General features: G+C 40.6%; 8 protein-coding genes and 4 long non-coding RNA genes across 27 annotated transcripts; 7 read left to right on the forward strand and 5 right to left on the reverse strand.

Annotated features, from left to right (window-relative positions):
• The first annotated feature begins 7,472 nt into the window (after nt 1-7,472).
• On the forward strand, nt 7,473-38,483 carry LOC308589967 (myelin protein zero-like protein 1). 2 transcript variants are annotated; one of them, XM_081199561.1, is made up of 6 exons: nt 7,473-7,707; nt 24,449-24,609; nt 25,136-25,349; nt 26,620-26,752; nt 28,216-28,289; nt 35,558-38,483. In XM_081199561.1, exons 1-5 carry the CDS (start codon nt 7,488-7,490, stop codon nt 28,247-28,249), a joined length of 762 nt encoding a protein of 253 aa, XP_081055687.1. In that variant the 5' UTR covers nt 7,473-7,487; the 3' UTR covers nt 28,250-28,289; nt 35,558-38,483. The 2 variants fall into 2 exon arrangements, with proteins under 2 accessions (XP_081055687.1, XP_081055686.1); XM_081199560.1 differs by lacking the exon at nt 28,216-28,289 and adding an exon at nt 30,399-30,504.
• Nucleotides 38,484-41,975: 3,492 nt separating this feature from the next.
• MPC2 (mitochondrial pyruvate carrier 2) lies at nt 41,976-55,444 on the reverse strand. Its single transcript, XM_081199223.1, has 5 exons — nt 55,112-55,444; nt 50,627-50,667; nt 47,274-47,358; nt 46,817-46,928; nt 41,976-42,210 (listed from the first exon to the last, which is right to left on the reverse strand). The coding sequence occupies exons 1-5, from the start codon at nt 55,215-55,217 to the stop codon at nt 42,171-42,173; spliced, it is 384 nt and encodes a 127-aa protein (XP_081055349.1). The 5' UTR covers nt 55,218-55,444; the 3' UTR covers nt 41,976-42,170.
• A 533-nt stretch (nt 55,445-55,977) lies between these two features.
• On the forward strand, nt 55,978-108,185 carry DCAF6 (DDB1 and CUL4 associated factor 6). Of its 4 annotated transcripts, none has more exons than XM_081199212.1 (20): nt 55,978-56,219; nt 64,777-64,838; nt 66,353-66,445; nt 67,314-67,499; nt 67,982-68,095; nt 68,967-69,102; nt 73,549-73,763; nt 77,078-77,171; nt 78,038-78,157; nt 79,752-79,994; nt 85,742-85,909; nt 90,631-90,742; nt 95,875-95,990; nt 99,377-99,460; nt 99,679-99,997; nt 102,730-102,868; nt 105,728-105,884; nt 106,299-106,387; nt 107,098-107,203; nt 107,748-108,185. In XM_081199212.1, the coding sequence occupies exons 1-20, from the start codon at nt 56,126-56,128 to the stop codon at nt 107,810-107,812; spliced, it is 2,712 nt and encodes a 903-aa protein (XP_081055338.1). In that variant the 5' UTR covers nt 55,978-56,125; the 3' UTR covers nt 107,813-108,185. The 4 variants fall into 4 exon arrangements, with proteins under 4 accessions (XP_081055338.1, XP_081055339.1, XP_081055340.1 ...); XM_081199213.1 differs by having other exon boundaries at nt 77,078-77,153; XM_081199215.1 differs by lacking the exon at nt 55,978-56,219 and adding an exon at nt 64,327-64,433.
• Nucleotides 108,186-112,348: 4,163 nt separating this feature from the next.
• Nucleotides 112,349-142,064, forward strand: GABRR3 (gamma-aminobutyric acid type A receptor subunit rho3). Of its 5 annotated transcripts, none has more exons than XM_081199218.1 (11): nt 112,349-112,587; nt 118,709-118,894; nt 119,298-119,540; nt 124,593-124,705; nt 127,509-127,576; nt 128,310-128,533; nt 130,632-130,714; nt 131,490-131,630; nt 134,437-134,589; nt 137,595-137,791; nt 140,117-142,064. In XM_081199218.1, exons 3-11 carry the CDS (start codon nt 119,410-119,412, stop codon nt 140,420-140,422), a joined length of 1,416 nt encoding a protein of 471 aa, XP_081055344.1. In that variant the 5' UTR covers nt 112,349-112,587; nt 118,709-118,894; nt 119,298-119,409; the 3' UTR covers nt 140,423-142,064. The 5 variants fall into 5 exon arrangements, with proteins under 5 accessions (XP_081055344.1, XP_081055346.1, XP_081055347.1 ...); XM_081199220.1 differs by having other exon boundaries at nt 119,472-119,540; XM_081199219.1 differs by lacking the exon at nt 112,349-112,587 and adding an exon at nt 114,026-114,128 and having other exon boundaries at nt 119,031-119,540.
• A 3,832-nt stretch (nt 142,065-145,896) lies between these two features.
• On the forward strand, nt 145,897-161,854 carry RIOX2 (ribosomal oxygenase 2). 3 transcript variants are annotated; one of them, XM_081199013.1, is made up of 10 exons: nt 145,897-146,149; nt 149,902-150,334; nt 152,224-152,343; nt 153,162-153,290; nt 154,396-154,499; nt 157,613-157,715; nt 158,506-158,671; nt 159,180-159,262; nt 159,612-159,716; nt 160,233-161,854. In XM_081199013.1, exons 2-10 carry the CDS (start codon nt 149,906-149,908, stop codon nt 160,389-160,391), a joined length of 1,398 nt encoding a protein of 465 aa, XP_081055139.1. In that variant the 5' UTR covers nt 145,897-146,149; nt 149,902-149,905; the 3' UTR covers nt 160,392-161,854. The 3 variants fall into 3 exon arrangements, with proteins under 3 accessions (XP_081055139.1, XP_081055141.1, XP_081055140.1); XM_081199015.1 differs by lacking the exon at nt 145,897-146,149 and adding an exon at nt 146,156-146,370; XM_081199014.1 differs by lacking the exon at nt 145,897-146,149 and adding an exon at nt 146,156-146,325.
• On the reverse strand, nt 161,853-225,103 carry CRYBG3 (crystallin beta-gamma domain containing 3). The gene is made up of 22 exons (XM_081198860.1): nt 224,623-225,103; nt 212,534-212,612; nt 208,946-209,385; nt 191,973-196,791; nt 189,788-189,835; nt 189,158-189,267; nt 186,192-186,336; nt 185,353-185,486; nt 183,291-183,405; nt 182,272-182,307; nt 181,458-181,591; nt 180,138-180,264; nt 178,086-178,228; nt 176,958-177,084; nt 176,203-176,235; nt 175,069-175,178; nt 174,487-174,613; nt 169,733-169,872; nt 168,472-168,595; nt 168,027-168,185; nt 166,627-166,786; nt 161,853-164,930 (listed from the first exon to the last, which is right to left on the reverse strand). Exons 1-22 carry the CDS (start codon nt 224,772-224,774, stop codon nt 164,842-164,844), a joined length of 7,551 nt encoding a protein of 2,516 aa, XP_081054986.1. The 5' UTR covers nt 224,775-225,103; the 3' UTR covers nt 161,853-164,841.
• A 6,351-nt stretch (nt 225,104-231,454) lies between these two features.
• ARL6 (ARF like GTPase 6) lies at nt 231,455-244,209 on the reverse strand. Its single transcript, XM_081199093.1, has 8 exons — nt 244,084-244,209; nt 242,520-242,670; nt 240,117-240,178; nt 239,122-239,190; nt 238,414-238,508; nt 235,758-235,887; nt 233,826-233,881; nt 231,455-232,147 (listed from the first exon to the last, which is right to left on the reverse strand). Exons 2-8 carry the CDS (start codon nt 242,640-242,642, stop codon nt 232,122-232,124), a joined length of 561 nt encoding a protein of 186 aa, XP_081055219.1. The 5' UTR covers nt 242,643-242,670; nt 244,084-244,209; the 3' UTR covers nt 231,455-232,121.
• A 4,746-nt stretch (nt 244,210-248,955) lies between these two features.
• On the reverse strand, nt 248,956-253,009 carry LOC308589714. The gene is made up of 2 exons (XR_014009453.1): nt 252,907-253,009; nt 248,956-252,766 (listed from the first exon to the last, which is right to left on the reverse strand). It is a non-coding gene; the product is annotated as an uncharacterized lncRNA (long non-coding RNA).
• A 4,249-nt stretch (nt 253,010-257,258) lies between these two features.
• Nucleotides 257,259-624,571, reverse strand: EPHA6 (EPH receptor A6). Of its 4 annotated transcripts, XM_081198943.1 has the most exons (19): nt 622,576-624,571; nt 587,406-587,470; nt 529,083-529,746; nt 437,377-437,532; nt 432,741-433,076; nt 374,302-374,426; nt 361,974-362,021; nt 361,425-361,587; nt 350,800-350,908; nt 346,066-346,136; nt 342,486-342,611; nt 339,919-340,104; nt 326,309-326,434; nt 315,225-315,286; nt 296,770-296,979; nt 263,357-263,506; nt 259,941-260,134; nt 258,741-258,890; nt 257,259-257,872 (listed from the first exon to the last, which is right to left on the reverse strand). In XM_081198943.1, exons 1-19 carry the CDS (start codon nt 622,679-622,681, stop codon nt 257,758-257,760), a joined length of 3,162 nt encoding a protein of 1,053 aa, XP_081055069.1. In that variant the 5' UTR covers nt 622,682-624,571; the 3' UTR covers nt 257,259-257,757. The 4 variants fall into 4 exon arrangements, with proteins under 4 accessions (XP_081055069.1, XP_081055070.1, XP_081055071.1 ...); XM_081198944.1 differs by lacking the exon at nt 361,974-362,021 and having other exon boundaries at nt 622,576-624,570; XM_081198945.1 differs by lacking the exon at nt 326,309-326,434 and having other exon boundaries at nt 622,576-624,570.
• Nucleotides 624,572-668,776: 44,205 nt separating this feature from the next.
• LOC308589701 lies at nt 668,777-675,665 on the forward strand. 2 transcript variants are annotated; one of them, XR_014009422.1, is made up of 3 exons: nt 668,777-671,290; nt 672,342-672,505; nt 675,211-675,665. It is a non-coding gene; the product is annotated as an uncharacterized lncRNA (long non-coding RNA). The 2 variants fall into 2 exon arrangements; XR_014009423.1 differs by lacking the exon at nt 675,211-675,665 and having other exon boundaries at nt 668,777-668,949; nt 669,178-671,290; nt 672,342-672,677.
• A 128,496-nt stretch (nt 675,666-804,161) lies between these two features.
• LOC308589271 lies at nt 804,162-808,296 on the forward strand. 2 transcript variants are annotated; one of them, XR_014009190.1, is made up of 4 exons: nt 804,162-804,265; nt 805,036-805,358; nt 806,929-807,026; nt 807,650-808,296. It is a non-coding gene; the product is annotated as an uncharacterized lncRNA (long non-coding RNA). The 2 variants fall into 2 exon arrangements; XR_014009191.1 differs by having other exon boundaries at nt 804,197-804,329.
• Nucleotides 808,297-885,191: 76,895 nt separating this feature from the next.
• On the forward strand, nt 885,192-888,783 carry LOC308589214. Its single transcript, XR_014009160.1, has 3 exons — nt 885,192-885,318; nt 886,891-886,984; nt 888,617-888,783. It is a non-coding gene; the product is annotated as an uncharacterized lncRNA (long non-coding RNA).
• Nucleotides 888,784-1,153,433: the final 264,650 nt, after the last annotated feature.

Consider the following 1,153,433-nt stretch of genomic DNA (forward strand, 5'->3'; position numbering starts at 1 on the left):
TCAGGTTACAGACTCCGCTAACCCAGAAATAGTACCTTGGGTTAAGAACTTTGCTTCAGGATGAGAACAGAAATCACGTGGCGGCGGCGCGGCGGCAGCAGGAGGCCCCATTAGCTAAAGTGGTGCTTCAGGTTAAGAACAGTTTCAGGTTAAGGATGGACCTCCGGAATGAATTAAGTTCTTAACCCAAGGTACTACTGTATTGGTTATATAGCCAACCTAGCAGTTCGAAAGCATGTCAAAGTGCAAGTAGATAAATAGGTACTGCTCCAGCGGGAAGGTAATGGTGTTTCCGTGCGCTGCTCTGGTTTAGTCATGCTGGCCACATGACCCTGAAGCTGTACACCAGCTCCCTTGGCCAGTAAAGCAAGATGAGCACCGCAACCCCAAAGTCGTCCGTGACTGGACCTAACGGTCAGGGGCCCCTTTACCTTTTATTGGTTACATCCTCCCTTTATTTCTCCAGCAAAGGTTTTAGGATTAACTGTTTGTGGTAATGTGGTTATTTACCAGCAGCAAGATGTTACAAATCAGTAAAGAGTAATCTCTGACCACTCAACCATTACTCAGAAGAACTAGGTAAGGACTAGGCACTTTTAAAACAAATCAGGAATTTAATTTTTTACACTGAAGAAGTCGTTGCTTAGTGATTACTTTTGCAAGGCAAAATACTTTGTTACAAAGAGAACTTTATTAACTGTCTTATTGCTTTCAAACTGTCACTGGACAGAAATATTCTTTTTAGGATGTATATTCTTTTACCCTAGCCATAAAATACTTCCAAACCCTCTAACTTTCCCTCAGATAGATAGAAAAACCCTTGTCCAGCCACAGATTAGACCTAACCCTAACTGAAAGCCATTTAGCAATCTGTACCCTCTAACACAGGGGTAGGCAACCTAAGGCCGGATGCGGCCCAATCACCTTCTCAATCCTGCCCACAGACGGTCCAGGAATCAGCATGTTTTTACATGAGTAGAATGTGTCCTTTTATTTGAAATGCATCTCTGTGTTATTTGTGGGCCATAGGAATTCGTTCATATTTTTTTTCAAAATATAGTCCGGCCCACAACATGGTCAGAGGGATGGTGTAAACCCTGCTGAAAAAAGTTGCTGACCCCTGCTCTAACAGGTAGCTCCTCTTTGAGCCTATTCGTATAGCCAGAGAACCCTTCTCTCCAGACAGACAGACAGACAGACAGACAGACAGAAAGTCCCTAATTCTAAAATCCAGATCCCTGCCTACCCCACAGACAACCCCTGCCTGTGCTCTCTCAGACATCCCTATCTCTTGACTGTCAACCTCTAACTTAAATTCCATTCTCTCTTTGTCTCTCCTAATTCAGTGATCTACTTGCCAGCTCCCACTGGTTGTTGGGTCACAAAGAGGCAGACCCAAAGCTTGTCTGTCACACTAGGCTATTGTACCTCAAAGTACAAGGCTCTCCATGTAAGTCTGGACTGCTGCAGACCCAAAATATATTTCATTACACGCCACATTTTCCAAGAGAGAAGTTATAGGGACACAATGTGTAATACAGTGTGGAGGTATTTTATAGGGACACAGTGCGTATGGAAGGACATCACTGGAGGCTTACTGGAAATTTGTAATGATTGCATTTATTTTCCAAACATACAGGGGGAACAAAGGCAGAAACACAACTTAAACACTCTAACAAACAGGCAAAGTCCAACCTGCCACATCAGATATCTAGGAAGAAAGGCAACCAGCATTCTTAGATAGATTTACAGAGCCCCAACTCAGCTTTGTGTGACCCTGTCTTTCTTTTTTTCTAAAACTGTTTTGCATTGAGGTCTTGTTAGGACTATCAATATCCCAAAATGCCATAAGTACAGTGGTACCTCGGGTTAAGTACTTAATTCGTTCCGGAGGTCTGTACTTAACCTCAAACTGTTCTTAACCTGAAGCACCACTTTAGCTAATGGGGCCTCCTGTTGCCGCTGTGCTGCCGGAGCACGATTTCTGTTCTCATCCTGAAGCAAAGTTCTTAACCTGAAGCACTATTTCTGGGTTAGCGGAGTCTGTAACCTGAAGCGTATGTAACCTGAAGCATATGTAACCCGAGGTACCACTGTACTTATATGAGAAGGAGAGAACCAAGTTATCAGTGTCAAAAGGAGTGGGGGATGCCAAGTATTCTAGGAGACACTAAGTGTTGCCTTTCACTGAAATTATGTTTCCTTCCAGTATTGAAAATAAAATGTGGGGGTTTCCATAGTAACTTGGTGCTCATGAATAGGCATTAAATGAATCAGGAACTTGAGCCCACATTGCATGTGTTTGAATTAGAAACCTAAATAGAAATTCGTAGGTTGAGGTAAACACCGATGACCTATAGGCTGGAGGAACATTAGAGCATTTTCAGTAGGCCGGTCCTCTGAACCATCGTTATGAGGATTAGGCATGACCAACTTCCATACTTCAGCAATATAGCTCTGGAAGTGTGTTTTGCCATATGGACTAAGCTGTTATGCACTGACAGACATTATAACACTCTGCACAACCCAACAACATCACTGAATCAAGTATATTTATTGTTTTCTTAGAATTGTGGGAAAGAGAACCATTGGTAGGTCACATTCTAACACAGGAACAACACTCCTACAAACCAAAATGCTTAACCAATACTTGATAATTCCTTAACCCTGTTTATTTATTACAGTAATTTATTCTATACCTTCCAGGACACCAAGGCAGCTTACGTGTAACATAAATGACTACATATTGAAATAAACATGCACACAAGCAGTAACATATGGGAAATCATAAGAATCTTCCCACTGGATCTGCCTAGCATGCAAAGTCTCCAATCTGTTCCCCAGGAAGTTGCATGTACTGCCTGCTGCTGTGTCTCAGTGTAGAGATGTGAAAGTTTCTCATAATTATCTGCTGAATACAGTGTATTTTGGTTCCAGTCTGTCTGGGATGTGCGGATAAAATAACTAACAAATATTTCCCTTAGTGGGCTAGATGATTCCCTTTTTAATGCCTGTCATCTGATAGTCTTTAGGTTCCTCTTTTTGTTAGTCAGACTGTCCCTGCTTATTGCCTAATGGGTATCAAGGGCAAAACAAGAGGGGAATCAGAATAGATTCTAAATCCTATTAAATAAACTAGGATATATGTCTTAATTTTACCATATTGCTGAAATATGAAGGGGGTCACAGCGTAATTGTGAACAAAAGGATGGGGTCAATGAAACAGGAATGTGTGCAGGAAGACCTATAGTTCAAAAAGACCCTGTAAAGAAAATGTTTTGGACCTGTCATTTGCCTTTCTGCAGTGCTCAGCAAAACACAGGAAATGCAGTGTCTGGATTGTGTGCATGCTTCTGTAGAAGCACAGAATAAGCACAGAATGTGGTAAAGGGTTAGTCAGCTCAGCTTCCTGATAATCTAAGCTTCCACTTAAAACATACAGACACACAATCAAGTTTCTAGCCTTTACACTGTGAAGATAATATGCTTGAAAATGTGGGTAATGCCTCCTGAGATTTCAAAAGCTGTCCAGGCAGTCAGGGACAGGACTGCATTGAATTACACATTGTTTTCTCCTCCCAGTAGCTTGTAAAATTGGAATGAATGATGCACAACAGTAACACTGCAAAATAAAGATATAGGCTGCATAATTAAAGTTTTCCCTTATTTCCTTTGGTACAATATAATTAGTTTGCTAAACATATGCTTTCCTTAAGGAAATCAGAAAAAAACCAAGACACCCATAGTTCAGTATAAAGTATTTCAGCAACCAATGGAGACATAAGAAAAAATATTTCAAACAAAAGATCTTACTAAATTGTGTGTCTACCAATAGTCAATAATGACTTATACAAATATTTCTAGGTATTCAATAGTTATTCCTATTAAGTATGCACTCCTTTTGATTAATATGATTTTTATGTTAATAAACATTTAAGTAACTTGTTATAACACTGTACATTCTTTAAATCAGAATATTAGATTTACAAATTATGATTGTTTTAATTAGTTACTGGTGATCGATCTTGACAGCTTGCGCTCATCATTGTCCCTTTTACTTCATTTACTTCATTTACTTTATGTTTACTTTACTTCAAACTTTATGTTCTGGTATAATACAATGCAGACTCCTTTGTGTCTATTAATATAGCTTACTGCTAGATCATATTAAGATAGTTTGCCAGATCTATTAATAATAAGACAAAATATTGTCCTAGCTTTTTGAGCTTTTTAAATTGATTAATAATTGATATGAGAATGCTTGGTAATTACATAACACTTCATTTGCAGTGCTCAGTTGCTTCAGAAACATTTTATCAGTTAAATGGTTCCAACAACTTTGGAAGTTTTTTTACAGATAGGAAGGGTGTGTGTGAAAAATATTGGCTTGCCTGTGATATCCAGTGAGGCCAGGGCAAAGCCCAGATCAGAATTTGATATGCATATCCTGATAGTGTCTGTCAGGATAAATTAACCATTCATCCTGCAGTGGCACTGAGATGCCACTGTCCTTGATATTAATTCTTATAGCTGGGATTATTGAAACACACACACACACACACACACACATTTCAAGGAGTAATATATATATATATATATATATATATATATATATATATATATATATAAAACTAAAAATGTGAATGTTTCATTAGTAACATGGTTTTTATAAATGATAATCAGAAACCTGTGTTGTAGGGTGTGTGCACCTTTTCTTTCCTTTCTATGCAGACATTGTGGAAGTGGGAGTTACGGTACTTGATATATTTCTATACAGTTTTGCTGGATACAGCAGTTTTTGCCTATGCTGCCTGCTCACTGCCCAAGCTGAAGTGCACTGAAGCCACTGGTGCAGTGTCCCTGGGCTCAGTGGCTCCCTTGAGGACTTCTGGTGTCCACAAAGCCTCCTCCACTGCAACTTAGCGGGCAGAAAGAAAACAAATGGTAATTTATGAAAGGGAAGTATTTAAGTGATAGAATTTTTTTCTAGAGAGGAGTTTTGGAATATTGAGAAAGATTTAGAGGGAACTGGAAAATCTTTAAAGAATACCTGGAAAACTATTGTAATAATAAACATCTCTTGGCAGAACTAGAATGATCCTTGTAAGATAAGAAACATAATGTTTTTGATATCCGATAAAAATAAAGAAAGTAATACAGTAATTTGGAACTGTGTGTGAAAGAACAATAGAAATAATAATACAATGAGTCTAATCGGAAGTTAAATGTATTTATTCTCCTTTTTATTTTTTTCTTTATTAATTTCTTTATACTTGCTCCCCCCTTTTTCTTTTTCTTCCTTTCTTCCTCTTTTACATTTTTCTCTCTTCTCACTTTCTTCTTTTAGTCTCCTTTTTTCTGATCAGCTAAGAAAAAGATAAAGTTAAATATGAAAAGTTGACTAACCAGAAGTGATGTTTTGTAGTTTGTTAACTCTTGTTAAAGATGGTCAACTGCAATGAATTGATGTACTGTATTAGTTATTGTTGATTTATTGTTATTGTTGAATCTTAAATAAAATTTATTTCTTTAAAAAAAAGGAAAAGAAAGTGACTAGCTTCACTTGTCTGGAACAATAACAGAAGAGACCATCTACATCTGGGGAAACTCTGAAGCTATTCCTTTTTTTAAAAAAAATAATATTTTTATTGCTTTTTTCCAGGTACAGATGTAAAGTCACATATATAAAAGAAATAACAGAAAAAGAAAAAGAAAAGAAAAAGAAATCTATCTTTCCAAGACATTTTTTCATAACCAACCGGACTTCCCCACATCTCCCTCACCGTGCATTCTTTACAATAAAAGTATCAGCAAATTGTTACCTTGTTTCATGCGTTCTTTTGTACTTTCAAATAATTATACTTTGGGTTTAAAATACTTATTATCAATTTACTTTTACCCTAAAATAGATATAATGTTACTTTAAACTTTAGTCCTTTCATAATTGTAACTTAGTTTCCCATATCACCAAATCTTAGAGCTATTCCATTGAGTTGCAGAGGAAGAAAAGGTCAGATTTCTCAGCTCTGACAAAAATGGAAGAGAAACTGGACTCAAGAGGAAAGGGTAAAATTAGAGATGTTTAGTTCAAGACTTTGTGTGGATGCCTTGTACAAAGTGAGTGAAGGAAGTGTGGCTCTTCCACAGCCAGTGCCAAGAGTAACAGTAGCCCTAGGAAGCAAGCTGCTACCAATGTCTATCTTCACACTACCTCTTTTCAGAGATGCTGAGTATGTCAAATATGCCATAAAATTCCTTCCAGGGTTAGGAGTATGCATTGTGTCATGATGATGGACTTCCTGGGATTTCGCTTGACCCCCAAAGGGATGGAGATTGATCTTCCTAAGGTCAGCAGTGTGGCGTCTTGGCAGGCACCAAAGACTAAGAAGGATTTGCAGAGGTTCTTGGAGTTTGCAAACTACTACTGGAAGTTCCTGCCTGCCTACTCGATAGTAACAGCTCCCCTCACTGACTGCTTCATGGAGGCAGGACCTACTGGAGATCAAGTTGCTATGCTCACTAGGCCTGACACTCTGTTTAGTCTGTGCAGATGTTTTTGCTAATAAAGAATTACGTAACTCTAACTGGCATAATGTGATTTACTGCAGGAATGCTCCTGACACATTTGCTTATAATATTTTTACTTGGTGTTTGTGTGTCTTTATCAGGAGGGGGAAAAGTGGGACCTGCAACAAAACGTTGCAGTGTGGAGTATTTGAACCCCTAACTCTCCCTCCAAGGCATAAATGGAATGTTAAAAGGAAACCTCTTTATGACAGCAACTGTCCTGCTTTGGTGTAGGAACTTTAAATACTGGTGGATATACGAGTTACCAAATTATACTATTTGCTAGCTGTAAATTGTAGCACGATGTTGACTTTCCCCATACTTATATACACTTCCATATTTTCTATATAGGTAAATACTCCCAACATTATTTGGTTGACTGTACGTGATGCCAGACCCCAAACTTAGTGAAAGCAGCCTGTTAAACTCTGCTCGCAGTTTCATAGTACTTAATGGGGGAAACTGATAATTTTTCAACGATGAATGCAGCGATATGGGCCATGAACAGAACCAAGAGGGCTTCCGCATGCCAGGCTACGGAAATGTGCACAGATGTGAGTGGAGTGGCGTGGAGCAAGTCCCTAAAAACCGCCAGTAAGGACAAGATCCACGGTGACGCCTTACTACTACTACTGAGCCTGCGTCACCGCGTCCTTTCTGTCGGAAACAGGCCATGGCAAAGCGACCGCTCTGCAATTGCCCAGCCCTCACAATAAAGCCCCAAGGTAGCTTCCAGTCACGTGACAGGCGCCCAAAGTGGGCGGGCAGCTTCTCTTCTCAATGGCCCTCCCATGGCTGAGTGAAATCCCGAGCTCCCAATCGCCCTGCGACGTGAGGAGTGAAGGGCAGAGCCTGGCCAGAAGGAAGACGCTGGATTCAGGAGGTGTGCGTGATTGACAGCGCTCCGGCTCAATACCGGCATGGAGGTTCCCTTCGGCTCTCCCACCCCTCTTCCAACCATGGGCGGGGGTGGAACAATGAGAGGAAAAGGAGGTGGAGGCAGGAAAATGGCAGCGGCGACCGTGGCGGTGGCGGCGTTAACGGCGCCAGGAGGCGGCGGCGGCTGCAGTCCGAGGCAAGGCGCTGCTCCGCTCGCCGCCTGGCTCAGCTCGTTGCTGTTGGCGGCGGCTCTCGGCTTGTGTGAGTGGGTTTCCCGTGTCGGGGTCGGCGCGCCTGAAAGGGAAGGAGGGGAGCCAAGGAGGGAGAAGGCAGGGCGGGAGAAAAGCCTTTCCTCTTCGCTGAGCCCCGCCGTCTCCGACAGAACTCGGGCGGCGGGGGAAGCGGAGCGCGCGCGGGAGGCGAGTCGTCTGGGGCGTGTGAACGCGACGCTGCGGCGGAGCGCTGTTTCCTCGGTGCTGTTGGGTGTTGGCGGGGGATTCCAGGTCTCCCGGAGCCCCCCTCGCAGCCCCTCCCTGGTCTCTCTCCGGTAAAAGGAAGAATGGGTGGGGGTGAGCTAACGTACGTGTCATGATGGTGGCGGGTGTACGTGTGAATCGCTTTGCAGAAGAGCCCAGGGCGGAACAGAGACCAAGGAAGAGCAGGTGACCTCTCTCTCTCCCTCTGCTACTCCGCCCTTTGGGTCTTTAGGTTGAGCTCTGGACAAATAATAATAAGGGTAAGTGCTGAGCCATGCAAGAGGGGAAATTGCTGCGTCCATGAATCAATCTCTTTCCTTTCTGCTGGTACCGGATAAAGCGCCCAAGACCTCGTATGCCTAGGATTGGTGTTGCCATTGTTTGGCTTTGAGTTTCCTGCCTTCATTTGTAGCGCTGCTTTCTTAAAGCAGTGCACAGTTCTTACTAGTCGTAAAGCAATGGATGCGATGAGGTAGTCTGGTCACGGGAACAGTCCCGCAAACAGGTATGGCGATATACTGCTTCACTGCACATGCTCAAGAGTTAGCCTGGGTCAGTTCAAGTCAAATGTGTGTTAACGCAGAGTCAGTAATGAAAATCTATCCTAGGAGTTGTTGCACACAGTTTTTACACGTGCCTTTCAGAGAAATTGGCTTTCCACAACCTGGTCAAACTTACTTAGATCTGCTTGAGGGGAATCAGCTTACAGATTCCTTCTGAGGCACCAACATAATTATTAAACACAGTTTCCCATACTTCCGTTTCCTTTTCTTGGGTAAATTGCCTCATCTCACAAATGTACAATGTTGCCTTGGCCATTTCTCTGTTACGCTCTTTGAATATAAAATGTACTAGTATGCAAAATGGCTACTGGCTAGCCATGTCCTGTTATTCTGCAGCAAAGAAATCAATCCATCTTTAAGCTGGGCAGGGTTCCCCCCCCCCTATGAACTAGCAGTGCTTTATTTTGTGAAAGGATAGTGGTTTGGACCTATGGAATATTATCTATTTGAAACTCCCTTTTGTTCCTTATAGCTGAGCTATGTTAGAATGATGTTTTTTGTTTTAATCCCCAAGTAGCTGTTCTCTGGGCATTTCAGTTGCTTCCAGAAGTAACATATTAAATAGAATCAACATAAGCACTTTTTCATGTGCTGCGTAATACATGAGGTAATGAATAACCTGGCTTAAATCAGTGTTAGGAACTCCGATATATAAGCTAGGTGCCAAATGGCTCCTTAAACCAAAGTTAGTCACCAAAATGGAATGTTTAGTTGCCATTTTGGGGCAAGACAGCTCTGAAGTCTGATTGTGATTCTCAGTTAAGCATCTGGCTAGTTCAGATAACAACCTTGAGCTTTGATAAGAAAGAAACGTCATTTGATCCAGGGACAGTCCACACATATATTGGTCTTTTTGAATCTCTCTCTTAATGGTAATTGCCCCTGCTCAGACTGCACAGAAGAAGCATTTTGGTTCCAGAAATTCATTCTGATTGTGCTGATAAAACATAACTGGTAGAATTCTACAGGTTGGAGTATTAGCAAGGCCTTTTTTCAGTCAGACTGGTGGAACTCTGTTCCGGCACCTCTTAGGAGGGCGCCATTGCCATTATAAGAGAAAAAAGGAGGCATTCATGGTGAGTTCCAGCATCCCTTTTTCTAGAAAAATACCACTGGGTATTAGTTTGTGAAAACAGTCCAGATCCAATGATCCCCAGGCATGCACCTGCAGATGGTAGAAGTTTCAAGTGCCATCCTAGCAGCCAGGCATATTTACTTGGTTGCAAGTGGTTGAAAGCAAGGTGCAAAATGTGCCTGGTTAATTTCAAACACTGGTTTAAGTGTATTGGATATTAATCCAGCCGGTCACGGGAACAGTCCCACAAGCAGGTCTTGTGAATATGCCCGTACAGTGGTACCTTGGTTCTCAAACTTAATCTTTTCCGGGAGTCCGTTTGACTCCCAAAATGGTTCGAAAACCAAGGCACGACTTCCAATTGGCTGCAGGAGCTTCCTGCAGTCAAGTGGAAGCTGCGTCAGACATTCGGCTTCCAAAAAACGTTCGCAAACTGGAATACTTACTTCTGGGTTTGCGGTGTTCGGGAGCCAATTTGTTCGGGAGCCAAGCTCTTTGAGAACCAAGGTACCACTGTACTAGCAAAAATATAGTGGTACCTCCGGTTGTGGATGGGATCCGTTCTGGATCTCCGGTCAGATCCCAAGGTTTCCGCAACCAGAGGGACTGCTTCTGTGCATGCACGCATGGCGGTAGACTGCTTCTGCACATGTGCACAGCGCGGCAGATTGCTGCTGCACATGCACGCTTGACAAAACCCAGAAAAATACTTCTGGGTTTGCCACATTCGCATCCTGAAGGATATGCAATTGGAGGTGTGCGTATCCAGAGGTACCACTGTAGTGCTGTTTTATAATAATGAAAGAGTTACTTCAAATGGAAACAAAATATTGTTTCCTGTTGCAAACCTCATAGTTCCTACTAATCAAGACAGGTATTGTAAGACTTTTTAATTTGATGTAGCATTTATTTGATTAGAATTTAAAACTTTTTGCACAACTGGCTCATAGGAAAAAAACTGGCAGTGGTAGCACTAATGGGATTATTGGAAGTGGCAAAAAATGAAAACAATTTTGGTTGTGGTTTACTGAAATATTATGCCTAAAGGGGACAGTGAATTGTTCCCTTTTTGAACCCAAGTTTTTTGTGTGCCCAAATATATTTGACTTGCCTCTTCCAGAAAGTCCATTGAGATCACTTTCAGGATCAGCAAGCTTTAGTAATAGAAATAGGTCAGATTTTGTTTTTCCTTTCTACTTGGCAGTCTTAAAAAAATTCTATTTTTGTGTTGCATTGATGCCATGGATTGAAAATGGCACCACAGAAAATTAGTGATATTACTAAAGTAAATTGTGCATGTCAAATTTGGAACTTGTGGAGTCTGGAGTCTTTATTCTGAGAACCCACTACGTGCCTCCTAGACTTAACCAGTGTGCAGAAATGAACTAAAAGTGCTCCTTCTGGCCACAGTTTAGAAGCCATTATTTGTATGCTTCAGGATGGAAGGTTTTTCCCCTCCTCAGATTTAGTCATATACTTCCTTCCCACACTTTACAATTATTGAGCAAATCAAAACAAAGGCACTTGTATTTCTTTTCTTTCATTAAATGGAGCGCCTTAAGATACACCAGAGTGAGAATAATAGGACTCTCAACTGTTATCAACAGTAGTCCATTATGGCATGGTTGCAGAGCTCCAGTCAGATAAATGGCCATTTCAGAGTCTAATCCTATTTCTAACCTAGCTTCAGTTCAAAGGAACAATATTATAGACTGCTACTTTCACTCTTTGTTCAATAAATTCTAGGATAACTGACAGGGTTCCGGAATCTGTATTTGGGGTTTTTGCACCATGTCAAACTTTTCAGCTAAACATTCTCACTTCTCAGAAATATAAGCAATAGAGATAGCTCAAACACATGCTGAGACAGGAAAGGAAAATTATTCACAAAGCAACAATTAAGGTGTTTGTGCTTACATGCTTGTTCTGTATATGTATCTTTGCTAGTGTAAGTATATAGCTGGACTGGGGACGCAACTTACCGTATTTTCCTGTCTATAAGATGCCCCCATGTATAAGACGACCCCTATTTTTTGAGCCCAAAATTAAGAAATAAATATTTTAAACATTCTGTGTATAAGACGACCCCCAATTTTAAACTTAAAAAAATTGGGGAAAAACATAGTCTTACACACTGAAAAATATTATATATATTTTTTAGTCTTGCGTGGATTCATTTTCAAATCTTAACATTTCAGTTCATTGATACAAAATATAGTTTCATTTCTGACTGGATAGTTGTTAATGGTTATACAGTGGTACCTCGGGTTAAGTACTTAATTCGTTCCGGAGGTCCGTTCTTAACCTGAAGCACCACTTTAGCTAATGGGGCCTCCTGCTGCTGCTGCGCCGCCAGAGCAAGATTTCTGTTCTCATCCTGAAGCAAAGTTCTGAACCTGAGGTACTATTTCTGGATTAGCAGAGTCTGTAACCTGAAGCGTATGTAACCTGAAGCGTATGTAACCCGAGGTACCACTGTAGTTTGTGGCTGTGGTTGTAGCATTGTTGTGAAACTTCGTAATATTGTTCTCCTCAACAATAACTTAGAAGCTTTCCCTAGACCAAGTCAGTTTTTATAACTGGACTTAAGTATACATTCTTTCCTCCTTGCCCCACCTTAACTGTTAGGGGAAACTGCTACTGACTGGTGACTCTTTACCTATATGCGTGGAAGCCAGCAAATACTTGTTGCAAATTACAGTGATCTGTGCTTATGTGGAGCTGTTGAAAATAATCCCCATGACCTTCTTGTCGTGTTTTGTAATTTTCCATGCAAGACGGGGCTATTTCAGTATTGAAACATCTTCCAAAATTTTGCAATACCAGCTCAACAGAGCCGTAAGTAATGTTTAGCAAAGGTAGTGTAAAGAGCTCTCTGATTACACATTTCCAACATCCATCTTCTAGCCTTTTTTAGTGCATTTCTTATTAAGTACACTGTTGGGAGGAAATAGGGCAGGGATGGGGAATTTATGACCCTCCAGATGATGTTGGTCTCCCATCAGCTTCAGTCAGCATAGCCAATGGTCAGGAATGATGTGAGTTGTAGTCCAACAACAGACCTACTATACAGGGTTCCTTGTATACTGCTGTCTGTGTTGTGCTTTTGGGTTCATATTAGCAACCATACAACTCAGAAGGCATGGTTTGTTGCCTAAACCAATGAGATACGTTTTTATTGAGAGCCTTCTGTTGGTACTTGAAATAGCACAACTAGCTAGTAGTCTTATAGATATTAGTTCAGCTGAAGTAAGACTTTTTCTTTAATATTTTTACACACACATGCACAGTATTTGCTGTGTAATTGAGAAAACATCTTAGCGTGGACTCTTGCGGTCTATATGTGTACTTTGTTTATCTAGCTCTGTGTCCCTATAATTGGTGCTTATGGACTTTGCACAGGCTTCTTTTTGCTGGAAGCCATATGAACTCTGAAACAGACATTGAATTGCAATTTATTGTTGTTTACTCCTTTTAGCAGTTTCGTAACAGAAAGTATTGCTTGGGTGTCCCTGAATAAGTGGTGGCAACAGTAATTCTATATCCCTTTTGTACCCATTATCTGTAGTTCTTGGTTGTGTTATGAGAAATAATTTCACAAGGGAATGTTCTTAAGAGAATCTCTAATCTGCAACCTGAGTGGCTTGCCAATTATCTCTTGATCAAAATCTAAAGCAGCTTTAGACTAATCACAAATTGTTCTAATGTTGTAAGTATCTTGACTTTTCCTACCCTGCTGCATGACAGTTAACCAACACATCAACAAAGCCAAAATAGACAGGGAGATCTTCCATGATGTGTACTTAATTATCTGCTAATACAGAGAGAGAAGAACAGAATAAATGCTGAACTGTGGTCTGTATCCCTGCATTTGATGGACTGTTGGGAGTGGGGTAGCTGGTGAAGGAAAATTAATACCCAATACCCCCACATGCCCTCCCTGCAGCTTGGCCATTGTGGCTGCAGTCCAATGCCGTACTTATTTTCCTGTTCCCCAAGTGTATTTGCTCCCGAAGGCTTTTGGAAGGTTGGTAGCATGAAGAAAATGTCTTCAGTATATCCAGTATATCTGAAGGAGCGTCTCCACCCCAATCGTTCTACCCAGACACTGAGGTCCAGCACCGAGGGCCTTCTGGCGGTTCCCTCACTACGAGAAGCCAAGTTACAGGGAACCAGGCAGAGGGCCTTCTCTGTAGTGGTGCCCGCCCTGTGGAATGCCCTCCCACCAGATGTCAAAGAGAACAACAACTACCAGACTTTTAGAAGATATCTGAAGGCAGCCCTGTTTAGGGAAGCTTTTAATGTTTGATGTATTACAGTGTTTTAATTTTTTAATTTTTTTTGGAAGCTGCCCAGAGTGGCTGGGGAAGCCCAGCCAGATGGGCGGGGTATAAATAATAAATTATTATTATTATTATTATTATTATTATTATTATTATTATTATTATTATTATTATTGCTTAATGTCCCATCTGCATTTCCATTTAATAAGCCCATGAGATTTCTGTCAGAAAGTTTGAAGGAGACGTCTCATTTGTTCAGCTCAGCTTTCACTGCCTTCTTAAAGGTGCAATCCAAACTCCACTTACATGGAAGTACCCCACTGAATTCAATAGGTCTTGGTTGTAAGTAGAGAAGGTTAGGATTGCAGTGTTAAAAACCCCTCTTCTGCAAGCTTGTTTGCTCACCAAGGCCTCTAGAAAGTTCGGAGGAGGTAGTGGTCTGTCCATCTCCTCCAGTCCCACCCAGATACTTTCTGCAAGTTTGTTTGCCTACTGCGGGGAGGAAGTTGTGGTCATAGGTCTCTATCTTTGCTTTCTGCTTATCGGGTTTTACAAAACGTTTTTGTTACGTTTTGCTGAGGGTTGTAATACTTCACATGCTCAGGGCATTTTTTTGTACTCCACAAAACCGTATGCCATAAATAAATTTCTTAGAAGATAGCATGAGTCTTATTTTGTAATATCAGGTGTTCCTTTCTAGGAGAAGAGACCCCTGTTTTGGCAATTGTGAGCATCAAGCTCACAACCACTTTAACCCAGCCTTGATTATTGCATAAACTTAATGTATTACAAAGAATGATGCATCCAATTAAGTGGACTCTAGCCCACGAAAGCTTATGCCATAATACAATTTTTAGCCTTTAAGATGGCAGTGCTGTTTTGTTTGCTGTTCTGCTAAAATTGTACTGTGACCTACTTTACAGGGTTGATGTGAGGATAAAAGAGTATAAAACACTTTGGCAAATTTAAAATGCTATTACAGAAAGCTGCAGGGGATGGTTCAGATGAGAATGCAGTGTGCAGAGCCTACATGTAATATGGGAGCATGGGTTACAACCTGCCTGCATACTCCATCCCAGGCAAGCCTGTTCTAGCAGGCAGCCACACTGGATTTGCTGTCCAAAGTTTTTAGGTCTGAATATTTTGGTTGTTTCCCAAATTCTTTATTGTTTTAGTTTAGGTTTTTTCATGATTTCAGATCTTCCCCTCTCCCATTCAAAACCAGGGACAGCAGGCTGGATATAGGTATGCGTATTCCAAGACGTTCAAGGTGGCATTCATAAGTCCCCGATGTGAGGTAGGTTAGGCTGAGAGATGGTAACTGGCCCAAGGTCACATGGTGAGCTTCAGGGCTAAATAGTGATTTTTAACCCTGTTCCCCTAGGTCCTAATCCACTTAATTTCCCTGCATTTTATTCCACTTTCTTGAAAAAAGATGTAGAAATGAAAAAGCAGAGGTAGAGATGTGAAGGCCAAGAAAGAAAAGAACTGGAAAATTTAGGGGGGGAAATGCTTTTTCCCTCTTTCCCCCTGTTGGATTGTATTGTATTGTTTGTTTGTTTATAAAACACTTTCTTTTAGAATGATGAACAAATTTTTGAGACAAGCTGTTCATATAATTAATCCCCCAAAATAATTTCTGAAGCTGCATAGCAGAAAGACTTTTATGCAAGACTAGGTACAGTTTCAGATCGTTACAATTCCTGTATATGGAGGCAAGTCCTGAGTTGTACATTGAGAGTACAATACTCAAGTGAAAGAGCAAGATGCATTTCTGCCTCTTGGAGGGCACTGCTGTTGCCTCAAGAGAAGGAAGGAGGATTGAATGCCTTCTTTGCTTGTGGCCGTAAATTTGTTGGCATGGTTGTTGGATCTGTTTCTGACCTCTTGACCAGTCCTCAAAGGACTGGGAGTGGGAGAAAGTACAGAGCAGTGTAATTTTGTTACCCCCAATTCAGACTGCTGCAAATCTGTTGGATCCAAGATTCAAAGGTGGAAATGTAAGCACAGCTTCTGCATTTAACAGGATAACAAAACAAGCAGTATGCTTAGGGCTTGCTGTTGGAGAGGTACTTTTAAATGTTGCAACATACAGAACATATTAAGGTGTTTGGCCACGGAATGCAGTCTGGGATTCTGCCAAGCGTATGCTACTGCAAGATTGTGTCAAGGCCTTTGCACAGCACAGCCTCTGACACCAACTGCTTCTTAGCTATGTCAGATACTTTCATCTCAAGTAGGATGTTTGTGTGTGTGCGGGGGAGTGGGGGGACCTGGTCTCTGTTTGGAAATACAGTGGTACCTCAGTTGTTGAACATTTCCGAAGCCAAATGTTTCAAAAGCCCGGAAGTGAATGCTTCTGCTTTCGAACGTGCCTCGGAAGTGAAATGGCTTCCAAGGCATGTTTCTCCACTTTCTGAATAGAATTTGCCAACCACCCATTGCGCCTTAGTTGTCGAACATTTCGGAAGTTTAAAGGTCTTCTGGAATGGATTATGTTTGACAACCGAGATACCACTGTACACCAAATCAAGAAATAAACTGAGATGTGGAAGAGTAGAAGTTTGTTTCAGTTTGGATAAACCTTCAGTTTTTAGAAGTCTGGAAATGTTTCATCTCTGAGCTGCAGGGGGCAGAGGAATAATTCTCCATAAGGCCTGGAAATATATGGGGTTCATGTTTAAGAGTCCAGTGTGGCACCTTTAAGACTAACAAATTCAGGCTGCAGTCATTTACATACTTATCGCTTCTTATTACTTCTATGTTATGTACACTAATCATGGCATGGATGCATACTAGAAATTGTGACAGCAAGGGCCCCTTCTGAACTAAGGTAAGACACTTAGGGGCTATGTATTAATAAGACTACAGTGTTTAAGTATCCACTGTTTCTTTGCAAAGGAGGAGGATAGGGAGAGAACCAGGACAGGTGGAAGCCACACAAACGTTTATTCCATCAGTCTCCTCCTCTGGCAGCAGAGATTCCTTTGGTACCAAATTGAGAAGTTTCCAGTTGGGACTAAATAAATAAATAAATAAATAATAAAAAGCAAAGCTTGGGTGTCAACAGTATGTTTGCAAGGGAGTAGGATAGGGAGAAAACTAGGACAACTTGACCATGACCTGCGGCCTCTTAGCACTACCAGGCCAAGTGGGCACCAGCTGCCATTGGCTCTTCTAAACAGATTTATTTATTTATTTATTTATTTATTTATTTATTTATTTATTTTTGCAATTTATTATTTTAATAGCAACTTGAGAATTTGTCCGGTTATTATCATTTGAATTGCTGTTCTGGCTTAATGGAAATTCTAAACATAGATTCTAAAAAGTAAATAATTTTCTTCAGTGTCCCCATAGTAAAAAGAAACAACAACTTTTAAATTGATATGCTAGTAGCTTATGTGCATATGATCATTTTATTACAGTTTTAGGTGTCTTGTATGAAAGTATGTATTGTATTACCAAAAGTTCACATTTAATATATATGAAGTCTTACATGTTGTAAACTTGACTTCTATCAGCCTAGTAGGTTTTAGATCTTGCTATACTTCTTCTCAATATCCATACATGCCGCTGCAAGGAGAAATTTTTAAAAGTACTCTATGAGGAATTGGCGGAGTAGACACATCCATTATTGCAACCAAAGGAAGCTGAGGAGAAGATTCTAACTCGATTTTATTTATTAAACAAAGTTCTTTAAAAATTGAGGTTTCAAAGGATCGAACAGCTTTGCAAAACCACCACATGTGTATGAAGGAGCCAGTCTCCCCATATCTCCTTCAACAGGGAGGTGGTACACCTGGTATCATATAGGATATTTGCAAAGGAGAAAGATACCACCAAGGTAGGAGCTTCAATTATATTTCTCTCAACTGAGCTAAGACTGGTCTCAGAGGTTTCCCCTGCCCCCCAAAGCTGGTTTCATTTTTCATTAGGCATTTCTATTTGAAGATCTGCTTCACATGGGATTTTTGTAGCCGTAAGATGGCCAAATTTCATCTCAATTAACATTTTACATATAGATGCAACACTTTTTGATGCAGCGAAAAGATTGACCACAAGTTGTTCTAAAGCAGACAACTTTCAGGCTACTCTGTTTTAATCAAAAAATTTTTTGATTAAAATTAAACCATGACAATGTTACACTAGGAACTTTAGACAGAATATGTTCTTTACATAAAAGGACAACTGTTACCATAAACACCTCTGAGCCTATACAAACTGGCTTGTTCCCAGCCTTTGCAGTCTAGCATACCTCCTGCCTTGCAGAACATCTGGTGGTACCTGAGTGGGATCAGCGGAGAAATTAGGGGAGCAGTTTTTCTGCACACCATTTACTAATCAAGTATGTATTTTCTACTGTGGGTTAATTTTGGAGTGATAGTGAGAAGGGGGTCATGTCCTGAACTCCTGATCCCCCATATCTATGGCTTCCACAGTCTAGTCTTAAAAATTAAAACTGGATGCTTATTTAATCCAAATGTTGGATAATCTATGGAGAGACTCAGCACTATGCATCAGATGTAACTATGGAAAGCCCACAAGATTTCTCCTTTTTGACTTCATTAGCATCCCTTTAAGTAGAAGTAAATTCTGTGTTACGTAATCAAGTACAGAATAATTTCATGTAATCGAATACAGAAGAATTGTTCTTTGACTAAAAAAGTTGTAGATGTTTTCAGGAAGTCTGGTTATGACTCATTTCTGTCCATAAACCAGCTCTTATAGAAAAGTTCATATGCTGGTAATCTATTCATTTGGAAACCATTAACTAATTATATAAAATAATTCATTTCAATGTGAACTGCTTTTCCTAGTTGTTACACAGAATTTATAACATTTCTTGTCTCCTTTGGAGAATGATGCTGGTTAATCTAATAAAATAAAATTTATATTGTGATTTTTCCCTACAGAAACAAACTTCAAACTACTATCTTATTTTGAGGGACAGGGATTAAACACACATATTTCCTCTGTTTTCATTTGGGAGCAGGCTTATGACCTTCTCAATATGATCACAATCACATTTAGAAACCAGGTTAACAGGACTGATTGTCGCCCATAATTCAGCAATGGAAGAACATACTGTAAGCCACCTTACTTTGCAAGTTCTTGATAGTTCCAGGAACACATAAGGAAACACTGCAACTATTTTTCTTGACAATGTCGGCTGCAGTCTGACAGCTTAGCGGTTTCTGTTTTAGACAAAATGAGGAACCAAAGGAGGGTTTTAAAGTCTTTAATGAAGAAATGTGAATGCTCTGAAAAGAACACATTAGTTTGACTTCTTTCCACTTTAGTATGCTATGGTGAGGATAACTGGCATGTGTAATAATGAAATATCAATTATTCAGTTGGGAGCTGTGTTGCCAACTGGTTCTCACCTTTTCCTAATCACCACAGTATTAAGTCTGTCTCAGGATTTCATGCATTTTCTTTACGAGCTTACACTGCTGAGAGCTGTCCGCTTGCAAATATGTGCTTTTAGAGAAGCTGTCTTGTGTTGCAATCTTCCTTGGCCGATGTCCAACTTGGATAGGCCTCTTCTGGAAGATTGTCTTGAGCATCCCTCCAGCTCATTCTTTGTGGCCAAATCAGCTCTCTTTAAGTGAATGTTTTTAAAAAGCCTTTTCATTCTTCAAATTAACTTGTTCCTTAGCTACGCAGAGTAAATTGAGTCTGAGATCCTACAACTTCTCGGAGCCTGCAGAGCTCTAGTCTGCATAGTAGTGATGTGAAGGAAAGCACAAGACTGGGGGTTGATCATCAGGTGAGCTGCGCACAGGTGAGCTGAAGCGAGCTGCTGGCCAGTCCTGTGGAGCCTCCTTTTATTGAGACAAATATGCAGGCTAGGCAAATACATTTTGGGCTGTGACCTTTACACATCTTCCGTCCCGAGATCGTGGGGTGGTACAAAGTTATTTTGGCACCTGTTTCCATAGCGTCATTTCCCCCTTGCACAGTGTATGATGAAGGAGACAAAAGGTCTCAGGGACAAAAGGTTACAGACAGGGCACTGCAGACTACTGAGACCGCAAAAGGTCAGACAGAGGGGACGATGTTCCGACAGCCGTGGCTTGTCTGAGGGGGAGTTTGCTCTGCACCCCAAGGTCACGCGTGCAGGCAGACTGTGGCTGCCTGCTGGTGGGGAGTGTGCTCCCTCCGGACCCCACTGCCCACTCCGTGATATCCCTACAGTGATGGTTGATAAATTAAGCACAGCTGCATTTTCATCATCTTTGTGTTAGTTGGTGGACCACAATCCCAAGGCTTCCTGTTTTAGAAAGCTGCCGTGATGGCAAACCATGTGGGTAGGCTAATATGGTACAGTATCTCTTTTCAGCCATAGCCTTTTAGTCTGGATCTCTTGGCAATTAAATAGCAGTTATGAATTCTCCTTGTATAATATTCTTGGATAACAAAACTTGGAGAAGGACAAATGTGATATAGTGGAACTTCAGTTTTCAAACGTAACCTGTTCCGGAAGGCTGTTCGAGTCCCGAAATGTTCGAAAATCTAGCATCAATGGGCGGTCGGCAAAATCCATTGAAAAAATTGAGAAACGTGCCTCAAAAGCTGTTTGGTTTCCGAGGCGCATTCGAAAACGGAAGCAATTACTTCCGGGTTTTTGGCATTCGGGTTCCGAATTGTTCGGCTTCTGAGATGCTGGAAAACCGAGGTTCCACTGTAACAGAATACAAGCAGTACTGGTTGTGCTCAACCAGTAAACTCAGTGGGGACATGTAGGTGCATGAGTCGGTTTCTCAGCTTACTTGTGGCTATTTTGAGAAGGATATGCACAGAAAAAGACTGTTGGATTCCCAGGGCCTATCAAAGGCATACCTAGGGTCTCTTGTGCTCTTGGCAAGGAGCTATATTGGCGTGTGTGAGAGTGTGTGCGCACGCACGCGCGCGCGCACACACACACACACACACACAGAAATAAAATCCGAGAAGCAGGTGAACTTGTCTGGACAGGAGGGCTAGGCAGGGTGCCTGCACTGCTCTTTGCCTTGGAGCTGCTCTGAGGACCGCTTTCCATCCCCTCCAGCAGCAGCAGCAGCTTTTCCTGCTGGAGATACCAGAGGATTCCTTTTGTGGACAAAGCAGGTCCTGGAGTGCTGAGCTCCAGGTGTTGTGGAAGGACTCCAATGCCTGATAGGTTTTGCCAACACCAAGTTATGCTTCTGGGGCTATAGAGGTGGAAAGACATCAGCAGCTGTCTTTGCATTAATTCATGGATGCAGGGACTCTGTACTATACCCTCAGAATCCTTCTTCAAAACAAGTTGCTTTGTGACCTCTATCATGTCCCCTCTTAGTGTTGCTTTTCTACCTTAAAAGCCCCAAATGTTTTAACCTTTCCTCGTAGGGGAATTATTTCAGCCACGTGGTCAGTTTTGGTGCTCTTTTCTAAAACTTTCCACACTCTTTTGAGTTGCGGTGAGCAGAACTGTAAGTGAAAAATTTAAGTGCAGGCGCCCCATAGGTTTCTAAATGGCATCGTTATTTGGGCAATTTTATTTTCAGACCATTTCTTAACTGTCGTTAACATGGTATTTTTCAGAGTTGCAAAATGGGTTGACGGTTCATCAAGCTATCCACCATGAACCTAAGGTCCTTCCTAGCCAATTCAGACCCCATTAGTGTACATGTGACATTTTTTGGGGGGAGGGGGGAGGATGAGTTGCCCCTATGTTCATCACTTTACATTTGCTTACAGCGAATCACATTTGGCATTTTAGTGCCCGTTCACCAAGCTTTGAGTGCCCCTTTTAGACCTCAGAATCCCTTTCTGTTTTAACTACTTTGAACGTTGGCAACTTTTGCCACGTCACTGCTTACCCCAAAATTCAGGTCATTCACAAATAAGTGTAAAACAGCTGTCCCAATACCAATCCTTGGAGAGATCCAACTTCATTAATTCCTGAATTGTGATCATTTATTCTGATTCTCTGATTCTTGTTCTTTAACCTCCTTCTGATCCCTAAGAGAACTTTTCTGTTTATCTTATGATTGCTAAACTCACTCAGGAGTCCTTCAAAATCTGACACAACATGTACTACATTGCTCCTGTCCATATGCTTGCCATATGCTTGAGTGGTCCATATGAGGACCACTCAAGAGCTATGTAATACACAGAAAACACCCTTACAGAAGCCATGCTTATTATTCAAGAAGTCTTGTTCTTATATACTTTTTGTAATTTTATATTTAATAATGCTTTCTAACAGTTTTATTAGAACAAGCATTAGTGTACAACAACTGCCTGTAATTTCTCAGATCTTCTCTGGATCCATTAAAAAAAAGGCATTCAATTGGCCACTTTCCATTCTTTAGGTATGGAGATGGATCTTAGGGATAGCATACATAATTTTTATAGGCCAGCAATTTCACATTTGAGTTGTTTATGAGGTTTTGAATATTGCCTGTCATCTTCTGTCTCTGCACCTCAGGCCCCATCCCAGGAGAGCTTTTTCAGACATAGGGGCCTGTTCAAAAACTGCTGCAGTGAAGACAGATGTAATCTCACTTTGCTCCTTTAACACACATTTAACTCCCTTGATGTCTATAGGTCCAAGTATATCCAAAAAAAGGGCACAAACATACCGAAGTACCCATCAAATAAAGAGCAAAAAGCAAGGGTAAATAATGTTTTTGCCTGGTCTCTTAAAACACACAGTGATGGTGCTAGGAATGCATTCCTAGGAAGAGCATTCCAGAAATGGAGCCACCACTGAGAAGGCTTGTTCCTATGTTCCCACCCTCCACATCTTCTTTGGGTGGGGGGAAATAGAGAAAGGCCTCAGATGTTGAATGTGAGGTGTGGGTTGGCTTGTGTGGAAGAGGTGGTCCTTAAGGTATTGGAGTTCTGAGCCACACAAGGCTTTGTAGGTGAAAGCCTATAATATCATGGCACGTTTCTATAAATGCAGGCTTCTATAAATCTTGATTACTTGCATCATAGAAACGTGAGTGGGTTTTCTTAAGCACATTTAAGCATTTAAGTCTGAGTGTCGTAGCACAGCAGCAGTGAGGTGGGAGACATTGCTTGCACAGTGGTGTAATGGTGAGTGTCTACTGCATGCTGGATGTGAAGGCAGTGCAGTGAATGTAGAAGTGCCAAGGCATTTCCCCATTGCGAGAACGTTCTGTTTCCTGTTTCCTCAATCCCTGCTGGTTTGTTTGTTTGCTTGCTAGCTACACCTGGTGTGGGTTGAGCTTGGGAAAGCTCCCAATTTTCATTCTTGTTCCTAACAAACAGCTGAATGGCTTTTCACAAGTTGTAAGTCTTGAGGTACTTTTTAAAAATTCACAGGGAGCCCTGACAAACTGTGTAGCACACAGAAGCCTTCCCAAGGATTCCCTTTCTCTTCTGTCCATTCAGTAAACACATTTGCCTGTTTAATTTTTTATGCGTTTTTGTGTTAAAACAGAGTTGGACTGTCAGGAATCTGGAATCTTTAGCACAGCCTATGAAGGACAGCATTGATAGTGCAGCATATGAAATAACCTTGTCTCTGGCCATGAAACAGCTGCTGTCAATGTGCTCCTGCCAGGATTAATACAAAACCACCCCACTTTTGTGAGCTGTAGAAACTCTTAAGGACATGTTAGACTTTTCAGTGAAGGCAGAAAAAAAGCATTTGAGAACAATGTTGGCAGCAAATTAAATATATGCTTCAGGACAGGTATGTAAAGCGGGGACAGGCAGGCAGACTGCACTGTGGCCTTCCAGATGTGTCTGGGTTAAAGTTTCCATCCGCCTCAGCCAGCATCACCAGTGGTCAGGTAGGGTGGGAGCTATAGTCTCGCAACTTTTTGGAGTGTCACAGCTTAGTCACAAGGACTACTTCTTACTTTTGGAGAACAACTCATTGTTGTGACTGTCTACAGCTTGCATATGAGTTTAGTTCATGTTTGCTTATTGTAATTACATGGTGCATCATGTGTATTCTGGTAGTGAACCTGCCAAGATTTCGGTAGATGTGGTAGGGAGTTGACCAGGTTTGTGTGAACTGGCTTTAGGGCTTGGATGGTGTTTTGCCAAAGAAAATGGCTTCCTTTTAAAGGATCCTTGAAGCAAAGACAGAGCACTAGTGGAAAAACGCTGAATTTTATTGAGCAAAATAGGACTTTACAAAGGTACAAAACCTTACCCAAGTTCAAATAATAATTCCTCCTTTGCCAATGGATGGATAGGCAAACAATACACAAGAACTTTCTATGCCTTCTTCAGTCATTGGAGGATGTTTTAACTTACCAGTCTTTTACTAGAACGGTTACTTAGATGAGCTGTTGTTAGTTGCCCTTGACCAATACTCAACAATTGGGTAAATATTCAGTGATCAAGTTCAGAGGGTATGCATTGCATTCAGGATGAAGTTTATACGGTGACCGATCTCACACAAAAGCAGAAATAACGCGGGATGTTTCCAGAGCAAATGGACTACGTGCGACTCAACAGATATTTGATGGGGCTTTTATTCTGGGCTATAAGATTTCTAATGTAGCTCTTCATGAAGCTCTCTTGTGTAATGATATCATTTCTGCATTGCTTACAATGGGACCTGCATCCTGATTTTTGTGGTGTTTTTGACAGCCCAGGTTTCAGCTGTGGAAGTATACACACCAGCAGAACTCTCTGTGGAGAATGGGACAGAAACGAAGCTTCCATGCAGCTTTTCATCCTCAGAGGTGATCAGCAGTGCCGCTACTGTTACCTGGAGCTTTCAACCAGAGGGATCAACTACTACTGTGTCGGTAAGAGATGATGATTGAAGTAAGATGAGAATTGAACAAGAGCCTGCGACAATGCTATTTCATACCTGTCTGCTCCTGCTCACTTTTATCGCTGGTAAGAGTACATATTTAGGCCGCCTCAGAATGCCAGTTGATCCTATTATGTTTGGTATCATGGATAGTTGTCCTTCTGTGCTTGCTCCACAATACTTCAGTGGCAAAAGTCTTATTAAGGCGAGGGATTGTTTTGAACAAGTGACACATTTGTTAGCCACACCTATGTATTCTGATTTTGTTTAGTGAGTTGTTTTATTACCCACACTTCACCATAGGTTCCTATTTTGTTAGCAGGATATGTCAAGTTTAAAGGTGTACGAGGTGGTGGCAATAATAGGTTCAATAGTGATCCTGTAACAGCAGCTAGAAATTGGGGCGAGTGAGTCAGAATAAGGTCTCACCCTGAGCAATTGTAGCTACTCCCAGACCTCCCTTTGTGGGGAAAACTAGGATTTTAACACTGTATCCTGTTTTGTGTTCCCGATTACAGTTCTTCTATTATTCCCATGGCAAATCATATCCTGGGAAGGATACACAATTTAAGGACAGAAGCAGCTGGGCGGGTGACCTTAACAAGAAAGATGCATCTATCAGTATATCCAACATGCAATTCCGGGACAATGGCACTTTCATCTGCGATGTCAAGAACCCTCCAGATATTGTTGTCACACCTAGTGAAATCAAAGTCAGAGTTGTGGAAAAAGGTACCACCGTCTCTGGATACAGGAGTGCTAGTACTGTAATGTAGTAATGCTTTTGTGAAATATTTGATTAAATCACTCTACAAAAACCCATCACTTAAAGGGGTATTATTTTGGCTGTTCTTGCATAACTTGTATTTTATTCAAAATGTTTCTGTGAAGAAATTGAACTGTTTTAAAAGAACTAAAAATCCTGTATGTAGTTAGGTTTTGGAATTATGGTGTTAATTTGCTTCTTAGAGCCAGCCTTAGCTGTCTGGTAAACAGTTTGGAAGGTGCTACAAATTTATAAGAAATGTTTGGTTTATATTGTAGTCTATTGATAGGATTAAGTCAGCTACTGTATGCTTATTTTACGGTTGAAGTTGTTTGTAGCTAGAGATAGAAGAGATAATGTAGCCCAAGCATATAACTAAAGAGTGATTTGAAATAGACTAGATCTGGGTGGATTTCAGAATGAAAAAGTTCAATAGACTGCTAAAATAACTTCTTTTAAACAAATGGCGTTCACAGCTGGAGAATAAGGTGTTCTCAGCAGTGGCTCTTTTCCATAGTTAGGCATGAGTATATATGTATATGTATGTTTCTTAGATGTGCCAAGTTCGCTTTTGTACTTCTGTGAATCCTGAGTCTTAGTATAGTTGTATCCCTTTGCTCCAATACAATACAATACAAGTGCAATCTTGCCAAGAGGCAACAGTTACTAGTTTATGATTATTGTGATTAATGTGTGAACTGACTCTTGATTGTGGTGTTGAGGCAGCTTCTCAAATGTGATGGGTGTGCATCTAAAACATGGCAAGTTCTTCATGAAAATGCTTGGAAGCAGGGGTCAATTATTTCCTGATTGGCTCTTCTGAGCATTTTAAAGCATTGGCTCTTATGTAGATGCCTTTTACACTCAGCAGGAGGTTTGTGTGTTTTGTATGCTGGTATGCATAGCAGACTACAAATTTTTGTAGTGAAAATTGGCCTTCAGGGGAGGTCCACTTATTGTTCAACCTCATCTTTCCCATGGGGCTACTGATGGGCTAAATGAGAGATTAATTATACTAGGTATGCTGTAAAAATGCTATTGAAATCTAATGAACCTAACACCACAGATCATGCTCATGAGTTTTACTTGAGGTTTGGGATATAAAAAAGACCAAGGAACATGCCATTACTGAGACAGATGCACCCTTAACTTATGCATATAAAAGCCAACGCCAATGATATATTGATAAATGTAAAAGCTAAGCAGACTGGACTGAAACTTTTCTTCTCTCCTCAGGTAACTTGCCTGTGTTTCCCATTACTCTAGTAGCAGGGGCATCCATTGGTGGAGTTCTGGGCTTAGTTTTGCTCATCGTTCTTGTTGTGTGTGTCGCATGCAGAAAGAAGAACTCTAAAAATCATTACTCTGGGTAAGATGCTCCCCTTGTTCATTTATTTAGGTGTTGTTGTTTTTTTATTAAGGCCGGGGTAGCTGAACCTGCAACAGGAATCAATTATACATGTTTTGTTCATAGTACTAAATTGACTGTGGCCACTGGGACACATTCCTCTAGTCCCAAACTATTAGTTGTTGACTTCATTGTGCATACACCTTTCAGGGTGTATAAGTCCTACTAGATATCCTTATACATGTTGGAAGGGAAGCGTGCATCATAAAGGTGTCCAGACTGGCAGCCCTACACTCTTGTCTTCCAAAAATAAAGGGGCTCTTGCAGCTCAGGATGAAGTGCAAGCTAAAGGCTGAACAACTCTCTACATCTTGGATTGTACAACTCTATTTATGAGTTTGGAATGTGGCTCCTTTTACAACAGTCTGCTTGCCAGAGGTTTCCAAACCTAGCTTTGGGAAAACAGTTCCTCTACTATCTTCACTGGCTTCACCATCTGCATGACTTCCTTTTTTCCCCCTTTTCCCTTTTTTTTGCACTTAAGGTACCTTTTTAATTTGCATTGAATAACTTCTGTTGGAAAGTATTTTCAGGGTAGAATCTAGAGCTTTAATCCAGAGCTTTTAGAATGCCACGAAATGTTTTGTTGGTGGGTTCCTTTGAGGTGGTGGTGGAACTTTTATCTTGTTTACTTTGCCACTTAACTCCAACAGAAATGCAGCCCTTGTACACAAAAACCTGAGCACACGTGTTCTGTGGGGATTGTCATTCCACTGCCCAACTCTTTCCTGCTTTTTGTAGATCCAGTGAATGCTATGAACAAAGCCTTCAAAAGTCTAGTTTCTGATGGGTGTGTTTAATTGGCAACTGATCCCACTATACCTTATTTTCAGCTGGAGATTTTAGAGAGGGGTTGCAGTAGGAGTCAGTGGTAAGATTGAGCAAGTGCAGTGAAATGTGCATTGTAAGCTCAGAGTTCAGTGTGGAAAGCACAGTTTCCTTTCTGCATGTGCTCTTTCAGTAACCACTTAATGGCAGCTTACACTGATCTGCACTAAAGGATCCCAAAGCCCAATATGGGTATTTAACTCACTGTCCAGTGTGTTATTGCTGAAAACTACTTAAAGGTGCTGGATTTGGAACAATAATATGTTTGCATTGTCTTCTACAACTAAAATCAACCCCCAGCAATGTAGAAATGGATAACGTTGCTTTCACTGACTACACCAGCTCTTTGTTCCTACTGATTACTAAGTGGCAGGGTGTGTTTGTGCTGTAATTGCTGAGCAGGGCCACATAATTTTGCAGGGGTCTAATTTCTAGATGAAACTAACACCAGCATTATAATGGATTGATTTGGGTGGTGGTGGAAACCCTTGCATGGCAGTGTCACAACTTCTGTTCTTATTCTGACATTTTGGTTTTTTCCTTCCTGCTTTGGTGTGCTGGGATCGGATCCTGCTCTTACCTTCCTCTGCTTACAGAGATCCTGATATAGACGCAAGATTGGGAATGTAACAGGGCTGGGTCTCCTCTTCCGGTCCCACTATATACCATGGTAACTAATCACATTGGTGGTTGCTCTTTGGTACTTCGTGTGTGTGCGTGTACACATTTCTGCCTCCTTTGCTGACTACCCGGCTAACATATCTCCATCACTTGTGCTGAAATTCTGTTTTGTAGACTGTTGGTGAAGGGGCAGCACATCTCATCTACTGCTTGAGTTTTATTGTCTCATTTCCTCAATTGTGACGGCAATGCTCATTACCTTCAGATTCAGTATTCCATCTCTTGCCAGCAAGCTCATGTGCATGAATGAGTGTGGGGGATCTGGACTCTGTACACTGTGAGAGGAGAAAATCATTCAGTAAATAACTGAATTTTCCATGCAAAGACCTTTAATTCAGTGTTATTTTTAGATCCAGGTTGCATGAATTCTTGGGATATACTCCAGACATTTTATTAGTCCCTTGGCCACCTTGTATGCTGTGATTCAATCCCAGTAAGAATGGAAGCCCATTTACTGGTACTGAAATGCCTTTTCCCCCTCAGTACTATATTTCCCTATGTACTGCTGCATAGCTCGTGTCTGCTTTTTTTAATGTTTAAATATTCCTGTTGGATAAGAGAAAATAATGGTTTGCAGGGAACTGCATTCTGCTTAATGTCATTGTCATATTGTCATGATCCATGTCTGCCTGTATACGCTGTGTGTGTGTGTGTGTGTGTGTGTGTTGTGTAAAGAAAACAAAATGATTGAGATAAAGGGTGGTGAGTATTCCTCCTAGGCCAAGTTAGGTCCTATACACATTGCTCCAATGGCTGCTTTTTAAACAGGACAAGCCATTCTTAGAGGAAAGAGGAAGAAACCTTAACTCGTTTCCTGCCCAGTGATTTCTTCCCTCTCCAAATTATTCCCTGCTTGTTGGTGGAACACAACACATGTTGTGCTCCCACATCTTCGGTATCAGCCACTCATCTAGAATAGACCTTGTACCAACTTACATACAGATACATAACAGTATTGTTTGGTCCACAGGTGTCTGTGAGCATGCGTGTTAGGAATTATTGAGATGCTTAGTCAATGTTCAGTTTAATTGATTTTGAAATGATTTCTAGTTTGTTTTTAAGCAGAAGTGAGAGCGCAGCAGTTCAAGGACATAGCTGACATATCAGTACCCCAAGCCCTTTCTAAATAGACGTTCCCCAAGTTTCTGAAGCTTTGTACATAGTAGTATCAATATATTAACAGACGGTGTTCCAGTCAATGGATGCTTTCTTTGCTGCAGGCATTCCATTTACTAAAATGATTGGACTGAGAAATTTGGTGGTCAAGATCTATTCCTTGACTTCAGCTACTGTGAAGACATTGTTTAAGGCATTTATATACTGCCCTTAATAATATTTATTCCAGAGTGGTTTGTAATGCACATTAAAAGAGCCAACAGAAATAAAATATACAGTAAAACAAAACAAAACAAACAGGAGAAATTTAAATCTAAAACAGCAGTGTAAAATTTCAGTTCTAGTGACCTAAAATACTGCATCCCTTCAACACTGAAAATACAAATTGTTAATATGCCCGAGAGAATGCAAATGTCTTAACTGGACAGCTAAAATATAATACAGTGGTCACCAGGCAAGCCTCCTTGGGGAGAGAGTGCGATAACCATTTGAGGACATGTCATTGCTGAGCGCCTGTTCTGTTGTGGCACTTGCAAGATAGGGTGCAGTCACTAGAAAAGCAACAATTTCCCGCCTAGTTAGAAAGGAATCCATCTTCAACTGTACACTTATGTGTAAGTGAATTCTGATGTCTTGGGCAGAGACAACAAGGAACTACTTCCCTGGATCCTGAGGCAGGGTCGCCCGTGTGACCCTGTTAGCAAGAAACTGGTTCTTGTGGAAGCTGCTGGCCTCTATTGGGGTTGCTTTCTTCCATCCCAAGGCTGGGTTGGATGTACATCAGAGAGAAGAGGAGGTTTAGGAGTGATGGTACTGAGCCAGCACTAGGGAGAGGATGTATGTTGTGTTGTTCACCGAGTTCACCTTTTACTTTGGCATACGTTGCCACGTCATCTTGCCATCACTTGCCTTTGTTTTTGTTTTGTTTTTTTGTTTGCCTCTTGAACATTGTCCTGCAAACTCTGCTCTGCCACCTCGTCAGCTGCAGTACCTCTGAGAGCTTGGTGTCTCCAGTTAAGCAGGCTCCACGGAAGACCCCCTCCGACACAGAGGGTCTGGTAAACAGCGTGCCCATCCGATCACACCAGGTAAATGGCATCATGATGCTTTGGGAACTCTTAACTTGGAGACCTTCGGTGATGGGAAAGGTGGTATTCTTGTTGAGGGGAGGGAGACTTAGAGCAAAGTTAAAACTGTTACAAGGATAGACATGATGCTCCGGGATGGTTTCAAATTGGATGGGGGACCACGGGTTGAGATTCCTGCACTGCAGGCAGTTGGACTAGAGGACCCTCGGTTGGGTCCCTTCCAACTCTACAGTTCTATGATTCATTTTCGAAGATGAAGGATGTTGTTTACTGCAGTCGTTTTCTGTACTTGACAACTTCAGTACTTCAAGGATAGTGAAAAGATTCAATAGGGCTAGTCTTTGTAAGTAAACAGTTGTTGCAGTGAAAGCAATTATTGTGCCACAATATCCTAGCTCTGAGGGAGCCATCTGACTCACATGAATTGATCTGTGTTAGGTTGAGTGAATTGTCCTTTGTGATATAGGTTTTCACTAGGAAGCTCCTTTATTTGTAATTCTATGATCTTGGCAGTGCTGAGTATTTATTGTTCCTGGACTTTTCCAATTACCATTTATCAGAGCTAATAATATTTTAGCCCCTTTGCTTCATTGTTCTTTATATCTCCTTATCCCCACAAAGTGTCAGGTAAACATATACAGCAGACCATTGCTCCCCACTTGGAAATACTCATTCTAGATAGAGTATTGCTCAACAGGAAATGAATAGTGCTTCTTTTCTTTTCTGTTTTTTTAAACATATAGACTGCTTTATGAGAAAGCTCTGTACATAATAAATGTATCAATAAAACAGATGAAATCAACCAAACCATTAAAAAAAACCTATAGCAGATTCCATGGAAACATAGGTGAAAAACAGACATTTTGAGAGCAGGGATATATTAGTTAATGTTGACAAAGATGAGGAAGGAAATAGCCAGATTTCCTTTCTTTTGTATTCAGTTATTTGATGTGAAGTGTTGGGTGGAAAAATGGAAACTAGATAATGGAAACGACTAGCTCTCCACATTGTATCAACTTGAACATCTTAGTCTGTCAAAATATGTTGAAAGCTACGGGTATCAGAATAGAGCTGTGGTGAGGCTGAGATGCTTCAGCAGGAAAGGATTTTGTTAAAAAATATATATTGAAAAGATAGATTTTTATAAAATATTTATAAAACTATTTGAAAATGAAATGGCTAGATGACAATATAGACCTTTCCTTCTGTTAGTTTGAGACATTACTGTACAAATTAACATTTCAGTTTAATAAAGCAGGGTAAGAAACCTGCGACCCACCAGATGTTGTTGGACTCCCATCATTCTTGACTATTAGCTGTGTATGCCGGGAGTGATGGCAGTTGGAGTCCAACATCTAGAAGGCTGCAGGTTTTCCACCCCTGTAATAAATAAAGAGAAGTTCTTAGGAAGTTCATTCCTGGCGATCCTCTTCACTTGGTTGAAGCTGGTGGTATTAGGTGCTCTTTGAAAGGGGCAACAATATTGATAGAAGCCACTGGTTTTTCCTTGTTGCTTCCAGGAAAAGCAAGTCTTGGCTGTTGGGTGAAGTTAGTTCTGGTTCAGAGACTGTTTTTGCCAGCTATCTACAATAGGGGAAGCATAGGATTTTGAACACTGTGGGCCTGCTTCTTACAAACTTTAAAACAAAACAAAAACATTATTGTGTAGACTCTTACAAAGTCAATAGCGCCATGAAGACATGCATTTCAATAGTCTTATCTGGGGAGGTTGTGTGCACATGAAACTTGCACATAGCCATGCATCTTACAAGCTATTTCTAATGTTACTGTAATATGGATATGACAGGAGCCACAATAAACAAAATCTGGCAAGTGGAAACACTTATTTTCATTGTAGCCTAAACAGGAATATAGAGAGGTTCACATGCCTTATTTATTAATGTGTGTGGGACTAGTAGATAATGTCTGGGGAACATGGAGATATATGGAAGTGCTTTTGTTTTTAAGTATACCAGAGTGAGTTGACTTTTATATGCAGACATCTGCTTCTTTTCTTACTGAAAGCACAGTGGTGGTATTGTGGAATATTTTTAATATATTGGAGCAAAATTAGAAGGCTGCTGTAAGAGGAGTGTCCTGTTTCCAGGAAGTACTCTTGGTTTGCAGCTTCTCTATAGGAATGGGATATTTACATTGTTGAGAAGATGAGAGGTTCTTTCTTTCTAATTTATTTATTTAAGTAAGTAAGTAGTGGAGGAAAGGAGGGAGAAATTAACATTTCATTACAATGGTTTACTTTAGAAACAGGGCAAAAGATACTATCCAGTCTATCTGTCTAGTCTACCAGTTTGCTATTTCCTTCCTACATATTTTAAATCCTGAAGTTAATGTAAGGGTTGTGAAAGCAGGAAGCTTATTGCCTGAGGTTGTGTTTCAAACAGCATGCATCAGAGTTGTCTTGTTTGGCTCACTGCATCTTGAGACTGGCTGATTGCTCATTGGGTTTGCTTTCACTCTTGTCCGTACCAGTAAATTCATTTGAGATGTCCTCTATTTCTCACAACTGTGCATGTCTGTCTGGTACCAAATGTCCTAGTGGTTCTCATTCCTCTCTGTTGTTTGGCTGTACAGTGTTTGCTCATTTTGAATGTGATAATTGTCAATGTTTTCTTATTTCTAGATCTAATGCATAACTGGCTGGTTATCTAAGTTATCCCATATGTATAACTGATAAATTAGAAAGAAGACTGTATCCCTCTTGTGTCCTATTCCAAAGAGTGCTTTTGTATCTGACTTTATTAACCTGTGCTTCTCCTCTGATAGGCAGATGCAATTTCAGATGTAAAACTTTCTACTTCTAACTTCTAAGCCACACATCTGGTTCCTTTCTTCCGATACTTGGATAGCCTACACACCGTTCAGTGCTTTTGTTGAATGGGACACATATGCCTGGTAAAATCTGCATATTGTCCTGTGTCTGATGCATAGGAGTAGACAGACATTAGAAAGCTATTGGAACAACTTAAAAAAAGAAAAGGTGTCATTCCCAGCGAGCAACTCTTCAGAGGAATACTTCCAGATGATGTTTTCCATCAACTAGCTACTATATATACTTAATTGAATTATTATTATAGTTAGTCTCACATATTTGTTCTGAATTCCTGCATATGGACAGCGATCTCTTGATATTTTCCAGGCAAATATGTCATTATCTGAATCCTCTCTTCCCCCATTATCTGAATCCTCTGTAGTTTTGTAGAAACTAGCAGACGGTCTCTAAACAAGGAACTTGGTATTATTCAAAGGAAAAGCTTTTTTAAAAGGCAAGTACTTTGATATAGAAGAAAAGATGATTGTCCTTTGTCTTGGCTGAGTTCCAAGAACTCGGGGCATTAGCCTTTGGAGTAGCATCTGTTGACGTGAGAGAGTTGTGCTCTTATATGAAAGAACAACAAAATCATTTGTAAAGCAAACAGGAATAAAAACGTGCAGAGCATGACTCATTCATGTGGCTTCCACAAGAAGCTGCCTTAGATCCAGTAATGGTGTTGAAAACCTTTGGTGAACTGTGTGGCTTATGGAAGAAGCTTGCTATACATACTACAGTTTTGTATGTTCAAAAAAACATTTATACTTTTGGCCATAACTTCACTGTCTGCAGCTGAAGAATATGTGTCTTCCCAGCTAGCCATCCCCAGCTACTTTCTTCCTCTTAACTGGTTCCTAAAGTGCTTTCTTACTGCACTATTGATCCTCTAGTCTTCCTTATAATTAAACTGTATTGACATTTTTAAAATGCACATTTCCAAAGAGAGTTGTTGTGGCTGATTGTGGGAAAGAATGGTAAGCCAATTAAACATTGGTGAATGTAATTTTAGATTTGAGTGTTGCCAAGATCATGCCTCCTTTAAAGCTTGATTCCTTGTGGGCTACACAGCCTTATTGAGCATAAAAAATTACGGATTATTCTTCCAACTCCCTGTTGGTTTCTCATTTGTTTGTTTTTAAATACTCCACGAGCATTGCTGCCATCTAGAGGTGTAAGAGTTGCTGGACAGTCTTTGCTTTTGGTTTTTGCTGACAAACTTCTTGTATTGCAGAGTCTTTGTGGACACTGCAGACAGATGCAGAAAAATACTGACTCACAAAAAGCCGATAGTATTTCTGAAAGACAATTTTTGGATGATCATGATGATAACCCAAGATGGGTGTGTAGACACAGATTCTTCACTCATCCTTATGCAAGTTGGCAGCCAGGAAGTCTTCCATTAAGTTTCCCATTTTGTCTGAACCAGAAATCTCTGGTTAACAGATTGAAAACTAGCCACAATTTGAAGTTGGCTAGTATCCTTCTTGTTATGAAGCTGTTTCTTTTTTCATCTAAAACAGGATATTACTATTAACTGTAGTTAATGAAAGTCTTCCTGGTTTGTTTGCCAGCTTCTGCTAAAAGAAGAGGAAAGGAGTTTTGAGTGTGTATGCCCCCAAAGTTGATTCATTGTCAATGTGAAGACAATCTGGATGAAGTGCAGTTTGAGGAGCACAATTTTCAGCCTTGTAGATGAAATTTAAAATTCCAACCTGTTGTATTAATTTAGTATATTGCAGCAGCTCCCAAGAAAAATACTGCTAAGGTGACACGTCCCTGTCTGATTCAGCACAAATGGAGCCTATTGAATGAGCTGATTTTAGCCGGACTGTGAATTCTTGATGTACTCTTTCAAAATATCAATCCATTCGCTGCTCTGTTGTTCAGTGAATTGTTCTGAAAGCTACAAGCAATTCCATCTACCTGAAGAATGAAGTGCCAGATTTCTATAAAAAAAATTGTGGATTCTTTTGCAGGACTTTATCGCAGTAGATTAATTTCTTTAAAAAGTCAACTTGACTTGCATAGTTTATAGATAGACCCAAACAGATAAAAGAGGGGGGAAATGTGTGTCTTGTGCACATTTAATAGAGTTTTGTCTGCTTAATGCTCATTAACTTCCTAATCTATAGATTAATTTTGTCTTTACACTGTCTGCCAGTAATGTACTGAAGGAATCATGCTCTTTCACCAGTTTGCTTACTCTGTATTTCTTTTTTTTAGGGCCCAGTAATTTATGCACAGTTAGATCACTCCGGAGGGCGTTACAGTGACAAGATCAACAAGTCGGAATCTGTCGTCTATGCTGACATTCGGAAGAACTGAGGAAATCCCAACCAACCCAAAGCTAAACAAAAATTCAAACTTGAATCGCTTGAAGAAGATTGACCCAGAGAACTCACATGTGGCCTTTGATGCCTAGGCTAGGACCAATGCATGTGCATACAGAGAGAAAGAGATTATATATGTATTGTGTGTAAATAGTCTATTTAAATCGTACAGAACTGAGACCAATGTTGCATGTTGAAATATGATATGAATTCTGCTTATAAATTGCTAACTTTTTTTTTGTATCTAGGATAAGAGGAAGAAAGCAAATATTCATATTACACCTTTAAGTGATTTCTCTGTTCTATGGAAAAACTGGAAAATTCCTGGATAGGCTAATGGATTTGATACTTTGTTTTTTACAAGATTGATTTCTTTTGATGAAATAGACTTGAGGATAAGTGTTTCTGCATGAGGATTCTCTTTTCCTATTCTGGTGCTTTCCACACAGTTTCATATAAATTCACTCCTGTCTTTCATTCCCAATTCCCACTTACCCTCTTTTTACAGTAGGGACGGAAAGCCCTCCCCTGCCTTCAGTTTCCAGCCTGGTCCTTGTATTGGCTGAAGCCAAAGTTCTATCTTCAGGGCATTAACTAACCTTTGTCTCTTTTTGGTGCAGCGCACTCCCCACCCCAATAGCTTTTAGACATTTTCATTTGGTCATTTCAATCATGAAGCATTAACAAGAAGTCCCTCTAATTTTTATTTTCCGCTGGTGATTTTTCTGCAATAAAAGTGGTATTCAGTTTTGTCTTTGAAGAAAATAGGGTAGTGAAGTGGTGCTGAATGAACTTAGTCTGATCCTAATATGGCTTTCTAGAATACCCTTACCTTGGGCTGCTTTTAGTAAGGCTTATTGGGATGTAGCTGTTGCAGAAAGAAAGTTAAAATTTACAAGTTACCTCTTACTGTTTTATCTAATTCCATGGAGGGGAGTGCTTCATGGAAGCCATATATGATAGAATAGGCCAGTAGTACACTTCCTGTTTCAAGAGGTGAGGGCCAAGATTCTATTCTTACTCATTCTCAGACTGCAGATTTACCTTCAAACAGAAAGGACTGTGGATTTCTCTACTGTGGGGTTAGCTCTGCTCTATTGCCGCTCTGTTCTTATAAGGGCACACAACCTCCAAATCATCTGCTGTTCTCTCCCCCCCTTCCTGCCTCAAACCATTGTTTCAGACAGGCTGACCAATTCTCTTCCTCCTCCTCCTCCTCTTCATTGTTTAAGACAGCCTGTCCAGTTCTCTTCCTCCTCCTCCTCCTCCTCTTCCCAAGGCCCTTGCATGTTTATCTGTGCAGTGGAGTTTTCTTAAAAGTATAAGAAAGTGTGAATGGTAGCAGATGAAACTTTATGATTGACCCAAAGGCTGGCCACTTAGCACTCTGCAGAGCCAAACAAGCAGGCTTTCCCTAAAGCTTGGGCCAAGAGGAGGGGACATTGTACTTTTGCCCAAATGTGGTGAGTGCATTTCCACAGCAGGATCGCTGCTAAAATGAGGTATGCCTGTATGAGCATTAATCCCTTGTTCCTTAATGGATTTTTTTTTCCAAAATAGAAAAATGAGAAGGCTTCGATTACCGACTCTTCTGTGCTAAGGCCATCTTTACTGCTGTCTCCTGTGATCTCAGTAGACTTAGGCTGCAGCCCTAAATCCACTTACTAGGAAAGTAAGTTCCCTTGAACTTGGTGGCACTTGAGTCTAAGAAAACCTGAACAGGGCTGAAGTGCTGGTGTTCACTGAAGCTTTATTGGAGTTTTTCTCCTGTCTAAACAGTGAAATTATGCCATTGTACACATGCACCCATTCATCATAGATGCCTTGGGTACTGCTTGTCTTACTTTCTTTTACCATAAATGAAATTGGCCATGCCATTGTTAGTCTCACCTCCACCTACTGGTTTTTGCATGCAGTACATCATTTACTGGGGCTGGCAAGGGCTGGCAGGTTTCCTGCAGGCATCTCATTGGCCACTGTGAGATCAGGATGTTGGGCTACATGGGCCACTGGCCTGATCCAGTAGGTTCGTCGTCTTATGCACGACTGCACATACTCATCCTAGAATTGCACCCTGCCCCCTACAAAACAAAAACGTTGCAGGAGTGTAGATGAATGAGCAACTTGTGAAGATTTGTCTTGAACAGTGAGGGACAAAAGTTAATGAAAGGTGACACTTAATGCTAATCTGAATACACCCACGTGCCATTTTAGAGGTTGATTAGTTTTATGAGGCTCCTCTTTTAATGCTCATTTAGTGTCACTGTTGAAAGGAGCCTGTTGAATTCCTTTTGACTTTTCAATCTTTATTCAGTTGGGGAGTGAGGGTGGGACTGAAAAAACTTAGGTGCTTTTTCAATTTTCTCCAGTACTGCACTGGTCTCCTTGCCCTCTTCAGAACAGGGGTTGGCAGAAGGTAGATTGACAGATTGCAGTCCCTTGGTGGTCTGTAAACTCCTGGTTGACCACCTAGCACCTGGTGGGTTACTGGGATGTTTTGTGTGCACAAAGAATGTTGGAGTAGGTGGATTGTGGTATGATGGAGAACATCTTATGCTGTTAAACAGGAGGACCACATAATGCAGATAAGCTATGCCTTAACGGTTAAGACACCCTGAATATGCATTCTTGCTTTATTAATGTAAAACACATCAGTGGATCATAAGGATTCTAGCTAAAAACAAATGTAGACCACACAAGGTAGAATTTGGGCCACTCTGCTTTGCAGCTACCTCTTGTAGTATATACAGCCCGATGGGAGTGTGCGTAGTTTGTTGCTAGGAGGAGCAATAAAAGCAGAAGGGTGGATTTCTTGCCTACTGCAACACAAGTGTAACTGTTTCTGCTTGGTGTATGTAACAGAGACTTGGTTGGATGAAGCAGATGGGCCTGTTCTTCAGTTGCTTGGCCACCAGATTTCTCTTATGCACAGAAACCCAGGTCATATGGGTGGGGAGGAGGGCGTTGCAGTGATTTTTAGGAAGTCATTAGCTTGCACCAGGCGTCCTATTGGGAAGACCCCCCTTTTTCTAAGCTGCCAAGCTGCTAATAGCCTTTTAGCCGCTAAGCCTTTAATAGCCACTAAACCGCTAATAGTGCTAAGCCGCTAATAGGGTTGCTTCGCAAGACGAAAAAACTGCTAGACGAAGAGACTCGCGGAACGGATTATTTTTGTCTTGCGAGGCACCACTGTATTATTCAACGTTTTCAGAATATTATAGAACTTAACGTAATCTTTTAATTCTAGCACCTTATTACTAGAAAAGCAAGTCACTATTTTTTCTTTCTTCTTTCATCTTTGCCTGATACTCTTGACACTTTGCTTCATCAGCAATTGGAGCTGGCAGCATGATGACCCTTTTTTGTGTGACATGCACCTGTTTTTCAGCATTTTGAAAGGATCCTGAATATGGTTTATAGTGCAGGAGAGAATTTGGGTTTGTTGTCCTCTCATTTGTTGCTCCTCTTCTGAGTTTAGTAGCAGACAACTTGGCAAGCACAAGAACCCTAAAGGGGCTACATTTCCCCCGACAGAAGTTATGTGGCTTGAAAGGTAAAATTGGAACAAGTGTGACTTTTCCTAGTAGCCGTTCAAGCTGAAAACCTCTATTCATGAGAGATTGTGGCATCTTGGGGATTTACATCCTTTAACATGCCTGAAGGTATGATCCATGTTATAATCTTATTTGTAAATAGTATATTTTCCTAACTTAAAAGTGTGGTCTAACCCTGTTAAAAACCAGTTTGCCATCAATTTTAGTGGAGGTGCAGTGCCCTTTTTTTAGAGAGAGAGACAAGGCAAGTAGAGGCTAGTGTTGCTACTAGGTTTTGACTCCTTAACAACTGTACCCCTCATGTTTCATCTCAGTAGAATATTGTTCAATAGAAGTTCTTCATGGCAGATAACCATGTTTGAATAGGTAGAGTGCTTTTATCCCAGTAGGGTTTGGGGAAGATCGTTCAGACTGTAGGAGTTCTATCTTATTTGTTCATGAAGCTTTGTCTCTTGCTAGAGTGCTTTGTGGGTCTGCAGTATCAACATTTCAGTGTGAATAGGGAAACTATAAAAAGTTTTGTCTTAATTATTTGAAGTAGTTGAGGTGATCATCTGTCTTGTAACTTGCTCTGTATTCACAAAACTCCAAAGGCTTTCCTTTTTGTGTACAGTCAGTTGTTCTGGTGAAGTGAGCAGGTGTTCAGTCATCAACAGATGAGCCTTGAAGTCTGTCAAGTCTCATTCAGAGTTTTACCTTATTCTTGTATCGACCAAGCCTTTTAAAACCACATTTTTCTATTTGTGTGTGATGGGTAGAAGTTTCATCCCCCCTTATTAAAACTGTTTCCTAGTTAAAATCTAGGAGACGCCTCAGTGAAAGGGCAATTTTCCTATGGTGCTCAATTTAGATGCCCTTTTCTGTGAAAGGCAATCAAGATCTAACAAAGGACTCCCACTTGTGAAACTTAGTTCCCCAACCCTTGGACCTTCTTCTCAAGATCTCCTTTGGCTCTATACAACTCCACAGAATGCAGCTACTGAGCCCTTTTCTACCTTGTTTCTGCACTTTTAAAAAACTGGAATTGCATTTTGTATTAAGTTGTTGTACAGTCTCCTTTCCTTCCTTCCCTGTTCTCAAATGCATCTGCTGCACAGGCAGTTGGCTACCTTCTGGAAAGCACCACTAAGAGGGCACCACACTATGATGCTGCTAGATTGGCGGGGTGGGGCAAAAGGGGTAAACACCTATAAAATAGGTGTATAATTTTGGGCAAGGGATTGTTCTACAAGGTCTCTGTAAAGTTAAAGCAGGAACTAGTGGTAACATACTTGTTTTGACTTGCTTCTAAGTTGGACACACATCACATTGGATATTTACATGTTTTCTATTGTACTCTTGTGAATATTTTAATACACTTTTTCCATTAGTGGTCTGTTGTGTGTTTCGTAATTTGTCAAGCATGAGATATTGAATTGCCTTTCCTTTCACATACTTCTGCTACAAAGCCAAGATTCAGCTTTGACTGCAAGTGCTCAATATAGCACAGTGCATAGTGCTCAGTATAGGAGAATATGCTTCAGGAGTAGCCCCCGACTACTCTCATGCTCTTCCATTAACCTAGCCATTACTAGTGATGGGCAAACTGACCCCATCCAAATTCACAATTTGCTTGCTAACTTACAAAATGAACATTATGGATTTGGTCAAAACATCTGTTACAAGATTTCCAAGTGTTTTCACATCTAAACTTACAGTAATATAGCATGGTCTGTGTATTATTATTTTGTAAAGTACCTTTTAAAAATTGGAGTTAAAGGCTAGTTTTGTGTACACCACCTGGAAACAAAGCTACATAGTCATGCACCATCATTTCCAGGATGCTTTTCAGCCCCATATATTAAAGCACATGGTAGAAGCCACACTTCCTAGTCTCACAGAAAAGCTTTTACATTTGAGGAAGTTTTTATAAATCAGCTTCTCTCAACCATGGATCCCACAACTCTCATAATCCCCGACCGCTGGTCCTGCTAGTCTGGGATGGAGTTGGACTCAAAGGTTAAGATGTTGCTGGACTGCAACTCTTATCCTTGACTATGTTGGCTGAGGCTGATGGCAACTGGGATCCAACCTCTGGAGCCAACTGCAATGGTTACCCCAATTTAGCTGAATAGGTCTGGTCAGTTATCAATACCTTTTAACTTTTGAAAGACTAGAGTACAAGTTGTCTTCAGCCGTTTTAGGACTGCAACCCACAGTGAGGCCAAACTGGTTTGGGATCCACAACTTTTTATCCTACGCTTAGGTAGGTGTGGTGCTGCTGTGACATACCTTAGATTACTGTGACCCAGCAGTGGGCATTTAATAATGGTTAGGTCCCCCCACGCAGTACAGAACTTAGTATAGCTCAGCACGGATTATACTTCAGAAAACTGGCCACTGCTCCAACAGTTCTGCCATGTGAAGATACTGATTTGAATCTAAAATGTTTACTGTCTGTATTTCAGGCAGAGGGATCACACAAAGCATATTACGAATTAAAGTATTTTTCCATCTTCAACATCTTAGTCATGACTTAACTGTGGCATGAAAAATGTATATCAAATTGGTCCAGTAGCACCTTCATGCACATCTTGCCAAAAAGATGTGTGTGCCCAATTCTCACCAAACCTACCCCCAACAGCTGCAACTCCATACACTGCATCAAATGCTGCCGAAAGGGCTGGTTCCCTTATCAAGAGCAGTTTTGGAGGAAGGGGTATTCTGCAACCACAACCACTGCTCACAGCCCTTAAGATCATGAAAAACCTACTAAAGTTACGCAGCTTCAGGTTTTATTGTTTAGTAGAAGGTTTTATTTCCATGTAAAGAGACTGCTTTCTAAACTTATAGAAAAAAACATGCTCTACCAACTTTAGTAAAAATTCATACAGGGCAAAATGAACAAGATTAAATCTAGGTCCCTTGGGAAGTTGCTTTGCAGATGAGATCTGAGGAGCTGAGCTTGAATTTCTACTTCTCCAGTTCTTTGGCTTTTAGGTCTTGGTTATACCTGTCAGAAAAAGAATAGCCAATTATATTTTTGAAAATAAATGGACTACACAAAATCTCTCAGGAAAAACAGCTAATGTTGAACTACAAAATACTGGATCAGGAGGTGGAAGGGGCCATCCATAACATGCAACTAGGTAAATCTCCAGGACCAGATGGTTTGACTTCAAGATATTACAGATCTTTGAAAGAATGGTTAATACAACCATTGAAGGAAGTCTGTAATGAAATATTGGAAGGGAGAAAGGCACCAGAGTCGTGGAAGGAAGCCTACATTACACTTATACCAAAAACAGAGACTGAAAAGACACAGCTCAAGAACTACCCCCCCATATCATTGCTTAATGTGGATTACAAAATTTTCGCAGATATTTTGGCTAAAAGATTAAAAAAGGTGTTAGCAGAAGAAATTTATAAAGACCAAGCGGGCTTTGTCACGGGCAGACATTTGTCTGACAATACGAGGAATATAATTAATATTCTAGAAAAACTACAAGTGAATATCAATACTAAGGCAGTTTTGATATTTGTAGATGCAGAGAAAGCCTTTGACAACATTTCTTGGAGTTTTATGAAGAAGAATCTACAGGGGATGGGGGTAGGCCAAGGTTTTGAAAATGGTATAGGTGCAATTTATTCTGAACAAAAGGCAAAATTAATTGTGAACAATGTAGTGACAGAAGAGTTTAAGATTGAGAAAGGGACATGACAAGGTTGCCCAATTTCTCCATTGCTTTTTATATCGGTCCTCGAGGTTTTGTTAAATATGATTAGAAAGGACTAAGAGGTTAAAGGTATACAAGTGGGAGCTAAACAGTACAAACTGAAAGCATTTGCTGATGACTTAGTATTGACTCTACAGGAGCCAGAATCTAGTACTAAAAGGGTATTGGAACTGATTCAAGAATTCGGACAGGTAGCAGGTTTTAAGTTGAACAAGATGAAAACTAAGGTTTTAGAGAAAAACTTAACTGTGAATGAGAGAGAGAAATTTCAGGAGGAGACAGGACTAACATTGGTTAAGAAAGTGAAATACTTAGGGGTTAACATGACTGCAAAAAATGTGAATTTATTTAAGGATAATTATGAAAAATGTTGGACTGAAGTGAAAAAGGATTTAGAAATATGGACAAATTTGAAGTTATCATTGTTAGGCCAAATCGCTGTGATAAAAATAAACGTGCTGCCAAGGATGTTGTTTTTGTTTCAAACATTGCAAATTTTGGATAAGATGGATTCTTTCAAGAAGTGGCAGAAAGATATTTCCAGATTTGTTTGGCAGGGCAAGAAGCCTCAAATAAAATTTAAGATATTAACCGATGCTAAAGAAAGAGGTGGATTTGCCCTGCCAGACCTTAAACTTTATTATGAATCAGCTGCTTTTTGCTGGCTGAGAGAATGGCTGCTTCTTGAAAACACAGATGTGTTGGATTTAGAAGGTTTTAACAATGCATTTGGCTGGCATGCATATTTGTGGTACGATAAGGTAAAAGCACATAAAGTGTTTAAAAATCATATTGTAAGAAAAGCACTGTTTAATGTTTGGATAAGATATAAGGATTTGTTAGAAAAGAGAACTCCAAGATGGCTGTCACCAATGGAAGCGAAGGCACAGAAAAAACTCAATATGGAGACCAAATGGCCAAATATTGGGAAATTTTGGAACAAGATGGAGACAGAATAAAATTGCAGAGCTTTGAAAAATTGAAAAACAAAGTGCGAGATTGGCTCCATTATTACCAAATAATGGAGGCTTACAATTTGGACAAAAAAGTTGGTTTCCAGGTGGAAAAATCAAAATTGGAAACAGAATTGTTGGATCCAAAAATTAAGAATTTGTGGAAATGGAATACTCAGGATGAAACGGTGAAATCAGCTATGATTAAATGGGCACAAGATGTTGGACATAACATAATGATGGCTGACTGGGAACAGTTATGGACCACAGGTATGAAATTCACGGCATGTAATGCCTTAAGAGAAAATTTAATGAAAATGATTTATAGGTGGTACATGACACCAGTCAAGCTTGCAAAAATTTACCATTTGCCTGACAATAAATGTTGGAAATGTAATGAGACTGAAGGTACATTTTTTCACCTTTGGTGGACATGCCCAAGGATTAAGACATTCTGGGAGATGATTTATAACGAAATGAAAAAGATATTTAAATATACTTTTCTGAAGAAACCAGAGGCCTTTCTCCTGGGCATGGTCGGCCAATTGGTGCCAAAGAAGGATAGAACTTTTTTTATGTATGCAACAACAGCAGCAAGAATACTCATCGCGAAGTATTGGAAGACACAAGATTTACCCACCCAGGAAGAATGGCAGATGAAGTTGATGGACTATATGGAACTGGCAGAAATGACTGGCAGAATCCGAGACCAGGGAGAAGAATCGGTGGAAGAAGACTGGAAAAAGTTTAAAGACTATTTACAGAAATACTGTAAAATTAATGAATGTTAGAAAAATGTTGGAATGAAGTTATATGGCTTTAGTAGAAATGTTATAAGGAATTAAGTATAGATAGATTAATAGAGTATTAAAGGGAAAAATAAGGTTAGAATGTGTTAAGATAATTATAGGATAGAAAACACAGGAAGATGGAAAGGAATTGCTGAAACAATTAATAGAAGTGGAATACAAAAAGGGAGGTGTGAGGAGGTCGTGGAAATAAGTGGATGAAAGATAAGATATTGAAATTGGATTGTGTTTTAAATGGTTTTTGTTTTGTTTTGTTAGTTGTTTGTGTTAGTGTTTTGTAGTGTTTTTTGTATTGTATTGTTTTTTTTGGTTTTCTGTAGTGCTGTGTTTAAACTGTTGAAAAATTAATATATATATATATATATTTAAAAAAGAAAAATAGCCAATTATGGTTACAATTCAGGGTTTAGGTTACATATTTTAGCTTTCCCAGACACGATCTGGGTGCATGTGCTTCCAAGGAAGGGTTGCTCTTTGCCAAGGTTAAGATATCATATACTACTATTGACTGTGGCAGAGGAGGGGGCAGTGACAGAAGCAGCTTTTCCCTCCTCCCCTTACATGTTTTCTGATCATTGTTGACTTTTTTTTTTGGGGGGGGGGTATATTTCAAGGAAGCATTTGCTCTGTTTACAACCAGACACAAAGTGAGGGAGCACTTACTGTTGCAAGGTAGGATATCTGCTTTTGAAACCCTGCCTCTTTTACAACTTCACAAATATTTGTAAGTCACCTTTTAAGATGTAAATCCCCTTTAAGCACTATTTGAAAAGTAGCTTAATTATTCTATGTTAAAAGTTGGGAGAAGGCATATAGCTAATCTTTGGGAATATTACAGCTGATCTGCACTGGTTTTTAAAAGTGCCTGCAGTGCAACTCAAGGTGTTTGTTCATTTGGCATTGACCGAGTCTCCTCTACCCAAGGACTCCGCTCAATCAAGTAAAGATGCAAAAAATGCTCCTCCTTAACTGTCTTAGTGTCACCTAGAAGCTAGAGTAACAATCACTGTGGGAGAAAGGATAAGGCATTTGGCATTCACACCGTTCCAACCTGCCCACCGCTACACCTTTCCTCTTCCCCTCCCAGTAATCTTCAGTGATGCTGGTGCCAGGAGGCCAAGTAAGCATTGCTGCCCATCCTCGCCAAACATTTTTGCTGTGTACACAAACTAGTCTTTCTAAAATGCTGAACCCTTAAGAATGGAAAATAAACTTAGGTAGGTTTATTCTAAATGCTACTAGGAAGCTTTAGATTAGGTCATATTTAAACTAGCTACAACTGATGCTTATTCTTTATACCTAACACTTTGCTATAGGATGGCTTCTGCCTTTACAACTGTTGCAGTTCCAATACTCAAGACAGAATATAGACTAGCACAACACCTGATGCAAATGGACTGCTATACCCAATTGTGATCTATTTTACCAGGATATTAACTATAACCACTGGTGGTTTGGATCAGTGAGGGATAATGCTTAAGAAGCTTCTACATCCACTCTACAACTATGGTTTGGCAGGAGGGCCAGGGCAACAGTTGCATGGCTTCAAAACAGTTTCTCAAACTGTAGAGGCTTGGGAGGGGAGTCAGAGGGCTATCATGTTATATCTTACTGAGGCAGTCAGAGCTAAGGATCTGACGGTTTGGATATGCCACAATTCCTAAAGGGAGGAGAGGGTTGCCAGCGCCCAACTTCATATAGGATAGTTACTGCAGATGCTGAAATGGAGCAGGAAGCAGGTGGAAGAAGAAGAACAGTGCAGAAGGATTTAAGAGCCTGGCAAGGATAGGCAGGGGGATTTCCACTGCACAAGCCAAATAAAGCCTGGAGATTGATAAATACAATGGTTTAGACTGGGGACTGAGAAGTCTCACAGGGAAAGGTGTGGGAACAAGCCTCTTGGTTGCCATGCCTTGAGTAGCATGGCAGCAAATGAAGTTTCTCCGTCATCACTCCCCATGACAGAACATTGGATGTTTCATGTACTGTTAAAGCAAATGAGTCACGCCAGGAAAAAGGTTGAGAAGCCCTAAAGTGAAGAAAGCAGCTCAGCCAGTCTCAAGAACAGATCCTAGAATAGGCTACAACTTAAAGTCTTCTGACCTACTTGCCATACCTACCTCCATATACGGTATAGCTGAGAACCTCCAGCACAGCCAACAAAGAAGTTAACTGTAAAGAGACCCCAGTTTTTAGGAATAATAACTAGAGAATATCTCGACCAGATAAGACCTGTTGGATCATAAAGAAAGCAAAGGTTTAATATCAAGTAGATTTATTAGTACCAAAGGTCAACAATGATTGTAGTATCAGATGTTCAGATTTGGAGCAACATGATAGAAAACTTCATGCTTATGCCATTCAAGTTGAGTGTTCTTAGTTATTTATGAGCCAATTATCTCTTCCCCCCCCACTTATAGAATGGAAGATGGCAGCACTAGGAACTGGCATCCCAATCCATAATGTGTTACATGGAAGCAATAACTGGTTCTTTCCTCCACAACTTCTATTATCAGCTGATGTTTTTTTTAACATTTAATTAAAAAATAGTTAACAGCAAAGTGAGAATAAACATACCTGTGGCCGTTAGCACAGCAGATTGTGATGTGCTGAGTTTATCTGCTGGTCTGGTCATATCAGCCATTCCAGCACATACCAAGCCCTATAAAAGGAAGTAGCAGCCAGCTTTAGTGCAGTATTATAGCAGTGTGTCTTCATTAATTAGAACCTAGTCAATGGGAGTTATGGGGTGTTAGGGGAGCAGTAACACCTCTGGTGAGGAAGACATTGTGCTCATTCTGGGGTAGTTTGTTCATCTTTGGTCCCCCACCCTGCACTCGACTCTCACTTGTGGCTCCTAGAAGCTATCAGCATGCAACAGTAGCCACACCCTAGGAATGGCTTCAAATGGCTGGCTAAACCAGGTGAAGGTAACCAATGAGTCTCAAACCCTCAGTGCAAACCCTGCATGCAAAGCCAGGCTCTGGTAGATTGAGCGAATGAGACCAATAGTGGGTCCAACGGTCAAGAAGGTAGATTTTGCATGTACTGGAGCAGGAAGTGAGAGGGCAGATGGGGCTTGTCAGTCTGGGAAGGCAGCCCATCTAGAAGGAAAACTCAGATCCTATACCTCTGCTGCTTTGTGGGATATCTTTGCGAGAAGAAAAGGTTAAGCAGTAAACCCTACACAAATTCAGAGTGGTGTCCCTAAGACGGTTGGATGGCATCTTGTATACCTCCTTCCGGCAATTCCTGCAGCCAAGCTGGTGCCAGACATATTGCTCCGCTTTCCTTTGGACCACATCAGCAAGGCCAAGAGGGAGGTCTTGTTGTCTGGGCAGCCCAGGACCCCCATACACACTGCCCAGGCTTATGCTCTAGGGAGGTCAGCTGGGTGCTGCTAACACAGCGGTTTGACTTCAGCCCCGGAGACGCACTCCAGTGTCTCTTGAGACAGACGGATTCCAACAACAACCGTTACTATAGTTCATGCACTTCACAATTTAAGAGCTAGAGTAACTCCAATGTTTAGGGGACATGTTACATGGGAGGAAAAGTTGGTGGAGACAAATAATAAATTTTAGCTGGTTTGGACAGCCAGCTGAATCTTGTGATTCTTAATCCTGTTGAGTGGATTAAGTAGGTGAGGTACAAATAGTGGCTTGTACTACTGCAACTGAAAGAGCAAGAGTTCTTGATGCTTTCAGAAAGCCTCCAATGTGCTACTTCAGCGATAAGGGTTTTGCCTTTTTCCTGTGCTACACAGGTCAAAATATATGATTGCCACTGCTGAGTGTATCTGGTATTATTAGGCTTCAAACACACTATAATTGATTGCTGAAGAAGCATTGCCCATTGTCCCAAACATTCCATACTTGTACAGATGAAGCAAAGAAGCTTGGCCTGTTTTAACTGAAAAAGTGCAAAGAGATTCGTCTCTACAGGAAAAAGATGGCAATTATACAAGGCTGGTCCCAGAGGAACTTGACACCCAGCTAAGAGTTGTTTGAGTTACCGTATTTTTCCCTCTATAACACGCAGATTTTTTCTCCTAAAAAGTAAGGGGAAATGTCTGTGCGTGTTACTGAGCGAATGTGTGGTCCCTGGAGCCGACAGGCGCGAGTGAAGGCAAAAATCAGGCAAATATCAATCGTCTGGAGAAGAGAAGCCTTAGAAAGAGGAAGCTGCTGCTTTCCTGCATTCTGCCTCAGGGTCTTACTGCCCACCCGCTTCTGTTTGTTACTGTGTTTGCTCAAACGGAACAAAGAGCAGAGAAAACCCCTCCCCTCCAGGCAAGCAGAGGGGAAAGCAGAGCGTCCTTCCTTCTAATTTCTCTCCTGCTCCGGTGCTGCAACATGCAGGTGGGGGAGAGAGAGAGAGCTGGCTGGCTTGGGTGGGTGCGTGGGGGGAACTTTTGCCTTCCTTTCCTCCCTCCGGTAAAACCCCTCTCCTGCATTCTTAGCCAGCTGCTTCTCCGCACACCCCTCTCGGTGCTCCTTATCCCTTCTACGTTTTTCCTTCCCTCCCCACTTAAAACGTGGTTACAAAGCACGGATCCACATGGATCCTCAGGATCTTTGCATAGGGTCACCCCAAATTCACCATCAGATCACATAGCATATCCATGGCTACAGCCTGCACCAAAAAAATCACGCACCCACTGTTGCCTGGGGCTGCAATGGTGCAAAAACGTGGTTACAAAGCACAGATCCACATGGATCCTCAGGATCTTTGCATTGGGTCACCCCAAACTCACTGTCAAATCACTTGTCTGTGGCCACAGCATGAAGCACAAAAATGATACATCCACTGTTTCATTCAGATTTTTTTTTCTTGTTTTCCTCCTCTAAAAACTATGTGCGTGTTATGGTCAGGTGCGTGTTATCGAGCGAAAAATACGGTAATTAACATATTGGGCAGCAAATATTTTCTAAAAGCTTTGGGACTTCCTAGACAAGACAATACAGATTTCTTGTCACTTAAAGCATCAGTGAATACTTGGGAATTAATAAGGAGAGAGTGTTGCAGAATAAAGGTGCTACAGCTGAAAAGACCCTGCACTTCATGCTCACTCACCATGCCTCAAAATGTTAGGACACTGAGCAGAAGAAAGATCATACTACACAGGAAAGTTCACGTGGAAGCAAATGGCCCTTGAAATATCAAGACCTATGTATTTTAAGGGCTTTGTGCATCAAAACCAAATGCAGTATTTAAGAACTGGAAAGTTGTGTTTCCCAATTCCAATAACCAGTCTTGCTGTATTTATATTAAATGTATGTCCTACTGATACTAGTGGCTTCCAACTAGTGACTATATAAAGTCGCCAATGCCATGGTTGTAGGTGTAGGTGCAACAAAATAGCACTATGATAGTTCAGAGAGAAGATATGCAGTGTTAGTACCTAGTTTAGTAGAAATTTCTGCTAAACTGTCAGATAGCATTTCAACACAATTAAGGTAGGACTTATTTCTACATCTTTCTTCCAACATATCCAAATGCTTCTCATGGACCAGCAGAATTCAGGCAAGAAGAAAGAGTTGTCTGTCTATATACACAAACAACATAATTATTTTTAGTCAGGTTCAGTTAAAATACATGCACCACAATTTAATTTATTCGTGTATAGCCTGCCCATCTCCCACAAAGGGCTCCAGGGAGGAAACAGAGTGGAATACATTTTTTTGAGGGTGGGGAGTCTTGTGGCACCTTAAATACTGACCAATTTATTATGACATAGGCTTTTGTAGACTACAGTGCACTCTTTTCAGATGTATGAAGTGTTATCTTGAGCTACATGTATTGGGTGGGGGAGAAGTGTAAAACAGTGAGGTCAGAAGCAAATGAAATACAGTACAATAGTGATAATTACTAGCAGTGGCCAGTCACAACAAAAAATTGTCAATAGTACAAACCTCTTCTCAACTTACCCATTTCATAATAGGGGCCCAGAAAAACACTGTTTTAGGACCTGAAAGAGAAATATTTCATTAGCTACATGATTCTGCTGTGTGACAATTTGCACAAAACCACTGAATTGTGTGAATTATTAAAACAGCAAGTAGCCTTGATGCACATGCACCAACAGAATAGTTATGTTTTACACTACAGCACAGGGGAGAAGTGATAAAAGCTCTTCTGCTGAGGTGCAATCAAATATCTGAAAACAGGAAATGGGAGTTATGACACAAAGGACAGTTTTACCAAACTGGTGGAAGAAAATGCAGAGGACACCCACACACATGAAGAAGTATTATCCCCTGCCCCAACACTGCTGCATTTGTCCAGAGGTACCAGGCACTACTTTCTGCCATGATTATCTGGGGACAGGAACAAAGGTTTCTGTCTCTAGTACAGTACTTGTTAACAGTGCAAAAACTACAACAGATCCACAAAGTTGCTTTTCTCTTGCAACACAGGTTTTGCAATTGTCTGTTTCCTTATGTGCAATCATAATACTTATACAACTCTATTCAAAGCACTTCATGAGGAATCTGACACCAAGCTGAATGCATATTCTGCTTCCTACCTTCTGTTGTCTGACCTGTTCAAACTACTTTTGTACCTTTTTTTGTAGCACCTGAAGGTTACAAACACTTTGAGGTGTAATTAAAAGAAATGCAGAAAACAATGTTGCTCCTATGGAAGTGATGGCCAATTTCACCATTCTCTGGAGCCATTCTTCTTCAGAGATTAAAACAAGGTCTTAAAGAGTACTTTGCCGTACAATGTGAACTTTTCACAGGTGGTGAGCTCTATAGCAGCTTCATTGTGAACCCCAAAATTGGGATTCCCTCCAATCCCGTGCCAATTTTTTGCAGTCATTTTGCAGTGTGAACGCTGCATTACCAAGTAGTTGCTACATGAATTGGGGATCATAGGTATCATCCGGAAACCCAACATGGTTTGATTCACTCCAACCCTTTTTGTAGCAAAACCCTCACATTTTGCAGCACCTCCAAAATTAGGTTACTGTCTTACTCATTGTGGGTCCATACTAGAGTTACTGTTCTTCACCTTTGTTTTTCAATGAATGTATGAGACTGGTGCACAACCACTAAACAACAAGACAACTGTCTGGCAAGTTCACATTGTTGGTAATACTCTGTTTTTAGTGTCTATTAAGTTTAAAACACACTTAGAAGATGCCCCAAAGAGCTCACTAGGATTGCCTTCTGGGAAGCAGAACTTACAAGTCAACAGTTCCTCACTTGTGAAGGTGCAGCAAGATGTGGGCATTTCACTACAAAACCATTGCAAAACTTTGGTATTGATTTGAAGAAGAACTTCTATAGAAGTTGTTCTAGAGTTAAGCTATGCAACTAGGAGAAACATTAAGTCAAGATGTTATGTAGGTAAATGAAGATGCTACTTTCAGTGATGGGATTATTCAGGTTGTTTTTTTTAAGAAATCATTATTTCTAAATATACTTAAATTTGTTGCAATCTGTACATTTCTTGCAAGACAGCAGCCCAGTTATTCTTGATGCATTTGAGGAATTCTAAAGAGCTTTCTATTCAGAGGAGCTACACGAAGAACAAATGGAATTCCAAGTCATGTGGTACTGCTGCCAAAACCAACTTTCTATTGCATAGCAACAGTCACGAAAAGCAGAGATGGCTACTTTTCAGAACTTTTCATGTCCTTTAGCAAGACTGACAAACTATTGTGAAAGACAGAAAAAGTACTGAAACAAGTATAGATAATTAGGGTGTTTCACAAACCAGATGTGACAGGATTTTCCTCAGCAGCTTGTATTCTAGGTAAAATGTCACTTATCAAATTAGGCCATCAAACTGACCTGCACCATGGACATGACGCAGATTTGGAAAATATGCCTGAATGCCAACAGAAGTTCAAACTTGGACACTCAATTCAACAGGTATGAAACTAAGCCACATCTTTAGTCAAAACCTTTCCTTTAAAAATGAGCCAACATTTGTCAGAAGCTCTTGAAGAAATGCTTTTTGGAATAAACCTTTTCCTATATGCGGACAGAAAACTATTATTCCATTAATCCCCTTTTCCAGAAAGTGAAGATGACATTGTGAGGAAAGGCATCTGCAACACCTGACTACAATTTAGTGTATTCCTTTCATTGCTTGACTTTACCTCAGAGCCTTAATAATACAGCAAATATATGAACTGCTCATAAGGTATATTTCACAAACATCATGTCAGTGATCCTCAGCACTATTGAGTAAATTAGAGCAGCACTGTAATTTGCTACCTACAGAATCCAGAGCAAACGCTGAATCAGATAGTCCTCAATCTAAAGTCAGGGACTATACCAAAGTCATGACATGCAAAATTAATTTTAAATTTGCATTACTTCACATTTATGAGTCCCAACTTCAATTTTAAAGTACAATATAACAGGTTTTGCATTACTATAATTCAGTATTTGTATTCACACTTCCTTGACAGACAGTGGTTTACTCCTTCTGCAAGCTTCTTTCACAAGAAATAAATGTTTCTGCCATCAGGCCTTTGGTATCAGTTGGATCACCTTTCATGCTCCTTGGCATTTTTCATTTGTGTAACAGGCATAGTACTTTGCTGAATCCAAGTTTCCCAATAAAAGCTGAGACTATAAAGTAGCATAATGCAGGAACATGTTATGATCTGCACAGAGAATTTACATCCACAATTAAGTAATGCAGTTAGTTACTGACGTATAGATAAGATTAGCTTTTGCAACTACCAGAAAATCTTATGACAAGTGATTCCTCTGTCCAAACACCACAAACTGGTTTGCACTAAAGAGTGGCAAAGGAAGAAATAATCTTGTTAATTGGTTTTTGTCTTTTTATAAAGCCCATCTACAAGTGACCTCTAAAGGATTCACACTGGAGAGATAGTGAAGCCAAAAAAGCCAGTTGCAGATAAAAAAGGAAAGATAAAGAGCTGCATGTTTAAAAATGGATTATAAGTAATGATAAGAGAATACCAGTACTTTCCCCAGTAAGTAAATCAAAGGGTGATTATGGTTAAATTCAGTCTAGAGGAAAAGTCAACAACAGAGTAGGAATTTGTAATCAAGTCTACCAGTTTCCTAATTTTTAGACTATTTTGTTATCCAGTTATGTTGTTGTATGGTTGCTGACAGCCACCAAGAATACAATGTTTTAGGAAGTTTTGAGAAAGAAAAACCTAATGGCAGTTTCCACTGAAAACCTATATTTCAAAAGCCCTTTGAATGAACAGAAGAGAATCTCCTGACAATATGATAAATGAGGGATGGTGTGGGGGGGGGGGAGGGATTACTTCCTATAACTCACTGCTTTTCTTTCAACGTGCGTGGGAGTAAAGTAGTCGGCTACCTTTCTAGGACCTACTGTATAATTTCTGCGGTTAGGCAACCATTAAGGCCACCTCTGGATTTTAGTGGGCCCTAAGCAACAGAACTGCAGGGAATCCTTTCTGAACATGCAAGTTTTTGAGGAGCTGGTGTAATCTGACTAAGCAGCATCCCTTCACAAGAAAATAATCTTTTAAAAGAGCAGACAGTTGCAAGATTGACCCATGCCATGTAGGAAAGCCCCAAATTTATCCTCTAAGCTGACCTGCTTCAATGAAGGACAGGCATCTTGAATTTTAAATAGCAGCACAGAAAGAGGACTTTCAGCAGGTGCAGCTTCTCTTACCCCTACATGACAATTTCTCTTTGCATCTGGTCACCATAATAAATCTCTCACCATTCCTAGTGAAAGGAAAGTTTGTTTTCCCAGAAGCATCTGTGTCAAAGAGGACAAACAGAACTTTGACTTCTATGCAGCCTTTGTTAACGACAATAACAATTAACCTGCAGGAAGCAGAAGCATAGAAGGGCTAGTCTCAGGCTGCACTAAGAAGGCCAAAAAACTGCAACTCAGACCTCCACAAAGCCCGCCCGCCCATCACCATGGAAGAAATGCTACCACCTTGCAGGAGTTCTCAAGGACAGAGATTAAACCATCTACTTTGCCATGTCTCCAAGTACTAACCAACTCTGACCTGGGGCGTTTAAATTTTATTTCTATCCCCCTCTTTTGCCAAAGAATTCTGTCCCCACCCTGGCCTTTTCCTACTCCCCATAATCCTGTGAGGTAGGTCAGTATGAGAGATGGCAACTGGTCCAAGGCCAATGGCCATGGAGAGATGAACTCCAGTCCCTGGTCTGGAGCGAGCAGAATGACCAGATACAACACAAGCACACATTTTTCACTACCAGGTTTATAAGCGGGGAACTGAGGCACTGGAGGGTGGGAGGGGGCTTTGTTTTGTTTCCAGGCATACATTATTTGTTTTTACAAATAAGGGTTCTCTCTCTCTCTCAAACACACGCACACACTTTCACATACACCATTTCACGAGTTATCCCCAGCTGGCGAGCAAGGAAACGACCTCCCCATCTCCTCCTCCCCTCAAATACCTGCCGGGTGGTTGTACAAGGGACGCAGCCTGGGCGGCAACATGAGCTCGATTCGGTCCAGGAACCGGTGGTAAGAGGCACGAAACCCTGCGGCGGCGGCCGCCATTCTGTGTGCGGGTGACAGCGGCTGATGCAACGAAGCCCCCGCTCGACCTGTCGTCGTCCTCCTTCTCCTCCGTCTGAGCAGAGGAGGGGGGAAAACACAAAAACCCACAACCCCTCCTCACGAACAGAAGCAGGTGGTGGGGCGAGCCGCTGTTCCTGATTCTGATTTGTCCACGGACGGAGCAAGAGGCGGGGCTTAAACAGCTGGCTTTCGCGTTATTGGCTAGCTACGCCATTACCGGCTTTGCCACCCGACGTTGATGACATTCTTGCGGTCAATTGGCGTCCTCTTTTTATGACGGTATGAGCGGCGGACGCTGACTGATGACGATTCAAGCAAAGCTTTCGGGGACCTGGCTCCCAAAACAAACATGTCCTCCTTCAATGTTCCTTTGCCCTCACCCAGGATGAGTTTTGTTTTGAAAAGGCTCGTTAAGGGTGGTGGTTGCTGCCCTTTTAACTACCCTGCTTAGACATCTTTGAGCAGCCCGTGTACAGAAAGCGTAAGAAAAGCCGATAAGGCGGCTTTCTCCCGGTGTCCAGTCCCGTACTGAGGGATGACCGCTAAACGGCGACACGGACGTCTCAATGGCCATTTTTGTGACCGTGAGCGGCGGTAGGACGAGGGGCCGGGTGAATTCTCGCGATATCCTTTGCGAGCGGATCCCTGGATGTGGGAGGAGCAGAGGAGCAGCGAGGGGAGGGGCTTAGGCTGCCGTTGCTGGCGCCCGACAGGGGTGATATTGTTGTTGAGCGGCGGCGGGGTGGTGGTGGTGGTGGTGGTTACGCGCGCGTAAAGCGCGCACGCGGGTCTCCATGGTGAAGGCGGGGGAGGGGGCGGCCTCAGCAAGTGGCAGCGACTGATGTCGGTGGCGGCGAGTCGGATCCCCCTGGTCAGCGCGCGGTGCCATGTCCCGGGGCTGCTGTACCCACCTCCTGTGGGATGTGAGGCAGCGGAGTTTGGGGCTGGAGGAGCCCGGCCTGTTGCGGAGGCGATACCTAGGTGAGGAAGGAGAAGGGCGAGAGGGCGGGGTCTGAGGCGCTGGGGGAAAACTGAGGTGGTCGTGGGTCGCCCTTGGCCCCCCCTCTTTCTCCGGCTGAGGGGAAGGGCGGGCGGGGTTGTTGCGCGCTGTGGTGGGGCTGCTTCGCTGACCCCCAGCCCCCTCCTCGGGTTATCGCTCGGGGCGGGGTGGGGAGAAGAGGCGGCCCTTCAGCTATGGTGGTCGGCTCAATAGCTGACCCCATTCCGTCCTTCTTCTCCCTTCTCTTGTATGTACAGCAAGTTTCCACGACGGTTTCGTTAGGGGGTGGGGGTGGGAATGAGCGTCGGGTCCTTTTTGGAAAAGCAAAACCGAACTGCGACGGCACGAAACGTTCAGAAGTATTTCTAGTGTGCTTGTCTCTCTTCACGGATAATTCCCCCCCTCCCCCGTTTGCACTACGCTCGGAGATTTTTCTGAAATAATTTGGGGAGTGGCGTTTCACTCCCTCTTTCCGCAACTTCCCCCTCATCTTTGGATGCTGAGTTGCGACGCGATAGTACTTATTCTATGATATATAAATTTTCTCACACACTTGCACCCCCAGCTCGTGCAAGAAATCTCAAAGAGAAATCAGAACGGCTTAGTGTCTCTGCTTGCCATTGCCATGAGCTAAACAGGTTGTGGATGTATTTAACTGTTGAAGGCATTTTTAAGTGTCATAAAACTGTACCTCCCATAGATCCCCACAACTCCCTGCAAAGAAGAATGTAGCACGTGATTGCTTCTAGTATATTGATTCATAGAAAAGTTTGGCTGTTTTTGCTTGTGTTAACAAATCTGCATACATAAATAACTATCATTTATGGATTCTGGGTAAAGTTTGTCTTGGGCAGTGATAGCTAGTTAAATGTTGCACTTTTTCTATTAGAAACATACTAATTTCGCTGCGTTTTCTGAAAGCATTACAATATTGCTACAAAAAAAATGGATTTTTTCTGATTTTAATTTGATTTTTGATATACAAACATAAATATTCTTTGGACTCAAGGACAGCTTACTTTTTTACCCAATACGGGAGATCTTCAATCTGTTCTTTAAGATATTGCTGAATAAAAGTAGATGAAAATTTATATGATGACATATATTCGATAGTTTAAAAGCAAATGCACCAATCTACAAGGAAGGGATATTTGTTCTCATGACTTTCATTGATCTGCTTCCTGCTGAACTTGTGTCTGATATGGATGGAAGTGAGGCATTCATCAGTGATACGCACCAGAGCACAACTAGATTTGGACTTGTGGACTTGTGCCACAATCTTTCCCCCACATGTTTTATTACCTCCCTTCCTCTGGGAATTGGCTTCAAAGTGAAATTTAAGACTATTTAAAGGCGTTATCAAGTAGCTTTCCCCACTCTGTTCTTTATCTATGGTCTGATTGACATCATTGTCATTAGGTATAGAATCACAGATCTAATTGGCTACAGTTATCTTATGATGATAACTTAAGTGCTATAACTAAGTGTAAGTTACTAATAACCATGTGTTAAGTGTAGGAATGAATTGGGGAGGCTAATGCTCAAAGAAGTATTTTATTACTGCAGAAATATTGACTATGTATTTCAATTATTATTTAATTAGAAGAAAGCGGTCTTCATAGATTTTACTGCGTAGACCACAAAAAAGAGCTCACTTGAAAAATATTCTTTACATCACTGCTCTTGCTTTCTTTTCTGTATTACAGCAAGGGCACAGGAGCAGAGTGATGACCATGTTTTTTTTTCTTAAAGTGATCTTTTGGAGAGGGTCATGGCATGTTACCTTTTTTACTGTTTGAAAGTTTAGTTTAATTTAGAAATGAGTGCTTAAGATGAGAGAACTTTGTGTATTTTGATCCAGTATAACTTTTAGATGTGTATGGCATAAAGTTTCAACGTATTCTTTGTTATATTTTATTTACACCTTCATGATTTTCATTACAGTAATAAATAGTACAGCTGAGCCCCATTCTCTATTGATTTGCATCAAGTGGTTGCTTATACAGTCATTGTATGTTATCTTGTTGCAGATTTAGAGTCAAAATATGTTAAAATGCTATACTTGTATATCTTGAAACATACCTAAAGAGAAACACACATTTACAAGTTAATTCAGTAACAGTTTTGAAATTCCTCAGTCATTGTGGCTGAGAAATCTGTTAAAATGTACTTTATATTGACATTTTGAAGGAATTGCCCTTTCCCCCAGAGAACATCAAATCCTAGAGACATGTAGAATTATATAAGTTTCATAGGCCACTCTTTACTGAAGTAATCACCTAAAGTGTTTGAGAATCTGTAAAGAAAGTAGCTAAATCTTTAAGCCTTCTTGTCCTCTCTTTTGTTCTTAAAGTGGCGAGTGGACTCATTCACCTATGGTGTCCCCAACCATGTAGATGAAGGAAACAAAATTTGCTATTGGATAAAGGAACTGAAATAAACACAGTTTTGAAAAATATGTTTGTCACAGCCTTTGTCAAAGAAATTGTTTCTAATTGTAGGTTATGTGTTTGGGATATAAAATAATAATTGTAGGTAATGTTTGGCTATATGATGCTATATATTTGGAATTTAAAAGCATATTTATATTGTGTTCACAGTAACTGATTTTGAATTAAAATAGCCACCTGTAGCCTGAGTTAAATCAGCAACCAATGTTCAAGTCTGAAATTACCTATTTTATTCCTATTGTACTTATTTTCTAACAAACCTGCATTTGTAGTAGTGTGGGTATTCATAGCTTTATTTAATTGCCACACTTTCAAAGCCACACTGAGCAATGAGAAAGTATGAAGCAGCTTTCTAAACTCAATCTGTGTGGGAGGAAAGAGCAGTGACATATTAAAGCACCTTGGGAATACTCTAGGATCCAACTTTGTCACTGATGCCCATGTGGTTCAGAGTGCTTTCTACCAGCTGAGGCCTATTGTGGATAGAAGTGCAGTAGAAAGTTATCAGTATTTTGGTATAATCCAGATTACACTGCAGCAATGTGTTTTGTCTAGGACTGCCTTTGAATACTGTTAAGTAATGAGCTAGTACAAAATACAGCTGCAGATTTCTGATAGGGACCAGCCAGTTGGACCATACCTCATAATTTCTTAGATATCTTTACTGATTATTGGTTACACAGCTTTGGACAAGGGCATTTGGAGGTATGCCTGCTACACAGCTAGTAGGCCAGTGCATCTAGATCATTGTGGGATTTGCACCTCGCTGTGTTCCCATCTTCTGAGGTGAGGGGGTGACAAGTGGGGAGAGTTGGCTGTTTCACTTGTGATGTCCTGCCTTTGGAATTCTCTTCTCAGCAAGATTTGCCTGGTGCCTTCTTTGATACCTTTTTTGCTGCCACAATAATACGTTTTCTGGGCTTTCAGTTACTTTTCTTTTGGTTTCAACTCTTTAACTATGATTTTTATTGTTGCTGCTTTTAGTGTTTTACCATTGAGTTGTTTACAACCTTTTTGCTGTTTTAAATATTTAAATATTTTGTACTGGCTTTGTTGTATGAGCATATTTATATTGAAGGGCAGCATGTAAAATTACCAGAAGAAAGTTTTGTCATACCCGTTTACAGACATACAGACAAATTAAGCAGGTGTGGAAAAAGGCAGCAACAGTCCTAAAGCAACATCAGTGTAGTGGACTCAACTCTGGAATTTCCTCCCACTAGAAATCAGACAGGCACTGTCCCTATTAAGTTTCAGACAACAGCTTAAAACAGTTTCATTTCAGGCCTTTGCATCATGAACATGGTTCTAATGGTAGGTAGGTAGCCGTGTTGGTCTGCCATAGTCAAAATAAAAAAAATTTCTTCCAGTAGCACCTTAAAGACCAACTAAGTTAGTTCTTGGTATGAGCTTTCGTGTGCATGCACACTAGAAGTGTGCATGCACACGAAAGCTCATACCAAGAACTAACTTAGTTGGTCTTTAAGGTGCAACTGGAAGAAATGGTTCTAATGCTTTACACTGATGTTTTTATTTATGTTTCAAGTTTTGTGCATTGTACATTTTTTTTATTTGTAAGTCTCTGAGATGTGGTGAAAAGCAGTGCATTTTTTTTAAAAAAAGAAACCATCACCACCTGTGGTATGAAGTCTGTTTCTGACAGTCTGTTCCAAAAATGTAAAATAGCATTCTCATTATTTGGCCACATTGTCCTGCTAGCAATCCTGATGGGCTGATATGAAGGTGGTTGCACCAAGTTTCTTCAGAGAGATACTTTTGCATTAAACAGCAAATCTATAGCAATATCTATACATTGCAATTGCTTGTCTGTTAATTACTTGGGCTATATCTAATGCTGTAGCTCTGCTGGTGCAAGGGACTTGCATGTGTACATTGGGACTTCCATTTCTTCTCTTCCGTCCTGTGCCCTCCCATCAGCTCCAGACGGTTGAGGGATTCTGCTGGTGGGTTTCTGCTGTCATAACATTGTCTACAACCCAATGCAATTAAATATTGGATCACAACTAAAAGCTTTAAAAAAATAAAGTCAAGAGTTGTTTAATATTTAAAATATTTTATTTCAAAATACAGCTTTATTAGGAAATACATCTTTTTTAAAAAAATGTAACACACTAGTGGGAGCAGGGAGAATGAAGAGACTGTAAGATAGACTGAAGAAGAGTAAACTAAATTTTAGAGAATATGTGGCATATTGCAAAATATTTACCATAAGCAACAGTAGTTAGAAGTATAATTGTTTAAGAACGATCTTAGATTGCCTACCTTCTTATAGCATAATCTTTAGTTCATAGCACTGCAGCTTTTAGTTGTGCTATCAAGTTCATTATTCATACAGTGGCATTAGTTTGAAAGCGGCTCTCTAATGCAGTTTGAAAAGGTTTATAGGTCTTGTGAGAGTTGTTTGCTTAGCATTGCATTTCATGTAGGATACCACAACTTCAGCATGCTTGGGAACAAGACTAGAGATACTTTTAGAATATAGCCTTGCTGGTCTCACATCTGCAGATATGTTAATTTTAGAGGTTTGTAAAGTGAATGAAGTATCATTTAGGTCATTTGCTACAATTTAAGTACAGTATAGTAGTTTACCTAGCAATCTTGACAATGACCAAGTAATATTTTTTGTTTGGAAAAAGTTCAGTGTAGTAATTTTAGCAAATATTTAGTTATTTTAACACACGGTAATTTTAAAATAACTTTTAAATTCAATGCAGATGGCATTCCTGCTTGTATTCATGATTGATTGATGGTGAGGAGGGAAATACCGTATCATATGGGTGACTTATCTAGACATGTACCTGATATATAAAAAATGGTTTGTTGCTTTGCTGCCTAAAGGCCAGTGTTATACTAAATCTGCTATTTTAGCCGTGCCATACATACATGATAAAAATAATGTGTTTGGCATTCATTCCTCAACATTCTTGACAGGGCTATAGTGCAACCAAGGTAAGTGTGTTGGTAGTGTAGAGAGGTAAATATACCAGAAGGAGTGTCTCCACCCCCATCATTCAGCCTGAGGTTCAGTGCTGAGGGCCTTCTAGCGGGTCCCTCCCTGCAAGAAGTGAGGTTACAGGGAACCAGGCAGAGGGCCTTCTCAGTAGTGGCGTCTGCCCTGTGGAACACCCTCCCATCAGATGTCAAGGAAATAAACATCTGTCTGACTTTTAGAAGACATCTGAAGGCAGCCCTATTTAGGGAAGTTTTAAATGTTTGATGTTCTGTTGTGCTTTTAATTCTGTTGGGAGCCTCCCAGAGAGGCTGGGGAAACCCAGCCAGATGGGCAGAGTATAATTTTATGATTATGAGCCCCCACCTATTTGCAGTGCAGTCTGGACACAGTGAGAACTAGGCCTAAGTCCTTGGTTTGCTGTAGAGAGCGTGAGCTTGTGCTTCTGCTAATGTTTTCTACACAATATGAAACGTGCAAAATGCGATACCTTTTATGATCACTTAAACCTGTAAAAGCATATAGCATATTAAATTCCCTTTGTCATCAAAATTAAGTTGCTTTTGTGAACTTAGTATTTTAAATGTTTGACTTAGTCTGTTGCTGCAACACTGTTTACCTCAGTTAAAAGCTCAAGTGATTGTAACATTATCAGTGACTAAACAGGAAAGGTTATATTTAGCCATGCACTTATTTAAGATCTGTAGTATGTCTGAAAGTGTAATACAGCTATCAGGATTGCTACAAACAGAATTCTTTCTACTTGCACAATAGTTTTCCCCCTGTTCCTGCGTGAAAGAAAAATACATCCCAACTATTGAAATTAAAATGGGAAATTTATACTTAAATTTACTTATTGTAGAGTCTTTTTAAAAGATGATACTTTAATTAAAGGATAATGTTTGTGGTACTCAGAATACTTAAAAGTTTCAGAATTATCACTTCCCAACATCACATAGAATACTAAAATCTGAATTTTCTCAGGGGTTTGTTTTTTATCCTGTTGGGGACAGATGTCCTCGGTGCTCTGAGCAACACTGAAATTAACAACATGTATATTGATCTGCAAAGAATAGCCAGCTGTGCTGCAGGAATCACTCAGTGGTCCACAGTGTATCTGAAGCTGTCACAGCTCTGGAATCACTGTTAAGTTAACAAACTGGGAGTGTAAAATTTTCTTCAGAGAACAGCTAACATGTTGTTGTTTTTTGCTGATGACTGTATAATATTTGCTAATGATTCTGTGTAAGTGGAAAGGCAAATGCAGCAGCTGGTGAAAAAGATGACATAAAGTCAGACTGGAAAGGAAGATATTGAAAACAAAATCATGACAATTGCCTGAAAAGTCTTGTTAAAATCAGTGTTGAAGAAACTGAAAAAGCTAAAAGCTATATGTTGGCAACAACAAACACATTTGACTGGAAGGGCAATAGCAGCATAAGAAAGATGGTATGGGCCAGCTTTAATAGATTTTCATTGCATGATCATGAGTTTCCAGTGAAGACTTATAAACATAATTTTACAACACAACTATCATGCCTAGTGTGATAATTTTCTAGAATAGATGTTGTATAGGTTATCTATGCTATAGTACCTGTACAAGCATATATGGGTCAGTCATATGACTTATTTTCAAAAGAGCAAGTAGATTTCCTTGCCTTAATATATTTGATTTTGAGAGATCAAAAGCTTCTGCTTGGCAAACCTAAAATGCTTTGGGCCAATCCAGTGGCAAATAGAATATAACATTGATTGCATTAAGGGAAAAACAGGTGAGGATGAGTTGGATATGGGCAATTCCTCTGCTTACACTGCTCATCTGATGTTAAGTATTAATTTCATAAAATGAAGGTTTTATTACAGTCTCACAAGAAAATCTTTAGAGTGGAATTCGACACTTTTATTCACACAAGTCTCCACCTTTCACTATTTCATTCTGCAGCCTCTATGTGCCCCAAAATCTGTTCCAGAGGGTCCCACAACTTCCAAAGCAGACTTTGAGGATGTGGGGGTTATAAGGGAAAGGAGTGGAATGCAAAGTCTTACTGTATAAATGGAATGGACTCGGGCCCTTCCAGCTCTACAATGTTATGATTCTGTGGAATCTGTTCTGCATGTTGGCTACAACCTTAAGTGCAACCTGTAATGCTTCTAAGACTGGTAGACTTGATTTATGTTTACATGGGTCTATTTGTAGAGAAAGCTTGTCCAAGCAGTACTAGTTTGCTTTTATATGGTTGAAACTCATACTGATTTGTATGAGTGGAAAGACATCTTAAACCTTTTAATTCCAGGGTATTCATTTACATGATTGTGCATGCTTCTTTTCCTCATGGTTTTCTTTGCAAAATGTACCAGTAACAATTCATATATTTAAGTGCTCTTGATTCTAGATTAGGGCATATGATTGTTTTCTCCCAAAAAAAATCACAGAACAGCTGAGCAGGCATATGAAGGAACTGATCTGTGAAAGGAAAATAACTATCTAGAACCCTTATTTGCCAACAGGTGGATACAAAGTAGCTAATATTTTACCTTAAAGTATGGGACGAGTGTCTTGCCATATCATACTGAATCTCGGTCACACAATGTTTTTGTTAAAGCAAAGACAACTTACTCATTTGGCAGTGTTCACTCTTGTCCTTGCAGATGAAACAACAGGAGGGATCAGGGGCATGTGGGATGTGCTATTCCTCAAGGAAGGGACACCAGGGAAAACCAGGACATTTTAAGTGCTGAGGCCTGTGGGGAAATCTGCTCAAGTTTGGGGGCGGGTACGTATTGCCTCTGACATTGTACTGATTGGGTGATGATGCATTATGGTTCTTCCACCTGGACCCATTTTAGGATGGGTCAATGCACGCATGGCTGGATGGAACTGAGAAGGAGCTCACCCATCACCCAGAAAATCCCATTACCTTTAGGAAGGTTCACTTTGTGCTTTAAGAATCTTAGCTGTAGAGGCAATGCAATACCTTCCATAGAAAGAAAGAAGGCACCAATACATATATACTTATAAAACACACATATATTTATAAAGCATATTTTATAAAAATATTAAAAAATACTTTTGTAAGTATCTAAACCTTTTTGCTAATTTTGCATTTTCCCCTCCAGGAAGGAGAGAATTTATCCAAAGATTAAAACTTGAAGCAACGCTGAATGTGCATGATGGCTGTGTAAGTGATTTTTTGTTGTTGTTGCTTAAAAAGAATGCATGCTTGAACAAGAAGTTAAGTAATGGTAACTGGCATTTCCATGACAAGATGAACATGAGCTTTTAGTATTCTTCCAAGTATATCTACTTTATTTTATTTTATTTTTTTCCCTACTGAAAATTTGTTGTTATAACACATTTTTAAAAACATGTTAGGACGTACAAGATTGTTCTTATGTCTGGTAAGAATTTACTTCTACACCGCCTTATTTTTACTCAGGTGAGGGACCATCTTTTAAATAAGTAAAGGAACCAAGGGAATTATTTATTATAGCTATTGCAATAGGGCAGAGCTCAACTTAATGTGATTGTTCTAGCCACTTAAGAAGAAGGTCTGACACGAGGAGCATCAGAACAAGGGATTTATAGGCACAGCACACAAAGAGTTATAAACATCAAAACATAACATTCTTAAACATCCTTCTACATACATCATGAAAGGTTACAGGTAATGGGATGTTTAAAATGTAAGGCTCCTCTGCGGTTACCTTGGGGTACCCCAAGTGCCCAGGTCATTTTGACCTCAAATGTTGCATTTATGTCACTGTTCCCCTGGCAACCAGACCTTTGGCTGTTTTATCTCCCAGGAAGCTTCAAGGATAGCTGATTTTACACTCTACAGCAAACTTAAGATAGAATAACATCCTGGAGGGCTATTTGTGCCACTTTCAGGGTCAGATAGGAAAGGAATGCAGCATAGTAGTAATAAAATACAGGCACACAAAATGAAGCATAATACATTCTAGCCAAAGGTTCAAAACAATTAATATTGGAACATTTTTAAAATTAAAAAAAATCTACATCCTGGGACTCTAAATCTTATATCACAAGGAATTTGATCTTGTGGAATAAAGGTTTGTTGGGAACATGATAATTATTTTAATTTTCATACATATGTTTTAAAGAGTAATCAAAATATAAAAAAATAATTTTGATATTTTCTTTTATCTCTAAAATTAAATTCTCCTGTATGGTCTTTCTCCATAGACTTCATTATAGGAGAGTTTAGATACTCAGTTTTTTATTCTGGGGATAATTGATAAATGGCCCAGTGAAAATGAGTTAATTTAGGCTGCAACCCTATGCACACAGGGTGGATTCCAACATTATTTGAGTGGAAGTCTGTTCCATGGAAGAATTGGATACAATTCTTGCCCCATTTTTGTCCCTGGCCTTGCCTGCCGCTTTTATGTGGCCCCTGAAAGGTTGCCCAGAAGGGAATGTGGCTCTTGGGTTGAAAAGGTTTCCCCACCTCTGTCATATGTGATGTTCTGCGGTGGTATGAACCAAAGAGACTGCAAGTGTGAGAGAAGTACTGCTCATGCAGCTGAATATACAGGTGTGCAAGTCCGTATACAAAGTATATGCATAATTAGCTGAGTTGTGTTGTTTTCTGGTAAAGTTAGATAGTTTGCATCTTAACATTGTTCGCCCCTTCTTTAGATATTAATTATTGTGTTAAATACTTGCTTACAGGTGAATACAATATGCTGGAATGATACAGGAGAATATATTTTATCTGGATCTGATGATACTAATCTTGTAATTACTAATCCATATAGTAGAAAGGTAAGATGATCTGCTGTCCCTTTATCCATTTTTCTGAATAGTCAAAATGTTATTAACATTTTTTTTGTAATTGAAAGCTCTGTTTTTTGTGACATTGCATATATCATGGATTGCTTGGTTATTCTTTCAAAACAGTACATCTGTCCTGTGTAGGAGAGTTGCCACAAAACATATTAAGTCCACCAGTTCTGCTCAAAAAGTTTTCAGTATTATCTTGTTACCATGATTTCTGCCTTATTAATCTTTATATTGTCTCACCACCTTGCACTGTACTATTGTGTTGTAGTGCAGTTGCTAGAGCTGTGCATTGGTCAAAGCCTTCAGTTATGAAATTACCAGGGTGGTGTAGAACCATCCAGAGTGTGGTGTACCTTTTCGGTCCAAAGGGCCAGATCCTCATCTGTCTCCATCCCTGCAGGCCAGCTTTGACAGATGGCCAGGATGACCCACATGTCCAAATCCTTTGTGCAGCACTTTCTGAGCATCTTACAGCCAGTGGGCTGTCTGGGCTTGGGAACCACAGTGCAAGGGGCTCTGTGCTCACTTCTTCCCAAGTGCCAAGCAATAGGGCTGGCAAAGTTACGGTACTTTCTGCAAGGATTGACCGCACAATCAAGTTTCATATGGGGAATTCAGTTGCATAGCTGTGCCTGCCCCACATCTGGTGACAGGTGTGGGGCAGATGGGTATTATTTGGGGAAACACTTTCAGGCCAGAGATTACTTATCCCTGGTGTAGAACAAGAGAGTGGATTATGAAGATAAAATAGTATGGTAGCCTGCTTTTTGGAATAAGGTGAGAAAGATAGATGTGATCAGTATTACCGTAATTAAAATGTTAAGCTAATACAGTAATCCTTGTTTTCTAGGTTTTAACAACCATTCGCTCAGGACACAGGGCAAATATTTTTAGTGCAAAATTTTTGCCATGCACCAGTGATAAACAGATCGTGTCCTGTTCAGGAGATGGAGTCATTTTTTTTACCAATGTTGAGCAAGATGCTGAAACCAACAGACAGTGCCAATTCACATGCCATTATGGAACTACTTATGAGGTACTGAAAATTAATATTTCTGTTGTATCTTATAACTATAAAGTCATGAGTGCTGACTATTGCTTATCTATTCTTTTTCACACTGCAGTTTAATAACCTAAAGTTTGGCCCAATTAGATAATATGGTCCAAATTTTCTTGTTTACATTCACCTCCCATTATTTAAGAAGATGGCCTGGGCATGATTTTTTTGTACCTTGCCTTTCAGTCTTCTAAAGAACACCCTCCCACCTCCAAAAAACTATTTGTATACTATAAGGCAGTCTTACATTATCACATTGCTTTTGTTACAACTGATTTGAAACGCCTCTCTATTTCAAAATCAGCTTTCCATGAGGTGTGCAGGTGGGAGGATATTTTTCAAGGAAATAATATCAAGCCTTGCATACACAACTTGTTCTATGGTACTTTGGATCCTGGCTTTTATTTTCAATTGTTTAAGGCTGTTGCCATTTTAAAGTATACAATTTGCTTACATTTCAGATCATGACAGTCCCCAATGATCCCTATACTTTTCTATCTTGTGGAGAAGATGGCACTGTGAGATGGTTTGATACTAGAATCAAGACAAGTTGCACAAAAGAAGATTGTAAAGATGTAAGAGACACTTTTATAAGAGGGTGTGAATAAAGAGCTATATTGATCTCATGATCCTGGCCTGTTTTGGTCCTGATGCTGTGAAATCTAGTGAGGTGACCATGAACTATATGAAGGAAAATATAATTTGTTATTTTTGAAATATGTATTACTTATCTGTCATATCATAATACTATAATATTGAACAGATATGAAAAACTTGATTTGGTTTGAATTCAGGCTTTTTATGAACTATTTGATATGTTATAGCACTTTGTTATGGAGCATCCTTAAAGTCATTGATAATTAGATAACATAAGAATCAATCCAGCTGTGAAAATAATTTACCAAATTCTTTATGACTGTAATAGTAATAGGATTTATTTTTCTAATTTATACAGAGTTGCTTCCAAGTATGCATTTTACTTAACTATTTTACCTCATTTTTATAGGCTATACTCAGTATTGTTCCTTTTTATGTTGAAACTATTTGCAGTACTTAATCTCATTGCGTTGCTCTTTACATCCAATTATCTGTACATAAATCTATTCTAGCCCAATCCTTTTAAAGTAGCTTAGGCAATCCCTGCCCCTTGTGATTCACTTTCTGGCCTCTTTTTATGAGAAAATCTTAGACAGATGAAAGCTTTGTGTTTACAGCTGCAAGTTGATGTTACTAAACAATGCTTTTGTTTGCTTAGTCTTTTTGTTGTTGCCATACCCGTCTGTTGTCCAATAACATGCTTAAAATATATATTAACAAGGGCCAGAGTTGGCTTTTGCTAAAACACAACCATATTGATTTTTTTCTAGGATTGTATTAGTTGGTGTGATTTAATGCCACTTGTTCTTGTACATTTTAAACAAGTGCAATATTTTCCTTTTGTTCTAGGATATTTTAATAAACTGTAGGAGGGCAGCCACCTCTGTAGCTATTTGCCCCCCAATACCATATTATCTTGCAGTTGGTTGCTCCGATAGTTCAGTAAGAATTTACGATCGACGAATGCTTGGCACAAGAGCAACAGGTAGGACAATACTTGCATGATACTGTAAAACAGCTGACCTTTGAGTACCATAGTTGAAGATTATAGGATGTGAACCTCTTAATGAGATTATTTAATGAAAAATATATTTTCTGCATAAATGCAGAACTTCTCATAATTTTTAAATTTATACTCATGAAAACTTGTATCACACTTTAGAAGGTCTTCTGTAATGTGGACTGAAAAGTATTGATGTCCTAAAGTGAAATTTTGACTATGATTCAGAGGCATGTATGCACACTGGCATTATTTTATGTCCCATAGAGCAATTCTTCTCTCTGACCTGCTCTTTAAAATTGACCTTCTAAGAACAGTTTTCAGGTTTGCTACAAGAGCTGCTGGAAATTCCAACTTAAGGGGGGGAAATGGATTCTCTCATTGAATAAATTTGAGTGAACTCCTTTGATTTGCAGCCATGGTAAATAAATGAAGAAATTCTGCTGTTCTTTCCATTTAGTGGTTTTGAGTATTAAGAAATGATGGTGGTCTCAGTGTTCATGGTGTTTTTCAGAGAATATCAACAAAAGGGCAAGCCCTGGCCCTTCAAAGAACTGACAATCTAAAATTTGACTAGGGAGGAATATTGAGGCAAGGATAAATGGGAGAATATGAAAACAGTTCAATTACATGCATTTAGGCTTGATTTCAGTAAAGGATAAGAACTTGAGTTGTGCACTTAATGTAGCTAAAAATGCCTAGAAAAGGCTGCAGAATGTGATTTATTATTGCTCTACTCTTTGTTAGAAATTATGAGGTGAGGAAAAAGCAGATGGATAAATGGATAGGATAGAAAGTTTCCATAGGGAGAGTGAGGTTAATGTAAGTACTGTGGAATTATTTTATAGTCTCATTGTGATATTAATACTTTGAATCTAAATTTCTGTTTAGATAAAATATTGTAACTAATATTAGTACAGTTTCTGTTTCCAAATACTGTACGTCATCCCAGTTGGAAATTATGTAGCCAACTTGGTAATGTACAACAATATTGCGTAACCAATCACATCAAGCAGGCCCCACGCTGGATTTGATCTTTGGCGTCGGTATAGATGTGATCATGTCTCCTTCGATTAAGGTGCCATGGTCTGATCACTACGCTCTGAAAGCCAGGATTGACTTTCCACCCCCACCCTGCTTAGGTGGCGAGCCGATTTGGGCTCGCCCGCAGAGGCTGATGGACCCTGAGAGATTCCGCCAAGCCTTGCGGGACCTTGCTCCCCCTGGCGACTCATTGACTGAGCTTGTTGAGGGCTGGAATGCCCAGCTCCTGGCAGCCATCGATGAGATCGCACCTAAGCGCCCTCTGCGACCCCGCAGAAACTGGGCTCCCTGGTTTACCGAGGAGCTCCGGAAAATGAAGCGGGACCTCAGACGGCTAGAGCGAGTATGGCGGGGTGCCCATGACGGAGCCTCAAGAACATCTTATAGGGCTTTTATGAAAACCTACGAGATGGCGGTGAAGGCTGCTAAGAAGTCATACTTCTCGGCCTCCATTGCATCCGCTAGCTCTCGCCCAGCGCAATTATTTAGTATAATCAGGTCTTTAACGTCCCTTGAGGGACAGCCAAATTTAAATAACAAATTGACACACGGCTGTGAGGCATTTGCGAGCTTTTTTGCGGAGAAGGTCTTGTCGCTCCGCCATGACCTCCCTGCCAATTTGGATACAATAAAGGAACTGGAGGCCCCTCGACTGTCCTCGGGTCCAGTATTGGACCACTTCGACCAGATATCCCCAGCCGATGTGGACAGACTCCTCCGAGCTGGAAAGCCCACCACCTGTCCTCTTGACCCGTGCCCGTCTTGGCTGATTAGAGCGTGTCCAGACGAGGTGCGGACCCTCCTGGGGGATATCATCAATTTGTCCCTTGGCACGGGGACATTCCCAGGGGAACTGAAGGAGGCAGTGGTGCACCCGCTCTTAAAGAAAACATCATTAGATCCTTTAGATCTATCCAATTACCGCCCGGTTTCGAATCTTCCGTTCCTGGGTAAGGTGATTGAGAGAGCGGTTGCTGAACAGCTTGGTGGGTTTCTGGATGAAACATCGGCTCTGGATCCATTCCAGTCCGGCTTCCGCGCTGGTCATGGGACCGAGACGGCTCTGGTCGCCCTAACAGATGACCTTCGTAGACAGCTGGATCGAGGCGGGTCGGGGCTGCTGATTCTTCTAGATCTATCAGCAGCTTTCGACATGGTCGATCACGAACTTCTGGACCACCGCCTTGCCGACGTGGGGATCCAGGGCACAGTCCTTCAATGGCTGCGCTCGTTTCTCTCTGGTCGGGGACAGAGGGTGGCGCTTGGGGGGGAATTGTCATCGCGCCACTCCTTGGTGTGTGGAGTACCTCAGGGTGCGATACTCTCCCCGATGCTTTTCAACATCTTTATGCGCCCCCTCGCCCAGCTTGTTCGGAGTTTTGGGCTGGGTTGTCATCAGTATGCCGATGACACCCAACTCTATCTGTTGATGGATGGCCATCCTGACTTGGCCCCAGACACACTGACCAGATGTTTGGAAGCTGTGGCTGGATGGTTACGTGGGAGCCGGTTGAAGCTAAATCCTTCGAAGACAGAGGTCCTGTGGCTGGGACGGGGCGATATGGGATTGGGGGGGGCAACTCCCATCTCTTGCGGGGGTGCAATTAGTGCCAGCACCGTCCGTTAAGAGTTTGGGTGTAATCTTCGACACCTCCCTTTCCATGGAGGCGCAGATTGCAGCTATAACAAAGGCGGCATTTTTCCATCTCCGTCAAGCTAAGCAGTTGGCTCCTTACCTCTCTCGCCCTGACCTAGCCACTGTGATCCACGCGACGGTCACCTCCAGACTGGATTATTGTAACTCGCTCTACGTGGGGCTGCCCTTGAGACTGACCCAGAAACTCCAGCGGGTGCAGAATGCTGCAGCGAGACTCCTTACGAGGTCTTCGCTGCGAGATCACATTCACTCGGTGCTATACCAGCTGCACTGGCTCCCGGTGGAGTACAGGATCAGGTTTAAGGTGCTGGTTTTAACCTTTAAAGCCCTATACGGCCTAGGACCCTCGTACCTACGGGACCGCCTCTCCTGGTATGCCCCACAGAGAAACCTACGGTCTTCAAATAAAAACATCTTGAAGGTCCCAGGCCTCAGAGAGGTTAGGCTGGCCTCAACTAGAGCCAGGGCTTTTTCGGCTGTGGCTCCGATCTGGTGGAACGCTCTGTCACAAGAGACCAGGGCCTTGTGGGACTTGACATCTTTCCGCAGGGCCTGCAAGACAGAGCTGTTCCACCAGGCCTTTGGCTAGGGCACAGCCTGACTCCCTCCCTCGGCAATCTTCGCAGAGCTCTGGCCCAATGGTTGCCAGTGGCTTGAATTAATTAATTTTTATAATGAATGATTTTAGAATGTTGTTTATGTTGTACTTTTGTACTGTTTTATTGTTGTTAGCCGCCCTGAGCCCGGCTTCGGCTGGGGAGGGCGGGATATAAATAAAATTTATTATTATTATTATTATTATTGGATATGTGGCCAGTTTGGAATGACAGTAGACAGCTTTTACTCTGAATTGGTGAATGCTTTCATTTCATTGTGCCCTCCAAAAATCGGCAAAGAGGAGGTACTGTGTATGTGTCTTTAAATTGTAGCAAAATGGCAAGTAACTGGGGCATAACTGAGGTTTATAAAAGAATGCAGTGTGTAAAAAAATAGACACATTTTCGGACTAATATACACAGTACGGGCATCCGTTGCGTGTAATTTACTTACGCACCACCATGTATATGAGTGGTGCTAGGAAATAAAAAATTCAATTCAAACCTGGAAGTGGCTGGAGAAAGTTGAACAGTCCTTGCAAAGAGACCCTCCCCAGAGCCTGAAGAGGATATCAATGAGGATGGAGGAAGCCCCGAAGAGACCTGAGGTGCAGCAGAGCTTTGTTTACACTGCTCATCCTCCCCGCCTAACAACTGATGGGGGTAGTGCAGCAGCAGCAGTAGCTGCTTTCCCATGCATCCTCCAGCTTCCTGCTGGCCCCAGAGCTTCAGTTGTAGTGGATGTTTTTGGATATGATATATTTGGTATGGATTGAAGAGAGAGTGGTAGAGAGGGTGTTTAGAGGGTGCTCTTGTCGTCTCTATGCAATTTGTTATGCACACGGGGTCTTGGATGGTAACTCCCCATGTAAGTTGGCTGATGCCTGTACTTCTTTAGACAATTCATAGTTATCTTTCACTACCACAAAATGTGATGGATTAGACCGGGGTGGCCAACTTCCAAGAGACTGTGATCTACTCACAGTTACAAACTGGCAGTAATCTACCCCCTTTTGGGGGGTTCAGGTCAAAGTTGAGCTTTTTTTAGGAAGGAAAGATCATGTAGTAGAAGGCTCATTTGTAAATGAAGGCTCATGTGTAATGGAAAATTAATTCAATTATTTTTTAATGTAGGTAATTATGCAGGCCGGGGTACCACAGGATTAGTGGCGCGTTTTGTTCCTCCCCATCTGAACAACAAATCCTGTAGGGTAACATCTCTATGCTACAGTGAAGATGGCCAAGAAATTCTTGTGAGCTATTCTTCAGATTATATATACTTGTTTGATCCCAAGGATGACACAGCTAGAGAACTTAAAGTTCCGTCTTCAGATGAAAGAAGAGAAGAAGTAAGTGTTCCACAGTTACTGGTGTTAAAATGATTTTGAAGACAAAAGAGAGTTAATATGTAATGATAAGCCAAGCCATAGTTTAGCATAAAGACAGACCCCAGGAAAGGAGATCGTTGCCATTTTGCTCCTCCAGTTTATTATTGTTTATTGAGTTTATATACCGCCCTATACCCAGAGGACTCAGGGTGGTTCACAGAACAAAAAATAGCAGTTTCCAAGCTTTTGCAATGTTTTGAGCTAATCTGTGGTTTGGATTACTATGTTGTCCAAACTTGGGCTTGTGGTTTGTCTCACTCCAGATAAACCACCAACCAGTTTGAACAACATGCTAAGCCAAACTATGGCTTAGCTCACAGCACTGCAGCAGCAGGACTGGAGGAGCAAAACTCCCACTAAGCCATGATTTGGCTTAGAATTATGTGCAAATCATTTTATTAGCTGTACTGGAAAATGTTTATTATTTAAAAAGGTGCTGTGTCTTAGTGCCATTTTGAAACAAGACATCAGTATAATTTTAATGTTAGGTTATTAGATAGAGATTTTGCTTGTAGATTCAAATTCAGATCCTACTAAGCTGAGCAAATAATTAGAAATATCTTCTATAAGATTGATTTAGTGAGAGCCTATACAATTATCCTGACTGGAAAAATATTTAAATAACTGTATTAAATACACCGTTAGTTACTTATACTGTAGTTACATTTAAAATACACATTTTAGTTAGAGTGGATAGGTTTTCATGTAAATGACAGTAGTTGCTTGTGCACACGTTGCTTGCTGTGCACAAATTTGGCCGCTGTCAACCTGTAGTATGACTGACCTTCCTTCCATTAAAACACCATAAAATTCACTAATTTTAGATGACTGCTTATATTGGACAAAGAAAATCTTTCAATTGTATAGTATTAAATCATGAACAAATTACAAATAAACGTGGGAGGTTTTGGTATTCTGAATATCTTCAGATGTAAACCTGCCAGTCTGTTCCAAGCTATGACTGCAAAAACTTTCTGGACCAGTTTACCAATATGTAATTCTACTCTAGATATAGAAGCAGCCATGTGTTGATAACAGAATGTTTCTTTGAAGACAAAAATAGCAACATGAAGAGTTCATCTGGCACTATATGTGAGAATCCATCAATAATATTACCCCTGCCCCCAAAACTGTCCTGTCCCACATATGAAAAAAGGAAGCCTGTGTTGTTAGCAAGCTATATGTAAACTCTGAAGTTTTTTTTATATAGAAATGTTGATATATATAAAAATAGTTTATTAAATGTCACCTCCCCACCGCCAATAATATTGATTCAGTCATTTCAATAAATTCTACAAAATGTGATGGCTAGAATTCAAAAGAACCACACTAGTTTCACATGCCCTAGGGCTTACATTTATTCAAAAATTGCCACACCACATCCAAATACCAATACTTACTTTTGAAAGTAAGAGAAGTGGGATCCTGAGGATCATTTAGTCCAAGCTCCTGCATGCAATGCAGGAATCTCAACTAAAGCATCCACAACATATGGTCATTCAAGCTTTGCTTAAAAACCTCCAAGGAAGGAGAGCCCACAACCTCAGGAGGGAGATCATTCCACTGTCGAACAGCTCCTACTGTCAGAAAGTTTTGCTGATGTTTAGTCAGAATCTGCTTTCTTGTACCTTGAAGCCATTAGTTCAGGTCCTAGCCTTCAGAGCAGGAGAAAACAAGCTTAGCTCCATCTTCCATGCTACAGCCATTTAGATATTTGAAGATGGCTATCATATATCTTCTCAGTCTTCTTTATTCCAGGCTAAGCATACCCAGCTCCCTCAACCATTCCTCATAAGGCTTGGCTTCCAGACCCTTGATCATCTTGGTTGCCCTCTGCACACGTAGCATGACAAGAATGTGACTTAGTGAGCCTTGAGCTTGAGTGTGCCCCCTTTTCCCGCTTACTGTGGTGTAGCTCTGAGGAGGAGTTTGGAAGCTTTCACTTCTATTTTTGCTTCGCTACAGCTTGTCATGTGGACTGAACTTCTGAAATATGGTTACTGTTTCTTTGAAACAAGCCAACTTTTAACCAATGATTTCAAGTTCCAGTGACATGTCAGGTTGTGGTTAAGGAAGAACAGGAGCAAAAGCTTCTGAACCCCTCACAGCAATACCAGAGGAATGGGGAGGAAGGGAGCTAGAGGCTCACTGCAGCTCATTCACATCATGCTAAACTGTAACTTAACAGATGGGTATCCAATGTGCTCTTCAACTCCCATCAGTCTCAGCCAGCACAGCTAGTGGTCAAGGATGATGGTAGCTAGCAATATCAGGAGGGCACCATGTTGGTTGTTAGCATGATACACGAACACTCCCAATATCTTTATTATGTATGACCAAGTAAAAATCACCCATTTCTTAGCTCCACTTCAGTGTAACTATCATATGCTTACCTGATCACCTGAATATCCAAATGTTCCACCTGGCTGAATCTGGACTGAAAATTCCAGCAGTGTTGCAGGTGTAGCTGCTGAAAGCTATGTTAACTGATCTCTTGTTTCAACTACTATTTAAATTTAGACTAGGACCCAGTGGGTTCTATCCAGGTGTCTAAAATGTCTGGTCTGCTCATGTGCTGCAGTCACTTCTGATACTCTCCTCTGAGTGTCCCTGCTGCTAGAGTCCCTGGCTGTCAGCTGTGACATGGGCATCATTGGTTGTGGTCTTCTTTTGGTGCCAGGCAAATATTGTTTTTCTCTCCCAGCCCTTAAAAAAAGAAAGAACTAAATTATGTTGGTCCTTCTGCTGCTTTTGATTTATTATTGAGATCTGGTACACATGTGTTTCATGTTCAAACTTCTGCTCTACCTCTGAGGATAAGGAAAGATGCAAAATATGCTATAATGTGATATGTACCTTGAGCATAAGATTTGCATGTTCAGGACATAGTTCCACAGTTCTACAGTTTTATAGCTTCCCCAGATATATACAATTGTATTAAAAATATCTGAATATTTTGGAACATTAAAATATGTGTTCACTGTTGCCATACTACCTTAGTCATCTTCTTTTGATTATCATCTGTACCTAAAGAGACTTCCAGTCATACCTCGGGTTACAGCCACTTCAGGATGTGTCTTTTTGGGTTGCGGACCGCTGAAACATGGAAGTACTGGAATGGGCTACTTCCGGGTTTCAGCGGTTGCACATGCGCAGAAGCACCAAATTGCAACCCACGCGTGCACAAAAAATGAGAATTTCAGCTTTGGTTTAATATTTTTACCTTTTCAGCTTATTACAGAAATAAAATGCCCCTCTTGTCATTATTTCTCTAGTTACGGCAGCCTCCTGTCAAACGACTCCGACTAAGAGGAGACTGGTCAGATACTGGACCAAGAGCAAGGCCTGAAAGTGAGAGAGAAAGAGATGGTAAAATCTTGTCTTTTGTAGCTTGATTTCAGTTCAAAATCTGAATCAGTGAATAACAGATTATTCTGTTATTCATTTCTGGGATTTATGTTTTAAAAATGGTATTCCTAGCTGGTTAGTCAGATAGTGGCACCTTGTTTTACTTGAAGCAAATTCCAACTTTCTGGTTTTTCCAGTAACCGAGCCTTTTCTTACTGCTTTTATCAGCCTTAGTTCAAGTCAGCAAGGTCACTGGCCCTTAATAACATGTACAACATGAATATAGCAGCTCTTATCAAACAGACTACTCATCCTTGGTTGAATCTGGAGAGGGAAATTGTAGATGGATTGAAATCTCAAGCTGCCAGATCTTAACATGTAGGATTTTCCCTGTCCTAGTTCCTCGCTACTGAGATGAATTTGGTATTCTCTTGCCACCAACAGGAGGACAGAGGAATTGCCAGTTAAAAGTTTGTGTACAGGTCATTAAATTACTCAGCTGGGATCACTTTTCCCTGCAGACAGTGAGTCAAACACTACAACTCTTGGCTGAAGCAATTATAGCAGAGAAGGGTTTTTTTCTCACCCCTTTTTTTCTTTGTAATAGTGTAGTAATTAGGTATGATCAAACGGCTGAAAAAATGAAACCAGCAAAGCCACACAGACTGGGTGTCTTTAAAAAGCACTAAAAGCATTTTTAAAATTTTGTTTACAAAGTCTAACAGTTTCTGAACAATGAAGAATGAGAAAACCAATATGTTGAAAAAACATATTGAGAAATATTTTCACCTTTCAGAGATGTAAATATGCAAAATTTCAAGTAGCAGAAGGAAAAATATACTGTGCTACTTCACAGTAAAAGGATTGACACCTCTCTTTATATATAGGTGAACAGAGCCCTAATGTTTCATTAATGCAAAGAATGTCTGACATGTTGTCAAGATGGTTTGAAGAAGCAAGTGAAGTTGCACAGAGCAACAGAGGAAGAGGACGATCTCGGTCTAGAGGTGAATGTTCTTAACTGCCTTCAGCATGAAATGACAAGGGGATTTTTGAAATAAAAGATAGTAATCAACATTTTTAAAAATGGCACACTTGGCATAGGAACATGAGAAAAGCCATCTGAATCAGGCCAATGGCCCATTTAGTCCAGTATCCTGTTCTCAAGGTAGCCAACTAGATGCTTATGAAAAGACCAAAAGCAGCACTCTCACAACTTGTGATTCCCAGCAACTGGTATTCAGACACACTGCCTCTAACTTTGGAGGTAGAACCTAGCTATTGAAGCCTAGCCTAGTAGCCATTGATAGCCTTATTGTCTTTGGATTTCCTTTCTCCTCAGTCTTCCAGCTTTATCAGATATATCTTAATTCTAGGGCTATGACGGAGGGGGAAAAAACTTTTCTCTAAACCAAAAACCTCCAAATATTTCAACCTTCTTCACAGGAGACTTGCTCCACCCCCTTGATATTTTTTTCCAGCTGTACAACATTCTTCATGAAATGAAGTGACAAGAAGTGAGCACAATATTCTAAGCACAGTCATATGTAGGGTTGTAATCTGGATTTTCCCAAACATGTCCTCTTTTTTCAGGTTTAAAATGTCTGTCAGGGAAGATTTTTGAAATTTGGCAAAATGTCTGGGTTGTTTTTTTTTACTACAAATTGACTGCTCTTGTGCAGAGTAGACAGTCTCATATAATGCATGTATGCGTGCACAATTCAATAGCATCCACCGTCTGCAATCTTATTTTTTTGATGCACATCCGGGCCCTGCTGGTGTGCTTGGTGCCCGTTGTGTAGGAGCGGGCGGGTGGGCAACCCTATACCATATATTAGTATAATGGTATTCTGATATTAGCAGTTTTATTTTCAGTTCCTTTCCTAATGATCCCTAGCATGGAATTTGTCTTTTACAGCAGCAGCTTCACACTGGGTCAGCATCATAATTAAGCTATCCACTACAACCCCAAGGTCTTGTTTGTGGTCAGTCACTCCAGCTCAGACTCCATGAGTGTATATGAAATTAAGATTTATTTTTTGATGCAGTGTGTATCACTTTACACTTGTTTATATTGAATTCCATTTGCCATTTTACTGCCCATTCACTTAATTTGGAGAGATCCTTTGGAGTTTATCATAATATTTTTGGTTTTTAACACTGAAGTATTGGGTACCATCAGCAAACTTTGTTATCTCACTGCTCACCCCCTATTCGAAGTAATTTATAAATAAGTTAAAAGGTACAGGTCTGAAGTGGGAGGACTCTACTTTCTACATCATCCTTTGGGAGACTATCCTATTATTCCTGCTCTCTGCTTTGAGTGATTTGACCCTCCTGATGTTCCCTTTCAACTTAATTGTTTACCAACCCCCTAATTTTTGGGAAGTTTCCTCTTTTGAAGTCAAATGTGGTTTGTGTTGGATTTTCTTGGCAATTGTCCATTTACATATATGTAAGTTCAATAGCAGTATGCTCAGTGTTTCCAATTGGTTTAATGTAGAGTTGAAAGTGTACTGTGCTGAAGATATTCTTTGTTTCAAATGTGACATGGTATGAGAGTCCTCTTTTGAAAAATAAAGTTGCTGTTTTTCTTTAAAGGTGGCAGCAGTAGATCAGATGTCTCTGCTGCTGGCAGTGTCTTAGCAAGTGCTGAAACAGAGGCCACAATGGAAGTAGATGGTCCTGAACAGCTGCAATCATCATCATCTACAGTGTCAGCTCAAGCTCCCTCAACATCTTCCTCGACTGAAAGCCCCCCATCTACTTCCTTGCTATCCTCTCCTGATAACGAACAAAGGCCATCTTTGGAGACCCCTGCACCTCCTACACTCCATCAGTCTGGTATGTTGGAATTAAAGTTTCCATCTTTGGGCACTTTAAGTATCTCATCTATATAGGTTTGTTGAATGTGTGGAATTATGGAATGTGGATTTATTATACCAATAATCAACTAAGTTGTGTATGTGGTAGTCGAGGAATATGTGCTTCCAGAAAGAAGACACTCAGGTGGATTGACTAATCATTTAGTGTATAAAGACTACTATTATTTTAAATAGCCCTTCATTCAAAGCTCTGTGATGTTGGAGTTTGGCTGTAACTTGCTACAACACAGTCATCTGTTGTGATCTGCCTCCCAAATGGCATGAAACAAAATACCTAGTTCTCTGTCATCTATCATCAGGGCTCTCCCCCAGCATTTTAACATTTTTGAATATTACAGGAACCTTTCCTGAATTGCATCCTATTTGGTTGACAGTTTCCCCAGCCATCTGGGACTTAACTATTAAATTATTCAGACTATAGTTGCTTTGACTAGAAATAAGACTTTTTTGCACAGGTAATGTATTAAAGCTGAAGTAACTCCATTTTATAACTTAAACTAGCAAGACTAGAAACTTTGGGTGGGATCCAAAAATGTGCTCAAGAGCTTGGATTTGCCATATCACAAACTGCTTTTGAAAGATTCCTCTTTTTCAAAAGTTGCTTGCTTTGTAGCATTGGGTTTACTGTTGAAGAAACATGAGTACAGTTGAACCTCGGGTTACATACTGTCCTCCTTACGAACGCTTCAGGTAACGAGCTCCGCTAACCTGGAAGTAGGTCTCCTGGTAGTGAACTTTGCCCTGGGATGCAAGCAGAAGTCGCGCACCGGTGGCGCCCATTAGCAAAAGTGCGCCTCATGTTAAGAATGGTTTCGGGTTAAGAATGGACCTCCGGAATGAATTAAGTTCGTAACCAGAGGTACCACTGTATAAAGTCTCCTTTGACACATGCAGCTAATTGTGCTGTTCTTTGGGTTCTTGATCACTGCTGTTTGCACAGTTATGTTAAGTAACCTTTCCAACAATTGCTATCTCTTTAATTGTGGTAAACACACCATAGGCAAGAATTAAACAACACGTAATCATAGTGATTTTGGTTATAATAGCACTTCATTTTGTACCACTTCTGCATCTGTGTTCATGCAGTTTGATACATTTGCTGCTGTGATATAAAGAGAAAGCACTGTCCAGGCCCCCTGCATCTCTTATACATACTTGAATTGGGCTTTTCTACCTATAGATGTGTGCCAACTTATCTGTGCTCCGATGGCCATATCCTTTAGCAGTAGGAGATACAGTTTCTCATTTATCAAAAAGCAAGAGCTCACAATAGACCTATTTCCCTTCAGAAATGGAGTGGCATTACAGAATTTGGTAGCTTTTCTATTTGGATTGTTGGGAACTTCTCCTTCCAACATATGCCTTGGCTTCCTTTCTCAGTCTCTCTGTGCTGTTGTCAGAATACACTTTTTTCAGACAAAAACCTGCAACTTTGCCAAGTACAGTTATAGAGAATGGGAAAGAAATGAGGCTTCTAAAGTAAGTACTATAGGGAAATGGACTTCAGAACTGCAAGTTTTGCTTCGGAGGACGTACCAAGAGGAATAGTAGTGGAATTATGCTTATTTTGTTAGGCTGCTTCACACTTTACATTCTGTTTTACAATGTCATTCCATTGTTTCATTATATGTTTTAGATTGGTTTAACTGTAAATTGTGTCAATTTGTTGGAAGCCGCTTTCAGGACAGAAAGATTATGTAGGCTTTTCTATCCTATATACAGTGCAGCACAGTATAAGGGAAGCTGTACAATTGTGTTTGAAAACTATTGTACATGGGGTATTTCTGTGCAGAAAAAAAATGTCATGTATGAAGATGCCATAAAAGTCATATATTGAAACCCTTCCACTGCCTGAAGCCCTGTAATTTTCAGGAATGAAACTGAGAGATCAAGTAAAATTTTTCATTTAATAAGCTGGGCAAAGGCTAATGAACATTAGGAGGCCTGTTAAGAGTCATGCTCCATTGTTCCCACATTCCTCAAATATATTGCATCCTTAGTCGCACTGGCATTTTCAAGTCGATCTAATTGCTGGCTGCTGCTCAACTGTGTGCCTCCTCCATGAGAGGTCTGGAGGGTGGCAACACAAGAATGGACCTTTTCTGCTCCCCGTTAATGGAATTCTCTTCTCAGGGAGGCTTGCCTGGTGCCTTCATTAATATCTTCAGGCACCAGGTGAAAATGTTTTCTATAACCAGATCTTTGGCTGATTAATATTCTATGACCTTTTAAATGTGCTTGTGATATGGGGAAATATTGGTTTGTTTTTGTTTTATTATGTATTTTGTGTTCTCATTTTATATTTTTATGTTATGAACTGTCCCATGATTTTCAGATGAAGGGTAGCATGCAAATTTGATTACATAACAACAACAACAACAACAACAACAATAATGCTAGTTTTGTGGTTCTTTGAATCCTCACCCTAGGTCTTCGGATCATTCAGAGGAAAAATGTTTATAAATAAATATGTAAAAAATAATTGCTATAGCAAATGGATTATAGAATTGTTTTCTCTTATTTTTACTTTTCTCTCAAGCTGCTGTGCATGCTCATGCATAGTAGTCCTTTATGACTTTAAAATAATGCTTGTTCAGCTATAATATGGAGTTACTCCAGATAGTTATCAGATTTGTAAATGTTGAGACTTTTACAAAGTTAAATTACTGTCTGTTGACAAAGTAGCTATTATTCACCTAAGTGAATCTAGTTACAACTTTTGTGTTCCAGAGGAGTTAGTACCTTTGTGCTATACATTGTGTTTGCATGTAACATTGAACCATAGTATAATGCTGCATGGATGAGTCTGAACAAACGCAAGCAAAGGATTGAACACTCTCCACTTACTTCATCCTGCATGGACAAGAATGAATCATTGCAAGAGTTCAGTATTAGGAAATCTCTGCATAGCATTATGTTTAAACCAGAGACATCAACTCTCACTTGTTTAGTAAGCCAGTTTCATAACCCATATCTTGAAGTTGGCTTACTATTGATGTAAGAATTACAGGGTGTAGATTTTGATTTTTAAAATGTTCCAATATTAATTTTATTGAACCTTTGGCTAGAATGTATTCGGCTTGATTTTGTGTGCTTCCATTTTATGACTCCTACTCTGCATTCCTTTCCTATCTGACCCTGAAAATGGCACAAATGATCACGAAGGATGTTTTGTTATATTTGTTTTGAGTTAGCACCAGGGTGAAATCTGGCAACTCCTTGAAAGGTTCTGAGGAAGAGATAGGGACAGGAATGTCAACAACCCTGTCTAGGCCTGATTGCTAAGGAAACAGTGATAATGTAGGACATTTGAGACCCAAATGGCCAGAGCAGTTAGGGACACCCCAAGGTAATTGTGGGGGTGAAGTTAACGGTATGGAGCCAATGCGTGTTTTACCTCTCATGACCTGTAACCTTTCTTGTTGTATGTAGAAGGTTGTTTTGGAATGTTTTGATGTTCATGACTCTTTGTGTGCTGTGGCTATAAAACCCTTGTTCCAATTCTCCTTGTGGCAGACCTTCTTCTTAAGTGGCTAGAACAACCATGTTAAGTTGAGCTCTGTCCTTTTGCAATAGTATCTAATAAAGTCCAGGTCCCTAACTGGATCTGCTGGAGCTTGCTGTAATTCACTTGGTTCCATGTTTTGTTTAAAAGCTGTTTCCTTACCTGGGTAATGAACAAGTGGTGTAGAAATAAATTGTTACCACACTGTGAAACTGACTGGAGTTTGGTTTAAAGCAGGACCTCTGGTTCAAATGCATTGCAGAGCAGAGATTCCTTAAAAGTAAAACTAAACTCTGACAATGTCCTCCTGTCAGACAAGAAGGGGTATGAGGGGAGCACAAAAATGTTTTCCTTAGCCTCATTCAAGTAGTGCTGAACTACGTTTTATTGTTGCTTGTGAGCTAAGCTGCTGTCTCTGGCAGAGTTGCCATGTGAACCAGGTAATGCAACTCAACAGAGAGAATACAATTTCTACTTAGCTTATTCCATTTGCAGATGCATTACTGTCATTGGGGAACTTTCATGACTTTCCTTTTCCCATGCTATGCATTATGGGTGTGTGCATGCATGTTTCTTGAGATGCTTTATTCTCTCATGAAAAATCAAATCATCCAAACAATTAGATCACAATAATAGTAATATTGTATTTTACTGTGTTGTGGCTGTTACAGCCAAACTTTTCTTTAGGCTAAATAGTCCAAGTTAAGTATTAAAACCAGTTTAAAATTAATTTCCTATCATTACAGCTTAAATGATCTGTTACTCAGAGACCATTAGAGTTCTGTAAGCTTGGTTACGAAACAGACTGATCTAATTGATAGTAAATATGCAAAGATATCTATATGCCTACATTAAGTCAAATACCAGCTGATCTTCCCTACCTTTGAAAATATTATTAAAATCAGTAATTTTAAAGGGGCACTCACTATTTTTTCTCTACCTGTGCTTGTAGTTCCTGTTCTTATCCATTTTTAATCTGTTGACCATTTCAGCAGAGTTATCCCTTTCAGCAAAAATGCTGCTGCTTCTTTTTAGTAGACTTTGGTAACCACAAGTTTCTCACTTCTCAAAGAATCATTTCGAAACATTGGGCTGCATCAAATAGTGCCTTTGCCTTATTGGAAAACACTTCTGCTTACATAAGTTAGGGCAACCGATTTTTGCTGACTGCTCCCTTGGTGAGGAGGACCCTTCTAAGCGCTGAGGGATCCTCCTGAACAGAATGGTGTATGTCTCAGAGGCATGCATTAGTTGAAGGGAGGAGAATCTGCCAGAATCAAGTGCCCCAGCTTATGTGAGCAGAAGTGCTTTCCAATAATTGATTCAATATTTGTCTGCCTTTGAAACACTTTATACATTATTTTCCCCCTATGCTGAGATAGTCTTCATGTAATTTTTTAAAATGTATTGTAACGTGTAGAATAACACAAGGGGAGATTGGACTGCTGATCTATGCAGAGGTTGTCCATTCTGAGTATCTGTATTATGAAAAAAATGATGTCACTCTTTCCCTTATTACAATATACACAAATCTTTCTACATCAAGCTTCTCTCTCTGTATTGGGGAAAAAAAGTATGAGATAAGTTTCTTATTTCAGTACTGTATTGGTCTTAAGGTTACTTCCCAGTCTTAACTGTGTTTTATCACATACCTTCTCTATTTACTACAAAAAAATTACTCATAAATAGGGAACATGTGGCTGCATTACTTATGAAAATTTTGTATTAGGATTTAAAAACAGAATCTGGTGGGAAGAGTCACTTTTTAAGAACCGTGCTAGTCACGCTTCAGTTCTCTCTTCTTCCTAATACCATGATATGTAATGCAAAAGAAAACTTTTAAGAGAAAGTATCATCTATTGCACAAAGGATACTCTAGGAAAGCTCCATATGTATGTGTTTCATATCATCATGCTTTTTGGTACATTATTCTTTACTTAAATGGCTAAATAATTGGGTAATAGTTGGAGACAATGAAGCATGAATAATGAGCTTCATAATTCCTATAATTTAGAAAGGAAATAACCAATAAAACACATTTTATTTTCCTTCTGAATATTAGTAGTTTGCTTTTAAACAAAACGTTTGCTGCTTTTGTTTCTCTACTCAATATCTATTACCTCGCTCTTTAGTCCTTATGTTCTTTTTATCCTATGTTCTATGCCTGTTTCTTTTTACACCCTTTTTTTCCTGTCTGTCAGAATTAATGGCGCCTGAGTTAGCTATACTCCGTAGGGGCCTGCAGCGGCTGAGGCTTAAGAAGGCTGAACAGCAGAGACAGCGAGAGCTAGCTGAGGGTTCAGCACAACAGTCCTCCAGCTCTGATCAGTCTTCCCCTAAGGGATCCCCACAGGACCCTCAGCCTACAGGTTGTCATTTGTCAAGGTTTATTAAGCAGCTGGTGTAGTTACATAGTTTGTGCTGCTATTGTTTGCTGAGATGCTTCCCCTCAAGAACAAGAGAGTGAATGCAGTTGCTTCTTGCGTGTTCTTGGCATTTGGTGGTGTTCATTCATCACAGTGCTCCAAAGTAACTAATACTTGGCTGAATATCTCCTTACTTCTGTAACAATTTTGTTAAGTATAGTTCCTGTTTGAATAATATCTGATCCATAAGATCGACTGCTTCACTATGCAAAGTTGTAGAGTTAAGGGCTTCCTATTCCAGCCTGATGCACTGAAAGAAAACTAACCCTAGCACTCACCAATGTTTAACTTTGGTTTCAAATCCCATGCTTTGCCCTCCTCACAAGCCTGAAATGAAGTGGCATTTTAAGCAGCTCTTTCACATCAGCTAGGAGAAAGAGGCCCCTTATCAGATGAAGTTATTTTAATTTCTATAGACTCTTGTTTGGGCCTTTTTGAATTTTGCTTTGGGTGCTAAAATGACCTTAGCTGAAATTAATTTTGCCATATTTATTTGTGGGAATGATGCATCTTGGCTTCCTGTTACCCTTGGCTGTGACACATACCTCAGTTTAGGATAGATGACATTATTGTAGAACAGGGTGACTTCCATTTTGAGGGGCATCAACCATATTCCTGATCAAAGTTATCCTTCCCCCAGTCAAACTGCATTGCCACAATACTTGCTAATTGGTAAACTGATTCTATTGTGTTAAAATGCATGGCAAAGGGAAGTTTATCAGCTCTGTTCCTCATAATTTGTACTTTTTTTAGTAGCTGGTGGTAAACATTTTAAATAGACATATTAAGGGATCGTGAGGCGTAATTGTTTGCAATGAACTTGAGAAGTAAAATTCCACTTGATCTTTATAAACGTTCACATCAAAAACAGAGAGATCTGGTTCATACTCTGCCTCTGCATGTAGATTTTATATGTGTAGAAGCAAGTTTTGGCTCTTCCTGTCTTATACCATGTGGAGAAGCTGAAGTTTAAAAGGCTAAATGCTTGAAATTGTAATATAAGTAGACCCACTTCATGCAACTGTGTGCTACAAAATGGCTATGGGCAGATTATGTAGATTTTTATGCAACATATGTAGATTTTTATGTAGCTCAAAGATTATAACACATTTAGGCTTGATGGTGAAACATTTGTGATCTTAAAGCTTGCTGCACACCTCACTGAGCCTTATACCTACATACTAGGAATATATGCAAGTAGTTAGGTGATATGTTTTTAAGTATATGTACTCAGAAGTAAGACACATTGAATTCTGGGGGATTGGCTTCCCTGAAAGTTCATACAGGATTGCTGCTTTATTGCCTTACATTGGAATTATTTTGAATAATTTGTTCTTAGTTCTTTGTATGTGTGATCTTAACTTTACCACTCCCTCACTTATACAGGTTTGTAGTTGAGGTTAATTTAATATATTTAACTAAAACTGATTGTAAATCACATTTTCTCTCTCAAATCACTGGTCTACCTGAGACTGGATTGCTTGTGCAATGTCCTATTGTAGAAGAAATATAGATACATTTTGGATATGTTTGATTAGAGTAATTCATACTTGGATCCTATGATTTTGGAAATGGAAGTACAGTCATCAGTTTTCTCTTTATAGATTTGGGAGCTGATTAGTGCAGGTTGCAACTATGCAGGTTTTGCTGACTTGCAGATTGATAAGGTAGCAATGCAGTGTACATAAGTTACACTGCATTGCAATTCTGTGAACGGTATATACTCACCATCACTTACATGTATTCGGTATCAGGAGTGCCAACTTGGCCCCATGACCATTGGTGCCCAGGTCTGTGGATGCATGCAGCGTGCATGGCCCTGGCACGAAAATTTGTCGGTGCCCAGCCCCTTCATGGGGAATTTTTTGGGTGCTCGGGCACCCAGGGCCCCAGGGAGTTAGCACCTGTGCTCAGTACTTTTGGTCTTATAGGACATGGTTTTGCAAAAAGAGAGACAAAGCTTCTGGTGCAAATCACAACCAGTGGACTAGAGCTACCATTGCAAAACTACTTGCAATTACATTACAAACAGTGTAGAGTCGTACCTTAGAAGTCGAACGGAATCCATTTCGGAAACCAAAGCGCGGCTTCTGATTGGCTGCAGGAAGCTCCTGCAGCCAATTAGAAGCCCTGGAAGCCCCGTTGGACGTTTGGCTTCCAAAAATAGTTCACAAACCGGAACAGTCACTTCCAGGTTTGCCACGTTTGGGAGCCAAAACGCTCGAGAACTAAGCTGTTCGAAAACCAAATTATGACTGTATTGGTGGAGAAGATAAAGCCCAGCTTAGAGAATTGCCTTGGAGCAATGATACCAACAAGACTGGGTTCTGTGTGGCAACCTCAAGTCTTCTATTGGCATCATGTCAGGAGCTTTACTAAGACAGAAGAGGCTTCCTTTCTTTGCAGAGCTGCACGTCCTAAAATTATAGATTGGGTTGTGTTGTCCAGTGATAGTTACTGTGTGTGTGTGTGTGTGTGTGTGTGTGTTTGTATGTGATCACTAAAACTTTCAGTTATGTTATATATGTGTTAGGAGTTGGTTGTGATTGCTTCTGGTGTCTTCTTTGTAATATTATGTACTATATAAGTTCAGGCATCTGTAGTCAACCATCTTCCACCCTACATAGTTTGCTCCTGTGCACCCCCCATTTTTTGGCCTTTTCATCATTTTTGCTTATCTTGCACCAGAGAAGAAAACTACTTATTGAAAATAGGTTTTAAATTTGTCCCCAATTGCTCTTGAGCTTTAAAAATCTGTTTTTCCTCAGGGAAAACTGAAAGGTAACAACACACAGTTACTAACAATCTACTAATAAGAAAATGAAAACAGAGTCTATGCTTCTGCTATTATTCATGTAAAGGTTGTTAAGAATGTTTTAAGTTTACACACTTACATGAGATTAAGTTCCATTGAATTTACTACTGAATAGTGATGCCTTCGGTAGTGCTACAAAACTCTTGTTAAAAAAAAATGCTTGTTTGGTTATTCAAAATTACACAAGGCTGAATGACACAGTTATAGGAAAACCTTTGTTGTGTTTTCTAGTTATAAGAACCAGCAAAATCAAGCAATTAAAAGAGTGGGAACATTGTGCTGAAATCTAATGTTTTAAGACTTCATAGAGAGACAAAGGCACAGGCAGGTTGTTCAGGCAGGCAGCAAGGTGCAGAAATACAGGGTGGAGCCTGACATGCACAGCAGCAACAATTTCTAATTAAAGAGCAATAGAAGGCAAGGTTAGCAAAGCACTCAGGACCAAACTAGAAGTGTATTATTGAAGGGCTTTTTTCCAGCCAGAGTTCACTGGAGAGAAAACGTCATGTTCCAGAGTCCTGTCCCATCTCCATTTCCATCTTGATTTCCCTTCCTATTTGGAAATCCCTTCCTTCCTTGCCTCATTTTCATCAATTCCTCTCTGGTTTGCCTAAAAAGTTTTATAATAATTATAATTAGTATTTATTGGATTTCTAAACCTCTCTTTATTTGAGGATCACAGGGTGGTTTACAATATAAAAACACAAAAATGTGTAACATAGTGACAAACAAAAACAATAACCCCATAGATTTGTAATTAGGGTCTGGGAGAAGAGGAATCTTTTTGTCACTTATCTTTAGGCACCAGGCAAAAACATTATATACAATATAATAAAAACACATATAATATATATACGGTATATAATATAATATAATAAAAACACATATAATAGGTAGCACAAGATCTTTGTTTTATATAATTTATATCCTGCATCTTTAGTTCAAACTAATTAATATATCGTAGGTGGCAAGTACAAATATATTAAAACTAATTTAACATTTCTAAAATCCAATGAAGCAGCAGTAACAGTGGAAACAGCAACATCATAGGAAGCTATTTTAAAAGATTTTAAAAAATAAAAATGTCAGAAAGACATGAAAGTAAAAGAATCAGATGAGCCTCCTGGGGAGAGTATTTCACAATAGGGGCACTACGTATGAAAAGATAATTTCCACAATTGCCACATGATTAGCATGTAGAGCAGGGCCTCCAATGACAGTTTTAATGAAAAGGCAATCACATGTCCTTCACATACCTGGTCCTAAGACATGCTGTTCCTTTAAACAAATTGTTTTGTTGGCTGCAACTGTCTTCCAGAAAACATTCATATTTTCTATACTTTAATAGAAACTATTTCCAGAAACGTACCAAACCCAACTTTCAAAGAAGAATTTTTAAATTATCCATTGTACCTAGTACCATCCCATGGAGCAACTAAAAAAAAAAGTCTTTCCTTCTTTGGATATTCAGCTAATTTGCAGTTCTTGTTCAGGATTCCGGTTAAAAATTATTAAACACATTTACTGGAAACATTACTGATTTGTAATATTTAGACATTTATCATTTACGATAGATAAGGCTCTGCGTAGATGGCATATCTTTGAGGCAGCAGAAATGTTACATGCATTTCTAAATCTTTGTTTTCTACTTCCCCTTATTGCTGTTGTGTTTGGACCTTTCCCTAAGAGTTACAAGGTGATCATACCTAATACGTAAGCGTTTAATTTTGCACAAGCTCCAAAGCTCTACTTTTAACGAAGCTATTACTAAAATAAACAGAATTGCCCTCAGAATTATTATATCTTTACATATGTGGTATGTTCACACTTACTAACACTTTGTTTTCAGATGATGAAAAGGCAAGTCCACATCCTGGAACAAGTGAACCTGTTTTAAGTTTACATTATAGTACAGAAGGAACAACTACAAGCACAATAAAATTAGACTTCACTGATGAATGGTAAGATTGCACTACTTTTCCCAATTTTAGCTATGACTTCAGTTGTAGCATTTTGGGGTGATCAATGGGCTGTATTCAGTACTGTCCATGTGCAAGTAGAACAGACTTCCACTTGTGGTGGGACTTTGCCTTCCTTGTCTTCACCGCACAAATCTGTTCTGGAATGGTGGGGGACCTTCTAGATGGGGGGAGTATAGGGGGCTATATGGGGAGGGAAGGAAGGTGATGTGAAGTCTGCTTGCACAACAATGGATACTGCCCAATGGATTTAAGTTGTATTTTGGTTTACTCTGAGTATGGTTAACATTAGATCTCACACTTGAACTTTTTCATTTAATAGCTTTCATATGCTACACTGCCAGAATAACTTCATTAGGAAAAAGTGCTGAGTTAGACCAGAGAAATATTGTGTTAGGCTAGATGCAAGGTTTAGGAATTGTATGAAAAATACATTTATTTCATACACCCAAGCTTTACATGGTGCTTTCAGTATTTTAAAATCATTTTGAAAAGTCTTTCAGGCATTATTTCATTACATTTACTGGGATAGTAAATTGTACTGGAGATCATTTCCGCCCCTGGGATTACAAATAAAACACTTTTCAGTCTTACTATATGAATTGAATATCAAATTTAGCAGAGTGGGGTACGATAATTGCAGTAATAAAACAAAAGCAGGTGAAACAATAAAAAACAATATTAAAACACAGAGAGCAGCTTATTCTATTATTATAACAGAGCAGAGTTGAGAATTCAAAGATGCCTGAAAAATAGCAAAGTGTTAACCTGGTGGTGAAATTGATCTTAATTTGTCACCACATGGACCTCAGAGGGAGGGAATTCCATAGTCGGAGAACCACTGCAGAGAAGGTGCTCTCCTGTGTCATTGCATAATTTCCAAACGTGAGGTGCTGAGCAGGGCATCCCTGGAAGGGCTTTAATGCCTGTGCAGGAAGACATTGAGAGAGTGGTACTGTCAAGTCAGGACAGTTACATGGCTCCAGTGAACTATTCCACTCAACAGCCTAGCAAGCAGCAATCTATAGTAGCTGCAGCTTCCAGGTAATCTTCAAGGGCAGCCCCAAGTATTACAGTTACCCAACTGGGAATCCAGATTTTATATTCTAGTACAGTGGTGCCTCGCAAGACGAAATTAATTCGTTCCGCGAGTTTTTTCGTCTAGCGAATTTTTCGTCTTGCGAAGCACAAAATCCCATAGGAATGCATTGAAATCCAATTAATGCATTCCTATGGTCAAAAAAAGTCCAAACAAAGCCAAATTTGGTACAACAAGAGTTTATTAAGTGCTCTTTAAAGTCACACATACTGTAAAGAGCATTTCAAAAATTGAAGGAACAATAAATTAAGTTTCTAAACATGACAGGAAAAACATTTAAAAATCAACAAAGTGTACATTACATTTTCTAAGACTCTGGGGGGCCACTCAAAGAAGGTTCCTCTTCCACTCTTTGCTTCTTGCTGAAGAACCTGTCCATGGTCTGCTGCTTCATCCGCCTTTTCAGCACCTCCCTGAAAGGCGACATGACCGTCGTATCAAAAGTGTTCGCAAGGTCATGTGCCACGTGCTTGTTAGGGTGGTTCCACTCTGCAAAAGCCTGCACATCCTTCCACTTCATGCAAATATCCCTCAGTTCTTTGGAGGACAGCCGTTCCTCAGTTGCTTCCTCCTCTTCCAGCGAGGCCTGCTCCTGCGCAGCCTCTGCCTGCAGTTCAACCAGCTCCTGGGTGGTCAGCTCGTGGTCGTGCTCCTCCACCAGCTCCCTGACATCCTCCTCTGTGACCTCCAGACCCATGGTCCTCCCCAAGGCAACAACGTCCTGCACCACTGTTGACTCTGGTGCATCAGTCACTTGGTGCCACACAGTCCGGCCACAGGCTGCGCCAAGCGCAGTTCAAATTTCTCTGGCTGATCCCTTTCCAGGCCGTGGTGATCATCTTCAAGCAGGTGACGATGTCGAAGTGGTCCTTCCAGAATTCCCGCAGGGTGATGGTGGTGCAATCAGTCACCTCGAAGCCTCGCTTGAAAAGCTCCTTGGTGTAGAGTTTTTTGAAATTGGCGATGACCTGCTGATCCATCGGCTGGAGCAGTGGCGTGTTGTTAGGCGGCAGGAACATGATGTTGATGAAGCTGAACTCCTCCAACAAGTCCTCCTCAAGGCCTTTAGGATGAGCAGGAGCATTGTCCATCAGAAGCAAAGCCTTCAGCGGCAGGTCGTTGTCCAGCAGGTACTGTTTGACAACAGGGCCAAAAGCAAGATTGACCCAGTCCACAAACAGCACACGTGTGACCCAAGCCTTACTGTTGGATCGCCACATGACACTCAGCTGCTCCTTGTCGACCTTGTGTTTCTTGAAGGCCCGTGGGTTCTCCGAGTGGCACACCAGCAGGGGCTTGATCTTCAGGTCGCCGCTTGCGTTGGCACAGAAGAGCAGGGTCAGACGGTCCTTCATGGGCTTGTGGACAGGCAACTTGGCCTCCTTCTGAGTGATGAAAGTCCTTTTGGGCATCCTCTTCCAAAATAGCCCGGTCTCGTCGCAGTTGAAGACCTGCTGTGGAACGTAGCCCTCCGTCTTCACAGCCTCCAGGAACTCCAATGCAAAGTCTTCAGCCGCAGGAACATCAGAACTGGCAGCCTCTCCATGTCTGACCACGCTGTGGATTCCAGATCTTGTCTTGAACCGGTCAAACCAGCCTCTGCTTGCCTTGAAGACTTCTGGCTCGCCTGAGGTTCCTGGCTGTTCCCGGACGAGGTCTGCGTGCAAGGCCTTGGTCTTTTCACAAATCACGGCCTTAGTCACTGTGTCCCCTGCACGCTGCTTCTCTTCTAACCAGATGAGCAGCAACTTCTCGACCTCCTCCAGAACAGCGGGCGGTTCTTCACGATCCTGGTGACTCCCTTGGCTGCATCAGTCGCAAGGATCTTCTCCCTCATCTTCAGGATGGTGCCGATGGTCGATGGGTTCCTGCCGTACTCCCTGGCGAGGTCTGTCACACGCATTCCACCGTCGTGCTTCCGGATGATCTCCTTCTTTATTTCCAGCGTCACCTTCTCCTTCTTCCTCTCGCCGGCCTCTGCAGCAGCAGTCTTCTTGGGTCCCATGGCAGCACAGCTCCTAGCTTCGTAAACTCAGGGGAAAAAAATATCAGTGCTTCACACCCAAAAAATTCAAAAGCACCCAGCCACCCACCACACAGGAATTCAAACCCAGAACCAAGTCCTTGAATTCCAAACACCCAACCCAAAATCCAAAAAACCCCAAAAAAGTTTTAAAAGTTTAACTTACGAAATGGCTGCAAATCACCAAAGTCTTCAAAATCCTCAAATGGCTGCAAAAGAAGTTTTGGAAAAGCTTTAAAAATCACCAAAGTCTTCAAAAACCTCAACTGTTCCCCCAGCCACCCACCACACAGAAATTCAAACTCAGAAAAAAATTAAAAACAACAACAACATGGCCCAATGGTCACAGAAAATCATAAAAATGCAGAAAAAACCACACAAGCTCCCAGATTCTTGCAAACCCCTCCTCAACTGTTCCCCCACCCACCCACCACACAGAAATTCAAACCCAGAATTTTTTTTTAAAAAAAACAGCAGAGTGCCCCAATGGTCACAAAAAATCATAAAAATGCAGGAAAAACCCACACAAGCTCCCAAATTCTTGCAAACCTCTCCGCAACAGCAAGTCCTTGAATTCCAAACACCCCAACCCAAAATCCAAAAACCCCCCAAAAAGTTTTAAAAGTTTAACTTACCAAATGGCTGCAAAAGAAGTTTTGGAAAAGCTTCAAAAATCAGCAAAGTCCTCAAAAACCTCCAAAAAGGCTACCACACCCCGTGCTATGAGTTGCTCCTCGAAGTCAGGTCACAACTGCACCTCTTCAAGCAATGCACCCTGGGTATTAACGGTTTTACGAAAAAGGAAACAAACTTGCAAGACGTTCTCGTCTTGCGAAGCAAGCCCATAGGGAAATTCGTCTTGCGAAGCAGCTCAAAAAACGGAAAACCCTTTCGTCTAGCGAGTTTTCCGTCTTGCGAGGCATTCGTCTTGCGGGGCACCACTGTATATGAAGAAGAAAGCATTATGCACCAGATAGTATAATGGTCACAACCCACCCAGCAATAATCAATACAATATTTTGTTACAGAGCAAAAACAAACACTATTTTGGTTTTAAATATTTATAATTGCTTTAGTACTAGTATGTATACACGAACTCTTGTTATTTCTGAACTACAATGAAAATTACAAGCAGCTTTTTCCAAATGAGAATTGAAAGAGCGTGTGTTTGTGTGTGTGTATATATATATATGTATGGGGAAGACATCTTAAAGCAGCATAGATTGCATACATATTTAGATTTCCTGTATTATAATTAATGGTATATAAAATATCAAACTAAATTGATGAAAATCAATATTGTATATTTAGATATATTATACTGCTTCTACAATACTCAATATAAAGCATAAACTATCTCAATTAATGTTTTCTTATCTTTGCTTTTCGTTTCATTCTGATAGGTGTTAGTTTTTCCATGTCCACATTTTATTGTCATTCCTTCATGAAGCATATTGTATACAATCTCCAGTTCCCCCCTCCCATATAATACTCTAACAGCCATAGCCATTCAATATGCTAGTTTTTAACGTCCTTTAGAAACAAACACATCCATATAATTTTAAAGGTAATAAAGAGGATCTAGAGGGATTGCATATCATAGTATGCTTTCTGTAATCCTCTTAATAATTTTCCAGTAATTTTTTCTCTGCAACATTCCCAGCAAAAGAAGTTTGCTTCCTTTTCACGCTGTCAATATTTTTTGGGGTTGTTCTTCTTACTATTATTATAACATGATTAATATACCATCTTGTCATTACCATATAACAGTTCTTTCTGATTGCTGTCTTTAGTAAAATTTTATGGTGCTTATTACGGAGTATTTCCCATATCTCCATAGCGATATATTTTTTGCCTACTTTATAATATTATTTAACTAGCTCATACTTCAGTAATACTAGTAAATGGTTTTTATTCTGGGAATATATTTGAAGGGCAGCCTATAAATATCTAAAATAAATACATTCATCTGTTGAATGTTGTTGTTGCTAGGAGCAGTACAGCTTCAAGTTCCAGAGGGAGTGGAAATTACAGCAAACCTGAAGGTCAGGAAGAATCCCTGAGAACTCAGAGTTCAGAGACACCAATATTAGAGAGTTCAGAATCAAGTAAGATGTGAATCTGTTGCCTTTATAGCAATGATATAGCCACCATATATATACACATATACATACACCTTTTTGAAAGATAAAAAGTAATGTGTATATAATTGTAAGTGCACAGGATAAAATAACACTTGAAAAAGCGGGGGGAGAAAATGGAAAGGGGCGCGCGCAAATAACACCTATATACAAAAAACCAAAAACTAAAAAATAACTTATAAACATTACAAGATTGTTATTGTAGTTAGCCTGCATTTAACCTAATGCAGTGTTTATAGAAATGAATTCCAAATATTGTTAAATTTGTCCATGGCAATTCAACGGTTATATGTGATTTGTTTATGTGCTGCAAGTTTGTACATATTTTCTATCAATTTGTCAAGAGATGATATAGCTATCAAATCCACAACCAGCCTGATATTATCTGTGGCTTATCTTCTCTTTATAGAGCCTATTTGGTCTATAAAGGCTCTATTTGGTCTATGAAGGCTTCGCTGCCGCCCGCCAGCATTTTAAGATCGCCCGGGACAGCGGAGAAGTCTCCGCTGTCCCGGAAAGGCAGATGGGGGGGAGCAAAGACTTTTGCCCCCCGCCGGCCTTCAGAAGAGGTCCAGGACCTCTTCTGAAGGCCGGCGGTGGGTGAAAGTCTTTGCTCCCGACCGCCAGCATTTTAAAAGAGGTCCCCGGAGATTTCCCTATGGCCTTTCTTCTTGCGAAGCAAGCCCATAGGGAAATTCGTCTTGCGGAACGACTCAAAAACGGAAAACTCTTTCGTCTTGCGAGTTTTTCGTTTTGCGAGGCGTTCGTTTTGCGAGGCACCACTATACAAGCTTTGTATGCTTCCCATTCATACATCCTAGCGGTCAAAGTCTTAGCCTTTAAGTCAAAGAATTGCTTAGTCTCAGTCTTTATTTGTTTTACAAAATCTGACTGGTCAAATTTATGGGTTTGACCTGAATATTCAATGCAGAACTTTGCCGGGAATTGAATATACCGTATTTTTCGCCCCATAAGACGCACCGGCCCATAAGACGCACCTAGATTTTAGGGGGGGAAATAAAGGAAAAAAATTTTATTTCCCCCCCAGGTGCGCTGCGCTACACCAGGAGCTTGGGGCGTGCGGAGCTCAGCGCGCCCCAAGCTTCTGCGTGCCGGCAAGGTCTCCGCTAGCGTGGGAGAGCCGGGCGCCTCTCCCAGGGCTAGCGGACCCCTGCGCTAATCCAGAAGCTTGGGGCAAGCTGAGGTCAGCGCGCCCCAAGCTTCTGCGTGCCGGCAAGCAGTCCGCTAGCCCTGGGAGAGCCGCGGGGCTCTCCCAGGGCTGGCGGATCGCTGTGCTATACCAGGAGCTTGGGGCGTGCTGAGCTCAGCGCGCCCCAAGCTTCTAGGTGCGCGCAAGCAGTCCGCTGCCGCCCCAAGCCTCGCGCACCCGGCAGGAGGTCCCGCTGGGTGCGCGAGGCTTGGGGCGGCAGCGGACTGCTTGCGCGCCCCTAGAAGCTTGGGGCGTGCTGAGGTCAGCGCGCGCCAAGCTTCTGCATGCCGGCAAGCAGTCCGCTGCCGCCCCCAGCCTCCCGCACCCGGCAGGAGGTCCCGCCGGGTGCGCAAGGCTTGGGGCGGCAGCGGACTGCTTGCGCGCCCCTAGAAGCTTGGGGCGTGCTGAGGTCAGCGCGCGCCAAGCTTCTGCATGCCGGCAAGCAGTCCGCTGCCGCCCCCAGCCTCCCGCACCCGGCAGGAGGTCCCGCCAGGTGCGCAAGGCTTGGGGCGGCAGCGGACTGCTTGCGCGCCCCTAGAAGCTTGGGGCGTGCTGAGCTCAGCGCACCCCAAGCTTCTGCATCCCGGCAAGCAGTCCGCTGCCGCCCCAAGCCTCCCGCACCCGGCAGGAGGTCCCGCTGGGTGCGCGAGGCTTGGGGCGGCAGCGGACTGCTTGCGCGCACCTAGAAGCTTGGGGCGTGCTGAGCTCAGCAAGCCCCAAGCTTCTAGGTGCGCGCAAGCAGTCCGCTGCCGCCCCAAGCCTCGCGCACCCGGTGGGACCTCCTGCCGGGTGCGCGAGGCTTGCAGACACTCGCTGGAAGCAGGGGGAGCCCTCCAGAGGGCTCCCTGTGCTTCGGGCGACAGGCTGCCGCCCCAAGCCTCGCGCACCCGGTGGGACCTCCTGCCGGGCGCGCGAGGCTTGCAGGCATTCGCCCCATAAGACGCACCCCGATTTCCCCTTCATTTTTGGAGGGGGAAAAGTGCGTCTTATGGGGCGAAAAATACAGTAGTGTTTCAAGATTTTTGCCCTAGCAAGGGCTTTCACTTTAGCAGATTTAGAGCATGCCTTAATCACCTCCTTAAAAAAATCTGGAAAAAGAGAAAGATTAAATAGCCACCTTTATATCATTGTATGCCTGTTTTTCAAATCATTACACTCTTGGTTTATTTGTACTATTTTTATGGATATATTGTTATTGCTTGTATTTTTATCCTTTTGTAAATCACTTTGGGATTTCCTTTGGCTATGGGTGAGGAAAGCTATGAAAAATCTAAGTAAATTAAACATTTGTACATATACTATGAACAAAACAAGGTTTTCAATCTGATTTTTGGGGAGTTTGGAGCACAGGAGGTAAGTGTAACATCCATGCTGTGATTCACAGAGCTCTGTGGGATGCTTCTGTTAGCCCACATATCACAATATGATACTTAAACTATGCTCAGTTTCAGAAGTAGTGAGCGGTGTGGCATGTCGGGGTTGCTGTTTGAGAAAAACAACACAAACACATCATTAGGCTCATGAAAGAAGTTTCACAGTTCTTTGTACATTGACTTTAGTATTCTTTTGTAAATCCAGAGCCCTGCATAAAACAATACAGTTATCGTTTAAAATATAAAATTAACCTAATATTAAACTATTTATATGAATATATATTTTATATGAATTGTTAAATTCTTAATGTCCATGATAAGTATTCAAGATTAGTAAGATAAAAGAATCTCAAAAATAAACAAGCCTTGTAAAATGGGTTGCTGCAAAAGATTATGGAGTCATCTGTAAGAAGCTTGTGAATGTTAGATATTAGTAAGTGATTCTTGAGTCACTTTTATTGTTCCAGTTGAACATAAATAATACTCATTCACAAAACATTCTAATCTATTTCGATTAACATATGTAGAATCTACAGCTAGAGATACAGATGGAATCAGAAAGCAAGTTTATTTTTTCAGTAGTGCCTGACTTACAGTATATTTCTAATATTTTTTCAGTGCATCATTTTTGTCAGTTTTCATTACTTTCCATGCAAGCTATACAATACTTTAGAAGGCTTATGATAGTGACAACAGCATATAATAGCTAATTTCAGAAATTGCTAGTAGCCCATTTGCACTATTTATATAATTTAAATACTGAATTCCAGGAATTCCTGAAGACTCACATGGGGAAAGTACAAATGTTGAAGAATTGACACCTACAAGTGAAAACGTTGGAACACCACATTCAGGTATGTAAAATGGTAACATATGCATACTTTACCCAAGAGCTGTAAATTGTTAAGGCAAACTCAGGCTCTCTTCTCCCCGCCCCCCTGAAATACTTCTATCTCCAGGGCAGGTTATAGCTATTTATTTTTTCTACTTTAGGTTTTAATAATGTTGTCAAAGATAATTCAAAGTGTTTTTAGTGTGGTAACTGATTAAATGTCATTGTTTGTTCTATCAGATAATGATGTGTCTGACCAACTGGAAAGTAGTATGGAACTAGAAAACGATCCTCATCTTGACATAACCTGCCAGACACCAGGTGAAGGTTTATCAAGAAAAGAGACAGAAGAGCAAGGAAGCGTGAGTCAACAAAGTACAGAGTCCACTGCCAACTCAAATAATACAAATCATGAACCTCAATCCCAACCAGATCCCTCAGGGCTTGCTTCTCATGAAGAATCATCTATGAGAAGTTCTGCTTTCCAAGAAACTGATGATAGTGATGATGACCCTGTTCTGATACCAGGAGCCCGGTTTCGTGGAGGAGTAGGCCATAGGTTAGTATTGTGGTGCGCTCTCCCCTCCTAAAGACAGTTCTGTTGAAGTAAAAAATGGGAAATCATGCAGCAGAATCATTCAGACCTCTTAAAAGTTATGCTGTCAACATGTATTCATGATAGGCATGAAGGATTAGCCCTCATTTCACCACGAGATTCTACTTGCTCTACTTGGATATTAAAATTCTACCTCAGTGCATTGTCTTTTTATATTTTCAGTTGGATTTGCATAATTGTCTATGTATTGTAGCAGATCGTGTGATCCTTCAATGACCTGGACTCTCATACTGAAGGCAACTATCCTATACACATTTACCTGGGGTTAAATTTCAGTGGACTCAGCAGGACTTACTTCTCAGTACACATATATGATTGCGCTGCAGGAGTACATTGTCCCATATGTTTATTTATATGCCATGTCTGCATAACAGGCATATATAAAGAGGTTCACTTAGTCGCTTTTTCATGCACATGGAATTCTCTTTCCTTGTACTTAACAGAGCTTGATTGTCTTCCAGGAACTTGGAAAACATTCTGGTTGTATTTGTTTTTAGTGACTAGTAGAAAATTGATATAGAATTGTTTGCTTTTTCTCTGAAGAGCTTGACACAGTGTTTATGGTGTTTTCACCATTTTATCTTCACAACAACCTTGTGAGGGTGGGCTGAGTTTGTGTAACTGCCCGAGGTCACTTAGCGTGCTTCATGAGTGAATGGGGATGGTTAAATTGGACGTGGAGCACTGTACAGTTTCTTAACAATATTATATACATTATTTTTATTTGAATGACTTCAGCTGTTACTCCTTTCACTAGATATATAAGAGGAACAGCAGTAGGTGGTAGAATATTGAGGTAATTCAGAATTACCATCCCATGCAGAATTATGATTACTTCCTTCATTGGTATGGTATCTAACCACCTTTTGTACTGGTTACTATACAAGCTTTAAATCTATTGGACTTCATGTAGAGAGGGTGACAGTGGAGAGTAATTTTAGTTGTATGTTGTGCCCCCCCCAAATAAAGGTAATTGCTGTGTGAAAGGTTTAACAAGTCTATTAACCTCTTTAGTGTGTTCATTAAAGATGAATGCAGTGTAAAAATATACAGTGGAAGTAAAGCCCAGGTAGTTCTCTTTTGTTAAACACATATTGTATTTTTCATGTGTCACGGCTTACGTGATTTGTTGATTAACATAATATCTAGTTACTGTAAACCATGGGAGGGGAGCTCATGTTCTGCTTGCTGGTTTCCCATAGGCATCTGGTTGGCCAGTGTGAGTACAGAATGCTTAACTAGATGGGCATTGGCCTGATCCAGCAAGCTATTCTTGTGTTCTTACGTTAAAATGATTATATTGCTTGAATGCATCCATTGGCTACCGTATTTTTCGCTCTATAGGACGCACTTTTTCCCCTTCAAAAATGAAGGGGAAATGTGTGTGCGTCCTATGGAGCGAAGAAGCCATAGCCCCGTGACCCTCTCCCGGCTGGAGAGGTGGCGCGCGGCTATGGCAGGAGCCTCTTTAGCCGCACACCACTTCTCCAGCTGGGAGAGGGTCGTGGGGGGCTTCTTTAGCTAAACAAGCCCCACAGACCCTCTCCTGGCTGGAGAGGTGACGCGACTATGGCAGGAACCTCTTTAGCCGCGCACCACCTCTCCAGCCGGGAGAGCGCGTGCGCGGCTAAAGAGGCTCCTGCGGTAGTCGCGCGTCACCTCTCCAGCTGGGAGAGGGTCGCAGGGGGCTGCTTTAGCCGCGCACGCACTCTCCCAGCTGGAGAGGTGACGCACGACTATGGCAGAAGTCTCTTTAGCCGTGCACCACCTCTCCAGCCAGGAGAGCGCGCGCGCGGCTAAAGCAGCCCCCCGCGACCCTCTCCCAGCTGGAGAGGTGACGCGCGACTACGGCAGGAGCCTCTATAGCTGTGTGTCACCTCTCCAGCCTGGGGAGCGCGCGGGGGGGGGGGGGGGCTATGGCAGGAGCCTCTCTGCTGCGCGCCTTTCCCCGCTCCCCGACCTGCTCTTTGGGGCTGGTGGTGGGCTTCCTCCTGCCAGCCCCAAAGAGCAGGTCGAAAGGAACCTGAAGCCTGGAGAGCGAGAGGGGTCGGTGGGCGCCGACCCCTTTCGCTCTCCAGGCTTCCAAGGTAGCCGTCTGAAGGCGACTGAACACACCTTAAACGGCACCTTGTTTTAGAGGAGGAAAACAAGAGGGGGGAAATTCTCCCCCTCTCTGCGCAGCGCCTCCTGCCGCTTCGCTGAAGGGGTGCTGGGCAGAGAGGGGGAGAATTTTTTTTTCTTGCTTTCCCCCCTCTAAAACAAGGTGCGTCCTATTGTCCGGTGCGTCCTATAGAGCGAAAAATACGGTAATTGACAGCTTCTGCTTCAAATGCTGTCAATGGGTGACCTGCTGGTGGTGCTTATAAAATCCTCAATTTCATTATTGGCACTGAGTATAATACTCAAAAGAAAACTTGCACAGGCTGTATTTGCATGCTCAAGCTCTGCTGTCCTCCCTCTTTTTGTTGTTTGAGAGTAAAAGCAAATGTTTAATAATGTATCAAAAGGCAAAGGTTGTTTTATATGGGCTAGTGGTCTAACGCTCTAGGCACAATTAGCCTGCTTAAATCCCATTGAGGTTACTGGGATCTAAACAACCAAACTCTGAACAGGACTGCAAACCAGGTTATTATGAAGCTTTCTAACAATGATGGCCTTCTGTTCATAATCCATAGACGATCTGCTGTAGCTCGCATTCAGGAGCTCTTCAGAAGAAGGAAAGAGAGAAAAGAGATGGAGGAATTGGAAACACTGAACATTAGACGCCCTTTAATAAAAATGGTTTACAAAGGTCATCGAAACTCCCGGACAATGGTACATAGTTTATTGCTAAATTTATAATTTGGTTTGCTCTAGATATGTGTTATACTAATTATTTTAGAAGAGAGCTTATAAGAAAAATTAAGATATATGCACATCATAATACAGTTATGGTTACTCAAGAACCTTTGCAAAGTCTTAGTCCGGAGCACTGTATGCCTGGTCAACATTATGAAATAACTTTGAATTCAAAAGAAAAGTAACACTCTCCCCTGGTGTTATAATGGACTTGCATGGGTTTGGCTTCTTCATCCACTCGAAGGCAGGAACAAAATCGCCTCGAAGAAACCTCAGACAAACTATTTTGCCTCTGTTCTCCTGAAGTAGCAAGTTACATTTTTTCCCTTGCTGGGGGCAGTTGCCTAAGACATTTTTTCTCTCTCCTTTTTGCTTCTCCATATCTCAGGCTTGTATTTTGAATCTGTGTTGTATTGCTGTGTGCTTATGGTATTTAGGACTCTTGTCTGTTCCCTTGGTGCCCTGGACTGTTTGAGTGTGTGAAGCTTCATTTCCCTGTGTTTCTCATGGGTGTTTCCTTGCAATTGATTTTGTGATTATTTTTACTGCAATTTATTTGTTCAGTGATTTCCCCCGACATGTAATTTTCTCAGTAATGACCATCATTCTTGAGGAGAGCCAAGTAATAAATGTGACATTATTGGCAGTGTGAGCCACCAGAGGGCGCCCAGTAACCCTCCAACTTCTTTCATGGATTAGGAGAGCTAGGAAGGATCTGTCAGAGGAGGAAGGCACCTTGTTGTTAGCATCTGTCTGTCTTGAGAAACAATGGAGTGTGCCTCCAACAGTGATGTCAAACTGTTGCGTTAGGCTGGGCAGTGTCCTGGGCTGCCCAGACAACAGGACCCCCTCTTGGCCTCACTGGTGTCCAAAGGAAAGGAAAGCAATACATTTGGCACATGCTTGGCTTCAGGAGTTGCTGGAAGGAGGCATACAAGGTGCCATCCAACCGTCTTAGGGACACCACTCCGGATTTCTGGAGGGTTTTCTCCTTCGCCTTTTCTTCTCCCAAAGATATCTCACAAGGCAGCAGAGGTTTAGGATCAGAGTTTTCCTTCTCCTTGATGGGCTACCTTCCCAGATTGACAGGCCCCATATTCCCCTCACTTCCCTCTACAGCAGATGCAGAATCTGCCTTCTTTACCATTAGACCCACTATTGGTCTCATCTGCTCAGTCAGTTGGAGCCTGTCTTTGCATGCAGGGGAGGTCCCTAACTCACTGAGGGTGCAAGACCTATTGGCTACCCTCTTCTAGGGTACCCTCAGGTGACCACTCGAAGCCGTTCCCAAGGTGTGAATGCTGTTGCATGCTGACAGCTTCTTGGAGCCACAGGTGAGAGCTGAGTGCAGGGTGGAGACCAAAGGTGACTACTCCAGAAGGAGCATGGCATTTCCTCCACTCCCTGGAGAATCAACATTGTCAACTGTGATTCAAGTCTGGGAATGAGTTTCTAGAGCCCTCCCCACCACAATCGATGCAATCAGTCTTCAGTACTGCTCCTCAGCAGTCAGCCCCTGTGCAGCTGTGGATAAAAATCAGCAGTGATTCTTTAATGATCTAGCAAAATAATAACAGGGAAGCTTATTCAGCAGCCCTTATTAACCTTTCTTCTGAAACTTTTGTTAGGTGGAAAGCTATTTAGTCATGAAGCTTTAAAAGGTGTGTTGGTGGAGTTCAAAGAAAAAGGCCATGCCTTTGAAGGCTATTTTTACCCAATTACCACCACTGCCAATATTTTTGTTCCCCAAGGTCTTCTGAAAACGGTAGGGATTTTCAGTCTGCCCCTGCTGCCTAGAACAGATCCAGGTTCTAGTCCTGAGGTCAGTGGCAGCAATCTCATGCATTTATGTCAGGTTGCTGCCCTGCCACGTTTAGAGAATTTGCAGAAGTTGTTGTTCTGTTGGTGTTTTGTATAGGGGTATGGTACCTCGGGTTACGAATGGTACCTCGGGTTCCGGAGGTCCGTTCTTAACCCGAAACCATTCTTAACTTGAGGCGTGCTTTTGCTAATGGGGCCTCCCGCTGCCGTCGCACCACCGGCGTGCAATTTCCATTCTCATCCTGGGGCAAAGTTCTCAACCCGATGTACTACTTCTGGGTTAGTGGAGTTTGTAACCCGAAGTGTTTGTAACCCAAGGTACCACTGTACTTTGTTTCTATGTCTCTGTACTCTTTAGCTTGGCAAGAATGTAATTGGTCACTTCAGGGTAACAGAGACAAAAGACTTCCTTTGAGCCAACTGTATTCCTGCCTTTGAGTGTTTGGGGAGGCAATCTTAATTGAGTCCACTATAACATCACATAGAAATATGTTTCCAGCTAAACCAACAGTCCTTTCTATTTAGTGCTGCTTAGGGTCTCTTCTAAATAGATGCTTTAAACATTGTATAGGTATATATATTGTATATAGTATGTATATTAGCTATAGGTACTATGTAGGGCCTTGGGGTACTTTTTTAAATGGATAGTATCATTTGAAACAAACTTTTTTTTAAAAAAATCTTTATTTAAAAGTAGTGGGCACAGTTCTGCCCTTGCTAAGGTTATGGATAAATCAAACCACTGTTTGAAGTTGGCTTATTTCAGCTTGCCTGCATTCAAACCTAATGCTAAATTGCTGTTTGTTAAAGATGGAAGCAATTGCGCATAGCCATGTCAGGGGATGGAAAGGAGTTGTGAAGTCTGAGGCATGTTCATATGACACTGAACCATAGTTTAGTGTTGTGTATGAATACAGCCTGTGTACAACTTTGAAAGTGAATTAGAATGTCTCCCAGCTGTGCATACTAACCATAATGAAATGTTTTGTTCCCCCCAATTTATTTTCTGTCTAGATAAAAGAAGCCAATTTTTGGGGTTCTAACTTTGTTATGAGTGGTTCAGATTGTGGCCATATCTTTATCTGGGATCGGCATACTGCTGAGCACTTGATGCTGCTGGAAGCAGATAACCACGTGGTGAACTGTCTGCAGCCACATCCATTTGACCCAAGTAAGATTGTTTTTCTCTCTATAATTTACAGGCATATGCATAGCTTGTAGGGAAGCCCTTGAAAACACTTGGTTTCATCCATGTTCTACCAAAATGATAGGTTATTTTTAATAGTTTGCAGTCTGGAAGACCTTAGCTAATTTGTGAAGTGGATACTAATGAGAGATCTTGTCTTAAAGTTATCCTCATAGTCTGTTTCAGATCATTGCCTACATGTCGCAAATTATGCACATGTGAATGCTCCCTAGGGAATAGAAGTTCTAAGTGGAACATAAGAGTGAATTTAAAAGTGAATTTTTTCTAAGAAATTGGGGCCAGGGGGCAGGGTGCAACAAAGTGTGCCATCCACCAAATATTGTTTGTATTTGCAAATGTAAAATAATGGCTACTTAATATATTATTAAATTGTTTTAGTTCTAGCCTCATCAGGTATTGATTATGATATTAAAATCTGGTCCCCACTAGAAGAATCCAAAATCTTTAATCGGAAACTTGCTGACGAGGTAAGATGATATTCTGTAGTAACACTCCTATTTCTATAATTTTCTTTCCTGACAATATTGAAGTTGCTTGTGTTTGAGGAAGTTAATACTTTCTGTGCATCACTAATACCAATTTGTAACTTAGAAGAAAACAATAATTTCATAGATGTATTGCCATAAAAAGACCAGTTCACAGTGTGAGATGTGTCACTGTTATTGGAGCATGGAACTAGGTTCTATGGCACATGCAACATGGATTGAAATATAGTACAGTGGTACCTTGGGTTACAGACGCTTCGGGCTACAAACTCTACTAACCAGGAAGTGGTTGCTCCAGGTTAAGAACTTTGCCCCAGGATAAGAATGGAAATTGTGCACCAGCGGCACAGCGGCAGCAGGAAGCCCCATTAAAGAAAGCACGCCTCACTCAGGTTAAGAACCGTTTCAGGTTAAGAATGGACGTCTGGAACGAATTCAGTTCTTAACCCGAGGTACTACTGTAAATTCTGTTATAGAAGTGAACTGATCATGAATAGCCTCAAATTGTTAAAGAGTTGTGCGCACCAGTGAAACATGTATTGGGTAAAGAGAAGTCCTAGTGATACAGTGTTTATGTCAGATGCTCATATAATAGTGGCACATAAATATATACAACAAGCCTTATTTTCTAAATCTGCTCTGTTAAATTCTTGCTCAGTAACGATTTCACTTCCTCTCTACCCCTACCCCAGGTTATAACTCGAAATGAATTAATGCTGGAAGAAACCAGAAACACAATCACTGTTCCAGCTTCTTTTATGCTAAGGATGTTGGCATCTTTGAACCATATAAGAGCAGGTAGGAAGATTCTACAGACACTTTTTACTGAATGAATTGATTTGTTACGGTCACAAACCAGAAATCACTTTTGACTAGATTTCTTGTGTGAGGTGTTTCATTTCAACTAGTTGCCATTTTGGGGCCAGACTGCTCAAAAGTTGTATTTTTCAATACAACATTTTGGTTCCTGAAATTCGTTCTGATTGTGCAGATAAAATATCATGGATAGACTTTTAAAGGATGTGTTGTCAGTGTGCGAAAACAGGCAAGATCCAAGGATCCCTAGGCATCCCCGGGTGGTGGAGACATCAGACGCCATCCTAATGCCTGGGCAAATTATCTGAATCAGAATTTTTAGCAGCTATTCATATTTTTCCCCCTACTGTGTTTCCATCATATTTGTAAAAGGGAGTATATATGTTCAGTATACCTTAAGCATTTCTACTTCATTCATCACTAGACCCTGGACAGTAGTTGAACAAAATGTCATTTTGTTTTCTGAATTGGAAAAATGGCTTTCAAATTGGTTCTGTCATTTAACAATTACTCCCATATTTTACAGACCGGCTGGAAGGAGACAGGTCTGAAGGATCTGGCCAAGAAAATGAAAACGAAGATGAAGAGTAATTGGCTCTTCTCTGAAAGCACCTAGACGTCATGAAATTTGTATAAGTCATGAATTATATTTTTCCTTACAAAGCTTTAGTGCAATTTTAAGGTTTTGCTTTTGAGTAACCTAACGTTTTGATTTTGAATGAATGTGTGCATGACTTGCAAAAGTGTGCAAGTAAAATAAGCAAAATATTTTTAAAATGTTTTGCAGTGTATGAGGGGTGCTAGAAAATGCGAAGTGCAATATTTTCCCTTAACTTGCAAACATGGGAGCTTGGATCAGTGTTTTAAAATAACTTACCTTATAGTGAAAACATTGGTTCAAATAAATTTCTATACCTGCTATTTGCATGTTTGTTGCTTTCTATTAAAAGATGTGGTTGTTTTACATTTGTGTTTGTCTTTTTCTGACCACTATGTGAGGAAATCAACACATCACATTCTCTACTGACTACAGAAATTTCAGTTTCCACCCTTCCCCACAGAAATCCTATTGGGGTTTGGAGACTTACATAACTTGTAAGTTGACTAGAAACTTATTCTGCCTTCTTAAAAGACATTTAAGTCAGAACTTTTATTTTATGTGCTAAAGTTAAATGTTTCATTTTAGGAATGTGTGACTATATAGTTTCTGAATTGCTTTGGAAGCTCTGATAAAAAGCAGCTTGTCATGCAGCACAGAAGACTGCTGTTGCAATACTCGACTGTGTGCACAGATCCAGCCATGTAGCCTTCTGGATCAAAGTCTGTTGGGAAAATGGGCTATATTGATGGTACTGTATCTTAATGCTAATAATAAGGTAGTGGGTGATGATAATAATAATAGTAATAATAATAATAATAATAATAATAATAATAATAATAATAATAATAATAATAATAATAATAATAATAATAATATACCTCACCCATCTGGCTGGGTTTCCTCCTACCTAATTCCTAATTAAAACCACTTAAGTGTTTTTGCAAAATTTACTTATTTCTGAATAGTAGCTATTGGAAATGGAGACTACTGAAGATTACCTAAGAGTCACTATCCAGCCACCTTAATTCTGTACATCTACCATTAATTTGTTCAGTTTTCAGTCTAAAAAGTTGTCCTAAAATCCTACATCTTAGAGCAAGTTACCACAGGAACTTCTGTTCATCAGCTTAGAAAAACTTCATTTTCTGACTATGATGTTGCTAAAATTTTATAACAAGGGCTATCATCTGATTAATAGTAATACAGTGGTACTTGGTTATCAAACTTAATCCATTCCAGAAGTTTGTTCCAAAACCAAAGCATTCCAAAACCAAGGCGCGCTTTCCCCATAGAAAGGAATGCAAAATGGATTAATCTGTTCCAGACTTCTAAAAACAACCCCTAAAACAGCAATTTAACATGAATTTTACTATCTAACGAGACCATTGATCAATAAAATGAAAGCAGTAATCAATGTACTGTACTATAAAATAAATAAGACAGTATTGTAGATAATTATTTTTTTTTGTTACCTGCACTGATGATAGTCACTGTTTGGATTGGGGGGAGGGGGCTTTTATCCATTTCCACAGTCGTACAATCGATCAACCAGTAGCTGAACTGGGTGCCACACAGTCACAAAAACAAATTAACTGAAAAAGCCCCAAAAACAAAAACACAAAATAAATAGCAAAAAAGAAAAGTGCCAAACTTAATCCCTTCCGGAAGTCCGTTTGACTTCCGAAATGTTTGAAAACCAAGTTGCAGCTTCTGATTGGTGCAGGTGTCCTGGAAACAATAGCTGACAGCCGCATTGGATGTCCGACTTCCAAAAAATGTTTGAAAACCGGAACAATTCTGGGTTTTCAGCGTTTGAGAATCAAGGTGTTTGAGAACCTGGGTACCACTGTAGATGAATCATATCAATTTTAGTCAATTGTATTCAGGTAAAAAATAAGTAGCTCTGAAGAAGTATACTTTTAATGTATTTTTAATCTGTTGTTGGATGCTGCCCAGAGTGGCTGGGTATAAATAATAAATTATTATTATAAATCATAATTATTACTTTGAATAGATATCTTACAACAGGCACCATCTTAGAATAGGTGTTCCTTCCTAGGAAAGAATAGGAAATTCCTTTTTTAAGATGGTGTTTGCCATCTACAGTTTTGTTAGTACTTTTATTAAATCAGGAGCATCAGATTATTATTTTTGTTTTAATAGGTGACACCTTTTAAATCAATAATTTTAAAAAATACATTTACTATGTAAACTTTGTAGCCCTATTTAAAATCCAAACGAGTATCAAACTTTGACCCATTTTGCATGCAACGTTGAGCCAAGCCATGGCCTGGTGCAAACAAGCATTTTGTGGGTTCCCAGAGCAAAAATTGCCATTGCACCACTCCTTTCCTGGTCCTGCCACTCCTGCGCTACCAGGTCTAAGCCCATGGTTTGGCTTAGTATTATGGCTTACTAAACCACAAGCAGTAAACTCAAGAGCAAATCTTGGTTACAGGTTGTGGTTATAGCTTGTGGTTCATCTGGAATGAGACAAACCATGAGCCCAGGTTTGGGCCTAAACCAAACCATGGCTTAGCCCTGGGTAGTGCAACAACAGTGAGACCAAGTGAGTGCTGCCTATGATCTTCGCTCCAGGAATCTACATGTTTGCTCATTTGCACTAAGCCATAATTTGACTTAGTGTTATTAGCTGTGATTCTAAACATACCTCAGTCAACATTTAACTCAGCATTGGACTCTGCACTCCTCTGGTGTGGCCACAATAAATTTGGAAGCTTTCACTTCTGTTTTAGATTGACTGCAGTTTGCCATGTTTAAACCTTACACACTTTCCTCAACTACCGGTAATCATTGTTAAATTTAACTGCTTCAGGGTTTGGATGATCTAATCTAAAACAAAAACAGAAGCTTGTGATATCATGGAGAAATATTGAATAGTAACAGGTTTCATCTGCCAGGCTTCTCTTCAGCTCATCAGAGGCACACAGTTAGCTTCCTCTTCTATCATCAGTCACAAAATGTAATGACACAATCTGCTGACAAAAAGACAGGCATCACAGGAATTTACACTCATGGAAAGTTTCCAACCCAAATCCTCATTGTGAGATCTAAACTGAAATTACAGGGTGGCAGGTGCTTAGGGAGTAACTGTAAAGCCAGATAGTAGTCCTTTTCCTACTCTGCTTCTGTACACTTCTAAGAACATCTGAAGGCTACTGTGAATGTGTGAAAAAGGTGCAAAGAACAAGAGAACATGGAATATCCATTGTTAATGAGATATTCTATACTAAACTGAGGGACAAACTACTTACCTGGATGTACCTCAATTTCATACCTGGGTGTACTCTAAAATTTGGATTCTGTTATTCATAGCGCACTTGCAGGAATGTCCAAAATAAAATAACCTATGGTTAAGGAAGAGCAGGACTGCGCCACTGGTCCTTACCTGAAGAAAAGCATGCTACCATCCCCACCTTTGATATACAGTCACAAATTGTGATTTTGAGTTGTATGAAGAGGGGTCAGAGTAAAAATTTCATTAAACTCAAAACCACCGCTTCATCACAGCGCCACTCATACAATATAGTTGCTTAGTGGGGGGCCACTTGAAACTCTTAGTCGCTGCATCAAGGCTTGTTTCTGGACTACTATAAGTTGCTGCTAAGACTGGCAATGGTATGAAGATAAACCATGTACTGGGGACTGCCCATGTTGTAAGCAGGTACACAGACACAATGGACCACAGTATACCACAACTGTACTTCTGAGAGTGTCCATGGGATGGCTGCTTTATAAAAGCATAAATCCTATAAAACACCAGGATGGTGTACAACTATATCTAAATAAAACGTAAAAACAGCACAAAATCATTCAAATGCCTAGCTAATCGAGAAGATATGCCTATCACCATACAAAAGTCTTCAAGAGACACCTGACAGTCATAAACAAGGATGCCTGCTGAATCTCCACTGGAAGCATGTTTCACTGCAGGAATCTGCTGGAAGTACGTAAGACCAGCAACACTAAATGCCTGACTTCTGGTTGAGGCCAATTGAGTGCTTGTAACTTGAAGGAACCAGCCTCTGTTTGAAAAACAGCCAGGAATATTGCTTGGGGGGGGGGGGGGCTACAGATACAGTAGTTCAGTTCCTCTCTCTTGCTCATTTACCTTTGGAGATAGAAAAACATGCAAGCTGCATTTTGTCCAAATGCTCAGTAATAAGTGCTATAATTAAACAACAAAATGCAAACAGATAAGCCAAATTTAAAATGACACAGAATACTATATTCCTAAAATGCTCATCAAGCAATACAGTAAGTCCTACCTCACCCCACTTAAAGATGGGCACCACACAGGAGGCAGAACTGGCTTATGGGAGAAGGATTAATCCCCTAAATATTTCTCATTCTCAAACAGGCTCCCCCCCCCCCTTTGAGTGTTTTTTTTTTTTTAAACCTATTTGCAGTGGTGAGGCCCAGTAAGGTGAAAGTATGTGGAAACAGCCCTTTTGGTAACTTGAGGATTAATGCTTGGAAGAGCAGCCCCACTGCCTCCTATGGGAGTGTGGAAAGATCTTGCGGTGGTGCTTAAAGTGACTGTTTAGCTGTGTGGAGAGGCTGTAGGCCTAAATAGTTTCTATCCAGAATAAAAGGCAGGTTTTCCCCTTGAGATGCTGAATCTCCATAAAAACCCTATATGAAAACCCTATATTCTCCTGAAGAAGCAGCAACCACTTCCCTCATGTGTGAAAAGGACAAAGAAGCACTCTTAAGGCTAAGCAGTTTCAGTAAGTACAAAATGGTAAGTAAGGGCCGCTCTGACCCCTTCATCTTGAGCATACAACTTCATCTTTTGCAGCAGGGGTGAGAGAACCTGTGGCATTAGCCCACCATTAGCCAGCCACCTGACATCATATGATATGAGTGAGGTTTGCCCCAAACGGCCTTAAAAGCCAAATTCAGAGGCCTGGCAGTTCCCTCTCCCTACATGTCCTTAGCCTGCTTTTCCCTACAGCAAGGATAACAGCAGTGGATACTTTTTTCTGTCTCTTATTGCTCTTTAATGTCTCTTTATGATAATAATTTTTGGTTAATTCATTCTTAGTTCAGGTAACCCTCTCTGTGCAAATGGGAATTGGTAGGTGGATTAGGAGAATGTAAACTTTCCCCTGCCTGATGATTCTCTCCTGAAATTGCTTTCTGGAGCTTGTTTTTAAATAGCTTTTTCCATGGCTGGGATCCAAAACTGGCAGCTAGCTGGGGGTGGCATTTACAGCAGAGACATCTTTGGTATAGGGGGAGAATATAGGCCTCATAAAAACATGACTACCGTACTGTTTACCCTGATTCCAGAACAGACCGTTTATCTGAATTTGGATCCTTGAGGAACTCCACAATTGCTGCCCACTGTAATTATTATTTTTTCTGTTTATTTCTGTCTTCTTGTTTTTTAATCCATTACTAATATTTAGGAACACCTATCCTCTTATTCCATGACTACTAAGAATTCCTAATGCTTTCAGAGACAAATCTGCAGGTTTGCTCTGCTAATCTGCATGGGATCCCTTTATTACTCCCTGGAAATACAAATCACATTTCCAGATATGGAAGATAGTGCTGTGGATCAGCTCTTGTTTTTTGCATATCAGTATTCTGCTGGTAGGGTCTTCTTGTTGCATGCATTGAATAAGACATTCCTACTCTACACAGAAGAGGATTACTGAACAACAGTATATGTAATTTGTAATCTGTTGTAGTATGTTTTCTTGTGTGTGTCCCCGCCTTTAGTATCAGGAATCAGCTGTTGTTTTTGGCAGTCCTCTGGGAAAGCTTCTTTCATTAAGCTTTTCCGTGCTAGCATCTATCAGGCACACAATGCTATCATATTGTAATGTTGCCTGTGTGTCCAGTCAAAATTACATCTATTCAGCTAAAATCTAGATAGATACAAGGAGCCAGCTACATTACTCAGGTTACCATTTTTGTTACAAAGCAATTTTCAATCAGAACAAATTTGGCTCTGTGTAGGGCTTGCCGATCAAGAAGGTTGGTGGTTCGAATCCCCGCGATGGGGTGAGCTCCCGTTGTTCGGTCCCAGCTCCTGCCCACCTAGAGTTTGAAAGCACGTCAAGTGCAAGTAGATAAATAGGTACCGCTCCAGTGGGAAGGTAAACGGCATTTCCTTTTGCTGCTTTGATTTGCCAGAAGCTGCTTAGTCATGCTGGCCACATGACCTGGAAGCTGTCTGTGGACAAACGCTGGCTCCCTCAGCCTATAGAGCAAGATGAGCTCCACAACCTGAGTTGTCTGCAACTGGACCTAATGGTTTACGTTTACCTTTAGGTAAGCTTTAAACATTCTTTGGTTGTTGTAATTTCTCTTAGTTCTGCAGCCTACCTCCAACTTTTTGAACACTATCTGCCCTCTCTGAGAGATTTTAGAAAATACAAGAAAACAATATGTCCCCTTAGTCTAAAATTCTTTTTTTTCGCTACTTCATTGCAAGTTTTCATATAAAAGAAATAGCTTTTAATTCTCAAGCTGCTTTTTAAACCTTCAATACTTCCTCAGACCAGACCAGACCATGATGAAGCAGGCATATAAGAGACTCAGAAAGGAATCCAGTATACCAAAGTCGAACAACTCTTAAAAATATCTTTCAGTGTGTATTTCTGTTGATGCTGCTGTCCACGTGACTGTAAATAGGTGGATAGTAGTTATTGCAGATTACTGAATTCAGAATAAAAGGGAGCAGGGTCTTTGCGTGTGCTCACAAGTATCTGAAGTTCAATTCACTGTCTAGCTAGGCAGGGTGAGGAGGGCATTTGGAATACATTTTTGTGTTTCCCTAGTAACACACTAAGATTATGTTGTCAGCTTCAGCCGCATCTGGCATGTTCTGTTCACAAGCACCGTCCATCTTAAGCCATTCATTTTTATTTAACAGTAATAAAAAATGCCTTACGGATTCAGATCAGGAAGGTGTATAAGCCGCTGTAGAGTTTCACACGCCACCATCAGATTTACATCTCCCCCTAATATTACCTTTGTTTTAAAACAGTTTACTTGATATGCTGCCTTGTGCAGAAAGTAAATGAGAGGATTTAGGGATGAAATTAATTCAGTGATTGGACTTGCTAAAGCAGAAAGATGAAGCATCTTGGATTTAGAAGCAAAATAGCTTCACAAAATACTTGCTCAACCCATGTGATTTCCCCCTACTTCAGCACTAATATCTGATTATATGAAAATGCACAGCTGCTATGACTTCAAAGAAAATGAGGAACTCGGAGCCAGTCAAAACCCAGTCTTACAGTTTTAGAAACATCACCAACTGAATTAAAAATGCCTCTGCTCATCTTCAAAAACTTGTGACTTTATTAATTTTGTACTGCAAAGGTACTAGTGAGGCTTTCAACAAATGTTGCAGTGGGAGTGTTCCTGTCAATGTTCTAGCCCACTGACCAAACCCTCTTCTAGGAAACTCCACTCCCTGCCCTTGACCCTGAAGCTTGCTCATCTTTAACTGGGCTGTTTTGGGGTGTCCTCCCTCCCTAAATTAAGAGGGGTTTTTTGGTAAGGATTTTTTTAAACTTCTGCCAACTTGGGGTTTCTTCCAAATCTGCGGATAACTCATTTTTGTGTGCATGGAGGAAGCTGTTTTTAAAATGAGGATTCAAACTTGGGAAATGAATTCATTATTGGTAGGATATCCAAAGTACCAAAATTCATGTATCTGTCCAAACAGTGGTCTTCTGCTTTCTTTCTTTCTTTCTTTCTTTTAAAAAAATTGTATGCTGCTTATCTGTAGGGACCTGTCAAACTGTTATTTGCAACATGCTGTGTACATAAATGGCATTATATAAACAACTAAATGAAATTTTCTGACTGATATGTATTATAAACCAGGGGTTGCGCGAAAACTTTTTGGACAAGTGCACACATTTCAAATTTCAGAGAGTTCTGGAAGCACCAGATTTTACAAGCAGATTTGTGATGCTGTTGCTGCCTAATAGCAAAAGGGCATGTTCCTCAGTACCAGGAAAAATATGCAAGGTAGCCACACCACACTCACTTTCATTTTACATAAATCACTTAAAAAGTACTTACACATTTTGCCCCATAACTTTCTAGAAAAATATAGTCAAACCCCCTGCAATGGATGAAACTCAGCTAAAGCATGCATGACAGATGGCCGTCCAACCTCTGCTTAAAAACCTCCAAGGAAGGAGGGAGACTATTCCACTGTCCTGAGGGAGACAGTTCCACTGTTGAACAGCTCTTACTGTCAGATGTTTAGTTGGAATCTCCTTTCTTATAACTTGAAGTCAATGGCTCTGAGAAGCCCACAAACAACACACAAGGGCTGTTGTTCCCAGCTACTGATATTCAGAGGCCTTTGATCTTGGATGTAGCATGTAACCATTATGACTAGCAGTCATCCATGAATTTGTCAGATATTCTTCTAAAGCTATCTAAGGCTGGTAGACATCACCACATCTTGTAGCAGTAAATTCGATAACCATGTATTGTGTGAAGAAGTCTATCCTGAATCCTCTACCATTCAGCTTCATTAGATAATGCTGGAACGATTAATTGAATTATCTTCAAGAAAGAGGGAGAGAAACCTCGTGTGTGTCCACACCAGGCTTCTCTCCCTTATTGGCCTTTGTCTATGATAAACTAACTAATGCTAGTTGAATATGAGTATGATGATCTATTCCTGAATTATTGGTATAGCTATATTTGACTTGCATTCTTTGTAGGCATAAGATTCAGCTCCTGCACTATCACAGTTAGTTCACATTACCTCTTCTGGAGCAGAGCTTTCCAAACTTTTCATGTTGGCAACACACTTTTTAGACATGCGCCATTTCGTGACACAGTAATTCAGATTTACTAACCCCTTTCCAGCCCTGGGAGAAGCATGGGGAGCGTTTGCACGACACACCTACACACTGCAGCTGACACACTAACGTGTTGTGACACACAGTTTGGAAAGCTCTGTTCTAGATGCTTCTGTGCAAGCACAGGCCTATCACCAGTTCTAGGAAAATTGGATTATGCCCATTACTCTCCAGTTATCTATCATGAGATTCTGGGGAACCCTCATATTGTGTGAAATGGAATCCAGAACACAAATTCCTGCTTCCAACCAGATTTGGGAAATAGTTACAGATGTTCAATTTCAAACTGACTATCCAGGCCAAAAAATCTAGTTCCTGCAAATAATTTGAATCCAATGCTCACTAACTGTTTTTATCTGGACCAGCTTTTGCTGTCAAGAGTTGAGCTGGTAAGACATTAAGATTGTGCTTATAACACATCTCTACAATTCAGTATTTGTCTCATTTGAATAGTTATTTACATATATGTTTGCTTTTAAATTGTTCACCTGCCACACATCCTAGGTATAGAGAAAACAACAAATTAATCTAAGCATTTGTGGAATTAATTTCATTCTTTGTTTCAGCCCCCACACCCACGCAGGCGTGCGGATGTTTTGGTCAATAATTTCCATTTGTAGGACTGCCACAGAATATGTTATATCCTTAAAAGCTAAGCATTATGAGCTTTGCATGAGGGAAAAGTGAAGGGATAAAGTTAAGAAAACATTTTAATGGTAGCACAAAGCCAGATGTTCAATTTTATTTTATTTTTGTATTTGGGTAGTGGGGGAACGATCAATGGCTGACTCATTATAATCATTGTCCATTAAGTTGCATTTATATGTCAACACAAAAAAACCTTCTCTTAGGAATCATTACAGCAGAAAGATTAACCTGCTTTGGCGATTTATATTGATATTATGTCCTGCTCTGGTACCATTTTCTCCCCAGATTAGAAAAAGAGAACACTATACAGAATCAGCCTGAGGGTTGGATGTGCTAATTTCTGTGCATAGATCCAAACTGAGAATTAAACACTGTAGTTTAAAAAGAAGTATAATACATGCCACCAAAGTGAGAGAGACTGTAATCAGATGATCTGTATGCCTGCTCAGTCTGCTGTCCAAGTGCTAGCAGCTGATGGACAGCTTCAAAGTCCCTTCTCTCCCTTCTTATGGTTCTATATCTTTAAATAGCCCTTCAAACAGAGCACATGTGTTCATCCTAGCTGAGGGATACATTAACATTCTAGCACTGGATGCACTAAAGAAAGCAAACCAGTTTGGATACCTTGAAGCAATTGAGACAGGCACAGTGTTTTGTAGACTGGAAGGTTCTGTAAGCTTTTGATGGTCATTTCTGTTTAGGAAGTGTAACATCTAACCACATGGCTCATAGACTCCATTACAACAGGGTGCTGGACTAAATGCCTTTGGTCTAATCCAGCAGGGTTCTTAAATAAAATTTCAAGCTCTGTCTTCAAAACCAAATAATACTCTTGGTGAACAAGGAAGTAGTACAGTTGAACTGCATCAGCAGATGCAGCTGAAAACATGAAACTGTCGAGTCAGGTCATTGGCCCTTCTGACCCAGTACTGTTTCTTCTGACCTGTAGCGGCTCTCCAAAATCTCATTAAGAGGGTATTTCTCAGCCCTGCTGCCAGCCCATGCTGGAGATGCCAAGAACTGCACTGAGGACCTTGTACGTTCAGTGTGTTCTCTATAACTGAGCTTTGGCTCCTTCTAAGTTCTGATTTGTACGAGTCAGAGGATGCGACTGGCTGCAAACGTTGGGATTTACTGAATAAATGAAAACTTGTAAAAATGCTTTGGTAAAAGTACATCATAACTGAAAGCAGCAGCTTCCTCCCCAAAATCTCTCATAAATTTATTACCACTTAATCAGGAAAACTGTAATTTGTCCTCAGATGTGGACTATAAATACCATTTCCACACACATTTCACCACTAGTGTGTGTGTTTGCATGGGTGTATTCTTAGATCTAACCAACAGCTCTGCTTTACTTACTTTCAGAAGGAGAAACCTTAATATCTCCAAGATTCCAATGAATTGCCAAGCACTTCATCATCATCTAGTTTCCCAGTCGAGACAAATGCTTGTTACCCTATAATGCAGCCAGAGATAATTTTTGCCATCTATGCTACTTACACAATTTAAGCATTTTTATTGATGGGCTGAAAATGATTTTCTGCATATGCGGTAAGTAAGCTTAATTTTCTGATCTTTTCTCATTAATCACAGATTTTCATAGGGTAATGAAAGCTCTTTTTTCCTTGTGGTGCTGTGTGGGATTAAAGGGATTAAATGTTTGACATCACTCTTTTGTCTGTGCAAGAGCTCCACTGAAGAGTACAGTGAGTGGGTGTTAAAACACTGGACTAAGAACACACCCAGAGACAACGAAAGAATGGATGAAAATGGGAATACGTTAAATATATTGTTTTGCTTAATAGAGTCCTAAAGGGAAAACTGCAGCATCTGGATAGCAACACCATAAGATGTGGTACGATGCGGATTTTAAGGATTTATAAAATTTCAAGAATAAGTGGATACTTCGAAGAAGAATGAAAACTGGGATGTTTTTGCCTCTCTTATATTGCAGTGCCTCATATTATTTGCATCCTCTTCATCGTATGTTGTTTCTTAATAACTGGAGAATGAAAGCTTACTAATGTGGGCTGATTGAATCGGTTTTACTCCTGTGACTTGAAGACATGATCCTTGCAATAAAACTGTTGCTCCTCACCTGTATATGGCCTACTTCTCTTTTAATCAGTCACAGTGATCATCATCATCATTACCACCACCACCATCCTCAAAGGTCATTCATGAAAAGACATAACAGGTGAGCAAAATGGTCACTGGGCATCATGGCTGCTGTTCTGTTTATGTACACTCTGTATGTCTGCCGCCATCCCAAAGATGACTTGCTCTTGGTTTGATCGGAAGGACTGTTCTTGTGTGCATCGAGGAACAGAAACAGAACAATGCATTCATATAAACTAAGCTGCTAAAATTTCCTTTTCTACATTTCATATATGTATATTGTGCATGGTCCTATATGTAGCATATAGTGATTTATATGTGATTTATTATTTACAATAATTATTGGGTGCAAAAATACAGTAATGGAAAGTACGAGATGTAAAATGCTAAAAAGCTAAGGTGATTGTTTATAAAAGCTTATTTCTTTTCTGTATGACATATTTAGTTCTAAGCCAGTGTTATATATAATTTTTGTGTTACATTTGTTTCCCTAAATGTCAGTGGTAGTAGCTATTTGTTTCTAAAAACAAAGAAAGTATATAATTAGGATTTTTAAAAACCAGTCTCAAATCTGATTTTAATCATGTTACAGGAGCCTTTCATTTGGAATATAGTTAACTGTGTTCTAATACGTGGAATTATTTTATCAGCATCTCTAAATCCCAGCCTTTAAGCTAGTTAATATATTTTATTCAGTTTCTAGTTGAATTCCTGAACTTAGACTTTTGCTGTACATTGCAGTTTTAGAACACAGTATCCAGGAAAATGAGAGCTAATCCTAGTCACAAGAAATATAATTCAGTTTGGGAGCTGTATGCTTTGTGCAGGAAGAACAAAATATAGAGCTTTTCAATGATGTTTCCAACAGATTGTGCTCATAAACCACAATCTAGCGAGAGTCGACAATTTTCAGAAGTAGGTTGTTATATATAGCTTGCTTCCTTTTCTCTTCCTCAAGCATCCGCTTCCAAAGCCTGCTTCAGGTGGGAGAACAGATAAATACTGATCACCTGGGGAGAGGGAAATGTGGGAGGAGACAATCACCTCATTGTTTGTTAGTCAGAGGGAGGCTTTATGCATGTGGCACTAGACATGTATAGTTTGATGTTTTCCCCAACGTTGTCTGAAATGGAAGAAAATCTTTTAAGTAAATGCAAGTAGAGATTACATAATAATGGATGTATTTATGAAAATTCAGGGGCTTGTCATGACCCCTGAGGTGAAGAGCTTAGTTCTAGACCCAAAGGTTACTGCTATTTAATCTATTTTGTGAAATGAATCTGTTATCTTGGATTTTTTACCAGTGGAGAAGATACTGCAGTTAAAAGGCAGGCCAGTGCCAGGTTTAACTTTGGACCAAGCTAGACCTGATGACAAATGCACCTTTGCATTTAATGTGTACATTAAAAATAATGCAAATAGTATCAGATGAGGGGGTGCACAGCTGGACAAACCCTATGTAGTCTTATTTAGGGATATATTTCTCACCATAATTATTTGGTGTGGGATCTTATAACTGTGTCTAACCTTTGTCATAATTTTGTCATCAGCATACTTGGTCATCTAAAATGAGATACAGAAAACATCTGGCACAAAACATCTTGAAAAAGGGTATAATGTGGGACACCACACCTTTTACGAATAACGAACTAAAGGCATGCATTGTGGGGTAGAGTTATCCACTGGCCAAGATGAAAGTCATTGGAAGCTCTGGAAATGCAGTGGAGTTAGTGTTTGTTCAATGGAATATTGTGGAGTTGGTGATGCTTATTTCACAGAGCTGGAATATTTTGAAATAAGGCAAACTTTTTGACATTTAGGGACCACCCTAGAACAGGTGTGATAATCTGATATTTATGGAGGGAAAGCATCTAGGTGGGGAGACCAGGGCATCCTTTTGAAGAGTGCTAGCTATAGTGCTTTGTGTGGAAGACTGTAACTCAGGGGTTACAGGTATATCTGCTTTGCGTGCAGAAGATCTAAAGTTCAATCCCTGCCACCCCCAGTTAAAATTATTAGGTAGCCGGTGACAAGAGCAATCTCCTCCTGAAACCCTTAAGTGTTGTTATTAGTCCAAGTATATAATACTGGGCTAACTCAACAAGTAGCCTCTTCTGATGCAAGACATCTTCCTGTGTTCCTGCTAACTCATGCAGTTATAAGTGAAGTCAGCATTTTTCCATGATCCTATTTAGGGAGCAATCCTAACTTCCCTGAGTGAGCAACTGAGGGGCTGCTGGATGTTGCAGACCTCCCTCTTGGTTCACAGAGGTCACAGACGGATGAAGTCTGTTGTTTCTGGAGGTTTCCTTAGTGCAGCAGCAGAAAGCCAGCCAATATTTCTCTTTCACGGTCTGTGTTCCAATTTGTGGTATGAGAATAGAAAGGACATGCTGGGGTGGATAGGAGGCCTTAGATCAGCAGGATCCAACGCCCTCCTGTTCTCCCGACACATGCATCAAAAGGGGGGGGGGGGAAACTGTAGCCTTAGAAACCAATGGGACCAATGAGAGGGGTTTTTTTAAATATCTGAGGATAGGTTAGAAGGTGCCCCTATCTTTAATTTGGTAGGGATTAAGAAGTGGTAGTTTCTTCACCATGGAGTCCCCCCCCCCCCGCCCCTATAAGATTGCTCTGCCTGTCATATTAATTTCAGACACAGCTGTGAGTTTAAAACCAAAATGTTAATTCAAAGTAAGGCTGCAAGGCAACATGGTGGCATCCCTGAAGCCCGTTGTCTGCTGCTTATGACACATCTCTGTGTATATATGGGTTACTCAATACTTCCTAGAACTTCCAGTGGTGAACTCAAGCTCTCAGTTCATTCACAATTTTCCTCTGAAAGAGCCACAGCAGTCCTGATTACGTAAGCCAAATGCTCCGCTTAACTCAGGATTTGCAGAGTAAGTTGGAGCCATAATAAAGAAATCAATTTCTAAGTACTCATTATATTAACATTCAGTTACGTGCGACCAGGAATGACCTTTTTTTTTTGGGGGGGGGGTGAGCATGTGACTCTAAAAGGCTCTCATGTGACATAGCTAGCACCGGAGATTTGGGATATAGAATCCAAGTGATCAAATTGATATGCACTAAGGACACAATCCTCTAGCGATGACTCTGTGACTGAGTTCCAGTTAAATTAACAGAAAATATGGACAAGCTAGGAAATACACAAGTGACAGGAAAGTGGAGGTAGTAATTTAGAGGCTCTTCCAAGGGCTTTTCCAGACACACTGATGTCCAGTTGATATTGTATTGTATGAAAGATCCAGAAACCTGTCCGTTGCCATGATTGGCCCAACCATAGAAGTGAACTAGGCAACTGCCTTGAGTGCCAGCATTTCAGGGTGCCTGTTTCAGTAATGCTGTTTGTCCTGGGGAAAGAGCTACTGCCAATACTTTTTGTCCATTCTCTGGATGACATTGGCTGCATTCCATGGGGCTTGACTAAGGGGTTTTTGATCACCATTGGTGATGAATTCACAGATGTTAAAAATGAATGTGAGAAAATAAGGCTGCTTTCCTTAATGTGCTGCCGTTATACTGCTTAGCATACAGGAAGAAAAAAAGGGGGGGTATATTTTATTTTGCCCAGGGCAGCAAGAAACTCTGGCTTGGCTCTGGCATTCCATTAAAGGAGTACTTTTGATATACCTGAGACCTTGAGCAACCACCGACAGAATAGATAATACTGGTCCTGATGGACAAAAGGTGCTTTCAGAAAGGAGCTTATATAAAAAAAACCAGAGAAAGGGCAATAATAGCCAGTCATGCTTAGAGGCAAACAAACAGAGAATAATAGATAAATAAATAAACCTAATGCACAATCAACCTGTATATACAGCTGTAATATAACACCACATTCAAAACCTCCTGCCTTGGGCTCTGTGCAAGCAGAGAAGATGCAACTTTCCCCAAGGCAGCTTTGCCTGAGTTACCTGCAGGATGGGGCAGCACTGGCAGCAGCCAAATTTGTGGGCATGTCCCATATGGTCTGGAGCTTCTGGCATTACCAGAGTAGTGTATGAAGTAGCCACACTGCCCTGGAGTGTCTCCCATGCTGTTGAAGTAATGTTCAGAATGATCCCTTGAAGTGGATGAAATTGATGAATACTGCATCCAATGAATAGGAATTTGGTCCACATATTTTGGTTGGGGGGGGGCAGTGCAGGGAGTTGAATTACTTAAATCTGTCCCTCTTCAACACGGTACAGTCTTATCATAGAAGGAAGAACCACACTGTAGTTTGCCTGTTCGGCCTTCCTCCCCCCTCCCTCTCCCTCTCCCCCCCCCTCTCTCTCACACTCACACACGCACACACAACTTCTACAGGAGCCAATTCCCTGTGCTGATATCTGAAACACTTGACAGTGAATTATTGAGAAAAGTATGCATATGTGAAGTTATTAATAAAACTTAAGAGACCTGTTGCTTGACTCCCCCTAATTGCAACCAAATCTTGCCCTATCAGTATTCTAAAATCAGTAGATAAGGGTTGCCCCCCCCCTCGGATTTGAGCATTGTAATAACAACAGCCGCATGTGGGCGATGGATCACATGGGTTTTCCCCACCTAGGGTTGTCGTATGTCTGGGAAAACCTGGATATATCCTCCTTTTGGTGGCCAACGTGCCCATCTGGATGGGTTTTTACATTTTAAAGGAAAGTTTCGGGTTTGTAGTGGGTGGGTTTTGAGCTCAGGCAGCTTGGCCTGCTCTGCACACCGTGGCCACTGCCAGCCCAAACCAAGGAAAGAGATGCGGTGATAGCGGCCTCACACACCTCTTTTCCTGGCTCGGGCTGGCAGCAGCGCGGTCCTCTTTTTTGTTCTTCAAGATATGGCAACCCTAAATTAGCACCTCACTGGCTCTGCCCATACCTTCTTGAAATTCATTGTTCTAGCAGCCATTTGGAAGGCAAGGCAGGTTGTTATTTTAAACTGACCTGTTTATATCATTCTATTGCTCTGTGGTTATAGTATGGTACACTCTGACTGAATTGTTCTGCTTTTAGTGATACTCAGTTTTAATTGTTGATTTTTAAAAACAGCAACTCCTATATAGATCACCCTCAGAAACCTCTGGCAACATGTGGTGGGGTATACATTTAATTATCTATTGTTAATGCAGCAAACGAGAAATTAAGATGAGGAAAATTGACAGCACCAAAGTACGGCCCATGAAATCTGAGCAGCTTCTCCGTATAGAGGACCATGATTTTGCAATGAGACCTGGCTTTGGAGGTAAGTAAATTTGCCTTTTCATACTTGTTAATTATTTTTTTCTCATGCAGCAGACTGCTTGAGCCTGGGCCAAAGAGGTCATTGGTATGAGAATGGTATGTTTAACTCTATTTCTTCTTCCCCAAGGTTCAAAAATTGAAAACAACTTGGGATAAAACACTACTTGGTATTTAATTTCTAGTACTAGCAAATCTTCCAAAAGAATACTTTGCTAAAGTGATTCCTGTCTTACACCTACCATGGAACCTGTGTGTTTTACTAAGGATGGAGATACACCTGGGTAACAGCCATGGGGAATTCAGCCACTGTTACCTTTATTGTTCTCTGCAGGTGTTGGTGCAAGCTAATACCCACATAGCACTCAAAAGGGCCATATTTGAATGTCTGCTACCTCCTCTCCAATTCCATGTTACTCCAGGACTTCAGCTAACATCTGCCCCCATTTCCTCCCACCCCATTTGCTGGTTTACCATCTAGCATGAATTGAAGAGTTCAGGTGAACTCAAAAGGTTGCATACTATTTTGTGATATTTTACTGATAATAAGGCCTACTTTACAGGGCTGTTGTAACAATGCGGGTAACATGTTGCAGGGTAGAGTGCTGCTGTTCAAACATTTACCCAGTTCAGCCAAGTCTTTATCCAGGGTATATTACTTTTCATTCACCACATCCAACATCTGTGTCCACTGATCCTTGGATGAAGGATGGCATATACAATCAATCAATCAATCAATCAATCAATCAATCAATCGATAGATAGTCAGACTGTGCTGAATTCTCCTCCCCCATGTGTTTTTCTGTATATATTTTCTGCAAAACATTATACATAAAACCTCAATGCAGTTTACAAAAAGATAAAACAATAAAATCAATGAAACTTCACAACCATACAAACATACAATAGTTAAAATACTAAAACAGATTAAAATTACCTCAACTTTCTAAGCATCGGGGTAGACATGTCTAAACAAGAATGTTTTTAGCAGGTGCTGAAAAGAATACAGTGAAGGTTACACCTCAATCTCAATAGGCAGCGAGTTTCAAAGTGCTGGTGCTGCCACACCAAACAATCAAGTCCTTACAAATGTGGAATGGGTATTATGTGGCGCATATGTGGTGGTGCCAATTCTGCTGATCTAGGCAGTCGAGTGGACACAGGTGGGGTACAGCGATCTCATAGGTAAACTGGTTCCAAGTTGTTACAGGCTTTATACACTAATAGTACTAGATTGAACTTGTCCCAGTAGCCAAATGGCAACCAGCGTAGATCTCTGTGCACAGGTGTTATATGCTGACAAGGCCTCACTTCTGTCAGCATTCATGCTGCAGCATTTTGTACTAAGAGCAGCTTCTGGATCAAGCATGAGGGAAGCCCCACATAGAGTGCATTGCAGTAATCTAGTCTTGAAGTAACCAACACATGAATTACTATTGCAAGGCTTTCCTGGTCTTTCCACATTTATTCAGGCTTGATTTCCTAGAATTTTTTAAAAATGAAAAGCCAAAGTTCAAGGAAATGCCTGTTTATTTATAGAGTGCCATCAGCACACATGGCACTTTCTGGAGTGCAAGAGGGCACGTTCCTGCCCTGAGGAGTTTACATTCTGAAATTTGACATGGGGAACATGGTATCTTGATCCCATTAGCTGGCAGTAGCTGCAGAAGCGAAATGATGGTGTACTTGCATAAACACAACTATTGTGGCATCCTGAACCCCGCACAGCCATTTGATGATTTTTAAAGATATCCTGCAAGGACAGAAACTGATGCAGTAAACAATTTTATGTTTAGCGTTTTCATTAAAAAAATACAACCAAAATGCTCAGAGGGTTGTAGCAATTCCCCTAGAAGGTGACAACATTTGGACTTTTTAGTTAGGAAAAGAAGGCAAGTAAAAGGGGAAATGAAGAAATTCATAAAATTATGTATGGCGTGAAGAAAGAGAAGGGTTTTTGTTTTGTTTTTCACTTCTCATAATAACATTAGAATCTGAGGTCCTGCAATGAAGCTGAATGGGAGGAGAGACAGGACCCATGAAATGATGCTGTTTCTTCACAGTCACAGCTCATTACACAACTTCTGTAATTCACAGCGACAAGTTGTGGTGATAGCCACCAGCTTAAATGGCTGTTAAAGAGGACTGGACAAATTTATGGCAAATAAGGCTGCTAGACATCATAGCTGCTATTTTGAGGACCAGAGACCACATGACTTTAAATACCAATTGCTGGGGAGCCTAAGTGGAAGCAGGCTATAGCACTCATGTTCTGCTTTGGGGTTTCCCATAGACATCTGGTTTGCTACAGTGGGAACAGAAGGCTGGACTGGACAGGTCTTTGGTCTGATCCAGCAACACTCTTAAGTGCTTCTTTCTGCATCCTGCGGCAGAAAAATCTATGACCCTCTCCCCTGTTTTCAGGTTTTGAGAGTTCTGTTTTGTGGATTGTAGACGACCATATGTACTCTGAAACAATGGAGAAATCTGAAGCAATGCCAAAACCTTTTTATACTAAGTGGTTAAACTTTTCTGAATGGCTTTTAGAACCACCACTCTCTGAGCAGGTTTTTGTTAACAAAAGAAATATATGTGTTTGCACATACCTTCTAGTTTGGTCTTTAATGACAATCTTGTTGTAAGAGGGTTTCACAAGGTGCATACTTATTTTTAATTATTTAAAGCAGTTTTTTTAAAAAATAAATCCACATACCTCCATTTCATGGTTGGTACTTCGCTTTTCTTTCTTTTTGAAGGTTCTGTTAAACTCTCTGATCATCACTTTTATTCTCTTTGTTATGTTCAAGGGTCACCAATACCAGTGGGCATTGATGTGCAAGTGGAGAGTATTGACAGCATTTCAGAAGTTGACATGGTAAGCTTTTCAATATTTCTCTACAGCAGTACTAGTATCCAGAAGTTTGACAAAAATGACTAGAAATCAGGTGTCAAAAGACACAGATTTTAGAAAGCAAACTCTGCTCTTCAAATATTGATGTACCCTTGCTCACTTTGCTTGCCAATCCATCCCCAAGCGATACCCCACTGGAGTTTCCTCTTCCCATCCCATTCAACTACTAAAACTCCTCACCTTCCCAACCTTATTTTTGAAGCTCTTTCTCTCTTCTGTTCTGCAGCCCCACTTTGCACCCCCTTTTCTGCCTTAACCCCTCTTTTGTGCAATCCTCCTTTGCACACAGTCCAATTACTTCTCCTTCTCTCAAGTTTTCTTGCCCACTGTCACCAGAGCCCTAAAACTGTTGCACACATGCATACACATCTATCTTCCTCCCTGCCTCCCATTTTCCCCATCATTCCTCCAAATGCTACCTCCCACTCAATTCCACATGCCTCTGCCCCAATTCCTTCCTTCTCTTCCCACCCCCCTCACCATCAGAGAACTAAAGCTGTCCCACACACAGAGACCTTCCTCCCATGTGACATTTACTATAGACATGAGTCCCCTCCTTTTTCTTCCTTCCCCATCCTCCTTCCCTTGTTCCTGCCTTTAGAATCTTGGGAAATAGCCCATGAAAGCAGTGTTATGGCAGACTACATACAATGTGGTTTATTGTTTATATATTCCTCTTTATTTTCTTTATATAAAGGACTTCACCATGACTTTATACCTCAGACATTACTGGAAAGATGAGAGGCTGTCATTTCCCAGTACCAGAAACAGAAGCATGACTTTTGATGGAAGACTAATAAAAAAGATCTGGGTACCTGATATATTTTTTGTCCACTCCAAAAGATCTTTCATCCATGACACAACTATGGAGAACGTTATGTTACGTGTCTACCCAGATGGAAATGTGCTCTTTAGCTTACGGTAAGCACAATGCTCTCCTTATCTTCCAGTCGCAAGAAACAAACATAAAGGTGAGAAGATACACTAGCTCAGGGATAGTCAGTGTGTTGCCCCCCTAGATGTTGCTAGACTATAACTGCCATCTTCCCTATTTGCCATGCTGGCTGGGACTGATGGGAGCTGCAGTCCAGCAGCATCTGGAGCACATGGGGTTGACTACCTCTGTGGTAGCTCATTGTGATCCTTGCAGAAATTATAGACATTGAAGGTTTATTCACAAGGCACTTAGAGCCCATGGCATAGTTTGGTCATCAGCTGTGTGCTGAGTTTCAGCTTCATGGCCACAGGTTCAGAAACCTGGCTCAGGTTTTGTTGCACTGTTTCTGCTATTCCTGTCTTCTCTCACTTTAGTCCATCCAAAATAAAAAAATTCCTTCCAGTAGCACCTTAAAGACCAACTAAGTTAGTTCTTGGTATGAGCTTTCGTGTGCATGCACACTTCTTCACTTTAGTCCATCCAGTCACAGAGGCTCTTCAGCTGCCTCTGCCCTCTGAGATAAAATGGTGGTAATCAGGAAGAGCCTTTTTAGTGGTGCCCCCCCCCCCCGGTCTATGGAATACCCTCACCAGGAAAGCTTGCATGGTGCTCACTTTGATGTCATTTCAACAGCAGGGAATTAAAAAAAAAAATTCCCCCAGGTCCCCCCCTTTTAAACCATTAAGAGTTAAACTGCTTGTTCTGCTCTGCTGAGTTATTAGTTGCCATGTTCTGCTGCTATTTTAAATGGTTATGTAATTATTTATTATTGCATTATTGCAATGTATTTTTATTATATTTTTATTTCATAAGATATATTGTGCAGCATTATCCAAGCTGCTGCTCTCCAGGTGTTTTGGACTACAACTCCTATCAATCCTAGCCAGCGTGGTCAATAGTTAGATATGTTGTAATCCAAATAATCTCAAACACACCAGTTTGGGAAGCCTGATTAGTGTCTGCTAAGTATATCATCTGGAAGCCATGTGGTTCAAATCTCACCTCAGACCCTCCCACCCTGCAGATTAGGGTTAATAATACTCATTTACTGTACAGGTTTATTGTAAATGTTACTGAGATAATGTGTTTTGAACACTCCCAAGCACTATATAAATGCTAAGCAGGATGATGATGATGATGCTATGTGATATAAGAAAGCAATATATTGCATGTAAGTTTGAATGTAATTGGTCCAGAAGGTTATCTGGTAATTAAGCCCTCTTGAGCTCCAGGCTTTGTACACCCAAGGAAGCCATTGGCTTCCTTATGCTGGGAAGGATTTAAAAAGGCTTCTTGGTTAGGCTTGGTATTTGCATGAACAACTTGCCTGGCTCTTGTGAGGGCTTGCATGTCTGTTCAGTGGATTTTAATTTCAGGCTGTAGTCCCAGATACTTTTCTCCTGCTTTTCACTCTGCTCATTCTGTAAGGCTGCCCAGCCTGAAGACGGCACCAAATGGAAACCCAGTCTGTCTAGTATGAAAATTGGATAATATAAATTAAGCACCAGATATACGGTCCAATTCAGTGAATTATTCCACCACAGCTGCAGTTTGGGATCCTATAGATCCCCAACTCTACAGAAGTATAATGAGGAGTGATAACTACTGCTCACTTCAACCCCAAGTGTTGAGAGTTGTACAAGTATGGTCCCTTCATATTGCCAGAGAATGTTCCTGGCAGCACAGATGTTCCAGGGCACAGATGTTAACCCTCTGCCAGTGTGGGAGGGGAATTATAATGAAGGGAAGTAGGGGACTTGAGTTCTGAGGACACAAGCTCCTCTAGCATGCATCCCTGGAGCCAGATCCACCCCACCAGCTCCTTTTGTTGAAGGGGAATCGGCCGTTGCTGCCAAAAGGCTTGCAACAGATGGGGAAATTGTGCTCCTCCATGAATTTTCATAATTTTTACTTCTCTAGATACTAAAATGATAAGGCCAAAATATTGAGCCAAAAATAAAAACATAAGACCCCCAACTGGAATCCCTCATTCATTGACCTTAAGGCGCTCATACATAATGAAAATGTTGATATGAACAGTAAAGCCTATCCCTTTGTTTTGCTTTATTGCTTTTCTGACAGAATAACAGTTTCTGCCATGTGCTTCATGGACTTCAGTAGGTTCCCACTTGACACTCAGAACTGCTCTCTAGAACTGGAAAGCTGTAAGTCTGGCTCAGCTATGGTATTGTATGTTCTACATGTGTGTGTTTTTAAATAAGAATTATTAGAAGTACCTTACCTATACTGTATTTTAAAGGCATATGGTGTCTCAAGGACTTGGGGGGTCTTCAAATGCTCTTCTTGGCAACTAGATTAGTAAAAAGCAATGAATATTTATAAAAGGAGACAGAACACTCCCCCTCCATAAGCAAAGAGGGAACTATATTGGAAACCTCTGTCATTTCATATGTCTGGTTTCGCTTAGGTATAATTTTGTATACCTTATTTGCTATGTAGTAAATGGCTGTGGTCTGTCTGAGGACTGTGGTAGCATAGAAGAAGAAGATGCATTTTAAATAAAAGCACGCATTATACTCATGTAAAAACACCAGGCAGGCCCCACAAATAACCCAGAGATGCATTTTAAATAAAAAGACACATTCTACTCATGTAAAAACACGCTGATTCCCGAACCATCTGTGGGCCGGATTTAGAAGGCGATTGGGCCGCATCCGGCCCCCGGGCCTTTGTTTGCCTACCCATGCTGTAGATGATTGAAAATCAAATTGGTTATAATCCCCTCCCCTCGCTTACCTTGCCCACTGTTATGGGCTTCATATGAAAGGAAAGAATCAAGCAGCCGAGCTGTCTTCCTGTTCAGAGTCTGGTGTTTTCAAATGCTATCTAGGTAATATAATGCGAGTTAAGGTGTAAATCAAGAGGAAAAAGAGTCACAGGCAAGTGATAGTCTGTTAAGTTTATTTATTTTCCCCACAGATGCCTACAATGAAGAAGACTTGATGCTGTATTGGAAGCATGGCAATGAATCTCTTAGCACAGATGAGCACATTTCCCTTTCCCAGTTCTTTATTGAAGAATTCAGTGCTTCTAGTGGGCTAGCATTCTATAGCAGTACAGGTATAGCGCCTGACAGACAGTAATAGATTTTCTTGTTCTATCTAAATTCCTTTTGATCTTAGCAAAGAATAGCAGTCAGTGGAATGGCTGTTATGAAGGAAACCAGTTCAAAAGATTATTTTCCACATCCACAGTGCATGTATCTATATTTTGATTTTCCTATTAATTTTTCTATGTGAAACATGCATATTTTTTTGGTATATCTAAGAGACTTAGAGCCATTTCACAATTCATACTGAATTTCGATTTTGTTTCATCCACCCCCACTGTGCATGGTATGTATAGAAAATTAGAAGAGAACTGTAAAAGGAACTGAAAATAATTGAAATTTTAATGCCTCTGTATCACAATAAATTACATAGGAGAAAGGAGCATTAAGAAGTATGTTAGTCTGAAATTAATTGCCTCACAAATTTTAGAACTTTATATACAAAGGCTAGAATTGAAAGTGTTAATGCTTCAGGTCAATGAACAGCAGAACCCCATTGCATATTGCAAACTGATTGTGGAATTACCCCATTTCAAATGGGATTTGCAGTGCAGTTGGAAGAGAGGGCACTTATGTTTGAAAAACACAAGTCTAACAATACAATCCTATGCATGTTTGCTTAGAAAGAACTATATTCAGTGGAGCTTGCTCCCAGGGACATGTGAGTAGAATTGTAGGCCAAATCTTTTTTGGGCATACAGAACCAGTTGCATATTTCTTTGTATCCAGGCCATTCTAATTTTGTTTTTATGCTGCAGTGAATAGGTAGGCTTTTAATTCTCCCCGTGCTAACCTGGTGTAATCATAATATACATATTATTTTGGATATATTACTTTCTTATATTCAGGCAGGGTGGGATATTCCTGTTCTTTATATGCGCTCTTCTGTAAGCAACAACTTTCCGAAACTTAGGATGAAGAAAGCCAACATTTCTATTGGGTTGAAGAAGGGCTAAGGCTAGAGCTTTATTCTCAATGCAAATATCATTGTGTAGAGGGCCCTATTCAGACCAGGTCCTCATTAAGGGAGTGGAGGGCTAAAGCTCTCTACCCCTCACAGCTGGTTCGCAATCCAGATCAACTCCCTGCATCTGCAATTTATTTTTTAAAAGAAATTCATGCAATTACTTATTGTAGGAATGGCGTCACATCTGGCTTGACTCTAAAACATACACTTTTTAGTGTTGAATTTCTATATGAAGATATGCTAGAGCACAAGCATGTCTGAACGTCATGCTTTATAACCTGGTAGTCTATAACCTTTACACAAGTTCAGGATCAGTGTATACCCATGCTCATTGTTCACACAGCCAATTAACTCATAGGGATTAAGAAAGCAAAGAACCACAATCCAACTTCTACTTAGTTTAAAAATCCTTGACTACCTGCCAGTAAATTGTGGTAGATCAATATAAAATACTTTATACACAGAACAATTTCCTCAAACTTTTAGATACAACTAATTTAATTGTACAGTACTTTTGCTGTATTGGCTGCAGTAATAGAGGAACAGCTTTGACTTAATATTGATAGTGTAACTCCCCCCCCTGAAAAGTTCAGAATAGAAGATCAAGTAACGATGCTTGTGATGTGAATGATTAAAAGTAGAAAAGACAGTGATTTAGGCTGCAACCCTATACCTACTTATTGGAAGTCAGACCCATTGAACTCCATGGGGCATACTTCTGAACAGACATGTACGGAACTGTACTATATTTGCCATTAAAGTTAGCCAATATGATTGCATATTTTAAAATCTCACTTAACTTTTCCAAGTTGGAAATATGTGGGAGACTTATACCTTTAGAGCAGAATCCAAACTCCCGATCTACTGGGCAAAGGTTTGGCTGGGGCTTGAGAGCTCTCTCTGCCCAGCCCAGAACAGTCCAGAATCAAGCATCACTCTGCTGGCGTGGAGCTCCCTGTTCCACTCACCAAAAACACAGTCAGTGGAAGTACTGCAACAGGCTTCCTGTGGCTGGTAGCCCATAGAAAGTTGGACAGGGAGGGACTGAGCCAACCAATGGTCTGTTTGATCCTGAGCCAGCTCCACTGCAATCATTTGACAGCACAGAGCCTAATTCAGGTATAATTGCTATGCCAGCTGCAGGTTGGTGGCACCTGGAGCAGACTTTTGCCTGCCTCTGCTTCCACCCCAGCTAGCATGAGCAGTGCGGCTGCAGATACAGATTCAGATTGCTCTGCCAAGTAGGATTATTAGAGTAGAATTTCTACTACAATATAATGCAATGTGATTTTCATTATAAAAGCAGGCTTTTATTTTTGAAGCTATGTTTTTCTTCCTTTAACAGCATGTGTGCTGTTCCTGCAGAATTATGCATATGATTCACTAGATGGCACTGTCTCCTGTGCGGTGCTGTTGATTCAGTAGTCGGATGCTTGGTTTAACAGCAAAAAAGTGAAGCCAATGAAGAAACAAGAACAAATATAACCTGAGAATTTATTATTATGAAATATCCCTGAAGCATTTTCATAATGGTAGTACTAATCATGCAAGACATGATTAGTCAAATTCCTGGTGGATTAACTGCAATTCTGTTGTTAGCCTGTACTTGTATAGCATTTTTTAAATTCCCATCAATTAGAGGTGTTTTTGATCTTCCTAAGCCATTGCTTTAACAAAGGAACTGGTTATAGATTCTACCCCACATACACAGGATCACAGGTTTCGAAAGGACCCACTTACTATTTAAATAGGTAAAGGAGGTGGTAAATGTATGCATATTAATAAGTCACAGTTCAGCGGAGGGAGAACAGAATGTGGATGTTAAGGAATATATTTACATATTTCAACAGGTTGGTACAACAGACTCTTCATAAACTTTGCCCTGAGGAGACATATTTTCTTTTTTGTACTACAATCCTATTTCCCATCTATGCTGATGGTGATGCTGTCATGGGTCTCATTTTGGATCGACCGAAGAGCTGTTCCTGCAAGGGTATCACTTGGTAAGCTCTCATATGAATATATTTAGGGTATGGTGGAAGACACGTTGTAGCAATTGGCTTGTGTTGGCTTTATAGGTAGTTCACAGAAATATATTATCATTATCTTACTCTTCCTACATTATCTAACACTTATTTCATTTCTGGTAGAAGGAATTTAAGTGTGCTTTGCCTAGTTTTGCTATACCCAGAGTTGTTCATTAATCAGAAAGAGCTGTGAGATGCAGCAGTGTGAGAGGAAAGGTAGGCGGGGAACTGTCTGGAGAGTTAATTAACTCAACTCAGCATTTCTTGTGAAATCATCTGTCCTGGAGGGAGATTTCACTTTTGCTTTGTGTGAAAGAAATGGCTGACCTGGGCAATAAACCCAGACTTATTAGCTTAGTCATAAGTGACAGAGTGGTAGAAAATGTTTTTTACTATGTACTTTGTACTATGTACAAGTTGCAGGCATTTTCTATGTATGTGAGGTGGTACAATGTACCGATGTTTGTGCTCACATGCATCTCAGTACATATTATCAAGTGCCAGTAACCAGGAACCTCATGGTTGGTGAGCTGAGTCTGTATGAGCTCTAAATCTGAAGCCTTGGTGGCAAAAGGGAAGAGCAACGTGCAGCATCAGCCCTGATGGCAGCCGAAACAGAAAGCCTCTCAATTGGCCAAATCTGGTATACCGTACTTTTCCGTCCATAAGATGCCCCCATGTATAAGATGACCCCTATTTTGGGGGAGTATAATTTAAGAAAATGGGGGGAGATGGCTATATTACCAGAGTTGTTAAGCTTTTTTGTGGGGGGATTGTTTTGGGAAGGATTGCGCAGGGTTTTTTGGGGGGAAATGCAGAAAATAACTAACCCCAAAGACAAGAGCTCAGAATGCTCGCGTCACAGAATCCAACAAGCGTCTGCCCGTTCGCAAACACAAGCTGGAAACTGAGCACCCAATTGCCGCAACGGCAGCCAATCCAAGGCAGCCCTTGATGCAGCAACCAAACTTCTGCCCAATTAACGCAGGAGCAGCCAATCCAAGGCAGCCCTTGACACAGCCAAAAACCACACACCAAAACGCCACTTACAAGCTGCAGCTGGCGGTTGCAACCAATCACCTGGTCCCCTAATGTACTGCCTTTGTATTAGAAGTGCCCAGTTTTTAAACACTATTTTGGAGTAAAAAACCCGTGTCTAATACACAGAAAAGTATGGTAAAGACTACATGTCTGGAAACGAACAACTTTCTACTACAGTGGTACCTTGGGTTACAGACGCTTCAGGTTACAGATGCTTCAGCTTACAGACTCCGCTAACCCAGAAATAGTACCTCGGGTTAAGAACTTTGCTTCAGGATGAGAACAGGAATTGTGTGGCGGCGGTAAAGTGGCAGCGGGAGGCCCCATTAGCTAAAGTGGTACCTCAGGTTAAGAACAGTTTCAGGTAAAGAATGGACCTCCGGAACGAATTAAGTTCTTAACCCGAGGTACCACTGTATCTGAAACTGTGGGTGGTTAACTGAGAGTCAGGTAATTAATCTGGGCAACATGGTTTCAGATGCTTACAAAACCTTACGTTATGAGGCAAACTAGTCAATACATTAAATGTGTGGTCATATTTGCATATAATTAATTATTTTAAAAAGCAGCTGGTGGGAGGGGGACATGAACCTGGACTGTGAAGTGGGGGGTTGACCATCTCTTCCTGTACTGTTTATCCACAAAAGTAATCACCCTGGAGCTACCATCTGCCCTGGAAGGGAAGCTGCTCATATAGCATCTTCCCTTGTGGGTCAAAAAGCTTAGAGGGATTGTCATTGAGAAAAATGATGCAGGGGAAGGGTTAACCCCCACAGGTATATCATTTGGTGGACATCTCCCTAGAACATTAAATAAATTAAAAGGACTGCTGAATTTCATAAGAAAGACCTAATATAAAAGGATACATTTTATGAACCTAACAAATAATATATGTTTTCTACTTAAATTATTCATCACTACATAGGAACCATGCTACTTAACCCCTTTCTCCCCTGCCGCCCCTTCAAGGATCAATGTGGATAATGTTGAAAAGCATGTTCTTTAATGGGTATTAATACCCTGTTCTGAGAACCACTGTTTGACCATATCTTTACCTAGAATCAGGCCATATTTAATTGCTAGAGATTTAAAAGGGAATGGTTGATTTCTCATTACTCATTCTAACTAACGGAGCAGTATTCCAAGAAACTGAATTTGTGGTGTCTTGCTTCTTACTTAAGGGATACCCTTGAGGGCCATAGATTTTAAAAAAACCCAAACATACAGAGTTTGTTAAAATATCCATTAAAGAACTATGCTTTTAAAGTAGAAAAGTAATATCTTTAAAATTAATATTTTATTATTATAAAACAAAAGCATAACAAATACAGTTAGGAGATACACAGGAAAGAATAAATGTGGAAAACTAACAGCAATTATATTAAATAGGTGGTAAAGTTTGAGTTTTATCAGGTAGCAGTAAGATTCCTTCAAAGAGTAGGGATATTTTGTTCTAAAAGGTGACAAGCAGACTTATAAGAAAATGAAAGCCAGAATAGTCTTGACATCATATTTGCCTGGGATTTGCAGCTTGGCTGAAAACCTGGCCCTTCTACGCTGGAAATATGAGGCTTCCTTGACTCTGCATGTTGCTCCTCTGAGAAAAATGGAGCTTGGAAACATCTTTCAAGGAGAAAGATAGGTGCAACTCTAATGTTTTCTGTAAAAGAGCACTTAAAGGCTTGGGAAAGACATTGTCCTCACTAACCTTGTGTTGCCACTGAGCCTTGTATGTGGGTTGAAATCTGGTACCACCACCACAAATCCTGGGGACTCAATTCAATTATTTGTCATGTGATATTTATACATGTCATGTGCTGATAGAGGAAGCAAGTTAGGGGGCACCAACCATTTGTACACACGTTATTACTGTGCATATTTTTGCAAAATGCAAGACCTTATTGATGTTGTCCCTTCATCTTTTCTCTCTCTCCTGGCAGGTATAACTACTGTGCTGACAATGTCAACTATAATCACAGGAGTAAGTGCCTCAATGCCTCAGGTGTCTTATATCAAAGCCGTGGATGTATACTTATGGATCAGCTTTCTCTTTGTCTTCCTGTCTGTCATTGAATATGCAGCTGTAAATTATCTCACAACAGTGGAAGAAAGAAAACAGCTGAAAAAGAGAGGAAAGGTATACACTTGCTTGTGTTCTAGTCACAGAAAACACTATTGTTTGTGATGTCTGTGCTGTGATTTGTGTTTCACAGTCCTTAGGCATTTGGGAAGCCTGTTAAAATGGTGTCTGTTTTTACATTGTGTTCTAGAACTCCATTATTTCACCAAGCCTTAAGCAAGGATTGCCTGCTTCTCAAACACCAGTATTACACTTAAACTCCTTTCTTTGTTAACATCTGTAGTCTAACCTTCAGCCAGATGGTGCTAACGTTGGCTAACAACAAAAGTAAAAGAAAATATTATAATAAATATATTTATAAATGTATAAATAAATATTTCTAAATAAAATAAAATTAAAATACTTAGAAAAATATATAAAACCAAGGCAGGAAGAACATCATTACAGTCAATAAAAACCACAAGTTAAAAATATCAGTTCAGCTTATGGACCTGTTTAAATAAAAATGTAATTGACTGCTGATGGAAGATCATTAGAGGTCTCACTTGGCAAGGAATTCCAGAGGCTAAGAGCAGTTACCAAGAAGACTACCTCTTTCCCACCAAACGTCCCTCAGATGTAAGCAGATAAACAGAAGGGCCTCTCCCGAGAAACTTAAAATCTTGACAGCCTCATATTGGAGAATACAGTCTTTCAGGTAATCTGGTCTCAAGTTGTGTTGGGCAGTGTAGATCACAGCTAGAACTTTCAGTTATGCTTGAAAATGGACTGGGCCAGTGAAACTGTTGTAAGTCCGGTTGCAGCATTCTGAAGCAGTTCATGTTTCCACTCTTCAAAGGCAGCCGCATGTAGAGCATGTTACAAGATTCCACACAAGATGTAACTAAGGCATCTGCTACCATGCGTGCACTTGGTGGCAAAAATAAGGGCATCCAGTTCAGGGCTAAAGCCAGGATTTACACTGCAAATCTAAGTATCAAAGAGGAGTGCAACCCACTCCAAGGTAGACGAAACCCCATTTCCTAATCTGCCTTTCAGCACCAAAGGCACCAAAGGGATCACATAACAATCTCCAACAGCACTTTCTGAACCTGTCAGTCCAAAAAGATTCAGAATCACCATTAAAACTGTGCCTCAAGTCCCATCCCATCCAAGAAGGGACTGAACCACTGTAAAACTGCCTCTGAATCCTATCCCATCACAGCAGTCCAACATGAAAGCTGCAGATAAGTCTAGCTGAACCAACTAATTTGTGTGGGTAAAAAGAAAAATAGAGATTATTTTGGGGTGGGGGAAGACTTGTACGTATCATAGACTGTATACAGTTAAGTCAGACTTGGAGTAGACTCAATGGGTTTAAGTCACTAATTTCAAGGAGTCTACTCTGAATACGATTTAAATACCACCCTGTTCTTTTCTTTTTAACTGTTACAAGTTAGGCTGACAAGATAGATCATGTTTATTTATTTATTTTATTTTTTAATTTCTATATTATTTATATTTTTAATAAAAATCTCAAAGCGGTTTGTTGTTGTTGTTGTTGTTTAGTCGTTTAGTTGTGTCCGACTCTTCGTGACCCCATGGACCAGAGCACGCCAGGCACTTCTGTCTTCCACTGCCTCCCGCAGTTTGATCAAACTCATGCTGGTAGCTTCGAGCACACTATCCAACCATCTCGTCCTCTGTCGTCCCCTTCTCCTTGTGCCCTCCATCTTCCCCAACACCAGGGTCTTTTCCAGGGAGTCTTATCTTCTCATGAGGTGGCCAAAGTATTGGAGCCTCAGCTTCATGATCTGTCGGTCGTGGTTTACAGCATATTAAATCAATAAATTACAGCATATTAAATCAATAAATCATATTAAATCAATAAATCAATAAAACATTAGCCGGGCAATGTTCCTCCGGCCTCATGAGGAGCCTCTTCAGTAGGGCTGGTGAGTGTGGGCCTCGCCCCCTAGGCCAGGTGGAAAGGGCCTTGCAGGGAGTGGCCTTCAAGCCTCACAGTGAATATGAATGTGATATATACCATTGATAAATACTGTAACTTTTGTTTTCACAAATCTTCTGTAGTGTTTATTTAAAAAGGTAACTATGGATCCTAGGTTGTTGTCATAAGAGACATATAGTTCCTGTATCTGTAATTTTAATACAAAACTTAATGTTAGAATGTCAATTGATTTTAAAAAAAGACTCTTCCACTTTTCTGTCCTACATGAAGAACATTCATATTGTTAGACAACAAGCACTCATTGGTGTCACTTGTGGAAACATCCTTGTTGCTGATAGTCTTGTTAAAACTGTTTCCTGTATGCGGGATTAAAAAGAAGAAGCACTTGTTCTTCAGTCATTTTATTTAACCAGTAATTGTCCCTTTTTTCCTAGGCTGCTGGATTGTATAATATTGATGCAGTGCAAGCAATGGCCTTTGATGGCTGCTATCACGACACAGACACCACTGACATTGACCTGACCACCTTTTCAGTCCCTTCTGAAGAAAGTTCAACACGAGGGCAAGCACCCAGCACCCCCACTCTAGATGCAGCTCGCATCAAGAGGAAGAGATCCTTGAAAGGGAATGTGGGCAGGATTATTTTGCAGAACAATCATGCCATTGACACATACTCCAGGGTTATATTTCCTACTGTATATATTGTATTCAACTTTTTTTACTGGGGTTTGTATATATGAATGATGATAACTGATATATTTTTCATATGAGCACACCAGAAATGCATAGTAAAATACACATGCCATGATCTGTGTAAGCAGAGATGCTTTAGAGTCTGAACAAGAGATTCTGGTACCCAAATAACAGGTTTTTCTCCCTGCTTGCAAAATCTATTATCTAAAATGGAAGTCTCAATGGCTCTGAGTTTGTTATGCACTCTGGGCTATTATTCCTAAATGATAGGTGGTTTTAAGCTAGTTTGTATGACAGCAGTGTAAAATACCTATTTCTGCTGTGTGATGCACAGGATTGGTAGTTATGCAGCTTCCCACAATGCAGCCATGTAGCTTACAGAACTATTTTAAAGCTGCCAAGAGTGGCTAGACCTACACCATACAACACCTAAATCTTCCCTCCTCTGCCAACGTTGCCCACCATTCCCACCTACGATCCAGACTAGTGTTATACACTCAGCACTAGGATCTTTCTCCGAATGATTTCACTCTTCACATTGATTCTTGTTTAATTAAGAAAAATAAAAAGCTCAGTAGCCTTCATTCTTGGATGACTGAAGCTGACTAGGAGCTGACTTAGGAAGTTGACTAGGAGCAAAATTAGACCTGGTGCTGGAGAACCTAACCATAGACTGCCTGAGTTGTTGTAATAGCAGCTGGTATTCTATCCAGCCATTGGAAGGTGCACGTTGTGGAATAACCACAGATAATCAGTTTTAATTGAAGGCTCACAACAGGAAACTATGGTAGAAATCTCTGAAATAGTAACTAGTATAAATGCTATTCTGCTCAATTTAATTAAGGTCAAGTGATTTCAGTCACTGCCATATCTGTAAAAAATATGGTGGCAGCCAGCTGTAGCTTTACAGTCCAATCCAATGCATGTTTACTCAAATATTAGTTCCAGTTGTTTCATTGGGACATTATTCCATATAGGTATACATAGGACTGCACTCAAAACTACACATTGCATGTATTCTCTTCTGGACCAAAGCAATCTAGGGAGACTGCAAGTTTAAGTGAAGAATGGCATGCATAGTTATATAGGGGCTATTTAACCCTTCTTCCTCTGATTATTTTTCCATTCCAATTATCTCAAGTGTTTTTTTCAAAGGGTGGGGGCACATCCAGGAAATTATACATGAATATGTGTCCTGTCATGTTTGATTAGTTAACTGAGGAACTCTCCCATTATGCTACAAACTGGATCAGTTTCCTCAAAGAATAAATACTGGCCCTTAAAAAGGTCATAAGGAGGCTGCCATCACCTGTCGCTAAGTAGGGAGAAATCTTACAAAACATGTGAACCCCAGATGTAAAGTGGAAGATTCTATGGTTTTTTACATTTAAGTTCTTGTGAACCTCCTATTTCCTTGACATCTCTTTGAAGACCATGCTGGAAATTTTTCTCTTTCTTGCTTCTGAGCCAAGTCAAAGATCCCATATAAGGTATTAATCATATAATATATATCAGAATAGAACTGCTATTAAGTTTAACCAAATTAATAACAACTTTCCTATTCTTTGGGCTCAGCCATCCATACCTTTGCTCCGTGCTTTCTAGGTCCAGGTCCAGGCTTTTCATGGAAAACCCAATTGACATTTGCTCCAATTCAGCAGTAAAACGCAGACCTTGCTGGGTAAAGCATTGGGACAAAAGAAACACACCATACACACACAAACACAGACCTGGAAAGTTGAGAGCTGTGCCTAGAAACATGGCATCATGTTGTAGAAGTGTGGATGAACGCTTTGTTGCAATCACTGTATCACACCCACAGGAGCACTCCCATTCATTGTAATGGAACTACTCTAGGGAAAATGGTTTGTAGTTTTGCACTTCTGATTAATGTTTTATAATTTTGCAATTCAGTGTGCAGTATGGAAATATCTGTTGATAAATATATATATACAAGTAGTGGGTTAAAATAAAGATTTTGTTTTAAAAAAAGGCATTCTATGGAGTGTGCATTTTTTCTGATGGTAGGAGGAACTGATCTCCCTGTTTAGAAAAGGGTGCTTGCCTAGAATCTCACTAGTTGTGTATTTATTTTTTACACTTCCAGCAGTACTACCCTTATAGTGAGAATATTAACCATTTATCAGACACCAGTCTCAGCTGTGCCCCATTCCCAGAAGCTGGGGTGGCGTGCAGGATTACTTTCCATGGGTGTAGGCGGGGGGGGGGCAGCTGCTCACCTAGATCAAGTAAGGTAAAGGGACCCCTGACCATTAGGTCCAGTCGTGACCGACTCTGGGGTTGCGGCGCTCATCTCGCTTTATTGGCCGAGGGAGCCGGTGTACAGCTTACGGGTCATAGAATAGAATCATAGAATTGGAATAGACCACAAGGGCCATCGAGTCCAACCCCCTGCCAAGCAGGAAACACCATCAGAGCACTCCTGACATATGGTTGTCAAGCCTCTGCTTAAAGACCTCCAAAGTAGGAGACTCCACCACACTCCTTGGCAGCAAATTCCATTGTCGAACAGCTCTTACTGTCAGGAAGTTCTTCCTAATGTTTAGGTGGAATCTTCTTTCTTGTAGTTTGGATCCATTGCTCCGTGTCCGCTTCTCTGGAGCAGCAGAAAACAACCTTTCTCCCTCCTCTATATGACATCCTTTTATATATTTGAACATGGCTATCATATCACCCCTTAACCTCCTCTTCTCCAGGCTAAACATGCCCAGCTCCCTTAGCCGTTCCTCATAAGGCATCGTTTCCAGGCCTTTGACCATTTTGGTTGCCCTCCTCTGGACACGTTACAGTTTGTCAGTGTGCTTCCTGAACTGTGGTGCCCAGAACTGGACACAGTACTCCAGGTGAGGTCTGACCAGAGCAGAATACAGTGGCACTATTACTTCCCTTGATCTAGATGCTATACTCCTACTGATGCAGCCCAGAATTGCATTGGCTTTTTTAGCTGCCGCGTCACACTGTTGGCTCATGTCAAGTTTGTTGTCAACCAAGACTCTTAGATCCTTTTCACATGTACTGCTCTCAAGCCAGGTGTCACCCATCTTGTATTTGTGCCTCTCATTTTTTTTTGCCCAAGTGCAATACTTTACATTTCTCCCTGTTAAAGTTCATCTTGTTTGTTTTGGCCCAGTTCTCTAATCTGTCAAGGTCGTTTTGAAGTGTGATCCTGTCCTCTGGGGTGTTAGCCACCCCTCCCAGTTTGGTGTCATCTGCAAATTTGATCAGGATGCCCTTGAGTCCATCATCCAAGTCGTTGATAAAGATGTTGAATAAGACCGGGCCCAAGACAGAACCCTGTGGCACCCCACTAGTCACTCTTCTCCAGGATGAAGAGGAACCATGTGGCCAGCATGACTAAGCCGCTTCTGGCAAATCAGAGCAGCGCACAGAAACGCCGTTTAACCTCCCGCTGGAGTGGTACCTATTTATCTACTTGCACTTTGACATGCTTTCGAGCTGCTAGGTTGGCAGGAGCAGGGACCGAGCAACGGGAGCTCACCCCGTTGTGGGGATTCGAACCGCTGACCTTCTGATCGTCAAGTCCTAGGCTCTGAGGTTTAACCCACAGCGCCAAGTAAAACAATTGAAATACAGTGGTGCCTCGCAAGACGAAATTAATTCGTTCCGCAAGTCTCTTCGTCTTGCGGTTTTTTCGTCTTGCGATGCACGGTTTCCCATAGGAATGCATTGAAAATCAATTAATGCGTTCCTAGGGAAACTGCCTTCAGACCAGGTCCGGGGACAGTCTGTCCCCGGACCTCTTCTGAAGGCTGGGGGGGGACAAGGGCTTTTCTTCCCACCCCCAGCATTTTAAAAAACCCTGGGACAGCGGAGGACTTCTCCGCTGTCCGGGGGATCTTAAAATGCTGGCGGGCGGCATTTTAAAATCGCCCCGGGACAGCGGAGGACTTCTCCGCTGTCCGGGGCGATTTAAAAGCCCCTGGGAAGGTAGGCAGGGGGGACAAAGACTTTCGCCCCCCCGTCCGCCTTCAGAAGGTGTTCCCGCCCCCCCACCCCGCTTCGGAGCAGCGTTCCGAAGCGGGGTGGCTGGGGCAGGTGTTCCCGCCCCCCGCCCGGCTTCGCGGCAGCGCTACGAAGCCCGGCGGCTGGGGCATGTGTTCCCGCCCCCCCACCCCGCTTCGGAGCAGCGTTCCGAAGCGGGGTGGCTGGGGCAGGTGTTCCCGCCCCCCTGCCCGGCTTCGCAGCAGCGCTACGAAGCCCGGCGGCTGGGGCAGGTGTTCCCGCCCCCCCACCCCGCTTCGGAGCAGCGTTCCGAAGCGGGGTGGCTGGGGCAGGTGTTCCCGCCCCCCCACCCCGCTTCGGAGCAGCGTTCCGAAGCGGGGTGGCTGGGGCAGGTGTTCCCGCCCCCCCCCAGCCCGGCTTCGCAGCAGCGCTACGAAGCCCGGCGGCTGGGGCAGGTGTTCCCGCCCCCCCACCCCGCTTCGGAGCAGCGTTCCGAAGCGGGGTGGCTGGGGCAGGTGCTCCCGCCCCCCGCCCGGCTTCGCAGCAGCGCTACGAAGCCCGGCGGCTGGGGCAGGTGTTCCCGCCCCCCCCGCCCGGCTTCGCAGCAGCGCTACGAAGCCTGGCGGCTGGGGCAGGTGTTCCCGCCCCCCCCGCTTCGGAGCACCGTTCTGAAGCGGGGCGGTGGGGGAAGGTGTTCCCGCCCCCCCGCCCCGCTTCGGAGCACCGGGAGAAGCGATCTCCCCGCAGCCGCTTGCTTCAAAAGAGGTCCCGGACCTCTTTTGAAGCAAGCGGCTGCGGAGAGAAGCGATCTCCCCGCAGCCGCTTGCTTCAAAAGAGGTCCGGGGGCAGCGGGAAGCGCTTCCCGCTGCCCCCGGACCTCTTTCGAAGCAAGGGGCGGTGGGGAGAAGCGATCTCCCCGACGCCCCTTGCTTCAAAAGAGAAGACCCGCTGTCGTTTTGCGAAGCAAGCCCATAGGGAAATTCGTCTTGCGAGGCAACTCGAAAACGAAAAAACCTTTCGTTTTGCGAGTTTTTCGTCTCGCGAGGCGTTCGTCTTGCGGGGTACCACTGTACTAAACTGACCAATCACTGCCCCCCCCACAAAAATCCTGGCTACGCCCCCGTTTTTCTTTTGCGAAACTGTCTCCTTGTTATGCCGAAAGGGACACTTTTAATAACAGCACAGAGTTATCATCGCATTACACAACTTAATTGCTGTGGCTTCTTTCTGTGCAGCTTTAGCCTTTGCCTGATGCTCCTGCAACGCCCTTTTCGCACTGATAAGAGTGTATTATCCCAGGTGCATACAACAGGCGTAGGCGTGCGTGAGGGCCGAAAAAAAAGGGAGCTAAGGTGCTCTTCTCTCCTACCCCGCCCTCAGCCTTTAAAAAATCTCATTAGGAGCGTCTTCCCTTCGTATAGCTCCTTCCTTTGTGGCAGAAATACAACCGGTGCAGAGAGAGCGCGCGCTCACACCCCTGAGCCTGAAGGCGGTGCAGTGAGAAGGCTGCGCTTTCTCTGCGCGTTCACACGGCGGCTAAACCGGCACAAGGGAACAAGTCCTAACGCCGCCGCCACAAGAAAGCGCTTATTTCCGCGACCGCCCCGCCTTGCTCTGCCTGGGAGGCGGGCAAAAAGCAACAAGTCTCCCGCGATAGGAGAGAGGCAGGCGGGTGGGAGGGAGGAGAAGGGAAGGAAGGCGACTCTCCCTCCTCCCGCACAGGAAACGCGTGGAGGGGCAGCTTCTGCTCACGCTGCAGCGCACGTGTCACTCTCCGCGCGCCCAAGCAGGTCGGTATAAAGCGAGGGGCGGCTGCCCGAAGAGCACCTGCGGGTCTCCCCACTCTCCGCCACAGAAATGGCTCCGCTCCTTTCTTCTCCGTCTTCTATTGCCGTGTGAGGCGAGGCCGGCCATGCTCTTCCTGGGCAGGACGCCCATTCCAGCAGCCTAACCCCACAGCAACGTGGTAACTTGCACCTAGTCGCCGCTGCTAATGCACCGTCAGCACTGGGTACTCTTTATGGCCGTTTCCCGACGTGCTGCAAATCTAGAACACCCCCCCCCCCCGCCCGCTACCATTAAGAAGAGCAGCTACTGCCGCGCCGCCTGATTCTCGGCCGGCTCTTTGCTTATCTTTGGTAGCCGCCGCCGCTTCATTTCTTTGAAAATTCCCGTTTTGGAAGCCTAGCTTAAGCTTTTGCATGAATTCCAAGGAGGGTGTTTGAAATGCACGTCCCTTCGTTGGAGGGCGAGGGCCCGGCGGGACTTTCTGCTGGGATCCAGTTAGGAACGTGCCGGTGCACGTGGATATTGGCGCGAGGGGCTCGAATACGCTGCCAGTTTGCCGCTGCTCTTGTGGGCAAGTTCCCTTGTGCCGCTAAGAGAAAAGGATGCAGTTGGGAAAACCTTTGGGTTTGTTTTTTTAAGGCGAGGGGAGGAGGTTTTCTGCGGGGCATGAGAACAAGAGGGTCTGCTGTGTGGAAGGAGGTGGGCCTCCTCCACACAACAGTCGCTTTCCCTCCTTATTTGGGGATGGGGAACCTGAGGCCCTCCAGATATTGCTGGAGTTAACACAAGGAGAGCACTCTTGCCCTCGGACTCTGCATCTGGTCGGCCACTGAGAGAACAGAATACAGTGCTACCTCTGGTTGCCAACGGGAGCCATTCCGGAGGCCCGTTCACAACCTGAAAAGAACGCAACCTGCGTCTGCGCATGCATGGGTCACGATTCGCCGCTTCTGCACATGTGCGTGACATCATTTTGTGTGTCTGCACACGCGCAAGCGGTGAAACCCGGAAATAACCCTTTCCGGTACTTCCGGGTCACCGTGGGACGCAACCTGAAAATGCGCAACCTGAAGCAAATGTAACATGAAGTATGACTGTACAGTGGTACCTCGGGTTAAGAACTTAATTTGTTCTGGAGGTCTGTTCTTAACCTGAAACTGTTAGCACCACATTAGCTAATGGGGCCTCCTGCTGCCGCTGCGCCACCACTGCACGATTTCTGTTCTCATCCTGAAGGTAATATTTCTGGGTTAGCAGAGTCTGTAACCTGAATCGTCTGTAACCCGAGGTACCACTGTAGTGGATTACTGTACATGCCCTTTGGCCGGAACCAGCATGCTCTACGTTCCTACCTTCTTCATGCCCATCAGCCCCAGCCAGCCTCAGTAGTCAAGAATTATGGAAAATGCACACCCAACAAAATCGTGGGGCACGTGCTGTAAGTTCCCCAACTCCCCTTAAATAAACAACTGTATTCTGCTTACTTGGTTATGAACAAATTGATTTGAATCGCTGTGGAGATAGCTACCATTGCTTGGATATTTATGACTATCCTGTGGAAAATATGGGTACGTGTGTTACCTATCCCGTTTCACTGTTCAAATGTCAGCTCAGCAGTGAGACTGCTGTGTGGTCTTCTGCAAGTACATTCACCCATTTGCAATATGGCGCAACAATGCATCTTAATTGCAAGGTTTACTGAAATGATGTACACAAAATGCATACTCTTCGTTGGAGCTAAGTAGACCTGGGTTTGATCAGTGCTTGGACAGGACTAAACAGACTGAATTCTGGGATGGAATAAGGGTGGCAAATAAATATACTAATAAAGTTCTTTGAACATGAAAAGCCAGTGTGGTGTAGTGGTTAAGAGCGGTAGTCACGTAATCTGGGAAACCGGGTTCGTGTCTCCGCTCCTCCACATGCAGCTGCTGGGTGACCTTGGGCCAGTCACACTTCTTTGAAGTCTCTCAGCCCCACTCACCTCACAGAGTGTTTGTTGTGGGGGAGGAAGGGCAAGGAGAATGTTAGCCGCTTTGAGACTCCTGAAGGGGAGTGAAAGGCGGGATATCAAATCCAAACTCTTCTTCTTCTTCTGTATAAATTGGTAAGAATTATATGCTGCTGTTTTTAGAAAGGGCTGTTTCAAAACACTAGAGTGTTGCTTATTCTGAAATAGCTCGTTTCCAAATACTGCACAGCAGTGATGCACATCCTTAGCTTGTTAATGTTTTGATTGGGCCTCCTCAAAGATTTGCAAGGAAGCATTATTGCTGTCTCTTTTCTCCCTCCCTATTTTACATTTGCATCTGTCTGTTCCTGTTAACCCCATTTTCCTGCAGCTTTTAAGTAGGTTTAAACGCAGGGGGACATAAAGTGGTACCCATTAAAATATTTAGTTTAAGATGTAGTGGAACGGAAAATGAACTAATGTTTAATGAATTACCTTGCCTGCCCAGGGGACCGCATAGGTTGCTAAATGGTGCAATGGTGATGTGTGCGTAATATCTTTGAGCTCCAAAATCTCAACATGCTTTCCATGAAGTGTTTCTGTGGCATTGTTAACGCTACTCCCTAGCTGAAACCAGCTGCTAACAAGCAGGCAGTGTTCTCCCAGCAGAGAGAATGGGAGGGTGGATTGAGGACATCAGGCAATTGCCATTGTCACAGAAAATGTCATGGGATCTCTGGGACTCAAAACAGAGCAGAATTTTAAAAGCTTTATCTTAAAACTAGCATGCATGCAATCTGATAATGGAGGCTTGATGAGCTGAGGTGACCCTGCTGAGATGTGATTAAGTTTTTCCAAAAAGCCTGTGTTTTGAAAACATAGAAGAGGAGCTGTGAGCTGTATTAGGAAAAAAATGCTAAAGGGACTATCTCATGCAGAAGCAAACCAGTTAAGACTAATCTATGCATACATGTACATCACCCAGTGTCTTCTCAATCTGTATTTGCCTCTGGAAAAGAACAGAGTTTCCAGTTAGCTGACTTTCATATATGTAGTATGAGATAATTTTGACATATTTTAATAAGGTGATACTGACTTGCCCTTAAATATACATATTTGGTGTCAGATTCATTGAGCTATCATCATCAGTTCAGACCTAATGAACGTATATGTGAAGTTAAGGGGGGGGGTTGTCTTACATGTATCACTGTACATTGTTTGAATTGAATTGTATTTGCCATTTTACCACTCTCAGTTTGAAAAGGTCCTTTTGGCACTCTTCAAAATCTTTTTGTTTTAAAGACCTTGAGCAATTTAATAGATGCAAACCTGGCCACCCCTTTTGATGGTCCAGTCCTCAGCTGGTTTACCCAGGCTGCAGTTCTGTGCACACATAGGAGTATGATTGAACTTGGTCTTACCTCAGGCATAGGGCTCCTCCTCCTGCTTATTCATCATTTATCCTGATTTGCTTGCACAGAGCTTACTTGGAGGTTAGATTATATCTGGTCTTTTTGAGCATTTGTTCTTGGGACAGTTGTACAACGCACATTCATCCTGATTCACTTCCAAGGTGTTTACACTTCCTGTTAATCATTCATTCACCCCACACTTTTCAGTGCATTTTCCTCTCACTTTCCTAACTGCAAAAAGTCTGTTTTGTTGTTGTTTTTAAATGGATACCTTGCGCTAGGGTAACATAGTGCCTTAATCCACTTTAATTGCAACAAGCTAAAGTTGAATTTCTTTTGCAAAATAGTGATGCTCTAGAGGCACCCTTAATGTTTTTGCTACTTTATGCAGGACCATGCCCAAGAAAGGAGGGAGACGAGCTGCAGCAGAGAAGGAACAACGTTTGCCATGTAAACAAGCAAAAGTGGAAGCAATCTCCCCTTGGCTTATGAAATGTGACCATCCAGAGAGCGTATTTGAAAGTTTGATCTCTCCTGTCAAACAAGATGAATTTTTCAGAGAATATTGGGAGCAGAAGCCATTGCTGCTTCAGAGAGAGGAGCCTTCTGTGGCATTGTACTACCAGTCTCTTTTTCACTTAACTGACCTGAAAGACATGGTCAAAGAGGGTTTGTACTATGGAAGGGACATTAATGTCTGCAGAAGTATGAATGGGGAAAAAAAGATTTTTAACAAAGATGGCAAAGTCAGCTATGAACAGCTGAAGAAAGACTTTGACCAGAAAAAGGCTACAATACAATTTCACCAGCCCCAGAGATTTAAGGTAAGATCCATCAGGTGTCTGTTGTTGTTGGTTGCTTTTGGAGTTTTAATCTGGGATTCTGGAAATTTAGGGAGTAGGCTGTGGGACTATGAGCCTATCCTCTCTTACAATCAGCTGTTGCCAACCTAGATTGAAGAGTCCAGGGACACTGCTAAACTGACTGAGAAGCCATAAATTACTCCGTTTTTATATTGTTTGTTGTATATCAGTCCTAATTGGTAAACATCCTATTCCCAAGCAAATGCATAATATATTTCCTTTTGGCTAGTTCCGTTACCTAAAACATCCTGCAGTCTTGCAGAAAACATGGGCTCTTAGAACTACGATGATGATATAAAACCGGTATTTCTAGTGTAGAAGAAAGAATGATTCAGGATGTCCTTCTGAGTCTTTGGGAGGAAAAAGTCACCTTTGGAAGAGGTGAGTGAATGCCAGTTAGAAATTAGTATTCCTTTTGTGTACGAACTACAGATTGTTTTCAGGAGAATTCCCTTACAGAATCATGATTAAAGTATAACAGGTAGGACCAAAAATAAAATAAAATGTTGCAGTGTGGTCTAACTGGCTTAGTCTTCTTTCAGGTCATTCTTTGCCATTTCTGTCCCCTCCTCTGCCCCAGGTTTTCTGACACACACATCTGTCCAGCATTTTGTGGCCCCTGAGCATTGTTGTTTAGTTGTTTAGTCGTGTCCGACTCTTCGTGGCCCCATGGACCAGAGCACACCAGGCACTCCTTCCTTAGTCTGTGCTTATTAGGCCACTAGGGATTTCCTCTCTCTTCTTGCTTCAGCAAACTTAAGGATTCCCCTGAGGATGCTAACTCAAAAGACATCATGAACCATTCTCATTTGTACACTAGAAATACTGGTTTCATATCATCATCATTGGATTATCTGATACATAAATTATATGTTAATAATTGCTGTTGGGTAAAGAGGAAGTGTAACATATGATGAGCGGGAACAAGATACATATATAGTACAAACAATTGCTTTTTGTTTGCTATTCAAATTCAATTTGTGGATTATGGAATTATGACAGTGCATGAGAATATTCTATAAACTCAAATGTTACATACTCATATCCCAGTAGCCTATTTTTTGAAATGAAGCAATGAGCCCTTTTAAAAAATCTGTATAATGAAGTTACTAAACAAATAGATTTATAAGGAAATACTGCAGTTAATGTGCTAGTGCCTGAGCTTGTGCAAGCTGCTTCTACTTGATTTTTGCAGATTCCCTGCTCCCACTATACTATAGTCTTCCATGCCACACATCCAAGGCCTTTCCTGACAGCTACCTGGAGTGGAGAGTCAGGGGATGTCTGTGGTTGGAAAAGCTTCATTGAGTAAGCAGACATTGGCTTGCACAACTCGATTCATTTCAATAAAAATAACTTTATTTGAAGGGAAAGCAAAAAGGAGCAGTGATTTGGTTGGCTGGAAGGAATGGCCCAGCAACACTATGCAGAACAGGATTTAGTTGTATATTGCTACCTGTATAAGTGGCTTAATTGAGGTTTGCATTGGCAGGCATCTTGAAACCACTTACACTGGATCTAAGGAAGGAGACTGAATTTAGCATGTGTTGGAACTTCTGTTTTCTGCCTACTTCTCACCTAGCTTGCTGACATGTTTTCAGATAATGCAGCAGCTGTATGAATGCCTGTGTGTGCAACAGACACACTTTCCCTGTGGGAAAGTTGCACTCTTTTATTCTTCTGACCTTTTATAAAGCAGGTCAGGCAGACATCTTGTTTAGAGTGATACATGTTTTTGGAACAACTAGAGTGCAAATATAATGGGTAAATATGAAGAGAATAATGGAGGTTGCCTTGGCATTGTTACCTGTTTCTCTGTCTCTTCCCTCCTTTTTTCTTTTTCTTTTTAGGATGAGCTCTGGAGAATCCAGGAGAAGCTGGAATGCTACTTCGGCTCATTAGTTGGATCCAACGTTTACATTACCCCTCCAGGGTCCCAAGGCCTGCCACCACACTATGATGATGTTGAGGTAAGAGGACCCACAACGGCCAGTACGTTTCTTGTTTGCAAGAGTTTCGCAAAGTAAAATTAAGTTACAGGTAGGTAGCTGTGTTTGTCTGCTGTAGTCGAAACAAAATAAAATTAAAAAAAATAAAAATAAAAATAAAAAAGTCCTTCCTTCCAGTAGCACCTTAGAGACCAACTAAGCTTTCGTGTGCATGCACACTTCTTCAGATACACTGAAACAGAAGTCACCAGACCCTTATATATAGTGAGAGGGTGGGGAGGGGTATTACTCAGAATATTACTCAGAATGTGTGATCGGCTCATAGGTGTGGTAAACTACTGTTAATGACTGCAATTGGTCTTCCAGGAAAAAGCAAGGGGTCAGATGGCTAAAAATAGCTTTATCATGTATAATGAGATAAGAATCCAATGTCTCTATTCAGACCAGGTCTCTCCATGGTTTTAAGTTTGGTAATAAGTTGCAATTCAGCAACTTCTCTTTCCAGTCTATTTCTGAAATTCTTTTGTAATAAGACAGCTACTTTGAGATCTTGTATAGAATGTCCTGGGAGATTGAAGTGTTCTCCTACTGGTTTCTCTGTGTTGTGATTAATTTTGTGGAAGTCATTACATGCTTCCACAATAGTACATGGATGATGCGTGCACATATCACATGTGGATTCTGTTCGAAATAAAACCTAGTACTACTTTCAACATTTACAAGTATTCTGTTCTGAATAAAGAACTCACTCGCAACCAATATTTATTCCGTAGTGAACTTAGCTGAAGTCTGAGGAACGGTGAAGCTTTTTGATGCTTACTGACTTATGGTCTTTGCAGGTGTTTATCCTACAGTTGGAAGGAAAGAAGCACTGGCGACTCTATAAGCCTACTGTACATTTAGCTCAAGAATACAACACTGAGCCCGAGGAGAAGATAGGGACCCCAACACACGACTTCATATTAAAGGTATTCGTGTCAGAAACACCTCTGGGTGCCTGAGCTATAGATGAAGAAAATGTCTAAGACCTTGACATAGTTAGCTCGCTGTTGGCGAATAAGGTTGCCTGTCCCCTCTAGGTCTTAAAGAGAGAGATTGGTTGTCTTGTTTGACATGGCTTATTCCGCTATGCCTCTCAGTCACATTTTCCAGCGTCACTTCATACAAGCCTTTCCACTATTAGGAGAATGAGAGGGCACAGATGTGTCCTGGTGTTGTTCTTGTTATTTAGCAGTCCCATTTGGGAAGTTGATTTAAATTTGGGTAGTATTGTGAGCTTCTATCAGCTGGCAATGCTTCATGCATCTGTAGTAAACTGCAGTGAATATCGTGTAAATTTACACACTTCCAGGATTAATACAGAGGCACTTCGGGTTACAGACGCTTCAGGTTGCAGACTCTGCTAACCCAGAAATTGTACCTTGGATTAAGAACTTCGCTTCAGGATGAGAACAGAAAACGCGCCACAGCAGCAGCGGGAGGCCCCATTAGCTAAAGTGGTATCTCACGTTAAGAAAAGTTTCAGGTTAAGAACGGACCTCCAGAACGAATTAAGTTCTTAACCCGAGGTACCACTGTACCTATCAATGAAACAATTGCTTTGTTTCAGTTTGCTTTGCTGCTGTCTTATAGTTCTTATTTTATTGCTTAGTCTGAATTAATTGTACTTTGTTGTTTTTTGCATTTCTGGAGCTTTCTGCATTTGTTATTTAGTGCTGCGCAGTGTGTTTTATCTGTTGCTTTGGCCTAGTACCTGCTGCGCTGCCTTTTTAGTATTGATCATTGTAAGCCAACTTAAATACTATTCACTTTCCCCCCTTTTTCTCTTTTTTTTAATAAAAAAGTAGGTTTCTAACAGTCCATGTAGCTTGGCTGTAGGATTTTGGATGTCTGCAGCACAGCTCTACATGAAAATGGGGAAAATTCTGTGACATGACAGAATGGTCTATTCAGCTGTTTGTGTTTTTGTTATTGAGAGAGTAATTTTTCTTTATTTTGCAAGCACAGCAGTGTAGCCTTAATAAACTGTCAAAATAATTTATTTTTAACTGTCCTGCCCACATTTTCTTCCAGCCAGGAGACCTGCTATATTTTCCAAGGGGGACCATACATCAAGCTGACACACCTCCTGAGATATCGCATTCTACTCATGTGACCATCAGCACCTATCAGAACAAGTAAGCACTCTGCCTTATTCTTCATGTATGAGTTTTCTTGTCAGTGACTTTAAACTAAATGAATCTGGCAAGCTATTTTTATTTTGTTTTAGCTATAGAAGATTTATATTCTATACCGCTTAATTAAGCCAAGCTAACCAGTTTACATAAAGCAGGCACGTCCAAAGTCTGTTTCGGGGGCCTAATCTGGCCTGTTGGTTGGTTTAATCTGGCCCCTGTGGCAGTTTATTTCAATCCTAAAAAAAGCTCAACGATTTTGCTTGGCCCTTTGGTCGGCCCTCACAGCCCTTCACTTCATCAAATCTGGCCCTCTTTGGAAAAAGTTTGGACACCTCTGACATAAAGCAACATAAAACATTCATTGCATTCATTGTTTTGTTCTTAAGGGAAATAGTATTAGCTTAGAAGATCTGGGGTGGGGAACCTTCGGCCCTCCAGATGTTGCAGAACTACAACTCCCATCATCCCTCATGTCTTTCCAATAGGCAAAATCCTTAATTGGAACAAGAATCTCTGCTACATTAAGCAGGGATTTAGAGACAAGAATGGGAGGCAGTGAAGAAGTAGGAGAATAATGAAGTCAGGTCCTGGGTTTTATGCTGGGGTTTTGTGTTCATGTAGTAAACATAGCTGGAGGCAGCAAAGTGATTTAAAAAATAATAATCAAAGACTGATTCAGCAGCAAATGGAACTATAGTTAAGTTGGGACCAGAAGCAACAGAACAGCTGGTTTTTGAAGCCCATGGTACTTCGCTTCAAAGCATGTTTGTACTGAATATGTTCAGGAAGAGATTTCCATGCTGTGGTACCATGAACGTCATGTAGAATAGCCACAGTGCTAATTGGCCTTGTCACGAAACTCTTTGTTTCTTCCGTGGAGATTTGGCATTTGCCACTCTGTGGTCGTTGTAGACTCCTAGGCAGCCCTCTGGCTAGTTCCTCCTCCTTCAGAAGGACAAAGTTGTGGAACTCCTTTCCTACAGAGGTGTGCCTGTCACCTTCATTATATAACTTCCAGCAAATGTTTAAGACACACCTCTTTACCCTGCCTTTTGACACTTGAGATGTATACAGTGGTGCCCCGCAAGACGAATGCCTCGCAAGACGGAAAACTCGCTAGACAAAAGAGTTTTCCGTTTTGGAGGTGCTTCGCAAAACGAATCTCCTATGGGCTTGCTTCGCAAGACGAAAATGTCTTGCGAGTTCCTGCGGGTTTTTTTTCCTCCCCCCCCCCTTTTCTAAGATGCTAATCTGCTTATCAGCTGATCCGATAAGCCGCTAATAGCGCTAATCCGCTAATCCGTCAATGGGCTTGCGAGGCACCACTGTATTTTTAAGGCCCGCCTTATTTCTGTAGTTGTATGTTGTTTTAAACTGTTTTTAATCTTGAGTTATGATGTGTTTTGATGTTGTAACTTGCCCTGGAACCTTAGGGTGAAGGGTGGGTAATTAATAATAATAATTAATGGCCCATCCCAGGGAGGGGTACCCAACTATAATGCTGGCTTGATCAGATCACATTCCCTGGATTAAGGTGTTTGTCACTTCTCCTTTCCACCTAAATCCAAAGAAGCGCTCTAGGTTCTGAACCAGTGTCTGTCATCATTAATGGACTGGATGAGGGCGAACAAATTGAAACCTAATCCAAAGGAGACAGAGGTGCTCTTGGTCAGTCAGAAGGCAGAACAGGGAACAGAGATTCAGCTCATGCTGGATGGGCAAAGCACTTGCCCCCAAAACACAGGTTTGCAGTTAGGGTTTTCTCCTGGACTCAGCTCTGAATATGGTTGCCCAGGTCTCTGTGGTGGCCAGGAGTGCATTTATTTGCACAGTTAAAGCTGGTGCACCAGCCGCACCTGTTCCATAAAAGATGTCTGATTTGGCCACAGCCTTAGTTACATCATGTTCTAACACGCTATGTGGGGGCCACCTTTGAAAAGTGTTCAGAAACGTCAACTGGCTCAAAGAGCTACAGCCAGATTGCTGACCAGGACTGGTTATAGGGAGCAGGCGACTCCCTTGTTACAACAGCTCCACAGGCTACTGGCCTGTTTCAGCGCACAATTCAAAGTGCTTGTTATCACCTATAAAGCCCAATATGGCTTAGGTTCAAGCTATCTGAAGTATCAGATTCCCTCATATGAATCTTCCTGGGGAGGCCCTTCTCTCAATCCTGCCACCCTTACAGGCACACTTGTTGCAGACTCGGTGGCTGCTTCCAGACTGGAACTCCCTCCCTAGAGAAGCTAGACTGTCCTTCCCCCAGCAAGTGAATACCTCCTTTGGGCTTTGGGGAATTGACTGCTTTTAATGAAAGGGCTGGTCCCATTCTATATTTATTGTAATTATTGGTATGTTTTAAACAGATGTTATATAGTTTTTAATTCTATCAATATTTAACTGTATTTCAGGGATTATTTTTCTATGTTTTTAGCAGTTCTTATTTTTATCTGTAAGCGGCCTTGAGTGCCACCAGGGGAAAAGGGGTGGGATAATAAATGCCATATTTTTCCGTGTATAAGACTAGGTTTCCCCCCTAAAATATAATGTCCAAAATTTGGGTATGTCTTTTACATGGGGGCCATCTCCCCCTATTTTCTTAAATTGTAGTCCCCCAAAATAGGGGCGTCTTATATATGGGGTGCCTTATAGACAGAAAAATATGGTTTGTTTATTTATTTACCCACCTACCTACTTACCTCTGTTGAGGTGGACAATTTAATCCATTAGACTTTTCCATGCTGTTTCTCACCTACCTTTTCCGTACAGACCACACTGAAGCTGTGTTACACTATCCTAAGCAATGCAAGTGGGGCATCTTTCAGGCTCTTGTAGCTAGCAGCCTGTCAATGACCTATGCTTCCTTAGGATGCCCTTAAAGAATTAGACTATATTTCCTGATCACCTAGGATATGAGTACACATATGATAGTATTTTTCCTAAACTTCCTCAGTTTCAGTCCATGTGGGTTAATAGGATGTGCTGGATGAGCCCTTGACATTCAAAACCAGTTTTGCTTTCTCTTTATCCTCGGCAAGAAACATTGCTCTGAATTAACTGGCTTGGCATTAATGCCTTTGTTTCCCTCCCCTCCCCTCCCCCTTGTATGGCAGCTCTTGGAGAGATTTTTTGCTGGACGTGGTTCCTGGACTAGTGTTGGATACGGCGAAAGAGGATGTTGACTTTCGGAAGAGCATTCCAAGGCAGTTACTGATGGTAAAGATGCAGCGATAAAGAAAATGAACAGCAGTGTGTTCTTGCTGTCAGAGGAAAAGTGCATAGCCACCATTTTAAACACAGAGTAACTCCCATAATCTCCACTAGTAGTTTCATAATGTTGGAAGAGGTCAGCCTTGTTTCTTAGCAGCAGATCTTCTTTACTGCGCGGTCACATTTGTTTGCAAAACTAAGCCAGAAAGCTTTTTAAACCAAACAGTGCACAAGCTGCTCCCTGGCACCTATAATAGTCCCAGCAAGTGTAGGCAAAACTGCAGAGTTTTGTTATGGGTCTTGTAATAAAGAGAGCTAATTGCTAGCCTTCAAGTTGCCATCTGTAGCTTGACCCAGTAGCTTTCAAAGAAGAACACTAAATCCAAATTAATACCAAATTTTATGTTTTCATAATGTGGCATTTGAGTCTATGTAACTTAGCCACTGCTGCCTTCCCATAACTGACTACAGGAAGAAGAGTTAAACTGAACACTTGTTTGTTCAAAAAATCTTGCCTTTGCAATTCTGTCCCAGCACAGCAGGTGATGATGATTACAGTTTGTTATTTGCCCTTCACCCTAAGGTCCCAGGCTGGGTTGCAACAATAAAACACAACATTAATATTAAAACACAATATTGCACAATATTAAAAACTGTTTAAAACAGCTTATAATGACCAAAATAAGGTTGGGAGCCAACATCTGTAATGCCTGGAGATCTTTGGATTGCATTCTCAAGTAAATTAGGATCGTGTTTCTAACTACTAGCATAAATTCTTTTTGGTCTTTTTCTTTAGAAGGCGGATTTATCTGATTCATCCAAGCAATTAAGTGGCTTCCTGAGATGCCTTGCAGACCGTCTGGAAAATGGTAGAGAATTGAGGTCATCCGACATGAAAAAAGACTTCATTATGAACAGATTACCTCCTTTCTTGGGGACTAGCTTTGACTCTCTGGCTCCAGGTAACATTTTAAGTTTGCAGAGGGTGCTTTTCATAAAGTGTGGGGACTGGGAAGACAGTTTGTTCCATAGATGTAGCAGTAAACTGTACAATAAAAATATATTTACATATATTACATATGGAACCGGGCCATAGATTAGTTTAATGTTTGGATTGGTTCAGAGAGCCTGTACAGATGTTACATTTCTGAAGATTCCCTTCCCTTCTTTCCTTTTTTTGATATTTCAATTAGCATCTTAAGAGGGACCTAGATTATACTGCAGCAGCTACGTCAGTGATAGATGGCATTTAGCATTTTTTTCTAATTAGGAAAATAGCATGTGATCTTCCATGACTCTGCTTCAGCTGCTATACTGTACATACAAGCTGACTGAACTAAGGAGATATTTACAAGAATTAGCCAACTGCATTAACTTCTGCACCTGCTCTTAGTCAAGAGAGATGTAAGCAGCACAGGCTAGCTTGCTACTCCTCTCACTTAACTAATATTGCTATTCTTCCTTGTCTAGGTGGAGCACTACCAAAAATAGACAGTACAGTCAGGTTACGGTTTAAAGACTACACAGTAATTACAGTGGAACCAGACCTTTTGGTGAGTACAGAGGAAGTGCTTGTAGAGACTTGCTTTTCAGTGAGGAATTGGGTGTATGTTATTTTTAGGCTGCTTGAATCCCACAGCATGTGACTGGGATTTGCTCTGACATATCAATTCAGTTCTGTTTTGTAAAGGGAAAGTGTTAGTGTTTCGTAGGAGTTTCAAAGACAGCCTTTGAAATATAACCTGGTGCTGGCCTTAGCTACGGAATTTCCTAATTACTACTGCTAAAAAATAAGAAAGGTGAGGCTTCTAAAGTTATGGTAAAATGGAGCAAGAGTTTTGCAAGTGCTTTGATGTTGATTGATAAATACAATGTATTATCTGTTTTTCTCTTGTTTTTTAGGAAGAGTCTCGCAAAGAAATGGTTTTTGTCTATCACTCTTTAAAGAACAAGAGGGAAGTCCATATGATGGGGGATGAGGATATGAATGAGGATGGAATAGCAGAGGTTTGTTTTTAATTCTGCTTGTTAGGTCAGTTATTGATGAAGTCCATGTGGAAATTCCTTATTTCCAGATCTGTCTCTTCTAGCCCCTCTCCACACCTGGTGCTGGTCAGCAGTACGTTAAGTTTTTGCCAGACTGCTGTTTGGGTTTGTTGGTTTTAAAAGCTGTGTACATTTTGTTGGCAATATGAGAACGCTGCTGGGTCAGACCAAGGACCCATTTACTCCATTACTTTGTCCCAATTGTAACCAGCCAGATCTCCAAAAACCCACAGGTGTAGTATGAAGGTGGTAACTGATATTCAGCATATATTGCTTGTGTGCCTGGAGGTTGCATTTAGCTAGCCTAGTCAATGTAATATAGAAACATGTGTTGATAGATTTATAGTAACTGTGTTCATCTGCATAACAGCAGTAACTAATGGCCCAGGATATATTATTCATATTGGTGAGCATGAAATGTGTCAAATGTTTAGTTTAATATGGCGTTAATAACACACACGCTATCTTTCTTTATAGACTCATGGGTTACGATTTCCACTCTCACATATGGATGCGTTGAAGCAAATTTGGAGCGGTAACACTGTCCGTGTTAAAGAACTGAATCTGACTTCAGATGCAGAAAAAGAGAACTTGGTGGTATCATTGTGGAGTGAATCGCTCATTGAAGTAGTCTAGAGGCATGATCCAGTCAAAGTTAAGTACTCATAGGTCTCTTAGATGTTGCTGGGAGAATCAAGTGTGCCCTTAAATTAAAATAGAAGGGAACTAAGGCACCAGCCAGCCAAAGTTAAAAGTGCTTAAATCTGCCATTGCACAGAAACAGCAAAACATTACCTCAGGCATACAAAGGCTTTGTACATAGTTTTTGTATGCATAGGGAGTAAGGGTGCTACTAGGTTTGTTGAACATAAAAATAACAAAGAGAAGGGTAAATGGGGAAGCTGTGGCCCTCAAGGTGTTGTTGGACTCCCAAGGCAGTGGGAGATAAGCATCCCTGGTGCAAAGTAGGAATGAATGGTTCATGTTTTTCTTGGTTTCAGTAGTGACATAAGTACAGTGGTACCTTGGTTTATGAACTTAATCCGTTCCAGAAGTCCGTTCTTAAACCGAGACCTCGCACCGGTCGGCTTCTGTTCTTAGACTGTAAACCAAATCGTTTGTAAACAGGGCTGTTCTTAAACCAAGGTACCACTGTACACCTAAAGTAAGGCGGCCTGGTCTTGCCATACGAAAGTCAGTGACACCCCAAATTGTGGATAGTGCCATGGGCTGCAAACATAAAAGTGACGGCCCTTTTTGGGGGTGAAAGTGTGCTTTGTTGTATAGAAAAAGCCAGCCTACTGCACTGCATCTCATAAAGGATGCATCATGTAATTAGTTGCATGAAAAAAGCAACAGTAAAAGCACAAAGGAGCAGAAGCCACTTTATAACTATCTGCCCATGCCAAATGATACAGAATTACCTGGGTGTAACTATTCAAGGTGTATAAATTGAGAAGAACCACACACACATAAATATGTGATAGTAGTATGGCATCACAATAAGTAAGAATGGAACGTTGTTACTTACTGTGATGCTTCCTTCTTTTTTGGTAGGCTAAGGCATCCACTGTGGGTTGTGTCTTTCACATTTGCCTATTGTGTGAGCTTGCACCATGGGAGGCGAGAGACTGAAACAATTGTGGTTCTCGCACACTTTATCGTTTGCCTTCCTTTCTAGCCAGGCAACAACTGGATGGAAAACTACCACATGGTTCAGTTTGCTTCATTGATCAATTAATAACATCTGGGCAGCACCTCCCATAGATCAGTATGTGGGGCATATGTTTTTAATGCTCCTTCATCCTTACAATTCTGTACCGGTGTTATGAACAAAACCCAGGAGTCCTTTACCACATTCTTGCCCACCTCACCCCCAAATGCAAAGCATTGTCTGTTCTATTGTTTTTGTCTGCTGCTGTCCTTTACAATTTAGGGTGACTTGTGTTTTTTCTCAAATACTGTGATCTTGTATTTATCATGCAAGTTTCCTTGTCACCACAAGGTAGCTTAAAGCTACCTTTATATAATGGTTTGAATTGATACTCAGAAAACAAAGCAATACATCTCATGTAACGAAAATAAAACTGCTGATACTATTTTGAAGTATTTTTAATTCAATAGCACAGAGAAATGTCAACTATATACACTATATATAAGGTCACTTTTGGACAAAATGTGATAACTGGCATTCTGTTTTTTTTGGGGGGGGGGGAATTCTCCCTTGCATCATTTAAAAAAATATTATTGCAGTTTGTGATAAATATACCATGATCAGGATAAAGGCAATCCACCCCTTCTATCCTTTAACACTTCATATACATTAAATATACACACGTACATTCCAGTCAGAATGACCCTCTAAACTCTACAGCTCAAGTATTGTGTCTCTGTGGGTACAAGCCTTGTGGACAGAAATAGTCCCACGGGTGCAATAGAGCTGTTTTGGTCCCCAATACCACCATGTCTAATAAAGTTACTGGTCTTTCAAAGCACCAGTCTGTAAGTCCTTCACTTTCGGGAGCTGTGCCTGTGGTGGGCCTAGAGGAAATACAGCCGTACCTTAGAAGCCAAACGGAATCTGTTTGGCAACCAAGGCACGGCTTCTGATTGGCTGCAGGAGCTTTCTGCATGCAATCGGAAGCCACGTCAGATGTTCGGCTTTCAAAGCATGTTCACAAACCGGAATACTCACTTCTGGGTTTGTGGCTTTCAGGAGCCAAAATGTTCAACTGGCAAGGCATTTGGCTTCCAAGGTACGACTGTATCCTAAAAGTCTGCTGCGCTTAAGAGTGCAACTCCATTCATGCTTGCTTAGATTCCTGTTGAATCAGGCTTACTCCCACTAAGTGGGGTTTTTATTGTAGTCATAGTTACATAACACTGATACACCAAATGAGAGCATCTTATTTGAGGTTGACTGGATTTTACATCGGCTTGAAAGCACTTTTTAAAAAATGTGTTAAATGTAGTTTCAGAATTGTTTGATTTTAGCATACACAAATTCCATCTATTAAATAAGTGCTTCAGATGAAAATACATTTAAAGATCCTAGTGATGTAAAAAATGAAAAAGTAGGTGTATTATTTATTTTACAATCTAAAGTGCTTATTAGGATGCAGTGCACACACACATATGCAGCATTTCACCTTGCATAGCTCCCTTGGTTCTAGAAAAACTAGGTTTTTTTAGGATAGGAAGACTGAACTGCTGGTAGAGGTTGTGCAAGAGCCAATCAAGGCTGCTGTTACTGGTGTGAGCTACTGCAACAGTTTGCGGCCCAGGGTGCCTCTGCTGCTTCTGCAACCAGTGACAGGAGATGTGGCAAGGTCAGTTGTGTCTCCAGAATGCATGTGGTTGATGGCACAATGCAGCAGAGTTGTGGCTCAAGCCCTTAGGTAGATGTTAATATATTAAGAATGCCATATCTTCATTATAAAAATAGAGGTTTCCCCCCAAAGTTTTTACTTTTTCCTTAACTGTACAGCTATAGCAAATATGAGAAATCTAGTCTTACACCGTTTGGTTTTAGCTATTCAAGCTTGATGTTCAATTGTTTCCAAAAAATACATTAAGGTACACAGAAATAACGAACTGATCCAGCTTTCAGGTGCATAACACAGTTGCATGGAAAGCTACATGTGCAAACAGGCCCTGAACATGTGGCCACCATTTTCATTTATTGACATAAGAGGTTGCATACCTCAAGCCCTTTAAAAGTGGTTAAAATTCTGCTAAATTCAGTCCTGTGGCTCCTCATTTCCTGCCAAAGCAGCTAGTCAGAAGGATTTTAATTACCAGGGGCTCCAGATACACTGGAGTGAACAACTGTATTAGACTGCAAATTTAGTTTTAAACTCAGACATTGTTTTGCACAATTCCAATTTAAGTTTGAGTTTAAAACTATGAGGAAAGTGGAAAGGTTCTTGCAGGATAGGCAGAAGCAGAGCCCCAAGTCTGAATTTATCTTCAACTGGAATTTTCATATCCTTTTACACTTAGGTTTTCCGTATTTTTGGAAAGGGTGTTTTTTTAAAAAAACCAATTTGCATATGTAAAGTGGTACAAATAGTGCTGGTACAACTTTCCAGAAAACAGCTGAATGCGTGGTGTTGACTTGTTCTCTAGTGGATGAACTACGCTAAGGCTTAGAGCTATGTTAAGTTATCAAACACTTTTGGCGTTCTGATTTTAATAACTCATAAGTGGAAGGAAAAAAACCCAGGGCACAATCCAGCCAAAGTTAATCACTGCAAAAACCAAGCATATACTTTAATCTCCCTAGTTAAACACTTTTTAATCTCATTGGTTTTTAACCGGCTGGAATTGTGGCTACAGTAGGTAGACTAGAACAACAGCAGAAAGTTTTCTATACAAAATCTGAATCATTGCCAATATTTCTCTGTGACAATGCTCTGTGCATTACCAAGCTGCTAGTGAATAGTTGAAACTAGTCACTAGATCTCTTACATAAATTCTCCTCTACAATAACATACTATTGAGAATGGAGAATTAGCACTAAGCTTAACATTAAATAAGCTGTCTTTTCATATACAGTTCCCAAAGCATTTGTTTTATCGCCATTTTGAGTTACAATGATGAAACTTACCTGAGGCAAAACACTCAATTTTTCAAAAGTGAGATATATCTAGATATGAGGAAACAGTGCAATAATCAAAAAGCTTCTACTTGTAGCTTAAAACTGTAGGAGATGCATTTCAGCTCAAAATTTTGTTGTTTTTTAGCTCTCACATGATAAGGAAAGGGGGGGGTAAAAAACATATAATTAGCAAGTAGAGAATGTTTGCATAATCACCACTGTAGCATTATTGCTTAATAGGACTCTGCTGAATATGCCATTGCTCTTATGTAGTATATCTGTTCACAAGGGTAAAGAAGACAATATAAGATTCAGCATTCCATTGCCACTTAAAACATGTGACAGTTTTGGATTCCCTGGCTAGCAGAGTCAGGCACATTCTATAACACGCTCCAGTGCTGTGTGACTTCAGTAGTTTGTTCAACAGTGTTTTCATCCCACATTTGTTCAGAGTTTAAAATGCCTTTATAGTGGAGTGAGACACACTCACAATATTTCGAAGTCCCATATCTGTGTGCATTTGCTGGTGTCGAGCTGGTTTACAACAATGTGGCTCCTGTCATAATAATATCCTCCTAAAATAAGAGACATTTGAGAAGGTCAGTAGTTCACGTCAATTCATTATTGATTATTTATAAGCCTATTTTTTCCATTGCACTAAATGTGCAGTACTTGTAAAATGTTAACACCTAAAAACTATTTTTAAAATTGTTTTCATTAGAAAACCCTCTTTCAAGCTAAACTGGAAACAAGATGGTGATAATATATACACGTGATTAATTAGTCCTGCACAGTGTATTTCAGGTAAATTTTTTTTGCCTTATATTTTTTTCTGTTTTTCTAGCTTATGTAGGACAACTTTCCAGTGTGCAAAGAGCTGCTATCTATAAAGGTTTTCTTTATGATTCTGCGAACAAGTGGTTGTATTAAAGCTGCAGTGACGCCTGGGTCTGTCCAGACTCTGTTGATGCCCTGGCCCTGTTTTTAAGAGCCGGTAATTGTATTCTTAAGCAGAGATCCTAATGTATGCATGGCAATTTGGAACGCAAATACTGACAGACATGAAAAATTTGACCTCAAAGTCAGGCAGAAATGGCATACTTTATAACAGGGATGGCCAAACTTCGCCTCCTGCTGTTTTGGGACTACAATTCCCATCATCCCTGACCCCTGATCCTGTTAGCTAGGGATGATGGGAGTTGTAGTCCCAAAAACAGCTGGAGGGCCAAGTTTGGCTCTATAAGGCAGCACTACAGAGTATTCCCCCTGCCCCCCCCCCCAAAAGCTAAGCAAAATATGATCATTGTAGCTAAATGGATTATCCAAATTCAATGTGTGTTTTATCATTGTTTATAAACACATGACTCTTTGATTTGGTTTCACTGCATGCTTATGGAAACTGCAGCTGCTGCTGCTAGCATAGCAAAGTAATATTCTTTTAGATTCCATTGTTACTGGCAAGACAAAAAACAAAGAGTCCTGCTGGATCAGACCAAAGGCTCATCTAATCTAGCCCAGCATCTTATTTTCGCAGCGACACCACCTCCAGTTAACCCTCCCCTGGCTTTCCTACAGCGTTTGTACCCAGAGATAGTGTGCCACTGGTTCTCTCCATTCCACTATGCTTTCCTTTAAAACCAAGCACTACAGCTTGCTTGTTCTGGCTTATAGGCTTCTAGCATCAGTGGATAAACACCTATACATGGTGTCACTATCTCTGGCACATACCCTTTAACTTGAAGTGCTTTCACCTCTTTGGATTTTTGTCATGATCCCCTACAAATACATTCATTGCGTAGTTCTACCCTGCTCTTAAGTTCGACAATTATAAACATTATTTGGACAATCAAGTCTGATACTGACAAGGGCCATCCTATTCAGAAAGTGGACCAAGGAACTTCGAGCATTACTAAGCTTAAAGCTAAATGAAGCAATTACTTCTGGTGAAATACATCCTAGGAGGCATGATTTTCATAATTCGAGTATCCAATGTGGTTTTGACGAAGAAGCCTTTTGACTTCAGTTCCGAAAAGATCTAAGGATATTGCTATTTAGATGGACTAAATGCATTCGTGACCTCAGTGTGCAGAAGAGCTCGCTATGTCCACTTTCTAAGTTATTCCAGGTAAGCTTGACAATTATTCAGGGTAAGCTTGACATGACCTAAATCTAGTTTAAGAGCCTTAAAAGGGGAGTGAGGAGACAATTGTGTGAAGACTTGTATTTTTGTACCAAATTAAAGGGGCATATAAAACAATAGCTAAAGTCTACCTTTGATATCGAGAACCAGTTGGTCACTGAGGTATGAGCTGATGGTCCCATCTCTGTTGAGCAGCCACTTCTGTCTTGCCTTCCCATGCTCTACCCACAATGCGACTTTAGCTCCAGGAACATCTCTGCCTCCAATGACATCAAGGCAAGCATCATTAACCTAGATAAATTGGGGGAAAGAATTTGTTCATTGCCTTGGTGGGCTCTAATATTTACATATTTCTAACGGATATATGCCCTACGGAAAAGTACAATAGCAGGAATATAGTCTCCAGCAACAAGAAGGCTGGATCCATCATACCACCAAAATAAACAACTGATTCACCGAGTACAGGGTATCACTGTTTTTAGTAGACAGTTTAAAGCACGGTATGAAGAGTAAAAAAGGACTGGTGCAACAGGCCAAAGCTCATTGTTAGGCATGCGTATGCTCGATAGCAGGGGTTGGGAACCTGTGGTCCTCCAGATGTTGCTGGACTCCTAACGCCCATCATGTTGACTGGGGCAGAGGAACATGGGTCTCCAGCAACATCTGGAAATCATCTGGTTCCCCATCCCTGTTCTACAGACACAGGTCTATCTGTGACTAGTTGTATTAAGGCAATTGGAACGAAATGGTGCCCAGGACCTGGAGTAGATTCTAAGCATTGAACAAATGGAGACAGTGATCTCAGTGCTATCAATTTCAACATACGTAACTGAGGACAATTGCCAAGAAGGAAACTTTTAAAAAAGGAGGGGATTACGGCAGGTTTGGCCTAACCATAAAGCAAAATGTAGCAATTGCATCTTTAGTAGTGTGCTAGAAGGCATGGTTTTCCTTACTCAGTTTTTTTACAGATGCATGATAAAGGTGGTCTGAGAAGTCTGGTACAAATTAGCACACTCCAATGATAAAACACACACTAAAGTAACCTTTTAGAGAGGTTCTTCTCCCAAGGAGACATTCATGCAAGGAAATGAATCACATGCAGAGCTAATGCATTTGAACTTGAAAATGATACAGGAGTCAAAATAATTGTTCTCCCATGAAGGCTTCTATTAAAAAAAAAAACCCTTATTTTTCTGACACAGTGTGCTGTTTGCTTTTAAAATACATTACCTCATTTCACCCTGAAAAGTTTGCAGTTTCAAAGCCTTATTCATATGAATTAGAAACATTAATTTGTGGATGCAATGGAAACTTGAATTTGGAACCTGGGCTGTTGAAGAAGCAAGCTATGGACTTGTGAGAGGGAAAAGGCAGGAAGGGTTAGCTAGCTTTCCTAAGCGCCTAAAGTGTTTCCACTGCCCATTGCATTACCCTGGTCCCTACTTGCACAGAAGAAGAAATGGCCGGGCTTTATAAACAGACAAAATTGAGGATGATGACATTGTCGTTTCAGCTGCTAGCAAAGTACCTTGGACTTGAGAAGTCCAGAACAGTAGCGCCAGATCTGAGTAGTCTTGCCATTTAATGGGGAAAGACATAATGATGCTGCTCTTGCATCCATTAGATTCCCAGCCACTGTCAGGTATTTGTCTAGGGATCGGTTCTTTATTCTGAAGTACGCTGCTGGCTGAAACAGAAAAGAATAATTACCACACACTTCAGGGACAGGTATGTGTCTCTGTTATAAATCTGCACAAATACATTTTTCCTTCTGATGTAAACATACAACCTCTGTTTGCATACCGCATGCATAAAAATGGTAATGTACTTCCACAACTAAATGAATACTAGAATTGGACATGGTTTAGGTTCCATTCAGCAGAAAAGAACTCCCTACCTTTGCCGAATGTAGGATCAACATTTTTAAAAGATGCATGTATTCTGCGAGAAGAAACAGACTTTGTAACTGGTACCTGCTTTACAGGACGAAGGGAGCCAATTACTTTCCAGCCACTAAACTGAGTCCAGTTCGAAATCTTGCTGGGTTCAAGGAGAAGTTGCTTCCCTAAGAAACCGCATCCTTCATATGCTATCCATCTAGTTCAAAACAGAATGTGAATTAACTATGTTAGTGCGGTAAAATTTCAACTAGACAAAAATATGCAGTAAAGTGTTTTTAACTGAAAATATACTCATGCTTCGCATGATCGCATTATACTAGATGTTGAGTTGTAAGCCATTAAGGCTTAAATACTATGCATATCTTAGCGAAACCTACTTCCAAATAGACATGTAGAAGATTGGACCCAAACATCTGATTAGCCTATGTGAGGAAAGACAGCAAACAGCCTTTGCCAACTTTGACTATAATGAAACAGAGACCAAACTACCACATCAGATGTTCACAAAGGAGTATCACCCTCCCATTCAGATAGGATTCTGGTTATTTTAACAGCTCTGGGCAGCAAGTTGGCATTTCCCCAGAGATCTTTCTAACATGTCTCCCTATCATAGGGGAAGGAAAAGGGAATGGGCAGAAGAAATTCAAATCAACTTTAATTTCAGTTCTAATTCAATCCTAAAAAAATATTCCCCCAGTGATAATCTCTCTTAGTTGTTGCAGCCTAGCATATGCTCAGCAGACTTTTGCTTTCTTCTTCATGGAACACTCCCCCTTTCCATCATTTAAAAATACCTTGGATGAGTAATGTGGCATTGTAGCCTATACTTGTAACTTCTAAGGGTATTTTCAAGGCAGAATATTGCCTTATGTTGTTTAAAGAGCGATGTTTATTTTACAACAGACACTGCATCATAGTTGTTGGAAACCTGAAATTTATTATATAGCAGGTTTTCATTTTTCTCCTCCTCTACCTATTCTAAAACAAGGCTGGCTGTGTGATTCCTGTTTTGCAAGTTAAATGCTTTTATCTAAGACAGCCATTTATTCTTGCATTTTTTGCTTGTTCTGTCCTGCTTGAAACATGTTAGCAAATAGTTCCTCTGATCTTCACTTCTGCCATTACAAAATAAAGTGCTGCAAGACTAAACATTTCACTACTTGAAGTATACATATATGCACATTTACTGTGTGTGTATATCCCCAAAAAGCACTTGGATTAATACAGTATTCCATGCAGTTCCTTCTTATGGAAATACTAGATGACGCTCAACAGTGTCATCCTGCTTGTGCAATGTTAGGACTTCTACTCTGTAGAATAAAGTGATACTTACAGTCCACTTTTCACCCACACAGACTGGGTAAGAAAATGAAGATCCTTATTCAGGATTGAACTGGCTGCTTCTTGCAAGTGCAGCTCTCTGCCTTCGCAATTCTCCAAAGCGAAAAGGCTGATCAAAGGCTCGGCAAAAACCTACAGAAAAGGGGAAAGCTGGTAACATCTGCACAGCAAATGTCGCTGTGAAGGTAGTTCCCCATTTCGCTAGTGTCTCTACTTGCAAGGTGACAACTCCCTCCAGGGACAGGTATCACTGCACATTTGGCTTCTGAACAAATCAAGTTAAGGAACATTGCAAACTGTTCGAAGCCAGCAGCGAGGCTTAATAGAGTGGCAGAACAACTGCATTTGGGGCCCCACAACTCATGATGGCCAGGGCTTAAGGTGGGGGAGGGGGCAGGTGGGGAAACCACCTTTCTGCTATGCCAGGTCCAGACTAATACAGCAGAGAAGCCCAGATTTGGCTTCCTGCCAGAACCTGGACAAGCTTAGGACACAGCACATACTTGGTTGGTCGAGTTCTATCCCTTCCCTGGCCTCTGAAACACTTGTGTGTGTTTTTTTGGGGGTGTGTGTGTGAATATGCTGTCTACTGCCAGTGGTAGCTTCCACCCGCCCCATGGTTTACATGAACACATGAAAGTAGAAGATAGCCAAACAATGGCACAGCCTAGAGAAGGTCTCCTCAACTTTGGCCCTCCAGATGTTTTGAGACTAGAATTCCCATCATTCCTGACCACTGGTCCTGCTAGCTAGGGATCATGGGAGTTGTAGGCCAAAAACATCTGGAGGGCTAAGGTTGAGGAAGCCTGGCCTAGAGGATCAGAACAGTTTTCAAAATTGTTGGTAAACTTGGATGAACAACAACATTGTCAGCAACAACAGAGATTGTGGAACAGTCCTAGGCACACCTACCTAGGAGTAACCCCCAATGAACATCATGAGTGGAATTGTCAAACAATTAGGGTTGGCAATTTTTAAACTGGCCATTGTTTCTGCACTTTCAACTCCTAATTGATTAGCACTCATTAGGAGGTACCAGCCCTGAGTGCTCACTCGAAGGACAGATTCTGAAGCTGAGGCTCCAATACTTTGGCCGCCTCATGAGAAGAGAAGACTCCCTGGAAAAGACTGTGATGTTGGGAAAGATGGAGGGTACAAGGAGAAGGGAACGACAGAGGACGAGATAGTTGGATAGTGTTCTCGAAGCTACCAACATGAGTTTGACCAAACTGCGGAAGGCAGTGGAAGACAGGAGTGCCTGGCGTGCTCTGGTCCATGGGGTCACAAAGAGTCGGACACGACTAAACAACAACAACAATCATTGCTATCCCATGAAAAGCTTCTCCTGCTAATCCCTGCTCATTACACTTCTGCCAAAGGCACAACAGCAGCTCTGGCCATTATTTTCTGCTCAGGTGACAAAGTTCCACAGATAACATTCTATTTAACTCTGACCTACATGACAGACTTTCATAGAATCAAAGAATTGGAGTTGGACCATACAGTCTTCCTCAAACTATCCTTTTATTTTTTCCTAGTGCAACTATATTAAGGACTGAGAAATTGTCAAAGCTATATCAACAGTTGTTAATGTGGCAGCTTCTAGTAATTATGAATATGTAAGCTTAATATCACATATCTTTTATTATATCATTTTGTGTTTACTTTCAATCCTAGCCAGATTTAAAATAAAATAAAAATCCAACTAAAACAACTAAAAAAAGTGACCTTAGATTCTGTTGGCAACACAAACCAAATAAAAGCTGGTTGTACTGATAAGCATAATCAATTAATCAGCACTTCATAAAATAAACAAACAGCCATCAGGGATGGACTAAGTATACTTCTGAATACAAGTTGCTAGGCTCATGAATGGGAGAGGGCTATTGGACTTATGCCCTGGTTATGGGCTTCTCCTGGCTACTGTGGGAATAGGATGCTGTACTAGAGAAGCCTTCGGACTGATCCAACTGGACTCTTCATATGGGATGAGCAACATTACAGTCGTACCTTGGTTTTCAAATGCCTTGGGAGTCAAACGTTCTGGCTCTCGAACAATCGAAAACCGGAAGTGATTGTTCCAGTTTTAGAATGTTCTTTGGAACCTGAACATCCGACACGGCTTCCGATTGGCTGCAGGAGCTTCCTGCAGCCAATCGGAAGCCATGTCTTGGTTTCTGAACATTTTGGAAATTGAACGGACTTCTGCAATGGATTCTGTTCAATTTCCAAGGTACCACTCACTGTACTTTTAAAATGTCTTCTAAGTCAGCAATGCCATAAAAATGTAAACTACATTCCAGTTACATCTGATGATACCTAACTGCCTAAAATACTTCAGCTGAACTGGGCATGGACTGAGATGCTTAAGAACCATTTTTGTTTTCTCTAGCCAAAATGAAGTACTTTTGCAGTAGACACGTGCAGAAGAAACCATTTCGGCAATTAAAAACAAGCACAACACAAAAATAAGCAATGTATAAAATACAGGCTCAAAACAATTGTGCACAGAAGTAAATAATGTCTGCCCATTACTGCATTCTTGAGTGTTCAGATCAACATCTAACATTGTTGCTAAAAGCAGCTTTCTAGAACAGCAAGTGCATGATACTGCTAAACTGCATGTTGTTTGTAAATGAAACCAGGGGAAGTTCCTCCTTGTACAGAGGTCATAATTTCCTGCCACAGAGCCTCTTGAGGACACAACACAATGGTTTAACAATGCTAGTCTCTCTTAAAAATTTAACAAATTTCAACGAATTTCAAATTAGCTGGATTCTAACAGTATGAATTTAATAAGGGCCAAATGACATTGCAAAACAGCCAAAAGACAATACAGTGGTGCCTCGCAAGACGCAATTAATCCGTTCCGTGAGTCTCTTCGTCTTGCGGTTTTTTCGTCTTGCGAAGCACGGCTATTAGCGGCTTAGCGGCTATTAACGGCTTAGCGGCTTTAAGAAAAAGGAAACAAACTCGCAAGAACTCGCAAGACGTTTCATCTTGCGAAGCAAGCCCATAGGGAAATTCGTCTTGCGAAGCAGCTCAAAAACGGAAAACTCTTTCGTCTTGCGCGTTTTTCGTCTTGCGAGGCACCACTGTATAGTTGCACACCAGAAGCATAGAAGGAATGAACCAAATGAGAGACTGATTCTTTAAATGTTATCATTCTCCTCCTCCTCCTCCTCCTTCTTCTTCTCTCTCTCTCTCTCTCTCTCTCTCTCTCTCTCTGAGAGAAGGGACAATCATGAATAGGCAGGCGATAAGATGAGAAGAATTAGCCTATTCATTGGTGAAAGCTATAAAGCTATTTCAAAACATTTTTTTAAACACTCAGGGACAGTAAAACTAATCTAGTACAATGCTGAACACAAAGGGGACCAGTTTCCCAGTTTGTTCTTAGTGCAACAAAGAGCTATTAAGATTAGCAATACACATGGTACTAAAGTTAGTCTACTTGAGGCAATTAAGACATACTACGGGCAATTTAACCTGTAAAAACTTCAGTTATGCCCTAACCTGAAGGTTTAGAAACTGCTTGAGTCAGGTAACATATATCATTGCCTGTGATTATGGCAGGGAAATAATAAACCTGGTATATATTTGCTGCTACCCACTTTGCATTTGTCACCAATTAACACATCCTTTTCCCATTAAACAAGGCTGCACTCCTAACCCCAATGACCTAAGAGTAAGCCCCACTGAATTCAGTAGGATTGACTGATTAGACATAAATTAGGATTATGGTGTCAGTCACAATCTTGCAGCACCACACCAGTGTAGCTATTGCTGTATCATATGCTAATCCTGTTCTTGCTATTTCGGATTGCTTGGTAAGCTGCAGAACTTTTTTTCTGTCAGAAATCGGAGGGGGGGGGGTGGACCTGGCAACCTTTCAACAAATTAAATGGTAAAGGGACCTCTGACGATTAGGTCCAGTTGTGGCCGACTCTGGGGTTGCGGCGCTCATCTCGCTTTATTGGCCGAGGGAGCCGGCGTACAGCTTCCGGGTCATGTGGCCAGCATGACTAAGCCGCTTCTGGCGTACCAGAGCAGCGCACGGAAACGCCGTTTACCTTCCCGCCGGAGCGGCCCCTATTTATCTACTTGCAGTTTTGACGTTCTTTCGAACTGCTAGATTGGCAGGAGCAGGGACCGAGCAACAGGAGCTCACCCTGTCACGGGGATTCAAACCACCAACCTTCTGATCAGCAACTCCTAGGCTCTGTGGTTTAACCCACAGAAATTACACTGGCACAAATTATAGGTTGGAGATCATTTGTTTAAATCCAAACAAATATTTCATTAGATGGTTGCTTCCTGCCTGCACTGCTGCTCCTGCTCCAAACGCAGGACAACTGAGCCACCTGAACATGCAGTTGGCATGTAAATAAAATTAGAGGGGAAACCTCTGTCAATTAGCCATATTACCACTTTCTTCTGACAAAGACATGAAACTGGGACAGGACCATTGTCAGCACAATGCAGGAGGCTTGGTAGGACTCACCACAAACAATGCCTGCCTGTGCACTAGACTTTGCCCTTAAAAAAGTATCCCCTTGCCACCGCGCCAAACAAAGTACTATTCAGTAAGTTAATTTTTTCTCTCTAATATCTGCGCATATGCAGCCCAACTCTTCAATTTCTCTGCAAGATGCTATTTTCCCTGAATTTGAATTACAGGGAATTTAATAGGCTTCCCTGGAGTATGGCTGGCTATGAAACAGACCTTTTAAATACAGATCTTACATATTCAAGAGGCTTAAGGGACTTGACTGCAGCTGTTGGACAACCACAGGAAGTAAGGTCAGGGTAGAGGTCTTCTTCCAGCACACACTGATCCTCAGCAGTTTCCCCCTGGTAATGCAGTAACCAACTAGAAGGATAAATCCAAGAAAAGGTCAGCTGTCGTAATAGGTTATTATGTTTTTCTCCAAATAAAATATCAACAGAAGACAATTTTTTCAACACACACTGATTTCATTCTAGGGACTTACAACTAAACACAAAAGTTTGGTGGTATATAAACAGAAAATAAATGCATACAACATAAGTTTGATACTAGCAGTCATGAAATTAGGGGCCTATTTCTAAGCATGGCACAAATCCGACTGTAGGCTTTAGCAACTATATAATGCCCTTACTGAAAAGTTAACAGCTTAAAAGAGAGATAATTTTCAAGACAGCTTATAAACAAATATTATAATTAAAGCATTATCATCATTTTTTTTTGTAAACTGCCTTGAAAATTCTCTCACTTTTAAGGTGTAAATAAAATAGATTGAAATTGTTTTCCAAGCTGCTTTAAAAATTGTGAATAGATCAACTCACCATCCCCGAAGAACCTTAAAAGAACAAGGAGTAAATGATGCAAAACCAGCAACTTCTCGTGTAACATCTATACACGATCCCTTGAAATGTGTGCCGCTGAAAGCTTTAAGCTATTAAAAAAAATTTTTTTTCAACACATAAATGCATAAACTAGAAAACAAATGTATATATTACGATAAGTAGTTGTCACAGAGAAGCAGTGTTTTATCATTCTGAATTTTTAAAAAGAAAAAGTTGTACTTAAAACATGTTATCTTCCCTATAGCATTATGACTGATTTGTAACTGATCTGATATTTCTGCTAAGATTGCTGATAACAAGTATGTACTTGTTGATACAACAGTTGCCTGTATGAAAACTATTAGCAATGTTCGTATTTATGGAATACAGCTGCGCAGTATGCAATATAATTTTTCCCAATTAAATGCAATTAAGGTTAAGCAGCCTAAATCAAGATTGTGGTAGAAAGTGAAGTTTTCTAGTACACTGCCTAATGGGCAGCAAAAGTATACACCATCCAGTTAGGCCTGGAAGTTGACAAAATGTGGTAGGCTTCCATCACAGGATGTGCTCCAGTAGGATAGACTAGGAAATGCTAGTCAACTGAGAATGGACTCATTAGTACAACTGAAAAACATTATGTAAGCTTGCTAGAGAGCAAGACAACACAGCAGTTTTGGATGTAAGCATGTAACTTGCTTAACTTGGTAAGGATGCAAAAAATATAATAAAAAAATCTTGGCACCAACCCTTAGGGGCAAAAGAGCAAGAGAAACTGGAAAATCAACCAGCTGGTTATGCTTTCCCAGGGATTTAAAAAATAGTGGACAATAGTTGAGTTCTCTCCAGTAAAAAGAAGAAAGAGGAAATTGCCAGGATTAGTTTTATATTAGGAATTACCATTCATGTTTAGTTTTAACTCACTAATATAAGTGTGTGTGTAACTACTGAAAAGCTGCTCTCAGTGGGAGGGGAACTATCCCAGAATACACAGGAGGTGGTGTTGGGGGGCTTCAAAGCCACGCATGCTTCCCCCAGAGGGCAACTTCCATTCACAAAAGGGTAAATCTTGATCTAACCCCAATATCCCACAAAATTAATGGTGCTAATAATTGTGATTTCACAAGAACTTACCCAGTGTTTGGGTTCATGATTTCCTAGTGGATCCTACAAAAAGCATAAATATATAAAATAGAAATATGAGTATATCATTGAGTATATGAGTATATTATTGAGAAACTGTTGATACATCATGGAGGCTCAACTTCATTTTCTACTTGCATACTTAGCAAAAATGAAATGAGATTCATAGATACGCTTAATATGTACATGGCATATTCTGTTCTGATTTCCTCCTCTGTAAGGAGATAAGCTGCAGGAACTTGGGAAAGCTTCTTATTCAAACTGTGTGTGTGTGTGCAATAAAATACGGATTTTCTATAAGTCATTGGCAGAAGATTTTACCACAAGGTTGGCTTTATATGCCTTTGCCGCTGAGTATGCACACTGAATCCCCCCCACACAAACACAACTTATGGATTGACTGCACACTTTTGGGGGGAAGGAAACATAATTTTTATTAAGACCTTTGGCCCAAACAAACTATTATTCTCTTAAAAATATCCTCATGACAGCACATCTTGACACTACTTAAATTTGATTCCACCTCAGAACGACTTGCAACAACAACAAAAATCAAAGTATGATAGAAAAATTGTAAATAAATTTCAAAACCACAAGAAGTGTGAGTTCTGTGTGTGGTAGATGGAATTCACTATTACATTGTTATACGAGAGCTTTAAAATATTTGTCTCATTGGTTTATGGATTATTACAATAAAGTATTTTTAGCGAATGATACACCGTTTCCCACCAAATGTGATAACTCACCAACTTAATTGGACGAATTGACATAATAGTTTCACTAGAACCTCCCCAGTCAAAAAAACTTTTATATTTTCCTTTCTCCAATATATATTGTTCTCCACAGAAGTGCTTCTGCTGATAGGCTACCCACCTAGATGTAACAAACAAGAGAATTTCTGAGGTTCAAATTCATGAGACAGCTACTCAGATATACTAGTAATTCATATACTGCTGTAAAAGAATTGTCCGTTCTTCATTTGTTCATCAAATATGAATTTAAAGCAAACATTTAAAATTTATGTGTTGTGGTTCAATGTTATCTGACACTAGACAGCTTTTCCCAGTTAGCCTATAAAGCCAAAGGAAACGACATATTTCTATTAGCCAATTTTTTGGGTGAAGCCAAAAAGTTCTTTCTATTTGCAGTCATATATCACAAGAAGAAGAGTCTGTTGGATCAGGCCAGCAGCCCATGTAGTTCAGCATCCTGTTTTCACAGTGGCCAGTCAGATAAGGGAAGCCTGAAAGCAGGACCTGAGCACAGCCACATTCTCCCAGTAACTGGCATACAGTGGAGGCAAAACATAGACATTGTGGCTAGTAGCCATTGATATCACTTACAGGTAACTTTACAGGTTAAGCAGAGAATGATAACTAAATGAAGAGAAAAAAAGAAAGATTTGGAATGCAAGCAAGTTACCGTATTTTTCGCTCTATAAGACGCACTTTTCCCTTCCTAAAAAGTAAGGGGAAATGTGTGTGTGCATCTTATGGAGTGAATGCAGGCTCCATGGCTTCAGCGAAAGCAACGCTGCGCTCCGGAGGCTTCGCGTTGCTTTCGCTGAAGCCAGGAGAGCAAGAGGGATCGGTGCGCACCAATCCCTCTTGCTCTCCTGGCTTTGCTTCGCTGGAGAGGCGCTGCGCAGCTTTCCCACTCTGCGCAGTGCCCCTTCAGCGAAGCGGGAGGAGAAACAGAAGGGGATCCATTTCTCCTGCCGCTTCGCAAAGGGGCGCTATGCAGAGAGGGAGAGAATAATTTTTTTCTTGTTCTCCTCCTCTAAAACTAGGTGCGTCGTATGGTCGGGTGCATCTTATTGAGCGAAAAATACGGTAATTATTTCTTACTGCACCAAGATTTGAAACAGAACTTACGCTCCACTCTTCACATTAACTGATCTTGTGAGTGAGCCAAATCCAGCCATTTCCAAATCAGGAACTTCTTGATTGGTAATGTCCAATGACTTGCCATTTTCCTCATCCGTTTCAAAAAGCGTTATTGCAGACTCCATGAAGTCCTGGAATTCCAAATTAGGGAGCATTAGATACAATATCCTCTTTCCCCCTTCTTTAAACAACATAAAGCTGTTATTTAATAATGAACCAGCAGTATTCTTCAGATATCACATATACATTTAGAGCTGACTTTGTTTTGAAAGAAAGAAGAATCTTTCATCAGGTTATCTGGACAGTTGCCACACAACTCTTGACCTGCGGAATTTCCTTGAACAAGTTCCACCTCCATATCTTTCTGTTCATCATTACAATGGCCCTATCCAAAGCTAACATGTATTTCCCTAATCAGAGTAAATAGTAGTAAATGCAATTATTGTTCCTGAGCAATGAAATGTTAACAGTGCTGTTTCTTAACATACAACTTGTGTGTTTGGTTTTTCTTTGACATCGCTAACATTCTTTGGCACAGTCTTTATGTAAAAGTTCTGCAGCCGATTGCAAGTTTGCCTCATTCTTAAATGAAATCAGTTATACAGTATGTGAAAGATGAGTGTTTGAATATCTACAACAATTTTGCCCCTGCTAGAGACCAATGAACTTTATTATTCATGGGGCTCCTCTCCCTTTGCTTGAATTCAGCAGTCACAATTTCAAGACTGTGGTTAGAAAAGAAAAGAAAAATTATGGCACCATTCCAGGGCTACTTACCTGCCAGTTGTACACTAGATGTTACGGATCTAGGTCCAAATGAGTGATGATGGGATTGCAGCCACATTTAACATTTGGTTGACCACAAACTTGACATGAGCCAACAGTGTGACGCGGCAGCTAAAAAAGCCAATGCAATTCTGGGCTGCATCAATAGGAGTATAGCATCTAGATCAAGGGAAGTAATAGTGCCACTGTATTCTGCTCTGGTCAGACCACACCTGGAGTACTGTGTCCAGTTCTGGGCACCACAATTCAAGAAGGACACTGACAAACTGGAACGTGTCCAGAGGAGGGCAACCAAAATGGTCAAAGGCCTGGAAACGATGCCTTATGAGGAACGGCTAAGGGAGCTGGGCATGTTTAGCCTGGAGAAGAGGAGGTTAAGGGGTGATATGATAGCCATGTTCAAATATATAAAAGGATGTCACATAGAGGAGGGAGAAAGGTTGTTTTCTGCTGCTCCAGAGAAGCGAACACGGAGCAATGGATCCAAACTACAAGAAAGAAGATTCCACCTAAACATTAGGAAGAACTTCCTGACAGTAAGAGCTGTTCGACAGTGGAATTTGCTGCCAAGGAGTGTGGTGGAGTCTCCTACTTTGGAGGTCTTTAAGCAGAGGCTTGACAACCATATGTCAGGAGTGCTCTGATGGTGTTTCCTGCTTGGCAGGGGGTTGGACTCGATGGCCCTTGTGGTCTCTTCCAACTCTATGATTCTATGATTCTATGATTCTATGAACATTACAGAAAAAGAACTGTTATCAACAACCCTGCCACACAGGTGCTTAACTCAAACATCTGAGTCAGGTTCAGCCTAGGAACTTGTCTATTTTCATGCTTTGCAAGAATAATTGGTATGTCAAACTGTCTCCAAAAGAGTTATGTAGAACACAAACAACACAAACAACCCTCTTACATTAGAGCTTTCTCTCATGTTGGAGGAGTAGATATAATAATACAATTACACCCCAAATCATTTTAGTGACCGTTGGGTCTCAGAAAAATCTATAGTTAAGATACTTGCAGAACTGTTAAATGGAAACAGATTTTCTACAGATTTACTCTAGAATAAATAATTATCACTTAAATAACTATAATTATCACAACCAACCCTCCCGAGCACAAAAGCCCATTCAACTATAAAAATAATGTATTTGTATGTATTCATCTGTATGCCTGCATCTACAATGCCAATGAAAGGGAGTGAGTGGGGGTGAGTTGAAGAAGGAAATAGACTTGAGGACCAGAAGAAGTACTTACAGCTTGCAAAAATCTGAAAGACAGCAAGACACTGCTCACTCCACCCCAGGATCTCCAGTCTTCAAATTCTCCTTCCTCTAACAAGTATTGCCGGCCTTTATATCGTTCCTTCTCATAGGCAACCCATCTACAAAACACACAAGGAAAAAACCGGTATAATAGTTCTAAATGAGCTACAAATATATCAACAGTCATTAAATATTCAACTTTGATATCCATCCATACAAAATACCATGTTCCAACAGATATAGTGGCTTCAGCTTTTTCTTTAAAAAAATAATAATTCTGAGAAATAACATTGGTATGCAAAATGATCCATGTATTAATGCATAATGGATAATGTAACAAAAAGCTCCTGTTTAAAGAATATCAGAGGGTGTCCAGGTGAAAAGAAAAGGAAAATCATAATTATAACAAGAAATATGTCAGTTTTCATCCATCAATTTCTGCTTATGTTACTTCTAAAACAACTTTCCTTATATTTTATACTAAGTTTTACATTCTAATACTCAATTAATTTATACCAACCTTTCGATGCATTTTTTCATATTTACGTTACCATTCCATACTTACTACTTTGTACATAAATATCACATGCCAGATTGATTGTTCCGATTCATTCATGAATGGCATATGTTGTACTTCTAATACTAAGGGTGGGATTCAATGTTTGTCAGTGGACAGGTCAGAGGCTACTGATCCATTTCCAATCACAATTTGAAAGTGCTGGTACTTACCTATAAAGCACTATATTACTTGGTCCTTGAGGACCTAAAGGCCTGTCACTAAAATCCCCTCAGAGATGCTTCTTGAGGTTCCCCTGCTTTCTGAGCTGAAGTGAGTTAGATGATAATTGTGGAAAGAGCTTTTTCAACTGTGGTAATCCATCTCTGGAACACTCTCCCCAATGAGGTAGTCTACATTTTTTATTTACCCAAGTGTTTTCTCATGTTGAGGTAGCAAATGGTTTATTATCCACTGTTTTAATCATATTCTTATTTATACAGTTAAACAGTTTTAATGTAAACATGGTTGTAAACATATCTGGATTGTAATTTTTTAAAAGATAGTTCACCAAATATTCTAAATAAAATGACACACATGACAAAGTAAATAGAAATGGATGGTGACATCAATTTCAATGGAAAATGAATTTGTTAATGTTTACTGTGATGAGTTTCAGGGCACAGGGTTAACTGGGTGAGTTTGGATTTCCTATGCTCGCAGAATAACAGATCAGATGAGAAACTTTTGAGCCTCAGGTAGGCCACAGAGAACCTTTGCAAGGAAATTTTAAAAAGGAAATGAAATTGTACTTACATTCCACCAATGACACGTATTGATCCAATTCCCTGGAAATCATCAGCATTTTCAAAAAGGTTTGGAAAACAATCAGTATTTTCAGAAAGCTCTTTATGCCATCCTCCAAAGTATGGGGTCTCATATATTATCATCTGCAGAATGTGAAATAGTCGATCCTTTAAAATACATTTCAGATCCAGGTCTATGTTCTGTATAGACTATGAAGTTATCCTTACTTATCCAGTTTCAATCAGTTGATGCTTTTTTCACCCCAGGTACCTTAATTGTGGTACATCTGCTCTGTATGTGTTCCATTATGGAACACAATGATCTGAAGTGGCATGAATTAATCTGAGTTTAACTTGTGTATGAATAGCTGGGCCAGGGATCAAACTGAATGATTAGTGATCTGTTACAACTCTATGGCTTTCATCCAGAGTTCTCAAGAACAGAATTTTGTGCATACTGGAGGAATACACTTTTTGTCATCCCCCCCCCCCTTCCCTTGGTTGCTTCCTGTGCTTTGTGAAATTTTGGGCCCCTCTAGAATCGGGTGGGAGATGGTGCAGGAACTGCAGAGGGAAAGGAAGAAAATGTCAAAAATCATCTCCCTGAACCTCTCTTAACTGGGAGCCTCCGCTAGCTCACTGTCACATCTGTGAATGGAAAAAGCTCTCCCATTTGTGGGGTGGCACCTCTAGATTCAATCCCATAGTTTTAAGAAGGGAATAGCAAAGTTAGGCATAAGTGACAATCCTTAAGTTCTAGGATTCTATGATCTTGAAGGCCTTTAAAAACAGATTAGTTTACTTTTGCCAGGATCCATACTTACCTTAATGTTCGTAGGCATCTGAACCTTCAGGCCACCCTATAGTGTAAAACAAAATAACAAATGATCAGGTATGTAAAATCCAAATGCATGTTTCAGTTCCATTAGTTCTATGCAAATATGAATAAGTGCTATTGCAAATCGCCCTCAAAATTTGCTGAAGGATGGTATATAATCCCTTTATATAAAGAAACAAATAAAAGAATATTAATTAGAGCTTCTCCATGCTCAGAGTGGATAAAACCTTTTTTATTCCTCTCACTGTTGATATCATCAACATGCCTTTTAAAAGGGCACTAAATATTGATTCCAAAATAAGAAACATGTTTATGAGTGCTTTATTGTTCCAGAAGAATTAGGAATTCTTCAATATGCGGATATGAAGAAAGACAATATTCACATGGCCTGAACATCTTTACTTCCTGCAAAAGGGACTCCTATCTTTGGCAGGTTTTGAGGGGAGATGGCTGCTGACAGTGGCAAAAATGTTCATAGGGCATATAAAGAGTTAGATTTCTATGAATCCAAAACCAACTTTATACGTATCTAATTTCATTCATACAACAGCAATTTCATTTCTGGAAACTTAATGGGAATGTTAAGAACAGATTATATCCAACTCCACCTATCATCACATCCAATAAAGGCAAACATAGGCTATTATGATCCTTTATAGTGCAGATCTTTGCAATAACTACTAGGTACTAGAGTCTTATTTTCTTTTAAAATGATTAATCTGAATAAATACTTTATAAGTCTATTCTCATCTAGTTCTGATTTTAGGAGCACCAGGCAAACAAAATGCCTTATGTCAAATCTAATCTAGAGAAATTATTAACCAAAAGGCTAATTCTTGCTTATTTCAAGACTCAGAAGATGGTGTACTGAATCAGATCTGTGTCCTGGCTGATCTCAGTCAATGTGGGTGCTCAGACATGGAATAGATTCTGATTTAGATGCACGATTGTTGCAGAAAAGGATGGATTGGTGTATAATCGGTTGAAAAACTACTACTGCCTCACCATTTTCAACGGATGAAGAGATTTTACATCAGCTGCTGAAATTTCACATGGGCTGTGGTTTTCTTCCAAAACCATCACCTCTCCTTTGTAATTAATGTCTGAATAGGCAAGCCATCTATTAGAGTGAGGAGAAAGTGGCTGATTAACCCAATTAAAGTAATCAACAGTGCTGATTCATGTGCAGTTTAATTAATAAAAATGAACCTTTGATCTGATCCAGCAGAATTATCTAGCCCAGCATTCTGTCTCCAGCAATGGCTAGTCAGATGCCTCTGGGAAGCCCATAAGAAAAGCATGAAGGAAAACAACACTCGTCCTGTTGCTTAATTCAATATTCAGGAGGTGTATTGCCCCTGAAAACATTGGATAATGCCCAATGCTCTATTTTGACTACTAGCACCAGAAAATAATTACATAATGAGAGAGCTGGAAGGGGCTCTAAATGCCATCCAGTCTAACTCCCTTCCAATGCAGGAAGTTCACTAGTACAGAATCCCATAAGGGTTCCCATCCAGCCTCTGCTTAAAAACCTCTAATGAAGAAGAGTCCACCTCTTCCTGGAACAGTCTCTTCCGTGGTCAAACTGCTCATACCATCAGGATTTCCCATCCTAATTGCTTAGTATGAATGATTTTTCTTACTAGTTGAACCCATTGCTTCAGGTTCGATCTTCTGCAGCAACAGAAAACAAAGCTCCTCCATCATTTATGTGATAGCCCTTCATATATTTTAAGATGGCTATCATATTGCCTTTTAATTGTCTCCTCTCCATGTGGAACCCACTCAACAACATAATTGCTGTAAATAGTTGACCATTTAGAAATATACAGTGGTACCTCTGTATTCGAACGTCTCCATGGACAAAAGTTTCGGAACTTGAACGCTGAAAACCTGGAAATAAATGCTTCGGTTTTCAAATGGACCTTGGAAGTCAAACAGGAAATGCAGCTTCTGTTTTGAGTTTTCTGTATTAAGATTTCCGTTTTGAGGCTTCCGTTTTGAGTTTTCGGTTTTTAACATTTCGGAACTCGAATGGTCTTCCTGAACAGATTACGTTCGAAAACCGAGGTACCACTGTATTAGTCCCATGATTCTGTGTATAGTTAGGCTACTTTATGGCTTGAAGTGCTGACACAGAAATTCAAATAGCTGAAAAAGAGAACAGAGAATTTTGACGAAATCCAAAGGCCAGCTGTCCCCTTCTAAAGATTCCAAGGCAGATTTTATTTGTGCTACTTTTAACGGTAACAATAATAAAGCAATAGCATTTACAAAATAGCATATTAAAAATAATAATGAAAGCAATGGCTTTAGACAACATGACAGTTGTATTTAAGGCTGAGCTGAAAGTTGCAAATATGCCCTCTTTCAGTGATTTGGAGGCAGGCCGCCAATAGAGACAAACGTTTCCGCAGCACTTCCTCCTTCCCCAAACCCATTGCCTTCATTTTGAACTGACTTTGTAAAATAATAGTGGTGCTAATTCCAATTGGATATGTGGATATGTGCTGGAAAAGTGATTCCTTCCAGAAAATGTTCATTTTAAAAGAAAAATGATGCAGTGGCAGCTGTCAAGAGGGGCAATGACTAGGTTAAAAAAAAATGCAAAGAATTGATGGGAAGAACACTTTGGAGTGCTTAGTTGAATATTGTGGCACATTGTATTCTATATGAAGATTTGGTGCAGCCATAGTTGTGCTGAATACAGGAAAATTTTAGCAAACAGAATTAATTTAAGCCAAATCTGTTTATTTTACACTGATGACAACAGAAATTGTCTTTAGAAAAGCAGTTATTTTAAAAACAGGACAAGGCCTGTTTGGGTGCAAGCCCCTGTTAATTTAAAATGTAATCTAAATTTATGAGGGTTTTCCCCCCTAGAGAATATAAGCAAAATAATAACCTATGCTATAAATTGGAAATTACTGCTGCTTTCTGAAACACCCCATTATTTTGTTTCTTCGTTTCGCCTTACAAACAGCCAGCAACTGTTGATTGCTGACATTTTACATGTTTTTATAGGTTCACAAACTGATGTATATATAATGGAACCTGCACTCACACTCCTGCTTTCACAAAAAGAGTATGTGGTTTGACTTCCAGTTCTTCTAAATTAGCAACTGCACTCTGGATGCAGACAGGAGCATGATCTGTGCTATCTTGTGGGTAAAGCTCAATCTCAGGAACACTGCAATCCTGCAGAACACATCAGATAACAAAAACAAACATGACTGTATGAGCTGTGCATCCCTTGACTGTATTTATTTACATCCCATAAAACATGGTTCCATGAAAAGGGCTTCAAACAGGAGGTTAAGAATGGTACACAGCAGAGAGGAGTACTGACAATGGTGGGGCACCATTGTTGCTTCAGTGCCCTGAGCTACAGCCAGGTTATTTTTTAAAGAGCTGTTGGATATGACTGTGATGAGAATAAGCACTATAAAATACAAACTTTCATGAAAGCAACTGCATTAGCAGATGCCTAACATGGGCAATATGGAAAGGGATGTCTGAGGTGCAGCATTAAGAAAGATTGAGAAAGGTATCTGAAGTTCTGGGTCTTCTCTAAAAGGGATGCCATCTGCACCATACATTCAGAACATGCTTCCCCCAAAGTCATGGCTTCCCCCAAAGAATTCTGGGAACTGTACTTTTGTCAAGGGTGCTGGGACCTGTTGCTCTGTGGGGGGTCTCCTAACAACTCTCACCCTGTCAAAAAAAACAAACTACATTCCCCAGTATTCTTTGGTGGAATGCCATGACTATAAGCGTATGGTGCGGATGTGACCTAAACCAAAATAAATGAATTAACAGATGGTGGTGGACGGGAGCAGAGAGGAGTGAAATGGACTCTACTGTCATTGCCAGTAGAATCTGTTTCTCACAATGAGCACTCACCTTCACTACTTGTCTGATTGAACCAACTCTGAAGTTCTTTTGATGTTTTTCACTGTGAGGATTCAATAGATCATGCAGCATCTCCTCTCCTTCTTCTAGAACGTATTTATCACCCAGGAATCCTGGTTTCTCATACATAATCCAGCTATATTAATAAAATAAACACAACACTGTAAACATGCTACCACGAGGTAGCTAACATAGCACAAATACTAGTAAGAAGCCATGGTTAATTTTATTACAAATTGTACTATTTCTTTACCATATACAGTTGTACCTTGGAAGTCGAACGGAATCCGTTCCAGAAGCCCGTTCGACTTCCAAAACATTCGGAAAACAAAGCTTGGCTTCTGATTGGCTGCAGGAAGCTCCTGCAGCCAATCAGAAGCCGCAGAAACCCCGTCAGACATTCAACTTCCAAAAATAGTTTGCAAACCGGAACAGTCACTTCTGGGTTTTCGGTGTTCGGGAGCCAAAACGTTCAATAACTAAGCTGTTCAAAAACCAAGGTATGACTGTTTGCTGAAACACACACACACACACACACACACACACACACACACACACACACACACAGAGCAACAGTGGTCAGCAGGGTGGCACAGGCAGGGTAGGGTGGCTCACCAGCCTCCCCAACACTGAGTGTGTCTGCCAGTTCCCGAGAGGGGGAAGGGCGAGACAGGGGAAGCTCTGTGCAGTGTAGATGCACTGGCAGGAACCTTGCATTGCATCCCTGCGACTCCCCTCCCCCTCTCAGGATCCAGCAGCAACACTCTGTTGGGGAGGTAGGTGAGCAAAGTCCTGCCAACCACTACTGACTCTGAGGCCACTTTATAAACTGAGCTTTATAAATTGTCATCTGAAATTTGTGCAATTAGAAATCCTTCTGGAGATGGTACAAACTATTTATAACATGGTTTGCAAGTAATATACATTAGCAAAGTGCTTGTCATATTGAGGGGTGGTCATCTATAAACAGACACAGTCTCCAAAGTCTGATAAAACGCAGGGGAAACATTCAACATTAAAAGTTTCCAAATGGTGCACGGCCCTGGAGTGGGATTGCTTGTCACTACTGCTGCCACAGGAAATATCCAAGATGTTTCCATAATGCTCATGAGTTTCATGTAGCACTCCAAGTCACATTTTTTCCAGGAGCTTTCTTTACCAAACAAACACTACTTTAGGGGAAGATGTGGATCCTCCCCAGTCCCGAAACAACTACTGTTTAACAAAGTGATAATATGGGGAAGCATTTAATGCTCTATTTTTTAACAACTCCACTAAGAACTCTCAATGCAATGATGCTAAGTAAAGGAATCATACAAGTATGTCTTTCTTTTTAATTTCAATTTCATTGTTAGTATAAAATAACACATTCAGTATCACAAATTCAGTTTTACAAATGGAAAGAACACAGGAAGTTGCCTAATATTGAATTGGACCACTTGTCTTTCTAATTCAATATTATTTACTAAGTATTATTATTCACAGAGTATTGCTTATTGGCAGCAGCAACCCAGGGTTACAGACAGGGTATTCCTAGGATTTAATCTGGAACTTCTTGCATGCAAAGCATGTGCTCTTATCACTGAGCTATCGCCATTCTTTTATAGTTTATACCTTTTAAAGAATATTTATATGATTTATAACTTTGGAATATATGCCTTACTTTGGCATAAGCCAATAAAAATGTTGTTTGTGTTGTTGATTTTTTAGTCTATTGCACTTGGTTAATTTCATCATTATGTGTATCAATACAATTCAGCTTCATATTCAGCAATATTAAGAACAGATACTGTTTTCCAAAGCTTAGGATGATATAGTCTTGGGGCTATAATCATGTAAGATGGGTTGGGAACTTTTTTCAGACTGTGGGCCACATTACTTCAGTGGAAAGCTTTCAGAGCCCACATCCCTGCAGTGGGTGGAGCCAGACAAACATTTTTTAGTAAAAGTAAAAATAAAATAAAATAGAGGAACCAATATGGGTCTCTTACAAGTAATCATTTCTATTGCTTATTAAACTTACAAAATCATCAAAAATGGAAATAAATACACACTTCTTTATGACACTTCCAACACTTGTTATTCAGTATACTATTTCTTTTATTATGTTTCAAAGGTGTACCTGGATACAGTCATACCTCGGGTTACAGACGCTTCAGGTTATGTGTTTTTGGGTTGCACACCACGCCGAACCTGGAAGTACTGGAACGGGTTACTTCCGGGTTTTGGCGCATGTGCAGAAGCACTAAATCGCACTTTGCGCACGAGCACCGAATTGTGACCCGCGCATGTGCACACTCGGCACTGCGGGTTGCAAACGTGCCTCCCACACAGATCACGTTCGCAACCTGAGCGTCCACTGTACCTTAAACCATTTTCCTGCACATGAACCCACTACTATTTTTTTTCAAAATTCCTGAATATATTCACATGCTTCAAATATGATGTTCTATAACTTAGCATACACTTGTTTACTTTCTCTTTTTTGCAATAGAAATGTAACAGTATTTTATACAGTTCAGATAAGACATATTTTTAAATTTCAGATTAACGTTTTTCAAAAACCGAGCATTCAAAACTGAACATTCTCTTAAATTAGAGAAACCTGTGGCCCTCCAAATATTGCTAGACTGTAACTCCCATTATCCCTGACTATAGGCACGTGGCTGGTGTGTGGGAGCTGGAAATCAACAATATATGGAGGGCCACAGATTGACTATCCCTGCTTTAACTGATAAATTTGTATTTTTATTTATTTCTCTATCAAATCCACAAAACTGTAATTATTCAAACAATGGAAAAACAGCAAGTGTTCATTAAAATATTAATTTCATCATAGGATGACAATTAACTACAATATATGTTAACATTTGCATACTTAGGGAACCTGATTTATCTTCACTAAAATCAGGTACATAAATAATAGCCACTTTACCCATAAAGTGCATGTTCCTTACCATCCTCTGACAACCCTGATCAATGCTTCTTTTGAAAACACCCAGGCTGTAGCATCTACCACATCATGGTAAATTTCAATTGTGTTGCCGTGAACATCACAAATAACCATCTGAAATGACATGCGATGGTGTTAAGGAAACACTAGCAAATTCAGTTTCCCATATATAACAAATATTCTGCTTGTTGTGTTTAGTTTTATAAAGGCTTTAAGGTCTTTGTCATGTTTACTTCATGGGACTTGCTTCAAAGTATATAGGACTGCAGTCTAAACCAAATCAAAAAATCAAACGGGTCATCCACAAATCATTTACACTAGCATATTATCACTGGTTTAAATAGAGCAAAATCAGTGAAAGTTGGATCATACTTTTCATATTAAATTAACTAATCAAAGTTTTTATTCGTTGTTTGCTCTAGCCAACAACTACATTCAAGGACAAAGTAGAATCTAGCTGACAATCATCTTAATTACATCCAAGGAAAATGCAGAATCTGTCTGTCTACCTACCTACCTACCTACCTACCTACCTACCTACCTACCTACCTACTTTTCACTGCTTCACTCAAATGTACATGGCAAAACAGTCAATATATCATACTTGCTTATACGGTGAAAAGGTCACACTCACTTTTCCTGGTCTTTGATTGCATTTGAGTCCTTCCCTGTCAACAGGACACTGAAAGTGAAATGAGGAAATAATTATTTAAGTGCTATAATGAACCAACAATAGATATTTTAAGCAGTATGCCTTTAAGGTAGGGATAGCCATCCTCATGGCTTCCAAATGCTGTGGGACTCTAATGGTGTGTAATAACTACTGGCCAGTTACAAATACCCTTTTTCGGGGTTAGGTAGTGCAGAGGACAGTGGCAGAGCAACTGCAAGTGGTCCTAGATGACACTGATTATCTGGATCCACGTCAATTGGGCTCAAGCCTGGTTTTAGAAGTTAATCGCCCTTGGCTGACTCAAGGATTACGTTTATTGAGAGAGGGTCAGGGGGAGTGTGACCCTGTTGCTCTTACTCTCTTACTCTCAGTGGCTTTTGATACTACAGTGTTACCTCTGGTTACAAACGCTTCTGGTTATGCAAGCTTCGGGTTACGAGCTCCGCTAACCTGGAAGTAGTTGCTCCTGGTTGCGAACTTTGCCCCAGGATGTGAGCAGGAGGCGCCATTAGCGAAAGTGCGCCTCAGGATAAGAAAGGTTTCAGCTTAAGAACAGACCTCTGGAACAAATTAAGTTCGTAACCAGAGGTACCACTGTATTGACCACTGTATCCTCCTGGATAGGTATCAGAGGCACTCTGTTACATTTGTTCTATTCATAACTGTGGAATCGACTCCAGAGAGTAGATTTAGGAACATGTTCCTTGGGCCCCTTGGACTTGCTCTATGGGGTTACATCTATGGATGACACACAGATCTATTTCTCCACAGCATCTGAATCAGGTGTGTGGCTGTGCTAGGCAGTGGAAGAATGCAAGATTAGACTGGATAAGTTTGACTCCTGGGAAGGTAAAGCCTCTGTGGGTAGGTGGCTCCTGTGTTTGTAAGATACGCCAACTGCCAGTTCCATTTGGGGTTGCACTCACTCTGAAGGAGCAGGTACATAGCTTAGAGTACAGCTTTGTCCTTAGAGGCAAAAGTATCCTCTGTAGATTAGAGTGCCTTTTACCAGGTTTATACGGTATGCCAGCTATGTCTGTATTTGGAATACAGAATAGCCCAGCCACTGTAATCACTGATTGCCTTGATACTGCAATGTGCTCTGGTCCAGATGCTACAGCTACTGCACAATGCAGCAGACACACTGCTGAAGAGGGCAAATAATCAATGCTGTGCGAACGCTCTGCTAAAACATCTGCACTGGATACCCATGTGTTACAAGGGTCATCAAGTCCAACCGCTAGTACCCAGTTGGTGGATGTGGGGCAACTGTCTTTGCATTTTCTGTTAAATTAAATAGTAATATTTTTCATTAGTGGTGAAAATCAGTGCTGACAAGCTAGTGTGGAAACTTATTACAAGTGTTTTAAAATACAAGATTGGTATATCAAAGAAAAACCTGATCGTAAAGCTTTCAGCACAAACATGGGTGATGCCCTAAGAAAGAATGAACTTTTGAGACATCATTAAAAATGGTCATAAAGGTGTCTGGAGCTAATGTTGATTAAACATTAGTAAGTCTATGATTCCTGACCTGTGTGGCTGTTTATGTTAATGCAAAACACTCCCCTCATATTATTCAATAGAAGATGAGGGGTCCTTGTCGTCTTTGGTGCAGCACACATGGAAACATAAACATACCTGCCAATATATTCTTACCCTTATTTTAAGATTCATGCATGAAGTTTCCTTCCCTCACCCTACCTCACCTTGCTGGGGAAGAACAGGCATTTCTGCTAAGTGAAATTCATCATCTTTCTTTTCACCTGGCTAGTGTACTGTGATTCCCCTCTACACTGGGTGAACTGAAAGAATGTAATTTTCCACACTATATCTGTAAACTGCCCCCAGACAATAGCCCGTGAATATAAGAAATTCTCTCCCTCCACAATGTGTTTACCCCAAAGATTGGTGTTTATGCCTATTGCCTCAGCTTAATTATTATGTGAACATAACCCCAATAATAACTGTGTTAGTAACAAAACCAAAACTGAAATATCTGGCACAATTAAAACTGAACACGCTCACACAAAGACATGAAATAGGATACTCTAAATGTATGTGTGTATGTACACTTACAACCCCACCCCATTATGCTCATTTAATAGTTTCGTTACACATATAAAATTAATGAAAAGCACCTTACCACTTGAAAAGCTGCCGGTTTTTGCAAGCCACTACTTTCAGGCTGCTGGTCCTTTGGCACGAAAACACTCCTAAATCGAGTTCCCTTCTCGCTGGAATAAGTTCTTGAACTCTGCAGACTTTCATAGTATATACTCTTTGAAGAAGAACGTATGTCACGATCAGATTTTTGTAAAAGCTGAGCTGAAGGCATTGAACTTAAAGATAAGGTCTCTTCTGCGTTAAGTGCCTCCTTAGAAAGAAAATGTGAGTATCTCCTCTCATGAATGTTTTCTGGGACTGCTGTGCACAAGCTGTTTGGCCCCTGACTGGAAAGATATGTTTCTTTTTCATCCTCTGGTTTGTTTTCTTCACAAATATTCTCTTCCTCTTCGTCATTACACTGGCTGCTAGATCTTAACCGTTCAGACACTGACTGAAGAAGTGATAAGACTGACAAGGATTGGTTGGCTCTTTCAGTAGGATTACCTTCTGGTGAGCCATCAGCAGACAGCAAGTCCTCTTGAGAACTGTCATCTTCATATATAGGAGACAAAGAGAAAGGGTAAACACTGAATCGCTTTGCTTCCACTGTCACAAATGCTTCTGAAGAAAGATTGTTTAATTGGTTGCTTTGTTCACAAGGGTGGACAGACTCAAGTTTGCCTTTTACAGTTTTACACATAAGAAAATGTTGATTATTATCCAGGGATTGGTCAGGAGGGGATGATAAGGGATGATCTGGTTCTTCTGTTGAAAAGAAATAGCTATTATCTTGAAGAGCACCTTCATACAAAATGGTGAAAGAACTGCTGTCCAACTCTTCTGGTGGAGAAGAAGCAAATAACTTGGGGGATTTCTCTCCATTTCCACAATCATCATCAACATCCAGATAATATTCCTTGAGCACTGTTAAACCTGTCTCAACGACTGCTTCTTCCTTAAAGGAAAAATCTGAGTTCAAGCCAATCTTTGCTGAGCTGTTCATTACAGGCCGTTCAGACATACTGAACTGGGTACCGAATTTACAAACATTCTGAGGCACTGCGTAAGCTTTCGTCATTTTACCACAGACCTTTTCACTTTCTATTTCATAATATTTTTCACATGGTTCCTCTCTTACAACTTCTGCAGAGTCACCCTCTTTAAAAACATATTCAGGCAGATTCTTCCCTACATTATTTCCAAGTGAATCTAAAGGTCCAAATGGTGGAAAATGCACTTCATCCATTACAGTTTCTTCATTTATTAAATATGAGGAATATTCAGATTCATCATCAATTGTCCACTTTGTTTCCTCACCGGCATCTGTCATGCACATAGTACAATTGACATGTTTACTGTTTTTGCCATTGACTATAGGAGGGCTGCATTCTATTGTAGCTGTGGGATCAGACCAGTCATTTTCATTTTTCTGTTCTCCACCTGTTATTTCTTTGTGGTCGTCTTTCATATTACTATACAAAGATGCTGAGGAGTTTGCTACTTTACCTTCACTGATTATATTGCATACTGAAGTTCCATATATTGGACTTAAATCTAAAGGTTCTTCAATTATTTTGGGAAGTTTAGCTGTTAATTCAGTATCAGTAGTAAGCTTCTTTGATGCTTCAGTGTTGGACTTAAGGGCTGAATTTTGAAGAATGCCATTGCTCAGATGGTTCTCATGCTGATTATATGTCACTTTTCGTATGGCTGCATTAATAACATCATCAATTATTTCTTTCGCTTTTAGTGCTATTGAACTATGTAGGTCAATTTTATCTGTAATGTCAAATGGTATTTTTTCATCTTTAATATTTGTGCCAAGTGTGTCTTTTGCTTTAACTTCAGAAAGCTTTCTGATACAACCCTCATTAAAATGCTTTAATGATGAATTCCTTGACTGCATTTCTTTTGATTCTGACAGCATTTTTCTATTTTTCTGATCTTTTTGAAGGCTGAGCCCTAATAAATTGTCCTTAATGCCATTAGGTTGGCAGCCGCCAGCTGCTTGCTTTGATCTTATTTCTTCTATGGCTAAACGCAGAACTGCATCAACTATTTCATCAGCCTTTTTGAGCAAAACAGTTAAGTCTTGGGATTTAATTTGTACTTGCCTTCCTGTTTCAACATCATTCAGTGCTTCTTCGGAAAACTGGCTGCTTGATTCTGTAAACAAAGTTGTAATTGCTTGATCACCCATTTCAAAGGTGTTTGAATTAGCAGCAGCAGCAGCAGCAGCAGCAAGGTAGTGAAGATTTAGCTGGCCTGAAGCTCTTTGCTCCTCTTTTCTCTGCTGTGTAGTGAAAGACATTCCTAGTACAATCTTTGCAGGTTCTGTAGCTTCCACATGACAGGCAACTGGGGACAAGAATGGGACTGGGTACTCTGCTTCTGACACTGATTTAGAGTGTAGACTATTTGGTTTATATTTAGGTGAAACCTTGGCCTTCTTTTCTTCAGAATCAATAAGAAGAGAATGATTCTTGTCTAAAACAAAATCTGATGTTTCACAGGCAAGAGAACTAAGCTTTGAGCTATCTTTAAAGCATGTAATGGGTGACACAGGCTTGAAAGTATATACATTTTCAAATGTAGAAACAGGAAGATCCTCTTTTGCCAGGTTAGATCTAGAGTCTACCAAGCAAGAGGCAGACATATCCTTCATTTCTTCAGAGCGCAGTAAAATCTCACTTCTACTATCAGCAATTTCAGCAGTGTCAAAGGTAATATTAGTTTCAGGAATGCATTCAGATTCCAAAAAAGTACCGGGAACTTGACCTGCAGACCCAGATTCAGCAGCAATAAGAAGGCTCGCAGGTCCACAGTCCTCTGACACTGAGATAACTTGGTTATTTTCACATGTAGAGGCAGAACAACATATTCTACCATTGATAGTCCCTGCAGAATCACTTTGAGACTGGTTAGTACAATCCTGTTTATCAGTCAAAGAAGCCCCCAACAAACTGTGATCTTCAGAATTAAGGACAGGTTTAGACACATCGTCCAAAATGATTTTGCTATCTCCAGAGATGAAAGACTTACCGACCAAGACACGTAACGGAGAAGAAGGAAATGATAAATAACTATTTTCTTCTGATTTCACAATAGGAGGAGAGATCTCAGGGAAGCATGCCTCTTTAGAAGAAGAGGCAGGAGGTAGACCTATTGAGATGTCCTTTTTAGTTTCATAAGCCATTTTTGCTTCAGTTTGATTTTTTATTTCATCAACTAATGAATCATTTTTTTGTGCAGATATCACAACTTCTGCAGTTTTAAGAAGTGATGGAATAGGTTTGGCCACTGTAGTAGTGCCTGTGTTGCTTTTAAGTTCTGAGTTCTCTAATTTGATGGGCTTGGTTTTGTCTTCAGCGAGAGGAAGAGGACTATGTAAACCAGTCACTGTTTCGATCAGAGTTTCATCCTCAACTCTCTCAGAAATATGGCAGTTGTCATCTTTAGCCTCAAGGATAAGAGGGGCACCATCCATAGTGCCTACAGCCTCCTCAGTGCTGGTACCACCTGTTTCTAAGAAAGCTGATGCCACCCGAGACACCACATTTTCATATTCAGCAGCTAACAAAGATGTGTTGGCATGGTTTACCTCAGTTGCGTTAGGAGAAGCACCTGTCATTCTAACATGGTCAAATTGTGTCACAGGCACATACAAATTATCATTGGTAAAATTATTAGTTCCATTCTCAGATGTCATGGGGAAGTTATGATTGTTTTGTATATCTGTAAGTACAATGGGCTCAGTGGCCTCTTCACACTTTAGATCGCTTTTGCCAAATATATCTACATTTTGAACCATTTCTTTGGATTGGACTGAAGCAAGCATACCGACTCCTGCTGATATATAACCTTTTTTGCAATTTGTATCCTGCAACACCAACTGCAATTCTTCTCCAACTTTTTGTTCGTGGAGAGGTAAGTGCCCATCTGGTGAAATGATCTGCATGTTTTTCTCGTTCTGCTCTGTCACTTTTTGGTGTGATTCTTCAGTTTCACTTTCTACCCTGCTAACTGCCTGTCCCCTACCTATAATACTATTCAAATGCAATGTTTGGTTCTCTTTTAGTTTGAATTGATCCCCAGTCCAACTATTGCAGGGACCTTTGTTTTCTAGCAACTGTTGCTCATTATCACCTAAGTCTACTTTGGGGTGCGAAAAAAACTCCTCTTGCATTGTCTCTTTTGTTTCTGTGTTAGAAAAAGCGCAAAACTGCATTCCTTTTTGAAAGCCAACAGTGGTAGCATTGATTGACTGAATCTCCATTTGTATTTCCCCTAACACCTCCTCCCTATTTTCAAGCAATCTGCTATTTTCTGAACTCATACTAACAGCATCTCTATTCTGGCAACTGAAATTGGCTTTCTTTTGCAACAGTGTTGGCTCCAACAGAAGGTTCCTATTAAGTTCTGGTGTGCTGGAAACTGCTGTATGTTTCACAGAAACCAGTTCCTCAATGCAATTTTTGATTGTTTCCATTTCTGTCAACGAGGTAATTTTGTTCTTCAGTTCTTTGTGCTCACAATTGCCCAAGACATCCAGAGAATTTCCCCCCAAATCCATTTCTGCCAAAAATACGTTTGCTTGTGAATCCTTTGTGTCATCGTTAGTCTTAGGTCCCGAGTTTGTTTTCAACGAAGATTCTTTCTTTGTTGTAGTAGTTTCTGAGTCTGGAAGGCTTACAGTCCTGTTTTCTTTGTTTTTGGCTGTAGTGCTATTAATGCTGGTTGAGGTTTGTTTTTCTTGCTCCAATTCCGCTTGTTTCTTAAGCAATTGCTTAATTCTTGCAGAACCTCGATATGTTGCATAAGTAACTGCAGGTGCACCCAGCTCACATTCTGTTTTCCTGGAACAGAAGAAATATCATTATTGGAACATTAGCAAAAGCTCCTAGGCACACTCAGTTATATAAAATTAAATTTTAAACAGACACAGAAAGATTAGTACAATAGGCACTGGTCTCTTTTATTTCAAAAATCTAAAGCAATGTTTCTACTTTGAAGAATCTTGCTTGATCAGACCAAAGTCTACTCTAGGCCAGCGCCCTGTTCCCACAGGGGCCAACCAGATGCTTATGGAAAACCCACAAACAGGACAAAAGTGCAATAGCTCTCTCCCACTTATGGCCCCTTGCAACTGGTATTGCCTCTGATACTGAAGGAATTATAGCCATCATGATTAATAGTTATTTCCCACCACCACCAGTCTAAATACTCAAATGTATAATATATAGGTATGCCATTACAGGTGTAATTAGTGGATATTTTTAAATAGCTATTGACTCATAGCACCACTGAGGAGAAGGCTTTGTGGGTCATCGTGTCCAACCCCTGACAGAAACATGTATGTAAAGCTATTTTTGTCAAATAATTGTGTCCTAACTCCAGTGATCTGCACCCTTGGATGAGGTTTGCAGATGAAAGTAGTTCTCTTTATCCACTTTACATTGTTTTAGATTATAAAAAGATCAACAAAATCCTCAAAAGTACCATTTGCCTGTCTCTTTCTGAAAACGTTCATGTTACCCTAATTGCTTGTCAGGGCCGGGGCACCTGTGGCTCTCTGGAAATTGGACTACAACCTCCAACATTCATGACTATTGGCCATACTGGCTGGGGCTGATGGGAGCTGGAGTCCAACAACACTTGGAGGGCCTCAGGTTCCCCACCTGATTCATGTAGCGATTTAAAGTAATGGTCTACCATTAGAGCTCAGAAACAGTTCTGAGTCTTTCCTCCTGGAGATAAGTGGAATATTTGGACTTGGTCAAATGTCAGATACAGTCTGTTGTGTTCGTGTGCATTTATGATCCGCTGAAAATTTTAATTAAAAGTATATGATGGCTGTGTATCTGTAAGTAAGGCCTGTTTCCTTTACCATTTAACTCAGGACTGATTCACACATACATATATGCTACACAGCATCTTGTCACTTAAGTGTATCATTCAATGACTTATTCATGGAAAAACAGACCCTATCTAAAATTATTGTATGAGGTGATACAAAAGTCCTGTCTATAGTATTTAATCATTGGTGCTAATTGTATACATGCAAGCCATCAGTAAGTTACTGGGTGACGAGCAAGTGTCTTTGAACTGAGATCCAGCTAGATGTGAAACTGAGAGAAATGGTGCCACATGTAAAAGAGAGAGAGAGTTACTGCAATTGGAGTGAATGTTGGATTCATTTGAGGACTGCACATTGGGACCAGACTGTGGCATGGCTCTCCATATCACTGTAAACCCAAGAGCAGAAGCACTGCAAATTAAACTACAATTTGGCTGTGCCTGAAGCAATCAGATGGCCACTTCAGAACAAAGTCAAACCTCATCATGAGCCCCATGTGGCATGTTAGAAGTGTCATATGAATCAGCAGCTCTATGAAGGCTACAGAGAAACTGGTGCTTTTCTGCTATGTATACTTGCCATCTGGATGTAATCTTTAGAGGTTATCTGTGGGGTTAATGTCATTTTATACATGAACTAAAGCCTTTTAATCTCTCACTCTCAAGGAAAAAAATGAATTTTATAAGACTAAACATGTGTTATAAGACCAAGGGGATATGAAGCAAATATGACATTCTTCTTGTGCATACAGTTTAAAAGCCCAGTTAATTCTAATCGGTGAAATACAAATGCAGCAGGGACAGATTATCGGTACATTATTCAGGTGCCATTCTTAGTCTCCAGAGGGGGGGAAAGCAGATTATATATTCCAACAGCACCATCTGTCTATCCACTTCAGAGCTGCTCCAGACATTTAAGTCTTCTATGGCCAAGGTTTTGCCTTCCCTGTGGAATGCCACAGCACCAATACGAAAAGGCCAACGTTTGAAAGAGATTATTATATATAAAATGGCATGGTTTTTTTAAAAAAGATATTGAGCCTTTTGTTTTTATTATTTTTCCCAGAGATTTTTGCATTCATGATTCAATTCATAACCAATATTCTACTATTATTTTAAGGTACACGAAAATATCTGCAATGCCATGACCAGAAAGTTTATTCTAGACTCATTTTTCATTCTGTTTACAGTAAATCAATGCACTTAAATTGCTGAGATTCCTAGAAAGCAAAGTATAATTCTCCATTGGTATTGACAAGGGCCAAACCATGGAGTGCTAAGTTTCTTTATACTTGTTTATTACTCAGCACTTCTTACAGTGAGGTACAGAGAAGCATCCATCCTCATTTACTCGTTTGCTTAATCACCAATACTGCCAGCAGATACACCAAATTACAGCCTTCTACTGTAGCACAGTAATCGTAGACTACAGACATTAATTTATAGAAAAAAGCCCATCTGAAGAAGACTGGGTGAAGGATTAGAGGAGGTGAATGATCCACAAGAAGTAAGGACTGCCTCTCTCCTTTCCATTTCCAGCAGCAGCTGCTGTTCAAAGTGCCTGGAATAGAGAAGACTACACATGGAGAGAAGGAAGAATGTAGCCACATGTGCTATGTGCACATGAAAAAGAAAAAAAGAACCATAATCTTTGGGCTGGAAATGCTGGCATGGCCACCACCAACCTGCAAAGTATCACATAAACTTAATCAGCTCAACACACTCTGTAAATATATTATCTATTTTAATAAAAGTACAATTGTTCTGAGCTACCAAGAAAGGGAATTATAGAATTTAAAGTTCAGATTGACAAATTCTATTTAGCTCGAGCAGGGAAGGAGCAAATTAGTTTACAGGGGGAAATGAGCACCCAGCACAATTCACGGCCAAAGCTATGCCATGGCAGCCCTGAATGATGCAGTCAACAATGCAACGTGGGAAAGAAAATCCTGATCGTGAAGAAAGCCCTGCCTACATTGTCTGACTCAGATGCTTCACAACAGAACAACCATGCACCATTGTTGAATATTTCATAGCAACCTACATCCAGTTATTGTTGAATGACCTTTAAAATTGTACTAAAGAATAGGTGTAGCCAAAAAGCCAGTAATAAATGCTCTGAGTCATAGAGTTTATTGAATATATACTGCTCACTTACAATGTATTTATTACCTAAGTCAACAAAAGATATAGTTTGATATAAATAGAATAAGATGCTATGCCTTCAAAAAAAGAGTAAAAAATAAAGACATAGTTAAATGAGAAACCTTCAGAACCGAACTTTCAAACTACTGTACTAGATTATCTGTAAATATAGCACATGACCCAGGAAACTACGTGCACAAAATAAACCACTTAAATATCTCTATAAGGGTGCATAAGTTGTATAGCACTGGGTATGAGGAACAAAGGAGAACAATTAGACAATTAGAACACAAATGGCTTGTGAATGTGGAAGCTGTTTGATTTTCATTGGGCAAACCACATGCATGAGGAAAATAGCTCTTCCATGTGTGAAAACGTGTTTCCACATGCATTATACATTTTCCTGGATCACAGCCTATTACTGTGAAATGCAGCCATATAGATCTTCATTTCTGTGAGTAAACACCACATGACATAAAAACATGCTGAAGATTCGAGGTTAAGACTCTGATTCAACCTAGCAGGCACAGAGGCTTGGAAAAGAAAAGAAAAGAAATGTTCTGCCAATCATCATTATTTGGTGGAGAAGGTGAAGCAGGATTTGGGTGGATTCTGTCCTACACTTCTCTGCCATAACAACTGCTTGGGGATTTTAGCTTTTTAGGAATGGCTCTGCATGTACAACTTTCAGTGCTGGATCAGGGAAAAGAACAGGTATGCACTACCTGTTGGCACACGTACTTCCTCAGTCGCCTAACTGGATCAAGGTGCATATGTGTACAATGCGATCGCAGATAACTGTATGTTGTAAAAGAGGCGGTTAAAAGTTCAATTAATGAACCTTATACAGTAGTACCTCGCAAGACGAATGCCTCGCAAGATGAAAAACGCGCAAGACGAAAGAGTTTTCCGTTTTTTGAGTCGTTCCGCAAGACAAATTTCCCTATGGGCTTGCTTCGCAAGACGAAACGTCTTGCGAGTTCTTGCGAGTTTATTTCCTTTTTCTTAAAGCCGCTAAGCCGTTAATAGCCGCTAAGCCGCTAAGAGCCACTAAGCAGCTAATAGCCGCTAAGCCGCTAATAGCCGTGCTTCGCAAGACGAAAAAACCGCAAGACGAAGAGACTCACGGAACGGATTAATTTCGTCTTGCGAGGCACCACTGTACATTGGAAGAGATGGGCTTTGTGACTTTCTGCAGCTAATCACAGTCTTGTTTTATAGCACCTAAAATTTACTAAGCTGTTGTATGCATATTGTAAACCTGTCTTGTTTTTATTTTTAAGACATGTTCCAAAAGGAAAAAGGGATGGGGAGGTTAGAAGAAAACAAGGAGACTCAAGCAGCAGTTTTGCATTTTTTATAGTTCTCATAAACATCAGCTTGAATAGCTAGAGTTCAGGGAGAGCAGGAGCTAAATGGCTGCTATTCTCTTCCACTTGACAGAGTGGGCCCTGCTGTTTCATCTCTCCCTCTGCTGTACGTCAACTGGCATGGCTGCTGATAGAGAGCAGCTGAAGAAGAGGAGGTGCCAAATAATCTATGACAGAGAGGCAGGATTTGTCATAGCTAAACCCCTTGTGACCAATACTTATCCAGCTTGATTTTAGGAGAGAAAGTCCACACCTTCTCTGACTATTTCATTGGCCGGTCCTTCTCCAGTTATATTTTATATTCAGACATTTAGAAAATTGCCTAAATATAAATATAATCTTAATTTATTGAAGAAATCAAGGGCTGATGTAACGCATAACCTAATTAAATTATTGCTTGTTTTACAGGCATTCACAGTGATCTATGAATTGCTGTTGCTCTTTGTTTTTCTTAAAGGCTTGGGCTTTAAGTAAGAAAGTAGTTCAGAGGTCTTTCTTAACCTATTTATGGATTTTTCATATTTTAATTTTATTTAACAGGAATTATATACTGCTTAATTATCAAAATATTTTAAGCAGTCTGCACAAAATATAAAATACCTGAAAGCAAGTTTTACTGAAACCAATAGGACTTTCTTCCAAGTGATGGTGTTTAAGATCACATAATGAGTTTTTATAAAACTCAATTAGCAACCCATAGAAATAGAAATTTCTGGATTAGCATTTCAGCCAGGCCATGGAAAAGACCGTGCTCACCTATCTCTTCCCCTGGAGCAACCAGATGGAATGGCTACTGAAAGATAACATTTAGAGAAGAAACCTTATCAAGATTTCCTTTGCAGCAAATGGTTCAGAGGGAATAAGAATAACATTATACAAGATCGTTTAGTGGCCGATGTTTCATAATACTGGCATTTTGATGACTCTGACTCTTGGTTAAAGCTGACCTCTAAACTTAATTGTGGAAAGCAAGCTTAAAATACAAAACCGGAACTTTTAATCTTATACCAGTCCACTTATCTCTAGCGATTCATGCCTTTCATTAGGATGTGCAAGACATTTTAATTTCACATTTGGCTTATCAATCAGTACTATAAGAGAGCAGCTTTGATTGTTATAATACGCACAGGGAACAGGAAGTGTGATTGGCTCACACTTCCTACTCTTTATACTTAAGTTATTACAGGAAGTGCAAGCCGATCACACTTGCTATTTTCTCTCCTTTTTCTAATGTTTCAAATGGAGCCCCTGTATATTTCTGGTAGAAATGTTCACAGAATTGTTGTTTTTGCTGGTAGTATACCCATACCACAACACAGAGTTTCAGAGGAACAGATATTACACATTCCACTTCATATCATTACATATACAGTGGTACCCCGCAAGACGAATGCCTCGCAAGACGGAAAACCCGCAAGACGAAAGGGTTTTCTGTTTTGGAGGCGCTTCGCAAGACGAATTTCCCTATGGGCTTGCTTCGCAAGACGAAAGCCCATAGGGAAATCTCCGGGGACCTCTTTTAAATGCTGGTGGTGGGGAGCAAAGCCTTTTCCCCCCTCCGGCCTTCAGAAGAGGTCCAGGAAGGCCGGCGGGGGCCGAAAGGCTTTGCTCCCCACCGCCAGCATTTTAAAAGCAGTCCGGGATAGCAGGGAAGAGCTTCCCGCTATCGCGGACGGCTTTTGAAGGCAGGCGGGGGGAGCAAAGACTTTCGCCCCCCGCCCGCCTTCAGAAGAGGTCCAGGACCTCTTCTGAAGGCGGGCGGGGGGCGAAAGTCTTTGCTCCCCCCTGCCTGCCTTCCCGGGAGAGCGGAGAAAGGCAGCGCGTTTCTCCGCTGTCCCAGACGGCTTTTGAAGGCAGGCGGGGGGGGGCAAAGACATTCGCCCCCCGCCCGCCTTCAGAAGAGGTCCAGGACCTCTTCTGAAGGCGGGCGGGGGGCGAAAGTCTTTGCTCCCCCATGCCTGCCTTCCCGGGAGAGCTTTTGAAGGCAGGCGGGGGGGGCAAAGAAGAGGTCCTGGAAGCGATCGTGCGCGCATCGGAGGAGGAGAGGCCTTGATCTCGCCGCCGTACCTGCGCTGCTTAGCTCCTGGGTGCCCGGACCAAGGAGCAAGGCGCCCCGATCGCCTGCTTTCTTCCACCCCAGCCCCCTGCGGGATTGATGCCTGGAGGATCACCGCCTCTGCAGGGCTCTCGCCCGGAGGTTTCCTTCCGCGAGCTCCAGGCACCGATCCGCTGACGGCGCCGGCGAAAGGGGCCCGCCCACATCAGGACGGGAGAAAGGGAAAGGCATCGCAGAAAAACGAAAGCCACGCCTTGTCCCTTTCGACCGGTTCAAGTCCCTCTCTCCCTTCACGGAGGCTGTCAGAGTAAGCGCGGCTTCTCTCTCACCGTCTGGGCTGCGTCTCATTCACAACGGTGTGCTGAATGCAGAGGGAAAGGGCACCTCTCTGCTCTGTCCCCAGGCGCAGCGTCTCGATCAGGTCCTGAGAGGGTCGCTGTGCCTTTAAGAGTTGCACGGAAGGCAGAATTCCGTGAGGTGCAGCTCTCCCCCACACACACCCCGCACGCGGGAGCAGCTGCTGCATCGTTCACCGTTGTGAATGAGACGGAGAAGTCCTCCGCTGTCCTGGGGTTTTTTAAAATGCTGGGGGTGGGAAGAAAAGCCCTCCCCCCCCAGCCTTCAGAAGAGGTCAGGGGACAGACTGTCCCCGGACCTGGTCTGAAGGCGGTTTCCATAGGAACGCATTAATTGATTTTCAATGCATTCCTATGGGAAACCGTGCATCGCAAGACGAAAAACTCTCAAGAAGAAAAAACTTGCGGAACGAATTAATTTCGTCTTGCGAGGCACCACTGTAAGCCTCACTTTTTCCCCAAATTCCGACCATGAAAAGTTAAAGTGTGACTTAAAATCACAACCTTGCAAAAAATGGCTCTTACGATATCGCTGCTGAAACAGACATATGGTAAAACAGAATGGGTGTGAGTGCCTGCGGAATTTTAAGGGAGCAGCTTATATTGAGGTATTGACTTTTTTTCTTTCCCCCCACTTGAATTTTAAAGGTGTGGCTTATATTCGAGTGTGGCATATATTCAGGCCAATACGGTACATTGCAAAGCAGTACACAAGCCATTTATATTTCCGGATCCTTGTAACATATAGCAACACCTGAAGTTCCTCTAAGAAAGGAGTTATTACAAGATACATGTGTTTAGAGCAATGTTTAAATATTTACATTTCACATTTATAACAAATGGGAACAATAGCATTTGACTGGAAACGTTTTTACTTCTTTAAACATTCAGATAATTAAATGGTACTAAACTTGCTTCACAAGTAACCCATCATAAATACTCATCTTCCAAGAATTATGTTCTAAGAAGTGTTCTGCAAAACACTTTCGCTACTGTCCAGTTTTTCAAACAATAAGTCATTGGACTAACAACAGCTAATAAAAAGTGTCAAACATTTGTCAGGGGTGACTGCTTCAATGAATCAACTGGCTGGCTTTGCTCAAGGGATATGTTGTCATCTGTCGCCTGCAATGTACTGCAAGCTGAACTCATGAATTCCACCTTCCCTTGGCTCACAGCCTGGAAAACAGAGTCTTTTCCAACAGGGGTTACAAAATTAACCTCAGAATGCAAAGGTTCACACAGTAGCTGGATTTTCTAGTTCTGTTGTGGGGGCAGGGGGCACTTCAAGAGCATAGGTGTTAAAGAGATGTGCCACTGACTACAGAATATATAGACCAGTGCTTCCCAATTAGCTAATTACTGAGGACCCCCTATTTTTCAAAAGCCAAGCCACGGACCCCCTACTTTTGAAAATTCTGATAACTCTATGGTAGTTACCTCTGCAAAGCATTTTTTTGAGCAAGATGTGGAGTAGCCCCTAATAAGCAAACGATTTTAGGTATACTACAAAAAACACAGACCCTAAAATTTGTGTTATTACCATGCAAAAGTGACAAAAATTTAGTTTGAGGGGAAGCAAGGAATGGGGCTGTGGACCCCCTGGGTGTGTTCCACAGACCCCCAGGGGTCCCTGGACCCTTAATTGGGAACCACTGATCTAGACTAACAAAACCAAAACTACAATAATATTTGTGTAGGATTATCCTTCTATCTTTTATTTCTGCTGTGCCATCCATCCCTGGCGATATATGCTGTGAGCTGCCCAGAGAGGCTGGGGAAACCCTGGCAGGGTATTATTAATTATTATTATTATTATTATTAGTATTATTAGTATTATTATTAGTAGTAGTATTATTATCATCATCATTATTATTATTATTAAATTGTTACTATATGCAATATGCCAATAAATTTGAAAAGCTAGTAGAAATAAATATTTGAAATCTCCTGTTACAAACACCTATGTTCGTAATAGCTTCACTTTCATCAGCTCCAGGACCAAAGGTTTTCTGACATTTTCTAAATGATCCTTTCCAGGGACAGAAACATGTTGCATTAAGGATCCTTAGAGGACTGAAAAACAGGATACAAACTTATAGGATCACAGGATTGTAGAGTTCCAAGGGACCATGAAGATCATCTAGCCAAACTCCTACAATGCAAGAGTCTTTTGCCCAACATGGGGCTTGAACCCATAACCCTGAGATTAAGACCTGAGCTATTCCAGATAACCACAAGTTGCACTGGCCGGAAAAAGAACCTGGACCACCCATGTGGCAGGCGAGAATTCTACCACTGAACCACCAATGCTGCATAAACAAACAAAACAAGAACCTCCTCATACCCCAATATTAACTAAAACAAAAGCATCGCCACGTTTGCCTTTCATCTGAGTGACAACTGCATAAAAGAAAAGCTATAGTCTCTCCCCCCCCCCCCCCGCCGCACCATGGTAATGAAATGGTGGGGTATGTGCTCAGTGGTAGAGCACATGCTCTGGTGACTGAGAAAAATCGTGGTGATCTGCCAGTTGGTGCAGTGAGTACTGAGCTAGATGAAATGATGGCCCGACTCAGTATAAAACATCTTCCTATGTCTCAAGAATTATAACCTACAGCTCTACTATAATCACATCTCTTAACTTTGGTTCTGTGCCATAAAAAAGCACACACACATATACTGACAGCTCTATTTCTCTTCTCCTCCATCTGCAACCCATCTTGTGTCACTCCTCTTAACGCTCCATCTTTCTCTCCCTTGCTCTCACACACTAGAAATGCTCAGGCTATTAGAATTTCCATCTGTTTTTTTTTACTTAACCACTCTCTACTTTCTCCATTCGCTATAATGCAGCGAAAGGGTTTGATTGGCATTTGCACAGCATTTCCTTCTGTCACAGCACTGACAGGAATGCTACATGAACTTTCGGAATAAATTAAGACTAATTTGGGCTACGCAGTCATCGACATGGCATGAAAACCAGTCATAAATCACACACTAATGTGGCATGTGAGCTTGCCAAACTAGTTTTCGTACTTGGCAGTTATATGCAATCAGTACTTGTGTTCTAAGAAGTTTATTCAAATGATCAGAACTGTACTTCCCTAATGTTTTAACTATAGTTAGCTGCACAGGGTGCGGCAGGATATAAATATGTTTTCAAGAGATGGACTAAACAGAAAAAAAACAACACTGATCCAGTTTCACTAAAGTTAGCCAAAACTCTCTCGGCAAAGTTTTCATTATAGAAGCAAAACACTTTTATTTAAGGCAAGCCATTAGAGAATTGAGTACTCACAATCTCAATGTTGCTTTCTATCTACAACAAAAGTGGTTTTCAAGAACTTCTACATTTCAGGACTACTATTTACATCATTTGCCAAACGCCCCTTGCATCCCTGATTTAAATTATTCACCATCTATGCACATTATGCACCATTTAAATTGGCTAAATACTAGTGAGATGGTTCCAACCTCCAATATGCCCAGGAATTTTGATGTAATGTTTTGATATTCTCCAATAAAACGAAACAGTTAAATAGGTTGCCTATAACATTCTGGGCTTTTCATTCCTCTCCCCTGAAATAACCCCTCTTTTAATCATTGCAGGAAAATCTCCAAGTCTAGAAAGCAGCAAAGTATGGAAAATACTAGTCACCAAGTCAAAAGCAGAAGGAAACACTGAAAGTCTTGGAACTTTACAATAAGTAACAAAATAAAACAAGGTGGAGACAATGGTGATTCTTTCATCCCCTTGACCTTGGCCTCACAGATATCTCTTTTCCATCCCACCCATTTAAGTAACTGTTCCTCTCATACTCTTTAGGAATTGGTTTCCTGATCATTTCAAGAGCAGTTGCAAAACCTAATGAAAAAACAGTTTTGAAAGGATGCAATTTGACAAGTAAGTACAACATAAATCTTCTACAATTAAATTGCACAGTCCTGTGGTCCGAGGGAACACAGAATATCTGGGAGTGGAGAGAGAGGCCTGCCCCAGGAGACGGGGACCTCCATAGCCCTTCCTGTTCCAACACTTCCCTGAAATGGCCATGGGGGGGCGCGGGGAACGACACACCAGTTCTAGAGCTGGTTCATTAAAAAAAAACCCTGAAACTCCAAGGAGGAAAAAAGGTTAAATGTTTCTCCACCCGCTATTCCTCTGCAGGGCTCTGAATATGGCACTTGCATACAATTGGCTAGCTTTACCTTCCTTCCCCAGGCTTTTGGGTTGATCTGCCCGAGAATTTCTTGAGCTAAACTTAAGTTTAGTTTTTAGGAGATATTTATATTTCACATTATATACTTATATGTTTATATGATCTTTGGTTAGGTTTTTCTTTGTCACGGATGTTGCTACAATATTATTGCTTTAAAAAATAGAATAAAGGCAAACTTTTTAAACAATATTTCCTATGTAGAATAATCTACACGATCTAAAATAGAAACCTAGCTTTAAGTAAGCAAGTTAATTATTGTACTGCAAGTCCAGTTGAATTCAGTAAAGCTATCTCCCTGGTAAGAATGCTTAGGAATCCAGCAACACCTTGGACACATTCACACAATCAAATGATATGCATTACCTTTGTGCCCTAATACACAATCCCTTTGCTGCTGCTGCTTCCTTCCTCTCATCAGGTGAACATCCACAGGAGACTATAACTACCCATTATTTGTGTTTTTATTTTAAAAGTATACAATATCAGAATACAATGTAATAGTAATAGTAAACTTACAACCAACTCATTTACTGTTGGCCATGTCTGGCCAATCCTCTCCAAATGTCTGGCCAAAAGATGAATAATAGCAGTGTTTGATAGTCCTAGAGGAGTTTGATAAATGGATTGCCACCACAATATCTCTGTAACTATAGTCAATGGTTTCCAAACAAGGCAAGATTTAGAAGTCAACTTTGGTTTGAAGTTGATTTCTTAATTCTGCCTTGTGGCTTATGAAGCCAGGATGTAATCATGCAAATCAGGATCACATAATTTTGTGACTTTCATTGGGAAATTTAAAAGAGAAGCTAGGGTGTGCCTTAAAATCCAGTTATGGTTACTAACCCATTAAAACTCATTATTACCATAAGCATTCTAATATTGTGGCCACTTGTAAGCATCTTTCAGAAATGGAAAAAGGATGTCCCAAGGATATCTTAAAACATTTTGTAATACTGAGCATACCTTTCTCTTGAGGTTGTGCGGAGACAAATGAAAAAACTTACTTGGATGCTTCAGCAGATTGCTCCTGTGCTTTCTGTAAATCCTGTGAGCCAGAACTGGTGCTTTTAACAAAGTTAGCCTGTTCCTCTTTGCTTGCTGCTGTCTGGTCACCTCCAGGTGTTGAAATGACAAATATTTCTGGTTTTGGGTGGTCTGCATGTCCACCTTCCTGGTGACTAGCTGGACTTGCAAAGTCTTTGCCAGTTCTGTGGCATCCATCTCCAAGGTTGGAATGTTCAGTTTCTTTGTAGGATGATTTTGAAGCAATACCAAACAAACTCCCAAGATACTGGAAAAATCCTTCTTTGGGCTGCCTGTCATTACTGGCGTTTTTGCCTTCATGAACTAAACTAGGAAGGCTATTAGCTTTCTTTAATTCCTCCTGAGTGGTGGATCTGCTCAGCTCTTCAGTTGAGAGGTTCTTACTGTCACAGACTGAAATCTGTAAGGAAAGAGGTATTTGATTAATAACAATGAGAAAGAAACTAAATTATATTGTTTATCCTTGCAGCAACCCTATGAGAGGTTGGCAACAAAGAAGATTAGTCTGAGAGATGGTGACTCAGGGAGCTTTATGACTGAACAAGAATTTGAACCTTGGACTCTCATATCTAAGTCCAAATCTCTGCCCATTTAAACTCACAGACTGTATTATAAGTGCACTGAAGTGCATTCATGTATAGTACACACTGTTTTAATGCTAGCAATTTGGCTAATGCACTGTAACATGACTCATACTGACAAGACTCCTTTCTGCTTCCATCAGTGGTGGATACTTAACTTCCTTACAGCAGGCTTAAGGGAAAAGATGCCTCGAGGGCTGCTTTTGTGGTGGTGGGAAATCAGACAGCTTTTTAGTATCAATGGATATTATTACACCACATACACTCTTGTAGAAGCTATTGTGCAACACTGGTTACAGAACAGCACTAGCAGCTATTTTCTTTCTACACCCTATTTATTATAATCCTTTATCTGGTTTACTCTGTGGTGACCTGTATCATGCTCACATTTAAAATCATCCAAACCACACATTTCAGAACTCTAGCAAAAGAAACACTTTAGGAGGTCAGTACATTCTGGAATGAACATGTAAGTAGCAGTATATTTGCACAAGTGTATGGGTTTATGTTGTTCAGCAGCTTTCTTTCACAAAGAAATGATGGCTGTATCTTAGACCTGTTTCTATTTGAAGAAATAAGAGCTGAAACAAGCATACTGGATGCTATTTAAAAATAGCTAAGTGCGGAGTGTCAAGTTGTAAGATAACCAAGACAAGACTTTGGTTTCAGCAAATAAAATGTTTATACCTGAGCTAAGGTGCTATATAAGAGGGAATATTCAACCTCAAATTAGAGGTAAACAATTACCTTTAATCTCTGTGAAAGTAACCAGTTTGAAAATATTTTCAAAGACTCTAGTTTTTTTAAACAAAAATATGGGCATCGTAATTGCTTTGTTATGTTTTCAGTAACTCCTGCGTAGCATGGCAAAACAAAAATTCATAAATATGGTCTTCAGTAATATCTGCCTCAGGCTTTTAGAATATCTGCAATTACGCACTATTTTCCTAGTTGGCTAATATATTTTTTCTGCCCCCACTTACATTAAGAGAGAATAATGGTTTTCCTTCCCCTGGTGATTATTTTGTATCACGCCCAAGCTGCTAAAAAACTTCTAAGAGTTGTTATTATTTTCTAAATATTTATAGCCTCTTACCAAAAGAAGTTTTCAGAATCAAGCACCATCAACTCTGCACAAAGCCTCAGCCAGTTATGGTTTTTTTTGCAACAGCATCACAAGGGAAAGTCAGAACTTTAGGGGAACCAGTTATCTGTACCAGTGGCGTTCACCCAGGAACAAGCACTGCTGTCACCTGCCTTATAATGGCATCACATAAAACAGCAACATGAGAAATGGATGCATACATGCCATATTGTGAACTGTGGATGACATATACAGTGGTACCTCCGGTTAAGTACTTAATTCATTCTGGAGGTCGGTACTTAACCTGAAACTGTTCTTAACCTGAAGCACCACTTTAGCTAATGGGGCCTCCTGCTGCTGCCACGCCGCCAGAGCATGATTTCTGTTCTTATCCTGAAGCAAAGTTCTTAACCTGAACCACTATTTCTGGGTTAGCGGAGTCTGTAACCTGAAGTGTATGTAACCTGAAGCATATGTAACCTGAGGTACCACTGTATTCTTAAAGGCCCTTAAGCCTCCAATGAACCATACAGATCAGCACAAACAATACTTGGGAACATAAAGAGCACAAACAACTGTAGGAACAAATAATGTGTCATATAGTTATTTAAACTGATAAAGCAGAACAGCAGGATGGACCTGCTCCATGTAGGATGCTGTTTGGGTTAGCATGCTATTCTGTAGCACCACAGCTGTACATATCAGCACACCCACAACTCCTCTACTCCAAATTGATTGTTCCTCTGATTCTAATATTGAAAAGCTGCACCAGCACAGCTGCTGGCACATCCATTCCTGTATTTTTCGCACCATAGGGCGCACCGGACCATAGGGCGCACCCAGTTTTTAGGGGGGGAATTCAAGAAAAAAAATCTTTTTCCCCCCCCGCAGCCCCAAAGAGCAGCGTACAGGCTGCACACAACCTCTCCCTGCCGGAGGGGTTGCGTGCAGCTATGGATCAAGCCAAGGCAGCGAGCGGGATGGATCCCGCTCGCTGTTTTGGCTTCCCCTTTAGCCCCGTGCAGCCTCTCCTTGGCGGAGGGGCTGCACAGGGCTTTCCTGGCTTTACTGGGAGGTGGGGGGATTCCCTCACCTCTCCCCAAAGCCCGCAGAAGCCGTGCAAACCCTTTAAAGAGATCACGGCTTCTCCTGGCTTTCCTGGGAGGCGGGGGCTGTCTATATGTGAAGCTTCTGTGTGTGTGTGTGTGTGTGTGTGTGTGTGTGTGTGAGAGAGAGAGAGAGAGAGAGAGAGAGAGAGAGAGAGAGAGGAGGAGGAGGAGTGCCTGTGGCCAGTATGTGTTCTATGAGTGCGTGTCTGTGTGACAGTGTGCATCAGTGTGCTGTGGTCACCTTCTATATTTTTTCCTGGTACTTGGGAATGCTCCCTGTTATTATTAGAAAGCCACAGTATTGGGGTGGATGGGTGGATATGAAGATAGTATTGTGTGATCTTCACAGTCAGGACTAGAAAGACATAGGTGACTTCCCATGGCAAACGTGAGGCTATAAGAGAGGAGAGTGAAGCAGCAATAAATTTGTATGATGGCATGCCCCTGTGGCAGCAATTTGTTGAGTGCCAACCACAGCACTTTCTCAAAATTCAAAATATGCCCATTGGTCCAAGAAGTTTGGCAATCTCTGCACTAGCATGTTTCTCAACCCTGTTAAGTCATTATCATAACTTATGTTTACAAATACATATGTTCAGTTTCCTCTGCCTTCTCCATACTTCTTTAATTGTTGTTTGCATCGATCTGTCTCGAGAGACAATGGAAGAGCGGAAAAATCAAAGCATTGGAGAATCACAGCACCTGCTGTGGCTTTAGAGACCAAATCAATCAATCAATCAAGGCTCCTTTAAAATTAGCAAATAAAAATCTGACCTTTAGCCGCTCTGGGAGAGGGGTGCTCTGCTTTCTCTGAAATGCCACACTGGTACATTCATTTTGATCAGTTTCAAAGCTGAAAAAGAGAGAGAGAGAGAAGTTAAGCTATTTCAAAAAGTTTTTGCTCATGTGAAACTGTTCCAACAGTAGAAGTAGAGATGAGCTCCTTTTGCTTTATTGCAGACTGGCCCACCCATGAGGCGGGGTGGAGCAGCTGCTGCAGAAGCCAGTGGCAGAAATGGTGGGCAATGGTGCTGTTGGGGTGCGTGACCGCAGTGCCAGAACAAAAATTCTCATTTTGCCCCAAGTGGAAAAACGGGGCGCACCATCCCTAACTTCATTTTCTTGTTTCACTCTGTCTGTCTGGATAGCTTCCCTATTTACACTTTTCAAATTCTTCCTTAAATCTGTTTCTTCAGAAGGGATGGGTGAAGCTGACAGGTTTGGTTTCTCTCCATTTCTCATTTTTCCAATCTTAAGTTCAGTTATCCACATCAGTCTGCAATCCGCCCCCCCCCCAGCCCTCATGAAAAGTAACCAGCATTTTAGTCTGAATTTCTCCCAGTATACACATTATTGTATGTAATTTCCCCTAATATAGAGCATTTTCTAAATCAATCATCCCTATTATCAACCATTTTTGTACATTATTTTCACTAATTGTGAATTTTATGTACCGTTTACTCAAGTATACATATGCATTATTTGCCTGGAGAACAGCATCAGCATCACATAATTCAGAAAAACATGACTTTCAATTTATGAGTGTGTTGAGGTTCACATACTGTTTTGGAAAGTGTGAACTGGGTAGCTTTGCCTTGAAATGCAAACTGAATTGAATTTCTACACCTTCTCTATTCTTCAGTAAAGGCTTCCTTGAAATAGCAGCCTTCTGATTTCTTAACCATTCCTTAATATAGCCTCAGAACTGTTCTGTCAGTTCCGGTCTTCAACCTCATATTTATTTTTTCTAGTCAAAATGTAAGCACCATGAATGGGTTGGTTCAGACAGAAGGGTAGTCACTCAGTGGAGAGGTATTATGAGGAATCTGAAACTTGTTCTGCCAGGAAGCTGAATAATATTTCTGTGCTTTTATCATCTTATAGAAGGTAATTTTATATTATGTACATGCATGGTTAATTGCCATTGGGATGAGGAATCAGTTCTTGTATTTCTGGTATTGTTTGTTATATGCCTATCGTGATTGCAGGGTTAAGCAAATTAAAAGTTTGCCGTTTGCTGTGGTTGTCCTGTCACTTAGTGAGTAAAGGTGTTTGCACAGAAGCAATCCTGAATGTCTTCAGTATCTTCCTGGGTTAAAGAAAAGTTTGAACCAGCTGACTACAATGACCGCTCCCCCACATCAAATGGGGGGCGCCTTTTGTGTGGTTATGGGGAGCCCCCTGGATCCCAGTGCGGCTCCTGGTATTACGGGCTGGCTTTGCCCTCCCCAGGCTGGATACCTGGAGGTCTCCACCTACCTCAGCCAATCGCCCAATCCCGCCTGGGGAGGCGCTGCCAGGGGATCAGCCAGGTAGGGGGAGGGACCGCCCTGCCCACACAACAGAAGGTGAATCTTACCTGCGAAGCATCAGTTGGCTCCAGAGCCAGCCCAATCCCCACACATTCTGGATATCCCTGATGTCTCCCAGATCCCCGGCTGGGGACTGGGAAGGATAAACGCCCAATACCTGAGCCAAGGTCTCCCTAAATCTGAAACTTAATAAAGTTGTGGCCAATTTTAATCCCATAGCACATTGTCAAGTCATTATTCCGCTAGGAGGTCGCCTGGGGTTGGGGGGACTCTGCCTGTCCGCACAAAGCTTTCAAGCAAGAATTCTCTTTGACTCAAAGAGGGATTTTTGCATTGTTCGTGCGTTAAATTAATTACCCATTTAGCTCTTTGTGAGTAAGTGCTGCCTTATTTCGAATATGTGCACCTAAGCACCATAGGACTCAAACAGGTTGAAGTTACACACTCGGAGAAGATGTTTTATATGCAGGTTTTTCTTACATGTATGTGCCCATGGAAAGCTGTTATTGGTCATTGCTTTTTAGTGCATGTAGACCTGCTGTATGGGACGCGGGTGGTGCTGTAAGGTCACCAGGCTAAAAAGATGGACTAACTGGACTTTGGTTTGGGACTGAAACCGGGGAGAGAAGGGTGGGGTTTAGAAGTCCAAAGGGGGCCTGATTTTTATTTTACAGTGTAAAATTATGTGGTTTATTATTATAAAAATGGGGAATCCGTGGATGGGAACTAGGGACAACCTTAGGAAAGGTATTCTCTCTTTTGTTTTTTATCTCTTTTTCTTTCTATATATGATTAAGGTATATATTTTAAGAGTTGCTGAATAAACTGAATTGAGCATAATAATGAACTAAGGGTTAAACCTACTGCAAAGAAGTATATTAACAAATTATGGCTAAGTAAATTAACAAATTATGGTTAAGACACTAAGGATAAAAACTTGTTTGAACAAACAATTGGAGCTGGAATACAAGAAGGGGAGGCGTGGGGAAGTCATGAAAAGAAGTTATTGAAAATGAGACTTAAAAGGTGGAACCTTTTTTGTTGTTTTTTGTGTTTTCTTTTGTTTTTCTGTTTTGTTTTTTGTACCTTTTGAAACTTTAATAAAGATTATTTTAAAATAAAATAAAATAAATAAACCACAGAGCCTAGGACTTGCCGATCAGAAGGTCGGGGGGTTCGAATCCCCGCGACAGGGTGAGCTCCTGTTGCTCGGTCCCTGCTTCTGCCAACCTAGCAGTTCGAAAGCACGTCAAAGTGCAAGTAGATAAATAGGTACCACTCTGGCGGGAAGGTAAACGGCGTTTCCGTGCGCTGCTCTGGTTCGCCAGAAGCGGCTTAGTCATGCTGGCCACATGACCCGGAAGCTGTACGCCGGCTCCCTTGGCCAATAAAGCGAGATGAGCGCCGCAATCCCAGAGTCGGCCACGACTAGACCTAATGGTCAAGGGTCCCTTTACCTTTACCTAGACCTGCTGTACATATGTGAAAGCCACATATATAATCGTCACATGAAAAATTACACATGGATTTCACAAATTAACTTCACAGAGAAAAGTGGAGATTGATGGGGAAAGTTTGCATGCTATAAGACAATTATTTTGAGATGTATAAAATGTAAAGTTAATATACAAAGACTTGTTAGTCTGCTTATAAAGACATGGAATAGGTTTTCTTCCCTCAGTGTAATGACATTATCTCTGCTAGCTTTTCCCAAGTATAAACAATTAGGACAGGACTGAGCTTGAACCAGTTACAGGGATGCACCAACATAAGAATTAGAAGCTGACAGTAAAATTGGTGTGTGTAGTGCAATTCAGTTAATAAAAACTTTCCACATAATTCTGCTACTGATATTATCAAAAAGATACAACTGCAGCCCAATCCGATGCAAGTTAAATTGGAAGCAAGTCCACTTTATTTATTGGGGCTTACCTCCATGCATAGGACTGCAGCATTATGTTAAGTAAAAAAGGTTTTCTTCTGTGAATGTATATCTTGTATAGCAAAACTGAAATTAGCTGCTTTTTATTTATTCTAAGAAGTAATACTTCAAAAAAGAAAGAGAAATATGAGGTGGTTTTAGAATCTAAAAAACAATACTTTTCAGAAATACCTTAAATGAATATTTAGATGAGAAGAAAATACGAAGATTTATATAAAGCATCACGTAGGGGGAAGGAGTTAATACCCATGATGGATTAATAGAAAATCAGCATTGTATCTCTATGTCACCCTGGGCTACACGACAATTTCTGCTTTTTTCTCTGGTTTATAGCTCATTAACTAATACTTGTGCCAACACAGTTTCTCCTTTTCAATAATGTTTTTGAAAATTGGGCGGTCAGGTTATCTACACTGGCTGTTAATCAAGAGCTGTCAAGTGTACTTAAAACCCAATGAAATAAATTATGATTTAAGTACATACAATACTGTATGCTGGATTTTTGCCATTATTTGTACAAGGCCTCTTGTTAGTTGATGACTTATACAAAAAGTAAACCAACTGTTTTAAATCCAAAAATTCTCTGTGTAGGAAAAAAAGGTGATAATGTTTGTAATTCCCAAACTGTACTTTTCCCCATTAAGTGATGCTGCCTTCCAGAGCTGTAAACAATAAGCCTACAGCTGCTGATGCCAATAATATACAGTATTTAGGAAAATTATTGCCAAACAGACCCTTTGTGACCCACTTGCAATACAGAAAAAAATTACAATCCACTGTTTCTGCAAACACTGGAATGTGTTCCTGTATTTTGAAATGAGAAAGGATATTAAGAATTATGGCCTTTCTTAGAGGTTAACAAAGCTGTACTCTATAATGTTAAAACCAGAGGACAGCTAATGTAATACACTGTAGAAGCAATCTGGTTTAAAAATGCCATCCATTTATAAGAAACTGTACAAAACAAACACACAATGGCAGGAACAACAAAGTTAGCAACACTACAAGATAAGAGAAACAGCTAAACAAATAAATGTACACACTCTCAGTTTCTTATTGGGCACCATCATCAACAACAACTTTTCTGTAAAGTCACTTGTAAACTACTTCTAGACCTATTCAAACATTATTCGCTTTAAAATTAACTTGAAGTTGTCTCCTAGGTAATTTAGACAAGACACCATTCTTGCAATTAGGAACTGCATGAATACTTTCCAAAAAGTAAACAGACATCGGGCAGCGGGGGGGGGGGGCAGAGGTTTGAGCCAGATTAATGGTAGAGGGTTTTTTTAACCATTTGCCCTCTAGATCTGATCTGGCCTCCCACACCTGCTATTTGCACTGCAAGTAAAACTCCTATTTATGCCAACTAATCCATCTAGCTCAGATAAGTTTTTTTGAGGAAAAACATGTTACTACATTTAATACTAATGCACAGGTGAGATGGCATTTGCAGATAAGAATTGGCAGGTGGGAAACGAGCGCTTAAACTGTCCTGCAATTCTGCCAATTCTCCCCTGCTCTCTCGTCCTCCAGTAGTTTTTCTGCAGTTTCGTCTAGCCAATTCTGAGATTGGAAATAAATTCATATTGGGACTTGAAGACCTGGGGGAAAGGGGAGGACTACAGGGAAGAATAGGGAGGCAGAGGAAAGGCCAAGCACTACTTCCCACTTTCCAATTCTCCTTTGAAAGTGGCCACATGACTGCACTCCCTTAAGCATTCACCCAATAACAGAACAAAAAGATAGTGTCCTCTTAATACTATTGCGAAAATGAAAATTCAACTTCTTACAAAATGGAATGGAACACCCACTGCCCCCCCCCTCAAAGCCAACTTCTTTGGAACCCAGGATCACAAACACTGATGCGGAAAAATTTACAGGCAATCTCCTGTTTATATACCTTGCTTATAATTTTCATCAAAGTGGCAGGAGCCAAATTAGTTATTCTGAAATACTGTATTCTGAATTTGTAAGAAATATGAACCCACTTTGAAAATGATTAAAGTCTTAATGCAGAGCCTTAGATTTAGAAAAAGGTGAGATTAAATTAGAACATACAAGATGTTATAATAGACTTTATTTCCAAGCTGCTGAAGCAGCCCAGTTCAATCACATAACCTGAAAATCAAATTGAATCGCCTGTACAAACGATATACAAGAGAACACAAATCTTCAAAGACTGTCCAAGTGCATTTCCTTACCTTTGTTCTGCACAACAATCCTCTGAATGTGTAAAGAAAAAGCCCATCCCTTCTCTTCCTTTATTGAACCACCCCACCCACATTATGTATACAAACATTTGTTTGCCGTATTAGGCAGCAATGCTTGGAACTTAGAAGGAAACTGAGCGCTGGCAGGAGAACAGAGATGTCCTGGCTTTGACAATGCAGTTGGGTAAGTATGTTGGGTAAGTATGGGAGGGGTAAAACCGGAAGACAGGGGTTCTGGGTTGGACTTTCAAAGACTATGCAGGGTGTTGGCATTCCAAGAATGATGCTTGACAGCAATAGAATTTAAACCCTGCTAGGACTGAGTAGAATACTTGTAGTAGATAGGTAGCCGTGTTGGTCTGCCATAGTCAAAATAAAAAAATTCCTTCCAGTAGCACCTTAAAGACCAACTAAGTTAGTTCTTGGTATGAGCTTAGGCTCTCTCAGCTATCTGCCTATCTCCCATTCCCACCACCCTTCTGAGTAACACCCCTCCCCACCTTCTCACTATATAGAAGGATCTGGCAACTTCTGTTTCAGTGTATCTGAAGAAGTGTGCATGCACACGAAAGCTCATACCAAGAACTAACTTAGTTGGTCTTTAAGGTGCTACTGGAAGGAATTTTTTTATTTAGAATACTAGTGTCAGTATCCCTCATTAATTTAAGTAGCACAATGGTGGTGGTGGTGGGGCTGACAGAGGATAGTAAGGATACGGGGAGAAGTTCAGGGATACATGGAGTTATGGATGCAATTGCCATACGAGCTACTACAGAAAGTGCCTCTAATTCAGCTACATTCACACATGCTCTCCCTTAGATTCCTCCTGAGAGCATATTGGAGTTCTCTGCCTTTATTTTATTTTAAAAGTTCAAATATTCTAGGAATATTGAAAGGATAAAGAATTATTAATATTGAGGATAACAGCTAAGGCAACCAGCTATTTGTGCAACTAAGCTGCTGAGTTTCACTATAACAATCAGCTGCTTGGTGCTGTTTTTCAGGCCTATTCACTTCTAGGCCTTTAATCTGCAAATGGAAGTTGGGGGATGCTGTTTTCTCAGATTCCTCTGCAGCCCCTCAAAGATCTTAAAATTTCAGGAGGGCCTTCCAGAACAGCCTGGAAGGTGGCTACAGGGTGAGGAAGAACCACTCCTTCATAGGAGCCTGCAACTAGGAAACTGTTTCTGCTTCACATAATGCTAACAACCTGAGAACTAAACAGTATGGGTCTATTTCTGATTTAGGGCTCCAATTTGGAATGCAAAAATAAAATGCACATTCTTCTTGACCAATTTGGACTAAAAACTTAAACAGCTCCATTTTTTTATGACTGCAAGAGAAACAAGGAAGTTTTAATTGTGCAAAATAATTATTTAAATCCATGCAAGACAATCTATATTTCAAGATTACATGAAAATAATCTTAACTGATGCTAGGATTGTTGAAAGAGGGAAAAACAGAAACATTACAACCACTGAGAACATCAGAATCTTCCCATTCCCTCTGAATTTCACAAAAAAACTGTCACCAAATTTTAACTGTTACATTAAAAATACATATTGTTGACCAATATTACACAAAGCAAATTTTTTAATCTGCAGTACATATGAACATCAGAATGTTTTATTTTTGTACAGAGCTCAAGGTCAATATTGAGCATCAGGATTATGGCAGATTACACTGAGATTTTCCTACTGTCATCTGTCAAGCAACTAATATTAATACAGACTATACATTAGACAAATAGGTCATAGGAAGATTCCAACATAATTTTCAAATTAAAAGTAATGTTTCTGCTACTTTGCAGCAACACATTTGAGAATATTGAATTTTGATTAAATTTAAACAATTACAAAGAAAGGAGCAGCAATATCTTGTATTTGAAAACAAAATATTGACCTTAATACTTCATACAAAATATTGACCGCATGATACTGGCCCATGTTTGCATATGCTCATAGATCCAGCAGTTTAAAACAGGATTATGTAAATGTTTAAAGTGCCAGTTATATTTATGATGTTGAAAATGATGTCTATGGTGAACTCTAAGCAGTAGCAATTTTAAACGTCAAGAAGAAATTTCATTTCAGCTATAAAATACAGTACTAGCAAAAGAAAATCCTAGCAGGCATTGCAAAATAAATAAGAGTTATTTAAATTATTTCAGTACTACAAGATGCTAGAACTCATTTCCCAGTGGTCAAAGAAAGTTCTGCAGTTGTACTTCTTTACTCTGTACAAGACTCAACTCCAGAATTCAAGGGTATAAATCAAGCATCATATTTATTCAAAATTGTCTGTCCTAAAAAGTGCAGAGTGATTAACAGAAAGTGACCTTTTGCAAACCTGGTTCATCAGCACTGAATGGACAAATGAGAGCAATCTTAGGAGGGGGAAGATCTCTACCAGACGAACCATCCTAACCTTGCACAGAATATTAAATCAAACTCATATTTGCTCCAAACCAAGTCCCTGAATTGTCTAATAGTACTAGTATTAGGCTACCAGGAGTATCATCCAAAATGTTGGTTAATATACAGATGCTTGCCTTGGGACAGCTAGAAAAGGGTTGTATATGTTTGGTGGAGGTTGTCAGAAGAACTCCTCCCTCTTCTCCTGAGTAATAAGCCTTCCCTGCTACAGTATTCTACTTGCCTTCTCCAGCAAAGAGTAGGCTTTGTCACAATACTGCGGGACAGAGAGATCTCTGAAGGCTGAGCAGCCTCACAACTGCTAGGTCCTTCAGCCAGCTGTCTCCAACGAAGCCAGCAAACAGGAACACTCTCCAGTGAAGATCATCAGCTGATATGCTGCAAGATCTTTCCACAGCAAAGCAGCAGCAACCACTAAGATCTTTAGTGTGCTAGCTCCATGGGACTGCTACTTCATTTCACTATTCACTGTTGTCAGTTTTCTAAACCATATAGTTAAACTTCAGCCAAACACAAGCCAACATTTATGTTCTTTTACTTGCAACCATGAGCTAAAGAAATGTGTTTTAAAATTGGGGGTGGGAAACTTTTAGCCCTCCAGATGTGACTGAACTACAACTCCCATCAGCCCCAGCAAGCAAGGCCAGGGACCAAGAATGATGGGAATTGTAGTTTAGCAGCATGGGGGGGGGGAATTTGCCCATACAGTGGTACCTCGGTTGTTGAACGCTTTGGAAGCCGAATGTTTTGGTTTTTGAACACTGAAAATCCAGAAGTAAATGCTTCCGTTTTTGAATGCACCTCAGAAGTCGAATGGCTTCTGAGGTGCATTTCTCAATGGAATTTGCCAACTGCCCATTGCACCTTGGTTTTCAAACTTTTCGGAAGTCGAACGGTCTTCTGGGATGGATTACATTCAACAACTGAGGTACCACTGTATCTGGTTTTGGGGGGGCATTCCATCTGATGCACAGTAGCTAAATTATTCTACTCTAAGGGTGAGATCCAACTCAGTTATAGTCATAGTAGACCTGCTGGAATAAATGGATGCACTCTTAAGATTAATGTTGGATATCAGCCAATAGATGTGGGTCACTGTTAATTTTTTGTACAGCACACCCATTTAAGTGCATGTAGCACACTGAAAAAGAAGAAGGTTCCATTCCCCAAAAGCTAACGATAAAAAATAGACAATAGAGGGGAGAGGAGGGAGAGTCAAGGATAGCAAGAGATTATGGTGAGCATTTAACTGTAACTATAACCTAAATGAATAACTCATTATTGAAAACGTTTATTAGACAACAATAGAACTAGAATCCAAAAGTATAAACTTTGTTCTAATAAGACAGTTATTAAATGCATATATGGTTTTAACATACAATTTAAGACAGCACTGTCTCATAAATACTTGGTAGTGTTTATCTTCTGTTGCTTTAATGGCTTTTGTGTTTTTATGTTGCAAGCCACCTAGAAATATTTATAAATAAAGCCCACATAATCAGTCTACCTCACTCATATGCTACAACTATAAACGCATAGTTCATGTACATAACATCTCTTTACAACATCCAAACCTGCTATACAGTGGAAAATCTATTATCACAATCTGAATCAAATGACAGTCTCCCAAGACTGTAAAGGGCTCATTAACACTGTACATATTGTCTTAAAACTTTCATCAATGTACATGCTGTGGTAGGGAGGAGTTCAGTACTCATACTGTGTCACTTTAAACACTCATATATAGTAGGCTGCATCTGGTCAATGAAAATAAATGAAAACTTTTAACTCTCTACACCACTGTAGTGATATTACTATTATTATTATTCATTTATTCACTCTATACTATGCCCTTCCTCATGAAGGAGCCCAGCAAGGTCTCAAGACTATTTACTTCTGGAGATAGTAATCAGTAAACCAGGGAGATTTACACACAGTTGAGATAGACGTGCATCCTATTCATAATGAACTTGATGGATATAAGGGACTAAGTCATATGCAATTTTAAGCAGAAATGTGTCCAGTGCAATTCAGAACAAGTTTATTCCACATTCTTCTTCTATTTTACACACAAGAGAAAATTTTCCAACTTATAGTAGCACCAGTACTACAAGCCAATCTGTGGCATGTTTCCTAAACAAACAATGTTTTTGTTTACATTGTTTAAATAATCTAGGAAATCTTCCATCTTATTATTTGTCATACCTTAAGAGGACTCATTGCTCAACAAAAACCAAGACAAGATGCCAAATGGCTTACAACTTCCTGTACAATAAATGGCCAAAGCCAGAAACAAAAATATATTTCTGTGAAGGAATTATTCCTTCATTTTAACCAACAAAAACACTTGATTCTAATTATGGTTTAGCTAAAATCCAGAATAAACATTTTAAACCCCATTTAAAGATATACAGCTGCTTATTCACCAGATGAAGCAACGTGGAGAGGTCTAATATATAGTTCATCTTATATGCAGGTTCGGTTCCAAGGTTCCCACGTATGCATGTAGATCACATATAGTCAAACCTCTTCAGTTGCCCTGTGGCTAGTGGGTGAAGGGAAAGAGAGCACTCTCAGCACCAATGCACCAAGTGGGCCTTTCCGAGCAAGAAGCTCCTTTCGCACTGCTTGGTCTGCTTGGGCAACCTGGTTCAAAAAGAACTTTAAAATCCTCTGCCTTCCTTGAGACTTGGCTTGCACAATTTCAACCAGCCCACCTCTAACTGCGTATTGACACAAGTCAAATGCATGTGAAATGAGGGGCTACTGTATGCTAAAGTAAAGCAGTTTCATAGTACAGTATTTTGTGGGCTTGGTCAGGAGGTTTGTAATAGGACTAGGTTAACTCAGACTCTGGAATGTGATTACAAATAATTGCACAGTAATTAGTTTCTACAGAGAACCTCTGCATTTCCTGTATGTGAGAAAAGTTATTCCTAACAGAGATTCAAAATTATGTTACTTTACTAAAAGTTGTGTTATGTTGCTGTAGCACAGTCCCACGCATGTTTAGCAGGATGCAAGTTGCTGCTTTAAAGGGAGCTTATTCCCAGGAAAGCATGTCTAGGATGGCAGCTATACTGTACTTCTTCAGTCAGAATTGCTTGGCAGGAGAGGAGGGGGGAAGTTGCTTTTATAGGAAATGAACTTTAAGGGCATCCATATGGAATATCAACTACTTCAGATTGCTCAACCTCAGAGATGTGCTTGCCAGTAATTATTAACTAATTATTAAATAAATATATTTATTTATTTTTAGAATATTTACATACTGCCCATCACAACTCACGACCCAAAGGCAGTTCACAAAAAATATATATATACTGATATGAAAGACATCGCTTGCCCTGTCAGTCCCCACGAACTCCCTTTTTGCAAGTGACATCTGGAGTGCCACGTTAAGGTCACCGCCTTCTGACTAGAATGCCTCATGGCAAATGCTTTGTTCCAAAATGAGAAAGTGCTTGAAATCGAAATCGGGTCCAACTCTGATTTCTTTGGGAAAGTAGGAGGGGAAAGAAAGAGCTCGAAAGGAAATAAGGCAGTGGACTCGAATGACCCAGGGGGGAATCCAGTCTCATTCAACCCGCCCAGCACACACTCTTTTGCGGGCTGGGGAGAAAGGCGGCGAAGAAGGGTCCTGCCCGCACGGTTTGGCCGTGTTGTACCACCAGGAAATGCCACTTTCGCCCACAGCCGCGCGCACTTGCCCCCGCCAGTCCCAGCAGCAAGACAGCTGCTTCTGTCGCCCAGCGATGGGGCGCCGCGACAGAGAAGAGCTGGGACCGGCGGGGAAGGCCGGGGACGAGGGAAACGCGAAGAAGGGGCTGAGGCGCCCGAGCCGCAACCACCCGCCCGCGAAGGGCAGCAACTTCTTCAGCCGAGCCCAGAAGGAAGAAAGGGAGGAAGGAAGGAAGAAGACGAGCCGCCGTTGCCGGCCTTGCTCGCGCCCTTTCCCTACCTGCGTGCGCCCGGCTGCTGAGGAGGAGCAGCTGCTGCTGCTGCTGCTGTGCCCACTGCCTCCTGCTCCTTGGACGGGCTCCTGGAGAAAAGTCGGGAGAAGCTGCTGTGCCAGGAGGAGCCGCTTCTCCTTCGGCTGCTCCCGCCGGACATCTTCCCCGGCACCGGCAGAAAACGAGGAGGGCTGCTGCTGCCCTCTCCTTCCTCCTCCTCGTGCTTTGGCGGCTGCGAGAGGCGGCTGTTCCCCCTCGGTCCCTTCCCGCGCTCGCCGTAGTAGCAGCAGCAGCAGTAGCAGCCCTCTTTCCCAAGTTTCTAGTCCGGTCCTCCAGCGGCAGGACGCGGGGAAAAGGAAGTATGCCGAGCAGCAGCCAGCCACTGATTTCTGCCCCCTGTGGAGGCGGGAAACGCTGCACGGCTCCCTCGGCCGCCCGGCCCACGAGGAGGAGCCATGGCCGCTTCCAGAGCACGCCCCTTCTTCCACGGCCCGCCCTCTCTCTCCCCAGACAGCCGGAGCATGGGCTCCTCACGGCCCGGGGTTGGGGAGGACGTTCCCGGTGCTGCTGCTGCAGCCGCCTCCCTCTCTCGCTTCTGCCAAGAACTTCAGGTCGGTCGAGTTACAGCCTCCCCTCAGCACAGAAAACAATGGTTTACCACGAGGCACGTGGGTTTCTCGACGGCAGCGGGAACGGGGAGGCGACTTGCATTCCGCTCGGAGGCAAAGCGGGCGACCTCCCAAACAGCTCTGCCTCGCAGCCGCCAAACTGAAATGTTAAAAAAAAACAACCACCCAACTTTTCCTCACAGAGAGCCCGTCTTGTTGAAGCCTCTTGCCTTGCAGTCAAGCAGGACAAGAAAAGAGGAGGAGCCTTGTGGCACTTTAAAATCATTTTGGCACAGGTTTTTGGTGAACCTGCTCCGTCATTGAAAACACCTGCCAAAATATGCACCTGGATCCTACACAGGTTTTATATTTATATTATTGCATTTATATCCCCCTTTTTTGCTCAAGGAGCTCAACCTGCATGGTTCTCTCCCTTCTGATTTAATCTCAACAACAGTTTGAGGTAGTTTAGGCTGAGAGATTGTGACTGGCCCAAGGTCACCCAGCCCCCAGGGGATTTTAACCCTAGTCTCCCAGGCCCTAGTCCGGCACTTTAACCGCTCTAACCACTATACCACACAGGCTTGCTTGGAAGTCAGTTCCATTAAGTTCACTCAGGCTTCATCCTGTTAGGTGCATGATTTGATGGAAGTACCACAACACTCCCTTTTAATTTGCATACATAACTCACTTCAAAGGGGGTGCACTCCTTTTACAAATTCTAAGCAGTACATTACTGAATACTTAAAAGCATTTGAAGGATTGCCTAGCCTCCTGCCCCCCTACAATCCTGCTGGTGAGTTAAGATAGGCCCTGCTTAGTGTCCTACCTACCACTTGGAATTGCATATCTGGCAGTGACTTGTGGGCCTTCTTTGTGGTGGCACCCTGGCTTTGGAAGTTCCTGTTCCCTGAAATTCAGCTAGTGCCCACACAAGTGCAAAATATGGCTTTCCCCCCAGGCTTTTGGGAATCGTCACTAATGTTTAGTAATTGCAGTTTTGCTTTTATTGTGAGTCCATCTTTTCAAAGCCCAACATATGTATAAAAGTACATGTCAATATTCAGCAATTTTTTTATTGTTTCCATGCTTTGTTGTCCACCAATTTTGAGTACAGTGTCTGTAAACACTCACAAATAAAGTGATTATGTTTAAAGTGACCTGTGGATTCTTATTTTTTTTACAGTATAATCCTGTATACAGTGGTGCCTCAGGTTAAGAACTTAATTCGTTCTGGAGGTCCGTTCTTAACCTGAAGCTGTTCTTAACCTGAGGTACCACTTTAGCTAATGGGGCCTCCCGCTGCCTCTGCCGCGCAAATTCTGTTCTCGTCCTGAAGCAAAGTTCTTAACCTGAGGTACTATTTCTGGGTTAGCGGAGTCTGTAACCTGAAGCGTCTGTAACCCAAGGTACCGCTGTACAGTATATATACTCAGAAGTCCCATTGAGTTCAATTGAGCTTACTCTCAAGTAAGTAGATAAATGACAACACTTAACTATGATTACTATTTTCATCACACTTAAAGGAAGAGGGTATATTTTTAACAAGCCAAATACAAGGAATACAACATGAGTGACTGAAAACAAAGAGCATGATCCAAATTTCATCAGTGTGTGAAGGTGTTAGCCTTTCTCCCATTAAACTCCTGAGGCGCACAATTTGGAATTCCTCTCAGAGCTCAAAGTTGTAGTCCTGAAACTGTACATGCTGCAACCTAAAATAGTTTATACTGCCTTTGATTTGACAAATGTATATTTAAATACAAAAGATGCAGGAACATTCAAGGATGACTTCAAGCTCTTGCGGTCCAAGTAGTAGTTGGTAGACTTACGAAATAATACTCACTACATTCATTCTCTCAACTTTTAGACCCAGAACATTGTACAATGGTCCTATGTAGCATGGATTAAATTATTGTTCTCCTAACCATGGCCTTTTTTACTCCCTTTCTTGTCCAAAGTACTTATTCTGGAGTAACCCCTATTTATTCATCACCCCCAACCACATCAAAGCTCATTCTTTATACAACAGGGCTCACTTCAAATCCAGTTGAAAAGTCTGGAAAGAGTGGCCTTTCCTCCTAAAAGACACCATTCCAATACTAATTAGAAATGGATTAATTATTTGGGCCAGCTCAGCTAGACTATTTCTGCATCCAAAATCTGTAGGTTTTTAAAAATCTGTATGTATATGAATGAATTAACATTAGGATATGTATTAGGAAGACAAATTTAGGCTGGGCAAACAGTGGCCAATTTAGGTGGTGTCCCCTCTGTCCTATTGTGTCATCAAAAGACCATGACAGAGGCAGATGTGGCAATATAAATTTGTTGACTATCCATTCATATTTTACACATACGAGGTTATTTATCATGTGGCAGGTGGCAATGGCCTCTGAACACAGCTGTCAACATGAAGGACCAGGGAAATGCATGCAAATCAGGCAGATGGTAATAAAGCCTTAAATTGCCACGTGCAGAGAATATGATGTAACAACATATGGCCCAAGACAGCCAGTAAGTCTGTAAAAGCAGAGCTAAATCCAGAGTGTAAGGATGTATCCTATCCTTTAAAGTATCTCAGCTCATTTTGCTACAGTTTTCACTAGAGTCATTCTCTCAAATGACAAGGAACACTGAACTTGCTTGACATGCTGTTATTTTCTGCAGCCATTCAGACTAGAATGGTTTGCACACATGGGAGACCTCCTGGCTGATTGCGGTTTCAGTCTGAACAGATGGTGAAATTAAATAATCTTGGTTGTTGTTGTTTTTATTAAAAAAAATTCATCTCACATGAGCCCTTTGAAACATTTTATTAAGTTGCTTGTTCAAAGCTAAGAAAGATTTGTTTAAAAAAACAGACTACTGAGAAAATAAATTTTAATTTGTCTAATTTTAAATAAAATATAAAGTCAGAGAGAGCTATAACTGAATAGCAAAACTCTTTTATTCTTATTAAAAGCTACAAATATGTATTTACAGTATTTAGTAGTAATTCCTGCTATTCATTCAAATTAGTTACAGTGGTACCTCTGGTTACCTACTTAATTCATTCCGGAGGTCCGTTTTTAACCTGAAACTGTTCTTAACCTGAAGCACCACTTTAGCTAATGGGGCCTCCCGTTGCCGCTGCGCCACCGCCGCACAATTTCTGTTCTCATCCTGAAGCGAAGTTCTTAACCCGAGGTACTATTTCTGGGTTAGCGGAGTCTGTAACCTGAAGCGTATGTAAACTGAAGCATTTGTAACCCGAGGTCCCACTGTACTAGTATGCAGAAGCAAGCATCCATGCATATTTCCTTAATAGGGTCTGCTTTGACAAACATTGGATATCACCCTTCGCTATTCATGTGGTTTCAAATCCAGCTACATGCTGCATGCACTGGAGCCCTAAAGTTACGGAGAGAGAAGGGATGTCCTCAGAATTCCCATTCTTCACCAATTGGGTTAGTGGCAAAAAAAAGGGGGGGTGCAGGTTCATTTTATCAGGATGCCTTACTGTTAAACAAACACTTAGGACTGTGTTGCAGATAATGATAGTGTATAGTCTGTTGCTGTTGTTTTTAAACCCTTAAAGTGGTTTACAATCAAGTGGTATATAAATTTTCTGAAATAAATAATAGTTTATTGCAACCCAATTTTAGCTTCAGCCATGCTCTGTTACCACCAGCAGCAAAACATAGGATTTTGTATTAGGCCTCCAGCACACTCTGGGACAGAAAATCATGCTTTGGATCAATAGCACAGAAGAAAACATTTACCCAGATATGACATAAAAGGTTTTGGGTTTTACACAGGAAAAGTTAGTAAATGTGTAAACACCTAAAGGACAGATTTGTCACAACCTAGAATTATGTTTCAACAAACAAAATTATGGCAATACAAGCATTAAATTCATGGGTGCCTCCAGGCTGGCACTGTTTTATGGGAGAAATTAAAGCACATATCACAAGTTAGGATTCTATAATTAGAACATTCTGTCTTCCTAGTACAACAGATCTACTTTACCTTTTTTTTTTTTTTTTTTTTTGCTTTTTGCAGTTAGGAAACTTGCTTCCTTTTAAAGACAGGTAGGCTGTGGCAGGCTGAGTTTTACAATGCTTCAAAATTGCCCACATGTTAGTTGACTCAGACTTCTTTGTCCTTTGGAAAGCAAGGGTCATAACTGAACTTTTTACAGCAACACATTTCAAAACATAAACAGCTAATTCCAATTTATTTTTTTGGTCTAAACATAATTGTTCACTCAGCTTATGTATAAGGTTAAAATTCCATGCCAACATACTTCTGTGTTAATTACCTTTGGTGTTCAAATATGGACCATCTTGCCTGTGAGTCCTGGCTTGCAGACCTTTTCCACCTGCCTTCCTGCCTTGCAGACCTTTTCCACCTGGCCTGGGAGGGTGGAGCCCTGACTGATTGCAAGCTACAAAAGCTGAGGCTGATTGTTGATTGCTGAACAGACTCTTGGGCTGGAATGCTGTTTGGGGTTTTTTTGTGGTTGTTGCTGGGGGTTTTTGTATCTTTGTTTTAGATTTTGTTGTGATTTATGTGGAAATTGTTTAGTTTGGCTTTGTATTTTTAAATGTTTAATTTATTGATTATGACTACTTTTGTTATATTGGAGTTATGTATTTTTTTCATGTTTTAAGCCACACTGAGTACGGTCGAACTGTGGAAAGGTCGCATGCAAATTAAATTATGTATGTATTTATGCATGTTTATTTGTTGTGATGCATATTTACAAGGACTCTGAACAGTGCCTTCTGTAGTAACATTCTGCTATGTGTTGCCCACTTTCCCCACAATTTCTGTGTATCCCCCAAAGGTCAGAACTCTGTTCCAAATATCAGAAGAGAGTTTGAGAAGCATATACTAAGTTGTAACTGTTACCAAATGCCTTATTGGCTGGAGAAGGCAGGCAGGAACAGCTTTTATTATGAACATCTTTCCTATGCAGTAAGGAAAATACATTATTTTTAAAAACTGCATTAATATTATTATCCACAAAGAAAGAGTACTGAACACCACAAACTTATCCTTGGACCCAAAGACATGAGATAAGCTTGCAATGCAGGGCAACTAGTTGCCACACTACACTTGCCCAGCTTACAGAAGTTGGGTTGCATTGGTAGAAAGTGTTTATATCTTACTACTGTGCAGCTGTGCCAATGCAGTTACAAGGCTAAAAGGTGGGCAATGAAGACCACAGCAATGAGAGTGATTTGGTTAGTTTAATTCAACATACTATGCATTAAGCACTAGTGAAATGTTAGCGTATGGCAGGGTTGAGCAGACTTCAAGCTTGTCAGATCTAATTTGGTGTTTTAGAAGAACATCAAGATCTGTAACAAGACCCAGGTGCAGAAGACATACTATTAGAATTAAAAAACAGGGCCTCTGAGCCTAGAGATATGTTTTCATTATCAGAACTGAACAGAGTTCAGTACATTCACACAAATTTCACTCCTGGTTACCTCAAGTTTTCTTCATTTCAGCAGCCTAATTTCATTTCAGCAGTGTAATTTAAGGAGAGAAAGGAACTTTATAGTTCTTTTCATTGTAAAGGGGCCAGAAACCCTTGTTAATTTACTGAAAAATACTGCATAAAGATCTACCATTGGATCCCCATCTACCATTATACCTCCATCTACTGCATCTTCTGTTCACCCCAAAATAGAAAACACAATACTTAATGATATACATAGTTCAGTGACCAGGTAAAATGAAGGACAAAATTGTGACAAGTCCAGTAGCTAATCAAGCATCATACCAGTATATATAAGCTACAGGAAGGGAACACAATTTATATATCAACATATATTTGGTTACCTGCATTACTATTTTGGGTGTGGATTCAGAAACCAGATTCCCCACTGGCTGGATCTGGGACGGGGGCGGGGAAATCCAGGCAAAACTATCTCACTTGAAGAGATCAGACATAATCAAAAGTAACCACAGGTTTGACGTACCTTTAAAATGTGCAAAGTTCAATAAGTTCACAAAATCATGTGTACATTAGACTGTTTTGAAGAGAGGACTGGAACTAGAACCTTCTCCTTTCATAGTAGGAAGCTCATCCAGAACCAACTGTACAGTGCTAAATAGATGGTTTTGGTCTAGCTTAGTTTAATGTAAAAGTCAAGATGTACAGATTATGTATTATATTAATGAATGAAATATTAGCATCAAAGGAACCAAGCAAAAAAATGAATAATACACTGCAAAGTTTTATAAAACAAAAAGATGATTTAATATGTGTAACAGACTATTTTAGTTCTTGGCTGATATTCAACGTATTATCTTAAAAGCACAGTAGGTATTTAGTAACATATTTTATTTATGAAAATATTGTTTCACTTCTTATAGAACACAATATAGTCCAGTACATATCAACAGTACATATTATTCATAAACATCCACAACTGCTTATAAAAATACAGGATTGCATGCAGGCTTGGAGTAAACGCATTCAACCAAATTTTTACTGAAATATGGTGTGTAAAATTTAAATAGCTGTTTTCTAAGCAAGAGAAAACTTTTACATTCTGGTAAAGGTCCATCTCACTGCATATTTTTGAATGAAACACTGTGGTGAGCACAATCAGGAAGTCAAATGTGATCTCTTGAGCCCCTAACTCAAAAATCCACCAGCATTTTTAGACTACATACAATGATTTTATTATTCTATCAAACCACATGCATTTTTTCCTTCAGTATGACGAATGTGCATTTGAGCTACTACATTTTGTTACAAAAATATTTATTATATTTTTTATTGGGCTTTTATAAAAGCCAACAGAAGAAAACAGACCTATAAAAAGTTTTCATCTTCAAGAGGTCATCATGTACATCTAGAAATTATCTTTATGACATTTTCATAACTCATTGGTTTTTCATGTCTTCATTGCCTGGATCTGATCTAGGTAAAACAAATAAAGTTGATGTTAAAATGCTGTTTTTATTTAATTACCGCATTTCTTGCTCTATAAGACTCACTTTTTCACTCCTAAAAGTAAGGAGAAATGTGTGTGCGTCTTATGGAGCGAATGCAGGCTGCGCAGCTATCCTAGAAGCCAGAACAGCAAGAGGGATTGCTACTTTCACTGCGCAGCGATCCCTCTTGCTGTTTTGGCTTCTGAGATTCAAATTTTTTTTCTTCTTGTTTTCCTCCTCCAAAAACTAGGTGCGTCTTGTGGTCTGGTGCGTCTTATAGAACGAAAAATATGGTATATTCGCCACAGAATTCTAGTACAGTGGTACCTCGGGTTAAGAACTTAATTTGTTCTGGAGATCCATTCTTAACCTGAAACTGTTCTTAACCTGAAGTACCACTTTAGCTAATAGGGCCTACTGCTGCCGCCGCTGCGCAATTTCTGTTCTCATCCTGAAGCAAAGTTCTTAACCCGAGGTAATATTTCTGGGTTAGTGGAGTCTATAACCTGAAGCGTCTGTAACCTGAAGTGTCTGTAACCTGAGGTACCACTGTAGTATTAAGGCTTCTGAACTATTTTATAGAGCCTTGAAATATAAACTATAACCTGCGCCTCCTTCATAGAAATGTTCTTATGGATCAGCACTACAGTGTGTAAACATGGATCTTCACACAGCCAATATACTAAATGGTGCTTCTCTGCCTCTCATCTTTTAGTCTCTGCTGACATCTAGCGGTGTATTTTAAATAAAACACTGTACTCAACTAAGGCCAAAGCTTAGAGCAAAGCTTCTAAAAAGCATGCAAAAGAGCTTGCCACTCTATGTAAACCAGTAATTTCCTATAAGAATATTCCATTCCAAAACAGTGATCATTGGAATAAAAATAAATGTTGATTATATAAATTAATTTATTTACTAAATAATGTGTTATGGGGCAACCCAGTCAGATGGGTGGCATTTTAATAATAATAATAATAATAATAATAATAATAATAATAATAATAATAATAATAATAATAAATTAAATGAAGAGAGACAGTATCACTATTAAAGCCCAAACAATGGTAGATATTAAACATTAATTATGATAACTTACACCAAAGGATAGTGGAGGATAATAATGTGGGATGCTTGAATGCTGCATAAAACTTCTCAAGACTCATTCAGTCAACGAGAACAGACAGCGAGAATGAGACTTGAAAATGTAATTATCTCTAGACCTAGAAATCATCTAGTCATTTTGAAAATTCTCTGGTATGCACAGCATAAAAGCTGCCATATTTTACTAAATGCTTTAGCTTTTTGTAATCTACATAATAATGCTACTTGCTTTCTGTTGTAAACAAATAAAAGAATCATACATTCCACGCTTATAGCATTGTACTCAGACCACAAGCACTATTTCTTAGTCTTAATTTAGGAGTAACAATACTGTCCATATATTTGCTTAATTTAAATGGGAAGTTTTAAAGGGAGGTATTTTTGCTAAAAATATAAAGTGTAACACACAGGGATCCAAATAGCCAAGTTTGATGAGTATACTCACTGTGTAATCTGATCTGATAGCAAAAATAGATTGAGGGAAAAGCAAAATGAAATGACAGAAAAGACTACAAAATGAATGGAAAAGGGAAGCTGGTAATGCAAAGCATGATGAAATGTACCTTGAAGCCAGTCTACACCTTCTTGCAAACCTTCTCCTTTAAGAGCATCACTAGCACTAAAATGAGGGGGGAAAAACATTTTTTAATGGCACAAAAAAACTAATGAAAAAAGGGTTTACATTTTCTACAGTTAGTTAAGATCAAATCATAGCCACAGAAGTATATTTATTGTTAGTGTATGAAGATAGTACATAGCACAGACCAACATGAAAGATGCTGAGATGCTTAGTTGCTGCCCGAAGCAGCAAACCTCAATTTCCTCTTTCTTTCAACCACTTGCAATAAAACAAAATCTAACATGACACCATCACGTTCAATTTCCCTGCCCTATAAGGAATGCCTAACAAAGTTGAAGCAGTGTTTGCAGTGTCTGGAAGAGAATACAAAAAGTTAAGTGAATTCGCAAGATCCTCACAAATCAATGGGAATATATGAGAAAATAAGACTACAAGGGCTGTAGCAGCAGTAGAGAAGTAACTGTAAGTGCTCCATTTCTTAAAATATTTCTGTCATTACTGACCCCTCTCTTTTTCCTCTGGCTCGTGATCTCTTCCTCTCTTTGGCTCCCTTGATTCTGCCTACTATTTCATCTGCCTCTTCCCTAAAGTCTTTACTACAGAGGTAAGGAACCTTTGGGCCATTGGCCATCTTCGTCCACTAGGAGGTCCAATTTAGCCCACAAGGCCACTTTTCCCAAACCACACCCACTCGATGATCAGCTGATGCCACTGGTGACATTAGCTGATGGACAAGAGGACAGGGTTTAATGCTGCTTTGGCTGCATGCCCTGTGCCCACCAGTGAATTGGATTGCTCAGACAAAGCAGCAGGATTTAATCTTCACTCATCAGCTGATGAGTAGGGGAATAAAGCTTTTTGCAAAAGCACTGTTTGAAGTAAGAAGAGTTTGGATTTGATATCCCGCCTTTCACTCCCTTTAAGGAGTCTCAAAGCGGCTAACATTCTCCTTTCCCTTCCTCCCCCACAACAAACACTCTGTGAGGTGAGTGGGGCTGAGAGACTTCAAAGAAGTGTGACTAGCCCAAGGTCACCCAGCAGCTGCATGTGGAAGAGCGGAGACGCGAACCCGGTTCCCGAGATTACAAGGCTACCGCTCTTAACCACTACACCACACTGGCTCTCTAGAAACTTGTGCTTCTCCTTTAAACAGGCAAGTGGAGAGGTAAGTGGATGGCAGCAGGGTAGCTAGGGGACTTCTTTCCCGCACCCCACTGCGGCTGCCACCAACTACCTGTACTTAAAGAGGAAGTATTAGCTTCTTCAAACAGAGGTTTTGCAAATAATTTAAGGCAGCCCCCATGCTCACGTTTCAGCCTCCAGAAGCAGAGTGGGGGGGGGACCAACTTCTCTGTTTCTCATCCTGCACAAGCCTGACATAACCTGAAATGTTGCACACTCGCCAACAAGTTAGTGAAAATATAACTTTCCAAATAATAGCAATCTATGCCTTTGTCATTGCCCACAGTCTTCTGGAGCAGGTGGATTTTTTGGGGGAGGGGGTGCATAAGGGCTGCAGGCGGAGGTGAGGAAGGAGAAATATCATTGCTTCAGCGGGTCTTTTCCACTGATGGGCAAACACAGCTTGATCCCACCGACTGTTGCTCTACATCAAGCAAATGGCAAGCTGTGATTTGCTAACACTGGTAGCTTTCCAGAAGTATTCCAAGATGCTGAGATTAATAAGATTCTGTCAGTTTCTTGGTTTATCTTAGAAAAACAACCCTGCAAATTCAAACACCAATCTTCTACAAATAGATATTACCTTTATACAACTGTGTAACATGACACTGATTACAGCTTGCTTTTGGAATCAGTATTTGTATACTGGTTATCACAGAGTTTTCTTCACTCAATATAAGCATTAGTAACTTAAAACTAATTTTAGTACAAAATGAAAGTAAGCCAATTTTACCAGATATGCCATGGCTTGTCTTTAATGTTCTCCAAAGCCAATAACTGAGATACTTTTACTGATGACACAGCAAACCTGAGGTCCATCTTGTTTGCAAAGAACAAAATTGGTATTCTTCGGTGTTTAAGATCTAGGAGTAACATAATGTTTCGTTAATCCATTCATATTTTATATAAACACATTTTTACAAGGCGGCAATATGCCTAAACTGCTCACCTGTCAATGACATTTTTTGAAGGTTTTATCCTACTAAGATAGAGACACTGGGCCATGGCATCTCTGGTGCATGTTTCAGTACAGTTCTGAAAGTACCCATCCCCAAAGATGTATGTCTAAGGCTGCAAAGTTTATAATTAAGCTAAGTCCCTATGCACTGTCATATCCTTACTGTTTTTAAGTGTTTCATTAAGAAGCTCTTCTTTCAAACTTAACCACAGAAGCTGTAGATATGATACAGGGTTTCAAACTCTCCTATGAGATTGTGGCACATTTGCATGCAGCAAGAATGTAACAAGATATATGAACTGACCAAAATAAGCTTGTTGTGGATTATATCTAGCAAGTACTAAAAGCAGGGAAATATTTTTAAAAACAAAGAGACGCTGAGCCTGCCTGGGAGCCATGTCATCTGCCCTGCTAGTCAGTTTTACTGAGCTCTCAGCGTGTGTGTAGCTGCAACTGCTCATTAGAGAGGAAAAGGCACATAAGAAGAGACACTTCATGTAGTAATAGTAGTATTACTTCACATAGGCAAGGATTCGATTCTTGTTCTGAAAAAAGATTCTGGGGCTGAGATCTGATCAAATTGCACTTGAAGACAAATTAGTGAAGATATTCCAATCAATAATACAGAATCAGGAAAATTATTTGACAAGAAAAAACCTAAAATCTAGTTTATAGCTTTGCAGTCAATATATACAGTACAGGGTACAATATATCATAAATATTCCATACAATCAGTAACAATTTCATCAACATCAGTCTTACTTCATGGTTTTTATTAAGTCTACTAACATCAGAGAAGTTACTTCCACAGATGTAAAATAACTATATTATAGAATAGAAATACAACCATATATATGGCAGTATTCTGTTACTTACAGCTGTTGCTGAAGGCATCTATTTTTAATATAAAAGCCAAATCCTATCTCCAGTGTAGTTTTTAATCTAAGCTTTGAAAATACAGATCTGTCGCTACTCCTGAATTATACAGTTATTAGATTATTCCCCCGCCCAATTTCAATGTTCAGTCAGATCAAAGTGAATTATTTCAGCAACTACACTGGACCCATCCCATGTAACATAACAATTTATGATTTGTGAAAAACATTTATGGGAGGCTCAGTAACACACCGCTGATATCTACACAGTATGGTTAGGTTATGCAGCCTAACAGTAGTTTTCCCTCTATAGATATTTTTCAAATTAATATATACAGGGAATATTACATTTATTATATTTCTATACATGAATCAACTTCTCCTCTAAAAAACAAAGCCACTGTTTTCTCTCACAGTAAGTATAGCACAAGCTCCCTTCACACTTCAGCCTCCTCACGAAGTTTGCATGACTTCTCAGGAGGAAAAACTTTGCATGTGTAGACTTCTATGTGCAAATGTTTTCAATGAATTTTTGGAACCATGCATGATTGGGATTCCCAGTACGGCTCCCAGTACGTTTCCGAGCACAATTCAAAGTGTTGGTGCTGACCTTTAAAGCCCTAAACGGCCTCGGTCCAGTATACCTGAAGGAGCGTCTCCACCCCCATCATTCTGCCCGGACGCTGAGGTCCAGCGCCGAGGGCCTTCTGGCGGTTCCCTCACTGCGAGAAGCAAAGCTACAGGGAACCAGGCAGAGGGCCTTCTCGGTAGTGGTGCCCGCCCTGTGGAACGCCCTTCCAGCAGATGTCAAAGCGATAAACAACTACCTGACATTCAGGAGACATCTTAAGGCAGCCCTGTTCAGGGAAGTTTTTAACGTGTGATATTTTATTGTATTTTTGGTTTTTATGGAAGCCGCCCAGAGTGGCTGGGGAGGCCCAGCCAGATGGGCGGGGTATAAATAATAAATTATTATTATTATTATTATTATTATTATTATTATTATTATTATTATTATTCCAGAATGAATGGATGGATGTAGGCTTTCCCTTACAGGTGTCCAAACAGACATAAGGGGATTAGCTGAGGAGTCACGCAAGCTCAGGATGGTGCCAGAGATGCATATTTGCAGTCCCTTCTTATGTGTGAAGAGGGCTGGAGAGATGTGTCTCAGGCCCAACCTGAAGGTATTTGCCTTGTTGGTGCAAATTGTCGGAAACCAATATAGTAAAATCTTTTACTGAATTGCCCACAAGCTGTTACAGCACATTAAGTTTAGGGGACAAATTGAGAGTTTAAAATTTATGCAAGTTCAGTTAATCTCTTATTTCTGAAATTTGTTCTGGTATCCTTATATTAAATTAATTTCATCTTGAATTATACTTGTGATACTCCGATTAACAGAAAATATACTGAAATCTTTATTCCAGTTATCTACTGGGGAGAAAAACAAGGAGGTTTTATATGCAAATACAAAGTTACCAAGAAAATAGTTGTTTTATGTGAAAGGCATATAGTAGGAATAGAACTGAGTGAATGATAAAGGATCTTCTCACCTGGATGATTCATGAGAGTGTCAAGTTCTTCTTTGGCCACAACCATTCTTAGTGTGTCATTGCTATCAATGACAAAAATAATGGCCTGGCAATCTCTGTGTGTTATAGAAAGCAAAGAAGCAAATTAGATGCTTCCTAAAATGTTGAGTAACAAAACGAATTATCAGAATCCAACTTCAATGTGTTGTGTGTTACTGTACTAACTGGTTGCAGCATATTCCTTCTAGATTCTTAGAAAAAACATTATGTTCCATATGGTGGAACTCAAGCTATTTTCAAAACAGACATGAATCTTTGCTTAGATTTATAAACACAGTATTTCTAAAGCAAGGCGGACCAACTTTTCATATCAAGTGAGCTGCAAGAGTACTTCAACATGGAACCTAGTGCCCTGCAGATGTTTTGAACTCCAATTCCCATTATGGTTGTGCTGGCTGGAGCTGGTAGGAATTGTAGTAAAAAAAATCTGCAAGGTATGAGGCTGCTGTAAACACTAGTTAACTTAAAATTAATTACGCGTAAGTATTCATTTTTTTATTTTGCAAGCCTATGAATATTATCTTAAGTCACAACAGAAGTATCATTATCATATTTTGCAATTACTCCCAGTCACCTTCATAAATTTCATACAGAAATGATGAGAGACTTGTAGTTTCTACATATGTACAAATACTGCAAATTTCAGTCTCACAATAAAAAAGAACTTACTTGTAGTAGTGTTCCCAAAGATTTCTGTATCTACCTTGACCCGACATATCAAACACAGTGAATGACAAACTATAAACAAAAAATATATAAAATTAAAACTGAAATGCTTTTATGGCTATGTACAATTATTACCCAGTCTACTGAACATAGTAGCACTCACTTCTGACTCGTTATTGAAATGCTTATTGATATGCTTTTGGTAACAGAAAACTTCATATTAACTTGTATGCCAACACATCATATTCAATTAAATATCAAAACTGGATACTTAAAAAACAAAAAAGTAACTATTGATTCTTAAGCCAACGGTTGAATTCAAATAGCACTAAGGAGATCACTCTCTCTACCCCCTACACTCTATTCTGGGGGTTCTCCCAACCCCCCAGAGCTGATTGGTGGGGTATAGCTTCATTGCACTAGGAAGGCTAATCATGCTGGCTCCCACTAGTGCAACTATTTATTTTCTGACTAAGTAAATTGTTTGAGTGAACTCAGTGAGACTTACCACTAAGTAAACATGCTGATACCAGGACTAATTAGGCCTGGGGCCCAGAGGTATCCCACCCTTGCTATAATGCAAGACACTCTTGAAGTTGAGGCAACTTTCAGAAGCAATTTTATTATGGCATGGGGCACGTTGTTCAAACAGAAAAGTCAACAATTCTGCTGGGCAAGCTTCAACCTGGGAGCTGCTTGGCTCCTGGACAATGTTTTCTTTTAAATCTAGTTAAAGAGACTCTCCAACACTTAAAATCATTAATATGAAAGGCATAAAATTTCAACAGTACCACTTAAATATGAGACCTTTTCAACAAGAAATCTGTCTTAGCAATTTGTGATCCCTTCCCCAGAGGCTTGTCACAATGACTACATATAGAATTACATCCCCATGCCAAATCAAATGTTATAGTTAATGCAGCCTATTAGAAAGACAATTCTCTTGTCTAATGCATAATTATATAGAATATAAACATAATGAAATAAAAGGGTCTTACCTAGATGTCTTAAATTTTTCTACACTGAATCCTATCGTGGGAACAATATCTTGAGTTTGAGCCTTCAAAAGAAAACAAAATTGTCTTTAAAAATTCATGTTCAATTTTAATACTAAAAATCAGTAATAGATTCTCTTGATCCAAATAAATAATAGTTTAAAATGTCACGTGGCAACATATATTTCCCCCTCGTGGCTCACTATGGCTCATTCTCATCATGCTAAACTAATGCTGGCTAAGTATGTGAAGAGCTCAGAATATACTAAAATGCTATATACATGCTAAGTAGCAGTACTGTGGATATTTAGCTTATTTAAATCAGTTATTTAATGCAGTATGATGTTTGTGTTGGCAGCAGAGAACAGTAGTACCAATACCTAAACAGGCAACCTATGGATACTGCAGGAATACACAAGCTTTTAAGAAACATTGGATGGTGTAAAAGGTAAATGATCCCTGGATGGTTAAGTCCAGTCAAAGGCGACTATGGGGTACAGTGCTCATCTCACTTCAGGCCGAGGAAGTCAGTGTTTGTCTACATACAGCTTTCCGGGTCATGTGGCCAGCATGATTAAACTGCCATTTACCTTCCTGCTGCCGTGGTAACCTATTTATCTACTTGCACTGATATGCTTTAAAACTGCTAGGTTGGCAGAATCTGGGACAAAGCAATGGGAGCTCACCCTGCTGTGCGGAATTGAACTGCTGCCCTTCTGATTTGCAAGCCCAAGAGGCTCAGTGGTTTAGACTACAGTGCCACCTGCTTCCTTATTGGATGGTGTAGCAGTAAGACAGCAGGTACATTTTGTTGGATCCAAACTTAGTGATACATAAGAGAAGACTCATTAAAATAAACCATGACCAGGGTTTTCTTGGTTCTCTCCTCTCTCTATAAAACATGGCTCTTCATTAAGCAACATATTGCAATTCCCAAAATGTACAGTTTTGTGGAGTGGCACGGGGATGGCAACTGCTTTGCGAAGGGGACCTGAAAATGCTGCAATGCATGCAGAGCTCAGCCCATGACCTTTGTACAGTTTGCACATAATGCTCAGTTAAACCATGGCTAAGTGTGAACGAGCAAGCATGCAGGTTACTCAGAGCGAAAATAATAGCTACTTTGCTCCTTCTCTGCTATCTGGAGCTGAGCCAAGGTTTGATTTAATGTTACATCCAAACCCAGTCTTCTGGTTTGTCTCCCCCAAACAAATCATGAGCGGTAAACTAAAAGCAAACCTTGGCTACAGTTTGCAATTTGTTTGGAATGAGACAAGCCACGAGTGAAGTTTGAACATAATACAACAAAAGAGAGTTTAGTTGCAGGAAGCATGGCAGAGCAAAACCAGGGAGGAGCAAAGAGGCCACAACTCTTGCTCCAGAGAGAAGATGCATGCTTGCTTGTTCATACTTAGTCATGGTTTGGCTTAGCATTTAGGTGCTAGCACGGCTAGTGACTAAGTACTTAATGTTTTCAATCTAATATGGCTTAACAAAAATAAGTGTGACCTTTCTGTACTAGTTGAAAGTAACAAACCAGTATGCTAATGTTTTGCTTATAGTTGTTTAACACATTAAGTTTTTGCTGAAATCATGTCAAAGCATAATATTAACTTGAAAAGACCTTAATGATATATTTATTCTTGCCCTGCATTTAGAGCCGAGGTATCACAGATACTATTTAAGGAAAAGCTATTTAAAGAAAGCTATAATAGCATTTAAGGAACATATACATATCTGCATGTGTGCAAAAGGGTATGTATGTATAAACAGTATTAATATCCTAAGCACTAGTTGATTAAACTTAAATTTGTTTACAGGCCATTGTGAAAACCCAAACATGGGCAGCATAAATCATGTATTTCCAACTATACAATGGATGCCTCATATTAGATCTTAATAAATTCACTTTTAATCTCTGCTATTTCTGAAATATATCCCCTGAGAAAAGGTATGGGATAGTAATGTTTTTATTAAATATTTTTATTTAATTCATTTTTCTGAGGTCTGCTCTGCTTTTCTATATTAAAACCAATAAAGAGGTTTCCTTTCTTTTTCATTAGATGGGTAAAATTACAATTCTGAACACACTTCCTGGAGAGTAAAGCCCCTTTGAATAGCAGAATTTCTTCTGAATAAACATTGATAGGGTCCTGAAAATCACACAATAGGACTACCTAAGAAATTGTACAAGCAGTTTAGAATTATACATCATATCAAAAACTAAAAATAATGTGATCTACTTCCAAAAGAGAAAACAGTGTATAAAGATGAATGCCATCTTAAACATTAGTATTTCAATATGGTACAAATTAAATCTTTCTATACATGTATCCAAATATGAGCATTATCGTTACTACAAGATTTGGCAAACAAGCGGGTAACATACTAAAAAGGACTACTTACATTAGATGGTTTTAGCTTGTTAATAATTGTTGTCTTGCCACTATTGTCCAACCCAAGGCACAGAACATGAACTTCTTTCTTCTTCAGACCAAGCCAGCCTGCTAGCTTGTCAAATAATCCCATAATTTTGATATAATGGCACAGTCAACACCTGTGTTTGCAAATAATGTCTACTTAAAACAATTGAAATTACTGTAGATGGACATGGAAGGCAAAAGTCTTCAGATGCTTCATACATATGTACATACAAATTCCCAAGAGAAAATGTTTTCAATCTGTGTCAGCAGGTTGGTTAATTTAAGCAAGTAGAAGATAAGCTGATTATTTGGCAAGTGTCTCTTGCCAAAGCAGCCTGGCTGCTTATCGCTCTGTCTAAAGTATCACTCTTTAGTTCAATGGATACCTGCATTATCACAGATAGATTATTTTGTGTAACCAGGTTAGTGAATTCATTTACAATGATATCTAATGCAATTGACATTGCAAATTCTCTCTGTTTTACATTTTAAATCCTGCCCCCTTTCACATTTTGAAGGATAACGGAGTTTTAGTTCTTGTACTATTTTTTGGAAAGTGCAATTCAGGCTGGTTTGCTTTTCTTTATATGCGAGCTGAATTTCCCCCCCATTCCTAGTATTCAAAAGAAAGAAAGAAAAAAGCAAGGCCCACTGAATTCATTGGGGCTTAACCCATTTGTAAGAAGGGATGGGGGCTGCTCCCTTTGCATGCAATACTGCATAAACTTGGTGAACATCCAGTCAACTTGGTGGTAGCTTCTTCCAAGGAGACGTGAACAGGACTGGCTTGTAAACAGGAGGGTGAAGAGCTCCTGCCCACAAGCCATTTCACATGCAAGAGGATATACACATGTGTGTGTGCTTGTGTGTGTCCCCTCCATCCCTCAGAAGCTACTCAGGTGAGGGAAGCAGAACCACCAAAGAGGCAGAGGTGAGGAAGGGCACCTACAAAGGTGGCTTTCCCTGCGGAGTTCCTCCATCCTGACTTGCTAAGAGGCTTCCTGACTCAGCCCAGGTGCCAGAGTCATAGAATCTGTACGGTGGGAAGAGGTTGTTGTGGCCAGAGTGTTCTTCTTGTTTAGGTCTGGCCAAAACACACACACACACAGGAAAAACAAGTGAGGTCCCAACTAAAGAAGAATGGCAACTTAACCTGATGGAATATGCATAGCTTGCAGATTTAACATGTAGAATAAGAGAACAAGAAGGGCATATGTTTAGAGAAGATTGGAAAATGTTTCTTGAATATATGGGGGGGGGGTTGTGTAGTGTTAAGTTGTGGGCGAACATGTCAGACGACACAGTCAAACTGCTCCTAGCTTGTCGGAAGAAATTCCAGGATAAAAGCCATTAACAATACTAGAGTTCATAACTGTTCTCTGCCTGACAAGAGAACTGCGCACCCACCAACCCCCCCCCCCGGCACAGGTTCAGGCTGACCCCTGAGGGACAAGCCGTCGAAGCCTCCGCCCGCGCATGCTCCCCTCGCCCCCTATTTGCTCTCTAAGGAAGAAACAAAACGCCCAACCGCCGCCGGCGCTACTCACGAAGGGAAACGCAGCCTCCGCCGCCGGCCAGGCCTTGGAAGAGCGAGCCCCTCCCGCGCGCACTCTCTCCCGACGCCTGCGTCGTTGCCTAGGAGACCGAATCGACGCATGAGCCACGCCCTCCACGACGTGGGCTCCACAATGCTCATTATTCTGATACTCTCGACAGCCTTCCGTGACGTCAGTGGATTCTATTGGCTGGATGGGCGGGGGGGGAGGGAAGAAGGGAGGAAATCGCCCATATAGACTCACACAACCTGCCCAATGTTCAGTTTCTGGAATCGTCTGTTTCCCCCTTTCTGTCTGGAGGGAAGTGTGAGTTACCTATAGAGAGCAATGCTGAAGAAGTGCTGTAACTGAGCAGCAGCAAATACAGGTCTGGCTCATGCATTGTCTAATTTTGATCATAGTTCGTGTGATGTCTTGGCTGCCACTTTATATTGAGTAGGGAAGAAGAGATGTTCCTGCCAAAGCATAGCTACGTTGAATTCGTGAATTTAAGCGGCTCTTACTTCAGCCGCAGGAAGACAAAAAACAATTTTAACAGATATTTCAGGGGTTCTATCTTCAAAAATTGGTGAGATACTCTATACTTTCTTATCTCTATGAGCATGACAACCCCTGAGGTATATGACAACCAAGAGGTACAGCATTAAAAAAAAACCCTACTGCCGCATGACACTTCCGGTTCCTAACAAAATGCTCCATGTGCGGGGCTGGAGTATTGGAAGGAACCAATGCAACATTTTAAATAAAACAAGCAGGATCCTCTTCGTTGACGTGATAAAATCTTACTGACACAACTTCCAGAAAGATAGCTGTATTATGACCTGCTTATTATTATGGCATAAACTGTCATGACTTACTAAGGATAATGCATCTGAGGAAATGGACTCTGGTCTAACAAAGCTTATGTTCTGGTTTTATTTGTGTATTAAATTTAGACTCCACTGCCCCTACACAAAATTCAAAGGGCCATACATAGTTTCCAAGCCTCATAAGAAGCCCGTCAGACAGGCTAGGCCAAAAGGGGCTGACTGGCCCAAGATCATTCGCTGGATCTGCCAGAGGACATTATTTCATCCAGGCAAAAGTACTCAAGGTGGACCATAGAGCAGGACAAGTGAGAGGTGTTGCCTGGGAAGAGACCTCCTGAGGAAAAGAGAGGGAGGCATGGAGGGCCATATTCAGTTCTCAGACCTGAGGTTCTCCACAAGAACTAAGGGACCTTTGCCCTCCATGTAAAAAAACAACTAAGCACCACGGTGTGTTGACTCACCAGACTCAGTTTTTACATTCATATGGGTAGTATAAAAGAGAACTGTTGTAAAAGTTTTAGTGGAAGTGCAAAGCCTAATATGGACAAATTTGCTCAGGTTATAGGTAACCTATAAAGCACTGCAAATATATTAGGGAACGTAAATACATTAGGAAATACCAGACAGACTATCAGAATTATCTTCATGTACAAGTCTGAATTAAAGTGTTGGGAGCTTCCTTTTTCATCCAAAATTCCAGATTAGGCCTACATTCTTAATGAATATAATCTCCTGAGCTCAGAAATATAATGCAAACAGAGCCTATTAGGGTTCTGTCTCTGAATCCAGTTTCTCTTCAACTGTTTTTTTGACAGATGCTGTGACAGCACAATTATAAATAGCCAATACATGAATTACTGAGTTACATCTGGAACCAGCAGTGTGGTCTTAAACAGACTGACTTAGAAGGAAGCCCTTCTAAGTTAACTGTAAGGTATTCCTAATGAGAATGCAGCCTCTGTCTCTACTAAATCATTTTGGGACTCTCTCTTTTCTTTCTCTTTAGTGGGTAATGATATACAAATTTAATAAACCAAACTACTACATTTATCGTCTGGTCCCTTTTTGTAAAACAGGGGTTCCAGAACTGTGGTTCGTCAACCATCAGTGGTCCATAAGCTTCATTCAAGTGGTCCATAGCATGTCTGTGGATTTAATGCACATCCATGGCATCAAATGTTCATATTGATTTTTAATTGTATTTTTATAGCTTATTTTATTTCTTATATTCTTACTGCATTACAATTTGAATTTTTATGTACTGAAGTTCTCACCCTGGGCCACCAGGGGGATACTGTAGATAGTTATGCAAATAAGGGATCGAAAGTGACGTTCAGTGATTGGATAGTTTTAGAAAATTGTTACAGTTACATTGTACTGGAGCTCTATATAAGCAGGCTGATTGAACCCTTCAGTTCCGTTCTGTCCCGGCCTGTGAATAAACAAGAGGTGTTTGAAGAATCGCTGTGTCATCTGATATGTTCACCCACAACTTAACATGAATGATATGGAATTACAATTGCCGCAACAGGCAGGAAAATCATTAAGTAATCTGCTAAGACCCTCAGCAATTTTCAAGTGGCCCATGGTGGGGAGGGGGAAGTTTGGGTACCACTGTCTTAAAACAAGCTAGAGAAAAATGGAGGTCATCACCTCTATTTCACAAGATAAAAGCTGAAGAAAAAAATCTGACCTACTGCATGCTAGAGCCTGCTTGTTCCCCTGCAAGAGCAATACCAGCCAGAGCTAATGACCTCACTGTTCATATCCTCTCACCTGCTTTGATGCAAGACAGACAGGCTCATAAACCACAGGGGAGAAAGGCCTCTAGCTGTGCTTTTTAAGAGAAACATTTATCCAGCTATCACATAAAGAGACACATGAGACACTGTTATCTGGGAACTTGGTTTGGCACCTGGTCCTAAAATGCTGCTGCTTGAGGTTATTTTGGTTCCTATTGGCTCTAATGCAGGCGAGATTTGATACAATACGTAGCTGGTTTCTTTATGACCCTTTATGGACTTTTATTAGCATGTACATATCATATTCTGCAAGATTTAGGTGAAATGGGAAAAAAATTCAACTCAGAAATAACCACCAGTACTGTACTTTTATTTGCTAATAAATATCTTAATAAATAGTCTTACTCCATCTGTAAGACCTGATAATGCCTCTTAGGAAATCATAGAAAAATAAAATACAATAATCATCAGTAACTTGTACGTTGTACAAATATCTTATTATGTTGCTCAGCATGTAGCTTTGCCAAACCCCATATTCTTTCTGCAAATAGATGGCATATGAATGCAATTCACCTTAAAACACCCTAGTTATGAGAGCTGAGCATTTTATTATACTATTAACTTATAGGCATGCCAGCACATGAAAATTTACATGGAACATCATATTATCATAGTAGTAGATCTCAAATGAGGAAAATAATAACACCTCTCAAGTAAATGTGGATTACTTCATCTTTAATTTCAAACAGGAAAATGGCTTCATTTCTCCTTGGGACTGCAGATCAGTATGTTAGGCTTTCCTTTGTACAGTTATTCCTGCATTACAATTTAAGAAGAGAAAGGAAAGTGCAAATTAAATCTAAGTGGAAGTATAGTAAAAGGAAATAACTGTAAACAATGGTGCAGACCCAAGGGGAAAACAAGTCAGATTTCTAAAATTGACACGTAGCCCTTCTCTTCAAACCTGGTGACTTTAGCTTGCAATTGTCAGTAAGACACAAACATATACATATTCATAATCTATGATGGGCATAGCTTAATGTCAAAGAGCACAAACTTCCCATTCAAACTCCTTAGGTGCTCAGATGCATATGAAAAGCAGGAGCAGTATGTGTGTGTTTTTGTGTGTGTGTGTGTGTGTGTGTGTGTGTGTATGATGTCCACAGTCAGATCAATTGAAGGAGATGTTTCATATGAAATGATCAGTGAATGTGCATGCAAATTGGCTCTCTTCTTTGAAATGTGAAGCTCTCCCAATTTCTGAGTACCCAGAGCAAATTGCTGGATGAGGGTGAAGCGTTGTTGTTGTTGTTGTTGTGAATTGCTGCAGTTATAGTTGACTATAAAAGTGAAAGAAGCAATAGCAAAAAGCAAGAGTTGTTTAATATACAACATTTTGAAAACGATATGGAAAGCTAGGTATGTGCTGATGCCACTTACTGGTTGTAAAAAAATTATTTGTTTGTTTGTTTATTAATTGTCATTATATTTAGGTATAATACTACTGCCATTTTGAAGCCATGTACCTTGTGTTTTGAAATTGTTATTTTAATTGCTGTGTAAATAATTTGCAAACATATCATTTAACAAATTTTATGACTGGGCTTGTAAAGGAAATTATTTTAGCATAGCAGTCAAATGAACATAAAGACAAAAAATCAAAAAGTTATTTTAATATTCATATATTTCAGGTGTTGATGAAGCTCAAGGAAGAAAACAAACAGCATCGTTAACATTAGAACCATTTCAATCTGTATTTTGGAGAATGACAGCCACATTTCCTAAATGGAGTAAATTTCTTAAAAGTCAGGATCAGGCGAAATATTGGACTTGCAAATAGTTGTTTTTAATAAAAAGTAATTACCATACTGAACATTAATTGTAAGTCTAAAGGTCTAAGAGTTTGGTTCTATTTTATTGGAATATTAGGGTTGTTTATCAGAATGGCCCTGAAACACATTGTAAGTTTGCTTCTACTACCAATGTTTAAAAGAATTGCACATATAAGTGGGATCAGGTTCTGCTTTTTATTACAGTGGTGCCTCGCAAGACGAAATTAATCCGTTCCGCGTGTCTCTTCGTCTTGCGGTTTTTTCGTCTTGCGAAGCACGGCTATTAGCGGCTAAGCGGCTATTAACGGCTTAGCGGCTTTAAGAAAAAGGAAACAAACTCGCAAGAACTCGCAAGATGTTTCGTCTTGCAAAGCAAGCCCATAGGGAAATTCGTCTTGCGGAACGACTCAAAAAACGGAAAACTCTTTCGTCTTGCGTGTTTTTCGTCTTGCGAGGCATTCGTCTTGCGAGGTACCACTGTATTTAAGGTGTTTATTATATGATGATATCAGTTATTCGTCCCAGTCTGTGTCTGTTTCAAAACAAAAAGGAGCTGCTCTTCACAGAACTGTAATGATTGCATATGCAAACATAGTCGTAACTCTATTCAAAAAGCAAAACCAAACCAAACCTCAGAAGACAGTTGAAACCCTTGACAACCAAGGCCCCTAAATGAATAGTGTTAAGATTTTGGATACAGGAGAAGTTAGCTGTAATTGAGCACTGGACTATGGATTTACCCTTGGACATTGGTCTGCTCCCCTCAAATGGGGACTTTGTAAGACTAGTATCATAGGGCTGCCTTACAATGAATAAGGGAGCAATTCTAAACTCCCCGGAAGGGCAGCTAAGGGGGGCATAGGATACTATGGAATGCCCTCTCTATGGTTAGAGATGAAGAGCTTCACTGCTGGAAACGTTCCTTACTGCAGTGAGAGTTCCACAGTGTTCAAATGGCACTTTACTCTGCTTCACTGTTAAGTGGTTGGGCAGCAGTAGTTCCACACCTCCCACTTAAAGAAGAAGAGAAAGCGATTTAATCTCCACTCATCAGCTGATGAGCTAGGCATCACCTGCTGCCTAGGCTGCACAATCCTGTTCTTTACAGAGACAAGGGCAGCACACCCTATGCAGGATAGACCCCTGTCCTGCCCATCAGCTGGCATCACCAGTGACTTGGGCAAAAGGGCCTGGTGGGCCAAACTGGACCTTCTGGCAGGCCAAGTTTGGCCCACGAGCCAGAGGCAGTAGGCAATGTAAAGCAGTGTACTGGGTGTGTGCCAGGCATGGATTCATGTTTTATAAGGTTTTATGTGTTGGAAGCTGTCCAGAGTGGCTGGGGTAACCCAGCCAGATAGGCGGGAGTGATAATAATAATAATAATAATAATAATAATAATAATAATAATAATAATAATAATAATGTATTCACCTATTTCTCCAATGTCACCCCAAAATAACTGCAAACCTATGCCAGCCCTGGAGCTGTCATAGTTAATCCCTCCTCGTCATAGTCAGTGGGAGGGAAATTAGGAAAAACTTTTCCGCCACAAGAAATATGAGGAGATAATGCTCCTCTTCACTTTATGTATTCACCTGTGCAAGCCTGCCAGGACTTAGGAAGCGGTGGTTCCTCTGCCACAGACTCTCCCCCTGACCTTGAATTGCTTTGCCAAGTTTTTTCAAAGTAATGAAATACATGATAACTGCACTTTGAAAGTCTCTTATTAGAGACCAAACATTTAAGTGCTCTAGAAATAAGCCACAGTAACTTGGCAGATTTTCATGAATACACCCACTCACCCACACTTTTTGCTTTAACAGTAACTAGCACTTCAATTCTAGGTACATCTGCTTTGAAAAACACTCCACAGTGTCAAGGACTTGTGTATATAAGTTATGGTTAATTGCAACCGTATGAGCATGTCTACTTGCAAACAAGTCACTGGAGAGCATTTCCTTATAATAAATTAAAGATCAGGTTGTGAGTAGGCTGAAAGGCAAATACTTTTGCTTAAGTACGTGTGCTTTGTGACTTTGGAGAGCCAAACACATGTCAGCTGGTCCTTGATAAAGTAGCAGAAATGTGAATCACTTATTTTGGAAAACTTGACACAGAAACAATAGATTAGAGGTGGTATAAGATTGCATCTTCTCTTGCATTAGACACTCCTATATAATTCTATCTTGCCATTTTCAGGTAGAGATTTTTTGGGTGTCATGGCCAGGACCCAGACATATACTCAGGAAGTTCCTTAGTGAAGTAGGAGCCTGATGAGCTCAACCCTGTACCATAATGGGAAGCAAGAACACATTTCCATGAATAGTTTTACTGAAGAGGATGAAGAATAATCGCTGGAGACTTCATCCCACCCATTTCTCATCCCTGAAATCACGTCCCTTCCAGCATCTATTAACTCAGTCCCTGGCATCCTGTGTTCATTGCCACATTGCGGTGGGTATCCCAAGACATGTATTAACATTGACAGAGTATAATTAGGGTAATTGTGGGCTAACTTCAAATAACACACACCTATTTTCAGCTCAATAGGCTCCTAATGTGGGGGCATCTCTTTAGGCATGGATGGGCAACCTGTAGCCTTCCAGATGTTACTGACTCCCAACCCCATTAGCTCCAGCCAGCATTACCAAGAGTCAGGGAAGGTGAAAGCTGTAGTCTAACAACATCTGGAGGGCCACAGTGTCCCCACCCCTTTCTTAAGGCTGCTAACTTGCTAGCATTAACCCCGAGGAGAACTCACAGTGTCTCCAGTCCAAGATTCCTGCCCAATTGTTACATAGAGGTAGAAGGTGCCCTCCACTATGAGTAAGTTTCACATATCATAAATAACTGATAATGACAATGAAAACATTAGTGACTTTGTAACTTCCATTCATACTGCCTGTGCAATCCTTTAGCGGGGAACTTGCACATCTCAGCACAGCTTTGATGTGCACACAGGAAATCTGAACAGAAGATTCCCAAGCCAATTACCATTTTGTAAATACAACAAAATGATAAAAATACGGAATGCAACAAAAAAGGTAGAGTAGGAAGCTTGATATAACTGTGGATTGATATTTTTATTATAAAAGTTTCAACATCCTGAGGTTAGATTCATTTTTTTAAAAAAACAACTCTATACATTTATAAAAAGTGGGCGGTATGCTTGTCTCAGTAACACAAGTTGAACTGGGAAGGCTCAGATATGGTCACATTGCTGGGGGGGGGGAGATTGTTCGCATGAACTGTTCTAGTTTTTAATATTAAAACATGATTTAAAACTTCCCTAGTGTTTAATGTCATTTATTTAAAGGCATGACAACATTACTGATTTGTTTCTTAGAATACAATAGCAACATTTAATATAACTTACTTTCCCATATTTTCCATATGGAATATATTGTACGTCTTTTGTGAAGGGGAAAGGGAAGGTTCCTATCAGACAACATCTGAGAACACTAGAAAATATTTAGCAGCTCTTAATATTTGTTACTCTCATTATGTAGTTCAGCATATGGGTAAGTCTTACCTATTGATGATTGAATAACATTTGGGTAGCACTTGTATAAACTGATCAAGTGAAATTACTGTAAAAGGAATTCAGTTTTAATACTCTTTTAATATAGTTAGTGCCATTCAGCACCTGCAAATGGGAAGCTCCAATATGTGCCAGTCCAGCATATGAGGTTAGTTCTCATTAAAAGCAAAAAGTTTTAAAGTTGCATTTTAAGATAAGGCAGAATGCCTGTAGTGATCAAAATATAGCATGTGATCTTTAAGATGTAAGCTTCATTCTTCAAACTCTTCATTCTGAAGTTTAATTGAAATACACTGGAATATTTAAGAGCTGCTGAAGAATAAGTATTTTGGATCATTGCCTTAAAAGACACAAACCAGCTATTCTTTCTTTGAAAATTAAACAATGGATGCCTAAATCCATTCACCCTGATCCAGCAAGGTTTTCACACACAGGGCACCCTTTTTGGATCTGAATTCATGTGTACAAAACAATGCTATGGAAGATGGGAGAAATAATCCTGGGAATAGGTTAAAATGACAGCCCTGTCAAGATAAAACAGAAGTTTGCATTAACTTTGAACACATCTTTCTTTGTAGTCAGGATGGGGTGGCCATGCAGTTCTCTGATGGGAGTCAGAGCTGACCAATTTTGACACACTTTGCATAAATCAGATGCTGACTGAATTTCGACAAAATGAAACCAATGCTTAAGCTACCTCAGCTATGTTTCTGTGCTACAGACCTTCCCTGAACACAGGTTTAACCCAGGCTTCCTCAACCTCGGCCCTCCAGATGTTTTGAGACTACAGTTCCCATTATCCCTGACCACTGGTCCACTAGGGAGCATGGGAGTTGTAGGCCAAAAACATCTGGAGGGCCAAGGTTGAGGAAGCCTGGGTTTAACCCAACACTGACTTAAACCACGTGAAATAAATGGGCTGATGAGGCACATAATTTTGGCCTTTGTATTTCAACGCTACGATGCAGGTCTGGTGCTCAGCCATGGAACGATTCCTATGGTGCTCAAGTTACCCAAGTTTGACTAAACAGAAGGGAGGGCTGGATAGAAAATATACCCATCCCCTATTTTTCATAGGCCTTCCATGATGTCTACGTGTGTGCTCAGAGAGAAGGGGACACTATTAAGCCCAACTGGGAAGGACATTGTCCCCTGTTTACAAAAAAATTGGTAATGTGCTAAGAAGCAAATGGTGAAATGCAAATCCTCAGTTTAGATAATGATATTAATAATGATGATGATAATAATAAAATAATAAAATAATAATAATAATAATAATAATAATAATAATAATAATAATATGCACTTCAGAGATATATTTGGTCTAGGTCAAGATCTCTAAAATACTACCACAGGGTTTTTAACTGAAAGAAAATATGCAGTCCCTAGTTAAAGGAGAACAAAACATGTGAGAATTTCTTACCAACATTGTTATTTATGCTGTCTTCCCAATACAATGATTTATTAATATTAAACATTAATATTTAAAAAACTGACTGTAACGTAGAAGCCTTCTCTTACACACTGGCACACACTCTAACAGAGGGATTTGGTTAGAGCAAAGAGCCTTGCTACTCATTGATTATACTTTATGCCATCATGCTACAGCCCTCATAAAGGATAATAGTATCTTATACTCACAAATTATTTTATTTTTTAAAAAAACTGACCTCTATCATATACTTATTTTCAGTGTATTTTTTAACAAAGTATGTTTTCCTCCTGTTACTGACTAATTTATATTTATCAGAAAATATTGGCATATCTATTTAATTCTAAATATGTGGAAAATTTTTGTTGGGGTGGAACAGGGAAACAGTTTTTAACACATGTTTAAAGTCCACATATATTTTTGTTTGTGAAAATGTTCAAAATAATTTGCATCATACTTATACTTACAGAACTGGCTTCCCATCAGAGATCAAACCTATGAAATGCCCCATTACCCTCCCAAAACACAGCTTCTAAAATTTTGAACTTTAGAAATTTAGAAGGAAAAGGTTACACAGTTAGCCAAGGGAGCAGGAGGAGAAGCAAAAGACAAAACAAAAACTAAAAACTATTCATCAATTGCAACAAAATTAAGGAGAATTTTATCCAAGGTAAGTTACTAAAACAATACTAACTTCATTCCTTTTCGTTTTCTTTAAATGCTTATTGTTATAAAAATAGATTTAATAAATGTTTACACTGTGATTCCCCCCATCCTTTCTATTGAAAATATATATCTTGATAGAGTGATAAACCTGGAAATAAATTGCCCATAGATTGTAACTAGATTGATGAATATGCAACATGCATCTTTTCAGCCATACGAATGAAAGGGTACAGAGAATTACATTTGAGAAAGGGCTTGTCCATACAGTTCTAATAAATGTTGAGGGACTGCAGATACTCATTTGGTAAACAAATAGTTGCTACTCCCTCACATATCTCTAGATATAGAGATATATGTCTTTAGACACATTTACTTGAAAGTAAGGCCCCTCCACTCTGTGCCTCAAAATGTGTCCCCAGATAAACACAAATCCACTTCTGCATTCAGATGGAAGTGCTTCTTGTGATGTTCAAAGACAGAACTTGCATAGCAAAAATGTGCAGGCTATTGTTGCAGGCACACCTGTGCAAGTTCCCTTCAAATGTCAAGCAACGCCAGCTGAATACAGAAATGACTATGCAATTGGTAGCGGCACCAGTTCATAGATATTTGAGATTAAATTGTAAAAAAAAGGAGTGCATTTTAAGAGCATTTGTTGTATTCACAGGTATCTACTTAAAACAAACAAACAAAACCCAAATAATTATAGCAATGTTACTAAACAGAGGGATTTGTGCCTTTTGGCACCTCACCAACATCCAAACAGACTTTACCACCAAGCAGTCATTTCATGGCCACTTTAAAATCAGCAGTGTGGGGACTGCTCCATCCATCCATGTGTAGCTGCTTGCTTTGTGGACCATGCTATGACAAACCGTGAAGAGAATTGCTGTGACAAGGTGGGCCTGTGTGGTGAGCAGCTGCACACAAGTAGCTCACTGCGGTGAGAAACCCTTTATATCTGCTTTTAAAATGGCTTCTTGCTTGTGTAAACTAGTCCACAGTCCCAGGATTTCAAAAGATTGCTGGCAAACCCATTCAACTAGCATAAAGTTGAGCGCCAAAGGTTTGGCAGGCAAGTGAAAAAGCTAAACAGCAAAGGAAAGACTTGTTTCTAAACATGAGGCTGAACTTTTAAAAATTACAACTTGTATGGCTGCTTTTCCCTTAAAAGATAAAGAGCAACCCCCCCTACAAACATTAAAATAAGCATCCCCCCCCAAATCATTTTGAAATACATGAAGCGAAGCAAGTTACATCCAATCCTGCAACCAAAACCTGACACATTGAAGGGGAGGGCCTGCATGCATGAAGTCAACTTGAATATGGTGGAATAAATTCAAACTTAATTAGGTTGAAAATATTAGCATCCATTAAGTACATGACCAAAGCAGTGGTACAGTTAAAATAAAAAAAATCCATTGACTTCATTCCACACCTTTCAAAAACCTGTTTTTCTTTTTTTTTTTTGAGAAGGACTTCTTAAAAAGTTAAAAAGTAGTCTGTCTTACAGCCAAATTACACTGAAATCCAGTTCTACGAAGATTAAAATAAAAATAACAATTGCATGGCGAGCCAAAAAGAACTGTTTACTGAAACTAGACAAAAGGACCAGCCTTTGAGGCTTATCTTCCTATCGACGTTAGCTTGACATACACAAAATGCCGTTTTCAGCATCTCTATCCTTTAGACTGTAAATTGTAAGCTTTTAATTATTGTGAAACTCTAGTAATCAATTTGTCTTAAATCTCCCTAGTTTAGGTGCTGCCCATATCCATTATTAAAGTGTAAATCAGAAATGCTCAGGTATAGTGTAGCTTCACATAATTGTATAAATGCATTGTGCTGTCCCTACAGGTGGCATATGTGTAATTGTGCATGGCTTTCGGAGCATGCAGATGTGCTCATTTCTGGTACACAGCAGCATATATCCCATGCAGAATTTGTATGATGTAGCCAAGTAGATCTATGAAAGTTTTGTAGAGGTACAGATATTTTAGAGCATTTTCTTTCACGTTTATTGTATGGCTATTAAAATTTATAACTGCAAGGACTAACTTACCTACGGTATCAGTTAAGATGGCTAAGTTAATGAGCACCACCTGATTAGTTACTTGAATTCATATTCATCCACCTGGTTTACCTTGCAAATAGACATTCCATGATACTGTTATTTCTTCTGCCTAGTTTGGGTCACATTCTTGCACAGCCTAGTACTTGGGCTTGATACTAATGGGTAATAGCATAATACTATTTGAAAATAATGCCATCACTTGAATGCTCTTCCACTCATACAGGCTGGAAAACTTGACAAAGCAGGGAAAACTGAAAATATCCCAAGACAGAAAAATTACTGGGAGTAAAATTAAAATTTTTCATGAAATTATATTTGGGGAAAAATGGCCCTTTACATTTTTTTTAATAATAATAAAAATGCCTGACCTATCGAAGAATAAATATGCCACAATAAAACTGCTATAGTTAAGCATTTTCCTATGCAAATATAGCAAATACTTGGGGCTTTGCAGCATAAGTGTACATTTATAATTACAAAGCCTGCATAACTGCACTATGCAGGATAGCTGACAACTATCGTGTATTGCATGTTGCTTAAAACAACCTTTCTGGGATAGTTCAGTCGAGGCATATACAGACAATTTTAAAACGAGTAACAGCAAAAGTAGCAAATAATTAATCTTACCAGTTACTCTAGACTAGGGTAAAACAGACTCTGCTAAGTTGGTGCCCTCCAGTAGTTTTGGACTACAAGTCACATCAGCCACAGGGGCTAATGGGAGCTGTTATGATTTATATTGTAGTGGCCATTGTCTACAAACAATAAAAATCAGACTGACTGATGAGAGTTGTAGACAAAAACCTGGAGGACCTCAGGTTGGCAAAGCATGGGGTAAAGGTACCTAGTTTTTAAGCAAATTAAATTTAATTAATTAAACACATCACTTCACAAGCATGTGATGGCCTATCATCCTCGCAAATCATCCAATTCAACCTGGTCACACACACACAAAGTATTCACTGTAAGTTGTCATTGTTCATCCTGACCAAGAATTCTTACAACTTCCATACCAGCCTACCAGCAATTGAACTATTACAAAGTAAATAATACAACACAAGCCATACATCTGGGATTTCCCATTATCATAAAATAAATATTTATGTCAAACTCTTTTTTCTCGATTGCACATTGTATATTGGAAGCTAATGGTCACAAAACATGAAAAGAAATGTCAATTACTTTTTTTTAGGAAAAAACCTATCATCAAACTCTAACACATCAAGAAGGTAGCCACTCCAAGCCTAGAAGGCTTTAACTTTCACAGAAGTCAATGAAAGTTTTCCAAATACTTTACTGTTATACAAAGTTATACATCCATGCTGAGCTATTCACCGTTGTGCAGCAACAGTCTTGCAGTGGGCCAGGATGTTATTGGCAGTTTATTGAGGGAGGAACTATGCAATGTGATTAAAAATTTCAAGTTGGAAGTATTAACATAAACAGTATGTGTTTATAGTATGAATAGGAAGTTTCAGTTCTTGAAGCTGGGAAGAGCAGAAAGAAGGATTGAGAGTATCTTCCATTTTAGAAATGCTGAGGCACAAAACACAGTTGCTTCTAGAACTTTCATACATGAAATCCTTTCTCCTGTATGTGCATCATGTGTAATCGCAAAGTCTGTAAACTGCTCACTATTCGTCTCTGGTGTCCAATAAGTACAACACCAATTCTTCTAATTTCACTGTAAGAAAAAAGTATGTTTAGGAATCACTAAACATCGCAGCTGCAGTACAGAAAACAGAATTCAAATGGTTTCATATGCTTATTAGCCTTAGACTTTCTATATTACAATATGTCGTGTGATGCCTGAAATGATCAACAGCAGAGGTGTATCTCCAACTGAAACTAAAAGAGCCAGGAATCCCACTGAACTAAGACCTGGCAAGTGATTTATTTGTGAACAAAGTCTGCAATTTCATGCCTTGTAAATTAAAATTGGACACTGTTACGTTCTGAGTTGAATAGGATCCAAAAGGCAGCAGTCTGATTGGTCCTAGAACAATAGGATTCAGAATGCAGCAGTCTGATTGGTCCACAGGAGCCACCCAATCCAGCTCCAGGTGGAAGTGAATCCGCAACCTGATTGGCCTACAGGTGAATCCCAGAATTAGCCAATCACATGGGGCCCATTGTGTAAATAACATATATAAAGCAGACATTCTGGGGGAACTTCCATTCCTCCTCACCACTATGAGCTGAATAAAGAGCATGAAATCCACTCTCGACTCCAAGTATATTTCAAGTGTGTAAAGAGATGTTTAGAATGAACATGTAATGAAGCCCTTGGCTTTTTATTTGTAGTGGGCAAAACTGCCCCAAATGGCTTCTATAGTTGCACTTTCTACTACTTTTGCTCTACTGGATGAGAAATAGCGCTGAGTTATACTTCCTGCTTCTGTCCACAAGGGCCTGAAGCCTTCTTTGAACAAGTGGGTTTTTTGTCTGTCTGTTTGTTTGAAGTTTCTTTTTTTGAAGGAGCAGGAGGGAATCAAACCCATTTCCACCCCCAGAAAGGCACTTCTTTACAGCAGTATAAATAGTTTACTTACTCAATGCTCATTCTTGAAACAAGATCCATAGTTGTATACCCTGCTGCCATGAAGTTATTTTTGTATTGGCCCATTTTTATTGAGTCCAGCCAATCACTGACTGATACAAAGAAAGGGTATTCGGGAACTTCACCAGGTGAATCTGGCATTCTACAGGAGCACAAACACAGGGGCAAGAATGAAATACTGTACTTCATTTAATTCATGATAAGGATTGCTGACAGCTTATGTGTAAATTACTCTAAAAAATGAATTAGATCAGCCAAGCAGTAAAGTTCAGATACTAATCTAAGAGCACGGTCCAATTCACAATTATCAACCATAATTTTAGAAACAAAGGTTGCTTTTTAGTTTCAGCTTCTTTCTTTCTTTTTCAAACAATACAACAGTAGAACAATATAAAATCTCTATCCATGTAATTAATCCAGAACTGTGGTCCACCCCCACAATTTGGAACCCTGAACACAACTATGTGCATATAATTCCAATATGACCCAACCTGCTCTCCCAGACAAATATTCAGATTGGCCTTTTGAACTTCCCAGATGTTCCAATCCATTTTTTCAGCTCTATATTTTTAGATAAAAAATATTTTTAATGCAGATTTAAATAATAGGTTTATGGGTGAAAACATTTCAAAGTGAAATGGACTGGAAGTAAATAAATACTTGTGGATATTATTTGCTCAGTATTTGCTAAAGTATTCGATTATTTGTATTGTGTGATCATTCATATATATATATTAGGATATTCTTTGGGACTGAACAAATACAGATCAAAATGTGATATTTGCTGCATACATGTCTGCCAAATTATCTGCGTTAACCTAATGATATTCCTTGTGGCAATTTCCTCAATCACAGCAGCACTTTTTCCAGCTGTTGTGATTACAGAAATCACTTTCAAGTAGATGCAGCTGTATTCATGGAGATACTTCATTCCACATCACTGTTTCCAATGTGAATGTATCCCTGGAAAGAATTTAAACCCATCAGGTGGAAAAGAGGTTTAACACCTGAACTGGCTTTTATGCATGTGATCTAGGGCAAGATGAAGAAATAAAAGTTAGAACGTCACACATGAATGGGGAAATTGATCACTTTTATACTGAAAACTTTATTTTGACAAATTCTGTGAATAGCATGGTGCTGTCTAGGGACTGTAATACACACAGGAAGAGCACACTGATCTGCATCTTACACAAGTACATCCTCCACTAGGGTATGAAGAGAGCTGGGGTTGCGTATCAATTTGTCTAGGAAGCTGACAATGTCGGTGAACTTTGGCCGGTGGTTTCTCTCCTTTTGCCAGCAATGAAGCATTAGTTGGTGGAGAGAAGCTGGGCAGCCCATGGGAGCTGGAAGCCTATAGCCTTCTTCTATGGATAGGATGACCTAAATAGAAGAAGAGGGATAGGGGACACAAGGCAAGTTCATATTACTTGACATTTCCATATGCAAGCTATGCCAATAAAACAGAGCCAGTAGCCAGTGTCCCACACTCTGGTGTGAATAGACATGGAAGCTAAATGGTCTGCAAAAGGTCCTAATGTCACAGTTTTTCCTATGCATAAACTGAAGTAATTAATAATCTATTTTAGATGAGATGACAGAAGCCCTCCTATAAGATGTTCTGAATGCTAATCATAATAATCAGCTACTATCATTTTTTGAAAATTGGGTTCTGCACGTTTGGACATCTCCAAAAATCGATGCTTCCTGATATGATGGAGCCTGTTTTCACCAGTGTCTGGATACCTTTCGATGGCATTTAGAATCAAGATGGCAGACCAAAACCTTCCAAACTGCATGCCTCTTAAGATACTCCAACCTTCAAGCCGCTGGAGGAATGTTCTTCTGAGGAAGATCTGGCATTTCCACAAGAAAATGTTACAGAAGAATTCTAGTATTATGAGAGGAGAAAAACACACCCCTCTATCCATATCCCACATACTTTTGTAAACCTATACCATAGTAAAGTCCAGAGAAGCAGAATTTATAGTCAGAATTTGCAAGAACCTATATAAAAGGAGGTGGTCAAACCCCCTCAAGTGAATAGGTTTGTGACAGGAGAACTCACGCAGACCTCCTTTATATTACACACTCACTGAATTTTACAGTGTCCCAAACCTAATCTCTCAGTTCAGTCTGTTCAGCAGCTTGCTAATTTCCACAGGAAGTTCAAAAGCCTAGCTAATGTTTATTAATTAACCAATAAGATATGAAAGATTGTGCAACACCCACAATTAATGGACACCTCTAGTATCTGCCACACAGCCTAAGTATGCATTAATCAAGACTACCACAGCTTTGAGTGAATACAATAATAATATAGTTATCTACTTGAGCAAGTAACATTTCTTATACCAGAGTAATAAAGTGAATATTAAAAAAATCAATCACTGTATTAATATGTAAAATTTATGCTCTATATTTTCAAGCCTCTGTGAATTAAATATAATCTAAAATCCAAGTTCAGACACCTAGGCTAGAATTACTTTGCTTTAAAATACTGAGATTCAACATTCAAGCTCAATTTATGTGCCTATGAATTCCAAGGATTTAAGATAACATCACACTCATTTTAGTTGCTTAATTATGGTGTTATATGCAGACTTCGTGGGTGGAATGTTTCATTGTATAGCTTTTGTCCTACACTGAAGACACTCCTCTTTACCCTAGCTTTTGCCACCTAGGATACACATATATTTTAGGTTCTACCCTTTCTGACTGTAAATTGTTTTAACTGATTTCAGTATGTTGTGTTTTTCTACTGTTACATCCTGCCCTGGGACAGCTGTTGAGGACCAGGTAAGAAATCCAAAAAAAAATGCTACTACAACTACTATATTGGCGTGGGGAATCTCTTTCAGCCTGAGGGCCTCATTCCCTTGTAGGCAAGCTTCCACTGGCATCATGAAGTGGTGGGCATGGCCTGGGGTAAAAGTGAGTGTGGCAGAGGGGACTCTTACCTTTGCTCAGTATACTACATTCCAGCTATTCAACAGTCAGAGGCTTCTACAATCCCAACCCCAACCCTCTTCATCTGGGCTAGGGTGTGGAAGAGCACATTCCAGCCAGGCAAAAGCATTTGAGAAGAGCATAGATCTGGTCTAATGAGGGGTGTAATAGTCTGGGGAGAATTTTGAGGGCTGGATATAGAGGGCTACGTTTGGCCCTGTTATGTCTCAGCCCTGCTTTATATCTACCATCTGTGCAGAATGAATAAAGGTGCTTTATTGATTTCTTTTAACATGAGGAAAAGTGGGTATGAGTCTGTACAAAGGAAATTGTGGGCCAAAAAGGAGACAGAACCAGTAAAGACAATGTAACCAAGTTAAGTTATATAATTATGCCATATGTTTTCTTCTGGTTTCCTTTTCATTTCATAGAATCATAGGATTGTAGAGTTGGAAGGGACCCTGAGGGTCCAATACCTGCTATCCAGGAATCTCAGCTAAAGCACCCATGACAGATGGCTGCCCAACCTCTGCTTAAAAACCTCCGTTAAAGGGGAGTGCACCATCTTCTGAGGGAGTCCATTCCACTGTTGAACAGCTCTTATTGTCAGGAATTTCTTCCTGATGTTTAGTTGGAATCTCCTTTCTTGTAACTTCTTGTTACTCTGGAGAAGGAGAAAACAAGCTTGCTCCATCTTCCATTCAACAGCCCTTTAGATATTTGAAGATGGCTATATCTCCTCTCAGTGGCACCCGCCCTGTGGAACACCCTCCCATCAGATGTCAAAGAAATAAACAACTATCTGACGTTTAGAAGACATCTGAAAGCAGCCCTGTTTAGGGAAATTTTGAATCTTTTGTTGGAAGCCGCTCAGAGTGGCTGGGGAAACCTAGTCAGATGGGCGGGGTATAAATAAAGTTGTTGTTGTTGTTGTTGTTGTTGTTGTTGTTGTTGTTGTTGTTGTTGTTGTTGTTGTTATCATCATCAGTGTCCTCTTTTCCAGGCAAAACATACCCAACTCCCTCAAACATTCCTCATAAGGTTTGGTTTCCAGACCCTTGATTATTTCATCACAGAGATGAGCTAATTTTCCATTCTGCTAGGAGCGACAGTTCTGCAAATGCCTGCACAATCATGTAAAATGGCCACAATCCAACATAGGGTTGTGCGTGCTCAATAATCAATCAATAATAGCCCCACTGACAGTAATAGGGTTATTCTTAGTTAGACATACCAAAGGCTTTACTTAGAATGTATTCAATCTAATCAGGACCAGCCCAAGATATTTTGGCATCTTAGGTGAAACACAAAATGCCCCCCCCCCCAGCTGAGATGGGGCAGGGAGTGAAAATCAGCATCAGAATGAAAGGGAAAAGTGAAGCTCAGCCTGGAAATCAAAGGGGAGAGTGAAGATCAGCCTTGGAATGGAAGGGAAAAGTAAAGATCAGCATCAGAATGAGAAAAGGTGGTGATGATGGAGGAAGGGGAAGCACAGGCAGCATCTGCCACTCCTCCCAGGGGGTCCACATCTGTCGCTAGAGGCAGCTGTCTCACCCTGCTACATGGGTGAGCTGGCCCTGAATCCAATATCAGTGCGGTAAGCATTGCCACTTTCAAGAACATTTATATAAACTAATTTTGCCAGAAAATACTTACATCCTGGTTAGACATCTCCCAATATGGCCTCTCTCCATATGACATTACTTCCCACATGACAATCCCATAACTCCATGTGTCACTTGCGGAAGAGAACTTCCTGTAGGCTATTGCTTCAGGGGCTGTCCATCTTATGGGAATTTTTCCACCCTGGAAAACACATTGAAAAATTATCAAGATATAGTTCTGAGAACAGGCATTCTGTTCTTTAATGAATAATCTAATATCTATTTGGCTGTTGACAGAAATACCAGCTTTCCCCTGAAATCTCATTTACTAATTTGAGACTGCTTGAATAGTATCACAATTAGAGCATTTTATGTTCTTTAACATTCATATAATTAATCAGACCACATCTTGTGGCATCTTTAATAACTTCTAAGCTATATCTGAAAGCTCATCAAATATAATGAGAATAACTGCAGAAACAAAGCACACAAAGCCAATTGAACAGGGTGGAAATTATTATTTCCTTTAACATTTATCATTATTAAGGTTTCATTTTTAATATATTCCAAAATCCCTTGGTAGGTTATAAACAAGCTGTGGTTCTGCACACATAAGCAGAAATCTCATTGAAACTGATGTGTTCAGTATAGGTTTATCCTGAAACGACTGGCATATTTTGCATCTTAAAATCATAGGGGTGTGTGTGTATGTGTGTGTGTAGATATGCAAAACATGTATACACATACATATGTGTGTGTGCATGTACTACAAGATGGAAATTTGGTTAATTTAGAAAAAGAAGGAGTTATATTAATCTGCTGCATCAAAAACAGGTCCTGTAGCATCTTCAGCTGCAATCTCAACACTACTTATTTGGAATTAAGAACCACATTAAATTAAGGTTATCAGACATCCCCGTTTCCCAGGGACAGTCCCCAGATTTACAAATCAGTCCCCTGACAAAATCCTATCATTCCGACTCATTTCAATGAAGTGTCCCTGGATTCATTGAAAAAATCTGGTAACCTTACATTAAATTCCATAGGACATACTTCTGATCAGACACGGTTAGCACTTGCAGATTTATTGTGGAGTAAGACTGCTTGGAGGAGCGTACACACACCTGACAACGTGGTCTCTAGTACATTAAAGCTTATGCCACCAACATGGCAGATTCCATGCCCAAGAGGGAGACATTAGAAGACTTTTGGAACCCCAAGGTTTTCAGAAGTACAAAAAATATTTTTTTTAAGCCTAAAGGGGAGGTATCTGGTTGGCAACTGCGAGACCATGATGCTGAACTAGATGGGACATTGGACTAATTCAGAGAGCTCTCCCTAGTATTCTAATCCTTTGCCCCACTCTCTTATTGTTTTTCACTGACTAGTTAAAACTTTCCTGTTCCAGTGAGCATTTATCTTGCTAGGCAGATGATTTTTCTGCAGCAGACCCTCATTTTTAGAATGCTTTGATCTGCTGCGGTTTTTATGGCTTTTATGGAATTGTTTTATGTTTAATTCTTGTCAGCCATCCTGAGTGATGCAAGTGCATTGGAAGGATGGTGAATACGTTTTCTACATCTACATCAATGTCTGCTTCATGTGTTTTTCTGATTCTGTTTAAGGATGTGCTTAATTTCCAATTCAGAATTGCAGTAGCATTTCCAATCAAGGCAAGCAACCTACTTGATCATTCTGAAGAATGTCTGCCTAGATTATTCTCAATACATACCAATGTTCCTGTATATTAGGAAAACAAACAGAAAAAGGAATGGCAAAACAGAATTAACAAAATTCATAAAGGTGCATCTATTCATGCTCAGCATCGTGACATAAGACAATCTCTTATGTTACTGCTAATAGCAAAAGGAAATTATATTGTTAATATTCATACAGACAATGAATTACTTGTGTAAGTCATTATATGCACAGGAATGGGAAACTTCATTACTTAATTACTTTTGTAAAGTATATTTTAATGTAAAAAATCTTTTACACTTTTTGTATAGAAAAGTGAAAGGCTGAAACTAAATAAGATCTGTTCATGAATAATAGAAGGGCGCATTTGCTTCTGCACAGCTAAAATAATATTTCCAGCACTCGATCAAAGTAATAAAAAACTCTAGCCCTGCTGGGCATCTTCTTTCTGATAATACTCATATTAAAAATATTTATTAAACTCTATTGTATATAATGTGCTCCATCACCAAATTAAAATAAATATCCATTGTTATCAACATGTAATTTCTACAGCCGATCGATCAAAACTGTCACTATCCTCCTATGGTAAAACTTCATATGAGCAAGCATTTCCCCTCTTGCCTTCTGAAGCCATGCTGCATTTTACCTCATTTCTTAAATTTATAATGAACTTGGGGAAATGCTAATTTTGCTTTCCTGTTATAACACAGCAGTAGTAGTACTATTCAGATGCTTATGATGTAGTCTGTTTTCATCTGCTGCCTCCTGAATTATTCTTGATTGCAGCTCAGAGACAAGATGCCACTATGTGCTGCCACAAACTCCTTATCTAATGAGTAAGTGGAGTGCCAGATCACTCAAGCAGAGCAGAATATTGTTTCAGCAGGACCCATATGACTGAAATCAAAGTTTTCCTGGTTCTCATAGTCCAGCTCTCTATAAACCCAAATTGTAGCTCTCTAACCTGCAGCATTATCACATTTGAAATAGGAAGGCTGAGACCATGCTCCACATATCTGCAGCTACCCAGTGAGACCATGCTCCACATATCTGCAGCTACCCAGTGGCTAACAGCTATGGCCAGTAGGAGGTGGCAGGATGGGGTTACATCACTCACCAGGCATCTGATGCTCCTACAGCACACCAACCTCCCCGCTGCCTTACCCCTCCCCTTCTTGGTTACCAGTGGCAATCTCCATGTTGGTGAAGCCAGGTGATCAACGCCGCCCTACCAACTGCTACTAGGTTTTCTGCTACAACATCTACTAATACCACTGAACTGGGTTGGGTTAGGATCCATCTGTTTTGGGAGATACGGGACAATCAGTGAACATGCTCAGTGATTCTAATGGCCATTACATGTCAACAGACTATGCGAGCTGTCAGGACTGTACAGGAATGTAGCAAGCATGAAGCAAATGGCAATAGTATCAAAGGTAAATGATTGATATATGATGGGGAGATGTAGAGCAGCAAGAATATAGGCTGCTCGCAGGTCTGCAATTCTGGGAAACAGACGGAGAACCATTCTGTTGTGCCCTATCTTGCATTTCATTTTCATTTTTTCCTCCATCTTTCTCAATATTATATTAAAATTTAAATATGTTGAGAAAGGTGGAGGAGAAAATGAAATGCAATATTACCATATCAAGCCTTACAAGTTGTGACTTCTGAGAGATGGTTAGCAGCACTGCCACATAGTCCACTTCATCCAGAGATCTCAGGGCAATTCCCAAGATAAAAATACAGGAAAAAAGCACTAGATAGTTAAAACTAAAAGGTCATAGAATATTAATCAAAGATGTATAATGAAGGCACTAAATGAACCTTCCTGGGGAGAGCATTCCACAAATGGGGAGCCACGGCAGAAAAGACCCATTCTTGTGTTGCAGCTCTCCAGACCTCTTGTGGAGGAGGCACACAAAGAAAGGCCTCAGATGATGGTCGCAGAGTCCAGGTCGGTTTATATGGGGAGAGGTGGTCCTTGAGGTATTGTGGTCCTCAGCCATTTTTCAGAGTTGTCACACAAATGACATGCCAAGGATAAAAATGAAGTGTCTCAGGCCATTACTACAACTTTGGTCTACCAAAGAAAATCCTGAGCCAGTGAGAATCAGTAATAGGAATAGAACTGTAAACCACAGGCAGCCTAGCAGGATGTTCTTCCCTCAGTCAACAGATTGTGAATGGGACAGAGCAAAGCTAAGTATAGGAAGCAGGTGAAAACTATCCTTATTCTTGGTTTTTGCACCAGACGGTGCCAGATTCACCTTCAACATCCAGATCTACCTCTTTCCTGTTCCTTCTGCACACTCTACCAGATGCAGCCTGGAAAAATCAGCTTCAGTCCCCTAAAGGACTCATCCCAGATGCTTATAATTGCTAACTGCCTCTTAGAGCTAATTGTTTAGATCGGTGAACTGTCTAAGACGATGGAATGACAGACCATACCAAAGCCTCAAAAGAGTTTCATGTCTCTATTTTGTATGGCACATCAACATAGCTAGAGACGTATATAAATTTATCTTACTTCTAGTTCACTGAGCCACAAACATTGATGCTTTCTGTATACAAAGGGGCAAATACTATAGTTCACTGAAAAATATCACTGGCAAATTGTTTAATCATAGAGTGACCATATCATGAAAAAAAAAAATGTCCAGTAGCACCTTAGAGACCCAACTAAGCTTATACAGTCATACCTCGGGATGAATACGCTTCAGCTTAAATATTTTCGGGTTGCGCTCTATGGTGACCCGGAAGTAATGGAGCGTTTTACTTCCAGGTTTCGCCGCTCACGCATGCACAGACACCCAAAATGACGTCATGCGCATGTGCAGAAGCAGCGAAACGTGACCCACGCACACGCAGTCACATCTTACGTTCACTTCAGGATGCGAACGGGGCTCCGGAACAGATCCCGTTCACATCCAGAGGTACCACTGTACCCAGAACAAGCTTAGTTGGTCTCTAAGGTGCTAAGGGACAATTTACTTACTTACTTACTTACTTACTTACTTACTTACTTACTTACTTACTTAGACTGCGTCAGACCAACACGGCTACCTACTAATATCATGAAAACTTTGGCATGGAAATGTGGATAAAATTGGGATTAAATAATACTGTAGAACTGTATCAGTTTCAGGTATTTGAATAGGAGACACTTTCAGGGTAACTCTTTATCTGTGCTCTTTTATCTTTTTTAATGAATACTGTTGTATTCAGTTATGTTGGCTGCTGCTAAATTAATGTGTGCTGCAGAGGTCTGTAGAGATTGGTCTGATTTACAGCATCTTAGAATCCAGTTCATACAATGCAACTTGCTACAGTACTGGACAGGCCTCTAAAACATTTTCCAGCACCTTGGGACTGTGTAATATATAAGCATACCCTAGATATAGAATCAAGGGACCTTTCATCCTATAAATCAGCCAAGTCTCTTTCCAGTTTTATATACATGTATAATTCTTTGAACAATATATCATCAGGTCATCAGTCCCTGACCATACATCATATTAAATCATCATCATCTGGGGTGATGATAACGATGACAATGACACATTAGTATGTCATCAGCATATCTTGCTCATGAGATGTTTATGTTTATATTCTATAACCTATTCGGTGCTACTTTAACAATGTATTGTGGAACATTCTCATCAGAAAAGTAAAACTGAAATAGTACTTAGCATGAGAACAGAGATAAACAGACCTATGTAATGCTTTCTTTTCTTTTCTGATATGTGCTTTAGCCCTGGTTATTTCTCTTTCTTTTTATCTATTCAACTAAATAATTTACTATTACAAGGATTTTTTTAAAAAAATAAAGAAAAAATGATTTTATTTCACAACAGTCATGTTTCTGACTGTATGCCATTTATATGCCACCTTTCCCTTTCTTTGTGAAGGAATTGCCTTCCCTTCTAGGCATATTAGAGGCTGCAAGTGAATGGGACTAGCACAGATAAGGCAGGTGGCTGTAGTAAGAAGCCCTTAAAATATATCTGTCCTCAGCCATACAGAATGTACTGTAATGCATAGAACATATGGATTTTTTTGTGGGTGGTAGGAGGGGTATTACAAAAATATATGATTTAGTAGCTACTAGGAATGCACAGGGAAGTTTTTTTTGCACTGCTAAGAGAGCTTGCTGGATTTCAGAGGCTTGTGTGCCTGATTTTGTATCCCCATAATATCTGCTAAGCATGAATACTGCAAGGCTGTTTCTCCAAAGGCATCTTTCTCTTGCTCATGGGAAAAGAGCATAAGAACCTAAGATGAACTTGCAGGATCAGGCTAATGGCCCATCTAACCAGGCCTCCTGCTCACACAGAGCATAGGTGCCACCTCACACTGAAGATTGTGGGTGCCTGCATTGAAGGGCTTAAACTTTGTCCACTGCCTTTGTGGGGGCCCAGCCCCACAGATATATTATTGTCAATGCCAAAGCACTCACGGCCCCCTGTCACAGAGGCTAACCACATACTTATGGGAAGCCTGCAAGCTGGACATGAGCACAATAGCACTTTCCTCACCTGTGATTCCCAGCAAATGGTGTTGAGAGGCATAATGAATACCATAATACAGAGATTTTCAACCTTTTTGAGTCCTTGGCTCCCTTGACCAACTACATTCCTTTTGCAGCACCCCTGTGGGGCTCAGGAGCCCAGTTACGTCACCACTTGCCTGATGAGCTGGCAGCCTCTCACTCTTTTTTGAATATCCTCCCTTGTGGAGTGTTCCCTCAGCCTCCTCCCCTCTCCCCTCTCCTTGGGCGTCCTCTGGGCAGCAGCTGCTGCAGCCCCTGGTCTCTGAGCTGCCCCCGCTGCCCCAAAGAGAGGTGCCTCCTCACACTGCCTCACAGGGACTTGTCTGTGCATTCCCAACAGCTAGGGCTGGTGGACTGACTGGCTGGGCTCCCTCGCCTGCTTGCTTGTTTACTCCAAGGCCACCTCAGCTCCTGACAGCCAGCACCTTCTGACCAGCCCCAGAGGCACCATTCACCAGCTGAGCTTGTAGCCAGGGCTGTTGCAACAAACAGCTGTGAGAGCCTTTGGGAGGCAGAGATTCAAGAACGCATCAGAGGAGAGAGGGAAGGAAAAAAGGACAGAGGCCAGTGTCGCTCGTGGCACCCCTGACCATCATTCAAGCCACCCCAGTGTGCCACGGCACACTGGTTGAAAACCACTACCATAATAGACCCCAGTTCAGTGACTGAATATATGCTTTGCATACAGAAGGCCCCAAGGTCAATGACATCTTGAGTTAAAAAGAACCTGGTAACAGGTGATGGGAATGACCCCTGCTGGAAACCTTAGAGAGTTTTTTTGTCAGGCAGTACTGGTCCGGATGGACAAATGATTATGGTCTATGACTGCAATTTTTATAGAAAAAGAGGTACTGGAACTCACCACGAACATCTCCCTTGTTCTATAAGAGAATGACAATGGTTCCCACCTGAGAGGTGCCGGAACTGAGGTCCGGCTGAAAAAACAGCCCTGGTCTATGATATGGTCATCTACATGTTTCCCTCCTCACTATATCCTCACAACATCCCAATGAGGTAGGTTGGGCTAAGAAAGAGTGCCTGGCCCAAGTTCACCTAGTGAGTTTCATGCCCAAGTGGGGATTTTAACCCTGATCTCCAGGTTCCAGTCCAACACATGTGGGATGTGCATTGTTGATCATTTAGTGGCTGCACTGGTTGCTTATTAGCTTTTGGATCGAGTGCAAGGTGTCAGACCAAAACATTTAAACCCTTCAGAACCTGGACCCTCTATTACCTTCCAGACTGCTTTGGATTTGGGATTAGATTCAGACTTTGCCATCTGTGGGTGAAAAGGCTTTTTATCCTGTGAACAGATCCTGCTGGCAGGGTGGGTGGTGGGAAACGTTTGCTGATTCCCTGCAGCTCCAAATGCTACCTCCCACTCAGGGAATGCTCTTCCCAGCAGGCGTGACCTCTAGATCCAGCCTTTTGTTTTCAAAATGCTGTTGTGAGTTTCATGGATCATACAAAAGATGAGATAAAAATATTTCAGGATAAACAGAATTTTAAAATATTGAAATTCTTAAAGGTTGCTATAGTAACCTTAATATCTAAAGAATTTGCATTCAGGAATTAAGTGTACGTTCCTTAAACACATTCACGTAAAATTAAAGCACCCTATGAAAATTTTAGAATACAGTGGTACCTCGGGTTACAGACGCTTCAGGTTACAGGTGCTTCAGGTTACAGACTCCACTAACCCAGAAATAGTACCTTATTTTTTTTTAATAAATATTTTTATTGCTTTCCAGATACAAATATAAAGGCAGATATAAGAAGAAAAAAGAAAAAAATATAACAAAAAAAGAAAAGAAAGAAAGAAAGAAATCCATCTTTCAAGAACATTTTTCCATCACCAACCGGACTTCCCCGCATCTCCCTCACCCTGCATTCTTTACAATAAAGATGTCAGCAAATTATTACCTTGTTTCATGCATTCTTTGTACTTTTAAAATAATACATTTTAAGTTTAAGATACCTATTATCAATTTACTTTTACCTTGGATTAAATATAATGTTACTTTAAACTTTGATCTTTTCATAATTATAACTTAATTTCTCATATCACTCAGTCTTGTTGCTGGAGCTATATTTTCCAAATCATGCAAATTCTTATAATTCATATAGCTTATAGTATTTTTGTAAATAGTCCTTAAATTTTTTCCAGTCCTCCTCCGTTGTTTCTTCTCCCAGATCTCTGATTCTGCCAGTCATTTCGGCTAGTTCCATATAGTCCATCAATTGCGTCTGCCACTCTTCCAGTGTGGGTAAATCTTGTGTCTTCCAATGTTTTGCGATGAGAATTCTTGCTGCTGTAGTTGCATACATAAAGAAAGTTCTATCCTTCTTTAACACTTTCTGGCCGACGATGCCCAAGAGGGCATTGTTGTAGGCAAATTCTGCCAACGCCAGCTTCTCCACCCAATCATTCTCTCTGTCATTCACATAACACCTCAAATATTGCTGGAGGACACCATTAGCTCTTTCCGCCTGCCCGTTGGTTTCTGGATGTCGGGCAGTTGAGAAATTAACCTCTACATGCAGTAAGCTCATGAGCTTCCTCCAGAACCTGGAAGTAAATTGTTTCCCTCGGTCTGAAACCACCCTCAAGGGGGCGCCATGCAACCTAAACACATTTTCTACAAACAATTTAGCGGTTTCTTCTGCTGTGACCGCATGTGAGCAGGTCTACCACAACCATGATGGCTGTTTTCCCTCTGGACCTTGGCAGATCAGTCATGAAATCTATTGCCACTGTTTCCCATGGTCTTTCAGGTGTGGGTAGTGGTTCTAATAAACCTGCCGGTGCCCGCCTCTCCCCCTTGGCTCGTTGGCATTGGTCACACCCTCTCACATACTCCCGCACATCTTCCCTGACCTTGGGCCACCAAAATTCCCTGGTAACCAGCCACATGGTTTTGTGTTGCCCAAAATGCCCTGCTGTGGGGCTATCGTGCAGTTGCTTGAGTACCTTCTCCCTCAATTCACCTTCAGGTATATATAACGCTCCCTTGTAGTACAACGCCCCGTTTCTCTCCTCAAAACCCCCGGGTTTGTCTCCCTCCCTCCTGAGACCCCTGAGTTTGTCCTGGGCGTATTCATCATGCACCGTTCCCTCTACCAATTCCCTTTGCCCCACCAATGCCGCCCCACACACCCAACGGTCCTCTGGAATGACATGGGTCTCTTCGGGTGCTCCCTCCCCCTCCAAATATTCAGGTTTGCGTGAAAGAGCGTCCGCCCTAACGTTCTCTGGGCCTGGCACGTAACAAATCTCAAAGTTAAATTTGGAGAACTCCTGGGCCCATCTCAACTGCCGTTGGTTGAGCACTCGCGCAGTTCTCCAATACTCTAGATTCTTATGGTCCGTGCACACTTGCACCTTATGTTGTGCACCAATTAGCAGGTGCCTCCATCTCCGGAAAGCCTCATGAATGGCAAGAAGTTCCCGGTCGTACACCGTGTAGTTCCTCTCGGATTTGTTCAGCTTTCGCGAAAAGAAGGCACACGGTCGCCACTCTGACTCCTCCTTCCCTGGCTGCAGAAGAAGAAGCACCGCCCCTATGGCTCTGTCAGATGCGTCTGTTTCGACCCTCAGCTTTTTTTGTAAATCCACATGCAGAAGTTGTCCTTCAGAGGCGAAGGCCCTTTTCAGTTCCTCAAACGCTCGCTCTGCCTCCGCAGTCCAAACAAACTTCTTTTTACTGCTGAGACAGTCCGTAATGGGCGCCGTCAGGTGGGCGAAGTTTCGGATGAACTTACGATAAAAGTTTCCAAACCCTAGGAACCTCTGCACATCCTTCTTGGTTTTGGGTGTTTTCCATTCCAGCACTGCCTGAACCTTGCCGGGATCCATGGCCAATCCCTTGTCTGACAGGAGGTACCCCAGGAATTCCACCTCCTTGGTATGAAACTGACACTTCTCCAGTTTCACCCACAGCCTGTTGGCTTGCAGCCTGCTCAACACTTCTCTGACGTCTCTCACATGTTGCTCCTCATTCTCCGAATACACCAACACATCATCTAGGAAGGCCACGCAATTCTTGTAGAGCAAAGGACCCAGTACGTGGTTCATAAACGATTGAAAGCACGCTGAGCCTGCTTGTAATCCAAAAGGCATAACGAGATATTCAAATGCCCCCAAAGGGGTGAACATGGTGGTTTTCCATTCATCCCCTTTCCTTATACGTATCAGGTTGTACGCCCCCCTTAGATCCAGCTTTGTAAAAATCTTTCCCTTCCGCACCCTGGTCAAAATATCATCAATCCTGGGCATAGGGAAAGCCACTGGTTCTGTCACTGCATTTAACCGCCTGAAATCACATACAAGTCTCGGCTTGTCCGTGTGCTTTTTATCCACAAAAAACACTGGGCTACCCCCCGCTGCTTTGTACTCTCTGATGAAGCCTCTCTTCAGGTTCTTGTCAATGAACTCCCGCAACTCCTGCATTTCTCTGTCTGACATGGCATACAACTTGCCTACAGGAAGCTGTGCTCCAGGGAGTAAATTGATCTGGCAATCAAAGGGCCTATGCGGGGGTAGTTGGTCAGCTTCCTTCTCGCTGAACACGTCACTGAGATCTGCATACTGGGGTGGTACCTTCACCTTCTCCATTACTTCAGTCCCTGCTAGGGTGGCTTGGGCCCCTGCTGAACCCTTTTCCCCTTTGCAGTGTTCTAAGCAATGTGCTGAACCAAAGGAAACCACTCTTTGATGCCAGCCAACCAGCGGATCATGTAGAGCTAGCCAGCTCATTCCCAAAATAATGGGAGCGCCTCCCAATGTGGCCACATTAAACGCTATCAGTTCTGTGTGCCTTGCCACCCTCATTATCATTGGGACGGTCTGCAAGCTGACTCCTCCTCCCAACAGCTCCCTGCCATCGATCGTGGTCACCTGCAGGGGGTTGCTTAAAGGGATCGTCTGTATCTGGTGTTCAGCAGCAAACTCCTTGCTCATAAAATTGCAGGAGCTGCCTGAGTCCAACAGCGCCTTTATTTTTAGGGGGTGTCCATTTTGCAGCTCTAGCGACACTTCAATCACTAGAGCAGGTTGAGGAGCTTCTGGCACGGGCACTTTCACTGCTCTTTGGCCTGGCTGCAGTGCCCCGACTGTGGCAACCAGGCGTTGGCTTTTACCTGCTCCGTTTCTCCCTGCTCTCCTCCCTCAACAGCTCCCACCATCCCTTGCCATTCCTTCCTCTGGGGGCAGACTCTGGCAAAGTGGCCTGGCTGTTGGCAGAGATAGCATTTCCGGGCGCCCTTTCCCTCCTTCTTAGCCCCCTCACTGGGCTTTGAAACTGCGCGTGCGCGCGCTGTTCCGATTTCCATCGGCTCTGCCGGCGGGAAAGCTGGCTCAGGAATGTCTGGAATGCGGAACTCCTTCCAACGTTCCCCTCTCCCTTCCCGCCTCTCCAAGGCTCTTGCCTCCTGGCGCGCTCCTATGGTCAGCGCAGATTTGGTCAGCTGATCCATAGACACCGCCCTGGGGCTCCGGGACAGTTCGTCTTTCACAGCCGAAGAAAGACCTTCTTCAAATAGCATCTGAATGGGTGCCGCCGATAAATCCCACCCCAATCTGTGAACCAGCATGGTAAACTCAGTCCAGTACTCACGGACAGATCGGCTTCCCTGCTTGCAAGCCATTAACTGTCTGCGCACCACCCCTTCCTCAATATCGCTGGAAAACATGATATCCATTGCACGAAAGAACTTCATAGTGTCCTTTAAGACGTCATTGTGCGTTGCCATCAGGGGTCTAACCCAGTCCCGCGCGCCCCTCTCAAGATGCCCAATCACGAAAGCAACTCGCGATTCCTCATCAGGGAACTCATCAAACTGCACATTACGGGCATATTGCATCTCTGTCCTAAAGGCATGGTAGTCCTTGGGGTCCCCCCCAAACTTCTGCACCAATCCTGGTACCTTTCTGGGGAACTGGGTGGCTCTCCCCTTCTTGTCTGCATCCTGAGCCCTTCTCTCCTCAAGCCTCGCCGTCTGCAGCGCAAGTTGGACTTCCAACGCTCGGTATCTTTCTTCCAAGCTTGGACCAGCTCCAACCCCTGCTCCTCCGGTTCCGGCTGGGTCGCTCATGATGCTTTCTCCTGCACAGGCAGCGTACAGAGACTGTCAGACTGCTGTGATGGGATGATTAGCTGCTTGTGCGTAAAATCGTGCTCCCTCAGAGTTTGTGCGGCTCCACAAACCTCTGTGTGTGACAGAGCTCCTCAGACATGTCTGCTCTAATCACTCGTAGAGTCTGACAGTGGCTGTCTGCGGAAGCGCTTCCAGCATAGAAGCTCCTTAACGGAAACGCGTCTCCTGGACTCACGACGTGGCAGCTTCCGGCGAAGCATGGGTCTCCCTATGGGAGCTTCTGACACCTCCCCGCTGTTCTTGCTGGACGTGTCCCTCATCCCTCCCTCTTCCCTGCTAGTTCCTGCTTTGGCTGCTGCGTCTCTCTCAGCATTCATGAGATCCTCCTCCAGAGTACCCTCTCTCCCCCTGCTGGTCCCTGCTTTCGCTGCTGACTCACTCCCAGCCTCTGTGAGTCCTTCCATCTCCCTTTCCTCCGATGTCAGTTCCCTGACAATAACCTTTCCCCATCTTCAAACATAATGTTATGCCCAATATCCTGTGCCCATTTTATCATGGCTGATTTGACCGTCTCATCCTGAGTGTTCCACTTAAGCAGCAAGTTATACATTCTTGCAAGAACCTTAGTCTTTGGTTCTAACAATTCTGTCTCTAATTTCGATTTTTCCACATGGAATCCTGTTTTTTTGTCTGATTTGAAAACCTCTTGAATTTGAGCATAGTGAAACCAATCTTGCACCTTATTCTTTAATTTTTCAAAGCTCTGCAACCTCCAATTGTCTCCAGCTTTTTCTATTATTTCCCAATATTTTGGCCAAACGGCTTCCATATTGGGTTTTTTTCGGGCCTTGGCCTCTATTGGAGATAACCATCTCGGGGTCTTGCTTTCTAGTAAGTCTTTATATTTAGTCCAGACAAAAAATAATGCTTTCCTGACAATATGGTTTTTGAACATTTTGTGAGTCTTTACCTAGTCGTACCACAAATATGCATGCCATCCTAAAGAATTGTTAAACCCTTCCAGATCTAGGACATCAGTGTTTTCTAATAAAAACCAATCCTTCATCCAGCAGAAGGCTGCTGCTTCATAGTATAACCTTAAGTCTGGCAGGGCAAATCCCCCTCTTTCTTTTAAATCAGTTAATATTTTAAATTTTATCCTGGGCTTTTTGCCCTGCCAAACAAACTTAGAGATATCCTTCTGCCATTTTCCAAAACATTCCACTCTGTCCACAATCTGTAGGGTTTGGAACAAGAACAACATCTTTGGCAATACATTCATTTTTATAGCTGCAATTCGACCCAACAAGGAAAGTTTCAATCTTGACCAGATTTCTAAGTCCTTTTTAACTTCTGACCAACATTTTTCATAGTTATCTTTAAATAAATTCAAATTTTTGGAAGACAAATTGACCCCCAGGTATTTCACTTTTTTAACCACATTTAGTTCTGTTTCCTTCTGAAACCCATCTGTTTCTAAAGGTGTCAAGTTTTTCCCCAAAACTTTAGAAATAGTACCTTAGGTTAAGAACTTTGCTTCAGGATGAGAACAGAAATCGTGTGGCGGCAGTGGGAGGCCCCAAGTGGTACCTCAGGTTAAGAACAGTTTCAGGTTAAGAACAGACCTCTGGAATGAATTAAGTTCTTAACCCGAGGTACCACTGTAAAAACATGTAATAATTATACATAGTTTCCCTTTCAATCTGAAACAGTCCCCAAATGGTCTAGTAGGGTTATTTCTTAGTTTTGCATGTTAATTGAACACTCAGCTAGATCAGCTTAAGCACTTCATTTTAGGTACAGGTTCACAGGAAGAAACCAATCACAATAGATGTTTACTAAGAAATACTGCTCCTAGCATTCAAATCTCATGTAAATAAAGTGTGTCCATCTGGCTAAATTGCATCCAAATTAGTTTGACTGTTGTCCTGGGGTACAAGCAATTGCTAGTGCTGGGATTATAGGAACATTCTGCCTAATAGTCCAAGCGCAGTTTCTGCGGGAAGTCTCTTCTGTGTACTGTAAAAGAAGCATATGTTCCCTCTTTCTCCTCAGTTCAGTAATCTCTGAAAATGCACTGGATATATTAAAAAGCAGACCCTCCAAATGTCCCTATTTTCCAGGGCCATCCCTGATTTAGAGAAGCCATCCTGGTTTCTGATTTGATCCCAGAATGTCCTGCTTTTCCTTAAGAGGACCCTATTTTCATTGGAGAAATGTTGGAGGTTATGGAGTTATCTGACCCGAGCCGTCTCAAGGCAATCCTGTATAGGGAAGTTTTTTTAATGTTATTTATATATGTTGGAAGCCGCCCAGAGTGACGAGAGCAACCCAGTAAGATGTGTGGGGTATAAATAGTAAAATTATTATTATGGAATGGGAGAAAGAATCAGTAGCCCATTCTAAATGGCTCCCCCCATTTCTTCCTTTCCTCCTCAGAATTGGTGCTTTTGCAATCTGACACTTCTTTCAGTTACTGCAGGCTGACAGAAAAAGGTCTCAAATTCAAAAAGCATTAAACTCTACCAGTGGCTGGAAAGGAGTGTACTTAGAGTGAACTCCTGAACCTTCCTTTTCAATTTGGCCTCTCAGGTTTACCTGCCCTGTGCCTGATGTCACAGTGTGGGTGTGACGTGGGACAAATAGGGAAGCCTGATGGGCCAAATTAGGCCCTCAGGTTGGAGGTTTCCCACTAGGTGAATAGAGCCCTACTTTTGCAGTGCCTGCATATGGCATACACATTCATGTAGATAATAAAGAGAAGGTAAGGCAAAGGGAATGTTTAGCTCTTTAGGAATTCTCACCTGCTCACACAAAGATAGAACTTCCGATCTGGTTGTCAAATAAAAGAACTTAGTGATTGGTAGGCTGTGGTTTCACTGTCAAGTAAATTAAAATGAACTACTGTTGCCTAGTAAAGGCAATTCTAGAATGAAGTATGAAAAGGCTGATTAATGTCGAGTGAGATGCATGGGAATACAAGCTTGTTTTTTATTACAACTTCTACAGCATTTTAAGGATTTTTAGGTGCATTTTTAGGTGCAGTGGATTCATTTTTTTTATTCCCCGCACCTCAGGACAGCAGCCCCATGTGCTATATAAAATGCTACCCCCAGAGGAGCACCAAGCTATGACAGCAATTTATGGGCAGTGCAAGGGGTTGTTTTTGGAAGGTGGTGGAAAGTATTCAGAAGATCAGCTGGGCTTGCAAAGCTCACTGTCTTAATGTACAAAGCGTTTTGCACTTCTTATGCTGTACAGCTTCATTTCATCTCCGTGGTAACGTTAACATTTCCTGGGGACTGATGCTAAATACAGTGGCTTGCCAACAAGTATGGCAGAGAAGAATTTCAAATTCAAGTCTTCTGGGGTCAATCCCAACACACATTCTCCTGTGCTATCCCAGCTCTCTTAACGGATATGAAGATGTAAGCACTAAAACCTATTCCCGTCAGTTATCCAACCATTTCCCCACAATACCCAAGTTGCTTAGAAATGGAAGACTATATGTAAAAATTTGCCATAAAATCTGCCTTTGTTGACTTTTTAGAATTATGTAATTATTTGCTGTGTTTACAATAAATTATATTGGCTGTCTGTGAGAAAGAGGACTGATTACTCGAATTATAGAGGGCATGGGATAAGGTTTTGTGATTAAAATGTTGTCCTTTTTCATAGTCAGTGGGTAAACTTCTCTAGGATCTCAAGGCTGCTTGATGATTTCATGTACCAAGTGAACAGCAGGCGCTGAACTGTTTGACTCTCCTTGCATCGTTTCTGTCAGTACCTCTGCTTTTGAACTGAACAGCACAGCATGTGCTACATTAGGCAAGGTACATCATGTATAGTTTTCACATCTGTGCATCTACGCGGGTGAAATGTTAACAGTAACTGTGATTTTGGGGGAAAACAACACTGCTTTGACTAGGTATGAATTTATTTATTTTGGGTTTTAATTTTCTTTAAAAGTTGCCTTCATAATGAGATAGAAATAGGTAACCTTCCCCCCTTTTCTTTTAAAGAAACTAATGTGGTGGTCAATGGGTCCTTATCGACAAAAATAAGACCACACAACTTTGATGTCTGAAACAAAGGAAGCAAAGATACATGGCCCAATTACTGATTGCATGCGTGTGTGCAGGTTCATGTGGAAATATCTGAACCTTCCCCCCTGGCTTTAGGTATTCCAAAATTGTGACGCACAAAAATGGAAAGAAAAGAAAACACCTTGGCCAATATCCCAGTTGTTTTAGCACCTCTTAAATGGGGGTCAATGTAAACAAACACAGCATTGCAAAGGAAAATCAAATGGCAATTTTGCAGTCTTGCACTTTTGAAGACCTCTTCTATCATAAATAATTCAAGGCTTTTAACAGGATGTGCTATTTCTGGGCACTTTCCGAAACAGAAGGATGCTCTAGGCTGGATGTAACTACAAGAAATAGTAGACACTGGAATTTTTATCTATGGACTGTTAAAGAGCTATGGGTTGAAGCTTTCTTATTGACATTCATAGCATTCATACCAAATGTACCATGAGAAACCTTGAGTCTGGAAGAAAAATTCTGTTTTTGTATTGTTCTCAAAAGGCCCCTTCAATTAAATGAAACATTACAGAGAACACTGTTATAATTATTCCTCCCTGCCTCCACGCTGTAAAGAACACAATCTTTTGTGTCAATAGCTATTTCTACATAGTATTTTCCATAACTATTGCTAATTAGAAAACAAAAGTTTCCGAAAGCTCTTTGAATAGCTGAATTTATTTTCTCCAATTGGCATTTTTAATCTTCACTGTGCGGTGGCCATGTATCTTATTTTACAGTGGACTGTCCCCTGTTTGAATGGCATTCATATATTCATATACCTCAGAGAATTTGGATTCATAATTTGATTCAATTTGCTGAAGGGGGTAAGGATGGGGAAACCTTGCACTACGAAGTAGGCAGGCTCTGAAATGTGACATACTCGGATTCAGCTTCTGTATGGATTAGCAAAGAAAAGTAGGATGTGATCTTGTATTGATTCAGACCAATGACCTGTTGGTCCAGGGTTGTCTGCTCAGACTGGCAGTAGCCCTCCAGGGTCTTACCAGCCCTGCTATCTGAGAGCCGCTTTAACTGGAGATGCCAAGAATTGAAATCAGGACCCCTAACATGCTAACATTACAAAGTTCTAGCAGTGGATCATGGGCTCTCTCATTAACAAGGCAATCGAAGAAGTGAATGAACATAGAGGGATGCTAGTCAGGAAGAGGGCAGGGCAGCATATGACTGGGATCGTGAACAATCACATATAACCCAGTTGGCTTCTGACACAATCTGTGCAGATGTTCAATCTGTATGCGCCATTGATGAAATAGGGTTCTGGCTGCCCCTACTGTCCCCATAGTGCACTCAGCTTGGTATCTGCATATCTTCCTACATGTGTAAAGCACATCTGGTATATACCACAAAGATAAGATGTGGATCATATAGGTTTTGGCCTATGTTCTTTGGCTTCTAACTGCACATAATCCATATGAAAATGTTGAGTCCAGTGCATGAATATCAGCAGCCTGACATGATTTGGACACCAGCCACCCACTGTGCACAAAATATGGACATCTGCAAAGGGCTTTTCTACCTCTTAAATGAGACATATTGGTTCCGATCTATAAAATCCAGGAAGTGGAGCTCAATAAATGTGCCCCTACTTTGTGCGAACAACAGTAGCAGACTGCGGGGAAAATATGTTGTTCTACACATAGTGTTTGTTCTTTTCTTTCTTTCCCCTCTATAGAAGCTCTCTGGCTACTCAGCTTCTTTGTTCCCTGCCTTGCCACTACCCACTGACTGTGCCTTCTTTGATGCCAGCACACACACCAGAAAAACCTTCTCTTTTTCCTTCTCCCCTTTTCTGAAGCACCACAGATTCACCTGTTTGGTGCTAACTACTATAGTTTACTGTCTCACAGCAGCTATTCTTTCTGCTCCATCAAACTGCCTCTCCAATGAGTATTGTTTTCTGACAAAGTTATTTATATTGTATGCCTACTGCACATGAATAATTTCAGTTTTATTTTATATGCCTAATACTGTGTTGCTATTCTAAATGTTTGCTAATAGAATGAATAATACTAATACTAATAATAAATACCCACTTGGAGGAAAAAGTGACAAAACAGATGCTGGCAAACTGATCAAAGGTTTTTGCATTTGACATTCAGATGACATTCAGCAGTACTGAACACCTACAGTCGCTTACAAGGGCTAAACAAGCAGAACAATGTCAGAAGTGGGGAGAGCGTGCTTGGAACACTCTCCCAGGCCAACTTGCTCTCAAAACTAAGAAATCTTTCCAGTGCATGGCATATAATCATCATAATAACCATTATCATCACAGTCTCTTTAGTCAGTTCTGAAGTTCTTGCAAATCATTGTTCTGTTGCCTAGTTTCTTTTCATACAAGGAACAGCACTAACAGCCATTTGCACTGTGTGGGTAAAAGGCGAACCCTACTGCTTTGATCAATGAAGTTGTATCCTAATATTTACTCATTATAGGCAATTATTGTTTTAGAAGGAAATAGAAAAATGAGCTTGAGTAAAATAATTGCTATCAAAAATGTCACCTGAAAATAGCTCCAATGCATCCACTCTCAGTAGGTTCTAATTGTAAATTGTAAACTGTTTCAAATATTGTATTTTAATATTGTAACCCTCTTGGGAACTTAAGAGTGAAGAGCGGGTAATAAATAACAACAACAACACTAAAACTGGAGGTGACTAGGTGTGTGGGTAGCTTTCCTCCCTAGTGTTCATACACAAGAGACTACAAGTCTGTGTAGAGGAATGAGGAAATATAGCTCCTTAACCATCTCCATTCTGCCTTTTTCTATGCAAAACATTCCCTCTCTAAGCTGTGTTTCTCCCCATAGGAAAAGATACAGATACAGTACTGTATCTTTTATTTGCTAAAAATTGTTATTACAACTGTATCTCTTTCCCACTTTGTGGCACAGAATAATCCCCCCCCCTGTTCAATCAGTAAAATGTGGCTTCTTGATAAATTCTAATTTTTAGAATACAAGATAAATGTCAGCAACTTCATATGACTAATGTCTGCTTGAATGCTTCAAAACAGATGTGTAAGACCTCTTAACTGACAATATGAAAACTGCGGTAGTTCTGAGTGAATGAACAGTGGGAACATCATGGACACCTATAGACCTGTGGCAATACTTTGTTCTGGATTGCTGTAGCTTTGGAAAACTTTGTAATTGTTTTTGTTTCATATTGTATCGTATTATGGAAAAACAGGAATGCCTATTATGTTACCGATACCACAATGTTTTCTTTGTTAATGCTGCTTTAATTATTTTTACTTATCTTCTCCAATGACCCATCTGCCCTCACAGTTATTGATTTGGCACCTTTGTTATGATAAAACGAAGGTGGGAGGAAATCTTCAGATCTGAAGATTATGAATAATCCATGCTGCCCACAGAAGCCCTCCTGAAGAAAATGGATGTGGCACAATCAGGTTGATTTCCTCTAGAACAGGGGTCAGCAAACTTTTTCAGCAGGAGGCCGGTCCACTGTCCCTCAGACCTTGTGGAGGGGCGAACTATATTTTCAGGGGGAAATGAACGAATTCCTATGCCCCACAAATAACCCAGAGATGCATTTTAAATAAAAGCACACATTCTACTCATGTAAAAACATGCTGATTCCCGGACTGTTCGCGGGCCAGATTTAGAAGGCGATTGGGCCAGATCCGGCCCCTGGGCCTTAGTTTTCCTACCCATGCTCTAGAACATTAGCACAGTGTTCTTTCCTTCTTGTTATTACTTTTTAAACTGAGTTAGCAATGTGGGCTGCATTCCTGTAGCACTTCTTACCTGGGACTAAGTTTCAGGACTTCAGAGTAAACATGTACAGTACAGTCTTGCACTGTTATAAATCTATTTCACCATTGCTTGTCATTTAGTATCACTAAGGGTATATTGCCACTTTGCAGGTAAGATTCACCTTCCGTTGTGTGGGCAGGATGGTCCCTCTCCTTACCTGGCTAATCCCCTGGCAACGCCTCTCCAGGCTGGATAGGGCAATTGGCTGAGGTAGGCGGAGACCTCCAGGTATCCAGCCTGGGGAGGATGAAGCCAGCCTGAACTACCAGAAGTCGCACTGGAATCCGGGGGGCTGTGCGCGACCACGCAAAGGGCACCCCCATTTGATGTGGGAGTGGTCATTACTAAGGTACTTCATTCAAGCAGCTGATTCATAGGTATGCCAATCTTAACAACAACTATGAATTGCAAATAAAGAAGCATTCTACCACCCCCTCCCTGTCCTTACCGTACATGCTGTTCTGGGTTGTTCTCTTTAGCCCCTGAAAGTCAATGGGGGGGCATAAAGGGCACACAGAGGAGGAGTTGAAGTCTTTGCTTGGGCTTACACTGACAAGACTCATTAGTTGAAATCATCCCTTGGATCTTGAGACTGCAGTCACCCATATACTGATAATCAAATAACCAACTATAGTTTCTTTTATATAAGCATAATCCTAATATTATACATTATAGGAACTAACATTCTCACTGAAATTGTCCTGTTTGGGACATGCATACTAAATAGGATTTATTTTCCCATGATATAAAGCAAATATGCAACCTTACTATTAGAAAAGATACTGTAAATTATTCTGCTTATCAAAGTCCTTACGAAACAACTTATTTTCCTTATACTGCATAAGAAATATGTTAATTTTTCATCTTCTAATGATGACTGGAATGTACAATCAGCAGGAAAGTAATCTGCTTTTTTCTTTTTTAAAAAAATACAAACCTCATGTATTAACTTAATGGATTCCAACTATTTATTTCAAGGAGCAAGCAGTAAGCCTTTTAAATACTTTATGAGGAGGATTCTTCCTTGAGCCATTGCTTTTGGTAGCACCCATTTACAAAAGGCTTTAAGAAGGAGCTTTGTATGCACAGCATCCATTACTTTTATTTAATAATTTACGAGGAACACAAGGATAAGATTTCACTCTCTTTTTCTATTGTTAGCTATTTTTGGTAATGATATTACACAGTGAGGCATTTCCTACTTTTTAGCCATTGCTATTATGAGCAACTTTTAATTTGCTTTCCTCTTATTTTGTGGTGGTGCCACGGGGAAGGGCCATAGCTCAGTGGTGAAGCATCTGTTTCGCATGCAGAGGGACATGGGTTCAATCCCCAGCATCTCCAGGTAGGGCTGTGAGAGACCCCTGTCTGAAACCATGGAGATCTACCGCCAGCCGGTATGAGCAATACTCAGCTGGATGGATTAATAATTTGATTTGGTAAAAGGCAGCATCCTGTTCTTAATCTGAAGACATAAAATATAGAGTTAATAAATAAAGACATAAAATATAGAGTTAATAAAATGAAGCATAGGTAGCGGAGAACGAATCGCACACACACACACACACACACACACACACGTGTTCAAGGGGCTATTTCTACTAAGAGGAAAGTCATAGAATCATAGAATCATAGAGTTGGAAGAGACCACAAGGGCCATCGAGTCCAACCCCAATTTATACTTGAAATATTGCCAGGCCACAGTACAAAATAACAAATCTATTGTAACTGCTTCTGCTAATAACTTACACTGCTGTAATTGATACTAAAAAAACACTAATAACTGTGTCAATTTTAAGAATAATGAACAATGCAATAGTGAAGATTCCCTCCCCCCAGTCTCTCATATGTTACCTAGACTCACCTACTTTTATATTTAATGAAATACAAGTTAGGACCCATACATCAGTTTGAGATGTCCAGTACCTGCAAACACACACATCTGTGCTCTGGGTGGGGCTCTGAAGGCTCAGGGTTCCTGGCACATAGTGCTGGAACAACATCCTTGCACCCGGCTTTCCTTTTGATGTAGCAATTTACTGTACAACACCTCTCACACCCCACACCTTTGTTTTGACTTTCACCAGTTTCTGGACTTTGCCTCTGTTGCCCTTGTGTTTTGACTTTTGAATGCCACCAGATGTAGCTTTTTGTCTTGCCTCAGTAGACTTGAAACTGAAGCAGCACAAGGAGTTGTTCCAGCGATTATCAAATACAGTTTTAAAATGTCCCTTCTATTCTCAATTTACCTCCTCTATAATAAAATTTCTTCTATTCATGGAAACATGGGGAATGCAATTCTTTTTTCAGAAGCAATGCTGAGGTGTTGGGGCACAATGATAGATTATATGTCAATATTATCAGCAGAAAAAGCTGTGATAATCCACCTCAGGGAGTTTGGTTTTTTAATACAATCTTCTCTGTTAATGCATAATCTGCTGAAATGCTTCTTAAATTGACACATATATCTCAGATCCAATTCAAATATTAACTCCAGAAGAGGTTAGATGATAGTGCTCCATAGGAAGGGATAGTGGGAGGGAAATGTTTTTAATCTTTTGACCCCATGGAATGCCCATATTGTGTGAAAAATTCACACCTATTGACCATATTGCAGATATGACAATAGTGAAGAGCTTTCCCCTCAGTGAGAGGAAAGATCCATGTAGTAAGCATTACAAATATTGTAGTGGACTCACCTTCATACAGTGCAGGGACCTTCATGAGTGAGTAATAATCAAAAGGGAAGAACATTTCAAATAACTCAAGCCCCTGCTATGATGAATTACCATCACCACGACTATTGTAGCCAGCCTGCTTCACATCAACAAACACAATCCAGGCATTTAGCAACGATGTACAAAAAGGAGCAATAATTTTAATGCCTTGATGAAGGTTTACGAAACTGCCCCCCCCCATTGAAAAACCTTGTAAAGGGCTTTGGAGTAGTGTGAACTGGCCCTGCCTCTGAAGTGCCTGCTGCTGTGCCCCTTAGGGAGCTGGTCATGGATATAGCACCTGTGTGCATGCATGAACACAGTGGCATACGGTTCTTCTATGTGATGGGAATCATGGCAGGGGCAGACCTTCGTATTGCAACGCCACATGCAAGGTAAAAATTGGATGCCCTCTAGGAGGGGTGCCAACTTGAATAAAATATTGTGGGGGCCCAGGAAAGCCCCGCCCCACATAACTGATCACATGATGCAGTGCACACACACCATTTGAATGGGAATGCCCAGCAACTTTGTGGGGGCCCAGTTCCCTCAAATATACTATTGTAGGGGCAGAGGCCCCCACTGCCCCTAAGAGTTGGATCCTATGCCTCCTAGTCCTCGTGCTGGCTTTCCAAAGCAGGGTAAGGGAGGTGCCGGGCTTTGGGAAGGAGGTGGAAGTGTCATTCAGCCCTTCTGCCTCCTTTCCAAAGCTGGACAAGCACTTTACTAGGCTTTGGGAAGGAAATGGGAAGACACCCCCTTGGCCCCCGCACCCAGTATGGGGGGACCCGTTGCATTGACCTAAATCTGCCTCTGATAATGGGCCAGTCAGGAACACTCTCACGTAGGAGGACTACAGTCATATGACCCTTTCTCATGGTCACCAAATATGTGAGCTGGTGGTCATACGCAGTGGGGCCAGGGCGACTAGCCCACATGAGCTCTCCTCATGTCTAGTTTGAACATCTTGAACCTTCCCCATCCACTTTATCTATCAAAATACTTGTCAATTAAATTAGGAAGCCTTTTAACAAAAGTTGCAGAGGGTATACAATAACAGTACAAAACCCCCCACAAAATAAAGAGTGACCATCTTCAGATTACAGTGATACCTCGGGTTACATACGCTTCAGGTTACATACGCTTCAGGTTACAGACTCCGCTAACCCAGAAATATTACCTTGGGTTAAGAACTTTGCTTCAGGATGAGAATAGAAATCATGCAGCAGCGGTGCAGCGGCAGCAGGAGGCCCCATTATCTAAAGTGGTGCTTCAGGTTAAGAACAGTTTCAGGTTAAGACCGGACCTCCAGAACTAATTAAGTACTTAACCCGAAGTACCACTGTATAAGAAACAAGAGCCAATCCATGAAATTCACATACATATTAGAAAACAAAGCTGAGTCCTTGACAAGTCCTTCAGGCTCTAATTAGTTGGAAAAGTAGTATCCTTTCCCCCTGCCTCATTTTCAAGTGCATTCATTTCAAAGTGAATTCTATTAACAAATGAACTTAAGGGTTAGGTCAGTACAGGGTTTTTAAAGTTCCTAGGCTCACTCATTTATTGATCTGTATTGAAATAAAGGTATTCATTTAAGGCAATCAAGCAAAGAAAGCTATTTTGGGCAAATGATTGGGCTGGTTGACTAACTCCCTGATTTTGCCCTCAGTTCTGACTAAATTCAGCAATATAATTGTGTCCAGAGAATACTTAAAGTGAAATATATAAATCAGATGACTTCCAATACAATAGCCAATCAGCCCATCAAATATATAAGGAATAAGTTTACAAAAAAGAAAAAGAAAATGATTATTTTGAAAAGTGCAAGTTTGTCAGAAATTCTTTAAAAAGCTAAAGCACCACATAGCACAATATCAGACAATTATGGCTAATTGTTGAACACTATTGTATTTCCTGATGATCACTGCTTTTATATAAAAAACTCCACAACCCTCTACTTGTATACAAAACCTAATTTACACAGCAAGATGTAAATTATGCATTTTTCAAAAGAGGCAAAGACAATGTTAGACGACAGCTAACAGTTGTTATGTATTATAATACAATTCCAGTGCAGCCACAGAGGGGCAGTCAAAGGCAATGAATGTCATCCATTCCAAGATACCAGAAAGACAAAGTTCAGAGCAAAAAATTTTTTAGCCCACACAGGTTTCCTGCTGAGACTAGTACACACTTTGTTTCAGTATCTACAAAGTCAAATCGGTTATATCTGTGGAATATTTGTCTGAAACAAATAGATCTAAACCTGTTGGCCACAATTCAACAGAGAGCTAGGCAGAAAGCAAGCTGGAAGCTGGACATAGAAACATGCTTGATCTGTGTGGGATCCTAAATTGTGATTAATAGAGCAGCAAGTTTTGTTGGGGTGTTAATGTGAGCACCTCCGTCTTGTGTTCAGGTTATATATATTTGTAAATAAAACCATATATCCTAAAGACACCACAGTCTACACTGACCTTCATTCCAAGGAAGCTGAACCCTGGGCAAGCACCATGAACCCTTGTATCCTCTCACTGCTCAGAGATTGGGGTAGCATGCAACAATATTAAACACTCACAAAACAATAGAAATAAAAAATTCACAGGAGCAGAAAGAGCAACTATTTCCTCCAACCTCAACATGCCAAAATAAAAAGAGACGTTTTCAACTGATGTCAAAAGGACATCAACAAGAGGGGCAAATATATACCGTATTTGACCAGAGGGAGTTCCATGGTCAAGTTCCATAGTCATCATTGAGAAGGCCCTACAACATGCCACTACAGAATGCACAGTGGTTACAGACGGAACTATCAGCATGGCCTCCCTGACAAATGTCAGGGTATGGACCAGCTGATACTGGGAGAGGCACTCCTTCAGGTACCAGGGACCCAAGCTGTGTAGGGCTTTCTGCACCACGACTCAGCCTGGCAGCAAAGAAGCCAGCTGATCCACTTCTCCCAGGAGTGGTTTATCACACTCTTAGCTCTGTCAACAAGTAACTAGGAAGCTGCATTCTGCACAAGCTACAACCTCTGGATCATATTAGTTTTATTATTTATTAAATTTCTATCCTGCCCTTTACAGGTTTACAAGATAAAAACACAAGAATACTTAATGTAGTAACAAACAAAAACAACCACCACCTTCACTGGCAGCCCTACTTGAGAGTGAATTGCAGTGGTCTAAATGGCTGGTTACCAGAGTGTATAGCATTGTTATAAGGATATTTTGGTGTAGGAAAGGCTTTAGCCAGCAAACTACCCACAGCTTGAAATACGTACTTCTTGTCATTGAGGCTACCTGAGCCTTCAAAGACTGAAGCAGCACGTCCTGGCTATGAACCTGTTCCTTTAGGAGGAATACAACCCCATTCAGAATTGGCTGCCTCATCAACTCCCAGACCCAGGAACCACCCACCAATAGTGCTTCCATCTTGTAAGGATTCAGCCTCAGCTTATTGGCCTGATTTACTCCATTACTGCCTCTGGGCACGGGTCCAGCACCTGAACAGCCTGTCTTGATTCAGATGGAATGTAGAGATAGTGTTTTGTTCAATCATGGAATATGGGTACAGCAGAAAGAGGGAGTAATTATTTCTCTTACCTTAAAATTCAAGATAGCTGTGAGATAGCATCCCACAGTGATTTAAAAGTAAAAATAAAAATGCAAGGCTAGTAATATCATGTTTGTTAACTAATATATTAATCTGTATGCTAACATCCATAGCTTTTAATTTATTTCTATGTGTGGAAATCATGTCATCGTCATACATCTCCGTAAGGCCATGTTTAATTTTATTCAGTGATTCAGATTTTGGTCAATTAATCAGTATCTGGGAAACTTATATTTACCCACCTGCTTGGTAAGCCAGTTGTAATTGTTAAACAATTATTTATTTTTCTCTATTGGGCTCTAGTGACAATCTCTATTATCTCTGCATGTGTCTTGGCCTGTGGGACAGAACTCTGTGAAGATAATCACTAAAATATTGACTTACTCTGCATTATGAATTAGCATATACATTTCTCATAATTCAGCTCTATATAAAATAAAGATTCTAATTTTGCTCTATAAATCTTAATAGCAGGAACAATTATTCTGCTGCTGTTTTTGTTTTTTAAATTATTCCTATGGTCAGTTTGCTTTCAGTGTTACCAGCATGCTTACTATGTTTCTAATTGATCATATGCATTTACTACCTCGTCAATATTGGTGTGCCAGCATTGCTTATTTTTAGATATCACCTGACCCAAAGAAAGTTTGCAGGTATCAGTTACTAGATCAGGAATCAAGGATTTAAACTACCGGTAAATGTGTCCCATTGCCTCAGCTTCAATTCACCATTGCCATGCATCCTGATTCGCATTCCAGCACAACTAGTCATACAAAACAACAGGTGTGGTGATCTCCAGGTTAATTAAATTATTAATCTTTATGGTTTTCTGTGTGTTCTCATTTTTATTATTTAACGTGGGACTTAACTGCGTAGATCCAGGTACTTGGTCAAACATATATGTGGAGGGACTTTAGTGTGAACGGCAAGCATAAGCTTGAAGAAGGTCAACAGCAATAAGAAAAATGATTGCAGATGTTTGATATTGGTGATCAGTTTACACTATAAGTTCTGCATGTCATTTTAGTATGCAACCCTATCAAAGGACACATACACACTACAATTTTAAAACACATCCAAAGCATGTTTTTCCTTTCAAAGAATTCTCATATTTAAGGGTTTCTGGGAATCGTAACTCTGTGAGGGGTAAACTACAGTGCCCAGAATTATTTGAAGGAAATAATGTGCTTTAAAATAATGTGGAAAATTTGGAAAACTCAGCAGTGGCCAGAGGATTGGAGAAGATCAGTCTATATCCCAATCCCAAAGGGCAGTGCCAAGGAATGCTCCAACTACTGCACAATTGCACTCATTTCACACGCTAGCAAGGTTATGCTTAAAATTCTACAAGGCAGGCTTAAGCAGTATGTGGACCAATAACTCCCAGAAGTGCAAGCTGGATTTTGAAGCGGCAGAGGAACCAGAGACCAAATTGCAAACATGCGCTGGATTATGGAGAAAGCTAGAGAGTTCCAGAAAGACATCTACTTCTGCTTCATTGACTATGCAAAAGCCTTTGACTGTGTTGACCACAGCAAACTATGGCAAGTTCTTAAAGAAATGGGAGTGCCTGATCACCTCATCTGTCTGCTGAGAAATCTCTATGTGGGACAAGAAGCTACAGTTAGAACTGGATATGGAACAACTGATTGGTTCAAAATTGGGAAAGGAGTGCGGCAAGGCTGTATATTGTCTCCCTGCTTATTTAATTTATATGCAGAATTCATCATGCGAAAGGCTGGGCTGGATGAATCCCAAGCCGGAATTAAGATCGCCGGAAGAAATATCAATAACCTCAGATATGCAGATGACACAACCTTGATGGCAGAAAGTGAAGAGGAATTAAAGAACCTTTTAATGAGGGTGAAAGAGAAGAGCACAAAATATGGTCTGAAGCTCAACATAAAAAAAACGAAGATCATGGCCACTGGTCCCATCACCTCCTGGCAAATAGAAGGGGAAGAAATGGAGGCAGTGAGAGATTTTACTTTCTTGGGCTCCATGATCACTGCAGATGGTGACAGCAGTTACAAAATTAAAAGACGCCTGCTCCTTGGGAGAAAGGCGATGGCAAACCTGGACAGCGTCTTAAAAAGCAGAGACATCACCTTGCCAACAAAGGTCTGTATAGTTAAAGCCATGGTTTTCCCAGTAGTAATGTATGGAAGTGAGAGCTGGACCATAAAGAAGGCTGATCGCCGAAGAATTGATGCTTTTGAATTATGGTGCTGGAGGAGACTCTTGAGAGTCCCATTGACTGCAAGAAGATCAAACCTCTCCATTCTGAAGGAAATCAGCCCTGAGTGCTCACTGGAAGGACAGATCGTGAAGCTGAGGCTCCAATACTTTGGCCACCTCATGAGAAGAGAAGACTCCCTGGAAAAGACACTGATGTTGGGAAAGATTGAGGGCACAAGGAGAAGGGGACGACAGAGGACGAGATGGTTGGACAGTGTTCTCGAAGCTACAAACATGAGCCTGACCAAACTGCGGGAGGCAGTGGAAGACAGGAGTGCCTGGCGTGCTCTGGTCCATGGGGTCACGAAGAGTCAGACACGACTAAACGACTAAACAACAACAACATAGTGCATACACAGCAAAAGACTAATTGGTTTGGTGTTCTATACATGCGGCAGATGCTTGCAAAAGCAGTTCTGGCAGTGACTATATTAGTATTTATATATTCAAGCCAAAATTTTATAGAATGCTAGACAGGAAGGTTAATAATGAACATTATTCTAAATTACTATAAGTTCATCACAATAAAAATTAGTGACAGGTAAACCCAGCCTTGGAGATCATTCTGCTGCATCACAGCTGCAATTCTATACACATTTACCTGGAAGTAAGTCCCACTTACTTCGTGCTCTGGTTCATGGGGTCACGAAGAGTCAGACACGACTCAACGACTAAATAACAAAAGTCCCACTGAACTCAAAGAAGCTTACTAGAGTAAACATGAATAGGATTGTACTGCATATTACATTTTCAATGCGGCAGGAAAAGACCCAGTACAGAATCTATATGGCAAGGGTGTCAAATCTGTGGCCTTCCAGATGTTGCTGATCAAAACTTGAATCATCTGTGGTCGCTAGCCATGCTTCTGGGATTGATACTAGTTGTAATTCAGAAACATCTGGAAGGCCACATATTAGCCACCCCGGCTTTATAGAAAGACTAGCTGGGTAATCAGGCTAGTTGGAAAAGAAAAGGGAACATCTCATTAATGCTCACATACAGCACACTGAAATGATGGATTTGTAAACATGTTAATCTCCTGTTAACATAAAACTGTCATTCTGAATACTTAGATGCAGCATGTGGTAGATTGTACATTAAATTAACAAGCTTGCAAGAAAGTGCAACTGAGCCTTTGACAATGATCCAGTAGTGGCTGTTAAGTACTGATAGGAGAAATCAGGATTGCTCCCCCAAAAGCCAATTTCGGCACTTGTTCTAATGGGAATCATCAACATATGGCAGAGTAGTGGGTATGTATGAGCAACTTCTATTCTGCATGCCATATAATAGGCTACAACTATATTCCCAATTCACAGATCCTTTTCTACTTTTTCAAGAATCACGTGAATCAGACTATGTGTTTACCACGACATGACATGCTATGTCATGCATTTGGGAGGAAACACATATAGATAATTTGGATAAGATACTGTATGCAAATTTAATTTTTAAAAAAGCAAAAGAAATGTTTGCTGCATTATTGCACCAGAGAACACCAAGTTTGGTGACAATGTGAACCAGCCATTATTCATCTTCTTTGTAGATGGAACAAACACTGTGACAGAGGAAATTAATCTACTTCTTAGAATGCAGGAATTTTGATAAACCATGAAAGGTTCAAGAACTTATATTCTCTATGTATTGATAAGAATTTCTTTCTGTTCATAAAATAGACATGTCACTGTGTTTGTGGCTGTTGTCCTGGCAACTTCCAGTATACATTAACAGTGTTTTGATGGGGGAAAACATATTCGTCAGTTATCTTGGATGTTTCCTTATCCATTCCTGACACACAAGTGCCACAGGTAAAATGTTACTAGCTTGTAAGTCTTTCTCTTTTGTTTTAATATTCTAAAACAAGTCTTGCCTTCAGTGACATCAGGCAGAGAATTATCTCTTATTTCCATAAAACTCAATATGAGGTCCATAAACACTTTCTGGTTTCTAAAGAAACAATAAATATTAGGAGTTAACCCACCAAATGGAGCCAATGTATATGGAAATATGACTAGAAAGATAGGCTACATCCAAGTCCTTCCTTTCTTAGTTCTCAACTGGGCTATCTTGCATCACGTCTCCTTCCTTAGATATCTGCTTTCTCTATGGTTGTTATCTTTTATTCTGCATTGGCTCCTACAGCTTTAGAAACAGCATGACGGGGGAAATGTAACAGATGAAGTTTTTCCAGTTTCTGCATCTCTATGCTGGGAAAAGTTGCCTTTCAGGTAGCTTTTTAAAGGCATGCAGCAGCCTTTTTAAAAAACACGCTACAACACACACACCCTAATGGCAGTGCTTTAAATCAAGCACTTTCTAACCTGCTCCGGAACTCTTATTAGATTAAAAACAAGTTCATAGGTTGTAATAAGCAAAAATTATGGCTTGAGAGATCTTATGCAGTTTTTTTTTTTAAAATGAGAAGTTATGATTACTTTCTAATTTTACACTGCTTATATGTGATTAGACCTCTTCTGTGAGCAGATATTTGTATTTATTATAACTGAACAGGCTCTAAGGAGTTTGAAGAATGTGTGGTTGATGCAAAGCATTTAAAAACACAGCACTTGCTGCATGGCCAATATTGCAATTTAGAGGTTGCAGTTTTCAAAAACAAATAGTGTGGATTGATGATGAGAGTGACTATTAATCCACTAGTTGATTGGGCATTTGGGGGAGGTGTCTTACAGGTAAGAGTTCTCCAAACACAAAGTGTGTACACACGCAGGCATAGAATGCATTCGCTGCCTTCCACAGGCAATTATTTTTGGACAGTGTAGACATAGTTGTCTTCATAGTGTTGGTATATTGTTCTTTTGCTGTTTAGAAAGCGCCTTTTGGTAGAACAGTTCTAAACCATCTTACATTTTACAATGTATTTGGCAGTGCCTCTTGCGTTGCCTGGAAACTTGAGAGTGCCTTCTCTGGGAACCTCCTGTTCCCTGCACGCCCAGGGCAGGCAGACCCTGAGCATATCATACCACAAGTGCCTTGCAATAACTAGCCATGGGTAGCACCAGAACAGGCAGCCTTAAAGTGCCTTGCCAAAAGAAAAGAGGCATGTAGTCATGTCGCCCCCTTCATACCTGTATTGCCTTAAAAGGTTCCCCATTGATTTCAACTGAATCCAGATCAGATCTGAGTGCACAACAGGCATGCAGATCTGTGTGCTCTATTGCAGTTAAATAGAAAAGCCTCTGAAGGTTGGGAGAGCTGTGTAAAAGTACACAGCCCATATGCCTATAAGGAACAAGTAAATTCCCTATACTGCTGTATTCAGTTATGCATTTATCCCATAGAAATGAGCAAGGCTTCAGAATCTAAAACATAGGGTTACAGAGCACCTTGGAATATACTGTTACAAAGGCGACACGCCAATCCCCAACGTCACCTGAGCAGTAGCAAGATTCTAGTGGGGTTCCAGGCACTCATCCTGGGGTCATGTTTCCGCAGAGAATCAAGATGAGGTGGAGGCTGTTGTGGCTTTACAAAATATGATTTATTCACATATTTTATTTACACCTGGATTTATATGGAGGGAGTTCAGATCTTACAGCATAGTCAGAGAGGCTTGTTCCCCACAGCAGTGCAGCACTCAAGTCCAAGGCATCTCTCCAGCCTCCCTTCAGCCAGTCTGTCAAGATGGTTCTGGTCTTCTCTTTCCCCACACACCCCTGCTTGGATCTGCCCAGGCTCAAGGATTCCTCATGGATGTTGGTCATCAACACCTTTTGACACGTTAATGCCTCTATCCCAGGTGAGGCCCTGGCCTAGAAAGGAAGCTTAGCCTGTATTTTTCCAGTGGCCTGGAATCTTCCCTTTAATACTCCAAATATTACATAGATTCTGACAGGCATTAATTTCTTGGGTTTAGGGGGTTTCCCTCCCCCAAACTTATATCACCATGACCATTCTTGGTACTACAGTTCTAACGAAACAAATGAAATTTTCATACACAGTATAGGTATGGATTATAAACCTAGTTGCAGAGTGTTTGGGAATGCTAAAGTGAGTTTCCATTAAGATGCATTCATGACCTAGACCAGTTTTCTACAGTACTGCATGCCTTCATATAAAAAAATGAAGGAACAACATTACATAAGTTATTAGGTAATATTCCAACAAATAGAATCAAGGTGAATCGGAGGGAAAATTTGAATTACCAAACTAATGCATGAACGACATCGTGCTCAGGTAATTCCTTATTTCCAAATTTAAAAGATATCTGAAATAAACCTAATCATGCCTAAATAATGGAAGCACAAGCGTTTCACTGCTTTGTTATTGTGGTGACTCTAGGATATGAAATAATAATATCTAGATAGTAAGTTTATGTAGTTCAAAAATAAAATTCCAATTATCACAGATAAATTCAGGTTACGGGGAACTCCGGCCCTAGAAAATGAAAAGAGCAAAATAAAATTGGCTAGATGGGAGTAGGGACCTTCTTCGGATGTACTTTCGTGATAAAGAAAATGGCATTTGAAATATCCCATTTTGCAGTAAAGATAACAAGTCACAAACATAGCTTAATACAAGAAGCATCCAATCTAAACATTATCAAGACAGAAGTTAAGAATTACTGTAAAAAGGAAATGAGAAATACAAATCTTGCATCAATTGTCTTTTTGTATTAGAAATAAAAAAGAAACTTACACTTGTTGTATAAGCTGCTTCAGGGTCATCCTCTAATACCCGCGATAATCCAAAATCAGAGACTTTACACATGAGATTACTGTTGACCAAAATATTCCGAGCTGCCAAGTCTCTATGTACATAGCCCATATCTGAGAGGTATTTCATGCCAGAAGCAATTCCACGTAGCATGCCAACTAGCTGGATAACTGTGAAGTGGCCATCATGCTTCTGCAAGGAAGGTAGATTGTCAGCTCCAAGAACATTTACATTTTCAAGTTTAACTCAACTTTCTTCAGTTTACATTGGCAAATGCCTAACCACAATTTGCTAATCCAGGCACACCTCCCCATATATCGTATATACTCAAGTATAAGCTGACTTTTTCAGCACATTTTTTATGCTGAAAAAGCGCCCCCCCCCGGCTTATACTCTGCCGCCTTTGCCTCTGTCGTCGTCGGAACGAGCAGCCCAAAAGCAGCTCTTTCGGGCTGCTTGTTCTTCCTCCGCCGCTGCCGCCAGGTTTGTGGTGTGGTGAACCGGCTTATACTCAAGTCAATACGTTTTCCCAGTTTTTTGTGGTAAAATTAGGTGCCTCAGCTTATATTCGGGTTGGCTTATACTCTAGTATATACGGTAATTTATTTAATTATCCCCATTGGCTTTTGGGTCTTTGACCTTTTTTCACATTTGTAGCATTTCCCACAGTGGAGTGCCACCACCGAGATGGCCCTTTCTCTGGTACCTACTTCCTACACCTAAAATGGTGGCAGTACCTTCAGTAGGCCCTCCATTCATGTTTGGGTAGGTACATATGGAGACAGACAGTCTTACAAGAACTGTGGTCCTAAACCGTGAAGGACTTACATCACCATTTCACTGTAATTCCCCAAGCCTTCACAGTTGTCTGATGTGAAGTTGTCTTTTTAGAGCCAGACAATGGACCAATGCACAATATTTACTGCTCAATGTCTAGCAACCAGTTCCAAAGTAATGATAGACATATCTGTTATATAAACAAGCTCTTACAAATTACACTACTATGTCTGTCAAATAAGATTGTGGTAACACATGAATGAAAATGCTATGTGCTAAATTAGTAGCTATCTCTTGCCTAATCCTGTGACAACAATCTTTAATTAAAGATGAATACTGAGGAAATTAGAGGAAAAAATCCTAAGAATAGATACACTCTTCTCCAAGGTTAGCTACTTAGAATGTCTCTATGGAAATAATGTAGAAAAGATAACCCAAATAAGAAATATTAGCTCTTCATATTACTAATCCATTTTTGGACAGAAAAGTCCTGGCTCAAGAATTGCCTTCAAAAGTACTTGAAATAAAATCATGACTTTAAGATTGGATAATCAGTAAAAAAAAATTATGTTTATATTCTTTTGCCTGCAAAACTTATCTTATGCTAGCCACTTAACACATTACAGCAACAGATGGCAATGGGTTTTTTTTAAAACTACTGGTTTAAAAATTTAAGTAACAGGTGTACATATATGTAAGCCAGGCACAATACTCTGCATTTTCTAATTTTTAGATGCAGTTAATTTTATATTTTATAATATTACAAAAAATGCTTTAAGAAATAGTCTGGGGTTGCTAGCATTGGGAAGCTACAGAACCTTTACTGAAGTTGTTCTAGCACAGGCTTCCTCAACCTCGGCCCTCCAGATGTTTTTTGGCCTACAACTCCCATGATCCCTAGCTAGCAGGACCAGTGGTCAGGGATGATGGGAATTGTAGTCTCAAAACATTTGGAGGGCTGAGGTTGAGGAAGCCTCTTCTAGCAAATAGCAGTCTGTAGATTATGCTACATGGACTGCTGAAATTCTGATTGGAAATTTGTTCTTACAAGCCAGTTACCCATCAGCCCCTCTTTTTTTGATGCTTATAAATTGAATTTTTGTGTGCTTCTAGTAATCAGCATTCAAGCCTGATTGTTACTGTACAATTTGAAGTGTATTTCATCAATTAACTTTTCCTGCTTTTGATGTTATGTCACTTCATTCTCATCTTTGATATCATTTGTGTATGTTATATACCGGTATATATTCAATACCAATTTGTTACTCTAATTATGTAGTGCGGAACCTGTTGCTCTCCAAGAGCCGTTGCACTATAATTCCCATCATCATTGATTATTGACCATTCTGGCTAGGGCTGATAAGAACTGGAGTCCAATGACATCTGGAGAACTATAGATGTCCCATCCTTGCTCTAGGGCAGGGGTGTCCAAACTTTTTTCAAAGAGGGCCAGATTTGATGAAGTGAAGGGCTGTGGGGGCCGACCAAAGTGCTGACCAAAGTTGACCCTTTTTTTAGGATTTTACCCCTGGAAATAAACTGCCACAGGGGCCGGATTAAACTGACCGACAGGCTGGATTAGGCCCCCAAAACGGACTTTGCACATGCCTGCTCTAGGGGCTCTCTCCTTCTGTCTCCTTTTTCTATCCTGTTTGAAAGGCAAGTTACAGCTCTGAGAGGAACATTTACCATGTGATTTCAGAAATCCGACAAAAGTTATGGAAAAAATGTGAACAATCCATAATGGAAATACGAAGAGGTTTTTTTGTCAGGAATGAGGGAAGTGGCTCCTAATGCAATCCTAAACACATCTATTATGGAGTAATTGGGACACAATGAGACTTCTGAAAAAAGGTTCATATGATTTTGCTGTAAGTTAAAATACACATTTTGAAGACCATGGTGGCTATTCAACTAAGTAATAGGTACATTGTCACCAACAGAAACATATTTCATACATAAATTATTGGAGGACAAATGCACAGATTAATAAGGAAGAGAGAGAACACACTTTCTGAATTTTCTGTAATATACCCGGCAGCTGAAACACTTCTCCTTCCCATTTAAGATGGTTGGCAGGGGAACTTAAAGTGACTCACAGTATGAAGACTCAGGAGTGCAGACAGTTTAAACAGCAATTTTAACACAGTAGGCATTTTTCTTTCACTTGAACAAATAATAATTCTTCAGATCTTACTACTTACTTCTTAACTACAGTTTCAGGCATGCCAATAACAAGTAGTTCAAATTAATTACTTGGCATGTTGCAAATATTTTTATTTCTTATTTTTGTTTGTTTAAACAATTTATATATTGCTTAACTGCTATGGCCTTCAAGTGGTGTACAAGAGATAAAATGCAGAAAAGGTAAAAATCGGCTAAAACTATAAAACCAGTCTTCTATTCAAATGGCTGCTGGATTTTAAAAATGGCATGTTTTCATTTAGTCAACGCAGCTGCTTTAATCCAGTGTGCAAGTAAATTTACGTCTTGTGACTCTTCTCTATTTTTTCTCCCTGCATCAGGACCACATTCAGGTCTCACTGGGTCTCCAGGTCCTTTCTGGTAGAAAGCTGAATTCCAGGAAGTAAAAGTTACTAAATTTCACATTTTGATATTAAAAAAATGCTACATGGATATAATTTAGGAAGGGTATCATTGTCTGTCATTACTGAAAATCTCTATCAGCAATAAACAAACAAATCAACACCAATTTTGTAGAAGGAAGCAAGTGAAATAATAGATCATACAGATTCATTTGGATTCCTTTTGGGGTATTTATTAATTGGAATGCACTTATGAGGAGTGAAATGCTGCCATCTGGCAACGTTGCATAAAAGTTTATCTATCGTATAAGGTTATTTATATAATTTTTGAGCTGCAAACAAACTTACAATTCATACGGCTTCTAATAAAATCAATTTAAATACAAAAAAAGAAGCAGAACCAAACACAGCTTGATCCACAGGGGAGTTAGGCATTTTACACTAAAAAATTAAGTGAAATTATGGGAAAGGTGATAGCTCAGTTGGTATGGGTAGCACTGAGCTAGATGGACCAATGGCTTGACTTAGTATAAGGCATTTTCCTAGGTTCCTAAAGAAGAAAGGTCTTGCCTAAAGCTTGCCTAAAGTGAGAGGGAATGAGCTGCACAACCTGTCAATACAACAGAAGGCCCTGTTTCCAAGCCTCTGGGGGTGCAGTTGAGATATTGTGCATAGAGAGTGGCAGATTTCCTGATCCATAACCATTGAGGCCTTGGCAGTTAAGAACCAGCACTTTAAATGAGTCTGGAAATGAACCGGAAGCCAATGCAGATGAAACAAAATCATAATACAGTAGTATGCTCTGAAAAATGGGCTTCAGATTTCAATGTAGCCATTGCATTTTGCACCGGCTAACATTTTCAGACACTTTTAACAGTAGCCCCATGTGTTCCAATGATCCAGTCTAGGTGTGACTGAGACATATGTGGTAGTCAGATCTGTTTTATCCAAGAAGGGGAGCAGCTGCCATATTAACTGAAACTGTGAAAAAGCATTGCATTCCTGGCCACAGCTGCTACGTCAGCATTCCAAAGCAAAGCCAGTCCCAGGAATAAACCCAATGTGCGAAAGAGATTATTGACCAACTGGACATAGTATAGGGTTGAACAGCAACCTCCCTTCCCCAGCACTACCTCATGGGATACGCATGTCAGATAGGAGTGAGGATACAATACTGCTTTGAGGATATGGTAGCTTTCAAAGGTCAAAGAAAGGATTATAGAAATGTGTCCTTCACCTTAAGAAAATTCAGACTGCTTCTTGTCTTTTCTTGACCGTAGCAAGACAGTCATAATTTAGTAATATATTTCCAAACAAGTACTTCAAAATGTTCTTTGCCACATTCTTGTCACTCCAAACCTCTATGATTATTGCTACTGCATAACATTTGAAATATATCTTTTCCCCATCTTCAAGTACTTCAGCATTTCACACTTGCCTATAGCGTGTGATTTTATCCTGTCCTTATTCCATATGTTCTGCTTCTAAGTGATGCCTTTATTTCTCACACACTTGACTTTCCAGATCATGTCATGCTACACCCACACTAATCCATAAGCAACGTAGTCTGCAAAGCTTCTCAATACTGTTTCCTGTGCTACCTTTATTCCCTCAATATCTTTCAACAGTGCAGTTTTCCTTTTGGCTGTTTTTGCCTCAAATAATTATCTGTTATTGCCAGCGGCGTAGCGTGAGTTGTCAGCACCCGGGGCAACGCAAGTAATTTGCGCCCCCTAACCCGGGGCAAGGCAAGTAATTTGCGCCCCCCCAACCCCTAACCTGCGAGTTGCCGCTGGCGCTGCCGCGCAAACAACGCTGCTTGCCCGGAGGAGGATGGATGCAGAAGCAGCCGCCGCCTGTGGCTGGGCCGAGGGGATGGCGGCAGCGGCAGGGTGCAGAGGCTGCCCGTGCCCGGCCAGGCGTCGGTGGCGGCGTCGGCGCTGCTGCAGCGGCTGCTCCTCCTGCGAGCAGTGAGCGGAGCGCAGCCACAGCGACGGCGGGGGGCGCGCGCGCTAGGGCGCAAGGCTGGCGGTGGCGGCGGGGAGCCTGGCGGAGGAAGGAACTTGTCCCTTCCCTGTGGACTCGCGCCCCCCCAGATGTTGCGCCCGGTGCGGTCGGCACCCCTGGCACCCCCCACGCTACGCCACTGGTTATTGCAGGGATGCACGTCCCACGCTCAAAGGCCACATTTCCGCTGCTTTGGGGCTGGGACAATATTTTCTGTCTCTCACACAGGTGTAGTTTGGCCCTAAACTGTGACTATAAATTGCCTTCAAGGAGCATCTTCACCACTAATAAAAATACTAGTGTTGACTTCAGAACAAGGTTTAATAAGTGTGGTCAAGAGCTGACTTCCAGACTAGATAGAGGAAAGGTTGCGCATTCTTACAGAAGCTGGCAGAGAAGACAACTGTCAAATGTCTTGGCTGTGGAGTTATTACTGAGCATGTATCTACAACAGGCATGTCCAACAGGTAGATTGCAATCTACCGGTAGATCGTGGGGGTGTTCCAGGTAGATCGCGGGATCTCCGAGGTGCTCCTGATCAATCCCCCAAAAAAGCTTAACAACTCTGGGGCACCCTCCCCAAAAGATCAACATGACCACTCCTTCCCCCCAAAAAGATCAACAACTCTTGGCAATGACAATGGGTAGATCACTGCCAGTTTTTTTAATAGTGGGAGTAGATTGCTGTCTCTTGGGAGTTGGGCGTGCCTGATATACAAATAGAAGTTAATGGAACTGTACATGGCTCAAAAAATATATTCTGCAGCAGGGTTTCAGTGGCTCAGTAGCAGAGCATCTGCATGAAAAAAGGTCCCTGACTCAATCCTAGGCATCATCAAGTAGGGTGGGGAATGTTCCCTGTCTGAAATACTAGAAAGCAGCTACCAGACAGTACAGTGGTACCTCGGGTTAAGTACTTAATTTGTTCTGGAGGTCCGTTCTTAACCTGAAACTGTTCTTAACCTGAAGCACCACTTTAGCTAATGGAGCCTCCTGCTGCCGCCACGCCGCCAGAGCACAATTTCTGTTCTTATCCTGAAACAAAGTTCTTAACCTGAAGCACTATTACTGGGTTAGCGGAGTCTGTAACCTGAAGTGTATGTAACCCAAAGCATATGTAACCCGAGGTACCACTGTATTGACAATACTGAGTTAGATGGATCAATGGCCTGACTCAGTATAAAGCAGCTTCCTATGTCCTTAAATAATTGAACCTATAGAAACTATGGAATTAATCAAAATTACTCTCAAATAGCATAAATAATCATACAGTTTACTATATTGCATATTTTTTCTAGCTTCTGCAACTCATGCATGGTGATAAAAAAGTAAATGAAGCTATGGTGTCCCAACTACTGGAAATCTTATTCCGCAAACCATGTGGGTTCAGATGTTTCAGCAGATATTGCCGACCACTTTCAGTTATATCTATGAAGCCATAAGAGCTAGAATCTTGCTTTTTTAAAAAAGTAAGAAGTCCAGGATTCTTGGACAGCTGAATTCTGTCCCTGCTGCCACATTCTGATTCCCCTCTACACATCTCCACATACATCATACACACAGCCCTAATTTAAAACCACTTTAAAAAGACAGGCGCCACAATTTATTAGGCCTCAACTACCACAGGCCTTGATTCTCTCATCAGCCCTACATCCCAATGTTCCTCAGACATCAACTGTGATCCCATAACAACTCATACAGCTTTTCTTCATATACTTGACTCTCTATGCAAATAAACTCAGAATAGATACACATCTTGATATAGATATCCTCTGGCAATTGCCTCTTCTTTTTTGTTTTATTTGTCTCAAGAGGGAAGATGCAATTTCCCCCAAGTATTTAAGTGACTCAGGGTTGTTATCTAGGGCTTATTCCGACTCTCAGGGGTTAACACAAGAAGTACTTTTGATACAATTCCCAGTTGGCTGCTGAGGATGTTTATCAGCCTCTGTAACAATTCAAACCAGAGTGAATTTATCCAGAGCACTGTTCCATCAAATTCTAAACAGTCTTTAATAGCTTTGCCAAATAAACTATCCTTGACAGCCAAAAGTATATCTAATGCCTGGCTGGTTGCACATTTATGCTGCCCATCCAATGCACATGAGAGAAATTGTTTTATATTCAGCATCTGATGCCGTTTGCAAAACTTGACTCAAGAAATATTCCAGTCCAGTTACAGAACACTGCATAAAGTATTATGGGCAACAAATCAAGCTTCCCCAGTGGAAGCTGTTCCTTCTGCAGCAGAACTTTGCTCTTAAAGTGTTCCAGAGAAGAAACCATTTTACACCCAAAAAACAAAATCTGACTCAGACCTGCAAGTCCCACTTCAATCTTTAATTATAGAAAATCAGAAGTGCATAACGTTCACACTTCCACAGCCTATACTTTGATTTATGTATTCATTGCCTTTAACAGTGAGAACTGAACCATGGGTGTGGGGAACAAAGTTTCTTGCAGAATAACATAATGGAACATAAAGATATGAATACTGATACTTAACTGACACCAATCCCTTTTTAATCATGAAAATACCTGGGCAAGTTCATACCTTTGCTTAGGATACAGTTGGAATGGTTAATTAAGATGTTATTGGGAATGTTTTATTTATTCAAAGAACCCTTCTACACAAGGTGGTACAATTATCATCTGGATCACTTGAGAGTGGGGCAATTTTTAAAATATTTACCCATATAAAAAAATCCTTGTAGGGCAACACCTACTCATCAGGGGAAAGGATTTTCATGTATCCTCTCTGCCTGATGCGCTAGTTTCCTACATAAAGGAAGCTTTTTATGTGTTCATTTAAAAATATGAAGTCCTACCAGCAGAGTCTGAAGCAATGCAGCCCAAAATTCTACCACTTGATGTGGATATGTAGGGCAGCTTTCTGTGCATTCAAAATTTGTTGGTGTAGGAATGCCTTGAAATATTAGGGGAAGATGAAAAATTTTGTGTCATGTTTCCATGAGGCTATTACAGAGGGAGGGATGGGACAGCAGTGCTTTCCCACTGACTCTGCTGGAAACAGACCAAGCCAAACACCACTCAATTCCACCAGGGTCACCTCCTGCCCACTACTCATCTAGCAGAAGCCATCCCACCAGTTCAGCTAAAAGACCAGTAACCTTTGCCTCTTTCTCTCCTTGAACTCTTATCATTCCTGCTGGTCACTATAAGAACATTGCCACTAAGGGCCTTGCCACTAAGGGCCACTAAGGGCCTTCCACTTGTTCCATGCCTAGAAAGAATGGGTCTAAGAGGTTTTCCACTTGTTCTAGACATAGATCAGAGTGGTCAATCTGCAGAAAAACTGATTGGGGTTTCTTCCAATTCAGTGGTAAACAGCAGGTTAATCTGGGGGAAAGTTGAGGAAAAAGCAAAAGTGTGGATGGGCCTCAGTAGAATCATAGAATCATAGAATAGAATCATAGAATCATAGAGTTGGAAGAGACCACAAGGGCCATCGAGTCCAACCCCCTGCCAAGCAGAAAACACCATCAGAGCACTCCTGACATATGGTTGTCAAGCCTCTGCTTAAAGACTTCCAAAGTAGGAGACTCCACCACACTCCTTGGCAGCAAATTCCACTGTCGAACAGCTCTTACTGTCAGGAAGTTCTTCCTAATGTTTAGGTGGAATCTTCTTTCTTGTAGTTTGGATCCATTGCTCCGTGTCCGCTTCTCTGGAGCAGCAGAAAACAACCTTTCTCCCTCCTCTATGTGACATCCTTTTATATATTTGAACATGGCTATCATATCACCCCTTAACCTCCTCTTCTCCAGGCTAAATAGTGCCTGAGTCATTCTCAGCCCCTTTCCCTTTTGTATCATGCCGTTTAGACCGTGAGCTGAAGGCAGGTATTGTCTGATTCCTCTTCTGGAAGCCTTTTTTCAACTTGAAGGATGGGGTGAAAATATTGTAAATATAAATAAGCAAACAGTGGGAGTAACCCATGCTATGGCTCATCCCTTGACCACTTGCCAGACGAGTGATGCACGAGCCCAAGTGTAGGCTTTTCTCGTGTGTCCTGACTCCTGGAGCTTCTAATGTTGCTCCAGAGCGGTGGGAAGAACCACTGCTGCCATTGTGCCCACACCACAGTATAATATTACAAGGAATCCACGCAAAACAGAGATCGAAGAAGCTGCACCCCTGCTCATGTGGAGAAAGGAATGTTGTCTACATGTCAGCAGGGCTGTCTCTGCTTCAGGAAGACCAGGAGAGAACTCATATATTACTCTCTAAGCTATAAACTTGCTCAGTGTTCAAACTGATCACTACACAGAACATGTTAAAGTTAGGACAAAACAACAAAAAATGTCATTGACCTGCACAAATGTATCTTGACTCTCAGTATCTACAGCAAAGTATTTGACTGGAGTTTTTTTTATAAAAGGCTGATGGTAGAACACCCTCACCCACTGCACATCCTGAAATAGCTGTGTAGCAAATTTCCAAAGGCTGAAAGGCTGCTGGACCAAGTTTTTGTACATGTTTTTAAAACAAATACTTTTTCCGTAACAGTTTGATTTCCAGACTCTGCTGATTCAATCAGGCCTCCAGCCTGGACTGGCACCATTAAAGAAAAGATCAATCAATACTTTGCTCAGTACAATAGCAATTGCGGTAGAGAATTTACTTTTTCCAGAACATCCAGACCTACTCTATAGAGTTAAAGAACATCTAAACTAGGCTTGCCTGCACAGCTTGTGACCAATAAAGCCAACCAGCTGTGTATTGTTGCTCCCCTCCTGCCTTCTAGTTTAGTCCTCTACCTGGGACTGAAAAACAAGAGTATTGGCAAACAACTAGCATGCTGACCCTGGCTTGTGTTATGACATTTAACTTATGCCATGTGATAGTGTCTGCATTTGGGGTTTTAAATCACGCTTGAGAGAGAGCATACTATCCGCACTTATTTTAACTAAATTTTGCATTATGGTTCCTAGCACGAAGAAGTAGGTTTTCTTATGTTTGGATACAATTGGAAAACTTTCTGAATCATGATGATGTACTGAACCTTTAAAAACTGCAATGACTATAACAATTGATCTTCTGTTTTCTTAGAATTCCTGAGCAATGCCAAGTAGAAAGTTGCTAGTATGAAATAAAAGCAATGTCACAAAAATTGTGTGTACTTTCTTTGTGCCCTGTCTTAGTTAATTTCCCCATTAAAGCACTAAACATAGCAGTTGAAACCAGTGTAACAGCAGGTCTCCTCCCAGTGATTGCTAATGGATGACTATTGTTAACGTGAATGCTTTAAATAAGAATGTTAACGAAGTCTTTGGTTTTCCCTACATACATAGAGAGCTAAGCTACATGTGAATGCAGTTCCATCAACTGTCATGCTATGGTATCTGCTTCGCTCAAAACTGCTTAATGTGGGAGCAGGTCCACCACATGTGGAAGCAGGATAGGTTTACTGCAGGTAGGCAAGTACAGTGGTATCTCAGGTTATAAACACCTCAGGTTACAAACACTTTAGACTCCGCTAAGATGGAATAAGTACCTCGGGTTAAGAACTTTACCTCAGAATGAGACTATAAATCGCGTGGCGGCGATGGCACAGCGGCAGTGGGAGGCCCCATTAGCTTAGTATAATTGGATATATATATGCCATCTATGGTTTACTCCTATATGTGAATTGAATTAAATAGGACTTTCCCAGCCGCTTTTACCTATTTCTTCCTTTAGGTCCTGATTTCACATAATTTATTGACTATTCTTTGGCCAACAGCAGTCCCAGGGTTTGGCTGCCTATATTGGGACCAAGCCCCTCCCACCTGGTTTAGCCGGATTGGCCAGGATTCAAAAATAAGCCAGTGGTGAGAAAGCCCATCAATCTTCAGTTGCCGGCCTTGGAATTCCCCACAATTGGCCACCTAGCGCCCCCCTGGCATTTCTCCGGGGGGGGGGGAGCCCACGATGGGCTGCAACAGCTGCCTACCCTGTGACCAGGTAAGCTGCCATAGTATAATTGTGACAATAAGCCTTTATTCAATGAGAAGCCAGCAGGCAGGTTATTCACCTGGGCAAGAGAGTCTGAGCTATGGTATGCCCTGAGATCTACAGATTCAGGGCAGTATACACATTTTATAAATAATACTATAAGAGACATGTTCTTTGTAACAACTCAGTTGTTTATAATTGTTAGCTAAAAACACAGTTATCTCTAGTAGTTTAAGAGACACTGAGCCATGTAATGTGAAACATCACAAACTGGCAAAGCTTATCAAATACAGGAGATAGAGAATAATCCTGAAGCAACAACTAAAAAATGTGTAAGATAACTGTTAAGAAAATATTATCTCGGAGGGATGGTGATCTACCAGAATACGAATTTGGAGAGGAAGTATTTGTCAAATCACTATTCAGGTCCCTCATGTAACAGGAACACATATATGCAAAATAAGTAAAACAAGTAAATAAAATGGGGAGGTTTTGTTCCGCAGCGGAGGAAGCCGATTGGGTGCCTGGGGTGGGTCCAGCTGCCCATGGGGGTGGGGCCAGTCGTCCACGGGTGCACTGAGGAGTCTGCCTGCCTCCTTCCACTCAGCTGCCCTACAGCTGAGGGGGAGGCGACAGGCGGACTGTTTGGGGCACAGTGGAGCCTGCGGGCGCTCATGCCACCACGTCACTCCCAGGAGAAACGTGTGACTTGGGTGCGCTGCAGGCCCCACGGTGAATGCTGCCCACCATTTTGTCACCCCCTGAGTGGGACACCCGAGGCAGCCCACACCTACCACACACCCCTGGTTTCATTCTACAACTTTGTTGCAAAGCCTGCTAAAGATGGCATGTGTGCATGCTGCATGAGAGTGAGAGAGCGAGCAAGAATAAGAACAAGCTCATTTTTAGCATCTTTTACAGCAGACAAATAAAGATGGGAGCTATTAAACTTTGCAGTGTCATGTGGGTCTCCTCCACCCAAAATGAACTCTGACTGGAGAGGATATGTTAGATGGATTTATAGCACACACTTTATGACTTCATTTTATGGAACTCTCGTCTCCTTTCCCAACATTATTTAACATGAGCTTCTGCTGCAGCATCTAACCTCTAACTGACAGAAAGGATAAGGTTAATGGCAAGGCTGTACTGGGAATTATATAATGGCTGCTTCTTCAAAGAGCAATATATCCTGACATTTCTTTCCCACAGAAAATATTTTTCACTTCCCTCCCTTGGCCTATTTTGGACTTGCCTTTAGGAATTTAAGTTTGGTAATACGTTTTGGTCTTTTACTCTGCTGTATTGTCTTTTGTTAATGTACCACAGAAATGAAACAAAACTTATTATGGTGCTTTACACTATTAAGGTCTGAAGTACATGTCAACAATAAAAGGAGTACTTTCTGCAATAATCTGTTATTTTACCCAAATGCAATAAGGTTCTCTGGATTTATACCTTGATATAAAACAGTCACAGTGCCCCTTTAAAAACCAGAACACGCTGTACAGAAATAGTAAACATTAGTAATACAATTCATAAAGTAACAGAACCTTTGCTTTTTTATTAATTTGCACAAAAATAATTAGAAATATTGAGACTTTGGATTTTTTGTATGATATAGTAGTAGTATATTACAGAGGGGGTTACTGTTTTGTTGTTTCTGTTTTGGCTATTTATTAGTGCTTTTATCTTGTGTTTTTTCCTTGTGGACTGACCTGAGATCTTTTGATGAATGGAAGTTTATAAATCTAATAAATAATAATAATGATATATGCAGTAATATCTTTTGTTTTAAATACTAAAATCAGATAATATCATAATCTAGAAGAATGGAAAAAGTGTCTGCTAAGCTGTGTTGCCAGGTCACCTCCATTTTGTCCCCATTTTCTGTATCTATCTATCTTTCCATTTTTGTTTCCATTCCATTCCATTCCATCTTTGTTTCCATTTTCTGTATCTATCTTTCCTGTAACTACCTAGCTGCGAGATCTAGTAGTGACTAAGGCACTAAGCAAAGGGTGTGATTGTAAGAAAGTTATATTGAAATATTTAGTAATCCTTTTATTTGCTGCCACACACTTGCCATTGTACAGAAATGGAAAGCGCCATAGGGCACCTGTAGCAGCACAACCAGAAGTCTTCATCTGCCTCACGTGCAATAAAACACATCTCTCCCATGTTGGTCTCTACAGCCACAGCAGGTGCTGTAACTTCCATTGCCTCCTGAGACAAATGGGTGCCAACAACGACTCGAACCTTATGCTTTGGTATGAGTGCTTGAAATATTGATGTTCTGGAAAACGTTACCCTCTGTGTTTGACCGTTGCAAGGCACAGCTACACCAGATACTTTTTATGCTGTCTAGGGCAATTTGGTTTTGTGAAAGAACTAATACCACTTACAACAGCAACCTATACCATCTTCCAGTGTGATCTGAGTTAACTTTTAGTTTGTCCCAGGATACAATATGCGATGTATACCATCCTTTGTCTCTATGATTCCCCCTCCTTTTATTTGTGTAATGCTGTTAAAAAAGAATACTCTTTCTTTGGGTTAGGACATACTAAGATACACTAAAAATATTTGGAACATATAATCCAGTTAGGCAACTCTGTGCAAATGGTTTTCTTGGCCATAGTGAGTTGAACTATGATGCTTCAGCAAAATATACGGCTGGTTCACACAAGCAACATCAAATGACAAACTGCACGTAGGAACTATCATAAATTTAACACTTTAGATAAAGTTTTCATATCACCAAACAACACTTCGAACACAACACTTTTCTTGAGGCTAATCCACACATTTAGCTGCCATTCCTCAATGACTAATCATATGATGTACACACATGTGTGAAACAACCCATTATTTATAACCACCTTTATGCCTAAACACTTTGTAAACACATCCGTCCATAATGCTATCAAAAATCATTGTGTCGTGATGTGGCAACTGATAACATCATATATACCGTATTTTTCGCTCTATAACACACACCCGACCATAACACGTACGTAGTTTTTAGAGGAGGAAAATCCGTAGGCATGCCACCCGTAGGCATTCCCTCCATAACACGCACAGACATTTCCCCTTACTTTTTAGGAGGAAAAAAGTGAGTGTTATGGTGCAAAAAATACGGTATATATAATTCCATAGGCCTAGCTGTTGGTATGTCTTATTCTAAGCACAGAGAAAACATCACAAATAGGCAATGAAAAAACCTTGATAGCCTTCTGCTCAGCTCCCCACACATGACCATACAGAATGCTGATCCAAGCCATGCACTCTGTCAGGCAGAATGAATTAAATGATTCACTACACACACACACACACACTCCATTTGCTGATAAACTACTTGGTACATTGTGCCTCAATCAAGTCAGACAAGATGGCTTCTTCCAATGACTGCCAGGATTCAGGAAGAAGGTTCAAAGCAGTCTATCAAAAAAGTGGCCAAAGCATTTTCTCTTAACCCACAGTGTACATTTTCAGAGTCAGCCCTATTAGGGAGAAATGAGACACCTGCCACAGGCAGCCAATACAGCAGTCCCCAAATAGTTCCTCCTGATCCCTCTTGGCTATTCCATCTGCTGGGGGATAATGCTGGGTCTCTCATACGGACTGCCTTAATCCTTCAGAGCAAGGCAGGGGCTCGAAAGGTTTCCAATGCCAAAGGACTGAGAAATAAATGTGTCTTAATAATGGTGTTGTGTTCAACGTTGTGTGAGCAGAAGGTAGGCCATGCAGTGGACCACTGTTTTCCCCTCATGCTTCTGCTTCCCCCTATGCAGCTGAAATTTATTCAAGATGGCCATGATGACCTATAAACATTGTGATTTATTGGGTTGCAGTGGGGAGGAGGTTGTCTGAAATCAGATAGAGGAATAATTTTTTTAAAAAGTGAGTCTATAGTCCTAAATTTCCTTGGATTTAAATGTTATTGTAATCATTGTTACTTATAAGTCAACATGTTTAGTTGCAGAGAGTTAAAAAGTTAAATAAACTTCGCTTTAGACAGATGGGTCAATATGAGAGGCACAACTTCCCTTCTGAATGTACTTTGTCTCTTCATCTCTCTCCCATCCAACCCAGTATTTTCTCCCCTGATACTTCCGCTGCCCAGGCTCTTGCACATGGTACAACAAATCTTAGGATCAATGTATTGTAGCATTATTCCTTTACTTCTAAATATAATAAGAATGTGAGCATCCCTGGAACTTTAAAGCCCCAAATATGAGCTGCTGAAGAAATCATAAATCAGATCTGATATAATTTGGATTTACATGGGAATATGTGGAACAATTGCCACATCTAATGCCATTATATATTCCCCTCCAAAAATCAGCTAATGCTGTCATGCTCATAATTGTTCTGGTGAACAATAATGATTTATTTGTAGAAATTATGGCATAGAAGCTTGAAATGTTGAAGAGTATTCTTCACATTCTGGATTTTTATCTTTTAGCTGTAGCTTTTATATATATTTCTATAAAAGTGCTCAAAGCTACAAAAAAGGCATTATTACATATGAAGAAATATGGGCTTTGTGAAGTCCTTTGAGATCACTAGATAAAAACTCCTTGTAAATTTAACCTTTTATGATGGTTTAGAGACACACTTATACAGTACTTTTTGTACTCTCACAAAGGTATTTCAAAGTTTACTCTTGAAGTAACTAGAAGGAAATCACATTTTTAAAAGAATTAAACAGATTTCTTTTAAAATCTTGAGCTTTCAGTCTTTTGATCTACTGAGTATTAATGTTACTGAGATTAAATATCTACATTCCTTTCAGAATGCATGTAACCTCAATAGACATTGAACTGATAAACCACAACTGAGAAAAGGGAAGCATATAACTAAGGGAAACAATTAATGTGACTGAGAGGTTAATGCTTATTATTGTACCGCTGCTCTCTCATGACTCTACCCTTTTCCTAATACAAACATAAATGTCATATTTTAGAAGCAGACATAAGGAAGGCAATGTAGTAAAGAAATCTTGCTATGTGCTGAATATACCTATTTAGAGTGAAATGAGATACAAACTCTTCAACCTTCTGTCGTAAAAAAGGAATGAACAGAAGGTAGAAGCATTTGGTATTAGTAAAGATAAAGTAGCAACATGATTTGCAAAAAGTTTATCTACGAGTCTGTTTACAAAATGAACAGTACTATTAATTCCGATCCAGCCTCATATTTTGCCATTATCTCTCTGCCCTTCCAACCACCTATATAATCCAATATATTAAACACTAGGAATTCTTTTGTCATTTCCTCTTTTTGTTATATGACTCTGGTTTTTGTCTCATAGGCCCCAGTTCTTCAGTGCTTCACAGTGAGGCTTCATAAATGATTTTAGGCACTCTTCTTTCTTTCTTTCTTTCTTTCTTTCTTTCTTTCTTTCTTTCTTTCTTTCTTTGTCAAGCTACCTTTGTGCCCTTTCTGCTTCACTATAGTCACTTTGTTTTGCTGCTTACTCATTTTCCCCTACCAATATTTTCAAATGGTATTTCATGCCAACTGATCTGTATTAAATGCACATTATGAATTATTGTACATGTCTTCATTATGTTTTTCTTCTTCAAAAATTAGTTAAGTTCTACCAATTATAGAGCAAGGCTAGTGTGATCTTGTGGATATTTGCAAATGCGTAACGATGAGTACTTTATAAAAATAAAATATAAAAAACACAAAATACCTAGGAAAGATAAGAGCAAAACCAAACCAATAATACCCCCTCCCACAACACTTTTTTAAAGAGAGTATCAGATGTTAGTCAGCCAAAGGCCAGGTTGAAAAGTAATGTTTTCTCCTGGCATCTAAAGGTGTATAATGAAGGTGCCAGCTGAACCTCCCCGGGGAGAGCATTCACAAAGGGGGAACCACTGCAGAAATGCCTATTGTCGTGTTGCCGCCCTCTGGACCTCTTGTGGAGGAGGCATGCGAAGAAGGGTCTCAGATGATGAGCTCCGGGTCTGTGTAGGTTCATATGGAGAGAGGTAGTCCTTGAGGTATTGCCATCCTGAGCCGTTTTTAAGGCTTTATAGGTCAAAAGCAGCACTTTGAATTGGACTTAGAAACTATTTGGCTACCAGTGCAGTCAGGCCAGTATCAGCGACAGGACCAGGGCAGAACCGTCTTACCATGGTGAGCAATATGGCTGCCGAATGCTGCACCAGCACAAATTTCAGGATCGTCTTCACAGGCAGCCCTGCTTATAACACGTTACAGTAATGTAACCTAGAGGTTACCAGAGTATAGACAACAGTTGTTAGGCTGTGCCTGTCCAGCTGGGGCACCAGCTGAAGCTGATGGAAGGCACTCCGTGCCACTGAAGCCACTTGAGTCTCAACCAACAGCAAAGAATCCAGAAGTACCTGCATACCTGCTCAGTGCCTTCTAGCCTTATAATGTTTCTCCTGAGCCCCACAGCAGTTCTCCTCTGTTGGAGCTTTATATGTCCCAAGGCATGTCCTGGTCTTCTTAAACTAACCGGCTGCCTGAACTGTGGGGAAATGTGCCAATTCAGGCAGCTTCTGTATCTGAAGTGGGAGAGCAGCACCATCTTGTCCTTCGCCTCAGACAGCAAAATGTCTTGGGGCCACTCTGTGCCATTCCCTATCCACGCTTTTGACATTTATTTAGACCCAGCAACTGAACTTTAGTGGAATACCGTTATAGTCAAGCCACTTCAGTAGTTCCTAATTCAATTTGTTAAATGCAATTAGCCATAAATAATTATAAATCAGCTACTAAACCTGTGCTATACTTCCGTAAGCCAAAAACAAAACTCAACGAAGAAATATTTTTAAATGACTGAGCAAAATGAACAGCTGCCATATGGCAAAGCATTTGCATTTCAATTTATCTTTTTGTTCATAATAACACCATTTGAAATACATTTTGCTAAATATGGGGACTGAACTTGTAGAAGAAATCAATTATATTCTTAAGTCTAAATCTTCTCCTTTTCTGGCTATGCTCTAATGTATCACTGTACCTAAGAAATGCACCCTGGGGAAAATACTTCTCCAACTAAAAATCCATGAATAACATTATGCAAAAATTAATTTGTGATAAATGATTCAAAATCTTTACTTAGAATGGTTTTTATTCATATTTCTTGTGAAAATAACACCTCACCCGTAGAAAGGAGTCAAGGGATCCATTCTCCATGTATTCAACCACAATCATTACTGGTCTGCCTGCAAAGACAGCAAAGGAATGTGTTAGGATTATAGGTATATTAAGGGTTTGTTATAGTTCCAGCTGTTAGGAAAAGATTATTTGCATTAGTAAAATATGTTGCTCATTTCCCAGTCCTCCTCTGTAGCAAAAATGTATCTCATTGTTCTATTATTTCTGAGTAGTTTCTTGGTCACGTTGCTGGATTTACCAAAGGCATTATAATATTTTTGGATTTTTATTTAAATGGCTGAAATCAGAATCTATTATTTATAGCCCAGGTTATTCTTGGTGGATACAACCCTGTGCACTCAAAAAAGTGCTGAGGAGAGGGGGTGTTACTAAGCTATGAATACAACCCTTTTCCCTTAGACTAGAATATATAATTAACATTTGATGTTTGTGACAAGAACATCCAAGTCATTCTAGTACTAATTTACTTTCTGTATTTACTTGACAAGCCTTTTACTGTTTGTGTTCAGGAGTAAGCCATCACTCTAAAACTACCTAGAAGAAATAACCCAATTTGCATGCTAATCAGGGTATTCCATCAGATGTTATTTAGATAATGCTAATAATACAAAGGCGTGAATAATATATGCAGAAATACTGTAATGAATCATCTTGCATGCAAGACAGGAAAGAATATAATAAAACAACAAACACATTTTGTGCGAATGCCTGTATTGGTTCCATTTGTAACAAATACCAGATAAAATGATAGAAGAAATAAAGAAACACAGGTACTTGAGAAGAACCTTGTCTACATCTTGCCTGTTATTATTTTTCATTCTTTCTCCTGCCAACATAGCATAATCAGATAGATAGCATAATCAGAACTGCACACAATAGTCATGATGCAACTCTCCTGAAGACTAACAAAATGGCTTTATAATACTTTCAGCAATTTCTGTCTGTTAAACTTTCTTTGGACAGAAATTCATGGATGAACAAATGGGCACCCAGTTGGAACTAGTGGACATTCATGCAATGAAACGGACAAATATAATTAAAGACATTGTGAATATGAAAGGACAGACCAGTTCAAACCACCTATCTGCAGTGCTGGATAGGGCAGAAGTATCCCTCCACTCAGCTTGTCCTCTGCCACCAGGGGAGCTCCACTGTTGGCAAGGAAGCTCTTCTAGTGAGTGCCCTATGTGCCAGCCCAAATAGCAGTAGCCAGCAGACAGGCCCCAAAACAGGGATTTTTTGGGGGGTGTGTGTGAGAGAGAGGGCAGAGCTGGGCTGGCACAGGCATTGCTGTATCCTGCAGCAGCCTTGTGGCACAGCAAAATGACATTTTCCCACGTGCCCCCCACCATTTTCTACCCTTGGTGAGGAGGCATATCCGTTTCAGTAACATTGGGTTTTGTCAGTGAAATAGTTGTGAGAACATCTTCAAGTGAACATTCTACTGTCTTTTAATTTAGAAATACTGTACAGGATATCGTATTATGCCAGCAAAATGGCTGGCTTTACAGCATGCAAAGCACACAGAGAGCCAAATATATTACAGAGCTTCCTAAAGGGTTCATAGGGAAAGATTCTGTTTACATTCCATGGTTACAGGACAGAGGCTGTTACAGGACTGGGTGGCAGGCATTGCTCCCATAGATAACAACAGCTTGCCCAACTGAACTCAACGGGAGCTGTGGACTTACATGGAAGATCAGCTGTCTATAAACATATTATTGTGAACCATTATGATATTTTATAATAAATGAGACAAGAAAGTAAACAGGCTACCATCAGGCAAATGGTTGAAGTGGTGTAAACCTGCTCCTGTTCATTGACCTTCACTCTAACCTGGAGAAAGATATATCTGTACTCCATTACAATTAGAATAAAGGGAGATAAATTCCCTGTTTACACAAAGACCATGTAGAGACTTAAAGAGGTAGGAGGGAAATCAGGATCAGAGCAGAATATTTAGCCCCTGAGATAAATATAAACCTCCATCACACATTGGAGGGGGGGATAGGTTTGTACCCACTGTCTCCTCTGTCGATCAGCATGCAATCAGTGGGCAGTTTGAATTGAACTAACACTTTCTTTGTGTGTTTGAGGACCCTGAAAAAGCAGGGATACAGCTGCAATCTACAGAATGAATGCCAGTGCAAATGAACATTTTTAACAATGGGCAGGATGACTGTAATAAAAATCTGTCTGAATAATTACCCCTGAGGGCCTTATAGAATAGCACACCCTGTGGTGGCACATCCAATATCCAAAAATGTAATGTTGGTAATGTGCCTATCTAAATTATTCATTTTCTTAAAAGAGCAAAGGATGGAAATACTGCTTCTCATAAATTGGTCAGTGCAACTGCTAACAATACAACCTACTGGCCCTCTTACCACCTGGGCTTATGCGATTTCTATTGTGGGATTCAGAGAAAGTGAACAACTAGATAAGAGCACCATGTGCAGATGCTTGTCCTTTAATAAATGCAATATAAACCATCTGTTTATAAAACAAACCAGGTTTTTATTTTATACTTTTAGACTGCTGTTGGCATCCATTTGTCTTGAGAGACAATGAGGTACTCCTCTGGAGGTGAAGTCAAACTGCTGCATTAGCAGCACTAAAGTAACCTGCCTGGAGCGCAAGCCTGGGCACTATATATGAAGGTCCTGGGCTGCGCAGCGATAATCCTGAACATAAGTACTAAGGAGTAAGCCCCTCAAATGTACTTCTGAATAAAGTTGCATAGGACTATGCTGTACAAACACAATCCAGCCAAAGTCAATGTTTGGAAATCAAATTGATTTGAATTGGAGGAAGTGGGCGTCAGAGACATTTGAAGTTGCTTAACTCTAGAGGATTGTACCCTTAGTTATTTTAAAAGCAAGAAAGATAGAACTATCAAGTGCCATTCAGAATCATGTAATTCTTTTAAATATAAGAGCTATTTTATTTTCAATTCACACACACACACACACACACACACACCAAAAAAAAATAAAAAATTAATTTAATTTCTATTTTTTATCACAGCAAAGGATTTTGACAGTGTGTAATTTAATTGAATGGTAGAATGATGAACGAGAATGGTGGCAAGATATTCAGAACACTTTTCCTGTCATTTTAAATACTGAAGCAAAGTCCATGATAATGAAATTTTTAAAGTATCAAATTAATCTCCCCCAAATATAATACATTCAGTGCACACTAATTTCTACAGATTTTGTTTATAATGAAATGCTGAAAAATATGCAAAAGAAATAGGCATAGTAAATGCACATTATATACCCACCCCCACAAATACACAAATGCATACATACATACAGCAGAAAAGCAGAAACTGGGGCTATAAAATGGTTCAGTTTAAAGAAAGAGTGAGAACTCATTTTTTTTAACCAGATGGTCTGTGCCTTAAAATACCCGAATATAGATAGCTACCCCGTACTCAAGCTGAGAAGCTGAAGTTATGCTTCATCTTGTTCAAGCCAGGTGATCTATGGGCTGGCTTTCCTGCCCTTAGACCTATGTCTGTTGAGAGTATCTGGCTGGGAGCAACAATTTGAAGGTGTTTTCAGCTGTGAAATATATGCAAACTATTTATGCATTTGTCTTAGGCTGATGACTTTTTCAGTGGTGGCCTCCTAATTATATAATATGGCTCTGATGCCTCCTCCTTTATTGCGTTTAAAACTACTCTTGATATGTTTACATTTTGATCTCTTTATGCATTTTTGTTAGCTGTTTTGTGTTACCGATGTTTACAGTTCATTTTAAAAATCTGTCAGTGTAGATTTTAAATTGTTGATTTATCATAGAATCATAGAGTTGGAAGGGATCCTGAGTATCATCTAGTCCAACCCCCTCCAGTGCAGGAATACCCCCTTACTGGGATCAAACCTGCAGCCATAGCATTATCAGCAGCATGCTCTAACATACCCTCTACCATTTCTCTGATGAAAATAGGGATGTCCCATTCCATAATGATAACTTCACTATTTCTACCCCACACATCTGACTGGGCTGCCCCAGCCACTCTGGGCAGCTTCCAACATATATAAAAACATAATAAAACATTAAACATTAAAAAGTAGCTTCTCTAAATCAGGGACTCTCTAAATATATGTCTCTATACAGGATTGCCTTCAGATGGCTAAGGGGTTGGATAACTCCATACCGTCCAACATTTATCCAATGAAAATAGAGACATCCTAAGGAAAAGTGGGACATTCCGGGATCAAATCAGAAACTGGGACGGCTTCTCTAAATCAGGGATGTCCCTGGAAAATAGGGAAACTTGGAGGGTCTCCTCTAACCAAATGAGCTTACGTGGCTGTTTTGGTACACTGCTTTGTGAAGGCACTTGTCTTGAAAGGTGGGAGATCTCACTGTTAAAAAAAATCAAATCAAATCTGACCTCATCACAGTCGCTATGCTCTGATGTGCATAACTCTTAATTCAGGTGTAAATTAGTATGATAGGATTTTCTACACTTAGATGCTTGATCTTCTGTGTTACCATAGGCGCCGACTCCATGGGGCTTGAGGGGGCTCGAGCCCCCTCAAAAAAAATTTTGGGGGGGCTCAGCCCCCCCAATAATCTCGGGCGGGCGCCCTTTCAGCAGAGCGCCGCCGCCGTCCCCCGCCTCCTCCTCACCTGCTCCTTCGCCAGCCAGCCAGCCGTGCGCCCTAATCGGAGGCACTGCCGGAAATCCCGCGAGAACAGGGGAATCCCGACTGGCCACACCTCCCAGCCAGCCAATCGGCTGGCTGGGGGGCGTGACTTGCCCTATTTAGGGCCGGAGCCACTTTATTTGCATATTCATGAGCTTATTTATTATTCATGAGCTTTCCCGGGCCCCCCCAATATTTTTTCTAAGTCCGCGTCCCTGTGTGTTACTACATACATAGCGCAAACTTCTTCTGCTACCTATTTTTAAGGGTGGTGATGTTTGAGGGCCTTTATCAATTGGTAAGCTTCCACATGTTCTCCACATTGTTGGGCGGCTTCATGTATTAGTAATTCATAGTTGGTGATATTAAGTGGCAAAGTCATTCATCCAAGCTGCAAAGTTTCATGGCTAAAGTAGTCTTTTTAGGAATGAAAATACTTTCACTTTTTTCAGATTTTGCAGTCCAGGATTTAAATACATGTAGTTTTGTGAGATCTTTCTTTCTTTCTTTCTTTCTTTCTTTCTTTCTTTCTCTCTCTCTCTCTCTCTCTCTCTCTCTCTCTCTCTCTCTCTCTGTGAGAGAGATTCTTTTTATCAGTCTCCAATATCTGCAGAGTGATGATAGGCTGCATGTGAATATGCCCTTAATCTTGCTTTTACACCATACGGTTAATACTTTTTACAGCTATGGTCACATCACAGGGACAATATGCACATACAACTAACAAGACACATTTTAACAAAGTAATAAATGTGCATAGACAAGTGTAGAGAATTTCAGTTGTGCACAAAAAAGGGTTTTAACTTTCACAGGCAAAGAAACCTAAAAAAGATAGGCAAATGCTTTATTAGAAATAATACATATATACAGTCGTACCTCGGTTCTTGAACAGAATGTGTTCCGGGAGTCCGTTCGACTTCCGGAACTGTTTGAAAACCAAGACACGGCTTCCGATTGGCTGTAGGAGCATCCTGCAGCCAATCGGAAGCCACAGAAGCCGCGCCGGACGTTCGGCTTCCAAAAATCATTCGAAAACTGGAACACTTACTTCTGGTTTTCAATCGCTCGGGAGCTAAAAAATTCCAAGGTGTTCGGCAACCAAGGTACAACTGTATCTTGAAACCTTTGAGAACACTATCCTTATCACTATGAGCCTCTTTAAATAAATAAATAAAACTAACTGCAAAACAAAAACGAACCTTTCTTTCCATAAATGAAAAACCATACTCCAGCAGTGTATGGAGGATATTTATTTTTTGTCTATGCTGAAGTCTCAAGGTGAGAAATAATAAAACATTCAATGCGATATAAGCAATCAAACTTATAAATCTCAATGAACCAACTGCTAGGTAGAAACAGCACCTTCACTCCAGAGGAATAGAAGGAAATATTTTTAATTTTGCTCTGTGATATTCTACAGCTTTAACTGTAACCCCTCCTGAAGTCTGATGATGCAGTATAGAAATTCATTCATAATAAATAATTAACACAGCAATGCACCCTCCCTCCCTCTTGTGCTGGGCTGTGGGGATTGGACTGAGCACAGGTGTCCTTTTGCCCAGCTCTGCCAGCTTCCTGCTGGGCGCCGCTGACAAGAGTGAGAGAAGCTGCATTCCCTGTGGTATGGAGCTCCCGCTTCTGCCTGCCAAATGTGCAGGTGGGCAAAAGTGCTGTCAACAAGATGGCTACCAGTGACAGGCAGTGGAAGGCCCCCAAACCAGGTGTTCCAGAGGTGAGAAGGAGCAGGGATGCAGTCTGTCTAGGATCTGTTGGATCCAAAGCTGGTCCTATTGCCGTCACATTGGGCCTGATCCAGACCTGAGCATGGCACTCATCCTGTCATTTTCTTTCCCAGTCACTGTGCACAGCAGGGCTGCACATGGGGCAGTGGCCCCACAGCCTCCTAAAGCCATACCAGCTGGTGGCAGAGGTTTGAATTGTTTCCTAATTGGGTATTTTTGAGGGGGAGTTATGAGCAAGAATAATGTTATACAAACAAGTACACCAAGTTTTCTCATGTCATTGTATATTACAAAAATAGCATAATAAATGTGGAAAGATATCTACAACATGTGTTTCATTATTAGTGGTCAATGTAGAAGTTCTTGGTTTATGAGTTTGTTTAAATAATTAGGAGGAAGAAGAAAAAAGGGGGAAAGGAAAAAAAGAGAGGAGAGGGGAGTAGCAACTGACTGGGGTAATTATAAATAAACAAGTAACTAGGCTAGAGCGACAACAAAACAATACAATAGCAACAATGGTTATCTGTACCGCATCTTAGTACATTGAAGAAATGGGTAAATTTCCCTCATGCTGAACTGATCACTGAAAGTCACCCAGTGGCTTGATTTGCACATCATGTTAAGCCCTAGTTAAGAACAAACTAGTTTACTGCAAACATGCAGGGTGCTGGTGAAACATTGTTGAAATAGTCTTGCTCCACTCTTCCCCCAGTTTTTCTGCTCCAGTACCAAAGATGAAAGAAGCTAGAGCCTGGGTTGTTGTAATGTATGAACAGCTTGTTATTTGTTTGGAAACACAGTAGGCATTCGAAAGAAAGTAGATATTCTCTTTAGGCTTTGCACAGCTATGTGAATACATTTATGTTACCTTCATCCTCAGAAATAATTTTTTTGTCTAGTCTATATTTTCAAAGTCATTTTAAGCAGAAACAGGCATTTGACTGATCTGTTCCATACTTTACACCAGTGTTTCCCAACCTTTTTTGGGCAAAGGCACACTTGTTTGATGAAAAAAATATCGAGGCACACCACCATTACAGCCTCGTGACGTCAGCGCGCAGCGTCACGCCGGGAGGGACGCACGAAAGTGTAAGTTTCAATTTTTTTCCCTCCCCCTTGCCGGGGAACCTCCAAGCTTTGGGGGTGGGGGGGAGGAGGCAGCAAAGCGAGGCAGGAAGGAGAGCGCGGCTTGGCTGGGTGAGCTTTGGCAGGGAATGAGAGCCGCGAGGCGGGAGCTGCGGACGGAGGCGCTGCCTGCCGAGCTCGCAGGCAGCCAGGCAGGCAGACGGCGAGAGCCCCGCGCTGGGCGGCCTCTCCTCGCCGCCGCCGCCCCGCCTCTCGCCGCCCGACTCGCCCGCCTCCCTCCAGGCAACATCTCGCGACACACCAGGCAACATCTCGCGGCACACTAGTGTGCCGTGGAACAGTGGTTGGGAAACACTGCTTTACACTGATGTTTGCTGAATTATATACATTACTCAAGTATGAATGTTGAACATTTATATCAAACAAGGATTTTTATATGTAACTGACCAAAAATTTAGAGAAACAGGAAAATGACTCTTGTGGAGTACAACTATAACAGCTGCAGAGCTTTCACCATTACTGAATGTTTCTGACTGAATGTTTCTCTGTTCTATCTGTATGCTTACTATGGAAAACACAGTCTCTAGCTTTCTGCTCTCTGCCTCTGTTGTCTATGGGACTTACTTGGATTAATTACCCTGGGCAGGAAACAGACCAAACTCTTAATCCACTTCAAGATGTCATAAGTCCACCAATTTCACAACATAAACCACAATCTTGTCTCCCTTGGTTCAGTTTTAAGTGCAGCCATTAGCCATATCTCTTTACTGTGTATCACAAAATCCATTCTACCCTCTTTCCTTCTGTTCTGTCATTCTCTACTTGAATGTTGTTAAGGAGGAAATTTAGTAGCCCTTCCTTTGGTATTATTTTATTTTATTTCTCCAATATAAGATATTACCTCTATGTAAAAGTGATTATTAAGGCACATCTTCAAAATGGACACATAATAAAAATTTGCAGTATGTACCGTATTTTTCGTTCTATAAGACGCACCAGACCACAAGACACACCTAGTTTTTGGAGGAGGAAAACAAGAAAAAAAATATTCTGAATCCCAGAAGCCAGAACAGCAAGAGGGATCGCTGCGCAGTGAAAGCAGCAATCCCTCTTGCTGTTCTGGCTTCTGGGATAGCTGCGCAGCCTGCATTCGCTCCATAAGACGCACACACATTTCCCCTTACTTTTTAGGAGGGAAAAAGTGAGTCTTATAGAACAAAAAATACGGTATATGCCTTTATTGCTTTGTTTCACTCCAAATAAATTATCCCAACTAATACAGCTATGAGTTCAATTCTGCACAAGCAGAGTGTTTTTCCACCCAGAAAATACTTACTAAAAACAGGAAAATATGAAAGTTTATTTTACCAAGATATAATTAAAACAAGATTATTGAACCTTAAAAGTGCTACATTTGAACATATTTCAACACATGCCCAGGATGCACATTGTTTGAAACAGATACGATGCTTAAAATCATTTCCTGACCTCTGAGACTGTGGTTCAGGATCACAGAGAGACCCTAACATAATGGATGCAATCCACATGCTTGAAAAGTTAAAGTGGGAAGGAGATCAAACTAAGGTCCGGGGGCCAGATCCGGCCCAATCACCTTCTAAATCCGGCCCGTGGACGGCCTGGGAATCAGTGTTTTTTTACATGAGTAGAATGTGTCCTTTTATTTAAAATGAATCTTTGGGTTATTTGAGGGGCATAGGAATTCGTTCATCTCCCCCCCCCAAAAAATAATATAGTCTGGCCCACCATAAGGTCTGAGGGACAGTGGATTGGCCCCCTGCTGAAAAAGTTTGCTGACCCCTGATGTAAACAGTGTAAACAGGTTGTCAGCAGTATTAGAACTAACAGTGCCTGCCACCTTTTGACAGGGAGCGTGCTGTGGTTCTCAACCACCTCATGCAGCAAGAGGCGTCAGGTGACAGTGATTCTTCTTCCTTGCAGTACCCATCTGCACAACTGGGCATAGATTTGATGAGCAGCCCAGGTATGCAGACCAATGGTTGTGCATGGATTACTTTTGTAGACTCAGCATGGCTGTCTTTACTTTAAAATGGTCTTTACTACAGTTACAAAGGAAGGAACTAAAATCTGGATGCCCCCCGTCATGTACATTTATTATTAAAATATACAATGCTGTATTCTGCATTTTTATTATGTAAATATGACCAAGGGGAATGAATTAATGATGTTTTGGTTTTTTAAAAAATACATATTCGGGTATTTTAAAGTGAGGATAAACAGATGAAGAAAACCTTATCCAGGCTAAAAAAAAATTACAGTAGGATATTGCAAATTGTACTTGAATTTCAGAATGAATAATTGCTCCCTTATGGTAGTTACAGAATATTTTTTCCAGGAAGTATTTGTTAATTCAATCTATTCTTAATTGTCAGTTTATACAGCATAAGAATAATCCATTTATGTTGTGGAAGAGTAATGACCTCTCAGGTGCATATGGAAATTTCCTTTTAATACTATTCTGGTTGAAAGTAAAGAAAGTAAAGCAATACTTTCATGCATAGAAATTAATATGTAATGATTTGAAGTGCTCTGACTATATTTTGTTTTACTCTGGTGTAGGCTGCACACCAGAGGGTTGTATAAGGTTGTACAAAGTACCATATTTTTCGGCCCATAGAGCGCACCAGCCCATAGGGCGCACCTAGTTTTTTGCTCAGCGCGCCCAGGCTTCGGGGTGCAGGCAGCTCTCCACAAGCCATGGGAGCCCGGCGGGAACTCCCGCGGGTTCCCAAGGCTTGCGGATAGTTTCCTGAAGCCTGGAGAGCGAGAGGGGTTGGTGCGCATCGACCCCTCTCGCTCTCCAGGCTTCAGCGAAAGCCTGCATTTGCCCCATAGGACGCACACACATTTCCCCTTCATTTTTGGAGGGGGAAAAGTGCGTCTTATGGGGCAAAAAATGCGGTATTTTAATACTATAGCAGATTCCAAACAAATTTCACACGGCTATTTTGAACAATACGAAAATCATTGGTATGTTGTATACACATTGTGATTGCACAATGCTAAATTATATTCAAGTGTTTATCTAAATTACTAGCTGCTATCGCCTTTTACCATTCAGATTCACTGTTGCTTTGAAGTTCTCTTTAGTTTTGTCATACTTATTTGGGCTGATAAATTATAAACTTTGCTCACTGTGACATAAACTTCTCCACTGCATACCCTGCAACTGTCCTGATTTTAAGCAGGACATCTCAGAATCACAGAATTTCCCTTTTTTTGTCTGGCGCTCTGGTGCGAGTCCTCAAACCAGAGTGCCAGACCAAAAGATGTGCCCTCTGGCACACAGCAGCAGGGTTGCGCCAGAGTGCTGGACTGGAAGGCACTCTGGCATGACAATCCTGACACCCCAATTTTGGGGACCAAAATGTTGGAGGGTATGCCATTGCTACTTGTTTGATCTGTAACAAGAGTGAAATAGCAAGTATCTATTTAGCAAAATATGTATCATGTAACATAAATGCACTGTATTCCTCATTTTGGTCCCAAGAACCAAAGCTTTCTATCCAGTGCTTGAATGTTCACATGGAATACCTACCAGAAGAAATCCTGGGGGGCAAAGATCCTCCCCCTGACAGAGGATGTGGGGCTGGAATGTTATTTAAAAATCCTTCCCTCAGGAATCTTGGGCAAAGAGACTGCACCCCAATGGTCGGGAAGGATCCTTATAAAAGATAAAAATTGTCATTAATTATACAGACAGTTATTTTAATTGCTGAACAGAAGGTGTTGGTCGCAAAGAGAAAAATAAAGCCCATGACAATATTGTTAAATATTAATTTGTAACCAGTTTGTGGTTGAACAAAAAGCTGGTAAGCTTCTGGATTGAATAGAAATGCTATTCAAATGATGCCTTCAGAATGAAATTTACTTCTGAGTATGGGATTGCTCTAAAACTTTTCCAATAATGAAAGGACACACATTTTAAATGAAGAAAATGTAAAATTTGTAATAATGATGATGATATCAAAGAGAAAAACAACTACCAGACTTTTAGAAGACATCTGAAGACAGCTCTGTTTAGGGAAGCTTTTAATGTTTAACAGAGTATTGTATTTTAATATTTTGTTGGAAGCCACCCAGAGTGGCTGGGGAAACCCAGCCAGATGGGCGGGGTATAAATAAATTATTATTATTATTATTATTATTATTATTATTATTATTATTATTATTACTACTACTACTACTACTACTACTACTACCCCGGCCATCTGAATGAGTTGTCCCAGCCACTCGGACTGGCTTCAAACAAATATAAAAGTACTGAGGTTACCAACACCAGGACTATTATCACTAAAGTATAATTTGGCCCTTAATGTCAGTGCTTTGGGTTTTTATGAGAAAGCAAATGGGGACCTGGGAGGAGGGCAGACAATAATATTTGTACTATAAATCCACTGATAATATACTGTAAAAATATCCGTATTATAAATCCATTAAAATGTTAACAGATACATTGTGTTATTTCTCTTTTCATTAAATCCCATCAAGACAGACTCTTCATGGCTTTTGCAACTATGGAAAGGTTGTGTATGAAGCCTGAGTTGGAACAATGATTGAATGAATTTCAAATTTCAGTAAATAGAAATATTAACTTTTATGAACAAAGTATCATGCAGTTCAAACCCTACTAAAAATTCAGCAGAAGTCCTATGTACAACACCAGCCTTCTGTTTTTCAAATAAATTGAGATATATACTTGAAATTACTACATAAAACTACTTTAGGAAGTACTTGTTTCAGATGTGTATATTCAGCTGGCATATACTTGAGCTTCTGTCAGGGTGTGGGATGAGGAGAGAACGACTACAAGTATGAAGAAGTGCCTTGCCAGGAAGCTTAATAATATGTTTTGCTAACTCTGCCTCACACTTCCATTATTTTTAGAACGAACTGCATGCTTGCTCCTCAGAGACAGACAACACCTGCCTCTCATTATAATCAGAAAATAAACAGGTTCCTTAATCTTCATGGGATGTAATTTTGTAGTGATTAACAGAAATGCAGAAAACCCCCAGAAAGAAAATTCAGATAAAACATAGTTCATTTATATCTTTTTAAGTTTACTTAGGTACAACAACAAAAAGTAATGTTGGTGCTATGTAAACTTAGAAAGATATAAATAAATAAAATAAATCAACCACTCACTGATTTTCATTGCCAAAGCCTCATTATCCTTTGCTAATATATGCTTCACTTCTAGCTTTTGGTGTGAGACATAAACAGTATATATTTGAACAAACAAAGCATGCTGGGCTTTTATTGTATATCTCAGGGAACATCAGGCCCAGACTTCCCACTACATAAATCCACTTAACAAGAACTTGCTAATACTGAGATGAGGAAAAGTAAGGATCAGAAACGGGCACTTTCCCTCACTCTAATCACCCCACCCACCCCCAGCAATGGAGTTTGAAAAGCTCAATTTCCTAGAAGGGATGACTTAAAGTGGAAAAACATATACATTTACATATACATTTGAGAGTCTATAACAAAACCAAGGATGTTGTTTTAGTAATAAATCAATTAAACACAAAGGGTTAAGTAATGTTCACCTAACTGAGCCAAGCTTTAAATACTTATGGAATTTTTCTTAGGAAGCCTTTGCAAGACTGAGGTTATGAACTGCTCATTAAGCTAACTTAGATGGGGGAAGCTCTAAAATTCCAGTTGATCCATTTTTGAAAAATATTTGGGGTCAGAAGCTCTCTGGTGTACCCGGAAAGTGGAACTGAGGATAGGCTTCCTTGGTAGGCCCTGCCAGGCACTGGGGTCACTGCAGCCACACAAAGATGCTGCTTGCTCACACTGGGCCCTTTGATTATCCAATTTGGTCCTTGGGAGGGTCTACGCTCATGTTTTTAATGTTAAGTACGGGTTAAGGAAGGGTTGTGGTTAACAAAGAGGCACAAATGGTGCATTGCTTTTAAAGTTTGTAATGCGTTGTTAAAATGTGACACCAGAGGGTGTTGCAGAGCAACCAGCAGCTTTTTGACAGAAATAAACCCAGCAACAAGGTAAGAAAAACAATTTAAATTACAAGTATGCCCTGTGGCATTTAAAAATGATATATCTAATATCGTTCTAATAACATTAAACAGCCCTTGTCTACTTTTGTACTATTGCACAGCCTTACAATCTGGAGAGATCCTTTTTGTTCTTACCACCCTGAAGAATTTGGTGTCCTCATCAAACATGATCACTTCACTGCTAACACCAAACTGCATGTATGAACAAGTTACAAAGCACTGGTACCAACACTGATCCTTTGAGGAACCCACTTCTTGCATCCCTTCAGTGAGAGAACTAGTCATTTATTCCTACTTTCTGCTATCTGTTTTTTTTAAAACCAGTTAATGATCCAGAAGAGAACCTGTCCTCTTATCCCATGACACCTAAGCTTATTCAGATAATCTCAGACAGACAGATGGAGAAAGAAAGAAAGAAAGAAAGAAAGAAAGAAAGAAAGAAAGAAAGAAAGAAAGGTATTTGGTGAGTGACTTTATTAAATAATCTACATAATTGCTGCCTTTTCTGTAGAAATAAATGCTGCTAAAGGTGTATAATGAAGGTGCCAGCCAAACCTCCCTGGAGAGAGCATTACACAAATGGGGAGCCACTGCAGAAAAGGGCTGTTCTTGTGTTGTCATCCTGTAGGCCTCTCATGGAGAAGGCGCACAAAGGAGGGTCTCAGGGGATGATCTCAGGGTCTGCGTAGGTTCATATGGACAGAGACAGTTCTTGAGGTATTGTGGTCTTGAGCCATTTAAGGCACTGTTCAAGTGTGAAAAGTGTGCCATCAGTTACGTGTAGATCTTACTGATTTTCTTGCATATAACAGTAAGCAGGCTACTATTTTAGATTTCAGTAGAGTGCGGGTTGAAGGTTTCATTCGCTCTTTGTGTAAAACCCATGCGCACGACAAGAATGTAATGAACAAAAATCTGACAAGCATGATGATATATGGCTAAACAGAGGACTCTTTGATCCCCATGAGAGTAAATCACAGGATTATTGCCAAAAGGAGTAGTAAAGCATGACCACCATTTCCAAATGATGTCTGCAGGGACGTTTTAAGTAACAAACAAGAAGATTTTTGGGGGGAGGATTTGGGTATGCCCCTGACTTGCCTATCTAATCTGAGACTGAGAAAGAGGACCTATTTTCCATCTACAGCATTAACCTTTCACATATTGTTTGTCCTATGAAAAATGCAGGCTGGTATTACAGTAGTACCTTGGGTTATGAACTTCATTCGTTCTGGAGGTCTGCTCTTAACCCGAAACTGTTCTTAACCTGAGGCGCACTTTCGCTAATGGGGCCTCCCGCTGCCACTGCGCTGCTGGTTCGTGATTTCCGTTCTCATCCTGGGGCAAAGTTCACAACCCGGAGCAACTACTTCTGGGTTAGCGGAGTTTGTAACCCGAAGCATTTTTAACCTGAAGCGTTTGTAACCCAAGGTACTACTGTACTTTTCTTGCCTGAAGTATGGCTAAGGTACTGCAGTGGACCAAACCTCAGCAAATGAGGTTCAGTTCCCCTGATCACAAATAGAAATGCTGCTTGAAATGGTCATTAAGTCTGTACTAGAGTCTTGACCTGAATTCTTCTTGTCCTCAGCATTTCAATTCACCTGATCATACCAGCTTTGCAGCATGCCTAAATAGCTACTAGCTCACTCCTATAATTAAGCATTTTAATACAATTTTTCAGCATTGTGTATAACAAATTTACACTAAGGAGGCAGAACTGTCCGCAATAACTGTTTATGTATTATCTTGGGTGTATCTAATGATGCAGCCTAGATAATGTTATTGCAGGATTCTGCAGTTAAATCTTGCTCATCCTTGCCAGTCCATAATGAGAAGAGAGAGTGGGAGTCAGGCACATTCAATTCTAAGGATCAAGTAATGCTGTTAGAAAGATTCATGGCTTTCATTTAAGCAAGTTTTTTGGCAGTGGTGAGCATTGTTGATAATGACCTCATTAATGGATTCCTCTGAGTAAATTACAAATATGATTTTCTGGTATAAAAACAATTACCTTTCAATTGCACCTGGCTGCTTCTGTAGCAGTATATCATTTTTTAGTCTTTGTAAAACTGTGGAGTTTTACTGCTGTATCAAAAGTTTACATTCTCCATATTATAATACCACCACAATAGAACACAGTATGACGTGTGGCCTATAATAAAGACCATTTTGCTAGATGTGGCTATGCGAACATATTTTGTTCAATTTATCCTGAAAGCCCTGCCAACAATGACCTGTGTTTGTAAAAAAAACCTCCAAATATTTCTTAAAATGAGTGTCTTAGAGCAGACTTTAAAGTGGAGTTTGATACTTCAAATGTTTCTTTGTGAATGTTCAATTACGATTGTACGTAAGACACTGTGAAGTGAAATGTCTGGCCTATTCTGAAAGTGGGGCATTCTACCTTGCTTTTCTTGCATATAATTCATGGGGAAGTTAAATTAGAAGCCTGTTTTTTCTACATCTTTCTTTAGCTCCTTTAAAAGAGTACAGATTGACTATACCAAATTGTGGTCCTCCAGATGCTGGACCACAGCTCTCACTATACCTGACTGTTGCCCAATGGCCATGCTGGCTGGGCTGATAGAAACTGAAGTGCAGCGTCCCTGGACTACGCAGCGCTAGGGAGCACTGCTTGACTAGAAATTGCCTTTCCTCACAATTAGACAGTGCTGACTGCAAGTAAGTCTGGATGCCTCAGGTGGATGCCTTAGCAGGGGTGGGGAACTGAATCCAGTGGCCCAGATCCTGGGTTTCACCAACCCTGGACAGCTACCTTGTGTGATGGGCAGGCCCCTCACTCACGTACAATCACCTGATATCACGATGATGTCGGGTAACTCGTTTTTCCTTTGCAGCATGGCAAACTACCAAAAATAAATAAATAAATAAATCCAAACTATGTGAAGCTTGAAGTTACTTTCCATCTAGTTATAGGTCATGGCTCCATGTCCTGCTTTCTGCAGGTATCGTCTGTGCTGCCATGATCCCAATGGGGAACTTGGTAGCACTGCTAATCCAGCAAGCTTGACCACCACCTGTCAGTAGATAGGTAATAACTTCGAACCTTGCTCTGGGCAGAGGTGAGCCATTCCCAGTGGACTTGCTCTCACGGGCAATCAGCTGATCAGTGGTGGCAGCAAGTCTCCCTAGCCAATGCTCTGTTGAGCACTTTAAGACTCCTGATTGTGCACTGGCAACTTTGTCTCTACTTGTACACATTTGATGTCACATACGGCATAAGGTGTGGGACAGCTGGGAGTGATTATGGAGAAATGGCCTCATGGGCCAAATTGGAACTCAGGCCCATAAGCTATAGGTTCCCCACTCCTGATCTATAGAATCTCAGTTTGTGGTCACTGCCAGCCCCACGGGACCTGAATCAAACAGTGAAAATCAAGTACTGTATGATTGTACATTTAAGCAGGAATACATTTGTATTCCTGAACATGTGTGCAGGAAAATCATTAGCAGGTCTCAAGAGGCAGCTGAAGGAATAGCAAAATATCCAGGGCCAAACTAATAATGACATGGGAAATCCATGTTTTAATTTTATGATTTTATTAACAGAAGCTGCAAGGGAATAGGGAAAACATGGATCGGGGAAGGGTTTATTCCCATGTCACCCCTGGTGTTTCCCCAATGACAGGCAACAGAAGATCCCAGAAGATCCATTTGTCTTGTGGGCAAAAAGGATACTATTACCACATGCTCAGTGTTAGAAAAACAGATCCCCATGGGAACAAAAACTGCTTTATATAAGAAATAAGATCACTAGTAGATGAGTGAGGAGGCAATGCAGCAATGTCAGCTCCGAGTCAACTTAATACAGTGGTGCCTCGCAAGACGAAAAGAATCCGTTCTGTGATTCTCTTCGTCTAGTGGTTTTTTCGTCTTGCGAAGCAAGCCCATTGAAGGATTAGCGGATTAGCGCTATTAGCGGCTTTTAGCGGCTTATCTGCTGATCGGATCAGCTGATAAGCGGCTTAACGGCTTAGAAAAAGGGGGGGGGAGGAAAAAAACCAGCAGGAACTCGCAAGACATTGTCGTCTTGTGAAGCAAGCCCATAGGAAATTCGTTTTGCGAAGCACCTCCAAAATGGAAAACTCTTTCGTCTAGCGAGTTTTACGTCTTGCGAGGCATTCGTCTTGCGGGGCACCACTGTATCTGCACTCTGGACAAGAAAGGCTTCCTAAGCAGAGAAAGCACAGAAATAAGCTCAAGGATCCAAGGCATAAGATAAATACAGCTTTGCAAGAGACTCTTGCTATAATGATTTACAAGTGCATACAAAGAACCAAACCTTGTTTAATGTTATATGCTGGACGAATGATCATCCTGTGATCATTTCAGGTAACTATGGTTATGGTGGAGCAATTTGAGAAAGCATTTGAAGTCAAAGAGTTCAATTAACGACTCAGCTCTATGTTGAGAGAGCTTTAGTTGTTTCCTTCCAGGAGATTTGATCTTAATTTGGGACCCTCATTTCAGAACAAACTATGCTCTGCAGAAACAATACATTGCTACATTTGTGAAACTTCTTCTTGCAGCAAATAAAATGCAGAAGCTTCTAATCTTCTCATGCACAGGGGAAGGGGAACAGGGATATCACAAGTATGAGGCTTGCTGCTGCTCATTTCCAATTCCCTAAATGGCTAAACCCAGCGCTTAAATGCCTATATGATTGAGTTTCAGTCCCATTGTTGAGCTATGCAGTTCCCACCCCCTGTTCTAGTACCCCAAATTGGTGTTGCCCATGCTATAATATAGTTTTATTGTTTTAACATAGACATATGATATCATAAAGATTTTAGAAAGTATAAATTGTTTCCAACTATACAGGTTCATTTTGGCTGCCCTAGTTATTACTAAATGCAATATAACCCACTGAAATTAGCAGGATGCTGAGAACAGCACAAAACTTATATCTTATTAAAATTATATTTGTTACAAACAGCAAATGGCACAACCCCAAGATCTGCTGGGTAAGCAAAGAAGCGCTTAGCTGTATTGTCAAAATAAGTGCTTAGTTTTATTGTGCAGAAGCAAAGCATCTCAGACTATGACCATGTGCTTGTGTTGCATTTATGTTATAACAGTGTTTCAGCCAGCTACAGTTCCTGACAGGTCCAAATGCTTCAGAAAAAGCAGTATTTACAAGTTGTTATAACCACTCTAAAAATGCTAATGTCAGGGGAAAAAATATTCTGATGAATGATGCATTTGTACAGTCCACTGACACTGAAACTGTGTATTTGACAAAAGCATAATGGACAAATTAACAGACAAGTTAAGTTGTCATGTTCCCAGACCAACTTATTTTACACCTAACCGTAATGTCAGTTGTGACTGATGTAAACTTTTTTTTTAAAAAAAAATTATGAACTTTACTTGTGGCTTGGAAATAAGTTTAAATGACTTCCAACATTTAAATAGTAAGATTTGCCTCTAAGTGTTAACCACAATCCAAAAGTTGGCACAGTCACCAACTGGCTCTCACTTTTGGTTCTGTCAATCAGTGTACAGGCTCCTCAGATCCCAGTCTAAATGCTCATAATCAGAGCTGTTGGTTTACCGTATTCAGGCCCAGAGAGAGGGGGGATGCGGGCATATGGGCCACTTGGCCCGGGCCTCCAATTCCAAAGGAGGCCTCTGTCAGCATATTTATCTATATTTTCCATTTTGTCTTTATATGCAGATACAGTTCAAGCCTTGAAATAAAATTATTTGGCAGCATAACTTTTGTGAAAATTATTTATATACTTACTTATTTACAAGACTTCAGTTATCCCCAGTGTAAAAAACGGGGGGGGGGGGCACATTATCTACCTGGCCCGGGCCTCTGCCTAGCTCTACAAGGCCCTGACCGTATTTACTTGAAAATAATGCACACCTTTTTTGGCCAAATCAAGATGTGAAAATGAGGGTGTGAATTAGATTTGATGGTGCATTTATATTCACATCTTTATATGAATTTGATGGTGCATTTGTATTCACATTTTCACATCTTAAGCAAATACTTTTTTTGGTTTCAAGGTTTTGAAAACTAGGGTGTGCATTAGATTCAGTGGCACATTAGATTTGTGTAAATACGGTAAGTTGAATTCACACAATCTATATATGAAGCACATTGCTTCTTCCAGACCCCTGCTGTAATCGACTGGTTGGACACAGAGGAGTGGTGGAAGGAACCAACTGGGGAACCACTTAGGGAAGATGGCTAAAAGTCCAGAAAGTGGTGGTGGGACAATGAGTGAGAAGAGGGAGAAGACTGGGAAGAGGTGGTGTTGGAAGATGAAGGAGCAAATGGTTTAGTTATCCCTTTAATTATCTCAGAGCAATGCTAGGCCACAGACATTGTGAGAAATTAAAATGGTGGCTAGACCCAGAAGAAATAAAATAAGTGGGATCCAGGTCAGTCATCTATCTGCACTTTACTTTCAACAGTGATTTTGTATTATACAATAAATATTAATGCTCTTGGGCTGAGAAAGAAAAGTCATTGGTTTTTCATAGCAAATTAAATACAAATCAAAATGGTTCCAATGTGTACCACCACAAAGACATGCTGGAACCCCTGGAAATTATCACTGCTTGGGGAACTGGAGTGTACACAACAGCAATGTAATATACTTCTTGACTTTCATTCTAAAGATCATGTCTGGGTGCATAAATCTGAATCTTTACGGAGAATGGTATTTATCCTCTTATGAAAATGAATATAAATCTTTCAAAATAATAAACTGATCCAAGTCTGAATAACCCTTTTAATTTTGAGAACAGTTACTCTTAAAGAGCCAATTACTTTGCAAATGCCTTTTAATGAGTTACCAGCTCCTTTTGGAGCATAAAGAAAGTCAGCTGCAAAGAATCTATTGAGTGAGGATTTTCCAATGCTGACACAAATTCAGTATTTTATGCAGTCTGGTAGTCAAATTAATGCCTGAGCCTCAGGAGTTCTTATCCTGGCTTTGTCAACATCTGATCGAGATGCACATTCTTGGAAATTCATTTTGGAAAGGTAGCCATTGCAGTTTTAGATTTAGCCAAAAAAGCTCAGTGTGAAATCAGAAATTGGCACATGATGATACACTTCCAAAGGCAAGTTGAAAGCAATCACTAAAGTAGACTGACCTCAAACAAAAAAAGTTTCCTCTGTCTACTCTCAACAAGCAAATCAGTCAATGGATTTTAAATAAAACGAATGAGTCTTTTTAAACCAAAGCCTACAAAATCAATAATGTTTCTAAAGCAAAAATGGTGTGAGTGAATTCTTGCTTTTGTTCTTTTATTGAGTAGTAGTCATCCACATTGCAGGACATATACTTTGTGTAAATGGAATAGCCAAGGTGACCACAACATGCAACAAAGCAATTCCAAATTTAAAGCTGAACTCTGGAAATCATTGACTACACATATCTGCCTCAAGAAAATGGAAATACTTCAGAATCTGGAATTTCAGTATTATAAAACAGCAAACTGGGTTAGATTGGAGGATGACTGTTAAAATTCTCCAATGAGACAGAATGGTTGAAATATGCCCTATGTGAGCATAGTGCAAGCAGATAGGAAATCAGAAATTATATGAGGCTGGAACCACATAAATGTGACGGATAATTCTCATGCTGATTTATTGAATTTATATCCCACTTTTCCTTCTAAAGGAGCATGGGTGGCAAACATATCCATATTTTATTTTTTAAAAGGCATTCAAGAAATGGTTAGAAGATTCCAAAAACAGTTAGAATTAAGAACATTCTAACACAGTAATGTTTAAAAATGTTATTTCATGCAGGAGTGTTCCTGTTCATAGAAGCAGAAGAAGCAATTTTGGTTCATTGCAATCCTCCCCCTGCAGTTTCTTATGCCCCATTGAACAGCTGCTCTGGGGGGTTGTGGGGATGGGCTTTCTAGAGTAGTGTAGGAAGCAGTGCAGAGCTGCATGGGGAACCAGTTAAAATATTTCCCTTGCTTTCTGTGAGGGGAGAAAGAGCTGTTCTGGATCCAATCCACGGTGTTCCTCTTTGAAGAATAAGAATTACTGAAATCTGAAATAATGCTCTTGGAAGATGATATAGGATCCTTTATTTAGAAGACCACCCAGTCTTGGATCCCAAGTTGCTTTTCTATTAACAATAATGTGTTCTAATGGAAGTTCCTTCTGGCAGAAGAGGGGGTAAGAATGTTTTTACTAATTCCTCCTTTCCACTATACTTCCCTGTATGACTTCTCGCAATATTCCAGAGCATCAGTCAACACTCTATGACAGATGGCACAGGGGGCTGGCTGCAGGAGAACACTGAACCCCCCCCCACACCTTTCTGCTCACAGGAATGAAGGAGCTAAGCCATACTCTGTAACTTGAGTTGTACATGACTGCTAATGCTTGTTTTCCTGATATTATACAACACAAAAATTATTTGTGCTGTTTCATTCATCAGTAATTTCGAACTGGAATTCTCACACGTATTGTAATCATGTAATCTGGTGGAGTTTTTTCACCCCTTTTAGGTCAACAGATAAAAACATTGTGATGGATTGCATTTCCTATTAACTGAAGAACTATATACAGGCAATGGTTACAGCTTAATAACTTATGGCTAACATAAGGAGAAAGTACTGCAGACCAACTCTGCTTCTCACTGTCAGAAAGTGATTCATTAACCACTTATAGTGGTGTATGTCTCAGTAAGTCCAGTGTCAGATTCTATCTGATAATTATCCCATTGCTAGGGATGCTGTGTTGCAACTCAGAAACTGCTCAATCTACAGTATTCTCAGACTCAAACTGAACTACTTTAGTGTAAGCAGTTTTCAAAATGAAGCTGCTTTACATTTTACACCAGCCTAATAAACTGTTTTTCACTGATTAATTATCTGCCTCTGAATTAATCTGTTCAATTTAACTATATTTCCCTGTAACCAAAAGTTCAATATAGGTTCCTTTTTTTAAAGATATTGTATGGTTAGCTAACTTACAACAAGCAAAAGCTAGCACACAGTATTTTTCGCTCCCTATTACTGCAGCATACCAAACTTGTACCCTGTTGTTTCATCTCTTCTTCACAGGTTCTTGAATTTTGCACCAGCTGTGTTCCTGGGATCAAGGTCCTCATTTAACTGTAATTTCCCCAGATACCCATGTCCTTAAATTGGGTGTCAGGTGCTCTCATAACAACATGGCTTAGGGCCCTATGTGAAGGATTCTACTGAGCATACATGGAGCCCTGGGATGCCTGATGTCTACACTAAGAAATCAAGGTGTAATGGAAAAACCACATTTACCAGACTACTTGCTGCTTGAGACATTGCTGTTACACCAGGATGTGCAAGGGTGAGAGGGAAAAGAAGTATACGGTGGTACCCTTACACAACTATTAATACCATTAGATATTATCTCTCATTAGCTTATGGTTTTGTGAGTGTTTCTGCCATCTTATCATGTGTTATAGTAGCAGTGCTATTATCTTGTGATTTAGAATAAAAATAAGAAAGCTTAATTACACTGCAACAACACAAGGATGGAATTTTCTCATGCTGTCAACACATCCGTTTGCAGAAGCTTTAAGAACACTTTAAAAATAGTTATGAACATAAGGAAGCATGACAAAGAATCAAATCTGATGAGGTGGTGACAGCAAGAATTTTGTCTTGAAAACATGATTCCTACTGCATAACTCCTAGAACAGAATGAACAAACTAACTGGTCTTTAAGATCCATCCGCATATGCCTGCTTTTCTTCTTAAAAAATGTTTTGGGGTACTCTCATTTTGACACAAGAAAATCACAATTTTATAGTTCAAATTGGGAAAAATAAATACAGTAAATGGGCAAAAGTACAAAGATTCACAAAATGTTTAGGGGTATGCGTCTCCCCAGAAAAAGCACTGTACATATGTATTGTTTGTTTTATTGCCTAAACTGCTGTTTGCTTTTGTGTTTCAACATTGGGAAAGGCCTCCTAAAAGTCAATTGTTTAAAAGGAATAGGAATTGCAGAAAGGTAGATTCAGGCATATACTGAAACTTCCACATTATTTGAATGAAAAGTTTTGTTTTGTTGAAAGGACGCTGCAAAATCAAATATATACTTTTAGTATTTTAAAAATTACCGTGCATATTAGTTTGTATCATAGCTAATAGACGATAAGCTGATTGTCTGCCTGTTGTGCACTATTGCCAAGCTTAACATTCTCCATTTAAATAGCAGTCCCTCATCCATTTGATGCAATTGGCTTAATTACACAATATATAGTGTAATCAAACATTTATTCCTGATTTGTTTTGCACATCCACAAGTCTGCAGAAACCCCATTAACTTACCTGCAACTATGAATATGAAATATTTGCCACTAAAATGAAGATCACTATTATTTGTTCTACCCCTGGTCATTTTTAGTTACCTTTTTGTTAAGTGGCAGAAGTATTAATAGTTAAAATGATGGTCCACAAATACTGTATACCATAAAGTTATGCAGATTATTGTGTTTGTCTTCTCTTTTAGATCTTATGGAGAATATTTAAAACAATACACTGGGTACAATTTATTTTTACTGATGATACAGAATTTGAAAAGGTCAAATCAGAACCAATATACTGTACCTTTCCGTCTGTAAGACACTCCCATGTATTAGACCCCCTCTTATTTTTGGGGACTCACTTTTAGGAAAATGAGGGGAAGTGGCCCAAAATTGTTGAGCCATGCAGCTGCGGGCAGGAAACACCCCCCAGATCGCTCCCTGCTTGCTGCGGCATCAGAGGAAGCCGTGCTCCTGCCAATGAGCTGGTTGGCAGTGCGCCGCTTCTCCTATCCCCCCAACCCATGCCACTATCTGTGTATTGGACGACCCCAGTTTTTTGACATGAAAAAACCTCGTCCAATACATGGAAAAATATGGTAAATATTTAATCAACTGAAAAAGAGTGCCACAAACAAGAGATATGCTGTTCATCATTGTGAATGTGGTCCCAGTATAGTAACTAGACAAAATACCCTTTGTACGTGCTTTTCCCTATTAAGTAGCACAACTGTATGTGGAAACTCGCATCTGGATTCGGATAAGTGCAGCAAAAAGACAAGAATTATAATATGAATAAAATGTCCTAAGCTACTTACTTTTTGTAACAACTCCTTCAAGGCGGATAATATTTGGGTGGTCAAACTGCCCCATTATACTAGCTTCTCGTAGAAAATCTCTTCTCTGTCTGTCCACATATCCACCTTTCAAAGTTTTAATGGCCACTGGAATCTCCCTTTTCCCAGGTGTTTTCAGCCGACCACTGCATACTTCTCCAAATTCGCCTTAAGTTAAAAAGCAGTTGGTTAGATTGTTAGCAGTGCATGTGTTTAAGATCTAAGCCTTTGAGACAGATGTCATTGTAGCAGTTTCAGAATTTAATGCCTGAATAAGTACCAACAGTTCCAAAAGAATCCTTTCACTTCAGTGTGTGCTCAAAGGATGTAAAAAATGCTTAAAATCCTAAAAATTATAAATAGGATCTACACAGGAATAAAGAATCCTAATTAGTGAGTTAATACATGGAGAAAATAGACCAAGTCACATACAAGAAAACATCAAATAAACATTCAAGGAACTACAACTGTATTCTATTCCACATAGCTGAATAAAATAACTATCTAACCTCAAAGGTCCATTTTTGGAACTGTGTATTCAGACATCTTTGAGAAATGAAAAAATTACAATAGTAGTGTGGTCATGTGTCCTACTTTAAGAGGGCAGTTCTCTGTTTGAAGGAGTCCCCTAAGAATTGCCCACTCCAAGTTTGCTGTAAAAACACAGAACCGTTAAAAGGGAGAACAGGCGTCTTGAAGCTGCCCATCAGCTTCTGGAGACCAGACTGAGCACTATGGTGAAATATCCCGTATTTTTATTTAAATTTATTATTTTGTATCTTTTTGTATAAATTAGTACATGCACATTTATGCATATCTTGCCCTCTTTTATCCATTTTTTAGAGTTATGCGTTACACCTTCCCCACAAGAAAACGTTTCCCTAAAAGGAAATTACCGTATATATCTAATTTCACTCATAGCCATTAGTGATAGTTAACCACCACTTATCAACTGCTAATTTTGTTGTACCAGGTAGTAGCATATAGAAAATAATCCTGATATTTCTCAGAATGACTCATGAATTTGTTTTTTCTTATGAGTTTTTTCATCACTGCTACCTCTTCTTTAATCAGTCTTCGCAGTCCAAAAGGAGCAAAAGGATTCACATTATCAGCAATATAATTAGCTGATACAGCTATAAAACACCACTATATTAATTCCTGAGGTAAACAACACCTCTGTTGGTGGACATTTTCTATTATAGTGTAGTTATTAATTCCCTTTGCTAAAAATAAGTTGTTTGTAGATACTCAAGCACTAACAGAATTTCAACTTAAGACTGTGTTTTTAAATATAGAAGAAGACAACATACATCACAGTTGTGGCTGGGGTTATTATAAATTGTGAGCTGAGAGGCAAATCAAATACAGGAAAGTACAGATGGTGAAAACTGCATTATTAAGAATAGCCGTTCACACACAAAAAACCAGTTGTAAAGCCTAATAAAGGTTTGGCTAAGTAAGTAAGCTGTGCTAATAAGAAAAATATTCTAGCATTCCTAAACAAATTAACACAAATCCTGTCTAAAATTCTGTTGTGCCACCTCCATCCACAAGTGAAAATTACGACTTTTACTTGTACATAAATAAGCCACAACTGCCCTGCCCATCAGAAAGAAGAGGGGGGATTATGGGGAAGGGTAGACCACTGCAGAACCTTACAGAGAACTAGTAATAATCTCATATTTATGGGAGGACTTCCCCCTCCCACAGCCTAATTTTAATAGATCATGGTCTCGACTTGCCTTAATAACAAACTGCAACAATTTTGTTTGAAGAACTGTACTGACCTGTACTATTCTTGTGCTGCTTACTAGAAGGCCATAAAATAAGGAAATTAAGGCATAGAATTTTGAATTAATTCTATTCCAAATAGTAATTTCTATTCAAATAAAAATAAGGTTGCATTTATTACCTTTTTAGTGCAGAAAAATGAAATATAAATCTTATTTATAAAAAAATAGTTCAATATTCTATGAAATCTCTCTTGGAAAAAGTAAGCCAAGAGCTTGTTCCAAATATGATTTCTGGCCTACACATAGAGGAACATATATATGTGTGGACAAACACAATCAAACAGTCATAAAAATACAATTCAGAGGAAGTGACCTAGTGGGTAAATTCCATATAAAGCAACAGAGCTGAGATGGCACATGTTACTGGGCAGCCTATACAAATACAGATGGCTGGGAAGCAAAAAATAATAATACCCATTGAGTTCTATCAGCCACAGGAAGAAGCAAAAGCAATTCAGGCATGGTAAGGTTCTAGATCAGAACCTATTTCCTTCTCTTACAAGACCAACAAGACCAACTAACCAATCAATCAATCAATCAATCAATCAATCAATTCATGTGGCTAAATATGTGTAATGATTTGAGTAGATACTTTGAGAAGATACTTTGAAGTATCTTCACCTATTAGAAAAACATTCCTTTTTTATACAGCATTAGATTCCCATACAGGTCTTGATGGAGATGATCAGCTTATCTGTATTAAAAAGAGTATTTATTAGTTATACTTGGAAATTAAGTGTGATGAATTTTTACCTGCCCCAATTACTCTCTCAATACGAATTCGTGATGGATCTATCTCCTTAGCAAACTCATGAACAGCAAGTGATGGGTCTTCATACGTGTCTGGATCAATGTATGTTTTAGTTCCTGGGAATTGCACTGTAAAACCAGAAATATTGTTTTTGCTTTAGACAGAAATAATTCAGGCAACACACACACAGGAAAAATAAATCAAATCAAATGGGAGTATTAAGAAGTAGTTAATAATCATAACGGTAAATCTAATTCCAGATTCCGCTTCCTTCATATACATCTAAGAACATTTACTAATTACCAACTAATTTTAACAGAACCTTCTTATAAAAAAGGACTTTAACTCAAACGTTCTGTGACTACTGTATTTACGGATAAAACGTGATGTTATTAAGTACATAAAAGACCACTATTGTACTGCCCCCACCCCTTAGCAGACCCCTTATTTGCTGGAAAGTCGGGAGAATGTCTCTGTCTACCATGTACCCACTGGGTGGGGGCTCAGATTCCATTCTCCCTTGAGGCAATTGTTGGAGAAAGGGAAGTGGTTTAAACCTCCCTTCCTTGTAAGTTAAGCAATATGCCAGGTGTTAACTTAAGCAATATGCCGTCCTAGGCTCCTTTAGGAGGAAGGACTAGCTATAAATTTGATAAATATAGAAATATAGTGCTCTAGTACATAAGAGTACTATGTACATTCCAAAACCTCCCTTCCTTACACCCACACCCACACATACCACACCCACACAGTATGCATGCCTTCCAGTGCTGTCTGAGATAGTTCCTTTTCTTCTTTGTTGAAGGGGGATAGGGCGAGAAGCTAGCCCCTCAGGAGCCGGCTTCCTCCTCATATTTATTATTATCAGTTATTTATATTCTGCATTAATTGCCTTTCCACTTAAAAAGTGTCTGAAGTGATGTACAGTAAAAATACAGCAGTTCAAAACTTTTATTTGCAGCAGGCGCCTCCCATACATTTCACAGTCTAATTGACAGCTGAATATATGCTGTCTCCTGCTCTTTTCATGCTGCTTTCTTCAATCAGGTAATCTGACAGGTTGCTCTGTCTTCTCTCACTTCCTCAAAGTGGCTGCATGACGGCAGATTGGCAAGATGGTTTTTAAGTGGTCCTGCAGTGGCAGTTTAGAGGGGAAAGGCCACTTCAGCTCAAATCACCAGGAGTTGGATGGTGAGCAGGTCACAAAGTTGCTTTTGTCTTTTCTCTCTCTGTCCCCCTTTCTATGATTAATTTTATTTATTTATTACATTTATATGGTGTTTATAGGAGGGCTTTGTGTACATGCAGTCCTTGATGGGAGTGTTTTTCTATTGTCTCCTCAGATTTCTTTTTTTCAAAGCAACGTTCTTATTCTTATCTATCCCAAGTATACTAGCTGTACCTTGCCTCTCAACCGTCCCATCTCACTGTTCTGTTGTTGTTAGGGAGAACAACACGGAAGCATGGAGCTTGTGGTTAGGAAGAATGATAAACTGATTCATGTTGAATTTTTGTATAGGCTACATTGATATTACATGCTTTAAATATGTGGAAGAAATGACACTGCATTCGAAATTCTTGTCTCCTTTGTGACCCATTTCTGTTTTTCCTTTATGGAAATCATTTCACTATGAAAATGTTAGAAGTGAGAATGAAATCACAACTAAAGGGATAAACATTCATTTTTGGCAAATAAGTGTGATGTGGTTTCTGGCAGGCATAAGTTAGAAAGTTGAGAGAAAATCACACAATGAAGAGCATGTGGAAATTAACAAAAACATTTTCAACGCAGATAAAATGAATTTATTTTGAAGTTTAAGGAGGTGATGGGGAATTATCCCTACAGCCCCAAACAAGCACCCTGGAATAACGTAGGTTTAAAAATATAATGGAAGACTCACTTTGTGTTACACTTTTGATCTCTGTGGAGGGTTTGATGTATTTATTAATTTGACATTTTAGATACATAGACACTTCCCTCAGACCCCCCTTGTAGGGAAAGTACCAAGGAGAACAGAGGAATTCTATTTAAGTTAGGGCTGTCTGCAACTTCTTGGACATTGCCAGGATTCTTCCATTGAAAATGGTTTCCTGGCGGAATTTTCGGAAGTCAGTTGCCTATGTCTGGGAAAACAACCTGGAAGTGCTGATTTTTTTGCAAATTTACAAAAAAAGCTAAAAAGCTTCAGTTTTGTTGTTGTTGAGATTAAAAAAAAGCAAACAAAGACAAACAAAAACTCAACAACCTTTGTGACTGGATTCTCATTGCAACCCATTGCAACTCATATGGCAACCCTAATTTAAGTTGCCTCTTGTCCAAATGGAATCCTTATGTCACTAGAAATGTAGCTAGATTTTATGCAATAGCCATAAGTCAAAGAAAGCAAAAGTTCACACAGCTCCACACACAGTCATAAATTGACACAGCTCATAGTCAAATTCTATTTTAAAAAATACCTTTTAATAGAATTTATATATCCTTGGATACATATTTTAAATCTATTTAATTAGTATATTGATAGTTATATTTTACTTTGACCATTTTAATGTTTATTTAAAACTTATGCTGAAATTCTACTTTTTACTATGTTTATTATTTAGTCGTAATAATAAACATGTCTGAGCAGGAGTGAAACTAGGGATGGATGGATCTATAAATTTCAATTTCTCATAATAATATACAATTGTTTGTATGTGATTTTGCCTAATATAGACACTTTTGCAACACAAATTTCCCTAATATAAAGCATTTTTGTATGTTATTTTCACGAATACATTATTTTTATGCATACTTTACTACTATATGCATTTTTGTACACATTACTTAGCTAGAATTTTCTTTTGCAAAATTCAGAGAAGTTCAAATTTCAAAGTGTAGCTGTGTTTTGTGAATTAGGTAGATGTGCCTTTAAATGTGAGCTGAACTGAATCTCTCTATCATCTCTAGGTGGAGCCAATCACTTCAATGTTAAGAAAAGTTTTTGTGGAGTTCATGGTGTTTCCCTCAACATGAAGGTACTCCTTTTTATGTGGAGCTCTAAGTGTACACTTGGGACACGAGTGGCGCTGTGGGTTAAACCACAGAGCCTAGGACTTGCCGATCAGAAGGTCAGCGGTTCGAATCCCCGTGACGGGGTGAGCTCCCGTTGTTCGGTCCCTGCTCCTACCAACCTAGCAGTTCAAAAGCACGTCAAAGTGCAAGTAGATAAATAGGTATTGCTCCGGCGGGAAGGTAAACGCCATTTTCATGTGCTGCTCTGATTCGCCAGAAGCGACTTAGTCATGCTGGCCACATGACCCGGAAGCTGTCTGCGGACAAACGCCGGCTCCCTCAGCCAATAAAGCGAGATGAGTGCGGCAACCCCAGAGTCAGCAACAACTGGACCTAATGGTCAGGGGTCCCTTTACCTTTAAGTGTACACTTAAGCCACAAGAAAAATTAGGAGGTGTGCGTAGATGATAAGTCGTGGAAGGATAGAATGTTTCTATCTCTTTCAGCCAGATATAAGAAGTGAAAATACATTAAAAATGCAATGATCATTCTTCATTTAAATATGAAACATCACCGATAGCTTTGCTTACAATGTCCATTTTGCAAATGAGCTCTTCGTTTTTCTTCAGACTTCATTTTTGCCTTTATATACCACTGGCACCTTTAAGAAAATGAACACCATTTCACTTTTTTAAACCACAGAAGAAATGACAGTGAATTTACATGCTGATTATTTTTCTTTTATGAACTAAACTTACAAAAGCCATATTAATTGTAGAGGGCAGCTAGAAAAACAGCAACCAAATAAAATAATGGCATGCTTAGTAATAAATAACTGTACTGAAGCCCTTTCCATTTATTTAGTACCTGTGAAAACCAAACTCATGAAGGTACTTCTGAGAATGTGCTAGCAAGAACCATCCTGTAGGCACCAAGTCATGGATGAGCAACACATCTAGAAAATGTGTGATTGGTGTTACTCTGAAAATGACCCAACAATGCACAAAGCTCCACTAACAGCGACAAGAGATTTGATGGACCAGGGTTCTTGTATCAGTAGAAGGGGCCTTATATTCATTCATTAATGCATGCATACATACAGGGGCTACTCAATACATTAAAAAGGTAAAGGTTTGGCCATGCTGGCCTGATGACCTGGAAAGCTGTCTGTGGACAAACGCCAGCTCCCTCGGCCTGAAGTGAGATGAGCGATGCACCCCATAGTCGCCTCTGATTGGACTTAACTGTCCAGGGATCCTATACTTAAGTCAATACATTTTTGGAAATCCCTACACGTATTCATTATTGGACACCTGAAGAGGGCTTAGGTATCAATGAAGATGTATTTTTTTAATGTATCTACAATGGGAACACAAACTTTCCTCATCTGTGTGAAAAAATCTGTGCAAAAAAAATGTTACTAGGAACCACCACACTCTGGGATGATGCTCCACATGACTAAGAAATGAAACCAAGGATGGGGTTAGGCTGCAAGCTGTAATACAGCTAAAAGGGGCTAAATCTGTCCTTTACCAAAACAGGAGCTTCCAGGGGTAGGATTGGCTCTACCACCCAAGTATTTCTCAGTTTCTGATGGGCCTGCTGTTCTAAATGGGAAAAATCCCACTGGGTTACTGCAAGTCATATGAGCCCAATGGCATCTACTCCTCTTGCCCCTAGGATAGGAATATTTGTATTCAGTTCTTCAGTTTATATCCAGCCATTTCCTAGTCACTCAGGGTGTATCACATTTCAAAAAATTTATGAACAGCTTCATACAATAAAAATTGTAGTGTTCTTCTTAGAGCCTTCTTTTCTTAATTTCACTCCTCCTCTTCAATTTTTTCATTGATTCCTGTGCCCTCAATAGCTCCCAGAATCATCTTTCCTTATTCCCCTGTGATCATTAATTCATTACCAATGTTTTTTCATTAGCCAGTCCCTTCCTCTACTTCTCATCCATTTTGTCCATTTCATCACAGTCTTTTGGTTCAGGTTTTCCTCTCTTACAGCCATTTTCGCCGCTGGGCTCAAACTGTCCCTTTGGAGTTCTTGGACTTGCACTCAATCAAATTTCTACTTCTTTTAGCCTTCCTTACCTATTCAAGCATCTTCCCTTTTTCCTTTTTCCTGCTAAAATGAGCTTTAACTTTCTTCAGACAATCTGGATGCTTTATGAACATTCTTGTGCTGCTGGGAGATTCATTCCTTCCCTAGCAAAAATATTCACTAACATCACATATCACAGGAGCTTCACTTTGTTGCACAGCTTCACTGAACTCCCACAGCAATATAGAAATCTCATACTGATCAAACCTAAGTTTTAATTCTCTCATAATATTTTTGTGGTTTTTATTCATTCAAAACTTGGCATGCCGATTTGCTGTTAGCAGGTAAATCATTCAGTCAAATATAGATGCAGGTGCATATTTCCTTCTGACTCTTCAGTATGAATAGACTCATCAGCAGCCTTGTGATTCAACATTGCATCAAATTGCTAATTCTAAATGGTGAATCAGACCACATCTGTAGCATACCAGCCCAATCTTCCACTTTGAAATTTGCCTGAGATTCTAAAACATGTTGAATATTTGTTCTGAATTGCCCTGTCTCTTTATCCTGATGTTTACGTAACTTCAGAAAATGAATCCATATCTTATGTAATTGAAAGAATGTAATTCAACAGGGATACATTAAAAGAATAGTTTCCAACGTTCTTAATGTTATCTAATAAATGTGATGAAACAAGAAGAAATCAAAATATGACTCTCTCTTTCCACTAAAGTGAGAAGCACACTTCAGAATGTCATTTGTTTGCTGAGCAAAATCATTTCAAAGGTCTGTGGCTTTGAAATGTTTGCATTTATCCTGTCTTATTTGATGTCAGTGAGTAAAGCTATTTACAGACACTCTTGTGATGTAATTTGTCACAATTGCCTTTTAAAAACATTAACACCCATAATTTTAACTGCAAAGTGAACCATAATTAGTTATGTGAATTAAATCTGTACATGATGGGGCTCACCAGAAAGTGGTGCAGTAATTCTTACAATGCTAGATAGAAAAGCTAACAATTTATTAAGTGTGCACTAAACAGGACTTCAGACTCTCTATGTGCACTGATAATATACTAATTTCCAAAATTATAGTTGTATTCAATGGTGTCTGTGTGGAAGAGGAACGGGCTTCTGCTTGCTCAATGGAATTTCATCTTCCTCTCTTCCCACCTGCAACCCCCTGTGTACCTCCCACCAAATGTGCCCCAGAGCAGATTGGTACAGGGCGAGGAAGAGAAGAGGAAGGTAAATGTCCATTATACCAGCAGGTCTACTGTGCAATGTTTTTTATTTTATTTACTAAAATTTCAAGTTTATTCTGTTTCTGCTTGATAAAAACAGTTTCTAAGAGCAGATATCTAACAGCAGAAAACTTTGTTTCCTACAATGCTGATCGTTTCAATGCTCAGCTTTCATTTAATCTTTTCCTATCACTGTAGCTGGAAAAAATAAGATAAATTGGGGTACCTTAGAGTACAATAGGTTGCAGATTCATCTCTTGCAGTGGAGGCAAGTCTATGATTATTTGAATAAAGCTAGGCATTACAAACCCTCCAAGTGTCCCGATTTTCCATGGACAGTCCCGGATTTACAGAAGCTGTCCCAGTTTCTGATTTGATCCCGCTTTTCCTTGGACGTCCCTGTTTTCATCAGAGGGTATGGAGTTATGTGACCCCCGAGCCAAGGAGATAAGTAACTACAGTGGTACCTCAGTTTTCGAACGTAATCCGTTCTGGAAGACCATTTGAGTTCCGAAATGTTCGAAAACCCAAAACTCAAGAAAGAAGCCTCAAAACGGAAATCTCAATACGGAAAACTCAATATGGAAGCTGTGTTTCTGGTTCAACTTCCAAGGAACGTTGGAAAACCAAGGCATTTACTTCCGGGTTTACAGCGTTTGTGTTCTGAAACGTTCATCAACGGAAATGTTCAAAAACCGAGGTACCACTGTATACAACTTTTAGAATACATTGGAAGGGAACGTATAGGGAAGATTTTTAATGTTTAATGTTTTATTATGTTTTTATATATGTTGGAAACTGCCTAGAGAAAGGGTCAGCAAACTTTTTCAGCAAGGGGCCGGTCCACTGTTCCTCAGACCTTGCGGGGGGCCGGACTATATTTTGAAGGGGGGGGAATGAACAAATTCCCATGCCCCACAAATAACCCAGAGATGCATTTTAAATAAAAGGACACATTCTACTCATGTTAAAACACGCTGATTCCTGGACCGCCTGCAGGCCAGATTTAGAAGGCGATTGGTCCGGATCCAGCCCCTGGGCCTTAGTTTGCTTACCCATGGCCTAGAGTGACCGGGGCAACCCAGTCAGACGGGCAGGGTATAAATAATAAAATTGTTATTATGGAATAGGATGACCCTATTTTCATCAGAGAAATGTTGGAGAGTATGGCATTATATATTTTGAAGAAGTTCATAAAAATAATAAGCGGTAACATTTCAATGTGCTAAGTCATAAATCATGCTTTGATAAGGAGGCAAGTTTCCCTCCAAATGTATTTATTTATTTTACTGGAAATAATGGAGGGGGAGATGGTTTTCCCCACCATAAATTCAAAACGGCTAAAAATGTTACATCTATAAAACCCAACACAAGAGGACACCTTTGCTCATCACATTCTTTTGTCACTCAGGCTAAGGAATAGTCTAAACATTTTCAGATTATGTGAAGATGGTGAAATGAGATACAGAGCAGTCAAGAGTGGTTTATACTTCCGGCCCCATTTTCACTATACAATTAAAGCTGTATCATACCACTTTAAACAGTCATGGCTTCTCCCAGAGAATCTTGGGAACTGTAGTGTGTTAAGAGAGTTAAGAGTTGTTAGAGGAGACAGCTTATTCCCCTCACGGAGTTACAATTATAAGAGTGGTTTAACAGTCAATCCCACTTCCTAGGTAACTCTGTAAATTGTAGCTTTCTGAAGGGAATAGGAGCGGGTCTCCTAAACACTCTCAGCACCCTTAGCAAACCACAGTCCTCAGGATTCTCTGAGGGAAGCTATGGCTACTTAAAGTAGTACGATATGGCTTTAAATGTCAAATGCAGATGGGGCCATTAAACCTAACTGCCCTTCCAAGGAGCCCAGTTTCCCCAGCATTGGCACAACATTGGGACTTGTTAGGTCAAACACAGATACACTTTGGACATTTTTTTCCTTGAAAAGGCAGGGTATAAATGTAAAAAACAAAATATCAAATAAATATTGCCCTGCATGAAAATGAGTTACAATGCCAATGTTAATTACCTTCCAGTAATGAGGAAGAACAGAGTGAGGATGACTAGGAGCGTGAATCCTCCAACAGCCGCTGTGGCAATGACAAGAATCTGCCCCTGTTCTGCTGCCATATCTGAAGCTGAAACAGAAACGCACAGGAGTAAATCTCTGAATAATGGTTTTATTTAGAAGAAATTACATTACTCTACCAGCCAAATGCATCTGTTGTTAATAATGGCAATTGCTATGATTTGATTGGTGTTTCAGCAAAAACAGAACAATAACATTTGCTTTTGGAGTAAAATGACAGTGGCATGATGCCGAGGGCAGGATAGAGGTAATGGGGTTTTGTTTTCTTGTCTAATTTCTGAAAGCAATATTGTAATAGCTATATATAACCAGCATTTTTTAGGACTGAAACATTATCTACATATCATTTACCACATATTCAGCATTTGGGTCTACATTACTAGCAGATAGCATGGTGGGGTATTTGCACCACACTGACCTTGTCAACCATCCCACCCCACCCCTCTACCTCCCAGTAAGCAGCATCAATGGGGGGTCCGGTGCCACCCCATCATGCAACTGCATTTATCCTTATAACAATCCTGTGAGCATCACAGCTAGTGATCCAATGAGCCCTGTTATTCATACAGATATTTGATCCTGTAACCCATTTCAAAATTCAGCATTCTCTCAATCTGAGTCACTATGTTTCATCGATTGATAATGGCAAAGCTAATGAAGGCAATCAAAATATGATAGTAGAATCCAAGGTTAATTGGAGGACCAGGTGTTTTCTGCTGTAGCAACCAGAATGTGGAACTCCTTACCACAGTTTTTTCAGTTGTCCTCCACTTTATTAGTGTTTTTCTGCTCCCCGAAAACACTATATTATTGTTTAATTAATTCTTCACTAAGGAGGTTTTTCTGTGGTCTCAGTTTTGGCTCTGAAGTTATGTTTTGTAATGGATTTGTGTGTAACTTTGCTTAATATTACTTGTTGCCTTGTTTTCATTTTTTTCATTGTAAGATGTCTTGAGTTCCTCCAAGGGGAGCCTTTTTTACAATGCAAAAAGGAGTCGCAGGAGGCATAATACAAAATTGGGCCCACAGAGGGGAGGTATCAAAGGCTTAAAGACCCCAGGTTTCCTATTTGGACCACTTCTTCCTAAGCCTGCAATTTGCTTTTAACAAATCATTCATGCAATTACTAATTGAATGGCATAGTGTCTAGTTTTGCCCTCGATTTTTAAAAATTCTGCCTGTAGCTTTTAATTTCCACTGAATTTAGCAAGATCAGTTTAAAATAAAATGAAAATAAAAGCGGTGGTAATTCTGCCCAATTTGCAATGCACACTGTAATTATATTCCTGGCAATAGTTTCCTGGTATGTGATGACGGCAAATGACAATAGTGCATTTCATGTCTTTTGTCATAAACTATTCACAGACAAGTCAAGCATGTGAAGTGGTGAAGTGACTGCAGAATAAGTGGGGAGCTGAAGCTTTTTATGAAATGCTAAATAACTAATCCCCCAAATACCAAATAGCTAGCTATTCTGAAGCAATTTTACACTTCACATCATGTTCTGCTCCTTAGTGTCCCAATTGCTTAGAAAAATTCAACCTAAGAAAATATGATGCCACACAAGTAACTATGCATGTAATGACACAGTTCCTAGGAATGCAGTTCAAATATCGAACGCAATCTTTGAACTACCAATAGGTGCTTTAAATAAAGCAAAAAGATGTTCTGAAGCAATAAAAAGGAAGGGAAATAACAGCGGAGTGCACATTGCCATCATCTAGAAGATGCAGCTCTCTATAGATAAGATCAGCACAAGAAGAGACTTGATTATCTAAGTCAATGGATACAAAAAAATATGCTCAAAATCCGAGTCCAGACAAATGCAAATCCATTAGCTTCAGGTGTCCAGTGGAACTACTGACTTTTGTTCTCACATAGACCAATATACTCTGGGTGTCTTCAAAAGCCATTTGTGACCAAGATTTCAGAGTGACAGCATAAGCTGCAATTTTTGCTAAGCAAGTGCAAGCTTAAATGCAAATTATTCATAGGCTTATAGAATGGTAGCATTGGAAGCAATATTGTGTGACTTATGTAGAAATGTACTGCCTGAGCATTTATTTTTTCAGATGCCTAGTTTACAGTACTGAAAGGCTAAACAAGACTGGATCCCAAGGCAGGGACAAATGAACTTTATAAGCTATCAGGCAACTAACTGCCTATGGGTCTGGATCATTAGGAGTACAGTCATACCTCGGGTTAAATGTGCTTCAGGTTGAGCGTTTTCAGGTTATGCTCCGCGGCGACCTGGAAGTAACGGAGCACGTTACTTCTGGGTTTTGCCGCTCTTGCATGTGCAGACGCTCAAAATGACGTCACGCGCATGCGCGGAAGCGGCGAATCGCGACCCGCACGCATGCAGACGTGGGGTGCGTTTGCTTCAGGATGCGAACGGGGCTCCGGAACGGATCCCGTTTGCATCCAGAGGTACCACTGTATATTAGGAGCTTAACTGAAATTGTTTTTTTCTAATTGAAATAACACATGCAAAGGTCACCAGTTTGATTCCTAAACTACAATCACACCAAGGACAAAGGAGCTAGCACAGAGGGGAATATCATTGTGGGATAGGAACATAGAAAGCTGTCTTAAGGTGAGTCAGACCATAGGCCCATATAGCTGTCGGATATTAAGCCTTATCAGAGGAACTGGCCATGCTCCAGGCACTCGGCTTAATCTCCTTGTTGACCTCCCTGTCCGCGGCTCCCGGCAGGATACAGGCTAGGTCACTATTGGCGATCCTCCTCAAGCATGAGAAGAACACACCACTCTTCCCTGCTCTCCCTGTTTCCCCCAGGGAGGGGAAAGAATTAGACAGAAATGTATTTACATCGCTTTATTTCTGTCTTTGCAGCATTACAGAGAAACGCGTCTGCTCTCATCAGACTCCAACAGTAGAGAGACAAACTCCACCCCTGTACTTCCAGTACAGGTCAGATGACACTCTGAGCTAACATCCGGTGCTCAGAACAGTGAATAGACTGCCCCTTTGTTTCCCCGGTACAGTCCCAAACATTCACATCCTGTTTTGCTTTCCAGCCACCTGCAGCTTGCTCTCGCATTGCTGCTTTTCCGTAACAATAGCTCAGTAATATCTGCTGTGACTGGTAGTGCCTCTCCAGGGTTCCAGACAGGAGATACTCCCAGCTCTGAGATGCTGGGAACTGAACCTGGAACTTTCTGCATGCAAAGCAGGCACCCTACCGAAGACTCTTTCCTCGATGATATAAACAGTGGAATATAAACAGAATTGTTTCCATTTTCTGTCTGGGTTAACATTATTTAATTTAAAAACTCATTATTTACAACTATTTATAAAAGCCTGCTGATTGGGCCAATGGCCCATCTAGTTCAGCATCCCATTCTCACAGTTGCTAACCTGTGGGAAGCTCACAAACAGCAACTGGTAGTTAGAAGCATAATTCTTGGCTGCATGTCATGGAAGACCTGCTTCCTGTCTTGCAGGCCTTTTCCACCTGGCCTGGAAGGTCAGGGCCCCAACTGACTCTGGCTATAAAATCTTAGGCTGCTGAAGAACCCAGAGACTATCTTGGCTATCTCTTAGAGCAAACCCAGGTCATTGAGCCTGGCTTCCACAGCCACCACCCACCATGAACCACCATTAGCAGGAATGACAGCAACAGCAGCTGATATGTTCTATGATTGCGATAAAGATTTATATTCTTGCTACTGATGCTGTTTTAAATCTGCATTTTATATTTGACTACCTTTATTAAGGTTTTATTTCAAAATCTTTAAGATAATAATTTAGCTTCCTGTTAATTATGCTTGCTTTGAATTGTTTTGTTTGGTGTTTTGATGTAGGTTGTAAACCGCTTGAGATTTTTTTCCTTAAAAATATAAAGCAGTATAGAAATGAAATTGATAATAATAATAATTCTCATTTAAAGCCATCCAAGTTGGCGGCCATTGTTAAGTTGTGGGTGAACATATCAGACGACACAGCGATTCTTCAAACAGCTCTTGTTTATTCACAGGCCAGAACAGAACTGAACTGAAGGGTTCAGTCAGCCTGCTTATATAGAGCTCCAGTACAACGTAACTGTAACAATTTTCTAAAGCTATCCAATCACTGAACGTCACTTTCGATCCCTTATTTGCATAACTACCTACAGTATCCCCCGGCTGGCCCAGGGTGAGAACTTCAGTACATAACAGCCATCACTGCCTCTTGTGGGAGAAACTTCAATAGCATGTGCTGTGTAAGGAGGTACTTCCTTTTGTCTGTCTTCCAACATTCAACTTAATTGGGTGTCCACAAATTCAAGCGTTAAGAGACAGAGAGAAAAGCTTTTCTCTCCCTACCTTCTTCACAACGTGCACAATTTTATACACCTCTATCATGTCTCCTCTTGCACATATTTTCTTTAAACTAGAAATCCCCAAATGTAACCTTTCTTCACAGGGGAATTGTTCCACTCTGGTTCCATTTTCTGAACATTTTCCAACTCTACAATAGCATTTTTGCGGTGAGCTGACCAGAACTGCACACACAAGTCACAAGCGTGGCTTTTAAACATTTCCTCATTTTAGTAACATCAATGGGTATAACTAGCTTCTCTTTAATATCGAACCTTAGACTGAAAAATCATGTACATCTCCAGCAGTGAGAAAATATACACTAGGACCAGTACTGAATTACTATGTAATCAGTCCACACACAGCCAGGAGTCAGCAGTTCTTTTCCTTTTCACAAGGAGTGGATGTCTCCTATTTTTACTGTACAGCATGAAAAAAGGTGACTTGAACTTAATTTAAAGGGTGCAAGTATTTTTCTTTAGCAGGTTGAGCATTCAGCCATCTGTGAGCTGGCACCCTATTACCAGCTCAATTTTGTCTGCAAGCTACATGCTTTAGTTATTGCAATTTGACATCTATCAGCCAGCAGACCCTCCAGCAGAGTGAAAGATAGGAAAGTGACAGAAAGACAGCTGGACAGATAAAAGGGAGCAGCTGTAAGACATATAGGTACAAACTGCAGGGACTGGAGCTCTAATGGATAGGAATTAACTGTCAACATTTTAGATAGATACAAAAGGGATTAAAAACAACAGAAAGAAAAATGAGCTTTTTAAAAGCATGTACCAAGGTTCTGATGAAGTAACCTTTAATTCTCATTTTAGATATACTGTAAAATCCTGCTGAATATATGGACAATCTTAAATATAATGAGAAATACATGAGGAAGAATCATGAAAAGAATTTGCAAGGTGTCTGTTTGATTCCAGAGAATCAAAATGATGGCATGGCAAGCAATGAAGTCTCCATAGCAATTGTTTATGTTCCAGGTTTTTTGTAAACACAAACTGTTTTCATATCCCTACATGGTGTGATGATACTCTATAGGTTTGTGGTTTTTTTAAGTACAGAAGCTATCTAGTGCTCCATATGTTGTTGACTAAAATTTTCAGGACCACATAATGTTCAATGACCGAGAATTGTTTATTATACCTAACTCCTACAGGACCAAAAAGATCATATTCATCAAATTGTTGCTCCACTACTAAGTTATCAAACCTAAAAAGTATGTGCAATATTATATTTCATTTCCTGACTTCTCAAATATGCTTCCGATCAGTCAACTTCGTTTTCATTTCCTACATATGCCTACTCATTATTTCAGATCCTTATGCCCTTTTAACTAACTTGTTATTCATGGGTGATTTGTTGTGTTAAACACATACTAAGAACATCAATACAATATGTATGTTGGCCCCTTCAGTCAGCTGATCTCTTTGCTCATAGTTTCAGTTATTATAATGGGATACTGCTGCCATAGTCTATCTCATGAGATATGGGTGTTTTGGATTTCTAAAACACTTGACTCTTTGTGACCCGCTTCTGTGGTCTTCAGAGTAAAGGCTGATGAAAAAAGTTGTGAGAACAGAATAATATATGGAAAAGGTTTGACTAGAAAGGAATACATTTCTATCATCTAATGGACGCATTCCATCATATGTCTACAAGCAAATGAGAGAGCTGTATATCCTAAATCTGTGTTTTTGCTTTCTTGCTCTGAATTCTTTTGTTAGCGAGGACAGAAGACTCATGGTAAGAAAGCTGAGAGGGAGACTGGGGAACCTGTACCTTTTATCTAGAAGAGAACCTCAATCTCCCAAATCTTTCTCTTCCAGGAACTGTATATATACACACAGTTTTAGTTACTCATCAGTACTTTTGTAACAACTTTAATCCCCACTCTCATCTCAGATGTGTTTTCATGCCTAATAATCAAAACAGCTCTCAATGGAGAAATAGGGTAAATCTGCCATGTTTACAAGCTGGAAACAAAGAATGAATAAAGGCATGTAGAGGTGAGTAACAGACCTGGAATTTTGGCTGGGCTGACAAAGTCAGTCCAGGCCTAATCTCACTAGTTTAGTAAAATGAGATTTTATCAGGGGCTATTTCCTAGTTAGCCCTGTAAGCTTATTACTGATTAGAGGCGATTTCAAAATATATTTTATGCACTACTACAGTGGTGCCTTGCAAGACGAAATTAATTCGTTCCGCGAGTCTTTTCGTCTTGTGATGTTTTTTGTCTTGCGAAGCACGGTCTGTCGCAACTGCGCCTCTTCAAGCGACTTTAAGAAAAAAGCGAACAAACTCGCAAGATGTTTTCGTCTTGCGAAGCAAGCCCATAGGGAAATTCGTCTAGCGAAGCAACGCAAAAACCGAAAAACCCTTTCGTCTAGCGAGTTTTTCGTTTTGCGAGGCATTCGTCTTGCGGGGCACCACTGTACATCTATGAGTCCTCATGTAATATAAAACTACATCCTCTTTGATTAATTAACTTTTCTTATTACTCCTGCAGCGTCAGCCAAGTCCTCTTTCTGCTTCATGTATCACCAATAATAACCATTCCAAAATTTCTGGGTGCTTCTCGTATTTATCTGATTTTATCTTAAATAATTGAAGTAGTAGAGATTGCATTCCTTCTAACAAACCAGGAAAAATATCACAGAAGTCACTCACTAAGGGGCATATGAGCTTTTAGAAAACAGTTTGAGATTTGTTTTTGTTTTTTAAAAAATCCATTCCTATTCCTCTTCTTGACTTCTTGTACAGATTAAGTGATTGCTATGGTATCTGTATTTTATTAATATGTTATGGTTTTTACTACATTGTATGATGCCCTGGGTTGGTTTTTTTTAAAAAGTGGAACATACCTCTTTACACTAAATATTGTACTTTGATATCTGTTCTTTTGAGCATAGGTTAATCAGCACATTTCACAGAATCATAGTAGAGTTGGAAGGGGCCATGAGGGTCATCTAGTCCAACCCCCTGCAATGCAGGGATCTTTCACCCAAAGTGGGGCTCAAACCCACAACCCTGAGATTAAGAGTCTCATGTTCTACCAATTGAGCTATCCCTCGTTTAACATTATTGTAACATTTAAAAAATCATATAACTTTATATCCTTTAAAAACTAATCTATATGTAGAAAGTAAGTATTCACATCTCTTCCATTTTGCAGAAATATAATGACCTACTGGTTCTGTTTAGTGTGGGGAAGAAAAACAAAGGGCAATTTACCAGAGATGCAAATGAATTACAATACAGTGCTATGCAAGTTAATTTTGAAGTAAGGTCCACTGTCAATAGGGCTTACTTCTATATGAGTGAGCATAGGATTTCAGCCTTTGGCTGAAATCGTGTCCACATTTATCTAGGAGTATATTTTATTGAACACTTCTGATAAGTCATGCATAGGATTGCTTAATGTTATCAGTCTGCACCAAGCTGTTGCCAGTGTTAAGTTGTGGGTGAACATATCAGACGACACAGCGATTCTTCAAACAGCTCTTGTTTATTCGCAGGCCAGAACTGAACTGAACTGAAGGGTTCAGCCAGCCTGCTTATATAGAGCTCTAGTACAACGTAACTGTAACAACTTTCTGTAACTATCCAATCACTGAACATCACTTTCGATCCCTTATTTGCATATGGGGACCTGAACTATCTACAGTATCCCCCTGCTGGCCCAGGGTGAGAACTTCAGTACATAATAATATGAACTATTGAGTATTAGTTCAAACATGCTCAACTAAATTATTTTAGCCCAGTGTTGCTGGGGTGAGTCACAATTGCACACTAATGATGATGTGAAAAGCTTTCCAAACATTCAAATCTGACTCTGCTAATTGATCACTGAAAGTTCATCGTTTTTACCACAGGAACTATCTAAAATCATCATGTAGCGTGATTTGTTTGGGGAAATAGAAGCCAATGCAGAGATGTATGTGACAGGTAAACCTTTAGCAAGATACATATCATTGCATGTTACAAGTGAGATACAGTCGTACCTTGGAAGTCGAACAGAATCCATTCCGGAAGTACGTTTGAAAACCAAAGCACGGCTTCTGATTGGCTGCAGGAAGCTCCTGCAGCCAATTGGAAGCCGCAGAAGTCCCATTGGACATTCAGATTCCAAAGAATGTTCGCAAACCAGAACACTCACTTCCGGGTTTGTGCGTTCGGGAGCCAAAACATCCTATAAAGATATCTCTCTGTACTTAATAAATGAATGCTTATATCTGTTGGAAACCCAGCATCAGTTATAGTGAATAGCACATAGATGGAGTACACATGATTTTCCTGCACAGAAATCTGATGCTCAAATGCTGGAGTTAGAAGGGTTAGGCTTCATGTATAGCAGCATATAAGGTTCTTAGGGACCTCCAATTGTCAGCATTGGAGAGAAAATGCTGGACTACATGGGTCTTGAGCTAATGAAGCAAGACAACTCTTGCATTCCTGTAACCACTCTAAATATTTCCCATTTCAGTTCGCAGTGCAGCATGAATAAAACTCAGAATGTCTTACAGAGGCAGTAACAAGAACTAGGAACCCTTCACAAAAAACTATTTGCATCACAAATGTTTTCAAAGCCCAAAGTTTAAATACACTGGTTTTTTTTAGCTGTTCTATTCTATGATTCTACTAACACAGCTTAATGACTACAATGAAATGAAAGCTAAAACTTTCTATTGTCACTTCAGGCCAAAATTCTACATTCAATTACTTTCCTTGATTGTGTTTATGGATTGCATAAATGTATCATGTACAGCTATGAGCTGAGTCTTTCTACTAAATACACCTTTTACTCATGCTACCACCACAGATCACTGTAAACCGAACATCTCACCTCTCATGTAGCCAAGAAAGAGGCATGTAGTGTAATACAACTGATTTATGATTTTATCCCCACCACACTCCTGAACACCCAACTCTCCCCAAACTGCAGCTGTCACTCAGCTGTATCACACTAGTACTCAAACACCCAGCCAATCATCACTCACCAACAACACAGCAACTCACTCTCTCCCCTCCCCCTCTAGCATTACCTTAAATAAAGTATTATATTTACCATTAGGCAACATCACTCTGTTTACATGTATATTTACATGTATATACAAATACAAAAACACCAGAACATCACACACATCTTGGTTTTCATTACGTAATTTTTAGGTGAAATGCTGAGAGGATGTAGGATGTTCTAAGAACATGCAACAATGGTGGGTAATTGCATTTCAAACCTATACTGGTGCACTTGTGGGCACTAGTCTATATTCCTCCTTGATATACAAGCTGGGGTGTAGGAAGGGTGGTGGTGGGGATGCAGTCCACCTCTGGTGTCATCCCTGAGGGGGTGACAAAATGGCAAACCGCGGGGGGGGGGGGACTTACCACGGGGCCTGGCCTGCAGTGCGCCCAAGCCACACATCTCTCCTGGGAATGACATGGTGGCTTGGGCCCCATGCTGCCTTAAATGGCAGTGTGGGGCTTGCGTTCGCCAGGCAGACTCAATGGGCAGCTCGCTGTGCTGTCCCTGTGGGCGGCTCGCTGCGGTGCCCCTGTGCGCGGATCGTCGCAGATCGCCCCGCCCCTGCCACTCCAGGTGCCAGAGCAGCTAGCTACGCCCCTGTATACAAGTTCATCAGTTTCCTGCTAGGGATTCTGGGACTGGTAGTTCAAATCCCATTTCCCAGCAGTAAATAATCTGCTGTGGCCTGGGGGTGCCTGCCACCCCAACCTTCCCATGCTTTTTTCCAAAGTAAGTAACGGAGCCCATAGGGTGGGGGAAGGAAAGGTCATGGCAGCAATAGGCACTGTATCAGTGCCCTATTAGTTTTCATTAGAGTTCAGATCAAAATCTTACAAAAAGCATGAACTTTTGCAAGCATTTATTTCAGGACAAGCTAAAGAACAATTGTGAATCTCTTAGGAACTTCAAAAGTAAAAGCTGAAGAAAAACTGCAGAAAGATGGAGAGTATTCTGAGGTCAGGTTTTGTTTTGAAGCAATGTACCATATTGATTTCTTAAATTGGGGTTCAAAAAATAGGGGTCATCTTATACATGGGGTCGTCTTATACACAGAAAAATACAGTACATTAAAAGTGATCGATCTATGTATATCTCCCAATGTGTTTATAATGTAATTTAGACCTAATATACCCAGTGCCTAGCTATGTCAAACGCCTGCCACTTCTGTCACACATGCCACAATTCTGTGTCTTTGATTAAGACTTACTTTCGTCTCCAGTTTCAAATTCAAACTTCTGGCTATAGCCGCTGTATCCTGTTGCAGTCCTGGCTCTGATATGAAATATGTACTTGGTGGCCGGTTTGAGGCCTGTGACGATAACACTTGGAGCCTTTGACCTTGTGGAGGAGTAGCTGAGCTGCTCCTGCTCCTGAGGGACAAAAGGGGGGAAAACGATGTCAAGTTGAGTTGTGAAAGCTGCGTAATAACAATCTTTCAAAACTAAATTCTTATGAATGTCAAAGTGTGTTCAGAAAGGGGTGACAGCTATTCCACGATGTATGGCGCAACCTATACTTAGACAGATCTTAAGAAATGTTGTGTTATCTTTCATATGGCGAGAACTGTGTCCTTGTGAATTGGGTTAGTAATTAGACTGGAGACAAAATAGTATGAAATTAGTACAAAACTACAAACAAAGCAAATGGCAGCAAAAATGACAGCTATATAATTTGAATAATGGACAAATTAGATTTCAATAAGGACTAATCAAGCATAACGTATAGATGTGGGAGCATTCAAATGCCCGCTACTCACTTCTACCCGCAGGTAGTGCCAAAAGGCAGGCGCTATCCGTGGGTAGACCTGTGGGTAAAAGAAAATGAAAATTAACTCTTTATTTTTATGTTTGCAAACCTGAAACAGGATCCTACTGTCTCACTGGTTTGGAAATCAGTTCTTAATGTCCTTTTAATAAATGCAGTAGCACAAAATGTCTCACACTAATAAAGCAGCTGTTAATCTGGATTTGGCAAAGTATTTAGGAAATGCTTACTGGGTAATGTCACACATAGTGTTTTCTTTTTCCAGATATAAAAGGCTGTAGGGGAAAAGAGAACGCACACATATATTTGTGTACATTATAACGTGTAAAGTTCTTGCATGAGTGTGCATTGCCAAATGTATATGTATTGGAAACCTAATGTATATATGGTGAAATAAATGTGTGTGTAATGTTAAGATTACACATGTTAAGATCACATGTACATGTGGTTTCATCTTGACCTGTCTAGGAAAATTCAAGGTCTGAATTTTCCCCATATCCTCTACTGACAGCAAGGGATGGCAGAGCACCTTTTAGGGTGATGCTTGTGTGTGTGTGTGTGTGTGTGTGTGTGTGTGTGTGTGTGTATAAAGGTTTTTCTTCAGGAACTCTTTTCTGTCCAGAGGCCACAATGCAAAAAAATTTACAAGCTTAAGTGCATCCAACTCTGTTTTTACTGTGGCCAGATTTTCTTCTGAGTTTCATGCTGGCAGAAAGAGGAGAAGGTGTCAGAGGCTATTAAAAGAACTATGAGTGGAGGGGTGTCATTCTCTGGACCCCAGGGAAACTTTCCAAACCTGCTGTATGTGGAACTGGATGTGGAGAGTGTAACTGACTGCTGAATGGGATACAGCTGTGGGCAGCTGGAGAAAGCTCTATTCACCTTGGGCTTGACCATAAAAAGCAAGCCTAGAGTGAAAGACTCGGGTGATATCAACAGAATCATCCTCTTTCCGAGACGTTTGTGAGCTATGAAACTGTTTGGACCCTAGGTGAGAGCCAGGGATGGTGGGTAGAATCCTGGATGAGAGCTGGCAGGCCGAGAGGGAAGGTATTTCAGGAGGAGAAGGAATTGATATTGGTTTATACTTATTAGTAATTTTGTATGAAAGTAACATTTTTGTAAGACTTGCTGTTGTTTAGGTCTGTTGTTGTTTTAGTTTTCTGTACTTGCTTAGAGATTTTTTTTATATATTAAGTGGTATAGAAACTGTAAATAAATATTAAATAAATGTTCTTGTAAGGCTCTGGGGGATTCTGTGTTGGGGCAAAACAGTTCACGTGCTTAATTACGAGCAAGAAGCATATTTCTTGTTCATTAGGCAACTGCCATTGCTCTCCTTTTGTTATTTATATTTTAAAGTTTTCAAGAGATGTTCCACAATTTTTGCATGAACTACTGAAAACATATTTGTGGTACACCCCCCTCACTGCATCATCCCAAAATTCAATTAATTTATTCATTCAAATAAATAAAATGCATTAACAGAAGGTGTACACACACACACAATATCAATTATCTACACACATACACACAGACATTATATGTCTCAAAATAAAAACATTCTGTTTATATTCCTCATTCCTCATTGTTATCTGTGTCAATTGGTATATAGTTATAAGAACTATTCCATACTACTTTGAATTTTATCCTCATTTTCTTGCTTTGTCTATACCATCTGCTCATGTCAGATGCTTCCTTGACCAACAGGTACTGGACACACCATGGGGACCACTCTGATTTCCAGTGTCAAAGGCATAGGCATTTAGCGACTATGATGATTCTATGAAATGGCATTATGTGCAGTTTGTTCAGTTCCTATGTATTAGGTACTCATCCAAGGCCAGCTCCAATCTTTTATATTTTTCTTCCTTGCCTTTAGGGTACCTTCAGTATGATATCAGAATATATGGTCCATAATTCAGGTTAGAACAAAATTGTCCACAAATATCTACATAACATAACTGGCACCCACAGGGCACCTTATGAATCTGTAATATGATAATGTTCAGAAATGTGGTGTGTTAAGTTACCATAAGGCACTTTCTTCCTGATAACTTGAAAGAAATAAGGTTCATGGGAGACATGTTGGGTGGGGGTGGAGGGCAAGGAGAAGAACTAAGGAATGTTATTGTTAATAGCAGAGCTGAAGCTTTTGGATAGCACATCTTTACCATGAAGCAGCACCTCGCATATAGAATTGGCCTAACTCTTAGAATTGGCCAAACTCATAATGTAATGCCGCTGAAGTGATTTATGGCACAGCAAAGTTTTTAACACTGCTCAGGAGGAATAGTGCATGACCACTATCTGAACAGCATAAACTAAACATAACAATTTCAATATGATTAAGTTGTGGTGCTCAGGGAAAACGAAGCACCAGAGAAAAAAATTAAATGATCTGTGATGCTCATAATTCAAAACAGGGTAGACAACATGAAAAACTGTACTATAGGGTGTCTTCAGGTTGCTATTTATTTTTTAATGAAGTCTCCAGCACATTATTACATTCTGAAATAGCAATCATCATGTAAAATGAACAAGGAAAATATAAAATATGTACATATAAATAGAATGTACAAAGGGTACAAACACCAAACAGATTATTATAAAATGATATTCCCTAAAAAGCAATTAAATTTTGCCTGCTCAACAAGTGTTAAGATTATGAGACAACTAAAGAGACAAATCAGACTCTGTTGTTTGCTTTTAATGAGGAAGGGAGATGTGTCTGGGAGGAGAGTAGGGGCAGCAATCACACTGGTTCAAGGGAGGGAGAGATATGGTGTGGGAAGTAGTGCAGGCTAGGTAAGGAGCACATGGCACAGGCAATTAGTGACTGTCCCATGTGCCAGCCCTTCTTCCAACCTCGGGAATTGTGGCGTCCTACCAGCCAGCCCTGATGTCTGTGGCACCTGTTGCAGAATGCTGTGTTGGCTCTGAGTAAGACTTCCCTCATCCATGATCTGATTTTGGATGAGGAGGCCAATCTAGCCTCTATCACTGAGACCTGGGTAGGTGAGCAGGGTGGAGTTGGTCTCACCCTGTTGTGCTCACCTGCGTACACTGTGCAGCATCAGGGCAGACTTGAGGGGTGGGAAGGGGGAGTTGCTGTGGTCTACAGAAATTCTGTTCTCTCTCCAGGCTTTCTGTCAAGCTTGAGGTGGGCATCTAGTCTCTGTGTTCCTGGCAACCGGGACAGATTAAGGATTCTGCTGCCTTGTTGCCCATATGTCTCCTGTTGACAGAGCTGGTCTCAGAGGCAGTGTTGAGGACTCACAAACTGCTGGTTTTGGGTGACTTCAACATCCATGCTAAGGCAACTGGTTCTGAGATGGCTCAGGATGACCATGGGTCTGTCCCAAAATGTCCCCAACCCAACGCATGACTGCACTGCCTGCCAATTAGTTTTTGGGCTCAATTCAAAGTGCTGGTTCTGGCCTATAATGCCTTAAAGGGATTAGGACTGCAATACTTCAAGGACTGCCTCTCCCTATATGAACTGACCTGGACCCTACGATCATCATCTCAGGGTCTTCTTTGTGTACCTCTGCCCTAAGAGGACCGGAGGGCGGCAACATGAGAACAGGCCTTTTCTGTGATGACTCTCCACTTGTGGAATGCTCTCCCTAGAGACGCTTGCTTGCCACCTTCATTACATATCTTTAGACACTTGGCAAAAACATTCCTCTTCTCCCATGCCTTTGGCTACCGTAATTAAACCTATGGCCTTTTAAACTCTGTGTGAGACAGTTTTTAAAAATTAAATTTCTTTCTTATTATGGTATGTATTTTTGTGTTTTTTCATTGTAAATTGCCCTGTGATCATCGGATGAAGGGCGAGATAAAATGTAATTGATAAAAATAATTAAATTGCTTGCAGTAGTTTTTCACAGAGAATATTGTCAGAGTGTACTGGGATACTTTTATCACATTTTTCTTTTATATTTTCACATTTGTCTCTAATCTGGAAAACAAATTTTGTAGCATGAAATAATGATTAAATACTGAACGTACATTTTGGCCTTTAAAGTTTTAAATTCAGTTTCCACCTAGCCCTTCAGCAAAACTGCCAACAAGAGGAGTGGGCAGAGGTGGTGGGATACAAATAAATAGTTGAGCTAAATAGCTGAGTTCTGATTAAATATCATTTTAATGTGGCTTATGTAGCCAGGATGAAGAAAGAAGCAAATTTGAGGTGAGTGGAGATGGGGAGCGCACAACAGTTCTCATACCTAGCAAAATGGCAGACATTTGATAACCATGGCATAGAATTATTAATGTTTATTATCTCTAAAGGGACATGGAAAAATGGATTCAGAAATGGATTCTAAATACAAAGCAGATCTAAAGTTACAAGGTTCAATAACATTGAAAGCTTAGGCTCATGCCTTAAATCAGAATGTAATCAGGGTTAGTCAAGGTGGAAAGTGTATGCTGGAAAATACTGAAATGGCTCAAATATTGATTGCTACATTTTCCAGCTGCCGTTTAATGCTCCAGTAATGCCTGTTTTCCTACATGAAAGCTTCAGAATCAATATGTCAAATACTGTGTTGTGTATGTTTATGAAATTGGCCCAAAATAATACAAGTGATGCAGTTAATCCCAATTCCCAATGTGGCAGAGGACTGTAATGAACAAAAGGATATAAAGCAATGCTGAAGATAGTGACAATCTCATTCAACAACATGCTTTACCTACCCCAAATATTGATTACATCTTCATTCTCACTATAATCTCTAGGATCTTATAAATTTGGACTCATATTTCTTCAGTGGATTTAAATCCAGCTGTCTTAACTGAACAAACCTTTATTTATATGGCACTTTAGTATTTTAACCCCTTCTGCATTTAAGGTATTACTAACAATATTTCCCACATCAAATTATCTAGCACCACAGATTTACTGAATATCCCACAGTTCAGTGACATGAGATAACATCTGAGGACTTCAATGATATTGAGGTATGGCAGGAACTTTTTCATCTTAGGCTGTAAGAGCCTAAGATTTAAATATACCTGAAATAAATAAATACCCACAAAAAGTAGCTATAAAGATAGCCATCTAAGACATGCGGCTGAAGAAAGGCAGGTTACATGACCAATAACATTATTTCCTTTGTTAGGTGAATCTTTGTTTTACGTATGTAGGTTCCATTGAAGTAAAAAAGAAGTGGCCAGATATGGTCCATCAGTTGCTTCTATCTCCTGAATTTTAAGGGTCAGTTCGCAATGTAGCCTGTAAAAGGCATAAACTGCTATAATGTATTCATGTATCTCTTGTTTACACAGAACAGCTTTTTGCAGTTGCAGGCATGCACGTGTCAAATGATAATTGAATTCAGGAATTCAGTGCCTGTAGTTGTGTGTATTAGTATTTAGATTTTGCCATCTTTCATCTGAAAACACGTTTATAGGAGCCTAATCCTACATAACAGCAGCAGAGCAAAAGACCAGACTTGGGGTGTCAGGACCAGTGCAAGGAATTTTCTCTTCCCCTTGCTCTGGTGCTAGAAACTAGTCCTTCTCATCCAGCACTGCTGCTCCAGTATATATTTTTGTACAACAGGAGTGCCATGCAAGGGCCTTTCCAAGACAGCAAGGGACTCGTAAGAAAGGTAGAGCAATTAGCAGTCCCACTGAGAAACTGGCCTTCTAATGCTAGCATGATCTTGTGCCAGCAAATTCCGCCACTGCCCTCACATAGGATGCTAGGTTTGCTCTATAACTGTTGCAGTGCAGCCAGGGATTGGATTGGGCGGTAAACTATGAAACTGAAAAGGTAAGTTTGGAAATGTGATAATAAAATAATAGGAAGCAAACAAGGAAGGAATGTAATACAGTAATAGTAATAATAGTAATAATAGTAATAATAGTAATAATAGTAATAATAATAATAATAATAATAATAATAATAATAATAATAATAACAATAATTTTATAACCCACCCTTAAGTATAAGGTCCCAGAGAGAATTTAAAATATACATCCCAGGTATCAAAGGTCATGGTATTGTACAGCAGAGAGGGAATTCCATAAAGCTGCCACAGAGAATACCCTCTCAAGACCACCACCTTCTGAGCCTCTGAGGGTGGGCCCCCTCTGCTAACCTTAATACTTGAGAGGGTCTGTGGGGAAGGAGGTGGTCTTTAGGCAGGGCTTTTTTTCCAGGGGGAACTCACTGGAACTCAGTTCCAGCAGCTCTCAGGTGGGCGCCATTGCCATTCTAAGAGAACAAGGGAGGTGTTAATGGTGAGTTCCGGCACCCCTTTTTCTAGAAAAACGCATTGTCTTTAAGGCTTTAAACAGTAACATGAACACCTTGTTTGGGCTTAAAAAACAACTGGTAGCCACTGCAGCTGTTTCAAAACAGGGGCTATTTGAGTTCTAAAAGGAAATACAGCCGATAATCTGGCTGCTGCATTTTGGAGAAGTTGAAGTTTCTTAGATACCTCAAGGGCAGCTTCAGTTAGAGCACATCGACTCATCTAATCTGGAAGTTCCCAGAGCATGGAGTACAGTGGCTGGAGCTGGTGAACGAGCCAGAGCTTGAAAAAGGCACTCCTAGTCACTGAGGCCACATGAGCCTCTAGTGATAGTGTTGAATCCAGGAGCACACCAAACTGCAAACCTTCCAAAGGAATGCAATCTCTTCCAGAACAGGCAATTTCCCCACCTCCTGGATGTGAAAACTCTGGACACATAACACCTCTGCCTTTTTGGGATTCAGCTTCAATTTATTAGCACACATCCAGCCCATAACTGCCTCCAAGCACCAGTGTAGCATCTCAATTGCCTCTCTGGAGTCAGATGAAACAGAAAGCTAGAGCTAGGTGTCACTTGCATATTGATGATGCCAAATCTCCTGAGGACAGCTCCCAGTGGCTTCATATAGGTGTTAAATAGTATGGGGTACAAGATGGAATCCTGCGGGACACCACAGGACAGCTCCCATGGTGCCAAACCATAGCCTCCCGTAAGTACTTTGTGGAAACAGCCCTCAAGATAAGAACAGAGCCACTGAAGCATAGTGCCCCAGGCGTCAACCTCCCACAGGGCCTCCAGAAGGATGCTGTGGTCAACAGCATCAAAGGCGGTTGAGAGATCAAGGATATTAAGTAGGATCACACTCTTCCTTTCTCCTGACAAATGTCACCAGCTAGCCTGTACAAGGCAGTTTCACTGTCATGGTCAGGCCTGAAGCCAGAATGGAATGGATCCAAGTAATCAGTTTCCTCCAAGCATGCTCAAAGCTCACCTTCTTGAGCACCTCGCCCCAAAAGAGGATGTTCACACCTGGGTAATAGTATTAAATATCTTAACAATTTCTGAACATTACAGAAGAAATACCGTATTTTTCGCCCCATAAGACGCACTTTTTCCCCTCCAAAAATGAAGGGGAAATCGGGGTGCGTCTTATGGGGCGAATGCCTGCAAGCCTCGCGCGCCCGGCAGGAGGTCCCATCGGGTGTGCGAGGCTTGGGGCGGCAGCCTGTCGCCCGAAGCACGGGGAGCCCTCTGGAGGGCTCCCCCTGCTTCCGGCGAGTGTCTGCAAGCCTCGCGCACCCGGCAGGAGGTCCCACCGGGTGCGCGAGGCTTGGGGCGGCAGCGGACTGCTTGCCCGCACCTAGAAGCTTGGGGCGCGCTGAGCTCAGCACGCCCCAAGCTTCTAGGTGCGCGCAAGCAGTCCGCTGCCGCCCCAAGCCTCGCGCACCCAGCGGGACCTCCTGCCGGGTGCGGGAGGCTTGGGGCGGCAGCGGACTGCTTGCCGGGATGCAGAAGCTTGGCGCGCGCTGAGCTCAGCACGCCCCAAGCTTCTAGGGGCGCGCAAGCAGTCCGCTGCCGCCCCAAGCCTTGCGCACCCAGCGGGACCTCCTGCCGGGTGCGGGAGGCTTGGGGCGGCAGCGGACTGCTTGCCGGGATGCAGAAGCTTGGCGCGCGCTGAGCTCAGCACGCCCCAAGCTTCTAGGGGCGCGCAAGCAGTCCGCTGCCGCCCCAAGCCTCGCGCACCCAGCGGGACCTCCTGCCGGGTGCGGGAGACTTGGGGCGGCAGCGGACTGCTTGCCGGCACGCAGAAGCTTGGGGCGCGCTGACCTCAGCTTGCCCCAAGCTTCTGGATTAGCGCAGGGGTCCGCTAGCCCTGGGAGAGGCGCCCGGCTCTCCCACGCTAGCGGAGACCTTGCCGGCACGCAGAAGCTTGGGGCGCGCTGAGCTCCGCACGCCCCAAGCTCCTGGTGTAGCGCAGCGCACCTGGGGGGGAAATAAAAATTTTTTCCTTTATTTCCCCCCCTAAAATCTAGGTGCGTCTTATGGGCCGGTGCGTCTTATGGGGCGAAAAATACGGTACCTACAATGCCTGTCTATTTTAGTTTGCTATCCACATATTTTAAAAAAGGCATGTAGATTATGGTAACCATATGCAAGTAGGTTCTGCAAATTAGTTCTGCTGCATGAACATGATACATTTTGGGTGCAGCTCACAGTACCAAATAAGTTGACTGCTGTACTATAATTGACATTCTTTTCTTGCTAGGATACCCCGCCCCACCATGGGAGAAAGAAGAACTAAAGGCAAGAAGTAGTAGTTCTGGAAATTATGGAACTAAATAGGTTGGGGGGGTATTGGGGGAAAAGCTTCAGTTTCCAAAGCACATTCACAGAAGCAGAATTTAAAATTAGATTTTTGCAAAGTGAAAAGCTTTATGGTTGTGGTCCAATTTTCCTAAATACTGGACCAGAATAGAATGATCCAGCCTTCTATAACACAAAAACAATAAGTAAGATTACTGGGATGTATTTATTCATATGTATATACACATACTCAGCAAGGGGCATGTACCATTATCCATCCCCCAGCAGCCATAGCCAAGCACTCAAAAAATCCACCTTCCTTCCATCTCTCTGACAGTCCTCAATTAATGAGTTCCGATATAATGCTAAACCATGATTCAGCATTACAAGAACAAACCTGTGTGAGCCCTGTCGCTCCCATACCTCTCCTCTGGTAGCCTGCAAGGAGAAGACTGGAAGCTTCTGCTTACACTTTTGATTACAGGCAGTTTAGTGTCTTGTCCACTTGCTTCAACTTACATGTGATCTCTTTGGTTTATTATTATTGAATTATTTCACTGCAGGCCAGTTATGTGTTTTTGGAATACAGAGCTAGCCAAAGCACAAGGTATTTGGTCACTAGGCAGTTATAAAGGGTGCATGTGCTATACATGTAGCAATTTAAGCATTACACAGAGCTATAGGGATAGGAGGGAATGTGAGTGACCTGGCTGTTTCCTGCATTACATTTGAAATCAGAACTTGGATATCTCTCCCACAGACAGATGTGTCAGAGTTATAGGCATCTGGGTGTTACACATTTCACAATGAGTGAGATGCATTCGGTCCTACTTTAGATATAATGGGAAAGATTGGGGGGAAAGAGAGACATTGCCACTTTCTGTCCCTGCACCAGTGTAACAGCTGTAACAATTTTAACCTTCACATTCCTAATATAATTTTTTTGAGTGACACCATGATAATTGTTAACTACCCTGAGATCAGTATAAGTCTGTAAAATTCTACACTGATTTTTTTTTTTGGGGGGAGGGGTGTTAAGGTGGGCTCACATATTCCTGTAATGTGTCAAAGCCTGCTGGTTTTTTTTTGCCCTGGATCCAATGGTGCACTTCCATGAGAGGAAATGTCTTTTTGTGTGTGGAAGGGTTGCTTCTAACATAGAAAAATAAATGTTTCCATTCCAGAGAAGTTCTTTCATTTGCACAATTCTTTGTGCAAAACTCTCTTTGCCTCTTAGGACCTTTCAAAAGCCCACTTGTTTTTAGCTCCCATATTCACGACGTCTCTTATAGAAATAATCTGACACTGCAGGGCAAGAGGCCTCCCTCTGGATAACCCAACAGTTCACGGAACAGAGCTCACAGTTTCCTTCCACACACAGGTTTTTGTATCCAAACCCCCATTTATATTTTTTCTAGGCTTTTTGTCACATACATAATCAAAACTGAATAGTAGAAATTTCCAATTATTTTCATTACTACAAAATGCTCCCATGCATGTCCACACAGCAACACATGGGGGGTGGGGGCAGACTTTGGTGTACTAAAGTGTAGCAAATCCACTTAAATACAGTTGTGAAATCATATATTTATATGAAAGTATCTCCTCAATTATAAATGTACCACTGCTAATTTGATATATGGTTGAACAGGCATCACACACCCTGCCTATGATGAAATACATGGCAATTTTACTTAGAAATATTTTACACTCAGGTCTGTTATTAAGATGAGCGCTGTTTGTACAAGGTCACTGCAAACACAAGATGTATCAACTGAGTCAAATATCCACTATAACATAAATGTTTTTATGAGCAGCAGGTGTATTCCTGCAAAAGACTATAAAGCTATTAACTGCTCAGTAAGGAATACATAATAATAGGTTGTTAACTCAACTGCTCTGACAAGAGCAGGGAGAAAGGACACTTTAAAATCATTAGTAAGGCCTGCAGAAAATGAAGATAGTCTACACACTATGATTTTGAGGCAAGGATGGTTTTGAGTCAAAAAGATAAATGGCTTGGATTCTAAGAGAAGTTAACTTGAAGTTCACGGAAGGTAAGTTTTCTGAACTTTCCTCAACAGCCTTTGCCCCCCCCCCCCAGCCTCAATGGAGGATTGGGACCCTCCTGAATTGGGGTGGAGAAGGTAAATTTCATTCCATGAACTTCCTTGCATTAACATAGATTAGAATAGAAACCCATGCCCTGCAATGTCCCTTCTTTCCTCCAAGAACAACATTGTTCTTTTTATTTTAAAAGACAAACTACAAGAGATATTTGTGATGTTTAGGAATGTTTTTAATATTTATTCTAATTTCATTTCCTCCTAAAAAGGGAACATTGCATAAGGTAAAAATAAAAAATAAAAATAACACACTTAAACTGGAGGCTAACAGTTTTCATAGAGATTAATGTGTATAACAGGGGCAACATTACCCTTGCTGTACACAAATATTAATTTAGTCCCATTGGTTAAATAGCTATTGCAGGAATTTGAAGCAATACAAATATATCCAAACTGGTTTGTTGGAGACATTGGTGGGATGGGGGAGGGAAGAGATCCACTTCTATGGGGGGAGGGGAACCCTACCGAAAGTATTCAGCCTTAGTTAGAACTAAGAGAATTAGACCAGACTTGGTCCTCATGACCCTCCAGCGTGCATCTGCCTTAAGAAAATATTCAGAGCATGTTCTGTTCCCATCTAAGCAGTCATTACATGACTGGTTTTGTTGTAGAAAGGTCAGCATTTTAACATAGCATTGGATATCAATCGGGCACTTCTAAAGATCAGCAATTCTGATAATCATTTTCACGGTTATTTTCTGTTGGGATATAATCTGCAAATGATAATTTGCTTGCAGGCATAATATTAACATATTTTTAATGGGTACTATGGACTTATCCCAAAGGATGCTTGGTTTAGTAAAGTGTAGTTGCAATTTGTGGTTGTGCACAAAGGCCATAACACAAAACTGTGCAGGGATAGTGTACATCAAGCTCCATTCACATAAGGGGTGTTTTTTCTAATTAATTTCATCATCAGGGAATAACCTGTTCTGTGCACTAAAATGTGGTAACATAAACATTAATAATCTGCTATTATCTTTACCAGAATGTTTGTCATATACTATCTCAACAGTATACCATCTAACTTACATCTTAGCAGTTTACATACAAAAAGACACTATGAAAGCAGGTTACACATATTTATTAGTGTTCATAACCATCACCATCAAGCTGCTGAAATGTCATTAACTTGTTTACTATTGTCCAGAATTAATAGGCATTAAAAACAAGTCATGTTAATTATGCTTATTAAGGCAAAAAGATGCATATTAAAGTAATGCTCTGATCATATTAGTACTTTGATCCTGGCAGGCTGTTATTTCTTTTTCCAGCGCTTCTTTCAATGACCTTTTGTCTGCGATGGAAGTACTCATGTGAAAATTTCACCAAACATTTAGATCACACATGAGCAAACTGCTATACTGTGACTGAGTAGCCAACCGCAGCACAAACTGATGGCAAAATATGTCTACAGCCACTTCACTGTGTCCAAAATTCAGTTTGACAAGGTACTGGGCCAACAGTAGGCCACATAAATGAGCTCTAGCTCATTCAAACAAGGTGATAAGAAATCTATCTATAAAACTGCAGGCTATACTGTATGTTGATCTACAAAAAAGGGACAATGTTAAAAACAAGATGCTTTGAGGGTTTTATTTCATTTAAGTCAAGACCTACTTTCTCATAGTACTTGATCTCGTAGTCCAGAATGGCTCCATTAGGAAAATCAGGGTCTTGCCATGAGAGGGCAATGCTGTTTTGGGAAGCCCAGTCCTTCCTGACCATACCTATCAAGGAGGGTGCTGAAAAGGAAAAGGATAACTATGGGTTAAAGACAATGCAACATATTTAGACTATCACAAGGAGGTAATTTGGGGTGGTGTCCAAAAGACATAGCCAGCAGATCACACTGGTGTTTTCAAGAGACTGGGTGGAACATGGAGAAGATAGTGCAGAATAACACATTAAGAAGTTAATTGTTCAAACAGGATTCCCTCCAGAAACAGACGTGTGATCCAACAAGTTTCTGTACTACTGTATTCAATGCCCAGAGAAAGTTTATTATCACAATTTAAATTAATAGACACCATTCCTTTTGGAAAATGGTCAAATGTTGAAGTAAATACAATCTGTTCATACTTTATACTCATTTTCGATGTGACAAAGGGCATATAAAAAGTAGCATGACTTATAGGAGATGTGAAAAAGTTTCCTGAGACCACATGAGGCTTCTGACCCAGGTCTGGAAGCTGCGGCTGGTACAGAACAGAATCCTGTGGCATATCTGCTCCGTGGGGCAGCCTTCTGGAAGCACATTACACAGATACTAGAACAATTGCACAGACTGCCTATGTGCTGCTGAGCCAAGTTCAAGAATTCTGTATTTTCATACAAGATCCTACAAAACTTAGGACCTAGATAGTTGACAGAGCTTGTGTTCCCATATAGACCTACCCCATATTCTACCTTTGTGTAGGCACCAGGTGTTGCTAGAGATTGTACAATAACAGAGAATGAGAACTCATTGGGTGCAGTATTCTACCTTGATATTGGCTATTTTGTCCTTGCTTAGCAGCAGCTTGTAAATCTAAAAGTTACTAGCCAGCAGCACCTCTGTGTTCCTATATAGTCAGACAATATTACCAGACCTAAAACCATAATCACAGGCTTATTCCCATGCTTATCCTACAACAAGTTACTACATAATACAATTTACAGGCGTTTTATGCTGTTTGCAAAGAATAAAGAGTTCATTGTCTATGCAAAGGAATAAAAGGACATGTATCCAAAATAAAAATGCCAGCATTCAGAAATTAGTGGAAGAAATTAGGACACAATGATCCTGACCTCAAGTCACCACTATTCAACAAAAAGGTTTCAAGGGAAGGCTCTATTCAATTCAGATTTAATGTATCTCTTGATTTCTTTCCCTCTACATGTGCTGAATTAGCATAAGCATAGCATATCTAGCATGATTTTACTGTATATGTTGTTGCGATTTAATTACTCTGTCTTATTTTGCATCCATTTGGGATCTACACAGAAACATCACACACCCATGGCTACCCAATAGCTCCCCTGTTTGCAGTTTTATTTGCTTGCTTGCTTGCTTGCTGCTGTATGTATGTATGTATGTATGTATGTATGTATGTATGTTTCTCTATATATCTTTCAAGTGAGGATGCTACTTTGTTCCCTTGATGAAGTGGGCACTTGCTTATGCCCCAATAAATCTATTAATCTTTAAGGCGCCACAAGACTCTTTGTTGTTTTTGCTGCAACAGACTAACACGACTACCCCTCTGGAATTTGTTACCTTGCTATAGCCATCTGCCAACACACAGTTCTCCAATTACTTTTGAGAATGCCATCTGGAATTGTCAAAGGCCTTGCCAAAGTCACATTATATGCACTGCATTCCCTTTATCCATCAAACCAATTATTCTGTCAAGGAGGGGAATGAGATATGGTTAGTGATTTTTCCCGCTCCGCCTGCCTCAAGTGGTGGGAAGTTCAGAGCTGTCTTTTAAGTAGAAAAAACAGTGGAAAGAAACCTATGGTGTCTATATCTGATCCTTTACAACATACAGGTTGGACAGGCATGATCATCACACACATAAAACAGAGAACTATCCTACCCAATTAACATTCACACATCCATCACCAATCCCACCCACAGCACAAGAAAATCTAGCTAACTCCCAAAAGTCTGACACTGAATTCCTTTGCTCCACCCTACAAATGGCCAACAGGCCACTTAAAATATTTTTAATTATAGGTCTATCAGAGTGCCTTTAAACAAATTTTTTAAAACCTGCAATGTTTTCTCCTTTTTCATTATACATAAATCCAAATCTGCCATCCATTCCATGATGCTATAAGAATTTCCCCAAGCAATATAGCTAAAATATATAGACATGCAAACAAAGGACTCAGATTGTTCTTAGCTTAATTGAAAACTTTCACTAAATACTCAGTTCACTCCCCAAACCTGAACCCATCAAATCCAGGATGATTTTACAGCACAGCCTATGTATGCTTATTCAAAAGTAAAACCTACTTTGTTCTGTGGCACTTACTCTAGGTCAGAGGAGAGAAGTTGTCAGCCAGTGTAGAAAACACTGAGTTAAATTGACCAATGGTCTAACTTAGTATAAGACAACTTTCTATGTATCTGTATCGCAAAATACAATATATTTAAAGAAGCAATACTTAGCAGCTCTAGACCCCTTTGGTCCAATGAGCTAGTACAGCTAACCCTCCTGGACCCATCTGATACTTCACCCATACCTTTTCACTGTTCCTATTCCTCAAATGTTGACATCTCTTAGGGCTTCTTTACTATTAGATCCATCAAGCTTCCTTCATTCTGTCCTATTTATTGAGCAAAACTATGTCCACCATGGCAATGCCACGAATACACAACTGCAGCAAAATTGTTCTCCCTATGAAGTGCCACTGAAGGTCTGCAGTCCTTGATGTGACCTCAGTATTGCTTTACAGGAACTTGAAGACCCCTGACGGTTTTGGTTTGAAACTGCATTGTTTTTTATACTGACCTTTTCAGCTGTTTTCTTATAGGGATGGGGGTCATTGATGGATTCAATATCAGGGACTGTTTTTCATACACAAAACATTTTCTCTTGCCTGTTTTTTTCCTGGAAAGATCACTTGTGGAATTCACCGCAGACAAAGACCCAACTAGGCAACACATCAGAAACCTTCCAAAAATGAACTGAATCACCCAGCCACAATTAGAATCTAATGGCAGATCAAACATGCACTGTTCACCAGAAAAAGGACGCCCAAGTTGATACTCAGTCTTATGGAAAGCAAGTGTGGATTCAGCCAATCATGATTTACCATGGCAATACCATCAAATACAGCTTTTCTGTTGCAACTAATCCTCAGTCCATTTTCATAATAATGATTGAAAACACTACCCTATAAATCTGGGTTATCATGTTGCAAATATTTATACTCTTTATATTCAGGAATGTGGAGCTGGGGCAAAGAGACACAGTATGCAAAAAACTGTTGTCAGACCATGTTTTCAAACTTTACAGCAAGGAAGGCTATTTTTGATGGCATCTCTATAGCAAGTGTTATGTATGCTGTACTGTAATACTTTGGTAATCATTGCAGGATGATTTGAGACAAAAGTGAGTTTTCTGAATAGATTCCAAAGTGGCATGGTCATTTTTCTACCATAGTTTTGGCAAGTCAGGTTTTTTATATCACCATGCAGTAATAAAAATGTTAAACTGAAATCCTTGATGTTTTGTATGTTATGGCCAGTCACCAAGTTTTTAAAAATGACTTTATTCCCAGGTAGGAAGTTCCTGATTATTTATTTCCTGGCTTCTACGATCCTTTTTCTAAACCATAACACTGAAATACTTTATTTCTGGTCCAACACTATAATTTTTAACATATCCATTGGTCAAAAAAATAACACCACATTTGATAGGAATCAGGCTGAAAATATAAGAAGTGCTTCTTCTAGTCCAGTGATTGTGCACCTTACACATGGTACAATAATGTCCTATTTCTATTTTCAGATGACCATCTCAAAACCAATGATAACAACTGAAAGGTACATAAGTAAACTGCACAGAAAAGAGAGGAGGCAGCAGGGCAGGGGGACAACTTGTTTCCTTGTTAAGAGCATATGGTCAGGTGAAGAAGAAAGGTAAATTGTTGGCAGAAATAAATATTACCAAACACTGTTAATTATAAAATGTGTTACACAACTTTGTGCACTCTAACTTTGCAATTGAGGTTTTCAGCAGAAATGTGTACTTTCAGTGCTGCCAGAAAATACTATTATTCTTATAAGAAATGCCTCAACCTTTATTTCTATAACTGGATTACAATGGCTATGAAGTTTGACAGTAAGTATAACGTTATCTCATATATAGCAATAAATAGAGTCTAAGGTCATTCACAGACTAGACTTGAGAAAAATGCTATTTCAATTCACTGCTGCAAAACTATTTATTTCATTTGTTATTTTTATAAAGTCTGCAAGGAGAAGTAATAGAAAGACAGAAAAAGAAAACCATTATATTCTTAGCAACGGGACACAAAATACTGGAACACAGTGATACACATGCTGACAATCTGTTCCAGGCACAGAAGCTCCAGTGCACGCATGGATCTCCTCTGCTTGACATGTTTTTCTATTCATTTCAATGGAATTGCGTTCTACAGAGAAATGAATGGGTCTTACTGTCAGGGCTGGGTGATGAGGAGTTGTGGAAGGTGCCAGCTGGAGAGCCCCCTAGGAAAGCCACAGAGGAGGAAGGCTCAGAGCCAGGGGAGTTGGTGGTGGGACACTGAGCACAGGTCAGAGGATGAAGAAGTGGTAGAATGGTTGAATGTTGAAGAAACAACAGTTGTTCGCCCCCTCCCTGCCACTGACCCCCTTCCTTGCCCTCTCCCTTCTTCCCCCCTCTTACCTTGCTGTCTTCAGCCTCCTGCTCATGAGACGCTGCATCTCCAGACGCCACACGGCCTAGAGTGGCCTCCAGAAGGTCACTCCAGGCCTCTCCGCGTTGGGAGATGCCACACAGTCTAGAGCAGCATCCGGGAAAACTGGGGCATCCCAGATTGGGATCAGAAGCTGGGGAGCTTCTGTAAATTCAAGATGTCCTAATTAAATTGAGACACTTGAGGGGTCTGAGATGAACCAGAGGCAGGAAGCAATTCAGACTCTGGACATGAAGTCGGGAAGGAGGGGCCAGAGGTGGCAGAAGCATCCATGGAGCTTGCCTCCTATTGTAGCAAGTCACCCCCCCCCCCGTCTCCAAGGCCTTGAAGAACCTTGCTTGCAGCAGAACAAAGGGCACAGATAGTTCCTCCCAGGTGCAGCTTAAGGCTGCTTGGGAGATATTAGGCTGGGGAGAAGACTGAGGGAGAAGTAGGAAGCACAGGTCACCAGTCCTCTTTTAAAAATAATTTTGATTAGTTTTCAATTACAGTCCAATAAAACCTCATTATAACAATACCAATTTATAATACAATTATTAATACCAATTGTTCAAATACCGAATTATAGTCAAATAGTCAGTCCTGGCAACTGTGTTATTGGAGGCCAGTCTTACATGGAGGTTTCTCTGCTTATATACTGCTTTCTTGAATAAATAATTTACTTTACTGCTCGTCTCTGAGTCTCCATGCTGACCTGCAGCTGAACCAGCACTGACACTTACATGTGAATATATACAAATCTCTGGATCAACAAGTCAAAGGATCCATACTACTGGATTTAATTGAATGCATATTTCATCCTAGGATAAATCATGAAGGTGTTCATTAATAATAATAATAATAATAATAATAATAATAATAATAATTAGTAGGCTTTTTAACTGGATTTTAAATCTGGCCTGTAAATTACGGTATTTCATGTTACCTCTATGCTAGGAAGCTGTTTCTAGACATTGTTTGTTTGTTTTTAATTATTATTGCACATTGTGTTTTTAATATTTTGTTGTAAGGGGACTTTTATTTATGCACAGCTAGATAAATTTATTATTACACATAATTACATAATTTGGACATATTCATACAAAACACCATGCAGTTCATTAAAAATATACAGAGCAACGCTGCCCCCCAACTGATAACAACTTTGGCAGCATACTAACAAAAACATCATCACTGTAGTGCAACAAAAGCTTTGGGGGTGGGGGAGAGTTACTAAGTTTTTACCTGGCAGCAAATATATGTCAGTGAAGACACCGGACAGACATCACTGAGCAGAGTTTCCACAGATGGGGAGGAACTCAAAAGCCCCTCCCCACCCCTTGCTATCATCCTCTGAGCCATCCTCAAAGAAGGCACCTGGAGAATGGCCTCAGATCAAGAGCTAATGGTCTGGGTAGGTTCCTTTGCCTCTTCTATATTGGCAGCTAAAAAAGCCAATGCAATTCTGGGCTGCATCAATAGGAGTATAGCATCTAGATCAAGGGAAGTAATAGTGCCACTGTATTCTGCTCTGGTCAGACCTCACCTGGAGTACTGTGTCCAGTTCTGGGCACCACAGTTCAAGAAGGACACTGACAAACTGAAACGTGTCCAGAGGAGGGCAACCAAAATGGTCAAAGGCCTGGAAACGATGCCTTATGAGGAACGGCTAAGGGAGCTGGGCATGTTTAGCCTGGAGAAGAGGAGGTTAAGGGGTGATATGATAGCCATGTTCAAATATATAAAAGGATGTCATATAGAGGAGGGAGAAAGGTTGTTTTCTGCTGCTCCAGAGAAGCGGACACGGAGCAATGGATCCAAACTACAAGAAAGAAGATTCCACCTAAACATTAGGAAGAACTTCCTGACACTGTTCGACAGTGGAATTTGCTGCCAAGGAGTGTGGTGGAGTCTCCTACTTTGGAGGTCTTTAAGCAGAGGCTTGACAACCATATGTCAGGAGTGCTCTGATGGTGTTTCCTGCTTGGCAATTATGAATGCTTTTAAATTAATTAATCAAATAAAAGATGTGGCTGTAGGTGACCAGAGATTCACACACCACTAATTAATGTATTATATTGCCCTTCTGACCAACTTCAGTATGAGGAAACAGTGCTAGTTATGTATGCAGTACTTTGGATAGGAAAGCATAACTCCTGCCCCATCACAATCATTTTATGTTTATAAATAGTAACTTTATCTTTACAAATAGTATCTTAAAAACTACTTAGATCCATTACAGTTTACTGAAGTATATAATATACTTTATATTCTTTTAAAAATACATTTTAAAATCCTCTTTTTGTAGCTAGAAGTTCCTCTTTTAAATTTATTTTCCTTATTTTAATTTTGATTATAGTTCCATGAAAAACCCCAAAGCATGTGGCAGAGATTAATCTTCAGAGATTAATGCACTCCTAAATTTGCAGAATAGTTGAAACATTATCTTTTCAAATTATGTTCTGTATGCTTTATGATGACTTATTTTTAATGAACCCAATGGCATATGAAGTATCATCACCAACAAAATTCCTACCATTTCACTGATTTAAAAATGGCCTAAGAGTCATTGTGTTCCTACAAATAAACTTAATAAATCTTGTACTATTCACTGAGGCAACAAATAAATAATGAATTATTGGTTCATCACATGCTCTGAAGCACATAAAACAAGTATTATCCAGAAACATTCTTAGGATAAAAACATGTTTTTGAAAATAACTACTACTTTTTAACAGATTTCAATTTACTTACAGCACTCAGTGATAAGAAATGGACAAGATCTATGCTATTTTCAAAGTAAACTATAATTTATTCACAGGAAACTAAATTTCCTCTTTAAAAAATCTTTAAGAGGATGAAGATTGTGAATGACTCTTGTGGATTTTGGATAGCAGATTTTAAAATCTGTTAACTACCACTACAGTTTTAAAAAGATTTCATACTGCACATTTTTACTTAACTTAGCTCTTTTCCAAAACATGATTTACATGTGGTATACAACATTATGTAGTATGCCCTAGATCATTAAGCATGTCTTATCTGAACAACTTCTGAAACACCTCAAGAGCTGTATTTTATGTTTTATGGTGCTAGTGCACTCTATTCTCCTTTATCCTATGAGGGATTAGAATGCCCCTATACAGTTGACTTGAAGGGGATAACTTCAGACTTAGAAAAGTCTCTCTCTCTCTCTCTCTCTCTCTCTCTCTCTCTCTCTCTCTCTCTCTCTGTGTGTGTGTGTGTGTGTGTGTAGTTATTTTCTGAAATGTTTCTGGCCACAAACATGTAAAGTGAGTCAGAGCTTTGTCTGGGTTTAATGCATTATACAAGAATCTGAAGTGCAGTTATATAAGATAGTTTCATAAATGGAAAACAGCAAAGAATAATCTGACATCAAACACTTAATACTATTTGATAAAGCTTTCTTAAGATATGCCAAAAATTTATCTATTTATTTATATAGCTATCACATATACCACTAAATAGAAACAATCTATAAGCAGTTCAAAAAAGAAACATATAAAAAACTGGCGTATGTATCCAAGTACAATGATTAAAAATAATTTCCTTTTTTGAAAACAACATATTAAAAATGTCAGTCCCATGCACCTCAAGTTAACAGACTTCTCCAAGGTGCAAGGAAAGACCATGTTCAGTTGCCAATGTGGAAATACATGTGTGTGGTCATGTGTGGAGTGGGCGGACAGTGTCTTGTTCTTTGCCTCAGGTTGCAAAATGTCAGACCTGCCACCACAAAACTGAGGTTTATCACCCGCCCCCACTTGGTGATAAAATAAGACACATGAAGACAAGTATTTTAGGTTAATGGGCTAAAAAGGGCCACAACTTTATTGGTTACAGAATGTGAGTGGTATTGGCTTAGGCACTGGATCTGAACAGACTATACTTGACTCCTGCCCGCTCTGCAGGGAGTCACAGAAGGGTTAACAACCTGTAGGGGGAGCTTGTTAATGCGAATCAACTGGAAGCTTTCCCCGAGAAGTCACCGGAAGGTCATGCCATGGCCCTAGCCACCACCTGGGCGTCGGACAGGAACCACGACTGCTGGATTCCTTTAACGGAATACCCTTCAAGGGGAGGGATAGGTGATGGCCACAACCTCCCCTCCAACACACAACACATTTTCCAATGCCTAACTGCCAAACCTTACAAAGTTGTGACGATTTGCTACGAGGTAGACAAAAAAACAAGTGGCTGGTGCCAATCTGCCAAGTGGAAAAAATTCCTACCAGGCCCCTTGGACAACCAAGGTGACCAATCTAAGTTCATAGGTAAAGCAAAACCTAGAGGGAGGGCGGGTGATTCATGGAAGCTGGAAAAGCAAGGGAGAGCTCGTGGGCCCGTTGTCATTTAAATCCAGCTAAACCACACCCCCTGGCCCGCCAGATTGGCCGGCCGGGGGCATGACGTGGGCCCAGGAGTCCAATGATGCAGGGGTCCCGGCCACGCCCCCTCCTGCAAGTGCGGGAAGCGATTCCCGCTCACAACCACTCACCTCTGGGAAGAGGAGAGGCTTTCCCCATGCACAAGGGGCCATGAAACTCCTATCAATGCCTGAAGCTGATAAGTCACTATTTCTCAAAACTCATCCCTCTCTAAAAGTTTCCACAGGCTCCCAATTTAGAACAAATAACATATTCCACAGGTAACTGCGGAGAAATCTTTGGAAGTAGTTGCTGAGTGCACGCACCCTACGGATCAGTGTGAGGATCTGTGGACCACAGTAATCTGGTATTAGAAGAGAAAAAAAGTAGGCTGTCACAGAACCCTGTGAATGCACTCCTCTAGAGCAGGAGTTCCGTTTTGATACTCGTTTCCAAAATTTAGGATTGAGGAACTAACAGATTTCTAACAATCTAACAATATTTCTTGACAATCCAATAATTTATGGGGGTCCACTTGAGATTACTTCACATGCTGCAGTTCTGTATACAGAGCAAATGTATACAGAACTGCACCCCACATATGTACCACAACATCACACACTCTGCACTGATGCATATGCCAGAGACAACACTTGTGGCTGTGCCGCCATCATCATCAGCTTCACCAACATCACCATCTGTTTATTTGTATACCAATTTTTGGTCAAGACTCCAAAGTAATGAACAGGATCCCCCCCCCAACAAGCAAAACAATAATTTATACAATAGGTATTTGAGGGTGTATAGAGTGTTTTTGTTCCAGCCATGTGATAATCTGCCAGTTACTGTCATAAAAATAATAATTTAATGGCTAAAAAATTCCACATACTTTTGCAGTGCAACCCTATACATGTCTATGCAGAAATAATTCTAGAGAGGTTTACTTCCAGGTAAAGGTGTATAGGATTGCTGCCTTATGTGCTATCACGATAACCTACTGTGATTAATGGAAAACCTGCTGTTGATTTTCTGAAGCTGCTGGATGACATTAAGCTCAGTGTTCTTTGATTTTAGATTCATACTGAATATGCTTAGATCAGTAGCAAATTTTTACTCCCGTTGCAAGGATGTGTCATGAATAATGAATATACAATTTTAGATAAGGAACATCAAGGCACTTTTGGTTTCTTTTAAATTAAAAGTAACAAGTGGCATTAAAAACAAAGTACTATAAATGAAAAGTCTGGACTGTAGCAACGCAGGTATGAAAACAAAGTAAAATGGATAAATAAAACATTTGGGTCAACAAAGCAGTCCTTTCTCTTTGTAGGCAGAAGAATAGCAGATTTATTTTTAACATGATGCTAAGGTGGTGAAGGGGCTTTTAGTTCTGAATGCCATGCATAGTCCAGGTGGCACTCCAGCAGTAAGCTGACTCAAGCATGCTTTCAAATCTCTAATCATTTTCTGTGAACTGCAGCAGCATACCAAGCGCGCTATGCCATCCTTTTCCAACTATATCAATGCACATTCTTCAATCAACAAATTGCACTTTGGCACAAGCAGAAGGTTTTAAATGGACTTCTGCCACCTCACAATCCTGGGCTAAACAGCTATGAACATATGCAAAAAGTGTGCTGTTCATTTTCAGGGTCTTTTGATGGCACAGTTAATTGTACTAAAAGTGCAATTGATGGAAAGTGAGTTACAGATTGGATAGGCAGTGCAACAGATGTAGAAGGTCATTCAACAAGGACTACTCATTACTTCAAATTACTACCCTCGAGGAGAAACTATGGTGTATGCCAGGATGAAGCTCTCTCACTGACATCTCATCTTTCAGTTTTGTCCCAGAGGCTGTCTTTCTCTTCTTGCTGTTAACATGGCCCAATTAAAACCAGTTGCCTAAATTTACAAGAAATCTATTGCCATTCTAAATAGCTTTTAGCTAGCCAAATTGTATGAACACTGGTTGAGATCATATTAACAGGAGAGCTGGTTGCCAAAAGGGTTATAAGCTTTCCCACTTATCTAACAGGATAATAATGTATAAATATACAGCGTGAGTATCTATGTAGAGGGTTTTTTTGTTTTTGTTTTAGATTTTCATGTCTACCGGTTTTGCAGTATCAGATTCCTTTATACTCTCTTTAAAGTATTTATACCTATGCCAGTCTTTGTGTGGTAAAGATTTCATACTTAACTGGGCTCAGACATAGACAGAAATCTAGTCATTGGATCAAGGTTATACCAAACATTTGTAACAAAGCATTCAAGAAACCAGACCAGAAAACAGCCTGTTATATTATATCCTTCATTCATAGTCCTGAAACCAAGTGCATAAAAAATCTGCTACCTTGCAATGAAATGCACAAACACACAAATATTGGCGGGGGGGGGGGGAGACAGCTTGCTACCATTGCTTCAATTAACATGGCACATTTAAAGATTGCAATAAGATCAAATACATAGCTCAGTTGTTAGAGCAGGAGACTCTTAATGTCAGTCGTGGATTCAAACCCCACATGCATTGCTGGGGGTTGGACTAGATGATCACCGTGCTCCCTTCCAACTCTACTATGATTCTATGTGCAATGAAATAAGCAGCACTGTCAAAAATCTAAATTATATGGTTTAGGATCTCCATACCTTGTGTGCTGCCTCTCCCCATAAGAGCCTAATTGGTTTTTGGATTGTAATCTTCCCTATATGTTCCCATTCAGATTTCTGGATGGTGGCTATGACAGAAGGGGACTTTTCAGTGGAATTCATAATGCTCTGGTTCTGTGAGATGAATGAAGGCTGAAGTTTTAGTTTGCAGAAAAAGCAGGAGCAGGGATTGGGGGGAGCAGTTTATACTTGTGATTGTGATATGTAAGTTAGGGTACTGAGTTTATGGGGAACTGAACATGATCAGTCACTGAAAAATAGTTTAGTTTTAGTCCTGTCAATTAAAAAAATAAAAAGGTCAGATGAATGTTCAAAACTACAGTACTATTAATTATATATCAACATTTAAGAATCATGCTTCTGAAATAGGAATGCCTGATGTCCTGAATAGCAATTGAATAAAAAGCAAAGAATAAGTAATATCTCTAAAAATAGTGTTTTGGTATTCTTGTAAAGTGGCAAGAAGTGAGTAGGAAGAAAGTGACATACATGCTGTCTATTTGAGGAGATTCCCCTCATCAAGCTCCAAGAAGAACATTGATCAGACTCTGAGGAGAACCTGGGCTGCTGAAGTTGTGCCATGATTAATGATGATTTATGAGCTGTATATAATGTTTAGAATTTAAAATGTGGTCAAACATTCATATGGCCAAAGGATTATCAACAGAGGTAAAGAATGGTTACTTTATTCCCATCAGTTGCTGAACACCTTTCATATTATCCCGAGGTCCTCACTTTGTACAGGCAATTTTCAGTATTAAATGCACCTACAACTTATGGAAATAAATAATGTACTCAGAAACCTGCCTGCTAGCTTGCCTTCGAAGTCAAAACATACTGTGCAGTGCAGTTAGATGACTTTCACAAAAGGCCTATTTAGTAAAAGAATGACATTATCACTGCCCAAGTCCTCTATGATTAATAGAACCCATTAATAGAACAACTGTATTGTGGCAAAAGCTTTTATGGGCTTGAGCCCACTTTGTCAACTGCATGAAGTAGGCTCTAATCCATGAAATCTCATGTCATAATAAATCTCTTAGTATTTAAGGTGCCACGAGATGCTTGTTGTTTTACTGCAGCAGACATGGCTACTTCTCTGGAACAAGTACTTTTTTAAAAAAAATCATTGGGGAAAAATGGTTGGCCTAATCTAAATTTTATTAAATTATTTGGCATGCCAATTACAACATTATCTAAAAAAAGAGAGAAAAATAGACCTTGCCTCAGTGCATTCCATGTACTTGTCACATGTTAGACTATTATAATGCACTCTACATGAGGCTGCTCATGATGTTTGGGAATCACAACAGACCTAGGATTGTGTGGGCTTTGGATGCAATAAGGTACCTCTCTGTATATTCTCATCTGAATGGGAAATTAATGATCCATCCATTTTAACATTATCATATGCCATAAAGCATTATGGGACAGTCTAGGTAAACATATCCAACAGGTCATACACAGGCACAAGCTTGTCTCTCACGTTGGTACTTTGACATTGAAACTAATAATCAAATCTTCACTGATTCTTTTAAAGATGGCCAGTGACATTTTGCCCTAGAAGTGTTACGAGCAACCTTCAACAACACATGCAATCTTTTTTTTGAATGGGGTGGAAGGGATCATTAATTAAGTGTTGCCATTATGATTGTGGTGAGGGGGACCATTGCTGTCACCCCAAAAGTGAATAGTAAGTTTTGTGCAAAGTGATAGTTGTATTTTGTGGTATAACAAAGGGTGATAGACAGGGAGCACTTTTAACACCCCAGGCTATTTCTGCAAAAGTGAGACAAAGGACTCAGCTACACTCATCAATTATATCGATATAACTCTGTTAGAAACATGTGACACCAGATGTTGCTGTAGAGCTGTGATATGTTGCTAATGGAATTTTCCATTAAGAGCTTTTATAATGTGTTTTTATGTAGCGATTCTTTTTATATATATAGATCCAGCAGAAGTCAGCCTCTGTGTTCTCCAGGATCTTTGTTGAATACAATGGGCAATTTTGTTCCTTATGCTCTCAATCATATTTTCCTTGTATATCTTATAAAACTGTAGTGCGGAACCTCTGGTCGGGCCCGCAGACCTAGGCTTGGCAGTGGTCCTAATTTGGCCTGCAAGGCTGTTCCTCAAGCCACACCCACTTGACCTACATTTAACATCATATGCAATATCAGTTGTGGGGCAATAAAGATGCAACTGCGAAGAAAAAAAATGGGAGCTTAAAGTGCACTTCCAATTGTTCCTTGGCCAGTGAGGCTGCAGGATTGATGCTGCTAGTGAACCTCTTTGAAGTTGTCAACTGACATCATAATGAGATTAGCAGATAGACAGGTGGGTGGCCAGTTGTTGATCTGGCTCTCAGGCTGAAAAAGGCAGTTGTAAAAGATAAAGTAATACATGTAGTACGTACACACCTTGTAAATAAGATGGCTGTGGTATGAAACACCTACATGGAAGTCCCCATCCCCCTGCATTGCAGCCTTGTTAAATTTAAATCAGGCTTCAGGGTCAGTGGTTAAAGTGTTCATCTTGAAGATGTGAAATCCAGATTCAAATGACCATGTAGCTATGAAGCTCACTGAGTGGCCTTAGGCAAATCACTTATTTTGCACTCTGTCTAGTGGATTAAAAATAAAAATAAAAATGCATACAGTACTTTTTTTCACCTGAAGAAAATAACATCTAATCAATTGAACTGAGGAAATAAGAGTTCAAATCCATTATACCTCTCATTGACTTCTACACTTAATGATGTGTTTAACACCCACTGGCTTGCTCACAGTCTCTGCTAGAGTGTGATGTAAGATAAAGGGTTTCTTACAAGAAGTTGTGTAGTTGATTGAATATGCTGAGATGCTGAAAATCTATTTGGGATGTTACTGATATCTCCAAAATGGAGTCAATTAACTTTCCTGTTTAAAAAATGACATATTGGAAAACTCTGTGAAAGAAAACAACAATCTACTGACTTAGCGCTGAGCCAGTACAGCAAGGATGTATCCTGCCTACTGTTTTAAAAAGATAAGTAAACGATTTCAAACATTACTCTCTCCAAACAATGAGAGGCAGCCCTTAAACTTGACATTTCCAAAGTGATGAATCTTAAATTAACTCATGTGAAATGTCAAAACGAAGGGGGGGAGTAATCAATAGGTGTAGAGGCAAATCTATAAGAGGTCAATCATCTCATGCTACAAGTGACAGCCCCATGTCTTTTTAATGGAAATAGTTTTAAAATGTGCACTGCATAAAAGGTGCTTCAAAAAATCATTTTTAAAAGATTGAACAATCTATTGACAGAAGTTATTTATTTATTAAGCTGTATTCCTGTGAATGCTACAAAGCTGTCAGGAAAAAAAGCAAGTTGCACGGAGCTTTAAAGCTTCCAAATCGTTAGTTTATTGGCTGTTGACAATTTCACATCTAGTTCTTAGCAACTATAAGCTCTAAATTATATCACTATTAATATATGGTATTGGATTTGCGATGACACATTTCCCTTCCAGGGTGGGGGCTTATTTTATGTTGATCTTTTCTGTGAACTGCCCTGACACCTCCGGGTAAAGGGCGTTATATAAATTCAATAATAATAAAAATAACAATTACACTACAACGTACAATGGCTTATAATGTTTAGATTGGTGAACACAGGTAAAAAATAGTTTATATCGATAATAATTTAAATATATGTATTTCAGTATTTGCTCTTTTTGCTACTGGTTGCGCAAATCAAAACTAAACAGAGAAATAATAAGGAGTGAAGGCGAAGGGGTGACTTATACGTGCCAGACTGTATTGTATACTGTTAAGTCCTGCCCTGCCATATGCTTCATGGTTTGTGTAATTAATAAAATCATACCAAACTGCATAAAAGCTGTCATGTTTCTTTTGTCCTCTTGCCACTTTTAATTTTGGTGTATTTTTTTCTACCAGTGCTCTTTTCCAGCACAATAATGTAGCTTTGGCCCATATTTAAAAACTGTAAAAAAAAATTATGTTCTAGGAATGGTTGTTCTTGCAGCCGTTAAGGAATGTATTATAGGTTTTGTATTTCTAATTTGTAACATGTATTCAATATAGGTTGAGTAAAGCCAGACTGGGGTCATGGGGACTGTCTGTGCTGTGATCAGAGATATCTCTGTAAAAACAGCTTCCCAATTTTTTTTCTATTTGGGGGGGAATTCTATCAAATATGTTGATATGTACTTATGATAGTGCATGATCTCCAACACATGGAAGAGTTGTTTAGGTAAGATAAAACGTTTGGGAGTTCCATACCATTCATGTATAAATTTGAGAACTCTTTCCCTTGTTGCTGATCATCAGATCTGATGTATATAAGATAATATCAGCATAAAGTCCAAGATGTATTTCTTTCCATTAATAGTTATTCCCTTTGTAGCTAATGTTTGGCGTAGACTTAATTAGAATAATTCTAAAATTAAAGCAAATTACGGTGGTGATAGTGGGCAGCCTTGCGTTGTCCTGTGGCTGGAAAAAAACATTTTTAAAAAATTACTTCAATCAGATAATTTGATAATTATAGGCACGTTGGTGATGAAGTGGTCTGTTTACTATAATAAATTATGTTCAATATCTTACCAAATGGATCTGTAATTTTACATCCCTGGACAACACTAGGTTGATGCAGATGAATGTATTTTTCTATTTTCTTTTTGATTTTGTTGACCAGGATTGCTATACAAATTTTATAATCCAGATTAAGTAGAGAAATTGTGTCTACTTTTGAGGGGTCCTTATATGGTTTGGGGATTATTACAATCCTCAATTGTTTCCAGGTTGGTGGTAATGGGACTCCAGTTAGAAGGACATTATATAATATGGTCATATGTGGAACCATCAGATCCATACATGTTTGTCTGGAAAGCCAATCATATGAGTCTGAAGCAGTCCAGATATACAATTACTATCACATCTTCGGTTTATGAGAACTAGTGGGAGCTCCAGTTTGCTAACTATGCAAAAACCTCTGCACGTCATCCTTGCAATAAGTCCCTTTGAAACAAATGTTATGCAAAAGAACAAAAATCAACAGCTAGTCAGAGCATGGTCTCTTATTGCTAATTTGTGGGTATAAAGTAATTCCACAATGGAAATTTAATATCAGCAACTTTTTCACATTGGAATTTCAAGGCTAAACACTTAGAACAGTCCAATTTTCACTGGGTTGTGAAAAAACCCACAATCAACTCCTGTTACTATTCTAAATGATTTTGTCATTACCGTATTTTTCGCCCCATAAGACGCACCGGCCCATAAGACGCACCTAGTTTTTTGGGGGGGAAATAAAGGAAAAATTTTTTATTTCCCCCCCCAGGTGCGCTGCGCTACACCAGGAGCTTGGGGCGTGCGGAGCTCAGCGCGCCCCAAGCTTCTGCGTGCAGGCAAGGTCTCCGCTAGCGTGGGAGAGCTGGGCGCCTCTCCCAGGGCTAGCGGACCCCTGCGCTAATCCAGAAGCTTGGGACGAGCTGAGGTCAGCGCGCCCCAAGCTTCTGCGTGCGCACAAGCAGTCCGCTATCCTTGGGATAGCCGCGGGGCTCTCCCAGGGCTAGCGGATCGCTGCGCTACACCAGGAGCTTGGGGCGTGCTGAGCTCAGCGCGCCCCAAGCTTCTAGGTGCGCGCAAGCAGTCCGCTGCCGCCCCAAGCCTCGCGCACCCGGTGGGACCTCCTGCCGGGTGCGCGAGGCTTGCAGACACTCGCCCGAAGCAGGGAGAGCCCTCCGGAGGGCTCCCCGTGCTTCGGGCGACAGGCTGCCGCCCCAAGCCTCGCGCACCGGGCGGGACCTCCTGCCGGGCGCGCGAGGCTTGCAGGCATTCGCCCGAAGCAGGGAGAGCCCTCCGGAGGGCTCCCCGTGCTTCGGGCGACGGGCTGCCGCCCCAAGCCTCGCGCACCGGGCGGGACCTCCTGCCGGGTGCGCGAGGCTTGCAGGCATTCGCCCGAAGCAGGGAGAGCCCTCCGGAGGGCTCCCCGTGCTTCGGGCGACAGGCTGCCGCCCCAAGCCTTGCGCACCCGGTGGGACCTCCTGCCGGGCGCGCGAGGAATGCAGGCATTCGCCCCATAAGACGCACCCCGATTTCCCCTTCATTTTTGGAGGGGAAAAAGTGCGTCTTATGGAGCGAAAAATACGGTACGTATATGCTCTCTACCAAGGAACAAATGAACTCTGTTTTTCCAAGTGGAGCAAGGAATTATGGACTTAAATGCTGTCCATCTTAGAGGAAACCAAAATGAGAGTAAGAATATGATCTTGATAACAATCTTTAGCAAGGTCAAAAGTGATTGTGATTAATATGCATGTATCCATAAATATACAAGTTTCTGTATTACATTAAATTGATGGCATTATAAAAGACTTCTGCTGAAATTATATTTGTACTCTGAAGCAGTAGCTGTCACTTAATAACCAATCTGCTTAATTCCAATACACTGGTGCAGTGAAATGTTGCACAAGAAAATAAAATAAATGTATGGCACACGGAACGAGTTCACCTGCATTACTGTATGATGGGACAACCCAGAACAACCTGGGTCATGCACACTCTGATACTGATACTTTTAATGATACAATCTTATCTGTTTATTTTAAATATTTGTACTCCGTCCTTCAAAAAAGCTTTTCTTGGAGAGCTTACAGTAAAATTTATTCAAGTGGTGGTAAGTGTTCTTGAAGTAGTAAAAGGTCCCAGGGGCACAGAACTTAACTAGGTTTTATTCCCTTTGGAGGGAGGTCATTGAAGGCTTATTGACGTATTGTAATATTTGTGTTCATTTATACATATAAATATCCCGGTTGAGCATAGGTGGTGATGTTGTTGTTGTTTAGTCATTTAGTCATGTCTGACTCTTCGTGACCCCATGGACCAGAGCACGCCAGGCACTCCTGTCTTCCACTGCCTCCCGCAGTTTGGTCAGACTCATGTTTGTGGCTTCGAGAACACTGTCCAACCATCTCGTCCTATGTTGTCCCCTTCTCCTTGTGCCCTCAATCTTTCCCAACATCAGGGTCTTTTCTAGGGAGTCTTCTCTTCTCATGAGGTGGCCAAAGTATTGGAGCCTCAGCTTTATGATCTGTCCTTCCAGTGAGCACTCAGGGCTGATTTCCTTCAGAATGGATGCGTTTGATCTTCTTGCAGTCCTTGGAACTTTCAAGAGTCTCCTCCAGCACCATAATTCAAAAGCATCAATTCTTCGGCGATCAGCCTTCTTTATGGTCCAGCTCTCACTTCCATACAACACTACTGGGAAAACCATGGCTTTAACTATATGGACCATTGTTGGCAAGGTGATGCCTCTGCTATTTAAGATGCTGTCTAGGTTTGCCAGCGCCTTTCTCCCAAGGAGCAGGCGTCTTTTAATTTCGTGACTGCTGTCACCATCTGCAGTGATCATAGGTGATGATACATCTTAAATATTCCAGCAAACATTCACAATCAGTTGCTCCCATGCCACAGCTCTAGAAACAAAATCCACATGCTTCCCAGCTCAAGGCTCTGGTTTCTTCTCACAAAGACCTTTCATGCCACTTCTAGCTACAGCAGATGGGAAGAATATGGATTACTCATAATCTCCATCTATTATTGGGCGATACCAGTAATTGTTCCCATGAAGACACATCACAGGGTGCCCAGCTGGTCTGAACACTTTAGCAGTCTTTGTCTTGTCCAGACCCTTAGATCACATTTAACCAAAGGGTGGTGAACCTGTGGCCTCCAGATATTGCTGAACTACAACACCTATCAGCCTTGACCATTGGCCATGCTGGCTGTTACAGCAACAGCATGTGGATGGCCACAGATGTCCATACCTGATCTAGTTGAATCCTGTGCTCAGAACAATACACAAATCAAAGCATAAATAAAACACTGAGAATGAATACAAAAGCGGCTAACAAAGCTCATTAACCCCCCCCCCCTGGAGATTTAAAACTCATAACTAAAATATAATATAAAATAAAATAAGGTATTTGCTTGATGCCAAAATGACTCCAGTTAAGCAACTCAGGGAGAAATCTTCTGTAATTGGGGTGACAACATAAATGGCTCTTTCCTTTGTTGACCTCTGCAATATCTACAATAGCAGGACATTGAAGAAATGCCTCAGAATGTAATCTTAAAGCATTAGTAGGTTTACATGGAGAACAAAGTCCATCAGGGACCCTGATTTCAAGCCATGAAGTGTTTTAAGGAAACTTGCTGCCTTAGCTACCTCTATAATGCATTTTTATTTCAATTCTTCACCTGTTTTCTAAGATAGTTACTTACATGTAAGTATGCAAATCAATCTAATAACCCACCCCCCCCATTATGGACATAATACCCAGGTTTACTTTTTTTTCTTATGGTTGTATGGCATGTTTAACAATGATATCTCTTTTAGTGCTGTTCATTAGATAAACCAAGGGAGGAGGAAGATACACAGCAAAAGAAAAGGTGAAATTCACAGCAGAAGCTGTCTTCTTTTTGAGTCATTATTTACAGCCAGTAAAAAGTTATCCAGCTTTCAAAATGAATTTTTTCATTCAGCCGCTCGCTTTGGCTCCAGCACAAACAGAGTGTCAAGCCATTCCAGTCTATGTCAATTCTCTCACTAATGACTGAGCAAACTAGGGCACTTGCAATATGACAGATAGACTGCAGCTTTTCCAGACCTGGTAGGATTTTTATTCAACTGAATGTGGTCAATAAAATTCAAAATGAGATAACATTTATTATCTTTGCAGAGCTCATAGTTCAATACTTTCTTTAAAAATGCCTTGGCTTTTGCTGTGGCAATTGATTCACAGACATGAATTTCAAAAACGCCATTAGCAAATAAATAGAGATGTGAATACGAATTGATTTCCTCAAAACAATTGTAATGCAGGAATTAGGCTTGGGGGTGTAAAGCAAATATAAGGGGGGGGGAACCTGAGAACTACACCCTGCAGTGATCAGGCATCATTCACTTCTCTAACCTTTACATAAACGTTTGAGTGAAGATAATAAGAAAACAGGAGAAACACTTTCTTCTGGTAGCAAATGGGGCAGGCATTCAAGCCTGGAAGAGCTACAGAAATGCCTGTGAGCAGCACTTAAGTCAGGAAAATGAGAACTAACAAAACCTCAGAAGGCAGTCTTGTCCATCTGTTCTTCCAAGTATAGGTACCTTCCAGCAGAACATGTAAAACTTTTGCAGTGGTATTGAGGCTGCTATTGAAATCTGCAGTGGAGGAGAACAGGCATTGGCTTATACAGTATGTCATGGTTCACACATCACAAGAACCTGGACTCTGGCTTGTTTTGCAGTTGTATTACTCTAACGTGCAATGAACCATAGCTTCTTTTAAACTCTGGTTAAACATTGCATGAGAAGCAGGCTAATGTCCTAAGTAAGGAAGGCTAGGATTGTACATAGTAGGTTTAATTTCCAAGTATTCTGAGCTCTATTTCTCCCCAGTAGGATAGCTCAAAAACAGTTTGTTTAGAATCATAAACAAAATTCTCTGATATAAGGTTCCCAGCAAAGCTGTGGTTTATACTGAAAACAAATATGCAAAACACAGGTACCAAATTTCCCCATAGAAGGGAACAGAAATACACCATTATTTGTTCTTGAGCAACAGAGATACCTCTCATATTATAAAAACGATAACATATCATACTTACACGGAATTTTAGAGTGTTCAAATTTTCAACATACATTATCTTAAAAAAGCCCTATCAGGGAAGTATTATTGTTCCCATATTATACATGGATGGAAGTCAGGACTGAGTCAGGTGGCTAAGCCCAAATGTGCACTTAACTTTTCAGTTCCATTTGCTGGCTGCAAAATTGGGTGAACTTTTCATATTTTTGTGGCGAGGGGACAGGGAGGGATTTTTGCCTGACTTTCTTGTGCCATTGGTCACTTGCCTTGCTACTTGATGCTTTTAAACAAGCAAGCAAGCAAGCAAGCAAGCAAACAAACAAACAAACAAACAACACTTCTGTTTCTCTTCCTTGCCATAGAAGAAGTTTTGCTTTCTGATTCTGACATTGAAAACTGCTTTTAAGATGGATGCCATCAGTGAGAGCATAACTAGGAAGTATTGCTTCCTATGTGGAGAGAAAGAGGTATAGAAAAACAAACGCCCAGTACCAGGAAAATTGGAATTGGCTGTGCAGAGAGAGAGAGAGAAAGGCAAGTGGGAGGTGATGCAAGTGAAGGTCAAGTCTTTGGGACTGGCCTCCAAATCTGAGTCAAAAAAGATTCTCTTAAGAACTTTTAGCTCAGCTGTAGGCTCTGAGTAAGTGGTTTGCCCATAGTGAATTCACAGCAGACTTCCCAATTCTTAGACACTATTGTATGTAAGCAACACAAAATATATTTTGTGTGCACTGCCGATTCACTTTTCTTCCAACTCACAGGAGTTCAGACCCACAGGAGAAAATGTAACAATGGGTTTTGTTGGTAAATGTAAAAATACATTCAATGGAAATTTGTGTGTTTCTTTTAAAAACAATGGGAACAATACATCAGTAATGGTCCATTTTTCATTGAGATAATTGGTTTCCCTTGTTGAAGAAAATTATCCTGAACCCATGTCTATAAATATATTCACTGAGAAGCTAGAATAAACCATTGTATAAAACATATGCTCTCTTCTAAGATTCCAGTTTTAAAAAGAAAATACGCACATAACAGAATATGTAGAAAACACAAGTTAGAACAAGCAGGAATATGCCTCAGATGATACCATTGTTTTCTACTAGGCATGAAATTTAAACACTCATGAGTATTGTTTTATTACTTCTGCCATGAGCACCTCATCCTGTAAAGTTGAGGAACTGTCTGCCGAATGGGTTTTGCATTACCATTATCCTTGAATAAGGGAAACTTATACTTGATACACAGGAGAATGGATCTTCAGAAACTTTTTTTAAAAAAACAAAACTGAAATGCAGTGAGTGGGAGGGAGGCCGCCAATTCCCTCAAATCAGTGGCTGTGTATGTGTTAAATCCTTTCCCCCACACTATATTTCCAGTCAAAATGGTTTCCTGCAAAACTGGGAGAAAATAAGAAACCATGTACATACATTTGTGCGTGCAGAGGGAAATTTTGATCCTAAAACGGTACGCATGTGGTATATATACCTTGCAAATGGAATGCATTTCCCTCCCACCAATCTTCCAAATAAATGGACAGCACTTCAATCACAGCATAGAATACTAAACTACACACAGTATCTGCAATTACATTGTTATACGTTTCCCAATTTCTTGTGTGGTAAGATGTGTATCGGAGGCCTACCACTGCCACCTCACCCAATCAACCAAGCCAGATGAATAAGAGCCGTATCTGAGCAAATATCTATCCATCACAGCAACAGTCGTGACAGTCCTGAGGGAGGAGAGGAAAGGCCATAGTGTAAGGGTAGAGCATTTGTTTTGTATGCAGAAAGTCTTTGTGCAATTCCCAACATCTCCAGGGCTGGGTGAGATCCCTGCCTGAAACTATGAAGAGTCACTACCAGTGGAGAAGCTACCTGCTCCGGCACCGGGGGCATGGCTGGCGCATGTCCTAGGGGGCATGGTGCACCACCCGCGGGGGCCACGGTGCGTGGCGGGGGCATGCGTGGTGAGTGTCCCGGGGTGTGTGCGGCGAGCGCCGAGCACCTCGGGTGGTGTGTGGTGAGTGTCGAGTGTCCCGGGGGGTGGGGACGGGGGTGGACGCAATGTCACCCCCTCCGGATGGCACCCGGGGCGGACTGCCCCCCGCCCCCACCTTCGTCCGCCAGTGGTCACTACCAGTCAGTTCAGGCAATACTGAACTAGATAAACCAGGGTCTGACTAGGTATAAGGCATATTCCTATGTTTCTTTATGAGAAACAGAGAATGACCAAGAGGAGCAGAACCTGGAATACATTAATTGCTTTACTTCTTAATCTGAGATTGCCCCTACCTACTACCAAAATAAATAAATAAATCTGGGGCAGTACTCTTTGGGTTTGGTTTGCCTTTGGTTTAGCATTGATATGTAAGAATCTGCACCTATCAGAAAGATCTCTCTTATCAAGTAGCTCCTACGGAAGAGATGTTCGCTTTCTGTTATGGAATAATAAACAGATTTGTTAAAGGAATGGTCAGCTAGTTACCATTTTAAACCCTAACCCAAAACCCAATGTTTGAGGGCCTGGTGTTTGTAAAAAGTAACAGAGTATTAAGTGTTTTGTGGCTATGGTTGTTAACAATCAGACTTGCTTTACTCAGCTGCTCGCAACTGTAAATCTTTCCTTCTTTATGAAATGATGTATATACAGACAAGCCTACAGACAAAGTTTTCACTGAGACAGTAAACTTGTGGCTGCTTGGGAACTATTTCAGACTGCAGATGAGGATTCACATACAAAAATAAAATAAAATAAAGTGAAAATTATTTGAAATCCAATGGAAAATTAGATAAAATGAAGAATGATTCTAGATTAGCTGATACATTAATTTTCTCCCTACATGCTAATTCTATATGTAGGGATTTTTTTCATTTACGAAATTTTACGGAGGTATGCTCTGCTCTTCAACAAGTTCCTAGGGCAACTTACAAAGGATCACATTAAAAATCAAACTGAAATCCTAATTTAAACGATATATTAAAATTACAATTTAAATAGCACGTGAAACAGCAGAAATAGTTTTCAGCTTTTAGGTTACATATTTCAACTTTGTCAATCAAGTTGCATGATGCAAACAATGAAATCACAGAACAATAAGCACATAGTAATGATTCATTAACATGATGCTGAACATGAAATGTACAAATCCTGAGCAGACCAAATCATTTTTAATTAAAACAGCATCATTCATCAACAGTCCTAATTAATTCTATCAGTAGCAACTTCCAAGTTCAATGATATTTCAGGAAATGTTCCAGTCTCTCCTACTAGTAATTTCACTACCCTTAATGTAGAATAAATAGCTTTTGCAAGAATAGGTAGAAATCTTTCTATTTAGCAGACTTGGAGTAAACAATCTGTTAGGTAAAGGACTCCTGGACGGTTAAGTCCAGTCAAACGCAACTGTTAATAGCCATTCTGTACCAATTGTATAAAGTAAACTACTGAACCTCTTTTCTCCCATACGAAACTTATTTGTAGGCAACCCATTTAAAGTGTTGCAAAGAATTCCTCTTTGCTTACCTAACATTGGAAACTGGCACTGCCAACATTTGATCAGGCACCCATCCTAACCATGTAGCTTGTTAGGCTACAAACATGCTTCACCATCCCTGCTCCTGCTTTTAAAGCTCCACCAAGGAGCCAACATCTACTACAGATACTAGCTCATTAATTTATGCTCTGTTCACAGTAAATCTTGGTAGTCAAGTCCAGACAGGCTCCAGCCACCAAATCAACAACACCCACACACTGCTCCTGTTGCCAATCAGATAATTTACCTGGCCTGCCCAGGTATTCAACATTTCTTTTGCTCCCTGTTCCTGATCACCATGTGCACAGGTGTTGCTGAACAGGAAAGGTCCCTTGTGTTTCCTGGTCTGGCACAAATTTTGCCCTGACCAGCTGCCTAAACTGCTGAGTACAAAGTTGATCCTTTACATTGCCATTTTATTTTATTTTTATTTTTTTGTACATAATTTTTATTAATTTTCATTTATTAAAATCCAATGACAACCACATTTTATCAATATCAGATTACAATTCCCATCCAAATATATACATTGCCATTTTAGAAGTGGTAATGCTTGAAATGTATTATTATCATTTAACAGAATATTTCAGTGTGATAAGTCCAATTCAGATGCATCCTGTTCACTGGAAAACTAATTGTTAGTGATTGCAGTGTAATACTTTTCACACAAAAATGGTATTCAAAGCTTATTTATCTGCTAACTTCTGGAATGGATGCAATATTGACTATCGTCATATCAAAATAAACAATTGAAAATCTTTTAACTTCTAAGAATGAGTGAAGCCAAAACAGTTGCATCTCCCTGTGTGTGTGTGTGTGTGTGTGTGTGTGTGTACACATACATACTAGGAACACTGACTCTTCTGGCCAGGCCTCCAAATGCACTGAAGAGTCCAACATTAATACCTTTTCTGCTCTGTTTCCTACCTGCTGATAAGGTTTCTTTTAAAATATTACTACTATCTTTGTTCTACAAAAAGCACTGGAAATTCCCTGTTGAGGACCAGTCGTAGTTTGCACAACTTAAATTGTTAATGGGCATTCTGAGCCACTGAGGTCACCTAGATCTATATTGCAAATAATGGATCTACTGATGGCAAGCTAAGAAGCTTTAAGCTTATTATAAGAATGTTTAGTAACACTGATAAATCATGAGGTGAATTGAATTCTTCAACTTAAAAAAACCCAAACTGCAATTCTGAAAAGTAAAATTCAATAACTGGAATATGAAAAGCTCAGTATAATGCAATGACATGTAGAGATTCTGTCTCTGCTTTGACGGTGTTTAAACAACACAAACAATTCTAGCAACCTTAACTATATGGATCTCTCTTATTAATACAAAACTTGCTGGGTAAGACCCTTTCTATCGCTTTGTCATAAGACAGCTCTTTGACTGCTTTTAATATACTTGGCTGTTTTTGAGCTGCTCACATCCTTCTTAATGCTTGAAAATGGCTATTTCAGCAGCATGAGAACAAATAGCTAAAGACAGTCAACTTCCATCTCATGTTTGGGAATTGATCAATTTCCTTCATTAACTGGATTAATCCATAACCCACAGGACTGCATTAAAAGCAAGACAAAGTAGTTTACTGAAAAGACCTTTAAAAAAAAAGTCTGATGCCATTTGTCAATGTCCATTTTTAATACAGTTCTTTCCTATCCATTATAATGGGAAATTCAATAAAACTATTTTACAATGATAATAATAATACAGTTCTTTCCTTGTGGGCTTCAAAGTGCCACACCATTAAACTTGATAGTTATGATGCAGTTTTGGTATCCTACTGCTCTGTTGTAAGGAAATATGTTTAAAAATAATATATGATAAAATAATAATATATCAAACAGAGGATTTTATAGTGTATTTAAGTTGTTTTGCATCTGGCGAATAGTTTTGTTTTTGACATTTGAAAAATGCTAATTTTTAAAAGTAATGATTGTCAAGCTCCTCCCTCCATCAATTACAGTCATATCTTGGCTCCCCTCCGCAAATCAGCTCCCAAATGATGGAAACCCAGAAGTGACTGTTCCGGTTTTCGAACGTTCTTTTGGAAGCTGAAATTCCAACGGGGCTTCCATGGCATCCAATTTGCTATAAGAGCTTCCTGCAGCCAATCAGAAGCTGCGCTTTGGTTTCCGAATGTTTCCAGAACAGATTCCGTTCGACTTCCAAGGTACGACTGTATTGCTAAATAGCAGCAATTACTTCAGATTACAGCAAGCAGTGGGGAGTCAGGGAAGGGATGCTGGACATCTTTCTCAAGTATGGCAGATGAATTTTGGATCCGCCTTTCTTTGAACTGCTTCCATCCCAGCATGGGACTTAAATAACTTGTAACTATGTTTTGTCTCTTATATTATAACTTTGAGGGCCTGTCTTATTTTTATTGATCGTGTAAGCCTCTTTAGGATCATTTTTTGACTGAAAAGTGAGGTAAAAATGTTTTAAATATAGAAATGCTGTAAATGATTTCTTACTACTGATTTCAATGCTATTTTTATATCAGAAGAAAATAAATCCTGTATTCAAAGAAGTGTATTGTATTCAGTTAAGAAGTGTTTTGTAGTCATGGAATATAGCCAATTAGTAATGCAACAAGAACAGAAACAAATATAGATAACTAAATAATTAGACCCAGAACAGAAATATGAACACAATGATACATGTTTCATTTGTGTATGTGTATAACCCAATTAATTGCAGATAAATAGAAGTACAAAACTAATCCACTGTGCATTTCTGTAGAAAGACAGTTTCCTATTTTACTCACCCAGATCATATAGGACAAAGGATAATGTCAAAATAGGCTGTACAATATAGTCTAGTTTATTAAATTAGCAGTCCATTAACTTCCTATTCCATTTACATGATACTGTTTAGGGTTATCTATTGGGTTTCGTGTTTAGATATGGGTCCAGGTCTAGGGAGCTTGCAGCTGCCACAGATTACAACTGTGGGAAAGGACTTGTGACCTTGCAGGACAATGTTTTCAGAAGCACTGTTGGGTGCTTTCTGTAAAATAAATGCCCTATTGGATCAGTTAAGTCAGAAGACGGATTTGATGACTAATGCGGCCAGAATATTTGAACAGGTAGTGGTAAACTATTTGGAGCCCACCCAGGAACTTAAACAGGAGTGTGTCCTGACAGAGCAGATGAGAGAAGAGGATGGTGCAGAATCTTGGGCGCCAGAGATGGAGGGACTTTTGGCCCAGCAGGAAAATGGGCTTTTGGATTTGACAAATGAACTTGGAAAAAACCAGATTTGGAAAGACAAAGTTTGGATTGATTTGGAAATGGGGGGTTGGACTGACCCCCCTATGCAGGGATGTTTGGACTTTCCGAGTCTGGCAATGGGCCGTCAGAGGTTTGGAGTTGTTGGGGCTTCCAATTTTGGAGGGAATTTGAAAAAATACTACATGGAGTCTAGTCCGGACTATGGGAAAGGGGCTGATTTGTTGAAAAGGGTCAAAAACACTACCAAGCTGGAGTTCCCACGAGTGAAAGGAAAATATGAAGAGCAGCTGCGGAAGGGACATGGAAGAGATTTGAAGACCTCGGATATAAGATCACCAGCTTAATGTGCCAGACTAATGGGATAAAAAGGACTGACAATCCTGGGACCGGGGGGAGGGGATGCTGGAAGATGATTGGATTGTTTTTATTTCTTTTTTCTATCATTAGGAATGTTTTATAAAATTGATGAACGTTGGAAAAATGTTGAAATGAAATTACTTGGCTCTTGTAAAAATGTTTAAAGAATTAGGTAAAAAGGTAATGGTTATGAGAAGTTGGTAAAAATAAGATTTAAGTCTTAAGTTTTAAGGTTTTTTATAAGAGAAGATGAAAATAGAGTAAGGTAATGTAATGACAGAATACTATGAATTATGGAAAGGATTTGCTATGATAATTATCAATTAAGATACAAGAGATGGAGGAGGAGGAGGTCATGGAAAGAAGGTAATGAAAGTGGAGAATTTGAAAATGATGGTTTTATTTATTTTCTTTTTCTTTTTCTGTTCTTGTCTTTTTTCCTTGTAATTTTAAAAAAATTCTTTTTTCAATAAATATATTTTTTTTAAAAATAGATATGGGTCCAGGTCATTTGACTAAAGGTTACATTTCTCCCTCTCTACTACCCTCCAAAGTTACTATTCCTACAGGTTTTCAGTTTTGTGCTTGTAAGAATATTCACACAACTGGAAGTCTGTGGAGGGATAATCAGTATACGGTGTGTGTGTGTGTGTGTGTGTGTGTGTGTGTGTGTGAGAGAGAGAGAGAGAGAGAGAGAGAGAGAGAGCATGATCATGCTACAGAAAAATGGCAGGAAGGGAAAGACAGAAGCTTAACCACATTCTGCTGCTACTTTGCTGAGTGGTCGGCTGGGCTAAATAGATGGCCGTCCTGTCCCCCTCCCAGGGGACGCCACAGATTGGCTCATTTGAAGGTTGGGTTTGCTGGGAGCCTCCGCAGCAGCCAGAGGGGACAAGGAAATGTTCTAAAATGGCACTGTGCATCTGGGTAAGAGAGGAGATGCCATGTCGGGCCACAACCACCACTTACCGGCAAGATGGTACCACACAAAAATGTCCCTTTCCTCCACCCCTGCTACTTTTGTTCTCACACAGAGAAATCAGTGGTAGCTTAACATTTTCCTTACTGAGTGTCACCCCTGCAGCTGCATAGTATTAGCAACGATAATTGTTCTAGCATCTATTTGGCAATTTTTAATTCACAGGAACACTCTTTCACAAGGGTCTCCTTCCTTCAATCACACATTTGCCAAACAGGAAAAGCCACAGAAAAACAAACTCTTAACTCTCAATCACTGTGTGAAATGACATTTTAAGTTATTAAAAGCCTTTTAAAAAAGCAGCCATCCTTGCACACTGAATGGAATTTATCACTGAAATCAGTGTCAAAACCTCCATTAAGGTAAAAGTTGTGGACTAAATCTAAATACAGTTCTAATTTCTGGGATCTCTCTTAGTTTGGGCCTATAAAGGTTTTGTGGGGAACCAAGGGCTACAAAACAAAGATCTGGTCCAAGTCCACAAAACAGAAAAGTCCACTACCTTCATTCTTTGGAATGTCTCTGTGTTAATCAAGGAACTGATATTTTCATAATACATAAATCCTCTTTTATAAACCCTCTTTATGGTTTGACAAAGAGCTATATAAATCACATAATTACAAATAGTACTGCACAGTGCAGATAGGTTTTAAATTATTATTTCATAATAGTTTCCTCTTTACCTGAATGAGAAACAATGTTATCATCTCAGGAAAGTCTATTAACTTCAAAGGAAAAAGAAAGCCAAATTAATTGAGGGAATTCATTGATACTAAATAAAAAGGTTGAGCTTTAGTGTTTTGCTTTTCTTGCTCTTCCATGTATGCTGCAATATTCTTTAACGTCACCTCTCCGATTGTTATTGTTATTAAGAAAAGATACCCCAAAGGCCCAAAACACCAAATGCTGCTCTCAAGATAGCTTCTTAATGCGCTGCTATAATGTAATTCAGGAACAGGTGGCTAATAAATTAACCAAAGGTATGCAATCTATTATTGACTGGCACCATTCCAACTACATAGCTCTCATATGACAGCTTGTTTCATGTAAATTTTATTGTATTGCAGGTTTCATTTCTCACCAAGGGACTGGCTTGTTAATGGGGAGAAAATGCAAATGATATTTTATCCTTTAAGCAGAACCTGCTAAACAAAAGGCAGGTGTGCAATATTTTACCATGCAACATTCATGATATAAATTAATGAGGAACTTAGATATGGCAAAAAATATTTAGATCATTAACCTACTGAAAACATTCAAATCTAAGCTAATTCTCTCTGGTATTTTTTTATATTCAAAGTACTATTCAAAAGGATACTTTGGTGTGCATTCAGTGTACATTTAAAGCACAAAGCTTCCAAAGAATTCTGGGAACTGTAGTTTGTAAAGGATGCTGGGAATTGTATCTCTGTTTAAAACCTACAGTTCCCAAGATTCTTTAGGGGGAAGTCATGTGCTTTAAATGTGTGTCAAATATGATTTTAATGTATGGTGTGGATCGGATGTAATGCTAGTTCAGATGTAACTATAAACTCAAGTGTTACATCCTTGTGCTTACACTTGGTGTGCCACTTGAAGTCTTTGCTTCTCTTCTGAACTGACCAGTTGTTTTTGTTTGGACTGGGAACAAACTGCAGTTGGTTTTAACTGTGCATAATGCAGACAAGCCAGAATCGTAAACCACAGTGTGAACCTGAATGTGTGTGCTGAATGTGTGGTGATTGTGCATGTGAGTGCACTGTGTGTCTGACTCCCAACGCTTCCCCCAGGCCGAAAAGGGCTACCTCCTCCTCTACACCTTTTGGCTCTAAAAAAGGTAAAGGTAAAGGCACCCCTGGTTAAGTCCAGTCACGAACGACTCTGACAGTTTTTCCAGGTCATGTGGCCAGCATGACTAAGCCACTTCTGGCGAAACCAGAGCAGCACATGGAAACGCGGTTTACCTTCCTGCCAGAGCGGTACCTAGTTATCTACTTGCACTTTGACGTGCTTTCGAACTGCTAGGTTGGCAGAAGCTGCGACCGAACAACGGGAGCTCACCCCATTGCAGGGATTCGAACCGCCAACCTTCTCATCGGCAAGCCCTAGGCTCAGTGGTTTACACCACAGCGCCACCTGCATCCCAGGCTAACTCCTCCTCTACACCTTTCTGCTCTACACATGTATAAATAGGGCTCTGCTATATTGCTGGATAAATTCTTATTTCTTGCTCCCTTCTTTTCCTTCCTAATGCAATGATCTCCTGAACCGTTAAAAGAACAGTTTAGCCAAAAAGACACTTGGAAACAGCCTTTAATGATCCTGAAGCTTACCCACAGGAAAATCCCCAAAGAGTAACTGAAAATGCTCATTTAACATTTAATAGACCAGCCAATTTCTTTTACACCCTTATGTTATGTTTTAACCCAATAAACTTTCTTGACTTGAGTTCAGAGAGAGGTGGCTTCATTCTGTTCTACTTATTCCTTTTTATTTGAACTCTTGTAATATGAATTAACATTAGAAATGTATGTAAAGGAATTTACATCACTAATTACACAGCAGCAATAGTACACAAATGTAGGAAAGTACAATATTGAAGGTCAGGGAACAATTCTAAAGATTTTATTAATTTGGACATCCTGAAAAGTGGTGGTTTGTGCCTAAATAATATTCTTCCTTTACATATAAACATTGGTAGGTACTACTCTTATTATTTTTTTGATAACATCTCAGATGGTGAAATATCTTTAGAGCAATGTGGATTTAATATCTGAACTTTGTCATTCCTGTAGTTTAAAGCAAATATGTGGTTGACATTTTACTATATTTTAAATACAAAATATAAAAGGAGATATATTCTCCAGCCAGATGGGCAGGGTAAACATATAAATCAATCATCATCATCATCATCATAATCATCATCATCTTGTATAGTAAATTTGTTTTTATTTCAGAAATGTATAAATCATATGTAAAGCAAATTCAGAAATCATTTATTTTGAAATTTGACATCATTTGCTTTTTGATAAGTAATTATGGAGTACTTGGGCCAGTCATTACCTCTCAGCCTAACCGACCTCATAGGGCTGTTGTGGGGAGAACCAGGTATGCCACCTTGAGATCCTTGGAAAGAAAAAGGTGGAATATAAATGCAATAAATAACTAACTCTGGCTGCAATCTATACACACTTATCTGGGTACAAACATTACTGAACCCATATGCATATGTATGGCCTTCTCATAGAAGTTAGTTGAATTTAATACTTTGGAAAACTTTTCTTGGGTTCTCTATCAACAGGCAGTTGCTTGGGCTGTCAGTTTTGTAGAAAAGTCTCTCAAAATTTCATCAGCAAATAGGTTACTTACAGTACAATCCTGTGTGTGTTTACACAGAAGTTGTCCCTCTGTTTCAGTGGAACTCATCCTATGGTACGTATTAAGTATAGTATTGCAGTTTTAGGGTTGTTGTCAACTCTTTGTGACCCCATGGACCAGAGCACGTCAGGCACTCCTGTCTTCCACTGCTTCTCGCAGTTTGTTCAGACTCATGTTGGTAGCTTCGAGAACACTGTCCAACCATCTCGTCCTCTGTCATCCCTTTTCCTTGTGCCCTCAATCTTTCCCAACATTAGGGTCTTTTCCAGGAAGTCTTCTCATGAGGTGGCCAAAGTATTGGGGTCTCTGCTTCAGGATCTGTCCTTCCAGTGAGCACTCAGGGCTGATTTCCTTAAGAATGGATAGGTTTGATCTTCTTGCAGTCCATGGGACTCTCAAGAGTCTCCTCCAGCACCATAATTCAAAAGCATCAATTCTTCGGCGATCAGCCTTCTTTATGGTCCAGCTCTCGCTTCCATAGATCACTAGTAGTAAAACCATAGCTTTAACTATATGGACCTTTGTTGGCAAGTTTTAGGGTACCTCATTACCAACTGGAGACAGAATATACTCCCTAACTGATACCCGCCCCCTGCTCTGCTCTGTTTAAATATTATGATGGAAGTGAAATGGCTTTTCTGTCAACTTCATATTCAAAGGACTGACATGAACAAATTTGTTTAACATTTAAATTTAGGTGTATGGCATATAAATCAGTTACCACGCCCACCACAACCACAACCTAACTAGTTCGGGATAATTCTTATTGTCAGTGTGTGTATAAGAGTGGCCCATTCATTGAGTTAGGAAAGCAGACAAGAGGTTGTAAGTGATGGGGTACACTTCCTGAATTTGGGTAGATAGACCTTTTGCATTGTGTCTAACACGCAATGCCTCATCATTAGCTGCTAGAACCAAACATTCAGCAGATATTCAAATAAGTTGCCAATATTATGCCTTGAGGAACAACTTACTACATTTGAGAAACAAAAGCCAATTGTGACTTACACATCTGCCACTTACTTGAACTCATGAGGATTCTCAGAACTAGGCCTGAGTGGGTCATTAACAAAGAATGTTACATCCCAGATCCAGCTCAGAGCAGAAGATATTACCAGGCAAATGGACCTCTAGACAATTTAAGTTGTCTCCATGGTAGCTTTCTGAAAAAACTACACATAATTTTTGTAAAGCACCTTGAAATTTTAAATTGCAGCTATTTAGCTGGGTCTTTTACAGCCTTCAGATTCCAAGACCTTTCAGCTTATTTTCTGGAAGAGAAGACACAAATGTGTGTTCCTTTATAAGTCCAGCTGTTTCCATCTACTGTACTGTAGCTTGTACTTTTAAGAAATGAACTGCTGAAGTATTACTAAGCCTTGCAGCTTTTTGTTGGCGCAATCAACCTATATTATCTAAAAATTGATTTGAATGGCATCATATTTATTTATTTAAACTAAACAAGTAAAACTGCAAAGTGGCTTAGAAGAACCAGTTAAATTATCAATAAAAACAGTTAAAACAATTAAAAATGCTTAAAGGTGTTTAAAATTAACATCAGAAAGGATTAACACACATCAAAGCATCCTACCATCCTGTTTGTAGGGACAGAGGTTGCATTATCAATTATTCACTTCAGTTGGCTTTATTCTTGTATTTATGAAGTGCATCAACTTTTAATTTTGATCAGTAAGTGTTTTATGGCTTGGTTATATATTTCATACTAATGTAGAGATCTCACTTGATTTAATAAATTTTAGTTCAATTATAATCAGTTTTAGCTGCTTTATTACACAATCTAGGATTTACAGGTTAATATTTTACTATTTTGAGTTAAGAATTCCTCTCTAAGCAGGCAAGGAATTTCAGTTTGTTTCAATCACATACTTGCTGACAGTTCAATCACTTTGGGGGAAATCCTATGGCAAGATCCACTGTGATGAGCAGTTTAATCTACAGAAGATCTCTAGTTCATGCAGATGAATGCTCAGCTGGCATTTAAGTCCCCAACCATGGCTCAGCCAAAGATACTGCAGCATATCTTGCTTATCAGGCAAATATATTTCTTTAAATGAAATGTCTGTGTAAAGATAATACAATGGATTTGTTTCAATCACAATTTATTCCACAAGCCACCAGTTTACTAATGATCAAATTACCATATTAAATTCAATTCAATTCAAAACTGATTCAGTTACCAGATTAATTTATCTCAGTGCCGTGTAAGTTGGGACAGAACCAAGAAACTTTTTGGTATAATGAAGATAATGGCTGCAGCTGCCTAACCCAGAGTGGGGCAGTTTTTAATTATTTTTTTTAAAAAAGGTTTTAAAGTTCATAGATTGACTGCCTTTATAAACTGAATGTTTAGAGGATAATTTGTCATGAAAGGCTTAAATGAAAAAAGATTGCCAACAGCCTTATCCACTTATCATATATTTAGATAATCTGTCATAAAAATGTTAAATTTAATACCTAAATTCAAATGTATTGCATTTGCAAGATGCTTACAAAATAAAATTCTGCCCCCTTCCCCCATGTTTTAAAACAGTGTGGCTTCAACTGTTGTAATCCAATCTTGCCAACTATTAACAGTGAATCTACTAAAGACAATTCTGTCTTCTGAGAAAAGCAAAAACAAAGTCAGGATTCGGGTTTTATTTGTTTTTGCTTCTGGAAAAGATCAGTCATTGAGAGTCAACCATTGTTTAGCTAATGACTGACACTAAAAGGTTACATAATTGTTGAAAACATCTACCCTTCATTCAGCCTTGTTAAATGCTTGTAGCAGTTAGGAGCCCATATAAATATGGACTAAATATCATTATTGCCGTCAATTTATTTAAACAACAAATCTGTAGAGTAGTTGTTTTTTACGCATAATGGTTTTAAAGGTTCCAGTTTATTATCATAAGGGCTTGTTGACTGAAATCACTTGCTGGGATGTAGGGAAACAGACTTCTATAGAGATCACTGAATGTCACCAATTTTGTGTAGATTGCTTCTGTTTTCTCCTCTAAAGAAGGCTGCCATTCATATGAAACTTAAAAATGGATACAAGCATAGACTGAGGAACTTCAAAAAGATGACTGGCCCTGCTCATAGAAAAAGTGTTGGTTCTTGTATTTTGGTTGAAAATATAGAATACTGTAAGTAAAATAGGGAAAGGGACCCCTGACCATTAGGTCCAGTTGCGGACGACTCTGGGGTTGCAGTGCTCATCTTGCTTTCAGGCCGAGGGAGCCGGCGTACAGCTTCCGGGTCATGTGGCCAGCATGACTAAGCCACTTCTGGCGAACCACAGCAGCGCAGGGAAATGCCATTTACCTTCCCGCCGGGATAGTACATATCAGCGGCGTAGCGTGAGTTGTCAGCACCCGGGGCAAGGCAAGTAATTTGCGTCCCCTAACCCGGGGCAAGGCAAGTAATTTGCGCCCCCCAACCCCTAACCTGCCGATCTGAGGCGAGTTGCCGCTGGCGCTGCCGCCCAAACGACGCCGCTTGCCCGGAGGAGGAGGGGGGCAGAGAGGCGAGGAAAATGCAACATGGCCCAGCAGCTGCAGCAGCAGCGGCGGAGGCGGGGCTGTGAGGAGGGGCTGCCTGGCGCGTCCTCCGCGGCCCTGACGCGCGGGGACCACGGCGAGCGCTGAGAGCCGCTGCCTGCCGGACGCCTTCAGCCCGGACGCGCGCACAGCTTGTCGGTTCCGCGAGACATGGGGCTCTACTACAGCCTGCGCCCGAGGCTCTTCGGCGACTCCGGAGGCAGCGAGCTCGCCCCCCCAGATGTTGCGCCCGGTGCAGCCGGCCCCCCTTGCATCTCCCACGCTACGCCACTGGTACATATTTATCTACTTGTACTTTGACGTGCTTTTGAACTGCTAGGTTGGCAAGGAGCAGGGACCGAGCAGCGGGAGCTCACCCCATCGCAGGGATTCAAACCGCCGACCTTCTAATCGGCAAACATTAGGCTCTGTGGTTTAGACCACAGTGCCACCCATGTTCCTCTGTAAGTAAAATAACAAGAAGTATTTCCTGGATGCCTAAATCGAGATTTGGGGCAAGTACTTTTTGGTGAGACAGACCCAGCAGAGATTTAAAATCACAAAACATGCAGCAAAGTAAAGCGTGGAAATATAGGCTGTTAGACCTTTAAAATATCCCATTTTAGTTGCTTCCAAATCTCCCCACTTCCTCTAGCACAGAAAAAGACCATGTTTGGTAAATTAAATATTGTTTACTTACAAACTCTTCAAAGGTCTGATTTGTGTGCTTTCCCATACAGCACCAAGAAAAGACAGGCAGTATATCTTAATTTCAAAATCGTAAACATTTCTAAATTATTTATCTAAAACATACAGATGGCTTGTTAAAGCCGTATGATCAAAGCTCGGAGTATCCAGCTTAGACATCTTTATTGGTCAGGTTCATGTGGTGAAAGGAGAGAGAACAAAGAGTTTGGTAACCCTTTCTCCCAAGGTGAGGGGTTGTGACTTAGCTAAGCCTGGCAGGACAGCTTCATGCGTTAATTCAAGTTAAGCATGTTGGTTATATTATGCTGGTTATATACCACAAAACGACAGTTTGGGTATCTCCAGTTTGGGTATTACAACTTTGCATTGTAATAAAATACTTAGCAATTGCAGAGCAAATCTAATGAGGGGCTGGGAAGGGATGGTATGGTGGATCCATGCAAAAAATACCATAGTGTGGTATTTTCCAACATAAGGAAAAATACCATAGTGTGTGGCAGGGCTGAGGACCTTTGTCATATCAGCAACCAGTAAACCATTTTCCTAGATAATTAGAAAGGGAATCAAAAGTAAAGCTGCCAATATCACAATATCTTTGTACAAATCAATGGTGCTACTACAGTACAGTACTGAATAGTGCTACTAAACTTGTAATACTGTATACCAGAGGTTTTCAACCTTTCCGAGCCCATGGCTCCCTTGACCAACTACCTTCTTTCGGCAGCACCCCTGTGGGGCTTAGGAGCCCAGTTATGTCACCTCTTGCCTTTTTTTGAACATGCTCCCTTGTGGGGTGTTCCCTCAGCCTCCTCTCCTTGGGGATCTTCAGCCAGTTGCAGCTGCCAACCCTGGTCTCTGAGCAGCCCCCCAAAGAGAGGTGCCTCTTCACACTGCCCCACAGGGGCCTGGGAAGAGGATGCCCCCAGCCTTAGTGGCCCAACGGAGACTGACCAAACGTGAATGTGAGGCCAGCACATTATCTTGGGAGGCAGCTGTGGCAGCAGCAGAGCTGCTTCAATAAACAGCTGTGCAAGCCTTTGGGAGGCAGAGACGTGAGAGGGCAATAGAGGAGGGATGGAAGGAAAGAGGGACAGAGGCCAGTGTTGTCTGTGGCACCCCTGACCATCATTCAAGGTGCCACAGCACACTGGTTGAAAACCACTGCTGTATACAGTTCTGGTTCCGGCACTTCAAAAAGGATATTGTAGAACTGGAAAACTGCTATCATACTGCTCAGTGTTTAAAAATACCTTCATACTTAATGATTTTTGGCATATATCATCCCTTTTAGAAGAGTAAAGAAAGGTTATAAGAATATTGCTTGACATTGCATTATAACTTGGGAGTGAGATGTTGTTATGGGAAGCTCTACAATTACTACTTATGCTTGTTTTATGAGAACCTTTTTATGTACCGATCATGGCTGAGTAAATCATGTGCGTTTAACTAGAAAAACCACTACTTCATTGCCCCTCCTCGATGGTTAAGGATATGTTGAAAGAAGATATTTATCTGCCATGGATGTTTTAGATAAATTACCATACTGCTTTAGCACACAGTGCTGGAGTAGTTCCAGTGGATACCCTGTGTTCAGCCACTCCTATAGAATATACTAAATGAATTCATAGATTTCAAGGAATAGATGATGCTAAAATGAGAAGAAAAGTTTTTGACTCTGTGCCTTTAAATACTGGAAATTCATTCCCCCTTGCATTGGTACTTTTAATGCTATCTATATTTCAAACTTTCAAGAAAAACAAATCCTGGACAAATCTCATTTAAAGTATAAACAAAGGCATCCTAAAATATACTACATGGTATTAAATTTAGAAGAAAGCATGTGAAGGATCTGAACAGAACAGAACTGACATAGCAATTCCATGCCAATAAGATTTTCAATATAGATCCAGCTGCATTCGGTTACCTATATGTGTATCAAGTAATGAAACACAGCTAGAAAGGCGAAATAGATAAAAGTATAAGACTCTCGTTCCTTTCCCCAAAGCACACTGAAAGATTTATAACAATGGACACACATTTTAATTTGCTTGGGACTGAATCAACCTTGTCTACCATAAATTTGCACACACACATAGGCTGTAGCAAATTTGAAGGAAATGCTGGAGGGAAGGACATTTTGGCAGGTGAAGAAAAACTGAACATTTATATTCAGGGCTCTGTTCAAAATTCTACTCGTTTATTTTTAAAACCTTTATTTCTGTATTTAACCAATTCTGGAGTTGAAATGCCTATTTTCAAATATTACACTTTGAAGAAAGAGGGAAGGAAGTTTAACCATTGTGTTGAATCCCAATAAGGAATTACAGTTCTGGGGAAGCACTATATTCTACAAGAAGTTTGTGTGGCAGTAGGTCCATAAATATGCCAAAAGAGAAGGTGCTTTATGGTGATATTGCTAGTGATAATGAAGGAAAATATTAAGTAAAAGTTTGTAAGGGTTTTAATTTCCTGTATGTACTGTCATTGAATGACATCACTAGTTATTGGCTAGATAGGGAATTGTTTGTTGTTGCTTTAAAAAGGCTATTGAATTAGTTCATTTAATTTAAGATTGTACTTATGAGAGCTGAGTGCTGAGATAATTAAAATTTCACAAAGATAAATTAAGCAGAGATTATTTTGTGAAGCAACATTTTGCTTTTCATTATTTAGATCAGTTTGTTACCTAGTGAATAAATATTCAAAGCAAAAAAAACCCCCAAAAACCTATCCAGAATGTGCTAAATAAAACGTGCAACATAATGAATAGACTCAGCAGTTTTCCATTTCACTTTACTCAGAGATATGAAATTGCCCAGTGCCTGCCTTACATATGAAAAATTGATGTGGACAAAGTATTTTACCTTGAAAGTGTGTCATTAAATTGTCACAGTAAGGGTTTCTCTGAAAATCCCTAAATAGGTCCCGCAATAACTTCCTTCTGTAATTGAGGTGTGAATAAATGCCTCACTTCCCATCCTATAAAACATTCTGCATCTGACTAGTTCCAAGGGGGATTTGCTCTGGAATTTGCTCATGCTTAAACCTGCCTGTATGAAAGGGCAGGTCCTTTGGAACAAAACAAAACCCATATTTTTTTTTTAATTCACATCTCGCCTTTCCTCCCGATGTACCACAGCTCTACGGATGCTTTGTTGTAGTTTAACAAATTTTGTACTGGCTCAGAATATCCTCTGAAATGACAGCCACTGCACACTGAAAGGATCATGTGAATAGGCACTTAGGAAGCTAGATAATTGTCTCCCACCTACCTCACTCTTACCTACTCTGATCTTACATGTGAGTTTGTCTTCCTCTGAACAACATGTGCTTGAGCTACAGGTTTGCTTTGCCTCCCCCCCAAAAAAACCAGAAAAAAGATTCACCCTTCTATAGCATTATTCTTTTTTTTGGGGGGGGGGAGAATGGAAATGTCATATTTAGAAGGACTGTTACAACCACATGGCATTTTCAAAATGCATCTGTTTAATACTCCTTTAATAAAGAAAGCTCCACAGCACAGACTCTTTTTGTTGATAGGCAGGATCAAATACATGAATTTTTCACAAAAGTGAGCACAGACAACAAATCTACTAAAAAGTCAGAATAAAAACTGCAGCAGCCAAACAGTGCTCATGTGTCACACAGTGAATCACAGAGCCGAGAAACGGAAGACGACCTATATCAGCTGTCAGTTGTGAAGCAGGAACAACCTCCACAGATCAGTCAGCATGGTGTAGTGGTTAGAGTGTCAGACTAGGACCTGGAAGACCAGGGTTCAAATCTGCACTTTGCCATGAACACACTGGGTGACCTTGGGCTAGACACTGCCTCTCAGCCTAACCTACCTCACAGGGTTGTTGTGGGGATTACATGGGGAGGGGGAGAACAACGCACACCACCTTGGAGAAAAATGCTATCAATAATTTTCAGGGAGTGTAGTTGAACTGCAAAAAGGTGTTTACTGAAGAACTAGTTCAAGATGACCAATGCCAGACAGAAAAGCATGTATAAAATAAGTAGCACATAATTTCTGTTAAACTTTGAATGTACATGTACGTTCAAAGTTTGAGCCCCATACCTTTTGCACTGGATCACAAAAATCTTGCCCCCTTTCCTCCCTTTTTTAAAAAAAAACTTTAAAATATTTTAAAACTTTTGTTACACGTTGACCAGGTGCATTACAAAGCTGGTGCTGGTGAAACTATAGATATTTGCCTTCCTGTAAGAATAATCAATACTAATCAAAAGAATCACCAGCACTTGTCAAATCAACTAAATATTTTCGACATATTCTTTCCTTTGGTGATTATAGATAATACAGTAGATTACATGACAAATATCAGGCATCTTGTGCAATATGTGGTCTAACAGTGTTTTAGATAATTCTTTTCCAGCCACAGAGAGAACAAATTTGGAACATCAACACACCAAAAGCTTATCAAAGTGCATTGACTTTAATACAGGTGAGTACTTTCAAGGAGATGAGAACTCTTAACATAACAGAAGTACGGAGAAAATACTTTAACCAGTCCAATTGTTAACAATTTAAAGTATCCCCCCCACCTTTTTGGCCCAAGGTCTAATTATAATATTAAATTTCCACATACAATTTCCACGGAAGTCCAGCTGATCCTGTAAATATTACTAACGTGCACCAGAAAACATTTCCCTGAAATTCCTTGGCAAACATCTCACCTTACTCGTGCAGCTGATACAAAACCATGTTGTTTGCATACAGCCTCTGGGATAGAACAAGAACCGAGACAGTGCATTAACAACTAACTTAAACAGAAATGGAGTTGGTAGACATTCCTGTTTAACAGTATTGGTAGGAGGAAGAACCCCAGCAATTTCCCCTTTATTGGTGTAGTCTTGTTGCTGAGTCACAAGGTGCAGTGGAGTGGAAAGCCAGCCAACCAGAAGAGTCTCTGAGGTGTACTTGCCTGGAGGCAGAGTCAGCATCCTAGGTCCAGTCCTAGGGTTGGGTGAAAAGCAATCTACATGGCTAGACGCTCCAGGGGTCAGGTAATCCAATGGGGTCAAGACCAGCAGGAAGCAGCAAGGTCATGCCAGGAACTACAAGCATCGCTACAAGCATTTGGCTGCTGCTGAAAGCTCTGCTTAAGAAGGCTGAAGCCAGCTGGTTCTCATCAGTGTCTTCTACTCTGTATCCTTGAAGGCTGATCAGCTGCAGCTGAACTCACTCTGCCTTGTTCCTCTTCAGGCAAAGCTGACTCCTGCCCAGTGGCGTAGCGTGGGTTGTCAGCACCCGGGGCAAGGCAAGTAATTTGCGCCCCCTAATCCGTGGATTTTAGCACTCGAGTGCGAGCGCGCCCTCGGATTTTTCTGGTAACACTTGACTTTATAGAATCATAGAATCGTAGAGTCGGAAGGGACCCGATGGTCATCTAGTCCAACCCCCTGTGGTGGTGATGATGATGATGATACATTTTATTTATACCCCGCCCTCCCCAGCCAGAGCCAGGCTCAGGGCGGCTAACACCGGTAAAATTACAATAGAAACATAATGGGGGGAGGGACCAATTTAAAATACAGGTTAAAATGCAATTTGAAAAGCAGCCTCATTTTAAAAGTAGCCCACAAATCAAAACTGTAAGGGGAGGGAAGACATAAGGGTCCCACTGAGTCCAAACCAAAGGCCAGGTGGAACAGCTCTGTCTTGCAGGCCCTGAGGAAAGATGCAGGACCACGCAGCTGTCCCATGCGGGGATCGAACCTGCAACCTTGACATCCCTATTTCCATAGGGTTCGGGTTTCCGAGTGGCTAGGGAAACCAAGCTGGATGGGGAGGGGAAGCCACAAACATGAGTCTGACCAAACTGCGGGAAGCAGTGGAAGACAGGAGTGCCTGGCGTGCTCTGGTCCAGGGGGTCACGAAGAGTCAGACACGACTAACAACAACAACAACAACAACAACAACGTATGAAGTTACATTGAAAGACCTACATTGGCTCCCTGTACGTTTCTGAGCACAATTCAAAGTGTTGGTGTTGACCTTTAAAGCCCTAAACGGCCTCGGCCCAGTAGACCTGAAGGAGCGTCTCCACCCCCATCATTCTGCCCGGACATTGAGGTCCAGCGCCGAGGGCCTTCTGGCGGTTCCCTCCCTGCAAGAAGTGAGGTTATAGGGAAGCAGGCAGAGGGCCTTCTCAGTAGTGGCACCTGCCCTGTGGAACGCCCTCCCACCAGATGTCAAAGAGAAGAACAACTACCAGACTTTTAGAAGACATCCGAAGGCAGCCCTGTTTAGGGAAGCTTTTAATGTTTGACGTATTAATATTTTTTTGGAAGCTGCCCAGAGTGGCTGGGGAAGCCCAGCCAGATGGGCAGGGTATAAATAATTTATTTTTATTTTTATTAGACACCCCCCAAGCCAAGGAGATAAGTAACTCTACAACTTCAGAAGTCATCTGAAGGGAAGTTTTTTTTAATGTTTCATGTTTTATTATATTTTTATCCAAGGTGACTGGGGCAGCCCAGTCAGATGGGAAGGGTATAAATAATAAAATTATTACTATTATTATTATTATGGAATAGGGCGTCTCAATTTTCTTTGATGAAATGTTGCAAGGTATTCCGATTAATGCTTTTTATAGGATATTGGACACGGTGCGAGTTTATGGCTGCCAAGTATTGGCCTGAAAGGAAGCGCAGCTGGCGTCAGGGAACTGCTGGAGGATGGAGCTTGCAAGTGTTAGAATGCAAAACGCGGACAGCTTCAGGCACGCAAGAAGGTGGGGGAAAGGGGAGCCCAGATGGCTCAGTTTAAGAGCACAGTGCTGATAAGGCCAAGGTTGCAGGTTCGATCCCTTGTAGGGGGGCAGCGGCGTATTACTGCATTGCAGCGGGTGGGACTAGATGACCCTCGGCTCCCTTCCAGCTCGACAGATTCTATGAAAGCGCATGGAGCGCGGAAGTTGCATTGCAAGTAGTACGCGGGGGGGGGGGGCAAGGGTTGCAGAGAGAGGGAGGGAGGGAGGGGGGAACTGGCCCTCCGCTGGACAACTGACCCGGCCGGGCTCTGTTTCCCAGGGAAGCAGGAAGTTGCAATCCAAAGTTGCAGAAGCGCCCTGCTCCTTCTTCCGCGGAGGGAAACGCTCCTGCGGAGGCGAGAGGCAGCGAGGAGGCGACGAGGTGAGGCTTTTGTGAGGTAGGGAGAGGAAAGACGGGGGAGGGAACCCAAGGAGGATTTGCACGAGAGGGAATGAAGGGGAAACGCGCCTCCCACGCAGAGCACTTTTCCCCGGGAAATGCACGGGGTGGGGTCATGGCTGATCCGTGCTGCGCGCTCGCGTCGTGTGGCCCAAAGTGCTGCAGGATCGCCAATGCAAGACCCCCTTTTAAAACCTCCCCCTCCCCCAGCTCTGGAAAAAAGGGGGAAGGGGATGGCGTCGGCGTCGGGGTGCGGAGGCTGCCCGTGCCCGGCCAGGCGTCGGTGGCGGCGTCAGCGCTGCTGCAGCGGCTGCTCCTCCTGCGAGCAGTGAGTGGAGTGCAGCCGCAGCGGCGGCGGGGGGCGCGCGCGCACTAGGGCGCAAGGCTGGCGGTGGCGGCGGGGAGCCCGGCGGAGGAAGGAACTTGTCCCTTCCCTCTGGACTCGCGCCCCCCGCAGATGTTGCGCCCGGTGCGGCTGGCACCCCTGGCACCCCCCACGCTACGCCACTGCTCCTGGCCCATGACACTTATGAACAACTGGTTTGGTAGTTGTGACTTTTCTGATCAGAGTAAATAAATATCTACTGAAACTGATACTCCATAGTTTTTACACATTTCTTCCCAGTTTATATATTAAATGAGGCAAGAAGGCTTCCTAGACTCCTTAATTTGTTGCAAACCAGATGATTCAGTAAAGAGCGCTGGTCAGTCATACTCTTGCCATTTTCACAGGCTTGTACTTCCCTGACAAAATTCAATTCAGCCCATTCTTCTAGATTGTGCAATAGCAAGTGAGAGTTTGATTTAGAAACAATGTTTAGCAGACTAAGTGACCTTTATTCTTGGTGTCAGACTTATCACCTTTTCATATATATACTCATCAGTGATCTTGCTAAAAATCCTTAATGTAGACAAACAATTTCACTAGAATTAGTATGCACCATGTAAGATCGATCAAAATGAACTGAAGGGTACATATCTCTCCTAGGTCACAAGTTCAAAATGCTTCTTTCAGCTTCTATGTACATGAATGCATTAGTCTGTGGCAGCCACATTGTTGTTAGCTTGGGCTGAACTGAATGATTATGTAGCCAACTACACTGCTTTAACTTAGCATGATTTGGATTTATTTATTTTTTTACCTTGTTGCAGCTCTGAACATAACTTCAAAGCAGAGATAATGTTTTAAAGTTACTGTTTCTAAAGCACTTGCACTCATCACCTTTCTGTGTGGACAAAACCTCTGAAGCAATTTATTTGTTAAAAGACCAGGCTGTAAGGCAAGCACAAAGAAAAAGATTTTTACTAACTGATATGGCTTTTTGCAGGGTTATAAAACCAGTCAAATAAAACAGCTTTTTAAAAGTCACATACCTGAACAGAGCAGCTTCTATTCAGTGACACTGTTGTATAAGATGGAATTTCATACAATGGCTACAACCAAATTACAAACAATCTCAGAATATATGCAGTTGATTCAAAAAATACTGGAAAAAATGGCACGCATCTTTAATGCACCTCAGCAACCATAATAGAAATGTAAAGCTAATGATAATATAAACCAGAATGCAAGAACAGCTGTGTTATAGTAGCAAAGAGCTTGCAGTTTAACTGCTCAAGATTAATATATTGGCTGCATTTAAAAGGTGGATAAAGTTTTGAACCCCATTCCTTTCCTTAGGGGCACATCACCACATACACCTTTGGCATTGGGTCCCCAAACACCAAATAAATCTTAGAAAAAGTTATGTGGGTCGGGTCAATGACCCTTTGAAGAAAAAATGTTCCCCAGCCCTACCATTATCTTCTCTTAATTGATAATGTGAAGCAGCTTGTGTGAGAGACTCCATGGAGGATTGCACCTCTCTTCTGCTGGGTGCAATGGAAGCCTTATTTATTGACAGATTGATGACTGCAAAACATAACCACCAAATCTCCTCAACAGGCTGCTAACTTCACTCTAGTCTCCCACTCTAGGCTTGCTTTCTATGGGCAGGCCCAAGATGTATGGAGCTACCTCAGGCTGCCAACAGCCATATTTGTCAGGCTTCAGGGAACCTGATCTTCCTCCCCCATGGCAGGCTGCTAGCAACAGATAGACAAGAAGCTCTTATCAAGTTTTTTATTCAATATTCACAGAGAGAGGCTTAGAAATGCTGTCTCTCCAAGTAATGGTGTTACTTTGAGTAAGCTCCACCCCCTTCTCTTCTCAATCGTCAACAGCCCCAGCCCCCTTATGGAGGCTGCTTAAGGCCATTTGTTCTTAGCTCTCTGCTTTCCTACTTTCACTGCTTGCCGGGTTCTGGGAGAAGGAAGGGTCTGGAGTTCTAGTGATAACGCGTCAGCCAGCTACTCTGGCTCTGCTTCTCCCCTCTCCTCTTCTCCTATTATCTCCCAGCTTTGTCCCTCTTCTGTCTCAGAGCTGTGACCTTCTGAAACCTCTGTTGTAAATGTATACTGACTTCCTCTTCTCTGGAAGTTTCAGGAGGAGAGGGGACAGTCTCCACCATTCCTTCTCAGTCCAGCCCCTGACAATATTCTACCCACTAAGCAGGCAGCAGCACTCTTCACACCCAGTTCCAAGTACAGTAGGTTTGGTGAGTCTGCCAGTGGGTTCCAAGGATGGAGAAAGGGCACCACCCACAGTTCTCTCTCCAGCTTCTGTCCCTTCTACTCCAGCTGCTTTTTAGGAGCTGCTTTAGTAGGAGCAAATGGTAAGAGTTAAGCTGAGAATAATTATAAAGAAATATGGAAATGATAAAAAGGATGAAATCTAGTATATATTTGGGAAAGTGGTTTGTCCATTTGTTCTCTATAGGTTTGGATGCCTCTTGAGATATCGTGACCAAACTTGGCATGAAGGTTCCCAAGGTGGGAGCAGCAGTTTTCATCTACACTTGGATGCTGGACACCACCAGGATGGTAGACCAAAACAACTTAACTCTTAACTGTTTGTGTGATGGATAGAGATATGGTAGATTAACACATCCAGGTCCACATAAATGATTGTGGATGTTTTTCTAGAGATGATTGTGTTGATAAGAGGCCTGATGTGAGAATCTATCTTCAGGAAACTGGTCCAAAGATACAAATAATATTTTCAGTCATCCCTTATGGCATAGTTAAGATATCAGAATGTTCCCAGTGTTAATTCTAAAACATTTGTAGTTGAGAACACATAGCCATACTGAACATCTATGAACCTAGTGCATCGTAGAGCAAAATGAATTAGAAAGTACAGAAGGAGACATGTAATTTACAGTGTTTCTGGGTCTTTAAGGTCACACTCACTTAAAGAGCAATTGTTCATCTTGGCACTTGCTGCTTCAAGAGTAGTTGACAGTAACAATATCTTTGAGTCAGTAATAATGATACAGTTCCTCTCAAGAACCTGCTCGACCTAGATACACTAACTTTAATGCATCTTCCAATTTACTACTTTTTAGACTGGCAACGGTATTTTTAAAGAAGTGTTACTTCTGCAGGAATATCCATAACCATTTACCATCAGCATATGCCTATGTCATCAATTACAATAGTTTTTATTTGTAATTACTCATTTTTCCAACATGATCAGTCTCCTCCAATGATCAGCACAGTATTCATTCCAAAGCTAGCAATTAACATTCTAATTTGTCACACTTAATTTGAAATAAAGCATGCACTGATGGTTAACACCATAGCCGTGGTGTTTGTGTTTGTCCAATGTTGCCAGCAGCAGTCTCAATTTATCAGTTGTCAATTATATTCTCATGCCAATGATTTTAGGTTTTAAAAGCCATGACAGTTCTAGATTTAAGAAAAACCAAAGGGAAAATATACATTAAAAATGCTATTTTATAACTGAATCTATGTTAGTTAATTCACAGTGGCCCTAAATAATGAGTTTAGTGTTCCAAACATTTTTTTCCCTTCTAAAATAAAGTTTCATTACAGCAATAATCCACTCTATTGTGAGCATAGGTAGTGCATTAAAATACATCCTGAATGTATTCTGAAGCAAAGTGCCCAAGGCAGGTTGTGGTTAATCAAGAGAAGCATGGAGAACCTCATTTCTCTTAGGCCATGACTTTTATTTTTATTTCTGTTTTAAAAAATGTATGGAGTGTTAATGAAACAGATCAGTTAAGTAAGAAAGTCATTCCCAGCAGTAGCATAAGACGAATTAGCAAGGAAAGTAATGCCATTTCCCAACATCAACAAAGAGATATGAACGTTAATGCATACTTTAGTTCACTTCCGTTTTTATTTAAAACACCCTTCATTTGAATAATATCAGAGTGGTTTTATTAAATAAAACCACCACACAATAAGATAAAATACATACTAAAATGGTGAAATTTCACTGACTTTGCCAGAAATAAAATAAAATAAAAATAATAAAAATAAAAATACCACATGCTCATTGCTATGTACTATATATAGATCACATTTATTTGTTCGAGCTGGTAGGCTGGACGCATGAAGGAGATATTTTAGACTGTAACCCTAAAAAGACTTACTAGAGTAAGTCTCTCTGAAAACAGTGGGACTTACTATCGAAGAAACATCCACTGGACTTCAGTGTTAGCAGAAAACAAGCAAGACCATTTGTAAGCAGCCTCAACCTGCACCTGAGCAACAAAGGTACTGACTCCAGAATAAAATCAAGAGTGTATCAGGGACAGTTGGGACCAGATTGCCACTCTGTCGCTTGATCTCTGCTGGCTGGAAGCTGCAGTTCTATTCTATGAACATCTGTAATGGTGGTGCTATATTGCCACAGAGATAAAAATCAGATCAGCAGTTAGCACTGCTTGTCAGCTGCCAGGATATTTCTGGGAATAAAGTGCCTGTGTCAGTTCAGGCTTTGAGACCCATGCTACTTTATACTTTCTGGATTCATTGGTGCAAGATCCTCAAATGTTTTGTTCCCTAAGTGCTTCCTGTGAGTTTGTACAGTGCGTCCTGTAATGTTTGCACAAGAACGATTTGGCAAGTCACTACCATGTGGGCTTGTGATCTGGACTGTGCAAGGATAAATTTTATTTTGACTGCAACCAAGCAGTACTGAATATGCACTTGCACCATCCTCTCTAATTTGTTTATTTTTAAAATTGCATTTTTTCACACCTTAGTTATCAAAAACCTATCCCACCCATACCAAATATTTGCAATCAGGCAGTCAAGTCACTATGCAGACAACAAACACTCTAAGTTGCTAATGACGGAATCTTCTCACACAAGGCCTCTACTACTGACTCCCAGAGGTGCACTTTCACTGCAAGACTATATAGATGACTTTGCTGAGTGGTGGGCTACTTCAAAGGATTGCTCCCCACTTCCCTAAGATTCTCATTTCTTACAGCAGTGAGGGGTTGTTACAAGAGTGAATCTCTACTGTCTGAGCCAATAAGGCCACAAAGGTGTGTTGCAATGTGGTTTCTTCCAGCTTTCATTTCCATTTCTTTTAATTTGTCTGTTGTCAGGTTTCAGATGAGAACAAGTACTACCATCTGCATTTCCTCCTCCCTCCCACCCATCGTTTTCCTTAACCAGGGGAATGCTCAAGTAGATTTCAAGTGCTTAACTTAGGAGACTGACTCAAACCAAGTTTGAAAGCCCCTCCTGCAAAGACAGATTCATTAAATGTGCATGATGTGTTATACTTTGACAGCCCTCATTACAGTTCATAATGCCAGTTACAAATCACTGAACTGAACCAGGTGCAACAACAAAAAAATTAGGAAGCATTTAAAAAAATTCAGTAGAAGAGGCACAATTCACCAAGTGCTATTTCGGCATAGCACTTTTAAATGGCTTACATCCAAGATCCAGAAGATGTGCTGTAAACATAGCAACATACATGAAAAAGATAAGAACAGGACTTACTCAACAACTACTCAACAACTACAGAGGGAAACAGGAGTACTCGATCATATAATTAAGCCTATTGTTATGATTCATGAATAAAGATGCACATGAGGCAGAATTAAAGTTCTTGTAATAATGCCTAAGTTACTCCAGGGAATGAATTGCTACACAAAATGGCATGCCTCTCTTTTGGATAAACACATTTTGCTTTGCGCTTACTGCAGCATAATACGTCTTACAAGTGTTTGACATTTAACTAAGGCTGAAGTTTTAAGCACTCTTCTTCGGAAATTATTTCTATTGAGCCATTAGAAAATCCACACTGTGTGAATTTAACTATATTGACATAAATGTACATCATACCTTTCTCCAGGGGCTCAGGGCATGTTGCAAAGGATTGGAAACAATAAAAAAATAAGACTAATAAGTATAATTTACAATCCCACAGACTCCAACAAGATGAAAAGCACAAGCTAATACATCTTTTACACCCAACTCCAATTCTACCACAATAACAATGGTCCAGTAGATGTCCACCAAAGCTGTGCACTAGGGGAGGGAGACTGCACAATTGTTCATAGTCAGTGATGAGTCTGGTGTCAAATGACAAACACCATGTCCATAATCAGTGATGAGTCTGATTGCAAGTGGCAAAGATTATTAAAGCCCTTAACAACACAATTGTCCATTAGGGTGAATGGGGCACTGATCCACAAATGTCAGTCTTCCCTCAGCCAGTCCCACCTGTCTGGTTGGGGAGACCCAGCCGGATGGGTGGGGCATTATTATTATTATTATTAATCTGCCTTCTTGCTTAGAACCAGTCCAGCAGGAAAATTGGGGGATGGTGGAGGGGACTAGAATTGGCTCTGCCTGTCATTGGCTCTGGCTCCACATACTGTTTGCTTCCTGCCTTGTGCCCTACCAGTGCCACCAGCCACCAGCCACCACTGTATAGATACCTTTTATGTACACAAATGGATTGGACAATGGATCAAAATATGCACTGTGTCTGAACAGATACAAGAATCAACCCACTAAAAGCTCTAGAGTAGGGGTGGACAGAGGGTAGATTGAGATCTTGTAGTAGATCTCTTTACTTATTCGAAGCAGATCATCAAAGGCTCCCAATTGTTTAACAAGGATAACAACAAAAAAGGTTTTCCCTTTTTAAATTAGGCTGCTAACATGAAGGAAGTCTGGATATGTTTGAGAGAAAATCAGGAGTGGATTATTGAGTGGTAGTCTGTGAACTCAGTTCTAGTACTGGAAACAAATTCCATGTGCTGAGAGACACCTTATCTGTATGAATCACATGTCTTAATATGCTATTATTCTGCTGTTTTACTATTTTTATGTTATAGTTTTGTTTTAATTATATTACCTTTTTTTGTTGTACACCGCTCAGATATTTTAAAAAACATATTAAGTGGTTTATATATGTTTTAAATAAATAAATAAAATTCCCAGTAAAAAATAAACAAATGGTGGCTGTTTTTAAGTGTATTTAAAGGCCTTGAACATAAGAAGAGCCTGCTAGATCAGAACAATTGCCCACCTAGTCCAGCACCCTGTTCTTACAATGGATGAACAATTGCCTGTGGGAAACGAGTAGCTTTGGATTTTCAATGAAGGGGAAGGAAATGAAAATATGCTATAATGGCTGGTTATAGAATTTTTTCTGAGATGAGAAGAAGAGGAATGGTTAGTGAAACATTAATCCCAACCTTGGCATTTGACTACCTAGCCACAATGGCAAATGTTATTTCCTGATAACAGAATATATTTTCTAGACAACAACATGAATCTTCTCACTGTGTATACAACTCCTTGGTTACCACTGGATGCTACTATCCTAGGGTAATTATAATTCAGTCTTTCATGTGTATATACATTGGCAAACTACTTGTAATTTTAATTATATTTTCTCATTCTGTAACTGTTAGGTATACATTTTGTTTGTGCTGAAGAGAACAAACAAAACAAGGGGCGATTGTGCTTGAGGTTCTGCAAAGTATCTTGCACAACATTCAAAATGAATTGTTTACTGTATATTTCCAAAACGTATTAAAACCTTTTCACAGTAACTCTCTCTTTCTGTTACTATTCCCTAAGAGGCAAGCTTGAAAGCATGTAAAAATGCAATCTAAAACCAGAGCTGGAAGACAAGGCTTCTTCATTATAAGTAGGTGAATGTGTTATTTAAAAATACTGTTTTGAAGCTAATTCAGCAGTAGAATGAATAGATTTATAAGGGCTGCAAAAATATGAAAACTTTAAATCGGCTTTCAAAACTATCTCAGCATGCACAACTTAACGCCATCAGAATATAGAAATGAAATCAGTCACTGGGTCAAGGCCTTTGGCAAATCCATATGGAAGAGACTCAAACTCATAGAAGGAGAAGGGGTTATGGAGCATAATGAAGAAACTACATTTTAAGAAGCAAATGAATTGAAACAACCTGTTACGAACATAATTGCTTTAAAGACCCCACAGCAAACATCAGCAGAATTGGTTTGTAATTTACCATGTCCTTCACTTTGAACATGCTCCCTAAAGGTTTGTGTGAAAGTCATGACACCTACAAGAACAATTTTTCCCAGACTGACTAGCCATGATTAATGTCTCCCTTTACTGCTTTTGACCAAACTAATTCCTTTTGCTAGGAAAGGAAAGAAGCCTTCAGTTTGCTTGTCATGAAGTCAGAGCACCAGATATCGTGTTTTAATTTAAATCCCTCTCAGAAATGTTTGGGTAAACTCTGAAAAAAGAATACTGCTAATGTGACTGAAGAATTTCAGCAGTCAGTCAGTCAATTAAGTATTGTGGCAAAGGTTTCTAATTACACTACTGAAGTCACAATCTTATCTTGGGAATATCTTGTACTGAACTGAGGCTATATCAGTCAGTAATGACTCTTCTAACTGTATCAGTCAGTGATAAAGATTCCAACTAAATGAAGCGAGCCTGATTACTTTAATTTGGTTCTTTGCAGTGGCAGGAATATATATAGCACAAGGTGGCTTATTCTTGAGAGGAAAAAACACTCAAGTTGTAGAACAGTTTCAAGAGCTTCTTAAGGTTCATTGTATCAACTCTGCAGAGATTTCTGTACACTGCTAGATCAAATTGCAAAAACTTGAAAACCAAACCTATGTTTTCATTTCTTTAGCTATATGCTTTGATAAATACATTATCTGCGTGTACACACATACGAGTGCTTTTTTCTAAAAAAAATTTAGGGGTACTCTCACTTTTCTACTCATATTGAAATACTGCCTCTCAATGAGGCCAAACTTAGATTCATAAAATGTTTAGGGGTACCCCTGCGTACCCCCAGAAAAAAGCACTAAATATAGTATAAATACATGGCTCACTTTGTCTTTCACGAGGTAAACACAAATGTGATATTGTATACAATGAAAAATGATGGCAGTTAGTTTGTTCACAGAGAGTATCATAATGATGTCATATCATAGAACTGTAGAGTTGGAAGGGACTCCAAGGGTCATATAGTCCAACCCCCTACAATGCCGGAATCTCGACTAAAACATCTATGGCAGATGGCTATCCAAGCTCTGCTTTAAAACTTCCAAGGAAAGAGGTTATGCTGCAGAGCAGGAAGAAAAATTTGAGGGAAGGGAACATGACACTTTTTTCTTTCTCACCCTCCTGAAGCCTCTTCTTACTCTTCTATCATGATAAAAGTGCTCAGATTCAGGTCTGCAATAGATGTTTCATCTCTGACTCAGATATTAGTAAAAGCCAATCATATTTAATTATGACATAGTCCCTCATCACCTTTGTTTCTAAACTGCCTGTCAGGTAAAAATTGTTCTGTTCATCAGTTGGAGAAGCAAGATAAATTGAACGAAGAGTCACGCTTCCCTCAGGCGTACTCAAGAGTAACATCCTGGATTTTGTTTTGATATTTGATGCCCTCCAGATGGTTTGGGCTATAACTGCGCTGGCTGGAGCTGATGGGAATTCCTTTTGGAAATTTACCTTACACACTGGGCCCAGCAGGATAATGTTAACTGGACATGAAAATTATGGTAAGTTGACAGGCACACACCAGCAACAGAATCATGTGATCTAAATTTGACCAATTGCACTTACATATGGGAATATGAAGGGATTTCATTACCACTGGTGTGAGAGACTGTGGCCACATTCACATCATATGGTACCCACTTTAAACAATTATGGTTTCCTCTAGAGAATTATGGGAGCTATTGTTTGTTAAGGGGGCTGAGAGTTGTTGGGAGGCCCTATTCCCCTCCCAGAGCAATAATTTTCAGAGTGGTTTACCAGTCAATCAATCTTCACTAGGAACTCTAGGAAAGTGCAACTCCATCCATGGTAGGCAACTGACCAATTTCTCAGACGTGGGGACCACTCACCCACAATGCTCCTGTCTTGTTAGGATCCAAGCTTAGCTTGTTTTTCCTCATTGAGCTCACAACTGTGCCCAGGCACCAGTCCAGGGACTGCACAGCCTCTCTCAGTTCAGATGTTACGGAGAAACAGAGCATACTGATGGCACCTTATTCCCACACTCCTAATGACCGCTTCCAGAAGCTTTATATAGATATTAAAAAGCATTGGCATTATCCTCTGCAGCAGCCCATAACACAACCCCCAGGGACTGAAAAGCACTATCCCAATACTACTGTTTGCCTTTGGTCCTGGACATAGGAACCACTGTAACACAGTGTTCCCATTCCCCACTCTGTTATGACACAGCCCTACATAGTGTCCTAGACTGACCATCTAGCAGTCAGAGCACCTATCCCTGGTCATTTATTTATCTTACCGCATTTCTCACAGAGTGTTTCATTGAAACTAATTAATATATAGATTTATCTCGCAGTCTATATCTGTGTTGGACTTGAAATTGTTTCATCTGTTTTTGTTTGTTGATGTTTTTATTATTGCTAGCTTCAAAATGTTTCATGGGAAGTAATACCTTAATGGAACAAATGATAAATAAATTAAGAGAGCTTTGATTGTCTGACCTTTATTCAACAAATGTGGTGGTCTTAAACATATTGTACAACTTTTTACTACCCCAAACCACAATGCATGTCTTCTGAGACAGGCTCCCGGGCAAGTCACATGACCCATGCCTCATCCCCCCCCCCCGTATTCTTTTCAGGGCAAGAGCACAGCGGAAGAAAGGATGAGACTGAGGCACCAAATATGGCTGCTGAGAACTTGCATGAAAAAAACGGGATAACCCGTTTCCCCCCAGGGCACTTAGAAGGTACGCTTATATCCCCTCCCCTCGTATAAGAATCTCATTAATCTTTTTGAGGTTGGACTTTATGCACAATACTCTACAACAAATTCCAAGGAGCTCTAATATTTACATTCCTTTACCACAGTTGTTATGCCAGCAATGGAAAGAAAGCTATGCTGGTTCATATCCTTGGGACTCCTGTGTAAATGTGCATGGCCAGAGAGATGGCATAAGATTTATCTTTAAAGACAGCAGATATGTATCTTCTACCACTGCCTGCTTTTCATATAACTGTGTTGGTTTCCACTGTAGTTTATCCAAGCAAGGAAAGGCCTCTGCCTTTGTAATCTATGATAGCCCGACAGTAAAACCCAAGTGTGTACGCTGCTTGCATTCCCCACAATAATTCTTCCATTATTAACAGTGCTACTGGTAAAGCTTCAAAGAATTTAAGGATCACTTTTCAGAGTCTCAGTCAGTTTATTTGGACATAAAAGAAGAGTTTTGCAGAAAAAGACATGGTGATAAATGAAATGGCAAGCCTTCATAAAGCATGTTTATGAAGGTAGCACCAGTTCTGCTGCCTAGAAATGGATGTACAAAAGAGGGATGGTTGAAAACTATATATTTTAAAGAGCAAAGGTAAATTATGTCAGTATCTTTGCAAAGAAAATTAATGACTTTGGGGGCATTGATGCAAATTATATAGCAAGTGCAATAGCCATTTGAAAACTGCACACTAGTAAGTAAAGGGCTGCACACATATCTTAACAATGGTATTGAACAGGTATTCCTCTCCTCCCTAGAAACTGAGGAAATGTAAAGTAGACAATAAGCTGTTAAGTAAATTTAAATGTAGTTGAAATAGGCCATTAGAGTGTTTTCAAAAATACATGTTAGTAGAACAATTAAAAAGCTGTGCAGCAGGGCAAGCCTTATAGACAAAAATATATAAATATGGAAGGAAGCTCATGTGAACTCTGTGTAATTATTGCTGTTTATTTCACTTATCAATATGATTTCTCTCCCTTTTATAGAAGTGCTATTAGAACAGTGATTACTACCCAAAGGGCTGGTAATTTGAGCTATACAGTGAAAAGTTGGTTGCTCACAAGGAGTCATGGGGAGATGAGATATAAATGGTTTGGAAATACCCTTTTGATGATACTGTTAGGTTCTGACTGCTGAGGTTTGAGGCAAGGTGATCACAAAGCTGCTCATTCATTCCCAAACTTCTTGGTGTGTGTGTGTGGGGGGGTATTTTTTATTTTTTCTGTCCAATAATGTTGGGGGGAGGGGAGGGTGGGGGTGAAGAGGAATTGGGATGAAGGGACTCACAACCCAGGATACTTTAAGCCAGAGGTGAGGAACCTGTGCTTTCCATCTGTTGCTGAATTATAGCCGTCATCATCCCTGACCACTGACAATGCTGGTAGAGGCTGATGGGAATCCAATAGCAACCAGAGGCTCATAGATTTTGCACCTCTGCAAAAAGGGTTTTGCATCTGATAGAATCCTTGTAAAATAAATTAGGATTGGAAGAAGTGCTTTCCCACTGATCCTAATTAATTTGAAGCCCTTTTGATAATTTGGGCAGAATTCACTAAACCAGTCCCGTAAGTGGAAGTCCTGCACAGGGACATTTGCTTCTGCAAGGAGCTTTCCTCCTTCTCTTCCCCCTATGCCAGCTGAAATTGGTTTGGCAGAGGGTTGGGAGAACTTCCAGAACAATGCGCAGGGGGAAGAGGCATGGTTCCATTTGGCAAGCTGGAACACTTCCAAGGACAGAACAAGTAGAAGATGCTAAATTCCACCCTTTTAGCCAATGTGTCTCCTGGACAGCAATGAGCATGCTCAAACCTTGTCATGCCATTTATTATTATTATTATTATTATTATTATTATTATTATTATTATTATTTAAATGTGAACGTCCCCCGCAAGCATCTAGGGTTCTCCTTGGCATGCAGATACACCAGGTCATCATGCAGCCACAATGCTGATTAAATACCTACATAAGGCTTTAAATTACTGGTAAGTGTGAATTTGATTTTAAGTTCTGAAAGTTTGGTTTTCTGTTGGACATACATATTGATCATTGTAGCTGTCAACTTAATAAAACCAAAATGAAGCCATACTTGTCAGTCTGTATGCAACTGTTTTCCTATGCAACTGGTACAAAAACAATAGGGAGGCCTGGGGACAAGAACTGAATATTCTCCCTTTAGTAATTCCAATACCAATTCTATACGGACCAAATTCCATATGGTCATTCATATAAGAATGTCATAATATTTAAATACCTTACATTTGTACCTATCAAACTAGCTGGAGAGATACATTTTGTGAAATTAAATTCATGAGACATGTATCAATATGTAGATATTGATATTTTAAATATCTGAAGTACATTTTTTTACACAGGTAAACACGGAGATGCTGGGTGCAACCAAATGACTGAAGTCAATGGAAATGTTACCATTGACTTCAATGGGATGACAGCTGCAATTACAGTCATATCCACTGGGTACTCCTCTGTGTACTATTGAAATGAATGGAGTTTACAGAGTTTACACATCAGCAAGCCTCGACTTTTCCACCAGTAATTCCACATTGTAAAACAGAGAAAAAACACAGAATTTCAGGCATGCCTTAAAAAAATTAAGTATATGTCCCAGCATTGTATTAATTTCAGTTAATGCAACACCTTTTCATCTGGATAGCTCCATTAATTTTAACAAAACACCTCCTATTTCATCCTAAAACCATTTCCTCTCCACCGCACAAAATAGTAACATGGAAGAATAAATGATCTGAGTAGCTTTAAGTGTTTCTATTGACTCCGGGGGCGGGGGGGGGAGGGGGAATCACAAAATGTACTATTAACTGACATAAGCTCTAAGAATATCTTATATACAAATAGCACAAACTTACCATCTTGATCTGTAGTGATTGTGATAGCTGTGAACTGCTTGGGTGAAAAACTTAATTCAGAGACTCCATTCATGGCTTCTATTTCAAAAGTGTAGTTCACATGAGACACAAAATCAAGCACAGTTACTGAGGAATTGATTAGTCCAGTATGTCTTGGAATGAATCGGATACCTCCTCCACATATCTCACACTGGCTGGCATCAGATCCACATTTCTTGCAAATGACACTATATGTGAGGTCTTTTCTTCCTCCTGTGTCACTTGGTGGGCTCCATTCCAACATGAGAGCTGTTTCATTTATGTTAAAAATTACGTTCCTTGGAGCAGAAGGAGGCCCTAAGGAAAAGGGGAAATAGTTTGTCATTAGAACTAGTATATATATGTGTGTGTGTTTTAGCCCCCAAAGCCCTCTTTCATCATTTAAAGAAACAAATTAAATGTGGCAAACATGGTACATTCTTACAAACTTAAAAACAAAACAAAAGCCAGCTACCTTCATATTGTTCTTAAGGAACATGTAAACTGTCCTACAGGAACTCATGTCAAGATCACAAAAGAACATGCTAGAAACAAAGTCAGGAAACAAAGTCAGATAAAATACTAGGAACAGAACTCAAGACAGATTCAGGATGGGGCTTGTATGGTTAGGATGACAAAATATGCCCACACCATAGAATCTGGTATCTGGATTTTAAATTCTCTGGGCCACAACTATTCTCACCCAATGACTTTTATCTACGAATGCCAACAGGAATAGAAATATAGAGAATTCTACCAATCAGATGTTTGTTGGGGAAACAGAATCAGGGAGTTGAAACTTCCTCCCATTTCTGCTCTTGAAGAATCAGTCTTAATAATTTTAGCCCTTTCTTTAAAAAAAGGCTTTTGTATCAGAGAGGGAGACTATGTGCAGCATCACATCCAGTTATTGACAAAACACCTTTATGCTATCTTGATTTATTTTAGTTTGTGTATGTTATGTATAATTATATTCAGTGTGCACCAGAAAAAAATATATGCCTGTTAGTTTCTTTCTTTTTCAATTTCCCAATGATTGCTAATAGTTCTGTTTGGTAAAGCAATGTACAGAGAAACTTGGTCTTATTTTAGGATAAAAATATGATTTATTATGCATTCATATTGCTCTGAACAGGAAAATTGTTATCAATTGTAGTAGGAGTGTTTCAAAGTTTATAACTGTCCGCCTGCAGATACTGAAGATATAGACACCCTTCATACTCAAGGGCCCTCGTGCCAATTTGCATGACGATTAAATAGGTTTTTAATTGCCATTAAATTATGCCATCTAAACTGTGATTTCATGCAAATATTAAGCTGTAATGACATGCAGTGAATCATTTACTAAGATTTAGAACTTGGAACAAAGAGAGACAATTAATTCTAATCCTCAGATTCTGCTAAATTATGTGTCATTGGGATTTTTATGAATGTGGCCTGATTGCTTTGTTATCACTTGTAAATTATGCATAGATTATATGTCACATTGGAAAAAAAACTGGCAGCCATAACCTTTTTGCAGGCATCTGTGAGCAATACGCTCAGGAATTTCTTCATGCTATATATTTTGTTTAGACAAGCAAGTATACTGACAGTTTTAAAAGATTAATGTTTTTCATCAACATGCATCAGACATTGTGACTATTCCAGTTTTGCGCAGTAAAGGTATAATGATTATACTAATGCCTGTATAATTTATTTTATAGAAAAGAATAAAATGCTGCCTGGGATCCAGAAAGGGACATTGAATATACAAAGGGATCTTGGTGTACATTCAAAAATTATTTTGACACTACTTTGTGCTTCAGAAATGGCTTACTGTCTGGAGCTGCTGTTGTAGAAACATGCCAAAGTCGTAGTAAGGATGGAGGATTTGTTATGTCATTCTCTAGTCGTTGATCAGTATATCTTTAATATATAAATTTCTTACTGAATTGCAATCCAGCTTCAACATCCCATTAACCTATCCCATCATATAAGTAGAATAAAGTGTTGCACCATTCAGGAACAAGATAGATTGAAATTGTACTGATGTGCACATGGTAAAATCATAAATTAGAAAGAAGCCAACTGTGGTTTATTTTCTTTTAGAACCTGTCAGGGAACTGCCAGCAGTGCCGGAGGGAGAGAGCAAAATCCAGAGGGATTCAAGAGAGCGTCCCGGGAGTGGGAGAGGCAGCCCATCTTCTGGGGAAGAGAATCAGCGTAGCACCAGTGAAGAAGGGGGGCAGATGGGGGAAGCGGCGAGGCGGTCCCATGACTCCTTGCCGGGGACCAGTGGGGAGAGTAGAGGTCCTCCGCTGCCTATGCCCTCCTTGCGCAGAAGGCTTTCGTGCAGAGAGAGTAGGAGGAGACTAGGTGTCAAAGAGCTTCTTTGCTGGAAGAAGTTTAAGAAGCGCCCACTGACGGATTCTGCCAGCGATTGAGACAGCCATGAGAGAGTGGTTGTCCGGACAGAAAAGGTTCACTCAGGCAACCCAGCCAGGTTTTTGCACCGGCTTATGCACGAGCAACCCCTAGAACCATTACAGAACCATTAATATGTCTTGTTTATAAACAAAATATTAAGCACTGATGACTATTAAGAATCAGAAAGTGATTGAGGGAGGCAAGAGGTATCAGACAATTTTGCAAATGTCTCTTTTCCACCCTAATGACCCTTTGCCTCTACAATCGTCCTTCTGGAGGTTTAACAGTCCCAAAGGCAGTTAGAACACAGTTCTCATAGTATTTAATTAGAGTATGTGCAACCTAGATTTAAGTGTTCAACAAATTCAGGGTAATAGTAGAAGTTGTTGTTGTTGATCCATCCTCTCCAGATTCCTAGCACTATGGGTTCGGTCGGTTGTCATGGTGCTGAGCAGGATTTTTATTTTTTAAATACCATATCTAAACTGGACGTTGCTAACGCGTTATTTTTAGTCCACTTATTCTGTACTGACAGGATACGATGGCACATGTGTTTACTTGGGTGTTGTGATGTACCGTATTTTTCGCACCATAGGACGCACCGGACAATAGGACGCACTTTGTTTTAGAGGGGGGAGAACAAGAAAAAAAAATTCTCCCCCTCTCTGCCCAGCGCCCCTTCAGTGAAGCGGCAGGAGGCGCTGCACAGAGAGGGGGAGAACTTTCCCCCTCTTGTTTTCCCGCTCTAAAACAAGGTGCTGTTTAAGGTGCGTTCAGGCGGCTACCTTGGAAGCCTGGAGAGCGAGAGGGGTCGGTGTGCACTGACCCCTCTCGCTCTCCAGGCTTCAGGTTCCTTTCGACCTGCTCTTTGGGGCTGGCGGGGGAAGCCCACCACCAGCCCCAAAGAGCAGGTCAGGGAGCAGCGGAAAGGCGCAGCGGAGAGGCTCCTGCCATAGCCGCGCGTCACCTCCCCAGCCGGGAGAGCGCGCGCGGGGCTAAAGCAGCCTCCTGCGACCCTCTCCCAGCTGGAGAGGTGACGCGCAGCTACGGCAGGAGCCTCTATAGCCGCGCGTCACCTCCCCAGCCAGGAGAGGGTCGCGGGGTGCTTCTTTAGCCCCGCGTGCGCTCTCCCGGCTGGAGAGGTGACACGGGGCTGTAGAGGTTCCTGCCATAGCCGCACATCACCTCTCCAGCTGGGAGAGGGTCGCGGGGCTATGGTGTCTTCGCTCCATAGGACGCACACACATTTCCCCTTCATTTTTGAAGGGGAATAAGTGCGTCCTATAGAGCGAAAAATACGGTAATGTAATCTTGGAGTGGAGTTGAGAAAGTGCGAGAACATGATAAATATCCTGAAGCAGTTGTAAGGAAGCTTCCTAAGCTATCTTCCATAACTCATAAATCAAGCTCCTCAGAGCCTGCCAGATTCACCATCCTAAGGCTTATTGGCATGTGGGAAGGGGCTGGTAATGTGGGTCGGCTTTCCTCAGCAATTCATTTGAATGAGCGGGTTGTGACAGCCATGGCAATATGTATAACTGTTTGAGACTCTTCGCCAGAGTGCTGTAATGGAAGTTCAGTATGACTTTTTACACAGACTATGTTACTTGCCAGCCAGGACTGCCTTTGGGAGTGGCTGATGGGAATTGGAATAGCTTTATTTTGTTTTAATTGGTCATTTGATCCTGAGCCATAATGTTATAGTCCCATTTTAAACTCTAAGCACTGCAACTATATCTGAGTCTGTAAAAGGGGTCTGGTATTTATTTTTCCAAGGGCATTTTCAGGATATATACTTTACAGATATGTTGCAGTACATGGAGTGTTTTTATCCATGTACTGCATGGATGAAATGCCCATTTTGTACAAGGGTGTCCCCCCCCCCCTTATACACATTATATATTATATATACCAGTACCCAGATTTGAAACGTGTGGTCACTCTGTTAATAACACAGTTTTGGTAACATTCTATCTATTATTGTGGTGGTGTTTTTAAAAGGCACTTTAGATTGAAGAGCATTTTTTTTGCTTATTTAAAGGAGCACTGGGAATAAATGAAAACCTGATTTGCATTCTTGATTAACGAAAACATGCTCTCATACTTTTAGCTTTTGTGAGAGGAATATAAAATAAGTGCTATTTTTGTCTTCTGAGATAATGAGAGAGACAAGGAAAGAATTTCAAATACCAGTATGATTCACACTTACGGGTACATGCCATAGTTGCCGGATCCTTCTCAGCTCGAAAGTAACCCTTTTCACACTGACACACAGATGTTGCTTCCACAAAGGTTTGGCTGTGTGGAGGGCATTTTGAACACTTTATATTTCCAGCAAATGCTTTGTAGAATCCTGACCTACAAGCTGTAAAAACAGAAGAACAGTTGATTTGATTAAGTATACCTCTTTTTTCTAAATGTAAAATTCAGATCCATCATTCAGCCTGACTCTCCCAGTGTGACCTAGAAACAGAACCTAGCTTGAGTTTATACAGACAGCAGCAAGTTTGATTCTCAATGTTTGAGGTCAATAAAGGAAGAAAGCATGTTCCCTTCAGATAATGAATGTTTATATTTCTCCTTGCTTTCCCCCATATGAATGAATGCCCTATATATGAGCGAGAGAAGTAGGGGCACTATTGTATTATTTTATTCATTATAATTTAGTTTATAGCCCTATTAAAATGCAAAATACAATCCATTGTTTAGACAATAAAACCTATAATAATAAAAAACAGCAGAAACAACAACAACTACTACTACCACCACCACCTAGCTTTGTATCTATGCCAATATAAAACCAGCAAATTAAATTAACTTGATGCAGGAATCTGAAAGCACCAAAAAATAATAATATACCCATTAAAATTAAAGGCTTTGGAGGAAAGAAAAAGATTTTCACTCAGTGCCTAAAACACCATCACATGGGACTAGAGGTAAAGAAGACCATGTTTCTGTACCATTGGGTGGGGATCATTTCCTACATGTGAAATTCAGATATACAAAGCTCTCTTCCCCCAGTGAATTATGAACTTTTGCTTTCATGATGTGTTTTGCTGCTTTTATTTTTCTATATTATATGCTCTCTTTTTAATTGGAAATGTCAACCACTATACTGTAGTTTGATTATGTTTTCTTTTTTCTTTGTACTTTTGATTTTTGCATTAATGAAAACTTTGATCCTGCAGAATATATATGCAGTATGCATTTGTGTGCCACACACACTGAAATGCACTGAAATCCCTATGGGATGAGTATTTACTCATACATCATACACATAATCAACGCAGGAATTTGGTAGATCCCATATATGCCACATGGTCACTGCACATCAGAACAAATCTAAAGTATTGATCTTTTGAGTTATCTAGGTACATTAAAATGATGCGGTTCCTGTATGTATACTCACATATGTATTTAAGTAGACTACTATCAGCCATTATCTATGTAACTAGATAAGGAATTGCAAACCAATATATATGTGATTTGTCTTCTTAGTTGAACAGCAGAGTTGTGTGCATACAGACCTTTAAGTACAAATAAAATTTCACCAGTCAGAAGTTCAAGAGGAGGAAGAGGAGCTCAATTCAGTCTCCCTTGCTTCCTCTTCCATGTCATACAGTTGGTTGATCAATGCAGTGGTGGATCTGGGGCTCTCAAATTTCAGTGGCACCCTGCACAGCGCTAAAATTTGGCACCCCTTGCCTCTCTCACTCCATTCTACAGCATTCATACCACCCTAAAACTGCCTCTGATCAATGTTCAGCTTTTTAAAAAAGGACTACGCGCTCACAACCCTAGCAGCTCTACCTGTGTTCTTTTGGAACAGACGCCACAAGTCTCTTCTCCTCCAAATAATTCCAATATTAGGGAAGGTGAACAGGTGCGGAAGTGGAACAATGTGATTATGTGACATAATTTCCTATCGGGGAACTTCATTTCCACTGTGTATACCTCTTAACTTCAGCATATACAGTATTCTTTCTTTCTTTAGTGAATTTTAAAGCCACCCATTAGTTAACAGCAGTTTCATACCCTTAAAAACAGGTACAACCAAATCACTTCTGCCAGAGGGGGAATCATTTTAAAGATTGCAACAGAATCACAGAAGATTACATCAAAATCACTAAAAATCCCAGCAAAGCTATAAAATGGCAATAAAACCAGTTATAACAAGCATGAGCAAACAAAAAGTCCTCCACAGTATTGAAAGTACTTTAGAATTTTGACCAGGCATTCCTTCCTAGGGAAAGTGTTGGATATTCAAAGGGCCACAATGGCCAAGACTCTCTCTCCAGTCACCATCCACCAAACTTAAGATAGCAGGGTAACCTAGAAGAGGTCCTCAGATGGGACCAGAAGCAGGCCTTCAGATGGCAGACAAGGGGGTTTATGCAGAGTGTAAGAAATGTCAGGCTTTAATTAGGCAGACTCAAGAACAGAATATAGACTGGCAGGACCCCTACGAGCAGTAGCTTTACAGTGTCACCCTATGGAAGCAGCCCCCAAGTAGGAATAGATCCACTGATGTATAGTCTGCCAATCTCTAATCCAGATGGTTTATCCAGGAGCATGTTGCAATCAAGGTATCAAAAGTCACAAAGCAGAATTCTCCAGGTACATTTTTGAGGTGAAAACTGGTCTGAAAGCAGGTTGAAATGGATGCAGATAGTCAGAATCATCTAAGAGTGACTGAGCTGTATAAACAGCAGCCACTTGAACAAATTGCCCAGGAAGAATATAGTTGTGACCAAGCAATAGTTGTTACAATTCAAATGTTACAAATATATATAAATATATTTTTCCAAGTGTTTAGCCTACAGGGAATCATGTGTGGAATTGCTAACCTGATGAGAAGTCGATATAACACAAATAATACATTTGGAAAACTAAGATCATTCACAACAAGGTCAGTCCAAGTAAATTTAACTAATAATGCAGTTATGCCATCATGCAAGGCAGATAGCGCAGCAGCTTTATGGTTAGTTTTACAAAACTACTGGAAAACCCCAAGGCCATGCACAAAATGACACCATCATGGATACTAGATACATTAAAATAAAAATCAGGGCTTTATAGATATTATATGCTAACATGCTGAGAAAGTCCAAACAATCACAGGCTTGGAATAATTGAATGGTGCAGAATGTTGATTGCCAGATTCAAGATGAAAAAAAATAAGCAAGTTCTTTTTTACAGGCCAATGCATATGCAATCAGAATCTGAAATAAGCATCTCAGCGGCCATATGTAGTGGCAGTGTATAGCTGATTTTCAGAAGTAATAGTTCACCTTCAAATGAAATGTCTGCACAAAACAAAATTTTCCATTAAGATTTTACCAGGACCATAAGTGCTACTAATGCTTTTAAAAAACTTGTTTACAAAGTTTTTTCAGTAAGAAGAACAAAAGAAAGATAATTTGAATTTCCAAGAGAGTATATGTAAATTCATACCTGAAAACAACTTACAGCTAAGGTAATACTTATATGTCTTTTAAGTCTTCTTCTTTATGTTTAAAATTAATGTTATGTGAAAGATGATTTTGTTGTAAGAGAATCAATTTCAGTCTCTCTCTCTCTTGAAAAGTAGACAATCCTTACACAGAAACTGGTGGAGCTGATTATGTAATGGAATGGAATACTGTATTTTAATTTCTACCAGTCCTACGCTGCTAGGGCACTGGGGACCCCCAAAACCTAGCACTGCAGAACCAAAGGTGTTAGTGTAAGGGGTTGTGTTCATTGCTGTTGCCAGGCTGGAGCAAATCTGGACTAACAGCTATGTTACTCTTCCCTCTTACCTCAACAAGTATACAGACTTGCAAGCAGGGGTTTTACAGCAAGGAAGGAAAGCCTTCTTAGAAGGATGGGAAGTAGCCTATATTCCCTCTTACTGACTTTGAAATGAATAAATCCATATTTTCTAGGAATGAAATGCAATAAAGCTTTATCTCTGTAACCCAGTAATATCACCTCACAAAACCTTTTGCCATAGAATGTCATTCAAAGTGACCAATACAGGCTGTTTGTGGAGGTTTACCAAGAATGAGAACCAAGTTATACTAAACCATTTCTGTAGTGTCTAGAAAGTCCTTTCACTCAAACGCCCACTGCTCCTTTGTTAGGAAATCAGCTGTAGCCCGTGTATATATACAGTGATATGAAATTAATACTTGTCAGAAGCTCTCCTGAATTACCCTCAGGGAACTGTCAGAGATCTCAAGAGATTAAATTGGATTATATCAAGTTTTTCATAGCTACAGATATATCTTACCGAAGCTATATTTTTATTTAATTGTTCTTATAAGTTTTAGTGATTCAATTGTGTCTCACTATCTGGAAAACTGTATCAAGTCGTGGGAGCTAGCAAAGTGCCAGAAGTAGTAGGATACTGTGAGAATGAACAGCTTGGCCTTTAAATTCCTTTTCAGTTTGTGCTATGGAACATTTTTCTTTTGGTTCTCTTTTTCTGGAATTCTCTAGGGTACACAGTGCTGAGGAAATGCACCTTTATCTCATTAGATATGGGCAGCCATTCAGATAGTGTGACATTCTACCAAGGCTGCCAACAGGATTTGGGAACCCCCACTCTACCAGTAAAAGAGGACCCAAATTTGCATATGCTTTGTGTCATATGCAAATTTACATACTCTTCTCTGGGTCAGGTGACAAGCTTCCAAATAAATCAGGGGCTACACACAACTAATAAGCTGCATGACAAACAAAATGTCAACATGTGAAGTTTTTTTTCTTCCTATATTTCCTTACTAGAAAAGGCTTGGGGAAAATCTACACCGGTTGGTTCTATTCATTAAAAATGGGTTATAAAAAAATGTGACAACAGAGGGTGCTGCAGCAATACATAGGCAATAGGAAATTGCATTGAGAGTTACAGTAATTTTTTTTAAAATAGCCTTTAATAGCGTTTTTACAGATCAGTGTAGATCCAGCCTTGATCTGTTGAAGTTCTTTTTACCACAAAGCTGTGAAGGAGCCCTTCTCTCATCATGTGCCAGCCTAAAACCATGCAAAGTATTCAGGTTTCAGGAGCTGTAAAGTTACAGTACTGTTGATCTTTCATCAACTGATCTTAAGCTGGCATTACTGAATTCAGGTCAAGACCAGGTATGATAATATTAGATGTGTAGAGTGTTGGGGTCAAAAGAGATTTCAGAGTTAGAGTAATCAAGGTTCTGACACCCATGGTGGGATAAATTCAAAATTCAATTGTTAAAATGTAAGTAGTGTATTCTAAAAGCACTTGCTCTGTTTATTATTTATGCCTCATATTAACTACAGCAATGCTATTGGCATAGGTGATATGGCTACCCTTTTCTGTTTGGAGCAAAAAGATTCAAACCTTTGCCACAAATAAACCCATTTAAGTGTTTACAGCAGAAGCAACAACCCACTTCCCCGTACCCCTTCATTTTGCGCCCCCCCCACACATAAGGTAGGAAAGCAATTAACCACCACTACCCTATTGATTGCTATTACAATCAGCTTCAGTGGCAGGGTTGCTTAAGGGGGTAAACTACCTACAGCTTGTTAATGCGGGATCTGTGCTGGCTGGCAGTCTATTACTAGGCCAAGTTTAAGATTTAGGTGCTAACATATATGGCCCTATACAACTTGGGAGCAGATTACTTCAGAGATTGCATTACCCTTATGTACTCAGTAGGTCACTGAGTTCTGTGGGAGAGTCTACTTGAAGTTCCTATAATATAACAAGCTCTACAGCAACCTGGAGCAGGGCTTTCATTGTTCTCACCCTTGTTTAGTGGAACACAATTCCTGTTTAGATATGACATACATCTGCTACCTGTACTTTGAGGATATTTTTTGTCAACAAGCTTTTCTAGCTGGATGAAAGAAAGTTTCTGCCTCGATTGTTCATTTGCATTGCTTTAAACCTGTTTTTCGTTGTTTTACTGTGTTGTTGTATAACACCTTCAAATTACACCAAGTTTACACAAACTGTAACATTTTTATTGCACTATGGTCTAGTGGCCATTTAAATATGTTCACTAAAGGATAAACCAGCATGGTGTAGTGGTTAAGAGTGGTGAATTTGTAATCTGGTGAACTGGATTCGATTCCCCACTCCTCCACATGCAGCTGCTGGGTGACCTTGGGCTAGTCATACTTCTCTGAAGTCTCTCAGCCTCACTCACCTCACAGAGTGTTTGTTGTGGGAGAGGAAGGGAAAGGAGATTGTTAGCTGCTTTGAGACTCCCTAAGGGGAGTGAAAGGTGGGCTTATCAAGTCCAAACTCCTCCTCCTCCTCCTCCTCCTCCTCCTCCTCTTCTTCAACCCTATGTAACTCGTTGCATTGCTCACAGGCAGCACGGTGTAATGACCGGTAAATCTTATATATTGAAATCATTGAAATCTCTTTCCAATGAAATAAATGGAACCCATAAGAGAAGTGCTTAACTTTGACCAGAATGAATTCTTTTAGAAGAGTTTCTAACATTGAGTCTGTTTACCACTACCCCCCCAAAAAAAAAGTCAATCACAACTTTTTTGGACTTTCTCAATCTTGTCTTTATTATCTTATAATGAAATTATTTGTTGGAAACTGTACCTTTATTTTTCATTTTTGGTCATGGTGACATGCTCCACAGTTATGCTGGAAACAGGATTTTAAAAAACACCTCAGAGATGCAATTAGATTGCTTAAAATAACCTTGGATGCATTTGTCATAGAAAAGGTCAGAGAAAATGCCAAACTGGATTCTAGTTATTTACTGTACACTTTGACTTCTGCCCCCCTTACATTTGACAAAGTAATCTTCCAAAACTGTTCAAGAGCACAGGAAAGTGCAACTTTTTCCCCTTATAAAATACCTACAGTTTCTAGTCGATAGAGAAGGAACAATCAAGCATAAAGCACAGTCAAGTCCCTTTGATTTAATGGGATATAAAATGGTGAACTGGATCCTACATATAACTGCTATGAGGAGCATTCTGTTTAGAACAGATGCAAAATTGCTATGGACAAACAAGCTTAGAATTGTTCCTCATGTGGTATGCTCATTTAATTCTTCTTTCTTTATTCCTATATGGCAGGGATGTCCAGAGTTGTTGAGCTTTTTTTAGGGGGGTCAGGTCAAACAGTTATGATCCAGGTGCATGAAACAACAGCTGGTATTTTCAGACTTCCAGACTGGTGTTTATTGTGGGATTGGTGCTCCTGTAGACCAGCTGCCAGCCAGCATAGAGAATGCTAGATGGACCAATGGGCTGACTTCCTTTGTTCCCATAATTTAGGTATACCATTTTATTTTACATATATACTAAGACTGAACAATTAAAGTTTGTTATCATACAATCAAAATGACACCATCTACACACATGAGGGGTGTATAAGCAGGCTTTGAGGAAACCCTAAGTTTGCCGTAGTTACACAAACAAACAAACAAACAAACAAACAAACAAACAGGTAATGTGGAGGATTGTACAGGTTCACTGGCATGGAGAGTTGACTGCTAGAGAGGGCAAATGGAGTATCCAGCAAGAAGAGAAGCACTGTACACTACAATATTTTGTTGGAGACCCATTTGCCATTATAAGGCAGAGTTACTATGGATTTATGATGATGTTAATTATTATGATTCCTTACTGTAAAATTCATATACTGCCCTTCAGCCAAAGATCACAGGGCAGTTGCATCCAATGATGCATGAGTGGATTTCCCCTTCCTCTCCTCTTCCCAGGGATGCCAACAATCTTTTCTGGAGGGTCTCCCAATCCCCTGGAGCAGATTTTGAAGAATGGGAGTAAGGCTGAGGGGCTGCATGGGGATGGAGAGGAGGGAGGAGTCTGTTGTGCAAGCATTGGATACAGCTCAATATATATGGAAAAACTCCTTTGGACTCACTACTGCACCTTTAATAGATGAAGTCATGGCAGAGAGGCAGTATATGTTCATACAATTTGTTTTGTATGAACATATAATGAACTTTCCGGAACACTGAAACTTTCCTTTAATAACCAAAGGTCCCAAATAGCAGAGATTCAAAACTGGAATGTGTCTGCACTTAAAAACAAGCTCTAGAGCACATAATTTGCTTGTACAAAGTGGATGGAGATTTGTGTGTATGGAGGCATTCTAATATACATCCTTGCTAGAAAGTAGAAGGAACATCAGTAAAACATTTTACTTGATTTATTAATAGCCAGATAACTAATCAGTGCTTGATTAAATTTGTAAATTGCTAGCATATAATGTGACCCCACTTAAATGTACCCATTAGTGCTATATCATGTCTTACCCAGTGATAGGGTAAATTAAAAATTGCATTGCCTAGTACAGTAATGTGCAAGATATAATGTTAGAGCAGGTTGCTGCTGTTCATGGGAGATTTGCAAACTCTGTAGAATAAAATGGAACATAAGAAAGTTGTGCCTCTACCCTTGCCAGCAGACTGCAGGCTGGGACAGAATTGGGTCTGGGCTAGAAGGAGGCAAGGCAGACATGAAATCAGTGTGAAGATACATGCCATACTGGGGCAGTGAGCAGCACTTAGGAAGCTATTTAAGTTCAGTTGACCCTGGCCTTGGCTTCTTTCTGCTTCTGGAGCCCACCTACCCTTCCACCCTCTGTTTCGCCCGGTTTTTTCACCTTCTTTGCACTGTCTAGATGGGTGAGGAGGAACAAGTAGTTGTGTGTGTGTGTGTGTGTGTGTGTTTGTATTTCAACAGGTTAATTTGGTCACATTAGGCAAAAATGTGTGAGACACAGATAAGGATGGTAGTTGAAGCAACCTTAATGAGTTTGTGGCAATTCCCAAGACATTCCATAACATTATTGCGCATATATATATATATATATATACCGGTATATTCCATGAACCACCCAGAAAGCTACTTCTTATAAGACAGGTTGTAAATAATGTAAATAAAAAAAAAATATGGTCTGAAGACATGATTTTTTCCCTCTTACTCTCTTTCTAATTCCATTCCCCCCACCCCCATAATCATATCAATAGTTCTCTGTTCTGCTGTGCTAAAATTTTGTTCAATTTCATCCATTTCAGATTGCCGTCTTTTAAGGCTTTTATGTTTCTAGCTTTATCTAAAATTGTTCTAACACACTTTTTATAGTTTTATGCCTAAGATAAGCTTTTAAGATGATAACTTCTTATTTATCTTCTTTTAGTCAGTCCTAAACTTAAAAGATTTAAAAAGAAGCTGAACTGTGCTTTCACTTGTTCCCATGAGTTGCAATTCTTATTTTATTTCTGAAGATTGCATAGAATTGACAACATTCTGAAACCGTCTGAATCTAAGTACCACTTGAACCCTACAACAGAAGTTGTTTCTAACTCAAACACCTCTCATGAGGCCAAGGTAATAATGAAATACACCTATTAACTTAAAGAGAAAATCCATAATGATTGTTGAGTGTTAAAAAGAAGAAGATAGAGGGCCCCTCCAGACTGGTATTTTACTGTAAGTGTATTCTGGAACATGTTTTTGATACAATTATAGTTCATTAGCGGTGGATGTATTCTGCTTTATTAGTTGTTCTGTAATGCTTCCTCAATCCTACCTACCACTTTATGGCAGTCTGGAGGGGCTGTAGTGAAACAAAAGTTGTACACCCCTCACCTTGAACATTTGTGGTATGAAAAGTTACAGGATTTCAGCAGGAAGTTACAGGATATGCACTGATTGGAAATGAAGCAGTATGACCACCCCAAAATATTTGCATGTGCAAACAGTATTCTAAGCAGGATTGGGTATGACTGCCTTAATACCATCAGCATGAGCAGAAATGATAATGAATATGGAATAAGAAGGATGTTTTGGAGGGGCCCTAAGGGTGATATCCAATGTCAGACATACTCAGAACAAACTCATTAAAATAAATGGACTTAAAGAACTTAAGTACGGTACATCAATTTCAATGGGTCAGCTCTGAGTATGACTTAGTTGGATATTACTCTAATACTGCAATTGGAAAAAAAAGTCTAGAGGCCAGGATAAAACGTTTAGGCCACATTATCTATTTCAAAAGTTTTATTCTGTATTATTATTATCTTAAAAAGACAATCAATATTAAGAATTGGCTTCCATGGTTTTTGCTGAAGAATAATTGATATAACTTAAAAACAGAGGGTACATTTTGCTGTCTTTCCCCATACCATCTGTATTAAACTGAATGTGCATATTAGCTGCTCATAAAGTATTCGCTGCTCATAAAGTATTCGCTATAAAGTATCAAAATAGACCTGTATTCCCATATCTACTTATAATTTAATTTCACTACCTCAGCTCATTAGCCCGCTAATTCTGATAAACAAATTAAAGAAATTTCAAAGACCAAAAGATAAATAAAAGGCCACTCTTTCACTTTATTAGTAAATGAACATCAGGGCTTCTTAATGATAAATTAAACTTTGGAAGCACACTGCAGGCACAAAACTTTACCCTCTAAATACAGTATGAGATCAATTACTTGGTTTGACGAATGCCAGAACACTTTGCCTTCATTTGAAAAACCAGTTTGAATACAACGGCAACAAAATCTGCAAAATACCCTTTCCTGCAAGTTCAAGCGATGAGAGCAAAACTAGCATAGCCCTGTTTACCTGTTTCCTAGTCCCATTTTAGTGGATTACATTACTGAGTTCAGGTTTCTGTCTGTAAGCAACCTTGAATTCCGTCAGGGGAAAGGATGGAATATAAATATATATAACAACAACAACAATTACCGTATTTTTTGCACCATAACACTCACTTTTTTCCTTCTAAAAAGTAAAGGGAAATGTCTGTGCGTGTTATGGAGGGAATGCCTACGGGTGGCATGCCTATGGATTTTCCTCCTCTAAAAACTACGTGCGTGTTATGGTCGGGTACGTGTTATAGAGCGAAAAATACAGTAATTCAGTAGCAGTATTGCCAGAGTAGGCACAGAGATAAAAAAAAAAGATGTCTGGGTCTGCATCAGCGGCTGGTCCCTGCACCCACACCTCTGTTATATGGCCAGTTGTTGCTGATGAGCAGTAGCGCACATTGTGGTGGGATGCTGCTGGCCACCTGACCCCTGGTTGGTTTCACTGCTGCTGCTTTCCAGGAGGTAGAAGGGGAGGGGAGAGGTGGCCGGAGTGCCAGATTGATTCCATCAGTGCATATACACCATGCCAACTTTGCTGCCACGCCACCTTACCCTCCCTGTCTCCCCACAAGCAGCAGCAATGCAACTGACCAGAAGTCAAGTGAGTAGTGGTGCCTCACCATACTGCTTGCTACTGCTGGTGAGAAACCATTTTAAGTTAAGAAGTGGGCTGTCTTTAAGCAAATTCAGATCTTCCACTCAAGGCCTGTGAGAAGGAACCTGCCATTGTACAAAATGGGCTGTAACTTACTGATAATCAGTGTTTTCCCCACTAGAAAAACAGGTACTGGTACTCACAATGACGTTGTTACAGTGAGTGCCACACTTTTTAACCACAACCCCCAAAAAGGTGCCGGTACTACGTACCCTTGGGTACCCTCTGAAAAAACAATACTGCAGATAATATATTTCTAAAGTTTCACTTGAGAACCATAAGAACCAACAAATGTCCTGTCATTATGTCTTCTAGGTCTGTCTTGTATTAGATTACTCCTAAGTACAAGTCTGTCCTAACTGATTTGTCATAGCCCTCACCCTCTACTTCATCGGAAATTCAGATGGAATCAAATGCAGGAAAACTGAGATGTGGAAAAAATGTTTCTGAGATTTTTAAAAATTATAATCCCCCCCCTCTTTTTTCTATAAGACAGCCATTTTGAAGTATTTTTTCCTAAAATTACCCACCATTTTTGTGTTTGGTGGCAGTCATTCTCCCCACGCCCTAGAATAATCCTACATCTGGAGGATGCAAAATGCTGGCTGGGATGTTAGTGCAACTGCTGTTGTAGGCACTTACAGGAGCAATAACAAACAAATATATAACTTATCTTTGTAAAAAGGAAAGAAGCTGTACGACTGCAAATGGTGACATGTACTACCAAGAAACTGTTGGAATGTATATTCTGTTCCTGGAAAAATTAAGTTAAATGATTCCCCTGCTACCAAAAAAATCCTCATTCCACAAACAAGGGGGATAATTCTGAGATGCCATTTCACATAGCCCAATTTCTAACAAGAAACTACAAGCTACTTCACATACATTTTTTAAAAAGTTAACAGTGCATTTCCATGGTTGTTCACTTGTAAGTCCCACTATGTTCTGTGGAACTTACTCAGAGGAAAGTTTACACAGGATTTCAGACTAAATTTCTGCAGTCTAAATTTCTTTACTGGAAAATGTGTATTTGATAACATGTCAAGTGTGACAAAAATGAAATTTTTATTCTACATGAGCATATGAATCAGCAATGAATATCAGCTTCATATATCAGCAGTGATTAATGCATAGCTACACTAGCCAATTATTGCACCTAATCTACAAATCCTGTGTTCATGCAATCTTTGCATCTGTTGCTTACCTCTGAAAAAATCTATGTACAAATTCTTAAGCTGACAGAGCGAATCTCAGCATCAGTCGTCAATACCAATAAATCAAATGTCAGTTTTAATAAATAATACATCATTAGGTGGCATTTCTTTCTAGGTTGGTAAGCTTTCTGAGATATATTAAATAGAACTTCTATTAATTATCCAGTTCAATTCATTTACAAGTGATTTTATAGCGTGTAAAGCTCTTCTGTGCATTAGAATATGCCAATTCACATATTAAATAGGAGGCCAGAAATGAAATTGCTCCAGATAAAAGTAGAATGTTAATTGGATTGCAACAAATAATTTTGTATTAAAGTATCTTTAAACATTATTCTCCTGCTAGGCCACCTATAAAGCAGAAAGTAGAAAGGCTCAAAAGGGCATCAGCTCATCTGCTTTACATGCAGAAAGTCTCCAGTTCAATTCCCAGCATCTTCAGGTAGGACTGGGATAGGTATGGAGTGGGAAATTTATTTTGTTTACATTTAAAGGCAAACCTACCTAATTCACACATTCCAAAACAATATTCAAATTGAAGTTGCACTTCTCTGAATTTTGTAGTACAGTTTTCCAGTCAGGTAATGTGTACAAGGGATGTGGGTGGCGCTGTGGGTTAAACCACAGAGCCTAGGGCTTGCTGATCAGAAGGTCGGCGGTTCGAATCCCCACGACGGGGTGAGCTCCTGTTGCTTGGTCCCTGCTCCTGCCCACCTAGCAGTTCGAAAGCATGTCAAAGTGCAAGTAGATAAATAGGTACCTCTCCAGCGGGAAGGTAAACGGCATTTCCGTGCGCTGCTCTGGTTCGCCAGAAGCTGTTTAGTCATGCAGGTCACATGACCCAGAAGCTGTACGCCGGCTCCCTTGGCCAGTAAAGCGAGATGAGCACCGCAACCCCAGAGTCAGCCACGACTGGACCTAATGGTCAGGGGTCCCCTTTACCCTTTAATGTGTACAAAGATTCATATACTAGTGTGCATGAAAACACACATATTCATGAACGTAACATCCAAAAAGGAATTTTATTAAGGAATATTACTTCGCAGAAAAGTGTATACTGCAATAGGGGAATCGGCATACAAAAAAATGTGCATAATACAGACAAATCCAAACTAAGGTACTGATGAATGCTCACAATGACTTTTAAAAAATTAAATAAATCACATACTTATGTAGAAATGTGGAAATTGATAGACTCATCCAACCCCAGGGACACACCCTTGCCTGAAATCCGGAAGCACCAACTGTCATAGTAGACAATACTGAGAACAGATGGACCAATGATCTGAGTCAGCATAAGGCAGTTTCATATGTTCTTATGGTTCTAACAGGACCTTCTTGGAACCAAGTGTGAAATTTGTTTAAGCACCAATTTTCCCTTTTAGCCACTATTGTTTCTAGGTCTACTTAGCTTTCTCTTTGTCATCTTGTGTGTAACTGGCTGAATTTCACCTTTCCCCCTTTATCCTTTCCTCTTCCTGCCTGCAGCTCCCACCTGTGCAATAAACTAATTATACAGGCAGTGCTTTGTAGCCTTGCTCTACTGGGTACAAGCCTACCAATTTCCTGCCAAGGATTTTGTTGCAACTCCAATCCATCGCTGTTTTTATTTGCTCCTGTTCCAGCCTCAGTACTGCCATGCTCCTTGGCTTGGCCTCTCAGCATTAATTCCTATCTGACGCTAAGGTGTAGACTCTATACAATATATCCCACTTGATGAATTACTTTGAATTAGCCAGCCTTCCTTAATCTGACTTCAGGATTCCTTTTTGTTCCCTGCGAGTTCCATACACCTGCAGTGATTTATCCTCCCTCTTGGATCATGCCCAAATTATAGTCTCAATCTGTTGTATGAAACTCTCCTTAGTTCCGTCGCAATAAAACTAAAGTAGTTCATGTTTGCTACAACCTAACATATAAAATGTAAAATGCAGAGGAATTTAGTTGCTTGATAAAACAAACAACCTTAACCCAGTGAGACTTGTTTCAGAGCAGGGGAGGAATTCAGGGAGGATGCAGTCCATCTAGTCATTATTATCCTGGGTTGTTAGTATTTAAACTTCAAGTTGTATTACATGAACAATTACATTTCTGGTTTTATTTTAATCATAAGATTGAAAATAATATTAGTGGATAAACATATCTCTCTCTCCAAAAAGTGCCATCTATCTATTCTATTTGCAGAATCTTTATGGAGTAGTAGTAGACGACAAATGAAGTAGTGATGAATAGAAGACACATGGCTTTTTTTCTATACATAAATGCTGCTCATACATTTTAGGCAAGCATCTTTGTGGTGCATGTGACGTGTTCAGTTTCCTTCCATTTCCAAGAAAGCTAGGAAAGGACTGCTGTCTTAGCAAGATGGTCATGTTCTCATTCACACAAATGATCCCCAGTAAGTTACCTCAATAACCCCCAATGACTGCAGTATGCAAACTCACTGAGTACACTGAAAAGCATGTCAATGTCATACTAGAATAGAATAAAATTAAATATTCCTAAGAAGGTAAGTGACAATCAAGTGAACTAGTGGAAATAACCATTGGTTTGGACATAGTGAGTATGATTTCTAGCAGACTTTGTACAAATAATTGTCAAAAACTCACTAAAGCATGCTACCTAAACACTTCTATAGCCTTGCTGTGTTAGTACTATTGCTTATATCACAAACATCAGTTCACATAAGTAAAGCACATTGTGAAAATGGCAAAATAGAGGATAATATGGTGGTTTGCTTTGCACAAATATTTGCATGGTATTTGGTATTGATGCCATACATGGTATATTGCAACTCATGCTTAGGTGATTCTCAACACAGATATTCTATCAAGCTCTGCCAAGGCAAGGCAAGACAAGACAAGGAATCCAAACAAAAGAGCAAATACCATATTGTACTTTCTCACCCAACAACAGTTCAGTCGCAATGACTCCCTAATCTGATAATAAAATAGGAACTGGGAGAGAAAAATACTTGCTCACACACTGAAATAATTCTTTATCCACAGGCAAGGACCTGAAATGACTCCTTGATGGATGATTCTGTAGCCTTTTGTTAATGTGGTTTATGCTTTATATTTTGTTACTGATAAACTATGAAATTAGTTCTGCTTCAGTGTGGCATCGTATCTGGCAGCAGTTTCACTTGGCTGCTGCCAGACCAGAAACACCAGGTCCTCAAGAGAACTCTGAAACCTGCTGACTGGCAGGCCTAGAAACAACTCCAGGGACAAAGGACTCCCAGAACAGCAGTTTAATACTAAGCACATTAGAAGTTGCTTTATTTGATTGGGATCCATTTTTCACTTGCCATCTTCCATTCCACTGAGACGCCATTGAGCATGTAATGCAGAAGGGTTCTCATTGTTGCTAGTAATGAGAGAGAACAAAACAAAATCAAAACAATAATCGCTTCACCCTTCTGCAGAACTACAGACGGTTCTGCCTTCTTGATCCCTCTAGTGATGAAGACCAATTATTCTCCACGGCTGTGTGTTTTCATTGCAAACATGTTATATTGCTTTATAATTGACAAAATGTAATATAGTAATGCCTGAGATATGAGAAATCTAATTTTTTACTGAGAAATACTTCATTTGGGCTACACATAACCTTTTAAATATCAATAATCAGCATTGATGTGGGGCAGTACTCTGAAAATTTGTATATATATAATTCAGTCACTTTTATTGCATCCTAGAAAAATGCTTAAAATAATGAGGATTAATTTTTAAATCTGTGCCAGGAGGTTAAACACCAATAAGCAGTTTTAGACATTATGGAGAGCCAGCTACAGGAGATGAATGCATTAATGAAACTAAGGCTGCAATCCTAACTCCAGTTTCCTGGGAGTAATATCCATTGAATTCAACAGGACTTCTGAGTAAAAATGTAGCACCCTGCTTGTGGTTAACGCTTAGCTGGAATGAAATATTCAACGCAGCAATAGAGAAATTAAAATAATAATTTATTTGTCAGACAAATAAATGAGAGGCACAGTGGTATATGGTTACCAAGCTCTGGCCTGGTCTCCTGCCATTATGGCCAGCACTTATATTCCCTTAATCCAGCCCCCTTTGCTCCTCCTGTGGCTGCCTCTGTCCAATCAGCCTGGTTGAAATTCCTATTGGTTGTTTGCTATAACCAATCACAAAAGATACACCCATATCCTCCTGTCCTTATATGGAACACAAAGAGCTATATATTGTTACATCTATAAATGACAAATAAGTAGTAATATATCTTACATGTGTCTCAACAAGGAATCTTAATTACCAGCTCACCTCTTGCCCTCCTTGCCCTATTGCCTTCTAAAACAAATGGTTAATCTTAAATTTTTATCTTAAACATATGTCAAGGATCTTGAGTTCACATCAACATTGAAAGATCTCCTTCATTTGAAGGTTTCTAAACAAATGCCTGACAACTATATATCAGGAGTGCTCGATGGCGTCTCCTGTCTGGCAGGGGGGCTAGGCTGGTGGCTGACTTAATTTCAGGATAAATACAACTCTTACAACTATATGAAATAAGAATCTAGCATTTCTTAAATCCTTTGCATAATTACATTTAAGCCAATATATTTAATACATAACATAGGTAGCCTTTTAAAAGGAATAAGGCCTTTGTAAAGTAAAAAAGGAACTTAGTAGAAAACAGCTTCAAAAGAAGCCTCTTCAGTTTACACCCCCCCTTCAGCCAGCTGCTTTTCCCATTAGCTCTTCCCAACATTTATTGCCCTTTAACTCTCTCAGTTTAAGAAAGAAACAGCTTTAGAAAAGACTTCCCAAAAATGCTCTCTTTCTGCCAGCTAGATGCTTCTCCATTGCTCTTGGCCTTTTTAACCTTAGAGAAGAAGATCTGGCTCATTTTACTGGGAGGCACATTGGTATTATTTTACTATTTACTCATTCCTAATTATGTTTATCTCTGCTTTTTTTATCTTCTGTAACATGTAGGGTCAGTGTCCTCGCTCTCAGCCTGTAATTCCCCCTTTTACGACTTTGAGAATTGTTTTCTGCTATAAATCAAGGGGCCCCTTGTCTAGGAGGAAAACATTGCCAAGGTTCTCTAAGCAGCTGGTCTTCTGCCTGGCATGAAACTTTTGAAAATCTTTAAGCTCTTTTTAATATACAAGCCCTGATCAAACATTAATAAAATGCAGGCTTATGATTAGATGCCTCATTCCCCCCTTTCAAGCTCAAGGACCTTCATCCCAAGTGTCCTTGATAGCTTGACCTTCATCATATTCCTGAGGTAAAGCTCTGTATAGGGCCATGATATGAGGTAGAGTTTCATTCGAAATCATCTTGCTAATTGTACTTCTAAAACATGAAATGATACATGGCACCATACATAAAACCATTATTACAACCGTCAAGAAAAACAAGCAAGACAATAGTATCCCTTTGAGTCCCGCAACATTAGGTAACCAGTTAGTGAGCCATCCCATATCCCATCCTTCCCATGTTTGTACTGGGACATGTGCTATACTCTCCATCTTTGTGGCCAACACACGGATTGCCTCACCATTATCTGAAATGTTAAAGCAACAGGCATTCCCTGTCAAGTTCAAGACTCCACATAGGCCTCCCTGCCTGGCAAGTACATAATCCATTCCCATTTTCAGCTGCAAAATGGCGGCTCTACTTTCATCCAGCTGTTGTGCAATAAGTCTCAAACTCTGGGCCGTTGCATTGGTTACAAGTTCCACTACTGCTTGCAATCGAATTATTCTGTTTAGATTATAAATAGGATCCCGTGCCCCTTGTATGAGCTCACCAGGATTCCAGGAGGCAGGATCATAATAGGCTATAATGCGCTCTGGTGGCCAATCATCAGTATCGCTCCAACTTTGGGTACTTCCTCCTGCTATACGAGAAATATCAGCGTTTCTTCGTGTACGCTTGGCCGAATCAGTGGGCATAATCCACATTGGTGGTAATATCCATCCCAGGAAACAAGTCCCACTCCATTTGGAAGGGAGTTGCTTGTATGCCCATTCTCCACATATCCACCACAACCATCGGGTCTGAGGTTTTTGGTATGTGGAGGACATAAGGCGAAAAATCAAAAGGGGTAGAGAGTTCACAGTGCAGTATGTTAGATTGCCTTTTTCTGTCACAGTTATGTTCCATACCACTTTCCATGCATGAATAAAAGGAGGTGCACAGGGCAAGGTATTCCGAGTTCGATAGGTAGTACCATTTGCCCAGGTTTGACTATTCTTAATATAATCCCAAGTATAGTGACAATGAGAAGAGCCTACCATGGGAGGATCAGCTGCCTCTGATGATTTATGTACACAGAATTCCCCTTGTACAGGTATAACTCGTAGTGGTTTAATTGAGTTCCATCCGGGGAAATTCTGTACTTCTGTTTGGTGTGGCATTTCGCTTACCATACCAATGGCATTTAATGGTATCGGTAATAAGGGCATACCTCCCTCTGAATCATCTGGCCCAAGAGAGCAAACAAGGCAATTGGTCCTATTTGCAACATTGGCTACCATCTCAGCTAAGCCTACCCACATATTGTGGTCATGGCGGAATCCATATTTAGCAAATTTGGTCAGATTCAAGGACTCTTCCCCTTCCCAAGGGATCAGGATTAATAATAAAATCATGTTGATGTGTAGTATATGCATTCCTTCCACAAAAGATTACCTTATTGTGATAGCATAAAAATATTAGCCCCAATATAATTCCCCCAGTGACAGAAATGGGGAACCACCAAGACCAAAACATATATCCCAAGGATCCCCAATGAGTAATATCCTTGATAATTGTTCCACAAGGGGGGGCAGTCAATTAATTGTATAAGAGAATCTTTCCTTTCACAATCGCTGGTTCAGATGCTCCTCAAGCTTCAGGCGTGCGCAGGTCAGCCAGCTTCCAAGTTGTGGCTGCAGCAGGCCGGTCGTCTAATGTTGCCCGTGACCTAGCCCGTTCCGGTAGGGCTAGATACAGGGGTTTTTGGAGAGAGTCAGTTTAAGAGGATTAGAGGGGTCACCTTTGCACGTCCAACTGCCTTCGGACTTCTTCAAACGGGAGTGATGAATCCAGGGGGTCACCTCAGCTACCTTCACCGCTGTTGGAGTAGAGAGGAAGACGGTGTAAGGTCCACGCCACTTAGGTGCAAGTGGATCTCGTTTCCACTCTTTCACCCATACGCTATCGCCAGCCTGGAACTGATGAATCGGCTCGGCAATGCTGCACGGCGTGCGCTCGAGGGCCCACCTGTTAAGAGAAACAAAAACACGGGAGAGAGATTGCACTTGTTCCTGTGTCACATGGTCTCCTATTTGTCCACAATTAGGCTTTCCATGGGGACATATCCCACATGTTGGATTCCAGGAGGTTGTACCGGTCCCTGCCTGGGATTGTTTTTAGCACAAAGAACACATTTCTGTGAAATGCAAGTTGCTAATTGTGATAGGTTAATAATATACAACTTCCGACTGAGACTCTCTCTGGTTGCAGTACCACCAAGGTGAGTAGATTCATGATAATTTCTTACAATTGTGCCTGCTAGGTGATGAGGTACATATATCCTATTGTCCGGCAGGATCATCCAACCGTCCTTCACAACCGCTCCTTCCTGTTCTGCCCACTTCCTCTCTTCTGGGGTATAGTGAGGTTTAACTTCTTCTGGAACTACCTCTGGTATGAGGGCTGCTATAAATCCTCCCACAGGCTTTTGGGCTGCCTCTCGGGCTGCTTTGTCAGCAGCATGATTTCCTCTGGTTATTGGATCCCTTCCTCGTCCATGACCTTTGCAGTGCATTACAGCAATCTGTTCTGGAGCCCATACTGCTTCCAACAGGATTTCTACTTCAGGTCCATATTTCAAGGCCTTCCCGTGGGCTCCTATTAGACCTCTTTCTTTCCATAGAGCACCATGTGCATGCAGGGTTAAGAAGGCATATTTAGAATCAGTATAGATGTTTGCCTTACATCCGGCTGCCAATTGCAGAGCTCTAGTTAAACCTATAAGTTCAGCTTTTTGTGCTGAGGTGCCAGCAGGCAAAGCTTCAGCTTCCACAACTTCCTCATTGGTGACCACAGCATATCCTGCTCGTCTGGCACCTTCATGCAGGTAACTGCTACCATCAGTATAATACACAACATCTGGATTTTTCAATGGTTCATCTTTCAGATCGGGTCTACTGGAATAAACTTCATCCATTACTTGGAGACAATCATGTGATTCTTCATCATCTACCTCTGGTAGGGGCAGCAAAGTTGCTGGATTGAGCATATTCACTACTCGTAGATGAATCCTGGGATTTTCACACAATAGGCCTTGGTATCTAGCCATCCTTGGGTTTGTTAGCCAATAACTACCCTTATATTCCATGAGTGTCAGAACAGCATGAGGTACATTCACATACATCGTCTGGCCGAAGGTAAATTTATCAGCTTCTTTGACAAGGCTTGCAGTGGCCGCTACTGCCCTTAGGCATGGGGGCCATCCTTTTGCTACTGAGTCCAATTGTTTTGACAAATAAGCTACTGGACGGTTCCAACTTCCTAATCTCTGGGTCAGGACTGCCGCTGCAATCCCATTCTGTTCATGTACATACAGCTGAAAGGGTTTTTCCGAATTAGGCAGTCCAAGGGCTGGGGCCTCCATAAGTCGTTGTTTGATAACTAAAAAGGCTTGTTGTTGCTCAGGTCCCCATACGAATGGATCCTTTTCTGCACCTCGAGTGCTTTCATGTAAGGGCTTGGCCAGACTGCTGAAATCAGGTAGCCATAGTCTACAAAACCCTGCTGTTCCCAGGAATCCTCTGAGTTGTTTCCTTGTGGTAGGTTCCTTGATAAGGCAAATAGCTTCTTTCCTCTCTGGCCTCAATGCTCGTTGTTGGTGTGAGATGTCAAAGCCCAAATATTTGACCTTTTCTAAACATAACTGTGCCTTTTTCTGGGAAACTCGGTAGCCAGCTTCCCAGAGCAAGTGGAGCAGTTCCTCTGTCCCTTCTTTACAGGTATCAAAATCCTTTGCTGCTAGTATAAGGTCATCTACATATTGCAGAACCACCTTTTCTCCAGGTATTGAGGGGTAACTTGTTAGATCCTTCGCCAAGGCAGTGCCAAATAAAGTTGGGGAATTTTTGAATCCCTGGGGCAATCTCGTCCAGGTTAGCTGGCCTTTTGTTCCTGTTAAAGGGTCTTCCCACTGGAAGGCAAATATAGGTTGGCTCTGTGGTGCCAGCCGGCAACAGAAGAATGCATCTTTCAAGTCCAATACAGTAAAAAATGTTGCTTCTGGTGGGATCAAACTCAGCAGGGTATATGGGTTTGGTACATTTGGGTGCAAGGTCTCGATAGCCTGGTTTACGAGCCTCAAGTCCTGTACTGGCCTGTATTCATCTGTCCCAGGTTTCCGAACAGGCAATAGAGGTGTGTTCCATTCTGATTGGCAGGGCTTAAGCAGACCATATTTTAATAGGCGGTCCAAATGTTTCTGGATGCCCTCTGCTGCTCGCCGGGGTAAAGGATATTGCTTTACAGATACAGGGGTAGCCATAGGTTTTAGGGTTACTACAATTGGAGCTATATTCTTAGCCATTCCTGGTGGGCTATTTTCGGCCCATACTCCTGGTGGCACCTGTAGGGTTCGGAGGAGCTTGTTTAACTCTGTATCCAATGTGGGTTGGACTTGCAGGGCTGACATTAGGCGCCATGATTGTTCCTTAGGTACTGAGAGGGAAATTATTCCTGCTGCCTTTGATGGCAGTTTCATTTCTGGACCTCGAGGAGTGAAGGTGATTTGGGCCTGCAATTTGGACAGCATATCTCTACCTAAGAGAGGTATTGGACACTCAGGTATATACAAAAACTGATGGGTTAAACGATGTCCCCCAATCTGGCATTCCAAAGGTTGGAGGAAAGACCTCTTAGCTGACTGACCAGTGGCACTTTTAATGACTACACTTTTGGATGCCTTTTTCTGCAATAGTTCTGGGAGTACTGAGTATTCAGCCCCAGTATCAATCATAAAGTCTATTAAATGGCTCCCTAATTGAATCGTGACCGTGGGCTCCTGGAAGCCTAACTTTATGGAGTCTGGTCGTTCCTAGTCTTGGGTAAAATCCTCCTCTGCCAGTCCAATGACATTGTCCCTACTCCGTCCTTGTCCAGGTCTCTGATATCTTCCATCTCGGATCATTCCCCGTCCCCGTCCCTGGTTTCTTGGGCCGGAGCCTGGGCCTGGGCCTGGGCCTGGGCGTACTTCTTCCAACCTCAGGGGTTCAGGACATTCCCGCTTCCAATGACCCTCCTTCTTGCAATTCGCACATTGATTCCTTCCCAGTGGTGGATTCCTTCCCCGCCCTCTCCCTCCATTTAAGGGAGAGTAGTCTTGCTTCACTGCTGTGGCTAACATCACCATCTTTTCCTTCTGCCACTTCTTCTTCTCTTGCTTCTCAGCCTCATCCCTATTCCGATAAACTCGGTGTGCAATGGCCATAATTTGGCTCATCAGCATCCCTTCCCATCCTTCTGATTTCTGAATTTTCTTACGAATGTCAGAAGCGCACTGGGCCACAAATGTAGCAGTAATCATTCTGCTGTTTTCAGGGGCTTCAGGGTCAAAAGGAGTCCATATACGATAGGCTTCCTGCAGCCTCTCTAAAAAGTCTCCTGGACTCTCATTTGGTCTCTGTTCTACTTCTGAGACTTTAGACATATTAGTGGGCTTCTGGCATGCCCTGCGGATACCTTGCACAAGCGTCTGGCGGTAGGTGGTAAGCCTGGCCAGATGAATTGCATTGTTTGGATCCCAATTAGGATCTTCCAAGGGAAAGTTGTCTTGGAGATGACAGTCAATATTAAAAATATTTCCCACTCTGGCCTGCTCACGCAAATATATCTGTGCCTTTTCAATTATGTCTCTCCTTTCCTCAGTGGTGAACAGAGTATTCAGGAGCTGGCGGCAATCTGTCCAAGTAGGACTATGAGTATTTATTATTGAAGTCACCAAGTCCATCATAGCCTGAGGTTTTTCTGCAAAAGATGGGGTGTGTGTTTTCCAATTCATCAGATCCGTAGTTGTGAATGGAATGTACTGGAGGGTCGAAGTTCGAGGTGGCCGTGGTCCGAGTTGCCCGTTAACCAGCACAGGCTCCTCAAGTGCATCAAATACTTTTCTGAGAGGGGCTACTATGTGATCTTTCTCTTCGCTTTGCTCTAGGGGCCTCAAATCATAGGGGATGGTATTTGTCCCAAGGCGTTCTTTTAGCAGCCTTATACGCCTGGCTGTATTGCTTGCTGACCGATTAAGGTCTCCCTGTAACTTCTGTAATAATTCTCTAGGACTTGGATGTACAGGGGTTTGGGGTAGGCAATCAGTTGTTCCACTAAAAGAGACTGTAGATGGAGTTCTACTGGGACTCACAGATGGAATAACCACTTCTGCTTGGGCTTTATTATAGGCCTCCAATGCCTCCTGAAGATATTTATCATAATCTATCAAGGAATCAAGTTCTGTGACTCCAGCCCCATTATTCATTCCACTTTCTTGCCTTGGGGTTACAACTGGTGGAGTGTTTGGATTAGGCTCCCTTCGATGTGGAGCATAGGGTGGAGGTGGAAGCACCTCTTCCTCTGGTCCCTCAAAAATGGGTTTGAGTTTATTTGGCAAGATTCCTTTCCTAGCTTCGGCTTTTACAGCCAATAATTTGCATCGTTTGACCTTGCATTCCCTTATCCATGGAGGATTTTTATTTAATGTGCTCAGCCAAGAATCTATATATGAAAATTGTTCTGGGCATCCTCCAGTTTCTTTGGCGATGTTAGACCAAAGTTTGCTTACTAAATTTATATCAAAGGTTCCTTGAGATGGCCATTCAGTATTTTGCTTCGGCCACTCTAATTCACTTAACGTTCTCAGGCGCTCTGGCGTCATTTTGACTCCATACGCCCCTGAGAAGGCTTTCTTAAAATTATTTAACATACATTCAAGAGGTGTATTTTCCCCCTTTGAACCCCCAACTCCCATTGTATGGCCCTGTGAAGTATCCACTCAGTCACTCACACACACGCTTCGTGGGTTTCCTTGCCTAGTGAAGTCGCCTTACTAGGAACCGAAGTACTGCCCACTCCACACTCAGGTCAGCTACAGATTGCTCTGTACTTTCTCACACATACAATGCGCTGGATACTTCACCACACACTACCTCCCAACTTTTCCCTTTTCCCCCACCAGACCACCATCTGATGTACCCAACCACCTAGCATACTCAGTTCCCCTTTACTGAGACGCAGAAGTTTGATCAAGACTTCTCTTCCTCCCAATTAATTGGAGGGCCAAAAACCCCTTAGTGCACTTACCCTTAGTTGGTTGCCTGTTTATTTCTCTGGTTCCCCCCGGTCCGTCGCCGTCGGTGGGCAGGGTATCAGACAGACGAGACTTCTGCGTTCCCCTGGAAAAAGACTTTCCAGTGCGCACTGGGTAGGCAGTGAGTGGTCCTCTCTCTTGTACCCTGCCCAGTAAGGCGAAGGGGCTGCGTTCCAGCAGACCACTTATCCGAGTCACAGGAGCACCATAAAATGTAGCACCCTGCTTGTGGTTAACGCTTAGCTGGAATGAAATATTCAACGCAGCAATAGAGAAATTAAAATAATAATTTATTTGTCAGACAAATAAATGAGAGGCACAGTGGTATATGGTTACCAAGCTCTGGCCTGGTCTCCTGCCATTATGGCCAGCACTTATATTCCCTTAATCCAGCCCCCTTTGCTCCTCCTGTGGCTGCCTCTGTCCAATCAGCCTGGTTGAAATTCCTATTGGTTGTTTGCTATAACCAATCACAAAAGATACACCCATATCCTCCTGTCCTTATATGGAACACAAAGAGCTATATATTGTTACATCTATAAATGACAAATAAGTAGTAATATATCTTACATGTGTCTCAACAAGGAATCTTAATTACCAGCTCACCTCTTGCCCTCCTTGCCCTATTGCCTTCTAAAACAAATGGTTAATCTTAAATTTTTATCTTAAACATATGTCAAGGATCTTGAGTTCACATCAACATTGAAAGATCTCCTTCATTTGAAGGTTTCTAAACAAATGCCTGACAACTATATATCAGGAGTGCTCGATGGCGTCTCCTGTCTGGCAGGGGGGCTAGGCTGGTGGCTGACTTAATTTCAGGATAAATACAACTCTTACAACTATATGAAATAAGAATCTAGCATTTCTTAAATCCTTTGCATAATTACATTTAAGCCAATATATTTAATACATAACATAGGTAGCCTTTTAAAAGGAATAAGGCCTTTGTAAAGTAAAAAAGGAACTTAGTAGAAAACAGCTTCAAAAGAAGCCTCTTCAGTTTACACCCCCCCTTCAGCCAGCTGCTTTTCCCATTAGCTCTTCCCAACATTTATTGCCCTTTAACTCTCTCAGTTTAAGAAAGAAACAGCTTTAGAAAAGACTTCCCAAAAATGCTCTCTTTCTGCCAGCTAGATGCTTCTCCATTGCTCTTGGCCTTTTTAACCTTAGAGAAGAAGATCTGGCTCATTTTACTGGGAGGCACATTGGTATTATTTTACTATTTACTCATTCCTAATTATGTTTATCTCTGCTTTTTTTTATCTTCTGTAACATGTAGGGTCAGTGTCCTCGCTCTCAGCCTGTAATTCCCCCTTTTACGACTTTGAGAATTGTTTTCTGCTATAAATCAAGGGGCCCCTTGTCTAGGAGGAAAACATTGCCAAGGTTCTCTAAGCAGCTGGTCTTCTGCCTGGCATGAAACTTTTGAAAATCTTTAAGCTCTTTTTAATATACAAGCCCTGATCAAACATTAATAAAATGCAGGCTTATGATTAGATGCCTCAGACACAGTTAGACTCTTTCTTGGTCCCTTCTACAACCACAAGCTGTTACTCAGTATCATAACAAATTATGCGACGCAGAATGTAAATTATGGAATTAGAAGCTTGCTGGAAAAGGTACCTGAAGTGTGATGTGAGAAAAGGTTGTTGTATGCTACAGTGGGTGCCATCACTGTCCTAAGCTAAAGAACAATATTGGGAAAGATGATGTATCCTAAGCAAAAAATCCTCTCTGCTGTTGGCAGAAAGTCCTTCTTGGCATCCAGCTGAGGCATGTCTAATCAGCTGTCCTTTTAGAATTAGAAAAAGGAAACTATGCACAAGCTGCAAAAGATACTGGAAAAAAACTGATAAAGAAACTAAATTATGATGAATGGTAGAACATTCCAGATCACATTAGAATAGGACTTGAACTGCTTTGGTACTTCCTTCATATCAGCGATATCTTCCTCACAGATGAGATTTGCTTCCATTGTTGAATACAGTTTATTGCATTGTGAATTTACATGTGATATACATAATTATGGGAGAAAATCTGGAACCATAAAAGTTGGAACCATAATTTAAAATGCACATTTGTAGTTAAGATTCCGGGATGTGAGATTAACACTTATAAAAATGTGGCTTATGATACTCATGTAAAATAATCAACTACTCAGACTACAATGAAAAACATTATCATGCAATCCAGTAGTCAAAATCCTGTTGCCAGGAACTGTGCACATGCACATGGGTAGGGGGAATTTCACTAGGGTCCCATTACCATGAGGAAGAAATTGAAACTAACATAGAACATGCTTGAGGATATTTATGGAAGCTTATTTTCCTGTCTCTATTATATAAATCTTATGAAGTTTTATGGCACAAATCAAGAATGTACAGAGAGCTTGTTCAGTTAAAGTAGGATGTATAGTTATTGAATTGTCAAGACTTGTTGAACTGCCCTGAGTTGTGCATAAAGTGAAATTAGGGGACTCTCCAGCAACAGGTGTCCTTATCAGGATATGCGATCAGCTAAGTCTGGGTCAGTGTAAATGAGTATGTGAATGAGTCAGAATTAGGTCTCTGGCTGGATGGCTAAAAAGAGAAAATGATTATGTTTCTTTATCTGTTTTTCTTTTCTTTATTAATGACCAGTGTAAAGTTTTTTAAATAATAAAGACTCTGAGAAACAGAACCAAATGGTGTTTTTTCCTGTAATGGGAATTTCACTAAGAGATAGCTGGAATGCTGCTTCTGCTGCTGCAAAGAAGTAAAAGATGCAGGAAAACTTTTCTGTAAAAGGAACTCTGCTGCAGAAAGAAATTAAAACCCAAGAGTAGATGCTCATGCACCAACAGGTGTGCGTATATATAGTTCCTACATGCACCACATCAGGCTTCCTCAAACTCGGCCCTTCAGATGTTTTGAGGCTACAGTTCCCATCATCCCTGACCACTGGTCCTGCTAGCTAGGGATCATGGGAGTTGTAGGCCAAAAACATCTGGAGGGCTGAGTTTGAGGAATCCTGCACTATATTCTTAGGTGAACACCTATGGTTTTCTAAAGTGTATTTTTAAAAATTCAAAATATGAATGTGATAAGCAGATTTGTGAAAGCCTTTTCATATGTTGTACAGTCATACCTCTAGTTGCGTAAGGTTCATGTTGCGGATTTTCGGGTTGCAAACCCGGAAAGTGTATACTTCCGAGTTTTGCTGTGCGTGCATGCGCAGAAGCATTCTGCATGCTTTGCACATGCGCAGTAGCGCTCTATTGTATCATGCCCATGCGCAGAAGCGGCACTCTGCTTATGGACTTTTTGGGGTGCGAACAGCACCCCGGAACAGATCGCATCCGTAAGTAGAAGTACCACTGTAGAGGCTAAATGAATGCACACGTATTGGAGAAGGGCAGCATCACAATATTAGCCTTCTCCACCAGCAACATGCATTTTAGAATGATTGCAGATAGCTCTGCATGTATAATAAATGGGCATTGTTGGGGGAAGCAGCCTGCTGCCACAATTCTGCTCCCAATGGCATTAATTTAGTTCACCGTAATATCTGAAAACAGCTAGTATTATACAGGTACACTCAGCACAGCAGTACTGTCTGTTTGTCTCAATTGAATGTACACTTGCAAATCTACTATCCCTATGTATCGTGCAAAATTGTCCTAATAATCATACATTTTCCATAACCATACATGAGGAGAATTGTATCTGAATTGTATCTGTGTGTATCTGAAGAAGTGTGCATGCACACGAAAGCTCATACCAAGAACTAACTTAGTTGGTCTTTAAGGTGCTACTGGAAGGAATTTTTTTATTTTGACTATGGCAGACCAACACGGCTACCTATCTACTACTGCATACATGAGGAGGGAAGTGTGCCACATGCACCCTGAACAGGCAACCATAGGAAGCGTGTGCAGTATTTGTGCTCTTTGGAATTGTGAAACAGGTATTTCTTAGCACTTGTACATAGTTTTTATTTCACTCCTGTGTAAACTGCATACTCAAAGAGAAAATGTGGGACCAATTGCAGAAGCAGTTTGTAAATAAGAATACGTAACATGCTCCACAGCTGAATCTTCTTCAGCAAGAGAAACTTGGCAGAATCAATTTAAGTGGCAGCATGAAATTTGGCACCTTTCCTATCCTTCTGTGATTAATCCAGCTGCTGCTGAACCCATTGATCGTTTTGCCCATCGATTGGTTAATTTAATGAAATATGAAGCATTAGAAACTGTACAAATTCACACTGCTGACACGACAAGATCCTGACAGAAGGTGCTTCTACAGCAAAGCTGCAAAGCACGATCCAATAAACAAGTTCAAGCTTCCTTTAACATTTAACCCGATAATGTATTATTTAACTCTGTCTTATAGGTGTTGAACATGAAACACAACCTGGATTTTATTATTTTACAACCAACTAGCATTATATGTCAACAAACCAGGATTTTAATTTCTATCCACATCAAGACATCAAACAAAACTCCCCTCCGCTGACAATTCTCTGTATATTTTAATATACTTTTATACATCACCCCAATATGAGTGGTGCAAGATTCGAGGGGTTCCAGGCACTTACCCAGGGTTTGTGTTTCCTTTGGAAATGAGGCACCACAGAGACTGTGGTGCCTTTATGATATATGGCTTATTTACAGATAATATACAACCAGAGCATACAATGGAAGGGCCCACAGCATTCACACTCCAAGAGGATACTGCTTCTCCCATAGCTATAGCAGCCCTGGACTGAAACAGGCAACAGCCATCATGCTTTTCATAGGCGTAAGACAGGGGATTTAAGATATGCTCCACACCCTTTCAGATCAGGAAATGTACGTAAGGACTGTTTGTGAGAAAGCAAGATTGAAAAGTGCAATTTCTTAAAAACCTGGAAGGAACTAATTTTTTTATACTCAGTATACACTTAGTCAATGTCAGTGAGAAGACCACAGATTTGATTTATTAGGAATTATAAAATAAATAGGACAAAGGCAGAACTACCAGACGCTTTGCATATTTTTTGAGTTCCAAATGCATGAGGATCTTGCACATTTTAGCATGGAAGAAGTGCAAAAGTTAACCCTTCACAATGTTACCTGGAAGTGTGAAAATTAGTCATTCTTTTTGCACTCTTGTATGAGGTTCCAAATACCTCAGATGCAAGATTAGTTTAGGTTTCAGATTTTCAACTCTGCCTTATTATATGTATAGTTTTTAAAAGCAGAAATAATTAAAGTTCCCGAGATGCATCTGGAAGCATCACACAATATTTTATTAATATATATATATATTGCAAATAGTGTTAAAAGAGGCACCTGCATTCTCCCATTCCTGCAGCCATGTCCTGTTTGTAGGCTATACTCATGGCTGGAAGCAGAATTCTGGACTAGATGTGACCCAGCAGGGCTTTCATATTCACATCTCCTTGTCTGCTACTTCCTACTAGCATTTCTGCATCAGTAACCTTCCCCTTCCTTAAATATTTACCAATGGTGGGACTGAGTAATCAGGTATTTTAGTGAAAAGGGAATCAGAAAACTACAAGCTATTTTGCGAAGCTTAAATTCCTCAACAAAACATGTAGCATAACTTAATTTAAAAAACCTGTATTTAATGAGAACAAGGAGCATCCTAATCCACACTATCCAAAATGTTCCCACAGTACTCTTTCCTTGTTTCTCGGCACTGCAGGCAGAACAAGATAGAGTCTGGCTTGTCTGAACCAGGGATCATAGCTTGTTTCCTCCAAACAAACCATGAGCAGTAACCAAGGTTTGTTGTTTGTTTACCATGCGTGATTTGTTTGAAGGAAACAAATTGTGCGTCTGGCTTCATGTGACACTACACCCTAGACAATGGAAGCAGAGACAGAGCGTCATGGGAACTTTCAAGCAGCATTCATATTAAACTATAGTTTATTTTAAAGTATGGTACCCACATAGGTACTATGCTGCAGGCACTGTCTACATAATTTATTTACAGCATAATTTATTTACAGATTTTTTAATTTTTTTTTACCAAGGCACTACAAATTGTGCAATGTATTCAAAATTCAATGAAGGCAATGATCACTTATCCTAATTAAAGAGTTCCTTTTTTTCTTTCAGCAAATAAGAAGTGACCATTGCTGCTGATGAAGGGCATGTTGTACTCAAAATACATCAGGAAATTTGGTGTGCTCCTATAAATAAGTAAGGCAGTGAATTCTTGATATTTTCTTCTGTTTGCTGTTCTGAAGATTAGCGCTGCCCTCTTCCCCCACCCTAGTAGGATATATAACTGTGCTTTTCCATCACAAGTTAATTTAAAAGACATGAGAGGTAAATTGCAGAGTCTTGAAATCCAGACTATCACCAGCTGAATAATGAGACCTATATTAATAATGATTGTATCTTCTACTTTGGGACCTGGCTAATACTACACCTGACTTTTATTACTTATAATTCAATACTTGGAATGTGAGGTCAGAAATCAAACAGCAGCCTCTTGGGCATAATGTTTTAAGATGATGCAAGGATGCATGTTGCCAGTACCCAAGAAATGCATATAATGAAGAAAATAAGAGGACAAATGATTAACCCCTCTCATTGAAGATGAAAGGTTTGCTATGTTACCACATCTGTCTAAGAATGTGGACTTTTGGTATTTAAAATTCCATTTAGGCTGCAAACTGAAAGTGCAAGCATAAGTTAAAAGCTTGCAAAGACAAGTGGAATCGTAGGCCAGCCCAAAACATTTGGGGACTTACATGATGCAATACTAATAGAAAATGACAAAACCTAGGTGGCTATAAAAAGAGCACAGACCCATATATGTATAAGAAATATTTTGCTGATCTGGAGGTTTTAGTACCCCAAGGTTAAACCTATCACTAATATGATGCTTGTCCAGTAGAAATGTAAGTATCTTCCACTCTTTGAAGTGGTAAAAGATGTTTAGTGGTCTGTAATAAATCCTCAGAACAGTAAGGGAGCAACCTTGGTAGGACTTTTCATGACAAGCTAGTTAAGGTTTAAAAACACAAAGCTGAATGTGTGTCTTATGTTTATCTGCTTTTTATTTATAATTTGTTAAATATTTTATATGATATATGCTGTGTTCGTGCTGTGCTATTATGTTTTATTATGTTATGGTTATTTATTGGTTGTAAGCCACTTTTAGATTAATTTGAATGAAAAGCGGCATAGAAATATTAGAGCATATAAAGAAATGTGCATTGGTCAGAGTACAGAGTAGTCTATCAGTTTCTTAAATTATAAGCAGTGATAAGTGTGAAGCTGTTTTTGAAACAACAATAACAATTTTAGATGGCTTTATGGCCATCTAAAAAAAGAAAGAAAAGTATTTATCTCCCAGTTCTCAGTATTCACTGTGACCAAATTTGCCAGTGAGATCAGTTCAGTTTTGTACTACAAATGTGTGTTGGGAATATAAAATAAAGGTTTTTATCAAATGGTGAACTGTTGACTAGGAAAAGGGATTCCCCCCTGTCACTTATGCAATAGAAATAATTTAAAACTTTGCTATAAATTTTGTGGATGTGTTTAATATTCTATATTCAGTATCTTCTCATCATTCTTGAAGACTGGACAGCAGAACAGATATAGTATTCTAGCAGCAGTCTGCTCTTTGGGCTGGACATTCGTTTATACAAAGCCAAGTAGCGTATTAGAACTTCCAGCTACTATACTACGATGAAAGGAAGTTGAGATGTTGAAACTGTTATTGACTACAATAAAACCCATTGCTGTTTCTGAATAACTGCTTCAAGGAAGACAAAATGTTACCCTTCCCATGACAGGTGCATCCAGGGGTTTTTTTTAACCTGCACCCACCCAAATTTAGCAATATCTGATTCCAGATTCAATGAAAATGCCATTTTATTGGATTTCTCAGTTTTTCATGCTTTCTGTCACTACTAACAGACAGTGAATGGTTACTTCCAGGTATAAGTTGAAAAATGTAAGGATTGCACCAGGTATGTTACAGCGTTCGACAGTGGAAGAGCATGACTATGCATCTTTTTGAGACATGCTTTTCTATAACGGGATCTAGGGACGGGGGAACCTTTTCCTTTGGAAGGCTGCTAACAAGAAATTTATAATTGTTCTCTGAAAAAATTTAGATGCAATATTGAGAAGTGTAACAATGCTAATTTTCAGCTGCAATACACACTACATATGAATGCTGTATAATGTATTAAGGGGTGGTATATCTTTTACTTATATTGTAGAACTTCGGGGGAGAATTCCATTGTGGTGGAAACATCTAGGAAATCTCCACTGTATGAACACATTTATCCAACTACTCCTGTAGGGTGGAGAGAAGTGACCCTGGTCAGTATGACTGTTGAGCTAGCAGTAGAACTCAAAGCTATTTTGAATGGTATTAAAATCAAATCTGCAATACCTTTTTGGTACCTCTGCCCAGGAATGTTTTTGTTTAACTTCGTCTGGTGCCAGCTTCACCCATTTGTGTGGATAAAGCAGAGCTGGTCACAGTTAGTCACACATAATTTAAAGTTATATCAAGATTGGATTAGTGTAATGCACTCTATGTCAGGTTCCTCTGAAAAGTCCAACTAAAGTTTCTTTTATGCTGTAGGAACTTGCTGTCAGTTTCAGTTACAATTCAAAGTACTGGTCACTGGAGGACCACTAGCAATCAAGGTAGACAATACAGAGCTATATGAACCAATAGTATGACTCAGTATAAGGCAGCTTCCTATGATCTTGCTAACTCCTTTATGTGAAGTGGGGATTAGTATGTCCCATCTGCTTCTCAAGAGAAACTGGTAAGAACCCAAAGGATAACATTATTTGTGCCAAAATCTCAGACTCTGGAGTTCTTAGTTCTGGGAGATCAATCTTGCCCTCTCTCTGGTGGCATACTGTTGCTAGCTGAAGACACTTTAAGTTTTGCAAGCCCGTTCTTTCATGATGCCTGGTTTTCTCCCCCCCTGCTATTATTTTGCTTATTCCATGGCGTTTTTTAAAAATATGCCACCAGCCTGCCTCTTTCATGTTTTATACTGAGTTGCTTTTTTAATTTGTTGTGTTAGCCACCTTGGATCTCTCAATCCTGAATCAGAAAGGAAGGATATAAATGCTTTTGATTAAACAGTAATTAAACACACAAGACCAGAAGCACCAGAGGTGCTTGAGTGCACCTCTCAGCTCAAACATTTCCAAAATCACTTCATCAGGTCTGCCACATCCTCTACAATATTGCAGCAAATTTCACAACACACCTTTGTGGTCACCATTTGCTTCTGGCAATACTAGAACAATATTCCTGTCAAACCCTGATGGTGGGTAAAACCACAGACTGCATTGTGCAGGCTTGATGGAGGTGAAAAAACTATCCTCTTCTAATAGTGTTGTACTGAGTATGTAAGCACTGGTGGAGGAAGAGGAGTGCGAGGAGAGCGCACTGCCCCTGGCAGCACGATCCCGGTGGGGTGCCATTGTGGCTGGCACCACGCCCCCCAGGTGGCATGCCATGCCCCTGGGATGTGTGCTAATCCTGCCCCCACCTGCTCTCCACCCCCTGGTGCCAGATCATGAAGCTCCACCACTATATGTAAGAGCTCTGCATAATAACCTAGCATAAATAAATATTGCAACAAAATATTAAAGTGTGCTTATTAAGAAGTTTGAGAGTGGCATCTTCCATGGATTTTCCATTTTATATCCCATATATTTATTTTCCTCATAATATCAATATATCAATAACAACCAGAGTCTATACAGGATTTGAAACATGTGCTGGCCAGTATAACTATCTTTCCCTAAACTGAGACAAGTCTGGTTCTGTGAGCTATGTAATCTGGCATTTCGCCCACTGTCACTGTATTTGTGTGCTTATGTGTGCTTAAAATTAAAAACAGCATTGTTTAGCTTAGGAGTGATTTTTTTTGGTCCAAGGACTGGGGCGATGGGGAGGCATGTGTACTATGCTGTTCTTCACCCTACCACCATGACTGTGACTTGGAAACTGTTCCTATAGAAATGTGCATTTTTGCAACATTCCCAGTATCAAAGATTTGGCAATATATTTTACGTTGGGCACAGGTGACCCCTTTTTTACTGCCTCAGCCTATGCTGAGACAAAGGTCACTGACACATTTCACTCATTATACAGAAAATGGCCAGAAAGAGAGAGAAAGGGACCAACACACTTCTGAATGTGTGGAGACCCTGGGACTCATATTTGTATCTGTGTAAAGCATGAGGACTTCCAAACAATCAAAATGACCAAAACAAGCCAGATCTGGATCTCAACTGTTGCACATAATATGCACGGTATGATTCTCCAATCATCTTGTAGGTCAAAACCCAAAGTACGATCATGCCATCATAAAGCTGTGACTATTAGATGTGATGGACATTTGGGCAGCCAGAGGTAATGTGACAAGAGGAAGTCCTTAAAGAAGAGTTAAAACTACTACCCTATTAGAAACCTGGTTTCAGGCTTATCATTGATGCTTAATGCTTTTCCCTCTTGCTTTTGCAAAAAGCTTTATAGGTGAAGGTCAGACGACTTACTCGTGTTATATTTAGCGAGGAGGGTGTACAAGTTTCCTTCTGCTCATCAGTCACAGGGGAATGCATGTCAGAAGGTCATTCCTCCTAATTCCACATCTTAAGTTACATCAGTGACAACCTTTCCAGGCCCCACTTGACATCTTTTTATTAAGAAAATGATTCCCAAGCCCTCCAGAGTAGGGGAAATGCTTTTTCATTATTTCTCTCAGCAATAAATGTGGGCACTTCTCTCTGTCTGCAGTTAAATTGGGAAGTTCAGAAAGAAATCTATTTCCCCCTCAGCTACTGTGAGGTTGCAGAATGTGTCAAATTCAAAATGACAACAGTAGCTGCAGTGTTTCCACGTCCCCCTATGTTTCCCCTTTATTTCGTGCCCCCCTGCTGTTGCTTTGACTGTCTTACAGCAGCCGCAGCAGGAAGCAGAAATGAAAGCAAGAGCCACAAACGTGCACATAGGTTGGATTTCCCTCCTGGAGCAGCAGGAGGCAAAAATGATACGAATTATGTTGCCACTTCCTCTTAGGCAAAAGCATTAACATATGAATATGTAAAGTTATGTTTGTCCCTCCTATTAAAACAAATGGTATCTGCTGTCCTGTTCTGTAGTTTACAAACATATACTGCCAGGTAGGGTTATCAAAATATGCATAGATGGCCAAAGGCTGGATTCTGACTAGGAAATGCTGCACTGCCTATCCAGGCTTCAAGAGGTGACACTAAATGTCTCCTTTCAGAGATATTATAAACAAATGTTTATATGAGAGTTCTGTAATTGCCTAAGAAAGCATTGCCAAAGCAAAGCATTCTCTCCCCGCCCCCCGTTAATGTCTCATAGGAGACAAGTGGCTCAAACAAAAATCATGCTGAAAGTTTATTTTCCTAATTCAAATATATCCTTAAGAATAAAACCCCTTGCACTGTAAGCTTAGTTCTCTTTTCTTTATTGAATGTGCAGCTATTCACCGTATCATATAGTATATGGTAAATGTCAGAAGTTTGCTAGTAATTTTAAAATATATTTAGGAAGCTAATCATGCCGCCATAATTTTAACGATTTACCCCAAAAATGACATCTACTGCCAGCTGTAAATGCTAAAAACATATTTAATAACAGCCAGTCATTTCTGAAATTCAGCTCCCACTGTCAAAGAGAATAGCTGCTGCTTAGTTTCAAAAGCTGATTACTTGGTCAGCAATGTGCAGATGATGTCACAGAAAAGCAGCAGCTGCTTATGCAGTTCTTCTCATAAGTATGCAATATCTATCAATCACAGTGTTAAACAGCTGTGCCAATCAGGGAATAAGGCATCTGTGTTCTTATTAGATAAGTCTTGATAATACAGTGGACGCTTGGGTTGCGAATGTGACCCATGCGGGAAGTACGTTCACAACCCGCATTGTTTGCAACCTGCAGCGCTGCGTCTGTGCACGCACGGGTTGCGATTTGGTGCTTCTCTGCATGTGCAAAGCATGATTTAGCGCTTCTGCGCATGTGCAAGCGCAGAAACCTGGAAGTAACCCGTTCCGGTACTTTCGGGTTTGGCGTGGTGCGCAACCAGAAATCGTGCAACCCGAAGCGTCTGTAACCTGAGGTAAGACTGTACTTGCTCACCTTTATTTTTATGTATATACATAGATGTACATCCAAAGTGTTCCCCTTGAGTTTTATTTGCCCCAATCCTTAGTCAAAAGTTATGTGTGTACACAAGAACATAAACTGTAATACATTATGAGGTGCACATATTAAAGTACATGTTTAAATGATGTATTCAGCACAGTGCTCGGATTTTCTTGGTGGAAGCTTAAAACAACCAAAAATGTCAGAATAGACATAAAATCACACAACTTCTGGCACTTCTGGGACAAGATCACAGCCAAAGTTCTTACAGTTGACACCACTGCAGAAGGCATCACCACTGTTACCCTAATGAGGTAAGTCTTCTAAAAGCCAGTCAGTTTGAATAACAAGTATTTGTAGCAGCTTTAATTATTGCTTCAGTTACCTATTGTATTGAAGGACAAAACTATGCGTGGGTGTATTTGACTCCCTTGAGCTGGCATTTTGAAAATAATAAGCAGATTCTGCCATAAAGCACCCGTTGTTAATATTAGTTAACTCTGAAAACAACATCTTTTGGGACACTCTTACTTTTTACTAAAAGCCTCAGGTATCTCAGCTTTTAACTAAAAGCCTCTAAGGTGGTTAACAAGATATACAAAACACCCCCCCATATATTATCTGGCACTTCTGGGACAAGATCACAGCCAAAGTTCTTACAGTTGACACCACTGCAGAAGGCATCACCACTGTTACCCTAATGTTACCCTACATCTAGTTTAGATGTATTCAAGTCTCCAGGGCCAGATGAACTGCATCCAAGAGTATTAAAAGAACTGGCAGATGTGATCTCAGAACCACTGGCAGTCATCTTTGAGAATTTCTGGAGAACAGGCGAAGTCCCGGCAGACTGGAGGAGGGCAAATGTTGTCCCTATTTTCAAAAAGGGGAAAAGAGAGGACCCAAATAATTATCGCCCAGTCAGTCTGACATCAATACCAGGGAAGATTCTGGAGCAGATCATTAAGCAAACAGTCTGTGAGCACCTAGAAAGGAATGCTGTGATCACCAATAGTCAGCATGGATTTCTGAAAAATAAGTCATGTCAGACTAACCTGATCTCGTTTTTTGACAGAATTACAAGCCTGGTAGATGAAGGGAACGCAGTGGATGTAGCCTACCTTGATTTCAGCAAGGCATTTGACAAGGTGCCCCATGATATTCTTGTAAAGAAGCTGGTAAAATGCGGTCTTGACTATGCTACCACTCAGTGGATTTGTAACTGGCTAACTGACCGAACCCAAAGGGTGCTCATCAATGGTTCCTCTTCATACTGGAGAAGAGTGACTAGTGGGGTGCCACAGGGTTCTGTCTTGGGCCCGGTCTTATTCAACATCTTTATAAACGACTTGGATGATGGACTCAAGGGCATCCTGATCAAATTTGCAGATGACACCAAACTGGGAGGGGTGGCTAACACCCCAGAGGACAGGATCACACTTCAAAACGACCTTGACAGATTAGAAAACTGGGCCAAAACAAACAAGATGAACTTTAACAGGGAGAAATGTAAAGTATTGCACTTGGGCAAAAAAAATGAGACGCACAAATACAAGATGGGTGACACCTGGCTTGAGAGCAGTACATATGAAAAGGATCTAGGAGTCTTGGTTGACAATAAACTTGACATGAGCCAACAGTGTGACGCGGCAGCTAAAAAAGCCAATGCAATTCTGGGCTGTATCAATAGGAGTATAGCATCTAGATCAAGGGAGGTAATAGTGCCACTGTATTCTGCTCTGGTCAGACCTCACCTGGAGTACTGTGTCCAGTTCTGGGCACCACAGTTCAAGAGGGACACTGACAAACTGGAACGGGTCCAGAAGAGGGCAACCAAAATGGTCAAAGGCCTGGAAACGATGCCTTATGAGGAACGGCTAAGGGAGCTGGGCATGTTTAGCCTGGAGAAGAGGAGGTTAAGAGGTGATATGATAGCCATGTTCAAATATATAAAAGGATGTCACATAGAGGAGGGAGAAAGGTTGTTTTCTGCTGCTCCAGAGAAGCGGACACGGAGCAATGGATCCAAACTACAAGAAAGAAGATTCCACCTAAACATTAGGAAGAACTTCCTGACAGTAAGAGCTGTTCGACAGTGGAATTTGCTGCCAAGGAGTGTGGTGGAGTCTCCTACTTTGGAGGTCTTTAAGCAGAGGCTTGACAACCATATGTCAGGAGTGCTCTGATGGGGTTTCCTGCTTGGCAGGGGGTTGGACTCGATGGCCCTTGTGGTCTCTTCCAACTCTATGATTCTATGATTCTATGATTACAATCATGCCATGTTATTAAAAATTCCCTATAAAGCTCCTCTAATATCTACCATAGGGACGTGGGTGGTGCTGTGGTCTAAACCACAGAGCCCAGGGCTTGCCAATCAGAAGGTTGGTGGTTCCAATCCCCGTGATGGGGTGAGCTCCCATTGTTCAGTCCCTGCTCCTGCCAACCTAGCAGTTTGAAAGCACATCAAAGTGCAAGTAGATAAATAGGTACCGCTCCGGCGGGAAGATAAACAGCATTTCTGTATGCTGCTCTGGTTCACCAGAAGCGGCTTAGTCATGCTGGCCACATGACCCAGAAGCTGTCTGTGGACAAACGCCAGCTCCCTCGGCCTATAGAGTGAGATGAGTGCGCAACCCCAGAGTCGTTCGCGACTGGACTTAACTGTCAGGGGTCCTTTACCTTTACCTAATATCTACCATACTCCAGAATGGGAATAGGGAAAACATTCCTTAATTTCAAAACTAGGAGACATGATTTCTGGAAGTCATGCATCTGGAAGTCATGGTGTCTCTCTGCCCCAGTGAGCCACACTTTCTGTCAGAATTAGTTGTATGCAGTTGTTCTTTGTTCTTGTTCTTTTTACAAAATGAAGCTACAAGGATTGCAAACTACAGTGGAAAACAGAGAGCTATTTATTTATTTCCTAAATTAAAACCTGCCATATTGTAAAAGCCTCAAGTTGAAGCTGAATAGTTAGTCCAGGCCCTCTGCTACAATGGAGGGAGAAAAATATGTGACACCTTATTAATATTTATGTAATTCATATAACAGCCTTCACCCCAAAATCACAGAGTGGTTTACAACATAAAAACACAGAGTGTATAACGTAATAATAAAAAACACAATACCCCCCCCAGACACATTTATGTGAAATGATGGTTCAAGATCAAGTCTCAGGGTGCTTCCAGGTGGGCTGTTTATTCACACAAATTTCGGTTGTTATCCCACACTGTCTAGTGCAATTATCGCACCTCTATTCTGTCCACAAAAAATCGGTAGGAAAACTACCAAAAATTGTATTAAAAAGTGCAGGATAACATCCACTAGCTGGTAATGTTATATAACCTCCCAATGACATATCAGGATGAATGCTCAACAAACAGCTGGTCTGGAAGATCCCTGTGCTTCTTTAGTCTCTGCTAGCCTTTCCTGTGCTCAGGAAGGAGGGACTAAGTAAATGTTACTAGAGCTGTTGTGAGACATTCCCACTTGATTTGCATAGCCCCATTTGTAGGGGGCAAAGAATGAAGAGGCATTTCATTGATGGCAGACATATTGGGGCAAACATTTTAGGGGTAGGGTTATTGGTGGCAGCAGAAGCAACAACCCAACCCTCCACCCATTGGCAGCTGCTGCTGGCCACCAATGTAACACTGCAATAAAGAATCATGCAGAAGAGACTTCTGGAGAAAACAATGGCTTTTGGAAGCCTGCTATGAGGAACACTGCTGCCACCACCAACCACCATGAAACACAGGCAGCAGCAGTTGAAGTAAGCAAAGCTTAACAACCTCAAATCTTCTCCCAAATTTGACCAAAAAGGAAGGACAAGTGTTATAATAATTAGGGCCACTGAGATAACCAGGACAGTTAATTGGTCCCAGAATGCATGTGAGCAAATGACTTGGGTCTCAGGTTTCCAGACTGCATTGAGTAACAGACACAAAATCCCAGGTACAGAACACTACATTTAAAGGGCGTTTATTAGTTGTGTACATGCTATAAATCCTATAATGCCAAGCAGGAAGACTAGATTTCTTCTTTCGTTCTTTTTTGGGTGGGTTACTAAATTTTATGGGCTTATTCTCAAAGCTGAAATAATATCATGACTGAAAACTACCACTTAATTTGACTGGCTAATATTTCAAAATCACAGCTATTATGTATGAGTATATTTATAATCATACAGGGTTGAAACTTGCAATGCCATGAGCCTAAAGATTTAAAGAAAAAGGTATACCGTAAGTCTTTTAAGAAACTCAGACATACAGCTAATACAGTGAGCAACAGTATATAAATTGCTGTGATATAACCCCACTGAGACAGAAGACTTTTTGTCCTCAGACCATATTAACCTTGGTCTTTCGGGAGGACACTTTGGCCTTCCTTACTTCTTGACAATTGCTGGCATCCCTGAAGTGCCAGACACATAATTTATGAACTGAGAAGGACTTTAATTAAAGTAATAGGCATGTTAACCTTTGAAAATCAATTCAAAGAGGAGTTAAGTGGATTAAGTTTATTTTTTTATTTTAAAGGTTTCCAAGCAACTTGTCCTCTGCTTTGTCATGGAGAATTATGCAGTGGAAGACATTCTGTTATTTTTATATGCATTATATATGTTCATACAGTATGAATATGTTCCAGAACTGATATAACATTGCTTTCCAATTGCTGAAAAAGGGTGTAATCTTCAATATGTAACTAAGCAGGCAACTTCTTCCTTTTGTATTTTATTCAAGGATAGTGAGTGAACAAAAGCCAGTTCCTGGAAGTATAACCCAGTCTCTAGATTCCTCCCTGCTTCCCCTACCTTGCGAAGAAGCCTAGATATGAAGGGAATTTTCCTTTGGCCTGCATTTTAAATCAAACTGACCTAATTTGCATCTTCCACACTTATATGTGAATTGGAGTGCAATTATCAATTGCACTACACACTTCTCTGAATTTTTCAGTATAGTTTCAGTTTAAAATGTGCACAAAAATGATATATTATGTGGACAAAGTTTACAAAAATGCATAGAAAATCACACAAAAATGCATACTTTAAGAGGGAAATGTAAATAATAGAGAAAAAAGCATACATAGTAGATAAACTGGGGATATATCTATATCTATATATATTGTATTTTTTTCCTGCACATAAGGAATATATGGAAAGCATGGAAACCTGACATAGAAGAGAAATAGCTGATCTCACAGAGCTACAATTCTCAGGGAGGTTTAACATTCAAACCTCTTCCCAGGTTTGGGAATTGTACCTTTGGGAGAAGATTTGACATCTACTAACAACTCTTAGCACCATTAATAAACTACAGTTCCCAGGATTCTTTGAGATGGGGGAAGCTAGGTATGACACTGCTTTAAATGTGTAAGTGCAGATGGGGCCCTAGTTTTACAGTTCTGTAAATGCAGGCCATTTTCAAATAATACTATACAAAAGACATAAGTCAATCTTCTGCAAGACAATAGGTGCAAAATACTAAGGAAATAAAAGTAAATTAATTAAGTTCCTATCTGTATCAATGTATGTGGAACACAGAAGAGGGTTAGGGCAGCAGTCAGGGAGAGAAACTTGATGACACAAAGGAAAGGCACAGGTTAAGGAACAACTACAAGGAACTGACTGAACAGAAATTAAGATGGACATATTACTATAACAAGTCAGCTAAAGAAACACCATCTGACACTTCCTTTTTATTTCTACTGAAAACTTGCCCACAGCCCATATTTCTGTTAGCAAGTTCTCAAATCCGTTGTGTCACTTTTGTGTCCACTGTAATAGAATGTCTTGTCAGGGTAGTCTGAGAACTCCTATATATCGATATTCAGTACTCACTAACCATCTTGATTAAATCAAGACAGAAGATAAGAAGACAGAAGTTGCCCTACTTTTAAACAACAACAACAACAAACAATTTTCACTTCATTAAAGTTGTATTCTTTAGCATAACTAAAGCAACTTATAAAGAACATCAGTCTTCTGGAATAACAGTGCTAATAGTCTGATACTGTGACACACAAAATGGGTATGAAATAGTTATTAGGATATAAGGCATTCCAGCCCACAGGAAAGAGCAGATCTATCCTCACCCATTTCTTGCTATAGCAAGCTATCTCTCTTTACAAATGCTTAGTCTTCAAGAAAAATACTACTTTTTAAAAGGAGCACCCAGCAACGGAGAAGAACATCCTAGCAACACATGATCCAACTTCCATTGCTCAGCACCTCACCTGAGGTCCAGCTGTTACATCTGTCACCCCCCCCATATTATTTTACATTATTGATTTGTGTGAGCCACCTAGGAGATCCTTCTGGATTGAATAGAATGGATAGAAATAAAATAAATCATAACAAACTTACAAATTAGTACTATCATCATCATCATCATCATCATTCTATATACACAGTTCTTTATAAGAAATATAATAAAACTAAATTAGAAAATACTACCAGCATAACTACTCCTGTTTTATATACACCATTTACTGAACAACAGAGAACAATAATTGTTGCATTCATGTAGGTTAAAATAGGCAGCATTTTCCCCACTTTATAATACTCTAATATTTGTGCTGGATTTTTATTTCTTGCATTTTCTAGGGGAAATGGGTTTATTGGAAGAAAGAGAAGTCACTACTAACTGTCAACGCTTATGCCGTAAACTAAAATGGTAAAAATGGGGTGCATGAAAAGTAAGGATCCCATATTTCTCAATTTCTTCACCACTTTGCTGGTTAAGTCACAATGGTTTCAAATAAACTTAAAGTGAATCAGTGTTGCAGGATTGTAGCATCAAAGAGGTAGACGGAGACAGTATCTTAATTAGAGTTTGTCGCATTTACAGATTTAACACTCTAGAAATACCATAATATTTTTGTTAAGATGTGTGGAAACTGGTGAACCTTTGGATAAAGAACTTTTAGATGAACGAAATGGGGGAGGAAGCAGTTAATGGTACTCTAATAAGCAAATGAAAATTCAGTGCTAAGCTTCTGTTTTATCTGAGCCAGGATAACAGAGCCATCATTTTAAACCACTGCTGCTTCAGATGACCATTTTTAATGATTAATTTATATGTTTTATACTTCACAGGAATTCAACAAGGAGGAGAGAAAGTCATTTTAAGGTGGGCTAGCTTATCATTCAAGCCAGTGCCCTAAAAGTTCCTGCAACAAGGAGTTAAAACAGATGCTATGCAACTGGACCCCATAAGCCCCACAAAGGGAGGAAAATGTTTTCACTGTGTAATTAGTTTTTTGTTTTGCTTGTCATTGCACATATATTTGAAACATTAATGGAGGGATCAGTAAAAAAGCGTTTGTTTTATGGTGGGGAAGATAAATAATGTTTACAAAGGAAAATTTAAAACATGGTGACTTGAACATTTTTTTTCTTCCCTACTTGCAGTTTCGTAGAAGATGCAAATCTGTCTTGCATATTGCTTCCCAGCTGTCACTCTCTGCTTGGCATGAAAATTAAAACTATGATGACACACACTGCTTATTATGCTAAAATCTGAAAACAAAAGCTTAAGTGGGAATACAGCAAAACTCCTTAGATTGAAAAATTAATAATAAATGCTGGAAACATATAGACCAGGAAGAATATAATTGCTGCTTCATACTGACTGTCAAGCACATGACACATAAATCCATTGATTCATATATACAGCTCTTTTAAATATAATTCAAGTTTACGGCTTATCAACAACTGCATTTCTTGAATATAAATTAATAGGTCATATTTTAAAATATTTGAATTTTTTGCAGGGGGAAGATGCAAGTTTAGAATATGGTTATATTATATAGCATAGGGTAGAGGGTCCCGCAGTCAAAGAATGAATATATGTGTGTCCATTATTTGGAGAACATTTCTGTATTTGATACCAGAGGTGGACATTATGATGCAATAAAACAGGCAAGGTGCCATTTACATGGGAGCAGTCATAGAATATTGTAAAATCATAGCAAGCCAATAAATAGGTCAACGAACAATTTTGGACCAATACTGATATATACCTGAGCTTTAATGACAGCCCAGAAGCTGAAACCTAGCCCAGTTATATATGGGCAGCCAAGGCACACTTTTGAGCACCAGTTATGTGCTGGCAATAGTCTGTCTCCATCAACAATTTAGATGCAGCGTTTTATACTGATTGGAGACTATGTAACCCCCACATAGAACATATTGAAATAATCAAGTCTTGCATTTACCAATGCATGAATCACTATGGCCAGACCATCCCTCTCCAAGAACAGTCATGTATCAGCCATAGTTGGTAAAAGGCACTCCTAGCCACTGAGGCCACATGAGCTTCCAATGCCAATGAACACTCCGAAATTCATAGCCTGCTCTTTCAGAAGGAGTGCAGTCACATCCAGAACAGGCCACTGGCCAGTCTCTGGACACAGAACTCACAAACCCACAGTGCCTCTGTCTTCCCAGGGTTCAAACTCAGTTTATTGGCCCTTATTCAGTCCAACACTGCAGCTAGACAACATTCCAGCTCGTGCACAGCCAGTTCTGACTTGGATGTTATGGAGAAGTAGAGCCGTGTGTCATCAGCGTATTGATGACATTTTGCCCCCAAACTCTGAATGACCACACCCAGTGGCTTCATATATATGTTAAACAACATTGGGGACAAGACTGTACCTTGTGGTACACCACAGCATGGAGTCAAGATACAGTTTCCCAATTCTAGTCTGTGGATACAACTTTGCAGGTGGGATTGGAACCACTATAAAACTGTGTTCCACAGAGCTGGTTGAAGAGGATACCATGGTCAATGGTATGACAAACCTCAAAGAGGGAAAAAAGAGAAAAGAGAGAGAAATAACCACAAAGAGATCAAGGAGCAGAAGCAGAAGTCGTTCATCAGGGTGACCAAGGCTGTTTCAGTTCCAAAACTGTGCTTGAAAGTACCATGCAAATTGGTACTTGGTAAGCAGAATTATGTAACCTAAGAAGCATTCTGTCTGCTTCAGAGCAAGGCTTCTGTCACTAGCACTCTAGTCATCTCCCAGTCTGCTTCACAATACAATATGACATATGTGCCAATTTAATTTGAGTGGTTTTAAATATTAGGAGATGTTTACATGTCCTTTCACTCCTCTTTGGGAGGGAAAGGGGTCTTCTCTGTACTATTGCCACAAATATTGTCCCAAACACAGTCTGTTGCCTACTTCTCTATGTTTCATATTGTGGGCATAATTTATATTCCATTGAAGTCAATGGCAAAAGCCCAATGCTTTTAATGGAGACAGATACCACACAGTCTTGCCATCTGTTACCTATGGGCAAGTTTCATTGATTTCGTTATGACTTATATATAGCTTATGAAAAAGTAAAATTATAGCCTAGGAGAACTCAGTGGCCACTACAAAGTACCCATGGAGCTCCTGCATGAACAAGCTTCCTCATTCACATTAAAATAAAATAAAATAAAATAATCTTACCTGCAAATGTAAGTGCTTAAAGTACATGAGGTACTGTATTCCTTTGACACATAGGAATTCTCATGTATACATGCAAGGCTTGTGCTTGATTTATGTTTTCTGTTTAAAAACACTACATTTTTCATTTGATTGCAACAAGCCCCACTGTATTCAAGGGGACTCACTTCCAGGAATGTGTTCCTAACAGTTTGGCCTTAATATATACCTAACTTTTCCTTACAAAGAGTCAGACAAACATAGGATGAAAACATTTTTTTTAAAAAAATGTTCTTACATATTCAGTAATGAATGGCATGGTAGAGTGTGTGGCATTTACCTAACTTCTCAACAGCTGAGTCACTACTGCTTATTGCAGTAGCGGACTTCAGGATCTCAAATTACAGCAGCACCCTGTGCAACACTAAAATTCAGGGGCCCCTGCCTCTCTCCCTTCTACAGCACTGCTTTGGCGCCCTCGGCATCATGGTGCCAGTGCAGCAAATCTGGCACTCCTGCTATATATTTACACTACATGGACCTCTCCACCATCTTGTCTCTCTGTCCTGGTAAGCAGCATTAGCTCAGGTATCAGAAAGTCAATTCAGCGTTGTTACCCCACCATGCCGTCCACTACTGTACACATTATAAAAAATTGTTTTGGGTTTATATTCATTTCTAGAAGATGATCCAAACATCCAAGGTTAAAAAATAACACATTACATAAATGTCATATAGTCCTTCATAAGGCTGTATTTGATTGGGCCAAAGTGCTATTGAAGCAATCTGGGAAGTGGGTAAATCTTCTCATGCTTTCAGTACACCTTCGGTTCTGATTAGCTTGAGTTAGTGCAAGTTACTGTGGACGTATCTGGGAGATAGCAAAGCTGTTCATGACACCACTTTGCTAGTATCTGAATACAGCAGGGGTTCCTTCTTCAGTTAATACTGTGTAAAAGGGGAAGGGGGAGAAGCTTGTAGTAAGCCGTCTGATCTCTTCAAAGACTGAGAAAAGAACCATACAAATCTAACTGTGAGGTCACACCCTGGCTATAAAGTAGTCTTCTGCCTGACTTGCTCATAACAATTTGGATTTTGCTGCTAAATTGATTTTAATGTAATCTAATTTATATTAATCCTGACAGCTGGGGGGGGGGAGAACAGACAATCTGCATTTCAGATAGTTGACTTAATACAAGATATTTGTGAACACAAAACTCTGGCCAACTATTGTGACACTATTATTTTTTTGAATTTGAATATATAAAGAACCTATTACAGGATAACAAAGCTGCCAAAATAGGTAATATTTTCATTTACTAATGGATATGAATTAGCTCTCACCGGAAAAGTGTTTTATTATTATTATTTTCAGAAAGCTATTCTGCAAGGAGTATGATGCAAAAATATTGCCGTAGATATATCACAGTTATACACCATTCAGAGCCCTGGTCCTTGCCCTCATTAGCATTCTTGTGATGTGCATACGAATCTGGTAACACAGCTGGGAGCAGGTGGCATAGGAACAGACTCAAAATGAGTTGAAAGATTCATTAAGCTATGGACTAAGTAATTGAAAGCCATAGCATTAGGCTTGGTTGGGTTAGAAAAAGAATACTTCAAATACTGTCATGGGCAGGCCAGTCCTCAAAGTGCTACATTAAAATAAGTCCCACTGATATAAGTCTTCTGAGTAATTACTATAGGATGAAAACAATATGCACTTCAGAAAATGGGCACGGAGGAGAATAATTTACACTTCAAAAGTCCAAGAACAAATTAAGCTGCATATATAGTATGTTGGATTTATTGTGACACTGTGAGTTGCAAAATCATGTTTGGCATTGGCTATGTTTAAAGGGCTTGGATTTTCCACAGTTACTTAGAAAACAGGAAAGAACACACACACACACACACACACACACACACACACACACACACTCAACCTGTTCTGCAAATTAACCAGTAGGTACCTAAATGCAAATGGTTGGATTTCGTTTACCTGTAAAGTTGTTTCACACACTATGGCACCTGAAACAGGTGTGGCAGTGAGCAGCTTTGTGGTCACTTAGGCAATGAAAAGCCCTGGGAAGCTTGACATGTAAGTGCATGCACTGGGGGTACAATGCAGATGTCAGGGCTATTTAAGCTCATCCCACCCTTCTTTCCTGTTGGCAGTGCAGGCATTGCTGGTTGCCATTTGGGGACTGAGTAGGAATTTTGCTCATCAGTGATAGGTTTCATTAATTATGAACCCCAAAATTTTGGATCCTCTCCAAACCAGTGCCAAAGGTTTGTCGTCTTGTGGGGTTTTGTAGCAAGAACCCCATGTTTTGTGATCCCCTCCCCAAACTGAGTAATCCATACTCAAGTTGGTGGATTGTAGGTTTTACTCAGAAATCCGTCATTGTCCAATTCACTCCAAACTGGTCCCAAGGGTTTGCAGTCATTTTTGTAGGGTTCCTGCTACAAAACCAGGGTTCCTGTTTAACAGAACTCAAAACCCAGCATTGTCTGATTCAGGAAATTCAGGAAATATTATGAGTTCATCATACCTCTTTAAAGATGAGAATATTTAAATCTAGCTGCCTTTAAAATCCTTCGTGGTTGGCATCCAGATAATGGTGGGAGACAGGACACAAACAAAAGATGGCCATTGTTAGCCATTGTACAACAGGAGCATGTTCCTTCAGCTCTTAATTTGCAATATGGGCAAGGAAAGAATTCGGCAGGAAAGAAAATCAGAGAACTATTGAAATTGCAGAAATGGCTCATTTCAAAGTTCCCTTACCTCCCTATAAGAATGCTTTGGCTAAAATATATTATAAAGAACCCAATATTTCAGTCAGTCTAGCTCCTGACTCCCATGAGGACGCAACAAAATGACTAGAAAACTTTGGCACCAGTTTGGCGTGAACCAGACAGTGTTGGATTTCTGGGTGATACAAATGACTCCAGTTTGAGTATCCATTACTCAGTTTGGATTGCCTTACAAAACACACGATTAACACTACAAAACCCTATAAAATGACTAAAAAACTTTGTCACTGTTTGGAGGTGGTCTAAATTTTGGGGTTCGTAGTTAATGAAGCCGTTGATGGGCTTCATTACGTAGTCATTACATAGGTTAATTGGCCACATTGGCAGGTAGGTGCAGGAAGTTATGAAGTAGTTAAGGTTGGGTGAGCACCCTTAGACACCTTTAAAGGTTAAAGGAGTAGTTTTGAAATTTTTCTTCAGGGCTATGGGACTTGTTGGTATGGTTAAAGAGCACCTTTGGGTCAACCTGTAACACCTGCTGAGAGTTGTGGAGTCCCAGGAGGAGGTTGACCAGGAAAGCCATTCATCTGAAAATGTGGGTCTTAAGTAAATGGGAAGAGGAAAATCTACCCCTCACATTTGGCAGGGTTGGGTCACCCACAGGTTGGTTATTAGTTAGATTCCACACCTTGGTTCCCCTATTCAGATCGTAAATGTGGCCCAGTTCACTCAGTCTTTGGTTCCTGTCCCTTTATTTCCCTCTTTGGTCACAAACAGAAATGCCAAGTTGTTTAATGGTCACTTTAATTTCATTTGCATGTATGGTAAGCTGGATGCATAAGGCAGCTGGCATGCAAAAAAACTGGTTTGTTTTGCAAGCCAATACAAACCAATACATAAATAGATTGGTGGTAAAATGTGTGCAATCTGATTCCTGGCTGTTTTGCAGTAAGGACTTGCATTAGATGCTCAAAATTAAAGTAGCTGAGCCCTCATTTGAATCCTTGGAACTGTGGTGCAAAATTTTTCAGGACAAAATATTTTTTCAAGCTGCTGATTATCAAGAGGCTTGGTTAAAATTAACTGGTAAATGAACTTTAATTATATCAAATGCCAATTTTAAAAGAAAGGCTGGACAACTTTGTACATTAAAAGCAATGTTGAGACAGAAAAAGGAAATACATGGGCTTGACCTCACAAGTGAAAATGGAAATTTGCTTATCTGTGAATTTTCGTTGATCCAGACAAGAGAAAAAAAAGGAAAAATTGGACAAAACTGGTCAATAAACAATACCAAAACACTTTATACTATCACAATGGAGATTAAGTGCCATTGTCACATTGTGGTTAGAGTGTCAGACTAGGACCTTGGGAGATGACTGTTCAAATCTCCACTGAGCAATGAAGCTCATTGGGTGACTTTGGGCCAGTCACCGCCTCTCAGCCTAACCTACCTCACAGAGTTGTGGGAATTAAATGAGAAGTAGGGAGAACCATGTACATCACCTTGCTCTCCTTGGAGATCTAAGGGAAATGAAATAAGTAAAGAAAATAAAATGCTACAAAAGTTATGGTCTCTTTTACCTTAGTTTATGCAGATTGTCCTGAAATACAGTGTTTCCCTATGCAAAGCAGATATGAGATTTTCATAATGCATTAAAGGTTTAATTAAAGTAATGTTTTCTGATTACAAAATTGAGAATTATTCTGGTGTTTAGTATAATTCCCCAAATGATACAGTGGTGTGAAATTACACCCTGCAGTTTATAATAAATGCAATATGGCATTCAGTCTTGATTGAAAGCAAGAGATATGTGATATAATTATTTTCTTTCTCTTTTTTTGCAATATGGAATGCTTAAAAACATTATCACAAATATTTCCTCCATGGGACTTTTAAAGATAACATTAAAAGCGATCAAATGTTATGGTTGGCAAAGCATGATGGGTAGGTTCTCAATCTGCTTGCTGAAAATAGATCTCCCAACTGTGATTAACAATGAGTGTGCTTATACTGAATTAATGAATATACATGTTGACTTTCAGCTTCAATTCACTGGAATAATTACTTCACATTAACATATCAACAAGCCAGGAGCCAACAGTCTAATGTTTCAGGTCACTGACTATGTATAACAAAGGGTTTTCTTTTGGTGGCTTATTTAAACAGCTTCGATGTACATTTTCAACTCTTCCCATCTTTCTAATTGCAAATACTATCCATTAAAAAGGTTTATATATGCAGTAAATGAACACTACAGGCATGATCCAGCAAAGTCTGACCACTTTTCTGTCCTGTTGCTTCCTCTGAAGGAAAGTTAAGAATGCACTGACATTTGTTAACTCACTTGAGATCACTGGGATTAAAGTCTTCTTAATTTAAAAATGGATCGTGCCCAAAAAAGTATGCAAAAAACTGAGCCTGATGTAATGTTTTAAATGTAGTGGAAGCTGTCTGAATGAAGACTAAGCCAGAAGTTTCATTTTTGGTTTGAAAGGAGGGCTTCTGAGGGTTGTAGGGATTGTTGAGAAATCTTCCCTTTCCTTAAGTTCCCTCCGCTTCTTCTTTGCTGGGTGTTTGTGGCCCTGACAGTGGTGGCGGCTGCATACACTCTAACTTTTTTGTAGCACCAAAATGCAGTTTTTCTCAATCTGGAATTGTTCATGTCTGTCCTCAACATGCTGCTTTAAATCTAGATTGATTCTAGATTCTGCCATCCACAAGGGTGGGTGTGGTTACTTGACATGTGTTTGAAAAAGCTTCCCTTGGTTAGGTTACCCACACTTCCCCCTTCGTCCACATGTCCCAGGCAAATGAAGTGGTGATTGCCATCTTGGTATATGTCTAGTCACAACATCATTGGGCAAGTGTTCGTACACACACACCCATTCTTGGGACCATCTACTTCTGTTTTCAACTGGACACAGTGCAGAGTAACATAGAATCAATATGCAATGACCTTTTATTTTGGGAATGAATACAGTTTCTTCATAAGTGCTTTTCAGGTGGACAAAATAGGCAATATATGTAGATTGTGTGGAAACCCCGCCCCCCTCATGACTTACAGGACTATTTGGCTTCAATCATAAAGTCAAATATCATTGGCTATTGTAAATTATCATTAAAACAAATCAGAACAAAGTAAACTTTCTGTGCCAGGTCTGATTTGGGTTCCGGACATCACATGTCCAATGTTTGCAGGGCGTGCTGAAAAGTCACTATAAGAGAGCACCTTTTTGTAGGTGAAGTTGGGGAAATGATTTCATATCAGCCATAGTATGAATACAAATTCACTGCTTAAAAAAGAAATGCCTCAGAATCTTCCAAATGTGGATACAAAGCAGTTCCACCACACTTAACATGTTATATCTCCCTTCTCTCTTCCTTAATTATTCTGTAAAATAATTAACATGAAAAAATATCCCACATCTTTCAATTAGAACCAGACATAGTTCAACTTGACACACACACACACACACACACACACACACACACACACTGGCTATATGTTTTCTATCTGCTTATTTGTTATGATTCTTTATGATATGACTGGAAGCCATGGCTACTTGATCAACTAGAGCAGCAGATCCGGAAGTCTTCATTCAAATATGCTGTTTGAAGACTCAAAATGCCTAAAGTCATGCCTGTTTAGGCATATGTATTTAGTTTTGGTTAAAAATAAAAATGAAAATGAAAAAGACTTTTAAAGCTGTAGGCTTTAAAAAAGAAAAACCCAGTTACAGTAATTCCCAAGTCCTTATTTTTAAAATGTCCCACAACTATGTGATAGGAAACACTGCAAGAAATCTAGACCACTGATTTCCTATACAGTACCTAAGAAAAAACATCAGGTGTTGAAACCTGAATTGTACCAGCTTGTCAGCTGAATCATTTAAACCAGCACAGCTGTTTTCTCACAGGAGTCAAGACTTTCAGGCTGAAGCGGGGTGGGCTGGAAGAATACTTTTTTTTAGCGCAGAAAAACAGGTATTTTAAAAACGAGTATCTGGATTTTACAACAATAAGTCACATGGTAAGTCGCTCTCTCTCACACACATACAGTTGATGTATACTTTAATGTAAAAGATGGTTACATATAATTTAATGTAAGAGTTACCTGATATTTCTATAGGTAATGATATTATTGCAGCTAACATATAGTGAATATGAAAATACTACCATTGGGCTCTGGCCCAATGGTTGCCAATGGCTTGAATTAATTAATTTTATAATGAATGATTTTAGAGTGTTGTTTATGCTGTACTTTTGTACTGTTTTATTGTTGTTAGCCACCCTGAGCCCGGCTTCGGCTAGGGAGGGCGGGATATAAATAAAATTATTATTATTATTATTATTATTATTATTATTATTATTATTATTATTTTGAGCATAATAAAATTTAGGACCTTTAATGTAATTAACAATAAAATATTTGGGCAGCATTACAGAATTAATCACTTTCTTCGAATTGTAAGGGCTCTAGTATTTCATATGCTGCTATGATATGAAATTATCCAATTCACACCTCTTGGACTAATGTGTGGATCTAAAATATGAATTTCACACTTTTCTAAATGCTGCAGTACAGTTTAAACTTATCGAGATATGTGTTGAAACACCCGGATGCATATATTTGGAAAGAATTTTGTTGTTGGAGAACCAGGATGCAAAGGACTTCCTACACCCTTTCTACTTCACAGGTGGGCATAGTACTGCTGCACTCATATCCACCTTGCAGGCTTCCTCTAGGCATCAGTTCAGCCACTACATTCTTCTGTCTTTGCTGGCATCTTTTGGGCACCATGTAAAGACTTTGGCCTGAGATGATGTTGTTTTGTTACTAGTGTGTTGCCTAAGCTCCGTGTGGCTGCTATGAGTTTTGTTGTTCTTTGTTTTGTGGTATAATGTATTTATACATTTGTATTTTTAAATGTGCTGTAAGTTGCTTGGATACCTTTGGGTAAATCGTGACTAATATATCTTAACAACAACAACAACAACAACAGTATTTCTGTCACCATCAATAATAAAATTTTAGTCTGTTTCCTTATACAAACTGTGTTTAATATCCCTGAACATGTTTATGGTTATTTTAATACACTCTCTATTATACAACATTATTTTTGTGGAAAAGACTCTAGAGCAGCACCCTTGATGGTAAAGTTGGATCATGGATTTATACACTGCCAGTATGTCCCCCCCCCCGCCCCTGTATTTGCCTCTGTTGTCCAACAACTCTTAACATCCCATTGCATTTTTTATTTATTACTGCCATATACAAAAATATTTTTAGAGGGATACAAGAAAATAAAGGCTTTGAAATAGTCTGCTGCTATGATTTTCTTTAAGACAGACAAAAAATGTCTGGGATTTGTAAGCATCAATAAGAATATTACATGACACGGCCTATTCACCTGTTTAATTAACAGCACCATAAATATTCATAGGTCATTTTCAGTTGTAATTATTCTCAGATGGTCAGAAAAGCCTGAGTGTCTCACTAGAGCCTTAACCCCCTTTTAACCCTTTTCCAATTGAATAGCTCTTCCCAGCAAAACATTAAACCAGCCATTCAGCACTGACAACTCATTAGGACTCTAAGAGGTTCTTTCATGAAAGTATTTATGTCATCCATGGCAAACCAAGTTCTTGTAAATAAGGATGAATGCAGTACTCCCAAAACTAGCAAATCAAAGAACAGGCAAATTCAAGCATTGCAAACTTCACGGAAATACCTCTAACATTATTTATTTATTATTTTAATTTATTACCTGCCCTTCACCAAAATTATGAAGATACATAAGATACATAAGATACATAAGAAGAGCTGTGCTGGGATTCCACCAAAGCCCTACCTAGTTTCATATACTGTTCCTACAGTGGCTAGCCAGATACAGTTGGAAGCCTGTAAATACTACATGAACACAAAAACACTCTACTACTCACATTTCTGAGCAACTAGTTTGGTGTGTGAAAATAGGGCCTGAAACTCGGCTGGCAATTTGTGTGTGCGCATAAAAAGTTCCAGGGGAGCTTTACCATTTGTCTGGAGCAGTGGTAGTTTCTTCCCATAGCAGCAGAAGTCCTCTTGGCAGCAGTATTTTTTTCCATACACTTGACCCTCCTTTAAACAATGGTATATATTATACAACATGAGATATTGTTTCATGGGGCACTGTGGAGGCCACCAAGGTGTCCAGTGAGAGGAGCTTGCCTGCTGATGCTGTCATCAAACAATGAGCCCTCCTCAATCATCATGAAATTTTGCCTTACCCCACATGAAAAATGCTGCACTGCTGTCCCCCAATTCATCATCTATGCCCAAGGAAACTCTGGACTTAAGTTTCTCAAATTGCAGTACTCACATGCAACTCAGCAATCCTCATGTGATTTGGACCTGAAGGAATTCATTTTCATTTTTATTTTAAAGAATGAGAGTACAGTATGGATTTTTGAGGGTGACGGTGCAAGTGTATCTGCAATTTAAATAAAAAAAATAAAACAATTCAACTAAGCACACCTAAATTCTTTGTTAGTTCACATGTTTTGGATTCTTTGTACTTTTCTAAACAGGATGTGTTTTAGAACCCTTAAGCTTAATTTCAAAGAGCAATAAATCATAAGACTAGTACAAATGTAAATCAGTCATAGAGGCTGATTTGCAGCACAATAAAGAACAACTTTAAATTGGTTTTGTTAAATTAAATATTTGCTTTAAAGCTTCACGCGTTATTTGCAAAACACCTGCAAAGATAACCTTCAAGCAATAGATGACGTATAAAACAGGGTGCTATGAAACATGATGTTTAGGAGTTACACACTTCCATACCTAATGAATTTTAAGCACTGTGAAATGGAATGATAAAAAGTTCTGGGTAAGAACAACTAACAACATGCCTTTTGTTTCAGAATACTTGTGCTGTTAAAAGAAAGAACTAGCAGATACGTATGGCTAAGAGGATGAAAAGTATAATAGTACTGAAGAAAATATATTGGACTGACTTACCGAGAGATAGTATAAGTAATGGAAAAATCTGGAGGCAACAAAACCCACCACACTCTAAATGTGTCATTTTATGTTTCAGCAACGTAAGATTAGACACAGTACTCTCAGACGTAGAATAAACACATTTATGTGTCCCATACATTTTACATTAATTTGGATAAGTATTTACATTTCCTGTATACTTTAATAAGTAGACAACAATACTAAGATGCCAAATCTTAAAAATATTTCACTCATGACCACTCAAACAGCTGGTGCCACAAGTGAGTAAAAGCAGTATCGCAAAGCAGGGTGTAGCGCTGTCTGCCCGCACCCGGGGTTGGGCATGAGCACGCCCCCCAAGTGGGGCTGAAGCATGCTAACCCAGCCCTCGCTGCCATCACCATCGGGCAGGGGCAGGGCGTGGAGGCTGAAGAACACCCTCTGTGCCCTGTTCCCACCTAGCGCATGAGCGCCCGCCCATCAGTGGCAGGGGCTGGGTGAGTGCAGAGGGATAGAGCTGCTGCCATCCAGGATCTGTTGTTCTGCTATTGCTACAGCTGTACTTGAAATGGAAAGCCTGCTCACACAGAAGGCACACACCGTTTTTTTTGAGTGGTTGGTTGGCTGGATGGATGGGCAGGAAAACGGCTTTGCTTCATTGCTCTCTCTTTCCACCCCCTGAGGCAAGAGGCTAAACTTTCCTCATGGTAGGGTCAGCCTTGTCCCCCAAACTGACTCAAAGGCTAAACAGGGACAAAATTTAAGGGCCTGGTACCAGAAAACAAAAACTCTTCCTAAATAGTGCATTAGGAGCTTTTGGAGTTAATGTTATCAATATAAAAAACAGAAACAAAAATACACAATTGGCAAATTAGTGTTTATTTTGCATTTCATTTACCACTATCAAAAATCCATAACTGCATGTTTAATAGCTTCTACGTTTCTTAGCACGTTACTTAAATTAAATAATTCTTTTCACTTATTCTCTTGCTGAAAATGGAAAGAAATAGAAGCAGAACAAGAAAATGGATTGGAGGAATGAAAGTAAACTATTTAATATTTCAGATTCTGGATGTGTTGCCGCAGTGTAGCAGGCTAATGTGTAAGCACTCAGCCTGTGTGCAAATCTTGCTTATGGTGACAAGGAAAGCAAAATGCATTAGGCTATCTAACCCTGATCCCTGGGGGACATTTGTCCACATCAGAAAGCTACTGCACAATTCAAGATGATTGCTTGTATTTTGCTTAAGAGAGGCTCGGGGCTGGAAGCGGAGGGTTGTTTCAGGACATGGGTTAGGTGGATCAACTCAGGATATGAGCAAATACTGAATATTCTAAATAACATAGCCAAACAGATAGCATACCATGTAGCTAATGGAAAGGGCCAAAAATATCAGCTACCATAAAAAATAGAAAAATAGAGATTGCAATGATATTAGGACTGGAAGAGACAGGATATATTTATCCAATAAAATATAGAGTTTAGTATGGTGAATTTCCAGTCCTCCCACCACTACCCTTAGATTGCTGCTCCAATCACTCATTTTTAAAGGTTTGGGTGTGTACACACTATCATTGTCTAGGATAAACTTCTCAACAAATTGAGAAGTCTGGTGGTTGTCAGGCAACAACAGTCTAGACTCTTTCCTCCCTCTACCTGGCAAAAAGCTGCTAAAGAATGAAAAGGAATGAAAGAAACATGTCCCCGCCAGTCCCCTGCACATTCTCAAAATCAGATCTGGACAGCTGGGGGGCACTTTGAAACAGATTGTGGGGGTGAATGAATGAATGAATGTGAGGAGAGGAAATGAAAACCCCACGGTGGCAGCAGAACCCTTCTGGAGCAGAACTGGATGCAACCCAAACTTACTGATCAAAGTTATGCTGGCTCAAGTGAGCTTACTAAAATGAACCCCCTTCCCAAGGATCAAAACAGATGTAGAGCAATATGTGACATTTTAGGACTCTATTATCATATCAAACTGTCTAAATACATCACAAAGCTTCACTCTTGGCAAGCAAATTTTCCATATACTGTTGCTAAAGAACAGTCAAGAAAGCAGGCTGAAACAAACCACACAGTACATTCTCCCAGATCTGTTTCCAGAATTACTCATATTTCAGGCTTTGAACTACTCACTGTAACCTATAATAAATGAACAACAAATATATGAAAAACACTTTCTCTGACATTATCAGTCATAGCACAGATGAATGAACAGAAACAGACTCAATGCAGTTGCTTCTTACATTGTCAGTGACTCAGAAACCCAGGCAAGCATGAGAAAATCTCCCCAGAGTAGGCATGACGAGTATGTTTATTGCTACTTCAGAGTAGTGTGTTTCTTTCTCTTAGTTTCTTTGCTTATATCTGATTTTTGCCAAGACTGCTAACGTAACAGAGGTCCAGTTTACATTCAATGGAGTGTATTTTTGAAACTAGGCTATAGGTTCAAATGCTCCCCAGTTTAAAATTTCCTTCCGTTAACAGTATGAATAAATTGTTTAAGTCTTAGAGACATATTAAACATATGTTCCTCTAAAAACTAGAAGGTACTGGCAGATCGCTGCAGCCTTCACTCCATAGCAATGGAGGTTTTGCTGACACCTTCATTATACACCTTTAGGCGTGAGGCAAAAATGTTCCTCTTCAACCAGGCCTTTGACTTATTAACATCCTATACCCTTTAAAATGTTTTTTGTGGGAGAGGTGGACATTATTGATTTGTGTTTTTGCTGCTGCTGCTGCTTTTATTATGCATTATGTATTTTTATTATGTGAACCGCCCTGAGATCTGCAGATGGAAGTGCAGTATATAAATAAAATGAATAATAATAATAATAGGGCAAATAGTGGTACAGCAACCATATAATACTGCAAAACCAGCCATGGTTGTCTGTATTGATACACTTTATCACCATGTAACACTTATTTAAAAATGAGAAAATTCTCTCACTTACTGCTTGCTAAGTTTGTATGCACACTATGGCACAGCATTATAAAGCTTCCAAAAAAAGAGCTGAGTAGTAATGCAGTTGTGTTGAAATGCAAGCTATGCATTTGGTGTAGTTATTTCTGATTGAAGTACCAGATAGGATGCACACAATCACATCTGATGCCTGTAAATTACTCTGCATGAAGCAGCCCATCTTGTGCTTGGTGACCCAGTTACACCTGACTGCGCAGGCCCAACCACTGTCCTTGACAATTCATAGGAATGTGGCAGGAACTGAAAAATATGCTGCTGCATTCACACACATCAGTATCAGGAAGAAGTAGCAATACCCATGGACATGTCGGGACAGATATTACTTCCTTCACATGGATGTGTCATCGAGGCCATTCCACTGTACGCCTGGAGCTATGAAACAATTTGCCAACATCTGATTAATGTAGATCTGCAGGAAAATTCCATTTCTACTGGCCTTCCTCCCACATTTTTCCACTGAGGAGTCTTCAGTAGCTTCAAATCCAAGGCAGGGTGCTATAATTAGGAGGGCGCTATTCCCAGCTCCTGCCAACCTAGCAGTTCGAAAGCACGTCAAAGTGCAAGTAGATAAATAGGTACCGCTCCGGCAGGAAGGTAAATGGCGTTTCCGTGTGCTGCTCTGGTTCACCAGAAGCGGCTTATTCATGTTGGCCACATGACTCGGAAGCTGTACGCCGGCTCCCTCGGCCAATAAAGTGAGATGAGCACTGCAACTCCAGAATCGTCCGTGACTAAACCTAATGGTCAGGGGTCCCTTTACCTTTACCTTTTATTTTCACTTCAGTTGTGGCATTGGGCTGGACAGAGAAGTCTAAACCTCCCCATCTATTCCACCTGCTGCAGTGGAGATGAAAGCAATACCCCCATGAATCCTCTGAAAGGGAGCTGGCTGGCTGGCTGCATGTGAGTGCATATTTACATGAGTGTATATTTACATGGAAGAGAAGATTCCCTGGAAAAGACCCTGATTTTGGGAAAGATGGAGGGCACAAGGAGAAGGGGACGACAGAGGACGAGATGTTTGGACAGTGTTCTCGAAGCTACAAACATGAGTCTGTCCAAACTGCGGGAGGCAGTGGAAGACAGGAGTGCCTGGCGTGCTCTGGTCCATGGGGTCACGAAGAGTCGGACACGACTAAACGACTAAACAACAACAAAAATATTTACATGAGTATATTTACTGAGTGTAGAGAGTGTGTGGGAGTGGGAGATAAAGATACACCCACCCTTTGGGTCCCTTTCACCACTGGGATCTAGACTGTAGAAGCTTGGCAATGAGGAAATGTTGCCGTCAGGATCAAAAAGATTGCCCACCCTTGTGCTTGGAGGATTTAGTGCTCTGTGAATTGGAACAGTACTAGAGTGGTATTAAGAGCCACGTAGAAGGCTGACACAGGACAGCAGTATCAGGAAACTGCCACATCGAGACAGACTATTGGTCCATCTAGCTCAGGACTGGCAGCAACTCACCCAGCCCTACCTAGAAATGGCAGAGATTCAATCTGAGACCTTCTGTATGTACGAGTTAGAGTTCCCTGCAACGGCATGATGGATCAGACTGCCTTTCCTATAATTATGTATAATTTATCCAGCTCTATGGCTAGCAGTGCAATCCTATAATATCTATTCAAAACTATTTACCAGTTATCAGACTTTATTTCAGGATTGCTCCCTAACCCATTAATAGTTTGTTTACCTATTACATATTTATCTAGCCCTTCCACCAAAGAGCATAGGATTCTCCTCCACTCGACTGTATCTTAACAGCAAATCTGTGAGGGAGATGAGACTGACTGGTCCAAGGTGTAATGACCTCTGATAGGCCAGCAAGCCCCAATAAGAAGTAATGACTTTCCCCCAACTTTATGTATATTTATTTACAAAAAGACACATTCAGAGCCCAGCTTCTTGGCTGCTCGCATTTACATCAGCCTGAAGTTTTGCCCCTCCCACAGCAGGAAGGACACTAGACTCCTGCCTTTCCCCTCTTGCCCTTCCGTTGCCTTCTGATTTTATCCAAATGCCTAGAATGGGAACTGAGATACTGACCTTCCCTCTCCTCCCCACTCTGACTCGACACAGACTCAGATCTCTGCTTATCTGCTGATTGCCTAGCAACACTCTGGCTGCCTTCCAACTCTTCCTCTTCTTGAAAGCTAATAGAGTCTTCACTGGGGGTGTGTGTGTCAAGCTGCCCTTTCTTGATTCTGTTAGCCAGTTCTCATCTGCAGAGTCAGTCCCTCGTTCACTTAGTTCAATATCTGAGTCTAACTCATCTCCTGAGCTCTGGGGGGCCACGTTCATGACACAAGTTTCCACTAAAAGCTTAATGACTGAGTGGGGATTAGAACCCAGATCCTCCTGAACCTACTTTGCCATGCTAACCACTGAGCAACACTTGTTATTCTACTACTCTTTTGAGAACTTGTAACAATGGATTACATTGAACATTGCAGCCAGTTGTATCACTTTATCCAAAAGTAAAGGGTGTGTAGAATTTACTTTGTTGAGTGTCCAATGCTGCAGGCATAAAGCTGCATGCACAATATGAAAATACTACCCACACTGTCTTGCTGTTATTCTAGCTTCTGTTTAATAGAACCAGCACGGCATTTTGAATAAACTGTTGTAAATTTCCAATTCACATTTTTATATGACAGGAAGATAACAGTTTTGTGAATAAGGCCTCTATTAGGACAGAAGATATGAGTGGCAATTACAATCATTAAATGTAATTACATTTAAAATGATTAGCACTTTAGCTATCAATTATTGTGCATTGCACAGCAATTAAGGAGACAGACCAAATTTCAATTTAATTTTTATTACTCTATTTTCCATTCAAAACATTAAATGTGCTGAATATTTCTTTTCATGTATGTCATGTTCTTTGCTAAATTATCACCATACTTTTTCTTAATAAGACAGTCATTGCAAATGATATAGATGTCAAAACAATACATTTTGGACTTTTTACTACAAAAGGTGAGGAACTAAGTTACTGGCTGTGATTATTTCCCTGAGAAAATATAATTTAAATACCTGCCTTTTATCCCCACAGTTGAATTGATTTCCCCCCATTAAACCTGTGATATATAAAAAGGATAAATTGGTCAATTATGATTATTAACAAGCCACTGGATCACATTGTCTGCCTGGCATTGATCCTGAAATGCACAAGAATGTGAATGAAAATCTCATACTAACTCCTCTTTTCATTACGTACAACTTATTAGGAATTATACAGCTTGTAGCGTTGGCCATTGATCAGAATGTCTACAATGGGGACTATCTGGGGGCTTCTCCTTTTGGTTTATTTTACTGAAAATCACAATATTTAGCACAACATGAAGTATTAGCTTTCATTAGAGTAGAAGAAAAGCTCACAAATGTGACTGTGCAAATGTGTGAAATTGAAGGCAGATTCATATATTATTTCTACTGGCAGTGAACAGAATCCAAAAAGTTACGGTAGGTGTGCTCAGGCATGGAGGGGTCACTGGCTTCATGCCCTACCTATAGGCTTTCTAGAGCCCTCTAGTTTACCAGTGTAAGCGCAGGGTGCTACACTAGATGAGCCCTTGAGCTGATCTAGCCAGGGAATTCTTAGGTTCTTAAGTCCAATTGAAATCACAATAACCTCGTGGTTTGTGCTTTGCAATGAAAGATAGGGTCCATGTTTCTTCCACAGATCAGAAGGGCATGTGAATGCCTGAAAACATGTAACTACTGGGACATGTGGTTTCCTTCCCAAATGATAGGACAAATATCCCTGTCCCATTATTGTGAGGGCAATCACTTACACAAAAGTATGGGGGGGTATTCAGTGAATTAGGTGCATGGGGTGAAATTCTAAGGTCTTCTGTGTGGGTTTTCTTACCTTAATAGGAGGTGGTCAAGTGGTTTCTTTCTTTCTTTTCCTTCCTTCCTTTTTCTAAAACAAAAAACAAAAAAAAAAAACAGAAACAACCTTGCTGTAGCACTATTCCTGTGGGGCATTTTGTTCCAGCCTGAAATGCCCTTGGGCTGCTGTAGGAAACCAAGTTGTCACTTGAAGCAGGGGAAAGACATTATTATTATTATTATTATTATTATTATTATTATTATTATTATTATTATTATTATTATTATTAAAAGAAAGATGAAGGGATGAAGAAAAACACACTGGCACCTCATACTGAAATAAGAATATTCCCCCTCACCCCCAAAAGGCCTAAGAATTTCACTCCCATATAGACTGATTTTTATCCCATCCACTAGAAATCATTTACCAAATACACACATATGCTTTTCATATATTTTAGGAAAAAAATCTTAATTAAGATCTGCCTTGTATATTACAGCAAATTTTAAAAGTTGGGTTCACTGATGGCAATAGGACTTAGGTGCATTTAACTTTTTCTGAGCTAAGGCCATGGCAATTAATCTTGTAAGATATTAACAGTGACACAAATATATTTTTGCTTGGATGCAGCCATTGGGATGCCAATGCACTGGACTAGTGAAACCCCGGCCCACATCTGCAGCCAGATTTTATTTGACTTTCTAAATCCCCTGTTAATCATGAGCTGTTCAGTGAGAGGCAACTAAGAGAGGAAAGGGCTTTGTTGTGCAAAGTATACAAATGCAGCTCTTTCCTCTGCAAGAAGATCTGCTGCAAAAAGATTATAAGAGAGTTGGAAATGGTTCAGAAGAACTACATTCCTTGCAAATATGCAAAATATGCACAAAAGTTTCAGGATGCAGTTGCATTTTGAAGTTTGAGGTTTTAAATAGCTATAAGGCAAGGCTTGCAGTTCAGCTGTGCTTTGGCCCTATTTGCATTCTTCTGCTGAGATTACAGAGTTCTTTGTGCCTTTTGCACAGTCAGGACAGATGAAGGGTGTTGGAGAGCTTCTCTCTCTTTTTACAATAACTATGGAAAAAAGGAAGGTTAAACGTGAGTGAAGTTACTAAGAATTAAATATATGCTTTTGCTTCCAAGAGGAATATCTTTGGATATATGACTATTTATCTGTGTATTAAGGGTGTCTTGTCTGGTCTCATCCATTGCTGGAATATGGCCTATGGCAGCTTGTCACTGCAGTAACATAGCCTTTGGCCTGGTACTGGTTCCCCATCCCTGAAATACATATGTTAAGTTTTTAATTCATGTTCTGAAATCTAACACACACTTGCACTCTTCTTCATAAATTAAAATATAAGTTACTTGTTGGGGGAAAAAGGAAGTATGAAATCATATTGATAGATTCCAAAGAAGTTCATTATTAAGAAAATGCATTGAATTAGGAGTTTCTGAGGTCGGCAGTGATACCCAGCCAGATGGGCAGGGTATAAACAACAACAACAACAACAACAACAACATATCAGTGGAGTCAGGACAGCTCTCAGTTTTACAACCAATAGGGATATCCAGATGTGACTGGCTTTCTGTAGGATATCTAGGTCTCCATCAGGTGGAAGATAAGTTTGCCAACTTGTTCAACAAAAGGAGGGGGGAAACCCCAATTACAGCAGAGAAATAGGAGGGAAATCTGTGACAGACTCCCTAAGATTCACTGTATTTGTTTTGACAGATTGTGTTTGTTTGGTATAACTTAATATGAGTAACACCGAGTAGCAAGTAGTCACTGCAACATAATGCTCATTCCTATAGCAGAGAGTTGTTTGGCATGAACCAAAGACATAGTTTTATAAGAAGTCTGTTTGCCTACAAAACTGCAAGGCATAGTAAATAATGTACTACTACTTCTTACTATGTGTTGCCACTCTTTTTGCCTATGCATCATTACAGACCTTTGATTGAAAACAGTATTAGCAGTGAGTCTGTAAGTGACTGTGGAGGCCAATTCTGGATCCACATGTCTTTCCACAGTGGGGACATAGGTTTTCGGTTTGGAGTTGATCATGGAGAGGGTTTGTTGTCCACCGGCATTCCATTTTCCATTCTTAAACTGAGAATAAGAGTAGTTGCTTTGGAAGATGATAATCAGGCATCCAAACAACATGACCAGTCCATAAGGAAGAGCTTTTTTTTTTTTTTAATGTGGGGGACATTGCCTGGGCAACATTAGTTTTTATAGCTTCTGTCTCCTTGTTTGATCTCTGGATTCTGATATTTAGCTTGTTCTCTTGCTGTTGCTTTGATGACCTCTTCTGGCTCCTGCTCAACAACTGCCTACTATTTAGCTCTGACAACCCACCAAGCTAAAAACAGCCAGCCAGTCATACATGGTTTATTAGGATAGCTTCATAAATCATGTATGCTTACTACTTGCTTGGGACTGATAGATAGGAGAGTTGTCAAGCAGATCAAAATGCAATATTTGGATTATCTGTGTTTAGAAAAGCACCTCATTTTTTACTTGGATGCTTTCCATACATAGCTTCACATTTTCAGAAATAGCAGCTTTAGCGTGTGGTATCTCATACTCATAGCTGTTAAAGCCCTAAGTACATACTTAGATATTCTGCAATTATACTTTAGGAATTTGGCTCAAACCATGCTTGCCAGTCCAATGTTATAATTAACATAGCTGCAAGGAGTTCTGTTTCTCTCAGGAAATTTGAAATTGCAGCATTAGATGCAGTAAGTAAAGAAAATGCATCTCAGCAATCTGAATCTAAAAATATACAGGTAGATGATTTAAAGTTATAGCAATGTGAATGGCAAATCTCTAGAGATGGGCAGTCTTCCCAAAGATAATATTTAGAGACTAAGACCTAAATGAACATGATATAGATAATATTTTAGAGACTAAGACCTAAACCACATTTCTAATGGCTGTCATATTCATATTGTTTATTGTCATATTCAATTGTTAATTCAAACTTAATTCTATTGTGTTTTATGTTCGCTTAGTACAGTATGTGAATCTGGTCTGGGACTGTAATAAATTCTTTCTTTCTTTCTTTCTTTCTTTCTTTCTTTCTTTCTTTCTTTCTTTCTTTCTTTCCCAAAGCTTCCCTTGGCTATTACATGGGTTCTCCCTACCACCCCCCCAAAAAAAAACTTCTAGAAGAACTCTGGTAAATTTCCTGAACCTACAGTATATATCCTCAGGGGACTTTTCCCTGCATCCATAGGGACAAATTACTCCATCCACAGTAATTCATAGGAAATTGGCCTTTGGCCCCTTTGCACTGTATTTCCCCCCACATCCACCAGAAGGCATTAGTTCCCTTGAGGGTAGAAAAAAGATGCTACAGGGGCAAAAGTGGAAGCCTTGTTAGACCTTACTCCCAACTCTCAGATTCTATCTTGCACTTCTTAAAATTAGCCTCTTGCAGCTTGGCTATGTTATATCGTATAGGGTTAAGTTTAAGGAGTATGTGGGAGCTTTGGCAGCTGAAGCAATGGTAGCTCTAGCTAGTAAGTCCCCAGGATACCTCGTTAACAAAAACTTTGTCTGAATTTGCCATGCAGGAAAGCCAGGAATTCTTATTGTGCTCAGATTTAGGTGCTTTAAAAACTTGCAACACCTTCAAATTTTTGAGCATGTTCTAGCCTGACCACATGTGAGAGCACATGGTGCACAAGACAACTCAACGAGAGACAGCCTAGACTGTCAGATAGCAAGTAGCATCAGGCTGAAGTTGCAGTACCATGGATAGTTCCACAGAGACAACCTGTCCAATGCAGCCTGAAACTCTGGTGAGGTTTTATGTTGTTTTGGGCCAGGCTGCTCTTTCCATGCTCTGCTTACCACAGAATAGTCAGTCTTAGTTGGGGTGGCCCTCTGGCATTCTGTTGCTTCCCACCTCACACCTTATGTGCTGCCTATACTATAGATCAGGTAATTGGCAAGTTTAGTAGACCTGTGAGTTTGAGATCAGGGCAAGGAGAGCAGGGCCCACCACCCTGTCCCTCCTTTCCTTGACCTAAAGAAAAATAAAGCTCTCAATAAGGTAATTTGACTATAAAAACAATTGTGCAGGGGGAATGTAATCAGGGGCTTTCCGGTGGTTTGCACTGCCTGTCACATGTACAACTATCTCCTGTTGGACAGAATTCAGGGGTGTGTCCAAGGTGCAGTGAACTCCTGGCGTTATAGCTGTGTCCCACTCCACTGGTATCAGAGAGAACGAGGGTCTCAGGGAAGCACAATGTCATTCTGAGGAAGATTAAAAGACTGTCTTAGAAGGGACTGATTCCTTAGGGGACAAACAACTATCCTTTCCCATAGTGCTTCAGTAAATATCCCATCAAACATCCACAATGCAAGAGAGACTGCTGGCTCTTCCTGTGCAGTTTCTCTTTGCATGGGCTCAGCCTCTCCTACACTGGACATGCTCCCTTAAACATGCCCACATTTCATTGACCAGGCCTGGACACCCAGCCTCCCTTCAATTCTGAATCAAGGACAGGATGCACAGAACTTCACCAGCAGTGGTTGATGTAAATCCGTTCTCCCTATTGATTTAAGTACATACGCACACAACCTTGTGGTCTTTTTCTGCTCTTTTAGATGTGGCAGCCATTTGTGTCATTTCATATCTTCACAGCAGCCACTTTGTGACTGGTGCCTTTGGCACTCTCAAAATCCCACAGGTGCCCAGTGGCCCCAAATATTAGCAACACGTGGCCTATTTTCAGCATATGGCTATCAGCCTCTCCAGAAAGAAAAATGTGTGCCAAAAACCAGTTACAGGGATATTTAACCAGTTTTGTCAGTGGACATTGTATAGATAATTTAATTCACAGGACCATATTCGAGAAATTCACCTTCGGGCCAGTTTATATATTAGTAAATAACTCCATGTGATGAGACTGAGGGCACCAATATGGGGTCATAATCAGTAACATCTGACACTGCATATTCATTGCTATAGCTTCTCCTTTCTGGTAATAACTGAACTAAGTTAGATAAAAAATGTGGCTACCAAATTGGTCATGATATATGGATAATAGAAGACTGTCAAACTATAATTATATAGTTGAATATAATACCATATCATGATAGCTGCACTGAACTGATACAATAACTGTTTTGGAAAGAAAGGCACAACAGGGAAAGGTTAGAAGAAATTGATATGATTAATCTGTCAAAAAGCCAGAGGAATAATGACAAATATGAAACATCTAGTCTCATTAGTCAATGAATAAGGTATAATAGTTTAAATGTTACTGCAAGAAATATCTCACTAGTTTGGGGAACATAGTACAACTGAGAGAAAAAATGTAAAGAAGTAAAGAAGATAAGTTGCCAGTAGTAGTAGAAGTTCAGGTTGGTTGTTGTTGTTGTTGTTTTTGCAGAAGTCAGCAATGTCTGAATTGGCTGAAGAAGGATTGTTTATCCTGCTTGAATATAATAAGAAAATACTTTGACAGTTTACTGGGTAGACTTCCTCTGGATTTCTTGTCCAGGGTTCAACACAAAATCTTTCTAAGGGACAGCCATCTGCCTCACATGTTAAATGTTGTTCAACCTACCAACAGCCTTTTGCATTAGCTGATTACTAAAAATATACTTTGGCCACCTCATGAGAAGAGAAGACTCCCTGGAAAAGACCCTGATGTTGGGAAAGATGGAGGGCACAAGGAGAAGGGGATGACAGAGGACGAGATGGTTGGACAGTGTTCTCGAAGCTACCAGCATGAGTTTGACCAAACTGTGGGAGGCAATGGAAGACAGAAGTGCCTGGCATGCTCTGGTCCATGGGGTCACGAAGAGTCGGACACGACTAAACGACTAAACAACAACAACAAAAATATGGACGTTATCAGAACAGGTAACAGGTGAGTCTACTTTGGATGCCATCAGAGTAGATAACAGGTGATCCTACTTTAACCAAGTGACCATAATTTCACATGCAGCACAAACAGCCCTAGTATATGCAGGCGATGTGTACAACCCTGTAATCCATTTGTTAGAGCTCAGGAAAAATTGCCGCCCATATTTCTTGTTTGTGGGTGGTGAAACAGTTAAGACAAATTTTGTTGAATATCTGAGGTCGCTGTGTGTTAAATAGTATGGCATTATTATTGCTGAATGAAAATCTGTTGTTCGTTCATGTTAGTGAATTGGATAAGAAAGAAAGCAAAAAATACTGAAAAGCACAGGGGCAAGCCTACTGAATCTTTCAAAAATATTACAATTGGATACATGAATGCACCCAAAATTCATGGATAAAACCTGGGGAGGTAATTTCACTGAATATTTTCCAGGACAGTACTGAAACTTTTTCAACTGTTAGTAGCAGCTTGAAAAACAGATTTCAAAAATTGCCCCTAAATAGTGTTCTGTGAAATTTTGACTCCTCTTCCCCCTGCTCCCCATATGTACAATATATATGTGTACGAGAAACCATGAGCCAAAATTTCTTATATATACACTAATGTAGTAAAATGCTGTTGACAACTTACTGTCATGTTCATCCAGTTCAAGTCATACATCATGAAAATTGCTAAATACTTTCAGCATTCACTAAACAGCTTATCTAAGGCAAGGTCATATGCAAGCATTAAATCACCCAGAAATATAGCGTGAACATGTTAGCTATATGGTGAATCACTTTATATTTATAGCACCAGTATTACCGTGCTTTTATGACCCAGAATGTTCTATCATTTAAGCTGTTAGTCAAATCCTGTGATCACATCAATCAAAATATATTTTTGACAGAAAACAGTGTTTGAAAGCGAAGATAACTTCCCTGCTCATAAGAAATTTCCTAGTTAGTTCAGTAATAACAATCAATGTGACAACAACTGTGGAATAATTGTTGCCATTTTCATAGAGTTAGTTTTCAGGGCACAAATGCATTTGCCTCATGCTAAGTTCCTTTGCTGTTAATATGATATGATAGTTCTTTGAATCATACACATATGAATACCCCTTAGCTGCAAGATGCTGGTTTTATGTCAGGAGAAAGAGAAAGTATGTGGAAACTGGTGTGTGTGTGTGTAGTTCAGTAGTTCTGCAGCTTTACAAAAATAATAATAATAAAATCCTATGTCAGACTATCCAGAGAACAGGATGATCGAGAAATATGTCCAGTAGATTTGGGCGTCCAGAATGTTCTGGGCCTATAACCTGTTAGATATAGCACCAATATAGCCTTTGGTATGAGCCTTGTGTAGAAATAAATCTTCTTTAAAATAAGATTTTTTTAAAGCTTTACTTACAGAACTTGGTTTAAAATGTTACAAAACAAGAAGAACGATACACTGCAAAAAGGAGCAATTAGTTTTAGCATTACAAATTTTTCTCATGCTGATCCCAGGGTGAGACCCTAAACATCAAGATAGCTTAGTTGGTGGACCATGAGATGTCTACTGTCAAGGTCATGGGTTCAAGTCCCATGCTGGGCAAAAGATTTCTGCATGCAAGGATGATGACCCTTATGGTCCCTTCCAACTCTACAATTCAACAATTCTATGAATCTTTACTAAATTGTAGCTTCTCTGCTAAAAAGCACAGTATCTGTCGCTTTCTCCTGCATGCTGGCAACTGACTACGTGCAGCTCTGTGTTGCAAGCAACCTCAATTTACATGTACAAACACTGATAAGGTACTCAAATTACAGTTTTCCTGTTGAGTCACAGACCTAACACTTGTGATGTAGTCCCAAGGCTTAATCACAAGGTAGTCTACCACTCCCAGTGGAAGGATACTGGCTATGTCCCTAAAGCTTCTTTTACAGCAACTTAAATACAATACATTAAAAAAATTAAAACATTTTATGTAAATTAAACTTTTAACTTAAACAATTCTTAAACCAGGCATTGAATTTTAACAGTGGTTACCCACACCTTGTTGCTGATTGTGAAAGGCCCTCAATAACAGTTCAAATTTCAGGGCCCCAAATCTGCAAATCTGCCACTGGCTTAATTATCCCATTATACTTTCAGCCAGGATAGATACAGTGTGGCAAAATGCACATTTACTGTGACACAAGTACAGTGGTGCCTCGCAAGACAAAATTAATTCGTTCCGCAAGTCTCTTCGTCTTGCGGTTTTTTCGTCTTGCGATGCACGGTTTCCCATAGGAATGCATTGAAAATCAATTAATGCGTTCCTAGGGAAACCACCTTCAGGCCAGGTCCGGGGACAGTCTGTCCCCGGACCTCTTCTGAAGGCTGGGGGGGGAGGGCAAGGGCTTTTCTTCCCACCCCCAGCATTTTAAAAAACCCTGGGACAGCGGAGGACTTCTCCGCTGTGCGGGGCGATCTTAAAATGCTGGCGGGCGGCATTTTAAAATCGCCCCGGACAGCGGAGGACTTCTCCGCTGTCCGGGGCGATTTAAAAGCCCCTGGGAAGGCAGGCAGGGGGGACAAAGACTTTCGCCCCCTGCCCGCCTTCAGAAGGTGTTCCCGCCCCCCGCCCCACTTCGGAACAGCTTTCCGAAGTGGGGCGGCGGGGGCAGGTGTCCCCGCCCCCCCGCCCCACTTCGGAACAGCGTTCCGAAGTGGGGCGGATGGGGCAGCTGTTCCCGCCCCCCCTCCCCACTTCAGAACAGCGTTCCGAAGTGGGGCGGATGGGGCAGCTGTTCCCGCCCCCCCTCCCCACTTCGGAACAGCGTTCCGAAGTGGGGCGGATGGGGCAGCTGTTCCGCCCCCCTCCCCACTTTGGAACAGCGTTCCGAAGTGGGGCGGATGGGGCAGCTGTTCCCGCCCCCCCTCCCCACTTCGGAACAGCGTTCCGAAGTGGGGTGGATGGGGCAGCTGTTGGCAAGTCATTTGTATGAATATGAGACCCATTTGCATATTCACTTTCATGAAATTACAGTCATGTGAATGGGAGAGTGGGGCCATGCTTGCTGGTCACCCTCCCATTGCTCAGCTCTGCTGCCTGCCGAATTTATAACAAAAAAAGCTACTCTACATGTAATTCAGAACCCCAATTATGTGGGGATGAGCTAGGTGAAGCACATGGGCACCCACTTGTCCCTGTCATGTGGATGAATGGTCAAACAAGCCATTGGTTTAGGTCTATTATAGTCACATCAGTGCACTTTAGATCTGAACTGGCCGGCTTACCTTAAAATGCATACCCACTGTTTTGCTCAGTAAATGCCGTACCACTGGGAAGGTGAAGCCTCATTACTGTGTTATGAGTACCCATTCATGTGGGTCACTGTATGTCTGAATCAAATTATTACCTATTGGCTAGGTATTGGCTCAACACAAAGGAGTGATTTAAGGTACATTTCTAGGATGTCTGTGGTTCAGAACAACAGGAACACAGATAGAAATGAAACTGGGAATAGATTGTTTTGAGTTCTCTTCCCCACCCTTAAAATCTGCTAACAGTTGCTAACTTTTTAAATACTATATGTATTCTGTAATGTTACAACTAAAGGGAATAGTGACTGATATATTGTGTACAACTACTGTATATACATTTGAGCAAATCGATTTCAAATAATAGTGTTAAGCAAGCAGTGCAAGTCTTGGAGAAAATCATTTAGAAGTTATTAAAATTAAAAGGATTAAAATTAGTTTTTATTCTTTATGAAGACTACCTCTGACTCCAATTGTTATTAGCTGAAAGACATAATTTAACTTTAGTGGGAATTGCAATAGTCCCTTACAAAACAGTAGATTATTGGTTATCCAGCAGTCTGAGAATATGGCAAATGAATTTCACTGCTGAATATAACAGTACAGAGCAAACATGAAAAATTAATGCCTTGGGTAAGGAAAGAAAACTTCATCATAGAAACTAGCAACCCAGGGGAAGCTCTCTTAATACTAATGGCAAACTTTACAATCAACAAAAACAATAACCAGGCCATAGTGGATAGTGCAGATAAAATCTCAGCACATATCAAAATCATATCCAAGAAAATACACATATATCTGGGGAAATTTACTATTAAAATAAAAGGTCAAGGATTATACTGAAAGAACTGGAGGAAAATCATTTTAACCAAGGTTCTTATTATATCACAATGGCAACTTTTAGCACTGAGGAGCAGTATAAAAATGATGGAATAAGAACTTAAAGTTGTGAGATATGTATTTGAGACAAGTTTTAACCAATGTAGTTAATAAATAAGAAAAATAGAGCAAATATTTGAAGTTTTGTCAAGTACTTGTAATGCTATTTTCAGATCTATGAGAAAACAAGGCCAGAAATTAATTCATAGGGCTGAGGAAAGAACTGCACAATAAGAGGTGATGCGTGAAGCTTGATAGAGTGCAGAATATTCCACAAGTTTATTGGACACTTGACAAAACGAACAGACTGGATTTAAGAGACTACGTTTCAGATGTACCAGATAACATTGGGAATTTCAAGCATATGCTCAGGGAATGTGAGCAACAACATTTGGGTGAAAGTTTTACATGGGCTTTAAATATAAATTATGTTAGAATTACATTAACCCAAATACATAAGCATTTTTGCAACTCTTGGAATATCAGGGGGGGGGGGAGTTCTTAGCATTGGTTTTATGGCAGCTTCAACTATGGATGGACAAAGTTAAAGGTGCAGAATAAATTACTATGAAATATATGACTATGCCCATGCACAGCTTTCATTCATTTCTATGGGGTTTGCGCAAGAGCACTTTCAACTATCTCATCCAGTAAAGCAATGATACTTTGGCAAACTCTTTGACTTTGTAATCACTGTTTTCTTGTGTGCTGCTCTACAGTAGTTTGGGATCAAGAGAGTCTAAATTTGCCCCCTCCTGCTTCCCTGCACTAATCTTATATTATTGTTAGAAAAAACCAGTATTTTTGCCTTGTGCTTTTTGTTTTTATGACTTTTTCATGCCATGGAAGCTATAATTTCTCCAGTAAGTCAGTTTGTATTATTTGTCTTTGTACTCAGTCAAACCTCCTGTTAAATTAGAAATTCTCAGCTCCTATACCCTTCAGCTGCAGGTTAAATCAATACTGAAACAGAGGTAGTCTTGGTAGAATTCTTTCTGGTCTTGACACAACTTGCAGAAAAACAAATTCAAAGAGCCCAGATGTCCCTTTTGGTAAGCCCAGTTCCATAACACTATTGACCTTATAAAGTGTCAGCTTCCTAGAACCATTGAATAGTCTTCCAACGCTAACCTCTAAGGTGAAACATTTAGGCTGCAATAAACTTAAGCAGTATTGCTGTTTTATCCTAGGACTTTTCACCTTTCATAAAGAAGGAATAGTAAAAATCTTGTTGCGATGCCACAAAGAATGAAAACTTGTGTCCATCTCTATATCTCAAATTTGAAACTGCTCTTTCCCTTCGTGGCACATTGCACTCCTGCTTATAGGTGTGGGGGGAGAGGACAGAGCAAGTGATTAAGTCCAGAGCCAGTTGAATGCTCCACAAAGGCTCTGGGGGAAGTTGGGGTTTCACCACCAACACAATTGGTTGCACATGTCTATAAGGGGCATTTTCATGCAAATGACTCCATGCGGGAGGCAGTGGAAGACAGAAGTGGCTGGCGTGCTCTGGTCCATGGGGTCACGAAGAGTCGGACATGACTAAACGACTAAACAACAAGAAGACTCCAGATTGGCTAGGTGTTTTTAGTCACAAGGAAAAGGGGCTGAATAGAGTTCACATTGTGATGACACCCTTCCAGGCTATTTTCAGTGAGTCTTGCTAAAAGCTATCTATGATGGAAGGTACTGGCATCTAGCAGCACATGACAATTGCTGATTGGATATATGTGTCTACAGGCTTTCAGCTGATAGCAGAGACTCAAAATAGACCCAAAGATACTGAATAAGTAATCAAATTGTCATGATTCATGATTGTGGGATGGTGAAAAAGTGAGCTCTGGTTCTGATTTTGCAGGGTGGGGACAGTTATATCTGCCAACTTGAAAAAAAACACTTCTGATATTGCGATGCTCCTCTTCTACATGTGTTCATTGTTCACAGGTATGTAGAATAGACTAACAGGTTATCCAGTGTACAAACAATTCTGTAGTGCTTCAGTCACATGCCTGTACTTTATTGTCTGCCTAATATACACATCACTATGCTTCACTAGGAATTTCTGCAACTTGTATTGCAGGTCTTTGTGCAGCAGAAACCCTGTTAATGTTTGCATGATTGCTTAGCCATGGGTGAAAGAGATATGTTAAGAATCTGATTTTGTTGGGGTGGAGGTTGCATCTTTCAGCTCATTGAGACTGATTCACAGTTAGAATGCAAACAAGTTGAGTTCAGGAGTCAATTCTGTAAATAGCTGCCGAGAGTATATTGTGAATTCTCTTCTTTTTAAAATTCTCTTTCCCGGCTACCTTTTCTGCTTCTTCCTGGGGTGCTCTTACAGTAATCAGCAATATACAGTGCTATCTCCCAGGGTTAGAACACTAATTTTCAGAACATGAGTTTCCACTGAATTGTTGCAAAGCAGCAGCAGGATGCAATTTGAAATAATGAATGCTTGGGTATTTAACCCTTCTTCTTTTCCCTATGTCCCAAATCATATCCCTTTCCTTCCTTCCATCATTTTTACTTATAATATGGTAAGCACAACTGAGAGAAGAACGTGAAGAGAGGACTGCAGGGAGAACTGGTTGTGAATTAGGGAAAACTCTTCTACCTGCTTCTCCACTTCCAACTGCATTCCCCCCCCCCTACTGCTTGGAGGCTGTTTGGTAGAGTTATTAGATCCAGATATCTGTCAGAATTCAAATTCCAAGCTTCAGCTTGACTCTGATATTTGATCCCATACATAGACGGCAATCTTCATCTGCTTTGTAATTCTGAGAAGTGAAAGCTCCCATTCACCAGTTTTCTAAATGGACTCATACATGTAGCCAAGGGAGCCAGCTGCAATTCAACACAACTCCAAGTTGAGAGCCTGCATATTGGCCATTTATGCTGAAGAAGAATGGGCTAGCAACCCATTCTAGAGGCTCTTTGTTGCTGCCCCATGCCTTTTGGCCTGCAATTCTTATGCTGTTTAAGTCAGTGGCTCCTGCCTGTAACTCCTTGCCTTCTTCAGGCTGATCTTACCCCATGTGAATAATAAAAACAAAAACGAAAAGCCAATCAGCCAACCAGTATGGCTCTGAGGGGTGACCCACACTTCACTTGTTCTGTGCCTAAAAAGCATATGTCAGAATCGTTTTCTGTTTGCCCCACTACTTACCCTGGAAAAACCTGTTCTTTACCGCTGAATTGGAGCAAATGTCAATCTACGAAAACTTGATTGATATTTGTTCTGATTCAACTGTAAAGAGTAGGTTTCCCCAGGGGAAGGAGGCATGACAAGCAGAAGTGTGGGCAAGCCCTGAATTGCCACACACCATTGAGCCACCTCCTCCTACCTCCTACCAGTGCTGTGTTGCTATTGTTCACGATGCCTAGAAACAAGGAAAGATGCTATTGTGAACTAGGTTCCTTCTTGCTGCTGCTCCTCCTCCTAGCCCAGTTTGGGAGGGTGCAGATTAAGACTCAGACAATGGCCAGGTGAAAGACACAACCATTTCCAATTCTGTGTGCGCATTCTAACACCATGTGGATGAATGCAAACACACACTTCTGACTCTCTTCCAGTCCAGAGCATTTGCAAAGGTGACACGAACAAAATCAACACACACAGATACAGTACACAAATTAAAATCTAGACATATGCCAGGCTTTGTATGTGTGTGAGAGAGACTTTAACCCCTTTTGTCTACCAACAAATATCCAGGCCATTAAAAGGACTGTGCTGTCTCCACCCTGCCCACTATGTCAAATGATAACCATAATGGAAAGCAGCCTCCAAACAAACAAGCAAACAAAAAGATCCAGCTTGCTACATGGAATTGGCACCATTCATTTGTGTTTCAAGAGGTTAAGCATACCAACATGGTATCCTAGAAAAAAACCAGATACTATAGAAAATATTAAAATGGGAATTAATATTTGAAGCCCCATTAAGCCTTTGTTGTGCTGTCTGCAGCTGCCACTGAGCAGCTTAATGGGAACCCAGCCAGTGACAGCTGGTCTCCTTCTGGAACAGTGCTGTTGGAGGGCAATGAGGTCACAGAACACAATATATCTTTTTCCCATGGATTCTGATGATTTGTGAGCTTCGAAGCTTCCAAATTCCGATTTGGAGTGTGGCTTCATCCCAAGCGTATCCATAATGAATCTCTCTCTCGCTTTCCTCTGTTGTCTTCTCCCCTGTGCAAGCTGCCCTTTTGCTTAAAAGTAAAATAAATCTGCAAAAACAGTAGAGCTGAATGGATTTGCATGTCACAGTTAATATAATAGATATATTGCTGAAGCTTGCACAGTTTGAAAATTCTCTTGAACCTTGCCGGGGTTTGCAGTGCTTGAAACCTGCTTTCAACTTTTTATGTTGACCCAGCAGATAAGAAAGTGATGAAAAGTCCAGATGTGTTCAGGTGCCCTCATGTGTGCTCTCAGCACAGACATCCAGCAGATTAGGGATGTTTCTTCTGCCCACCACTGCCTACAAACTTGGCCAGTATAACTTTGGCTAGGACAAGGAATGAGATGGATCCTACATTACTGCTGCTCTCCAATACTTGTGGCGTTACTGACAATGGGGACAGGAAAATTGAGCCTGTCTTGTTGCTGTTTCCGTGGGTATCACCTTGAGACTAAGGGTCAAACTACACATTATGGTCAATGCATAGTGCACAGCTATGTCTCTTTCTAATAAAATAAAATCAATAACATAAAAAAGCTGTGGAGAGCGAGACTCGTTTAAAGCTCTAAACAGCCTTGGCCCAGTATACCTGAGGGAGCGTCTCCACCCTCATCGTTCTGCTCGGATGCTTAGGTTCAGTGCCAAGGGCCTTCTGGCGGTTCCCTCACTGCGAGAAGCAAAGTTACAGGGAACCAGGTAGAGGGCCTTCTCAGTAGTGGTGCCTGCCCTATGGAACGCCCTCCCATCAGATGTCAAAGAGATAAACAACTACCTGACATTTAGAAGACATCTGAAGGCAGCCCTGTTCAGGGAAGTTTTTAATGTGTGACATTTTAATGTATTTTTAATCTTTGTTGGAAGCCACCCAGAGTGGCTGGGGAACAAATTCTTCTTCTTCTTCTTCTTCTTCTTCTTCTTCTTCTTCTTCTTCTTCATATGTTTATTCCTTTCCTCTTCAGCTGTGACCCCCCCCCCAAAAAAGAACTGGCCTTGCCCAGCTATGAGGCTTAATAAAAATGTTCCCATTGACACCAGTGGACACTTTGTTACTGAGTCTTATAGCTATGCAGGGTGTGATCGTTGGGGTAGAGCGTATGGCAAGGGAGCAGTGAAATATGTCTTCCCTACCTGCAGGGTATGGTTCTGATAGCAACCTTTCCTTCTGTGGAGATAATTAATTTAAGAAAATACCACAAGTGATTTAGCTGCATGTTGTGCATTAAGCATAACCTGAAGTTTGTTCCTAACTAATCATGGTCCCACTCCCTAATAGGTTCTGTCTAAACAGGTGGGCAACTGAAGGCAGAAGGAAAATAAATTCTCCCTAGTTCCCAACCCCATAGCTATGTCAGGATTCTTGATGCGTGTTTGCAGTCATGAGATTGTTGTCTGTCACATGACAGTGTATGTTTTCATTCCACAGAGTGGGAAGTGACGAAGACAGGATGTTTTGTGTTACTGTGTTCCGTGAAGTAGGACTATTGTCCTTTTTGTTTCTCTCTTTGCTGTCTGATGAGAAAGAGGAAGGAGCTAAGGCAAAATCTCAGAGTGTATTATATGTAAATAAAGTAGATTAGCCAAGATGCTGAGCTATTGAGTCTGTTACATGAACCACCAATACTCTGCAGGATCCTAAGTGTGCTGCTGCCTCTTGGTATCAGTCACTGTGATGTTCTGGCTGAAGAAAGCTTTTGAAGCTCCCAAACGATCAACCATGGAAAAGAACATGCCAGTCGGGCATGTGTCTCTACCAGGGACCTACACGAGAGTAGGACGATCCTAACAAGCCACACCTTAATGTCAGGTTGTGAGGAATTGCAATTCCACATATTTTAATAAATGCACACATACAGTGGTGCCCCGCAAGACGAATGCCTCGCAAGACGAAAAACTCGCTAGACGAAAGGGTTTTGCGGTTTTTGAGCTGCTTCGCAAGACGAATTTTCCTATGGGCTTGCTTCGCAAGATGAAAATGTCTTGTGTTTTTTTGCAAGTTTGTTTCCTTTTTCTTAACACCGTTAATACAGTTGCGACTTGACTTCGAGGAGCAACTCATAGAACGTGGTGTGGTAGCCTTTTTTGAGGTTTTTGGTGATTTTTGAAGCTTTTCCAAAACTTTTCCGACACCGTGCTTTTTTCCCCTCCACCCCCCCCCTTCGTTCCAAACATACAGTCTCCTTATGGTAATTCATCACTCCTGGTCGCAGAGATCCATTAATCAGCAGTCTTATCAGTTGAGCCTTACTTGATGTATGTGCTTTCAGCTTCATTTCCAAACGTATGTTTCCAATTATAATTCCAAGCTGCAGTAACCAGCACGCGCTAATTGGAATCGGCATCAGGAAGATCTGACTTCACCGAGGGCCTGTGCCAAGTATTCAGCACCCCCATCACTCGTTTCAGGGGGTGCATTGTGAACACCGCTGGCAGGACAGTACTCCCCCACATCCTGGGGGAGTTTAGGAAGGCTGCATACTTCCCATAGCAGCCCCTTAGTACCTCGTATGGGTCAGAGAGATGTTATTGTCGGCCATCTTCCAACGCGCCACCTGTTCAACCTCTTCAAAGCAAATTCTTAGTTTAATCAATTCTGTCTCTGGAAAGTCAGTTCCCATGAAAATGTTCTGCAGTATACTCAACAGCGGAAAAACTGAAGGATGGCAGATACAAGAGGGAAAAAATCTATTAATAACTTTCTGTTTCAGTAATTAATTGTAGAAGTGCACATAAAAACTAGTGTTGCAATACTTAGGTTTTAATCAAAGTGTATTTGATTGACTTTTCCAAATAACATTACAGCTCCTAATACAGTCATAACTACATAGTTTATTTTTCCAATAAAGCATTATATATCTCCTAATTGTCTGGGGAAATGAAACATAAATATCCTGTTCCATAAGGGCCCAAGTCCAAATGAATGAATGAAAGAATAAATACCAACTTTTGTTTCTGACAATTTATTCTACAATTTATGCTGCAATAAAATCTATGCTACAAACCTAAACACATTTACTGCAGAGTAAGCCCCACTGAATACAGTGTAGCTTACTTTTGAGTAAGCATGTATATTGCTGAATAAAGAATAAAGAATCTTAAGGAATCTTGAAGAATCTTAACTAGAATTAAGCAAAAATGAAATTGCATCTTTTTCTATTTAAACCTGCTACAAGCAGAAAGAGGTTCCTGCAAAGTCTTTGCAACAAATGAAATGTGAAATAGCTTGCTGCAAAATTCAAAAGAAAAACAGTATGGACTTGAAGGACAAACATTCCCTCACTAGTACTCTGTTCTTATTTTAGGTCTCAATGGGGAATGAAATCACAGATGGAACCATGAAGTATGTTTACTCATACCAGGCCTTTGATATGCAAATGACTGTTCTGAGAGAATTAGAAATACACTGACCAGTATACATTCTTTTAGAAGAGAGAAAGCCACTGCTACCTAAGGGAGAAGGGTGATAAACATTTCTCACAGCAGACACATGGTGAATAACTGAATACTGACTGCTGTTAGAGTGCTTTCCTGAGGGAGTTGTTGCATTCTCAATGCAACATATTTTCTATGTTTAAATGCAAAAGAAAAAAACAGGTTATAGAAGATAGAGAGGAATTTCTGTGAGGCTTTGGGATAACCATCAAAACAGAATCTTTCAGGTGCTTCATTTTTTAAGCCAACTTGTTCTTTATTTGGTATTTATTGAAATAAACCCATATTTCCTACCTACATATTTTCATTTTATAATGCCAAATTTTATTTTGGGCACCTGATTATTAGGATCCAAGTGACAACTTAAGGTTAGCCCAAGGACTCGGAGGTCCTCTGGGAACACATAGCAATTGGATCTTGGCCACTGCAGTTTTATGAAAAAAAAAATACAGTGCTTTATCCACCGGAATACATTGTTGCTGAAGTTAGTAATTTTATTTTGAAATACAGATTTGCCTATATTTGCCTATATTTCAGAGTATTATGAATTGAGACTGAAGCTTCTGACTGTTGACCCAGTTCTGAACTGAGTTCAGAGGAATTCACCCATCACTAATATACATAGCATGCACATGAAGATGCATACCTATATTTATTACCCAGTTGTGAAATCAGTCTTGACAAGGTTGGTCATCTATTAACAGGAAAAAGGGACTTAGTCAACTTTCTTCCAAACAAGTGGTCAGTATTGTCAAAGCCAACCAAAACCAACTATTAGTTATTGAATCTGTATACGAACAAAACCAGTATGGATCAAAGTTTTTGCATATTCTTTCATGTGTGGGACCTGATCTACCAAGATCTGGGTGCAGAATCCTACCCCTTCACATGGGTAGCCATTGCTGGATTAGGTCAATTATTGTGTACATTGGCAGGGATACTGTTATGAAATGTTACATTGTGGTAGCAAACAGAATGTTAGGTTAAATGTGTCTTTCTTCCAAATGCAAATAGCCTCTTCAAAAGAATGATTTTCATCAAGACAACACAAGGCGAAGAAATGGATAAACTCCCTCTCCCACTGTATTAATTCTTATCATTGTAAGCTCATAACCTCCAACATTTCTCTGATGAAAATAGGGACTTCCTAAGGAAAAGCAGGACATTCCAGGATCAAATCAGAAGCCTCTGCTCACATGCAGCATAAACTAAGACTATTGCAAACTGATGGCTTCTGTAAATCTGGAACTGTCCCTGGAAAATAGGGACACTTGGATGGTTTGTAAGCCAGTTGCCATTATGCAGATTTATAGGTATGTGCAGTATGCACCGAATTAAGGTCCCTTGTGGCTGGAGGGCACCAAGTTATTAGTACACATTGTTAGAGGATATCTGTGAAGTGTGACAATGTGGAATTCTAGCATTTTGGGTTTGCTGTGGTGTTACCACTCTTCATTTCTCCATGAAGGAAGATCTTCCTTACACCTTTCGATCCAACTTATTACCGTAGATGTTTTTCCTATGAATTTAATAGCCAGAACTGAAAAGCTAGGATACCGTGCAATAATTTATAATTTTCTGTATTGATATTTAAACAAACATGCATTTCTCCAGTTGTTCCTTGATCTATTAATATTGCACTAACTTTATGTATTAATATTATACGAAAGAATGTAAAAAAAGATTCAAAGTTTATTCTGATTTCAGCTACGCTACACAACTTTAAACAATCATCTATAAAGATTTTATTTCAACTCTAACTTGAATTATGGGCTTTTTGGAATTTCAGCACTCTGCAGGGTAAGTAGTTATTTTTAAATGTCAGTGCAATACATTTACATGCAAATGTCAGATGGCTGATAAAACTGATGTTTAAAACAGATCTATAAAGCCTTGTGACAGGTTTGCTTCATGCACTGGCTGTTTAAACTCAGCATATTTATATGCACAGAGAGCTCAAATATAATAGCTACTACATATGTATAAAATCAACAGCTCACACTAATGGAAAATTATCAAGGTCACATTGCTTGATGATGCTTCCATAGTGCCATCCTCATCATAATTCAGGCCCAAAGATACATTTTAATATTTTTACATTTGGTGAGAAGAGGCGATGCTGATTCAACAGGAACTGAGATTGGATAATTTGTTTCATATATTGTAGATTTACCCAAACATAATACAGGTAACCCGCAAATTATTTTTCAAAATATGGGTCACTATTTTTTATAAATCCAATATGACATTTTGCTAATAATTTTTCTTAAAGCAGATCTGTATTTTAAAAGTAAACAACACTTATTTGACCCCAGTTATTTGACACAGTCCAAAAGCATACCCTCCAACATTTCTCTGATGAAAATAGGACGTCCTATTCCATAATACTAATTTTACAATTTATACCCCATCCACTCTGGGCAGCTTCCAACATATATAAAAACATAACAAAACATTCAAAACCCCTCCCCTATATAGGGCTGCCTTCAGATGGCTCGGGGGTTGGATAACTCCATACCCTTCAATATTTTTCTAATAAAAATAGGGACATCCTAAGGAAAAGCAGGACATTCCAGGATCAAATCAGAAACTGGGACAACTTCTGTAAATCCAGAACTGTCCCTAGAAAATAGGGACACTTGGAGGGTCTGCAAAAGGTGCACAGGGAGTTCTGTATATATAGGAGAATTTTTAAAGGCAAGTGGTCCTTACTGACTCGGTGCAAAAGATCTTGTCATCTGAAGGAGCCCTGGCTGCCTAGATAAAACACTATATCCCCACACAAATTTACCCAGGCATAAGGCCCACTGAAATCATTACTAGATGCAAGTCAGCAGCACCAGACCACCCTGCTCAGCTAGGCACTGCGGTGGGTTTCACCCTGCACCTAGCAGAGCTAGGCTGATGCTGTCGACGGGCCCTGTGCCCCTCAGCAACATCTGAAGGCCCCGATTTGCTAGGCGCTGGGGTGGATTGCACCCCATGCCTTGCAGAGTCAGGCCCAGGCTGCCACCTGGCCCAGCACTGGCAGCAGCTACAAGCAGTGGTCAAAACTGGAGCCTCAGCAATTGCCCCCTCCTGTTGGAAACAAACCAACCAACAAACTTGGAATATCCTGGTGGTTCCCGGTTGGGAAACACTGTTCTAAATTATAACGTAGGAATATTTCATAACAATACTAGTTATTATCATTGTATAACTGTTACAATTTTATTTTTGGTATTTTAACATTTATGAACCTCGCAGCCTAAAACACAAGCAAAACCCTCAAATAAAAAAAGAATATTTAAAAACATTTTTGCTTTAAATACAAATGCCTTCTGAGCTACAATTCCTTAAAGACACATTCAAGAACCTGAAAGATTCTGTTAAAGATTGCATTGTCCCAGAAATAGAATGGATTGTGAAAAAAACAATTGGAGCATAAATGTTTGACCCACATTGGAAGTTATCAAAATATTTCTGTAACTTTTTCCAAATGAAGACTTATTATGGATGCTATTGGACTGTACATCATTTTAATTAGAATTAACACTTTCATCTTGTCTGTGAATACATGTAGGATCAGTTTTGAAATACTTAGCTTGTGGGAATATAGCCAAGCTGTCATAGCAAAATTAAGACATTTTACATACATAGAGACTATTATAAAATAAGTAGATTCCAAATAACTAAGCATTCATTGTTGGTGTTTAGAGTAAAATCCTTCTGTGCATACAGTCTCATATCCTTTGGGAATTTATGCACACTTTGATCATTATCCCTTTGAAGTAACACTTCTTTAAAAGAGAGACATTTCAAGTGCAGTCTTCGACGCTGTTAGATGTTTTACTGGTAGGTAGGAGACTTAATTTACATAATTTATTCTGCAGATAGAGTGAATATCTTGGTTAGCGCAAACTGCAAAAGATAAGTTCCAAATATCCATCTTTATCTCCTAGGAACATTTACTTTGTGGGTTACATCAATTTCAAATTAGAAGTTTTAAAGACTGTCCTCATCAGGTCATCGTCCTGCCATCAAAACAAGTTTGACCCTTTTGCTATGTCCTCCAGTGCTATGACAAGCTCAAAGATTTAAGGAATGAGACTTTTTCCAGTAGTGGTGTAGTGGTTAAGAGAGGTGGACTCGTAATCTGGCGAACTGGGTTCACTTCCCCGCTCCTCCACATGCAGCTGCTGGGTGACCTTGGGCCAGTCACACTTCTCTGAAATCTCTCAGCCTCACTCACCTCACAGAGTGTTTGTTGGGGGGGGGGGGAGGAAGGGAAAGGAGATTGTTAGCCGCTTTGAGACTCCTTAAAGGGAGTGAAAGGCGGGATATCAAGTCCAAACTCCTCCTCTTCCTCCTCCTCCTCCTTCAGTACCATTTTGATGAGTTCCAGTTTCTAATGTATTCCATTGTTATAATATAAAATCTCAACATCATACAAGTCAAAAAGTATTTCACAGATAATCTCAGTGAAGGCAGTGAAAGATTATTACATATTGAGAGGGAATTACTCTGGTAAAGTGTTTTTGCATTCATTTCAGGACTACAGTGTGTTACAGTTACAGATCGGTAGCCGTGTTGGTCTGCCGTAGTCGAAACAAAATTAAAAAATTGTGTCCGTATGTACACGAAAGCTCATACCAATAACAAACTTAGTTGGTATCTAAGGTGCTACTGGAAGGAATTTTTTTATTTTGTTTTGACTACAGTGTGTTATGTGAGCTAAGGGCTTCTACTGTATCTACACAGAACCACGTGAATGGGATTTAATTTCAGCACACAGTTGTATTTCAAAGGGCACTGTTCCCTAAAACTGTAGAGAATAAGATGGGTCCAGCCTGTGTGGCACTCCACACGGACAGAACCCAAGTGAGTATATATAATAGATTATAGCCCTTGTCTCTGATGGGAGATCCAGGTCAGGTGTGAAAGTCAGATCTAGTTACATTTAAAAAAGGGTGGGGGAAGAGATAAAGAGTGGTGCAAAACTTTTTTGTGCAGGCTTAATCTAATGTCTGCTTAGGAGACATACTGGATTAGTGCTGACCCAGATATATGTGATGTGTTTACTTTGTGGGTGGGTGTAAAAGGGTAATTCTGAACTCTAGGAGCATTGTGAGCTACCTTATACCAGGTCAGATTATTTGAGCCTGATGTTGTCTTCTCTAATTACCAGCAGCTTTCTGGTGTCTCAGGCAGGAATATATTCCATTACATTTTACCAGATTCTTTTAAAAAAACAGTCTATGCCATTGCTGGAATCTGGGACCTTCTGCAAGGAAAGGATGCATTCTAGCATAGATGTACAATTCATCTTGGATTTAATAGAGAATTTTATAAACGTTAATTTTCTAGCTCTGCTTAGCAGTCTAAGACAAGCAAAGAGGGAAGCAATAACATCTGAAGTTTATTTATTAATTTATTATTATTTCTTATTTATATTTATAGCCCACCCTTCTCCAAATGGTCCCAGAGAAGTTTATATTAAAATGTCGGTCTAAAAGGCTTTAACTAAAACATCAAGTAAAATCAAATCAGAAGCAATCATAATACTAACAATACTACAGCATGAGGAAAACAACATTGATTTAGTTGATCATCTTCAAAGGCCTGGTCAATATATGCTTTTCGGTTGTAAGTACAGTAATTGATTAGGTCTTAGAATACTGCCACCTAGTGTAGTACACGAAGGAAATAATGCTTGCAGAGATACAGGGGGGAAAGTCCAGAAAGGAAGCAATCTGCATATTTTGATTATAATTTTGTTCTCTAAAAAGCACAAGTGGGAATGCATAATGTGAATTATATTATTTCATGTCTTGGATTGGAGTAGTTACTGGATGGAAGTGTAGTCAAGACAAAGTCCTGGGGAAATACTCAAGAGCTGATTAGCATTCTGTTGCCAATATCAATTCATATTTAGTGATTTTGGATTTTTTTTTTTTAAAGAAGAAGCTAATATGGACAGAATGCAGTTTTGCTGCAATAGAAAAGTAGGAGATTCACTGCTTTGCCCTGTGGGTGAAGAAGAGACTGCTAATCCTTCCCAGGCTAGGAGCTAATTGGCTTGTTTAGTGGACTGAGGATGCTTCTGCGTAGCAGTTGAACTCAATATTTTGCAGTATCCGCATGAAAATCATCCTCATTAAATAGATGTCCCAACAACACTGAGAGAGACAGTACAATCCCAGTTTTGTTACAAAGATTGAGCCTGTGGCATCTGCAGCCAATCCAGATATGGGAAATATCCAAGAAATTATACTCTTGTACTCAAGGTTTCCATGTGCACCAAAGATAATACTTGAAATGGCTTGAGAAAATGTGTAAGGAATGGAAATACGGTGCTGGTAGGGAATTTGTTGGCATGTACAAAACCATCATAGTAAAACCCAGGAAAAGTTCCATGCAATCATAAAAAGACATTTGGAGCAGGAAATAAGAAGTGCCCATTTTTATGGAGCAATGAAGGAAATTTGTACTGTATTGGAATCAAAACATCCCAGGGAGAATGCAGATCTTGTCAACAACCAAAGAGTTATTACTCTGAGTTTTAACTAATTTGTGGCTAGTTTGTTTAGTTCACAAAACTTGCAAGTACTTATTTCAACAATGTATTTTGTATTGCAAAAAAAATGTTTCTTAAGTATTTTAAGAAAATAAATATGATCTCTTAACGATCCCCAAGATCTGTGCTTGCTTCTTGAGATTTAATATGAATTAGGTCTTGTATGAACTTTGTTGCATTTCCCAAGCTACACTATTCAAAAGGAAATCCTTTATTGATTTTGAAAGCACATTTCTCAGCATAATGCTTTGATAGTTAATTACTAACCCAAAGGAAAATAGGCATTATTATGTGGTTTAGATAAAAATATGGCAGGCGCTAGTAACTTACTCCAATGAAAGTACAGATGATCATCTTAGAAGTCTGATTTTGATTTTATGTTGTTTCCTAGAGATATTACCATATCTATGGCATTAAATGATACTTTATAAAATTTAATTATATTCCTAGACTGAAGATGTTTCCAGATTTAAGCATTACTTAGGCACGGCATTCTCACTCATTCATTATTTTCGTATTTGCCTTTTATTAGGTTTCTGTACCTCATGTTTCTTCTTCATGTTGCTGCCCAAAAATGTACTCTTAAAACTGTAGCAATGCATGCTTCTTGTTCTAATGCAGGGGTAGGCAACCTAAGGCCCGGGGGCCAGATGTGGCCCAACAGCCTTCTCAATCTGGCCTGCGGATGGTCCGGGAATCAGCGTGCTTTTACATGAGTAGAATGTATCCTTTTATTTAAAATGCACCTCTGGGTTATTTGTGGGGCATAGGAATTTGTTCATTATTTTTTTCAAAATCTAGTCCGGCCCACCACATGGTCCCATGGCTGAAAAAGGTTACTGACTGCTGATGTAATGTAACACACAGGCATGTTTGCCAGGAAAAGAGAATGGCTGTGGCTTCATGTTGCAATGTACATCAGGAGGAAAACACAGTTTTATCATCGAGTAATGACTACAAGTAAAAAGGAAATAGCTTCCTATTTTACAGCCATTTATAAATTTGGATATGGATTTTGTGTGTGTGCAAAAAATCAGTGCTGTACAATATGCTGCTTTCATTTCATTTAGGATAAGATGAAGTTTTATGTCTTAAATAAGTCCACTGTATTATAAATATTAGAAACATGTATGAGTTTAGATAATGTTATCTGCATGTCTAAGAATTAAGGTATAGCAATAATGGAGTGTGTACAGTGTATTTTCTGCATTTTCAACAGAAAAATGTCAGCTGTCAGCTTTGAAATAATTTTTAGCTGATTCCTTGCCTTCTAACCAGGGATGGGGGATCCAGATATTGCTGAATTCCAATTCCCATTAGTCCCAACTAGATTGATCAAGGAGGGCTACAGGTTGCCCATCCCTGTTTTAAGCAATTGAACGATTAAATTTAAATAAATTTACATATTATCAAAACCTAAATATAGATATAGTTTAAATAAACTAGAAAAGAACAAGATAAATTAAAACTTAATATAGAAAAAGATACCAATCATTGCTATAGGAAAAGGTTTTACTTGATATTTTCTTTATCACTCCCTATAACACAACAACAACAAAAACAATTTTAAAAATAAGTACAGCTTAATTGTCAGTACCACTGATTAAAATTTGCCCGTGGGGAGGGGAAAAGGGGCGAGAGTAGGATTCTAACTAAGGGTAAACCAAAGAACGGACAGAACAAAGAAAGGAAAGAAGGAAGGGACAAATGTAAGAAATAGAAGTATAAATTCAACATATTAGCAAGGAGCAATACAACCATTTTTTTGAAAGAAATGCTTCTCTCCACTGCTTAATCAGATGTGCGCAGTGAAAAGAGGAAGCTCCATGCTGCGCACAGAGAATATATAACCTAAGGCTGTCAATCCATAATTGGCAACATCAAACTCTCACCAACAACAAGAGGAGCCCAGTCACAACGGTGGACATCCAAACTAACCTGCCCGGCAACAGTGAGGTGTCTTGTTAAACCCACCGCAACCCATGCTCTCCATGTAGGACACGCTCTCCCAAAGTTTGTATCTCCAAAGCTTTTCTCCCTAAAGCTTTAACCTAGTGATTAAAATGTGCTGTCCTAAGCAACAATATATATCCCCATACAAGCAGGTGTTCCTGATGAAAGGTTTATCTCTGAAAAACACTTACTTTCCAAAAGAGGGATTAAGATGCTTAATGGCTGGTAATAATCGTCTCTAAAAGCCTCTAATTGTTTATACCAGGGATAGAGAATTTTTTTTCAGACCAAGGGCCACATTCCCTTTGGGAAACTTTTGGGGGGGCCACATGGCACATGGATCCAGAAGCAAAACCACTGAATGTACATTTTATCTTTCTGCAACAGGCTAGTTTTACACATACTTGTTATCCTCTATCTAGGTCTTCCAAGCTAGGGCATTTAGTGCTGAGACACTCTTGACAATGTCAGAATACAAGGTCATACAGAGGATTTTTCAAACTTGCATTAAGAAGGGGCTGCTCCAAGGACTGACACAGCAGTTCTGTTGGCCTGCAGCTGCTCTGGCTCAGAGGATAAGAGCTGGTTTCCTGTACCAGTCCTAGGTGACAAGCCATTTTCTTGAACTACACTGGTCACACAGCTCTTGATTGTTTGGTCTGCTGCTGCTGTGCATATTTTCCAGACATTTCCAGACCACGTTTCCAGTCACTGTAGAGCAAGGCAATTGATTGCTTATACAGAGACTGACAACTGAACCAGAAGATTTGAGCAGTTCTTTGTTACTGTTCATTTTAAAAAAAAACATTTGGCAGACAGGAGAGGATTTTTAGTGCTCTTAATCTTGCAGCTTACTTTAGAACTCATTTACACATGCATGGACACAAATGTGTTGTGTAGAATTTAAAAACACATCAAATATAGCACCAACCTAGAACAGCCATTCAAAGATGTACAGATGTATGAAAATGCAATTCACCCCTGAGAATAATTCATAAAACCACTTGTCTCTATAGGAAGCCGAACTGAGGAACTACTAAAATAGTCATCTTACAACATGATCTGTTTAAACACTAATTTCCCACCCTCTAAGCAATTAAATAGAAATAGTTGAATAAGCATGCTTTTAGGTACTCTACTGTAGGTTCATTATGCTTCTGCCTAGGCATTCTTGGTTCTGTAACAGACCTTATCCTCTTATTGAATATACACAGTCAAAAAGTACAGGAGAGGTGGGGACGGGGACTAATATATAGATTTATTATTGGCCACGGAGCATTTAGATGATAGTCCTATTCTTTATATGAGAAATTATTAATATATTTTGGACACAATTCATGGGCTAACTGATGTTCTAACTGTCCTACCACCCTCGCCCAAACCCAAATAATAATGTGGTTACATTTTGCATTTCCAGATTAAATGTACTAGCATTAATACACAACTTTAATTTGCTCTTATGAGAACTTTAATCAAAGAGTTTTTCAAGAACATTAAGCTCAGAGCTATCTAATCTGTTTATTTTGAATGCTAGGTCAAGCTATGGTGGCTGGTTGGGCCAAAAAGATGGACATTCCATAAGCCATGTGCTTCTTTTATCTTGTTTCTATTTAAGCCCAAGTTTAATGGAACATATATTTATTATTTGTAATTATTAGTCATATTAAACAGGTTATCTAGGTAGATACCCATCACAGAAGCTTTATCTGTTTGCATGTTTCTTTCATGGATGTAAGCTGCCCAAGAATATTGGTATTAAAAAGTGGTTCACAAATTTATACAAACAATCAAATAGAAATAAAATAAAATACTTAATATATATATTTCTATTTATATATATTTAATATATTTTAATATTTATTCACATGCCCAAATATCAGAATGCTATTTTTTCCCATGGTCCACTGCTTAACCTGAAATGGGGAGGTACTATATTGAGACACAAATAAATTCCCTCATACTCCATTGTCAAAAGCCTTCATTTATAGCCTCAACTTACTAACAATATATACATTTCAATCTTTTCTACATACACTTGCAAATATAGTGATCACACTGTAATGATTCACACTGAGCATTTGTTTCTGTGAGAAAGAACACAGAAATAACTAGTACCAAAGTAACTGCAGCAGAAAAATTTATTGCAGTGACCTCCCATACAATACTTGGGATGTACCATCTACCTGTTCTTTAGTATTCATGCAAAGTATCTGCTGTTTCTTTTCTCAGAAGTAACTGCTTACTTTATCTCATACAATATGTAGTGCTTTAAAGACAAATATTGCCTTTATATATTGTATTGTTTCACACTTATGAATTTATTTATCACCCTCAGGATCCCCTCCAACTCTACAATTCTATGATACTCTGATCCTTAGGTACATAGCAGTAAAACTTTAATCTTCCATTGAATTAATCATATTTGGTATTCATGCAGCAACTTAAATTTTGTATTCTTCATAACAAACGAAAAACTGTTGTGCTTTACCCATTAATTTATTACAAGTAAGCAACTTTGTTTTCCCTGAACATGCACATTCTGTATTCTTTGTTGAAAACAGTTCTGATCTGAACATATCCTGAGCAACCTACAACAGTAAAATAGATCATGAGCTCAATCCATCTCCTATTAAAACTTTTGCCATTAAGTTCAGTGAAACCTGGACGACAGGCCAAGTGGTAAAACAAAAAACAAAAAGTGTCCTGGAATTAATTAAGAACAATTATCTTACCGTGACAGGAACCATCCACTTCTTCATACCCAACACTGCAGATGCATCGTCCTAGAGGAACAAGCCAATCCCCGTCTGCTCCACAATATAATTTTGGAGTGTCCCGCTCCTCAGCACTCTTCACACAGGAACCTCGTACTTCCACTAAAGATGAAGAATCAACCCTTGGAATAGTGTCAGGAAACATAGCCAAATTCCGAACAGTGAAAGGACACTTTTTGTAGTAAACACGGACAGAAACCAAAGCAATGCACGCACCAATGTCTTGAAAAGCAAGAAAAAATCCTTTCCTGTTTATTGGTCCCACCTCACGAACTTCTGTGTTCAGTTTAAGGATGCGATCACCCAAATCCATCTGAGTAAAACTCTCATCAGCTGCAATAGTATCAATTTTACTGTACTGGTTTGGCTTGAATTTAATTCCATGGGATTCGTCTGATTCCAGGTAGTAGAGGTTAAATGTTTCCTTGCATGTTCCCAGTACCCATGGAATGCTGTTGCAGTCCCTCAGTGTAAACTTCATTTCCACATAAATTTTCTGAGCTGCATCACGGGAGATCCAATTTGTACGAAGCCAGTTGTTCTGGTTGGGTTCCATAACATTACATACCTGGTAAGTGTGGATGGGGCGATTATATTCATCCATTTCTGTTATAGCATCCCACTGAAAAGAAAATACAATTCATGAAAAAAAAATCCTTATCCACACTTTCAATTGTTGCCAGTATAGAAGACTGACCTTAAAATTGCAAGGAAACCAACACAAATATTGAAATCAGATGCATATTAAGGATCAGGCTACTATCATTCTAATGATTTTTATTTTATTTTCCTCTGACTTTGAACCACACGATAATGTGTATTAATATTCAGTTGCGTGCCCTGGTGCAGTGAGCACACCACCCCTGAAGCTGGGGAGTTAGAAGCAAAAAATAACCTAAGTGGATGATCTGGGATCAAAACAGGCCACAAGGTTTATTGATTACAGATGTAAGTAGGCTTAAGGGTATCCTGAACCATCCAGTCAGTCTGCTGGCTGATTACAATTGGGGTTTGATCCTGGGTTTGGATTGCCCTATGACATACCATATTTCTCCGTCTATAAGACACCCCCATGTATTAGATGCCCCCTATTTTTGGGGACTCAGATTTAGGAAAATGGGGGAGGGAGATATATCCGTGTGTAAGATACGCCCCTAATTTCTGACATTATTTTTTAGGGAAAAAATCTAGTCTTAAACACAGAAAAATATGGTACATTGAATAAGACCAACTACTAAGGATCACCCCTCAGCCCTTGTCTGGGCATTCGGATAGAAGCACCTCCCCTAGGATCCCTTTAGTAGGATACCTCATTTCCTTGGAGGAGGAAGGCCGAGGCTCCCAACCCCCCCCCCTTGATTAAAAATCCAACCTATTGCCTTATCTGCCAAAAGTTGTGATAATTGCTATGATGTAGACAAAACTTCCAGACAGGCCCAATTTGTCTGGAGGAGAAAATTCTCACCTGGTCCCAAATACTGGGACTGAGACTTCCATGGCAAGGTCTTACTGCAGACACATCCAAACTAAGAGTGAGTCATAAATATGCATAAGAGGGGAGGGAGGGTGGGAGATCACACTCCAACTGAGATGCCAGTGAAACGGGTAGTCCCAATTTATATCTGAGAAGCATACCCATGTGAACTCAACCCTAGGAAGACCTCAGTCAGATCCACCCAGTGGTGATGCTAGCAGCTCGGGTGTCTGGGGAGGCGAGCGCACCCTGCAACCGGGGGCGGAGAGCGCTACCCATGAGGGTGGGTTGAGCTGCCCATGGGGGCGGGGAGAGCCAAGGCAGGGCGTGCTGTGCGGAGTCTCTCTGCAGCCTTCCCCTCAGCTGTAGGGCAGCTGAGGCAGTGGGCAGACACAAGCCCTGCACTGCTCAAAAAAGCAACGCGGAGCTTGCAGGCAGTCTGCCTGCCGCCTCACTCTTAGGAGAAATGTTTAGCTCAGGCATGCTGCAGGCCCTGTGGTGTGGCACCCAGTGCCCCCTGCCTCACCTAGCTATGCCTCTGGATTGGGCAGATTCATGGAGGAAAGGGTTGTCGAAAGCTACTAGCCATAAAGGCTGTGTTCTGCCTGCAAAGTTGGAGGCGGCAATACTTCTGGTTTCTGGAAATCACTCGAGGCGAGAGTGCTCCTGCAGTGGCGTAAGAAGGGGGTGCAGTGGTTGCGGGAGTTATTTTTCTCACAAACACATATTTTTGCCATTTTGTCACACCCCTCAGTGATGACCCCTGGGGTGTCCCACATCCACCGCACCCCCCTTCCTGCGCCACTGGATGATGTGCTAAAAACCCACCCACAATTCCTAGATTTGTGGGCGGGAAAAATTCAACTCCTTCCCCCCACCCCAGCCAACAGGAGAGGAAATAATTATCCTGATGGCTGTTGAGGTGTGTGGGAAGAGAAGCCCCAGCAATGACAGCCAGCTGCACTACGCAACAACTGTGGCCTTACAGTTGAAAAGGTAAACGGGATTTGTCTTAATAAACAGCCTGTTAAGTTACTGAACCTCAATACACATTTGCAAGCAGGCACCAAATATATGTGTACAGTTTGCACATACACTTACTTTCATATGGGAAGGCATTTGTCTAAAATGACCTTCATGTGAAAAGTGAGTCACAGCAACAGCAGAGATATTAGCTTTCCTGTATTTTGTTTGTCGTGCTATATTCCAGGATCAAGCTTTTCTTATCAGAGCAATATGAACAGGTGACTTTCCATATGAAACTGATGTGGCACAATTGTCATGTGAAGACTGTACTTCATATGACTGACACACAGATATGAATAACCCTTTAGTCTTATTTTAAATCAACATATATTTTATCCAATTAGATTTATTCAGGACTTGAAATCTAAGTCATGGTTATAACCTTGACACTGAGAATATCAGTGTATTTCATATCTGTACGTTCAAAAGAAAATTTGAACTTATCTGCTATTACTCTGCAAACACTTGCAGAGTAGATAGTAAAGATAAATACAGTACAACAAGCCAGCAGTACCAAGTGGATGATTATGGATAATATATGTAAGAACATCATCATGAAGAATAAAGTTTACACAGAATAAATAAAATATCATACTATATGCAAAAAGTTAAATAATGTATCAGAAGATAGCACTTCTAGGCATACATATTAGTTGCAGATCTGAATACTACAGCTGTGCCAAAGTGTAGTCATGTAGGAAACTAATCATACCGCTCTATTCTCCATACAGAAGGAAAATGAGGAAATTCCACTTAATTTGTATTTCACTCCAGCATGAATTTGAAAATCTTCACTGTCATTAAACATGTGTGTGCGCGCGCGCACACACACACACACACACACACACACAAACACGAAGGAGAGTCTTTATTTAAAAGTGGGGAGAAAGTTATCATAAAGCTATGCTTTCCACAGCCTCGTACATCAATTCACCCAGGAAGGAAGAGCACCCTGAAGGAGGCATAGAATAGAATAAACCTTTTTGAAGCTACATCACTCCAAAGGCTACAATTAGACCCCAGAATGCACAGAGGTCCATGTGGACACATGTGCACACACTCATGAGCCTCTGCTGCTTTGCAGCAGACCAACTGGTCCATGAGAGATTTCTTTAAAATCCTTTGGACTGTTATATGAGGCACACCCGCAATTTCACAGGAATTGATCATGCCTGAACAGCAAACAGACCCAGATTAGGTCTCTCAGCATAACTTGTTACTGGCTAAGGGTCCTGCAGATCCTTGCCTATTTGAACTCCTCCTCCTCCTTGCCCCAGTACACCCTATTCTGGCAGTTTGCACTGTCTATTCCCCATGGGTAAGCTGGGAACAGCCAGACTAAACTAGGTAGAAGTATCCAATCCTCCTCCAGCATGAAAGATCCGGGGGCCGGACTGCTCTACTAATAAGTATTTCAGAAAAGGAGGAAAGACCCACAAAGCAAGAGGCAATAATGAAAAAAGTTCCCAATTAGCTTTCATAGGCAATCAGTTTCAGCCCACACTGGCCTGCCACCAAAAAGGAGAATTACTAAGTGCAATTCTTTTTTGTCAACTGTGCTATGGGAATGAAGCTGCAACAATTAAATAGGGGGAAAGCATGGCACCATCTTAGGTTTTGACCATGAGAAGACCCATTAATCTGAGGCAAATAAGTCCCTGCCTCCTGCTAACTCTTCCTGCTTAGCAACTGGAAGCAAACATGACTCTCCATGTGGGAATGAGAAAAACCTATTACGTTTATAGCCATTGAAGGTGACAACAGATGCAGTACAACAGAACGTATTATGTTTGCTCTAACCACTCCTACAGAAACAAAGCCTCCAAATGTGTGTGCTGCTGCACCTGAGGAAGAAAATCACTAATACTAAACATGTGAGCTACAAAGGCCTTTGAGACAGGCAATAGATGAGTAGCATTCTGTCTGTATATTGATTGATATACCACAAAGATGAGCATCTGTTCATAAATACCACTTCAACTACGTACCAGAGTTCTTCCCCTTACTGTTATAAAATTCCATAATGTCTATTACTAACTTTTACAGCTTTTCATATTTGCTGTGCAATTGTTCTGAGGAAAATGGAATAAAAGTTGTTTGCATGCATATCTACATACACTATAACAGCCTTTCTCAACATTGGGTCCCCTGATGCTGTCAACTACATCTGTGGACCGAAGGTTGAAAAAGGCAGCCCTAGAGACATCAAAATAAAGTTTTAAAAATATCTCTAAGTATATAGGTTTCACACAGCTCTGCCCTTCCAACATACTCAAATTAGAATTTCTTTATTTTGTATGTTCATGTCCTCCAAATGTGCCCTTTTGCTAGTAGGAATTACAAGTGCAGCTATTTATTCATATTTATTGCGCACAATGTTTGCAGTGTACTGCCTATTTCCCAAAACTTAAATTAGATTCTGTAACTTGTCTAATTAGTGTTGCTATTTAAAATATACATGTAAGCAAGCTGCAAAATACATTATTTGGTTTACAAAAACAATAACTGTGTTCCAATACTATGCACGTGTCTGTTCAAAGTCAGAACAGACCTCAATATAAAGTATGTCAATTTCTCATTGTTCTACAGTAGCAGCTTTTACAGATGACAAAATTTCACAAGAGGAGCATTTCACCCTTATAAATATACAACAGAAGCAGACATAATGTCATTTTTTTCTAGTGGTACAACTTGAATAGCGATGTTAATAAACAAATATATAACCCACAATCTCTTATTACCTGTCAGAAAGCTGAGAAGATAGAAAGATACTATAAAAGCATGTGCTAAGTTAGTCGAACATATTGAATACATTTTTTATTTGAAATGCAAACATAATTCTCTAAAGAATAATGTTTGGAAGGGAGGTGGCAGGGATTTAGTCTCAACCAGAAGTTCCACCCTACCTCCCTTCCAATATTGGTACCCTAAGTACTTGTTCCATATACAATCTTGCACATTTATTCTGAATCCAAGAGTAACATATAACATAGTGGCCCATAGATAATCTGGACATGCATAAAGAACCAAAGTTTGGCTTCATCTATGATTACTTGGAATTGGAAACAATGGATAATTCAATTTAAGACAAATATTGAATGCCTTCAGAATGCTTGGTTAGACCCCAAACTCACCATTTATAGCCATTATTGACCACAAATGTACAGTCGGGTCCATGACCTGGGATTCACTGACTATGTGTGCAAACATATCCATGACGAAATGAAAGAGAAGTTTTAAAAATATGTTAACGCTACATTAAATATGAGAAATGAGGATAGATCTACTTTCAAATATTTAAAGAACTGCACTAAAGATAATGGAATTCACTGTTTTTATTCTTTGCCACAGAGAGAAGCAGCAGGCAGTGGATCTGAGCTATAGGAATGGTAAGGTGGCAATTAGCAAATGTTTCTCAATACAAGTAAGAACTGATGAATACAGTTGAGGAATAAGTTAATGAAGCCAGAGTTTTTCTGCTACTTTTTATTTTATTTTCCACTCTCTTGTTTTTTGCACAAAGAAAGTATTTCCAAAATATTATGAATGATGTGTACATGTACAGCCTGTGTGTCTGCTTGGCTGGAGGCAAAATACACATACCAAAATGGTGCCTCTATAAGCATAGTGTTTATAAATTATGCTGCTCGCCTCATTTTTGTTTTTAGAATTGGTTCGTTTTTTGAATTTTTTTTATTGAAGCTTATAACTCAAAAAATATAAAATGCTGTAGTGCATGATATGCTACACAAAGCACTCTGAGGTGCATATTCAAGTCAACCAGAAGTTCCATCCTACCTCCCTTCCAATGTTGGTACCCTAAGTACTTGTTCCATATACAATCTTGCACATTTACTCTGAATCCAAGAGAAACATATAACATAGTGGCCCACAGATAATCTCCTATAAGAAATGTTTTTAAAGACATGCCAAGGAGTGTTCTTTCAGAGAAGGCTTAATTACAGGGAATCCTGTCTCCGCATTTATATGTTCCTAGACAATACCTGACATTCCTTCAAGCTCTTTGATTTTAAGTAAGTAATAGTTTATATATTTGCCATTAAAGATTGGAAGTCTGTTGAATGTTACTGTAGCATGGATGCTTTTGAAAACTAAACAGCCCATAGTAAGCATTAGCTCCTTATAAGAAAAACTGTATGGATTTCTTTTTGATTATATTACAGGCAAAGGTTTTATGCAGGTGTATTTTGGTTTGGTTTTGCATGTTTAGGAAATGCAGTCAGGAAATGTTGTCCAGAAGGCGCTTACCAGATTTTCCAATGCATTGTGGCAACACTGCAAACCAACTCATGATACTGTTATCAGTTTATGGTGTGTGTGACACCCTAAATTCCTGGGTCCAATAAAAGGTAGACTTAATCAAGATTTGGGAAGTTAAACCATTACAAATCTCTTAAGTTAAAAATACAAGGCAGGCCAACCTGGTGATTGCTCATCAGTTTGTTACGGGTTGTTAGGGGAGCAAAGCCTGTTAATAACTGAGTCATTATGCAAACAAGGGGGGAAGGGAGGTGGGTGATTAACAAAGCAGTTACTTTGTGCTGGACAGCAGTGGGGGTGTGAGCCCCTCCTTCCTCTAGAGAGGTAGTAAGTAGGAAACAAAAGGACAGAATTTTTAGGATGAAAGTTGGCAGTGATGCGCTGGCAAAAACTGGGACAGGCTGTAAGAAGGAGACAGAACACATATCTGATTTCTGATTTTAATCGAAGGCTGCTGTGCCTACGGGAAAGCAAGAGACCCTCTTGGAAACCTCTCCATGGTAGACTCAGGTTGTATACACAGTATGCGCAAATAAACCACAGTGTTCTCGAAGCTACCAGCATGAGTTTGACCAAACTGCAGGAGGCAGTGGAAGGAGTCCCTGGTTTGCTCTGGTCCATAGGGTCACGAAGAGCCAGACACGACTAAACAACAACAATAATAAAGACATCACAGTTTCCACTGTGCCTCATTTGTAAAAGGAAACACAAATCTTGGGTAAGGCATGGACCCCTGGAGCCTCACACCATTCAGAGATTGGGGTGGCATGCAACAAGCAGTATTGACACAACCAAGTTTATTTTGGCGGGGCGCTTGTGAATGTGTGCATGTTCTATCATATAAAGCCATCCATCACAAAAACAGATATAGGAGCAGGCATGTGAGGAGCACAGAACCACCAAATCACTACATTATATGTATTAGAGCCATCACAAGCCTATGTATCTGATATGCCAAAATGCTAAAAATGGTGTTGGCTGCACCTGACTCATCCAGTATGACAATGACAATTCTGAACCCAAGGTTCTATGCAGCAATTATTGTGATTTTTTTTTCTTCAGACTAAGGCTACAATTTCCCATCCTTTACTCTGGATATGTTTAAAGTAAAAAGAATTGCTCTAAGTTTAATCAGATAGTAGACAGATAGCTTATTTGGATACAAGTTCCACTGACTTCAATAGACTACCCAGAAATGATGTTTAGGATTATAGCCTCAATGAGAAATGTGATTACAATTTGTGACAGCTATGTAGTTACTCCAAAAAAGTTTGATTTAAAATATTTTTCTTCTTTTTAAAAGGAAGTAGAAAAGTAAAGTAGAACACAATGACTGTAATAATTTGAATTTGAACAGCTTAAGCATGGAATTGTCTTGCTGCAGGGAATTACTTTTAAAGCCAAAAGTTACAAAGTGCTTCTTTCTCACCAAAAAGAAAAATGGTTGAACTGTCATCCTCCTAATGGGATAGTTTCCATGAAAACTATTTAAATATTCACTTTGAACCAATATCCTGGTTTGAACTTCAGAAATTAGAGCTTTGAATTCTGCTACTAGGCATTTAGTTAATAGTGCAAATCTCCATTCTTCATGAGAAAAGAAAGGATCCCAAATTTAAATAATGACTAATTTAAAGGATAAAATGGTGGTGAGGGCTATCAAATATGAATAATCTCTATTGCATTCAAGGCAAACAGTAAAAAATGCAAAGGGTATCTATAAATGATGGATAACTAATTTATTTTAATGTAAGTTAGTATCTAGCCACTGTCTCCAAACCAAACTAATGATGGTTTGACAACCTCTACAACACATTTGGCTGACAACTTGTTTAAAATGGGACATTAGCCCAGAGAGGTAAGTTGGCCAAGGCCACCAAAAGGGCAGAGGGTTCATCACCAAATCATTCTTAGATATATTGTGCCCACTTACACATAGCATATGCAGAATTGAAAAAGACACAAATTATGGATAAAATGTGCATATGGTAATTTAAATGTAAATAAGCAACTTTTGAAATAATTTCTAGAATTCTTTTTTTTTTTTATAATAATTTTTATTGCGTCTTTTTCCACATTACAGATATAACAATAACAAAAAATAAACAAAGAAAAAGAACACGAAAAGGCAAATAAAAAAAGAAAAGAAAAAAGAAGAAACAAGAACAATAAAACCAGACCATTTCATCAACTTATTTCAAATTTCTATCGAACTTCCCCACGTCTCCCCATAATGCATTCTTGACAATAAAGTTATCAGCAAGTTATAACCTTGTTTCGTGTGTTTTTTGTATTTTCAATTACTATTCAAGTTTAAATCTCTTATATTCCAATTGTTTTAAAAATCTTACAATGTTTCTTTTTTACCCATTTAAACTTTGATTCTTCCATAGATAATTCAACTTTCATAAATAATCTGCTTATATTGCTGGGGCTGACATTCCGAATCATGCGACATCTTAAGATTCATATAATTTATAATACTTTTGCAAATAGTCCTTAAATTTTTTCCAATCCTCCTCCATCGCTTCTTCTCCCAGGTCTCGGATCCTTGCAGTCATCTCGGCTAATTCCATGTAGTTCATCAATTGCGTCTGCCAGTCCTCCAGTGTGGGCAAATCTTGAGTCTTCCAATGCTTAGCAATAAGAATTCTTGCTGCTGTTGTAGCATACATAAAAAAGGTTCTGTCCTTCTTTAACACCTTCTGGCCGACAATGCCCAGAAGGAAGGCCTCTGGTTTCTTAGGGAAGGTGTATTTAAACACCTTTTTTAACTCATTGTAGATCATTTCCCAGTAGGCCTTCAATCTTGGGCAGGTCCACCAAAGGTGTAAGAATGTCCCCTCAGCTTCCTTACACTTCCAACACTTGTTATCGGACAAATGGTATATCTTAGCCAGCTTGACCGGGGTCATGTACCACCTGTATACCATTTTCATAATGTTTTCTTTCAAAGCATTACATGCAGTAAACTTCATACCGGTGGTCCATAACCTCTCCCAGTCTTCTGACATGATGTTATATCCAATGTCCTGAGCCCATTTTATCATAGCTGATTTAACTGTCTCATCCTGAGTGTTCCATTTAAGCAGCAAGTTATACATTCTCGATAATAACTTGGTCTTTGGTTCTAACAGCTCTATCTCAAGTTTCGATTTTTCCACCTGGAATCCTATTTTTTTGTCTAGCTTAAAAACCTCATTAATTTGGGCATAATGTAGCCAACCTTGCACCATACTTTGTAATTTTTCGAAGCTCTGCAGCCTCCATTTACCTCCAATATTTTCTATTATTTCCCAATATTTCGGCCAGTAGGCCTCCATATTGGGTTTTTTCCGAGCTTTGGCCTCAATTGGTGATACCCACCTCGGAGTTTTGCTTTCTAATAAGTCTTTGTATTTTTTCCAGACCATAAATATTGCTTTTCTGACAATATGGTTTTTAAACATTCCATATGTTTTTGCCTTGTCATACCACAAATACGCATGCCAACCTAACGAGTTATTAAAGCCTTCCAGATCCAGGACATCAGTGTTTTCCAACAAAATCCAATCTTTCATCCAGCAGAAGGCTGCAGCTTCGTAATATAACCTTAAGTCCGGCAGGGCAAATCCCCCTCTCTCCTTTGCATCAGTTAGTATTTTAAACTTTATTCGGGGCTTTTTGCCCTGCCAGACAAATTTAGAGATATCCTTCTGCCACTTTCCAAAACATTCCACTCTGTCCACAATCTGCAAGGCCTGAAACAAAAACAACATCTTTGGCAAAACGTTCATTTTTATAGCTGCAATTCGGCCTAACAAGGATAACTTCAGTCTTGACCAAATTTCTAAATCTTTTTTAACTTCTAACCAACATTTCTCGTAATTATCTTTAAATAAATTCAGGTTCTTGGAAGAGAGATTAACCCCCAGGTATTTCACTTTTTTAACAATGTTTAGTTCTGTTTCCTTCTGAAACCCTTCTGTTTCAGTAGCTGTCAAATTTTTCCCTAACACCTTAGTTTTTTGTTTGTTCAACTTGAAACCCGCCACCCGACCAAATTTCTGTATCAGTTCCAGTACTTTTTTTGTACTAGATTCTGGCTCCTCTAATGTTAAAACCAAGTCATCTGCAAATGCTTTCAGTTTATATTGTTTCACTCCGACCCGTATTCCTTGTACCTGCCGATCCTTCCTTATCATGTTCAGCAAAACCTCCAGGACTGAAATAAACAATAAAGGGGACAGGGGGCACCCCTGGCGTGTTCCTTTTTCAATCTGGAGTTCTTCTGTCACCACATTGTTCACTATCAACTTAGCTTTTTGTTCGGAATAGATTGCTTCTATTCCGTTCTCAAACCCCCTTCCCACTCCCATCCCTTCCAAGTTTTTCTTCATAAATTTCCAAGAAATATTGTCAAAGGCTTTCTCCGCATCAATAAAAATTAACACTGCTTTAGTGTTAATATTTGTTTGTAAAAGTTCCAGAATATCAATAATATTCCTAGTGTTATCAAACAAATGTCTACCTGGGAGAAAGCCTGCTTGGTCCTTATGAATTACTTCATTTAAAACCTTCTTAAATCTATTTGCCAAAATGTCTGCAAATATTTTGTAATCCACGTTTAGGAGTGAGATGGGACGGTAATTCTTGAGTTGAGTCTTTTCAGTTTCCACTTTAGGTATCAGTGTGATGAATGCTTCTTTCCACGTATCTGGTGCCCTTCCTCCCTCCATAATCTGGTTGCAAACCTCCATTAATGGTTGTATCAAATAGTCTTTTAACGTCTTATAGTACTTGGAGGTAAGTCCATCAGGGCCTGGAGATTTGCCTAGCTGCATATTCTGAATGGCATCCTCAATTTCCTGTTGTGTTATTTTACAATTCAAGATTGATCTCTTCTCTTGGGATAATTCTGGTAGGCCATTGTCTTTCAAGAATTGTTCTATCTCAATTACTTCCTCGGACCCTTGTGTAAAAAGTTTTTTAAAATATTTCTGGAAGCACTTTCTAATTTCTCCCGGTTTCTGAATATTTTTCCCTTCAACTTCTAGATTGGTAACATAATTTAATTTTTGTCTCTTTTTCAACTGCCAAGCTAGCAGTTTCCCACATTTATTCGCAGATTCAAAAGATCTTTGTTTCATTTGTTTGATTTTCCATTCCACTTCTTGGTTGATCAATTTCGTATATTGTGATTGGTGGAATTTGATTTCTCTTAGAGTCTCTTTTGATTTTGGATTCAATCTTAGTTTTTTCTCTCCTTCTCTTATCTTCTCTAGTATCTTATCCTTTTTCCCATTCCAGAATTTTTTCTTAATCGTATTCTGTTGTATCAGAAACCCTCTCATAACAGCTTTACTTGCGTCCCAGATTATTCTTTTTTCCACCGAGGTGTTCAAGTTAATTTCAAAGTAGTCCTTTAAAGCTTTTTGGGCCTTCTTTACAATCTCTTGATCTCTTAGCAGGTTGTCATTCATTTTCCATCTGAAGGAATCGGCAGTAGTAAATCTCATTTCCATTTTCAGAGCGTTATGGTCGGAGCAAGTCTTTGGGCAGATTTCTACTCTTGTAGTCTTAGGTGCCAGCCCTCTGGTTGTCCAAATTTGGTCGATTCTTGTCCATGACAGGTGGGCCTCAGAAAAGAAAGTTCCTTCTTTACCTAGGGGGTTTCTTGTCCTCCATAAATCAATCAAATCCATATTGTCAGTTAGTTCAAAGAAGGTTTTTGGTAGTCTTCCATCTTTAGTCATATTCTGGTTCTGTGACTTGTCCATAAGAGTAGAGACGACCCCATTCATATCTCCCATCATAATGATATTAGAATAGTCCAGATAGTCCAGTAATGTCTCATGTAGCTTCTTGTAGAATTCTGATTTCCCCTCGTTCGGTGCATAGATTCCTAAAATCAAAACTTTTTCTCCTTGGATTTGTATTTCAATTGCCAGGGTTCTTCCTTGTTCGTCTTTAAACAAGAATTTTGGTGATAAATTCTCCTTTGCATAGATCACCACGCCTCTCTTTTTGACTCTGTCTGATGAAATAAATTCTTGGCCTAGTCTTTTGTTTATTAACACCTTCCTATGGAGCCTGGTCACATGTGTTTCTTGTAAACATATTATGTCCAAATTTTCTTTCTTTAAAATATGGAATATCCTTTTGCGTTTTTCCGGGGAATTTGCGCCATTAATGTTCCAGCTATACAGCTGCAGAGACATCCTGTATCAATCTGTTGTTGCTCTTATGGGGCGTCTTCTTTTTTGTCCAAATCCGAGGGTGCTGGTTCTTTTCCAGACTCTGGTGGAGGCCAAAGAGTTGCTGTTCCTTTCTGCAGGTCTTCTCCGTGGTCGTGCAGAAACTTCTGGCTGTCCTCTTTCGTTTTGATTTTAATCTTCTTTCCTTTGTAGTTGAATGATATACCTTGTGGAAACTCCCACCTGTACGGTATTCCGTTGCCTCTCAACAGTCCAGCTAGGTCAGTGTAGTTAGATCTGAGATCCAATAATTGTTTAGGAATATCCTTGTAAATTTGTGCTCTTCTGTCCTGGATCTCGAGTGCTTTGTTAAAATGTAGGTCCAGTAGCTTGTCTCTCTCCTGCTTGGCCCTTAAAATAATCAAACAGTCTCTGGGCCTGTCTTTCCTGGTAACTCTTCCCAGTCTGAATGCAGTTGTTATTTTAAAATCCGTATCTTCCTTTATACCCCAGAATTTAGAAAATTCTGCTGTCAAAAAGCCAATCAGGTCCTCTTTCTCAATCTCTGGGATGGAACGTAATCTTAAATTATTTTCCCTGTTTCTCAGTTCCGCTAAAGCCAGGTGGGTCTGCTGGTCGCTAATATGTTTGTGTAGCGGCCTTACCTCTCCTTTCAATTCCTCCACTTTCTGAATTGCTTCACCTGCTTTTTCATTCGCAGCCTCGGCCAACTTCCGATTTTCAGATGTGGCGTCCTTTAAGTTTCCAATATCTTGTGAATGCTTAGCCACCTGTTCAGAAAGTTTGGTAATTGAAGATATGGCTAAATCAACTTTTGCCGATTGGTCATCAACCTTTTTATTCAAAATTGCAAATTGTTGTAACATTTCCTCTAAGAGAGTGTTGGTGCTCCCTGCTGCCATGTCCTCAGCTGTTGGCTGGTCAGCTTCCTTGGATAAATAATTTCTAGAATTCTTCAGTTAATTAACCACACCTCCAAGGAGTTCAGTGCAATGCACAGTTGTTCCCCGTTCCCATTTTATTCTCATAGGATAGCAGGTAACCCAAGTCCCAAAGGTTTCTCATTATGGCACTCTAATTACTTTATCAGTGAAGTAGACTATACTCCACAAAAGCCTACACCACAGTAATAAATATTTTCATATTTAAGGTATGAATCATTTCTACTTTTGCTGCAGCAGACTAACATGCCTATACTTATGGAACACAAAATTATGGCTTGTCATTTCTGTGCCCTTCATAATGTACAAAATGCTTTGCAAACTCTAATACTTTGCAAAGTATTATCCTTCTACTCTGTAAAGATAAACACTCCATATGGAGTGTAGCCAAGTATAAGACTTGCCCATCTGCTGAGTACAGAGTTCAGTTGGACTCTAAACCCACAGCAAATCTTCTGCACATTTCTAAACTCCTGTTTTGAACTACTATAGTGAAACCTCTGCATAAACAAATCTGAATTGCTGTACTGAATTTTTCACTGTCAGATCCACAGTTGGAAGACAGAAGTACTATGATATTATTAACACATGCAGAATTCTGATGAAGCATATGCTAGTGATTTTACTTTGAGTGTATTTTTGCATGGGGGGAACATCCCAAAGGCTGGGTTAGAGAACTATTATTTAAACATGATATGAAACTTCTGCTGAAACATCAGAACTGACATTTATTGGCCTGCATGGGAAACTTTGTATATAAACTTAGCTGAAGTCAGCACTATTTTGTCCTTCACTTAAATAGAGCATGAAATTTTTATGAATTTAAGTGTGTTGGTAGAGAGAAAGAATCACAACAAGAAGAAACATTTTGAGTGAAATGCTCAATTTATTAACACCTCCTCTATGTTTATATCAACTGCTGTTTCCTGGGTTTGAATGAAATGCATTGCAAAGATTTTTCTAACCTTGAATGGTTCAGCAATGGAACAAAATAGCTTGACAGGCTGTGGAATTTGTTTTCTTTGACAATTAAAGGAAACTGAGAGGCAGTGTGCATTTTTTAAGTACTGTATACACTATCGATTGATTCGCTCTCTTACCTGCTTATGCCTGAGCTGCTTGTGCACTGTCAGGGATAATTGTCTTTTTAAAAAGCCCATATGCAAAATTATATACAAAAAGTAAGTATATTGTATATGAATAAAAGTCAAGCTCTATGTGAGACTATATTCCTAGAGCATATAAGCATTAATTTACATATATTTTTATCAAGTGGTATGCATTGTATGGATCTGTTTATATGCTGGTAAATTTAGGGAACCTGATGTATATGAATATATTTGTATAATATGTGCTTAATTTTATACGTATGATAATAAATACAATTTGTGAAAAATCTTCATATTTTTAATGGAACTGGGGAAAAGCAACCTCGCTTCTCATCAGGGTCAAGACAAGAAGTAGAAAAAAATCAGAGGGTAAGGTCAAAACTGAGTAAATGCCATTCTTATGGGTATGAAAGGTGCTCCATATATTTTGGGCAGTTTTAGTCATACCAGTACAAATCCATGAAGAAAAGATCCATGGAGCCACTATTAGGGTATGATGTGTAGCTTTGTTTACATAGTTTCAAGAAACCACATATATGGATTGCTGCACATATGAATGAGTGCTGAATATTTACTGCACTGTAAATATTGCTATATTAAGGTCAGTATCTTGCAACCAATGAAGCATTTTAAAATGCAATGAAACTATGGAGACTGTACAAAATACATAAATGAGGGCAAGACTGTATTGAAGAAAGCAAAATGCTGAATGGGTATTTGGAGAAATGATTTTATAGCTTATGTTGGCTATACTGAAGAACCCAAATCTTCACAATAAATCTTCTCAACGTTAGAGCAGTTTATAATCCCAAAACTATGATAAACCTAATAATTAATCTTCATGATTTTCTTAAAATAAATATGAATACAATATATTTAGCATATTAATTTTGACTGCCTCTTTAAAGAGGGATTGCATGAAACTGAAGACTTTTTCTTATGGTTTGGACTTTCCAGTTTTAAAGATTTAAAATAAAAGTATATATTAGTGACATTCTTTAGCAATGACATTTTATAGCCTTGTAGCCAAATGTGCTTGAACAGGCATTTCTACACTCAGGGTTCTTCTTTTTGTATTGCTAGTATTTCTTTTTTAAGCTCTGGGGATAGTTTGTCTGCATGATAAAATATTCTGAAATGTAATTCCTACATCTTATTAAAAATCTGTGACTCATATTCAATTTGAACAGTAGTGAGATTCTCAGCTTGTAAAATGCCCCAGAGCGGACACCGGCTTTGAAATCTACACAAAACAATAGAGTTAAAACCTTAGCTCTTCTTCCTGATGGGCTTCGCCAACAACATTACTAATACTACTACCATACAATCATTAATGTAGTGGTTCTAGGGGTTGCTCGTGCGTAAGTTGCCACCACTCCTGGCTAGGTTACCTGGTTAAACCCTTTCTGTCTGGACAGCCTCTAGCTACGTGGCTGTCTCAGTCGCTGGCAGAATCCGTCAGTGGGCGTTTCTTGAACTTCTTCCAGCAAAGAAGTTCTTTGACGCCAAGTCTCCTCCTACTCTCCCTGCGCGGAAGTCTTCTGTGCAGGGAGGGTGTGGGCAGCGGAGTAACCGTACTCTCTCCGCTGGTCTCCAGCGAGGAGTCTTGGAGCCTCCTCTCCGATTCCCCCATCTGCCCCCCTTCTCCACTGGTGTTACGCTGATTTCCTTCCCCAGCAGATGGGCTGCCTCTCTCCCTACTGGGACCCTCTCCGGCATCCCTCTGGAGCCTTCCCTCCGCCTCTAGCTCCGATGGCAGTTCCCTGACAATTAATAATGCTTAACATTTGTACAGAGTTTTTTGGTGTTCAAAGCACTTCCCATGCATATGACTTCTAAGAATTACAACAACTTTGTAGGTTCACTCACCTAATGAGTTAAGGTAGAGCTGAGAGTCAAATCAGATACTTTTGATTCATAGATCAGTCTCTTAGCTGCTACACCACATCACAAAGGTCTCATTTAATTCCAACAGTATAGTATAAGGAATGTAAACATTACAAGGTAGCGAGAAAGAGGGCTTATACAACATCTTATGCAACATTTTTTTTAAAAAAATGTGTTGATGTTGACTATTTGCATAAGCATCATTTAAAATGTGTAGCCTGAAAGCTGACTCAGAATTGTACGAAAGAATAATTCCAAAACAATACCAATCTTTGCACAGGGCAGCATAAAATGTCCTTACATCCTTATTTTGATAAGGATTTGCTTTCATCTTAATTATAAATGATTGTGATAAGACTAATTTTGTCACAGCATCATTTGTGAAAGGGAAGTTATGGTGTGCTTTTCACTGCAATTGGATTTTTTAAAAAATAAATGCCTTATTATGTTTTTGATTTAAAAGTCCACGTAAAGACTCATTCTGTTATCATCTAGTTTGTAACTAAAGTGATATACTATGCACTTCCAATATATGTGAGAACTGAAGCATTTAGTAATAGTACATTGTGTTCATATAAATGACTGAAAATGTTCCATCAAATTAAACTCTGGGCCCTATTCACATAGGAAAAAAATATCCTTGTCTTCTGAATACAGCAGAAGCCAGGTGACATTTGAGGAATGGGGAAGAAAATTATTTGGGAGGTGTATGTATTACTTATTTATAAGATGGCTTAATATTTTCTCTTTTTCTTTTTTTAAGTTTACAAAGCTAAGCTGTGTGCTCAGCACCAGCTTGGCTCCTACATGCCTTGAAACCCATCCACTACTGTCCAGGAAAGGACACAGTGAAATGGTGTAGTGCTGTTGCCAGGGTCACTGTACAGTGAACGCTCGGGTTGCGAACATGATCCGTGTGGGATGCACGCTTGCAACCCGCAGCAGTGTGTCTGTGTATGCGCAGGTTGCGCTTCTGCGCATGTGCGAACGCCAAAACCCGGAAGTAACCTGTTCCGGTACTTCCGGGTTTCGGCAGTCTGCAACCCGAAAAAGGCAACCTGAAGCATCTGTAACCCGAGGTATGACTGTACAGAAAAAAGATTGCTGTATCCACGATTACCTACATAGCATGCATGCATGCATGCATGCATGCATACATACATACCACTATGTTATGTGGGCCACAATTAGTTGAATTTACCCATCTAAATATTTCAGGAAGAAGCAGCAGTAAGCAGAATGGGGAAAAATGCATTGAAGCACAGAACAAGAATTGAAGAGAACATTCTCATAAATCAAAGTATAATTTTACTTATGGAGAAACTGACAAAGTTATGAAAGGTTGGGCTAAGAAACAAACTCTTGGGCACATAAAACTATTGAAAGTAACTCTTTGGCTACATATGACTCTCTCTTATCAAGAGAAAAAATATTCAGTGAAACATTGAAGTTAAGTAGATTGAAGCAACTGGCTAGTTCCTACAAATGAGACCATTGAGCTCTCTGTATGCAAAGCAAAACACAAATGAAATAAATATATCACTGTATTATAAAGCACCAGAGATTATACTGCAGATCTTAAAACACAGACTAGAAATAGTGACCTTCAGCTTCTCCTTGCTGTCACATATTACCCCAAATTTATTTCTATGTGACTGGCATTTTCAGTATAACATAAATGCTCCAAAGTTTTAATTAAAGTTCTTCCTGCCCATGTCAAATTCTCATCTTTTTTCTTCTGTAGACTCTGTTGATCAACCTCTTAAAATCTCTTCACACATCTTGTGATATACTTTCTGACAGCATCTCTTTCAAGTATTCAGGCCTCTGTTTTTTCTTTCTCATGCTGTCTGCAGCATTTTTATTTTATGTTCTGTTTATATGTGATCTCATCCTGTCACAGGTCTTCTGTATGCTAATGACTCAGAAATATTTGCAACAAAAGATGAATCCTCAGGGGGTCCATTCATACATTATGAGTTGAACTAATCTGTGAAACAATCAACTCACAGGATGACTGTATGAACAATGCCTAGCAGGTGAAACTATATGACTCTAGCAGAAATGATATTAGGGGTTATGTATATTTGAGTATTAAGATTCAAGCTTTAAGGTACTTTATGGTAAGATAAGGTTAAATAAATTAAGGTAATTTGAATAACAGAATATGGGGAAAGATGGAAGGGATTTGTTGAGTTAATTATTAGGTTAAATTGTTAAGATAAATTATTTAACAAAAATTGAGAAAGATGGAAAGAATTTGCTGAAATAACTAATTAAACTAGAATACAAAAAGGGAGGTGTGAGGAGGTCAATGAAACAAGCAAATGGAAGTTAAAGATATGAAATTTGGGATTTGTGTCTTTTTTATTTTTTATTTTTTTGTTGTATTGCTGTATTGGTTTTTATGTTTTGTGCTTTTTCTTCTTTTTATGTATTGTAGTGTTGTTGTTTTTTCTTTTTTTCTTTTTTCTATTATTCTGAAACTATGAATAATTTTTTTTTTTAAAAAAAGAACAATGCCTAGCAGAAACGATACTCATAGAAGATATCAACCAGTCAGATTTTATTTTGTGCAGGCAGTGCTTATTACAGTGCAAATAAAAAAAAAACAAGCAAGAGAAACCACAACTGCAAATTATGAAAACTTAATATTGAAGATGTCAATGACAACTCCCACAAACAATTAAAATAGGGGAATAGATATTCCTACACCTGAACATTTCCATCTTTTTCTCTGTGCACATTCTTCTCCCATGTTACATTGGCCACAATTATTTGCAGCAGTAAGGGCTGATTCATAAGGCATTCTAATTTTATAGTTTTGACTATCATGAAATTTCATATCCTTTGTGCACTGGAATATGTGGGTCTCATCAAAGGCCACCTATTGGAGATGCTGAGTCACAAAAGTGTGATACTAAGCAAGTATTTTGAGGAGAAATATTTCAGAGAGTTTATCAGTCATATCTCACAGATTAGTCTGTGGTTTGCTTGGGGAACAGGGAGTACATAGGGAATGGAATGACAGCTTGAGAAAGGATTCAGCATAATGAGGAAGCTAGCTTTGGTTGGTTGCGTAGGCACTTGCAAGCAAAACAGGAAAAGGCCACTTGGTGACACAATGAAAGATCCTTGTGTTCTGACTACAGCTGTTTCTGTCTGCAGGAGAGTTAAAAAGGCTCAAAATAATGTGAAAGCTGGTTTTGTTGGTTACCTAGGCACTACCAAACAAATAGGAAAATGCCACTTAACACAGAATAAGGTCAATCTGGATTCTCAGACAGCTGCTTTCCACTACAGGAGAGTACAAGTTGCAGTTTATTTTCCAGTATTATTCAAGGTAAACAGGGGCAGACTGAGAAACAACTGCATGTGGTGACAATGCTTGCTAATTTTGATTTGTATCTCTGATTCTATGATGTCCAAGACTTCTATTTTTTAAAAGGAGAGTGAGAGAGAGAGGGATTTGGAGCCAGCCAATGGTGCAAACATGCATTTGTGGTCTGGCTAGAAAATGGATATAACCTGGTCAACTGTGCAATGTGTTAACCTTTTGTGCCCCCTCCTTTGAGTGGCAAGGGCATTTTCCAATGTGGTCATTTTTGTCAGCTCTGATTCTACAGTGACATGAATTTATTTCGGCAACCCCAAGGGAAGAAAGATGTACCCAGATAGGGAATTTTTAGGTCAATGAAATAATAATGAACTGCTCCTTCTCATTTTAGCCATCTCCAAGTCATATACAATTTATTTATTTATCTCGCTTTGTCCCAGTACAGGACCCAAGTCTTAACACAGCATAAATTAAAACAGATACAACTACAACAGATATTTGATAAGAACCACAGCAATTGGTCAATTAGTTCTCTTTTGCACATTGGTAACTTTAGACATTCATATATTTTAAATAATTTTTTAAAACACATTTTTTGAGAGTGCTCTACATTTTTGTGCAATAACTACAGGTATTCATATTATAAAAGAATAACACTTAATTGCATTTCAAAATAGCTGTGCATGAAACTGGGCAAATTTGTTCAATGAGCTGCTAAGGCTTCTAGTACTACAGTTTCCAGATTCCATCATATAAATTATTTCAGAAACTGCTCTCTCATGTCTTTAATTGTGGATTAGATCCAGGCTGCACATTCTCAAATACAGATCATACCTATGCATTTTCCATAAGGATGTATAGCCATTGCTCGTGCTCCTCACATGCCCACTCTTCCACAACCAATAGCTTGAACTGATTGCCTAAACTTAACATTAACTTTTCTCACTGGGGCCATTAATACTGAATGGTATTTTAATTGAAGGAATGTGGATAGGCTATTTTTCCCCTTGCAGCAAAAATAGCTTCCTTCTGTCTTTGCAGTGGCCAAATTCCTATCTACATTACCAGTATATATTCACAAGTAGACTTCACATGGTCACACATCAGTATGATGAGCTATCAAGCTAGCTAGTTATTTTTCCTTAATTAAAATTCACTGAGGTGAAAATCATTAGCATGGTATGAAAATAGAAGGGGAAAAAAATCAAAACAACCTTTAGTCTATTGGGCACGGGTAATAAAGTTTTGTTTTTAACTCCATGAGAATCATCTCTGAAGGTCGAGTCGAAGGTTAACTCAGAGGAAATAAAACATTTTTGGAACTTCCCTTGCTTATTGTTCAACAGGAGCTTCCATTGCAAGACTTTACGCAAACACACACACACACACACACACACACACACACACACTATACACGCAGTGTCTTGATCCACTTTCCAGTAGAATAGAAGTTGCTTATAAAAATGCAAATCCAAAGTATGCATAAATATAGATGGAACATGTTTAACTTTAGCATAAAAAATGATGCAGAGAATCGTTCAGGTCTCTGGGTAATTTAAATCACAGTAATGAAATGGGAGTTGTTATTTGGAATGGCATAGTGGAGACAAATCAGTACTTGGGCTCAAACAAAAAAAGCAAAATAAACTTAACTATTTTAAGGTTGCTGCAATATTTTCACATTTTTTTCTAAAATGGTATTTTAGCTTATCAAATGGTAAAGTGAAACTATATTTTAAAATATATCTCCAGGGAAAGAATGAACAAAAATGTGTAACTTGCATTTTGTCAAACGCAGAATGAAGTAACATGATTAGTAGAATCACATGATAATCAACTGGACTGTATCACTTCAGGCTGTATATCCCTCAAAAAAAACTCAAGGAGAAGACTGTACTGATTCTTTCTTCATGTGCTTCTCATCACTGTTGAAGAAGTTTTTGGGGAGCGTTCTCCCATCAGCAACCGGAAGTCTTGCAATCTGTGAAAAGCTTTACCACCCGATTCTGCTGATTGTATAAATAGGCCCTGTTCTTTAACACAGAAGATTCTGTTTCATTACAATAATACACAAATTATGGTTTCTGATTGAAGTAGTCAAGATTGCAGAGTACTTTTAAAACTTGCCATTCAAATTTATGCTCCTCCAAATCTATTCACATCACTTTGCGAATTTTAAGCCCCCAAAGAGATCCTGTGTAATCCAGGTTATAATACGAAAAAAAAAATACTACTTCAATTACACACACATGTGCTCACAAAGCCAGTAGTGCCAACTTGGACAGCATTAATCAGCTGTTTGTCATGGGCCCCAAGGTGATGCCATGGTGATGCAGGTCAGATCGGGAGAAAGGTGTTGCCCATGGATGACCCTGGAGTGGTGCCCAGCGGAATGGGGTTGGTCTCTTCCCAGGACTCTCCACCTTTAATGACTCATTGGAATCACTACTATGACATCACTGGCCAGCTCCCACTGGGCCCCTCTCTGGGGTCAATAATGGGCAACACCTCTTCCCTATCCTTGCAGTCAGAGTAGCCTCTGCTCTGATGGTTTCCCACGAGTACAGTTCTTGCTAGTGCTCTGCCCATTGCTTCAACTGCTTGTTGCAGTCTGTGATGATCTCTCCAGACAAGGTTTTCAGCAGTACAGTTTTCTTGACTATTGGTCTAAAAGCTGCCTTCATGCCTTTGGACTTTGCGAGTGTTGCTGCTGTCAGCAGCAAGCTGAATGCTCTGACACAGCTTTAGCCAGTAGTCATTAGCATATTGCCTGACAAGGGCGTCTCTCCTTGCCTTTCTCAGTGCAGTAAGCATCTTCTGATAGGGTGCACACTTGTAGTTCACAAGTGCCTTTTGCTTTAATGTGATAACTGGCTCCATGTCCTTAATGCCAGCCTCAAACTGTCGGATATCTGCTGCCCTCTTTTTCCAAAAGAGGATGTAACCGTGTTGTTGGTTTCCTCTTTGATGAAGTTCCACCTTGCTTCAATGCTGTCTCTGTAGTGCATGTTGGACAGAATCAAGAGTTCAGCTATGACTGTTCTGGCAGTGTTGATTCAAAGCGGCACTTGCTGCTTTCTGCTATGGGTCCTCTTTGGCTGGAGAAGGATCTTGTTCAGTACCAGGGAGTGATCTGTGTTGCATTTGGCACTGTGTTAGCGCCATGTGACACGAACACACTTCAGTACCGATTGCCTAGTGACAATCAAATCCAGCTGGTGCCAGTGGCCTGACCTTGGACGTATCCAGGACACATAGGCGAGCACAACCAGTGTGGTCACACTAGGTGTAGAGCTTTGGGGGGAGGGGGAGCACAACTATCATATCCAATGGAAGGCGAGAGGCAAGGGGTGCTGGATTTTGAGGTTGCATAGGGTGTCACTGACATTTGAGACACCAAGGTCCGCCACAGCATATATGAAATATTTTATGATTTAACATGTTTTTCCTATCCAGAAAACCTATGCAGTGTGTAATGCACACAGCTGAGCTTCCCTATGCAAAAAGGAGCTACTGGGTTTCTACCCTCCCCCTCAAAAGTAATAAATTTAACTTATTCCACCCCTCCACAAAAAAAAAAAAAACAATTTCCCTTATCTCTCTCTCACCCCCCCCCTTTTGCCCCACTTGAAAGTTTGCCAAAGGGGACTTGGTGGAGCCCCTGAAGCATCTGTTTGTGGCAATGGGAGACTGCAGGTAGGAACAGAGGAAGGTGAAATCCATTACTGTATGTGAGCTGGTCTGTTTATGAAATGTTGTATTTTGCAAAAATGATGCTGGTGATGATACAGAGTGGGTGCTGAAAGAACCTCCCCTGGGGTTAGTCACACTTGAATGCAGAGATTAATGGGATGCCTGGATAATGTTTCGGCTTTCCATGCCGGTTTCAATGACCCTGATGGAGATTTAGTACTGGAAAATATTCCCATGTTCTGGGTGTCCCACATGATCTAGAAACGAATTTGTGCCCAGTACAATATGCAGTTCACAATGAAAAATGCTCTTTATGCAGCTTTGGCACTGCAGTGCTAACACATGAAACATGCCGCTGATTTTAGTAGACTAGCAAGCAATTGTAATTAAATATTACAGCCCAAATACAGTATCCCCCCAACTATTACCATCAATACTAGATCCACAAAAAAATAAAAAAATCACACCAAGATGACCTATAAGCCTTTTAGATGTTGTGAATGTTTTATGTCAATGTCAAGGTATATGTCCTATTTTTTATGTCTGATCAATAATTGCAAAATGTAACAAAAATATGCTTCCTGTTACCAGACTATTGCATCCCATTTACATTTTGGTTATCGCCTGTTTGCAGTAAAATGGTAGCAGCAAATTAAATTAAAATATACAATACTACAGCCATTTTGAATCAATTAATTTCTCACAGTAAGATTGGATAGGGCAATATATCCTTCATGGCTCTTTATACCCAAGCAAATGGTAATTTATTTAGCTATGAATGCTTTATTACTTAAATTCAATAAGCTTGAAATAGTTGATCCATAAATGGCAGATCAAATCTGCCATCTTTAATTTAAAAATGTAATGTAATAATAAAAGCTTTACTCAAATTGATAGACTAGCCTAGTATGATAAGCTGAAATATCCAGACTCATTAAACTGAAATCCCCAAATTCTAGTTCAAGAGAAACTGCAAAAAAATAGTTAATGGTGAACAGAACACTTTGTTTTACCTTAAAATGATCTCTTTAAGCTATATTAGGCAACTAAGTGGAAATACTATATACTATTAGAAAGCCACCAAGCTGTAAGCAGCCGTCTACTTACTTAACTATGCTCTATCACTGAAGACTCCTGCACAAGGCCTCATCTTTCCATGAGAAACTTGGGACTTTGTGGAGAATTTCCATGCTTCAGAAACATCCAAATGCTGGTGCTGAAATTCCCCTAGCAAGTCATGTTGCACATTACAGCTGCAGTGTAGGGGCTGCAGGATTCCTGACCCAGGATAATGTAATATATAGACTAGTCCTAAAATTCAAGGTTGTTACAAAAGAAGCAAAATGGTCCCTTCAAAATGTTGAAAAGGTACCCTTTAAAATATCCTGCTATTATAGCGAGGGACAGGACTAAAATCCACCATGAGCCTAAGCCTCAAGTTACTTGTTTGGTTCAGTTCAGCTCATGTCCGGGGCCCAAACTTGAATGACCTATCGCTATCTGGGCTTCAGTAAGATGACTGACTGGATGAGAAATTCTGAAGCTAGTGGCACTGAGGCTGCAGTTGCAGTTATTGTAGTGACCAAATGGCTTGCAGTGTGGCTAGGAGCAGTATTGCTATATTTACTAGAAAGTATCTACTGGTGGCACTGGATCCAGATGTCCCATGAGATGAGGGTGGGGGCAGGGAGCCCCTTAAAGCCTGTTGACAGGAATTTAAAGGTTTGGACCAGGTTGCCGCTCAACCTGCTTCAGGCCAAGCCACAGGGGAGGAGGAGTTAGATTTGGGTGACAGTAACCCAAGACTTCTTGGGAGAAAAGCAAAGACAAACCTAGGCAGCATCTTAAAAAGCAGAGACATCACCTTGCTGACAAAGGTCCATATAGTTAAAGCTATGGTTTTCCCAGTAGTGATGTATGGAAGTGAGAGCTGGACCATAAAGAAGGCTGATCGCCGAAGAATTGATGCTTTTGAATTATGATGCTGGAGGAGACTCTTGAGAGTCCCATGGACTGCAAGAAGATCAAACCTCTCCATTCTGAAGGAAATCAGCCCTGAGTGCCTGGCGTGCTCTGGTCCATGGGGTCACGAAGAGTCGGACATGACTAAATGACTAAACAACAACAACAACCCAAGACAGAAACAGTCTGATGGTTGTACAAGGGAAGGTAGCTGCATTCAAGACATGCCGCTTTCCCTCAAATTTCTGCGATGTATGTAGCTCCCATTACAATACGTATTGCCTCAAGCACAACGCTTTCTGCACAATTAGCTGCCAGTAATTAAGTGTAGATAAATGAAGTTAAGTACATGCCTGTGCAAAGCATTCCCATGTTATCAGTGGTACCGAGATATACAACATATTTATGGGTATTGCCAGTATTTTAATTGTATGAGGTACACCCTAACCCCAAAATTAATAAAAAAAACAAAATTTGATCTAAATAGATCTTTTACTGCCTTTTTTTTTAAAGGAAAGCAACAAAATGGTGAGACCCAGCGCTGAGTCAGCAGATGCTGGCTCCCCAATGTAGCCTCCCACATGCTGGGAATCTACTTCAGAGGGCCTCCCAACCCTCTGGAGCATGTGAAGGTCTGGGTAAAGGGGAACAAAGGGTAAGTCTTGTTTGCACAAGCAGAAGTGGGACAACACAACTGAATATCACCCTATATATGTTTTCTGGAATCTAGAAGAATAAAAATTAGCCCTTGATCCCAGGTACAAAGATCTGTCTGGCGCTCCCCCCAGGTTGACCAGTCTCAGGTGCACAGGATGGCGGAGCCAGCCGGCCGCCTCAGCGCCTCGCTGGCTCAATCGCTCCCGAACTCGCAGGAGCAGCAGAAGAGTCCGTCGCAACACCCTGACCGACGGGCGGGCTCTTCCTCGGACTCAACTCTCAGGCCTCGGACTCTTGGCCTGGTGTCCCTGAGAGCCCAGCATCCCTAGCGCCTATGGGTAAGACGGTCCTGCTTGATCCATAAACAATGTCTTGGCTAAACCATGCCAATTTTCTCTTCCCAGTTAACAGGCAGCAAAATTAGTGGCAAATATTTTGGCAATTTGGGGGCTGAAGTTAAAAGAGTACTGTACCTGTAGGTGTTCCTTTTAGCGGTTGCTCCCCCCCCCCCCCAGTTCCCCTCTGATGGATCATGCATTGGTACTCTGGGGAAATTGGGTGTGGGTGTGTGTGGGGGGGAATTGCAGCCATAATTCCCCCCCATGACATTATTTGATGATAAACACTATTTGAAGATTTTGGCATGTGGCTAGAAAGACACACTTGGTTTAGAGAAAGGATCAACGGAACTGCATAGGTTCAAAAAGGCACCAACAAAGGAACTTTCTCTCAGCCATCCTCTGAAGTGTTTGCAATTAAAAAATAGGCAGTGCTATGAAGAAAAACAGTTATCTTCACTATAGAATGTTTCAGATAAAATTCTGCCGGGTGCATTGTTACTTAGCTTAAAAGCAACAGGGAGCCAAGTTAGATTTTAAAAAGAAAATAGAAAAATAGAAAAGGACGAGTTAAAGCAGAGAAAATAGAGTAGCTTAAAGATTTATATCTACTTCTAACAAAGAACAAAAAAATACCATAGTGAGGGATCCTACAATACACATTATGGTACTAGAGAAAAAAGCAAATATATAAGGAGTGCACTATGGACAGGTTAAAATAAGTCTTCACCCGCAGCAGCTCAACAAACAGCTGCTCAGAAATGTTACATAGGCATAGAAAATTTCAAAACATGTACATTGAGTCAATCTGGCTTATTTTTTTTATCTTAAAAGAAAATCTGACAAACTAGCTCAAAAGTAGATTAAAGACAAATTCAGGGCTTCAGAAAAAAATTACAGTGAGAAATATTTGCAAATGCCTGTTTCATGAAAGAAAATAATGACTGTGATAAGCCATGGAGAGATTAAATCATTCCACACACACCCTTTACATATGCACAAAGGCATAATATTAACATTAAGGCTGCAGTCCTATGCCGATGTACCTGGAAGTAAGACTTACCCACCAGTAAGAACTGAGTGAGAAGACTTGTATGGGACCACAGTATAAGTTATAGAAGCAATAGACTAAAAATTAATATTGCAGATTTATTACACAATTTGTTGGCAGTTTTTCATTTCCTGATAGTTTGGTGTGTTTATGGTGCCATATTTAATACTACATATTCAATATAGTTTATACTGACAGCTTAGAGAACCACCATAAAGAGCAAACACACATTTACACTGTGCTTTTAAGAACATTTCATCCTAAAATGCATTTATTTATTTTTCCTCTGTAGTTTCTGGCTCTATTTGAATAAATACTGCTTATTGTTTCTTGCAGTAGTGGTGGTGGTTGAGTCCCAGTGTGGATGCAGGTAAGGCAGGGGTGAAGAAGGGTCAAAATTCCTTTCCTGTGCAACCAGCTGACAAAGTCATCAGCTGCAGGGACTCTTGGGGCTTTCCACAGTCAAATTTAAATGGGCCAATCACAACCAACAAAAAGGCAGGGCTTGGGGTGGACCTGGAGGGAGCCTGGTTTCAGTCAGATCTGCCTCCAACTAATTTAAACAAACTGCACTTAAGAGTTAGCAGTGCTTATGCAATTTTTAATTCCCTCCCCCAAACATTCCCTTTTATTATCTCAGTTCAGATATCCTTGTGGAATTTTAACCTTGGCTTGGCATGACATTGAAATTGACAAATCATGATTTGTAATCAGTCAATAAACCAGAGCTAGAAACTTTTTTTTTTTGCCAACTGTTTATTTATATGTCATACCTGATGCTCCACCTCTGAAGGCCACTGCACCATAGAGATGGTACTGCTTAGTGGAAAATTGAAAGCGCAAAAGGCAGGCCCACTAGTGGTTACCTAGCAACATCCTCTGTTGTGTCAGTTTTTCCTGGCCACAACCTGTTCCCACTATAAAAGTTTTCAGAACTATTCACAGCAGAACAGTAAAACAATAACAACATAAAAAATATATCTACAACATTTATTTCTAAGAAAAATAAATTAAAATTTAAAGTCTCCAGTTTAAAGATAAATTTCACTGTAATCTTCTCCTCAGATTTAGATGTCCTAAGTATTCCTGAGCAAGAAAGCCAAAGCTGTTATTATACGCAGAAATGGAGCCTGACATGTCCTGGTTTTCAGGTATAAAAATGGCATCAGGGAAAGCCCAGATGTATGGCAAGGAATTTTACTTTTTGAAATGTAGCAAGCTTAAATGGAGGTCTCCTTGATCTGTGGGTGAGCAGCTATGGTCATGAGTGACTGAACTAATTGTTTCCAGAAGGAAATTATCTTCACTTAGTGGTCAGACGAGGTGGTTAAGAAAGGCTCTCTCATGCTCTAGACATACTGTGGGTAGCAGTATTCAGCAGCCACACAGACACAAGAAATGAGGCAAGAGCATATTACTAGCCATTCAAACACCTCCCACAGTTCAGGCACAGGTGGTCTCATGACAACACATTCTGATCCTGGTTCTGCAGTGCCAGCAATTCCATTATCAGTAGACCAATATTCATAATCACTTTAGCTGGAGAAAAATCCAGTTATGCCAGCTACTGCATTTAGCAGCTGCTGTAAATCTGGATCTGAAATTTCATCCTGGTGAGTATCAATTTAACAACCAGGAATTACGAAATAATGATAAATCTGAACAGAACGAAGAAGGAAATAAAAAAGGTAAAGGACTCCTGACAGTTAAGTCCAGTTGTGAATGACTTTGGGGTTGCAGTGCTCATCTCGCTTTACTGGCTAAGGGAGCCGACATTTGTCTGCAGACAGTTTTTCTGGGTCATGTGGCCAGCATGACTAAGCTGCTTCTGGTGAACCAGAGCAGCGGACGGAAATGGCGTTTACCTTCCCGCCAGAGTGGTACCTATTTGTCTACTTGCACTTTGATGTGCTTTTGAACTGCTAGGTTGGCAGGAGCAGGGACCGAGCAATGGGAGCTCACCCCGTCATGGGGATTCGAACTGCCGATCTTCTGATTGGCAAGCCCTAGGCTCAGTGGTTTAGACCACAGCGCCACCTGAGATGTTACCTTATTCAAGAAAAGAGGAATAAAGAAATACTTTTAAAGCATTAACATCTGCTAGAAGTTCTTCTACACTGTCCTGTATATGGAAGAGGAAATGCTTGCTGTTATGAGAACTTGTTACATTTTAGGCAACATCTGCTACAAGTAGACGGCATATTGCTGGAGGACACAGATAACCTTCTGGGGTATACCAGGAAACCCTGCGGGAGTGTGTATGTTGGAATATGTGTTGATCAAGAAGAAGAATGTGACCATGTAGGGATGCTTTAGCAACAACTACAAAAGTTTAAAATCTGGACCTACACTCTGGTCTGTGGTACAAAGCTAGGGATGGGGAGTGAGCAATGCCGTAGAGGAAATAATACTTTCTACAAATGTTTGAAGAACAGTCACTGGAGACTACACAAAAAATTGAGATGAAGGGGAGGGAAATGCTCTAGAGACTGACAACTGAAAAGGCAGGCATATGCTCTGCTGTTTACAAAGCCAACAATGGATCAAAGATTGCTACTGAGACAAGCTATAGGCTAGCATTATTGCCTAGGAGTAGCTGGCCAAAGATAATTTGACAGCACACATGGTATCACTTTGCCAGCAGTGAGATTACTGTAAATACAATGATTTGGGATACTGTCTGGGGATTCAAGTAACATTCAGATGATCTGAAGGGCAGCAAAAAGGAATGGAATGGTCTTGAATAGAAAGGTAAACAATGATTTGCCTATGCATTGGCAACCTAAAACTATGGTTTGTGTCTAAATTATGATTAGTGCAAAACTATGTTTTGGTGTGATGTCTAAACTCATTAACAGCTGTCTGTGCTATCCAACAATATCCCAAGTTATAAACCCAAGGGTTGTTTTACATAGGGAAGTTCTGTTACTTGGACAGACATCACAATAATGTTTAACTGTTAGCTATTAATACATTACATGATTTTCAGTCTTTCAAAATACACAGAAATCATTTCAGCATTGTTGCTGTATTTTTCTGCATATTTTGATAGAGCACGTTGCAATGCTGAGAAAGCGGAACAGTGAAACACCCAGATGTATTACATAGGGTCTGTAAAAAACAGGTACTTTATAGAAGACTGGTCTTTGAATTATATTTGCCTTTTGTAGAGTCACCAGTTTCACAGGGCTTGCCATAAGGAACACAGAATTTATGTCTGTGAAGCACTTTTAATATGGCAACGATTAATATTTAAATTACAACTACATCTAGGAATCTAAAATAAATCACACTTCATTAGATCCCTTTCCAGCAAGTTTAAATAAGAGCTCCAAAGATTTGAGTTGCTAGATTTATATTGGCTGTGTAACCTTACTTTTTTCCACTTATGTACTGCTCTCAAGAACAGACTTCTGGATTTAAGACTCACCACCTTTTCTGTAGTTAATGCTGCTGGCTCATGCAATTACAACAGCCACTGTGTAAATTGTCTTCTTTGCTTATGAATGCCAAATATCACAGCTGTTGTTGTTGAGATACCTTGGGTTTAGAATACATAAGAACAGACAGGTGTGCCAAGGCCAGTGGTGTTCCTGAGGCATCAAGCACCAATCTCAGACCTTTGCTTTTGATGAGCAGGTTGTATTAATACTTTCAGGCTCCTGTTAGCACAGACAACACAGAAAATACCTGCTGTGCTCAGTGCAATGGACAACCATTTGTATGCATATTCTCCAGGACTAAAAGTATATCAATTTTATTTCTTATGGAGCATTCAACTCCCTATTGAGCTGCTATTCATCCACAGGGTGAGAGAATGGGAAATGATATTCTGTCTTTCCTTTTCTGACCTATGCTGTATCAATACTCCACCCCTTATTGTGTAGGTTTGTTTAGGGCATCATCCATAATCTGGAATGCTGCTGCAGCCTCCAACATTAAATTCCCAACATAAAAAATGCAGTTCAGGTGATGTAGACAAAGTTTTACGGATCTTTCTTATATCTGATTCTACCCAACTTAATTCCTAGCAGGGACACAATTACTTGCTCACTGGATGTGAACCCATTTGTGTATGCTGGTAGGAAAAATAAATAATAAAATCAGTGTTTTAATGTAGGAGACATGTGCATGCTGCTCATTGGTGAAAATGACAAACGTCCCTCCCCACCTGTCCCAGAAGTCTGAACTAGATTTAGCTGGGGCTCCCATAATTTTCAAAGCACTGTCCCAGGGAAAAAGCTCACCTTAAATAGTCTCCATTTGGTGGAGGGATGATCACTTGGCTTTGTGGTTTGCTTTTGAAGCTTTTACTACTAGCTAGGTCTCTCTGCTTCTTTGTCAGTCATAGGTGGGAAGAGAGCGTTTGATTGGCTGATTTGAAGAAAATCCACAAGTTATTCTATTTCTGTAAATTAGCTATGAGAAAAAACTGCACACCCTCTCTTTACTGCTCCTTTTCCTTTTTTTGGCAGACACCTTGTCTGTAGTGACTTCAACAGCTTGTGGAGGATTGCAAATAATCAGATACTTTTTCTTTTAAAATGAGAGGGGAGAAACATGAATTCTCAACAGAGCAACAAGCTCAGAAGGTAGAGAGCCTGCTAGACAGCTGAAAGCTAGGCATGTTTATTCAGAAGCATGGCAAGTTGTTTCCAGTGACACTTATTTCCAATTAACTACAATCGTATTACGTAGCAGAAAAGAAAGACAAAATACTACTCTCTTGCAGAGCCATCAGGTCACAAGGTAGAGAGGGAGAAGCAAACACTTCCTCCCAACCTTGAAATAGTGGCCTCTGCTTGGGGGTGTAAACACAACAGAGAATATTAGTATGCAGCAGTATGCAATCCATAGTTACAGTAAACTGTCAACTGGATCTGCCACAAGTCACGAATGATCATCACACCATGTACAATTTCCAAATTACCATGCTACCTGTGATAAACTGGAATAAAAGCTGTAGCTTCACATAAAGGCTGGTGTTGGCACCCAGAATCCTAGAGCAGCTGCCAAGGTTCAAGCATCGAGCCAAGCCTCCTATTCTATGGTCGAAGACACTGGCCATATGTTGGGTGCTGTGGGCCACTGTGGGAAACTCAGGTGTCCAGGAGCCCACTGGCAAATAGGGGAATCACACTTATAATTTGCCAGCTAAACCTGAAGTCAGCGCTGTTTCACACAGCCAGCATCCATAGTTACTTAATACGGTTATTGTTAATATGTAGCACCCAATGTAGAACCCTATGGCCACTATGTTAAATTCTCTTTCAAAATGTTTAACATGTAAATATACCCTGCGTCTTGCACTTTCTATGCATAGCCTTCCTGACCCAACACTTTCCACTGCACTTGGGCCCATCTCTGGATGTCTAGATGCCATCTTGGGTCCCACCTAGGTGCTCAGCTATCTGCTTTCATATGTAAAATGATGGAGAGTGTGAAAGTAGCACATGACTCCTCTGTTGAGAAGGATTTACAGTGGTACCTCGGGTTAAGAACTTAATTTGTTCCAGAGGTCCGTTCTTAACCTGAAACTGTTCTTAACCTGAGGTACTATTTCTGGGTTAGCAGAGTCTGTAACCTGAAGCGTCTGTAACCCGAGGTACCACTGTACTTGCTAAAAATAAATAAATAAAAATAATGTATTTTTATACATTTTACAGCCCAAAATAAGGACCTTTGTCTGCTGAGATCAGATTATTTTCCCCCTTAGCAGAGAAAAATAACAATCATGTAAGATGCAGCTAAGGACAGGAGAATGGGAAGGCATAATATGATTTTCTTAACTAAGGGGTAGGGGGGCAGAGAAATAAAAGGGTTATCAAAAGAGATATTTGAACACATTACATTCAGATCAGTGTTGAAATTTGTTTCAGTCATAACAATACAAGATTGTTCTCATGAGATAGTTACATAATCTAAAGCATGGGATCACATTTTTGTAGAGTTCATTTATCCATATGGCACTCAAAACATGAAAGATTGATCTTGCTTTGGCCAATGCCAGTACAAAAGTGGTCATTTTCTGGCTAGTTATGCCATTGTTATTTGAGCAAGAATTACATGTTTTGTGAGTCTGACCAATGCTCATGACCTTTTAGCAGCCTGGGGAGGAATTTTATCCTTGCACTCTCCATAATGGAAAGCAAAACAAAGAATGTAGCAAATTCTCCTTTTTCTGGATTCTGCAGATAGAAATAACACACATTATCATTATAGGAATATTATTGTGACATCTTCCATCTAATGCTGCAGAGGGCATTAACTGAAATCTGAGACAGGTAAAAGCTCTCCTCAGAGTATATTTATTCAGAGCAGTTCGATCAATTTCAAGGCTATGTTGACATTAAAATACCGGTACTCTATGAGGGGATATGTGATCCAAATTTTAGCCAGGGAAGACAGACACCTCTTTGTGTACACATCTATCAGTCTTTTAATATGACTTTGTTGATGGTGGTGATAGTAGAAGCATCTTCTTCATCCAAACACCCAAGTGCTGCATTTACCTCATTACTATTATCAACAATCAACAATCTGCACAATAATTGAACTGGATAAGTTGATTTCTTATAGTTCAATTACAAAAATAAGCTTTAGAGACAATGGAGTGCACCTCCGGGGATGAGTCAAACCACTGTTAGCAGCACTGAAGTGACCTCCCTGGGGCGCAAGCTTGGGCAATGTGTATGGAGGTCCTGGACTGCCCAGACGATGACCCCCCTTTTGGCCTCATTGTTGTGGTCCAAAGGAAAGCAGAGCAATACATTTGGCACCACCTTGGCTGCAAGAGCTGCCAGAAGGAGGCATGCAAGGCACCAGCCAACCAACTTAGGGACTCCACTCCAGATATGTGTAAGATTTATTCTCGTTATCCTTTATACTTTTCAGCCTTTTCTTCTGCTGAAGGCAGCAGAGATTTAGGACTAGAGTTTTCTTTCTCCTGGATGGGCTCAATCTGCCCCTCACTTCCCTCTACAGCACTTGCAGAAACCACCTTCTTGACCGTTGGAACCACTATTGGCCTTGTCCATTCAATCCGCCACAGCCCGTCTTCTCATGCAGGGGAATTCCCTAACTCACTGAGGATTTGAGACCCATTGGCTACCCTCACCTGGTTTAGCCAGCCAGTCAAAGCTGTTCCCAGGGTGTCAATATATGACGTACATATTTCAACTGCAAAGATGCTAAGTAGATGTGTATTTATTTGTTCACCACTTTTCCATGTGTTGTTTCCCCACATTATCATTAAATATTTAAAAATCCATAATTTGCAAATTTTAAGGCAAATTCAAACACACACACTCTCAAACCACTTAAGAGGCTATTTTGGTACTAAGTGACATATAAATATATGAAATAAATATATACAACTTTGTTCATACATCTTTGTACTCAAGTGTTGGTTGTAAGCATGCAGCTGAATCTCCTAGTTAGAGAAATAGTGAATAATCTAGGCAAAATTAAACATTATTAAGGTAGATTGATTTCATCAGGAGAAAATAATGTACTTAACTGTCTCATTTGCTTAAAACATGCTTCAAATTGTCAGAATTGTGGCCAGGTCTGCCAGGTTCAACACTGCCAGTTACCCACTGGGCAGACTGCTTGTAGCAGTCACCACCTCACTCTGCCTAACTCGATTATTGGTTCTATCAAAATGGTAAGTGCCAACCATCTGTTTTAGTAGACATTATCTCTCCCAATCTAGGGGGGAAATCGCACTGCATTCTTGCTAGATCCTGGATGAGGTACTCACTTACAAAGACATTATCTCTCCCAATCTACTTCTGTTAGAAAACCAATAAAATCATGACATTTACCCAGTAATTCAATGAGAAATAATTTTCTGAAATGTCCCTATTCCTGACTTTGCTTCCTCAAATCATTTTAATGATTTTTCACCATGTTTACTTGGAAGTAAGTTCCACTGAACTCTTGAGGCTTGCTTCTGATTAGCAGTGTAGTGCTATGCATGCCTAATCTTTAAACTCCCTCACCTGCTTCAAAACCACCTTTTCTTGGGAGGATATTTAACACTGCACCTATGAAATAAAATGAGCTGCTGAAGAAGTGTCCACCCAGTTTGTAAAAGTGTGTGCTCCTGTGTCTACTAAAACATTTACCCCTAATGAATTTCAAGTAGAAGCAAGTATTTTGAATTTCTAAATTTAAATTTAAAGGATGGGAAATATTTGACTGGCTATCAGAGTTTTGGATTCATTACCGTAATTTAAAATGTCAGAATTCCAGGGTTGTTGTTGTTGTTGTTTTTAAATTCTCATTTTGGTAGTTTTCACCATTTCTGATACATCAGGTGATACATCAAAGTAAATAAAATTAATTGTTTTAAAACATAAGTATTCCTGGGCAGCAGAGATGCAGAGTTATACGAATTCATAGACTTGCAGATGCTAACTGGTATTTTCTGTTCACTCAATAAACAGTTCTAACCTGGTAATATTGCAGTGTCACTGGAGAGCAACAGCCCTTTAATCTACAAAAATAAAAACCACACTAAGCACTGCTGAGTTTCTAGCTGGCTTCAAAAGGCATGTCTTACTGAGTCATCTGTAGGTTACACAAGTAATCATATGGTAGAGGAAGAAAAAAGTGTTCAATATACACACTGAACCTCTGTGTAATAATGCAGTGACATTGCCAGTGCCTAGGGCAAAAGCATTTCAGCACACAAACAGAGGATTAATGATCTGTTTCTGCAATACACTTTTGATTTTAATGTAACTTTTGATCTTTAATCAGAATATCTTTTTGGAAAGAACATCTGGCCTAAAATTTATTCACATACTGTCGTGAGCAAATTTATCCCTATGAAAACAATGTTCTGGTGCACACACTGAGCTTCCCACTTTTTTCAATGGAGACGACAGTTCCTTGCAGACAAAGGAGTGCACAAGAGGAATGGCACTTCATTTTTGTGAATGAAGAAGGTTTTATGCAGCAGTATATTTCAAATGATTTAATATAATCTTTGGAAATGCAGTTGGCTAGTTTCATCCCTTCCTATTATTACTACCTTTCCAAGTTGAGAAACTGTTTTCTGCAGCAGCCAGAGAGCAGGTCAGGGAGTCTGATTTTCTTTAATAACCATACTGACTGACACCTTCTGATGTATTTATTCCTTCATTTTCTTTAATGGCAAATAACATATTTACAAAACAGCAAAAGCAATTTTGGCAAATTCGTCATGTTTCCTTATTTGAACTCTATAAATATAAAAAAATTTGCAAAAAATAACTTATTTACAATAGTGGCCTTCAAACACAGCAGTCTCATCCCTTGAATTTCCCCAAAGCAACAGGAGATGACTCAAAGTCCTTAGTTTGCTGCATGTTCCTCATAATGTCTAGTATCTTAAAATATTTTGTTTTAAAGTCTCTTGAACATGCTCAGTTCAGTGCCATTTTCCATGCTGAGTTTATTGTCAGTTATTGAGCAGAGATATTTGTACCAGAAACTATCTGCTTTGTTTTGCTTGGATCTCTGCTGTCTATATTCATTTTGCACTGATCAAGAACTCAGCACATTATTAAGGTAATGAATGTCACTCACCAGAGTTCCCATGTTCTGTGAATATGGTGTTTGACTTTGGAGTCCCATCTCCTTCTATTTACATTTTTTTTTGTCCAGAGGTGGAGTCATAAGGAAAAGTGTAATCTTAACCCTAATTAAAAGTTTACAATTGCTGTAAAAACTGCAGCTGCCTTTAATAAAACTACTTTTGTATGAAGTTTTGTAATTGAGGCCTATGCCAGATTGCTTATCATTACTTGGTGAGTAAATAAAGGTACTTCACATTTTCTAGGGCTGAGCACTGGCAGTAATAGGTTTTTTTGTGTTTTTTACTGGCAGAAATAGTTAAGTTCTGAACTGCATTTAAGAAACCCAGCTCAAAGAAGGGGAGGCTAAGAGTTATGACTGTCTACCTGCAAAGCCTTGCACAGTTTTGTTTTAAGTAGCTGCCAGAAATTTTGTCTTTGGCCATTTAGAATCAGTGAGTAGGTACCAGTAATGAGTGAGTACCATATACACTGCTTTTAGCACTATTGTTGCTGTTTGTTCCAATGTTTTTTCAAGCAAAATTGTAACAGACCATCCAAATCGCTGGTGATGTATTGCTCTGCTTTGGAGCATGATCATGCTTTTCCCCATCCACACAAAGGATGGGATATGCTCAGACTGAGAAAACATCTGTGGCTGTAGCCACATTCCTTTCATTCCCTTGTCCCTCCAATGAGTAAAAGTCAGCGGTATGAATGAAACCCCTGACAGTACAGTATGAGAATGCAAACAGAGTGCTGGTGTGTGTGTGTGTGTGTGTGTGTGTGTGTGTGTGTGTGTGTGTGTGTGTGTTGTATTCAGCACCTGGTATTCTGGAGTTTTGTAAGGAAGATTAGATGACACTATTGAGGTCACTATTTTGGTCTGCACTATGCAACAAAACACACCATGCAAATTATGGGAAACTTCGCAATACGCCTTTCACACAATGAAAGTATTGTAGAACTATTCTGGATCTTTCCCATGGTATCATTCTGGACCCTCTAGGGGAGTTGGGAGCTGGGAGCACTGTTATGCAGCGGTTCAGCTCCTTCCTCCTGGGCTGTGTCTAGAAAGTGGTGTTGGGAATGAGTGTTCGGCTCCCTAAGTACTCACTTGTGGGGTGCCTCAGGGCTATGTTCTCACTCCCATGATTTTAGCATCTATATGAAGCTGCTGGGAGGGTATATTATTTACAGATTCAGAACAGCTGATTTTTCAAAAAGTATGGCTTCAAAGATCTGAGATTGCAAAGAATTATTTTGAAAAAGTATTTTAAAAATCCAATTCTGTATTAATAGACAGGATACTATTTTTGGTGGGGAGGGTTGGTTAGTAATCTCTTTAGGCTAGGTTATCTTCCCTTACTCCCCCCCCAAAAAAAAAATCTGAGACAAGATATAGAAACTTAAATAGCTTTTTCAGTTATATACAGGCCTTGCTATGAACATACTAGGGCTGCATTAAATGTTCACTTATTTCAACTTTGGGGTAATATTTTGTGGGAGAGCAGAAATATTTTCTGAAAGAATATCCTTACATCAGGGCCAAGGAAAAAAATTTTCCACCCAGAGGGCTGGGTGCAACCTTCTGGGGGGTTCATGTAAATGGTTGCTGTGGCAAAAGCAAAGGATGCAATTCCCAAATGCAGAGGTTTCAACACACTTTTCCATTTGGGCAAACTGAGGTATAATCTCAGTTCAAGGAAAGCCAGGCAGAAGCACACAAGGAGGACACAGGGAGAAGTCAGTGGGAGGAGTGACCTGGGTAGAAGTGGTTTGAACTAGACAGAATCCATAGTCCAGACAGAGAGGTGTAAGGGCCACATTCAGCCCTCAGGCTTGAGGGCCTACACTTGAGGGCCTTGTTGCTTCTCAAAGCTGTTTGTTTTCCCCTGTCTGCTACTGCTTTCAGAACAGTTTATTTCCTTTTAAGGCTTCTTTCCCCTTCCTTTACATTATATAAACGTTCTCCACCAGTAAATTGCACTACATAAGCTGTTACTGTCCTCTTCATTGATTCTTCCTACAATGTCAAGCTGATCTGTCATAACCAACATGTCAAATTTATTTTGCAGCATGGATTAAATTCTCCCAGCAATCACATTTCAATAAAGTTTCTCCAAAATGAGAAGCTCTTACTATTATGTAGCACTTCAATGTCTGAAGTCAGGTTATTCTCAGGTAATCTCAACTTCCCCTTCTTAATGACATTGCACAGGTTCTATTTTACCTTGTGAATTGTTTCACCTTTTCATATTACTTCTGTTCATCTTGCTTTGAATTCCACCAACAGATTTTCTGGCTGTGAGCCCTCTCATTAAGACTTTAAGAAAATGGGAGAGTCTAGCTCCAGCCTGAAGCAAGTTTGCACAGGGCACTGCTGGTTTGTGGAGGCATCCTGGTCTGTGTGAAACAAGCTAATACTCAATTTTACTTTCTTTTAATAGTTTCTTTGCTGACGCCACCTGCTGTTTGCTTTCCTCTATCTGCTGCTGATGGCCTTTTACATTAGGAATGGCCTGTGTGACTTCAGGCAAGGGTGAGAAAACAGGTAATAAGCATGCAATTACGGGGCAGCACTAGTTGCAGCAAATATAGACTATTGTTTGGCTCTGCAAGTGGGAAAGGCTCCCTGCAGCCAAGGGGCTTTAAAGTTCACAGTTGCTTCATGCAGAGAATGCTCAGTTTAAAACCAAATTATTCTTGGGATTTGGCACATCAAATGCTTGAGTGGTAGGTATAGGGCTGAAAGGTAATGTAATAGTAAAGAAGAATGTGTGTATCTGCACACATATATTAAAATGGACATGCCCCTCTGCTGATATATGCCACCAGCAGTTAACATAAATACAGCGAAAGCACACTTTCAGACAATTCAAAAAAAGAGGAAATAGGAAGGGAAGTTAATAATAAACTCATATAGATTTGTTCTTTCATAATTGTGGTATGAGATGAATTTCTCTCTCTCTCTCTCTCTCTCTCTCTCTCTCTCTCTCTCTCTCTCACACACACACACACACACACACACACACACACACAGTGTATGTATATGTATACATGTGAGAATGATGCAAAGACAGAAAGTTGTGGTGTTATATTCTAGAACACTGTGTTTTTGTTACAGGCATATATTAGTTTTCTGTTGGCTGGATCCCTAAGCTCCGTGTTACATGCTAATAAGTTAACATAGCTGAGGTCAGAAAAGACCAAGAGACAAAAGTAGGTAATGAAGACTGTGCCAGCAATAACCAATCAGTGGATAGGAGCTGAATTGGTTGTGCTAGTTGAGCTCAAAGGGATGTAGAACAGCGTAATTAGTATTCAAATATTGCAGCAAAGAAAAGAAACAAAGGGATTGTGGTTGACAAAGTATGGCTAGCATCCTGAAGTGTATGCAAGCTGTCTGGATTAATAAAGTGTGTTCACCTGCCCATAAGCATTAGTGCTCCTCTGTTGCAGTCATCTGCATTCATGTGGATAAAACTGGAAGGAAGAAGTCAAAAACTAGGTGACTTTGAATACAACAAATAAAATGGGAACAAATGAAAGCCAGGAGAAAATGCAGTCAGCAATGCAAAATTGAGACAGCAGCAATAAAAAGGAGCCCAGTAAAGAGAATTTAGCAGCCGCTTAACAGTACATAGGTAACAGGTAGCCAGCCATCTTATAGTTGCCAAATAACAATTAGCTTATGCTTTCCAAGGAGGGTAAATTGTATTGACATCAAAGTGCCTTAATGTAGCTGCCAAGTTCAGGGAGAGGGGGAAGATGAAAGGAAAGAGAGAGAAGCCAATTTTAGAAAGGAATTACTTATCCAGAATAAAAAGTACATCTGACAACTCAAGGAGAGGAATGGAGGGCGAGGGAGGAGAGATGAAAATTTTGTCATGGCTGTGAAAGGAAATAAATTCACTATGCAGAGTAAAAACACAGAAGTCTCATAACTTTGCATGAAAAAGTTCTATTGGCATTGAAAATAAGTTCAGTCTTCCTTGTGATGCAGCATACATTAAAAAGAGCCATTCCAGTAGGAATGCATGTTGGCAGGTGTATATTTACTCTCCCAAAACTTTCATGAGCTCCACTGAAACTCATTTAGCTCCTCTAGGAATTCCTAGATATTTTGTCTATAGGTGAATTTCCAAAATGCCTCTGGGAATACAACATAATTACCATTTCTTTTTGTTATTGGCATCTGTGTGTCTCAGAAGACAATGGAGGTGTGTGCCTTTGGGGGTGAAGTCAAACCATTGGAGACTTACAGTGCCTGCTGTGGCTGTAGAGACTGATAAGGGAGAGACATGTTTTCCTACAGTTGGGATGAAGGCATCCAGTTGTGCTGCTGGGTGAAGGCACCATGGCTTTTCTTCTCTCTGCACTCCTCCCAGCAGTCATTCCTCCTCTGGTCACTGCTGTGAATTCATGACTTAATTGTTTGTCTCCAAGCACTGTGGTGGTCTGCAAAGGATTCCCACATGGCAGCCTTCAGGTCTCATTTGCAGACATCTTTGTAACACAGAATTGGTGTGCCAACAGGCCTGGTGTCTGAAGCCAGCTCCTCATAAAGCACGTCCTTGGGGATCCTGCCATCTTCCAATCTGTGGACATGGCCAAGCCAGTGTAGACATCACTGAGACAGGAGTGTGAACATGCTGAGAATGTGGGAATGGAAGAGCCCTTCCCATAGATCATGGGATCCTTCTAGACTGCCTGGCCATGATGGACTTGGCGATATTGTTCTACTGTGGTTCTAATCTTTCCTACAGGGTCAGCTCCGGAGGAGGCTATCTTATTAGCTATGCTTCCTATTGTCACCTATGGTTTTTAAAATTTACATAAAAATAATGAGGGAAATTGGATATATGTTTTGAGTGTCATCATCAGCATACTAATGGCTCTATGTCTTCTTCCCATTTGTACTGGTTTTTGGTGTTGGTAATGGGCTAGATATGTGTGAACAAACTGCAACTTAATCCAGGCAAGACAGGAGTGCACCTAGTCTGCAGAAATGTTGATACTCGAATATAAATCCAATCTGTTTTGGATGGGGTTGCACTCCTCAGGTATATAACCTGGTTGCATTTCATGTCCAGAAGTGCTTCTGTCTAATTTGTGCGCTTGCTATGCTTGTTCCTAAAGAAGTTGGATCTGACCATGGTGCCGGATACCTTAGTTATATTCTTATTGTACGACTGCAATGACCTCTACATGGGGCTGCCTTTAAAAAGTATCCAGAAACTTCAGTGCACTGCACAATGCAGCAGCCAAAATGTTAACAGCAGCTGGTTATGGGATCAAGTTCCTCCCTTGTAAATGTAGGTGGAACAGAAAGGAGATAAGCTCCAGTGATTGTTGTAATATAGTGTTTATTCTGTTCAGCTGTTTTTCAAACCTCCTTATCAATTGATGTGAATGGTGTTTAATTTCTTGAATCTGGAAAAGCCTTAATCTTCATTACTAAAATTGGAAACTATTTTTTAAAAACCTATAAAATTAAATAAAAATTCTTAATGCATCTCTGAAATAAATTCCAATCTCTGGGTAATATTTCTCTCCTCCTGCTCTCCTCTCTTGTAAAAAACAGCTTATTGTTTGTTTCTGTACACTAACTGCAATTCAAAGTACTGGCTATGGTTTTTATGGCCCCAAATGGATTAAAAACAAGGTAGAATCTCCCTGATTGTTAAAATCTTGTGCAAAGACTCTTGCATATCCCATCAGTTTCAGAGTTGTGCTGGCTGGGGACAAAAGAGGCATGTCTGCCTCTTTCCCAAGACAGGCTTACCTAGCTCTCACACTTACGGCTTTTCCCTGTGGTATGGAAAACCTGTTTAGAGAGACTTCTGTACTCTTATCTTATTTGTGTTATGCACTTGATACAATTTTTGTGAATAATTTGTCTGCTTTTGGTCATTTAACATGTTTATTGGGTTTTATTTTTGTACCTGATAATTGTCTATTTTTCATTATCTTAATTCTCCTTGGAATGATTCATGGAAGGGCAGGATAGATAAATGCTTACAATAAGTAAATATATTAGCAAATGATGGTTTGGGAACCTAGGCTTTTAGAAACATTTAGTTCCTCTCTTTTTCTCAGAGAAATAGCTGGCTTTTTTAGGATTTTGTGCCAAGCTATGGGAGCTATAATATAAAAAAATCTACCACAGGAAAACAGTGTAATTACAACCCCATGTTCTCCAAATATAAGCACTAGAATATAGCCTAAAGTTCACATTGTTTTTTGTCATTTACTGAAAAGGGGTGGTGGGAACACACAAACAACCTAAAATAATGGTAGGAAGATTATGTACGCTTTTATATTTAATAATTAATAAAAATACTTTTAACTTTAAAGGGAATTTTAAAATCTCAAGATCAATAATTCTCCATCTTAAATACTATGTTGGTCAGCATCTTTATAATGTTAGTTTAGGAAAAAAAAGAATGATGAATCAAATAGAAAACAACACCTTTCTAAGTATCCAGGAGTGACTAGTGTGATTACAGTGACCTTGATTCAGAAATGCATAAACAAGCAAAAGTGTCTAAGGAAAGTAAGGAAATGTATTAGCTTTACATTTTCTTGTTTCTATTTGTGGTGCATATGAAGAAATAATGCATAGATTAGGCTTGTCTCTCTAGGACATGTTTGATGCCTAAACTGTTCAAGGCTGTCAGCAAATAACAGAAGTGTGTAGCTGTAATTGGTAACCCGGGAAATGAGATAATTGTCCTAATTCGGTGATTCCTTTTTAATCCAGGAGTTCCACTGCATACACACAGTTTCCCCTTCTATAAGAGGCTCCATTCACTTAGTTAATTCAGCAGGCAGTTTTTTAAAGTGCAAACATATTTATGTATATTGAAGCCATTGGGTAGGGCTTTGCCATGTGCAAGATTACATCAAGGCAAATGAAACTGTGGAACAACGCACAGTGCCAAGATATGTTATACCATGTATAAACTGGAAGGAGCGGGAAAAAGGAATACATTTTTTGATCTTACAACTTGCTTAAGTGGGTAAATTTGCAGTCTTCCCACAGTCCAAATAAGATTTAACAATAGAGCTCAGCCAAGAAGGTATGCTGTCAAGACGTCTATTGTATCAAATGTTATGTGCATGCATGTTTATTAATATAATTTGCATTTTTAGTCAATAAAATCATTGCAAAATCACTTGAACAATATAAATTTAGCAGAGCAAAATATGCAAGTACAAATAGCAATATTTAAAATGTATCTGAAAAAAAGCTTTTCTTTCTTCCAGAAAGCAGTTTCCATGATACCCAGAATATCTGACAGTTCCCAGGGAGAGGAAACAATGTATAATGGGCATTTGTCAACTATGTATAATTAATATGCATACACACTCCTTACTCCCATGTCTGACTAAAAATATAAATCAGGCACCCAGAAACATAGGGACCTTAAGCAATAGGTTTTAAAGAGGGTAAAGGATACCATCAAATCCAACATTTTTCAAAACACAAAAGGAATTTCATGGGAAGCGGGAATGATGTCAAATAAGTAAAACAATGTATTTATGGAATATATTTTTAGCCAACCCTTCATCTAAAGTTTTCAGGGTGCACTACACTTCATTTGAAACCAAAAACACAAAAACAAATAGAGAAAACAACAATACAAATCACTCAAAAAACCCCTAGAGAACCTACAATGGCACTCAGTGCAGGCTACAGTGGCAGGCTAAAATCCCGCAAACACTTGGGCAAACAGGTACACTTTTATCTAATGCTGAAATGCTAAGTGTTGACACCAGTCATGCTTCCAGGAGGAAGAAGTTGAAGCTGGGCGCTGAGCCAAGGTAGGTAAGTGGGACAGAGGAAGTATACCTCTGAATACCAGATATTATAGAAAAATGGAAGAGAAGACTGAATATGGATTTGCTTCTAGGCTTGTTTCTACTTGCAATGATATGCCTTTGGTTAATGTCGACTACCACTGCTTACTCTGATTGCATATGCCTGCATTAGAGAATCATTGCCAAACTCAGCCCTCCAGATGTTTTGGGACTACAACTCCCATCATCCCTAGCTAACAGGACCAGTGGTCAGGGATGATGGGAATTGTAGTCCCAAAACATCTGGAGGGCCGAGTTTGCCTATGCCTGCTCTAGTGTCTTCAGCAGAAGGCTTCTCCGGTCCAGCCCCCGAAGATTCCTCCCTGTAGTGGAGAAGCAAGGGACTGAAGAAGGTGCTTTATAAATGCAAAGCATGTGCTCTACTACTGAGCTATTGCTTTCTTACTGAAGTGCCATATCTTTCCCCCCTGAATATTCCTACTTGTAGGGTATAAAATCTACTCTGAATTTTAATAAAGGCGCATTATCTAGTAGCAGTACATCAAAAGGACTGCCATTGGAAAGAATTTAAATGCCCATTTAGTGTCCAGCACAGAGCTCTGCATCTATTCACAAATCATCACAACTGTAATATATAGTGTCTTACTTTCTTTGAAATCTGTGCATATTTATTTATATTTAGCTTTTAGATGTTATCCACAAAAGCTGCAATTCGGCCCCTTATTATTTATACATAACTCTCATTGATGTTTACTGGTGCATATGGCAATATTGCTTGGGAGAAAAACCGTGCATTTTATATGTTCGTGTGTGGATGGCAAGTTAATGTTCTTATACAGTTTAAGTGTCAGAAAAAAGAATGTGAAAGTTACTAAGTTTAATGCAATCTGTGAAAAGACCCCCCCAAAGATAAAACCTTACGGTAGTCATTGCAGTAACACCTGTTTGCTCCTTTATGCTTGGCATCATGACATATTTGGGATGTGCTATACTGGCAAGTTAATGCCAACAAGACACCCCTGAATTCTCTGTTTCAAAATCAATACCATTTTGTGTTGTAAATATCATGTTACATTGCTAATGTCCTCCTGGTTTTACTTTTTTCTTTTATAGGAAAGAGAAAAATAAATAATGGATACACCACTGGAACTGGAGTCAAGGAGAATTTGAGATCAAGTTCCAGAAATGGCCTAGGGAAAGCTTCTACGTTGTAAATTTGTATTCATATTGTGAGGACCAACATATAAACATAGAAAAACAAGGTTCCAGTTAGTGACATGCACAACAATTATGGGATGAGCAAATAAGAGATAGAAGGAACTGGACAGCAGATTTTGTGAACGTAGAAGTGGAGTAAAGAGACATTAGAGGGAGTGCAGACAATATAGCATGTTGAATGCAGAGACTAGGAAGGGTGTAAAAGGAGGATGTCTAATCAGCAGTGCATTTTTTTCTGGGGGGTACGCAGGGGTACGCATACCCCCTAAACATTTTGTGAATATTTGTACTTTTGTCCATTCACTGTATTTATTCTTCCTGATTTGAACTATAAAATGGTGATTTTGTTGAGTCAAAATGAGAGTACCCCTAAACATTTTTTAAAGGAAAAAAGCACTGTTAATTGGCTGAGAGATGGTCAGCGCTACTATGACTTGCTTTAAATCCATACACAGAAAAGGTGTTAGGTTAATCACTTTAAGAAAAAAAATTAAGTGCCATGTAGTGTGTGGTAACTGGAATAAAAATACACATACAACCTGATTATTTTTATCTGATACTAGTAGGAAAAGATAAAGCTGTTATAAAAGGCAGGAGTCCTTAGAGCAACTAAATGGGCAGCTCCAGTAAATGCCCTTAGTTACTGTGGCATGAAATGAGGAGCTAAAGCTAATCCCTTTAGCTATCCCACATGAAAATGAGATCTAAAGCTAATCCTTTTACAGTAGCTATACCACATGAAATGGGGTATTTAAGCAAATCCCCTTAATCATCATGGCAAGAATCAGGGAGCTAAAGTCAATCCCCTTAGCTATCCCACATGAAACAGAGAGCCAAAGCAATCTCTTTAGCTATGCTGGAGTTAAAAAGGAACTCCATCAACCCCTTTAAGCCATTATGACTTGAAATGGATACTAACATATTTCTCAACACAGAAAGGCCCTAATTAGGGAAACAATAATATCTACTGGTGCAGTGAACTGGTTGCATTCATATATTATGTGCTAATTGCTCTTTTTAATTACTTATATTGACAATATAAATCACAGTAAGAGCATATTGTACAAAACTAAACGTGATTTTAAAAGGTGCAGACCACAAGATGAAGAAAGTTGGGAACTATGGATAAAGACAGCCCGTGCTTTTATCCATAATTACCTGACAGGTCATTGACCATTAATGCAACCCTTGAAAAGTTTCCCATATAGGGCATTGTGTTCATGAAGTGCTAGGTCTTAATATTGTGCAACTCTAAGGACATTAGTGCAGGGACCTTGAAATACATTGGGCAAAAACCTTCAACACCAGACTAGGCAGCCAGTTTCCATACATTTCCAAGAACCAGCCAGTCACTCTTCAGCTGATAGATGCCACCTCAGTTGTGAAAGGCTCCACATAGCTGCAGATTTTTTCTGCAGGACGGGTGGTGGTGGTTGAGGATATATTTGCCTCAGACCACAATGACACTGCATTGTGGAAGAATTTAAACAACCAATATAAAGTCAACATTGGGTCATTGAGCTATATGTGAGGTTGCTAAGCAGAATCAGTACTGGACCAGATGTTTACTGCACCAAGTGGATCTTAATCCTGTTTTTATCATCATCACCATCATTTTAATGTATTTTTATGTTGCTTTCCCATAGTTAAAACCATGCTCTAGGCAACTTACAACATAATCACAAACATAACAAAATTCATAAATAAAAAGGTAAAGGGACCCCTGACCACTAGGTCCAGTTGCAGAACACATCAAAAAGTACACAACCAAATTGAAATAATATCCACATAAGTCATAAGATCTAAAACTAAAGATACAAAAATTAATATCATTAACAACAAAAAACCCAAACAAAGCACCCTAAACAATACCACAGCCCAAGAGTGTGTTTAGCAGCTTTTGTAGCTGGAGTCAGTCAGGGCCCCACCCTCCCAGACCAGGTGGGAAAAAGGCTTGTAACGCAGGGAGCAGGTCTTCAGGACTCACAGCCAAGATCTTGCTGGTGTGACTCGCAGGCCATTTGAAGGAACTTGTTCTTGTACATGTCAGCCAGCTTCTGCTCCATGGCCACGTCTGCTTCTTGTACTCCAGAAATGTCAAAGAATCGTAGAGTTGGAAGGGATTCCAAAGGTTATCTAGTCAAACTCTCTACAATGCAGGAATCTCAGCTAAAGCATCCAAGACAGATGACCATCCAACCTTTGCTTAAAAACCTCCAAGTGAAGGAGAGTCCACAACCTCCTGAGGGAGTCCATTCCATAGTGACAATGCTTGTACTGTAAGACAGTTCTTCCCAATGTTTAAGTTTAGTCAGAATCTCCTTTATTGTAACTTGAAGCCATTGGTTTGACTCCTACCCTCCAGGGCAGGAGAAAACAAGCTTGCTCCATCTTCCATGTGACAGCCCTTCAGATGGCTATCATATCTCCTCTCAGTCTTCTCTTTTCCATGCTAAACATACCTAGCTCCTTCAACCATTCCTCTTAAGGCTTGGTTTCCAGACCCCTGATCATCCTGATATCCTCCTCTGCACACGTTCCAGCTTGTCAATTTATCCTTCTTAAATTGTGGCACCCAGAACTGGACACAGTATTTCAGGTGTGGTCTCACCAAGGCAGAATACAGAGGTACTATTATCTCTGTACACTATACTTCTGTTTATGCAGCCTGGAATGTTGTTGTTTAGTCGTTTAGTTGTGTCCGACTCTTCGTGACCCCATGGACCAGAGCACGCCAGGCACTCCTGTCTTCCACTGCCTCCCGCTGTTTGGTCAAACTGGAATAGCATTAGGTTTTTTTTGCTGCTGCATCACACTGTTAACTCATGTTAACCTTGTGGTTCACTAAGACTGCTAGATCCTTTTCACATGTACTACTAGTAAGCCAGGTGTTCCCCACCTTCTTATATTTGTACATCTGGTTCTTCCTGCCTATGTGCAGAACCTTACATTTGTCCCTACTGAAATTCATTTTGTTAGTTTTGGCCCAGTTCTCCAATTTGTTAAGGTCAGTTTGAATCCCAGTTCTGTCTTCTGCAATATTAATTACCCCTCCCAGTTTGGTATCACCTGATTTTTTTGTCTGTCATTCAGCTTCATTCTCTGCATATTTTGTTACTATCCTGCTGACTCCATCCACCAAAGTCTCTCTTAGGTCGCTTTCCAATTCAGTTCCTAATTTTCTACACAGAAATTGTTGGATGGCCTACACACTAGTGCTGCAGGTGTCATCAGATGATTAGGACAAGGTTTGTGTCTCTAGTGTTCAGATGTAAGCCAGTGCCTGCAGCAACTCGCACACTAGGTTTTTGTTGATGTCTAAGTCTGTAGGCTGTTCAGGGAAGCCAGCAGTTCCCTCAGCTTGTTGCTTCCTCCCTTCCTCCCCCCGCTGCCTGCCTTGCTCCCTCTTCCCCTTCCCACAGTACATCTCCTTTGACCTCCTTAAGCGGGTCCCTTCTACAAGCAGTGCCCTTCAGTTTGGCAACAAGCATTGGTTTGGTTTTGCTTTCTTTAAAATTCTTAAATGTGCCCTTCAGTTTCAGAACAAAAAAAGCTTTCAGGGCCGCTCACATGAAACAAATAATAATAATTTTTTTAAATTTTTTTAATTTAAAGTGGGGAAATAACCTTTACAGATTATAAAATAATAATAAAATAGTTTTAATTTTAAAATACGGAGCAACTCAGAAACTGCACACTTGAATCCAGGCTGCCCAGTTCTTAATGTAACAACAACATTTTAAATTTTTTTTAGAGTGATAGCTTCAGTTACACAGGCATTCTCTGCTACCAAGTGGACAGGCTGCTATTCCCAAATATGAGAGAGAATTCCAGAACAACCCTTGATGTACTAAATGGTATTGGACAATCTTTTATATCTCAGCCTCACCAATTTGTAGAATAGAAATCTTAACAACTTACCTATGTGGATGGATGAGATAATGAAAATCACAGAAATGTGTATTTCTTTTTTGAGCCTGATACTCAATGGTTCTTCAGATTTGATACGTACAATGCTGTAGTGCTACATTTAACATAGTTAGACACCTAGCTATAAGGTGCCAACTTTGTGGCTAAAAGGAGAGTTTGAGTCTTTTTGAAAATAACAGAATCACTAATGACAAGTGCTTGAACTTTGCTCCTGCATCACGATACCTGTGGAAACGTGGCAATTTCTGAAACATTTCTGAGGCAGTGACATGCAACTACTCCACTTGATAGCTTCAGGGGGTGATTCTGAATAAAATTACTGTTAGTGGTACTTCCCTAGCCTCTAAAATATATCAGAACATATACAGATATGAATTTCCATAAACATTGACTTTATGTTCAGTATACAAGCTCATTTCCCATCTTTCCCAAGATTTCAAATATTCAAGTAGACTTCTTATTCTTATACTTTTCCAACTGGCTGAATATTCAAATCAAATCAATTTCTTTTAGCAAATAGAATAGAATTGAGCACACACACACACACACACACACACACACACACACACACACAGAGAGAGAGAGAGAGAGAAGTGATGTCAGAAATGCAATCTGGAGAACAAGAGGGGCTGCAATGTGCATAGTGTTTTTGGACACTGAAGGCTACTTGCAGTTGAAGCTGTAGGTTCCTACCACAATTTTAAACAAAGGACATAATAATAATAATAATAATAATAATAATAATAATAATAATAATAATAATAATATCTTTATTGTCATTGCCCCCTTCGGGGACAGCGAAATTACTTGACTGCTCCATAAAAACACTAATTAAACAATACAGTATAATACAGAAAGGGAGATTAGATGACTTTCAAAGTCTGGGCTTCCCATTCAGGGCCGAGATCGCTCTGGAGAAGCCTTTCAATAAGGGACTGACCTACATCAGAGGCAAGGAACCTCTGGTCTGCAAGCCAATCTTGGCCCATCAGGGTCAATGCAGAGTGTGTCCTCCCAGATTGGCCATTGTCTAAGGATGAAATCAGACATGCCACTAAATATGTCCCAAGAAGCCACACGGGGAGGTGTGACTTTCATCAGCAGTGCAAAGTGTCCACACTTGTTGTTTCAGAAGGAAAATTCATGGTGTGGTTTCTAATGATACAACTAGTTTGGCCCTAAAAGCCTTGAGAAGCTACAAACATGTATCACTTCAAGACAAATGATCATAGCTAACAAACTGCTAGTGGACTGACAGCTATGAGATGAACAATGCAAAGAGAGGGAGAGGGGAAGAGCGAAAGTGAGATGCTAGAGAGCCTAACAATGTTATCAAATTGGTTTAGGAAAAGACAAATATTCTATGGTTGAGTGAAAAATATACTGTGAATCATTATAAAAGGAAAGAGCAAAATCATACATCAACTGGAAGCAAGCAACAAACCACAAAATCCTCAAAATCAACAATATGAAACAACTGTTTGCATAGTATGATAAATTTAGCACCACAGACTCCTTTCTCAAACTTTTAAATAAATAAATAAATAAATCAGCAACTGGAAATTATTCAAAGCCTTAGAAGAGCTCACCAGGGAGTGGAATACATTTATGAAGTGAAGTAATTACATCTGTGGTTAATTTCATCGGAAGCTTGCTAACTGACAAGGAAGCATTTACAATAGCTGCAATCACAGGGATTACATGTTCTCGGGAGTCCTGCTGTAGCCAAACAATCTGGGGTGCTCACACTAGACTGTTCAATGCAGATGTGTTCTAATTAGCTATTTTAGACACAGGTGTGCATATAAAATAGTAAGCACAGCTTACTGATGTGCTGGAAGATTCACAAGAAACTCCCCGTTTAACACTGGCACCATGTGGATTCCAGGTTCAGCATTCATTTAAAAATAAAATAGTGTTTGTTGCCCTTCCCCTTGTAAAGATAGCCTTGAAAATGTAAACTTCAAATTGATCCACTGAGATGAAAGCTATGGCTTTTGAAGCTACGGTGAGAGTAAATTTAGCACCTCTTGTCCTAGCAAGGCTCTTATTCCTTTAATATTAACCTGCTAAATCTTCAGTGGAGGCCCTCTTGAATGCCCCAACTTCCTCAGGTGAATATGTGGTTGTAGGGAACGTAGGGCATGGGCTCTTTCAGTAGCTGCACCTAAGCTCTGGAACTTCTAAGGGATGTCTGTTTTGCCTCTTTGCTAATGTCCCTTTACTGGGCAGTAAAACAAACAAAAAACCTGACATTCCTTTTTCTTATAAACAGCATTGGTTCATAAGTGTTTTTATTTGCTGAGATTTAAAAAATAAAAGGTCTGCTGAAATTGGTTTTAGTTGGATGATTTCTTTTTTATTCTACTGGTCTTAGCTTCGTGTTTCAAGTTTTTTACTTTTGCATGTTTATGTTGCTTTGACATCTTGTTTCGTGTTAGCTACCTTGAACTAGTCTTATTTATCTCATGTACTTATTCAAGCAATAAATAAAAGCTGCGTAACAGCCAAAAATCAGCTTTCTCCACCACTGCATTTCCATTCAGGGAAAAGTGTTGCCTGATATATTTCAACCTGTTTAAGACAGAGCGATCCTGCTGAAGAAAGAAAGAAAAGTAGCAACTTTAGGTGGACTTACTCCTGCCCTTGCCTTGCTCACCACTCTGCTCTTGACCATGGTCGGTAAGGGAGGTAGCAGACAATAGGACTGGAAAGGAAACACTTGAAAGAAACAGTGGAACCTGACAGTATAGACAGCTGCCAGTCAGCATAGTCATTACTGAGCTAAGGTAGGCCACTGGATAAAGGCAGCTTCCTATGTCCATTTATCTCTCACATATGGATATTTAAAATAAAAAAATTCCTTCCAGTAGCACCTTAAAGACCAACTAAGTTAGTTCTTGGTATGAGCTTTCGTGTGCATGCACACTTCTTCAGATACCAATACAGATATTCTTCAGATATGGATATTTGAAAGGTATGCACCTGGCCCTAAAATACATACCTGAACTTGTTTCGATTAATGTCTGCAGGAGACTTTGTGGATATTTAAGTTATAATTTAGAAAAATCTTAATAATTACTCAAAAGGAAATAGCTTATAAGAAGTAAATAAGGAAGCCAGATACAGGATAAATGAAGTCTTTTATTTGGTTGTTTGCATTGTTGTATGTTATGCTTATTGTATGTTTAATGAGGGTGGATTTCTGTATTGGGGTGGGGGGGGTTATGTTATGTTGTAAATACAATTTCCAATAAAAATTTAAAATAAAAAATTGAAAGTTATGCACCTTGATCACGAAATGTCAGCTCTATGCAAGAATCACATGAATGCAGTTTCAATACTAAGAAACCACTGTTGTACAGAATTGCCAGGTACTACCTATTTCTTCCAAATCCATAACTGACTACACCTTATTTCTGATTAACACAGTTCTAAAGATAAACCTGATCTTTCAGAGATGTTTCTCTCTCTCCCCCCCCCTTTCTCTTTAATGGCAGTATTACCACACAGCCTACATGCACATTTCATGAAATGGCCTTCTGATTTTAGTAGGTCCAATGACAAATATCTTTCAGGGCCCTTTTCTGAAATACTGAGCCCAACTCCTGCTTATGGAATTATAAAAGTGAGAAAATAACAAATGATTGAAACATGTGGAAAATTGTCACTTCAAATACTGAGCGAAGTAGCACACCAGAAAGCAAACCCTTCATAGCTCTTTCCAGCAGTTCTGAAGCTTTATCTAATACACATGATATCCCCCCCCCCACTTATTCAGAAGTGATAAATGATAATAGAGAGTACAGATTTGGGGGAGAAAGGAGACACTGAAGGTAGTGAGGAAGCTGTTGGAATAGTGGGGAGTAGCAAGCAGTTTGGTCTTCTCTAATTTGCTTGTTTCCCCCCAGAATCGAGTATAGGAATTTGTTACTGGGTTTTCATTAATTTCTTCAGATGGGTGGAAATAATAAAACAGAATGTCTGGGTATCATTTTAAAGAGCAGTCATGTAATCAACATAAGGGTCTAAACTTGACAGTTTTCAGAAATGTATGCGTCTAATTTTTACAAAGAAACAGAATATGCCGAATTCAGTAATTCATATAGACCTATTCAGAGCTATTTTTAATGCTCACTTCTAGGGTTTAATTAATATTAGTGAATTTCAAACAAGACTAACAGACTCTCTTAGCAGCTGAAATAACCTCTATCACTCACTGGTGGTATTAAACTTTCACCTCTCAAAAAAAAAAAAAAGCCGATAATTTTTCCTCTTGGTCTCTCTGTGTGTGGCCGCAGCCCAATTCATATAAAATGCCAGATGTGGAAGATGTAGGCATGGCTTGGGGTAAACTTCCTTGGCGGCCAAATTAGGACCCCTGCTAGTTCTAATTAGGTGTGTGGGGTGGAGGTTCCTCAGGCTTTCAACGGAATGGTTGGGTTTCAGCAGTCATCTCTCAATTTAATAATCCAAGATGTAAATTAGCCTTGTTCTCCCCACACTCAGCTGCTTTGCTCCTCCATTCATGTGTTCTGTTAACTATACCTTTCCATTATGTCCAAATCAGGAGACTGGTTATTGGCTAACACTCCACCCCATTTTGAAAAGTAAAGATTATCACCCTGCCCTTACGTTCACATGGAATATCCCTTTAGGTGCCAACACTGAGGATTCCTACTCTTTGGCATTCTTTGGATAAATCATAAAGGAAGGATAAATGTAAGAAGATAATATCATGCTCTTTCATTTCTCCAATTTAGTTCCCCTCTCAGACTTTCAACATCAGCACGTCACCTCTTTCCCCTTGCACACTAAGCAGCCATTTTTTGTTCATTATCCCATATTTCTCCCTCTATCTCAATATATTTTCATTTCCCATTCCCATCTGAACAAGTCTTTGGTAATTTACATTACAATTTGTATTTTATTTTATTTTATCAGTAAAGAGCGGTGGAATCTCTGCCGCCTTCAGAGCCCTGTTACTTCTGCCAATCTGAGTGGAAGGTGAGTGTTAGTACTGTATAATTCTAACTGCAGGCCGATAGGTCTAAATTAGGCTCATTGCCATTAACTTGACTGGTTTAGAATGCAGTGGCTCTTTGACCCTAGCTCTAGCATCTCCTTCAAAACACCCAGTTTCATCTGGCTACTACCAGCATCAATTAAGGAGTAATCTGGTGGGATTTTTAATCTCAGATGAAGATGAATTAGTTTAAAAAATTGGAGTCATCTGCCTCTTACCATCCTATTGATTTTAAGAAGGATTCTGCAGATGAATATAATAATAAATACAGTATACCACATCTTGTTTTCTCTCTGCTTTCCAAGGAAAGCACATTTCAGAGTTAAAAATATAAAATACAGAGGACTGCAAATGTAAATTGTACTTATTAATAGACTGGAAATACAACCCGAGAATAAAAAGGATTGTAAAACCTTGAAAAATTAAATCCATAAACTTGAAAACAGTCTAAGATTAAGAAATGCCATATTGCTTAAAGTCCCTAAGGGCAAAGTCACTAAAAGAACTTAAAAAAATATATATTTCGGTATTGAGGAAATATATATTCCTAGAAAAAAAGAGCCAAAGGAGGAAACAAAAATTAAACTACTATCAATACTCTGTGCACACAACCAAGCAGGACGTTCTGCTGCACAAAACCCACTAAATTGAAAAGGAGTTGCCCCACATCTCTGATTATTTTGCACCATCTCAAGCATCGTCATAAAAACTCAGCATTGAAAAGGCAACACAACACATAAAAATAAATTATATACTGCCAACAGAATTGCTTAATTTAAAGAGTTCTCAGGATAAGAAGCTAATCTATAAAATGGATTAAGTGCTTAAATATATTGCATCTTAATTAAAAGTTGAACTATACAAGTTCCTCCAATGTGCTGTTAAGTGAACTAGCCAAGTGGAAAGCGTAACCTGATCTCTGAAGTGAAGAACTAATGATTTCTGGGGGGGGGGGGGATCTCCTTTTCTCAATCTCTCACATGCACCAATCAAATTGAATTATGAATTTACAGCTGCTCCCACCTTTATGTTTTAATCATGAGAGCACTCCTGCCACTTACTTTCAGCTGCAAACATATAGGGCCTAGTTTTATAGGTACTGCTATGCACAGAAAAGCATGTGGACTGTCAATATTCTTTTTTGCAAGAAGTTACTTCCATTTGCCAAGCAGAAGCTGATTCCAAGACCTTTTTAATAATCCCTTCATACCTTAATAGTGCCATAAGATTGAGATCACATAAGCAAAGCTGGAGATAAGTGGTTCACCAGAGGTGCCCATTATGAAAATTTCAACAATGCTAGAATCTGAAGGGGCCACATCATGGACTTGTCATTCTCACATGACATTACTTTTGGCATTACCTGACCACAGTGAGTAGACCACATACCGCAGTGGCTTATACACCAGTAATGTAACGTCAAAAGGAGCTGTAGGAACCAACTCCTAGGGGCTGAGGTCCCTTCGCCCCTCCCCAATAAAATATTTGAGGAGGCCCTCCTCCCATGTTGATGGGCATTGCCATTCAAGTAGTGTGTGTGTGCGCTGTGTCATATATTATGTGGGGCAGGGCTTACCTGAGCCACCCCAATATTTTAGTCAAGTTGGCAGTCCTGGAAGGATCCTTGAACAACAGAAGCCAAGAGAGAAGCCAAAAGGCCCAGCAGGCCAGGAAATTATTTTTTGCCCTGAGCGTGGGGCCAAGTGCCGTTATTGGTCAGTTGGTCCCATGCCCAGGGAAATGTCCTCTAATTCCTGCCGCCACTGGCCAATTTGGCAGCAGAAGGACGATCCAGCCTGTAATAGGCCAGTTCACAAAGGAACCCCGGGGCTCGCCTGCAAAGCCTCCTGTCCGAGAAGGAGCGAATGGACCTACTGAAGAAAGGATAGGCTAGATCTGATTATTTTGCTGTTCATGTTTTATTTACTGCAGCTATCATGTTTATATATTGGTCTCCTATCAAGATTGAAACAGGTGTACAGAATCACTCCATGGGTTCATTGCATACCCATAGTATTCTCAAACTTTGTTTCATTTCTACAAATAGGAGTGTTGCAATAACTTATAACAAAATGTGGCAAGACTAGCAGTTCACCAGCTATGACAGCTGAGGCTTCATAAAGCACTCCCAACAATTTATATCCTCAGTATTTTATATTTGCATAACATCACGGCCAGAATCCAACAGCTGACTAATGCAAGTGCAGCTAGGGCTTTCCCCTTGTTAAGCAACAGCTTGCATTTGCTGATCCATGACTTCCATGGCTAGCAATGGGACCCTGTTTTGCAGATGGTTCATTGAACTGGGGTTAATGTTTGCAATAATGAACTTTTAAACCTGACAAAACAAAATCTAGGTAACATTCATATTCTTAACAGCAAGTAGGGAAATTTCCTATTTACACTTTTCAGATAGCCCTAATATACATTTTAAATCATGCTCAATATGATTTGAAGTATAACATTCAATTTCATTCATATACTTTTTAAAACAGTAAATCATAATTTTCACAAGGTTGCAAAAAAATATATTCACTCCTTAACAACAAAAATCCTAACTGTCGTAAATATTTATGCTGTTTTGTATGTATAGCCTTTTATGTATGCAGTTCTATTATTAGAAATATTTACTAAATCCCAGTTTTTCATAGAGCTGAGTACACTTGTCCCTACTGCATTAGTCCTCAAAGTTACTGCCCATTTGTTTGACTTTATTTTAAAACTGCAAATGCAGAATAATGAAAATCTAAATAGATAGACTTACCCCATTTAGAGGATAGGTTTTCCATCCTAGCTCTCCAATTGCAGAGGTTGTATCAAGCAATACAACTAGAAATAAATAAAAGGTTAATTAGTTGAAAGAAAAACCCACTTTATACAGATATGAAAAAACCTCTTATAGGTTTACAACTTGTGTGTAAATAACAGCTGCTTTGTTTTTTTTGCATATCTCAGATAATAAAACTTACTTATAGCAAACATTTACTTTCTACAAAAATAAGAAAAAAGATTGGCATGTTCTGAGGTTAGTATTAAAACATAACACATTAACACAAAAATACAAAGTGAAGTTGAAAAACCATAAGAAAAGAAGAAAGAAGGGCAGTTCAATGACAATGAATGCCCATTCTTACATCAGCCTCTGCAATAAGGCTCCTCCTCCTCCTTCCTTTCTAAAAGTTCAAGGTCATGGGAAGAAGCCCCATGCTATGATTTCTTTCCACAGCAACACCGCTTCCATTACAGGGAGACGCTGTTGTGGGAAGGGGGCAAGGCATGGGCTCCTCCTATGTGATCTTACATCTAAAGCACCAATAGCACACAGGTAAGAGCTCAATGTATTAAACCCAGGTGTGGAAGTTTCCACTTGCCCATTGGAACAAGCAAACCATGTTTCCAATTTAAAGTGCTGATGACTTGCTGCAAAGTAAGAATGTTCAAAATGCCCGTGGTTGTGCATAACTCCCACCTGAGTTTTGACTGCCATTTTGAACCTAACCTAATCTCTTTGTTTTCCATATCAGCAAAGTATATACATTTCTGCTACTATTTTCTAATGTGCGCAGCAGAGAAATATAAGAAGTGGAGTCCTCTTAAGGTCAGTACTGGGACCTGTGCTTGTTCATAAATGATCTGGAGTTAGTCATGAGCAGCAAGGTGACCAAGTTGGCTGATGACACCAACATGGTAAAGGCTGTCAAGAACAAAAAGAGATTGCAAACAGCTCCAAAATTATCTCTCCAAACTGGGTGGACAGGCAATCATTTACCCCCTCTTTCATATGGGACATCAGGGTCATCAAATGAAGCTTAGTGTGGAAGATTCAGAACAGACAAAAGGAAGTTATTCTTCACACAGAAATTGTTTATGAAATTTGTTACCATGAGGCATATCAATGCCAACTTGTATGGCTTTAAAAGGGATTTAGACAAATAGGTATCAGTTCCTTGGTAGGTGGGAGCACAACTGGGGAAAGTGCTGTTGCACTCATGTCCTGCTAGTGAACTTTCCATAGCCATCTGGCTGGCCAATGTGAGACTAGGATGCTAAACTGGATGGGATTGTTCTGATTCAGCAGGGATCTTCTTATGTTTTTAAGATAGTTAAACGCATGCTGACTCCTTTAAAAAGGTACTGAACTAGATTATAACGAGAGAGGCATAATCTATTTTGCCTCTGCTCCATAACATAGGAGGCAGCTCTACTAAGAACATCCAAAATTTTGCATGGATGAGTGTGACTGAAGAAGGAACACACAAACTAGGATGAATTGCAAAGGCAATTAAATTGCCGGTAAATGTGCTTTTATTTGCATTATTCATCCAACGTAGTTTTTGGTATTTTGTGGAACTTTGAAAAAGTGTCTAATTGCTCTATGGAGAAAAATAAAGTTCAGTTTTGGAAGACCCAAGGGTAGTGAGTTTTGTCTTCAGCAATTTATTTTAAACTGTAAGCCTCTGTAGATAATATATTATGCACCTAATATTTCTCTAAGTAGAAATGACAGTTCAACAGAAGCATTAGGTGACCATAAAGTCTAATCTCTGTAGTAAGTCTCTGGCTTGCTTATTCTTCAGGGAAAGTTTGTTATAAGTCAATGTATGATGTTTGAATAATAAAATGTGACATAATTAGGGAGCCAAATCACAAAGGTATTGATTAGGAAAATGTAATACAAGACAAGTGGGTTATGAACCTACAAGCTGTCCAGTTATAGTAAATCTCCACAACTAAGAGAGCAAAACACATCCTGGTCTAAGCTGTCTGTGGACAAATGCTGACCCTTGGCCTATAAAGCGAGATGAGTGCACAGCCCCAGAGTCGTCTGCAGCTGGACCTAGCTGTCAGGGGTACCTTTACCTTTACCTTTAATCCTTATCTTAGTATACAAGGAGTGATGAGGCAAGCAATACATGGAATGGCTTTTACATCCCAAAGCCAAACAGGATGCTGCTGAATATTCACCAAGTATGTCTTTGGTGAAAACCAGAAATAACTGTTTTGTATCACTGATAGCATAGAAGAGCACAGAGGGAGGCTTTGTAAGACCGCTGAGTCCAGACTAAAAATTACCTAACTGCTCCACTGCCTAGAGTTGCTAAAAAGACATTTTATATCTAAGTAAATCAACTCCACAAGGACATACAGGTTGGTCTATGGATGTTTGCTCAGTATTCCCATTACATTATTAGGTCATAGTCCTAAATATGTGCTCAGAAGACTAAACATTTTTTGATATGTGTTCTAAGCCAGTGTTTCCCAACCGGTGTTCCGCGGCACACGAGTGTGCCGTGAGACATCGGCTGGTGTGCCGCGAGATGCCTGGAGGGAGGCGGGCGAGTCGGGTGGCGAGAGGCGGGGCGGCGGCGGCGAGGAGAGGCCGTGCCTCCTGCTGCTGCCTGGTGCTCCTCCTCGCAGCCGGCAGCGCTGCCTGGGCGCCTCCGCGCGACTCTGCCTCGCTGGGTTTGGTCTCCCAGCAGAGACGGGTCACACGCGCACCTCCCTCCCTCCCTCAGCCTGCACGGAGGGAGAGCCAGAGAGAGGCATCGCTCCTGCGCGGCGGGAGAGGGAGCAGCCGGAGCGATGCCCCAAACGAGCTGAATTCCGAGCGAGGGACTGAGGGGGGAGGGAAAAAACTTTCACTTTCGTGCGTCCCTCCCGGCGTGACGCTGCGCGCTGACGTCACGGGGCGGGGCTTTAATGGTGGTGTGCCGCGAGATTTTTTTTCAGTAAACAGGTGTGCCGTTGCCCAAAAAAGTTTGGGAAACACTGTTCTAAGCTATCCTCTCCCTGGATCTAGAAGAAACTTTCTGAACATGGTGCCTGCTAGATGTTGTTAGACTACAACAATCACCAGCCCCTGCTAGCGGGCATCAGGTTGAGGATGGCTGAACTAGTCTAGCTCTTTTTTTTTTTTTGAATTTTAAAACCTTTATTTTTATTCCAACAACTTAAAAACATATGTACATCATTCACAAAACAGAATCAGCGAACAGGAAAAAATTAAATAAGACCAAAAACAAATTCCATACTGTTCAAATACTAAATCATTATACAAATCTGTTACATCGTTGGACTTCCCACCACCACAACGTGAGCTGTAACTCAGTAATATATTCGGCAGTATCTTTTGCTAACCATTATTTCTACCTCGCAGTTTTTATATTATACCTACTGTGATTTTGATGTTTCCTAAGATCGTCTCCATGTATGAGAGGAATTTATTCCAATCGTTAATAAATTTAGTATTTTTCTGTTGTCTGATCTTCTGTGTCATTATTGCTAATTCAATATACTCAATTAACTTGGTTTGCCAATCTCTGATTGTTGGGACGTTGGGCGTTTTCCAATTCTGTGCCAACAGTATCCTGGCGGATACTGTTGCGTACTGAAATAGAGTTTGGTCGTCTTTCTTGATTTAATCCCCCACCATTCCTAAAAGGAATGCCTCAGGCTTTTTAGGGAAGGTATACTTTAAAATCTTTTTCAATTCGTCATAAACTGAGTCCCAGAACTTCTTTACCTCCTCGCAAGTCCACCACATATGGTGAAAATCTCCCTCTTTCTTCTTGCACTTCCAACAGGTCTTGTCTCCGGTTTTATACATTTTAGCTAATTTTGTTGGTGTGATGTACCAACGGTACATCATCTTTTCCATATTTTCTCGGAGTCCGACACAGGCTGAGAATTTCATATCCTTATTCCATAATTTTGCCCATCTTTCGTATTCTAGGGGGTATCCTAAGTCTATGGCCCATTTAATCATAACCTCTTTAACCTCCTCATCCATAGTGTCCCAGTCTAGTAGTTGGTTATACATTTTGGTTAAACATTTAGACTTCCCTTCTATTATTTCTAGCTGGAACTTAGATTTGTTCTTACTCATTCCGACTTTTTTATGCTCATTCCATAGGGCATTGATTTGGTGGAATTGAAACCATCCCGTTAATTTATCTTTTAACTCTTTGTAGGGCCTAATTTCCCATCCTTTATCAGACCTTCTCAGAAGATCAGCGTATGTCCACCTTTTGCCTTCCATGTTTAGTTTCTTAATTGCTAGGATGTCAATGGGTGACAGCCACCATGGGGTGTCCTTTTCTACCAGTCCCTTACATCTATTCCATACTTCCAGCAACGCCTCTCTTATAATATGGTTGGAGAAACCTTTATGCACTCTCCCCTTATCATGCCATAGGTATGCGTGCCACCCAAACCTAGCGTCAAAGCCCTCCAAATCCAATAGGTCGGTGTTATCTAAGGCTATCCATTCTTTAGTCCAGCAGAGACACGAGGCCTCGTACTACAGTTGCAAGTTCGGGACCGCGAACCCTCCTCTATCTCTTCTGTCGGTGAGCAGCTTATATTTAATTCTGGCCCTTTTACCCTGCCAGATGAACCTAGACAGGGTCCTCTGCCAGTCCTTAAACATTGTTGTGCCCCTGACTACTGGGATATTTTGGAATAAGAATATCATTTGAACTAGTCTAGCTCTTGAACTAGTCTAGCTCTTGAGAGCCAGTGTGGTGTAGTTTTAAGAGCGGTAGCCTCGTAATCTGGGGAACCGGGTTCGCGTCTCCGCTCCTCCACATGCAGCTGCTGGGTGACCTTGGGCCAGTCATACTTCTTTGAGGTCTCTCAGCCCCACTCACCTCACAGAGTGTTTGTTGTGGGGGAGGAAGGGAAAGGAGAATGCTAGCCGCTTTGAGACTCCTTCAGGTAGTGATAAAGCGGGATATCAAATCCAAACTCTTGTACCCAGACTTTCTGATAGTAAAGTCATCCTAGTGTGATCATCAAGTTTGCACACACAATTTATTCTTTGGTGTCAATTTATTCTTCGAAAAATAATGACAACTAAGAGTTGAAGCTTTATAAAGTAAGCTACACAGCTGAATAAAATTACAGTCTCTTTGGCAAGTACCATTAGGCAATTAAAATGGGGAAAATATGGACCTCCTAACAATACAGCTTTTTTTATTTCAACTTTCACTAGCAGTATTTTCTACCAAAACAACTCTAAAGGCTTAGAAAATGTTCCTGCTATGCTGAAATCTTTGACAATATTTGCATAGAAACTTTTCTAGGATAATGGGTATAATAGATGCCTACCCAGGGTTAGTATTTTTAACTATAATTTTTACCGCTGTGCAAATTGTTCTGCCTGAAGAAAACAGTGCATTCAGAATATATTCAGAAGCCCCAAATAGCTGCCTGTTTTCCAAAAGAGCCTAATCCAAAAGCATAACAAAAAGTATAAAGGGGATTTAAAAATTTACATTAATACACTGAGTGTGGAAGTTGGCCTTTCTAAGGTTTGAAAGTGCAGAAATAAGCTTCCTATTTTGTACATTAAAAGAGGGGAAAGAGGAAGAACAAATTTGTATTGGATTTAGCAGGTTAATTTTTTAAAAATAATAATCTTAGCCTACCCCAATAGTTATCCGTGAATAATTACCGGTAGAAGTCATGATCATTCTGTTTGCTGTGGACTAGTTACTATAAAAGTCTGTCATTTACTTCAATGGAAAGGGGAAAAAATCAGTTTAAATGTCCCATACATGAAGGGACTCTCCATGTACATCAGTATATTGAGACAGTGCTTTTTTCTAAAAAAAAATGTTTAGGGGTACTCTCATTTTTACTCAAGAAAATCAACAATTTGTAATTCAAATCAGGAAAAAAAAATACAGTAAATGGACAAAAGTACAAAGATTCAAAAAATGTTTAGGCGTATGCGTACCCCTGCATACCCCCAGAAAAAAGCACTGCATTGAGGGAACACTTAGATACACGTCTTTGTTAGTGTAGTAACATCACAACAAACAAAGGCTGATGGGAGTTGTAGTCCAACAAAATCTGGAGGTTAGCCACCCCTGCTTAGAATGTTCATAAACATTTTATGTATTGACAGAAATACAGAGTGTTCACAGGCAACTTTTCTGATAAAATTAAAAGATATTTGAAAGCAGTGTTTCCCTAATAATAATATTAATAATAATAATTTATCCCCTGCCCATCAGGCTGGGTTTCCCCAGCCACTAAAGATTGTTGCTGTTGTTGTTCTGATGGTGTTTCTGGAAAATCACTATTTCTTATTTGGCATTTGGGGATACATGGAGGCCCAGATACTTGGAATTTAAAATGGTGCTATCATGCCTGCATGCCTGCATTGGAGTTGGCTTCTGCTACGTGAACAAACCTAGGCTATGTCTAAATTCATTATTTCAAGAGGTCTTGCACCCTGCCCAAATTGTAAGCACTGCCGAATGTGCTTGGGTTGTAGCTGCTTTATAAAAATTGCAACCAGTTTCCGAATATACCTGCTTCGGAAGCCTGTGGAGAGGCTGGCTGCTGCATAGAAAATCAACACAGCACACCACAGGTGCAAGAAAGAGTCTCAACAGTTGTGGGAGAACTCAGGCAATGCATTTTTGGCATTGTGAAAAAGGTGTACAACAATGTCCCTATTTTCATCTGTTAAATGTGAGACACTTCTGAATGTCCCAGCCCCAATGTACAATGTGCTTCTTGCAACAACCATTTATCTATATAAAAAAACCATATATCACAATATAATAAGAATACTTACACAGCTTATATAAAGGCAATATAACAATATCAATGAATGAATATTTAAATAAAGATACATTGGTGGCTCTGGAGATTGTTAGAAGCAAGAAGAGCTGTGCTGGCAAGGTATGAGAAGAGCATATAGGAGAAACCCCCTCCCTTTATAGCTGTTTACTTTTGTTGTTGTTTTATTTGCTTTTTGTCTTTGCTGGGTTTTTATTCATAAAGTAAGATACCCTTGTTCCAAATAAATGGGAGAGGAATAAAAGGAGGTGGGGGAGAAGAAAGCCCTGAGGCTAGGGGAGAGAAATAAAAGAAACCTGAGGTAACGTAGTTACAGGACAGGACTGAGGAAAACACAGAGCAAAACCGAGAAATGGAGTACACTAAAGGGATATGGGAAAAGCTCACATGGGGAGCAGAAACTCAGTAGTACCGGCAGGAAGTTAAACGGACAAAGCAGGTGGGAATCCAAGGAGGAAGAAATGGCTGAAAGAAACAAGCCAGACTAGGTCATGGCCATCAGACATATGGCTTTATGGCAACCTTCACCAACCTATTTCTTTGCAGAATGATGTGATGCTGAGGCTGATGGTAGTTCAAAATATGTGGAGGGCACCTGGCTGCCAGAGCCTGCTCAACTGCTTCACTTTTGGGGTCCCCATAAGAGCCCACAGCATCCCTCATACACTACACTTGATCCAGTCAGCTTCAGAGTCAGTAGGCCATGGACGGCAGGCTGCCACACTTAACAGCCAGACGCAATCTAGAAACGGTCCCATCCTTGAGGCAAGCTTTTAGCAATGTAATAAAACAAAATAAAAACATTCTACCCCTTAGGAACATGAGGCAAAATGCTGCCTGCTAAACCATGAGCACCGGATTTATGGTGCTGTACAAGTGCAGGTAGCTTAACTGAGTTCTCAAGTCACTGTCTGGCATAGCTCCAAAAACACAGGCCTGAAACTGGGCGTCTCCTACGCTGAGGGAAGGAGTCAGGCTGGTTCTGGCCAAGGAAAGGTGGCGTTTTAGAAAGCTTCAACCAGGACAATCTTTGCCACTTCATTTTGTCTGGCGAGGGCTTCTGTGCCTTTTAAAAGCTTTGTGACTGGCAAAAATGTTACTGTATGTGATACTGTTTTTCCTGTTGCTGTACGGTGGGAATATCTGCAGCTGTTACATTCCTGCCTGTCATGCACCTTGAAAAGCAGAAAAAAAGCTACGTGTGGGTCACTCTGTGAGAAAAGTGACTAACAAATAATTTTATTAACAACAACAACATATTACAAAAAGCCAGCCCACATTAGCTATGCTTTTTCATTTCATAGTAACAATATGAGTAATAGAACAAGAGAGTCAACTAAGGGAGGCAGCTAACCCCAGTCCAGTTCAAAAAATTCCATTTTAAAAGTCTGTTTCTAGCTTCCTAGATACACCTTGTTGAAAATGCCACTGCCCACATCTGAACAGACTATCACTCCCTAGCAGGAAAGAAGCAACCACTAAATCAACGACTAAATAAAATCAACCACTAAATCTTTGTTGTGCATTAAATGGGCCAAAGTAGTCAAAATTTGTGTAGAATGTAATATTACTAACAGGAATCCGTGCTTCAGCCATTAAATAAATTAACTTCTTGCAGAACAATCAAAACCCTGCTGCTTTGTGAGAAAGGGATTTGTGACAAATATGTCCTAGGAAAGCAGTTCTTCTGAGACTTCCAATGGCCTGTAGTGAATATATCTGGGGGGAAGGATGATTAGGCCTGTGGAGTGCAGCAGAAGTGTTGCATCACTACTCCTGAAAATGAAGTAATGTCACTTTGAGTGACTTAGTTCAAAGTAATTCTCCAAAGGTCTACTTCAGCCTTAAGTGCCTCTTATGTAACCCACTGAGGCAAGGGGAATGTCAGTGAGAATCTCTGGAGTGCTGCTGAGGAGCTGTGAAGGCAAAGCCAAATATATATGCTGCATGCTGCATCAACAGCAAAGATGAAGGCTTTAGGATTTTTATATTTGCAGCTTCTGGGTTTCAGCAAAGTGTGTTTTTCATAGTGACTAACTGCAGTTATTTTCCAATGTAAATTTTTTTTGGTAAACCAATTCTCTTCATTAAAAAAAGCTTAAATGCCTCAGAATATTTGACAGATCTAATTATTTGAAAATGAGAGGGGAGGGATATGCAGCGTTAAAAGGGATATGAATATTTGTTTTCTGGTAAAAGGCTATCTGACCACTCTGAAAGATAAGAAGTAAAATAATTTTATTCTTTTACTGGATCACAAATACTGTTAAAATTATTTTTTAAAATGCTCCACTCAGTGCCCAGGCCAAAGTCTACCTACATCTGTATTCAATAAAGTTCTGGCACTTTTCAATTGAAAAAATTGTTTCAATTTTTTCACCTGTTACTGCCTCACCCTTTCCAGTCTCTGGGGTACTCTGCACTTGGGTCCCCCAACATCAATTGATATAATAAATATTGACCTTTTCTGAATGAATATTGGCCTGTTATACAAATAGTACAGTTTATAACACTGCAACAGAGGTGGATCTTCAACTGACCTGAGCAATTCCCAAAAGGCAGTTTGCAGTGCAAAATTGGTTTTGTGAATTAACCTTAAGAAGTTCAGCAATGTACTAACAAATGGGGGGGGGGGCTTTACAAAAAGGCTAGATACAAATAAATGGAAGATCTGGGCAAGGACTCTCTATTTTTAGAATATAGAGTACTAGGATTATATGAGGTCATATATTCATTTGTATATTTGTTAGCACTAGAAGCAGCACATTAATATATCAACAGGAAACTGGTTGCTTGTTGTTTCCTTAAGTTAAGTTGCGGATATGGTGTACTAAATGTCAGCACATAATCAAACCTAATCTATTATCGATTCTATCTTCTTGTTTGCAAAATGCCCATCTGTGTCCCTTTCTGCAATAAGCATATGTTATTCTGCATATTTCAGGTAAGAGACAAGACCCTTCAGAGTGATGAATAAAAATAAGTAATACAACATGCATTAATTGAATTTTGACAATTTGGGACATCATTTTTCCCTCATTCAATACTAACTGGCAGTAGCTCTTCAGAGTTTACAACCCTACCTGGATATTCTGGTGGTTGAATATGTTCTGCTACTAGGTTATGGGGAGGGGGAAATGTAGCCACAGAGCACCATTCTGCCATAATTTTGGTGTCCCCACTGGGGAACTGAACTAGTAAGAATATAGCAAACTAATATAAAGTGCACTTGAAAATCACCTGCTTAAACTATTGAAATGCACTAGCTCTAATCTAATCAAAACAACATCTATCAGTTGATTGTAGAGATTTTAACTGACCTGCACAAGAGGAACACTTGATTTATGTGACCTACCAATGTCTTAAGATTGCCATTTGAGGACTTTTTCCACCTCAATGGCTCATTGGGGACGAAAGGTAGGACAAATAATAATAAATAGAATTAATAAATGAATCTGAAGTGTACAGAGTATCTAGCTATGAGTGAGAGAATCTTTCATCAATAGCTGCCTTCCTCCCAGTTGTGTCCCCTGAGAAAGGCTTATGTTATTTTGACACATTCTCATTCTTTCTTATACCTGAAGGAGCGTCTCCACCCCCATTGTTCAGCCCAGACTCTGAGGTCCTGCTCTGAGGGACTTCTGGTGGTTCCCTCACTGTGAGAATTGAGAACACGGAACCAGGCAGAGGGCCTTCTCGGCAGTGGCACCCACCCTGTGGAACGCCCTCCCACCAGATGTCAAGGGAATAAACAACTATCTGACTTCTAGAAGACATCTGAAGGCAGCCCTGTTTGGGGAAGTTTTTAATGTTTGATGTTTTATTGCGTTTTTAATATCCTGCTAGAAGCCACACAGAGTGGTTGGAGAGGCCCAGTCAGATGGGCGGGGTATTAGTAATTAATAATAATAATAATAATAATAATAATAATAATAATAATAATAATAATAGTGTTAAGTAAGACTGATACTGATATGTTGTCTTTTAACTCTGATGAAATGGTTTCGGTTCACAATATAACAAAAATAATGTGAAATTATTTATATATTTTTATTTGTTCTGTTTTGGATGTTATTGACTGTGTGTTTCCTTTATCATTTGTGCTTTTGTCTTTTGTAATTTGATTTAAATATTTCTTGTCCAGAGAACCATGTTATGGGGTGATTTAAAAATATAAGAAATAAATAATACAAGATTTACTTTAAACGCCACTAAAAGCCCTGGTCATTGTGTACATGAAAGTTGCTCTTTCCAGACTACCCTACCTCTTTTTGTAACCTTAGTTTCAAAGGTTTGTTTTGTAGTGTTTGTTTCAAAAGCTATAACTGATCTTAGGTCCTGAGATTTCAGTAGGATTTGCAGAAAGACCCTATGAGGTCAGACAAGCAGCATGATATCAGAAGCTTCACTCTGACTTTGGAGGTCCTGTCTGAATGCCCACTGTTGCATCTCTAATCCCTGAATTCCAAGTGATTCGAGCATTTTTGCTTAGGATAAGCTAAACCTGATTGACCAGAAACTCCAACTTAATCTGGAATTAGGTCAATTGTTTTTAGCATTGAGGGTTCTACTATTAAAAGGATTGTGTGTAGTGCTTTTTTGTGATGGTCCTCACCAGTATAGAGTATCATAATTTCTTTTATTACTGCACACGACAGCTAATTTGTCCTGGCACCCATGACACTTCTATCAAGATAGGAGTACCAGCACATCATTTATTTATTTTTTAAACCAAAAAGAGTACTGATTGTGTGTATGGTTAAACTCAGACATCTTACTGAAACCAATTGCTAATGACAAATCTTTCTGACTTTTTCATTCCATTCATCTTAATTTTACACATACACTGTCCCTTTTCAATCAGACTAGTATTTCAGTTGTTTAAACTGTGACATACAAAGATCATTACCAGATATTACAAGTCTGAATGGTGCTATCCAAGGGAATTATGGCAGGAAGCCAGTCCTCACTCTCTGCAGAGTATTTTAATAATCCTGAAATATGGTTAATGAGACGGTTGGGGGGTTTCTAATGCATGTAAAAAATTCTTTTCAACTTTGAAGCATTATTATGCTTCACAGTCATTTAGCTGGCCGTTTTCACTACAAGAAGGCTGAGATGAAAGACCATCAGTTTGAACCTTACAGAGGCAGTATTTGAAAGAAGGGTGCTTTCTCAAGAGAAATTTATTTAAAGGGCATAGGTGCCTTTTGCCAACCCATATGCCACACATACATAAGCAACACAAAATCATACTGCTCTTCAGGCTGTGAAATATACCAGTATAGCAGTATGCTTCACTAGTGTGGTCACCATAATGGAATGGCTTGTTCTGTTTCAATTCGTTGGATTTTTATATGCTTAAATAAAATAAAATAATTAAACAAACATATATATCTGCCTCTGTAACTTGGAAAAAAATGACTAACTGCTGTCTGCTGGGCACAAATGAAGCATGGTGTTTTCCATCTTTTCCAGAGCAAAGCAGAAAGAAGGCAATTTGTCAATTATCTATTCTAATGAGTTCAAAAATATATGCACATTTAAATATGCACACTTAAATTTGCCTGCTATCTACAATTGACATTAAGCTACTGAAAGAAAATGCATCTGGATAGCAGAATTGCTGGAAAGAATGGCTGAAAACAGACTAGGTGATTGGCAACCCCATGGAATAGCTATGATGTGTGGTTTTTTTGTTTGCTGTGTTGTGATTTTAAAAGAGGCTGGTGGAAAAAACAAGACGCATCTCCTCAGTTCAGCACATACTGATCATTGCATTATAGCAGACAGTATTATGAATATCCACAGAGGAAGCTTCCCATGCTTGCAGTTGATGCTGGAAGTTGTAAGCACAGGAAGCAGCACCGATGGAATAAGGGCACAGGGAATCTGGGGTTTGCCATATCTGCCTTACTGCTTCCCTCGTTTGAATTCTGTAATCCGTTCAAGGCTGCAAGGCAGAGAACACGGATACCACGTTGCCTGCTAGTTTGAGCTCTGCTAAATGTCTTTCTGAAAAGTATCAAGGGACATGTAAAATAAATTCACCCACGTGGGCCTGCACACTGCCAGTATGTAATCTGTCCCCCTGCTTTCCAACCCTCCACCACTTGCCAACCCTCCATTACTCTTCCCATAGTAACACCCTACACCTTTCCCTTTCCTCCAAATCCAGCTTAGCCTGCTTTGGACTTTTCCAACCCCATTTCTGAAGCTTCGCCCCCATTTACATGCCACTTTCTCCCCCCTTCCTTTTCTGCCACCCCACTTGTATGCAGGCAGTTTCCTCAGTCACCTGGATCTTCCTCCTTCAACACATTGCAACAACTAAACCTCATTTTCACCCCACCCCATTCTGAAGCTACCACTGCCTAGTATTCTACAGCCACTGTACACACTCTACAGTATTATGATAAACCAGAGCAAATATATGCAGTATAGAGAAAATGGGTAGCCCCTTGTGTGTGTGTACACACACACACACACACACACACACACACACACACACACACACATATGTAGCTTTTGCACACCATCTATTTTCCCACCATCTATTTTCAGTTCACATGAGCTGTTCCCTGGTATATATGGATGATTCAGTAATAATAATAATAACTAGTGCAGAACATACCCCAGCGTCAACAATGATTCACATGTTATTTTGGTCCATGGAAACATTTGTCCAAGGAAGTCTGGGGCTGGTTTGTGTGAAGAAGAAAAATCTATTGTACAAAGGACCCTAAGTGAACAAAAGATTCAATATGTAGCAGTAGCAATCAGATCAGTGAACCATTAGTGAGGTTCAAAATGTAGCAGTAATGAACAAAATTGGTGTGCTGTTTCCATGAGGTCAAGACTAGGACTAGCCGCCTGAGAAACAGTTTCTATCCAAATGCAATTTTGGTTTCAAATGCAGTGTAAGGTAGTCTCTATGTGAGTATATTGTATTCAATTATAGGGTATCAGAGTTTTTAGGGGCTAACCAGGCTGGGATAGGTGGGATAGCAGGCTTGTTGGTTTTTGAATGTCTGGTGTAGATTTTTTCAATTTCGTTGTTCTGTATGGGACAATGACAATAAAGATTATTGTATCGAGGTCTGAGGAAAAAGGTTTCCCCTCCCCACATACACATTTAGAGGTTGTAATTAGATTTTTTTTTTGTCATAGCCCATTTTGTCACCTAAATATTAGAATTTTGAAATTCAGTACAGACTAACAAGGTGGTGTAGGTAGCAATTCTAGACATGCTTAACCTGTGAGCATGACCCATTGCTCTTTATGGAGCTTATTTCTGACTAGGCTTGTATACAATTGCACTGTAAAACCCTAGGCATAGTTAATTAATAATGTATAGTCACAGAATAGGCATGAAGCAACAACAGCCTATATAACAACAGCCTATATTTCTAATGAGTAAAATATATTGCTGAAGGATATGTAAAACATATTTAATTCTTTAATTCTCAACCTCACCCCACCCACAAACCTGTTGCTAGAATTATTTATATCCTTCCTTTTTTCCAAGGTGCTTAAGGCTGCATGTGTGATTCTTCTTCCCCCTTTTGACTTCTGTAACAATTCTCCATGAGGTAGATTTGGCTGACAGATAGTGACGTAAGGTCGCTTGATGAGTTTCATGTCTGAGGAGAGATTTGAACCTGAGTCTCCCTAGTGCCAGTCTAACAAGCTAACCACTCTAGCATATTGAAACTGAATGGCTACTCATTTCCCCATACGTAGTGACTCAAAACATTTTAAAAAGGTAAAATAGAAATAATGTTTTCCAGAGACTGATATCAGAAAGTTAAAACTGCCCTCATAAATAGGATAATTGGAGCCTATGTGTCTCTGTATGTAGGAAGCTGCAGCTAACCTTTGAGAATACCTTGGAAGCAGCAGAGAACAGTCAGAAAACATAAAGGGCAGCTGCAACTTCAGTCTAACCAGAGGGCCTCAGCTACAGCAAGTCACATATTACATGCACCATTGATAGTGTTTACAATATATGACTTTCCCCCTTTTGTTCTATGTGCAGAGACCATAAAATGGATTGAGACTGAAACACTCTTGGAAAATATATATTTTACCATGCCCTGTATTTTATATGTGCATATATAGTACTTTCACGCTGTGTTTTGTCAGGGATAATCCTGACTGGTTTGACTTCACCTCTCCATCAAGAGATGCCAATACAGCACTTCCCTTCCCATTCAAAACTATACGTAGAAGTTGCAGTAGTCACAACATGAATATGAAGAATGATAGAAAACCAGTGTTGCCATGTTTTCCCACTGTAGCCAAAGTTGGATGTAATGTAATTCTATGTAATGCTATAGTACATTATTTAGCTATAATATGAAGATGCACAACTGCACAGGGAACTCCTCGGAAAAGCCGATGTCGTTTTGTGAGTACCATTAGCCACATGTTTGCTCATTTTCAGCCCTTACATATTACAACAAGAGAAAAGAAGTTCCTGGTAACATTGATCTTCACCATCAAATTTCCATAAGTGGCTAGGGAAGAAGAATATCACACTGCACCTTTTCCCTTTCAGGTTTAATACAAGCCCTGTTGACATAATAAACCTATTCGGGCATCTTCTTTACTTGCATGAAAATAAACACATGCAGGGGAGTGCAAGCATCTCCTAGGCCCCGTCTCTTTCACTAAGTGTTTAAGAGTGAAAGTATGAGGCTGGGAGCCTCCTCTACTTGTGTAAGCACCATGCATAGTTTATAATCCTGGATAAAGATAATGTTCCAGGTGGAGTGCAGTTAACAGCACACCCCAACTCTTTCTCACGTGTTTATTTATACATGGCAAGTAAATAGAACACCCAAATAGGATTGTTATCTTTCAAATGTGCTATTACATTAATTTACTCATAATTCCCTAAATATTTATTACGTGAAAGGTACCCTGGGGAAGTCTTGCTTAAGTTTACAGGGGCAAGTCAGCAGTAGGGCAAGTGGCCACTGAACTTCTATACCATGATAACAACAGCTGCTGGACAGCAGTGATAATTCATAGGTTCCATTGCCTTTTTGGCTACACAGGGATCCTGTGAATAAGCAATCAATGACGACACACTGTACTGAGGCACTAACCTAGAAGTCTGGAGTGCCAACACAGATGGAATAAACCCAGTCCTCTCAGCACTTAGGCCTGTCCCCAGTCCGAAAAGGTCAGAGTGCTCTATCACGTATGAGAAGATTAATTTGGGCTATGAATAACCTGTGCCCCCATTGCTTAATCTCAGGACCTATCAGCAAAGATACTCCTAATCTCATACATAGATACATGTCTCAGATTCATGACTGTTTCTAGGTGGTAGAAACAGCCAGGTCTACCTCATTTCTTCAGTGTAGGAACTGCTCTTGTCGGAGTGAAATAAATCTATTCACACCTTGCTGGGTAGTTATTATGTTTCGTATGAAGCAGCTCATGAAGCCTGAATAGTTGGTATTTGTAGTTTTAATTTTCTAAAATATAATTTATTTTCTTATTTAGACAAAAATTTTGAATGCATAAATATACTCTGTGAAATAGTAGGCTACTAGACTATAAAGGAAAGCAGAGGTGAGTGTGACCGGTTCAGTCACACTGGGTGCAGAGTCTCTGGGGCACCCATTCTCTGATGTAGCATGGAAGGCGAGAAGCAGAGGGTGAGGGTACTGAAATTTGAAACCCCAGGGTCTACCACTGCGGGAAAGAGCCAGTGCATTCAAGATTTGCATGCAGAAGGTTCCAGGTTCAGTTCCTGGCATTTTCTGTTAAAAGGATCAGATTGCAAAGATAATGTAGAGGACCTCTGTCTGAAAGTCACTGGCAGTCAGAATAGACACTAGTGAGCAAGATGTGCAGATATTATGACTTGGAGGGCCATAATAAATATACATAGTGGCATGCCTATTTTTCCAATTAAAAAGCAAACTGGAGATAATATGGCAAATAAAGTTACCCAACAAACCTCTTGATGCCTTTACTGTAATGATGAAATCATGTTTTCAGACACATACACACATGCACACACACACACACACACACACACACACACACACACAAATAGGAACAGTTGCTTTTTTATTTACCTCTAATTTGTTGGAAGCAATTTAGCAGTAATAATTGGGTAAGAGGTTTAATTGGGAGGGAAGGATTTTTTTAAAAAAACACACACACGACATGGAACTTTACAGACTTGTAGACATTTTTCTACAGAGCCCCAAGAGGGTTAAAATATGTGGATCATACCTTTCCCGGTCTCTGAAGGATTTATGTGTATCATAAATTCTTAAGTAAAATTTAATGGAGTGTTCTGAGTAATTTTCTTTACAACCTTTTTGTCACCTTAAAGTTGGTTTCAGGCAGGGGAAAATTTATGTAAATGTCTGTATCAGCTGCGATTTCCTGGGTCATGGTCAGATCCTACAGCTACATGAAAAGCTCTACTCACAATGGCTGTTTTGGACTATAAATTGCCATCAGACAATGACAAAAGCATTATACTGTGGAAAGACTTCTTTTCTGGTCTCTCCAATAACCAACATATAAAATGGCATTTCATTCCTTTAAAATAAAATAGCACATATGCTTCAACTTTTCCTATTTACCAGTGATGCTCAGCCTCAGTTTTTTTTGGTCCCTTTTGCTTTTTGGGAGGACATGTTCAGGATGCCTTTTTAAACATTTGTGTTAGCACATTCACATAGGCACTCAAGTCCTTCAGGTTTTCACCTATTCCTGTCTCTATTGTTTGCACATGCATGCAGAATCTGGTGGATGGATATTGATTCTAGTTTGCATGCATCTAATTGTGTGTGCAAGGAGACAAAATGCCAGTGTGTTACTTGCTTTCCACCTCTTTATAACCACCAATGCGTGGGTTAACCGACTTTGTGTCCTGTTCTACAGAGGTCAGTTTTCTGTTTTAAGGTCTTTCAGAGGGCAGTCCTATATCTGAAGAGCTGTCTAGTTCAAATCCTGTTTGAAGATAAATAACCACAAGAAGGGAGAATCAAACCCTTACCCTTTAAAGTTGCCCATTAACCGTGTGCAGCACCTGGTCAGCAGACTGAGTAGACACCTGATTACAGTGCATCCCACTATGGCGAAGTGTATTATATTTCTGTTTAAATGATTATTTCTAAATTGCAACTATACTATACGGAAAACAGAGCCCTCAATTTGGGCAGAAATAATCATCTATTATTATTATTATTGCCACCGTGCTGGCGCTAACTTCCAAGTAAATATGCACAGGATTGTGATGTGAATGTTTTGTTAAACATGACTGAGTCTTTAAAAAGAAAAGCAGGTATGACAAAACGACAACACAACATACCCTAGTAGCCAGCTTTCCAAAGATTACTAGAGTAAATGGATACAATAGTCAGCCTGAAAAAAGTACTCAGCAGGTCATGATCTTTGATGTAAGAATAGATGTCTCAAAACACATGTTTCTATTTTCGTCCACAAAATGTTCAGGGATCTGAAAGCATTAATAAAGCTTAAGTATTAGCTTTTAGCATCTAGAAATCTAATACCAGTCAAGAATACACTATTTTTGTCACTTTACTGATGTTGAGCTGACAGATTGGCCACATATAATATATAGTGGTACCTTGGGTTACAAACACCTTGAGTTACAAAACACTTCAGGTTACAGACTCCGCTAACCCGGAAGTAGTACCTCAGGTTAAGAACTTTAGCTCAGGATGAGAACAGAAATCACGTGCCGGCGGCACAGTAGCAGTGGGAGGCCCCATTAGCTAAAGCGGTACCTCAGGTATGTCCGTTTTCAGGTTAAGAACGGACCTCCGGAACAAATTAAGTTCATAACCAGAGGTACCACTGTACATTCAGCCCCAAGTAGCACCCACATTAAATGAATGGTCCTATAAAACACCCCCACTTCCTGCTGCTGAGTCCCCATTGAGCCAATAGCATGTGACGCTACATGTGTGCTTTAAAAAGTATGCTTAAACTGGTCATTTTTATTTTGATGAAAAAAGCAACTGTAGGAGTCTTCTTTGGAAAGTGCTGCCAATCTGGTCTCTGAACAGAGCTTCCACTGAAAAAAAAAAGGGGGGGATGAGCTGCACTGAAAACGCATTTAGTCTCACTTAAGTGTCTGGCTCCCTCTGCTCCATCTTAGAAAAAAAATGTCATGAATCAAAGTTACAGGTGAAAGCTGTTGATCTTTCTCATCTGCTCTTCACATTTTGAGTATGAGACTTGCTGATAGGGACGATTTGCCAGAGTCTCCTATCTGGGGCATACAGTGTGCAGTGGCTGTATTGTAAGAACGTCTAGGCTGCCTTGGGCTGCAAACTTCTGACCCTAAGGGAGTTAGAGTTCCTTGAACATCTGCATGCAGGGAGAAGTTGACAGTCGTGGTTCCTCCCATTACAGTGTGGCAGAATCTCTGTAGGGAGTAAGACAGATGGAGCAATATTCCAGAAGATGCAACAACTGCTAAGTTTCTTTCTTCATACATATGTTAATGGAACAGGAGACAGCTTTAGGCCATGAGTTGGTAACCCTAACAGAAGCTGTACAGGAAGAATATTCTGTATAGTCTGAAAAGGGCTAGATTTAAGATTCCTCATAATTCTGAAGAATAAATATGATTCCCTAGAATAAATAAATGTTTTATTCAAGATTTTTAACTATAAAACACTGCACTATAAAGGTATAAAATCTCTCTTACAAATCCCATTGCTTATTTTAAAAACAAAACACTGCTGTAGTGGTTTCACAAAATTATACTTTTCAAATTTTACTTAATGAGACAGCACTCAAGGCCTCCATTTCAGTATTAACCTTCACATTAATATTCCACCCTTCTTACCAAAGAACTCAGGGAGACATACTTTGTTGGGTTACCCTTTTATCCTCACAACGACTCTAAGTTAGGATAAGTCAAGAGAAGTTGACTAGCAAAAAGTCTTCCGCTGAGTGTCATGGCCGAAGCAGGGATTCACACCAGGTCTCCCCATCCCAATACTCAAACCCAACCTTCTTCAACCTTGGGTCCCCAGATGTTGTTGGACTACAATTCCCATGATTCCTGACCACTGGTCCTGCTAGCTAGGGATGATGGGGGTTGTAGTCCAGCAGCATCTGGAGACCCAAGGGTGAGAAAGGCTATTCTAACCACTATACCACATTTGCTTTCATAGAAGTCTATAGAGAAAATTAATGGATTTTGTTAGGACTGAGTGTACCACCAAAGACAAGTACCCCATCAAGGTGCTCTTTTAAAAACAAAACTGCTTAGAAACATTGTTAAAGGGCAATTGAATATACGCAGCCACGGGCTAAAGCTAACAATTAAATCATTTTAAAACTATGAAGAGCCCTTAAACTTTGTTTATGTGCTTAGCAAATGTTATCATGAACTTGGTGCCCTATGGCTGCACCCATGTCAGCCTGTTTTGTAGGCCTCACTGAGATTCAAAAGTAACCTAACCAATTATTCAATCAGGATGCTTCAGAGAAATATTCAATTATCCATAAATCCCTCATTTGTATTCCACAAATAGAAGACAATGGCTGCGCTTAACCCAACGGCCAAAAGGAATGGTAAATAATTTGATTTTCCTCTATGTAGTCACCAAAATTAAGAACTGGTTCGGATGTCTAGTGGCCACATGAGTTTCGCGACCTGATTGGATGCCATTGGATGCCTTGTTCTTTCCTCATCTAAATAGTGCAGTGTTTCTAGACTGAATGTAAATATTTGTGGTTGTATATCCGGGGGGGGGGGGGCTGTGTGGAGAGAGTCTTCTCCTTTAAATGCTTGAGAGTTTACTTTAGTGAGGACCTCACTTGGAAAATCAACATAACTCAGGTGGTCAGAAAGGCCCAACAGAGACTCCCTTTCCTCAGGGTCTTGCGAAAGAATAATGTTAAACAACAATTGATGAACTCCTTTTAGTAAAGGTAAAGGTACCCCTGACTGTTAGGTCCAGTCGTGGACGATTCTGGGGTTGCGGCGCTCATCTCGCTGTAAAGGCCGAGGGAGCCGCTGTTTGTCTGCAGACAGCTTCCGGGTCATGTGGCCAGCATGACTAAGCCGCTTCTGGCAAACCAGAGCAGCACATGGAAACACCGTTTACCTTCCAGCTGGAGCGGCACCTATTTATCTACTTGCACTTGACATGCTTTCGAACTGCTAGGTGGGCAGGAACTGGGACCAAACAACGGGAGCTCACCCTGTTGCAAGGATTCAAACCACCGACCTTCTGATCGGCAAGCCCTAGGCTCTGTGGTTTAGACCACAGTGCCACCCGCATCCCTGAGCTCCTTTTACCGGTCCACAATAGAAAGTGTCCTTTCATATTGTATCACAGTGTGGTATGCTGGCCTGACAGCCACGGACAGAAAGTCTCTACAGAGGGTGGTGAATACTGCGCATGATATCATGGGCTGTCCCTTGAGTCTGCTAGATGACATCACAAGGGATCATTGCCTTAGGAGAGCGAGAAAAATTCTCAGAGATGACTCACACCCCGGCCATCATCTCTTTAATCTTCTACCCTCGGGCAGGAGATATAGAAGTATAATCAGCCATACCAACAGGCTAAAAAACAGCTTCTATCCGTGGGCTGTTAGGCCGTTGAACGAAAAATAACATAGCGAAATTGACTTGCGAGGTGGTGTGTTGTTTGATAAGAGATTGAGTGTTTGGGGAGGGGGGAGGCTAGTTTAATTTCATTGTTCACAGGTTGTACAATGACAATAAAGGTATTATTATTATTGTTAATCCAAAATGCTTGCCAGCTAGCTCTTAGGTTGCGTTATTTCCTATTACCCTGGAGGTGTTAACACTTTCTGCTGCAGGACACCATCGTAAACGTTTAATTTACTCGCCACATCATTTCCCTATCCACTTATATACTTTTATCTGCCTTTGCCTTGCCCCAATTCTTCATCTACCCTGGTCATTCCACCCCCACCCCTATTGTGCACCTAGTTCCCAATATGTATTTGCTATTGTTTGTAATAGTATTTTAAATACATGGAATCTCATTACATAATTCTCTCTCTCTCTCTCTCTCTTTCATTCACAAGATACCTAGAATGAGGATAGAATAATGATTTCATTTATTTATTACCCTAAAGTGCCAAGGCAGGTTACAACATTAGAACACAACCTTAAAAACAGTTTAAAACAACTTGCAACAATAATAAAAAAGCAAAATCAGAGAGAGGGCCAAGCTATCTGCCCTCGGTCTGGTATTTTGTGGTTAACAAAATAAACAAATAAAAGATAGCCACCAGAGGGTGCTGTTCACCACCGTGAAGACCACAACCAGATGCCAGGAAAGGAGAGGTTGTGTTTAGGAATGCTCCCTTTTGAGCCAACACAGTTCAACAAGTTGAGCTCTTGAGATGATAGCTGTCTCACATGTTCTCACTCAATCATATAAATATACTCTTTGATGGGATGAATTTGACATGACTTTATCCAGTAGGCTTCATTTTAGGGCTAAAGCAAGTGTAACCTTAAATGTGTGCATTTATTTAATGTGACTGTTTTTTTACTTTAGCAGCAGCAGCAGCAGCAGCAGCAGCAGCAGCAGCTGGGGGGGATGGACGGATCAGGATTACATTGCAAAGGGAGGAGGCATGGGCCCTGTTCCCCTCCTCATAATTAAAGTCACCTTCTCTGAAGCTGCTTTGCCTTAAGAATTACATTTCTATTAACACTAGTAAACAAATAATAATAATAATATTTAAAATGTATGTCATTTTAGCTCTTTCAAATGTGCAAAAATCTTTACATATATTATCGTGTTGGAATCCTTCCAACAATCCTTTAAGGCAGGCCACAATTATTATCCGTATAGAAGATAGGCAAAGCATCACTTGTCCAACTCCAACTAGTATGTGTTCATGATAGATGGGAAATTCAAACCATAGACTTCCTTATCCATTAGGCAGTCTTTTAGCCATTACTCTGCACCAGCTCTTTAGGCCTAGGACTTCCTCATTCAGTAAATGTTTCAGTCCTACTGCATTATTTTCAGCACCTGTCATTATGCTCCTTTAAATTTATTCCAATCATTTAAAAGCATAATCATTTCTTTTTCTGTCTATGTTTGTTATGGAACTGAAATTCCCTAACAAACCTAGAAAGAAATTATAATCAAGATAAAACATGCATGTTAAGTGAATCTTTGATATTTACTTACTGTGCTTAATTGTTCCTATTGGTGTGTTTGGTTTGTGAAATTAGAGTGTTCTTACCCAATTCTGGAACCTGAGCCCTTTCACCTGAGATTAGGGGTGTTGTGAACTTTCCAGCCAGCAATAAAACCACTGTGGTTTTTTGTTTGATGGTTTGTTTGTTTTGTTTTAAATTTTACCCCTTCAAAGTCTTGGCTATTGGTTCAATACTAATGGAAGGGAACTAAAAACAACAGCAGTTTACATGGAGAGCTCACACAGCCAGAAGACCAAGATTTTAAGTTGATTTTTGATGCAGTACTTGTGCACAGCATTCTGTGAGCAATTATCTGGGCTGTCCACAGATCTCTTCAATAGTGGAGGCCAGTCCTTACCTCAGTCACAATTTATTTTTGAATTTACCACTCAATTAAGACAGAACGAAGAAGTTTACTCCTTTGTCAATACTATTGTTTCACTCTGCCTTGCCACAGATGGAACTCGGCACCATCCATTGATTTACAAGGGAGGGGAAACCATTGAGAAGCTCAGGAAGTAAATTTAAAGAATTAAAGCTTCCGTTCTGTTAGCACAGCAGAGAAGAAAGAGCCATCACCTCATGAATACAAATTTTAACATCATTTTTTAAAAAAACAAAACCCACAACACAAGACCCTGTGGTTTCATGCAGCCGATTAGAATTCTACCTCTTATTACGGGGAATCATGCTTTCAAAGAGGAACTGTAGATACAACCTTTTCTTAACATGACACTGCCTTACACTGGGTCAGACTATTTGTCTTTCTAGCCCATATTATCTATTTTTGTGGGCGGTGGTTCTCCGGGGTCTCAGGAAGAGATCATTCCATCGCCTGCACCTTATTTCTCTTCTTTACTTTTAAAAATTGTAAATCCTAGAGTTTGAACCTAGAATCTCATGCACGTAAAGCATATGCTCAGCTATGATCTCCCCCCATGCCTTGCACGGTGGAACATAAACTGAGTTGTTCAAAAAAGTGGGTTTGAATTTGTACAATATGCAGCCACAGTAATATGAAGACGATGTCAATAATGATGCTATTAGCAACTTGGCATTGCCTAAATGCCGCTGAAATCAATGAGGTTTAACATTCCAGTGGTCCACAAGTTTACTTCAAAAGCATTTTTAGTGGGCTAAAGAGGGGAAACCAAGACTTTTCCTTTTCTGGTTCACACCCATCCCGTGCCCTCCCTGCAGAGATAATTTCTGTGCAAATTGTGCTTTATCACTAAATTATCTTGAAACAAAGGAGGACAAAGACATTGGTTGCTCAAAGCAGATCCAAGTTGAAACTTTCTTTGTAGCTGACAGAGCAATATGCAAATAGAAATGATTCAGCCCTTTGCATATATTCTTAAGCAAACTGTTTTGTGAAATTAACACTACAAAATATCCTCATGAAGTGCTTCACTGTGTTTTTGCTGACTACAGAAGAAACAGATTATAGAACCTTGATTTTTTTTTTGCCTCCTATCAATTAAAATAATTAATTGGCATGTGCTCAGGTATATTTATGCAGTCAGTGGTTCTACACTTGCAATGCCCCCTTTCTATATTATTCCACCTCAAGGCTATGTAAGTCTGTTTCACTTTTCAACATACTTTGTTTAAGCAAAGTATGTGTAGTGTATCCTTAAGGAAGATGCTGTGTGGTGCTTTTGAGCTTACAAATAATATTTCATAGACTTGATCAGTACTAGTCTGAGCAGATTTTTAAATTATATGATTGACAGCATGATCATGCTGCACAGGACTGGCATTTTGCAGAGTGTGGAAAGGTTTGAATAAAGGAACCAACCATTAAATAAAAAGAGGTAAAGGTAAAAGGTAAAAGACCCCTGGACGGTTAAATCCAGTCTAAGGCCACTATGGGGTTGTGGCACTCATCTTGCTTTTAAGCCGAGGTAGCCAGAGTTTGTCCACAGACAACTTTCTGGATCATGTGGCCAGCATGACTAAACCGCTTCTGGTGCAATGGAACACCGTGACGGAAACCAGAGTGCGCAGAAATGCCATTTAAATACAAAGAACCAACATGCAAATATGCCTTAGTGCTATCTACAATGTAGAACTTTTTTTGTTTTGTTTATTCATCATTTAGTATTTATTTATTTAACAAAGTACCACCACTGTATATATATATAAATATCAGGGGGTGGGTGGGAGTGCCATGTTCCTGTTCCTGAGTAGACATTCCCCAAAGCATGCAGAATGATTTAATTTAGTCAGTCACTTCAACGACCTCTTTTGGACTCACAGCTAGTGTGCTTATGCTAGGGGAAATGATCAACTGATTCCTTCTAAGTGCCTGGTCTAGCAATTGAATCTGTATTAATGATTTTTAATACAAGCTCAAGAGTGGTGGTTAATTTGGGCTAACAAGTCTAGAATAAATTATAATCTTCACAAAAAGGCTAGGCATCCTGTCCTCGAATACTATTTCACTCTGATTTTTTTTTAAACTTTCTAATAACATTTGAGAATGGAATTCTGTCATGACAGTTTTTGCTGGGGTAGTGGTTGAGCATTCCTTCACAATCATACTGCTATTTTTACAATAATTTCCATTTAAACACTGCTGGTTTAAAGTTTCTTGTTTTGAAAACATTCTGTGTTTTGGCACTTTGGGTGTCTTATGGCAGGAAGGCAGCATAAAAATAAACAACAACAACAACAAACCTACAGGATAAACATGAAATCTAATTTGAATTTCTTTAAAGTTCTTCCTCTTCATAATACATTTAAGGAAATTAAATTTTTAACAGTAAAATAGGTAGTGTAGCTTGGTGGTTAAGTGCATGAGCTATAAGCTGGTAAGTCCCTCGATTAGCCCTTCTCAACCTTAGATCCCTGAACACTATTGGACTACAACTTCCATCATCCATAGCTAGCAGGGCCAGTGGTTATAGATGATAGAAGTTATAGTCCAACAACATCTGGGGACCCACGGTTGAGAAAGGCTGTTCTAGGTCAATGAATTCACTGAATGGCCTTAGGCAAACCACTAAATCTGATGTGCAGCCTATTATTATTTATCTCATTGCTTTTTAGAAAACATCTCAAAGCAACTTACAATATAGTTAAAATACGGTAACTTATCAAGCAGATAAATCCATAAACACAACAATAAAATATTAAACTTATTAAATTAATGAAGGAATGAAGGTGTTCATCCATCAACAAGACTCAAAAGGACAAATCAGGTCATAGATCATATTACTGTACATTATGATCTAAATTTAGACTGAAAAGCCAGGGGAACAGGAATGTCTTTTTCTGGTGTTCAAAAAGCTGCCACTGTTGGTGCTATGCAGGGCTTTTTTCAGCTGGAACTAACTGGAATTCAGTTCCGGCACCTCACTGGTGGGCGCCATTGCTATTATAAGAGAACAAGGATGTTGCTCATGCTGAGGCCTTCATGCTGAGTTCTGACATCTCTTTTTCTAGAAAAATAGCAATGGTGCCACGTGACTTTCCTGGGGAGAGTGTTGCACAATTGAGGAGCTATCAATGAAAAGGTCCATTGTCTCATTGACAACCTCTGTACCTCCATCAGAGGAGATACCCAGAGAAGACCCTCAGATGGTGATAATAAGTACTAGGTAGGTTCATATGGGGAGAAATGTTCCTTGAGATACCAGTGTCCCAAGCCATATAAGGCTTTATAGGTTACAACCACCATTTTTGAATTGAAGCCAGAAACCAATTGGTAGCTAGTGCAGCTGGGTAAGGATTGGTGTTATATGCTCAGAACATCTAGTCTCATTCAGCAATCTTGCTGCCAACCTCTGCACTAGCTGCAATTTCTGAACCATCTTCAAGAGTGCACTCAAGTATAAGCTATTGCACCACACGAAACCCAGACAACAGAAGCTAGGCTATCCCCATCCAAACAGTTGCAGCTAGGCCACCAGCCTAAGCTGATGGAAAGCACTCTGTGTCATGGATGTCACTTGTGCCTCCAGAGACAGGAACAAACCCAGAAGTACTCCCAAGCTGCACACCACTTTCATTAAAGAAAGTGCAACACCTTCCAGAGAAGGTTGAACCCTATCTATCTGGTCTAGAGAGCTACTCACCAACACTGACTCAGTCTTATCTGGATTAAGTATGGAATAGTATGGAAACAGAAATATCACAGGGTTGATGCATGGATTAGTGATGGCAGCAGTTGAAGAAGGAGCAAAAAGGGTTTTCTTGTGTGTGTGTGTTTCTTGTGGCTGATTAGCTGTTTTCCCTGTGTAAAGGTCAGAGGGGGCAGGGTTTCTGTTGAGGCAGGGGATTAGCTGTGGGAGGAGCTTATCAGAGTTTGTAGGGCAGCAGTTGAAGAAGGAGCAAAAAGGGTTTTCTTGTGTGTGTGTGTGTGTTTCTTGTGGCTGATTAGCTGTTTTCCCTGTGTAAAGGTCAGAGGGGGCAGGGTTTCTGTTGAGGCAGGGGATTAGCTGTGGGAGGAGCTTATCAGAGTTTGTAGGGCAGCGGCGCGCGCCTAGCGGCGCGCGCAGTTATATCCATCTTTTAGATTTAGGGGAGCTAGTCTCAAACGTTTGTTGGGGGAGACCTAGGGTTTTTTTTTGTGTGTGTGTGTGTGTGGGCGAAGTTATTGTCCTGTCTTCAAGCTTTTATGATGGAGGACCTCTGTAGCCACCCCCAACAACACGATCTCAAGATGGAAGGGGAGGGAACAGCTGCAGTCGCCTGTGATTCCTGCGCAATGTTTGCCATCTTGCCAAAGGTTGCAGGCAGCTTCACCTGCAGCAATTGCATGTTGATTGCCCTTTTAAAAGACAAAGTCCAGCAACTGGAGGAACGTGTAGCTACGCTCCAAAGAATTAGAGAGCTGGAGCTCTTCTTGGAAGCAACAGAGCACACCGTCCCCACCAAGGAGGAGACAGGGGACTCCCCTGAGAAGGAGGCTAGTTCATCAACACAGGAGCCAGATATATGGAGAAACGTGACTCAAAGAAGTAGGAGGCCCAGGGTTCACTCTGATTGTTTAGAAATACACAATCGCTTTGAGGTCCTCTCCCCTAGCATGGAAGACGAAGAGCAGACTCCATTTGAGGATCTCTCCCTCATTACAGTCGATCAGGTATATGAAGACGAGCAGCAAAGTCAGTCCTCAGGGAATGTGCAGGCGACCTTGGAACGGACAGCTCACGGAAGAACCCCGACCAAACCCAAGAGGAGGCGTGTAGTGGTGATAGGGGATTCCCTACTGAGGGGAACAGAAGCAGTGATCTGTGGGCCTGACAAGATGTCTCGGGAAGTGTGCTGTCTCCCCGGGGCTAAGATCCAAGATGTAACTGAACGACTGCAAGGAATCATAAAACCCACTGACAAATACCCCTTCCTCTTGGTTCATGTGGGAACCAATGACACTGCAAGCAATAGCCTCCAGAAGATCAAAAGAGACTACGAGGCTCTCGGCAGGAAATTGAAGCAACTAAATGCACAAATTGTCATCTCGTCTGTCCTCCCAGTTGAACGACGTGGCCCAGGGAGAGAGGGGAAAATAGTGGAAGTGAACAGCTGGCTTCGCAAATGGTGTAAACAGGAACGGTTTGGATTCTTAGATCACGGACTGCAGTTTCTTGAAGATGGACTTCTGGCAAGTGATGGGCTGCACCTCACAACAGTTGGGAGGAATGTTTTTGCCAAAAATCTCAGAAACCTCATCAGGAGGGCTTTAAACTGACTAATGTGGGGGAGGGAGACAGTGCTCCTGAAGGTAGGAGTCTATCAATTAATGAAGATGATCATCCAAATGTCATAGACCAAATGGAGCAAACAGCACGCGGACCTAGTGGTGGGAGGAAAAAATCCTTAAATAAGAGACACGGGGGAATGATTAATGGACTTCAATGTCTGTACACTAATGCGCAAAGCATGGGAAATAAACAAGATGAGCTTGAGCTCTTGGTACAGCAAACTAAATATGACATAATAGGCATCACTGAAACCTGGTGGGATAAGTCCCACGATTGGAATGTAATAATGGGGGGATACAATCTATTTCAGAGAAACAGACCAGACAAGAAAGGAGGAGGAGTGGCGTTATATGTCAGGGATGTGTATACCTGTGAAGAGATCCAAGATTTAGAACCTCAAAGCCAATGTGAGAGCATTTGGGTCAAAATTAAGGGAGAGAAGAATAACAGAGACCTCATTGTGGGAGTTTACTATAGATCCCCAAGCCAAACGGAGGACATAGATGATGCCTTCCTGGAACAGATGGCCAAGCATGCAAAAGGAAGGGAGATAGTAGTAATGGGGGACTTCAATTACCCGGATATTTGTTGGGCGTCAAACTCAGCCAAGAGCATAAGGTCAAACAGATTCCTCACTGGCCTTGCAGACAACTTCATTGTCCAGAAAGTGGGAGAAGCAACAAGAGGAACAGCCATTTTAGATCTGGTCCTAACCAATGTTGATGACCTGGTTAGTGGGGTAGAAGTGGAAGGATCATTAGGCGCGAGTGATCATGCTCTTCTGAAGTTTACTATACAGCGGAAAGGAGCAGCCAAGCATACTAGGACTCAATTTCTTGACTTTAAGAAAGCCGACTTCATAAAACTTAGGGAAGTGCTGGGTGAGATCCCATGGACAGCAATACTAAAAGGAAAGGGAGTTCATGATGGCTGGGAGTTTGTTAAGAGGGAGATAGTAAAAGCACAACGTCAGGCAATACCAATGAGACGGAAACATGGAAGGTGCCTAAAGAAGCCAGGGTGGCTATCTAAAGAACTTTTAACTGAATTAAGATTAAAAAAGGATGTGTACAAAAAATGGAAAAGGGGGGAAACCACCAAAGAGGAATTCAAACAAATAGCCAGCACGTGTAGACACAAAGTCAGAAAAGCTAAAGCACAGAATGAACTCAGGCTTGCTAGAGAGGTTAAAAGCAACAAAAAAGGCTTTTATGGGTATGTTCGTAGCAAAAGGAAGAACAAAGAAACAGTGGGGTCACTCAGAGGAGAAGATGGTGAAATGCAAACAGGGGACACAGAAAGGGCTGAACTCCTCAATGCCTTCTTTGCCTCAGTCTTCTCCGATAAAGAAAACAATGCCCGACCTGAAGAATTTGGAGCAAATGATTCAGCAAAGGAAACACAGCCCAGAATAACTAAGGAGACAGTACAAGAATATTTGGCTAGTTTAGATGTATTCAAGTCTCCAGGGCCAGATGAACTGCATCCAAGAGTATTAAAAGAACTGGCAGATGTGATCTCAGAACCACTGGCAGTCATCTTCGAGAAATCCTGGAGAACAGGCGAAGTCCCGGCAGACTGGAGGAGGGCAAATGTTGTCCCTATTTTCAAAAAGGGGAAAAGAGAGGACCCAAATAATTACCGCCCAGTCAGTCTGACATCAATAGCAGGGAAGATTCTGGAGCAGATCATTAAGCAAACAGTCTGTGAGCACCTAGAAAGGAATGCTGTGATCACCAATAGTCAGCATGGATTTCTGAAAAATAAGTCATGTCAGACTAACCTGATCTCATTTTTTGACAGAATTACAAGCCTGGTAGATGAAGGGAACTCAGTGGATATAGCCTACCTTGATTTCAGTAAGGCATTTGACAAGGTGCCCCATGATATTCTTGTAAAGAAGCTGGTAAAATGTGGTCTTGACTCTGCTACCACTCAGTGGATTTGTAACTGGCTGACTGACCGAACCCAAAGGGTGCTCATCAATGGTTCCTCTTCATCCTGGAGAAGAGTGACTAGTGGGGTGCCACAGGGTTCTGTCTTGGGCCCGGTCTTATTTAACATCTTTATCAACGACTTGGATGATGGACTCAAGGGCATCCTGATCAAATTTGCAGATGACACCAAACTGGGAGGGGTGGCTAACACCCCAGAGGACAGGATCACACTTCAAAACGACCTTGACAGATTAGAGAACTGGGCCAAAACAAACAAGATGAATTTTAACAGGGAGAAATGTAAAGTATTGCACTTGGGCAAAAAAAATGAGAGGCACAAATACAAGATGGGTGACACCTGGCTTGAGAGCAGTACATGTGAAAAGGATCTAGGAGTCTTGGTTGACCACAAACTTGACATGAGCCAACAGTGTGACGCGGCAGCTAAAAAAGCCAATGCAATTCTGGGCTGCATCAATAGGAGTATAGCATCTAGATCAAGGGAAGTAATAGTGCCACTGTATTCTGCTCTGGTCAGACCACACCTGGAGTACTGTGTCCAGTTCTGGGCACCACAATTCAAGAAGGACACTGACAAACTGGAACGTGTCCAGAGGAGGGCAACCAAAATGGTCAAAGGCCTGGAAACGATGCCTTATGAGGAACGGCTAAGGGAGCTGGGCATGTTTAGCCTGGAGAAGAGGAGGTTAAGGGGTGATATGATAGCCATGTTCAAATATATAAAAGGATGTCACATAGAGGAGGGAGAAAGGTTGTTTTCTGCTGCTCCAGAGAAGCGGACACGGAGCAATGGATCCAAACTACAAGAAAGAAGATTCCACCTAAACATTAGGAAGAACTTCCTGACAGTAAGAGCTGTTCGACAGTGGAATTTGCTGCCAAGGAGTGTGGTGGAGTCTCCTTCTTTGGAGGTCTTTAAGCAGAGGCTTGACAACCATATGTCAGGAGTGCTCTGATGGTGTTTCCTGCTTGGCAGGGGGTTGGACTCGATGGCCCTTGTGGTCTCTTCCAACTCTATGATTCTATGATTCTATGATTCTATGCAGTAAATCCAACTGATGTCAGTGGCATCCATTTTAGCCTTGTCACAATTGCCTTTCTCTGGAGTGGGTGGGTGAGTGGTATAAACAATATCACCATCAGGGTGTCCCACATTTATATAGACACCAGAGGAGCAGTTTGGGGTGAAGTCAAAGAGAGATGGCAATCACACAGCATTTTAGTATCATAAGACCCAGACAAAATATATGAAGAGATCTGAGCTCTTAGGGGGAAAACCACACACTGTACCAATTTTGCTTAAAGGCTAATCTATAACACAGCATTTATTAGTTAAGTGCAATATAGCAGATACTGTTTAAGAGCAGATAAGGTTATCAATGTAGTTTAACTGCAATTTTAGTAGAACATGTAGAAAATAAAATGCTATGTCAACTAGCTATTTAAGAAATGGAGGTAGCTGCCAATGCAAGTGTTTATTTAAAAAATTGCCTAGTATTTTTTTGTTGACTACATCTCTGAGTTCTTTTCTGATTTTTTTTTTGCTGTGTTGATTTATGCAGATGAGACCAAAGGACAACTAGGGTCAAGGCAACTGACATATACAAAGTTCTGTCTAATGTATTTTGGAACACACATTTAATTATTATGTTGCTTGGCCTATAGGTAAAATTGGATCAATTCAAATAAGACAAATGGTTTGAGGGGCAGGTGTTGGATGCTGGTGGACACAAATAATGAAGGGGTCAAATCATGCAATTTTGTTCTCATAGCACACTACATGGGGGGGTCATCAGGAGATAATTATGCTCAAGCTCACAGATGAAGGGATATCGCAACATGGGTTTAAATATTTCCTATATACCCTGCAATAGTGCACATAGTGCATTTGAGGAAATGTATTTGGTTTTTTAACGCTCTAGTACGTTGTTGAAAGTAATAGCACAGAAAATGTAAATTTCAACATTTTTTCTGTTATATTTAAAAAAAAATATATATCTGGAGAATCTCCTCCCATTTAATCATCAACAATATGCAGGATGCTGTACAGAACACCAGCTGTGCATGGAAGGCTTACAGTCATTAGTTAGTCAAATGCCATAAGGCTCAAAGCAGGAGTCAGTAGTTCTCTTTAATAAAGGTAGGCACAGCAGTAAATTTTGGTCTGTACAGAGGCTGCCAGAGAGCTAAAATACAGTATAGCACGGCTAGTAAAACATTGCTAAATGCATTTTGCATTATGCAAATATGAATGAAGATTAAGATCCACAATTCTAAAATGGCTTTATGATAAGGCATTTAGAATGGTATTTAGGGTGGGCTTGAACATTCATTATGTGTATGATGACAGATGAAGAGTCTTATATTGTTTGTTAATGGTGTATCAGTCAATCCATGTTGGGTTGCATGAACCTGTAAAATTGGATCCTCAGTATGAAAACTGAATTAGTTACTGGCAAAATCGAAGCCTGCAACTGGTATCCGAATTGAAAAAAACATACTGCACTTCCACACCTTGGCTGTCTATTTTTTTTTTTAGCTGACAGCAACTTTAGTTACCCAATTATAAATCTCTGGAAATAGTCCTTAAAAGAGAGAGCCTGCCTGCAGCCTTACTTACAGCGGTGCAGATTGATTCTTTCTTTCATCTTACATTATATGTTTCTTTATAGCACTCTCACACGTAGCCCAGTTAAAAAAAAAAAGGCTTTCCCAAAATAACCTTGCTTTGATGATCATCTTTTTGTTTTTTGCCCAATGTCTCCTGCAAGGGTAGAATTCTGTACTCTCAGAAATCAATAGAGATTCATCTGTTGACATCCTGTGGCTTTTCCTGTCATCATGAGTATCCACAGATTGCTAAGTAGTAACGAGATTGGTTGCCATGAGGTTCCCAAAAGAAAGAAAGGTAGGATCCAGAATGGCTCAGATGTTACCTTTTATTAGACCAATTATGCTGCTAGGGCAGAATAGAAAGTGCTCAGAAATCTCCTGAGGAGAGCAGGACCCACCTGAAAGCTTTTCTACTGACTCAGCCAACAGAGGTGGTCACTTTAAAAGATTTAATCTGAAACATTTTGGTTGTTTTTTTTTTTAGTGGGACAGCCAATGCAGTCTACTGGATATAGTGTCTGATATTTTAAATGAATTTTATTTGATAAAAAGTATCAAACCATGAACACATACACTACAGTGTTTGGGTTTTAGGACACCTGGGCTGGACTTGTATAAGGGCAAGCAAGACAAAGAATGCAAAAGCATATTGCGCGTTAAAATAATTATATAAAAGATCATGCTAGAGAGGGTGGTAATAGTGAAAGTGCACATGCATGCAAATGGAATAATTAGTTTCAGATGGTCACATCTATAAAAGATACCTTTGCTACAGAAAGCTAAGGTCAGGATCCCACTTTGTAAACTGCTTTAGGTTTTATTACAATCCAGCAGTATACAAATCCTGTGAAATAAATGATAAATAAATAGGATCCAAAAAGACCCATGTGCACAGACTAATGATATGAACTCTCCAAGGTTTCCCTTGCAGTTGCAAGGGCTCGTGCAGATACTGGAGACTATTTTACAGGAACCCCTGACTTTTCAGGGAAGTAAGAGGCTTCTGTGTGAAGATAGGCCTCACAAGCCTACTGTGTATCTGCAGAAGCAATGCTGATGCCTTCAGAATACCACCCAAAACAAATGAATACTAAGTTTGTTGTTAGGAAGGTGACCAGGGGGTGGGTGGGTGTGCTTTCATGGCAGTGTGATGAAGGAAAAAGAAAATGAGCAAAAAACCCACAAATGAACCCAGAGGCACTGGCTTTCAGCTTTTTGTTTAGGTTATGCTACTGAAACTGATGCCCTCTGGTTCCTACCCACCCTCGGTTTTCTTAATTACAGTAGTTAAAAAAGAAATCCATCCATCTCAGATACCTGTAGGAGAAGCAGTGCTTTTGATCAAGCAGTGGTCTGATCTCATGGTCTTTAACTCACTTGAGTAAAACAAGAGTCATGATGTGTAGGCAAACTAAAATGGAGAGCTCCGAAGTTTCACTGAGATTTCTAATCAGCAGCACAGCTTCAGATCACTCTTCAGGCTTAGAATAATTGACCCGCCACTGTGGCCAGAGCCTGGGGAATCCTGCAATTACCACCCCGAGTTCCACTTCCTCTCCACCATGCATGAGAATGCAAAGGCTTCTTCCCACCCCCACCGTCAGCCACCAAAGTGAGGCAAGTCAATAGACACTCGCTGATGAGAAGAAGCCAAGCTTTTGCCAGCCCATCGCGAGGATCCAATAACCCTTCTATGCCTATGGGGGCTGCCCTTTCCCCCAGCAAACACCCTGCAGCCCTGAGCTGCTTTTTAAAAAAATATTATTATTATTATTGCACATTCAGTCTTGCCTCCCTCTCCAGCGCATCCCTCTCCCTTCCCACCCAACAGTTTCTCTTTACCTTGATTGCTGGAGACGTGGCTGCAGCCCGCCGGACACGCTGTCAGCAGAGGGAAGACCAGGCTAAATTTCCAAAGGAAGAAGCCCCTCATTTCACTGCTGCCCATGGCTGGTGCTAGAGCCCCTTGTCCTGGCCTCCGGGAGAGGCAGGGGGCTTCAGCTTCTCTTGCTCCTCCAGGCTAATGGGCTATGCCTGAGGCCCCAAGGGGAAGGAGGGTCCAGGCTACCAGGCGCTGCCAAGCCTGAAGAAATCGCATCCACCTGAGTGAGAGGGCGTCCTGAGCCGAGCCAGGCTCCCTCTGAGCAGCAGCAGAGGCCGAGGGACACCGTCGAGTTGGGAAGGCGAAGGGCTTGCGAGCAAGGCGAGGAGCGCACGGCAGGCAAACTTTCCCTGGCTGAGGCGCAGTGTGCGTAAAATCCGTGTGTGTGTGTGTGTGTGGGGGTGGTGGTGGAGGGTGGGGGTGGGGAATTGCCCAGCCTGGTGGCGCCCACCTGGCTGCCTTTTTGCGTCTCACTTCTCTTTCAGCCTTGCAGCACCATCCCGTTTAGTGGCCGCCAACCCCACAACTGCAACAGCCTCCTGGGGGGCAGCGACATCTTCGCCCCCCTCGCCGAATGCCCGTCCTCCCGGCTGCCCATGAGGGGCAGGCAGCGCCCGGGAGCCAGAATAATTTCCTCCCTTTGGTGGTGGGAAGGTCCCCTCGCCGAGGCGCCTTCTCCGGTCCGCGGCTGGAAGGTGCTGAAACGCTGGACAGCTCCCCGCCTCCGCTCAGCCGTCAAGAAAACTTGCCAGGCGGGATTTCCCAGCCGCCGCCGCCACGGACTCCCTTTGGCTGGGACGGTGGCTCCCTGACGCCAAGCAGTCGCGGATCACACTCAGTTGGGCTGGTTGTCTTCCGCGCGCCTACCGGCATCTCCGCGCCTTCCCATCGCCTGCGGTTTGGGGCTGGACCATTCTCTTCCCCGCCCTGCCCTCCTCCTTTGCTTTTTCGGAGGGTGGTTGTTTTTGAAGCAAATGAGCCCTGGGCAGGGGAGCTAAGCAGGATCAATATTACCTGGCGTCCGAGCCGGCAGGAGGGCTGCTGAGGTTTTCTGGGCACGCCACATTTCAAGCAGCAGCCACCGCTTGCTGCAGAAATCCCTCTCTCTCCTCCTTCCTCGCCAAAAAAAGAGGGGGGTCACGATAATATTGGATCCTTAAATGGGTGTGTGGGAGGGGAGGGGAGGCAGGAAAGCAAGCAATAAAAGAAATCGGACTCTTGTTGTGTCACCTCCCCAGTTCTCTGGAGAAGAGGTGAGACCGGTATGTATATGGATGTGTGGGCAAAAGGCAGAGAGGGAAGATGATGCTCTCGCTTAAGCTGAGAAGCTGTGAGCAGCCCGCGGGTCAAATACAGTCTGTTCGGCACTAGAGGGGGTTAGTTGACAAGACAAAAAAAAACCTCCGAAAACAAAACACAAAAAGGTCTCTCTATTTTGCTTTTGGAGGGCGGCTGTGGCTAAACTTTAAAATTGCATTAGCTTAAAAGGACACTGGTAATCCTTAGGGCGCAGGTGGCAAGTTGTTATCTCCAGCTTTCTCGCCACTCCCCAACGCAAGTTGCTTTCTTCCTTCGCTATGGAATACTTATTTTCCCTTCTTATTTTCTGCCACTCATAATGCTCAAGGCTAAGGTCACGAGGAAGGTGAGCGATTGGGGGCTGGGTAAGGAAACTGGAGCACTGAATTTAGAAGTTTTAATGTAGGTACACCTCACATCTCACAGCATCGAGGTAAGGATAACTGAGATAACATAAGTGAAGCATTTATTGCATTAGGACGCAGCTGGAGAACTTGTGGCCCCTCCAGATGTTCCTGAACTGCAATTCCCATCAGCCCAAGCCAGTGTAGCCAGTGGCCAGGTGTGATGGGAACTGCAATTCAGTAATATCTGGAGGCCCATGGGTCTGGATTAGGGGAATGCTATATAAATACTGTACAGTGGTGGCACAAAGAGAGCTAAAACGTCTTGGGGGAAAAAGAGGGGGAGGGAATTACAATAAGACTGTGAGGCAAAGGGAAGCTGAGTGATGTAATGACGTGAGAATGGAATGCCTGCACCAAGATCAACTGCCCTGAAGTACAGTTGTGTGTTTTCAGCCACTGGAGAGGAACATGCATGGGCGCAGTGCCCTCCCCGGATCTGGCAGCAGCTGAATGCCACTTGATCAGCGCTGATCAGCTGTTTGGCAAGATCAAAATTGGGGGTGGAGGGAGCTCTGGCCAAGGTGAGACACAGGGCTTAGCTGCTACAAGTGGGGAGAACAGAGGAGAGGCTGATATTGAGGGTACTGGTAGCAGCCCAGCTTTTTGCCTGGGTCAAAGCTTTTGAGTTGCCTGACCTCAGTGAGTGTGTCTGCAACAGCTGCAACCTCAGAGGCAGTAGGCTGATCTGCCAAGAAGGAGGGGCAGGAGGAAAAGGCAACCCCCTAGCTAAGTTCCTTGGTGGGGGTGAGGGGAAGAGGACCCCCATAGTCTGGGGCCAGGGAAGGGATGGAGAGGGCCAGGCAAGGGAAGAGGCACCTGAGATGCTAGCCAGCTGTGTGGGATCCAGGACGGTTACAAGTTCTGTGTCTCTCCAACTCCCTGTGAGGAGATGGAGGGCAGGACTACCCTGCCTCAAGGAAAGCTGACAGGAGTCTCAAGTTGAGATGTTGAGGATGGGGGCAAAACAGAGTTGGCAGTAAGAAAGGATCTGGGGGAGAAAGGGCAGCCTCTGCTATATCCACTGATTTTTACTGAAGAAATGGGTGGGGAAGGTGAAGGGAGAAGGAGGGCACCACTGATTCAGCCAAGGAGGAACGACCTGGGAGCCTGAGTAAATGAGGAGCCTACCTGGGACAGTGCTTGGGTGATGGACTGGTCTCAGTCAAAGCAGCATGTAGAAGCTCACTTCCCTGAGGGTACATCAACACCCCGAAATACCCTCTGCTTGGAGCTAGGGTGCAGGGAGTCCCTAGTGAAGGTAACCTAAGGAAGGGGGAGCACAAAGAGAACCCATCCCATGATGTAACAGGTGGATGAAAAAAGTTCACAAGAGCATCACTCTTCAGTGCTTCTCCTATACCTTTGTTTGAGATGCTTTAATGTGTACCTTTTGGGATGCAGGTGGTGCTGTGGTCTAAACCACTGAGCCTCTTGGGCTTGCAGATCAGAAGGTCAGGATTTACCTTTTTTTGTGTGTACCTTTGTCCAGATGCCTATAACTTCCCATTTACCTCGTTGACATGGAAAGAGAACACAGGACTCCCTAATCAGAAGCATAATTTCATTTTCACACATTTTTAAAAATAAATAAATTATCAGAATTTTGGAACTATTTGAACTCAGGAAGGCGCTTCATAATCAGTATTGTTGTCTTCTCTGGCTTGGTTCTCTGAGGTCTCAAGCAGAAGCTTTCCTTGTCTAGCTACTTGCAGACATTGTCCTTGTAGAGGCCAGGTGCTGAACCAGGAATCTTCTGCATTCAGATCTGCAAGTGTTTGAACCACTGTCTTATGGTAATGCCCTTATATCTTGGAAAACATAGGAAATTGCAATGAAAGAATGGAGGCCTCCCATTCCACAAATACTATCAGCATAGTATTCATAGTCATACTTCCAGTGTGACCATGTCTGCCACAAAAGTGGACCCATGAACCACACTGAGAAAGTTGACTATATTATCTAAGTTGTACTTAGCTGAACTTTAAAAAACAAACATGTAAAAAGGGATTTTTTTTAATACCACAGATAACATCCCAACCCTTTAATGTATTTCTGTGTGTATGTTCGCATACTGTGTCATAGGCTGTGGGAAAAGTGACTGACAATATAACGGGGAAAATCACAGGGAAAAAAGAATATTGCTTCCACTACCAAGCCGAGTAAAGGTTGAACTCCAAATAATCTTGAACTCTTCAAGACACAGGAAACAGTTACACAACAGAACACTGGAAAGAGCTAACAGTACATCTTAGGTGCATGTTTTGTTGGTGAATTTCTTATTAATTGTTCTTTATCATAGTTTGAAAAATTGATTCTAGAGAAACTTACTAATATTTATATTTCCATTAATTCTTTTAGGCTAATTTTCTTTAAGCTTAGAGTTAATTATAATCATTATGTGCATCCTATAAAAATCATAATCACCCTGAAAAACCTTCAAAATGTAATAGCTAGTGGGGGAGAAGGATTTATATTATCACCTCCATAGAAGGGGGTGGCTCACATTCAGTATTTTTTTGTGATTAGAAAAACCAGAATGCAGATTTTCCAATTACAAATGTAAATCAGGTATGAATGTTTCACATTATCTATCTATCTATCTATCTATCTATCTATCTATCTATCTATCTATCTATCTGACATCTCGAGAATCAGAATAGAATTTGGCACACTGTTTACCAACAATAACAAAGAACTTCCCTGAACAGTTTAAATATTATTTTAGCATGGCATTCTATAGAGAACTACAATTTATACTGTAAAATCATTTATTCCATTAGGGCAGAATCAAAGGGAAAGCTTTCATCAGACAGACCTGCTCTTGGCAGACATGCACAAAAGTGTGTGTGTGTGTGTGTGTGTGTGTGTGTGTGTGTGTGTGTATTTATTAAAAAATATTCTTTTGATGTTAATTAACTGTCCTCGGAGCTGAGAGGAGGTATCCAACTGTCCTATTATTTAATTGATTCTCTCTTGCTTTTTAAAACATATAGAAATATAGACAAGGAAAAATTTGGCAACCAACACACATTGATGGCATGCTTATAAACCATTTATTAGTCAAGAAACTAGAGAGGAAGCAGCTGTGAAGCATACTTTGTCTGCAGTTTTCTATAGGCGCCTTGTCTAGATCTGGAGGGAAGACAATCTCTCTCTCTTTTTTAATTCTCTGCCATACTGCATAGATCAAAATTCTGTGTGGTTGTCTTGTAAGTCATTCTTCAGGATGCAATGTGCAGTGAGATTACTTGGACGTTTGACACTATCCCAGGTATTAAAAGGACACTGTGATCCAAACTTTACTGTGCTGTTTAAAGATTGTGTATGTTTTAGGCAACAGAAATAGATTTTTTTTAAAAAATATATAAAATAAAACAAGGATTCTGAAAGAGATGGTATGCTGTGGTTGTAAAAAATCTATTTAACTGAGAGAAGATTAAAAAAGCTAACAACCCATTGTTAGCTGATGGTTTATTTTAATAAGTCACCGTAGTTTTAGTTCATGTTTTGCCTGTTCCTAAATGTATTATTCTAAGTCACCCTATGTTAGAATTTAGGGTTGCAGCCATAATTTGGGATAAATGGTTCATATCTATGCAGACTGACTTCCCAGTATCGAGTTACAGTCTAGGTCTACTGTTCATTTCATAGATCAGTTTGTTATCCCACTTCTACTGCATCTTAATCCAATGCTACAGTTACTTCCACCAGTCACTTGAAGTGGTCTTGTATAGTGATTTTAAGACAAGGGTGCCATTCAGTATTTCATAGACCAAGCAAATGATAGGTGATTGATTATTTACAAAATTGGTGCAGAAGGGAAGAAGGCTGATTATTTAGCTCAAGCTCAGCCTTCATAAAATACAATCAAAGCCCCGTGTGCTATTCATTTGTTAAGACTGCAATCCTGTACCCACTTACTTTGGAGTAAGCCCCGCTGAACTTCATGAGACTTAATTTGGAGTAGACATGCATAGGCTTGAAATGCAAAGAGTTCAATTATATTAGTAATTTTCAGAGTTCATGTTTTAGGAAGGAAAGTGAGTAATAGTTCATCAGGAATCAAAAAAAGCATTCAGCAGAAAGGTCATGTATAATGTTTGAAGCATGTGAAGGAAATAAAACACATAGCAGTACACAATCAAAGAGAATAAGAGATGTTAAAGATGAAATAGATTTCTGCTACAAAGTTATATAAAATATGCTCTTCTTTGTTGGAAATACTGCTGGAAAAATGTGGTTTTAAATTGATATTATCAGCTGTTGAGACTTCACTTTTCAAAAACATAGAATAAAAAACAAATTAAACAATGGTATCTTTAATTTTATTGTGATTTTGTTAGTCAGCCTTATATCCAATGACATTCAAAATCATATGGAGAAATTCAAAATATTTTTACAGAATAATATGGGGAAATTATATCACACAATGCAGTTAAAATTTTGAGCTCTGATATAATTTGCAGTCTGGTATAATTCCAACATTTACTCACTGTCAGTGGCTAGCAGCTTTTTTCTAGCAATTTTTTGCAAATTTTGTTATTGACTTGTGCTGTAGATATAGCAAAGAATGCAATAACAGATGTTTACCTTTGTGTCCTGCCAACACATTATTTCTGGTTTGATGCCAGGGATGCAAAACTATTTTCTCCTACCAACTATCTCCATTTTAAAAATGTGTATATACATTCTCTGTTAATGGAACTTTAAACTGTACTGCTAAGGTGAATTGCCAACATTTTTGAGTATACCAATCTGATTTTCTTTGATATTGGTTCTAATTCCAGTAGACACCTGCTAAGTTTTATAGTTTCATATCTGAACTTCAGCACCTGTTCATACATGCCTGCAATTCATCTTTATATAAGTTGAAGTTCAACACCTGGCCCTAGAAAAATTGCTAATTCTCAACCTTACAGGGTGTGATGATAATGAGGATGGTCTAATCAGCGTACATAGCATTTTAGAGAGTAACAAAAACAAAAAATAAAATAAAATATGGTGCTAGGTGGGTTTGTAAAGCTGATATGTCTACAAGTTATTGAGCTTTCAGCCAGTATTTCATTTGGTTCTATTCTGGATCTTAATCTAATTTTAACATGGCATTGGCTTGTTAGGTTGCCACAAAGGTTTAGTTATCTGTGGATATAATCTTTCTTTAACTGAATGGTTGTATGTTTTCTGGATTAAGCAGTGCTAAAGTCAGGAGATATATGTTTTCGGGGGGGGGGAGTGCATGTGTAACACACACACACACACACACACACACACACACACACAGACACACACTTGCAGTCCTACAAACCCTCATCTGTGAGGAAACCCCATTGAACACTGTAGGGCTGGGATGCCATTGGGAGTCAAGGACTGCACCCACATAAAAGTTGCAGATAGATGGTAGAAGGACGCTGAGTGAAGATCTCCCAGGGTGAGACACTGGGAGAGGAGAGGAAAGTTCTCAGGTGATAGCTGGAAGAGTCTGCCATTTTCTGTGGTGAGCTGGGATTATGTCCTACCTTTGGATAGAAAGAAAATTCTGTGAGCACTATTTTTGTATTTTAGAAACCCTGATGCTGATTTTCTCCTTCCCATTTTATGCTGTTGCTCTTATGAGAATCTGTATTTTATTATGTATTTCTTATTCTAATTGCATTTATATAACTGTTTTGATTTTTATATTGCATAGCTATTAATTTCTGAATTGACGTTTGTATTTTGTGTTGTAAACTATTTCAGTGATGACAATAATAATAATAATAATAATAATAATAATAATAATAATAAACATTGTTACAAGAACACTTTTTTTTAAAATCAGTAAAAAAGCATGAACAATAAAATCATTCACACACAATCACGGCTATAATACCTAACAAACTCAAGGTTCAAAACAGTTTAACTGTGGCTATATAAGCTGGAGAAAACAAGCTGATCTTCACTAAGTTCTGAAACCCCATCAATTTTGTGACCATCTGTGCTTCTGAGGGAAAAGAGTTTCACAGTCAGAGCACAACCACAGAGAAGGACCTATTCTGGGTTCCTGCACAAAACCCTTGGTGGAACCACAAGCAGGAGCTACTCTGCCAATTTTAATAGGATATTCTGTGAACTGCCCTGAGACCTCCAAGTATAGGGCAGTATATAAATTCAATCAATCAATCAATCAATCAATCAATCAAACAAGCTTGGGCTGCCTGATAGAAGGAAAGGCACTCCACTAAGCACCCTTGTCTGAATTTATTCAGGGCTCCATATGTCATCATCAACACCTTTGCTGTTGTAAAATTTGCCAGTTCTACTCAGGTATGAGCCTTCTTAGTAGTGTGATGCCTTGCTGAGGAAACATGGGATGGGGCTTTAAGATACAGACACGATCAGAGAAATCTCATTACAAATCCCAGCCCTTGACATGACAGCACTGTAAGTTTAGAGCAAATGCAAATTGCTACTATATATTCCACTTCTACATGTTCTACTTCATTTCACAATACCTTCACTATAAGAAATAATGGGCAAATGTCATGGTTTTGAAATAAAAGTGTTTGGCTACTGATTGACTGTCAGGACCTAATATGGTATCTACTTAAAGATTTTAATTGTTTGGGGTTTTTTAGGTTTCTTTTACTTTTTCTCTCCTTCGTCCCATCTCAGTACAGGTGCCTTGCAGATGAAAATGAGAAAACACTGAGGTTGTAAACCACAGCACAGTACAAATAACAAGAAATGCAAACAACTCGACTTATTACCGAGACGTATATCTTTGCCCTTATCCATAATGAAGAAAGTGCTTCAGGCTCAAGAGCAGACACGGTTATCGTCACCACAGATGAATGTTCTGTTTGAACAATAACTCTGGCTTTTGTTGTGCCTGTATTATCTTTCTGTTTGGCATGATGTGGCATGTATGATTCTATGCACTATGCTAAGATTGCTTGTAGTAAAAGCAAGTGATTCATCCCACAGGACACTATGCTAATGTGGGGCATGATTGCAATCCCTTGAACAGAGAACATGTCCGATCTTGGCTGAAAATCGTTTTCACTTTTACCATACACAAATTCCACTGTTCATGCTGAAGCATCTGCAACCACAGCACCCAAATGGAAACCAAGGCATGTCCTGTGACCCAGGCAAAATGCAAATATTCTACTATATTTGTTTATTACGATAATGTATAGTCTACCATCCTATTAAATTCCCTGGGCAACTAGCAATACAAAATCAATGCTAGAATGAAAACATTTAAAAAAACACAAAAACTCTGTATACTGAAAACAGCTGGATCCAGAATCTAAACTGAGCAGTGTCAGAATCTCATGGAGATAAAACAACTTAGGCAATTAAAAATAAAGCTCTTCACCAGGCGCCAAAATGCATCTAGGAGTATGCTGTGTTTGTTTTTTTTGTCTCAGCTGGAGACAATATCAGGGCTCCTGGCACTTGCTTCTTTTTGAGGTATTATAAGCACTCAAGGTCCTGAAATGTCTATCATCCGCTGTATTAGGTTTTTGTTAAATTCTTCTGCATACAAAGTGTCAAAACACTTTAGCCTTTCCTTCTTTGCCCTCCCTTGAGCATTTTGGTTGTTCCTTTCCTTTTTTAGCTGCTTTTAAGATGAGGAAACTAGAATTGTAGACTGTAATCAACAGCACAATATTTGGCAATTAGTGGCATAGAATAATTCATGGCTTGCTCCATATTTACATTTTTTTCTGTCTGGAAGCACTTTGAAAATATTTCACAGTGCAATCCTATGCATATTTATTTAGAAGTAAGTTCCACTGGAGCTTGCTCCCAGGTAAGTGTGCATAGGATTGCATACCCCCCTACATTTCTCCAATGAAAATAGGGACTCCTATTCCATAACAACAACAACAACAACAACAACAACAACAACTCTATTATTTATACCCCACCCATCTGGCTGGGTTGCCTAGGCAGCTTCCAGCATATATAATAACAGAATAGAACATTAAACATTAAAAAAAGTTCCCTGTACATGCCTCAGAGGTCTTCTAAACATTGTATAGTATAGTTACTAATCTCCTTGGCTCAGGGGTCACATACCCTCCGATGAAAAGAGGGACATCCTATCACACCCTCCAATATATCTCCTAAGAAAATGGGGAAGGAAAAGTGGGACATTCTGGAATCAAATCAGAAACCGGGACAGCTTCTGTAAATCTGGGACTGTCCCTGGAAAATAATGACACCTGGAGGGTCTGAGATAGTTCTGTTGTCAATACATGTTCTGGGTTGTAATCAAGTAACCATTGATTTAGTTAAAAAAGTATGTATGTCTCCAAAGATTTTCAACACAAACATGGAGACAGTGTTTCTTTTAAATGCATCAGTTTAAAAATAATGGCAGGGGTGCTTCAGTTGTTCACAGTATCTATGACACAGACATGGCTGAGAGCATCGCTTCCTTTGAACTTCATGTTCCCTTTGTGACAGGAAATTCTCATAAAACATAAAAAAGAGACTTTACTACAAACATTCCCAATTAAAATAAATAAATAAATCCACGATGACACTTGGATTAATTAACTTCACCACTTCATTAAGCCTCAGCATCTCTAATGCTTTACATACTGTAGGCTGCTTAGAAGATAAATAAGAGTGGAGAATAAGTGTAGGGACAAAGTCACATCATTGGTCCTTCAAAGTTAGTATTGTCCCCACTGATTGGTGGCAGTTTTCTATCATTTCAGTCAGAAGTCTTTCCCAGCCCCATCTGGAGATGTCAAGGAATGAACCGGAGTCATTCTGCATGCAAATTATCACTCCGTCACTGAGCTAAAGACTTCCTCCATATGGAATTTAAAGCAGCAGCAGTAACACTACTGTCACTGCTGTTGCTGCTATTAAATACTTAGATCATGAGCATCTCATCATAATCCCCCCTCAGCTGATTTCTCCCTCTCCCTCCCCCTCTTTAGGACACATGCAATTTAACAGTAATTTTAAAATACAAATGCAGAGAAGGTGAATGGTTATTTTTACCAGAGGTCCACATAAGATACGGCATTATCTCAGAATGCAAAAAAATAAAACTGGGCACCTTCAAACTCTTTTGCAGCCACCATCCTTCTTCCATCAGGGAGTTTGGTGCTTCCTTGCTTGCAGAGTTTCTCAGCATTTGCCTCAGATCAGACCCTGGAGAGTCACCACTAGGGTCTTGCTTACAGATTGTTTGCAGTCGGCATTGAAGTTGGTGGCCTCTCTGTCTAATCCTGGCAGTGTTTGGAGGGCATTTGAACAATGTGGAGAAGGATTTAAACTAGCAACTTGCTAAATGCATGGCTGATTCCATTCACTAGCATTTAGCATGGATAATGTACTATATAACACAGCTGAGGAACTACAGGAAAAGCCTGCAGAACCTCCATCTGGCTTTGACTTCTCATCCAGAGATTTCACTCAGCTTAATGCCAATTTGCTCCACAATTCTTACCTTGATTATTCTTACAACAGCCCTGTGCTGTAGGTTAAGTGAAATATAGTGACTTGCCCTGGAATAAATATGACGGTGCGGTGTTCTTGCATTGATTCCATTCCTTTCAGTGGGGAGCATTCAAGAGAATCTCCCAGCGGATTCTTCACTCAGATTTTGACTGAATACTCTATCATGTAAAACAAATTAAATCTGCAGTCTTAATATTAATGTCAAGAAATTGTCTGTGCATGTGCCTGTCCTGACATAAATAGGAAAGCCTCTGACTGTGGAACACACACCGTGTTCATGATAGGAACTTTTGATTGGTGACAGTCTCTGACTGTGTAACTCACTCCACATTTCTTAAGAAGTAGATCCTACTGAGTACAATACAACTTACTTTTGGGGTTTTTTTTTAAAATAAAGAAAACAGCTTCTGTAATTTCTTAACTTTTTGACTAGTGTTACTTCAAACTGAGCAAGCTTCCTGGCCATTATTTTAAAGCCTCTATTCTCTTCTTTCCCATTGGTTTGTCATCCAGTAATATTTTGCAATAATTTTTATTTGTAATATTTTTTAATAATTATTATTACAAATTAGTTCAACTAATTTGAATTTGTGGCCTTTGCCTAAGCAATATGGCATCAAATATTTAAAAGTGCTTACCATATGTAACATTTATCCCTTCATGTAACTGCTAATAAAATGGACAAAATCTTGGAGTAAAAATGGAAATGAACATACTCTGGAATTTCCATAAAAATTGTTTAATGAAACTATTCCAGAATTGCAATAGTGACTGGCAAATAAATAGCTTGAATTGTAGCTTAATATTTTATTCAGGGTTTAAAATTTCAAGAAAATCAGGATTAAATGCCAGAAAGAAACAATGATGGTGTGGTAGAAGTCACCTTAAAGGCAAGAATTTTCTCTTATATTGGTAAGAATAGGAAAACTGTAAAATCTTAAATTTTACAGTAAATATTGCAATATACAGTAATTGGAATCCATTTTTCTTCTAATTTGAACCAATACATTTTATATTTTTCCCCTATTTTTCACAATTACTCAAAACATTATGCATAAGTTTTTTTTTGCAAGCTCCTTTATCTTCTTCATCCAAATAAGTTATCAGTATAAAAAATTGATCTAATTCCAATATTAAACCGTTTATTTAAACAATTGCCTTCACTTTGGGGGAGTCAGTAGGACTGGCTACTATAACAATTTCACTATAATTAAATAAGAAGAAAATTCTGCCTGATCAACTTAAATCTGTCAGTGTTAATTTTATTTTTTTAATTTATTATACTTATTTGTCACCACAATCGTTTAAATTTCAAAGTGACTTACAAGTTAAAAAAAAAGTTTGTTCAATGATACAACAATTTATCTTTCCCCAAACATAAAGCTAATGAAAAATGTCTGATTGACCTTGCAATCCTATGCATCCATACTTGGAAGTAAGTCACATTGTTTCATTGGGGCTTACTCCCTAGTAAGTGTGCAGGTTGTGGTATCCTATTTTCTTCCAACTCTTATAATAGATTGATTAGCCAAACTCTATTGCCCATAAACTATTTAAGTAAATAATTTCCAATACTAAATTCAAAACTAATTTATAAACCCCACAAGGTAGTGAATAGCTTATTACATTATTTACCACTGATTATCAGATTCATTTGTGCATCTGTTTCTTGTAAAATGTCAAGTGCAAGCCTATACATATTTACTGAGAGTAAGCCCCATAGAGCTCAGTGAGGCTTACTCCCAGGTAAGTGTGTATATGATTGCAGCCAAAATGTCTTACCCAAAAGTATTAGAATCAGATGATGTCCAACTTTGTAATCTTTGCCTAATTTAACCTTGTATAAAAGCTATGATTAAATTTACAAATACTGAAAAGTTATCTGCCATGGAGATTAAATTTCAGATTCCACGAATTTGTTTTTGCAGAAGTAACCACCATAGAGTAATCAAACATTTCAAAAGTAGGGGGGTCCATGGCTTGGCTTTTGAAAAAATAGGGGTTCATCAATAATTAGCTAATTGGGAACCACTAATTTAGACAATTTATTGTACTGAATAGTTGTGCAGTAGAAAGGATTTCATTTCAGCAGGAGCAGCTTGTCACACAAGCTAGAACTGCTGGCATTGGTTCTTCACAACTGTTAAAAGTGCAGAAGATGTTCTCTTTTTCAGCTAGCCACCATATCTGTCAGGGTGCTGCTTAAAACCTGTTGATAAAACCAATGAATGTGCCAACATGTGTGTAAAGCCATAATCAAGGTTAAATTCAACAGACAACACAACAAATCACCAAGCTGTGTAAATGATGCCTTGTTTAGTTATCAGTTGCCACATGGACAACAGCTTCCACATTTGTATGGGCCTCAGATTGCTCAGAGAACACCATTTGTTGTTTCTAAATTGAAATTGCGTGATACAACACCTTTAGGCACCAGGCAAAAATATTCCTCTTCAATCAGGCCTCTGGCTGACTGACATCTGATGCCATTTTAAATGTGTTGGGGGGGGTTATTGATTTGTTATTCTTATTTTTATTATGTATTTTGTGGTTTTTATCTTGCATTTTTATGCAGGGAAGGTCACATGTTGCTCTATTCTTTTTAAACAAACAAAAATAAAACCACAATTGCCATTTTTGGTGAATTTTTGAAAAGCTGCAGTATCAGAGAAGATTGTGTTGATTGTAATGGTGGTAGATTGGACTCGAGAAGTCAACACATCTTCGGAGCATAATAACAGAAACTGTATCGAGCCTTGATGAAGCATGGAATGATACAAAAATATTATGACAATTTCATCTCTATAGTTTTGATAGCTAAAGTGCATTTAGGTACATACAGATGTGGGAAAGCTAATGCCCAAAGTGTGCTACTATAATTCTGATAACGCAGGAGGCTTGAAAAATCATGCAAGGAGGTGGACACCATCAACTTAAATGGAGCAAGAAGCAAAATGACTTCATGCTCCTGTGCCATGCTCCACTAATATGGTAAAGCTGGTTGCACTACAGTACAATATATGGACTAGGATTCAGTTCATAGCTACTCAGTGTTTCATGGATAGTCCTGGCACGATGATTTCTCTAATTGTCAGCCTTTCACCTCTAAAATGCAATTAATAACCTGCTTGACAGGGAAGAGAAAGGCTGAGAAAAGAGAAGTATTGTTACATGCCCTGAGCTATAGAGATAGATTTGGCTAAAAATAAATACTAATCCTTTCCATTTCCAATATGCTACCAACGTAGTGATATACATTCAGCAGTTTCTTCTGAATGGATTGAATTTTGTCGCATAACCACAGCTAAACCCCATGAGAAAATCTGTCCTTTCATTTTCCTTCTGTTTAAAACTTTTGCTTCTACCGTGCAAATGTTTGATGAACTCATCTTGAAGACAGCAGTGAGTCATCTCATGTAAGTGCTACATTTCAGCCTAATAAGCCTTCTTATTGGGATCGGAATATTGCTCCTTTTTGCGGAACAGTTTGATCTACAGCATTCACAAATAGGACCACAAATCTACCTGTGAAACAAGTGTGAGTTGAGTGGCTTTTTTAGTTTTTGCTTTTTAAAAAGAAAGTCTAATCATGCAGAAATATACCAGTTATAATCTGTAAGCTAATCAAACCATTATAGTCAGAGTCTCACTGCAGGCAGCTACCTTTTTTTCTCAGAGAAATGAGAATGGTATTGATATTTTGAGCGATATAATTCCTTCCTTCCAGATGCTCAACTGCATGAATTCATGTGATGATACTTGCAGGTCTTACCCAACGTAATTACAGGATCAACAACCCTTGAGGACGTATAGCACAGTTACAGCAGAAAAGAAAATTGCATTATCTTCCAGGGTCTTAAAATGATGCCAGAAAAACAATGGATCAGGATAAGAGGTACAGGATAAGGGGAATCAGGGTTCTTGCACATACAAGTAATCATTTCACATTTAATGGCTCACCCATCCAGCTTGAAATATATGCCAGGATATACATGGAAATGATATTTGATAGAACACCATACAACAGATTTTGTGGCCATTATGTTTAAGACACTGAAAGTGGCCACTTCAATGCACATTATTCCCTGTTTAGGGAAGTTTTTAATGACTGATGTTTTAATGGTTTTTAAAAAAATATTTTGTTGGAAGCTGCCCAGAGTGGCTGGGGAAACCCAGCCAGATGGGCAGGGTATAAACAATAAATTATTATTATTATTAACCTTTAATTTAGGGGTTGAGAGCCTGCAGACCTCCAGATGTCCACTAACCCAAGCCAGCATGGCCAAGGGTGCTCCAAAACTTTGGAGTCCTACAAAATTTGGAAGGCAGCAGGTTCCCCATCCTCACTCTGCTACAATTTGGATACAGAATGGGCTGGAAGTCTTAAATAACTGCAGTGAAGTCCCTCCCATGGGGTGGGTGGAATTTGTAATATTTGGCAATGGAGGGCAAAAGTGCTCCATGCACTTACGGAGCATGAGAGATCAAAACTGGTTACAGTGTTCTTAATCAAATTTAGAACCTTTCCCCCTTCCATATAGAACAGACTCATGTGACAGGCATTCCAGCAGGAAATATTTCAGACATTGTCTCTTACTCTGACTGATGTATGCTCTTGTGTGCTCACAAAACTATTCAGGTTATAACATTTTGTACCCAGAATTATAATAAGTTACTTGTAATGAATATGTATATTTGCTCATGTTTAGTTGAAAAGATTTTCAAGAAATAATAATAATAATAATAATAATAATAATAATAATAATAATAATAATAATAGGTACCCTGCTCATCTGACTGGGTTGCCCCAGCCACTCTGGGTGGCTTCCAGCATATATAAAACTACTGTAAAACATTGAACCTTAAAAAGCTTCCCTATACAGTATGGAACTCAAGAGTGTGAAACAAAACTGCAGTCTTCAGTTTCATACAGGACACCACTAGAGGGACTTGTATAGCCAAGAGTCTCTTGCATGAGCCTCAGAAAGACACATGCAGCAAATAAATTATTATTAACAGACAATGGACAAATTGTGCATTTCTATTTTAGGTTGTAAATTTCATAAGAAGAACGAAAGGCATGTTATTTCTCATTTAATGAGTGTGTACCCATTTAACTATACGGTCCTGTAAAATGTAATTATAATGGAATATATATTTGCACATTTATACATTTGTTCAGCTTTGTGTTTTGTTTCCTTTCAGTGCCATTGAACAACAGTGGCATAAATCTTAGCCTCATTGCTAAATTTAGCAGGAAGCTCTGTAATCACTGAGAATGTATGACTCTGTGAATGACAAAAGGACAGGAGAAATAATTTGCATGGATAACAAATGAATGAGGGGTTGGTTTATTTGACAAGACCAAAGGTCACAATAAATCACTGTAAAGTAAGTACATAGCAACAAGATCATAAAAGGATTAAATTATGCAGCACAATCATCATAAAATCTGTTATCAACATCCTTCATGTACATTTGTTGATGTTTTTGCTGTAGCCATTGGCCAAAATGGGCAATGAGCAACATACCTAGTTTAATACCCTAAATAATTTTCAACTTACCATTTCTCCTCATTTAAAGATCATTTCTGATCTTATCATTTGACTCTGAGGTTGAATCCAATAGTGGTTTTACACTAGGATTGTAGTAAGTAAGGGGCAATCAGCAAAAATCACTTGTCTTGCCACGCACAAGCAGAACTCCTTTTCTGCTAGCACAAAGGTGGGAGAAGATTAAGTTGCATATAATGACCCAGCAGATGACCAGGAAGAGATGACCAGCTAGCAGTGGGGATAAAATCTCTTAACCTCCTCTGAATACTTGCTGGGTTGTTCAGATCTAGAACATGCTCACTTAGCATGTCATGGTTTGAGCAACAAGGTAGCACTCTTAGAAACAGTTTCTTAGCATGCTCCGCTTCATCTCATAATTGCAGGCCCAGTCTGAATCAGAACTGAGGGAATTTACTCATCCTTATCTTTAAGTGCACTTTCATTACAAAGGAAACATGGACTCGTGGGCATTTAGTTTTGCCTACATTATATGAATATGAGCAGCATCATGGGAAGGAGGTTTCCAGCTACCCCCCCCCCGAAGCCTTATAAGAAGCTGCTGCTGGAGAGGGACTGTGAGCGACATCATGGAAGGAGTGCTTCTAGGACCAAAGAGAAACTGTGAAGCTCTCTTGTTATTTTTGCCAATGGATGCTGCATGTTGTTTAAGTAAGCTTGTTACATTCATAGTATTGAAATGTAGTTTCTGCATGTCATATTGTTGCTTGGCTATGTTACTATGAAACTGTGACCTTGTTATTGTTTTGCTTTGTTACTATGTAGTGTTTGCTTGAAATGCATCCGTTTCTTCGTTGTAAGCTGCTTTGAGCACGATCTTTTGTGTGTGGAAAAGCAGCATACAAGTAAAATGAATGAATGAAGAAAATGGAGCCCTAACTCTATTTTATTTCCAACAGAGCTCTGTTAGTAGTAGTAGTAGTTGGCAGTGGTGATGGGGGGGAGACCCTAAGTGCAGCAACACTCAACAGGCCTTCTAAATAAAATGTGCTATAGACAAATTAAAATACAAACAGAAAAGTTCGCCTACCAAGAAAGCAGTTACACTTCCATGCAATTTATGTAACAGACAATTACTATGGCCGTTGCACAAATTCTTCACAGCCTGTGTGTCCAGCCATAAAGCATTTGATCCCACCTGTAGCAAAATGAGTAGATGTGTATTTCTCTTTTTTGTATAACTTGCATCCAGCTCTTCTGTCCAACTTGGGTGCTCAGACAGTTGTCCCTTTGTTGCTGTAAATTCATATCTCTGCCTGAACTCCCCCAGCAGCACCAGTTTCTTAGGCTGGAAATTCTTATGTATATCACCCGTGATCCAACTGAAGACTTCATCATAACCGAGTCTAATTCCTGACTTCAATGAAGAATGCTCTTCATCTGCCCCCTTTTAAATTGCAACACCATGCCCAGAGTTTCATTTCATTGTCAGCCAGTAAATCCACCCAATTGTATGGAGCTCCTCACATTTTAATCACTGGACAAAGAGTACGATTGTTCATGGAATCCTGGACTTCTAGATTGTTGTACTCTTTCTTTATTTGCCTCACCTTCACACTTCAGAGATCTCTGCCTGTGGGCAGAAATAGTAATCATTGTTCTCAGAATGGCTTCAGCTTGTTACAGAAGACATACACAGAGTGCCTTCATGCAGAATTCTTTGTTCTCAATTTCGGAAGTAACTCGTTTGAGGATGTAAGATTGCTAAGGCTGTGATCCTAAACACAGTTACCTAGGAGTAAGTCAGCGAGGCTTACTTCCTAGCAGACATGTATGGAATTGAACTGTAAAGATATAACCAATCTTATGGTTGTCCCCCCCCCCATCAAATGGGTGATTCACAATATAACTCAACATAGGTAACAATTAAAATTCCTGGCAGCTTAACATTTGTGAAGTAGAAGTATGTCACATGACTGCTATGGTTCTTATTACCACGATGTCAGTCTGAGGCAGTAAAAACAACTAAGAGGCTTCTGAGATCTTAGAAGACTAACACAACAATCTGTCTATTCAGAAGTAAGTCCTACTGAATTCAGTGGGGCTTATTCTGAGGTAAATGGGTTAGTATTGCAGTCTAGGATTGGTATTACTACTATTATTATTTAATAATGAGAGGCACATTAAAGGTTTCAACCTTTTCATCTGAAAAATGATGTGCTCTTTCATGCTACCATTTCTGTCGTTATAGAAATGTGTGCTCACACTTGACACACATATGGATGTGGGGTGTTGGCTCATGGAGGGGTCATAACTCAGTGGCTAAACATAGACTATGCATGCAAGTTTATGCATAATTCCATGTTCAGTTCCCAGTAGCTGTAGTTTACAATATCTCAGGTTGTAGCATTCTGAAATATCTTTCGAATTATATTGGAACAGACTGGGCTAAATTGACCAGTGGCCTTGCACAGCTTAAGGCTGAGTTTCATGTTTAGCTTCACATGTTGCTTAGTTCCATAAATCTGTATCAAAATTTATGCAAAAACGATCAGTTCAGTTAAAATGGAATGAACTCAATTTAACTGAAGTGTCAAGGTTTATGCAAAAATGATATCACGCAGGGCTTATTTAACTACGCTTGGTATTTGAACTGTCATGCTTTAACACCTCGTCTGCTTAAAATGAGTTATAAAAGGGTTGTTTTCATTATGCACAAAATGAATATGGATTCTAGCCTTGTGCAAAACAAGAGTTCCCAAAATGAAGAACAAGCATCTGATGTGTCAAGCCATAGTTTCCTTTACAAACCAAAACACAATTGCTAAAGGATAACATGCATAAGCACAGTTTAATAATGGACTTTGATTTGTTAAGTACACTCTGATTAAGTATTCAAGATACACTGCAGTAGTTTATGCTTTCCTCTAAGAGCATGCCTATTGCACCATTTCCAGGCTGTAAATTATTTACAGCTGTTGAACATTATGCCATTAATAATTTATTTACTTATGAAATTGTAAATTATAATGTACTGACAAATTCTATGCAAGCTGGTGTAAGTAATCAGACATATTGGGCGCAATCCAGACCGAGCTATAGGTGTGCCTGTGTGTCATGCTGGAAAGAAGGGATGCTTGTGGCCTTAAACCCTCTTTTATTGCCGTAAGGTACAGGTGTGCCAAGCTTGCTGTGTATTGTGCTCAGTGAACATAGACATTTGTTGGATATTTTCACACAGTGCCCAGGAAATAAAAGTAGATTTTAATTTTCCAGAGGAGCGACAAAATGGAGCTCCCTTCATATTAAATGTATCCATCACTTTAACAAACTGATTTCTTTTCTGGTGTGTCGTGTGTGTGTGTGTGTGTGTGCAGAAAGCAGCTGCGTGTCCATACATTCCAACTAGTAAGGGATATATATTATGAAGGGCAGTATATAGATTTCCTAAATAGACAAATAAAACAAATAGAACAAATAAAAAAATTGTTCATACGCTTATCATGCATTAGAAATTTTAAGATCCATTCAGAAGTTGATGCATAATTTACAACCGCCACCAAAATATATTTGGGGAAAACGACAGCACTGCCATTCTGCTTTCAGTGCAGCTTTTGATCTACTAGATGTATCCATAAATATAAGTGAAAGGAAAGTGCTGCATCCTTACACTCCCCCAATCTGTCCCAGATGGTCGGGGGATCCGTGGAAGGGAGTGCAGGGCGCTGCAACAAGAAAGGGGAATGAGCAAAAATTGTCTTCTCTTAACTTGGTGATATTGGATACCTCTGCTGGATCAAAAGCCATTCCACGGGCAGAACAGCAGCACTGGATTTCACACTTAGATGTTAAAAACAAAGGGGGAGGCTATTACTCAGTGCTAGAGCCTTCAGCCCAGCAGAATCAGGTGACCTAAATAGCCAATGAGATAACATCTAATTATGGTCCTGGTTCCTCATTCTGGCTGAGCTTGTTGCTTAGTGCAGATTGAACAGCAAAGGACTGCCTGCCTGGCTAGCAGACCTGACATAAACTTCTATTTTTCTTCTTGTTTCAGTTAACAGTTCTGGGTCTGTAGTTCTATTCCAGCCAGCAAATGCTTTTCTCCTCCAAAGATGTGCTATAGCTGTATCACTGGTCCATCTGCATGATTATTTTTAAAGTCTCAGTGGTGACTGCTCTCCTAATGAGCCAAGATAAAAATCATTAAAATGTAATTGTGTGCAGGTTTTACAGATAAGTTTCTGTTCTGGGATGAGGCAGTCCTGACAGACTGTAATATTTCTAAGGCAATATACTCCTCCCCACCTGTTTAATGAGCCGTGCTTTTTTAATCTGCGAGATTCTGGTGCTAGGCGGAACGAATACTCCAGAGGTTGTGTCATATCCTGTATGTTGATGGTGATCATGTTCAACTCAGATGGGCACAGACACTGAGAAGAAAGGGGCTCCTGACAGGATGCATATGGCCATCAAAAATAGTATTTCAGATGGCTTCCTGTGTGACTTTGTAGGTGGTTTGAATTTGATGCACTAATGGAGATGCATGGGTCTGTGGGTAGCATCACTCCTCTTTTGCTTGTGCAGCCTACACTACTAATGGGGATCACCCTGGGTTTTCTTCATCACTCAAAATACAATGAACCTGAACCTTGGAAGATTCAGACCAGACAAAAGAAAGTACTTCTTCACACAGATAAACTGCAATTTAGTCCCAAAAGAGGCAGTGATGGCCACCGACTTGGATGGCTTTAAAAGCAGATTAGATAAATCCATGAAGGATAGAGATGATGGCTACACCCTGCCTCCATTGTTGGAGGTAGAAGGCCTCTGATTACCAGTTTTAGGGATACCAGCTTTCCAGCTGGGAGCACACAGCTTTTGCACTCAGGTTCTGCTTTCAGGTTTCCCATAGGCATCTGGCGGACAACTCTGACAGCAGGATGCTGGAATAGGTAGGACTTTGGCTTGCTCCAGCAGGGATCCTTTTGCATTGTTAGGGTGCTGTGTGTATTATTTCTGCTTCCTAATTTCCAAGTCATGGGGAAGGTACCTTTACAAAAATACATCAGATTAGCATTCCAGTGCAGCATTCACAGCACAGAAAACTGCCAAGTAAGTATGTCCTTAAGTATTGAAATGGAACAAAGTGGGGGGCAGGGGGAGAGATTTTAAGATTTGCTTTCGCCCAGCTGTTCTAATTCTCTGATAAAGTACATAGCTTATACTGACAGACTGAAGGATAATCTGCTGCTAACTGTCCTAATATTTCATGATGGGGTAGAATATAAATATAGAAAGATAGATAACACAGCCCTGGTTCATACATTCACCGTGTGCTGCTGCTGCAGTAGAGGGGTAATGCAAGCCTCCCTTCGCTGCCCTGTTTATAGCCTGCTGTGTGAGCAAAGCCACTGGTCAATGGTCCATCACAAACAAGCCTGTTTTTTAAAAAAATTAATGTCCCTCCCCCCCCCAGAAAAAAAACAAACAAAGTGGGAGAAGGTAGTTTACAGCAGGCCTCCACCTGATGGGATATTCATTTGGCAAGGCTGGTTCAAGCTATAGGCTATCTATAGTATGTGGAACTGTCAGGTAACTGTACAACACTATAGCAGTGCTTTCCCCGAGTGAATGTGTGAAGAAGAGTGGATTCTACTTTTTAGGTTACCCACCAGCTCCTCTACTTTCAGTAATCAGCTGCGGTAAGAATGGGTGAGTGTACACTTACTAAGATGGAAATAATTCCATGTATTTTCAGCTCAATCTCAAGTGAAGTTAAATTTTGGGAAATGTAGCTGAAGTGAAAAGCAGTCTTTGGAACAGAGAATGCCAGCAGCCTTAATAACTCCTTTGGATCTTGATCACTTTAATTCCATCTTGCTTGGTATGTGAAACGTTGGGTGAATGCACCAGACTCTGACACCAGTGCGATGTACTTTTGCCTTGGACTATAAATAGCTGAAACTTCTTTCTCATGACTTTTTAATGTTATAGCCAGAGGTGGATGTGAATTTATTAAAAAAAAATCAACAGGGAAAGAATAAATTCTGCAGCTCAGGAATATTTCCATGCAATAGAGCAAAGGTAGTAAACAAGGTGAAGCTTGCAGGATGTTTAGCTTTTGCTTAAAGATTTAAAAGGTGTTAAGGGATAGGAACCCCATCTCTTACTTATCTGGAGATTCTAGGGATTGTATCTGAAACCAGGAAATATGCATTGACCATGCTTACAACCTATGAACAGCTGTCCCTCCACTGCTTAACATAATACTAACCTGAAGTTTGGTGATATACCTTTAATGATGTAGGTAGCTTCTTGAAAGACTGTGCAAATGATGTCTCTAAATGACAAGTTTAGTTCACGCCAGTGAAAGCTCCTCCTCCATGTAGATAACATCAGGTGATGTGGGTGCTTAGTATGAATGCAGGATTCACACAAGCAATTTTTTTGAGGGAAAGGAATTGCACAACTCTGACATTCATATGCTGGTGTTGACTGATAAAGCCTAACATGGTTCAGGACCTCAATACCTTAAGAATCGTCTCTCCCCGTACAAACTGACCAGGACCCTGCACTTGTCATCTGAGGCCCTCCTCCTATGTCCCTTCTCTCAGAGAGGTTCAGAGGGTGGCAACAAGAGAATGGTCTCTTTCTGTGGTGGCTCCCTGGTTGTGGAATGCTCTCCTCAGCGAGGCTTGCCTGGCACCATCATTAGTTCAGGCTAGTGAAAGCTCATCCTCCATGTAGATAACATCACATGATGTGGGTGCTTAGTGGTAATGCAGGATTCACACAAGCAGATGCCAGGAAAAACATTCCTCTTTAACCAGGCCTATAGCTATTAAATAATCTATGGCTGGTAAAAGTGTGGGAAAGAGAACTGTTGATGTTTTATAATGTATTTCTAATGTTGTACAAGGGACACGGGTGGCGCTGTGGGTTAAACCACAGAGCCTAGGACTTGCTGATCAGAAGGTCGGCGGTTCGAATCCCCGTGACGGGGTGAGCTCCCGTTGTTCGGTCCCTGCTCGTGCCAACTTAGCAGTTCGAAAGCACGTCAAAGTGCAAGTAGATAAATAGGTACAACTCCAGTGGGAAGGTAAACGGCATTTCCGTGCACTGCTCTGGTTTGCCAGAAGCGGCTTAGTCATGCTGGCCATATGACTCGGAAGCTGTCTGAGGACAAACGCCGGCTCCCTCGGCCTATAGAGTGAGATGAGCGTGCAACCCCAGAGTCGGTCATGACTGGACCTAACGGTCAGGGGTCCCTTTACCTTTACCTTTAATGTTGTACACTACTCTGAGATCTTTCAATAAAGGGTGGTATATAAATTGAAATAAATAAATAAATAAATAAATAAATAAATAAATAAATAATAATAATACAGTGGACGCTCGGGTTGCGAACGTGATCTGTGCGGGAGGCACGTTCGCAACCCGCAGTGTTCGCAACCCGCAGCACCGCGGCTGCACACATGTGGGTCACGATTCGGCACTTCTGCACATGCACAAAGCGCAATTTAGCACTTCGGCACATGCGTGAGTGCCGAAACCTGGAAGTAACCCATTCTGGTACTTACACCTTCAGCGCGGTGCGCAACCTGAAAACATACAACCTGAAGCCTCTGTAACTCGAGGTATGACTGTAATAATAATAATACCGTAAATATCTGAATCTGGTTTAGTGTAACTGAGTGTAAAACTCAGTTCACATTACCCTTTTCCCAGACTGAAGTAGGGTTGGACCTGTGTTACAGATCAGCACAGAATCCATTCTTTTTCCAGACATACCTGGTATCTAATGATAGTACACAATAAACAGCACTCACAGGAACAGGTTCTGCACAGATCTCTGTGGCAATACAACTGTCTGAATCTTGCAGCACAATGGGAAAAATTTGTGTGTGTGAACTAGCTGTAACTTGGCTCAGAGATGACTGCTATGCGCAGCTGCTTTTCTATCTTAAAGGGACACAGCCAATAGCTGTCACTGTTCAGAACTCAAAAGTCTAATTTCCTCCCTTGTCTGCTTTTTATGAAATTGACAGTCACGAATAACAAAACTCACCTGCAGGCACAGTGTGGAGTTCTGTATTAATAAATCCCTAAAGCACAAAAATAAAGGGCACAACAAAATAATGTGGTGCCAATTTCAGTGAGATCAGTTTAATCTTTCATGCTGATACAGGGAGGCATTTATGAAGCTGGAGCATCTTTCAAATTTAGTCTCATATTTATATTTGTGCTTTAGATTAAGCAAGATTTTGCTTTCAAGAGCTTGTCTTTGGTCTACTGTGAATATCAAATTATTTAGTACTTGCATATTTGTGTGTGAGTTTATTTGATTTTGGATTATTAAGTTATTGAGATGAATATTAATAGGTATCCTGGGATGTTATATGCATTTCATTTTTTGTCATAGATATATGTCGATTTGCTCTAGGCACACATGAAAAAGGCATGACTAGTTGCACTAGAATGTAGATGGGGATGTATATTCCAATATTCCAAGTTCACATTTGCAATGTCTAATACATACATGAATCACTTGATGGATCTTAGGTGTATTGGGATAAAGGTTGTTTAGAATAATTCTCTGGAAATAGAGTTTGGATAGGTATCATTTGCATGTCAATCGTTGTTGTTTTTTAAAATAAGATTTTATTAAAGGTTTTTCATAATGCAGTAAGATAAAAGAAACTAATCTAAATAAAAACAAAAAACATTAAAAGAAAGAGGAAACAGCAAATGAAAACCAAAAAATAGAAGAAAAGAGAAAAAATAAAAGGACTTCTGATTTTCTATTTGTTTATTCCATAAACAAAGAAGTCAATGAAATATTACTTTAGGATGAGATCCAACTGGTTTACTTTATTTTCTGTTAGGCAACATTCCCCCTGTCTTCCGCCTCAAAAGTCTCAGATTAATTCATTTTCCCTTTTACACAAAAAGTCCAAAAAGGGTTTTGTAATTATTGTTATTAATAAATGTCATCAATAGCTTTTCTCTTATCAAGCATATCAACCTTGTCTCTAATAACTTCAACAATCATTCCTCCATAATAAATAATAATAAATATTTCCGTCTTTGTCCACACAAGTGTCTCTCCACTGTGATTATATATTAAAATAATATTCCATAATTCTTTTCTTATGTATTCATGAATTTGTACCAATTTCCGTATCTTCCGTTCCCATTTCCTGTTGTATTTCCTATAGTTTTCTATCCTGGATTAAAAAAATTAACGCTTCCATTTCCACTTATTCCATCCTTTTTCCAAAAAGAGCGCCAGAGGTTTGACACAATACAAAACAAAAATAATATTCTACGACTTAACTATATCATATCACTTCATGAACCTGCAAAGATACTCCTCCTTGTTCTGTATTTTGTAGTATTTGCTTTAGTATTTGAAAATTGTAAACCACTCTGAGTAACCAACTAACTAACTAACTAACTAATCAACTATAAATGAATGAATGAATGAATGAATGGTGAGAGGGTTGCCAGCCAAATGTCGACTAGCATATAAACTTATTCTGGCTGAAGCCAACACTGAGGTCCTGGTGTACAGGACCAAAGGCCCTTCTAGTCCAGCATCCTGTTTGAACAACTAATTGCTTACTGCCAACAGTGAGGTTTAGAATCAGTTTAAATGGAAGGTATCAAATCCAAGTGGATTTCCACTACAGGGTTGCTGATAAAACTGTGTGAGAGAGGGCATGGGGATCAATTTTCAGCCTTCAAAGTGGCTGAATGCTACTTTTGGGGGAAAATATTCACTCTTTGAATTCCTTCATGTATCATTTCAACAGTGGCTAAATTAAGACAAATCCTTCTCTTGAATGCCTTCTGATTTCTGAAACTATGAATATTCTGTCATTATTATACTGAAATTACTGTTCTCCCTCAGCTGGGATTAGAGCCATAAGAAACAAAAAAGCCCACACAGAAGCATAAAAAAAAATGGAATAAAATATGGAAAGAGTAATAGAAGATGATGAAGATGGTGGAATTGGATACATGAGGGGGAAATTGTTAGCAAGTTCTGGAGAGAAAAGAGCACTTCTGTTCTATTTAATATGAGAGCTCTTAGTGTGATTGTTCTTACCATTTGCAATTTGAATATATTATGTTTCCATTCACAAAACAATAACTACCTGTGTGAAATGGTTTCCAAAGGAGATAATGCAGTTTGGAAAGATGATGCTGAATTAAAATATGTAGCTGTGAGAATGTATGGGAACTAAATTCAGTGAACATACTGAATTATATCCAACTATCTACAGAAGTAACAAGCCCTAAACAAATTGGATGGTTGCATTTTTTTTGCATCTCATATATTATTGGGAATGAATATAGAATTAGCTATAAGGCGCATACAGCTGAATTGGTTGAAAAGACACCTCTCCCCAGCATTTTTAAAAAGTGTTTGTTGAGGAAAAAGTTCAAACAAGCTGATCAATTAAAGTAACATGACCATCACCCTAAAATGGGTTTATTTTGCCCTTAATGTCACATCTTAGCCAGCTACCTCAGGTGGCGGAAGCGCAAGAGTTGGTGCTCCGCTTGCTTCACTGCTTCCACCACTAAAAGAACAACCCCTTTAGCTGAATTTTGGCAAGAGGGAGGCATTCCGGCATATGGCATTGCCATGTGTCTTTCTCGCCCCTGGGGCAAAGAAGATGAGCCCCAAGGCTTTGCGGAATGCCACCCTATGTGTGTGCGTGTGTGTGTGTAAATAAACCAAATATCATAAAGACACCACAATCTCTGCTGTGCCTTATTTCCAAAAGGAAATATGGACTCCAGGTAAGGGCCAGGAACTGTTGGAATCTCGCACTGCTCAGAGATTGGGATGGCATGCAACAATATAATATTCATAGCTATATCTCAAACCTTTTAGAGGGATATGTGTATATTTTAATGTGATTCTAGTATTATAACTTAACAAAATTGTATGCTCTGTGTTGAACTGAACGACAACGTATTTGCACCAAGGTTATTTTTTAAATTCATTCTTCTCTGACCTGGAAATGTACCCACCCCATTCTGCAAAGACCTTGATTTAAAACCTAACCAGGAAATATTTATTTTCTAAATAAGAGAAATATATTTTAAAATGCTTTCTTGTAAAGCTGGCCTTGTAGAGCATTTTGAAAGCTTCAGAACGGATATTACCATTTGTTGCTTAGAGATACACTTATTGCTTGAAATTTACTTGAATGTGTTTTTTTATCTTCAGTAATAGTGGCCTTGTGCTCCCTACGATTGCAAACATCTGTCTAGTCTTTTGTATTTCAGATTGCATGTAGTGGCTCACATGAGATAGGGTGCTCACTGAAGGTGAGGCCTCAAAATATTATTCCCTCCCAAAATTCCATTACACTTTGAAAATGAGTGCTTCAAGGAGAAGGCTAGGGTAGGTCTCTTTTCTCTGACATGTAGTTCCTAGATGCATGACTTTTTTGTATGGAGGAGTATTGCAGGCAGATGCCATCTGTAACTGATGATTTGTCAATTTTTAATTTGACAGTAAGGCCTGGAACTTAATCTCGTTTTACCATTATTTACCTCGGACTCTCTTCCCGAAAAAGTTAGTTCAGGCTCAGGGATCTGTCCTATGTCTTCTGCCGTGAAGACAGATGAAAGAATTCATTTATCTTATCTGCAATATCCTTTCCTTTCTTCAGTACACCCTTGACTACCTTGTTGTCCAGAGGTTCAACTGCTTCCCTAGTCAGTCTCCTACTGCTAATGCATTTCTGTTTTATGAGTGACTATGAATCTGTCTTGAGCAGTAAGAATATGATTGCCTTGGCATTCAGCAAATGAATGATTCTTCAGTATAAGATGGTGGGGTTAGTTATAGACTAGGAGTAACTTCACCCAGATGGTACAAAGACTCTTTAAAACAATTTATTCCTTTGCCCAGTAAAGGAATTTGCCACAAATAATATTTATATTATACCAGCTTCCATCAGAAAAGCCAATGTAATGTTCTCTTTAATAGTACACCTTTAAGGCTAGGAGGCACTCAAATATCTCCCTTAAGAAATAGAGTTCCAGGACTCTTTTATATTAAAGTTGCTACATTTTGGTATGACTCCCATGAGAGAAAAAAAAGATCATTTACACATCAATTCCCAGGCTGAGTTTATTGAATCCATGCAGAGTGACTAAATATAGTGTTCAAGAGAGCAGTGACTGAGCTATAGCTTAAACCTTCTCACTATAGCTGTGAGATGATTTAAAGTCCAATTTTTCAATCTTGACACTTAATCCATGGGTGTAAATTACTCCAGGGACCAATCAGTGCTCCATTATTTAATATAGAAGCTAAATATGAAGCTGGATTGCTTGCATCCTACAAGCTCTTGTACATTGCTCTTATCAAGTCATACATCACCTGGGGAAATTTGAAAGCAGACAAAGAGAACGAGCTTGACAATTCAAGCTATTTAAGAAGAGATGTAAGTCCTTTTTTACTATATAATTGATGGTACAAATGTGGAATTGCGCTGAACACTGTAAATAAAATAACAAATTTAAGCAACTTTAATGGAATAAAAAGATAGAAGGTGCAATTAAGTGAATGAAGCTCTGTTGATGTCCATGGTGTACAGTGGTACCTCAGGTTAAGTACTTAATTCGCTCTGGAGATCCGTTCTTAACCTGAAACTGTTCTTAACCTGAAGCACCACTTTAGCTAATGGGGACTCCCACTGCTGCCGCGCCACTGGAGCACGATTTCTGTTCTCATCCTGAAGCAAAGTTCTTAACCTGAGGTACTATTTCTGGGTTAGCGGAGTCTGTAACCTGAAGCATATGTAACCTGAAGCGTATGTAACCCAAGGTACCACTGTATACATATTTGCCTTTAGCTAGTCAATTCTATCAGCATGTTGAAAGTGGACTTGTTTTGTCTGGGACTTAATACATTTTGGGATTAAGAACAGTATTTCATTATTCTGAATCTCCTTAGTCCAAAAGCATGAAGTCCGTATAGCAGCAACAGACCTGTGTGGGCTTTGTAGGCTTTGGAGTCAACTTCAGAGTGCAGATTTTGGCCCAGCTGGGAGGCTCCTGCTTGTCCCATGAGATTCCCCGCATTGTCAGTTGAGTGTAACAAAACAAAACCAAAGGGTTGAGGAAATCAGTCATGTATCCTAAAATCTATGAATTGGAATCCCACATATAATGAACAAATATCTGAAGATGTGGCTCCAAAGACTAGAGAAGAGATTGTGAGCAAAAAAATGCAATTCCTTTAAATTTGAAACAAGGTGGTTGGCTTTCTTTTTTAAAAATAATATTCCCCCCCCCTCACCTTGTACTGAGGTTACTCTTCTATAGGCAAAATGATCTAATCCACTGAATACTGATGCATGGCAAAGTATAAAGATCAGAACATTCAGATGCAAATGAAAGAGAAGAATGGAGAGTCTGTGAATAGGATTATTGTACAGAACCACATCCTTGAGGTTTTACTGAAGCCTACAGACAATCACACTTCATACAGTAATAAAACAAGCTCCAGTAGGGAGCCACATCGTTCCACTAACATTGTTCAGAATCTATTGTGCTTGTCCCAAGGCACTGGACAAGAAATGGGGAGAACTAGGTTATCATTTTCCCCAGCAACAAGGCCTAGGAAATTCCCCCACCCCAACTGCTTCTGAAAATATTGCTTGATGGTTAGTACTGTTTTAATGACGAGACTGTCTTTAAAATAATGAATAAGAATACTCTGAAAAATAAAAAATAGTGAATAAGAATATTCTGAGAACTATAAAGAATATCCATTATGTTTTCAATCTTCAAACCTTTCTTTTTCTGTTTTTTTTAAATTTAATGTAATGCTTTTTTTTCAGCGTTGAAGAAAGATGACACTCAACTAGAAATATACTAATCCTAACAGACAGGCTAATCTAGCAGCTCGTCAAAAACCAATGTGTTTGTTGCTTAGCTTTTTCTGCTTTAACAAAATGCATTTTCTCAGGATTTGAAGGAGCTAGTATGAGATATCAGGACCTGAGTCTATCTAGTTGAAAGCACAGGCGTTCATACAGTGATTTAGTGCAGACAGAACACTCCTGATCAGGGGACTGGGAAAATACCCCTCACTAGATTTCTAGAGCTTGAAAGTAGACTATTCAAGAGGGTTTCTAAATCTGACCCTCCTTTTTTTTTTAAGTTGTCACTCCATGGTTAGAAGTGAATGATACAAAAGCATCACTGCACCATAAATCAGGGGTAGACCCTTAGGACTTTCAGAAGGCCACAACCACCAGCTACAGCTTCTCTCCCCAGTGGCCTTGCTCCACACCTCCTCCAGTGTTTTGCCTGGCTGGAATGTGTCCATGAACTCTGATAATGTTTTTTGCTTGCCTGAGTGGAGGATAGAGAGTATACTGTACAAAGGTAAAATTTCCTCTGGCCACACCCAACACGGCTATATGGAACTCTAAAGTTTGACCCAAAAGGGAACTGAGCAATCAAGCTGAAAAATGAATTTATATGAGGGAGGGAGCAGGGAGGGAGAAACAACACAGAAGTTTGTAGCATGCTGCCAATCTAGTAATTGTGGAGAGACTGGCAATATTACAGGTGCACCAGGTCACTGAGATGATACATAGACAAGGGGTGTACCACAGGCACAAGATTTGCCACTTGTCAATCAGACAGCCTCAGCCTTTCCATGGGTTGCCTGTCTGTCACATCAGCTTTGTCTACCCACTCCACATTCACTATAGGAAAACTTATAAATAGCTATAACTCCCCCCACCCCCTGCCTCTGACAGAAGCCAGCCGTCACAAATGGTGCTCAGCATAAAATAAAGACACAGAGAGCCAGCAATATTTTCAGGATGGTATGAGCAGCTCCTTTCGAACTTCTCTCCTCTCTGGTATCTTTTATTATCCTTTGTTCTCTCCTCTCGCATGGCCGTTTGCCAATGTCTCATGTTACCTACATCCGGTCATGGCTTTTACCCACCCATTCCCATATAAGGTTATGCACTTAATACACTGCAAGGCACAGACATGCAGGTCACCGAGGTCAGCGAGGCACCAGGTGGCGCTACAAGACTTTGCCATGACTTCATGGCTCCCACATGCCTCTTTTGACAGAAGTGCGTGAATGTGCTGGTGTATTAGTCCTTTCAGAGTAGGGTCTTCTGTGATGGACATCCTTAAAAGGTTTGTTTGTTTAAAAAAGGCAATGCTTATAACTTTTTTAAAAGGGCACAATTAGATGAAATTTGCAGGCAAGGCTACGCCTTCTGTGGGAACGAATTTTGCTGAAATAAAGATTGATTATAGGACATCTGCTTCAACTCATGCTCACATTGTAGAGAGCACTACTTTCCTCGTAGAAGCCTCAAATCCCCCCAAAGCCCTTCACCTTGGGTGGGTCATCATTCAAGACTCTTATGGTTCTTTCACACACCCCTAGATAGGCAATCATTTTGCTGGCACAAGGAGAGTAACATTCCCCTTACCACTGCTGAGACAATGTTGTTATATCTGACTGCACCTGAGATTAATGCTAGGACATCCATGTGGTTAGCAATTGCTATGCCTTCAAATATTTATAGAGAGGAGAAGGCTATCTTTCATAATCTTACTATTAATAATGTGGGGATTTTTACATGCACTTTATAAGTACACATTACACAATGAAGCTCTATTTCCATATTGTGTTTAGACTATTTCATTTTCATTTAGGATTGTTTAATAAAACGAAAGTGTGCAGTGTTTGAAAAAACTGCTTCAAACTCATTAAAGTTAATATATACAGTATAACACTCTATGTACAGTGATGAAAGTATGTCAATCTATCGGGGTGAAAAGCTATAGTTCATCATAGTTTTGACTGGATATATTCCGCTTTTTATTTGTTGCATGGTATTTCCCAGATGCAGATGTCAGTGCGAGAAGCAGGAGGACAAAAGTCATTATCATTTATCATTCCCAAAATGCATGCATAAAATTAGCCTACATTTCAATAAGTGACTAGAGTTTTTAAAATACTCAGTGCAGGACTTCAAAATATGATATTTAAGAGTGTGTACTCAGCAGGTTCCTTGTATACAACTCCCAACCTCACACTAAAGTAATTAAGTGCATGCAATAAGCAAATGTCAGATCAGCTTTTCTCTGGCTATTTCTTATTTGTAGTATGACAAATTCAAGTTTCCACATTTGTTTCATTACATGTTAAGTAGCTATTCATAGAAAACCAATGAGAGAAAATAAATGGCACATTTGTATGACCCTATCAAGTACAGCACAGGAAGAATGTTCACCAATGTCTGATCTTTAAAGGTTCATGACTGGAAATAAAAGTCAGGATGTCTTCCAGGATCTGCTTCTGGTCAAACACACCCAGTAAAAACAATAAATAAATTGGTAACAAGCATATCAGCAGTGTGTTGGGCAGCTTGGCTTCATCTAAGAATCATTGTAGATTAGATATGTAAATTAATAATCCTCCTACCAACTCATGCCATTGATTCATCTAGCTCAGTGCTGTCAAAGCAGAAATTCTCCAGCATTTCCGACAGCAGCCTTTTCCAGATACAGTGTGAACGCGAGCTCTTTTGCAGGTCTCCTGCTAGGTCTCCTGCTCAAAAAGAAAAAGAAAACCTTGTCCCAATGATGTCTTGGTGATTTGTGGTAAACTCAAGAGATGTTTGGACGATTGCCTTTTATCAAGTTAGACCAGTGTTTCCCAACCTTTTTTGGGCAAAGGCACACTTGTTTCATGAAAAAAATCTCGAGGCACACCACCATTACAGCCCTGTGACGTCAGCGCGCAGCGTCACGCCGGGAGGGACATGAATTGCTAGCAAATTACATAATCACCTCCTTGAGGGCTGGCTCATCTTCTCCGAAGGCAGAACCCCATTAATTAACAGGACAGACTCACACCATAGCCAAGACGAGGGGGGGGGGAACCTCAGTCATGCACAGTCATGCACATGTGGGGGCTAAATGAGGACGAAGACCGGGCAGAGAGCAGGGTTCAAATCACCCCACCTGGCCAGGACAATCCCTGGGTGCTCCCTTGGGCCACTCGCCTGACCCACCTCGCAGGGCTGTTGTTGCGAGGATAACACGGGGAGAACCACGCGCGCCCCCTGGAGCTCCTTGGAGGAGAAAGCGGGCGATGAATGCAATGCACGAAATATATGAGAGGCGACCAGGTTTTGCAGGTGAGGGGCCCCCGCCAGCCTCCGCTTCCAACACCCGGCGCAACGACGCCGAAGTTTCCCCCCGGGCTCGGCTCGGGGAGCAGCGCTGCTCCCCCCTGCTCCCCTTCGCCCTCCCGGCTCTCTCTGCCGCCCACTGGGGACCCCCCCTCACCTGCCAAGTCCGGAGCGCCGGTGGAAGTTGCATGCATGCATGCAGGGGGCCGCGTTGCCATTGCATTGCACTGCACTCCATGCAACGCCTGCACGCATGCATTGCCTTGCACGCCCGCCAAGGGGTCTCCCCGCGGTCCGATGCGTCCCCTCCGGCGCGGATGCAGCATTGCAAAAATAAAGAACCCCCGACGCAGCCCTACCTGGGGGGCAGCCTCCGCCTCCGCCGCTCCGCCTCCGCGGGGATCCCCGGGCTCCATCCTGCCGCCCGATCTCCGCAGGGGCGCAGGCAGGCTGCGCGGGGTCTGCGCGGAAGAGCCCCTGCCCGCCCGGCGCCGCTGCGCTCATTCCATGGCCGGGAGAAGAGCGCTTCAAACAAAACGCCCGGCCCGCCAGGCCACGCTGGGAAACGTAGTTCGCTCACCCCGCGCAGGCGCGGAGCCCAAGGGCGAGAGGACTACGGATCCCGGCAGCTCCCGCGCCGGGGACGGAGGGGGAGAGGCCGGGTGCAGGGATGGAGGGACGGGTGGGCGAGCGAGTGAGTGAGTGGCAGCCGCCAAGCCTTGGCCGAGAGCCAGGAAGGGCCTCCCCGGAGGAGGGAGGCGCAGAGCGGGAGGGAGGGAGGGAACCCCAGGGGTCATCTAGTGACGGCGCCCCAATCGAAAATTTGACTTTTTTAAAAAAAAAATCTTTCGAATTTTTTAATTTTTCCCGCGGCACACCAGGCAACATCTCGCGGCACACTAGTGTGCCGCGGAACAGTGGTTGGGAAACACTGAGTTAGACTATAAGACCATCTAGCTCAATACTGCCCACTCTGCAAGCAGATCCACACCATACATTTAAAGCACATTCAGTGCACATTTCAAGCACAATTTTCCCCAAAGAAAACTCTACCCCTCACAGAGCTACAACTCCTAGCACCCTTAAACTGCAGTTCCCTTGATTCTTTGTGGGGAAGTGTCATGCTTTAAATGTGCATTACATCTATGCTGTGGCTCTGACCTGTGTGGCAGTACATGTCTTTCACATTGTCTGCTTTGTGATCCTTTCAACTGGAGAGATTGAACCTGGAGTCTTTGGCAAGCAAAACATGTGCCCTGCTACTGAATGATCACCCCTCTATTCTACACCCAGTTCCTATCTCAAGTCTTCATTCTTGGCACATGGGGGCAATGAGGCTTATGGAGCTTTTGCGTGTGGCACACACTTAAGTTCCACTAAAATCAATGGGACTTAACCCATTGTTAGCAGTGCTTAACCTTGGTTAGTTGGACTGTGCCCAGCACAATTTAATTCACTTCCCTTTTTCTGTTCTGTGTAATACTCATTCTGTCAAGAACACTTTCATCTATTGTTCCTCCCACTCATGTTGCCTTTAGCACTTTTGCTCAGAAATTTGCTCAGCGGGTTTCCTGATTTATTCATACGCTAGTCAAGTTGGAATACTTAAATTACTTATACTCAGAAGTAAATTTTGCTGAAATCAATGGACCTCACTTACAAGTAAATGTGTTTAGGATTGGAGAGTTGCCTTAATGCAGCAATTAATGTATTGGAAACAAAGGTTAATTTTCAGTGCTCCCTTTGTGTTATTGGTTTGGTGGGTTAGATTTTCAAGTAGAGGTGAAGGAAAAGGAAAGGTATAACATTTCGCAAGCTACTCTCTCTTTCCTTACACAAGATGCACTGACAGCCATTATTTATTATTTAAATAAAATATGTGTGACTTCAACTATGGAGCTGTCAAACATTCAATAAATTGCTATAACAAATTCATTGGGATAAAACTTTTAATATTTGCTATCGATTCATTTGTTCATTGCTATGAATGTTTTAGTGAGCTGAGAGCATCATTTTTGTTAGTTTTTTTTATATATAAAGGAAGAGAATAAACGTGTTCATCATTTCTGCTTTCCTGTGAAGAAATGAATAACCCACCTAACAATAATTCTGCATTGTCAGATGGGGTATTTGCTTTGTACCCACTAATAGCTCTATATAGAATATTTTAACTTCCCAATAAATAAAATATTTATTTATTAAAGATTTTGTCTTACAGAAGTATGTGTAATGTCTCTCGTATTTTTTCCATGTAACATTTTTACAAATCAGTTTCATTTGTTGAGACATTAGTGGGGGGGAGGGGGGGAGGGGGGAAGATGGGTGGGGGTGGGGTTGGGTGGCGATGTTTCTATTTTGCTTAATGTATGTAGGGTTTTATGTCAGAACTCATAACCCATATACTTTCAGCAGCCAGAAACACCATAACCAGACACTGGAGAGACCTGTCAGGAGTAAGCATGGACCAATGGTACCAAATAGTATGGGAAACAGCCTTACTAGAAAAATTAACCAATAAACTGAAACTGACACGGGGACAAACAGAAGAAGGGTATGGCTCCCCTTTATCACATACACAGCCCAACAAGTCAATGACAATAACCCACCAACAGCATACAAATCAATAAAATAATTTTAAAAATCACCCTCTTCTCAGCAATAAAATATTTTAAGTTTTTTCAGTATGATTAAAATATTGGGTTGCTTAGTCATGGACAGAGTTCATCCTTTCATAAAGCAGCTTAGTATGTGGTGAATTGAGAATAAGAGTTTTTATATTTAAATCTGTGGGCTCTAAAAATGTGGACTTCTAAAAATGAAAGAAGTGTATGAGAAGCAGCACTGCTAGTGTCTCAGATATAGGAGCAAAACCCCTTTCAGTGAGGTTTTGAGGGAGTGTTGATCTTGGTTGGAGGGGACCAATTCACGGCCTAGGACCCTCGTACCTACGGGACCGCCTCGCCTGGTATGCCCCATGGAGAGCCTCAAGGTCCATAAATAACAACACCCTAGTGGTCCCAGGCCCTAAGGAAGTTAGATTGGCTTCAACCAGAGCCAGGGCCTTTTCAGCACTGGCCCCAACTTGGTGGAACGCTCTGTCTCATGAGACCAGGGCCCTGCAGGATCTGATCTCTTTCCGCAGGGCCTGTAAGACAGAGTTGTTCCGCCTGGCCTTTGGATTGGAGCCAATTTGATTCCCTCCGCCCCCCTTTTTCTTTTTTCTTTTCCTTCTCCTGCAATGAGGCTCCATTTTAATATTTTAATGTTCCATTATTTTAATGTATTTTATTTTTGTTTTTAAGTTGTAATCACTCATCTTGTTTTTATTATTGCTTGTAAGCCGCTCTGAGCCCGGCCTTGGCTGGGGAGGGCGGGGTATAAATAAAAAATTATTATTATTATTATTATTATTAATTCTGAGAGGAGAGGCAGAGATCTCCATTGTCCCAATACCTCTTTCTCTTTGTGGGGGAGGGAAGATAGCTCCCTAGTTTCCATCTTTTTCTTCCCTTTTCTGGCCCAGTCTCATCCTTTATGAGCCCATTCTCTCTTTGATGGTTATCAGAAGACACACCAACCCACACCCTGCAATAATCATCTGAGGCCTTTCTTTGGGTGCCTCCTCCACAAGAGGTCCAGAGGGTGGCAGCAAAAGAAGTGGCCTTTTCTGTGTTGGCTCCCCGCTTGTGGAATGTTCTTCCAAAGGGAGCTTACCTGGCATTTTCATTACATAACTTTAGGCACTAGGTGAAAACGTTTCTCTTTAACCAGGCATTGGGCTGATTAACATTCTATGGCAGGCATAGGCAAACTCCGGCCCTCCAGATGTTTTGGAACTACAATTCCCATCATCCCTAGCTAACAGGACCAGTGGTCAGGGATGATAGGAATGGTAGTCTCAAAACATCTGGAGGGCCAGAGTTTGCCTATGCCTGTTCTATGGCCTTTTAAATGTTTCGGGGGGGGGTTATTGATTTGTTTTGCTTTATTATGTATTCTGAATTTTCATTTTGTATTTATATACTGTGAACCACTCTGTGATTTTCAGATGAAGGGCAGAATAGAGATGTAATAAACAAACAGCAACAACAAGAGTAATAATTTACCCTGGCCTTTGACCATTCAGGTATTTTGTTTTGTGGAACCCATCACTTTTGTTTAATGTCCGCCATTTCCTCCCCTCCCCCCCCGTTTGGACCTGAATATATTGTTGTAACCTACCTTGGGACCTTATGGGGAAGGTTAGTAGTTGGGCAATACTCTTCCTGCCAGGCTAACAAGCAAGAGACAACCCTTCCATGTGTGCTTGCTCCATGGGTGGGCATGCTCCCTGGCCTCCTGGGGCAGCGCCCAGCAGAGCCAGGTGTTACGGAGCCAAATTTAGTACTGACAGTACGAATCACAGTAGCTGCCTAGGAGCAGGCTAGGCCCAGTAGCCCCAGACATCACCCAATGGAGAGGATGTTTAACAACAAGAGTGAGACCAAACCCTTAGCTTCCCTACCACCATTGGGTCAACATTGTCACATGGGCAGGACCACTTACCTGTCATTCACATAACGTCATTATGACATCAGTTAACAATTTCACACTGTCTCCTCTTGGCACCAGTCAGCTGGTGGGTGCATGAGTATCCCCTTTGAAAGTACGCTGTTGGTGCCAATCAGTTGTGAACACCAGTTCGAGCTCCTTAGAAAAACAGCAGAATAAAAAGTGTAATAATGAAGATTATGTAGCTGCAAGCAGAGAAAGCCTTGTTTTAATTGATTTTATGTAAGATGCTCTGGGAATTTTTACGCTCAAGTGTGAGTGCAAATCCTCTAAATAAATGAATAATAAGATGAAAGCTAATGAGATGATACCTTTACCTGTACACTAACTTTTAAAATGATGGAAGTAAGATATTTCAGCTCAGATATTGTCAGTTCAGGTTTAGATGTTGAAAGCAAAATTTTAATATAAACTATATGATTTATATGTTCAGTTTGATGTTAACTCTTCTGAGTTTAATGAGAAAGGGTTGATCAGGGAAGGAACTATGCTGCTTGTATTACAAATATAGACTGGCTTTGTTTACAGGAATCAATCCACAACCTTCCAGAGGGATGGAGCTGGGAAACAATGAAAAACGATAAGATGTTTTAAAAGCCCTTCTTGCTGGAAACAGTTCAGTTTTCCTTAGCCTCCCAGCTCTAACTTTTCCCTATATATTCTACTCCATTTTAATGTCCTGATTGTCTTGTCCTCCTCTGGGTTTCAGTTTCTTTTGCATGTTAACAAGTACAACCTGTTTAATGTCATCATCTTTCTTGTGTTTTAGGGATTTTTTCTGGGTGACTGCCTACAGTGGGCTGCCAGAGTTAGTCCTTGATCAATGAAGTGTCCTCAACTCAAGCCTTCGTTCCTCTATTACATTGTGTCAGCCAGAGGCTTAAACACATTGAAGCTTCTGCTGTGTTATTTTTCTTCATTCACTGTATCATCCCCAGAGAGCACCAGGGAATAAATAGATTTTGTGCCCAGGTGTTATGTCTGTATTGTGTACGTATCAAGCTGCTGCCATGCACCCAGCCACTGGAAGATTGTAAAGGAGAAGCTTACAGGGCGCAATGCAGGGCATGCCTTCCTAACACCATTTTAACTGGCAGGAAAGTCCATTTGGAATATTCATGTCTCAGATAACAATACATATTTTTTGCCTGTTTAGATATTATATAAATTTATAAATAGTATGTTTTACTATATGAATCACTCAAGAGAATGCTTTCATGTAAATTAATTGATAAAGCATATCAACATAGCTGTCAACCTTCCCTCCCCCAACAATGCTGAAATGCTGACCTCCAAATTTACTGATTCTAAGTAGGAGAGCATTTTTTTGTATGTGGGAGCGAGGCATTTTGTATGTGGGAGGGAGCTCAACTTTATAGGGCATAAGGCTTTTCACTGACAGAAATTTACAATCTGAATGGAAGGTGAGCTTTTGCTTTCCCCATGATTTCAGGTTCAAGGGGCACAGGTACATTTCATCAGCAGCTTCCTTAGGATTGTAAAATATAATTTGCTATTATGGTTCAATCTATGGGCAAAGGCTGTCTGATATTGTAATTGCACTGGCTTGTAAATTATCAAAAGTATCAAATTAAAAAATATGCCAATAGGATTGAGGACAGTGATAAGTGTTTTTGGGAACTATGAGGGCACTGTTGGGAGAGACTGCAACTACAGCTGAAGCATCAAGTAATGGATATTGATCTTGATACCTTTGTTAAAAGGGAAATTGATTGCTGTGTTATGGACTTCTTATAGTGTCTTGAGGTGCTGCAAGAAATCAACAACATGAGAATTCTGACAATAATGTTCATTTTTAGGTAACAAACCTATATTTCTTTAAAAAAAATATGTCTGTAATGTATATTCATAGGAAGCTTATATTGAACAGGCAGCAAAATGACTGGCATATCAATGAACAATAATCTAATTTTAGAAGAGTTTGCCTACATGCTTTGGGGCACCAAGACTTCAAACTCACAGTAAAATCATCAAAGACCCAGGAGAGTTTCCATTGCATAATCTGATAGTTTAACTTTTTATGTGAAAGGAATTGGTTGTTTCCTTACTCAGCACTGATCATTGTGATGACACAGTCCCACAAGTTTTAATGGAATTGCAGAGGTGCAAATGCTATTGAATCCTCTCCTTAGTTTCAAGTTGTTTCCAAATTACTTATTTTTTTCAGCATTCATCTTGATTTGTTTACGCAAAGTTTGTGGGGAGGATAGAAAATGTTGGTCTCTCACTGAGTATTCATTCTAGTTTGTCTGTGGGAAAGTGGTATGGCATCACATGAAACAATGATCATTTCTCATTTTCTAGTGCATTTCCCTATCGCTTTCTTTGCCACAAAAAATATTTTTTGGGGGGGTGGGATTGGGACATGGATTTGTTTCACAAGAGACCAAATCCACTTTAATCACATGACTCAAATTTTTAAACCCACTCACAAAATGGTCACAGTCTGGAAGCGTCCTCCTGAGTCTTGCTAAAGTGCAAGTGAAAAACACCAATTCACTGATTAGCTCTAACAAAACTGAAAAGGGTCCGTTACTCCTAGAGAGGCGTGTAGCTGTACAAAATGTTGTTTCTTAATTTCCAGGAATGGTTATGCTAAAATCCTGATAAATAAAATCAAAGTAGAAGAAGAGTTGTGTCTTTAGAAAATAGATACTGTAATATATGTTAATAGGGCACTGCTACAGTAATGTAGTTTAATGCATGCCATCAGCAAAATAAATCTCACCTCTAGGCTATAATCTTGAACATGGTAAGGCATATAATGGCACTCTGGATTGCAGCTTTGTTATTCTCATTATATTTTATATCTTCAAATCTTAATTGTTTATGAAATGACAACAGGTTTTATATATTTTTTCCTCTTGTTATTTTTTCATTTCAGCATGAAAGCATAAAAAAGAAGAAGTTTGTATAGTACACATGGGGCTGATGGTGTTTGCCTTGCTGGAAGGGAGGAAGATGTTACCAGGTAGCAACAGCCATTCCAAAGGATGTAGGAGAGCCAATTATGCCTACATCCCATTTTTCCTGCCCTAGTTGAACCACAGGCATGGGGGCACATACCTGGCAGCTATATATATTCTTCAAATCTCTCTCTCTCTCTCTCTCTCTCTCTCTCTCTCTCTCTCTCTCTCTCTCTCTCTTTCTCTCTTTCTGTCTCCTTGCTGTATAGCAATGAAGTTTCCTCAGGCTTTGCAGTGTAAGTTCCTCTCCTGGGCCCTCAACTTCTTCTTGCAGCTGACTAAGGGACACTGAAAGTAACCCTGAAGGACAGGCAGGAAGAGAAAGAGAAGAGAGTGATCATTTGTACAGCATATGCCATTTATTGAAGCAGCTACAGTTGAGGTCTCCCCTGAGCACCACTTGTAGTATCAGCTGAAGGGTCTCTCTCCCTTTTCAGGGTCTGGATTGCAAGTGAACGGTGCAAGAATATTTGAGTGCTCTCTCAGCAGAGGAGAATCGGTCAAATACCAATGCCTTCAGACTGTTTACTGCCTTGCCAGCACCTGCTTAAGCAGTCCTGATAATGCCGTTCTTTTTCTTCTCTGGCAGTCAAGGATGGGGCATTCTTTAAATTACAGCACCTTGTGGATGAGCCCGAAGATCATGATACCATGATGAAAGAAATCCTCATGATATATTAGGAGATGAAAAATATCTTTCAATTCCCTTTTCACACAAGTAATCAGGTATTTCCCAAGGAGCCTTGCAGTAGCTCAAAAGCCTTGATAGATGCTGTCAGCTTTAATTAGCTGCATTCTGATCCTTTACCCAAAGAGGTCAGTGACAAAATTGCCATTCATTGATGTTTACGTTGGCAGTGAGACTCCTGCAGTGATACCTACAAAATATGTCTTTAAGTTCATGGCTGTGAATGATGCTCCTGTCTCCCCCTGCGCATCCGTCAAGAATAAAATTATATAGGAAACCTGTACAATTAATATTAGTATTAAAGTGTTATTTTAAAGAAAGGCTTCATGTATGATTGCACATTTTTTTCATTGCTTGCAATAAATTTGCTTGATAAAGCCATTCCTTACAGATTCTTGATTACTGGTTTAACAGAACAGTTACTTTCTTTTACTTTCTGTTATTACTGAATCATTGTTTCTGTGCTTTCATTCTGAAGCTGTATACCAGGGTGGGGAACTTCTAGCCCTCCACATTACTGGACTAGAATTCCCACCATCCCCTATGAATGGCCTTGTGCCAGGGATGATGATGATGATGATGATGATATTTATACCCCACCGATCAGGCTGGGTTTCTCCAGCCACTCTGGGCGGCTTCCAACAAAATATTAAAATACAATAGTCCTTCAGATATTAAAAGCTGCCTTTAGATGCCTTCTAAAAGTCTGGTAGTTGTTTTTTCCTTTGACATCTGGTGGGAGGGTGTTCCACAGGGCGGGTGCCACTACTGAGAAGGCCCTCTGCTTGGTTCCCTGTAACTTCGCTTCTTGTAGTGAGGGAACCACCAGAAGGCCCCTGGCACTTGACCTCAGTGTCCGGGCAGAATGATGGGGGTGGAGACGCTCCTTCAGGGATGGAACCTGGGACCTTCTGCATGTAAAAATGTTCTCTCACTGAGCTATGGCCTTCCCCTTCATATGGACCAGCTGTCAGAGAAATGAATTGTTATTAAGGATATGAGGACATAAGAAGAGCCTGCTGGATCAGGTCAGTGGCCAGTCTAGTTGAGCATCCTGTTTTCAAAGTGGCCAACCAGATGTCTGTGGGAAGCTGGTAAATAGGACATGAGGGCAATAGAACTCTGCCCAGCTGCAATTTCCAGCAGCTGAAATCCTCTTTTAAATACATTTGAGTTGGTGGATATCACTGCCTCATGTGGGAGCGAATACATATATTTACCCTCAAATATATACATTTGTTTTCTCTCATATACATTTATTTTCTCACAAGTTGTTATTAAAATGTGAACTTCTTTCACTTGTCTTCCCCCCCATATGTGTTTATATGTATATGCTGATACATTTAAAATGTTGAGAAGTGTACCACAATATTTGGCAAAATACATGTGGTGGATTGTTAAGTTCTGATCCGCACATCAGTCTGAGAAGATCAGCTCATTGTACATAGGAATCACAACTCTTGAATTTCTCAAACATGCATATCTTTGGACACATCGGGTACTCAAAGCCCGAGGGGTCATGCATTTGCAGAAGTTTTGAGTACACCTCTCCATCCAGATACAGACACTGGCTCTCAGAGATGGTTCTAAAATTCTTCTTGTCCCGGTTTTGAAGTTTTGAGTACCCTAGTTTTATTCCTGAAGTGGAGTTGATACATTAGGAATACTAACCCAAACCATATAAAAGATCTAAGCCAGAACTATATTAATAGTCTAGCCTTTTCCAACTACGAGTGTACATAAGACCCTCGAGTCTCACATCCCTTCCAAGAATTGTATCCTTTAGGGCCAGTGTGCTAAATTCAAGGGTGATGAATCCATTTCAAAGAACATTCCCTGGCCATCACAGAAGTGGATTTTACTAGCTGTCTGTTCCAGATATTTGATCGTGCCTCATTATCTGAAACTACTTGTTCTATGTCTTTCCCCATACTCCCTTTAATGAAGGGAGTTTGTTGTTTTATCATTCAATAAAGCTTAAATCTTTGAAACTAATCCTTTTGTACTGTGTTTGTATTCTAAAAGTAAGTACTCAAAACTAGTTAAGTCTCTGTGTACAGATCCCTTTACTGATGTTTTAGTAACGAAATGATGTGATTGGTGAAGATTGAGCTAATAGATGTGTAGTCCTTGTAATTTATTGACTAATTTCTCTATAGATAGGATTTAGACATGTTTTTGAGGGAGAACTCAGCTGGTAAAACTGACTTGGGATTTCACCACATCACCTCAGAAGTGCATCCATACAGTTCTCTCACAGCACATTGGAATGATCTAGCACCCATTTGGGGAACAACTGGCATAGTTATAAGAGATCTGCAGGAGTTTCTTGCGTTTGGGGATCTGGCCATGTTCTGCAATATTAGAAAAGCATTCATTTCACTGTCTTGCACTAGTCTCCTGGTGTTCATCTGAAGTTGGCTACCCTACAATTTCCACCCTTTGTTTCTAGCTGTGCCCTCTGGACAAACACAGAACAAGTTTGCTTAAAAATGGAAAACAGGAAAATGAGAATGCTTGTGAGCTCCTTGCAGCTTGTAGCATCCTGAGGGGCAGCATGGCTGGCTGGCTGGCAGAAACCCTGAACAGTAGCACCTGTGCAAGGATGGGAGGAGACAGAACCTCCAACAAAATGTTGCAGACTATTTGTAGAAATAGAGGGTTGCATCCATTGCTGCACAAGCTGTGTTCCACTTACACAGCAGAACTCCCCTCGGAAGGGCTGCTCTGGTTGCACAACAGAACCCCACCCCCATCATCTCCTCTTCCAGCACCCACACCAACCCCCCGCACAATGTTCCAGAGAGTTGCCTTCTGAACCAGATTTTGAGGGTGCATGGGTGGGAATTAGACCCTCGTTTCCATTTGCAGAGTACAGTTGTACCTTGGACCCTGAAAGCCTTGCGAGTTGAACATTTTTGGCTCCTGAATGCCACAAACCCAGAAGTGAGTGTTCCGGTTTGCGAACGTTCTTTGGAACCCAAACGTCCAACACAGCTTCTGCGGCTTCCAATTGGCTGCAGGAGCTTCCTGCAGCCAATCAGAAGTTGCACCTTGGTTTCCAAATGTTTTGGAAGTTGAATGGACTTCCAGAATGGATTCCGTTTGACTTCTGAGGTATGGCTGTATGTGGAATCAGCCTTTAATTAGTCCCCCCCCCAAAAAAAAAACACTTACACAAGACACTCTCTGTTAAAGTTTAAGTAACATATAACTTTTACTTAGTGTATTTGTACTTGCAGATTAAAATATACAATGCAGGTGGATGTTTCTTAAGTTGGTAAAACATCTTACATAGATTTGTATCGAAGGCTGACTGACATTTACAGACTGACTGACACTGAGACAGCAGCACAACACAACATACCTGCTGCTCTGTTAAAACTGTCCTACTAACTGCCATAACTGTCCCAACTGAAATAACTGCCACAGAGTATATGACATTCTAGAGTTCTACAGCTCTTTCAATATGCGTTTTGGATGCTAACATCCCTCAGGGGTGGCTACAGGAAAGAGAAGAGGAGGAGGTTCTGTGGGAAAAGCAAAAATCTGTTGCATGAGTGAAACTGCAGCATTGCATACGATCCAGAATGTAGACCTATAGTGTGAGATAAGGCCATGAATTCCATAATTTTGAAGGAACTCCTTGTTGGGATACTGCCAGGGAGATATAGTCCATCATGGCCCCATGCCGGCTGCCGGATGATCCATCGATCCCTGTAGTCATGCAGTATGAGCTTTTAGCGACACGAGTTTTCTGGAATACCTTGCCACATTCCAGGGCTCGTGCACACTCTTTATCAGCAGAAGCACAGCCAGAAAGTTGCACAGCAGGAGAGCATTTTTACAGACTTTATTTTGTGTTGATCAGAACAAAGAGAGACGTGACTGTTCTGCATCAGAGTCTCCGACAGACTGAGAAATCGAAAGGAACAGCAAAAACATAAACATCCTGTGAACAGGAAATACGCAGGCTGTGACACAAACATCCTGCTCCCTTTTAAGGTGGAAGGGAAATATCCTAACACTCCTCCCTTCCCTGCCCTCAAACCTTCTATGTTTGAAGAGATCCACCTGCAAATAATATGCAGGGAAAAAATGCAACTGGTATGACCATTGTAGGTTTCCTGGCTAGCATTATAAATTGTGAATTCAGATGGGAGGGAGGAAGACAATATGACATTTTGACGGTGGCCTGTTGTAATGTTACATATTACAGTGGTACCTCAGGTTACATATGCTTCAGGTTACAGACTCCGCTAACCCAGAAATAATGCTTCAGGTTAAGAACTTTGCTTCAGGATGAGAACAGAAATCGTGCTCCGGCGGTGCGGTGGCAGCAGGAGGCCCCATTAGCTAAAGTGGTGCTTCAGGTTAAGAACCGTTTCAGGTTAAGAACGGACCTCCGGAACGAATTAAGTACTTAATCTGAGGTACCACTGTATTTACTTGTTAGATAAACAACATATTTTTTGCCAAATAATAATGAGTTATAAGTGGCATTCCCAACTCTAAACTGATGGCAACAACAACAATACAAAAGCTTAAGGTACTAGAAGTACAATCCTGCTTATAAATCAAAATGACAAGTTTGGGAAACTGCGATGGGAATACTAAGCTATTGGAACACTGTGCTGCCTCCCCCCCCCCCCGGTGGATGTTCAGTTTCTGTGCATAGTGTTCAGTTTGTGCAAAGTTATTTCTTGCCAAAGTTCTCCTTTGTGTGCCTATAGTTCTAAAGACATAAGGATGAAACTTCAGGTTGCACATCTTGATATATTTTATTTGAAGGGGCAGCTAAAGACATTTGGTTGCCTGAGGCAAAGGGCAAGAGGATGCCCTCCCCTTATTCCACATACAGAAGCAAACTAGATTGACAGTTGAATTTTGCTTTGATGCTGCCAAGAGGATGATGCCATGCACTGCACCTATGGACAGCGGGCTTTTTTAGGAGGTGCACTGGATTGTAGGCTGATTGGCACCCACAGCTCTGTTCTCCAACACCTCTCCATCACTTCTTATCCCTACCACAGCATCTGCATTCTGAGGCAACTGCCTCCCTGCCTAATGGTAGGGCTGACTCTGTTTATCTGTGTTATCTTGGTAGGGCTTTTATCTATGACTGGCTGTGGGACTGGAGGGCTAAGAAGTGGAAAATCTATGTTCTAGGGCTGTCCACTGACTTTATTTGGAATGTTTTACGCTATGTCTTCTGTAACCACAACATAACACCAACTCAAAGGGGAGAAAATGAGTCCTGGGAGATCATAGGCCTTTGCCGTATACCCCACTCCACACGCTTTTGCTAACAGTGTACCATTTGTCATAGCTTCCTCTAGTGTAAGGATACTGCTATAGTGTTGTTTCTGTAAATATGAGTGATCAAATTACCATCAAACGAGTACTATTATAACTTTACAAAATGTTTATAGAGCATTCTGGCTATATAACTTTTCTATTTTGCGTCTGTAAGTGGGGTTCATTAAATGTCTCCTTGCACACCCATATTTGTGTTTAAAATGAAATTGGTTTGGGAACCTGATCTAGATTAGGAACATTGAGTAGATGGAGGGGTGTTTAATTCCCCTGCACTGTGGTCCTGACTAAGATTCTCCACCAACTGACACCAAAAGTGGCTGGGGCAAATAGTCGCTCTGAAGGGGTATTTTCATCATGACAGTGGGACCAGGAGAAACAATCCAGATTGTAGCCCCACCCCCTAGCTGCTTTTCCTTCAAAAACCACATACACACAAATGCAAAGACATATTTAAGATACTCTTTAGCTTGTCTCACAGAGGATGGAACAGATATCTAAGGATTAGGTTGCTGAGATTTGTCCATTAAAATCATATTTGCAAGGTTCACTTGGAACGTCATAAAGATTTTAGGAAATTTACAGAATTTTTATTCCAGTTTAGTAGGCAGTGACTATCATGAAAGTACTCACACAATTTCTTTCCCCTAGAATATTGAAATGTTAAGCTATTAGGGGAAATGAGCATAGGAGTTACGCACCCACACTAACTCATAATTGCATGGTACAATAATTTTCATTGACCATAAATAGAAAATGTAATTTTGGAAGGAGGAAGCTATTTTTACTAAGATAGCTATTTACATTTCAAGTATTTGAATATACGTGGGTGGGTTGTTTCCTGCATTAACACTCTTCTCTGTGCCAATTGAAAAATGTCAACCCAGAACTATTTCAGATTTTGGTAACTGCGTTTCCTGGCAGCCTTCATGCCATGTTGAATTCTGCTTTAGAGAGTCGCCTGAACTTCAAGAACAGCTGTGTGTATGTTTTTTAATGTGTGTGAGCATCTGAAGAGTTGCAGTGGAAAGGCAGGACAGTGGCATCTCATCCAATATGATTAGCCAATCAGTTTTAGTTGGGAAATATCACTTAAGTCTGCATAATACCACTAATGCTTTTGGGATAAGCACTGTAAATGCAACCCTTGAAAGGAACTGCTGGATAATTCTTTTTCTCTCTGTTATATTGATGACAGTATCAGGACATGAGGATACTGGTAGCACTCAGGCAAGTATCTCCAGCTGGTAGAAGTGTTGTTATGCATGACACCAATCCATCCAGCTACCAGTACACCCAACAGTTTATTTTTGGTATTTGATGGCTAACTTTATCCTGTCATGTATTCTAATCTACGTATAAGCAGTGATAAGTAATATAATTTTGATGCTGTCATATAAAGATTTTCCTAGAAACCCTAGTGTAATGACTTCGGGTGTTTGACTCCACCATTCACCTAGAGCCCTATGGCATTCCATTCTGGCATAGATTCTCTTTCTGACAACCCACCTGATCTTGGCTGCTAGGTGAATTGGTGAGGGTAGGAAAGGCCACTGAGAGTTGCATGCATTAAGTCTGTATGTTTAAAGTGGCTTAAAGCACTGTAGCCCTAGCACAATGAATCCACTCAAAAAACAACAGACTTTTGTGATTTGTTAAGTGATGGGGGAATGGATTGAAAAATGTGATATTAATGAATGATTAATGCAGAGATGTGTAAACAGCCTGCAAGCAAATCAGGCTGGATGCAGGATGAATATTCATTGTCATATAGCCACCCCATAAAAAACTAAAAATGAATGCTAAGTAAAGGCTGGGCATGATCTAACCATCGTGTCAGCTCTGTGCCAGCCAATCAGGAGCAATGCTTAATGAGCAGGTTGTCTGGAAAACCCCTGATTGTTAGTGCCATTCCTCCCAGGGATGTAGTAAGGGGGCCATACACTCCTGAGGCCCCTTTCTCTCTGTACAAGGAGGCAAGGAGAGTCCAGCTCCACAGTTTCACTTCTAATCCGGGAAGAAAAACCAACACTTCTTAATGTATCACATACATTTAGAGATATTCCTTCCTTCCTTCCCTCACGTCTCACTCTAGTCAGGCTCTGTCAGACACCAAACAATTCTGTGAGGCCAAATGATAGAGGACCACTAATCCAGATTTCAGCATTTGGGCCAGCACAAGTGTTTGTATCAGTAGATATGAAACTACTGAGCTGGAAGCATTTTTGTGATGCTGTCAAAGAAGTCTATTGGCTAAAAGCCACTGTGGTTATTTTTACAGCTCCTCTCAAGGTCTGTGACTGACAGGAGAAAAATCATCTTGTCTCAGACAAAAATGGTACTTTTGAGGCTGTTTTTATAGAGCTAGCTTGAATGCGGTGCTGTACCATAGTGACACAATTTGTCTCCAAAGAATTTATTTAAAAAGAAGAAGATGAAGAAGAGGTAAGCTGAAGCAATTAAACATAGAGAGGGAAAAATGAATGTTAGCTCAATTTACCATTAAGAATTTTAGCACCAGTAAGGGAGCTTACTGGCCAACAGGGACTGGCTTGCCTCTCAGTGTTAATTTTTGGAGGTTCACGCCCAGTCTCAGTAATCAAGTTTCTTGCTGGGAGGTGGGCCAGTCCCATATATATAAGGGGTAGAGCCGACAGTAGCCAGGCAGTCAGCATAGGAGATTCACCCTCCCTACCCTCCCTTTGTTTAATGTTTCTTGTTTGCAGGTTAACTTTTTCTTCCTGTTTAACGGGCGCTGATACAGTCTTTGGTTGCTATTGAAGGACTGGGAAGAAATGTTCCTGCATTGGCAGGTTTTGTCTTCCGCGTAGCAATTTGTCACAACTTTGGTGGTTATGGCCTTGGGTGGAATCCTTTAGTCTTTTCTTCCCTATATATTGGGGTGCGTGGCGCATGAAGTGGTGACTCACCGCCCTGCAGCGGCAATTCCAGGGTCCCCTCTTAAAAGGGGTTATATAATAGGTGTCACTGGCCATACACTGAAAGGTCGTCAGTGAACTACCCTGCGTGCGGGGATATGGGCTTGGCTGCCTGCTACACTTATGTCTCACAGCGCACCCCCATATCCCATTTACCCTGATGAGCCCAAGTTCCCCCCGGCTGGGGGGCTGGGAGGAATACACGGCCAAGGCCTAGGTCTTCCTACATTCGGAAGTTTAATAAAGTTGTGGCCTAATTTTAATTCCGTATAACGTCAGAATCTTTATTCCTTCCTTATGATCCCTGGGGGCTGGGGCTGTCACCGCCTGGTCACGCAATAATTATTATTTATACCCTGCCCATCTGGGTGAGTTTCCTCAGCCACTCTGTTCATCACAGTTTAGAGATGGAAGATACATTACTTCTTCTTTCACCTGGCATCCAGAAGCCACGAGGAAATGATTTCATTTTATTTGTACCACACTTTTTAGCTAAGATCCACTCCCAAAGCAGTTTACAATAAAATTCCAGTACCTGAGCTAGTTACTGCTACTGCAACTTAATCAGCCTGGATTTCAAAGTCTCAGCAGGGATTAAAGTGCAGGGCTATAGCTCAGTTGGTAGACTGTGGTGCTGATAATGCCAAGGTCGCAGGTTCAATCCCCAAAAGGGACAGCTGCATATTTCTGCCTCAATTTCCAGTTCAGTGTTCCAGTTTTAATTCAGCTGCAAGGACTCCTGTAGATGCAACTTTGCCTCATTGTCACATGTTCTGTAACTGTTTTTCATGGTTCTCCTTCCAAGTAGAACCCCTGTTTGATTTAGTACCTGCATTATTGCAAGTTCAAGGGAGTTTTCAGAGAGAAGCTGTCAACTAAAAGAAATTGTCTTTCAATGAGATTTCAGTGAGCTCAATTAGAGAAAAGTCCAGTACATTTTTGCACAACTGTTGCCAAGAAATCATGGATGTGGTGTTGTGTGTAGTTTGGTGTTGTGTGTAGTTTGGCCCTAAGCCTTGATGCTGCTATGCCAATGTTTGATGAAAGAATGATTAGGAATATTGATGTTTTCACCTCCAAATCTTCATTTGAGGGGAAACAGAAGTTTTTTTTTTTAAAAAGACACTTTTTTAAAAAAAACCAAAGATGCCAATTCTAAATAGAGGGTCTCCCCCAATCAATTTGTAATATTTTGTGTCATTCAAGTGATCCACTTTCCTCTTAGGCCATAGCCCTATTATCTCAAGCCCATCATCGTGTGTTAGATCTGTCGCAGTCATCCACATTTGTTCTCAGAATAATCTCTAATCAGAATCTCTATACTTCCCTCTTTCTAAAAATCATTTTTATCTGGCATCAGGGGGAACAGGAAGTGGCACATTCCCATTTTGCCTCAGGTAGTGAAATGGGACGGGCCATCCGGGCTGTGAGAGTGATGGAAACGAACAGTACATATAAGTTTGCCTATGCATAGTGTATGCACATTTGTGACATGTGGGCCCACAGGGCTGCATCTTTTAATTGCTTAGTTACATCCTTGCCTCTGATGATGATCTTTACATATGAGCAGTTTCTGGTGGAGGTAGGTCAGGCATAGGCAAACTCGGCCCTCCAGATGTTTTGGGACTACAACTCCCATCACCCCTAGCTAACAGGATCAGTGGTCAGGGACGATGGGAGTTGTAGTCCCAAAACGTCTGGCGGGCCGGGTTTGCCTATGCCTGAGGTAGGTGATCCTTGCTTTGGATTGTGCTGCTTTAAAATATACATTATTTTTTTTTTATAAAAAGAAATAAACACCACACTATGTCTAGCTTGCCTTTTTATAGTTACTACTTGATAGATAGGAGAACGTAAACACATAGGCCAATTGGATTTATAAGCTTTGTGTTCAGTTAGGTTCTGTCCTTCTGTTCAGTTCTTTATTGGGTGTTATTTAAGACAGGGATTTTGAATGTGGGGGACATACTCTCATTTTAAAATACAATACTGCTTTATTGTAAAATACCCTAATCAGGTTTATACCTAACATCTTGTTAGTCACTGCCGGCTCTATAAAGCAAGGCACCGTGTCCCCTTAGCTGCTGTGTCTACATTTACAATTCATGAAGCATCCAGCACGACACTTCAGATTTATATACCTATAAACATTTAGGTTTCAGAGTAAATGAAGGACTGTATATTAACATCTCTACTCGTTTCTTATTCCAGTATTTCAGACTAACTGGAAGCATGTTGGGAAGCAGATACAAGAGACCAGAAACTCGCATTGCACAAATCAGAAAGAAATCAACCTGGTCATAAAGCTAAGTGGCTCTCACCTAAATCTGAAAAATTAACTTCAAGATATAAAGGCTGGAAACAGGAGAGGTGTAATGCCATTAGAAGGGAGTGAATGGGATATGCCAACTTTTATTTTTGAGCTCCAAAATATAAACAATGTTGAGTATCATTGTCTAAACAAAAGTGTTTTCAGCAGGTGCCAAAAGGAGTACAGTGATGACACCTGCCTGATATCAATAGGCAGGGAGTTCCAAAGTTTAGGTGCTGCCACATTAAAAAACTGAGTTGGCATAAAGCTAAACTGATATTCAGAAGTAGTGGCATCAGCACAATTGGGGGTAAGCATCATGTACATCACACCACTCGCCAGAGTGGTGCATGCTCTAGTTCAGTGTTTCCCAACCTTTTTTGGGCAAAGGCACACTTGTTTGATGAAAAAAATCTCGAGGCACACCACCATTACAGCCCCGTGACGTCAGCGTGCAGCGTCATGCCGGGAGGGACGCACGAAAGTGTAAGTTTCAATTTTTCCCCTCCCCCTTGCCGGGGAACCTCCAAGCTTTGGGGGTGGGGGGGGAGGAGGCAGCAAAGCGAGGCAGGAAGGAGAGCGCGGCTTGGCTGGGTGAGCTTTGGCAGGGAATGAGAGCCGCGAGGCGGGCGCTGCAGACGGAGGCGCTGCCCGCCGAGCTCGCAGGCAGCCAGGCAGGCAGACGGCGAGAGCCCCGCGCTGGGCGGCCTCTCCTCGCCGCCGCCGCCCCGCCTCTCGCCGCCCGACTCACCCGCCTCCCTCCAGGCAACATCTCGCGGCACACCAGGCAACATCTCGCGGCACACTAGTGTGCCGCGGAACAGTGGTTGGGAAACACTGCTCTAGTTATCTCCCGCTTGGACTACTGCAATGTGCTCTACATGGGGCTACCTTTGAAGGTGACCCAGAAACTACAACTAATCCAGAATGCGGCAGCTAGACTGGTGACTGGGGGCGGCCGCCGAGACCACATAACACCAGTCTTGAAAGACCTACATTGGCTCCCAGTATGTTTCTGAGCACAATTCAAAGTGTTGGTATTGACCTTTAAAGCCCTAAATGGCCTTGGCCCAGTATACCTGAAGGAGCGTCTCCACCCCCATCATTCTGCCCAGACGCTGAGGTCCAGCGCCGAGGACCTTCTGGCGGTTCCCTCATTGCAAGAAGCAAAGCTACAGGGAACCAGGCAGAGGGCCTTCTTGGTAGTGGTGCCCGCCCTGTGGAACACCCTCCCATCAGATGTCAAAGAGATAAACAACTACCTGACATTCAGAAGACATCTTAAGGCAGCCCTGTTCAGGGAAGTTTTTAATGTATGACATATTAGTGTATTTTTGGTCTTTGTGGAAGCCGCCCAGAATGGCTGGGGAAACCCAGCCAGATGGGCGGGGTACAAATAATAAATTATTATTATTATTATTATTATTATTAAGAAGCAAGAAGCGATAATAACAGTAAAAAACCAGCCTACCCTAATGCAGATCACCCCCTTGTGGGACTTCATCCCTTTTCCCCTTTGCCCTCCCGGCAAGGCATTGCCAGTCGTCCTTGCCCTTTCCTTTCCTTTCCTTTCCTTTGCCGTCTCCCTCTGTTGTTTCTGCTGCTGTCAATATTTAGATTGCAAACTCCATGGGGCAGGGAGCTGTCTTTTTTTTTTTTGTAATGCTTGTGTTGCTGTACAATGGTGACATTGTATACATAATTAATGCCGCCAATAACTCTCTCCAAATAGTGTCTGCGTGCATATGGTTAAAACAAGGAGCATTGGGTAACCTTCAGGAAGAAGATATACAGCTGGCTTATGTTGCAATACAACAGTTGACCCAGCACAGCAGCAGCTTGTTTTCTGACTTTAATAAACTGAACACCGAGCTAGATTTGCTTTTAATCCCTGCAAAATGTAAAATGGATCGGCCTGTTTCTAATGCAAATCAGGTCTTTGTGCCCCGCTTGTGGGTTTCCCTAAAGCATCTGCTTGCCCGCTGCTGCAAATAGGTTGCGGACTCTTGGTCTGATCCAGTAAGTTTCTTTTTATGTTCTTATACAGAGCCATGCTTTATACGGTACACATTTTTTTAAGAAAAATATACAATATGAAATCATTATCATTATCATTTTAGAACCAAGCTGTTAGATTAAACTCTTTGAAATTGGTGCTTGCTGTCCTGGATTATTGTCTCTCTAATGCATTGCGGTAGCAAGTTTTAAAACAATATGAATGTGAGAGCAACAAAGTTTTCTGTATGCGGTCCGCAAATATTTACAATTCAATGAAAATGCAGATTGCTGCGTGACTTTGTAACACATGCAGAAATGTCGCTTAAATATATTCAGATATGAACACTAACAATATAGTTTGCATTTTGGTAGGGGGTTTAAAGGTGTTCATTTACAGCAAAAGCCTTTGTTTGCTAAAGTTAACCCAACACCATTTTGTTGCTTATTTTAGCTTGAAAGTCAGTGGGAGCACAATGGGAGGGCACTGCTTTAACATCAAGGGAAGCTGTTCAGTGGTACAGCTTCTGCCTTGTGTGCAGAAGGTTCCAGGTTTAATCTGTGGCATCTTTAGGTAGGGATGGGAGAGACCCCTGCCTGAAATTTTGGAATGTCTCTGCCTGTCATGGTACACAACAGCCTAGTACAGTGTTTCCCAAATGTGGGTCTCCAGCTGTTTTTGGACTACAATTCCCATCATCCCTGACCACGGATCCTGCTAGCTAAGGGATGATGGGAGTTGTAGTCTAAAAACAGCTGGAGACCCAAGTTTGGGAAACACTGGTGTAGTACATCCACTGCTACACCTACAGTAGAGCTGTGTGCCTTCAGCATATTGCTGACAATGTACTCCAAAACTCCAGATAACCCCACTCAGTGGTTTTGTGTAGACGTTAAACAGCTAATTCTAATTAGCTACACAACCCAATCATTATACAGCTTTCTTCTTATGCAAGAACAATAACAAACATTTTCCTCACAAGGTTTCTGCATTGTGGTTAAAGACAAGACTTTTTCTCCGCAGCCCTTAAATAAAACTGCATCTGTAGCCTCTGACTGCTTGACTTAATGCAACGTTACCACAGCATTGGCAAGTCTACATGGCCACTCAGATTCTCCAGGATTTGTAATAGTGATAACATGGGGTTAACAACGTAAGAGACTGTGGAGAGCTGCCTTTTCATGCAGTACAGATTGACATCTGAAAAGCTTTTAAGGACATATCACTATCATGGTCTCCAGCCATCTGAATCTAATCTCAATTTTAATCTGTTGACAATTACACAGTGGTTCAAGGCCAGTAAAGCTTCTATCCACCAATTATTCTCGGTGATGTACCAGAATGCACTGCCCATAAAAGTCTGATTCCAAGGTATCTAAAAGAATGACTTCTTCAGTATGAACTTTCCCACATAGCTTTGTCAGCATACAGCTTGGTCAGGCACTCCTGTTCTTGAGAGTCTCAGTTATCTCAAGTTAGGTGTGTAGCTGCAAGGGCCATATCTTTCTCATTATGGAACTCCCAGTTTAGGGAGCCAATTAGGCTACTTCTTTCAGGGTATTTCAGAGGGTGGCCAAGATCATTTAACTTCACAAAGCCTTTGAGAGAGAAGCTAATGGGTATTATTTATGCTGATATTGGAAGTTTGTTGTGGGTTTTTAGCACTCTGGTGGCGTCTCATGTGCTTTTAGATGTTGTGGAGTTTTTTAAGCGGTAACTTATAATAGATGGAAAGCACCTGGTCATTATTTTGTGCATTTGCTTTGGAATGAGTGGAGTTGAACTGAATGGCCTCATTTTGCTCACTTTTTCATGTGTTCCGACACAAATGCACATCCTATGGAAATACATAACCTGATGGTGATGGTGACAACAACAAAACATTATATTCATTTCACATGCCATTTTTTGGGGTGGGGGGTAGCCACATTCTGAGGAACATCTGGGGAACATCAGCCAGAGAATTTGTCATAAAAGAAAAGAGTAATTGTGAATAGTTTGAAAATTTGTTTGTTTTCTGTGAGGGGGATAAATAATTATGACTTACGTAGATGACTGAGGAGTGTGTTCTTGGGCACTGCAGAATAAGGGCAGTAATTACCGCACTGTGGAGAGGAAGAAAGTAGTATTCTGAAAATTGTTTCCAAATTAATACACATTTCCTCCAGGTTTTTTTTTTTAAAGAAAGCGAAAATTAGCACTCTGGCTGTAGATGAGACAGATGCTCAGCCTCTAGCTACTGTACCTCCCGTGGCTCTCGTGATACCAGTCTGATTGAATATGAGCACAGCAGTGCTTTCTCTCCTTGAGACAGTCTGACAAATGTTCTTTGTGTGAAGGGGCATTTGGTTGCTCTAGTAAACAAAGCCTTGCTCCTTTCCTCCAGATGTCTGTAGAAATAATGACATCTCACAGTTCCCATGCAACCCACCATATCTCATTCTCTCTAGAGAGATGGTGATGCACAGATGCCATCAGATAGCTCTTGTTACCAGCGCAAAGATGTTTGTAGCCATCAGGCTAAATGTTCCCTTGCTACACAAAATCCACAGGTGATAGAAGTAGCTGCCCAAACCCCTCACAGCCCTCTTTCATGTCACTGGTGGCAATGAACAGCAACAAATTCTTCCATCAGATTGCTGGTTCGACGCAACATGATGGGTAAAAGTGTGAGCCATGGGCTAGAATGCCATTCCTGGTTCAGATCTCACCTCAGCCACAAACTTGCCTGGTGCCATAGGAAGCCACTGTTGACACTGCCCCAGCCTTCACTCCTCATCAGCGGTAGGGACTTTCAATACTCAAAAATAGCTGTGGCTACTGACAAAACACAATCCAGAAGGTGACCCGTGGAGATGCATCTACAAACTGTCTGAATATGCATTCATAATTCATCACAAACCTGGAGAGCAGAATGGAGTCACAGATGCTCTCAGCAGTGAAAATAAGAGCAGTGAAAGCAGATATAGTCTGGTCCTGGGAAGGCAATATAGGGAACAATTTAAGGACCCTGAGCTGTATATAGTGAATCAACGGATGTATTGACAGAGACATATACAGGGGAGACTTGGCCCAGTTATGGGGAAGAAAGAATACATCCATTGATTCTGTTGGAAACATACTTGCTTGTGGGAGCTGAAAGGATTTTTATGCTTGAATCCTTAGATAAAAGTACTTGAATGCATGATAATGATGCAGCTGGACACTTGGGGCTATGGACAGATATTTGACTGGGCATCAGACAGGTTTTTTTGGCTTGGCATGGCAAAGGTTGTTAAACAACAGGCACATTCATGTCTCATGTGCCAAGAAAGGGAAGTGCCAGCAAGATGAGAAAAATCACATTAGGGTAGGTGCCACAGCCTATGAAAACACGAGGATTTATTGAAATAGATTTGAAAGGTTCACTTCTGGAAAGAGCTGCTTGAAACCAGCATTTTCTTGCAGGATGTTTGGAGGTTTTAGCTGGGGAGTTCAGCTATAATCTATCCTTGACCATCACATCCCCTTCTATCAGGGAAGATTGTTTTCTTCCACTGAGCATGCAGCTTTGGCAGGCATGTACATGAAGCGGTGAGGGAGGACACTCAGCTAGCCATCCAGATCAGCTAAATGAACCCTCGTGATCAATGGGGTGACAGATGTTGCAGCCAGATTGCCCTCATATGCAACCTGGAGGGTGTCTTTTTGCACTGTCGGCTGAAGGAATTCATGGGGAAATGCTTTCAGAGACAGTTTCAAATTGTCATGGCGATGCCATGGTTTGCTGACAATATTATTTTACTGCTTACACACACACACACACACACACACACACACACACACACACAAAATCATTATTTGAATTTACTGTGTTTTCATTATTGTGTGCACACCTTTGAGCACCCTTCCCTTTGCTTACCTGGAAGTATGGAAAGGGGGTGTGGTGGTGGCAGAAGCAATGGGAAGCAAGGAGGGGAAAGTGACTGAAACACCAGAGAGGTGAATGCTACTGTAGCCTTATTGGACTTTACTCCCAGCACAACCTGGAGATTGCAAGGATTGAATGTGGACATCCTGCAATGCCCTGCCACTTAGCTATGGTTCTTATGGCAGTAGCTCCCAAGTCACCATCCTTGTCCCTATCTGACTGCTGCAAGTTAGCAAACTGCTCTGCACTCATCCATAAATCAGAAGCATTCATGCCTCCTCCACTTGGAACAGGAGCAGAACAAGGAGGAAAAGGCAGTAAATAGGGGAGTGAGGGGAAGTTTGACTGACTGAGGCTTTCTTCAGTTTATATTAGTTAGTTTGTTCATCTGTTCAGTTGTGAAGACTAGCTGGTAGCATAGCAGAAAAACATGTCATGAGCCTTCTTTTTATATTGAGTATTCTCTTGCATTGAGACAATTTGGATGAATGGCCTTCATGCAGACTTCCCAACCAACAAATACTACCCCATGAGGGGAAAAGCTACTCCTACAATGTTCAGCCCAGGACAACTTTGTCCCTAAGCCACCTCATTGAAGGTAAACAGGTAAGGAAAAGCATTGATCAGTTATCAGACTGATCTGGACATTGGAACCAGAGTTGACATGCCCCCAAATAATATAGGTTGCTCACTCAATTTTCCCCTTAAAACAGGCGTGGTGAACCTTGGCCCTCCAGATGTTGCTCAACTTCAACTCCCATCATCACTAGCCATTGGTCATGCTTGCTGGGGATGATGGGAGATGTGGTTCAGCAACACCTGGATGGCCAAAGGTTCCTCACACCTGCATTAAAAATTGGGAAACCTGCAGTATCTGGGTCAAGTTAATTTTTTGGGGGGGGAAATAAATGCCTATTGCAGATTGTTGTAAGTTATAATAAACTTGTGGCCAGTGGTTAAATCCATTTGCTGTTTGGTTCCTTCACTCCATGGGCATAAGGGCAAAGTGTGTGCATAAATACATCCTTAATTAGCAAATAACATTTGCCACACTCTGCAGAAAGTTCCTTGATAATTAAGTTTAAATGTACAAACATGCTTCATATAGTAGAGACTGCATAGTAGGGGGCAGGTTGGGGGTTGCTAGGAAGGTAATTGTAGGAGAAGAGCCACCTGCTTCTCCTTGTCTCTTTCGCTGCTGACAACCTCCCACATACTCCCTTTTCCTTCCCACTTTCTTAAATTGAGAGAAAGCAGAAGAGAAGGCAAGAGGCAATTAAAGGCAGGATGCCACCCCCCATTGCCAGCTGTTGTTTGAAAGGTGAGGTGAGGGGAACCTATGGGGAAATCTTCTAAATAATCAGAATAATATATTACTTATTTATCTATTTATATAAATTACCAGAAAAATTACCGCTCACTGGAAAAGATTGCAAAACAAGACAGATCTCTCCTGCAGGCTTACAATCTAATAGATACAACATGCAGAAAAAAAGAATTGGGGATGGAAAGAGAAATAAGCAAACTTAGGCAAGCAAACTTATTTCCTCTTATAATGGCCAGCTTGAATGGAAATGGTTCAGGGAGAAGAACAGCCAAATGGCAGCTGGTCTCTCTGCAAGACAACAGAGTGAGCCCTGCACTATCCCATCTCTTCTGCTGCAACCAGGTGGAGTCACTGCTAATAAATAGCAGCTCCAGGGAGAAGGAACCAAATGACAGCTCTTCCAGGAAAAACAAATGGACCACCTGGGCAGGTGGAATATCTCCTTACTCATAGCTTAAGACACAAGAAGTATAGCTAGGGAACAATTGGTAGTGCAATAGATGTGCAGTTTGGACATCCAGTATTGTTGAGTGTGAGCATGAGTTTGCAGTCTATGAGTTTGCTTTGGCTCACATCCCATTTCTAAAACTAAGTTCAGAATTGTAGCATGCACAGTTTGCCACAATGTTTAGTTCCTTCAGGTAATATGCATATTTCCTTCTTCCTTCTATATTCATGTTGTATAACACATCAATGCACTAAAGAAGAAGAATTAGAATTAGATGTGATTCGATTTATCACATTTTAAAAATTGTGTAGTGTTTCATGGATGTGCACTCCAGTGAATTATTAAAACACCACACCAAAATAATATTTAGATACAACTGCTGTATCTGCTGAAATAGGGGAGGAGGCCCCATCAGTATTGGCATTCTGTGAGCTCTTGAATGTTTAAACAAGCATTTCCCACTTCTCCTAAACCCGGATCTCCAACTTTGATTGTTGTTTAAACTGTTATGCTGTATTAATGAGCTTGCTTAATATATATTAGTTATAGATGTTTTACTGTAGTTTAGGGTTGCTTTATTTCAAAAAGTGAAAATTTGGAGCTTTTTGCTGAGTTTTTTTTTAAAGGAAAATCAGCCAAAACGACACTGCCAAAATGGATTGCCATACACAATGCACTGATGTATGGAAAACCTACTATAGTTATTTTACTATGTATTTTAATTACAGAACAATTGTGTATTCCAAATGCTTGAATACTTGAGACCCTCCAGATGTTGTTGGACTATATCCCATCATCCCTGACCACTGCCCATTCTGGATGAGACTGATGGGAGTTAGAGTAAAAACAAACAAACAAACAAACAAACATGTGGAGGGCCCCTGCCCCATTGTATCTGTTTGACTTTGGAAAGAGGATCAGGTAAGCCAGAAGTTTGAAATCTTGTGAACATACTGGATGAGGAGACTTTTGGAAGCCTCGTGTAATGGAGGGGTGGTAGACTTGGTATTTAATTCTGTAACATCTTGGTTTGTTTTTCATGAGAATTGCTTTGGCACAGATCTTTTTTTCTCCTGTGTAGCTGGCCAGTGTGAAAGGTCCTGATTTTCCTAATTTACAAACAAGCTGACTAATTGAGTCGTGTGCTTGCACCATCAGTAATATTAAACAAATAGTGACAATAATGATTTTATACTACATAGGGGAGTGTGATGCTTACATTGAGTAAATAGAATTATCACCTGCTAAGATACACAAAAGTATTATTATTCTTATTTATTAAATTTCTATACTGCCCTTAATCTGAGGATCACAGGGAGGTTCACAATTTAAAACTCAAAAATACATACTAACGAAACAATAACAACAACCCCTAACCAAGAAGAGAAGAAAATGGAGGTCTATTCCTTTAGCACACAATCTAAAAGTAAAATATGCAAAGCAGGCTGTATTAAACTGTTGAGTCTATTAGTGCTTTCGAAGGCCAGTCTTTCCTTAAAATACTAATTCACACTGGAAGAGACTGCTTGACGATACAGCTCTATTGCTGACAGAACGAGGTCTGTGTTTCTGGCACCAAATCTGCCTATAATCAAACCAACTGTCAGCACTCAAGCATTAAGCACGGGCCACCTCATATATACAGAAGCACAAATTGGCCAGAATCCAACTGGCAAAAACTTCCTGTGGATTTGCTCCTGGAGCACTTCAGTGGAGACACAGTATTTTCTCCTAGGCATGCATTCTTGCTGCTATGAAGGAATGGTTAAGAGTATGACATGTGCCCTGGGTAGGGATGCTGCCAGGTTTGAGGGGACTCTGAATTAGGTGCTCGCTTCAGATAACATTACTGGGACATAGGAGGCAGGCTTCAATTGTGACATGTGGTGATGCTAAAAGCAGTGCAGCTCCAGCTACCCACAGCTCCCTCGGAGCTCTGGGCAAGGCAGACACTGCCATCTTTCTTATCCTCAATTCTTCTGGTCCCTTCCTTTCCCCCCAACAATATATGGGCCCAGAGGCATTGAGGGAAAAGGCAGCTGTAGCTAATTGGTTCAGCCATTTTAAATTAACCGCATGGTGAGGCCATAGCAATTGCCCTACTATGCTGGATGCTGATGGCAGGGCCAGAACTAGGAGAACTGGGTAAGCCTTTCTTCCTCAGCCAGAAATTTATATTCTATGTGGGTTGGTTCCTGTGCGAGAGGCAGGAATAACCAGGAGGAGAGTATGTATGTGCCTAACCTTGGTGTTATCAGCACCATGCTCTAACCAACTGAGCCAGCCTGGGAAAATGGATGATTAGTGGGTGCTGGTGTGATATTGGGGCTGAGAGGGAAAATCAATAATGGCATCATATACCAGGGTCAGACGGAGGAGGTGGAGGAGTTTCAGGGCTATTACCAGGGTTCTTGGAGTGGAGGATATGCAACATTATCATAGAAGTGTATGGGGAGGTAGACACGACATATGTCAACCCCGCTCAGCCTTCTCTCAACAGAGATCTGGGTAGCCATGTTGCTGACCTGCCCTCCCATCTGGTGATGATGTTGCTTAATGCCAGATTGGTCCACAAAAAAACCCTCCCATCTATGATTTGATTCAGGATGGGGCTGGTGATCTGGGGTGCGTTACTGAGACCTGTGTGGGTGAGCTGGGAGGCTCTGATATTAGCCAGCTATGCCTACATGGATATTCAGTGCAGCACAAGTCAAAGTCAGCAGAACAAGGAAGGGGTATTGCAATGATCCATAAAAGTTCCATCATTCTTACCTGGAAGCCAGTCCATCTGGGACTTGGATGCAAAGGTTTGTACCTGGTGTTGGGAGGCGGAAACAGAACAGATATCTTGCTGGTGTGCCATCCACCCCATCGCCTAACTTTATCCCTGACTGAGCTGGCAGAGATGCTCACTGGTGTGGTGTTGGCGAATCCTAGGACACTAGTTTCAGCACCACAGACCATAGATCAGATAAATATTAGACAAAGCAACATGTAAGTAAAGGGAGACTACAAAAATTTTCTGCACTTGACCTAACTGGAACAATAAATAGGAATGTGTGCCTTAATTTTTTAATTAAATCCAGTAAAGTTAAAAAGAAAAGAAAAAAGCCATCCTTTGGAAAGGAGGTGGTGGTTAGCACTGCAAAAATATGTTTAGTATGAATGTGCTGTTAAACAACTTGGCACCAGTTTGAGGTTGATTTTGAACTAATTCTATGGCTGACCAGAGAAACAGGAAGAAGCTCTCTATTCATTATTACTGTACAGAAGTTCACATGGTGCAGGAAAGTATGCAGGCCTGTATCTTTGCCAAACTGAGGAGAATGGATGGATTTCCCCTCCTCTAAAAGTTAGAGAATGGATTATTTTTAAACCAAAACAATCTACTCAGTTGAAACGCTTCATTGTGTTCCTGTGAAAGAATGAATGTACAATCAAGGGATGCCTCCCCTCCCAGAAAAAGAGTTGAAGAAATCTACCAAGTACGATGACAACTTAAGTATAACAAAATAAGGAGGGTTGAAAGGACTTTGACAGTTTTCATTAACAGTGTTGTCTGAGGGAAAATGCCTACTTTGCCACTTTTGGCAGTAAGCTAAGACAGCAGTACAGGAAACATAATTACTCTGGGCCCTGAGCCAAGTAATTCTGTGGTACCATTATCATGCAAAACACATTAAAGGTCTGACAGAAATTAGAGAATCTCAGTATACCTCCTTTTTAAAATGTCATGCTGTCGCTTAAAAACTTGATCTCGTGATCATAGGTAGAAGCCTTCTTTTTAAAGTAAGTTTTATCTTTTCAAACTTTTTTTGGATACAAAGGGTTAGGGTAGCAAAAAAATAAATGTTGAAAAACAGAATGACAAAAACTTATTTTCCCAAGGCACCATTAAATAGCTGTGTTTGGGGAAAAAAAACTTTCTATACTGTGAAGTTTATTTCTATCTTTTGAAAGTAATCCATTCATTTTATTTTTCGGAGTTGGATTTAGATTAACATATCAGTCTTGTATGTGCCTACCTGGGTGTAAGCATCAGTCAATGGGAGTAATTTCCAATTAGACATGTATAGCATTGCACTGCAAAGTTAGTCAAATTTAGGTTCAGTTGAAATCAATGGAACTGAAGTTAATTATGAAACCGTGTTACCACTGATTTTAGTGGAACTAAAATTGGTTTGGGTAGCTTACTTTGGATCCAACCCCACATTAGTGAGTCCTCACTCAAACTAAGGGCATAAAGAAGTTAAAGGGGCACAATCACATCTTATTTAAATCAACAGGATTTAGACCCACAGTTATTCAGTAAAACAAAAGCACACCTAGGTGTGTGGGTTTTTTTTTGGGGGGGGCAGGATATTATGTCCCATGGCTGTACTTCACAATCTATTTCTTCTTGAGCTATTTTCTTTTTTAGGCTTACTTGGCTACTTATGAGTTAATGATTAGCAGTGATTGCCAGTTTGCATTTATATGAATAACAAATATTCAACGTAATAATTTCATTTTCCCACTGTCTTTCAGTGAATTTATATATTCAATAAAGCCAGCCAACTCCAAATAATACATAGCTAAGCTGTGATTGACTTCACACCTACCAGCTTGACTTTCCTGCAGGGTTATTTCCTGACAAGATAAAAAACAAAGATCCTTGACTGATGTATCACCAGTTAATAACTAACTCTAGCAATTCCATAGTTTTAGATTAAACAGTAAATGCAATTACTTGTATTCAGTATTTCTGAATTCACCCTTTGCAAACTGAGCTGTAAGGCAGCAGTAAACATTTTATCACTTTCCCCCGTGTTTAGGTTGGCCTCCATTTTTCAACTATTTGAGTATCCTGGATAATACCATTGAATTCAGTTGGATTTACTTCCAAGCAAACATGCATAGTCTCAGGCTGTAAGGACAAGTATTGTGTCCCAGTACAGCCATGACCACCTATTGATGTCAGATATTGTCTTTAAGAGAGATGATAGTTCTTAATAGCAATCCTGGAAAGTCAAGGTAATGGTCTATTTTACAAGGGTAAAGTGACTTGATTACTATTGATCTCAGCTTCCCTGAATTAGAGCTAGTTAGAAATTGGAAAATGTTTTTTCATCATAGGCTTCATGATTTCCCCCTCAGTTTTCTCCCCATCTGTTTTACAATTATCCAGCCAATGTTACCTTATCCTTCTTAAAAGGCCAAAGAAATGCCAGCGCTTCTGCTCCTTGATCCTTCCCTGATTTCTCTCAGAATCTCAGCCTTTTCCTCTTGTAAACCAGCTCATGGCCTTGTAATTGATGAGTTATCCTCCCAAAGGGGATTGCTATATACTTAACACAAAAGGGCAATGCAGTAGGTGAGTTGTTTCTCTACAACTATTCAGGAATACATATTCTAAGTTGAATTGAAACATGCGAGGGACAACGTGCTAACTCCACCTGCTGTTGCCCTCCGTGAGTTGAAGGGTGAGCATCTCTAGTGGGCTCCTTGCTTTACTTCTGTAGGCTCCATGCACAATGTAGAGTCCTGGAAAACCATGGTTCTACCTTGCACGATGGGACCACATGGATAGAACAGACTCCCTGGTACAAACAGATGTGTTCCAATTTGTAGAAGGCAATAGCACCCATGGTCCTCTCTTTTCCCATCTCATGTTTACTCCCCTTGCATTATCTCAGTTGTGAGGAACCTTTGGCCCTCCTGAACTCACAATTCCCATCAGCAAGCATGGCTAATGGTCAGGGATCACAGCAATATCTGGAGGGCCAATGTCCCCCCAACCCTGCATTAGCTTGATGATGTCACATTCCAAAGTCTGATGAGTATGACATTGTAAACAATGGAGAATTATTCCCAATTATCCAGGTAACTTCTCCTGATAGCTCCCCTTGTGAGGCAACAGCCTAACAAAGGATTGTTTCCTCGCACCTGTGACACCATGAATAGGTGTTAAAAGCCTGCCTCCATTAGACAGCAACAGACAAATTATATTCAATAATGCTTGGTTTCAGTGGTGTAGACAGGAGCCCCGATAGGACTTTATATAATAATACAAACCAAAGCTATAACATGGCACTGATAAAATCTGTTCATATCACCGAAAATTCAAAAATTATACTACCACAGTTGTTCTGATGACAGCAGCATGCTAATGCAGCAAGAACTGTGCACCGTGCAGTTATGACATTCTGCTTCTTAAGCATTTTCTATTTCTTCTAATGATTTCTCTGTTTCCTTTTTTGTTGCTTAAGTAGCTTTTTATTATTTTCCCCAATGTGGAATCCTTTATACTAACAGCTTTATGTTTTTCTCTTCATTTTTATGACTGCCATTTTTCTCTTATTTTTCTCCCCTCCCCGCCTGTTTGCTTTTGATTTCTTCTGCAGATCATATTTTAAAGAGGATTTTTTTCCTTGAGGATAGTTGCCACAAGGTTCCCCCTCCCATCTTGATAAAGATGCTTTTTATCTACAGTTTATTGAATTGCTTCATCCCCTTTATAACAAATAGTAATAAAAAGTGAGGAATAATAAACAATAAAAACACTGAAATTCAGAAAATCAAACATGTTATCTCTTTGGATGTGATCAAAATGCTTAATACTTTTTTCAGAATAATAGATTGGTGTAGCCTGGGACTGATAGGGAAATCTGAAAGGCTCTGCCTCCAGATGCTTAAGCTATGTGATATAACACTGGCTCCTGTCTGGGCATTCTAGTCTCTGCGAGGAAGCATGGGACAAAGTAAAGGTCTGTGGTAGAGCTCATGCATTGCATTCAGATGGTCTTAGGGTTAGTCCTGAGGATCCCTAGTTCAAAAGATTATGTAGCAGGTGAGACCCTGGAGAGCTGCTGTCAGCTGGAGTTCTTTCTTTGGTGATCACTTGTAGCTGAATAAGTTTGTCTTCCATGAATATGGTCTTAACAGTGAGTCCGTAAGTGACTGTGGAGGCCAATTCTGGATCCACACGACCTTCCACAGTGGGGCCATAGGTTTCCAGGTGGGAGTTGATCACAGTGTGGGTTTGCCAAACGTGCCTTCCTTAGCTCATTTCTCCTTTTTGCCCTGAGTTTGTGCTTCTTCAGAGTCCATGACACCTTTGGCAAAGGCTGTTCTCCAATTGGAGCATTCGCAGGCCAGTGTTTCCCAGTTATCAGTGCCACATTTTTTAATAGATTTGCCTTGAGAGCATCTTTAAACCTCTTTTGTTTTCCATCGGTATTTCGCTTTCCATTCTTAAGTTGGGAATAGAGAAGTTGCTTTGGAAGACAATAATCAGGCACCTGAACAATATGACCAGAGCAGACGACACTGACCTAGATGATCGGACTCATGATATGGCATCTTTATACGTTCATGCATTCACATGATGGCAGCCATAATATTGGTTTGAGGGTCTTCAAGAAGAATCTGAGATGGGCATCTGGTTTGCATTCTTTTCTCTGCACAGCATGTGTATTGTCATGTGTGAGTGGTTTATGTATAAGTGGTTGATAGAAGTAATGTTTGCAGTGGTGAATGATTGTGTGAAATGGATGGTGTGTGGTTGCACATAAGTTGTGTGGATTGAATTTTTTATATTATACTGCCTTGTAGTGCTGTTTGATGTTATTTGTTTTTATATTATGTTGTATATGGATGCTGTTTATGTATTTCATTATGTGAGTTATTTGACAGACATGGCTTTATTGTACTTAGTGTGTTCTTAGTGTATACAGACACATACCCCTATCCACGTATCATTGTAAACTGCTTAAAATCTTTCTGATAGTAAGTGTGATACTAATAGATATGGTAAATAAATAAATGCACCTTGTTGGTTGAGCTTGGCCTAGTCACACACCACCTCACAGAGTTGTGGGAATGACAGTAGGAGAGGGAGAAATGATGTGAGGTGCCCTAAATTCCTTAAAGGAGATGTGGGACTAAAATGTGCTAAACAAATAATTAAAATAAATATCCCTGAAGCAGCAGCCGGCCAACCAACCAACCAACCAACCAACCAACCAACCAACCAGGTTTATTGCACTAAGGGTGAGTTTATGCATGCGTATCTGTCATCTGATGACTGTGAGAGATATTAGGCTCCTTTGTGCTGGTCTGAGTTTACAAAAATCCACAACATACTTGCAGGTGTCAATTGCCTGTGATATTTTGATGGTTTGTAATTCAGGGGCAAATGATGCTTTAAATGTCAGCCTTCTCAGCTGTTTCACTGGTCATTAACTCATAAGTCTCATTAGTTTTTCTAAGGTGCAAAAGGTGTGGGAGGGCAATGGATAATGACAGATTTGGGAGGGCATTTGGTGACATGGGCAGTCTGTATTGAATTTGGGCTGATCTCTCATAAACTTCTTCTGAGTTTCCTCATAAAAGAGGAAGGGACTTCTACTAGAGGAAGGCAATCAGAAATAATGCCTCATATAGTTTAATGTCAAACAACACTGAGATATTCAGTGATTGATTTCATTTTCCTGAAAAGGACACCATCCTCAGGCACCTTTTCAGTGCTGAAAACAGAGATGCTCAAATTGCTGCCTTAGAATGTCTTATTGAAGTCAATGGGCTGGATTCCAAGTTGCGTGGAGTTCTGCTCAAGGTGGAAAAAGGAGGCAGGGAGGTGATTTTTGCAAGTTCAACCACTTGTGTCTCCTGAAAAGCTCCTCTTCAGAGCTGAGCTGTACATCAGGTGACATAGGAAGCTGCAGGGGAAAAGAGGAATATGCGAAGATTGCTTTCCTGTATATGATTCACTGTGTCAACACTCCCACTTTTCTTTATGATGAAGAATATTTATATGAAGGATAGAGGGCATGTCCTACTTCAATACAGAGTCAGTTTAAGGTTCTGGGGTGTTTTCAGAATATTTAATGAAACTCATGAGTTAGCTATTGTTTCCTGTTATGAGTAGAAGCTAGAAAGACTCTTCAGGATAAGAAGAAAAAAAATTCCAGTTAATCCCCCCCCCACCCCTGCCAAATATTAGCATCAATGGATTTTATTTACAATCCAAGTGTCAATTATTCTGCAATGTGAAGGTTTATCATAGAAATGCTAATACATATTGATAAAAATACCAGCTATTTGACTAGGCTTTCATAACACACACTGCCACCTTTATGAACAATGATAATAAAAAAATGGAAGTACAGTGCCTACAACAAAGCACATTTCAACCAAAAGAAAGGTCTAGGAAGAGGTAATATAATCTGAAAGTGGGTTACAATTACACTCAAAGTTGCTTTTATTTTTCCAGAGCATCTAAATGACCCTTTCACATAAGATTGCTTCTGTAAGCAAGATTTCCCTATTCCGTCTCAGATTTCTGGGTTTTACCAATAAATTTGCACTTATCCACGGGATGTCCTCTCAACTCCTATCCTAGTGGAAGTATCATGAAGAATTTAAAACTGAAGCTGAAACTCTTTAAGCATTGCATTTCAGATCTGGATTAATGTTATCCATTATCTCCTGCCATGAAAACTTTTGAAACGTGAACCTTATTATACAAAGGGCAGAGATCATATGTCTGACATAAAGATTAAGCAATTGATCTGTGTGCTGTGAATGCTGATCTCTGATACCACGACTCCATGGCTACCGGACAGGACCAAAAAGATGCAATAAAATAAGTTATATGGCACAATGCAATTATCACTTTCTTAATTATAGGAATTTGTATCATTTTATTTTGAGGTAAAATTGTGAAACAACATCCCAGACATAAAGGACATCCCAGCCCAAACACGACATAATCCAGAGGTGTATATTTAGCAGAGTGGAAATGAAAGTTTCTGTATCTTTACACTCAGCCCCTAAACTCTTTAACACACAACCCATTTGAGATTAAAAAGAAAATAGGCCCTTTGGTCTGAGAAGTGTTGAAGGGGAAAGGAAATTTAAAAAGCCATGTGGGATGCAATGAAGGGATGTGTTAATATTACTTAATCAAATTAATGTTGCTGCCTTGCACACTCATCTGAAGTGTAGCCATAAGTTGTAATGCTACTTGCAGTCCTATAAGTAGCAGAGAAACATTGAATGTAATTGTATAAGGATAGCAAGAAAACTGATAATGCATTCATTAGGAGTATAAGGCTGCAATCCTATATTCTTTACCTGGTAGTTAAGCCCCATGGAATTTATTGAGAAGACACATTTAGGGTTGTGCTGTTAATGGATGAGAATAATATGTATTTTGTTATTTGCTAATGTAAATGTCACATGAAAAGGTGCTATTTTTAAGAGTAGAACAACATTTAATCACGTACACTGCCCATTTCCCCATCGTCTTCTTTCTTTTACCCTTCCACACACAGATGCATCAGTTAGAAATAAGGCTCATTAAACTCCTTGCATCGATCACCTGGAAATTCACTGATCCTTGTTAGCAAATTGGAAGAACAGCTGGCTATTCATGGAGTAGTTTTAACCCCCATTTCTGTTCTAATCCTTGAAATTTTGCATCACAGTTATCTTTCTTATTGCCTTTCCTATTAAAAGTGCTTTATTTTGCAATGCATATATTCTCTCTCTCTCTCTCTCTCTCTCTCTCTCTCTCTCTCTCCATATATATATATATATTTCTGAACCCAGAAGTCAGGCAGAACCCGTGTCATGTGTCAGACTCCAACATATATTAGAAAACAAGCAGTTTAGATTTACTCCTGTGATTGAGACCAATTTGAACCAAGATGACTGTAGGTGAGTGAGACCAATTTGAACCATTGGCTATAGAAGTTTTAGTTCACAAAAAATGCACACTTTCACACATATGGTTATATTTCCTTAAAATGGTCTATAATGCATATGCATAATCTATAATAGCTTCTCTCTTATTCCACTGCAGGACTGACCCTAGCCTTAGACAGAGGTGGTAGACATCAGGAGTCTGTAGGAGCGACTTCCGGTCGGTGCCAGCGCTTAATGGCGGTCCTACCTCCGAGCTTCGGAGAAGGACTGCTTCGCAAGTTCGGGTCTTACCCGCTACGGCAAGCGGGGGACCCCTAGAATCCCAGGCGCTGAAGCCTGAGAACAAGGAGACTCGGTGGGCACCTTTGCGCCCCCCGGTACCGTGAAAGAGCCTTTTTAAAGGCTACGGATCGACATCGGGAGTGAGCGCGGTGCTGAGAGTCGCTACCCAGCCTGCGAAGTGAAGCCGCGTCGCCATAAGCGGAGAGCGCCGATTCCTTCCTGAAAAGAAATTCGGACTGATTCCCCGTGAGTAAGAACTGAAAAATAACTGGGACTTTTCTTAATTTTAAAAATTGGGCTAAAAACGGGGGAGATTTAAACAAAGGAAGTCTGCCTCCCCCCGACCGCATGAAAGTGAAAGCAACGGAGCTCTAAACCTGCATCCGTTTAAATTCATCCTTTGATCAGCTAAACCGGACATTTAAACCTTTGATCTCCCCTCTAGCAAGCAGGGCAGAGGGGAGGCGAATTTGACCATTAACTGCATGACTTATTTGAAGGAAAAAACCTCTGCTATCTCATCTACTTGAAAGTCTGAAACGGTCTGCCTTCTTAGTACATTGAGCTGACTTTTCCCTGTGAAGTGATACCTTGATACAAAGTTTCCACAGTGCCTGACTTTTGTACATTTTAAGAAGAAACAGTATAAACAGTATACTGGGCAACTGTGGCAATTGGAAGCTATAAGACTTTAGTAACATTGATTTTGACTGGGTTAATCTCCTTTCTTTCTACATCTTGGATGGTCTCCTTTGTTCATGTACTTTGAAATTTCCTTCTATGGCCATTTTGATTTGCTCCCTCTAGAGGATAAAGTGAAGTCCAGCACGGCCTAAGACAGTGGAATTTTCCAAGGGAGAATAAATCCCGTGGGAATTGACCTTGACATGAGTGGGCCACAAGAAGAGATAACTACAAGAGCCAAGACCAAGCAACAACAACAGCAACAGCTGCAGCTGCAACAAGCAAAGAGAAGAGGTTCGATCTTAGGCGTAACAGCCGGACTAGCTGGAACAACAGGACAGGACAAAGGAGCAGCCGTTTCTATGGAAGCTGTGACAGAAGCTTTGCTTAAGATAAACCAGACTCTGGAGTCTTTGACAAAACAGACTTCAGAGAACACACAAAAATTAACAGAAATATCAACAAGATTAAACCAGAATACAGAATCTATAAATAAATTGGTCGAGGAAAATGCCACCACGCGTCAAATTGCCGAAGAGGCCAAAGCCACAGCTGGAGAGACGCAGGAGAAATTAGAGCCACTTGCCAAGAAGGTCTATGAGCATGATGCAACCTTGGCCTTGTGGGAGTTACAGAGGAAAGAGAGAAACTTAAAATTAAGACTGATTCCGGAGAATGAAAGTGACAACCTTGTGGAATATTTGACACGGGAGTTTGCGGATTGCTGGGACCTGGAGGAAGACGATTTTAAAATCACAACTGCCTTTAGACTCGGCAAAAAGCAAGATAGAAAGACACCAAGAGATTGTCTGATCACACTCAGATCTAAGGAGGAAAGAGATAAAATTTTAGGACTACACTTTGGAAAAGCCCTCCAAATTGGAAATTCAGCAGTACAGATCTTTAAAGACATACCAAAATATATCTTGGACTTAAGAAACTTCTACAAGGATTTGGTGCTTTTGTTAAAGAAAAATCAGATCCGCTTCAGGTGGGAATTCCCACAAGGACTGTCATTCGACTACAAGGCAAAGAAAGTGAAAATAAAGACAATTCAAGATAAAGACAAATTTCTGGCAAGATATCAGGAGGACCTACAGAAGGGGACTGTGGACGTACTTGCAGAACAGAGGAGAGCACTGGATATCCTGAATCTCTCGTTTGGACAAAAACCACCACCGTCAGAAGAAGAGCAACAACTTGGAGCTGTTGGAGGAGCCTTAAGAAAATAACAAGATGGCTCTGCAATTCCTTAGTTGGAATTGTAATGGACTGAATGGGCCTTTGAAGAGAAGACAAGTATTTCATATTTTGAACAGAGAACAATTGGATTTGATATGTTTACAAGAAACTCACATAACTAGAGCCCACAGGAGATTACTCACAAATAAAAGGTTAGGACAAGAATTTGTCTCATCAGACAAAGTTAAGAAGAGGGGAGTGGTAATATATGTGAAGGAGAAATGGGCTCCAAAAATGATATTTAAAGATGAACAAGGGAGATATCTGGCTGTGGAGATACAAGTACAAGGAGAAAAACTTTTAGTTGTTGGAATTTATGCACCAAATGAAGGCAAATCTGACTTCTTTAAGGGACTTCATGAAACTTTGACGGACTATCTGGATTATAATATGATAATCATGGGAGACATGAATGGCGTGGTCTCCACTAATATGGACAAGGCACAAAGACTAACAGTCACTAAAGAAGGGAGACTCCCCAAGACTTTTTTCGAAATGACAGAAAACATGGACTTGATAGACATTTGGAGAACAAGGAACCCTCTGGAGAGAGAGGGAACCTTCTTCTCCCAAGCAATGATGACCTGGACCAGAATTGACCAAATCTGGGTTACTAGTGGATTGGCTCCAAAGATTAAGAAAGTGGAAATCTGCCCAAAAACTTGCTCCGACCATAACGCCGTGAAGATGGAGATGAAACTCACAATAACCGGTCAATTTAGATGGAGAATGAATGACACCCTCTTTCGAGATAAGGAGATTCTCACGAAGGCCCAAAAGACCTTAAAAGACTATTTTGAAATAAATTTGAGGACTGACGTGGAGAAAAGAGTGATCTGGGACGCAAGTAAAGCTGTTATGAGAGGATTTTTGATTCAACAAAATTCAATAAAGAGGAAAAAACAAAATGAGAAAAAAGAGAAGATCTTGGAAATGATAAAGGAAGGAGAGAGGAAATTAAGAACAAAACCAAAGTCTCAGGATATTTTAAGAGAGATTAAGTTATATCAAACTCAATATATGGAATTGATGAACCAAGAGATTGAATGGAAGATAAAGCAAATGAAACAAAAGACTTTTGAATCAGCAAATAAATGCGGTAAACTTTTGGCATGGCAATTGAAGAAAAGGCAGAAACTAAATACAGTTACAAGCCTAGAGGTTGATGGAAAGAGTATATCTAAACCTAATGAAATTAGAAATTGCTTTCTAAGTTATTTCAAAAAACTTTACACCCAAGGCCCGCAAAACGAAGAAGATATAGACAAATTCCTTGGAAGATATGGATTACAAAATATCTCTCAGCAAAGTAAGATGGACTTGAACCAGAGAATCTCAGAACAAGAGGTAGAGGCTGCCATTCAGAATATGCAATTGGGCAAATCTCCGGGACCAGATGGACTGACTTCTAGATACTACAAATCGTTGAAGGAATGGTTGATTCAACCATTAAGAGAAGTTTGTAATGAGATCCTTGAAGGAAAAAGGGCACCTGAATCGTGGAAAGAGGCATATATCTCACTCATACCAAAGTCAGAGACTGAAAAGACCCAACTCAAGAACTACCGCCCGATATCACTCCTTAATGTGGATTACAAAATTTTTGCAGACATTTTGGCAAAAAGATTTAAAAGAGTTTTGATGGAGAAGATTCATAAAGACCAAGCAGGCTTTCTCCCTAAAAGACACCTAGCGGACAATGTAAGGAATGTAATAGACATTTTGGAAAAGCTGGAGGTGAATATAAACACTAAAGCAGTATTGATCTTTGTGGACGCGGAGAAAGCCTTTGATAATATCTCTTGGAGTTTTATGAGGAAGAATCTTCATGGGATGGGGGTAGGCCAGGGTTTTGAGAATGGTATGGCTGCAATATATTCCGAACAAAAAGCTAATCTGATTGTAAATAATGTTGTGACTGAGGAACTTAAGATAGAAAAAGGAACTCGGCAGGGGTGCCCAATTTCCCCATTACTTTTCATTTCGGTTCTGGAGGTGTTGCTGAATATGATAAGAAATGACCAGCAGGTCAAAGGTGTGCAGGTCGGAGCTAAACACTACAAGTTAAGAGCGTATGCAGATGACCTAGTATTGACTTTGCAAGAGCCAAACACTAGTACGAAAAGGGTTTTAGAAATAATTCAACAATTTGGCCAGGTGGCTGGATTTAAGTTGAATAAGCAAAAAACTAAAGTCTTAGGGAAAAACCTAACAGATATGGAAAAGGAGAAGTTTCAGGAGGAAACAGGTTTGATAGTGGTTAAGAAAGTCAAATACCTAGGGGTTTATTTAACACCTAAGAATGTCAATTTGTATAAGGACAATTATGAAAAATGTTGGTCAGAGATTAAAAAAGATCTAGAAATATGGTCAAATCTGAAACTGTCAATGTTAGGCCGAATTGCAGTAATTAAAATGAATGTATTGCCTAGAATGTTATTTTTGTTTCAGACCTTGCAGATTCTTGATAAGATGGAATGTTTTAAGAGGTGGCACAAAGACATTTCGAAATTTGTCTGGCAGGGCAAAAAGCCCCGAATTAAATTCAAAATACTGACTGACGCTAAAGAAAGAGGGGGTTTTGCCCTGCCGGACCTAAAATTGTACTATGAGGCAGCAGCGTTTTGCTGGCTGAAAGAATGGATGCTCCTCGAGAATACAGACATCTTGGATCTGGAAGGCTTCAATAATGCTTTTGGTTGGCATGCATATCTTTGGTATGACAAGGTTAACAGTACCTTTAAAAATCACATTGTTAGAAAAGCATTATTTAATGTCTGGATAAGATACAAAGACTTATTGGAAAATAAAACCCCTAGATGGGTGTCACCAGTGGAGGCTAAAGCAGTGAAGAAACTCAATATGGAGGTCGGATGGCCGAAGTATTGGGAAATTTTAGAACAGGATGGAGACAAGGTTAAACTACAAAGTCAGGAGAAATTGAAGCACAAAGTAGAAAATTGGTTTCAATATCGCCAAATAATGGAAATTTTTAAACAGGATAGGAAAATCGGTTTCCAAGTGGAGAAATCAAAACTAGAGACCGAATTGCTAGAACCCAATACTAAGAATTTATCTAGAATGTATAACTTGCTGTTGAAATGGAACACACAGGATGAAACAGTTAAATCTGCTATGATTAAGTGGGCGCAGGATGTTGGACACAACATTATGTCAGATGACTGGGAATGGTTATGGAACACCGGTATCAAATTTACGGCATGTAATGCCTTAAAGGAAAACATTATGAAAATGGTATACAGGTGGTACATGACCCCAGTCAAGCTGGCAAAAATCTATCATTTGCCCGATAATAAATGTTGGAAATGTAAAGAGACTGAAGGTACTTTTTACCACCTTTGGTGGACATGCCCGAAGATAAAGGCCTTCTGGGAAATGATCTATAATGAAATGAAAAAGGTACTTAAATGTACATTTTCCAAAAAACCAGAGGCCTTTCTCTTGGGCATTGTCGGCCAATTGGTGACAAAGAAAGATAGAAATTTCTTTATGTATGCCACAACAGCAGCAAGAATACTCATCGCAAAGTATTGGAAGACACAAGATTTACCTACTCTGGAAGAATGGCAGATGAAAGTGATGGACTATATGACACTGGCTGAGATGACAGGCAGAATCCGTGACCAACGTAAAGAGATGGTGGAAGAAGAATGGAAAAAATTTAAGAGCTATCTTAAGGACTACTACAAACTCAATGAATGTTAAAATGTTGTGGTTGCTAGAAGTAACAGGATACAGGGATACAAGGTTAGATAATAAAGGAGGACTAAGATGACAGAGATTAGAAAGTAACAACTGGGAGTTGCTAGTTCAAATATGGACACTGGGATGCAGAGAGGGGGGGTATGGGGAAGTCCAAGAAAAGAGGTTTATGAAAATATCTTTGAAAGTATTTTGTATGTTTGTTTTGTTTTGTGTTTGTTTGTTCTCTTTAAAAAAATGCTGTAAAACCAATAAAAATTTATTAAAAAAAAAAAAAAAAGGAGTCTGTAGGAGCTCCCTCACCATTCACCTTGAGTTCTCTAAGCCAGTAGATGTTGCACAATCACTAATGTTGTAACAAACCAGTCAGATTCTGTATGTGGAACAAGAGGGCACCATCATTCCCTTCATTGCAAGTAGGAAAATGTCTTGTGCTGGTGGTGTTCCACTGTTCCAAACTGCAAGCAGCACTATCATGGATGTGGCCAAGGTGGGGCAGGGAGGGGCAGCTGCCCCCCCATCAATAAAAATCAATAAAATACATAGCAAACTGATGTTCTGCCCCCCCAAACAAAAGGCCTGCTCCCCCTAACAAAAACCCTTCTTTTGCCCATGAGTAGTACCTCCTGGTTCTGAGACAATAGTGAAAGGAATTTGACCTGGAACATTTTGAACAATGGGCTATGTCCTCATCTTAAAGTGACTTGTCACCTGGGGGAATGGAGAAGTAGAATTCTTCAGATTCAACAACAACAACAACAACAACAACAACAATTTATTATTTATACCCTGCCCATCTGACTGGGTTTCCACAGCCACTCTGGGCAGCTTCCAACAGAATATTAAAATACAATAGTCTATTAAACATTAAGAGCTTCCCTAAACAAGGCTGCCTTCAGATGTATTCTGAAAGTCTGGTAGTTGCTGTTCTCTTTGACATCTGGTGGGTGCCACTACCGAGAAGGCCCTCTGCCTCGTTCCCTGTAACTTGGCTTCTCGCAGTGAGGGAACCACCAGAAGGCCCTCGGCACTGCACCTCAGTGTCTGGGCAGAATGATGGGGGTGGAGACACTCCTTCAGGTATACTGGACCAAGGCCGTTTAGGGCTCTAAAGGTCATCACCAGCACTTTTAATTGTGCTCAGAAACGTAGTGGGAGCCAATGTAGGTCTTTCAAGACTGTTGTTATGTGGTCTTGGCGGCCGATCCCAGTCACCAGTCTAGCTGCCGCATTCTGGATTAGTTGTAGTTTCCAGGTCACCTTCAAAGGTAGCCCAACGTAGAGCGTATTACAGTAGTCCAAGCAAGAGATAACTAGAGCATGCACCACTCTGGCGAGACAGTCTGCGGGCAGGTAGGATCTCAGCCTGCGTATCAGATGGAGCTGATAGACAGCTGCCCTGGACACAGAATTGACCTGTGCCTCCATGGACAGCTGTGAGTCCAAAATGACTCCCAGGCTGTGCACCTGGTCCTTCAGGGGCACAGTTATCCCATTCAGGACCAGGGAGTCCTCCACACCTGCCTGCCTCCTGTCCCCCCAAAACAGTACTGTCTTGTCAGGATTCAACCTCAGTCGGTTAGCTACCATCCATCCTCTAACCACCTCCAGACACTCACACAGGACCTTCACCACCTTCACTGGTTCTGATTTGAAAGAGAGGTAGGGCTGGGTATCATCCGCATACTGATGAACACCCAGCCCAAACCCCCTGATGATCTCTCCCAGTGGCTGCATGTAGATGTTGAAAAGCATGGGGGAAAGGCCTGAATCTCTACGGGAAGGGATCCAAATTGTCCGCTTCTTCCAGGCATGCCTAGAGTTGTTCAGCAACCACTCGCTCAATCACCTTGCCTAAGAATGGAAGATTTGAGACTAGACTCCAAATCTCATAAACCCTGACTGGAGTTTATCTGTCAGGATCCTATCCTACCAAGGTCCTAGGGAGACCCTCTCCGAGGAAGAGGCATGGGTCCCTGTGAGTTTTATATGTTTGTAAGAAATAAAAGAAATTGTGTAGTGTTTAACCTGGGATTTTTGAACATTATACGTGCTACTGGCATAAAGAAGACAATATATAAGAAGGCTAAGTATTTTATGAAATGGGATACACAAGATTTCCTCCAATGGTAGTCAAGAACTCTTCATTTGACATTAAATGTTTTGGTTCTGTGGTCTGTAAACTTAATTTAGCTTATTTATTTTGCGGCGTGCTCTACCATGTTTACAAATCTACCCCATGAACTGAAATGCTATAAAAAGAACTCTTTTTCTTTCAGCATCTACTGTGTGATCAGTTTCAGCAGTGACAAGGTTAGCCTAAAGCAAACAAGTAGAATGAGTATTTCCTAAACCAATAGTAGGAGATCAAGAATTAGAAGAAAAAGTCAATAATTATTGACTTTGTTTTTTCATTAAAAGGTAATAGAAATTGTTTTCTGTTTCTCATAAAACAAGCATTTCTTACACTGTGCTGTAAGGATTTTTTATATTATAAAGACTGAGTTAAATTCTAGTTTTATTGACTTCGGTACAGATATAATTTTGTTTCTGCCTTTTGCTATTATAAACATGACCTTGAAAGCTTTATTCTCTTATAACTTGGCATGCACAATGCTTTTTAATCTTTATATTATATTACATTTGTAATGTATTAGGTAGATGCTAGAATGGTGCTCTAGTATCTAAGATACTTCCTTTTGTCATCACCAACCACTTACAGCTGGGCTGCTCCCCACATTTTGTAGTCATAGGCAAGCTGCCCTCAGGAGACCTCTGGTGGCACCTGCCTGCCCATATGCTTACCAGTTGCTTGGCTGCCTGTTTGTTCACAGTGCTGACATAAGACTCATTTGCACATGGAGTTACCACCGATTTTAATTACAGCAGCCTTGCCTCAAATGTTTGTAGGTTGGTGACACCTACATAATGAAGGCAGCACAGGTGACTTCTTTACATAGGTATGTACACCCAAGACAAGATGGGGTTTAAATCCCACTTCAGTACCACAGAAAGTGGGTTGCCTCAGGCATGATCTGCTTTATCTTGGACTGAAGCCTGATGTTCCCTTGCATCATATAACTGCACTGACTGGATATCAACAAAGCCCTGAAGAGGCTAGTTTGTCTACAAATTCTACCCTTTTCTGACAAATGGTTAAAAAGTTAGAGCTAATTTTTTAACCATTTGTCAAAAATGGGTGGAATTCACAGACAAAGTAGCCTCTTCAGGCAGGGGTAAAGGAAGGTGGGGGGTGTTGGGGGGTGTTTGCCACCGGCATCGCTCGAGTGCCGTATGGATGGCGGCAGGATTCTCTGTTTGTGGCTGCAGTGGCGGCGGAGGGATCCTCCATATGTGGGGGCAGTGGGGTGAGCCCCTCGTGTGGTGCCTTCTTGTCACCCCCCCCCTGAGATGGCACCTGGGATGGACCGTCCCCCACACCAGCTACCTCTGCCACTGTCTTCAGGGTCTATGAAGTCTACCAATTTTCAGAGAAATATGTACAGGTGTTCTTTTATGTTACTTTGAAGTTTATAATGTTTTTCAGACAGTTGGTTACAATTTGAAGGCATGGTCAACTCTTTTGAGGGAATTTAAGACCAGTCTCAAGAGAATTCCTGAAAATGAGGACTAATCCATTGGGGTGAACAGTTTCTAATCATATGGCAGAGTCGTGGACATGTAGGTCCCTTTTCTCACTAATGATGAACATAGAAGTGTCAGGAGTGGGGACAGTCAGTGCTGTTTAGCTCCCCTTCTACTCATTGATCATGCATGTATTATGTGAGACAGAGAGAACACGTGTTGAGGACAGAGAGGGGAGCCTTTATCAGGATAAGGACCATGTTCCCTTGTGAGCAAACTTCTGGTGGCTGCATGTTAGTAGTGGATGTGGCCAGAGGCAAAATAGGTGGAGCTACGTACATGACTCTTACCCACATTCCACATTCCATCTAGGCAACAGCCAGAGCTTTGTACACACAAGCACACGGGGGGGGGGGGGAGAGAGAGAGAGAGAGAGAGAGAGAGAGAGAGAGAGAGAGAGAACCAGTTGAAGCAAACAATTGGTATTATCAAAGGACACATCAGCCAGGCAGAAGCATGTACTACTACTACTACTACTACTACTACTACTACTACTACTACTACTACTACTAATATCCTGCCTTTTTCCCTGGCAGAGACTCAAGGTGGCTTCCAGATAAATCAGAAACAGCTATAAAAACATAATCATTTAAAAATGATTCATTTATGTATGTTCAGAGAGAGAGAGAGAGAGAGAGAGAGAGAGAGAGAATGTGTGTGTGTGTGTGTGTGTGTGTGTGTTTTATTAAAACATACAGTTTGTTATATTGTAATGATACAGAGAAGCCACCAAACAGGCCCTCTCCTACATCTCCACCAAGTGTGCGTATGAGTAGGGTGGGACTGAGAAAAGGTCCTCCCCCAAAGATCTCAGAGCCCTTACAGGAGAGCTACATTTGACTCCCAGGCCTGAGTTTTCCCTCTCTGAGCTTGAGTTAATTGGTGGCATGTGCTGCATGCATTTATTTTTTAAAGAGCTGCCATGAAATACCCTAAAAGGAATTCTTCTGCAGCAAAGAAGTGCAGTAAAGCCAAACGCAGCTTCCTACTTCCTTTTAACATTACTGCCATAAATGTGTTCTATGTAGGGGAAAAAAGAAGCAGCCAAAAATATTTATACTGACACAAGTATATGAATTTTTTCCTCTACTTTCCTTGCTAAAAATATTGATCCATTCTAAAATAAAAAATTGCTTTGGGGCAAAATAATAATAATAATCACAGGACAATGGCATCCTGAATGTGCTGCTTTTGAATTTGTTCTAGCAAATTAAAAGGACGCCTCAGATAATGTAATAAACTGTGTTAAGCCTAGTGGTGGTACTAAGTCGGCTGTGATGCTGGAAAGATTTGATTCTCCCTTAGGTCATTTACTGATATGCTGAATGATGCTCGCTGAAGTACCAATCAATATGTGGTTCCGCAGGATACCTTTTCATCTTTTGATTTGACATCATTTGATAATGTGTTTTTTCCCCGTTGCCATTTCCTCCACTTATCATAACATTGTAGTACTTTATGAGCCTTTCCTTCCTCATCTAACATGGTCCTTTTAAAACCTAGATGAAATATAACTATGCTCTCTCTCTTAACCTTGCAATCTGTTGGCACACTCTTATCTTCATATGATCTGTGCTTCTTAAATCAATTTTAGTTATAATAGATAAGGTTCTATTGCTGTATACAGCATCACTAGGAATACATATATTCATGGAGCCTTTTATAGTATTTAGTTATAGAATTATACTTGCAGTTGGAGGCAGGTTATACATGAATCTCAGAAAAATTCAGGCTATGAATATTAAGGATCAGATCCACTCAACTCCATAAGGGATTTGTATATACAAGTCCCGATAGCATTAATACGATACTGGTGTCCAACTTTCTTAGATTCTCAACAGTATTGCTAGGGATTAAGAATAAAAAAGTCATCTATCTGCCTGAAGATGATGTTATCAGATCTGTTTTGCTGTCCTAGGTGTCTGATTTGCATGGATATTGTAATGTTTAGCTCTTACGAAGTTCATATAAAAAATGTGACCAGGGCAAAACAGTTCCACAAATTGTTGTCACATGTAGAACTAGCTGTAAATCCTTCCCAAAATGAAGACCCAGTCAATCATGAAGGCTGTGATAGCATGAGTTCTACTTGAGAATTGCCTGTTAATGGAGTGTTTGGAAGCACTTCTCAGAAGCAGGAATCCTGGTGATATAAACTGAAGGGCACAAAACCTTTATATCTCTACTGAAGAAAGATATGCATGTATTTGTGGTTCTGAGCGGCCTAAAAACTTAGAAAATCTACTTTACTGAGAGTTATAATGGACCAGACCATGAGAACCTATTAGAGCTAAATTGATATTAGCCAAACTGAGGGACAGAAAAGCTGGAAATAATGGGAGAGCAGCTGCTGGGTTTGGGTGAGGCACAAAATCAAGTCTTCACTCTTGCAACATTCTCCAATGCTATACTGTTTCCTCTTTCCATGGACTAGAAGCAAAACCACAATAGTCTACAAGGTACAGGGTAACTGCTGTCCTTCTTCACGGTCCTCAGCTCACAGGATGCCACAGGGCACCACTTTGCCTGTTTTGTATTGAAATGACAGTGTTTATGGTAATACAAGGGTGTGCTCTGAAGGACAATGAAAAGCCTACCCTGCAGTTTTGCTCGGGTGTGTCTTAGGGTGATAGCCAACACCAGGCTGGTGGGCATGATGGGACTTCCCCTTCCTCTATTCTCCCTGAAGCCTTTGCACACACCTCAAATCTTCTCCCCAAGCCTCCAGAGCATGTTTTGTAGATGCACAAGGACTGACTGCAAGGGGGAGAGGAATGGGAAGCCCCCACTCAGCAAGCAGAAGTCTGGTGTTCAAGTGAAATGCCACCATTAGATGCCACCCATAACATTGTTATGTCACATTACAATTTTTATATATTGTAATGTATGTATTGTAGTTGCATTTTATAGCCTGCTCCATTGTTAGAAATCCTTATAAATAAACAAATAAAAATAATGTCATATCCAGAGATAACTGAATTCTTAATTATAACTAGTGTACAAAGCGATTGTTATTGTGTTATGTATTTTGTGTGTTTTTTGGCCTGTAATCTTGAGATAAAGTGGTATATAAATAATTTTTTTTAAAAATCTGAAGCACCAGCTTTAAATAAATATAAATACTGTTTTATTAATATTTTGACAAATTAATAAAATCATATTAGACCCAGCTATTTACAGATTCTTTTTTAAAAAGGACAGAAAACCAAAGCATGCCAACTTCACTTTTTTGTTGCTTCCAATATATATATGATATATTCTGCATATGACCTTCTTTTAAAAATGCATACGTATTTAATTAGTATTCCAAAATTTCATTTATTGGCTGTATTCTGTCTGATTCTGATATTTGCCTGGGGGGCTTTTGCATCTTAAATGGTAGAGCAGTGTTGTGGTTTTTAATTCCTCTTTTATAGCAAAGATAAAGTTGACATAATTATTATATCTGCTGTTGTTGGAATCATTCTTCTTGACATCCATGTGCCCTGCTGACATTTTTACAGCAATCCAATTTTCTACATTTGTTCCAGCAACACACGTACACATGACATTTTCAAAGGAAGTGACTCAAAAATGAAATAAAAAAGTTGTGAGCCTGAAGTTTTAATCATGACTCTTCTGCCATTCACAGGGCAAGGGACAACAATGGCTGATTGACAGTGAGTTCTCTAATGACACTATGGTGAATCAAAGCTGTGCTGGCTCTAAATGGTCCTGAAATAGAAAAGCTTGGATTTCGGGGGATTTGGTGTGTGATTGAGGAGGAAAGAATGTGGGAAGCCTTATGGTAATCTTCTTTAATTAAAAGATCAGACAGTATGGGGGCTGGGTTCAGGTCATGGATTCCATACAGCAGCTGCATAACCCGCTTACATTTTGTTACAGTAGATTCTCAATGGAGAAATTGTGGAGCAGTGTTGCTAATAATACAGACTCAGATAACTCTGGATAAGCACCGCTAAGGGACAGCAGACCTCATTAGCATTATCTCACTGCTGCTCTAAAGTCCTGTGTAGATGACCCAGTGACACAAGATGGTAAGTAACACAGTATAATCTTATCAAATTCCTGGAGATTCTGAATCCTGATGTCAAAGGTAAATATCTCACTGGATTAAAGTCTCCCTTAAATATGAGCTGTCTCCGCGTTATGATTTCCCCAGAAGTCTCAAAGTCAATTAACTGATCTCTGTGAATTTATTGGAAATGCTAGCTATTTTTTTTTAATATAAAAAATAAGTAAATTGCATTGTTTTCAAGGACAGAAAGGGAGTAAACAATTACTGTAGAAAGAAGTAATCTGCCAAATGTTGTTTTACATTTGGTCTGGGTGATTTCATTTGTATACCCTATGCCTTCTGGCTTCATTCTACTGTATCAACTGTCCTCTTTGGGAGGTGGGTGAATTTTGTCAACTTACGGTGAGTACTGTGTCTCACCCAACTGTTACCACACTTGCCCCACTAGTCTGCGGCACAAAGCATTCTAATAAACAGTGCTGGATTAAACCCTAGGCAGTCAGAATATTGAGGGATCTCTCATAAATTATCTCCTAACACGTTTTTATAATTGTCTTTCAAGATCAAATCAATATTGCCACAGGGCCCCTAAAAGACGTGGGGTCTACAGGCCAGTGCGTACTCTGCCTATTTGGAATCCAGCACTGCTAATAGGCATTACTATTTCAGTGCTTTCCCAACTTCTCACAAATTTATCTGACCGTTTTACTTTGATGTTGAGCAAAGGGTCACCTTCCATTTCAAAAGCATGCTTGGAACTTCGGGTGGAATTTAAGCAAAGTAGACAACCTCTGCTTCCACAGAGTTCTATGTATACCTAAAAGCTTTGTATATGCAACAGAGCTTACGAGACTACTGAATTTTGAGTACGTGTTCAAAAATGATGCATGTTGTCAATGAACTGTCAGTAAGTGATCAAACACCAAATAAGCCAATAATTTTGAAAGAAGGCGACAAAGCTAATAGCTTGTAAACAAGAAGTTTATTCAATTCTGAGCACCTCACCTCAGAAAGGATATTGTACAGTTGGAAACAGGCTCAAAAAAGTTCAAGCCAAAGTGAGCAGCACCACTCTGAGGAAGGCGGCAGCACTTGGGACCTTTTTCGTTTAGAGAAAAGGCAAGTAAGAGAAGTCACAATAGAAGTTGATAAAATTATGCATGGCATAATCACAGCCAGCTGCCTATTGAGACTGAGTGTTGGGGGATTCAGGACAGCTAAAAGAAAGGACTTATTCACAAAGAGCACAGTTAAACTATGGAATTTGCTCTTACAGGAGGCAGGAATGGCCACCAATTTGGATGGCTTGAAAAGATGTTTAGACAAATTCATAAAAGTAAACACCATGTTCTGCCTCCACAGTTGGAGGCAGTATGCTTCTGAATATCAGTTTCTGGAAACTGCAGGACAGGAAAGTGCCTTGCTGGATCAGTCCAGGAGTCCATCTAGTCCAACATCCTATTCTCATAGTGACCAACTGTGGCGTTTGCCTCCTAGGATGGGTCATAAGGAAAGGGTTAAAATGGGTGTGATGTGATTGGCCAGTGAGAATGCAAGGGGGGAGTAAAAGTTAGAGTGGGAGGTTTTGAAAGTCAGTTGAGGTTTGGGAGTTGAGAGTTGAGGTTTGGGAGTTGGAGAAGGAAGAGGGAGGATTAGGTGTGGGTTGGTAGAGTTGTATTGTGAGAGAGTGAGAGGAATTGTCAGGTGGAGTCAGATAGATAGTTGGGAATAATCAGTTGGGAGTTGTTAGGAACTAAGATTAAGAAACTGACAAGAGAAAAATAAACTGAAACCATATGCTTGTTCCTGCATTTAAAAATAAACTTGATTATTTGTTAATGTTAACAACTGACTGGACTCCGTGTGTCCCCATGAGATATGAGGTGGTGGCAGCGGAAAAAGCAATCGCAGTGGTGGCACAGGGTCAATAGACCGTCAAACATCCAGGGGCCCTGTGTGATCGCCACACCAACTAAAGGTTAAAAAGGTAAAGGACCCTTGGATGGTTGAGTCTAGTCAAAGGTGTTGGAGTACGCTCTGGGGCCACCTGCAAGCCCCCGGAACTCTGAGCGCCCTCCTGTGAGTGCAGCTCTGGAGAAGGCATCTCCCTCTTGCTCCAGTGACATAAATCAACTGATTTATGCACACTAATCTTCTGGCTTAACACAGCAAGAAGCATAAGACATCGTTGGTCTAAACTACGTATTTATTTACACACTATACACAGACAAAGCATAATGGTGTCTGTTCTCTTCAGCTCCAAGAGAACAACAGGCAGATATAAAAGCGAAAGTACATTGTAACAGTACCCACAGTGGAAGAGATAAGATTGTTCTTCCTCTTTTCAGACTCTACTCAGACAGCATGCAAATTACACTAGTCACATATGCAGCATCAGAGGAGTGATTTGTTAACATGAGGCGACTCTGAGTTTGCGGCACTCATCTTGCTTTCAGGATGAGGGAGCCGGCATTTGTCCACAGACAGCTTTCCAGGTCATATGGCCAGCATGACTAAACCGCTTCTGGATGTGATGTAAGCCAGAGCACACGGAGACATCATTTAGCTTCCCGCCGCAGAGGTACCTATTTATCTACTTGCACTCTCGCAAGATTTAATGTATTTTCTTCAGCTGTACTTGAGGGACGATTCCACACGAAAAACGCTTATGTTTCTGTGGAGATGGCAGTACCGAATCGGCATTGCATGCCCTTCTGGCTTGCACTCTTTATAAATACTTGAGGAATGAGGTTATCACCCCTCTTTTATTATCCATTCTGGGTCACCCAACCACTGCCACAGTCTCCTTTCTCTTGGCAGATCAAGATGAGCAGGTGACAGCAAAGGTTGGAAGGTTTTTAGCTGGGACAATTAGAATATTTGACTATTGATTCAAAACCCTAAAATGTATTTTTTATAATTGACTTTTTATTTCTATTCTTTGTATATCGTATTGTTGTTTTATTGCTATAGCCGATGGCTGATGCAAATAAAGATACATTCATTCATACTTGCGCTGGAGTGCTTTCAAACTGCTAGGTTGGCAGGAGCTGGGATGGACCAATGGGAGCTCCCCCCTCCTTATTGGCAAGCCCAAGAGGCTGAGTGGTTTAGACCACAGTGCCTGTGGGAAGCCTGAAGGAGGCCCTGAGCACAAGACCAATCTCCCCTGCTGCCATTTCCGGTAACTGGTATTCAGAAGCATACTACCTCTGACAGGGGAGGTACAACATAGTCAACAGGGTTAGTAGCCTTGGGGCAGGTAAGCTCAAGAAATAATGACCTGCCCAAGACCACCTACTATACAACTTTCAGAAGACATCTGAAGGCAGCCCTGTATCGGGAAATTTTATACATTTGATGCTTTGTTTTTAATACTCTGTTGGAAGCTGCCCAGAGTCACTGTGGCAACACAATCAGATGGGTGGGGTATAAGTAATACATTATTATTATTATTATTATTATTATTATTATTATTATTATTATTATTATTATTATTATTATTACCACCACCAAGTGAATTTCACAGATAACCAGGAATTTACATCAGGGTTATTCTCTCAAATGAATCAGATGCACCACTTACTGCACCATGAGGCATTTTTTGTCTCTAAGTATACAATTTGGTGTACACTTGCTTGAAAAAAGAAATATGCCATTGAATTTAGCAAGATCTAGTTCTGCAGCAATACCCATAGGTATATGTCATAGCTCTTGCAAGTAAATCGGTTCTGTTTCTCTAGTGGTATGGAAATGGCTTATGGTGAGATCATTCTAGCAGAAATACTTTGTACTGTGGAACTGAAAAATGAGGAGTGATTACATGATTAAGAGGCATTTCTTAAATAAAAAGATCCTGTTGTTTTCCATCCTTTCCTTTGCATTTTAGTGTTGTGCTTTCATAATCGTTTTCCTTAAGGCATTGCGTGACAAGGAAAGAAATGTTTCTCAGGTCAATCTGTGTCAGCAGAACAGAACTGAACTCTTGTGATGACCAGCACAGAGATAGCTTTTTAAAAAAAGTCCTTCTTTAAATAAAACTGCCAACAAACAGAACATATTCCTATCCCTCGATACCATGTCCTAAGATTCAGATGTAATATAACAAAAGGGACAGAAATATCCTCAGATTGCTGAGCGTGTAAATCCTACCACAGGTGATATGCACCAGGGTAAATTTTTGCCTGGGGATAATTTAGCCAAAAGAAAATCGATTTTCTTTTTATTTTTGGAAATGGTCTGATAATTTGGTTATTCCTGCCTAAAGTAAGCCCTGCAGCTTTACCTACATCTCTTGTGCCAGAAACCAGAGGGAAAGCTTCTTCTCTGACTTTGCTTCTGTACAATCAATACTTCCCACAAAACAGTTCTTTGCAATGTTTTCATTGCAGGTAAAAAACAAGGAATGGAAACCTTAAGGCAGTGAGGATGCACAAAAAGGAAGTGAATAGCAGTTTATTTTTTTTTATTTTTTTTTTTATAAAATTTTTTTATTGCGTTTCTTTCCATAGGTAAACAAATTTGTTTGGACAACAATATACAAGAAACATTTTCCATATATATAAAGAAAAGCATAGAAAAAAGAAAAGATCATTATAAAATTTTTTCAACATCTTTTTGGACCTCCTCGCATCCTCTCAGCATTGCGTTCATCATTCTAACCAATTCAGCAATTTATTATCTTATTTCCCAACTTATTATACCTTTGTATTTATTATGTTACCAATTTCAAAAATTTGTAATTTAATTTTAACACTGTTAATAAACATAATATTTTGTTTCTAGTTTGTCTCATTTTTTTCCATCAATACTTACTTTATCATTTACTTAAAATAAATTGCAGAAGCATAATGTTTCTTAATCGTGCACAATCTTAACACTCAAACAACTTATAATGTTTTTGCAAATAGTCCTTAAATTTTTTCCAGTCCTCCTCCATTGTTTCCTCGCTCAGATCTCGAATTCTGCCGGTCATTTCTGCCAACTCCATGTAGTCCATCAGCTGCGTCTGCCAGTCCTCCAGTGTGGGTAAATCTGGTGTCTTCCAGAACCTTGCGATAAGAATCCTAGCTGCTGTGGTTGCATACATAAATAAGGTTCTGTCCTTCTTTGGCACCTTCCGGTCCACCATGCCCAGAAGAAAGGCCTCTGGTTTCTTAGAAAAGGTATATCTGAATACCTTTTTCAACTCATTATGTATCATTTCCCAAAAGGCCTTTACTTTCGGGCAGGTCCACCAGAGGTGAAAGAATGTCCCTTCTGCCTCCTTGCATTTCCAACACTTATTATCAGAAAGATGGTATATTTTAGCCAACTTGACTGGGGTTATGTACCACCGGTATACCATTTTCATAATATTCTCTTTCAAGGCACTACATGCCGTGAACTTCATACCGGTGTTCCATAACCTTTCCCAGTCCTCAGACATAATGTTGTGTCCTACATCCTGTGCCCATTTTATCATAGCAGATTTAACTGTCTCATCCTGTGTGTTCCATTTAAGCAGCAAATCATACATCCTCGAAAGTACCTTAGTCTTTGGTTCTAGTAACTCCGTCTCCAGTTTCGATTTCTCCAACTGGAAACCCACTTTTTTGTCCATTTTGAATACCTCTTGAATTTGAGCATAATGTAACCAATCTCGCACCTTACCTTTTAATTTATCCTGGCTTTGGAGCTTCCAATTGTCTCCAACTCTTTCAATCAGTTCCCAATATTTTGGCCAATAGGCCTCCATATTGGGCTTTTTTTTAGAAATCTTGGCTTCCACAGGTGATAACCACCTCGGGGTCTTGTTTTCTAATAAATCCTTATACTTCATCCAGACGGCAAAAATTGATTTTCTGACAATATGGTTTTTGAACAATTTATGAACCTTCGCCTTGTCATACCACAAGTATGCATGCCAACCATACACATTATCAAACCCCTCCAGATCTAGGACATCGGTGTTTTCCAACAGGAACCAATCCTTCAACCAGCAGAAGGCTGCAGCTTCATAATACAACCTTAAGTCTGGCAGGGCAAACCCCCCTCTTTCTTTTGAGTCGGTTAGTATTTTAAATTTTATTCGGGGCTTTTTGCCCTGCCAGACAAACTTAGAAATATCCTTCTGCCATTTTCCAAAACATTCCATTCTGTCCACGACCTGAAGGGTTTGAAATAAGAATAGCATTTTTGGCAAAACACACATCTTTATAGCTGCGATTCGGCCTGACAAGGTAAGTTTCAATCTTGACCAGATATCCAGGTCTTTTTTAATTTCCAACCAACATTTTTCATAGTTATCTTTAAAAAGGTTTAAATTTTTGGTGGACAAGTATACCCCCAGGTATTTCACTTTTTTAACCACACTTAGCTCTGTCTCTTTCTGATACCCCTCTATCTCTGTAGGTGTCAAATTTTTGACCAAAACCTTAGTTTTTTGTTTGTTTAACTTGAATCCCGCCACCCGACCAAACTCCAAAATAAGTTCCAAAACTCTTTTTGTGCTAGATACTGGCTCCTGTACTGTCAAGACTAGGTCATCTGCAAAGGCTTTCAGTTTGTATTGTTTCGCTCCGACCTCTATACCTTGCACCAACTGGTCTTCCCTAATCATATTCAGCAATACCTCCAGAACAGAAATAAATAGCAGAGGGGATAAAGGGCACCCCTGTCGTGTCCCTTTTTCAATTAGAAGTTCATCCGACACCACATTGTTCACTATCAACTTGGCTTTTTGCTCTGAATAAATTGCTTCTAGTCCATTTTCAAACCCCCGTCCCACTCCCATCCCCTTCAAGTTTTTCTTCATAAACATCCAAGAAATGTTGTCAAATGCTTTCTCCGCATCAATAAAGATTAAAGCAGCCCTTGTGTTTCTAATTCGCAACAGCTCCAATATATCAATAATGTTCCTGGTGTTATCAGACATGTGTCTACCAGGGAGAAAGCCTGCTTGGTCCTTGTGAATTACTTCGTTTAAAACGCTTTTAAGTCTACTTGCTAAAATGTCTGCAAATATTTTGTAATCCACATTCAGGAGTGAGATGGGACGGTAGTTCTTAAGCTGAGTCTTTTCCTTCTCTGACTTGGGAATCAATGTGATGAATGCTTCTTTCCACGTTTCCGGTGCCCTTCTCCCCTCCATAATCTGGTTGCAAACCTCCAGCAACGGTTGTATCAAACAATCCTTCAGAGTCTTATAATATTTGGAGGTGAGACCATCTGGGCCTGGAGATTTGCCAAGTTGCATATTTTGGATGGCACCTTCAATTTCCTGTTGAGTTATTTTACTGTTGAGAATTGATCTTTTATCTTGACTTATTTTAGATAGTCCATTTGTCCTCAAGAATTGGTCTATTTCCGATTCTTTCTGAGGCCCCTGTGCATAAAGTTCCTTGAAGTATCTGTGGAAGCACTTTCTTATTTCTTCTGGTTTCTGAACTATTTTTCCTTGAATCTCCAGGTTTGTGACTGTGTTTAACTTTTGTCTTTTTTTCAATTGCCAAGCTAACAACTTTCCACATTTATTTGCTGATTCAAACGATCTCTGCTTCATTTGTTTAATTTTCCACTCAATCTCTTGATTAATCAATTTCGAATATTGTGCTTGATGGAATTTAATCTCTCTTAGCACCTCTTTTGACTTCGGATTAGTTCTCAACTTTTTCTCTCCTTCACTTATTTTCTCTAGAATTTTTTCCTTTTTTCCATTCCAAAATTTTTTCTTTATTGTATTCTGTTGTATCAGAAACCCTCTCATTACAGCTTTGCTTGCGTCCCAGATTATTCTTTTCTCCACCGTAGTGTTCAAATTTATTTCAAAGTAGTCCTTTAGCGTTTTTTGGGCCTTCTTAACAATCTCTTGATCTCTTAGCAAGGTGTCATTCATTCTCCATCTGAAGGATCCAGTTGGGAAAAGTCTCAATTCCATTTTTAAGGCATTATGGTCGGAGCAGGTTTTTGGGCAGATTTCCACTTTTCTCGTTTTCGGGGCCAGTCCTCTAGATATCCAAATTTGGTCGATTCGTGTCCATGACAAGTGGGCCTCAGAAAAGAAGGTTCCTTCTTTACCCAAGGGGTTCCTTGTCCTCCAAATGTCAATCAAATCCAAATTGTCTGTCATTTCAAAAAAGGTTTTAGGGAGTCTGCCGTCTGTTGTTAAATTTTGATTTTGGGATTTGTCCATATTTGTAGACACCACCCCATTCATATCTCCCATCACGATAATATTAGAATAGTCCAAATAGTCCATCATTGTCTCATGCAGCTTCTTATAAAATTCTGATTTTCCATCATTTGGCGCATAAACTCCTAATATCAAAATCTTTTCCCCTTGTGTTTGGATTTCAATTGCGAGAATTCTTCCATGATCATCTTTAAATAAGAATTTTGGTGATAGGTTCTCCTTTGCATAAATTACAACACCTCTTTTTTTGACTTTGTCTGATGAGATAAATTCTTGGCCAAGTCTTTTATTAATTAATACTTTCCTGTGGAGCCTAGTCACATGTGTTTCTTGAAGGCATATTACATCCAATTGTTCTTTTTTCAAAATATGGAATATCCTCCTTCTTTTTTCCGGAGAATTCCCGCCATTTATGTTCCAGCTAAGTAGCTGCAGAGACATCCTGTTCTATTTTAAACGTTCTTAAGATGGGGTGCCTTCCTTTTGCTCAGATCCCGAGGGTGCAGGCGTTGGCCCGCTTTCAGGCAATATTGGTGCTGGTACAGCTGGAAGCCAATCCACTCCTTTTTGGAGATCTTCTCCGTGGTCGTGAAGGAACTTTTGGTTATCTTCAGGTGTTCTAATTTTAACCTTCCTTTCTTTGTAGGTGAAGGATAGTCCTTGTGGAAACTCCCACCTATAGGGGATTGCGTTGTATCTCAGCAATTTTGCTAGTTCTGAATAGGTGGCTCTAAGATCCAACAGCTGTCTCGGAATATCTCTATAGATTTCCACCCTTTTGTCTTGTATTTCAATTGCTTTTTTGAAATGAAGACCTAGGATCTTATCCCTCTGGAAGTGAATAGCAGTTTAAAACGTGGGAAATTTTGAGGTAAGTCAATTACAGGTCCAACATTTCAACTGGCACAATACAATAATAGTACTCCCCCCTTTTGTAGAAATGGGGAAAGCGCCTAAAGCCTAAATCAGGCTTCCTCAACCTCGGCCCTCCAGATGTTTTTGGCCTACAACTTCCATGATCCCTAGCTAGCAAGACCAGTGGTTAGGGATAATGGGAATTGTAGTCTCAAAACATCTGGAGGGCCGAGGTTGAGGAAGCCTGGCCTAAATCATGTATAGTCAAAACACATTGGGTTCACTGGTGGGTGGGATTGCCAATATAATGTTTCCTGGAACCCTGCAACCTTTCTGTTCCCTTTTATTTATTTTTATTTTGCCACACATGTAAAGCTGAATATGCACAAGTTAAATGTACGTAAGCTGTGGGCTTGCTTATATAAGAACATTGAAAGTCTATACTTCCCAGGCCCTGACTCAGGTCTAATGACAACTTTTGCCCAGAAATACCTCGCTTGGTCTAGATTTTGCTTTGTGCAAAGGAAAAATGGATGAGTGGGGCCCCACATACCTCTTAATGTGGTTCACCAGGAGATGGGGGACCCAGGAACCATCCAGCTGTATGGATCTGTTTCCCCACTTCTGTTTTATAGATTTATTCTTATTGCCATTGATTCTAAACAGTAAACAGATTTATTGCAGACTACTGACATTTAGCTACACAGCCTAAGCCTGGAAAGCAAAGTATCAATTTCTGCAGTGGAATATAATTATGTCTTCACATTAAGAACATTCATATCTTGCTTCCAAGAAAGTGTGCCTTCAATATCCATATCTGGCTTCCAAGAAAGTGTGCTTAGGATCAAAGTGCTTGGGAGTGTCAGTCAATATTGCATTGTAGGAAATAAATTAAGAGACAATAATTTGTACAGGTTCCTGTACATTTAAAGCAGCACATATGATTTAATTGAAAACAGAGAGAAGTGCCAGACTCTAATGGTTTATTGAACTAGTAAAAGGTAAAGGTACCCCTGCCTGTACAGGCCAGTCGTGACCGACTCTGGGGTTGCGTGCTCATCTCGCTTAAGAGGCCGGGAGCCAGCGCTGTCCGGAGACACTTCCGGGTCACGTGGCCAGCATGACGAAGCTGTTCTGGCGAGCCAGCACCAGCGCAACGCACGGAAACACCGTTACCTTCCTGCTATAAAGCGGTACCTATTTATCTACTTGCACTTAAGGGTGCTTTCAAACTGCTAGGTGGGCAGGAGCTGGGACCGAACGACGGGACCTCACCCTGCCGCGGGGATTCGAACCGCTGACCATACGATCGGCAAGTCCTAGGCACTGAGGTTTTACCCACAGTGCCACCCGCATCCCTCGCTTATTGAACTAGAATGATTTTTAAAAACCCTGAACTCTAATTCTATACATTTCTTCATGTTTCTAAGGATTTTGAAAAGAGATATTTTCTCAAGGCATTTTAGAGATAGACAAAATTCTGCAAGGATCCCCAATTGGGTTTTGGTACCAGATATTCATGGAACATTTGAGGTTGTATCCAGCTAGGTTACTCAGAGCAGACCTACTGAAATGGATGGATTGAAATTATGTCCGTTAATTTCTACGGCTATAGTTGGATATGGCCCCTGTATTCTGCTCTTGCTGATGTCTCTCGACACTAGTAGTGGAAGCCATGAGGCATCTATGCAGAGACTCTTGAGTTGGTAAACAATAATAAATGCCAAATCGTGGAAGCAATTTCTCTTGAACAGGCACCAGTAGAGTTGGCTGTACTCCAAGTTTGTTCCATATAAAATTATAGCAGTGAAGGTAGGTAGACCCTGTTAATTCAGGGATCTGATCAAAGCTAGAACATACCACCATGGCCAAAGCACCAACACTATGTGGCTCTTTAAATCAAGGTTCAGATTTGCTCAGTAGCAGTCCATTGGAACAAAGAGTAAGCACATACTCTCCAACATGCAACAGAGGAAAACAGGGACATGTGTTTTTTGGGACCCTGCTCCCGAATGAGTCATGTGACTCTCATGAGAGCATGGTCCCCCAAAATGTGCGTCTTTTGGGGCCATGCTCTTGTGGGAGTCAAAACGGGACATCTCAGGATCCAATCAGAAGCTGGGGTGGCTTCTGTAACCCCCAGATGTGCCAGTTTTACAGTAAGCATGTATGTAAGCATAACCAGTGAAACCACAGATTCAGGATTATAAACAAACTGAGTCAAATAATTTATTAGGTTTTTTTGGTGTCTAAAATTCATAGTTGTCAATTGAAGGCAGTAGACCAGATCCCAGTGCTCTGTAAAGCATTATAGGCAGCAATAAAAGAATAAGAAAAATAAAAGACACCCCTTCCCCCAGAAAACTTCAAAATGAACCAACAGCTGTCACAAAATGGCTCTCTACACACGTTTTAAATTGATCAGGAACTGCCTCAGGTAGCCGGATATTTTGATCTATGCCTTTACTTTACATGAGCAAACCCAAATAAGACATAATCTATGAATTACTGTAACTGATCTGGGAGGAAGAATTGGTAACTGGGACCCCTGTTTTATCAGCAGTTGTCCATTCAGGGCACTTGGACACACTGCAGCACTGGTTGCCAAAACAGTGCGAAGGTTTCACTTTTATTTTGGCTTCATGGCTGTTTTCTACCTTCTAAACCCATACAAGGTTTCCCATAGAAGGCAACAATAGTTAATGGAAAATTCCAAACAACCTACAAATGACAGTCATCCATTTTGGTGCATCATTCTGCAGGCCTAGTCGGGTACACATTATTAACAGATCCCATTGCATCTCTTGGCTCCATGTCATGCATCTTCAAAAGATCACTGTAACTTACAAAAACAGTGAGATTGAAACAAACACACATTTAACAATAGCACTTGTTGCTACAGTAACAAGTGCTGTTCTTGATAACCCTTCCAAAATAAATAAATCTTGGTCCACTTGTAAATTGAGGCATATATTTGAGGCATGAGGGTTAAAGCATTCCTTCTAAATCTGATTGCTGATTCTGTATCATTTAATTTATCTTCCTTTTACCTTTCACAGTCATAAGTTTTGCTTATTTTGTCATTGCAGTAAACGTATTTTTTTCAGTTAAAAATATGCAGTGAATGCCTCTACCGTGAATAATGTGAATGCAGAGTTAGCCGAAGGGTATGTGTTTGGAGCTAGATAACACCCATCAGCTAATCCACTCTAGGAGACCAGAACTGGTAGAGAAGAGAGGATGGTTACTGTATCTGGGTTTCAGGAAAACAGGGCCACTTTGAGGGCATGTGGATTATTAGCTGGAAGGTAGGAGGGCAGGGAATCCTGATGGGTTTGTTTTCAGGGTGTTCTTTATATTGCTACAGAGAGAGCCAGAAACCTTCCAACTCAGCCTAGCTAATAGGGCATATCTGCCATAGGGAAATTATTATGCTATTACTTCAGAGCCTCCTTGCGGTTCCTTTCCATTTCAAAGCTCCCAGTCAGATTGGCATGTCAGTTTTCTAATCTGAATTTTGAGCATGTCCATGTACTAGTTTCTCCCTGCCTTTTGGGATTCTTTTTGTAAGCACACATCCCTTTAAAGTTGACTAATTTGCCCAGTAAATCATCAGCATGACGGGCTGCAGCAGACGTTGCTGCATGTCTCAAATGCTTGGCCATTTTAATTCAGTAACTAGCCTGGGTCAATGACGATACAAAAATAAATATACTGTGAAAACAAAATGGTTTTAGTATATTAAGTCTTAAATGCCTTTAGGGTTTTACATGCTTTTCTAAATTGAAATTTCATACACAGAAGGTACCTCCAACATCATGGTGGTTCCTAATCCCATGCTTTTGCGATAATTTCCTTTCTAGGGAAGGAGAGAGAAAAATAAACGTAATTGCTTAAACTCTGAAAAATGCTTTTCTTTGAACTCAATGAAGCTCAAAGATGAATAGTGTAGTAGGAAAGGGAATTCAGCTCTATTTATGTCTGCTTGTACTGTGAAATTGGTTGTTTGTGATCTCTAAAGACTTGTTTTCTTTTCAGCATACTACCCTGTAGCTTAAGCCAAACAGGAAGTCCGGGCTGGGAGAAAATTACATCTTTGGGACATGGTATTTCTATATTTATGAAAAGTACCTGTGCTTGTTTTACAAACTTGGGGGTCTTCTGCACTAACTGTGATTAAAAGCCACTGAAATGTGACCCACAGAACAGCAGCAACAGTCTTAAACAGACTGGTGGGATGAGCAATTCAGGGTGGAAGAATGACACATTACGAACAGTATAGAGCTGACAGCGAAAGAAGAGAAGGTTATCCCCATGTTGAGGGAGCCTCTCTCCATAACATCCTGTTTAAACCATTCTGTATCTTGACTTCATTAAAATGTGAGATTGCTCACCCCTGCCAACACCAGCGAATGGCAGGAGAGCAGGGGTGGATAATGATGTCTCTGGACCTGGGGCAAGCTGAACCAAAAATTATGAAGGCACTAACATATTCAATACAGGCTTGCTGTATTTTGTAATATGTAGTTCCATACTAACACAGTAGCCTTATTCAGATGTTGAAAAAAGAAGTGTGGGAGAATAAAATGCAGAGGGTGTGGAGGGCTGTGGGAAAGTTGCTAAACACAAGCTGCTGAATGTGTGAAGAATCTCCCTTAAGTCTCAAATGCAGAGGTTGGAAGTGAAGTCAGTGGGGATGGGAATCTTGGGGATATGTGTCCTTTGAAAGCCTGAAATGTTTCCAGATATCAGGTGCAATATTGTTATTGCTGCAAATATTATTCTCACTATTATACAGTGGTACCTTGGGTTACATATGCTTCAGGTTACATACGCTTCAGGTTACATACTCCTCTAACCCAGAAATACTATCTCGGGTTAAGAACTTTGCTTCAGGATGAGAACAGAAATTGTGCTCCAGCGGTGCAGCTTCAGCAGGAGGCCCCATTGGCTAAAGTGGTGCTTCAGGTTAACAGACCTCCGGAACGAATTAAGTACTTAACCCGAGGTACCACTGTATTTATTAGTTGCTGTTTCAAAAACAAAAAAATGAAGAATAACTTAAAACTCTAAAAACAGATATGAAAACAACCTAAGGTATAATAATATGCAGAAAGGAGCACATCCAACTCAACACCTGATTGATTTTTTATCTTAGATAATCGCTGACTGCAAGGGGCCATTGGTCTCAAACCAGCAAAAACAAGCATGTCCACTTCCCACATAACTGAGGCAGCTGCCAGAAGATGGAGCTGCAGATACATGAAGCCAGTCCCATGCTGTTCTTGTGCTTCACCGAGCCTAGCTTGTTGGCTCTGGGTGCTGCAGACATATTAAGCATATTGTCTCCCATGTGCAAACTGAGCCCTGCTAACTACGGTAAGCAGTTTGCCAGGTGACACTGGGAATCAATGAAACACCACTTATCAGTTTAATGCCCGAGAACCTACTTGTGTTGTCTGAGACACTTGTCTTTCCTATGAACAGCAAATGGCTACCCAGCTATCTAACAACTCTTCCTCACTGAAGACTTCTGTTCAGGTATTCTTCCATTCCTTATCCAGATTGCTTTCCTGGCTACAACACATTGGCCAAGTTTTGGTTATAACACCAGTGTTTCATGTGCATAAATCTTAGGCTTGTGGGTTCCCCCTCTCTTCTCTAGCGTGCTCACAAGGAGGAGACTGGAATCATCCATTTCCAGTTTAATCTGAGTTCCTTGCTACATTGAAAGTAAGGGGACTCTGTTTACTTTAATAATTCAGACTCACAAACTATGGTTTGATCCTGGCTTGTTAGACCAAACCATAGTTTAAACTAGCCAGAGTTCATCTGAGTTTGGATGTAAGAAGAAGAAGAAGAGTTTGGATTTGATATCCCGCCTTTCACTCCCTTTAAGGAGTCTCAAAGCGGCTAACATTCTCCTTTCCCTTCCTCCCCCACAACAAACACTCTGTGAGGTGAGTGGGGCTGAGAGACTTCAAAGAAGTATGACTGGCCCAAGGTCACCCAGCAGCTGCATGTGGAAGAGCGGGAATGCAAACCTGGTTTACCAGATTACGAGTCTACCGCTCTTAACCACTACACCACGTTGGCTGGTGGCAGATAACATCTGATAAATTGAAAAGCAGAAGTGAAAACTTCCAGTCTTCTAGGGCTGGCCTTGCAAGGTGAAGCCTGGCACATCCACCTCTAGTTGGCACTGCTCATGGGGCTTTTGGGCTTAGCCTCAGGTATCAAAATGTCTTCTTAGGTCCACACTGGAGGATGAAGATAGAAGCTTGTGTAGACTTATGCATGTAATGCTAAATCATAGTTTGTTGTATGCTCCAACTTTAATAAAACATTTACCTAATATCACTGGGAATTGCTGCAGATTTCTTACCCACTGGCTGGCTTTATTAATTTTATTTATTTTAAGGTACAGGCTATTTTTACAACCAAATGAGCCCTCAAAACAATATTGAACTAAAACAATAAAAATAGTATAAAAATTAAACACAGTTAAAACAACAGACATGAAAACAACACCACAAAAGCCATAGCAGTGCTATGGAAGCTATACAAAGCTGACAGTTATGTGCTTTTTGACTATAAACATACATTGCCATGCAATGCAATGCTGCCTTATATTAGCTTAGGCCACTGGTTCTCCCTCCCACCACAAATTTAACTATATACTTTGTTGTTCCCATGTGTTGAAAGTTTTTAGCTTACATCATTCTGGTAAATATTTACAACATCCCTGCAAAGTAAGCAGATATTCTTTCTGCCACAGATGCCCTTAACAGGTTTGTTAAGGCAGACAAGAACAGCTTGTCTAAAGCCACAGAGTGAGTCCATGACCAAGATTCTTGACCAAAATACTGCATCAGCTCATGATGAACAAACCCTGAAACCCACTTTCCACCTTTTTTGGAGGCCAACACTGAGACAGAAGCTGAACTGTAGACTAAGATCAAATCTTGAGCAAAGTGCTGATTTGCTGCTGCTATATGGCGACATATATTCTTATTGTGAAGCATCCCGAATGTTACTGATGTTGTCTTGATAAGGAAATTCACAACGAACTCCAAAAGATTTATTATACTTTTTTTATTAACACATGGAAATGAATGAATGTTAGGCAATTCCATCTTGCCAGTAATTGCTGGTGATCAAAATCTAACCTTTACTTGGATTTGACTTAAAACTGTGTGGAATTTATTCAGCATTAAAGCTCTTAACACTCCAGATCCACAGTCATTTGACTGGGGCTGAAATGAAAGTGCTCACAGTCATGCCAAACATATAAGTATATCTGACTCTGGTTGGTATGAGAAGGAAAATCTAAAATGTAATTTTACCAATAAACACTGAAAACAGAACAAGAAGTTGAGGAATGGCCCCATTTAAAACTGGCTAGTGGGTGACACAGAGCCTAGGGCTTGCCGATCAGAAGGTTGGCAGTTTGAATCCCCACGACGGGGTGAGCTCCCGTTGCTCGGTCCCAGCTCCTGCCAACCTAGCAGTTTGAAAGCACAAAGTGCAAGTAATAAATAGGGAAGGTAAACGGCGTTTCCGTGTGCTGCTCTGGTTAATCAGAAGCGGCTTAGTCATGCTGGCCACATGACCCAGAAGCTGTACGTCGGCTCCCTTGGCCAATAAAGCGAGATGAGCGCTGCAACCCCTTTACTTTTACCTAGATTTATAACAATACATAAACAGCTCTATCCACCACAGATGATCAGAGATTAAGGAATGTGACTTCTTCAGGGTCTAGGTCTACACTGGTTTGTAGATCCAGTGAAGTAGTCAGAATTTGGTTTCTGAGCATGGCAGAGGCAGTTTGCTCAGCAGACAGGACAGCTCAGAGCTGGTAGGAGCATTCAGACTTCAACATCTAACCCTCTTTAACATCTTTCACTAGTGCTCTGGGAGAAAGGCCACCCAGCCAGCATACTGGCCAAGGAACCATGCTAATCCTTGGTGAGGAGAAATCACCTTCCCACCAATGAAACACCTTTTAGATGTACAGTGCTACTTTTAGCTATTTCCTGGGTTGGGAGATATTCCCCAGACCCAGTTCAGCAGAAACAGTTTGAGCAGCAATCGAATCAGAAAGGAGCAGGAAGAGGCATTGGTGTGTGTGTGTTTGTTTTTGTTTTTGTTGTTAAACATGTAGTCCCCTGTTTTCTGTCCCAGCTGCCCCATCAGAAAGGCCAATCAACCAAGGGAGTTCTCACTGACACATTTGGCCTTGTTAGCTGTTGAGACTGTAGCTATACATTGATAGTATGTGGCCTCAAACACACAATCCAAGAAGCTCTGGCAAAGATTCAAGATGCCTAATTTTCTCATACTGCCTTTTAAAAGAAACCAAGTTTCTAGTCCACATGGCTTGAGGGGAAAAATGAAATAAATTTAAGAAATAAAGGATATTTCGAATGTCTTTTTCCTTGTTGCATATCTTGTCTTTATTTTATTGTGTAGGGATATTCTCAGTATAGTTTAGCAGCTTGCTCTTTGATATATTCAAGATATATTTGCAAAAATAGTATACCAAGGTGTTTTAGGAGCATTTGTTGTGGCTTCTTTTTATATCTGAATGCCTAACAATTTATTCTGTCAATATTAACGTGTTGTTCTGTTCCTGCAGTTTGTTAGATTTATTGCTATGCTGTTAGTAAACACTGATGGTACTATATTATCAAAATGTTATAAGTTGATTCATTATTATAAATTTGTTATGGCACTGAACTGCTTCATTTTTTGCTTTCATATATGCATGTTGTATTTATATTGGTGGTGATTTGAGATATTTGTATGGGTATTTTTGCTGCAGCATGCCCAGAAACATCTGTAAAAAGAACTAAAGAGTGAAAAAATGACTCCCACCCATTGCCTTCTGGCCTTACCAGGTTGCAGTGGTTGTGATCATTTCAATGTCTCTTCCCCCCCCCAAAAAAACAACAACAACAACAACCTGAAGTGAAGCTTTGGATTGTTGGTGCAGCATTTTCATTTTCCAGATTGCCATCACTTTGGGAAAATGAAGGTGGTTTGGCTTCTGCTCCATAGCTTTGTGAAAGGTTTCTATTTATTTATAACCTTTATTTATTTATTTTTTTATAACCTTGCTGCTGGCGGGGTGCTGCAGGGCTCTGAGCCTGTATCCCTGAGTTTGCACCTAGCAGCACCACTGAAAATGGATGGCTTGCTCATTTTAATATCCATGTGCTCACATAGTCCAGCTAGGGTTCCCATAGGCAATATGCATAGGTATTCAAAGGTGCTACTATATCACCCACAATTTATGTTTTATGCAGAACATCACTTGTCAGGGCCAGCTCTGCTATTAAGAAGAGTGTGGCAGCTGCCTCAGGTGGCAGATGCTGGGAACCAGCAGTGGCAGCTCCCTGTTTCTGCTGACCTTCTAGCACAGGCTTCCTCAACCTCGGCCCTCCAGATGTGTTTGGCCTCCAACTCCCATGATCCCTAGCTAGTAGGACCAGTGGTCAGGGATGATGGGAATTGTAGTCTCAAAACACCTGGAGGTCTGAGGTTGAGGAAGCCTGTTCTAGGTGTTTCTTCCTATTTGAGGAAGAGGTCTGCGTTCCACACAGTCTGTCCTGTACCACCTCCTAAACCAGGGGCAGATCCACAGCATACACTTAGAGTACATCCAATGTTAAGGGTGTTGGAAAGTAGATCTGTTGGGGCAAATTACAGTTCCCATGATTCTTTGGAAGAAACAATTTGCTTTAAAGGTACACTGGTTATGCTTTGAATGTGCTGAAGTGTGCCAACAACTGCCTGTCTAGTTAGATTTCATAGATGGAAGGGGTGTGTGTTCCATTTTGTCATTTAACTCGTGCAGAAAAATGTCTTGGGGCATAAAATGTGTAATTCTGCTTTAGACAAACTTGTGCTACTAGAAAGGAGATCCAAATCTAATATGGCAGAGCATATAATACGTAGTGCAGCCCTGTGTCTTTAAAAGCTCTGAAATGAAAAGTGTCTGAAATGAAGCTCCTGCAGAATGAGAAGTTTCTAAGATTGTTTTGACGAGGCCAGCGACACCATTACAGCACCAAACCATTAACATTTAAAATACATTAACCCACTGGCTAATTTATTCCAGGGGCTACTGCAGCCTAGAAGAATCTGATGGCTTAAGAACAGGAGATGTATCCGCATATTATCCTCACCAATGAAAGATGCATGGTTCTTGCTATGTCCACATTTCCTGCTGCTGGAAAAGGTAGCAAGAAATTATGCTTATTTCAAAGTAGGGAAATTAAATGTATATTGCATTTTGTGGCAGGTGAACTGGAAGTCAGAATATGAAGCTGGAGGTTTTTTGTTGCGAAAGCTCATTTTAGGGTTGTTTTTTTTTAAAAAAAATTGAAAACCACACATGTCATTTTAAACTACATGTTAATATGCAAACAGTTGGTGGCCAAACTATGTTATATTTAGATTCCCTTGAGAATAGAATGAATGTGAATGATTTGCTCCTGTATCGTCTGGCTCATCAGCTTCCACAATATAGTGTTTTGGGATGACATGGAACTGACACTAAGTTTATGGCTGGATGGTGCTCAAGCAGAGGTATGAACATTTGTATGAACACTGAAAAAATATGCATAGTCTAACAAAGGAATTGAAGAGACTGATTATGTATGCTACAAAGCTGCAAGGATGCTTCTTGCCCAGAGTTGGAAAGCTGGATAAGATACCTACCAGGGTGGACTAGCAGATGAAATTATTGGACTATGCAGAGATGGCAAGACAAACTGGGAAAATCAGAAACCAGAAGGATCAAAACTTCAATAAAGAATGGGACAAATTTGCATTATATTTGAAAGGCCACTGTAAACACCTGAGCTCTTTGGCAGGTTTTAAATAACTCTTGCACTGTTACACAGACTTTGGATACAATGGAGGATTGTAAATTAGATGGACATAATATGCAGTTAAAAAGTTACTTAAAGAACCCATGGAGGGGAGGAGGGAAGTCTTGAGAAGCAAAGAATCTTGTGTTATTTCTTTTATTTGTGATTATGACCCGGAAGTGTCTCCGGACAGCGCTGGCCCACGGCCTATAGAGTGAGATGGGCACACAAACCCCAGAGTCTGTCAAGACTGGCCCGTAACGGGCAGGGGTACCTTTACCTTTACCTTTATGAATGTGAATGGAGTTGTAAAATCAATTTTTTTTTAAAAGAAAAAAGAAAAAGTACGCCCAGTAACCTTAATCTGCAATTTAGGTGCTAGCAGATGGCATCTTTGGACAGCTGCCTAGGCCTCAACAGGGCCAACTGCTAACACCTTATACGCCACACTCCCCTGAGTGGCGTAGAGCCACTATTTACATTTTTACGCAATCCCTTGGGGTGATGGTACATCAGTGGCATTGTGGGAAATTAAAGATGGCTGCTCCAAGCTACCTGAGACAGAATGAATCTGAGAACTTTTGCATGCTAGCCAAGTACTAAACTCCTGAGCTACAGTGCAACCTCAGACCTAGGGACCAGGGGCAGCTTTTCAGGCCTCTCTAGTTGGCTCTCAAGATCCTACCCAGGCCACACCACTCACCGACCCTCTTCGGCACCCTTATCAAGTTTTTTGGCCTAACTGGAATGTTTCCTGGAACTGCCAGGACAGAGAGGTGCATGAGGAGAAAACACCTGGCTTTTGCATGGCTAGAATGTAGCCAAGACCAAGGTCAGAGCAGTGGCGTAGCGTGGGGGGTGCAGGGGGGGCTGGCCGCACCGGGCACAACATCTGGGGGTTAGGGTTAGGGGGCGCAAATCCACGGGTTAGGGGGCGCAAATTACTTGCCTTGCCCCGGGTGCTGACAACCCACGCTACGCCACTGGGTCAGAGTCTCACTGGTGACTCCAGCTGCTTTGCTCTGGCCCCACACACTTTTTGACTGCTTATGGGAAAATGTGGACCTTGAGCTAAAAACGGTTCCTGCCACCCCTGCACAAGACATTGCCAAACCTGGAGTATATGCATGCTCATAACAGCCCTTTCTGAGCCATCGTGGTTGTGTAGCAGATTCATATTCAGCAGTCAGATGGAGGCTCCAGTTCATAAAATGTTGCCTCCCTATGAGCTCTTACCATTCACTCCCTCTAGGCAGGAGCCTTGCACACTCCCTTGGTGGTGGTGGTGGGGAGACAGACTGCTGGATAGTGTGATCCAGCCTCTTGAATCATCTATGGCAGATTCTGGTGGTGCTTGGGAAATTACGCCTAACTGTGACTGCAAAATAGGCGACTCAGTCTAGAAGCTGAAACATGTGGAAGGGCATTCATTCCATTCATTGTGGAGTCAACAGGATTTATTTCACTAAATCAAGGGCAACATTGTAAATCTTTCCTTTGGAAAAGAAAAAAAAAGGTCAATATCTTAGTGGAAATAATTCCATCTCAGAGCAAAGGCATGCCGAGTTCAAATGTGATCTATTGCTTCCAAGCAATCAAGTCCAATTTTTCAATATTTTAATTCTCCCTCCCCTCCAACTTGTGCTCATTCGATACATTCAAGAAAATTGTGATTTTCTCGTCGTTCTGGGAGCAGCAGGAAATTAATTTAAGCCGCTGCGTGCATTCTTCATTGGGAATGGGTTGCATACATTGTTTCTGATGTTCCCTTTCCCCCACAACACTGGGGAGGGAACACATAACTTTGCAAGCAGAATGTCTCCAGTTCAATCCCTTGCATCTTCAGTTAAAATAACAACCATCAGGTGACACGTGAGGTAAATAGACCCTGAAGAGTTGCTGACAGAGTAGACATCATTGAATTATATGGACGAATAATCTGACCCCATGCAAGGCAGATTTCTCTGTTCCTATATATCACTTCCCGCTCTGTTTTTCTTCTTCTCATCATTCTAAACCACAGAATTCCTGTTAGTTTATAATTCTGTATGTTTGACTGTGGTGTTTTAAATATTTTGGTTCCATACAGAGAACAATTATCTGCAAAATGCCCTGTAAAATCCTATACAAGTATGAGCAGAGTCTCTTAGCATAGTAAAAATAAAAGTGAGTAAACATGATTAACTGCTAGCTATGATGCTAAACATACTCAATTATTCAAGCAAATGTTTTTTTTTCCTGTTGGGTAATGAGAAATTTATGGATTAGCCTTTCCTCCCTCTCTAATAATTCCTCCTGATATTCAGGATTGAGGAACACAATGATGAAATGCTCACTTGATTTCTGTCAATAACACTTCAATTTCTGTTTTTAAGATTAAACTGCAAGTACTGCTGAAATCAATGGAGTAACAGTTACATGAAAGATGGATATGCCCAGATGAAACAAATGATGTGGAACCCGCTGTTTGGCAACTGGCCCTGTTCTATCAATCTCTGCATCTATTTTGCTTTTATAATTAAGAGGTTAGGGGAGTCGGTGTTATCCAGGGATGGGAAACTGGATCTGGATCCTGGACTGGATCTGGGAGATGGAGGTCCAAGTCCTGCCTCTACCATAAATTCATGGTGGACAAGCCACTCTTGATTAGTGGTATCTTTCAGTTTGTCAAATGGCTATGGAAATGCCCTATGCCCCAAGGTTATTGTGGCTGCAAACCTACTATAGATTGAGAAGCATATTGCAAATTAGGCATGCTAAAGGGTCACCTTTTATTGAGATGCTACAGATATAAGGTTCCTCATTGTTTCCCAGGCTCTAGATTAATTAATTAGTATAAGTCTTTAGGGGTTAAATAAGTGGAAATGCATCAGCAGAAATCATTCAGTGTGTATCTTAAAGGTCAATTCTGTTCTTAATACGTTAACTAACTGGGGTGTGTGTGTGTGATTGGAGACGTTGTAAAGCAACCAGTGAAGGTAGCATTATCTTTTGTGAGGTAGCACAAGTTCTGAGAGGCTGTCTAGGTGTGAGGGAGTTAACTTGTAAATGTTTAGTTGAATGTCTCCCTGCTGTGAACAAGTCCTGTCAAAAAGGACAAACCTCTCTGTTTCTTTCTGCTTAAGTTGTATACTCTTTTGTACAGTGAAGTGCCTCTGCTATTATTAGTAAGACTCTTTAAAGAGACAAGGCCTCCCACATGCAATAATGATTTCTAGGAATTCTCGAAAACAACCTCTGTTTTTGCTAATGGCATTCATATTTACCTATATGAATTTTTCCAGCCCATAATTCTTAGCTGCTCTATGTATCAAGTGCCATTTCCCTATAAGCTCTTCTCTAGCTTAGAACATAGCTGTCAACCTTTCCCTTTTCTTGCAAGGAATCCTATTCAGAAAAAGGGAAATGTTGACAGCTGTGGCTTAGAATGGAAAAGGGCTGCAGACTTCCGGGTTAGCGCCTCCGGCAATGGCGGATTTCCTCTGATCGGGAGGAATCCGCTCTGTGGAAACTAGGGTCTGGACCGCCATGGCGAGACGGAGACCCATTAAAAACCACGGGCGGGAGAAGCCTGTGGACGTGGGATTCGGCTGGCACCTTTCGCGCCTCCCCTATTCACAGGGAAACCCAGTTTCGGGGATCCGGAGCGACTTGGGGTGAGTGGCGCGGTGCTTCGAATCGACTGCTTTTTTCACGGAGTGAAGCCACATTGCTGTTGCCGGAGAGCGCTGACTTTTTCCTGTGGATAATTGGACTTTATTATTTTTTTATAATAATATTTATTAAAAGTTTAAAAATTACAGAAAAAAGAAAAAAGGACAACAATAAGGAAATTAACAGAACATACATTACAATACATAAAAAGAAAATATAAAAAATACAACAATACAGCAAAAAGAAACAAAAACACTAAAACACACATCCAATATTCCATATCTTTACCTTTCATTTACTTGTTTCATCGACCTCCTCACACCTCCCTTTTTTGTATTCTAATTCAATTTAGCTATTTCAGCAAATCCTTTCCATCTTACTCAACTATATATGGTATTGATAGAAAGGACTGACAGAATCCGAGACCAGGGAGAAGAGACGGTGGAAGAAGATTGGAAAAAAAGTTTTAAAAAATTTTATTTAGAGAAATGTTGTAAAATTAATGAGTGTTAGAAAAATGTTGGAATGAAATTATATGGCTTTAGTAGAAATGTTATAAGGAGTTAAGTATAAATAAGTTTTAGGGTTTTAATGGTAAGATAAGGTTAAAACAAATTAAGATAATTAAATGACAGAAAACAGTGAAAGATGGAAAGGATTTGCTGAAATAATTAATAACTAGAACACAAAAAGGGAGGTGTGAGGAGGTCGATGAAACAAGTTAATGAAAGATAAAGATATGGAAATATTGGATGTGCTTTTAACTGTTTTTGCTTTTGCTTTTGTTTTGATGTATTGTGTCTTTTGCTTTTTTATATGTATTGTAATGTATTGATTTGTATTGTTTATTTTTTCTCTTTTTCTCTCTTTTTTTGGTACTTTTTTCTTTAATTCTTAAACTTTTAATAAATATTATTTTTTAAAAAAATAGAATGGAAAAGGTCCCTGGCAACTAGAAAGCTACCATTTCATTGTTCTAGGTGCCAGGGAAGAATGGAAGCTTATCTGCAAAGCCAAATGGTACCTGTTGGCACTGACTCCACAGGTACATTTGGAGTGAGCAGAAAGGACAGTGAGATAGGCCTTTAAGACTCATAAGTAGGATGGAATTTGTGGCCATGCAGAGAATTTGATAGACTTGCAGAATGGAGGAGAGGCTTCCAGTCTACTTTGTACTCTTGATGTCACTAGGATCATAATAGATTTTCAAATTTCAGAACTGAACTCAGAAAAAACAAACCCACCCTATTCTGGGCTTGAATTACTGCCTGTTTTATCTTTGGTGGCCTTTTGTGACATCCCTTTTAGTTATCTTTTAGACCCCTACCCCTTTCTCTCACAATTCAACAACTCTTCTGTTTTGCCATTTTTTAAAAAGTAAAATGTTCACATCAGCTGTCCAATTCCTAGTTTTTGCAGTATGTCCATTTCTAGAGGTATGCATTAATTTCAGAATAAATGAAAATCTGGACTGAATGTGGCAGAGTCCATTCAGATTTCATTCTCTGCAAAATGAGTTCCATGAGGAATGAATGGGTATGGCTGTGTGCAAATGGATATTTTATTTTATTTTTGTTAGTCACATTTGTGAGGAGGCTTACCATTTTCTGTGGTAATAGCAATTGAGCTAATTTCAATGGCTACTCCTGATGGCTGCCATTTGTTTTCCCCAGAATGCACCCAATGTTCTGGAAAAGATAGTGACCACCAGTATGGGCCAACTCTTATTGTAGTTGCTGTTACCCCCCCCCCCCCGCTCCAATTGTACTAGAGTGTTGCAAGTCCTGGGGTTTTCTAGGCAAATAAAATGGTGGTTGCCAGGAACAGCTCTGAAATCAGAGTTGTGTGCAGCTGTAGCAAAGAGCACAATCAACATGGAAAAAGAAATGAAAGGAAAGGAGAATGAAAACAAATGAAAGTAATGAAATGAACAGTCATAGGCTGCTGAAAGAAAAACGGACATTATTCATGTATGCTACAACTACAGCAAGAATATTAATAGCATAAAACTGGAAGACTGAAGAAATACCATCAAAAGAACAATGGCAAGAAAATTTGATGAACTATGAAAAGTTGGCAAAGTTAACAGATAAACTGCGTGAAAAGGACAATAGTGATTTCGAAAAGGAATGGGAACCTTTTACAACATATTTGCAGAAACAACAACAAAAATGGACTCACTGACAGGATTTAAATAAACATTTACAACTTTATTTACAGAGAACAATAAATTTAACAATGTGACAACATAATACTATATATAAACAGCAAAACGTAACATTTGACGTAATAAACCAGAAATGGAAGCTGAGGGAAGTTAACAGAGAGGGGGGGGGGAATTGGAAAATGAACGTTATTGATATTGGATATTTGTTATGAGAAAAAGAAAATCAATACAAATTATTTAAAAGAAAGAAAGAAAAAGAAATGAACAATCATAGGCAAACTTGGCCCTCCAGATGTTTTGGGACTACAACTCCCATCATCCCTAGCTAACAGGACCAGTGGTCAGTGTTGAAGGGAATTTTAGTCCCCAAAACATCTGGAGGGCCAAGTTTGCCTATGCCTGGCAACTCACAACAAACTAAAGGTTTTAACCACAAAACAGATGGGACAATGAAAAAAGCTAAACTGAAATTCTTGCACGCTCTTAGAAATCTGGTCAGTATAATCCTCCCACATATCTTGTTTCATTATCAGAAGATAGCATGACAGGTACTAGGGTCTGAATAACAGTTATTGGTGCTGCTCCAATCCATGCTTACACACACTGAATAGCAGAGTATGTATACAAAGAACCACCAGAGCAGTACTGTTTCCAGAGGCATATAATTGAGTGCATATAATGTTTTGGGCTTTTTAATTGTGACTGTGCACCGCAGTGACTTTGACAAATCTGTTATGCTCTTGATAGCGCTCACTGTGTAACCCTGCTTATGTCGCAGCAAGCTTTATCATTTTACAAATTTAAAACCATTTCAAACGGTGAATTCTTTTTATGTTAAAAACATTTGTGGCAAGGGGGTGGCTTTTTAGGAGGGTTCCAAATTACTGAAATTCTTAGACGTATGCAGTATGTTTATATATATTCATTAGGGAGCCTTCTGCAGTGAGCTGCCAGTCAAGTTTACACATGTAGTAGAATAAGGTGGTAATGAGGTAGAAAAGTTCTGTGAACTGACTGTATCAGTGGTTTGCTGTCATGGACTGCATGAAAAGTGCCGGGGGCCTTTGTGGACCATTTAATAATAATTTTAAAAATTCCATGCTGGCATCACTGTCAAACCCAGCACTGTATTATGAAAATCACAGTCCTAAGCCAGGCTGCTAAGAAGGCCCCCTAGAATACCCAGCGGGAAAATTAGTAGAATGCACCAGCACCATATTATGAAAAGCAGAGACCCCAAACCAGGGTTTTACCAGCCTGTTCATTCATTCTGGTTCTGGTCACAATGGCTTCCGTCTCTGTTGTTATAAAAAACAAAAAATAAAGCGCAGGGCTAAGTACAGATATTCTGGAAGGTTACACAGCTGTTACACAGATCATCTTCATGGGCTTTGTGGACCATCAGTGATCAACAGACTACAGTTTCATAACATCTGGGCTATATCCTTTCAGACTGTGGATGGTAGGAGGAACCACTATTCTGAATGCTCAATTAGGGAAAAACACAATGCAACCAGAAACCTGTTTGTTAAATTGGATTTTGCGCTAGTTGACTCTTTGATTTTAAAATATTCCATCTTTGTTAGACCTGATCCCCCTCCCACACAAGCGCACACACAGAGACGTTGTTGACCTCCCACAGAGTGAGATTTTGGTAAATTACACTACTCCTCTCAAGACCAGTTGCAATAAATTTGATATGGCTGGCAAACATGAATTAGGTCAGTGTATCTTACAGTTCATTACAATAGAATCTCTGTTGCGGACTAATAATAAATAGTAATGTTCAGATAACAGCCAAGGAAGTGTAATGTCTGGGCACTGAGAGAACATAAATAAGGATCTGAACTCATCGGATCCTGTTCTGAATAGAATGATTGTTTGCCCTGTGGGCTTCTATCAGGGTGATTGATGAAGGGTTTTCTTTTCTGACTACTGAAAATTCAAAGTAATAAAAAATGTATCCAACTCCAAGACTTTCAATCCTCCTTGCCTGTTCCTAGGAGCTCCCCTTCCAAAGAATGATTGAGGACCACAAATACAGAATATGAAGGACAGCCAGCCCAGTAAGAATATATGAGATGGTAATTCAGGCTGCCGTAAAACCAGAGTAATTTAAAGGGACATAGCTATAATGGATATTTTACTATGGCATGCAATCTTGTAGCAAAAGCTTTCTGAAATCCCATTAAAATCAATAGAACTTGAGTGCTTTACTGTCTGCTTGGGCTCTATTGATTTTAATGGCACTTGCTTAATCATGCTCAATTGTCTCCAAATTGTGGTGCATCACTCTCTATTAATATTATATTATGCACATACTATTTTAATAGTTATTTGTAAAATATGGGGAATATTTATTCTAGGGCAAACTGCCCTCGATCCAGTACCATGTGGTGCTTGGCCTAATTTCATGTGGGTTGAAAGGAGGGGAAAGGAGGTGGCAGAAAGACAGAGGGAAGGGGAGGAGAGAGGGAGAGAGATGAGAGGGTAGATCCCATTAGTTTGACCTCCACCACTTTTGGTGCCAACCACTTTTGGTGCCAACCACTTTTGGCTCCAACTCTGCCTACTGTTGACTCTTGTCTAGTCTACCACAGATTGCCCTCAATGTGGTGCATAAGTGGTTAGCATCTGAAAGCTACTGATGGTTGTATCCTCACCGATGGCAGCAGAACCAACCAAAACGGGGCAATTTGTGGCTGGAGAGGGAGCAGAGCTGGGCTGGTATAGGAGCCACTGGAAGCTGAACTGGCCCTGTTGTTGTCATGTGAACTGCGGTGATCTGGGTCTGATCTGGGTGCAGCAGGCTGGGAAGTGGTATATTGAAGTTGTATTGTTTTCTGTCTCAGCTCCGCCCCTTCTCCCTAGGTTGGTGTGAGTGGCAGAATTGAGTTGTGTGAGGTTGGTGTGAGTGGCAGAAACCATTAAAACTTGATGCCACAGGACAGGGGTTTGGATTGTCACCTAAGAATCAGAGCTATGTATCAGGAATCTCTCCTTCATATCCTCTGCCATAAACTGAATACCAGCAAAATCATAAACATGACTACTTGGAAGCAAATCCAATGAAACAAATATCCAGGTAAATATCTATAGGATGGTTATAATCCTGTATGCATAGGAATTTGAGCACAGTCCTATGCATGTCTACTAAAAAGTAAGACCCACTGAGTTCAAAAGTGTTTAGAATTGCATATAGAATTGCCACCAAAATAGTATTGGGCATGTCACTCTGAAAAACACTATGTAATGTGGAACACTCTCCCTTCAGATGCAAGGCAATAAAGAATCCCATAACTTTTAGAAGACATTGGAAGGCAGCCCTGTACAGTGGTACCTCGGGTTACATCTGCTTCAGGTTACATCTGCTTCAGATTACAGACTCCACTAACCCAGAAATAGTACCTCGGGTTAAGAACTTTGCTTCAGGATGAGAACAGAAATCGTGCTCTGGTGGCGCAGTGGCAGTGGGAGGCCCCATTAGCTAAAGTGGTGCTTCAGGTTAAGAATAGTTTCAGGTTAAGAACAGACCTCCAGAACGAATTAAGTTCTTAACCCGAGGTACCACTGTATTGGGAAGTTTTTAATGTTTGATGTTTTACTATGTTTTATATATGCTGTAAGCCACCCAGAGCGGCTGGGGAAACCTATCCAGATTTTTTTGGGGGGGTATGTATGTGTACCACCATTATTATTATTATTATTATTATTATTATTATTATTATTATTATTATTATTAACATATTTATATGCTGACCTATAACCACGGGTTTATAGCAAAGAATAAAAGCAAATGATCATATACAGTTGTTGCAAAGATTACAAGTGAATGTATGTGATGTGTTTTCAACTTCTAAAGCAATATAAAGCACTATGTGTGAGGCTTCTGAAGCAGCACAGATCACCCCTTTTGGCCCATTTATGATGTCAGGTGATTGGCATGGCTTGAGCAAAAAGACTCAGTGAGCCAAATGGGAATCCTGCTGGGCAAATTATGTCTATGGGCTGAAGGTTCCTGACTCCTGCACTATACAAATGGCATTTTTTATTAATTTTTGAGGAACATCGAATAGCTTGCTTCTGATATTTTAAAAAAGGCATACGTAAGCATCTTCTAATTATTAATATAAAGAAATAATAATAATAAGACAGTTCTCAGCAGACTAATCAAAATCAGTAGGCATTCTGACTTCAAGATATTATCCCCTAAACTGTAATTCAAGTCTGTTCTGCTCACCATGACTACAATGAAAGCTCTAGTCATCTGACTCAATTGACTTTTCCCTTAAATAATTAGAAGCTCTTTGTTGCAATGGTTTAACATAAATTCATCCTTCGTCCTTTAATGACATGCTGGCAGTTTGTTAGTCTTGCAGCTTATTTTTCCTTGAATGCCTCTATTCATTGCAATTTTAATAGCTCAGGTAGAAATGCACACTCTAGTCGCCAGAAGACCATGAGACAAGAAACTTGCAGATTTTCTGCAGTAAATTCTTTTTGACATGTACTAGAATTTGATTTGAAGCTTGTTTTATGAATTGATATTTCAGACTTGATCACCCCCCTCCCCAATTAATATTTATTTATCTATCCATCACATCCCTTTTTGTATCCTGCTCTTTTTCCAGACAACACCACAAGTTGGCTAACAGAATATGATGTACTGTAATACACTAAATACAAAACTGAAACCATACAAAATTAAGATAACTTACAATGTTCAGCAGCAATAATCAAACAACCACAGCTACTCCAGGACTCCAAATCAGATAAGCCCCAAAGACCTGGACAAATAAAAACACTTTTAACTTGATCCTAAATATACCTTTTGTGACAGAAATGCAGATGTCACTTCGGAGAGAGTTCTAGAAACAGGATGCCAATAATGGAACACTGCCCTGAATGTGGTGGTGCATGTGCTCCTCTGCACCTTCCAGTCCCTGGTTATGATTGTTCTGGCTCTCTATTTCTTTATTATTAGGCATAATGAATCAAATAGTAGTGCATTCAAATCCCTTTGATATTTTAGGTTGGGATATTTAAACCCTTGTTTATCTTTCCCGCTGAAGCAATGGGACTTAGGACTCAGCTATACAGTACAGCTGCAAATAAAATGTTTTAAGTGCAATATACAATGTGACCCTAGAAGACGATGGTGAGCCTTATGGAAAATTCAATGTATTTTTAAAAATGCTTTAAAAAAAGCATTTTCAGAATGGTTTTTATATGTGTGTAGATTCTACCTTAGAACTGCTTAAACTGGTTTGGACCATGTTCCTTACTGATTATATGTTGCACTGTTGTCCCATCGTTTCTCTAAGGCGTTCATGAAATGATATGTTTCTGGCCCACAGCCACAACTACCAAGAGGCAGGGCCGATGAGCTCCATGACGAAACATGGATTTAAACACTGATTTCTTGCTTCCGAGTCCAAATGGCAGTCACTGTACTACACTGGTTCCCCTACAGTATTATTGTGGTCTTTGTTGAAAGTAACTTCTGTCTGACATACAAGGACTTTCTTCCAATTAAGGTGTCTAGATTGGAGTGTCAACCTTCTGGGGCCATATTCTGCCAATATTTATTTCAGCTGAATAACAATGATTTCAGCAAGGCGTGAGATTAAATACAAATGAACTGGTCCACTCTGGTTTCAGAAGCTCAAGGACTGGATTGAAATGTTCCAGCAGCGCAGTGCCCACCAACCAATTCCTCTTGATGATATTGGGGAAAGGTCCTAAATTGAAAACACAAGCCTTCTTATGAAATCTATTGATCCTTGTGCACAAGAGATTGATTCCCATTTCTCACATATATCACTAGCAAAACAGATTGCACTGGAACTCTGGTAGGTATGACCTACGGCTTTCCATTGAGCTTTGCTCTAGTATGTGCTTTAAAATATTACAATAGAATTGTGTTCATATGCATTGCACTGATTTAAAGGAAGCTATATTATAAATACAGTATAGTGCATTATTACTATTACTATTAGATTTCTTACATTTTCCTGACTGGACTTGCAGTCTGGGGATAATGAGAGACCAGCGGCCCCTCAAAGGCCACAGCTCCCTGTCCCAGCTTATCTGGGAGCATGTCCCATGGAAATGAGCATCTTCTCTCTCATATTCATTAGCTGATCTAACTGTCAGCCACAGTGGAAAGCTCCTGCACTATATGGAGACAGTTTAATTCTTTCCAATGGAGCTGGACGTATAGCCTAGTGATGATTCTGTGGGAAAGACCTGATCGGTAGGGTCATGCCAATGTGACCAGTTTATTTAAACACCATTGTTAAAATTAGCCCCAAATGGCTGGGAGAACGTAAGCAAAAGGGTTCTTCCTTTCTGGATGTTTGAGAACAGAATTATTCAAATGCAAAGCATATTTCAACATTTACCTTTTGCCCCATGCTTTCTAGGCACAGGGCTGTGCTTTAAAACTCCATTTCCAAGCATTTCTGTTGTTGTTTTTGTTTTTGCACCGCCACTTTCCCCAGGAAAACCCATGCTTTAACACTGAATCAGAAAAAAGGGCAATTCTGGTTTTCCACAGATTGCTGTTCACTCCGATTCAGCAGTAAAAATGAGGTTTTTCACAGGGAAAGCACTGGGGGAAAGAAAGTGCTCATATATAGGTTTTTAAAGAACGAACCTGTGCCTAGAAATGTGACACAAACAAAAGTCTGGGTGAGTCCTCCATTTCTTCCAACCTTTCAGAAGGTTTTGGAGTGTTTTGTTCATTGCTTTAGGGATTTTTGGTATATAATAATTTAATAATATAAATTTATTATTTGTACCCCGCCCATCTGACTGGGCTGCCCCGAACTACTCTGGAAGAGTTTATATGAATAAACTCTACCATACCATGCAAAATAACACCAGCCTTCAATATTTTAGCTAGCCACAGCCACAGGCACTGATATTCTTATTTTCTCTTCATATCTGCTTTATTACAATTGAGTAAAACACATGTTAACCATAAATACGTACTTAATTGTCCTCCATGTGTCTGAATATTTCACTGAGTCCACATAGGGCTACAGTTCCATCTGTTCCATCTAAATACAACATAAAGGTGCCAGCCAAGGAGGGATATACTTCCAATTATCCCTTCCATTAGATAGAATGACTGAAGGGAGTTCCGAGATTCTATACGCAACTTAAAGTCTCCCAGAGATAAGAAAGGGAGGCTAAATTATTCATAATTCATTTATATCCATTGAGTCTTGTGGAAATTTTATTCCACTGGCACTACACCAGTAATGCATTTGGCCTATAGACTTTTCCATTGTTGAGCTGATTTTATATTTCTGATAGTGATTGCTGCTTTGGGTGTGTGCAGTAGATTATGATATTTGATGACGGTTCATGGTCAGAGGCAGGATTCTTTTGAATGCCAGTTGCTGGAAAGGGGAGGATGCTCTGGTATTCAGGTCCTGCTCAGGAGTTTCCCACAGGCATCTGGCTGCCCACTGTGAAAACAGGATGCTGGACTAGATGAACCATTGGTCTAATCCTGCAAACTCTTCTCATGTGCTTATGATGTGATCATTGCCAGATTCTGGATGGTCATATGGATATTATATGCTAACATGGATAAATAAAAATGTTGCCAATGTTTTCCCTCTAAGAAGGCAATATTTTAGAATGCAGGTCTGGTGGGCATGATCTCTGGCTTCAGAAGAGTACAGCAGCAATAGGCTTTTATTAAAAACTTTAGGTTCCTGTGGGAATGAAAGAATGTCAGTGGCTGAGCGACGCTACCATTGTTGCGGTTGTAGAACATTCCTTGCATTCAAATGATGCAGTGATGCCCCAGTCCAGGAATTCCTTCTGGTTACAGAATATCCAATGCGCTTAGAAAATTTCCCCACTAAGAGGAACATACACATTTATTGCAAATGATCAGACATCTCTCCCTGTAGTACTCTTCAGGTGTTCAGTCTCCTTTATACGTAAGCAAGTTCACAAGAAGTGGGGAAGTGCTTCTAAGTCTTCCTCCCATCCAGTGTGTTAGGTAAAGGTAAAGGGACCCCTGACCATTAGGTCCAGTCATGACCAACTCTGGGGTTACGGCGCTCATCTCACTTTATTGGCCAAGGGAGCCGGTGTACAGCTTCCGGGTCATGTGGCCAGCATGACTAAGCTGCCTCTGGCGAATCAGAGCAGCTCACGGAAACGCCATTTACCTTCCCGCTGGAGCGGTACCTATTTATCTACTTGCACTTTGACGTGCTTTCGAACTGCTAGGTTGGCAGAAGCAGGGACCAAGCAACGGGAGCTCACCCCGTCGCAAGGATTCGAACCACCAACCTTCTGATCAGCAAGTCCTAGGCTCTATTTAGGGCCTCCACAAGCTTGAAGATGAAGATTTAGAACCTTGCACAAGCAGGGGGTTAAATCAAGAACCCACTTCAAATCTTCACCCTTAGGTATGTGGAAGGTACGTTAAAAGTACGTACACATAATATGTTGGATGGGGCAGGGCTTGGCAGCACCCACCCACCGTTTCTCTTGTATTTTTTACTTGTGAGAAGACTGAATGCCCAAATAGGACTAGTATCTTCAGGATATACATTTTGATTGGATCCATCCATCCAATGTGTATGAGTAAGTATAATTTGTTGGAGCTACCAGGGCATGTTCAAGGGACTTTGGAACAGGGTGACAGCTGCATTTTTGCCATCAGTTCTGGATGAATTAGTTGAATGAGTATACATGTTTACATACGTTATTTCAATTGCAATGGCTCATGGGACTGGACGCTAAACGTTGCTTGTTTATAATGTCAGAACTCTGAAAATGATGAAGGAATTAGTGGGCTTAGTTAAGAAAAGAAATAAAAGTACCCATTATTCATTAACTATACAATTAAAATCATATATTGGACAAGGTGTATATTTTCACAATGCTAGCACTATTTAGACTTGGTGCCTAAGCTTTTCTAATTACAATCTGTGTAATTGTGTAACTTATGTGAATTACTGGAGACAGGTTAATTTAAATATTGTTAACATTTTTTTAGAATGACAGTCCTAATACAGCACAATAATCAGAATAAATCTATTTGACAGAGTCAGTAATTACCAACTTGAACTTCAATTAGTTCTGAGCAGCTAGGCTAATTCCAGCTCTTTTCTTGGACTTAACAATAATTACCATTTTTTTCTTCCTAAACTTTCCTAAACATTGAAGCAGGGCGGGGAGTGAAGGTGGCAGGCAGGAGAGGTGAGGCAATGATCTATTATGTAAAAACAACATGTGTATTTAGCACCTGCCTTTTCAGTAATTCCATTTTTAGCTGTGAAAAAGCACACATGCTGACAAAATCCATCTGCAGGAGACAGACAAATCATTACTCCTTTGTTACGTTTAAGTAATGAAGACTATCACTGAGAGAGTCCTGCAGGTAGGGAAAATGGCTCCAAACGACATAGGGAACAGTGTGAAACTGACGAAAAGCTGCTAAAAGCGAATCAAGAATGTTTTTTTTCTAACACATCAAATTCATATTCTCCCTTTTCTCTTCAAGTTATCCTGCTTTGCATGGATTCTGTTTCAGAGTAGTAGTTCTATTAACTCCAGACTGTCACTAATTTCTGGGAAGAATGTAAACACATGCTGCAAATTTAGGATTCTGAAATTTAAAGGCCTTTGTCCTCTTAGGAAAACAAATACACTTCAAAAAAAGAATCAGACTTCTTGTGGTATACAAAGTGATGGGGAAACACACTGAAAAGTGTAGGATAAACGAATGATTAATGGGAAGGCATATAAATGCTCTGCAAGCAAATCAGGATAAATGGAGAATGAATGCTCATTGTTATATAACTACCCTACAGAAAAATCAGAATGAATACTTAGTAAAGACTAAAGGTAAAGCTAACCTCTGTGTAAGCATTGTGAAAGGGAATTGGGGGAAATGCTCAATAGAAGGAACTTTTACAGTGAAATTAGTGGTCCGTGCTATAAACAGGAAGACAGGTATGCTCTTCCATTTATGCCTAAAATTTGCTAATCTGAACGTTTTCCAGCCCACCACATGAACCAGGGAAAGAATTTCTCTATCATCCTTAATGAGATGAGGCAATAAATTGATATTGGGCTGGCTTCTGTTTCTTGGGCAGGTTGGTCATTTGTGTGGCCGTGTAGCTGCTCCTATTTAAGCAAGCCATTCACCCTGTTGTGCTAAGAGCTCCGTTACCTACAGTACCTGAATTTTGGTAGTAGAGATTAACCATTTGCTTAAGGGTTTTAAAATCAGCTTCAGGAAGGGGTCTTTCTCAGCTCTTCTGCACTGCTACATCAATGGATTCAAGAACTGGTTTCAGTTGGCTATGGTTTTTGCCATATAAATTTGGCACCACCATTGGTAGGTTCAGTGCTGGTTTGTGGGAAGGAGACACACAGGGGAGCTTGTGAAGACAGGGTTATCCTAAATCACTTCTTGCGGTTTGAGGGAAACTCAAATAGGGATCGGCCCTTGGTGCCTGACATCCTCACTGATCCCATGGTTATAACACTCTAATCCAGTATTTGGAGGTAGGGTGGGTCACATGCAGAAGAGCTCAGCAAGAGAAGCTACTTTCTGTCTTCCACCTTGCTGGTAATTATAATGAGTTTAGGGGTGTTGGCTTTAACTAGATACAAATGCTTCAGATCAGACATGTGAAAAATTTGTTGCCCATAGTTCAGCTCCTTCATTCTTGTTCTTCATTCTCTCTTTCCTTTTTAGAAGTGTAAGTACAATTATCCTTTCTTTTGACTTTACAGAGGAAGAACTGAAATGATCAAAGCTGTGGTCCTTTCCTCAATTTACTCAGGAATAATTTTTATTATTTATTTGAAAGTTGTATAACCTGCCATTCTTGTCAAAGGCAACTCACAACAGCTAAGAATGATCGGGTTAAAATAGCACAAGTAGATGAACAGACCATTTAAAACATAATACAATGTGCTCTCTCACACAGTACTGCTGAAATATAAAAATCTCAATAAGCATAATTCAGAATAGTGTAATATTTTTAAAGTGTCATAGAGTTGTAATGCACATTTTATCTCAAAATACATATATTCTGTGTCAAAACATGTGTTTCTCTCTCTCTCTAACACCAATAACTGTTTTTTTTAAATATGTGAACATTGTGAAAGTGAGTAGATAACTATATCCTACCTAATACACATGTTATTCCTGGAGGTGCAGATCATTTTGGAGTTCACAAAATTGAATTCCTCAAGCATCTCTAAGAGTGACACTTTGGCCCATTCAGTGTTATGACCCACAATGCAAATTCAGTTGATTCTTCTATGTGTCAGCACTATTTAAGAATCCTATAATATTTGAAAGACTCATCTAGGCTTAGTAGAAACAAACAAATAATATACAAATAACCTACTTTCTTGCTGCTGCAACTGAGTGGCTTGCAGCATAAACACAAAACATTATAATGCAATAATAAAAATACGATTAAATGAAATTACAAATTCTTATGGACTTTAAATAGAACACTGTGGGGAAAATATAGACAAAAAAGAGCACATATTTGTTTGACTTACAGATGCCACTCATTTGCGTGTTCAGACCCAGAGACCTCCCCCCTAAATAAACACACATTTGACTCAAATTTTAGTTTTGGTTTTTAGCAGAATTTAGGCCACAACTTTATTGATTACAGAATGTGAGTGGCTACATAGGCTCTGGTTTGACTAGCTCCCTGCACACTTGCAGGCAGCGCTGACCCAGAGCTCTATCATAGGTCAGCCAAGGGTGAGCACCTGAGGTAGGTGGAAAGCCCGGGAACAGACTCTGTTCACCCCCCAGATGCTCCCCTGGACCCAGGCATGGGCACAACCCCCTCTTGGGGGTTGACCAAACCAAGTTGAGTCGCTGGATTCCTTTAACGGAATACCCTTCACATAGGGATGGTGAGACCGTTCTCCCATCCCATCACCTGAACCAGTGCTTATCCACAACCTTACAAGTTGTAACTTGTAAGGCAAAACTCAAATGGCAGCAGCCAATCAGCCAAGTGGGGGAAATTCCTGCCGTGCCCCTGTCCCAATGACACACGACACACAATGGCATAGCAAGGTCAATCGCAAAATGTCCTAAATATAGGGAAAGGTGGGTGGGTGTTCCAATGCACGAGCCGAAAAAGGAAGCTCTGGGTCACGTGCATATATAGGTCCCTCGGACCATTTAGGCAGCTCCCCATTGGCTATATTAAACCCAGCAATGAGCGACCAACCAATCGGGTGTTGTGGCTGTCCAATATGCCCACCCACAACCAGGAGGTCAGTCTTCAGGACTCATGGCAACATGAGTCCTGAAGCGTATCCTCTTTTAGGGAGGATACGCTTTCACCAGTAACAGGATACAAAAAAGTATAACAGTATATATTTTAATATCCCATATGCCTGTGATACTGATATGCAGAAGAATTAATGCAGTCAACCAATTTATTTTTTTAAAAAAGGTGTGCTGATTCTAGTAAATCCTTTACTGTACACCAAGAGATTCTTGTTAGGTATCATTTCAATGCTGAAGGCTTTGGCAATGAGTCTATAAAATCTGTGTGATCATAATGCTGTTCTAATTAAAGACATACTTATTTGAGCACAGCTGTTAAATGTATTCCGAGAGACCTCTGAGATGCTATTCTTGTTCATGTGAACTTTCTTTTGCAAAGTTATATTATATGTAAAGTAGCTTTCCAGGTTTGAAAGTTGCGTTGATGCAGAAACATTGCATAAACAAACAACGGATAAAGGTTCTGTAACAGTACTTTATTTTGTAAACTGTGGGTTTTCTGTCAGAAGTGTGCTGCACAAAACTTGCATATTCTTATTAGGTGATACAACATTAATATTTGCAGCATAAGATGGTAAAAGGTATACAGTCATAAGGGCACAGCAATGAAGGAACTCTCAAACCTATGTAACTTATGAAATATTTGTAAACACCATTTTCCAGGATTACGGCAGCTACAGAACTACAAAGGCACTGAACAATAATTTTGCGAGTCTAGCCTCTTCAATAATGGATGGTTATAACACCAGATATTTTAGCAAAGGGGTTTTTTTTATTCATATTTCAACAATGCAGTGTATATTATGCAGACACTGCTGCTTCCAAAGGCATCTTTGACCATTAGCTACTATGGCAGCAAATCACCTATATTTGGCCAGTTATGTAAAAGTCCATTTCCCCAATGAAACAGAATAGCTACTTAACAAGAGAAACTGGTTTGACTTTCCTTTTCCTTTTCCTGGCAAACCTCTTCTGCAGACTCAGGACTTTCAACTACAAAATAACAGAGCTGGATGTGCTTGGTAGATTCAGGTTTGTTTGTGAATGTGATTCACACATTCTAGGTCTTTTGGTCATAAGTGTGGGAAAGCTGTCTCATGACTAGATCAGAAATAACAAAGATATAGCTACTTGTTCTGTGCATCCGCTACTTCTTGGCTCCCAGAGGAATGGCATTCACTCAGTGGTGGAGCATCTGCTTTGCATAGACAAGGTCCCAGGTTCGGTTCCTGACACTTCCAGGCAGGGCTGGGAGAGAAACCTGCCTCAGATCCTGAAGTGCTGTATTCATTGTAAACAGAACTGAGCTAGACGGACTAATAATGGTCTGGCTCAGTGCAAGACATCTTCCTGCATCCTCTAAAGTTTTCAGCAGCCACATGAAAGACAAGGACAGGACAGAAGTAATTGTTCTTGCTAAGGGAAGAGAGTTGAGAAGTGGTGATATTAGCTGAAAAATTAAAATGCCTTGAGCTATTAGAAGCAGCGTCCAATGAGATCGGGCATGTCAGTATAGTCTGCAATGGGCTCATCAGACTCTCAGCATGTCAGAGCAAGGAACAGTTGGGAGACATTGGCTCTCATGAGAACAGAAGTCTGCCTTAAGACCATATCGGCCCAGACTGGTGATCTTGCTGATTTCCCGTCTGTTGATTTAGCAACTGATTCAGCGATATTCTTTGCTCTTGCTCATATTCGCCACACTCATTATTTAAGGGTCAACAGTTCAGGATTTTCTACATGACAGGAAGATGAAATCCTTTTAAGCCAACAACAACTGCAACTGCTGATCAAGCTGGTCAAATTGAAATCTAGCCCAACTTTCAAAGCAATGTCACCTTCAATCCTTGTTTTAATACTTTCTGACTGAAATGCCACAAATGGGATGAATGATGCTTTGGAAGAGGAAGGTGGATTCTCAGACTGCAGCCTCCCAATCGGCTCAAAAAGCAGTCTCAAAGTGGCAGGCCATCACCCACCCACTTCAGTCAGGTCCCTGATACCTACCAGGATTTTCTAAATCACCACCATAAGCTCTGTTTAATATTCACAGAAACATAGATTTGTAGAATTGGAAGTGACCCTGAGGGTCATCTAGTCCAACCCCCTGCACTGCAGAAATCTCAACTAAAGCAGATGACCATCCAGCCTCTGACCAAGGAAGAATAGAGTTCCTTTAATCAGGACACTATACTTCTGTTGATGCAGCTTGGAATAGCATTAGCTTTTTTGCTGCTGCATCACACTGTCGACTCATGTTAAGCTTGTGGTCCACTAAGACCCCTAGATCCTTTTCACATGTAGTACTGGCAAGCCAGGTGCCCCCATCTTATATTTGTGCAGCTAGTTTTTCCTGCTGAGTAAGTAATAAAGATATACAATTTTAATTAGGCTGTCACCACAGAGCCTAGTACTTGCCGATCAGAAGGTCGGTGGTTCGAATACCCACGACGGGGTGAGCTTCCTCAGTCCCTGCTCCTGCCAACCTAGCAGTTCAAAAGCACGTCAAAGTGCAAGTAGATAAATAGGTACTGCTCCAGCGGGAAGGTAAATGGCATTTCCGTGCACTGCTCTGGTTCGCCAGAAGCGGCTTTGTCATGCTGGCCACATGCCCTGGAAGCTGTAAGCCGGCTCCCTTGGCCAATAAAGCGAGATGAGCGCCGCAACCCCAGAGTCGGCCATGAGTAGACCTAATGGTCAGGGGTCTCTTTACCTTTACCTTAGGAAAGTAACAGTGTCAGGGAGACCAGGATCCTCAGCTGGAAGTAATTACCTTGGCAACCCACTAGATGAGGGCTGAGATGTAAGTGTGCAGTGGTGGCGATGTATTTTTCTTATATCCCTATGGGCTGGAACAAGTATTTGAGTAGTGAGCATGGTTTCAGAGGAATCCACCCTCTGGTCCCCACCCCAACACAGCTAAACCTGTGATATGGGGATTATCATATGGCAAGAGCTATCCCTACCATTAGGCAGAATGAGAGACCTCAAGTGGAGCATATGTCTTGGGCTGGCACTGTTGATGGTGCTAGTGTCCAAAGTTCTGAACCAAAAAGGAATTAGGCAGGTCTGGGAACACTGAGGAAAGAATGCCACTTCATACAATGTCTTTCACCTCCGATAAATTCTGCAGTTAGTCCAATGTAAAAAGAAGGGCATGCTTGTCATGATGCCAGTGCTACTGGAATGACAGCACATAAAAATGACAAAAAATAAAGCAGTTTGATATTAATACTTTACAGTTCACTTCTTTTTCAATTGTCCCTTTTCTTCCTTTATCAGATTAATATGTCTTTCGCTCCTTATCTCCCTTCCTTCCCCCCATGCCAAGGCAAGCCATGTTTACTGTTATTGTCAAGAGTCAAGAGTATCTCTTCCTTCTGGCAGAATCAACTAGTAAAGAATCCCTTTCTTAAGTTTGTCATGCAGCATTTAATAATTTTCTCCTTGAATTTAGAGTTTCTTGAAATGGCTTGAAATCTAAAAATATTTCTGGCAGAAGCAGTTATACAAGACATCTTAATTATTATGTTTCCAAGGAAATGACAGGCTGCGTAAGGGAAGCTGACAAGTCTCCCTGCAGCTATGTGCTTTTTATACTGGAACTTTAGGCTATTATAAATTACCTAGGACCGAGACTGGCATGAACACAATACGTCAGATTTAAACCAGCTGCCACATGATGCACTGAGACTGTTAACCCTTTCTGTGCCCGCTGGCTCATCTATCCTTCCCTTGCCTGCCTATGACAGAAACGAAGCTGGGAATACAAAGGCATTCAAACAGAGCTGTTTAAATTGCACCCACCGCCCCTCCTGCTACCAGACCACAACTATTCATTTCAGATGATCAAAGTGAGCATGAAAGCTCAGTACTCTGGGCGGCTGTTGTGCGCCCTGCCCGCTGTTCTTGACAGCCGTTGTTTGATTTGAGGCACGGCTTGATGTGCCGACTGCCAGATCTTCATATCAGAAGAGGCACTCGATCTTCCTGCCTGCTGGCTCCTAGTTAGAGGTGAACGAGGGAGGCAGTTCAGTGATCTGGCTTGTGCGGCGCATATAACAACAAAGTACAAAGTCAAGCATGCATGGTAAAGTAGAGATTGCTGAGCAGATGCTTTGGGGATTGCAGTGTCATGCTGGCATATTTTGGCCTTCCGAACGAGTCTGACTTGCTTTATATATATATACAGTATATAGCAGGAAAAGTGGGGCAGACCACTTTTCACTGTGAAATGATTAGTTTTGGTTTGTGTATAAATAACACATGCCATAATAACTGCACTGTTAACATTCCCCTTTTCTTGCCTGAATGTATATCGGTACGATGGCACAAGCATGGAACAGATTCACGGTATCAAAAAGGAACATTACATCCTGTCCTTGACAAACAGGGATAGAGTATTCTCTGTCTTCCTTGTCTTTTAAATGGCCTAAAAGCTCACATGCTACACTGTTTTGCCTGCTCAGGGTTGCATTAAGGAGAAATAGTGCTGCTAATCAGCAATACCACCCAACTTTTGCCATGATTCACAAGCAGCATGGTTGCTTTTTCATTCACTGGTCTCTTACTAGTCCACACAGCTGGAACAAACCTGCAGGAACCAATATGGTATGTCTACTCTACATACATGGAAGTGAAAGCTGGACCATAAAGAAGGCTGATTGCCGAAGAATTGATGCTTTTGAATTAGGGTGCTGGAGGAGACTCTTGAGAGTCCCATGGACTGCAAGAAGATCAAACCTCTCCATTCTGAAGGAAATCAGCCCTGAGTGCTCACTGGAAGGGCAGATGGTGAAGCTGAGGCTCCAATACTTTGGCCACCTCATGAGAAGAGAAGACTCCCTGGAAAAGACCCTGATGTTGGGAAAGATAGAGGGCACAAGGAGAAGGGGACGACAGAGGATGAGATGGTTGGATAGTGTTCTCGAAGCTACCAGCATGAGTTTGACCAAACTACAGGAGGCAGTGGAAGACAGAAATGCCTGGCGTGCTCTGGTCCATGGGGTCACGAAGAGTCGGACACGACTAAACGACTAAACAACAACAACAACTCTACATACACACTGTGTAGAAGGAACAAGACAATTGCCACTTCTCAGTGAAGTGGATGAAGAATCATATATGGAATGACTACTGGGATAGCTCAGTCGCAGAACATGAGACATTTAATCTCAGGGTTGTGGGTTCGAGCCCTAGATTGGGTAAAAGTTTCCTGCAGCGCAGGGAGTTGGACTAGCTGACCCTCATGGTCCCGTCCAGCTCTATGATTCTATGGTCATACTTAACAACTGCTCGATGAGGTGGGCTCTTGACACACTGAGGTTATCAGTACAATTTTCATAATTTCAGCACAAAATGTGCAAAATACTACCAGCCATTCTATCATCTTGGCACAGTTACATGGAAATGACTTCCATTGAAATCAGTGGAACGTGCCTTGAAGGAGTTGTGTTTAGCAGTGAGCTGAGAGTTCTAAAGTTGAATTTACTCCTTACTGTATCAGTAATGAAAACATAATAGACATAGATTTTGTAAGGAATATCCATGAGCAGGAGCTTATGAATATGGATGATGGACTTTTTTCTTCTTGTCCAACCTGGAGAAAATCTTCTTAGGAAGAAATCCTAAGTTTCTGGGAAGGGCAACAGAAGGCATGTAAGATGCTGCAGAGCTGTCTCTCGGCATCTAGAAGATGGAGGTTTGCCACTGGAGGCACACAAGTTGTTGGAGTGAAGAGCTCCACTAGTATTGCTGTCCTGCTGTTTATGCATCAATAGTGGTAGGAGGTGAAAGGGGTATGTGTGGTATGGATGGGGAAAGCCTGGGACCTTTGAGATCAAAATTCTCCCATTCCCCTGGCATCACCCACGCCCAGCAAAAAAACCCCCCAAAACACAAAAATCCACTTGTGAAATTTTGTCATCCTGGATAAATTATTTTTTCTCTATTATGGTTAAAGGGAGGATAATAAATAAAAAGTTCAGACTGTTCAAGGCGAAAATAAAATAAAATATCTGTCTGGTGAGGAACACACCTTGTAGGGTTTAGGAAATAATGTGTTTCCTCTGCTGTGGATTCCGCCATTCCCAACATGAGTAGACTTTCTCTATACTTTATTGTTCTAGACATTTCTAAAATGAGCTTTATTGTGGTCTGAAGGTATGTGATGTGGCAACCATATTGAAGCTCAAGAGGGCTGGCTCTTTTCAGTGCCTAAATAAGAGACTGCCTACAAGCCCTATAGATGACACAAACATTTGGGAATATTTATGTACTAAATCAGAATAAAATTAAAATTAAAATAAATCCAAGGAAACAGGGAAGTAAGGTGTTTTGTAGATAGCCCAGTCTAAAAACATTAAAAAAGAGAGAGCAAAACCTCCCTTGGAAATTAATCTGTGCCTTCACTTCGTTCTCCCTAGTTAATGCATTTTAAGCTGTTTATGTTATGTATGATTCATGTTTGTACTTAATTTATATTTAGTACTAATATTTTAGTGTGAATTCTTGCCTCAGTGGTAATGTTTCGTGAGCTGGCAGGGATAATTGGAGACAAGTTTTGGGGGTGAAAACTCGATGTATGCTATTTGCTACAAACATATTTCTAAAATGAAGACAAAATACTGTTAACATACTGCCTAAATATATATAAAATAGTTTCTCTCTCTCCCTCTCTCTCTCTCTCTCTCTCTCTCTCTCTCTCTCTCCCCACACACACACACATCTAGACAATATACATCTAGGGTATTTAGAACAGTAACTCAAAGGGCAGATTAGCTACTGTGGAGAGAAACTAGCCTAAGCCATAATGGTTATTTAGACAGAGCTGAAAGCAGCTGCTCCTTTTAAACCTTTTCTTTCAGAGTTTCTAGTTTATCTCATAAGCCATACATTCAAAGGAAGCATGTAATGAAGAGAATTTAATGTCAGCTGTTCTTAGTGCTTTGAATTTAGCACTAAAGCCTTGAAAGAAACCTGCCCTCAAAGTCACAGATATTCTAGTTCATTCTGCCATCCTGCAATTAACTTCAGTAAAGTTAAAAGAGAATAAGTGAGGAAAGTATTTTGAAAAACGGTTTCACTTGTATGAAGAGGCATTGAATCCTTTACCTGTGCTCCTCACCATACTCCCAAAGCTCCTCAGAGTTGGAATCTCAGACACACTTATTTACATTTTGGACAAATTCCATGTGTCGCACAATGCAGTAAGTGTGAATTCACACACAATTAATTCCAGTAACAGCAAATTCATAGAGAAATCTATGATTTCCAGGCTATGAACAGATTGTTTCCAGGCTATGAGAATTCTCAAGAAAACACAGATACACACTTCCGAGCAACATTTAGTATTTGTCTTTTAGACATAATGCTGGTCTGGGGAATGGCTGTTAGTGTGTGTTTCTGTGAAGTGGTACATTTTATTCTCGCACTCCCTTTCAAGCTGGTGGCCTGCCAAATATCATTTTATAGTGCAGGGCCCCACAGCTACCAGTCTTCCCCGAAACCTTAATGAACCTTGTTTAAAGTTTAATAAGTCTGCAGGCAACAACATATGAGACTTGGAATTGTACTGCACCATGTTCCCCAGGACTGGGAAGGTCCTAACTGGAATGATTCCGTAAGCCAATAGAAATTGCATAAATATACTACAACACATGTCGTTTTATTAACTTTTCATTAACTAAAATGTTAAATAGAATAAGGGACCACAGTGCATCTTATAAAACTTACCATGTGCTATGAAATATTCCATTAAAAAGCCAATATCTTCTGCATGTACTGAAACCGGGAACAAGATAGGGGCATTAAGATCTAGAGGAGAAAGTATATTTACTTTTACATTTCCTCTCCATCTTCCTTTCCCCACCCCTTTGAAGGAAAATGGTGCCATTGAGAAATGGTTGAAAAGTGATTATCCCATGAAAGACTGTTCTGATGAATATTAAAATAATTTAGAGTAATATGTTGCTACTATTGCCCTTCATAACTCTTAATGATAGGCAGTTAAATAAATTGAGCTCCTTATTTGAAATTGACAGTTATAGGAAACAGCAATTTAATTTCAGAATTGACCATAATGAATTTCCCCCCCTCCCAGACACAGATTAGACAATGAAAGTTTAATAGTTTTGCAATAAACAAATAGTAAACTCATGTTATTGGCTTACAGTATAGCTAGTTTCATATGCGTTATCTTTATGCATCGGCTGGGATAAAATAAACTTATGTGGGTATTCAGGATAAACTATGTGTCTTTGATGTTTCTCAAGCAACTCTTAGCCTGGCGCAGGCAAGCAACTTTTTGGTTTATGACCAGATTGCTTGTTCAGCCATGCAAACAGCAGTAATAGAAATTTCAAAGACATTTCTAGCAGCATTCATGGGGCCCTATCCTACTGGCACATAACTTTGTAGGATTGCAGCCATTCTCACCCCCCATTTTTTTTAAAATGCCCAAAAATTATGCACATAACTTTGCATGACTACCTACTGATTATATGGTTGGCACTTGACAGTTCTGATGATTTGTTTGAAGGGAGATAAGGAAGAAAGCTCCTTATTGATGGATTGTGCTGAAGCCTAGTGATAGTTCTTTCAAATATTGTGAATTTCTACTTTGAAGTTCACTGAATTGTTTTGGAGAAGCTCTAGGTTGCATTCCTGTACAGTATACACTTAACCTAGGAGTAAATCTTATTAAATTAGGTGGACTTACTTCAGAGTGAGTAAATATATGTACAGGATTGGGTTGTTACTTGATCTTATGCCATGGAGTTTTGTTTTTGAATGCAAAATATGAGTCTGATTGTAACAGGTCATAAAACACTGGGATTGGACAAGAAAATAATATTTAACTATAGACTCAGAGACATTATTTTTTCTCCAGTGTAATTGTTAGATACTCCAAGGAATCAGTTTCCCCCAATTCTGGTCAAGGACAAATAACTCAGTTTTTTTAATATGTAATTTGCATTTTTCACCTAAAATTCAAAAGAAATTTGATTTTGTCTATGCCTTTAAAATTTTGAGAAAGTTTACAGCTCTTGTGCAAGCAAAAACAAAAAGACATAATCAGAATATTGGTAACGGTTCATATGCAATGTTTTTAGATGAGCTGTGATCATTTAAAAATAATAAAAGCAATATAACATGGTGATACTATTTAGAATGTATATGTTCCATATTCATTGACCATTAGCACTGAAAATTATGAGATCACTAGATACTTCTAGATTTTCTAGATACTTCTATTATGCAGGACAATTGCATTGATCTCTTAATCCTAATACATCACTTTCAGGTGTATATCAAATTTATCTTCCTAAAGAGACTCCTTCATAGGTCCCTTGTCAAGCTTAAACACCATGTAATCTGAAGTGCATGCCATTTATTATAACTGAATATACATCATATAGGCATGCTTAGAGTCTCTGCTTAACACTTTAATCCTATCTATAACAGAATATAAAGAGCCTACCTGTGTATGCAAATGCAGTAGACTTTCTATTCCAATCCCTTGCTTGATGCAGGAAATCCAGAGCTTTTGTACCCACAAGACATTCCTCCTAATATTCAACCAAAATATAGCCTTCTGTTACTTGAGCCAGTTAGATTAGGTTCTGCCCTCTGGAATAACTGAGAACAAGGCTGTCTACGCATTGCCATTTACTCAGCATCCATTGGACTTGCACTGTTGGTTTGTGATGCACACAACATTAGCCACAAGCCACATCTATCCAGTAGTTTCTTGAGAAATACCGCACGTTGATTCACTTCTCCTCAAAACCAGGTTCAATTCAATTTGAGAACATAAATCATATGAAGATGTACATACTCTGTACTCATTGGAGTGTACAAACAGTGGAGACTTTGAAACACATCCATCTACAATGATGTGTACAACTGTGTGTAAATGTGATTTGAAATGCAGTTTGTGTGTGTGTGTGTGTGTGGGGGGAGCCCTGCTGTGTTAAGCCAGTGATCTGTACACACATAGTCTCTGCCATCTTCAATTGTGGCAGCCATTCTAGTGTTTAAAAACTGCTATGATGTCCCTACTAAGTCTTTTAAGGAGTAAACATGCCCGCTGCTTTAAACTCTTCATCACAGGATTTCCAGACCCTCTAGGTATCCCTGTTTTCCAGGGACAGCCCTGGATTTACAGAAGCTGTCCCAGTTTCTTTTCTGATTTGTTCCCAGAATGTCCCACTTTTCCTTAGGATGTCTCTGTTTTCATCGGAGAAATGTTGGCGAGTATGGGAGGATGTTCCTATTTGCATCAGAGAAACGTTGCAATGTATGGAGTTATCCGACTCCCGAGCCATCTGAAGACCACCGTGTATAGGGAAGCTTTTTTAATGTGCATTTATTTATTTTATGTTTTAATATATGTTGGAAGCCACCCAGAGTGGTTGGGGCAACCCAGTCACATAGGTGGGGTATAAATAGTAAAAATATTGTTTTTATGATGATGATGGAATAGGACATCCCTATTTTCATCAGAGAAATGTTGAAGGGTGTGGACTTCATCCCTGGTCATCTTTGTTACATTCTTTAAACCCATTCCAATTTGCCTATATACATTCTGTTGTAGGCAGTTCCAATCTCTGTGTGGCAAGAGGTTTGAATGGTGCCTGTACAGAGTTCACTTTCTTTCAAATGGTCAGCGGATATTGTGGTGCATTTAGGATATATGGTTTTATTCACACACCTATATAACCTGAGCATAGGATGTGAGGACTCACAGCGTTAGCACTCTAACAGATCTTGCTTCTTTATTCAGTTTCCAGAGAAGCCCCAAATCTAGCACAGAGCAAGACACATCTTTCTCCAGCTTCCAACATCAGCCCAATGCTTTCTCACAATTCTCACATCCATCCTCTCCTTGGCCTTTTGTCCTTCGCTCTAGGATGATATGGCATCCATCAAGGTGAAGTGGGAAAAGGCCCACCCATTTGTTTCTATGGTTTTTCAATGTTGATAAGAGCAGTTAGGGACATTGTGTTATGGAGAAACTTGCCTGGTTCAGCAGTCTCTTCTACTATATTCTAAGACTCTTTGAAACAGATTCACAGGCCTGGAAGGCAGCCTTGCCTGGAGGGCATCTTGCTTGGCTTAAACCTTGAGCCACCTACAAACTGACATGCCAGCATTCTGGTAAGGAACAAGCTAGATGTATTGTAGTGAACCACACGCTGATTAGTACTAAAACCAGCATGCTAGAAGAATCAGCACTTGGGGCTAGGACAGCATAATGGTTCCTACCAAGTCCTGATTTTCTTTTCTTTTACGCTTCCAGGTTTGCAAATGCAATATCTCGAGTTTAGAAGTGCCTGTTTCTGGAAGACTAAAGGCTAAATAAACTTAATGAATCTTGAAGGTTTTTTTCTTTACTTTCTCAGAGTCCCCCCCCCCCTTTGTACTTAAGTGCATTGCAATTAATTTAGCATTTCTTTTTTTTAAAAAAAAAGTTGGCTTACTTCTGACGGCTGTTCTGTGCAATTCAAATTTTAAAATAGGAATTACTCAAGATGGTAAAAAATTAATTACAGCCCCAGACCCATTATTAAAGCCAACGCACCTCAGTCAAAAAATAGTTCTTTTAATATTTTTGGTGCATTTAAGATACCCTGCGGTTATCTTAATGTAACCTTCCCCCAATATTCTTTTCTTGGTTAAAAAATTAGATGTACTAATTTATACATGTCAGAAAAAAACATGTCACCTCTCCATCCCTCCTGTTAATTCAGTTCACAGCTTTCTTCTTTGCTCATTGAAATAACTGAAACTATAACGATTTTTAAAGAAGTGCATTCAGGTACCAGGCACCACCGAACACAAGTATCACTTTGAAATTACTTCAACGTTTTCATTTTATGCCTTTATCTTAATTTCATTTCTGGTTTATTATGGGCCCCCCATGCAATCATTTACCTTCCAATCCGGCTTTGTTTAATGAAGAGGTGAGAGCTGGGTTATGTATGCAGCATGATTTGCATGGTTACAGCAACTGGCAGAATGCCATTACAGGGAGGGTATCTTGAATTTCAGCAGTGAGTGCATTCCGTAACATAGGTGCCACCAGCAACGAAAGTTCCTAAGAGTTTTCGCAAAAGAGAGGTGAGTTTTCCAAGTTTATTAAAATCTGAACTAGACAGGAATTTCTGGCTTTTCCCTGCCCGAACCCTACAGCCTTCATAGTCTCCCCCAACCCTACTGTGAACTCCAACCTCCAAACCACACACCCCTCCCATTCAACTACTTTTAAGTGGTGGCAAAAGCAGCAAGAGTGACACTGTGGGTGAGTGGGGAGGACAGAGGTTTCTTATTGGGCTGACCACAAAGTGCTTCTCCGCTTCCTCAACCCCGTTCTCAGGCCAAGAATGTGGAAAACTACTTTTTGCACACTTGTGGGTGGCCTGGAGAAATTGTTCAAATAACTTTCATTTCTGGTGGCATTGGACATTAGCACATAGGGGGAATCTTCTCTACCTTTGGCAAGCTTTTCTCCTGTTTTTTTTTTTTTAAATAAAAACAGTTTTTGCTCCTACTTTCCCAGAATAGCAGTGATCCTTTGCCACACAGCATGCAGTTTCAGGCTTATCCTGTGCCCTTCTGTTTCTCCTCAGATACATTTTTTTCTTCAGATGCATTGTGGGCTGAGGTGACCCTGGACAGACAGTTAAGCATAGCTGCCACTGTGCGAAAGTGGAAGCAAAAACTGTTTAACACATGGAGAAAATGGGTTTTTTTTTGTTTTGCTTTGAAAGGGTGAGAAGCCTATGTGTCTCTCTGCTAAATTAATCCACCCCTCCCTGAGAATGCTGCAACAAAGGAATGAGATTATTCCACACCTTCTCTTACCTTTCTGATTTTTTTTGCCACAACGTCTGAGAATGTGGAGAAAATGTTTGTCTGAGAATGTTCAATGTTTTCCTTTCCCTTCCTTCTTCTCCATTACCCTGACACCCTGATTAGCAGCTTGCAGGGGCAGAATAGCCCAAAGACAAGGAGAAATGTTATTTCCCTTGGTTTTTGCACCCCGGTGTTGTTGTTACCCAACATATATTGGGGATAGAGAAGGGAAGTGGGATAGAACTTCCTTGTTTCCCTTCCACATCCCTGCTGCTTTGCCTGCTCCCAATTTTGAAAGCATGTAAAGTGCAGAGAAGAGTCTGTGTTGAACGATCTTCTGGGGTTGCTCACATGCTGTTGGGGACTACAAAGTCTGGATGGAGGCATTTTTCTGAGCCCTTGCATTAGCTTGCACCCTGCAGCTCCTGATAAAGTGGCATTCCAGTGTCCCCCTCAGATAATTTCTTAGTTAACCCAAGGTGAGCTTGGAAGAGCTTCATTGAGTATTTGTTCTGATTTCTTTGCAGGGAGCTCATGAGACAATGAGCCTTCATCCTCAGCTGCTTATACGATCTTCCTGTTGATAATTCATTCATCCTACAATTTTCAGTTAATTTCCAAAGTGCTTTCCTAACTAAAATAAAACAAATGGATCTGTTGCAGTAAGGCAGCAGTAGCCCTCCAGATGTTGTTGGACTACAATTCCCATCAGCCTCAGCAGGCATCACAAATGATAAGGGATGATGGGAATTGTATTCCTACGGTATCTAGAGGGAACCATAATGGATATGCGTGCATTGGACTAAAGAATGTTTAGAAGAGTGCATAGCAGAAATCTACATTTCTGGTATATGCACTTGAATCCTTCCTGAAAAATTCTCTCTCTTTCTCTCTCTCTCTCTCTCCAGTATCTATCTTTGGTACAGAGGAATGCAACATTTATCCTGTGTTTCTTGAAAGTATTCCTCTGCCCCTCATATCAAATGAGAAATTAACTGTTAAAAATTCTAAAGACAAAGAAGGAAAAAATGCAACTCTGCAACATTCAAGAAACTGAATTAGGATTTACTATTGTGTTGGCGATAATTAATTTTAGAAATCTGTGTCGTTTCGTAGGCAATTGTGTCACTGGGGCATTGGGCCTCTGATAAGCAAAAGTATGAAAGGTTCACATTCTGTGGATGTTTCCCATCTTTTCTATCCTTGAATAAACAGTTATTTAGCTGTTTCAGAACTTTATGGCCACAATTGGACTGTGTGCAGCTAAAGCCATTAGTAAAACTATCACCTGAGGTATGTTTCCAATTGCTAAACAGCTTGGGCATTATAAGAACCTCTTATCCATAAAGCACTTAAAAAGACTTTGTAATGAGATTTTAGAAGGACATGGATTGATTAGCTCTTATCCTCATTTAGGAAATGATACCCCCTCCTGGATTTTAACGTCTGTTTTCACTAATGCCTACAGTTTAGAATCTTCTAATATATTTTACTCTGGTCTAGCAATGTACTATCTCTGCCACAGAAAATGCCATTAAGCTTCAAATGGGCTGGATTCAAGTAGAAACTTCCAATAGAATGGATGTTGCAGATAACAATACTAACAGTTTATAGGGTTCCATGTATTTGGAAACAACATTATCTGGTTTTCTGGCCTTTGTTTATTGTCAAAATACATGCAGAGTCTAATTAAAAACTGGGCTCTTTTATTTTACAGGTGTAGATGCCTTTAACATGAATCTTCCATTTTTAAAGAAGGGCAGGGTTCAAAATGGGCAGTGGCATATTAGGTAAAATGAATCTATCACAACTCAGCATTTGTGTTGCACACCATTTTATTATTCTGTTTTTGTTTTTTAAATCTCATCTTGTAATTATTGCTAAAAATACTACAGCACAATAATGCCATAGCATTTTAGCAGCTGCCACATGTATTGTCAGCAAATTAAAATAACTTTGTGTGGGCACATAAATAATATTTCCAAATGAAGAAAAAAGTGACATACATATTTTACTTTCAGTTTATATCTCTTCCATCTGCCCATCATGAAAGAACAAAGTAATCTGTTAAGAGATGAGTTGTGAGCTGGGAAATCCCTAGTTTATATCTTCTTTTTTTTATAAAAAAAAAATTATTAAAGATTTTATTGGGTTCCAAAAGTACATAAAGAGTCTCTGTTTTCAGTTCATAGAATCCTTTCTACAGATCAGTTAAATACGATGTGAAGCGGTAATGTTATAGAAAGTATAAGATTGAGGGAGAAGAGAGGTGGGGAGAGAGCGTGGGGGAGAAGGGGGGTAGTAAACTTTCATTATTTTACATACCTTATGACTCTACTATGAACAAGCTAGCAAGTGGCTCTCTGAATGATATTGTGTCAGGGATTAGGGATTGGTTACAGGTTTGAGGGTACTGGCGGCGAGCTTGGCTCGAGTGGCGGTTAGACATTGGTAAGGGTATTGTTATGCAGATTAAAAGGGGGGAAAGGAAGCACCATCACCTTCCCCCCAAATTGAAGGGTAGTCCGGTAAAGGATTCTGGGGTGTGTGGCCTCGTCCTAAGCCTATGGAGGTGTGGGCCAACGGCACGCCCCCGAGTGATGACCCCGGGGGAGCTTCTAGTTGACGTGCATCAGCAGCACTCCCCCTACTGGTGGTTAACCCTTGCCGGTCTTCATGCAAGTGGGCTGAAGCCGGTTAGCTGATAGGACCAATGCCTAAGCCCATACCCCTCAATTCCTGTAATCAATAAAGTTGTGGCCTAATTTGACCCATTAACCTTAAACTCTGGTGTCTTGTGTCTTTATTTCCCGGGGGGTGGGGTGGGAACTCGCCACGCAAGTGGCTCTCTTTTATGCTGAGCTTTCAATTTGCAACAATAATGTTGACTTATCTTGTAGGATTTCTTGAATTAGGGGCCCTAGCTCCATGGTACAGCTCATGCTTTGCATGCTGAAGGTCCCAGGTTCAAAGCCTAACACCTGCACTTAAAGGTTCCCATAACAAGTGATATGAAAAATGTCTCCTTTAGACTCCCCCGAGAGCTGCTCCCAGTCACAGTAGGCAATACTGCCCTAGGCTGACAAAAAGGCTGACCTGTAAATCAACTTCCTATCCTCTTTGCACACCCAAAATATGCAGCAGCAACCCTGGATCAAAAGGAAGATGGGCTAGACTCATTACAGAATATCTAGAAACATTTGCTCTTAGCGGTAATAAATCTTTTACATTGTTAGGTCCTGGCAACTTTTTAAGAAGTGCTGCCAATGGCCAATATAGACCAAAGGTCTACGTTTATCAATGGATAAGGAGATTCTGACTCCAGAACATTAGCTTTGCTTCCAGCTAGAGGTTAAACTATTTGTGATGTGGGAAAGAGGCCTTAAAGACCTTGAAAACACAAATCGGTCTTGTGAGTGAAACAGTTTAAAGCATAGTTGCTATTGATCGGTTGCACATTCCTTTAATTGAAATTGCCTTTGCATGTAATAGTCTTCAATAAGCTTTTTTCTTTGTTTACAGTATAACTAATGGCTTTCTAACAATTGTCCCAAATGTCTGGATAAATAAGACTCCAACTTATTGAGGGTTTCTTGTATGGCTTGTATATCTCTAGGGAAGCACATATTTAGAAAATGGTGAGGAAGGTCAAAAAGTTCAGCTCTATTGTATTATTCTCATTACTTTCAGTATATACTGGAAAGGTTTGGTTTGAATGTCATTAATTTTTTGTGGAGAGGGAGCCTTTAAGGATTCATTTAATCTCTCCCCACATGTCTCTCTCCCCCTCCACCCTGCCCAGGAAATCTGTATGGAAATTCCATGCATCATAAAGATAACCTAGCTATGGGGGTGAGACTAGAGAAGGGGGCCTTTGGCTGTTCAGCATGGTCACATGACCTGGCAACACAGTACTGTTTTAAAGTATTCCATACTGCCAGTCCTCAGTAGACCAGCAACAGCACCCCACTGATTTGGTTTGGATTTGGTGTAACTGTACACCAGCTTAATCTACACCAATGTGCTTCATGTCAGCTTCTTGTGCCCAAGACTGCTTCCTTAGTTTAAACTGTTTTGTTGTTCAAACTTAGACCACGCAGCCCCAGCCTCTGGGATTTTAGACTAGTTTGCTGTAAATATTTTGAAGAGGGAATAATTTACAAACAATGCAGTAATGCCTGTCCTTAAAGACAGATAATTTATTACTGCATATGAAGTTTGCTTTGCTGCTGTTTTTAAATTCAATTTATTAGTTTTATATTTTTCTTAAAGCAGTTTCCCTGTTTATTCATTCTGAATCAAAGTCAATGCCTTTTCACAATTCCATACAGACTTCACGTGGAACAAACACACAGAAGTTGTTTAAACAGCAAAATATGAGCATCTTTCCAAATGCCACAGATGGTTTCCCTCCTTTAAATAAGGTTATTGAAGGTCTGGTTATGTTAATGAAAATTACTTAGGAATCCACAATTGCATTTACTTCTGGGAGAAATGATAATATGCCCTTTAAAACAAGAGTCCCTTCTGAGCTACAGTAAACTTCAGATGCTAATATGGCACCCTAACTCTAAAATCCGTGACCCCAGCAAATACCAAACATATTTATAGCTGACTATAAGTGCACTTCTTAAATATGTCAGTCAACCCAATCTTTTTTAAAGCATGACCTGCTGTTCTCTGGAGTGCACCTGTGTCTCTTCTCTATAAACCAAACCCACAACCAGCATCAGTCAACATCTAAAAATTAATTCCCAGGTGAACAATTTTTCACTTCATAGCCACTGCTGATGCAGTCTATTAAGTTTCTTCACTTAACGTGTTTTAAAAGGCATGCCATAGTCTTAGCCTTAGCCTTTCCCCCCTTTTTAAGCAACGTATTTTGCTGTTAGGAAAGGGTGAAAGTAAACAAGCTGTGTTAAATAGAGTGAATGATCAAGGAAGCTGAAATGCTAATCCTGTATTTTGGAGAAATTAATTCTCAAGGAAGATCAAACTACGGAGAACCATCAATTTCCAGTGCTTGGGGGGGGGGGGGCAGCACACAATTCAATATATGCAACCCACTCTGAATACAGGGAATAGGATGGAATTTAAATCTCTTGTGTATGATTGAGTTTCACACACTTTACTACTAACATTACTGGCAAGTTTCCACAAATGCAAAATTGAACTTTGACTCCTTGCTAGAAAATTCTGAAAATGGAACATTTTTGACATTTTCCACTTGAAACCCAGGAATCCACTTGCAATTGTGGCCACCATTCCAGTGTAATACAAACCAAGCCACCAAGCAGCAGCAGGTTGCAGCAGGGTGGAAAGTTAAGAACCTAAGAAGAGTGTGCTGGATCAGGCCGTTGACCTATCTAGTCCAGTATCTCCCTTGACTCACTTGAGCCAGTCTTGAACCAGGGAGCTCAGAAAACAGGACAAACCGTATACACAGTAGATTGCAAGCCCTGTAGATTGTCATATGAATGAGCAAATCTCTGATTAAGAAAGAAAGAATTCTCTCCCCCCACCTCTCACCCCATCATGCAATTGGCAGTCAGGAACATATCTATGACTGGAGAATTCGAAATGATTTACTGGTGTATGAACCTGGTCATCCCTGCTCTTTTTGCTTTTTGCTTTTTCCAGGTAGCGCATGCAATATCACTGTTCCCCGAGAAGCCCCAATACATCTTGATGTATGGGCATGTGTGCAAGAAGAGGGCCTAATAAATATAATTAGGATTGTGCTATAAAGTGCATTATTCATTATACTGAATGCAATATGTGTGTTGAATAAAATATTTGTAGGATTAAGATGTAATATTTCAGGAAGCTGTTAGTTATAACCCCCCCTTTTCCCCCTTTTACATGTCAGAAAGCAAATAACCGTAGTAGTATGAGCTTCTTAGTACAATGCCATGATTGAGGGACAAATATGAATAGCCACGTCACAATAAATCTGCATCACTCTATGCTGCCAGCAACATGATCAAACGACGATGCCACCACAGCACTAAGTCACTTGTTTTGAGAATGGGGGATATAAGTCCTGTGTGTGTGTGTGTGTGGGTGGGAGGGGGTGTGGATAAAAAAAATCCCAGCAAAAGAGCTAGCATCCCCAGACAGTGGGGAAGTGTGTCTTTGGGTGTGAGGTCAAGCTGTTGGATGGTTGCAGTGCCTGCTGTGGCTATACTGTAGAGATCGATGCAAAAGAGACATGTTTTGTTGCAGCTGGGGCAGATGAAGTCATCTGGTTGTAGTGCTGCAGATGCACCTCAGCGTTCCTTCCCTCTGCTCTCCTCCCAGCGGTCATTTCTCCTTTGGTCACAGCTGTGGATACACAACCTGACTGTGTCCGGGCACTGCAAGGGTCGCCTGCAAGGGATTCCCACCGTGCCAAGTTGAAGGTGTCTGCCTTCATCTCTCATTTGCAGACATCTTTGTAACAGAGAGTTCGCCTGGTGAGAGAAAAGAACATTATATATTTATTTGTTTATGATTTCTATACTGCTCTTAATCTGAGGATCATAGGGCAGTTTACAATATAAAAACACAAAGACATAAAGAGAAGCCTTATTGGATTGACCAAAATGCCTGACTAGATGCCTATCAGGTTCAGTTTCCTGCTTCCCATAGTGGCCAACCAGAAAAAGGGAAAGGGGAAAAAAAGGGGGGGGGGACTACAAGATATGGTGATCGTTTTCAGCTTTGATGGTTTTGAGCAGGACATGAGAACAACCATGCTCTCCTCCTCCTGCTGAAACTGCTTTTCTGTGGCATGCAGTGTCTAGTCCTGGCATACAGCTATAATCAGGACTAGTAGCCATCCTCTGTGAATTTATCGAATCCCCTTTTGAAGTCATCTAAATTGGTTGCTGTCAGGGCTGCCTCAGGTCTCAGCTCACAAAAGACCAATGCCAAGCTCTTCTTATATACAAGGATGTTTATTGCAGTTCATTATTGGTTCCACAACCGAGGCGCGCAGCCCCGAGTCTCTAACGTCAGACATTTGAAGTCCCCTCTGAATCGGTCCCGCCTCTACACCAACTTAAGAGGCTTGTGCTAGACCACCTCTTCCTGTCTTTCCTTTTCCGCAGGGTCTTTCTGCCCCCCTGGGTTCCTTCCCTCCTGCTCTCTCCTGAAGCGGATCCCTCAGATGCCTGTTCCCCCCTCCTTCGTGCTTTGGGGCTAGGCTCCTCCTCTGGGCTTTCTCCATTTCCGCGCGCCTCCACATTTGAACTTGGCGCGCGTTCGCTACCCCTGACCTTCCTTTTGACACTTACACTACTCCCTGTACTACTCTCCGCCTCTTCCGGCAGGACGTCCTCTCCCGATCTCCTTCCCCTGTCTCTCTCCTGCTCCGCTCCGTGTGTAACACTGGGAACTCCCCTCTCTTCCCTTCGTTCCTGCTGGGAAGCCGGTCCCGATCTCCCACTCCCGCTCGGGGTTTCCCTGCTGCTTCCCTGCTCCTGGCAGCTCCCCCCTGTGGCCCCCCTTGTCCTGACTAGGGGCGCCCCCTCCTGAGAATCCTCCGATTCACTTGAGAGACTCATGGAAGATCTCAAGTCATTGTCATCCTCTTCCTCACTGTCCTGTGATTCTTCCTCGTCGCTTTCCGTCTCCTCCCTCACCTGTGCCTCTGTCTCTGAACCCCTGACATCCATCCCCCCCTCGAAGCCCCCCCTTCCCCCCTCCCGCTGCTCGGGCGCAGGTTCCGGGGGCTCCGTCGTTGCGGAGGTCGCTGCCGGACACAGGTCGTCGACGTCGATCTCCTCTGCTTCCAGTTCATTGTTTGTGTACTCGAACCCATTGTCCTCTCCCAACATGTTCACGTCCTCCCCTCCCCCTGTTGCCTGGGAGGGGTCTGCTTGCCAAGGACCCACCCGCCACCTCATGCGCCAGTCCTCTTCTGGTTGGTCGTCCCACCAGTAAGAAGGGTCAGTGTCCACCCCCGAACATGATCCCCTTGGAGGGCTCGACTCTGGCGTCGTCTCCTCTGCGGAGGAGAACCCTCGGAAGGTGCTGGCGGAAAGTGTGGGTGTAAAAAGCCAATCGTCGAAAAACTGTGCTGGCATGGGCCTGTGTGGGAAAAGGGCATGGAACTCGTCCTTGAGGAGGGGTTCGTCCAAAGCGTAGTCCGGCACCCAACTGTTGGTGCTGGCCGGGGCGCCCTCCCTGGCGAGAAAATATTCTACTCCCTCTTCCCCCCATCTCGAGTCCAGAATCTCTGTGACCTCGTTGACTGGTTCGTCCTTAGGTGACCTCCCCCTCTTGGGCGACTCCCTGCTTGGTTCTGGTGCCGTCCCTGACTCCTGAAATCTGTGTGGGGCCTTGTAGGGGGTGAGCACCGACCTATGAAAGACCGGGTGCATTCTGGAACCCTCGGGGAGGGCCAATCGAAACGCTACGGGATTGATCCTGGCCTCAACTTGGTACGGCCCTAGTTGCCTGTGTCCTAGCTTCTTTTTAGCTAACGACTTGGCCGGCACCGCTTGGGCCGCTAACCATACCCAGTCTCCCACCTGGATGTCTTCCCCCTCCCTCCTGTGTTTGTCCACCTGCACCTTATAGGCTTGTTTAGCTAGCTCTAAATGTCTCCGTAGCTCGTCGTGCACCTCTTGCAATTCTGCTGCGAAATGGTCGGCTTCCTGTGGCGCCCCCTCCCCCATCGTTACGAGCCCCGGGAAGGTTCTGGGATGCCTTCCATTGTTAGCGAAGAACGGCGTCACCCCCGTCGATGCGTGCTTCGTGTTGTTGTAGGCAAACTCAGCCATCGGCAGGTAATCCACCCAAGCCGCGGGTCGCTGATTGGCGTAACATCTCAGGTACTGCTGCATGATCGCGTTGACCCTCTCTGCTTGGCCGTTGGTCTGCGGATGCCTCGCCGACGACAGGTTGATTTTGACGTGAAGGATCCCAAGGAGCTTCTGCCAGAAGCTGGACACAAACTGGCGCCCCCTGTCGGACAGAATGGACCGTGGCAACCCATGCACCTTGAACACGTGGTCGATGAACAGTTTGGCTGTCTGCTCCACTGTCGCCACCTTTGCGCAAGGAATGAAATGCGCCATCTTGGTGAACAGGTCTACAACCACAAGCACCGCCGTCTTGCCCCGCGAACTGGGCAGATCAGTGACAAAGTCCAGCGCCACCCTCTCCCACGGTTGCAGTGGCGTTTCCAGCGGTTCCAGCAGTCCCGCTGGCTTCTAGTGCACTGGCTTGGACCTTTGGCACGTGTCACACCTGGCGACGTACTCCGCGACCTCCCCTCGCATCTGGGGCCACCAAAAGTCTCTGGCCACTAATTCCGTCGTCTTTTCCTTGCCGAAGTGGCCAGCGCTGGGTGCGTCGTGCAACTGCTGCAGAACCTTCGCGCGGAGATCGTCTCCCGGAACGTAGAGAGCACCTTTACGGGTCAGCAGGCCGTCGCGTATCTGGAACTCGTCGTCCTTCGCTGTGCCCCTCCGCACCTCTTCCATCTTGGACTGTGCGAACGGATCCGCCTGCAACGCACGACGCACCGCCTCCAGGTCCACGGCGGCTGAAGCGCACGCCCACGCCTGCGGTGCAAAAATGTGCTTGGCTGCCACGGGTGCCGCTGCCTCGAGATACTGCGGTTTCCTGGAGAGCGCATCTGCTATGACATTGTTGTCGCCTGGGATGTACTCTATCCTGAAATCGAAATCCGCAAAGAACTCCGCCCAGCGTATGTGCCTCTGGCTCCGTAGCTTTGCCGTGCGCCAGTACTCTAGGTTCTTGTGGTCCGTGCGGACCTGCACGGTGTGCTTGGCTCCGATGAGAAAGTGCCTCCACGCCTTGAAAGCTGCGTGGATGGCCAGCAACTCCCTGTCCCAAATGGTGTAGTTCTGCTCCGACTTGCTGAGCTTCCGGGAGTAGAAAGCACAGGGCCTCCAGTTTCCCTGCGGGTCTTCCTGTAAGAGGACGGCCCCCACCGCTCTGTCAGATGCGTCAGTCTCCACCCTCATGGGCCTGCCAGGATTCACGTGTAGCAGCTGTTCTTCGGACGCGAAGAGACTCTTAAGTCTCCTGAAGGACTGCTCCGCTTGGTCCGTCCAGGTGAACTTCTTCTTCTTGGAGCTGAGAGTGTCCGTGATAGCTGCCGTCTCCTTGGCGAAACCCCTGATGAACTTGCGGTAAAAGTTGGCGAAGCCGACGAACCTCTGGACCTCTTTCCGATTTCGCGGGCTCTTCCAGTCCAACACCGCGCGGACCTTGGCGCTGTCCATGGCTAGTCCCCTGTCGGACAGCCTATAGCCCAGAAAATCCACCTCCGTCACGTCGAATTGGCACTTCTCCAGCTTGGCGTAGAGCCTGTGCTCCCGTAGCCTCTGCAGGACCTCCTTCACGTCGCTCTCGTGAGCCTCCGGTGATTCTGAGAAGATCAGAATGTCGTCGAGGAAACATACGCACTTCTTGTAGAGGAGTCCCGCTAGCACATGATGCATAAAAGCTTGGAAAAAGTGGGAGCCATTTTGGAGACCAAACGGCATAACTCTGTATTCGTAGGTGCCCAACGGCGTGAACATGGCCGTCTTCCACTCATCACCCTCTCGCACGCGTATGAGATTGTAAGCTCCGCGGAGATCCAACTTGGTGAAGATCTTCCCTTTCCGCACCGTCGCGAGCAGGTCGTCAATCTTGGGCATGGGAAAGGCCGCGAGTTTTGTCTTTGAGTTTATGAATCTGAAGTCTACGATCAGCCTCTTTTGGGGCGTGTCTTTCTTCTTCACAAAAAACACAGGACTGCCCCCTACAGCCTTCGATTCTCGGATGAATCCCCGCTGCAGATTGTGATCTATGAATTCCCTGAGCTCCTGCAGCTCCTCCTCGGACATGGAATACAGCTTCACAGGCGGCAGCGTTGTCCCTGGCAAGAGGTCAATAGCGCAATCGTAGGGCCGGTGAGGTGGCAACTGGTCAGCCTCCTTTTCGCAGAAAACCTCCAAAAACCCCTTGTACTTGAGGGGTACTGCTTGCGCCATGCTGAGACGTAGCTGCTGCCCCTCCTCTTGGCCCTCCTCCTCCTGACCGGTCTGGATGCAATGCTGCGCGCAATAGGACGAGCCGAAGGTGAGCTGCCGCTGGTACCACGCCATGGTCGGGCTGTGCCTATCCAGCCAACTCATGCCTAACACTATAGGCGTGTCTGACAGGCGGGTGACGTTGAAACTGATGACTTCTCGGTGATTGCCAATCTGCATCACCATGGGTGGCGTCTGTTGTACCACTTGCCCCCCCAGCAGCTTCCTGCCATCCACTGTGACGACGTTCAATGGCAGCGTGGCTGGCAGAAGCTCTATGCGATGCTGCTTGACGAACTGCACCCCCACGAAGTCTGCGTTGCTCCCACTGTCAATTGTGATGGGGACCTCCAGGGTGCGTCCATTAGGTAGCTGGAGGGTTGCAGTGAGCTGCACTACAGGTTTGGGTGGCAGGGGGTCTGTAGGCTGCAAAAGCGCTGGGGACTGCTCTACTGATTCGCCTGGCTGTGCCCCAACATTGCTGATTCCAGCCAGGCATTGTCGTTTCCCTGAAACTGCTCTTCATGTTGTGCTGCTGCAGTTACTGTTGCCAAGGCTGCAGTGTGCTGCCGGAGCCTCTGGGGACACTCTTTCGCCATGTGCGTTGCACTGTCACAGATGTAACACTTCCTGTTCCCTCTAGGAGGCTTCTTTTTGACTGTTCCGGACGCTGGGGCTCCGGCCACTGACTGAGCCTTTGCACTCCCCAGTTCCATAGGCTCCTCCCCTGGCTGCAGCTGAGGGGAGAGACGCGGACGTCCTGGATCTCTGGGAAACAAAGGAGGCACTCTAGACGGTGCGTGAAGCTGGCTACCCCCTCATTGCGCCAAGGGCGTTCCTCCTGGCGCACTCCAATGGCAAGCGCACGCTGCACCACATCTGCCAGGGTTTTAGGTCTGTCCCCCCTAGCCTATTCGTCCTTCACCGGGCCAGAGAGCCCCTCCCAAAATAAGTCTCTGACAGCCAGAGAATCTTTCTCCCATCGCAGCACATTCAGCAAGGCGAAAAAGCGAGCATGGTACTGACGTACTGAAGCCTTGCCTTGCCTTAAACCATGGATCTGCTGGCGTGCCACATCCACATCCACGCTAGACTGAAAGCAAGCGTCCATGCATTTGATAAATTCATCAGAGTCCCTTCGAGCAGGGCAATCTTCGCGCCACAGATTGCGCAGCCAAGCCCTCGCTTCCCCATGCAAGTGGGACACAATGAAACCCACTTTCTCCTCCTCATTCGTCGCGAAGCAAATGCAACGCATATTCTACGTCTGCTTTAAAACTGGGGTATTGCTGCAAGTTCCCAGCGAAGTGGGCTACCAAGTTGCCCCCTCTTCTGCCCAGTGCTACTCCAGCAGCTTTGGTCCCCGGGAACCCCACTTGGCATGCATGATCCCACCTGGCTTGCAGATCTTGGCACCGCTTTTCCGCCTCTTCCCCCTTCTTCTGGGAGACCACTACCTCAGTGGTAAGCCGGGAGACTGCGTTGCGTAGCTCAGCTATCTGTTGCTCCATACTCATGGCTGCCAAACTTCGTGAGCTTTGCAAAAAAAAAAAATTTGCGTAGTTTGTGAGGGGACTTACTGTCAGGGCTGCCTCAGGTCTCAGCTCACAAAAGACCAATGCCAAGCTCTTCTTATATACAAGGATGTTTATTGCAGTTCATTATTGGTTCCACAACCGAGGCGCGCAGCCCCGAGTCTCTAACGTCAGACATTTGAAGTCCCCTCTGAATCGGTCCCGCCTCTACACCAACTTAAGAGGCTTGTGCTAGACCACCTCTTCCTGTCTTTCCTTTTCCGCAGGGTCTTTCTGCCCCCCTGGGTTCCTTCCCTCCTGCTCTCTCCTGAAGCGGATCCCTCAGATGCCTGTTCCCCCCTCCTTCGTGCTTTGGGGCTAGGCTCCTCCTCTGGGCTTTCTCCATTTCCGCGCGCCTCCACATTTGAACTTGGCGCGCGTTCGCTACCCCTGACCTTCCTTTTGACACTTACACTACTCCCTGTACTACTCTCCGCCTCTTCCGGCAGGACGTCCTCTCCCGATCTCCTTCCCCTGTCTCTCTCCTGCTCCGCTCCGTGTGTAACACTGGGAACTCCCCTCTCTTCCCTTCGTTCCTGCTGGGAAGCCGGTCCCGATCTCCCACTCCCGCTCGGGGTTTCCCTGCTGCTTCCCTGCTCCTGGCAGCTCCCCCCTGTGGCCCCCCTTGTCCTGACTAGGGGCGCCCCCTCCTGAGAATCCTCCGATTCACTTGAGAGACTCATGGAAGATCTCAAGTCATTGTCATCCTCTTCCTCACTGTCCTGTGATTCTTCCTCGTCGCTTTCCGTCTCCTCCCTCACCTGTGCCTCTGTCTCTGAACCCCTGACAGTTGCCTTCACCAAATTTTATAGAAGCAAATCTAGGGATGCCATATATTTCAAAAATCCAGACACAAAAGTTGTTGAGTTTTATTTGGGAAAAGTTGTTGACATTTTCTCCAAAGTTGTTGAAATTTAGCCAAGATCTACACTACCAACATGGATAGCCATGCATTCAGAATTTACCAGACATTTTGCCGATTTCCACCCAGACACAGTTTCAGACTATGCACTGTGTGGAGGAGTGCTTTACAGTGGTACATCGGGTTACATACACTTCAGGTTACCGTACATATGCTTCAGGTTACAGACTCCGCTAACCCAGAAATAGTGCTTCAGGTTAAGAACTTTGCCTCAGGATGAGAACAGAAATCGTGCTCCGGTGGCGCAGCGGCAGCAGGAGGCCCCATTAGCTAAAGTGGTGCTTCAGGTTAAGAACAGTTTCGGGTTAAAAACGGACCTCCGGAACGAATTAAGTACTTAACCTGACGTACCACTGTATTCTGTTTGCTTTGAATCTCCCCCTCTTCAGCTTCACAGGTTGATTGAGAATCTAGTGAAGGGCTGGGTAACCTGTGGTAAGAATTAGGATGGCCACATTTCCTGCAGCTCGACAAGCCTTAGAGGAGTGCAGAGCTGGTCCTAGGAAAATAGAACACCCAGTTTCTTTAACTGCCTAATATACATGTTTTGTTTTGTTTTTTAAAAAGGAGTGAGCTTTTTGCTTGAATGTGGTTCTTTGAAAGGTTACACATTAAAATACAAATCTAGATTATGCAAACATTTCATTTGTTTGATTGACAAATGTAGGCCATTTCCTTTTTGTAGATGGTTAGATTTTATACGAATGTAGGCGGTTTTTAATTAAGAGCTCTATATGATACATATACACACAGTGTGTGACACCACTTGAATAAAATATTTGTCATTCTTGTATGAATTTCAATAAGTCTGAGTTGTTTCAGGCAATTTCCTTAAAACAGGCACAACTAATTATCAGAAGTGATCCTGTAACATATTGCAGAGAAGTAACCCACTGAGAGAATCTGAACTGACAGTCACTGGGAAAAAGAAGCCATTGCTTATGGCTCTGAGGTCCCATGCATGAGAGAGAGGCTGATAAACGCGTAAACCCCCCCCCAAAAAACAAACAAACAAAAAACCCCATACAACAAACAAAAAACACCAAGCCCACTTTACAAATGAGTCATGCTTCTCACAAGGTTCTCGTGTTGCCTTATGGACCAAGTAGGTTTTATTGGCTCCCTAAATTATTGTTGCATGTGTGCACTGATGGATAACTGGGTGTTAGGAATTGTTTTTTCAGGTTATACTTGGGCCACAGCAAGCAAGTACAGTGTAGTCAGGAGAATTCAAAAGCACGGGCCTTGTTGGGTGAGCACCTAAAGGCATGGTCAAAGTTTCCAGCTTGAAGGTGGAATTAGAAAGGTGATGTCAGTGGCTGGCAGAGCCAGGAGGAGGCGGTGGCATGAGGGAACGCAGAATGGGAATAAGGTGATCCTAAAGAGGGGCCCAGCAGGCTGTGGGGGCCTCTATTCGGGGGGGGGGGGAGAATTGGAGACTAGTAATAGGGAGGTCGAGAGGCAAGCACCCCTGGATTCCCCACCCATGCCCTCCCCACAGCAAGCATGTTCCATCTTCCCACTACTCATGCAAGATCCTACCGGGGAGCAGGAGGTATGTGAGAGTGAGACAGTCTCCAAGCACTGAGAGGGGAAGGTGGGGATTGTGCCCCCCACAGGAGGAAGGACGGTTCTTGGAGATGCCGCCCCCCCATCCTCTTACTCAAGAAGATGTGAGAAACTCAGGCAGCAGAGGGTGCAGCACACAGTAAGTAGTTTCACAGCAGAATCCTATACCCGTATATTCAGAAATAAGTCCAGCTGAATTCTATGGGGCTGTTTACTCTCAGGAATGTAGATATAAATAATATAAATAGTAATAACCTTAATGAATTAAATTAACCCTTATTCCAACCAGGAGTGGCTGTTGTCGAAGGGCTGATCTAGAGCAACAGGCTCCTGGCAGCAGAGGGAGGGATGTGGTGGTGGCAAGGTTGGGGTTGTGTGGAACCAGTTAGGCGTTCACGCCAGTGTGCTCACACAGGTCCAACATGTGCTTGTTTCCCTGTTCCAGTAAGAAGCCCTGACTCTGCTTCTGGGAGGCTATTGCATTGTCTTTGTCCCACCAGTAAAACCACTCCTGATCCCAACCTGTGTATCTTGTGTCAACTTTCATTTGGGGACAGGTGGAAACAATCCTGTAGTCAGAAGTATGGGAAGGAGAGGAGCTCTATCGCTTGTTCAGAGTATCTTAATGGATATGCCAGTGGAAGGAGAATGCTCTGTGTGGAGAATGCCACTGAGAACTCCTTTTGTTCATGCACTAAAAAGTTTCTATAATCACTCCAGACTTACTGGTGCCATTGCATTTAGAAATCAGAGATTGCCAGAATATCTAATGAATCTATCACTGTCCATGGATAGATTATGTGCTGTGTTGAAAAGCAACTATTAACTTTAACCTTGTGCCTCTTGATCTCCTTGTGCTAAGTTTTCAGGAAAAGATTTATAAAGCAGACTTTGAAATTGACATATTTTATGTGGAACTGCATTTGTGATGTCATGCCTTGCATCTTTCATACCATTAAAAATCTTCATATCATGATAAAAAGCCACTTGCTTCTGAAAGGAAAGCTGTTGCTTTCTCAGGAACTTACAGTTCCTTCTGTGTGGCTAGGTGGGCATACAGAAAAGTAATAAGAGCTCCAATCAATAGTTTCCTATATATTAAGTAGAGGTGATGGTCAACAGACAACATTCCCACTGGATTGCAGCAATTTGCAGAATCTAACAATCTACTCTGCTTTATTGGTAATGGTTATCTGTGAGTCACGGAGATTCATCTAATTATGACAAAATAGCTCTGACTCCTCCAGAGTTGAAGTACTTGTATTGCATTTTGTGCTGGAGGACTTGTGTGAATGTGTTCTTCTAGAAGGACAATATCACTTCTGTTGGCAGATGTTACTTTGTATCAGGACTCATATTCACTTTTTCTTGCTATTACATTATTCCAAGAACAATGGATAAAATATTATTTCAGTTTACGAGACAGTGGAAGAGTGCAGCTTCTTGTAGTCGAAGCATACCTCTATTGTGCCACTAACAAGGAATGGATTTGTAACTGAGTTGTGAGAGAAGTCAGTTTAAATTAAGTGGATAAGCTCGTAATAAGTGCAGAAAGCAAAAGCTTTGTGTAGTTTATGTTACTGGGCTCTTTATTGGTCATACTGTGGGCAATATACATAAATATGGAAGGTCACATGTGTTCACATCCAATGACTGGCAGGCACCAAAGTTGAATGGAAGATTTGGCAGAGAAATAGACTAGTAGCCTCCCTCAACAATAAGTGGCCTGACCTGTAGGAAGACAGTGGATGTGGCCATGGTAAAGCACTGGCTCTCTGTCATGTGCTCCTGGGCCTGCACTTCCCTGCTTTGCCATGCACCAATTAAAGGCACAAATCCTCTTTGCATTACCAAAGCTCTGCCTCTGTGTTCTGACCTAACCTTTTAGTTGCAGGAGATGGGCTGGATCTTCCGACACTAAAGGTGACTTGAGAGGAAACTAGTCTGAGAAAGTGTTGTAGGACAAATTACTTTCCCCTTTGTTCCTACTTGCGTTGGTTTGGTAGTTCTTTATTCTACGGCTGCACCTCTTAGCGTATTCATAGAATTCAGTTTATTAGCAATTTGCTCTAATGCTTTGTATTCCTAGGTAATTATCAAGATAATGAAGCAATTCACCATTTCCCTGGATAACTACCTTCCTGTTTAAGATGCAGTTCTGTGTATGCTTACTTGGGTGCAAGCCCCACTGAACATAGTGAGACCTCCTTCTGATAAACGTGGTTAGGGTGCTGTAAGATACAGCATTTGGTTTGTGAAGGTGAAGGCATCTGTGACTTTAAGAGTTGTTGCTTAGCAGCTCTGCTGATTTATTCTTCTGAATTGTAATCCAAGTGGAAAGGGGTTTCTGATAGAAAGAGAATTGGCAGTGCCCTAAGATGCTCTGTGCTTATAAGTCACTAATAAATCACACTGTGGTGATAGTGATACCCTGCTGTTACTTTCAAGCTAATTCTCTTTGAGGATTTGGCCTACTTGCAGGGTGTAGTTATCACCCTTGTTCACTGCCTTATGATATGCTTTACACCTGTGAATAGTCAGCATTCATTGGGTGTTATCTTTTATTAAGCATTGTATTCAGTGATGCCTCTCTATGGATGGAATGCACTTTGATTTGATGGCGGCATCTGTCAGCAGAAGGGAGAGGGTCAGCCATTTATTGCTCTTACCCTCTCACCACACCCCCTAAATCTGTTCCAAAATGTTAGGTGTCCCTTCAAAACAGTAAAGGAGGTGACAGAGATGCTGCAAGATGGAACAGGAACCATCAAAAATAATTTCCTCTCCATTTCACTAGCAGAAACATCTGTTGGACCAAACAAATTTTGGTCAGAGAATGATCCCCACTTGATACAACCCTAAGTCATTTTTTGCAGAAATCTTCCTAATGAAGCAGGTTTCTCAAAGAGAATGAGTTGGTTGTATGATTCAGCACAGCAATTCAGTGTTCTAAAGCTGAATTGGGATGTTTCCTAGCCCTTGACTGGAGCGAAAGACAGATGCTTGGATTAATGAGCACACTATATTGATAAATGATGCCTTTTGGCTGCTTGAGTTTCATTCTGTTTGTCATCATCTTGAAGCGCACTTGAGCAGAACTTTCTGCTTTGACTCCTAAACATGAACTTTGTTTACATTGACTTGTAAGGATTAATTCTGTTTTCTGAACCTTGTTCTGAACTCACAGCTAGTTCGCTGGCTCTAAATAATTCCTACCCAAGAATACAAAGGCAAAACGGAAAAAGAGTGCCTGTTATCATGACGACAATGCATAAGTAGAAATTTTATTTATTCACCACGAAGATGAAATCTGATTATATCCAAAAATACATAGCAGCATGTATGCTCCTAAACATGAAATTAGTTCTTCCATTTTAATGAGGACTGCTTTACTCATTTCACTTTCTGGGTATAAATGGATGGTGTTTTGCATGTATGTCCATACAGTGACGAGCTTGTGCTTGCAAATGTACCCAACATATGAGAAAAAGCTAAAGCGTTATTATTTTATTTTTTAATAAAAAACCTTATTCATTTATTTTTAAAATCCCCCACCCTGCAAAGGAGAAACAACTGAATAGAGTTGTTTCTCCATTAACCTTCATTCGCAATTCAAGTCTTCTCATGCTAGCAAAACTGTAACCAAATTTCACCTCATGCACACACAAGAGGGAAGTATCACTGGACTGGGGGTAACACTAAGATTTTCAGATACTCAATTAAAAAAAAATAAATCCTAAGGGAATGACCCAGAATGACATAATGGTACAGAATACGTATTGACTGACTCAGAGGGGGGAAACTGACAACTAGGTGAATAGGGTGGAAATAAGAGGTGCCTTTGATTGGATTCAGCAGGACTCTTACTTACTTATTTTACATTATATTCTTATGCACATTTATCAGGAAGCCAGAATTTGCTGTGGCTCTCTCTGTGAGCGTATACACAGTGACAAACCTGAGTTTGCGACTATGTTATGTATGAACCGACCCTGGGAGAAACAGCATCCCATTCACATGCAAACTAAAGTGAAAGCAGATTCAGATTGATACATCTATTTTGTTTTCATACCATATTTTTTTTGTTAAACTGATTTCCCCCCAGTAGACATTATAATCTCTCTCCTGATAGCTTGAACGTTACAAAGAGTTTCACAAAAAAGGAAGGATTTGGATACAAACTATCCACTACATCACACTTTAAGTTGTCCTGTGAAAGAAATATAGATGCTCATCTTCTCAAATCAGCCTCTGTTAAAGAAAATAAAAACCCTTGATGTTCTCTGGGCAGAAGCTTTTTGCTGTTGTCTGCAAAAGGAGCTCTCACAGTTGGACATGTAATAAGATTCCTCTCAGCTGGAAGATTAATATCAGCTCACCTCACCTCTCTGGTACAGTATAGGATGAGAATAATGTACCAAGCAGAAATTTGTTTCAAACTTCTCTCAGTAAATAAATGATGAATGATTATGAATAAAATCAATTTGACTTCCAAATTGCTGATCTTTCTGTCCATTTTTAATTTATACATTTTCTTCTGACAGAAATAAGCTCATGGTGCTACACACATACACTCACACACATCTATTGCATTTTTTCTGCTTATCAAGCCATCATTAATGATGCAGCCTGCACACAGCTCGCAATTCTGCTCTGCTCCAAGCAAACAAAGACCTGTGCTCTCAGTGATGCAGCAAGAGCTATGCTAGGCATCTTAATCTGAATGGAATAAAGTGCACAGACTTTCTCACAGCCACAAAGAGGTCCATCTGCTTTTCCACTGAGAACAGGAGTTTATAGAATATTTGGCCAGGGGACTGGATTAATCTGCAGATCAGAAACCAGCAGATAAGTTATTTAAAATATGGTAAATCCATCTTGTGGACTCTTTAAGTTGCCATGGAAATTCATAATTTATTAAAGTTAAGGGAAAACTTGTTTCTAAAAAGTAAGTTTGGATACGTTTCCCCGAAGGTGGAAACTTTTACTCTCCTTTTTAATAGGCCTTGTTCCTTAGCCATATCAAAGAGAATAAAATGATGAGTAAAATTATATGTCAGTATTGTCAGATATAGCCATTGTAAAAAGCAACTTACACTTTCCCAGATCACCTCAATAGCAGGACCAAGCGGAGCACAGTTAAACAATTGGAGTTGGAGTTTAATTTCTATGCTGCCTCCCACATATTAAATTGTGTGTGGCTTAAACAATATCAGTAAGCAACAACAACAGAATAAAAATATATGCCAAAATACAACAATGCATTTCAAGATATAACATCATTGTTTCAAAAATATTTCCCAGCCATGATTAAAGGAAAAACATTTGCATATAGATAAAGGCTAATACTGAGCTGAAATCTCTCCCTGTTCCCCATTTTTCAAAAATTAAAAAATTAAAAAAAAATACTCCCCTGGAAAAATGGAAGCATTTTTTTCCTGCTGCTTCCTTGAGGTGGAGGATATGGGAAATTGCTGAAATTGGGAAGGTGTTGCCATTTACCTTGCTGGTTCCTGTTGAGAAGTGTAACTGGCAGGAAGTTGAGAAGAGTGTCGTGCCATGTTCTGTTGGCCACAGTTTTCACAATGCATTAGGAATGATGTGGCACAGGGTTACTCCCAATGCATTTCAGGAAGGGTAACTAGTGGGAAGCTGCAAAGAAAGAATACAAGGCTTTTTAAAAAAAAAATAAGAAAAATGAAAGGTGGAAACAAAACTCTCATAAGATTAAATAAGTTAGGTGACAATCACTTCCTGAAAATTTTGAAGAATTTATTTCCCCTCCATGATTTTCTTGCAGAGGTTTGGTTGGAGATGCTCCAGACCTGTGAGTGAGCAACTAAATGCTACTTTCATTCTGCTTTATCACTAAATTGCTTCACTTTTCCACCTCAAGCTGTCAGAGTCTTGCTGGCATAAGGGTTATAGCTGCTTTAACCTCCCATCACAACAAGGATATTGATACCCCAGAGTAATGCTTCATTCTCTGCCACTGTCATTTTGTGCTTTACCCAGTGAAAGGGTTTTCTGGAGCAATCCAATCTCACACAATAGATGTAACTTGAGGATAGGATCACCTTTGCAAGGCATTCATTGAATGGCAGCATCATTATTACCATGTGATAGAAAAGAGCTGCAGATAGAATCCTCTGCTTTCAAGAGATTTTCAGCACATGGAACATGTGAATTCTAGCAAGCATGATTTATATATTAATTACACTAAAAGAAAGGATTTTGGAAGGCCTTTGTATGTCTTCATCTCCACAACCAGGAACAAACGATTTTGATCAAAGGTTGGTTTACAGGCACAGATGGATAGCATGAAAATTTTATGCAAGATATTCCAGTCAAGGAGGAACAAATGAAATCTTTATGTGAAATCGCAGAATAGAAGACTTCAGTATTAACCATATAAACTCTTCTCTTGCCACACATCTAATTCTTCTGAAAACTTGAAGCATGCAATTCGTTTTCAAATTAAAGATAACTTTAGCCTGCAACCCTATGCAAACCTACATGAGAATCATTCCCATCAAACTCAGTGGAACATACTTCTGAGTAAACATAAAATGTAGAATCCTAGGTCGGAGCCAAACAGTATAAGTTAAGGGCTTTCGCAGATGATTTAGTACTTACTTTACAAGAGCCAGACACTAGTACGAAAAGGGTTCTAGAGTTAATTCAAGAATTTGGTCAAGTTGCCGGATTTAAACTGAATAAACAAAAAACTAAAGTTTTGGAGAAAAATTTAACAGTCATGGAAAGGGAGAAGTTCCAGAATGAAACAGGCTTGACAGTGGTTAAGAAGGTGAAATATTTAGGGGTTTATATGACATCTAAGAATGTGAATTTATTTAAAGATAACTATGAGAAATGTTGGACAGAAGTTAAAAAGGATTTAGAAATATGGTCAAATTTGAAGCTTTCCTTATTAGGCCGAATTGCAGTTATAAAGATGAATGTATTGCCTAGAATGTTGTTTTTGTTTCAAGCATTGCAAATCCTAGACAAGATGGACTGTTTCAAGAGGTGGCAGAAGGACATTTCGAAATTTGTCTGGCAGGGCAAAAAACCCAGAATAAAATTTAAAATTTTAACGGATGCAAAGGAAAGAGGGGGATTTGCCCTGCCGGACTTAAAACTTTACTATGAATCAGCAGCTTTTTGCTGGTTGAAAGAGTGGATGCTCCTCGAGAATACAGACATCTTGGACTTGGAAGGTTTTAATAATGTATTCGGATGGCATGCATATTTATGGTATGATAAGGTTAAAGCACATAAAGCCTTTAAAAATCACATTGTTAGGAAAGCATTATATAACGTCTGGACTAGATATAAAGACTTGTTGGAAAATAAAACTCCAAGATGGCTGTCACCAATGGAGGCTAAAGCTGTGAAAAAACTCAATATGGAGGCTAAATGGCCAAAATATTGGGAAATTTTGGAACAACATGGTGACAAACTGAAACTACAGAGCCATGAGAAATTGAAGACCAAAGTACGAGATTGGCTCCATTATTATCAAATAATGGAGGTGTATAAACAGGACAGGAAAATTGACTTCCAGGTGGAGAAATCAAAATTAGAAACAGAATTGTTAGAACCCAATGCTAAGAATTTGTCAAGAATGTATAACTTGTTGCTGAAATGGAATACACAAGATGAAACAGTTAAATCAGCTATGATTAAGTGGGCACAGGACATTGGTCATAACATTATGTTTGCTGACTGGGAACAGTTGTGGACCACCGGTATAAAATTTACGGCATATAATGCCTTAAAGGAAAATATTATGAAAATGATCTATAGGTGGTACATGACCCCAGTCAAGCTAGCAAAAATCTACCATTTGCCTGATAATAAGTGTTGGAAATGTAAAGAAACTGAAGGTACTTTTTACCACCTTTGGTGGACGTGCCCGAAGATTAAGGCTTTCTGGGAAATGATATATAACGAAATGAAAAAGGTGCTTAAATGTACTTTCCCTAAGAAACCAGAGGCCTTTCTCTTGGGCATTGTCGGCCAATTGGTGTCAAAGAAAGATAGAACTTTTTTTATGTATGCCACCACAGCAGCTGTACTTATCACAAAGCATTGGAAGACTCAAGATCTACCCACCCTGGAAGAATGGCAGATGAAGGTGATAGACTATATGGGACTGGCGGAAATGACTGGCAGAATTCGTGACCAGGGGAAAGAGACGGCGGAAGAAGACTGGAAGAAATTTAAAATCTATCTTAACAAACATTGTAAAATTAATGAAAGCTAAAATGTCGAGGTTTTAGGAAAAAAGGGGTTACAGCTGTAAAAGATTAAGTAAAAGAAAAGAATAAGGGAAAAATTTGATAAAACTAAAAGCTAGGATTTGCTGAAATAAGTTTTGAAATTGGGATGTAGAAAGGGGAGGTATGGGGAAGTCGGCGAAGTAAGGTTTAAGAAAAAGGGATACGAAATTATACATGTTTGTTTGTGTACTTGTTTGTTTGTAGTGTGTATTGTTTGTGTCTATAAAAACTGTGAAAAACCAATAAAATTTTTATTTTTTTAAAAATAGAATCCTATACACAAGGAGTGATGGACTGCGGCCCTCCAGACTACAACTCTCATAATCCCTGACCATTGGTCATGTTAGCTGGCGATGATAGGAGTTGCAGTCCAACAGCATGTGTGTGTGTGTGTGTGGGGGGGGAGCACAGGTTCCCTACCTGGGCCATACATACTTAACTAGAAATCAGTTCCATTAGATTCAAGGGGGCAACGTTTTTAGCAGATACAATATAAATTTAGTTCAGTTCACCTTTAAAAGTGGGTCTAACTAATTTTCCTTTACCTAAACAACACAGGAACCAAAATGGAATGACCCCTTGAAGCTTCCTCTTCTCTTATTTTTGCAGTTCAGTTCTCTACCCAAGAAATGTGTACCAAAATTCATTTACTTTTTATCATGTAAGTTTTACGTAGTTCTTAACTTGTCTGTTATTTCTCCACAGGGAAGAACCAGAGGGCAGCGACTCTCTTAATACTGGTGTTTGTAAGCCACTTTGAGAGCTTTTAGTGGCACAATGCTACAAATAAGCAAATAAACAAATTGTGCATAAAAATACAATTGATTAGTGAAAATAATAAAACGTATGCTGCAGAAAATTGATTGCAAAAATATATATATATTGTACTAAAACGTTGATGAATTTTCACGTCAACTTAAAAAAATAATAATAATCGCAGACTTATGTGGAGGACTGAACTTATGATTTGAAAAACAAGAAACTGAGAGGAACCAAAATTTACTGATTCATCCATCCCAGCCCCAACCCCAGCCAGAATGGGCAGTGGCAAGGGATTATGAGATTTGTAGTCCAGCAACATCACGAGGGCATCACATTGGCTACCCCAGGTTAATGCTGCAGAGATATTCTTCAGTCATATCTAGAAACCTTGAGCAAAAGGCTTGTGTTGGTAGTTTTCAATAGTGTCTCATGGCACCCTGGGGTGCCTTGAGTGATGGTCAGGAGTGCCGTGGCACCTGTCAATGTTTCCCTCCCTCCCTCCTCTGAAGCCCCTTTGCATATCTGCCTCCCCAAGGCTTGCACAGTTTTTTGTTGCAGCAGCCATGGCTACAAGCTCCCCAAGCAAATAGTGCCTTGGGGCTGGCCAGGAGCTGGTGGTGGCCAGGAGCTGAGGTGGTCTTGGAGTAAGCAAGCAAGTGGGTGAGGGAACCCAGCCAGCCAGTCCATGAGCCCTTGTTGCTGGGAATGGACAGACAAGTGGGAGGCTGGGCAGGCAAGCAGGGTCTGGGAGCATCCTCTTTGGTGCAATGTGAGGAGGCACCTTTCTTTGGGGTAGTGGGGGACAGCTCAGAGACCAGGAGTAGTGGCAGCAGCTGCCTGGAGGACTCCCAAGGAGAAGGGAGAGGAGAGGAGGCTGGGGAAACACTCCACAAAGGGAGGGTGCTTGAGAAAGGGTGAGAGGCTGCCATCTCTGCAGGCAAGGGGTGACATAACTGGGCTCCTGGGCCCCACAGAGGGGCCACAGAAAGATGGTAGTTGGTCAAGGAAGCTGTGGATTCAAAAAGGTTGAAAACCTCTGGCTTATGTAATTCTGGCACCCATTAAAAAACTCTTCTGAGAACATAGAGAAAGGTATCATATGGGGAATACCTTCTAAAAATATTGCACTCTAAGATGGTGGCTGCATACTGTCTTCAAAGATAGTTGGGTATATACTGGAGTTGTGCCCAGAAAAAGTGACTAATATGTACTGCCTGCTGAGGCTACAAAACATCCGAGTCAGAAATGTGTTTTCAGCAGCCCATTAATAATTCAGCAATCACTGAATGAAGCTGTATCCTCTGACCTGGCAATGTAGTAGAAAATTGCCTTTGCCCACCCTGATTCAGATAGTTCCCATTGGACACGTGCCATGGTCTTCACTTCCAGTAACCATTAATCTGTCCGGAAAGGAAGAAATAAAAGGAACAGCTCGCATCAGCCTCAAAGTAAGGAATCCTAATGGCTGTCAAATATTCACAGTAATTCTCAGAACTTTGGCACCATTTGTTTTACGCCAGATTAATGGAAGCAAGGAGCAAGGTTAGGGTGTGAGAAGCAGCAGTCAGACACAATGGCAGAAAAAAGTCTTCCTTGTTTAGAGAGAACTGAATGTAAGGGACTAAGGCGCCTTCCAAAACAACCTTTTGCTATATTGATACCTGCACAATCAGCTCACCTGGCACAGTTTCCCTCTGTTGAAGTAGGTTACTCCCCCAGCTGACAGTGCTGGCAACAGTAGGGCAAATTTAGTTTGGTTTATAGGCTGCTGGTGGGCTGTATAAAATACACCATAAACATTTATGAAACATCAAAGAGATCCATATGTTAGAGAAACAGCAAGGCAGTTTGAAACGGATACAATCATATGCAAAATCTAAATTAACACGCTGAAAAATAAATAGCCTACTGAACTAGTTCTGGTCTTGCTACACTCCAGTGGGGCCAATCACATTTAAAATACAATTAAGAAACCTTGAGGGGGTGAGAGTTCTCACTAGGTGAGATGGTTTGTAGGTGGTTCTGTTACCTAGCATCCAGGCATCAGCAAAGGGTAAATGCTTGGGTGTGGCAATGATGGTAAGTTCTCTTCCAAGTCTTCTGGGTGCTCTAGCTGCTAGTTCTAGTCTTGCTGGTGCTGGGTAGGCCACTTTAAATGGCTCTCTAAAACTGAGAATTCTTTTATGCTGCATCTGACCTTCTCAGACGCTTGATGTAAAGCGAGACTGCTGAGCCAGGGTTGATTGGATTGCCATGTTCTGTTCCTGTATTGTTCCAGGGCGTCACTCTGAATTCCTGTTTAAGGAGATTCTGAGTAAACATCAGGAAGAACTTTCTGATGATATGAGTTGCTCAGCAGTTAAACTCCCTTGAAAGGTGATGAGTTCTCTTTCATTGCAGGTTTTTAAGCAGAGGTTGGATGGCCATCTGTCATCAGTGGTGGAGCTACACGCTCCGGCACCGGAGAACAGGCGTGGGCGTGGCTGGCGCATGTCCTGGGGGGGCATGGTGCACCTCCCGGGGATGTGTTGTGCCAGTACCCCACCAGGGATGGCACCCAGGGCGGACTGCTCCCCCCACCCCCTTCGTCTACCAGTGTCTGTCATGGATGCTTTAGTTGGGATTCTTGTATTGCAGGGGGTTCAATAGATGACCCTTAAGGATCTCTTCCAATTCTATGATTCTATGATTCTATGATATGCTGCTCTCTATTTGTTGTTGGAACAGTTGGAAGTTGGCAGCAGTTTTTCTGGAGAGAAAATGGAGTGTGCCTCTTGGGGGTGAAGTCAAACGGCTGTGTTAGCAGCACCAAAGTGACCTTCTCAGGAAGCAAGCCTGGGCAGTTTGTAAGGAGGTCCTGAGATGCCTTCTCTGCCTCACTGATGTGGTCCAAAGGAAAGCAGAGCAATACGTCTGTCACCAGCTTGGCTGCAGGTGTTGCCGGAAGGAGGCGTACAAAGTGCCACCCAACTGTTTTAGGGACTCCAGTCCATATTTGTGCAGGGTTTTCTCCTTAGCCTTTTCTTCTCTTGAATATATCCCACAAGGCAACAGAGGGTTAGGATCAGAGTTTTACTTCTTTGAGATGGGCTAAAGTTCCAGATTGAGGAGCCCCATCTGCCCTTCTCTTCTACAAGCAAGTGCAGAAACCGCCTTCTTGACTGTTGGACCCACTGTTGGTCTCATTCACTCAATCCCCCAGAGCCTATGTTTCCCAAAAAAACTCAGGCTCTGTGGTCGATAGTCAGAGATGATGGGAGTTATATATCTGCCTTGTGATATTTTTACATGAGAATGCAGTTCAAAAATATTTAAATAAATAAAATTGAACAAATAGTTCCACATCATCTGGAAGGCACCTTCTGGATTGGCTACCCTGGAACTTGAACAATTTCTAAAATTAATTCTAGTGATTACAAATTCACAAATTGCTGCAGGTTCAATTTTATTTATATAATTTGCAGCTACTTTATGATGTACATGAACATGTTGGGGAAAAGCAACCTTCGTATGCATGATCACTGCAAGATTCATCTTGTGCAGTATTTTACTGATGCACATACCACACATAAGTAATTTTGGGATAACCAATTGTACAATTTCACAAAGTTTCTCCTTTCTTTCATAAAAAGTTTTATCAACGTCCCTATGTGTATTCTTAGTACAGAAAGGTGGGAGAAGAATGGAAACGTGGATAAAATTTGCATTTAAAGCACTCTGTACACTGCTTAAAAAATGCAGACACCACTTAGAACATATACTGTTGAAATAAATAAAATAAATGGTCAGTGATAAAAACAGGAAAAACTGAGCATATCTAATACATCGATTCTGCACTGCAAAACATTACCAGACAGTTCTGAATCCCACAATTTGGGTATACATTTGAATAGGGAGAAATATGGGGGCATTTGAAGGTGAGGTGGTTTGGAGTAGTGAGAGCTTTGATGTTTTTGGGGACTTCAACTGAACCAATGTCTGACTTCTCAGGATCTGTCCCTGCCAATTGGCCCCAAAGTTTAAAAGTCACCCCTATCTTAAATAAAGAGTTGTTAATGAAAAATTGAAATAGCAACAGTAATGCCTACATCTACTACTGCCACAACTACCACATTTATTTGGCATTGAACAAAACATTTTCTGCCCGGTATTTAAGGAATGTAGTCTTGCAGTACTATATAATTTGGGGATTATCCTTGCTAGGCATAGATTGAATACACTTAATGGGGATTTGCTTATGTGTACATTTTTATTGTAAAATAAATAAATCATAATCTCTGGATGACTGACCGTTTAATCTCAAACTCCATGTACAATTCTGTTGCTTGGACAACCACTATTTCTATGCAACAGTAAACAGATTCTAATTTTCTTTTCGAAAACTGGCCTTTTAAACATATTCCCTTCCTAATTACCTGCCACAATTTTATTTTCTCTCTTCAACTAGATTCATTCTTTGCTTCTACATTTCTTTCTGATCCTGGATTGTCTGTGGAAGAAAAAAGGATGTGAAACATTTGGACTGTACAAAATAGAAACAGTTTCCTGCATAAAAACACATTCTCTGCATACTTTAAGGAGAAGGCTATTTTGCCCCAAGTCCTAGTGGGGATTACTGGAGGAACCCCATTTTTTTTCACTTTCTCATATTTTCTCTTACAACAGTCATCATACAGTAACCATCACCAGTCCCTAATGAAGTACTCTATATGCAGTAACCTAATAAAGATAAAAGGCTCCATCAAACATTATCTGAGTTATGTATTATCCAAGTCATGTTTTTCCCTTACTTGTGCCCTTGTTAAAGACAAGTCTGTCAACTTTATTCATGATTTCAGCAAGAATTTAAGGGCATCTCCCACTCTTGAGACCATAACTGATGAAGATGCAGGAGAACCCCACCTTATGTGCACTCTCTCTCTCTCTCTCTCTCCTTTCCCCAAGCTGTGTCCTTAGCTCACTTTGCATGGCAGTGCGCATAGTGTTGTTTTGTGAAATCACTTGCTGTTTTCAGACCTTTCCCCTCCTCACACGGCAGGGTGAGCTGAGGATTGCTGTGCTTCTATGCATACAGAAATGAAATGAAGGACTAGACTGATAGATAATATCAAAGGGAAATCAATGCCTAACCAGGCACTGATAGCAGATGACGGGGTGCGTTAGCAGCTATTACCCGACCTCCTGGCAGCAGAGTCACTGCTGTTTCTGGGAGGGAGAGTGCAATGGGCAAAGCGGCAGGGAGACTGGCATTATGCAACCACACCAGTGGAGCCCGTGCAGCAGTCCCACACCTTGCCCGTCCCACTTTCCCTTCTGGTAATTTGCAGTGACTCTGCTGATGAGTGGCCAGGTAAGTCCCCCCACCTGCTTCTGCCAAAGGGTAATTAAATGAATTAATTGGCTGACAACCAGCTGTTGCCCTCCAGAAGTTGTTGGACTGCAACTCCCATAATCCTTGACCACTGGCTCCATTGGCTAGGGCAGGTGGGAATTCCCCATCCCTCTTCCACGAGACATAAAGGTGCTGGATTCTAATCCTCATGGGTGCCCGGAGCTCCTAGGTGCACACACTTTACAGTTAAATTGAACAGATGGTGAGGGAAATGTTTCTGCATTCAGAATAAAGTGACTGAGCAGCTCTTCCTGTTTCCTGAAGTGCCTTCACAAGCAGAACCCCATCTCAGTTTGGGGTTGGGTGACTTAAAGATATGCACAAAAAAGAATGGTAGTATCTAAACTAGGAGCCTGCACGAATAAGTGAGATAAACTGAATTCCTGATCTTTATCACCACTTATCTCTGCACTTATTTTCCTTGGCTCCTATTTGAATATAGGTTGCCTAGCTGGTACTCTTCCTTCAGCCATCTAGCTTCTAGGCGTCTTGTGGGTTAGCTGCCCTGCCCATCTTCTAGGTGATTCTAGGCTGTTGCTGTTTTCCAGTAGGATTCAATTGCACTCAGGTTGCACAATGAAAGTGGATTTGGTGCTCTTGCGTAACAAACCACCTTCGCTCCAAAATTGGATTTTTTTGAAATTAGTGATTGGAAAATGCACTGGAAAGCATAAGATAATCTCTCTGCCAACAAATCAGAATGAATGGTCAATAATCAGGCCATCTTTAAATGATTTAAGAAGATGACTTCTTAGTTCCCACCTGATCATACACAGTGATTGTTGACAATAAAACGGGTGAGCATTTAATCCCAGCCAGACTAACAATGTCCTATTCTCTCTGCAAAGCTGGGAGCTATGAGAATCAGGAAGCTAAGTGAGAACTTTATTGACTGGAAGATGTCATCATCCCAGCTCAGCAATTCTGTGTCACGGGTTTCACTACAGTAAGTGCAATGCAGTATGAAACATACTCAATACAATACAGTGCAATAACAATAGTCCAAGTGGACTCCTCCCACTTGCTCCTGTCAATCACAACGTTGTCAAGTGATTGGTGCACTTGTTACAAGCCAATATGCACAGCAGAGCAAAAACCTCTCTATCCTGCTGTGAACACAGGTATTGTATCCTGTGAAGAGACAGAAAACAATGCATCAGTTTTATTATCACTGCTATGATAAAGACAATTACTGAAACTTATATTGATTAATGTCATGTTCCATTAAAAAAAACTATTATGCAAAAGCAATCTGGCATATCCCAGGAAAAAATAATTTAAAAACTCTTTTAATTTAGAAGATAAATTGTCAACAGATATTATTAATACAAGCAAATAAAGTACTCACATGATTAAGGTACTCTTTGGTGACAAAATGATAAAGTGTTTTATGCAAGAGAGGAAGTCATTGAATCCCTTCATATTAGTGCAGAGTAAAACAGAGTTGTAATAAAAAAGATTGGCCACAATCCAATCTTGACTTTAGCATATTTAACACTTCTTTGGATTGCAGTTAATACCTCTTGAGGAAAAATAATAATGAAATAAACCGTTTTACCCCAGTCTTAAACATATTATTAGGTCAGATAGGTCCTGGTATACTGCTAAACCATACTGCAACAACAATTGTCTCGGGCAGGCATGTCCAACAGGTAGATCACTGGATGTCTGTGGTAGATCACTGGTCGATTATTGGCTCCCCCCCCAAAAAAGCTCAACATTTTACTTCCTCCCTGAAAACTCAACAACTTTGACCTGAACCTCCTGAACCCCCCCCCCCAAAAAAAGGGTCTTCCTCCTTCCTAAAAAAAGATCACTGCCAGTTTTTAGCTCTGTGAGTAGATCGTAGTCTCTTGGGAGTTGGCCACCCCTGGTCTAGGGAATGGGCCACAGATCAGTTTTGATCTTCTGTCTGAAAATATTTAAACAGTAGTTACAGGGACCCTAAAGGAGATGAAGAAACTCATGGAAACCCCAACCCACTCAGTAGACTGATTAATCTTGCTTTATATAAAGATCATTATATAGTAATGCTGCAGTGCATTGAAACCAAAACAACATAAACCAACATTTATATTACATAAGCATACACAAGAACACAAGAAATATAAGAAGAGTCTGCTGAATGAGGCCAATGGCCCATCTAGTCCAGCATCTTGTTCCCACAGTGGCCAACCAGATGCCAGTGGGAAACCCTCAAGAAGGACCCAAGAACAAGAGCACTGTCTCCTCCTGCGGTTTCCAGCAGCTGGTATTCAGAAGCATTGCTTGCCTCTGATCAGTTAGGCTGAGCATAACTTGTAGCCACTGATAACTTTGCCTTCCATGAATTTCTCCAATCCTCTTTTAAAGTTATCCAAGCTAGTGGCCATTACTGTCTCTTGTGGGAGTGAGTTCAATAGTTTAACTATGTGCTGTGTGGGTATATAAAGAACCTTCCCTCAAAAAAGAAAATGAAAAATGAAAGAAAGAACTCCCCACCCCACCCCAGGCTGTGAATAATACCAGGAGGAACACATACTTTGTACATAAAGCCTAGATCTTGCCATTCAGACCCACATTAAAAAACATTGGGGGGAAAGGATAGGCACATGCTGTAAGCCACACTAAGTAGAGACACAGCCTTGCCTACAATAGCACACGTCATCAAAAGCACAGATGAGAGAAAGTTTGCTCAGCTTACCAGGAGATATGAAATCTCCCACAAAGGAAGTTCACCTGTTTTTTTGTCTAATTGTGATTCCAGCAGAACTGCATGAGTAAAATCTGAAGAAGCGTGCATGCACACGAAAGCTTATACCAGAACAAACTTAGTTGGTCTATTGGACTGGACAATTTTTGAATTTTATCATTTTTATTTTGACTGCATTTGTAAAAAACAGTTTAAATATTTTAATGGAAGGTTTATGAGAATATGATATAAGAATATAACATAATACTAGTAGTAAAAAATAATAATCAAAAGCTTCCAAAGGATTCTTAAGCAGCATGTTTTTAAATCTCAAGATTATTACTGAAATGATGGTGTTTGTCCTATGATAGAGACAAATTCAAGAGAAAGGAATTGTTTTGGTAATTTCCCAAAAATCTTTGGGCACTGACCCTCATATTTAGATGATTGTTCCTCATGAGCTTACAAGGAATCACTAATTTAGAAAGAATATCTGGCCTATTTCAAATGCCAAAGAGAAGGTGAAAGAGCATTTTTAAATGTAAGATGCAACACTTTAAATGTAAAATGCAACACTCATTTTTCTTGAACACTGTTTTGAACACTTCAGATATCCATTGCCACCTCTATTAGAAAGAGAGAATAGCTATACAAGTGGCATCAAATTTGAGAATACTGAATGGATTAAGGGTTTTCATTCTTATCATTTAAATGTTTAGCTGCTGGAGCAGTTGTATGCAAAATTAGCTACCTGTCTCTTGTCAAATTAGAAACTTCAGGATAAAAAGGCACCATTTGTTGAGCCATATGGGGACTGGAAGGCTCACTGGTGGTACATTAACCTTTTATCCCTGAGACTTGAAGTTCAGATATTTTATGTGAAGAATATGGAAATACAGTAAACCACTGTCATGCATATGATGATTAAATAGGAAAAGAGCAGCTGCAAATTAGCTCTTACTGAACCATGGTCAGTATGTGCTAAGATTATGGTTACAACTATTTTATCGTTAGTCTCTGCTGGGAATTTACCAGAATGGCAGATAGTGTTTGATTTGAACAGCATGGTGTGTTACAGAAATATCTTTCAAATTGCAGAACAACGGGGCAATGATTTGGTGATCAAATTATAATTGTAAAGAGATTAAAGAATAGCAGTTTTTTTATTTATTGCATCTATATATCACCCAAGTAACTTAGTTCTCTGGGCAGTTTATGTTGTTGTTTAGTCGTTTAGTCGTATCCGACTCTTCGTGACCCCATGGACCAGAGCACGCCAGGCAGTTTATAGACTCCTTCAAATTACAAAATATAATCCCAAGGTTTAAACAGCTAAACCAATTACAAATCACACAAAACAGAAACAAAACAAAACAAAAAACCTAGTATGGACGCAGCTGCTAAAAGTCTAAAATCAACATTAAAACCAAGAATAATAATTTGATAATAATTTGCTGCAAAAACCTAACAGTACCAGTAAAAAACCACACACCACTGTAATTAACAGGACTGGAAGAACAAGAAGTAATCTCATAGTGCCTGAACGATTATAGAAAGGGCGTCAGGTGAACCTCACTAGAAGGGCATTCTATGTTCAGTGCACCACTGATCTGCTTAGTGGTACCACCAACTCTTGGTGTGAAATTCTCTTTCAACTAGCACCCACAAAACAAATTATTTATTCTCCTACATGTCTCCTTCACTTCTCCCAGACTATGACTGCCTAGGATTAGACAGAGTGAGGTGTCAGGCAGTTAATTTGGGGTGCCATGAAAGGAAAGCAAGTGGTTAATTCTTTAATTTCTCCTGGTATTTTCTACTTCTACAATTTGTGCTTGGTGGGATTTTCTGCCTCGGGGCCAAACTAATTTTACATTGACTTGATGGGATTGGTGGCAAGGGGGCACCATTTACTTTTCTGCCTCAGGCAGCAAAATGTCTCTCTTTCTGTGTTACATAGTGTGCATGTACTCCTCAATAACAGTGACGTTATAAGTAAAACACGAATATGGAAATTCAAAAGATATAAAAATGAGATTTCCAAATTCCAAAAAATTGAAATTGAAATTCAATTGAAAATGAAAAATGTTGGTGTGAATGCCTATCAGAAAATTTGTTTTAGTTCTTCTGTATAAATGTACCATGATTTTATTTTTTTTTATTTTTTAAAAAACAGTATCTTTTCTGTTTATGTCAGCTAGCAGTATTGCTGGCAGTTGCAGGAGTCATAACTCTACAGATAATAAATAAACTGGTGAGGTGGGTGAGAGAGAAATACTATCTGATTAGTGTTGTGAACGAGTGGCATTTTCTGGACAGAGGTGACATTTTATGAGTTGGAGTTCTAGCAAGTACTGTGTAGGCTGCTGTGAGAGCTTTTGTAAAATCCATATGTCTAACACAGTTGCTTTGAGAAAGAAAAGATGTTTATCAAATCACAAGCTGAAGAGCTTATCTAAAGTCATTGTATCTTCTTGAAGCTTTCAAAACTGTTTGTATGGATATCCTCTGGGATTCACCTGTACCTTTCCCCCTATGGTTTGATGTGCCAAAAGGAGGTTTTGCAAATATGAATCATTAATTCAGCCACCTTCCTTGTTTTGTTTGTTTTGCTCACTGCAAAGGCATACATTAAAAAGCAGGGGGCATTTTGCCAAGTATTAAAGAGATGTTTAACATAGTGGTGAGAACGTGGATATATTCCTTAAATAGGGTTGCCATATTTCAAAAAGTAAAAACCTGGACACCTCAAAAGTTGTTGAGCTTTTTTTTTTTATTCTGCCTTTGAAATCCCTGTAATGTCCAGGAAAATCCGGACACATGGCAGTCCTACCTTAAAGAATGAAAGTCTTTTAAGGGAATGGTCAAGTTCTCAGCTCATGTTTTCTATAATACTTAGAATTTCTTTGGAAAACAAAACTAGTATTAAACATCAAACCTATAATCCTACTACCCACTGAACTCTTGCATGTCTAAACTTGTTCTGCATGACTCCTAAAGCCTGGAAATCTCTGCAGAGGAAGAAAAACTGAGAGGGTGGGGACCAAATATGTCCATGATATAGTAGAACTCATTACTCAACCAGAGTAGGACAGAAGACCTATGTACATCTGACTGGTTGGAATGTTTCCCAAAATAACCCAGGACATACCACTTTTTGAGAAGTTAACATAAGAAGAGCTTTTCTGGATCAGAGACCAAACAACACTCTATTTCCCATAATGGTTTACCAGATGCCTATGGGAAGACCATGAGCAGGACCAATAATAGCCCACTTCTACTGTTCTTCAAAAGTGGTATTCAGAGGAATGGTATACTATTGGGAGATAGTATATACTGTAGTTATCTTGACTAGCAGACAGCAATAGGATCCAGCTCTGTTTGAAAATTTCATACCAGGTGGACACAGTTCTTCCTAGTGCCTTTCTAGGACCTCACAATTAAAGGCATAGTGAAATGTCCGTGGCTTGATAACCCCTGTATGGAGTCACATCAGAGACATTGGGCTTGATTGCTTGGGCAGGCCCCCTGCTGAGATCCTCAAGCTACGTGTGAATGGGCTGTCACGCATAGTAAATTTATGCAGCGGTGAATTATCTAGCTAACTAAGCAAAACCATTTGAAGGCATGGTTTGGTCATGGAGGACACAAGGCAATTGAAGGGGGGCAAGTGTTGGCTGATGGGGTTGCCCTAATAAGAACACAGGCTGCTTGCGACTCCAGGGGTGACTGTCCACTCAGCACTTGCATGGGGCTGGCTTTGGGATCTCCAACCATCACTGAAAAGCGAGGGCAGGAAATCCCCTTCTCCTTCTAGTACCACATAGGGATGGAATGAGACTGCTGGTCTCATCTTGCAGTCCTCAATGGTTCTGATAGAGAAGGGTTTTACTCACAGCCTAAGTGCTGTATCAAACAGGCCTAAGCATGTTCAAAAAACTTGTTTAAGTATAGCCTGCTGTGAACTGGGATGGATTTTTTCAATGAGCAGAATGTAGGCTTTTTCTTTTTCTTTTGCAAACCAGAAAAAACCAAGGGAGAGTTGGTGCAAATTATTCAGCTCAGCTCAATTTGGCATATAGTATGTATTCTGCTGTGTGTACTCTGCTGTTTAATGACTTACTTTGGTAGAATCTCTCAGACTGAACACATGTTGGGGAGGGCAACTCTCTGCTTACTTCACATGCACTAGTTTGTTGGAAATACGTTTCCATAGCTGCAGGCCATATAATATTTTTTTTTTTTTTGCCTTATTCTCAGCTCAATTAAGATGTGACATATTTTTCCTGTTCAGCGGTTTCCTTTTATCTCCATTCCTTCTCATGTTTCTATGGTTTTTGTTGTTTTTTTTCTTCTTGCGATGGGCCACTGCTGAATACTGATGAGGGAAAAATTACTGTTAACTGCCATGGAAATATGTAAATTGTGTGCAGCCTGATAATTTTATATATATATATATATATATATATATATATATATATATATATATATATATATATATGCTTTCGTAGATTTTCACGGGTACAGGAATGCAGGTTTTGGTGTCTTCGGGTGTCTTCCCGTGTAAGAGTTGGGGTGTCTAGGCGACGTTTCGACGAGGTCTCACTCGTCATCTTCAGGCTGGTGCTTTCGGCTTCTTGTTACTGGAACAGAGCAGGATCTCAGTGTTTGAGTTCCTATAAATACTGTTGAGGGGGTGTGGTGTATAGCCTCCAACGTTCTGGGCAGAGAGGAAGTTTCCAGGTTAGTGTGCCTTTTCTTCTTTTGTTCATTAATTACTTGAGGGATATCTTGAGTGATTTCTTGAGTGATATTCTGAGTACCACTTAGGAGGGTCATTAGGTGTGGATTAGTTGCTAAAGCTTTCGTGTCTTGACCTCTTGAGCTTGTGAAGAGTTTTTTCTGAGAAGATGGCTGTACTGCACTTAGTTGTGCTCTGGCTTGGCTTCGTGTATAGGGGCGAGCTGTGGTTTTGTGCCCTGTGCCAGCCAGATCTGTGTAGGGATTGCAGGGGGGTGCAGCATCCGGAGGTGCCACTATGGTTTGGCTACTGGATGGTGTCTGTAATTTATCTGTGGAGAGGGTCTGGGTTTGGGTCTGGTGTGGTTGATTGGAGATGGCGGGACGTGCCAGACATCTGGAAATTAGCCCTCCCCACAAAAACCGACACCAGAACCAGAGGCACACAGAACGCCATCTCCAATCAACCACACCAGACCCAAACCCAGACCCTCTCCACAGATAAATTACAGACACCATCCAGTAGCCAAACCATAGTGGCACCTCCGGATGCTGCACCCCCCTGCAATCCCTACACAGATCTGGCTGGCACAGGGCACAAAACCACAGCTCGCCCCTATACACGAAGCCAAGCCAGAGCACAACTAAGTGCAGTACAGCCATCTTCTCAGAAAAAACTCTTCACAAGCTCAAGAGGTCAAGACACGAAAGCTTTAGCAACTAATCCACACCTAATGACCCTCCTAAGTGGTACTCAGAATATCACTCAAGAAATCACTCAAGATATCCCTCAAGTAATTAATGAACAAAAGAAGAAAAGGCACACTAACCTGGAAACTTCCTCTCTGCCCAGAACGTTGGAGGCTATACACCACACCCCCTCAACAGTATTTATAGGAACTCAAACACTGAGATCCTGCTCTGTTCCAGTAACAAGAAGCCGAAAGCACCAGCCTGAAGATGACGAGTGAGACCTCGTCGAAACGTCGCCTAGACACCCCAACTCTTACACGGGAAGACACCCGAAGACACCAAAACCTGCATATATATATATATATATATATATGCTTTCGTAGATTTTCACGGGTACAGGAATGCAGGTTTTGGTGTTTTCGGGTATCTTCCCGTGTAAGAGTTGGGGTGTCTAGGCGACGTTTCGACGAGGTCTCACTCGTCATCTTCAGGCTGGTGCTTTCGGCTTCTTGTTACTAGAACAGAGCAGGATCTCAGTGTTTGAGTTCCTATAAATACTGTTGAGGGGGTGTGGTGTATAGCCTCCAACGTTCTGGGCAGAGAGGAAGTTCCCAGGTTATTGTGCCTTTTCTTCTTTTGTTCATTAATTACTTGAGGGATATCTTGAGTGATTTCTTGAGTGATATTCTGAGTACCACTTAGGAGGGTCATTAGGTGTGGATTAGTTGCTAAAGCTTTCGTGTCTTGACCTCTTGAGCTTGTGAAGAGTTTTTCTGAGTTTTTCTGAGAAGAGTTTTTCTGAGAAGATGGCTGTACTGCACTTAGTTGTGCTCTGGCTTGGCTTCGTGTATAGGGGCGAGCTGTGGTTTTGTGCCCTGTGCCAGCCAGATCTGTGTAGGGATTGCAGGGGGGTGCAGCATCCGGAGGTGCCACTATGGTTTGGCTACTGGATGGTGTCTGTAATTTATCTGTGGAGAGGGTCTGGGTTTGGGTCTGGTGTGGTTGATTGGAGATGGCGTTCTGTGTGCCTCTGGTTCTGGTGTCGGTTTTTGTGGGGAGGGCTAATTTCCAGATGTCTGGCAGGCGGGACGTGTCGTCACGCTTGTTCATGTTGTGAGGGTGTTTCTCTATCTCGATGGCTTCCATGATTATTCTCTTGTGGTGATGTTCCATGTTAAAGAGCAATTTGGAATCTGCAAAATTAATTTCGTGTCCTGTTTCTTTCATGTGTTGGTAAAGAGAGGAAGTTTTTTCTTCTTTTTTGACGGCATTCTTGTGTTCTGCGATACGTGCATTTATTCGTCTGTTTGTTTGTCCAATGTACGTGGCTGGGCAGACTTTGCAGGGTATTTCATAGACCCCTTGGTTTTCTAACTGGATTTTATCTTTTGGGTTTCTGAGGATATTGGCTATTTTTTGGTTGGTGCAAAAGGCTGTTTTGATATTGTGTTTATGGAGGATTTTGCTAATTTTATCTGTGGTGACCTTGATATAAGGAAGGAGGGCCATGCCATTGTTTTCTTCTGTGTCTTGGTTTTTGGGGGGTGTTTCTTTTTGGATTAGCTTCGTAACCCTGTTTTGCTGGTATCCGTTGGCGATTAACACCCCCCTGCAATCCCTACACAGATCTGGCTGGCACAGGGCACAAAACCACAGCTCGCCCCTATACACGAAGCCAAGCCAGAGCACAACTAAGTGCAGTACAGCCATCTTCTCAGAAAAACTCTTCTCAGAAAAACTCAGAAAAACTCTTCACAAGCTCAAGAGGTCAAGACACGAAAGCTTTAGCAACTAATCCACACCTAATGACCCTCCTAAGTGGTACTCAGAATATCACTCAAGAAATCACTCAAGATATCCCTCAAGTAATTAATGAACAAAAGAAGAAAAGGCACAATAACCTGGGAACTTCCTCTCTGCCCAGAACGTTGGAGGCTATACACCACACCCCCTCAACAGTATTTATAGGAACTCAAACACTGAGATCCTGCTCTGTTCTAGTAACAAGAAGCCGAAAGCACCAGCCTGAAGATGACGAGTGAGACCTCGTCGAAACGTCGCCTAGACACCCCAACTCTTACACGGGAAGATACCCGAAAACACCAAACCCTGCATATATATATATATATATATATATATTCCAAAGTATTTTCCATTAAGGGGTTGGGTAAAATTTGGAATGGAAACTTCCTCACAATGTTATTTAGGCCCAAGTTGTTCTATCCTTTTATGAGTTTCTGTTTCCCACAACTCCTTGATGAATATTTCATCATTTGTCTGTTTTTTATTTTCTCCCTAGCATTATCTGGTCACAACTTCAACTGCTCCTCAGTGCTACCTAAAGAAAAAGCACTTCCTAAGGGCATCATACTCAAATATGCTTTGGGTCTTTGGACTAAATTGTTTTGGGCATGGATCACACAGTCCAGCTTGGATAGCTCTCTCGGTTAGAGCATGGTGCTGATGAAGCCAAGGTCACAGGTTCAATCCCTGTACAGGACAGCTGCATATTACAGTGGTACCCCAGTTTTCGAACATCTCAGAGTCTAACGTTTCTGTTTTCGAATGCCAAAAACCCAGAAATAAATGCTTCCAATTTTGAACGTGCCTCAGAAGTCGAACGGCTTCCGCTGAGTCCCTCCCCCCCCCAATTTTCTCTATTGAATTTGCAGGCTGCCCTTTGCACCTCAGTTTTCAAATGTTTCAGAATTCAAATGGTCTTCCGAAATGGATTGGGTTCGAAAACCGAGGTACCACTGTACTCCATTGCAGGAGGTTGGACTAGATGATCCTCACAGTTCATTCCAACTCTACAATTCTATGATTCTAAGACACAAATACCTAGGAAACACATGCAAGGTCACACAAAGTACACAGTGAAGAAAAAGCAATTGATGTCATATGACGTCAGTTGACAGGCTTCTAAAAATGGCTCCACTGGCCAAAAGGAGAGGCTTGGAGGGCCTAATCAGACTTGTGGACTGGAGTGTGCCCATTGCTGGTCTGGTGTGACATCGTATGATCCATCCTCGTTATTCTATTAGCCAACTAGTACATTCTTAAGAGCCAATTTATCCATGCCCTTAATTCTGTACTTCAACTGTTCTTTAATATCAGTGGTATTCTTGGTTATTATGCTTGAAAACTCTGTAAGGATTTACAGGCTGAATTTTATTATTTATAGTAATTAGGCATAACTGGGTATGAAATCAGCACTGAATGAAAGTCTGCTTTAGGTTGGTTTTTGTTAAAGTTTTCTAAGAATCTCCCATCCCACAAAAAATAATAATATTTAGAGCAAAACTATGGAATGGAGATACAGAAAACAGCCCCTTAAAGAATATAACCAACTTCTTTTTAATGTACTATCGTTTTGAAAACCAGATTTCACAATGTCTCTGTAATGTTTTAAACATCTCAGACACTTTTCACTCCTCCAGCTCTCTCTGCATAATTTTCACAGTTATGTGTCTGCTTTTACCCATTTATGTGTTTTCAACATTCACCTAATTGGAAACCAATTTAACAACTTTAAAAGGCACTTTATAAGTCATATTTCCGTTAAGTCTTCTTAAAAGAAAGAATTTAAAAAATCCTTTGGAGCAATGTTTGAAAAGTTGCCTTGTTATCAAATCTAAGATCTTCTTCTTCTTCTCCTCCTTACTATTGCTGCTACTACTACTATTATCCCACCCATCTGGCTGGGTTGCCCCAGCTATTCTGGGCAGCTTTCAACTCATATAAAAGCATAATAAAACATTGAACATTAAAAACTTCCCAATACAGGGCTGCGTTCAGTTGTCTTCTAAAAGTCAAATAGTTGTTTGTTTCCTTGACATCTAATAGGAGGGCATTCCACAGTGAGGGCACTACTGCCAATGAGACCCTCTGCCTGGTTTCCTGTAGCTTCACTTCTCACAGTGAGGGAACCTCTAGAAGGTCCTTGGAGCTGAACCTCAGTGTCCGGGTTGAACGATGGAAGTGGAGACATTCAGGTATAGATTAGTCAGCGGTATGTTTCCCATTAGGTTTTTTTTCTGCAATTAATAATTAATGTTATAACATTTTCCTAAACTTCATAGATCCTAATAAAAAAATTCCTTCCAGTAGCACCTTAAAGACCAACTAAGTTAGTTCTTGGTATGAGCTTTCGTGTGCATGCACACTTCTTCAGATACACACTTCAGTGTATTTTGACTATGGCAGACCAACACGGCTACCTATCTGTAACTGGATTCATAGATCCTAAGTTTTCACTCTCTGATCTAAAGGAGCTTCCATGCATTGGTTACATAATAGGCATCATTATCCGAAGGTGAGACCCATTTTGTCCATCAAGCTGCATATTGTCTACACTAACTGGCGGCATCTCCACTGAGTTTCAGACAAAAGACGTTTCCAACCTTGCCAGAAAATGCTGGGGAATGAACCTAGGCCCTTTTGCCTGCAAAGCAGATATTCTGCTACTGATCTAGGGATCCTTCCTGGCACTTGCAAAAGGCTTTATCCTAGGAAAGAACTCTCATTCAGTGAACAGAAGCTCTTTCCCTGAACAGAGCAGTATCTGTGTTGTTTTAAAATTCCAATATCCTGGTTTTTATCATTAGGCATGTTTTGTCTTAATGAACGAAGACACCTGAAAAGCATTTCAAAGCACAAACACAGTGGCACATTTTGCAAAATACTTTAGAGCAATCTCAGACTTTTCAAACCTGTATGCAAATTAAACTAGATGATCCAACACTAAATATTCTGTATCTGCCTGAAAATTAAGTGCATGTTTAAGTGCCTATGAAGAATCATTGACACTAATGGGATTACTTACAGAAACAAAACAAAACTCCACATTAAAACCTCTGTATGGTTCATTGAACACTCAGAATATTATCCCTTGAGACATATTCTCTCCATGATTAGTAATTGGATCCATTCTAATAACGTGTACCTTAGTGGTTTAACTGGTCTTGTTTTGGCAAAATCTATTTAAAAAGAATATGGGTGTATTTCTATCAAACTCTTAACATGAAAGATGACTTGTTTTCTCCCATTTTCAAAAATGTTCTTCCTTTATTGTGGCAATGAATTAGTTGTAGAAATCCCTCAAAAACAATGTTTTATGCAATCTCTCTCTTCTGGAATTGTAAATATAGCAGCATATTATATATCTAAAATTGTTGAATGGAATCCACAACAAAAGATGATCCAAGAGTCCAGAATGGTTTATCCACTGTTAGATTAGAATATACACACATACACCGGAGCATAATTGAACACAGGCTTTGATCATGTGCATTTGATGTATTGTGCATCAAACAGATATAGTTTATTATATTTTGAGTACTGATCTTTTACGCTACCTTCATAGACATTTATGCACAGCAGTGGATGGTGATCCACTCTGTTCAATGGAAGGAATTCCCTTGCTGAACTTGTATCGGCACTCTGTCAGGTCTCAGCAGTCTCCAGACAGTCGGGCTCCAGGAAAGGGGAAGAGTTGGCTGTCAGTCCAAGTCGTCCAAAACAGATAGGGTTCAACTTCCAAGCATCAATCAAAGAAACCAGATGCAGGTATCTAGTCAAAACTCAAAACCTGGCAACAAAGAGATAAAAAAAGAGGAAGTAGAAACCGAGACCATCAACGCCCACACAGAAGAGACTAGTTGCTCACACTGATGAGAAGGCTCCAAAGCTAAGGATTTATAGGGCCTGGTGAATAGGGATTGCCTTTTGTTGTATGGAAAATTACTAGGTGCAGCTGGTCCTTTGAAAGTAAAGCGCACAGTCAGCCAGGATTGCGGTGTAAATGGAGAACTGGCAGTACAGGTGCTGTGGGCGTGTGGCATAATACAAAATGGCTGTCACATCAGAAAGAAAGAGAAAATAATGCAAGTTTTATAGTGCAGGCTTGTGCATGGTTATTTAGAAGTAAGTCCAACTGTGTACAGTGGGATGTAGGAAAATATACTAGGATTGCAGACTCAGTTTCATATATTTTTGTTTCTGAAAGATAATTGAGGGCAACATTTAGAGCAGTATTACAACTTCTGCCATATAATTTTCCTAAATGCATTTCAGTATTAAGAATACGAAGGGTGATCCAGGTAAACTTAAGCATGTTTAGGAACCATCAATCACAAAGGGAAAGTTAAGTATGTGCATTACTTTTTCTCCTGCTGAAATCAAAAGGACTAAAAAGTGCTTAACTTCGGCTAAATATTTCAATGTACACTTCAATATCGACTGTGTCCTGGTTCACATGCCACGTTAAGTCAAACACTCAGACTCTAAGAGAGGAGATCACAGACACTTCACTTCTCTCTAGTCTTTTGCTGCTGTGTTGCTGCGAGCTAAGCCATAATTTAGATAAGCACGTTGTCTGAACCCAGTTTAGTTCTCCTAGGCAAACCACCACCTGTAACCCATAAAATTAAGCCGGTCTGGAGAGAGATGAGCCATGAGCCTGGCTTTGGATAACATGCTAAGTGAAACTATGGAATAAGTCAGTATGGCACAGCAGCAAATCAAGGAAGAGTGAAGCATGTATGTCCTTTTCAGGAGCCCATATCCTTGTGCCCATATGATAGGCCATGGTTTGGCTAAGAAAGTTGTGTGAACCAGGCCAGAATTTCATTGGCCGGAGGGGGGGGGGATTTATTACCAGGAGTTGCAGGTTCTTTTCATGTAGAGTTTAATTAAATGAGTTAAATGTTAATACTTCCATTTTCAAATCTATAATACTGTTGGCTATATTGGACTATTGCTTGTTTTGACTACAGTCGTCACCTTTATGCATACTTTATTAAAAATAAAGTCTGGTGGCATTATCACAAGATTTTGGATAAAATCCCTGCTAAGCCATAAAGCTTACTTGGGGGCTTCTGCAAGTTACTGTCTTACAGACTTATTGATCTCACAGGGCTGTTGTGAGGATAAAATGAAAGAAGTTTATATTGCAATTTGCCCTGAGACCTGGGTTAGGGAAAGAAGTTTAAGTAAATACATAAACAAACCTGTTTATATTAATTTCAATCTGCTTCCCTGCAAATGTTAGGTTAGATTATATCTGTTTGATATGACAGGACAATTTTACACTACATTATGTCTCAGTAAAAATTCCCAGCTCAGGGCAATTTATGCCCCCTAGATTTATGGATTTATGGACTGTAGAACAGCCATGAGGAGCACGTGGCCCTTCTTATGTTTTTTTGTACTTCAACTCCCATCATCTCAGACCATTGGCCATATTACCTTGGGCTGCTGGGAGCTGTGGTTCAACAATATATGGAAGGTCACAGATTTAAAATACACCTGCTGTAGAATAATAGAATGTTAGATTGGGAAGAGAACTTGAAAATCATTAAGCCCAACCCCCTGCTTAGTGAGACATATTCAGTTCAGGATGCAACTGCAGCATGCCAACCTATGCTTAAACAGAATAATAAAATTGTTATTTGGAAGGGGTCAGCCTCTGCTTAAATACTTCCAGTGAAGGAGAGACCACCACTTCCGGAGGCACTGTCAATCAATCCTTACGATTAGGAAGTTTCTTCCAATGTTTACCTGAAATTCCCTAGAATGTCTGTATGTTGATTTTGGTCTTATCCTCCGGAGCAGCAAAGATTAAATCACACTTGGTAGAGATGTGGGAAAGGGCCTTCTTGGTGTCTGCCCCCATATTTGGAACTCCTTCCATGGAGAAGCTGTCCTTCCCCCAGCAAGTGAAGACTTACTTGTTCCAACAGGCTTTTTGGAATGGAATGCTTTTAATTAAAGGGCTGGTGCCATCCAGTTTTTATTGTAATTATTGGTATGTTTTAAACGCTGATCAATGCACAGTATTCGCAGTAGGGCTCTGTTCTGAGCAGCCCTTTTTAGGAGCCACTCTGCTCACCCTGAAAAGGGGGAGGGGCTAGAAAAGGTGCCCTAAACATAATCTGCCTCCCTTTTTACGGACTCATTGTTAAAACCGTGTTTATGGAAGACAATCTTACTCGGCTACAAGTAATCGCCAAAGAAGAAGAAGTTTTAAACAGATGAATGAGAGAGTTTTAATTCTAACAATGTTTAATGTAGTTTAATCATAGATTTTTATATGCTTTTAGCAGTTGTTGTTTTTATCTGTAAGCTGTTTTGAGAAAAAGGTGGGGTATAAATAAATATAAAATCTTGATAGTAATGATATTAAGGCTACTCTATCTTGCAGAAGACATAATACAGTTGACAGCCCTTTGATATAGCCATCATGTGTCCCTTAAGCTTCTCTTCTCAAGGTTAAACAAGCACATCACTTTCAACTGTTGCTCAAAGAACTTGGTTTTGAGACTCCTCAACATTCTGAGTGAAATTCTCTGACTGGGCTCCAGTGTGTCAACATCCTTCTTAACATATAATGTCCAAATTGGATACAGTACCCCAGATGCAGCCTGACCAGTGTATATAAGTATCAAGTATGGCATGTTCGTGTTCCAACTTAGCATTATTGCTTAAAAGTTAACCAAGAAGATTTAAGAGGTGTCTGTTGTCTCATTGTTTATTTATTTTTATTTAAATTTAAAGGTTAACATTTTTTACAATTAGTTCAGACAGCCAAGGAAGCTGTAACACAATGAATCGAAAAGGAAATGAAAATGATGACAAAGTAAAATAAACTTGAAATAAAAACAATCAGGTATTATAGTGAAAATAACATCAGATTAAAAAAATGCTTTAAGATGAAATAAAAGTCAATGTGATATAATATATACACAGTACTCTGATGAAATAACTTTTAGTTCCAATAAACATGTCTCATTCTGAATTGGTCAGTTTTTGAAGCTGTGCTATCCTGTTCTTAGGCTGAAGTTTATATTTGAGTTCTGAAAATGTTCAAAAATTTAAATATGGGAAAATTTTCGGTTTTTCCAAAATTTCCCATGCTGTTTTGAAATTCCAGAGGTATAGGTTCAGTTTATGGCTTTCATTTTGCTTAGTAATGAAGTGGCATTCAGTGAACATTTATATATGTGTGTTGAAAAGTACACTTTGGTGTAAGAATATAGTTCAATTAACAAGGTTGCAATCTTCTTTACATTTAATAGGAAGTAAGCTCCATTGAACTCAGTAGGATTTACTTCCGACTGAACACACATAGCACCAGGTTGTTAGTTTGTGGTTAATGATAGTTAGTTTGTGGTTAATGAAGTGTCTAATTCACAGGTGTCCTGTGTTTTTTTGACAGGAATCTGCCATGTACTACGCCTGGAATGAGGAGTACTGGTAATTCTTCAGAAAATGTCCAGTTGGTCCATATTTAGGAATTTAAATCATTAAGAATTTCAATTAAAAATAAACAGGACCCTGCTACATATTACACTTAATCCTTTTGCCCTTAATAACCTAGGTCTACACCCAGTAGCCTTTTGTCTTGCTCATATTCACCAAAGGACCTGAAGCCATCTTCAACTCCTTCAACCAGTCCTTGTCTTCAGTGCAGTCCAAATGCAATGTAGCATGAAGCCCTGTATTCTTGGACTATCCTCCAAGAATAGTCCCTCTGTTAAGGTCAGTATAAGGCATTTTACAACCAAGGCTTAAACACAGAGATTTTTTTTAAAAGTCCTATGCCAGTTATAGTGTTGTTGTTTAGTCGTGTCCGACTCTTCGTGACCCCATGGACCAGAGCAGGCCAGTTATAGTGTAGTGATGTTTAAATGGTTAGAAGACAATTGAGCATGCACCAAACAGTTCCGCTGTGATGTGATCTATTTATAAAGACAGAATCAGGTAGTCCACTTTTTTCAGCATTTCCTGACAGTAGAGAAAGATGGTCTACACCTTGTTCTGCTACCACAATGATATCTATTGAAAAGTAGGATACCTGTGGTGTTAGTTCTCACTTGCAGTGAGATGTTCTGTTTAAGAAGAAGGAAGATGCTCAGCCTTTGGCAGTCAGTCGCTCTGCTTTCATAAAGATTTTGTCAGCTATTCTGCACTCTTTCCTAAGCACATTTACATTTATGTGCCTCTGGCTATGTACATCAATCATACATCTCATTTTTGATAGCTGAGATGTTATTTTTTGGGGGAGAGGTGGGTAGAACCTTTCCATTCAACTTTCCTAGACATTTGGAGTTTACGTAGAGACTTCTCTGTTGATTATAATTTTCTGATCTCTGTCTGAATCTGGGCTATCTTGGGTAAGAGAAAAAAAGCCTATAAATCAGAAGGAAGAAGTGTGAGAAGTCAGAAGTTTAAAAATGCAGTCATTGGCTGCTCTTCTCTCAGCTCCATCCTTCCGTGACTACTGCAGAGAAACTGGGCTGATGCTAATCTGGGAGGACAGTCACACCTCATGAAAGAATCATCACTGCTAATCAAATCAGAGCGAAAACCCACCACTCTGCATCACTGGAGACATTTCATGTGCTGAATATTTCATGGCATGGGGGCTGTGGCCATAGACAAAACACTCCACACGGCTCCTTGTTGCATGCAAATATTTACTTAAACACTCCAGTGCAGTCAAACTGGTGTGCAGCAACACCAGCATGCCTTGAGTGATCCTTATAAATAATAGTAATTGCATGTGACACCATGCTTGCTAGGTCACAGTGGCTTGCTATCAGCAACGCCCCCCCCCCCCGCTTTGCCAGGGCTCCCCTTGTCTGCATGATTAAGTGGGCAGTATGCCACAGGAAATCTGATGCATACGAGATGACAAATGTCTGTTTTGGCTGCTGAGAATTGAACTCAATCGTAGATCTGCAGAAACATCAAAACACAATCAAGGATTGACATCAAACCCGTGAGCCAGGAGATTTCCTCAGGCAAAAAGGGTTGAACTTGAAAGCACAAGAAAAGAGGGCTTTAGTTCTTCTTAAGCTGCTACAGCAATTAATTTCTGCTGAGTTGTTACAAAAATATTCCCTTCTATCTCTCCCTTTTCGGTGGTTCTTTAGATTTGGGTTGTAGCATATGATTAGCAAAAGACGAAAGTGCAACAAAGTAAGGAGTTTGCTTCCGATGATATTATATTTATCACTATTAGGTTTTTTAATAAAAGTAATTGTTTTTGAATCCTTTTTGTTTTCTCTCAATTCTTGAACACCCCCTCCCCAACTTATTCATGCAGGTTTAGTTGAGAAAAGAACTGAAATTACTTTTGCTCCTTCATGGCCTCCAACACCTTGATTTGCTTCATATATGATCTTTCCAGAATCTGGAAGAAAGGTATGAAGCCAGAAGGTCCCAACAAGAATTTATCCCATTCTTATTTTGTTCTTTTGACTTATTGTATAGAAAGTATCACCAAGGAGACATTGTTCCCTGATCTGATCAGGGAACACAGTGGGTCACTGACAAAGAAGTGACTCTATAATATGATAAAATGCAAGACAAGAAGCTCATTAAATGATCCAGTGACTGATTACAATGAATGATAATCTCTCAACAAGTATTGTTACCAGTATTCACAGAAATAATGTGTGTGGCATGACATTTCTAACTGACTTAGATTATTGACATCCATATTCTTACGCTGTCTGATGTATCTAGTATGAAATAAGTAGAAAAAAATAGAGCTGTATTATCTGGTAGGTTGGGTACAACTAAATCCTTTGCTACTGGTCAACATTCCAGTTGAAGTGCAATTATTGGTTGTTTGCTTCTCAGAATGAGCATGCAACTAACCTCTATGCTTTGAGTTTGCTCCATGTGAGCTTCATCTTAGCACATATATAGGTATGAATATGTGTTTCTCTGGTGAATTGCTGACAAATGTGATTTCAACCTCAGAGAAATGGGGAGACAAAAAAATGTGGAACACCCAAGTCCTGGGTTGTTGTTTTTTTCAGATCCTTAATGTGAAGGAACATGCACAGATGTAATCATGTTTCCCCTTCTCTGTGACATACAGCTTGATGTGAAACACAGCTGTCTCAAAATGTGCATGCAAACACTGTTAAAACAGCGCATGAAAGGAATGGGATGCTTGCATGATTATCTGAAGACGCTTTCCATGTGGCATTTCCCCTAATAGGCACCTGTGTATTGTCAACAAGAAAAAAAGAAAGAAAAGAAATGCAGAAATGTAACTTGAGAAGGAGCTCCGGTCCTTTGCATTCGCTAATTTTTATTATTTGTGTGCTTTCCAGCATTATCTTTTAACTAAACAATTTTGGTTAAATTTTAGCTGGTTTTGCACAGCGGGTTCTCCTCCTCCTCCTCTTTATAATGGTGGCAACAGTGAATTCCTTTGCTTTCTCAACACCTTGTGCATAAGACCTGCTGCATCTCAGCATCAATTCTAACTGCAATAAGCTCTGCTTTTTCTGATGAAAGGTAAAGGCTTATGATACTGGTAATAAGTAGCTCCAACTTCTTACAGCAATTAAAATTTGAACATGTCATTGTCATGACTGCTGAGCAGTTGTGAAAAATCACTGAACAGGATTATTTTTAAATTGGGCTTTATGCTCAGTAATTCTGAAAACATTACATTTTAGTTCAAGAAAAGGCATTATCCTATAAATAAATAAATATACATTTTTAAAACAACAGCAGTAATCATATGCCTTGCTTCATTCTGTTGCTTCAGAATAGACCAGGTTCTGCCCTCTCCTCACTTATATGTAATATCATTTGATGCAAAGTCTTCAGTCCCATAAAGTATTTCAGATATAACTCAGAGCAAGATTAGTGCTTTTGCAAATAACAGCATCATTGACAACAGGACCCCCAGGCTGGTGCAACTTGCATCGAAAACAGGCTGCCTTTCCATCTCCTGGACTAGAATATGGAACACAAAACAAAGGTCTTTTCAGGATTCATAATCAATGCATTGATCCAGCCCACTACCACTTTCAGGTATCTGTCTAACAACTCAGCAGCCTCTTTCATTTTAGATACAACACATATAGGGATTGGGTGTCATCTACAAACACCTGGGAATAACCTATCAGTGATTGGCTAAATGATGACGATGATCAACAATAGGGCTGCCTCGCTCAGTCTAGTCACCATCTTTCACTTCAGCTTTCAGTCCTGCAGTCTGAAGATGGTTGATACTCGGGAAGGTGGTGTTTTAGGTATTTGGATCCCAAGCTTGTATTTTCGTACTAATACCTTGAACTCTATCTCACTGGCAGCTAGTACAGTGCTCTAAGGATCAGCGACACATGGTCCTATCATGCTGCCCCAATTATATATGCTTTTTCAACATCATTTTTATTTGATTTTATAAATATGAATTTATAACCATACCAAATACACATCCATGTAATGAGATAACTCTGAATCTCGGGATTTCCCTCCATCCCCTCTGTGGGTCCTATTGTCAACATTTTCAAGTGCGTATTATTTCATAATCTATATTTTATGTCTATCCATATTGTCAGTAGTATTTGTTATTTCACAAGTGAGATTAAAATCCTGCTAATGTTTTCATCTTCTTACAGTGGTCTCCTAAATAAATTATAAACTGGCTGCCCCAATTATAAATCTAGAACCCGCATTCTGCAATAGCTGCAGTCACTGGGCTGTCTTCAAGGGCAATTCCACATATAGCATATTGCAGTAGTTAGGGGGGAAGTCACCACAGCATGGACAACCAAGACCAGGTTATCCACAATGATTGGACTTGTGAGGCATTGTAGGCAGAAAACTTACCTATTTCCACACCAGGACACAGGTGAAATAAAAAGTCCAAAATAGGTCCACAATCTATAAATAAAGGGGGGGGGGGTTCCTGCTGAGCCAGATCAAATTAAGTATCTTTTTCTATACTTTCCTGAAAAGCTCTAATCTATAACCTTTCCTCACTCGAAAGATATTTCAATGCCTCACTTATATTTAGCTGCCATTTTATACATACTTGCCTAGGAACAGATTCCATTGAACTACCAAAATTCCATCATCTACCTACCCAGGTATTAAAGGTACTAGAGCCTTGTTTTCCTTTGCATCTGATCACCTTGCAAACAAATAAACAAAATCAACCCAGAGTGTTGTTAATTTAGGAATCATACTACATATTGCACTTAAAAGCGACTCAAATACAGTGGTACCTCGGGTTACATATGCTTTAGGTTACACACGCTTCAGGTTACAGACTCCTCTAACCCAGAAATATTACCTCGGGTTAAGAACTTTGCTTCAGGATGAGAACAGAAATCGTGCGGCGGCAGCGGGAGGCCCCATTAGTGGTGCTTCAGGTTAAGAACAGTTTCAGGTTAAGAACAGACCTCCAGAAGGAATTAAGTTCTTAACCCGAGGTACCACTTTATTCATCCTTCATAACAGGAAAAAATATTTGGTTTATTCTGATCAATGGTCACAGCAGTAAAATTGTAGTTTTCTTGGTAATAAAAAAAGTGTGTGAATTAGTATTTTGCTTTAATCTTTATGAAATGCTATGAAAAACAAAATTTAGGCAGATGGAAGATGAAACAGGTAATTCAAACATTCCCCAAGAAAACAGGTCATCATCTCACAAGACTGCACCGACATTGGTGTGCTCAGGCCTAGTGTTGACTATTTCCTATTTCTGCTGATGAACGGGGTTGATGCATTAAATCTATCTTAGCAAGTGGCAATCAAGTTTAGGACAGTAACGAGGCCAGCTGCATCTCTCATTGACTCTTGAAGGTCAAGCTTTTCTAAATCTGTTGCCGCTTAATAAATAAGGCTGCTGATGTGATGTTGTTAGGTGCTGAGATTTCAACCCCAAGGATCCGTCCAACCTTTGCATTGTCGGGAATGGTAGCTTCATTTATTATTATATTCCAGATGGAGCTTTACAGTTCATGCAGATGGCAGCGTGTGTCAAAGAGGCTACACATTTTGAAAGAGCCACGACACCTCCCCAATTTCTGTGAAAAACGAAAGTCATAATGCCATATTCAGAGCTGACAGAACATTAAAGCATGGAAGCGAGGGGTCAAAGCACTCAACCCACTTAGGGTAGTACAAGTGAAAGCTGTGGTTCAATTGCTGCCACAGCTGGGAACAGAAAACAATAATGATCAGTTGTACATTTATAAGCCCTTGACATTCCTGTCAAGGTGAAGCCTTTGCAAACAAGGTATTTGCTGTAGATCTGTAAGAAAATGGATATTTGGGTGATATGCAAAATCAATTCACCGATGACTGGTGTAGGACTCCCAGTCAATTTGCTAAAAACAAGGAAAAAGATGCAGCACTGTGTTCAAGACAGCAAAGGAAACAACTAACACTTCTTATGTGTGTTTAGGAACAATCACTCCACGCTGAGGAGCAATGCTTTTTTTCTATTGAATAAAGAGGAAGCCATTCAAATCCCTGGGTTAAAAGCTGGTTAACTTGTCACATCAACACTTGAATGGAAACATTATTGAAATCAGTAGGATTTACTTGTAAATTCATAGCTTTATGATTGAGGGCCAAGTTATCCTAACATGAATATCATTCTGCAGCAATGCAATGTGGGCTTGTGGTGTAGAAGCACCAGACATAATCTAAGGTTTTATAAAACTTAATACATCAGTAGATCTGGAAAATAAGACATAAGCTAGTTAATTCTTACTTTAAGCTTTAAAATAATGCTTTAGCAATGACTCGTTTTAGTACTCCTCTCCTCATTCACTACACCGGTTTGTGCTTTCGGTGAACTGCTTACTTCATCTTTGCCAAAAAGCCAAGCTACTTTTGATAATTTTTCTTTGATTAAATGAACAAACACACCATGATTTCTGGAATTCTGTTGAGATAGAAGAAGAGGAGGAGGAGGAGTTTGGATTTGATATCCCGCTTTATCACTACCCGAAGGAGTCTCAAAGCGGCTAACATTCTCCTTTCCCTTCCTCCCCCACAACAAACACTCTGTGAGGTGAGTGGGGCTGAGAGACTTCAGAGAAGTGTGACTGGCCCAAGGTCACCCAGCAGCTGAATGTGGAGGAGCGGGGCATCAAACCCAGTTCACCAGATTATGAGTCCGTTGCTCTTAACCACTACACCACACCACATAGAGATTAGTCCTGTTTTGTTGTGAAAAATACATTGCAGCGGCCAGGGCCAGCCCAGGATGTTTCGTCACTTGAGGCAAAAAAAAAAAAAAAAAGTTGCCTGCGCCTGGTCCCCAAGCAGCACAGCCTGATGCTTGCCAAAGCCATGCCACCCACTGAAGCTGGGTTGCCCACCACCCATTTTTTGAATTTGGCACCCAATGCAACCCCCACATGCAATCAGTTCCCTACTCCTGTACTCATGTATCAAGTCAGCTTGTGGTACTGCCATAATACATTGGCTTTTGTGCTTTTTTTGTGAGATCTTGCATTGAGACAGTGAGAGACTCTTTATAGCACCAAATCTCTGAACACTTGTAGGTTGAAACTTTCCATATTTCCTTGGAAGTAAATACTTTTATTTTTTTAAAACGGAGTCTGCATAGGATTGCTGCCATATTGTATGAATGAGCAAGAAATTGTTTTACGATTCAGTACAGAAAGCAAGCTTCGTACGCACTTATAAATGTGGTAGTAGACTGCATTTACAAAGATGATAAGTAGCCCAGTAAAGACTGAAGTGTTTGATACAGTCATTTTACCTTTCTTTACTCTTCCAGTTTCCAATAAAATAAGATTGTCTATAAAGTGCTATAGCCAATAATGGCATACAGCAGGTAGGACATGAAGAAAATAATGTCATGTATTTTTGTGTGTGCATAGCATTCTTTTCTGGAACAAATTATTCTTTCATGGAATGTATATGTATTGCATAACTCAGGTAAAATGATTTGCCCCATTTCATTATATTTTATTGGCTTAATGTGACAGCTGTGGTTGTACTGATGCTTTTATGTAGATTTATTTCAATATGCATTTTTTACTGTTGTCTCTCCCTGTCTCCATTACTGCTATAGCCTAGTGCTTTTTGCCCAGATTTAATTTTCAGTCTTGTGTGAATCCAGGTAGAGGGCCAATGTCAAATTATCCCCCTTTTGTTAAACGCATCTCTCGAAAAATATTCATTTGACTTCTCAAATTGTCGTTTATCATTTAAATTACATGGCAAAGAGGGGATACTTTGTTATGCCTTGGAGGGTTTAATGATGAGACATATCAAAAGTAGTATTGATTCTTTCATCCATGGCTTTCCTGACAGCACTTGTGCACGTCAAATAAAATCATTCATTTTTCTTTTCTACGTTCATTGTGCAACGTAGTGATACGAAATAGTTTTAGTTGAGTGCTCTTATGGCCTCTCATTGGTTGCACATTTTGCCCTTCAAACAAGTGTTAAGAGTTCTTCTTATTGATTCTCAGACTAAGCATTTTCATTTTTTTGTTTCTATACTTTGACCTGTAACCCTAGCATCCATTAGGATACTGAACCAGCAAGGTGTAGACACATCGACTACAAAGAACAAAATGAAAATGACACTGTCTCCAGCTAGGGATGCATTAATAGACCTGAATTCAAACATAGAAAAGGCAATTTTTTTCCTGCTGGGAAGCAAAGTCCTCAGGAGAGTCATCTCAGACTGAAAAACATGATATGAAAATCAATAAAGGCCCTATTGTGCTAGTGATGTGTCCGGGAAGTGTCATTTTATATCTTAATAGTGGATATCTGAAGGAAGTTAAAGCTACTTTGCTGATAATAATTGGATAAATCCCCTTTCTTCAGTGGTCTATTTTGCTGTTAAATATTAAAGTGAAAAAAAGAACGTGTGCACAGTCCATTTTGAAACCAGATCTAACCCAAATCAATGCATACGATTGCCATTAGATTTGTTCATTAGTACGAAAGCATTTATATTTTGCAGAATTGATTTCCAACTCTACCCTCTGAACAAAGGGCTGTGCAATACAGAAAATAAAATGCCCCGGTGCACTAAATTTGAAGCACAAATTGGAAGAAATACTTCAATATTCGGATATTTATTCTGGTCTGGGATCTGACACACGACACTTGATATCATTTGAAATTTAAACTCGTAGAAAATGCATTCCTAGTCAATGGTGAATTCCATTGCTTTCAGTGAGGCTTACTTTTTTAAAAAAAGATATTTATTAAAGTTTTTTAAAATATAACAATGAAAATGAAAAATAAAAAGAAACAAAATACAAAATACAACATAAAAACAGTTAAAAAACAAATAATTTTCCATAACATATCTTCCTTACACTTATTTCCCCAGACCTCCTCATACCTCCCTTCTTTGTATTCCACTTCAATTTGTTAGTTCAGCAAATCCTTACCATTAAGCTTTTACCCATTTGTAAACCTTTTTTTTCGTATCTCCTAAAGCATTACAGCTGAAAACCCCTTAGTTTCTATCCAACATCCTTCTAGCATTCATTAATTTTACAATATTTCTGTAAATAGTCTTTAAATTTCTTCCAGTCTTCTTTCACCATCTCTTCTCCTGGTCTCGGATTCTGCCAGTCATTTCTGCCAATTCCATGTAGTCAATCACCTTCATCTGCCATTCTTCCAGAGTGGGTAAATCTTGTGTCTTCCAATACTTTGCAATGAGTATTATTGCTGCTGTTGTAGCATACATAAAAAAAGTTCTGTCCTTCTTTGGCACCAATTGGCCGACAATGCCCAGGAGAAAGGCCTCTGGTTTCTTCAGGAAGGTATATTTAAATACCTTTTTTTCAGTTCATTATATATCATTTCCCAGAAAGCCTTAATCTTTGGGCACGTCCACCAAAGGTGAAAGAATGTACCTTCCGTTTCTTTACATTTCCAACATTTGTTATCGGGAAGATGGTAGATTTTTGCAAGCTTGACTGGGGTCATGTACCACCTGTATATCATTTTCATAATATTCTCTCTTAAGGCATTGCATGCCTCAGTGAGGCTTACTCTCAAGTATGTGTTTGAGGACTACAGCCTTGGTTATCTATTTCAGCTAGATAGAATATTTAGGATGCCCCCTTTAAAGAGAAAACAAAAAGTTTCATGCGTTTTGCTTTTTGTTTTGTGAAGGAGGTAGACCTTCTGTGAAAGTGGAAACACACTAGAGCAACATTATTCCACGTGGCTGAATAAAACAGTCTCCTATCCTTAGCCTTGCCGCTGCATTTTGCATGCGATGATGTTCCAGGTTACAGGAGTATCAACTTCACCATATATTGGCAGACCAGTCACTTAAAGTGCAAGCTAATCAATCCCTGACCTATTTTCAATCTATTGCATTGAATCAAGGACACAGAGGCAAAAGGCTGGTCTCTATCAGTCTTGCAGAGCTTTTGGATCTTATCACTGGTCCTTTAGCAGTCCTTAAAGCTTCTTGGAGTAAGAATTTAAATGTTCAAATAGAGGAATCTGAATGGAAATAACTGTGGCAGCTCAGCCTTATAAATCTGTTTTATCATATGTGAGGGAATGTACCCTTAGAGGTGTACAGAGATGATATTATACACTTGTGCAGATGATTCATCTCGCATTGCAGTCAACACAGAATAGCTGGTGGTGCTGTGGGCTTTGAGGGACATTCCTTCTTTGTGGTGGAAATGCCCTTGGGTTTCATTATTCTGGTCTCAAGTATATCAAGAAATATGGTACCCCTTTATAAAATGAACACTCTGAAGACTAGCACCCACCAACTTCTTAAACAGGTTTATGGTAAAATCTGGCACAACCTTCTGTTTGGAGGGGAGTAGGCCAGAACTGGAGGAAACTTAACGTTCTGTTCATATTTTGTTGAAAATCAAATGAAAATCTTTCATAAAAAGAAGTATATTTTTTAAAAGTGCCTTTCAGGCCTCTTCGCAACATGATAATATGAAAACTTGTTGCCCTAAATAACTTTTAATATGCTCCTAGGCTTTTAATAGCACAGCAATGAAAACCTTGAAAAAACTATATTTGTCTTTGTGGTATAAGAACTTATGGATTTTGGCTATTGAGGAAAAACTAACACATTAATTGCATGTCTGTAAAAGCATGGAGGAATCAGAATGCTTTTATTTCATTGGGTGAGATTCCCCCCCCCCTTATGCTTTGGACTTAAATGCCAAATTTTCGCTGTCCATGCCAGCTTGGGAAATATGGATGTGTTGATTCCTATTGGTGTGTTACCATTTCTTCCTCTTATTATTTTTGTTTGTTTGTTTGCTTGCTTGCTTTGTATATGTTATGCTACTGCACTTTTGGGTTGTTAGTAATGGTCGTTATGTTAAAATAAAGTGGGGTGGGGGGGACTTTTTAAGAAGACGTTTCCAGGTACTTTTTAAGGGCAATCCCACACAGAGGAGGTAACAACAGTCTAATCTAGATATGTTAAACTCTGTCGAGTGCATTTGATTTATCTTATGTTCCAGGGCATGTTGTGTGAATGAGAGAAGGCTATTACTTTCTTCCATTGGCAACACAAATAAACTTCCTGTTTTGTTTCCTGGTGGAAGCAGCTACATCTCCATAACAAGGTGATATTTTCTTAAAAACAACAGCCAACCCCCACCCCATACTGATACAGGATTTAAAAGATCTGGCAGAGAAAAAAGAGAGATAAATAGCTGCAATATAACACCCTTTAGTATAATATCCCTCTTGGCTTTTTTTTGTAGAGACAGATAATTTTTCTTCATGAGAACTTTCATACACATTTTGTTTATGTATTCACTGCATTTTTCTGCAGATTTTCCGCACATGGGTTCTCTGCTTTGTCAGTTTAAAATGGAAAGGTTACCATTGTATTGCAGGACACCTACATTCCTGATTAACTCTTCTGCACATCTCATCTCTGAGATTCATTGGAACAATGTGCACTTAGTTAACATCTCCTATTCACATTCAAGACCAGTAATTTAATGAATGTTTTTGACACCCTCATTAATCTGAATAATGCATTTTATTAAAATTAGATTCTAAATTCAGAGCTATCCTTGTAACAGTAGCTCTTTCTTTGTCACTTCACCTTGTTCTCTGGAGAGAAATGGTAGATGCAGCTTTATATCCACTTACCAAAAGGGTCTTCTGTGTGGAAACGGTAACAACTGACTTTTTGAACTCCCAGCTCCGCGATTCTATGATTCTATGATTCTATGATTCATTTTAAAACCGATCAGGCAGATCACATTTTCTAAAAGTAGAACTTTGTGACATTGTAGTTAGAATTTTAAATGCAGGAAATACAATTTTGGGAAGCAAATATATGGCTGATTGTTGTATTCCTACATCTAAGAGGCAATTTGCAAACAGAAACCACTACCATGGCTTATTATCTTGTTATAATAGAATCATAGAATTGTAGAGATGGAACCCAAGGGTCATCTAGTCCAACCCCCTGCAATGCTGGAATATCCACAAAGCATCCATGTGGTAATTTTTTAAAAAATAATCACTTGTGGTAATGTCTTTTTAAATTTTAAATAAAGTTTCCAAGAACTAATGAAACAAAATGAACCATAGGTAGTATTCTCCCTACTTTTCATTATTTTAAAAAAGATACCATTCAGAGCAAAGCACTCCCAAGGTGGATTACAAATAATAATAATAAAACAACAACAAATCTTACTGAAATTTTACTGCAGTTTTGCATTACATGTACACATACCTTAGTGGCAGGTGGAGAAGGAATAATTCTAGTTATAGAATTGTTATCTTTTAATAACCCATGCAGTATTTGACTCATCTTTATATGTAGTGTATGCATTTGTATTTTACATATGAATTTGTTGTTTGAAATTATATATAATTCAGTTTTAAGAAATAAATAAGGCTCTCAAAAGCTACTAGCCACGGTTGGCACTGTGGTTTAAACCACTGAGCCTCTTGGGCTTGCTGATCAGAAGGTCAGCGGTTCGAATCCCTGTGACGGGGTGAGCTCCTGTTGTTCTGTCCCAGCTCCTGCCAACCTAGCAGCTCGAAAGCATGCCGGTGCAAGTATATAAATAGGTACCGCTGTGGCGGGGAAGTAAACAGCATTTCCGTGCACTCTGGGTTCTGTCACGGTGTCCCGTTGTGCCAGAAGTGGTTTAGCCATGCTGGCCATATGACCTGGAAAGCTGTCTGTGGACCAACGCCAGCTCCCTCAGCCTGAAAGTGAGATGAGTGCCACAACCCCATAGTTGCCTTTGTCTGGACTTAACCGTCCGGGGGTCCTTTACCTTTTACTAGCCGTAATGGTTATGTAATGCCTCCACTGTGGGAGGCAGTATACTTCTGAATACCAGTTGCTGGGAATCACAAGTTGGGTGGGGACGAGTTACTATAGAACTCAGGTCCTGCTTGCAGACATCCTATAATCTTTTGGTTGGCCACTGGGAAAAGAAGATAATCAACTAGATGTACTTTTTGAATGATCCAGCAGAGCCCTTCTTTATGTTCTTATGAGTGTTGCTATAATATCAAATATGAAGATACCCCAATATGAAACAAAATTTAGATTTAAATAAATAACATACTTTGCCTGCCAAAGAATATTATAATATTAGCTCCCTCCAAAAAAGGAAATGTAGTGGGAAATCATAGTAGAGAGATCCAAGTTAATTTTAGATGTGTGGGATGAGTGATGCATCCATTCAGTGAGGAATCAGTGAGGAAAATGTCACTGATTACTTCTAAAATTACTTCTAAAATTAAAAAGGTGTATTGTTTTTGTTTTATGTTATGGGATTGCCATATTGGTTAAGGTTTGTCTTACTTTAAAGGGATGGACCAAGAGCAGGGAGGAAGGTGGTTTAAGAAGGAAAGCAAGAAGACAAGGGTGATATCCTCTGACAAGAAACCTCAGAAACCTGGAGCCAGCCCTGATCATATTACATCACATAACAAGGTTCCATATCAGCAAGCTGGGATTTACCAATATATCTATATCATCTATATTTATATCTGTTATTGTTAAGAAGCAATGAGATAATAGCATCATTTCTCATAAAGTCAGGTGCAATTATTAGCCTGGAAGAAGGCTCTTTTGTGAATTAGTTGCGGTCTCAATTTTTTTTGCTGATGTCCTTTCACAAAATTAGTCTCCCACAGAAGTTCCATTAAATTGTACGTCAGGAAATATAATGAAGCTAAATAATGCTCACTATAAGAAACAGGAAACGACGTGTATAATTCTTAGTTGTTTCAAATAAATATTCTAACTAGAACTTTAAATAACATGATGTCTCTTTGTATGTCTCAGCTACTTTAACACCCTCAACTGTACCATAGTTTGACGCAAACAGACATTACATTAGTTTTAACATCTGTCTTAGTAAATTTACTGCATGTGGAAGGTTTGTACAAGATAATAGATCGCTCTTAATAGCTGTAGAATTTACACTATGGTGCCTTTATAGCCAGCTGCTTGCTTTTATTCATTCTTGAAACAACTGTGCAACACGCATGACACATTGGTAACCTAAAAAGCAAAAGCAAGCATGTTGGACTACAAGCAAAAAAATCAAAAGTCGATATTCAATCAATACCTTTATTAGGTAAACCAAGATGTCACTTGTGGAAGTTTTCAAGTTCTCCAGAATTCTTCATCAGGCTGGATAGCAAACAAAACATATATATTGATATAGACAGACATAGAGGGCATACAGTGTCCACAAAATTCATTTTGCATTTGTAGCATTTAGAAGCAGCTCTGTCTGTTTTGGATTTGATCTGTACCATTCTGATTTCATTGCATAATTTGAATCTAAAGGTGATCCGTTAAATTGAAAGCTTTATTTCAAGTACCCCACACTGACTATAACAGGAACTATAACTTTTTCTTTCCTTTTTTACACAAGTGGATGAGATTCTTGGGCAAAGGAGTGCATTAAGCCAGGCAAATTTTAAACAGAGACACATACGCTCTCTGGCTTTTTTCATTTCCTGTCAGAATTGGATGTGAACTGCAAGCATGTTAACTCCTCCAGAGGAGATGAAGCCTGCCAAATTTCAGAAACATAAGAGCAGCATCCTTTTGCAAAGGCAGACATTGCAATTTTGGAATGGGAAAATAGAAATCATTTTCCCTGACCTAGTTCTGTAGGGGTGCGGGGTGCGACTCAGTTAAAAGGGAGATGTCCCTGGGTAAGAAATCTGCCAAAGCTGAGACAAGTTGATTGAGGAGCATGTTCTGTAATTTTACATTTGCTATGAAAAAAACTTGCCCCCTTCATTTGTGGAAGTACACACCATGAATGAACGAGAGAGAGAGAGAGAGAGAGAGAGAGAGAGAGAGAGAGAGAGAGAGAGAGAGAGAGATGATTTTTATGGAGGATAAAACAATCTATGGCTACTATTCATGAGGATTATGCCATTTCTCCATGGTTGGAGGTTATATTGCTTCTGAATACCAGTTGCTGAAAACCAAGGGAAGCTGTTACATTCGTGTCCCACTTGCAGGTTTCAAACAGGCATCTAGTTGGCCTCTTCCTGTATTCTTATGGTAAGAAATCAATTAATCAAAGAAAGAAAGAAAGAAAGAAAGAAAGAAAGAATGTACGGTGGTATCTTGGTTCTCAAACTTAATCTGTTTTGTATTTTTAAAAATTATTTATTTATTTATTTGCAATGTATTTGCAATGTAACAAGCTTTATTAATAGTCTTACAATACATTACATATATATATAGTACATCTTGTAGAGTAAATTGAGATTTCAATCATATACACGCACGCACACACAAAACATATACTTGTCTTTTCTTACATCGTTATAAACCTTAAGCTTCAGCTGTGTTTATGCTACTTTTTATTCGGTTATTAACAAAGATTATTAACAAAAGTTATTAACAAAAAATATCATAAAAACTTTGGACTTCCTGTCAATTCCCATTGTATGCTTTTATTCTAATAGTGAATGTACCTATCATTATTAATCTATTCCTTATATATTCTCTAATACATTCTTACAACAATTTGTACCGTTAATCATATTTCTCCTATATTTCTTTATCCAAGGTCATTCAAATGATGCCATAGACGAAAAACCACTGGCATATTTTTGTACATATCTCTTGTATTTATCCAATTTTTGTGCAAATTCTTGTCTTGAACTGTCCCTTAGGCTGTTGGTCAATTGCGCCATTTCCACATATTCTTGTAACTTATTCTGCCAATCCATTATAGCTGGAACATTTTCCCCTTTCCTGTTCTTTGCTACTAGTGTTCGGGCTGCCACCATAGCGTATAGAAATATTTCACTTAATCTGTTCTGGAAGTCCGTTCCAAAACCAAAGCATTCTAAACCAAGGTGCGCTTTCCCATAGAAAGTAATGCAAAATGGATTAATCCATTCCAGACTTTTAAAAACAACCTCTAAAACAGCAATTTAACATGAATTTTACTATTTAACGAGACCATTGATCCATAAAATGAAAGCAATAAACAATGTACGTACTGCAGTCACACAATCAATCAATCAATCAATCAGTAGCTGAACTGGGTTCCACACAGTCACAAAAACAAAACAAAAAAGCCGCAAAAGCAAAAATGCAAAATAAATAGCAAAAACAGTCAGACCTCAGCGTAACACTCAAAATGGAAGTGTGACACTCAAAAAGGAGCATGTTCGGCTTCTGAAAAAGGTTTGCAAACCGGAACACTTCCGGGTTTGCAGTGTTTGGGTTCCAAGTTGTTTGAGTACCAAGGCGTTTGAGAACCAAGGTACCACTGTAGTTAAAACAGCACCTTCAAAGCAAATCAGAGGAACAGCAGCATGCTTGGGAAATCTGCATCATTTACAAAAACCAAACCAAAAAAATGTTTAGGTAAATGTTTTAGGGATTTAAAAAAACCCTCTGAAGAAGGGGACAAAACCCAGTGCAGACCAATGAAGAATGAACAATCTCAGTGGTGATGGAATACCAAGGCAGGTCAGAGGAAGAAAACTGGGAGAAGAAGGTAAGGAATGAAACTGAGTGGCTGGAATTCTGAACTGTAGTGCTCCATACTGCAACATTTTGTTGCAGCTTCACTTGGAAACTTTAAAAACAACAACATAAACGTTAGATTTCTCAGGGTTCTGATAAGTGCTCGCAGTAAGCTCAACATTACTTCAGCAGCTCAATGCAAAATAAAAGCTTCAGTAACTTTCCTCCTCATTTAAAAGCCATTATATAGTTGAATTGAACAGCAAGCTTTCTTCAGCAGCTGTCAATAAGAAATTTGTTGGGTTCTTCTTCTACTACTTCTTTTACATACATTGATATATTCTTGGTGTTTTCTCCCCATTGATAAGACCTTCAGACTTTATGTGACAATAGATAAAACTCTCAATGCCGGCAATGCATTTTATAAATGTAAATTAGTGACTCTAAATGCACAATATGAATGTGTTAGAAATTGTTATATTTCTGTAGGAAAAATCCACTTATGAGAAATTAAATGTAATGGCTTCATTGCAGATCACATTCAAAGGCAAAAGACAGAAGAGATGTCATGGCAAAATCAAACATGGAAGGTCAGCAGGGCTTCCAGCTGTTATCAGCTGTGGTTGACTACATTTTACATTGTAGAGTTACTCAGCTGGTAAAGGTGAGGCATAAGATTTCCACAACCAGCATCATTGGGAGGAAATGTTGACTTTAGGATAATAATATTTAATTCTTTTCTTTAAGATCCATATCACTTTTAGGTGAACCTCACAAACCTGTTTATATAGACACATTGTAATAAACTACTACTACTAATAATAATAACAACAATTTCATTATTTATACCCTGCCTATCAGGCTGGATTTTCACAGCCACTCTGGGCGACTTACAAAATAAAACATTGAATGTTAAAAATACAGGGCTGCCTTCAGATGTCTTCTAAAACTTCTGTTATTCTTTATCTCCTCCACAGAGCGGGCACCACTACAGTGGTACCTCAGGTTACATACACTTCAGGTTACATACGCTTCAGGTTACAAACTCCAGTAACCCAGAAATAGTACCTCGGGTTAAGAACTTTGCTTCAGGATGAGAACAGAAATCATGCTCCGGTGGCACGGCAGCAGCAGAAGGCCCCATTAGCTAAAGTGGTGCTTCAGGTTAAGAACAGTTTCAGGTTAAGAATAGACCTCCGGAACGAATTAAGTCCTTAACCTGAGGTACCAATGTAATGAGAAGGCCCTTTACCTGGTTCCCTGTAGATTCATTTCTCTCAGTGAGGGAACCAGCAGAAGACCCCTGGAGGAGGACCTCAGTGTCTGGGCTGAGTGATGGGAGTAGAGACACTTCTTCAGGTATAGATTAGTCAGTGATATGTTTCCCAGCCTTTATACAGCCGTGGCAATACAAAAGAAGCAGCAGAAGCAGTATTGTAGCAAACGACACACATACACAGTACAGAAGATCAATTATTTTGTTGTGTTAAAATAGGATTATGAAAAGTTAAAGGCATCTAAATCAACACACTCTAAAGAAATAAAGCACTCCAGAAATATTCATAAGAATGTGGTTTTCAGTTTTGAATATGCACTGGCATTGCAATTTGGGCAAACGTGTTTTAACATCCAATTGTTGCAGGGATAAAAGGAAATCTAACAAAAGGAAGCTACATACACAAAGCAACACCTTTTGATCCACTATGAAGAAGCATTTAGTTTTAGTCAGGGAACAACTTTCATGCACTTTCATTGAAGACAAAGCAATGGGGTCATTGTAAAAGCATTTTTCTGGGTTGGAAGTAAATGCCACAATATGGTTAAAAAGGGCAGCTCTCTGATGGACAAAATAGATTTAGCTCACTCTCTCAAGGATTGTTACATAAAGCACGGAGCTCCTATTTCTTGTCAGAGGGTGGTTTTTACAAGGTTCTATAAACCAGCTTGGTCTTTTCAACATCTTTTTGGAAACAGTTGCTCTCACCTTTTGATCGTTTCATTAAGCTGTTGGTGTTACGGAATCATAGCATTGTAGCAAACTGAAAGGCCAATCTGTGACTAAGGACCATTTCTTCCAAAGACTCCCCATCTATCTATCAATCAACGCAGATGGGAAAGGGATATCTTAAAATACTGACAAATAAACTTAAACACCACTTAAATGGTTTGGAGAAGAATAAAACAAATTGCTCATAAGGTTGTGACTGAAACTGAAGCCAAATTGAAGCAGCCTCACATTCATAGAAGAGCTATTGAATTTATTTCAAGAAAAATGCTTATCTAAAGCATTGCTTGCTCCCACATGGCCCTGTCTAATTTTTGAGATAATAATATAAGAGAACCTAGATCAGGTTCTCAACACTAGATGGGTATTGACTAGAGCCAGGCCCTTTTTGGCAGTGGACCCTGGCTCTGCAAAAATCTTCCCAGGACCACTGTCTTAGGTAACACCCTTGTTAAATTTGAGGCACTGGGTAAAAACTTTCATATTTATCAAAGCACTCTCTCTCTCTCTCTCTCTCTCTCTCTCTCTGTCTGTCTGTATCTATATCTATCTATCTATCTATCTATCTATCATCTATCTATCTATCTATCATCTATCTATCTATCTATCTATCTATCTATCTATCTATCTATCTATCACCTATCACCTATCACCTATCACCTATCATCTATCATCTATCATCTATCATCTATCATCTATCTATCTATCATCTATCTATCTATCTATCTATCTATCTATCTATCTATCTATCTATCTATCTATCATCATCATCATCATCTATCTTTCTATCTATCTATCTATCTATCTATCTATCTATCTATCATCTATCAAGGGACATGGGTGGCACTGTGGTCTAAACCACAGAGCCTAGGGCTTACCAATCAGAAGGTCGGCGGTTCAAATCCCCACGATGGAGTGAGCTCCCATTGTTCGGTCCCTGCTTCTGCCAACCTAGCAATTCGAAAGCACGTCAAAGTGCAAGTAGATAAATAGGTACCGCTCCAGCGAGAAGGTAAACAACGTTTCCATGCACTGCTCTGGTTTGCCAGAAGCGGCTTAGTCATGCTGGTCACATGACCCGGAAGCTGTACGCTGGCTCCCTCGGCCAATAAAGCGAGATGAGCGCCGCAACCCCAGAGTCGTCTGCGACTGGACCTAATGGTCAGGCGTCCCTTTACCTTTACCTTATATATATCATCTATCTATCTATCTATCTATCTATCTATCTATCTATCTATCCTGCTTTATTTTTAGAGTCTGGTTTTCTTTATAATGTGTTCTTATATTTATTGTATTGATATGAATTGCATTGTTTTTATTCATTGTGCTGTACTTCAAACTGTCTTGGGAATATTAACTGAATATAAGCATTCATAATAACTAAATCAATAAAGTCAAAGCAGTACATCTTTTTGAAGCAAACTTCTGAAAAGTTATTTTTCATAGTTGTCATTTCACCTATGACAGAACAATTCCAGAAATATCTGGGATAAGTCCTCAACCCGGTCTTATGTTAGTTTAAAGGTATTTGTACCTTTAAATCCCCCCCCCCGGTGAACCAGTAAACCATTTGTGGTGTTGTTGTTGTTGTTGCTGCTGTTATACACATTTATAATTACACCAAAGTAGCCTAGATGCATCATATACTTCATAATACATTTTTGAAGGAATAGTTCCTGTACAAATTTCAGGTGTCAAAGCCACAGCTATTTATTTTTCGCCTGAATAAATGATTCTCATGCTTGTTCTTTTGAAACAGTCCCATCACCAATTATAATAGATAAAATCTGAATATTCTTGTCAGACTATGAACTTCAAAGCAAACAGAACAGCAGACTGTGACAAAGAACGTAATCAGCAGAAATCCCTCATAGGTGTGCTTTGTACTACCGTGTATTTGTGTGGTGTGTGGAATTAAAGCTGTGGCAGGATGTTACTCCAAAAGTTTGCAAAATATGTCATTGTTTATTGGAGTTATTTTAATTTGATGAGCTGCATGCCATCGGTGTTAGTCAGCAGCAGCAACTATTGCAACAGTGACAGGCATTAACTCTGCTCTGTGCTGCTCCTGATGAATGTCAACCAAAAGGGAGAGCTCCTTACCAGGTAGATGTCTTGAGACAGCAATACAGGGAACGGGTAGCTGGGATGACACTGTTCAGAAATATGGCTTCTGATTGGTCAGCAGATCTTGACAGGAGCCACTGATGTCTTTGGCTTGTGTCTGTACTGACCACTGTATTCACATTGGCTGACACAACCACACATTGCCTCCATCACTGGCCCACACCACCTACTGACAGGGGAACTGGGGCTGCTTAATCTCATAAAATCATAGAGTTGTAGAGTTGGAAAGAACCTCCAAGGGCAGAGGCGGAGCTAGCTGTTCTGGCATCTGGAGCGGCACACATGCTGTGCACCTGGGGGTGGGGCTGGCCGCCCATGGGGGTGCCGTCCCCTCAGGGATAACACCCAGGGTGGGCCACACCCTTGCACCCCCTTCCTCCACCAGTGCCCAAGGGTCATCTAGTCAACCCTCTGGCAAGGCAGGAATTGTTACTAAAGCATCCCTGACAGGTTGCCATCCAACCTCCAATGAAGGAGAGTTCCTCACTTTATGAGGGAGCCCATTCCACTGTTGAACAGCTCTTACTTCAGCAATGTCTAGGCAACACGAAGACCATGTACATAGGCAATAGACAATCTTTATAGAATTCCTTCAAACCATAACAAGTACAAAATGAAATATTTAGTCCCAAAGTCTTTGAAAATCTTTAGTTTATGAAGCAATTCTGTATCCTCTCACCACGCTGATGAAGAATTCTACAAAACAGCAGTCAATATCCGGAATCACTGTTCAGTGTTGGACATCATATTTGCCGAATACTCAAAGCTTTACAGCTTGTCTTTCATCGTACAAAGTCTGGTACCTTGCTTCATTAAAGATTTTCAGAGACTTTGAGACTAAAGATTTCATTTTGTACGTGTTATGGTTTGAAGGAATTCTATAAAGATTGTCTATTGCGTATGTACATGGTCATCGTGTTGCCTAGACATTGCTGACGTTCTCTTTGCAACACAGGGGTTTGTTTGGCTACAAACAGCTCTTATAGTCAGAAAGTTCTTCCAAAGGTTCTCAGTTGGTGCTCGGCGGCAGAGTGTTACTACCTGCACCATTGTGTTAGGTGCCACTGATGTTATCAAAATAAACTTTTGATGGAATGGGGGTGGAGATAAGTGATCTGTCTTTTTATTCCTGTACTAGAGTGGTGCTGTCTTGATTGTGTGTTTAAAAAGAAAGATGGGGAAGAGTTTGTTATTGTTGTTATTGGTTTCTATTGATTTATTGGTTTGTTGGTTTGTTGCTTGTATAGGATATTTTGTTTATTAATGTTTGGTGTTTCTTTGTATTTTGATATATGTTGTAAGCCTCCCAAAATCACTGGGGAAACCCAGCCAGGAGGATGGGATATAAATTTAAAAATAATTATAATTATAATAATTATATGAATACAGGGTTTAAGTGTTATGATTTGGTGATATAAATTACAACATTCAGAATGGGCAATACTTATTTTTAAACTAAGTTTCTGTCTTACGCAAATGAGAAGAAAACTTAAAGTGGCTGAAATGGAATTATTTAATTTAGCCACTTTATGAGTTTGCTTGTAATTCATTTAACCACTTATAATTTATTCATTATAATCCATTTACTCAATATAATTCATTTACCCAATAATACAATTCATTTACCAGTTTTATTCATGTGCTCAGTATAATTAAGTCTTTTGAAATGAATATATTTGTAAAGATTCATTGGGTTTCTTTACGGAAAGCATTAAGATGTCTCAGTTAAGTCAAAAGAAAAATAGGGACTATTGTCTTATAGATTAGCTTTTCATAATAACTTCTATCATTTCCCCCCTCAAGATACCTTCAGAATTGATAGTAATATTGGCTTGTAGTTTTCTAGTACAAGTGTTCAATTGAAATGGCAGGTTGTTTTATTTTACAACATGCTAATGGGTAACAATTTGGGGAAAATATGGGGCAAAATTCAACACAGAAAGCCTATAGATCACTGACCATTGGAAACTGAACACTTTAGTTACTAATACTGTATACCCCAATTCAGTCATTAAAAAAACTCTTAGGCACACGTATTTGCAGAAGAAAAGCAGGATTGAGAAACCTCAAGCCCAGGTAAAGATGTGTTAAAGGTAAAGGTAAAGATGTTACTGGGCAAAACGGGATCTTACTGATTGGTGGCCCCTGCAAAAGTCACATGTATGGCATTTTTCAAGCCCTGGCAATCAGCTGATCCCCAGGACTTGATTTGTGCTGTTCTTCCCACCTATCAACCATGTTAAGTGGGCTGAGTTGGGTCCAGTTTCTCACCCCCTGGCTAAAGCTTTCTCATACACTCAACCGCTTCAGAAGGTACTGCTTCAGTTAAATACAGTCATCTGTGTTAGAGAGTAGCAAATTTCTCTACTTCAGTACCATGCCAGTTTCTGTTCTGCTCTATCTCCACATTAATCTACTAAAGAGAACAAATCTCAAATCACATATTTAAATTTGAGGTGTGTGCTGAATAGATCACTGGTGATCTGGAAAGTTGCCTTGCTTTGGAGCCTCACCTTTAGGTGTGCATCAAAACGTCACTTTGGGGAAAACAAACCTTCATGTCTCCCCATTCATTATTATGGGAAAATAAAAACCAGCTACAACTTTGTTACCTTTTGACGTATATGGCTGAAATATTCAAGCATGACACCTGCTCCTGAGTGGATGAACCCTGATAAGTGTCAGACAAACAGGTTTGGTGTTTCTTTTCTGTGGGCTGCTTTCAAATTTTGAAATATAGAAAAAAAGAGTAGTTTATAACATTTTAATTTTTGAGAACAATTTGCAGGAAGGCTAGCTCATTCTGAGGGAATAATGCCAAATTTCAGAAGGATAGGGCAGTGATTTTCCTGGAAACAGGGGTCCTTTACAGTTCTGGAAGGATAAAAAGGATTCATTTATATTTTTTTTTGTTTTGTGGGGAAAATGTATGAGAGTACCATAGAGATGTTCCTAAGTAAGAGGCTTGCCAAATTTCAGAAAGATAGATACAGCAGTTCTTTGTTTTGTTCAGCTTTGGAGCAGAAAACTGAAAGGGGATTTGCTTCCCTCCTGGTGGTTTGGGGAAAAATTTGCATGAAAACAGCATAGATTGTAAATGTGACCCTTAGACAAGTATCCTAAAATGTTGCAGAAGGATTGGTGCAGGAGTAATGAATAAAAAAACAAGTTTGTGAGATTGGTTGGTTTTATTTTTCTGCCCAGTTGACAACAGACATTCCTTCCACATGCACAGTGACTGAGTGTCAAAAGAAGAACTGAGAAAATATTATTCCCTGACTGGGCAGTCAGAGTCTGTCTGAGTTCTCTTGGATCCCCTAAACTCTGTTGTGACCCTGAAAATTCAGGAACTACCCTTCTCAATTTGGGATGCCATGACAGACACCTGCATCATCCTGCGACAGCCCCAAATATCTTGATTTTTGCTCAGCATTTGGTATTCATCCAAGTCAAGTGCACACAACTAATTTAAATATATCTCTCAATACAGATTTCCATGCATATTTTCCTCTAAAAATAGCATTTTTGATATATTTAAATAGCCAAACACTGCAATGCACATCCAGCGAAGTACAATATCCAATGGATAGTCAAGTTCCAATCCATATATTAGTAAGAGAGGTTCAGATCAGGTCATTTCCTATTGGAATTTACAAAGATGAATTTCCTCACCATCTAAAATCTCTGTGCTTCATCCTTTGTACTCAGGGATCCATGAATAAATACCTTATTTTTCCCTGTTGTATTTCTGAGCAGCATTCAAGTGCAAAACATGTGCGTAGTGAGGAAATTGAGAAATATATCCTTATGTAAGAACTGCATGTTTTCCTTTAAATATAGAGCTATAGTAGACATTCCACCACCCGTAACATTAAAGAGCTTAGTTTTCCATCATTACCTGTAGATGAAGAATAATCTTCCTAGCAGTGTGGCAATTGGGTAAAATGTAGATGTCTGTTTATTATTCCTATAGTTGTTCCTCCTTTGTAAATAATAAGCTGCTACCTGATTATTTTAAAGATGGGTTTTATTTAAACAGAAGGCTCAGCAGTAGTTCTAGATTTTGTAGTCTGCTGTCATCTACTGCAGGATATTTGCCATTAGAATCACAGTACATACAAAGACAAGCCCAAATTTAAAATGCCCAAATACAGATACCAGATCACTGCAGAGGAAGACTATAGATAATTAACATTTATTAGCAATTTGTTTCATGGGTAAGCTTGAGTGTGAGCTATGTGGAAGGAAAATGCTACAAAAACTTAGGAAATATAAAAATAAATATATGGGGAAAAGAATAGGACTTTTTTCAACTTACTTTCAACTTCTTTCCATCTGTTAGCAATGGTGAGATGTAACAATTTAAGATCACAGCAGAAAGCAAGCAGCATAGATTATGCAAGCTATGGTTAGAGATGAGTTAGAAAAGTGGAATGAGACTTACCAGAGAGAAGGTTGCAGGGGAAAACGGGGGTGTGGTTTTTTTTTTGTCCTTACTGGTGAAAACAATAACTTTTAAGTCATCGTTTTGATTCTTCTCAGCATTCCGCCCCCCACCCCACCTGCCCTGGGAGTCTGAAACATTATTTTGGAATTTCACAGGACCCAAAAATAAAAATAAAAATCTTAAATCTGTTTAAAAAGGAAAGTTACAAATGACCCTTGTGTGTCTTGTTGCATAATATGCAAATGCAGTCTTTACCATTGTTTGCAATGCATGCTGTCAAATATGTTAGCTTTGCAGATTATTTCACTTTGAATGGATGAAAAGCATGAAAGAATCTTTATTGTGCTTCTGCCTCTCTCTGTTTTTCTTTCTTTCTTTCTTTCTTTCTTTTGAATGAGGTTTTTGTTCCATTGAAGGTACAATAATTGCTTCAGATAAGAATGGAAAACGTGATGTGACATTGATATTCTCAGATAAATATAAATGATATAACACTTAATGGTGTTCACTGCGCAATTTTCACTGCAGCTGACATTCAGAATTGATTCTAGTTTTCCAACAAAACTCAAATCTATTCCAGGCCCACAAGCAAACTTGCTGGTCAATTTTTATTTTATTTTCAGGCTTTCCAATGGAAATATAAATAGTTAATGATGCAGGGCAACCAAGGTATCTCCTGAAATATCACTTATAGCCTTTGCAATGGATGATGAAATTTAACCTGGGTGGTTTTAGACTATTGAAAAAGAATGGAATATCTCTGTACCAAAAAAGGGAGCAGATTATGACAAGGGAAAGATCAATAATTAATCCACCTTATATTAAATATCTCCAGATAAGGACCTGTTTTTGAAAAGGAAGAAATGAAAAACAAAAATATATAATGCAGCCAGAGAAAAAAATTGCCCCTGAAAAGCTATTGTCTATGGTGGGAAAGCTTTTTTCAAAGATATATGGAATATTGCCAAACCTTAAGAAATAACTCAATATATGATAAAGCATGAATTATGAGAAAAGGTCTGTTCTTTTCTGTTTAATGAAGGTTCTTTGCCTTAGTTAGTATGAATTATAAATTATTATTATTATTATTATTATTATTATTATTATTATTATTATTATTATTATTATTATCTTCAAATGGTCATGCAATATCACTGGATGCTACAGAGCATCAGTAAAATGGTGATGGAAGATGTTGGGAATGGTATCTTTTTTCTCATGTGGTGGAAGTGCCAAAAAGCACTTTTCCATGGTAGGAAAAGTTAATGAAAAAATGTCAGTTGCATAGCATCCTGAATCCTTAATATTGGTAAGTGCGCAAGGGCAGGGGAGTACCAGGCAGGTGTCTATATATAGCCACCTTAGCAAGCAACTCCCAATAAATTATGGAAAGGTACCTGAAATCCCAAACAAAGCGGTTTTAATTAGGAACAGCTAGGAATTGATAAATAGCATGCATTATCTTTATACTACAAATTTACGTAGAATACGCATGTATGGCACCAAAATCTAAGAACAAACTTTATAGAAAGTTAAGGATGCTTACAAATCGATCCTCTGTAAATCTGTGCAAGTCCCCACTGAGTTCAATGAGGTTTACTCTCATGTAAGCATGTACTCTCATGTTGCAGTCTAAGTTACATTGAAATAAATTAGGCTTACACTGCGTTCTCATGAGCATTTACTTGGAGATATGGTCAAAGGAACTTAGTGGAACTTACTTCCAAGTAAACATGTATAGGTCGCAATTGTGCTTTAAATGCCACTGAACCCCCTGAGATTCACAACTGCATAAAACATCTGGGAATGACAGTCACTGTTCTATGGTGCTTAAATCTCACCAATTCGTCTCTTAATAGGGTCCCTTCAAAGTTGCTTTCAAAAATCCACCATGCTAATTAAGATTAAATACACTTCCATTCGTTTACTTCAGTTTGTATTTTCTCTCCTCCTTTGCAACCCCTCCTTGTGTGTTTTGGAGAGGATAACCCTAGTATTTTTGAGCACTCGCTAGAAAAGCTAAAAATACCTATCACCCAAATAGATTGTTAATTGGTTAACAAATCAAAAGTTGTCCCACTTTTCATTTAAGAAGCATGATTCTTACCCTGCTCCTTTTATACTCACACAAGTGAGGGCGACTGGGCTGATATATAACAGCAGGGTTCATCCAACAAACTTGCCTGCGCACACTCCAGATTGAAATTTTCAGGACATATATTTTGTGTAAAGATCCCAGTTTTATTACAGAAGTTTTATGATCACACGTAAACGCAGGCTTGGAATCTGCCTAGAGAATGAAGCACATGCAGATATATACTTATCTTGGATCTTGGACAACACCATCAGGCTCAAACCCCACCACCTATTTTAACTTCATGAAAATATACTGGGGAAGGAGGGGTGGTCCCTGTTTTCCCATCCTGCCCTGCTGTCCAGTGTCCAGCAGGGGAGTCCTTTCAGGTCCCAAGAACATCAGACAAACCATACACTGAGCCAGATTGCAAACGAGGTGATTGGTCAGAGGCCCTTCACTGAAGGGTGACTCATTAGTGACCACCAAATTACCAGTCTGCCCTAAACTCCAACTTGAGGCAGTAAGATAAAGCTAGTTGGAGGCAAATCATTCCTCCCTCGCCAAATCAGAACATAGCAGAGAAGGTGAAAAAAGTACACCTGAAGGCAGATCAGGGCCACTGCTCCCCCATCCTATTCACCCCTCAGTAGTGACTTAATTGGCAGATCACTAAAGATGATGCGTCAAGAGTGGTGCTGACAAGTTGGAAATGAGTAGCGAGAGATGCTGTTAATAAATGAACTACTGTAGGTGGATGCTCAGAAGTTTAAAATATGCTGTCTCTTCTTCATTCATTTCAGTATCATACGTAGAAAATGTTAACGCTATGATATTTACCAGCAAACCAACTATCATCTGAATCTATTCTTAGCAATGCCATTTTTTGGAGAGATACTGCAGGTGGTCAAAGGTTTAATCTTGTTTATCACTGACTTGCAAACATGTGAGCGACAAAAATAGCCAGCTTAAAAGGACGGGGTGAAAAAGGCAGAGACTAAAAGTCACGAGATTTAGCCAAACTTGAAGGAGAGTGAATCTCACTCATATTTTCACACACATATCCCAATTAATTTCCTCTCTGTCAACTGGGAAACAATTAACTTAAGCCATAAAGTAAAAAAAAAATGTTAAGTAGTTTATTTACACAGCAATAATCTTACAAATGTCAGGAAGGCACATTAAAAAAGGTGAAAAGATACCATAATAAAAGCATATTAAGTAAGAATGCAGAGGCTACTAAGTGGGAAATAATCTATTCTTCTGTAATATCCCTGACCTGGACTCCACAAACAATTAGTTGAGGCCTTTTGAAGTTCATATACTGAACTTCTCCAGTTCAAATTTCACTATTTGTGATGCAGACTTGGATAAAATAATTCTCATTCCTATTATGCTGGGAGATGACTAGGCTAGGCTCAACCAATAATTTTGTGGTATTATGTATCCGAATAAGCCCCGATGAACACATTTGAACTTGCTTCTGCTCAGACATGTAAAAGTGCAATCCTATATATGTCTGCCTTTCTATGTTTATGTATTTACTTAAGACATAATCTGCAGTAGAAGCCTTACTGGATACACTAGTCCAAAAGCTACACAAAAAATTTATTCTTTAACAAAACCAGAAGCATCACAGAAAAAGTCCTGGCTCCACATGGATAGAACTATGTTCAGTGCCACCTAGGGTGTATTGTACAGTATAAGACATTATCCAAACAATATTTACCCCATGTTTATTTACAGTGTAGCTAAAACAAAACACACACACACACACACACAAAATACAATTCCGTTCAAATAAATAAGCAAATAGCACAGTTCACATAATTCCTCTTACTGATTTCAATGGGTTTTACTCCAGCAAAGTGAGTATAGGATTGCAGCCTAGCTGTAGTTTGCATTGCCTATACATTGCATAGCATCTAATCTGCAGCTTTTAAGAACACAGCAGCAGGGGCACAGATACTTTCATCTAAAAAAAAAACCTTTTAGAAAACTCATTCATCTTCCAGGCCTACAGAGTATTTCTGAGACGATGCATCCTGCTTGTCAAAGCTATCGAAGGGCATCTGCCTCTGTGATGGCTAAATGGCTTTTCCTGCAATGGATGTGAACCATCTCAAGATAATCTCTTTGAGGGGAAAAAAAATAGAAATGCTGTAATCTTTATCCTCTCAGGGGCTATGAGCTTCCCACTAATAGCACCAAATTTAGACTAAGTTATTTGAGATAATCTCAAAGAGAGGATCCAGATGTTAAAATATACTTGTAAGAGAATGATTGATAAAGGTGTACAAGGTCATTGCGCTGAAAGTGGCAAGATTGCAATGATGCTGTTGCTTTCCCTTTTCTTCTTCCTCTGGCTCTGTCCTCCTTCCGAGGTTTGCAAAAACTAACACAGATGTTATGAGGCAGAGATGTTTAACTGTCTCTGTGTGTGACTTGTAGAAGTGATATTCCACTAGAGCTGAACTGAATTTTGGTGAGTTTTGATTTATCATTAAAAAAAATCTGCATTTCCAGCAATGGAAAATCCTTACCCAAGCTGCTGTACAATATCATAAGTGCAATGAAAGTGTTTCTCTGCTTTTTGTCCAAGTAGCAGTCCTCCTCTGCCTCCCACCAGCACTGCCTATACCCACATGGGCTGGAGATAAAGAAATAATCCTGATTTCATTCGTGATGCGCATACTGAAGTGATTTGCAATATAATAACTTGTATGAAACAGTTACATATTTTAAAACAGTTAGAACAATTCCATATATACTATTTTTAAAAAACAAAAACCAGGCAATTATAAATATTAAAACAGTTGAAAACAATAGCACATACACAATATCAATACCAGTCCAAGACAGGTACCAAGTAACACAAATTTTTTTTAGAAGCCTCTCTGACTTCAGATGTTACTGAGAAATAGAGCAGAATTGTGATGATACCTTGTCTCAGTGTAGCGTTTATAGAGAGCAGCTCTAAGTCTTATTAAATTTAATGGTGCTTACTCCTAAGTAAGTGGGTTTAGGATTGCAGCCTAAGCTTTGACTCAAATGGGTGAAAGGTGTCTTCGGGATATTGTTGGAAAAGCATGACTAATGGTCATGGACGACAGGAAATGGAGTCCAATAACTTGAGGGCATTATATTGGTTAATGTTGATGTAGACAATCCTATTATGTGCGATGGAATGAGGCTCACATAATTGCTTTTAAGTAAATAAGGTTTGCGCTATAATGCAACAATTTCAACAAAATGCTTAGATCGTCTCCAATACATATGAATAATTTGCAGGTAACATTAAAAGCAAACACAGAAACAACCAACCAAACAAAATAACAACTACCCTATTCATCTTTGGTTAAATGACAGATGATAACTTCTTCAACAAGTTGTATAACACCAATGAGGTATAATCATCAAAAAGAAATCTTTCATTTGCATACAACCCTTGCTTCAGTTTACTACTTTGAATGAATACTGATGGCCAGTTTATGTGACTGAAAAGCATATGACCAAATACCGGTAATCAAATTGAAAGCATGCAAAAATTCACAAAAAATAAATTAAAAAATCCCAGAGCCACATAATGAAACAAACAGCACCAGTGGCATAGCTTGTCCTAGATTTAGGAACTTATATCAGAGCCCCACCACCACCACCTTACAGTGCAAGAGCCTCCAGACAGGTGGCAGAAACAATGGACAGGCAGCCGCAAGGTGTGTTGTGCGAAGGCTGAAGTTACACACCACCATTTTCATTAAATGCTTAATACCTCCTGAAAGTAAGTGTGCTGAGAGTGGCAGGAAGCTCAGCTACACAGATTCCACCTGAGAAGAAAAAGGGCAGGCTGGGGAGGTTTGGCCTGCCCCCCCCCCCCGCTTGAATGTCTTCATTGGCCTCACAACCCTCAGTATGGCATCTGATAGCTAAGGTTGCTTATACTCTCTGTGAACGCACTTTCAGGAATTATTTGAAGCTAAGTTTGATAGGTGTGTGTAGACTCAGCCTCAGCGCCGAAAGGCACCTTGCCTTCTTGCTCATCTGCTCCAGCCAGCCAACCAGCTGCCCCAAAGCAGACTACTATTGCGGGTGGTAGGAAGGAAGGCAGTGTGTGAAAACACTGGTGCGTGGCATTTGGGTGCAGAGTAGCCCCAGAGCCATCTATCAAAGGAAGAAGAAGCAGAAGCCGCCATTTGCCACATCTTAGTTGGAACTGGCCCAGCTGTTATAGGTACAACACACCAGGAAGCTTCTCACCATAATGTACCTTGGAATGAACAGGCCTTGGAACTGTGAACGTCCTGCATGTGGTATGTTATTTGCACTCAGCAATCTCTCCTTTTGTCTATTATTGTTTTTGAATTTTGTGAATTTTTAAATTTATACACACATAGTTTTGAAACATTTTTGAAAAATGTTCTGGAGGTTCCTATTACAGCTCACAGGAGAATGTGGCTGTAATCCTGAACACAGTTACCTGGGAACAAGTCTCATGCACAGTAGTGGAATTTGTGAGTAGACATGCATAGGACTGTACTGTTGATCAACAATGATGGAGTATCCTCTGTTAACCAGCAGAAAATGCTCGTGTAAAAGAGTCCTTAATTTGGACCAGTTGATATCTAGAATGGATGATAATCAGTGGCGTAGCATGGGGGGTGCAGGGGGGCCCGGCCGCACCGGGCGCAACATCTGGGGGTTAGGGTTAGGGGGCGCAAATCCACGGGTTAGGGGGCACAAATTACTTGCCTTGCCCCGGGTGCTGACAACCCACGCTATGCCACTGATGATAATAAAGTCTATAAAAAGAAAAAGAAGTAGTTTGAGGCGAAGATACTTCTTCACTATGCTGTCACAATTTAGGCACAACAGAGACAAATGCTTTTATAAAGAAACCATGGGCTGTTCAAATGTTTGTGGATGTTGTCATGTTATTGTTGTAGGGGATTTTATTTTTTTTAAAGCCACCTCTTACCTTATTCCTGCCACTTTTACCGATGCAAACGATCCCCCCCCCATATATGTGATACTAAGTAATGGTTTTGAGTGCACCACCTGGAGCTGTAAGCTTACATATTCTTAGACTCTACAGTAATTAGTTTCTGACTGTCAACCACATCTTTATTATTTACACAAGCAACAGTGTTTAATTCACATCAAGTCTCATTTCTGTTTCAGTCTAAGCAAGCTGTGGAACAGGCAGCTTCACAGTGCACTGTAAACAACAGATAGCCCAGCTGCTCCTCAGAAGGAAGTTTTTAATTTCTTCTTATTAGAATTGCTCACAGCTAATTAAAAATAAACTTTGAAGATTGACATTTTTAAACAGGCCCCATATTGCATCACTCTGGTGGGTACTTTACTTTCAACACCGAGTAGTAGTTTCTAGACACAGAAAATTCACCTAAGTACTCACATTTCATGCCATATATGGCTTTCAGGACTGTTTAAGTCCTTTGTGCACTATTTATAGGACTACGGAATATAATGGCCACTTTTGCGTGATAGAAAAGAGACTGTGCACATCAGCTTTGCACTAAAAAACAGAAACAGAAGTATCATAAAGCAAATTATGCCTGCTTCATTTTAAAAAGGTGATATCCAACTATCATACTCATAATAAACCCACTGAAATCAGTGGGCTACTTAAGTCCATGGATTTCAGTGGGTCTCCTCCACGTATGACTAATGTTGGATATTACACAAAGAGAATTAATTTCAGTGAGGTCATTTTGCAAAATACCATGGTTAACTACTATAACGGGGTTATACTGTTAAAAGCACACAGGGTACACCATTCAGGTTTTTAATGTTTGTAATTTGACAGCGCCGTTTATCATTAGGTACCTGTTAATGAGCCATTGCAAAAACTGCAGAATTGCAGTGAGGAAGGAGTAGATGCAGATCACCCTACGTGGAAAACAAAATATGTCTCAGGTTACGTGCAGCTCCTATCATCCACCCAGGGTCCTCTTTCAATCATTTTAAATGCACCATTAAGTAACACTGAAGGGATTGGAAGACGTGTCCCTGATTGTAAAAATGGCTCTAATATTTCAGGAAGTGCGATGGCACAGTATTAGCCATACTCCTTGTCAAATGGGTCACTTATTTTTTCATAAACACAGACCTTAGCAGTTGAAAGTCAAAAATCTTCCTCCCAAAATGTCAAAAATGCCATATTCATGGGACTTGGGAAACAAGGTATAATTGTGTGGGGGGAAAGCAGATTAATATAAAAGTGATCCAGTCGTCGACCTCCTTCATTTCATTAAAATTGGGTTCCTGGAAATAAAATGACTTGCTTGAAGCAAAGCTTTAATAAATCTCCAACTAACTATAGATTGCATTAATTTTTCAGGGGCGACTTATCTCCCAACTTTCACTGCATATTATGCGTATCTGGCCTCAAAGATAGAGATAAACTAGTAAGGAGAGGGGGCAGGGAAGATGAGAAATAAGTTCTAAGCACTACTATTTGCAGGTTCTGATTATTTACTTGGTATTGGTGACAGGTGCCTTTCCAAACTAGTTTATCTGTGTGCTTCTATTATAACCAGCAACTTTCAGACAATTTTGTTCCAGTCACTGAACTAACATTATGCACTGAATGGTGTTGTCAACTGAAAGCTGGAAAAAGGTAGAGAGAGACCGATGTAGCTCAGCTATAGCCCCATTGTGGGCCCAGGGACAGTGGAGTTGTAGGCTTTGGGGCTAAGGCATGTATAGTTGCATTAAACACAGGATTTAAACAGGCCATAACTTTATTTTAATTTTTTTAAAATAATATTTATTAAAAGTTTAAAGATTACAGAAAGAAGTAAAAAAGAAAGAGAAAAAGTAAACAATATAAATCAATACATTACCATACATCAAAACAAAAACAAAAGCAAAAACAATTAAAAACACATCCAATATTTCCATATCTTTGTCTTTCATTAACTTGTTTCATCGACCTCCTCACACCTCCCTTTTTTGTGTTCTAGTTATTAATTATTTCAGCAAATCCTTTCCATCTTTCACTGTTTTCTGCCATTTAATTGTCTTAATTTATTTTAACCTTATCTTACCATTAAAACCCTAAAACTTATTTATACTTAACTCCTTATAACATTTCTACTAAAGCCGTATAATTTCATTCCAACATTTTTCTAACACTCATTAATTTTACAATATTTCTCAAAATAAATTTTAAACTTTTTTCCAATCTTCTTCCACCGTCTCTTCTCCCTGGTCTCGGATTCTGTCAGTCCTTTCTATCAATTCCATATGGTCCATCAACCTGGTGATCTTCTGTCTGAGGCTCTTAACTCTTTTCCATGTCCCTTCTGCAGATCTTCTTCATATTTATACATGCACTTTACTTTATCTTCTGCTGATCTTGTTCTTAATTTCTTTCCTTCGGCGCTGAGGAGTAGATCTCGGGGAAACTCCAACCTAACAATGTCTTTATTCCTTCTCGACAGGTCAGCCCATTCTCCATGGTCAGAACTAAAGTCCAAAAGATATTTCACAGCGTGTTTCAAAATCCCTCCGAAACTAAAGGCCCCCACAACTCCAATCTCCCCCTGACCCAAATCCAGATCCCAAAAGCCAGAACATCCCTGCATAAGGGGATCTATCCAACTTTCCTTCTCCAATCCAAGCGGGACTCCATCCCTCCAAATCTGGCTTTCTCTAAATTCAGTCGTAAAAGGCAATAGCTTATATTCATCAAATTCCCTCTGTAAGGCTGGGGCTCGCTCCACTTGTGTTACTTGAGGTTCAACAACAGCTTTCTCCCTCGTCTTCTTCACAGCTTGCCATGTCAAAGCAGATTCCTGAATCAATTCCTGAGTAGTTTCTGTATAGGTATTCACTTTTTGTCCCAAATCAGTCATTTTTTTGTCCCAAATTATCAATTTTAATAATCATCACATCCGTCTTCTCATAAAGCTGTTCCAATAAAGCACTTGTCTTGCAAAATGCAATCACTAAGGCTTCTTCTGTCGACATTCTTGTCCAAGGTCAATCTCTGATTCTCACGGTCTTTAATCTCTGCAGCTGGAAAATTCCCCAGCTCCACTCCTGCAACAGTTTCAAAAGCTCCCTCTAGAGGAAACAATTTCTATTTGTATCCATCCTTTTAAACGCAGATCCAGCAACAAAGTTAGTTTCGATTTTAAGTTACTTTTGCTCCTTTTTAAGTGCAAAAGGAAACAATGGAAACAATATATTTCTCTTATTTTACTATCTGTCAACATACGTTTTATTCACAGTCAATGAACTTTCCCAAAACGTCGATCTTACTGGCAGCCCGTTCCCAGGTTCAAAACGGTGGTAATTTATCTTTCTTCACTCTCTCTCCTGCAGGCTTAGGCGATCTAAAATTTTCCCCCTCTTCTCCTGCTTCCAAGGGGGGGGGGGGTTAGTAATTTTAACCGATGGAGATTTAATCCTTTACAAAAGGCTTTCCAGGACTTTAGCTTGCAACGTCTTTGCTTCAATCTATTTACAAAAGAGGAAGGCAGACTTCCTGTTTGAAACCTTCCCGTTTCGGTGCCAAATGAAAATGTTTAAAGATCCAATTTTCCGTTCTACTCACGGGTAGTTGTTTAAACTCCAATTGTCCACAGGAAAAAGTCAGTGCTCTCCGGTAACAGCAATGCGGCTTCACTCCGTGAAAGAAGCAGTCGATTCGAAGCACCGTGCCGCTCACCCCACGTCGCTCCGGATCCCCGAAACCGGGTTTCCCCGCGAGTAGGGGAGGCGCAAAAGGTGCCAGCCGAATCCCACGTCCACAGGCTTCTCCCACCTGTGGTTTTTAGTGGGTCTCCGCCTTTGCCGTGGCGGCCAGACCCTAATTTCCATGGAGCGGATCCCTCCCGATCAGAGGAAATCTGCCATTGCCGGAGGCGCTAACCCGGAAGTCTAAACAGGCCATAACTTTATTGATGTTAGCAGGCTTTGGTACAGGCACTGGGCGTTTATCCTGAATCAACCAACATGTGTGCTGGATGACAATTTTGGCAGGGTTAACCAAGGTTAAGGATCACCCTATGATGTACATAAAATCGGGGCAACCCCTCCAAAATCACATATTTTCTTTAGCAGGTGCTATGGCCCAGCAGCCCTTATCTGGGTGTCCAGAGAGAAGTATCTCCCCCTGGATCCCTTTAAAAGGGAGACCCTGATCCCTTGGAGCAGCATGCTTTAGTAAAAGCTAAAGGTAAAGGTACCCCTGACCATTAGGTCCAGTTGCGGATGACTCTGGAGTTGCGGTGCTCATCTCGCTCTATAGGCCGAGGGAGCCGGCGTTTGTCTGCAGACAGCTTCCAGGTCATGTGGCCAGCATGACTAAGCCGCTTCTGGCGAACCAGAGCAGCGCACGGAAACACCGTTTACCTTCCCGCCGGAGCGGTACCTATTTAACTACTTGCACTTTAACATGCTTTTGAACAGCTAGGTGGGCAGGAGCTGGGACTGAACAACAGGAGCTCACTCCTGAGTAGCAAGATCACTGTTATTCACAATGGAAGACTTTAGCACCTGGCACATTCCACTTTATGTACACAGGGATTTAAAAAGTCCTGTTGAATTTCTTGCCCTCCTTGCTTTAAGCAAGTCTTCCTGAAAAGTGAGGCTGTGAAGGCTGTTTTTTTAGCTTAAATCCTTAGGTCTCATGTGCCCTTAATCGGCTCAAAGTAATATTAATAATTCCTGGTCCCAGCCTAGATCTTTACAGGTTCTCTGCAGTTGTGGTTCACTGTCAAAAAAGTAAGGCAGGAATACTTTAGAAGTCTTTTAAAATAAAACCTCTTCAGTAATCCAAGAATAAAGCAAAAGCTGTTACCAGATGCAGTACAGCAAAATATCAGTATTATATATCACAAAGGTGGTGTTGGAGGAACTGCTCCATTTCAATGCTTCCAGGAGAGGCTCCACAGGACAAGTCTGGTAGGTATTGCTTAAATGTTCTATTACTATTATTATTATATTATGATGATATTTCCTTGCTACAAATTGGCGCTGAGTGCCCCTTTTCCATTTCATGTCAATTTTGTCTCACCAATTTTTGGATGTCATCAGACTTCCCTGAATGCTGATATTTTGAATTTGACCTTGACATATAAATTATATATAGAAAGAAAAGCTCCTGAACTGTAAGTCAGTCTTGATGCAATAAAATATGTGTCAAGTTCTTCAAATTGCCACAGTCATAATCAGTAGTCTAATATCCCTAAGATCATAGTACATTTAAACTCTATAACTAAACTGAATGGCAGATCTGACTGTACATTAGAAGAGATTATAGATCAGGTAAAAGGGCAAATGAGACCATCTTAAACAGCATGAACTACAATCCTGTGATGTAACCTCATCAACTCACGTATTTCAGAAAGTTAAATCTGAGTGATTCCTGACATGTTAACTAAAATTTATAAACTGTAATGAAAAATCATTGGAACAGTAACCTACCTGAATGTAACCACGCCTACATTCATCCCTTCAGAATATCAGTGATTTTGGGGGTGGGGCCAGAAATCCTCTTGAATATTAGGAGAGGCAAACATTTGGGTGTGGTCTTTTCTATCTTCCAATGTGTGCAGGGGCTGAAATTGGAAAACCCATGTGAAATGGTTGCTGCCTGTATTAGCTTATGAACATTATTTTTTAAGAGATGTACAATGCTTAGAAAATTTTAGGCACTTTCTGACTGGATGGTGATGGTACATGGGTTTTCAATGACACACACATTTGTTTGTTTTTCAGCAGGACTAGTGCAAGAAGACTTTAAAATGTTGGCACTAGTAGAGGGAAAACCCATTTGGCTTCTACTCCAGCTAGCAAAATGTCTGCTTGATCTGCTGTATGCATGCAAACCAAAGTAGCATTTGAATATAAAAAAAAAGATTAGCAGAGGAAAATCTATTCCTTAATTTAGCATATGCAGCCAAAATGTAAAATGAGAAGCATAACTGCAAAGTATCCAGATTATATCACTATTTTTTATAATTAGGCTCTCAAGCTAGGCAAATCGCTTTGAAGAGGAAATGATTCCATAAGTCACAAAATTAAATAACTATTTCTTAAATAAAAGACAATTACTTGAATGTTTTCATGACCACGATCAGAAAAAACCCATGTATAAACTGGTAGCTAGGGAGTTAAACATTTTGTACTAGCTATTGAGACCTGTTTTTTCCTGTTAAAAAATATTGTCTGCGAGACACTTTGATGCATGTACAGAAAGAGAATAAATTCTCTGTTGAATAAGGACAGCACGTGGAGCTTTCAACTCCCTTTGGAGTTGGTCTAGGAATTTTTCATATTCTGATCCTCTTCAAAAGAAATATCAAAGTGTCTCTGTGGACATCCAGAATTTTACTGCTTTTTCCCATTGTCATTGTGCCTCCAGGGGTATTTACCATTGGATTATCCCCATAGCTTGATCATTCCTTCATCTCTTTCCTGTTCTCCTTATGACTCAATTTAACTTTTTTAAGTTCAATGGGGAAACTGTAAAACTGACAAAGCTGCATTCCATGAACCCCTTTATGAGTGCTTTGACCTGAGATTGAAGAGAAACTGTAATGGCCTCTCCCACTCAGTGGTCATGATCTAGAGCAGCCTTCACTATCCTGGTGCCTTCTAGATGCTTTGACTACGATTCTCATTAGCCCCAGCCAGCACATGGTGAAGCGCACATTTCAAAGGCTTATCTAAGGTAGCTACAAGATATTTGTGGGCAGAAACTGATGGGTAGCATAAATATAGTGTTATGAGGGTTTTTTTTTTGGGGGGGGGGTTAGGCTGTATGCCTGAGTCCACTTCTAATTCCTGGATCCTGCACAGATTTGATTTCTGGAATAGCCAGGCTAGCTTCCTGGTGAAGTAATGACCTAAGTATGGGTCATTAACGAAGGAAGTGGCTCAGTGCCAGAAGCCAAATGGGTTGGCTTTCCTCCCTCAACTCACTGGTAGACAAGGGCCAGGACTGAGAGTTGGTGTGTGTAAGGCGATAGCTGGAAGCAAGGCTGCAGGCTGGCCATGCCTGATTTCTGCTGGAAAGGCTGTGGCTATGGGAGAAGCAAGACCCTCTTGAAGTGTTAATGCTGTGAACCCCTCCATCATCAGCTTAGGTTGTATATGTGTGTAAATAAACCATATATCACAAAGACACCACAGTCTGGGCTGTCCTTCATTCTGAAGGAAACCAAAGGTTGGAGACTCTGGAATCTTGCAGTGCCTGGAGACTGGACTGGCATGCAACAATAAACAGCATTGTGATTATGCAACCTTCCATGAGTTGAGCGCTTGCATTTCACAATGATGTTTCTGAGCAAGGACTGTGGTTGGACATAGCACTTACAAAATGAAGCAAACTCACTTCTCCTTTGAAATACATACTAATGGAAAGCAAAGAAAAAAGTGTCAGCCAGGCCACAGCAACCCTTAGCATAAACTTGTACAGTGGGAATCAATAGAAGTATGGGATCGAGAAGATACAACCATAGAGCTTTGCGTCACATACATATGTAAGAAGGAACAGGGTGAAAAATTAAGAAGAAAGCATCCCTGTAAAAATTGATTGCCATTGCCTTGAAAAGCAATCTAGTTCAATCTCTCACTGGTGACCCTGCTAATTTTTCTTTCTTAAAAAAGCTACTTCTTCCTTTGCCTTGCAAACTGTCTGAGGTTATACTTCTGTATCACTGTCAAACAAGCAATTCACCTCATGCCAAATATATGTATTCTTCCCCACTGGTATGAAAGGGTATATTTTTCTCCTGTGCATTGTCAGTCTGTTTGTTTCTTTTCTTAATAGATCATAAAAATATCTCTAAATTCTCTATCAATGTGTCTTTGCTCGCTGTCAAGTGGGAGTTTCTAAATCATCACTCAAGGGGAGGTGACACATTTATTACTCAATTTTTAGGCGGCAACGTGATCCCTTTAACATGCATCCTCATGAGTCAACATGGCAAGATGATACTGTTTATATCAAAATGGATGTAGGGCTGATGTGAGCGCTTTTCAACACCCAGCTTTCAGAGTTTTTTGTTGTTGCAAACCTCCCAAAATCAAATTCTGGATTGTACAGAAAAAGGGTGTTATGCCTGTCATGAAGTAGAGATCCTGTGAGCAAGTTAGGCAGGTGGTAACAATTAGTCCACAAAGTGGGAGCATGCGATGGGGCTGGCTGGTTGCCAGCATTCCCCCGTCCCTATAAATCTTTGAGTTAACCTGCCGAGGGAGGGAGAGAACACACCATGTTTTTGACTTGCTGTTTGATGTTCTGTGGCTGGTGCCAAAGAAGAAGCCAATAAAACCTGGTAACTCATTTGGTGCCTGATTGAGTGATTGATTGATTGATTACTAGCTTGGAGGCAGTGGCGTAGCGTGGGGGGTGCAGGGGGGGCCGGCCGCACCGGGCGCAACATCTGGGGCTTAGGGTTAGGGGGCGCAAATCCACGGGTTAGGGGGCGCAAATTACTTGCCTTGCCCCGGGTGCTGACAACCCACGCTACGCCACTGCTTGAAGGGAGGACTCTGGAAACCGACCCCCTCATCGACAAGGTCAAAATAATTCCTTAAAAATTATTTCCTAAAATGAGTGAGGACCTTAGTGTAGCACTGTATTAACTGGTGCAATAGGTTAATTGCAAACTGATGTGCGAGTGATGCATAAATCATCTGCAAACTCTATGTATCTTCATCAACAACAGCAGGTGGTTGTGTTACCATTATATCCATGTCAAAGAGCAGTGTCAACACAAGGAGTTCTACCAAATATAAGGTGTAAGTAAGGTTACTTCCACTACTGTTATCTTAGTAGTATAAAGAACATTTTGGCTGTTTCTACAAGATCCCCTGCTATGTTCGGCATCAATCTTCTACAGTTAGCAGCTCTGCAGCTTTGTAGTTATATACTGAAACATGCTGTGGAATTGCTCAAAAATAGGAAGGGGCTCAAAAAAAAAAGTGGTGAACTACAAAATGTTGCAAATGTAGAGGCAAGGAATATGTGCTTGTTCTCCATCTGGCATGCTCATGGTTATTTATTTCATGAAATGTATAACACCACCCCTTGCCAGGGTAGCTCACTAGAACAAAAAGTTAATTTGGTGTTGCTAAAATGCAGCTCTCTGCACCCAGTGGATACAGAGTAAAAGTTGTTGCTGTCTACTGAATTTGCATAGGCTGCTCATCTTCCCTGGGCAGAACAAAGAATAAGATACAATGTGAAATGCACAGTAAAATAATAGCTGAAGTACAAAAACAAGGACAATATAATGCAGCATAAAACTTTCCTTTCTAGCAGAGGAAGCATCAAAGTATTGGCAGCTCAGTTGATAAAACATTGCAAGGCCAGAGTTTGGCTTGGTTGTTTAAAAAGAAGTTGTTTTATGAAAACCCAGGAACAGAGCAGATGATCAAGAAGGCACTAGGCAATCCTCTCTGAGGGTGCTATTCTATAGCTGGGCTGCCAGTATCATGAAGGCCCTCTCTCTAGTGGCCCCACTTCACTTCACTTGGCAGGGGCACATGAAGCCAGAACTGTTGAAGAGGATCTTAACATACAAGTAATGGAAGAAAGAGATTTTTCAGGAAATTTGTTCTAAAGGTTTCTGTTCTGGAAGGTCTGCATGACTGTATATGTATTTGTGAAAGTTGAGAAGGAAACATGATTGTAGTGTTAGGGCTCTGAGCTGCTTACCTCTGTCCCCGCTCCTTTCCCGGCCAAAACCTTCTTTTTAGTGATACATTAGAACAAACATCAATTGGGGGAAAACCTGAGTTTGAGTCTCCTTCTGAGAGAAGCTGAGTCCCAGACCCAGCAGGGTGTTGGACTTCTGGTAGCCAACAGCAGTCGGCTGCACTTTACCTTCATAGAGTCACACAAACCCACAAACATTGTCAGCAAATGAGGGGCATGTTCAATTCAAGTGACGTTAACAGGCAACACATAACACCTGAGTTTTCTAAAACCATGAGACCTTTATAACTTTTAAGTGGTGTGTCTGAATAGGCTTGCCTTTGTCAAATAGGCCTTGCACAGAGTGCATAGTTCTTTTGATGCTCAACTGTGCAAGATTCAAATTGGATTTTCTTTTTTTGAATTTATAAGTTTCTGGAGTGTGATTGTGTCACTGGAGAGTCCATCCTGTCTGTGAATTGTTTTTTATAACCCACACTATTGAGTTGAAAAATGAGCAAGCTTTTATGCCTATTCTCAAAGCTTTTAGGCCGGTGGGTTGAAACCAGAGAAAGTTACACATCGATCTTGCTTGATGGCAAACCACGCCTCTCCGAATGTATTCTTGACAGAAGTTCTATTGCCAGAATAATGCTTGATGTATTCCTTTGTATTGAAGGTTTGCTCTGTTTTTGACTGCCAAAATGTTGTTGGATCATTTCCTGTTATTTCATGTTCTTTGCCTGATCATAACAGCAAAAGCAGAGGAGTGTGTAATGAGATACTTGGGTACTCCTCTTGTTGTCTTGTCAAAATGTTCTCCTTCCACAGATACTGGTAATTCATCCCTATCAACCAGGCTTCATAGGTTTTCTTTTTATCTCAGCAAAGGGCAAATGTTTTTTCAGATAAATATGCCTGCATGGTAGTTTTTAAAACATGGATTTTTTAAAAATAGATAAGGTATACTGTCCTTCTTGAAATGTTATCATATATAATCTCCCTGGTAAAAATGATTTTGTATGCTGTCCAGTATTAATTAAATAACGGGGATGGCAGTGACATTAACTTCTTTATCCAAACAGAGTGTGGATTGAAGTGCAATCCTCACTCAGATATATAGAACACAGAAAACTGCTGTATAGCGACTCAGATCATGGTCTGTCTATCTCAGTATGAACTACACTGTGTGGCAGTGTCTCTCCAGGGCTTCAGACAAGCATACCCTCCAAGTGTCCTGATTATCCAAGGACAGTCCTGGAATTATGGAAGCCATCCTTGCTTGTGATTTGACCATGGAATGTTCCTCTTTCTCCTGCCAGTTCTGCCACTGCTGAGCTCAGGGAGGAGGATGAGCTGGCGCTTGTCCCAAGCGCCGGCAAGGGAAAATTCAGTTGTCACTCCATGGTCTCTCTGTGGCCACTGCTCCTGGCCCCCTCTCATGGGCAGCTGGTAGCAGCAGCTGGAAACAAGCAGGCGAAGTAGAGACTGCCACCTTTGAGGCTCAGCCTCATGTGACACACCGGCTCTGAGGGGCAGGCAGATGGCAGGGCCAGCCCTGGGAGGGAAGTAAGGGGGAGCAGAGAAGAGCAGAGTGCAAGGGGTCTTGACTGAAAAAATACAAATACCTTATGTATCCACGTCTAATCTTGCCCCCTTCTAAAATTTATTCATCGGTGTGTGTTTCTTTTTGTAAATCTACCAAAGAAGCAAATAAAATAAAATCGGGATTCAGGGGTTTTCGAAGGAGGGTGTGTGTGCTGTGCCTCATAGGTGAAATGTTGGTGGCACCCACCCTTCTTCTGATAGGAAATGATACGTGGGGGTAGGGACAAATGAATGGGGGAGTCAAGGAGGAACATTGGGGGGGGGAGTGAGAAATGTCCCTATTTTCATTTGAGGAATGTTGGAAGGCATGCAAGAGTCTTTCCCATCCGTACCTGAAGATGCAACAAATGCAACCTGGTACCTTTGTGTGTGTTAAGTATGTACTTTTCCATTGCTATTTTCTTATGGTGCAAGTGTGCATAGAATTGCAACTTTAACTAATCTTTCATTCCTTTTAGGTCTCTGGCACTATGAGAACAATTTAAATATAGACTTACCATCCTGTCAGCTACACACTCCTTTAAATAGTAAGTAAAATTTGCTACCATGTTGTACCATCTGTAGTTCCAGTGGAGGCGTGCACCATCTGGCTTTGTTTTGTTGGATGACTCCCAATTATTGAGGCCGGTAGATTGGGACAGCGTGCTTGCACATGTTCAACTAACCACTTGCGTGTTCGGCCCTTCCCCATCTTGGCTAATCTGGATGAGGCAATTGGATTCTGAATCTGTGCTTGAATGTGGTAATGAACTGGATGAGATTTAATCTAAACTGGATAATTTAATCTAGATGAGACAGAGACACTGTTCATGGTTTCTTCTACTTAGGTAGAATTCAACTTGTCTTGGATGGTGTTGCACTCCCCCTGAAAGAACAGGGTCATAGTTTGGGGGTGCTCTTAATTCCAGCTTTCTTGCTGTAGACACAGGCAGCCTCAGCTTCAGCTAATATCCCAGCAATGACTCTATCTGGACATAGATAACTTTGCAGCAGTTATTCATGCTCCGTCAACCTCTCAGTTGGATTACCACAATGCATTATACATGGAGCTGACTTTTAAGATGGTCTGCAAACTACAGCTGGCCCAAATTAGGGCAGTAAGTCTGCTATTGGGGACTGGCCAATATCAGCACACCACACCATTGTCTCATCATTTGTACAGGCTTCCAGACAATTTCTGGGTCCAGTTCAAAGTGGTGATATCAAACGTTATGGCTATGGGCCAGGATACTTGAAACACCCTTTGTGGACCTTAAAATCTTTATCGGAGGCCAGATTTTTCCACCTGAGTGTGGTGCATAATTGCTAGGGGAGAGCACATCCTCTGTGGTGGCAGGCACATTAGGAGCAATTTTAGTGCCATGTGATGACATTTCTCTTCTTCCAGACTTTTACAAAGTATTTTGTCTTCCTATTGCTGGTTTTTAGTGCTGTTTTCTGCTGTTGTGCTATTGTGTCACTTTGTGCTACTTTTTGTTGATTTTGTGCTGGTGTTGCTTTTATATCAGGATTGTTTGGGTGTTGATGATTGTATTTGCATTTTAGAGATTTTAAATTGTGAACTGCCCAGAAGATGCAGTTGATCAGGCAGTTGCGGGAATGGAGGCTGGGAGGCTACAGAAATATTGTATTGCCTACAATCATTTAATCCTCTACAGAGTGGATGTGATCAGTGGTGGAGCTAGCACCCGGGGGCGGGGTGATCTGGTGCACCCGGGGGCGCAATCCAGTGCAGCTGCGATTGTGCTGGGTGTGCCATCCGGCGCAGCAGCTATCGGGATGGGGGGGATTTTGTCACCCCCCCCTTAGGGATGACACCTGGGGCGGACTGCCCCCACTTGCTATGCCCCTAGATGTGATATTGAGATATAGATCAGTTTTGGTTATGTTTCATACTTATCCTACACTGATATAATGAACTGTGCAAAAATATACTAGTTACTACAGTATAAATCCTTTTAAAAAAAATAAAGGGTAATATCTAAATCTTTCAAAGAAGTTTGTAAGTAAAATACATCCAGCAGAATATTGATTCTTCCTTGATTCATTACAGAAAATATTGCAATCCTAAATATGTTTACACATAAGTCGATCCCATTGAGTTCAATAGGATTTACTTCCTAGTAATTGTGCCCAGGAATGCATCTTGATAGTATGTGTCTAGGATACTCTCCTGCTACATAATTGGAAAATAGTACTATTAGTACTAAAACAAAACAAAACACCTAACATGTTTGTCAGTGAGGTAACTGAACAAAAGAGAGATGATAATAGAGCAGAATGATGATATTTTCCTGAAATAGATTATTAGATCAGTGTTTTGGAAATACCAGTATTGCAAAGGGAGAGACTGGGGAAAGATAGAAATGCTAGAATTTCTCACAGATTGTTTGTGTCACTCCGTAATACAGTTTTCAAGCCATTCTCCTTTGTTAAAATGTTGACTTTATATGTTGTTAAGGCAGCAATTGCCAATGAATCATGTCTCATAGAAAAACGATGGACGGTATTCATTTCAAAGTGGATATTTCCTATTCTTCTCTCATATCAAACCAGCCATCTCCTTGTCAACTATTTGATAGTTTTACCTGCACCTGTGCTGCATCCTCCAGTACCTCAAGCTATCCTTGTGTTTGATGAACAAGCCCAGTGATCTGGGCTTAACCCTGCCACCTTGAGTTTCTCGGATTTCCAGATGACAGTCTTGAGAGTGATATAACAAACCAATCAGCTCTAAATGGAAAGTTTCTCAACAATACACAAAAGCTTCATCACTTTCTCAGCATAAGCCACTCTGGGGACAGGTATGTGGGCAGAAGTAATTCCGCATGATGGAAAAGCAGCAAATGGAGAAAGTTTTATTTATTAAATGTCACAGTTTGCATCACAGCAGGGTATTTTGTCTGATTAAAATATTTTAAGAGACTGTTAATATTGCAAAGATTAATTGGTATTTCAATTATGCAGAAACAAATGAACTACCTCAGATGCCAACCAACATGCAATAAGTTTAGGGACTAATCTTATTCTCAGAGAGCTGGGAAATATTTTAAAATTTGGCAGTCCCCTGCCCTGGAAATTCCTGTTTTCTTGTACCATTTGTTCTTCTTTGTTCATCTTGACTGCAAACAAAAAACTTCTGGAGGATTATAAAAGTTCATTAGCTTGATGAAAGCAATTGGGGAGGCAGTCCACTTTGCAATGTATGCATGTGTGTGCCTTTTAAATGCCTTTCTATTCAAATAATTTACTTAGGTATGATAACAAGCAACTCCTTGTTTTCTTTTTCTATCTCATCCCCCCTCCCAATGTTACTATATTTGTTTTCCGTGTGACATCTGTTCGTTTCTAGCACCTGAAAAACGGAAAAGCCTCTTGCTCAATTTATCTGTCTATCATTAGCTAGTTTTATAGGGATGCTCAAATTTGCAGATACAATTTTTTATAAATTATAAATTATACACAACTCATCAGGGGCCTCAGTGGTGGATTACTCAAGGCAACTTTGCTGTGCCTCTTGCCATTGACATCAACTCACCAGTTGTGGAGCCAGTGTGGTGTAGTGGTTAAGAGTGGCAATCTCGTAATCTGGTGAACCGGGTTCACATCTCCGCTCCTCCACATCAGCTGCTGGGTGACCTTGGGCTAGTCACACTTCTCTGAAGTCTCTCAGCCCCACTCTCCTCACAGAGCGTTTGTTGTGGGGGAGGAAGGGAAAGGAGAATGTTAGCCGATTTGAGACTCCTTAGGGTAGTGATAAAGCGGGATATCAAATCCAAACTCCTCCTCCTCTTCTTCTTCACCTGCTCTGTCACTCTGGCTGAGGGAGAGAGAGAACCAGCAAACAATGGGGTGAGGAGAAGCAACTGCCATTTCTCAGCCCTTTCTTTCTGGGCAGTAGCACAGATTAGTCCAAAGGCAGAGGAAGAATACGGGAGCAATGTCAGAAAGGAGAGGATCCCATTGAAGATGACTTGCCCAAGGACTTCTCCCACATCTAGAGCCAGTTATTCAATCTCATTCATGGTCCTCATGCTCCAGCTGAAGAATTATGAACAAAGTACAGGGGCTTATTACAATAGGAATAACACATGTTGCCCATTATGAAGCTGAGTTTGCGCACACCCAGCGCATCTAAAGCACATGACGTATCTCAAAGAATCCTGTGAAGTATAGTTTGTTAAGGCTTCTGGAAATTGTAACCCTTTGAAACATAAACTACAGTTCTCAGGATTCTTTGGGGGAAACAATATGCTTTGAATGTGTGGTGTGCATGCAGCCTAAGTCCCCTTTACCATTTATAAAAAAAGTTAGCCTTCTCTGTTATACAGATAACTAGCCATTTTTCTTATGTGCATCTGCAAAAGAGGAGCTGTTTTAACCATGGCTCACCAAATATTTTGAATAAGCAAATATATGATAATCCCTGCAGAAATTGCCTCTAGAGAAGCCCCATTATAGGTCATTTATGTTGTGGCACAACCCATAATCACCTATAGACACCATTACCAACTCAGGCAACCCAGTGAGCAGGGCCGTCTTTAGCATATGCTCCGCCGGGGTGCAAAGATCCGCCCAGCGCCCCCAAATTTAGTTTAGCCGCCGTTTTGGGGGTGGGGGCAAACTCAATGTTGTTGAGCTTTTTGGGGGAGAGGGGAATACTTGACGCTACGAAGTAACAGAGCGATGGAGGAGGGGGGAGGGGACTTTTGCTCCATTGCTTTTCACTGCCACTGATCAAGAAGTACGTATACATTTGGCGCTCCCCAGAATTCAGCGCCAAGGTGCACCGCACCCCTTGCATGGAAGTTTCTTGTGCCAGTGTTGGATACATCCCTATGTTCACTTTCATACCATACCATGTTTTCAGCAATTTGCCAACACAGTCATACCTTGGACGTTGAACACCTTGTGAATCGAATGTTTTGGCTCCCGAACACCACAAACCGCAAAGGTGAGTGTTCCGGTTTGCGAACATCCTTTTGGAACCCGAACGTTTGACGCAGCTTCCACGGCTTCCGATTGGCTGCAGGAGCTTCCTTGGTTTCTTAACGACTTCCGAGGTACGACTATACACAAAGGCTTTTTCAAGATTAGAGTTATACCTTTAGTTTCCATTTCCAAACAGCCTGCTGTTGGGTATTAATAAGCTATTAATCAGACGTCGGCATCATTTTATCTTTTCTTATTGCACATTAACCTCTTTTCCATGAAGAACCACTGACCATTTTATAACCATGGAGCAACTTGAGTGAGGTCCTTGACCTAGTAAATTGCTAATCATTGCTAAATTGGCCTCAATCAACTGGAGTATAATTGAAGTAGCATGCATCTGTGCATAGGCAAGCAGTTTATTTACTGCATCTTCCTTACATTTCAGTTTATTAAGTGCTGTAACCAATACATGTAAAGCTCCATAGTTGAACCCAGGAAGAGGAGAGGGGATCTGATAGCCATATACAAATATCTCAGGGGCTGTCACATGGAAGAGGAGACAAGCTTGTTTTCTCCTGCCCTGGGAGGGTAGGACTCGAGCCAATGGCTTCAAGTTACAAGAAAGGAGATGCTGACTAAACATTAGGGAGAACTTTCTGACAGTAAAGAGCTGCATGACAGTGGAACGGACTCCCTTGAGAGGTTGTGGACTCTCCTTCCTTGGAGGTTTTGAAGCAGAGGTTGGATGGCCATCTGTCAGGGGTGCTTTCGTTGAGATACCTGCATTGCAAAGGCTTCGACTAAAATTCTATGATTCTGTGAATTAGTCCCAAGGAAAAACAGAAATCATCAGGCTTTGAAGTTACCATGATCCTATCAGGGCGCATTTACTTGGAAGTAAATACCACCATGGCAGAACCCAATCAGCTTTTTCTTACTGAGTAAATGTGCTCATGCTGTACAGATGAAGCAATGGAAATCCTAGCTATGTTCTTAACCTTGGGGCTAAAGTAGGAAATATAAAAACCTCAAGGAGATTGAAATTTTTCGCATTGGCTTCTTTGCCACCTCTTCTCCAACCTGCAAAGGAAAAGGGAAAAAAAAAAGTTGTCTAAATGCTCCTCAAAGAATGAATGAAAGCATTTCCCCTAAAGACATGGGGGGGGGGAAGGTAGAACACAAATGTGTTCACAAATCCCATCCAAGTTGGAAAGGAAGGGAGAAAAGGAAACTGTCATGGGGTAAGGAAGAGCATATCCCATCAGACTTTCTCAGCTGAACTCTGAAGTGCCACTTTCATTTCCTCAGTGAAGATAGAACAGCTGCTATGTGTCTACCTAGGAACCTCATATCAACTGCAGCCAATCGAGTGGCTATGTTACCCCAATGCAGCAGCGGAGCAAGCCGATTGGGCGCCTGGGGCAGTGTGCATTCTCTGCACCCGGGGGCGAGGCCAGCCACCTGTGGGGCAGGGCAAGCTGGGGCAGGATGCTCAGTGGGGCCTCCAAGGAGTCTGCCTGCCTCCTCCCACTCAGCTGCCCTACAGCTGAGGGGGAGGCGATGGGCAGACCGTCCGCAGGCACCCAAGCCACTGCATCACTCCCAGGAGAGACGCATGGCTTGGGCATGCTGCAGGCCCCGCGGTGAGTGCCGCTCGGCATTTTATCACCCCCCTCAATGGTGACACCCAGGGCGGCCCACCCCCATGCCCCCTTCCTCCGCCCCTGCCCCAATGCATCCAAACAGGCAGCTGCATTACCCTAGTGCATTCTCCATGCCTTTTGCTTCCATTTGAATAGCTGGGCTCTGCTGGTGCAGCAACAGCAGCACCTGTTTGCATATGCATTGTATTTGGTTGAGGTCCAGGAGGGGAGGGTGGCCAGTGGGACCCTCAGAAAACTTCAGCTGTGGGTCAGTGCTCAATACATCTTTCCCCCCTCCCAGAGTGGTCATTGTCCTTAGTAACAGCAGCATCTCCATATCTGCCTAATAAACTAAATAATATTACCTCCTCATTTTGCTTTCTAACTTTGTTTGTAGAGTCGGTTTGACTTACTTTTTTTTTTAAGTGAAAGCTAGGAGTCCAGGCCTCCTGCTGGAGAAGGATGGGCCAAATGAATATGAAGATGATCTAGAAATTGTTCAGAGTTCCACATCAAAAAGAGCTTAATTTACCTTTAGTTCACTCAGCAATTTTGGGAATTACTTTTAAGAGATGGGTCAGATAAAATTTAATGAGTTCAGTGAACTTCATTCAGCTGAACTATGTGATTCCAAGCACTGGTTCTGCCATGTGCCCACAATGTAGTTGCTTTGGAAGCCTGTCCCATTCAGAAGACATCTGATGACAGCCTTATATAGGGAAGCTTTTTAATGTTAAATGTTTTATTATGTTTTTTATATATGTTGGAAGCTGCCCAGAGTGGCTGGGGCAACCCAGTCTGATGGGTGGGACACAAATAATTAAATAATAATTATCGTTTTTGTTGTTGCTGTTAAAAGTAGAATGCAAAACAATCTGATTTCATATGCCGAGCTATAGGAGAACTTTAGTGCTAGTTGTAATGCGACAAAGTACTATAAACTCAAAAAATTATATTCTGAAACAGATAACTCTGAATTTCCGCAATATCATTACTTTTGTTTCTCCACTTTCCGTATACAGTATCTAATTTTTGGAATGTGCCAACTGTTACCACATACTTAGCAAATACTCAGACATTTGCACTCAGTGGAAACAGCTAAATTTCTTGATTCCCCCCCTTCTGCACAAGACATTGCTTGTGCAAATACCTTGATTAGATTCACATTTCTAATGCTAAGCTCTGCAAATTTATTGTTGGGGGGGGGAGAGTAAATTTACATTTAAATGTACTTCAGCTAGAAGTTAAATCCAAATTTAACTCCTGTCAACAAAAATTAAGCTTATATATACAAAGACCCAGCTTGATAGATTGACAATCATGTATGATGCATATGACTTTGAATGTGACGCTGGCTAATGCTATCTGAATAGGCAGATAATTGTAAGTTATAGACCAAAGCCTTAAGAATTTGAATGCTGTTATTAAAAAAAAAAGTTACTAAATTGAGTTTCCCAGGTTTGAGATGAAAAAGCTGCATTTGATTAGTCAGTGAATAAGGTGATGGGAAGGAATAAACAAAAACAACCCTGAGACAAATATCTACCAGAGCACCAGAAGTAAGTATTTAGCATGGCAACTCTGAAAATCAAACTAACAAATGAGAAAGTACTGTAACTTGTGTCAAAAATATGTATTAGCATTTTAGATTTCATTTTGAGCATCAGGTGAGGCTTGATTATAGGTCACTGAATCAGCATACTAAGTATATCTGAGCAATGTTCTGGACAGTGCAAGCTTAAAAATGTGTATCTAATTCTGAGCTTACAAAGAGCAGGAGATGACCTCAGGATTTTGGAAATATGTTGTGTTGTCCCCAGTTACCCTGTGCATGCACACACTTGATAATCAAAGCTTATGCAGGGCTGGTGGGGGATATACAGGATATGAAGAAGCCAGTTGCCCACGCATTGAGATAAATTGAGGGAAATGGCTGTAGCTCAGTGGTACAGCATCTGCTTTGCACACAGAATGAACCCCTGGACGACAACTGCTAGTTACTGTAGTGACAATACTGGACTAGATGGACCAGTCATCTGAAGCTGAATAAGGCAGCTTCCTATGTGCTAAATTTACAATCATTCATTCCCGTATAAGCACCAGTGGTTACTATTTGTACCTGTTTACTTCTTAATTGTTGCAGTAGTTTCTATTCTAACAAGGAACCGTAGCAACAGTCTGCAGAAATGCATACGTGTGATATACATTCTAGAAATAAACATCACAGAATAACAGAATTGTAAGTTGGAAGGGACCCAGCGGGTCATAACCCCAGCAATGCATGAATCCTGCCCACAACCATCCCTGTGGCTTGAACCACCAACCTTCTGGTTAACAACCAGATGCCTTGACACATTGCACCACCTATCAGTTAATAGCATCTTGCAACCTGATTAAAAGCTGTCATTGAAATGTTATACGCTGAGTGAGAAAAAGTTATTTGGGAAAAATTAAAGTATTGGAGATTTACACAATTGCTGCTTCACAACACTTAGGCTGCAGTCCTATACCCACATATCTGAGACTAATCTCCATTCAGTTCAATTGAACTTACTTCTGAATAGATATGTGTAGAATTGCACTGAGATAGATTAATATACTCTGGTTATCTCCCGCTTGGACTACTGCAATGCGCTCTACGTGGGGCTACCTTTGAAGGTAACGCGGAAACCACAACTAATCCAGAATGTGACTGCTAGACTTGTATGAGCTAATTTCTCCCATAATTTAATAATTATTTTGGGTTGGATCAAGAAGTTCATGCTGGATCCTCATGCAGTGGATCCCCTGGCTCATCAACACAGCTTCTGAGGGGCAAAATTTGCTACAGTGGAAAGGAGGAACGAGTGAAAATCAAATCCTTTCCTCCAACCACAGGGGCTGATCATGAGCAGAACTCCACTCATGGTTAGTCTGGATCCTACTGTTTACTATAGTAATAGGTACAGTCTTGCCTTGGAAGTCAAATGGAATCCATTCCGGAAGTCCTTTCGTCTTCCAAAATGTTCAGAAACAAAAGCATGGCTTATGATTGGCTGCAGGAAGCTCCTGCAGCCAATCGGAAGCCGTGGAAGTGCCATCAGACGTTCAACTTCCAAAAATACCGTAGTTCGCAAACCAGAACAGTCACTACTGGGTTTGCAGCGTTCGGGAGCCAAAACCTTCGAGAACTAAGCTGTTCGAAAACCAAGGTACGACTGTATAGGTATACAACAGTAGGAGCACTAGTAATAAACTGGTGGAAACCAACACTGCTGATGGGAACGTGACACTGTCTGCAATGGTTGACCATTTGCTAGCAAGTCAAATCCAAGGTCCTACTATAGGATATAAAGCACTTAATTGTTTGGGACCAGTTTATTTGTGGGATCACTTTACCTCCATATATGCCCACTCAACTGCTTCAATCTTTGCAAGTGGCATTGTTACAGGTGCCACATAATACCCATTTTGTACTCGTAAGAAATTAATTTTTAGTGTAGCGGCACCTGCTTCCTGTCTATTGACACCAGGCAAGCAACTTTATTGCGTTCTCTTTGGTGCCTGCTTAAAACATTTTTCTTTGTGTAAGTCTCTCCAGACATGTAGAAGTATCTTTTTTTTAGCTATTGCTGATTTCAAACATCTTTTGAATGTTTTTAAATACTTGTTTTAACTGTTTTTATTGATCATTTTTATTTTGTTTGAAAATGCTTAGAGGTTTTCTTACAACTAGGCAGTACATAAATGTTGTTAAATAAGTTACATAAGATAAACATCTATGAAGAACACTCAGCGAACATGTGCTGAAAATATCTGAAAACTATATATCTTGCCTATTAAGACTGCACACAATTTTCAGGAGAAAATATCTGAGGATTGTGCTGTCAGGAAGTATTGATGAACCAGATCTTGTAACAAGTTGTATCCAAACATGACACAAAAATGGGACTGTGCTTGGAGCTTTGCAATTTCCTTGTGGTGGAAGTGACAGAGAGATGCTCCAATAAAATTGTCCATGAGAATATCTTGGCAGTTGGAGGATGTAGTAAGGAAGAAGTACATGCAATTTTCTTACCATCACATTGATCAAACTGCATTGTCAGAGAGATGGTTAAAACATGGTGAAAAATGTTTGTACTTGCTTGCTTTATCTCTCTTGGCAGGCATCAATCTTACTACTGTCAAGTGTGTCTTCTGTTTCAAAAGTCCACTTAGATACATGGATAGCAACAGAACCATGGGAATTTTAAACAAGTATTTACAGTACCCAGATGTACCTTTGCATTTTGTTCTTTGAACATTCAGTAGCATTTTTCCTTGATCAGCTTATTGACTTTCAAGATGGACACTAAACTGTCACTTATAAGGAGATTATATCCAAACAATAGATATAGTCAAATTATCGACATCTGAAAACTCACACTTTTTGATTCTAGGGTGAAATAATATAACTATTGGAAATGAGAGCAATATATACACAATAGTTTATTAACATGCACATATATAGGCAATATATATAATTTTAATAATAAAACAAATGTTTTTCATTGAGGGTTTTTCTAAGAGGTAGCCACAGTCTGCTCTAGAATATACACATTTTAAAAGTGTTTTATTTAAATAATCTTTAAAAAGTATTTACACTTTAAAGACTCCTATGAGAAATAACTCAAAGCATCACACATTTGAAGAGGTCCATAGTGAAAACTCCATACCTTCCAACATTTCTCCAATGAAAATAGGGATGTCTCATTCCATAATGATAATTTTGCTATTTATACCCCACACATCTGACTGGGCTACCTCAGCCACTCTGGGCAGCTTCCAACATATATAAAAACACAATAAAACATTAGCCTTTAAATAAAAACAAAAAAGAGAGAAAACTTTACAGGATTGCTTTCAGACGGCTTGGGGGTTGGATAACTCCATACCCTCCAACATTTATCCAATGAAAATAGGAACATCCTAAGGAAAAGTGGGGTGTTCTGAGATCAAATCAGAAACTGGGACGAATTCTATAAATCAGGGACATCCCTGGAAAATAGGGACACTTTGAGGGTCTGAAACTCTGTTGTGTCAGTCCGAAGTTTCATAGATGTACAGGTGTTTGTAGGGATCTGGGATATGGGTCACTGCTTCAGGCATTCCAAAAGAAATCTTGTGTGCATATTTTTATGCATGTTGATCTGCTCTCTTCACTGGATTTCATGGGAAAGATTACAGATCTCTAGAGATGCACCAGAGCTCCTATACCTGAGATTATTGACAAACAAATATAGTGTGAGGATTTTGCCACATCACAAACATATGGAATTCAATCAGTAGTAGCAGAAATGGAAGCTCAGTTTGAATTAGCGTAAGGAGGTGGTCACTGGCAGTATGAGGGATACAAGTCTGTCAGGGAAGATACACCATGCATGCCAGAAGTAAATCCCATTGTGTTAAATGGATTGAAATTTTACATATTATACCATTCCCCACTGCAGACCTCTTGACCAATCAGAAAAGGAAGTAGAGGCATTGAAAAAAATAATCTATCCCTCCAAACCTGGTCGGTCTCTCCAACTCTTTCTCATGTTTGATAGTAGAAAGCCCAATGTTTGCTCTGTGCTAAACTCTGGTTGAAAGTATATAGCTGTAATATACAGATTAGAACTCAGGTATGAACATCATTTGGAACATTTGAAATGTATATATATATATATAGAAGAAGAAAAATGGAATATATTTTCTGTTAGTGTTTGATATGTATTTGCCTCTCTCTTCAACTCCACTCCCCTGCTCCCCCCCTCCTGTTAGCATATATAAACTCAAAAGCAGCTCAACTTCAAATATACCAGTCGGCAAGTTTGTCTGATAGACAAGCTATAGCCCAAGGTTGATTTTCCCCCCGATGGATCACTGTGTTCCTAAGTATTGCGGAAATGGTAATATACACTGGCAAATAATGATGTTTTCCCATTTGAAGAAAATAAACTTCTCAGTAAAATGATTTAATTCCTAAAACACAAAAAGCTCTAAGGATGGTTTCATATCTTTCATTGCAATGAATGAGAAAATTATTCTATTGTAAATAATATTTGCATTTGCCTATTGTTTTCATGCAAATGAACAGAGGTCCCATGTTGAGATAGGAAAAATAGCTATTGTAGAGATAGAAGTGAATGTGTACTACACAAGCTGCCTGTTGGAGTCTGTTTCCCCCCTCCTTTTTCAAAACTCATATACACTCAGTGCAATTCTTTATTTCAGAGAGGGGGAACCTGCAATCCTCTGCAATGTGACCGCATTCCAACTTCCACCAGCACCAGGTTGCAAGTCAACAACATCTGGAGGACAATAGGTTTCCCATCCTTAATTTATCAGAATGTGTTTTTCCAAAGTGGGTGCTGCTGGGGAACAAATTGGCAGCCTAAAAGATTCAGGGGGTTCAGTGGGGATTTAGCTTGTGCACCACAACCCAGCCCTAGACACAGACGAAACAAGTTGCAGCAAATAAGTTTTCTTCATTCCAATTAGCCAGAAGAAATCAGGTGATACTCCCAACTCCTAGATAAAAAAGCCTTTTCTTCAGAGCCGCTCAGGAGTTTGAGCAGCTAGAAGACCCCATTGTGCTTGCCTTTCCTTACTAACTACAGTTTGCTTTTGCCCTGCCCTCTTCCAGAACTGTGACCTCACGAGTATTCCCTCTTACACTTCAAGGCACCCAGGCAGAGCCAGCCCAGCAATTATATTGAGCAAATAATTTGGATCTTAACATTGAACAAAGAAGAGCCAGACCAAGTGGTTGCAGACACTGTCATCTTCAGTACCATCAATGTTTCTGAGGGGCTCACCCTCCAGATATTGTTGTTCTCTGATACTGTGCTGGGATCCATGAAAAGAGCTTGAGGAAATGAAGGTGGCAACTGCAGCCACCTGGCCTAGCACTTCTCTTCTCTGTGTTGGGCTGAGGGGATTCTGGGTGGCTGGACGTGATGTTCTTTCCAGTGCTGCTCATCACAACTGCTACTCATCCCTATACCATCACCCATACCACCTGTCCCTTCCACCCCATTCCTGATTCTGCTTTATGCTGCCTCAACAAGCTGCTGACACACTTGCCAATTGGTCATTTCATTTTGGGTGAACCACCATGGTTGTATTTAGAGGAATCCAGAGTGCCACCTGAAAACTGGTGCAGGTCCAGTAGCCAACTAAGCCATTCAAAACATTGAAGTGCACTGGTCTTCAACCCTATCTCTATGCTTTCTGGGATTTATGAAGGTGCAAAATGACATTCATACAACTGAAAAGCCTCATGGAATTTCCAAATACAGTAGTACCTCGGGTTACAGACGCTTCAGGTTACAGACGCTTCAGGTTACAGACTCTGCTAACCCAGAAATAGTACCTCAGGTTAAGAACTTTGCTTCAGGATGAGAACAGAAATCGTGCAGTGGCGGGGTGGTGGCAGCGGGAGGCCCCATTAGCTAAAGTAGTACCTCAGGTTAAGAACAGTTTCAGGTTGAGAGCGGACCTCCAGAATGAATTAAGTTCTTAACCTGAAGTACCACTGTAATAATTTCCAAGGAAATACTATTCACAGAGAATATAGGACTGAGTACATTCCCCTCTTTCTTCGAATATTTTTCTCTTTATCAAAGAGACACTAATTCCTAGTTCTTTTTGATTGCATTTGTTAACACCAAATTAAGATGAAGAAATTATTTGAACTCAAAAGGACCTGACAGTCTTTGCTTTGTAATGTTGAATTTTTCATCTGTTAATATCAAGGTTTCCTAAATTAAAAAAAAAATCAATAGAGGGCTTTTATATACCCTCTCCCCACACCCTAAATTTCCTTTTCCTTCCCATTTTTAGTTGTTTCCTGAAACTGAACTGGCAAATGTTTGACTTCAGGACAAATGTTTTAGTATGATAATGGGACTTATCATAGAATCATAGAGTTGGAATAGACCACAAGGGCCATCGAGTCCAACCCCCTGCCAAGCAGGAAACACCATCAGAACACTCCTGACATATGGTTGTCAAGCCTCTGCTTAAAGACCTCCAAAGAAGGAGACTCCACCACACTCCTTGGCAGCAAATTCCACTGTCGAACAGCTCTTACTGTCAGGAAGTTCTTCCTAATGTTTAGGTGGAATCTTCTTTCTTGTAGTTTGGATCCATTGCTCCGTGTCCGCTTCTCTGGAGCAGCAGAAAACAACCTTTCTCCCTCCTCTATATGACATCCTTTTATATATTTGAACATGGCTATCATATCACCCCTTAACCTCCTCTTCTCCAGGCTAAACATGCCCAGCTCCCTTAGCCGTTCCTCATAAGGCATCGTTTCCAGGCCTTTGACCATTTTGGTTGCCCTCCTCTGGACATGTTCCAGTTTGTCAGTGTCCCTCTTGAACTGTGGTGCCCAGAACTGGACACAGTACTCCAGGTGAGGTCTGACCAGAGCAGAATACAGTGGCACTATTACTTCCCTTGATCTAGATGCTATATTCCTATTGATGCAGCCCAGAATTGCATTGGCTTTTTTTGCTGCCACGTCACACTGTTGGCTCATGTCAAGTTTATGGTCAACCAAGACTCCTAGATCCTTTTCACATGTACTGCTCTCAAGCCAGGTGCCACCCATCTTGTATTTGTGCCTCTCATTTTTTTTGCCCAAGTGCAATACTTTACATTTCTCCCCGTTAAAGTTCATCTTGTTTGTTTTGGCCTAGTTCTCTAATCTGTCAAGGTCGTTTTGAAGTGTGATCCTGTCCTCTGGGGTGTTAGCCACCCCTCCCAGTTTGGTGTTATCTGCAAATTTGATCAGGATGCTCTTGAGTCCATCATCCAAGTCGTTGATAAAGATGTTGAATAAGACCGGGCCCAAGAACAGAACCCTGTGGCACCCCACTAGTCACTCTTCTCCAGGATGAAGAGGAACCATTGATGAGCACCCTTTGGGTTCGGTCAGTCAGCCAGTTACAAATCCACTGAGTGGTAGCATAGTCAAGACCGCATTTTACCAGCTTCTTTACAAGAATATCATAGGGCACCTTGTCAAATGCCTTGCTGAAATCAAGGTAGGCTACATCCACTGCGTTCCCTTCATCTACCAGGCTTGTAATTCTGTCAAAAAACGAGATCAGGTTAGTCTGACATGACTTATTTTTCAGAAATCCATGCTGACTATTGGTGATCACAGCATTCCTTTCTAGGTGCTCACAGACTGTTTGCTTAATGATCTGCTCCAGAATCTTCCCTGGTATTGATGTCAGACTGACTGGGCGGTAATTATTTGGGTCCTCTCTTTTCCCCTTTTTGAAAATAGGGACAACATTTGCCCTCCTCTAGTCTTCCGGGACTTCGCCTGTTCTCGAGGAATTCTCAAAGATGACTGCCAGTGGTTTGGGTAATTGAAGTCCCCCATTACTACTATCTCCCTTCCTTTTGCATACTTGGCCATCTGTTCCAGGAAGGCATCATCTATGTCCTCTGTTTGGCTTGGGGATCTATAGTAAACTCCTACAATGAGGTCTCTGTTATTCTTCTCTCCCTTTATTTTGACACAAATGCTCTCACTTTGGTTTTGAGGTTCTAAATCTTGGATATCTTCACAGGTATACACATCCCTGACATATAACGCCACTCCTCCTTTCTTGTCTGGTCTGTTTCTCTGAAATAGATTGTATCCCCCCATTATTACATTCCAATCATGGGACTTATCCCACCAGGTTTCAGTGATGCCTTTTATGTCATATTTAGTTTGCTGTACCAAGAGCTCAAGCTCATCTTGTTTATTTCCCATGCTTTGCGCATTAGTGTACAGACATTGAAGTCCATTAATCATTCCCCCATGTCTCTTATTTAAGGATTTTTTCCTCTCACCACTAGGTCTGCGTGCTGTTTGCTCCATTTGGTCTATGACATTTGGATGATCATCTTCATCAATTGATAGACTCCTACCTTCAGGAGCACTGTCTCCCTCCCCCACATTAGTCAGTTTAAAGCCCTCCTGATGAGGTTTCTGAGATTTTTGGCAAAAACATTCCTCCCAACCGTTGTGAGGTGCAGCCCATCGCTTGCCAGAAGTCCATCTTCAAGAAACTGCAGTCCGTGATCTAAGAATCCAAACCGTTCCTGTTTACACCATTTGCGAAGCCAGCTGTTCACTTCCACTATTTTCCCCTCTCTCCCTGGGCCACGTCGTTCAACTGGGAGGACAGATGAGATGACAATTTGTGCATTTAATTGCTTCAATTTCCTGCCCAGAGCCTCGTAGTCTCTTTTGATCTTCTGGAGGCTATTGCTTGCAGTGTCATTGGTTCCCTCATGAACCAAGAGGAAGGGGTATTTGCCAGTGGGTTTTATGATTCCTTGCAGTCATTCAGTTACATCTTGGATCCTAGCCCCAGGGAGACAGCACACCTCCCGAGACATCTTGTCAGGCCCACAGATCACTGCTTCTGGTCCCCTCAGTAGGGAATCCCCTATCACCACTACACGCCTCCTCTTAGGTTTGGTCGGGGTTCTTCCGTGAGCTGTCCGTTCCAAGGTCACCTGCACATTCCCTGAGGACTGACTTTGCTGCTCGTCTTCATATACCTGATTGACTGTATTGAGGGAGAGATCCTCAAATGGAGTCTGTTCTTTGACTTCCAGGCTAGGGGAGAGGACTTCAAAGCGATTGTGTGTTTCTAACCAATCAGAGCGAACCCTGGGCCTCCTACTTCTTTGAGTCACATTTCTCCATATATCTGGCACCTGTGTTGGTGAACTAGCCTCCTTCTCAGGGGTGTCCCTTGTCTCCTCCTTGGTGGAGACGGTGTTCTCTGTTGCTTCCAAGAAGAGCTCCAGCTCTCTAATTCTTTGGAGCGTAGCTACACGTTCTTCCAGTTGCTGGACTTTGTCTTCTAAGAGGGCAATCAACATACAATTGCTGCAGGTAAAGCTGCCTGCAACCTTTGGCAAGATGGCAAACATTGCGCAGGAACCGCAGGCGACTGCAGCTGTTCCCTCACCCTCCATCTTGAAAACGTGTCATTGGGGGTGGCTACAGTGGTCCTCCATGTTAAAAAGAGTGAAGACAGGACAAATAACCCCCCCAAAAAAACCTAGGTCTCCCCCAACAAACGTTTGAGACTAGCTCCCCTAAATCTAAAAGATGGATCAAACTGTGCACGCCGCTGCCCTGCAAGCTCTGATAATCTCCTCCCACAGCTAATCACCTGACTCAACAGAAACCCTGCCCCCTCTGACCTTTGTACAGGGAGAGCAGCTAATCAGGCACAAATAAACACACACACAAGAAAACCCTTTTGCTCCTCCTTCAGCTGCTGCCCTGCAAGCTCAGTAGCATTTGTAACCCTCAACACAAAATTTTAGCAGTTTAGTTTTTATAGGTAAGGGAATATATAAGTATATTTCAACACGAGGAACTCCAACCTTAATAATTAATATGAATCTGCCTCATGGCTAGTGTTTCTAAAGCAGACATTATGATGTAGTCTTGCTTAGCATCTGTTTCTCTGGCAACCCTTTTTATGTATTTTGGGGAAATATGTGACAGTATTAAGGGATCATATAGTCAGGCAATACACAGCTTGGATGTAGTTTTAGTACAGATTTGAAACTAGGTCACTGTATGTGTGTGTTGAATGCTACTGCTCCAAACTAAAATCACTGCAGAAGCTCAGTGCTTTGTGGAAGAATTGTGGTCTGAAAAACATTGAAATGAGGCTTAAATTGCAAAACGTTACTTAATTAGCAAGGTGGTTTGTTGGGACCAAGAGACAGAGCACTGTAGACCACATGCTTTTTCTGTAGAAGGTCACAGTACCTCCTGAGATTTCCAGGTAGGCTAACAGAGACTCCTGTCTGAAACCTAGAAAGCTGCTGCTAGTCTTTGTAGGATCATAACACCATTCCCTGTCTTAAGTCATAAGCAGGGTGACCAAAGCCATTTTCATCCCAACCACAATCCTAGCAATCTCTGATTGCTCCAACCCTTCCTCTTCCCCATGTCATGGCTCCTGGTGGCACCAAACCTCATAAATTGCTGGCTTGAGTCAGTCTGTGGCTCCACCACCCACTCATCTGAACACTGCCTGTCTCTGACAGTTATTGAATTTGTATCCCACCTTTCCTTCATAGAGCTTTCATGGATTTCCTCTGTAAGTTAGGTTGGGTGGAGAATTGGTGACATGGCTGAATGGAGCTCCCAGACCTCAGTCTAACACTACATGATTCTGGCTAAAGATGGCTAAACAACATCTTCAAGAAAGAAAGAAAAACATGCCTATGGGAGGAAATAATGTTGCACTCTTCTGTGTTTCCTGTTTTGCTGGTACTTGAAAATGAATGTGTCTGAATACTCTCACATGTAATTCACATTGTAAGTCATTTCCCCCTATATTAATTATATCTATGCAAATGGTTACTAGTTATTTAGACATTTCTGCTTGCCTAATTCCAAAAGGAGCTGATGCATGGATGACAAACAGGCAGTCCTATGGATTTATGTACTTGAGATATACATTATTTATAGAAGGAAAGGTTTGAAAAAAGAACATATATGATTTACTGCAGTAAGAATAGCAGCAACTTGCAAGCTGACAATTTATACAAGTTTTATACAGTTATTTACTATGCAGCTAGGGCAGTTATTTACAAAATAAGGATTTTTAGGCTGTAACGTAGCAACTGTCATATTACATGGTTCTCATGACATCTTTAGCTATGTGATTATGTAACATGAAAACTGAGCCAATTCTTTTTGCCCAAATGGAAAAGTCTGATAGCGCTAATCCTTTTGGCAGGCTACTAAACATCTAAAACAACTTATTTACAGAGTACTTTAAAGTTGCCCACAAATAAATTTGATCTCCGTGTAAACAAATTATTTCTATACAGCATATTGGGTTGTCAGGGTTAATACTTAATTTTTTTAATTGGCAGTTTTACTTCCCTGTTGCCTAGCGCGCATACACAAGCACTCACGCGCACTCACACACACACACACACACACACACGCACACAAATGTTTCACATTTCCTGGGTGCTCACCAGTGCAAAAGACTGAGGGTGATAGCCAATGTCACAGTTGGAATAGACCCATTGAAATAAATGTATGTGCCCCCAGCTTTGGGATAAGCCAAGTGCTCACTGAATTCACTGGGGAAGTTTGGATACCTTGGGCAGTATCTGCTTGCACAATGAAACCTCACACCTTCCCTACATCTGCTTCAGAGGTTTGGGGACCCCTTAGAACAGATTCAGTGGGGGAGCAGAGGCGGAAGTCCTGTTGCACAAATAGATATCCTTGTGCTTATGGGACCATAACTTAGCAGTACTTTGGATACAAACCCCATCCCTAATCACAGTTCTCATGATGTTACATGGTTTGTCTTTGCACATATTGGGCCATCTCCTCTTACCTGGTCCATGGGTGATTTTAAAGGACTGACACAGATAGTATGGAATATTTGGTCCATCTCATGCATACATGCTGCAACCTACAAGAGATCTCTGTTTATGATATTTTTAATTAATTTTTCATTAATAAGAATCCAATATGAGCCACATTGATACAATACCAAATCATAATACAATTAAAAAAGCCAATTATTCCATTCTGAATTAAACATTTTTGGGTGACTTCCCATGTTCTGATTTTGGGAGATGATGTTGTTATTCCTTTTCCTGATTCCATTCTTATTTAATCCAAATAATACAGTTCCGATGTTAATCCTTCACTTTAGCAGCCACTGACAGAATGACTTTCGTTCATATTTAACTGTTCCATATCTGTTAATTTGCCAGAGGGGTTTATATCTTGTAACTTTCTGTGTGGAGTATATTTTAACGTCTGTCTCTCCTTTCCTGCTGCAATCCATTATTTCAGATACCCCTCTCCACTCTGAGAACTTAATTCTTACTGCACAATACTCTCCGCCATCTTTCCTTGGCATCTAGCCTCCGCTCTGGGCAGACTTCCAGCATTCCTCTTTAATCTCTTACTGTCCATTAATGAGCTGGTATCTCTCCTGAACCATAATAAATCAAAATCAGGGTCCTCATTAGGGGGGTATATAAAACTTCCCATATTCCACACAGTTCTGCTCTTTCAATTAATCTGTAAAATTATGATGTGTTTGTTGATTCCCTCTCGCATTCCATTAATAGTTGCATTCTGTTGATAATTATATTCTGTTAGAAATTATTTTTCTTTTTTTGGTGAAGGGTTGCCAAACCATAAGACAATGTAGTGTATATATAGAGAAGAAACAAAGGTTTCCCTCCACCCACCTTCCAATCCGGTTACGACGATAGTCCTCTCCAGATTGAAACCTTGGCACTCAGTGGCTGACTCATTTAGCAGGTTATCGTGTCTCCTTCTTCCAGAACATGTCTGTTTCTTAAGTCCAAATTCAGATCTATCTTAAAAAACAGAGGGACCGCCACTCATAGTGACTACGTTGTAGAGTTACCAATATGTGCAGTGCTATGCACTCAACGTCCCCTGCCCTCGCATTCCGTATTCCGTGGAAGCAAGAAGCAGGTATCAGATGATCTGTGAGTGAGAGCTCACCCCCCCGACCCGGGGGTGGGCTTGCCAGGATAATTACTCTCAGATTATCCTTAATTAATTGCACGCTCAGCCTCCACTGTCGTGGGAGCTGCTGTGTATGGATACTGGCTAAGATCACTGCCATAGTTGGCAAGTAGGAACATTTTGAGAAGCCTGTTACAAGTAGAAACTGAATATGCCAGCAGTTGGGGCTGGGAAAGGGCTGATGGAGCATCTGCTTTGCCTGCATGCTGAAGGCCTCAGAATCAACCCCTGACATCTCTTGTTTGAAACCCTGGAGAGCTTCCAGTCAGTGAAGACAATACTGAGCTAGTTGGATCAATGGTCTGACTTGGTATAAAAGGCAGTTTCCTATGTAACCATGAATAGAATGTCCTTCTGATCAGAGTGAAAATGCAGGATCTTGGAAAATAGAGGGAATAGTCTCTTAATTTGTCCAGAGTAGAGCCAGAGCCTACAGCTGGGATAAGAGATTAGCTTTCCTGTTTCTGCGGCTTATTCATTTGTGCATAAAACATTGTGTGTTCATGTGGTGTGAATATTGTCAAGTGAAAATTAGGGAAACTAACTTTTTCCCAGTCTTTGTTTCACTGTGTAACACGTTCTTTAAACACTGAACATTGTTTTTCTGTACTGTGTTTCTCTATTTTTATTTGACTATGGTGACTAATTATTTTGTTAAGATGGCATCATTTTTTGTGAAGTCTCAAAACATTTCACAGAGGGAAGGCACTGCAGCGAACAAGTTTCCCCAGAGGCCAAATTAGCTATTCAACACTCAGTGTGGGCAGCACCACAGTTTTCAAAGTGAAACTGTACTTAGATCTATTCTACATCTCCCAAATCAATGCAAAAATATTGGTGAATCAGTTTTTATGTTAACATAGTTCATGTAATGATTAATGAGTGAAATACATATTTCCCAAATCTCAAAGAGCAGAACTTTCCCCATCCACAATTATATTACAGTCACACACACATCTCTGCTTTTCTTATTTGCAAAAATGCAGGGAATTCATTGCAGCAGAAAATCTTTACTTCTGACTTTGAAACCTAGAGTTGATAGCGAAATTCCACCTTAAAACAGGACCAGGTTTCTGCCTAGGAAAAGCATTAGAGGAATTCTGAGGAAAACCAAAGGACACAGGAAGCTGCATTATACCGAACCAGATCATTGGTTCATCTAGCTTAGTGTCATCTACATTGACTGGCTTCAGGAAGGAGACTTTTCAAGTCCCATGGACAAATGCGAGGGATTGATTATGTTGTGCTCCTGAGCTCTGGCTCTTCCCCAGTTTTCAAAATGCATTTTTAAATTTTTATTAAATTTCTATGCTGCCCTTCATCTGGGGATCACAGGGTAGTTTACAATATAAAAACCCAACTGCACAGCTTCCAGGGAGCTCTGTGCTTAATAGGATGGTTGTTTCATGGGCCAGAGAATGCTTTATATAACATATAGGGGCAACTGTTAATCAATAGGTTCTTGGTATTTGAAATATACTCGGAGTCGCAATCTGCGTCCACCATAAATCCCAGAAAGTCCACCTGAGGCACTCCTAGTAGACATTTTTCCCGCTTCACCTTGAGACCCGCCGTCTGGAAACGGTGCAGAACGGTGCGGAGGCGGTCCTCAAACTCCTCTGGTGTGGGCCCGGCAATCAACACATCATCAAAGAAGGGGGTGACACCAGGAATCCCTTTAAGGAGAGAGTCCATTAGATTCTGGAATATGCCTGGTGCCACGCTGACCCCGAATTGCAGCCGCTTTACCCTGAACGCTCCTCTGTGCGTCACAATCGTCTGTGCCTCTGCTGTGGCTTCATCTACTGGCAGCTGTTGATATGCTTGGGCCAAGTCCAGCTTGCCAAAAATTTTCGACCCAGCCAGGGTGGCAAGGGCATGGCTGACCACTGGCACTGGGTATGCGTGGGCCGTGAGGGCCTTGTTTATGGTACATTTGTAGTCTGCGCAGATGCGGACCGAACCATTAGGCTTGACGGGTGTGACGATTGGAGTTTCCCAGGGGGCATTAGGCACCGGCTCCAGCACTCCTTGCTCCACGAGTCGGTCCAATTCCTCGTCTATACGGGGTTTCAAGGCGAACGGGACCCGGCGGGCCTTGAGCCTGACCGGTCGTACTGCGGGGTCAAGCTGTAGCGCAATGGGGGGGCCCGTATACTGTCCCAATTTCCCATCGAAAACCCCTGGAAATTCCTTGCATATGGTGTCCACGTCCACTTGTAAGCTAGTGTGGTTCACCCCGGTGACAGCTAGCCCCAGTGGTCCAAACCATGCCAATCCCAGTAAGCTAATGTAGGGGCCCTTGACCACAAGCAAGTCCAGTTGCCGCGTCCGCCCTCGGTATTGCACCCTGAAGGTCCCCACCCCCATTGTGGGGACCTTACGTTTCTGGAAGTCCCTAGGGTGAATGGGGCCGGCCTGAGTTTGGAACCCCCAGTAGGACACAGTTTCCTTAAGGTCTTTGCCGAGATTATGGATAGAGTTGAACCCGTGTCAAGCTCCATGCGGCATGGGGCCCCCTCTATCTGTACCTCTACATAAATTTTCTCTACGTTGGGGTGGGGCAACTGGTATACCTGGCAGTCCGTGAGCTCCGTCGAGTTGCCTTGGTGCGTTGGGCCCCGGGACCTGGGGCTCTTGGGTTGGTCATCTGATGCCTGGTGTCGGGTGGGCCGAGCCCGACACACCCGGGCGATGTGTCCCGATTTTCTGCACTGCCTGCACTCTGCGTCGCGGAAACGGCAGGTCCTCCTCTCGTGACTCTCCCCGCAGCTTGCGCAGTTTCCTCCTTCTCGTCGAGGCAGCTGTGGTCTGTGCGCTGCTTGAGTGCGCTGCTGTACTCGGTGCACCTCCTCCCTGTCGGATCCTGAGTCGTCGGTGAGGTCTTCGTGGTGGACCCTCGGTTGGGATGGCAGGCTCGGCCGTGCCTCTTGCGTCGACCTCTCGGCAGCTTCCGTTGCCAGGGCCTCCTCCAGAGCGACCTGGAACGTTAGGTCCTTCTTAGCGTAGAGGCGTCGTTGCAGCTTCTCATCCTTCAGGCCACCGACGAGGCGGTCACGAAGCATGTTCTCCAGCTCTGAGAAGTTGCAGAACCGGGCGGCTTGGCGGAGAGAGGTCACAAACCCAGTTATGGTTTCCCCAGGGGCTTGTCGCTTTGCGTAGAAGGCATTTCGACGAGCCACCACTGAGGGCTGCGGCGAAAAGTGCCCCTTCAGCTGTTCCATTATTGTTTTGTATGGAACAGTAGCGACGTCTTCAGGCGCAAGGAGAGCCCGGGCGATTTCAAACGTCTCCTCTCCGCAGACGCTGAAGAATATTGCCCTCTTTTTGGCATCTTCTTCATCGGTGACCCCTTTGGCTTCTAGGAGGAAGGTGAAACGGGAGGCATACGCTTCCCAGTCTCCAGATGCTGGGTTGAATGGCGAGAAGCTGCTGTTGGCTGCCATTCTGAGTTCCTTGTGTCCCGGAGCTGAAGCCTGGATACATGGTGCGAGGCAGCGGTGCGGCTGGTGGCGGTGCTGCGGTGCTGTGTGTGGCAGTCAGCTCAGCGGGATCCCACCTTCGTCGCCAGTGAAATATACTCGGAGTCGCAAAGTGATTTCATGCTCTTTATTCAGCTCATAGTGGTGAGGAGGAATGAATGAAAGTCCCCTCGCAGTATCTGCTTTATATACATTATTTACACAATGGGCTGCACATGATTGGCTAATTCTGGAATTCTACTGTAAGCCAATCAGGTTGTGGATTCACTTCTATCTGGAGCAGGATTGGGTGGTTCCTGCCAACCAATCATACTGCTGCATTGTTCTAGGACCAATCAGACTGCTGCATTCTGAATCCTATTGTTCTAGGACTAATCAGACTGCTGCAATTTGGATCCTATTGTTCTCAGTACATAACAGTATTGCTAGGAAGTGTTTTAGGAAGTGAATTCCAAGATCATATTGGAGTGTGTGTGTTGCCTTATTTTTAAAAGCCCCCCTTTTAAGCTCTTGTAGGGAGGTCAGAATTGGGGATGGGGGGGGGGAAATGTGTTCGCAAATGTCCGTGTTAGGTCAGGCAACAGAAATCTGAGGTAGATGCCCCTTGACTGAAAACGGGGGCACACAAAGTGGGGTGAGTGGGTTGTCTGGTCAAAATGCTAATGAAATTTCTTTGGGAGATTCCACATACACTGGATTTCACCTAATGGCAAATTCAAAGTCATTTGAAGAAGAATCTTAGGCTTGCTGCTTTCTACTGCTTTCTCCTGCCTTCCTCCAGCCCACTTAGCTATCAAACAAAAAATATATTTCATAGATCATAATTAGAACACCTTACATATTTGTAGCACTGAAAATCTACAGGCATATCTCACTTTATTGCTCCTTACAAGTATGTGAGTGAAGCTGCAGGCAGCCTAGCTGCTTCCAGGGCAACAGAGACCCCTGCCTGCCACCCCTTTTCTGGCCATGGGAGTGGAGCAAGCTTCCTTGCCAAGCCCCCACAGCAAGGGAGCCTGGCTACATAGACTACCCAAGGCATAGGGAAACTCCGGCCCCCCAGATGTTTTGAGACTACAATTCCCATCATCCCTGACCACTGGTCCTGTTAGCTAAGGATGATGGGAATTGTAGTCCCAAACATCTGGAGGGCCGGAGTTTGCCTATGCCTGGACTACACCATAGCGTAAACATAACTTTTATATGCACTGGGAGACCAAAAAAGTCTGTGTGATTCGCTTTACATCAATATTCATTTTATTGCAGTGGTCTGGAACCGAACCTGCAACACCTCTGAGTTTGAGAGAAAGGGTCATTGTTTTGCCACTTGGAGGTGGAAGATGTGGAATTGTAAATCCTAAAACCATTTACAAAACTCACCGACAACCTATTAAGCCTGGATTGGGTTATTACTACCTTGATTGCATGTGACTAATCCGAGACTACATTAGGGTGCTGATGTACATAAAGCAAGCAGTTCGTGGGTAAAAGATTCATTTTAAAACCAAATTTTACTAATAGAAACCAATTTGCTCATGTGCTGGAAAGAAAGGAGATTGAGCCTGGGCTTGGTTATTGTAAAACTGCTTCCTCTTCCAGAACTGAATCTGAGAAGTTAATATTTTGTGGCAAATGGTATAAAGCTATATTAGATATATGCTTTTAGAAAGGCAAGAAATAAAACTTCCTTATAAAGCAGGACCCCCTGTGAAGCAAGAGTTCATTATTCCCAAATTGCCTGTCTCCACACTGAATACGCAGATGTACTGCGTCAGAATTACAGAATTAAAAGAAGTGCAGATGTATTAAAAGAAATGGAATCGTGTTCTTACTGAAGAGTTAAACAAAGGGGCCATTGCAATTGAAAAAAAGAAAGCTGGTGATCATATTCTAATGTCCTCTTCGGGAGGTCTTAAATACGGAAAGCTTAAATCTGTAACACTTGCTATCTTTGTTATATTATCAGTTTCTTTGTGTATGCTTTTGATACATTCACCACAGGCAGTAGTACCTGGATAACATATGCTCCCAAAATCTGTTGTTTTTTTTAAAGCAAAAACCCTATTTAGGCTGCAATCCTTTTCACACTTACCTCAACATAATTTCTATTAAAACAAGTAAAGTTTTTATTTATTTTTAATAAATCTGCATAGGATATTGTGCTTCCTGTGTTACAGTACATTACCTTTCTGGGCATGTATATGAAATTTCCAGGGCTGGCACTGAGATTCTTCTCATAGCTGCAGCAATAGTGGCTAGAGACCACTGCAGGCTGAAAATGGAATCAGTACAGTTGGTCTAGGCTGAAAACAGTAGACACCATAGCTATTGCTTAACAGCACAATCCTAGTAAAGTCTACTCAACAGGAATTATTCCTAGGTAAACAGGGTTTGGATTGAAGCCTAAGGGTAGTATTCAGTTAAGTTTTAGTCAGAGTAGGCCCGCTGAAATGAATGGACCTAACGGATTAGGACCGCAATACCTCAAGGACTGCCTCTTTCCATGTGAACCTACCCAGACCCTGAGATCATCTTCTGGGGCCTTTCTTCATGTGCCTCCTCCATGGGAGGTCTGGAGGGTTGCAACAAGAGAATGGGCCTTCTCTGCAGTGACTCCTTGTCTGTGGTATGCTCTCCCCAGGAAGGTTCGCCTGACGCCTTCATTATACACCTTTAGGAGCCAGGCAAAAACGTTCCTCTTTAACCAGGCCTTGGGTTGATTTGACTGACCTCCTATGCCCTTTTAAAATGTGTTGGGGGTATTATTGATTAGTTGTTTTTATTTTTATTATTTACTTTGTGATTTTATATTCTGATTTTGACCTGTGAACTGCCCTGAGACCTGCGGGTATAGGGCAGTATAATAATAACAGCAATAATAACAATAATCGTGCTCATTAATTTCAGTAGGTTGAATCTTAGTTGAATAGCATTCTAAGAAATTATCAGCACAATGATTGTGGCATTGTTCATCACATTAAGGGCTTATACGGACCTGATTCCCCTTTATGAAATGATTTACTACAGCTGTCTATAGGATAAAAGTAGATTATGGGAGAACTCCTGCCAGTTCTTAGACACTTACTTGCTCCTATGGAGAAGACCCAGGACCATATCCTGCTCACATTTGTCATTTTAAAATTGGATATAACTCATTAGGGTTTCCGTGATATTAATGAAGCAAGTTACCTTGGTGGAATGACATGGTTGGCAGGAGCAGATTAGGGATGCTTGAGGAATTTTATCTTTGTGAATTTCATTATGAAGGAATCTGATCTTTGCCTCCTAGACTAACCTGTGGATCAGAATTTAGTCATCTACTGGCTTTTGCACTTCCAATTCTTGGCACACACCAAAGGTATTGAAATATATCCTAAAATATTTATTTTAGGAATAGCATGTGTTTATAAATGCACATTTAAAGATGTATTTAGTGCAAATTTTCATGCACCTTTTAAAGCATCACAGATTAATGCAGAAGTGGAACAGAGCAGACTTATGGGTTAATTAATTTGAAAATGGCATGGAAATTGCCCCAAGTATTTCTAGGCCAGTTAAGAAGCAATAAATGCCTTCTAAAAGAAATAATACAACACAAGATATTTCTTCTTTTACAGTACACAGTAGTTTTAGTACTAGGGCTTGCTTCCACAAATGCTTGCATTTTACAATGTCATGTACAGTGGTACCTCAGGTTAAGAACTTAATTCATTCTGGAGGTCTGTTCTTAACCTGAAACTGTTCTTAACCTGAGGTACCACTTTAGCTAATGGGGCCTCCTGCTGCCACCGCACTGCTGGAGCATGATTTCTGTTCTCATCCTGAAGCAAAGTTCTTAACCTGAGGTACTATTTCTGGGTTAGCAGTGTCTGTAACCTGACGCATCTGTAACATGAAGCGTCTGTAACTCAAGGTACCACTGGGCGAGAGTTCCAGCCCAATGGAAACTGTGGAAAACAGGATGTCCCTCGGAGATGCAAGGATTTTTGAAAAGGGCTTTCCAGGTTAATGGTCAACTGGCCACCTTATTAGCATTATAAAGGCCATTTGGGATTTTCTTTTTTTAAAATAATTTTTATTAACAGGCCAATCACATCACATTATCACATTGATTCCAAATTATACAGCCAAATTTTAAATTTTGTTGGGGGTACCCATACATAAAGCTCAGCTCGAGTCCAAAACAGCATCACTTATCTTACTGCATTAATTAGACAGTTCTGTCCAGTTTGATCCGGATAGTCCTTTATTACTTCCTTTCTCTTCTTGTTGTTATCATAAATTCCTTTCTTTGCGATCTCTGATGATTTCCACAAGCAGGTTAAAAGCTGGCATTCTATGTGGATTTTGTACTCTTCCAAAAATCATATCGATCCAGGACAGCCTCTGTACAACGCTTCCATAAACAAAATTAATCTCCGATCTGTCCTTTATTTTTCTCAGGCTTACCGAATAAATCAAATGAGTCTGCAGGTTCTGTCAGGTCAAACTTACATTCCAGCATTCCTTCTCATTCAAACAATCCTGATTCTCCTCCCCCAGTCCTTCTTCCTCCGGCAGACCTGTCATGGCGAAACGCCATTTTTTAACTGTGTCATAAAAATTTTCCTCTTTTCTCACTGTTCTCCAGTCTTCTTTCCTGTTATACTCCGTCCCACATAGTTCTTAAAATCCTGCCTGTGATTCATAGAAACGCGACGATCTTGTTTCTATCTGGGGTGAAGGGTTATTAATGTCACATCATACAGAGAAAAAAAGAGTTTTTTCCTCCACTCCCCCCCTTCGTTCCAAACATACAGTCTCCTTATGGTGATTCATCAGAAGATTTACTTATCCGTCCGTCACTCCTGGTCGCAGAGATCCATTAATCAGCAGTCTTATCAGTCGAGCCTTACTTGATGTATGTGCTTTCAGCTTCATTTCCAAACGTATGTTTCCAATTATAATTCCAAGCTGCAGCAACCAGCACGCGCTAATTGGAATCGGCGTCAGGAAGATCTGACTTCACCGAGGGCCTGTGCCAAGTGTTCAGCACCCCCATCACTCGTTTCAGGGGGTGCATTGTGAACACCGCTGGCAGGACAGTTCTCCCCCACATCCTGGGGGAGTTTAGGAAGGCCGCATACTTCCCATAGCAGCCCCTTAGTACCTTGTACAGGTCAGTGAGATGTTATTGTCGGCCATCTTCCAACGCACCACCTGGTGCCCCCCCCCGGCCATTTGGGATTTTCAATCTGTATTTTATAAACTAGGTTCAAACACATTCATTTGATTCCATGGCACATTGAAAGATGAGGGAAATGGTGACCTACACCTGGCTGTCATCTACTGCAAGGCACTCTGTTGATGCTACTACAGGTGGTGGCAAGAAGTTGAAGAATGAACAAAATATTAAAAAGTTAAGCACTGCCACCACCCCACAAAAAAAAGGTTACTACCTTTCAGTTTTCAGTTACCCCTTTTGGTGACCTAAGCATTCAGGTCAACGTTGCAATTACACCCTCAAATGTCTTTTGCTCAGGCTATATAGTCATCAGTGAGCAGTTTATCAGATTATAAGTATCAAAAAGTATTGAGTAGGGCGAAGCAAGCAAAAGCAAACACACACACACACACACACACACACACACACACACACACTGCTTTTGCTTACTTCTCCATACTCAATACTTTTTGATACTTATAATCTGATAAACTGCTCACTGATGACAATGTGAAAGGACTATTGTTTAGCAAAGAATGGAGGAGCTAGACTTCTACTACAGAAATCAACTTTTGATTTTCAAAAGCTATCAATCATCTACTTAGAAATCAATGGGAACACTTCCCTAAATAGCAGTGTGCTTCAGAACCTAGGATTACATTCACTTTCTTTTCATCAACTGAACTTTTTATGCATCTGAAACTGCTTTATTCCTCCAGTGGAGAAAAATGTATACTGCGCTGAACTCTGCCAGCACCTGCTCCCAGAGAGTGGCTATTCTGGCAATATGGGAACCTCCTTTATACTAATATCAAATCCGCAGCATTTAGCCTAGCTTGACTGTAATCGCAGTCGAGTGTGTAAGCGGCTGTCATTTTAGTATTTATTCAGCACACATCATTGGAGATGCTGACAATTCTTCCTGACTGCGAAGCCAGTCTGAGCACTGTGAATGGAGAACAACTGACATTTCAAAGGTGAACATTGAGACGTTTCATCTAGATTCTGTTCTGGCCACTGGCTATTGGCTACAGCAGATTCAGATGTCACTTCTTCCAGTGACAGAGACTGGCACATTTCTTGACAGCCTGGGTGATGGGTAAAAACAGAAAACATGAAATCTGCAGGATTTAGCCTTAACTCCTGTGACAAGTTATTATTTAACTGAAAAGAATCAGCAGACTGAAACAAACAAACAGCTAAAACACAAGGAGGGCTAAAGCTTGTTTGTAGGTGTCTTTGGGCACTCATTCACATGTTTATAAACTACATTCTAGATGAGCTTTTTTAAAAAATATATATGGTGAACAGTGAACTTGTTTACTAGGGAAAAGGCCAAGGGGACTACTATCCTACATGGTGAGCTGCATAACCGCAGCTTCTCAGGGAAGGGCCATTGTGAGCCAGTGTGGTGTAGTGGTTATGAGTGGTAGTCACGTAATCTGGGGAACCGGGTTTGTGTCTCCGCTCCTCCACATGCAGCTGCTGGGTGACCTTGGGCCAGTCACACTTCTTTGAAGTCTCTCAGCCCCACTCACCTCACAGAGTGTTTGTTGTGGGGGAGGAAGGGAAAGGAGAATGTTAGCCGCTTTGAGACTCCTTAAAGGGAGTGAAAGGCGGGATATCAAATCCAAACTCTTCTTCTTCTTCTTCATTGAGATCTGGTCTGGCTTCACTTATCAAGGTTGGCCCTTGGCTCCTTCTGGAGTATATTTTCCTTTCGCAGCTGTGCTTTCCTTGAGCAACAAGGTCTACCTTAGCTCTAGTGTATCTTCCATTTCAGGTCTTGCTCCTGGATTCATGAGTGTGGTACAATGGTTGAGAGTTTTGGATCAGGGAGATCAGGATTCCAATCCCCACTTGGCCATGAACCAAGTGATAAAGCCATGGACTGGGAGGTCTTGGGCCAGCACTGCCTCTCAGCCTATCCTATCTCACAAGGTTGTTGTTGGGGATTAAATGAGGAGGAATCAAACCATGCATGCCACCTTGAGTGCCTTGGAGGAAAAGGTGGAATATAAATGCAGTCAATCAATCAATCAATCAATCAATCAATCAATACCACCTGGTTCTGCTCCTGGTCTGTCTTCCCATCCTGATCACCGTGTGTGTGTGTGTTGCAGAAATATTTCCACACTCCATTTTTCTTCCAAAGCTGGTCACTGCCACTGTAGTCTGCTACTTGCTAGTACTTCAACGCCATTTTACTCTGATTAGGTTTCTTTTTCTAACTTAGAGTAATGCCAGCCCATCAGGTTGATGCACAGTGAAGGTGATAATGTCACAACGCTACTTTGCCCATCTGATTTGGTGGCTTCCATCTAGACATTACTGAGAACACAACAATGTTTATGCAGAGTGAGGGAAATGCATCCTGAATAAACAGCATAAGATTGTCTTTTAAAGTTTTCCAAAAAGGAGAGTGTACTCCAATATGATGAATACAGTGTTTATGAAAACTGTCCAGTTCATGTCCATCTGAATACTAACCTTTATTCAGAGTAACTCATGGTGGAACTCATGATCTTGGCTAACTTAGCATCATGGCCATAAATGGTCTACTCTGAGTAAAAGTTAGTTGACTACAGCCCTTTGTATTTAATGCTATTCTGGGTGATATAAAAGCACTGCCTGTGTCATTTGGACTGCAATGATTGATGAACATGCATGTGTAAACTCACAGTGAGGAATGGTAAGTGCTGGTGACTTGAGAATGTGTCTTTGAATATATGTGCAAAATACAACATGCAGGGAAGCAGTTTTGTGACTGTTCCAGTACATGCACAATGTATTCTAGGAAGGGTAATTATGCAGTGAGATTTCTTGCATGAACAGCATGGTACATCAAATTGCTGTTGTTGTGTGTAGCCACTTGTGTCTTTTGCCTACCCCCTCAGGTGTCTTCTCAACTCTCTGATCTACAAGGATATTTTCTCCCTAGTTTAATTCTATTTCCACCTCATTCATGCTTGCCTCCCCCCCCCCGCCGCCGCCCTGCTTCATTGCCCAATCACATTGTTTAAGCATGGCAGGAACGTATAATAGCACAACGCTGCAAGTTTTTAAAGAAATCAGTAGGGGTGGTACACTGAGGGCGAACGTCTTGCAAGAAAAGCAAACTCAGCCTCACCAAATGAAGCCAGGCTCTCCTACGGTGCTTCAGAGTCGTCTGCGGAAAGCGGCGATGGCTGATGATATGGCATTGCAGAAGAGCAAGCAATCTGAAACGCTGCAGCGCTGTCCTGGCTAATCAAGTGGCAGACTGAACAGTTGGAAAGCAATTGTGCAAAAGGCTTTAACGCAAAAGAGCTTTAAATCAAAGAAATGGCAGTATTAGAACTTCTGAACTCTCTGGCTTTGAATCTTCAACATGCTTATGTGAACCATGAAGTTCATGAACTAATAAATCCATTTTAATCACATCTTTTCTGGCTTTCCTGAAAATTCCTGTTAAGACTTTTCCTTTTTTTTCAATCAGCTTTACAAAGAAGTACAGAAGTTGCTATTTCCCCTCCATGTCTTAACCACTCATTGTGTCTTTGAAGTGTGACAAATAGAGTTGAAAATGGGAGTTTCTAAGAAAAGCAGGGTCCCCCCCCCCTTGGTCTCTTTTATTTCCAGAGGCTTATAAGGTCCTTGGTTCAAGCCTATTCTCCTTTTTCCTAGCAGTGAATGCTTAGGTCGGTACCCAGGAGCTTCTATCTTATTCCCATACTTTCATGAATCTTTAAGTATGTCACGAGGAAGATTTCTAGAAGTTGAGCATCAGCTAAATGATTAAAAGTTTGTAATATGTAGCATTGCTGTAGCAAATAATAATAATAATAAATCTCCCTTTTAGCTATAGCAAAAAACAACAACCTTTTATGAAGAAACTTGCCCAGATCCATATTTTTTACAGTTTAAGCTAGAATAAATTGTGCAAAGGAAGCAGCAGAGTGTGGAAATAATCTTGGCATGTGCAAGTTCATTTACAGGGCACAAATGTAGGTTTGGGGGTGATCAGTGGGCATGATGCCTTGAGTCCCTTCCAATTATTGGCATCCAGTACCCAGTCAGGGTTAAAAAATGAGAGAGGATTCTGTTACTGAGCCAGGCACACGTATGCAGATGGTAAAAAGTTAGACTGCGCTGGTGTCATGTCGTCGTTTGGAAAGCTTACAGAGTACAAGAATACAAGAATACTTGGCCAGTTTAGATGTATTCAAGTCTCCAGGGCCAGATGAACTGCATCCAAGAGTATTAAAAGAACTGGCAGATGTGATCTCAGAACCACTGGCAGTCATCTTTGAGAATTCCTGGAGAACAGGCGAAGTCCCGGCAGACTGGAGGAGGGCAAATGTTGTCCCTATTTTCAAAAAGGGGAAAAAAGAGGACCCAAATAATTACCGCCCAGTCAGTCTGACATCAATACCAGGGAAGATTCTGGAGCAGATCATTAAGCAAACAGTCTGTGAGCACCTAGAAAGGAATGCTGTGATCACCAATAGTCAGCATGGATTTCTGAAAAATAAGTCATGTCAGACTAACCTGATCTCGTTTTTTGACAGAATTACAAGCCTGGTAGATGAAGGGAACGCAGTGGATGTAGCCTACCTTGATTTCAGCAAGGCATTTGACAAGGTGCCCCATGATATTCTTGTAAAGAAGCTGGTAAAATGCGGTCTTGACTATGCTACCACTCAGTGGATTTGTAACTGGCTGACTGACTGAACCCAAAGGGTGCTCATCAATGGTTCCTCGTCATCCTGGAGAAGAGTGACTAGTGGGGTGCCACAGGGTTCTGTCTTGGGCCCGGTCTTATTCAACATCTTTATCAACGACTTGGATGATGGACTCAAGGGCATCCTGATCAAATTTGCAGATGACACCAAACTGGGAGGGGTGGCTAACACCCCAGAGGACAGGATCACACTTCAAAACGACCTTGACAGATTAGAAAACTGGGCCAAAACAAACAAGATGAATTTTAACAGGGAGAAATGTAAAGTATTGCACTTGGGCAAAAAAAATGAGAGGCACAAATACAAGATGGGTGACACCTGGCTTGAGAGCAGTACATGTGAAAAGGATCTAGGAGTCTTGGTTGACCACAAACTTGACATGAGCCAACAGTGTGACGCGGCAGCTAAAAAAGCCAATGCAATTCTGGGCCTCATCAATAGGAGTATAGCATCTAGATCAAGGGAAGTAATAGTGCCACTGTATTCTGCTCTGGTCAGACCTCACCTGGAGTACTGTGTCCAGTTCTGGGCACCACAATTCAAGAAGGACACTGACAAACTGGAACGTGTCCAGAGGAGCGCAACCAGAATGGTCAAAGGCCTGGAAACGATGCCTTATGAGGAACGGCTAAGGGAGCTGGGCATGTTTAGCCTGGAGAAGAGGAGGTTAAGGGGTGATATGATAGCCATGTTCAAATATATAAAAGGATGTCACATAGAGGAGGGAGAAAGGTTGTTTTCTGCTGCTCCAGAGAAGCGGACACGGAGCAATGGATCCAAACTACAAGAAAGAAGATTCCACCTAAACATTAGGAAGAACTTCCTGACAGTAAGAGCTGTTCGACAGTGGAATTTGCTGCCAAGGAGTGTGGTGGAGTCTCCTTCTTTGGAGGTCTTTAAGCAGAGGCTTGACAACCATATGTCAGGAGTGCTCTGATGGTGTTTCCTGCTTGGCAGGGGGTTGGACTCGATGGCCCTTGTGGTCTCTTCCAACTCTATGATTCTATGATTCTATGATTCTATGATTCTATGATTCTATGATTCTATGATTCTATGATTCTATGATTCTATGATTCTATGATTCTATGATTCTATGATTCTACTTCAGCCTAAGGAAGTTGAGGAATGAATTTTGATCAGATTGGTGCAGTAACAGGAAGTGTGGCAGCTATTGCTGTAGTATCACCAAATGCAGGTCATTAGACAGAAAGCTACAGAAACCTGTACAGTCGTACCTTGGTTTTCGAACAGCTTAGTTCTCGAACGTTTTGGCTCCCGAACACTGCAAACCCAGAAGTGACTTTTCTGGTTTGTGAACTATTTTTGGAAGCCGAACATCTGGCATGGCTTCCGCAGCTTCTGATTGGCTACAGGAGCTTCCTGCAGCCAATCAGAAGCTGCTCTTTGGTTTCCAAATGTTTTGGAAGTCGAATGGACTTCCAGAACGGATTCTGTTTGACTTCTGAGATTCAACTGTATTAGGAAAGTCAATGACTCTGCCCAGCATTCCTCAGTCCCCAACCATAAGCGAGGTTCCTCTTCTAGATTCAAAATTGTACAAGAAAGATATGCCAGAACAGAAGCATTGCAGAAATGACTCTGCCCCTGACTGTCAAAAAGGGTGTACAGTGCCCTCTACGAGAGAAGCATGGCAGCTGGAAGATGATTGTGCTGAATCTGTGAGGGATCCTGTCCTTCAGGCTGTGCACTGCCTTTCAGATCCTTGAGATCTCTGTCCTTCTACATGAGGAAGAGCCTTTCAGTGGATAACCACTTAAGTGCCCTCAGCTATTCTATCTACCCCACAAGAACCAAGATGGAGTGGGTGAGCGGATCAAAACTAAACTTTGAAGGCTGTTTAGGCTTGGACCAGCAGATATAAGGACTTGTAGCCATCAAAGAAGGTCTGAGGGGGAAAACAGCTGAAGGAGGAGGAGAGGGTGAAGAAAGAGCTGTGGGTGGAGGGAGGACTCTCTTTCCACCCTTTGGACACCCTGGGAAACTCAACAAACCTGCTGTAACTGAAACTGGGTGTGGAGAGTACAGTTGAATGGGACACAGCTGTGGGTAGCCAGAGAAGGTACCATCCACCTTGTGCCGACAGAAAGCAAGTCTAGAGTGAGAGACTAGAGTGATATCTGCTATTTCCAGGAACACTGTGAGACTTTTGTGGGTGAGCTGAGAGTTTCTTGACCCTTGGGTGAGAACCCAGAAGCTGAGAGGGTATGTCAGAAGAAAAATGAATTGATATTGATTTATATATATTAGTAACTTTGTGTTAATGCAACATTTTTATATGCAACTGTGTATTTTTTGTAATATTTTGTTTGTCTCAGTTTTTTGTACACCGCTTAGGTATAATTTTTAGTATATTAAGTGGTATAGAAATTATAACTTTTTTAAAAAAACCACATTCTTAACTCTAATTAATGCATGAAGGGGTTAAAGGTAAAGGGACCCCTGACCATTAGGTCCAGTCGTGCCTGACTCTGGGGTTGCAGTGCTCATCTCGCTTTCCTGGCCAAGGGAGCCGGCCTACAGCATGTGGCCAGCATGACTAAGCCGCTACTGGCGAGCCAGAGCAGCACACGGAAACGCCGTTTACCTTCCCACTGGAGTGGTATGCATTTATCTACATGCACTTTGACATGCTTTTGAGCTGCTAGGTTGGCAGGAGCAGGGACCAAGCAACAGGAGCTCACCCCGTTGCGGGAATTCGAACTGCCAACCTTCTGATCGGCAAGTCCTAGGCTCTGTGGTTTAACCCACAGCGCCACCCGTGTCCCTTATGAAGAGGTTAAGGCTATAGAATAAGCTGTCCTGCCAGGCTTAGCTAGTTCACTTCTCCTCCCCTTGGGAGAAGGGTTACCAAACTCTCTTTCCATCATGCGAATTCTCCCAGGAAGGAGGTCTGGGATGGTAACTTTAGCAAGCCTCTTTGTGTTTCTATACAAATAATTTAGAAACATCTTCCCTCTTTATGACCCTATGTTTAGCTGTCTTTTCTTGCTGCTGGCTGGGAAATCACATGAATCTGACCTCTGAAGAGCTTAGAAGTAAACCATTTTTAACTTACCAAATATGTGATAAGGGAAGAGGGAACTTTGGAAGAAACTTAAAAGGGGATGTTTTAAAGGTCTAACAGCCTATATTTCCACGCTTTACTTTGCTGCATGTTTTGTGATTTTAAATCTCTGCTGGGGCTCTGTCACCAAAGAATACTTGGACCAAACTTGGAATCTAGGTATTCAGGAAATTCTCCTTTCATCTTACCTATAGCATTTCCCCTTTCAAATCAAAATACAAGAATTCCTAAAAACCAACAATTGGCGCCATGTAGTTTAACATTCAGTTGATTAAAGCACAGTACACAGATACCCTCAGTGTTATAATTATTGTGATAGCTAAAATTCATTTAGATTATTTGGTTAGTATTTACTTAGTAGTAATCATCAGTTTATTTCACAGATCTACATTTAATTATGTTACCACTTACGTTACCTATTCACACATCAAAGCCAGATTTTAGAACATACAGCGAGGCTATTCGGGAAAGTGGCAGTTGAACAATATTTCATTTTTATGTGACTGAGTGTTGCCACTCAAGTGTGGTATTTTCTTTGGAATATAATAATCCTCAAACAGCTTGAGGAAATCATTGATTTTTCCATTTCCACTAGTTCCAATGTGAATGTGCAGTAAATCTTGTTGACCTGCCCCTGTGTGCTCTAATGCAAAATATGATTGCTTTTCATATCAAGAGTCTCAAGTTCATGAACATTTTTAATTTTTCAGGTTTTTGTATATTGCTTACCCAATTTCCATTCCATTGCAACAGAGTATAGGCATTTTACTACTCAATGGCGGAGCAGAAACATGTCAGACTCTAGTAAGTGCCATATCTCTATCACCAGCACCATTCCAGGGTTCAAGATTATGAAGATTCCCTCTTCTCTAAAACAAAATATGGCTTCACATGATCAATGATGCTTGCATGTGTTCAGTATAGTTCTACAAAAGGCTATCAAAATGAATTCTTGGGCTGAGTCCTGTTATAAATGAAATCATACTTCTATGGCTATAACTGGAGTTTGCTATCCCACCTGAGGACTTCACCCATCCATACTTACATCTAAAGCACAATATTGTAACAAAGGTTGTGCACTACCCCTAATCTCTGCCAAGAGGTAACAAGATTCCAGGGGGTTCCAGGCACTCACCCAGAGTCATGTTTCTCTTGGGAATCAAGATGTGGCAGAGACTGCTGTGTCTTCAAGAAACATGGTTTATTAACCCATATTTACAACCTGGGTGCAGATAGAGGGAGTGCAGCGTTTATAGCATCTACATCTCGGTAGGGGCATGTCCTTTACAGCAGCTCAGCATTGCATTCAGAAGCTTTATAAATGCCCTGTCCCTCTGCCCCAGCTTGTCTCCAACTTAAACCCATGTCATCTGCCCTTCAGCACCCCACATGGAGTTCTTTGCATTTCCAAATATATATAAAAAATCATGTGCATACACTGAAACAGAAGTCACCAGACCCTTATATACAGTATAGTGGGAGGGTGGGGTGGGGTTTTTCTCAGGAGGGTGGTAGGAGATGGGTGATTGACTCAGTGGGTGTGGTAAAACTGTTGACAACTGTTAATGACTGCAATTAGTCCTACAGGAAAAAGCAAGGGATAGTATGCAGATGATTAGCATATGTAATAAGACAGGAATCCAATATCTCTATTAAGACCAGGTCCCTCAATAGTTTTCAGTTTAGTGACAAGTTGTAATTTAGCAACTTCTCTTTCAAGTTTGTTTCTGTAGTAGATAGGTAGCCGTGTTGGTCTGCCATAGTCAAAATAAAAAAATTCCTTCCAGTAGCACCTTAAAGACCAACTAAGTTAGTTCTTGGTATGAGCTTTCGTGTGCATGCACACTTCTTCAGATACCCTAGTTTGTTTCTGAAATTCTTTTCTATTAAGGCAGCTGCTTTGAGATCCTGTATTGAATGTCCTGGGAGATTGAAGTGTTCTCCTACTGGCTTCTCTGTCTTGTGATTCCTGATGTCAGATTTATGTCCATTTATCCTTTGGCGTAGGGTTTTGGCCTGTTTGTCCAATATAGAGAGCTGAAGGGCACTGCTGGCGTTTGATGGCATCTCTCTCCATTTCCAGCTTCTCTTTCCCAGAAAAGCCATTGCCAAGCAACTCCTCCCCTTCTGTCTGCTAGTTCCTGGTTTTAAAGGTGAAAGTTCTTTTCTGTAATCTACAACATTGATCAGCATAACCTTGGCCACTTCTATTGACTCCAGTTCACATCAGTCCCAGCTAGCATGGCCAATGGCGAGGGATAATGGGAGTTTTGTAGCTCAACAAGGTCTGCAGGGGCACAGATTAGCCACAAGTTAACAAAATCAGAACATGACCAACTACTGGCCAACTATTTTACGCATAATGTGGAGTTTGGTTTTTGTTTCGGAACTTTCTATAAAATAACCAATTTTCAAATTATTATTGCACTTTAACAGATGCATAGTAGAAGAGGAAATTTCAGCAGGTGGACCTTAAGCCTGCTTACCTTCTCCACAGTCTGGCAAGTGTAAGCTAACTTCCTCCCCCTCCTCCTCTTCTTCCACAAGCAGAAAACCTCAAGACCTCAACCATCTCAGGATAAAGTAACTTCCACTGAATAATCTGAGTCTATAGAACCTGTGTAAATACAAGGAAATTATTTCCTTACAAAAAAAGTACTTCTTCTAACTTTAGGTTGTACCCCTTCTCCTGTCACAAACACACAGAGTCCTGCAAAAGTTTATGTCTGCTATGTATGGCCCTTATTTTTTAAAGTTGTCCCTATTTCCAGAACTTGACAGCTCCATTAAATATAACAGATGCTGCCCCTTATTTCAGATGACATGAAATAATGAAAGTATGGAATGGCTGCTTCATAGAATGCCCTAGAGCAGGCACCAGATCTCTGCACTGCCCCTTGGTTTTTTAAAAAATCTTGATCTGCTTTGTCCCTTCATTTTGAAATCTTGATCTGTTAAACCTAATACTTTATACGAGTCAATGGAGTGCAGTTTTGGGAGGAAGGAGCTACTCCTCATTACATGCTAGCAGAATTAATTGGTGGCAATGGCTGCATTAAAATCACAATGAGTCATTAGTTAACCATTCATCCAGAAAATGTATAATAAAAATAATGAAATAAACACTTTCTCCCTCATTATCAAAGGCAGGAGGTTATCACACCCAGTTGCTTCTATTAAGAGTGGCTTCTAAATTACAGTCATTTCCTTTTCAAGTTTTCAAAATAATAATAAAAAAGTTTCTTTTGGCTGGATTACACACAACTGCTTATCTCATACCACCCAGAGAAATATCAGAAGAACTTCCTATCTGGTTAGGTAACACAGTAGCAGCCTTTGAATAAAGACAGAACTTGATGCTACAAAGGATACTTGTTGCTTGCTGAAAACTGCAAGCCCATCTTGAGGCCCATCTGATCTCATAACATTGAGGGCTATACTCACCTGCTATGGTTGGAGGCAGTAACACCAGTTCCTGGAAACTCCTGGAGGGGAGAGTGCTCTTGTGCCGGGGTCCTGCTCAGACATCTTGGTGGCCACTGTGAGAAAAGGATGCTGGACTAGATGAGCCATTGGCCTGATCCAGCAGGCTCTTATGTTCCCATGCACTTATGTAGTTCAACATTCCTACCCCTACCTCCTGATGCCATTAAGAGGAATATCCTTGTAATATGAGATCCAGAGGAACTTTCTTCGACAGAACTTCCTCAGGATTCATGGATCTGGAGGAGAGGAGGGCACACCAGGATGTGTGCTAAATGGAACTAGACATTGCAAAGAAGGAATGAGGAAGAAGATGGATTGTTTTCATTTTGGCAGTGGCCCCATCTTTTTCGTAATGTGTAGTTCTGCTCTAATACTGAGTGTTTTTGATTCTGCAAAATGCTTACTCTGGTAAGAGAGAGACAGACAGACAGACAGACACAGAAAGAAAGACAGACAGAGAGAGAGAGATGGAGAGAGAGAAACTGCAATAGCATAGACAAACACTTTATTTCATTCCCTAGGCATTTCAAACACCAGTCTTTGCCAAGGGAAGAGTTATTCCACAAAAAATAGTAAGGCACTTGCTATTTTTTCATCAGTGTACAGTTTTTTTGTATTGCATATATTTATTATATTCTTTTCAAGATAAGGCAATATAACTGTACAAACTAGTAATTAAGACCGGCAGCCTGTTATTCTATCCTCCCACAGTATTTCCCTGTTCCTTTATACCCCCCCCCCCACCACCATTTGATCCCTTTTATGGATTCCAGGAGAGAGCAGGACCTGGACATATATATTCTTTGGGTGACTCTATATGATCAGTTTTGATGACTGATATTGCTAGACCTGTGACTAGGTAAGCTTGAATATCAGATAAAGATGTCAAACAGAAAAAACCTGATGTAGTGAGAACCCAAATAAATTATGATGTGTAAAGTGGTATAGAAATGATCTAAATGAAAAACAAAAAACCCAAAACCCATAGTTTGCATGTAATTAAAAGAGGATTTACAGACTGCAGTGAGTTAGGCTGATTCTGTCAGCATAACACAACACACCCACAAGACCTATGACCGAGATCGATGAGGATTCTTTCAGTCACTAGCAACCTTTGATTATCACATGGATCATTCACAGTTTTTTGTTCTCTCTACCACCCTGAATGACAGTATATAATGCCTTTAAAAGCCCACTTTAAGAAAGAGAATCTTTTTGAAAGACTATTCATAAGCACAAAGATGACAACAGTAATGACTACGAATCTTCTAGCCTCCGAAGCCCATTTTTATAGATGAATGTGAAAGGCATGTAATACAGCTCTTGGCCCCAACAATGTGCTTGGGAACTGGGAAGATTCAAGCACAATATAATGGGACAGGGCTAATGAGCAGCGTGAAACTGGAAGCATGCACCTAGCAGTGGCGGACTTGGGGTTCTTAAATTTCAGTGGTGCCCTGTGCGACACCCTCTCAGCTCAGTGCCCGGTGCGGGCAAGCCGGTCACGCTTCCTTAAATCCACCTCTGCACCCAGTTACATACCCATAAGCAACAAGCTGAAATAAAGTATTTAGAAATGGGTGCTAGATTTCAGCTTGAGAATATTTCACATCGATAGTGATATAGTTTTGGTATATGTAAAACTGAAACTAATAGTCATTCCTTAGCTGCACAGTGCAATGTAAATAATCTACAAGCAGGTGGCTGCAAGGTCAGAAGCATGAGATAATGTTCATGCACCATGTCTCTTTGGGCCTCACTGAGAGAAAGAGCAGAGTTTGTTCATTTTCTCTCTGCTCTTCTCCCTACTGGGAGGGGGAGAATCATCTCCAGATGTGGGACCATCCTAGCAGTATGCTAGTGACTGATTTATGGGCTAAGGATGTACAGAACTATGAAGTTGTAAACCAGCAATAAACCTTATTTCCTGAACCATGGGTGTGAAATGAGTTTATTGCATTGGTGATTGTCTCCACAAAAGGCTTGGAAACACTGTGCAGAGTGGAGCATGCAGAGAAGGGTCATGGCCTTTGGCTAGAAGAACAAACTTCTGAACTGAACTGAGATCCTTGAAAATAGCTGCTGGCCTGCTCCCTAATAAGGTGTCCTAAACAAATAAAATCTCTACATGTGCTCCCTCCAGCAAACTGTCTCTCCAGCTGATCTTCCCAAGTTGGGCGCATATAATTGTGCTCTAGTATAAGAGAATTGCTTGCATGTAAAATGGCGCCTGTCTACTTTCATTCTGCAAGTAAAGACAGTCAGGGCTGGGGTTAAAAATCAGGGAAGGGGCATAATAGAAAAGATTAAAACCCGTCTTTCACAGAATCACATCCCTTCCCACCTGTGAAACGTCTAAACAAAGAAATAAAACACTGGGAACTTCTCCATTAGGTCTAATTTGGCCTTGAGGTGTAACATGTATTACAGACACTCATCTGAGTTGGCATAAATTTGCCTAGATTAAACATTAAGTGTATGGTTGCAAAATAGCCAAACTGGGGACAGCTGGGCTGTGCATATTTGACAAGTCCTTTACATAGCTCTTTTCCCCTCAGAAGGGCTCTGTGACTTAAAAGCTGCATCATAAATAACAATAAAATTCCACAAGTACCGTAGGTCTTTCCCAAAATTCAATGCAGTTTGGGATATGGGAAAGTCATGATAATTTAGCTGTGATTCCTGCATTGAAGGGGGTTGGACTCTGGGTACCTGCTAATTACAACTCCATGATTCTAGTACCATTCTGTGAGAGAAACCAAAGGGGGGAGCAGTTTCTAAGAAAATTTAAATCCTAGTCAAATTGTGGCCTCCATGCAGCTTTGTTCCTTTTAGATCTGCAGCATGGGTAGGCAATCTTTCTCAGATCTGCTATGTCAGGAAAAGCCTTACCTGATAAATTTTCATCTGCTATGGACCTGCTGAAGCAGCAGGGCCACTTCACTGGGTTGAGAGACTCTTCAAAAATGATCCCAATTTCTATGACCCACACACAAGTTTTGATGGAACAGAATGAATCTGTTCTGCTCGTCAGCTGAATCCCAGGGGAGCAGAAGACAGTGGTTCTGCACATACCTAAAAATAAATAAAATTTAATTAAAATGTGTTCAATAACTCACATGTGGAAGACTTATGATTTCCCATATATTTCCTCCAATCTTGAGGAAATATAATTCCAATCTGTAGTGGAAGTGAATTTCTTTGCACTCAGAAAGTATGACGATGACGATTGTCAGAGCTGCCCGAGGTCCCAGCTCACAGAGGACCAACGCCAGTTCGTTGTTATATACAAAAGTCTTTATTGAAGTTCAGTTTCAATTACACAGCCGTAGCGTGCAGCTCTACGTCTGAAACTCTAGACCGTTGAAGCTCCGTCTGAATCTCCTCCCCCCAGACACCAGTTTAAGACTCTAGCCTTGCTCCACCTCTTCCTTTGCTCTCTCTGCCTCTGGCTCCGCCTGTCAACTGGGGTCTCGCCCTTCCTAGACTCTTCTGACGCTGAATCCCCTGAGTCTTCTCCCTGCCTCCAGCGGGCTTTAGGACCTGGTTCCCAATCCGGGTTTTCTGCTGTACCGCGCGCCTGTACATTTGAACTTGGTGCGCGCGCCCAGCCGGCAACCTTCCTCCTGACCGTTACACTGCTCCTGTCACTGCTTCCCCCTTCGGGGAGGCTAGCTGGACCCGACCTCCCCTCTGTTCCCCCACTCTCTGATGGAGGCGTGGTCAGCCCTGACTCATCTTCTCTCCCTGACACATGGGACTCTTCCCCCCCACTACGCTCTGGTGGGGAAGTTGGTCCTGATTTCCAGCTGCTGCTTTGGGAGTCCCCGCTGGCCCCTTGTTTCTGGTGTGTCCCCCCTGGGACCCCCCTCACCCTGACCATCGGCGCCTCCTTCTGGGAATCTTCTGATTCGCTGGAGAAGCTCATGGAATCTCTCGGGTCACTGCCATATTCCCCTACGCTGCCCTCGGATTCTTCCCCTTCGCTCTCCATTTCCTCTCTCCCCTGTGCCTCTGTTCCTGAGCCCCTGACAACGATGATGATGTTGATGATGATTGAATCCATTCCAGAGGCTTTCCCTAACCATGGCATTTTCACTGATGACCATTTATTTTGTGGTATTAATTACCATTTAGTTTAATTTACTTGCATACTGTATACAAGATGGCTAGACCTGGCTTTCAGGAAAATTGAAAGAGCAGTAGGCTGACACAGTATTAGGTATTAGGACCACTCTAATTTCACTTACATCTCCACCAGGGCTTGACCAGTGACCTAAATCCTAGCTCATGTTTTGGTATAACCCCCCCCCCCAAATCTGGTACTGACTGTCATTGCATATCTTTTGTTCTATTGCTCTCATCTGCTTTTCTAAATACATTTTCTGGAAATGAATTAAAACGACAATAGTCAAGGCAAACTTGCACAGATGGACTTTGCATCAGCTCAGAATGCCAGGCAAACACGCACACAGAACATCCGTTCGTTTGGCTGTAATTGAACTTGTATCTCTGTGAAAATGAGGAATGATGAATTGCACCCCCAACTGTACTATAATGCTTACAATCTTGAACATATTGCCTATGTCCAGTAGTTCTAGAAAATCAATTAAGTTTTAGAGCTGATGAATGCTACAGTGGAAAAGGGTCTCAGGAGCAGAATTCAAATGAGATGTGCCACAGCGAGTGAAGGGGGTTGTTGGGGTTTTTTTTTGGGGGGGGGACCTGCCAAGGTGTTTGGCCCTGGCTGTTCATATATATTCCAAGATAATCATTGAATAAAAATATTAACCAATTCAAGGAAGGAAGGCTTCTGGAATGGTGTGGGTTGTAGCATGGAAGCAGGTTGATGGGAGGGGAAAACCAGAGCAGATACTATGAGAAAAAGCCCCTCCCAGTTTCTTCTGGTTTTCAGCTGTCCAGGAGACTGTATTGGGGAAGTAGCCTTCTGATTGTGCTGCTCTAATTCAAGACACTGATTAAAAAGTAACAATGAAAACCCAAAACATAGGCAAAAAACCCAATAAATGAAAATACAGTCCTACCTCGGGTTGAAGTAGCTTCAGGATAAGTATTTTCGGGTTGCGCGCTGTAGCGACCCGGAAGTAACGGAGCACGTTACTTCCGGGTTTTGCTGCTTGTGCATGCGCAGACGGTCAAAATGATGTCACGTGCATGCGCGGAAGCAGCAAATTGCGGCATGCAGACACGCGACGTGGGTTGCGTTCGCTTCTGGATGCGAATGGGGCTCCAGAACGGATCCCGTTCGCATCCAGAGGTACCACTGTAATACAAAATTCCTGCAGCATCAGAAAGCGCCCCCCATGCCTCTGTATTGGAATTGCTATTATATTACATGTTTGTAGATGTTTTAATTGTTTCATTGCTTATGTGTTTCCCATCCAAGTATCTTTGGGTGGAAGGGTAGAATATGCATTAATTTAAATTTAACCAATTAATTAATGATACGCTTTAATTATAATAAGTCTACATACGTACATTCTGCTCTAAAGCCTTGCCAAGCAGGTGGGATTTCCTTTACATGGTATATACCATTCCTGCTCCCTCTAATATCTCAGTGATAAAAATAGCAACACTATCAGAAGGACTAAACAAAACATGACTTTAAATAGTTTTTTGCACATTTTTTTTTAAAGCAAATTCCTGCTGCTGTGATTCCCAAACTGGATTGGGACAATCACTGCTGGGATCTGTCTTGATTGCTGAGGTTTTCCGATTGGTCACTTTTGGTTGTCTAACATGCCCCTAAGCTTTGACTCACCCTTACCAGGAGCTGAACCTTTAGTGTGCCAGGCTGTGCCCTGTGGAACTCCTCGTCAACAGAGACTTAGCAAGGGTCACCCCTCTTCATTTCATCAGTACGTTTTGTAACAGCATATAGATTTGCTTGAGAACAAAATGGTAGAAATTTTAAAATGCAGTTCACAGTTGGGCTTCTAGCCTAAGCAAAGTAGCTTTAATTTTGAAAAGCTATGCTGGGTACGCAAGCCCTGTGCAGATGGTCTTCTAGTATAGAAACACATTTATGGAGGGAAGCCTGGGATTGCAAACACTGCCCTGATCTCCATGGATGGAATCCGACTAACTCATTCCATCAGTGCAAAGATGTCTGATTGCGCAATGGTAATTCCCCTATCTCGTCCTCCCTGTGCCCCTCAAATCTGTTCTGGGGGTCCTGAAAAAATGTGGGGAGGCTGCAGGCTATATGAATGGGAAAGAGTGGGCGTCCTGTTGTGCAAGCAGAAATCCTTGCACTGACGTAACAAATTAGATAGGTACCGCCCTATGTGTTCAAGATTTTATTCATACACATATGTGTATATTTTGTACCCTGATCAAAATGGATGGTATGGATGTCCAATACGCAACTGAATGAATGTGCACCAGCCTTCCCTTCCATGAGTTCATTTCTACGCTGTCGGCACAGGGCTTGAATGATTTTCAAATTATGTTATGATCTACAGCCATGAAAATGTAGGAGCAGCATGAGCGATTCCTCCTTTGTAACATAACAACACCAACAACACCAAGAAAATAAAACCAGGTACCATTATTCAAAAAAACATTATGTTAGAGAAAACACATTTTATTGTGAATAAAATACTTTGTTTAAAAAATTCTATAGCAGAGACATTAATGGTGACAAGAATGCTTTATTGGTCTCAAGTGTCCAAATGAACTATGGAGAAAATCTATTTGGCTAAACAAAGAACAGATGGTAAATAATGGGAAAGCATTAAAATGAGTACTCTAGTAGTCCCCACATAAAAACAAGCCAAGTTGCATTTTCTTCAGACTTGATGTGTAAAGGGGGGGGGGGAATCTTTCAAGGATGAGAATAAGTCCCAGACCATTTCTTTTCATTACCTGTACAGTCATATTGTAAACAGATGAGTAAAAGACTGCCTGCTTTCAGACCGTTTCTGAATTTCATCCCTTCCTTGCCACCCCCTGATCTGATCCCTTGATGGTTCTTGAAATCCAAGTATGTTCATTAAAAACCTTAAATGGAAATGTTATTGAGTTATATGAATGCCTTTATTGTTCAAAGGCTTAACCCAGGAGCAGCCAGCATTTTTCATGGCCATGACTTATAATCATAGAATTCTAGAGTTGGAAGGGACTCCAAAAGTCACCCAGTCCAACCCCCTGAAATACAGGAATCAGAACTAAAGAATCCTTGACAGATGACTATCCAACATCTACTTAAAAATATCAAAGGACAGCCCACCACCTTCCAAGGGAGTCCATTTCACACCAAACAGCATTTACTGTCGGAAAGTTTTTCCTGATATTGTCAGAATCTCCCTTATTGTAATTTTAATCAATTGGTTGGTGTTCTACCTGTAGCAGCAGAAACCTATGACCTTCAGGTTAGCCATCCCTGATCTAATGAGACAAGTGTGTAGAAACCATCTACAGTATTTTATATTGTGCTTGCAGTAGTGAAGCCTTTGAGAATGGTTGGCTGAACTGCTCCAGGGACACAGAATTGCATGTTTTGGGGAGCTAAAGAATCGTGGCTCAGCTTCTATAAAATAAAAAAGAATATTGTCAGTTTGACTGAGAGTAAAACAAAGAAACAAAAACACCAGGTGACTGAAGACCAGGAAGCAGATGGAAAGGTATCCCCAAGGGGCAATGCAAGACAAAAAAAAAAAGGCTGGTAGTTGAAAATAACATAAAGAATAGATAAGGCACAGAGATGGAAGATCGGAGATTAGTTCAGTGCTTAATAGGGATCTTCATGAATGAAGGGAAGTAAAGTTAAAGGAGGCAGTTAGCATTAACACACTGTTGTGTGCTACTTCCTCATGGCTGGATTCCACACCATTCCAATAATTCCAAATTATTTCTTTCAGCCACCTAAAAAAATGTGAATATATGGTAGTATAGAAATATGTTAAGTAAATAAACAATGTGTTTGGATGACTCAGTCGTACTGGATCAGTAGGATTGAATCAGTATTACTAGGATTAACAGCTTCTTGGAGGGTGGGGAATCCTACTTCAAATTGGCCATCTAGAAAGTAATGATTTTAGAAAATATAGTGGACATCAAGTGCTACAGGACATAGTGAGTGATTGCTAAAATCATCCTGAATATGGATATGATTAGTTCATTCCCTTTAGCCTCATTCAAATATAAGCATAGACTTTTGTGGGAAATATCATTTTAATTGCTATTTTACTTGAAATTCATTTTAATGCTGCTGATGGGAGGCAGTGCACTGTGAAAAAAACAGGTTATATCAGTCATCTTCCATTAGATTTGCTCCATTACCTATATCTATTCTTTTACCTTGCCTATGGTCAAAGAGTGCTCAAATATTTGCAAATGGAAATCTTAATCACTGGGTGTAAGTAAAGCATGTGAGATCACAATCTCCTGTAAATAATACCTTAGTTTAAGCAAAGTATATGTAGGTTATGAAATAAGTGAACACATGATTGGAAAAGAAAATGTAAAGTCCACTTCCTTCAGTGTGCAAAACAGAAACTTGTGTTTCAAACAGCTACTGTACGTAGCAAAGACTTCTTTGTTTTCTGTCTTGGAAACTGGGGCAGAGTCAGACCCCATTGCATGTACTTATTAATTTACAGCCCCAATGGAACATAAGAAGTGCTGAAAGGCCATTCTAGGCTATCATTATGTTTTGCAAATTGAATCTGAAGGCAATTGCCTCCTCTCAGTGCTGTTCCCCAACAAGTGGACAAAATGCAACAGATTAAGAGTCAGAAACTAAAACATTACAACTGCATTCATGGTGCAAAAGCCTCCTGAAAGGTTTACTGGTGAATTGGCATATGACATTTATATACCCTTGTAACTCTTGCATTCTTATTCTTGTGAACAAATAAAACAATTTCACTAACCTCCCACCCACCCAGAGTAAAGCACTAAAACTGAAACAATCCAATAAAAACTTCTTATTTTATAGAAACAGCATGGATCACACCTTTGTCCCACCTTTAGTTGAAAGCAGACCAACACAAATTATGAGCAACCATATATTTGCAATTTATAAATATGTAAGTATGCAATCAACTCTCCCCTCAATGGAAATGGCACAGTTCTCTTGTGATCCTAGGGGAATAAACAGGGCAAGGCCCCAAAGTCAACAGGGAAGTTTGGCTGATGAGGTCAAGTAATGTGTCATGAAAGTATGGTGGGGATGGGGTTGAAGTGTATAGGCCAGGTGGAGTCCATTTGACAGATGTCAGCAATGACATCATCCTACTGACCTGCAAGAGCATCTCTTGCAGTGGGGAAAGGGGACTAAATAGAGATTTGTCCCCTTACAGTGGCAGTTTAGGTGCGGGAAAAGGAATAGTTTGGTTTAACCTGGTGACTTCCTTTTGGCACCTTTCAGGTGATGGGTCAGCCCAGAGGCTCACGGCTCAGACTCCACAGTTCAGAGGGTGAGATAGGGGCCTCCACTGAGGCCAAACCCCCTCATCCACATGGGGTACTATGGTCCCAGGGGTGGTGACCAGATAAGGCATCCCTTCTCACCTTCAGGGTGTGACCCAGAAATTGGAACAGGCTAGGAAGCCATTCCTTAGGCAATGACAAATCTCCCAATAGCTATAGTTATACAGTGAAGTTTGTTCCCACTCTATAGTCATCCCCCTCTGCTGATTTTAATTTGAGGTTTAAATAAAAGTGGTCCAGGTCAACCCCAGCTTATGTGCCTGCCTCTTTATTTGCCTATTGGGATGCAAACAGTGAAACGCTAGAGCCTTGTGTGCATGTAAACAGTGGCAAGTTTGGGGGGCACATGTAAAGACCTGTAGTTCCATGCAGAATCATTCTAGATAGGTATAAATCAAGAAAAAAAACAATAGATACACCTAAATAAATGGAAGGTTCCCTTTTGATCTTAAAACTTGTGATTTACTTCAGTGCTGGAACAAGTATTTCCCTCAAAGTTCACATTTGATGAATGCTATTGATTTGTACCTTTATATAGCAGAAAATGAGCCTTGCTTGTTGCATGTGAAGTTTGACCTTGAAGTTCTCACAAGGATTGCGAAGAAAATTAAACCAGGAAGGGGATGGGGAGAAAATATTATATGAAATAAAACCTTTGAAGAACTACATAGGAACAGAGCAGCACCCATGCATTTAAGGAAGCACAAAATTCATTTACAAGTAAGGATGGGATCCATTGGCTTGCATTTGTGAATTTGTTATGGTTGCTAGGTCCATGATGACATTTAGCTTGTTACTCCAGTATGGGCTTGTTCCACAGCCTGGAATGTCAATAGTGAACTCGGTTCTGATGTCCATCTTTATCATTCTAGCTGAAAAATCACAAGCTGCAAATGCAAATCATCTGCCCCTTGCCCCCTGAGTACACAAGAATCACTGCCATCCATTGAGCCACCTCACAGCAGAAGAAGAAGAGTTTGGATTTGATATCCTGCTTTATCACTACCCGAAGGAGTCTCAAAGCGGCTAACATCCTCCTTTCCCTTCCTCCCCCACAACAAACACTCTGTGAGGTGAGTGGGGCTGAGAGACTTCAAAGAAGTGTGACTGGCCCAAGGTCACCCAGCAGCTGCATGTGGAAGAGCGGAGGTGCGAACCCTGTTCCCCAGATTACGAATCTACCACTCTTAACCACTACACCACACTGGCCATGGAACCCAGACTTGGCCATTGAACCCAGTAAAACATAGTTTTGATTAAATGTGGGATATATCCAATCTCATATAACCAACATGCTGAAATTTAAATAATGCATGAGGGGTTAAGACCACAGAGTAAGCTGTTCTACCAGGCTTAGCTAGGTCACACCCTCTCACCTTGGAAGGAAGGGTTACGAAACACTTTGTTCTGTCTTCTTGCACCATGTGAACTGACCAGTTAGGATGGATGCTTCTAGCATAGACCACATAGCTTTAGCAAGCCATCTTTGTGTTTCTATACAAATAATTTAGAAATGTTTTACCACTTTTTGAAACTAAGTTGTATAGTCTTTATTTTCTTGCTGCTGTATGGAAAATGACATGAATATGAACTTTGAAGAGTTTTTAAGTAAATCCTTTTTAACTTAACAAAGAAATGTATGGTCTCTTTCTATACCAAAGGAAGTAGGTTGCTTTGGAAGAGACTTAGAAGGGTATATTTTAAAGGTCTAACAGCCTATATTTCCTTTGCTCAGAGGCAGTCTTAGGATCGAAATAGATAGTTTAACATAAAAACTCTAGAAGCAGTGTTCTGCAAATACAATGTGATTGATGTAGTTTCATAAGTTCTTAATTATAACAATAATCTGAATGAAATTTAAGATGGTTTTATACTTAAATGTTTAGAACCTGCTTTCTTTATATTAAAAATGGAAAATTTCTTTCCAACCTTCACCAGCAGCTTTCCGCTGATAATATATGTTTGAATTTGATTTTCATTTAGTTCAGGTTGTATCTCTATTCATCCATCTAGCCATCCATCAATTGTTAATTTTGTTGTTGTTTAGTCATTTAGTCGTGTCCGAATCTTTGTGACCCCATGGACCAGAGCACGCCAGGCTCTCCTGTCTTCCACTGCCTCCCGCAGTTTGGTCAAACTCATGTTGGTAGCTTCGAGAACACTGTCCAACCATCTCATCCTCTGTAGTCCCCTTGTCCTTGTGCCCTCAATCTTTCCCAGCATCAGAGGTGGCCAACGTATTGGAGCCTCAGCTTCACGATCTGTCCTTCCAGTGAGCGCTCAGGGCTGATTTCCTTCAGAATGGATAGGTTTGATCTTCTTGCAGTCCATGGGACTCTCAAGAGTCTCCTCCAGCACCATAATTCAAAAGCATCAATTCTTCGGCGATCAGCATTCTTGATGGTTCACCTCTCACTTCCATACATCACCACTGGGAAAACCATAGCTTTAACAATACGGACCTTTGTCGGCAAGGTGATGTCTCTGCTTTTTAAGATGCTCCATTGTTAATAGTTCCCTTCAGTTTACTGTCTTGAATGTTAGCATTGTTCAGCATTGCACTGAATCATAGACCTTATTGTTGTATTGCTGTATATGCAATGCTTCATTTTCAGCTACAACGTATAATGAGAATAAAGAGAATTTGTTAAAGATATAAGATTTCAGATGTTTTTATACATAATGTTGAAATATTATGAGTCTATATAATGATGTACGTAGAAGCATGAATAAGCAGATTTGTTGAAAGCGTATGAAATGATAAGAAGCCGGGCTTAGTCTTTCTAAATTCAGGTTAAAGTTTTTTTTTCTAGAAAAATAGGTGCCAGTACTCACCAAGAAGTTGTTACAGTAAGTGCCACACTTTTTAACAAGACAGAAAAGAAGTGCCGGTACTGCGTGCCCTTGAGTATGCCCTGAAGAGGAAAAAAAAAAGCACTGCTACAGAGTATAATATTATTTGAGCTCTAGCAAAATATGCTACCCATCACTAGCTCTTATAGATTTCTAGTGCTTGAAGGAATTTAGTTTGAACATCTGGGTGGCCTTCATTTTCTTCCAGTTCTATCTATCCATCTATCTGTCTATGTGCACCACAGTTTTACAGAGATGTAAAATAAAATCCAGGGAGGAATAAAAATTAAAAGAATAGATTTTTTTTTAAAAAAAAATATCTAACATGCCTAGAAAAAACTGCAGACGGAAAACAGCGGACACACACACACAGAAAGAGAGAGATTTCATCATTGTGTGCAGAGCTGTTCAACTCATGAGCAGTTCTAGCTCCTATGGAAGCAGAAATCCAGGGTTCCGCTCACCAGAATGATCAAGATGCCTCCAAACATGGCAGGGTTGGCTCACCACACTTTGAAGTAAGTAACGTGATATACATCAAACAATAATGGGGCATAAGTCAATTATGCCCAGAGTCTAAAATTATCTAACCACACCATTGACTGCTACATACAAATTGTGATTTGACAAAGCAGCACAAAATGAGCAAAGCTTTGGGGCTTTCCGTGCAAGCTTTTGTACTTTATCCAATGCACATCCACAGCTGTCTCTCCATATGCAAATCCATCTCAGGTTACTGGAACACTTGAATATCTCTATATCTGATGAGCATCTTGGCCAAATTCATTTTGGCACTGTATCAGATCTGGTCATTAAATGTTTACCAGATCCCTACCAATGTGGTACCAAGTACCTGTAAGGTCCAATAGCAGAAAGGAAAGTGCAGATTAGCATGTCTGTTAAAAATCTGACCTGATACATCTGTGAGCAATCTTTTTTGTCCCCTGACATGTCTGTTATAGACTGTAAAAAACATGCTGGAAGATTGAGACTAGATTGCAGCTACTCTCTAGGAGTTGGGAGGGATGGTTGTATTTGCCTCAATGGTGGAACTGCTCTCAACTGCAGGATATTATCCAGAATGGGATCTAATAATTCTTGTTGAGCAGCAGTATGATGAATTATCCCCATTTTATCTCAGTATGGAGAACAGCTTTTGAAGGAAGAAAAAGAATAGTACCATATTATGTCCTAAATCATCCAAAAATGATGGACTTGTTCAATACACAATAGGAAATAGACACAACCCACTCATCTTATTCAGATAACTGTAGTATACTACCAGGGCAAAGTCCCATTCATGTCAATGGACCCCTATAACTAAGTGTTTTGAGGACTGGGAAAATGGTTCTTTTCCCAAAATGAAAAATAAAATACTGCAATGGAATGTGTTATTTACTATACGCTTGGGAGCAGCAGTTTTTATAGATCACATTTCTGAAGTCTGGAGGCATTCACTATATAGTCATTTTGATGGGGCAGCATCAAAAGCTAAATCAGCAAAATATCATTACTCCCCAAACAATATTTTTCTTTGCACATTTTCTCTCTCTTCTTCCAACACTCTCTGGCTCCAACTGAAGTAAGGCAATAAAAGCATAATAGAGACAGGAGTGAGCAAGTTTAATTTGTTGTGTAGAAGGCTATGGGAAGCTTCGTTATGTTACACTAGCCAGTTTTTCCCATGGGCATAACGTGAACATTTCATACACACATTTGATCATATTACATGAAATTTGGCGTCACACTTATGAATAAAGTCTTCTTATTTCATTTAGGTAAGTAGGACAACTGTTAGATTTTTCATGGAGCTACTTTATCTGCTTTCTGAAACCCCTCTAACGTTTCACTTGAGGAGCTTCCCCAGCTTATTAGGACAAATATCCTGAGTAGACTTGGTGATCCAATTATTTTGGACTCTTTTGTTGCCGAGTAATACAATCCTTTTTATATGATGGTGCTAAACACTTTGTGATTGAGGCACAGAGATTCAGCCCCACTTAAGGATTAACCTGTTAGGCTCTTCTTCAGCTTCATGGAAAGTTCCAACCGTGCTTCACGGTACAATACAGGCACATTATATATTTCCATTTCAATGTACTTGAAACAATTATACTTAACACCCCCAGGACACCAAGATCTCCAGAGCAGTTCCCTGAATCCCTAGTGCTGCTCCTTTTGCAGTACCCATTAGATTATCCATTTACATCCTTCTCTGTAACTATCATAGGAAGAAGTATAAGCTGTTGATCCAGGCAATGTGGGTTGGGGAGCTTCTTGCCATTCTGTAAAAATTGTATTTGTTGCTGTCAGGGGTTCAGGGACAGAGGCACAGGTGAGGGGGGAAACGGATAGCGATGGGGAAGAAACCCAGGACAGTGAGGAAGAGGATGACAATGACTTGAGGTCTTCCATGAGTCTCTCAAGTGAATCGGAGGATTCCCAGAAGGGGGCGCCCCTGGTCAAGCCAAGGCGGGTCACAGGGGGGACTTGCCAGGAGCAGGGAAGCAGCAGGGAAACCCCGAGTGGGAGTGGGAGATCGGGGTCGGCTTCCCAGGAGGAACGGAGTGAGAAGGGTGGAGTTCCCAGTGTGACACACGGAGCAGAGCAGGAAGGAGACAGGGGAAGGAGATCGGGGCAGGACGTCCTGCCGGAAGGGGCGGAGAGTAGTACAGGGAGTAGTGTAGCTGTCAAAAGGAAGGTCAGGGGTAGCGAACGTGTGCCAAGTTCAAATGTGGAGGCGCGCGGAAATGCAGAGAGCTCGGAGGAGGAGCCTGGCCCCAAAGCACGAAGGAGGGGGGGAGCAGGCATCTGAGGGATCCGCGTCAGGGGAAAGCAGGAGGGAAGGAACCCAGGGGGGCAGGAAGACCCTGCGGAAAAGAAAGGATAGGAAGAGGTGGTCTAGCACAAGCCTCTTAAGCTGGTGTAGAGGCGGGACCGACTCAGAGGGGACTTCAAACGTCTAGGCTAAAAGACGCGGGGCTGCACGCCTCGGTAGTGGAACCAATAATGAACTGCAATAAACATCCTTGTATATAAGAAGAGCTTGGCGTTGGTCTTTTGTGAGCTGAGACCTGAGGCAGCCTCTGACAGTTGCCTTGAGCTGCAAAGCCATGTTACTGATAATCATTTCCCCTGTGTACATAAGTAAATCATTTTATTCAAACCCAAGTTGGGGCAGTGGTTTAAAATAATAATTTTATGATTTATACCCTGCCCATCTGGCTGGGTTTCCCCAGCCACTCCAGGCAGCTTACAACACATAAGAAATTGTAAAATATAAGAAATTGTAAAAGATAGTTGTTTATTTCCTTGACATCTGATGGGAAGGCGTTCCACAGGGCAGGCGCCACTACCGAGAAGGCCCTTTGCGTGGTTACCTGTAACCTCAATTCTCACAGTGAGGGAACCACCAGAAGGCCCTCAGAGCTGGACCTCAGTGTCCGGGCTGAACGATGGGGGTGGAGACGCTCCTTCAGGTATACAGTGGTACCTCAGGTTACGTACGCTTCAGGTTACATATGCTTCAGGTTACAGACTCCGCTAACCCAGAAATAGTGCTTCAGGTTAAGAACTTTGCTTCAGGATGAGAACAGAAATCATGCTCCAGTGGCGTCGCAGCAGCAGAAGGCCCCATTAGCTAAAATGGTGCTTCAGGTTAAGAACAGTTTCAGGTTAAGAACAGACCTCCGGAACGAATTAAGTACTTAACCCGAGGTACCACTGTACTGGGCTGAGGCCGTTTGGGGCTTTAGAGGTCAGCACCAACACTTTGAATTGTGCCCGGAAATGTACTGGGAGCCAATGTAGGTCTTTTAGGACCAGTGTTATATGGCCTTGGCGGCCACTCCCAGTCACCAATCTAGTTGCCACATTCTGGATTAGTTGTAGTTTCCAGGTTTTTGCTAAATCCCACAGGTGATTAACTACTGAAGGTGCAGCGTCATATCCCCTGTGCTTTATCGTGAGCTCTAAATTACGGATCCCAAATAACATGTTTCCATGGTTGTATGTTTATGATAGCATGTACCTTGAAAACAGTGTGTGTTTAAGTATGAGCATCCTTCATGAGAAAAAGGAACACAGTTATATTGATCAGCTACAAGTTTATCCAACAACAGAATTGTCTAGCTGACTTATTACCAGCTTGCTTACAAGAATATCACAGGGAAAAGGTATATTATCCCCATCAGCAGTTAAAAATCAATCAATAATTGTTTTCATTAAGCATCAAAGGAAATTATAAAAGTTGTTCCAAAACATTTGCTTCCACACTAATTTAATTTTCCCTGTGGGCTTGCCAATTATTAGGTTTTGATTGGGCCATTCAGAAATAACATACTGTTGTTCAGAAAATATTTGAACTCCTCCTGGACATCTATTGCCCAGGACTTCGTACATCACTCCCCAACCCAATATATGTTAAGGGAAATCTAAGATAAGTGGGGCTACAAAGTGCTACTAAAATATGATTATTGGCATATGCATTAATGTGTACTTACAAAATATCAAGCTGCCATCCAAAAAAAAAAAAAAATTACTTTGGAGAACTCTGTAAGTAATGGTTTGAATTTGCAACTTAAGTACTATTAAGCTATAATGCCTCTTTCCCATTAAATAAATATATATCTTATTCTGTAAGGTAATAAAACAATCCTTCCATCTGTTAAAATCCTTTAAGTTGGTTTTTTGGGTGGTAGTTTGTGCGTAGCACCTGTTGTTATTAACCTTATACAGGTTATAAAGGACATCTTCTAGCCATATTCCTGCTGTGTATTGCAAAATGTTGAACAATCATGATTGATGCTGCAATTATAAAGTTAATGGTTCTGTAAGTCATTGCAAAGTCATCTTTCAGTTAAACATTAAGATTAAGGTTTTAAAAGTGAAGAAAGCTGGTTTGACCTTTAACTTGCCATGTAGTTCTTATTTGAAATATAAACTAGTATTAATAAGGCTACAGGGAAGTGGGATCACACTGTCTTTTGAATACAAATTCATTATATTCATCCATTGAACATTTACCTATATATGCCATAGATGCTCCGGTTCACTGAATTTGAAGAATTCAAAAGGCCACTGTTCCTTTAAAAGTTAAATCCAAATGAAGCTCATGATCCCAGTGCCTAGAAATGGCATGCAAGCTACTATCTGGACAAAGGTCCAGGAAAGGGCAACCAGAATGATCAAGGGGATGGAGCAACTCCCCTATGAGGAAAGGTTACAGCATCTGGGACTTTTTAATGTAGAGAAAAGGTGAGCAAGAGGTGACACGATAGAAGTTTATAAAATTATGCATGGCATGAAGAAAGCAGGTAGAGAAAAGTTCCCCCCGCTCTCAAAATGCTAGAAGTTGTGGACATCCAATGAAGTTGAATGTTGGAAGATTCAGGAGAGACATAATGAAGGACGTTTTTATGCAGAGCACAGTTGAACTATGGTATTTGCTGCCATAGGAGTCAGTGATGGCCCCCAACCTGGCCTTAAAAGACATGTTCATGACTATCAATGGTTACCAACCACAATGGCATGTTCTACCTCAACTGTGAGAAGCAGTATGCTTCTAAACAGCAGTTGCTGGGAATCACAAGTGGAGAGAATGCTCTTGAGCTCATGTCTCCCGCTTGCGGGCTTCGCACAGGAATTTGGTTGGCCACTGTGAGAATAGGATGCTGGGTCACATGGGCCATGAGTCTGATTTAGCAAACTTTTCAGCAAACTCACCCACCACCTTTGCTGAGTTCCAATTATGCAATTGTAAAGGAAGTGTTGGAGGTCTGTTGCCTGGCTCTGGTGCTGTGACAGAGGAGGTAGAGGGGAAGGGGAAATTTTCTTCCCCACCAGTGGAGCTTGAAATATAGCAGCATGAAAGTAAATGGATGGATGGCAGATGAGTGAATTTGAGGCAACCAAATGTATAGTAGAAGAAGTTGGATGCAGCCTTTCAGAATGTGTTGAGTAAAGGCGTGTGAGGTGTGATAGAGCTCTCACACCATCTAATCTGCTTCAACAAATAACAATCTTCATTAAAATAATTGTGATGGGATACTAAAGGGCATGCTTAATTATTATTTTGCTAAGGCTCATTAGTAAGTGTTCATCATGAAACACTTTGGAAAATTTGCCATTCAAACTGCTAGAGCGGTACAACGTTGGTGCTATGAAGAGAAGAGTGCTACTTTCATATCTGATGGCATTTGAGCAAAATAATATCTGTTTACTGGACTGCTATATACAGCCAGATAACCAATAACAGGCAGTTTGAAATTCAGAGAAAGAACAGAAATTAGGAACATATAGTTCCGCCCTGTGCAACACCCTCCCATCAGAGGTCAAACAGGTAAACAAGCACACAACTTTCTGAAAACATCTGAAGGCAGAAATATATTGATATGCTTTTAATGTTTGATCTCTCACTGTGTTTTTATATTATGTTGGAAGCTGCCTAGAGTGGCTGGGGCAACCCAGTTGGTTGGGCGGGGTATGAAAGAAATTATTGTTAAAATTATTATAATTGCTCTCCAATTTGAGGTGCAGGGATCAATGATTTTGAGACACCACCTCGTTAGAAAATGACAGAGCTGTTGATTTAAATGTACACAATTTTGGGAATGAATTGAATATGTGCCATTGCTGTTCAGAATACCTATTACAACCAAAGTTCCTCATTATATTTATATGTGACATTAGCTTATGTTTTCCTGCTATGTCTATTAGGAACTTAAGTGGCTTAAGATCCTGCTTGGCTAGTTCATAACTTAAAACCCTTTTAAGTTGACTGCAGGTGGAAGCATCTAGTTATGAGGCATGGAAATGCTATTTGCATATGTATAGTATACATAATTTTTTACCTGGAAATGGGGACCTGCTATATCTTGTCAAATCCATGCTCAGATTCCGCATATTAGTGATCTGGGAGATGGTTTCTTGTCAGCTATAAATTAGACTCTGATAGATCAGTCCTAAGGCTAGATGGGTCCTGCAGCCAGAAATACAGTATAATTGAACTCAACAATGGATTATCATCTATATGGCGTTGTAGTAAAACAATCCAGCATGCCCTATCCTAAGCATCTGTTTTATTTCAGTTTATAGCACAGAATGGTAAGTTTGAATTACTACAGTTTTGTGGTCTTGCAGCACTTTCTCCTAAGCCCCCAGCATTTTGAGCCTCTCAGGACATGCAAGATATAGCACCTTATTTTTATTTTTCCTTTAAAAATTGGCCACATTATATGGCAAAGGCAATGTACAGAAGCAAGCCAAAAAATCAAGATTAGCAAATGGAACCACATCATTTCAGTATAGAAACAGTATACAAATAATGAAAAGAATGAAATCCGAAACCCTTAGTTTTCCTATTTATCATTGGCTTCTAAAATTAAATCTTCACACACACACACACACACACACGCATTGTAATATAGCAAAGCCCAGTCTTAAAGAGGTTTCTATCCAGAGGTATTCAGACAATTGAATATCTACTACTGAAAATGCTTCCTTGTGAACACTGATGCTTTCATTTAGCACACAGATTTTGCCTTCAGGAAACCATTTTCCGCTCAGTGATGGTACACATGAGAGGATGCAGTAGCTTCAGAAATATGTGGCCTGAGACATTTTGAGCTTTACAAAAGCTTTTACTTTTTTTATGAACAATGTATTACAGCCATCTTTCTTCATGGGCTTTGCAATGTGGCTAAGCTGTACCAGAAAAAAAAAAAATAGGCAAAAACGAAGTAGATCCCTAATTAGAAATTTGTTTTACTGGGGAACCATTTTAAGGATAAAACAGAGGTTAAATGAACCAGGATGGGCCATGACGACTCCCTGAAGTGCTTTGTTGCCGCCATTCCATCTAGAACTGTACAACTTTTAAAATGTTTGATGTTTTATTATGTTTTTATATGTTCTGGAAGCTGCCCATAGTGGCTGGGGAAACCCAGCCAGATGGACGGGGTATAAATAATAAAATTACTATTATATACTTGAGTAATTTATTTATTTAATAAAATTAAATACGTAAATTTTACAACCACTTGCTTGTAAAACACCACCACCACAAAGTGGTTTACAAAAAGGGAAAACAATAAAATCAAGACAAGTTTAGGAATCTTGCCTTGGCGTTGTCAACTAAGTAGCAAGATGGTACCCCACAAAGGGCAGAATTGGCCTGGGAGTTGTAGTGGCTAATTCCTACTAATATGCTTTTTGTGTCGATCCAATTAATTTTTCTGCAACATGGTATCCATCCTGCTTTTCTGGCTTCACATTTTCTGTGCATGTGTATTTAGTTAATCTTTCTCTCCTTTGTTTAAAAAGAAGGCTTTTGCTGAGCGTGTTGCCAACAAAAGTTCCAAATCTAACCAATGAGACAGATGGCCAGATAATGTTCAGTTAACAGAGACTGAACCTCTAATCTCATGACACATTGCTGGTGGGTTCTGAAAAGAGCTATAAAATTATCCGTCACTGAATTAAAAATAGAAGAAAAGCAGCAAAGAAAATTTACAAAATTGTGCAAGTTTTTGCATGTGTGCGTGTGAACACACACATAATGGCAGAATACAAATTTGCATGAAAACCTCATCCAGAGTGCTGCAGCCAGGTTGTTGAGTAGACCACTTGGCTGCATACATATTGAACCTGTGTTGAGTGAACTACACCACCTGCTGATGTGGGCCATGTTCACAGTTATTAACTGTGAGCTCAGCTCTGCTGTCACTCTATAGCCTTCCAAACTGAAATTCTCAATTTCCAGCTCAAGAATATCATGGCAACTAAACATCCACTGTTCTTCATGTTAGTTGTTTCTCTGATGGAATTACCTGAAGTACCTACACCATCCCCACTGCTTAAAGACAAATATTTAAACTCGGAACTGTCATTGTAGCTTCCTGAATTCTTTAGACCCAGTTACAGATAGGTAGCCGTGTTGGTCTGCCATAGTAAAAATAAAAAATTCCTTCCAGTAGCACCTTAAAGACCAACTAAGTTAGTTCTTTAGACCCAGTTACTCAAGAGTATATTTTTCTTTTCTAGGGTGGAAATACCTACCTATATACAGTGGTACCTCAGGTTAAGTACTTAATTTGTTCCGGAGGTCTGTTCTTAACCTGAAACTGTTCTTAACCTGAAGCACCACTTTAGCTAAGGGGGCCTCCCACTGCTGCCACACTGCCAGAGCATGATTTCTGTTCTTATCCTGAAGCAAAGTTCTTAACCTGAAACACTATTTCTGGGTTAGTGGAGTCTGTAACCTGAAGTGTATGTAACCTGAAGCATATGTAACCTGAGGTACCACTGTACACACATCATTAATTTGTATGCTGCCTTACCCTAATTTAAACCAGGTTCCAGGCAAGTTACAACATGAAAAAAATGCATAATTACAAGCATAAAAGTATGACCACAATAAATAAAATATTGAAAAGTACACAACCAAACTGAACAATTTCCACCTAAATCATAAGAGCTAAAATAAATTCACTAAAAGTTAATATCAATGGTGGCAGCAACTCCCCCACCCCCATACAGCAGGACTCCCTAGCCCAAGAGTCCTGCAACAGAGACCTTTACTTCCCCATAAACATTTATTAGCTTACTTATTCATTATTTCAAATTTATAATCTGCCCTTCCTCTCCAAAGGGGGCACAGGATGACCCACAATATGAAATAAATATCTAAGAGCAACTTGAAACAACACTATGACATCTTGCAGGCAGCAGTTAAAACAAGCTATGTGGAAATGTCATAAAATTATTGGTCGCAAGCCTTAGTTTTTAAAAAGTCTATACATGTTTCTTGAATGCAGGTAAATATTTATTTATTCCCCTCTTTTCTGCTTTTGACAATGTGTCTTGCCTACCTCTGACAAGAGTGGGGAGAATCTTCATATTCTTATTTTTTAAAGGTGTTCTCTAGGTTTGTTGTGTGATGCCAACATCGGACACACAAGACAGTTGCAATACATTAAGGATTGACAGGGAGCTAGCAGTTATGAGCTCACTTAGAGATTAAGAACAGTGATGAGAAGTTTGGAGTGAAAAGGTTATCAAGAGATTGGTATCAAACGCTACTATCAAGCACCTGTATGTAAGGCAGGAGACTGGTTTTTGCATGAGCACGTGAGCCTTGCTAGACCTTGCTCTTTCGTCACCATCCCTATCAGGAACTAATCTGTCAGGGACAAAAGAACCATTAACAGCTTCTGTGATCGTGGACTCCCTTTTTCTCACCCGCTAGAAAACACGGAAGCAAGATCAACTGCTGAATTAGTAGGCACTGCTATAGGTTGCAACAGCTCCATAGATTTAATGAGCTTTTCCCGAAGGGCTGAACTGGGGTCTGAAGTGAAACAAGTACATTTATTTAAAACATTTATAAACTGTTTTAAAGAACCTCCAAGCTCTGTCCAGTTTAAAACAACAACAACATATCATTAAAAGAAGAACAAAAACAACAACCAAAAACACAATAAAACAGCAATATTTAAAAAAGCAGATAAAAGTGACTAAAACAAAAAATGTAGGACATATAAAACAGGCCAAGGTAAGTCTTCAAGAGGCACCTGAAGCAACTGATGGGTCTTGTTTTACATGTGGCCAAGGGAAGTGCATTCCACAGTCCAGGTGTAGCTGCCTCAGATGTCCATTTTCAGGTCAACACCCTATGATATTCTGTACGGTGTGAAGGCAAAAGTAGAGTTTCTCCAAATGATTCAAGTGGTTTTACAAGTCTATATGGGGCTCTGTACAAGGGCCGGATTGTTTAGGGCTTTATATGTTAACATCATGGAGTCAAGGAGAGTATAAAAGGAAATGCTTCATTTGCCTAAATAGTTTGAAATCAAACTGCATGAGGAAAGGAGCATATTCTCCCTGCTTTTATTTTTCATAAAAAAACCTAAATTCTGGGGAGAGGAAATAAACAAAGGAACAAATGGCACTGTCTTTCAGTGGGTGAGTACGCTTTAGACTAAATCATTAAAAAAGACTTTAACAGCAGTCATTATAAATCACACACTGGCAGAGATTTGCTCACCATTGGTTTCAGTTATGCAGATAAATGGCCACTGGCTCCAAAATTGAAAAGCTTGATGGCATAATGGCCTTCGTTATAATGACATAAAAAGCTGTTATCATGCTGATGTTAGAATAACTGTTGTTTGATCTAAATAATTTTGATGGATCATTGCGTTTGCCACTCTTTCAGTACAGAATACATGAAACAGGGGGAGGGGGGATATACAATACATTACTAATTATGCCCTTTGTGTTCTCCATAGGTTCAAAAGGCTTTCCTACCATCAAACTATATAATTGGTATCACAAGTTCATACAGGCATATATAAAAAGTGTATTACTTATGAACACAGACTATTATGCATGTGAATAAAAGAGATATGACGTTTTAGAAATACATAGTGCAGTGTGGGGGGAATCTTCCTCTATAAACTCAATTGAAGAAGAATACACCATGCAGGGCATCAGTAGGTGGAAAATTGTGGCTCATTTGTATGCTTGAGCAGAAGATGAAATGGTTAGTAATGAACTGGGATGCAAAATTCCATTGTGAAAGTAGTGAAATATGTATTCTCCAGAAAATATTCCAAGCCCATGATGTGAATTAATTGGACTTTTGTGAATATTTCAACCAACCTCACAATGTCAATACACATCCTACCTAAGGGAATTGGACAAAATATCTGTACATATTATGGTGGCTTGGACCCTAAATTCAAAGAGGGTTCCTGGAATTATTATTCCAATTTCTAGGACATGTTGACTCTGAAAGGGGGACATATGCCTTCTATACTCAATCCTATATTGCCATGATACTAACAAAATGGTAAGCTTTGTGTAAAGCAAGTTTCAAATTGGTTGGGTGAGGTTATACAAATTTGCAATACGTTGAGTGCTATATTTACTGCGAATTTGGACTCTGGTAACTTATGTGCAATGCTGGTTAATATACTGCTGTTTTGGAAGTGAAGAATCTTCAAAATAAAGTAGTTTTCAAGATAGATTCCAAGTGAAAACTCATATTTGCTTTCACTGGAATTCCTTTGTGGCTCATGTTCTCCTTTTGACCTATCACTTATCTCAGATAAAACAAATAATAATTTTCAACCAAAATTAAAAGAAGTTTCTAAGATATGAAAGATAGTGAAATGATATCTGCTTGCAAGTCTTGATTTGACTCACCATGCTTCAGAAGCCTTGAAACATTTATCTAGTTTCTCCCCTGTAGTTAAGGAAACCAAAGTTGTTACAGAATGAACCAAAGAAATTGTATCTATGTGAAGAGCATGAGAAAAGCCCTGCTGGACCAGACCAAAAGCTTGTCTGGTCTAGCACACTGTTTTCACAGTGTCAACCAGATGCCTGAGGGAAATCCTCAAGCAGAACATGGCTGCAAACAGTGCTTTCCCCACCTAAGATTCCTAACACTGGGAGGCAGTAAATAGCCATCATGGTTATAAGCCATTGCTAACTTTACCTTTATTAATTAACTTAATATTTTGAAGCCATCTGTATTTATGACCAGCACTGCATCATGTGGGAATGAGAAAGTGCAAACTTTGATTGTGGCGAGCACTTGCATAGTAATATCGTTTTTCTGAACCTTTGCATCCTAACCAGGATCTATAATATACTTGGTTGGCTGACACCCTATCAACTTCATTATGACGATTTGAGATTCTTACCCTTTCTCCATTTTGCTGTTTCTCTGCTTCTGCTTTTTCTTTCAGCATCTTGGCCTCCTTTCCAGGTCTCGTTCACTTTCCAAGTTCTTACTTTTTAGCCAGGACATTTGGGTTTTAGTTTTCCATTGTTTCGTCCCCAGAAACAATTTCACTGCATATACTGAGAACTTGGAATTTACTGTGCCCTTAGCATTTTCTAACTGTTAATTTTCTTCCTTTTAATTCTATCATTTACTAAGCAATGTTCTGACTCATTTCCTCTTTTTGAGGCATTAAGTGCTCTGTTACAGTCCTTAGTGCTTCACATGCCTCATCGGTCTGAGTTCACAATGAAGCAGAAAATACATACTTGGAATTAATTTAATTCTTTGCAGTTCATCTCAGGATATTGCCATTATAGACATTTCATAAAAGAAGCATTCTACAATTTTGTGGGTTTGTATGCTCTATCTGACAAGCCAGTTTACTGTGGGACAGGAGTCCCAGTTTGCATGCAGGGCTCTTTCACCATAAGATTGGCCACATTTACTTTCAAGGGACAACTATGATCTGTGCTGCCCTTCACTAAAGTAGGTACCCACTAAAGTGGGTAGCATATGCATCCTGAGGCTCCCTGGCTGCCTAGAATAGCTCCTGGTCACAAAGAGCTCTACATAGGCTTCTGTTAAGTATCCAAAAGCATGTGCAAGTTTTTACTCAATATCAACAGTGAAATCCCAATATACTGTACGTGCCTTATTCCTGAGGGTTGTGCAAAAATAAAAATGTTGAGCATGGTATTTTAAGCATAAGCATTATTTTGCTTTTAAGTTGCTTTGAGACTTTTTTCTATAAAGTGACTTGCAAATAATAACAATTCCCCCCCCCCCCATCAATAGTGATGGTACAATTGATGTATTGGCAGCTCCTTCTTTCCCCCAAATTTATTTAGCAAAAATTATTGGGCAGAAACTGTGGCCAGGTCTCTTTCTAGAGGCCTCGGCCCACCACATACACTTTTTCTTCCTTCTTCACCACCTTACTTTCCATAGTAGCAGAATCCCAGATTTCGGGAGCCTGGGCAACATTGAATCCAAGCCACATGCGACTTTAAAGGTCACCCAAGAGTACCTTGAATTGTTTCTGGAACACAGTGGGATAGATAGAAGAGAGATTATAAAAGACTAGTTCTTTGTCTAGCCCATTGTCATGCACTTCTGTTTGTATACTTGACTTATTCACTGTATCCAGATAATTAAGCAATAAGACATGACAGGACATGAATTCTACTGTGTTAATTTACACCTCCTGGGATCCTCACAGCATGTATCTGGTTTCTAACTGTTGACAACAGAGCTAAAAGTGAATAAATGCATCATGGCCAAGTATAATTTATTGCAATGAAATATTGTGTATCTTGATTTAACTTGTGTACTTCCATGACTCTAATCGCTACAAACAGATGCAAAAGTATAACGTGTCATCATTGTTCCAGTGTGTAAGATCATTGGGCAAAGGCCTTATTGACTGACTGACAGATAATTTAATTTCAAGTGTTGCACAGTAGCAAGGCTGAAGTTACATCATACTGTTAAAGCACATCCAAAGCCTTCAGTATGGTTAGGTTGTGGGGAAATGTTACTCTGTGAAGGGTAAACTGCAGTTCTCATGATTCTTTGGGGATTAGATGCTTTGGTGTAGTCATGAACTGGATGGCTGCTGAGGAGTGTGGGATACACCAGCTAAGCCCCAGGGGAAGAAGGCTCAGAGCCAGGGTTGTGGACAATGAGTGGTCAGAAGGAGAAGACGGAGTAGACAGGGAGGAGTTGTTGTCGGAAGCTGAAGAGATAACAGGGTTTAGTGAGCAGGAAGAGGCTGTGACAGAGAGCAGTCCAGAATCAGAATCAGAAGTGTAGACTGGTGAGGATTGGGGCCAGAGTGGAGGCAGACTGCTGAAGAAGCCAGGGAGTCTTCCCCTCCTGCTGTGACAAGCTCTCTTCCTCCTGGTCTCCCCAAACATGCAGATAAATGAAGACAGCTTCATATGATATTTTATGGATGGCTCAAGTCATACCTCTGTATGCAGGCACTGGGTGAACAAGAGTAGGATTGGATAACAATGTCTCCTGCTGATTTGCTTTTGGGAGGGGGGTTTGTTGCTATGGGTTTACCCTGTTTTATTGTATCTATGATGTGTTTTGCTTTGCTGTTGTGCACTGCCCTCAGCTCCTATGAGATGAAGGACAGTTTGGCCTTCATATGTAGTAGGTGCAAGAAACAACTATTTATTATTCTGTGCACCTTGATCAGTAACAGAGGTTGATGCCATAGGCTTCTAGTCAATGAGACATTTAAAATGTTGAATTAGTGATGTTTTCAGATTTCCATTGGCAACATCTTTGTGTGCACCTTTTAGTGTGTATCTGCATGGGTGCACATTTAAAATCAATCACATGGTATGGCATAACTGAATTGTAGAATTGCTCTACAAAGTAGTATGACTTTTGGTGCAGTTGCTTTGCTGCAGTTATAGCATAGAATCATGATTACCTTTATCATCTTATCCTACTGTATCCCTAGGTTTAAAAACTGAATGAGCCACTCAGCACTTCCTTCCACTTCTTGGGGCTGCAGCAACAGAGAATGCAGATGCAGCCTTCAAAAAAGTTCCAACCCAAAAATATCAGCCAGCAATCACTGAGCTAGATTCCTGTCACCTCTTTTGCAGCAAGATATATTTGGATGGCCTCCACTGCGGCTGACAGTTTTGTGATGATTTTAACCATAATAAAGCAAACCTTTCCAGTCCACCTAATTCAGGATTTGTGAACCAGATGAAAGTCTGCCTGGAATATGACTGAACATATCCTTCATCTAAAAGCTAAGTTGCGGAATATAGTGACACCAAGGAGGCCATTGTTCTTCATGCTGTCCAATGGACAATAAACTCCTAGTTTATGCTATTCATCAAAGTTGTTGGTGCCATTGCAGCCAGGGAGTCATTTTCAATCATAAAACCAACTCTTGGTGAAACTTTTATTATTTTCTTGGTGCCTCCCATAATGCACCCCCATAATCTGCACACTTCCATTCTGACATTGTAGAGCAGCCTTGACTGTGTTGGCTGGGGCTGGTGGGAGTAGTAATCCTGAACATCGGGAAGACTGTTGCAGGTTATTATGCCTTTGCTACAATTTTGCTCTTTGGCTGCAAACATCATATATGGCTTGTCTCATATATCCATTGTATACACAATATAGAATATCCTTTGCATACTGTGTGGATGAAACCGTCAATTTAGCTTTTCTCCAATTTTTCATTTATTTTGACTAAAATTCACTTCTCCATATTTCCACAGCAATTTGTGGGTTTTAATTTTTTTAAATCATATTTTACAATTTGATCTAACATCTGAAGGTAAAATTATTTCAATCGTTTTAAAACACAAGAGCAAAATAAAGAATCTGTCCTGACGTCACACATTACCCATTATCCACTATGAGCATTGCCACTGCTTAGAGCTGGTGGAGCCTAATGACTACTGTTCCTTTTACCTTCGCTGCCCCACTGGTATTAGCTGTCATGCTTTTAAACGTAACTATTAATAATAACTGGTGGCAGTTGCACAATGTCTAGTGTAGGGAAACACATGCTAATGAAGAATGGGAGCAGCAAAACATCGGCCTTTTCCAGTGAGATCCATATGTGGAGAAATGCTGTTCAGATGGGAGCTAGTACCAGAAGGTGGCAAAGTCAGGTCCTCCAGCCCCAGTGAGCACCGTTGAGAAGTTGCCCTTGGCCAACCTCAAATGTCAGTTACATCTAGATAGTCCTGGTGCTACTCTCAGCACTAAAGCCCAAATGGCCATGACTAAGACCCAACATTTTAAGTCCCCCACATTCCCTCTGGGTGCAAAAGTTGCAATGTGAGGGAATTAAAATGGCAGGTGCCAGCTGAAGAACTTTCAAGCAGGACTGAGTTTTTGGGTGTGTTGCTGATTTGCCCAGCCACCACTACCAAGGCAAGGCGAGGGGAGGGGAGGGCCTACCCAGGATACCATGCTAAGGGGCACAACTGGCGGGATCAGAAGCCTGGCCATGCCTGTCCTGCACTGCCCTAACAACACCTCTATTCTCACTTCAGAAGACCTAGGAAGATTAGATCCAGTAAAGGAGAATTCTCAGTTTTTATGTCCTGCAGGGAAGTGGCCTCAGTGAAGGTTCTTCTTCCAATAATCCCACAAATTCCGGAGCCTTCTGTGTATATTTCTCTCTGAGTATAAAATCTACAGCAAAAAGGATACAGTTCACTCTTCTTCAGTGTTATGCAACACTTTATGTATTAAGTGTTATTATTATTAAGTCTCTCTGCTTTAATTTAAGCATCTTCCCATCAGCCTAGGATGTGATTCACGTCAATAATAAGCAAAACTTATGAAAGGTGGATTTCTTTGGACAACTCTTGTGATGTGAGTTACTTAGTTCTTTTATGTATAGCTGTGTACTTAACACTTCCATTTTTGTGTGGGGGAAAAAACCCTTCTGATTTACATTACTGCTCAAGGGAATCCCGTTTGGCAGGTTGTAGAAGAATCTGTTTGTATTTATGACAATCCTCTACAATTTGTCAGTTAGCCAGTCAATCTAGTTCACCAATCTGCTGCCAGCTTTTTCCCCCACCTTAATCACTAGCTTTCAATATAATAATTAGCAAGTGCTTCTCAGAGTAATTAAGATAGATTATGCCTCCAGATTTCCCTTTCCTCTGCTAACTTGGTTCTAACAAAAAATCATATGGTGAAGGGGAACACTTGCTTATGGAAAAGGGTAGCAGCCAAGCAAAGAAAGTTTCAACTGTGGACATGAAGGACAAAACGGTGTGAGTTTGGAAGGGAGGGAAAGACAACAATCTTGGCGTCCTTCAAATTCTCATTTGTTTTAAGTATGTAAGGGGGGACCTCCCACCATAAGTATGTTTGATTTTCTGATAGGGCTGGGCTTGAATTTATATTTGTATGCATATTTCTAATATTTGTATGTGGATTCATATTTCAAATATCAATGCACTGTGGCTCTACACTACATCCTGGCATGACTGCACTGACTGCCCATTAGTTCCTGGGCCCAATTCAAAGTACTGGTTTTTACCTATAAAGCCTTAAATGGCTCAGGACAACAATACCTCAAGGACCCCATCTGCCCATATGAACCAACCCAGACTCTGTGATCATAGTCTGAAGCTCTTCTTAAGGTGCCTTCTCCATGGGAGGTCCAGAGGGTGGCAACACGAGAATAGGCCTTTTCTGTGGTGGCTGCCTGCTTGTGGAATGCTGTCCCTAGGAAGGCTCACCTGGTGCCTTCATTACATATCTTTAGGTGCCAGGAAAAAGCATTCCTCTTTTCCCAGGCCTTTGGCTGGTTAAACAATCTATGGCCTTTTCTGCTGAGTGGGGAGTGACTATTGTTTTTGTTTGCTACAATGTTATACATTCTTGTGCTTTTATATTCTAAATTGCCCTGTGATCCTTGGCTGAAGGACGGTATAGAAACTGCAGGTATCTCAAATATGCACCAGACTTGAGGACTCTTGCAGCCTGGAGTTGTGAGCATATTTATTCACTGCTCATGGCTCCATGCCTCCCACATGGATATTATTGGCACTAGAGAGATAGCTACATACCCTTGTCACACGGCATGCTGCACACCCCCCCCCCAATTAGGAGCTGCTTTTATTTGTGTGCCCAGCAGGGGTAGAGAACAGTGGTTGCTTTTATCTGCTCCCTTGAAAGACTGGTAGGGAGGTCATGCAAGTTATTCATACTCTTCTTATAAGTTGTATTCAACTGCTTCTATACAGACATAAGAAATGAAATCACTGGGGATGGGGGTGGTGTGTGTGTGTGTGTGTGTGTGTGTGTGTGTGTGTGTGTGTCCTCACCATTCTTTATATCTGAATCATCTTCAAAGCAGCCTGCTTTGACTTATAAGAACTCATGGACTTCCTTATACAAGACCATGGCAATGATCTAGGGTAGCTTTCTTTCTTTCTTTCTTTCTTTCTTTCTTTCTTTCTTTCTTTCTTTCTTTCTTTCTTTCTTTCTTTCGCTTTTTCCCTCTAACAGTTTGCACAAAATTGTAGGTAATCCTCCATTTTAAGTCCTTTTCTGTCCCCCAACAGATGCTGACAACCTTGGGCAGGGAAGGAACTAATACCTTTAAAATAGGGATGAGCAGAATGGGGTAGTTCCGTTCTGCAATTGTTCCACTATTCCAATACTTGGTACACAGCTACATTGGCAAAGAAAAAGTGCTTTATATGCATTGTACAGTGGTGCCTCGGGTTAAGTACTTAATTCGTTCCAGAGGTCTGTTCTTAACCTGAAACTGTTCTTAACCAGAAGCACCACTTTAGCTAATGGGGCCTCCTGCTGCCGCCGCGCCACCGGAGCACGATTTCTGTTCTCATCCTGAAGCAAAGTTCTTAACCTGAAGCACTATTTCTGGGTTAGCAGAGTGTGTAACCTAAAGCGTATGTAACCTGAAGCATATGTAACCTGAGGTACCACTGTATATGCATTATAACACTGTGACACCAGATAGCGCTGTGGAGTTCTGTTTTGGCAAATCCAATTTCTCATCCAAAGTTTACAATGCATTTAACTGAAATGCTTCTTTGATGTGTTTAGATCCAGCCTTGGTGAGATTCTGGAATATGCTCATTCCTACACTTGTAAATTAGAAGAAATAAAACTGGATTATAGCAATATCCGAATGCCACACAATTCATTTATAACTGTTGATAACAAGTAGATATTACCATTGAAAAATGCTTTGAGAAAAGACCCACAATAGCTTTAGATCATCTCATCTCCCATTCCCCACCCCATTTGTCAAATAAGGCCCACCCAAAGTGATTAATATGAGAAATGCACATTTTTCTCTTGCCTAGTCCTGAACATCCTTGTTTAAAGGTGCTCATGTTGGAGAGCATCATTGCCTTCTGTGGGACCAAGTTCCATGAAGAAGTACCTACTTTCATCTTCCCCAAATCTTCCAACATTCAGATTCAGCGGATTTCCACAAGTTCCAGCATTTTGAGAGAATTTTTTTACTTATGGAACTAAAAAGCCCTCTGTGTTGTAACCTTTCCACCAACCACTTGATTATTTTAATTGCCCTTTTCTGAAACTTTTCCAGCTCTACAAAACCCTTCTTGAAACGAGGCGACCAGAATTCTCCATTGTATTCCCACTGCAGTTGCACCATAAATTTATATTACAGAATAATAGGTGCTAGCTCCTAGGGGGCTGAAGCAGTTTTGCCCCCCCCCCCAATGTGGCGCCAGGTATGTGTCCTCATAATTTGTCTAATGGGGTTTTGTAAGTGTGGATAGCAATTTAGCATTAACCGCACCCACCCAACACACACATGCCTTTATTCGTTTTAAAAAAATACACATTTAAAATTCAGGTTTTATAAAAAGGACATTGAGAAGCACCTTTTATTTAAAAATATATTCTGTGTGACTCATTTACATACCCACATAAAAAGAATATTAAATTAAGGAACCTGATTTTTTGAATTGAGCATTATGTTCCCAAATTTGATATAATCAATTAGTAAAACTGTGGTGCAAATTTTAAAATTGGTCATTTTTTTATATATAATGGCTATACTCTGCATTCATTGAGTGAGTGAATAAATAAAGATTAATGAGGCATAGTAATTAAGGTAATTATGATCATAGGATAGAATTGCCTTTTGATGAAGCCTCCATAAAACTTGTTTATGAAACATGCTCTGATCAATGGTGTGATGAATTTTATTTCTGCAACCTGTAGCATATGCTTTGCAATAAATTAACATGACAAAACTATTTTGATGGATTTTACATTGTTTTCATGTAAACACACAAAAAACTGGGTTCAAGTTTCATGTAATCCTCAGTTACAGCCTTGTATGTAACTTAACATTCATTTCATAAATCTGAATTTACAGCCATTCAGAATATTCTTGATATACATTGTGAATTATTAAATCATCTTACTCAAACACATTTATAACTAAGACTGAAATTTGCATATGTTTATTCTGGAGGGTGGTACCTTATTTTGTAAGTGATGAAGAACCACAATATCATCTTCAAATTATGATGCATTTGAATGTGCAAATGAAGGATCAACATGCAAAATACGGTCTACACAATGTAGTAGGTATGGGGAACAAACGAAATCAGTTCATATTGCAATGTGAACTTACCTAAACCACACTTCCAGAATCAATATGCAAACCTAAATGCAACTGTTCTTCAAAATTCGCACCTCCCTGAATTTTGCAATACAAGTTTCCAACCACAAAATCCATGCAAAATGCATATATTACATGAAAGACTGCATAAGGTATATATTTGTGAAAATAATGTATTAAATGCATTATATTGGAGGGAAATGCATGCAACAATGCACATATTAGCCAAAAATGTGTACAAAAAAGTGTATATTAGGAGAAAGATGCATGGAAAACATATTTTTTCCATGCATTTTTAAAAATAGTTTTTGTTCCATACTGATAAAGAAGGAGGCAAGTTGCAGACTGGAAAAATGAGAAATGGAGGGGGGGTGATGACACAATTCAAGGTGTTCATGTTAGTGTTTAAAGCCCTAAATGACATAGGCCCAAGATGTCAGAGGTGTCAGAGGGGGCCTTCTTGGTAGTTCCACCACCCACAGAGCTTTGGGGTGGGGAGGGAAGCCCGGGAGAGGCAGCACCTAAGTTGTGGAATTCCCTCCCCACAGAGGTGCATCTGGCACTTTTATTATGTAGTGTTAATCATATGCTGAAGATACATATGCTGAGGAAACTACAACTAATCCAGAATGCGGCAGCTAGACTGATGACTGGGAACAGCCGCCGAGACCACATAACACCGGTCTTGAAAGACCTACATTGGCTCCCAGTATGTTTCCGAGCACAATTCAAAGTGTTGGTGCTGACCTTTAAAGCCCTAAACGGCCTCAGCCCAGTATACCTGAAGGAGCGTCTCCATCCCCATCGTTCTGCCTCGACGCTGAGGTCCAGCGCTGAGGGCCTTCTGGTGGTTCCCTCACTGTGAGAAGCCAAGTTACAGGGAACCAGGCAGAGGGCCTTCTCGGTAGTGGCGCCCACCCTGTGGAACGCCCTCCCAGCAGATGTCAAAGAGATAAACAACTACCTGACATTTAGAAGACATCTGAAGGCAGCCCTGTTCAGAGAAGCTTTTAATGTGTGCCATTTTAATGTATTCTTAATCTTTGTTGGAAGCCACCCAGAATGGCTGGGGAAATCCAGCCAGATGGGCGGGGAACAAATAAATTATTATTATTATTATTATTATTATTATTATTATTATTATTATTATCCACCTCTTTACTTTGGCCTTTAATCTTACACACACACACCACACTCTCAACTGTTTTAATCTGTATTTTAATAAAAAATTTTTTAATTGTAACACATTGTGGGACCTGATGGTGAAGGTCAGGTAAGAAATCTATGCTGCTGCTGCTGCTGCTACTACTACTATTAATAGTAGAGATCTTATTCTTTCAGAGATCATGAGGACATCCTCAAGACCTGTCAGAATATTGGCCAATATTGGACCTGTTAGTAAAAATGTAACTATCATGACGAACTCTACCATCCCTGTCCATTAGCCATGTTGAAGGGGGCTAATGGGAGCTGGGAGTCTGAGGACATCTGAAGGGCACTGTGTTGACTACCCCTGTTCAGGGCATTAAACAGGCTGCCATTTAAGTCTTGGTTGATCACAATTTCACCTAAAAGTTATCTAAGGGACAACAAAGGTTTGTTGAGTGTGGCGTTCTTTTTCATGTGCCCAAGGGACTTGAGCTGGAAGAACAATATGGAAATACCTATTTTCTAAAGCAACGGTGTTACAAACAAGTCGTTCATCACATGAAGAAGAATGTTAGGAAGAGAAATTTCGAATGAAGCAACAATGCAGAAAAGGGTGTCGCTAACAGCTGTAGCAGTGCTCTTGAATGACTAGTGATATTACCAACATTAAAGGGAGACTGTTGAATGGCAATCTGGAAATGACTCAGCTGTCACTTTCTCAATCAACTGCACGTTGCTGGAGGCAATAGTAAATAAGCTGGGGTTTTAACTTTTTATGCTTACTTGTTTTTTAAATGGATTTTTTTAAAGTGTTGCACTCATACACAGCATAATGCAGCCTTCTGTTTTATTGGCATAAGACTTCTCTGTGGAAGTGTTAATTGTTCTTGTTGTGTAGCTCTTTTGCTGAATAATAATAAATAGTTGCTTCAAAATAGCTGTCACTCATTCCAAGAGCTGTTAATGAAATAATGGTAGCATGCTGTGTGGATCTTTGTAATTAACCTACATGTTAGAGTGAACTGGGAATACTGCAATATATTGCTGAAAAGTACGTTGTTAGGTCTATTTTCCAACACCCTGCCATGATTCAAGAAGCAAGGAAATGGGATATAATGCTTTTCATGATGGGAGTTGCTCGTAATTAATTTGTGTTAGCATATGAAGAACACCACCCTGCCACCCTTAGAATAAAATTATCCCATTCATGTCTTGTTTTCCAAGGTCTCCATCAAAAAACACCCACAGAGAGAAAAAAACTGGGGAAGAATGGTCAGCAGGTTATTCTTGATGAAATTGCCTATTCCTTGCGGAAATTGCTTTCATTCTGAGACCACCCACCCATCTGCCTCTTGTTCAGTTTTGTTTTTTGTTTTTTTTTTTGCATCTGAGTAGGCTTGCACTGGGACGCAGGTAGCGCTGTGGTCTAAACTGCTGAGCCTAGGGCTTGCTGATTGGAAGGTCGTGGTTTGAATCCCTGTGACGGGGTGAGTTCCCGTTGCTCGGTCTCTGCTCCTGCCAACCTAGCAGTTCAAAAGCACGCCAGTGCAAGTAGATAAATAGGTACCACTCCGGCGGGAAGGTAAACGGTGTTTCCATGCGCTGCTCTGGTTTCACCAAAAGTGGCTTAATCATGCTGGCCACATGACCTGGAAAAACTGACTGTGGGCAAATGCCAGCTCCCTTGGCCAGTAAAGCGAGATGAGCACCACAACCCCAGAGTCGTTCACGACTGGACTTAACTGCGAGGGGTCCTTTACCTTTTTATGCTTGCATTGCATCCTGCACGATATATCCCTGTTTCATCCTGCCTTGGTTCCAGCCTAAATCAATGCCAATCTCTTTTGTGCTGTTGATTTGATCCTGTCTCATCAACTGGTTGCCAACCTCATTCACTGATTCTTCTTAGTTTTTTCCACTTTTTGTTTTTACTTTTCCTCTCTGTTGTTATAAGCTATTTTGAACACATGTTAGAAGAGTGTCATGCATGTTTGTGAAATAAATGAAGCCTTTGTGAGCCTCGTGCTCTCCATATGGCTGTGCTTGCTGACAATAGGATTGAGAGTTGATTCCTACTGGTGCGTTAAACTCAAGAGTAAGTAGAATATTATCATCAGTTTAATCTTTTGCCCACCTTTCACCTAAAGGTCCCATGGCAGCTTGCAACAATTAAAACGCAATGTTAAAAACAGTTTGAAAACAATGTACAATCACAAAAATAAAGGGGAGTCTAAATATATAGATCTCAAAAGGCAAGGTTAAAAGGTGTGAAGTGGGAATCTCCTTCATTCTGGATTTTACATCATGAGAGTAGGCTACATCAAGAGAAAAGGCTTCCTGCTGCATCCTGCCATGCTCCAGCTTGTGGAAGATAACTGGGACAGCAGCAGTGTATTCAATTCTTTCTGTGGAGCTCATGCATTCACCCTTGATCTCCCAATCATGTTACTCATGAGTACAATGTCTGAATAGGCAGGCATAGGCAAACTCCAGCCCTCCAGATGTTTGGCTTCCCACCATTCCTGACCACTGGTTCTGTTAGCTAGGGATGGTGGGAATTGTAGTCCCAAACATCTGGAGGGCTGGAGTTTGCCTATGCCTGGAATAGGGCATGGGAATCTTAAGGGCCCTCAAACCCATAAAATTCAAGAAAGTCATAATTAAAATGTGTAGGTACTTAATGAAATGATCTTCACTTTGGCAAGTGTTGAGTTACTGCTACCGTTGAGGTTGGAAGTAGGAGCTCTTTTGTAGTGGACAGAAACCCTGTAGGACTATAAACAAGTAATGTTTTGATGTGTTGAGAAATTGGGTAGGCATCATCCAAGCTGTATCATTTATGTTGTACTTTATGTAATTCACTCTGCGATGAAGAGTGGGCAATAAATATTTTGAATAAACAAAGCTGTGCAGGGCCAGAGATTAATTTTCTTCTCATAATAAAATCAGTACAAGCTCTTCTTTTAAAAACCACCACCACCTGTATTTATTTTATCTGAAAGATGGCTTGCTTCACCTAAACAAGCGTAACATTTCATTATTAGTTATGAAATTTGTTTCCAGTTATCTTTCATTGTCACAAAGGGGTTTTGTGACACATTTTTAACTGATCTTTTCAAGAGATTTATTCCTGGCAACCCATAATAAATGACTTCATAGTTGCTTGTTTAATAGTCCTAGAAAGTTACAGGAGTGCCGTGCTTTTTGTCATGCTTTTTCCAATCCACAGTCCAGTTGTATTAAAATTGGTGAACGTAAGCTGATTTAGTGCCTTTGACGCAATTGAAATAAATAATCTACTTTACTAGTGTCTCAGCTGGATTGTGGGTTGGGCTGCAAGGAACTGTTGTTTATCAACACTTGATTTTCCCTAATCATTTCCCCCTGTGAGACAATATTTTAGTGGAACATTAACAAATGCCTTTCCCCACTTTTTGGCCTGCATATAATATTGTACTAATTGCTGCTATCATTTATCTTCATGTTGTTTTTGAATTCTTAATTATGGTTTAAAGTTTTATGTATCTTGTAGCTTTCTATAAGAACCTTATCAAAATATTTATAGAAAATACATTAGTAGAAAACAATAATCTTTCTCTAGGGGTACTTAGCAGGATTAAATATACAAATTATGCCAAAGTAATAAAAATCAATGAGACAGTTTTGTCAGCTTTGTTAAGTTGACAGTTGGGAAACTGAAGAAATAATGGCTTAAATTGTCTTATTTAGATGAGACAATTCTATTTAATTAATACACTTCTTAGAATATCACTAAGTGTCAGTAAGATCACCGTTCTTCCTTCATTCTCAACCATTTTCCCACCCTGTTGTAACTAGAAATGGCCACTAGATCTTTACGAAATACTAAACAGGTGAAATAATTGGTTATAATTGGTTAATTTTTCTCCTCCTAACACAAGTTCATCAACTATTGCTCCCCTATTCCTGTGAGCCCTTTGTCAATACCCCTGTTGCTGGAACAACATTATCAGTCAAACCTTTCCTCCCCTCAAAGTCTCATCTTCTGATACACTTATTTAGCTTCATCTTAAGTTAGTTCCCTTAATGCCTTACCTTAGTTCCCTTCGCTATCCTTGCCAAGTCTACAGATGTCCATTGCCATTCTACAATCTTATTCCTCATCTCAAACTTTTAGCGCCCTCAGATTGGCAGAAAGACATACAACACATCACTGTATCACTAAAAGCTATTTCACACACTATCCAGTCAATGTTTAACTCCTTGGCCACACGTATTTATATGCTAAAAACATTTACAAAGCTATATGATTGGATCCAAAGATGCTCATCCTCTGATGAAAGGTGATCTTTCTGATCTTTGTCACATTCACCCTAAACCAGGCTTCCTCAAACTTGGCCCTCCAGGTGTTTTTTGCTTACAACTCCCATGATCCCTAGCTAGCATGACCAGTGGTCAGGGATGTTGGGAATTGTAGTCCCAAAACATCTGGAGGGCCTAATTTGAGGAAGCCTGTCCTATACGTTGCAAGGTGTATACTGTATATCGAAAATGTAATGTAGTGAAAAGCCCTAAAGCTAAGCCAGTGTTGGCATTCCCAACCACATGGGAAGCTACCTAGGAAAGTGAATGTAAGTATTTTGGGGCTATTTGTAGATAAAGTGAGATAGATGATAGATAGATAGATAGATAGATAGATGATAGATAGATAGATAGATAGATAGATGATAGATAGATAGATAGATAGATAGATAGATAGATAGATAGGATCAGATCTCTGGACATGATCTGGGTTACTTCTATGTACTATGAAACATCTAAACACTACTGGAGGTAAATAAATGTTTAATAGCAATAACTGCTGGTGAAGCATGTTTATCATGCAGGTATTTCTTCACCTTCAGTTCTCCATGGAAGAAGACCTATTCAGAGTGGAAAACACCATCTGTTAAGTATGTCTAACTAGCTCAGTGTTATTGAAAGCTACAGCTTTTGTCTAATTAGCTGTAATTAGATTTTTAACCCAGAAAGGAGCTTTGTTACATAAAGTGTCATTGACAAAGTGTAGCTACCACTGATTGTAGGTTGATATTAGAGTTAAGAATGTCCTCAGCCATCCATACAATTATAGTTGATGGGCAAAGGACCCACTGAGGAAGGGGGTGTTCTCTTTATTTAGGGTACATTCAAATTACAGTGGTGCCCCGCAAGACGAATGCCTCGCAAGACGAAAAACGCACAAGACGAAAGAGTTTTCCGTTTTTTGAGTTGTTCCGCAAGACGAATTTCCCTATGGGCTTGCTTCGCAAGACGAAACGTCTTGCGAGTTCTTGCGAGTTTGTTTCCTTTTTCTTAAAGCCGCTAAGCCGCTAAGCCGTTAATAGCCGCTAAGCCGCTAAGCCGTTAATAGCCGCTAAGCCGCTAATAGCTGCTAAGCCGCTAATAGCCGTGCTTTGCAAGACGAAAAAAACCGCAAGACGAAGAGACTCGCGGAACGGATTAATTTCGTCTTGTGAGGCACCACTGTAAAACAATTTTGTTCACTTGTGGGAGGAGATGGTACAGAACACCTTGCATTATGTTCCCTGTTGAAGGAACAGACATTTTTATTTTGCATTGATGTTATGATATTTTATGTTTTATTGTAAATTGTAAGGGAATCATTCTAACAGAAACAACTAGAAGTTTCTAGAAGGTTCCAGAGTCTTCCTTTATATATGGGAGTGGCACTCTGAGCTTAATTAGCATCAGCTGGAAGTGCCAAAAAAAGAAGACCACTCAGCTTCATTTTTGCAGATGCCTGATGGCAGACGTCTGTCCAAAGACTGCTGCCTGTAAAATCTGCTGAAGGACTGTTCCTGTAATTTACAACCTGCAGGAGATAAGAGAGACTTTGTTAGAAAGTGTACAGTTAATTTCTGTTTCCTTTAACAGTTGAAAATACCTTTGCTACCGTAATGCTTGTACCCAGTTGGGGAATAATTTCTCTTTACCAAGACTTCACAGAGTTTGGTGAGTCATCTTTAAAAGAACTTCTGTTATTGTCCAATGCTTCTTCTTCTTCTTCGAAAGAACTCTGCTAAATAATTGAAAGAGGTTTTACCTATACACAAGTATCTGCACAGCGAAAATGTGTGGACGGTAGCCTCTAATTAAATAAGCCTGGTAATTGAGGCACTGGGCTTTGGGAAGGAGGTGTGAGGATCTTACAGGGTTCCAGAATCCTTTCTCAAAGCCTAATCAAGGTCAAACAAATTAGACACTACAATCAGTGACTGTGAGTTGTTCCCACATTTAACTCTCTTGGACAGCCTAATTCTGCTGGTTATTGGTTATTGCAAAATTCAATACCCTTTGAAATCCAATCCCAGAGAGTGGAATTCCTTTAAAGTGGGGGGGGGGGAGATACTTGACTTTTGAGGATGGTAACATTTGTGTGTTGGATATGTGTATTGGTCCAACAGTGCTGGTTACTGAGGGAAGGACTTCCAGCTAAAGCATCATTTTCTCTGAGGGCAAGTTCTAGGTCCAACCTGGTGTTCATACAAGTGAAACAGATAAGCAGAAAGATTGTCCACATTTCAGATGTATTTTGTAGAGATCCTGCTCTGTTCACGTTAAAGACATTGTATCTACTGCTATGTTGCACTTCTGACATTGCCACACATGCCAGTTTCTAGGGGCTGAGGCGGTTTCAGGCCCCCAATATATATTTTGGGTGGGCTGAGCCCCCTGGCTCCTCATGATGTTACATGCGTGGTGGCAGGACATCACATTGGCCCCCTTAATTAACTTGAGAAGATGGTGCCTCGGGACATTGCTGCTAGGAAAGCATGAGATACCCACTAGCAATACAAGGCAGTGGTAGCCAATTTAGGGTTGTGTCTTCCCTTGCTTCATTTTTCGATTTCTTCATAGTCCTTCTGTTTGCATAATGACAGCGAAAAACATTGCCAAGAGCAGCTGGTGTCTCAGAGTGAGAAGTCTCCCTGTACTTTACTGATGCTCATAGCATGCTGAGATTCACAAGGACATCTTTTGCAGGAAAGCTGGCCTAGATAGGAGGCTTTGTTTCCTGTAGAAACCAGGATATTCAGATCTTGAAGGAAAAGTTTCGGAAACTCTCACTTCTTAAACTCCTAACCCTATTCTGAAAAACACCAATTAAAAATACTGGTGTATTTTGCAGTTCCGGAAACTTTATGCTGCTACTTTACACAGGGAAATGGAAGGAGTGGATTAAGAATTATAGGGATAGGGAGCTCAAACCATGAAATAAATTTGCACTGATTTCTCAGAAATAAGTCCAGTTAAGCTCAGTGGTGTTCACTCCCTAATAAGCACATTCAGGAATGCAGCCCAAAGTGGCAAGGAGCAGGCCTTTTCCATGGTGGCTCCCCACTTCTGGAATACTCTCCCCAGGGAGGCTCTACTGGTGCCTTCATTAAATATCTTCAGGCCTTTTAAACATGTGTTTGGGGGGCAGTTATTGTTTTTGTTTGTTATTATGGTATGTATTTTTGTGTTTTTATATTGCAAACCGCCCTGTGATTTTTGGATGAAGGGTGGTATAGGAATTTAGATACTACTACTACTACGACTGACGCGGGTGGCGCTGTGGGTTAAACCACAGAGCCTAGGACTTGCCAATCAGAAGGTTGGCGGTTCGGATCCCTGCGATGGGGTGAGCTCCTGTTGCTCGGTCCCTGCTCCTGCCAACCTAGCAGTTCGAAAGCACGTCAAAGTGCAAGTAGATAAATAGGTACTGCTCCGGCGGGAAGGTAAACAGCATTTCTGTGTGCTGCTCTGGTTCGCCAGAAGTGGCTTAGTCATGCTGACCATATGACCCGGAAGCTGTACGCCGGCTCCCTCGGCCAATAAAGCGAGATGAGCGCCGCAATCCCAGAGTCAGTCACAACTGGACCTAATGGTCAGGGGTCCCTTTAGCTTTACTACTACGACTACTACTACTACTAGACTTAGTGTATTACTTGCCTGGTTAACAAATTGCCTGATATTTTAAAATTTATATTTCTGACCGGCAATATATGTAAGTCCATTTTTTCTAATAACTTACACTTAATAATAAAAAGCATTAATTCATTCTTTCTCCCACCTTCATATTCCTTATCATAGAAAAAACCCCTAAAAGAGTATCCCAAAAAGTATTGCTGTATTTCCAACCCCTCAAAGAATAAAATTAATGCCTCTGCTGATTAATCAACTAAAGATCTGCTTGATTTGTTTACCAGTTTAAAGGATACAGCCAATTAACTATAGTCAACAAGACTTCGGAGAAAGAGTCTAAGGTGAAATCAAGAATTTCTTTGGATGTTGGAACTGCCTGTATATCGTGATAGATCGATCGATAGAAAAAGGCTATATTCACGTAAGCAAAGCTCCTTAGAAAGAACGCTGCATTTAAGAGCTGTGAGTATATATATATATATGTCTTTGAACATTTTTGAAGCAAAAGTGTGCTTTCAGGGGCATCAGAAAAAATGTTTTCCTCCTTTTCTTCTTTTTTTAAAGGGTCACTGGAAACCTATTTTCCTTTTTTATAGTTGTTTTTATTAAAGGATTTTCATAGTTAACAAGGGTACATTCGACGTCTCTGTTTTCAAGTCATAGAGTCTTTTCTACGGTTCAGTGACATTCAGTGTGAGACACTGCTATCATAAACATTGTAAGGTTGGGGTGGGGGAGAGAAGGGGAAGAAAGAAGGGGGTAGTGATTTTCCATTCTTTTCCTCAGTGTATGTTCAGAGTTTTTGTGTTAGAATTGTGAGAATAAGTTCTTTATTTATCTTTTTGTTTGTTTTTGACTGGGATGGCAACCAGTCTGCTGGTCCTTCAACGTGATTTATAACAGGGCTTTCCTCCACATTCTTCATGATGTGATCCCAGACAATCAGGGGTCATGTGTTAGTGAACCTAATGAACTCACAGAGGAAATCAAGATTTGCAATATAGTGCCAACAGTAAGGCCAAATGAAGTGGCATTGCCCTCAGCATGAAGTTCTCCAGCTTTCGGATGTTCATTCGGGCACATATCTCACTGATGGAGCACTGGGACACTTGTTTCCAGAGAGCACTCCCGTACACTATATGCATTCCAATTATGTCTTCAAATGCACACGTGCGTCAGTTCTAGCTTTGCTTTGCCATGGTGGTTTCAGTGCTGTAGTCCAGCATGTCAAAATAAGGAACATGGGCCCAGTTGCCAAGACAAAGGGAATGCATTCCCTCCCATTTCTTGCAAAAACAAGTCAAATAAACAACAAACAGATTGATTCTAAAATGAAAAACCAGAACTAAACAGCAGTGAGGACAATGGTTAGAATTTCCAATTTAACCCAACACCTGGGTGAAGAAAGCAGAGAATCCAACTAAGATAGCTCTCACCCCATCTTTCACCTGAGCCAACCCAGGGTCCCAAAACCAACTAGAGAGGAATGAGGAACAGCCCAAAACAACTTTATTTTTCAGAGCCTCTAAGACAAAACATATACAACAGCTTCTAGGCTTTTGGAACTGCCTGAATCATGTGGTCTTAGATCAAGTCCTCAGGTTACCAGCTTCTTAATACTAAGGCAATATCTCTAAATGATAAACTGTATCACTTTACTTTCCCAGCTCTGGGCTCTTCACCAGTTGAGACATGCAGCAGTCAGTGTCATCAGGATCAACTGCAATACATTAGTAAAACACAGGGAATTTCAAGGTCTCCATAGTATTGAGGTTCAGGTTGCCAGGTGTTCTAATGTGTAGCCTAAATGAATAGACTACACAATTACTGAAGGCAAGTCACAGCGTCCCTATTTCTTCAACTCATTCAGTGTTGAATTTTGCCTGAATACAACACACCTCATACCATGCACAAACCTTGTATTGTGTTTTATTTTATTGGAGAATGACATGCAAGCAAAAATATTATGATAAGGTGTTTTCATGGCAGGAAGCAGTTACAAATTGCTGTCATTACAACTTCACCAACCAGTCCACCTTGGGCTGTTTTTTTATCAATGGAAAGCCAGAATGTAGGAAAACAGTTTGTTATCAGGGCCACCAGAGAATTATTGGAAAGGAGTGCAATGAATGCAGGTTGCTTCTTTAAGGACTTTGGCAATCAAGTGTATTAAAACAACAAAGAATAGCTGCCTGGAGATGCCTTGTCAGATACAACAGAAAGAGGACAACAGGGACTTGACACTATTTGTGTCTTCTTCCTCTAACTGAAAGTATAGGCTTGTTGTTTGCAGTTATACATGTTGTCCTCAGGAGCAGTTCGTATGGTGGGGTGGAACTGCAGTAATAGCCTTTCAGCAGTGATGTTGCTGCAGCTTGCTGAGAGGGGTGAAGTGATAGCGGGACTTTGTGGGTGCACTGGCAAGAACAGTGGGATGACTCCATGGATGCACCCACATATTGACAATCTTGTCATCGCCATGCCCCTCACCTTCCCAGTAAGCAGCAAAGATGCTGCTACTGGGAGGCTATTGATGCAGTTCTGCCCCTGAGAGGGTTGCTCCTGCGCTGGAGTCTCTCAGCTGTGGGCTCTAATGTGAGAGGGAAAGGAAATAGGTCTCCCTGAATAGATCTGCTCTTCTCAGTAAAGGATCTGGTATCCTTGCCAAAGACCTCCCTTGCAGTGTGGAGGAAGTCCGTGACTAGTGACACCTTAACGCACATAGGAATTCAATCTATGCACAATCTAGACAATATAGGGAGCACTTGCTTTTCTGTTGTTTCCTTATGATTCCTTTATTTCACAATTTACTTTGACATAACTCATTCATTTAACTAAGAATGAGGGAGAAATTAAATTCAATTAAATTTAAAAGTGAACTTACACAGTTTGTACTTTCCAAAACAATACATGAACCAAAACATAACCTTCCTTCAAAATTCACACTTTGCCAAATTTTGCAATGCAACTAAGTAAGATGTACAAAAATACATAAGCCAAGCTAAAGTGTGGTGAAAAATCCACATATTAGTGAAAATAACAGAGAAAATTGCATTCTATTAGGGGGAAATGTCTTGCCAGAATGTTTATATTAGGCAAGATTACATACAAAAAGGTTATATTAGGATAAATTTGCCCTAAAATGTTGAGAAATTTTCATGAGGAGTTGTTGGGTTTCTTAACTGTAAAGTGGTGAGGAAATGTGGAGAACAGAACTCAGTACTGGGGAAAAAATGAGAAACCATCAGGTGTTGAAACTGAGAGATTTGCCCATCCCTAATTTAAACAGAACATGAGTTTGACCAAACTGTGGGAGGTAGTGGAAGACAGGAGTGCCTGGCAAGCTCTGGTCCATGGGGTCACGAAGAGTCGGACACGACTAAACGACTAAACAACAACAACAAATTTAAACAGAACTTCAAAAGGTAAAGGTAACAGGACCCTTGACAGTTAAGTCCAGTCGTGAACGACTCTGGGGTTGCAGCACTCATATCGCTTTACAGGCTGAGGGAGCCAGCATTTGTCTGCAGACAGTTTTTTCCAGGTCATGTGGCCAGCATGACTAAGCCGCTTCTGGCACAATGGAACATTGACAGCAGAGCAGCACACAGAAACACCGTTTACCTTCCTGCCGGAGCAGTACCTATTAATCTACAGTCATACCTCATGTTACTTTTGCTTCATGTTACGTTCTTTCAGGTTATGTCCCACGGTGACCCGGAAGTACTGGAAAGGGTTACTTCCAGGTTTTGCCGCTTGCGCATGTGCAGAAGCGCAAAATGATGTCACACACATGTGCAGAATCCTTGTGTGCACACAATCCTTGTGTGCACAGACGCGCTGCTGTTGGTTGCACTCTTTTCATGTTGCACTCTTTTCATGTTGCACTCTTTTCATGTTGCGAACGGGCTTCCGGAACGGATCCCATTCGCAGCCAGAGGTACCACTGTACTTGTACTTTGGGCATGCTTTTGAACTGCTAGGTTGGCAGGAGCTGGGACCGAGCAATGGGAGCTCACCCCTTTGCAGGGATTTGAACTGCTGACCTTTTTATCGGCAAGCCCAAAGGCTCAGTGGTTTAGCCACAGCACCACCCAGAACTTGCTTTCATTTTTGAGGTTTGCTTTCCCATTTGTATACCTGTTAACCTTCATTTCTGTGGAAAATGTTTGATAGCTTTAGGATGTCCCAGTAGAATGAAGCTTGTTGATGCTCATCACATGCTTCCAGCATAATTGTGGGTGTGCTTGACTTGTACATTTCAGAAGCACTAAAAAAAAGGGGGGAGCTACCCTTTTATGCTGGAAGCGTATAATGGATATTATCAAGTTCTATGCACATATCAGTTGAGCTACAAATAGCAGAGTATGTCTTCACAGACTGAAAGGGTGAAATGCTGTAGTGCAGTTTAAGAATGTCTATAATTGGAAACTCACCCCAAGGCCTTACAGAAAGATGAAGTCAATATTACAGTAGTGGGTATGTAGATGGTATCTTGTGTTGCTGTGTTTTTAAGAGCAGTAAGTCAAAATATATTTTCCTAGAGTTTTCCTCCAAATGCCGCAGTTCTTTTAAAACACATCTTCTTTGGTCATGTGCCCCAATTATGTAATTAATTTACATGCTTTGAATAAGGAGCTGGAGGTGAAAAGTAGCGTCAAATCACTAAATCAGGTTTCAGATGTGCCTATGACTTTTTGCCATTTCTGCTAAACTAATTTCTAGTTTCTCCATGTCATTAATTAATATGGTGTATGGAAGAGTCGTTAAAATACAGAAAAGAATAACACTTTCAGTTGGGGAAAACAACCTGTATTGTGCTAATGTATTCCTCAAAGTTTTTAATGCGTGAGTATGAATACAGAGCCACATTTTCTTTTCAGTCAGAATCAGTGCGCTATCAGGAATCAGTCATGGAAGCATTTAGGTTTTAATAGAGTGGTTCAACAGGGCATGTGCCTCATTAAGGGTCAGTTACTTCTTTGTCACCAGGTGACTTTGTATCCAGCAGTGAGTTACTTTTCAGTTAGCTATCTGTTGGTTAATATCTGCAGTGTTTTGGAAGCAGCATGCTGAAGATCTTTGAAGGGCTCTGAACACAATGTAGGGTTAATAAATCTCAACTAGACCATTATTTCCCTTTTAATACACCAGAATTAATTTTGAATCAACTGATTATTGGTGGGATAGATATGTAAGAAGAGCCCCTGTTGGGTCACCCTCAAGGTCCGTCTAAGTCTGGCAATCTGTTTCCCACAGTGGCTAGCTCCATGCCTCCAGGAAGTCTACAACAACCCAGACACTAAAGCAATCGCCTTCTCCTATTGTTGTTCACCAACAACTGTATCTGGTGTGCAGGTTCCAAGAAGAGTATCTGGTGGCATACTCTTCTTGGAACCTGAAAGTTGCATATCACCATCGCTACTAGCAGCCACTAATGGACAAATTCTCATGGAGAATATGCCTAATTCCTTTTAAACCCATCCACATTCAAGGGCATCACCACATCATGTGACAGCGAATGCCATATATCTGTTGAATTAGGAAGCACTTTCTGTTGCCTCCATGGGCAGAGGCAGTAACGCTTCTGAATACCAGTTGCTGGAAGCCACAGGAGGGGAGAGTGCTTGTTGCACTTGGGTCTTGCTTGCTGGCTATCTATAGGCATCTGGTTGGCCACTGTGAAAACAGGACTCTGGACTACATGGGCCACTGGCCTGGTCCATCAGGCTCTTCTTAAGTTCTTATGCCTGTTCCAATGCTTCTGCCATTCAGCTTCACTGGACAACTATGTGTTCTAGTATTATGAGAGAAAGCTCTCTCTCTCTCCCACCCACCAGTCTTTCCACACCATGCATCATTTTATATGCATCAATTATATCCCACCACCACATTTTCCCTAAACTAAATATCTTCAGATAATGTAGCCTTCCCTCCTAGGGAATGTATTTCAGTCCCCTCTTCCCAATGTATATTACTTTATACTTATACTGGTGGAGGCTACATCAAGCCTCATGTATCTCTAATAGGACACACCGTCAGGGCTGTTCTGCTGCTATGGGATGGAGCTAAGACACAAGATGTGGCCCACCAAATTACACTGGTGCTATTCCCAGTGCCTGAATGCCACAACTATCTGTGCTACACAAAATAGCCAGTTGTGTGGTGCCCTGCCAGGGACGAGTTGTTACAGGACAAAACAGGTGAAAGGGCAGGATCCCCTGCTTTCCCATCATGTATTATCTAACAGCTTATGGACCAGTACAAATGTGTTATGGCCTTTCCTAACAAAGCAAGTTGCAGAGGTTTACTGGGACATGGGACACAGCCAGCAAGCTGTACCTTTTTGTTCATTTTAGCTATGTGATGCACATCATTACTAGCACTGTGATAGTTTAAGTGAGAAGATGCTATTTGGGTGTCAGATAATGTGGTTGCCAGGTTTGCTTCTTGAATTCTCATGAATTCTCCTCCTACCCCCAATAGTTAATCTAAATTGCCTTCTGCAACTGAATCACTTTTGTGACCACTTTCTTCAATCAAATATCCACATTTCTGCCCACATCCCCAAACTCTGCAGTTAGCTGGGGTTAGCCACTCACTGGACATGTAAACAAACCCATGCCTGCGTGGAGGTCTGTTGAAGTCCCAGAACATCAGGCAGGATCTGGGAATTAGTTTGCAAACCAGAAACACTGCTTGACATAGCAGCAATTTTCAGCTTCCTCGAACAGAATGTCAATCATGCTGCATAATATTTCCCGCTGAAATATGTTTTTGTGATATGAATAAATGTGCACTGAGCCTTTGAGCAAGATTGACAAACCTTAGATATTTACAATTTCATGGATGTACAACATTGCCAAAGTTGTCTATTCTCAGCTCTTAATTTGTATAATATATACATTGCCATATGTTGTGATTTAATGCTATGTAGTAAGCCAGCATTGTGTCGAGCCATTTTATTAGTTGGATAAAATTAAAGACACTTTGAGTTTGCATTCCAAGTCCAGTTTCCCTCTAAAATTTCAACCTCTGGCAATACCATTACAGTTTGACATGACATTTGCAGATAAACGACTTGTCAGAGTTCATTTATGTTTCGAAATATTTGGCAAAGAATGACAGCTGCACAAAGCTTATAATTTGACAATGCTTTATCTCAATGAAATAAAGCAGCTTCCCAGGGGGGAAATATGCCAAATTAAACCTTAGGCAGCCTGATAAATTTTTTTAAGCTGATTTAAAATATGATTGTGCACCAAATAAGAGGATTAGTTCCAGAAGTCAGATAATGCCAGAGGAAAGGAGATACTGAAACCTTCCCCCTCTGAGCCAGAGAAGAATTGTAGATGCCTATCAGGGTCTCTGCTACAAGAAATCCTTTCTTTGGAATGGAAAAGGGAAATGATTGTGATCACTTTTTACATTTATATCATTAAGCTCATAGCTGGATTGTGCCCTGCTCATAGAAAGATGTTTCCCAAACATGTGATTAATAATCCATGACTACTTTGTTAAACTTCAGCCCCTTCCCACTTTAATAAAAATGAAATGCAACCATAGAAAGAAATGAAAGGTATTTGAGAAACTGCACCCATATTTACGTGAAGTTTGGGGTTGAAAGACATGTGCCATGACAGCTAATCATCCTTCTGTACAACTTCTAACATTTATTTAGCATCAACAGAGCATGACAGCAACCATCTTTTAAGTGAGCTCTCTGGAATATCAAGGCTAGAGATGTGAGAGGCATATTCTCTCCCTGATTTGGACTTCAAGGAATAATACAGCCACATAACTGTGTATGGGACACAGTGAATTGTTTGGCTACTGTTCCCTTATGTACAGTTCCACCTCAAAACTCTACATTTGGACTAGAGGAGAATTCCTACTGCAGACCTACATAAAGAACTCGTGAAACTCTGTGTGTGTATATATGTGTATGTATGTATGTCAAACCCTGCAATAGTCCCAGAAAACTAGGACATCCCATTTTTCATCCCGTGAGAATGGCGGCCATTTTTCGGGGCTGTGATCTCATGTGGTACCCCCCAAAATCACTTTTTTGAGGGAAAACTGTGGCGGGAAATTCTGCAAGATCACAACAACCCAAATGGCTGTTGTGCTCTCACAATAAGAAATGGGAAGATGGCATCTGGGAATATGGCACCCTAGATTTTGACTTCAAAGTGTTGGAGGGTACAGTGTATGTATTGGTGTATCTCCCTCCCTCCTCCCTCCCTCTCTGTATACACACTTACTTGGGAATAAATGCCATTTTGTTGTTTACTAGGATAATTAATAAAATGAGCATCTCTAATCTCTAAACCACCCCCTGACTATATAACATTATACAGCGGTACCTGCGCTTCAGGTGCATACGATTCAGGTTACAGACTCCGCTAACCCAGAAATAGTACCTCGGGTTAAGAACTTTGCTTCAGGATGAGAACAGAAATCGTGCCACGGCAGCGCAGCAGCCGCGGGAGGCCCCATTAGCTAAAGTGCTGCTTCAGATTAAGAACAATTTCAGGTTAAGAACAGACCACTGGAAGGAATTAAGTACATAATCAGAGGTACCACTGTATGCATGTTATATAAGTGATCCTGCAGCTGTCAGCATGAACTCTAACATGTCCATGCCTGCCCACGTGGTCACACGGGGCATTTGGGCACCCAATATCTCACATGATCATAGGTCATGAGGGGAGCATTGGTCTCCAGGCTTCAGCCGCAAGGTCCAGGCCTAACTACACAACAGTCTTTGTGAACTTTTTGACACCTTTCTTTTCACCCAGATCTTTTAGGTACTTAGGTACCCTGGCCCCTGGTCTTTTATTTGGCGTGGGGGTTGTTTTCCTAGAATCACAGGGTTAGTTTTATTATATTAAAGACCTCTCCCTGCTCCATTTTAAAGGTTCTATGCTTTATATTGCAAGGTGGTTGTTTTTACTTACTTATTGTGAACTGTCGAGAGAACTTTATATTATGGTGCAGCATACAAATGTCATCAATAAAATAAAAAGAAAACAAGTGTATGTGTGGGATTCTCAAAGATGAAAGCCTATTAGTTGGGGCTGCTGTGCTGCAAGTTTCTTCCCTTACCGGAATACATTAGAACACTTGAAAGGAACTAGTGGATATTTTTAATGCACAAAAAAGGTCAGAAGTGAGCAGGAACTCTGAGATACCAAGCTCAATGAGATGTCCTTACCATTTGTATTTTGCAAGGATACATGTTTGGGGGGATTTCTTCCTCCAGCTGCTTCCCAACATACATTTTAAGAAGGCAAAGAGGGGAAAGTATCATGCCAGATATTATCATGACTCTGATTACCAGGTTTTCATCCCTAACACTATTAATTTGCAAGAAGAATTTTGTAATTATGTGTATTCATCAACTCAATTCATGAAGGACAATATGTGACATACTGAAAATTAGACAGCAAACTCCCCCAACCTAGTGACTGTGTAATTAGAAGTGCTCATTTAGCGGCACAGTTCTCAATTATCCACTAAGTGAAAGTATTTGAGTTAGATACGATCCCTTGTCTAGTGTGACTAAACATACTTTAAGTTGGAGAGCACACTGACATGTTAGCAGCAGGAAGTACACTGACAAGTGTAAGTGTTTCATGGTGTTGGTATTTCCAGTTATGAAAACTTTGTACGTTGTGAAAGCTTTAAGCTAACAAGAACCTGATGGAACAAAACAAGTTAGAATATCTCTGATGGTAACTTTATGTTAACTACTGCATTCCAAGTTACAGGTAGGTAGCCGTGTTGGTCTGAAGAAGTGTGCATGCACACGAAAGCTCATACCAATAACAAACTTAGTTGGTCTCTAAGGTGCTACTCGAAGGATTTTTTTATTTTATTTTGTTTCTGCATTTCAACTGAGCATAACAGGATCATCATCATAGCTGATAGCCAGCAAAGACACCAAGATGTCAAAGAGAACAACAACTACCAGACTTTTAGAAGACATCTAAAGGCAGCCCTGTTTAGGGAAGCTTTTAATGTTTGATGTATTACAGTATTTAAATTTTTTTGGAAGCCACCCAGAGTGGCTGGGGAAGCCCAGCCAGATGGGCAGGGTATAAATAATAAATAATAAATTATTATTATTATTATTATCATTGTTATTATTATTATTATTATTATGGCAACCAACTTGGCATCCTCCAAGTTTTGCTGGTGGATTGACACACGCATCACTCCTGATCATTGTCCACAGTGGCTGGAACTGATGGGAATTGGAGTCCCTATTATGTCCCTGAAGGACTTATCCATCAACCTCTCCAATTCTCTCAGTTTTTCCTGGTCAGTTGCCTTGGTCTTAAAGGGGCAGGTTTGTTCTCTGTGGGTCAGACCATGCACTCACAACTTCCATCCAACAGAAAGATACTTGTATATATGATAATCTGTACCAAAATACTGGATAGCTTCCACATCCCTGCTGACTCTCTGCCTGCAAAAGTGTTATTGTTGTTTAATGAGTTAATTTAATTTGGGATTTATTAGGTCAAAAAACTGGAGGTAGTCTATCCTGTCCTCCTGCTGAACTTGCTTGTGACCACAGTGTTTTGCACTGGGGATAAGATGCTTCTTCACCTGGGGCTCCCCTCTTGCTTGTAGCCTCCCTTGCTATTTTCCCCTAAATATATAGACTAGCTGGCCCCAATTAGACTAGCAGCCAAGTAGATTAAGAATTCCTTTGTTTGGAAAACCAACCAACCATGGAGGTGTGGCTCAACTATTGAATGGATAGAACTCTGGGTGGGGGAGGTTAGATCTGCTCAAGCCATGCATATTTAAGCCCAATAGCTACTTAAGCCCAAAAGCCTACTGGATTGTGGCTTCCATTATCTACCATGTCGAATTGCTTTTATGTTTTTTAGTAACATAAAAGAGCTCTTTGCATATACTTCTTGCAGTTTGTGAAGATGACAAACACAGATGGCAGTTTTTTGCTCTTTTCTCCATTGAATAGACTGTTCGTTGAAAATGTGCAACTCATAAAAGGAAATGGTTTGAGAACCATTGTTTTTATGTGAAACTTCTGTTTCCTCCTTGAAACAAATCACATCCCTATTCTTTCTTGAATGCAGTACATGATGCAACACACGCATGAACAAACTCTACCAGCTAGAGAATAATTTCAAACACAATGCCTAAGATTTAGGGTTGGTGCTCTTCAAATGCCCTTCCACTTTATTGAAAATGTATTCTCAGGAAACTGCGTAAAACTCTCTTTTGCTCTGCTGCCGTGTAGTTTAGAATAGAATAATTACCTGTTTTATTGTTACCTTTCATTTTATTCAGGCATTTTTAACAAATGCCTTTTAAGAGTAATCAGCATAGTTGTTGCTGTAAAAAAAGAAGTATACAGTACAACCAGTACTCTGAAATGTGGTTAGTTTTCCATGGTTGTTTATATAATAATAATAATAATAATAATAATAATAATAATAATAATAATAATAATACAATAATAATATTTTTTTATTTATTTTATTTTTTTTTAAAAAAAAGATTTTTATTGGTTTTACAAATTTTAAAAAACAGACAAACACTTAAGAAAACAAACATACACGTATAAATTCATAACATATTTTCATAAACCTCTTTTCTGGGACTTCCCCATACCCCCCCTTTCTGCATCCCAATGTCTATAATTTTATAGCAACTCCCAGTTGTTACTTTCCAACCTCAGTCATCTTAGTCATCTCTATATTCTAACCTTATGTCACTGTATCCCTTTGTTCCTAAGAACCAAAACACTCTAACATTCATTGAGTTTATAATAGTCCTTAAGGTAACTTTTGAATTTTCTCCATTCTTCTTCCGCTGTCTCTTTTCCTTGGTCACGGATTCTGCCTGTCATCTCGGCCAGTGTCATATAGTCCATCACTTTCATCTGCCATTCTTCCAGAGTGGGTAGATCTTGTGTCTTCCAATGCTTTGCGATGAGTATTCTTGCTGCTGTTGTAGCGTACATGAAAAAAGCTCTATCCTTCTTTGACACCAATTGGCCGACAATGCCCAAGAGAAAGGCCTCTGGTTTTTTAGGAAAAGTACATTTAAGTACCTTTTTCATTTCATTATAGATCATTTCCCAGAAAGCCTTTATCTTCGGGCATGTCCACCAAAGGTGGTAGAAGGTACCTTCAGTCTCTTTGCATTTCCAACATTTGTTATCGGGCAGATGATAAATTTTTGCCAGCTTGACTGGGGTCATGTACCACCTGTATACCATTTTCATAATGTTTTCCTTTAAGGCATTACATGCCGTAAATTTGATACCGGTGTTCCATAACCATTCCCAGTCATCTGACATAATGTTATGACCAACATCCTGTGCCCACTTAATCATGGCTGATTTGACTGTTTCCTCCTGTGTATTCCATTTCAGCAACAAGTTATACATTCTAGATAAATTCTTAGTACTAGGTTCTAACAATTCAGTTTCTAGTTTTGATTTTTCCATCTGGAAGCCAATTTTCCTGTCCTGTTTGAAAAATTCCACTATTTGATGGTATTGAAACCAATTTTGTACCTTATGCTTCAGTTTCTCATAACTTTGCAATTTCAACTTATCTCCATCCTGTTCCAAAATTTCCCAATACTTCGGCCATCCGACCTCCATATTGAGTTTCTTCACTGCCTTGGCCTCCACTGGTGAGACCCATCTAGGGGTTTTGTTTTCCAACAGATCTTTATACCTTCTCCAAACATTAAACAGTGCTTTTCTAACAATGTGATTCTTAAAGACACTATTAACTTTGTCATACCATAGATATGCATGCCAACCAAAAGCATTGTTAAAACCTTCCAGATCTAAGATGTCTGTATTTTCGAGGAGCATCCATTCTTTCAGCCAGCAAAATGCTGCTGCCTCATAGTACAATTTCAAGTCCGGCAGGGCAAAACTCCCTCTTTCTTTAGCATCTGTCAGTATTTTAAATTTAATTCTGGGCTTTTTGCCCTGCCAGACAAATTTCGAAATATCTTTCTGCCACCTCTTAAAACATTCCATCTTATCCAGGATCTGCAAGGTCTGGAACAAAAATAACATTCTAGGCAATACATTCATTTTGATCACAGCAATTCGGCCTAACATTGACAATTTCAGATTTGACCATATTTCTAGATCTTTTTTAATTTCCGACCAGCATTTTTCATAGTTGTCTTTATACAAATTCACATTTTTAGATGTCAAATAAACCCCTAGATATTTCACCTTCTTAACCAGTGTCAACCCTGTCTCCTCTTGAAACTTCTCCTTTTCTGCCTCTGTTAAGTTCTTTCCTAAGACTTTGGTTTTTTGTTTATTCAGCTTAAATCCAGCTACCTGGCCAAACTGTTGTATTATTTCTAAAACCTTTTTCGTACTAGTGTTTGGCTCTTGCAAAGTCAATACTAGGTCATCTGCAAACGCTCTTAGCTTGTAATGTTTAGCTCCGACCTGCACTCCCTTAACCTGCTGGTCTTCCCTTATCATATTCAGCAACACCTCCAGAACTGTGATAAAAAGTAATGGGGAAATTGGACACCCCTGTCGTGTTCCTTTTTCTATCTTAAGTTCCTCCGTCACTACATTATTTACCATCAATTTAGCTTTTTGTTCAGAGTATATTGCGGCCATACCATTCTCAAAACCTTGACCTACCCCCATCCCATGGAGATTCTTTATCATGAAGCTCCAAGAAATATTGTCAAAGGCTTTCTCCGCGTCCACAAAGATCAATACTGCTTTAGTGTTTATATTCACCTCTAGCTTTTCCAAAATATCTATCACATTCCTTACATTGTCTGCTAGGTGTCTTTTAGGGAGAAAGCCTGCTTGGTCCCCATGAATCTTCTCCATCAACACTCTTTTAAATCTTTTTGCCAAAATGTCTGCAAAGATTTTGTAATCCACATTAAGTAGTGATATTGGGCGGTAGTTCTTCAGTTGAGTCTTTTCAGTCTCTGTCTTTGGTATGAGTGAAATATATGCTTCTTTCCACGATTCAGGTGTCTTTTTTCCCTCAAGGATCTCATTGCAGACTTCTTTCAGTGGTTGAATCAGCCATTCCTTCAGCGATTTGTAGTATCTTGAAGTCAATCCATCTGGTCCTGGGGACTTGCCCAATTGCATATTCTGAATGGCAGCCTCTATCTCTTGTTCTGTTATTCTCTGGTTCAAATCCATCTTGTTTTGATGAGAGATTTTTTGTAATCCATATTTATCAAGGAATTTATCTATATCTTCTTCATTTTGCGGGCCTTGAGTATAAAGCTTTTTAAAATAACTCAGAAAGCAATTTCTAATTTCATTAGGTTTAGATATATTCTTTCCATCCACTTCTAAGCTTGTGACTGTATTTAGTTTCTGCCTTTTCTTCAGTTGCCAAGCCAGAAGTTTACCACATTTATTTGCTGATTCAAATGTCTTTTGCTTCATCTGCTTTATCTTCCATTCAATCTCCAAGTTCATCAGCTCCATATATTGTGATTGATATAACTTGATCTCTCTTAAAATCTCCTGGGACTTTGGTTTTACTCTTAGTTTTTTCTCTGCTTCTTTTATCTTTTCCAAAATCTTTTCTTTTTTCTCATTTTGTTTTTTCCTCATTATTGAGTTTTGTTGAATCAAGAAACCTCGCATCACCGCTTTGCTTGCGTCCCAGATCACTCTTTTCTCAACGTCAGCCCTCAAATTTATTTCAAAATAGTCTTTTAAGGTTTTTTGGGCCTTCATCAGGATTTCGTTGTCTCGAAAGAGGGCGTCATTCATTCTCCATCTAAATTGACCAGTTGTTGTTAGTTTCATTTCCATCTTCACGGCGTTATGGTCGGAGCAAGTTTTTGGGCAGATTTCTACCTTCTTAATCTTTGGGGCCATGCCACTAGTAATCCAAATTTGATCAATTCTGGTCCAGGTCAACATTGCTTGGGAGAAAAAGGTTCCCTCTCTCTCCAGAGGGTTCCTTGTTCTCCATATATCTATCAAGTCCATGTTTTCAGTCATTTCAAAGAAAGTCTTAGGAAGTCTCCCTTCCTTACTGATTGTTAGTCTTTGTGCCTTATCCATATTAGTGGAGACCACGCCATTCATGTCTCCCATAATTATCATATTGTAATCCAGGTAGTCCGTCAGGGTTTCATGAAGTCTCTTAAAGAAGTCAGATTTGCCTTCATTTGGTGCATAAATTCCAACAACTAAAAGTTTTTCTCCTTGTACTTGTATCTCCACTGCCAAGTATCTCCCTTGTTCATCTTTAAATATCATTTTTGGAGCCCATTTTTCTTTCACATATATTACAACTCCTCTTTTCTTAACTTTGTCTGATGAAACAAATTCTTGTCCTAGCCTTTTATTTGTAAGTAGTCTCCTGTGGGCTCTAGTTATGTGCGTTTCTTGTAGGCATATCAAGTCCAATTGTTCTCTGTTCAAAATATGAAATACTTGTCTTCTCTTCAATGGCCCATTCAGTCCATTACAATTCCAACTAAGGAATTGCAAAGCCATCTTGTTATTTTCTTAAGGCTCCTCCAACAGCTCCAAGTTGTTGCTCTTCTTCTGATGGTGGTGGTTTTTGTCCAATCGAGAGATTCAGGATATCTAGTGCTCTCCTCTGTTCTGCCAGTACATCCACAGTCCCCTTCTGTAAGTCCTCCTGATTTCTTGCCAAAAATTTGTCTTTATCTTGAATTGTCTTTATTTTCACCTTTTTTGCCTTGTAATCAAATGACAGTCCTTGTGGAAATTCCCACCTAAAGCGGATGGAATTTTTCTTTAACAGAAGAGCCAGGTCCTTGTAGAAGTTTCTTAAGTCCAAGATATATTTTGGGATATCTTTGAAAATCTGTACAGTTGAGTTGCCAATTTGCAGGGCCTTTTCAAAATGTAGTCCTAATATTTTGTCTCTTTCCTCCTTGGATCTAAATGTAATCAGGCAGTCTCTCGGGGTCTTTCTATCCTGTTTTTTACCCAGTCTAAAAGCTGTTGTAATTTTAAATTCGTCTTCCTCCAGATCCCAGCAGTCCGCAAACTCCCGTGTCAGGTATTCCGCAAGGTTGTCTCTCTCGTTCTCTGGGATCGATCTTAATTTCAAATTTCTCTCTTTTCTCTGTAACTCCCACAAGGCCAGAGTTGCATCATGCTCATAGACCTTCTTGGCAATCGGCTCTAATTTCTCTTGCGTCTCTCCAGCAACAGCTTTGGCATCTTCGGCAATTTGGCGTGTAGTAGCGTTTTCCTCCACCAATTTATTAATAGATTCTGTGTTCTGGTTTAATCTTACTGATATTTCTGTTAATTTTTGTGTATTTTCTGAAGTCTGTTTTGTCAAAGACTCCAGAGTTTGGTTTATCTTAAGCAGAGCGTCTGTCACAGCTTCCATAGAGGCAGCTGCTCCTTTTTCCTGTTCTGTTGTTCCTGCTGGTCCTGGAGTTGCAGCTGAAATTGAGCCTCTTTTCTTTGTCTGTTGCTGTTGCAGCTGTTGTTGTTGTTGCCTAATTTTGGCTCTTGTGACAATCTCTTCTTGTGCGCCACTCATGTCAAGGTCACTTCCCACGGGAGCTGTTTCCTGTTGGAAAATTCCACTGTCCTAGGCCGTGTCGAACTTTACTTACCCTCTAGGGGGAGCAAATCAAAATGGCCATAAAATAAAGTGTCCAAATACAAGAACAAAGGAGAATGTCCAGAGGTATAGAAAAAAGAGATTAACACAGTCAAAGTCAATATTGCTATCAGCTTGTAGCTATAAATTGCCACAGTTTCCCAGTCTATGCTGTTTCTCCTTGTAATACACTGTAGCCAGTCACTATGTGGACTTTGTATCACAATATCACTTTGCGGGCAAAAGTCAGTTCAGTGACCTATTGTTCTGAAAAGGCAGACCGTTTCGTGCTTTCAATAGATGAGACAGCAGAGGATTTTACTTCAGGTAAATCATGCAGTTTTTAAAGTCTTATTCACCTCCCCTCTGCCCTGCTAGCTAGAGGGGAGATCCAAAGTCTCAGTGCCCGGTTAAGTTAATTAAAAAGCGGGTTTCATCGGATGCAAGTTTAAAGTTCCGTTGCTTTCACTTTCATGCAGTCGGGGGGAGGCAGACTTCCTTGATTTAATCCCCCACTTTCAGCTCAATTTTCAAGATTTAAAAGGGTCCCAATTGTTTTTCAAATCCTACTCACGGGAATTCCGTCCAGAATTTCTTTTCAGGAAGAAATCGGCGCTCTCCGCTTATGGCGACGCGGCTTCACTTCGCAGGCTGGGTAGCGACTCTCAGCACCGCGCTCACTCCCGATGTCGATCCGTAGCCTTTAAAAAGGCTCTTTCACGGTACCGGGGGGCGCAAAGGTGCCCACCGAGTCTCCTTGTTCTCAGGCTTCAGCGCCTGAGATTTTAGGGGTCCCCCGCTCGCCGTAGCGGGTAAGACCCGAACTTGCGAAGCAGTCCTTCTCCGGAGCTCGGAGGCAGGACCGCCATTAAGCGCTGGCACCGACCGGAAGTCAATATTTTTTTATTTATACCCCTTGTTTCCCGGTTCAGAAAAACGGGCTCAGGGCAGCTAACAACAAATTTAAAACACTTAATTATAATACAATATAGAAGCAGCACAAAATACAGTATAAAAGTATGAATAACAATAAAATTCAAAGTTCAAAAATCAATTTGGGGGAAATCCATCCAATAAACATTAGATAGTCACCAGGGCTAGTCCTACTTGGGCCAGCGAGGAGGCCACGGGAGAATTAGCTGTGGGGTCCCAGAGTGGGTAATCTTCATAAAAGGAAAGGGGGAGGGGAGGGAAGGGAAGGGAAATAAAAGACCAGGCTGAATTCAAATTAAAGGCCAGGCAGAATAGCTCTGTCTTACAGGCCTGGCGAAAGGAGGTTAAATCCTGTAGGGCCCTAGTCTCATGGGACAGAGCATTCCACCAGGTTGGAGGCATCACTGAAAAGGCCCTGGCCCTGGTGGAGGACAGTCTGACTTCCTTAGGGCCCGGGACCTCTAAACTATGGTTATTCATGGACCTTAACGTCCTCTGCAGGGCATACCAGGAGAGGCGGTCCTGTAAATACGAGGGCCCTAAGCCACAAAGGGCTTTAAAGGTCAAAACCAGCACCTTGAACCTGACCCTATACTCCACCGGGAGCCAGTGCAACTGGTAAAACACTGGGTGAATATGCTCCCATGGCAGGGACCCCATGAGGAGCCTCGCTGCAGCATTCTGCACCCGCTGGAGTTTCTGGGACAGTTTCAAGGGCAGTCCCGCATACAGCGAATTACAGTAGTCAAGCCTGGAGGTGACCGTCACATGGATCACTGTGGCCAGATTGGGTGGGAAAGGTAAGGGACCAACTGCTTAATGTGGCGAAGATGGAAAAATGTCGCCTTAGCTGTTGCTGTAACCTGCACCTCCATGGAAAGGGAGGTGTCAGGGATTATACCCAAATGCTTAACAGAAGGCACTGGCACTAATTGGGCCCCCACAAGAGAAGGGAGTTGGTCCCTCATCCCCATGTCATCCTGACCCAGCCAGAGGACCTCTGACTTTGAAGGATTTAGTTTCACTCGGCTCCCACGAAACCATCCAGCCACAGCCTCCAAGCATCTGATCAGTGTGTCCGGTTCTGAGTCGGTGTGGCCATCCATCAGCAGATATAGCTGAGTGTCATCAGCATATTGGTGACAACCCAGCCCAAAGCTCCGGACATTCTGGGCAAGGGGGTGCATAAGTATGTTAAAAAGCATTAAAAAGGATTGTGCCCTGCGGCACACCACACACCAAGGAGTGGCACAACGACATCTCCCTCCCTAGCGCCACCCTCTGTCCCCGACAAGAGATAAAAGAGCACAGCCATTGTCAGGCAGTGCCCTGTATCCCCACGTCAGCAAGGCAGTGGTCCAGAAGATCATGATCAACCATATCAAAGGCTGCTGACAAATCTAAGAGAATCAGCAGTCTCGACCCACCTCGACACAGTTGTCTACAGAGATCGTCTGTTAGGGCGACCAGAGCCGTCTCGGTCCTGAAACCAGGACAGAAACCAGATTGAAATGAATCTAAAACTGATGTTTCCTCCAGAAACCTGCCAAGCTGTTCAGCAACCACTCTGTCAATTACCTTACCCAGATATGGAATATTTGAAACTGGGCAGTAATTGGATAACTCTAAAGGATCTAATGAAGTTTTCTTTAAGAGCGGACACACATATATGATTTAAATAGTATAAAACATGGTGGTGTGCTTGGCCACTAGATATCTAGTGGTATAAATCTTAGCATTTTAGGGCTATCAGGAACTCCAGTGATTCTGATGTGTCCCTACCTCATGCTTCATACTTGGATAACAGCACCCTGCATGATCCAGGGATTTCTGCATTGTCACCAGGGGTACCAACCTGAATAAAACATTGCAGGGGAACAGGTAAGCCCCGCCCCACACAATCAATCACATGACACTGCGCATGCATACCATTTGAATGGCAATGCCCATCAACTTGGGGAGAAGTAGACCCCTCAAATATTTTAGGGGGGGGGGCGAAGGGACCTCAGCCCTAGGAGTTGGCTTCTATTATTGTAACATCTGTTCATCAATAACCATTGGACTGTGGCCTGCTGTAGCAGGCACAGGACACCATGGGTGTGGCGTTATTGTTTGGGGGGTGGGCTCTAAACCATTCCAGCTGCCTTGGTAGAAACTGTGTAGTTGCAGAAACTGTGTAGTTGCAGTCTTTTTCAGGGTTTGCTAAGGAAGGGTAAAAAGGGACGCGGGTGGCGCTGTGGGTAAAACCTCAGCGCCTAGGACTTGCCAATCGTCAGGTCGGCGGTTCGAATCCCTGCGGCGGGGTGCGCTCCCATTGATCGGTCCCAGCACCTGCCAACCTAGCAGTTCGAAAGCACCCCCGGGTGCAAGTAGATAAATAGGTGCCGCTTTCTAGCGGGAAGGTAAACGGCATTTCCGTGTGCTGCGCTGGTGCTGACTCGGCAGCTGCAGCTTCGTCACGCTGGCCACATGACCCGGAAGTGTCCTTGGACAGCGCTGGCCCCCGGCCTCTTAAGCGAGATGGGCGCACAACCCCAGAGTCGGACACAACTGGCCCATACGGGCAGGGGTACCTTTACCTTTACCTTTACCTTTACCTTTACTAAGGAAGGGTTACCAGCCCTTGTGGTGGAACAATATGCAGTTCCTATGAATGTTGTTGCTTACAGAAATTGCACCAACAAAGCAGGAAGTGCTGATTGTGCTCTCAGAAATGTAGTGATATTTATCAATCCTAGTTGTATTCTTTTACTTCATATATCACAGTAATCATTGAGGTTTTGCACCTAACTCCCATGGATTGACTTATGCATCACTTCAGCTGATGTAGGATTCTGGGGAGTGGATCAAAGCTGCTTGGCTGTATTCCCCTTCCCATGAAGTGCTTTGTGATAGTATGAACCTTTGATGCTCCTAGGGACCTAAAAGAGCATGTGGTGCTGCCTATGGGTGCAGGAAGAGATCCTGTTTTGTCAATCCAAAATCATAGGAGTGCAATGGCCTTATGTGGTACATTTCTGTCATGAAGTAAGCACACAGCAGAAGAAAATGTTCTGCCTGGGAACATCATTATGGTACCAGCATATTTGCTAGAACCCCTATGCTGGATTCTGTTCTTTCAGTACATTGATTTATAACAGGGACAGCCAGCATGGATACCTCCATATATTGTTGGACTCCAACTCCCATCAACCACAGTCATCATGGCTGGATCAGTCCCTGCCATCATTGCAAATGGTCAATGGAAGTAGAACATAGCCATTGTGGCTAGAGACATTATGGTTTTGACAGGGATGACAGTCAAGCCACTTGGAAATTCCCCAGGGACAACTTATCAATTTTGGGGGGTGGGGTGCCATTTAATGATTCACTAGCCCTGCAGAGGGAAGAAGTCTCTAAGCCTATGCCTAAGGATATGCCGTAACATACCAGGAAATTATCTCCCCTTCAGCACTACGCAGAAACTCCCCAGGGTCCTTGAAAAGCCACACACATTCATTGATTTCACCAGAGGCATGTCTATCTCAAGCGCACACTCAAAACTCTTCCCCTTAGAGATCTGAGAGTGGCATTTTCTCCCTGACTTTATCTAGCCATGCAATCTGGATCATAATCACATAATACTTCCCCATTACTAGCATTACTTTCCCCCTAGATCATAGAAAGTTTCAAATTAATGTCTATGGTTCATTTAGCAGAAAAGAAGGTTTGCAGATTTTCTTTCTTAGCAAGTTCTTTAAAAAAATTAAAATTAAAATCCTGCAGTCTGCCAGTGCCCCACACCCTAAAGACCAAAGCTTATCTGTGGAAACCTCCATACAATTGTTATATAATGAAATCCGACCAGTTCATTAAATGAGAAAATCACCACAGAGACCATTTAAGGCTAATCAAGCATACTGTATAGTTCATTGTAAGTACAGGGTAACCTGAGCAGGCAGATAAGACCTTGTCTCAGTGGTAATCTTTTATTATTGTTCAAAGTTTTTAAATAAAACATAGGTTGATGAATATTAAATTTGTAATCAGAATTTGGGTACCTGAACTAAATGGGTCTTCTGAAATCCAGGCAAAAAGTCACTTGAAATATTCATACTTTGCCATTGTTTTCACTCATTTAAATGCAGAGTAAAGTTGGGCTATTGAAATCGACAGCCTTTCAGCCCTGTATAATAAACTCTGAAAGAAACGTGGTCACAAGTTGTGCTTTACCTGGGGTAGCTTTTCATTACTTCTTACAAAGACTCCATTATTACTGACATGCTTATTTCCTCAGTGGGAATGTATCACAGCTTTCTGAAAATAAAAATGGTATTTAATGGACCGTAGCTACCCAAGATACAAAAAATCAGAGCAAGGCCTGTGTGTTCAAAAAAGGACGTTGCAAAACTTACTGAGCAAACTAGGTGTTACCTAGGTGTTACCATGATCCTCTTTGATTCACAACTGTGTTGCCATGGCCAAAGAGTTGCATCTCTCAGTAAGACCTAAGTAAGCTCACCCTGTTTCTGCTGGATGGTGATGGGCAGGGTGAAGCTTACAGGGTACGAATAGCAGCCCACCATTGCCCACCCCTCCGGCTGGACACCAATGTGAGGCAGGTTGGCAGAATGTCCCTCACCTGGAGAGTGCTTCTAAGTGCCCACAAAAGCTTGGTGATAAAATTGAGGTTGAATAGCTATAATAATTTATTATTTATACCCTGCCCATCTGGCTGGGCCTCCGCAGCCACTCTGGGTGGCTCCCAACAGAATATTAAAAACACAATAAAACATCAAACATTAAAAACTTCCCTAAACAGGGCTGCCTTCAGATATCTTTTAAAAAAACCCTATACCTATATTTCTGGGCTGCAGATTGTTTCACTAGCTCCTCAGACGAAAGTCACTTTACAGGTGTTGGGGAACAAATATACACTGGCACCTGTGAACATTTTGGGTACTTGCTTTGCCACATCACCTGCTAAGAAGTTACACTGTGCAATGTTCAATAAAATAAAGTGCTCTGCTTCATTCTTGTGTATGAAAAGGATCCATCTGATGAGAAAATATTAAATTATTCTTATTCTGTGCAAATCTCTGACAGTAGTCTGACTAACAAACGACTCAAAGCATAGAAGTAATTAATGTTCCTTCAAAAATGTGCTTTCCCTACTTACATATTATAACTCACGAAAATGACAGTTCTCTTTTCTCTTCCATTTTTAAAGGTTTATTGTGGGTAACACAAGACAGCCCTGTGGTACCACTGGAATTAGATGTATGTCAAACCTGTTTCTGTAAAATGAAATGTGGTTGAAGAGTCAACCCCATTGAAGGTTATTAGATTAGATGCAGAAGATCATCTGCATAATTCAGTAGCATAAGGAAATTTGCAGCATCGTGGCATGAAGGGGAACCATGAACCTTTGGGCCTTTCCATCATATGCAAACTCTGGTGAGCTTGTCTCTTGCTCCTCTAAAGGTCTTTTCACAGCACATGTGAGCTGAGCAGGAGGAAAGTCTTTCTCCAGTGTCGTAGATGAGGCTGGCTTTCATCTATGGCACAAGGAGTCACATTGTTCTTTCGTAACTAACTTATTTGTGTTAGTGTTACTGTCTCATAATAATAATGCCTGTGTACTGAAAGAAGCAAAGATCACCAGTGTCGAAGCAATGATTCTTCAACATCAACTTCGTTGGACTGGTCATGTTGTGTGGATGCCTGATTATCGTCTTCCAAAGCAACTTCTCTATTCCAAATTTAAAAATGGAAAGCGTAATGCTGGTGGTCAACAAAAAAGTTTTAAAGACTCTCTCAATGGAAATCTTAAAAAATGTAGTATAAACAGCGACAACTGGGAAACACTAGTCTGCGAATGCTCCAATTGGAGAATAGCCTTCACTAAAGGTGTCATGGGCTTTGAAGACACTCAAACTCAGGATGAAAGGGAGAAATGTGCTAAGAGGAAGGCACGCTTGGCAAATCGCCACTGTGGTGAACTCCCACCCAGAAACCTATGTCCCCACTGCGGAAGGACGTGTGGATCCAGAATTGGCCTCCACAGTCACTTACGGACTCAGTGTTAAAATCATGTTTATGGAAGACAATCTTACTCGGCTACGAGTGATCACCAAAGATGTCTACCTCATAATAATAATTTATATCTTGTATGCTGTCCATGTGACTGGGTTGCCCCAGCAACATCTCAGTGCAATAGGAGAGAGAGCTGCTAGTTATATGTGAAGCATACAATGTGGGCTTGCAGCCTTCCCACTGGAATCTGGTTGGGCACTGTGAAAACACGATGCTGGACTAGATGTGCGTTTGACCAACCTGGTCTGATCCAACCAGGCTCTTCTTATTTTCTTAAGGATGGAAAAAGTATTTTTTAACTAACTACACCAAATGCAAAATACTATTTCTAGTAAGCTCTTCCTTTCTCCACAGATGTGTTAGCAGCAGCAAAGCCAGCAGGAAGCTTCAGTGCTTTGGCCAAGACCTGGCATGCCAAAGCTGATCAATGGCACCTTTTACCCATGTTGCAGGCACCTGGACTTGACCCAAGTGAAGATGGGCAGTTGACACCGTCCATTTCCACCCTGCTTGCACATGATGGGATGCTGTTTGGGAACATTTCAGAGTTTACAACCAGCAAAGCAATCATCTAGCAGATGCTTGTTAGTGAAGCCGGTTTCAGTTTTGGATTGTACCTGACAGGGGTTTCACACACATCTCTACATGTAATATTTTATTGGGAGCCTAAAAGTTTAATAATTGTTAGTTGTTCTAACTAACCTAGTAGACTGTAACATCACTTGTATGCTTTAATACGCCACTTGAGCACTACAGTCCCTTTCAGAGAAAGCTTTTTACATGCATTATTCACATGTTGGCATAGCAGGTGACAAAAACTGCTATATGTGTGCGACGCTTCCCTCCTACACCCCAATATACAATGTCTGTAATTGCTGCATGTGAGACAATTCAACTCTGTTTAGCTACCTAATAGCCTATTTTAACTCTCTGGCTGTCTATTATCTACCTTACTAATTATTTACACTTCACCCTATGGAAAGCTAACAAATCCTTTGTGCATTTGGCTGAGCCATGTGCAGCTGGTGCAACAGAAGATTAAGTTGCGCATACACTAAATGGCGTGATTGATGGCCATGGTTTCATCTCACAAAGTGCAGTTTTGTTACATAATTATGAGAACTATATGCAGCACTAAATCTAGTTCTTGACTATAAATTGAAGGGTTGTTCTGACTGAATTATGAAAGAAATTATAAACTAATTTGTGGAAACAACATCTGTTGTACATTGGCAAGAAAGCCGAGTAAGAAAGAAATAATTTCTCCGTTTCACTGCTATTATAAGACAAAGGGAAAATCCAAAGTATTGTAGCCTGAAGTACTTTGGCAAAACACATTTATGCCAGCTTTGCTTACAAATGTTGAAATAAACTGACACATGCAAAGTTATAACAGATACTAACTCTTAATATCCACCCTTGTTTAGTGGCAGGGACTGAATACGTAATTGGGCTCTATCACTGTGTTACTCAAAATGGTGGCACTAGCAGATTGCCTCAGCACTTGTGCCAGCCTTTATTCTCTTGCCATCACTTCCTCCTCTTTCTGGCTTAGCTGCACTGGGCTTGTATGATCCTGTGGGCTGAAGGCCAGACCAACATATCTTACAGCCTGATTGTAAGGGCTGCAGTAAACATATCTTACAGCCATGATCTAGTGTGAGGATAGCAGCACCAGGATAACATCTGCCCTATCACAGACCCTTCATGGTCCACTGATGTAACACAACAAAGGAGGCACAAAATGTGTGAGATTATTTGCAGGCTCATCATCTTGCAGTGGTGTCTAATGGCTTTTCAGGGCCAAAGGGACCACAGGTGATGGCAGAGTTGCTCTGATGAGAACTTCACTGGATACAGGAAGCAGTGAAAAGTAGAAGTGCTTTTTTGCTCTTCCCCTGAAAAAAACAACAAACCTGCTATCTTTCTATCCTATCTCTCTTTTGTATTAAGCACTAAAACACCTATTTTTAGCCCAGTCCTATGCAGTCTTACCAGGGAGGTAGCTACTGTGAATCCTGTGTGAATTACTTGTCTATCTACATGCATAGGATTGGACTGCATATTTGTAAAATGCATTCATAGTCTACCATAGCTTTCTTATGCTTGGCTAAGTGTGTCAAAATCTATTGACATATGGTGCTCCCTCCAGTTCTGCAATGATTTTAGTTTTAATACATTACATTTTTTTGTCATCTAAATGTCCCAAGACAGAGACCTTACTAGTGCCTTTAAGTGGCATTCAATGTATCTGGGGATAAGACATTTAACATATCCTAGAACCACATTTGTTTTCTTTGTGGATCAGCTGGGATGTTTTTCCTTCATTGTCATTTCCAGCTGATGAGTCCCCAGAAGGTAGCGAATGTGTTTATTGTTGATTTCCCTGGTGAATGACATTACATGGTATGCTTATTAAATTTTATCCTGTATTCCCGATTACACTGGGACATCTTTTGTTTACAAGCATCACATCACCTGTTAGGGAGAAAGAAACATGGGAGCCACTAACCTGGTGATGTAATAAAAATGTGCCTGTCCTTGAAATTATGGCTGCTTTTAAAAAAAGGGAGCCTTAATATACATCCAACATTTAGAAGCACCCTGTGAATAAATGAATGTCTCTCATCAGTGCTGAAACTCCCTTTTCACATAACAGCAACATAACTGAAGAAATTACATTTGTTATGATGCATCATCATAACAGTGTAAGAATGGACTTACTGGATTAAAACAAGGAACTCCGTAGTTCAACATTCTGTCTCCATTCAGTGACCACCCAGAGGCAACTAGGGAGCTCATTGGCTGTGCAAGATGTACTAACCATACAAAGGGATATGGAACCTTTTTCTCCCAAGGGCTACATTTCCTTCTGGGCATCTTTGCAAGGACCAGGTGAGGCCAGAGGCAAAAGCAGGTAGAGCAACAAATATAATTTTACCTTTGTATCACTCTCTTGTTTCTTTACACATGTCTCTCTATCAGCGCCATCCACAAGCAAGAGGCATTATCAGAGTTCAAAGACACCTTCTAGCCAGGCAAAGATGCTAGGGGTGCAAAGCAGAGCTGGGGAGGGGTGTAGCCTAGGGAGAGTTCCAAGGGCCAGGTAGAGAGATCTAGAGGGCCACATTCAGCTTCCCTACCTGCCATAGCCTGCTGATTGCTCCTAGCAAGCTTGGGTGCTCTGCCTCTAAATCTAAACAGGGGAGTCTCTCAAAATGTCATGGTTCATATTCATCGAAAGACTTAATGTTCATGAATTTGTGTAGCTGTTTTTTAAAAAGCCATCTGATGTAGTGGCCATCACTACATATCATAACAAGGAATGCTGTTCCATTAATTAATTTGGTCTGCAGAAACATTTCCTTTTAGCTATTCTATATATCAGCTTGACCAAGCGACTCCACCTTCACAATTGCCAGTATGAAAACTGTACCAATATATTAGAGCAATTCAGCACATTTCAATTAAAGTTTTGGTTCAGTTGCCTAATTCTTAGTTTTGCTTTTCCTCTTTTATAAATGAAAGGTTATATGAAGGACAATTTTCAGAAATAATAATAAATAATAATAAATTTTATTTATATCCCGCCCTCCCCAGCCACAGCCGGGCTCAGGGCGGCTAACAACAATCAAATAATAATCACACAATCTAAAAATATTTCATTATAAAAATTAATTAAATCAAATTGATGGCAACCAATTAAGCAGAATTATGTGCAGGTTGCCAGAGGAGGGAGTCAGGCTGCGCCCTGACCAAAGGCCTGGCGGAACAACTCTGTCTTGCAGGCCCTGCGGAAAGATGTCAGGTCCCGCAGGGCCCTAGTCTCTTTTGACAGAGCATTCCACCAGGTTGGAGCTGCAGCCGAGAAGGCCCTGGCTCTAGTTGAGGCCAGCCTAACCTCTCTGAGGCCTGGGACCTTGAGGATGTTATTATTTGCAGACCGTAGGTTTCTCTGTGGGGCATACCAGGAGAGGCGGTCCCGTAGGTACGAGGGTCCTAGGCCGTATAGGGCTTTAAAGGTTAAAACCAGCACCTTAAACCTGATCCTGTACTCCACCGGGAGCCAGTGCAGCTGGTATAATACCGGATGAATGTGGTCTCGCAGCGAAGACCCCATAAGGAGTCTCGCCGCGGCATTCTGCACCCGCTGGAGTTTCTGGGTCAGTCTCAAGGGCAGCCCCACGTAGAGCGAGTTACAATAATCCAGTCTGGAGGTGACCGTCGCATGGATCACCGTGGCTAGGTCAGGACGAGAGAGATAAGGGGCCAACTGCTTAGCTTGGCGGAGATGAAAAAATGCCGCCTTTGTTATAGCTGTAATCTGCGACTCCATAGAAAGGGAGGTATCGAAGATTACACCCAAACTCTTAACGGCCGGTGCTGGCACTAATTGCACCCCCGCAAGAGATGGGAGTTGCCCCCTCGATCCCATATCGTCCCGCCCCAGCCAGAGGACCTCTGTCTTCGAAGGATTTAACTTCAACCGGCTCCCACGTAACCATCCAGCCACAGCTTCCAGACATCTGGTCAGTGTGTCTGGGGCCGAACAGCTTTGCACACTACAAATTTTGAAGATGAGTAAGTTATTCTTCTATTCTTTTAATTGATTTGACATGTATTTATTCCTTAATTAGTACTGTATGCCTCTGTTATGGGGGGGGGGGGGTTGAAGACATGTATGCCTTCTTATAGTTCAGTATTGAAAGATGTACCGGTATATTTGTTTGTTGAGGATTTTGCCTAAAGCGAAACAGACAACTTTCATGATCAGCTTGCTTTTTCAACACATCCCTGGGTCTGCTTTACGATTTTCAGTGTCCTGCAATTTTTGACAGGCGGATACATTGACATGCCTCAATCTACTCCAATATTCATTTGCACTTTCATCTTTAAGTTTACACTCTGCTGCAATCATTTTAGTTTGCACAAGTCTGTGTTCCATTTTGTCATCTGTTGATATGGAAATATATGCACTTTCAACACACACTTTACATAGCACACAATAGACATGCATATCTTAGCCATCAAGAGATATTTACAAATCAGTTACCTTCTCTATGTGTTCCCTTTCAAAGTCAATGAATTTTCAGAAGAGTGGCCTTGTAAGTCTTATAAGGCAAAAACTACAGAGAACCATGTGGCACATTAAAGACAAAGGTAATGAAGTGTCTAATGGCTAATCAGAAATCAGACTTCCGGGGGCGGCGCGAAACTGTAATGGCGGTCCTCTTCGGGCTCTGAAGAGGGGCTCCGCGGAAAAGGGTCGGTCGCTGCGGCATAGCGACGACCCATCAAGATAAACCACGGGTAGAGTGAGCCCGTGGCCGTGGGACTCGGCGGGCACCAGAAGCTGCTCCGAAAGCACAGAAGGGACCCCGTAAGGAGACCCGGAGTGAAGGAGGGGTAGCGGTGCTGTGAGTTCATCGCTCTTTCCGCGGAAGCGAAGCCGCGCGGCTGTTACAGATGAGCGCTGATCCTTCTTCCTAAAATCAACGCTAAACTGCAAGCAACATACCCGTGAGTAAAGGGGTTTAAAATTTGGCAAAGAAATTCGGTTAATTTGGCTGAAAGCGGGAGACGAGAAAAGGGAAGTCCGTCTTCCGACATTGCTGACAAGATCAAAGCAAAGCTTTTAGAAACGGAAGCATTTGAAACGGGACTTTGGGAAGTTTAAACTTTTTCGTGCTATAAAATTTGCCTTTTTTATTGAGCTCAAGGTGGAAATGGACATTGACTAAAAGAAGCAGCAGATGGTGACTTTCCTCCTATCTTTTTTCTTCTTTGGGCTGTACTTTTAAAGAGCCAGATTGTCGGGCTGCCAGAGAGAGAGACTGTGTCAAACTGCGGAAACAGTTGCAAACTGTGCTAGAAAGTAATTGTTACATTTGAGCAGAAAAGACTGATTGGGATACTGTTACAAGCACCTTTCGTGAAACTTTGTCGATTTATAAAAGGTGCTTTGGGAGATCTTGAATTTGTGAAGGGACTTTTGGATTAACGAATTTATTGTTTTGAAACAATTTGGAACTTCAATGGCGGATTACTTCCTTCCTTGTCTTTGAAATTGGGTGGCACTCCCCCTACAGGGCTTTCGGATTATAAAATCCTGGGAACTGACTTTTGTTTTGAATTCCATCTCACTGGCTGTTTACTCCTGAATTTGTCTTTCCCATGGAACAATAGACAATTTGACCTTGAACATTGACAGATGTGTAATGAGTGGTGCAGGGAGAACAAGAGCGTCTAAAGCAAAGGAAACTAAAGAAGCTAAGGAAAAAGAAAAGGAAAAGGAAAGAAGACCAGCACAATTTGTACAAACAACATTGACCCAAGGACGCCGTTCGTCGGTTCCAGCTGTACTGGTGTCTCATAGAGAACAAGGGGAAATAACTGAGAAGTCCACTGAGGAAGATATGGCAGCAGGTGGGTCAGACACACTATTAAAACAAATATTGGAGCAACTATCAAGTTTAAATCAGAAGGTGGACGATCAGTCTGTGAAGATAGATAAAGCAACTTCCTCGATCCAAAAACTGACTGACCAAGTTTCCCAGCACACGCAAGCCATAGAGAAATTGCAAGGAGCAACAGCGGAAAACCGAGAATTAGCTGGAGAAGCAATCCAGAAAGTGGGAGTCCTACAAAAAGAGGTTGAAGAAATAAAAGGAGAAGTTAGGCCCCTGCACAAACAGGTGGGTGAACAACAAGTCTATCTGTCAATGGTGGAACTGAAAAATCGTGAGAGCAACATCAAATTGAGAGGTATTCCAGAACTCGAGCAAGGAGATTTGATTGGATACTTAACACAGGAATTCTCGAAGTTCTGGGGTTTAAAGGAAGACACGGATTTTAAGATTGTCTCGGCATATAGATTGGGAAGACTGGTAAGGAAAGACAGATCCAGAGACTGCTTGATAATTTTAAGAACAAAGGAAGAGAGAGACAAGATCCTAGGCCTTCACTTCAAAAAAGCAATTGAAATACAAGACAAAAGAGTGGAAATTTACAGAGATATCCCGAGGCAGCTGCTGGACCTTAGAGCCACCTATACAGAATTAGCAAAATTGCTGAGACACAACGCAATCCCCTATAGGTGGGAGTTTCCACAGGGATTATCCTTCACCTACAAAGAAAGGAAGGTTAAAATAAGAACACCTGAAGATAACCAAAGGTTCCTTCACGACCACGGAGAAGATCTCCAAAAAGGAGCGGATTGGTTTCCAGTTTTACCAGCACCAGCACCGCCCGGAAGTGGGCCAACGCCTATACCTTCGGGATCTGAACAAAAGGAAGACACCCCATCTTAAGAACATCTTAAATAGAACAGGATGTCTCTGCAGCTACTTAGTTGGAACATAAATGGCGGGAATTCTCCGGAAAAAAGGAGAAGGATATTTCATATCCTAAAAAAAGAACAATTGGATGTAATATGTTTGCAAGAAACACATGTGACTAGGCTCCACAGGAAAGTATTAATTAATAAAAGACTTGGTCAAGAATTTATCTCATCAGATAAAGTTAAAAAAAGAGGTGTTGTAATTTATGCAAAGGAGAACCTGTCGCCAAAATTTTTATTTAAAGATGATCATGGAAGAATCCTCGCAATTGAAATTCAAACACAAGGGGAAAAGATTTTGATATTAGGAATTTACGCGCCAAATGATGGAAAATCAGAATTCTACAAGAAGCTGCATGAGACAATGATGGACTATTTGGACTATGCTAATATTATTGTGATGGGAGATATGAATGGGGTGGTGTCTACAAATATGGACAAATCCCAAAATCAAAACTTAACAACAGATGGCAGACTCCCTAAAACTTTCTTTGAAATGACAGACAATATGGACTTGATTGACATTTGGAGGACAAAGAACCCCTTGGGTAAAGAAGGAACTTTCTTTTCTGAGGCCCACTTGTCATGGACACGAATCGACCAAATTTGGATATCTAGAGGGCTGGCTCCGAAAACGAGAAAAGTGGAAATCTGCCCAAAAACCTGCTCCGACCACAATGCCATAAAAATGGAACTGAGACTTTTCCCAACTGGATCCTTCAGATGGAGAATGAATGACACCTTGTTAAGAGATCAAGAGATTGTGAAGAAGGCCCAAAAAACACTAAAGGACTACTTTGAAATAAATTTGAACACTACGGTGGAGAAAAGAACAATCTGGGATGCAAGTAAAGCTGTAATGAGAGGGTTTCTGATTCAACAGAATTCGATAAAAAGAAAATATTGGAATGGAAAAAAAGAAAAAATTTTAGAGAAAATAAGTGAAGGAGAGAAAAAATTGAGAACCAAACCGAAATCTAAAGAGGTGCTAAGAGAGATCAAATTTCATCAAGCACAATATTCGAAACTGATCAATCAAGAGATTGAGTGGAAAATCAAACAAATGAAGCAGAGATCGTTTGAATCAGCAAATAAATGTGGAAAGTTGCTGGCTTGGCAGCTGAAAAAAAGACAAAAGTTAAATACGGTTACAAATCTGGAGATTCAAGGAAAAATAGTTCAGAAACCAGAAGAAATAAGAAAGTGCTTCCACAGATATTTCAAAGAGCTCTACGCACAGGGGCCTCAGAAAGAACCGGAAATGGACCAATTTTTGGAAACAAATGGACTACCTAAAATAAGTCAAGATAAAAGATCAATTCTTAACAGCAAAATAACTCAACAGGAAATTGAAGGTGCCATCCAAAACATGCAGCTGGGCAAATCTCCAGGCCCGGATGGACTCACCTCCAAATATTACAAAACTTTGAAGGATTTCTTGATACAACCGTTGTTGGAGGTTTGTAACCAGATCATGGAGGGGAGGAAGGCACCGGAAACGTGGAAAGAAGCATTTATCACATTGATTCCCAAGTCAGAAAGGGAAAAGACTCAGCTTAAGAACTACCGTCCCATCTCACTCCTGAATGTGGATTACAAAATTTTTGCAGACATTTTAGCAAGTAGACTTAAAAATGTATTAAATGAAGTAATTCACAAGGACCAAGCAGGCTTTCTCCCTGGTAGACACATGTCGGACAATACCAGGAACATCATTGATATTTTGGAGCTGTTGCGAATTAGAAATACAAGGGCTGCTTTAATCTTTATTGATGCGGAGAAAGCATTTGACAACATTTCTTGGATGTTTATGAAGAAGAACTTGAAAGGGATGGGAGTGGGACGGGGGTTTGAAAATGGATTAGAAGCAATCTATTTAGAACAAAAAGCTAAACTGATAGTGAACAATGTGGTATCGGAGGAACTTCGAATTGAAAAAGGGACACGACAGGGGTGCCCTTTATCCCCTCTGCTATTTATTTCTGTTCTGGAGGTATTGCTGAAGATGATTAGGGAGGACCAGCTGGTGCAAGGTATAGAGGTCGGAGCGAAACAATACAAACTGAAAGCCTTTGCAGATGACCTAGTCTTGACAGTACAGGAGCCAGTATCTAGTACAAAAAGAGTTTTGGAACTTATTTTGGAGTTTGGTCGGGTGGCGGGATTTAAGTTAAACAAACAAAAAACTAAGGTTTTGGTCAAAAATCTGACACCTACAGAGATAGAGGAGTATCAGAAAGAGACAGAGCTAAGTGTGGTTAAAAAAGTGAAATACCTGGGGGTATACTTGTCCACTAAAAATTTAAACCTTTTTAAAGATAACTATGAAAAATGTTGGTTGGAAATTAAAAAAGACTTGGATATTTGGTCAAGATTGAAACTTACCTTGTCAGGCCGAATCGCAGCTATAAAGATGTGTGTTTTGCCTAAAATGCTATTTCTATTTCAGACCCTTCAGGTCGTGGACAGAATGGAATGTTTTGGAAAATGGCAGAAGGATATTTCTAAGTTTGTCTGGCAGGGCAAAAAGCCCCGAATAAAATTTAAAATACTAACCGACTCAAAAGAAAGAGGGGGGTTTGCCCTGCCGGACCTAAGGTTGTACTATGAAGCTGCAGCCTTCTGCTGGTTGAAGGATTGGTTCCTGTTGGAAAACACCGATGTCCTAGATCTGGAAGGGTTTGATAATGTGTATGGTTGGCATGCATACTTGTGGTATGACAAGGCGAAGGTCCATAAATTGTTTAAAAATCATATTGTCAGAAAATCAATTTTTGCCGTCTGGATGAAGTACAAGGATTTATTAGAAAGCAAGACCCCGAGGTGGTTATCACCTGTGGAAGCCAAGATTTCTAAAAAAAAGCCCAATATGGAGGCCTACTGGCCAAAGTATTGGGAACTGATTGAAAGAGTTGGAGATAACTGGAAGCTCCAAAGCCAGGACAAATTAAAAGGTAAGGTGCGAGATTGGCTACATTATGCTCAAATTCAAGAGGTATTTAAAATGGACAGAAAAGTGGGTTTCCAGTTGGAGAAATCGAAACTGGAGACGGAGCTGCTAGAACCAAAGACTAAGGTACTTTCGAGGATGTATGACTTGCTGCTTAAATGGAACACACAGGATGAGACAGTTAAATCTGCTATGATAAAATGGGCACAGGATGTGGGACACAACATTATGTCTGAAGACTGGGAAAGGTTATGGAACACCGGTATGAAATTCACGGCATGTAGTGCCTTGAAAGAGAACATTATGAAAATGGTATACCGGTGGTACATGACTCCAGTCAAGCTGGCTAAAATATATCATCTTTCTGATAATAAGTGTTGGAAATGCAAGGAGGCAGAAGGGACATTCTTTCACCTCTGGTGGACCTGCCCGAAAGTAAAGGCCTTTTGGGAAATCATACATAATGAGCTGAAAAAGGTATTTAGATATACCTTCTCTAAGAAACCAGAGGCCTTTCTCTTGGGCATGGTGGACCGGAAGGTGCCAAAGAAGGACAGAACCTTGTTTATGTATGCAACCACAGCAGCTAGGATTCTCATCGCTAAGTTCTGGAAAACACCAGATTTACCCACACTGGAGGACTGGCAGACGCAGTTGATGGACTATATGGAGTTGGCAGAAATGACTGGCAGAATCCGAGATCTGAGCGAAGAAACTATGGAGGAGGACTGGAAAAAATTTAAGGACTATTTGCAAAAACATTATAAGTTGTTTGAATGTTAAGATAGCGCACGATTAAGAAATGTTATGTTTCCGCAATTTATTTTAAGAAATGATAAAGTAAGTTTTGATAGAAAAAACGAGAAATATTTGAAACAAATTATTATGTTTATTAAGAATGTCAAAACTAAATTACAATTTTTTGAAATTGGTAACATAATACATTTAAAGGTATAATAAGATGGGAAACAAGATAACAAATTGCTGAACTGGCTAGAACAATGAATGCAATGCTGAGAGGATGCGAGGAGGTCCAAAAGTGAATTGCTGAAAGATGTTAAGGAAAGTTTCATAATATTTTTTCTTGTTTTTATTTTTCCTTATATATATATATAAAAAATGTTTCTTGAATGTTGCCATGTAAACAAATTTGTTAATCTATGAAAAGAAACGCAATAAAAAATCTTTATAAAAAAAAAAAAGAAATCCATTATGCAAACCTCATCATGCCTACTCAGAAGTAACTCTCAATGAATTCAGTGAGGCTTACTTCCAGGTAAATGGGATTAGGACTGCAATCTTTCTTGCTAACTTGATTTCACAGTTCAAGACAAACATGTCATAAGGTCAAATATAATCAAGTGTAGAGTTTGAGTTCTGAGTTCGAAAGTGGAAAAAATAATACTCTCTTGTTTTCCTCACTCATGAATCAGGGACAGATGGTATAGTCAAGAAAACTTCAGGGACAGGGAAAGAAAGTAATTTTAAATTTAAATTAACTTTGAAAATGAAGTTGTAGAGTGGTCAGAATGAGCCTTCAAATCCAGATGGTTCTTCCCGTTCCACAGAGTCTTGGTCTTTAACAAAGGATCATTGATAAAATGCACAGGTACCAAGAGAGACCACTTACTTTCATGTGAAAAGAACAATACAGGAGGGATGCATTCCATTGGATCAAAAAATCCACTGTAGGAAGCATATTAAGGCTGAAATCCTAACTCCACTGGGAATTCAATAGGATTTACTTTTGAGTAGACACTGTTAGGATTGCAGTCTTTTTACACATAGGTTGCCTTTGGCAACAACCAACACTTCAGAAACAAGAAAAGCAGAGGTACCTGTATGCATCAATGACTTTCCCACATCTTGGCAGCTATCTCAGCCAAAAACAAATACTTTGTGTTTTTCACTTCCCTGCATGTTCTATTTCAAAGTAAATGAAGCAGCTAATGACCCATCAATTTGTCATCTCCCCACAGGGTTCTAAACCTTCATTAAGTTTCATGATAACAGTGTTCTTGGGCACTGAGTGAAGATGTGAATCAAGGGAATTTATGTATGTGTGTTCTCTTAGAGTGGAATTCAATGAATTGCTACTGTGGTCTAGATACAGAAGATCTCTCCATTTCCCCCTCCTGCATTCCTTCCATGTGTCTGTTGGCCATGCATGATGGGTACAGTGCAAGAATGTTCTCCAACCTGCATACAATGATATGTGTGTAGGGCTTTTCACATTTGGACACCCTGGAAAACCATGGCCCCTGATCCTTACGAGCTCTATCTGCATGCATTCAGTTAATTTTATAAATTTTAATTTATCCTTGCAGTGATTGATTGCATACTATGTTAAAATCCAAGGGCAGCATACAAAACGTTTATTCAGAAACAAACTAACAATCATTCCATGTACATTAAAACTATTCTATACAGTTAAAGGACAGGTCTATAAAACACCCCACCATCATTAAGCAATGCAGGTACCAAGTGTGAAGGTGCAGCGGAGGCACAATTTTGAAACGAAACTTTAACAAAAAACCTGAGTGAGAAAACCTTTCCCCCTGCCCCCCCCATTGGCAGTGACAACTATAGAGTACCAATACTGATCTTCTCTAAGGGAGAACAGAGTTCATTAATTGGGGTGTCTGTACTGAAAACCTTCTATTGAGCTGCTGGGTTTAGCTGTCCTGATACATTTCCATGAGTATAATCAGCATACATTTTTTTGAGTTACTACAGCAGCAGCAGCAGCAGGCCAATAACCTCCCGAGATTTTAAAATATTTTTCCATCCCACCTTTGAAACATGCAGAAACAGCCTCCCCACTTTCAGAAGCAGAGAATGGGGCAGAAGAGGTAGGAAGACATTTTTGGCTCATGGTGGCTGAGATTTATTTATACTGGGTTATAACCAAAGCAGCATCAGGAGCTGGGTGGGGGTTGCAAGGGAGAGGAGAGGAGGAGAAAGCTCTGTTCTATTAGCATGAGTTTTGGATACCAACCACATTTTCCGGTAAGGGTATTTAAATCCATGTAATAGCTATTGCATGCTCCAGAGCTCTTCCAGTTTTTGAGATTTTACCAAGCACTGTTGAACATCATCAAGGCTATTCTTAAAGCCTTAAATATTAGAAACTTTATGCTCTCAGTATGTCAGATTCTGTGCACACATCCAAATTCTGCATACATGGTGCTGTTGAAGAATTGTGAAATATTCACTAGTATTAGATGTGAAGATGTGGGTGAGAATATGGCTGTTCAGGTAAACAGTGTTGTTGATTTATGATATGTTGATTTATGATATGTTGCTTTACAACAGGGTTATGACTGGGTGCTCACTTGGTTGAAATTAGTACTGGCAGTTAGAAGAAAGAAATATCATGTGCAGAAAGTGAAATTCACTGGGGGTGAGGCATATGCTATAACCGTGAAATAAAATAATAGCTAGTCAACTGTTTTTCTTATGTTGGTTAGGATTGTACATCGTGGGAGACAATGATTATGAGAAGATGCCATGACTGTGGGACTGGTGCCCTCAATTTAACACTATCAAGTGCACTGCTTCACCTTCTCCCACAGGAGTGAAAGGGAACCATGAACTTACATGTGGGAAAATTAAAGGGATTTCTTTGAGACACTAGGAAGATAAGGGGCCAAATGTTCTATCTGATCCTGGTGCTCCCATCTGACATCTGAGACCTAAGGCTGCTGTTCTCAGCATGCCACCTCCCGTCTTGAATTCTGTTTCTTGGCCATGTTGAGAACAGTATTTTATAGGGTGAGATTCCATAATATGCTTGATTAATTATAAAGCTTGCTTTTGATTCTTCCTACCAAGGCGGGAAACAGCCCTCTCTGCCAACAAGTATTTCTGTGGCTTTTCACTTTATGATCTTCATATTTCTTTCTTCTAATAGCCGGTCCTTACCTCATTATTTATAAATGCATTTTATGGGCTTGTTACATTTTAGAGAGAAACATCTGCAAAGCACCTGCGTGCGCGTATATATATATATATATATATATATATATATATATATATATATTCTCCCAGTTGCTAATAAAATGGAATGCTCATTTTTGTCAACATTCTGTTGCTCAAAAATGCTGTTATCATCTCACTTTATGAAGCATATCTCTGCATAATTTACTTCTGCTACTTTTCCTCCCAAACATAATTACAGTTTCAAGTGTCACTAGGCAGACAGGAAAGGAAACAGCATTGTGAAGGGAAGGATTGGAGATTGCCTGATAGCATACATATGGGGGAAGAGATTTATGTATACTGTTGACATTTTCAGGTAAGGGAAAAGAAGGCCTGGGATAGCAATTTGAAATAGGATATCTGTTGTGGCTGGGTTGGGATTATCAAATATGATACTTCCGCCTGTGCCTGGACCCTTCAAGCAACTCTCATCACATTAAGCGCAATGGTATGCTGTTTGGACAGGAACCTTGTCCAAGCTGCTTTCTTACACATCAATGCCTTGATATTTTCGCTTGAAGTCTTTAAATGTTTTTATTGATGACTTTAATCATTTTTGAAAACCATTTAGATGTTTCGCTGTAGTCACATGGTATATACATTTTGTTAAATAATAAATAAATTCAGATGTAGGTATGCATGAATGCATAGAGGTACATAGGTAATATACAGGGTACTCTTCATTTGAATCAGTCCCTGCACAGGATTTGTACCTTTAGCCTCATTGGTGCTGATCTCCTTGTGGTTTCTCCCACACAGGTCTGTGTATGCGTGAAGGCTTCTACTCATACAGAGGTAGATATTAGAGTGGCCAGCCGTCACTTCCATGGCTTGTAAATATGGCCGTTGCACACAGGCAAGTCAGCAACCACAGAGAAATGGTCAGAAATTGAGGTGGTGGGTTTGGAATTGTGCTACTACTCAACAAATTTTGAACAGCACAAATTATGGCTGAATGATATTTCTGCATTGGGTATGTGAGTGTTGTCAGTGGATCCATCCATCCCATATTATGAAGGTAATTGCCTTCCTTTCTTCAGTAAATCATCATAATCTTTGACCAACGCCTCTTGAGATCACCAGTTGAGAGGGAACAAGTTTTTTTATGCTGGCTTAAGGGTTCAATTCATATCTGGCATCAGTAGCTGCCAGATGATGCCTTCCTAATCTTCCATATTTGCTTGAGTGAACAATTGTGTTGTGGACATGAGCAGCTCAGATTCCACTACAAATTCCCCCAGCCACCCATTTGCCTCCCATGTATCAAAACTACCTCCCATTAGAGCTGTTTGTTCTCTTACTTCATAAATCTTTAATGATCAAAGTTTTTACAATGCTTACCGTTTTAATAGATAGTGAATTATATGGTTTAAAATTGAAATAGCAGTGTAGATTTCGCCTAAGGGAAAAATAACAAAGGTGTTAGCATTGTAGCATACTATATTTTATTTTATACATGATTTCCCACCGGTAATTGGGGGAAATTAATGTTTTGTAAACTTGTACTTATATGACAGATATTCATCAACACATAATAATTGTGAATAAATATCATAGTACAACTTGTCATGATGTAAATGAGGTTCTGTCACCTTGTATTTTGTCTGAGCAGATTTCATGCCGTTTAAATGAAAGCTATTTGCAGCATTTACAGTTTGTGAAAAAATCTGGGCGAGTTCTGGAAAAGCAGGTGGCTACCCTGCTCCTTTAAAGGCAGTGCTTCTAAATTTTTGTTTCTTCTTCTTAGTATGATCTTTAAGGATATGCTACCTTAGTAGACATGCTGAGTGATTAAAGGCCTGTGTTTGCAAGTGATTCCACTTCACTCCAACAAGGTGGGATGGAGTGAGGAGCTTAGCAAAGTGGTGGTTCACCTCCCTAGCTTGGCCATGTGACTGAATTTACAGAGGACAACACTCTATTTGAAGGGCTGCCCAGACCATAAGAAGAGAAAGCAGGAACCTTGAAGTTGTCCACAGATACTTAGCACCTGGAGAGCAGACTAAGAAGGCACACAGGTCACCCACTCATAGCCCTCCTTCCAATGGTGAGATTCCTTGTGTTTCTATTTAAATTATAGTAATCATTTGCATCTGTAATGTAAATTAACATAAGCAAATATTATGCACCCCTCTGTTACCCTCTTTTTTGATGATGCACTTGGCAATGACTAAGTGGCCACCCTATCCCTATCAGTGAGTACTGGTGGGCTTGCCTGTGTGTTGTGTCAGTGTCCAAAGCAGCCCTGGGCAGTTGGGTTGAGCTACTCTTTTAAATTTCCCACAGTGTCCCAGAGTGACTCTTGGGAAAATAATTCCTTACCCACAGCCTCTTGATCTGGCATCCTTCTGAGCTGTTCCTTGAGTGTGAAGAAGGAGGCATGAAGCAATGGTATGGTATGGTATGTACACCCATCTGATAGATTTTGAAACTTCCAGTTGTGTAAACTATAGAGAGAACTGTTTTGTGATGTTTCCATTATTTTTTGAAGGGCAAAAATTCAGCAGAAATCCTGCAGGACCAGCAAGAAGTTCTTTTTTTTTAATGATATTTATTACTTTTCAAACAGTTTCAACACAACACTACAAACAAAAAAATAAAAAAGAACAATACAAATACAATACAAAAACACTACATACAAAACAAAACAAAAACAAACAAAAACAATTTAAAAACACCTCAAACATTTTCAATATCTTATCTTTCATTCGCTTTTTTCCAACGACCTCCTCACACCTCCCTTTTTGTATTCCACTTCTATTAATTGTTTCAGCAATTCCTTCAGCAAGAAGTTCTTTAGGGACATTTTGATTGACTCAGACAATGGAGAGAGAGAAAAACTTAATGGTAAAACTTCCTAAAGTGTCAATATTTTATTCTATTTGAAGTAAATGGGATTTTGTGGGGGTTTTTCATGTGATCTCAGCTTCATTTGGACTATCACTTTTAGATAAATTATTTCTAATCATGCTCAGCTGCAGCCCAAATAAAAGTTTGCTTTTATCTGAGAATAAAACAAGAAATGAGTGATTCATTTTCATATAATAAAAAGCTAACAAGTGACTTACATTTTCCGCTCTAAAATTGTCATAAATAATTGAAAGCATTTCTTAATTAAAACATCTATATCTATATGTATCTATCTATATTTAAAAGCAGCATTTTCTGACTGGTTAGTTGTATCATTGAAAGTAGAGCAAAGATGAAACTAATAACAAACTTTCTTGAAACTTTCTTTATTTGCATAGACCAGTATGGCAGCTATGTAAGTTTCCATATAAAATTGAATCCATGGTGTGAATGTTTCTGTGTCAGCCTCTGAAGGTCCTTCCTCAGCCATGTACTCACTAGGGTGGGGGGGGGGAGATATGGAGTTTCCATTAAATTCAGACATGTGAAAGTTCTGAAGAAGCTGTATTTCAATTCCTGTATCATTATGGGAAATCCTAATTGGGTAGATTCACAATAAGAAACAAAATAAACCAATTGTTACTCCCAACCCTAATAGTTAGTTGTGATATATAGTGTCTTCTCTTCGGTAGCATCCAGTATAGGAACTTTATTCCTGTGGAGACTTGACTGCCTGCTTCCCTTTCAAGGTTTGGGTGGCAAGACTTTGATGTGTGTGTGTGTGCTGCGCTTCTGAGTAGAACAACAGTTATTGCTATTTTGCTTCTTGAAGTCTACATCTTATTGTTGATATTTCTCAGGCGCTTTGCTTACCATGGTTAGCGTGGCCATTTTGTTTTGTTTTGTTTTCAGTCTGTGAACTCTCTTGTTTATCGTTTTGTGCTGGAAAGCTGCATTTGCGCACTAAGACTAAATAAATAGGATCTTTGAATTCTCTTTGCCAAAACAGATGGAAGAATGTACAGATAGAAAGGTTCATTTACTACTTGGAATTTGGGGCTTGTGAATGAATACCCAATAACAATGGTTTGTACGGAACCCCGCATAATTGGTGTTCTGCTTATGTAATGGGACTCCCCCTTCCTCTTCTCTCTCTGTGTTCTCCACCCCCAAAAAGATCTGCTCCACAAAACCTCCCAACTGTCCCATAGTGGCAAAAATTCCACCAACACATTGAGCAGAGAATGCGCGGGACGCTGCACAGGAGAAAAGAGGAAATGAAGGGGAAGTTCTATTGTGCAAGTGGAAGTCTGTTGAGTGAGTGGAACAGCAGCATGGAATACAACCGAATATGCAGGAGACTTGCATTGTATCAGAACAGTGCATGCATATTTAACTTGCTGTGGCCAAACTCTGGGAAAGCCTGACTTGGAGATGGGACTGAAGTAGATGTTTAGAGATGCAGCACGGTTGCTACTGTGTGTGTGCTTGTCTGTTATTTCTTTATTTGGAAATGTTCCTGATTGCTTTATAATCAAAAGAATCTCAAAGTGATGTAGAAATCAAATACAATACAGCATATTGATCAAATAAAAACCTACTAAATGACATTATACTAGTCAGTCTGTAATCCCATCATACAGCCATCCAGATCTGTCAGTGCAAAATGTCAGCCCATCACTTTGTACAACAGAACTCATACAGCCTTGGGATTCAAGGCTCCCATAACATCTAGACAGCTACAACCTATCCCATGATGTCTGCTAATCTGGGTCTGAATTTGCATTCCAGTGGGTAATGCTGAACCAGGGACAAGGACCACAGACTCAAGAGGATAAAAGAAATGAATTAAATAGCTTAATGATACACAGGACTCAATACAGAAACCACAGGTAATTAATACAGTAAACCCAAATTACTACACAAAAGCATAAAGGCAGAGCCATCCAGGCAGTACAAATGTAATAATCAGCAGCAAAGACAAACAGTGAATAAATGAGGAAATAATACTATAAGAATGTGAATAAAGAAATCATTATAATAATGACATAACAACACAGAAATGAAGCAACTACTATATAAGCAACAAGAATAAAATCATGCTTTGTATTGTCAGGCCCCATGCTACATCTTCCTACTAAAACTTCTTCCAGACTATCTGGTTGAGAAGCACCATAAGTTTCACATCTCTTCCAACTTGACCTGGGCCAAACTTTGTGGGTTATTTGTTTTGCAAATATTCTGAGAGGGAGGAGTGAAAATTGAAAGCCCCTGGAAACTGGGTGTGGGGAAGAAGGTGACAAATTCCCATGGATTGCGTTTGGCTTACAGAAGGATTGTCTTCAGTGTTGTGTGAATGACATTCCACTAAGAGCTTTAGCTCAGGCCAGCACAACCTGGCCCAGTTCACATGTCACATTAAGCCACAGTTTAAGACAAACTATGCTTCAATGTAGAGAAATTCAAATGTTCCTGCAGTCACTCACTTCCTCACTCCCTCCTGCAGCTCCCACACCAGGGGTAAACTTTGGTAATCTTTCATAATATGGTGTCCCGTGTGAGGCCAAAACGTGGTGTCCCCAAATCTTCTCAATTATGGATCTTCTCAATTTTGCGCCTCCTCAGCTCAGTACCCTGTTGGGGGGGGACTGCCTGCACACCCTAAATCCAGCATTGCCTACACCATGGATGAAACAACCAGAGTCCGGCTTGTCATGTTATTTGAAGTCCCCAACAATTGGGTTTAGGGTTTAGGTACCTGGAAGACCACAATACTGTTACTGGTAGGCTGTGTTTTGCTTTGTGGATCACGAGTTACATAGGCCTGTATTGCTGCCCAATGAGAACAGGTGCTGAATATGTAGCGTAAGCTTTCCTTAGCCATCCTCTACCCAGTCTGCTTCGGACCAATAGCTGTTTGCATTATTTATGCATTTTGCCCCATTAAAAATCAAAGTCATCGTTCATGTCTCTCAAGCAAACATGACTCAGCCTGAGCAGTTCAGCAAGTGGCATATGCCATGTTCAGAGAAATGGAACAGGGGCAGAACTCCTATAATGTATAGCTCTGTCTAGCAGCCACACAGCTGTTTCACTCGGTAGCTTGCTAGTAGCAACCAGATTTAGAGGTCATTACACTTAATTAGCTAATGTTAGGAAAGTGCTTGGAAGACAAAAAGCACCATATAAGTGATATATTCTGTATGCCGTTATTCCTAGAGGCTTTAATGTGTCATTTTTCCAGTGCTCAGAATAGGCACAGTCCTTTCCTTTGGTTTTCCTGAGAATATATACAAAGGGAGTAATTATTTATTAGTATTAAAGTCATGCCTGGAGTCTCCAGTAAGAAGGAGATATCTTTCTAACTCTTCATAGCTAAGGAGGAAAATGTTATAACTGAAAATGAAGCAGCTGGTCACAGGGTTTGGTTGCTGAATATTGGATTACAAGTAAATATTGTATATACAGTGTTACCTTGGGTTAAGTACCGTATTTTTTGCTCTATAAGACTCACTTTTCCCCTCCTAAAAAGTAAAGGGAAATGTGTGTGCGTCTTATGGAGCGAATGCAGGCTGCGCAGCTATCCCAGAAGCCAGAACTGCAAGAGGGATTGCTGCTTTCACTGCGCAGCAATCCCTCTTGCTGTTCTGGCTTCTGAGATTCAGAATATTTTTTTTCTTATTTTCCTCCTCTAAAAACTAGGTGTGTCTTGTGGTCTGGTGCGTCTTATAGAGCGAAAAATACGGTACTTAATTCGTTCCGGAGCTCCGTTCTTAACCTGAAACTGTTCTTAACCTGAAGCACCACTTTAGCTAATGGGGCCTCCTGCTGCCACCACGCCTCCGGAGCATGATTTCTGTTCTCATCCTGAAGGAAAGTTCTTAACCTGAGGTACTATTTCTGGGTTAGTGAAGTCTGTAACCTGAAGCGTATGTAACCTGAAGCATATGTAACCCAAGGTACCACTGTATTTCCTCCATGAAGTTGGGTGCATTAAAAAAAATATTCAGCTATGTGTGCATGTATGGGCTGCATCCGATTCACTTATACCATAAATGCAAATAGTTCTTCTTGCTCAATGAAACATCCCACACTCTCCCTTCCTAATGTCCACACTCCCCAAAACTTACCTAGAGGATTGGGGGAGTCTCTAGATTGAAAGGTCATGGGGAGAGGAGAGGGTGAGAATGGTTTAAACTTGGTACCCTCCTGTCAGATATAAACATGTGCCACCAGAGTTTGAGCACGATGAGACCAAAGAAAGAATGCAATAGGACAGCTCCGGTCCCATCACACCAACCCTGAGTTCATTCCAATTAAACACAGGTTAGTGTTACTGTAGCATTTTGTAGTTCTTCCAATGTCTATGCATTTTGAATAGGGTCGTTTTCCTAAGACTACCAGAGGATGTTACAAAAGCTATTTGTTTCCATTACATATTACAATTACCTAAGGTGGGTATGGAGTCACAATTCAATTTTGGGCACCGAAAGGATGTCAGAAAATGGCTTTGGATTATTGGACTGCGAAACTAATGTTCTCTTTTGCCTCTTGGAAGACCTCTGGGTTACAACCAAATGCTTCCGAGTTGCTGTTAGCAATAATTGCCAGCAGCACAAAAGCAGTTCTGACTAAAGATGCATCTGTTCAGACATTCTGTTTTCATAGCAGCCAACCAGGTGCCTATGGGAAACTTACAAGTGGGACATGAGCACAGTACCACTCTTGGTTGCTAGTGATCTCCAGCAAGTGATCCCACTCCAGAACTCCAGCACCTTCTCATTCGAACCCATCCACTTAAGTTCACTGGCTGGCTTAGTTCCAGTCCTCTTATATGCTAATTTCACAAGAGCCCTACTGGATTAGGTCAATGGCCCATCTAGTCCAGTTATCACAATGGCCAAACAAAAGCCTGCAAGCAGACCTGTGTATGACAGCGGACACCCTGTCCCACAATTCAGGGTGCCATAAATGCAGCTCCACATTTTTGTGTGGAAACATTAAGTGCAAACAGAAGGAGCCCATGGCGTCCTGACATTCATGTGACACCGGTGTTGCGTGCAGTAAAAACCTGAGATCCATCACCTACACACAATAGATTGCAAAGGTCATTTGACCAACTGCACCAATTCATATTGATAGCCCTATCAAATCAGTCGCTGCCCAGTTAAAAGCACACACTACAACCATAAATATCTGTCTTAGATTTCACACATAGCTTCAACATAAATGACACTGTTAGCTTCAAAATAAATGACACCGTTATCACTGTCGTAGATTGTCTACATTCTTTATTTTAATAGTGCTAAAAATTCTTTTTCCATCCTTCAGTACATTAAAAAGTATATATAGCTGATCAATTTCCTAGCAACATTGTATCACAATAATAAATTATCAGCAATAAACAGTTTCTTAAACGCACCCTTCTGTATATTGGAAAATCTGTGGGAGCAAGTCCCCTAACAGGATGTAATTTTCTTTCATTTTTCTTTCATTATGGCTTAGTCTCCACTGTGATTTCTTATCGAAGAGATGTCAGCAGACTATACACATTACAAAGGATGTTTGCAAAGTTCAGGTGGCCACCCCCACTTCATTTTATTTATTACAATTTCCATCCTATTTTTCAGGATACAAATGCTTCCAAGGCAGTTTACAAGTAACAATCAATTACATATTTTTAAGACTCAATAAATAATATCAGCATATTAAAAGTAATCAAAATCCTTCCACCAGGGCAAATAATAGGAGATCACCCATTGGGGTGGGGGGACTGTCCAGATGGAGGAGGCCTTGAGGTGGTCTTCACTTGCCCTTCTCCAGCTCTCTCCCACCATATTCCCCACAGGACAGTTGATGTGGAGGAGAAAAAATTATTATTATTATTATTATTATTATTATTATTATTATTATTATTATTATTATTAATGGGCTGTTTTGGGAAGCAACCAGAACAAAAGACATTGGTTTGGTAGAACAGAGACCAGAAGAGGAGCTCAACTAGTTGATTTGCTCCTTTCCCCTATTTTATGGTACAGTCTACAGCCTGCTGTTAATGCTATAAGCAAATACGGAAAATAATAACACGGTGAATTATTCCTTTATTTGCATACATCAGTAAAAATTGCAGCAGTGAGTACAGGAAAGTAAAGCAGACACAACCAGAAATTGGTATCAACAGGACTCATAGCCTGAATAAACCAGACATAATAAATACAACCTATGAGGGCTCTATTTTCTTCTAGTAGATGGATAAAATATCAAAAATTGTGAGAAATCAACTATCTTACAAAGGTCATATCGGCAGGGCACTAAAATACCTGATAAATAATGAATACGTGCATGATTGAATTTCAGAAAACTTAGGTCTGATTCACATAATCATCCCCCATGGTATTCAAGAAGCTTTGGCTATCTGCAGAACACAGCCCATGTAAAGAAACGTTGGTGTGAACATGGGTCTACAAATGGATGGAGCTGTAGTCCATTATCGCATTGCCCAGAAAAATTGCTGCTGCAGCCACAGAAACTGCTTCCACCTGCATCAGCAAGGGTGGGGAACTTCAGTCTCAGGAGCCAAATGCATCCCTACAGACCTTTCAATCTGGACTCTCCCTAGGCCACTCCCTGGCCACCCACTCCATGAGGATGTGTCAAACCCTCTGACATTTGCAAGGCTAGATTGCAACCTACTGTACAAAGGTAGTCATGTCTATCCTTTACCCCCTTTTCGCTTTGGTGGTCCTCACTTTTGTCCCTGGTGATGCCCCTGGAAGGTTGTCCACGAGTTCTCCTCCTTTTGCAACCAGAAGCTGGCTCAATAACAGACCATTGTTTGACTCCTTCCAGGTTGTGCTCCAATGTAAAATCTGAGCAGCATTAAAGATTTCAGTGCTTTTTTTGGTCTTTCCTTAATGACTTGGTGATCTGGGTTGAAGTTTTGTTGTTGTTGTCTGGCTACTAGCTATGATGGCTATGCCTTTCCTCCATGGTCAGGGGCAGTTATGCTTCAGAATGTCAGCTGCTGAAAAATGCAGGAGTAGTGATATACTCCATGAAAGGCAACTGAAGATGGGGCTGGTGGGGGCATGACCATGATTTTTAAGCAGGCACCTCTCTTATAGGTCTTTGATTCCCTTCCCAGGGAATTCTGAGAACTATAGTTCTGTGGGGGAAGGGATATGGGTCTCCTAACAACTCTCAGCACTCTTAACAAACTGAAATTTCAGGGGTTGTTTGGGGGAATGCTTGACTGCTTAAAGAGGTAAAATACTGCCTCGAATGTATAGTGTACACAGCACCATTGTTATGGCCCTTGCATATAAATCCCAAAGTTTCAGTCCAAAAGAGAGTATGTCTCACAGGCAACTGAAGAATTTGATGAGAGCATCATGATAATTTCTTTGACAGCTGTGCAATTACTATGTGATGCTCCCTATGATGAATTATGCCCTGCATTTTGTTCCGTCTTCATGTAAATTGCACATTATGTGCCTCCAGTATTGAAGCTGGTAAAAAGATATAACATGTCAGATAGTATTGGAAAACTCAGCTGGAAGGTGCTATACAATGTGTAAGGCTATATGAGGGAGAAAAGGAGTAAAGGACCTATTACGTCTGACTGATACAGAGTAATTAAAATGAGATTTAGTTGCATAAATTAAGGTAGCCATAATGACTTTTGTTGAGGCAACACAGCAGACAACTCACTCTTCCTTGCCTGAAACCTTTCTCTGCCTTGTTTGACAGGACAAGAAATTACCTTTTCTTCAAGCATCTCATATTTTTCTGTTTATGAACAATAATACTGGCATTTTGAAAAGAAAGTATAAGCAACATGTTCTTTCTCCCAATGAATATTTTGATTTTTTTTTAAAAAAAGCAGTGTACAAAAATATCCAAGAAACATATACTTTCTACTTTGTGGGAACAGGCTGCTTAACACATAATCAGTTACACATAATCAGACCTGCAGCAAGGTCCCAAAGACTAATGAACAAGTTTATTTGCATGTTTATGTTTATGTTGGCTAGAGAAAATGAAACAGACAATCTAAAAGTCCTATCATATGGATGTCTACAATGGACTGTTACTAGTGCAATTCTGCCTTGATGTATCTCAAGCTGTAATCCTATACAAACCCTTGAGAGTAAGTCTTACTACATGCAACAAGACCTACTTGTCAGTAGACACGTATTGCATTGCACTGCAGAAGCATATTGCACAATTCTAAGCTGGCAGAACGAATGGTTTCATATGCAGTAGATGTTAAACAGGAATGGGGACATAATGGTATCTTGCTGCAGCTCACAGCACAAATGCCAGAGGGATGAAAAACAATTGCCCAATGCTATTTACTGAAACTGACCCTGGTGGTAGAATTGGAGCCACTGTAAAACAGTGCTTCCAATTCCCATCCCACTAAATCAGTTCAGAAGGATACCATGGTCAATGGTCTCAAAAGTTGCTGACAGATCAAGTAAGAATAATGGGAACACACTCCTGCTATCCTTCACCCAATAAAGACCATCCATCAGGGCAACCAAAGCCAATTCAATCCCAATACCAGGCCTGGATTCAGATTTAAATGAGTCAGAATTTATTTATTTATTTGCATTTTAGAGGTTGCAAAGGTCTATGATTCTGCTGTCAAGTTCAGTGGCATAGGTTAGCTGTCCGTTTCTGGTCCAATTTAAATTGTGTCTTGGAGGGAAAGCAATTTTTGTATTGCTGCTGTTCAACAACTGGAAGTCAGAAATCCTTGCAAATGTACTGCAAATCACCCAGAGATCTATACATCCCAGACTACTTTCTGTGCAGCCCTACCCCAAATGGTCACTTTGTCTGAACAATGCCAATGTCTTACAAGCCTATACATCCCCGTCTTACTTAGCAGCAGCACCTCCATATCTGTCTAGTAAGCCTCACAATGCAACCTCCACTGTTTGCTTTCTAACTTTCTTTATAGATGTCTGATTGATCTACTGTTTTTTAAAAAATAATAAAGTTACTGGGGTGCGGGAGGGAATGAACATGAACACGAATGAGACATTGTTTAGAGTTTTAGCCCAAAATGAACTTAATTCACCTTCAGTTTACCAAGCACTTTTGTCAAATACATTTAGAAGCAGTTCAGAAATTTTTGAAGTAGTTCATCCCAAGCATGGCCTGTATAAATATACAAAACAAACATACCATGAAATTTTGTGGATTTATGATGGTATTGACACCACAACAATAGTTCATTATCTAAATTAAATTTTTAAATTAATGTTTAAATTAGTAGCTTCCATTATTCATTTTTCAATGATCATACATTATTAATCATATAATATAATAATTAAATATCCAAAATAATTACATTCCATTACAAAGAGTTTTAACTCACATGAATTGAGTTAGCCACCAATAGCTTTTCTATTCTTTTTTGCTTATCATGATGACAGCCAGAATAGATCAGATAACTTGGCCACAATTACTCTGCTGCCTTGAACACAATATTAAAGCCAACATTTTCTGCAAGAAAAGTCCTGCCTTATATTTTATTTCCCATGTGTGTCATATCAAGGAGTTTGGGATGTCATACTAGACACCTGTCATTTGTACAGAGTCCTTGAAGATTTCAGGTGCCAACAAGTAGCTGAGAGTGATTAATGAACTGTTCAATGTATGAGAATATCAGCCTGCTTGTGTTTGGGGGGGGGGATATATTGACCCCAATAAAGCTACCATCACCACATAGTCAAGATTCTCAAGGCTTTATATGCCTTGTGACTCATAGAGCTTCATTCATTCTACTGCATCCAGGCCTTCTTATGGATAAAAACTTCACTTGTCCCATAGGGACATAAAAGATCATCTGTTCTGAGAAGAGGCAGTCTTAGAGGAACTCGCAGTACAGTGTTCTTTCTGGGATTTCAGTTTATTGCAGGTGGTGAGGAAAGATTAAGGTGATCCACCTCCTGATGAACTTCAACCGTGCACCAGGCCATTTTCAAAATGTGTGGCTTCATTTATGAAGCCCTCAAGGGCTGTACTCCATAGATCTAAAATATTGCCTCAACCCGCCATAGTATCTTGATCTCTAAACTCAACTCAAATTTCTCTGTTTAAAATACCACCTGTTCCCTTTCTTTGAACAGCATAGAGATGCAATTGATGGCTGTAGGAAAAGCTTGTGACTGTTGCTTGAAGAATTTCAGACTCAGCAAAAAGGCCACATCTGAGCATTTCTCATAAACACAGAGGTGCCGCTTCCCTGCAATCCAGTGCTTTCAACCAAGAGGGCAATTCTACTGTTGCCTGGTTCCTGTGGTTCTCATACACGTAAATTAGAATCTTTACATCCTTGTGTACACATGCAGAGGCCAGATACCACATCTAATTATGTTTTGATTTTGTACCCTGGAACCTTCAGATGAAATAATAGCAACAACAACGATAACAATAAGTGGTGATACTCAGTTTTGATTGTTTCCCATGTAAAAAACTTCTTGTACCCTAAAAGGGGATAACATAGCATGTTAGGGGGAAATCACAACCCATTCCTCAGTGTGCTGCTTTGCAGAAAGATTTTTTAAAGCTAAGGTAGCGTTAATATTCCCGCCTGCAGTTTGAAGTGACACTATCTATTCCACCCATATCTTGTCATTACAACCTCATTCTGCCTCACAAGCGTGTCATGTGAGGCTTGGGAAAATGCTCACTTTAACCATCCTGTCTGTGACTGTGTTGGTAACATCCCCAGTCTCACACTACGTTGAATATTTCTTCAAATATATTTGCATGGAAGTAAGTTCCAATGATTTCAAGTAAAATGGAAGTGAATCCAAGTGTTTCTTAGGATCACAGTCTAGGACAATCAACAGATGGTTTGTCTTTTGCTAAAAGAGATAGAGAGTTCAAATCTTATTTTGTTTTAAAAGAATAGCAATTTAAATTGTAATAAGGGTGAGTTGAAATAGAGAGGTAATATTTAATGGAAGTTCCCCTCTGCCACACACAGTTATCTGCAATTTTCCAAGGGTAGAAGCATCATTTGGTGACTTCTTGTTTTGAAGACTCTCCACAGCACATATTCAGACTAATTTTCCAACCACCAAGCAATCCTTGATTTTGAGGCCTCTTTGTAGTCACTGATCAGGTGCAGTTTCAACATTATTTTGTTTTATCTTTAATTTCCCCTTTCTCCTAGTAACAGTGATGCCATTACATACAGTCAGATTTAACTATGTGATAACATTACTGATGACAAACTATTCTAATACAGAACATGCTTATTGTTTCTTGAATAGGCATTGATCACTGCATTTAAGGGGTGGAAAACCAGTGGTCTTCCACATGTTAGACTCTAATTTCCATTGCCTTTAGCCAGAATTAGTGTCATGGGCCAGGAGTCAGCTTCACCTGCTGAACAGCAGCCTGAATGAGGAGAAGATTGAATGACTCCACCTGCAGCTGATCAGCCTTCAATGACAGGAAGAGAAGACAATGATGAGAACCAGCTGGCTCCAGCCTTCTTAAACAGAGCTCTCAGCAGCAGTCAGATGCTGGAAACAACACTTGTGGTTCCCGGCCCTAACTTAGTGTTCTCCATTGTTCGCCTTGAATCTGCGATTGTCTGGACTGTCTGACTTCATTTGTGGATTCTGTTCTCAGGCAAGTGTTCCTTGGGGACTAGGGGCTAGGGATTAGTAGCCCCTGCTTGCTCAGCAACGGGACTCAGATGGGGCTATGACAATTACCAATGATCATGGATGATGGGAGTTGCTGTCCAACAACATTTGGAGAGCCATGGGTTCCCATCCCTGCCTTATTTAGTTTGTTTCTTCATTGATACTAGGCAGAAGAAACAAATAAAAATGGTATCAACGTAGCTTCTGCTTGGGGATGCAAATATCAGCGAAAAAAGTAAGTTCCCACAAACCTTCCTCTTTCCCATGATTCCTTTTCCCCCTGCCACAAAAGTTTAGTGGGGAACATTTGACTCCACCGTAGTTTTCAATGCAATTTTTTGAATGCAACATTACCTGCCCAAAGCCTTGTGGATGGAATGGGTTAGACCAGGTGAGAAACCTCTTGCCTTCCGGATGTTGCCAAACTGCAATGATCAGGCCATCAATGATGGGAATTGTAGTCTAGAATCTTTGGAGGGGGCAAAGGTTCCTCACACCTGGGCTATACATTTGAATAAAATAAATATACACAACATACACAGAACCTGTAAACCTGCATGCCTTCACAACCAATGAAGCATTTGAAGGATGGCACGTAGGAGAAGGTGACTGGATGCCTCAGGCTCAGTCTGCCACAACACCATCTGCTCTGAAAATAACAGTTTGTTAACAGAGTACACTGAGCCTGCCACCAGTGATAAGGCCAAAGAACTTTGCCACTGTCAATCTATATAAGCTTAAAAAACTAATTTAAAAACCACAGGTTCCCTGCTGATTCCCTCGGTGAGCAACATATTTTGAGTAATACATCACTGGATCAACACCATTTCAGGTTCAAGGCATTGAAAGCTAGTTTGCTTTCAATGACACTCAAAGTATTCTCTACTGTTAAAATGGTTTGGTTTTCTGGAATACAAAATGGAGGGGGGGGATACCATTCTCAGAAACGGCGTGGTAGCATAGTGTGTAGGTTGATATTTTATCTGTTGAGGGTGAACATTGTTAAGTAACAATGGGGATAGTTCTGATGCACTTGTTTTATTTCTACAGACAAGTACAATTTGAGCAAAGCATAGCGCTTAATACATACAAAACATTTCCCCCTAATAGGTACTAAATTGTCAAGTACTCATTACATTGTACATTGTATAGTATCAAACCTGTGCCTTTAGTTTGATAATAGATCAGCTGTTGAAGGTAATTCTCCTCAACCATCAATAGGAATACAATATTTTATCATAATGAATCTTGGTCTTAATTTTTTTTTGGGGGGGTGTTAGTCTCATTGCGTATAAGGAATTGGACTTGAGTCAGTACAAACTGACTAATTTTTTTTGGTGGCATTGTTAATTATTTGTGGAGCAAAAATGCTGTTGATTTGTTGCAGCTGTCAGGTTTTTGGATCTGTGCAGAGAGATGCTAATGGTACTGTTTTGTTCAGTACCATTTTTATTATTATTGAAAAGAAAAACAATTGCAATGAACATAGTGTAGTTTTGCTTCAAACTCATTTCCGTGTAATATCATTTCCCCTCTCATTTATATATTTATTACAAACCATCCATGAGTCACTCCCAGAGATTAGGTACTTTGTTCAATTATTTTATGTTTGTTGAGTGTGGGCATGTTGAAGCATTCAGAGATAAGTTTCTTTGGGGTACATGAATGTGGCTGACCAAGCAAGAACACCAGCAAGGTCCAAGCTGGTTAGAAATGCTTGTGGCTCACCACTTTTTCCAGATTTGAAGAAGTAATCTTCTTCCTCTACCCATTCATTCATTCATTCATAAACTGTACATTCAGATAAAATATCACAAGGCACAGACTAAAAACAACACTGTTAGCAGCTGGTAGGCATAAGATCTCAGGTTTGAAAGGCTTGTCTGAATAATAGTTTTTAGAAGGGGTCTAAAAATGAGCAGATGGCTCCTGCTAAACTTCTGTTGGCAAGGAGTTCCACAGGACAGGGCACGTCATGCATGAAGTCAGTAAGGCTACACCACCCAAAGAGGAAGCCACATTGGGGGAACCTGCCTGCAGCTCTCCTCAGTGTCCCCAGAGGCCTGGCATGGCCCTAGCCCCTCAAGCGGACTTCGGACAGGATCAAGGCCCTGGATTCCTTTAACAGAATATCCTTGGTCAATGGAGGGGCAGGTGATGCCTGAATTCCCCTCCCCCACAAATCAATGAGCCAATGCCTAACCGCCACACGGGCCAATCACTCGCCGCCAATACCCTCACACCCGTAACCAATCTATCAAACCTTTGACGATTCCAGCAAGCCGTACATCATTTCCGCCATCAGCCCTCTTGTTTACTTGTTTGCATTGCTGAACACAGCTGGATGGAGGGAATACTCTGGCTCATCCTAGGTTGATCAAGTGTTAGAATAGCACTGTTAGCCATCATGTGATAAGAGAACAAGTCCTCTAGCTAAAAATGGGAAGCAGAAGGTTACAGATAAGTGTTCACAATGAAATGAAATAAGTAGTACAGATTTGACTGATTTGAAAATGATTGGAATCAGAGATGAACAGAGATACCTAACTGATAATCGCCTTCATCTGAAGACCCAAACTTAAGTTGCTGAAAGAAAAATGGGGAGCACATTCACCCATAAAGCAATCAAGAGCTGTTGGGCAGACCAATACCTTGTTAACATTATAATGGAACGATGAAAACCAGCAGATTCATGATCATTTCATCAACAATTTTATCCGTAACTTAACACATTATATGGTGTGAAACCGCAGCATTTTGCAAGCAAGAACCAGATGCTTTTGAATTTTGCCATTAGATGCACCAATGGCTCATCTAGAACTGTATCCTGTCCTCACAGTGGCCAATCAGATGCCTGTGGGAAACCAGCGAGTGGGACCTGATAGCAAGAACACTCTCTCTTCCTGTGGTTTTCAGCAACCGGTGTTCAGAAGCATTACTTCCTCTGACCGTGAAGACAGAGCATAGGCATCATGCCCAGTAGCCATCGATAGCCTTTACAATTTGTCCAGTCCTCTTTAAATCTGCTTGGGTTTTTTCCTGCTCTGGAGGGTAGGATTTGACCCAATGGCTTCCAACTTCAAGAAATGAGATTCTGACTAAACATCAGGAAAACAAACTTCCTGATGGTAAGAGCTGTTCAACAGTGGAATGGTCTCCCTGGGAGGTTATGGATGCTCCTTTCTTGGAGATTTGTAAAGAGAGGCTGGATGGTCATCGGCCATGGGTGCTTTAGGTGAGATTCCTGCATTGCAAGGTGTTGGAATAGACAGTCCTTGGGGTCCCTTCCAACTCTACAGTTCTATGATTCTATGAAAAGCCACCCAAGGCATTCTTACTCTGAGGAAATGTGATCAGCAAACTTTGCCTGGCCTTCTCGTTATTGATAATAGATACAAATTTATTTGCTCAATAATGGGATGAGGTTACAATTGAAAGGAGGCTTTATGACCCCGTTAAACATTTGTGTGTTCCTATAAACATTTTGGGCTGGCTGCTGAGAACAACTGATCAAAATTCATAAGGTTGCAATTGACTTGCTCACATCATTACAGATTTCTCCTGAACACTGAGCATGCCTTTCTTCTCATCACTGCTTGGTTTTAAGAAAGCACGGAACATCACATAGTGTCAAAAGCATAGCGTGGGAATGAATTTCTGAAGACTCTGAGAAAAGGTCAGAGCAAGTGGAGTGGAACAAAAATATAGAAGAGCAACTGAAGGAAGCTTAAAGTTATACATTTTTAATATGCTTGCATGTACAGAACAGTATGGTGAATATATAGAACAGATACAGGCTCAAAGGCTTACAGTTAGACTTTAAATAAAACAGCGTATGAGAGCACAGGGATCACATTGGTGAAATCATGGCGCTATTGTAAATTGAGGTTTGTCAAAAGTGTTTTATGACTACATACACACTGGTTGTTTCTGAGGTGCCATTCATCACTGGGAGATGGAGGGTGTTGCGATGACGCTGGCTCAGGAAGTAAATGCTTCAAAAGGTACTGGTCTTGCTTTAAATCAAAAATGGCAAGAGCTTTACCATATGTTGTAAATCAGTTATGTAAGGAGCATTATGTATATTAGTTTTGGGCTCCACATTTCGGATGCGGCCACAGTGAAATAAAATTTGCATTTGGAATGATATGGAAAGCACCTATATGTCAGGTTGGCCTCTTGTGGCAAAAATCAGAGTACTTAATGGAGCAAAGACATTTGCATTCCTAATGGTGGGTTTCAGTATTTTTTCCCATGATATTTTTTTAAAAACTGTATTTTACCCCTAGGCATGCTGATTTTGTGGAGGATGGCAGAAAGCCTAGTGCTGCTGCCTTTCACTGAGCCATCATGCTTGTGGAAGGCCTGTCAGTAGCAAAAGAACTCCCCAGTGCTCTTACCTAAACTGACTTTATAGCTGAATACGTGACTTAAGAAGGCTGGGGATGGCAGAGCTTTCCATTGCAGTGTGTGAAGCCCAGCAATCAGTGACGAGGTTCCTTGCTAAGGCGTGGAAGAAACAGGTGGGAAGCAAGGTTTTGGAAGCCTCAGGCCTGCCTTGTAAAACATAATGTAATTCCGAATGGATTTCTTTAGAAGTTAAACTCGAGGGACTCTCAATGAAGAGACATTCCTCATCACATGTGCCAGCCACATATTCCTATGCATTCTTACTCAGAATGAAGTCTCACTTTGCCCACTGAAGCTTACTCCCAGGTCAAAATGAAGGGATGCCATTTTTGTGGTGGCCATCATTTTCTATTCCCTCCAAATACCTCATGGACCACCTCTCCCCATATGAGACCCTGGGTCTGGACCCTGTGATCATCTGCTGAGGCACTTCACCGTGTGACTCCTCCATGAGAAATCTGGTGAGTGGCAACACAACAGTGGGTCTTTTCTGTGGTGGCTCCTTGCTTGTGGAATGCTCTCCTCAGGGAGGCCTCATTGTGCATCTTTGTTACATATCTTTAGGCACAATGAAAAAACATTCCTATTCTCCCAGGCCTTTGGCTAATTAAGGCTACAGCCTTTTAAACTGTCTGTGGGGTTATTGTTTTTGTCTTTTAACTGTGGTATGCATTATATACCACCATGTGTTCCTCAGATGAAGAAGGGTGGAATAGAAATGTAATTGATTCATAATTCATAATAATAATTTCCCCAGATGTAGTAATGTCTGGGGCATTTGAGATGGTGGTAGTACATTGCCAGATGCCATTGTTTTTTGGGTTAGCAGAATGCCCTAGAAAAAATAAAGTCCAAGGCATTTTGAGAAATAGAAAATGGCACTCACCACCGGCTAGCATTAGGGAAGTTGGAAATAACAACAACAACAAAAGGTTAAACACAAGAACCACTTCTGCCAGCCAATGGTAGCATTTCCAACCCTTTTTAGCAGTGCTATTTTTCTAGAAAAAGAGGTGCTGGAACTCACCATGAGCGCCTCCCTTATTCTCTTATAATGGCAATGGAGCCCAACTGAGAGATGCTGGAACTGAGTTGTGGTAAGTTCTGGCTGAACCCCCCCCCTTCTTTTAAGAACCTCTCAACCACTGAAATGGTTTCCATGCTCACCAGGTTTAAATTGGGAGCCTCAGCATATGCATGTAACAAACGCTTGGCTTGAAGATGCCACTCATTGTAACATGCCCTTGTATTAGGGAGTGTTCTGGGGGAAAGGACACTGTGGTCTAAACCACTGAGCCTCTTAGGCTTGCTGATCATAAGGTCGGCATTTCGAATCCACATGATGGGGTGAGCACCCATTGCTCTGTCCCAGCTCCTGCCAACCTAGCAGTTCGAAAGCACGCCAGTGCAAGTAGATAAATTGGTACCACTGTGACAGGCAAGTGTCAGGGAACTGCCATCGCAGTCAGGAGTGGTGGAAGGGCTCCCGAGCGATGCCGGAGAAGGTCCCAGCAGGAAAAGAGGGGACTCAGTGACCGGGGAAGGAAATCAGCGTTACACCAGGGAGAAAGGCGGGCAGAGGCGGGTTTCGGAGGGATGGCTCCAGGACTCTTCGCCAGAGACCAGCGGGGAGAGCATTGGTCCTCCACTGCCCACACCCACCCTGGGCAGAAGACGTCCGCGCAGGGAGGCTAGGCGGAGACTATCCGTCAAGGAACTTTTATGTTGGAAGAAGTTCAGGAAACGCCCACTGACGGATTCTGCCAGTGACTGAGACAGACGCGGAATCAGGACTGCCCAGCCAGGGAAAGGTTTATCCAGGCAACCTCACCGAGAGTGGCGGCAACTTACGCACGAGCAACCCCCAATTCCCATTACAGCAGGTAAACAGTGTTTCCATGCGCTCTGTGTCACGGTGTCCCATTGTGCCAGAAGTGGTTTAGTCATGCTGGCCACATGAGCCGGAAAGCTGTCTGTGGACAAATGCCAGCTACCTCAGCCCGAAAGCGAAATGAGCGCCACAACCCCATAGTCACCGTAACTCTCCATGGGTCCTTTACCTTATTCTTCCATGACACCCTAATGCTGAAGCGCAAAAGTCCACTATAATCCTCCAGTTTCCTCAAAAGGTGGATGTGCAGGATAAGATTTCAGAGTGCTTTTATATATTCAGGCTGTAGCAAAGATTGCATTTTCCCATTGAGTAACAAGGCACTGACAGCATTAGGGAGCTGTTAGGCTGCTTGGAAATGTGGACCACTTCAAAAAAACCTGTCCATTTGAATGTTGCAAATGTTGCACTCTAGCATGACTGCCACCCAAGTGGCTTGTTTTAATGAAAGGCATTGGGAAAGTTCTTTCATCATTTTCAGAGAGAGAAGTGGTGGTGGGAGGCGGGGGTGGGGGTGGGCATGACCTTTTCTACCAGGGCATGTGCTAAATGGCAGCCAGCTACACTCCAGAAAACAATTATGCTTGGCAGTTCAATTGTTCATATGCTCACGAAATCTTTGGGGTCTTTAATCTACGCTGGCATGGAAGTTGAACTATACCTTGGAAAGGAGCCAAAATTTGCATCAGACTTTCAAATATCACTCATAGAGCTGAGGAGGACATAATAACAGGCACAAGCTGCAGAACTGGATGAATGTCGCTTGTTTAATAAATTATTAAGATGGCCATTTCATCCAAAAAATGTGTTAAATAAATTAGCCTGTGCTTTAGTCAACTTTCAGTATAACCGCTAAAATAGTTCAGGAGCATATTCAAAGAGGCACCTAGGGGAATTAGATGACCTATTCCTATACTGGTTTCCAAATTTTCCCTTTTTGCCTAACAACAACAATATTTGTTGAATAATTTGACATTTGCTTCCTGGAATATGACCAGATCTAGAATTCCACTGACAAATAACGTGCGCCGCTTTACCCTGCATGTTAATCCCATATGCCATGCTGCTCTTTACAAAAATATGGCCAGCGGGATAGTCATCAGATTCATAATTTCACTAATGCTGTTACCACAGTGCTGATTGAGACTGCAGTCATTATGTTTCCAAAGGCTCAAGGCTACATAGAAGCAAAGGGCTGAGGGGATGAATAAAGCATCTCAACCAGCTCGATGTCATAAAGGGCATTTCCTGTGCAGAAATCCAAATGCCAGCAACATATTATGCCCCACACAGGTTAAGATAATCACCCATAGGTTGAAATGTCACTACTAGAGAGCATAAGGATGGATAGAATTTCTGAAAAAAACTATACCCAAGTTTGGAAACATTAGGGGCCAAACCAAACTTCCAACTTATGTTCGGTTTAGCACCACTCAGTCCCATCCTTTTCTCTCTAGTTTAACTCTCCTCCTCCTGAAGCTGCCCACAGAGCACTTGAGCGTGGTGCAGTGGTGCTTTTTGTTTCCAAAATAAACTAGGTGGCTTTCTTAACTTACCCAAGCATATTGCACTGCTTTCATGAGCACTGCAGCCTCTTGCAGTGAGGTCCTAGGGGGCGCTCTAGGCAAGCAGGCAGGGAGGCAGCTGAGCAATTGCCAGGGAGGGCAGAATGAATTGTTATGGAAGAAAACACACCTACTCACCAGCCACATTGTTAGGGTAGTTAGGTAATTACCAACTCTGTGCTCCAGAGAATTTCCCCAAAAATTCCCACCTTGAGGTTAGATTTATTTTAACTCCCTACCCCCTGCAAACTGTGGAGCAAAATATTAGTATAATAGTTCCTCAGAACATATTTGCAAAATGTCCCCACTTACCATTTTTGCTATGTGCAAATATGGTTGAGAATTTTGCAATGCCATTCTTTCTCTCTCTCTCTCTCGTTGCCATTTTGAATATGTTTCTTTTCTGGAAACAAATGCAAAGCAAACAAACAGTGTAAAAAATTATCTTTAGTCAGTTTTCTGTTCAGTTTGGGACTTGAAGAATCATCGAATTGGAAGGGACCTTGATGTCATCTAGGCCAACCCCCTGCAATGCAAGAATCCTTCTCACAGCCATCCCTGGGTGGACTTGAACCACCAGTCTTCTGGTTAACAGCCAGAAGCACTGGTCTCTTGTGCTACTGGGGGCTTTTGAATGAGTCCAGGAAGTTTATAGGACTTTAACATGCTTGTGCCTCTCCTGAAGTCATAAATTTTCATGAGATGTTATTGTTATTTATTTTTGTTAGTGGATTTCCCCTCAAAATGTCACCTGTCCAAATATCGGTTATAAAGTACTTTGCAAAGGAGAAATAGGCTCAAGATTGTCAGATATTGATCTCTGCTACCTGGAAGGAGAACATAAATAATGAGGATATTATTCACTATCACTGATCCAGCAGTGATGTCTGTCTCCAAACTGAATGGGTGGTAGACTTGGTATGCCATATATTAAAATTGCCATTACATATTATTTCAAGGAATACACTTTTCATCACATTGTGGAAATCTTTCATCATAAGGAGTCGTAAATGATAACAGCAATTGTCCATTTCTAATGCCCCTGTATGTGGCTCACCACTGCTTCCACTTGTAAAGAGATATTGGCAGTGCTTTTTTCCTTGAAAAACAGGGGCCGGTACTCACCATGAAGTTGTTACAGTAAGTGTCACACTTTTTAACAACAAAAAAGAGATGATGGTACTTTGTACCATTGAGTATCCCCTGGAAAAAAGAGCACTGGATATTGGTCACCTCTCTGGCTCAGCTGATCCAACACAGAGGTGGTTGCGCAAACCTGACAAGCACCTTGTCCACTTATGGTGGAGTAGACATAAGATTGTTCTGTGAGTGAGCAAAAACAAACTCTTTTGAACATGGTCTTGTACAGACACAAAAGCAGAGCCTGCCGTGGTATTGTAGACACACTTGCATTCTTATCTGGCTTGCTGGGTCTATGGTGATCCCTCAGAAGCCAGAACATAGAAAAACAGAATACCGTTTTTCAATTGTCAGTTGGCTGAGCCTCTACTAACTTGCCTTCCTGACACATTATATTCTCTGGGGGAAACTTCACAATTTCAGCTTGTTGGTGGGTATTAAAACCACAGGAGCAAAGACAATTAGAGAATGTCAGCCACAAACCTACCACACAAAAATGAGGAGTGACTTGAGCTCTGTGAGGAAAGGGGTGGGTGGGGGATATAAGATCATTCAAGGCCAATCTCCTTGGTAGATCACAGCTGTCACACACAAGACAGCAAACATTTTCCCACTTTCTCCAACATTTTTCTCTTTCCCCTTTGTATATAAAGCTGCTTTGTCTTCCCCATGTTTCTGCAACACAAGTAAAATATTACAGTAATACTTAAGTGGTGAAACCACTGGATATTGGACTGGCACTTGCAACCTTTATTGAAAAGGCTTTCCATCAAAACCAATAAGGTTTTCTTCAAAGTAAATATAGATATGGTCAAGGTGAAGACTGAAATGTGCCATTCATTTCTGTAGGCCTAGATATGCTATCTATCTTTTTATACAGCATGAGATATGAAAAGAGACAGATGCTTAGGCAGTTGCAGCTGATGATTCTTCTTCAGCTGATTTAATTCCAGCTCATTGAGCTGGGTTTCCCAATTAGCTAGAGGAAAATGTGAACTAACCATGAGAAGAGGTTGAGTTCAGCAGAACAAATTATATTCAGTCACACTAGACATAGAACCAAATGGAAAATTCCTTCTGGTTGCTTCAGTTTAAACTCAGATTTAACGAGTTTTAAAAGATTCTCATAACTCTTCCCTCTCATCTTCTCATCTAACTTAATCAAGTATCCAAAATCCACTTAGAACTTCTTAACTTACTTTGGCCTTTTGAATTGCACTCCCCTCTTATGAAGTGTACATAATTCTTCTCTTTCTCATTAAAAAAAGACTGCAAAATCACAAAGATGGACATCTAATCGTTTCATTGAAAGGCATCGGGGATCAGTAGGGCTCTGAAGAGTGTGTGGCAGAACAGGGGACTAGTGATTTGTGGTGTGTGTGTGTGTGTGACGCCACTCACAGGGCAGGAGCCAGGGGAGGAGGGAGAGTCAGGGCAGAGCAAGATGAAGGTGCACCAGATGTGCTGTTTGGTCAACAAATGTCAGTAGACTGCCCACCATCCCCTGGCCCACTGTCTCTGAGAACCAGGAGGAGCTTGAAGCAGGAAGAGCAGTGGTGTCTCCTGTGCAGGAGAAGACTCAGGTTGTGGTTTTCCTTCTTCTAGATGGGCTACCTTCAGGAGAAGAAAAAGGCTATGGAGTAAACCCGACACAAATCCAGAGTGGAGTCCATAAGACAGTTGGATGGTGCATTGTACACCTTATTCTGGCAACTCCTGCAGCCAAGCTGATGCCAAACATATTGTTCTACTTTCAGGTATGTCCGAAGTTAGGAAAACAATCTGATCCATATAGGTCTGAAGCTGCACCCACAACTTCTCCCCCGTATCAGAAGTGAACCTGGGAAGGACGTAAGCTCTCAGGAAAAGAGTGGGGGATAATTCAGTGCCCCTCACCTGTGTAACCTGCTTGCTATAAAATCAGACTTTTCCATTACCCTGTTCCTATGTCTTTGGGGTACATCTGGGATTGAAATGCACAAAGATCTGCCATCACGTATCGTTTGACCCTTGAAGATGGAGCCTTTCTATAGCACAAATTTAGCTCAATCAATCCAGTTTGCTTACAGCAAAGATTGGTAGCTCTTAATCTTCGCTAAGCTTTTGTCTGTTGACGACCATCATGATTCAAATTGCCAGCTTCGTAGATAAATTGCTTATAAGCCCCTTTTCTCTTATAACATTTCTAATTAATCTGAATGTCATAGGGAAAAAGGGGGCACACATTCCTGGAAGCAGAATGTTGCAAACATGTTTTTCTATTCAATGTCAAAACCATCTGATAATGCCATCTCTGCTAATCCTTACTCCTCTCATCTGTGGTGCTTTACCTTTTCTTTGCCTTTGATTTATGAGACAGGTGACCCCAGCCTAACCCTGTCAGCTTTAGTTCAGAGGGACTCTCACAAAAGATAGGCCTCTGATCTGACAAATTGATTGGCTGCAAGGAATAGTTTAACTGGAAAAGGATCTCCCTAACAAGTGATAAAGTCCTTTTTCTTCAGAGCTTACAGGGATGCTTATGTGGGGAGAATTAATCAACTCTGCTACTGAAGGTGAAAGCATTGTGTACCACATGGAAAAGCCAAGGATAACAAGAAACAATGAAAGGCTCAGTGTTTCCCATGTAATGCATAGGCCTGAGTGTAGGAACAACCATATTTTATTTAAAAGTTGTTAAATGAGGTTAATTGCTAATGATTGCCCTAATTAGGTAACTAATATTAGAGCTTCCAAGCAGATTCCTTTGCACTAAGATGATTTGGCAATTAAAATTTAGAGAAAGGCTAATTAAATTAAAGGGTCAGGTTAGGTTTGCTTGTTTGTTGCTGTTTTTTAAATACACCCGAATGCTGCCATAAAATATAGTGAACTCTTTCTCAGGCCTTAGAGGTTTATAGAATTTAAACGCCAGGCACTGTCTGTGGTAATCAATAAGCTATTTAGGCTGCAATCCTATACCCACTTTCCTATGAGTTGGACTTAACTTCTGAGAAGATATGCATAGAATTGCACTGTAAAATGTTTCCTTCTTTCATTTTACAATTAAGAAGATAGGAACGTATACTAGAGAATTTGCTTTTTGTCAGTTCCAATGTGAACCAGCCCAGGAAATTGGCTGGTTCACATTGTGGTGCTGCCACCACCATATCTGCTGCTGCCGCCACCACCACCTTTCACCCTGAAGAGGTGACACGGATTTCAAGCAAAGATGCACTGATTTGGGGTGAGATCTCACCATAAATGTACACAATCTTGCCTGAAAGTGGTGCCACTGGTGGCAGCACTTCTCTGCAGCTGGCAGAGGCGGTGGGGCAAGTGGGGCCCATGAGAGTGCTGCTTGGGGGGCTTCTGCCTCCTAGGACAGCAGCCTTACCCTGTCTAATGAGGGTAATATAATATTAAATAAAACCTGAAATATGTATTTGGGACCCACCTTATTTTCTTGATTATAGTTTGTTTTAACTGATTTTAATATTGCATTTTTTATACTGTTGTAATCCTGACCTGGGACCGCATAGCAGGCACAAAACCTTCCTTTTCCTCTTCTTCACTAAGTACCTATTACAGTGGTACCTCGGGTTACAGACGCTTCAGGTTACAGACTCCGCTAACCCAGAAATAGTACCTCGGGTTAAGAACTTTGCTTCAGGATGAGAACAGAAATCGCACGGTGGCAGCAGGAGGCCCCATTAGCTAAAGTGGTACCTCAGGTTAAGAACAGTTTCAGGTTAAGAACGGATCTCCAGAACGAATTAAGTTCTTAGCCCGAGGTACCACTGTATTGTGTAATAGGAACATCATCCCAAAATTAATTCCCCCCCAAATATTATTATGCAAACAAATTCCTGTTTAATTAATTTGCAACTCATTCATTTCCCCTATGCCAGTAAATAACCTGATTTATTTTTGCACCCCCCTTAGGTTGCTAATATGGCATTCAGTGGAAAGACCAGGTTTGAGAGTTCTTAAGAACATAAGAAGAGGCTGCTAGATTGTCAATGCCTCATCTAATCCAGCGTCTTCTTCTCACAGTGGCCAACCAGAGAAGCATTACTTCCTCTGACCATGGACGGAGAGCATAGCCACTATGGCCTGTAGGTGGCAGAAAGTTATAGCAACAACCCACTCCCAATTAATTACTCACACTCCATATTACCACTACAATCAACTTAACTCCCTCCAAACTGCATTTCCTTTGAAAATGCCATACAAACAAACTGCTGGCTTGTAATACAACTGGGTCAGTAGTGGGGATGTGCATAGTATACTATGAAATAGGATGCTTTTATTTTGTATGGACACTTATGTTACCAGTATGTTTATTGTTTGAAAAAAATATTATACATACATACATATTAGTCTTCACTTTCAGAATCATAATATGCAATATTTCATATTTTATATGATTGGGTGCATAAAATAATGTATTGCCCCAAAGAGGCATTGAGAAATAATTCACATGCCTTGTAATGAACTATAAAAGTTACAGTAAATTGCAGTTTGTCCCTGGCTAATATGTGTCACCACCCACTCCAAGTGTAATCTCACTTGAATTACTTTTAATTTTTCTCTCTCTTGGAAAAAAGAATAGTATTGCCTCTGAGTACAGCCCAGCAAGGGCACTTTGCTACTCATTAAAAGTTTTACTGTTAGGCTGGACAGCAGTCAAAACTTTTTTATATATATCTAGACATTTTTTCAGAGGTTCTTTAATATAATTGAAAATTATTTCTGACTATAGAAAAAGTTCAGCCCTGACATTTTTGTATTATGATAGTTGGGTCATTTAAAGAGGATCAATCCTTCAGATTTCCAAGCTCATTTTATCATTTTAGGTGGAGACCCCTCTCCCCAAAATGATTGTGCCTCTATTTCCAAAGTGTAATGCAGGCTAGATAAGTTGACTACAAGTCTCACTAGTGTTTAGATTCCATTATTATCAATATGATTATGCATCACTTAATCTGTATCCCACCAATTTTGTCAATTCTGAAGAATGGTTGAGGAAGTTTGGTATGTTTAGCTTGGAAGAGAGGAGACTGGGAGGAGATGTGATAGCCATTTTCAAATACTGTATTTTTCGCACCATAGGACGCACTGTCCCATAGGACGCACCTAGGTTTTTTTTTGGGGGGGGGGAAATAAAGAAAAAAAAATCCCCCCCAGGTGCTGGGCTGGCGCAGGGGAACCCCGAGCTTCCCCCGACCCCAGCCCCGAGAACAGCCTGCTATCCGCAAGCCTAGGGAGCCCGGTGGGAAGTCACCCCGGTCTCCCCAGGCTTGCGGAGATCTGCGCGAAGCCCGGGCGTGCTCTTCAGCGCACCCCAGGCTTCGGAATGCAGGCAGCTCTGCGCAACCCTTGAGAGACCGGTGCGAAGTTGTGGCGGTCTCCTGAGGGTTGCACAGAGCTTCCTGAAGCCTGTGGAGCGAGAAGGGTCGCACCGACCCCTCTCGCTCTCCAGCTTCAATGAAAGCCTGAATTCACCCCATAGGACGCACACACATTTCCCCTTCATTTTTGGAGGGGAAAAAGTGCGTCCCATAGGGCGAAAAATACGGTATCTAAAGAGTTGTCATGGAAGATGGAACAAGCTTGTTTTCTCCTACTCCAACCAATGGCTTCAAGTTACAAGAAAGGAGATTCTGACTAAACATCTAGAAGAAATTTTTGATGGTAAGAGCTGTTTGACAGTGGACTCCATCACAAGGTGGCAGACTCTTCTTCCTTGGACATTTTTAAAGCAGAGGTTGAGTGGCCATCTGTCCTGGATGGTTTAGTTGAGATTCTTGCATTGTAGTTGGTTAAACTAAATGAACCTCAGGGTCTTACTATTCTATGATTCTATGATCAATAATGAGAAGGCCAAGCAAAGTTTGCTGATCACATTTCCTGAACCAGCAGGCTCTTCCTATGTTGTTAAGAAGCATCACAAATAAGTCCAAGCTTTTCCAATAACTCGGATGTTAACTGATCTTCACAAACATCCTTCTAGAAAATGCTATCTTACCTTTTTTAAAAAGCAACAACACAAAAAACCCCTCTTATTTTAGTGTTTGGCATTCTCTGGCATTTATTGAATTCTTAGGGATCTTCCTTTTATCTATCTCAGGAATTAGTATAGTAGCTATTGCTTTAGCTTCTTAGCACTCTGTAAATTTAACCTCTTTTGGGTAAAACATTGTAATGCTTCTCTCTCATGCTGCTTGCCAGATGCACCAATGTCTCTAAGTGGCACTAATGAAAGTTACAAGCACCAAAGGAGTGTAAAATAGGTCCCTGAGCATTTCAAAATAAAACTGTGTACTCATTCTTCCAAGAAAGTGTCTTGGGAAGTTATGCTCTATAGCTCCTCTTACAGTTTCTATTATGTATTGTTGATTGATTCGGTTTCTACATGCTTTTTCTAGCATAGAATCAGAATGATTCAGTAATAATCCTATCTGAAATTAGATATATACTTTATACTCATTTGAGACACTTTCATAAGGCCACACATAGAAAAGTAGAGCTGGTAGTGATGAAAAGTGAGTTTGAAGGCAAAGATAATTTCATGAAAATCTTTTTCTGCTCAACCTTTTCATCAAATATTTGCCACCTCCTTCCTTTCCTAATGAGTAACTATTTTCATTTAAGTAGGCTTAAGAGATCATGTATTCCACATGTAGCTAGAGATCATGTATTTCACATGATGAATTCACATTGTCATACAGTCAAACAGATATGCTATGTCACCATGTCATGAAGCTAAACATGAGAGTGAGGGGCAGAAAGCATTGCCTTCACTCTGAGTGGTTTACTGATGCCATATCAAATTTGGCTGTGTGATGGCATAACAGGAAAGGCTATAACTCAGTTGTAGAACATCTGCATTGTACTCAGAAGGTACCAGCTTCAATTGCTAGCATCTCCAGATAGGACTGTTTGAAGCCCCAGAGAACCACCGTCATTCAGAGTAGACAGTACTGAGCTACATGTGGAAATGGTCTGGCTCAGTATAAGTCAGCTGTCTGTATTTCCAACAGAGCTAAAGTATAAATCAGAGTGAAAGCCGTGCTTCCTGCCTACACTCTGAAGAGCAAATATTGTTGCCCTATTTTGCAACTCCCCTCATGAAACTCCCCTCCCTGGGGTTTAGCTGAACACTATGGAACAGATCCCAATACTGATAATGAGTATAAGGGATGACACTGCACCTCTTATCAAAACTCTTTTAGCTTCTCTGAGAACTTCCTGACTGTTTTATCCAAGCAGGGACCTCCAAATTCCACTCATATTTTGCTTGAGGCACAATTTAATGGCAGCTTTACTTATGCACCAGCTAGGAGAGCTGGTGTGAAACTGTGCTTGCTGCTTGTAGCAGTCAATCATAAGTGTATATAATATATTGTGTGATACTCAAGATGGTGTTTATTATTAGCTGTTTCTCTGTGAAGCATGCCACCTCCTAGTCATCCCAGTGGGGTGGCATACATCATGCAGTAGTCTTTCAAATTAGATTAAAAGTTTTTAACGTTAAAATCATTTCACTTTCTTGAGTTGCAGAGTGAACTCTAGATAGTTTTGGTTTCCTTTTCAATGAAGGGAGCATTGGAAACCTACAGCATTTGTGTGATGTCTTCTTTATCCCCAGATACACAAGTTGAGAGTACACTGGGGCAAAGAACCCTCTGGCAAGGAAGCAGACCCACTATGTAGCATGGTGTATTGGGTACATTGTCAGACAAGGTCTGGGGAGATCCTGTTTCAAAGGCCCACTCAGCCATAAGCCTCACCTGGGTGATGTCAAGGGAGTCAAACTTTCTCAGCTTAACTTACCTCACAGGGCTGTTTGTGAGGATAGACTTGCTGTGTTAATCATAAATAAGGTTTATGTTTTTATTAACATGAGACAAAAGGCCCAACTAGTCCAGCATTCTGTTCTCACATTAGCTAGTCAGATATCCAGGGGAAGCCTACAAGCAGAATCTGAGCTCACAGCACTCTCTTGACCTGTGATTTCCAGCCAGTGACTGGTATTCAGAGACATATCGCCTCTGAACATGGAGGTAGAACATAGCCATTGTAACTAATAGCCATATTCTGCATAAATTTGCCTAATCTACTTTTAAACCATCCTACGGCCTCTTATAGGAAGAAACTACATAGTTTAACTATGAACTGTGTGAAAAATTATTTTTGTTTGTTTGTCTTGAACCATCTAACTTTCAGCTTCATTGGATGATCTCAACTTTTAATATTATGAGAGGGAGAAAATCCATTCTCTGAATATTATAATCCAAGTCAGGAACATGAGAGTCCACTCCAAATCACCCCAGTTCACCTTTTTATTTGGAGCACACAGAGCCAATGCATACCCCAAATACATTTGCACATACTTACATACTCTGCATTAGATCCTTGGAGAAAGCACCTGTATGAACTCAGTTCTTTTTCTATCAATTTCAAATTATCTGCCAGCTACTTTTTCCTCACAAACTAATCTTACTTCCGCTGGAAGAGTTTTTAATCTTACCCAAGCTCAGGTATATTAGTCACTCATGCAGATCCTCCACATATCAGGAAGTCATCTTATAACCCACTGATAAACCATCCCCAATTCCAGAGTATTAGCTGGTAAACTTCCTCATGGAAGGAATGGTCAGGCCACAGTCCCAACCTATGATTGAAATGTTGAATTGAATGCCACTGTGCACAAAGAGATTATTGCAATCTGTCTCTTTATAGACATAATGATGGGGCTGCATCCTTCCATTCTTCTTTGCTAAAGGGCAAAGGTATCAAGATGCCCATACATTTACCAATATGTCAATTAATAAACACACACACACACACACACACACACACACACACACACACACACACACTCCTTGAACAGAATGCAACAAACATTTCTATGCAAATGAAATGTTTATGTGTTTTCAAGTCCTTGCCTCACAAGTGCTCTCCTGGGCAATCAATGCTCAGTTGATGCTTAAACCAGTAAACTGTCATTGGAACAAGACAGAACAGTAGAGAGTACAGCTGAAAACATGATATTACACACACCTTTTGTTTTCTTCCCATCAGTAACACTCTGACTTTCTGCCAGAAGCAATAGCAGCAATACTACTGATTTAGCAGCTTTAAAACAGAGCTACCTCTTTGTGATAAGAATTAAATAGATTGCTGCAACAGAGACAAATATGTTTGATATGAAAGAGAGCTGGACTATAAGATGAATCACATTTTGGTACATGAGGATATTTTCAGATAGAGAGAGAGATTATTCACTGCACATATTCAGGTGTTAGTTCCAGCATTTCATTAGATTATGAACAATATATAAGGAAGAGCCTGCTGGATCAGGCCAGTGGCCCAACTAGTCCAGCCCCCAGTTCTCACAGTGGCCAACCAGGTGCCTATGAGACACCTAAAAGCAGGACCTCCGCACTATAGTACTCGCCCCGCTTGTGATTTCCAGCAACTGGCATTCAAGGGCATACTGTCTCCAAAAGTGAAGAACATAATCATGTTCTCAGTAGCCACCAACAGCCTTATCCTTATAGTCGTACATCATCCTGTGACCATATGGTTAAGGGTGGTATAAAGGTAAAGGTAAAGGGACCCCTGACCATTAGGTCCAGTTGTGACTGACTCTGGGGTTGCGGCGCTCATCACACTTTATTGGCCAAGGGAGCCGGCGTACGGCTTCCGGGTCATGTGGCCAGCATGACTAAGCCGCTTCTGGCGAACCAGAGCAGCGCACGGAAACGCCATTTACCTTCCCGCAGGAGCGGTACCTATTTATCTACTTGCACTTTGACGTGCTTTCGAACTGCTAGGTTGGCAGAAGCAGGGACCGAGCAATGGGAGCTCACCCCATCGCAGGGATTCGAACCGCCGACCTTCTGATTGGCAAGTCCTAGGCTCTGTGGTTTAACCCACATCGCCACCCGCGTCCCTAAGGGTGGTATAGAACTACCTAAATAATATGTAAGTAAATACATAGATAACCTGCCCACCATTAGTACTGATTTCAGAGGAGAGTACAACAAAAAATAAAACAGCCAATTAAACACATAACCAGCACCAAAACAAATTCATCATAGTAAATACAAATAAAAACAACACAGGCTACACAGCTGCTCATTTTAACCCTCTTAAAAAAGCCTGAAGAGTATGCTTTAACTTGGAACCAAAACTATATCAACATTTATGCCTATCATATTTATAAGGGAGAAAAATGCCAAAAAACAGGTTGTCACCACTCTACATGTTGATGATGTGGTTTATATAGAGCCGGTGGTAACATTACTTTAAAATCACGAAGAATTCTACTGGTAGAGTGGTGAATGCTCTGTATGAATATCTAAGGAGAATATGAAAGGAGAAGGGCAGAGGAAGAAGTCTTTGGAGGAAGTTAAAAGATTTGGAAAGTGACTAAATTCTAATCAGCTCTGGTGATTGCTATGTGGTTTGAACTACTTGCATTTATCCTCTCTCTCTCTCTCTCTCTCTCTCTCTCTCTCTCTCAAGATAGTATATGCAACTGGCTGCGGCAGAAATAGGGAGAGTATTATTTCACTTGAGCAATCACTTGAGCTGAATCATGTTTGTTATTAGCAAATTGTTTGCATTCCATTTACAATGCACTTGCATTAAGCATTTAACTGAACCTTCAGGGTGGCTATAATGATTCTCCCTCCTCTGTCACCAATGCAATCTGAATGCTGTGTTGGACAGTGATGTGTTCCCCAAGATTTGAAGATTTGCAGGTGACTGCTGATAACCTTATTACTAACAATGGACAATAAAACCAATGATGATCCAGGGTTATTTAACATGTCCATACATGCATGATCTGGAATCGGGGATGGATAGCAAAGTAGCCACATTTTCAGTAATTCAAACGGTACAATCCCAGAGCCCAAAACTATGGTGGTTGTGAAGAGCTCCTAAAGAATGTATCCAAAATGATGACTGTCCAAGAGAATAGAAGTGGATTTGAATGCATACCTACATTATTATTTCTTTTTTATATAATAGTTTTTTATTGATTTCCCACATTTTTAACATCCTCATAATATTCATTTTTCATCTCTACTTATTAGGCCTGCTGCAGGCCTATATATACTGACCTGGGAATAAATTCCCATTAGGCTCAGTGGATCTTATTTCTGATATTCAGTAGAGTTGTACTTTAAGGATCAGTGTATTATTAATGCTAACATTAAATGCAGAAAGGTGCTTTCTCTTCCTTAATTTGGGCAGCTGTGCTTGCTGTTTACTTGGAATAAGAAGGGAACCAATTGGCAGTGATTGGTAGTTTACTCTTGGCACAGCATGATTATAGAGAGAGCTATAGGATAGCTTAACGGGCAGACCAAAGAAAGTAAGAGGTAGGAGGAAAGCAAAAGAAGGAATAGCTAGATCAGGGCATTTCCTACCATACAGCAGTGACATATAATAATGTAGCACCCTGCTTGTGGTTAACGCTTAGCTGGAATGAAATATTCAACGCAGCAATAGAGAAATTAAAATAATTATTTATTTGTCAGACAAATAAATGAGAGGCACAGTGGTATATGGTTACCAAGCTCTGGCCTGGCCTCCTGCCATTATGGCCAGCACTTATATTCCCTTAATCCAGCCCCCTTTGCTCCTCCTGTGGCTGCCTCTGTTCAATCAGCCTGGTTGAAATTTCTATTGGTTGTTTGCTATAACCAATCCTAAAAGATACACCCATATCCTCCTGTCCTTATATGGAACACAAAGAGCTATATATTGTTACATCTATAAATGACAAATAAGTAGTAATATATCTTACATGTGTCTCAACAAGGATCCTTAATTACCAGCTCACCTCTTGCCTTCCTTGCCCTCCAAAACAGATGGTTAATAATTTTAAAATTTTATCTTGAACAGATGTCAGAGACCTTGGGTTCATATTCTCATGCATCATCAATGAAATATCTCCTTTTGGAGGTCTTTAAACAAAGGCCTGACAACCATTTGTCATGAGTGCTCGATTGGCGTCTCCTGTCTGGCAGGGGGCTAGGCTGGTGGCTGACTTAATTTCAGGATAAATACAACTCTTACAACTATATGAAATAAGAATCTAGCATTTCTTAAATCCTTTGCATAATTACATTTAAGCCAGCATATTTCATACATTATCATAGATAGCTTTTTAGAAGGATAAACTTCCTCAAAGTAAAAAGGAAGGAACAGTTTACAGCCTCAAAATAAAATAGGGAAAAAAGCCTCTTCCCCTGTTTACACTCCCCCCCCCTTCTCCAGCCAGTTGCTTTGTTTCCATGTGCTCTTGGCCTTTTGTCCTGTGGCTCAAGTTTAACGGTTTTATTTTACTATTTACCAACTCTTAATTATGTTGGGTCTATGTAACCTTGCTCTTAACCTGTAATTCCCTTTTTTACGACTTTGAGAATTGTTTTCTGCTATAAATCAAGGGGCCCCTTTGTCTAGGAGGAAAACATTGCCAAGGTTCTCTAAGCAGCTGTCTTCTGCCTGGCATGAAACATTTGAAAATCTTTAAGCTCATTTTTAGAATTTTAGGAACCTGATCAAGATATAAGCCAATATAAGCCTTGATTAAAAATGCAGTCTATATTCAGATGCCTCATTAATAATATTATAATAATTTATTATTTATACCCTGCCTATCTGGCTGGGCTTCCCCAGCCACTCTGGGTGGCTTCCAACAAAATATTAAAATACAGTAATGCATCAGACATTAAAACCTTCCCTAAACAGGGCTGCCTTCAGACGTATGATGGCTGGATCCATGCATAGGCTCTTTCAAACAGTCAGAATTTGAAACAGTGCAGTGTAAGGGCTTAGGCTTCTCCATTCTCTCATCTTAATTAATCCTTAGCATATTGAGTGAAAAGGATGTCATGGAGTACAACCTGAGAGCTTTTCACTTCAGCGGAGGCACTCAAATGATCTGGCATCCGCTTAACAGCAAGTACAGAGGTGATACTCTGTGTTTAATTGCCACAGTAGTTTTATATGAAATAGGTCACGTTCTGTGGAAAGCTGCCAACTTCCCTGAGTGATTCATTCACTTCTGCAATGTATACTGCATTGTCATGGACACAAAAGCAGAAGTCAATACACATGCAGCTAGGAGTAAAAGATATCAATAGCCGTCATAAAAGGAAGAAATAATTGGGGGGGGGGTACTGATGCACTTAGCTACACCAGCAAAGTGGCACTAGGGAAACCTTTTCAACTCAAGGGCCACATCCTATCATAGGAACCTTCCTGGGGCCGCATTATAGTGGTGGATGCAAAAGTAGGCAGGAAAACGTGTGAAACTTTAATTTGTGCAGTAGGCTATATTATAGCTGGACAAAATCCAGAGTTTTCTTTCTACGCCACCCTCCATCTTTCAACCATGAGGCATTATTACTGTTTGACACATTTCCACCAGGCAGAAGAACTTGAGGAGGGCGAGTGAGAGTTGCACATGCAGTTCCCAAGACACAGTCTTATACGTAGGTCCAGAGCCACTTTAACATAGTGCCCCTGATATACGTTCCATGGAGTTGGTCCACAAAGATATAATGACCGATGGTATCAAAAGCCTCAGTTTGTCCTGATCTTGAAAAAGTACATCCTTCAGGATGACCAAGACTGATTTGGTTCCATAATGAGGCCTGAACCCATATTGGAATGGAGTCAGATAATCCATATAATCCAATAATGCCTGAAGTCACCCCAAAACAACCTTCTGCACCACTTTCCCTAAAAGGGGAGTGTTTGCAACTGCCCATTGGTTCCAGAGCTGACCTCTTTACCATACTACTGCCTCTTTCAAAGCAACGGGAATCACCCTTGCATGGAATGAAGCATTTTGTTGTTGTTTTGTTGTTTAGTCATTTAGTCGTGTCCGACTCTTCGTGACCCCATGGACCAGAGCACGCCAGGCACTCCTGTCTTCCACTGCGTCCCGCAGTTTGGTCAAACTCATGTTCGTAGCTTATTTTTCTTTACAGCATTGGACTTTCCTTTCGTTTCCAGGCATATCCGCAACTGAGCGACCTTTCGGCTTTGGCCCAGCCGCTTCATCAGCTCTGAATCTACTTGTACTTGTCCTCCACTTTTCCTCAGTAGCATGTTGGACGCCTTCCAACCTGAGGGGCTCATCTTCCAGCCTCATAACTTTTATATGTATGTTATCTTTGTCCATGGAGTTTTCTTGGCAGGGATACTGGAGTGGCTTGCCGGTTCCTGCTCCAGGTGGATCACGTTTAGTCAAAACTCTCCACTATAACCTATCCATCTTGGGTGGACCTGCACGGCATAGCTCACAGCTTCTCTGAGTTATTTAAGCCCCTTTGCCATGGCAAGGCAGTGATCCATGAAGGGGAATGAAGCATTAGCCATACTTTAAATCCAACGAGTCAAACCTCTTCTACTAGATTTAATAAGTCAAGGGCGACAGGGAACAAGGGGGCTTATTGTCGGATATAGCGTGTCAAGTTTCTGATCAACACCATCAAGTTGCATGTCAGCATCATCAGCCAGCAGTTGGTTACAGCAGGTCTTTAAGGGCTTCAGGCTGTCCTTCCCCTACAATGGGAACCCGAAGCCTCTGAACCACCTGAAAGAGCTCAGTTGACTGGTTGCTTGAGAATGCAAGGCAAGCGGTGATGTGTATCTTCTCTGCCTGCACTGCCACATGGTGGACACAATTAGATGCACTGAACAGTGTTGGGTTGACTTCAGAGCGAGATTTGTGCCACTTGCTTGCTAGTATTCCTCCAGCATGCTTCCTTACCTTTAGTTCCCCAGAATACAGGGAGCCAATCGGTTTTTGCAGCAATGGAAAGCATGCTAAGGAACAGTTGTATCAACTGCCCTTCCTCATACCATGCTCACGGGGTGGGAAATTAATCTCAATATCTAAATCCATGGTAGGACAATCCCTTTGTTAGGTATGAGCAGCCAAAAAGTCGCAAAAAGGTGGTCAACCTTTCAAGTGCTCCATTTTCATCTTAAAAAGAAAAGAAAATGAGCATATAGTCCATTGTTGATGAAACTATAAACATACCAAATTGAAGAGATTGCTAGTTTTGCCATGTTGGTGATGCTGGAGATGGCGGACCACCCCCCTTTCAACTCATGAGCAGAATCCATTACAATACATTCACAAGCTTGTGCTGCAGTTGATCATGCTGACAATGTAGGAAACTGCTGGGAATGAGTCTATGTTGGCATCAAACAGGGAACAAGTACAGAATTGTTTGGGAGATATTAGTTCTGAAGCTCTGCAGTATTAAATAGCATTCTCTATGTGCAATGACCTGTGAATTGGTTTATAGCTGCTGAGACTTAATTTCATCATTACAGATGTATCCTAGCTTGCAATTTACAAAATGTATTTTATTCAGTCATTGTGGGGTGTTCTTTTTTTCTTTTTTTAAAAAAGTGAAAACTATTAAACAATTCAGGCTAGCAGCATTTCACTGGTGTATGTGAAATGGTCCTTCACCTGGGAAATCATCCTGCACCTTTAATCACTTTAGTTAAATGTCTCCACTTCTGCTGATTATTTTTAAACATCCTTTTCAATAAATGTGTGTGGTTAGATTGCTATCATCAATACAGCATAACATTGCATTTGCTTTTTTCAGGAAGAACACCTCCCCCCAGCATATTTAAACAAGCAGAATGCATGTTTTTAAAATGTGGCGTAGATGTTTCAATGGGGTGGGGGCATGCAATAGATTAATAGTATCGTTCTAATACTGTTGTTTGGTTGTATGCTTTTGGATGCTAGTATTTGAAAATTGTCTTGCCTTTTGAGATTTCTATGATATAGAAAATACTAGCATTACTGACCCTTCTGCTGGGGTTTTTTTTTTGTTTTGCCTAATTGCTTTCAACACATAATACAATATCCTAAAGGAATGTCTTAATAAAAATAGCATGGAAACAGTAAAACTTGGGTCTCCAGCTGTTTTTGGACTACATGTCCCATCATCCGTAGCTAGCAGAAGTGGTCAGGGATGATGGGAGTTGTAGTCCAAAAACAGCTGGAGACCCAAGTTTGGGAAATCCTGCTGTAGAACATGGAGTTGTGAATAAGATGGGAGAAAATGCATCCCCATCATCATGACTGTTCTGGGAAGGAGCTGGCCAAGATCTGAGCACTTAGGTTGTTTACACTGGGATTTTATCATTAATTACAATTTCAAGGCTCCACCTCCTCATAACACCCAGGTTCTGCAGGGTGATCCTCCGGATATTATTGGACTCCAAACACCCAGTAGCATGCTAATGAACAGGGAGGATAGGAGTTGTAGTCCAACAACATGGAGAGGGGCCACAGGTTCTCCTTGTTGTAATCTAATCCTTGGTAATCTGTAGTAAGTATCACTGCCCAAGCAAGTCAGTATACCTTAACATACTATCATTCACAGGTTCCAGGAAAGGCAGACTTACTTAGATTTGTAAAGAAGTTTGTAGGATGAAAATTGCCTTATAAATAATTAAGAGTGCAGGAAAAAAGCTGTAGAAAAAATTTAATGGGCTTGCACCTGAGTTCCATGCCTGCAAATTAATGTCACCATTAGTCAACATTCACTAGATCCTGATATTTACACTAACATAAACAGATATTTGATTTGGGCTTGGTTTACAATGCAGGATGGGGGGCGGGTGGGGAGAGGACTCTGCAATAATTGAACAAGCTCCCAAGATTTTTCTTTTGGCTTTCATTTTGTTCAGGAAGACGAGTTACATGGATTTAGCCGCAAAGAAAAACCTCTGATGCTAGCTGCTAAGGCTGGTGGGTTGGACCGGGCACATGGTCATCTCTGTGCTGGTCTTCACTGATACTGTAGAGTGGATTGTGGGGGGGGGGCACTGTTGTGGTTGAGACTGCAGCTATGGCCAGGTGAGTGAGAACCTTCCACTAGAAGTCCTCCCTGGATTGAGGATGGAACAATGGAGGCCAAGCCCTGTGGATCCCCTATGGAACCTAATCCTAAGGTCTCTCTACTCTCCCCTGCAGCAAAAGTAATAATAACAAATATCCGTTTCTTTTCCTAGTTTATAGGAAATGGTAGGATGTCGATATGGGAATCCATGCATGCCTGGTCTCTGTTAAGATTGCTCTGGTATATGTCAATAATGGATTAATATCACCACCTCCTCTTGAAGACAATGAAAAAAAATACATTTTGTTAAACTATTTTACATTTTGATTTCATGAAGTGGGCAAGACGTATCTGAATAGTTTATTATTTGAATGTTTCCTGGATCTGGATGATAGCTGGGCAATTAGGCAAACACAGTTCTATATAAAGAGAAAATCACTAATATGCAGAGTGCCACACAAACCTTTCTCCCCAATTCCCACCTCTTTCATTTCATTTTGTTTTTAATTGGTGTGTGTGCATGTGTGGGTGTGTTTGCTAACTATGCTTTGAGTGGAAGTTAAGAGTTACATATACTGCTACACGATACTCGCTGGATTCCTTAGAGAACCGGAGATTAATTAGAAACTCGGAGGTCTCACTTGTAATTTATAATCTGGCAAGAGAGTCAAATGAATTAAAAGAGGCAACAAGAAGCAGACTTTTTCACTCAAGTCAAGGCATCACTTCCTTGCATAAAGGTTAGTAACATGAAGAGGTGAGGATATTAGTGGCTTTTTACTAAACTTCAAAATCAAGGATCCGTAGTAGTAATGAGCTTCTTAAGTCTGCACTCAGGAGAGATGGAGGTTTTACCCCCTATCACTGGCAAGCCTGACCTCAATCACAGCAATTAATTAACAGACATGGAAAGAACAAAGAACATTTTTAGAGGACATTTATAGGAACAATATAAGAACACATTTCATGTCATGCTTGTTCTTAGCAGTTGTCTAGAGTGAAATGCCACTAGAGAAATTCTGTAGCAAAATCTTTTTTTAAAAAAAGACACAACATGGTGGCTGTGACTCAAAACCACAGGGCAGGGATAGGGAACCTTTTTCAACCGGATGGTCACTTTCCATTCCGGACAACCATGTGAGGACTCCATGGCAGACATGAGTGGGGCCAGAGACACAAGTGGGCAGAACAATGAATATGCATTATACCTCTGTACAGTAGGCTGGTTTCTGCTAGGGTTATGCATGAACCCTCTCCCCAATCTGTGCTTTGGCCCCAATCTGTGGCCCTTTTATTGGAGCAATTCATCATGCAGTGCTCTTGTGGCCACCTGCCCTGACACCAAAGCAATTTGGGGGTAGGATTAAGAGTTTTTTAAGACCACATTTTAACATATAGTTGAAATAGTTTAAAAATATGGTTGGGAGGGGGTGCACTAGTAAACAGTGAGGATCTGATCCTGCATGTTGGTGTGCCTTTCAGTGGTGTAGCGTGGATTGCCAACAGCCAGGGTCATGCAGAGGGGCTGGGTACGAGGGAAACAGAGTACGCATGTGCATTCAACTGCCTAACAGTGTCTGCGTCACTCAAGAGATCGCAGCTGCAGAGATGAGAAAAGAAGAGTCACTTCCTGATTCACATGGAGAAGTTGTTTTCAGTGGAGCCCAACTGTGGAAGCACACAGCTGTACTGAACAGCACTGGATGTTGAAAGTTTGTACCCCTAACAATTTTGAACCTGGGCCAACCAACCCCTGTGTCCCCTCCCAATTATGCCACAGGCTCCTTTGCTTTCAGGGAAGCTTTTTGTGAAGGAGCAGTGAACAGTATTACACAGGAATGAATTATCCTGCTGAACAGTTGGCACTTGGGAGGATCTGATCCTTTGCAGTGCTGTTCTAAGCAGCTTCCCTGTGTGCGAGGAGAGCTGCTCTCAAAGAAGCCATTCACAGGCCTGGTGGAAAAGACACTTCCACCTTCTCCCATGAAGATGCAGCTGCTATTCTACTAGGCCAGGGGTTAGCAAAGCTTACCGGCCATGGGCCAGATCATTCCCATGGAGATTGTCCAGAAATCGCATCTGCGCATGTCTGCCGCACTGGGAATTGCTTCTGCGCATGCCCAGACATTGAAAATTGCATCTGCGCAGAAGCGATTTTCAGTGCCTGGGCATGTGCAGAAGCGATTTCTGGTATCTGCGCATGCGCAGACATAATTTATGGCGCCGCTCAGCGAGTCCCAGCACTGCACTGTGCCGGTTTAGTGCAGCACGTGGGAGACTCGCCCAGCAGGTGGCTCAGTTCGGGGGCGGCTCATGAGCCGGTAAAACAGTCTTCATGGGCCGGATCTGGCCCATGGGCCACACGTTGCCGACCCCTGTACTAGGCCTCTATTTTGTGATTTTTCCTTCTTCTTGCTCATGCCTGCCTCTTCTTCCTGTCTGACACCCCACCCACTGACAGCCTCTTGCCACTCAACCCGTAGCTATCCAGGACTATATCAACTCAATGTAAATAAGACCTGGACACCCCCCAGTAGTCCTGGTTTGGCTCAGGAGTCAGGCCTCATCCAGATCTAGTGCACAGCCATAGTTTCCACACACTCCTTTTTATCCTCTGTCTAGGCAACCAAGAGGCATTATCAGAGTTGCAGCCAAGCAAAAAGCACCTGAGGTGCAAAACTGAACTGACACAGGAACTGACATAAGCGGCATGGCTAGAGGGCCTTGACAGCACGATCCTCTGTGCATTTGTCTAATCCTGTTTTAAAGCTATTCAAGCCACCTTGTAGGAATGAATTCCATGGTTTAACCATGCGCTGTGTGAAGAAGTACTTTCTTTTGCAAAGTTCTGAAAAGTTAGCGGTTTTGGCATCAAGACACATCCCATATGGGAGAGTATTCTATGACTGTGGTACCACCACAAAGGAGACCATAGAGCAGAGGCTTCTGTTTTAAGTGTTTTAACAGCTGGAGCTGTTAGAAGACACTCCATGCCACTAAGGCCATCTGAACCTCAAGCAACAGCAAAGCACCCAGAAGTACCCCAAGTTATGTACACATTCGTTCAGAGGAAGTGTAACCCCATCAAGAGTATGCAACTTCCCAGCCATCCGGTCTAAGGAGCTGTCCACTAACAGTGCCTAATCTTATCTGGATTGAGCTTCAGTTTATTGGTTGTCATCCAGTCCATTACTGAGGCAATACAATGGTCCAGCACATCCACTCCCACACCTGCAGATGTAAAAGAGAAGTAGACCATTGTGTCATCAGCATATTGCTGACAACGTACTCTGAAATTCCAGATCACCCTACTCAGTGGTTTCATGTAGACTTCAAACAGCATGAGGTGGCTCTCTTCTGGAAATGCTCCATTTTCTCAATGTCCTACTTAAAAGGTAGCATCCAGATCTGGAATTCAGAGGTGGCCAGACCACCACACAATATTGTGGGAATATAGCCTTCTTCGATCATTGAAATAAGGGCATGGGGGATAGTATGAGAATGAGGGAAAGAATGGGAGAAGTTGTATAAACAATAGTGTAAAGCAGTCCATGGATCAGACAAGTTCCTGCTATGAGAAGGAAGGACTGATTGTTGTAAAGGACTTTTGCATGCCCTATTAAGATGTAAGCCTAAATTATTAGCAGAAGATAGTTTTACAGTCAGTTTTATCACAAGTAATGCTTTTCACAACTAAAGCCGGTTTCTCAGTGATCGTGTTACTCTGATAACCTCACTTAGTTATGTAATATGTGTGATCATGAGGACCCAAGTATAGCTGGGTTTTTGCCCAGAGCACATGCAACAGTGTGAGAATTGCAACTTAATTTCTTTTTACAAATGTGTTAATGATCCCTTATGAAAATGTATGTAACACTTTGACCGGTTTAGGATAATGCAAAAAGGTTTTCGTGATACTTTGATACAACCTTACACACACACACACACACACGGAAATGAGTTAAAAGGACAGAAAAGAAGCCCAGACGCCTTGCTTCTAAGGTAAGTTGTCCCCTAAAATTTTCTCCCTGCTTCACTTCTCATGGTATATAATCAGTCAGCAGATGATTTTAAAAGTACTGTTCGCACAGTGCATTCACCATGCTATATTCCAAAATGATTTTTAATGTTTATGCTTGCAGGTGAAAGACCACCATCCTTGGAGTCTGGATGCAACAAAATGGCGTTGAGTCCTGAGTCAAGATTCTCCCCAGTGTCTTGAGGAAGTTGTTCTACTGCCACTCGACAGGACTTGCTTTTGGAATAAAGGTAATCTTGATGTTTCCATTCTTGTTTATTCATTGGAATCCCTGATGGTTGTCAAGAAGACTGTTATTCCAACCAAATGAAGTGCTGATCTTTGACACATCGAGATTGCTATAAATTGGACTGAGACCACCAAACTCATTTAATGGAGGAAAAACATCTGACTGAATTTCCTTTGATTTGTGACTGTCAAATAAACCCGTTTACAGCCCCACAACAATCTTGGCCAGGTCAAATGATGTCATGCCACACATTTGCCGGCAACAAATTTATCAAAGACATCAAAAGCACCAGTGCTTTATCACGTTATTTAAAATACCGATTCAAACATTTTATTTTGTTAAAAATAATTTCAACTTAAACTTTATATATATTTTCAAGTGAGTAAGGGACCGATGCAATGCAGCCATAGTTCTCTTTGATGTCATCCTCAAAGCACTTTTTATAAATAGTGGGTAGCCCTTTTGGCAGAAGAAGCTGCTGTAGAGGAAGATGCGATCTCTCATTTGCTTGTAAATTACTTTTTTGATCATTAGCCATACAACTGTTGCAAGATTTAAACAGCAATCAATCATTAATTGTAGCATTTCATTCAGATGTCAAGATTTTTGTTTTAACAGCAGCAATCCTATAGACCAGTGCTTCCCAATTATCTAAGTACTACAGACCCCCTGTTTTTCAAAAGCCAAGCTATAGACCCCCTACTTTGGAAATTTCAATATCTCTACGGTAGTTTTTGTTATGTGAATGAGTGAGTTACACAGACCCCCTGGATTCCAAGGACTACCAATTCGGAGCCACTGCTATATATACCCTAAACATTTCCCCCCTAACTTTTTAACATTCCCCCCCAGGTAAAAATAATGTGAAAGTCACAATCTAAATTTTCATTGTTGACTTTTATAAAAACTGCTTTCTTTATTAGTTAGTCTTTTTTTATCCCTACCCCGCCTGGCTCTCTCACACATATAGACCTACCTTTTCTCTTTATAAGATACACCCGATTGTAAATACACAAAGAAATGTTTCTGCATTCTATTTGTGTCCAAGAATATTGCCTTTGACATCAATAACAATTGACATGTTTTCAGATGTATATAATTAATAGAAGCAGGTCCCACATGATAGGTTCTTTTATACTTTGCTGATCAATCATCTTATCACTAACTTGCAGTCATAGAATGGATTCCTCATTTAAGGCAGTGTCTATTTAAGCCAGGGGGCATTCTGTTACCTGTTTAGAGGTCTTTGCCTTTTTGTATACAGTAGAATATAATAGAATATAATTCTATTCTTAAAATAGAATTGAAGACTATTACTGTATCCCACCCACCCCAAATAGTGAGGTTGCATTCCTTAATCCCTCACTATAACTGAAACCGTGTGGCATATACATTTTGAGAGTCCAAATGTGTTACTAACCAATATTGACATTCCACCTTTCAGAAAATCCATGTGGAATTGGGGTGGACAGAATTTCTGGTTTTCAACACCTTTAAATCTTATTTATTTTCTGAACTCAATGAATTTAGAAAATAAATAACAGTCTTGCTGCATTAGACCAAAGGGTCCATCTGTGCAAAATTCTGAATTCATCAAGGTAATGCAGAATGGTAGAGCAGAGCAGACCTGCCAAATATACCTCTTTAAGCAACAAAGTATTCAGGATGGTTTGCTTTGCTTGTTTGTTGATCCAGGTCATAAACACCTGCAGATTAAACAGGTGAAGGGAAAGTACAGAATATACTGCAAATTGCACAAATCAGGTCTTTGAAGGGCATCCAATGCTAATATGTTTTGCCAATTTGCACCAGTGCAGACATAAGCTTAAAGAGTGAAGTTTGGACTCAAAGCTTTTCAGTTTTTAGAAATATGCACTGACTCTAAGAACATACAGCTCTTAGGTGCACAGCATTTCGTTATTTCAACAATATTGAACTTAAATATTATCAGGCTTTACGCAGCTGCAATCAAATGATATTTTATAAATACCGTACAGCATATCTGCTAATTTTAATGAAACAAACAAGAAGAGATTTTTTGTGGGTGTCTATTGCATCTTTTTTATTGTTATCTTTCTATATGGAATGAAAATGATTGTAGGACAAAACCAGGGGGCAGTAGTCATATTTTAGGAGATGACTCTTGGGCCCCTTCCAACTCGATGATTCTATGACTCCTCTTACTCTTGTATATAGAGAGAAAAGAACTTTGCCTCATAAAATTTCCAGAGTAGGGCTGAATAGGTTAAAAGGAAGTCAACACATTTAATATAGCATCTCTTTCTCATTAAATAATAATAATAATAATAATAATAATAATAATAATAATATAATAATAATAATAATTTATTATTTATACCCCGCCCATCTGGCTGGGCTTCCCCAGCCACTCTGGGCAGCTTCCAAAAAAAAATTTAAAGTACTGTACCACATCAAACATTAAAAGCCTCCCTAAACAGGGCCGCCTTCAGATGTCTTCTAAAACTCTGGTAGTTGTTGTTCTCTTTGACATCTGGTGGGAGGGTGTTCCACAGGGAGGGCGCCACTACCGAGAAGGCCCTCTGCCTGGTTCCCTGGAACTTGGCTTATTGCAGTGAGGGAACCACCAGAAGGCCCTCGGTGCTGGACCTCAGTGTCCGGGTAGAATGATGGGGGTGGAGACGCTCCTTCAGATATACTGGACCGAGGCCGTTTACGGCTTTAAAGGTCAGCACCAACACTTTGAATTGTGCTCGGAAACATATTGGGAGCCAATGTAGGTCTTTCAAGACTGGTGTTATATGGTCTTGGCGGCTGCTCCCAGTCACCAGTCTAGCTGCCGCATTCTGGATTAGTTGTAGTTTCCGGGTCACCTTCAAAGGTAGCCCCACGTAGAGCGCATTGCAGTAGTCCAAGCGGGAGATAACCAGAGCATGCACCACTCTGGCGAGACAGTCCGCAGGCAGATAGGGTCTCAGCCTACGTACCAGATGCAGCTGGTAAACAGCTGCCCTGGACACAGATTTGACCTGTGCCTCCATGGACAGCTGTGAGTCTAAAATGACTCCCAGGCTGCGCACCTGGTCCTTCAGGGGCACAGTTACCCCATTCAGGACCAGAGAATCCTCCACACCTGCCCGCCTCCTGTCCCCCCAAAACAGTACTTCTGTCTTGTCAGGATTCAACCTCAATCTGTTAGCCGCCATCCATCCTCCAACCGCCTCCAGACACTCACACAGGACCTTCACCGCCTTCACTGGTTCTGATTTAAAAGAGAGGTAGAGCTGGGTATCATCCGCATACTGATGAACACCCAGCCCAAACCCCCTGATGATCTCTCCCAGCGGCTGCATGTAGATGTTGAAAAGCATGGGGGAGAGGAGAGAACCCTGAGGCACCCCACAACAGAGCCCAGAGGTCTGAACACTCATCCCCCCCCACCACTTTCTGAACACGGCCCAGGAGGAAGGAGCGGAACCACTGTATGACAGTGCCCCCAGCTCCCAGTCCCTCAAGACGGTCCAGAAGGATGTTATGGTCGATGGTATCAAACACCGCTGAGAGATCCAGCAGAACTAGGAAACAGCTCTCACCTTTGTCCCTAGCCCGCCGGAGATCATCAACCAGTGCGACCAAGGCAGTTTCAGTCCCATGATGAGGCCTGAATCCCGACTGGAAGGGATCCAAATGGTCCGCTTCTTCCAGGCGTGCCTGGAAGAATAACATTTGCAATCAAAATCCTCTGTGATTGTTGTATGCTGTGAATGTACTAGGTTTGCTAAGGTCTTTCTAAAGGATATCTGGGTGCTACCAATCTACAATTTATTTGTCATTGTCATGGATTAACCTCAAGTACAGGAGGAATGCAAATCATGATGAAAATGTATTCAGCTCTTGATTGCTCCTGTCTGTCCTTCACTTCAGTATATTGTCATTTAATTATGGCTTCAAATGAAGGATAGGGCTTGAAATCCCATGTGACCTGGTGGCAAGTGTTCCTGCATATTGTTGTTTGCCACTCACCCCTTGCTTCCAGTGCTTGAAAAGAAGTGCTTAAGTGTTGATCTTACGTTGATCTTACGACTTTATTGATAATCCATGATAGGAAATACATAAACTTTTAAACTTGTTCCGAAGTGAAAGCAAAAACAAGGGCAGAGCATATAAACTTTGTCAGATTAAATAGCCTGAGCTGATTACAAATGTTCAGTCACATTTTTTTTTCTAATGAGAAGGAATTCCTATAAGTAAAAAGTCAGGATAATCTTTAACTGTGTATTCCAAAAGGTGGAGATGATTATGTGTTGTAACAAAAACATGAGATTTTCCCCCATGAAGAATATTTAAATGCCTATGTAAAATGATTCTTTAGAGAATCAAGAAACCAGCTTCAAAGCACACAAAAATGTAGCTTTCCCAGATCTAATCAAATACCTGCCAGTTTGTTCTTTCTGCCTGCTTCAGAGGCTGTATAAAACTAATTTCCTAAAGTTTCCATCAAAAACAAAGCTGAGGAGGAACTTGCCTCAACCAAAATGGTAAACTGAAACTTGTCCCGAGCAAGAATTCTGCTGAGACCAAATCTAGGGGGGGGGGGGGTTAAATTTGGTTTCAGAAGAATTGCCTGTCAGTTCCAGATTAACAATCCAATTAAATGGCTGTTGGTTCCAGCCAAACTGGTGCTTCACTGAATTTTCACAGAACTAGCTACACCAGTGGAAATAATTGTAGGAAGAGAAGAAGATCCCTGCTGGATCATATCAAAAATCATTATAGTGAAATTAGGATTTTGTTTGTCACAATGTGCATTATTTTACACTCACCTACATTGAGCTGCACTTGTTGATTTGTCTGCTTTCTCAGTTTAGAAAGATCCTGTTTGAAGTTGCCTTGAGTTTTAACCCCCTCCCCAAATAATTTGGTGTCATCTGCAAACTTCACCTCATACTCAGCCATAACTCCAGATAAATTCTGCATGTTAAAAAGCAGTAATACCAATACAGATTCTTGGAAGACACCACTTCATCTCCCTTGGTGATAAGAATATTAACCTAATGATTGCATGCTGGTTAGTAGTAGAGAGTTTTATATGAGCATTATGGACAGACTCATATGAATTTAAGAAATTGTCTGCTTGTATTTTCTGGCTTCTGTACCAATGTGGGTGATATCTCTTTCACTATAATATGTCCGAAGTCATTGCATTTGACTTATGAGTCATGTTTAAGCTGTCTTCAGAATCCAACCTTTCACTTTGATGATTTGCAGAGGCTTGTCACTCAGCACTACAGATAACTTGTCAACCCACTGTCAGACCAATTCAATCCATAGACATTGCATGTGGCAGGTATACTTTCTGACAAATGCATGGCCTAGTGTATTATAGCTTGCAAAATGTATGCAAAGATAGATTCAGGCATGGTTCTGTTCCAATCGCCATAGTAGGAAATAAAAAAATTCCTTCCTGTAGCACCTTAAAGACCAACTAAGTTAGTTCTTGGTATAAGCTTTCGTGTGCATGCACACTTCTTCAGATACCTCTTCTTCAGGTATCTGAAGAAGTGTGCATGCACACGAAAGCTTATACCAAGAACTAACTTAGTTGGTCTTTAAGGTGCTACAGGAAGGAATTTTTTTATTTTGACTATGGCAGACCAACACGGCTACCTATCCATAGTAGGAAATGTTTTGCTACCTTCAATGCATTTATGGTTATTGAGTTATAACCAGTACCAAACTATTTGGGGCTGGGTACAAACATGGAACATGTGCCCCTTCCTTCCATTCCCCACAGGTCTTGACTCATTTTGTAAAACTTTAGCATTGATTTGTATTCTTTGTTTAAGCTCCTTACACTTCTGCTTGCCTGAACATGACTGAATAGTGTGTGGGCTCAGCTATACAGCTGCAAATAAAATGTTTTAAGTGTGTTGTAAAGTGCAGTATACAAATGTGACACTAGATGGCAATGGTGAACTATGGCAAATTCAATATATTTTTCAAAACGTTTTATTTTTTTTAAAAAAAGCATGTTCACAGCATTTTTTTATATGTGTGTAGATTCCACTTGTATGTATATTCAGTAGACCTCCTGGCAGGTGGGTTGCTGCTGCACCTGTTTAGAGGGAGGGAGGATGGGGAAAGTGGTAGGGAGGTCAGCACTGTGCAAATGCACCAGTGGGACAAGTACAGTGCTCCTACTCATTTGTTTTCACAGTGCAACCTTGCTGACTTGCCCCTTCCACTTGCCCTCCCAGTAAGCAATAGCAACTCTTCTGCCAGGAGGTCAGACGGAAATCACCCTTTAGCATCTATTCACTGCCTTTGCAATCTAGTTTCGATTAGTCTATGCACTCTGGAAACCAGGAAACTAACATATTTGTCCTGATAGGTTCTGGGATCTGTAAATCCTATCAGTAGCAGTGGCCCTCTTCCCCTCTCTCCCTTGGCAGATCCTGTGAATTGTGTCTATGCACAATTCACAGGAACTTACATGCCTGGGAACTTACATGTCTGCTACCTTGGATTGATGGAAGAGAGGCAGAATGTAAATGTAAACAAATAGGTTAAAACAAAAGTAGGCATTTCTTTAGCAATGCTTGACTGGCATTTTATGTAAACTACGTTCCCGAAATTCCCTGCTCCAATTCTATATTGGTGGCTGATGTCTCCCAAATTTCCTGTGCAGTTTGGACCCTTTGTTAGCTATTCAAGGGTAAAAAGCAGGTTGGGGAGAAGGAAAAGAACCTACTCTCCCCCCCCCCCCTTCTCCTACAGATACACAATGTAAAACCCAAAGTGAATTGTCCCAAAACATAGAAAAGCAACAGCAGCAAGCCATGGTAAATAATCACAAACAATATGTTTATGTTAACAAACATAGATTAAACTCTTTTGGTAATAAATGCAGGAAAGTATGAACACTATCATTTCAAAAGAAATTCTTTTCTTCTTAAGGGTTTTTTTCTTCCTTTTCCTTTTAAGACATTTGCAGTGTTCCTTCAATATTTTCCTTTTTGAATGAATAGGTTTGGGTATGATTTCAGGCAATTTATACACTTGAATAGAATACATTCAGGCACAGTGATTAAATTTCTGTGCCGTTACCAGGGAAGGCCTTTCCGATATCTCAGGAGTGTATCTCAATTGTGCCTGGTGCTGTGGTTTTACACAGGAAATGCATGCATTGAAATGACAAAAGCCTGTTTCAATAATACCAAGCTGCAGATCTACCCACGTATCTCCATTTATGGAATGTTCCTGGACCTCTAATTAAGACAGATGATAGAATAAGATTAAGCAGCTCTCTCTAGTTATCTTCTGGGTAATTCCTCTGAAGTTTAATTTCTCTGTCTGATCAGAAAGGACAGTAATGAAGAGAAGGGGTCACAAGCAGGGGGAAATGTTGTAGTTAGTCTTAATAAGAGAATGCAGGTTGAAAAGTGTCGTATCCCTACAAAGGGAAAAAGTAATTTCATTTTGGCCTGTTTATAAATATTTCAATATAACTGCAGATTAATTGTTAAAATTATCCCAAAGCTCTGTCATTTTATCGGCTAGGATCTATTTAGTTTCAAACATGCAGTATCTCAAAGCAGATGAAACACTTTTAGCTTATGTGTGATTGTTTGATACAACCCTCAATGGAACTAGATTGAGATTCTCTCAAACTTTAAAAAGAGGACATTTATACACCTTTTGGGTGGGATTCAAGCACATACTGGCAAGTTTGGCTTATACAGCTGAAGTCAATTTGGAGCTCTTGAGCAAACCTCATTTCTCCCCAAAACTTTTTTTTTTTTTGCAATAAGGAGAGTGATGGGGAAATGCAGTAGGAAGTGTGGGTTTAAAAGCTGTTTGATACAAAACCATCTAACCTCCACACAAAGAATGTGCAATATATTTAACAACAACAGGACTTAGGAATTGACTTAGGAGATGATATAGAAGGCAGAGAGATGGATGTAGGAATTCTCCCCTAATGCTGCATCTGCTGTTTTCTGAATAGAGGAGTTTTTAAAGGAATGGAAGACCTGGCAAGCTATATGCTGGAATGGTAAATGCTATTGTCTGATCATCTGTTTAGACAGGTTGCTCTTTACATAAGAAAATGGTAATAACTGTCCTTTGTTCTCATATGTTTCTTGTGGATGTCTCCCAAACATGCCTAGCACTAGCTCTCCATGATTTTTATTTTTATTTTGGTACCAGAAGCAAGTTGGGCAGGCCATGATGCATTCAGTAGCTAATTAACCAATGTCTCTCATTGTGGAGAAGGGATGTGGGTGGCGCTGTGGGTTAAACCACAGAGCCTAGGACTTTCCCAATCAGAAGGTCAGTGGTTCGAATCCCTGCAATGGGGTGAGCTCCCGTTGTTCACTCCCTGCTCCTGCCAACCAAGCAGTTGAAAGCACACCAGTGCAAGTAGATAAATAGGTACCACTCCGGTGGAAAGGTAAACGGCGTTTCCTTGCGCTGCTCTGGTTCGCCATAAGCAGCTTAGTCATGCTGGCCACATGACCCGGAAGCTATACGCCGGCTCCCTTGGTCAATAAAGCGAGATGAGTGCTGCAACCCCAGAGTCGTCTGCGACTGGACCTATCTTTACCTTTACCTAATTGTGGAGGGATGATACTTAACCCTTTCCACTCTAGTCTCTTTCAGCTCAAAATCACCCCAGGCTGCATTTTCAATTGCACCAGGAAAAGGTGCAGGCTTTCTCCAGCTGAGGCTATAGTGCACTGAAAGCAACCAGAGGCAAAATAGCATGGGCATAGCCAAGGGGCGGGGGCAGCTGTCCCCTTAAATCAATAAAAATCCATACAAATCAATACAAATCTGAGGTTCTGCTCCCCCCAACAAAAGCCTACCCCCCTAAAAAAATCCTGTGTCTGTCTACTCTTATTTCACTTTCCAGGCTGCTTTGGGTTAAATGTGGAAAAAGAATTCTGGAACTCTGTACAATATGCAGTTTGATCTTCAGCCACTTAGTTTATAGTGTCTACTTAATTTGCTTAGATCAGTGGTTTCCAGTTAGAAGACCTCCAGTTTTTCAAAAAGCCAACCACGGATCCCCTAATTCTGCAATTTTTGATATCTCTATGGTAGTTTTAAAAATGTGAATGGTGCCACAGACCCTCTGGGTGGGCTACGCGGACCACCTGAAGTCCATGGGCCAACAATTGGAAATCATTGGTTCAGATCATTGCTTCAGTCAGGTTTCTTGCCCCTCACTGATAGGATGGAGTCCTGCTTGCTAAAATGGGGCCCCAAAATTTGGAGCACAGTTGACCCACTCACTACTTTTTCCTTTTTGGAGAAGGTCCATGTTGAGCAATTGGCTCTTCCACAGAGCTCAGGGTTCCAAAAGGACGCCTAGCTTCCTTAACCAAGTTCAGGGTGCCATTTTCACCTCACACCAGTCCTGTCTGGGTGCAAGGGGAGAGCAAAAGAGAGCAAGAGAAATTGGCCCAAGTTCATCCAGTGAATTTCATAAGCAAACAAGGATTTTGATGTAGACTCTCATAGTTCAAAATTCAACTCCCATTCATCAGTGGTGAATTTAGGTGATTTTTGACTATGGTCTCAGTGGTGTTATGGGGCCCCTCTTTAGATGGAAACTTCATATATTTCCAAATGTGGGGTGCTAGCCTTGCGCTCTCTCTCTCTCTCTCTCTGTGTGTGTGTGGCTTGCTCAATCTGCTGAGTAGCACCTTAAACTTCTACCCCCAAAGTCCTGCCCTGAGCTGACCATTGCACCCTGTCCACTGCACCATTCTTGCTGAGCTCTTTCTCTTATATCCATAGCCCTCCTTTGTCATGACTGCCTTCCTTTCTTCCCTTGCTTAGAGTCCTGGCATAGATTTCTCTGCTTGGCAGCTTTCCAGAGGCAATTAGTCACAGCCACCTGCTCATGCTGTTTTGAATTCCCCACCTTTTTTGCTGGGCCTTGTAGTCATTTCTATAGCTATAGGCTGTCTTAAGAACACACACCACTAAGCTCACTCTTCCTGGTGGCCAAGACAGTTTACCATAGTGCCATAACATTGGAGAGGGGACAGCAGGCATTAGTGTTGGGGCAGAGTGAATGGATAACTTTATGGTGGTGATTGATTTCACCCAGAAAGCAAATCTCTTTTAGTTCTTCCCACCCCAAAACCAACTTCAGAGGTGTCTGCAGTTTGACAACTTTCTTTCCCATGGAACACCTCTCTCATACCTGCAATTTTCAGATGAATTGTTCACAGACAGCATGGGAAAATTATGTGACTCCTTAAACCTACCTTAAAACTATTGCCCTTTCAGCTATCCTTCTAAAATTTGGCAGAATGCATGCCCTAAGAAGCAGTTGCCTTGTTGGCAAATTTCTTTCAATTCTTCCTCAAACTTACAATGCTAGAAAATGTTATTTAAAATAAAAATAAGAATCTATAGTCAATTCAGAACAAATGTTCCTGGAACTATTTACTTACACTTTGGCAGACTTGATTCACTCTAGAAGGGCCCAGAACTCAGTGTATTTGGTCTAGAATCTTCATTTCCTGTATAATCTATTCAATGAAACTCTCCAGATGTTGCTAAAATGCAACTGCCATCAGCTCCAGCAAGCATGGACAATGTCCAGGGATGGTACTTGCTTGCTTGCTTATTTATTTAGTATACTGCCCTTCATCTGAAGATCACAGGGTGCTTTCACAACATAAAAATGATGGGAGTCATAGTTTAGCAGCATTTGGAGGGCCAAAGGTACCCTACACTTGAGATACATAGTGGTCAGCTTAGCATTTCTTATCAACAACTAATCACATGCAGGCTACACAAGGCACATGTGTGTGTAGGTGTGAGGTGCGTGCAGAGTTTGGATTCTAGGCAGTCATTTGAACACAGTCGTGGTGTTTAGTGTTTTCTTATAAATGAAGCTCTCCCAGGACATAAGCCCCAACAAATCAACCCTGGAATTCAGGTCAGGTTTCCAGCACACTGTTGGATGAACCAGGTGAGAAGCTGTTTTACTCTTTCCCCTAGGCTGCTCGTAACAAGAATGCAGCAGCAGCATATAAAACATGTGTAGGGGTCAACAGTGACATTGGCTCTAGTTTAGCTGCTAAGCCTTGGACTTTATCATGCTGCAGAGATAAGTGGCAGTACCTTTGGTCTACCAAGCTGTTAAAGTGTAGGACATTCATTCCTATAGCTGAGACAGAATTTCAAAGTTAGATGTATCCCCTTTGGACTCATACCTTGTAACCTTCCTCAGCAGTTTTGTCAACTTTCATCTGGTAGAGGAGTATGAGCTTTCAAGGCCGACTGGGATGGCCAAGGCATTGTGAATTCACGAACTGTTGCCAGAGTTTGGAAAAGTGTAGCACTTGTAGACTCATACCCTACAGCTGACATCTTTCACCAAAGACTGAAGATATTCCTTTTTGTGTGTGTCCTGGAATATAAATTGTACTACTTTGGTGTTTTAATTTTATACTTTTATTGTCAGAACTGCCCCTGCCTACTGCTCCATATACTAGGATGTTGTTTTTCCTCACCCCTAACTTTGAGATGGACTGCCTCAGAAAGAAGCAAGGCGGTGAGATGGTGTTATTATTCTGACATGGAAATTCAGGCCTGTACTTCATAATAGCAAATCAGCTCATAAAGGTAGCCCTGGACTTTAGAAAGGCAGACACATGCCTAAATGTTCCACCTTAAAAGTTTCTACACATATTAGAAAAAATACCAGAGCAGAACCCCTTCACTCCCTTCACACTGCAACTAAAGAAAATGATCAGTTGCCATCCAGCCTCTACGTAGAAAACTAACAAAGCAAAGTCCATCAGCTTGCAAAGCAGTCTGTTCCACTGTAAAAAAAAAAAAATCAGAAAGTTCTTTCTCTATGTAAAATAGACTACCCCCTTGGAATTGCGTTTGAAAAAGGAGATAGCATTGAGAAACTGGTACTTATTGATACCCTGCTTTCCTCTATGTTCTTATAAGTTGGCTGCTTAGTGTTCTGTTATAGAGACTTTATTGGTATCGCTTTCAATCTGATTGGTTGAGAGTTGCCCGGATCTCCTTTTCCTCACTTTGGAAGGTCAACCCAATATCTCCCCACCTTCAGTGCTATAGCATTTCACCTCCAAGAGTTTTCAAATTGTAGGTCACATCTGCATGTTTGGTTAACACCATAGTATACAGAGAATAGGCCTTCGGCCTGATCTAGCAAGGATGTTCTTATGTTTGTATGAATTCATTAGAGTATGTACGTGGTCCGAATACTTTGGCCGTTTCATGACAAGAGAAGACTTCCTGGATGTTGAGAAAGATTGAGGGCACAAGAAGGGGACGACAGAGGACGAGATGGTTCTCGAAGCTACTACATGAGTTTGACCAAACTGCGGGAGACAGTAGAAGACAAGAGTGCCTGGCATGCTCTGGTCCATGGAGTCACGAAGAGTCAGACACGACTTAACGACTAAACAACAACAACAACATGGTCCCATACCACATGTTTACCACTCTTGCGCTGCAACTACTTCTCTTCATCATTTGATCTATTTTTGCCAACAAGTTAGGATGGGAAAGTATTTAGGAGCTGCACCTTGATAGTTTCACATGTTCTGTGGGGATCTTTTCTATCACACAAAGCCCAGCAGAGCTTTCCATCTGCAGCTTGAGATAATGGGTCCCACCATCAGGTCCTCTCCTAGAGATGGGGGATAAATCTGAATCATTCACATTTATAAGTGAACCCATCTAATCCACAACACAGGAACCAAAACACAGCCATCCTTCAGATTTTTCACTTCTCTGAATTTTGCAGTAGTTTTCCAGTCAAGTAATGACTCACAATTGTTATAGTTGTAATTATGTTTTTGTTTTTATTTTAAAAAAACTTGTTGTAAGCTGCCTTGAGCATGGTTTTAACTATGAAAAGGCAGTATGCAAATATAATGTACGTATGTACGTATGTAGGTATTGAAGCAGTTTGTACACAGAAATTCAAATATTAGTGGAAACATACAACAATGCACTATATTGAGGGAAATTGTTTCTTAGTAAAAAATGCACACCAACGTGTATATTAGGAAAAATGCTGATGAATTTTATGAAATGTAAATTGATGTAGAAATGTAGAAAAATGAACTTAAGAATGGAAAAAGATAAGCTGAAGTTGATGGATTTGCCTGTTCCTACTCTCCACGAAGTTATCACTTGTAGCAGAAGATGTTGGCTCCACAGTCCCCAACTGCAAATTACAGTTCCATGGAGAGGTTCTGTTGGCAGGTGTGTAGGAAGTTAGGGGGTCAAAGATCATATTGGACCAGAAATAAATTGTGCTATTTCCTAGCTTTACTGGAAGTAAAATAATTTCTGAACCAGTGCAAGACAAGCAGTCCAAGACACGCCATGGAACTGTTACATCATGATTTTGAACTTGAACAGCAAAAGGTAGATACTTATTAATGTTTTTTAAGAAATAAGATTTAGAGTGAAAAATATACGGCTGCGCTTTAGTGAATTGTTCAAAACCATTTTTATGCCTATGCTTATCTTCATTAGGTGCATGTGTTTCTGTCTTGTAGATATATTTCTTTCTTTTTGCTGGAGCAAAATTTACAAAGTGACAATGACAGTGTCATCTTCAAAATGCCTACTTCACTTTTCTTCCTTTGCACAGATAGCAATATTTAAAGTAAGTTAAAAAGACAGAGCTCCAGCATGGCTATATTAGGCATGTAAAGCTATTATTTGGCAATTACATGAGATTCAAAAACATCTGCGTGTTGAGTGGTACAAACAACATTCTTTAAAGCCATCTGCCTGCCTTGGGTTAGGTTGATGTCTAGAGAATGACAGGCATTTGACAGGGATGGCAAATTCCACCTCTTACATTTCAATGTGTATTTTAAAGCAGATTCAATATAATGCAAAACAACGATAGGCACTCGGAGGAGGGCAGGTTTGTGAGACCTGTCTTGGAAAGCCGTCACAAATTAGGGTAGCTTTGCAGTTGAGGGTTGATTTTTTAAAAAGTTAATTCCCCAGCTGGCCACAATCACATATATGCTAAGTAATTAGCTATAACATTACGCTGGAATACTGGGAAATTCAAGAGCACTGGACAGATAGACCATGTGTCACAGCAAGGAAGTATGGGCTACAACCTCCAGGGAAAGATCTCATATGCCTTTTCAGGTATTAAAAACAGTGCAGCAGTAGCTGTGAGAGGAAGAGTAAAATAACCTCCTTAGAAAATACCTTTCTCCAGGAAAGGTGCATGGAAGACAAAACAAAAAAAAAATCCCTATCTCCAAGGAAGGGAGAATCAGTGGATTTCCTTCAGTTCAGGGCATGTCTGTCTGGAAAATACACATTTTGGGGGCAGGTGTTAGAGAGAGTGGTGGCAGAGCAAATTCAAATAGTCCTAGATACCACTGATCATCTGGATCCATTTCAGTCTGGATTTAGGCCTAGATCTGGGACCTACACTGGATGGATGACCTACACTGGGAGGGGAACAGGGGAAATACAACACTGTAACTCTTATTCCATCTCCCAGCCACCTTTGATACTATTGACCATCATGGCATCTTCCTGGATCATCTGACTCGGGTGGTTATTGGAAGCACCCATGGTTGTTGTTGTTGTACAGTGGTTTCATTTCTACCTGTATAGTTAAGGCAAGAGAGTAACAACAACCATGGGAGCCAACTCCTAGGGGCCAAGGTCCCTTCAGCCTCCCCCCAATAAAATATTTGAGGGGGCCGGGGCCCTCCAAAATTAATGAGCATAGCCATTCAAATGGTGTGTGCACGCCACATCTTGTGATCAATTATGTGGGGAGGGTTTACCTGGGCCCCTCAATGTTTTAGTAAAGTTGGTACCCCTGACAACAACTGGAAAACCAGACTCAATCAATCCCATGAAGGCAGGAATGGGCAAACAATGGTGCTTGTGATGTTGGACTCCAACTCCCATCAGGCCCAGCCCTATGGCCAAAGGTAATGGATGATAGGAGTTCTAGTCCAACAGCCTCTGGAGAGCCACTGGTTCTCAATTCCTGCATTGAGGGATTCAAAGAGTTCTTATTGTAAACAGAAATAAAGGAAGCCTCATTGGACAATGCTCAGCACTGCTACAACCAAAGAAAAGGGTGGCAGACTGTATATAGTTCAAGGTGTCTTAGGTTTGTCACGTTGGTACCTTTTAGAGCTACTTTGGTTCCAGTAGCTGCAGTGAGCAGCTATGCACAAAAATATCTGAGGATTAGTCATTTTTAGATATAAAGTGTCACCATAATTCAATGTAATAGAGGGGGGGGAATACTCCCTGATGACTATGAAGAGCAAGATAAAGTTCTGTCTCCATTAAGTCTCATGCTTGAACCACAGCTTCCAGTAGTGGTGGAAGCATTTCGGGAGCATTCTAAGAATGACTTGCATTGATGGTTATCCCAGGTCCACTCTAAAAACATAGAAAACTTCCCAGATCAAAGAGGGGAAAGGTTTCATCCATAGATATTAATCTATATATAGGATATCTGAACAATCTCATAGTCTTCATCCTGGTAGGATACCTAGATCTCTGTTTTGAAAGAAAACTGCACAACAGAATTGTGCTGTTTCGTTCCATGGATTTCTACTTTGCACATCTTCTTAAAATAAGGACATGTATGTAGATCTGTATGATAAAATAGCTAGAAATGAATTCTGTTTGATGGCATTAGCAATTATAAAAGGCAGAAAAGATTTATTCAGGATTTGTTCAGGGGAAATAGCTAATTGCGAGGCCATTTCTATAGGTTGCTTTGTTTTGTCTGTCCAGGGAATTCAGACTAAAACTTTTATTTAGAACTTTGATATTTCTAGAAGGTTTGGGGTGACAGATGGGACTACTGATTAGGATCTTATTTCTAATAAACTAAAATGCACAAAGCATGTCCTATTAATACAAACTTCATCTGCTGCATTGCTTAAGCCAAAGTTTTGCCATTCAACTCTGTGACAAAACTAGTATTTGCTTTGAAAGTTCATAAATTTATATTATTTGCTATTATTTGCTATTACAAAGACAGACCTTCAGAAAGTCTGTGCTGGAGGGAGGCACCATATTGTTTAATTTGGATAGTATTTACAGTATTTTTCAAATCAGTTATTCATAAGATACAGAAGTATATAAAAGAGATACACTTTTGTAACCACAGCACCAATGAACTCAGAAAAACTTCAGAGAAAACATGTTTTGGATAGTGTATTTTCTAAACTGATCTAACAGTTTGACTTTACCCCTGAAGGCACTCTTCCATTGTCTCATAAGACAGATGCATGTCAACCAACAGGAACATTATTTCCATTTCAACATTGCATTTTAAAATTAAAACATATACTCAATTTCGAATAATAATAATAAAAATCAACTGATAATATTTTTAAAAATCATATTTTCAAAGTGACTTGAGCTGATATCTTTCAAATTGGTACATTTGCTGTTGAAGCTGAAGCATTCTCTCAATTTCCATAAAAAATAACCAGGATTGCACTTCAATCGCTGCACAAAACACTTTGGGAGTGCATTTAAACATAAATGTCATCTTAACCCTCTTTTCTTTTCTTTTTTTAAAAAGGTTACGTCCGTAAATTCATTTTCCACTGAACTTCCATATAACTTAGGAATGTAATGTGACAATATTACACACATCTTAATAATTTATTACTATTAAGAGAGAGTGTTAAATAGGAAAAAGTATGGTCCTGAATGAATATATATATATATACACACACACACACACACACACACACACACACACACACACACACACACACATATATCTCACACCCACCCACACCAGATCCTGATATTAGAGAGAGAGAAGCTTAGAAACAAACCTTTGTTCATAAGGAAGATGCTTTTTGTAAATAACAATTGGCTGGAATTTTGATGTTGAGAGGTTTCTGAACTCAGATAATGAATAGGAGCTAAATGGAGGGAAAGTGAAGAGCTATAGTATACTACAAAAAGTGAGAGCTTCTTGTAAGCTGTTAAAGGGGAGGAAAGGGAGAGATGTAATGATTGATGCCTGACACTTTGTAAACAAGGCTTTCACTAGACTTAGGCAGATTGTTGTAAGGTGCGTGGCAGTTGAAATAAATAGAAGGTGCCTGGCGAGGCAGCTAGGCTGAGAAAACTATTACCCTTTGTATTGAATTGTTCTTATAGAGCATTCTGGGACCTGTCTGAAAAATCCAGTGGGAAGTGTTGAGTAGTATTCCCTGAAATCTTGATCCAGTCTTTTCCAAACATCCAGCCTGTTGTTTGGGGAGAGGGTTTTGCATGTCGAATTAGTAATAGACCTTTAAAAAGGGAAGGCTCAGGATTTTGTACACTGGGAGAAGTGTATATATAATATTTGTTTCTGCAAACTTTATAAGTGGTGCAACGTTTTATGGATTTTTTTTGTGTACCCCTCACTTACTCCTTCATCAAAAAGTCTGTGAGCAGCTCACTGTGGCGGGGGGACCTCTTGTCTTGAGAGCACATAAGCAGGCAAGGGAGTTCAAGACCTCAGTCCCACTGCAGCACAGCAGCAATAAAAAAGTCTTCCACCCTGCCTGGGACTTGGGTTGGGGAAGGAGGCATGTTCTCTTACCCACATCTGTATTTTTGTGAAGCTGGCCCTGCAGTCTGTTCTCCTCTCCACAGCTACATTGTCTAGAAGGTTATGCTTTGCCATGGCCAGTGCCCCCTCCTCCTGTCAGCAGCCATGTGAACTACTGCATTGCAACACACTATCTTTAGTATAGATTTACGTAGTTACCAAGGCTACAGACACAACTTCTACAGTTTCCCCCCAACCCCATAATTTCCCATAACTTTGAGCAACATGAAATTGGATGGAAAAATGTCATAAAAGCATATTACATTTAATTTTTGCTAGGGTAGCAGATTTCACAATGTAATTAATTTGCTGAGAGAAGTTAACAGATAATTAAGGCTCTGCTACCAAGTTAGCACGTGTCATTTATGACAATTGCAAGATTAGGGCTAGTACATTTGAGACCTGAGCAACAGGCATCAAAATGATCTGCTTTAATATATTAGACCTAATATTTTTTCAGCCATAGAAAGTTAAAGGCCACAATTTTACCAATTAACCACTTCCCTTTTTAATTACCACTCCTCAATTTTTTTTTCTTTTCTTCCATAAATGCATGTGCTAATCAGGTTAACTACATGATGGCTGATGTTTTCCAATTATGAAGATGAACTTTTGGACTTTGTGTCTTGGAGCGAATACTTAATTGTTAATCACAATTCCTTGAACACTATTAGTTATGCTAATTTCATTTTAGTTTCATTCTGCACATTCTTTCCCCAAAATTTGCTTAATTCTCAAGCAGTTACATTAGTTCACATTAGCAGGGTGGGAAGTCACTTTCAAATATTGAAGACATGAGGAAATATCTAAAGACATTTCCCTGAGAAAATTGTGGTACTTCTCTGCTCGACCCTCAGCAACCTAGGAAGAATTGGCAGAATTCTCTCCAATTATTCACAAACCCATTTTTGGGTGTGGCTGCCATTCACCCACCCACTACAACACACCCACCCACTGCAAATAGTTACACTGTGAATGTATCTATACTATATATCAGATATAAGAAATATGTAGCCTTCCAGATGTTGCTGGACTACAGCTCCCATCATTCATGCACCAAGCTGGCTGGGGTTGATAGGCAATTAGCATTTTAAACTTCACACTCCAGTCAAAAAGGTTAATAGCAGGGTTGCGTTGTTTTTTTATATAATTCCATCCATTGTTTTGTTGGGTTTCTGCTTCAGTGCAACTGGTCTCTCCTTTCTGGCCATGCTGGAATGAGGGAAACACTTCCTGGCCCAATCAAAATGGTGGCCCTACTGTTCAAGAACACATTGCCTCTTTTCTAAGCAACCAGTGTCTTTGCAAAAGGACAAGGGGGGCAGGAACTGCGCTTGGCACCACACATATAATGTCTCCTTTTATTAATTAAATCTGCAAGAACTTTGTCAGTTTAAAGGAGGCCATCTCTCCTCCTCTGTAGCCACTGTACAAGTATTTGGTTATTTTTGGGTGGGGAGGGGATCACACTGTGCACCCAGCTGTGTATTGTGTCATATTAACTGACTAAGCACATGGAAATTGAGGAGGGGGTAACCATCATGCTGCAAACACTATCACAGTCATACCCTATGTTCAAGAAGTTTGCCTCCCATTTTATCTTAACCCTAGTTAATAGCAGTAGCTCCCTCAATGTGCACATTTGGGGAGCCATCCTTATTCCCCCTCAGGTAACTGGGACTTTAGACAGCAGTAGAGACACATCCCTGCCATGCTGAACAATTGGGGAAGAATGTGAGGGGCAGACAGATTGCTGAAACAGCCTGATCACATGACAGAACTTGATGGTAGTGGGTGGCGGGGAAGCAGAATGTCTGAGGTTCAGTCCTACTCCATGATATCCCTGTTTCTGGTCTTTCTGCAGGCTCAATGAGTGGAAGTAGGACCTCCATGCCTGTGGAGGGATGCTGATATCATTCCACTAGTGGTAGGTGGCCAGTGGAAAGCCAAAGGAGACCAACTGGGCTGTGAGGGGGGGGGATTTCTGCCCAACACATCAATAGCACATACTAATATATTAAATACATATTTTAAAAGGCATTTCTCTCAAATTAAGAATTCAGCAATGAATTTTACCTCAACATACGTAGCAGAAAATGAGTTGACACACTCTTTGAGCTGAAACTGTCATAATATCTGGAAAGGATGAAAGTTCAAATTCACAGGAGCTGTGGGTTAGCTCAGCTTATAAACTCACAAAGATCAAATTCCTTTAGCACCCCTGATGATCACACAGCATGCACAGGTTTCCAATTTTTACGTTTCTGTTAAAATTAAGCCAATTTAGCCATGCTCATTCCAAACTGAAGCAAAGGAATTTCATCTATCAGCACTTGAGGGCAGAACCAAGGATTTCTGGTACTTTTTGTTGCATTGCCAGAGGGACTTCTACAGTGAATTCTCCAATAACTACTAGAAATGACTCAGAAGGCCACCCTTTATTTCACTCCCTATGATACAAATTCCCAGGGACAAAAACAAAACTAAACTTGAAATACTATAATTATTAATGAATAAAATCTTCAAAGAACAAGTTCAGACGAACTAATTAAAAATGAATATTCCAGAAACAGTGTTACATTTACTCAGTGAGTCACAAATAATCTTTACTACAGCTTTAGGAGTATGTGTTTCTGTATAATACACAATTACTAACAAACTATGCAACTTATTTATCAGACTTCTTACAAGCATATATAATTGGTATGTATGTTTGTTGCCTAGTTATTAAACTTCACCAAATATTTTGAATTAACTGCTGATACTGGAGGTTAAATGAAACGTAAATGCAGTGTCCTATTAACATGTCTAGGATTAATTAAACCTATTATCATGCAAAAAGTAATTTATACAGTTTGTGGAGTTGTGAGCTGAACCAGTGCTAAGCATGAGAATATGAAATCCCCATTCTGCTGTGTAAAGAAAGGTGGAGGGGGACTGAGGGGGAATAGCTTCTTCAGCCAGTTCTTTGGAGGTAGAGATGGACTTCCAGTCTCCAATGAAAGAAGATTTTCTGAAGGACATGTGAGTCTTGGTTGCACCTTTTAAGGGTTAGCTTCTGCACATAGCCCAAGGCATGCATTGAATGGAGTCTCCTAACATCTTGGCAGGAGCAATTTGAGAGCTGGGAAGGAAGGAGGGAGGAAAGTATGAATGCTGCCTATCTCTTCTAGAAAAAAATGCCTTCTGCCTTTGCTTGACAGGACATTTTCCTAAATAGAATTCCTAGGGTCAGATCTTGTGCTGTATACATTATATGCAGGTTAGCTATTTATTAGCTAGAGAAATAATATAATTTTTATACAGGTAAGGGGTCATATTTGTAGTCAGCAAAGAAAGAGGGATTTGTTTAATTACCCCAAACAAACCCATCTTTCCAGGGTTCTTTGGAACTCCCTTCTCTGAAAACTTGTTTAATTGCTCAGACTTTTGTTGAGTTTTAGTCCAGTTCATCACTGTCACCCTTACCTAGAAAATATTTTTGCTCTTTCTTCTCATGTAAGTTGATACTCCTAAAAAAATAAAAAGAGGTATTTTATGTTAGCTTTGATGTAGCTCTTTCTGAGATGACTAGGAGGAAGGGCAGACTAAAAGCAGACTTTGAAAAAAACCCCAAATCATTAAATATATTAAAACATTATACCACCAAATCTAGGTGTCTCTGCAGTTTACAAACTCTTTAAATGTACAAAAACAGAATTTAAATAGTAAAAAGAATACAATAAATTATAAACAATACAAATGGGGGGGGGATCTAAAAGCCAACATAAGCATAGCAGCTAAAACAATTTAAAAGCTGTATAAAGGAGCAGTGGAATTATTTGGTACAAGAATCTAAAAATACCAGATGACTGAACACATTATAATTCAAAGACCCAAGAGACGTAAAAGACCATAGCATTATCACCAGGCTAGAGTTGCCATATTATAAACAGTAACATTCTCGACACCCACAAAGTTGCTGAGCATTTTTTCCAAATTCAGCAAAAATCACCCCAGATGTTATTTTTTCACCTGAACACCAGGACATGTCAGGAATTTTCCTGACGTATGGCAAGCCGACACCAGGTGAACTTCCTCTAGCACATCTATTTCCGGAGTGGCCACATGGTTTTGCCCCGACATCAGAAAGAAAAGAAATGTAGACGATTATTAGCAGGCAATGGCACTGGGTTCACTCAAATGTTGGTCTCTCAGAGGAAAACATTAATCATGAGGTGGTTATTTATTAATTTATTTCTGTTTATTTCATAAAATTTATACAATGCTTGTTTGTTTGTTTGTTTGTTTGTTTAAAAAACTCATATCAGTTTACCAAAAAAAATATAAAACAATAAAAAGAGAGAAATTCACTACAATACTTTAAGACAAGTTTTCATCAAATAAACTTTTTACTGTTGAGTTTGGTTTTAGACAGTTTACTAGACCATTCTGAGGAGTGGATAAGCTTCTCCTGTTCACCTGAACCAAATATTACAATACAGTCAAAAGTGATGATCCAAACAATTCTATAAAAGGTAAAGGTAAAGGACACCTGGCAGTTAAGTCCAGTTGCGGACGACTCTGGAGTTGCAGCGCTCATCTCGCTTTACTGGCTGAGGGAGCCAATGGTTCTCCGCAGACAGTTTTTCCGGGTCGTGTGGCCAGCATGACTAAGCTGCTTCTGGTGAAACCAGAGCAGTGCACGGAAATACCATTTACCTTCCCGTTGGAGCGGTACCTATTTATCTACTTGCACTTTGACATACTTTCGAACTGCTCGGTTGGCAGAAGCTGGGACCAAACAATGGGAGCTCACCCTGTCGTGAGGATTGTAACTGCCGATCTTCTGATCGGCAAGCCCAAGGCTCAGTGGTTTACGCCACAGCACTACCAATTCTATAGTCAGGTGTAATTTCATCACACAAATAGTATCAGATTTTTTGCCAGTGGATTTCTTCATTTACTGAATCCTCTCTTAGTGCTCAGCAACAAATGCTGATAGGTATCAAACATAGCCCATTTAAGTTTTCAGCAAATAACCTTTTTACTATTGGGTTTGGTTTTAGACAGTTTCCCGAATCATTCATTTTGGACAGTGAAACTCTTTTCTCTTAAAAGTTTCAACTTTTCTGTACATTTAGTTCCAGTGCTCTTCCTTGCTCCAAAAAATAAATTAATCTTATCACTTACTTTGCAAAGACCATTTGTCTATGCTAGAGTAAAAAAAAAATAAAAAATGTAAATGAGTTATAGGGGAGAAAAACGTCTTGCATTCTGTAATTCTACCTTTGTGGGAAATGAAAGGTTAGTGATACATAGGACTTTTTAGCAACCCACTTTGTATCATAAGGTGCCAATGAAGGAACTGGAGAATGGGTAGAATCAGAAAATGAAAAATTGCCACTCTTAACCACAATTTGTCACCCACTGACAGTTGTGCCTGGTGGCAAAAAAGTTCATTATGAAAGATAAGTTGAGAGCTCAAAGCAAAAAATAGATATATAAGCCTTTAAAGGCTGATCATGCACATTGTAAGGCCTTCATGTGCCACTATGTTGTAGCAGGTTTTTCTTCTTCTTTTGGATCAGATGACCAGACCCAAGGAATTACAGCACAAGGGATGCTGGTGCTAAGAAACATACATATGTTAGATGGTGTCAAAAGGAAAATTGAATATAGGAGTTCAGAATGGTGAAAATCTAGGTAAATTGGTTGCCTGTCAGTCTCATTGGTTGTCTGGGACCCTTATATTTGTCCTTGGGAAATGTCAACAATGTCAACAATAGTTGGCTGGGTGAGGCATGTGAGTGGGTTTGAATTGTGTGAAGGAGGGTGTGTTGGATGTCTGGTGCTTGTTTGCTTGCAACAGGATGTGCCTTGGTAGTATACTGGCTGTCAATGAAAGCAATGCTGCAGTTATTACTGAGGTTATGGGCAGTGGGGTGAATGGCCAGGTAAGGAGGGCAGATCACCATTGGAAGTGTAGGAATGGGTACTTTCATCTCACTCCCCTTATTAGATCACAGGCAGGGCCAGATATAGGTTTGATGAGGCCCTAAGCTACTGAAGGTAATGGGGCCCTTTTTATGTCCAGCTTTCCTTTGTCAACAACAAATTGTTGCTGTTTTTTGTGTTGGATATATGCTATATGGTAATTGATGGACCTAATAGGTATCTAAAGTCATTTGCACATAACAAAATATGTATTTTATCAAAGTAATTGTTGAACTGAAATACAATTACGAACAAGTATATATATATTTTGGGGGGGGCAAGAGAGTGGGGCCCTAACCTATAGCTTGTTTAGCTTATATGTAAATCTGGCACTGACCACAGGTACCTGGTTGCTTTTCCATTCCCCCGGTCTACTAGTGGTACTGTTGAATGCCAGTTCACTTTGAAATAAGTTTGTTTATCTATGACTGGATGAGGACCAATAAAATGAGTTTAAGGCTGGCAAGATAGAGGCCCTGTAGGTGAAAAGTTCCTGTGTCTGGAACATAGTCAGTTACCAAGACTGAATTACATCAGTATACTCCATGTACCGTTGCCCTGAGCTTATCCAGAAGCTCCACCTGGTGCAAAATGCAGCAGCTAGACTGCTGATGGGGCAGAAAGCCAACAATATGCTACTAGGCCAGGTTGGAGGTTTGTGCATTAATATGAAAAGCCCTGAAAAACCTGGGTCCAATATACTTTAAGGACTGCCTGGGCCAATACATGCCAGATTGACTGCTGAGATAACCCAGATGAGCTCTCTTTTGCCATATTTCTGAAGTCTAACTGGCTTCAACAAGAAGACAGGCATTCCATATCATTGGTCCATGATGTGGAATACTCTCCCAGCATAGATTTTGCAGGCCTTCTCGTTAACTTTTAGTTGCCCCTTGAAGACTTTTGTTTATCCCAGCAGCTCTATTAAGTGGTTTAACTTTTTTCAAGATGAGTCAGTCATTTATATTATTTTGTATAGTTTTTAGGTTTATTGTGTTTATATATATTGCTGTACATCACCTTGGTATTTTATATGAGTGTGTATACACAATGATATGTAATAACTATTTTTATCCAGTTATGTACATTGCTCAGGCTTATCTTGTTCATGTTGCTATGGCAGACTCAAACATTAATACCTACAGCCAAATGAGCATCATTCAATCCAAATCTTTATTATGGTCATAGACCAGCATAAGATAAAAGCACCTCCATACATAAATAAAACATACTATATAGGCAGTAAGGCAACTGCAGAGGTAGAGGGTACATATACTTGTAATATCATCATTAACATGAATGGAAGTAGAGAATGGTCCTGTATAATGCAGATGCAGTATATCTCTGTTCAGTCTGCTGCATTTGTCTGCTATTCCAAGCATGATGGGAAAGTGTATTCATGTTTATTCTGAAAGATGGATTGGCATATGTATCCTATTCACACAGTGTAGTGCAGATGTTCACATTTGAGGATGTGCATCCAAATGAGTATATTAAGATGGATGCACATCTAGAGCTGATCTGCATGCAGAGTACCTGATCCTCTGGTTAGATTTGTTTGTGCAAGCAAAGGATACAGACTTGCAGTGTATATCCTCAGGGTAACTCTACGGTTCCCTGCAAGATTTGCCATGATTTGCTGCACTGCCCATCTCTAATATTTGAGATTGCTGTCTTGCTTCTTGAATTATTGGTCATTGCCTTAGTTTATACAATTCTTATGCTATCCATTGTTTGGCTTACATATGCTTGGATGATTAATTTTCCTACATGCGGCCTGCATCTACCTCCCAGTTTCTGATGTCAGTACTTTATGGAGTGCCCATGAGTAATAAATCTAAAATGATGGTCTCTGTTTTTTAACAGAACTATTGCAAGCTACTAAAAGTCATAAAATAGGGTTGCCAGCTGAATGGAACACAGTAGGAAAAGAACATGGACTTGCCTGCTGGGCACCCTAAATTATGGACAAGGTAAGAAAAAGGCTGTTCTGGTGCCTCATCTGATTTTCTAATCATCATTCTTATTTATTAATATTAATTTCTGTAAAGGTTTAGCTTTAAACATGTTTCAGTTGCACACACAAACAAATGAGCCACTCTGAACAGACTGTGCCTGCACTACTACACTTACCATAAGGATGTAGTAGCAAGGAGGAGGTGCTTATGTGACTCCGCTTGCTTGCTTGGGATATCATTTGGCCAGATGCTCATCCATGGGTGGTGAAGTGTTGGGGGGGGAGGAGGATCATTCCTCTGAATAACAATTTCTGGGAATTGCAGGTGGGCAGAGTACTGCTGCACTCATGTTCAGTTTAAGGCTTCCCACAGGCGCCTGCTTGACCACTATGAGAACAGGATGTTGGACTAAATGGGCCATTGGTCTGATCCAGCAGGTTTGTTCTTACTTACTTACTGTCAATAGCCCCTACTTCCTTGCTGAATGGACAACATTTAAAAAGGAAAATAATAATAATTGTAGTAATATTACTTGTAAAGCTTATTATGCTCATAAAATATGTTGTTGTTACTGTTACTATTCATTAAATTTGTATACCAGTAGATCTTGGGACAGTTCACAACAATATAAAAAACACGAAATACATAAGCTCCTTTACAAGTCTGCATTGTCCACTTGTGGTGACAGTGCCTATGTCAAGTGGTCCTTGGAACGAGCAGATATATAAGCTTTCTCTTTCATGGAAAAATCTGGCTTGCATTTTGGTTAACATTGTTAAAACTGGGAAGTGAGCATTCTCTCCAGTTCCTGGCAGCTTCGTGATTCATGTTCACACTGTATTTGTGGCTTAGGAATGATAACATGTGGACAGATGACAAAGGGATAACATTTTCTATGTGTTTGACTAATATCAGATAAAATAGCGGGGAAAACTGATGTCGCAGCTGATGTCTCACCTAATCCAGCAATACCTTGGAACCAACCTGCTAACAGACTGACAGTAAGCTAATGCTAAGCCTGCAATATAATGTCATGCCACTGCCAAGAAGATGACATCACTGCATATTAGAAGGCTGAAAGGAAGCACAAACTGGGAATGCAGAGGAAAAAAGTGTGAGCTTTGGGGCTAAGCTATTAAAAGTTCTCACATTTTTGTGGGCTTGTGTGAGGGTGCCTGCCCTCAATACCTGTGAACTTTTACAACGAAAAATCAAGCTCATCTTGGTTATCAGAGATGCGCTTACAGCTTGTGCATTCGTTATACTTGCCACTTTTGTTAACAGACCAGCAGGTTGCCATGTCTACTTCTACTGAACTATAAGCTTTCCTCTAAACCAGGGGTAGGGAACTATGGGCCTGAGGGCCAGATGCATCCTTCCAGACCACTCTCTCCAGCCTGCAAGACTTTCCCCAGCCACAACTATTTCCCAGAGGACACCTCTGCTCCAGAGCTTCCTCAAGTGGTTTTGCTTGGATGGCGTATGCCATTGAATTATGATAAACAGTTCAGGACTGCAATACCTCTAGGACCATCTCCCCCCCCCCCATATGAACTGACCTTATCTAAAGCCCTTCCTCATGAGACCCCTCCATGAGAGGGCCAGAGGGTGTCAGCATGAGAATGGGCATTTTATGTGGTGACTTCTGATTTGTGGAATGCTCTCACTGTGGAGGCTCCCCTGACATCTTCATTGCATAGCTTTAGGAGCTAGGTAAAAATGTTTCTCTATAACCAGGCCTTTGGCTGATTAAACATTCCTCTACCTATTAAATGTGTTTATGGGGTGTGTGTTATTTTTATGTATTTTGTGTTCTCATTTTGGTTTTTAAAAATATTTTTATTGGTTTTAATTTCAGTTAATGAACATGCTCGCAAAGAGAATACAGAGCTTAAAAGTTGTTCAGGAAAGAAAGAAAAATATCTGGTCCTGTTACAGAAGGCAGGACTAGATCTAGTGGGCAGATCTCAGTTGAATACAGTGGACGCTCGGATTGCGAACGTGATCTGTGCGGGAGGCACGTTCGAAACCTGCAGTGTTCGCAACCCACAGCGCCGCGTCTGCACATGCACGGGTTCTGATTTTATGCTTCTGCGCATGTGCGAGCGCCGAAACCCGGACGTAACCTGTTCAGGTGCATCCATAACCCAAAAATGCACAACCTGAAGTGTCTGTAACCCGAGGTATGGCTGTATTAGAATATAGTTCCTGATAGTGAGAACAGTTCAATCAGCACTGGACAGCATGGTGTGGGCTGAGCCACTCACCTAACTGCCGTCTGGCTGAGTCACTGCAACATACTGGGAAGTAGAAAGATGCAAGGTAGCTGTGGTGCAAACATGACAGCAGGAACACCAACTCTACTGGTGCATTTGCAACATGCCAACTTAGCTACTGCTGTGCCTCACAGGATGCTACAGTGACTCAGCTGAGAGGTCAGATGAGGAGCATGGCCTCATCCTGCTGTCCACTGCTGAGTTCAGCAATGGAACCATTTGTCCATGCGTGGCAAGTTGTCTTCCTATGGCTATTCTCAAGTAGTGACTGAGGGTTTTGGGTTTGTTTGTGGTATTTTGCACCAAACGGGGGTGGGCTAGATGATTTGTAAGGGAGACTTACAAATCTATGATTATTTGGTCTCAGTTTGGGAGCTAGATTTGTTCTGAGTCCCATCTTTATGGCTACAATGTGGATTAACCCTTCCTCTTCATACCTGGTGTTAGAGGTCCATTGGCCCTGCAGACTTTGCTGAACTACAACCCCAAACAGCCCCAGCAAGCATGGTCAATAGCCAAGGTATGATAGGAATTTTAGTTCATCAACATTGAAGGTCTAAAGGTGTCCCACACCTGCTTTAAATAGCTAAACAAATGTAATAACAGTACAATATATATTTAGGTGTAGGAGGTAAAAAGGAGCTATGTTCTAGAAGACCTGAGAAAATAACGCTTTTGGCTACCTCACTGTATTAATGACAAATTATACCAGGTTTGCCATGTAATCTTGCTACCTACTAATGAAGCTATGCTGGATAATTCTGTCACACTCACCTTAATTAAATTTGCGTTGCATTTAAGGTGTGCCATTCCCACACCCTTTAACACACATCTTTATTGCAGTATAAAACTTCTCCAACTGGAGTGTCCATTTAGTTCTAATCTTTTTTTAATTGGAAGTATGTGGACAATAAATTAGTAAACATAAAGCCATTTTCATGAAAGAGCTCTTATCTCTTCCTGTGTAAGAAAAAGAAAAAGGAGAGGAAGCAGAAGATGACTATGGATGTCCTTACTAATTACTTTTTGTGGCTATCTCTTTAATAGCTATAGGGACACATGCAAACCATTTTAATTAGAAAAAGTGGAGTTAAGACACTAAGGATAATGCATCAATAACTAAGCTTATTAATACGCAGAACTCATTAATTGATAATTATGCTTAGGCGTAAGTGTAATTGCATTGATTTACTGCAAGCAAGAGATGCCTCCAGGTGTTTCCTGAGAAATGGCCTGGCAGAGCCCATCTGTACACCACTTAGCATGAGTGGCTTTTATCTTGTTTTTGTATGTCATCCTCCAACAGGACTTTTGTTGTGATTTTATTGTGGTTTGTTCTTCCAATTTCGGTTTAATTTTTTTGCCTAATTGGAAAATATTTACATATGGATGGAATGTACTAAACAGCTTTAAAAAAATAGATAGATAAAATGTCATTAGTGGTAAGCCATTGCAAATGCATCATGTGCTGTATCCCAGATAAAAGCAGCATTGAAAAGATCAGGGGTCAGCAACCTAAGGCCCATGGGCCAGAAGCAGCCCACAGAGGTTGCTTGACCAGCCCACGACCTGCCCCTGAACTGAGTTGCCTGCTTGCGCGTGGCGCTAAACTGGCACAGCACAGCGTGGGGACTTGCTTCCACAGTGCCGAAAATCGCATCTGAGCAGACACAGATGTTGAAAATTGCGTGCACACGTGCGTGATCCAGCCCACGGAGGGATCTCCATTGGACCGATCTGGCCCAGGCAAGATAAACCTTGCTGACCCCTGGAAAAGATCATAGGCTTACAATACCAGGACATCTGTGCTTCACAACATCAACTAACTTACCCTGGGTACTGCTGATTCCCTCTCCTTTAAAGGAGGGATGTTGTTCAGTAGTAGAGCACGTGCCCTGGTCCTAGGATCAGTCTCAGGCCCATCCAGATAGGACCCCTGCCTGAAACTCCACTGTCCATCAGTATAGAAAATACTGTACTAAGCTAGGTGGGCAAATGATCTGATCTGGTATTCATATTCCATATCAGACAAAATCATCCCCCCCCTCAATGTGATCCTGAACCAAGTAAGATCTAGTTAGGAATACATTAGTAATATCTTTATAGTTTTCATAATTTATTTGCCAAATCCATGTGTGTTCTCAATAATGTTCATTCATGGCCGTTCTCAAAACCGATCTGTTTTGTAAAATAGGCATAACCTCTTTCATACACTTTATCGTCCCCAGTAAATACTTACCACCTAGATGTTAGAAAGAGTACTAACCCGATTTTCTCTTCCTGCAAATGATCCCTCCATTTATCTTAGACACTATCAAAATAATTGTTTCCCACCATCTCATTCTGCATTTTCATATCCTGAACAGATGGTTCTTAACTTTATGTAGGTGATTAATTAAACAGAATATAACAGAAGTATTTTGTGCATGAACAAATTTCCTTTAACAAGATTTTAAATTCTTTTAGCAACCAGTTTTCTCTAGGGAACTGAGGCAATTTTTTTTTAACTATTCCACTACTTTTTAAATATGTGCAGTATATGCATTCGGGCTTATATGCCAGAAACTTGAAGACTTAAATAAGGACTTATGAGTACTGAATAATGATGAATAAGCAGATACTGATTATCCAACAAGCCACTGAGAATTCAGGATTACGTTTGCATGCATAGCAAAAGTGGCACTTGTGACTGGAAGCAGCTCATGTGCCTTTAAGAAACGGGAAGTGATTTGCTAGCTATAGCTACTTAAATCATCATTTTATGCAGGGGCAGGAAAAAATCACTTATGGTAAAAGTCTCTCATGACTGACCTTATAAGATATGGCAGCTACATGGAAGTAATTGGAAACATTTCTCAATATGATCTCTCAAATGTGAACTCCAACTGTATGAAGTTTCTCTAGCCAGAAATAAGAAGGAAAGGGTGAGAAATTTGTTCCGTCTGGAAACTCCTATATCTTCTGTTTAGATTTTGTTTTATGCAGTCACTTGCTTGGATGTAAATAATTTGCATTGTTTTAATAAAAATGTCCCAGTTTCCTATGCATGTTTGTTGTTACAGACTTCCTGCAGACTTGCCTATCATTCTATTTTGTTGCATTCACAGTTTGTCTATGAACTGTGTCGCTCCATTATGAAGCAAGGAGGCAGACACACTGAAATAAAGCTCTCTGAAATGTTCCTCTGTATAACCTTCACAATACAATAAAGATACACAAAAGACAGATGTCAGAAAGTTAACCCAAAGTGGTGCCTGATTGCCCTCTCTGATCAGGAATTGCTGCCTCTTAAATCTTCTCACTTTCCTTTTGGTTCCACTGTATGAGCATTCAGTAGACATCTTAGAAGATCCCACATTTAGCACCCATGTGCTGAACTGAATCTAAACCCTATTGGGTTAATCTCTTAAATCCTGTAGCTAAAACAGTTGCCAGCTTTTCTTCAATAGTTTCTGAAGCCACAGGAGATTCTCATGCCTCATTTCTTCCTTTACTGATAAATCTTAGCAAAGCTGAGAAGCTTTGTGGAGAAAAACCCTTTGGGGTGATCATTCTCTTTTATTCCATGTTCTAGATAGATAACAGATATCTCTGAAAGTTCTTGTCACTGGTATAAGATGATGGCAGAAGTTTTCTGAAAAATAATGCTACAATATATTCTGACTATATGAGAAATCCCCATATGGTGAGTTTTTTAAAAAACAACCACAACCACAACCATAAATATTTATATGTTCATTATCATTTAAAGAATTCACCTCAAAGCTTTTAACTGGCAGAGAGAAAGAGATACTATGAAGAATCCACCCAGCACAGATAGAAAGGTCTGCTTTAACTTTTATCTTAGCAGTCACATAGTGATAGTTGCAATTTAATTCATTTGGAAGCCATGGTGATGATGCCTATTTGGGTACTACAGAGATTAGCTGGAATAAAACTTGCAAAAAGGTAAAGTAAAATTATTTAGGTAAACAGAACAATACAGCAATTTCCCATAAAGGGTTCAATGAATTAGTAATCTGAAGAGCAATGCAACTACTGCATCCAAATAATTCGTTTTTCCATATACCTTTTGCATGCAAATTTTGTAATCAACCTGTCCAAACATTCGTGTTATCCACCCAAGTGCTTCTTCTTTCCTTACAAATAGTTATGGAGTAGCAATGGCAAAACATATAAACCGCAGTTTGTAGGACATACCCCTGTGATAATGCAAATATAAAACCAAATATACAAAAACATTCCCCATGCTCTTGCTAATTAAGCATACATCAGTTTAAATTTACCTTATATAAGGTAATAAAAGTCCAGAACAAACTGACTATCTTTCCTTCTAGTTCACCGGTGTGTCATGTACCCTCTAGGATTAAATCAACCATTTCATGGATGTTACAAATACACAGGTGATATATCTCAAGGAACGCAGGTTTATATCTTAAGATTGCAAACCAGGAATGTTGTGCACTAAAGCAGAGTGTTCCCACAGTAAGCTATACAAAACTGCCCAGTATGAAGATGCCAATGGGACCTGCAGAGGATTTTGAGGGATTGTCTGTGTGTATAAGTGTGTGCATGTGAAAGAGAAACAAATCCTACTGAATTTCAGGTTGGGTCAGAAATAATTTCAATTGCCATTCAAAACTGCCTTTCCCCCAAAACTGACCTTCTAGCAGTAGGGATGAAGGTGGCTGAGGGAGGAATGCCTTTTCAACAGGTACAACCTTGAACAAGGGTTAATTGAAACTGTACTTTGTAGTAGTAGGAGTTGTTGTTGTTTGTTGTTGTTGTTTAGTCATTTAGTTGTGCCTGACTCTTCGTGACCCCATGGACCAGGGCACGCCAGGCACTCCTGTCTTCCACTGCATCTCACAGTTTGGTCAAACTCATGTTGATAGGACCCAAAATCCCTGGCAAGCTCCTATTCATAGGGATATTTGTGCAAGCACATTTGAAAGACTTGAAGAGCAGGTTTTTCCTTTGTGCCTTTCCTCCTGTCCTCCTTGTTTACAGAATATATATTTTGGGGAAAGGTAAAGAGTTATACAGCATGCAAGAGTTGTATTCAAGATGGAACTAAGGAGATGGTTGTGCTAGCACAACCATTTCTGCTTGCCTGACAGAATAATCTCCTTTCTCCTCCTCCCTGCTCACTCTTCGGGGGGGGGGCTTCTTCCAACCTTCTGCAGTAGATCTGGGGTGGGTGTGGAGGTACCCAGGGGTGGGGTGGGGAATACCCAGTGCACTAGCAGGAATAATTGATCTGGCTTCCGCAAACTCCACAATTGACTTGAATACAACCCTTGGGCTTGGGGAGACTTGAGTCTTCTCATTTTCCCTATGACATGATCAGGAACATGAAAATTCAGAGCAGAGCAACCTTCATGTGTATGTGTCCTTTAGGATGAAGGGTTTACCAGAACTAGAATTGGGTTAGTGTGCACTCACTGATACACGGGAGGCAAAATCAGTAATGGTCATGAACGCTACAACTAAGCCATCCCCAACTTAGTACACTCTTCACAGGTGGAATTTTCTGAAATTTATTTATGCTGAATTTATCTGTATTGATCCCCCCCATTCTAATATTCATATTGATGAGAAGCATTTTTTTAACAAGTTCCCCTAAAAATATTAACAATTTGCACATATAACAGCTTTGAAAACAGTTCTCAAAATACTAGCCCAATGAGGACTAAGCATACCCAGAGTCATAGAATACTTGTTGACTGCTGGTAAGTGAGCTAAAACCTGGGGAAAGAAAAAGTACTGAGTTCAGCAACATTTTGTTGCAGAATTCCACTTGTATTTCCCTATTTGTACATTCCCAGAGCAGAAACTTGGGGATTATGAGTAATAGAAGCCTTGTATTGTCACTATATATATATTCTAACATAGCTAAAACACTAGTTTGCAACCTCTTCACAGAATGGTTAATTTGGCTGTGAGATTTCATTTTCACCTTTCAGGAGTGCTAAGTTTACGAGGTGCAAAACAGCATTTTATTTTCAGGTGTACTTCTGCACGTTTCCTTTGTTGTCCTTTTTTATTTTTAAAGTTGAGCAGCTGTTCTCCAATGGTGTGCCATTTTGATTGTAAGGTACCTGACAATATGAGGCAACATTTGAGAAACATAGCATATTTCTGATTTAAATGGTTTTAGAAGAAGCACTTAAGTGGTTAATAGACGGTCACTTGCATTATAATAGAAACCAGCTGAAAGCTACTCAAATTCTAATTGTGCCAAGCTTCTGTTTCAAGATGCAATGGTCACAGTGGTCTTCCTACTTGACAGGTATGTTAAAATGACCTGCTTTGACTGGAACACTAGTGTCCTTTTATCTTAAGGTAGAATAATCCATTTTTCTCAATCTCCTTCAAGCTAGAGTTCTTAAGTAATTCCTCTCAGAATTGGACATTTAGTGTTCTTTTTTTAGCCGACAGCTTTTATCATTCTAATGCCACCTGTTCTTCGGGGTACACAGCATCTTGTTGTAAGGCGGCTAGTAATAATGCCCTTGCGATTCTGAGCTGTTTGGTGTGGAACTCATTACTGAACTTATTTAGCAAACCCAAAGAATGTGTATTTAGCTTGCGAGTTGCTTAATTCAGATTTTAAGTGCCTAATTTTTTGAGCTCCACTATATATATTAGACTATGTGAGCCTGGCCGCTTCACTTTCGGACCCACTTCTGTGCTTCACATCACACCCCTATTTATTTCAGATCACTTTGGGGCATCCTCACTTCGGCTCAGATCCCGAATCGGATGCAATATTTGGAAAACTGAAGCATCCGTTGTCCCATCCACTTGCATTGAAATGCCAAAATAACCACAACCTCCTGGTCCCCGTCCCCCACAAAGCTGCATGGAACTTGCTCTCAGGATGTTAATCCTGCCACATTTCAGTCAGGTAGAAGGAGGAGTGTTTTTCCATTTTTCAAAAATATGTATTTCACCCCCAAAACAACCATAACTAGTAAAACACAACACCACTGTCTCTTTTCTTGTCATCACTACACACCATTCCCTAATTCCAGTGTACTTTATAGAGGTAAAGTATTCCATGTCATTTCACACTCTCACGGAGAATAAAACTACCACTGGCTACTAGGCACAACAGCTATACCAGGCATAGGCAAACTCTGGCCCTCCAGATGTTTTGGACTACAATTCCCATCATCCCTAGCTAACAGGACCAGTGATCAGGGATAATGTAGTCACAAACATCTGGAAGGCCAGATTTTGCCTATGCCTGAGCTATAGTCTACCTCCACCGTCTGAGGCAGTGCACATCTAAATACCAGTTACTGGGAATGACAAGTGGGGAGAGTGTTGGCACGCTCACTTCCTGCTTGCAGGCTTCCAATAGGTAGCAGGGTAGCAACTGTAGAACTAGATGTTGTGACTTTGGCCTGAAGCGGAAAGTCTCTTATGTTTTCTAAGATCCGAGCCCTCGATGTATATTCCATTGAAGTCAATTGGAAATATCCCAAAGCTTAGTATCTGCCTTTCAGAAGTTTAAGTGCAAGATAAGTATTAGGTAACATGGGATAGAAGGGTGAAAAATAATAAACATAATTTTCAAGGGAAATAAGCTTATTAGCAACTTATAAAATGCTACCAGCAATTTGACTGCACCAGCTGAGGGTTTCATCAGTTTACAGGTTCCAGGTTAAAAAAGCATGAGTTATTTCTACATTGTATCTGTAATTATCAATAGCTTATGTCTCACAATATGGATATGTACCCTTCCATGCTGTTGTTCATCACAAATGAGAGTATCTGCCAAAAAATAATATAAATTACATATGAAAATAGGCTCATAGGAACTAAAATTTCCTGATTTACTCAGTTACAGCAATAAGCTGCTTATTGTTATCAGGAGATTTATGGCTGAAAGGTAGAACTACAGAGGCAAATGACTTTTTAAAATAATGTAAATATGATTGCAGCAAAGCAATAATTTTGAATAAAAATGCTGCAATTGGGTTTGTGCATCACAGTTCTGGCTATTTAAAGTTATCTTTGTATATCATTCTGAGTATGTGGAATGCAACCAGGCAAGATGCAAATATGAGGGAGGAGAAGAACAGAAATTTAGCATTTAGTACCTCCTAAAGGAAACTGTGTCAAATATTAAATATGTCAAATACTGTACTGACTACTGTGCAATCAACTGTCCAATGTGAAAAAATATTGCTATCAGTGATCATATGGTAGCAAATATTATTGAATATAAAATGTTGGAATCAGATACAGATATCTGGATAATATCTAACCAATATGAAGTGCCCAGGGAATATCTAAACATATTCAGAATTCTTGGATAGGATATTGGGGTGGATGACTGCTGGGACAGGCAAAATGTTGGCTGGGGAGAGAGGTGTGCTCCTCAGCAAGTTGGTGAATTAGATTGGGTGCAAGTATCAACTGATCTAGCCCACTGTGGAAGCAAGTAGCACTATGGAAGCAACTAGACAGTGGCAGTAGTGGCCCTCTACTTCATTTTCCCACCTGTCCTCCATGGCAGTGGTTTGCCTTCGGAGAGGCATAACTGTGGATGGTGTCTGAAATGAAGAATAACCCAGGCCTTTCTTCTTTTTGTAGGCCAAATTGCAGCATTCACTCTATAGGCAAGTAAGCAAAGTTCCACAGTGGCAGGGATGTGTACAGCAAAGCAGTTTTATTTCCTCCCACTGCAAAATTGCATCAGACACTTTATTCATGAGAATTTCAATTGTGTTCTGTTTTCTGTTTTGATCTGTTTAAAGCTCCTGGGTCTGCACTGTCATTATTTTGTGAAGGTAGTGATTCTAATTGTGAGATTTCACTGCTTTGCATTTCCATTTTCACTTGTCAGAATCTCAGTCCTTCTACTCTTGCACATTTGTAAAATGCCATTACAAGGATAAAGTAATGGCTCAAATTGTCAGTTCTCATTGTAATTCATGAGTATGCTCTATTGTCACTTGGGCCAGCAGTTTAAAAAACAATCTTCTTCTTTTTTTACAGAAATAATTTATGTTCTTAAGGTTCCAAAGCAATTAAGCATCTGATTTCAATTTCAATTGGGATTCACCCCCTTCCCAAAGATGTTATAAGACAGGATTGCTAATAGCCTTGATAAAGAATTCAATGACACATACTAAAAAAATGCTTCCAACAAGCAAAAGAATAAGAACAAATAAAAATTGGGGGTGGCTTATTTATTTATTACCACCTGCCCAGTTGGTCCTTGGGTCTATTGCCTGGACCCAATAAAGAATGCAGCTAAATTAAAAATGTGGCACAGTGCCATATGATTTACACATGTAGTTGCCCTTCCCTCCCTTATGCCATAAGGACTAATAGATCTGTAAAGCAATAAGGAAAGAATGTTCGTGCACAGAGGCCACTAACAGTTACAGATAGGTAGCCGTGTTGGTCTGCCATAGTCAAAATAAAAAAAATTCCTTCCAGTAGCACCTTAAAGACCAACTAAGTTAGTTCTTGGTATGAGCTTTCGTGTGCGTGCCACTTTTTATAGAGGCCACTAAGGATGGGACATTTGTGTCTCACTACTGCCTAAGAAGCAAGGAATGCTAAAAACTTTATTTTTGGTTTATAATATGGTAGCAGAATCCCACCAATACATTTTTAATAAAATGAGCACCATTTGGTGGAAAGGAGGGATACTAATTCAGTAAATAAATCTACTTTGTGTTCAGTTTATTTGACAGTATATAGCTTTAATGCTTTAAGTCAAAATACACTGTATCAGAAGAAACACGCTTGAGTTTCCTTATTTTGGTTTATTTGCTAATTTAGGAATAAAAAAATCAAGTCCTTATCACTGCTGGCCATCAGAAACTCATGCAGAGTAGTCTATACTGATACATTTCATAGCTGTTGCCACATGAACACTTTTATCTCTCCATCTATCTTGTTCTGTCTCTCATACTCCTGCAGAATTACTACATGACCTTTGAGTATATTAGGAAAAATGAGTACTCTCCCTTAGCCAATATGAATTGCCGCTGTTGAAACACTGTGCTCTCAGCTGTGAAAATATTATCATAGGCTTGGGACTTTTTTGAATGTTGATGTGACATACTCTATATCCCTAACACTATTTCAGAGACACAAAAGATCATTTGTAAGCTATTCACATTCAATTGTGGGGTGTATGTGTGTGTACACACATGTGCACACACATACTTCTAGGAGTTTGAAAGAACTGGTGAAGAACGTTTGATTCTGTGCACTATTGAAAAAATCAGTTGCCTCTAATTTTAAGTAGCTAGGTGTTTCTTTAAGCCTTGTTCTGTGCCCAATAAACACTGGACACTTTTGTCTGGCGGTGCTGTGGCCCATAGAATACAGCAAAATACTGGGCAAAACCTCTATATGTGATGGGCTCATGGGATAAAGCTGTCCCATGAGCCCTTGCTGAAAAGGGGAGGCAAAAGCCTATATAAGGATTCTTCCCCTTGAGCTCACAGCCATTTTGCTTTGAGAGTTTCCTGCCCACCCACCCTTGTGTTAGAGCCTTCACTGAGCAATTTTGGGTTGCTAGTTGACTGGAAATGAATTTTCTCTCTCAACTTGATTGGCCCTTGATTGATGTTTTTTCCATCTTTCTCTCAGTAAAATTATGGCTTTCCTTTGCTAGGCAGAAGGACATTGTTTGTATGAGGGCGGAAATGACCTTGGTCAGATCAACACAGTATATGTTGCCATAGAAGGAGCCTGAGGAGAGGACTGACCAGGACAAACCATGGGTTGGGTATCTGCCTGGTTGGAATCTGCCCCCTGGTCCCCCTTGCTTGCTTGGCTTGCACAACGGCAAGGTTCAACAGTGGCCGATTCCCGTCATACAGGTTTGGAGTGATCCAAACCCAGCAGACCCATTCCATCAACATGGGGCTTGTGGAATGATGAACTGATCCTGGGACCCAATGCCATGCCAACCCTTGCCCTGCCTGCTGCTGTCAATAAAGATTTGGCCTGATTTTATCCCATCACCATTCTACAATCTGAGATGATGACACAACCTCCCAGGCTTCCCTATCTGGATCCACTCAGTGTGGAACCAGCACCCCTTGAATTCCCAGAAAAAAGGTTTAAAACTCCACTGCCTAGAAAAGCCAATAACTGGTTAGATGCCACATTCACGGGGCAGGGTTCCCATCTTAATTATCAGGCCAAAACAATGAAGTTCTGCTAGTTGCTCAAGACCCTTTGAAGACTACTTGTAATTTCTGCCTCAGCTGCTAGCCATGGTCCTGAAGCAGAACTTTCATCTTTTCCCAAAGACCTGCCCTGCATCGTGATAACCATTTTGCTTCTGCTTTCACTTTCCGATGATGGTGGACAACTCCAGGGATCAGGACAGCACATGTATATTGACTAGCTGTGGATAGTAATGAACATTTGAATGCACATAAGACTTGTCATCCCACTGAAAGTAATGCAGTGTTTATAGACATCCACACTCAAATTCACATTCTGATGTGCGCTCAGCATCTGATTTCCCCTGTGTCTGTATAGCTTGAGCAACTCCTTGCTTGTTCAGCTACCAGCTAACTTCCTCTCCATAGAATGTGCACCAGGATACTTGTCTCAGATGAACAATGATGCCCAATGAAATCGAAGCTCAACAGATTATCATAGCATCAAAATTACAGCCATAGATGCAGAGTTCAAGTTTTATATGCATGCTGGCTCTCATTTATCAGTTCAAGTGTACAGAGAGATTGTAGTCTTAATAGAAACTGGGAATGGTTTTAGAGTTCTACCTGATTAAATAGTTTCCCATTGTTATTTCTTAAAATAGAATTTCATAGGAACCCCTTAGTTTTCCTTTTTAGAACTAATATGGTTCATTTTCACATTACCAACTTCTAGCAGTGCAAGGAAACAATGGAATAACCGAAAGTCCTGTTTTTACAATGTGCTTAGTTGTTGCTGTTCATATCCTGTTTCCCCTGAGTGGTGAGATAGATACTAAATAATGATCAAATTTATTCTTCCAAGGGTGTTGCAGTCTTGCTAAAGTATTTTGGCATAATGAATTTTTAGCTCACTTTCCAGTTTAACTCATAGTTTTTTTCAAAGAGAGGAGGGAGTGGGGGGAGAATTAATTTGATGGCCAAATACTTAAATATGTATTTGGAAGATATTTTAATTCTTCTTAAATGGGGACTAATAGTTTTACCTCCGATCTGTGTGTACACACATCTGATGTTGTGTTTGTGTAATCAGTTTTTTACCCAAAATGTTCCCTAGCAAATGTGGCATAAAAGGCAGTGCAACCTTGGATCTTCAAGGGCTGGAGACTACTACTTGTCCCTGGAGGCAATAAAAATAGGTGATAAGTAATTTTGTCCCAACTGAGAAGTTCGAGTCACAGATTCTGGGAATTACTGTTGTAGACATGAGAGAGGGAAAATACTTCCTCTCTTGTTTCAGTCCAATTCTGTCCCTTTTCAGTTTTGTTGGTGCTCAGTTATAGGTCTGTCCCATCCCACTTTGAAAGTCCACAAGAAAATTAAATTGTAAATATTTTGTACACATGTTTTAAACATAAAACACACACTTTATGTATTTTAATGCTACATGTTGTTGTTGTTGTTAAATGTGCACACAAACTGCATCACAAAATCTAGATAATTGAAGAAGCCAGCTAGAAGTCCTATTCTGATCTGCAGGCAAGTTCAGAAATGTCATACTAGGTTTGTCCTCTGTGAAAGGTGGGACAAACTAATTTCTCCTTCATTCCTGTTCCAGAAGCAGATTATCTAGCTGGTTGTTTGTCCAAAAAAGCAAATTTCAACGCAAGGAATATCCTGCCATTTATTCTACTTGTTGTATGACAACTTAGAATGATCTTTATCAACTTTGTTTTGCTCCTTTTGAGAACAAAGCTCTATTTTGCTCTGAATCAAAACCTAAATTAAATCTTCCGTCTGTATTTCAAGGACAGTGCGGGGCATGCTAGGTCTTGTGCCTTGATTGGTATGCACATATTACATCACCGTGGCAGAACAGCGGTAAATTAGTTTTATCCTGAGCCAACAACATTCTGACCCAGTGTTATGCTGGTGATCGGCTATAGTTAGAATTTTGGTAAAGATTATTGCTTTGATCCCATGATATCTTAAGGAAGTTCATGGTAGGAGAGTTTTCCATCTACTACAGTCACCTGTACCATCATATTGCGGGGACTGTATCAGGTTGTCCTCCTGATCAATATGAAATGGACTGGTGGAGGTGGGTACCTCCTGAAGGGGGAGTTTTTAAGTTCTCAGAAGGGATACCTCCCATCCCATCCATGTCCAGCATCCCATTTTCCATTGTTTAGGAGTGCCCTGCCCTCTGACCTTCTGGAGGTACATTTTGTGTCATATAGGTGGTTACAGGGAGAGTAGGAGATGGGAAGGTTTCCTTAACTTAACATGGGCTCATTTGAGAGGAAGGGTGTGATGGAAATTTAAATAAAGAAACTTATCTTAGGATCCTGGTCAATATCCATATCAAGAAGGGTTGAATTCAGCTTTTAAGTCACGGCTTGTAATAGATGCCAGAGAAGTTATTTGGGCTCAGGTCCAGATACAAGCTCATAACAGGAGCTCATACTGATTGCCTCAATTTACAGGAGAACATTATGCCACTGAATTAAATTTGGACTTGGACCAAAAAAACCCCCAACATCACCCAATTTATCCTACCTTCCATCCTTCTCAGCTATCACCTTGATGTCCAGATCCCTCTTCCCTCTTCCCTCTAAATTCTATATAAGAGGCTGGGCCAGTAGTGGCAATGGCAGCAGTAGGGATTTTTCAGTCCCATCCCTGAGAGGCAGAACATCTCTATGCCCTCTGCTCCCACCCCAGTAAACCAGCACTGTATATGGCAGTGTGCCACTAAGGGAGTTCCCCATGAGCCATGGGAAATAATATAGTTTTAAAGTCCACATTGCAGGTCTGCTTTTAAGACCAAAATATGAAATATGTCGGCTTCCAAAGAGCTTAGATTTTCAAGGCCCCTTCACAAAACAGCCTTCTGTTCTTTGAATATGTCCAGATGAAATGGTCCTTTTTTAAATACTATTTTTATAGCATCAGATATTTTACAGATTTGTTGTGCTGTCTTCATGAAGGAATATCATATAACATAGACATCAAAATGTGTGATTTCTTATTCCCATCTACCTTTTACAAGGGTACAGCATCTCTGCCCTCTGTTTTCTTTTGGATGGACAAAGCTACCCAACTCAAATATTATTATCGTCTTCTATTTTATCATTGTTTCAGGATGAGATCATCTTTTCAAATAGAGTGGTTCAGAAATAGTCTTCTTTAATAAATACTTTATAGGCAGCTAGAGATTTAGTCCTTTTCAGCACAGTCGTTCAAAGAGTCACAACCACATTTTACTCTTTGTGAAATAGTCCCTCAAGTACCTTTTCAGATTTTGCAGCATAATGTCCATTCCTGTGTACAGGATATGTGGTGACAGACCAACACTGTATGCCTATTGGTGATATGGTAAGTGTTTGTGTGCGCACACACAAATACACACACACACACACACACACACACACACACACACCAATCATTTCTCCATCCAACCACATTGACAGTAATACTTGTCAGTTTTATCCTTGTCTTGCTGCCCTGGATCTTTTTAAAGCTTGATGGATGTCTGCTCTTGCAATTGAGATACTGCCAAGGGTTGCCCTCCTCAATACCCTTCCAGGTTGAATTTGTCTGTGAGATCATAATAGAGCTACCTACAAATAAGCCTATTCCTATCTCCACAGCCTGGCCCTGGACTCTTTTTCTTGGTTTCTTTAGAGCAGCCTTCCTCCACCATTGGGTCTCTGGATGTTCCTAAATTACAGCTTTAATAACCGCTGACCACTGGCTATGTAGCTGGGGATGTGGGGGTTGTAATCTGTTAACATAAGGGCACTTAAGGTTGGGGAAATCTGCTTTTGAGAATAACAAAGTCTTAGGAACTGTGTACATTTAGATGACCTTCCTACCCTGATCCCTTCTTTTAAAGGAGCCAGAACAAATATTCATTTAAATGATGAAAAAGACAACAATTGGCCTCCTGATCTTATTGATTATGTAGTAAACCTTTCTTTATTAATGTAGTCGAGACATTTCAGATCAGTTTCCCAATTTGCTTCACAAGTAAAATGTTGTTTTCCCTATTGCCTTTCTTCTTCATTTTTTAAAGAGAAAATTGTTAACATTGTCTGCTCTCTTGTGTACAGTTGCAATTACTGCTTTTACACCAAGGACTGTAATTGTTGTTGTTGTTGTTGTTGTTATCATTATCATTATTATTGGCTGCTGAAATGGCAAAGTTCATTTTATAAAGGGGAAAATGTCTGCAAAACATGTTTTCTATCTTTATGAAATACTCTTGTTGCTTGCACTGTAGATGTTAATTGGTTGGCTGGTGTAGCAGTTATGCCAGCATGATGAAATGATGGAATATAATACCAGTACAACAGTAGTCCTATGCCAGCACATCGACAAATCCAGCAGCAGGTGTGAGATTACAATAGAAAATGTGAATTTGAAATTAACCTTGCCATTGTTACATATAATCCATGTGGCCATTCATGAGCTATCCATAAACTGGATCCAGAATGATCACATGGAGCGACATTGTTAGCACATGAGTGCCCCCTTGCTATATATAGCTGACCCTCATCCCTAAGTGTACTAATTTAGTATTGAACATGACTTGGGGTCTAAATGCAGTTTGCAAGTAATTACTAGAACTTTGATACAGAAGTCACTAGAGATTTGTGAGCTGGCAAACAAGTTTCAAAGCATTGTCCCCTTATGTAAAGAGAGGCTAATGAGTCTGACAGAGTTGCAACAGGGTCACTGCTCCCTGAGCAAGTATAAAATACTGTCGGTGGAGCTCTGTTCAGACTACAAGATGTGTGCCAAGATGTTGCCTTCACTCTGTTGAATATGCTTTGTTGTTATGTGGATACTGAACAATTTGGTATGCGTGATGACATTTGTCAGTGGAGAGATGAGGGCAATGTGACCTTCTTCAATCTCCTTGATCAATCCTTGGCTTTTGATGCTGTCATCTGCGACATTCTTCTGGAGTGTCTCAGGGAAGTGGAAGGGAAGGCTCTGTGCTTCAGCCATTCCATTCCTTTCTGGGCACTATTCAGAAAGCACTAAGGCAGTAGTCCTGTGGTGTCCCACAGGGTTCCGTCTTTTCCGCCATGCTGCCATCAGAAGATCTGTAATGATGTGTCACCAATATGCAGATGACAACCATCTCTAACTCTCTGCTGCATCAGAATTGGGAGAGGCAATTGAGGCATTAGACTGGTGCCTGGGGGGCAGTGATGGACTGAATGTGGGCCAACAAATTCAAGACGAATCTTGAAAAGGTTTGATGTGTCCTTGGTTCTTGAGTCTAGGAGATGGGAAGATGGCCCATCCAGGAAGGGGACTGCACTCCCATGGAACAGGTATGTAGCTTGGAGGTGCTCTTGGATTCAACTTTGTCACTGGAGGTTCAGGTGACCTTAGTGGCTAGGAGTGGCTTTTTCCATCTCTGGCTAGCTCACTAGTTATGTCCCTTTTTGGACAGAGACTTGGCCATGGTACTCAATGCCCTGGTACCTTCCAGATTGGATTATTGCCATGTGCAAAAATCTTTATATGGAAAATTATATTACTAACTTCAAAATGTGGTAAGCCAGTGCTGGTGCACTTGGGGGCCTCCCCGCCCCCTCTGCTGAGCAGGACCCTGGACTTCTACCCCCAAGTCCTGCAAACAGCAGACCAAAAAAATCCCTCCTCCTTTCCTAGTGCACAATCCTCTGACAATACTCATGTCCATGTTCCTTTAGCCTGCTGTAAGTAATGGAAATGGGGTGGGGGGTGAGAGAGAGAGGGAGGGAGGGAGAGAGATTGATTGTTTTGTGTGGTCTGAGACCAAGTTAAGGCCTAGCACAGCCCAAGGGATTGATTCAGACTTAATTTGAAGTTCATAATAACTTTTTGACAACTGGGAAATCAGTCCATTTATTCCAAATTAATTACATATAAGATTATGGGCAGTTTGCCCATCTCTAATATTAAGGTGTTATAACCTGAAGCTGTGATGTGTGTGCTATAAAATGTAACAGTTGTTGCTGCATCTAAAAAAGGAAAGCATCAGATACATTTTAGAACTGGAAACCTCTCCTGTGGCGTAATTGAGATTAAATAGTCATTGGAACAAAAGAAAATAGCGGTTTTCAATTGACATTGCAAAGAGCGAAATCATATCCTTTGAAATGATAGTGAATGGGCACTTCTATACCATATTAATGCAAGATAGTTTCCTGTGTTGGAAGCTTTCTGTTTAAGTGGGATATTTCATTAAGTGGGATGGAACATACGTTGAAAGTGCAGTTTAATTAATTCCTTCTTGATTATATTACAAACTATGCTATCATCCCAATTTAGCTGAATTTCACTAACTACCTGCTCACCCATTGGGGATTAGTAAATTTTGCAAATTAACAAGCAATCACACTGACTCATATTTCTTTCTGTTTCTTCATTTTAAATAGCACACAAATTAATTTAACTTTCACATTATACCTCTTTTAGAATGGGTGTGTGTGCCAAAACAGAGGGCAAAATAAGTCTTTGCTTCTTGGAAGGTGGATAGACTATGGGTTACATTCAAAGACTTGCACCCATCTGCTCTTAGAACCTCAATATATAGTTGTGACCACAGATTCTTGGGTCACTATGAAATTCAGGAAACTTGCTCTTTCTTCTCTTTCTTAAACATGTGATCAATAATCTTCCTTTCTTTACATTTCTACTTTCAAAAATTCACTGACTATCCCACCCTCCCATGACTTTGGTTTTATTGCATCGAATCGTTTTTATGTATTTAATTGCTGTATTTAATTTAATTTAATTGTATGAACTCTCCTGGGATAAAAGACAGACTATAAATAACCTTATTAGGGCCAAAAATATTATAAGTTAACACAGTATTCCTTTTTAGATGGTGGCAATATGCCTTAAGTAGTGGAATTCTGCCTAGCACAACATTGGCAATCAAGACTGCAGGGGATAAATCAGAGGCAAACCTATGGCCACCTGTAGGTTGGATCTACACACAGGGGGAAAACCTCTATAAATAAGTCAGAAAATAGATTGTTTTAACAAAAGGGGGGAAACCCTATGGAAAATCACGTAGAAAAAATTTCTGCTCTCTGGTGCCATTTGGTGTTGCATGTTTATAACACATTCAAATGCTTGTTGCTTTACTAATGTAGCTTAGTCACTTGTGTGGTGACCACTGCAGTGTCTGTTGGTACCACAAGCAGAGGCTGTTTTATGATAGCTGACCACACAGAACGGGGTTCTTTTTGCATGCTGTTATTCCTTCATTTCCAATAAGACGATGTTCATAGAGATGCAAAGGGGGAAAGGAAGATTGTTTTTGGAGTACAGGAGAGTCAGGGAGTTGAACCTGGAACTATTCTTTTTTTTTTTTTTGCATGTACCAAAATAAGCAAGAATCTTTGAGCTGTAGAGTAACAGAGGTAATTCAATATCTGCTTTGACTTCATTTCCTCTCCCCTTTTTATTTTCTTTTGGCGCTTATAACAGCTCACCTCTAAAAGCCTTTCAAAGCTGCACATGCTCTCTGCTTAGTTCTCTTCTAGCCAAACTTGCTTCCCTTCAGTGTGACTGGAGGAGCAAACTAGTGTGACTTGGGGGAATGACTGTAGCTCAGTGGCGGAACATCTAACTTGTGTGCTGAAGACCCCAGGTTCAATCCTTGGGATCTCCAGGTAGAAATGGGGCTGTCCATTATCTGAAACCCCAGAAAGCCATCACCATTCATAGTAGATGATACTGAGCTAGACAGACCAAATAGCCTGACTCAACATAAGGCATCTTCCTATATTCCTAACTAAACAAACAGAATACAGGTGTCTGCTTATCCAGGTGGACTACTTTGTGTGAGGTATAATTATGAAGACAATGAGCTGTGTCATGAAGTGTCATGAAGACCTTTTATTACATTTCATGCACCAGAGTTTACTTCAGTTGTAACAGAAACTGCTTCCATTATTATTATTATTTTTGTCCTTTTACAGTGCAGTTAACTGCAAGAAAGGGAAAGCTGAATAACATTTAAACAATTCTTGGTAGACTTAGATAATGGCAGATTAATAATAATACTGTTTACTGAAGTATCCAAGGTGTTTTATAACCCTACCGCCTCAGAATGTGCCCTTTCTTGATTTTCTCTGTGAGGTGAGGTTGTATTTGGATGTTCAAATTATGCCTTCTGTCAAGTTTTTAAAGAACAGGAGAGAGGAAAAACACCTTTCACCGGGATGGATACTGGGAATGTGCAATCATTTCCTCGGTATGTGATTATCAGTGCTAGTGCTAGTGACCTGCAGATTGAGACTAATTGGACTTAATATTATGAAAGTCACTTCTACTGCTCTGAAGCGGTATGATATTTGAAAATAGCTAAAGCTGTAAAGACAAAAAGAGATTGTAAAGTCCTGCATTAAGATGGATTTTTTAAATTATTTGTTTATTATAGTTATTTGGCACTTACTATAGCAAAGTTGTCAAAGCAACTTACATTTTTTAAAAGCAAACAAACAAACCAGACAATACCAAATTTAAAATACAGCATGAAATGATTGCACCCTACCCCAGCTGTGGAGAATGAAGTTCAATGTGAATAAGTGTAAAATAATGCTTATTTGGGCAAAATACTAATCTAACACTAATCACTGATTACTAATCACTAATGCAAGAAGATCAAACCTATCCATTCTTAAGGAAATCAGTCCTGAGTGCTCACTGGAAGGACAGATCATGAAGCTGAGGCTCCAATACTTTGGCCACCTCATGAGAAGAGAAGACTCCTTGGAAAAGACTCTGATGTTGGGAAAGATGGAGGGCACAAGGACGACAGAGGACGAGATGGTTGGACAATGTTCTTGAAGCTACAAACATGAGTTTGACCAAACTGCGGGAGGCAGTGGAAGACAGAAGTGTCTGGCGTGCTCTGGTCCATGGGGTCACGAAGAGTCGGACACGACTAAACGACTAAACAACAACAGCAATCACTAATGGAGTGATGACTGATGAGGTAATGGCTCTTGGGGTCAGAGCAGATAGCTCCATGAAAATGTAAGCCCAGGGTGTTGCAGCAGTAAAACAGGTAAATTCCTTGTTAGGAAACAATAGGAAAAGATTTGAAAATAAAACTGCCAATATTATTATGCCGTTATACAAATCCATGGTGGGCCCGCTCTTGGACTGCTTTGTGTCCTTTTCTGGTTGTCATGCTTCAAAAAAGATAAGGAGAAGACATGGTAAAGGTATATTCAAACACACATGGTGCAGAGAAAGGGGATAGAGGGACATTTTTTTCTGCCTTTCTCAAAACACTAGAGCCCTGGGTCATCAAAGAAAGCTGAATCGTGAGATTCAGGACAGACAAAATGAGACACTGTCACTGAAGATAAGGCTGCCAATGGATATAAGGCAAGAGGGCTATAATATCTTCAGGATAAGAAGTAGCATGTATTTGTGTTAGATTATGTCCTTAAATTGTATGTGCAGTATATGTGTGTGTGTGTGTTAGTTTCATAATTTCCCAAAGGCTTCTTTTAAGAAGAGGTCATATTAGAAACATCCTGGGAATTGAAGATTTGTTTCATACAAGATATTTATACTACAAGAAATTTCAATATTTTATCATGCTATTTTTGGGCTTTGCCTTCTATTTTCAAGATTAATGCCACCCGTTAAGCCCTCAATAGGGCCAACTCCTGTCTGGGAACAATAAAGCTGTTTTTGATTTTAATTAAACAGCCTTCAGTTCCTGGCAGTTGCTGCCTCTCTGGGCTCAGTATCAATATGTTCACAAACAAAATATCATCTTAGCTAGAAGGTTATGAACACCATAAAACCAGCTCTAAATTTATCCCTCTGTCTGCTTAGGGGGAAAAGGAAGCTGATAACATACAAAATTAAATAAAATAACAAAATAAAATAATACTTGTAGCACCAATCATCACCAGTTCCAATAAACGGCATATGCAGCTAAGAATTATTATTATTATTTTGCCCCAATTGGCATCATTTTACATTTGCTTATAATGAATCATGTTTGCCTTTTTAATATCTATTCACCAAGTTTGGAGAGATCCTTCTGGAGCTCCTCACAATCTCTCCTCCGACCTTACCAACCTGAACAATTTGGTGTTAGTAAATGTGGCCACATTGCCACTCACCCCTAACTCTCAGTAGTTTCTTAAAAGTTCAAAGCATGTTTAAAAGCACAGGTCCCAATACTGATCCTTGGAAGACCCTTTACATCTTTCCATTATGCAGTTCTCAACCTGTGGGTCCCAGATGTTGTTGGACTACAGCTCCCATCATCCCTGAGCTCTGGCTTTGCTAGCTAGGGGTGATGGGAATTGTAGTTCAACAACATCTGGGGACCCACCATACGCCTTTCTCTCTGTTTCCTGTTCTTTACCAGATATCAATCCATAAGATGACATGTCCTCTAACATTTATATTTAAAGCACTCTTATACCACTTTAAGAGCCATGGCTCCCCCCCCCCAAAAAAAAATATCTTCAGAAGTGTGGTTTCTAAAGAGCAATGATAATTGTTAGGACGTTAAGAAACTAGATTTCCCATTAAGCTTTGGGTGAAGCCATGGCTCTTAAAGTGGTATAAGAGTGCATTAAATGTATGGTGAAGATTACCCTACAGAGTTAACAGTGGAGAGGGGAGAGGAAGTCACAAAATAAATTATTGGAAAGAAGAACTCAAACAGTGGAGGTAATGTCAGCGTCACAGTTGGAATGCTGTTGGAGAAACAGGAAAAAAGACAGAAGGCTGCAAAGTATTCAGTTTTCTGAATCCACTAAAGATCTGAGCACTGACAGGGCTGGGAATTGCTTTATTGCAGGGTTTTGGTCTGAGTACAGAAACAGCCTGAGATTAGGTTTTGTTGAATGTGTTTGCCTATGTTACTTTCATTTGTTCTTATGGTTCAAACTGTTTGAATTTTCTTCAAAAAAATAACATTAGCCATTTAAATTTCTGCTATCCAAAATTTTTTAGTAAGAGCTAAATTTCTTTTGTTTTTACTTTGTGACCTTACTATTCACCGTATGTCTAATTTGTTTACTGTACAACCTAGTACAGAAAGGGAGTGTAGATTAAAGAGGTTAAAGAGCTGTTTTGTTGAGGAAGCCAGGGATTAAATATATCCACTTGGTGGTAGCAGTGAGAACTGAAGAATGATAGCTTGGATTTTGTTGGTTTGCTCGCCTCCCATCATTCTTACATCCCACAAAATATGAATTTGTTGTAGAAAATGCAGAAAATAAAACAAAACGGTAAAGCTGTTTCATATTTATTTCACTATTGCAGGGATAGGAGTGAAAAGAAATCCATTCGCTGCTCCTCAGTGCTGCTCTGCTGCCTCCCTATAAAGTCCCTGTGACCTCACTGCAAGTATGGGCTGCTGAAATGAGTGCCATGTATATAAAATTTTCAATTAGCCTGCTATCAGGCATTCAATGGGCAGCCTTGGGGGTGCCCCGCCCCTTCCAAAAAATTAAGCTCCTGAGAGCTGCTGGAGGAAGCTGAATTCTAAAGAATGGAAATTCCAGCAGTGCACCATAATGGCGTTTTCAAAAGATGTTCCCCAAGGGCAAAATAGGAACAAAATATGGACCGTGATTCATGAGAGAGACAAATACCAGGATACTGTGACTGTACCTAGTGAATAGGGACAGCTGGAAAACATGCTTATAAAAGGGTTGGGGAAGATTTGGGGAGGGGGGGAGAGCATAGGAGTCAAAATATTTATTAAGAATGCAGTTAGAAGGATCAGCTTCAAATTCTAGCAAGTAAACAATGGAGCTGCATTTCAGCACAAGCTATGTGTGTTATAATTAAACACTTCTGCCCAGTGTGTACATTTAATATTAGATGTGCGTAAGAGATCTGTGCTAATATGCCCTTTGCTAACTATCTGAATAAACCAGCAAGTAAGGAGAGGGGTGTTTTTTTAAGAAAAAAACCTTTTTGCAGTGAGAGTGCTAATAGTTTACAGATATTTACATATTGTACAGAGCCTAATGAGTGTGACTTTATGAGTGTGAAAGTCCTATGAAATCTTCTTATTAAAAGTCAACTGTTAATTTGACTTGCTTTAGCGGGAGCAGGACCGATCCCATAATATGATTAATTTGACTCTGGGGCACCATGCTTTATGTTCAGTGCATTACTTGAATTACTGAGGCACGCCATGCAGATTCCCCCAGGCCCTGACATTGCTCTTAAATTTATAGCTAGCTGTCCAGCAATCCTAGTTCTGAGCAACATTCCAGATCTGGTCACCATTTTGTACTGAATATGCTATGTAGCACATAGTAAGAATTCTTGTAACAGCAGAAGCACAACAAGGCAAGAGTCAATATTAAAGAGACAATATTAAAGATACAATAAAATCAGTAGATTCTTACAAAAATTACAGTAAGTTAGGGGATCTGAACTTTACACCCAGAGGGTACATTTGAGAGGGCTAAAAATGACAGAGGTCACAAAATAGCAATGCAATGGAGGAAACAATAAACAGCTTGAAGGAGAGACTGGCACAATCAGATTATTATTATTTTCATATATTTTAATTAAAGATTTCGTCATTTACAAAAATGCATGCATTGTCTCTTTTTCAAATTCTTTTTTCTACAGATCAGTTTAATTTGTTGTGAGACATTAGTGTTGCATACAGTATAGTGGTACCTCTGGTTACGGATTTAATTCATTTCAGGGTGCCGTGTGCACCCTGAAAAAACCATAACTAGAGGCACTGCTTCTGCACATGCGCGAGCAGCAAAGTAAACACTTCCGGGTTTGCTGCGGCTGTAACCCGAAGATTCCGTAACCTGGAGGTTACGCAACATGAGGTACCACTGTATTAGGTTAGGAGGGAAAGAGGGGAGGGGTAAATGGTGAGTGGGTGATGGCATGATTTTCTATTGATACCTAATCCATTTTTGAAATTGCTAAATCCTTGAGGCTAGGAGTATCATAGTGCAGCTTTCTCCAGTGCTAATTACAGTCCTTGCCATTGCAGAATTTGTGACTCAGTCTACTTCAGTTTAGGCAGAATTTGCTGATCCAGAGGTTGTAAGTAGAAAAAGCTTTTCCATTTTGTGTTTCTCTGTTCTACCCAACATGACTTTCAGAGTATTTTCACTCATCTGCCATTTCTTCTTCTTTCACACCCCATGCTCACCCTCAGATAGCCAGTTTCTTTCATCCCTTGTTCCTGCTCAACTTTCATTCACTGCTTCTTCCTAGAATAGTTTCCAACTCTTATCCCCTTTGTCTCTATTCCAATTTTATTATTATTATTGCAGCTGCAGCTGCTAGTATCTGTGTAACCAAAAAGCTCCTGTATGACCTGAGGACGGGCTGAAGGGCTGAGACCCATGGTGGGCACTTGCCCACAGTTCAAGAAGGCAACTCTGAAAAAGTATTGACAAAGCCAGAGGAAAATGAAGAGATGGGAGAAGAAAGCATATTAAGCTGCCCATACTCTGCAAGCCATAGTTAAGGCAGTCTTTATGTGTGTAGAAATGAATGGGTAACATGGTTGATAAAAACTCAAAACCTAGGCTTAAATTCCTCTGGAGGCTGCTTAAGAATGAATTGAGTCTGTAAACCTTCTGTATTCACAGAGACATTAAATAAGACTTCTTCTTTTACCATATTCTCTTGAGGAGATGACTCACCCACTCATATCTGTACCCGCTATTTATCCTGCCAACAATTTCTTTAAGATTTTAAGTGGAGAAAGTGTGATGTTATGTTTCAAGTAATCATCTCTTTCTTTGGTACAATTAAATGTCAGCTCTAGCAAGGGTAAACAACAGAAGTTACAAGGAACATCTTTCGCCCCAACTTGAATATGTAAAGCAGACTATCTAGAAGTATCTAAATTAATTAATGCTGTATTTTGATCCTTACTTATATGTGGTAAGTCTCTAGAAAGGCACTTAAACCCATTACTACCAATATGCGCAACATTAGTTTAATTAGGATTTTAAAAGGAAGGGAATTCTTTCCCCGTTCTGTTATTTGACCCTCAGTTATAGATGAAGCAGACATACGCAGAAAGGAACACAATCTGAATCTTAACAAATAGCTTGTAGACATGGGCAAAACCTAGCCATCCCAATTTGTATTGGCCCAGGATTTTTTTGGAAAATTCCTAGTCCTGTTAGTGACGGGTTCCCTTTTCTTGAACCTCTTTGTGGTTTGGTAGATGGAAAAGGAATGAAAAGGTATGAAAACAATAGCAAAGGCTAACCAAAGTTTCCAGCTCTCTGGAATGAAGGTTTCTGAACATGCCCACATCTTCAAACTTGGATGATGTTAGGCTGTATTATTATTATTATTATTATTATTATTATTATTATTATTATTATTATTATTATTATTATTATTATTATTATTCATTCTGGTCATTGAGAAGAATAAAAAAAAAATCTTTCAAGGATGTCAAAACAGACTCTGAGATCTTCACAGCTAAGTGAGAAACAGGTTAGCATAGCCCCAAGTTTAAACCAGAAAATTCTAGAGCCTGTGACCCTTTCAGATCCAGTCGACCTTGCCAATGGTGGGGGATGAAAGGAGTTGTCTAGGCACATTTGGAATGCCTGCTCTATTTCTTTATTTATATTAGTCAATGAGAAATGAAAAGTACTTCCCATAATTCACTGCACAAACAGCTCAGAAAACCTCTCAGCTGTAGCCCCATATCTGCTTTTTTCACATGCCCACAAGCAACTTGAGAAATATTGCCTTGTCTTTTCTTATGGCAAACGGTCTGCAAATATTATTTTTAATAAATAATAAAAAAGAGAAGGTAAGTATCGAATGAGATTTCTGTCACCAAATAATTATGAGCTGAGATAAAATGTTAAGGGGGAGGGGGTTGGGCCCAATTCATAATGGCCCAGGGATTCCCAAACCAAGAAGTTCGTTTATCTTTTATGCTTCATAATATATGTAAAGGTCAAAGCCTTATTTGATATGGTCAAAAAGAAGTACAGTGGTACCTCAGGTTACATACGCTTCTGGTTACAGATGCTTCAGGTTACAGACTCCAATAACCCAGAAATAGTAACTCGGGTTAAGAACTTTGCTTCAGGATGAGAACAGAAATTGTGCTCCGGCGGCATGGCAGCATCGGGAGGCCCCATTAGCTAAAGTGGTGCTTCAGGTTAAGAACAGTTTCAGGTTAAGAACGGCCCTCCGGAACGAATTAAGTACTTAACCCGAGGTACCACTGTATAGAAGATCACAAGGCAAGCCACACCTTCAATAGGTTACAGGGCACAAGATTTCCTCATTTTCAGCACACTTCAACAGTCCCTGGATTTAGGAAAGAAATGTTTGCCATGGCAGCTGGGATCAGAATGCACAATCTTACAATCCCCTGAAAGAAAGGGATTTTCTATTGGCGGCCAAGAACACATCTATGCTTGCACAATATAAAGTTATGTCTAGTAGAGTGTAGCAGTTGGAACATTGTGGAATAGAAGGAAAAGGCAAGTCCTGAATATAATGAAATCGTAAGAAACATAAGCAGTAATTTGAGAGTAAAAACAGGAACTACCACCCAGCTCTGCAGCCAGCCTTCTTTGCTAGGTGGGCAGCCAGGTTCTAGGTGGAAAATTTTTGGGGAGAGGGGGGAAGCACATAGCATCAGCCAATACTTTTAATTTGTTTTGCCATGTTTGGTTGGAAATTTTGGCAAGCATAGCAGAAAGTCGCATCAACTGTAAATCAAGGCAATTTTCTTACAAAATATATTTTTTCTTAATACTAATGCATTTTGACCTATATTCAGTTCTCCAAAAATGAACAATATTTTTCTTAAAAAGTAATAACAATATTTTATTTATAATAATGCTAAACAGATAATAATCTCAAAAATGACTGTACAAAGTCTATATATTCTCACTCTCAAGTCTATATATGTCCTGGAAAATGCCAAAAACTAATAGGATTAAAAATAGATATGCAGTACTTAAAAATACCATATTTTTTGCACCATAACACTCACTTTTTTCCTCCTAGAAAGTAAGGGGAAATGTCTGTGCGTGTTATGGAGCGAATGCCTGCGGGTGGCGGGGGGGGGGGGATCTGCTGCAGTCGTGAGCAGAGGATCCATGGTTCAAATCATGGATCCACATGGATCCTCAGGATTTTTGCATTGGGCTACTCCAAACTCACTGTCAGATCACATGTCTGTGGCCACAGCATGAACCACAAAAACCATATATCCACTATTTCGTTTAGAATATTTTTTTTCTTGTTTTCCTCCTCTAAAAACTACGTGCGTGTTATGGTCTGGTGCGTGTTATAGAGCGAAAAATGCGGGTAAGTATGCAATAACATACTTTGTTACAATGAGGAAAAAATGAATGTGCTAATCTAAAATAAACAGATTGGATTTCACTGCAATCTACATTTTTATATAAGAAAAAGATATAAATATTTTTGATCACTTTAGTTTAATGTTTTCAGAAATAACAAATAAAACTTAATATAGAAGCACTATCACTGTGAAATATTGCAAAGACTGTATAAGTGGATCTTGTGAGTTTGAAAAAGTCCTCACAGAAGGTTGTAGGTTCAGTTCCTGATATCACCAGTAAAAATATTCTGGAGATTCTAAGTAGCAGATGCTAAGATCGAGCTGTTTCTTTTCAGAACACACAATACTCCACTAGATAAGTCAATGGCCTGGCTAAGTACCATTATAAGTACCAGTTTCTTTGTGGCATTGTGGTAGTTTTGTCAACTGCCAGACAAAATATTCTTTTCCTAGAGCCTTCTCCTATTCAATGAGGCAAAGAAGCCTTCAGGCATTTTTCATCATGCTGTCAACAACCACATGAGTGGAAGAATAGGGTTGTGCTCAGCAGTGCTTCTTTCTGGGGTACGCAGGCATACCCATACCACTAAACATTTTGTAGCCCCATTTCACCATTATTCATGTGTTTTTGGCATGTCTGCAAGATGAAGTTTCTGGGTTCCAGATGATGGGGAGAGCCAAAGGCATGGCATGTACAGGTGCAAGACTAGGTGTAGGCCCACTCTGCCACTCACAGGATTGTTAATTATGTCCTTGGGAAATCACCAAATAAGATTCATGTTGCATGGTAGACTGCTTTTGAAGGAGTTTCCAAAAGCAAAAGATTGTGTTTTTAAAGAAAAAGTAAAAAAAAAATCAAAAATAAAAAATCCAGTGGGTGAGAGTCCCTTGTGTGAGCAGGATTGTTCTGTCTGTTCGGAGATACTATTTTATAGGCCTTAGGAAGTCCTTTTAGAGTGACCACTCCCCACATCAAATGGGCACCTTTTGCATGGTCGCAAGCATCCCAGTGCGGCTCCCGTTAGTACGGGCTGGCTTCGCCCTCCCCAGGCTGGATACCTGGAGGTCTCCGCCTACCTCAGCCAATTGCCCAATCCCACCTGGGGAGGTGTTGCCAGGGGATCAGCCAGGTAGGGGAAGGGACCGCCCTGCCCATACAACAGAAGGTGAATCTTACCAGCGAAGCATCAGTTGCGTCCAGAGCTTCTCCCACCCTGCCCTCTCTCAGTTAAGCCTTCTTTTGCAGGTTAACCTCTTCTCCAAAGGTACACAGGCACTGCTATGTCATGGTCGCTGTTGAAGGGCCGGAAAGGAATTTTCCTGCATTGGCAGGTTTTGCCTTTCCCATAGGAAAATGTCACAACTTTGGCGGTTTCAGGCCTTGGGCAGAATCCTTTAGTCTATCTTCCTAAATGGGGGGGGGGGGAGCCTGAAGCGGTGACCCACACCCCTCTTGTGACGGTGATCCCAGGGTTCCCCATTAAAGGGATCTTGAGGGGAGGCATACGCTGAGATCCATACCCCGAGAGGTTGTTATTTATCTCTCCTGTGACGACGGTGAAATGGGGGGTGGGTTCTCTGCTTGAACATATGTTCTCCAGAGCCAGCCCAATCCCCACACATTCTGGATAGCCCTGATGTCTCCCATATCCCCAGCTGGGGACTGGGAAGGATAAATGCCCAATACCTGAGCCAAGGTCTCCTTATATCTGAAACTTAATAAAGTTGTGGCCAATTTTAATCCCATAGCTCATTGTCTTGAGTCATTATTCTGTCAGGGGTCACCTGGGGTTGGGGGCTCCACCTGTCCACACAATTATTTCCCAGTTCTCTTGTCTGTCTTTGCTTGGAAGCATTGTTTTGTGTGTACACACACTGAATTCAGCAGCATCTGATCTTATAAGCTCTACACAAAATAGAAAGTGAACTAAGCATAATTGTAATATGTTATTAAAAGATCTCTTGTGGACATCTCTGTACACCTTTAATTAATTCTTCCATTTGTTATGCTTTGCACTGCAAAATTCGTTAGGTTAGGTTACAGAGACAAAAGAGAAGGAAGTGTAAGAATTATCTCAGTTCAATCTATATGGTCTCAGTTTTATAATACTGGAAGATTTACAGCTTTGGAAATAAAACGAGTGAGATTTATCCCCAGGGTGTTAGGATTCAAAAACAAAAATGAGGAATGAAAAGCCTAGCAACCTAATTCCTGCAGTAGCAATACTTTCCTGAAGCTCTGCTGAATGGCAGAAGATCATGAAGGTTCATGTTGGGTTTTATTTTCCCATAGAAGGGAAATTTGTTCCCCACATTCAGGATATCTCCTCAAGCCTATTTCAAATTACTGGAATTATTAGTAAGAGCACAAGAAGAGCCCTGCTGGGGACGAAAGACCTATCTAGTCCAACATCCTGTTCCCAACGTGGCTAAACAGATGCTTCTAGGAAGCCCATAAGCAGGATAGGAGGCCAATAGTGTTCACCCACTGTAGCAGCCCCACAGCTGATATTCAGACAAACACTTCCTGTGAACACCGAGGACAGATTGCAGGGGTTTGTTTCTCATGAGGAACAACAATAGCAGCATGACAAAACTGTTGTGAGTGCCTCACTTCCCCAGGTGAAACATTCCATGGGCGTTGCTAACAGGGGTTGGTTTCCTTTGGATGAGATAATAATAATAATAATAATAATAATAATAATAATAATAATAATAATAATAAATTATTATTTCTACCTCGCCCATCTGGCTGGGTTTCCCCCAACTACTCTGGGCGGATTCCAACAAAGTATCAAAAATACAATAAAACATCAAACATTAAAAACTTTCCTAAACAGGGGTGCCTAGATGTCTTCTAGAAGTCAGATTGTTGTTTATTTCCTTGACATCTGATGGGAGGGTGTTCCACAGAGGGAGAACTTGAGTCAAGGTATTTTTGTAATATTTTCTGAGTTATAAATATATACAGCAGCCTCCCTCCATGTGGTGCCATCTGTGGTCAATGGCAAGGCATGATGGGAGCTACAGTACAAGATATGGAGGCCACAAGATTAGGGTAGGCTGATGTAGCTGCTACCCACCCACCCACCAAAATGTCCTAAATCTACTCCCCTTCTTCTTCTTCTTCTTCTTCTTCTTCTTCTTCTTCTTCTTCTTCTTCCTCTTCCTCTTCCTCTTCCTCTTCCTCTTCTTCCTCTTCTTCCTCTTCCTCTTCCTCTTCCTCTTCTCCTTCCTCTCACACACCATTCCTATAACCCATCCCATCTCATCTGGCCCATTAACCACCATTGTGCTTCTAAGTAAGGAAATTACAGTCCATGCAAACTTTAGCCTTTTTTTGAACTCCATCTTTCCACACATTTCTTTTTATTTTATTTTAAACCCTTTTTTTCTTTTCTCTGTCCTTTCACGCTTCCTTGTTAAAGTTAGAAGTTTAATGTGCATAAATGTAATGTTTGCATGCATTGTAGCTAAATAATATGTAAGGCATTGAATCCACTTTATAAAATGTGTTGGTCTTTTTCTTGGTATTCCTTAATGACTGAAAAGGAGCTGTTACTGCCACAAATGTTAGCACATTTTCAATGCAAGCAGAAAAAGACCCAGTCCTAAATGCTCTAAAGGTGGAATCACAAGTCTAAAATGCCTTCCAGTGTTAAAAATGAATGCTGGTTATTAATCTTAGTTTTTAAAGATATTTAAAAAATGACATTGTGAAGCATTCAATAAAGATTTGGAATGAAAGCTCTACCCTTTAATTAAGAGTCATTTCTTAATACAAAAAGTGTTTTCACGCCCCAGAAAATTTGTGATTTATTAAATACTTGCAGCAGATGTAGGTAGAAATCCATATTTTATTGCTTTAATGGCAGTGAAGCCTCTGACACAGTCTGAGCAGTCATGATGGCTCGCAATGTTCACATACTCAAGGAACAAATCAGTCTGGCTTCTGGGATGGAAGGAAAATATATCTGTTTAGGATTACATAGGGTTGCCATATGTCTGGCAATTTTCCAAAAAAAGCTTTACTTCTTGAAATGTGGCAACCCTATATTACCCATTTTACACACAGGTAGGCTGAGGTCTGGAAAACGGTCTGGGGGCTGGTGTCTGAGGACAGATATACAGTACAGTCAGCCCAGGGTTCTTCTTCTTCTACTTCGATCACTCGTAGCCGAGTAAGATTGTCTTCCATGAACACAGTTTTAACAAAGAGTACGTAAGTGACTGTGGAGGCCAATTCTGGATTCACAGGTCCTTCCATAGTGGGGACATTGGTTCCCGGACAGGAGTTGATCCTGGTGAGGGTTTGCCAAGCGTGCCTTCCTCTTAGCATGTTTCTCCCTTGCGTCCTGAGTTTGAGTGTCTTCAAAGCCCATGACACCTTTGGTAAAGGCTGTTCTCCAATTAGAGCACTCACAGGCAAGTGTTTCTCAATTGTTGGTGTTTATACTACATTTTTAAAGATTTGCATTGAGACAGTCTTTAAACCTCTTTTGTTGACCACCAGCATTACAATTTTTATTTTAAAGTTCGGATAGACTAGTTGCTTTGGAAGATGATAAACAGGCATCCAACCAACATGACCAGTCCAACAAAGTTGATGTTGAAGAATCATTGCTTCAACACTGGTGATCTTTGCTTCTTCCAGTACACTGGTATTCGTTTGCCTGTCTTCCCAAGTGATGTGTAAAATTTTTCGGAGACACTGTTGATGGAATCTTTTGAGGAGTTGGAGGTGGCGTTTATAGGTGGTCCATGTTTCACAAGCATACAGTAAGGTTGGTTATATAATAGCTTTGTAAACAAACATTTTGGTTTCCCTGCGAATGTCTCGGTCCTCAAACTCTCTGCACTTCAATCGGGAGAAAGTCCTAATACATAGTATGCAGTGGACTAAGTGAATAACCTAAAGGAAGGGTTGGGGGGCAATAAGGTGTAAGATGAAAGCCATTGGTGTATGTCCACACATAGAGCAGAGTTCACTTGTGTAGAAGAACTTCCCCTTCCCTCCTTCCTCCTCATCCAACCTCCACAAAGCAGCTCCAGTGATTTGGGAGATACTCCATAGCAGATTTGGGTATGTGTGAGGCCTGTGAGTATTCTGGTCCTGCAGCTTTGACTATCATCAAAAGAACAGAGGACATGCGGAACTGAGGAATGAAGGCACTAATCAGACAGCAAGCTCTGAAGAAACCTCACTATTTAAATTCAAGAGGAGCTGCATGCCATGGAGGAGTCAGGGAGAAATGCTGTGGAGGCTAGCTGACTGAAGTGGGACAAAGCAGGCAACGTACTGAAAAGCAAGAACCTGAGATAAAAAGGAGTGGTGAAGGCACGGAGCTCAAGAAAGAAGGTGCCAAGAGAAAGCATGGCACAGGGCTTCAACAGAGGGAGGCTATGCCCCACTGGGCAAGCCACAACTGCCCTCTGGACAGTCTAGTCCTAACACACAAGGAGGAATTCAGCATAGTGCAATGGAAATTGTTCCATCAGTGCAAGCTTTTGTCTTTCCCCTGTACACTGTTCTGGGCATTCTACTGACCACCCTACAAAAGCCAATTTTGGGGCATTCAATTGGAGAAGGAAGCCCTATTAAACTAGCAGAAGTCCTTGCGTAGACCCACTATTCAAATTTTGCCCATTGTGTTTATGAAAAATATAGGTTATAATTAGTATTCGAAATAATCCAAAATTACTGAAAACATGTATGTTACTCTGGAAGGTGGTGAGTGCTTCTGCGTATTAGACATGGCCTAATTGAATCAAGAGACATTCATTTGTCTTGATACACATCAGAAAAAAATAAAATGTAGAGGTTACATAAATGAATATGACAGAATAATTATTTAGAGATTTCTGAACACGCAAAATGTCAAGGCATGCTTCAGTTTGATTTTTCTGTAGTCTAAATAGATTACACACTTTACTTCTCAACAAAATTTGCAGTGGGTTAAAAAGTAAAAGTTTTACAAGACTAATTTGGTTTGGAATATTATGAGGGCAAACTCCATTACTTCTTCAAAAATGATAAAAATGTGAACCACCATATTATTGGCTTCTTTCAGTTTATCTCTTCAGTTTATCTTTCCTTCATCGTTATCACCTAACATACCTTGAAGATTCATCATGCTAGAGCAAAACCTTTGGATCACGGACCTCACATCTATAATTGATTTGCCAGTAGCCCATCTGTGACTCCTCTCCTGATGAGATAACTGCAAATTCAGATTTTGACTTTCATTTATATTTGCAAAGGGGTCTGGCTCATTGATCCCTCTATTACTAATATTTATTTTGCAGATATCAAAAGAGTTTATTTAATCTTCAAGGGGAACTAGCTGATGAAATAATTTCCACTTTGGCTTCATATCTAGAAGGGTGGCCCTAACTTAGTTTAAATGTCACTGCAGATATTTTGTGTTCTATTAACCCCCAGAGAACTTATGATTTACATCTATAACACCAATTTTCTATCTTCTTAAAATCAAGAATTTATCTCCAGTTTACCTTTCCTCCAGGACATAGCCTTAAGGACTTGTCTAAAATTCACTTCCGAAAGATTTGGTGATGGCCACCAACTTAGATGGGTTTAACAAGGGTCTAGCCAAATTAATGGAGGATAACACTTTCAGTCACTACTAGCTATGCTGACTATGTACTTCCTATATTGTTACAAACAGAATGCCTCTGAATACCACTTGCTGGGAATCACCAGTGGGAAGAGTGATTCAGAACTCAGGTCGTGCTCATGAGCTTCCAATGGCATCAGGTTGGCTACTACATGAACAGGATGCTAGACTAGATGGGCGTTTGGTCTAATCCTGCAGGGCCCTTCCTACATTCTTGTCTTCTTACATGTTTGGGTATTGGATATTCCAAGAATTCTCATTGGGACCACAGATTCTTCCTTCCACACTATTTTCAATAAGACATGTGTGGAGGCAATAAGCAAGCACATCCTTCTGTCACCAGGATTGTAATTTCTTCTCACGTTGCATATAAATTATATAACCTAGAGGACAATATGCTGCCAGAAGTTGGGTGTGGGGAGCAGCAGAGTATGTCCTGGTTTGACTGAAGGTAGGTGACATGTGAGAACATGCAAATCACTGTCTACGCAATATAGCCTTGAGGCTGCGATCTGTGTTGCCACACAGCTTTTGATCCATTGGGGAGTGATTGGGTCACTCACAATAGAATTCAATTCCAATCAAAAGCAGTGGGGGATGCAGGGGTTTATACAGTGGAAAGTGTGTGTGTGTGCACGCTGAAACACACAAACACACCGCTTTCACTTTCAAAGCTGTTGCTGAGAGTGAGGAAGGGATGGAGACTGGGCTGAGCCAGGCAGCTGACATCAGAGAGATGCATCAGGTTGTAGCATGCACTGTAACTTTGGTCTCTGCCAGTTGTTCTCATTAGACATTGTCTCTTGGCTCAATGGCTTTGAACCAGGAGAGGGAGAAGTTGCCACTGCCAAGTGATGCCTCATTGCTCTGCATGGGTGAGGATGGCTGTTTCTTGTCATTCTCCCCTCTCTTCAGTTTTCAGGAGGAGGAGGAGGAGAGAGGATTAAGCTGGCTTTCATGTCACTCCTGGCATCTTATCTTTGCAGGCATGTCTTTGGAAAAAGCCTTGCTTTTTAAATGTGGTACTTTACAACCAATCATCACAGAGCCTGTGCTTCCTGGTCTGGAAAAATCCCAGGAGAGGCATTGCCTTATGGGTTTTCCATGGGCCTTAACACAGGCAACTGGAGAAGCTGCAGCATGCAGACTACTAGACGAGATGATTTGTAGAATGAAAAATAAAGGGCACTTAAAAAGTAAGGTAAGCGGGAGGGGGGGAAAACCCTGTATCCTTCCCTTTGATATTTTTTTGTGTGTCCCCCAACCCCCATCAGGGAGACGTGTTAAGCAAAGAACTAGTCTGAAGGATTGGAAGCCTCTTGAATAGTGTACACTGGTTGAAGGAAGATGTAGCGGGAAGAGGGAGCCACCCCAAATCAGGCAGAGGTGCTCTCCATGAGTGGAGCAGAGCTTACACAAGGTGCCCCCTGTGAAGAAAAAGATGGGAAATTTGCCTCACATTATGTGTTCCATTCACTGTAAAACTTCAAGCCATTTAATTCAACCCATCGAGATAAAGTAGGATTTCTTGCCCCCGATAGAACTTATCCATGAAGATTTGACAATTTACCTAGGCAGCTTATTCTTATGGAAGTTTTTCCTGATAATCTAAATCTCTGCTTCTCTATAGAGCTAAAAAGAAATGCCATATGAAATCTGATGTTGCCGTACTAATTTTAAACCTATTAATTCTTATTCTTAACTCAATAGACATTCTCTCTGATAAAGACTGTGTTAGGAGGACTTCATTGTGCGAGTATCAAAATGCCAGAACATGCATATATATGTATAATTGCAGTAGCATCAAAGAAAGTACTTGGAGTCAATGGGATGAGGCTCACAAGTTAAAATATGAGTGGTAAATTATATAGTATGAAATTTAAACAATAACTGTAAAGTTAGTAGAACCTCTTTTGCATTTATATCAGTCTGCTAAAACTACTAAAACTAGACGTAAGTTAATTTTGCCCATGCCACTGTATTAATGAAGAGTTTATCCATCCACCTATCTAATCATAAAGAAGTGGGCATCCTCAAATTACTTGTAAGATATGAAACAGTTCAGCTTTTACTAGAATTTGCAAAGACCTTTGTTTTCATGCATGCATGCCTAAATTCCTCTGCCATCTTTTGGGAAGTCTTCAAAAACCAACTGTCTCCAGGTGCTTAGGATCGCAAGTAGTGAGCAAATTAAAACATTTCTATTGATCAAAACTTTTTTCTTTTATAGCATTAAACCTGTGGTGTGAACCATCTCAAGCAATGAACTGAGTACCTTTTATTTATTTAGAATATTTGCACCCTGACTTTGAATGGTGAGGCCCTCAGAACTTTACAAATCAAAACTTTCTTTAAATAAGAAAGATCCACAATTGTTAGAAAACTATGAAAAAGAATCCAGGTAGATATGGTAAGATTCATCAAGGCAATGGGAAAAATAATAATCTGGAGTCACACGGTCTCAACTGCTGACATTCTTGGGGTCAGTGGTGGTAGCTAGGACTAAAGGAGGAGAAGGATGTTATCAACTGGACCTCATACAAATCATAATCTGTTGGCTGTCTGCTTTACCTCACTGAGGCAGATAGCAAGGCCAGTAAACAAAATAGCACAATTTTATACATTTGTCTCATAGCCACTAGATAATAAAGAAGGGCTTCCTCTCATTTGGCTGGTGCAATCTAAGCTTTGATCGAGCATGCAGTTATTCAGTTTCAAGAAAATGAGGATTGATAGCCATGTACTGCCTGCCTCATGGCTAAGCAATATCTGAACCCATACAAACAGTGCTTTTTGCTGGGTGTGTGCAGGGGTACGCATACCCCTAAACATTTTGTGAATCTAAATTTGGCCTCATTGAGGAGCAGTATTTCAATATGAGTAGGAAAATGAGAGTATCCCTCTCAAGAAAAAACAACACTGCATACAACTACAATCCAAATCCCAACACCAGTATCTTCTAATCAATTTCTTTTCAATCCATTGCTAGCTTACAACTTTCTGCTGGGAATTTCTGGCACAGCTTTCCTCCACCCAATCTCTAACATAACACACCTGTTCAGTAAAATGCATATTTACTTTACTTTATATGCTGCAATGGGTTATTTTGACAACAATTTCATTACACTATAATTACATGCATATTTTCTTTTTGTTTCTACTGCTCATTTCAGTACCAACCTTGAAGGAGCATTATATGAGCCAACTATGGCTGAAATGCCTCAGAACATTCTTTTTAGACAATCTCATGAATTTTGCGACTTGAAGTATGCAAAACAAAACAAAACAAAACAAAACACAAGTGCATCCATGGACCAAATAGGACCTTGCATTTGTTTTTATTTTTTCCTTTACTAAATAGCAACTGGATGAGGGCAGGCACATCAGGGCTATTCAGGGAACAGATGCTTTAACCAGTTGTCTCTGCCACAGTAACAATTGCAATCAAGTCTCCACAGATGTTTTCTGCCCTGGGAAGGAAGGAAGCTATTACTAGAGCTAACCCAATGAGGTAGTTCATGCTGAGAGATAGTGACTGCTCCAGGGTCATGTCATGAGCTTCATGGCTGGGGGAGTATTTGGGCCCAAATCTCTCCAATCCCTGTGTGATGCTCTAAACACTACACCACCCAACCTCTAAGTAATGTATTCATTTACTAAATCAGTTCACTGTGCTGAACATTCAAGATGCGTTCCCCAGATATCAAAGGGAGCAGCAAAGTCTCACTTAAATCTGTGAGTCAGAACTGAGAAACGGTTCAACTTAATGTTATAAATATGTCAACAAAGTCAAACACAATTTCAAAATTTAGGAAGGTTTTTTTTTTTATTAAAAAAACCTTCACAACCATCAACTTTACTTTGTAGTATACTCTTTTAATTATTGCACAAACCAAATTGAACATAATATAAAGGGGGGGAAGGATAATTACTCAAAGGCAATTAAGTATTCTGAAGGCTATACAGTAATTATGATTATTTTCTTTTGAAAGTGAGCAAATGCTGTTTATCTCCACAATGTATGCTATGTAATTAAGGCCCTATGTAATTATCCTTCTCTTATCATCCTGTTTCAATGGGAATTTATTTAAAAATATCAGGCATGAGGCAGTGTGCAATTGTGTGCAGTGGGACTCTTCCACTGTTAAATACTTCTTTTGTTTGAAATAACTTCAGTGTGATGAAGTGGTTTCCAATCTTTCTTTCTTTTACCCCCCCCCCCAGAATCCCTTTGGAGACTGACTAGCAGATTGGTGCTGTTGTCGTATCCTTTTGTATAAGCCGGTCAGTTGCCAGCAAGTCTCTCCTCTGCCTCCCAATGTCTCTTTTGCCCCGTCTGAATTCTTGGCACTAATTTAGCAATACATCACAGGCACACATGGAGCAGCAGTGACTAACATGACCTAAGAGCTGGGAAATTCTTGCTCTTAACTTCAGATCCCCATGAATTCACCAGGTGCTTAAAAAAAATATAGTGAGGCACTCATTGGATTAGATTCTTAAACCACATGTCCTGTGTACTGCATTTAATTAGAAAATAAGCAATAGAAAGGTGGGTTTCAAACAAAAACAAAACGTTCTGTGCAGAAAGCACATGCTTTACTTGGAGATAAAATGTGGAATAAACTTGACAGAACTCATTTTAGATAAATCTAGGTTGCCCTTGGAGGTTAGCAAAGAATCTTTTCTTCTTTCAGGATGGTCAGAGGATAAGACATTTTGACCCATAGGCATCAACATCCCCCATCAGTTGCTGAGTGGTTTTGACATTCAGTGCCAAGTGTCTTAGACATTGTGGAAAGGAGGAAAGGATGTGAAGAGTGTTCCATAAATGTAAACCTGATATTTCTTAAGTAGTATTAAGGACTTGAAAACTCGGAGCATTGGGGAATGTGCTAATTAACAGATCTGATGAACAATCACATCTCCTTTACCAATCTTTCTACAGTGTCAAGAGATTCTAGATATTGCTTGAAATGTGGTGTGAAGGTTAGAGTTTAAAATAATAATAACAATAACAAAGATGATTGCATAGCCTACAAAGACAGACAAATACTTCTGAAGTTTATGAATATATTAACAGGATTAGCTAGCTCTGAAATACAAATAATATTGGTTCTTCATTCAATTAATGAAAGAATAATTTCTCAAGAGATAATTCTAAACCTGAGTTTACTGGTATTAATAGAACGGGCCTGTACATAGTCAAAGTTACTCGTTAGGGCTAAATTGACTTGTTTTGATTCATATTCACATGTTAAGGATCTACTCCATAAATACTGGAGATACATCAGATTTCCCTTGGCTATCCCAAACTATTGGATGAGACACAAACCCTTGTAATGCGGGAATCCTGCTCACAGCCATCCCTGGGTGGGCTCAAACCACCAACCTTTTGGTTTACAGTCAAATGCACTGACCCACTGAACCACAGGAGGTGCACATTCCAATTAAAATACAAATCATTAGCACGTGAACCTGGGGATTAAAAATCAAAACATACCTTCAAAATCAATTTGATGGAATATTTCTAGGTCTTTCCTAGCAAAATTTTATTTATTGACAATAACTAAAGCTATTGTTTCATCACAATCTATGGTTTAACAAGACACGAGAAATAATAGCTAAATTAAATGTACCAAAAAGCTGGCTGTGATGTGATAACATGTTAGCATTAATGAAGTGTGAAAAGACATCTTCTACAGTATAACAAAATGTGGCAATCATGCCCAGAACATGATGGCCACCTGTCACATTCAGAGTTGTTTTATACAATTATTCTCCTATAAATATGATTTGTGAGCAAAGCCTTTCAGAGAGAATGCCTTCAAAAAGACAATCTTCATTTTATTTGCATGTTAAAGAAGGTAAGTGCCAAAGGATGCTATTTCAGCTTCAAAAATGCCTTGCATAAATATTCAGCGTGAATTCTTGGTCTTGCCTCTTCTGTGTCTATTCTTGTATTTCTAAACTCTGTTTATCTTCAAGAGATTACGTATATCAAATTAATTTTTAAATGGCACTCGGATGTGTATTTTTTTAATCTGCATGTTTACAGAATGAGGGTGCTGAGCTGAAATCAATCTTTCACCTTTTTATTGACTCGAGAGTTTCACATCACTGCATTAGCTCTATGGCAATTAAATGAGTTGTAAGGTATACCTTAAGTAAGATATAGTCATACCTTGGTTGTCAAACACCTTGTTACTCGTCCATTTGGGCTCCCAATCACCGCAAACCCAGAATTGAGTGTTCCAGTTTGTGAACGTTCTTTGGAAGCCGAATGTCCAATGGGGCTTCTGCGGCTTCCCATTGGCTGCAGGAGCTTCCTGCAGCATATTGGAAGCCACACCTTGGTTTCCAAACATTTTGGAAGTTGAACGACTTCCAGAACGGATTCCGTTCGACTTCCAAGGTACCACTGTATACTGAAACCCATTGAAACTGAAATGTATGGACCTACGTTAGTTATGTCCATTAATTTCAATGGGTCAGCTCTGAATAAGACTAGTGATGGATACAACCCAATTATTGCAGCTTTAACTCAGATTTTTTAACCCCTTCTCTGTTAAGCCCCTTTGATTTTTCTCTCTCTGCATCCCATAGCACAGTCTCTTTTCTCTTTGCAGAAGCACTTGTCTTTCTAAACACCCTGCTCTGTTCCCTCTTCCTTCCTCATCTTTCTTCACAACAACATATCTGTTTTTCTATCTTGAATATTCTTCCCTCCACCCCCTCTGATTTTTTTCTCAATTTCTCCACTTTTTTTCAGCCTGAATCCTCTTTTTTTCTTTATGTGGATGTGTGCCTCTCCTCACTGTGTCTGGCAGAACAGTGCACAATGCTTTCACTCTATAAGCAATGTACCCACTGATTGAGGGTAGTGTCTGGCTGGCTGCAGCTGGCTGGAAACCGTGATGACACCCACCACATGCCTCTGGGTATGCAGTTCTATAGAAATTGTATGATTGTTCTCCATTCAAACAGCTGCCAATAGCTCCAGACATTTGTCACGTGAATTCCCTAGTCACAGCTGAAATCTAAGCAATCACTCACAGAACACCTGTAACTAGTATACATTCATATTAGATTATCTGTCTAATTTTCTCATGCAGCTGGTGTGTCAGAATATTTTGCTTGTGACATGCTTGTGTAACTGTGTTGGGTGTGGCTGAAATATCTATATCTATCGATCTATTGATTATCTATTTATCTATTATCTATCATCTTTCTATCCATCCATCCACCCACCCATCATCTATCTATCATCTATATCATCATCATTATCCATCTATCCATCCATCCATCTATATCTTCTCTAAAGCATGGCCTAACAAAGTGACATGTATTCTTGATTGTTTAAGTCTAATATTCTGGATGTACCAGATTATTTTGCTGCATATCAGTCAACACCATCATTAATTTGATTCAGCTTGTTCTCTCCTGCTCATAGGTCACAATGGCAGTAGCAGTGGGCACGTTTCACTGAGTCCAGGTTGGTGGTATCACAGGCTTCACATATAGAATCATATAATTATAGAGCTGAAATTGCAACGCAGGATTCTCAACTAAAGCATCCATGACAGATGGCTGTCCAACCTCTGTTTAAAAGCCTCTAAGGAAGGAGAGTCCACCACCTTCTAAGGGAGTCTGTTCTGCTGTCAAACAGTTCCTACCACTAGAAAGTTCTTCCTGATGTTTACTCAAAATCTCCTTTCCTGTAACTTGAAGCCATTGGTTCAGTGTCTTACCCTCTGAAGCAGGAGAAAACATGCTTACTCCATCTTCAATATGACAGCCGTTTAGATAATTGAAGATGGCTATCATATCTCCTCTAACTCTCCTCTTTTCCAGGCTAGATATGCCCAACTTCCTCAACCTTTCCTCTTAAGGCTCCAAGGGAGTCCATTCCACTGACAAACAGCTCTTACCACCAGAAAGTTCTTCCTGACCAGTCAGTAGTTTCCTGGGTTTTCTCCCCCACTCTTCAAAGATGGGGACAACATTTGTCCAGTCTGCCCTAGAGAGCTGCTGCCAGCATTGTAGGCAGTGCAGCTAGACAGACATAACACAACTATCTGTGTTTCCAAGAATTCACCAGTGAATTGCCTCTTCCTGTTTTCTTTCAGATTTCAAGGGCAATATGTCCTTCTAACAGCAGCCTGTCCTTCCTTTGTTTGTTATACTGGGCTGTAAGTAGAGATGGGAAGACATTTTTAACTCACACCTAACTCACACCTCCCTGCCTTAAACATGGATCAGAACGTAATTATGTTTCAGGCTCCACACTTCTCTAAATTTTGCAACTTAGTTCACAGCTCCAAAAATTAACAAGCTGACTTAAAAATGTTTATTTTAGGATAAAATGTCTTTAGAAATGCATACTTATATTTTATGCATGTATAAAACGTTGTACTTGGTGGTAGAAGACAACTTTAAATATGAAGCTTTTGTACAGATGCTTGTTTTAATTAACAAATGGAATTGGATGCAACAGACTTCTGAATGGACACATGTAAAATTGGCACAGACCAGATATAGACTCATCTGTCTAGTCCTAGGTTCAAGACAAAACTGAATTCACATATGAGAATGCACTTTTTCAAAATTTTGAAGACAAAACTGAATTCACATATGAGAATGCACTTTTTCAAAATTTTGAAACTGGGTTGAAAACTATTCCTGTGGCTATTCCTTTCCTATAACGATATATGACTGCTTTGAATTATGAGCCACTAAGAATATGGTCATAAGTTGTATAATGTAGCAGATCTATGGAATGTCCTAAAATGCACTGAAACTGCTACCATTGCAAAAGCAATAAAACTGTTAGAGGACAAAAAGGATCTCAGGTTAGATGGATGCAATATATACAGTGAAGTCATGGAATTTTTAAATGAGGTCTCGTGAGTATAATCGTCTTCTCTGTATTGCAGCAAATCCCACTAACGCAAACAGCCCCCTTGTGCCCTGATTGTGACAAAAGGGGAGCTTCATTTTCTTACTTCCTCATCTGAATTAATTAGTGCTTCTAAAATATAGTCCCAGCCATTCTAAAAGCACTAGGATGGGAGAAAGCCATATGCTTGAAATAAAAATTTTAGTTACATTTTTTCATGTTGTTTGTGAAGCAAGTGGCATCAAATTTGCCCTGTTCAGCATCTACTGAAGGAATGATGGAGTTAGCAAAAGTTGATCAGGTTGAGGCCCTACATGTTTTAATGACAGAGTTAAGCAGTAGTGCCTGGTGTGGTGGTGTAGAATCATGGAGTTCCCTTCTTAAACCTGGTAATGCGGCAGTTTGCCTAGTCAGTGCAGAGGGCAGCAAAGTCGGGGCTGTGTGGATTTACTTCTGTCACATTCAGGAAAGTTGCAGTGACCAGTGTTGAGAAAGTAATTCCATATCACCATTGTATTCCTGGTGAGACCTGGAGCTCAGAATGAGCAGAAACTTAAAACAAGTTAATTCAGCTCCAATCTGAATCCCAAATTGTCACATTTTAGGTAAGCTCGCTTCAAATAGAGCTTAGAGAAACTCATTCATTCGATATTACCAGTGTTTGTTAAGATACCACATTAAAACAGCATCTGAAGCATGGATCACAGAGCAATATTATAAATCAATCCTTTATATAAAAAAACAAACAAACTGAAACAGCATGGACAAAAATGTTGTCTACCTTAATAAATATGGAGCTGAGGTACAGGGTTGAGCAATTCATCTAAGGCTGCACCAAAAAGCTACAACACAGCTAGTTATTCGATCCAGCAGCACTCTACAGCAGACGTTGTTCGCTGATGGAGGATGTTTGAATGCCATCCTTCTTTGGCCAATGACCATATACATCACCCAAATCCAGCTGACATCTGCAATGTCAGTTCCATGATGGAACACTGATATACAAGCCTACAGATGCTCTTTGTTTAGTTTTCCATAGGGATTTGTATGATAAATTGCACAAGCTGACATCACAGCCCGTGGTTACATCTCCTTCCTCTTTCTTTGGCAGGAACAGAGACAGGGGGGGGAGAGAGAAAAGAACTGTGAAAGTCCTTCTCTGCAGGGAAGCTAGGACTTTAAAGAGGACAAGTTTAAACCAGGAAAGACAGTCTTGTCTCCACTAGGTCAGATATTGCTTCTCCTTCCTTTTTTCAGGATACAAGCAGATGGCCTGGAGCTTCCAACCATGAGACTATGTCCAACATGACTGTCACTTTCTTGCTACTTAAAACTATGTGGATGCCAACAGTGCTATATAGTCAGAAAAAGAGGTGCCAAAACTCACTACAAATACCTCCCTTGTTCTCTTATCATGACAATAGTGCCCACCTGAGAGATGCCAGAACTGAGTTCCAGCAAGTTCCAGCTGAAAAGAAGCCCTGGATGCCAACCACATCTGGAAAACCATAAAGGATGAGAGACATTTTGATAGACAACGTTCATAGCGACAGCAAGCAACGTGATAAAGGAGCTGCACTTTAGTTCTGATTAACTAGATTTTCTGCTCTGTTCAATAAACTTAATTAAATTCATTTGCATTTTGAAAAGGTGTTGCTAATTTTTTCGAATGCAATTTTAGAGTAATTGCCCTTGACATTCTTCCGTGGGAGTACCATTGGGCATGCACTATCTGATCCAGAATACAAAAGTTAAAATGTTTCAGTTTAAACACTGTTAACCCTACTGAAGTAAACGGAACTGAAAGAAGAAACTGCAGTCTTACCTGAATATTTATTTATGACATCTGCGTTCCAGGTTTCACCATGGAGTTTAAGGCAGAATGCATGGTTTACCCTTTCCATCCATCCTCACATTGACATGTGTGCATGTGTGATTATCCAGGGCGGGGGAAGAGAGATGAATAGAGTGGGTGACTTCACTGGCAGGGAGGAAATTACTGGATTGAGAATTTATTAGAACAAAGGTCCTGATTTTGATCAGGTCCACAGGATGGGGCAATATGGGTGCATGGAGTTTCATTTGTAAGGAAGCATAGTTTGTGACATGAGATACTCTTTACATTGATCTTAAAAATGGTAGGTTTTCTGCTTTTGTTTCAATCACTTTATATTGACAGTTCCTTGGCTATAATCGTTCAGCCATTGGTGACCTCATGGATATACTAATTTTAGTGGGCAGTGCATGGTGCTACCCTTGAGGTTGGTTCAGCAGCTGCAGCAAGTTATATTCACCCAAAAGATTACTTGCCTAAAGCCTCTCCCTATTACATAATTCTGAAGTCTCTATTCCATGTGCATATCCATTTAGCCTACAAAATGCAGCCCTGCACTCTTTTAAAAGTCCTAAATATATTTCTTCTTCAGGCAAGAGACACTCTTGGGTGGGGGATAGCGACAGTTCTATAATTGATTATCAACAGTTCAAAATAGTGCATGAAATGGCATCGGAGGCTTTCATGTGCATTCATGTGCATTTACTCACATGGGCACCATATTTGGGATGGATAGATCAATTATCTCTCATCCATGTCAATTACTCAAGCATTCATTCAAAGGTCTTTCCCCTCCCATTTGTGCACAAATATGTGGTGTTTCTTTTCTTTAAAAATTTGTACAAAAATTGTGTTTAAATGCGTATTTTATCTCACTGTGCACATTTCTATATACTATCCTGAACATTAAATGCATTCTAGTACATTTTTTTTTAGCTAAGAACTGTATCACAAAATTTGGAGAGAAGTGTGAAATTTGAAGGATAATTACATTCAGATCTGTGTATTTGTCTGGGAATACAAATTAGGTCACTTTGCTTAAAAATGTGGACTGAACAAAATCCTCTTCTATCCCTACACTAGATATGGAAAGCACCCCACCCGCTTACTCTGAGATTTAGGCAGCAGTTCTCAAAATAATTACTGGGGAATAAGCGTCCTCAAACACTGGAGCGTACTACTGCGTAGTCATGCACTCTTAACTTCTAGAAACTGTGCAGAGGGAGCTGAATCGAGGTGTGGAGAGGATGGGTCTAGCAACTCACAATAACAAAACTTTTAACAAGCAGGCAGAAATGAAGGCAGTGGTTTATGAAGGACAGGATCCAGAAATAGGACCTGTCCCCCGGTGAAGAGAGATGCAGTGGAGTGTATGGAGCAACACAGCAGAAAGATATGTCAGGAGATTATTTGAATGGCAACATTACTTATGTCTGCTGCCTGTTTTCCCCCATCCTTAAAAAACAACAACAGCAACAACATAATTGTTGCTTCTGAAAACCTTCATTTTTTGTTTGCTTTAAACTCCCCCAAAGACTCTCCTTTTTTAGAGCCTGAACTTCAAAAGGAAGCTTTGAAACTTTTGCTACTTTGAGAGGGCGGGAGCACAACCCATCTTTTACACAAGCCCGTAAGTTTGTCTTAGGCAGTTATCTGGAACTGGGGAGAAAGAGACATGGAAACTCTGGTCTGCTTTTTGTTTTAAAGGAGGTTTTTTTGTTTGGTTTTTAACCGTGCTGTCACTGCAGATTTGTAGCAGTCTGTCTAGCCACAAAAAGGTTCTTTCTCTGGCATTCTGACTCCTAGGCTACTGATCTACCATCAGAGAAGCATCATGTAGACCTTTCCCATGAGGAACGAAATACAAAAAACCAATGATATCCCCCCTTTCTTCCTATGTTCTCCGTTGAACTTGACACTCAGTAGCCCAGGAATGGCAAGTTCCTTCCAGAGTTATTGTCCTTTACTTAAGAAACAATACTATTCTAAATCCTTTTAGAGGTTTTGGGGTGTTTTCCATGTTGTTAAGCGTTTTTTAAATGTGTTTATTTTATTTTTGTGTTGATTTACAGCTTCGTTGTTGGCTGCCATGGGATCTTTTGAGAGGAAGGGTGAGAGAAACCTTTAAATACTGCCAATGTTGCTGCACATTTTGCAAACTGCCATGTCTGTGACTTACTAGCAGGGAGAAGGGGAGAGGCAGTGGTGAGCTCAGTGCAGCACAGATACATTGGTAGCAGCAATGTGGTCATATTGCTTCCACCAGTGCATCTGCACCATGTGGATTCATCTTACCCCATCTCACCTGCAGCGATGGCAGTGTTGGGAGGTCAAGTAAGCACCACTGCTCCAACAAGTATTACTGCTGTCACTCCCACTAATAAACAGATTGTTTTTAATAATAACAATATGCTTTTGTCACTGTCCCCGCAGCGACAGCCAGCAGCAGAACCCCCTGCTATCATTGTGATAAAGAACGAGACGCAATGTGATTTATGTCTCCTTTCGTTGTGATGGGGATAGTGTGGGGATGCCCTCACCCCATCCATTTTTTAAAGATGACTCGGGAAATTATGTTGCCTCAGAAGGGAAGGGGTCAGGATGGTCATGTGGGGCTGAACAGTCAACAGAGAAGCAGGGGGCTTTATAAACGGGCTCCTCCCCCAACTATTCCTCTTTGCAGGTTTGAAGCATATTCCCTCCTTGTATGCATTGTGGGCTTTGGCCAACCAACCATTGAAGGAGCTGAGTAAGATTTTTTGGGGGGGAGGACTCATTCATTGGTCCTGGAATCACCCTGTTTTTCACTTACTTTACGCTGCTGTGATTAATTTGTTCAACACTCTGAGAATGGCATGGTTTTGTATTCCGTGGGCACATTGAGTTATGGGCAAGAAAATAGTTGGAAAATGGAGGCATTCTTGGGTTGAGGGTAGCATTCAGAGATCGGCCAGTGCTTAATGCTGGGGGGGGGGATGACTTGGGGTGACCTTTAGATCTGTCATGAGCATATTACTTGAATACACAACAGCAGGGCCCATGTGTGTGTGTTGGATGTATACCCAAGGCTCTCCTACAAGGAGGCAGTTAATGCCTCCCCATCCTTTGCTAGGGAACCACAGCCTGTGGCTGCAACGCATGCCCAGAGGGTTTGAGGGATGATTCCTTGCTGGAATTAGATATATCCTCACCTGCCTGTACTTCTTGAAAATTGGTAAATTGGGTTTTAAATGTTGGGTTTTGAATGTTGGTTTGCGGTTCCTCTGACTTACTATTTAATAAATATAACATTATTAAAGTTCTGTCTTATAAGTCTTCTATTCAGTTTATTAAAAAATGTGAAAACAACAAATATTAAACAGTCAACTAGCTGCTTTCCTTTCATTGCACACAAACACCCCCATCAGCTGCTTGGAGTTGTTTCCTCACTGTGCCTAATGGTTGCTCTTGCCTGAGGTAGAGATGGAAAGGAACTGCCATAGGCAAGATGCTTTGACTCTCTCTGTTCCAGGAAGTGTCCCCCACAGAAGCAAGAACAGTTCTGAAGATGTAAAACTTAATTTGCCTGTTGCTTAAATTTCCAGGGAAATTCTGTTATTACTTGTTTGTAACCTTCCAAACGGTTCTCTTTGCATCTAATTTGCCCGTGTAGCTAGCTATCCAAAGCTGTTTGAAGAAAAATTGCTCTGAGATAATGAAATAAAAACTAATAAGGACATTTGGAGTTAGGAGGGAAAAACCTGTCCCCTATTTAATGATGTGAGTTGATAGCAAACTGAAAGTGGAAGATTTGTTTGAACCAGATGTTTGTTCTAAAACCATTCAACCAGCATGTAATGGATGCCTTTTGCATACTTAGCCAATATCAAAGCAGTAATATTCTCATAAAATCATTCTTTCATGCTGGTCCTTTTCCACACATCTAAATTTTGTTGTTTCCATAATGACTTTCTCCCAAGTTTCCTTCTGTGTTGATACTCTACACCAGTTTTTATCTTTGGAGCACAAGCAAATTTCAAAATTTGCATCCCCAGTTGCTGCATTAGTCTTCTGAAACAAAAGCATAAGCCAAAAGCAGTTTTGGCATATGCATTGGGTTGTCTGACGATATTTTTTCTTGCGTCTATAAGAAGAATCCAGTTCCTAGCTAGTAGCCTTTTGTAGTGGAACAGCAGTGATTTTTTAAGACAAGCTGTGCTGATTTTATTATTATGAGTAGATTATCTACATTTATGTGTATTATTAAATTGAATCTGGAGGAGAGATAATTTGTTTGGTCCATTTTTTTGCAGCAGACTGTCTCAATATGATGTCATGACCATGTTTGCAGATCAGAACACAGTTCTGAGTCAGATTATGGATTTATATGTATTTTGCAATGCATTTTCCATACGCAAAATGGAGAAGATTATTGGGTGCATAAAGGGGGCTGCAAAGAGGAAGAGAGGGAGAGGACGTCCTGTTGCCCAGGCAGGCACATGATGTGACCCATGAAAACAGCAAAATAACCAGACTGTACAAAGGTGATGGGATAAAATCAGGCCAAATCATTATTGATAATAGCAGGCAGATCAAAGGTTGGCATGGCATTGGGTCCCAGGATCCCATCATTGGGTCCCATCATTCTACAAACCCCATGTTGATGGAATGTATCTGCTGGGGGACCAGGGTGCAGAGTCCAACCAAGCAGGTACCGAACCCATGCTTGGGTTTGCCGTGGTCAGTCCTCCCCTCAGGCCCCTTATGGGGGCCCTTCTATACTATGTTGATCCTGCCCAAGGCAATTTCTGCCCTCATACAAACAATGTTTTTCTGCCTAACAAAGGAAAGTCATGATTTCTTTGAGGGAAAGGTGCAAAAAAAAAAAAAAAAAAAAAAACAACCAACCAAGCATTAGTGTTTCTGGCCTTGTCAACCACCAACCCAAAATTGCTCAATGAAGGCTCTAACTGTCAGCATCGCCCTAGAGCCAGTGCACCAACTGGACTCATGCACCTCAACCCCGACTGGGCTAGGCGAGCTGGGAAGCACTGCCAGAGACCTCCTTCTCACAGGAAAAGGTCACAGTGCTGTGGACTCACAGCTCAGAGCTGAGAGCACCGGATTCACTGTCTCAATACTTCAGTCGTTGCGCAGCAGAGTTTTGCAGAGTCTTGCAGAGTATAAACCACCCGGAGAGCAGCTCTGTAGAATATCTTCCTTTTATTCTGTAACTACAACTATGATACAAAGCTATATACAGAGCTGAATATTCTGAGTATAAATCAATGCTACACTGAGAGTCTGCAGCTGCACTTAGCAGCAATCTTATCTCTAGAATCTCTAACACTCTCACTTTCTCCGATACACTGACTCTCTCACTCACACACAGATATGTTGCTGGGCAGAATAAGTAGATAGGCAGGACACGCCTCCTCCTCTCTGGAGAGTCAGCAGAGACCATCAGGAGATCATCAGGAGATTCTTGGGTATGGGAGGGGTGAAATCTCCTCACTAACCCAAGGGCAAGTGGGCAGGAAGCCTCAAAGCAAAATTGCTGTGAGCTGCAGGGGAAGCAGCCTTATAGAGGCTTCCCCCTCCTCTTTTCAGCAAGGGCTCATGCAACAGCTTTTCCCATGAGCCCATCACACAGAGAAGATAATGGGCATAATCTTGCCCAGTATTTTGCTGCAATCTGTGGGCCACAGCACTATCAGGCAAAGGTGTCCTGTGCTTATTGGGCACAGAATGGGACTTGTGTGAGCAGAATTCTCCTTGTGCAGTGTTGGCTGAACTCAGATGGCACTTTACTCTATCTTCGCGACAAAATGGACATTCACTTAAAATACTGGATAATTAAAAACAATCCATTGGAAAATGGTAGTTGCAGAAAGTCCATATCTATTGACGCTAATAAAATATTTGTGTCATATATATATATATATATATATATATATATATATATATATATGCTTTCGTAGATTTTCACGGGTACAGGAATGTAGGTTTTGGTGTCTTCGGGTGTCTTCCCGTGTAAGAGTTGGGGTGTCTAGGCGACGTTTCGACGAGGTCTCACTCGTCATCTTCAGGCTGGTGCTTTCGGCTTCTTGTTACTAGAACAGAGCAGGATCTCAGTGTTTGATTTCCTATAAATACTGTTGAGGGGGTGTGGTGTATAGCCTCCAACGTTCTGGGCAGAGAGGAAGTTCCTAGGTTAATGTGCCTTTTCTTCTTTTGTTCATTAATTACTTGAGGGATATCTTGAGTGATTACTTGAGTGATATTCTGAGTACCACTTAGGAGGGTCATTAGGTGTGGATTAGTTGCTAAAGCTTTCGTGTCTTGACCTCTTGACCTTGTAAAGAGTTTTTCTGAGAAGATGGCTGTACTGCACTTAGTTGTGCTCTGGCTTGGCTTCGTGTATAGGGGCGAGCTGTGGTTTTGTGCCCTGTGCCAGCCAGATCTGTGTAGGGATTGCAGGGGGGTGCAGCATCCGGAGGTGCCACTATGGTTTGGCTACTGGATGGTGTCTGTAATTTATCTGTGGAGAGGGTCTGGGTTTGGGTCTGGTGTGGTTGATTGGAGATGGCGTTCTGTGTGCCTCTGGTTCTGGTTCTCTTGTGGTGATGTGATTGGATCCAAAAAGAAACACCCCCCAAAAACCAAGACACAGAAGAAAACAATGGCATGGCCCTCCTTCCTTATATCAAGGGCACTACAGATAAAATTAGCAAAATCCTCCATAAACACAATATCAAAACAGCCTTTTGCACCAACCAAAAATTAGCCAATATCCTCAGAAACCCAAAAGATAAAATCCAGTTAGAAAACCAAGGGGTCTATGAAATACCCTGCAAAGTCTGCCCAGCCACGTACATTGGACAAACAAACAGACGAATAAATGCACGTATCGCAGAACACAAGAATGCCGTCAAAAAAGAAGAAAAAACTTCCTCTCTTTACCAACACATGAAAGAAACAGGACACGAAATTAATTTTGCAGATTCCAAATTGCTCTTTAACATGGAACATCACCACAAGAGAATAATCATGGAAGCCATCGAGATAGAGAAACACCCTCACAACATGAACAAGCGTGACGACACGTCCCGCCTGCCAGACATCTGGAAATTAGCCCTCCCCACAAAAACCGACACCAGAACCAGAGGCACACAGAACGCCATCTCCAATCAACCACACCAGACCCAAACCCAGACCCTCTCCACAGATAAATTACAGACACCATCCAGTAGCCAAACCATAGTGGCACCTCCGGATGCTGCACCCCCCTGCAATCCCTACACAGATCTGGCTGGCACAGGGCACAAAACCACAGCTCGCCCCTATACACGAAGCCAAGCCAGAGCACAACTAAGTGCAGTACAGCCATCTTCTCAGAAAAACTCTTTACAAGGTCAAGAGGTCAAGACACGAAAGCTTTAGCAACTAATCCACACCTAATGACCCTCCTAAGTGGTACTCAGAATATCACTCAAGTAATCACTCAAGATATCCCTCAAGTAATTAATGAACAAAAGAAGAAAAGGCACATTAACCTAGGAACTTCCTCTCTGCCCAGAACGTTGGAGGCTATACACCACACCCCCTCAACAGTATTTATAGGAACTCAAACACTGAGATCCTGCTCTGTTCTAGTAACAAGAAGCCGAAAGCACCAGCCTGAAGATGACGAGTGAGACCTCGTCGAAACGTCGCCTAGACACCCCAACTCTTACACGGGAAGACACCCGAAGACACCAAAACCTACATATATATATATATATATATATATATATATATATGCATGCATGCATGCTGGTGGAAAGCAATCATGAATGTCTCATGATGTCTTTTTCTGGACTGAGTATTCTACTAAATAAGTGCCAGTACTGAAAAGATCCTGCTGTATGCATACTTCAGTTCTGCTTCCATACCAGAAGAAACGCAGAGCAGGGAATTCTCACCTCTTCTCAAAGGACAGAGGAAGAGATGGAATGAATGACTCTGAAAGAAGATGTCATATAATTGCTATACAATGATACCCGTGAGGAGATATCCAAGTCCCGTAAGGCTGATGGAATGCAAGAAAATAACTGCTTATATGTGCTAAATCATTCAGGAGGGACGATGGGCTAAGCTAAGTGTGTCACAAGCTTTCCTGTTGCTGGGGGGAAGGCGAGGTTCTATAAATGTGAGCATGCTGACTGAGCTATGTGCTGCTCCACGTTAATTATTAAGGTGCTTTTCAAAAGGCTTTTTGCAATGGCTTTGGATGGCTGTCTCTCTCTTCCTACCTTGAAAGATAAGAGGCAGCATCTCTCACAGAACACAATTCTCTTATGCAGACCCATGCATATTAGACTCTCAAGTGCATAAGGTTCTTAGCTTAGTGTAATCGAAATAGATTTTATTTTGAATGCAAGTGCATGTTCCATTATGCGAGTAAACAGAAGGAGTAATCTTAAAATGGTGCCTTGGGTACACATTTGAAAGTCAAAAACATTGCTTGTTGTTGTCACCGTGTTAATTTGCTGCTGTGCCAGTCTTCCATTTCTTCTGCACTATTTTTTTTTCCATTGTGTTTTTTCCATTGTGTTTACTGGCTTACCAAAGAAAATGGAAAGTGCCCTACCAACTCAAATTAAATCAGATTTTATATTATAGTTACCATGAAGGCTAATGATATCCAAGTTTTGTTGTATTTTATGTGAATATTTTGTCAGCAGACTCATAACCTTTAACCCCAAGACACTTGTAGCCTGATTTGGATAATATTTTCTTGGCAGTCACTCCCACAGACTTCTGGAATCACAACTGTAAGCCAACTTTACCCAAGGCTGTTACATTACAACTGTTATCACAAGGTTGTCACTCCTTCCTTACTTGAATGCATCCTGCAAAATACCGTATATCCCCACCCCCACCCCACACACAGAGATAATGAAAAGCAGTAGATCAGTGAGAAAGGAGATGACCTCTCTATTGGAGCTCACTTAAAAATCTGGGACATCCATTGAATATGCAAACCAATGAAAGCAGTAGTGCATTTAGGAATTGATAGCCTAGGATAAAACAAGGATTAGGGGTGCAATTCATGTGTCCCTCTTCAATGAGGAGTTTGGCTGATTAACCTCCGATACCCTTTTAAATGTGTTGCAACCAATGTGTTGTTGGTTTGTTTTTGGTTTTGTTACGTGTTTTTTTTATCTTGTATTTTCATTTGTTTTTGTTGTGTGTATTTTTTTAAGTTGTATTTTTATGTTGTGAACCACCCTGAGATTAAGGGTGGTATTCAAATTCAATTAATTTGAATTAATACTAGAAGAGTAGTAGTACCGCACACACATCTAAACAAAGTTACAAAACTCTCCTTGTCACCTTAGGCTACCATTCTATACCCAAGTACCTGGGAGTAAGTCATACTGAATTCTTCTGGTATTCACTTCTGAACAGAGAGAGAGCTGTCCCTGTGTGTTTAGGATCAGGGTGCATTATGGAGTTTAAGTGCACCTGCAAGCAAATTGACCACTTTCTAAGGTGGCAAAAAACAATTACTTGGCATGTAACAATAGTTCCTAGCAAATTACTAGATTTTAAGTGAGCAGAATTTCTCCATATGGTTCTGTAAGCGCTGCTCAGTGTGAGCAAAGATAGAGGCAGGAGGGGAATAAGTCTTACGCATCCCAAAATTCAGCAAAGTGCAAACATAAAAGCTGTACTCAGTTGGAATCACAGCCTCAATTAATGAACCAGATAGTGCTAAGTGCTGGAAAACAGTTTCCTATTTATGGTGTGATGGTTGAAAGGGAAGTAGTAGGGTCCTATTTTCTTGTTGCTGACATAATAGAAGATGAATCTTTGCACTTAATTTATGCATAATCTGCAGGCACCAGTTTAGGCTCTAGGATTATGTGTTTCCCAGCAGGACATGTGAAATAACAATGAAGAACGAAGAATTACCTTTTATAGTAATTTGGGCCATATTATACAGGCAAACCCCATTCTGCCAATATTTCAGCCTAATATAATATATGAATTACAGCTTTTGTGGTTTTTAATTTGACTGCTCTTTTACTCTTCTCTGTTTAGCTGCCTTCAGCTATCTTGTGTGCTGGTGTTTTTAAGAAGTAGGGTGATAGTCAACTAAGCCATACCTAGAGTAAACCCACTGAAATTTATGGACTAAGGTCCCAACTTCACTATATAAAGGAGTATTATATCACTTCAAACACTCATGGATACTCCAAAGTAGTTTGTTAAGGGTGCTGAGATTTGTTATGAGGCCTCATTCTGTTCACAGAACTACAATTCCCAGAATTCCCTTTGAAGAGAGATTGAATGAAACCATTCTGAGATCTGTGGTAGTAAATGTGCAGTGCTTATGTGGTATGTGTGTGTGTTTGTGTGTGTGTGTGTGTGTTAGGCACATCTTGCTTACTGCATCCTGCTAGCTTTCCAGGCCATCACAGAGTTCCAGGGGGATGGAAAGCACATTTTTCAAATGTTTGAACATCTTCCAGGCAAGGCTCTATTATTTATTTTTGATATTTGTAGACCTTTTTACTTTTCTTTTTTTAAAACAGAGAGGCCATGCAGAAAAACATAGCTTAATTTCAGGCATACATGAAACAAACAAACAAACACACAACCCACCAATACATTAACATTCTAACAGCTGTCGCTTTGTTGCCATTTAAACAGAAAGCCTGAGTAAGAATTCCTCTCTTCAAGGTTAAAAAAGTTATTGATATCTCTTCTTCTACCCTATATACCAGCTACTGTCTAAATGGGCAAGGGTTTCTGATTGGAGAAGAAACCCTTGAGGGATAAGGAGAATAAAACATTTCTTACTTCTTTCATCCTAACAGACTTAGTTTGACTTTGAACCCCGTGGCAGAAAGCTTTGGCCAGAGTCACCTGCCTTCTAATCCTGCCAGTGAAACACTAGGAAAGATTTGTCCTTGACTACTGGACTGCCTATCACAGTGATATCTACCCACCTAACTGTCAGTTGAGAAGGATGGTGCCTTGCTTTCAAAGAAGAATGGTCCTCTATGTGGTCTATTTAAGGCTAATAGCCCATAATAGCTGTCTGGCATTATAAATGCTAGTTTGCATAGTGCAGGAATAACTCAGTACAGTACAAAAATATTGTCTTACTTTATAGATGATGCTGTGTACACATTATGATAGTTTATTACATTTTTATGTATGTTATGCATTCCCCAGTATTCCCCTTGATAAAATGTCTAGGCTATTTTGAATGATTTGTGTTGACTCTATATGCATTAATGCATGCTATATATGGTTGTAGTACTGCCTCTGGGAATAAGGGTGAAAACGGTTGGTTATATTCTTAAGATATCATTTTTTTATCCTTCCTTGGTGGTATACAACTGCTATGCTTTCCCCTCTGTCTTCCCATTGTTTTGAAATCTTAGAATATGCCTAAAGGGAGAAGCTGAAAGAAAGTGTCATTTGTTTTAATCCTAGGTTTCTAAATGGCTACAAAATGCTATAGTGTATATGCTCAAACTGTTTCCAAGAGCTATGCACAGCGGCGCCAACATACCGTAATTAAGTAACACCAGGTACATTTTGACAGTCATACAGGGCGACTCCCAGATTTTCACATTTTCCTGCCTTCCACTTCACATGAGGGTAGTTCCTACTATTAATTAAGGTAATTGTATCCTAAAAAGCAATGGGCCGAGGGGAGGACTTTTGTAATGGCCCACCCTGCTGTATGGCAGCACAATGTGGGCTGCTGCCCACGTGTTGCATTTTCAACCCTGAAGAAAATTGTTGGGTGGTACCAAAGAATGGGATCAAAAGGATCTCTGCAGCTGCTAGGAAACACTTCACTGGCAGGCAGGCTGAGTTAAGCCAGAGACATATTAAGAAAAACTGCTCCACCACCAAACCACCCATCTTGCTTAAAAAGCAAGCAGACCCTTCATCAGAGACAAGGAACCTTGATCCATTTTTGATAAACAGGTTATGTCTCCTGGAGCAAGGAGGAACTGTCTGCAGATCACCGTGGTCCAACTGTACAGTAGACCACTCATCACCAGAGAATTCCTCACTGCTGCAAGATGCTGATAATGCACCTGAGCAACCCATTGCCATCATTGTATAGTCATGAGGCAAATTTATAAATACATGGTACTGATGCACCTGATTACAGTCAGAAAGAGATTTACACCATCAATGGCAGTCCATCAAAACTCAGTATGCATTCTTGGTTGGTCAGTGGACCATGATCAGTAACCTGACCTCACGAAGAAGAAGAAGAGGAGGAGGAGTTTGGACTTGATATACTGCTTTTCACTCCCCTTAAGTAATCTCAAAGCGGCTAACAATCTCCTTTCCCTTCCTTCCCCACAACAAACACTCTGTGAGGTGAGCGGGACTGAGAGACTTCAGAGAAGTGTGACTGGCCCAAGGTCACCCAGCAGCTGCATGTGGAGGAGTGGGGAAGTGAACCCGGTTCACCAGATTACGAGTCCACCTCTCTTAACCACTACACCACGCTGGCTCTCATTTAAGAGTAATTATTCTCACTTTTGACCCATCCCTCCTTATCCGCTCTCATTATAACCCTTCACAGCACAGCTACCAAGGGTGGACTTCAAGGCTGTGTTATGACGAATTGAGGACCCCCCCCCCCACATGAATAGTTTAGGGGGTTCTCTCCATCCTCTTTGAGCCAATTTTGGTGCCGTGTGGGAGAGAAGGAAGGAAGCCCTGTAGCCAAAGTGGAAGTCCTTGCACTGACAAAGCTCAATAGATATATGCTGCCCCAAGTGCTGTATTCAAATAAGTTCTAGGCAAAACAAATCTGGCTGAGTAGCATCATGGTGACATCTCATTTGCTCATATGACTAATGCAAAAAGGTAGAAGGAAGCAGTGGATATAAATGCTGAGGAACAGAAAACAATAAGGATTTACATAGTCTAAGCACTGGGAGGTAGGGGAGCAATTTCCATCCCATTGATAAGTATAATTTCAACCCCAAAATTAAAAGTGAAGAATATTTAGTGCTTATCATCTTTCCTGTGTTTAGCACTTATAGTTGTGATTGCAACAGTTTAGCATAATTTTTGGAGCTGTGGGTAGAACTTGCAGGATAGAAAATGTTTGGCAAAATGAAACATTGAGAAATAATAGCCCTCAGCTAGGAAAACATCCAAGAAGGAAAACTCTTCCATATAAATAAAAAAAGAATAAAGCAGCAACTCAAAGAGAGGCTGATATATCCGATTAAGATCTCATGAAAACCAACATAGACAGTGAGACAAATAATAAAATATTCAGAGGCAAGGAGCTTAAGCAAATGATTTCTATTTATTGCAACAGGGATGTATTATGCTATACAAAGTCAGAAGAACTCCAGCATACACAATGAAGCAATTAGATGCTGACAAATTTATTCTTGCCGTTTGCAAATATAATGGGAATGGTTTTTCTAAATCCAATCTTCCATGTTCCATTTTAGTCCTTTCTGAAAAGGCGATCATATACATATCAATTGTATTTTAGGGTACTCATCAATATATAGCAATGCCCTTAAACCCTGAGCTGGAAAACTGAGGAACCGGTGGAATCTAAATCAGGCCTACTTTTGCTATGTAAGAACAGGAATTATATTTATTTGTTTACTTGAGCGGACCACTCTGACCTAAGGGTGGAATTCAATATAGTATGAAGGAGACTGTTCCATCAGTGCAAGCATTTCTGCTTGCCCGGCAGAATGCTCTCCCTCTCCTCCCACCATGTGCTGTTCTGGAGAGTCTCCTATTGTGAATTGTGGGGCAGGAGGAGAGGAGGAATATTCTGGGAAAGTAGCAGGTATTCCTGTCCCCAAGAACAAAATCTGGCTCATTTTAATTTGGGGTGGGATGGAATAGGCCTATCCACTCCCCATGCCCATGTCAGGTGGGCAGGGTATAAATAATAAAATTCTGATGATGATGATGCCCTTGCATGCCAGCAATTTGCCAGAGGGCCATGCAGGTGTGTCCCCAGTAGTTGGCATGGCAACAGGAGGCAAAAATACCTCCTTCTGCTGTGCCAAAGCTAGGGAGGGGAGCCCTGCGACAGCTGCTTGTGGTGCAGCAGGAATGGCCCAGGTGTAGTGAAGCCAGTGGGTGGGGTGAGAGCTCATACAACAAATGAGACACGGCAACAGTATTGGAATGAAATAAGACCACAATTTTTATTGATTACAGATGTCAGGCGGTTTGACAGAGGCATTGGGTATGTCTCCTGCAAACATGGACAACAGTTAGCAGTGATGGGAATTGTAGTTCTAAACATTTGTTAGGCACCAGGTTGGGAAAGCCTGGTTTAGGTAATAGAGAAAATTGTTTTTCTGTTCCAGGTCATATGGAAACCCAAGCGAAAGAAGAACTTTGGGGTGGGGTGATGAGAGTCAGCAGGCTCAATACAACCCTCCCCCCAAAAAAATTTGATAAAACTCATCCCTTCAAACAAAGTGCCATGTCTGCAATTTTCATTCAATTCTAAAAAAACCAGAAAATGTTACTACATTTTGTTCTTTTTCTGGATTTTTAAGTGTCTAAAACAACACAGTCCTAAGTGTCTGTAGGTTGGTAGACATTATCCACTTAGGAGGGTCCAGCAGGCTTGCAATTTCATTCAGTTTTGTCCAAATAGAAAATAGCATTATGGCTGCTTTTAAATTCCCCCCCTCCCCGATAGTGAGTGGCGGAGACACAAAGCTTCATTTTTTCAAATTGGGATTTAGATGTAACCCAAGCCAAAATGCACAACATCCAAAGAGTTTTGGATGAAATCTTTTTCCTTGCCAAAGCGAGGTCCAAAGTGAATCCTGTGGTCAGTACACACCCTTAATAAAAACATTACAATTTTGGAGTTATGAATTGGTGATCAGGTAAAAGTTTCCAATATATGAACGGAAGCTCATTAAAGAAATGTGTGGGCTTCCAATATCAAAAATGTTTCCTGGTGCATTTTTATAAGCTCTGCATTTTACAACTTGCTAACTGCTAATGTATGTAAATGAATTCTTTGTTTAAAAGGAAATTTTCAAATCCAATAACAATGGCTTCAATGAAATGAAAGAATGGTTTGCCTTCCTCAACCTCTGGGGGGATTTGACCAAATTAATTTCTTAAGCAACAGCATAAATCCAAAGAAAGGAAAGAAGGAAGGAAGGGGAGAACCCACAATTTAAATAAATAGAAAGCTGTCAGAGGCCACAGTGCTAGTGGTGTTGAATTGGACAATTAATTATGCATTTTGTGCATATCATAAATAGTGAGCGGCTCAAAGGATGATGACTCAATAAAACAGTGCAAAAAAGGGAATGAGACAGAATGAATCTTTTATCAGTATTTTCCCCTTGTGGCCAATGCTTCACCCAATACCATTGTAATGATATGATGAAAGAGCTGCAGAGCTGGGGTTTTGGAAAACCTACTGCCTCCTTAAACCCCGCTGCCTCCCACTAGTGTGTGAATGAAACAAACTGCACTGTAAACTAATGGAGAAGTACAGGGATGGCTCGTTTAGCCTATTAAGTCTCATTATGTATAAAAAAACCGTATGCCTCAAGAAGCCAGCTCTCCCATAACATCAATGTGACAGAAACCCATGTCCCTGAAAGCCACTTTGATGTCTTTTTATCAAAGGGAGAACATTCACACTGTTCCTGTCAACAGTATTTATGCATGCAAAACTGAAAACTCACTTTATAAATGAAACAGGAAAGAGGGGGCTGTTTAAAGCAGGGGTAGGCAATCTAAAACCCATGGGCCGGATGCAGCCCAATTGCCTTCTCAATCTGGCCTGCGGACGGTCCAGGAATCAGTGTGTTTTTACATGAGTAGAATGTGTGCTTTTATTTAAAATGCATCTCTGGATTATTTGTGGGGCATAGGAATCGGTTCATTTTTTCCCTTCAAAATATAGTCCGGCCCACCACATGGTCTGAGGGACGGTGGACCAGCCCACAGCTGGAAAAGGTTGCTGACCCCTGGGTTAAAGCAATAAAAAGAGGAAAACTCCAGCTGGAAAACAAAAAACGAACAAGGCAGATGTGTTAATGAAACAATGTTACTACTTTTCTGTATTAACTAATGGGTAGGGAATAACTCCACTGAGAAACATAAAATGTGACAAAGTAACACAAGCCCTTGTGTGATTAAGGTTGCAATCCCATAGTATCCAACTCAGTCATATAGTACACTCATATAAGGTATACTCTGCATATAATTTAGGTTTATGCAATCCAATAGGAATAACAGCATAATCCCAATTATGTCTACTGTATTCAGTGTGGTTTCCTTCCAGCTAGGTGGGATTAGAATTGCAACCTTAGTGTCACTCAATTTACTTCTGAGTAGACATCCATTGGTTTTCACTGTTAGAGTGTCAGTGTGGTGTAGTGGATAGTTTCGGATGAGGACCAGGCTGTTCCAGGTTCAAAACAGCCAGATATGAAGTTCACTGGGTGACTTTGGGTTTGCTAATCTCCTTCAGCATAGCTGTGAGGATAAACTAGAAGAAGCTAATATCTGAGCCCATTTGATGAAGGACAGGATTAAAATTTAATAATGAAGAAGAAAGGCCAAGAGCTCCCTGAGAGTACTATTTCTAAACACTGGCTACAATCCAAAAGAGACAACAGCCTGGGAGTAACTGGAGCTTACTTCAAAAATTTATTGGCAGCAGCTACCGCAGCCAAACTGGGAAGCCATTTTTCAGATTAAAGAGAAGTTGCCTTCACAGCTGCTGGAACTCCTGCAGCAAAACAAATGGAAATAAAGGAGGATCTGTCCGCTGTGATTCTCCACAGTCTCGGGTACACAGAGTTTCTTTGGATCACTGACTTTATGTCGATATTGGCAATGGGCGAATAACCCCACACTGAACTTGCAGCCACTTTGGTTTTGATGAGCATGCCTTCCCAGGACTCAAGCAACCTTTGGGTTGTAAGTACTCATAGGGAATACTTACGAAACCCAGGATGTATTTTTAAAGAAACACACACCCCAAAGCCAAAAAATAAAGAAAGCTTAGAATGATAGAGAATGGTGGTAGAGTAACAAAAAAAAATTAAGGCCCCTTCCAAAACTTGAAAAGGAATAATCATGTAGTTATGTTTATTCTACAGGAAGGTCACATTTGGACCACCAGTATTTTGTGGGAAGGATTCAATCGCATTCTGGAAATTTAGATTTGCTCATTGTCCTATAACCTCCCCTTTAGTCTGCAAACTTGCACATTGCTATATTATTAAGTAGGGATGTTTTCAAATGTCTCCACCTTTTAAATTACCTACAGTGCAAGTTCAGTGCAGCTTACTTCTCGGGTATTTGGGAAGACTTTTGGACACTTTATTATTATGGTTTATCACCACCCTAAGGTTTCAGGGTTGCTTATATTGTAAAACACATTATTTTTATTTTTACAAAGAATTCAATCAGAAAAATAGGGCGGATCCTAAAAATATACATCTCACATGTCAAAGGCCAGAGTAAAGAGGTACATCTTCAGCATTCTCTGAAAAAATATTGAATGAAGTTTCCAGATGCACGTCTTCTGCAACTTATGGGGAAGAGTGGATAAGAAATCTAATGTGATGGTGATGGTAACAACAACAACAATGTAGGTCTTGAGAGACCTACATTGGCTCCCAGTACGTTTCCGAGCACAATTCAAAGTGTTGGTGCTGACCTTTAAAGCCCTAAACAGCCTCAGTCCAGTATATCTGAAGAAGCGTCTCCACCCCTATCGTTCTGCCCGGACACTGAGGTCCAGTGCCGAGGGCCTTCTGGCGGTTCCCTCACTGCGAGAAGCCAAGTTACAGGGAACCAGGCAGAGGGCCTTCTCGGTAGTGGCGCCTTCCCTGTGGAACACCCTCCCACCAGATGTCAAAGAGAACAACAACTACCAGACTTTTAGAAGACATCTGAAGGCAGCCCTGTTTAGGGAAGCTTTTAATGTTTGATGTATTACAGCATTTTAAAATTTTTTTGGAAGCTGCCGAGAATGGCTGGGGAAGCCCAGCCAGATGGGCGGAGTACAAATAAATTATTATTATTATTATTATTATTATTATTATTATTATTATTATTATTATTACAATAACAACATAGAAGCAGTGGGGAACTGCTGGTCTGCTGGTATGATTAGGTTCCCAAGGCCTCACCACGTGACTCACATCAAAATTGTTTTTGATGGGGCCAGGATTTTATCAATATGTCCATGCTCCTTAGTAAGCCCGAGGAGGGGAAGATGCAAATGAACTTAAGGAGCTGAAAGCTGAAGCAATGTCTGTGTGTTCTGGTTTTGGAATTAATTGTTAGGAATTATCCTGCTAAGTCAAAAGGTCCAGATTTGTGGAATGCTGGGTTGAGTGACCCAACATAAAACCCCCCCAAAACTTGGAATGGCACAATATCTGCTTATGCTTAAGTACTAAGTAATATTCACCGTATCTGAAATTGACATCTTGCTGGGGGATTTAGAATCATAGATGAAATTAATCACTTGGCACATTGTCCTGTGCTGCACTCTGCTGCCGGGTAAATCCCAATAGCAATATCATATTTCATACAAATTTGTAGATGTTTGGATCTACCTGAAGGTGACAAGAAAGTCAAAGAAAGCTCTAATGATCCAATTTCTTTAACAATCCTGATCTTGCTGTTATTTTTAGAACAATAAGCTTCAGGAGCTCCCAGCATTTTTATTTGTTACGCAGTCATTTTGAGCTTGCAGAGTTCAAAGCACTAGATTTGCAACCAGCTCAAATCCTCTCCTTAAGCTCAAAATGGCGCAAGCCAGCTCAGTGGAGCTTCCCAGCACTGATATCAAAAAGGAATCTTCCCATGATGCCAAAAAATATTCCTTTGATTTAAAGGTGCATTGGGGGTCAACTATTTCCCCATGCCCATTAAAGAAATTGCCCATTTTTGGCAGGGCTGCCTGACCATAAATTGCTAATTACCAGAAAATAACTGCTTGAAACAGAGTCATTTATTGACATCAGCATTCAGTGCTGGTGAGAAAATTGGCTTCAAGCCATTTACATCAAGTTCAAAACTCAAAGAAGATGATGCGTGTGTGTGTGTGTGTGTGTGTGTGTGTGTTATTTCCCTAAAACAGCAACAACCCTTTTACACTTATATTTTCAAGCAGACAGTACCCTTTCACTTTGCAGGATTCCAGCAGTGGGCAATGGAATTACATTATGTTAAATGTTCAGTTCATCCTAGCAGTAGTGGCTGGTAGGGTGGCATTGTATACATGGCATCCCATCACCATTGTTGCTGTACTGGGACAGGGAAACGCAAGGTAGTGGCGAGGTCAGTGCCACCTCACCAACCATTACTGCTTTTCATACGTGATCCACATGTACATCATGTGTATACCAATCCTATGTGCATACCAATCCTATTCAGGAGTGGGGCTTACTCCCTAGTAGTTGTGTTAGGATTGAAACCGCATAGTAAGGTCAGAAGTGTATACAGTGGTACCTCGCAAGACGAATGCCTCGCAAGACAAAAAAACTCGCTAGACGAAAGGGTTTTTGGTTTTTTGAGTTGCTCCACAAGACGATTTTCCCTATGGGCTTGCTTTGCAAGACGGAAACGTCTTGCAAGTTTGTTTCTTTTTTCTTAACACTGTTAATACAGTTGCGACTTGACTTCGAGGAGCAACTCATAGAACACGGTGTGGTAGCCTTTTTTGAGGTTTTTAAAGACTTTGATGATTTTTGAAGCTTTTCCAAAACTTTCCCGACACCGTGCTTCACAAGACGAAAAAAATTGCAAGACGACAAAACTCGCGGAACGAATTAATTTCGTCTTGCGAGGCACCACTGTACCCCACTATGCTCCATGGGGTTCACTCTAGGGCCCCACCTGCACCATGATACCACTTTATGCAGTCATGGCTTCCCCCAAAGAATTCCGGGGACTTTGTGAAGGGTGCTGAGAGTTGGCAGGAGACCCCTAGTCCTCTCCCAGAGCTACAATTGTCAGGGTAGTTTAGCGATCAATCTCTCTTCCCAGGGAACTTGGGCATTCCAAGGTATTTTTCACCCCCAAATTGTCATTGTTTACAGAACATTTATTCTAGCTGTGTACAGGACTATTCACATCAGTTTCCTCTCATTATTTTTATGCTAGTGCATGCATGCTATAGAAAGAGAAGAGCAGCAGTGCAGGGGGCGGGTGAAGCAACAGCAACCCCCTCCCCTGTGGCAACTATGTTGCATTCATCGGTCAGGGTGTCACAGCTCAGTGAGGATTGATGGTGTCAGTGCTCCACCCTACCCCTCATGCCCCACTGGTAGAAGGGACTTAGAAAATGTTCAACATATGGGTCCTTTTTAGTATCAGGATTCACTGAAATTTTAGATGCCCCACTTTACATGACCTGCCTGCAACACCTCTCCACAAGGAAGTGGAGCGGCCTTCTCCAACTGCACATTAGTACATGAGAGATTCGACAGGCAAATGGATGGGGAATGTGGTAAATCTGGGCTTCCATTTTTTTATCACATTGGTCTCTTTCTCCCCCTTTTCTCTCTCTCTCCTCCTCTTAAAATGGCAAAATTACATCCCCCTCATGCAAAGGAATTGTAACAGCTCAAAGAAACCCCTGTTACTGACCACAAGGAATTTAAATAATTTATCGATGGGGGCTGTTAATGAAATAATGGGAGCAAGTTAAACATTAACATTTGATATAATATAGCTGCAAATTGGCTGTAGTGGAGAACTCTCCTTCTGGGGAAGATAACTTTGCAGTGTTAACTCAGAATTCACAGCAGCAGGGTAACATACAATGAATAATGCAGGTGGCAGGATAATGTTCGCTTAAACAATTGGCAAGTTTTGAAATTCAGCCACTGTGTCTCATACAAAGGCAAAACTGGATTGCTTAAGTGGAAAGCCCATTATGGAATAATCCCAGTCTCAGCATTCATGATGTACTTGAATATGAGAGTTGTTTTAGAAATACACAGAAGGAATGACAATACAGGTAGACTTTGGCTACACAGCCTGTAGCCAGTTGTCACCCATGTGCCCCCAAACAATTACTAATTAGCAGAACAGTTTCAATTAGATTGCTTAAATCAACTTGTCACTCTGCTAAGAGCAAGTAGGAATTGCCCTAGGTTAGCAGTAGCAGAGTAGGAAAATTGTCAAATGCTGTATGCGCAGGATTTACTCCCTTGCCATGAGCAGTATGAGTGGAAAAAGCAGAACTAGAAGAAGAAGCAGAAGAGTTTGGATTTGATATCCCGCTTTATCACTACCGGAAGGAGTCTCAAAGCGGCTAACAATCTCAGTTCCCTTCCTCCCCACAACAAACACTCTGTGAGGTGAGTGAGGCTGAGAGACTTCAGAGAAGTGTGACTGGCCCAAGGTCACCCAGCAGCTGCATGTGGAGGAGCGGGGACACGAACCCTGTTCACCAGATTACGAGTCTACCACTCTTAACCACTACACCACACTAGGTGGGTAGAATGCTCTTGCACTCATTTATTAGAGCACAAGACTCTTTATTTCAAGGTCCTGGGTTCGAGCACCATGTTGGGTGAAATATTCCTGCATTGCAGGGGGTTGGACTAGATGACTCTCGTGGTCCCTTCCAACTCTACAATTCTATGATTTTATGTGCTCAGGTCTTGCTAATAGGTTTCCCAGAGGCATCTAGCTGGCCACTGTGAGAACAGCATAATGGACTAGATGGGCCATTGGCCTGATCCAGCACACTTTTCTTATGTTCTTAAGTTGCTTGCAAACCCAACCCTAAGCAAGGATTACGGGAAGTAAGTCCTGTAAACTTACGTCCATGTAAAAATGAAAGATTAACAACCTTCATTTGAAATCAGTACTAAAAGTTTGAAGAAGTTGAGCACAGGCAACCTGCAAAATGATAGCATGGATTTATGAAGTGTATTACTTTGTTGAGCTAGGGAGAGACATAGAAAGTGAATATTTTCAGACATTACAAAACTGAGAGTCTTGTGTCTTACCTTTTATTACCAGCAACATCCTTTCCCCGCCACCCTGCAGAGTGTTATGGGCCCTTTAGATTGCCTTCTTCAACTCACCAGGGCATAGTAAGCCATCAGTTGACAGCCAGCAGGCTACACACAGAGTCATTTTTGGAATCCTTCCCATAGGAAGCATTACAAATCCAGGGAATCTGGTGCATTAGTGGAGCTGAAGGGCATGTGGCTTGGCTTTGGGGAAAGCATGATGACTTTGCAAAAGATCTGGCACCCTTTGTGGAGTGGAGAGATTAGCAACTCAGGCATCTCTCTAGGCTGCAGTTGTGGCTTCCTGTTGGGATCCTTTTGAAAATTGATGTCTGATGTCAACTGCCTTTCATGCAATGAGTATATTTCATATCTTTATATAGATGTGACTCTATAACTCTGCTGTGCGTATCTCCTAAATGTCAAAAGGTTACTTCAGATGTCTCAAAGTTGGCTGAAGTGCATTGATTTATTCTGTAAACAAGCTAATTCCACGTTCAAGTTGTTACAAGATAAATTTAAAATGGCATAATTGTTATTTATTATTAAATACAAGCAAGTATGGAAAAGCCAATTATGTGTCCCACCACTATGGCTATGAAATTATTTCAGAAGTACTGTTAGGCAAGGCAATAACTTACTGTATGCTTCTTGGCTCAATCTAGAGACAAGTCCAAAAGAATTTAAAATCACTCACAGCATCATGTTAGGCATGTCTGCCAGGAAGTAAGTTGTTTGGCACTTACTATTGGGTAAATATGCATTGGATTGTAGCCTAACTCTGATTGTCTTCATTTTCTACAACAAGACATTAGTAAGATACAAACTATTCTTCCACGTGAATACATTCACAGGAATGCACAGTGAGAATCCGTCACAGTCCCTGCTCTGGACTGCCTGGTTTCTGCATATGTTAAAGCTACTCTGTTGCATTATTTCATGTTCCGATAATTCTTTTGAATTTTCTCCTTGTGGCTCTATCCCCTCGGTTTTGTGAGAGCTAGACAGGCTTTTCTATATTAGATTTTCATCTGCAAGATTATCCGGGATGGGGTGGGAGAGTGAACTTTTTCCATTTTCCATCTTATTGTGTTTCTCTTCAGGCTACAATATAACATTTCCTAGTTTCTCATAGACATAAAAGCCGCAAACAGACATAATAAGTTTTGTTTATAATGGTTGGGGAGATCTGACTTGTTTTGAACATATAGCGCAGAACACTATACGCTATTACCATGTAATTTGCTCCAGGTCAAGGCAGATTTAGTGGAGCTTTGAATTGTCTGGACACTATTTCTCATGTGCTTGTATATTTCCATGCTAAGTCCTAGTTCTAGATTAAGTATACGCTGCAGCCAGTGGAAGCTGGTCCATTTGGGCAGATGGGGGACTGCCCCACTCTTCCCTTGTACCATTGCCTGCTAACTTCTTCCTCCTTCGTCTCACCATTCCCTCTCATAGAGCTCAATAGGGAGGAGGATGGGGAACTAAACTCTAATTACGTCTGCGTATTGTTGGGCCTGCTCCACCTGTTGTTGGTCTCCCTGCCTTTTGCCCTACCAGCCCCAGTGGATACCAACCACCACTCTGTGTAGTCAGAAATGGATGGATGTAAACATGAGTAGAAGGCACAAAGTGTGTAAGCTAGGTCTGTGCCCAACATCCCTGGTACTTGCTTCTTCATTCTTCATCTCCGACCTTCCCACATCGACCAAGCAGATCTGGCATGGCTTTAGTGCCTAGAAGCTTCTTTGCATGCATAGATGCATGAAGATTACCTGCGCATATCAAGCAAAGGTGCTTAGAAATGTTGATATTTTCACCCCCACCTATTGCAAGAATCTCCTGATATGATGTGTTCAGAAAGCAGGGAGCGGAAACTGCTCTTCGCTTCTTCCGCTCCTGCCTGTCTCTGTGTGGAGTCTGTGTGTTATTTAGGTAGAGATTAGATGGCTGAGTGAGAGCTGTAACACTCATGCAAGCCAGTAGCTCTTTAGTTTTAGTTTGCAGTAGCTATTAGAAATAAAAGAAGAGTTATGCTTCACAGCAAGCTTCCGTGTTGTTCATACTCTGCTGAGTTTGGTGTTCACAATGGACAGTTGTGGGTCCAGTGCACTTAGACCTGCTTTCTAGGAGTGGAAGGGCTCTGGAAGTGCTCCAGTCGCCTAGCCCAGTTGGGGCAGTACCAGTTATTAAGCCCAGTCGTTGGCATTGGCTCAAAGGCGTACTGACAAGAAACCCCCCTCAGACCTTTTAACTCAGTGCTCAAAGGCAAGGGATGGAGTGTGTGGTGTCTGGTGCACTGGGGAATGTTGAAAGAGGGAGCAGTATGGGCATTTCCAAACCCCTACTTGTGTTTTCATTCCCTGTTCTCTGAAGGTTGGGAGGGATCCCATTCTCAGTATATGCTGTCACTTTGGTGGAAGATCAAATCAGCTGTGAAATCTTAGCAGAGAAATGTCCAGTATTGAGCTTGCACTTCACTTCATGCATATCTGGCAGGCAGAATGGAGAACTGTGTGATATTTAAAATGAAGAAAAGCTCAGAGCTTTGTGATTCATCATGAGGGTCTCTCTAGAAATATATAGATATCTCACCCCCCCCCACGTTAGACACCATAGATTAGTGATCTTCCTAAGTGATACATAGTACTAATTATTTTGGGGTCGTTGAGCTGTAACCCAAAAATCGTTAATAGGGCATCACAGTTCTGAGAATCATAATGACTATTTTTCACCGCATTGCATTCCTCAATTTGATTTTTTTTTCTTTTTTAAAGAGAAAAGGTGAATCTGTTCGTTCAGTAACAGATACAGCGATGTGCAAATCAGGAGTTGTTTTTCAATTGCACTTATCTAATGTACCACCTACTCATCTGCAGAGTTTGTCAGAAAGAGCATTTATCTCAGCTCTCTTTAATACAGGAAAGTATTCTGTGAAATGCATCTCTGTACGTGAGCAGTCAAATACACAGTGTTTAAAATTAAATGTATAGGAGCCACCCAGGTTCCTGGCAGACAGCAGCAAAGCTTAATGGGGCTGTGAAGTAGCTGCTGAATCTGGAGCTCAGCCACTCACACCAGCCAGGGAAGAAGGAGGAGCAGAAAAAACCCCAGGTATCACTGCTCCAGCTCCAGGCCAGCTCGGCAGGACTCCCCCAGGTTGGACTGTTTGCTAACACCTGGACCACATTAAGGTCCAGTGGATCCAGGTGGGATACTGCTGAAGATGGCTGTCTTCTACCTGCCCATGGTATAGGTTGATGCAGTCAGGAGCTCCACAGCAACAGAGCCCCAACCTAGCAAGGCCCAGCAGAGTTTGGAAGAAGTTCACCTCCACCTCACTCAAACCCCCTCCAACGCAGCAGATCAGTAAGATTAGAGTAACCCAGCCTTGCAAATATGGGAAATACTTTACCAGGGACAAAAATTACACCTTGTTCCTTTTTCAAATGAAAGTCTCTGGCCTAGAAGTGCCTCCCTGGGCAGGATATAAATTGAAAGAACAACAACAACAACAACAACAACAACAACAACAACAACAACAACAACAACGCTGTTGATGAAGGGTTTTGAGGGGATGGTAATATTCAGGCCATATCCAATGCTGCAGATTCACTGGAACAACGGACTTCCATATATGCAGTGGGACATCCTCTTCTCCAGTCTCCACCATCCCCCTGTGTGCACTGAAAATCAACTCTGGGGGCTGGGGAATGCTCTGGACCTTTTTGGGGAGGGACACAGTGCAAAAAGAGACAATGGAAGTCCTGTTGCATCAGTAGAACCCAGCTGGGGTGGCATTGTATACAACACACTGTGTTAGAAATGGAAGAGAATTTCATCCAGTCCACATTTCAAAGTGAACCAACCTATTTTGCAGCCAACAAATGACTGTGCAAATTTCATGATGCAATTTTGCTACAAAATTAGTTAGGAAAATGTGTATATTACAGAAAGAAATGCATGTTTTAGGGATAAAGGCAAAGCAAAACATACAAAATGTGTACTTCATGGGTAAAAATTTACAACATAGCTAAATAGATAAAATACTGTTTTCATTTATTTTCATGGTACAGAAGATAAATTTTGAGAAAACAATTGTTACAAGAGTAAACAACAAATAACTTGTGCTGATAAAATTACAGACTTTTATCATGCCTTGTGTTAAAGTTTCATTTGATTACTCTAAGATATCTATATGGGGGGATGCATTAAAAATGTGGATAAAAATGGATAAAAATGTACAATTTAGCACTAATGATTTTATGTGTCTTAAAGAAAAAATACAGAAAACCAGAAAGACTGAATTTAGAATTGAACATGTACAAAACTGTGATTGAATGGAAATAAGCCGATCTGTTCAGCCCTAAATGCCTGGCAGCAGTTGCCTAATCCACTGCTCAGTCAGTCAGTCATAATCCCGATAAAATACTGAAGATACATGCATTTATATGATGATTTACACCTAGTCATAACACAGATTGAAATCATAGTAAGAAACATTGTTTCTTTTGTGTTTAAAGGGCCACTTTAATGCCATGTGAGGAGTACAGTATACCATATGTACAATGTGGCATGCTGGTGGCACATAAAATAACAGGTTTCACAATTATCACGAATGCTGAGTGACTGTAAGAATAGAATGAGGGATTGAGGCTAAAATAGAGGAGAATGTCTATCATCACAATACCTCATCCTATTCCTCAACTAGTTGTGTGGATGAGAGATTAGGCTACACACATCCCCCACCCGCTGAAGCACAGAAGGCTGGGATGTTTTGTAGAGGATACTGTCAAACGTTTCTCCCTGCTGTGTTAATAGGTCCTTTTCCAACACAGAAGCATTTAACCAAACAGATAAGGAAATAACCATAGTCTTGCAGGCTTAGACCAAGGTAAACATGTGATTATATTGTGTGAATGTGTCAACAGAAGATTTAATTTGTACAACTCTGCAATCAACAATAAATATTTCCTTGGCTTGAACCTGACGTCTTTATTATTGTTATTAGAAACTATTTTCTAGTGATCATTGAGCATACCAGCTGCTAATTCTGGGCAATTCATTTGTGCATTCACTTCTGTGCATTTCCTTGGGGTTTCAATCAGTATATTTGTATGAAGTGCAACATAAAAAGAAACATACCGCAGGTAAAAAGAGAAAATGACCCCTGAACATTAGGTCCAGTCGTGACGACTCTGGGGTTGCGGCGCTCATCTCGCTTTATTGGCCGAGGGAGCCGGCGTACAGCTTCCGGGTCATGTGGCCAGCATGGCGAACCAGAGCAGCGCACGGAAATACCGTTTACCTTCCCACTGGAACAGTACCTATTTATCTACTTGCACTGTGTGCTTTCAAACTGCTAGGTTGGCAGGAGCAGAGACCGAGCAACGGGAGCTCACCCTGTCATGGGGATTTGAACCGCCGACCTTCTGATTGGCAAGTCCTAGGCTCTGTGTTTTAACCCACAGCGCCACCCATGTCCCATTATACCACAGGTAGGGTATGGATAATACAGGAACTTACTTATAGGGTACCATAAATGAGGCAGAGAGCCTTGGCATACCCATACTAGCTCACCTCTGTTGTGTACTCTGAAGAAAATCTGAAGAAGTGTGCATGCACACGAAAGCTCATACCAATAACAAACTTAGTTGGTCTCTAAGGTGCTACTGGAAGGATTTTTTTTTAAATAAAAATTGTTTCTTAAAATAATGTGATGTAAACTAGCACTGTAAAAGAAAAAAGAGCCAAAGGAATTGGGAAGGGTGGGGAGAGAACCAAAATCACATTGTACATATTCATTAATTTTAGCTAATAGCACGATTTTTGTGTGGTTATTTTTAGGAAATTAGTTCTTCAAGGAACGTACTTGAAAGTGAAAGCTGTTCTTTGCTTTTTGCATCCATTTAACTGAGCCTTTCATTTTAATGTAAGTCTGTGTGTTTTAAAAGATAATTTTTATAAGAGAGTGAGAACCAATTACATAAGGTATTATGCTCTCTCTTTAATGATACAACTTTTCTGGAATTTAAGTTAATCGCCATAATTGGCTGATGTGCACTTTATTAACATTACTGTATGCTGCATTAAATTACTATAATTTTATTAGACAGTTTAGTTCATGCTCCTTGTATCGGGAGTGCAAACGCAGGCCCCAGCAGTAAGATGGCATTTGAAAATCTTAGGTTTAGTCTCTTTCTTTTGATCCAATATAAAATTGGAAGCTTTTCAACAGCCTTGATATGAAATGCATAGATGTGCATCTGCTCAGATCCTTTGATGCATGCATGCACTGAGGATGCTCCCTTTCCCTCCGGCCACTCTATCTCTTTATGCTGCACTGCCCCGACTCTAAAAGTTCCCTACCACCACTTTTGATGAGCATGCAGAGACTTCAATCCTGGCTTTCGTTTGCCTCCCGGAAAGTCCTGTGATTTGGTCTGACACTCCCGCGTGAGTCCTCGGGCCAGAGCACCAGACCAAAAGATGTTCACCTTGGTGCAAGTCCCCAAGGTGCCTACTGGCATCCCATCATCATAGTGTCAACCAGACCCTTGTAGGAAGCCTACAAGCAGAACCTGACTGCAACAGCACTCTTCTCACTTGTGATTCACAGTGACCTGTATTCAGAAGCATATTGTCTCCAACAGTGGAAGGAAAGCCATGTTCAGTCTTATCCTCCATGAATTTGTCTAATCCTCTTTGAAAGTCATCCAAGTGCCTCTTCTCAGATGCACAGTGCATGTTCACCTTCATTGCAGTTTGTGATCCAAAGGTGTGTGTCCTCCCTGCATGGCTCCTTCTGACACGTATGCATCTTATCAGTTTTCACCCTGATCTGTTTCCCCATAGATTTTGACATTTTGTTTCCTCTTCTTTTCCTGTCAGTCAACATTTGTCTGGGGGCTGTTGCTACTCCCTGTCTGTCCACATATCCTGACATCTCTTAAGGCTATTTATATCTGTACTGCCCTGCTCAGTCTTTGCTGTAAGAATGACAGCCGTGTCATCCACTACTGTGATTCTGCAGCAGCCTTGATGTCTTGTGACTGCCTTAATGCTTGCATCATATTAATTGTTTATTTAATAAAGTATATTTCAGCTGCCCTGCTTCAGGGACTGATGAAACTATGTCTCATGCTGCTATAAGGAATGGCATGTGTGGCTGGATGTGTACATTCTTGCATGAATAGGAATAGCAGAATGTGCAACATCTTGTTTAAACTCTGAAAACTGTCTGCAAAAGTTTAGAGACCAGTGTGGTGAAATTGACAAGGCACTCCTTTTTGTCAGGAGCTCGTCCTACACTAGAGTAGGACCCTGGCAGAGACACATACCCGACTGGCATGTTCTCTCCCTCCTGGTCAATTGTTCAGGAGCTTCAGAAGCTTTCTTCAGCCCAAACATCACAGCGACCAATGCCAACAGACATTGGCACAGTTACAGATAGGTAGCCGTGTTGGTCTGCCATAGTCAAAATAAAAAAATTCCTTCCAGTAACACCTTAAAGACCAACTAAGTTAGTTCTTGGTATGAGCTTTCGTGTGCATGCACACTTCTTCAGATACGTATCTGAAGATTTGGTATCTGAAGAAGTGTGCATGCACACGAAAGCTCATACCAAGAACTAACTTAGTTGGTCTTTAAGGTGCTACTGGAAGGAATTTTTTTATTTAGACATTGGCACACTTAGGGATCCACAGAGTCTTCACAGTTGCATAACAGACCTCAGCAACTCAGCATTTTGGCTAATCTACATTATTTACATATAAACACACATGGAGCACTGCAACATGGCTCCCTCTCTCTCTAGCATCAGACAGCAAAGAGAAAAAGAACAAAGGACAATAGTCCCACTTCACAGAACACAGTAACACAAACATCCTGTCTCCATCACTTCCCACTCTGTGGAGTCAAAACATATACCGTCATGTGATAGACAACAATCCCATGACTACAATCATGGAGCAGGAATTCTAACACTTTTACCTCTATAGACAGATGGCACTCTGCTGCAGAACTGGAATTGATAGCCTCTTACCAACTTCCACAATGCATGGAATCATTTTTAAATATATGTATATATTCCCCCCAATATTCTATAGCAATTAAATGCAGGAGGCATCTATTTCATAGTTGTAACACAGTCTCCTAACAACTCTCAGCACCTTTAACAAACTTCATCTTCCAGAATTCTTTGGGGGAATCATGACTGTTTAGTACAGTATCGCAGTGCTTTGAATGCATGGTGTCACTATGTTCTATGAGTTTCTCTCTGTGGGGGGATAGCAATGGGGCAAACCAGCTTTAGCAAACCAGCTATAGCAGAGGTAGCCAATGTTGGACTACAATTTCCATCATTCCTGCTGGACTACAACTTCCATCATTCTAGATAGTTGACCATGTTGGCTGGGATTGATGGGAGATGGAGTACTACCAAATCTGGAGAGCACTATGTGGGCTACCCTGAAACAGTCCCAAAGAATGGAGGCTGTGGTGTATTATTTGATGGGAACTCTAGTAAGCAGCTTTTCTTTGCTGCTGACTAGGCTACAGCATTATGATCTAGTAACTCCCTTAATTCAACACATTTGCTGGAAGATGGACCAGCATTACCTTATCTGTCACAGGTGAAATCACATTAACATGAATATCCATTCATAAAGGCCATAAAGACACCTTTATAGTCACATTTGATTTATATTCCATGAAAGAGTCTCTTCAGCTCTCCCATGATAGCTAGTCTATATAAACTTGCTATTTTAGTCAATGAGAGTTTTTATGGTTTCAGCAAATCAGAGCTTAGGAGAATGTTACAAGCTAGTGAGCTGTGAGGCAAGATGAAATCTTCCCCGAGGCCTCTGGATGGGAAGCAGAACCTGCAGAGCTCTCACGTTTGATTGATAAAGTCCTATTTGAAATGAAATGCTAAGATAGGCAAAATGAATAGGCATCTTATTTTATAAGAATAAATACGATAGATGTCAACAAATTCAATTTCTTTTGCAGTGGCAGGATGTAAAATGCAATGTTGGCAAAATCTGTTTTCAGAATGAGACATAATACATGCATACATAATTTTATTTGTATGCTGCCTTTCCACAGTTCAAACCATGTTCAAAGTGGCTTACAACATGAAAAAATATGTGACTACAACCTAACAGATGTAATCATAAACAATAAATAAAACATTAAAGAATACACAGCCAACCTCAATAATCTCCACATAAATCACAATATCTAATACAAAGATACATGCCCCCATCCCTACCAACACCCCAGCCCTAGTGTCTGTCCAGCAGCCTCAGCTTTGAATCAGGGTCCTGCCCTCTCAGGCCAAGTAAAAAAGGCCTGCAGGACAGGGAGAAGCTCTTCCAGGACTCACAGCCAAGACGGTCTTAGAAATGTGAAGATCATTGTACCATGCATTCCATCACTGTCCCGTGATCTTTCTTTCCAGCTACCAGTTGATTAGTAAACTCAAGAGGTTTGTTTTGTGTGTTTTGTGATATTAGCCACATAAACAGAAGCCGAACTACACAGCCTACCAACTGCTGACTGGGCTTCCTACTCAGGAGCAGCCAGCATTTAAGCTGGTTTTGGCTCTGCCTTCCAAAGGCCATGATTGGCCAGTTTGAATACAATTTTGAGCAGGGCATTCTGTTAGATCCCGCAGCCAGCCAAGGCCACACATTATGTCAGCCGGCCACGCGGGCGACGGTGCCCCCCCTTTCCCCAGCTCCCTGAAGTTGCACTGGGCCACAATTGCTGCTGTCCCCACAAAGGTAAGTAGTCTTTTTACTCACAGTAGACCCACTGAAATTAATTAACGTGACTAATTTAACCCATTAATTACAACCAGTGTATTTTGAGTAAAGCTAAGGTTGAATACCCTTAGTAATTATATTATCTAATCCTTACTATTCTAGATGTTTCATCCACAGAAGATGAAAAGATGGCAAAGTGGTTAAAGTGAGCTGAGGGTTCAGGAGGTATACCTGCTTAAAAACATAACCAGTGGCTCATAGGAATCAGACAAAAGCATTACGTTGTAAAATCCTGCCATTTAGTTTTGTGCAAAATGTTTCACATTTCAGTTACACCTTCTCCTTCAGCACAGTGATCTCTCCTACCCTGTATAACTTGCATGAGGCATTAAATGACAGCATGAATTTGTTTAACAATCCTTAACTGCACTGTGTGCCCCTAGCTATGTCTGACATATGAAAGTATACAGTCAGATGCATCTGTATTAATAAAGGCCTATTAGGAAATGTTGAGTAAATGCTTATTAGAAGTATTATGCACGGAGACGTGACTCACCGTATCTCGTAATGAACCATGATCACTGATGATCAGACCATGGCATCTGATTTGTTTTCCGTGAAATGCTCCTGATTTGCTTGAAAATGCTTCTGAGTTTCCGAAGGAACGTTGGTGGCAGTCATGCAGCCTGATCTTGTTCCCACAGAGTTGTGCTTTCTCCAAAATGCGCATATGATGGCTGCTTTAAGGTAATTCACAGGAATGGCTGATTTATGTATTAATGATTAAAAAAACTTATACCCAACATTTCAATATCCAGAGTTGTTGTTGTTGTTTAGTTGTTTAGTCGTGTCCGACTTTGGACCAGAGCACGCCAGGCACTCCTGTCTTCCACTGCCTCCCGCAGTTCGGTCAAACTCATGCTGGTAGCTTCGAGAACACTATCCAACCATCTCATCCTCTGTTGTCCCCTTCTCCTTGTGCCCTCCATCTTTCCCAACATCAGGGTCTTTTCCAGGGAGTCTTCTCTTCTCATGAGGTGGCCAAAATATTGGAGCCTCAGCTTCACGATCTGTCCTTCCAGTGAGCGCTCAGGGCTGATTTCCTTAAGAATGGAAGCGTTTGATCTTCTTGCAGTCCATGGGACTCTCAAGAGTCTCCTCCAGCACCATAATTCAAAAGCATCAATTCTTCGGCGATCAGCCTACATTATGGTCCAGCTCTCACTTCTATACGTCACTACTGGGAAAACCATAGCTTTTACTATACAGACCTTTGTTGGCAAGGTGATGTCTCTGCTTTTTAAGATGCTGTCTAGGTTTGTCATTGCTTTTCTCCCAAGAAGCAGACGTCTTGAATTTCGTAGCTGCTGTCACCATCTGCAGTGATCATGGAGCCCAAGAAAGTAAAATCTCTCACTGCCTCCATTTCTTCCCCTTCTATTTGCCAGAGTAATGATGGGCAATTTTTAGTACAGTCAGTGAAGCACGTGCCTCTTAATCTCAGGGCAGGAGGTTCGAGCCTCACATTGGACAAAAGAGTCTTGCAATGTAGGGGGTTGGACTAAACGACCCTCGTGGCTTTTTCTAACTCTACAATTCTATGAAAGATGTCAATTTTGGATTCACCCAGTTTCTCATTTTTCTAATATTAAATTCAGTTCAAATTTCTGCATCAATTTGTGGTCATTATTCTTATTCTGATTAAAAATCATTTTGAAATTCCTCAGCATTTTAGTGCAGATTTCTCCTAATTAACACATTTTTAAATGCAGTTTTGACTTGGCTTGGGAACTGCACTGAAAATTTCAGATAGGTACAAAGTTCGAAAGATGGCTGTGTTTCAGTTCTCATATTGTTTCGAAAGTGCAAATTTGTTAAGTTTGCCTTTAAATCTAGACCATTCCTAATCTAGAGAAATTTACTCCTGAACTGACACAATAAAACCAATAACGCAATAAGGGTAACATTAAAATGCAGAGGAGAGCATGGAGGCAGCCGACCCTCTTCCACAGTGCAAGTGATGTGCTTTTTCTGCTGCTATGAAAAACTGCTTTTATTCTATTATATATTTGACTGGAATGCTACATCCTGCCTCACATGGGACATAACATTTAAAACACATAAATCATCACAGGACTCTACTGTAAAACCAGCCTTCTGTTCCAACAAAATGGAGTCCTTAAAGGAGGAAAGGAAGACATTTTATGGGACACAAGGATAAAGTATGTTTGGTAGAATTATACTTTTGAAAAAGCTCTACTTCCCTAAGCAGTGAGAAGTTCCTGCGCTGGTTGTGCTTTGTTCAAGGAGAGAGCACTAGAGACAAAGGTATAGTATATAGCTCAGTCAGTAGAGTACGTGATTTGTAATCTCAGGGTTGTGGGTTCAAGCTCCATGTTGGGCAGAAGATTCCTGCATTGCAGGAGGTTGGACTAGATGACCCTCACAGTCCCTTCCAACTCTAGAGTTCTATGATTCTATGTACAATTACACACTCACATAGGCATGACCTACTCCACATCAGATACATGCACCACGAAGTTTCTTCCTACTCAGAGCTCTTGTCTTTCATACACCAACACGTATTTCACATGCTCCTTTCCTTAAAGCTTAGCCAGAGAGGAGCGTCACCTAAAAATTCTGATTGCTGTTTTGTTCAAACACGCTGAGGGATTCTTTCAAACACTGAAAGAAAACAACAACCAACCATTATGGACGGTTAATCAGCAATATACCTAATGAAAGGAAGTATTTAACAACACCACTTAGATGTCTGTAGCTACTTACAGTGGTACCTCTAGTTACAAACTTAATTCGTTCCGGAGGTCCGTTCTTAACCTGAAACTGTTCTTAACTAGAGGTGTGCTTTTGCTAATGAGGCCTCTTGCTGCTGCTGCGCTGCAAGTACACGATTTCCATTCTCATCCTGGGGCAAAGTTCTCAACTTGAGGTAGCTCTTCCAGGTTAGCGGAGTTTGTAACCTGAAGCATTTGTAACCTGAGGCATTTGTAACTCGAGGTACCACTGTACTTCTGATCACCTTTAGATTGTATTGTTGCGCAAAGAAACCCATATAAAACAAACCAGTGCAGAGGCAGATTTAGGGGAGCGTGACCGGTTTGATTGCACTGGACATAGTGCCTTGGGGACACCACAACTGTGATGTAGAATGGAAGGTGAGATTCAGGGAGCGCCAAATTTTGGCATCACACTGGCTAGTGTTATTGTCCTTAGGGCCAGACCAGGGTTTTGGTTGTGGATTCCGACTAGCAGTGGCTCTTCAGGATCTCAGACACCTGTCACCAGCTACTGGAGATCATTTGAATGGGAGGATGCCCAGAGGACAGACTTCAGACCTGCGTGCAAAGCTTGTGCTCTACTACTGTAAAAAATGAAATTGTTCAGGAATTGCAACATTATTTTTGGGATTCCACATTCATTTTCCCCCCAAACTGCACTCAGAATGCAATCAGAAGTGAGATTAGAGGACTGTATATGAAACTCAGGCAAACTTAGACACACATACATCTAATTTTGGCTATGCTCCTCTGGAGGAAAAACCTTGGATGGACATATTTGGCTCTTCCGTGACTGCAGCAAGAAATGTCACTGGATGCTAATTCAGAGTGACAGTTGCATCTTATATCTATATATATAAATCATTGCCAGCAATCAAATCCAAATTAAAAATCCAGCCTTCTGCATTGCCAAATACATGGTGCCCACTAAATATTTCATGCTGTAAAGCAGCTGTTGAAAAGAGCAAAAATTAGTTTCCAAGCCTATATGTATTTAGGTGTTATGTTACATTTGAAAAGGAGGGGGGTGGGAGTGCAGTTACCCTTAAAAGGATAAGGACTTTCCTGTGACACAGTTCCCAAGAGCACTACCAAGGCTTAAAAGCATTCTTCTGTTTTGTGGAAGCATGTGTGCATGTTTGATTGAGTGGAAGGAGTGCAAGGGGGAAAATGAGATCACAAATGTATGTTTTGGCTGCCATGAAGTCAATACAGTAATAGGTCGGCAGAAACATCAAAACACAATCATGAGCTGTCTTCAGGGCTGAGAGTGAGCACAACTGGAAGGCAATCAGCCAATGGCAAGGAAAAGGCATTCTCTCTCCATCTTCTAGCTCACCCATGATACTGGAAGAACTAGATAGTATACTAAATATCATTTGGCAGATACCAATAATGGGATAATTTCAGTGGTGTTCCCACATCTCTTGAATTTTCTCCAAAGAGAAGTTCTTATGGCCTCTTTACTGAACCTTCAAGCTGACCTTAAAATCCTTTCTGTTATGCTCAGCATTTTTTTGATTTGTTATTTGTACTGGCAGTGTTGGCTGTCATATTATTATTATTATTATTATTATTATTATTATTATTATTATTATTATTATTATCCCCTGCCCAATCTGTTTACTGCATCTAATACATTTTATTATTAAATGTTTTTATTTAATGTATTTAAAACAATCATGAGTTGTTTTCAGGGCTGAGAGTGAGACCACATTAAGGTATTTAATTATTTAAGTATATTTATTTAATGTATCTAATGCAATGTATTGGGTTAAAAAAAATATTGCAAGACATAATGGACATAAAGGGCATAGATCAATTAAACCTTTATATCATGCAAATCATCCTTCTAAATAACCATACTATCAGAGTTTTAATACTGCACTGATAGCTAATAAATTTCTGTTGACTTCAAACGATTTCTCAGCATTGGACCTGACTGGTTTTGAGCAAGCTGCAATGTTCAATATCAGTGTTCCAGCTGTAAAATGGGTATAATCATGAACCACCCTCATTCCTCTGACAGGCCTACAATTTCTAGAGTGGTTTAACAATCGATCCCTCTTCAGAGGGAACTCATAATACTGTGATTGAGATGGAGGTTTCCTAGCAACTCTCAGCATCCTTAGCAAACAACAGCTCCCTGAATTCTTTGGGGGAAAACCTTGTCTGTTTAAAGTGATATTATAAGGCTTTAACTGTACGGTGTGAATGTGGCCCTTATCTGTCTGTGTCTCTATATTTATAAACACATACACAGCCAATATCTATTCTATGCACATCTCAAAATGTTTAGCTAATGCACACCTTGCATTTACAGCTGGAGCAATTTCTTCTCTCTATCTAAAAGGGGGCCCCTTACTGTTGCCAGACATGACACGAGATGCTGAATCTCTCTCATGGGCCTTCTTTTGAATACACAATCCCACACCTACAAAAGGAGAGGGAACATTATCTCCCTGCATTTTAAGTCATACTAAATCATATTTAGCACCTCACCTCACTACTTTGTATCTGCCAGGCCCCCTGCAGTACAGGAGCCAAAGGACTAAAGAGATGGAAAGCGTTGTCAGTGGAGGGTGCATGTATATTATAGCTATTAATCCTGTCGAGAAATATCCTTTATTTAATATTTATATATGTGGGAACTCTTGTACTAATGGTCTTGAAGTAAGCAGATGCGGATATTTTAGATGGGGTTCTGTTAGCTGGAAGGACCATTGCAAAACAGGGGCTGGCAGTAATATGGAATTATAGCAAAGGCTTCAGGCTACTTCTGCATCTTCTTCTTGTCGCATACGAATGACTCCACTGTGGCCAGGTTCCAACCTGTTACATTCCAGTCTGTCAGGCTCAGCAAGGCTCTCCTGCCACGCACACTCTAAGCTTCCTTGAGGTTTCATTTCACCTTTTTCAGGTCACCTGGAAATGATCGGGACTTGTAAGGATGCAGCTGGCAGCAAGGGCGTTTCAGGGCACAACTTCCCTGATAAAGATTTTGTCAAAAACAAAAAACGACAGCACTGCCTTAGGCTACAGTCCAAAACATGCTTACAGCAAAATCCTGTGCGGTGGGATGAAGTCAGTCCCACTGAGTTCAATAGCAGATACGGGTAGGATTGTAGCTTCATTGGAGAGCAAGTCTCATTGAACACAGTAAGATTTCTAAAGTATCAAGGGCAGAGTTGCACTGTTCCGGTCCCTGTTGAAGATCACGTGAATTCTGTGACAGCCAACTTAAAGCCACAAGTTGTTTTTATTTCTGTTTAAGACATTTATACCCTGCTTTCGCTATGTCAGTGTTTCCCAACCACTGTTCCGCGGCACACTAGTGTGCCGCGAGATGTTGCCTGGTGTGCCGCGAGATGTTGCCTGGAGGGAGGCGGGCGAGTCGGGCGGCGAGAGGTGGGGCGGCGGCGGCGAGGAGAGGCCGCCCAGCGCGGGGCTCTCGCCGTCTGCCTGCCTGGCTGCCTGCGAGCTCGGCGGGCAGCGCCTCCGTCTGCAGCACCCGCCTCGCGGCTCTCATTCCCTGCCCCTGCCAAAGCTCACCCAGCCAAGCCGCGCTCTCCTTCCTGCCTCGCTTTGCTGCCTCCTCCCCCCCCACCCCAATGCTTGGAGGTTCCCCGGCAAGGGGGAGGGAAAAAATTTGAAACTTACACTTTCGTGCGTCCCTCCCGGCGTGACGCTGCGCGCTGACGTCACGGGGCTGTAATGGTGGTGTGCCTCGAGATTTTTTTCATCAAACAAGTGTTTCCCAACCACTGTTCCGCGGCACACTAGTGTGCCGCGAGATGTTGCCTGGTGTGCCGCGAGATGTTGCCTGGAGGGAGGCGGGCGAGTCGGGCGGCGAGAGGTGGGGCGGCGGCGGCGAGGAGAGGCCGCCCAGCGCGGGGCTCTCGCCGTCTGCCTGCCTGGCTGCCTGCGAGCTCGGCGGGCAGCGCCTCCGTCTGCAGCACCCGCCTCGCGGCTCTCATTCCCTGCCCCTGCCAAAGCTCACCCAGCCAAGCCGCGCTCTCCTTCCTGCCTCGCTTTGCTGCCTCCCCACCCCAATGCTTGGAGGTTCCCCGGCAAGGGGGAGGGAAAAAATTTGAAACTTACACTTTCGTGCGTCCCTCCCGGCGTGACGCTGCGCGCTGACGTCACGGGGCTGTAATGGTGGTGTGCCTCGAGATTTTTTTCATCAAACAAGTGTGCCTTTGCCCAAAAAAGGTTGGGAAACACTGCGCTATGTGTCCTTAGCAGGGCCAGTTCACCCATGAGGTGGACTGAGGCAGCTGCTTACGGTTATGGAATCTGTTATGTGTAGTTTGTGAGGTGCAAACTACAGTTCCCAGGATTCTCTGGGGGAAGGCCATGTGCTTTACATGTACAGTGTTGCTGTAACCTCCAATACCTTGCTTGTGAGAGTTGCACAGAGTGCCAATCTGCTATTGGGCCAGGTTCAAGGTTTTGGTACCAACATTTAAGGCCCTTTACAGCTTAGGACCAGATTACTGAAGAGACCACCTTATCCCTTAATAATTCAGTAGGTAAGTGCATTCTGCAGAGAGTTTCTCCTTGAGTACTGACTAAGTCCGTCTATCCATCCTTCTATCCCATTGGCTTGGCTTTTTTGTTCTATACCAGCTGAAGGAGCTATAGCACAGGGTAGGGAACCCTTTTCTGCATAAGGGCCACATTCACTTCTGGGCAACCTTCCAGGGGCCACATGCCTGGGATGAGCAGGACTAGAGGCAAAAGTGGGTGGAACAGTGAATATTGCCTTTGTACAATACGCCAGACTCTACATATAGTCATAGATGATTCTCTAGTTTCCACCTAGTCAAGCAAGAGGTTTTTATCAGAGTTCAAGGAGGATGCAACCAAGCTGTACCCTACAAGGGTCTGTAAGTGTGGTTGGAGAAGAGTGTGGCTTGGGCAGAGCCTCAGTACCCAGCTAGAAAGACCTGGAGACAGTGGCGTAGCGTGGGTTGTCAGCACCTGGGGCAAGGCAAGTGAGAGAGAGTGAGTGAGCCAGGTAGGGGCAGAGAGCTGCGAGTGTGAGTGCGCCCCCCCCCAGATGCTGCGCCCGGTGCGGCCAGCCCCCCTGCACCCCCCACGCTACGCCACTGCCTGGAGAGACAGATTTCTCCCTTGGGCCTGAGATTCCCCATGCCTAAGCTATAGTGTGGCCTCTCTGAGTTTTGTCAGCCTGACTATAGACTTGTGCACTTTGATCAGGACAGAAGCCTTTAGCAACCCTTAAGTAAATCTCTTTGAAACCCAGTGCTCCCAACAAAAGAGATTCTATTCCTCCCCCAAGCATGCTTCTATTATGGTTTCTTGGAAGCAGTATGTACATTACAGAGACTGCTTTCTGAAAGGAGTAAAAGCAAATCACACCCTCTGCCTTTCCATCACTGACTACAGACATTTACAGCAAGGCTGGCTCCAGATAGTGACAGCCCCTCTGTGCTTATCTTGCTGACTAAACAAAACCCCCATGAATCTGGGTGAAGAAGCAAGTGAACCAGGGTTTAGATTTTGAAACGCCACCGCTCCTATAGGCAATCTGTTGTATTAAATGTATCTGTATGCGAGAGAGAGAGAGAGAGAGAGAGAGAGAGAGAGAGAGAGATGAAGAAAGAAAAGATAAGAAAAAAGATACACAGGTTAAGGAAGGCTTACAAAACCCATACAAGAGATACATGCTAAAATGACATGATACTGATATTCATAATACGTAACCTGACAGTGGAACTGGAACTGAGAATCAGAATTAGCTGGTAGGCTAAGCATCCTAGAATGCAGAGGTCGGATCGGACTAATTATGTCATATCACCATATTGGCATGCAGTTGGCATGCAGAGGTAACATCCTTGGGCAGCTGTGATGGGCCTGCCACCATTAGGGGAAGGGCTGTAGCTCAGTGGTGGAGCATCAGACTTGCATGCAGAAGGTGCCTATTCAATCCCAGTGTGAACAAGTGTGTTGACATACTGAGCAAGATGGACCAACACTCTGTCTCAGTATGAGCCTGCTTCCAATGTCCTTATGCTCTACATTATGGCCACTGTTGTAACTTGTTGCATTGTTCCAGGGCATTGTGACTGATGCCATGCAGGGGTGCCAACTTGAATAAAATATTGTGGGGGCCCAGGCAAGCCCCACCCCACATAACCGATCACATGATGCAATTCACCCACACTATTTGAATGGCAATGCCCATCAATTTTTCAGGGGCCCAGTCCCCTCATTTATTTTATTGTGGGAGCTGAAGCCTCCACAGTCCCTTGGAGTTGGCTTCTATGATGCTATGGGAAGTCTGGCTTTCATCAGAAGACATTGCTGTTCTTCTCATTCATACAATTGATTTTTATGTTTTTATATTTTAAACTGTCCTCTGATCCTCAGATGACGGGCGACGTAGAAATTTAATGATGATGATGATGATGATGATGTCTGGCAGACATAATAAGGAGGAGAAGGGCATCCAATTAACATGGAGGATACCCTCAGAGGGCTTCCTAAACCTGGTACTTCTCACTTCTATTACAACTCCATCAGCCACAGACAGCATGGCCAATTTGTTAGGTTTTATGAGAAGACATTATGTCACACTGGCATATAAGGATATGGGATAAGGCTTACATAATCCAGCTCTCTGTTCCCACAGTGGTGAACCAGGTGCCTACAAGTGCAATTGTGGCTCTGCTTATGGAGATCCCCCGTCTATCGCAGGGTGGGGAGAATATAAACCCCTCTTTCCACTGTTTCTATGCTCAGTGAGAAAGGTGATCTGACTCAACACATACTAACAGCTCTCCCACATATCTGCAATCAGGAGAACACGAGAAACATTGACATCAGTTGCATACCAGACTGGTAGATTTCTCCTCCAGCAGCCACTGCACCTAAATGTCCACACAATTTATCAAAGCCCAAAGAGCCTGGAAGTAAGCAATATTTTAAAAGAAGAAGAAGCTGTGTTGACATGTTCCAAAGGAGCACGGAATGGGGGTTCTTTTTGCCCTGCTATATATATATGTCTTATGAACAGCTACACCCTGATTTTCTCCACAGCCTTTAAATTGTTGCTCTCTGGAGACAAGATTAGAGCGAAACACCAAGAGATTAATTTTGTTTCCTTGCCCTTCTGGCTCTCTCCCACAGGCACAGGAGCTCTCCAGGAGGCCACAGTTTGCTTCCCACTACGAGTATATTTAAGAGAAAGATGAAGCCTAGTTACCTAGCCATAGATGTCACTGTAGCTGCATGATTCCCAAAGGACAGAGATTTTATTTATCTTTGCCACTTCTCCAGGAAGGCGAAAAGCCTAGAGGCGGAAAAAAAAAGTCCTGACATTTAATGTTTCTATTACAGAATATTGCCTAGACTTGGAAATGAGGGAGCTCTCTTTTTCCACTCTGCTTTCTTGGTATGATTCTCAACATCACAGCAAAGCAGAGGGAACAAGAAGTGCAAGTGTCTTGCACTTCTTGGCTTTGTACATTCCTGACATGTCAAAAGTGAAACGCTGACATCTTACAGTGGGTCGAGATGTGCACAGTCCACAAACCAGTTAAAAAGTAATTCCATTTCTAGGCTGATGAGGCAGCAAACGTTCTACTGTCTAGGGCCACAGTCATGCCATGCATGTAAAGCAGTATGGTATCACTTTAAACAGACATGGCCTGCCCCAAAGAATTCTGGGAGTTATATTTTGTTATAGGAGAGCCGAAAGTTGTTAGGAGACTCCTATTCCCCTCACATAGCTACAGTTTCCAGAGTGATTAGCAACCCAAGCACTTTTCCCAGGGAACTCATGAGAACAGCAGTTCCCTTTTAGACGTTTTCCCCTCACTGAATTACAAATCTTAAAAAAAGGACATAAGAACTGGTTTAAAATTTGGCAGCTTTTGCTTTTTGGGTGTAAACATAAGGTTTTCAAGGGGCAAAAACTGTTTAAATGCTCAGCATTGGTATAATACTGGAAGCCTACCTCAGTCTACTCAGCGGGAAACACAGATCTAAAGCTGCAATTCTAATCCTGAATTTGGGTGGCATCTGTGTGTCTTGGGAGACAATGGAAGAGTGTGCCATTGGGGATGAAAGCAAACTACAGGAGTGTTACAGCGCCTGCTGTGGCTGAAGAGACCATGTGAGAGAGACATGTTTTGTTGCAGCTAGGGCAGATGACGGCATCTGATTATGCTAATGCATGTGTCACATGGTGTTTCTTCTTTCTGTGTTCTTTCCAGCAGTAATTGCTACTCTGATCACTGTTGTGAATACATGGCCTAACTGATTATCTCCAGGCACAGCAGTTGTCTGCAGGGGATTCACATATGACACAGTTAATGTTGCCAGCGTTCATATCATGTTGGCAGACGTCTTTGTAACCCAGAGCTGGTCTGCCAATGGGCATGGAGACTGAAGCCAGCTTCAGTCATGTTCTTGGGGATCGTACCATCTTCCATTGTGTGGGCATGACCAAGCTAGTGTAGACGTCACTGAAACAGGAGTGCGAACATGCTGCGAATGGGGGCTTGGGAGAGCACATCTTTGTTTGAGACTCTGTCCAGCCATGTGATGCCCAAGAACTTCCTGATGCAACACATGGAGAAGGTATTGAGGCATCACTCCTGGCAGGTGTAAGTTGCCCAAGACCCACTATCATAAAGCGTGCTCATCACACAAGTCTGGTAGACCTTTATCTTGTTGTTGGTTGATAGCACTGCATTCTTTCACACCCTTTTGGAAGGGCTCATTGAATTCAATGGGATTTAAGTCTGAATAGACATGGTTAAGATTATGCTGTAAATCACTAGGCTGCAGAAGCTTATCAGATGGGAGCCACATGATTGTTTCCTTTTGTTCTCTTCAGGAGTCTTGGCTTGAATTTTAATTGTATTTAGGGTGTTCAGGTGGACATTGGACTTTTAATTGCTGCTTATGAATATTTTTAATTAGTTGGGTATTATTATTATTTTTACTTTGAATAGCTATGCTTACTTAGCCTAACTGGCATTCCATCATGATGGCTTGAAGTGATTTTTTCCCCACAAAAATGAGCAAGCAACCTTAGGCATGCAAGCTCAAAACCATGGATGGAAATAAAACTATGTCACATATGAACACCATGTTTCAAGCAGCGGTTAAGGTGTTGGAATGCCAGTCAACTTGACTTTTGCTTCTGCAGTGATGTAGCAACACGAGTGGTTGTCCTCTGATTGCTGATTACGGTGCATAGGTGTTGTATCTGACCCACTGTGAAAATCAGCATTTCCTCATTTGCATTCATTTTTATTCTGCATCTTAAGACTATGGGCAATCAGATTGCCCCATGCACCGTAGGGTCTTTGTTTTGTCAAGGAATGCACACAGCTTATTGATATCATGGGGTGAAATAACCGTGGGGGCAAACTGATGACTTAAAATAAGAGGTGCTTGTTTATTGCTGAGCTTTTCCTTACACCACAGTGCACTTTACTCAAGTGCATCCTATTTATTTCCATGAGGTGTAGCGGCACACTGCTCACAAGCTTGAAAAACAACTTTCTAAAACCGCCTTTAATTGGCAAAATATATCAACAGTGAAAAGTAGGCTAAACATAATAAACAATCCTTTGTTGAAACCATTCTCTAGAGAAAAGCTTCTGGGATTCTGACCCGTCCAATTGTAAACAGAATTCTAACAAGAAACACTTCCTCTTAGACATTTCTATTAGATATCTTGGTACTCAGAGTCAAAACTATAGGTTCACCTCTTACTTCTGCCAATGACGTCCCCTTATCATGTTATTATCAAGCTGTAGGTGGAGCTTATGGGGAGAACTACCAGGAAAACGAGATGAGAGTTCAGGCACAAGGGAAGGACATTAAAAGGGAAGTCCTTGTAGGGTCTGATTATATAAACTGCTATACACACAATGTTGAGGTGTAACCAGTGTTAGAAACTGAGATATGAAAGCTAGGAGCTAAATGGCACCTTAAACCTAGGTTATGGGTGCAACAATGGAATGTTGAGGCACACTTTTTTACATAACAAGTATACAAAGCTGAAAATGAATGCACTGCAGCTAAAATATTATGTTCATTTTTCACATGATCCAGTCCTTCCCCTGCCCACCCCCTAAAATTCTTCAGAGGGTCTCTTCTCCAGTCTTCAGAGAGTAGCTGGAAGCGGGGAGGCAGAAAAAGGTCCTCCTTTCCTTCCACTCTGTAGTTTTAATCCAAAATCTCAGGTGCAGTACTGCACCCAGAGTTCAGAAACTGCTTGTGCTAATGGAATTCCCTGTCGCAAAATGCTCCTAGGAGAATGGGAGTTTCGAACACCGGGTATAACAAAAGTTGTGCCAGTACGATGCCATTACCTTTAGTATTAGGCTGGTGACGTGTGTCACACCACCACAGCAGAGGGATGGTCAAAATGCACATGACATTAAATGCCTCTTTGCATATTTTGTGCAGCAACCACAAGCAGGGTAGGTGGGGGAGATTGACAATGAATAAAATTGCAGCTGATAGGAGAAGGTTTAACTCTTCCTCATCTTAAGGTCCTAATGTAAGTAGTTTCTCAGAAGATGTTATTTGTACTTAATGAAAAATCCCACTGGAAGATTCCTTCCACTGTCAAATACCTCCCATTGAAAAATATGTGAAAAACAACAACAACCATCTGTCACTGTGTTTGCCTGGCTGGAATGTGTCCTGAAGACTGATAATGCCTCTTGCTTCCCTAGATGGGGGAAAGAGAGAGGTGTGTGAGCCCATGTACAAAGGTAAAATCTGCATTTATTCCTCTGCCCCCTTTTTTGCCTCTGCCTCCATCCCAACTGCTGACAGAAAGTTGCCCATAAATGAATGCAGCCCGAGGTGAAATGACTTTCCCACCCTTGCTTTTCATGGTCTATGTATGAGCTACTAGTGCTTTAAAATGCCTGTAAAATAATAGTTTGCAATATGGCAAAGGGCTGCAAATTCCCAAGGCTTTCAAAAGATTGTCAACACATTCTCCTAGATATGTAGGTTCCCAAATGAGCAGCCCTCTGTAACCGTTTCTGGGGTGGTAGGGAGACCTAAAGGCTGTTGTACTACATTTTGCCTTGTCTTTTGTTGTTGTTGTTGCGGTTTTTGTTTGAATTGGCTCTGATCTAGTTATGCTTTTCCTCACATACTCTCTTTCACTCTCTTTCTGCTTCAAAGTAACATTTTATCACTTTCCAAAATCACATTGTGCATTGTCAGCAACATATTCCACTATTCAGTGAATTCTTTAGAAGAGCTGTTAAGACACCATTTTGGCCTCTGATGGGATGACAAATAATGCCTGCAAGTTGAAAGAGCCTTTGAATTCTTAGACTTGTTTAAATTAAATTACATTCGTCAGCAGCCATATCTTGCCCCATTGTATGAACAATTAAGTAACGGAGACTCATTTTTCCATATTTTTTTTTATTCATACCATTAAGTGTGCCCTCTGAATCAGCCCAGATGACAGAAGCAAGATATATTCCTTTATCAGATTTCAGATACAATTCACAGACATATTCATGAATGTAATAAGAAGAACTTACTAGATCCAGGCACTACAAATATCCGGCTACTTTCATCTTTAACATACTTGATAGAAACCCCATTATCACCACTGCCACCAGCCTCTTGACTTAGAGTCGGGGTCAAAAAGCTATCTTCAAAAGTAAAATAATTTGATTTATTCCAAGACAAAATTTAGCAGTGATGTGAGGATCTCCTTGGATTATTCCCAGGCTTCCTACCTGGTGTTTGCTGAAACTCCAGTACAGCAGCACCAGAATTAGCAGGGACCCTGAGAAATGCAATTTCGCCCAGGTGCCTCTTCTTTCAGGCACACTGGAAATTATATGTCCCAGGGACCATGGCATCAGGACCAGCACAGTGGCAGGCCAAAAGCCAGACCCTACTCCCCATATAAGATTAAGGATGTAAGGAGGCATCATTTCCCATTCTCACTGTATTTGGCCCACACAGCACTGTTTCCATTCTACTGCACTTCTTCTTCCACCAAAGACTATGTTATTCATCTCACTCTCTGCAGCAGCAAAATAATGGAACTTACACAATTAACTACACAAATCACATAAGTTACATTGTCCTTATTTTATTCCACACCATTTTATTCAATACAAATGGGGGTGGGGGGAACCTATAACCAATTATGTACCCTTTGTGGACTGGAGAAACAATAGTGGCTAGCGACTGTATTTGCCGGATCGTTTTCCATTCTGGGCATGGGACAAAGAAATGAACATCAGGAATTTCTGTTCCGGTTCCTGTTTTCATCTGAATTCTCCGACATTTCTAGCTAGGATGCCATTGTTGCAGTACAATTTCTGCCCTTTCTGACTTGGTGTGCCAGAAGATGCCCTCCAGAAACATTGTCAGTATTGCTGCCAAATTGGCTACAGAGTGAGGTAGCCAATGCAAAGGAATAATAGACTACAATTTTCCACCTTTACTGATGGAGTTCTTATAGGGATGTTATGTCTGGATGCAATGCTATTATTCACTTTGGCAATAAATGAATCTGCCCTTTAGACATCTTTATAGAAATGTATCTTCATCATGCATAATATATATTATATCTCAAGGTTGCTCAATTAAATCCACAGTTCCATTGAATATTATTCAAGAGGGAACAGTAACAGTACAATCTTTGCTGACACTAAGAATATACAATAAATATTTTTTGCAGAACTTGTCAATTGCAGTCAGCTTTGTATGTAACACCAAACCTTTATGAGGTGTTTCATTATTAAGGATTAACTACAACATTACCCTTTAATAGTATCATAAATCTTTAATTACAGTTCAATGCAATGCGGACTAAAATTGCTTTTGGAGTGAAACAATTCTATTCCTGGTTGTGAATAAGCAATTTCTTTTATAGGTAAAGAAATCATAACTTTTCAAAATGATGACAGAGCCCAGTCTTTCAGTATATAAACATGCAATCAGCTGTAATGAGAGCTACAGGTGAAAAATACAAGGCATGGGGCTTTGTTGACTGGTAGCACACTACTGTACAAATTCTGCATGAAGTTGGTTCAGGCAACAGCTAATATATGGCACAATGTACAGTCCTGTGGTACGGAATCACAATCCCTCCTTTGTTCAGATTGATGAGATCTAGGAAACTGCAGGTATAACTGGAGTAATGCAATGGCATGTTAAGTTTGGATTAATCTCTGTTTGTTTATAGACTTTTACCCTGCTCTATAGCTGAAAACGTTCCCCACAATCAGTAAGAAGATGGCTCCTGCCCTTAGGTGTGAAATCTAAAAGACATGACACAAAAGGAAAAGGAATTGGAAGGGAAGAGGTGCAAAAGCAAGCCCAGACTCCAATTCCCGTCAGCATGGTGAATGGTCAGGGAAGAAGAAAGGCCAACAATATTTGGAGGGTCACAGCTTTCCTTATCCCTGCTTTGGAAACAGGTCCTCCTGCTGTGAAATTTAGCACAAGACAATGTGCTTTCCCACCCAAGCTACCTATAATTTTTTTTTAAAATTGGCAAATTTGGCACACACGCCTCACTTGAAAAGGCTATGTTCCCATGGCCTGCAGAAAAAACTACCCTCAATCTGCTATGTATGCAAGTGGGGCGTGCTTTGATATATTTCCTGGATAAGGCCTAATGGAGAGGGCAGAAACAAGTCTATTTGCTTCAATGGTTTCTGTTGACTCCCCCAATAAAAAAAAAAATGTGTCTCAAGCATAGAATGGCATGCACATCAATGAGCTGGAATTTGAGCTGAGCTTGAAGGCATTTCGAGGGACTATGGAAGGATAAAAGGTCTTCTTGGAGCTCTTGATAAAAATGGATGAGAAAAATCTGTCAAGTGCATGTCATTCTTCACAAAAGCCACTCACTTCGAGGCAGCAATTGCTTGCGCTGAAAGAAAGGAAAGCAGCCTCGCAGTCAGAAGCAAAGCTGATGTGTATAATACGATTTTAAACCTATGTGTAAACTATGGTCTAGTAATCTGAAAAAGAATTGCGATTAAAAGTAAGGAAAGACTATAACGCAAAAGACTACACCGCCCACCCCCCTCTCTTTCTATCTATGACTAAGAATCACTGAGTTACAGCACTGTCTAGGAATAAATCTTTAACTCCCTCTTTTAAGCAATGCTAGCAGTGAAAAATGAGACGAATAATTCCAACTTTATCTGCACAGGCTTTTGCCTGGCCTCGGATGCAACCCAACCAGGCTTCAATACCTATGCAGCAAATGTGATGAGCCCTACATTGATCCCTTCTGATCCAATTGGAAAATTGCAGGATCAGTACAGGTGGCCCAATCCCACATGAGGTGTATTGTACAAAGCTGTGTGCGGCATGTATCTTCCCTACCCCACTTTTGGAGTAGATTATTGCTTCCTTTCCACATTTCTAGTTAATTCTGTAGCAAGATGTCAGCGAAGTGGGAAATGGCTATATGAGGAGGCCTACAAAGGTCAATCCTGGTTTTAAATTCCTCAGTTTTCGTCTGCTTTGGGGGATTCATATTTTGCTGAAATAGTGCCAGACGTATCAGTATATTTAATGGCATTTTACTACACACTATTACCGTATTTGCTGGAAATGACAAGTCTTCACAGCCTCTAGTCAAGAGAGAAGCAGGTGCAAAAGCTGAATGCAGGTGCCAAACTATGGCAGGTTGGTTCTGTGTTCCTCAGTATGTTCAAGATTTGTTTGGAGCGAGTGTGTATTCTTATGAAAACAAAATAGTATCACTCGTGTACAATAAAGGCTGTATCTTTATGTTTAGAGAAACCTCAAGAAACAAAGTACAAAAGCCCCCCCCCCCCATGTCCCCCAACAGTCCTAAGAGTATTGAGCATACTCGCTGGGCACAGAATACTCAGCATTTATTAGGAATTGGTGGAAATAAAAATCAGGGAAGGGAATGGAATATGCCTCACTGGTTGGAATACAGAGCTGGTCCACTCCACATTGCAACATTTTGTTGTAGGTCTAACTTACATTCCGGAAGCTATACATAGTAGTAGGTGCCAATGATGAGTTCATCACAACATGTAGGCAGGGATGGGTGAATCTGTCATTTTCAGTTTCTGTTTCATTTTTTTTTTTTTAGCTCTTAAGTTCAGTTCTTCACATTTCAAAATCAGTTTGCAGATTTTTTTTAAAAAAAACAGTCACCATGAAAGTCAGTATTTGAGTGCAATTCCCCCCCCCCCCCATATATATCAATTTCTGTATGGAATATTGCATCATCTAAACATTTTGCAAAGCAATTTCCCATCATGTGATGCACTTTTGCGTGTAATTTTCATGCACATTTCCTCCAAGTACAGTCGTACCTCGGTTCTCGAACAGAATCCGTTCCCGAAGTCCGTTTGACTTCTGAAAACGTTCAAAAACCAAAGCACAGCTTCTGATTGGCTGCAGGAGCTTCCTGCACTCAATCGGAAGCTGCAGAATCCTTGTCGGACGTTCAGGTTCCAAATAACCTTAGCAAACCGGAACATTCACTTCCGGGTTTGCAGCATTTGGGACCCAAAATGTCTGAGTACCAAGGCGTTTGGGATCCAAGGTACAACTGTACATGTATTCCTTTAAGGTAAAAAGTAAAGGACACCTGGATGGTTAAATCCAGTCAAAGGAAACTATGGGGTGGGGTGCTCATTTTGCTTCTGGCTGAGGGAGCCAGCATTTGTCCACAGACAGCTTTCTGGGTCATGTGGCCAGCATGACTAAACTGCTTTTGGTGCAATGGAACACCATGACAGAAGACAGAGCGCACAGAAATGCTGTTTACCTTCCCACCACAGTGGTACCTATTTATCTACTTGCACTGGTGTGCTTTCTAACAGCTAGGTTGGCAGAAGCTGGGACAGAGGAACAGAAGCTCACCCCATCATGCAGATTCAAACTGCCGAACTTCCAATCAGCAAGCCCAAGAGGCTCAGTCGGTTAGACCACAGCGCCACCTGTGTCCCTTTGTATTTCTGTACACTTTACTTGGTAAGAGAACTACCCTGCAAAATCCAGAAAAGCATGAATTAAAAGGATGCATTGTTTGGGAACTATGAATCAGGTAGGTTTGCCTTTAAATGTGAAGTAAATTGAAGTTCTCTTCTCCTCCCCCCCCCCCCCAGCCCAAGCTGGAAGTCAACATGTGGAGGGTAGCCCTCAACCACTAGGCACCCAGATGATTGTGTAACTGTGCCCTAGCACTTTACAGTGATACCTCGGGTTACATATGCTTCAGGTTACATACGTTTCAGGTTACAGACTCCGCTAACCCAGAAATAGTGCTTCAGGTTAAGAAGGCAGTGTGGCAGCAGTGGGAGGCCCCATTAGCTAAAGTGGTGCTTCAGGTTAAGAACAGTTTCAGGTTAAGAACGGACCTCCGGAACGAATTAAGTACTTAACCCGAGGTACCACTGTATTTAGTGACCCAAGGAATAGTGCTATAGAAGTGACATGGGAGGGACCTAACTTTTCAATAGGAACATTTTTATGCCATTTTTATATCTAAAAGACAAATATAAATCAGCCTGAGCAACATTCTGCTACAAAGTCATTTATTTTTCTTCAATAGCGGTTGAATTGTTTGCTCCTTAGGAGTCTGTTTGGTTTTATGCTCCCCATCCTACCATCAGATTGGGGATTGATTGTGGATGAATCATGCAGGTAATCAGTCATTTCATAGTGAGATGGCTCTGTAACATATGGCACGCCACATCTGCATTTATCTGATGTCGGGGCAGTGGATTGTGTTATCCAGTTGTCTCATTATTCTTACAATTCCTTCTTGAGATGATTGTTTATTATTCTTTTCCTTCGCTATGATAAGTGATGTAGCTTTCTGTCCTAAATGCTTCCTTGAAATTGTTTTATAATGTCAAAGACAATAGAGAATGTATATCTCATTCTCACTTTTTCATCTAGCAATAATTTGCCACGGGTTTTCCTTGAACTGCAGCAAACACAGGGTAGACAGCAGCTTGCGCTTACTCAGTGTATTGGTGCACTCTAATGTGACCTAAAATATGCATTAACAAAGATCTGTTCAGGAGTTATACTCACAAGTAAGGGAGAATCCAGGGTTTCAGACAAGGGTCTCTACCATCCCTAGCTGGAGATACCAGGGATTGAACCTGGGACCTTATGCATGCAAAGCAGATGCTCTACTACTGAACAATGACCCTTCTTGAGAGCCAGTGTGGTGTAGTGGTTAGGAGTGGTAGTCTCGTAATCTGGGGAACCGGGTTCGCGTCTCCGTTTCTCCACATGCAGCTGCTGGGTGACCTTGGGCCAGTCACACTTCTTTGAAGTCTCTCAGCCCTACTCACCTCACAGAGTGTTTGTTGGGGGGGAGGAAGGGAAAGGAGAATGTGAGCCGCTTTGAGACTCCTTAAAGGGAGTGAAAGGCAGGATATCAAATCCAAACTCTTCTTTTTCTTCTTCTTCTTCTTGATGGCAGTCATTGTATCACCATTGGTTTTCACCAAAACAGTATGCTAGGAAACTCATGTGGAAGGCTGTCATGTTCCAAGAAATGGTTGCAGTTGTTTAGCGCTCATTATTTTAATGCCTCCATGAGGAAGTGTTAAACTAATATCCCAACACTTTTGCTATGGATTCTGTTGGTGTGGTGTAGCGATTGTAGATCTCTATAGTGGTTCCTGTATGAGTGGAGTATTAATCACTGATGCCTTGGTCCAATTCCAAGCTAGGTAATTAAGTTTTGCCTCTAGTCTCAATTACATTTTGCAGCCCTTATTGTTAGTCTCCTGCCTCACATTATCTTTCCGTTGAAATGAGGCACTCAAGTGACAATTTGGCCTTTGAAATTATGCATCTAAATTCTAGCACAGTGGCTCTAGTCCAAACATAGCTGAAGAGAAATTATTCCTGCTCACATGCAGCATAACCCAATATCCAGGTAATCTGAAGAACTTGGAATTAAGCTAATTCCCATGCAAGTTACTGGAACCAATTTGGATTAAATCCAAGTTCTTTGAAATAACTGGGTTGTGGATCAGGCTGCTCATTGGAAACTTTTGTCCTCCTGTGTCCTACATTCAAAGGCTCTACATAAAAGGAGGTTAATTATTATTGTTCCCGTTCTTCCCCTGTGTGGATGTAGCTTCATGATCTTCTCTGGCTTATATTTCCACTCAATTAAACACTTTCTTAAAATAGGCTGTGACTGTTCTACAATTCACAGACTGTGTCCCTGGAAAAGTGGAGGGCTGCTTGACATGACATGGCTACGATACAGAGGCTATTTGAACTCTCTGTCAGCTGCACTTCCCCACATGGTGAAGAGAGGGAGCCAAGCTACTCCTAAAGGGACCATGGGCAAAACTGCAGCTACACTAGAACAGCAAGCTAGCTGCAAGCCCATTGCCCCTTTAAGAGAAGCTTAGATCAGGACTCTCTGTGACAAAGTAATTATCCATGATTCCTCAACAGTTTTTGTGATGGCCGCGGCATTTTCGGAACAGTTGGAGTGTGTGATATTTTTATTGGAATGTGTGTACGGTGTCCAGCACATACCTCAATTTACGCAGACTTTAAATTCATGACCTGCATCAGGTGAAAATGGAGACTGTATATTTAGTGACTAGGACCTACATGCATTGGGGTATATTAGGGTTGCCATATTTCAAAGAGTGAAAATCCAGACAGAAAAGTTGTTGAGCTTTTTCTTTTCTTTGCTTCCTTTTCTTTCTATTTCTAAATCAGCAAAAATGGCACTGCTGCCATGGGCTGCCATACGTCCGGATTCCCCCTGTCATTTTTACGGATTTTTGCCCAGACACTGCTAGAGACAGCAGTATTCTGGATATGTCCAGGATATTCCAGACACGTGGTAACCCTAGGTGTATGTACGGAAGCGTCTGTGCACAATGCATGAAAAGTATTGGTCTGTTTCCTCCTCATACATTCCATTTCAGCACTGCTTGATCACATGCACAGTGAATTAGTTAGGTCCTAATTGGTGATAGTGAAATGAAGTCTGGGCACATATGTAGAATATTCAGAAGTATTAGGAGTGGGAGGCTTTCATAAACACAGGGCCAGAAAAACACACCATTGAACATCACAGTAGAGAGGTGAACTAGTGATGGGGCTGCTGTTTTGGTGACAGATCCATGATTCTTGGAGTGAATGGCTCTGTCCTCCATGCCTCAGTGCTCTTCAAGCTTCAACCATGGTCACCAAGCTTCATCTTCAACCAGGCCTTTGGCTGATTGACATCCTACACCCTTTAAAATGTGTTTGTGGGAAGGGAGAAGTTATTGGTTTGGTTTGTTCGTGTGTGTGTGTGTGTGTGTGTGTGTAAAATTTTGTGTTTTTATCTTGCATTTTTATGCTATGAACCACTCTGAGATCTACTGATGAAGGTCATTATACAAATTGAATAAATGATGATGATGATGATGATGATGCAGCCCAATAATAATTCAGCTTTCACTTTCTTATGCAGTCATCTAAAAGCATATTCTACACTCTTTCCCCTCCCCACTATTTGCTTCAAAAGGTCTTTTTCTGACCTTTAATTTATTTCACACATTCTACTTGATGTAATTCCATCTTGCTGAATAGTCTTTTCCTATGATTTGTACCAACTGTTCATTTGTTCTTTGCTTTCCTTGAGACTTTCCCCCCTTGAATCCATTAAAACCCTTTGCCTCCAGCAGCCCAGCCTAATGTGCCAATTACTTTCCAGTGTTACTTTTTGGCTAGAAGACATCCCAGCTCTCTTAAGCAATTAACTTGACTGTTATCAAGTGCAAGGACAATACTAGTTCAGAATAATCTACTTTTGCTTTCTATATCTTTTAGATAATTCACCTTACAAGTCACCACTACTACTTCTATTAGAGCATGGCAAATGAGTGGACTAAGTAATATACTGGAGAAGAAGTTATGCTGTAGTGTTCCAAATTCTTAAACACGAAAGAAAAATGATATTGATTGGTTAAAAAGAAAGCCATTAATAGCCACCAGAACACCTCAAGGAAAATGTTGCACAAATGAACTAATTGTTCAGATAAGTTTGAACATCCTATATGGTAAGTGAAGATTAGCAGTTATAAAAGAAAGCTCTGTAACTTCCGAAAAATGCCAGTCATCACAAATCTCCTAATCAGAACAATGTATCATCTATGATTACTTTGTGCATATAGATTTCAAAGAATCATAGGACTGTAGAGTTGGAAGGGATCCCAAGCGTCATCAAGTCCAACCCACTTCAATGCAAGAATCTTAACTAAATCATGTATGGCAGATGGCCCCCAACCTCTACCACATCTCATGGGAGTTGGTTCCACAGTTGAGCAGCTCTTACTGTGAAAAAATTCTTACTGATGTTTAGTCAGAATCCCCTTTTTTGTAACTTGAATCATTGGTTCAGGTACTACCCTTGGGAGCAGGAGAAAACAAGCTTGCTCCAGCCTCCATGGGGAGTGGTCTATAAATCTGTTTTAAAAATTATTTTCAAAGTTCAAAAAGGTAAAATTCCGCAATCCTCTCTACTCTGCTTTCCCGTCTATTTATTCTCCAGTAGCTATCCATGCCTGTAACTGCTTTCTAACATTGCCCGGGTTTAAACATGTTGTTTGGAAATGCGGTCTGCAGAGAAAAATGGCTGCATTTTCCAGGTGGTCGTGGATCAATCAAATGCACACCTTTGGATAGTTAACAGGAAAAAAAGATTAGGCAAGAGGGCAGGCCTGTCTTTGAATGCTTAGCAAAACCAATGGAAATAGATACTCTATTTTGTGATTTAGAATTCCTGTAATGTGATTTTTTTTCTTGTGGCTGAAAGTAATATAGATTTTTGATAACTTTATATTTTATTTATGATTTAATCAACAACAAGTGAATTAGGACGTGAGATATTATGACAACAATACCATACATTTATAGTCCCTTGTGACCAAAATGATGAAGCTCAGGTTGTTTATCTCTCTCGATACTGAGCCGAGAACATGATTAGCATTGAACAGTATTTTTCGTCTTCTCATTGATTTTATCTCGTGTGAGCATGCATGGAAGTATATTATATTCTTCCCTCTTCGGTAACATTGTGTCAGATACCTGATTCCCATACAGTAGGGCTTTTCACTGTATATTAGGGATATTGTCAAGCATTTAAGGTGGTAGCTTTTTCATCCCAGTAAAATCTTAGAAGACAACCTCACTGTGTGATTCATTTATGTTAAATTAGCAATTTGTCCTCCATGTTACAATCTTTGTAGTGAAATTTCTAATATATTCTGAATGCAAATTCAACTCCAGGGAAATAAAGCGTATAGGGAAACCAATGTATTCATATTCCATTTCCATTAATTCCTTCATTTGTTAAACGCAGATTTGTTTTGCTATACTTTGCTGGATACAACAGATACAAATGGTCCTTTTTGAATTTCATTATCTAGCTCACAATTATCTTTTCTTTAGACAGAATGATGTTTTAATTGAACATTTCACGTGCTTGGAGAAGTGAATAAAAAACTTTGGTTGTAAGCATCTCTTTAGATTTCTAACTTTAATGTACAAAAGTTAGCAATAGATGATGGCAAGATACAAAGTAAGAATGTACTGTATTCTTGACTCTTTCAATAGTTCTTTAGAATAGATCATGGTAACTCTCGTCACTTGACAGGTAGGGTTGAGAAAAGCTACGCCCACTGAGATTCCCTCTTCCACACCGCAGTAAAGGTACATGAAACTTGCCTCCTTTTAATTCACTTAGAATAGGTCTATCAGTGATTCTGAAGCTTTTGGCACAAATAGCTTTGGAAGAAGAAATAGATGAGAAAGAGAAGTACCAGGGAATCTTGAGGAGTTTGATCATATACATATTGCTTGGAAGTAAAACGTTTCTGTAGGTGATTTTATTTCTTCATATACTTTTGGGTGGAGATGAGCTGGGTAAAAATAATTTTCTGCTTAGCATATCCTGGCCAATTTCTAATGACAGATTCCATAAATTTCATCCCTAGCCCTCCTAAAGCATTAGGTACCAATCTGGTGCCATCCGAATGTTGTTACACCTCAGCCAGCACAGTCAGTCATTCAGGATTATGAGAGCTGTAGTCCAGCAATATCTGGGAGTACCCTGCATTACATGCTCATTCAAAATGCTCCATTGAAAGTAGTCATTCAGAGTCCTAAGAAGTGATACTCTTCTTCAACTGAAGTAGCAGTTGATCTTTAAGTGGCCAAGCAAGTGTCAGGAGTGCATGCAGGAGCCAGGCCCCATGACTGGTAGGGCCTCACGGGACTGGGGCCTTTCTCAGTTTGGCCTGGAAGGGCAAGGCGCGGCCACACAGGTGAGGCTTGACAGAAGACTCGTAGCACCTGGTGGCAAGGGCCAGGAGGGGTATATAAGACCAGCATTTCCCTCTGGCTCTGCCACAGCAACATGCTACCCACCTAGCCATGCTTCGGCTTCCTGACTCCTGGTTTCCTGACCCTCAGACTCTTGGCTTCCTGACTCTGGTTTCCTGATTCATGGACTCTTGGCTTCCTGAATCCTGGACTGCTGATTCCTACTTCCCGACCTCTACCCCGGTCCCGACGTACCGAGCTGGGACTCCGACTGCCTGTAACCCGGACCATGACAACAAGTGTAGCAGTATCCTGTATCCATGTTGAAAGAAGAAAGTCTCTGGGAAGCACAATCTGTACACACATTTTGTTTGTTGATGGTTTTCTCATTAACCTCAAACGTAGTACTCCTTTTCCCAAAGTTTGTTGCTTATTGCTGAGTCCAGAAAAACAAGCTAATGCACTGTTTTTCATTAGCAGACTTATACATTTATTATGAGATTTGTTGTTCCTTTTAGGCATAGATCAGCCTTAGGGGCAATGTAAAGTTAGCTAAGAGATGCTGTCAGCAACCGTTCTTATAAGGGCTTTCTGGTGTCTGCTACAGCGTCACCCAGGGACAGTCTTCTAAAGAGTGGGGTCTGTCTTGGAGATAGAACATTAGGAAAGCTGATATATTATTAAAGAGAAGTTTGAAATGCATTCAACATGCATTTTATTTAAAAATGAAAAAGTATTGGTTTTTTAAAAAGATGTCATAGAGAATAGAAAGAATGCTTTAAGTAAGATCTAAATGCTGTGAGGAAGGGGAGGGGGGTAAATTATATGAGACAGAGTATTGAAGGCACTAAGGCAGACAATTCCAACAAGAAAGAAAAGTGAGAGACACCAAAAGAAACTGGTGTGGCTGCATAAGGAGCTTACAAATGAGCTGAGATGTAAGAAGGAAATGTATAAGAAAGCAAAGAAAGGAGAAATCATGAAGGAAGAGTCTACACAAGTTACCATTAGTTGCAGGGAGAAGGTCAGGCGGACCAAAGCTCAGAATGCACTCAGGCTTGCAAGAGAGGTTAAAATAATAAGAAATGTTTCTTCAGCTGTGTTCAAAGCAAGAGGAAGAACAAGCAAGTTCTTCTGTATGGAGAAGGTGGAGAAATGCTTTTGGGTGACAAGAGATAAGGTGGAACTCCTCAACGCCTACTTTGCCTCTGTCTTCACTCAAATGGAAAGCAGTGCCCAACCTGGTGATAACAAAATAAATGATGCAAGAAGAGGCAGAAGCCTAAAATAGGAAATGAGATGGTAAGGGATCATATAGCTATTTTAAACGGATTCAAATCTCCAGGGCCTGATAAGATGCACCCAAGGGTACTAAAAGATCTTGCGGATGTAATCTCAGAGCTTCTGTTTATAATCTATGAGAATTCTTGGAGCATTCTACGAGTCCATGCAAAAGTTTATTCACTCAGGTATGTGGCACAGTTCCCCAGAATTCTCTGCCCCAATATCTTATGTCACTTTTCAGTCCATTCCTCTGGCTTTGCCGTAATTCATCACAAAATAAGGAAGTTTTCCTGGCACAGCCTCTCTGAAAGACTGACAGGGATCTCCAGCTTTCAGCAGCAAGCTGTGATGGGGCTGTACAGTTTACCTGATGTCCATCTAGCTGAGTCACTGAATCATACTGGGATGCAGAGGTCAGCAGTGAGGTCAGCATGGCACAAACATGCCAGCATGTATGCACCACACAAAAAATTGTGTTATTTTTAATGCATCTTTTTTGCACAAAATAACATTTTAGAACACATTTAACCCTAAAAAAAATCATTTTTCCATAATTCTTAAGCTGAGAACTGTATTACAATATTTAGAGAAGTGCAACAACAGCATTTGGGTCCACAAATTAGTCTGAGAAGTAAGACTAGGTCCTTCAGCCAGCCAAGCTGGGGTGCAAATCAAGCTGCCCCAGCATCAGTAGTAAACAACAATTGACTTGAAATTAAATGTAAACAAATGTCTATTTTTTTTCTTAATTATTATTATTTACAAAGAGAACAATTCATTTATTCTGATTGCTTTAAACATTCATACTAACAGAAGTAATCCCTGTGAGCCAGATGGCTCATCTGGAGTACCTGATTGATTTACCCTTGGCTAATCTATAGCTCCATGGGACCAAAACCCTGACTTACAGCAAGGTTAACATTATATATTCTTTCCCATTTATAATAATATTCTTTGTGTGGGGTGGGGGTGGGGATGCAGATTTTTGAAGCCTAAAGTCAAGGCTTCATCTTGTAAAAGCAATATCTTTTTTTTTCCTGTGAGCATGTTTCATTTATGATACATCAGGAAAATATGTGCATTTCTTATTTAAAAACAAACACAGCTCCATCACTTTCCCCCTTATACTGAATATATTAACATTTCACAGTAGCGCAATAAAAATAACTGTGTGCGAGATGGATTTTGCCTAGACGTGAGAAATAGAATGGTTATATCTCAATCTATCTCTATTATGGAGAATATAGAATTTTGTACTGCCTTAGACTAACAGAACTGGAAGTGACCCCATGGACTATTTAGGGTTCATCCACATTTGTCTCATGTCTAGAAAACATGGGTCCGAGTGGTTTCCCACTTTTTAAATTGGAACAAATCATGATCCACAAAACACCTGACTGCTGTTTGTTATTCACTGTTAAACAATGGATTTTACCAGGGGAAAGTGGCAGGGTAAATGTAAGTGGATAAGACCTTAGTCCCAACCCAAGACCAGAGCCTCCATATTGAAACACTGATGGTTGCCGGAATGTTCTCAAAATCCTTCCAAGCAGGAGATTTCAAAAAGTCTGAATATATTTCCCAAGCCTGCACATTGCAATTGCCATGGGGATGAAGATCACTATAGCAGATGTTTTCCCCAGAAGGCATAATGTAGAGAAACTCTCATTGAGTGAATCGGGGTCATCCTACCATAGCTTTCCTAATACTTGATAGCAGCTGCTGATAGTAAGAAAACTCACTACTACGTTGAGCATGGTTATGTGTTACAGCTGGGGCAACTACCCAACTATGAAACCATCCCCATGGCAGACATAAAGTGCTACTCCTGCCAAAACCTAAATCGCTGAGTTGTTCTTATTAATAAGGTATTTTATAGCTATCTGCTTTTAACAGGAACCTAATGGATGACATTTGCAATTGTGTCACTGTTCATGTGATATATTGTGAGCTTCTGAGGGCAATGTCTTGTGGTAAAATGGCAGATGGTGGTGCTACTTTTCCCAATTTAACAAGTATACCTGTATACTTGTCCAGTCCAGAGTGGTTTAACAATCAATCCCTCTTCCCGGGAAACTTTGGGAATTGTAGCTCTGTGAGGGGAATAATAGTCTCCTAATAACTCCTAATAACTCCCAGCACCGGCCCTTTTTTCTGGGGGGATGCGTATCCCTAAACATTTTGTGTTGCCACTGTTGACTAACCAATGGACCAACAAGCCAGCTGTCTCCACAGTAGCAGTGTGGACTGGAGCTCCATCATTCTCCCCACTGGTGCTTGGGGAGTCTGGGGCGGCTGCGGTCGAGGCGATGGTGCTTCTCCTCCTCCTCTTGCCAGGCTAGAGCCAGCCAGCGAGCACTTGCCCCTCCTCACTCAAGCCAACCCTGCCATCGCTGTCGCCCTTCCTGTCCTCTCAGCGCCACTGCTGCCACTGGTGCCTCGTCTGAGGGGGGAGGAAGGGGACAAGGGAGAACAGCCAAAATGAAAGTGCCCCTAAACATTTTTTTTTTTTAGAAAAAAAGCACTGCTCAGTACCCTTAACAAACTACAATTCCCAGGGTTCTTTGGGAGAAGCCATGACTGTTTAAAGCAGTATAACAGTGCTTTAAATGTATAGTGCAGGTAGGGCCTTACTTTGGTGCATTGACGTTCAAAACATGATCATATTAATGATCATTTCACTTAAGTGCGAGCAGGTTTTCTTAGCTAAGTATTAAGCAAGAGGATGACAGGCATACAGTACAAGAAATGCAACCGAGTTAAGGCAGAGCGTTGCACACACATAGACATGCGCACACGCACACCTTTTAGATGAAAGTTCTGTCAGTGATTTTTATGTCAGGTCATCCCATTTGGCCTATCTTTCCTCAAATAGTTCAATACTAATTCATTTTATATAGTGTCCTTCACACTCATACTTTCATAAAATGCTTCCCAGAGAGCATTGATCATAAGCCACAGAGAAAAGGAAGCTTTTAAGATGAGATTTAAAGCAGAGGATTGACTTACTATAACTCAGAAGGAGAACAGAATTACTATAGCAAAAGAGAGAGAGAGAGAGAGAGAGAGAGAGAGAGAACCACCCTGAATAGCAAATATTTGTCATACAGAATCCCTAGACATGGAATGCAAAAGTTGAACTTCTTTTTTATATGTTAAATACTTCCCCGCCCAAGAAGAAATAGGGAGGGCCGGCCAGATCGGTTGAACCAGTGGTGGCCAGATTTGTTTGTGTACACACCAGGAGGTGTTGATGGGACAGGGACCTCTTTACCCTTTGCAAATGTGTTCACACTTTGGCTAGAAATGAATTAAGAATGGCTAAAGGACTGGTTTGAGAAACAACACATTGAACAGTAGCATTTCTCAACAAAGTACAGGATACCTATGCATTGTCGATAGCGTCACGTGAACACGGATTAAAGACCCAGCACTGAAAATGCAGTGAGTGTACTGGAAGCAGGAGTGTGAACACAGTGTTAGACTTCAGCGGATCAAGTTGTTCATTTGGAATTCTCCACAACTGCAGGATCCCATTGTGCAAGTGGACATCTTTCAGGGCTGGCAGTGTGCACCTGGCCTACCAGCAAAGACATTCCTGCATCTTACTGGGAGGGACGTATGGGTGAGGTGGTGGGCAGTTTGTGCAGTGAGGTGGCGGGGTGCAAATGCACTGGCAGGAGTGCCGGATTGGCTCCAGGAGTGCATTCATAGCATGAAGATCTTCCCACTGCCTCACCCCTCCCATTCTCCTTTCCAGAAAGCTGAAGTGAAGTCTAGGCTGGGAGGCTGGAAAAGTACCAACACCCCACCCTGACAGCTGTTCCAAATGTTTTGTAACTTCAATATGTAATAATAATAATAATAATAATAATAATAATAATAATAATAATAATAATTTATTATTTATACCCCACCCATCTGCTGGGCTTCCCCAGCCACTCTGGGCGGCTTCCAAAAGAATATTAAAATACTATAATACATCAAACATTAAAAGCTTCCCGAAACAGGGCTGCCTTCAGATGTCTTCTAAAAGCCTGGTAGTTGTTGTTCTCTTTGACATCTGGTGGGAGGGCGTTCCACAGGGAGGGCGCCACTACTGAGAAGGCCCTCTGCCTGGTTCCCTGTAACTTGGCTTCTTGCAGTGAGGGAACCGCCAGAAGGCCCTCGGTGCTGGACCTCAGTGTCCGGGTAGAACGATGGGGGTGGAGACGCTCCTTCAGATATACTGGACCAAGGCCGTTTAGGGCTTTAAAGGTCAGCACCAACACTTTGAATTGTGCTCGGAAACGTACTGGGAGCCAATGTAGGTCTTTCAAGACCGGTGTTATGTGGTCTCTGCGGCCACTCCCAGTCACCAGTCTAGCTGCCACGTTCTGGATTAGTTGTAGTTTCCGGGTCACCTTCAAAGGTAGCCCCACGTAGAGCGCATTGCAGTAATCCAAGCGGGAGATAACCAGAGCATGCACCACTGGCGAGGCAGTCCGCAGGCAGATAGGGTCTCAGCCTGCGTATCAGATGGAGCTGGTAAACAGCTGCCCTGGATACAGATTTGACCTGTGCTTCCATGGACAGCTGTGAGTCCAAAATGACTCCCAGGCTGCGCACCTGGTCCTTCAGGGGCACAGTTACCCCATTCAGGACCAGGGAATCCTCCACACCTGCCTGCCTCCTGTCCCCCAAAAACAGTACTTCTGTCTTGTCAGGATTCAACCTCAATCTGTTAGCCGCCATCCAACCTCCAACCGCCTCCAGGCACTCACACAGGACCTTCACTGCCTTCACTGGTTCTGATTTGAAAGAGAGGTAGAGCTGGGTATCATCCGCATACTGATGAACACCCAGCCCAAATCCCCTGATGATCTCTCCCAGCGGCTTCATGTAGATGTTGAAAAGCATGGGGGAGAGGACAGAACCCTGAGGCACCCCACAAGTGAGGGCCCAGGGGTCTGAACACTCATCCCCCACCACCACTTTCTGAACACGGCCCAGGAGGAAGGAGCGGAACCACTGTATAACAGTGCCCCCAGCTCCCAGCCCCTCAAGACGGTCCAGAAGGATGTTATGGTCGATGGTATCAAACGCCGCTGAGAGATCCAGCAGAACTAGGAAACAGCTCCCACCTTTGTCCCTAGCCCACCGGAGATCATCAACCAGTGCGACCAAGGCAGTTTCAGTCCCATGATGAGGCCTGAATCCCGACTGGAAAGGATCCAAATGGTCCGCTTCTTCCAGGCGTGCCTGGAGTTGTTCAGCAAGCACTCGCTCAATCACCTTGCCCAAGAATGGAAGATTTGAGACTGAGCGATAGTTGGCTATCGTGGCCGCATCTAAAGATGGTTTTTTAAGAAGCGGTTTAATAACCGCCTCTTTCAGCGAGTCTGGGAAGGCTCCCTCACGGAGGGAAGCATTCACCACCCCACGAAGCCCATTGCCCAGTCCTTCCCGCCTAGCTTTTATAAGCCAGGATGGGCAAGGATCAAGGAGACAAGTGGTTGGTTTCACTCGTCCAAGCAGCCTGTCCACATCCTTGGGGGTAACAGATTGGAATTGATCCCACACAACTTGACTAGACAGGACTCTAGCACTCTCCCGCCCCAGCCCTGCTCCCACGGTGGAGTCTACCTCTTCTCGAATCTGAGCGACTTTATCTGCAAAAAACTTTGCAAAGTCATTGCAGGAGATCATGTTGCCCCTACTGGGCCCTGATGGAGCAGGTGGTTCCGCTAAATTGCGAACCACCTGAAAGAGTCTCCTGCTGCTGTTTTCTGCAGATGCAATAGAGGCGGTGAAGAAAGTCTTCTTCGCCGTCGCTATCGCCACTTGGTAGGCTCGACATTGAGCTCTAACCCGTGTCCGGTCAGATTCAGGATGGGTTATCCACCACCGGTGCTCTAGCCGTCTCAACGATTGTTTCATTGCCCTCAGATCCGTGGAAAACCACGGGGCTGTCCGGGCTCCATGCAATCGGAGAGGGCGCTTTGGAGCCAAACAGTCAATAGCCCTGGTTAACTCCACATTCCAGTGGGCCACCAGGGAATCAGCTGAAAGGCCATCAACATGGGGTAAAACATCCCCTACCACTCTCTGGAAACCATTTGGATCCATTAAGTGGCGGGGGCGGACCATCTGAATCAGTCCCGCCTCCCTGCAGAGGGGAAGGGTCGCGGAGAAGTCCAGTTGCACCAGGAAGTGATCTGACCATAGCACTTCTTTGGTTTCGCTTTTACTTAGTGTCAGATCACCAACATCCATAGAGGTGAACACCAGGTCTAAGGCATGCCTGTGGCTATGAGTTGGGCCAGACTTATTCAGGGACAGCCCCATGGAGGCCATGCTTTCCACGAAGTCCCGAGCGGCCCCTTGTAAGGTCGTGTCGGCATGGATGTTAAAATTCCCTAGGACAACCAAACTAGGTGTCTCCAGGAGGACATCCGCCACGACCTGAAGCAGCTCGGGCATGGAATCCTTGGTGCAGCGGGGAGGTCGGCACACCAATAGGAATCCTGTACTGCCCCTATTGCCCAACTTCCAGAACATGCACTCAGAGAACTGAGTCTTTCCAATAGGATGCCTGGTGCAAACTAATGACTTCCTAAAAATCACTGCAACCCCCCCTCCCCGCCCACAAGGCCTGGGTTGCAGTGCGTAAGAGAAACCTGGTGGACATGCAGCGGCAAGGACAGGCCCATCTGCTTCATCCAACCAGGTCTCTGTCACACATGCCAGGTCAAATCCTCCATCCATAATCAGGTCGTGGATGGCAGTGGTTTTATTCATCATTGACCTGGCATTGCACAGCAACACTTTCAGGTCATGTGGGTAAGAGACATCAGCAGAAGCAGAAGCCTATGTAGGTGCTAAAGGTCCTATGAGTGACTAGAGTGCCAGAATATCCATATGTTAGTCTTTCTTATAAGGGATTCATCACCCAGACTACTGCTTCTGCTGATGTCTCTTACATATTATGGCTTCTTGTCCTGTGTTGATCTTCCTGGGCTAGGTTATTTTCTCTGAGACCAGCTGTAGCCTGGAAATTTAGAAATGTAGTAGCAACTGGAACACCTGATGACCAGGCAGAAACCTGTATAGACTTCTGTCCTTCCATGGTATTTACAATATACCATAAGCTGTCTTATGAAAACATTAGTAAGAAGGCAGGGTATGAATACTTCAGATCAAGGCATCAATAGATAAACTGAATGTTGCGCATCTCCTCTTAATCCTTTCTATCCTGCATATAAGGGTCTGAGAGACCCAAAGGATCTATGAGTCTTGTCACTGTTTAGGGACCCCCCTTTTTTTTAAGCCTCAGTGGAAACTTCTGAAATCTCTCTCAGTATTTGAACAACTGGATTATGCAGGTATCATGAATGAAAACACATCTTTCCCTTTTGATGACTCCTTCATATGATCTACCAATTTTAAGGCAGCTTCACGTTGTACGTGAATTGAATATGGAGTAAGCTTGCATGCTGTGTCTCTGCTGCAGATACACCAGAAGGGACACCAGTTTTCCACAGCAAAGAAAGGTTCAGCACTTATCCACATTTACCATTCCTCCGCTCTTTCCAGGCATGGTCCTCAATTTAAAACTCTGTGTGTGAGCACACACACACACACACACACACACACACACACACACACACTTACACTTCTTCTTCGTCTTCTTTTTGCTCTGGACCTTCTTTCCCCACAAAAACCCACTTTTTAAAGCTCAGTCAGAGCAATCCACAGAAAACCTGAACTGATTTTGCTCCATTTCAGCTTTAAAATGTGTGGTTTTCAGGGGCATTAAAGTGTGGATCTTTGCCTAAAAGAGCAGGGCAAAAGTAAGTGTGGGGACATCTGGATGATCACGACAGGTCCTTAAATACCCATAGCTCCCTGGAACATGACACAGATGTTTAAG

The sequence above is a fragment of the Podarcis bocagei genome, assembly GCF_964188305.1.
Source record: "Podarcis bocagei genome assembly, chromosome: 6".
Lineage (NCBI taxonomy): Eukaryota > Metazoa > Chordata > Lepidosauria > Squamata > Lacertidae > Podarcis > Podarcis bocagei.

What these genes read in the sequence shown, in the direction of transcription:
- LOC308589967 (XM_081199560.1), top strand. Translation starts at nt 7,488, where the DNA reads ATGGAGGTTCCCTTCGGCTCTCCCACCCCTCTTCCAACCATGGGCGGG. An exon ending in GATCAACTACTACTGTGTCG is followed by an intron (nt 24,610 to 25,135) that starts GTAAGAGATGAT and finishes TCCCGATTACAG; the next exon opens with TTCTTCTATTATTCCCATGG. An exon ending in TCTAAAAATCATTACTCTGG is followed by an intron (nt 26,753 to 30,398) that starts GTAAGATGCTCC and finishes CCACCTCGTCAG; the next exon opens with CTGCAGTACCTCTGAGAGCT.
- MPC2 (XM_081199223.1), bottom strand. Translation starts at nt 55,217, where the DNA reads ATGGCGGCCGCCGCCGCAGGGTTTCGTGCCTCTTACCACCGGTTCCTG. An exon ending in CTTGTACAACCACCCGGCAG is followed by an intron (nt 50,668 to 55,111) that starts GTATTTGAGGGG and finishes TTTCTCTTTCAG; the next exon opens with GTCCTAAAACAGTGTTTTTC. An exon ending in TGCTGTGCTAACGGCCACAG is followed by an intron (nt 46,929 to 47,273) that starts GTATGTTTATTC and finishes ATGATCCAACAG; the next exon opens with GTCTTATCTGGTCGAGATAT.
- DCAF6 (XM_081199212.1), top strand. Translation starts at nt 56,126, where the DNA reads ATGTCCCGGGGCTGCTGTACCCACCTCCTGTGGGATGTGAGGCAGCGG. An exon ending in AGGACGATCTCGGTCTAGAG is followed by an intron (nt 78,158 to 79,751) that starts GTGAATGTTCTT and finishes TTTTCTTTAAAG; the next exon opens with GTGGCAGCAGTAGATCAGAT. An exon ending in CGTGGAGGAGTAGGCCATAG is followed by an intron (nt 99,998 to 102,729) that starts GTTAGTATTGTG and finishes CATAATCCATAG; the next exon opens with ACGATCTGCTGTAGCTCGCA.
- GABRR3 (XM_081199218.1), top strand. Translation starts at nt 119,410, where the DNA reads ATGATCCTTGCAATAAAACTGTTGCTCCTCACCTGTATATGGCCTACT. An exon ending in TTCATGAAAAGACATAACAG is followed by an intron (nt 119,541 to 124,592) that starts GTGAGCAAAATG and finishes TTGTTAATGCAG; the next exon opens with CAAACGAGAAATTAAGATGA. An exon ending in AGCTGAAAAAGAGAGGAAAG is followed by an intron (nt 137,792 to 140,116) that starts GTATACACTTGC and finishes CTTTTTTCCTAG; the next exon opens with GCTGCTGGATTGTATAATAT.
- RIOX2 (XM_081199013.1), top strand. Translation starts at nt 149,906, where the DNA reads ATGCCCAAGAAAGGAGGGAGACGAGCTGCAGCAGAGAAGGAACAACGT. An exon ending in TTCCAAGGCAGTTACTGATG is followed by an intron (nt 157,716 to 158,505) that starts GTAAAGATGCAG and finishes CTTTTTCTTTAG; the next exon opens with AAGGCGGATTTATCTGATTC. An exon ending in CTTTGACTCTCTGGCTCCAG is followed by an intron (nt 158,672 to 159,179) that starts GTAACATTTTAA and finishes TTCCTTGTCTAG; the next exon opens with GTGGAGCACTACCAAAAATA.
- CRYBG3 (XM_081198860.1), bottom strand. Translation starts at nt 224,774, where the DNA reads ATGTCCGGCGGGAGCAGCCGAAGGAGAAGCGGCTCCTCCTGGCACAGC. An exon ending in CAATCTGCTGAAGCATCCAA is followed by an intron (nt 196,792 to 208,945) that starts GTAAGTTTTTTC and finishes CTTCTGTTCCAG; the next exon opens with GAAAACAGAATGTGAGCTGG. An exon ending in CCCTTCGTCCTGTAAAGCAG is followed by an intron (nt 168,186 to 168,471) that starts GTACCAGTTACA and finishes TTTCTGTTTCAG; the next exon opens with CCAGCAGCGTACTTCAGAAT.
- ARL6 (XM_081199093.1), bottom strand. Translation starts at nt 242,642, where the DNA reads ATGGGATTATTTGACAAGCTAGCAGGCTGGCTTGGTCTGAAGAAGAAA. An exon ending in ACAAGCTAAAACCATCTAAT is followed by an intron (nt 240,179 to 242,519) that starts GTAAGTAGTCCT and finishes TTTCTTTTGAAG; the next exon opens with GCTCAAACTCAAGATATTGT. An exon ending in CTTTGGGAACACTACTACAA is followed by an intron (nt 238,509 to 239,121) that starts GTAAGTTCTTTT and finishes TATAACACACAG; the next exon opens with AGATTGCCAGGCCATTATTT.
- EPHA6 (XM_081198943.1), bottom strand. Translation starts at nt 622,681, where the DNA reads ATGGGCAGCAGTGAAATGAGGGGCTTCTTCCTTTGGAAATTTAGCCTG. An exon ending in AAACCTATCCTCTAAATGGG is followed by an intron (nt 529,747 to 587,405) that starts GTAAGTCTATCT and finishes TTTTCTTTTCAG; the next exon opens with TGGGATGCTATAACAGAAAT. An exon ending in GTTTCAAGAATGAGCATTGA is followed by an intron (nt 257,873 to 258,740) that starts GTAAGTAAACTA and finishes TTTTTCTTACAG; the next exon opens with TGAAATTAGAAGAATTGGTG.